The sequence below is a fragment of the Plectrocnemia conspersa genome, unplaced genomic scaffold (genome assembly GCF_051122295.1).
Source record: "Plectrocnemia conspersa isolate PC_06_02 unplaced genomic scaffold, ASM5112229v1 ptg000010l, whole genome shotgun sequence".
Taxonomy (NCBI): Eukaryota; Metazoa; Arthropoda; class Insecta; order Trichoptera; family Polycentropodidae; genus Plectrocnemia; species Plectrocnemia conspersa.
This window is the reverse complement of record NW_028277174.1, coordinates 13,319,642-14,387,223: the sequence shown is the minus strand read 5'-3', so window position 1 is coordinate 14,387,223 and position 1,067,582 is coordinate 13,319,642. Positions and strand designations below refer to the sequence as shown.

The 1,067,582-nt window shown below is 30.0% G+C and overlaps 3 protein-coding genes, 1 long non-coding RNA gene and 1 other non-coding gene across 18 annotated transcripts; 2 read left to right on the top strand and 3 right to left on the bottom strand.

Moving 5' to 3' along the window:
• The first annotated feature begins 226,444 nt into the window (after window positions 1-226,444).
• TRNAL-CAA (transfer RNA leucine (anticodon CAA)) lies at window positions 226,445-226,561 on the top strand. Its single transcript has 2 exons — window positions 226,445-226,482; window positions 226,517-226,561. It is a non-coding gene; the product is annotated as a tRNA-Leu (tRNA).
• A 70,931-nt stretch (window positions 226,562-297,492) lies between these two features.
• On the top strand, window positions 297,493-1,029,400 carry bru3 (CUGBP Elav-like family member bruno 3). Of its 9 annotated transcripts, none has more exons than XM_088194154.1 (12): window positions 297,493-297,851; window positions 373,820-373,902; window positions 846,370-846,418; window positions 881,511-881,636; window positions 959,331-959,410; window positions 1,021,577-1,021,720; window positions 1,022,844-1,023,090; window positions 1,023,235-1,023,399; window positions 1,024,270-1,024,398; window positions 1,026,036-1,026,113; window positions 1,026,703-1,026,861; window positions 1,027,418-1,029,400. In XM_088194154.1, the coding sequence occupies exons 1-12, from the start codon at window positions 297,512-297,514 to the stop codon at window positions 1,027,543-1,027,545; spliced, it is 1,728 nt and encodes a 575-aa protein (XP_088050280.1). In that variant the 5' UTR covers window positions 297,493-297,511; the 3' UTR covers window positions 1,027,546-1,029,400. The 9 variants fall into 9 exon arrangements, with proteins under 9 accessions (XP_088050280.1, XP_088050281.1, XP_088050285.1 ...); XM_088194161.1 differs by lacking the exons at window positions 297,493-297,851; window positions 373,820-373,902 and adding exons at window positions 563,495-563,974; window positions 875,592-875,687 and having other exon boundaries at window positions 1,026,685-1,026,861; XM_088194162.1 differs by lacking the exons at window positions 297,493-297,851; window positions 373,820-373,902 and adding exons at window positions 829,249-829,333; window positions 875,592-875,687 and having other exon boundaries at window positions 1,026,685-1,026,861.
• LOC148230700 (uncharacterized) lies at window positions 394,367-396,277 on the bottom strand. Of its 5 annotated transcripts, XR_015810965.1 has the most exons (4): window positions 395,237-396,277; window positions 395,125-395,168; window positions 394,979-395,043; window positions 394,367-394,879 (listed from the first exon to the last, which is right to left on the bottom strand). It is a non-coding gene; the product is annotated as an uncharacterized LOC148230700 (long non-coding RNA). The 5 variants fall into 5 exon arrangements; XR_015810963.1 differs by having other exon boundaries at window positions 394,367-394,707; window positions 394,779-394,879; window positions 394,979-396,277; XR_015810962.1 differs by having other exon boundaries at window positions 395,125-396,277.
• Window positions 537,991-546,231, bottom strand: LOC148230699 (parkin coregulated gene protein homolog). The gene is made up of 5 exons (XM_088194845.1): window positions 546,027-546,231; window positions 543,166-543,441; window positions 542,932-543,103; window positions 542,682-542,831; window positions 537,991-538,402 (listed from the first exon to the last, which is right to left on the bottom strand). Exons 2-5 carry the CDS (start codon window positions 543,427-543,429, stop codon window positions 538,248-538,250), a joined length of 741 nt encoding a protein of 246 aa, XP_088050971.1. The 5' UTR covers window positions 543,430-543,441; window positions 546,027-546,231; the 3' UTR covers window positions 537,991-538,247.
• Window positions 1,029,401-1,035,135: 5,735 nt separating the features above from the next.
• Window positions 1,035,136-1,039,016, bottom strand: LOC148230697 (poly(ADP-ribose) glycohydrolase-like). Of its 2 annotated transcripts, none has more exons than XM_088194153.1 (13): window positions 1,038,920-1,039,016; window positions 1,038,725-1,038,846; window positions 1,038,402-1,038,661; window positions 1,038,177-1,038,335; window positions 1,038,009-1,038,118; window positions 1,037,792-1,037,935; window positions 1,037,652-1,037,731; window positions 1,037,150-1,037,315; window positions 1,036,953-1,037,083; window positions 1,036,691-1,036,878; window positions 1,035,926-1,036,169; window positions 1,035,748-1,035,860; window positions 1,035,136-1,035,683 (listed from the first exon to the last, which is right to left on the bottom strand). In XM_088194153.1, exons 2-13 carry the CDS (start codon window positions 1,038,819-1,038,821, stop codon window positions 1,035,189-1,035,191), a joined length of 2,187 nt encoding a protein of 728 aa, XP_088050279.1. In that variant the 5' UTR covers window positions 1,038,822-1,038,846; window positions 1,038,920-1,039,016; the 3' UTR covers window positions 1,035,136-1,035,188. The 2 variants fall into 2 exon arrangements, with proteins under 2 accessions (XP_088050279.1, XP_088050278.1); XM_088194152.1 differs by having other exon boundaries at window positions 1,038,951-1,039,016.
• Window positions 1,039,017-1,067,582: the final 28,566 nt, after the last annotated feature.

The window sequence follows — 1,067,582 nt, the reverse complement described above, 5'->3', positions numbered from 1 at the left end:
CATTTTTAAATAAATTAAAAATATTTAAAATGTTTTTATTTGTAGCAAAATCCTATTTATATTATATTTATTCCTTCTTTATAATAAGCATACTACATGAATTGATACAATAATATATTATCAATAAAAATAACTAATAATTAATTAAAGGTATAATAATTAGAACTAGAAGTGTATAATATATAATAATAATATAATTACCTTTATAATTATAAAAGGTAAAAGTTATCTCTAATTATTAAAATATCTTCTAATGTATTTTAATTTAAACTATTTCTATAGAGAAAGCCCAAAATTACAAAATATGTTTTTTTTCTGTCTAATCATTGTGCATGGTTAAAGTTATTCAATATGAATTCAAATTCCTTATCTGTAGAAATAGGGAATCTATGTGTCTCTATTGTCAATTCTTCACTTCTTAAAAAAATCTTTTAAATCGTCTACCTTTTCATCGGACATTTCACCAGATGTAATTGTAATTAAAATTGATTTTTTTAAAAATTGTAATTTGTTCCGAATATATTTTAATCTTTGTACTGCTTGCACTTTTTGTGATGTCGAAAGTAAAATTTGATAATGCGGATCCAAATAAACTGCTTCTAGTATACTACCAATTTCTAATAATGCTTCTTATATACTATCTTTCCCTGTTAGATAATTCAATATATAAAACATCGGTAGAGATTTTTTAAATTTCGTAATTTTATTTTTTTGAACATGTACCGAACCCAAATAAACCGATATTTCCGACAAAAATAACGTTTTTTTACGGTTTCTGGTTCAGTTCCGAATCGAAACTTATATGGTATAATAGTATCTTATATGTTATTAAATCAATAAATTTCATAAGAGCAGGTTAAGGTAATTTAAATTTTCAGTTATTTTTATAGGAAAATATGATTTATTCATGAAAGGTAATATAATCTTAAATATTTATTTTCTATTTATGTATGTAGGTAGTTATATTTTATAAAAACAGACTACATGCTATTTTTAACATATTACATACCATGAATATTCTTTAATTATGTTATGTCTACGTATTTGAAGTCATTTATGAACCAAAACATCTTTATGTAATTAGAAAATAAATAAATGTTGTCAATAAAAAAATGCATTAGACACGAATGTAGTTGTAACTTTGTGACTTATATTATGATTTTAAAACAGTGTGCAAAATTACATTTTAAAACAATATGTACTAATGTAGAGAAGTAGTTTATTCCTTGTAAAAATACTTTTTTTTTATAATGAAGCCTGCCAAGCGTTTTTGTGCGGGCTACCACTTTCTTAGTTATAACTTAAGTCACTCCTTAGTTATAATACAAGTTGCTTTATTCAGAGGAGCATCCGAATTTACTATAGTCAAATGGACGAGCCCCAAAAGGCACTGATCATATACTGTTATGGACTAAATTGCATTTGTCACAATTGCAGCAGCGGCGTTTGCGACCCACGAAATATTAATGTAATATAGACTCAATCCACTTTTTACGCTATGTTATAAAATATAGTGTTATGATTTTGGAATGTATGTTTCAAAGTTCCGTAGTTTTTATTAAACATAACAACATAATAAGCCGTGCACTACTACGTCTGAGTTCACTGCACGAGAGTTTTGTTGCTTTAGCAAGGATAATTTCTGATTTATAGTTAAAAATATAATTAGCTTTAAAATTTATATTTTATGATAATAAATTAATATCTTACTAGAACGACGTAACTAAAAAATATAATTTTAGATCTGTATTAAATAATCATTTTACTTGTAAAACCATGTAACTGAGTACCGTCACCAAAGAAAAAGATCAGTTGATATTTTTCAACTATAAAATATGAAAAAAATGTAACAACTGAACTAATGGTGCTAGTTGTCTTTTTAAATTATTTTCTTTGCTGTCACTTTTCGGTTTGTGGTGTGCGGCCTACAGTACAAATTAGAATTTTAACACTTGACCATTACAGTGGGGTTTATCGCCGCGAGAGGCTTACGGTCGGGCCTGTGGGACGAACCCTTCCGGGACACGCTTTGCCTCGTGCCGAAATACAATAATCCATTTTCAATTAAAAGCCCGTTTCCACGCCGACGCCGTTATTATTTGAGCTTTGAGCGACGCCGGAAATTGTATATACCCTTCAGACTGCGCCTCAATAGTTATAAAGCTCAGATATGGGCATCGAACGTAGATTAATCGCTATGATAACTGATGAAAATTATTAACTTTCATAAATGTTTTGGTTTAATTATAAAATATTTTACTATAAAAATGTTTTTGAATGAGGACCATTTTCATGTCCGACAAGGTAGCATACTTTATCCCATACAGTTAATATATGTATATACAGCCATTACCCCACCAGAAAGGCACCCATAATTCTTTAAAAGTTCATAATCTGATAAGTATTTATTTTCAGCGATAAATACAAGTTTTCTATTTATATTTATTAAATTTCCATTCTATTGCCTCTTAGCGGTCAAGTTTTTAAATTTATAAAACGTTTATTTCAATATGATTATCAGTGTGCAATTCATTGAGGGCGAGATCTGGCAGGCATTGAAATTTCGTTCGTTTAAATATTAAGTCAGCTGGTGTAGTCATTGCCTTGCAAATACTTTCTAGAGTTGCAGAACGATATATGACTTCTACTTGAGTACCTCAAGGATTCACCTTGGATCCATTGCTGTTTCCATTGTTTATTAATTACATAGAAACAGCCATAAATGGTGCAACTTTTTATTATATGCGGTTTCCCTCGACTTGCAGGAGGATCTCAATTCTTTATAGAAGTGGGCTTGGTATAACCGATTGCCTTTCAATATAAAGAAATATCACACAATTTCATTTTAAAAGTCGTGATGCCATTTATATTTTACTTTTATATTTTTGGCATGTATGATGTATGTATGTACCAGGGGCAGGCGGTGAAATACTTTCCCTCTCTATCGCTCGCGTGTTAAGTGACTAGAGTGAATGAGATATAAGGGCATGCTGACCGCATGCTCTTATCTCTCACACACTCTCGTCACTTAGCACGCGAGCGATCGAGAGGGAAAGAATCTCACCGCCCGCGTCTGGTATGTAAATATACGTATGTGTGAAGTAGCATTAATTATAGTGTCAGCCTAGGTTATTTGTTAAAGTGTATACTATTTTAGTTAACCATACGGTTTGGAAGTATGTGTTTATAAATGAAGGTTTTACGTATTTTTTATAATAAAAAATAATTGGGCCTAATGTTTTATTAATAGTAATAATAAAATATTATTGCAGATACTGAAAATTACTGTTGATCCCTATACATTTATGCACGAATACATAACCAGCTGTGAAAACGCATGCATTAATTGTCCGTTTTAATCGTTACATGCTTCGATGCACTTTACTGAAATTATTGTAATTGCATTTTTCGGGAAAATGTGCAATAAAAATATAAAAGCTCGCATATATCAAGTTTAAAAACCGCCATTATCGCCGGGATACATCCGCGAATATTTAATTTCATGGTGCTTGAATAAAAATACCACATAGCTTTTGGGCAAATAGATTGACGTGGTAAAAAACCTCTCAAATAAATTTATAACATAAATGTGAATCAACAAAACTTCAACAAAACAAATAAATATATCAAAATAAAATATTTGCCAGAGGGGTCAATAAAAGTATGAAAAAGTGCGATAAAAGCTTTGGATTACAACCTTTTTGAAATTTCATGTACATATGTAGTTTGAATATTGTAAAACCCTAGTTTTTTAGTTACTTATTATTTAAGTGTATATTATATTCAATTATTAAAAGGAAAAAAATAAGTAGTTGAAATCAATTTGGAGAATTAAGATGATGATTGAGGAAGAAAAATCGGTCGCACGTATTGCGGTGTTATGTTGAGGGGTTTTCAAGGACATTTGCGGAAAGGGTACAGGTGGGGGGGCATCTGCCTCTTGAATTTAGCCAGAAAAATGCATGTCATTTAATGAAATAATATGAATTTTAATGAAATGAAAATATTAAAAAAACGACCATTGACTGGTTAAATTTTGCCTCCTTGAAAAAAAGCTGAAATGACGTTTTTGGTTAAGCAGTGATTATTGCTATGAAAGCATTTCTATCAGACTTTTACTTAATTGTCTATTGCAAGATTTTTCGTCACTAAATTGTAAAAAAATATGGCAGATTTGTTGCCATGCTATTGATCAATCAAATATTCTTCGGCCTATAACTCTCTATAAGCCTATAACTTTGGCCTATAACTTTTCTCAATTATCTACGTACATGTAGTGTTATCTAGTGAGCATATTAGTCCAAAATATCAATTTAGAAATTGGTTTTAATTAAAACTTGTTCACATTTGGCGAAGCAATTTATGCGACAAACTCCATTGTCGTATGATTACGTCTGCAGCGCTTCGATATGCATAATGGTTTCAAATAAAGCCGGATTTCATCCAATTGGTGCATTACGGCACTATCGTTACAGACCAAACCGAGCTTTCAGTGTTTGAAAATAGACGGGGAAAAATTGTAACCGGTCGAAAAATAGAAATCCGGAAGGGGGTGATCAATAGGGGCGACGATTTATGAACTGCCAACAATGCTGGAAGGTAATTAAAACTAGCGAAAGCTTCTCCGTCCAAGCGTGGCAGTCTAGTTTTAGTCACAACTATACGTACAAAAACTCTTGATAATGAACTAAAATATTACTTATTATGAAACTGCTGTTAAATGATACACCTTTACGAAATATTTGATATTTTGGATTTTTACACACCCTGGATAACGAAAGAAAAATCTAAGAGAATAGGACGCGTGGAAAAGTTGCAAAAGTTTATTAGTTTTGTAAAAAGTATTTTATCATTACAGGGTTTTATTTTCAATTATTTTATTTATTTTACAAATTTAATACTAATTGCTTCTATTTCGGTCTTTAGATATTGGTTACAGACTTATGTGCTGATTATATTTTAATTAAGCCTGCGGTATTTTCACATGTATTCAGGAGTGGCACAGGGATAAAATCTGGGCTATTCAGGAATAAAATCTGAGTCATCATATTATTACTTTTTGCTCTTTAACAACGACATACATAGGGAAATTAATAAGTCGGAATATTTGTAATATGTTGATGACATGAGTATTTGCAGAAATTCTGATTCACTTTCTTTACAGAAATACAGCCATCCAGCTTCTCAATGAGTTTGCATTAATACAATAATATTTTCAGCGATAGCTATTAAGAGCTGGAAAAATATGGGATAGTGCTCATCGATTTTCGGTGTGCGCCATATTTTAAAAAACATTTTTTTATGTTTATTTGTATAATTATTGTTTGTGTAATGACCATAATGACAAATTCGAGAAACTGATCATATCACGATAGTTAGATTTTTAATAAATAAAATACAAATAAATACACGCGAACAATTTCCCTCATTTTCAACTCGGCGATAATTGACAAGACATACAAATACAATATATAATCATATTCAATGTTTTTTTATTATTTTATATTGTACTCTAAATTTTAGTAAATTTGTTACAACTTCTGATATTGGTTTTAGACGCCATTTACATATGTACATATAATATATGTTATGTTTATTTATTTTAATTATTTTGTTACCGAAAGATAAAGACAACGTACGTAGTTTGTTAGTATATTATTAACTTAAAAACAAGTTACTCAGTTCGAAAATATCGCTTGATTGATTCGTTTTTCCTCCCCTTAACCGAGTCGAAGGCTTATCGCATAAATATAAACTTTCGAGGGCTTTCGACGCGAAACTTTTGAAAATTTCACGCGATCTTTCTCACGCCGTGAAAAATACGCACCCTTCTAGAAAAAAATGTATTGGAAATATATTTTTTATATCTAAACTCGCGCATTTATATAGTCGCTGAATTTTTACGATAAGCCCTCCTCGCCATGATAAACAGGACATGCGTGTTTTGTTGTTCTTTGTGCGAATTCTCCATATTTCACCTTATCTCGTAAGAAACGAGGATCGCAAAAAACGCATGTTTATGAGCATCTGAAATTTTGTTGTTGGCGCTGAAAATTCAGGTGTTGAAATTTCTCAAGTAGCGATTATCGTATAAAAATAGTTTATGATGTGATGTATAAGAAAGTTCTATTTTAAGAAACTATAAACATATTTCTTATATGTATACTATATATATTATATATATAGTATTATTAAATTGTATATGTATAGGCAAAGCGTTTTCTCTCATAAGTTAATTGTATTGGGGGGCATCAAAAGCATCCGCTGGGAAATGGAACGTCAAAGATGAGATAAAGTTTATTGCTGGGTAAGCATTACGGTTACGTTTCTTGATTGATAGGAGGGCATTTTCCAGGTTTTTCCTCTTGATACTCCGCGGGGGGTATGAGGCGGATGATTGAACGGCTCCAACTGATATTTATCGTTTTTGCGCATCAAAGGTCGAAATGAATAATAGCTCCGCTATTCGGACCTTCGCTTAACCGAATAAACAATACTATGAAAGACGTGTAATTATCTACAAAATATATTTATGTTTTAATCCCGTGCTTTTTCTATACTTGTGTCTCTTTCGGTTTAGGTAATTCCGCATGCGTTCGGTTTACGCGCAGATAAATCATACGTCCAGACGTATACAAAACAGTTATCACACAGATGAAAAACAAGATAATATTAACAAATCAGACGGTATTTTTCTTTTTTGTTTTTCCTAGTGCATGTTATGTCAGAAACGATTCTTGAGACAAGATTTTAGTTAATGAAAAATAGCAACGTATATATAATAATGCACTAGGAAAAACAAGGCGAACCACTAAGAAGTTATCAAATACAGACATTTATAATAATAACAAATACATAAATAATTGATTTTTGTAATGCGATATCTTGTTGAAATTATGTATTGGAGTTATAAGTTTCAATTTTTTTGTCTTCACAAAAATTGAAACAAAACCACTTATGCTACAAAAACATCTTTGGGTTGAATCCCGTTATTAGCGTTTAAAAAAAACACGATATGATTTCAGCAACCAATCTAATAATATAATGAGCAAACAAGAAATGACTTCAAATATAAATATTCATATCCTATTGTCTGCTTCATTAATTGAAGCATTATCAGCGGATCTAAAAACTCTTGAAAACCTTTAAGTCGATTTAGCAGGCGCGAGAATCTGAATTTCCGGTGACAAAGACAGTTGGCATGTAATATACAAGGACTGATTTTGCAAAGGGACATCAATGTGAGAAAATCTTTTTGCAGATAAAGTCAAAGTATCCGCTATGAACCCAAAAGATTAAATTAAATGTATCTATTGCAAGTATATTGAGAAAGATTAACAGGTGCATTCAGCACTGTCATCCAAACGGCTGTTCGTAATCTGCTCTAGCGTACAAAGGCAAATAAAAACACTACTCACCAGTCAATCATTTTTGATTGGCCGTGTCACTGAAAGGAGCGGAAAAAAAGATTTCCTTTGGATACTAATTAAGTTTTAGACACAGCTAATGCTACTACGTGTTCTCAGACGATACTAGGTAATCAAAAATATTATGATATTTCATTTTGTAATATTGTACGTTTTATTTCAGATTCAGCACCATATATGATTGCTAGCTATAAAAGTTTCAACTTGTTAATTGGGAATAAAATGCTACATTTTCGATGTTGGGTGCACACAATTTGTTTGGAGGGAAATGTGTTTGTGCAAGAGTATCTTAGTCCGATTATAACCCGTTGGAAATCGTGATTTAAGTCTCTCAAATATTTGGATACATATCTTTAAGCATTGATAGATTTTTTTAAATTCCACTACAAAAAAATAATAAAATTGTATGATTTTGATACAGTAACAATGAAAATATGTAAACAAAACATGTGATAAATTTATTAATTTACTTGATAATTTGAAAGGGTTATCTTACCTGTTTTCCCATTTATTGTGGGATGAAATTATGGGAATAAAATATTCTCTTTAACATAATATTGCTAGCATTTTGCGTGTGGAAACCCAGGAGCTACTTCTTGCAACCGAATATAACATTAATCGAAATAATAGAGGTCTTAAAGAGGTCTCTGGCAAAGGCTTATCAAAACTCAAGTCACATTTGGTTGTAAATGAGACAAATGTTTTAACACTAACAATATCCGATAAAAACGTTATTTATTTAAACGCTTTTCATACAATAAATAAAAGTTTTTGGTTTAAAAATGATGCTTTAAATAATTATAAAATAACCTTCTTTAGAAACACTTTATAAATAGGCAATTTTTTAATATGGCCCGCGGCCTAATTTTCATCCCTAATGTAGCCCGGCAGCCAAAATGTTTGCCTACCCCTGGTCTAGAGGGATATTCGCATTATTTTTAAAAATTTTGTATCTAATATTAAAAGAGGGTTAAATCCAGATGCTCTTCAATTATTACTTGCCACGAAAATAAAACACGTAGAGTTCGGTAATGCTGCTATACAAGCAATTTGGTGTCATACAAATAGCGTAGATGCATAACGTATTTTAATAAAATATGATTTAGTTGTCAGTGATCGCTGTACTAGTAGATTTAAAGGCAACGTCACTAATGAGCGCGGACAAATGGGCGTGCGTCAAAAGAGCGCTGCCTTATAAGCGCTGCGTCATAAGAGCGTTTACCAAAGTAGCGCTGTAACAAAATAGCGTGCGTCGAATGCGCAGACAGCCATATGAGCGTTTGACAAAAGAGAGCACGTCATAAGAGCGCAAAAATACTTAGAGAAAATCAAGTAATGAATATTTTAGGAATTAGGTATACAAAATATATGTAAATTGTGAGAAATTTCAAAAAATAAAAATTCACGTGATATAGGTGGTAAAATTAGTATTTTGTGTGCCAGAGCATAATGACGATTAAAATAATTAGTCAATGAAAACATTATTATTTATTAATTATTACGTACATACTCGAGTATGGCTTCCCATCCTCATACGTACGATATACATATATTTTTACTAAAATGAAACGCTGATTTGGAATTTATCATTACATTTGTTCTGTAATGTATCATTAAATTGACAAATAATTATCAACCCGACTTGGCAGGTATACAAAGGTCGTCGGACCTTTTTTTTTCATTTATTTTATACAACTACATTTTATCGTGAAAGTCGAAAACAAGCACAATATAAATTTTAAGAGCTAAGTGTAAGATAAAAAAAATAATCTGAAAATAAATGTGATTGCAAAGGGGTAAAACATTAATTTTGCTAAATTCATTTTAATCATATTATATAATTATCAAAAAGGAAGTTACCTATGATATTTTAAATACCTAATTGTAACACTTTACAAAAAAAATTCACCGCTGTCCAGGTGCATAACAATGCATGACATTGGTGAATGACACGGACGATACGCAATTGTTTAAAATTATTTTTACGATATTAAAACTAAAGTAGTAATTGGTGAATCAGTATGATTTTTTTTAAATACTTTTTTAGTCTGATATTTAGTTTTAATGTGTTATTCCTAGAGACTTTAATTTTTCGCGATTACGATAAAAGTATTTTTTGTGAATTTCGTGCTTTGTCCATTTCAAAACGGGTAGTATTTATACAAATAGAACAGTTAGAAAAAAATAGTAATCTGTCTAATATTCTAATACTTTGTCCGGGTCCTTGCCTTTTTACCTGGCTATCGATATCATATTTTTTTCCCTTATGTTACATATTTGTTAAGCTTCAAAAACTACTTGGCGGCACGCACATTTAGAAACTGTTATAGATTAAATTGTTATATATTAAGAAGATTAATCCTTATAGATAGTTGTAAGTCATTCGTGGTATTTTTTTTTATACTTTTCAAAGACGCAACGAAACTTTTTGCAAACGTTTTCAGTCAAAATTCAAAAGTATACTGAGCGCTATTATATTTAGATATAACTAGCCTATTTAGATTTAAATAGATAAGAGTAAAATGCAATTTTTGTGAATTACTAAAGTTTATTCTCACACTAATTTCTAAGGCTCAAAACATAAAACAATTTCGCGATAAGGGCCAAATCCACGATAAACATTTATTAGCGCTATTTCTTGGTTATTATATTTATATATAACTACCTTATCCAGTTTAAAATAGATAACGGTAAAATATGCGATTTTTGGAAATTTCAAAAGATTGTTCTCACAGTAATTTATAAGTCGCAAAATATAAAAAAATCGCGTAAAGGGCAAACTCCACGATAAACACTTATCAGCGCTAGTTCTGTATTATTATATTTATATATAACTATCCTATCTAATTTAAAATAGATAACTGTAAAATATCCGATTTTTGGAAATTCCAAAAGTTTGTTCTCACAGTAGTTTCCAAGGCTCAAAACATAAAAAAAATTCGCGTAAGGGCCCGCTATAAACATTTATCAGGTAGGTATTTATAATAAAATTACCGACTTAAGCCTAAGTGTTTTATGATATCGGGTAACTCTCTTAAATTCTTGAATAAAAATATCATACTGTTTAAGTAATATTTTATGATTAAATATGCACAAATGATAAGTAAATATTTACATATATCTTATGTATGTATATTATATTTTGTTTAGACCGAATAATGTTTTCATCTTTCAATTCTTTTCTAAAAAATATTACTTATATTTTCGTATGTACGTATATGTATTTATATATATATATTTTAATATGTATCAAATTATGGTAATTATTTAATTAATTATAAGATCATGATTTGCATCACATTTTTATTGTATCGCCCAAAAGACCATCGCCCATTTTGACCAATTGAATTGTCTCTATAGTATGTATGTATACTAAACACAATAATTCATTAAAATACTAAATTAACCTAAATTTTCGATATACAAACATATGTCATATATGTATGATTAATGATAGATTAATGTTCTTACAGTTTAATATATAAAACAATAATCGATTAATTAACTGAAATATATTATATAATATTCGTACTCAGTCGTTATTTGAGATAGAGTGTAGTCGTATAAAATATATACCCAAAAACCAACCAACTGTTTATCGTCAAATAGCAAAAAAATGTATGGCGTCAAATAGCAAAAAAAAAGGTCTATACCTGCCCTAAACTTTATGCATTCATTGCAGGTAGAGTAGATATATATTTGTCAATTTAATGAAACACTACCGAACAAATCTAATGATAGATTTAAAATCAGCGTTTCATTTTAGTACAAAATATGGGGATGGGAAGCCATACTTTCGAATTTACGTAATAATTAATAAATAATAATGTTTTCATTGACTAATCATTTTAATCGTCATTACGCTCTGGCACATAAAATACTAATTTTACCGCCTATATCTTGTGAATTTTAATTCTTTGTAAATTTCTCACAATTTACTTATATTTAATATACCTAATTCCTAAAATATTCATTACTTGATATTCTCCAAGTATTTTTGCGCTCTTATGACGTGCGCTCTTTTTTAAAGCGCTCATATGACTCTCTGCGCATTTGACGCACGCTATTTTGTTACAGCGCTACTTTGGTCAACGCTCTTATGACGCAGCGCTTATAATGCAGCGCTTATATGACGGCGCTCATTTGACGCACGCTCTTTTGACCGGCTGCCAGATTTAAACAATCATATTCTATGCTAAGTTATAATAAATTGTTTTATATTCTACTTTTGTATCAATGTTTGTGTTTTTCACCATTTTAAATTCTTTTTTTGTTGTTTTTTCTTAATTTTTTGAACTGAAATTTAAGTTTTTTAAAATTGGACTTTTTAAGTTTCAATTTGTGACTTAAATTAATGTTAAATATATGCTAAAATTCTTGATTTTATTTGATCAAAAACGCTAAACTTTATAAAAATAGAACCTTAAAACACGTATATTCACATATAACTAACATACAAATATAAAACAGTAGGCGATGATCTCAATTAATAATCAATAAAATCGCAGTTAACTTTATCATACAAACAAAAATTAACACCACTGATTTGAAGATCAAGCCAGCTATCAACAAATCTAGTGTAAAATGCAACGAGAAACCACTAATCTAAAGTTTCTTATTTTATTGTAAAAGTTTATTCAGTATTCAGTAAATAAGTAAAAAGATTATTTTGGTAAATATATATTATAAGAATGACATATTGAAGTGTTGAATGTTATAAATTATTCATAAATAATAATATTTAAGCCCAGTGTTTTCGGATTATACTGATTATAATACAAACATTATTTTTTGCCACCGCTTTAATTATTCACGGGTGATGTAAAATTTTGATACTTTATGGCGGAAAGTGGAACGCGCGCCAAATTATTAATAAACATTAGACAAAAACCGAACTCGCTGACACCATTTCGGCGATGAAACTTTCGCAAAAGGCAAATGAATATTTGATAATGGCGGCTAAGGCCGAAAGCTCAACTTTGCAGAAAAGACAAATGATTGGTCGAGGCGTCGCTTCTGTGGTGATGGGGTAGGACGACTTTATTTAAGAAATTAATTAATCATCACACTATATGAACGAGCTTTCACAGAAGCGTTATTCTCACCCGACCGCATTATTTATTCCCGCCACACCATATTGTGTACTCGCACAAAAGATAGATTCAATTATTAAGCACTTAAATAATGAAACGAAGGAATGAATCATTGCAACTGTTGAATAGATTTATTATATAGTTTTTTATGAGACTATAAATATCTAAATATATGTACAAAAGAAAAAAACTTTCTCCATCGTATTCAATGTATCTGCGAAACGATTTTTAACTATATTATTTTGTAGTATGATGTAATACTCTATGATTCGAAATCAACCCGATCATTCAATCACGAAGCATTCAGTGCAGATAAGAAAAAAAAAACGGGTTTCTAGCCCTGAGGGATGTTACTTCGCAGCCAGTAAGACACAGGTGGAAACTAGTGAGAATTTTATTAGATTATATTACATATTGCGACAGGTTGGTTGATGTGACAGCGACAGTATTGCGGAGGTAATATTTTTTTATTGTATATATATATTTGTAAGTAGAATAATAATATTGTAAGTGATTCTTCTAAAAACGAAATTATTATCTTCATTAAATATTCAGATAAATATGTGTAATTACAGATATTTAACGAAAATATGTGTCATTACATAATAAATTATATCCAATATATTATACAAAAAGATAAAACAATTGTTATTTTTATTTTAAAGTACAATATTCCATTAATCATGTAAGTAAAAGAAAGCTGGCAGCAGCTTTATTTTACTGTGTTTCGTTTTTTTTCAATGATTCACGAGATATTTTTTAAAGGGTTAAATGGTTCAGTGACTTAACATAGGTAAAACATATACTTTTAAAATATAGCACAGTTTTCTGGGTAAACCTGTATATACAAATTCATTTTTTAATTAGTTTCGCGTAGCTTATGCTAATGTTTTGTGGGTTTAAAACAGCCATTCTTATCGTTGTTTCATATCTTCTTTATAGTTCCTAATTTAAAATTTTGATATTCATACTTTGTTGACCCGGCCTTTGTAATGCCGCATTTCGAATTTTCCTTTGCCTAACGATGCAATCAAATGTTTGTTCTACCGTTTGCGGTCTATGTCCATGCCTAGACGTAAAGGCCAAAGAGACGCCAACAAACGGATAAAGTTGTTTGTTTCGAGAGGTCATTCAAATTCAAAGAATATTATAAAGCAAATATAATTTAAATTTATAAATGCATGCAATCAGCGTCACAAATAGCATGGATATCTATAGTAGTCTTTCACGAAGCCATAATTATAACTGGGATAGACTCAATAGGGTATTGGAAATTTTGATTTTTATTTAAGATATTGCGAAAGTTTATTTAATAAAAAATGAAATATGAATAATATAAATTTAATTTTGTCGAGCACTGAAATTGAAGAGTCTCTATTAGATAAAGAAGAACTTGACACTCGAGAATTCATTTATCTTGAAGATAGAGCGAAAGAATAATTGTCTGTAAAAAATAATTAATTTGCAAAGGCCGCCCCTTCACCGGAATGAATTTGTTACCGAAAATACAACAAATGCACGCCGGTGTTCGCTTTCAACGAAAGGCTTTCACCGGCTCTTGGCATGACGCGGAAATAAGAGCTTTCTTCTGTCGTTAATTGGGCCTCGTGAATTAATTAACGATCTTAGCTAAAAGTAGGGGAGTGTATTGCAAAACCAAAAGCAACGGTATCTCCGAAGCCACCCACTTTCAAAGGTACCCGAAGGCACAAAGCAAAACCACGCCATATTAATTTAAGATAGGGACCTAATTAAGAATGTTCACATCCGGCGTGTTGCCGTTTCGACAAAGCCTTTTGTAGAATAAATGTTTCTCTGACGTTACAAGACAAAGATCTTCTGTGTGCATGTAGCGGTTTAATATTTTAAACACGCCTGAATTTGACATGTTTGAGTTTGGGGCGCAGATTAAGATTTCTCTTATTGAATGAAGTGGCGTAACAAAATGTATCCGACCCCTAACTAGCTCCCATCCTCTTTTCCTTATGGATCATATGTAGGGCATTTAAATCACAAAAAATGTCTTTAGTTGATTATAAAAAATGCATAGCTTTAATACTTGAAAAAATTTTAAATCTAAATCTTTCAAACTTTTATGTATAAATTTGTTTGTATTAAATATTCGATATAAGTGTTAAAAAATAGTGCTTTTCAAACTTTCGTACTTAAAAGAAAAATTTCTTGCATAGCGAAAATATGATTTTTTTGTTAATTTTCTATTTACAAACAATTTTTTGCTTCAATCAAAAATTAAAAATTACAACTACAGCCACTAAAAATATTTGTGAACTGGTAGGTGATTTATTATGGCAAAGATGCTTTTTAAATTTTAGAGTAGCAAGTGTAGTTCTGGATATGGAAGACAAGCAAAAACAGATGACGATATCCTGACTGTAGAAATTAAAGCAAATTCTACTCAAGCTAATCCATCAGCTTGTGGAGAAATTAACCAGTCCGATTTAACAGCGCATAGACACATCAAGAATATTTGGAAGGCTTGGAGACAACGTGCAGGGGTTTCACACGAATTATATCCGTATCTGTATATCCTAAAAGATTCTGGATCTTGAAAAGGATCACATATTTTGCTCATTTAATAACCGGTGTTAGAAAATGGGTGTTATACGACAGCAATTGTGGTAGAAAACAGTAGTAAAATATACATTGAAGTCTGCGCTTACTGTAAAAAATGTTATTATGGGTGTACCAGGTTAATAATTTCATAATGCAAAGGAATTTGCATTATGAAATTATTAACCTGGTCAAACAATAACAGTAAAGTTTTTTTTGAGATCAAATAGATTGTTGTGCACGAGGAAGTAAATAAGGCCAGTACTTGTCAAAAGTAGTCAAATAGTTCTATGAGACGATAATGTGCGTCCCCATGTCGCGAAATTGACTCTTGGTAACGTCAAGGAACTTGTCTGGAAGATTTCAAGAAAAGTCGAGATGCAGACGATCTAACAAAGGAGCTATCGAAATATTTTGGATCAAAGCCTCCAACATTTTATAATGAATAAAAATCTTCCAAGATGCTCGGTTTTGTATTGACGATCCATCAGTTATTCGTGCCCTCTATGACCTTTTAGTTTGCAGAATTCTTGAATCAGGATCTCTTATATGGAATCCATGAATAAGTAAACGTTCCATTTTAATCGAAAAAGTTCGGAGAAGGTTTTTAAAATACCTTTAAAAATTTTGTACACTTTGTTCTTGTATCTCAGCGTCTTTCTTTTAGGAACATTGAAATACGATTCGCTGAGTTCTCGCAGAAGCATTTCTTCAAACCACTTAAAGGTGCTGCCGACAATCAAACTATTTTCGAGGAATTCAAGTTTTGGGTTCCGGAACGTCTTCTAGAATCACGATCGCGTCCTCTTCTGATGCACATTGGAGTCAGGACGACCGCACTAGCGACTCGCCTATAGCTGTCACCATCCAGATACTTAATTGGCTGGAATTGCATATTGATTAAGTGAATGTCAGATACAAAGAGCTGGTCTGGTTTGTATTATTCAATTTTATAGTTTTATTTTACTCTCTTTCTTACTATGAAATGTTTTTTGTGTATTGTTTAATAATAAAATGTATTGTTTTTTGCCTATTGTGACACATTGGGGTAACGGTAGTCATGCTTTAATTTAAATAAAGAAAAATAAATACAATTAATACAATTACTGTCTGCTAATTTTTAAAGGCAAATAAAAATGTATACATTTGCTGTAGTCTTTAAATATTTTGTGAAGAAAAAATCACATAAAAACAATGTTATAGCTGCATCAACTTCGTGTATAAAATTAATGTCGATGCTCCAGGATCGTTTGCATAATCTGAACGTAAAGCAGTCCGTAAAAAGGCATCGAACATCGTAAACGCGGCGCATGGAAATGATGCGGTTTTATATAGAACGCATATAATATTTTATACATCGAATATATAAGATAAATGTGAACGATTATGTCCGTCGGCGTTTTATTGTCGATACCGTCGGGGATGACCAGTGATTGAGTGACGTCGTCGTATAAACGCAGACGTGTTGTAAAATAATAATGTTTTGGGGTCGAATGTTATCAAAATTATGGGACGTCGTTTCGGGTTTATTATATTTGATGAGGCGGGCTTGAGATCGCGCATTTTATAAATCGAGTTGATAACTCTGAATGAAAAAATGTGAGATATGAAAGCGTCTTTATTGTTATTGCGTTAGTTAAGATGAAATAAAAGAAGATACGAAAAAGAAAATAAATATAGAAAAATGTGTGGTATATTTTGTGACGTTAATTGCTTAAATTTATAGTCTATTATTATACAATTTTAAGTTATGCTATTTATTAAAAGCAGATGCTTTACGGGTAATCATTTAGAAAGTGTCTTTCATCCAATTTTCAACATTATAAAAATCTTAGAACCAATAAATCATATGGTACAGTAAATAACTTATTTATTTATTTAATGCTATCTACTCAAACAATTAAAATGTTAAATTACTACTAAAACAATTTAAACATTCAATAGAAATAGTCAAAGTGTCATTCACCAATGTCATGCACTGATATGCACCTGGAAAGCGGTGAAATATTTTTGTAAAGGGTTACAATTAGGTATTTAAAAAATCGTAGGTAACTCCCTTTTTGATAATTATACAATATGATTAAAATGAATTCGGCAAAATTAATGTTTTAACTATAATCAGATTTTAATAATATTTTTCATATAAATAAACTTGAAATCATCGACATTATACTTTTAGAAAGTCAACATAACAACACAACAACAGAGGTGACCTTCGTGTCACTCTAGTATTAAAATAAATCTAACGAGAGATAGATATTCGAAAAAATCAACTTGCATTAAAATAATTCGAATTAGAGATAAAAATTTTAAAACTAGACAAATGCAATCTGAGGTGAATGACATTTGTTATTTTTAACGAAGGATAATCTTGAATTGTCTGGATGCATCTAGAAATATTTAAAAAAAATACCAGTAGCTATGCGACCATGGTCGTAAATGGTCGAATAAATTGTTTTGTTGCATTTTTCTCGAATAAGTGTTCTCGTTCATATTTTTTTTATAATAATATCCGTTTCGATGTTTTTAATTATAAAGTGATAGTGTAATTTAGTGTATGTGTTAGAATTATGCAGTGTATAATTCAAATTAGTGTTTATAATAGTGTTTATAGCTAAGCTTTGTGTATGCAAGGCGTTGCACCAGTATTTTTCCACGGCGTCCATGACCGACGCGTCCCTTGCCTCGCGGGAGGCGGGGGGAGTGACGCCACGCCGTGGCCCGCGAGGATATTTACAATTCTTGGCATCATGCGGTGACAAGGTAATGTCTTTCGAATATAGTTAACCCTTTGTGCTAGTAAGTCGACAATTGGTCGACATCGTATTCCAAGCGTTGCACTCAAAACTTTCAATGCATTTATTGGCTTTGTGCTCGAGCTAATTTTGCCTATTTGAATTTATTAATGATAAAAAAACTTCTGGTAAACACATTTTAGTAATATTGAATTTTCAACTTATGCAAATAACTCAATAATCTTAAATTTACGAGTGTAAGTTTATTGTAAAATTTTTCATCGGAACATGGACGTTCAATTTAGTGTTAAGACCGCAATACCTGACAGTTTTACGGTGTTTACGGCTCTTAAACTGATTTTTTCCTTCAAAGCGTGTCTATATTTTTATGATATGGGTTGAAACGGGATTATATGCTCTAATTGTGCATAATTCTTACTTAATATTGTATGTCTGTTATGAAATAAAAAGATTTTAGTATGACGGAAAAAAGAGCGAGATGCAAGCAGAGCTCGCTATTTCGCTCTTTCTTAAAATCAGCGATTGACAACTATCGACCTGGGTATCGACATTTTTAGTGGCAACGCAAATAATAATATTAGTCTTTTCGAGCTAGTAAATTACTAAGTTATGTAAAACAGAATTAGTAATCTGAGTTTTAATTGTTTATAAATACATATATTGATTTATTTTTAGAAATTATCCATATAATTACAAATGACGATATAATAATGAATGTTTAAGGAAGTGACGATGAATTTGATATTAACCGTGCTATTATTGCTGTGACAGTAATAGTAGTAGGAATGATATCTAACCACTTAAATGAAGATGGATTATGCCAATATTTAATGCAAATAATGAATACGAATCTTATTTTAATCTTAAATATTATGACAATTAATTGGTATGGTGCGCAAAGTAAATATTGTTAGCCTAATATAATACCTCTGCACCAAGAGATCCGTTTACTGTCCAGATACACTAGACACACAGAAACTATAGAATAATATATAGATTTATAAAAACACTAATCAATTTACTAAGAGAGATTAGCATAATAGTTTATTATTATTATTTATAAGCTAATAAAAATATTGTTTCTAAAACAAGTTTATATATGGTTCCCTTTTAAAATTGTAAATTCTACAATTTTAATTTTAATTTATTTTATACACTTTCTGGATTGATAGTGCAGCAAGGGCATTTAGTACATCATAGGAAATCAAATTTCTCATATGTATTGAATGCGATTCACCGACCTGAACGAACGTTCAACATCAGCTTTAGACATGTTCATGCTAAGACTATTTCTTCCAATTTTAAAGTAAACAATGTGCGTTATTGAATATTGTGGTAATACCATTTATAATAACACATGTGTTCTATAATGTATAACACACGACATGCAAATATTTTACCGGTCAGTAAATCTAAAATCCATTAATGCGCTATGCGGCGGTTTACCGCTTTCCCGAAAGATTTTTCGTGTGAAGGAAAAAATACGACCTTTGAGTAAATACAGTCGCCGCAAAACAAACACACGTTTACATCCAAAGTACACATGGTTAGCCGAAAGACACGTGCAAAGAATGTTTCGTGCAGCGCCGCAATTAGTAGGTACCGTGTGTGTTACACGGTACAAGAATTTTTCGGTAGGGTCATTACGCCTAATGTATTCAAATCGAAATCAAAATTTAATAAAGACCTTTCGTGCGCTAACTGGGGGGCGCTGAAATAAAAGAAAATATGAAATTCAATATGTTAATAAGGCGCGATTCGGGTCTGCGCTGAATTTCTGCATTAAAATACTGTTGTGCATTGTTCTGGTCATGTTGGATTGCACAAAAACAAACAACGAACAGACAGGCCAAAAGGCACACACGGTCGTGTTTTTAAATTAAAAATTGTTTGATTTGTCTATTAAAAGTGTGCCTTTCGTGAACAAATAAACACTGTATGTATAGCGATTAATTAATAAATATTGCAAATACAGTTTCAAAGAATAGTTTAAATTATATTATTTAACCTAAAAATATTCAGGAAAATAAATTATTATTTACTCTAATACGTACATATTATGAAAAATGTATGAAGTATGTAGTGTTTATCTTTCAGCCCTTTTATTTTATTCTTAAATTATTATATAGAATACAAAAGCATCATCCACTGCTTTCGACACTTTCGCAAATCGTTCTTAACCTTATATAAATATTTAGCTATTTTTATAAATAAAAATTGAACCAGTTGCTCATTTTCTTTACGTTCTACTAAAATTGATTTCTTTAAAACTTTGTTGCTCATTTCCGTTAATAATGAAATATTTTTTTCGAGATTTGTCTCTATCCATTACGCTATTAGCATTGTCAATTTTTAGTTCGTATTTTAGGGTTTTGTATCACGTCAGGATGTCAACACTTTCAGTGTTGAATTACTTCGGGGTCACCAATTTTTAAGGCCGAAGAAGTGTGATTTTGCAACCAAATAGCCACTGGAAAAGCTAGAAACAGTATATTTTATAAACATATATAAATTTACACATATTTAAAGAAATAAAAATGCCGCTATCAGGCGGTGAAATTAAAATGGCAGATCTTGAAAGTTGGAGTCTCACTAGCGTGTCGAGTTGTATTATTGTTGGCTGTGATGTCTATGGAGCTGTTGGAATTCATAGTAATATGTTCTCGTGATGATCTCTGGATGATATGTTGATGTTTTTCTGCTCTTGTGACTTCATGTCGTCACATTTTTTAATGCTGGTTTGAATCGCAGATGAGGATGTTTGCCAGCCAATTGCATCGATTCTTGAAAACATCCACGAAATGTATTCACGCCTAAATATAAACGGTTCATATGGCTACCCAGGCGATTGGTAACCTAAGAGTCGAAAAACGATAGTATGCGCAGAGTAGAACGTATTATCTAATGAGCGTCCTTTCCAAACAAAAAATATTTTTTCAGCGGTACTTATGGATAATTAACGTCTAGGGAAGGATTTGCTATTAGTGGGTACGTGCAACATTTCTAATTATAAACGCGATTATTTGGTCACGATATTTCTCTTACATTGTTGTGAATATATTGTGTGTAGCCAAATTTTTCTGATGGGTGATTTCTTTTTTTGTTTGTTTAAAAAGGTAGTAAGAATGAACTCTAAATTACAACAAAAAATTGCAGGTGGTTGAAACATCTACAGCATACTATATCCGACCAACTGAGGAGTTGGTGAATTTCATATGTTGCTCATTTTATATATTGAATTTTTACTTGAAGCATTACCAATATTTTATTCAGCTGTATAAATGTCATACTCTATTCAGAATTGCGTTAACGATTTGTCTGTATATCAATAGATTCCTGCCCAAATGTGATCTGTAATTAATACTTATTTAATGAGTGTATTACAACTTGATCCACTCGTTCAATAATGGAGGTTGTATTTGAAAGAAGATTTTTTTTTAATTTTCACACGGTGGATGACCTGCACTATTAACTAACAATAAAATATGAAGTGGTAGGTTAATATCTTTGAAAAAGTTTTTTTGCCGTCTTAAAAAAATCTTTAGTAATTTATGCTCAACGATTATATTTTCATCTAAAAGATAGTATTGTTTTAAAAATATTCCTTAAGCCACTCTGTAATACGATATTGAAATCCTCACAAGTAGAAATGTTTGCCCATCTTTAACTTGAGTTGTCAAATGTATAATCGTTCTGACATTTTTTTGCCTTTTCTCTGTTACAATAGAAATTCTTTTACCACAAAGTGCAGGGAAAGTTATACAAAAGACTCACTGTAATAAAAATAGGAAAGAGTACTTTTCTGCATAGAAAGTCGTTTATATTTACGTGAAATTGAATTGCAGAAAAAAATGACTATATATAGTGTTAAAACGTATAAATTCTCATATTTTTCATAAAAAAAAAAACTTTTGATTTTACAAAAATTATTGACAAAAAAATTTATCTTCCTAAAATATAATAAAATGAATATGCATTTTATTTACAAATAATAAGTGGTAATTTTTTCGGTAATGTGAGTTTCTTAAACTTTAGGGGTTAAAATCAGTTTTAATTCCATACCTATTATTTTATTTTGAAATGAATTCACGGTTATATTTTATTAGATTTTCTTTTTGTTTGTATGTAAATGTATATTTTATATTATCATAAAATCATCAAACATTTTACCTTATACAATTTTGATTATGGTTATTACCCACAATTGTTTTATCTAATACACTCTTTCACAATCGCACAAGATATGGAGAAAAACGTGTTCAAAGTTGTTTGAGCCCGACGCATTTTGTATAATATCAAATTTCGTCCCCAAAATCGCATTCCCTTCCACAAGGGTGAATGCTTTTATCAACGAAACAGTACACCGCTAATTTGATTTGCTTATTCCAGGGGTCTCGTTTTTCAGGCACGAGGGTACAACATATACGTATGTACATATATACATGTATAATACACGCGTGTGTTTATTTGATTTTAAACAAGAGGTCTCTGGATGCAAATGCGAAGTTCATTGTTTACCCACTTCGGCCAAAAACAAGAAGAGAGCGTCCCTTGTGTAAGGGCGGCCTGGATTTTAATATTATTCAAATTTATGGATGATTGTTTTACCATCTTAATTCGGATTTGCTTTGAGCCCCGGCCCGGGGCGAATCGCGGACTCTGAACTTTGCAAATTGGATATATACGCGGAAATACAATTTAAAAATACATCAATGAATGATGACGGTCGCCTACAAAATAATTGTTCAACTACAAACGAAATAAATATGTAAATAAATAAATTTTTTTTTAATTTCAAAATAAAAATAAGACTTTTTCATATTTAGTTGAAGCCAAAATAAAATAAACAATTAAAACTCTTTTAATTTTTTTTAAGTTGCCAGTAGATACTCTTAATATATTTACATAGTATATGAACAGATAAGCTATAAATATCATTTGGTAGGCTTAGGAACTGTTTAATGTTAAATCTACTTAAAATTAAACAAATAAAAGTTTATACTATTTTCCCGACTAGATTTAGTGACCAGAATTTTTTTTAGTATGTTTAGCGGTTAAATTTTCATTGCATTTATGGTAAAAATAACACCAATGGAAATATCTATTTTAAATTTTAAATAAGTAATTAATTTAAATGAATTATATGAAAAATATGCATTTTTATCGTTTTAAATTGTTTATGCGATTATCTGACGCGACGCTAAACTGCTAGCGATTATTTGCTGTCGGTGAATTGTGGGTGATCATTTTTTTGGATTAATCTTTTAATCAATTGTCAATGAAATTACACTATTTTTTATTATTTATATTCATATAACATGCAAGTCATTAATTCATATTTTTAAAAAGGGGTTGTTACACAACCGAAGACGAAATGAAACTGAGCTAAAGCTGAGTAGAATTTTTTTTGTAAGTGCAAAGATAACTTTCTTTAAAAAATTCCAGCAAGACAGCAATATATTTTGATCACCCCAATATATAATATTATAACAGTTTAAATCTTTATATATAGCAATTCTATTTACTAAATCAATTTACAACAATTTGGGTCAATATGCACCCAAATAATGTTATACTTAATAATTAAAACATAAACTAAGATTATGAATATTAAAGAATTTATTTAAACAGATAGTACATAATGATTACAGTATATTTGTTTTAAAATAATCATATGAGATATTTATATTATTGTGAAAACATATTTAATTAGTCATTAATTGCTGCATTTTATGTTTTTTGTTGTCCAGAAAATATTAAAAAAAACGAAATCCGAACTCATTTGTTGAACAATGCTTTAAGAGTGAAATTCGGAAATACCTCTCTTTTCTTTAACCATCTGCATTATATGCAGTGGTGAATTTATCGGATCTAAATCTATTGTTTTTAAAATTGCAGCGTATTAATTTTTTTTCAACAAAAAAAATCAAATTTATAAAAAAATGAGAAATTATTATGATTTTTTTCTTGAGATATTCTCGAGAAGAACCATTTTTAATATATAATATATTAGACAACAACTCACTCATAGGACACAAGATGGCTATGTAGCGTATGGAGACTAGAAATATATATTTTTACAAGACAAGACCTTGCAATAGCTAGTGTGGTAATGTAAAGATTCATAGCCATGCTAGCTATTGCTTTACATATTAAAAAATAAATTACAAACCTCCTTTTTGTGTTTAATAACTTTGTCAAAATTAGTGATTATAATTTGTTATAGTTCTAATTGATCATTACATATTAGATTTTCTTAGCTTTTTTCGGATTAATATCGTATTAAAATAAAGCTAAGTTGTCCATATATAGTTTGAGCAAATTTGTACTATTTTTACTATTTTTTTGGGATTTGGTAATTAAAATAGTTTTGACTATTAAACGCTTGATGCATTAAAACGTCTTTTATTATACATCAGTTCAATGAATATTCATGCCTGTTTATTTTCGTCATGAAAACGATACACTCCATAGCATTTACAACTACTCGCTTATCGCACGTGGACATCCAGTGGTAAAAATAGAGCAACTCTAAGTATACATATACTTTTCTCTCTGGTTGTGTTATTATTTTTTTATACATAAGATATCGCCCTTTTTGCTGGCATGTCGTCGGCATTTGTACATGCAAACATACATGAACGTAAATTATTAGGCCGGTAATTCTCGTTTACAAGTAAATTCCGCATTTCCACCGGTCGGTCCCATATACATGTATGTATATTGTACATAACTAGGTATATTATTAATAAAGTGCGACGTATGTTAATTTTCCTTTGTTTCCAGTTTCGTTGGCACACCGTGTATTGTAAATCAGTCAGTCGGCGCCGTAATTCTCCGCCCCGCCGGGGTGTCGAAACGATTGTGTTCTCGGGCACGAAAAGTGATCGAAACGTGCATTATTTTGCCACTGCAGTGTGTACTATAGCATGATTCACTTTTGTCGATTACATGTTTGAGAAACGCTACTTGTATCTTTCAAGTCGGCTAGGTAAATAGCGTTGAGTCGGGAGTAGTTAGATTTCAACGATCGCCACCTGGAAATTGTTGATTATATTATTTTAATGCGTCCTTCTATTTATTATCTATAAATGTTATGTAGTGTATCTATTTATTCTTCATATCTCGCCGTTCTCTAATCGACGAAAATCGTGACCTATAATTGCAGCTTATCTCGATTTATTTTAAATAATAAATATTCATAAAAATTATTAATGAGACTGCTCCAGAAAAGCGGCCCTACTCCAATATAGACATTCTCTAGGTATGAACTCTGATTTTTGTATTTATTACATCCAATAAATTACGCATGGAATTTTATCGTTTTCCATGCTTAATTTCTTCTTATCGGAGCGGGTTCTTAGATCACCAAAGCAAAGATAAAACCGCCGGCCGGTTAAAGTAATAAAACCGCAAAAAAATGTTATCATTTAAATACATCTGATACGAATACTATCAAAAAGGTTTCTGATCTGAGTGTCTTCTTTTATTACTTATGTAAAAATAAGGCAAGGTTGAGTGTTAAAAATTTGACCCTATTAAAACATTTCAAGAAGTATGCATATAAAAAAAAAGTGAAACTTTTAAAGATATTTTTACAAATTTTATTTTATTTAATTAAAAATAATTTATAAAATTTGTCTCGAATATTACGATATATTATTTTAGTTACGATTTTCACAGGTGGTTTTCACCCTTATATAATTTTATTATTTTACACGTATTTATATTGTAAAAAATAATAAAACAAGTACAAAAATATAAACTATAGACAAATAATAGCATATTTTGTTCTGGAAATAACGAGATTATGTGACTTTTTAATGTTGCCTTAATTTCCAAGAAGTTGCAAATCCTAGCAATAATATTAATGCGTTTTTTTCACCATTATGCAAATATTTAAGTTTATATTTACAGCTACATTTCATCAATTACAACTTCTATATACAAATATCATTTTTTAATTTAAATAACTCTTGGTGCTCTTTTTTTACTGGTTCCTATAAAAATATTATAGTTTTATATGGAGAAAAAAATTACCACGATTTTCTTTAAATTTTTTTTGTAAAAAATGCAATTTGAGAGATCTACTTTTTATATTGTTGATAATTTTTTTATTTTACAGTTATAGTTTTTCATTTTAGTAACAATAAGTTGATAAAGTACTGTTGAACAACATGTAATTAAAAAATCTTTCTATTCATTTAAATTATTTACACATCTTAAAATATTAAATCGTGGTTTTTCAGCAAGATTACTTTATTTCTGGTTTAAATGTCTTCGTTATTTTTCGTCACCATTCCCCCATTGAACAATGTGTCAGCACAAAACTATATAATAATCGTTATTTACGCATTAGTTTAATCCTATTATAACAAATTTGCGCGATAAATCAGTGGCACAAGTCAATGACTAAAAAAAACCTTGATTCAATCCTTAGAGAACTTAGTGTTTTTTAATTACTTTAATGTATTCTCGTATAAATATTGTGATGATTATTAAAATAACTCTATTAGGTCGTGTATATATGTTATAAAAACTAATCTAATCTCTTATCACCACATATGTATACATTAATATTATAACATACTTGTGTATCAAAAATATTAATTATTTATTTGTTTATGTTATGATTTTTTAAGATGATAAGATTTGATAAATTTAATGAATAATAATTTTAATGATTAAAATTAAATATATATTTTAAATAGTAATTCAGTTTAAACGCAACAATGTAGTATTTTACTGATATAAAAAGTATATAAAAAGCGTCAATGTGCCATATTTAATTTCGCATAAATATCGCCCAGCAGCAACAAGTTGGGCAACGGGGTTGCGCGCTTCCGTTTCCGGTTTATTTATTTCCCGTATGCGGAACGAGTGATTTGCTTCCGGAAACTTTGATGATTATTTAAAATTGAGTTTAAAAACACAGTTAAAATAGGCTCATAAATAAGCTTAGAGGGAGAGAGAGGAGTGTCAGTAATGGAAAATATTATATATTAATTAATTGATTAAGTAAAACACTACCATTATTATATATATAGTTGTTTTTATTTTTTTTAAGTATTTCAAAAACATACTATTATACTAAATATAATTTTTCTTTTAAGATATATTTTATCCAAATTTGTTGAATGTTATTTGTTTAATTATTTTTATATTGTACGTTAATATAAATTTTTGTGTTATCCAATCTAAACCATTAGATTACTAAACAACAACAATCTACAAATTAAATAACATTTTTGTTCACAGTATGGTGGCAAATTGAACGTAGACTAAATCAAATTTTTTGAACAGTAGTAATAATTTATAACTTTGCCTTTTAAAAACATATAAGCATTCTGACAATTTATTAACTTATAAATTTACTACAATCTGAATACGTCTCAATTTATTTTTATTGTCTGTTTTAAGATCTTAAAATACTTTTACTTATAATAAATATTTTTTAAACTATTTTATTAAGAATAGTAAATGTTGTAAACGCGTAGCATCAATAAAATATACAAGAAATCTCTTAATAAACATTAAAAGTTATTAATTTAGGGTGACTATTATAAAACATATGATCTACCTTTCTGGTATTTTTATTCTTTAATATTAAAAATAAATTTATGTAGATTATAAACCATAGTTATAAACCGAATATCTTACATTATTACAGTGATATTTTAGTTTTTGCGTAGATTTTGAATCACACTGTATATACATTCCATTTCTCTCCATTAGCACGGATAATCTAGCGTACATTGTACACTAAATATACCAAGAATGTGTTGTGCATCCGTACGACGGCAATATAAATAAGAAAAGTTAAAATGAAATACGAGCGCAGGAAACGGTTCAAAATTCCCTTTAGTACGCCCGTTACGACAAGGTGAATTTATTAATTTATTTAAGCAATACACGGCAAAGACATACATTTGTCGGATGGGTGGATAATTTTTTCATGCGAAAAACGTAAAAAGAAAGCTCGCTTTACGTATTTACGCGAAAGGGGAAAAAACTCTCTCTTGGAATAGGCCATGTATCAAGGGAGGGACCGTTTGCATAACCGAACCGGGGAAAAGCGAATCTTAGGGATGGAAGAGCGTATAAAATATTTGCAAAAACATAAATAAAACTCGGATCCTCATTCTTCGATTGCCCGAGTGTAGCTGAGTCCAGCACATTTTTCATGCAACGATCTAAGCATTACTAGGATTTGATTCCCGCATATTGTACATATCTGATTAATTATCTGTACATATTCAATTATACCTCAATGATTTATTCAACAATTGATTTAATATTGATAGATATCGATAGTAAGTGTATAATATTGATTAATAAACTCATTAATTCATTGAAATAAAATACAAGTAAGACCTTCCAGATTTAATTTTTCACATTTTTAAAAATTATTAACGATATTAAAAAAGAAATAAATAAAAAGTCATAATAAAAAACGGTTTTAGCTGTATCTTATGAAACCTCATTAGCTATCTAAAATCATAAATTTCCTAAAATTTATTTACTCGTAGTTTAGAAAAATATTTAAATAACTGATAGTAAAATTATTTATTTAAAAGAATCTATATGGGGAATAAAATTATTAACAAATAGTTTGGTTTCCGCGAAAAAGTTTTATAAGGTTTTATTTCATTTATTACACCTACAAAAAAATCAAAATGCAGATGATGGAATGTGAAAAGGTAGAAATATATTAAAAAATTCTGCATAATATTATTCTAATAGAATTTAAAAATGCAACATTAAAAAGTATTTTTTTAAATTCACTAAGAATACGACATTTATTTCGGGTTCACTTAATAATATAATCGTCTAATTTATAGATTAGTTTCAAGTTGACTAGCACCAATGCCTAAAAACTATAAGCGATTACTAGTTTAGCGAAACACAGCATCATCTTGACGAATAGCTTTTGTCTTTCTGTTGTATGATATTTTCTCTTAAACTTTTCATGACAAATTTCTGACGTGTGCATGAAAGAAGACTAACCTTAAGTAATACATATTAAAAAAACACACGTTATTGAACAATATATTATTACAAAAAATGTTAGTGTATTTTTTCAATATGTTTAATTTTAGCATAATACATGTTTATTAAATTTTTAATTTTTAATTTTACCAACCTTTGGAACACCTTTAGTTTTTTTATTCTGATGCTACATTTTAGATAAAATAAGATAAGATGTTAAAACCACCTCGAGCCTGCGGTTAAAAACTGCTCGATCCAGAAGATGCATCAGCAGTCAGATTGCGTCCAGGAAAGAGAGCAGACTGCATGTCACTGTGGCACGATAATGGGGCACCCAGGGGCGATAAACGAGTTACAAAGTTATCTCGGAGCCGGGGGTTGTTTGTTGCGCACTTGTGACACTTTGTATGCGCCCAAGAGGTCTTCCTTCTCATCTCGCCACTATAAGGATGCTTGCAACAACTTGAAAATATTTTGCATGCATGCCAAAGTGCACGACATGTCGAGTGGCACTGCACGCGGCTTTTTCGTATGTTTTTTTCTGTTGCTCGCAGATGAGCGACCATTAATTTCGAAAAAGATTTTAATTAGTAAATAAATTACGGCTTAAGTAATTAAATGCTAGGTCTACAATATTGGCATTGAAATAAAAAGTTTTTTTTATAGCATTCAATTCAATGAACACCATATTTATTAAGTAGTATCGTGATAATAAATATCGGTAATAATCGTAACGTTTATTTTAAAATTATTTTATTATAATGATGCATCAAAAATATTGTTGACTATTGACGGTTTTAAGGTACGGCATTTTACAGCCCTATATAAATTACCAGATGCAAATTAAATCACTTTCTTTCACTGCTTGAGGTCCGAAATATGAGCTTCTTCATACAAATACAGTCTTAAATGAGTCGTAAGAATAAAGATGTTTTGGTTGTAAAACATACACCTATGGACGGAGATATCAGCCGAAGAAGTGTTTCGTGTAGCTATGGACAGTGGGGAATACTTGGAACTTATTAACAAGGTCTGGAATCGGACATGACACCAGAAGAATTTTAACAGAGAATTGTTTTTTTGAATGGCAGCTTACAAATCCAAACATCGAACACGATTTAGAATTAGATATGCAAATCATATATTGCCTTTTATTGTAGTAAAATATGTTTAATGTATTTTTATTACGTTAAATATGTTTTGCTACAACAACAAGCCCATATTTTGCGTCATTGTTGTATAGCCCTTTAATAAATACGAAACAAGATAGCGCCGTGTACCGAATATATAAGTATTTACGAGCCAAGTTTGAAATTGTATCACGGCACATATAGGACCAAAAGTATACCTACGTATGCTTAGGTACATGCGGAAACTTTTCGTTTGCGCTCACACCTTAACATGGCGCTCCAGAGGTCCAGGATATAATGAGAAATAATAACGATATAAACGTCCGGCTTGCGGAAGACCATCCCGGTGTGTAATGCAGTTGCGGTCCTCCGTTTGGTATGTAAACCCTGCTTAACGACTCGACCAAAACAAGTGGAACCGAAAACCGATAACGACGCTTTCGAAACGTGATTATGTTTTTTATCGCTCACAATGAGCGTCGAGTTAATGTGGAGAAATAAAGTCTGATCGGAACAGAACTAGCAAGGGATTGCAACAAAATTATATTCTTTGGTTGGAAAAATCAATAGATAAAAATAACGTTTGTATGTATAATATAATATAATAACATTATACAAGATTTTTTTATTGATAAGATTTTTAAAATCCTATAGTTTGTTATTTTCTAACTTATTTACATTTAATGTGTAAAATAACGTTAGGAAAATTATTTAAATGCAGGAATAAATTGCACAATTTAAGAAAAAATAAACACTGAAACTGTATACAGTACAAATATACATAAAAATAAAAGTGCTTACAAGCATAAACTATACAAACAAAAAACTTCTGACTATAGGCTACGCTTAATACACTCATAAGTGCTTTACTAAATAATGAACACTCGATACCGCGTAAAATTCCAGCTGAAGTTTCTCAAGGTACTTTGCTCGAGCCGTTCTCTTTATCTGTTATACGAACGATATCCCAAAAATAAAAAAATAAGCGTTCATCTATATATGCTGACAAAACAAATATTTTAACAAGTGCTTATAGTTTTAAACCAACCGCGAATAAATTAAAAAAATCTTTTAAAATCATTAATAAATATTTTAAGGGAGGGAAAATAAAAATCAACCGAATGAACACTGCCAACTACGTAAAATGGAAAACAAGCGTTAAATACATGTACTTACGCATGGACTTAAAATTAATAAATATATTTTTAACTTCGCTCTGCAGGGCTTGCCGCCTGTGTGGCTTTTAGACTTATATGTATTAAAAAGAGCGTGCTAATTATAAAAAATATTTTTTTTTAAGAATAAATTTGTTTTTTCCCTATATTTTTATTTTTCTTTCGTTAAATTATAAAATGTTTATTTGAGGTCCAGCCCGCAGGGATGTCTATTGCAATTCTAAATCCTACGCTGCGCGTCACTTTTCTGGCTCATCTCTCGAACCAGTGGCGTGCAGTAGTCCACTTATCAGCTCCAGGCGTCGATATCTATATGATATCGGCATACTTAAAATTTGGCGACCCGATCGGGAACCACATAGGCCTATAAGACTAGCTAATGAGCCGATAGCTGTGTGTAAGTGTCGGTTTACGATTTTGGTCGATAATCACACATTAAGTTTTCCTTGATTTTTACTAATTTCATGGATAATGAGATTAAGCTAGCTCCTGCATAGTGATATATATAAATTGTTAGCAGTAATAATAGTTTATAATAAATAAAATAAATACCACTGATTTTGGTGGCTCTCTGGTGTAGTGGTTGTTGATTGTCTTTTCTGTGTTGTAACACATTGGGCAAAGTATTTTAATGTTTCATCGAAAGATTATCAATTTATTAATAAAAAAATAACTTTTTATGAAATATGATAATGGTAACAAAAAGTTGTACTCCAATAAAATATGTAAATCAATAAACCATACCATGTGTAGATACTTATTTTAAAAATATTTCGCTGTATATAAGCGAAAAGTTGTGCAAGATGTAAAAAGTATTATTTTAAATCATCCTTTTTCTGAATGCAACACAAGCGATAAATTCAACCGTTCTCCCGCTGTATGTAAACACATTCAATATCGTTAAACTCAACGAAGCGTGCGTTAACGTCCGACCAGCCGTCGAGAATTCGTACATAAAGATGCGTTTTAAAATGCATAACGTCGCAATAAAGTTGTAACCGCGCCTCGTTAGAATGTAAAACTTCACATATTCTCAGTCGAAGCCATCAATTTGTGTTACTCTACAAGGCGCCGGCGTACAATGTCGCCGGGGTCGGAGCCTGCGGGCGCTTAAAGTTTCAAGACGCTGTAAACATTTTTCATGATTGAACTTTTATGATGTCATCAGTGCCGGGCCTGAAGATTTATTGTCGAAGGGGGCCATAAGGTTTTGCGGGAATTCTCCGGCCGGCGTTATGACCACCGCCGGCTAAGAGCCGGCTGATTGCCAGCTCTCTTTCGCCGATTGGAAAAGTTTCACCGTAAAGAAAACAATTCCACCGGCGAATGTCCGCGGACGTCGAAACAACTTTCCGGATTATTTTGCCAGCCCTCGGGTTAGCGCTAATTATTGAGAAAGTCCTAAAAAGATAAGTGCCCGGGTTTGCAGCGTCCCATGTTCACGTAGCTTTTATTATGTGCAATAAGACAACAGTTTATTCGGTTTTCTTGTGTAATGTAGTAAAAGTTTCACGTTTGTTAATAACGAACACTCTTAACTGAATATACTCTGAGGTGTTGTTTAAATGTAATGCGATGAATGAGAAATGCTTTCGCTTTACAAAATTCTCGCGCTAACTTGCGCTGATGTTCGTTCTTAGCGTTCAAATTAACTTCAAAGCATGCGATAAGAGCATAAACGTTTTAATAAATATACTAGCTGCACTCTAAAATCAACCACCAACATAATATTTCTTAAAGAAAGCAACGATTTCACAACAGACTACCTAATTATTTATTTACCGTTGTAAGAGGACAGATTATTATTATTATTATTATTTTATTAATTTATTTAGCTTAATAGCTAATCTTTACATCTAACAAATTTAGTAAACATATATAAAAATATATAAAAAATACATAACAGAAAGAAAAAATAAAAATATACAATAATAAAGTCTTAATATTATAATTTATTTCTATATGTACGAAGGTGTTTTTTTATTCCATTTATGAAACCCGTTATATTTTTGCTGTTTCGGATTTCTCTTGGAAGACTATTATATAAATCAAAACCTCCGTACATAATTCCCCTAGCCGTACTCGTTTTCTTATACTTAATTATCTTTAAATTTTCTTTATTTCTAGTATTATATTTATGTACATCTTTATTTCTTATTAAATACTTATTAAAATATTTTGGTAACATATTATTTTCTAACTTATATATAAATACTAAAACATTCATACTCAATATTTCTTGAACATTCAACCATTCTAATCTATCAATCATACTTTTACAATTAGTTAATCTATTTTTATTTAAGATTACTCTCATTGCCCTATTTTGTAATTTTTGCAACATTTATTTATCTAATTTATTTAACATATTTAATAGTGTTGCACAATAATTAAAATGGGACAATATTATACTATTGTAAATTTTTTTTTTGTATTTATACTTAATATATTTCTTAATCTAGATCAGTGGTTCTTAACCTTTTAAAAGTCACGGTGCACTTTTGATCATGGGAAAAAGTGGCGGTGCACCAGAATTAAGAGGTCGAAAAAAATATGTGGACATAATTTTTATTACATATTTAAAAAAAATAATAGGTACATACAAAATTACATAAAACTTTTTTTACATATTTTTTTAAATTAAAATATATAAAAAGTTTAGTATTGAAAATAAATTTAGGTAGTTAATTTTGCCCTAGAACCAATTTTTAATTAAGTGTTTTATTAAAAATATTTGTATTATTATTTAAAGGTGCTCTTTGGGTGGCAAATCTAAGTGGTGCATTTTCCCCCCTTTGTTTACCCAAAATGACGTTCCTGCTTAACATAATGGAATTTATACGATCAATCAAAAATTAATTAATGTAATACCTAAGCTTGTTGGCTTTTGCAGATATTAGAAATATTACGTCGAATATTTTATGTAGTTACCCTAAATTCTTCGTTTAAATTTTTTTCTGTCTTTCTCGTTTTTTAATTTTCATATTAGTTGTTGTTGAGAAACCAAGCTCACACAAATATGATGTTGAAAACTGTAACAAAATGTTCAGGGCCTTCATGTAAAGAAGTGAATATTCCTCTTGGACAGTAATCCAAAAATTCTTCATAGTTATTTCGGAAAATTTAATTTTTAGGGTACGATCAGTCGACAATGAGACTAATTTGATGATTTCGTATCCGGTCATAATTTTCTATATTTTTTTCTATTATTCGATTTTTTTTCCGAAATCCTGTCAATTTGTCAATGGATGTCATGAATTTTTCGTTTTTTTCTTGAATGCTTGTGTTAACGTTATTTAAGTAATTAAAAATATCTGCTAAATATGAAACTTTAGCATACCAATCATTATTCTGAAGACATTTTACAAAATCATCCATACCTTCATTTCGAAAAAAGATTAACAATTCATTCTTAATTTCTATGAATCGGCATAAAACTTTACCCTTAGATAACCACCTGACTTCAGTGTGAAAAAGCAAACACTCGTACATAGCTTCCATAGAAATGCAAAGTTTTTTAAACATGAGTGTTTTTAAAGGTCTTGATTTTATGAAATTCACTATATTTACAACTTGATTTGGTACAGGTTTTAGTGTTGCTCGTAATATTTTCGAAACTAATGATTCTCTATGTAAAAAACAGTGCGTAGATATAATATTAGGTTTTCTTGTCTTTGCAAGGGTTACAAATCCTTTAAATGAGCCTACCATTGAAGGAGCACCATCCATACAAATTCCTACACATAACTCCCATGATATTTTAAATTGTTCTAAATATGAATAAATAAGATCAAAAACATCTTGTCCTGTCGTATGCTCGGTAAGTTCTTTGCAGCATCGATATTGATTCACTATTTTGTTTTCATTTATGAAACGAACGAATCCTAGTATTTGTGCCTTACCGCTAATGTCAGTAGATTTGTCGGTTTGTAAAACAAAATATCGCTTGGAAAGCTCATCGTTAACTGTTTTCTCAGTATCATCCGACATATTTAATTTTTTTTTATTGTATCGTTTGAAAGAGGAATTTTCATAATTTCCTTTTTGCTTTATCACCAAACATATTTTTTCCTATTTCACAATATGCAGGTAAAATTAGAGACTCTGCTATAGTATGTGGTTTTAATTGTACAGCAATAAATTCAGCAATCTTGTATGACGCCAGTTGTGCCTTATCGGAAATTTTAACAGTTTTTTCAAAATTTTTCACTTGTTTATTTTGCATGCTTAACAATCTTTTGAAGTAATCTTTACTTTTTGATGCAAGATCGGCGTGCTTCGTAGTGAAGTGGCGATTTAACTTGTCAGTATACATCGCGCTATTGGACAGTTTTTCTCCACATACAACACATAGTGGAATGTGATATCCTTCCTCATTGATGCTAGTAAAACTGAAACGTAAATATTCTTCAGAATACTGCCCATTATTTTATTTTTTATTTTATTGGATATATTTTCTTTTGTATGAGACGTATGATGTCTAGTAACATATTCACTACTTCTTCCACTTGTACTCCCAGCGTCATTAACATTTTGGTCTGATTCACAATTTCGTTTGGTAATAAATTTATCCATTGTGGGGTATCACGACTATAATAAAATATAAATTGATTGAAACATTAAGATTTTACTATTTTGCGGAATTTTTGTTTTTACTAATTTTCTCGCGGTGCACTTGCAATAAGCTCGCGGTGCACTGGTGCACCGCGGTGCACCGGTTAAGAACCACTGATCTAGATAATAAACCTATTTTTCTACTAATTTTTTTTATTATGTAATTACAATGTTCTTTAAAATTTAATTTTGTATCAACAATTACTCCTAAATATTTTATATTATCCACTATTTCTATACTAGAGTTATTTATTACTATTTTGGTACTATTATCTAACACATTTTTATAATTAATAAACATACATTTAGTTTTATTCTCATTTAATTTAAGTACATTATTCTTTAACCATATTTCTAATATACTTAATTCATTATTTAAATTATTTACAATATGGCAGTCCAATGCGTTACAACGGAACAACAATCAAAACATACGAATAGGCACTTCAACACATTGAATATCAGTGACACTGATATTGTATTATAACTTTTATCTTCAAGATTTTACCAAGCATATAGACCATTTTAATTAAAAGCGTATTTTTTATTTTAAATAAAAATAATCTGCCGCAAGAATTAAACATGTAGCTGGGAGGGGGGACTAAGAAAATGAATCAAGAAATTAAAAAATATATTCTTTATTTAAATTCAATTATAATATATTTTCACTAAATTCAATTACAAATTCAATATTAGCATTTTTAATGCAAACACTTCTAACATACTTTCTGCATTAAAGTTTACATCTCAAAAAATATTTAAAAGGGCAAGTCCGTTTAGGCGATTTTAGGACATCGTATTTCATAAATAAGTTTTTAATTATCTTAAAGTGGAAAAAATGTTGATTTAAATTTTAGCAATATGTAAGAATTTGTGAAAATAGAATAGTTACAAATTGCAAAAGAAGCTAGTGCATTTCTTGGTGGATTTTATGCAGTACTTACGTATTGCTACCAATTTTCTCATTAAAATGTGTGATCAACAAGATATATTATACATATCATGGCTATAAATTTATTCTAAAGTTTTTTCTGATTTTTTATTATAGTTGATGGTTTAATTTAAAAAAATCTAATAAATTTTTATATTTTAAAAAGCAGTATAAATATTTGTAAGCATAAATGATTTAAAGAAGTGGAATCTATACCGGTTTTATTATTATTTAGCTTCTTTAAAAATTTTCGATGGCACAATATAATCAATAATTCGTATTAAGACTTTTTAACGACAGATTTAATGCTTTTGGCGACATCTATTGAATCACATTAATCTATATTCTCGAATAGTAAAATTATACTCAGTGCAACACTAATAGAAAGTACTTTGGCCAAAACATGAACTGTTACAGTAAATTGTTTTAGAACACATATTAAATGGTTTGCTTTAACTGATGAATCTCAGTCTTCCCACGTTGAATTTTTAATTATTATTTCCAATATCAACTCTAAAATTTATAAAAATACTATAATTGCATCATGGCTTTTAATCCAACGTGTTAGACACATTTGTACTAAATGAGAGCGTTAAACAGAAGGTAAATTAATTTCAACAATACGTTCAAGTACTTCTTGGCGTTTAGGTGTTTTTAAAAAGTTATATATGCAAGTAATCGTTCCAATACAGTTTTTTACCCCAGTTACAGTGTAAGTGTTTAAGGTAGCTTAATTAAAACAATGCGCTCCACAATGAATATAAATCGCTCGAAGATAAATCTCTTTTAATATATGCCTGAGTACTTCTAAAACGACCACTCATAAAAGTTATTGCATATCGATAATAATTTTTAATAATGTCGTATTTATTATGTGTGCTAAACTTTTACCGGTGGTATCAGTCACAGGAATAAATTGTAAGAAATCTTCTTTTAAAAGAAAACTGTTCGATAAAAAATATATCTGTTGTTTCGTCTGCCAAAATAGAAAAACACTTTGCTGCATTAACCCATTTTAGTAATTCATTAACAATATATAAATTACAATAATTTATTATCATATTTTGTATTTGCAGACTAATATACGATTTTATTTAATTTTTACCGGCATTACTAAAATGTCCAATTTTGCTAGATATCGTAGAAAAACTTAATTTCCGATTCTGAAAAAGATTTTTCGGATTTATTGGTACATTTGCATTAAATGCCCACAATTTAGTTTGGTTAATTGCCTCATCGATTTTTAAAAAAAGGGCAATAAAAAAATATCTATAAATATATAGGGAGCCAAAATCTATTTCTTAAAGTATATTGCTTTAAAAAATGTCAAAGGTTATGAAAATCCTCTTTGCTGGTGGAATTCCAACAAAATGAATTTCCCATCCTAGCATATTTAGCAAGAAAATATTTACTGGAACCACCCTTTTTAGTTGAAAGTAAACGATTATTTAGTGTTAAAAATAATATTTATATTAGGATATATTTCTATTTATTTACTTAATGTAAATATTTTATATATTTATTTTTATTTAGTATGCATTAGCGTGAAGTTGGCATAATCTGCACATGTATGTAAATAAATAAACAAATATACTATACACCAAACCTAAATATTCACACATATACTTATGCACACGCAATTTGAAACACTAGTATAATTAAAATTTCACACGAAATCTCAAATATTGCGTTGAAAAAATTTTTTTTTAACGCACACTTAAAAGAGATGTGCACCATTCCACATAAAATATTTACATAAAATACGCATGAAGCATATAAAAAGTACACACATTTAAAATTAGTGATATTACCTAGCATTTACGTTTACGTGTAATTAAAAAAAACGTTTTTAATACATATTAAAAATTGAAATTTAGAAAATATACCATTTTTCGTGTGTTTTTAAGCTGAATTTACTACTTATAGTACTTTAAGCTAAAAAAGATGTAATGGGCTATACGTTGTTTTAGTAAATATAGAATATTTACAATTTTATCTCAATTTGGTCTATACAATTTTAGGATAAAAAGTATATGCTCCAAAAAACCCCTTATAATAATAAATTGATTAAAATTATTACACACCTACGCATGAATATTTGATAAAATTCCAAGCCAGTATAAATAATTTTCCACTATAGAAAAGTCTAATAAAAAAGAAACTACACAATACAAGTGCCACATAAAGAAAACGGGCGTCATGAATATGAAAATTTGCGTGAAAAACTACGTTCACGACCCAATTTTCCTTTCTCGCCACACGTCTACGATGCTAACAAAAAAGTCGAGGGGCTAAAGGCCAAAATTTGAAGTTAACAATGCGCATATCCGACGTCTAATTACTATACTATCCATTAACTTTGTCGCTCTCCACTCTTCTACAACCCACTCGTAATTATTCTCCACAATCCAAACAATGTAACCCGATACGAAGTCTAATTTAGGCCACGAGTACTATGTATGTGCCCTATTCAAATTATTACAATGTAGACTAAATCTTATAATAAAAAGATGTATATATTTTTAAGAACAATAAACTAGAAAAATGAAAGCTAAAGACGATCGTCGTTACCTTTTATATACAATATAATAATTTCTTTAAAGAATATTTATGAAAAAATATAAAATAATATATTTAGGAAAATATTTATATAAGTGAATCCTTAACTGACATTAATATATTAGATAAAACTTTTAGGTTTTGCTGTGAACTAAAGCATTAAAAATACAGTACTATATATATAGGTAAATAGATTAAATACAGTATTAAGACATGCCAAAAAGTAATAAATATTTTGAATTTATATTTGCACAAAAGTAATAAATATATTCAAGTATATTTTATTTATTAAAATAAATTAGAACAGTTATACCAAAAATATTTTTTTCTAAATATTACATAAAAATCTTGTAAGATTTTCTTAAAAATGCATGACCGACTACTCTACTATTATATTTACTTCCGCTGAAAATGTTTTTCCTCGTCTCAAAGCAAGATTGTATTTCAGTTTGAATAATACAACAGAGATGAAACGAGGCGTCTTTTAACACCAGACTTTACTTGCATCATAAGACATTAATCTGGCAACGAGCCATTGCAGCTCTTCAATATGCTTTCGCCATAACTTGACAATTAACCCGTACGCAAGATTGTATATACAGCTGCCAATTTTTTACATATTCACTCTATAAAAACATGTGGCTTAACTTTTTTCGCAAATCGTTTAGCTTTACCGTTTTTTTAACATATTTGATACACACGCAAACTTATAAATATATCAATTACATGGTAATAATGATGGTGATTTATTGTTTTTTTTTTGTATTAACGTGTACATACACAAGTATGTATACATTTGAACTTCTTAGTCAGGTCACGTTTCAATCATAAGCACGAATTATCCATTAAAGTTTTTAAGATCTTCGTTTGATTAGTTTTCGTGAGTTGGCGGTGTTGCCACACGTGACGCAAACTTGGGCGATTAATGTGTCTAGTCGGTTTTCAACGTGATAAATTACGGCAGCACCGTGAATTTGACCGTCAAATTAACGGGGTTTCGTTGCCGATACATTGGCTGCTGGAGACTGGCGCAATCTAGCCCGTATTCGATTAGCGGCCGTGTGTACCCGCTACTGGCTGGTTGGTTAGCTGGCAGTGACTTATTGCTAGTTGGTCACAGTTACCACTTGTGTTGGCACATCCCTATCGACTCGTTAATGATTCGATGGGGTAGAGATTAAAAATCAAGTGGTACATATATAGGTAAAAAGTAATACCTTGTATAATTAATATAATAATATTAATAATAGAGACCAACCATAACAATCTTTTGCCATATCATGGAAGAAATGTATCGAGACCAAATAATTGCATTTTTAATCTGAAGTATTTTACGGACCACCTAATAGCAAACTCGTCCCGAGACGTTAATTACTTATAAGCACCACTGAAACAAACTACTCTTTGGAAAGAATACATTTTACTCTGCCCATAATACTATTGTTTTTCTGCCCTTTGGTTACCAATCGCCGGAGTGGCCATCTGGACCAATTATATTTTAAGGCGTAAACACATTTCGTGGGTGTCCATCAAACGATGCAATTTGTCCGAAAATTTCTTCATCTGCAATTCGACAGAGCTGTCTTAAACTGCTTGCTCTACTTGGTCGCCGAGAAGGATACGCAGCAGAGATGCGGTAACAGAGAAGTTTAGATACGCAAAAGACAGACGAGAAAAGTCACTGTATAGTTATAGCAGCAAAGACGAGTGGAAAGGAGCCATGATACTGCATGGTTAGAAAACACTTCAGCGGGTTGTCAAAGATGAACATCTGAGGATCTTCCTCCGATTTCATCCCTCCGCCAGCTTCTCTACCACTGCTTGGAGAAAACATCTGGTCCATCATAGTCTGTCGCAATATGTAGTATTTCGCAGCGGCTGCGAAACCGGTTTTCTGATATTTTAAAATGGCCAAAAAACTGGTTAAACGGGTTTAGTTAAACTGGTTTGAAAGCCTTAGTTCAGGAAGACCGCACGCAGTACAGTATTTGCAGTGAGCTATTCTGTGTATTAACTCAATTGTTGAGTGGTAGCTTCTAAAGCCAAATTAATGATTTGATAATAGATAATATGAATCTATCACTAGCTTATATCATTTAAACTTTTTTTAACAATTTTTTTAAATCAAATTTAGTACAGACACCTCACATAATACATAAAAACTTAACTACAGTACTGATTGTATTAATCTATATTCCAACCCTAAATGTCAAACCTATGATTGACTCTAATATGAAACGGCGGTTAATCGATTACGAAAGCGAGTCAGTAAACCGAACATGTAGACACACGCGGTGATTAAATTATTGATCAGTCCGCGTGTAATTACATATGCTCGAGCGTTATGCATCGCGCACAGTACACGGCACGAGATTCGGCATTAACTACAGCTCCGCAAACAAGGACCCATTGATAACGACCCATTTGATAATATTATTACGCCAGCCACCCGAAGTGCCAATTAACGCCAGCCACCCGAGGATGTCTTGCGACGATACGCCAAGACAATGCCGTCTGTCGGTTCATCCAATTGGGCCGTGTTTGTTAATCCCAGGTATACTCTTAATTAACGGTGCGATAATTGGCGCCGAAATCTCTTCGTGATTTATTAGTCCGTTATTAATACACCATCGTCTGTTTCGACTCTAGTGTCTGAAGTAATACACAAACGATGCAGAGCCAAAGATAAGTATTCATTAGTAAATGCAATTTAATCAGACGGACTTAGCTATTCAAACGTTGAAAGTGGCCTAATATTAGCTAAATTTAAGAAAAAAATTATTATATCTGGTAGGTTCAGAAGTAAAATATTTGGTAGTATTTGACACTGATATATGAAAATTACCTAGCTTCTGTCTAGGCGGTACTAGTAACTACGAATCATATAAGCAATTTGATTTGGTTAAAAGTTAAACTATATCGTTCTACAATGTTTGAATAGTAATATTTTTATTAAATTTTTATTTTTTATTTTAAAGTTACCTAATGTTGGTAACTAAATTTAAAACAAATTATTGTTTCTTTTTTAGGTAGAATAAATAGACTCTTACTGTATGGTATTGATTGAAGTGTTTTGATTAGGTAGTAATATTTAAAAAAAAAACAACAATCTAATGCTGGTGATATACCTACAAACATATTTTGTCCTATTAAATTGTCATTTATTTGTATGATTCTAGTCTGTATATATATGCAAATATAGCTCACACCCACTCATGCATTTATATTTAAGCAACTATCCTTCACGATCGAAGCGTGTTCGGCGCAAAATCTCGCATGTGTACTTATGCGCGAGTTCTTTGTTGGGCGAATTTTCTCATTTCCTTGTGTGTTCCATTGTGCAAAGACGAGTCGGCTGCTGTTCAAACATGTTCAAAGATTCAAAATATTACCGGCTACCGTAACGCCAGTGACTACAAATCAATTCGGCGCGAATGAAGGGGGAGAGGAAAAAGCCAACAGAAGAAGAAGAAGAAGAGGCAGCAGCAGCGCTTTGACATTTTCCATTCGGGTGATAAACGAATGGCGAAATGGGAGTTTTCCCCGGAACAGTGCGCCGATATTGACTAAGCAGATTCCGATTCGCGGGCGTATCGCGCTCCGTTTTCCGGACACGCCTTTATCCTGTTGTCGGGCGCATCCTTTAACGCTTATTTTCCTAAAAAGAAAAACCATAATGGAATAAATCCCCTACGGGCAAAGAATTTGCTCTCCGCTTTTGCGAATCCTCGGAGGCCCACCAGCCGAACGTTAGGGAGTAGAACGGAGCGGAACCGACGCGTTTCGGATAAGATATTCTAATCGAAAATCAAAAAAGAGACGCTCTGTGATCTTGTTTTATATATAAAATACATACAAGTCGTGTCGTATCAAAATTTGCTATGTCCATGAAAGGCCGAAGTTATGAAATGGAGAAAAATTTGCGTCGGAAACTTCGTAGAGGAAGGAGAGTATGCAATGTAATGAATGTAAATAACGTAATAAGATATTCTTTATTTTAAAATTTAAAAATACATTCTCTATAGTATTCCATTTTTTGTTTGAGGTTGTTTAACATACAAACAACCATAGTTACAAAAAACCGACTTAAAATAATGCAATATATTTTGAGCATGTCTTTTTAACTGGTATTTTGCTGTAATACAAAAAATTGTAGCTTTTTTGACAGACTGACTCAGTCCGGAAAACGTAAAAATCCTGTTATGTATTACATATATTAAAATTTAATAAATATATAAATATATAAGCACATTTGTAATCCTTCCGTTTCTACTAGGTTATGCGGTACGTGGTAAAGTTTTCTAAGGCTGTAGCTGGAAATCAGACAATTTTATCAAAACTCATATTCAACTTGTTTTTGCTTTTAAAAAAGATATTATGAACCGGATGTATTTCAAAATAGTACTGTAAATAAGCCAAATGTAGAGACTTCATAATTTTAAAATGAGGGGTATAAAGCCGTTATTTTTATTTGGTTGTTTTGATTTTGCCTGATAGTCTTGAATATATGTGTCATTGATAGTTAAAAATCGTTACATAGAAGTACCGTTATCAGCTGTATAACGAAGCTACAAGTCAGACTACTTCTGAAAATAAACACAATTCTGATCAAACTTCTGAAGTCAGGCCCCACCTCAAAGAATTTGTACATTTAAAATATTTTATACTTGCTTATAGAAGATACCCGCTATTTTTTTATTTTTTAATTGTAAATCGCCGACTTGTCATGACCATATCGTAAATTAAATCAATGTTTTTTTTAACAGTAGCAGCTTCAAACCTTCAAAAGCAATGATATTTTTACATGTGTAAAATGATCTGTAGCCGTTTTACTTATAGTCTATAAATTTAATTTAATTTATAGACTATAAGCAAAAACATAGTAAAACATATTTACCAATGAAGCAAATACATTAAAAATATATTTTTTTTTTATAAATCATGACGTTGGATCTGATAATTTTAGTTAAAAGTAACAAAAGCTCATGTATTAAATTTTGGCAACTACAGAGCTATGTAGATATTTGAGTTGCTAAAAAATACACATTTTTTGTAAAGACTGAGAAATTAAAATTCATTATTATTTTTGTAAAAATAAAAAAAAATATAAAACTAAAAAAATGTCAAAATTATTGTATTATTTATGCTATATATTTTTTCATTTATTTACTCAATTCAGTAATAAAAAAGTTTAGTTTATGCTTAAACTTGTAAATATACATGTACTCTTATTTGTGAAATTAAATACACGTTAATCTATTTTTTTAATATAAATAAAAATAAATATTTTTTAAGAAAAAATGTGTTCATATAAAAATTCAAGTTAGAATGAGTTAGGTTATGATATGGTATACCCCAACCTAACCTAACTCGAAATGTGTTTTCAAGAAATATGTGGAAAAGTTATATGAATCTAATTTTAAGCGCTTACAAACACTACACCAAATTTGGTGTATTGTTTGTAAGCACTCAGCCTCTAAGTTTTGCAAGAAATGTAAAAATAAAAATAAAATAGTAAATAACAAAAAAGGTAATTTACTACAATGAAGACAAAATTTATTAAATAGACATACTTTGACAACGCATAATTACACAATTCTATAGTAAACACAATTTTATGGTTTTAAAAATTAAACGGTGTGATAATTTATATATTACTAATTAAAACCTCTGTTTTTTTATTTATGTACTCGAAATAGTAATAAAAATTACTGTGCATATTCGAACTAAAATAATTTTTATAGTGTGACTTATTTCGTGCTTTTTAATGACACTAGTAAAGACGTTTGTCACAAAAAATCTAACTTAGTAGAATATGTAATGAAATTAGAAGTTTAATAATTTTTTATTATTTTAAATTACCATTATGATTAAATTTTATTAAAAAAATGCATGATTTTTGTGTACTTAGGTTACTTGTATATTTATTCCAATAATATTAATAATATAATTTTCTTGTACTGAATTAAATAATAAGTTTTGGATTAAACTTTTTGATCATATGATTTCGTCAAGACAATATCATTGTCATATTTTACGAGAACATGGATTTAAATTGCCTTGCAGTAATTATAAATTTATTTATTTAAGAATTATTGTATATTTGGAAAAAATATCTAGAATGTATATATATTTTAAAATTATTAGTCCGTTGTAGAAAAAAACAAAAAAAACAATAAACTTAAACCTTTAAGCCTAAAAATGAATTAAAAAGAACAACAGATTGTAAATTTAAAATTTTGACATATTTACGATTATTTAAGAAGTTATATAGGCTACAAATTTTTTGTCTTTTTAACCAGTTTTAGGCTTTAAACACAAGGCCTAAAAATGCTTAGCACATTTTTTTAAGTTATAAAATAAAATATAAGTATATTGAAAAAAATATTATTTTTTATAATAAAATATTTTCTTTTACCCTTTATTTCATTCTATATAAGTGAAAGATGTAAATAGGTATTCAAATTTTATTTCCTTTACCACGTGATTTTTATATTTCAACTTCCTTCATATATACAAACTTTTACATACAGTGGATGTATGTGTGAATATGATTTAAGAGAAAGTGAAAGAGAGAGAGAGAGAGAAAGCTTCGTAAAACATTTGCAAATGTTCGACGTGCCTAATGAAGAGTTACTCGAAGGTTCAGGCTAAATTGTGCGCTGACTTCGAAACTTTTCACCTCAAACTGTCATGCTTATTCAAACTTGTGCTTGCGATGACAGAACGGAACACGCGAACTTCTAAAATCATGATAAACGACGAATAGAACGAGAGAATTATATATAAAGAATATTTGTATACATGCAATAAACCATATTAATTTATGTACCCATATTCACAAGAAATTTTTATTATTTTCAATTGCACTCAAAAAAGGTCGCGTTATGTATTTAGTGGAATTTTATACTACGAGCTACTACTACTAACTAACTAACTAACTCTTGATATTGATAAACTAAGTACTGCTCACAATTGATTTAATCAAATAAAGCAATCAAAAGAGGCCAATATTAGCTAATATAGAGCATTGTGGAAAATAAAAGTATTGCATCTTGTTTGGAATATTTTAGTTATTTAAGAATTTAGATTATCATTTGTTAAGAGCTTTGCGGAACTCTTTTAATGTGGATTTACCAATGTTCAACTCTTGTCGAAACGACTTGGACCTATTTCAGAGTTACTTAAGGAGAAGTATCCTTAAGCTACCAGTAATAGCAAATTGCCACATATATATGTAAATAAATGCATTTATGAATTAACAAACAAAACGTTTTAAATTATAAAAACAAGACAAATACATGTTACAATGCAATAAATTAAAATGCTATTACTTTTTTTTACCTTAGAATTAGTTAACGTATTTTAAATTAATATTAATCTCTTTAGATTTAAATTAAAAATATTATTCTCTGATTTTTAAAATTTATGTATTCATTTTTAATGTCTGTGGGAGTCTGGTATTTATATTTATAAAATAAATAAATAAATTGGTATTATATGAACACTGAGTAATGTTTGTGTTTGTTCGTGATATATAGGAACACGTCTATACATATTTATGAGGGCTTAAAGACGAGCTCACTTTATTATTGAATTAAATATCCCATTTCGGAATCGAACCGCAGTGATTTATGGGTGAACACCATACACAGAGATCTTACATGGGTAAACTGTAATGTATTATTCGGAATGAGTATATTAATAATTCCACACATCTTGGCAGGCTTGCGGTACTTGTTTCCTGGTAATTTTGACCGCTAGTGAAGCACTTACGGTCTAATTTGTGCTCTAAAATAGTACATGAAAACTTTTTGATTTCCAATAGTGTATTTTTATCTATAATAGCATGTATAATCTCGTGGTTAAATTTGTTTGCAATCGATTTATAAATCGGTTCACGTATTCTATTATCGTCATATAACATGTGAGGGTTTGGGTGAATAATTGAGTTGTGCACGTTTTGAAGACAAAGTCGTGATCCTAATAGTTCTACTCGAGCGTTTTAACTTACTTATGAATTTGTGTGTGTTTATGTATGGCATTGACAACGCTGTTTTTGATGGAATATATAAGAAGCTTATGTAGTAGATCAACCTAAATTATATATGATGATTTTTATATTGTTTGTTTTGATTATTTATTTATATTTATTATTATTTACTCCTTCAAGTATACTTAGGATAGAATGCCACCAAGCAATTATGTTCAAAAGTAATATTTTAAAAAGAGTTTTAAAGAAAGATCTTTTTCTGAATAAATATTTATTGAAACATAAATGTGTTTTTATAAATAAAATCATATTTTTTTCGAACTGGAATAATTCACTCATACTTTTACAGAACCACACTAAGAAGAATAAGAATTAGTTTGATTTTTTGTATTTTTATCTGTGCAAACACAGTGGCAAATCGTCCAATTTCACAAAGAACAGCGCCCATTTGATTTCGCCGAATAAATCAATCCTAGAGCCAGGAAGAGCTGTGTGCTGTCCCGCATTTATTGTGCAGGATTTTCCACGTTGCCGTGATATTCAGTTTGCTTTTTCATTTTCGAGGTTTCCCTCGTTACCCTCGCGTGGTTTTGCATACATCATCGAATCATTTGTTCCGTGTGAAGCGACGTCGAAAAAGTGAAGTTGAATTTTCCACCGTCCCGGATGTACTATGTCGCCGTTTCGCAAAAAAAGCGCGCAAAACTGCTAGAGCTACCCTTTAATTAGCGTCTGTGAATACTTTTATATGTATTTTTTTACTATAGTTGTATTTATGGAATGTGTATGTAAAACATATGTTTAAGCATTGTATAATGCATTTTACACATGGTTTTTTTAAAGTGATAATTTTTTACAAAACGATAAGAATTATAAAAAAAACATATATTAAATATAAAAAAATAATACATAATGTATATATAGCTATAATATATTTTAAACTGCATAATTTAAATGTCAGTTTCTATATGAACACTACTAGTACTATTACAAACCTCAAAGTAATCACCTGATTACGAATAACTTTGTCATTAAAGCCTCTTTATTATCCTTTCTCTTAAGCTTTTCTCGACTTTTTTCTTGCCTTTTATCTCGCAAACAAAAAAAAAACATTACTATAAATTGTCTAAGAGACAAAAGACATGTACATGATAACTAACGATGATAACAATAAATAATATGCCATTATATTAATTATTAGTCACTTTATAGCCACTTGTATATGTTAGATTTTTAAATACATATTTGATTAGACTTATTGAATCATTGTAGGAACTAATAATTATTTGTAAAGGTATACATTTGGCCAAGATGATTATGCTCTGAAATGTTACGGTCCAACGTTTAAAGTTTGTTACCGCACTATTAATACCATTATTGGAACTTATCACCAATAATTATAGCACATTTTTGATTGAAACAGACCATTACTGTGGTTCTACTTAATTTTATGGTATATAAATATGCTTTTTTATGCCTTTTTTATAGGTCTTACAATTTTAAATAGAAATAATGCATGGTTCTCACAGTGAAAAATCGAAATAAACATTTTAAAACATCTGTAATAGATATAAAAATAAGCCAAATACAAGTTTTTAGGTTAGTAATAATTTTTTTTGTGATTTGAGAAAAAAAACAATGTTTCTATTATTATGTTTCAATAAAATGTATTATAATTTTAAAAACCAGCTTGGATATTAATATTGGTCTTAATACATTAAAACAGTAAATTTTATTCATATTTAAATATTGTATTTTTACAGATAATTAAAAATATTAGGTATTATATTTCAGTTTAAATTATTTCATTTTTATGACAAAAAATTAAATAAAACTATTTTTTACTATAAGAAACTCTAATATTTTTTGACAATAAATATTATTAAAATAAGTGTTTAAGAAATTATCAGCAGTAATTTTTCAACACAGCTAGTAATACATTTCTTGTATTACCAGCAGTTTGAAGGGTACTAATGTATTAAAGAGTAACTAACTGTAATAATAATGGTACGCTAAAACGTATTTATAAAGATGCGTGAAAACGACTCATTAATAACAACGTTTTATATAGATATTTATGGCTACAAGATGTTATGGCTAACCACCCCTAAGATAAACAGGTTTAGGATTGGTCAAGGCAACTAGACAAAAACTATATGGTTACGTATTGAAATAACGCAATAAAAAAGTAATACGTGATAAAAAACTACGCAATGAAGAAATTAAAAATAAAAAATTTTACACAAGGTAAAATATTACTTACACATTAACAAATTAAATAAAATTGCACACGCAACAGATTAAAAAAAAATTATATTTAATAAATTTCACATTGAAGTTATTTCATATTCCACAGTAACATGTTAGAACCTTTAGTTGTGCATATCAAATATCAAAAGTAGAACCAAAAATGTGCTTTTTTTATACATCAATAATAGTAGTAATTTATTAAAAAAATATTTTTTTTATAAGATTAGTAATTTTCATTAGTATTAATGATTTAGAGTTTTTATTTATTACCATTTATAATTTAATATTATTTCTTCTATTTAAAAAATATAAACTTGTATTCCATGTAAATTTAAAGCTTTCTCGTGCTTTTTCTTAATATACTAAGAAAAATTAAAATTACTAATTTTATTGTAATGAAATTGTTATAGTATTAAATTTATTGTGTGTAATTTTTTTCCGCGTGCATTTCTTGTATAATTTTTACTTTGTATTTTTATAACGTGTAATGATTTCCTATGTAATATTATTCTTATACCAAATAATATAGTACTTCAAATCAGAATAAAAAAAATCGTTTTTGCATTTTTTAATAATATATATATTTACAAAAAAAAAATAAAATAAATTCACATTTATTTTTAATATTTTTTTATGATAGTATTTTATTTTCATGCTACTTTATATGTGTTTATTTAAAATAGTTATAATTAATAACAAGATTCTTATAAAATCTATTTTTATAGCTCAACAATTTATATACTAAGTAAACATTATAGGTAAAAATTAAAAAAATATATTACACCTATTTTAAGTATCGCTTGAACACGACGCTTTTTATCAAACTTTTGCGTTATTATTACCATGATTAAAAACAAATACAACCGTGTTATGGATATCGTGCTATTGAAAATTTCACCATTAATTTATGTTCGCGTTTCAAATTGTAACATACAAATACGTATATAGCGTGAGGCGATTTAGATAGGCATTTTCATTGTAATAACTCAAATTAATAATTAAGCAGACCGTCATTGTGTGATACATGTAATTAATGAAATACTTCGTATTTTTACACTGTGTTACAATAATGTATTAAGACCGTAATTTGTCACGAACCCGAAAATTGCGTTCGCGTGTGTTGCGTGAACGGCGATATTTCAATTGCTGAAAAGGAAATATGAGGACCCTTCAGGAGTGATGAACTGGGTGGCAAGTATAAATACGAGGGCGATTGAAATACACACCTTTATTATTTTTTTATTTTTATTTATTAGGAAAACGTTGACAAACTATATCTATTGCGTTTAGTAAATATTCTATAGTGTATATATTAAGATGAGCATATTAAAACTTTCATCATGTCATTCAAGTGTCATATATGATCGAGTAGAAGATACTCATCAATCGACTTTGAAGTCAAGGAAATCTTGCACTTAACTTACGCTGTTCTTGTGTGTATATATATATGAAAATCATAAAAAGTCCTTATTCATATATTATTTAAAATCGGATTTATACTTTCATTGCGCATACAAATAGATTTCAAGAAACGATTTTGCTAACTCACATTTGAGTCACTTAAAATTATAAATTTACATAAATACATTTTAAAAATATTGTTATATTATTTTTAGCAACTCTGTATACTTTGATAATATACCGGACGAAAAATTTAAAGAGTCAAATAATATGGTAATTCATTCAAGCGTATATAAAGAAAAGCCACATTAAAGGAGTTTTCAAAGTATTTTCGTTTGATGAAAAACACTCGATTGCTCCATAGACGTGTATAAAAAAAAGATGAACGAGTCTTCGGAATAATGATCTCAGAAAGGATCATTCGGGAAAAAAAGAAACGAGGAGATTTTGTACATTACGAGTGCTCGGTGTATATATTTATTTTTTCTTCTTTTTATTTCGCATAAAAAGATTTATTTCGATTTTATTATATTTATGTATACATACATTTACAGCGAACGAGTTACTGCTTTTGGGGTCAGATCATGTTGGAAATTTTCAGTCGGCTTTATTATAACGAGATCGTTTGGTGCGCGTTTATAAGTCATATATATTTTTTCATGTTCGAGTTTTATCACTGGTAATGATTATATTTGAATGTAGTGAATTTATTTATTATTAAATGTTTTGCTCAATACTATGTATATTTGTGTATATGTACATCATATGTAGTATTAATACAATTACATAAAATAATCATATTTTTGACTACTTTTTAACTTTATTTTATTTTATATAGATAATACTAAAATGGGATGGGTAATAAAGAAAGTTTAATGATGGACAGCTAGGTAGAAGTTAAAAGGATAAAAGTTGATGGATGGGCTCACGAATGTTGGTTTATCATAAACATCTATATTTTATCTTACATGTTATCATACAATTTAGTTGTTAGTAAATAATGTTGTTAAACATATTCAGTGTTGATATTAGCTGTAACAAAAAATATGATTATAGTTAAGGGTTAAACACATCAATGATTCACAACAGGTATCGTAGATCGCCACAATCTCAGCAAATACCCCTAGGCCTATCGCAAGCAAGCTTTCTCTAGCAGATTCTCCGATAATTGTCGTCGATCGCGAATTAAAACATCACGTCTCGGTAAAAGGGGCCGCGGCCCGCGGGCGCTAAGTTTACTTACAGTGTTTAAGATTTCGCCGGCGTAGCGGTATCCGTTTTCTGGTCACGCGCCCGCCCTAAATCGTCTCATTGTCCCAAACCAGAGGACCGCGTGGCTCCTTTCCAAATAACTTTTTATTCGCCGATATGTCCTCTTTTTCCACCCCTGTCACCCGCTCCTCCTTCGCTGGCCGGCCCGATATTTTCCTATTTTCTTGTTACGGTCGGATATTTTGCCAATACCCGCCGCCGTGTCACTTTGTATTACTTCGGCGCTGGACAAACTTTCCAAACTGCGCTGCGGCGATTCTTTCTTCAGCTTTTTTTTCACTTCGCCCATCCCTTAAATTTTTCGTTATTTTTTAGCGCCGACGCTATTCTTCCCCGTCCCGTAATTTTCGCCGAACAAGTTGAAATTAGTTTTTTTTCGCGGCGGCCGCGTCATAAATTGATAAAGAAAAAATATTAGGTTATTATTATTATATTATTATTATTACTTTAGCGGGCGTAATAAGGGAGCAAATATGCTAATGTAACGCGCGTGATTGATGTAGCACGAATGCGATTTTGTTATTCGAATGTAATTATTAATGCTAAGCTGGTAATGAGGGAAATTTATTATTATTAAAACGTAATCATAGCAATATTAGATATAATTTAGTAATACTTTTTGCATACAAGATTAGTGTATATTTTTCTTAATTCAAGTTTAATTTATGCAAGTCTGTGGATTTTTCAATGTGCGGATTAAATAAATCAACAGATAAGTATAAAATATTAAATTATATTCTCTTAATATTTTTCTACAAATATTCTCTACACGTTAACAAAAAATTATAATTGATTCCAAACAAATAAACCTTTTAAGAAGCAATAAATTGTTTCATGTCGTTTTTTTAGTTCTGTTTTTGTAAAATATTTTTTTCCACCTAAAACTGTTGCAAGGATCTAAATAAATAATAGTCGTTTGGAGCAATGTCGGAAGAATACGGTGGGTGAGGTTTCCAAGCATTGATTTTTTCCATCTTCTTTTTTGATATACGATGGCGATCAAAACAAAGCTATAAAAGTAATACATAATACACCTTACAAAATTGCATATTAACCTTCAAATACCAACAATTGAAGAACATTGTCATTTTACACATACAAAACAATATTATAAATATATCTCGAGAGGCCACCCTAACCAACCAAAGCACATATTGGTTAATAGGCTAAAGACAACATATCAAGAATTCCAGTTTTACAATAAAATCACTAGATTTATTGATATTTTTGTTTGTTTCCTGTGTTTTTACTTTAATTTCGCTAAAATTATAAAAGATTTTATATTTTTTTCTTGTAAATTAAAAGCAAAAACGTTTTGTTTAATATTCTTATTTTTTTTTATTAAATTAAACTAATAACTAATTTTAAACAAGAACATGGTTATAAACCAGTAATATGTGTATTATATTTAATTAGTATATCTGTAAAATTATTTATGTTATTGAAAAATAAGTATTAAAAAAAAATTAATGGATATAAGGTCGATTCTAATATGGACGTTTTTAAATTTCTATTGTGTCTGGGATATTAGAATTTGGGATAATTTTATTAATTTCGATTGATACTAACATATTAGGTTTTCCTTATCTTATGAATATCGTGATGAATAATTAAAATAAATTGAGCTAGGTTGTGCATAGTGACGTCTATTGATTATAAGCTTAAATACTAGTTTGTATTTAATAAAATTGATGTCACTGATTTACATAATTTGGGGTTACTTTGGTATCTCATTACTTACCTAGTAGTTGTTGATTGTGTTAACGCCATTGTAACTGATTAGACTAACCCTTCTCATATTGTAACGAAATGTTTAAAATATATATAAAATTAACGCATGTTCTCCAAGAATGTAAAATGTCAAAAATATACAAATCTACATTTATATAAATGAAAACCATAATGTAATATTTTTTTATTAAATAGTAAGCACTTCATGTATTTTGTGGAGATTATTGCCAGAAGGCTTGTATATGTATACTGTTTCAATAATATTCTCCGAGCCATGATTAGCTAAAAGCTTGTTTACCATCACGGTAAAAAGGATTCTAAAATTTACATAAACTATCACTTGCCTGTATCGCAATGTTGGTTTTACAGTAAGTGAACTGCGTTTAAAAAATCACGGTACGTCGGGTTTAGCAAACAAGCTTTTAGTGGTGGCACTCGTTGAATCGAATCTATTATAAAGTTTGCGCGCATACATTTTTAATTGCTCAAACTTCCGCCCGCCTTTTAAATATAGTCAAACGCTTTCGGCGGAAAGTTTTCGCCGCTTGTAATTAAATCGGCCCTTGCCAAGAAAATGTCAATATTGCATACAACATGTTGTCGGTGGTAACTTGGCCGGCGACTAATGCAGCCCAAGGAGCCAAACTCGGCCCGGCCAACTGTGCACGTATCAAATACCAACTTGTGGTCAGTTTTTGCCTCGTCTGGAGTGTGAGGAGGACAGGGTGTGGCGAAGACACGAGGCCGTAGAAAATCACTGCCAAGATTTATTAGAAATGGGTCGTCGGTGGTATGACGCGCCGATACATCTGCGGGGTTTAATTAAAAATATGTCACGTGGACGCTTTTGCACAGAATAACCTCTAGAAAATACGCCTCTAAAGGTAGATGGGGGTTTTTGTGTGAATAGTATCGATTAGCAGTATGAGTTGATGACTAATACCTTAAAGACTTGGGTTCAAATCTCATATGAACCCTAGTGGTTTTTTAAAATTGCAATCGTGTCTGGGAGATTGGAATTGGTGATACGTGATTAAGTTTTTATAGTTTTTCTTAATCTAATTAATATTTTTTTAGTGGCATATAAAGAGTTTTATTTTTAAACTGCAATTTTATTGTTTGGTTGCTCTTGTAGTTTAATTTCTTTATTACTAGCAATATTTTGTCAGCGTCTTTTGCCAACGATATAAAAGTAAATAAATCTCGTATTTATAAAAATCTTTGATTTTATGAATTGTGACGTCGACGAAGCATAAATATAATAATCTGTAGGGTCAAGGAATGTGGTAAGATTATCAATTCTTTTTCGTTTAATTTTGCAACAGTTATTAGTTAAGTATTATGTTTCGATTATCATGGAACAAGTTCTTGAACACACCCATGAAATGTGTTCACGCCTTTAAAGAGAAACGTTCCAAATAGCCACTCAGGTGATTGGTAACCAATAGGTAAAATAACAATAGTTTAATGCGTAAGGTAGAATATATTACTTAGCTAGCGCTCCCTTCCAAACAAAGAGTAGTCACTTCGACAATACTTATAGATAAACAACGTTTCGAAACGGGTGTACTTTTTGGTGGTCCATATAATATATTCACTTAATAACGCAATTGTTTGGTCAAAAGATCTTTCTTTTATTGTTGTGAGAAACTATGTATGATCTTACTTTGGAGACGTCTCGATTTATCTTTATGTTTGTTTGAAATAGCTGTTAGGATGACTTCTAAATTACAAAGAACTGTGCAGGTGGTTCAAACCCCCAAAAAAGATAAACACTCACTAAATCACTATATTTTTTTGGGTGTAATCTTTGACGTTTAAGTATTGTCCTGATCACTTTTAGTTTTGATTTCCAATTGTTTCTGAAAACAATTGTAAAACAGACTTCAAAAGTGCTGTTTTTGGTTAGTTCGTGCGGTACACATATATTCATTTTTTAAAACTTTTTAAATAGCATATTGATAACCTTAAATATTTTCAGAATAAGACTCTTAGTCTACTGTGTGTGTCTGAACAGCTGGTTGTGTTACCAACAGAAGATGGATGTTCATCCACTAGGCTCATTTTTAGGGTTAACAGTACTAAATTTCTTAAGCCAACGTTTTACAGTTCTCTGATTAACAATACCGTCGCTCAATCCAATATTGACATTTCTCGTGACTTGTGCCGCATTTTGTTTCATTTTGAACTCGTACAAAAAATAAATAAAAACAAAAGAACAAGCACCCTTTGTAAAAAAATAAAAAAAAGGTATTTACTAAAAAGATCTGCTTTAACTAAGTAAAAATCAGCTACTCAGTATAACATATGTATAGAGATATCGCCGATTTTATTTTTAAAAATCGGTATTTTTTCCACATAATTTCCAACAATTTTATGTTCTAATTTTATATAATCAATATTACTTTCTTTTTATAAAGATATTTGTAAATGGTAACAGTACTTTGTTCAATAATTAAGTATATTTAAAAGCTTCTAGAGCAGCAAAAAACTACTGAATTTAGTAAGAAGAGTTTTATTTCTCTCATGATATGTCAAAATCTATTTGCTATAAGCTAAAAATGTTTCCTTTACTAAGTAAAAATAATATGAATGTTATTTAAATATGTAATAAACGTTTTTTACACACATACTATATTAAATAAGTCGGATTTTATAATAAAATAAAATAATGAAATAACTTTGTGCTTTCTTTTGAGAATAAACTTTTATTTAAACATTCCATTTTAATGTAATACATTTGAAAGTATTTATTTTCAAGGTTTTACTTTTATTAAAACTTTAATTTTACTCAAAATGCCTTTAACGAAACAAAGAGAGAAAGTTTAAAATGAGAGTCTTTAAAAAACCGTTATTATTCCAGATATTTTGCATTGAGACAAACGTGATTTTGATACAAAAAAATATTGCGTTTACATAAGCAGTGCTAACTATCATTTAATCAATTATTTCACGCTATCAGGCCAATTTCGTATTATTATATTTTTTATTGGGCTACAAATTCACGATCAACAATTAAAACTCGTTAGGCTTTAAAAGCGCATACACATATCTTAAAGCATTTTTTTCATCGTTTCTGAATTTGATGTGCATGTGAATTGATATGTGGAAATTATTAGGAAATTGTTTATATATTTTCATTATAATGTATTGAGTTTAAAACGTCTATAATTTTAGAGAAGTATTTATATAAACAAATACGACACAAATTATATTTTAAAAGTAACATAAATGAATAAATAACTTAAGTTTTTATTACATTAAATAAAATCACCACCCTACAGTAAAACATACACTTTCAGTAAATTTATATTATTTCACCTTTGTGTATATTTAAAATATGTTGTTAAAACATTTCAGGGGCATAAACTGAATGGAATAAAAGTTTCAAGCGTTATTTTATAATTAAACCAGCGAACGTAGCCATTTTCATGGTCGCACTCGTGAGACTCTTTTGATTGACCATTATTTCCTGACCGTAACTATAGCACGAAATTTTCCCAGTTGCCGGATAATAAATACGTTTCCAGAAAAACGATGCAATGAAACCGCTTTTGATGGTTGTACAGGGCATTTGACCGGCCGGCTCACTTAACTACGTTTCAGAGGTTGAGCTTTTTTGCTGTTGCTCCTGGCTGGATAATATAATAAAAATATATGGATACTATCAGCAGAATTCATTGTGAATATCAGGGATTGGCCAAATTTTGAGGACAGTTATGCATGCATGATACAATTCGAAAATTTAACTCTTATAATATCCTAAAAAGTTTTATATTGTGTATGCTATGCATCAATACAAGATTGATTTTCATGAATTTTTAATTATGTTATAGTATAAAAATGACGTTTAATTATTTAAATGGTAAAAATCCAATACAATTCTTGATTAAAAAAGAAAAAGTAAAACAACATCGGGAATATTCACGTTTTTTGCAACAATATTTGTGCCTCCCTCTGTACATATTATACATACGTATGTATATGTGTAAGAAGGAAAATTTCCGCATCGCTTCACACTGTTTACCCTTGTACACGGTCAAAGGCGTGAAAAATGGGAAAAAGTTTTAAAAATTCGCCAACACCTCCTGTCCATTCTTCATCGTCGGCCATTAATCAATTATGCCATCGGCGTGTTGGGAACAGGCGGTGTCGAGAGCTCTCTTCGTCTATCCTAAATCTACATATCAATGCACCGGCCCTGGACTCCGTCCAGTCTGGCACTAAAGTCTGAACTTTATGGTCAGCTTGGGCCCATATATTTGCTGCAATGAAACAAGCCATTAAAATTACCACTGTTTATTACGCCCCGGTCTATTGCGTTCTGTGTGAGAAATGGTATGTGGCGATAAATCCACTCGTGCTGAATAATCACCAAGGAGTGCGTCCTGTGTTCCACACTTCATTTGCATGCTAATCGCGTTCGACAACTTATTTCTATCAAAAAAAAGCACATAAACAGGGTATTTATTGTATAAATTCGTTATTTGTATTTATTTGCAATTGCACTATTTGATTTATATTTATAAAGAATCATATTTTTTCTTGTCATTAATTCTCATTGTCGTCACTTTATAGAATATTATTTTAAAAGAATTGTATGCATTTGTATGTTTTTGTTAAACATTACAAGGAAACAATAATATATTATCAGAAATAATATAAAAACCACAATCGCATTTATTACTGAATTTTATAACGATGCTGGAGAGAGAAATTTCAGATGAAACATTTTGACCAGATGCGATTGCGATTCGTGCATTCTTGTTTTTAGCTTTTCAAATTCTGTTAAGCTTTGGCAGAAGTCAATTTCCTATGTGGGCGGATATTCCCAACCCTCTTCCGTCGCTGACCACCCTGAGAGAAATTTCTCGAATTGAAACATCGCATCGGCGAAATGAGATGATGCAGCAATATAACACAACTTTTTACAATTTTAATTAAATTTAGGGCGCAGATAGAATTGAGGTGACGTTTTATGCAATTTCCAGTAATCGAAGACACAATGGGCACAGGCTGTTGTCCCGTGCCTGTGACACTATGACAACAGCTGAATCAACGTTAATTATCCGGGTAACTACAAATGCTGGTTATGAATACGTTGAATGGTGTATTTTAAAGCGCGAGTGCCGCCTAAAACATAATCCAATTCAATTAACATGACAATTAATTATTGTCATCAACGCTCCAAATCAGAATATTTCAATTTGAGGTGTTTCATTTCGTAATGGAGGTTTTCCGGCTGTCCCCGGGCGCCGATAGCGGACGGCAAACTTTATCGCGAGTCAAAAAATTTTCGGGAAAAAATTGACTATGAAAAATTGGCTGGGAAAATTTTGTTGTGCAATAAAAATAATCTGGATTAACTTTTCGCAGTACTTTTGTTACTCTTCATTTTTTAAAAAATATTTTAAACTCTTTTACATCATATTTATATATTAACAGATATATAAAATATTAAAATTAATTAAAAATAATATTTAAAAGATCAATATGTTGAATTATAGCTAGATTATATTTTAATTTTTGTTTAACAATTCACTGCCCTATTTTAGATTATTCCAGAGCAGTGGTCCTCAATACAATTAAGCAGACTTTAATGGTAAGAACCGTTTTTAGGCAAATGAAATCACTGCTCCATTCTAGTAGGTTGTAAATGTAAAATTAAAATCATTTGTATATATAAGAATGAAATGAAGCTGATATATGAGTAATTAAAAATGTTTACTTAATGAAACAAGAAAAAATAATAGTTATTATAATCAAAACAAGATTTTTACTCTTATGAGTGGAATCTAATTGTATTTATCCTGCATTATTCCCGTTTAGTCTTAATAAAATTATTCGCGATTAAAATATTCTATATATTATATTGATTTAACTTTATTTTGAAAATAAAAATATAATATCCCTGATATATAAAAAAACAATTTACAAATTATTTTGCATTATATTGTGTAATTATTTTTTGGTTATTGTTAACATTCAATGGTTGTCAATCACTGTTCGCTGTCGAGTAATACTACACTAATTTCGAGATCCGAAACAATATTCGCAGGGAAAATTAAACGAAAACACACAGTAATATTGGAGAGCGATATGAAAAACGACTGCGAGTTCCAAAGCGAAAATATTGCGTAAATAAACGAACGAATATATAATAATATAATACTATAATAATATTACGTTATAATTTGATAGACCGTTGATTTTAATTTCGTAGAAAAACATCTGCCTTTTGCAGGCGAATTTCAATTTAAGCACTACAAAGTTTTAATTAATTTTATAATTAATAATTAGAATATTTTATTTTTATTTCGATACTTAAAAATAATTTTACACCGCTTACGAGTTCGTGCAATAACAATGCCCGACCGTTTAAAACTTGGTTCAACAAATAATCCTACCACCGATTGTAAATAATCACGGAATGCATGGATGCATTTTACTCACTCGACACAAACACACTTATTACACGCCGTTAACACGTAATTGCATTCAATTCTAACACGCGACTACCATCGGTTTGCATCGATTGATTTTTCGCCGAAGCTTACGCAACCCTTCCGATGCGCAAGGGTTAAAAAGGGTAAACGTCAAAATGGGCACGAGAGTGGTTTGGTTGTTTGTCTGTGGTTATTCATTTTAGTGGTTAAAGTTTTCCGATTTAATTGTAACCAATACTGGCGTGGAAAACATTTCCGAAGCACGATATAACTTTTTGATTTGTATTAACTTGATTAATATGAAGTGTTGTTTTCTCTAATTTAAAGGATAGACGATATTACGAAGAAATAGTCATGCAATGTAATATAAGTAAGCACTAAGTGTCATTCATCTTTGTTTATTTGTTATAATTATGGACTATAAGGTAATCAGTAATAACTTAAAAATATATTACTTTTTATACCCTAATAATAAAAACATTAAAGGTAAGAAATGGATCAAAAGAAAGAAGATGTATTGGTTGCGAAATATACGCCTATGGACGAGGATGACACCAGAATAAGAAGTAATAGTTAATATTTTTAAATTAAATTTATATTATCTCATACTAATTGCAGCAAATAATAAAATTACACTATAAAAAAATCTATGAATTACATCTATATAATCACTATAATAAAAAACAATCATTTCTTTAAAAATACATACTAAATCAATTTTCACAGTGATTTTTTTTATAAATTTATTAACACAAAAATACGTAATTTTTACATAATTATTAATGTTAAATACGTAAAATAAATTGTTAAAATATTAAGAACTGTGCTTTAAAAAAACAGTTTTACCAGAAAACTATTTAAATCTTATTTTACACATTTGAGAAATATTCTAAAAATATTTTTGCTGCATTTTATTTTTTGCATTTTTAAATATTTTTCCTTTTTATAACGGTATTGTTTATTATTTACTGATAACTGAATAAATCTTGCAAGCAAGATTAGATATTGACTGGGCTATTTTTAAGACATACTCAAAGCACAATACTGCTGCGATGTCTGGTAATCTAAACCGATTCACGTGGGCTGTAAATAAATATATCGTATCCTTCCTGAGACAATTATATGACTAGTTAAAAATATTTTCAATTAAAAAAGTTTTGCTGATTTTATATATACTTGTATAAATCGTGTTGCACAGTTTAATTAAAGGATGAAGACTTTTAGGTGTGAGTTTAAAATTTTGTTATTAAATCGAATTTCCTCCAAAACTCCCCGCCTTCCTTACATAATTGGATCCGCCCAGTCAATTTAGAAATCTCGCGTAAGGGTTGCTCATCTACAGCGTCACGTGACACGCACGTCTATAAATAACCACCACGGGGGGTATCAAACTGCTCGGGAAGCACAGGGCCGGGACATCCAGGAGTTTTCCGCGCCCTTGCCACCCTTGGACCGCCGGACACAAATCACCACCAAACATTCCTCCAGTTATCTCATACCTCTGGTACAATTCACCGTTGCGCCTATTGCTACCCCCACAACCCTCGCAGAGGTCCCGGCGTATGTGAACGCGCCATCCGCCCCCGAAGCCGGCCAGATTTATGGTCGAACCTAAGCGAACATTATCAACGCTTTTTAATTTAACCATTTTATATGTGTTTATTCCTGCGCTTAATCCCGCTTGGTATTTTTAAACCGAAACGCCGCTTCGCTGTTTTTTTTCTGTTCTTGTTTCGTTTTTTGTTTTTTTTTTGTTAGCTCCGAGCCGAGCTTCAGAGGCTAAAAGCTCTCGCCGAGTGGAAGTGTTCTGAGAAAATTAACAATGGGCGTTTCGTTCCTCAGCGTTTGGATTCGCGGTGTGTTAAGTGATGAGTTTTGACATTTTTTTATTTGGCTATATTTTTTTTAAAGTGTGACAGGTTCCCTCGTGTGTAAAGCGAAGAGAGTCTATTGTTAAAGAGCGCCATTGGAAGCGTTCAGCGCCATGAAGCACCTGCAAATAAGGCGCAATTTTTATAAAAGTATAAATAAAGTTCATTGTATGAGGTCATAAAAGTTCTCAGAATTTCTTTTCATTGTGAAGTGGAGTAGTCCATTTTAAAGATATTAAGATTTTAATATTAATTATTGTTTCTTAATTCACAGGTAATATATTTGATTCTCATACATGTTATACTTTTAAATTTTAATAATAACTATTTTTCTTAAGGTTTGTTCCCAATTAATTCATCGTTTTTATTACTTAACCATAGAAAATGATTTTATGTTCATATATGTGTTTTATATTCTTGAATCTGAGAAGCATTTATCTCTTAATTAAATCTGACATTGTGACATATTTATTGTCATTATAAAGACAAGGCAAATTATAAATGATCAAAATACTGAATCAATGAGATTCTATAATACTCGCTCTTCTTCCAAGATCGTTGATTCAATCATTTTTAAACGTGCTTAATGCCTTTACAACGATTTTAAATCCAGAAATTATTAAAATCCCTCAGCAGCATAATAGAGCCGCTGACATCGCCCATTAATTTGTGCAGATTTCTAATAGCGTCTTCGTCATGCATTGTTATAGCAATATAATTGAATTAATATACTTGCACTGCTAATTTTTAAAACTATTGGTTGTAAGGTTACATTATAATTCTTAATTATTTTTGTAAAAAACCGGTTCGAACATACATTTACATCTAATATCTTATTCATGACAGCACATAATATTAATATCAAATGTTCAATTAATGTCGGCCTATATTACTAATATTTAATAACGTTGGTTCATTATAATAATGCAGTAAATAATTTGTGCCATTATATTGTACTAGCTGTCGGTCCCTTACTATCGCGAGGTACCGCAGCTAGTAATAATCAATAGCTAAACTAACTCGATTTGCGTCTTAATGAGCAAAACTAGTTAGTACGTTATGCATCATAACTTATTCCAATACTTTGTTGGAAAGGGTGGAAACCACACCCAGTACATAGCAATTTACTAATGATAAAAAAATATGTTACCTTTCCTTTCCTAATGAATTATTTGTTATAGTATTACGAGCTTTTTTTGCTTTTATAAAATGTGAGAAATTTTGAGCACATTAATATTAAAAATTCCAAAAATTTTTGCAAAAACTCTCACTTTATTCTTCGCTAAAATTATGATTTTTTAAGATGTATTTTATTATAACAATTATTTTTGATGTATTTCATATATATTTATGTAATTTAATATTTATTGTAAAGCAATATTACCATTTTAAATATATTATTTGAATTAATATTTCTTCCTAATTAAGAAAATGCATTTCTAATATTAATTAAAAAATACTGAAACACTGCTATTAAAATCTTTTATATTAGGAAAAATATGGAAATATTTATAATTATGGCAAACTATGGAAGAGTTCTTTTGCTATTATTTTTTTTTTACTTTCCTGTTATCTAGGACCAATTTTTAATATACTTTTTGCATCATGTTAGTTACGTTTTTTTGTTCAAAATATGTAAAATAAATGTCTTGTCTTAACATTCATTTAAAAAAACTTAGCTAACCTGAACCTATATAAATTAAAAAAAATAGCCACATAGTAGCAAAATATTACGTGTTTAAAAAAATTATTATTAAAATTCTTGATCGAAATCATCTTAATAAGACATATTCATAAGCTTTTAAAACATACATTCATCGTGTTGTATGAAATTTTCGTCAGTCGGATGTTCAAGTATATGTCATCACTGTTATTTTTTAAACATGTATCACATTACACTGCAAACTGTTGTGTCGGTATAAAATGAAAAAGCAATTTTATCAAAAATTTCATAAAAAAAAACAGCACCGATCCTCGCGCAATCTGTCTCTTTTTACAGACACATTTGGAAATTGCCAGCGCCGAGGACACAGTCGTGATACACAACCGATAAAAACGTTTTCGCGGTTATAAATGACGTCGGGGACGCAGAATTAACATTATGATGAATATTTATGGTCGTATATATTTATCGCGTTAAGCCAGCCCGAAAAGTGATATCGTGCATCGAAAATTTTGCTCTTTGCCAAAAACTCCAACGGCATTGGAAACAATTAAGGTGGAAAACTTGGACCACTAAAATAAATAAATCGTTTCTATCCATAGTGGTTACAATTTAGTCATGTAATTTAATAGTTTATAAAATATTGATAGAATATTATCATTAAAGAGCGTGCAAATTATTTAATTTGCAAGCTTTTCACAATTCATGCGGAAATGCCAAGCAAATCAAATTAATTTCGTCTGAGAGTGAAGCAATATGAGATATCACTAATAGCTGTGATTGTAGAAGTTTGACTCTCTGTATTTATTATCTTTCAAATACAGACAAATATTTTTTTAATAGTAAAAGATAAAGAATAAAGTTTGAAACAAATTTGATACAAATAAATATCATATAAAGTAGTAAACGTTTTATTATGTTAAAAATATAATTTAATACATTATTTCGACACTATTTTTTAATCAGAAATCGGTATGAAACTGCAAAAAAAATTTGAAAAAATAATAATTTGTATGCAATTTCTTTGTTTGATTTTGTAATCATGCATTTATAAATTTAAAAATATGTTAGACTAGATTACTGAATAAATAGAAAAACGTTACAATGTGTTTGAACTATTACAATAGTTATCGTTAAGGTTAAGTATAAAAACAATAGCTGCCTATCTAAAAATCCTCAGTAGTAGGAAAATACGTTATATGTATATGCATTTTTAGTAAAATATTTAATCAGGATCGACAAGACATTCACCTTAATCCAATTATTTATTTACTTAGTATGAAAAATACAAAAAGTTATTAAGCATATTTCCCAATTGACAATTGTATCATTAAGAGACAATAATATAATTTCAGCAATAGTTTATAGTTGTTTTTCATTAGAAAATTATCATCAAAACCAGGTAAAAATACTTTTCAATGTAGTGAAATTTAAGAAAAAAACATATTTTTTTAGTTTTGTAGATTATTTTTTAAACCGACGTTCCTTTTTTATTTCATGTTCAAAAGTTGCTAGTTTTTTATGTTTATGAACACCATATTGGCCAGTCTTTTGGAATTTTTCACACGTAACATTTTCTTTAAAAATAATTTAATTATTATTGGTATTGGCCAGACAATCCATTTTTAAAATTTTTTTTAGTGAAAAATCCGGCTCTTAATATTTTTGGTTTCGTAATCCATTTTTGGTTTAAATTAACAAGTGATTGATTTTTCGCATACAGTAATGTTACAGTAAAAAACAGAACTATTGTCGATAAAAAAGTTCACAATAGGCAAATATAAACAACACAGACAGATCATGATAAGGCCAGAGTGATCTATCTTGTCTGATTGAAGATTTTTAGTGAAAATTATTGTACATAAATCGGAAAACTGTTGATGCTAAGTGGTACGTAAATGGTCTCAAAAACCTTACAGAGAAACAGAAAAATGAAGTAGCTGATCTTCTGAAAGAAATGAAATTACTAAATTTATTTTTTTAATATTCTTTGATAGTGGAAATTTGTATAGCTCATCTAAACAAATCTATGTAAGCAGACATACACATGCTTGAAGATAACAAAACCAATTTATTTCGTATATTTTTGGGTTTATAATATATAAATTTATCTTATAATATTATTTTATATTTTTATCGTAGCTTAAGCTAAATCTAAGAAGCAGTTACGGTCAGACTCTAATACGTGTATCGAAAATGCTATTGCGATTATGTCTTGTTTATTTTTGCCTGTTTCGTGCCAGGAGGAGCCAGCCAACGACCATTATTCAAGATTTGAGATGACAGTCTGCGCTGTCGACAGAATGCCTACGGATGACAAATGACCAGAGGGGGTCTGTTGCGGCCGTAATGTATTCGTCCATTGTTGCATCCGACATCCGAGGCAGACGCAAAAAGACAATGGTCGGTTGGTCGGAGGTTTTCACCTCGCGGACGCCACTTTCCACCGTAGAGGGCTCCGGAGAAAGAGTTGTTGCACTAAACGTGGCTCATTTGTCATGCGACTTGGCAAGCGAATGACATTACATTTATCCGTTTCCCGTTGCTTCGGAGAAAGGCTCGGGTGAAACTTTTATTCGCTGCACGACCGCTCCTCATAATATGCCCTAATGTCTTCATAAAAGAGCGAAAAGTACGAGCCTTCGATTTTCCGATATTACGAGCATTATACGGCTAAAGTCTTCCATGCAACATGACATTGCGTCGTTAGTTTATATTTTGGTTAATTTAATCAGCATTTGATGTAAATCATCATCAATATTATTTACTTGAATAAAAAAAATATATTTAAAAATCTTTGTATCTATTTCTTTTAATATTACATTTTATACATAATTAGGAGTTCCTATTTTATTAGTGTTTACATTTTTTTTATTCTGTTCTGTTCAGTAAAAGCAAAGTTTGTTTTATACTTAAATTAATACTTAAATTTTAATTCAGTTTTAATCATTGTATTAGAATCATTACAACCTCTGATATTGAGTTTGGATGTTATCACCTCCAGCAATAGATTAAAAATATATCATAACTGACAATGCGTCTCCTTTCCTTGTGAATTTCATTACATACTTAATTGTATTTCAAAAAAAAAACACTAGATGTTAAAAATTTAATAAGACGACGTTCTAATTATTTAAATTCTGTTTTTTTATAAATACAGATTATTATTATTTAATCGTTAATCTAAATTTATAAATTTAGAGCATGTATTAAATGGCTATTTTATTTTTAGTCATGGCAAGAACCATATGTGCATGATATAGAGGTAAATAACATAACATAGCATACCATAATCGCAATACCATTTCCGATACAAGGATTGCACTGAATATTCTCGAGAGGGAGACAAAAGGCCAAGATAAAATCTGCGGGTAGACGGCCGGCGGTAATGGCCATATCATAACCATTTCCTTTGCATAAGTACGGCGTAAGTGAGGGCAAGTACACGCGCCATCATCCAGTCTGCGGAACAGAAGATCACATTACAATTTTTCATAATTCTAGATAGGGAGTGCGACGGCCAAAGGTGCGCCACTAAACCCCGAAAGGGAAGCATGGGAATGATTGCAAAATATTGTAAGTATTTCCACTAGACTTTTGGGTAAACAAACGCGTTATTGCTTTACATTATCCCAAAGTGTTTTTTTGACCCTTTTCTTTTTATCAGTTGACTAAAGAATAGTTTTTAGGATTACATTTGACACTGAATTTAAAATCGATTATTAAAAAATGAATATGGTTAAAACTGAAACGCATTATTATAATCATAGATTTATAGAATTATGCATATTAAAATTAGACATATCAATCTTAAATCTTACTGAATATCTTAAATATCACAGTCAAATTAAAAGTTTTTCCTCATATTTGATTGCCTGTCTTCATTTATTTGTCTAATCAAATGTAAGATTTAATCAAGACAAAGAACTGATTAATAAGTATCTACAGCTGGTTTTACTTAATAATAAGTATATGTAAATATATGCCAGTAGCATTTTCATTTATATAATTAAATAGCTGCTGCTCGCAAAAGCATAACTTTTTACAGATAGCCCCTTTTTGATGGTAGCTTAAGAGCTATCATGATAATACAATAAATTTAACATAGCTTTATAAGTGGACTGATATGCAACATGTGTTTAGGCAGAATAATGTCGTTGGTGCTCTTGTTATGTATGTATATCTTTAGTAGTAAAAACATAGGTTTCTACTGTTTTAATTCAGATTTTAATTCAGATTTTAAATATTAGATGTCGTAAGATGCTAGATATTTTTCGTTGAATAAAACATATTACTTAAAAATATTTGTATTATTTTACTTTATTTTCTATGTGATCGACTATTTATTTAAAGTTTTTTTTATATAAGAAACAGTCATTAAACTCGTGAGGATATTTAAAATATTATTTATTAAAAGCATTATTTAAACAATTTCGTTTTATAACCAAACCTTTGAAAAAATATTATTAAATTCCTAAGAGCCACCACAGGCTTTAGAAAAGTATAAAAAATTATAACTAGCTAAAATTTCTAAACATGTGTGTTACCACTAATCAGTGTATTGAATAATACTATTGTTTACATATTAAATATTCCGTCGCTTGATAAATAGTACTTTTTAATCTATTGCAATGATTGCTAAACAACTGCAATGGGGTTTTAAAGGTTTGAAAACCTTAGGGGGTTTGACTTTGTAGCCAATGAGATGCTTAGTGGAATCTAGTTAGAGTTTTTATTGGCTTTTATTAAAATTGTGACAGACGATAAATGGCGAAATATTTTCTCCGAGCGGTGGTGGAGAAGCTGGCGCAGGGATGATGTCCGTGGGAGGTTCTTAAAGGTATACAGCGAAAGTTGATCCTTCTCTTCTATGGTGGTGCTCGTATGGCTAAGTTCCTCTTGGGATGATTTAGAATATTTATAGTACGAACAAAACTCGTGTTATTTATGTGATTTTCTGGTCGTAACAAAAAAATTTTGTGTGGTCCACCATTTACGCTATTGTCTTGTTTCCTTGTCAAGTTTCAAGCATCGTAACATTTTTTGTACAATACTTTTCATCAGTTTCTAATAAACAAGTATTTTTATTTATTATTACTTACTTAACTAGGACCAATTTATTTTAATCATGTTAGTCTGGTATTTTTTGTAATAAATACTCACTATTAGATTTCACAAGAACAGCATCTGACACATCTTGATTGTAGACGTGGTTTTATTTATTATATAATTATCAGTTTATATTATACTAATATTTACATGTTATTATTTTTAATAACTTCGTATGTACGATATCGGTTTGGCGTTTGAGCATTTTTGCTCGTCAACAATAATAATAATAAACAGGGGTATGAGTAAGGTGGTCGATGTGTATGAATACATATATACATTTATCGGCGAAGACATAATAATGTAACTCTTATGAGCAGGCTTAAGACGGCGTGCCAAGAGTGTATGAAAGAGTCTCGTCCGCAATGCAGGTGGCTGGTGAGGCTGCCAGCTTTTGGCAAAGAGTCGGCTATGATATTTTTGAAAGAGCCAAAGTATCCTGGGCAGGCCCGCCTTTTGTATGCAATACCCGGTTGACATTTAATACCTATGGCCGGATATGTTCATAACAATTCTGGGTGGCCAGGTACTTGAGACGATTTACGGGCGTGCCCAGGTACCACGTAGGCCCCCGGACATTGTCTCGACTGTTTTCCCTGTCGGTTGGTGTCCGCAACCTTGTTCTATCGTGAAAACGATTGTAACTTGTATATTTTTAATGCATAATAGAAATGTTCATTAATTACAAAAATATTTTTATTTTGAATATGTATTAGTCATGTAATTCATATGACACTTCGTTGTTTATTTATACTATTTTACTGCCAGTAATAATTTATGTGCCTATAAATAAATATTCTACTACAAATATGAACCAATAGTTCTAATAATTAAAAAATGGGTGAATATGTCATTTACGGGATTTTAGAAAGTGCTGAGATTTAAATCTCAAGTGGTTAGAACATTTAGTGTAAAAGCAACAACCACACAGTTACCGTCCAATGTATTTACATACATTTATATGATACTAATAATTATTATTCATGCTATGTTATTTCAAATAAATAGAAATGAACCTGAATTACCAAATTCATTTTGCTTGTTGCTCTGACGAACAACATTTATTTAGAGGAAAGCGTCGTGAAAATTGTCAGCTGATTTACAATTGCGTCTCGGGAGCAGAGAAATATCATTTGAGACGGCGAAGAACTGTGTCGAACGATGCCGAGAGTCGCTTCCAGAATATAAAATACACAATTAGGCCACATTAGCAGTAGGGAAGTGTAAATTAGGGAAACCTTGAAGGACGTGGCGCGAATGCATTAGCGGAACACTGCGGTACGGAACACTAACGATCCCTTATAAGCCAAAGTTACAACCTACAATAATTTATTTATATTGGGCCCGTAATGAATTATTTACCAAAAAGAGAAACTGTTGCTCGCCCCTGACGCCGCATAGCTTTCGCGCATAAATTGCGCTGTTTCGGTACAGAAAAAGAAACGGAGGTAAATCTGATGTCATGAGTCATTCCGATCGGATTTTTCGATTTTAGAGATAAAGCTGCGTCAGATATTGTTAGTCAAGCATGAAGATTTATCAGACCCTAAATTATGAAGTAACACTTTAAGACACAAAACAAAACAAGGTTTGATGTATCGCTATAACATCTTATCGTTTTTTCTAATATTATTCTTATTTTATATGTTGTAGTGAATTATATATAAAATATAAATAAACATTTATATGTCATACAATAAAAAAATTAAGAACAATAAAACTAAACATAAACATAAACATAAGGTTAATTATGCACATTATTATTTCATTTCTGTATTTATATTCGATAATTGTATTTTTTGTATAGTTTAAAATCAATATATAATACATATATTCAATAGTAAATATCATTCTTAATTTGTTTTAACTAATAATATTATTAGGTTAAATTTGATTTTAAATTCGTTAAATTATACACGTTGATCCTTTGGTTCGTTTCATATTAAACGAAAACTCACTTTTTGTTTTCATTATCTTCCAAGAGAAAGACAGAGAAAGAGATGAACATTGCTATTTAAGAACCTGGCTGAATTCTCCAGATGGATATTTGCACAAATGACGTGGTTCAAAAATACAGACCTTATTGTTTAAGATAAGATGGCTCGTATACGAAAAGCCTGTCTCATCCGAGTGCTGCTTGTAGACGCTGTAATTTGGCCAAAACTCGTCTCATTTATCTGGCGGTAAGATTGGGGGTAGACTGGGTAGATTGCGCAGGGGGTGAGCGAAAGTTAGGGTGAGGTTGCACAGATTTGTTATTCATGATCATCACACTATGCTCGTTAATTCTACCATAAATGCTCAGGCGGATTTACGCTTAATTGAAAAAAATAATAATTAGCTAGATGTATATATACACATAAAAGATTTAATATAATTTCATAAAATAATATAAATCAAGTTAAATTCATAATGTTATATTATACGAGATAATTTATTCATGGTAAAATTTCCGACACATAAAAGCCGCACTATCATAAAATCTATAAGTCTGTCTGGCTTTAAAAAACTTTAACGTTTAAATTCAATGGTAAGGAGAGAAATAAAAAAATGATACATATGCACACTTTTTTATTGTGTATTATTAAAATATTAAATTTATATTTATTTTAATAAAAGTCATTTATTAAGTAACATAATAATATGTAAGGTAGGAAGTAATCTAAAATTTAATGGCAAATACTTTTTTACGGATTATTGAACCTTTTATTTCAAGTATGCAGGAGTGAACGGCGAGATACATTTCCTTTCGCTCGCTCGTGTGTTAAGTGACGAGAGTGAGGGAGAGATAAGGACGTGCGTTACATACGTTCCGCACGCTCACTTCTTCTCACTCACTCTCGTTACTTAGCACGCCAGCGAGTGAAAGGAAATGTATCTAACCGTACGCGCCTGGTGTTAAAGTAGAGTAATCTACACAGATCTAACACTCCTTCATTCTTTTCCTTTCAAATATTTTGTTTATAGTTTAAATAATCAACAATGCAATGTTCATTGAGTTTTCAATTTTATATTCCAGAAATATATATTTAATGTACAATGAAAATATTTTTCTTCTGCTGCTAATTCATATATACGATTGCAATTATGTACTTAAGATAATTGTCTAAATATTCACTATATTTTTATATTAAAAAAATCTAATAAGATTAAAAATATTCGTTAATAAACATTACCGAAATACAGTTTTGTATTTCGGTAATGTTTAATAACGAATAAAAATAAGTATTAACGCAGTTTCGCATTGTTTACATTAACTTTTAAACTCAGTTTGATTAATTACTGATTTTGTGGCAATTTGAACCGACGCCAACCCATAAAACGTCGCACACGATCAGATAGAAAAATTGAATTGCCTCTAACAGAGCAAGAGCGAGAGGGCTAGTTCTTTAACATTTTCCACAGAGTCGGTTCGGTTGACCAGCAAACTGATCTTTTGATGTTGCCCCCTGTGTAAGTGTATTTCTCCTTTGAGGGTACCAACGGCCGATTACATTGCCGTAGTCCGATAAAGAGCCTCCTACACCCAGCCAGGGGATATAGGCCCCTACGACCGCGCTGCTTTGAGACCCCGACCCCTTACCCGCTGAAATTCATGGCCCGCCTGCATGCAATCTATTTATCTCAGGCGTCGGTAGGACACTTGAACACTGTATTCAGTTTGGTCTTTGAGCAAATAATTGGCAATGGCCTCCCTCTTGTATTTCTATGTGTATCGTCTATTCAAAGCTTACACCACTTCACTATGCCGAGACAAACCGGAACGCTAATGAATGCCTCTGTAATTACTGGGTTCGAATTAAATGAAATATGCAACGAGCGCTAAATGTTGAATGCATAATTTTTATACATTAAATACAGTATAAATGTATAAAAATATTATTTTGACTAGGAAAAGTATGTAAATCATTAATGGCACCGCTTATGGTTGAGGGTAACGCTTAATGGACATCTTGACTTCATTCATTCATAACTTTAATGGACAGATGTTACTTCTGGCGCTTGATATACAGCCGCCCTTTAAAATATATTGCTCAATTTACATTTAAAATTAGAGGATTTCGATTTCCGAAACTCACAATATAACATTTGTATGTAAATAATTGTAGCATTAAAATAAAACTGATTCAAATGATTCAATACGAACTAGCAAAACATTAAAAAATAAATTCACAACAAAAAAATAATATGGAAAGATAATATTAAATTTAAAAAGTTAACTCTTCATATTTTTTTCATATAATCTTTAATAAGCTAATTGATTACATAATTAATATTTTTATTATTGACGTCTCCTATTTTTCAAAGAGCTTTTTAACGCCATTGAAATATAAACTTCAAGGTTTTTTTTTCAACAACCCATTTTTCATCCATGGTCACTAGATGATGCAAAAAGTAAGTTTTTCACCCCACATTCAAATAGCACACATAGTAACTCCGTCCATAAGTTTCGCTTGTGAAAAATCGTGAGACACATATACGTCGTGCTTCAAACCATTCCAATGCGCTGCAGATGTCTCACCACTGTCAATTTATTGATACCTATTATCATTGCCTGGTATTTTGCCAAGGATAAACATCATTATTGCATGGTTGAAGGGTGCCCAGCATTTTCTTTATAAGCTGGTAATGAGCTCATAAAACTGGATTTAGAAAATCATCATTGAATGTTTCGAACAACATTAGGACCTACCGTACATATCATAAATGTTTTTGGTTGCGTCCGTTAGATAATGGCTTTTATCAAAGCAAAAAACAAATAGTCCCAAATATGCACTCTTTATTCTGACATTTTAAAAATTCATTAGGGATCTGATTAGCCCAACCACTAGTTATAAATTATAATATAACCGTATTTATATAATACAAAGCCATACTTGAGCACAAATAGTTATAGTTAGTTCAATGAAAAAAACATACTTAATGTAAAAATATGACGCTACTTATACAATACATTTAAAATTGAAATAAATATGTATATATTTTAAATATAAATGTCATTAGATTTGTTGTTTTAATTATATTTAAAATAAAAGTAAATTAAAATTTGTATGAGATATTAATATTCATAATACACTATCGCATTATAAAATAAACAAACATTGTAAAGAAATACATAAAAAATGAAATGATATTATAAGAATAAAATAAGATAATAATCGCGATTGCAGCATAAAGTATTCATCTACCAAAGCAAATATAAAATTATATATAAAGATTTAGTAGGCAATATAATTTATTTATTATAAAAAGGCATTCCACAGCTTAAACTTTTACGACCTAACTCGACCAAAAATAATTCTGTAATCGACCTTTTCGCCTCAACTACATTTAACCCTGAATATCTTTAAATAAAACATTTTTTTCTGATTTTTTATTGATACTATTACCATCTGAAGCTCGTATAACGTTGTTGGTTTTTAATAGCTTTGGATTGAAAAGACACTAAGTATTTTATATAATTTTATTAATAATACAATAATAATCTGTATTTAGTAAAACATATATTTCCAGTATTTTTTTAAGTTTGGCTGTTGCCGTTGTATCATTAAATATAATTTTATCTAAGATATAAGATAAGAATATACAGATAAATATTACATTTAAAATGTATTTTAAATATAATTGTTTAGTGAAATATTACTTAGATAAGTCTTTGTATAAACAGTGTTATAAATATATTATTATATATATATATATATATATATATATATATATATATATATATATATATATATATATATATATATATATATATATATATATATATATATATATATATATATATATATATATATATATATATATATATATATATATATATATATATATATATATATATATATATATATATATACTGTTGATTATATCGTTTAGATTCAGAGTTCAACACCCGCTCGTAGTTGTTCCGATATAATAATTCACTACTAAATAACGTACGCAATCACTGCGCAAGTAATGAATGCATAATCCTTCGCCCGATTAATTCCCAAATGCGGCCCTGCATTCGGGCCACATCAATTTAGCCGCAGGCAATACTTCCATCTACCTCCGTACACAACTTGTATTCGTAAAGTACGTTTCCGTTAGGGAAATTGGTACGGCTGCGTTCATATCCACTTGCTCCGATGAACGTTATGTTATTATTATATACATCTGTTACAATATCAGTTTGCCATTGTGTTTAATATTATTATGTGTTTTTTTTCAATTAACAAAATATTTTAAGGTACAAAAATGCAAAAGATGTACATATATTTTTTTAAGTAGACCTTTTTTTATGTTGCTCTGTACACTCTGCGGATTGTATTTTATAATGACGTCGAGCGTTCCGCGTCTCCAGTTTCTCGCGCATACACATTTTTTTTCATGTTTTTTCTAGTACAATACCCTACACGTCCGCGTAAAAAGAAGATTCGTTGATATTATATTTTGAAGGCGACGAAGATTTTTCTGCCACGTGAAAACGCCTCGACGAAAACCGAACAACGCCACCGGAGATAAGCAGGTATTTTGTCACATAGTAAAGTATAAGTAACGGGTTTTACGATGATTATAAAACTAGCAGTATAAATTAGTGTCAATTATTCAAAAGTTTTTCTTCTTTATGCAATTTGCTAAAAAATATAATTTAGTAATAACATGTAAGTCAATTTAAAACTAATATTTAAAAAGTAAAGATTTTGCTTACGTTTGTATATGATAAAAATGATTGAAGGTTAGATATTTGGAAGTCAATTAAGAAGTTTTGATCTATTAACAAATATTAAATTACCCTACATAAGTTCTCGCATTCCAACGTGCGCGGACTGATCTCCTACCTGGGCTGTCGCGAGTGACAGTAGACGCTAGACTTTAAAACGCTGGAATCAATAAGCTAAGAAATTGCATTGTAATCCGTAGCTACTATCGAATAATAAATAAATACATCTATTAAAACATTGAAAGTCAAAATAAAAAACTACAGTAGTATTTTTGCAATAAATACAGATCTTTCACTATTAAAATATTATTATTATAGTCCAAATAAGGGTTTAACCTCGGAATGAAAGATAACAAGCTGAAATTTTGCACAGACCTTTGTTTTGGCGTTCTAAATATATGATGAAAAGTCTCAAAAGATATCGTGTCTGCTAATCAAGATATTAAAGGTCAAAGGTCATAAAAATAGTTTTTTTGCAAATATCTCGCCTCTTTTGCGTCGCATGTCATTAAATGTTTAACAAAACTTATAGAAAATAAAATTTTCTACAAGTTTGTTATAATTTATTTCTTCGTATGGTTAATGGTTTTCGAGATATAGCGCGGAGAGTGGGAAGCGCGCATCCGTTTATAGGATAACGCTATGTAAACTAAGGAGCCAGAGTTACCTGTACATTCTTCTACAGTTTCGTAGAAAACATCGCAAGTTGTTATCTGCTGAATGAAGCCATCTAAAGCATTATAACTTTCAATCTCCATATCTTCAAAAATCATCATCGATAATGCAAAAAGTAATACGTATGGCCTCTGATACTTCTTGCAAAAGCGGGACCATCCAACATTTTGTCGACAGAATTCGATGCATAAATTGTACTGAGAGCTTCCTTGATTCCGCTTCCATTCATTATATACCCTATGCATCCAATAAAAGACATAAGCATATGAAAGCCTCCTAGTTTCACAACTACTCTGGACAAGTCTGAGCTAGCATCTGAAGCTGCTACGATTTCACGTGCTTTTATTTACAACGGCTGATCAAAAGTTATTAAGCATGTTTTTTGTTCATGTTTCTTGGCAGTGTTTATAGCGCACTGTAATGTAGTGTAAATTGTGTCCATATTACTCACAGGATGATGAATAAAAGTAAGAAACAGAATCCGAGAAGTTACAAAGTTCTCATTGTTTTTTGTAAGTTGTTCAATAAATCCATTCCACCCTGGCAACGGTGAGATATTTTTCCACTTTCCGTACTTCCACAACAAATCAACTACATTAAATATTTGTTCGGTTAGTTCTTCTACATCATTAAAATTTTGAACTTGAATCTCTTGCTCAATCCGGGTACGACATGATTTTCATACACTAGAAGGGGTATATGTGATAGTGCTGCTAACTCCTTTGCACTTGGTTTTGTTGTAAATTTCTTTATGCGGTCATCAGATATAACTTCAGATTTTGGACTTATTATTTTTATCATTCCCATTATATGAACAGTATTATAGCCATCAAGAGTATAAATATTTTTCTGCATTATCTGCTGCATACTGTACTAAGGCACTTGACTATGATGGTTGATTACGAGGCTGTGGGTGATAAACAGCTGAAATTTAACATTTTACAGTATCACTATATGAAGCGAAAAAACCTAAGCTTGACAAAACATCCAAAAGTCTTTTTGGATGTTTGGCCTATCTGTATTTTTTCTATGAAGAAATACAGATAGGCCTATTAATAACTGCGAAGAAAAGGACCGTTTTCGTATGGAAGTCATTCTAGCATGACTTATAGCCGTGTATTTCGTTTTAAAATGCACCGTCTTTCCTTTTCTGTTCTTTATAATAACTTCTTGCAGAAAATGTAATAAAGTTTTCGGAATTTCTTCATTAATATTTTACTCGGGGGCGGATAGGACTTGGTCTCAACAACAAAAGATCGAATATCTTCTCTAATAATCGCCGCAGCAGCTTCCACTACGCGCAAGTGTTCTTCTTCCGAAGTGCCTTTTTTATTTTCATACCAAGCTATGGATAAAACTTAAGCTTGAGCATCGCGAAAAGAAAAAAATAGGGAATGATCCAATCTTTGTTATAACTATAATATCAGTTAAATATTTTTCTCTTAATTTGGAAATGATCTTCTTATCATCTGGTACATACTCCGTAAGGACATCTCTCAACTCTTTCAATTTTTTCGCACAAATTTCTTGTCGAGCAATATTTCATTTTTAATTCTTAATAATACAATGAAGAAAGTAATAAAATTATGGTTCAAACGACTTGCCGAGACCACTTTTTTCACGATTGTTTACTTTTTCAAAGCTTATACCAAGTTAAGCAGGTAGAAATACTAGCTGGATTCTATAAACGGATGTACGCCTCCCACTCTTTGCGCTATATCTCAAAAACGGTTAATGATACAAAAACGCGAGATATTTGCAAAAAAAACAAATTTTGTGACCTTTGACCTTTGATATCTTGATTAGCAGACACGATATTTCATGAGACTTTTCACCCTGTCCTTAGAACATCAAAACGAAGGTCTGTGCAAAATTTCAGCTTGGTATCTTTCATTCCGAGGTTTAGCCTTTATTTCGCCTTATTTGACTGGACTATTATTATTATTTGTGTATTGTGGACTGCAGCTAGTATGGTTTACTACGAGTTTCTCAATAGAGGGAAAATATACAATCACGAATAAGATCTACTCTATGTGACTAAGCAGCGTCATAATTGCAAACTTCATAACTTCAAACTTATGATATTTAACCGACTATCATCTGTTTTTAGCGCTAGATATTAAAATATAAGGATTAAAGAAAGGGTACGTACATTTTAAATTCTTTAAAAACAAGGTTTAATAAGTCATGTAATGTGTTTATTTTATTAAATTTTTTTTTTGAAAAAAAATATATTTTGCAATTTTTTTAAGGCCAAATAATAGTTAATTAATACCTAAGAGAGTTGTGTATAATTAAATTGATTTTTGCATTTTTAAGTAGTAGGTAGAATCAATATTAAAACACGTTTTCATGGGTCATCCGATATACATATTTATCGATATAAGTAGATGCTTACATACATTCATATTAAGCAATATTTATGAAGACAGCACCAAAGACATACTCGATTATTTATACCCCGTTTCTGAATAACGACACGCTTCGTCATGGTTCGCAAGTTTGCGCACAAAGTTTCGCCAAGAGAGAGAGAGTCTCTGTGAAGCGGGATTCGATCATGATTTCACCTTATTGAAACATATTTCCCATTCGGTGGTCACGCGTTACGACTTTGACTTTTGATGTTGTTCTCACGTATTTTATTGCTTGCGTGCCGCACAAGTTTCGAAGGGATCCTTTGGCGGTTTAACCTCACGCACGCGGACCTCAATCGGAAACTGGGGACGTTCCCAGTTTGGTACACAAAAAAGAAGCAGAAGAAGAAAATGTGAAAAAGTAGTAGGTGGGACCGGACCGTATATTATAGTTTGGAAGTTAATACGGCTGATGGGCAATATATTTGCGTCTGCCGAACGGCTTTTGTACGAGGACTATAAAAAAGCTTTTAGCGATAATAAGCCACCGTAAACACGGCCTTACAATGTTGTCGTTTTGGCTCGTCGTTGTCGAGGTGCTTTGCCACGTCTTAACCAGACGTATTCCACCTATGTTTCGCTAGGTTCTTGAGGGAAAATTTGCACGCCATCGTGAATAGTTGATTCAATTCAAAACATACGGCTCATAAAAAGTGTGTAATGTTCAAACTTAAATCGCTTGCTTAATTACGTGGTTTATGACGGTGCAGTTCGAGGAATAAAGTATGCAAACAATCTTGTTTTATGCGTTTGAATAAATTACTATTAAAATACAAGTACCGCGGTGACTTAATAATTATCCGCATAGTGTATTTAATGCAACAACATGTAAGCTGTGAAGTTAATATAAGTTTTGCATCCGTTTTACTTTATACTATAAAAAATAATTAAGTAGGAAATTTACTACTAATCATTATTTTGCTTTCTATGAAACAGATTTAGTAGAGGAGCTAGAATATTTTTAATTGCACATGTGTTTTTTTCGCCAAAATATAAATTTCTTTGAATACAATATAAATCCTAATATTAATATTTATTTATATAGATGAGGAACTATTAAGCTTTGAATAAAATACACATACGGGACTTGAATATGTCTAAAAGGCAGTGGGCTCCAAACTTTATGTTACAGTGAATGAACCCAGCTCTGATTGCTGTACACGATGGAGATGGAGAAAGAAAGATAATAAAACAAAAAATCTACATTATATACTTATGTAACAGTTAGTTTTTATCCCTCATTCTTAAATAAAAACAGCGATAATTCGACGATAATTCATCGCCGCCGGATGAGTATCGACCGCAAACTAGTTCTGCAAGAGCTCTCCATTACTAAGCGCGGGCGCCGAGCGACTTGGACAATTTGATATTACACATTTCAGTTTTCACAGTCCATTATTTCGTTAACACGTCCGGAGAGAGGAGTCCAGACTGCATCCACCCCTCGTTTTCGGAGCTGGTCCATAGCCAGCCTCCAACATAGGCGTTAAATCGGCGAGAAAACTTGGGCTCGAGCCGCGTGCCAAGAATGTTTTGGACACACCGCTTCCGGATTGCACGACCCACCCCACTGAGAACCACCCTTATCAAGGTAGCTTAATTATGTAACAGCCTTAAGATGAGCTCCCAAAGATGCGATGTATGCACTCGACCCTAGACCCGACCCCACGACCGCCCCGAAGACACGTAGTGCCATTTTGTTTGCCAAGTTATATTTTTGAGAGAGAAAACTTTTTAAAAAACTGTAGGATGAAAATTGGTTCAAGTTAATGTCTTCATATAACTAGTTACATAATACATAACATTTTATTTAGCATATAATTTTAGAACAAAAATAACATGTATTGATTACAACTAAGTTGGCTTCTGGGGTGAATACTTTTTTATGGTAGAGATTGGAAATCAATGAATCAGATAATGTAATAGTGTATTATTACATTTTTGTTAAGAAGTGCTTTTTCAAATATCTACATTGAATGAATTTAACGAGATTTATTAGAATGAATTTAAAAGGTGACTGATCATTTAGACTGGTATGCTTAAAAAAATAACATTATCGCGCATTCGATTTTGTTTATATCCTATCGTTAAAAAATACTTATGTATGGAGAATCACATTATTGTTTCTCATATATAAAATAGTAAATAATTTAAAAATTAAATATATTTTATAGGTTATACATAATTATATTTTTAATATAATTTTTAAGAATTTCTGACTTGTATTAGCTAGTGCGTTCCCTTGATCTCAGAGCTTCAGATATATTTTTGTGGGGGTATTTGAAAAGACGAGTGTTTATCAATAAGCCTTGATCTTATCTTAAGCTGAAGAAAATATGTATATTTATTTTTAAAAAGTATTTTATAAATAAATAGTTATTTTTATTGACATTAAAAGAGTTTCAAATGTCCCAAATTTTAATAAATTTGTATAATCTTATGTTAAACATAATAAAATAGCAAAAGTAATTACATTTTTAAATGATAAAGTACCATTGCATTCTTTCTTTATAATTTAATAGATAACAGGTATATTCTACAATTTAAACATATTTTTTTACTATTTCTAATATTTAATAAATATATAAATTTTTAATATGCAGTTTAGCAATAAATTATGTATTATTCAAAATTATTTCTAAAAATACTAATTAAAATATATTTTAGACACAACGAAAATAAAACTTATAATACAAAATAGATTTTTATTATTGCCAATAAAACATGATTTTGCGATTGCCAGTAAAATTAATAATTTTGTTAGTAATGAATTACAAACTATATATACAATTTTTCTGAGTAAATTAATAATTATAATGATTTAACCTAGAGTGGATCACTGTATTCAATAATAATATAAATTAAAAGTACAATAAGCTTCGCTTTATAGGATGATTTTAAAAAAAAATGAAATATTGAAATTAAATATGATTATATTAGGTTATAAACAAGGTTTAAAATATGTATTAAGTCTAATAACGTAACATATTATTTTTTCTCTCCAAAGATTTGAATTCGATTTATTGTGTTTATAAATATTTTTTACGGTTACGTGTGATGCGTTGTTTTTAGGTTGGAATTAAAATGGATTTTAATTATTTATCACACACATTCAAAAGCATGTAAATATGCGCTAATATAAAATTTGATGATTTTTATATCTTGCATAGTGTCTGTGTTATAGTAGATTTAAAATTTATACGACTGCTAAGTGGTATTATAAATTAGGAATTTAAAAATTACATCTACATTGAAATATAGTCTATTTTAATTATATCCCTCTCATACTGCTTTCAATAATATTATAACATATATTATATAACTTTGTATATATTTATATGGTATGACGTTTAAGCGTCATAGAGAATTTGAAGTATTTTCTCATCTTCGCTGTAATTTAATTAAACGTAACAACAATACATTTTCAGAACATTTACACAGAAATAAAACAGTGGTGTTTGTGCAGATACAATTCTTGAGACTGCACAATATAACTGCAACATTTTACATCTGCAACGTCCTCGACATAATAAATACCGACAATTATTTCGGTCCAGAGTTGACAGACGAAGCTGGTTAATGCTCTGAGACACAGTAGGAGGTTTTGGGTGGGATTGAGTATGCTTCGGAAGGGGAAGAGAGGGGGGTGTCGAGAAGATGAGGAGGCAGCTAACGTGATGCGACAGCAACAAGCCGCATGTGGACTGAGCAAGCAGATGCACATGCTCTGAAGGACCGCAGTAATTTAATTAAAACGAGAAACCCACACAGACTGTGCAGCGGTACGTTCGTTGCAATACATTTTTTCCACCCCATCAAAGCCAAGCGCAAACAATTGAGAAGCGCTGGACGAAATCCAAAAAATGTTATAATCCAGTGGCGGCGTGTAGACGTGTGCGCGATTTCAATGCTCGGCGTAGGACGTTATCGAGAATTTAATATGATAAGTTTTTCGTGTAAAAAGTGGGTGTTCGGTGAAGACGAAAATTTATGTCGGTCTTAAAAATAACCCCATTGTAAATTTGATGAAAAAATATTACAATATCATACTGTATTATGTGTAATTAGTAGGTTATCATTTTTTCTTTTAGTGACCTAAATTTGTGAATTTTATTATTATCTATGTATATAATATATAATAATTACAAATAAAGATATAAATAAATTAATTTTATTATTACAGGGAATATATGGGGAAAGAGGGGTTATGCTTTCCAAATGTACCTCTATATAAGTAATGGAGAACATTTTGCGCTCGGTATGGCAAAATTCGGAAAAAACCAAGCTTATCTCTGGTGCTGTGTTACATCTAGAAATATCCATATTTTTGTAAAATCTGCTCTTGATGCTGTTCAATCTGTGTGATTGTTGCAAAGCCAAATAATTATTATTATAATTGTCTTTTATTTAATAATTAACAGGCATGTATTTAACAAAATCAAAGAAAAATTTTGTATTTCGAAAAGTAATTGAAAAGGTTTTTATATCTATGGAAAATGTATTTTTTGTTTATTATGCAACAGTAATTAGTGTAAGTATAAATTTTTGCATTACCATATATAGCAATATCACTTTACAAATTGTTTGGAAAAAATCAAAATAATAATAAAAAATCAACGTGCCTAATATTTTTTAACTATGAACTATGATAAAACTAACTTTACATACCAGATAAATAAACTATAATAAAGTTTTTATATATAATGTACATATATTATGCTAATTTTATATAGTTTTTAACTAAATTAATAGATATATTATATAATACGCAAAACTTAATCTTTTAAATATACATTTATGATAAATATTTCATCACAAAAGATGATGGTAATAAAGAACCCTTTTCTCCCCTTGGTCTAGTTACGACACTTTCAGCGCTCGTCGGTGAAAAGAACGAGGAAAAAGGACGAATACGAGAGTGGCGATAATTTATAGTCATTTTTTCATATTAGGATGTAAGTTATAACCTAATTCAAATTATATATCATTGTTAGCATTCACTGCCTACCTTGGTCTCGAGGGGGGGGCCTCCGACGTCGACTTATTTCTGATTTACAGATATTTTATACGAAACTTTTAGTGTTATTGTTTTTTTTCTCTATCTTTCTTCTCACTCGGTCGTGCAATCTCTGATGTTTGTTGCAATAAATAAATATTTTCCGAAACGAAAGTTAAAAACGACCGTTGTATTTCTTTAAGTTTCTTAGATATCGAAAGTTATACGCGATCGTATTTCTCTTAACTGCGTCTCAATGTTTCCATGTTTCCTCATAATACGATACGGACATGTTTAGCTTGAAAAATGTATTATTTATACAGTAAATAAATCAAAATATTTTTCCGCTTGCATTGTATCATGCTTCAATTATTATTTATTAGATAAATTTTATTATTTTCGTCTCATTGGAATAATTGTATAAGTTGATTTATTTTTGTGATATGTGCGTTTCCATAATACGTATGCAGAAGGTGAGAAAACTGTAAGCCAGCATTTTTTAAATAGAAGTTATGTGAATTTTTTAGGAGATTCATCAAATAAAATAAATATAAAAAAAGCTGACTTCATCTTATTGATCTAATTAAATTTTTAATTTTGTTCAAATTGATGTATGAATGGTAAATTAAAACTTAAAGCCTTTAAATTTATTAAAAGAGCTGGTAATTTAAAGACAAATAATTTAAAAAACTCATTGTAATGACTGAAAATTTAGGGACATCTGTCAATCAATCTGTTTATATAGGTAAAAATATAAAAAAAATGTTCAGCTAATTCTTTAGTTTATGTTTTTAAATCAAATTCGAAAATCTCTAGCTCCTTTAACTCGTATAACAGTTAAATTCTTAATAAATTTATATACAAGATTTGTAAAAATTAAGAAATTGTAAAATTAATACAACCTCGAACTTTACAGTATCTCTATATTTTACACTTTGAATTATTATTTACTATATTGTTTATTCCGAATGATTCAATAAAGGTGTTTTTATTTTTTCCAGCATAATGAGTTTTTTTTTTAAAACTTTTATATGTGAAACGTCTAATGTCAAAAGTCATATATTGTTTTTTAAATTTGCATTGCTCGTTATTTTTGCGAAAATTAAAATTTTATTTAGACTAAAATTACTAATTATATTAAAAAAATCATTAATGCAAGTACTATATATTTATATTATTATATATTATTTATATCCATTAGGGTATCATCTGTAAAAATGTGCTTCCTGTTTTTTTTATATGCATAAATTCGTATAAAACTGATTACAATTAGGTCGCTAAAGTAAATTATTTATCAAGAGAATACCAGCATTATTAAACAACTTTCAAAAAGCGTTGACTTAAATATATTATCTTCCGTTGATTGAAACTTAATTATTTTCAACTACATTTACTAATAGCACAGTTAATCAATATCTCCATACAGTGTTCGCGAAGCTTTGTAACCAAGTTACACAATACAACATTTTGATTTTCCCTCTAATACTCCATGATGTATAATCTCATCACGTTGCTTTGTGAACCCCTTTTCATTGATACAATGTGCGCGTACGCTTTTCCTTTGATCTCAGAGCGGATGGATATGTATACAGACTATAGAGAACCGAAACGGGGTCAACAGTGTGTAAAATGGCGTAAGTGATAACAGCATTGTGATAGATACACGCTTAGTAAACAAACACCCAATTAATACACAAATGTTGGTTTAAGAGTATTAAAGTTCAAGTTTAAGCCATATAACATTTTAAAATCGTAACTTAAAATAATATCTAAGAGAATCAATTTATAATTGAGACTCAAAGTAACACTTGTTACTTTGAATATGCATTTCGGGGTGGATTTTAAATTATGATTCAGCCATTTTCACATGGCAATTTATAATTTCGGCAGGGACGCTGGAATACTACAAATAATAGCACGTCAGTTGTAGTAGGCGGATGGGGAAAGGGGCACTTGGCACCAGGCCTAGATGATTTTTATTTGGGAAAGTGCCTCTCAACTGCTGCCGTACAGCGGTGCATATATTGTACTTGCTGCATTCGAAACGTGCTCTCATACAATATTATATTATGTAAAACATATCATTATTATATCTTTCCTACTTGGCGCGCGAATGTAATGAATGTTATCTGGACCGGCTGTGCTGGTAACGATTAGTTTTATTTCAATTTGATACTTTTAGGTTAGGTTAGGTTAGGTTAGGTTACATACAATTTAAAATGAATTTAATATAGTTTTTTAGAAGTTCGCGAGTATTATTATTATTTGAATCTCGGAATTCATCGCGATTAGAATATAAATATAACACAAACCAAGCGTGCTCTTCGCTGCCGCTCTGTCGTTATTCCCGTTTCATTTGTTACTTCGAATACCTTCGCGACCGACATAAAATTAAATAGATTCGTTACATATTCTTTGAGAGTTATTTATGTGGTGTTCAATATTTTTTGACTAACGTAAATAAATAATTTATTGGCCATTTATATTTATAAAAGTAATAATATTTTTTTAATTTTAATGATCCTATATTTTTATTTTGACCGTGCAATTTTTATTCTAATCTTTTAATATTTTTTCAACCATGACTTATATGATTATGCTTTTTTATTATTTTAATTCTGATCGTCCTATATTGATATTCTAACCGTATGCTATTTTTATTTCAAAAATAAACTATTTATTCTGACTCTGAATACTATATTTATAACATTTTTAATTAAATTCAGAGCAAAATTTTATTTTTGTTTTGACCCAAAGTTGATTAAAGTTTTGACTATTTAATTTTTTTCCATTTAATATTACATGATTTTTTCTTATTTTACAGATAAATTTTATAAAAATAAGCTAGGTTGTACATATTGGGTACTTCAGATCATAGTTATTATTGTATTTATTTAATAAATCCTAGAAACTAAAGAGTGTAACTCGGTCATTGAGCCGACTTAAAAACTATTACAATGCAACACAATGGCATAGAACTTATTCCATTTATTTATTTACAACGTAGACAATTATTAAACAATTTATAAAATATTGTGATTTGTACTAAAATATTTACCTGTGTCGAACATATGTATCTAATAATGTAATTCTTACAGAGTATTTACATATAAAATATATTTTAATAAATTTCAATCAATATAGTTTTATCATATTAATATTTCCTAGCAATATATATATGTTCTTACCTTTTTTTGAACAGATTCAATAATATTTCTATTAATTTTATAATATAAACCTTAGACTGATTGAATAAGTATGTGTTTTAGAGCACGAAACACTAGGAAACTATTAAATATTTGAAAATATTTTACTGTTTGGATTTAAAATAAAATTTAACATTTTTAAGGACTTCTATATAAAATCTAAAATAAAACATAGGTCTTCTCATAGGATTTTAATTTGATTATTATATGTATATGTATATATATATATAATGTTTCGTAAAATAAATAATACAATAATTATTATTAATCGCTCTTAATTAGACCCTTGTGAAACAACTTAGGTAGTACAAACACCAAAATTATAAAAACACTTACATATAATTTAATGTTATTATTCTCTGCTTTTATAATATGGGTGACATCAACATCGCAAGAAAAATATCATTATATCAGTATATATAAATATATGGTATAACATAGGGTTGATAAATAAAATCTTGTTAAACGACGCGTTATAAACAAGGTTTTGTCGAGCGTTCACCACGAGACGTTCGGGGGTATTTTAAAAGAAGACATTAAACGTTAGTTAAGTAGTGTCGGTGGACGGTATAATGGTATGTGGAGTGTAAGTGGAGCTTCGTGCCTTTGTGTGAAATATTATTATCTGTGAAAAATGAACAGTGGCCACAGTAAATCATAGGAGGCAAGTTCATGCTGCAAAGTGGGTGCATGGAGCGCTCAAAGCCTTCGTAGAAATGGACGTCAGCCTTCGCTAAATAAATTGTTGTTAAACTTTTTATTTATTACAAAGAACATATGTGTAATGTTTTTTAAAATTTATTTTTTACCATTTGAAGTACTAAAGTACTATTAAATTTTTATATTTATTAATGCACTAGCATTTATTTTATCAAATAAGTGCTATTTTGTATTTTTAACGGCTAGTCGACAAAATTTACCTACTTTTCATAAGGTCTCTTTTTGATATATATACGTGAATGTAGTCTTATGATTCGTATTTCTCGAAAGTTTAATGTGAGTTTTTTGTTAAAAAAATATTAACTTAAAAAACATTAAAAGTATATATAATTAAAATTTTGTATACAATAGAATTGTTATGCAAATCTCATAGAAAATATTTTTTTTATTATTAATTTGTCATTCTTAAAAGTTAGCTCCTAATTCCTAAATGCTGATGTAAAGATTGATAGACAATATTTAGAGTTTCGAGAGACCAGAAGCGACTACATAGCGCAATTTGTCTTTTAAGTATCAAGCAAATACAATAAACATCTCACCAGAACCAATACTCTGACATTTTGAAGATCATGTGCCTCTTTTTAAAAGGCAGCTCGGGTCAAATTTGTGAAGTAGGGATCTTTTGCCTTTTCCGGATATGTTTGAAAGCGACTTTTTATTAAGTTATATTTTGAGATATAATACATTTTATTATGAAATATTAAATAAGCTAGGTTGATTTTTGTTAAAACCTTTTATTTTAAACGCATAATATATGCCGCATTACTTACTTCATTAAATATATAAAAATGTAGCATTAAACTTTGTAACTGCTTTGGCTAATTATTGCTTTAATGGAGATCAAAAGATTGATTTTAATAGCATAAGGACTGTAGCTAACATAAAAAATCCGTTTGTTCGCACAAAACGCGAAACAATGAAAATATAAATCCACAAGAATATTGCAATGAATAAACGAGATAATATAATAATGATCTCAACGTCCTGTTTTCTGGTTTTGTAATCAATAAGAATGATAAAAATTCACATAAAATTGTCACCCACCTAATTAACACACATTCAAACAATCATATTAACACTTACACAATTAATGCGGCTTCAGCAAACGGACAATTATTAAACGTGATTAATCCTGACCCACCGAAAGCGTGTAAAAATTACTTTAAGTATATTTTGCTCATTAAATTACGTCAATGATATTCCTTCGTACGCGTTAAACCTTCATGAAAAAACTGAGGCTTCACATTCAATTTTCTATGTATAGCAAAATGCACATTCAGATTTAATGGCGTTTAAACAAGCCGGTGGCTGCTGCATTGAAAGGCGAGCATCCTGTATAACGTCGCTTGAATGTAAGACAAGTACTGTAACTTCTGAATAAGGCCTCAGCTACGTCACCGGGGTATTATATCTCGCCTAAGTTTTTTTTCACTTTTTGCCTCGACTTATTGTATGCCGTTGCATTCTTGCCGAAAGCTATTATGTGCGTGGTCAGACTGGGAAGCTAATATACGGAAAAATGTTATTTATGACCGTTGTAAATTTTTCCGAGAGGGTGCACGGAAAAATGTTGCATTTTACGATACAATTTATGCCCATAAGCATGTCGATTCGCATGTGTTGCATTTAAAGCAAATTGCTATACATAATTTAAAAATTTTCAGTTATATTGATACTAATATATTTCATATTTTTACCAATATTTGCCTAAATAAATATTAATACTAATATTTGTATTTCTTAATTGTGGCCGTTTTCTGTATTATTCAAGCGATCAAAATATTTTTATGCCTTGTAAAAATATTAAATATATATCTTGCGGCTTTATTGTCAATTAGGTTATGTTAGATATTATGTAAGTGTATTATACATAATATGTTTTTAATTATTATTGTTACTAGCTTTTACATTGATCCTTAATTAACATTTTTGGGGAAAATATTGCTGTAACTATATCTCTATAAAATGCTACTTCTTATTATAAATGAAACATATTTTATCCATAATTTCAGAATCACAATGTTTTATTTTATGTTATATTATCATTGAAATACAGATCATATTGTACGAAAAAACATGTTGTGCCCCCTTGGCGCTTTTATGCGCAATAACACTAGTGCGTAAAGCCTGTAATAATACGTTACAATGTACAATTCGGGCACAAATCATCATTTTATTATGTATATAATAATATACATACAGCTTTATTATTACAGTCTCTTTATGAATACACAAGGCGTTCTTGTTTGCTGTAAGATGATTCCAGATTGGATGCTCATCGTATATGTCGCTAGAGCCGCGAGATTGGATAGTGAAACATTACATATTTTATGATGGACTACCGCTGTGTGTAATATTCCAAGGCGTAATAAAATATTTTGCGACGGATTCCGAGATGATCCTTGCAAAATTGGGTAATTTATTTATAAGCTTTCCTTTGTACGCCACGCATATTTGTTTGAAATGTCTTGTATAGATTTTAAGTGGAGCTTTACGACCGTAAAATTCACTTGCATTGATTCCCAGGCTGGCGATTTGGGTTGATTAAGGAAAAAACTTCATCCGGCCGCCTTATTCAGAGACGAAGTTTTAGGAGGAAAATCTTAATTGGCTTGCTAAAATTTCCAGATGCATGAAGTTTCGAGTTGAAACTTTGAGACGAGGTTTTAAATTGCATCATTATGGATTTTTCACAAAACTATAAAGCCTTTGTAACATTGGAGTAAAGCTATATCCGACACGTCCAACAAAAATATGACCTTTTATACATAAAAAAACACGATTTTTTTGAAGATTTACACGTATTATTTAGGTTATAAGGATAATATAACTAGGTTAAAAACTTCTATATTATTTTAATATCCTAAAAATTAAAAACTATATTTAAAATATAATAAGTACTTGCCGACATCACAATTAAATTGCTTTACTTTTTTATTGGAATATACATATATTTTTATTGAAATTAATTAGAATCAATTTGAGTCAACTATTCGTATAAAAGCGTACACGAAACGTAGGTAAGCTTTGCCATTGCCTTATTTGATTAAAAATAGTAGTATTATATATAATGGAAATCAATCGTTAAATTTTTGTGTATACCTGGACTCTAAATTTACATTTATATTTTATATTTTAGAATTTCGCTGTAAGGAATGTGTCACTATTACGATCAATATTTAGTAAAAACAGCGCGTTACTACAAAAAATTAATTAATAAAAAAGTAAAAAAATTCTTTAAGAATTCTCGAAAAACTTGCAGATTTGGCGAGAATTTTCATATTGTCTTTATTATTGAAAAATTAATTTATACGAATATTTTTGAATATGTTACAACCGCTAAAATTCATACTGATGCATGAGAAAGGGTGGGTTATTGCATGCTAAATATATAGTTATTGCATGCTAAAAATATACAAACTTAGAAACTTTTAATACTGGTCAAAAATATTTAAATAGAAAAAATTGTTAATTATTTTCCCACTATTTTAATTGGCTTTATCTTTCCGCGTGAAAATCGGTAGAATTAAAAAAATGTATAGGGACTTTCTATAGTGTTACGATATATTATTTGTCTGTCTGCTAACTTAAATCTCGCTTTTTTATAATTAATTCGCGATTAGTTTAAGACCGTAAGCAACTGTTAAGAGATTATTTAAAGAAATATGGTCATCATATATGTCTGTCGGCTTAAAACTCGCATTTTCAGTAATCCAAGGAGTTTATTATTCTTATCTTTTTCGAAATATTATATTATATTAACATCGATAACAGTTTTAACTATTTTTTCTACAATTTGGGTACAAATATTTTTCACTCTGTAAGCATTCGAAGTAGATCGTTCCGTTTTGGTCCTTCACAACAATTCATCATTATTTCATTTACTATGAATAATATAATTTACAATAAAATATTTCATACTTTGTTAATAAATATTGAAATAAAATAAACAGTAAAGATATTTTATATATGATTTGCCAAATACAAGGATGTTTACGGCGATAGCTATGAGGAGCAGGATTAAAATATGTGCTATCTTATGTGTGCACGTAAATATTTTGACCAGCATGACAATTGGGAAAATCTGTGAAGTTATAATGGTCAGATATGTAATAAAAAGTTAAAAAAATTAAATAAAAATATATTAGGATATTATATATATTGCATATACATATTGTATATTATTTTACTTATATTTTTTTATTTATTAAAATTTTTCGAAGACTAAATAACGGGAAGGTAAAACAAGAGTCCTTAGATCTTGAGAAATAAAAACAATTATTAAAGGACCTCAAATTAGGTTTTTCTTACTTTTAATATATAATAATAAAAAAATATGTAAATATAATATTTATTATATTTTTTTACAATAATAAACGTGTTTTATATCGTTTTTTCGTATACATACACTATTTTTCCAACAAAATAATTACTCCCTTAAGAACTTTTTATCGCTTCGACAAGCGACTTTAAGTTTGAAGCAGTCAACTTAAAGTCTTTCGGAATTAAAACGTAATTTTTAAACATTTTATAAGTGCCATAGTAAATGAAAATAATAATGATACATTTTGCCATTTGCTACAATATGTTTTTAAAATAAATACAATAATATAAAGCATCGTACCAAAATATCGCATGACTGTAAACTTGCTCATATAATAACTATCGCAAAGATTGCTACTAAGAAATATAAAATATTTTACGTTAGAACTAATTGTATTTAAAACAAACTTTAACTGGAGAAGTGACTGAAAAAAAGTGGTTAAAAATCATTTATTAAGAGCAACATATGTAAGTAAGTATAAATATAAGGAAAATAAATAAAAAATAATTTTGAGTTCTATCGTCATGTTTCTAATAAATTGGATTATTTAAATATAAAGTTAAAAGAAATCATATTAAAATTATACATTTATCAGATTTATTAATTCGTATAAAGTTCGCACAGTGCTATGCAGTAAAATTTTTAGCAGCAATAGACATGACAAAACTTTAGCCGTTAGTTTTTTATTTATTTTTTATATATTTTTTAAACGGGTAGAAGAGTTGTTCAAACTATCGTTATGCGAACTCGCGCCGTGTGTATTTATTCGCAGTTTGGGCAATTAAAAGCTTAACGTTTGTTTCGTTGAACGATTTTTAGCTTTAATAAAAAAGGGCACAAAGTAAGACGAAATCAATTACGACGCTCAAAGTATTCTTTCACGTCGCAAAACATTGTGTCATAAAACGTGAAACATAATTCAATAAAGTAATAATCGTAAAAATCTCTTTGACATTCAGGAAAAAAGCGACAAGGCCACAAGAGAAAAGTGAGAGCTAGCTGAAGGGAAAAAAGGCGGAGAAAAACCAACAAAATTTAATTTCTTGCTCTTGTGTGTAGGCCCGAGAGAAAAAATGATTGAAAAAAATCTCATTTATCGAATGCCACCTACAAAGGAGGCAGCGTAAGTGGTTATAAGACTTTTCCCATCTCACCGGGGATCATTGGGGGTAACCAAGCGTTTAATGGAATGAGCAAATTACATATATAAGATGCTTTTTCGTGGGCCAAACAAATAAGACAACACGCAGGTTAGGAAATTAGGCGATAGGAAAATATACCGACTTATAAGTGAGGGCATTTAGCTGAGTGAATTTCTGTTTTTTTTAGCTCTTCACGGAATGCGTCTACTGCCAATATATATTGTTTTCTTTTCCGACACCCGAATGAAAAATGTCTTAGGCCGAGAGGAAATGGGAAAACGTGAGTGCGCCATTAGTTTTGCATTCGTCGAGGTGGGAAAAACACCGGAAAATCGCTGCCAAACACATGACGGATACATTTACATCGATAAACACGGTCGCGCACACAAATAAATGATGGATTGAATTTTCGCGACTGTGATTTTTTGTTATTTAATTACATTGTCAGTCTAAAATGTTTGACAGCCGACTTGGAGATGAGCTAAAGGGGTTTTATCTCGGAAAATGATGGACGCCCGTAGGCTGAGAGAACTTTGCCATTTGAAGTAACTCAAAACTCTTTTTACTTTCGAGTTTACGAAAAACTTTGATTAGCCTGCCGTCATATCGGAGGGTTTGAGCCATGAATTAAATCTGATTTCGAATTATGTTATTCAGCCGTGCTTTATTAATGATGTTCGAATGTACTTTGAAAACATTTTAAAAACGCTTTCATTATTAAAAAATTAGGTTAATTTTCCTACAGTTATTCTATGTATACTATAGTATTCTTTTATCATGTAAACGTATATTATATTCGTTAATTAAGTGCCGGTTATGAAGCAAAAATAACTGTATGACATTTTGCTTTTGTATTTGTTCAAATTTAAAATTAATATTCATTGTATAATATTTTTTATGCAGTATAAATAAGCGATACTAAACTTTACTAACAATTTCTTTAACATAGCTTTATCTTTTTACATTATCTTTGTAACAGCAACATGTGAATTTTCATTAATGCTGGTTTAAGAAAAGATCAACGACGCTGTTTTAATGCTTTTTACTTTAATATTTTTTTATATACATACATATGTATATAATACATATATTTTATTATAAAAATATAAAAAACCGGCTGATCTAATCTAATCTTATTAGTTAATCCCAAAATAAATGTTGTTTTTTCTATCGTGCTGTGGGCACGAGTTCGACTTTTGTTATAATAATAAAAAAATATATTATAAAAAATCTTATTATAAAATAAATCGGCCCTCAAATTTACGATGGCAGAATTTGTATTATATAAATAAGTGAAAAAATTCTATGAAATTAAATGAAGCATGAATTTTCTACGCAACTACGGTCAATAAAAAAATGATTAGATTAGATTAGATTAGATATCCATAAATTTAAAAAAATGTTTTAAAATTTTTAAACGAGAAATTATGATATTAAAATTAATCCTGAGACCACCAAAGATTGACGATGATGTTCTGGCTGCAGAAATGAAAGCAAATCCTGAACAAACTATCTATCAGCTGATCGATAAACTAAACCAGTCTGATTCAAAAGTGCATCAAGAAAATCGGGAAAACTTAGAGACAAGATATATAAGTTCCACACGAATTGAGCGAAGAAAACAATACGCATATCCCAAGATCTTCTTTGTCTTGAAGCTGGACTTGTTTTCTCGATCATTTATGATAACAATCGTTGTAGAAGACAGTGGTTATCAAAAGACTAAGTAGCAAGACCTTTCAACACTCGTTGTAAAAAAATATTTTGTTTCTATGGTGGGATTACAAAGAGATTGGGAATTTTGGAACTCTTTAACCTTGTCAAATAATAACAGCAAGCTTATTTTATGATCAGATAGATCGTTTGCTTAAGAAAATAAAAAAGACCTGCATTTGTCAACAGAAACAAATAGTTTTATAAAACGACAATGCGAGTCCTCATTCGCTGAAATTTACTCTTGATAAAATAAAGGAACTTGACTGAAAGGTTTTATTTTATTCACCCTATTTTACAGACATTGCTTCTTCCAACTGTTAATTATTTTAATGAATGAAACACTTCTTAGACAGAAAATAAAATAAAATGCAGACGACATGAAAAAGGAGTATCGGAATATTTTGGATCAAAGCCTTTGAAATTTTGTGGTAAAAGAATTGAAAATTGACCGAAAGGTAAAAGAATGTCATATCTTTAGAAGTACATTTTTAAAGCAATAATATAAAAACATGTTTTTTTGATTCTTTAAGAAAACGACGTTCATGTTGGATTTACATAAAATATTTTTTCAGTATGCTTGTCTATTAGTATAACTGTGATAATATGCATTATTTATAGTTTTAATCGTGAATATTGACACTCTCTCCTGTTTACAAAAAGGTAAAAAAGGCTTATTAATATTAATATCAGTTTCTTCTAGACCCATTGGATTGATTTTTTTATCTTATTTTTTACATGAATAATTATATCTACGAATTCTTTATTTTCTGACAAGTCTACAAACGAAATCCTTTCAATGGCAGTTGAGTTTATTATTTAAGTGTAGTATGTTATAAGTAATATGCCTAACCTAATTCCTATTAAATAAACAATATTAGTAACTATAAAAGTACGCCAGCTTTCTTTGCAATGCATTTTTAACATTTATGTTAAGTATCTTCACCTTCAGTAGCAACCTGCGAAACTCTAACTAACTTCTCCCGCGGGATTATCGCGGCTAAAAGCTTAAAATGTTTAAGCTAAACGAATTTGTACGCGTTACTAAAGCGACTATTACCTTATTAATTTTTAAACATACTAATTTAACCGCCGAACCATAATCGTTATTATCGTAACTAAAAACAAAGACTTTTAGTTTTAAAGATACATATGTAATATGTATTTTTTAAATTTATTTTAATATTAGAATCGACAGTTGAAATCAAAATAAAAAAATAAAATAAAATCATTGTCATCTAAAAAAAATTGCCAACATCTAAAAATTATATAAGAATAAATATTTTATTATAATTTTATTTTTAAGAAAACACACATAATGTTTTAATATTATTCTTGGAAAAAAATATTTTTACTATCTTGTACATTTGTGACATGTTTGTTTATTAAAAAAAGCCTTTAATTAATATTTTATTGATTTTATTACATACAGCTTGCCATTTGATGCGTGCTTCTGTTCGATACAAATAAGATACGTAGTAATGAAACAACATTCGTTTTACGACTTTATGATCCATAAAGCATCTGATAAGTCTTTCGCTCCAAATAACGCGAGCCTACACCATATAAGCTCAATCGATTACCAGACAACAAAGTGTGTAACAAAAGTGTATCTTTTGTGCTTTGACAATGCCTGCGAACGGATACGCGTAAAATGCCATCTCGTTGCCAGTGAATAAAGTGTGCGGGTAACAGGCATAATGGTGTACGTTTTATTGATACAATGTATTAAACAGATTGCAGCCTTTTGCTCGTCCTTGTACGTGTGGGGATTGTACATAAGTGTCCCAGCGAGAAATATTTTTGAGTGTCGTAAACCTTTGTCTTTGCAGCGTTCACTTGGCGAATTGACGTTGGAGGATATATAAAAATGACTGTAAAAATATTACGACATCGTACCATAAGACGTATATACGTCAGGGTGAGGTTATGACGGCCCGGAGAATAACCCAATTTAAAATGTATCAGCTACGATCCGACGTCTCTCTAATTTATTGTAGCTGTTTGCAGCGCTCTCGAGTTTTATACTTTGATTGTGTACAACAGAATACTATTTTGTATATAGCTTCATATTTAAGTTAAACTTATATTCGTACTAAGGAAGGTGACGAGGGTTTTATAGCTTCGAAAAGCTTAATCAAGAAAATACATTTATTTTTTACAAATAAGTTTTATTAAACATGAGCCGCATTACATTAAAAACATATTGATTTCAATAATACAATCTTAAATAAAGCAGCAATAAGCAATGTATGACAAGTATTGCGATTTGTTTACATTTCTGCAGCTAGGTAGCAGCATTTATCTTTTTTGGTTTCCCACTTCCATAACTATTCTTGATATCGTAATTAATTCTTTAAAATTTTGCAAATTATCTTTGACATTAAAGGATATCTAACAACCTTAAGCATTATAACTGTTTTTAGTAGCCGTGGTTGCTGAATTTTTTTAAGAAGTACATATATTTTTTTTTTGCAATTTTGTATTAATTGTTCACTTTTATACCATTGTAAATTTTAAAGATCAATTTTATTTAATATCGAAATTAGGAGTTTAGATGCGCATAAGCACATAAATATGAAAATGTATAGCTAAATACTAACTACCAAAGCACGATTGCCTCTTAAAACTTTAATTAAAAACGAGTTTCATTTTAATAAAACATTTAAATATTACTTTTATTTCATTTATATAATATTTTTGCTTTCTCTACATTTTTCTCAAGAATTTTGTAAAAAATGTTTTTCTTATTGTTATACCTAAGATTATATAAATAAATATAGCAATTAGTCAAACTAATTTTTAAATCTTAAATGATGTTAAATGGGTTAAATTTGTATTATATTCATGCACAATTTCAACAGTTTGTTTTCTATCTTAATCTTCAATTTGTATTTAGGGTTTTATATTAGCAGAAATTAATGATCCATATATCAAACCTCATAAATCAAGCACTTAGGCATAATATAAACTTTTCAATAATAATTTATAAGAAATCGCTTCAAAGTAACACGCACCTGTTTTTTCAAGTATTTCCCTCAAAGGTGAAGATAAAAAGAGTGGCTTTTGGCAGCGCTCAGTCCTCAGACATCATCCACCGCTGACGGATCTCACGTATTCCATCGGTTCGTGCATGCGGATGAATTTTTGATGCTCGTTCGGCACAACTGCATTATTGATGCGTTCCTGTTCCAGACCATCGGAACTGAAATCTCAAAAGGCTTAACCGACTCGCATGATCTGCTTTCCAATCGCTCGTGATGCCCGTGCAACCCCTTTTTTCCCGATAGTGTAATACTGCATATCAGAACCCAAAAGGATATCATAAAAATAATGGATTACGTGGCATAAAATGAAAATGCATTTTAAATTTAAACTAAAAAAAGGTTTTGAATTTTACATTTAGTACCGTTAAAGTATTCATGCTTTTACTGTTTTATTTTTCGATTTCTGGAAAAAAGGTTGTGAATGACATAAAAAATTTAAAAACCTGTTGTGAATATTATTATTATATAAAAAAGTTTTACTTTTTAAAGTTAGATGGCAGAAGAGTATTTTGAAATACTCATTTGTTGGGTATTTTTTCGCTACATAAGCTTAGTACTAAAAAATGCGATTTTATCCCTAATGTTTTTATCACATAATTAGCGGTATTATGTTTTATGATCATATAGTGATAATTAAAACAATGACTTAGTGATTCAGTGGTATAGTGTTAGTGATACCTATTTTTGCCCACGTAATTGAACAGAAGTATTACACAAGTTCTCACTTAAACTCGTTTAAAGTTAAATGAGTAAATTAACGGTCAATTTTTAAGGATGTTTACATTTCAATCTTTTTACGTTCTCATTGTAAAAGTAAAACATAATGATTAATTTTAAAGAACATTGTAATTACATATTAAAAAAAATTAGTAGAAAAATAGGTTTATTATCTAGATTAAGAAATATATTAAGTATAAATACAAAAAAAATAATTTACAATAGTATAATATTGCCCCATTTTAATTATTGTGCAACACTATTAAATATGTTAAATAAATTAGATAAACAAATGTTGCAAAAATTACAAAATAGGGCAATGAGAGTAATTTTAAATAAAAATAGATTAACTAATTGTAAAAGTATGATTGATAGATTAGAATGGTTGAATGTTCAAGAAATATTGAGTATGAATGTTTTAGTATTTATATATAAGTTAGAAAATAATATGTTACCAAAATATTTTATTAAGTATTTAATAAGAAATAAAGATGTACATAAATATAATACTAGAAATAGAGAAAATTTAAAAATAATTAAGTATAAGAAAACGAGTACGGCTAGGGGAATTATGTACGAAGGTTTTGATTTATATAATAGTCTTCCAAGAGAAATCCGAAATAGCAAAAATATGACGGGTTTTATAAATGGAATAAAAAAACACCTTCGTACATATAGAAATAAATTATAATATTAAGACTTTATTATTGTATATTTTTATTTTTTCTTTCTGTTATGTATTTTTTATATATTTTTATATATGTTTACTAAATTTGTTAGATGTAAAGATTAGCTATTAAGCTAAATAAATTAATAAAATAAAATAAATAAAATAATGTTTTTTTTGTAGATAATCTGGTTAAAGTTTGATGCAATTAAAACATTATGGGTTAAAGTATAAACCTTGCATTGCGAAAATTTTTTTTCTTAAATTCAATTCGAGTTTTCCAAAAATTGTATACTTGAGCACAGATTTTCGATTTTTTTTCTCACCATACAAAATCAATTTATTTTGTTTCGAAAAATTTGTCTTTTAATTAGCATTTAATATCCATTTGATAATAGTTAAATGACAATAGTAGCACATTGTATACATATATAATAATGCAATAAAAGTGACATTCTTTATATTTGCCGAAAGTCACTCCTAGTAATCCGTTGTAAATTTAATTTGGATATTTTTGGTAAAACGTTCCTAATAGAAAAGTATGTAAAATAATAAATAAATCATTTTATGATCAGTTATTTGCCCAGAATTGTGTTATTCATATTTTACAAAATTACATTTTTTTTTATTAAACTAATTAATATTTTTTAATTTGATACTATTTTTTAGGCAATTATTTTTTTGCATTAGATATTTAATTTATCATTAACGGTAAAAATAAAAAAAAATACATATATATTCGAATATTCGAATACTTCGTTCATTTTTTATTTAACATTGGAATAGTTGAAAATTACGAATATTTAGGAACCGTAGTGCTGTTGATTCAACATAAGGTCACAACAGTCTTAATTTACTTCAAAAAATAAATCAATAATTTGCATAACAACAATTAAGAAATATTGGTATTTTCACAACAGAAACTATTGTGGAGATTTTCAACCATCCCTTCAATAACCAATTTTTAAGCACACTCAATAACAAATTAATTTTTTTTCTAATAATCGGTGATGTCTATATATATTATTTTTTTTATTAATTATTTTGTGCATTTAAATTAATAATTAAAATATATTACTCTGAAGCTAGAGTTGTTTTTAATAATGGTGCATTTTTATAAATATAAATTCGAGTTTGCTACCGTAGCTTGAACCCGCGACCTTTGGGTTACCAGTCTAGAGCTTAGAAAATACGCTATCCCTACGCAAGGTATATAGGATCGTCATAAGAGATCAAAAATTATTAGAAGTGCCATACATCGCCAGCGGAGTATATGAAAAGCATCCAGATTACATCCTGATCACGATGACAATTCCAGCTATTTAGTCGACAATTACAACTCGATAAACCAGTAAAAATAATGACTTCCATGAGCCAAGTTCCAATTACACAGTCTGACTATTTTTTTTTTGATATATTTGGCATAATGTAACTATTACCAATCCTTAGGCCTTAAAACTAAAATATTTTGGATATTATGCTAACCCACTATTTTCAGCCAACTGGTGCTTCTTTGGTTTGTATTCAGTTTCAATGCACTTGTATATACAGAATACCAATAGTCCACTCCTTATTTACGAGTGAGAGACGTGAACAATGTTATCAGTAGAACAACTAACTATATGGGTTATATCAGGAGCCTGAAGTCATCAAGTATATTAAAATACAACGTCCGTGGGCCAGACGCATGTCCCGTGGGGAAAACTTAAAGCCTGCGAAGCGACATTACTTTTATAAGCATAAGGATAAAAGGTGCGCAAGAGAACTGCAACCACATCGGTTAGGTGGCATAATAAAAATGTCAGTGACAAGCACTGTGTAGTCCAATACAGAGTGAGGTAAAAAGTAATATTGGAGAAGGCCAAGACTAATACAATTTATTTGAAATCAAAGCAAAACACAATATGCCATTGCAAATATTGTATTTAAGAGTGTCGCAATTGTAAACATAAAAAAATTAAGAAGCAGTAGCATGTGTTTCATTTGAATGAATGTTTGTAAACTTACGTCTAGTAAGATAAATACTATATAAAAAAGAAGGCTAGGTATGCTCTTAAGTTATACAAGTACAAATAATATTAACTGAAGGATAATGTAGCTTTTAATTAATCTTTTTTACATTCGCTTTACTAGTATTTAAAATATACTATATTCGGTTTGACAAAAATCTGTTTTTTCCAACTTTGTCACCGTTTAGCTAAAGGTAGACGCAATCGCGGAAATTTGAAGTGAGGAAAAGTTTGATAGGAAGCTTAAAGATGTCGCCGGTCCACTCGAGGCGTCGATGTGCATAGCATGCGTCGACGGGGGCGCCGGCGTCGGGGGGCGCAGGGGCGCAGGGGTCGTCCGCCTTTCCCCGACCAAATCGGCCAGTGCCACACAGTCGCGCCGCACGCCGCACGCGCGCCGCGCCATGCCGACACCACACCTGACGACACATTCTAAATTAACCCATAGTGACACGTAGCATTCGACAATATAATATCAACAACACATATTAATAACGAAGTAAATAATTTATAAATCAAAGTAATATAAAAATTCGTTCAAATAATATAGAAAAATTAACAACATTTTAATTTTATATACATAGATAATAATAATAATAGAGAAATAAATTTATATATTTAATAATTTATACACAAATAATTGAAAACAAGTGGCTTATATAAATGTCGTGCGTTTGATGTTTTTTTGTTTTTGATTTTGTGCCGATTTTGATGTCGTCTCGTCCCATTGTACATACGCAACAGTGAGCTTATCTTCCGTTTTTTACATAAATAGATAGAATAGGGTTTTTGAGTTGCCTTAAGATTGTGCGGCGGTCAAGTTCAAGTTCAGCTGTTGGGCGCCACGTGTCGCGTTAACTAATACACAAACGGTAAATTATTAGTGATACAATTGTGAGTGATAAGTGTTTTTTTTGTTCCAACTACCCTACTCTACTAGGGTCTTCTTCTCGAAGGGCACAACAGAAACTGCTCGAATGTTGCTCACAAGCATCGCCCCACCGCTAGGTGAGTGATCTTATTAATTCGTATGGTGCTTCTGCCAAAGGTCCTTGTCTTACAAAGCGCCCTTAATGACGTTAAGAAAATTATGACTCCTCGAAGGTACAGCAAAAGGGTTGACGCTTTCGTGGAACGCGGCCGCGGAATGTCAAAGGAGCGTAAGGAGAGTGGTGTGGTCAGGAAGTAAATGGTGTTAAAATTGTGGTGTACTATATATTACATTAATTAATATATTAAATAGTTGACTTCAAAATTATAAGTAAAATAAGTTTTGCTAGTTTTAAAGAAACTACTTTTCTAAACATATATTTATAAAATTATATTTCATAACAAAATTTAAATCAATCATTTATAATACTTATAAAATAAAAGTATCCCAATATTATCTAAATATATATTGTACGTCTTAATTTAATTATCAGTTGTTTAATGCAAATAAGTTTATTGTATTTATATACATTTTAATTTAATTTAAACTTTAATATATTTTGATATACTTTGTGTATAATAAAATAAAATTTTGTTGATTATGCATATAATTAAAATTTGATTGTTAACTATTATTAAGTATTTGCTTCATAATTTGTTCTTATGTACATTTTTATAAATGATTATAAAATACAGCAATTCACAAATAATATTAAATTCATTTGATCCTGAGCTTAAAGGTCTAAATTGTAAGTAGAAAACTTATTTTTTTGCTATCAAGGTCTTTAAAAGGTTAGCACTATAATAAAAATATATTTATGGTAATAACTTTTTATAACAAAGGTTTTTTTATAGTTACTTTATCATTAACATAAAAAAAATCAAAAATTTTCTATAGTTAAATGACACATATATACCTCTTCTTAAATATTTTAACTATAGACTTTTAGAATATATAAAAATTAAATTCTAACTAATATTTTTAATTAAACTTGATTCGAAAATATTATTGTAAATTCTATCACTAGTTTTTTAATATTTTTTTATTGTTAGAAATATATTTTAAGCTTAGATTTTTTTTATATTATTGTGCAAACTAATTTTAAGGCAATGTTTTTTTTAATGGGAATGTTGATCAATAGTCTATATTAAAATTCACTTCGCTTGAGGTTATTTTAAATTATGATAACGATTTATTATAACAAAAATAATAAATCTATATTTACTATGAAAACATTTCTATATTTATATGCACTAGTAGATATATGTACATATTATAATATACCATAACACAGAAAGCGAACCGTTTGTCGGCTTATTATTATTTTTGGTGTGGGAATATAATGGGACCGTGGTGCTTTCGGAATGATGTTCTCAAGTAAATAATTTAGCCGGCTATGGGGAGAAACCAATAAATGACTACAAGGGAAACCTTTTAGGCTATATGCCTTAATTTCGATTGATCGAGATTCATTTCCATGTTGTTCGTTTTCTTATTGCTGACTAAGTCAAAAGACGTTTCCAATTCGAGTCGTCGAAAATTGTGCCAAGTATAATTATTACATTAGTTTATATTACAATGAAATTATTAGTTTACAGTACTTACGTATAAAAAGTAATTAATTAAAATATGAATGTAAACGTGTAATTTATTATTAGACATTGGAAAAAATAGGTGAGAAAAAAACATAATTTATAAATTATCCATAATATAATATTATTAATACATATGTATAACCATAACATTATTTGGAAATTGTGATTCGTGTAAAAATATTTTTATAATTTTTTCTTGTGAGATTAAATTATATATTTTATAAATTATTATAAAGAGAGGTAAAAAAATAATTGATATTTAATTGAGAAAGTAAAGTTTAAATAGTATTTATATCATTTTATTTAGATTTGATTCATATTTGATAAGTATGATATAATGATCTCGTGTATCGAGATGAGTAGCAATAAATCTGCTCTGTTTTTCTTATATTTTGTGACGAAAAATCTTGATATAGACAATTAAGTAAATGTGATCCACACAGATTTTGAAAAAGATTTTTATATGTTTCTTTGATTAAATTATTTAAAAAATGGATAGCTAAGGGTTTTATATTTATTTACATAGTTATTTTTTTTATTCATTTGAAATCGTCGTCTTATGGTTAAGTCACAAGTCCTAAATCTGTAATTCCCCATGGTTCTAATCTTGGTCAAAAATATTTTTTTCTGGTTATTAATGATATTATTTAAGTTATTCGTTATTCTTAGATCGATCGGGAATATGTTAAAAAATAAATATATTGAAAATATAAATATATTAAAAGACATTTCCGTAACAAAATTATCCCAGAAATATTTTATTAACCTTGTATCTTCCATTTCCAAATATATTATCTACAATAATTAGGTCTCATAAGATTTTATATATTGTTTCAGTAATTATTTCTGTACGTTTTATGACTTATTTAGGGTCTGGAAAAGGAATGAATGTTTAAGTTCGAGTCCATTAGAAGCGTGCGTATACATCCCTCGATCCGGGGTTTTATTTTACGTATGTAGGTAGTATGTACACACGCCATGATCCTTTACTTGCGCATAGCACATTAAAGTTTTACATGTCTAAAATACACGAGACAAGAAGAAAATTACTTTTAAATTATTCGCCCGTTCCGAGCATTAAAAATTAATTTCAAAACGCTTTATTGCGCTCGAGAGGTAGGAGATGTAAGCGTCCCCGGACACCCTCGCAGCACTAATGACACACCTAGTCGCCGTCGTAAATATTGTCCAATCAACTGCGTGTCATTGGCGACATCGGGGTGCCGTTGAAATTTATCAACACTGTTGTTCCATTGGCTCGATGCCACGTATGAAAGCCATGGTTGCTTCAGAACTATCCGTGTAAATTCGGAATGTAGAGAGGTAGGTACAAGTAATATAAATACAGTTAGGGATACTGTTCGAAGCTCATTAGAAAATTTAATAATTTTATTACTCTCGCATTTTTATAAAAAAAATCGAGTATGTTGCCGTGGCTCGAACCCGCGGCCTCTGAGCTACTAGTCAAGACCGTACAGGACTATAATAAATAATATTAAAAGCAATCTATGGTCTTGCAAACATTTTACCGCCCCATTTAACCCATAAGCCAAGGTGTTAATCATTAATTTTACGGCTTTATATGCTGTTGATGGAGCAATTTTTGGAAAAAATGATGACATTAGATTAGAAACAATTTTAATATTGTATTTTTTTATTATTATATGTATTAGATTCAGAAATGATTGCGGAGATTAATATATCTAAAATGTGCAAATAATTAAAAATTAAAATTTTTTCGAAAATGTTGAGTAGTGTTTGATCGCAAATCAAATGATTCTTGTTTTGGATGATTGAATGATGCGGATATCGTTTCTTTTGCCACTCAAATAGAAGAAGAAAAGAGCGGTGGTGAGAATACAAGTGAAAAAGATATTAAAAATTACATTCGTCACAAAACAGCACAGACTTATCTTCAAATTTTACTGGACTACATAGAAAAGAAGGAATTTAAAAATAACGATGTTCAAGAAATAGTTTTTTTTAACAAAAAGATTTTATAATTATTTTTTTATTTGTGTTGTACATATTATATCAAAAAATATTATTTGTTTTTTATTATGAGTCACATCTTCCCAGAATTAGCCTGGATATTTAATAGTATACTGTAATTGTATTAGTGTTAATTTATAACGTTTATAAATCATAGTTTGACTTAAAGCAAAATAATCCAATGAATACTATAATTTGAATATAAAATATTATTAAATATTAATAATGCATCTACACGTCTGATATTTTATTATTATTTCTTATGAGAATATGTTAAGCCCTGTTCCTTTTGGTCACAAAAAACTAGCTTTTTATATAAGCACATACTAACATGTATATATAGATTTATAGCATATACTCGTTTGTAGGTAAAACGTGTGATATATCACCTGATTGATGTGCAAATGAAATTCAAGTGGAAACAAGACGGTCGGGCGCAGAGCGCGGACGGACACGCTTCAACAATGACCGGTCACGATGATTGAATGAATGTGTCACCAACGTGACTAAAGCCTTAACCCGATAAATAAAATAACACATACATATATACACACACTACAGCAAAACAGGGCGCCTGTATAATATGTGCATGAGCGCCCAGTCGGGCATATCGATTTTCCGATCTGATTTTCGCGCGACTGACGCCCGGAAAAAATCCAAGATCATTTTATTTATACAGAAAATAATTGATAAACAATATATTCATAGATAAAATCTATTTATTAGTTTAAATAATGCAAGAGTTCTTTTAACAATAAGTTATAATTAGCTTTACTGCTCAAGACTACATCGAGATAATAAAAACTATTATAAAAAATAACCAATGAAATTTGTAATTAAAAATATTATCAGATAATCAAAAATTGTATTATAGAGTGTATATATGATGATTGTAAAAATAAATGTTGAAATATATGTGAATTCTAGTCATATAAATAACATAGGTGTGGATATAAAAATCATTATTAATTTAGAATTCGAAAGCTCAGTAGTACTGAGATTTAATATATTTTTTATTAAAAGTTGCTATTTCCTGGGAGTCAAAATTTGACTAACGAGTAATAATACCTGAAACACCGTCTTACACAAAGTTACACGTAAATAAGAATATGAAATATTGTACTTTGCCATAAAACAATTAACATAATATGTGTAAATGCACCATCTAAAGCATAGATTCTGAAACTTAAATGACTCATTACTCACTTATGATGGACAACATTTTTCATCGCTTACCTTCAGAAAAATCTATTTCTATCTCATATAATAATAAATTACAAATAGCCCATATATTTTTTAATTTAAAAATATTTATATAGATTGTGCAATTTAAGAATTTTAAATAACAAGTTTGAAAATTAGACTGTTAGAACTTAAAACCATTATATGATTATTGTGATTGAATACTTTTTCAAAATTTGTTGATCGATTTGATTTTTCAAAAAATCTAAGTGCTTATTACCCAAAATATCTATATATTTTATATTTCTTAATCTAATTTTATTCCCAGCTAAGTACATACACATATTTTATTTTTAATGTCTAATATGAACATTCAATATAAAACTTTTAAACTTAGAAAATAATAGATTTTTAGTTTTTTTCAGAGCCATAAACTAATCGACCCGAGAGACCAATATAAAGCAACAAAACATACACATAAAGTACATCAAAACCAGCTTTTACATTTTTGATGACGCGGTAAATACATTTGAAATGCAAAGAGAGCAACACATATATAAAACCAATTTTATCGTCGCCTCATAACACATGCAACTGTGTTTTGTATAATAAACGTAAATTTAAAAGTGTGCCTCATTAGGGTCAAACCTGTTAATGCACATCGTCACAACTTCAGGAGGTAGAAACTACTCTTACGGCACATGTATTTCGATCATAAATTTTACTGAATGAAAAGTTGAATCAAAGAGTCGCTAAGTATGATTTTTTGTATATAGCATAAAAATTTCACGCTGGTAACTAAAATTGGTTCCGTGGTCGACATCTAGGCCACCCTTGGTATATAGAATATGAAAGCTTATACACTTGTTTTATTAGTTGTATATAATATTTTATAAATACATATGTACATATTATTAATAAACATTATTTTCTCGTATAATATTCGAGAAATAATAATAGGATTTTTTATATACAGGTATATGTGTTTAATGTTTTGTGCAAATTAACTGCTATTTATGGTTTTCAGTGAATTATTAATTATTTTAATCATTGATACGTGTGTTTTTATGCATTTAAATAAAAAAAAACACATTAAATTGATTCGAGTTTATTTATCGAGCAACTGCTGTACAAAAAATGTCTATATATATATAGGTAGCTTCACCAAAACAATAAACGTGATAAATCATACAGGGCCTGTCGACGTTTAATCAAAACCCGTCACATCCACGCTGTGCGTGGCATGTCTGCCCGATCGGATGAGAGTCGGTCAAATTACAGTCAAAGTCAAAGTGTTTGTTTAGCGTCCGTCGGTTTGTGCACGATCAGCACCGGCCGACAACCTCGTAATGTATTCCTTTGCAAATATTGATCAATGTAACTTTGCTAAAATATTCCGTTTGGCGTCGCCGGGCCAATCACCGACAATGGCATCGTTTGTGGACATCGCGCCGAAATGCGCTCGTGTACAAATAAGCGTCCGAACTAAACTTCCGATCGGATCCACCACTCTTTTGACTAATCAGCCTATTGCATAATCGAATTTGTGCTCATGCCGCCGTTTTGGGGATGAACACCTGTCGCCGTAAACGTACTTGTGAAAAAATGTAGTTAGTTAGCTCTGCATGAAGGATGGGTGAAATATTAAAAAATATTTTATAATTTTTAATCTGATTTTTTTAGAAATAAAATAATTTTCATAATTTACACAATCATAATGCATATCATATGCATATCACTGCATAATCGCAAAATAACAAAAAAATATTAAAATTAAAATATTTAACTTTAAACTAAATGGGAAGTTAGTCAAAATAAGTCTATTGAAATTTAGTTCTGAAATACAACATATACATATAGTAAATAAAATTGCTTAAATATTTATTTTTTATTAGTTTTTTTTTAAATATGACACATTGAACTTTCAATTAAAAAGGTTTAAAAATGTATTAATTTTAACTAGGTGTATAGTAAACTTAATTTATATTAATATCTGAATTTTAAAATTAATATTTTAAATATATAGTTATTCTTAGTTTATAATCATGAAATAAATATGTTTATGAATTGTTTATTTATAACGGAAAAGTATTTATTTTTGGCAAATATTTTATTGTGTATTTCACTCTGTTAACGGCCAAAACAAATTATTTTATAGTTGTTCATATTTTGATTTGATTAACCTAATATAATTTTTTGTATTATACGTTCTCCTTTATTTTTATTATTGATTGACAATTGTCAACTGTAGTTCTCTCTGAGATGCATGTTGTAGACATTGTTGCTTCTCAAACGGAAAGAAATAGATCTATATCTACACCTAGAAGGCGTCGCATTAAGAGCATAAGCAGAGCCAGCATCGAGCCAATGGTGTCGCGGCGAAGATCCAAATCGAGAAGGAGAAAGAGGAGGATACGAGTCGAGCGTTGTTAGAAATTTGAAATTAAGTATGTTTACTCACTCCATAAGTTCTTACTTAAATATTGTGGGCAATTTTAAAGGAATTACCTCTTATGTTACATACAAGTTTACTTAAAATATATTTTTAATATTTCAAACAAAATAAAATTAAGGTTAGCGAAAAATATTTTTTACTTATTACTGATTCTTGTTTTATATGAAGTTTTGATTTAAAACTAAAATTGATAAAATAGCACCTACAAATATAAACGTATTTGTGTATAAACAAGCAATTCGGATAGTGATGGCCAATCGGACGTGCAACACCACGATGACATAAATCAACGCCGTTACGTCCGTATCGATTTGCCAGTCATCGTTCAATATCTGTAAATGGGATTAAAGTTACGATAATGTTAAATCTTGACTTATGCTCTTAATGCAAATGGATTGCTGCGATCTGATGGTTTTACGATGACATTCAATTTCAGAAAAACAGTTTAATATTTCATCAAATATGATTACAAAATAATAAATGAATAAATAATGTTTTATTGTTGTTGTTGTATTTTATAAAATAGACATAGAAACATCCCCGCAACAAATTAGTCTTTATACAATATATATAGTATTTTTTACATAGGTGTATTTGATATACTTTTATATATTTTTATATATATATTTTTTTATACCCAATATTTATTTATTTGTTTATTTAATTAAATTAAAACCGTATTTTAATATATTATAATAAAAAATAATTACCAGTGTTTTTGGGAATTTTTACTAATTACTGTTTATCAAAAACAAAATCGACCATAATAAAACTAATGGATGCTAGAAAAAATGTAATGACAATCAGATCATAAATCTACATCTATGTTAGATGATCGTATCGTATTTTTGTATCAAAAAAGTGTAGTACAATGTAATCATCGTTAAATATTTATATATGCTAGCCGTCTAGTGTTCTCGGAAATTTTACGGGTTTCACACAAACGCACGCTTATCCGTTTGACTCTTATTTAATTTTCCTCCCAAATATTTATTATTAATTAATGCAAACATTTGTCCATTTGTGTTTGTGTGCGAGTATATACGAATTACACACATGACGGTCAAAATTTAATAAAAGGTTCGGCACAAAGTAAGAGTTTACGAGCGCGAGTCCAAAGGCCCGACAGTGACAATATAAACCCTTTGGCGCACCCTAGCTGTAATAAAAACGTTAAAAGGTCGTATTTTTAATAAAATGCAAATATTTTCATAGCTAAAAATGTTTAATATATAAATTGCACATGATTAACAAACGCCCCATATAACCGCATGAAGTATAAATATTTACATTGACTAAAGATGCATAATCCTCCATGTGTGCGTGTGCTCCATTAGACATCCACTTAAGGGTTTTTGTGATGCAAAGTAAGCCTTTAACTCCACTCAGAACAATGGCTTCAATCCACGCTTCGTCCCGCCTCAAAACCTAAACTGAACTTAATGAAACTGCCTTTAATATTATCACACACCCTCGACGGCACATTTACTACATAAATTTAGAATATATGTATAAATGTTATTAATTTACGGATCGGATGCTGCGTAACTAATTTATCATTATTATTAGCAAAGTTATTAATTACACCAATTAATATTCCCGAGCAATAAGATTCGAGCTGATGCGGCGCACAAATATAAATCAATCAAATTAGCATGTAACGCGAAATTAAGCTGGGTGTGTGTCTAAAATCTTGATTGATGAATTTCAAATATATTGTATTAAATGTTTGTAAAAATATGTATTCATCGTTAAGTGTTATATATTTATAATAAATTATTTTTATAGCTTAAATAAATATATGAATAGGATTTTTTTTAATCCTTAAGGAATTTGTTAACGAAAGCACACATAAATATAAAACAAGATTTGTTTAACAACAATTCGTTTAATTTTGATTTCTCGGTATTCTGGCTATTTCTTTAGCAAAAATTAAAAAAGTATTGATTCAATAGAAGTATCGATATTTAAGTATTATTAATACAAACATATTTTCTGTGGAATGCAAGAATATTATAAATATTTTTATGTTGCAATACATTTCTTGACCTTAATGCACTTTGAACGTTGTTTTATTCTTATTAAATGACTTTAGTTAGTTTTCTAAAAACGAAGAATATATTAATAACTTAAAATTTAATTTGTGGATCAAATATTTGCTAAATCTGGTTTACTGGCTGCTAAACTATAAAAATAAAAGCCATTAGCTACGCGAAACCCTTTGAGGATTAGTGATTCATATCTATACACATGTCGCATACAGATGAGAGATATAAACTGTTTTGTTAGGTAAATAACAAACGCAATATTTTTGCAAATACAGAGATGTCGAGCTGTTATATGCAGGTCAAATGAATCCTTATTGATTAAAGCATAATACAAAAGACTTGCTTTTCTTCTTACAAATTTGAATAATATTTCTGTGTTTTTATAATTTTTCTTTAATTTTTTTAAATTTTTTTTTAGTTTTAATAAAAGTTCATATATACTTATATTTTCTAGTTATATTATTAAAAACATTATTATTAGTAATAATACTGGAATTCTGAAATTGAATGTGCAAAATATCTATCTATCCTAGTATAAAAATCTAAAAGAAAAGTCTATCCTAGTATAAAAATCATCCTAGCTGAAAAAACCAGTATCTCTCAGATTAAGTAATTGACGACGGTAACCTTAAAAATTAGAAATAAAAAAACAATAGTAATGAGATTTTACCAGTCTGACAATTAAAAAAAAATAGCCTATTAATACCAAATTTAATTGCTCCTACCAAAAAAAAGTCATTTTAACACCGCCGTTAATTTGAAACCCCCTTTTCTCTGCCACAATCAATTTTTCATATCTTTCCACCGAAAGTCGCACATTTTTTAATAATTCAACTTATCAGCGATCAAACTCAACGATTGCGACCCACTCAAACACGCGACCTCAGCGCGAAAGTTTAACTCAGATTCGCAAAATTCTTTGAAAGGTAGTAAAAAAATAAAGCAATAGTATACCAGTAAGTGGGGTAATACGTTACGTGTAATATAATATTATAGGCTTTTTATTCGTACGTATATTATGTATATATTCTGTCTAGACATATTACTGAAAGTTTTGGTTGCATTTTTCCGTCTACCCTTCAAAGTGTACGTCGACCCCCGAAAGCTCTCGAATAACGCTTACATATAAATTAATCGGTTAATCTCCATGACCGATCTAGAATATGCTCGATTCGACTTCTGATATAACTGAACTTGACCGACGTTTTAATCGTATGCCGTATCAATGGCGCGTTATTAATTATTAATTCTGGAGCTTTCACTCGACGTGGTTTAGTATATGTAAAACACGATTTTTAATAATATAACATGCTAGAAAATTGACGCGAGTAACACAATACCAGTCATTTTAATTGCTCATAAATTAAATCAAAATTACGCGTTAAATTTGACTTGTATTGCGTGTTGTCACAAAGGTTTTTTATTTGCAAAAGTACATATACAATATATTATAAATATAAAAAACAGTTGCAGAATTTAGTGATGATTAAAAAAAATAATCCGATTGTAAACGTGTGCTTATATAATCAGATTTTTGGGACTTTTAATTAGTTTTTATATTAAATATATATGTATATTCTCTCTGATTTTAATGCTTGATACGTTGTCAGGCGCAGGCAATCAGTATGGTTTTAATTATATTGTTAACTACTGTCCTAAATAAGGGGCAAAGGATCTTTAGCCAAGGTGTTTATTTTCCGGGTCATCTTTTCTTCTTCCTTGTACCTTGATTGGTGTTGAAAATCATTTTCTCACAAAGGGATATTTAAATATTTTTAATATTATCAATTTAAAATTTATAATCAAACATTTAATTAATTTATCTCTAATTTAATGGCTGCAACTGCTTAATATAAGGCGTTGTTTTAGATATAAGAAGAGCCAGCAAGGATGAGGAGGAGTGTACTCAGAGACGAGAACGTTGTAAATTGTAAATAGAGTGAGTTTACTCACTCAGTAGAAAAAATAGTTAAATATAAAAGTAAATTTTAAGTAAGCTTAAAATAATAATAATTATTATTTATGACAATATCTTAGGATAAGGTCTAGAATAATTTAAATGTATGCTTCTGCCTCTAAAGCAGTATGTGAAATATTTTTATTGCAATTATATTGTTAAAAACACAATACAATTTAATTGTTAGTATCTGTCGTTTTTTGAAAAGTAACATTTTCTTGTAATATACTATATAAACATAAAAAAATATATGGTAATTTATTATTTGTGACCTGAAACGTACGTTAACGTTTCGATGACCACGCGTGTGATCTATTATCAAACCAAATATATCTATACACATACACCCACATAAGCTATAAAATCCTCTTCAATTTACACCATGTTCAATTCGGAAGTCCCTTTCAAGGATTCAATGAAAACGTTCGTACGGAAAAATGAGCGAATGAACCAAAGTAAAGGCCTTTGAAAATTGCCCCTGATGTGCTTGAAATAACCAGTATTCTACTACTTTCCTCCTTGCCTTGTTACGTACATTTTTAGTGTCTATATTATAATGAATGTTGGCGAGCAAACAAAAAAGAGATCAAATTATGTTTTGTCAAAGCCGCGACACTCACGTCATGTAAGGTTTGCTCTAAAATAATGTTAAAAATGCATGAAAGAATAATACATCATATTTTCAGAACAATCTGAGGCAGTAATTTAATTTTTTTATGTAATGGCTAAGTAGTTTTTTAACCGTTTCTGTATGTATATCAATAACACTTGAAATAAAAATTAATTTGGAAAATGATAATACAATGTAAAAGTACGCAATTAGAATTCGATAACTTTTTACTCTTTAAGTAAGACCATATTCCATTCAAAAGTGAAATTGAATTGGTTGACATAGTCATTGATATTAACAAATGCTTGAGTCGCTTTACTTTTTTTAATTTTTAATTCTTTGCAGAGAAGAAGGAAACTTATTAGTGGCTAATAATTTATTTATGCAAAAATTAAAATTTTAATAAATAAAAAAAGTATTTCTAATATGTCGTACTTTCTTTACTTGAAAACGATGTGTGGTTTTTCGGTTTGAGCGTTGCCATGATATGGAAAAGTCAGTAAAATATATAAAGATATAAAAATTTATTAAATTATTGTGCTTTTATTATTGTATATTATTTATTTGAAAAATTAAAAGATTGCAGCCTCTAGAAAGTGCGCAGCAAACTATCTGGTAACTGCAAAGTTATTTTTTGTTAATTTTTTAGGAAGAGGGACAGCCAAGGGCAGAGCCCCGGTTGTGGGACGCAGTAATTTAAACCAGCTTTTTTAAAACACAATATTGTTAATATGCTTCCAAAATTTAAGATAAAAAGAGGCACAATTTTTTTTCGTTCTTCAAAACACATATATATTTATTAGAAAAAATATAACTAGTCCTCATAAATAAAATATTTTTACATTTCTGCATAAAATAGTATTTTTGCAAAAAAATCATCAAATGCTATTATCTATTTATCTTAAAAATAAATTCTTCAATAAGGACACATATGGTTTGTTGCTACATAGCCATATTTACATTTTGTTTAACGAAACATTCTGACTAAAGAATACACGCTTTTTAACACACTCTTGGTTGGTTGCGACTAGTGATAATATGAACCGCTGATCCGAAGTGTAAAATATATGAAATCCTAGATAGTAGTTCAAATATAAAAATCGTTTACTTCGCTATCGACAGGCGCGAATTGGTTATTAAATCCACTCGACAAGAAAAAACGTTAAATCGAAATTTCCCAGCATGTGCAAAGCGTGTTTGAATCACGTGCCTTAGAATGTGTTCCATTTAATCCGAATCACGACCGCAAATTGAAATGGAGCTCTTTTACCAGAAGAAGCGAGCGGCTCGGGTGAAAAAAAGAAGTAACGCGAAATTCACTTTGCAATACTTATTACTTCGAAAGTTCAACACAAAGGCTTGACACTGAAATAACTTTTTTAACTCGTTCCGACACGAAACCGTTTCATAACCACAATACGGCTCTCGAGAGCGTACAGTGTGTTCACAAAAGCCTAATCTAAGTCAGGACTCGCTGGGGATATTTTATTAGATAACACCTACACATTTATTTTTTCCCTTACTTTCGCCAATCGTCACGCAAGACTTTAATCACGGTGCCTGTTCGATGTGTGACCTAGCCACATATCATTTCTAGACATCTCGCTTTTTACACTAGAATCACACTAGACCGTCGGTAAATTATGGTCAAAGTTTTTGCTTGCCTTTTCGAAATAGTACAATGGAATTATGTTGGCGATCTAACTTTGAAACCGATTCGGTTTAAATCTATTGTTTTCTAATTTGAAAACTTTTGCCTAAGCTTAAATTATCTAAATACATAATAAAGCAATTTTATATCGATTTATGACTACGCTAATAATTCTTTAAGTCGTATTTGTTTAGTTTAAACGTTTTAAAGATTAAAGTGTCTCTTAAAATAATAGAAAAATATCATATAAAGATAAAACACATTTTTTTTATGGTTTTTACTTGTTAATACTGTTTGTTAAATTCTTCTCAATGAAGTATAGCTAAGATCAGTTATCTATTTTACAGGGAGATTAAAACTTTATAGGTTACGAATTATCTACGATTAAAATAACTCGAGAATAACCGAGTTTTATGATCCGAGCAACCGAGTCCCGACAATTTTTTTACTAATAAATCATGACAAACCTTGTCAAAGGCGTTCTCAAAATCTGTATATAAATTTGATCAAGAGATTTTGTCACCGTTTTGCTGAAAGGCAGAAGGTTAGGTTAGGTTAGGTTGAAACGAATGACGGGACGAAACATATGCCAATGGTCCAACAAAACTTGTCGAAAGTAATAATTATTTTTGGTAATTTAGTAGAAGCTGACAACACAGCGACTAGTCTTTAGTTTTTTAAGAACAATTTGTCACCCTTTATATAAATAGAGGCATTTCTTATGATCAGGAAATAATGATTTTTTGAGAATTAGGTCAAAAATACGTTTTAGAAGAGCAGTGAGATTAACTTCGTATTCCTTAGAAAATTAATTGAAAATATTCACGAAACAAAGCGACTCAAAATAGTTTTAGTGATATTGAATCTAAATTTTTCGGCGACGTCACTTCGGTTTATAAAATATATTTGTTTTACTTATATTTTTGCTTCTTATTTAAATTACAATTATAACCTGAAATTCTGGATAACATTTTATTAGACTTATTTATAAATAGCCTATTATGAATTTTACATAAACATAACTATTTTAACTTAATTCTCAAGCTATTCAGGTAGGCTCACAATGCGATAACATATTTGCAAGTAGAACAGGACGCTAGACGATGCATTATATGCCCATCATGTCGACAGATCAAATAAAGCGGAAATTTTACACATTTCTGTATTTGACATAAAATCAATAACTGTTCGGCCCCGTCAGACATGTGCCGGCGATGAGCGGGTCCATAAAAAAGGTTGTCGATCCGGGAAATAAGTTGATTGCACGGTTGTCGATCGAATCTATGGTGGCATATTTTTAACCCTTTTCCCAATTGTCCGACAAAAAGCAGCTTTCGCTGCATATTCTAAACAATTTGGTCTATTCAATCAATCACAATTACCTTCATAATAATTTATAAACATAAATCAGGAATTCCTAACATTTTTAGAAGCAGGTCATGTTGCACTTTTTAATTTATATCTGTACTTGCATAAATCAAGAGATTTATTTTTAAACTTAAATTTGATTTGGTATGTACAAAGTAATACTGAATTGGCATATAAAAACTTTTTACACAAAGTTTGATGGTAAATTAAATAAAAATGCAACTATTGTTGCTTAATGAATCCATTTGTAAAACAAATTATTTTTTAAAGCTATCCTTCGTTACCCCTGTTACCAAATACATTTTTAATTTGAAGTCATTGATAGTTTCGTATATACAAATTAATGCTTTTCAGTCACATATTTTTTCAATCTTTACCTTGAAAATTAGTAACTAAGTTATGTTGCCTACTTTATAGCCGTAGCTTGCCAATCCTTCACACAAAATAAAGGTTATAAACATATTGTATCATGTTATCGAAAAATAATATAATACTTATTGTTCCGGTTTAAATCAACTTGAAAGGTTTATATTTATTTTACGTGACTTGTATTATTCTTTATTATGTTAAATATATATTTGTCGGTGTACACAGATAGTAGTATTCTGAAGCGATGCCGAAGGAACGGCCATTAATCATAATCTAATATAGCCTTCAAAGGAAGCGCATCGCTGCCAATTCTTTTGTACATTACTCGCCAAGTGCATTAAGTGAACCCCTCCCACGTAGTTTGGGTAGCATCGAAGAAAAATAAATGACTGAAACCTCAGATGCAATTCGGGCCAGTGCCCCTTCAAAGTACTGAACGGCCGCTGAAATTTTCCCAGCCAAAACAAATCATGAATCACTGCCAAAACCTCATCGAGCACAAGGGTCTACTTAAAAGTTTTACAATAGTGGTTGCAGATGCCGAACAATAAACCAAATAGGTGGAATTGCTAAAAATTAAATTGATGTACGAAGCATGAACCGAAAGTTAAATACAAAGCCGTTTTCAAAAGTATCGGTAACAGCAAATTTGTGCTAAAGAAGTGTTTTATTATAATTTTAAATCATTTATAGCTATGTTTTAAATTTTATACCTTAAACTTAAAACAAACCTTTAACTTATTGATATATCCCATTTTATAAAAAGTTTTTTATCATATTTTTAAGTCACGACTCGCCCTTGTGAAAATATTTTTTTCCGACGATATTGAAGAAGTTTTAAATTTAGATATCTTTTATACTTGCAGATAAAGGTAAAAATAGTTAAAAAGTGTATGGGAACTGACTTGACGGCAGCTTGATTGATAGAGCATCTGTGAAACTTTTCCACTACGACCAACTCAATCTTTTCCTTCCGTGTTCCTCAGTGTGAATCTCATGAATAATGCATTATATACATTTTTTGCGCACTTCTAAATGCTTAACGTGATATTTCAAAGCAAAATGCATTTGAAATTTGTATATACGGCTTAATGTGAGTAGCTATTCTTATATACATAATGCGTGAAGTGTGACTAAAGATAAGCTTTGATTTTTTATCTCAGCGCCTGTTGTTAACCACGTTATCTACAATGACGCAGATTTCAAGAACATTTAAGCTACAGTTAATTTTAGCTTTTAAACTTTTTCTCTAAAATCTTCGCATTAGACAAAGTAAGATAAATGCTGTCGTGTATAATAAGTTGCCTGTAACCGTATGGTAAAATCCATATTTGCGTTTGTAAGTTTCGAAGTTAAAAAAAATACGTCGCGTAGAGAAATGTTCGAGACAGCTTTAGCGATTCAGCCACACACTTACAAAATGTGTTTATGTCTTAAAAGGGAAACGATACAGATAGTCACTCCAGCGATCGGTATGCTAAGGGAAAATAAAGAACAAAAATATGCGCAGGGTAGAATGTATGGTTTAGCAGGTGTCCTTTCCAAACAAAGAGTAGTTTCTTCGGCGATACCTATAGGTGATAAACGGCTCAGGATAGATGTGTTATTAGATGGTCCATACAATATTTTTTCGTCACGAAGAAAAATATCAATAAATTCGCACTTAAAAGCAAAGATTTACAGTTACATTTAAATCGCAAGTATTTCACGTGACTCTATCTAAGATATATTTTAAATGTAGTTAACAGCCTAAAAGCTAAAGGCCATTTAACTCTAAACTTACCTGCGATAAACTAGTTTGAGATTAAATCAAATTATGCTTACTTCAGTTGAATTTACAAATGCAGATTAAATCTACGTAGGTACATATAAAACAGTATTTGGTAGTACGGCTTTAGCGAATTCATCCCGTGGCGATGCGGGCTTTCATGTACTTTGGGCAATCAATTCTCGCGTAGGTTGGATGCTGCATCTCGGATGATTGATACCTATGATTTAGCGAGAGTGCATCCATCAAAACTGATTCGCAAACTAATCGACTGTGATGAAGATATTAATCACTCGAAAGTATAGTATACAAAACTTTCATAACAAAAAAAAAAACAAAGGGCATGCGGACAATATCACTACAATCCTAATTTAATAAAGGGGTCTATTGAATACAAAGTACAACATAATTTTCACCACATCGTACAATCACCAGGTTTCTACCAGGATATCTTTATTAAAGGAATTAGTTTGAAGATGCCGTGAAAAAAATAATAAACATGTAAATACATACTTAACATAAGCGATTACAATTATGCAACACAATTTTAAACAAAATTCTCAAATAAAAAAAAAAAATCCGTGATTAATATTTCTATACTGTTAAAAAGTAGTATTTTATATGTACAATATATATTTAGTTAGCAATTTAGATCTAAAATTTAATTTATACAATCGAATAGACTAGATATTATAGAAACCATAAAGAATGAATTTATACATAAATTAAAATAATTTTGTAGTCAATAAAAGTGCAAAAAATTTCACATTGATCTTTTGTAGTATATATACAAAACCCTTACCTTATTAATTTAATTTATGTAAAATTGATCTTAAAATATCTGAATACTTTAAGCATGACCTGTGTTTATAACCTATATTTTAAAATATACTATTGACCTGAACATGTCATATTATATAAGCATGTATATATTTTAGTAAGCAAAATATTCCATGAAAAATATAAACTTCACAACTTGTTATATAGTTCGGATATCTTTTGACGTGCGGGATCTCCGTCTGAATACATATGTACATAATATGTATTCTAGACAAAAGTCGGTATGATTTTTGTCTATCTCGACAAAAAGCAAATAGCATGATAGATGTACGCTCCAAAACATACAGCCCAAACACTCTCTGGGACAAGTTTTGACGTAACGCCGCGGCTATTTTTCATACGATATGCCCCGAGTACTTTTTTGCGTTGAAAATTTATAGCTCTAGATAAACAGGCCTCCGCTTTTTTGGACCTCCGATAAAGATCGGCCCCGCTAACTGTTTTTTTTCGCTCGCCGCTTTAAAGGTATTTTATGGCATAATTCGGATTTAGCGGCGGCAGCCCGGTGCACGCTTTTCCAGCATTTTTACCTTTGGATATTACTGTATGCGCAAATTCACATAGTGATCTTTCAACGAATGACTGTAGATTTTAATTAGACTAATATACACGATAGCCAACATTTGATAAAAAAATCTGGAATAGATATACATCTAGCGCAAATTTAACATTAAACATATATTTTCATCTAGAAGTTTTTTTTTAATAAATAAAAAAGGCATTAATATGAAATAATATTTGTGTGTTAAAAAACATAGATTTATTATAGGCGTAAGAGCGTACATTAAGTCGATAAATCATTGTCAACCACAGAATGGACAGAATACGTGTATTTATTATTTCAAAGTCAAGGTTATTGTAATTATTAAGATGATTTTTAGATTTAACTACTTTATTCTTAGATACTACTACTTTTAACCACTATAATACTAATTATTCGAAAAATAAAAAATAACAAGTTTTTTAACTAGAGAATTATTTATTAAGAAATTTTTGAGAAAAATGCCAAATCAAAAATTTTTATTTCCCGATAAATTTATTTAAAAAAGTTGTACAGCATTTTGTGTTAAAAATTAGGTTTAAATATTTACAAACATTTTACAACCACTGAATTTTTTATACCACTGTATAATAAAGAAGTGTTTAATGATTGCTTCATGCATGCTTTTTTTGGAAGTATTTTTTATAGAGGTCATAAGATTTTAAAATAAAGTAGATTTTCACGAATACTCTAATCTGCCTTAATTTTTGTTAAGTAATTTAATTACTGAACTTAAAATCAGATTTAATACAAAACCGCGGCAGATTGAAAAAATGTATGGGGGCTTGAAACAGATTTACGCTATAAAATTTGCCTGTCAGTTGAATTTAATATGATTTTTTCAATAATTTATTTTTATCTTGTTCTAAATATTAAAAATGTAAAGTAGCAACAGCTGTTATTTACTACTTAACACTAATTCAAAGCTAAGCTAAATTTTTTTATTGACAAGTAAAGAAAAAATTAACAAGCGAAGAGACATTATTGCCGTTTATTAAATATTTGCAAAATCCAGAATTTTTCATCAATCAATAGAAAAATGATTTTAATAGTTTGCCTTCCAAAGTAGAAATACGTAAGATCTGTAATGTAATTATTTTAAGGCTATAAACTGACAATATGTTTTCTAAGCCTTTGCGAGTCTATAAAATCATTGAAATACATAGTTCACTGAATAAATAAAATATTTATTATTAGTTCTATCCTTAAAAAATATATTTATTAGTTTTAAAAAGAGTTATGTAACAAAACCAATATTTTATGGATAGTTAAAAAACTTTTAGTGCTTGTTTTATGGAATGTTATCGATTATTTTATCTATCCATCAATACGTGCTTAAGCCATTTTAGTAAATATTATTCAGTAAAACGGTGAAAAAAAATTGTTGCGGGTATTAGTAGACGTCGTATATACGGATTTTGAGAAAGCCTTTGACAAGGTTTGTCATAGTTTATATTAAAAATATATCGCTTCTTGGTTTCTTAAATAATTTAACTCGGTTATTCTCGAGTTATTTAGTTTGTAATCAATAACATACGATTGTCTAAAGAATATTTCACCCCTATAGTGTTGCTTAAAGAGCAACCTGACTTATTTAGACCGTTTCCTAGTATTTTATTATTTACTGTTTTAGTTTTTTCTTAATGTGTATTATTTTTTTATTTTACTTGTACTAAACCTTTTTGAGTATTATTGCAATACACTGTATTGCTTTTTTCCTTCATTAGGATTGGGGTGAGCCATTCATATATAATAATTAAAAATTAAAAATAAAAATAAATATAAAAATGGCGAATAAAATATTTGTTTTAAAGTAGACGCTTTACATACCACATAAGCTCTTAAAAATAATTGTTTAAGGGGTATATAAATAAATTATCTTTGATACCAGATGCATTAAACGTAAAATCTGTCTTACTACAAATTATTATTACATAAGATCTGTAAAATCATAAAAGCTATTAAAAGTTTTGTGTTAAGAGTTTATTGAGATAATATAACAAAAAAATTAGTGTTCTGACGTTGAAATGTTGATACATATTTTAACATCAACATGTGCTTTATCCGCAAAATTCGATTTTCATATCTCTTATTTTTTCACAAGTACATAAATCTAACGAAGCTTAACCAAATGTAGTGAAGTGGAAGAATTTCCATTAAAACGTTTTACACAATTCGCATTCAGGACCCATTTTCTCGCGGATTATTCGCGTTTTCAATGAGACATAAATCAAGGGCGCATAGCGCAAGTGCTATTAGCGCCATAACATCCCCGTTCCACCCTCCGTGGTAATAAGCTCACATAGGAAAAAAATCCTGGAAAAGTGTGCGCATGCACCGGGCTGCCGCTAAATCCGAATTATGCCATAAAATAACTTTAAAGTGAAAAAACAGTTAACGTAGCCGATCTTTATCACGGCTTTTAAAAATACTTTCATTTAATAACCTATTTACGAAAACCAATACTTAAAAATATATACAAGTATATATACAAAATACGAAGGAATTTTGGGCTCCTATTTTTATACTCGATTATCAGAGAAAATTGTCAATCACAGCTGTTTTTAGATTACATTTTTCATATTTCGAACCAGATCAAGATAAAAAACTTTTTAGATTATTGAAAAAACGAAAATTGGGTTTGGCTAGAGCTAAATTTTATGTCGTAACTCTATGAAATCCTTCATAAATTTCTGTAATCTGCTGATTTTCACGTAGAGCGGTTTCTTCTTATCGGATTATTATTATAGTTCTTAAATTACTAAAGCGGATAAGAGGCCGAATATCACAAATACATGGCAAACATTTGTCATTCATACACAAATGTCAAGGAGTATGTAGCTAATTTAAAAAGTCACGATCATCGCAGTAGACAGGACAACTTTCTATAAGTAAAGAAAACATTGATTTGACGATTATATATCGCCTGCCTTGTAGCTCTTATAATCGGCAATAAAGCTCCTTAAAGCTGTACTTAATTGTTTTATAAAAATATGTTTAACAACCGCTAAATCAAAGAATAGTAATGGTGTCATCTGTTGACAAAGTCATGGCTTCATTATATTAGAAAGTAAAAGGAATATTTCTGATGGATTACCTTCATAGCTTGTTATCTATTTTGTTCTATTTATTTCGATGCAATACAATATTTCTATATTTTAAAAACTTAAAATGCACTTCTAATATAAAAAAATGTGGCCTAGAATATTTATTGAAATAGTGTGTCACGCTATAAAAATTAAAGTGTGATCACTCATTTAATAAATTATTAATTTACAACCCAATTAGAAATCAATTGCAGCGTACATATACACATACAAACTACCCATTAAGCACTGGTCTGATAAATACGAGCTTGCATTCAAGATATTGCATTCAAACAGTGTAAATCATAATTGGATGGTATCGCAACGATTCATTCGTGCAGAAATTGAACCCTTGAGCGTATTGCCAGAGCATAATGCAATAAGGCAAGGTGCATGTGCAGCAATAGTCCGTCTCCGAGATATTTTGATGGCGACCGCTGGTTGCATACTAATGCCCTCCCTGTATCGAATAGAAGATAAAGCGAAGTGGCTCGTATCCTTCAGGACCCGTTCTATGCCACAAAAGGCTATGCCGGCGCTATATAGTACACAGACTCATAGAGGATAGACAGTCACAGACTCGATATTGGGGGGTGCTTCTCAGTATTCACCTCGACTATACGTATGAATTTCAATTATAAACGAATAATTTATTATTGTACAAAACATACCATGAAATTACATTATAGAAGTAATTATTTACTTTCCACATATTTTTAACCACTCAATTAGGTAGCGACCCTAATAAATTAACACGTTAACTCATAATGTCTAATTAGGTGTTTTATCGGAATAAGTACGTTACAGTAATATAATTAATTTAAGGGTCGGTAATGATATTATTGGATGCTTGTTAAAATATAATAATTAGGGAGAAACAATATTTTATAAAACCATTTTTTTACATAAAATATTTGCTCATTACATTTTTTTGTAATAATAGGTTTAAAGCTCATTTAAAAAAAATCTGTAGCATATTCATGTTGCACTAAATAAAGGCAGGAATTGTAAACGCGGTTCATTTGCAAGGACTACGCATTCTATCTCACATACTCAAATTAGGCAATTTAAGTATACACGTTATGTGATTTATACGGAATAGAACATATCAACCCAAGTTTTTAAACAAGATTTGTAGAAACAAAATAAGGTGAATGGACGCAGGTGGCCAGTCTGGCGATTGTTACCGGAGGGGTAAAAAACAATAGTATTTTGCGCAGAGTAGAACGCATTGACTATTGCACATCTTTTCCAAACAGAGTAGTTTTCCGGTCACATATAGAAATTAACGTCATTAAACGGAATTGTTTACAGGTAGTTCGTGAAATAAAAACAATTATTTATGCAAATGTTTAGTCCCGAGAACATTTTTTTATTGTCAGGCCTAACTTTCAAGATGAGTTGGTTTATCTTTTTATTTGTTTGAGATGGTTGTGAGAATGACTTATAAATTATTAGTGTAGCTGAGGGGTCTGTAAATTCAAAACAAAAATAAATATGAATAGCACAACGGTTTAGATTTTTTTCAAGTCATGAATTTATTTTTATAAATGCGATAAATTTAAATAAATTAATTACATAATATAATTGATTGTTTATTTAGTGAAGAAGATTTAAAAAAAAACTCATTAAATATAATTTTATTTTTAAAATTATAAATGTAAACAATTTTTACGGAATAAGAATTATACACAATTTACACAGATTCCTTGAAACTAATTTGAACAATGTCCTTGCTTTCTAAATAATTCTTCAAAATAATTCAATTATCTCTTTTTGTTTTTATTGTAATTTATTATTACGAAAATTTAGTTAATGTGATATCTATTATAAAATATAACTTATTAGAAAACTGATTTTTTGGCAATTCTAAATATTGTTCATTATTTTTTTTGACATTTTATTTATATTTTCTTTCATACTAGCTGCAAAACGCTTAAACTTCATCTCTTGAAAGTTAACGCACTTTCTTGTCTTGATATTCGCAATCTATTTCACTTAAAAACTGACGATGGTAGAGCGCCTTTGCCACGATGCTCTTGGTAATTTTAATAACTGATTCCATACTAATTCCATTTTTTTTTGTTGCTATAAAAGAGCGCTACAGACATATTATTTTTAATATAACTTTTTATATACTAAATAAAAAAAATTTACACTTTCATTACTTTTTTTATTTCTGTAATGAATTTAAAATTTCCGGTAAACGCAAAACGGGTTTTAAGATATAAAAACATATTTTTTTAAGTAAATAACTATATTTAACACTATATTATTACTAGAGGAATTATTTTAATTTTTGAACACTACTTATATTTTTCTTTTTTATTTGTTTAAAAAAATCTTAGCGACAATTTTCATTATTATAAAGTAAAGGTATGTTATTTAGGAATATTTTATAATAATAAGCTACAAAAGAATCTTATTTTCTTATGATAAACGACTGGATTTATTTGACTCTCACTAGCACTTCATATTTACGTAGATTCTATGAAGAATCGATTCAAAAATATTATTATTGTATAATATACTATTTTCTTTAATGCTGCAATAAGCGCGTAAAAACATCACGGATAAATAGTTCGGCTTGCGATATCGTCATTATATATAGAATAAGTATAAATATGAGTATAAAAAATAAAATTGTGTGTTTTAAAAAAAAAAAATAGCAGCACGCGCATAATATAAGAGCCGCAAGCGGCTCACGAGCCGTGGTTTGCCGTTAAAATTCCTACAATACAAAGTCCAAAGAGCCAAATTTTATGGACTTTAAAAATAAATTTAATTATTTCAGTAGTAGTTTTTTCTTTTATACGGAAAAACATACAACAAACCTTGAACATAATTATTTGGACTATGGGTATACACGATTATTTTCAACATACCTAAAGGTATGTTGAAAATATATAACTCACTATAACAGATAGAAAGAGATAATAAGACTGATTTATAAGAAAAAAATTAGACAAAAGATTTATAAAATATAACAAGTTATAGCATTAGTTTAATTTAAAAATGAAGTAGCTGAATTTAAAAAACACATAGTATACTAACATATAATTATGTATCTATTTTTTAGCTAAACAACGTTACATAGTTATTGAAAATAAATTTCATTCAGTGGTAAATTCGCAATAACGCTGCCATAATAACGTTTTGCAAGCAAGAAGTGAGAGAGAGGCAACTTTTAAATGAAAAATAAATTTCCCATTATTCAAGAGAGTAAAAGTCAACGAGTTTAAGACGTCATTATTTGTATAAAAGGAACATTCATGAATAATTCAACCGTGATTGCAAAGTCAAAGTTTATATGCATCGGAAATGACGTTTTCCTCGACAAGAAGGATGCAGGCGATGTTAATCTTTCGGCGAATGCTCACCACTACGTTAAAAAGTTTTTTCGGTAAGGTTAAAAAATTACATGCATCCACGTCAAAAATTTCATTTCGAACCGCAGCCGGCAGGAAAGATAGCGCTGCCTCCTAGTGCTATCTACAATTTAACACTGAAATTACATTTGGCTTTTCTTTCCCGTTGCGGAAGCGTCGAGGAAAACACAGAGAAAAAGGGTGCGATTTCCTCGGCCGTGGAAAATAAGCACAAGAGAAAGGAATCTTGCATACAAGGTTGTTGTCGAAATGTCTAGAATTGTGGTTACAAAGGAACGTATATGCATTTATGTATGTTATACCTTAACCCTAAACTGAATTGCTAGAATTTTGTTCATACACTTAGAGAGATCTTATTTTAAATTAGTCACGATGTTGATAAATAGTGAATTGTATGTTGAATTGTGTCATCTTGTTATCATCACTAGATTTGAAATTTACATGTGATTTTTGGTAGTTATTTTGTTGGGTGTTTATTAACTGTACATTTGTTTATGTTTGATATTGTGTCTCATCTATTTTTATGGAATTCAATATGGGATATGTATTTAGAGTGTGCATATTATGTAAACGTACAAAGGGGAGCCGCGAAAATTTTCGAGCGCGTTTAAAAGCGTCTAGGCTTTGTTTTTGCTGCTAGCTTCAGAGAAAGCCGTAGGCAGGGGTATGTAAATAGTTATGAAACCTAGTCTAGGTATAAATTGTCTAGTTGTGGGAGATTCGAAGCCCTCACGGATAGAAACCCTGGCTTTGCTAAAGATGGTGTTCACTTCTTGGCAAAATGCCTCAAATAAGCGTCGTACTCCTCATGTCTGCCGCGATTTTCTTCCACCTGATATCGTATACACTTGTTAATATGAAAGTATAAGAGCGAAACCAGAAGATAAAAAATAACAACACAATGGCGCGGCGGCAAAGCGTATTGTATAAAGTTTCAAGCGAGACGAAAGTAATGCGTCACAATGGTAAAAAGTACACGCATATTTCTGACATAATCGTTTGGAAAAGTTTATGCTTCATAATCTATCATAATATTTTTTTTAATATTATATAATAATGATTATTAAAATTGTAAATAACTAGACAGAGGTTTATATTTAGATGTACATATATACATAAGATCTGTAACGCAATATAACAACAATAGTTAAAATTCAATTTTAATTTAATTCATTTTAACTTTGTGCTATATTATTAACTAGAAGAGCATTCAAACATCTAAAACTAAACTCGTGCTTTACAGTACTAAAAGTCAATTGAAACTCATCTTATAATTGACAACTGTAAATTTTTTATAGCTAAAATATTTTATAAATTATGATCAGTTATATTACTATTTCAATTCAGCCCTCTACTATGCAATGTACATATATTTATGCCATGTCTATAAAAAGACAAACATAAAGCTTATTTAACGGAGAAAGTTGTTGAGCTGACCTAAATTCTATATTAGTTAAAAATAGCAACCTAAGGCAATATTATAATGTGCTGCTGACTTTATTGATATGAATTTTGTTTAACCTGAAAAATCAATGAGATACTATCAGGTTAAACAAAATATACGAATGTATAGTCAGCAATATTTGTTGCTAATTTGACTATTAATTAAACTAATTAAATTTTAATCATTGTTTTTTGATAGCCCTATATAGTAGAGACTTGACTTAAAGTAGTCATACTTGCAAACAAGAGATTCTTAAATATTTTTTTTTATTGTTGCTGGTATATATACATATGAATTATGCGACATACAATTAACTTCACCTTAGTACTTTGCAACACAACTAACTAGCTTTGTAAGGCAAAAGCTCAGATTAAAAATATATGCAGGTGGGAGATCAAAAATATGTATTTATACATTTCTAATTTGCATTGGAAATGACACTTGTTTAATTTGAAGTATTGACATGGCTAAAATTGTTTTATAGTTTCAATTAACGCGATATATTTATTTAAAAATAAGTTTAGATAATGTATGTATATATTTTTAACAGCTCAACTTAAACTTATATAGTTAGAACTTTACTACTTTTAAAAATAATTAACATATTAAATCATTTCTTATCACTGTTTATGAGATATAAAAACATAAACCGCGCATGCTATACGATTTTTTACCGTTGTTAAGTAACACATATTTCAGTGTGTCACTGGCACCCGAAAGCGTGTGTACGTACTTGTCATAATGCACATAAAAATGAAATAAAGCCAAAGTCAGCAGTACTGCCGGGGGGACACTGTTGCTGACTTTGACGTTAAAAATGATGTAGGGCGAACCTTTACGTAGGGTTGCCAACGTCACAACTTTGCAATATAAATATTATTGTTGGAAGAAACGAGAGAGTGAGGGGAGGGAACGCGAAACGAGTGACGCCCTCTCCGTCCCGACGATAACACGTGACCTAGAAAGATATGCCAGGCATAAACAAGGGGAATAATGGCATGTTTTCAGCTCTGGTAGGACGTGCCCTGCGAAAGGACGAGAAGATGCGCGAGTATTCTTGCCTAGGGTCGTAGGGGTTACCTGTTTACGTCCGCGAGAAATCCGCATTCGGAGCGAGTTCTGATGGTGATATAATATGTGAAAATTGTGGGATGAGATTTTGAAATGTGTTTATGTTGCACGGAAAAAAGTGATGTTAAGATGTTTCAAACAAAACATTACGTCCAAGGAACAGATCATATGTTAAATGACAACTAAAGATTCATACAAGGTGAGTTAATACATTTTAATAGAAGTATATAAATTTATGTGTTATGAAAAAATAGTTTACAGCGAATGTTGCTAAAAAAATATGGTTATTACTTTAGATTTATTTTACAATAATACTGGACTTAATTGCGAAAAACAAAAACAGTAAATAAAAACTTTATCTCTTAAATTTGTTGATACAAAATTAAATTTTAAAGAACATTGTAATTACATATTAAAAAAAATAGTAGAAAAATAGGTTTATTATCTAGATTAAGAAATATATTAAGTATAAATACAAAAAAAATAATTTACAATAGTATAATATTGCCCTATTTTAATTATTGTGCAACACTATTAAATATGTTAAATAAATTAGACAAACAAATGTTGCAAAAATTACAAAATAGGGCAATGAGAGTAATCTTAAATAAAAATAGATTAACTAATTGTAAAAGTATGATTGATAGATTAGAATGGTTGAATGTTCAAGAAATATTGAGTATGAATGTTTTAGTATTTATATATAAGCTAGAAAATAATATGTTACCAGAATATTTTAATAAGTATTTAATAAGAAATAAAGATGTACATAAATATAATACTAGAAATAGAGAAAATTTAAAGATAATTAAGTATAAGAAAACGAGTACGGCTAGGGGAATTATGTACGGAGGTTTTGATTTATATAATAGTCTTCCAAGAGAAATCCGAAACAGCAAAAATATAACGGGTTTCATAAATGGAATAAAAAAACACCTTCGTACATATAGAAATAAATTATAATATTAAGTCTTTATTATTGTATATTTTTATTTTTTTCTTTCTGTTATGTATTTTTTATATATTTTTATATATGTTTACTAAATTTGTTAGATGTAAAGATTAACTATTAAGCTAAATAAATTAATAAAATAATTAATAAATAAATAAATTGTGGATTTTAACGTTATTAAATTATTCAATTTCACAGCTTCTCCATGAACTATATTTAATTCACCAGGATAATGTTTGGATGATTTTTAATTTTATTCAATAAATTTATCTCAACATTGTCATAAATATGTATTTAATACACTTTAAAATCGCTATATTCTCCACAATAATACTGATTTAAACATTTATTTATATTATTATACATAAAAAAATATTTATTTAACGATTGTAAAGAAGTAATACAATATGTAGGTGTACTTAAAGAATAGCTATTTATTTTTTGAGTGGTTCAGCAGCGACGAATGTTCGAGATAAATTTACGGTGTATAGTAGTGTTCTATCGTCGCAGACGTCTGTAAAAAGCTAGCCGAAGACAATCCGAGTCCTTATTGGTTAGGTCCTTAAACAGTACTAGCCCTTTTGCCGTAGCGTCATTATTTGCTTCTTATTCAAACACAACATGCGGTCTGGGACGGCGTATCCCCTCAGGCGACTCCCCTTCATTATTTATTAGATTTTTCCTGTTTGAAGGAGGGAAAAAAACGTGAGCCGTGCAAAAAAAGCATCACAGAGGAAAGTGAGTGAGCCTCCGCCGGAAGAGCTAACGGAGTATCTGTTGGCGTTTTTTTTTCATACAGCCAGCGCAAACCGCTATGAAAATCCTAAGCAATTGTGCTGAATTTATTTTTTGCGCGGTCGCGGCGTTGTATGAAAAGGTTTAAAAAGTTTTTCGCCGAAAATGCGGCGGAATATGTGGTAGAATTCAAAAATGAGCTGGGTGGTACGTGTACGTTGCGCATTCTCGTTTATCTGCATGATAAATGTCATGCTGTTTCACTAAATATATCATATTAAATATCTTACTGAAGTTATTTACTTACTAAATTACACTGTACAACAAGATTTTTATTACAAATGTGAGATCACTTGATTTATTTTTGGAATGAAGCGCTTAATCAAATTATTATTATTTTCTATTATTTTTAGATTTAATATATTTTTATAAATATAATTTATTGAAGCAATATTATTAATTAAAGTTAATTTTCACTAAATAGTAGAGCTCTCAGTACTAATATAAAGAGTGCCGAAATCATAATATAATAGACATTTTTAATTTAAATAATACGGAAACTATTTCAACACAAATATAAGCATCTCAGTATTTTTTTGCGTTGCTAATTTTGCAATATAATATTTTCACGGGTTAAAAATGTGCTAAGTCATCAAGGGACCTAAACTAAAATTTATAAACGGTAAATTTTTATTTGAAAAAATTAAAAAAAAAAAATTGCGTTAGAATAGATGTTTTAAAATTATTTTTACTTTTCTCAGCCTAATATCGATATTTTTCTAGTGTCCAATAAATTTGACTACATCTTCAATGCCATCAAAATTTTTAAAGTAAAATATTTTAATGACTTCTTAAAAATTGATAGTTCTTTTAATACAAGATAATTACAGTTTTCTGTTACAAATCGACTTAAATGTATTTATACTTTTTTTGCATAAAAAATTAATATACAATGTCCAAAACAAGCATGATACTTGACAAATCACGGGCAGACTATTAACAATATTCATTATGCTAATTATGGCAACACAAAAATAAAAAAAAACATCATGAAATATAGTATAATAAATACAAATATACAATATTTATAAAAACAATTTTACAAGAGTCCTTAAGACTACCACGCATATTTATATATAGAAAAATTGGGTTGTAAAATCGAAAAATAGTTAACTTATTTTTTATAAGCTTATTTACTCTTGATGGAATGTTTTGTATATTGTTTAATTACATTAGTTTTATAAAGCTAAATTTTAATAATGTTATCTTTGTTGATAACACAGTAGTTTAAACGAATAATTTTACTCCACCAATACATCGGGCATTCCGTAAAGCTTTCGCCCCTAAAGTTCAGTTCGCATATACACATACGAAGTATAACGAGAGTCGCCTTTTAACGAAATTATACCTCCCTTATAAATTAAAGTTTATAATGCACTTTCGCCCATTATTTAGACGAAAATAGCCGAGCTATAGGCGCAAACGATGCAGAAAGCCGTAGGTGCTTGCACCACGGGCATCTAGGAGAAAACGAGCTTCTGCTCGTTTAGGCTTCGCCTTGCAGCAGCCGACAGAAGCGCTTAATGGAGAAAAGTTTTCCTCTATACAAGTCCAACATGCTTTAATTGAAATTTATTTAGTTTGTAATAGAACCACGATCCGACTATGTTCAAATCGTCTCCCAATTTCCGAGTATCTCGACCCATGCTTGAATAATGACTTGCCAATATAGAGACGTTCATATATGCGTTTAATTCTTATATAAAACGTAAAGCCAATTTGGAAGCCAACAGACCTTCAAATACGCTTCTGTGCACATATGTATTATGTAGCAAAGGCATGGTTGAGTTTTTGTGCAAATATTTCGAAATTATAGTGACGTCCGGTATATGCAACAACAATGATATATTGCTCGGTTTTGTTTCAGTTTTTTGTTCGTAAAACTTCCTGATGTAATGAACTTGACGTTCGCATTCGTCATGACACATTTCATTTACCCTCGTTATTCACGGTATGTCCAACACACTAATAGCATTAAAATATTTATATACTTATATAACTATAGAGGGTAATGTTTCAACAGTGTTTTAGAGCGGTAAAATTTTGCAGATTTTATTAATATTTTATAATAAATTTACTAACCAACATATTAAATTAGTCAAAATAAATTCGGCTTATTTATGAAAAATATATTTAATTTGTTAAAATTAACATATAAATAATATTAATAATAATAATAAAATATGAATTTATGACATAAATAAAAAACTACTATTAATCACATGGGGCAATATAAAAGAAAAACTTGTTGCTTTATTTAATAAATCCCCAAAGAAGAGATTTGTAACATATAATTTAATGTTACGATAATAGTGCTTATATAATACCAAAAGTAAAGGGCTTTATTGATGTAAAATGAAACTTATGAATAATTTGTAAAAAATTGATTAGGTATAAAAAAATAGCTTCTTAAAAATAAATATAAAAAATTGCAACAAATAATAAATTATAAGTTAATAATTAAAATGTTTTAAAGCAAATATATTTTGTAGACTTCATTTTCTTAAACTTACCTTGTTTGATAAGTCCCTGCAAAAGCTTTTAAATATTAATAATAATAATGAACTTTAAAATACAATTCATTATTTTTTCAACATAAAATTAAATCCTATGTTAAAAATAAAATATATAAGACTTGTGTATATTTAGATATATAATACCATTAGTTTATAATAATATTACATTTTTAAACTTTTTATCACAATTTCATGACTTTGCTAATTAAACGAAGCGTTAATAATTGCAGATTCTTTTTTAAGAGCGAATTTGCATCGAAAAAGCAATATCTGAATTCTCGATGTGATAATTTCCCATTACTGAACCAAAATCGGCTCGGTTCTAAATCATAGTTCCAATTGGGGACCCCCGCAGGGCGTCGAAAGACCAGAAGCCTAATTTAGCCGGTTCTTATATCTTAAAACGGGATCGCACCCAAAAGCAATCTACAACAAAAAACTCTCTCGATAATGATACCCACGTCGGCGACTTCCTTCATTTTCTTCAAGCGTCAGCATCGCAAGAGGGGTGGAAAATCGCAATATATACATATATATATATAGAAAAAAAATCGAACCGATTCCATTTATATTTTTTTATTCTCCCGCATCACAAAGAAGCGTTACTTACCATCCTCTCTGATTGCTTTCGTGTCCTTTCTCTTATAAAAGGTATATTTATAGGCTGCCACGCTATTTGTTCCGGCGGTTGAATTATTATTCCAAGTTTTTTCATTCCTTATCATTCGGACGACTAACCGACTGTAAACACTCTTCATTTTAAAATCGCAGTCTCTAAGACCCATTAGTAAACTCTGAATTTAGTTATGCATATTATTGGATTTATTGATTTCTCTACAAATATAAAAAATATTTTAAAACAAATATATATTTTAAATAACGAAAATAGGTTTCTAAAACAGTTTTGAAAACTTAAATAAATGCTAATGTGAGATTTGACTAACAGACAATTTGCTTTTGTGAGGTACAAAAAAATAGTGTAGGAGCGAGACTTTTATGATTTTAATAAGTTGACAAAAAATAATATTAACTTAATATCTTTAAACTTAGAATACTCCAAATTAGTGTTTATTTAAATGCTGGACTTTGAAAAACAAAACAGACCCAAGGGCTGTAGATAATGCAGCGGTACACTGGTCAAAAAGTTACCACCTAAATTTTTAAAATAGCAAAAGACCTATTAAATAATACACAACTGTGTTTTTAAAGTTGGTCAATATTTCGAATTTTTATTTTATTACAATATTCCACTACATATATAACCAAATACCTAATAAATAGATATACAAATAATTATAAAACAAATAATTAAAAAAAATATGCAAAAAAATAGGTTTAAATATTTAAATAATTAGAGTAGAGTTTTTAATCGTGTCAAAAAAAGTTGGCGAGCACTAAGCACCCCTCTCAGCCTAGTCATGTGTATAAAAACGGATACACAGAACCAGAATCTACAACTTTCGTTAAAGGCTCCCTCCAAAAAATATCAAAAAGTACTTCAATCAAACTTGAACCAAACGTAGCTTACCATTGATTAACAAAGATAATCATGAAATCAGCCGCTTTCCTCTTATGAGTGAAGGTCTATGTTTTCTGATTTTGCATAAAAAAAATTATTTCAGATATACATATATTGCGCACATTTAAAGCATTTAAAGATAAAACTAAAATGACCATTTAATTGTTAATAATATGGTACTTACGCTTACTTAACTTACGCTTTTACGGACCCTTATAGTTATAAATCAAAGCAGCAAAAATATGCTTTTATGTATTGTATTTTTTAACTAAAAACTTACTATATAATATAGTTAACTGAACAAATAAATTTTAAATTACCGTTTTTTGGCACACCTTATATTTTAATCTGAAATTATACATAAACATAATGGATGTATAGCTCATAATAATTGGGATCAACTAGGTTATATTTTTTCCATCCAACAATAGCCATTATATAATATCTTTGGACACAATGGCGGGATTTTCGCATCCTCTCATTATTATCACATAAAATATCTTCCGTATAACCTTAACCTTATCAACAGCACAATAAGAGAACATATCATAAATAGGATTCGACGGTCGTAACGCCGAAAGGGTCGCGCATCGTGTATAAAAAAGGGCGCCTGCTAATAAAACACGCCCGGGGTCATTTCGGCCGTAATAAGGGTATTTACACATCCCCGAAAGATTTGTCCCGTTTTATTATTCATCCCGGTCACATGACACGGCGGAGATGTAATTTTCACGTATCAGGTCCCAGATCGACCCGGGAACAGTGGGGGAGAGAGTCAGAGCCGGTGCTAAAGTGGGCAAGACCACTCTGCATATATTATTGGCGAAGGCTCGTGGAGTGAATTTTAGCGATGAGCCGACGAAGCTCGTTGCCGAGGGTTCGCCTCTGCTAGATTGGAGTAGACGAAGTGCCAATCTGAAACTTGGGCAACGGTTGAAAACTCCGCGGGTAGTTTCGAGTGATGCATTTTACCGTTGAGATATTAATTTTGAACCGTGGGATGAATTGATGGCGTTTTAAAGTGGGGTGGTATAAATTTCAATCTTGTGCGCGCAAGCGTTTTAAGAGAGTTTGGTCATAGGGAAGAATGTAACTTATGCATAAAAACGTAAGTAGTTAATATTTTTAGCTTATTTGAATATAAAAATTACTTTACTTACACTTAGTTACCAGTCGACAGGTTGCTTTAAACCAAGTTAATTGGTTTTTTTATGATGCAAATGGAAAAAATGCCCTTAGTTTTTTGACTTCGTTGACGGTCTCTTTTGATATGAATTAGGTTTTAGCAATTCAGTATAAAATAGACTATTTTTGTGTCACATACGTATTATAAGTGCGTATATTATTAATAAGTTTATTATGCCTATTTAAAATTGACGTCCACAGTGTCTCGTCACGAGGACCCTAACAAAAGCAGCCGAAAATGTATTTTATATATTTTCAGCATTAAATAATAATTTTATGAATATCCCTTTAGAAAAAATATTAATTTATTTCGTGCAATTACACTTTTAGCTGCTTTCGTACATTATTATAATATGTTTTTAAGATAAATTAATTCACAAATATGGATTTAATTTTAATTTATTGCGTGACATTTTAAACATTTATGTAAATTTTGAAAGAAATATAGCTAATTCTATAAATGATGCGACTTCCAAAATAAAAAAATAAAAATATTATGGCACGATAACGGCTGTAGCTTTTTTATCATACTAACGACTAAGAATTGCACAAAATCTCAACTAAGTTTTTAAAAATAGTGGTTAATCAGAAAATAAAAATTATAGTAACTCTGTTGAAACAAATCGTCAGGAAAAATGTCAAAGAATGAAAATTAAATAAAAATGTTTTTTATTATTGTTTATTTTTATGTCAATTATCTTGCGTATTTAACGAAATTTTAGGACACGATGTCGTAATTTTGATTATATTGTCATGTATTTTTTCTAAAAAATCACTTATAAAAATCTTGAATAAGTTAGTTACCCAGCCTGTTACGCAATATTGTTTCTAGCGGCAGCTATTCAAAACAAAAAAATCCTTGAAAAAAAAAAATAAAACAATAAAAATGTTAAAGAATAGAAATTTTATTAAAATGCTTTTTTTTTTAATTTTTTTTATCATTTATGTGGGATATAAAAAAATAAGAAACACGATAAATCGTTGATTTAAGCTTATACATATGTATTAAATATCAATAAAAATGGAAATTCTCAGCTAAGTATGTAGTCAACCTAATCCACTATTTTGTTTTAAAGTAGGAGCTTAAAAAATATGAAAACGCATTACTTCGTTAAGAAAGTCTTAACGAAGTAATTATTAATCTTAATCTTAAAAATTATAGTTTAAATAAAATATCAATAAAAATATAGTATAAGAAATCCCAAAAGTCCGTTTAAAAAGTATAAAAAAATTTAGAACTGAAACATGTGTTATGAGCAATATAAAATAATATACATATATACAAAAAATTACACACTTTGATATACAGAAATGTACCTATTTAATTCTTGAGGTCATTATCAGAAGATTCATGTTTATTTGTGGTATTCCTAATACAAAATTAAATCTAAAAATAAAACATTAGTGGTTTTAATTTAAAAAAAATAACCACAAACCTTTTTAAATTTGAATAAAAAATAAAATAAAAAATGATATCGTGATCTAAGTATAAGTGTTTATTTTATAGAAGGCAATGAGAATATCTTATTAATGATTTTTGTGCAATAATTTTAAGTCAGTTCACGTACAGCTTCTATAATTATTTTTATGTATATGTGAGGTTATCATTGCTTTATCTGCCTATAAAGGATCCTGTCTTTTCTAATAATCGGATTAAACTCGGTTGGATTCTAGACGTCGTCGTTGGACCAGGGTTGACGTTTAAAGAGAAGCGGCAGCGTTTTAGCAAACCAAGCTATTAATGCAATTAATTGTACCGCAAAGCCCATAGAAAAAACGCACTAGGACACAATTACATATACAACTGGTAATCTTTCTAGTAGTAATATTTGAGTGTTCGTTATTAAAAGGAATTAAGATAACCTTAACTTGTAAGTACAAGTATAACATAAAGTCGGTAGTTATGTCGTTTATCTATCTTTAAGAGGCTCTTACATCTTCTAATATTATAATTAGCTCAAATATTATCTGTGTGGAATATTACATTAAGCATACAATTGAATAAGTCATGAAGTATGTGATGCAGTATAGTGAAATCTTCATATTTTTTTTATATATACCCCTTTATCCAACGAGAAAAAAACATCAAAGCACTTGTTGATAAGCACAACGTTTGTTATTGTCTTGCAAAACGCTTTTATATCTCCCGCGCAGCGGCGTTTACACGGCGTTCAGCGTCCGCGTCCAAACTTGGAGAATTTTCATAATTCATGTTTTTTTCCTTCCCGCTAGCGTAGTGGCGCATAAATTTAAGGGCGGTGAATAATTTGATGGTCTTTTTAATACATTTTTTAACGCGGCGCGCCATGATTAAACCGGCGCAATTTCGTAATACGGCTAATTTTGGTCCCGCGGCGGGCATCAGCCGGCGCAAGTTCTGCGATTTTAAATTTTAAATTTTCAAAAAATACGCGCCCGCAAACTTTTTGCCAAGAGTCGCACCGGATGATGGATGGAGCCGTGTCCGGGGTATCAAAAGTTATAAGCCCCGAACAGGAGTGGCTTATCCGAGGAGCCCGAGCTTACGTATCGGTGCGCAAATAAATTATCATATAAAGTGGTTGGATGCCGGCCGATACGCTTTTGTCATGTACATACATATCTATCCATTATGTGTACATCTTTGAAGTCTATCGTGGAAGGAAAAGTGCGCTTGCGTTCAACACATTACTTTGCATAATACAAAACGCCTCATTTAATATGCAGCACTGCTTGCCCGAGGCGTCGCGACGCGACTAATCACGCACCTCGGTAACGGACTTTAAACCAAACTTAATTATTTAACTTGTTCTTGGAATTTAATTTGCCATTGCCTATACTACTAAGGAGGTGTTCTTAACTGTGTTATATTAAATAATACTTTAGAACAGCGTTTCCTAATGAAATTTAATATATTTTGTACAACATAACAAAACCATTTTAATAAAAATAAATATCTAAATATTTACTATTGATCACTCACTGTATGATTCTGAATTTTTTACACTGGTAATGTACAGTACATTATCAAGATGCAAAAAATATTTAAATTGAAAAAATATTCTAAAAATGAAAATATTCTTTTCATGCGTGTAAAGCGATTAACCTAGAGCGTTTCAAGTGTTCAAAAGTTACTGAAAATTGTTCATATACCCTTAAAAATTAATTAAGAGTCAGTTTATTTTATTGATAAATAATAGATTATTAAAATTGAATTATTGTAAAAACAAATCATGTATGAGTTATTCAAATCAATAAAATTAAAAATTACAAATAATAGTTTAGTAATTTATAAATACTAAAACATAAAATATTTATTAGACAGCTTAGTTTTTAAATTTTGGAATCTATCAATTTTTAATTATATTTTTATTATGTCAACTAAGGTTTGTTTATTTTATTAGAAGTTAAAAATGAAAAAAATGCCAGAATAGCGAAGTTCATAATGCGTTAGATTGATAACTCAGAGGCCACGGGCTCGATTCCCAGCTGTAAACATGAATTTTTATTAAAAAAAACGCTCTTATTATCAATTAAGATATAAATACATCTTAACTTTCAGTCTGGTTTTTTATTACTTACTTGTAGTATTGTTTGTATTTGATTGACTTACCCAGTTGGTACTGATTCACTTCATTTTAACGCATACATGATTGCTTTTTCAGTATATTAGCTAAATTTAGAAAGAATATATCACATATTAATTTAATTTATGAGAATTTTAATACAATTTAAAATTATGCTATATATATTAGGATCATTGCTTAAATTTACATTTAAATATAATTTTAAAATAAAACGGTAAACAATGACACTAACTCAAATATCAATCTTTTCTTGCGATACAATTATTTAAAAAAGTTTCCTGTTAAATTAGGTTAAAATCATTATGAGTTTTGGGACCAACCTTTACCAAAGTTGCGTTTTAAGGCTGACCTGTGACTTTGCAGCCAAAATAGATGCCAGAATTTATTAAGTACAACTCTAATGTCTCCTTTGTGAATGCGGGTCTTTCTCAGTATGCTTCGGATGCCGTATGCTATCTGAGATCATCTCTGATCGCGTGATCTTCTACCAAAATACAAATAAAAAAATGTCACATATCTGAAACTGTTGATACAAAACAGCTGTATCGAATCATAGATGTAGATGTTGGTGGGCCAATTGCATTGCTTGATTATTCAATCAAAGAAAAATATGTTTACGCCTTGAAAAAGTAAAACTTTAAAAATCGTTAGAGCAAAGAGTGAATGACAATAGCGGTTTTTACGCAGCTTGGACGCATTCTTTACGCAAAATAGTGTGTTTTTTATTAGTGCTTACGAGTGGTCAATGTACTAGTATATTATATAGGTGTCTATAAAACTCGAATTATTACGCGATGGTCAATTTAAGTACTCTGTTATTTTTATTAGGCCTTTTGTCAAAACGAGTCGCTTATTTAATTTTCTTAATATAATATTATATTTAAAATATATTTAAAAAAATCTCAGAGTTAATGGTGCCTCATAATAAATATTACTAAATTAAGTCTTGAATTCATTATTATAATTTTGAACAAAAACAATTATTGGAGTTCCATTATAAAATTTCATTTTAAATATAATTAAATTTATTAAATAAATCAAATAAACAATATTATTTTAAAATAAGCATAGTAGCAGTAATCCAGAAAGTGTATGTAATAATAATAATTACTACTACTAATAAATGGTTTTTAAAAAGCACCATCAAGAATCTAAAATTTGAAGGTAATTTTGGTGTAAGTCGGAGTTAATAAAAGGCACGGATTTTAATTGTTTTTAAAAAAAATATTTTAGTTCAGTTATGGTAAGCTAATAATAATAACTAGTAGTGGTTGGTTATTATGACAAAAAAATGTATTATTTATTGATTTTTATTAAAGATGATTTTTCCCCTAAATTTTTTGGTAACATTTTATATTTTTGATATGTATTGTGTATAGGTCACAAAATTTTAAAATAATTATCAAAACACTTCATAATTTTTTTGTGAGTTTGCAGCAAAATAAATGTCAGAAAAAAGAATTTATTAAATATAATTTACAATATCCAAAATAGTAGCACGAATGCGGCTTTTGGAAGTATGAGATTCTTTGCCGGCGTGTCGTATTATTTCCGGCTTACTTAATTTTAAATAAATAGGATTGTATTATATAAGAATATTATTAAAAATATGCTTATATTTTTTATATTTGCTTGCAAAAATAAATATTTCTAAATATCTTGCAAATATATTGTATTCGTGTATTAAATTGTTATGGATTTAATTTAGTACAATTTCTTGTAAAAACTGTTTTTTATTATAATTCAAGTATCTCTAATGGAATATCAGCTTAAGTCAAACCAATTTCGTAAATAATCCAAGTAAAGCTATTCGAATATAAGATGAAATTTAAAAACCCGGTTCATTGATGGTTTCGAACAATTTTCACAATGCTTGCATTTTTCGTTATTGTCGAAGGGAAAGCGGCGAAAGGCCACGTTGGCGGAAAATTTTCCTAGTGAAACTTTTCTCCGAATAAATATTCGAAACCAAGTCATCCTCATTAAAAGTTTGCCGTTTTTTATCGTTTTAATTATTTCTTCGTCGAAGAGATACGCAATATAATAATAATAAAATATCGCATTACACATACGCATACTCATTACGCTTTAGACGCATGATATAATATCTGATGTTCCCATTTAACCCAATTTCATACCTACCCGGTTTCGAAACCGGACCAGCAGTAATTATCGGTTACGACCTTTATAATTCCGCGCTAGCATAATTCAACAGTGGACCCTACACCCCATGGATGTATTTTTACGGCTTTGCGTTTACGCCAAAGAAAGGACGTAATATGCAAATCAAATATTCATTTTTATTATTCATTTTAGTGCCTCTTTTCAGCTCTTTTCCAAAGCCAAGGCGGACAAAGTTATTAAAAAAGTAGATGCGATAACGATTGCGACCATAAAAGCTCGCCCTCTTGAGTACACAGATTTTTATTGCGATGATTATAGTACGTGGGTAAATAATTAAATTGTTATTTGGTCGGCTACATTGTGTGGATACTTTATTTTTATTATTATGGCGTTATCTATTTAAATTTACTGAAATAAAATATTTTTAGGGTAAAATCTTATTTATAATATAATATCAACCTAAAAACTATATAGTATATACATTGCCTTTTTATGTTTGGCTTGATGTTCATTTATCGAATGTCAAGAATACAGAAAACAGATAATTTTATATATAATACATATACATATTATTATTGCTATTACATAGCCATATACTTAGCAATATATTTCCAGTTAGTTAATTTCTTAATATTCACGGCTTTAGTAGCAAAGTTTTTTATAAAAAAAATAAACATTTTATCATAATTAAAATACTGTGGCCATGTGCCCTAGTCTACTTATTCATCCCTCATAAATCTTAGCGCTACATCACGCCAGTTCGCGCCGTCATTAAAATTTTGAGAATCGCAGATGCAGCAAAGGGCCTGCCGCATTGTAATCATGGCTGCCGACACATCCAGGGCCGGATTCGAGATATGTACGCACACATTCTCCCGAATCCGGTGTTTGTGTTCGACCACAGGCTCATTACTCCCGTTCGCCTGCCCGCAAAGCTGTCAAACAAACACATGCGAAACAGTCCCTTAGGCCAGAGGCGCACTCGGCAAACAGCCGGCGCTAAAAGTCGGAGCCGGCCCTGTGTACAACACTCACCGCGCCTTGTGTGGAGGATAATTTGTAGTGACTTTTGTCTCGGGCAAAAGTTCGTAAGGAGAAGCCCGCTGCCCCACATACCCAGATCCGAGCCTTAATTTTGAGCCCATTCAAACCGGCGAGCCCATTGTGCCAATTTAACCATTTGCTCAGATCCGACAATAACCTTATATCAACACTTATTCGGGGGTTTAATTTTGTAAGGGCGCATTTAGCGCCTTGGGCGACAATTAAAGCTGTATTTATGTTATTTTTTACGTTGAAATTTGTTTAATTACGATACTTATATGCTATAAGACCAGACTTTTTCACTAATTTTATTTTAGATAATGAAACCAAATAGATTTATGACGTAAGACAAGGGTGGCAAGGTTTGGATCTTCTGGGCCGCATCGCTAATAAACATTTATCAAGGGCCGCATTTAGAATTTAATATTTATTTTTAACTATAGTTAAACTCATATTACCAATGAGTCGATTAAAACTTTACTTTTCACACAAAAAAACAATAACAATTTATTTTTGATGTAAACACTGAGCTTTTTTATTCGATATCAGTGCAGTAATATCTGATTTATTAATAGTATTTTAAAGATGATCGTCTAAAAAAATGTTTTTTTTACTTTTTATTTGCTTCATAGGAGAAAAAATATACATAGTTTTCAAAAGAAAGGTCATAAAAATGACATATTTTTGGAGTGTAGGATTTTTTTATTATGCAATATTTATGAAAGTCTTGTAAAGACACTTAATAAATATTTAAAAAAATTAAATATTTGCCTTCAAATTTATACAATATGCCTGCAAGTTTGCAGGCAATGTGTCTATGTGAACTTTATCAGATATACTAAAATGCAATTTTTGTTTTATAATTTTTTTAATTCTATTAGTCACAAAATAAAGTAACAATTAAAGCCGCATATTTTTTGCTGTTTTTGTGTCTTTGTTTAGACAGTGTTTAAAAGTAAATTAAGTTACTGTTTATCTACTCAAAAGGTATGTTTGTATACTCTGTTTAAAAAAATTTGTTCATTAACTGATTTTTATTTTTGAGATCAATGTTTAGTTTTGTTAAATGAGTCATGATATAAACTACTAATGGTAAATCAGCCATTTTAAAATTCAAGTGCAAGTTTTTATTTTGAGTTTATGACTTAAATATTTGACTTTAGTAAAGTACGCAGTGACTCTTTAGCGAGTTTCCAGATGTTTAAAAAACTTAAACTAAATAGTGATTAATTCTTTTGATTTTTATTGAATTATTTTTTTAATGCCAAAGTTTTTAATACTGTAGATTTTCAACATCGCTTTATTGATAAATAATGTAGTGATACTGATTAAAATTTAAATTATCAATTTATTTCCCATTGTTATCCACTAGTTTTGGTAATCTTGTCTTTTCAAAACATCAATGACTATATCAAACATGTGATGGTTAAGCAAACTTTTGCTAATGATGCTTTTTTGCTTCATACATATTTGTGTTAACACCAGTGCTCTTATACAAAGCTATGGAATAACTTTTAGAAGTAATTGTATGTTCTTAAGACATATTATTTTCGTTAGGCTTTCAAAATACACTAATGAATTTAATAAATTCATCGTCGGTAAACTAATTTTCTTTGCTTAGAAATTATATTTTTTCTACTACATATGTAACTTGCCTTTGCTAATGAATAATAAAGTATTTTTCGGAATAGTTGTTAAGACATATGATTTCATCTTATTTTTTATTTTATGTAACGGCACATTTCTTGTAGCTTAATATTTTTTAAGGAATAAAATAAAATAGTATTAAAATTATATTTATTACATTCCAAAAAATGCTTAACTTTTACAACAAAATAGTTGTAACTTTTTTTTTATAAAACGTTTTTTTTTATTGTATATTTTGCCTTTACATTTTACCAGTTTTATTAATATATATGGTCATTTTACAAAATATAAAAAATCTTATTTTTAATTTGATTTTTGAAAATAAATACTTCGTTGACACTAGACTAAAATATGTCTGTAAAATAGAGCAGATGTTTTTAATACAATTTTTTTTTAATAAAATGATAAATAATAATATTTTTTTATTATTTTTAGAAATTGTTAAAAATGAATAATAAAATAAGTAAAATTTTAGTATTTGTCTGATTGTATCAAATACAACAATATTATTTCAATGCTCCATAAACGATTTAACGCAATTTACTTTGTCTAGATTTATAATACATTTATTTGTAAATTATCACGTTTAATTTTATGTACTTCATTTTCACTGCTTTTATATATTATTGAATTATTTTGAACCCTTATATTAATTAAATGATTTAATCAAACATATTATGCAACTTTTTATTTTACTAAATATTTAATTAAATGGTAAAATTAAAAAGTAAAAATATCATCTCCACGCTATGGAGATAATAATAAATAAAATAAATATTAAGCCGTATAAAAATATATTAAATAACTAACAAAAATAATCAACTGCTAAAAATAATACATATCAATACACTAATGAAAAAAAAATTTGCAGCTATAAATAAGCTTAATATGTATTATTTTATTTTTATTATAATTTATAACAAAACATTCTTTTTTGAAAATCAGTTTTGTAAAAAAACTCATTAAAAAAAATAGCGATGCACTTAAAATATATATCACATCAAAAAAATATATATAAGTATACTTTCTTTGCTTTTGCCCATTTTTAAAACGCATATCAGTAGTTGCTTTTTAACTTTTATTCCAGGATTAAGGCAAATGTAAATATAAATAAAATCAGGGATTTAAATAGACTTATTTTGCGTTAGGTTCTAAACATCAAAAGTATCGCAATGGAAAATATTTAAAGCACAAAATTCAATATTTATTTTACTACTTAAATTAATGTTTATAATAATAAAACATATCACAATTGGTTAAAATATTTCTCCTAACAGTGAATCTATGCTGAATATTTATTTACGATTATTATTAGAATGCAATGCCTTATAAGTAATGATTTGAAAAATAAATGCACATTTGCACGTTAGCATAATTATGACAGAGGCCATATTTTATGTCCAGTACCCGGTAAAACGGCAAACCTAATTCGGTGTTAATACACATTATGCATGCAACGACTGCATAGTGCATACCCTAATATTTTTTCAACGGCGGGCCTGTAATAAATCTGCCGCGCCGGGTATTTTAAGGCAGCAACTATTTCATTTCGACGACCAACTAATAGGACGTGCATTAAACTAGCGCACATGTATCAAAAGCGTTAACACATACATTTTAATTAATGAGAACGAGGCTAGAGTTGACGGTCACGTAGTGTCCGCTGAAACATCTGCAAACTGAGATGCATTAAGTTATGAATTACAAAGTTCGGTACTTAACCGGAATGCATTATGCAAGGGGAGAGGAAAGGAGGAGAAAAGTTTCCTCGGGACTAGTTTCGGAGCCAGACATAATGGTCCGTCCTCGGGTTACTCTAATGACTTAATAGTTGCAACTTGTGTTGCACCAAAAGAGTTTCACAGATTATAACGTCGCGGGAGACACGAGCGAAAATTCATTTGACTCTTACTACAGCACAACACTAGTGTAAAGTAGCGTTTATCATAATTTAAAGGCGTGCTTTAAAATAATAAAGTTAAAATAACCTAAGTAAGGTTATAAAGAAAACGCTCTGAACCTGACGTTTTACTAAACATTAGATAGCATAAATAGTATTATGTATATTTTCTCCTCATGTATTTTGCCTATTCTTTATCATTGGTCTGCACATAATAATATTTTAAATGGCATTTAGAACACCTTTAATGGATAGTTTAAACGCTTTTTAGTATTCAACAGTAAAATGGCAACAAAATGTAAAAATCAACAAATTAACACTAAAAATGCGATCGATAAACACGAACCAGTTGACTCAGTGAATTTATATTTTACTTGCATCACAATAATGCACCAAGTAACAAAAGTATATGTGATGCAAATAAAAGACTAACATTATACAATAAAATCAAATGCAATTCAATATTTAATTTCGGATTTACAAAGGATGCACAAAAAAGCTACAATTGATTTGTCAATGAAGGATTTAAATACTAAAACAGGCGCAAAAGTCAGGTATCTAAATTCAGAAGTAAGTATTAAGCGTTCGTGACTTATTACTGAAGTTGCTTCAGTACCATATTATATATATTTACGCCTTTCACTAGTGGTATTTTAACTGTTATATTTTGTAAGAATAATATAGAATTTTTTATTTAAGTTCATTTGATGACTGTCGAATATTATGAGCTGAAAATTTTCTGTCAGTAAAATAATTTATGCCATCGTTAATGAAGAATATTAATCTGTGAACACAACGGAGAGGTCTCGTGGAAATTGATTTTCTGGCGCGGGCCACAAACAAAATAATTCCGAGTCAGACCCTGAATCGCGACAGGGGTGCAGTTGTTTATTGGCAGAACAGATGTTTACATCGTTATTTTTTTCACCCCTAGAGTCACGCGGGCTCCCGATTTAATTAAGCGCCATGGAAATCCTTTACGTCACGTATGCACACATGGTGTACGTGAATGTCTGGTATAGCTATAAATAAATGTGTGTAAGTTCATAGACATGTGTGTGAAATTATAATGGTAAATGTGTGTTTTTAATTGGTTTAATTTATTAGGATTTTTATCTTTCAAAGGTTTATTTGATGTATACATTTATTATCAGTAACACGTTAATTCTCACACCATTAGCTTATATTTATTAAAATATACAGTTGGTTGGGTTGAGTTAGGCTAAGTTAGATTGGGGTATAGGTGTGAAAATAAGACTCACTGGTTAAACATTTTTTCTACAGAAACCGAGAATAAATTATGTAAATAAATTATATCTTACTTTTATTACACATCATTTACCAAAATAAATTGTTAAAGTATATTTTAAGCTATATTTGTTTTATAATATTGTGAACCCTTTTTTATATATTATATTTGTAAGAATACCTGATAAACATTAAACTGCGATGCGCATATTTTCAAATAGTATTTTACTTATTAATTTATATTTTTAATTAACTTTTGTAAATGTAATTTTATTATTTAAAAACGAATTGTTATTGTTTGTTGGTTATCTTGTCATTTGGGTCTAATAAAATGTGTTTAAAAAAAGCTTCCATATAAAACGATTTAAATTTGTTCCACAGGCCATTTTGTAACCACGTCAATAATAAAATAAAATATTAATTATACATTCAACAAGTTCATTTATTTTGTGCGGTTACTAAGTTAAACTTGCGAAAAAATAATAATGAAATACTAATTTGCAGCTTTTAACTAAAATAATAATTTGTTATATTATATTCATGTGAAATATTCACATGACATTTTAGCTGCCATTTTCAAGTCAACTGTGCAAATATCAACTTAACAGGGACGTGCTGACGATCGATTACGTGCTACTGCAATACACGAAGACTAAACATATTATGAATAGCAAAGTATTGAAATAAATTTGCAATACCAGGATGAATTAAATTAGATATAATAAATAAATAATTAGTTTAAATCTATTAAGAGTAAATTCGAGAAAAAAGCTAGTATCGATATAAAAATTCTTATTAATGTAAATATAGCATTGATATAAAAAATAGATTTTTAGTTTAAATTACTTAGTCGTTTAAAACTATAATGTTTATATGTTATTTTATAAAATTCTTAAAAATTCTAAGTTTATAATGTTTAATACAATAATACTTTACAAATAAAAAAGTTACGAGTGTTCAGCTTTTATTTATTGTATTATATTAGCAATAAATTATGCCCCTAATTTATGAAAAGCAAAGTGGAACAATAAACAAATAATGGTTTATATAAATACCGATATCAGTTTCATTCTTAATCTCAGATAAAAAAGCTTTTCTCCTATGTTAAATGGTGATGATAATGGCATTGCCCTTTTGTTATGGGTTAATTCCAAGACAACCGCGCGTAGTGTATCTGTCTCGGCGTCAAGAAACGGGCCATGTCAGGAGGTGGCAGCTTTCGTTTAGGGCTTCCTTTGTTCGACATTGTTTCTGATGAAAAACGGCGTCATACCTAATTAATGGCTTTCTAATGATGAGACACTCTCGAAGAATGTCTCCGGGAGCAAAAACGCTTCGGTTCGAATGCCGGTTTTGTGCGCTGACGAGCGGACAATTGATGAAGACGCCGAGCGTGGCAAAAAGCCCTTCGCCAATGGAGACATTAGCTAAGTCCATTAAGGAACAACTAATGACTGGCACATTCTGATACAAGAGCGGGGGACTCGAAAGTCGCTGCGTTGTGGCTTTTGCTCGTCGGTCCGTGTGACCGGTCCCCTGGGCGCAATGCAAAAAAGGGACCGTTTGATACTACAGCGATGGTGGTGCAAGAAATTGTAATAAATCCTTTCAAGATCTCATAGATTTCTTTAACGAAATCTTAATAGGGTTTATATTTGCTTTTTTAACATTAAACATATAGATTTTTGCCACAAATAAGACAAGGTAACTAAAATTTATAAATGAAAATACATACAAAAACATATTTCATCAAAGGCATTGTAGTCTTATTAGGTCACCTTATAAGGTAACTTGTCGCTTACCCCAATGTGTTACAATAGTTAAAAACAATACATCGTAAAACAACAATACATACATAAAAAATATAAAAAGCAATACACAAAAAAATACACAGTAGACATTAAACAGATCAATATGTTATCCCAGTATAGAAGGAGCTGGATGGTGACATCAAAAGAAAACGAAATTGTGCCTTTCAAAAACATTTTAAAGCCCAAAACTGGAGTTACTCTAAAATAGTTATATTTTCAATAGAATCCTTCTGTAGTTTAAATAAATATTAAGCGACATATTTTTTTTGCAAAAACTGAACAAATCGAACCATAATGCTTCTTAAACAAATACACTGGGATATAAAAATGACTAATTATCAAATATCTTCTTAAAAAGATCTCTTAATGACCTTTTTTCAACTTTATTGATTTAAAGAAAAAATAAAGTTATTCAGATACTAAAGCGTCATAAAGAAAATGAATAACTAACGGATTGTCAAAGTGAATAGCGTTTATTATACCAAAGATAAGCATCGTTTTTTGCAGACATCGTTTACGTGTAGAGAAAATCTGCACTTACTCTCAAAAGTGATATCGAGATCTTAGTTTCTTTAGTCAAAACATTACCACTAAAATCGTAAGAATAATCTAATGGCAAATGAGATCAAGAAAATGCCACAATATGGCACTTCCCGACACTAAGGCGCAGACGGTTATGGAAAGCCTATATTTATAGAGAATTTTAATCACTCTGTAAAAAAAGAAAGTCTGCAAATGATCCAACGCATTTAAAATTTTTTAAATTATCTGCAAACAAGAAAAAACTATTTTTTTATTGCTGAATAATTGTCATTAATAAATAACGTAAGGATGTTGGACCCTTAAGGAAATTCAGAAGGGACAATAACGGAAGTTTCCATGTTTTCTTCATCTGGAAATTGTATATTTTTCAATTGTATATTTTTATCTAGCGCTTATAAAGGTCATAGTTAATTAAAGAAATGTCCGTAGAATATCAAAGTGATGTAGGATTTTTAATCTTAATGCATAAACTTTTTTCCAAGCATGTTTTATAACTTTTAAGCACTTAAACTCCAGCCACTCACCGGTGAGTAACTTGTTGATAATTTTTTTTAAACAAAATATTTTTTTAAAACAAGGTCATGAATTTTTTAATTTTTTTAATTAATAAAGAATATTGTACCAGCTTAATTTATTAATAAACAAAGTATTTATTATTTATTTTTAGAAAGAGATACTGACGCGTGAAGGGAAATAACAAGTAGACTAAAAAGTCACTGGCGTTTAAAAGGTCAAAGAATAATATTTTTTTCAATTTACGTCGATACATGAGATTAATGTTTATTGTTAATTGATTTATTACGTTTGTTTAAGATTAATTCTAGAAAATTAAGTCGTATTTAATTAGGTGACATCCAGCTATTTTTTTTAATTTAACTTAATTTAATATAGTACATTATTTCCAGCCACACATAATATTAATGTCATATTTCTATGAAATTCCAACGAATTCATTTTTTTCGTTCCGACATCAGAATTTTTTTCACGTTCACACAGTACACACTTCAACATAAAGAGCCGACTTCTCTCCTTTATATTGTGGTAATATATTTTCACCATCGTCATCTTGACCCTCTTCCATTAACCTTTTCCGAGAGTGCTAGTTTTGAAATAATATACACACGCACACAGCAACCGGTCACAGAAAAAATATACAGATAAATGTACATATGTACGTTTATTTTACTTTGCGTGTTATATTAATATTAAAAAAAAAACAGTTTAAAAATAATATCATAGACACAACAATAATGTCACATGAGTAGTATTATTTATAATTATTGTTAATATAATATATGTAAAACTTAATAGCTCAAATATTTTAATAGGAATATTTTTTTGCATTTAATTTATTTGGAAAAGGTGCAAAATAGTGAATCAATCAAAGCTGCTGTGAATAGGTATATCTTTTGAGCGATTTATTTAGTTGCAACAATGGCATTGACTGTTAATACTATAAATACCATTTACTGATTATAAGATTTTATAAAAATATTATTGTTTAAAAGGGTAACTGTGTCGTTTTTAAAAAAAATCTAGTTTTGAAAGTATAGTGATTTATATTTGTTTATTATTAATTTGTAAAAGTAGCAATTTTTTAAATACTTGTATTTAAATATATACGTGGATGATTTCACGATTAAATTTTTCGCTTGCCAAAAATTTATGCAAATAAGACGAGCGAACAGTTCCAGAGTTGTACATGTAACGCGTAGCATGTTTGCTCGGAGGAAAACTGCATTTTACTTTGAAGGGTACCCGGAGCATTTCGCCCATAAGACTTGCACCCGTTCACCCACCCTCGACACCGGCAGGAGGAAACAGGCTTCTGGAAGCGTTTCAGCACCCCTCGCGGCCGCAGGGCTTTTTATTTTTATCAGACGGCTTTACAAAGCCCTCGTGAATATTCATGGAAATGTTTTGCGCCGTAGTTTGAACGCGGCTAATTATTAAAAAGCGCCCCTCCGCGAAACTATCGGATGCTGCGGCGATCGATCCTTTTGTACGGCCATTTTTTATTCTTCCCTCATCTCCTTCCTTCTTGCATTCGGTGTGCATTACCAATTTAAATCGCGTCTATCAAAGTTTTCGAAAAAGTTTGTTTCGAAACACGCTGTCGACGATGAAAAATTACAGGGTGGTCGTGGGGACAATAAAATTTACATACATATTGCTTTACGGCCGCGCTTCGCAATTATCACTAAGCTTTAGCTTTTAAAACACCGATAGAGCACTTACAGTTAATTCTTCGTTAAGAATTCTGACAAACGGTCGGCCACTAGCGTTTCGCTATTGTAATAACTCTCGTAATTAACTCGTTACGTCTTACTTATAACGGCATTAATATAATTACAAAAGCCTTAAGAAAACATTTATTTTAATATTTGAAATAATTAAGATAGCCTCTTCTTATATTTTTATCTAAAATTAATTTTTTTATTTTAATTTATACTATTTGCATTTTATTATTTTAAGTTCAGTCTAGGTTTGAGTAAACATTAGTATTGATATTATATGTATGTGAAAGTTTTAAGCATTTGCACAATTATCTTAAAATTTATTCTAACGAGTAAAGTATAGCCAAACACAATATTTTCATAAAAATAGAAAAGAAATCTCGCGACCAAACTATTACGGAAATAATCAGATCTATGTATACATATATTTCACGGACCACATAAGAGCACGTCCATCTCAAGACGTATTGTCTGTATTAATTACTAGTCTGATTAGTCTTTTAACTAAATTTAACATCTGTCGAAAAGTCTGGTGAATGGCGGTAGATGACAGCAAGTAGAGAAATTCAGCATGGACAGTTAAAAGTTCATAAACAATATGCGTATTAGAATTTAATAAAAATATATTGTAATATACAGCAAGAAAAAATGTATAAAAGTGTTTAGCACATTTCAAACTGTGCTATTAATTTTATTCGCTGAAAATCACCAACTAGTGTTTTATGAGAATATTGAATTAGAACATTAAGATATTTTCTATTAAGGTTAGTAGGCTAAGCATACGTAATGTCTTTTGATGAGATTGGTTACTAAAAATATATATATTCATGTTTTCAGTAATAAACTAGATATTATGTCATATCGATTTTTTTTTAAAAAGAAAAATTTCAATTTTTGTGTGGCTTGCTAATAAGTCTGTTTTGGCAACATTTATTGAATAATTCACTTTATCACCATTGCAAAAATAATAACGTTGAATATCAAACACCTGAACAATTTGTTTTAATTTAGAGGTCATCTAACGACCATTTGCACAATCAAAAAGAGAGATAAAAAGTATCGTAATATGTCAAGGCCACAAGAGATCTCGTGACCAAATAATTGTTTTAATAATGGCACACGCGTTTCAAGATGGTAATCAGTCATAAGTACCCCTGAATAAAATACTTTTTGTTAAGATGCGCGTTACACAATGCTTTTCCCCTTGCGTATAATACTATTGTTCTTCTACATTCTGGTTACCAATCGCCAATGTTGTCATCTGCACTGCGTAAACATATTTCGAGGATGTGTGTTCTTTGCAAACATCCTCATTTGCTTCGAGCCAGCATTATAAAATTAAATATATTTTTTTTGTAAAGTAGTCGATTTATAAAAAAATTAATTAAAAACGAGAGATGGTTTAAAACATTTTATTGAATGCAAATACAGTTAAATAAATATTAATTAATTATATATGTCTTATATATAATACATATACAAATATATTTATATAATTTTCGTATAAAAATATTTGAAGTATTAAATTTTTTTTTAAAATATATAATATATTAAACTTAATACATAGAATAAGAACATTAATTTATTTTAAATATTGTTCAACATTATTACTTACATATATTCGATAAAGTAGTAGGATAAAGTAAAATAAGACGATGAAAGTTTAATTGTAAAAAGATAGATTTCTTAACTTCAACGTTTTAAATTGTTGAGTTTTAAATAAATAATAATATCATATATTAAATAAATATTTCATCTTATAGTATTAAATAAAAGTAACAATAATTTAATAGAAGCTTAGTAATATATAAGAAAATGAGGGCTACTAAGAGAATAATGAATTAAGTAAGTAATAGTGGGTTTATGTATTATTATATAGTATACTAAGGTAATCCGCCAAAGAAAACATTTAACGGATTTTATAAATATATAAAATAGGAAAACACATTTTCACAGTAAAACACTGCTTTAGTATGATATTTTATATATGTATATATTTTAATTTATTTTTTATATAGGCAATGGTTGTCTATTTATGTCAGAAAAGTGTCTAAACTTCACAAATCATTCATCGTTTATAGGATAATAAAAATATCATGTATCGATGATTAAGGTAAAAATAAGTGATAAGTTGTATTTATCAATTTGAAAACTTACTAACAAAGTGGATATTAGTTCTATGAAAATTTGGCTGTAATATTAAAACCGCTTGAGAGTAAACAAAGTATCTGAGTTGGGCTTTAAATGATAAAGTTCATACAAATCTGCAATAGAGATTATTACCACCTTTTTATATATTTAATTTAGCACCACCTTTTTAGATAAATTAAAATAAGAATAGTACAAGCTTTTACAATATAGCAACAAAGTGAAAAGAGATATGAGCGTATAAACAATACTAAGCATTTTATAAAGTCATAAAAGTCTGTTTTTTGTCTGAAAAGTGTATAGCCCTTAATGGGAAAATTTATAGAACTTAGTAAATTACCCTCGTTGATCGTGGTAATTTTACGATTAAAAAGTGACTTGTTTTAAAAAACAATTGTTTATAAAATTATGAACAAAAATTATTATGCTTATATCTCACGTAACGTAACTTTGGCAGTAGTTATTAAATACGTACATATTAATATAAATACGCACGTACGTCTACAATAAAATAATTATATTAGCGTGGCATGGATTACCATGTAGTTAGCAGTAAATGTGCTAAAAAGCTTTTTATCAACGCTAATGACATAGGTTAATTTATATATATATCTTTATAAATAAATAATTTTAGCTTTAAAGTCAAGCCGAGCTGCGTAGGTGTTCATCGACCGACACCCGTCGTAGGCCAGACAATGTGTTGAATCCGTTTAAAATTGTCAACTGCAGGAAGAACACCCTGTATTCACGTTCGCGCTGGCTGCACTGAATCGGAAGCGGTTGACAATGACAACATTGCAATTGGATTTCGCTCGGTTGATTTGTTTCTGTGTTTGCGGCCGCTCGGATGCCATGAGGCTTTTTTCCCTGTCCAGGGCCCAATTTGCGGGATTAAGTCCCGGAGTGGATGTAAAAATGGCACAGAAACAATGCACACGAGGCGAAATAAACGATAGATAACTTACAGAAATGGTCCGACACGCTTCGCTCAACGGCGGCAGCTTTAAAGCTCGATTGAGAACATAAAAGTTTATTTTAGACTTTGCTCTATAAAGTCGAGATCGTAATGTGATATGAGAAACGTTGTAGTGGATATAGGAAAGATGGTCAGTAAAAACGTGATAACGTTTGCTGTTAAAAAAACACATAATATGGAACAAATGGTGAAATAAAAGTAATCGTCGAATTCATTTTAGAGGCAGTATAGGATATTTTATTATGATGAAAAATGCTTTGATGCAGAAATTATATCTTTGTGAAAATAATAATGAATAAGTGAATGGAACTAAATATTGATTATATGTAAAAATATGTAATTATAAGTATGCGCAAAAACAAGTATTTTGAGTATGTTAAACAATACAATCACATTGGAAATAGATACATATGTAATAAAATCAATAAAATAAATCTGAAGCATAACTAATTTATTTGTAATATAAATTATTTGTAAGTTTTTTATGTGTATTTTTTATGAAATCTGTTTTTTATTTGACGACAAAATAATATTTAAAATGTATTACTTAATAATACATTTTTATGAACTGCTCTATTGTTATATTTTTTCAATTATGATGACGCTTGAGAAAAAAAATTAAATAAGTAATGGCAATGAAAAGTATCGTATAAAATATATTTTTTTGAGTGAATAATAAAATTGAATAATAAAAATTTAAATACACAAATTATATTATTCTACTTTTTTATTCAAATTACCTTTTAACTATTATGTTGATATCTAAAGCAAATTAAAATGATAAAAAATATTTAATCAGATCTAAACAACAATTTCAATAAAATCGGTATTTCTTTCGAGAAATATTTATAAACTTTTTAATAATTAGAATATTTTAAATAAAAAAATCTGTACCATCAATACCGCATTAAATTAATAGGATCGATTCATATCATCTCCTGACTTCCAATGTCCATTTCCCCTCTGTCTTTTAACGCACACGATCCCCACGCGTGTATGTACACACCGTGTAAGATTACAGCGATATCTTATAGCCATACGGGGGGCCATTATGCGCCATAATGTGGCAATTTATCTGCGCGCACCACCCTCATACGTCTGACACAACACGGTGTTTATTTAATCAAATAAAGGCGAACGTATTAGCGCAATTGCGAAGCCGAGTTGGCGAACGCAAAGTCGTTGGATATTTTATTCACAAAATTCAACTTCATTTTCCGGAGCTAAAGTTTAGCAACCAAGCTGAGCTTAATGCGCCGACACCGGTGTGGAAAATACGAAAGCTTTTCCTCAAAGATGATCGGAATTATATGTATATATCCATCTCTTATTGTTAATTCCCGTGGAAAACTTTGACGGCAGCTTTCAGCGGCTTTGGGACACACGCGTACTACGTATGATGATCGCAGCGTTAGGTATATAATACGACAAAGCCCGTTTTGTATTGTCAAATTGCGAACGCGGCCCGGATTAGCGGGACCGTGCCAGATGAAAGCTTTAAGTATTTATCTCGTTTTAACTTTGCTAAACTCGACGAAGCGCCCGTGTAGGTTAATTTATACCGTGGCGTCAACAGCAGCGGTAAAGTCACGTTTCGATACCCATATCATTTTGATTGTATTTTTAAAAGGTTATCTACAGTTCTCTTCAAAAATACGCCATTTTTATACAACCCTTTCATTCAAGTATTTAATTTTATATAATAATATATAAGGTTATCCTATATATTTATTTCTTTTCTTGCGTGTTTTCAAAATAATTTATTTATAAATATGTTTAATGAACTATGTAAGTGTCATTTTAGCCAATGACTTTCTCTCATCTTTCTAGAAGCTAAAAAAATTTTTTGTTAAATTCCTAGGACTGATTTGAGTGGCTTTTGTTTTTTACAATTTAAACACCAATTCAGCAAAAATAAATTTTATTTGTATTCATAATTATAATAATTTTAAACTACATACAGATGAATATAAATATTTATTAAAATTTTTACATATTTAGGGAACCCACTAAAGGAATTCTAGCGACGCTCGTCTCCGAGATCCTCGGCTTCTCCTCCGTCTTGAACTGGATCTTCGCCGCATGGCCATGGGCACGATGTTGGCTCGGCTTCTGCTCCTATTACTGCGTCTTCTAGATCTTGTTCTTGATCTACGTAATCGACGAGCAACAGTTTCAACGATAGGCATTCCAGAGAGAGAGAGAGAGAGAAAAAATAAATTGACTTAGCGCGACTAATTTTAGATTGATAATGAAAACGATGAAAAAACAAATGCTATTTATATTATTTAATTCTTTGTATTCAATTCAAATATTATGAAGCATTTTTTCAAATACAATGTAAATATTAATTTGGGAGCTAAAGGTTTTTTAGTACATTTTTTTTTATAGTAAACGCCCAGTATCTTTTACGTAAAATAGTCGGTAAAGTTATACTAAAACACGTTGGTTGTGTTATATATTGCTATAGTTTCTCCTAGTTAGTTTAAATATTATTTTATAAATGAATTCCTAAAATTAAAGTAGTTGTGAAATTGTTTAAATCTATAAAGTTACGATATCTGATATAAAGCTTTAAATTTAACAAATACTAGTATAAATATGCAAGGTTCATGCACAAGTTAAAACAATTTTATTTACGTCTCTATGAAAATTTTGATCCCACATTGTTATTGTGTACTTATTATAACTAACAACTGAGTACTTATTGAAATCGAAAGAATGGCTGATTGGCAGCTAATCGTAGGAAACCATCAATACTCCGACTTCAGAATTAACAAAGATTTTTATTGGTTCATCCTGTGTTTCAACGCTCTGTACTTAGAGGAATTACAGAGCGTCGAGTTACAGTGAAATTTTGGGCTGTCGTATTAATACAAAAGTCGTAGAAAAAATTGTTTATAACAGCGGTTGCAAATTAACGTTTTTTTATATTTTTAACAAGATAAAGAAAAAACCTCTTTGGAGGATTATTAAAAAGACAAGATTTAAATTCGCTGACAGACAAATTTTAGAGCGTATTTTTGTGGAAAGCCCTCATACGTTTTTGTAATTTGACTATTTCTAAGTGTTTTCTTATTATCTTAATATTAATGTAGTTCAGATTAGCAAAGCATAGATAAGGCCAAATAGAGCTGTTGGAAAAATCGTTAGCATTTTTTGGCATATAAATACTTCCTACCTTCTTCTGAGCTTTAAAAAAAGCATTACTATTTTAAAACATCTTGTACGGACTCACCGTTTTTTATGTATTGGTTGTGTAACATTTATAAATATTTGTAAAAATTTAATTTTTAACAAAAAAATTTCATAAAAATTCTGGAGACATCAGCATATTTACCGAATGTAAAATGTGAATTCTTGTTTTGCATTATTCTTATAAGAAACAATTGTAACTTACTAAAAAATTAAATTTATATGACCAAACTACCAGTCCAATCTTTAAAGTTTATTTTTGGGATTACTAAGCCTATACCAGTATTCTATTCTTATTAAAAGCCACGGTCTATGTAAAGCTTTGATTATTTTAAGTCTCACATTATTGTGTTAAAAGTTATAATAAAATAGTTGACCCCTGCTTGCATTTTTTTAAGCAATTTTTAAGATCAGTTTCTAAGGGACAATCTGATGATTTGGATAGATGTATTTATTTTTCTTAGTTTTTTGTATGTACATATGTAGATTCTAAACTGTGTCGCTTAAGCAAATTTTAGCTGCATGTCATAAATCATAAATTATTTGCTTATCTGATTTAGTATTTGCGAATTTATAACAGTTTGATTTGTTATATCATCAAGTGTAAACTAAGTGCTAACATATTTGTGTCAAGAATAATTCAATCACGCTACAAAAATTAAATTTTACTAATAAAGTTCACGCAAAATAGTTTTATTATTTAGAATTTTATTCCATTTCAAGATGGTCAGTCGTTTATTTTTATGATGGAAGTCAGGGCTTTGAACGAGAGCTTTAAGGGTCGTATTTCCATTTAACTTGACCTTTCTATTTGCCTTTGACTGCGTCTCTATGCGTCACCCGACGTCTGATACGAACATCAAACAAGCTACCTTTCTCCAGTTACCCCCTTTCCGGAATAATCCGAGTTATTGCCGAGACTTGAAGCTCTGAGAGAACGTGACTTTTAATTAGCACAAGATACATCTCGAGGTGTGCATAGAGATGCCACGATAATTACATTCCCCTGACTTATTTCGTACCTCGACTCGATTGCTTCGCGAGATACTTATCTAGATTAAAATTTTAATTTTAATATAAACATAAATTCAAAACACAATATTATTGTTATAAAAAGACATTTATATATTATTTTTTGTGACAAAAAGTATTTATTAAAATTAGTTTATATAATAAATATTAAAATTCTTGATTTAAAATGAAATTATAAAACGTAATAATATTTAAATACTTTTATAGCAATTTTTTTCCATATATAAAAATCATCAGCAATAATAGGAATATCCAAATAGTTTAAATACTATTTAGTGAAACTTTAATTACGACAGAGTAAAGATTCTAGCTTTTTAGCTAATTAAATGCATTCAATTTTTTGATACTTATTTTGAAAAGTTAATATAAAATATTTTTTAAGTATATTTTGTGAAAGTCAAATATTTTTAGTTAAACTCTGATCCTCCACAGTTACAGTATACGTCATACAAGTTGTTTCAACATTTCAATATCCAAGTTAAATGTTGCGTGTAAAATTCCGATAATTAGTTTGAAATAATAATATTATTATGCACAGTATCTTTACTTTCTAAATATCCCTCGCAGATAAATTCACCATAAATGTTCAGGTTGAGAAATGGCGAAAACAAGTCGGATAAAAACCTTTGACACTTTTATGATTAATGCTTCTTTGATTTTCATACTTTACCGACAATTAAATAACTCGACTTTGATCAATTTGTTCAATTGCCAATCTCGCTAATCCGATTTCGTAAAAATCGAATCGGATAGGTGCGCATTTTTGCTGGAAACGTAGTGCTAGTTAGTTTTAGGCATACCGTTGGCCGAGATGAATTAGTCGTAAAACTACTTGGCGTTTTGCGACACTGGAGGCTGGTAATCAAATCCACTTGTTAATCCAGACACTGGATAAAATCGTTTCAGCTCCCCCGTTTTAATGTGATTAATTTCGTTTTCACCCTCGTCCGTCTTCTGGTTACGATTTTATTTTTAACCATTCGTCGCAGTCGCGGTTGAGAAGTTGAAGAAATAATTCAATATTAAAAAGTGCTTTTTTTCTCACATTTCAAGTAAATGAAAGCACATTAAAGTAAATTGAAATTATGTTACATTTATAGACGAAGTATCACAAAAAGTAATATCAACATATACACTCAAGCGATAAATAAATATTTTTTTAATTCTTAGGGAAAAGAAGCAAAATAATCTAAATGTATTTCAAAATAAGGTGTAATCGTTGTAAGTAAATGCTTTAGTTTTGACATTTATATAAGGTAATAAATAAAATATTTATTATATTGTATATATATAGATAAAATAAAAAACCTCTACTATAAACGAATGATACTTTATATCTACTACTTAATCATATTTTACTTTGATGGTGTAAAGTGTAAACGTTTATAAGTGTCCTAAAGAATAACACTTATGAAATATTTTATATAGGTATATTATTTGAATTTTTTTATATAGAAAACTACAAATATTTGTAGTGTGTAAGCTAGGGATGCAACTTAAGATAGACTCATTCTATAAGAGGCTTTCAAAGTTCTGTTACAGTAAATTGTTTTTGACTGTATTGAAACTAATTATATGATATATCGGAGGTGCTTTGAAGGCTTTTATGTTAACAACTATAAGATCATAATTACAGTAGCATATGTTAAATCATATAGGAGTATATATGTAATAAGATATGAAATCTTAGGTAAATGCTTTTATTAAATTAGCTTTGGTTTCATTATTGAAAAATAAAATCGATAAAATCTTTTTTTTGTGTTTTTATTTTTTTTTTATTTATTTTTTTATATAAAATGGTTAATTACAAAATTAAAAATATAGAAAAATACACACTTAAAAATTTAATACAAGCTTCTAGTTTATAAGAATTTTGTAGTGAAAAAAAAATTAAAAGCAAATATTATTTACATAATTGAACAAATTAAGGATAAGTACAAAAAATAAAAATTGTACTAGACAAAAAAAAAATAAAAAAAGCACGTTGTAATTCGCAAAACTCTAATAAATACTCATATTTCCGATTTATTATAGTATAGCTGTGGATAACCTCAATGGCTGTTATTGTTTTTCTCATATATATTTGAATCAATACAAATAATGTTTAGTTTAATTTTGTTTAATGTAAATTTTTATAAAAAAATTTACAGTATATTTGGCAGCAGCTATGATTAAAATTAAGCAATATACTTATTAAAAGTATTAAAAGTACTTTAAAATATAGAAAAGTAGTATATAATTACTTTTTATTGGTAATAAATAAATATGTATGTATTTATGAGTATTTATTATTTATTCTAAATTTGCATAACCTTTACCATGCACATATGTTAATAATAACGAATATTTGTAAATTCTACAATTGATAAAATAAGTTTTTAGGTCTCTACTCATATATTGATTTACTCATTAGAATTTATTTTAATTAGCCCTCATATATTTCATAAATGCAATTACAATTCTGTTTGCTTATGCTTGTACAATATGCATATAAATATTTAGTCCTACTTGCAATTTGTTCAATTTATATTTAAATTTCGTTAGAACTGAACAGTGCAGTGAGTAATACGGTGCAAACCAAACATTCTGTTCATTTTATGCAAACCCACAAAACTTCCCCATCTTATCAACCAGACATGCACTTCGTCCCCCAGCAGTATTCCCCAAGGCAACATTTACAAGAATCCCGAGTACCAGAAACTTTTTTAATCAGTATAACATTTTTTAACTTATTCCAATCCGCGATGACGATGACGATCATCGATTTCGCTCAGTGTTTACTTGACCCGCCACAGCCGAGCCACTTTTTGGGATGAAATAATATAGCACGTAAGCCCGAGCCTTGTAAAAACGGTCCATTCCATAAGCACTGTGCAAACATTTCATACGCCAAGGCAAAGATAATCGGCTCAGAATATATTCCTTGCGGAACGATGGAAGGGGAATAGCGCGATTTGCTACGGCAAATATGGGAAAACTGGCGGAGAGTAATGCGAAAACGGGAAAACCGCCCCGCGGCGAGAGCCTAACAATATTTTGATAGGGTAAATAATGTAAGAATCATTTGTGGCCTGCATCGAAAACCAACCGTCTAATCTTCGCCAAGGCTTTGCATACACATACATACGCATGTGTAATATATACGTTTTAATAAATTATTAGTTTGCGTTTGCGAGCGCGGCTAACGCATTTTCAATTTGTGCTGTATAATGTAAACTATGCATAATTAAACTATATGATATAATTTTGTGCGTCATCGTTATATTAGTAATGTGTTTATTATTCGTTTAATTCATTGCTATATCGATGATCTATAATATAAGTGTCAGTTATTTACTGTGCTACTTTAATCAAACTATTCTTTCACGTGTGTGATGAAAATTGCACTTCTTACACTAAAAATTACCATTTTTAAAAATAGAGATGAACTGATAAACAAAGGTACGTAAAACAATCTAAATAACAACAAAAAGACACACATGGTACACATCTAAGCGATCTCACTATAATATTATCTTACTGCAATGAAATAAAATATACAACATAAAATACGCACTTGTTAAATAATGGCAACGACGTTTTGTGAGTTATGGCAATGTATTTTTATTTATAGATTTTTTTTTATTCTGGAGTACCATAAGATTCTCTTCTCTATTTGCTCTTTATTATTGACATACATGCAATAATTAATAACTGCTGATGACCTGAAAGTGTTTCAGAATATTCGCAAAAATTTGGATTCTTTATATAAAGACTTGGAGTCACTGTGGAGGTGGTCGATCAACATTCGATTACTTTCAGCATTGCCAAGTGTCACGTTGTCACGTTTTTTTGAGATTCTATTGTCTGAAAGAATTTTGTTACATATAAAACGGAGGTTTTTTAAGCAGAAATACTTTCGACGCTGACTTTTGCTATAAGGCTTTGAAGATGTTCGGCTTCATTATGCAGTGTGTGTCACTTCAATATTTTTTTAGTAATTCACGTTCTTAAATCATTTCTTAAGGTTGCTTGGGGGTGGTGTCGACAACCCTCCAATGCTCAGTAAAGCGTTAGGGTGCTTTAAGGAGTCGCGATCGCTTCTCTTATTCTTAATTATGGGATTTACACTATTAAATGAGCCATTCAGTTTCGTAATAAACTAGAAAAACACTAAGATGTTTTCGGCAATCCTATGAGGAGCTAGAAAAAAAGATGTAGCATGGTGCTCATTTATTTTTGGTGTGCATTTCAACTATTCTTTTTATATATTTTCATTAAATGTTTAATCTTTGTAAAAAAAATAAAAAAAATAAGATTTGTACAAAAAATAAAAAAATAAACACAACTGATTATTCTTCCGAAAAGTTTAAATTATACAAAAAAATATATGATATGATTTTTAACATAATATAATTTTTATTAATATATTTTTAAATAAAAATGTATAATGTCAATAGTTTTAATAAAGAATTAAAAATACTGGGGTTGTGGTACTTCAAAAATATTTTACACCGCATATTTAATAAAACACATTAGTTCTTAGTATAAAACAAAATAAATTGATACTGCAAAATTACAGTACAGAACCATATTATTTATAATTAAAAAAATATTCTTTAAACAGTACATGTAGAATTGTCTATATTGTTGTACTCCAACATTTCTACTTAAATTTGAAATTTTTGCACTAGAATATGCTCTTCCTTATTTTGACGAACTATCTAAATAACTTACGTAGTTTAAAAAAGTTTGTTTATCTCTGATATAAAAAAAAACTTCTTCATTGGAAATTCTTGAACCCAATTTAAACAATCTGACGGTTGACGCAATTTAAAGGGTACATTCTTTATAATTTCGCTTGTCTTCCTTCGCGACTTTTATTTTTTTCCCGTCTCAGCAAAAAAATCCCGAAAGTTAGACATGAGAGAATCGGGAATCAATCGCGGACACGTCACCGCAAGACTTTAATAAAGCGGAAATTGGAAAACTTCGCGAGCGTCCCGCGAGAACGGGCCCTCTAGAATGTACGCTATCTCGGATGCGAATTTCTCGGCCCCGATATAATCTCATGCCACTATCCGTCTTTTTTTCTATAAATATGTAGAGGGAAAAAATATAACTGAAAAATTTAATAAGAACGAGCCTCGCATGAAGCACATGCGATACGTTGAATATTTCAACATGCGTGCGACATTATTTAATATATATGAGCTCAGATTTGAGACAGAAGAAGTTTATAATGTCAGTTATATCATACTTACACTCGAGAAGCGTTTAATAATTGAATTTCGTAATTATGGTGTTTAACTATTATACAAAGCTATGCGTGACTGGCGATAATATCCAAAGTAAATAATGAAGTTAATCTTAAGAGCCAGTATAATAAAACCATTATAAAATCATTTATTATTCAAAGAATTATGCTAAAATATTTTTATAACGAAATTACTTAGAGACACTATTTGTGCTGTAAACTTTAATTACGAATTAAACATAAGCCAAATATAATTATTACTGATGTATTAATTTATTAAAAAAGCTTTTATTAAAAAAATAATTTATTATTTGAGAAATAATAAAAAAAATAATTATAATTTATAAATAAATAATAAACTTATTATATTTTCAGTTCACTCTCTTTGACTTAGTTCAACAAAAAATAGTAAATAATACAAGTTTGTTTTATCTTAAGAAAAACAGGCCAAGAAAAAGTAATTTATTTAATAAATATATACTTGTGTCTATGTGTTTTTCATTTTTATAAAAAAATAAAATAATAACATTTGATTTATTAAGGCAATTTAAATTTCCGTGATTTTAAAGAAAATTAATTATTATTTAAAATTTATACAATTTCAGTCATTCTTTACGTTTATTTTAAGTCATATTTTTACATCAATTAATATCTTATTTTCATACTTAGTTTTTTTAGTTACTCGAAAATTTAGTTGATTGGTGACTAGCGCATTAATTATAAAATAACTGTTTTATCTACATGTTTACATTTATTTTTTTAAATAGATTTCCATGTTAGTAAATAATATAGCAAACATGAGGTCAAAAACACCACACATTTTAAATAAGTTAAAATTTAAAAATATTTTATTACTGATATTACTCTTCTTCAAACAAGCGTATGTATCTATCGGTTTAATTAGTTTCTTTGATTAAATATCGGTTTTAGGGTCGTAATAGCAGTAAATATTAGGTTTAAGTCCAAATATATGCTAAGGTATTTGATGCAGTTTACTTATTTACTTATAAGGGGTGGAGACTAGAGTTGTCTGCTTTAACAAAAAGTTTTTGATTTAGATTTTTCTTGATTAATTTAAAAAAAAAATTAATTTATTGATTGCTTAGGTTTTATAAATATTTTTTTAATTTTTAATTAAATTTGGTTTAAGACTAGAAACCGCAATATTCATGACGGCTGTGATGAAAGCGTACACTGATAAGTCAATATTAAAAAAAAATAAAAAGTCTCTATCTATCTTGCTATTAAAATCGATCTGAGGGTCGCAATGACAGCTAGTCCTCTGATGTAAAGATGTAAATAAGTTTATCAAATTTAAGCTTGGATTTCATGCGCAAGCTCAAATAGCTTAAGTAGGCATTTAACGCTTAATTTTTATTCCACAAAATTAAATGCTTGTTTATTAAAATTTTATTTTATGTAGTAAACACGCTATTTCTATTATAAATCGGTCTAAGGGTCGCAATGTTGGCAAGAAATTTAAAGCGAAGTTTCAAAATATGCCCTGATATTTAACGCTAGAATTTATTCTACGTCACTTTTCCCTTAACTTTCAAGAAACGCTAAAAAGTACTTTATATACGTTTTTAAAATTTAATTAATTGGTCTGATTTGTTAATTATAATTTTCAATCTCTCAAAATATTTATTTTGGTTTTAAAAATATTTTTGTAATTTATTCGGAATCAGTTTAAGACTGTAAACACTTATTAAGATATCTGTATTGTCAGCGTACATTAATAATAAATGCGTATTTTTGTAAATTTTGGGATGATCTTTGTTTACAAGATAAAGAGAAATCTCCAGCTGGAATATTGAGAGTTTAATATCTAGCGAAGCAGCATAGCTTATGTCCTGATTTGCTTATGGGCTCAGATATTCTTTAGGGCTGGTAAGTCGTAACAGACATATCGCGATAAGCAAAATGTTCGTTTATAATTTTATAACTGAGAGTCTTCTTAAAAAATAATCTCCTAAATTATGCATTGTACTAATACACTTTATGAATTAAAATACGCAAAAAATATATCATAAATATACACTAAATAATATATTTAAGAGCAAGTAGCATAAAAACCACGTCAAAGACGTTTCAGACTAGTTTAAGAGCTTTTCTGCATAGCAAACTCGGCTTATAGGGGAGATTTTCAATCCCGCAAGGTCCGAGCCAGATCATCGAACCGAAGGGTGGTCCACCTCGGTGTCGGCTCTCGAATTAGTGTAAATAAGGGCGTTGGCGTATTTCCGATGCGGCTTTTCTATGTGTACACTATGTGTTTTAGTTCATTTTATGCGTCAATCCACTTCCCGCAGCGAGGACCGCAGCGCGTACGAGCACCGGCACAAGATGACGCCTTCGCACGCAATAATATCGTCAACGTAACTTGCCGCGAAGTAAAGCTTTTTTTCCTTTTCTTTGCGACGACGTGAGCAAAAATGTGACGCATTTCAAAACACACTCTCCTCTTTCGTTCCATGCTTCGTAGCCAACGTCGCGAATAGCTAAACTCGCACGCGCTGGTTGTCCTTATCAAAAATGTATAAAATTTTATCACCTGTTTTCACGAGGTGGAATTTATAAATTTATATTATGATATTGCCGGTTGGCGCGACGTATATGATGTCTATTCTATACTTTTGTACTATATATGTATGTACGTGGATGCGAGAGGTTTGTGTGAATATTTTAGTAAGCGTTTTTGCTAAAAAGAGTTTCAACGCAGTCGGTTAGAACGCTTAAGCCGATTACGGTAATTTCATTAAAATATTATTTAATTAGCATTTTTGAATAATAATTGTTTTACAGTTTTTCATCAACTTATCTCTAAATATTTATTTTATTAAACTAAAATTGCATAATCCGTAATATAATGGCGTAAGTCGATCAACCTGGGTTCAAGTTTAAACCAAATACACAAAGTCACAGCACAGTCAATAGATTCCACTATATGAAATTTTAGATATCATAGCTTAAATTGTATTAAAACCATATTCAACTAATTATTTATTAACTTTAAACCCTTAAAACAAAAAAAATAAAAAAACATATGAGTCAGTTATTCAAATATTTTTTTAATCTAAAATAAGTCACATCAGTGTTATGATAAGTACATTCATACTATTGTAGTGATATATAGTTTTTCTGCTCACATTTAAATTTATCTGTTATAATCATTAGTTTTTTGACTAAAAATATTAAATAAAATTAATTAGAATAATAAAAAAATATTTTAAAACTCATTTTAAGATCCTAATTAGGTTAAAATAAAATAGTTTTTAAAAATAAATGCTGATTGTTTGTTCATAAAAATTCCTTGTAAAACACTCATATTTTTTAAAAAAACAATATATTTTTAACTGTTTTGATTCACACATACACGATTGGGACAGAAAGGGTCGGTAAAAGAAGCACTTTCAGAAGCTGGTCCCGTTCGATTCAAGTTTGCGCTAGGAAATTTCCAGACGGCTCCGGGCGTTTCGCTCCTCCTCCTCCTCCTCTAAAACTTTTTCCAAAACCATTTTCATACTGTCAAAACGGTGAGTTGTATCACTTATTAAATGTATCTCGACACAAAAGGGCTAGGTTCAATCCGGCGACGAAGACAAACGGCACGTCCCCGACGATATTTGCAAAGCGGATTCCCCTTACGACGAATCTCGTTGTGTCACATATAAAACAGAATTTGTATATTTCAAAATCATACATATCTACTTTTGGTATATTGCACACATAAACTACATCATGAATAAATTATCATCGTACATGAAAAGCATTTTAATATAATACAATGCGGTGCATTAAAAATGTTAACGATTTGTGTAATGGTTTTATAGCGCGCATGCATTATTTATTTATTATTAAGTATGATGTTGATGGTGTTTTTCAATTTGTTTGATGAACATTCAGTACTATTTTATGTAAGTAAAGTACCAAAGTGCTTTCATGCTAATAAAAAAAGCTATATAAACTTGGATTGTTTCAAAGGCCCGTGGCGTATCTGCTTTTTGCCCTCATATTTCTTAAAAATGTTTTGTTATCGAGCTTGAATAATGTTCACAATTATTTTGTGTCGTTGAAAAATGTCACTTTTGCGGCGCTGGCGGGCCATTAAAGTTTGCCAAGTGCCTTAAATTTTAATGGGCCGCAAACGTGGCTGATGAAGTGGTAAATATTAATAACGATTCACGTTTTGTCTATTTATTCATATTTTAAAAACATTTTGTTTCAAAACATAACCAGAATGATAGTTATAATTATGAATGGCATGGTTTTGTCGCACTGAGCCTTTGTGATTTATATTTTAATTAGGGCTAAAATATCAAAGATGTCTATCCATAACAGAGATTTTTGGTCCGTTGAGCGACGCTTGAAGAGTCGTCGCTTGCCTCTGGCTTACGAATGCAATGGGCAGATTATATTGCAAGTTGAAATTTCTCTCGGGAATAGGACATAGCAGCAAGGATGCAATGCAAATGTAGTGTTGCTTTTTGCTAACCGGTTAACAGACATCCGTCGAAATATTCCCAAAACGCTAGAATTTTATCTAGACATAAAAACGTTACGAATAATTCAAATTTAATTTATTTTTTATATTTTTATATTACATCTATTTTCAATGATATTTTAATATATGCACATGCTATAATATAGAGCAGGCGAAAATCACTAAGATTTAAAGCTTTTATGACACATTGTAAAAACCTGTTAAAACATGATAAACCAGTCAAAAAAATATATTCCTATGAAATTAAAAAATATTTTTTTAAATGTAATTTTATGTTGTATAAATACTAAACTTTATCTTGAATTATTGTTAAAGGAACAAAGTTTGCTTTTAAATAGGCGACAGGATTAGCATGATATGTGTTTCAATGATACAAATTTCATATTTCTGAATGCATATGACTACTGTTGCTGTTTTCTGCGGTTCTAAATAATTCTATTAGATTTTTTGAAATATTAGACTTAAATAAAGCCTAAAATTGAATTTTAAAAATGAACAAATATATTTAAAAAATTATAAGACATATTTTAAAAATAAAGGAGTATAAATCGACTGAAGCATAAATTGTCGATCTAATTCTAAAGCTTCTCATTCTTAGTAAAAAAAATATAATAAAGATAATGTCTGCTAAAATTATTTTTCAACTTTTTACTAAGAAATCCTAATTATTATCCTATAAATCCTTAAAAGATTTTATAATTATAATCCTATAAATCCTAATAAGATTTTGATAAAATAAATATAAAACATACTTTTAAACATTTCAAATGAGGCCCGTTCAACGCTTTTTGCTACATTTTGAACTCATTTTATTACCTGTGGATTTTTGTCTTGTCATTGCCAAAGGCAGAAAAAAAAACCTAGTTGGCTAAGAATGTCATGATTTTAAACCAGAATAAAATGTACATAATATTGTTATAACCCATTAGTTAAAAACCTTAATAAGATAACATAAATATTTAAAAAAAAGTGCTAGGTAATTTAATAAGAAACAAATTTTTTTTTTCTTACTTTTTTTTTTGCCCTAAAAAATAAATAAATAAAAGTAAGAACAAATTAATAGATACCCAGGTAAATGGCTTTGGTAAGGAACTTGAAAAAAAAAATATTAGACACTATAATATTGTAATATATAGTTCTATGACAGAGCATTATGTTTATTGTGCAAAAACTTTGTTTGTACTGAAAGAATACAATATACGTCGTTATAATCAGACTAAGCACTCAAAATGACATTTATTACTAACAGAAAAGCAATGATCAGAAAAATTTAAAATTGATTTTATTATCACAACTATTTTTTTTGCTATAATTAAATAAGGAAAATGAGGCTCAAGTTAAATAGCAAGTAGCTTATTTATCAATTAATAAAATAAAGTCATCAACCCATGGTTATTGAGTTTTAATTTTAATATAAAAAGCTTTCGTTAAGAACAGTTGCTGAAAATATTGAGCACATTGTGAGTAACATCAATAGCCAATTTAATAGCAAAGCAAATAATTTCGAACGATTTTCTTAGCCTCTGATTATTCATTGTATTATCTACCAGCATATACTTTGTAGAAAGTATTTAATTCTGATATTTGATAATAAATTATTTTTTTTTACTTTTGTAAGTTCCGTGACTTTACATATTACTACGTATAGAATGTACGTGCACATATTTATATGTATTTATCAAATACATAGATTTTTTCGTACATATAACGTAACAACGAAAACGTATCAATACATTTTGCAATCGCACAGAATAAACTATGAGCTCTCATTTAAAAATAAACATTTAAAATCCTTAAATTTCCGGAACACAGTGAGTCTCATTTCCTAGGATTCTAAAAAGTTTTTAGTGTGTATACATATGCATATGCATATACTTGAATACAAACTCACCTAAGAATAGGTGGATTCCACTCGGATTCAAATCTGTATGCATTGCAATTTACGCTCCGGGTAATTTTGATTTCAAATGCGATTTGATAACGATGGCGTCCTTCAGCTGAAATAATCAGCTGTGAAATGCGTTTAGGATGCGAGAAACGGGATAACTTCGGGGGATATTTGATTTGATTCGTTCCGCAACTCGACGACTCGGTTTACATACATACATATATGCATGTACGAGTACATATACATTCCCCGCATGTATTACACATAATCTTATTTTATAGAATATAATATTACATTTTATAATAAAACATGGTTATATTTAATCCGATTTGTCATTTGGTACGTTTAAATGTATATAAACGAGCTTGTGTAGCGCATTCCGTCTGTGTAGTGAAAATGCGATTATTTCGCGTTGCGATTCCGAGCTTTCGCGAATTTGCGGAAAAAGTTCAGAGACACTCACGATATAATTAGATTGACGCTGTATTAACTAGCGCTCCGAGTTACTCGTGCAAGTGGAACTTTCCCTTGGGACAAATGAAATGTTCACGTCAACAATGGACCAACATTTTCAGCTTTTTCGCAAGAATCGCGGCAGTTCATCGTTGTTGAGTTTGTATGATAAAGCGCTTGAGTATTAATTTCGTAACAGCATAACACACATTATACATCCGGAATTAATTATGTGTTTATTAACACAGGATTTGTCAATGAAACAAGTTATTAATTAAACCAAGAATACAGCAATATATATTAAGATTAATATACCGTCAACTCTAACAATGGTAAAAAGTTAATTATATGCAGTGTGTGTTTTTAATAATGTGTTATATTTTCTTAAACTTTTTATTTGCTCGACCATTTAGTCAATCATTAAATGCTTAAATATTTTATTAATAAACAATAATTACTTGAAATGATTTATTATATTTTTTTATTTAAAGATATTAATATATAACACTAAAAATATCCATTTATATGTCAATTACTTCTTAATAACCTGAAGAGTATAACTCACATTGCAATAATTTGTTCACAATAAATTAGTACTGTAAATAAAATAAATTTTAAGACACTGTGCTTTTATTCATTCAATAAACTGATTCTGTTTTTATAGCAATCTAGGTTCATAAGATTTTTAAGTTCGAAAATTAGTTTTTTTTTTCACTAGATTTTTATATATTTTAAAATATTTTTCGCATCTGATCAAATTAAAAATTTTTAGAAAAACATACCCACCTATAATGACTTTCAAAAATATCACATAGGAACAAATGTTCTCATAAATAACACTGTAAAGCAAATTTTGGATTTAAATATGTTTTTAATATATTGTACTTAAATAACATCTGTAGAATGAATACAATAGAAAAGGATTAATATTTATATATTTTAGTCTGATTTTGCAGGTTTGAGATTTTATAAATGTATTTTTAAAGTTTAAGAGGTAATTTATTAAAATTAAACCCGATGAAAAAAAATCCAAAGTAACAATTATAAATATATACATACTATGTAAATGGAATTTTATCGTTAAGATATTTTTTGCCGCAGATATTATATTGTAATGTTTTTGATGTAGTCGATTTTAATATATGAAAAAATTTGCTATTATATTACAATAAAGAAAAATAGTTATAGTATAATTATCTATAAAAAATACGATACATACTATGCAATTATATACTATGCGTATACATATATATAAAGTATAACTTCGTGTAACAGGCGTAAATGTAGTTAAAACATGAATAATAAAGAATTGCATATAATCATAAAAAACTACAACAAGAGATTCTGTATCTCACAATGTTATGAAAAAAATATTTTTTTGCTATTTTAAAATAGTAAAAAATTTTTAACATTTCCTAATTTAAAATGTCAGTGAATTGCAATTAAAATTACTCTTAAATATTTTTAAAGAAAGTAAAATAACAATATCATAGAAAACAAAAAGTAAAATACCATATTAAAAAATATTGGTACATGTAATTTAAATAAAAATATATTTCTAACTAGATATTGACATATTCATAAATATATATACTACAAGACAAAACCTAATGATTTAAAAAATATGATTTTATACTAATTAATATTTAGTTTAGCAAAATTATCGAATTCATATATTTCTTTATAATGTATTATATTAGTGATCGATTTTTAAAAATATTATAAATATATTTAAACCGCTTAATTTGTTTCAGCTGGCATGGAAAAAGCAGGTGTGTATTTTTACAAAAAATTCTGTACTACATGATAAAAGATAGATATTTAAATATATTAGGAAATAGGTTAATTCTTTAAAAATAACAGGGGTTTTTATGTTCATGTATATTCGTATTAGAAAACACATTTTTTCAACAAATAACTGTATCAAAGGCACTGGAATAAATTGACATATAAATTAGTTTTTGAACTTGGTAGAACTTGAATTAGTAACGAAAAAAGAATGTTTTGATTCATTACTTTTATGCTATGACAAAGAATTTTTAAAAATATTCGGTTTCTCTGTTTGACACTGCTGTGGTATTAGGGTGTCAAACGAATGAAAAAATTACAATCAGAGTATTATTCTTTTATTATACTTATGTTAATCACGGACTAAATTTATTAGTATATGATTATGCTATAAGATAAACTTTAGGAATAAGTAGATTTAAATAATTTATTAATACACTTTACGTCATTAATCAATTTCGGAAAATTTAGTAAATGGTTGCATTTATGTGAAAAATTATTTTAAGCTGCTTAAAATTAAGAAAAAATTAGTAACCGATAAATGTTATCTAGTTTGCGTACATTTTCGGCTGTGTGAGCTTCGTTGAAGACATTTTCTACAGTTTTATTTATAATATTTGTCCAGTCACCTCTGAGACTTTCGAAACTATATTTATGTAAAGAAAAAATATAGAAACTTGTTCTTTGCAAAAAAGCACTGTATATAATATATATCTCATTATTAACTCGAAATTGATTTAAATGTACGTTTTTCTCTAAATCATTTTAATAATACTAATTTAATTTTCACAATTTTCCTTCTGCGCTGCATTACAAATTATTTGTAATTAGTTTATTATTGAATTAAAATATTTGTATTTGTAAATAAATACATATAAATCTACCCTTTGTTCAGTAATTATATATTATAACACGTAAATGGGTGGTATGTAGTAGTTTACAAGTGGTAGCGCGTTTTCCCATTCCACGTACGCACTCGACGTGCTAATCGTCACAATTGCTCCCAGTGTAGGGTGGCCCATGGCGATGCGTAACATACAAGCGTGTGTTATATGTGGAGTGGCTGACAAATGCATGTGCTTAATTTGCATACAGAAATGTGACTGTACTCGACATTTTTTGACAAATTGAATATATGTAGTATTAATTGATAAAAGCGACCACTGTCACACAAAAAAGCTCTTTGAATTTTAGCGATTTATAGAAAATACTATGTAATTCTGGTGCCCTCATTCGCTTAAGTTTTATTTTTAGATAATTTGTATGTTTCATATATTAACACATAGTGTTGATTTAGGTGCCTTATTAATAATTTACAATTTAATTTCTGATTAAAAAAAATCACTATTCAATTTAAATCCTCTTACGCTGTAAAAAAATAGAAATTGAGTATTAAAGTCGCTATGCGCCAAAATGGTATTTTATAAATGTTTTATATGTACTATATAATACATATATAAAATACCAGTCAGCAATCGCGTTCTATTGTATAGTTTTGGTGGATTCAAATTCGATTGTTGAGCTTAGCTGTTTTTAAAGTTATTCGTTGTAGATATTTTTGTATTGCGGTTATTTTATTTCTTAGACAAACAATAAAAATAATGTTTCTGAAAAGTATGTAAAATATTTTTTAACTTTAAATCAAAACCTAGGTATCTACTGTATCCTAAAATTAATTCTTTAAAGAATCATATGTATAAAGTTACATAAAAAAATTAATTTTGTGGGCAAATGAAACATACATTTTTTGTTCTTAAAATATTTTGTGTATATAAAATATGTTAACTAGTTTCTTTAAACGGTTTTGTTTGTTTATCTCTTTTTAAATACATAATCTTTCTAATAGGATAGAATTTACTGGTAAACCAAAATTCCACACGTTACATTCCTAAAAAACATCGGTTGCAGTATAAAATCGTACCCCATGCGAAATTAGATGTCGTTACGATAGGCGACATTACTCGGGGACGTTCGCCAAGATTCACGGGCGGATTCAATTATTTTTGCAATGAATCTCAAGACGTTGAAGGCGGTAGGTAAGAATGTTGCACAGACATATTTCGCCGGGTCGCGGTGTGGGTGAAAATATAATTTAGGGAAAATTCACAGGAACATCAGCCAAAAATCTCTTCACCTGCAATGCAGGCTTTTCATTGCGAGACTCGTCTTGGACCGCGTTCTGTGACAAATACGGCGCCCTTACTTCATCCAGCCGCTGAATTAATCAACACTGCTGGATTAAAGTATGAGTTTGTATGTATTCAGGTATTATACATACTTTATGCTGTAGTGCTACACAAAGAAACTCTTTGTGAAAGAAGTAATATTTTTTTTGTAGTAATACACAATTTTTTTTATTAAAATACACTAAAGCTTTACTGACTTAAAATCATCAATTTTGCACTAGCGTTGTAGTTGTTTAAAATTAACAACTATTTTTTACTACATATTTATATTTATGTTAAAATATTTTTAGCTGCAAAGACAGTAAATCCTCTAACAATTTCGACATAAATAACATTATCATATTAGCGTCCTTCTGAGCGTTTTTAACTATATACTGAGAAAATATTTTTCATTAAAACAAGTAGAAAATAAAAACATAAGCTAATATAAAAATAGTATAATTAATTTAAAAGATAAGACGTCTTTAATAAAATATATATTTATTTTAGCATGAGTGGCACTAGCTCAATAGTATGTTACACCAGAATAAAAGCAATTTCTATTTTTTAGACAAATTTTAATTAAAATTTTTATATCTAACTTGATTTTATTTTAAATATTCATCCATAAAATGTGGGAAATCTAGTGAAACTTAATAAATGATTGGAATTATAATATTGAGTGTGCTTTCATAAGTCTCTACAGATTATAGTAATAAGCTAATAACACGGATAATAACAGAATTTATAAGCTTACCCAAGTCCATTATCTGTTTAAAAGTAACTTTATTTATAGTCTTATTGTTTGTGAAACTCAGTTTTGATACTTTTTTGAAGCCAGGATATAAAAGAAAAGTTGTCTTCTGTTAAATGTTAAATGCCCCAATGTAAGACCTTTTTGTTAAAAAAATAATAACATTTTCAAAACAAGAAAATTATTATAAAGTTTTCTGGAAAATTACAGATATATAACAACAATATTAGATATCTTGAATTTATCAAATTTATCTAGCTTTAGCAGCAGTTATTCGTAGTATAACTATGTAAGTAGAATATAGAAATTAAAATAGGTTTCAGTGAAAAAAAAAATACTATTTGTAAATTAAGTTTACAAAATCATTATTCGAACTTTATTATTTTAAAACAGCTTTTTAATAAAACTATATTATTTTAATAGCACTTTTGGTAATTATTTTAATGGCACTTTCTCTTTAGTAGAATCAATTTTCAGTCATATGAATTATTTACTCAAACAAAAGCAAAATCTGACTAACATAACGGATAAAAGTTCTCTAGGCTATCCCTCACAAAAATATAACATAATATTATTACTATTCTTATAAGAGGGAAAAAATAATTAAAATAATAAAATATAGTATAGCAATAATTAATTCATTTTAGATGATAATAATTTTGAGGTTATCTATTTTTTTTTTTTTTTTATGTAAAATGATTATTATTCATATAATTTTCAACGTTATTAAATAGATTTTAGTTAAGATAAAAGTAAAAGTCCGCTATAGGCAAATTCAATAAATACAATCTTTAAAAATAATGTTTCTTGAATAATGATTGAATTGTGATAAAGTCCTTTGTTTTAAATATTGTAGCGTTAAACCAATGATTAAAAGAACAGTACTACCTAAACGTTATTTTAAAATATATCTTTGTGTCACGAGCTTATAAAAAACTAACCTGTAAAATAATTTTTAACCGTCAAATTAAAGGCATTAAATGTTAATAAACAATTTTATTTTATATTATAAATTACAATTTTGATCATATACCTAATGATTAAACATCGATATAGCAATAATAATTTTATTTATGATCATAATCATAATTAAACAATTTTAAAACGAACGTATGTATATATTTTACGAAATTTTTCCATATTTAGTGAGCCCACTAAACGAGTTCTAGCGACGCTCGTCTCCGAGATCCTCGGCTTCTCCTCCTTCTCGAACTGGATCTTCGTCGCATGACCACGGGCTCGATGTTGGCTCTGCTTCTGCTCCTATTACTGCGTCTTCTAGATCTAGTTCTAGATCTACGTGATCGACGAGCAACAGTTTCTATGATAGGCATTCCAGAGAGAAATAGTGTCGACTTAGTGAAACTAATTTTCGATCGATAATAATAATATGAAAAAAATAAACAAATGAATATAATATATTTTTGTTTTTATTTCAAATAATATGTATTCAAATATTTTTAATACTGGCTAATTACTAAAAACATAAACGTAGTCTATTAGGACTTTTATATTCTTTTTTTTAAATTATTTATTTGTGAATTTAAAAATAAGTTTATTTATTATCTAAAAAAAATATTTTTATTATTTCCTAGAATTTGTTAGCCGAAAACCTACCTATGAGTGGTTTTATTATTGATTCATAATTTTACGAGGGTTCTGCAAAGCTTTTATCAAATGCTAGATGAAGATTCATGGTTCATACTACATATATGTTGGGTGCTTTTAAACATTTTAGAAAAGTTGCAACCATTTTTACTATTATCCATAGAAACGTGTGGTCTGTTAATTTAAGCATATTTTAAAAGTGTCATGCCAATACTTATTACTCATAATAAAATAAAAAGCATCATACGTCGCAAAAATTAAATAATATTTCTGCTCAAACACAAAATCAGAATTAATAGTAAGTCATTGCCCTTATTAAAAAATAAAGAAAAGGCGAGAAATTTAATTTCTTCAATGTTTATTTTGTTCAAATTTATTATACACCATAATAATATATTTAATCGTTTAATTTGCATATATCGTGTTTACACCTAATATTCACCATGTAGTTTATTTAATTAAAACAGGATTTTTATACTTAAAATTCATATTATTAAAAAGCAACGCTACCTTATAAATATAAATTCTTATTTAACGCTATTTACACATACACAAGAGCATGGAGGTGAAATTGCATGTAGGGTAGTGTAAGGGGAAACGTATAAACAATGGATACGTTAGCAGAAAGGCAGTCAAGTCAGGTACATTATGATTGTTATTGTAATGCCAATTTACCAGTCGGTAGGTCCAAGAACACGTCTGCACTCACACGATGGCGTTACATATGTATTTGCACATACACACACAGAGGAAAATTTCGACTTAGGTGGAAAGCCTCCAAGGGAGTGTTGGCTCACAATTGGTCGCAGTAAAAAATGGACAAAAGAACAGTGGGTGGGAAATTGCGCAGGTTTCGGTTAATACCACTAACTTTTCCAATGCTACTAAAAGGTGAAGTGTGTGTGTGTGCTATACGACTATGATTTATTTATAGCTTTGTTGCACGGACGGTAAAATAGCCTATTGAAATGATCAATTTAACTTTCTGTGTCATGGGGCCTATTATTATTTTAATTCCCATGTAGAATTTATTATTACTGAGAGTAACTTTAACCATCAAGACCGAAGATACACGTGTATGTGAAATAAGTTTCAGCGGCTCTGCTGGTGTATTGTGGAACAATAAGAGTTTCTAAAGTTAAATTATATGCCTTCAAACATTGTACCCTACATAGATATACAAATTAATTATGACTCATTGTGTTGCAAAAGTTCAAGGTTTCTATATTTTAGATTAATTTGTGAATATTTTTTTGTAATAAATAAAAGTGGCAATGGATAATAATAATATATAAAGAAAATAGATTAATAAGCAATATTTAAGATATGAAAAGTATTCAGAAAGTAAAACAAAAAAAAAATAGATTTTTGCTCGCCTAACAACATTTACGCTTCACTTTTCACTAATGTTTGCATTAAAATATGTTAAATAGGCATCGATAGTGCCAATGTTGTGCTTTAAGTGTAATTAAAATCGTCTTGTCGATTCTAAATATTGTTGCAATCTGTTTCATATGCGCTAAAAAAAACTACTGTTAAGATTCATGGCAAATTATTTAAATACATTAAAAATATTAAATGATAGTTGTTATGCACTTCTAGTTACTTGCAATAAAATGAATATCAATAAAACATACACATAATAATATATTCTCCTAAAACTCCTGAGCCTGGTGCGACCATGGGAGGAGGGCGTGGGCCTAAGGACGCCTTATAAGAAAACACGGCTCATATGACTACTTCAGTAATCCGTAACCAGTACAAAGAACAATAGTATTATACGTATGGTCCGTTTTATTTAGCACGTCTTCTCATAAAATATTCGTGTAGATAGTGCACAATTTTCAATTTTTGACACTTTTATTTGTGGAAACGTTTTTTTTCTTTTGTATGGTTGTGGTCTAAACTTTTGTAAAAGGTATATCTAGTGCTAGAGATAACTTTTTTCGATGTTCAAGTAGTCGTTATGGTAACCTATGCAATAAAAAAAGGTGCAGTAAAAAATACAGCTACTTATTATTCTCATTCGTCAAAGTACAGCCAGTTAGGTAGTAATGCCACAAAGATGTTTGTTAGCACGACTTCTAGTTTTAACTATATACTTGACAAAAGCACGCCTTAAACTAGCTAGGTATTTTAAAAAACACCTTTTACGACTACCTTCATAAGAAATAAATAAGGTAAATGTGTTGTAGAGTTTGCTTCTTAAATTTATAGTGCAATTACATACAATTAAATAAAATTTTTATTCTTTTATTATTTTAGAAATAAAAACTCGACTGTATACTTTGTTATTTTAAAAATTTGCAGAATATTTTTATTATGACTTGTTAAGTTCGCCCTAATTATTATTTAAACTTTTATAAATATGTTAGGGATAACGAGTCGTATTCATATATATATTTATATATGTATTCATATACATATTTATATATATAATACATATATTATATATACAACTCTAGTTATTGCAAGATTTGCTTAGCAGGGCAGTCCGGGCAATAAGTCAGGATAACTCGCAATCAGATCCCGGCAAATTAAAATGGCAAACCGGGAACAAAGGCGAGATGACCCAAAGGCATGTTGGTGACCGGGGATTAGAGACGCCAAAACAAAGGCTAGGTCTGGAAATTTAAATGCAATTTGGCCACACGGTGTCTTATTGGGGTGTCTGGTTCTAACAGGGCCTGCCTGCGGGGCAGGCAGTAAAGGCAATCGCCTGGGGCGCTAGAACTTGTAGGGCGCCGTAATACCAAATAAAGAAAAAAATATTAAAATATACCAACAATATTGTTTAAAAATTTAATCAGCAGTGCAAAGTTCTGTATTATATTGAGTTCTATAAAAAGTTTAAAAAAAGTGTTCGTCACAATTCAATATTTCGAAAGTTATTTAAGACGGTAAAAATTGCATAGGAAGTTTTAACTAGATCAATAAAATTTGCAGTTCGTATAAAATAGCAAATGTTTTAATGCACCGTTGTGTATTTTATTGCGTTCAATAAAAAGTTTAAAGAAAGTGTTTGTCTCAATTCAAAATTTCGAAAGTTATTTGAGACGTTAAAAATTGAATAGAAGGTTTTAACTCGATCGATAAAATTTGCAATTTGTATAAAATGGCAAATGTTTTATTGCAAAGTTGTGTATTAGATTGGGTTCAATTAAAAGTTTAACTAAAGTGTTTGTCTCAATTTGTTATTTCGAAAGTTATTTGAGACGTTAAAAATTGCATTGTAGGTTTTAACTCGATCGATAAAATTTGCAGTTCTTATAAAATAGCAAATGTTTTAATGCAAAGTTGTGAATTAGATTAAGTTCTATAAAAAGTTTAAAAAAAGTGTTTGTCTTAATTCATTATTTCAAAAGTTATTTAAGACGTTAAAAATTGCATAGGAGGTTTTAACTGGATCGATAAAATTTGCAGTTTGTATAAAATAGCAAATGTTTTAATGCAAAGTTGTGTTTTAGATTAGAGTCTATAAAAAGTTTAAAAAAAGTGTTTGTCTCAATTTGTTATTTCTGAAGTTATTTTAAACGTTAAAAATTGCATAGGAGGTTATAACTGGATCGATATAAATTGCAGTTTTTATAAAATGGCAAATGTTTTAATGCAAAGTTGTGTATTAGATTTAGTTCTATAAAAAGTTTAATAAAAGTGTTTGTCTCAATTCATTATTTCGAAAGTTATTTAAGACGTTACAAATTGCATAAGAGGTTTTAACTAAATCGATATAATTTGCAGTTTTTGTAAAATGGCAAATGTTTGAATGCAAAGTTGTGTATTAGATTATGTTCTATAAAAAGTTTATAAAAAGTATTTGTCTCAATTCATTATTTTAAAAGTTATTTGAGACATTAAGAATTGCATAGGAGGTTTTAACTGGATCGATAAAATTTGCAGTTTGTATAAAATGGCAAATGTTTTATTGTAAAGTTGTGTATTAGATTAAGTTCTATAAAAAGTTTATAGAAAGTGTTTGTCTCAATTCATTATTTCGAAAGTTATTTGAGACGTTAAGAATTGCATAGGAGGTTTTAACTGGATCGATAAAATTTGCAGTTTGTATAAAATGGCAAATGTTTTATTGCAAAGTTGTGTATTAGATTGAGTTCTATAAAAAGTTTAAAAAAAGTGTTTGTCTCAATTTATTAATTTGAAAGTTATTTGAGACGTTAAGAATTGCATAGAAGGTTTTAACTGGATCGATAAAATTTAAAGTTTGTATAAAATGGCAAATGTTTTAATGCAAAGTTGTGTATTAGATTGAGTTTTAAAAGAAGTTTACAGAAAGTGTTTGTCTCAATTCATTATTTTAAAAGTTATTTGAGACGTTAAGAATTGCATAGGAGGTTTTAACTGGATCGATAAAATTTGCAGTTTGTATAAAATGGCAAATGTTTTATTGTAAAGTTGTGTATTAGATTAAGTTCTATAAAAAGTTTATAGAAAGTGTTTGTCTCAATTCATTATTTCGAAAGTTATTTGAGACGTTAAGAATTGCATAGGAGGTTTTAACTGGATCGATAAAATTTGCAGTTTGTATAAAATGGCAAATTTTTTATTGCAAAGTTGTGTATTAGATTGAGTTCTATAAAAAGTTTAAAAAAAGTGTTTGTCTCAATTTATTAATTTGAAAGTTATTTGAGACGTTAAGAATTGAATAGTAGGTTTTAACTGGATCGATAAAATTTGCAGTTTGTATAAAATGGCAATTGTTTTAATGCAAAGTTGTGTATTAAATTGAGTTCTATAAAAAGTTTTAAGAAAGTGTTTGTCTCAATTTATTATTTCGAAAGTTATTTGAGAAGTTAAAAATTGCGTAGGAGGTTTTAACTGGATCGATAAAATTCGCCGTTTGTATAAAATGGCAAATGTTTAAATGCAAAGTTGTGCATTAGATTGAGTTCTATAAAAAGTTTAAGGAAAGTGTTTGATTTATTTTATATTTTTGAAAGTTATTTGAGACGTTAAAATTTGCGTAGGAGGTTTTAACTAGATCGATACAATTTTCTATAAACCGAGTAAAGCGCAATATTCATTTAAAATTATTGAACAATATAATTTGGTATAATTTGCTGCGCTAATGCGCTGATTTAAATGAATAAAAAATATTATTTAAAAATAAATTTGAAATTATTTATTAATAAATTTAAATAATTTATTATTGAGTTAAATAAATTATTTAAATAAATTATTCAAATTAATTATTCAAATTAATTATTCAAAATAATTATTTAAATGAATTATAAAACTAATTATTTAAAATAAAAATTTATTTAATTTTTTTAATAAATATGAAATAAATAAATGAATTAAATTAATAAAAAAAAAGTAATTAAATATTTAAATTAAATAAAATATTTAAAATATTTTTTTTAAATAATTTAAATAATGAATAAATTGAATTAATTATACAAATAAATTAATAATATAATTTTAAAAAAAAATGTTATAATAAAATGGGCTAATTATTAAAATATGATAATAAATTAATTATTAAATATATTTAAATCAATTATGATAATAATTAAAAAAATAATTAAAAAAAAAATTCATTATTTGATGAATTGAAATTTAATATTTGCATAATTTAAATGAAATGGTAAATTAAATTCATTATTTCAGTATAGTCAATTATTTGATTCCTTACCTTGTGGTGATTTCTCCCTCGGTGTAAATGATTGCGTTTTGAACTATTTTATTATGGACTGATGGGTTTTCTTTTCTTGAACAACATATATTTGCTAGTAGTTAAATAATTATGAGCAAAGCAGCGTTCGAAGTTTGACACCAGTTTCGAATCGATCGGACAACTTTTTGTGATATTTTAACGTTTTAAAAATTCTGCGGCCAGTTGCACAAAAGCACAACGCAGGCCCACGATCGCAGATTTATTATACACACCAGTGGCGTTGCTAGGGTATTTGCTGTCCGGAGCGATCCTTAATATTGCATTTTGGATTAATGTGGCCCTAAAATTTTGAGATATTGTGTTTTCATTGTTTTAAATTATTTTAGATAAAAAACATCAGAATTTTGTCTAAAGATTTTTATTAAAAATATAGTTATTTAGCTCGATTGATAAATCGTTGTTCATTGAAAGCAGTTTCTAGTTTAGATGAAATAAAAAGTCTGCCATTCAGGTAAATCTTAATAACAAGTGTTTCTTAAATATTAATAATATATCATGTAAAATAATGTAACCATAACTATTACTATATATTAGACATTTTTTACTTTTATAAATATTGCAGCGTAAAATCGATGACTGTAACCGCAATGCTGGATTAAATTTGTTTTTAAAAATATCTCGATGTATTTACATTTTATAAAAAAACTTAAAATTAAAGGCATTTAAATTTTTAATCACAATTTTATTTAAATAACAATTATAATTAACAATTTTTATAATAAATATTTAACAAAATCGATATAATATTTTATTCACTATTACAATTTAGAAATTAGCAATAATATTATACAAAAATGTTCCATATTGAGTAGATCTACTAAACGAGTGAAAATGAAACTCTCTGCCTCCGAGATCCTCGACTTCTCCTCCTTCTTGACCTTGATCTGCGCCTCATAACCATGGGCTTGATGTTGGCTCTGCTTCTGTTCCTAATACTGCGTCTACTAGATCTAGATCTAACTGATTGTCGAGCAACAACGTTTTCGATGGGCATCTCAGAGAGAGAGAGAGAGGTAACGTTTACTTAGCGAGACTAATTTTCGATCGATAATGTAAACGAAGAAAATAAACAAATGACAATTATTTTTTTTTAAATATATTCAAATATAATATTATATGGTAATATTTAAATATAATGTAAAATATAAATTTGATAAAAAATAGGTATAGGTATTTGAGTAAATTATTTATATAATATATAATTAGTATGTTTAACGAAAAATAGTCAGTAAAGTTCTGATTGCGATCATTAACCTGTTATAACGACAATACTATCTAATATACATTCTACTAGTTTTTTTTAATAATTTATGAGTAAACTTGCAATTAAGTTTAATTTATGTATCTATGTGCAGTGTTATAATTTTCTAGTAGCTGTAGGACTTTTCTCTGAAAGATTTTCTGGAACTTGTTAGCAAAAAACTAATCCAAATAGGGTTGGCAAGAGTTAAAAATTGGTAAATTTATAACTTTTAGCTAAAATATAATGAAAGTGTTATCGCAAAGTAAACATCAATACAAAAAAAAATCATTTTAATTTAATTATAAAATACTATTATTTTTAAAAGTTAAATTAAATTTACCAACGGCCACCTATAAAATAAGCATACAAATCCTTTACAAGTCGTTCAAAGTTACGTCTATATCTATCCATCTCTCGGGGGTGTGTATAACCGGGTAGACACGGTAATTCCTTAGCGAGGGTTATCAGGAGAGACTTAACCCGTACCACCGCAAATCCCCCACCCGACATCGATTTATACTTAGGGCACAGTTTCAAGTTTTAATTAAGATTTTATTCTGACCCTTGTAAAGCATTTGGTAATAATAATGTGTATGATAAATTAGATGTTTAGATTATAGTTAGGTTTATGTAGATGTAAGACAATTTACTACTGACTTAAAATTACAAGCAATTAATTCTATGGGTAGAAGACGAATACTTTTTGACTAATAGTATGTGAAATTAGGATTTAGAAATTATTTTTAACTTTTCCATTATTTTTTTTTAAAATGTGATGGTTTTTATATAAGTATATTTAGTGAGCTACTTAAAAAATTAAAATATGACTATACCATTTTCTAATTTAACTCAAAAGCAATGTAAATCATTAAATATAATATAAGTTTTTTGCGTTTTAAGGCCAAAGGGGTGTGACGTTGCAGCCAAAATATACGCCGAAAAAGCTGGTTATAGTTAATTAATACGATATAAATATATATAAATTACCATATATAGTATATATAAAGTTGTGCTGCTATCAGATGGTGAAGTTCAAATGGCAGGTCATAGAAGTCGGAGATTTGTTGTGATGTGTTTTTTAATAATGGTAGATGTTTCGCTGATGAGTTTTGTGCTGTGATTTTGAGGCTTCTCTTATTCAGAGCTTAGATCGTATTCTTCCATCTGCCCCTGTCCATCTTTCTGGACCAAGTGTCACATATTTTATAATGCTGATTTGAGACTGCACCTTTTTTACACAAATACTAGTTCTAATGGGTACTTATGAGTGATCACCGTATCGAGACGAATGTTTTATTTGGTGGTCCATAGAATATTTCTAATTATTACGTAATTGTTTAGTCCCCAATATCTTTTTTTCGTTGTTATGTATTACTTTCAAGACGTATTGGTTTTTCTTTTAGTTTGTTCGAAATGGTATTTAGAATGAATTTTAAATAAAATTAAATTGTACTTGCCGAAATTCCATAAATTTCCTATGTTACCCAGTTATTATTGTGAGGCTGTGGACTTTCTAATGCTTTTATGAGTTTCAAATCAATATAAATAAATTTAGATTTTTAGTGTGTCTATTATAATTATTGACTTTTAAGTAGCATCTCAATTGAACTTTGAAACAACTAATACTTTTATTAAAATAAAAATATATAGTCTTGATTATTTTATTTGGATTTTTTAGATCGCATAATTATGTGTACATGAACCTGTATTAAATATTCATGTAGATAATGTATATATTGATGATATATATGTAGATAGATGAATATAACGAATACTTGGAAGCTCCAATATTTAAATATACATTTTCGAGGTTCGATTCTATCGATTTATGTTAAAATATGCTAAGCATCAATATGACAATTGACTCACATTTCCCATTACATACATTTGTGATGCCTTATTATAAATATTGCCTTTGTGAATTGTAAATTTATTAAACTACGATGATTCATTGTGAACTTTTTTGCTTTAAAAATATTTATTTTAAAATTGTAGGTAAATATAATACTAACGTTCTAAAAAATTAATCAAATCTTATCTTTGGAATGAATTTGATTAATTTTGTACTAACACTTTTTTTTATTATAACTTATTATTCCCAACATGTATTGCTTGAAAAGAACCTATATTATATTTTTGGGCTTTGAGGCTAAAGGATTTTGCTTTGTACCAAAAATAAATGCCGAAAAATCTGGTAACAGTTTATTTTTTATGCATTATTATATACTACATATATGCATATAAAAATGTAGCTGCCGCTATCCGGTGATTAAGCCATAATGGCAGATCTTGGAAATTGAAAAACCTTCGCTGGAGTATCGAGTTGAATTGTTGTCGACTGTGATCTGTAACGATCCGCTCATATGTCTCTCTGCATGTCTACTCGTTTGTTTCTCTGTGGCTAAGTGACACATATTTATATTGCTGGGTCAAGACAGCTCTGGTATATTGTATCACTTTATATAATACACTCTAATGAAATTTATTTACGCCTTAAAAGCGAAACGGCCAGATTACTATTCTTTTTTTTAAAACTTATTTCTTAGTACATTCGCTTGACTTGTAAAATATTAAAATGAACCCTATATATATGTATGTACATATATACATATATTCACAGAACAATTCCAAAAACGTTAATAATAATTTTAGCGTTTCGTGACGGACTGGGGCCGTGATAATTTGGCGTCATAAAAAAGTCAGACGCCGCCGTTTTACGGCGTCGTTACGTGCGTGAGTGAATTTAGCGCCGTTTTGCCAATATGGCGTTATCGAACCTAAACGTCAATTGCAACCGTGTAACCAGTGTTGAGCGGTTAAAGTAAGCAAACAGTGGTCGTGTTCAATGGACGGAGGTGGTAGTTTGAAAAACAAAGTGCTTCCAGACAGAAAACGTCGTGTTTGTTTAGAGGGAAGCAGCGTTTCCTAGTTTTTTCATGATCAATTTTACTATTTATGTTACGCTAAATCTAATCATTTTGCGATTCAGGTATACTTATATTTAGTTTAAATCAAAGAAACTTTAATAATACTTTTTTGGCCCATTTGTATTTACAATATACATATGTATAATTTTTTTACCTTAATTGTGTTTTTGAAGATGTTACTGAAATATAAAGCACTACTGAAGTTAAAACCGAGTTATCCACGTTTTGCTTTCTACTTGCAATCGACAATATTAAATATTTTTTTTTATTTTCATAGTAAAATTCCAATCGAAATACGGTTCTAAAATTATCAAACAAAGCTATTATTGTATTTACGTAAAAAATATATAAAAATTTGACACGATAAATAATATACTCGTACTTTAGTATTTATACCACGTATTAAATTGCACACCATAAGATTATGTACAGTTTGAAATAAAAATATAATATTATTATTTATTCTTAGATCGTACTTCAACAAAAAATGTTCTTTTCTAAAATACTTTTTTGCCACCACCAATTAATTGAGGTCAAGAATATGTAATACAAAGAAACAACATAAAATTTAAAACTATTATTAAAATCTTTACAATCATACAATTACGTGATGTCTAAAAATAAGGTGCGTGTCAAAAACCTGGTTATAAAACTTTCACATCTACTCACTTAATGTGTTGTCTGAAAGTAAAGTGCGTGTCAAAAATTACGCTAAAATCTTAAATTAACTAAGTTTAAATGCCACATATACATAATCCTATTTACGTTTATTTTAACTAACTATAAACATTGCATATTTATTATAAAGTTATCAAATAATCAGCGTAAACAAGTGCTTACTTTGTATTGGTTTCATCAAATCATTCATAAATAAATTTAGTAATAAGGTAAAAACAAATTAGTATTTATGGACAATAAATATTTGATTTAGGAAGAAATGTTTCGACAAATTGATTTTGTTTAAATATTTGTCTCTCATTTCTTTTAGGGTTGTTTTGTACAAATTTAATTAAAACACTATAATTATATTTTTTTTTAATAAAATTTATTATTAATCCTAAATAAATGAGACATAATAAATATTTTTACCGTAACTCAATATTTTTTTTTCTTTATTATTTAATATTACTTAACGTAATTTGATACTGTAGGCGCCCGTATCAAACATTAGCCATCCCGACGATAAGTGTCATCATTTCGTAGGGCGTTGAAAAAAGAACGTCCCTTCCGAGTTGCAACATAAATTTTGTATCAACCGAACGAGCCGAGCCGTGGAGGGTCCCCGGGGATCCTTTCACTTTTGAAGGCGAAAGGCAATATTAAATTAAGCCGGAATCGCTATTTCTACAAAAGGAATCGGTCGTGTTAACTTGATTGTGTGCGGGCCTGTGTCTGGCTTTAGCTCAATGTTCATACATATACACACACATATCCATATATACAGACCGCTATAAATACACGTGTGTTTATATACGTTCATTTATATATGTATATACATACGTAGAATTTGTTTTAAATCGACTAAAATGTAAAATGAATTGAAAACTGTTTGTTTTTTATTATTCAATATTGTTATTTGTATAATATTAATTTAATATTTTTCCTTACATTAAGTATAAATAAATGTAATAAATAAAAAATACGTTTCTCTTCAAACTATTAGGAAATGACAACAAAACAGTGTTTATTAAGTAGCTAACTAGAAAGTAAAACATAAAAAATAATAGAGGTAAAGCTAAATATGTTTTAAAGAATTTTATAGAATACAAAGCTAACAATTTAAAGGTATATTAACAGGAATTATGGGATGGGAGCTAAACAATTAGTAATAAATATGTATTATTTATTAAAAAAAATTTTTTTTGTAATAATAAACAAGTTTCTTTAACCCTTTGAGTAGTGAGCTAATTTGTAAATATTTGTTAATTTATTAATATACACCTGTGAATGACTTAATTTTACGTATATTTTCATATTTTTTTCGAATGGTAATTATTTATCATTATTTAATATTCCATTTACAGTAAATAATAATATAAAAATCAGTGATTCTATTAGTTTTATTGCTTTAATTTATTTTACCACTGTTTTGAATTAGTATAATTAAATAATTTATTTTAACACTTTTCTTTTATTGAAGTTTGTTCATTTATTTTACATATTTATTATATATTATTCTGCTTTTGTAGTTTTTTTATATCAATACAGAGGCTTTCAATATTAAAAAAAAATATTTTCAGTTATAATAATTTATTTTGTTCTCTTTAATTTATTAGTACTATTTTGTATAGAAATATTATATAAATATAACGTTTTTAATTTCTTCAGTTATATATGTAAATATATAATTATCTAGGGTACTTCAAAACAGTAAAAGATGGACCGCCGTACATGTACGGCGATACACTAACATACCTAATTAATATTAAGCTTTATAGTAGAATAAATTTTCAAGATTAGTATTAAAATACTATTATTTTCTAACCTCTTCTGTTTTGATATTGTGAATATAATGTAAAATTAAAAAAAATATAGACATTCCCTTTTTGAAAAACATAGTTTTCAAAAACGCCAAATATCACATTTTCATGGGTAAATTAAATTTATAGTATCATAACAATAATGACAATATGAGTTGGTCTTATGCTTTATTTTTAACTGATAAAAATATATTGTAAAGATTTTGTTCTGAAGATCGCAGCAGCAGACAAAATTCAATCCATTTGAAATCTGAGCAGAATATTTTTAGCTAGCGAGCTACATAAAGATACGTATACCTTTAAGTAAATCAGACATTTGTTTTAATTTAATATTGTATATAACAGTTTTAGAAACACCTCCACATTTTCATAAATGGATCGTTAAAAGCTTCCAATTCTGTCTTTGTCCATACTTCTGCTTAAATTCAAGCCTCATTTTGCAAGTTCATAATCATTAACATCAATATTATATCAAAATACAAGTTAGCAATGAATGTCACTAAAAGTTATGAATTTCAGTAGCATCACGATGTTTTATAAAGCAATATTTACGATTATTATTTATTTATATTCATAAAGCTTTGTACCTGAAAAAAGTGATATAAAGCACAATTAAAATATAGCAATTTGCTTTTTATTCATAAATCATACAATTAGCAAATTTTATTAAACCTTTTTTGCGTTATCCTACAATCCTTTCACAAAGGTTCCGTTTGAACCCTCGTAAACACCGGGTTCGAACCACGGCACAAAAGCGGCGTTGTCACCATTGTCGTTGAATTGGGTTGCCGGACTTTTAGCAGTTTGTTATGTGCAGGTGACGTTCGCAGTCGAAAAACCCTTCGGCCATATTGTACTCAGAGCCGGGGGTCGAAACTGTGCGTCTGAAGGGCTCCAGTTTTGCCCCATTAACTCGTTATATTTGTAACTCCCTCCGGCGTACACCGACTAATTGATGTTCGGCAAAAACGAGAATATTTCGCCAAACAACTAACAATTTTTGGAAACAAGCTTAGCGGCAAACCAAGTTAATTTTTCTTTTTTTTTCATTTTCGAGTTCGTTACGAACGTAATTACGCACGAGCCTCTTGTTAATATGATGAAAAACAATATAAGTTATAGGTTTTTGTTTATTCGTACCAAATTAAGGGTTACAGTGTATAATATGTAATAAAAAAATATATAAGGTAACTAAAATATTGTACTACATTTAACGTCGTTTACATGTCACGAAAGAAAAATATATTTTACAAATAGCTTTCTACTTGTCGCATTTAATATGTAATTTTATTATATACTAGCTTTCTTTCCAGGCTTAGCCCGCGTTTTATTCCTAGTTACATAATTAAATCTTATCCTTTAACACTAACATAACAATACCATTGGCGTCCAAAATTTTAAGTTATCTTTTTTAAATCTTACAACTCGCGAGCTGCACGTAAAATCTAACGTATGTATATGAACTTATTGACTATAATATAACTGAACTTAGTAGTTGTTGATTGTAATTACTTCGTTTTGGCGTATTCAGTTAACACTTGTCACAATGCAACGGAAGCTTTACAATAAATTGATTCATCAATAAATAAATAGTAAAATGCCTACGATTTAATAATTTTAAGTAATTATGCTAGTCTGTGTATTTTTTAATTTTTAGTAATACAGTAATGTAAGTAATGTAAAAAACGTAAATAAATCAAATGATAATAATGGTATTAAATGCGTTTTAAAATATTGTATAAGAAGCATACTATACATTTTTAAAACATCTAGATTATACATAATTTTTATTTAAATAAAAGTAATTTTGAACTAAAAATTCGCAGTAAAATACTCGTTTCTTGAATAGGACTAATAATTATATTTTAACTAATAAATTCTACATCTTATTCTTTCGTTCTCTATTTATTTATTGCACACATTGTATTTCCATATTTTTTATATTTAAAGCTTTTGAGTAATGGTTTATTGTGTATAATACATATGTAAACATGTATCGACGTATTTACAAAGTAAACGTACACATTTGAAATAAAACAGGCGTACATTGTGTGGCGATTTCCGCTTCAGATCACGTAAAATATACAAAATAGGCACATTTCGGCGACGGATGGTGCCCAAAATTCGACACAGCATCCAGCAAGTGACATCTGTCTGCGGGCGATGTGACAGTAATCGACAGTCACGCGTTATCGCCGACCCCCTGCCAAATCGCCGGCCAAATTGATGAAGATCCTCGACTGTGTAATATGTCAAAAGGCGAATTGCCATACGCTCAATATTCGGCCGGCGTCTCTGGCCCAAATTGACGATAAAATATGTACCTAGTAAGCGTGAGCCGCTTTGAGGTCATCCATAGAAGAGCTTTCAATACAGAAACTGGCAACCAGCCGCTACTAAACTTTAAATGCCTTTCTTGTTTTACCTTCTATTTCATTTTCATATATTAGCTTTTATTCCATCATAGATGAACAAGATGCTATGGATCGGTAGTATGTATATTTTATTGTAAAGTCACTGCTTTACAATAAAATATCTCGATGTTTTTCATCTTCGAAAAATTTTTCGAACAATATAAAACTAAAAAACCTCTCTATATTATCGAAAAAACAAGATTTTTTTTTCTTTAGATTATTGAAGAAACAAGTTTTCTGACAGTAAAATTTTATAGCGTTAGTCTGTGTATAGCCTTAATACATGTTTGCAATCTGTCAATTCCCACACAGAGTGGTTTCTTCTTATTTGATTATTAATGTTGTTTTTAAATTAGCATTTCTTTTCAAAAAAATGAGAAATCTCGATATCATATTTTTTATCAAAAAAATTTTGCGAAAAAAAACTAGTTTTAAATAATACAAAAATTTACTATATTCTATATTTATTAAAAAAATGTATTACAATACATTAATTATATTCGTTTTAACTAACTTTCATCCGAATCCACTTTTTGTGAAATTATTAATTTTGTGATTTATATTTTAACGTTTGTGATTTATACAAACTAGGGCTGTCAACCAGTCGAACGCAATCCACAGGTCAATCGTTGTCTTATATTGACAAATGTAACCTAAAAACATATAAAAAACAATCAAAGTATTCGTTATGCTGATGTATTCCTGATATAAAGAAAATACGGATATGCTCTTCTGCATATCTAGCAGGCTGAAGCCGAAACTTAGTGATTGAAATCTTGAATTACAAAGACAAAGATAAATATTTATTATATATGTTGAGATCGATAAAAACTTTTCATTGATAAAAAAATTGCTCGATAAAAAAAAGTCGAATCTTTACAATATTAAAAGCAAATTAGAATGAACTTGAATTGAAAATAGTCAAACTTTAGAAAGATTTATATTTAACACCTAAAGATTGTATTTAAAAATACACTAGAGATAAATGCATAATCAATATATCGATAACAAATGTGATACAAAACTTAATGTCTTGCTTTGGCTCTACATATTTGGCTGAATCTGCATTTTCTGATATTATAAAATCGGTTGTACGAAATTATTTAAGTAATGAACATATTGACCAATCTATACGATTATTTCTATCATCGTAAAATTCTGCCTGTAAAAATATTGCCATGGCAGATATAAATAATATTTTATTTTATGTAGTATTTATTTATCTTTTTTGTATGATAATATTTTGAAATTGTTATTTTTATTTAATAAAATGTTTATTAAACATTCTTTATTTGTGAACTTATACTAAAAAAATATCATTTTCTACTTGCATATTTGTAGATCGCGATGATTTTTTTATAGTGATAAGTGGATAGCTACTACTAAAAGGTTGGGTTGTTCTGCAACATATACCATAAAATATTTCTACCGTGAATTTTTTTAACAATTAATAGCTATATCAGCATTTTATATTATTATTTTTTAATTTAAAAAATATCATAGCAGGCATCATCGTTGTATTGAATATTAGATTTCGTGCATTAGTTTCCTTTACGTTTTTTTATTTTACATTTAATTGTTGATACAAAATTAAATTTTAAAGAACATTGTAATTACATATTAAAAAAAATTAGTAGAAAAATTGGTTTATTATCTAGATTAAGAAATATATTAAGTATAAATACAAAAAAAAAAATTACAATAGTATAATATTGCCCCATTTTAATTATTGTGCAACACTATTAAATATGTTAAATAAATTAGATAAACAAATGTTGCAAAAATTACAAAATAGGGCAATGAGAGTAATCTTAAATAAAAATAGATTAACTAATTGTAAAAGTATGATTGATAGATTAGAATGGTTGAATGTTCAAGAAATATTGAGTATGAATGTTTTAGTATTTATATATAAGTTAGTAAATAATATGTTACCAGAATATTTTAATAAGTATTTAATAAGAAATAAAGATGTACATAAATATAATACTAGAAATAGAGAAAATTTAAAGATAATTAAGTATAAGAAAACGAGTACGGCTAGGGGAGTTATGTACGGAGGTTTTGATTTATATAATAGTCTTCCAAGAGAAATCCGAAACAGCAAAAATATAACGGGTATCATAAATGGAATAAAAAAACACCTTCGTACATATAGAAATAAATTATAATATTAAGTCTTTATTATTGTATATTTTTATTTTTTCTTTCTGTTATGTATTTTTTATATATTTTTTATATATGTTTACTAAATTTGTTAGATGTAAAGATTAGCTATTAAGCTAAATAAATCAATAAAATAAAATAAATAATAAATAATTTATATTTCAGTTTCGATTTCAAGGGTGGAAAAAACAATTTTGAAAATTCGGGACTGACTAATGTAGTCTTATTTTTAAGATATAATTTTTTATAAAAATCACCCTATTGCTAACGTTTGTCTACGGGCTCTCAAAAGTAATACAAAATAAATCCATTCTTAATAGCTTAAAAAGCATACCAGAGACTATACTAATATTTTTAAAAGAGTCATTCTTTCCCCTAACAACTTTACAAAACACAACTAAATTTTTAGGTATGGCTACGAGATTTTTTTGTTTGTAGAATAATTAAATAATTTAAATAGGTAAATTTAATAGTAATTATTAAATGGTGTAAATTATATAAAAAATAAATATCCAAATTGAATTTATTAGTAAGGGTAAATTTACAGCGATCGTGCTGATCTGAAACTTTTCTAAAACCGCTTCGAGGATATTCGTGAAGAGCTTTCAATACAGCAGCAACCAGTCGTTCACAACCGTCGGCACTTTTTGACATTTCATTTTTTACGTGTCACATTAGATAAGTGCTAACGCGACGTATCGGAAATATCGCATACGTTTTCGAAACGTGATTGAAACCTCGCGTTATTTTTTATAGCGTTTCGCTCCACGTGCTTTGTCTCTTAGCGATTCGCACATTTCTCACTAACGGTGAATATATTTTTTCGCCTACGCATGCATCAAATCGACCTCAAGAGAAGACTTTTTATTATTATAAATAGTTTAGGGTTTTTCCTCAGCATCTCTCAAATCGCAAGATGTGTGCGCTTAACTTTTAGTGCGACCATCTATTTTCACTGGAAAGGAAACCGTTAAGCAAAATAGTGAAAGCTTTGCGAAGTATTTTTCAACTTTTTTTCACCACCACAAAATCTAAATTATCATATCCTGAAGAAAAGTATGCACGCGCACGTGTACGCGTGCTATATAAAAAAATCCCCATTAACTAAATATGATTTACGACGCCCCGAAAAATGTGTATATCAAAGAAAAGACGACGTATATTGCATCCAATTTTTTTCAAGAGGAATAATATGGCTCCCCCGACAATTCATAATACTTCTAGCGCGAGCTAATCTTACAAATTTTTTAAAACTGAAAAATTTGTCAAGGGATATTATATGCGCGAACTTTTATATTATTCATATAACAATTTTTGCCACCATGCGTTATTCCCAGCTCGAATATTAAATTTCGCACTCCGGCTCAATTTCCATTAAGGACCACTCTCGCTCGCATTTTGCGTATCAACTTTTCGAAAACTTTCCAAAGGTCACACTCGAAAGATTTCAATCTTCAGCCACGTCATTACGTTTCAAAATAAACTTATTCAATATATATGTGTTAGTCGCCGTCTATTCGAGGGTCGTAAACTAGATATGGGCGTCGTGGGGGCGAAAGTCAAAAGTCTACCTTTGACTTTATGAAAAGAAGAAAATCCATCAGACGCAAACGTCTGCTACTTACAGAATGCGCTATTAGATACGGTGGTAAAGCGGAAAAGTATTATGTGACTTTTAAAAGCGTTTTTTTTACTTCACTTTACAACGTATAAATTCGTACAATTCAAATGCGAAATAGAAAATTACAACGCGACTCCGACGCGATAATATCTAGCCGTGCAGTCCAATTTTAGAACTATAACGATTTTTGCGTCACGACTCTCTGGGGTAATCGTGAATAAATTGGACCCGAGTTTTAGGTTCCAGTTTAAAACCTATCCAACCATAAATATACAACGACACATTGGACACTCAGTTATCGGACGTAAAATTCACCGCATTTATACATTTCAATTTAAGCAAGCATTCAAATTAAATAATGTTATTAAGATCAATAAAGTAACACTTTTTTTTATTACTTTCTATTTATTCTTAGTATCGTATATTAAAAACTAATCTAAAACTTGTACTTTTTAGTTATTGACAAATATAATAAACATGATTTTGTTACTATATTGATGCTCCGCTTGCGACATTTGAACATAAGATTAGAGAAACTACTATTAGCAATATTTAATTAAATTATAATAATACATATGATAAAATCATAAAATAATGTAAGTCTTAAATCAAACATTCATCATTGATTCGCATATGGAACATATGTACTATGTTCGAATATATGAAGATTTGGCGAGTGCAATTCAATACAGCCCAGCATCTATATCTTGGCAGAGAACCGTCCGATCCATGCACTATGGATGAGTCCACGTAGGCACGTCCGTGAATAGGCCTATCATATGAAACGGCAGAAATAGGTTTTGCGGATGGGTGGCGTTGAGAGGGTGATCTCCACCCTGCAAAGTGGGAGGACTCACGTAGTAGGGCGGTCTCGTTGGACTTTCAGGAATTTAATAATCAACCGCCAAGACGATTGTTTTATTTATCGCCGGGCATAGTCATATAATTTTATTGCTGGCATATCGAAGAGTACGGACTCTCTCTCTCTCTCTCTCACATTTCCCGTATTAGAATATTATGGCATGACCCACTTCCTAGTATGTCTTACGCAAGGAATTCCACAACTTCTCGGATGGCTGACTTAATCCAGACGAACTTGCCGGAAATCGTTCTGGAATGACGCTGCCGAAATTTTCATTAAAACTTTCAGCTTAGTTGTACACAATTTTTTGCTTCATCGGCGCCAGTGCAACTAAAACAACATGACTAATATAACAGTATGTTTTGGACTTTTTTTGCCATAAATGTAAAATAACACAATTAAAATGTAAAATTGCACGCACGTTCATTATTATCTATAGTCAAATTTTCAATTTTGATTGTGAACCTATTGTTATAAAATTTACTATATAAAAAAACATATGATACTTGAAAATCCAGAGGTTATTTCTAACTACATTTTATGTTTATGCTCTTAGGTGACTTCTGGGTTTACAAAAATCTATAGCGCTTATTATTGGGCTGTTGATCAATTACCAAAGACAAAATTCCGAAAGTGAGTACTTGAAATTCTGAACTTGATTTAAATCGTTGAAGTACTGATTTGGTAATCGTACATGTACATATACTCATCGTACTAAGCTCCCAACTATACTGAATGTGCACTGAAAAGACTATACAAATATATAGAAGCAAATAAAATAATTCAGTATGAGAAGTAAAATAATTCAGAATAAAATTCATAACCAATACTCCGATTTAAATTTAATAATAACGTATTGTATAAAAGACCAAGAAGTAATAATTTACCTGAAAATATGATTACATTAATAGTCATAATAATTAACAGATATCTGTTCTTACATATACATATTTAAAATTGAATGAAAATAGAAACTGATTTTTTTTAGATTTTAAAACGGAGTGAATTGGAAAAGCTTTTAAAGAACAATTTTATTTTTTCCGATGGCCCAATTCGAGATACTCTTCTCCATTAAAGGTTAATAGTCCCGTCGGGGATGTTCTGATTTTATTTGACCCTCATTATGCCTTGATCTTTAATACGAAATGTATTCAGAATAGCATCGCATTGTTGAATAAAATGTAAATACACGCTATGTGTAAATAGCACATACTCGTACAAACTAACTAAATGGTAAGCATGTTAGACTTTCACTCGAAAGGTCACGTGTACTTATTTAATAATCCATTATGCCAGAGACATACTTATTTATTTATTTATATCATAAATAAAAGTAACGTCAATAAGCAATTACTCCAGCCTATAATGTGTTTTCTTTCACTATATATTATTTATAGTGAAAAATAATATTTTTTTGTAATAAATATGAGATTTCAGATAACTTACGAATAAAAATATATAGCTCAAATTAGCTTTCTTATATAATTTATTTTAACTAACACATAAATTATAAATCTGCAGTCAATTATTTTAAGTATATAGTGGATTTTTGTTATTGAAAAATATTGTTGAATAAAATATAGCATAAATAATATATGCATGTTTTAAATAAACATATAATTTTTATTATATAAGTACTCAATGAATACTGCATTTTTAAATGGTTTACTTTTAATTGTCTATTTTTATATACCATAATTTTTTTCATCTACAATCGTTGACGAGATTCAAGATCTCCATGTTTTTACCTCCACCTTGAAAATGTTTATCTAAATAAGAACAGTTGAAGCATCTACCACAAATTGCGTCTACAATCATATCTAAAAACCTTTCTCCTACTTGTCTATTATTTTCATGTAATGCAAAAATAAATATAATATTTGAGCTGCTATATATTTTGCTTAAACAAACTTATAGTTAAATGGTGTTTTTTACACCATATTTTTTTTAGACTATTTTAATCTATAAAAATTTCTGTTTTCTTTACCTGTTCTTTAAATTATATGCAAAATCAAAAACTTAATTCTTATTAAGTTGTTATTAGGGATACGATGTTGATTAGTATTAATATGTATTTTTATTTATTAAAATTAAAATGTATAATACATAAGCTTACTTAGTAACTCATCATGGAATATGTGCTGAATCGGCAAAACGTCCTGGATTTAGTTTATTATTCCGGGACATACACACATACATGTCGGTGGACCAGATTGGCCGCAGAATCCACATAAGCCCACGGGTAAAATTATTCTTCTGTGGAGGGCATCAGGAAGGTAATACTTGTGACAACTGGAGCGAACACTCGAACAATGTGGAGGCTCAGGGCAAATGGGGGGCGGTGGGCGGCCGCCCTGGACACGTGGGGTGCCCACCCTCACGTGGACTGTTGTTCAGCGGTGGCCTTTTTAAAATGGCCACTCAACTATGCCGCCATTGGGAATCTGCATCCGGATAAAATGGTACACACGGCGAAGAAAGATTTCGGTATTATGTTGCATGTATCGACTATGAGCGATATTAAAAATTGTAATATCGGTACACGGGCAAATGCGAGAGATGGGCATTGTGAGTATTAATCATGCATGCCTTTCGAATTTGACCGATTTGAAATGAAAACACACGTGTGTATTGTTAATCAAAAGAGAAACGGGAGAGGATGGATCAACTGTTTTGTTGTATATAGAAATTATTTTGTGTGATTGTTGTTTTCGCATTACATAAATTACAGAGAGAAGTCATATTATAAATGTTTCATTTGATTCAGAAATTATCTGCGTTTTTATATATCTAGTCTTATTTTACCCTCTTTAAAATTTAGTTGGCAAATTCGTATTACTATGTACATGTTATCAATACAATAATTTTATGTTTATATACTGCACAGAAAAATAATCAATAATGATTTTAGATGTTACAGCTTAACTTTACATTAACTACTTCATATGTTAGTATAATTTAGAATGATTCAATAAGTATTTTTGAAAGGAAAAGTTATGAGGATGTATACAATGTATAATATATGTATATGTTGTTAAAAAATACTTATAATATATTAAAAAATAAGCTTTTGATTTAAAACTACTCCATATTACATGCTTGATATTTATGTTTCAAAACATTTAACATTTTTACTAATTTTTAAGATTAAAGCTTAATATTTTTATCGAATTACGAATGCTTGGCTCGTATTGGGCGCGGTGAAACATGTAAGCACCATATTATATCTTTTGTATAGTAATTTTTGATAGGCTTTTATTATAAGTAATTTTAACAATCCAAGATATAAATTAAACGATTGTTATTTTTACAATAATTATAGTTATTTTAGTTACAACTCCTGTGGTATTATTAATAGAGGTGAACATTTAAATTAATTAAGTGTTTGTAGGGTTTTAGACCCAAGACCGTACCGATTTCAAGCATTACTTGCACGGCCATCAATAGGCGCTTATCAAACGATCGTCCGTCTGCGTCCTTTAACGTCCTGAAGGCCTTCACGTACCGGCAGCTAATATATGGAGTGCCTTAACGTATTCGCTGTTATAATGCCTTTTTTCAAGTCGCAAGGGGGCCAATGCGGCACTCGTTACATCACTACTTTATCGGACCGACTAAGCATTTGTTGGTTGTGTTTATGGATTAACGGTCTCTACTGCTCTTGCAGCTGCTTTTGGTGCTGCTGCTTTACAGAAAAGAGTTGAACTTTACAACAAAGTCTAGTACGATATAACGTCTTATACATTTATTGAGGCAAAAGTGCATTTTAAGCAACTCAACATAAAAAATATCTATAGAAAACCTTATATCTACCGTCAGTGGTTTACAGGTATAAAGTCATTATGTTGAATTAATTAATTAATTATTTCAACATTATTAGTAACAATAATACTATTTAACTTGTCAATAAAGGCATTTAAAGCTAGGTTATATAATCAAATTACTATATTTTATATTGTATATCAATATTTAATCTGTAATACTAAAGTTAAAAAGCAGACATTTCTTCAGTCATTATATGTTCATATGATTTTTTATTTATAGGGTAGAATATATAAATTTATAATAGTAAAAACAGATTATATTTTTAGTATCAGTAACTTTATACAAGACTATATTTTTATTTAAGTTATTATCGAACCAAATTCGTAGCAGCCTCAATCATAGTTTAGTATCTTAATAAATACAGGCAGATTCTAATGTTTGTATGCATAATTATTATTCTGCATATGTATTTAAACTGTCACAGCATTTGTATTAAAATGAAAGCACTAATTACCGAGTGCCTAATGACTAACGTTTTTATGACGATAAGCGAACTGCGGCAGCAGAAAAAAGCTTTCTTTGCATTACTTATTTAAATTTGCATAACTCAAATGGAACTTTACTCTGTGCCGCTTTAGTCGCAAGTAAAATATAAATATTTAAAAACCATAATAAAAAAAGTTGCAAGCAAACTCGTTTTAGATATTAAAGTTCAAAACATAGAACAGAAGGCAATTAAGGATTTATTAACGACCAATATGTACGCAAATTATTTTTAAAAAGTTCTTATTACTTTATTTGTAAATAATAATATACTATATTAATTATATGGTAAAAATTAAAATCGCCGAGAGGCATTTTATTGCGTAACTTTGTGCAAAGCCCCCATACATTTTTTCAATCTGCTGCTATCCACGCAGAGCGGTTTATTTTTATCTGAATAATTATGTTATTTTCAGATTACGAAACAGAAGATAAGACTTACCATAGTACTCTCTCTCTCTCTCTCTCTAACTCTCGATAAATCAGAAAATTTCTCAACGAAAGAAAATTTTTGATTTGGCATTTTTTCGTAAAAATTCTCGAGAAGAACACTAGTCATGTAATTTATACACAATAAACGCCCAAATTTTTAAGCTATTTACTACACCTATTAACTATATGACTACTTAATTTATTATCCGTGTCCTGACAAGAAATATTTCTTAACAAAAATGTCATATGTTTATACGAAATAATATTAAAATCCCTTGTATATGTAATTAAAATATATGCAAATTAATTTATTGCTTACAATATTTTATAAAATGAATATTGTATTGGAGCATGCTATAAAAGTAATTAATTATTTAAAAACATTTTGAAATAAGAACTGGATTGAAATGCTAGTATGATTCATACTCACGAATACGTGCTTGTGTATTAGTAGCACCCAATATCTGTATAGATATAACCGATAATGTTCGAATTACAAGTCAATACAAGGCGGACGTGTTATTCGATCTTTAGAACCGCAAGACACCATCCCACAGGGTCATTTACGGTTATGAAGGCGCCGTAAAGGTGCGGAATACAAAATTGAATGATTGTATACGAGTGGCCACGGAGAAGACTGCGTTAACCACTCCGGTTGGCCGTAACCGGAAAATTTAAATTGGGTTCTCCGATTACGAGGCCGTTTTTGGGGGGCGCACAAAAGCGCGTTTGCGGGGGTCCATGAGCCGAATGGGCCCTAAAAGAATGAGTGGTGCCCCGGCTGGTCCCTTTCGCACGATCCAGAATTGTGTTTCGAGTCACGCGTGAGGCTTCCACCCCCATCCATAGTTTGGCCGCGGCGGGCGAAAAATAGCCAGGACACTTACAAATCGTGAAGCTTTTAAGCTTTTTTAAATTCCGCTCGACCCGGCGAGGCAATTTCGGCTTCATCAATGTTAAACGGGACACCGGTGGGACCTTTGCGTGCTGGGCAATTTTGTTGCCGGCGTTTTATAGCCGATGACAGCGTACCCATGCATATGACCTAGGAGGGAGCTTTTTCACGAGCGCGGCCCCTTAATATGTATGGAAAAATAAAAATAAATTCGAAGCGCCGCTCTCGGGGTCCAGTGGATAATTCATATTGACGGCGTAAAGCACTTAAGTCGGAATTGGAACGCTGCAATATAAATAAATACAGTGAAAGTTCGTTAATGTATTTTTTCCTCTCTCGACTTATCGATAATATACTATCTGCACTAGAAATGTACAACTCAATATATTTAAGACTGCGGTCTATTTGTTATTAATATTGAGCGGTCTACTCAGTTGCAGAACAAATTTTAGCCTTTTTGCAAACATACCAGCACAGTTTTCCTTCCATAAATTCAATAAAGCAAAATTGGAAACAAAAATCCTTGTATGAAATAATTATAGTAAACTCTTAAAAACCACATATGCTACATGCTCATATGGTCAAATACTTTTTATTTAGGTATTGTATGTGTAATTAAGAATTTTTCTTGTCTTGAAAATCTCGGATTGCAGATTGGAACATCTGAGACCCGGAAAATGCATGTCTATTAATGTAATATTATGAATCCAAATAATACAAAATGACAACTGACTAGCCAACTTTTACCCCCCCCCCTTAGAAATAAGTTAAATTGGCCTTCTTATTTAAGATTCATTTTGAAACATTTTTTATAAATGTTATAAAATGGTCGGTTTTTAGGAAAGTAGCTTATGGTTAATAATAAATTAGCTGTAAGATACATTAAAATCGATTTAGTACCACAAAAAATATTAGCTATTGATAAAAATCGTCATGTTATGCATAGATATTAAGCTATACAATTTATTTTTTTGAAAATCAGGACCCTGCAACATTACAGATAATATAAATATTCCTAACATTGATAATTAATATTATTCTTCTCATAAGAAGAATAATATTCTTCTTATGAAAAGAATAATATTTAACATTCAACATTTATTCAAAAATCTATAAAACAACGTTAAGGACTACTAAAGAGTGCTGTCGACAATTCAACTATTTTTGAGGAATTACAGTTTTGGGTTCCAGAACATTTTCAAGAATTATGCTTGCGTCATTTTCTGATGCGCGTAGGAGCTAGGACGTCCGCACTAGTCGACTCGCTTATGGATGTCGCTATTCGGATCCTTAATACGTTGATATGTTTAATGTTAGCTACGAGGAGCTGGTCGAGTTTGTATTATTTAATTTTATAATTTAATGATATTTTTTTTAATATTAATTTTTATATTTTTAATCTTATATTTTTATGGTATTATATACTTTTGTATATCGTAATGTTTTTCCTACCATCGTGACGCATTGGTGTAACATGTTAGTTTACGATGGACCCAATTTAATTTAAATAAATACAATAAATAAATAAATGCTAGCGACAAACAAAAAGATTAATGAATTTGTTGCTCAGGAATTTAATTTAAGACTTGTGACTGTGTGTGTGTCAAGGGCATGACACTTTTTTTTCATAAATTTAATTTTATTGAGGTGTAGCATGAATCTATAAATATGTGAGAGAGTAGGATTTTGAAACATACCGTTTCAGCTGAAGGCTTAAAAATCAAACTTTATAAGATGTTATTTTTAAATATATTTATTTAAATAAATAAAAATAAACGCTTTTGTTTTTTTAGCAACGCACCATACACCACACACTCTTGACCTTGATTATTTACCGACTTATATTCTCTCACCACGCGCCTGTAAATATGAAATAATTTCGGATGTGCGAAATCTATTGTCTATCCGTGAAAGAATGATGGTGGTTGAAGATCATAAAGCACAGATAGCCCGGGGGCGGGCAGCAGGCATTATATTGCGTAGTTTCCAAGCACGGCGATAACGATCCTTGCGGAAACTTTACGTTCCACCTCGTTTTCATTGTTCTTATTTTACGGTAGGAGCTACCGCTAGGATTCCGTGAAGATGGACGATAATCGTAAAATCTATCGATGCAATTGGCCTGTTGCGGTGCTTATCCCCCGAGCACACCGCGACGCGGTCTTTCTTATTAAATTTCTAAGGAGATATTTTCTTCCTCGCAGACGTTGTTCGATCACGGTTTGAAATTTTATTGCGTCGTTACCGATGATGCATTGGCGAAAAATTGTTGCCGCTCTCTATCCCTACCTCGTAGAGTGTAAAACTAACGCTATATCGGTCTAAATTTATTGGATTTTTCAATAGTAAAAATAAGAAACTTAAAATATGATTTAGATTGTGCGAAAAGATTGCCTGTAATAAAATATAACAAAAATACCCAAAGAGTAGTTGTCCATGAACGTTCATAAAAAAGGAACTTTAAAACGGCTAGTTTTAGGAAAAAATATACACAAATCGATCAAATTACTTAAAGCATCTCATGTGTATGATATTTATGTCATAAAAACAATCAATCAACATATATGATTTTATTATTTATTTATTAAAATAAATACTATTACAAAATCTAATAATAAAAATTATTAATTATAATACAGTTCAAGGTATTTCAATATTCCAAATATATCGACTGCTGACATAGGTTCTACTAATGGCTTATTAAAAAATTGCGGGGAAATGTCGGTCAATTTTGACAGGTGGCTATTTATCTATGACATATTTTTGCATATGCTTTGACGTGAATATATACATGAGCACTAATGGGTAGAGTATTTTTATTCATATTAAAAAAATATTATTTATTCATAAAAGTATAACATAAAAACCATTTGTTAAAAATACCTTAATGACGACTCATCTTTATACTTCTAGTATAATATCTAATAATGCCTAAAATTATATATGTAAATGCTATTTTTAAGGTAATATTATTTAATATTTACTCATATTATCTAACTTAGTATCTTAACTTTCCAACTAGACTTCGCAAATATTGATATTTGGATTAATGAACATTGATTAAGTCTCGCCTCCTTTCATCAAAATATGTCTAATCTCCTATACCTCTCTGGGGATGGGCTTTGCGTCATCATCGCACCCGTCACTCATAAACACACGTCATTCGAAACCTGATGGTGTCCTGATAGAGTCAAAGGACAGACGAATGCATGTTGATGGGGATCGGCGGCGAAGCTCACGTCTGGCCCGTTTTACGAGGGTTCTCAGACAGCGGTGGTGGATGGAAGCCGGCCGTAAGCCTCGGCAATAAATTTCCCCGTAGTCTGTGTGAGGGTTGTAAAAAACGCAACGGAGCGTCGTTAAGTTTCATCCACCTACCAACTTTTTTGCCTCTTTAATTGCGCTGCATTTTTATGAGATGTCGCTGCTGGAGCGCGGATATTGCGGCCCGGGGAATATAAGAAACGCTGCGCTGGCCAAGGTTCAAACGTATTCGTGTGTTATTATACAAGAGTATGTATATTCCGCCATATGTACATATGTACATAGTGCATCGCGTCAACGAGGGTATAAATTCTTCATACAAGACGATAAAAGTGTACCGGAGAATATTAATAGAATTCTTGAAGCCAGCCAAATGTGCGCAATTGGCGCATGTGTTAACGGAACATATTTTTCAAACATAGGTATACTAGATGGTTGCTTTCCACCATTTAGAACAGATATTCTCAAAGTGGCAATGTATCCAAGAGAGCAATGTAGCGCTAGAGAAAATTTGATGGGCGATGAAGTAGCCAAGTATGTGAAATTAAAAAAAAATTGTGATTTTTAAACATGTCTTATGTATAATAAAGTATATATTTTTTGCTTAAAATTTATTGAATTTTAGTAGAGTATTAAAAGCAGTCATTGTAATAATTTTTTCTGGGAATTTATAACGTAGGTTTGAACCTTACGAAACTTACATTAATAATATATGGCTACAAAAATATTCCTGTTGCTCAATTCGACCTTGGAGATATCTATCATGAAAATGTTACTTTCTAAAGACGTATACTTATTTCTTTATTCTAAAAAACAAGTGCACTGATTGGTTGGATGATTGCTGAATAATTATGATTGGTCAGCAAGCTTTGCAGCCTTGAATACATAAGGCTAGTCGCCAACGAAGACTCCAGAAGTCACCTGGCACCACACTCGAAGAGACTAGCAGACGCCAGTCTGCCTGCGGACAACATACGGTCATGGACGCTCACATCTAGAAATCAGCCTTCGCTATACTGTTGCTGTCATGTTACCTACAATACCTCTGAAGATCTTCCACCGACATCATCCCTCCGCCAGCTTCCCTATCACTACTTGGAGAAAACATCTCGCCCATCATAGTCTGTCGCAATAGGTATGGTAATCTAATAAAATTTTCACTTGCGTCTTACTGACTGCGAAGTCACACCCCTTAGGGTTACTAAACCTTAAACTTGATACATTGTTTAAAAATCGTCGCAATTAATTTTTAGTTCTTACGTACTTCGTTTTATCCTTATCTCTACAAAAAAATCTCTGTTACTATTATGTTTTATGAATAATTTTTATAAATAAGATTATCATCTCAAACATTAACAAACTTGTATTAAGACATCAGACTCATCCTTCTCATTAAATATTAATTTCAATATTATTTAATTTATTAATGTATGTCATTATTATTATTGTGAAAAATATATAACAAATAAATGTAAATTCAATATATGTCAACATTATCCTTATGATTTTATCTTTATATTTATTTATAAATTTAAAGAATCCAGAAAAAACTCATTGCTATTTATATACGTATTCATAGGATTTTGCAACAAATATGATAAACACAAAGTTGTAATCAAGCATAAGACTATATTCAAGTAAACTATATTATTATTTTTATAAAAATATCTAGATTTGATTTTATCAAGTAAAAAAATTAAAAAAAATCACTTTTCTATAATCAAGCGTCGAAAAATTCAACATAAACATTTCACTTGATTATATGAATTATATTCCGTTCTAGTTCGGTTTCGGAAAACACACACGGAAAATATACGTGTATCGTAAATTGGTTTAGATCAGATACCGATACCGGTAACTTATTGTTTTGATCGTTTCGTCGAAATTTGCATAGAGTGCCCATTTTTTATTTGTAGTAGTAATTCGGACTAAAAACGTACGTATGTACCGCTTTGCAATTTATTCGATGGCGAGTTGCAAATTGTACGTCGATGTTTCTTGTTACTGGTTGACAGTTGGTGCACGACCACATACAACCATGCCAATATACACGTTTCAAAATTTGATGAATGTGTTTTTGCACTGTTGACTACATACAATTGGGATCCTCGAAGCTTTAGAATTGTTCGACAAAAAGTAAAACCACATGACGAGCAAAAAACATTAAGCATATAACAATCGTATAATATTTATATAGTATAATGAAGGTAATATACACTATAATTCTCAAAGTTTGTCTATGTAAACATAATAAAATTAAAACTCCTAAACTATATTATTAAATTATTTTAATAATTGCTATTTATTTGTGAGCTGATAGAAACATTTTAATTAATAATTATTAAAATTAAATAATCGATCGTAAATGGGATACGCTAATTGGTTCTTTGATTTACAGGCTATTGCGAAATGCTCTTAGGTAAATTAAAACGTATATTACGCTAACAACACAATTAGGTACAGGTAAATTAAACGTCAGTCTAAAATAACAACGGACTTTAGTTAGACGTAAAAAGTAGGTTGATAATCTATTATTATTAGTTTGAAGTAATTGCGTTATAGAATTATTTAATATATTTTTATTATGCAATTTTTATAAAATATCGCGTGAAAAATATTATTAAGAATCAAAATATAAACACGACTAAATATAGTACCAATTCAAAGTTTCATCGAAATTTCGCTCACGACAAAAAGTTGTTTTGCAAACCGCCGTAAAAAGTGTTCTAGACATCTTTACGGCCATCTAGGCTATCAGCGCTTGAGCGAAATCAAACACAAGTGGCGGAATGCGAGACAAACAAATAAACGACGGGAAAATCAATCGGTGCCCAACGCGCTCCAAAAAAGAAAGTTTTCCAATAAAACACAAACAAAATGTCGTCGGCTCTCTCCCCGAGGCATTGACGCATCTGCAGAATGAGGGCGCGGCCGAGAAAATTCGAGAGAAAGTTAAAACTTGATCTGAATGAAGGTCCCGTCTTTGAACTGGAGCTATGGCAGTTTTTTTAGCCCTCGATGTAACTTTGAACCTCGGGCGATATCGGAATGGAGCTTCAATCGTAAAAGCTCGTTAATTTGTTTCATTTTGGCTAATAACAAAAAAATGCTATATAAAAGTAAAATAATGTATAGTACATTAATGTATTTTTAAACATATAACTATAAAATTTACATTTCAAAATCAAAATATGCCAGAAAAATCATACGATGTTAAAATAAAATATAAAAACTAAACAATTTTTAAGTTAACGTAATAATAAATCATTCTGATTTTTTTTATAGTTTTCATTGCTCGAGAAATAATATATTTTTTTTACCGTTTGATAAATAAAAAAAATATTTGTAATATATTTTATATATTTATAAAAATACAGTATATTATTTTAAATGTCTTTATATGATCTAGGGTATTATAAAAAAAACTTTAATAATATAATGATTTGTTATAATGGACGCTAATAATCAACTAACCGAAACGAATAGATCTACGATTGATTACAGAGCATTGAGTTACGAAAGAATTTTAGGCTCTTGTATGTATACCCGAATCGTAAAGTGAATTGTCAATAACAGCTATTGCTACTTTACATTTTTCATATTTCTAATAAAATAAATATAAGAAACCTCTTAGGATTATTGATAAAACGAGATTAAAGTTCACCGACAGGCAAATTTTACGGCGTAGCTCTGTAGAAAGTCAAATATATTTTGCAACCTGCTGTTTTTCACATGAAGATGATTTTTCTTATCTAATTTTTAAATTAGTTCTTTGATTACGAAAGCAAAGTTAAGGACAATAAGAGTCAATACAAAAATTTAAAAGCATCCTAAAAAGCATGTATATTTTTAAGCATCTGGAACGGACCGACCTTTTTTATGCATTGGCGTATAAAAAATGCAGCGTTTTTAAAACATTTAAAAATATTTATACAAATTTATGAAATTTAGAATTATTCTTGATTAAGTATTTTTCTTAAAAAAATTATAGGAAATAATTTTCGAGAAGAAACACAAGTTATAATGTGTCTAATAAATAAATAATAAAAAATATAAAAAAATAATAGCAGTGCTTGTTGCCTAACAAAATAACAAAAAAACAAAAGTTGTGTTTTATTTTGAAGACATAATTTATATCTACAGTTTTACGCCTATCCCTTTTTTAATAATAAAATGTTGTGCGGTTCATAACTCTACAGTTACCTAAATAATATTGCCAAAAAGGAGAGACATCAAGAAAAAATCCTCTGCATAACTTATACAAGATTTGTAATCCATTTGAGGACAAACTGATAACATACTGATTTTTTTAAAATTTAAATTTACTACTTAGATAAATATACTACTAAACTACTTTAATTTACCCAATAAACTACTTTGTTAAAAACAGAAAATTTACATTTTCTAAATAGAAAACTTTATGCATTTCTTCAAACGTGTTACAAAAAGAGTTAATTTGAACCCAAATTAATAATAATAAACAATCATATGCAGTTTGATTATATAAACTTGTTTAATACTTATAGTAGCTTAGTTGCTTTGATGATAATATATATCAGCGTTTACTTAATTTTTAAATCTATTTTAAATTTTTTACTGACGTAAGAAATTGATTTAAGCGTGATAATGCCTTTTACAACAAAATTTGATTTGAGAAATTCAAGTTTTAAATATAAACAATGCTTTTAAAATATGCTTAAAAGACGATAAAAAGACTGTTGTTAATCTACCACTTTAACATAACAGAAATTAACCAAAACATCTAGTGTTTATGTAATAGCTTTCAAATAAACAGACAACTATCGTTCTTAAGTATTCGATCGCATAAAACACGATCAGTCTATAAGTGTTTGAAAAGTGTTCTTATAGTGTCCCATGGACTAATAATATATAATTCTCTGCATAACTTCTTTGAAGCATCAACTAGAGAAATATGAATAGCTTTGGACACGTGATCTTAGGTTTGAAATATGAGTGTTATGAGGGAAAAATTAATAGAAAGAATGAAAATGTCTTAGTTGTGAAGCATACGCATATGGATGGGAATAACAGCTTGTTTCGTGTAGTTAAGAACTGCAAAGGGATTTTTGAAACGTAGTCTGGAATCAGTCAGAAAAATAAGTAGATTTTCATAATTTGAATAAATCTCTTTCAGTCAATCAGATTTTAGTCTCTTCAATAGCATATAACATCATCATTAATCTTAGCTTAATTCATCAAGTTTTAATTTATTTAACACTTTATTCAAAAAATTCAATACACAAAAAACATTATAAAACCATCGTCCGAAACACACGGTATCATTTTCAGACACGCACATTTTATACTCGTTTACGCTGCTCTTGTAACGCCATTAAGTGCTCCTCTCACTCCCAGTTACCCAAAGACTAAAGTCTCAAAAGAAATTTTCGCAGGCATTCGTCATGGGGTCCCGTGGATCGCGAGGGTGTGTAGAAGCATTGGCAAGGTTCTAAATTACCTGCTCTTTGATCACTGATGTGTTATGCAAATTTGATTATCCGCACTGTGTAAATTATTCACGGCCCAAAGTACCGAACACGTGCCGCTGGTGCTGCGCCTCTACTGGTGTCGATTTTTAAATGCCCCGATAAAAATATACACGTTTGTTTTGTATACGAACGGTTTGTTAAATTGGTTTAATTTTGGCGAGCCGCACTTTGCCACATAAATTAATCGGAATTTAATGGAGGTTCGATCACTTTTTTTAGACCGGAGAAGGAATTATTAATGGAATTTATGAGCATGGCTGGTTGTTGCAATAAAGTTATTAGTGAATTTTACTTTAAAATAAGCATAAATAATTTAAAGTATGTACTGCATGCATACTATGTCTCTAATAACTTTTGCGACGTCCACTAGAAATAGGCCACGAGTTATATAAAGTTTCAAATCAAGTGAGTCATACATAAGTGGCAAGTGAAAAAAGATAACATCGCTATGTAAATTCGATAATTATTTTTTTTAAATAAAGCTTTTTATTACATATATATAAATTATTGCTATATTTAGTTGTATGATACAAGATATAATTTATTTTTTATAGCCGAATTTTATTTTTATTTTTACACTTTCGTGTACCACTTGGTTATGTAAATGATTTTTTATAGCAAAGTTTCTTGGACTATGTTCTGATTTTACATGTAAGTGTGTAATGTTTTAATAAAAAAGACTTGATCAAAATTTAATTAAAACTAGCTATATATTATTTACATGACATTAGGTCGATATACTTTTGGAAAAATAAATTTGTGTAAAAATTACGTTTTGACAAAATTATTTTTTATTATAAAAGAATATAAATATTATTCATTAGATATTTACTAGATTCATCAACCATGAAAAAAATAATAGACTAATATTTTTTTATATACTAGGTAATAAAACTTTTAATACATAATAAAAAAAAACAATGGTTAATAAATCTCGCATATCTAGTAAATATGTTTAAGTGTAATAAAATTAACTTTTTATTGCAAGGTGAGAGTATTACAATAATATATACTACAATAGGGAAAATTGTATATTTTGTGAAAAATAACAATTTTGGATTTCTACAGTTGATCGAAATAATTTTAATTCTTTCTCGCCTTACATTAATTATTTTTTTATGTAAATGAAAATATTTATAAAAAATATTTAGAACATTTACGTTACTTTAAAACGAATATTTTGCATTTTTTCCGAGAACTTGTGAGAACGATTGCTGGGTTCAAAACGCATTTTCTGTGAAAGCTAAACCAACAGGCTTTAATACAAATCGATTTAAAAACCTACTTGATTTAAAAGGCAACACTGATTTACAACAAAAATACAAGGATCAGTCATTAAATGTTTTTTGGCGAACTAATCAGAAGAGTACATCAGTTTGCCATAACAATTATTGTAATTATGAAATCTTTACAGGATTAGTAAATGAATTTTAGTTGATGTAAATGTAGAAATATATTAATATGTATATATACAGGGTCGTTTTATAAGTATTTTACTTCAATCCAAAAATATTTTTTGACCTTCATGGCTTTACTCTTCGAATATCCCTTGTATATCCAAAATCAAAACAAAACATGTGACACGTATTTATACGTGTGTTGATTTAATGAAAGCGTGTGCGGGGAAAAAGATTTTACGGCGTTTCAGCCGTTAGGCGCCGGTCCAAAGGGGGCGGCCCAATAATCGAAAGGTCGTATAATTTGAAATGGCGCTCCGATAACGAATTTTCATACGAATGTATCGTTCGGTATAAACAGGCGATACAGCCTGCCGTACAAAGACCGTAAAAGTTGAGTTTAGCATGCGATAAAGAAGAGAGTACGAGTGGGTTGAAAAAAATGTATGTACGTAAGTACGAACGGACGCCACCTGAGAACGAAATAAAAGAGGCTTAAACAAATATAACGGCGATGGGTTAACGTTTTTACAAGTGCACCCTCGCCGCCGGCAAAGTGTCCGTGAAAATTTACGATTCGGCGCCGGCCGATAATGAACGTTAAACTGGCTAGAAGTGATTTCGCGCTTTATGCGCCGTGTTGCACTAAAGCCGCAAGTATTGAATTTTATATTATAGACACACGTAGTAAATGAAAATAAAATAAAATCGGAACAGTCAATAATTTCAAGTGTATTTACAGGATTGCAGAAAAAAGCTTACAATTATTTATAAATGCTCGTAGCTCAGGAACTATTTAGGTTATAAACATCAATGTTAAAAAAAAATTATCACAATATCTTCACACAATTAAAATACTTTCACTCTATTTTATTTGACAAAATAGTTGTAAAAACAATACTACGACTCTTGAGCAGATCTCGGGAATTGTTGATATAATAAAATTTTCTTTAATAATGTCAATACAAACAGGGGTGGAGAAAACATATATTTAATTAGTAATTGCAATAACGGTAATACCGATACAATATTGGTACAAAATTGACCATTGATACTACTGGTATTACAAAATAAAATACCGGTAGTACAGAAAAGAATATATATTGTTGTCACTAACTCTCAAATATACAAATTCTCTTATGTATTTTTTATTCTGGGTGTTTGTTTTTTACAGGATTATCTAGTGTAATTTGCAAAATGTATAAAACAGAATTTATATTTCTTTGCAACTATGTTTGAATATACTTGACAGTTGCAGTATTCTTTCAAATAATTCAATTTACTTATCCTTTGCGTCTTCGCCACTCAAAGTCTGACTGGCATTAGTCTTTTATTTAGCATTTGATTAAATATCTCAAAAATATAATTTAACACGCTTCGAGCGTCTATACAATATATAAAATTTGTATAAATTTGTTCGAGAAAACAAATTTTTAAATTCGTTCAAATTACGCAAAAGTTGTATCGCTCGTCTCTCAGGGCCAATTCAGAGAAGGCGCCTCGGACCTTTCGCGAAAGAGAAAAAAATATATGTATATAAAATATTTACCCTGCCTTAATTATAAATTAAATTTCGCCTAATTTCGAGACGCGCCATAAAATATAATAAATGTTCCATGAAATTGGTAGTGAAAAAAAATCTTTTTTTCTTCCTCTTCCACCCGGCCTGCAGTCTAAATAAATTCGCGTTTCAGCCGTTGGAAATACACATTTTTTCATAAGCGAGCACGGCGTACGATGACAGGCTTTAGCGTTGTTTGCCTTTCAACCGGCTGGCAATAAAGTACAGCGGAACCCCATCGCCGGTCAGGGGTGCTCAACCTTTACGAACGACTTCCTTACTACGCTCTTCCTTTTGTGATCTGATGACATATATTATATGGCAATATTAATTGCTGTTTTTATACCGAATTATATTTGCATTAATATCTATAGTTGCGTACTTTCAAGATCTATATAAATCATATACATATGTACAATAAAATATATAGCGTGGCAGAGAATTTAGACAAATTTAAAAAATAAATGTTAATAGAGATTGAATTAAACTTTCTAGCTCCATATTGTTGTAAAAATTACTAATTTTAATTTACTTTCACTATGTTGGTAAACTTGTTTTTATACATATAAATCTCACATCTTATACAAACAAATAATTTACTTTTTTGTTTGTGGACCTATCAGAAAAGTAGGAGAATGTTAATAAACTAATGACAATTGTGCATATAAAAATAATTTGATGAATACAATAATTATTTTTTTAATAAAATAATGTAAATCACAGTTTTAAATACCTTTGTTAAAATGACAATTATTTGGTTAGCCATTTTAAATGGTAAATAACTAAAATATTAATTTTTATTAAATATGCTCTGGCTTTGATATCTAAATTTAAAAAAAATATTTGTTGCTAAATTATTACTATAAAACTATACTTTATTTGCGTTAACACAGTCAGTTCAAAAGCAATCCGTAAATTAGGCATAAAAATTGATTATATGTATAACTAGTGAAAACTAGTTATACATATAATCAACATTTTTTTACAATATACTTGTGGGGGTCGTGTCGTCAGGTGCTGGAGCTCGTGCTCACGTCGGGTTGTCACCAGTGTGGGGGTCGTGTCGTCTGGTGCTGGAGCTCGTGCTCACGTCGGGTTATCACCAGTTTGGGGGTCGTCGTGAGGGAGCTAGGTGTCGCAGTGGCGTAGCCCTACGGGTGCGTGACGGCGCCGGGTGCTTCCTGGGCCGCGTGGTCGGCGGCGGCGACTGCCAGCGGCGACGGTGGCTGACGATGGCGGCACATGGTCGGGGCTGCGGCAAGTAGTCGGCGGAAGCGGCGAGGGCGTGAGCGGAGCCAGTAGTCGAGTCTCGTAATGTGATCGGGCGACTGTTCTCTGGAGCTTCTGTCCCGTCTATTTATATATCGTACGGGAATATTAATAATTTATTGTTACCTGTCGCCACAGTACTCCCCCTGGAGTAATTTGGATAAAATTACGATATGTGTTGTTGTGGCGAAGAAGGCGATGGTCGTGGCGGCGGCAGGAGGATAGCGTGGTCGGCGAAGATGTGTTGTTGTGGCGATGGAGAAGAGTCTCCATGTGACTGCGGAGCTGTGTAGCACCCGGATGTCCGGTCGGCCGAGGAACTGATTTCTAATTCCAGGGCCGCGTCTACAGGAAGCTCTGCGTAGCTGAGTTGCGATGCAGCGTGGTTGGCGAAGAAGGCGATGGTTGTGGCTGCGGCAGGAGGATGGCGTGGTCGGTGAAGAAGGCGATGATTATGGCTGCGGCAGGTGGATAGCGTGGTCGGTGAAGAAGGCGATGGTCGTGGCTGCGGCAGGAGAATAGCGAAGAAGGCGATGGTCATGTCTGCGGCAGGTGGATAGCGTAATGGCGTCCGTGCTCGTACCGGCACCGTCCAGAATTTTTGCGTTAGTCTTCCATCTGAGACATCAGAACGCAAAATTGTTATCCAAATTCACGTCGGTAGTTCAACAATTTGGGGGTTGATGTTGTTGTTGACGGAGCTGGTCATGATCAGAATGTTGCGTGATCACGTCGGGGTCACCAGTGTGGGGGTCGTGTCGTCAGGTGCTGGAGTTCGTGCTCACGTCGGGTTGTCACCAGTGTGTGTGACGGCGCTGGGTGCTTCCTGGGCCGCGTGGTCGGCGGCGGCGACTGCCAGCGGCGACGGTGGCTGACGATGGCGGCACATGGTCGGGGCTGAGCGGAGCCAGTAGTCGAGTCTCGTAATGTGATCGGGCGACGGTTCTCTGGAGCTTCTGTCCCGTCTATTTATATATCGTACGGGAATATTAATAATTTATTGTTACCTGTCGCCACATACTATTAAATTTAATAATTAATATTTTGCTTATTAATATGTATAATATTCTTAAATATTGTCGTATTTTAGGCTTATAATCTAACGATCAAAGTCTTGGTTTATTATATAAAAATATACAATAATTGTCATATGGATCTGTTGCAAAATAATTAATTATATTATTACTAATTAAATGCACGCTTAACAAAGAGACCTATGGTTATTAAATCAGTTTTATCTATATTTTTTGTAAATAGATTTTCTGAGCTACTCTAGGCCTTTTGGTTTTCACGATATACATAAAATTAAGATTGACTATTTTTTATTACAATCCAATTTATTATATTTATTATATTTTTAATAAGTGTGCTATTGGATAGAACGTACATTATCAAGATATATTTTGCTAACTAATAGGAAATTGAGCATAGAACTTTTGCAATATATGCCATATTTCTATGCCAGCTCATAATCGAGAAAATGCGTAAAAAGCAGGTGATACTATAATATATACATATGTATTTGTTGAAAAAATATATCTCCTTACTACTTAATAAGTTATATGATTTCAATACATACGCCTACATCCTGGTCCATAAGAAAGAATCCCCGCTTTTATACGAACACAATAATCTCCCAACGATCTTTCATACAAAACGACCGAATTCAACATCACAGCACAATGGGCATCCTATAAGCGACTACCGGCTCCATGACACGAAATATTTTTTTCAGGTGTATTTCGAACACGACGCGCCATTGATGCCCCTTCCTTTTATTCGACGCAATATACTTTTACGATCGTATTTCGCGAAACGTCCGCAATCGAATTTATTTCAATGATCGAATATCTGGTATCTGGACGGGCGCACGTGGCCGCAGTATATTGAATTCACCTTTGGTTTACTTAAGCGAATCTGACTAAACCTTGTATCGGTTTTGTTTTAGTGCGGCTCCGTGTAGGGAATTTTCCGGCAACCGTGACCGTTTAGCGTGCTCCGTGTATCGATTATGAAGAAGATCCCCCAGGGATCACGTGGACAAATTGCCTAATCAGTGGTCTTGTAATTGATTACCGAATACTTGTTCGGTGCGGTACGTGTAGTTACACGTGTGTATCGATCTCCGGTGTACGTGGCTTCTGGCGCAGACCGATACAATTCCCGTCGATGGTAGTTGGAAGCAATGTACGAATAAAGCTTACATACCGCATTTAATCGCTTGATAAATCAATGTTGCCTGTATTTCAGTAGTTGGTTTTCTGGCCGACCTAAATGATCCGGAAACTATTTTAGGAACGATTACGGGCGATGATCTACGGCGTTGTGTAGTAACCAAAATGCACTAAAGACAAACCAATTAATGTTAAATTGACAAAATAATTAGTGGACAAACTTAATATAAATATATTGCTATTTTTAATAAAAATATGTTCCTAGCTGTTCGACTATTTAATTTCTTGATATAAAATAATTATTTTATCATATTTTTCAGAGCATTTTATTCAAATGTAAGATTTATATAGAAATCTCAAAATTGAATGCCTTCAATAAAATATTATTTACACTTTGGGTGAAAATGACTTTATAATGCCACTTTGCTACTAATATTATAATATATACAACTGACAAAATTTTAAAAGTAGACAATAGTAATGAAAAAGCGTTTTAAAAAATCGACAAAGGGCACTAAAAACTTTATTGATACTTTAATAAAATCCAAGCTTATCAGTAAATAAATGTATGTGGCCTAAGTACAATTTTTGTCTGCCATTTAAACAAAATACAGAAAAAATAAATATGGAAATGTTTAAATTTTTCGATAGTCAAAAGCACAACGAATTATGTAGTATTTTTTCCACCTTCAAGGTTAAAAGTTATGGGGTCAGACAATTTACCATCGATACGTAATACTATCATTTAATAATTATCATAATTATTTTAAGTCAATAGCATCATACAATTTGCGATAATTTTGTGTGTACAAAATCAAAATTAATTTTGTTGCTTTCAAATTTTTTTATTTTTTTTTCTATTTATTTATTTTTGTTGTTATTTATAGTTTTATTTATTTAAAAATCAGGGTTTATTTTACTATTTTTACTTTCTTTATATAAGATTTTTTCTTTTAATTCGTCTAATAAAGCACCGAGAAACGGTGTTATCTTATTTGGCATGGCAAACGGTAGCCACAGCACCGTATAATTTTTGATTAAATACGACAAAATTTAATCCGTTCACTGTAACAGTGTAACAATGTCTAGTATTATCTGATAGTTATTCTAACAGACTTTTTCATAACCACAAATATTTAATTCATCATTTCACAATACGATATATCCATTTTTTAATTGTCTCTATTTTGATTAATTTTTCATAAATCACCGATCAAAATATTATCTATGTATATTTTCACCGCAAATATGTTATATAACTATCTCATGTTTACACTGTATTAAATAAACAAAACACTCGCTGTTTCACGTCTCAAATCCAGAATTGTCTACTTACACTTCTTGTCGGGTAAAAGTGGATTCTAGACTCGGTCAATTAGAGTTCTCATAATACTCAAGATTTGGACCTTATCCCTACAAATTATTTGCAGTACTTTGCTCGTCCGCCATTTTCCATGCCATAACAAGGCCCGTGAACTGCCCGACTTCCTTTGCAGGAAATGTAAATGAACCTATGCTTATAAAGCTGACGCTTTCTACTCAGCACCGTGCATACGCATTGACAAAGGATGTATGAAATTCATAAAATTATGCAGATGACTCAATAAAGAGCGGACGATGTTTAATAAAGGACCGACTTTAAGATATGATCTCACCGAGTCGTACTTCCAATTTTTCACTTGATGGTAAGACAATATTTTCATCAGATTGATGGCCCATCAATGTAGATTGTCCTAAAAGTCGTTCGTTTGATCTTTGGCCCAACGTAATGGCGGCAGTTATTTTTCTTGGATTTAGGTGATCGCACGCCAGTGGGTGGGGTCCGGATCAAATCATTTTGTGGACATCGCGACCCCGAGGGTTTTCGGGTTTAACGATTCTCACACATGTTCGCCATTAACCAAGAAAATGTGTTTCGATGATGGCCCACATTTTTCTTCGACAAGGACCCGGCGCCGCGGGAGTAATGCGCCAAAGAAAAAGGTTTCTTACGTTTATAGCGCATTCCTTTTAAAAATTCATATAAATGCGACCGTCACAAATCACCGGCTACATGTCGAAGATTAATGTGCTATTTATTGTATCGCGTTTTCAGCACTCGTCATTTAGATCAGGGCCGATATTGTATTATATTACTAGCATTATAATAAATCGCACGCAATCGAATAAACAATTTCAGAGAGTTTCATTCCTATTTTTAATTTTTTATATATCGATGGCTTAAAGTGTAAAATTGATAACTCCACATTTGACAACTTTACAGGAGAAACAAAAAAATAAATAGACAACTTGAAAATAGGAAAATAAAACAATATCTAATGTTTGTAGTGTTTAAAAAGGGATTTTTGAGATAGAATTTTTTTAAGTACATGTATTTCAATTAAGGGTGCAAGATGATAGTGTTAAGTAATTTTCACTCAGAAGTAGAATTAGCAAATTTACACTTTAAGCCATCGATATGTATGTTCTTAGATTATTTTAAAGTTAATAATAGTTTAAACCGTATTTGGAGGAAAATTTTATCACGTATATTCTGAAAAACTAATATTGGTTGCTCCTGTACTAAGCCACAGAAGTGTATAAATATCTTGTCCGGATTTATGTTGTATGTAAAGGGATGAGTTTATCGGTTGAAATATCGATGTCTATTTATAAAATTTCGTGCACGTATCATTACGCATTCCGCACGCATTAGTCAATGGATCGTGTTGAAATACACCTAAACGGCGTTATCGGAATTACATTAGTACACCGGCGAAATATCAACGCGTGAATGAAATATGAATATTCATGTGCGAAAGCAATATTATATTATTCGTACACGACCGCAGAACACGTTAATACGTTGAACATGTTTACAAGTTTATTATCAATTCGGGTGCGATCCGAATCGATACGCGATAGCTAGGAAATTCGGAGTTAGCCATGTTTATAACCGCCAAATATGTGTACATAAACAATCTCTATCGCTAAATCGACGATCGTTAATCGTGGGCCTACTTCGCTTAGACCCCTTGACCAAATCGTTAATTGGACACTATAAATTAGCATGTTATAATATTATTATTGCACGCTTGCTTGGTAACCAAATCTTTATTATGTTGTTATATTATTCAGCTCTACTAAATGTACATACATATATGTATTTATTATAAAGTATTCACAACAACAACAAAGAGTATGAAAATAAACATAGTATTAAATTAATGGTTTTAGAAAAAAGTAATAAGAATGAGATATGTGTCTGTTTGTCACAATAACTCCTTTCGCAACAGTCGCGACGTGACATTTGCACATGTCATTTTGGCTGCCATTTTTAGATCAACTATTCTTATTTCAACGTTTAACTTTAAAGTTGAAAGTTGAGCTGAACAGCGACGTGCTGACGATCAATTACGTGCTACTGCAATATAGGCTAAAAATGGTGTATTTAGTCAAGTATTGCCATTTATTTGTAAAAACATTATAATTACAATTCATTATACTTAAAAAGTATGAGTTTAAATCTATCACGGGCAAAACCGGGTAATAGAGCTAGTTCACATATAAGCAAGCAACTATAAATAAACATAAAGACAGCTCTTCGAGTAGCAATACAATCCATAGTTCTATTACTTGGCATTTTACTTCACCAAATTCTTAAATGATTCTTCTCGAATCTTCTTAAAATATACCAACCCAAAAACATTGCATACAGTAAAATCATTTATGTGGCAACGTCACAAATGAGCGCGGACAAATAAGCGTGCATCAAAAGAGCGCTGCTTTATAAGCGCTGGATTTAACCAAAATAGCGCTGTAACAAAATAGCGTACGTCAAATGCGCAGACAGTCATAAGAGCGCTTGTCAAAAAAGAGCGCGTCATAAGAGTGCAAAAATATTTGGAGAAAATCAAGTAATGAATATTTTAGAAATTAGGTATAAAAAATATTACATAAGTAAATTGTAAGAAATTTACAAAGAATAAAAATTAACGAGACATAGGCGGTAAAAGTAGTATTTTATGTGCCAGAGCGTAATGACTATTAAAATGATTAGTCAATGAAAATATTATTATTTATTAATTATTACGTACATACGAAAGAATGACTCCCCATCCCCATATGTACGAGATACATATATTTTTATTAAAATGAAACGCTGATTTTGAATTTATCGTTAGATTTTATCTTGATTTGCAATAAATGCGTACAGTTATATTAATTATATTCGATAAATAAAATATAATATTCAATTTTCACAACATCGCGGTTGGTTTTTGGGTGTTTTTATGGAACTTTTAATTGGTTCCGGAAGAAACCGGACAATATATTAGAATATTTAGAATTCGAAAAGTAAAGCACGAAATTCACAAAAAAATAGTTTAATCGCGAAAAATTTAGGTCTCTCGTAATAACACATTAAAACTAAATATCAGACCAATAAAAACATCATAAAGATTCACCAATTACTACTTTAAGTTTTAATATCGTAAAAATAATTATAAACGAGTGATTATCGTCCGTGTCATTCACCAATGTCATGCACTGATATGCACCTGGACAGCGGTGAAACTTTTTTGTAAAGGGTTACAATTAGGTATTTAAAAAATCGTAGGTAACGCCCTTTTTGATAATTATACAATATGATTAAAATGAAGTCGGTAAAATAATGTTTTAACTATAATTAGATTTTAATAATATTTTTCACATAACCCTTTCAAGCACACAAACAGATGCAGCTAGAATTTTCGTTTTTATTAGCGCAATATATTTTAAAAAATGCCTAAGATATGTTTAAATTATATAAAAAAAAATATTAGAACAAATTTTTTTTTAATATTAAAAAAAAAATATATGCATAAACATTAGAGTAAATAAATGTATGAAATATACCAAAATCTATTCAAATTATTATATATTCCAAATCTATATATTTGATATATTGTATATTCAAAAACTGTCTTACCTATGTTAATATGTTAAAAAGTTATAAACGAAAAAAATAGCTCGAAATATGAACTTTAGAAATATGTCACAGCAAAAAAGTCAACACCGGTAATAATGTATCACACCTGAGCGAGAATGACTATTGACGATGTTGCTCTAAAATTTGGATAGTAAAGGTAATAGGCCAACCTTACATTGGTGGTTTCATCCGTAGATATGAATACAAGTCGCGGAAAAAAATCCCAAAGAGGTGGTCTCACCGTGCAACCACTATGCCGGAAAGGGATAAATAAACTTGAAATCATCGACATTATACTTTTAGAAGGTCAACATAACAACACAACAACAAAGGTGACCTTCGTGTCACTCTCGTATTAAAATAAATCGAACGAGAGATAGATATTCTAAAAAAACAACTTGCATTAAAATAATTCGAATTAGAGATAAATATTTTAAAACTAGACAAATGCAATCTGAGGTGAATGACATTTGTTATTTTTAATGAAGCATAACCTTGAATTGTCTGGATGCATCTTGAAATATTTAAAAAAAATACCAGTAGCTACGCGACTGCGGTCCTAACCGGATGAATAAATTGTTTTGTTACATTTTTCTCGAATAAGTGTTCTCGTTCATATTTTTTATAATAATATCCGTTTCGATGTTTTTAATTATAAAGTGATAGTGTAATTTAGTGCACGTGTTAGAATTAAGCAGTGCATAATTCAAATTAGTGTTTATCATAGTGTTTATAGGTAAGCTTTGTATATGCAAGGCGTTGCACCAGTATTTTTCCACGGCGTCCATGACCGACGCGTCCCTTGCCTCGCGGGGGGCGGGGGGATTGACGCCACGCCGTGGCCCGCGAGGATATTTACAATTCTAGGCATCATGCAGTTTACAAGGTAATGTCTTTAGAATATAGTTAACCCTTTGTGCTAGTAAGTCGACAACTGGTCGACATCGTATTCCAAGCGTTGCACTCGTACGTCGACAAAACTTTCAATGCATTTATTGGCTTTGTGCTCGAGCTAATTTTGCCAATTTAAATTTATTAATGATAAAAAAACTTCTGGTAAACACATTTTAGTAATATTGAATTTTCAACTTATGCAAATTACTCAATAATCTTAAATTTACGAGTGTTAGTTTATTGTAAAATTTTTCATCGGATCATGGACGTTCCATATTGTGTTAAGACCGTGGTGCATAACGCGCATTGCTCTTAAGCTGTTTTTTCCTTCAAAGGGTATCTATATTTTTATGATATGGGATGAAACGGGATTATATGCTCTAATTATTCATAATTGTTACCTAATATTGTGTGTCTGTTATGAAATAATAAAATTTTAGTATGACGGAAAAAAAGAGCGAGATGCAAGCAAAGCTCGCTATTTCGCTCGCAATAGTAAAATCAGCGATTGTCAACTATCAACCTGGGTATCGACATTTTTAGCCGAAACTCAAATAATATTATTATTCTCTACACATTTGATGTATTTTCGAGCTAGTAAATTTCTGAATTATGTAAACCAGAATTAGTAATCTGTGTTTAAATTATTTATAAATACATATATTGATTTATTTTTATAACTTATCCATATAATTACAAATGACCATATAATAATGGATGTTTAAGCAAGTGACGAGGAATTTGATATTAACCGTGTTAATATTACTGTGACAGTAATAGTAGTAGGAATGATATCTAACCACTTAAAACAAGATGGATTATTTGATGCAAATAATGAATACGAATTTTAGTTATCAAAATAATTAGGTATCAATTAAATATTATCAAAAAATATTGTACACGTTACCCCCCATACGCCGTTAACATACGCCACGTTGGCTTCCTCCATTTGCAATGCGTTATTCACAGCATACGACACGGTGGCATCCTCCGACGTATGGGTTTTCATTATCAAAAATATGTATTATATTATGTTTTTTTTAAGTTTCTTCAGGACATGGCAATATACATTCACATATAATCGATATGTGATGAAATATAAATTGGATTTAAATAATATTTTTGCGCATGCGCATGCGCGGCCCGCGCTTTCGGAGTGTCTCCCGTGCAGATCGGTGGTGGGGGCGCGTCGATCGCCTTTTCATTTCTCAAGGTTAAAGTGCAACGGTTTGACATAGTAACAATATTTATCAATATACGTAAAGGTTGGTAAATTTTTTATTAACTATTTTGTTAACAATAAAACTAATTCGATATGTAGGGATCAGCCGACCAGATTAAATTGACGTTAAAAAATATACGTGCAGATACGAATTGACTGTGAGAAGAGGGCTTACCGTATATAAGCGCAATAAACAAATATATTATTAGTGTTAATGACTTGTCGACAAGTGTATTTATACGTGACGATCAGAGATTCTAAGAAATTAGCATTTTCCAAATGCAAATTAACAAGGGCTTTTCGGTGCATAACATATTAAATAATTAATGGCATTGACCTGTGTCTAATGTGCTCTCTATTGTAAAAAAAGTATTAAAATAAAATATTCATCGAACGCAGTGTTAGAAAAAGAGCAGTGTTAGTTAAACTTTCGATTAGTATCATATTTCAGTACGGGTAATATAAATCCAATTGATACTTTGGTAATAAAATACATTTATATTTGTAATATATTTTTAATCGGGGAAACAATTATTTCTATATGAACCAAATTTGCATTATTTAAATATGGGTTAGTGGTATGTTGTATACACATACGGAAATTTCGCTATCAACAGTTGTCATATATTTACATACATAGATAGTATGTATAATTACTCCAATCTATTGTAAGTTAGACTAGCATATTTTTATATTGAAATTTCGCAACGATGCGTACTCGTCAGGATGGCCGAGCGGTCTAAGGCGCCAGACTCAAGGTTAACCTTATTCGTTTCAAACGAAGTTGAGCTCTTCTGGTCCTCTCTGAGGGCGTGGGTTCGAATCCCACTTCTGACAAATCTTTTGCCATTTTTGCCATACATTTATTTATTTTAGTTTATTTTTAATAGTTTTTCAACAAATAACTAATGTAATAACAAGTTAATTATTAATTCATAAATAATTTATAAATTTTTAATTTAGCAAAGTTTTGAACCGGGATAATTTTAAATGCATAATAACTTAGTATGATTGCAATAGAATTACTTATTATATATTATTCAATGAGTATATGTAATCAGGTATATTGAAGTATGGGGCCGCGGTCTTAGTGCAATTTAATAAAAAACCTTTATGCATTTACAATCGATTATTTTAATTTTAAATTCCTATGAAAAAAATAAATAAAAATCTAATCATTCTAAAGAATACGTAAGCAGTCTTTATCTGAAAGTTCATACTGAAATCTTCTTGGCAGCGAGTTGTATGACGTGATTATCGCATTAACACGTTAAAAGTTAGTTGCATGTTTAGTGTGGCGTAAAGAGGCGAGAGTAGTACGTTTTTCGGATGCGGATACGTGCATGAAGCAGACAAGTAGCTAATTCAACGGTAAAATTACAATGAATTATGGTTGATAACACCCCGCGAAGTGGAGGAGAACGCTGATTTACGGCCGGCGGTAGCAACTAACTGTGGCGAGATTGTGCGGCCCACGAACTACGTCCATGTCGTGCCCAGGGCCGTTGCCAATTAAAACCGGCGCCCGGGACTCATGCCTATTTGATTTGTACTGAATCATATAATAGAAAAAGATCGATTTAAATGCCGACAAATTTAATGTTGTTTGTTCTATAGTAACGTTCAAAAAGTCATAAAATTTTAAATATTTATATTTTACAGTATTTTTCATAAAGCTTTTTAGACAAAGCATAGATAAAACGGGGGCCAATAACTAATTGAATCCGAAGTAGTTTTTATTCTAGGTAGGTGTTGTTGATTTTCAAAATATTGATTTACTGTCTGCAGATTTCAATGATCTGCAGACACTTTTGTTTAATACCGACAAAAAAAGTATTCTAAGAAATCGCAAATAACTAAAGTAATTAGTTAATTAACATACGTAAAAACGAATGTGACGTACATCTCAAAGTGATGTGCATCATACAACATAAATTGTTTTAGCTCCTCGTAGCTATCGCTGAAAACATCCTCGTGTCTCGGAAGCTTATTGAAAAGCTGGATGGCTCGTGTACGGAGAGCACTGACGTTCTAGACACAATGGACGCAATCGTGACTCTCAAAAGTACTTACTCTATATTTTGTAGACGTTTTATACAGTTTGTATTTTATATCGCATTTAAATAAAAAGTAATAAGTATGTATATAGGAAAGTGATTGCGAGATAAACACAATTTAATATTCAATTAGATTTATATAAAAAATAAGATAACGTAGCATTTCAAATACTTTGAAACTTTGTTTTTAAATATATAGTGTCAATAAATTTGTAATATCTTTGCTATTGTAAACTAGAAAAGATATTGTTCAAATGGTATAAAACTTGAAACGTATCAGATTGTAAATAGATAACATCGGTTGAAATATTATCTCTGGGTTCGTTTTCGGTTCGGCCAAGTTGAAAAATGTTGGGAATCGTGTCGCGTATAGCAAAAATGGACCCTTGGGTTGGTAATTGAGATGACGTTTAACTCGTACGTGACGGGAGAGCAAATTTTGGCCCACGGCGGACCGCGGCCCCCGGCTGCGTGAACACGCGCACCCCTGACACCGGCGAAATATCAAAAGTGACTTTTGACTTATCCTGATTATGTTGGAAATTTCGTCACGAACGTTTGTACGTACACATATTCAATACCTAGGGTACATTGTTATTACGTATAGAACATACATGCTTCTATTAATATACATATTACATAAGGGTACGTTTACTGTTATGAATTATAATTAAACAAATTATTAAAACGAATCTATTCGATGGTAATGGAAGGAGATAAGCATATATTAAGCCTTAATTTTTATATAATATAAAGTAAGTAATTATAAGCTTTTATTTTTTGCTTCTTGTGGCATTAACAGTTAACACGAATAAAAATTGATTTAAATAAGATAAAAACTTAAAATTTATACAATTTGATGATTTGAAGATGAAAATAAATAAATTGTTAAAAATTATTGATAAAAAAAATGAAACTTTTTTTATAGTTTTTATTAATTTTTGAATCATTACAGTTGTATGTATTATAAATTCTAAATACAACTATTTATTACACTATACGTTTATTGCACAATGTAATAAATATAATCACTGTACAAAAAAATTACACTTGTGATTGTAATCTAAACTTAGCTACAAATTTCAGTTGTATATTGTTATTTTAATAAGATGGCATTTAATTAGATATCGTTGATTTTGTTATTGATGGTTTTTGAACACTTGTCTACAAAATATTCAAAAATTAAAATTATCTGCGTTAAAAACTATACATATAATATTGATTTTTTTAATTAATGAAAGTGAATTTTTTTTATTTGTAGTACGAAGTTTTTTTATAGCTTAAATATTTTTTTTGAAATTAATCTTAATTATATTTTTTACAAAATAAATTTATTTAATCATAAGTTTCTGGTGGTTTAAAAAAATATTTTTTGTGTCATAAACTTTTTATTAGTATAGACAAAATATATAGTTGTTAAATTTTATAAAATTGTTATTTTAAATAAGAAAAAAAAATACTTTACATATAAACTTGTTAAATATGTTGTAAATTGTAGATGTAATTTTTTAAAGTCATATGTTTTAAATATTCGTAAAAAAACCACTTTATATTTTAAATATTCGTAAAAATTAATACCATCAACAAAAAATTGAAAATTATAAAAACAGCTAAACAGAAAAGCAAAAAAAGTTATAACAGCAACAGAAAAAAATACCGTTATAACCAAAATATTACTTTTAAATGTATTTTAATATTAAAAAATACTTTAAAATTCTCCAAAAATTCCTAATTGTATTTTAAAGTAGTGCTTAACGTCAATCGCAGTGTTTATGTGCAAAGCTTTTTATCTACTTTTTTTTAAAGCAATATCAAGAAAATAAATTAAAAATATTTTTAATATTACTCTACATAACAGTTACATGTTATTAAAATATTGATTGCATAAATCTTTAACATTTTACATTAAAAAAATACAAAAAATTATCGTATGATTTAATCATTACCATGAAACCAATGCCTCGTTTTATTTAGCCGGCGAAAATTTTTTTGTCAAAGACATATTATTATATTCATTCTAAAGTCAATAATACTAGCAATTTTGATGTCTCGTTGGCCGTAAGATGTTCAAGGAACTCAAAACGAGATGTGTGCCAATTGTAATTGCTACAGTTAGTTAGTTAAAATATTATCGACCAATGTTTTTGGAGTGTTTATCTAAAATCCCTGTCTCTTTTTTCACTACCTGCTTTAAATACAAATGTGAAATTAACATCTTTTAAACAGCACCATCTCTACTTAGAAACATATGAATATTCTAAATAAATAAAAAATAATAATAAAATTACATTTAAATTTATTTATTAAACGCCGTGCTGTATATAATCGGTGATCTTCAGCTGTGGATTTGTGGTTGCGGTTGCGATCAGAACATCAGCGAGCGAACATAAGCTCGCCGGATATATAGATGTTTTCGGCGATAATTATGAAGAGCTGGTAGAGTTTATGTGGGACTATGCACATATATTTTATGTGTGAACTGTCTTATTTATGTAATTTTTTATACGCAACACGATTAAAAAATATAGAAAAAATTAAATATTTCACAACATTTTTCTATCTATTTTGTATAAATATTATAAATTACAATACACGGCCCGTTCACGTCTCGCGCGCAAACCGTCGTGATTTATGTGAAAATAAGAGATCGTACGTGTCCCCATAAGGCCCGAGATTGGTATCGGGAGCAACAAGAACAACGAACGGTCGGTCGCCCCAAGTATTGTTTTCCAAAGATAAAAATAAGGCAAAGAGTGCAAGGCTGCTGCGGGCCAATATAAAATTTAACACGTTTTGTGTATTTTACAAAAGCGTGCGATACGGGTCGCGCCCCCGAGGGATGGCAGCAACGGAAGGTGGGGAGGGGGGGGCGCCCGTGAAATATTAGGTGCCCGGGGGGCTGAGGCTACGTGTTAAAAATTTTGTTTAGTTTCGCCTGGGCACGTCCGACTTTTACAGACGATATTCTCGTAAATATAATTTGAAAATCGCAGCGGGGGCGCATCCTCGGGGGCTGCGCCCGGGGTCTCCGTGAAAAATCTATTACGGCGGGGGCGCGTGCGAACCGAGCCTCCTGAAATCGGAACGATGGCTGACGAGCACGTATTACTCGCGTATTGCATTATATGGAATGTGGTGTTAAGATTTTATATCGTGTCTAAGAAATGTAATTATCATAGTATTTATTATCAATATACAAGCTGATTTGGATTGGTTGGTATTTTGATATATTAAGTACCGTAACTAGCTTTTAATATGTTCTGTGCCTGATTATATTTTCAGACTGCATGTTTATTTTGAGAAGGATATTTATTAAACAAATATGATTCAACAACTGTTCACACATATTTTTTTATATACAAAGATTACTCCCATGTATAAATTAAATGATTGATACAATGACATATTGCATTTTTTACGACTTGTCATGTTTGCGTGTTTGTATTGTATATATCATATAGAATAGATATATGATATTTAATCTTTAATGGATACTTTGTCATAAAATTGTCTGTTAATTTATGATTATTTACCCTTATCAAATGTCGATTAAATCAAGTGTAATTCAATCATGTATGTGTCATGGTTAAAACTCAAGTTAAACTCTGCAGAAGTGTGTCGTAAAGTGTTTGTATTAGAGATTGAGAGAGAATATACTTTATGTAAAAAAAAATAATATGCAATTAAACAATAAAGTCGCTATATCTGCCTAAAATCATTTTAATGACTCATGTCCAATGATACTAAGCAGAAAAATCCGATTAATAAATGTTAGGCTAGTATGTCCCTAAGATTGTCTCGAGTTCGTTTTCGTATAGTCAAGGCAAGACGTGCACAACACTCGACACGATCGGCATATAAAATTTAAATAAAATCTACAAACCATCCCTGTAGAATTAAAGCATTATTTTTATTTTGCTGTGAAAGAAATTCAAGAGTGAATATGACATTTATCTCTCCAATATTATTATAATAAATTATTTTAGTCCTAGTTAGTTTGTAAGTTTATTAATAATGAAAAGATGTTTTTGACAACTTTTTCTCCACTTAAATACAGAAAACATATTAAAAAATTTCTACATTTACGTAATTAGGTAAATAGTTTATTTTAGACACTTAAGTAAAATTATATATAAATAGCATCTGTATATAATAAATTATTATTTTTACAGTAATATTTTTTAACCAATAAGTTGAAAAAAAGTAACAGATTAATTTTTATTATACCAAACGACAAAATAGCCAAATTTATTAATAATAATTTAAATGTTTATAATAAAGTTTATATTTAATACAAAACCGAATTTACTAGTACTATATGTACAAAGTTAGTGGCAGACTCATTTAAATTATTTAAATTTAAAATTTGCAACATTTTTACTAGTATTATCTAAAATACATGATTTTCTTAAATATCAACTGGAAAACATACATATATTGGTTATTTAAAATAAAGAACAATGATTTTGGTATACAGAATAAATTAGGTAAATATTTAATTATATATTAAAGTTTCAACACAAAACATTAAAATTAAAATTTTGCTTGACAATCTTAATTTTTTATGACCTCGGTTTAATTACGTTATACTTGAATATCAATACTGCTCTACGAATATTTCCATAATTTCAATTTAGTTTACTAGGTATATAAAAAAGTTAGTGCGGGTTTTTATTGTGTATTTATATGACGTGAAATAAAAGAAGAACGTATTTTCAGTATGAGGACTAATTTGCGCAGTTTTATTTTATAAATTGATAGCAATGAATATGAATTAGTTCTTTTCTTTATAAAGAGAGTTTTTGGCACGTTTTATTAAGTTCTTGTTACTTAAAATCATATTCTAAAGCGTTTTATGATTTTTCGTTAGCAATAAGGGCAATCTTAAACGTGGTGCATCTATTTACGATTTATCACAATAATATGTTTTTTAATAAAAGCGTATAATATGTTTTTTGCGCAGTCGCCATTTATTATTTTATTTTAAATAATTAACACCAAAATGGTAAAAAATCTCCCGATGCAGGAATCCAAGTAGACGTCGTGTAGTATATGGATTTTGAGAAGGCATTCGACAAGATTTGTTAGGTCACATATAATAGCGAATACTAAAAAAATTGTCAGACCTCGTTACTCGGATGATTTCAAGATAAATAGTTTGTAACCTATAGCAGCTGATTAGCTGAATAGTATTTCCTGAGAGGTCCAACTTATGCCCTCTGCTCTTCACGTTATTAATAATAAGTACGGCAGTAACAAATTCAAATTTTTTTCTGTATGCAGAATATTTCTAATTGTTTGTATTTATATTTATCAAATTTTTATCAACATTATTTTTTGTAGATTCTTATGCTTTTTGATTCTGCTTTCTAATCCTTTTTTTTTGCATTTTACTTAACAACTATTAAAAAGGAAGTGTTGTGTTTTAATCGAATAAATAACTTTATTAGCAACTTGATCCGACTGTTGTTTGAAATCATTGCCGACGATAAACTTTTTCTACGAAAGCACGCACTAGAAAGTCTATTATGCACTAGGGAAAAGAGAAACCAAAATCACTGCGTTACATTAAATTGAAAAAATAAACGAAATCTATGCAAATTAGCAGGAAAAATACATTGGCGGCGTCACAAAGCCGCTCTGATAACGCTGCATATAAAATATTTAGCATGCCACTCGGTCGGCATAAAACGATAAGTTAAATACAGCTGACTTTTTATGCGATTTTTTCCACATGAAGGTGCAACATTCATCGACATTAATGTGTGCGTGCACATACATACATACATATAATATATACATACATATATGTCCACATTTTCGTTTCGCCACCGTGTATAGCGGGTGAGGAAAAAGCGGCCCGCGGAAAGCCATTTTTCGCATGTTTTACGGCCTTTAAGCACACAAACAGCCCTGTGTCATGGCATTCTAAAAGTCACTCAAAACTTACATTGTTACAATGACTTTTATATATATCGAACCTTTATGTGACACGAACGACTCAAAAGGCGAGCTCGCTTCGTTAATTGTCGGGAAATTTCACACTAACACCACACTTAAATTATACCAAAAAGTACTAGTATTATATATTATATTACAGCAATAAATTATTTATGTACAAAATATAATAATTAATATTTTTATTACTTTTTTATGAACTATAATACATATTTTTTTGTGCAATATACATAATAAATAGCAAAAAACTAAAACATTCTTTAAATGAAAATATACATTTATATGTACAACGTATATATTTATTTGAGTTTAATACAAAATTTAATAAATGATTAATTTATATTATAAAAAAGCATATGACTAATACTATGTATTTTTGTTTTCCAGGTATGTTCATCTACATTAGAATAACATAGATTGAATGAAAAAAATGCCTAAACGTAAGTAATTAAACATATTGAACTCTTAAAATCATATTTTTGAACAATCATATTAGAATAGGAGAATTTTTTTTTTAACTTTTTCCGGATGTAAGGTCAAAGGGGTGTAAATTTGAAGTTAAAATAAACGTTAAAAATACTGGTAAAAGCTTATGTTTATCATGTACACTTTATCACGTAGGGAAATAGTGTCGAATTTTGTTCCGTAGTGTTGGGATTGTCGTCGCGATGTCTTCTGGTGTTCCGCTGATGTCTCTCGTGCGGATTTTGGTCTCTCTCTGTTTGCCTCAGGTACCGTCTGCTGTCTGGGTTCGTCTCTAATCATCTGATGTCTCTAATAGTCTTCCGTCTCGAATTATTTGATTGTCTCCTGATATAACAAAGTGTTATTTTATATACTTGATTCAAGACAGTTTTGTAGAATCACAGATGCAGATGTTGGTAGGGCAATTGCATCGCTCGACTAATCAACCAACGAAATAAGTTCAAGCTTTGAAGTATTAAATGCAATGAATAGAAGACAATTGTGGTTTTTATGGAGGAAGACGCATTGTCTATAGCGAAAATTTTACGCTTAACAGTGTCTGGAAAATCTTAACTTATTACGTAATAGTAGTTTTATATATCTTCTATTGTTAGACGTTTTGTCTGGCAAGTTAATTATTTCCTTATTATAATATTCAAAATGGTCGTATGAATGCATTTAGAGTCAACGGTTCAGCAGATTGGACCCCCCACAATTTCATTAAAATACTTACTGTTATCAATAGATTTAAAATTATATAAAAAAACTTTTACAAATGGAGTGATAGATAGCTAAACATACACTAATATAGGAGCAATAGTCAAAATTATGTGTATACCAAAATCTTAAAGAGGGACAGTATTTCATATCGTTTTCACAGTTATATACCATTGTAGGAATAAAACAAAATATTTCTTGTGTAACTCTATTGAATCTTAATAATTTTATGCTCACATTCATAAAATATAATAAATAATATAAAATACACAACATAACAGCTATTCGCACAGCATATAAAGATACATATTGTGTGTGCGAAAGAAGATTAATTCCATGAAAACACAATTATCGCTGAAATTATTTCAACAATATTATCAGTCCTCTCTTAGTTTATCCTTTGTGGCCTATTTGTCTCACAATATATTTTCTTTGCGTGTGCCAGCCTACAAAACGACAATGTAAAATATACCCGTTTCGTTCGAGTTATGTTGTATGTATTATTATATTATTATACACTCAGTATATTGTGTGTATCATTTATACTGTTATATCGCACTCGTATGAATGAATTTCGTACGCAAAAGAGTATGGCGATTTAACAAGGAGTCCTAGTGTTGGGTATTATTTTTTAATTTATTATAGTGATATGAGCTTATACAGCGATTAAAAAAATAATGGCAAAAATTCAGTTAGCGAAACGTTAGATGGTTCTTTTATTTCAAATTTACTTGTATAAATGCCAACGATTTATGGCGACGCTTATGCAACATTTGCATTTTATGCAACTATTAAGGTCGGCTTCATAGTAAACCAACTGCGAAAATTAAAAAAAAATCTATTGTAACCTACACGATGCACTCGGCATTCGAATGGTAATGAGCGCGCAGTTCTATAAGCTTTCGTATGATGTTTTTTAACTTACATATGCAATTTTAAATTTAAACCTTTTATTTTAATTCACTATTTGAGCAATAACATACATATATGTATATATTTAATATAACTGCTGATTTCATTAAGCTTAATTGTTTATAATATTTTTACTAATATTTATATTTATTGCCTCATTTTATCATTTATATTATTAAAAACCTTGGCTTCATTGATCTAAAAGACCTGGGTTCAAATTCCATGTGACCTTAACGAACGGAATGGTATTTATCGGTTTCTTTGATATCTGAGAAATCAGTGAATATTTTATTATTATAATGCCGATTTTATATTTATATTTATTATATTTTATTTATATTTTGTAATAAAATATTTTATTATTTTAATAAATAGAAGTGATTATTTAATATATATAATTCCGATCAGTCATTTTAAATGAGGGTAATTTAGTTTTTCCAAATTGCACAGATTAATACCGTGATAATTAATTTAAATCAAGCTAGATCGTACGTATTAGGTATTAAGTGTTCTTTGATAATGAGCTATTGGGCTTCAAATGACCACTTGGAAGACTACTGTTATATAACATTAACGATTTATGCAAATCATGCAGAGAGCATTGTGATCACTGCGAGACCTTTCTGATAACGTTTCAATAATAAAATTAATAAGCAAGAATATTTAAAATTAACATAACCTTCATATATTTAACTAAAACAAAATATATTTTTTTTTAAATAATATCAATTTTATTTTAAATTTCTTTGATTTTTGTTTCTCTATTCAAATTTATTAATTCCTAAATATAATCATTATATTTATAGTGTTTTTCAAAGTTCTTTGCTCTGTATTGAACACCAAGACAACAGTTCGTAGTGCATCTTGCATCTGAGTATAAGTTGGAGAAGCTTCTAAATTTTATGTCCATGTTACACTCATTCTCTTATGATAATTTGAAGTCATCATCAGTAACATCTGTACATATTTCTGACAAAGTCATTTCATAATTGTTATCTATACTTATCTAATTTTTAAATTATTCTTAAAGAATATCACTTTAAATGCTTGTATTCTTTTTTGCTGTAGAGTCAAGATCTTCAAAAGCACATTTCTCGTATTTTTATTCCATATTAATCATATGCATTTGCAAATGAATTATATGGAATTTTATCAAGCTCAGCTTTAATTTGCTTACGAAATTGCCTATGAAAATGGGCTTCTAATGTCCATATGATACCGTTTTGGAAATTCTTAAGAATTGCCATAATATGTATAATTAATAACAATAGCCTAAAGTTTGATAATAATAAGCAAATTATTTTAAAGAAATTATGTATGGAGTGTTTGCCACAGACTGGTTATAATAACAATAACCGATTAATAACATTATACGTGCATATGATGTCCGGTTTTCACTGTATTTAAAAAGGACTATAGAACGAGAGAAGTGATCTATACTTATTAAAAAACAGTTTGATTTCACACGTTGCTAACGAATCTTTTGACCGTTATGTTTTATAAATATTTACTCTTTTTGCGTTTCTCAGACGTATTCATAAGTCTTAGAGACTTTCTCGTTATCCGAGGGTCGCTCTTCGAGCCGTAGTCACGTGACGGGCGTCCACACGGACGCCCCTGGATTAGCGCCTGGATAATGGGCGTGCGGACAAAAAGGCGCACGTGTCAGTTAGCAGATGCACGCGCTTAAGCCGACACAGAACAAACACGGGACGAAGACCTCCCCCGAAGCTACGTGAGGGTGGAATTACTACCGATATTTGCACAGAGTTCATAATAGAAAATCCGCATTGCGACTCTTGGTGTCCTCCGCCGACCAACTTCCGACCGGGCCTGTCGAATTAAAACGGATCAAGTTTCGGCAAAACTACCGCCCTGGGCAAACACTGGGCCACCATTGCCAGCCGAGGCCCTCTGCCAATGTCGATAACCTGAACTAAATAATTAGTTAAATAAATATATTACATCATCAAATCTAATGGTAGGTTTACATAAATGACAGAAAATTCAATATTTTATCTATATTCTATAGCTCTGTACTTGACTTATCAACATTTTGTCTGTGCGTGTTATTAAAACTTGCGATTAGAATTTTTTCACAAAACATTCCGCTAAAGATTTATAAGTCAACATAGTTCTATTAAGTAATAATACGAAGGTAGATAATTAGGTATTTTTATAATTATCAAAATGCTTTTTAAACATGAATATTTTTATTTAGGCCTTTGATTATTTACATTATTATAAATAGCATCTGCATATAATAATAGATACGGGTGTTGAAATCCTTGTCTAATTAATGAAATTAATAATGCTTAAATATATTAACGACAATCCAAGATTTGAGATACTTTTAAATTCTTCATCGATACTGTAATAGTTGCCCATTTTGAATGACTTATTATCCGTATTTGTTCAGTTCTCGCATATAAATACGCGCATAGGTACCAGAGAAGGCACGGTAAAACAGCACTGAATACTGAACACACAGTCTTGAAGAGCAGTCGCCATGGGGGCCGGGGTAGCCGTCGGCGATATTTGTTTAGGGATTATGTTTGACCTCCGGCCGATCCCAGACGTCGTTAGGCCGGCCAGCAGACACCGTTATACGGACCTCGTACGTGAGAACGAGACGAACAGTACCAGTACCGCAGCACAGATACCGAAATGAAAGAATAGTGGACCCAGAAGATTAACATTATCGCAGTGGAGGGTCCAGTGTCGATTCGCCTTTAGTACACATTTGAATATTTCACCCATTTGCCGGAAAAGCTGAGGCTGAAATGCCACCGGGAGGTCGTCGCGACGATTATAACGTCATCATTGTGTTGAGATTTTGTCATTATTGCTATACGACGAGAGTATGGTGGTTATAGGCGCGAAAGGGTATTTTTGTTTATTTATATACACAACCAAAGTGACATGAGAGTTGTCGAGATATATTAAAAGTACAACATTTATTATAGTATGATCGCAATAATTCTATGTCGTTTATACAATAATATAAAAGACATAAACACATTGAAATAACGACTAAGGATATATAAGCATTAAAAATGTACTTCTATTTTCAATTTTACTTTCATTGAATTTGAGCGGGTAAAGGTATATTTTTTATGACAATAGATCTAGGGTCTATTATCAAGCGATTCGAGCAAGAATCGACCGTATCCTTTTATGATAGACGATAGAACTTTATGATATCAATTCGTCGAGCAAAAACGCACAATAAAATCCAATATAATATTAGAAAACATTTTTCTCCCTTCCCCGAAAAAAACGCAAACAAGGCAAAGTGTGCGAACAAGGCGCAAATAATGATATATATTTGGAGAATTATTCTCATGAAAACAAAGCGATTCGGCGAAAACTTGAGTCGTAATTTCGCTACTCCCTTTTATCACCGCTGAGTTAATTTAAAATTTCGCCCATTTTAAAAACTTTTCTCGTGTCCCTCGAGTCTGCGAGATAGAGATCTTAATTGTATCGACAAAAATAAATTGGCCGAATCTGGAAAACGGGCGAAATTAATCTGGCACCGTTGCACGAGCACCTGATTAATCTCGCTAAAGATCTTAACGGCCTTGTTTAATTAAATCGTACTACATTAATTGAATAATAAGACAGTCTTAAAATTGTCGTTATGAATTAGCCTAGAGGGATCAGTGACGGATTTAGTAAGTACTAAAGTGAAAAGGGAGAAAAATGTTTCATACCACCCTAATTATATAAAATATATATCTTTTAAATTTATACAAATGAAAAATTATATGTAAAAAATATTTGTAGGTACTGAAATATAATAAGTTTTTTATTATTATTTTTTTTAATAATAATTTAGCATATTTGTTTATTCATTTTAAATTAACGTCTTTTAAAAAACTTGTATCGACAATAGTGCCCCAATCAAAACTTAAGGTCACAAAAAGTTCTGTAAAAAATGCGACAATATTTTAAGAAAACTATTTTACAAAAAGCTACTACATGTTTTGACTTAGATGTCAGCGTATTTTCTCTATATAAAAAAAAGTTATTATTAAAATAAGTTTGTGTAACTATACAATAAAGATTTGCGACTGAAAAATTTAGACGCAAATCTTTATGGATCAGTTAGAATTATGGATTTCGGATGTCGTAAATGGACCAGTTTGACGGTAAGAGAGAAGCGGCTGCTTTCTTATTCTTCTTAATCTTGGTGAATGCTTGGCGTGGATCTGCTTAGTGCTAGTTCGTATAAACTCTGAAGTTGAGAGTAACTAGTGTGGCTGAACCTGTGTTTACGCGAAAAAAAAGCGGCTGCTATTTGAATCTCTGTTGATGGCCCAATTTCTCTGTCTTAAGTCTGGAATATCAGATAAAAGTTTTTGTCAAACGTGAATTTTAAAAAATTCAGTGTTGAAGAAAGTAAATTTTTAATGGAAGTGTTGGCGGAAGTAAATTACGAGTGGAAGTGAATGATAAGCGCTTTGTATGCGCTTATATACGATTCATAGAGCAAAATAAGTATCGGGAAAATTAAATGAACAGAAATAATACAGGTGATATTTTAATATATGAGTTTTTTTAGCATAAGCAATAGTAGCACTAAAAAGTAGTTAGAAATAACAGTGAACTGTTTTAAAGTGTAAATAATAGTAATTGTTAAAGTTATATGAAAAAAACACATTTGTTATTTAGTGCTGTTTATATTACGAATTTTTTTTATTGAAATTTCACTATAATTATGTTGTTTAAAAATAGATACAAATTAGTTTAATAAATTAAATTTTATTATTATTTTATTAGATTATGAAATATATATATATATATATATATATATATATACATATATATATATATATATATATATATATATATATATATATATATATATATATATATATATATATATTTCATTACTGTCATGTTTCTCCTATTATGCAAACATAAGCACATTTTAAATGGTGCCGAATTAAGAACTGACATTAGATCTAAAAAAAAAATATTATATGAAGCATTAAAGAAAAATTAGGGTTTATGTTTGTATGTTCAGAAAATACTTTATATTAAATTATTAGTTTTATATGCAAATAGAAAATAAATATTTCAATAAATATATTGCATAAGGTTGTTAAATTAATGATACAACACAACAAAAAAAATATTATTCACAATATGATTTAACTAGGAGAGAATATTTTTTTTACATATATAGGTATAAACATTTTTTTATATTTATTATAACTAACATTATCTTAAAATTTATTAATAATAATTAGCTTATGAATTGAATAATACAAATTAGTGATTATTTTAAATCTATTATGAGCTATAAGTATTCAATATATATTATTTAAAATACTTATTGTGTTAAAAGCACAAATAAAAATATTGTAAATAAGATCTACCTGATCTACATCGAGATTTTTTATAAAGAAAATACTAGAAAAACAAAGCACAATTTTTAATATCACACGTGGAAAGAAAAGTGGCATAATTTTTCATTAGCGAAGCAAAAAAGCTTATATATTTATTCATATAATTTTATTTGTGTTGTTTTTGTATGTTTTCCTTGGTATATTCTGGATTCGTTCTAGCGGAGAAAATGTGTCCGGAGAAAGTGCCGTATAAAAGTTGTTGCACGCACAGTGGTCGTCCATCTTTGGGTATATCTATTTTGGACGGCCGCCAACGAGGATATTTCATATTTCGGAATTGAATATTATTTTAAAAGAATAGTAATGTTGCCATAAGTGATATAAATACGCAATAATGTAATGGCGAGTCGGCATTAAGCGGAAGCGAGCCAGTTGCAAATCGCCTATTGCAATTTATCGCCGAGCGAATATAGACCGCTAGATTTATAGCGCATTTATTTCGTTTATAAACTACTTACCATGATTTCGTTTTAAGGTAATTACAATACCTTTTTATACATAAATTAAATATAATTATAAATTATTAAGATATAACGTACTACAAGTGGATGTTCATTTAATAAAAAAGGTGAATTTTGTGCCATGTATATAATTGAAAAATGTCAATAAAAATTAATGAATAAAAATCAATGGCGGCATTTTAAACTCCGCAAGAAAGAGCTATAAAATAAACTGTCTTAACACTATTGATTCTTTAAAGTCAACTTAATTATTCCATTGGATTTCATAAGGTTTTTTTTTGTATTGAATAAAGTTATTAAACGTGTCATTCCAAAAAACATATGTTATCCAGTATAATCATAACATACAAATAAAACTTTGTAAAAATGTAACATATTAAAGAATTTTCATGTTACAAAAAAATATTTTTTTTTTTATTTTTTAACCTGACCGGACATATGAGATTACGTCGGTTTAAGTTTTTCATTTCCGCAGCGTTGCTTCTAAAAATAGTAAGCAAAGATAATCAGAGTCATTAGGTATACGGTTATGATTGCATCGCTCGTTGGATATAACGACGCTCGTTTTAATCTTCAGAGGAGAAGGTACAGAGAGGGAAAACTCGTCGACCACCGACGGGCTCGAGCCCTCTCGCTTTTCCAGGTGGGTATTTTGTACCCGGCGTCGTTCATAATTGACTTCAATATTTAAATTGAGCCGCATTGCAATTACGTACCGTTTTTAAGCACAGTTTCGAGCTCTCGGAGTGCATTCAGAGCCGGTCATTTGCGAGTGAATTAATCTCAAATGCACACGTGGTTAATGTCGATTAAAATGAAGCACATAATGCAGAGTAAATTTTTGTCTCGTAATGATGACGTCTGAGTAACATTCATATGAGATTATACATTGTCTGATTTTACATCATTGCTCTCTTCCAGGAAGCTTGCAGTTAAGAATTTAACTTGATCCTTCTAAATTTCTGTCTTTCAGATTTACTTTGACAGTCAATCTTACATATAAAATCAGTCTGCTTTTTTTTAACTTCCTATGTGACATTTTTTGAATGAAGGACGGTCTTGATGTTTATTATAAAATATAAAAAAATATATCCACTCTAACGTTGTTTTTGTTTTTTATAAACATATGTTCCACATATTTTTAAGTTGCCATTATAACACCACTGCTGTAATTCTGTTAATCACTGGCAGTTATACTTTTACACTTTCTTTATATTATAAGCATTTACTTAATCTTTTATCTTGTTCTAGGCGTAATGGTAGACGGTCTCCATCGTTAGTTGGATTCATTTTTACCACTTTTCAGTCATTAAAATTTCGTCAAAATGCCGTGATTATCTATTTAGGAAAACACCATATAATTGCACAAATTAGCATAATATATGCATGTTACCAGTTTTGAGCATCTGCAGTTAGACCTCTTATGATTTAATGTGTGCTTAAAAACAATATCAAATGCTATATCGTTGTCATAAGCAGTATAGAGCTTGCAAGCCTTATGTTGTCTTAAAGTTAATTTAATAATAAAAATAAATAAATGTAAGTTTTATATTTTTAAAAATAGATTCATTGTGTATATTACACATGAAAACACAACATGATGAAAAGCGCCGAAAATTGAATGTGCACATAGGCGCTGCAGCGCGGACACAAATGTTTGGCTTTTGGCAAAGACACAAAAACACGGCGAGCCGCTGAATTAACAGTTATCTAAATAGGTTTCGGAAATAATGTGCCAACTTATTTATATTCGTTTTAAATTTTGTTTGTCGACGCTTTTTGCCGTTTAGCGCGACCGTTTTGGCTGCAGCGCATTTATCTGCGCGATTTGTTGGCGTAGGCGTCTCTTGCGATGCAACAGAAATAACCGACTATGGTAATTTTTAACTGATAATATATTGTATAATATGATAATTAAATAGCTATTGAAAGTGATTTGTTAGCAATTTTTTTGTTATCCACAAATTATTATCCACAATTTGCAAAATTAACGCTTTCACTCTTTCAATCACCCAGATCCGATTAAACGCAAGAAATTGCATGTAAAACAATAAATATGTATATACTTGACTAATTTAATTTTTCAATTATATTTATAAAAAATATATATATATTTTAGTATGTATATATACATATACTAAATATGTAAAAATAAATGAGTATTGATATTTTATAATCTATAACATATTTATATGTACTACATAGTTATAAGGGAAATTTTCTTAAAAAAAACCCTCATAACTATGTATGTACATATATTACATGCAATGGATTATGCTTGCTCTATTTAAGAACTTCTTAAAAAGTAGTCTCGACGTGTAATCAAACCAAAACGGTGTAGGCTTTTGAATACAGATGTATTATTGCAAAGTGACAATGCTCGGCCCTATCTGCCTGTTTAACAGTTACAATGATATAATATTTGCATATCAAGTGCTCAGAAAGTCATTCTCTCTAGATCATAGCAAAATCTGTAATTAGCTTATAATTGGGTCTATAGCTGCAGAAAGAGGCGTATGAATAGTTGCGTATTTAATCATTTTTTTCTATAGATATATACATATATACATTTATAAAGCGCTAAAAAGCTATTATTGAACAGCAAAGGCTACGTAAAATTATTTATTTGGTTCAGCGCTATTTACTAAATAGCATAATAAATGTATGTTTATTATATATTGTTAATTGTGACTGGTATTATTATTTTGTACTGCACCTTACTAAATGAAATAATAGTAGGTGCACATGTTGATAAATTTTAAACAATCGCTACAAATTGTTTAACGTGTACACACGTTGCTTGTCTGCATTGAACAGGCATGAAAAAATACAGTGAATTAAATTTTGATCAGTTTCATAAATGACACATAAATTTCCATTGTAACATATGCGATCTACCTCCATTTGAATTGATTGATGCGGCACTTGATTTATGTGCAAATTTAATTTAAAACAACAATAGGCGCTTTTTACAAATGACCACCAGGCAATTTACAGTGCAAACGTGCATCATACTATGTAGTATATGTATACGAATGGGGTTGAAAGCCGGATTTGACAGCGTTCGTGACATGTATACGGTGTTTTCAAATTGATTTACATATTTTTTGTGTGTGTCGTAAATACAATGCGCATAATAGTGGCGATTTGAGGCTTGCGTTTTATGCAACTGATAGAGTAAAAATATCATAATTGTAGTAATATCCGAAAAAACATGGTCACGACTAGTCATGTGATATTTTAATATAGATTAAAATGAAACTTATGTAGAATATATAAAAAATGAAAATGAAATTAAACTACTTTGAACAATATGCGTATTACGTAGGTTCTCTTATGACCAAATTCTTATTGCTTGATATTTTTGATCTCAAAAGCGACATTTTGGATTTTTTTACATAAAAACATATTTGATTTATGGAAGTAAAACTACTAAGAGATCAAGATAAAATACAGAGGCCTTTATGTGTATCAAAAAATATTATCTTAAAGCTGAGGTTAACAATAAATTTTATTTTTCTAATAATTTCAATTAGTTATCGCCCTATGAAATGGGTGAAAGTATGTGTTAAATATAATATAGTATTTGTAAAATAAAGTTATTGTTTTAATAAAATAACGAATCAATAATAAAAAATAACTTTTTATAACAAAAATCTTATTTAGTTTTTGCTACTCAGTATTACTTTATTGCAGAAGATATTATTTGCCTTATTCTTAAAAATGTTCTCTATTTATTATTTATTTATTTTATTAATTTATTTAGCTTAATAGCTAATCTTTACATCTAACAAATTTAGTTAACATATATAAAAAATATATAAAAATACATAACAGAAAGAAAAAATAAAAATATACAATAATAAAAACTTAATATTATAATTTATTTCTATATGTACGAAGGTGTTTTTTTATTCCATTTATGAAACCCGTTATATTTTTGCTGTTTCGGATTTCTCTTGGAAGACTATTATATAAATCAAAACCTCCGTACATAACTCCCCTAGCCGTACTCGTTTTCTTATACTTAAATTTCTTTAAATTTTCTCTATTTCTAGTATTATATTTATGTACATCTTTATTTCTTATTAAATACCTATTAAAATTTTCTGGTAACATATTATTTTCTAACTTATATATAAATACTAAAACATTCATACTCAATATTTCTTGAACATTCAACCATTCTAATCTATCAATCATACTTTTACAATTAGTTAATCTATTTTTATTTAAGATTACTCTCATTGCCCTATTTTGTAATTTTTGCAACATTTGTTTGTCTAATTTATTTAACATATTTAATAGTGTTGCACAATAATTAAAATGGGGCAATATTATACTATTGTAAATTATTTTTTTTGTATCTTTTATCTAGATAATAAACCTATTTTTCTACTAATTTTTTTTAATATGTAATTACAATGTTCGTTAAAATTTAATTTTGTATCAACAATTACTCCTAAATATTATATTATATATTATCCACTATTTCTATACTAGAGTTATTTATTACTATTTTGGTACTATTATCTAATACATTTTTATAATTAATAAACATACATTTAGTTTTATTCTCATTTAATTTAAGTACATTATTCTTTAACCATATTTCTAATATACTTAATTCATTATTTAAATTATTTACAATTTCCTTAATGTTATCACCTATGCAATACATCAATAAATATTTAAGCACAAAATTTAACTCAATTAAATCATAAAAGGCGTTAAAATTTTAACATATTATTCTATTATGAACGTGTGCGTGCGTCTAAATGATCGAACGAGTAAGCGATAATTAAACGCGCTTTCCGTTATGGATTTTAACACGTCAAACTTTGACTGGCGTTATGCGCCGTAAAACCCATTAACTTGTCAAACTTTGCCCGCTTCAAATTAGATCGATTATCGTTTATTTGCATAGTCTCGCATTTTTGTTGATACGCCAATAAATCAAACGAGGGACTTGGGAAAAAACTGAATAAAGCGAGCACGAGCCCAAAACACCAGAACGAGGCAGATAAGGCGATTTCGCCGCTGGCGAAATAAAAATGAACCGTGTAACATAATCTGACGTCAGAAAAAAGTAATGGCGATCATTCCGTAACAGCATGCGCAATATTAATTTCTCCGCTGCGGTCCTGCCAAGAAACTCTCACACATAGAGCGAAAGGTCAGAATCGGGGATATATAGAGAGAGTGACCTAGGGTTGCCAGCTATGATGACTTGAAATAATATTTTCTCTTGTGAGATTTATTGGATATAAAGAATGAATTGTGCTCAACAAAAACGAGTTCTACCATTTAATATATTATAATAATCATGTGCTTTTATAGTAAACAAGATAAACATATATTTAAGGAAAATACGCTGAAATCTTTTAAAATAAAATCATTAAAGTAAAGTTTAGATCATATTAAAACAACAAATTTCATGTGAATTTAATCCAAGTTAAAGTAAATTAATTTTTGTAGTAACCAAAAACCCAAAAAAAGAAATATTTAAAGCTGCCAAATATACGTAAGAAATTATAATCACATTTTTATGATATTTATTCATAGTTTTCTTTCTTAAAACTATAGATTTTATCAGGTTATCTTCTAGAATTTGAATGATTCGCAGCTGTATACGAAAAAACTAGTCTAATAAGATAAAAACAAGAAGAAAAACTTGGAAACTCGTTGATTATTTTTTTCCGACAGTGGACCGGGTTAGGGCGCCGCCTACGTCGGTTATTGCGCCCGGGGGAGCGCGAAACGAATGAAAATTAAACCGTTTTGCTCGGTAGTCGAATGGGTTCGAAGCGAAATGGAGGTTGTACACATCGGGCCCGTGCCGAGGGACCGGTGGAAAATGGATTATAATCACTGTTATTTTTGTTGTGATTCCTTGATGGGATTCTGGGGCTTTCGCCCTTGATGGGCCATTGTCCGGCGGGATGAATGGTTCACTTGCGCCTTATCTGCGGAAATTATTTAAATAAACACAATACTAAAATTTGCATATTCAGACGCAATTTGAATGTTTACAGTGTAAATATATAAATATATAAATATATATATATAAATATTAAAAAAAAAAATTTACGTGTTTTTTCGCGTTCATTTTTTTTTTTTGAATGAGTTTCAATATTTCGCCAATATTTTCCCAGCATCATCAGGAGTTTCACATTTTATTCGCACTTTTTTTATTGGTTTTAATGTTAAAAACACATTAGTTTGAATATTATTACCCTCACTGTTCCGCGGATGGGAGCATACTGAAAAACATTAATAGATCGCTTGTCGTATTGTTACAATTGTTCGATCGTTGAATACGATATACAGCACGTTACTGTTATTATTATAAAATCGTTTATATTCTACGCGATATTATATTTAAAAAAAAATATTTACGTGTTTTTTTCCCGTTCATATTTTTTTTTGAACAAGTTTTTTTATATTTATATATATTATTTCGCCAAGATTGTCCCAGCGTCATCAGGAGCTGGTACATATTTTTGAATAGACTTTTTTTACATCGCGCAGGGAAGGATCTAATTGTTTAAACTTGACCTTTTGCAATATTTTTTTTGATCTTTTCGAAAAAATAAAAGAATCCACCAAGAGCTTTTTATTTAACCATATTATACAATATATGTAAATAAGATAAGGAGAAGTCCATATTCATAGATACTTTAAATCACTATGTATTTAAAATAAGTCTGCAACAAATCAAATGAATATAATTTTAAACGATTTGCATTCAGAAGCAAACTTTAATTTTTAACTGTGGTATTTATATTAATAAGCCTTTTACCACAAAGCCACTTGTATGATAGGCTTTTTATATTACAATAAAATATTAAAAAAAAAGTAAATAATTCGCGCGCTTGTGCGAGTGTAAATTCATATGTGTTTATTTCGTTCTAGTTTATACGATTCAAACTTATATTTTTACTTTACTTCATTTCACATTAATAACAAAACAATAAAAAATGTTTAAAGATTTAAAATATTGAGCGTTTCAAATCTAGTCTGATGAAATATCAACGGCACTGAAGGAATACTCGCGCTAGCAATAGTCGCGGTGAAAAGATTAATAAAAAGCGTGAAGAGCAGAGGTTGGATCTCCGAGGAACCTCGAAAGGCATTAATGATTATGACGGGATTACCTTCAACCAGTTATGTAAATGAATTATGATTTTTAAAATAATAAAATACTTATATATATAGAAGTTTACCGACCTTTTTTTTAAAGAAATACAATTTTTAAGATTTTAAGATCTACCGTTTATAAAAATATAGTAACTATACGTATATTTAGAAACAAAATGTCTGAGAATGGTATCTATTTACATTTAGGTGATAACTACTGTGATTTCTATATTCCATGATAAAATGGGGGCGTCAAGTTTTTAAGAATATCATTTTAAAAACACCGAAAAATTAATATTAAATATAAAACTATATTATAGTTTTCGTAGTAAAGTAGCTGTTATGCTAATATTACTGATACAAAGTTAGTCGTCTAAGAATAAGTAAAATATAGGCAGCTTTCTTATCGATGAATAGTTTTTGATCGAACCCTATGTGTAAAAAATAGTCTCTGTTATAAAATACGATGTATATGAATACGCAGTTTGAGATAAGACTCGTTATCGCGATCGCAGCATCTGAGGTCCAGGCGGGGCCTTTCCACGTGAACGAAAAATAGCTGGCGACGCTTGTTTACGTCGCATTGAAACTTTTTTATGGCGCGTACGTTTTATACGCCCAACTGGCGTCTCGGGTCCCCGGTATAAAGTGATGTATTGAAAATAAACATCCCTTTGGCGGGGCGCTTATTTTCAACCCAATTTAAGGTCCGTCGTTATGATAAGAATTATTGAATATAAAATTATTACGCCGACCCGAACCCATAGAGGTCCGCCGCTTTGCAAGAACGTGACGAACGACCTTTTATATTATAAAAAGATTTTTTCATTTGACGGTAAATCTATATTTAAATACCAATATTATTATATATTACATTAGAATTTTCGAGTAGTTAAATTTAATTATATGGTAAAGCAATAAATAGGTGTCCAGTTTAATTAAATAATCAATTTTTATAGCAATATTATATTATTTTGTAATATGTATTTGATAACACAAAAATTGCCTGAGAATGTTGATTTTTGTCAATAAAAGCATGGTGTTAGCAGACCCTAAAAAAAACTAATACAAATTTAGCTTTTACGGAGTAAAGTTATAAGTATGTTATTTTAGCAGCTGGTCTTATTATGTTAGATTAAAAATCTATATATTTTGGTAAATGTGTATGGCTTTCGTTTATAAAGAAAATGTTAACAAAACCATTTTTGGGAATGAATAGTTTTATTTTATTTTATTTATTATATTTTAATAATTAAGTCAACAATCATTAAACCGTTTTACACGTCTTTAAAAAATAATTATAAAGTAACCGATCTTTTTTTCTGAAATTACTATTAAATTAAATATTGTTTGAAGCATTGAGTTATGTATGTTCACAAAACGTTTGGGTGCGCACTAGGTGGACATAAATACCAGGCAGGACGTATTTTGGCACCAAAAATCTTAACGGGCAATTCTCGTCAGGCGCCCGGGCCATCATTACGAACATTCCAGTCCCCTTAAAGCTTGTCACAACCCTAGATCGGATGCCATAAATTGCAGGTTGGTCATAACTTCAACCTGTCCTGCGGAACATTGCGCACAATCCGGCGGCCGTTCTGAATATTTTTTCATAATTAAATTGTCGGACAGCAGGTGGCCGCTTCTACGGTCGGAATTGCCCGAAACCATTTCAGTTGTGTCTGGGGTTGGTCGGGGTGAGAATGCACCGCGACTATATTAATTCGTCGGGCAATTTCGGCGCGAAAGTGTTAGAACAGGGCCTGGCCATTAGCGAAAACAATTATTCCGTGCTTGCGGCGCGGCTCGCTAATTGTTATTATTTCGGTCGAGGCTTTTATGGTCATGACGCAGACTGTCACCACAATATAGCCTTGCAAGGAATGCAGCCCTTGATTTGCAGCTGCGGTGTGCTAGGAAATTTTTTGTGTAATTAAGTGTTGATATTTTTTAGTTAAACCTGTTGCAAACATTTTTTTTATAACATGAAAATTATCATATACACGTAATATTTAGATGAGAAAATGTTCATGATGACGCTAAAAGCAGTGCATCAAAGGTCATTGATGCATTGATTGAACCGTTTTTAAACAATTGTAAATCTTGAGTGACAAAAATTACTACGAACTAAATAACAATTTTGTAGGTATAAAAACCTAATAAAGACACTACCATTTTAACGACATTTTAGCTGATCCATTTAATTTAGTAAAATATTTATATAAAGAAAAAAATCATTAGGTTGTAGTATTAATAACAAATAATTCATGCTTTCTGTAACACCATTGTTCTAATTTTTAATTTGGTAAATGTTAAAACATATTTAAATTTAATGTAACATGGCGGTTCGATTTACTAATAAAATACTCCAATTATCTGCTACAATAATTACGCTTATAACTTAAAGGTTTCCCTAATTAATCATAACTAGATATTGCATAAAATCTCAGCTTCAGTTCCTCGTGGATTTTTGCTGGAATCGTTTTATTTCGTAAGCTGGTGATATCAATAAGCCTAATTTACTAATGACACAGCCATATTATTAGGAACATAACAAATTATAATAGTTTATAATGCTGGTTTGAGACAGCTTTTAGGAATCGCATGTGTTTAAAGATATTTGCGAGACATATAATCGTGTCCAAAATAAACACACATTTGAAATAGATAAATTTTGTTATTGCCTTAAAATAAAAACGGTCCAGATGGTCACTCCAGCGATCGGTAGTCAAAGGGTAGAATAACACTATTATAACAATGGTGTAGAATGTATAGTCTAATGCATATTCATTCACAATCGTATAATTTACACAAGGAATAGGAATTAGAATAACGTGCTTAATTTCAATCTGAGGTTCCTATAAATTTAAAAATAAAAAAAGTAGTTGCAAGATCTAAAATTTGGATTAATTATAACACAAGAGATTTTTTAAAAATAATAATATTATAAAAATAAGAGTATTAAATAAAATATTTGTGGTTATTGTTTAACGGCAAAAAACTAAAAAAGCCTCTAACGATTTTGGTGGGAAAAAACAATGCAATATATGCTAATTTAAATGCATTTAGCTAAAGATCTGTAACCATGTGTTCTTTAGCGTCCATAGCAATATATGCTAAAGTATTTTGTGCTTATATTCAATTGTTGTTGTCGTAGTCTCCGATACACGAGATTAGTGGGTTAGCGTGGTTATGCGAAACATTTATGTAGCCCAGCACGAAAGACAAGTCGCTGACTATTAATCTGAAAGATCTGTGCTCAAATATTTTATGGACCATAGTGTTTTTCAATTTTTTTCGTGGCAAGTAGATCGGAATTAGTGATTAATATATAAATATATTATCGATCGATCATCACAGATTTGCTATACTTAAATTTGATTAATCTCACGAATGAAAATTTTCTAATAATAAGCTATTTTAGCTTATAAAAAAAATTATATGTATAAAAAAAATGCGCAAACATTATTCGAAAATTTATTAATGCTAACTCAGTAAAAACATGCTCACTTCATCTTGATTTTGGTATTAAAACGTCAACCTCATCAACCGAAGTCCACTGTATATCGTAAAATAGGCCTTATAATTCACGCATCAAACCTCATCTTTAATGCCCGATTCCTGTATTTAATCCCCTTTTATGCAAACGCCGCCGCCGAAAACCGTTAAATATGGAATACATTACGGTTTACGCGCTGGCGTATGATTACGATGGGATATAATATTTTTCAGGTGCACGCAGTACAGATAGAGCCGCGGCAATCTTGTAATATAACACTTCAGATTAAACAGCGTGTATGAGATTTATTCTTAAGTAAGGTAATCTCCCGCAAAGCTATCTAAGAATTTCACGGCGCTTTGCTCCACTGTTGGTTTTTGGGTTAAACGCGTTTCCTTCCGCGGTGAGCTTATTTTAAATTTATGACCTTCATTAAAATCCAAATTAAGACGAAACCCACTCGCGAAATTACGCAACTTCTATTGTAACAACGATACCAATCCCATAAGAGACCCTTTCAATTATCGCTTGACGTTATGTGCAAATATTAGCGGGACAGTTGAAGGCTCATAATAAAATCCAAATAAAACATTATAATTTATTACTAACCATACAAGTTTTATAATTTACTGACTTGAATAAATATATTATGAACAATTAGTTATTACAATTTATTTTTCTTTAATATTCATGAAGAAAGTTTGTCGCGTGCTTTACAATGTAGTACCAAAATATTTTTTACAAGACAAACCTTCGAATAAAATGCTTATCTGAGGCAGTTGCACACACGCGGTGTTGGCAAGCAGTGTGGTCCAAGAGCGGTAGTAATCTGCGACATACTGTCCTCTAATTGCGGTCCTAATTGCCCCCACGGAGAGGCTCGAGAGGGCGTCATGCCAACCGGCGACCCCAAATAGGCCTCTGCCTCTGCAACTGTGTCTTGCACCCAAGAATGTGCCTGATTAAATTTACACGCAAACAATTCATATGCTCTGTATTATTAAGTAACACGTCAGGCTTATCTTCAAAGTTTTATTATAATATTATCTAATATATGTTTTAAGATTAATATAAATAAATGTCGGTATGTGAGATATTTGGAAAAAAATAAACAAAGCTAGTAATTGTCTGTTATTTATAATCATAACTGTAAATATGCTATGGATATATTGTTAGATTTAAACTAAATGCCTAAACAATAATTTATACAATCTTGTTATTGAATAACATAAACCAAAGCAGGCAAAACTGCTATTAGCGGTGGCACAGAATTCATACCCTATAAATAATCGAATACGAAATGGGCATCGTTACAGCTGCGATAAGTGGAATCGGATATCAATTTGAAAAACGGGTTATATCCGCACCACAGTGCTAAACGAAATTTGTTTGCGAATATTACATATAATTTTTTTTTATATTATTGAACAAAAAAATATACATACATATATATTATATATATGTGTGGAACTATTAAGTTTATTGCGGAGCGCATCGAGAGAATTCGCTTCAGAGGTGGCCGACCTTTTGAAATATCGTCGTTTACGAAAATACATTCATTCGTTATACGAAAAACGCTTCGCGGTTTCCGCAACATTTGTTCACTTGTGATCCGTTGATCCGCACTAATAGATTTGCGTTAGACCCTTGTCACTGAATATTTTCACAAAATGATCCTATATTTCATATAAGAATATTTTTTACACACACGCACAGATGTTAGCGCGCATTTTTGATTTTGCGACGGAAAAATGAGGGAGGAATAAATTAATCGTAATGGACGCCACAGGGAATAAACCAATTTGTATTCTTGTCGAAATGCTTAACAAATAAATTAAAAACGTCCACAGATTAATTATAGGGCGGAGTCCGAAATTTATACGCGATTTTGTATTTCTCAGTAGCGGCACATGAATATTAATGAGACTATCTAACTATACATAGTAGATATACGTTCGACTGATAACTATAAGCCGTGTAAGCTCAGAGCGCGAAACACTTTTGCGTAATAACGCGACTTTAATCCGTCGAAATTGGGTAAAGTAAAGCCCGACATCTGGTGATCTCTCGAATCTTGAAATAGCACAAAGGAGTAACGCCTTCACCAGAACAACAAAATTAATCCCGACACGGAGTGCTCACGTGGCTCCAAAAACGTGATGATGACGACTTGAGCCCTTACACGCTAAAAGGTGCTGTTTGAAAGGGCTTTACTCGGAAAAGCTCCTCTGTTATATTTCGTTTTGCATTTACCATGTGAAATAAGTATATTTTATACATCTTAAGTAAAATCTTAATATTTTTGGCAATGCTAAATCTAAGAAAAAAATAATTGCTCTAGGCACAATAATGCAATAGTTAATAAATTAAAAACTATGTTTTCCTTTTAAAAATATTGAATATTTTTATACAGAATAAATTTTATATTAAAAATAAAAGCACCTAAGCAAGATTTATGTTGCGTCACGCCACCATTTAAGCAGCCATATAAAATAGCGTGTATAATTTTTTTAATGTCTTTATTTTACCTATACATATAAAAAAATAGGTTATAGATCCGCTTTTAAATAAATCTAGTTTCAACGCCAACCAACTCTTGCTGAGACAAACTTTTTGTTTCTGAAAAATATATGTGCTCTTTTCAAAGCTGCAGAACTAAGTGAATTTCATCTATATGCTTGAGTTTTTACAATATTAGCGGTCAATCGGCCGATATAGAAACTCCGTCTTTCCTTCAAAAATGCGCTGCAGGTGGAACATTAAGGAAACCACCTCTGCTCCATGTCATTGTTAGTGAATAGAATATGTACCTGGAGTCACCAAATTTTTAAGCTCAGTGAGCTAGAAAGTCGAATTAAAGTGCGCTACAAAACAAACAAAATATCTAAATTCCGAATTTGTCTATATTTTATTATAAAAATTCCATAAAAACATTTTCTGTAAAATAATAATAAGAACTGAGATTTTACTTATTTTAAAATGTGTAATATTATGAAAGATAAACAAAGTAGCTTGACATAAATTATGACTTAATAAATGCCAGTTGTCGTCGAAATGATTTTACCGCAGCTTCAGTTTTTTATATGAGCATTGTTTTCCCTTGTTGTTTTAAGTTAAATTCGTAAAACGCCATCATGATCTTTGTAGGAAAAGCTTATGTTAAAAGCCAATCAGTATTTAATGATAGTAGCTAAAGGTAAGGGTTTTTGTTATGAAAGATTTCCTATGAAAAATGAAGTGCAATAAATCTTTATAAAACATTACAAAGACTTATAAGCTGTCTTAAGGTAGAGCAAGTCATTTAATCGGGTTCTATTTCTGATGAACATAATAACGAAACTGACGACGGTTATGTCAACAAGAGCAATGAAAGTTGCACAGCTGACACAACTAGTTCAATAACATATGATAAATTAAGACATTTCTCACTAAGTACCCGCTAGTAAATTATACGATCTATAATCAGATGCTCTAAATACCTTGCATTTTCACCAGCCTTCTATTTTTTCCATCTAAGCCTTAACCCGTTTCGTCCATATTTTTAGTACTAATAAATGTAACAAATTTTAGTTGATTTCACTGCAGATTGTAGTTTGTTATAGTTTTCTCACCTTCATTACAAGTATTTTTATCTGTAGTTGCTCCAATTATAAAAGCTAAATTTTCAGTCACTTTAAACAGCATTTACTTGAATAAACAGCAGTATTAATAAGGCCATTGGGTCGCAAAGTGTGCGCCGTGGCGCCCTGAGGTGCCGTGGTTTTCTCAAAGAAGCACAATTTTCATAAGTTTATTATTTCCATTTTTAATTAAATATGGTAGAAACCATTTTCTTACTTATTAACTATCCTCTAAAAGTAGTTACTTACAAATACTATTTTTACCTGACCCCTTAATTATTAAAAATATTTATTATTTTTCAAAATGCACATGTTAAAATTTGCCATATATGATAAAAACTAGATAAGCAAAGCCACTGAGAGTAAAAAAAATGGAATCAATGTGTGAGGCCAAAAAAGCAATTAAAAAAATTTCTTTGCTATTTAATTGCCTATTGATGTTACCCACAATGTGCTTGACCTAGAAGCTTGATCTAGAGACTGTTCTCTCCGAAAAGTTGATATATTAAAATAATTTCTTTGGCTGTCACAATTTAACATAATTTTTAAATATTTGTTATTAAATGAAATTCTCATTAACTGCCTTTAGTTACAGCTTCACTTTCATTTCTTTTATTTTTGGAAAAAAATGCATTGTAATAAAAAAATCATTTTTAAACTTTCCAATTTTTTTGATCGTTGCTTTTCTGCGAGTTGTAAATATCGAGTGCTGAGTTTGGTTGTATGTTTATTGTCGTTACACAATAGACATAATGTTTTGGCATCTAATTTAAAACAAAATAATTTACAATCCACATTGCTTTAAAAGCACGATATTTAAAGTCTACCAGTCTCCTTTTCCTGGTATTGGCAATGATATGGGTAGTAACATAATAAAAAAAATCAAGAATCGTAACATGGGGTACTAAAGACGCTGTTTAAAAATAGCTGCGTAACGTCGCAGCGGAATACGAAGCAATAGGAGCACCACATACGGTCATATTTCGCAACTCCTCAACTTGAAGGTCGGCCGTTCCGTTATAACGCATCTTTTGCAATTTTAAAGAGCTTGAAAATGTAAAATCTAATATTTTTTTAGGCCGTGAGCGATTGACCATGTATTATAGATATTTCAAAGTTTCATAATAATGTATTATACAAATTAAATGATTTTATAATAAATATATAAATGTTGGTAATAGCTCAGTATAATATACGAAGGTCAAATGGAAATTTCAAAAGTGTATTAAACATCTGATTTTTAAATATTTTAAGGTTTTAAATATGGGATAAGAGAAAGAGGCTGAAGTTCAACGAATATGTATATCAGGTGGTAATAAAAGGTCAAATATTTTTTCATAAGTGTCGAAAAAGTTGTATTTACAGCATTGGATCTACGTAAAATATATAATGTCATAAGATTAAAAATGCGAGGATTTTGTTTGCCTATCCTTTGTATAACAAAGTGTCTGTTTCTATTTAAATTTAATACATAAATACGTTTAAAATAAATATCGTCTATACATGAGTAGTTGTAAATAATTTATATCGCTTCGACACTTTAAGCGAATCCTTTGCACATAACTTTTTCTTCACCAAAACGAACAAGTCAACCGTGAATTAATTTAAAGTTGCCTCCGTGGTGGTCGGTCTTAGCGATATCTGAGATATATTGAAGATAATCCTTTCATATCCGAGCTGCCGGTTATCAGCAATGAAAACCGAGCTTAAAACAAAGGAGGGGCTCAGACCGACACGAACTCGGAACGAAAAGTGTTCGTTGTCACAAATCCAAGGAAGCAATTATTGCCACGTTTATTCCGCCCCCTAATAAGATCCGAGGGCGTTGCAACCACCCACCCCTAGGTTCCTACCTACCGGCAGTGGTGCTACTGCACCAAGGATTTTTTACGGCGCTAAAATTAATTTCCTTCGAGACTCGTTCGAAATTGAACTCGGCCTGGGCGTAGTAACTGCACTAAGTATGCACGTTTGGATACCCCCGGCGAGAGGGAATCAGTGAAATTGTACGTGAATCCTGAATACCAATTAGGCTGGGGATTTCAGTTAATAAGTTTTCCTCGTTACCGCCGAAACGCTTTTTATCCGATCGGTTTCTGCATACGGACTCTTTGTAATCAGAATTAATCAGGCGGACGCTGGCGTTCTTATTTGTTTCCACCAATTCACTATGTGACTAGACTTTTAGATTGTTTGGTTCGAAGTCACATCCGTCTTGAAATGGTATATATTCAATTAATGTACATATGTATAAGGTATCACAACAATACACATACAAATATAAAAATGAACTAATAAAACGATACCTGTGTGCATATTTTTGCTTTGCAACTTTACTAATATTTTTTTATTTATTTCAGGTATGTCAACATCTTAGTTCTCTGCAAATCTTGTGATAGCGTAAGTGTTTTTTTTAATAATAATATATAAGTTACTATCACTTTGCTTCACTGTTCGTTGATTGATTTACAAAATGACTAAAAATATTTAAAATTCAGTTGTGATATTTAAATGTTATCATATAAGGTTGTTTGGCAAATAAGTAGTTGCCGGTTGGAAATGAGACAGATTAGCCACTGCGGAAAATCTGTTTAGCACCAGAAGCAAAACACTACATTTTGGGACTGAATATATGTGTCATATCTTAAATACTCTGTCCATATTGTAGAACTCACAACATTGTTCCCTGTTTGTATATTAAACCTCTATGCTACATCTTGTCTAAGGCATGCGCCTAGGGATTGCAATAATACTAGTATTACCGAGAGAAAAACAGTTAATACCGATGTTACAATATTGCCATTATTATTATTATTTCAAAAATTGATAATAAAAAAGACTGACAAGTCAAACTGAAGGCTTTGATGCTAAGTTTATGGTGTAGTATATTGTTTACTGTGGATGCATGATATTGAATAAGGATGTAGTAACTATTTTCGTCTTCATATATTTTTTTTGGAAATATAATAAACAAACAAGTGATATTTTGACTACTTTATCCGTTTGTGTTTCAAGCAATATAAATGATTGAGGAATTTAAAAGGATTTATGCATATATCGTGTTTCAAGCAATAAAATATATTTAAAAATTCTTTATACGCTGATCTTTAATTGTGTTGTATACTACTTCTAATAAAAATTAATAAGACGACTGTGTACGAACATCTTTTTGTCCCATTAATTTCCTTACTATATTGTCGGGAAAAATATTTTGGAAAAACGGGTGCCAAAACTTTATTCTGTTGAACCAATAAGTCTAGAAAAACATTGTCTTTGACAAAATATCGTCTTTGATCGACCGCTCCTGGATGCCTCCCAAATTTTTATACCAAGGGCGAGAACATCACATCGCGAATTTATTCTAATAAAATATATTCATATATTACTTATTATTTTTTGTAAGTTATGATTATACAAAAAAATCTTATGAAAAAGTAGTATGCAGAGAACTGTAAATTTGTTTGCTTAAAATGATACATATTTTTTTAAGAATAGATTTATGTGATTAAAATGTGATTTAAATTATTACACATTTATTATTTATTTTAGAGTATCGCAATAATATTTATGATCTCTCTAATACTTTTAAATGTCTACTTATATTAAAAGTAATATTAATTAAATTATTAAAGTTATAAATGTTTATGTGAATATTATATAATAAAAAAATAGATCAATACTGCATATTTTTTTACTTTGATATCCTACGCCGTTAACTTTACTGAATTTATTCCCTTACAATGAGACTTATTTTAATATGATTTCATGCAATATTAACATTATTGTTTTTGTAGTTATAAGGCATGAAAATATCGTTTTCAAGAAATAAAATACACATTAAAAAAATTAAATTTTCACTTATAATATTGGTATTTCATTTTGTATTATCGGTAGTATCAAATGTCGATTTCTGTCCCAATACTGGTATTTTAAGTATAGGTGGAATTCTGTGTCTATTGTGTTTTTCTCTTTAAACCATACTAGTGATTTGATATGATCTGATTTTTATCTCTTTAACAGAAGTTTCTCTAAAACTTTTAAAATAATAGGCATGATATGGATATACATGATTGATGATGATAAATATCAGGTTCTTACTAAAATGTGTGTTTATTCGATACGACTAGGGATTCCAATCCCGGGATCCCGAATCCCGGGATCCCGGGATCCCGAACGATTTTCAATACCCGATGAGTCCCGGGATTATAAAACATAATCCCGAATTTTTCGGATTGGTTGATTTATCAAGCACAATCGAATTATTATTGACAACATCGTTATATTTCGTGTACAAACTTGCGCGAGTTGCACGTGTCATCTGTGAATCTTTGAGGCTGTGAGTCTGAACGTGCTTTTTCAGCAGCAGGCTGCTTAGAAACCAAAATCAGATCAAGGCTAAATGATAAAACACTTGATGCTTTGATGTTACTTCGTAAGTTTTATTCAAAATAATGTTTTCAATTAATTGTGTCTATGAATGTACATAGGTATGTACATACATTGTCAAAAGTTCATTTTTTTCTTCTCAAATAAATATATAAGACCTTCCCTTTTTTATTTTTATTATATTATTTTCTATTTTAAGTCCGAGACTAAAATTATACGTACTTTATACATTGTACGTTATAAAAAACAGATGTAAAAATATATTGTATTATTCATTTTAAATTGTTTTTATCGATAAAATAACATGAAAATTATCCCGGGACTGGTCCCGGGATCCCGGGATCGACTAATTGCAATACCGAAATCCCGGGATCAAAATTTTGGCCCGGGATTGGAATCCCTAGATACGACTATTCAAAGACAATAAATTTATAAGTAAGGGATGCTTTGTAAGCAATTAAACCTACTCGGTTGCAAATGGTTTTATAGCAAAAAAATGTTCTTGATATTTGTGTGCATATTTAATTTAATAAGCAATGACTTTATCGACAACTTTGAAAAACTGCAGTGTAAAATTTTTATTAAAAATAAATAAATGTGGAGAAATCAGAAACACTTTGACAAAAGTGTAAATATACTTTTCAGACACATTTTCGACAATCTAAATATTTATTTACTCGAAATATATACTTAAAACATTTTTCACAATTCTTTACATTATTAAAAAAAATACCACAAAAATGTTGTGCTTTTATACCCCTCATTTAAAATAATATGCAAATATTCACGATTACTTCCCATAAAACCAACATTTCAGCAATTTCTAAATTAAAAGTATACCCCATATTTCTTCGGATCCAGGTAAATAAATACAAAAAAATAATAATCTGGTTTCCAGCCGAGTAAGAGATATCGTAAACCTACACCGCTGCGCCACGAAGATTTATAATATATATTAAAATTCGTTCCGGACGGGGCGCGGTGGGAATCGCATTAAGACGTCACATTACCGCCATCCGAGAACGAAATGGAATATTGTCGGGTTCGGATTCGGCCACGGAGAAGAGAAGAGAAGCGAGTATTAGCGGCGACGGAAGTCGTATTTCGAGCTTTGGAAGGCTGCACATATCGCGTGCAAGCTCAAAGTTGAAGTGCACTAAAGCTCGCGCGAAGCGTTCGCCGCCAGCAGATGTTTTCGATTCAATAGGTGCTCGTCCACAAACTGTCGCGCGCCAAAACAAAAATCGAAAACGACACAAACTTTGGGCTAAAGTTATATTGTATTATATATATAGGTGTTTTAGGCGAGTGTGGGATATATAAAAGTTTAGAGCGCCTTCGAGTGTCGCTTCCTGCCGGCGGACGGTTGTAGTGAATGATGTTATCGGAAATTACTTCAAAACGCTTCCGTGAAAGTTCAAAGATGTGCGGCGAGAAAAATGTTACTCGGTTTCAATTGTGATTGTAACCCGCGGGTAAACCGAAGTTATCCGTGCTAGTTTCTAGAAACGAAACAATGATAATAAATAAACAATTATTAAGATGATAATAAATAAACAATAATATATAAATATCACTTAAACTATACATTAAAGTATTACTAAAAGTATAATTAACAATATATAGAAAAAATATAAAATTTAGCAATTAGTTAAATAAAAAAGATTAAGTCAAAAGTTGAAAAAATTGGCAAGCTATTTACAAATATGATACATAAATTAAATCTTAAGTTAAGAATACAATATAAATGAAAATTCTGTACTACTTAAAATATAACTTATAGTATATTATATGCGTAACGACAAAATAATAAAAATATAGCTGAACGGCTCCAATTGTTTTTCTCTCATTAAAAAAGCGTTTTATAAAAAATGATAAAATAAATTTAAGATACATATCAAAATGGTTAATGGTGGCTCTATCAGTGGTTTAAGCAAATTTCCCTCTTTCCACTATTCTCATGCGTATTCTTAGTACCACTTACATTTTGTGATTATAATAAAAACTATGTATTTTAGTGAAACACTTTGTGTAAAATAAAAAAATATACCTACATGCATATTTAATTTATATTAAGAAATAATACACTAATTTATATTAAAAATTTATAAATTATTAACAATCTTAATCGAAAAATTAAAAAACGTGTACCTTACCAACTGACTAAAAAGAAAAAACAGCTACGTTCCAAAGTATTATTTATTAGTTTACAAAAGCAATATGAAACCATTGCTTAAAATAAAAATTAGTTGTGCTAAAAAATAGATTTTTTATCTTCACTATAAGAGATCAAGATAATGGCTAGACAGCAAAAAAGCTCTAAAACATACTCTGAAACTGAGTTTGCACCCGAATAAACTATTGACAGTGTGACGGTATTTTGCAGAAATTGTTCATGAAAATATTACAGCATATTAAAAGAAAAAATCCATATATAGACAAATAAATATACACCTCTTAATGATGGTAAACAACTTAAAGTGATATTTCTTCATGATAATACGAAATCTTATACTTTACTAATTACTGTTATGGATATACCATATTTCCCTCACCTTTCATCTACAGAATATTACTTTTGATATTTTTAGACTCATTTCTTTTGATATTTTTAGACTCATTAGAAATCTTATATGTAAAAGTCATAAATATAGTATAAAATTTAAGATGGAATACCCTCTAAAAATTACATAAAACGAATTAGGATTAAAAAATTTGCTTCAACCGCAATATTGCCCTCAACCTGTATTAACTAATAACTATAACGCTTCTCTAAATGAAATTTAATTTAAATGTAGATTTTTTATAATTATATGATTAAGAATACCTACAAAATTAACTAATATGCTAAACAATAACTTTTTAAATATTGTAAATGAAAATCTTACAAGTAAATATATGAGCAAAATTCTATGTATGTATCCATTTTGGATGCAATGATTTAAAATATTTCATTCGCATATACAATATTATCGCGTAAATTATATAACGCGCCACATTAAAGATAGGCTATTCGAAATTGCCATACAATTGGCGTGTAATTTATTCTCCGGCAACAATTTGCCAATTCAATGTATGTAAATTAATTTAAAATATAGACGGCCGCCGAATAATGAACAAATGAATGAATAATGAACTAATTATTAGTGCATCAACTCGGCGGTCGATTTCGCATTGGCAATTTCGTTATAAACACGAACGAATCTGTGTTAGATAATTAGCCAACAAATTGACACATTTATCGCACGTGTATGTATGCGGTCAGATATAAATCTATATGCGATATGAGTAAAACTAATAAACAGTGCAATTCGCGTGTCAACAGCCATTGTTTAAAACTAATTTCGACGTTTAAATAGGCTTCGATTGTTGACGCGGGGAGGTAGGAATTTATTAATGGGTTAAAACAGTCGCGTTTGATAATTACGTATGATAATTGGTTACAATGGCAACACAGAGTTTTCTACGTATGGTAATTACCTTATGTAGATAGGGGTTCTCGGGGTAGACGAGGGTTCGCCACGTAGCTGCATACTTTCGCGCATCGCGACATAAAGCAGGACCCATGGTTATTAAGCGGACCTATGGTATATCACTGCACCAAATCTTTATAAATGTTGCCATAAAACTATCAACCCATAAAGACTGAGCTGGGGCTAATGCATAATTATGTGCGGTCTTCACCGCCTATGGCCCGCCCTAGCCGCCGCCCATGGCTACTTTCTAACTGCTTCTGAGCGTATCGTTACGCCATGCTTCAAGCATTAATTTAATTAAAATATTTTCCACTTCTCGAAGAATTTTTAAATGCTGCTGATATCAACTAGAAAGTCATTTATAACATCATTACTTAGCATTTAAAAGCGTTAGTTAAGAACTTTAATACGTATTTCCTTAAATACAAAGATTCACGTAGAGGTAACCTCTGAATTAAGAATTCCTTTTTAAAAGGTTTAAAATCATGCGCATTTGATTTTCGTGAAGAAAAACTGATCAAGTTGTCTTTGGATGTCACTCTTGTGTCCAGACATAAAATGCAATCATTATCACAATTTTGGTTATCTCTCGATAAAGAATATGCAACCCTCAGTTATGAAGCTATTAAATTGTTCGTTGTTTTTTGACTTTCTATTTATTTGAAAAGACTAAGTATGTCAGCAATAAAAATAAAATAGAGAAAACGACTAAATGGTTATTCAGTGCTAAGTTTCTCACTTGCTTACAAAAAGCAGCAATAGATTTCGCGCTAACATAAAATTGTAACATTGTATTTATTAAATAAAATTGTCACTTTTTGAACGATTGTCACGGTTCTTCTTCTTGTATCTGCTGCTATATCTCAATTCTTTCTTTGTTCATCTATTGTGTCTCTCTCAGCGTTTTCCACCGCATCCCTTCTCTCGCATCTCTCAACAAGCGTTACATATTTTGCTGGTTCGAGATAGATCTGGAAAATTGCAGATGAATATGTTTGCTGGCCAAATACTTTTTAGACATGCTCTCGAAATGTGTTTAAAATATAAACAGTCCAGATGGCCACTCTGACGATCGGTGACTTAAAGGTAAAATAACAATAGTATTAAATTCATGAGAGAGCGTATTGTCTGGCGCAGATCCTTTTTAAACAAATTAGAGGGTTGGTGAAATATTTAAAAATATATACCGTTTGGTTACAAAATCTCTTTTTTAATAATAAAAAAATTCTAAGTGTGACCTAACTTTCAATACTGGTTCTTATTTGCTTAAAATGGTCGTTAGAGTGGCATCTAAGTTGTAACAAATTATGCAGGTCGTTAAAACTCCTACAAAATTAAACTATAAAATTGTAGAGAAAAACATATAAAATCACCCTATATACTATTTAAATTTACCATATTTTATTACTCGATTCTCTAAAATTAAATTACACCTACAATACATAATTGATTGCAAAATACAACATAATGACCATTAATTTGCATAATATGACAATCAATATAGAATTTGCATTCCTCGGAGAGCAAAGTTCTGAACTATAATATCATTGTGCCCTTCGATAAATAATTGCAGTATTTTAGATACATAATAAAAGTTATACATATTTTTAATAACTAATAATAACTCTAATTATATGAAATTAAAAATAATCTGTGACACTGAATATATTCACAAAGTAAGTTATTTTGCTGACAGCGCACTATTAAAAAGAATACTAGTAAAGCGTACAAAGGGATATTTTTGTTTTATTCGGTTAGTATAACTACTGTTTTCAATTGGATCTATATGCAAAGCCTTAGTTACAGCAACGTTGTGTTTGTAGCATGTGTTTACATATGCCACGTCAGTTTTCAATCTCGCTAATTGCGAGTTAACTGGGAAAACTAGTAATTGTTTATTTTATAAACATACATAAATTACCATATATAGAAAGAAATTTAGATAACGCTAACAGATGGTGAATTTGGTAATAGCAGATCTTGGAAGTCGAAGAATGTTTGCTGGCGTGTCGAGTTATTATCGGCTGTGATTTTGTCAGGCAGCTGGAATCTGTTTTGATGTGTTTTCGTGTTTATACTGACTGATGTCCTAGCTTGTCTCTACTACTGTAACTCCGTGGTGTATCTTTCACTACGTTTTTTCCCCGACTCCTGTTCTGTGATCGAGTGTTGCATATTATATTACAGAACTGCTACTTGTACACACCCACAAAACGTCTTAAAAGAAAATTGGTTCTGATGGCTAACCCAGCGATCGGTAACCAAAGGGTAATAAAACAATAGTATTATTATTATAGTAAAAGAACGTGTCCTTTGCAAACAAATAGTATTTTTTTCTGCGGTACTTATAAAAAAAGAATGTTTTGGTACCAATGTAGCCCTGGGTATGTTTTAAATTATTGACGAAATTGTTTGACTACAATTTTTTTTAGTTTTGTGAAAATAATGTTTATTGCCCTGATGTATTTTTGAGTTTAGATAGTGAGCCTTAATAGTTGTTAAAATGCACGGGACACGGTCAATTGGGCGACGGCGATTGGGCGACGGTCAAATGGGCGATTCAAAATGGGCGACGGACAAATGGGCGATGGTCTTTTGGGCGACGGTCTTTTGGGCGATAGAATAATAATGCATTACAAATAAATGTGATGCAAATCATGATCTTATAATTAATTAAATAATTAACATAATTTAATACATATTAAAAAATATATATATGTATATTATATATACGAAACACGAAAATATAGGTAATATTTTTTAGAATAGAATTAAAAGATGAAAACATTATTTGGTCTAAACAAAATATAATATACCTACATAAGATATAGTATGTATATATTTACTTATCATTTGTGCTTATTTAATCATAAAATATCAGTGATTTTTTTTATTCAAGAATTTTAGAGAGTTACCCGATATCATAAAACACTTAAAACACACGGCTTAAGTCGGTAATTTTATTATAAGTATACTACCTGATAAATGTTTATAGTGGGCCCTTACGCGAATTTTTTTTATGTTTTGAGCCTTGGAAACTACTCTGAGAACAAACCTTTGGAATTTCCAAAAACCGCATATTTTACAGTTATCTATTTTAAATTAGATAGGATAGTTATATATAAATATAATAACACAGAACTAATGCTAATAAGTGTTTATCGTGGATTTTGCCCTTTACGCGATTTTTTTATGTTTTGAGACTTATAAATTACTGTGAGAACAATCTTTTGGAATTTCCAAAAATCGCATATTTTACCGTTATCTATTTTAAACTGAATAGGGTAGTTATATAAAAATATAATAACCTAGAACTAGCGCTGATAAATGTTTATCGTGGGTTTTGCCCTTAACGCGATTTTTTTTATGTTTTGCGCCTTGGAAATTAGTGTGAGAATAAACTTTGCGAATTCACAAAAATCGCATATTTTACAGTTATCTATTTAAAACTAGATAGGGTAGTTATATATAAATATAAAAACCCATAACTAGCGCTCAGTATACTTTTGAATTTTGACTGAAAATGTTCGCAAAAAGTTTCGTTGCGTCTTTGAAAATTATTTTTGTCGTGGTTTTAAAACACTGTCACAGTGTCATTGTGTTTTTGGTAAAAAATTCAGTACAGCAAGAAAATAAGTATGTGTCTTTTTATTCACATGTGGGTTATATTTTATGTGCTATTTATAGATAATTGGTTTTTATAGATCATTGTTGAGAACGACTAATTTGAGTTACCACAGTTTATATTCTTCATAAATGGATAATTCAGTCATATTAAGTCAAAAAGACAAGGAAAAATATGTTTGGAATGGATATCTTTATAAAAAGAACAGACCAAAGAATTTTCATAAAAGTTTTGAGGTACAATAGAAAAAATATCATAGAATATTTACATGGTATTGCATATAATTATAATATGAGTTAATAATTTGAAAATAAAATTGTTTTTAGCATTTAATATACTTTTCGTTTTAATGTATATTTTATTAATATTTACAATAAAGCGAAGCGTGCAAGTTTTTTCTGTCGCCCATATGACCGTCGCCCAAATAACCATCGCCCAATTGACCGTCGCCCAATTGACTGGAATCGCCCATTTGTCCGTCGCCCAATTGTCGCGTACCGAAATGCACTTTAAATAATATTAATTGTGCAATTCTTTAGAACTTTCACAAAAGTAAATATCTGTATATTATAATATTAGTAAATAAATTACAAAAACGATTTTAGTGCGCGTGTTAGGCGTCAAAAACCGATCAGAAGTGAGGATTTTATGACTTTTGATTTTAAAAAACTTGTTACCAGTACTAATTACATACAATTTAGGTTTATGTTACTATATTTATTTAGGGGTGTTTAGAAGACTATCATATAATATTTACATATTATATAAATATAAGTTATTATGATTGTTAAATAATTTTTAAAATTAAAGTTTTAAAAAAAAATCACATTGTTAAACTCTCCGTATCTTTTCAATGCATGATTTAACAGGGAAAAAAGAAAATGACTCCTTGGCGGAAGGATAAGTGCTAAATAGAGGCGCATCCCCCTCATCACTGGGGGTGGTTATTTTGCAATGTTTCGGTTCAGCTCCTTATCAGGCTCGGCACATCGCCACAAGTAATCCCTATCGAGGGCCATTAGTGGATTCACGTATGCGAAGCCTTCTTAGCCTGAGCGTCTAGTGTTGGTGCGCTTACGCGTTATACACACACACATTCACACATAGGCAGTATTTACCTATACAAAACGCGGTCGTGTAAAATTTTCGATATTTTCCAGTAGCTTCGGCTTCACCCCGTGGGAGATAAACGTCATCCCGAGTTTAAAAGCATTTTAGCGGCTGAAAAAACGACGTCGTTTCCTCCCGCGGGAATGCATGTGCTGGAAAAACGAGTGCCTACTATTCGCAGATACGATGTAATATCGGAGATTTATATTTAAATGTACGCGTATATTCATACACACTTGTATTTGTGTACAAAAAACGTTATATGAATATGTTATATGTACATATATCTATGTATGTAGAAAAAATGCCTTTTTCCGTTAGCGCAACATAAAATATTTACAAGTTGTAAATATTTTTATTTACATGTATCTTCTACTACTTCTCATATATATTTATTTATTTTATTTTGTAAGTATACGTATACGGTCTAACACCTTACAATAACAGTGAAACGTAATACACAAATATTTATAATATTATTACAAGTGAAAAACGATAAAAATAATATTATAATATGTAAGCTACTAATCGACTATGTATTTAAATAGTATATATTGTACTAATACATTGGATCTAAAGTAAAGGACATATTACGAATTAGCTTGATTTTTATTAATCACCTGGATTTGTTTATAGCGGCTGCAACTTTTAATTCGCTTTGCCTTTATCTTGACAGTAACTCAACATGACAGGAATTTACAGATTAATGCTTCTCCTCCAAACAGTTTTTTTAAATATAGAGCATCCAAAACACCTTTATATTCTGTCCAATAATAATAATGTAATAACAGCTATGGGAAAATGTTTAAGGATATGATATAACTAGAAACAAAACGCTGATGAAGTGAAGCCAGGTACATGATAAATTTATGTATTTTATAAGTTGTTACATGTTGTAGTAAGTGAAACCAATCAATGAATTAATAATAAATGTTTTTTATAATCATAATGTGAAGTATAAATTATAATGTGTTTTATAGAATAAACCTGTCATATGTCCATAAAGTGACAGATACAATATAAAGGTGTGTTTTATCCGAATGACGCACTGCGGTAGTACGCAACCTTCTTATACAATAAAACAACGACGAAAAAAAAAGGTTAAATTTTTTCCAATGAATTTTTTGTAGCTTATTGTGGAGATGTTGCGTTATTAGGCCCCGTATGTATTATACGACGCTTTTATTTCTCGCGGAGGTGGAGCGGTGAAAATTTTTAGGTAAGTTAAAGTTTTGCGAATACAAAAAATATACATGTACTTAATACGAACACGACTTGTAAATATTTGATGTGGCGTTAACGGAAAAAGGCAACGTTTACTAAAAAATACGTGTAATGTAAAAAAATGTTTTTTACATTTTTTTACCTGTCAAACTGTAAAATTTGTATTTTTAAGATCACAAATTAGGCGTAGGAGAGAAGTATATACATATGTATTAACAAAAATATTATAAACATATTTTTCATTTGGGTTTTTTTACTTGCAATTTATTTTACAATCCTCTTTTAATTCTTATATAGAGGCAATATCTTAATTTTTTTTTTTATATTTCAAATTGTTTAAAAAAAATAATAAATCCATCATAATTTTACTTTTAACAAATACTTATTAAATTATTATTTTTATAAAACACTCTAATGCATATATTGTGTTTAAAAACTGTAACTTTTTTATATAAGTTCTCTTTATGAATTCCATTAAGTAATCCGGAAATGAATTTAATTTTTTTATTATTACAAAAAAAAACATTTTTAAATGTTTATTTTCATTTTAATGATAAAATACCTTTGCTTTGATAATATATTATTTGCATATTTATAATATATGTTATTAACAACTTATAAACATCTAAAACGTAGTTTTAAGTTCTACATTTAAATTAGTATTTTTTTTATAAATGTATTAAAAGAACAGCTATAGTTAAAGAAAATATTAAGTTTGTGAAAACTAGCTTATTATTTTTTTGGTAAAATTATGAATTATTTTTACCGATGATATGACGCATAACGAAATACACTATTTCACAGTACTTTTGCTATATAATTCTTTTGCCAAAATGTTCAAATTCACTAATTTATATCTAGCTTTATTTGCTTAATTAAAATGTTATTGCGTTTTTCCTATATGATCTTTTCTAATATCTTATTCTTAGATTTTATTTTAAGTGATCAAATATTTTAATTAAATTTATATATTATTTCTTGCATTAAAACCACAATAAAACTGCATAAAATTTTTATATGAACTAATCAATTATTTCAAAAATATTTTAAATATTTTTTTTTTAAATTCTTAAAAATTGGCTCAAGTATATTTATTATAATATTTTAATCTAAATAAACTTATTTTAAAGTACTTTTAAAAAGAAAAGTAATTATAAACGATTTTTAATACAACATACTGATTAATTAAGAAGCCTCATTAGATAATAAAATACACAGATGAAATTGGTGTAGAATTTAATATACATTTTTAATTATTTTTATAAAATTTTTGTTGAGTAAAATTAGTTAAAATATTTAAAAAAATAGTTTTGACCAAAACATTTAACATAGCTTTAAACAAATTTTATATGTACAATTTATCCTAATCTAATGAATCGTAAAAATTCAGTTGAAAAAAAATACTTTTGAGTATTTCGTTAACCACTTAGTTCTCGGTTTTTTTTTATCAAAAAGCAACAAAAAATAGTTTTTTTATTATTATTTTTCATCACATTTTTTTCTTATAAATAAAATACGTGAACAAGGTAAAGCAGAAGAAGCGATAAGTATAAATCTATACCAAGCGTTAAGTGACAAGCGTATTTCGTTTGTTTATCGTATGTAATGCAGAAAAGTCACTCAGATTGGTGCGAATTGGCACACGTGCCACATACCTTGTTCAAAAGCATAAAGTGGTTAAACTAAATTATCATAAAAATTGTACCATATTTACCTAAAGAAACATTTACAAATTATATAAACGGTTATTGATGATATTTAATCTTTGTTGCAAAAAAGTACATTTAAAAAAAAAATATTTACTTATTCAATTTTTAAATAAAAAAATGTTAATGGATCTTATACAGTATGATAAATAATAACACTAATTTTCTGTCGCTTACTGTATTTTTTACTTTATCGATTTCAAGTCAAAAGCGTCAGCAAAAACACACGCGCCAAATTGGCGCAAAGCTTTCGTATGCATAAAAGTACCGTAACGGTAATTACAATTACAAAGCTATGTAAATTAGACGAATCGTTAATTATAAAAAGGAAACAATTATTCTTGTCAAGGTCCACATTGAAATATTTCTTTGCGCATAGGCTTCATGCCATCCACGTAAACGTGTATGCTAGTTGCCAAGTTTGCTCATTACGTATGCGGGGATTGCAGGACCTTCTCCTTTACTTGAATCAAGTAAAAGGTGAATAGATCCAGGAGGAGCAAAAATAAAAAATGCCCCCTCCTACTTTAAAGTATCGCGTTACCTTTGAACGGATCGTGGAAGTGAATTATCTGAAGATAGTGCATTTCAGAAAAACGAATATTTATTCTAGCACATTTTTGCAAATTTAAATTGCTTCGTCGTTAATTAACGCGCGCGTCTTCTAATTATGTATTACTGTAAAAAAACGTATAAATTCACTTTGAAAACTTCGGAATTGGACATCCATTATGAAAAGTGTTAAACCCGCGGCAGGGAGGCAATTTGTCAAGCGTGGTTCAATTAACGCATCTGGGCTTTCGCAGCGAATAATGTAAAATGCATCAAATTGGAACAGATAGATATAGGTATGCATGGCGTGTATATGTAATTGCGAACGAGTGAATAAAATTACACGTAGTGGAATAAAATTACTTTTAATGTGAGTTTCAATAATAACATTGTAAAATAGCAGAACTCAATTTAAATTTGTTAAAATATATTTAGAGGTACATTTGTACATATGATATATCTGTATACATCCCAAATAGTTACTACAATGAAATTAATATATTATGCATGTGAGATTGACACATAATTTGAACGAACGTGTACGTTATGCTATTAGGTTTGTATTATAGTTACTTTAAACATGAATACTAATATGTTGATAAAAAAAAATTAAAACCAAAATTTTGACCAACAGTAAACAACTGATATCATAAAAAAATATAAAAAAACCAAAATCAATCTGAAATTTTCCTTAATAGTTGTTCATGCAATGTCATTAATTATATCACAATGGTAAAAAAATAATACATGTTATATTACAATACACATAAAAATATAACAGGAGTACGATAAAAAAAATACGTGATAAAAAAATAAAAAAAATCATAAAATAATAAATCATTAAAAATTAAATACACAAACTGGATCAGCTTCTCGCTGCTGATATTAAATAGATCAATGTGCAATGACAATATATTAGGGATCTGGATGGCAAGAGCTTTATGCGAGTTGGGTAGTGCGGACGTCATGGCTTTAACGAATATCAGAAGAGGACGCAAACGTAATTTTTGATGTTCCGGAACCCAAAACTAGAATTACTCAAGTATGGTTTGACTGTAGATCTCACTTCACTCTTCAGTAGTTTTATTAAAAACTTTTAAAAACTTAGACAATAAATGCTTTGGGACTATTTCTGAGAACTTAGAAAATCGTATTCTAATGCTCCTAAAAAATAGGCGTCTGAATACAATAAAAGATTATAACAAAATATTCTCTCATAAAGGACGTGAATAACTGACGGATCGTAAATGTAAAATACGTTCCTCATAATAAAGCTATGCATTTAAGATGATTTGTCGCAGGCATCGTTTACGTGTAGATAGAACCTTCAATTGATCTTTAAAGTAATTTCGAGATATTTAGTAGAAGTTTCTCTAAGCAAATGTTTTTACCAAGATAGTATTATTAATTTAATGGCAATCGGGATCAAGAAAGTTACGCAGAATGCTGCTTTTCGACATGAAAAAGCAGACAGTTGACAAAAGCCCATCTTCATAGCGAATCTGTAGAGAGAAGGAGTACGGAAAATATTGAAATAATTTTAAATAATCTGCTTATAAAAGAAAACTAGAATTTTTAACTGCCGTATTAATGTCAATAATAAATAACGCGAAGTGCAGAGAGCCTAAGTTAGACCCTTGAGGAACCTCCGAAGGGGTGAAATACTCTTTCGATATATGTTACAAACTGTCAACGATCGCCTAAATATCTATAATGGCTGAATTAAATCATCTAAGCAACCGAGGCTTAAATATTTGGTTATTGATTATTCATGACAAATCTTGTCATGGGATATTGCCTTATCAAAATTTATATATTCGACGTCTACCTGAATATCCGTTTTTTCCGATAAGACCAATTCTGTTGGTCCAAGAAAACTTGCAAAAAGAACATAATTGAAGATTTCTATGAATATATAATAAAAAAATATTTATTTATTTAATTTTTAATTGTTAAAATTTGAACTATGTTTCGCACTAGCGTAAACGTATTCTTAGTCATTTTATCGCGTTAATTGTTACGTGCTGCCATGACGTTACAGTGGACGCACCATGAGGCGTTTAATTAGGAGCCGCATCGCACTGTCGTAGCGTGATATCAAACAATAATTGGACAGGTGTCGTCAAGCGGGGTACTGCCTCCGGCAGTGGACGCTCATTAGCATCTTAATTGTGCGGCCGCCGCTAAATTATAGTCCGCTCTTTGACCACCCCTGCGACCACGGTCCGTGAAATACTCGCCGCAGGCTGTTTGCATACAAATACCTTGACTAAATATACTATCAACTTTACGTAAGGTGTACTGCAGTAGAAAAAACTACACCTTACTAACGAAGGTTATTAATTAAAATAGCAATATCATCTAGGTATGTACATATGTACTATATGTCAAGATCTTGCATACCTTTGAATTTAGATACGTTGTGTAGATGGGTTTCGGTTAATTGCTAACCTTTTAGAATTTTTTTTCCAAGACGTTTATTTCAATAATATAATTATTTTACAAACATACCATTATATTCAAATCACGTTATTATTAGCTACAATATAATTAAAAAATAATGGTTATAATTTAAAGAAAAAATATTAAAATATATTTTACGATTTAGCTTACGATCATGAATCATTGATTAATCATTAATGTTCTTCAGCTAGTGTTAGTTAGTGTGATTACGCGAAATATTTGTAAAGTATTTTTTGGTATGAAAATGACAATGTTTACATTGTTATTGTCATATATATTAACGTGTATTTTTTAATTTTAGTCTGGGACAACTTTTCTAAAAAGCTCTAGCTGAAATTGTACGCGGTATCTAGAAATAAACTTATAATTTTCTACGCAATACTTTTCATTAGGTTTTATCGGATAATTGTAACTGCCATATTATAATGAGTAATATTTTTAATTGAAATAAATTGGCAAGTGTTGCTCAGGCTCCTGATATACAAATTTAGGAGACATCCAGAAGTGCTCGATCAAAGACAGTATGTCGTTTAAAACGATTTTGTCCGTGATATGTCATTCCGAAAAAAGAAAAAAATTTGCGAGAATTTTCAAAAAATGTTTTATTTAAAATACTAAATGTTTCGTAACAATATTTTTATGGGGTATTCGAATACTTTGGTTTTGCTAGTCAATAAATATAGCGAATCATGCGAAACACGGATTTTTTTTTTTGGGTAAATATTTAAATAATAATAATAATGGCAATACCGGTATTGACTGTATTTTTTCATAAAAATACTGATATTGATAATTCCGGTATAATTGCAATCCTATCTACGACATATTACAACCGACAATAATTCAACTCGACACTCCAGCGAATACTCTCCAATATCTAAGACCTGCTATTTCAACTGCACCACCGAAAAACGGCAGCTACGTTTTTATAAATATGTAGTTATTATTATTTGGTTTTTAAAATTAGCTGTTAAAAGCTATTTTGGCTGCAAAGTTACACCCATTTGGTCTTAAAACCCTATTGAAATTAAAAAAGCCTTCTGAAACAAGCAAGCGTAGACAATGGAAGCAACGGCATATAATTTTAGCGCAAGATCTAATGCGGTAGCGTATACCTAAAGTAAAGTAGCATGACTCATTTTTGTTTATCAATAGTAGAGTTTGTCTATTCACAATTAATGCTATCGATATATTTAATGTTGGTGGTCCGATATTTTTAGTTTAGGTTAAAAGAAAAGTGGCAATATCAAATCATTTTCAACAAAAAGGAATTGAAGCCATCACGATTTACAATAAAAAGAGAATTTCGACTCTCGGTCGATTTCATAGATCGGTCTTATGCAAAGCTAAACATATGGTGAATTACACACGTATTCTTGTCGGATTGGTTCTCGCGATGAACAATTCATGCAGCGGTTCTCCACGAGCGCTCCGAAGTGAAGGTTTCTAGTTCACACAATCAGACAGGAAGCTCGGTAGTGATGTCGTTGTCTATTCACAACCGACCGGACGCACTCGTGCGGAGGGTCTCTACTTCGTGCTGCTTAGTTGCGGAGCTTTTCCGCACTCTTCGTGCATTCATGTTCACCTTAATATACGGCGCAAGCATGAATGCAATAATACCTCGGCTGACGTGCGAACACATGTTCCGCACGTCAATTACACACACACACGTGTGTGAATGCAGCACAGTGGATCCGAGAGCTATGCTGAATTTAGATAAATGGTTTGCAGTTTTCGGGAAAGTATTGCGTCTGGATGAGTGTGCATGTTTCAAAGTTGTCTGACTGTGATATCAGAGTACTGCACGATTCCGTATTGAGACCATGGCAAATCATAAATTCGTGTATTATGGAACTAAGTACATTTTATAAAATGCAAACCAAAGTCATTAATAAGATAATTAACGAGAACAATAAATTATTTCTTACCAAATAAAAAAGGCAACCAGCTATTAAAAAACTAATTTAAGCAAAATATTGTATTAAATTTAATACATCACTACAATAGCAAAACATAAAATATATTTTTGTTAAAGACTTGCAACTTAATTTAAACTGTAAGAACTTAAGAACTTTTATAATCATTATTAAGAAAAAAACAAATAAAATTATCTTACATCTCGAAATACTGCCTTGCCGCAGAAACTTTGCTTTTCATCCGTTCGAATAAATTAAAAGATTGCCTTAACCGAGCCCATAATTCTCCCTTATTAATTCGCAAAGGGCGGTCCGTATAAAAACGGGGTCGTTTATTGCGCTACGTTTTCGGCGACATTGAAACCCGAGAGTCGGCAAACCGGAACCGAAACAGGAAATGACCGTGGCCGGGTCACACAATAAAAGTAAGATGGCCGCCGAGATAGAAAGATGCAGTGGCCATTGTTTACCCTCCCCTGGCGGCTGTGTATCTTTGTAATCTTTGTGACTATTTCAGTGAGCGACGGGCTTATTAAAAATAAATCTATTCTAAAATTATAAACCTTTAGAACACTTCACGCACATAACCAAATTAATATTATCAGATTCTATGACAAAATTGTTTAAATGATACAATTATTTGTCGATGCTAATTATTATTGGTAATTAAATCAATTTTATGCTAATTTTATTTAATATTTTAAGTAATATTTTCCATAGACAAATTGTTTAAAAGTCAGCTTAACGAATCTTCTTTGATTGGATTAAATAACACGTTGAATATTTATGCAAAAATTCATTTTGTTATGGGTGTTTATGCCGAGAGAAATATTTGAAACTTTTAATCAGACATTTTAAAATATTATTAGATTATAATATGGAAACGATATGAAATCACAATCGCGTAGGTTATCACGGCGGCAACTCTTGAAAACGTTCAAATTTCCGCGAGGGTCTCACATTTCACACAGTTTACGTTTCACACAATTGCGGTTTACCGTAAATATTCCTACGTACCTACGTTTGCCAGGATATTTTGACAGCACAATTTAAGCGGTAGATATTCACGTGCAAGCCACTGCTATTTGCTAGACCGGACCAATCCCAGCCTCCCCATGGTACGATTTTTATATTAAATCATCTCGTTTATATTAAATAAAAACATACCTAAACTTTTAATTTGCTATATTTTCTACTTATAAACGTTATTATTCTAATTACTTTAATATTTAAGATAGCTAGCAATAGAACAGTGAATATGAACTTTTGTTGTTGAATAACACTGTTTTGATTCTTATCAGAAAATATGTAAAAAAAGATACGAAGTGATTTGTATATTATCTTATTTACATATATATGTATTTATGTAAATAAGATAATATATTTTAAAAAAGTGAAAATTAAATGTGAGTTTTTTCGGCATCGCTAGCGGTGTGGTCATATTTGTCGAAATTTCGGTAATTTCCATCGAGTTGCGAAATTACGAAAACGGTCGCAAAATCCTCGAGCAAGGGATGAAAAGACGAAAATTGAACGCGGGTCCGGACGAAGAATAAATGAGAAAAATAAATGGAGGAAAGATGATGAAGGGCGCTAAAAGAGGAGTTTCCGGCCGCTGGATGAAAGCAGATTGTCATCAGCGTTATGTAACAAAGGACGTGGACTGAAAATTGGTGCAGTTGTAAAATCTATACAAAGACATCTTTTGATATATATTTTGTAATATTATTTTTTATTGAAAAAAATCGAGATTTTTTATTTTGTCATGTATAGTCTTACATATATGTTAGTGTAAATTCAAATCGCCTTAAATAAGCAATTGTGTTATGAATATTTAAATAATATGTCTACTTATTATTTTTACTTTAGGGATGAGTTACAGCTCAGTGAGCAATAAAAAATTCTTTCTTAAATTATTTCTGTGTCCGTCTTCATTTAAGCGTATTAAGTTAAGAAGTCGAAAGCCGGGGTCGATCAGCTGTTGTCCAGGGTGGGTTCGTACTTATAGTAACGAAAGATTCTTGGGGGTGAAATAAGGGTGGCACGAGAAGGACGGCCAACATCTGCAGCACTTTTTGCCGAATTGTACGCACGATGGCAATTTAATTCCGATTAAAATCAGTCAAATGTTAAATTCGATAAAAAATAAACTGAGACCTACTGCTTAAAGAGATATCGTAATAAAAAAAGGTTTTTTGGAAAATATTATATTGAAAAAATAACAGTTTTAATGACATTCAGGATGTGGCAGATGCCTGCGTAATTTATTGACAGCTAGATACCATTAATCTTGAGTTATATCAATGGCAGCAACGCTGCGGAATTATATAAATTATTGCCTGTAACCGGACTTAAGGCAAACGTGAAAAAAATATTTTTTTATACTAGCACACAAGGGATGCTCGAGGGTTTAGCCGTAGCGACTCAATAAGAGGATTTCGTTCGATTAAGGTATGGTGAATTTGGACGAATTGCAAACTGGAATATCTCCTACTTAATATGATACTTTAGAATTTATATAATAAGGGATATCTCAAACGATAATATATTAAAAGAGAAGAACGAATTTGATATTAAAATGAAAATGAATATAAAACACTATTGTGTGTATGTGTAAGATATTATTATAATAAATGTGTCTATGTGTATGATATTTTTATAAAAAATGTGTCTATGTGTATAATATTTATATAATAAATATTCAAATTGGATGATTAAGTACGAAGAATGAAAACAGTAAATTAAAAAAAATATTCAAGCAAAACTTAATATTACTATCAATCTATTTTTCACATAATTTAATATTTTATTTATTAATATAAAAAAAACTATAGTTTTCAGTTCTGTTTTGTAATAACAATACAGTATTGATCCAAGAAAGCTGCTTTGTGTTACTATTTAACTTAAGTGTTTTAAAAAACACATATATTTAATGAAGTTAATAAGACATTTCCGATATTATAATTAGTACTGCAGAACACTAAAAAAAATATTTTATTTCACTATATGTTTTCTTTCTCCTCGTTTCTTATCTTTCAACCATGGGATTTTTTATGTGATATTCCCAAATAATTTCTAGATATCAAAGGTACAGACGACGAGAAAATTTAGTTTATAAACGGAATGAATCACACGAGTGGGAAAGGGAAGTTATAAAAGCATTATGGGAAACCCTTTTTTCGGGAAAATGGTTTAATAATAGCATGCAAGCGCTTAAAAAATCCCTTTCTGCATGGAAAAAAATATTTATAAATCGCCGAAAAACGGTCCACGGGTGGATTTAATAGCGTCTCTCGATCGAGACGTGGACCCAACGCCAATTATTTTTTGAACGAACCCATTAGCACACAAACACACGAGGGTATACGTACTAGGGATAAAGTACGCCAACCGAGTATTGTAGATACATATGTATTTATTATACATTTGTAAATGTATGTGGATTTTTCGCGGTGAGTTAAAAAAGGGTAAGGTACTATTGAAACACATTGAAATAACGATTGGAACCCATGTGAATTGTTTTCGATTACAGGTAGACTATTTTTGAAAACGAATAATAAAACTTTATTCGAAAATAAAAAAAAATACCAGATATTTCAACGTTTATGTAGTATCAGTATTGATTAAATACATATAAATGTAAAGAGATTAAAACTCACTAATTTTATTTTTCTGTAGAATTAAAAGTTTGCAAGTTACCATATAATTTATATTTTTTCATATTATAGACTAGTATCATACTTTTTTAAAAATCAATGAATAATCCCTAAAAGCATTATATTACATTATACATTATTTAAAATATTGTATCGATGTTCAAAAAAAAGCTAGCTAGTGTACGAATTCTGGAGCCTCAACTTTTTGGGTTTTAAATATTATTTTTGTTCGTTAAGATTTTTTTGAATCTATTTTTAAATTTAATGGTTGAATTAGAAATTAAAAGTGTTTTACAATTATAAATTTAAAATTGATAAAATCAATTGCGTAGTTTGCTCTCAAACACGACCAAAACCAGGATTTCCCTTTACTCTCAAATTTGCTTATATGTGACAAATCTTCTGTCATTTGGCAAGCGCTCGCTGCGCGCAGTTTGGTGCATTTAAATTTACAGTGAAATACGTAGTAATCACAGTATTTTTCTTACAAAGTGTTAGTTAAGGATGATTCTAAATAATGTAGCTCTTGGAATGATAGACAATTTAATCAAAAGTATAAATTATGAGTGTGCCAGGAAGTATTTGGTTATTTGAATAATATATCACGGTTATTCTAACCATATTACTATTGACTTTCTAGAATCAAATATTAAAAAAACAATCAGCAGTGATCTGGCAATCAAAGGTTTACATACCAAAGTTAATTAAACATATTAAAATGGTAGTAATATTGAAAAACTCATATCAGTGTGAACAAAAAGTTACATTTTACCCACTATATAGTATCGTTTACAGTTATTTTTAGAAGCAATGATAGATCTAATAACATTTACGTATGACAAACAATTAAAATATGACATATTGCGACAATTTTATTTTTTTGATTTGTGATTTTTTTTGCTTCAATATTGGCTTTTATTTATTTTGCTGTAACCAAACTACTTTAGCTAAATAACCCTATAGTATCCCCAAATATTATTAGATAAAAATATACGTTTTATTAGCATTTATATGGTTTGATCGACATTAACCTCAATCTTCATACGTACTAAGTATATATATAATATTACATGTTCATGCTTAAAACGTACTCGGTTTAGTTAAATCTAACGTATATTTTCATTAAATCGGAAGCAATGATTATATTTATGTATTGTAAAACGAAAAACTCACTTTTCGGCCTCGTAGCCCGTCGACGGGAATTCAAAATTTGAAGATATCATTACGAAGATTGTTCATCTAGTTTATTCAATGTATTTTTATAATCCTTATACATATTATGTATATATTTCATTTTCATAGTTATAACATACCTTGTTTATTTTCAATCCGATTATATATACTTCTTCAAATCGAACAACACTCACACACAAATTAATGAAAATTATTGTCGCGTAGCAAAATTTTGCTAATAAATAAATATTATTTATATCTGTTGTCACATTACTGTCGTCCATCTTGTTTTATATTTCAATGCTTATTTTTCATTGGTCGACAACAAAAGAATATATTAGCGGAGATTCGAAAATCATCATAGCAACTTTATTTTTATTTTTATTAATTATAATTGAATATATTTCCTTTGTTTACGTGTGTTATTATACACCGTTCATACAAAGACGTACAATTTACAAAATATAAAATTAAGCATATAATATAATAAAACTTAATTTTACAAGAAATAACCTCGAACCAGACCCTTTATATTTATTATGCTGATACAGAATATTGCAAATTGTCTTCGCCTCTTTCATATTTCCCTTTTGGATCACGCTGATTTGCATGCAGCATCACTTCGCTGACTCAGAGATATTATCACCCTTTGGCAAAAAAACTATCGACAGGCAGATGTCATCACATCATGTATCGACGAGCATCTTTCTATCTCGCTGCGTCTTACAATGTCGGAACGCAGCCTCCCTCTTTCCATTATGTATTAAAATGTATTCCACCTTTTGTGTTATTCATTCGTTTTCAATCCACACGCAGCGCGTATTCATCCACGGTGCCTTGTCGTAAAAAATGCTAATATCCTTTTTGGCATGCGTGCGGAATTGGCTCTTTTTTCGTTCGCATTTACATGCCTATGGAATAAAGCTAATTACAAAAATTTCACAAAGCTTTGCGGCCGCGGACGAGTTACGAGCACAAGAGGGCTGTCCCCATGCCGCAAGCTTTAAATCAAGATATATTTATAAATAGTATTATATGAAACGTTGTACATGGTGTGCCAGTCAATTCGTACATTACACATTGCATTAAATAAATACTGTTTTAAGCAATTATCTACTTATGGGTTTGCCTAAAAATTGCTTACAGGCAAAGAATTGTTGATCAATAATGTTTCTAGACTTAGTTTTGAGTTTCAAGACAAGCTATGATGTACCTATGTAATCTGGTGTTGGGTATGTTGTAACAATTTAAAAAAATGCTGAAATTATTCCGATAAAAAAACCCTAATATTATCATACATTTCATATTCACTATCATTCTAAGCTTTTAAAGCTTTCTATAAATGCCTTTTGAAACATTAAAGAATGGATATGAAGCAGCGTTTTGCTATATGTAAAAAATCGACAACATTAAAAAATATTTTCTAAGCAATTTTTGCATATATAATAAAAAAATAACATTAAGAATCTATCAATGTTTTATTGTGAATTTTATATAACAATTTTGGATATAACATAATCCGTTGCTTTAATTGTTATGAATCACAAGCAATTTGCAAACGTGCCAACCTATTGCAATTATTAAATAACGGCCAATATCGACAGCGTCGGTTGGAATAAAATAGCAATAACAATAACGGATTGCAATAAAACCACGACGCGTTGCGAATTCAACAGGGCATAAAACGCGTGGTTTAGCAACGCGGCATTGTGTGTAACGTATGCATCGTACAAATTATCGTCGCAATTCATATTTGGGAATTCGCCCATCATAATAATTAGAATTCCTAATTATCAATAACAACAATGCTAAAACGCATTCAACAAAACGCATTCGTGCTCGGGCGGAATGGCTGTAATGTTTTCAATTTTTCAACCGGACCGCATGGGAATTTCTCGTAATGGATGAGTATAAATAATTTTCCACGCCACTGGCATCTGCCGCCGCTGTGCGCGCAGTGGTGGCGCGGGTCAACCGTACTTGAAGGTGCTGAAAATTTTTGTCACCTCTCAACTAGAAATTTATGAATATATATACATATATTAACGTTGCATTTTATGAACAGTTTTTTAATAGGTACATATGTACAATAAAATTATAAAAATTGTAATATTAGCTTTATAGCTATTTTGAAATATAGCAAAAAATATTAAAAATATAATTATTCATTAACTAGAAAAATCCTGATCCACATAAAATAATACAACAATTATCTTATAGATTCTCCTACTTTGACAGAAAAACAGGTATTTTTAGAAATTGTTCCAATGAAACGAAACTGTGAATAATAGCTAATCAAAAAAAAAATAAGACCCTGATTCTCAATTATGAAGTACATTTTTAAAGGAGGCGAAGACCCATCTTTTACTGTCAAGCCTACAATAATGGTGATAAAATAAATGATTATATTGTAAAGTTGCTGTTAATGATATAGTACAATTCTAAGCACAGATAATTTATTTACATCACTTAATGATTAAAAAATTCGTATAAGAAGAATAATTGTTTTTTTAAATAAAAAACTTATTTGCTATATTTTAGATATATTATTTCACTTTATTAATAAATATATAAATATAAATACAAAGTTATTAAAAATAAAAGCGATTTATTATACGTTTATTTAAGGGTTGACAACATATTTTAACTAAAGTTAGCTTATATTTATTAATTCTTTCTTATGAAAGTAAGAGCTTCTTCTGAAATCCACATTTAATTTGTGATAGTTTCATCACATTATAAACTCCGTTCCGAAAACAGAGCAGAGTTAAGACTTTTGTGAGACTCAACTTGTTTTTAAATAAATTAATGGATGCTGGAAATATACCATGAGTCAATCCCAAAATTTAAAAAAAATATCTGAACTGTAAATCTTTACAATTTGATACATATAATAATTGTAGTTTATGTAATGATACACTTTTTAAACTTTGAGGTATTAAAATAAATGTATGTAAATTTACAAAAAAATAAAGCAAATGGTGTATATTTGTAGGTAAATTTATTTTAATAGTTCACCCTACTTGAATATTGACAACCGCTTTATTGCTGTTTAATTATTTTCTAAAAAAATACAATTTATAAAAGAAAGTACCACTAACATTTTAATTATTACTGTTAGTAATCAATTTCAAGTATTCGAAACTGTCTGGAACAGCCAAACGGCTACTTAAGTATTTCACGCTGATGTGAATAATTAATAAGTGTAATCGTTCACATTAAGAGAATGTCGCCGAGACTTGAATTTCCGCGTTGCGTGTCTTGCCCTTAAGATGTATAAATGTTTAAACTGCGTTCATGCGAATGTCTTACCCTACATAACTGCCTGGCAATAAACGCTCAAGGGTGGCTTCGGATACAGCCAGGAATGCGGCGATGGGGTGGTTTGAGCACGCGAAAATCAATAGCCTCACTTAACGCCATTTTTATGAATCTGATAATTCGTCTTCTCGCGATATAATATCGAGTTACGCGAAAATCTCTTGATGCGTGATGGATCGCCCGTCAACATATCAGTTACTTGAAGCGTCGACGCTTATTTAATGAAAGATTATAATAAATACATATTACATTATACGAAGCAAATAAATATTAAATTTAACGCCGGGCGCTCAACCAGAATATTAATTACTGCCATACTGATCAAGCAATTTATTTAATTTGTTTCAATCACCGACATTTATACGCTTACGCTCGCCGAGCTTTATGGTCAACGGCTATTTAATTATTCTAATTTATTTTCAGATTTATATTGTGAATGTGAGTGTATTTTATATAAGGCTTTATGAAAATTAGATAATAATTCGAGAAAAATGTGAATATAAATAATCGACAAATATTAATTAGGGACAAGCTAAATTTATAAGCCTAGACACCGTCCATCAATGTTGATTTATAACGGGATGTAATAAAAAATTGGTTCCAAAAAAAGTTTTTAATATAACTAAAAATATATTATTATGTGCATCATATACATGTCAAAATATATACACATGAGTAAGCCGCCACCTTTCTGAAAATAGTTTGATAAGGGTTTACATGAAATATTCAATTGAACGGGCAAAGCTTTCAATCAAATCATTTTTTTAGTATGGTAATTTAAATTACGTAATATTATTGTACATTTGATATTTTCAGCAATAACACTTATTTAGTTCGAAAATTATTATTGAAGACTAACAATAAATTATATATTTTTTAAAAGATTTTCAAGAAATTAGAAATCATAAAAAAAATGTAATTTAAAAATTGCACCAAACGCTTACTTTATATTTGTATATTTCTATATATATTAATTTTTTTAATAAAAATTTAACTGTTATAACTTTTTCACGATTACCACTATACAAAGAAATTTTATTTACCATAATATTGTACATACATATATATTTACAATATATCAACTGAAATATAAATATTTTTCTGGTATAATCTTGTAACTTTAAGATTCAATTTTTATGATATTTACACTTGCAAACGTCTCAAATGGCTATTGTGATGCTTTTAGATTATTCCGTTTATTGTCACGAACGGTCTGCACCGCATTAAAATGACACTCCTAATGCGCAAGACATTTTGTTTATACGGCTAGTGCGTTTTTTCAATAAAAGCTTCAAAATGCTTTACTTTGGATTTTTCGATTTACACTACAAAAAATGTAAGCCTTACATTTTATTAAAAAAATTAACAAATAGCAAATGTTTATCAGTAATCTTTAATAACTGATTAACATTTGCTATTTACAGATAACAGATTATTTTGTAGCCGGAAAAATAAGTTAATTTAATATTTATATTACTATAACCGGATAATAAACATTTATTTTTCCAAAACTTTTTTGGTTATGCCCCACCAAAGCATTTCTAAAATCTTATTATCCCTCCTGTGCCAAAATCAAGGCTTAGTGTAAAATACAAAAAGGAAAGGACATCATAAATTATATAAAAATAAGAGTGCATAAAATAGTTTTGGTTAAAGCTTTTCATGAAACTCTTATTTTTATTATTATTTTATAAGTGAACCCAATTTAATGCTGCAAAACTTTATATATCAACCTTATTGATTTTATAGTTCACGAATAATAAAAAAACCATAGCTGCTTCAAAGAAATATGCACATATTTTATTTTTAATTTGACTTTCGTAAGTAAATTTAATTGTTTTTATAAAAACAATTAATACTTCACTTCTACTGTCTTAATTAAATCATCATTTTAATAAGTATAGCAGACGTTTAAAAATTTACTACAAAAATATTATTTAGAATATTTTTATTAATAAATAATAAGATTAAAGTGAAAATTAAATATATATAATTCAATAAGTAAAAAAATATTTTATTTATTTTATAAAAAATTGAGTTTATCGTAAAATTATACAAAAATTACAATAAGTTGAAACTATTTATTTAAAAAAAATTGCATTCACCTGTATATTTATTTTATATTATTACTCACCGTAGAAAGCAATTCCGCGAGACATCGTTTAAGCGGTGACGTCACACAGATGCAGAGCGGATTCTCGGAAAGCTCCGCCGCATGTGAGTCACCCTTAAAATATAAATCGTACAATTTCTTCAAAGAGGAGGGGAAGGTCAATTAATAACATTCGGCTGGTAATTTGGCAAATGACCCCTTTGCTGACAGTTCATTGAATATTTAGGCAGGCGTGCGGTAAGTAGGCTCGGCGCTCTGCTGCTCTGGCCGGGCATACATGATTCAGTACTTTCCGCCCCTTTGACTGGACTGGTAAAACTTACGCTGAATAATTAGTGGACGTTCTTGCAAATAATGAGAGTAATCAAATTACACACGGTTAGAGTCCGCGGCGGATTGCATAGTTTCCTCAGTCTTAATTAAGATTCTCCGACCTTAACCCCGCTCGCTCGCAATAAACATTCCCAAAGTTAATTACGCGCTGTATGATTTAATGCTCGTGTTGCTACACACTCAGAGTCTGGGGTCATTTGCATGATTTTGCAAATAATCCTCAAGTGTTGTTACGTGCCATCATACATACGAGCGCCGGGCAAAAATAACAGAAAATTTAATTAAAGAAGGCGAAGTGCGCTCTGAAGGCGAGAATTTTTCATAACCTACGTGTGTATGTGAAATGTAGCGTATATATTTCAAAATAACGCAGATTAAGTGTCGCAGAATAATTTTATTTACTATGAGAGTGAGTAAAATGAAAACCTTAAAATTGTGATAGCATAACATTGTGGCATTTTCCTGGTAATTGGTGGTACGAATAACTAAAATATGTGTAGTGCCATTACAAATGAATAATATAATTATCAAGCTGTATATGGCGTCAAAACATTTTCACCTAAATATATGATTTTATGACTTTTTATCTATATTTTCTATTTATTATATTTTTATCTGAAATTTTCTGTTTAAATATTCAAGTAAATTAATCTAGATATGCATATTTACATATGATTCACTTCGTTTCTGTATAATTATTTGTGTAATCTACATATAAGCAACATACAGCCTGCGGGGCAATCCTGATTATTTTCTTTGAATAAAATATTAGTTTTAAAAAATATGCTCAAAAAATTCTCACTCTCAAAATATCATAAAATGTTAAATGAACTATTTCGCTTTTCGTAATTTTATGTTCCGAAGTTAAATTAAAAAAAATATAATACTACAATAAACATACTTTTTTAATGTGTTAGTAAATTTGTAAGGAAAACCAGTTCAACAGTAAAATACACATTCACCTTAAATTACATCATAAATGCATGACCTTGCCCAAGGTTATTGAGTCAGTTCCTTTCTATTTAAAGCTCTGAATCGGTATTAACGTGTGTGTGAAGTTCAAAGCCTGTTTTCTATTTATACAAATCTAATAACGAACTTTACTTTTCAAGTGTTAAATAAAGTTAGATTATATGTACCATAACAGTTAAAGGCATAATTAGAATTCCAATCACAACAATGTAACGTTATAAAGTTACTGGAAAAAGCTAACAAATTGTAACAAAATTAAAACTAATCAGTACAGAAATAAACCAGCTACATTAGCAAAGCACTACTTAGCAACTAATCTCTTTACTTTTTAACCCAACTAGTACACAGTATATATTGTATGAGTTTCGGTTTGAACGAATTCTGTACGAATTAATTTCGTTTGTTACTGTGCTCCGTTATCCATTAGTCCCTTCCAGATCTATGGTCTGGTTTAATGCCGAAATCGTAATTAAGGATTAGCCATTATTAATTGCACTCATGACGAGACCCAGAGGTACCGGGCAAACCCCTGCGAGCTTAGGGCAAATTTACCTGCTAGGGGTGGTTAAGATGTGTTCGGGGTTTTATAATTACACGGAGCGGGGACTTATCGTTGCTTAATTAGTTATGAAATATTAAAATATTTCATAATTAACATAATCGCTGATGTACATTATAATAATATTGCAGGATCGCCCGTTCCTCAGTTATTTTGTAGGCTGATTATTTATGAGGTTCTAGTGACCATATCAAGAAAATAAGATTATATATTTTTAAATATTATAATAATATTGCTGGGATTCGAATATTTTTGTGTTTTAGCCCTGCACTAAATTACGCTATTCTGATCTGATATTTTTTTAATAATGTTGTAAGAAATCAGAGCTACAATAATTATACATAAGAGCTCATCTTTATCAAAATTGTATTTTTAAATCACTAAATATTTTTGGGTTTATATTTATAAATAATGCATGTGTGTAAATCTTAACTATTTTATTTTAAAAGTTTAACATAGTCTTTCACTCAACGTGAAACCCAGGAGAAGCACTTGATTGATTCGCGATAAAATCTACATCAGCGCCGTCGTTCAAACACAAAAGTGGAGCAAAAAGCAGAAAAGAGGTAAATCGGCTACGGCTGCAACAAGGGAAATACAATCTTGATACCGTTGTCTGTGCACTGCATTATTCACGCGCGTGCACGAACACCGTTGTTACTTTCAACTGTCATACATATTGAATCGCTTATACACCACCGCCTGTTACGTTCTTGTAACCGAATACTAGTTACGGCAGTGCACAAGAGAAATACACTCGACGTGAATTTAACATGTAGTACCTAAGTATTGCGTCGCATGCGGACTTATAACGTTACAAAAAATGGCCGTTTCCGCCGAGTGACCGATAGGAATTTGACCAAATTGTTATTGCATACAAAAGCGCGTTCTTGCACGACACGACAAAGAAATATTTGATAATTCAGAATTTGTAACTGTAAAGTCAAAGTAATCTGATACATCAAAAAATCGCGAATATGATATGGGTAATTTATTTATTTTTAATTTAGGTTAAAAATACTTATTGTACAAACTACACTTTATGTAATATATTTTACAAAATATTATTAACAAACAAACTTTATTTATATAATATAAATACGGCAGTTATGAATTCCAGTGTTCTCTTGTATGCAGTTTAAATACACTCGATCATAATCTTTATAGATTATGCTACATGTAATTAGTGAATTTATTTATTATTTTAAATTTATTGTATTTTATGAATTTATTTATTATTTTAAAATTATTCGAAGTAAAACATTGTTGTTACAAAGTATAAATACAAATTTTGATTTTTAAAAATGATTTTATATTTGATATGATTTTAATTTTGAATTGAGGATTTAATTTAAAAAATAAAAAGTAATGTATACGTTATCTATATAATAGTAATAATATGTGTTTTATTGGTCTTATGGACGTACATGTTACTTTAACTAATACTTATTTCTAAATATTTAAATTATGGGTGAATTTAATTTTAAAGTGTTGAATTTAATTTTTAAATATTGAATTTAAAGCGTAAAACTTGTGTATGTATATGTATGATATATTATTTATATATTATATTTTTAAATTAACGTTTTGTTTTCGCGTTCATATTTTTTCATAGTCTTGATATGTCGCCAAAGATGTCCTTCAGCATCCTCAGGAGATATTTTTGCTACACTTTAACACACAAATAACGATAGTTAGAGACGCGATTTAATAAATTAATTTTTAATATTAAAAAGCATCCACTATTAGCCCCGCGATCTATTTTACTTTTTTTATCTGAATTACAGATATGTATAGGATATGAAATATTTAAAAAATAATAAATATAATATATTTATTTTAAAACAGGACTGTAAAATACACACATTGTTGAATTTATAGTATTATAAATAATATTTAATAAATGAAAAATTAAAAGTATCAATAAAGTTTGAACTATATATTTAAGGATAGCTTAGGTTTAAAAAAAAATTAATGAAAACCGAATTTATAAATGATGTAAAATAAATTCATTTATTCATAATTTTTTTCTGATTTGCTCTAATTTATATCAAAAAGGTGTGGTGGTATTGATTTATATGTAAATACATATTCCACAGATAATAATTTCGTACTAAATGCAGTTATTTCATTTTTATTTTAAGTACTAAATTGTGCGTGAAATGTAAAGTCAGTAATATTTGTTCAATTTTAGATGTATAAAGATAATTTTTTGTTTGTAATGAATAAGCATAACATGTGAACTAGTAAAAAAATGCAAGAAAAATGGAAGATTTGAAAATGTCGATGAATAGTGCTATGTTGTTTCCAATATCAGTCAACCAGATGAGAAAGAGAATGAGGATGAAAGTGAAGAAGAATAAATTTTCAATAACATTTTTTACAATACGGCATTCAGTTCAAATATAACTTTGAAATAATAGCTTTTAGGAAAATTCGTATTAACATTAGAAAATCCCAAAATATTTCTCTAAGCTAACTAAAATCATATAATATATAACTAAGTATTACAATTTTAGTCTGCTTCGAAAATATATTAAAAGATTGTAAAACCAATACATAGTCAGGAATCCGCTTGACACATATTTATTATAAGTTATTTAATCGATAGCAGGTTAACCTTATTTTATATTTATTTTTTTAGTAATTTTGTTTTTCATTTTTAATTCTTTTGTTAATAATTCACGCAAATAACATCGCGCGATTATGTCGGCGCGCAAATGTTAGGCACTGATATGACGCTGCGCCATTATGATAGAGCGCTAATGTTGGGCCGTTTTGGCTGGCGTGCAAAGGACGGGACACCATTGAAATTATCAACGTATTGTTTTTTTCGCGACTCATTGGGGCTAGCTGTTAGGACACCATGGTCTTTATTAAATATAAAAAATAAATTAACGATCTTAAAATTAATACTTAGTCTATTTGTACTTCGTTGTTTTCCTGTATATACTACAAATATGATGTTTATTGCAAATAAAAAATGCATAAACTCAGGATTTTTTATTTATTTTAACAATTGACAATTCGTTTTAAATAAAAAGTCTATTATAATAAATTAAATAAAAATATTTCGGTATTTATAAATCAAATACCCAAAGACGATATAAGCAAGTAGTGTTTTTTTAACAGGTGTAATAAAAATTAATCTTCGTAGTAAATACTTCGTATTAATTAGTGCTACTTGATTCTTGCTAACTTTACAAATATATTCGAAAATAATTTAACCTTCATCATCACACAAGAATCCCTAATAGCATTCTAATACTAAATTTATTCCTAACTTTGTCAATAAAGGTCCCTAATAAAAATACCTTGTACCTAGTTTGATATATTAGAGCACAATACGAACTTTGCCTATATGGCAAGAGGTTAAAAGGGCCGCTTCCATTGGGTGACCGATAGGAATTTCACCAAATTGTTATTGCATACGAAAACGCGTGCCTGCACGACACGGGGCAAAAATATCCCCATTCATAAATTAGAATTTGTAGCTGCGGAACAAAAGGGCCAGTTGCGTCAACCCTTGATACCCCACTACGCAGCCGGGGGGAGATCTGGGAGATTGACAATACAACCGTCCGGGAAGCAGGTGGGCATGAAAGATAAGCAACTCGCACAGAGTCAATGATCAAATCGGATGAAATAACAAAAGTGTCACTCTTAATAAAACGAAATGAAAAAAATATATTCCTTTACTGTTTCGTATTTTTTTGCACTTTGCAGATAGGACGAGTTGAGCCCTTTTACGCGCATGACATTTTTATCGGATGATGTAATAAAATTTATTTCTCTTTTCAATTACGTTTGATATTCTATATATATTATTTATGCCATTATATTTGTAAAGTTACAATGCCCCTAAATAATAATATAATAAGATTAACAAAAACATCAAGCTTTCACAATACATTAATTGCATCCAACCATTTTAGTTTATTATTAGCATAAATAATTATAAAAACTGTAATTACAATATTATTTTGATCTTTAGCGTGTTTGTGTGGTTATTACATTTTTTACATATTTTTTGTTTTGAAATATTTGTGAAAAAAATCAATTCATAATAACTTTCTTATAAACGATAATACAACTGTGACATTGCTGCATTGATTGATGTCAGAAAATAAAATTTAATTAATTTACAATAAATTAATACAAAAGTCTTATTATGTATAGTGCTCTCTTTCTACAACGCATAAACTACAACTAGCCTATGCAAAAAAATATTAGGATATTATCAAGCAATAACTATTGTTTCTAAGTTTTATTTATTTTTATGTTTTATTCATAAAAGCATTATTTAAGTTTTAGCATCAAAATATTTTCATTATAAAAAATAATAAATAAGCTAAGAGAAAAGTAAATCACAAACATAACAGATTATATCATTTCAATACATGTTAAGACTTTTGAGTCAAACCAATATATTATATATGGAAATAAAATGCAAGATTATGTTAGATTTTTTAATTTATACTAAAATTTGTGTTATTTATTTATTGTGACCTAACATATTATCGTAATGCGTCACGATAGTTAAAAACAATACATGGTGTCATTAAAATACATTAGAAATGTAATAAAAGTAAAGGTAAAAAATTCAATTCAATTACAAAATCATAATTTACCAAAATTAAGCTATAAAAATCGGTATTTTAAAATTAAAATAAAGTACTTGGTTATGTAAGGATTACAAATTTACAATTTTAGTTTAAGAATTCTGCAAACTAAAGTGTTATAGGGGACAAGAATAACTGGCGGATCGTCAAACTGCAATGCGTTTCTCAAATCAAAGCCGAGCATCTCGGAAGATTTATCGCAGACATCGTTTATGTATAGAGAGAACTTCCACTTGCTCTCAAAAATGATTCTGTGATCTTTCATGAAAGTTTCCATAGTCAAATCTTTCTCACTGAAATCGTAAGAATAATCTAAAGGCAAAAATATCGATTAACTGCTACAATATGATACTTTCCGACACTCAAGGGCAGATGATTGACAGAAGTCAATTTTAATAGAAAATTTAAATCACTCAAGCCTCTAAACAATTTAAAGCCAATGAGATTCTAATGATCATGCAATTTTTAAAACACAGAATTGAAAATCAAAATAATTTTATTTTAATTACTTAGAGTAGTAATGACAGGATTATTCTTTTAATATTTTACACAAGTTTTTGTATTGGTCGTAAAATTAAATAAAAATATCCTCAAAGCTTCATGCTTTCATTCATTTCAAACGTTACATCCGGTTGTACTACTACTGTATTACGTGTTAGTTCCCGCCGAACGAATAACACGACTTGCTTATAAATTAAGTTTTTTCATACATTCATACGATATTTCTTAATATCCGTTTTAAGCTTTCATGTAAATACGAAAATGTGTTTCCTTCTTTTTTCCTTCAGACGTTTCCTTTTATGCAAAGGTCCGCCCGGGGCGCACGAATCTTGCAAATTCGCGGCGGGAGGTCTGAATAAGAATAAATCCAATGTACTATACCATATAGTATATTCATGTTTTATAGTATTTCTGTATTTAAAATTTCGTTTTAATGCTAAAGAGCGTTCAGGAGCTTAAGTGGAATACTTAATGCAAAAGTCTTTGACCAGCTTGTTATATTTGGTTAGCAATCTAAATATCATTATTTAATTAGCTGCATGTATTAAATTTGTACTAAATATTACTTACTATAAATTAAGACAAGATTTACATATGATAAAATGTATTTATATTTATATATTTAGTATTTTAAAAACCGATTTTTTTAATTAAATATATTTTTTAGGTAATGTTTTAAATTTATATTAAACATTAAACTATGCAGTAATAAATATATGATTGTATGTATAAGGGATTTTAATTAATAGTAAAAATTACAAATATTTTTGTAACAAAAACGGCCAATATAGTAGAACTTCATCCATACACCAAATAATTAAACCTACATTCATCGAAGTTGCTCATTCAACAGCCATTGTTGTCCTATATGTTTCCAAACACAAAGCACGTGGGCGCACGCACACCCGTACGCAAATATCCAAACAACGGATCGGCAGTGGAGCGACGCGGCGGCCGCGTAGCGAAAAATCGATCGGCCATCCTCCTGGCCTTAGCACAGTTCAATGTACGATGCAATACTTATTTCTCATATCAAACAGGTCTTCCCCTCTCTCTCAGCGAGGACCCTTTTCGCAACCAGGGGGGAGGTAAACAAAGGGAGCACTTGCGCGGGGCGCACGCACCGAGCTCTCCCTCCGTACCCCTCACGCACCCCCACCCCATTTTCTGCGATGCACGCACCGCCGGAGGGTGAGCGCCCACCCCTACATCCAGGCTCTGGTTCTTCCGATGCACATGCATCCACCCCAACTCTACGTCGATCCCTAACCTTGCTCGATTTCAGGGGCGGCGCGTTGCGGAGCAATTAGTTATTCAATTATTAAAGGTTTGCCGAATTAAATATTTATTTAAGAGTATAAACGTTTGATAATTATAGAGTTGCTTGATATAAGTAACATTACTTATTAGCATTTTACTTATATACACATAATAATTATGTAAATAATATCATACAGATATATGTCACATTGAGTGAGAAGAAAGCACACAAATTAGAGACTCCAATCCGAATATTCAAATACTGAATATATTTACCTCATTACTTGTTTTAAACAAATTACTTGTTTTAAAATGTAAAGTTTTAAGACTCATTAAAATTAAAATATTATTTTAAATGATGGTATTTAGATATGAAGTATTTCTAAAATAATCTATATTATAGAAATGTACTAGATTTTTATTATTTGGGACATATTGTAATATAAGTTTCAAACTTTTTAGATATTATGGAAAATTTAAGGAAAAGTCAGTCAGGTTTAATCTTAAAGGTGTAAGATAAATTGTCAATTGCAAAGCAGTTTTTAAATTTATTTGTTAATATATTGCTACCAATTTTATGTTACTCTATAAAATTACCTGGCTTTGAAAAATACTTTTATAATAATGCCACCTTGTACATGTGATATAAAAACTCATGTATCAAAAATAGTAATAACTTTAAAATGTCGTATATAGCTAGAACATGGGATTTTCTTCCGTCCTGTTTACAAACATTAATAAGTTAATTTACAAATTAGGTCATCAATAAAAAAAAAAAGGATATGTGTTTATTACTTTAACTCGTCAAATGCAGAGAAATTAAGGAAACACATGCATATGTTTACTGTTTTACAGTTGTTAATAATATTGGTATCATTTAATGCATTTTTCTTAAATATTTAACAACAATCTAGATACTAGACCGAGTGTAATTTCAGTTTATTATCCTACTATAGCCTTTAATTTTATATATTTAGCATACAAAATACAAATTACAATGGAATCTAGTTATAGATGGAAAACTTTTTGTAAAACATAATGTTTGTATTAAATCCTACCAAAGCATGTAGTCACCGTTCTAAATTTAGCGCACACTCATAATACACCCCCGTGAAAATGCATTCTCGCCGCCAGTGGGCAATCTCTCGCAACAGTAGGGGTGAGGGAGTGAAAAAGAAAATTTTGGGTATTCCTTGCTGTGTTAGGACTGGAATTTTGGGTTAGTGGACATGTAGACCTAGATACGCAAGCACGGCAATTTTGTTGTCTTGTGTTCGTCAGTTTTGTGTCGGTGTTGTACTCGTGTTTTGTTTTCGTGGACGTATCGTTAGATGGCGTGAGTGTGTTAGCATCGTAGTTCTAAGCACATATAAATAGTGTTTCTAGTCGTAGCCTAATATTAATATTATTAATAATAATACATAACCCTTCAAAGTTTGTATATAACATAAAATTTGTGTCGCTGATCACTACAAGTACAAGAAAGAAGAATTGAAGAATCAACAGTAATACTAATCTGCTCAAGCAATCGGTTGTGTTCAAGTGTTTAATACCAAATAAATAAGTATATAAACCGCTCAACATTAATTAGGAACATAAATAGCGCCTGTCAAAGTACAAATAAAGTAGAATACAATTAAAAGTCTGATTTAAATATAAGTGATTGTACAAAATATTTTTAAATAACTGTAGGAGCACAAGAGTACAAATTAACATAAGTTAGGATAATATGTGTTTAAATTACCATAATTAATAATTAAAATCTACCTCAAATAATTTAATAAATATATAAAAATCTAGTCATATATATTCGTTTAATATTTAACTACATGTGATTCGGTGGGAATACACCATATGTGATTTTACAGTGCAATGCATTAATCAGTAACTAGGAACACTTATGCAAATCGATATTTTTATGCGTTTTATACACACACTGTATATACTATAAATAGAGGCGGTGTCGAAAGTACTGTATTTTATACGCCACCCTTACGGTTGTTTTACTTTGTCGGGGTGAAATTATAATTTGAAAGCGGCTTTGTTGCGTGCGAACGTCGAATCTGCCCTTTGATATTTATTGAAGGCGAACTCGAAAAAATATATATATAGCGAATCTATCTCGAAATTACAAGATAAACACTGTTAATTAAGAGCCGAGAAGAGCTTTCGCCCTTTGGACATTTGAGAACTGTCTGCTGCACAAAAATATCAAGATAAAATATATTTTGATAATACATAAAATAATATTATATAATAATAAGAGTGCCAAATTACAAACATAAAATACAGGAATTAAATTTAATATAGTGCCTATATTTATTTAAAACATTATATCGATAATAATATCAATACTTTAAAAGACTGATTTTTAAAATAAATAGATATTTATATATTGAAGGGTTTATTTCTATACATAATTAAACATAAGTGTCATGCTTATTCCTCCAATGCAGGCCGCAATGAATCCGGCTCTAATATCATTGGCTACGACTCCAGGCTACGGTAGTGCACCTGTCCAAATTGCATCCAATGCCCCGATGCTGGGTTTCGCCAATTCACCGCCAAACATGCCCTCGAATGGTGGAGGACAAGCGTCCATGTCCAATCAGAATTGTCCTCAAACCATGTTCACGGCTCAAATGGCGCCAAGATCGATCGAAGCCAACCACCAAACGATGGTCCAACCTATCAAAACTATCGTCGCCCGAACCGGCATAGAAGACAGAGACAGCTCTTCAATGCAATCGTCTTCTTCGTCTCTGTCCATGTGCAAAGACGCCATCAAACTGTTCGTCGGACAGATTCCGCGACATCTGGAAGAAGAGGATCTGCGTCCGATGTTTGAAGAGTTCGGCAAGATTTACGAGTTCACAGTGCTGAAGGACAAGTACACCGGCATGCACAAGGGTATGTTTATAGTAGATAGGAATAGATTAGTCGAATGCGAGAACGATGAATAGGTAGATGTTGTCGATGTGTAAGCTCGATAATTAATGGTGGCGTTTTGGACATGGCGACGTCGTTGATAATGAATGAAAAATGATCATTTGTCAAACAATGAGGATTGAATTTTGCTGTTTATTTTTATTATGTGCAAAAGCAAGTTGAAAGTAAAGGTTAAACACCTTTTAATAAATAATTGTAAACATTATGTTCGGTTCCTTTAACATTGATTTTGCTAATAAATATATACATTATTTGCTAATAAATATTTAAAATACGATCACACTAATTTGCGTGTTAATCACCACATATTTAATCAGAGGTCGCGTGACTATTGATCAATTTATTTGATTTTACCATTTATAAGCCTTTTTAGTCTTCTTACTTTTAAAACCGTTGTAAGCATTGTAATGATATAACATCGTCAGGGCCTTTAAAAAAAATGTGCGGACCGAAGCAATATTCATATTTTAAAGGCCCTTCAAAAAAAAAAAAATAGTAGGCAAAATATTAAATCAATGGTGCTAAATATTTATCATATTATTCTATCTTATAAATTTAAAAAGCTCTGCGTGCTATTTCTTTAGCAAATTCAATTTTTATTTTAGAATAATCTAAAATATGCGCTATCTGGTAGTTAATATTGAGTGGCCAGTTAATTTAGTCTCTCCTGACTTATTTTCGATCGTAAAAAGTTTGTATGTATTTTCAGATACACTTAATGACCATTGTTCTGCTTCACTTACAGACATAGTTAAAAAAAATATTTAGGTATCCCATATCGAAAATTTCTTTTAATAATTCCGTTGGTTTCTTGCTTAGTTTAAAACTGCATTGGTCGTCATATTTATCTGGCAATAATTTTGTCTTAAAAAAATATTCTCTTGATATATCTCATTGAATTTCATCAAAATTTAAAAAAAGACATAATAAAGAAATTGCTTGATTTAATTTTATTAAAATTTAAATGTTCTTAAGCTAATTTTTGCTCTTTTAAGTGACATTTTATTTAATATTCTATAGGGGATTTATTTTTGGTTGCAAATTTCTTACACTAATCGAGAACTCGCCTGCATGTTTTTTTTTGTTATTCTAGGTGTATTTTTAGTTTGTTCTTAAATTTTTTCTACATCCAATGATGAGATTTAGTAATGAGTTTTATTTAATTATATTAATATTTCCAGTTAAACTGTAGACATCTATGTTTGCTGATCAACGAAAAAGCTTCTTAAATCTATTTTATTTAAAACATATCGCAATGACTTTAAATTGCAAAGCCACTGATTTTATTACTCATAACCTTGCTGGCTAGAAAAAGTACCATTAGTGTTTTAAAAAAGCTTGAAAAATTATCGGCGCTATTGATAAACCACACATAACCCATCGAGAAGTTTGTTAACAAACATTAAACTTGTTTTTGAAATGTTGTATGAATATTTTTTTTAATCTCATCTTTTTGAGCTTTCCCAAAGACACTATGAATTTGCTGGAGAGTGCCAAATAAAGTGAAATTATGTAGAATTTACTCCGATAAGATTAAACATATTTTTTTCACGACTAGAAAATGTACAATTGCTATTTTCACGCAAAATAAATGTTCGAACACCGTATATTATTCTACTATACGTAATTAGCATTAGTGTAGCTTTGTCCCACTTAGTTTATAAACTATAGTTCTATTTTCTAAATCAAGAGTAGCAATTTCTAGACCTGATTTATCAGAAAAATATCAAAGGATAAATAACGTCCTTTAATTCAAAATTCCAATTTGCAGGACTCTCACCAAGTTGAGGCATCTTTTATTGTGAGGTCCGGGGCAGCCGCCTCTCTTGCTCCCCTGATAGACCCTGCACACACGTTTTTTTATGTATTTTAAAGTAATTTCCAACATACTTGTTTATTAAAAAAAATACTTTATAATAGTCTTATATATAGGCAAATTGATTATGCATTTACTTGTTGCTGAAATTTAGATATTTTTTCTGGAAATATTTGTAATCAATAATCAATGCGTAACTAATTTAATTATTTCTGTATTGTATTATAATATATGTCAATGTGAACTGTAGTGTATTGAACTATATATTTATGTTTATCTAAAAACATTAAAGAGATCAACAATTCAATTAAAAAAGCGGCGTAAAAATCAAATATATTTTCTCAAAATATTAACCGATTTTAAAATAAATAGATTTTTTTATATGAATTTTAAAGCATTAATTTTTTTTTAACCTCTACACTTAATCTTCAAGTATGTTTATTATTAAATTATTGGTATCTGCCAGCGCATAAGGGAGATTTATAATTAAGTTAATGAACTCTTGCAACTTGCATTTTATTTATAAATAATGAAAAATTTATCAATTTTTACTAAATCATTAAGTAAAATTACATTTTGGAAAAATAAATAAGAGGTAATGACGTTTATCAAACTACATTTTAAAATATATTTTATGATGAGATTGAGAAGATCGTTACTTAAATAATTATCTAATTTTTTTTCTATAATATGTGACAAGCAGCAGAAAAAACTGTAAAAATTACTATTATTTACGAATTTTTAATTTGAAAGCAAAAAGTCTTTGATATAGTATATCTATTTCTTAATAAACGTAAATAACATGCGTCATGTAACTTTATAGAAGTTGAAATCGCACAAATTTCCATTAAGATTCGTTATCGTGTTTACCTACAAAGTTTTTTTTGCAAAGTATAACACAACAAAACAAGAAAATAAGGTCGCAGCCTTCAATCTGCCTATCAACTTTAAAAAACTTTTCAAGTTGTATTTTTTCGCTAAAATTACCAAACTCGAACAACAAAATCACTGTCACAAAGTCGCGAAACTTGGAATGTTGTTTAGCGCGAAATCTGTTGGCAAAATCTGGTAATTGATTCGAAATTTACAACGATGACGTCACGGCGGAAAGCTTTTCCGTGTTATCAGGGGACACATCGAATCCCACACACATACACACATGCCCTTAAAACAAACCACCGCGAGTGAGCAAACAGGGGCGGATTTTAAAATATGAACTCACTCTCACCCCGTGTCACCAAAAGTAGAGGGAGTACGGTTGCATGACACAGGAATGTGTGACACGTTGCCGTAATAATGGTTGAATTTTCGTCATGTTATTTGTAACATTCGCATGTGCGATCATTTGCTCGGTGTAAGGCGCTGGCGGTGAATGCATTATGTTGGGTCATTTGTCATTTTGCTTGTTGCTACTGCCTTGCACCCGACAGCTAGGCAATGCGCCTTAAAGAGCTAAAAATACTATTTTACAATATTGTAGAGATAAATTTGCCGATTTTTAAATTGAGTTTGATGCCTAGGTTTACATTAATAACTTTTTTAAAGGCATTAATGCAACCATGGCTAGCAAAAGAGTTGTTATGTGAACTGTAGATTTGCAACTAAGGTTCATCGCACTCAATAGCGATAATCAGTATTTTAATTTTCAGAATGTTCATATCATAATTAATAAATATTGATAGTGTTGCAGCTTAGTGATTTAATATAAACATACGTTTATATTTTTAATATATAAGTGTTAACAATAGAAAGATCTATTAATATCAATCCGTAGCAGCACTGCAGATTTATGCAAAGGATGAAGAACATGACAAAGGATTTGCACTTAGACGAGAGTTAATGCTTTAAGAAACTCATTGTTTCCATTGTGTCCGAGACGAAGACATTTGGACAGTGGAGCAAAATATACAACTCGAGATGAAACGTTACACGTTTTACATCTGATTCACTATTTAAAAAAGATGCAATTTGCTTTATAATACACTTGTATAAAATAACTATCAATTGGCACTGAATTCCTTAATAAATAAATAAAATATATTTGTATATAAGTTTATAACCGTCTCGTTCGAGTTTACTATGCATGCACATAATAAAATAGTCCAATAAACAAAGTTTTGGCATCAATACGACATTGTGTCGTTCAAGGGAAAAAACCATATTTACTTAAGACTTTTTATACATTTTTTATTGCGTTTTTAACAGCGTTCAAATAAAGTTATAACCTTGCGATGAACTGAATTTTTGGCAACTCATGTTCTCATGAATGTTTTTTATCGTAATTATTAAAAATACAAACATATTTATATACATACACATACTTCTGTATAAATATAAAATGTGCTTGTGATGTCGACATTTTAATTTTTAAAATATAAAATATATTTCATTTGGTGACAGTTCTTGAATAGGCTTTGAAACAAACAAACTTTTTGCTAGTGAGAAAGAAAAACAACAAAGGCTATATTAAATGTATTCTGTTTAAACTACAATAAAATATAATGTATATAAGGTAATTTGAAATATATATTAAAAAAACTTTATTTATAAAACGTTATCTTTAAGGATCATTTGCGTTTGTTTATTATTTAAAGATCAAATTGTAATACATTGCATCATATTCTACAATTATTTAAAAAGTTATGTTTCTTTTAATTTATTCTGATAATAAAGTCGTACACAAATATAGTTTTTCAGTTCCATAGAAATTAAGAAATTAAGTTTCTGTGTGTAATATTATTAATTTAAGTATTTTGTGTTTTTTTTTAATATAATACCAGTAAATTCATTTTAAACTATAATTTGCTATTTAATTAATAACCCCACAGAAAAAAAATAAAAAGTAATATAATTTTTATGGTTAAAAATATAATATTACAATTTATATAATAAAAACAATACATAAATGCAAAAAGAATTAAAATTATTAAAATAATAACAAATATATGAAAGTAATATATCTGAGTCTGCAAATATATGTAAGATATTTTGCGTTTTAAACTAGTACAAAAAAAAATATTTTTATGTTTGTTTTTGAATTGTAAAATTATTAAAAATGGTAACAGGTACATGACTTCCTAGTGATGCAATATTTAATATATCAATAAAAATAAACACCCGAGTGGCGAAATTTTATACTCACCTTTATTTGAAAAAAATATCAGATTAAATCATAAAAATATATTCAAATTGATTTAATATAAATAGTGATATTAGAAAAAAAACATCAAAAATTACAATACACAAAATAAAAATTACTTCAATTTAAGGTGCAAAAGTTAAAAACATATTTATACCTATATATAGAATTTTAAATTAAAATTTAAAATTAATAACTTAAGATTTCTTAAATTAAGTTTTTTATTGACATCCAACTACGGCAGAAAATTAAAAAATAAATGAGGATAATTAAAAATGTCATATTTTTTAAAATATTATATTATTTTTTTGCTTTAAATTCCATTTTTTTGCAAATATATATAATGAAAGTACTTTGTCAGTATATACTTAATAATAATTTTATAAATTTAAATATATTAAAATATTATAAATATGCTTGAAGTTGAGATACTAGTCTAGAATGTATTTTTGTTTACTAGTCTATACTGTATTGTAGTTTCATTTTTGGATTAAAAGTTATCTCTAAATAAATTAATACATTTAATATAAAGCTAATATAGAAACGAGTTTTTTTTATCTAACAAGAGCACCTAATGTTTTCGGTTTTCTAATCTTTATTAATCACAAATTTGTACAATTAAACGCATACTAAATCGACATTTTTAATAATTTTTGTGACAACCAATGTTTTTTTAATTGTTTGTTAGTTAAAATTATTCGCTATTTTGATTTCTAATAAATATTTTTAATAATTAAAAATATTCGCTATTTTTCCAAGAGTTGCTTATAAATTAAAGCATTAGTTTTTCAAATAAAATACAATGAACTGAGCAAACCTTGTATTTGCTGAAATTATGAACTGACGCCAGATTTAACAAACGATTCAATGCGTGCTATATTTTAATGCCCTATTTTTTTATTTGATTTGACATTTTAATAGTTATTAATCCTGTTGTTTGAGCTTTTAATTAGCAACAAATAGATTTTGACTATATTTTCCATATTAACGTATTCCTTATTTATATTTACTATACTATTTTGCTACATATTTTGCTTGTCAATAAGGCTTCACATTAATAATAAATCTCTATCTCTTATTTTTCACAAAGTTAACACTAAGTAAAAATAAGAACACTAAGTGAAAATATTATTTTATGCTAATTTTGTATCTAAATTAATTATATTGGTGGTAGTGAAAATTACATCATTATGAAATAAAATGTGCCCTTTTAAGGTCATACGAAATGACACAACGGTGTATTCACCAAGGAATTATTACTTAAATATGTTATAATGGATATTTTTTTAAACATAGTTTCTGTTATGTATGTATCTATAAATATATATTTTTATCATATTTATTATACTATTATAAAACTCAAGAAATTTATATTTCCAATTTTTATTGATAATTATAATATTTTTAATAATTTAGAGCTATACTCGATTTTTATTTTCAATATGTTTTTGCAAATGATATTTCGGAATAAGCAGGTACGAATTTTTTTGTAAATACCAAATCTCCACATGAGATGCATGCGGCGCGAAAACCTTACAGCGCATGCGCGCAGTGCCTCGTGGCCGTGACGTTTCGCCCGTGCCTCTCCTTCTCTTTCTCAAGAAGGAAAACCTTCCCTCTCTGAGGGAAAAGCTCGCGATAGCGATCAGTTGTTACGCCGACTCGGAGAGCGTCCGTCGTGAAAGCTCGCGCTCGAAAGCTCCGCACGGACCGACGAAAGCTCACGCTCTACGAACAAAATACAACACACACGCCAAAAAATGTTAAATTTCACACCGCGCATAATGAACGTGTTACGTGTCTCGCTGTGAAGTAATTTCACAAAAAAATAAATACGACATAACATGCGTCTAAAAATCATTCGGTGACGAAATTCGTACTATCACAGAGCAAACATTTAAAACAACAATCAAAAACATGAAAAGCAATGCAACATAATAGTGAAATTAGATCAAAACAACAAAATAAATCATATCGCATAATATAATGTTTTATTATTAATAATTATAATACGCTTTACACGCAATCAAAACATTGTTATTTATTACAATATATTTACATAATAATAAAACGAGCTTCTAGTATTATTAGTATTAATTAACAATAACCATAATAAGTCGAAGCCTTTAAAAAAATATTAATATATAAGAAAGTAGTTTCAAAGTGCCATTATTGCAAGTGTCTAAATATTTGAACCAAACAAAGTACGTACATAAGTGATTCGTTGTGATTTTTAACCCGTTGTTAAAGGTACAAAATACTTCAATGACTGCTCTATTGCAAGGTTTGTATTTATATGTATTTAAAATAATGCGAGAGTAGGTATATATTTTATTAAAAATACATAAAAACATAGTAATGAAATGTCACTTAATCGCGATTTTTCAAAACTAGTCTATGGCATGTAACGCTGTCAGGGAAAATAAAACCACATATAACAATAATTTAGTACTTGACTCGTATTTATTATATTTACAAAAATATTATAGTTTGCTTGAAAATTATTAAAATCAAACTTAAATATTAAACAAGTATATTAAACATTTTTTTTTTATTTTAGTTTAGATTAGATATTTTTAATGTTAAAACTAATTTATCTAATAATACAAGTATGTATCAAATTTTACTTATTCAAAAAATATTTTGATTTTTTTTAAAGTATGCATTTATTTTTTTAGTTTATATTCTTAATAAAAAAAGTAAAATATATTATATGATTAACAGAGATTTTTTTGGGTTAAAGGTAGGTTTGATTTAGTATATAATAATTTTTTTGCTCATTTTTTACAGTTCTTATATACATATATTTTTATATTATATTAGTCAAATGTGCAATTTTTTTACTGGATTTAAATTATATTGTTAATGTTTAAAAATCAAAAACAATAATAATAGTATAAATATTTATTTAAGTGTGTATTAAAATTTTCTATTTACATTTATTCGATTAAATACTAGATTCATTAATAAATATGAGAATATCAAATCTAAATCTACAAATTTAGGTATCTATTTCGAGCTCTTTAAAATAATTCGTTCATTAATATAAAAATTCTAATATAATATATTATATAAAAATGTTTATTTTAATTATTTTTTAATATATAAAAATTATAAGCAAGAAGTGAAAAATTATATACTATTGATTTTTATTTAATTAGGTTTAATTATGAATGCTATTTCCTGAGTTTGGGTTAGCTAACATTAGGCTGTGTATATTTAAATATATACATAAAATAAATATTTTTGTGTGTAGTGTAAACATTAAAATTATACTTTCATATAATCATTAAAAACAATATTTCCTATTTTTTAATACAGTATTATATTTACATTTTTAAATTAAATTTAGATTCATAAAATTCGAGAATTATATGAATATTTTTTCTAAAACTATAATAAAAAAAATTAGGTTAGTATTTTATTATTATTATTTCTTAAATTTATATAATATATATTTTAAAATAGAAGTTAGATATAAATCTTTATTTTTGATTTTATAATATAGATTTAAAATCTTTTAATGGGTAATGTCACAACACGATTAATTTATACCAAACTTATTTATTTATATTTTAATATTTTATGTTTATGTACATATTTATATATTTACAAACAATATAATATTATTTTTAAAGATGTCAAATAATAAAAAAAGTAAAATACTATATTTTAGGTTTAAGGGTTTCTTGCGACCCATTACCATTGGGTAGCCTTTAAATATTTTTTTAAATAATTCTAGTGCGGCATAGAGTGGTTATAAATTTTGATGCCAACCTGTCGAGACGGACCTGTACGGAAATGCGGCCCGATGATATAGTGGCCGCCGTTCTGGCCAGATAGGCCGACGAAAAATGCTAACGTAACGATGCCCAAAAAAGGCCATTAAATTTTGTGAATCCTGTCTTTTGGGGTAGAAAATATATACGACGCTCTTTAGGGTTAAATATATTCCGCGCGGTTATTTATGTATGTATAATATATAAAATTGAGATCCTATTCACTTTTATATGATGGCAATAACGAGCGCTTTCAACTGCAAGTCATCACGTCAAATTATACTAAAGCAGATCAATTATTCTCAGATGGGAATTCAACAGGTACTCTTCGTTGTGAGACGCAAACAAACCCTTTATCAACATAATAACAATGCTTATTATACACATAATATGATTCATACATCTCTTTCAAACCTAATAAAGTCGATACGTATTTATTTTCGTCGCGACTGAACTTTTACTATAAAGACGCTAACGCTAAAGCTTCGGACTTTAGCATACTGCCGTCAAGTTGAAAAGCTTGCTAAAAGTTAAAAAAAAAGTTTCGTAAAAGTGAAGTTAGATTTAGTGGAAGTAAGTTCGGCATTCCAACGATATACGACGTCACAAAGGTATCGTTGGACCGCTGTTTTTCGTTGTGTACTCGACGTGAATATATGACCAGTCTTGGTAGTCGAGTCACGAATAATCTATCATTAAGTTTTGATTTTGTTTTGCCTGAGCTCGACATGCATACAGCAAAGGGGATTTTACAAACGAACTGTGGTTAACAATGAACTATGTTTGGGGGTTGACCACCCGTAGGAGACCCGGTTTTTTGTATTTAATTCGACTCTCTTATTTACTCTTTTTGCGAGAGAAAGTTTCGATGATCATGCACTTTTTCTTTTCCTTATACATACTTTATTTCTTATTAGAAATCGTAATTCAATTTAAATATTTTATGCAAGGTTTTAATAATAATATATATTCTAATTCTTGTTGTACAACAATTTCAAAGGTTAACTTTAAGCAAAACAATACCGTAGACAAAACCATTTTTATTCCCAATCGTAATCAGTTTTAGTTAAAAAATACATCAAAGCAACAAAAAAATATTATTACAAATGTACGCTTTTAGTGAAAATTATACATACTTGTATATTTTAAATTATAATAAAAATTAAATTAATAAGTTCTTATTTTTAAGTTAATTAAACTAACTAAATACTACAATGCAAACAAAGCATTTGTTATCTATCCGAATAAATCCATTGTAAAATTCTCAAGATCTAATTATAATTCAAAAGTCATCAATTAACACAAATTTTTAGAATGGTTCTAAATATCTGTTGCAAAACATTACTTTCTATACAAGCCCTCGTATTTCCTGAACTATCTTTAGTAGCATTTCTAAGAGTACCTTTTTAGACGTTTCTTTCTCATGCATTTTTGATTAAATATAAAAATCTGTATGATAGCCTACAGCGTGTCGGAAAGTTTTGTTCAGTTAAACGATATCGCCTTGTAGGAGTGCAATGGAATCCGCAGGTAATATTTCAATATAAAATAATACATCAGCCGGTCGGGGTGTAGAGTATCGATTCTGTGAAATAAAGCTGACAGATTTTACAGCAGACGAGAAAGTTTTTCGCAGAGAGTGAGGTCATGGAAAAAGTTAGACCGGCTTTGGATGCATTACACTGCCTGCAAAACTGCACCGGATAAATTACAGCAATTTATCAATGATTTCAGGACGTATACATATTTGAATTGTGTAATTTAATTTGGGCATTTTACTATATATCTTGAAATTGTAAGAATATATAAAGCTTATTTTTTCATAACTAAAAATAATTTAATTTTATTTAATGTAAATATTTAAAAAGATGAAATACAATCATATTTAAAAAAATACTACTTGCGGATATACTAAAAAAAGAATTATTTTTATTGAACAAACATTTTCCTTTTTAAACATATTTTTTTTTAATTTTTAAGCATAGTGTTATGTTGTAGTTAAAGAAGTATATTTTCAGAAGAGCTAACCAAGAACTTTTTTTTTAATTTTTAAGCATTATTTCTTGTTCTAGTTAAAGTAGTATATTTTTATCAATGAATTTTAATTAGTAATTGTTATAATGTATATAATAAAAATATTAAAAAAGTTTGCTCTTATACATTTATTAAATAGCAAATGTTTCTGTGATTACAAACAGATTCGAAAAACTTATTTGTTATTTTAAAATAAACACTACCATGGGTAATCAAAGCAAATGGTAAATATAACACTTATAAATCAAAAGTATTTAGCGTTAAGGTAAAATAAAAATATTTTTTTTGCAATTAAAGTTTGTAAAAAGGTAGTAATAATAATATTACTATATGGTTATTGTACATATTGATTTTTTATGTGCCTTTGCTGACTTTTCTTAGCATTAAAAGCAAGCGTGTTTGCTAAAAAACGTGGAAAAATTATTAACTTTATGACCGATAATTTGTGTAATGCTCACAGTAAATATATTTATACATACCTACTTTATTAAAATTTATATAGATATATTTTGAATATTTATGATTAAGAGAATATTATTTAGATTAAATTTGTTTTATAAAATTGTGACATTCAGATTACTTGTGAAATTAATTCTTTATTCATACGTCACGAGTCATCGCTGTTTTGTCTCAAGTCGTATAGTTATTACAGTAATATTTGTTTAGATGTTATCAGGGTTTGCTTATTGTCGTCTCATATTTATTTGTTAATGACTTTGATACATACGTTTCGATTATATTAGTTTTTTTACTGATTATTATGAAAAAGTTTCTAAATTTGTTATACATATGTATTTAATTTAATATTGATAATTTTAATATGGGGAATAAATTTAAATATGTAGAATATCTGAAGTTTAGATATTTTACATATTTAAGTTTAGATTCTAAACCACATATGGACTCTTTCTTTTGAATTTCAGCAATATTTACAATTTTTGTTAGATTCGTGGCTAACACTGTTTTATGCGAGTATATGTACATATGTTCTTTTGAATCCCTTTCTTGGATTTAGATTTTTCATTATTATCTTTTTATTTTTACTGTACACCGTATAGTGAAAAATAAACATATAATATATATATAAATATGTAAACTGTATTATTTTGTCATTTGAATATGGTAAAGTAAAATGTTTAACCAAATTTAATATGTCTAGAACTTTAAAATATAAGTTAATCAAAGGTAGTTTTTATTTATTTATTTTTTATTTATATTAGAGTTTTTAATTTTTGTAAAATACAAATTAAAAAAAATAACTGGCTTTAAGTTAATGCAAAAATGAGCCCTTTTTGGAGCATTATTTATATTTTTTTTAAAACTTCTGACATAATGATGCGTATTTCATCCTTTCAATTAAAAGTCTGTGCCTTGTTGCCAAAAACAAATAATTTAAAATAACCTTAAAGTAAGGTCTGGAATGTTCATATCGGACGATGAAAGAGGACAGTGTTCCTCCTGTTGCAAGGTGGAACTGTCTTGCTAGAACCATGTCTTCAAGTCATATAAAGTGACTGCTTTGCCAGTTTGCAAAAAGCGCATTTTATTTAACTTTTTCAAGACAGAGGCTTTACTATAGTACCTTTGTAAAGGGGTATCGTAAATAATGTGGGGACTTTCAGTTCCTTAAAAAAAATTTTAAATCACATATGTATGTGTAAGTAGCATATATCTTTTATTATTATAATTCCATATTTCTTTATGTTTAGTGTAAATTTAACCATATGGATGAGCTTCTTCGGCATTACTCATAACTCAACTAAGATATTTAATAGTATAGTATGTTCTATACTACACTATAAGTCGTACACTTCAAAGTGTTGAAGAAGAAGGAGAAGAAATTTATTTCTCGCAGAATCGGCGCCGTTGCGGGCAAATCTCGCGATTTCCCCGGCGCCGCGGGAAAACCGCGAACCGTTGCTCGGCACGCGTGACCGGAAAAGATTCGCGGTGGGGGCCTTTGAAATACGATGTAAGCCGTGACATAGAAAATTGCCGGGCATACACACATGGCAAGCATTTTCCACCCTCGCAATTCCCATCACATAGGTATGCGCCCTGTGAGGTCGAACGCATGCGTCAAACCTGCGATACGTGACTGCGCCAACGGGCTGAGGTGATGGCCGGACTCGGTTCCGGTTCCGGTCCGGGAAATCGGCAGCTACCTGGGTATCCAGAAAGTTTCGCCCGAAAAAATATCGCCCGGTGGGGATTAACGGTACGGACATAACCAGCTCTCGCGGCTAGTAGCTGGAAAGTTTCATGTCTGCTTTTGTGTCTATGGTTCACGGCTCGGTGCAAAAAGTTTCGGAGCGAACTTGGTTCCGCATAATTGGAGCCGAGGCCTATCCGGCACGTTGGAAGATTATGGTTATTGACGGGTTTAATTAGGAAATAAAAATGAACACATTTTCGGATATAGCTAGACACGTACATACATATGTGCTTATCGTATCTCATACTACACAAGGAGCAGAATAATGAATAATGAAAAAAATATATATTTATAATATAGGAAAAATAAAAACACAAAAAACATAAAATATGACACTTATTTTATACTTTTTAAGATAAGGCTTTAGCTCAATATAATGCAATAAAAAACACTCGAACCAAGTTTTTATTTAATTACTTGTTTGTTTTGTCAATGAACTTTATTTGAAAAAGCTTTTCATCGCAAAAGCATTTTAGTTATAATTATATTAAAAGAATATTTAATTTGTTAAATAAAAACAATGGTTATCAAGATATAAACATATAAAAAACCGTTTAACTTATGGGTTAATCGTGTATAATATATAATAGTCATACTATTTTTATCATTTTTTATGATATTATTTTTAAAGCTAATTACATTTTACTGCATGTATTAATTATTGTAATTGTTTTTTTGTAAGCTTATATATTTTTAATACAAGGCTAAAGTTGATTAAAAAAATATTTGAGACATCAAGACACATACAAAATACATGTTATATACAATATATATGTATAAATAATTATTAAAATATATATTTTGTATTTAACAAATATTTTTAGTTGTTAAATTTACAGCAATTTTGCAAGTATCATATATTAAATTAGAGTTTATAAATAAAATATAAAAGCTTGCGAAGAAAATAAAGATTTTTTTATGCCATACAAGTAATACATTAATAATAAATTTCTTATGGTTATAAGAAATAATAATATAATTTTGACATTATTGAATTAATGTTTAATTAACTGTTCCATCACATGATATTTTCTCTTTTATTTAAAAAAATAATTACATCTTATCATATGATTTACATAACAACATTTATTCATGTTTTATCCATTCAGTCAACGAATCCTTGTCAAACACTTAATAATGTAATTACTTATTGTTGACCTCACTACTGTTTTTTAAATAAGTTGTACATTTACGTTAAACCCAGCTAGTGAAATAGTAAAAATTTATCTCAATTTAAACAAATAAGGCATATTTTTTTTATTTAAAATCTAAGCATGATGTTATCGCAATGAGATACAGACATCATAAAAACCTATTAGGTAAGAAGTGATACACCAGACTAAAATATATATTATAAAGATATATTTATTTATTTTAAATCATATGTCGAAACATGACAGGCCTTAGTCCTAAGTGTGACAACAATGTAAACACAATCAACAACTACTTAATTAGTATTTAAAACGCCAAACTGAAATCAAAATTTTGTTTAATGATGAAAAAAAATATTATCACAGCTTTTGATTCTTTATTCGTGAGATTAAAAAACTAATAAATTAAGATCGAAAAAAAATTAAATTAGATAAAAATCATTAGTACCTAGATTTTCTATATATCTGTCACTGACTATATTATTAATTTATCGTGTTGATCGATACTGTCTGTTTCAGACTCCTTTCAAACAGTAAACCGTAGTGACGTGACATTTGCACATATAATTTTTAGGTTAACTGTGCTATTATTCACTTTTAGATTGAAAATCAAAATTTTAGCTAAACGTTCCGACGATTACGATTACGTGCTACTGCAATGCAGAAAAGGCAAGAGACTTGAAATAATAAATATAGCTAAGTATTGAAATAAATTTGTGATACCAGAATGAATAAAATAATAATGAATAAGGAATGAGTTTAAATCTGTTCTGGGCAAAGCCGGGTTATCGAGCTAGTTTACCAATAAAAATTTTGCGCTAACTAATAAATAATTAAACAAATATACATAATATTACAATTAAAAAAAATCGTAGTGATTTTTATGCAAAACTTTTTATAAAAAAAAAATATTATCAATATCTAAATAATAAAAATAGAGAATAAATAAGCCATAAATGTTTTTAGTGTCACAATATTTATATTATCAAAAAAATATATATTTTCAAAGCAAATTTATTTTTTAGAAAATTAAGAAAATCTTCTGGTATGTGAAAAACAATATTTAAAAAGAGTTTTTTTAATAGGCTTGTATTTATATAAAACACATTTTAAACAATAAAAGTTTTTTAGAAAACATCGTCTGTATTGAAATTTGGCAAAATATTTTATTAAATTTAGAAAAAGTTTTTTATATAAATTTAAAATATTAAAATATAATATGTATTTTTTGTATTGAAAAAATAAAATAAAAATTTGATGCACATTTTATTTAAAGCTAATAAATAAACTTATTTTTGCAAATAATTAATAATAATTATTAATAATTTTCTTTGAATTACTATTAATCCTGTAAAGCAATTAAATAATTTTGGATTGGTACCATGTTAACCAAATAAAAATATATAGACAATAATAAAATAAGAATACTATACTACGAATAATATTTTAAAGCGTTTTGGTTATATCTTTATGATGGAGCATAATATAAAGTAAGGTAAAAGTAATTATATTTCAACATAGTTGGGTTAATACGGTAAATTCTTAACAACAAAATTAAGATTAAATCATCGCTTATTCAAAAGGCCAACGGACATTATTTTATTGCCATGCTCGTATAAAAGTGCATTAAACAAAGTTTGTTAACACTTTTGATTCTTAATACGTCTCAGACTTTAACAGCGTCGCCGGGCGTAAAAACAAACTTTTTGAATAACTTAAAATTTAACTAGACACGTAAACCTCGACTCTGTCGTCTTATTTTACTAGTTCAAATTACACATAACATTTACAATATAATTGCAACTATAACATTGAATCTTGTTTCGATTGTATAATACTTATTTATTATCGATTTACTCGGGTGGCAAAGCTAATTTTGAATAAATAACTGTAATCTGACAGTCTAATGATTATATCAGCTATTTGAGAGGCTTTTGCGTAGTTAGAGCTAGTAATCTGTTGTAATTTCAAGAGTTTCGCATCTCTGTTTACCATTTTGAGTCGTTTTGCGACCAAAGTAGTGCCGCGGGTATAATTCTGGGTCGTATCTATTCGATTGCCCGCCGGGTGTATTTTTTTTATCAAAACTCTCAAGAGGATTAGTATTATTTTGACCCCCGGCTCGAGCATTGCTATCTGTTATGGAAGTACATCATCCCTTCTTGCGCTCAAATGTATACAAAGTTGTTAAGATTAAATAAGATAAGTCCGTGAATTGAACTCGAGAGGATTACTTTGTACTAGTGCAAAACGATCGAATAGAGGCGCAAATGTATTTTTTACCTTTGACAATGTAAATATTTAAATTTAAACGTATGTATATGTATGAAGAATGCATAGGCGTGTATGTATAAGAACACCGTAAGGAAAACTTTCCAAATCCAGTGTTTACAGTAGACCGAACGAAAATAAAAGAGAGTCGGAAAAGTTTTTATCAGATCCCGTTGGAGAGTAGAGGGCACTCTGGAGCTTTTCCTCACCCAAATGCTCGCTCCTTAGACTATTTCTTAGAAATCTTGCGAATGAAATCGGTCTTTACTTACTCATTTCCGCTGTTTTCGCATTTTTCATTAATAAGCATGTATTCTCTTTGTATTTCTTAATAAAAAAATACAATATTGGACAATGTAAATATTCAGACTAAGAAAAACACCTGAGAAATTATAGTCAAGATAAAGAAAAGAATACTGAATTTCCCTTTCTGAGATTTTTATTTGTATCACGCCTTGGGGCTATATTTTTACTGGCGATGTTTACGCATCGTAAGGATATTTTTCCTCAAAAATGCAATTAGCTACGTGCCCGGAAAAAAGATAAAACCACCAGGCAAGCATTCGTCTCATTGGATCTTTGTGTAAGTGAGTGATGTCGTAAAGATATATATAAAAAAGGTTAGCCTCGAGCTTTCGTCGGTTTCGGATCAAATCTATAAGAGCCATCAGTCCAATAACGAGGTATGGTGTCATGACATGAAGGAAGATTGGGGGATTCGGACCGGAGAAAGAAAGAGAATTCGGGAAAGCTAATCTAGTTATTCTAGGTCAGCCGTTCGTTCCCTTGTCGCATTTTCCTCCCCAAGCCCTCCCACCGAATGGTACGACTCCCCTGGTGCCTCTACGCCGTAGGCCTACACGATGCTGTACGACGTCGCAAAGACAGACAATTATAGATGGTACGATAGATACATACGTGAATCTGTATTGTTTTACGCAAACACGCAGCACATGTATATTGTTTGATTAGTTAGTATATTTTTTATTTATATACTTTGAAAAGTTTACTTTACATAAATAGATGTTTTGTTTAGTAACAGATATATTTATTTATTAACACATAATATAAGAAGTATGTATTGTTTTTTCTGTATTTTTAATTTGTCTTATTTGTGTAATAAACTGGAATAAATAAATTAATTTGGAACTTAACAGCATCAGAGATTTAGCAAAAATGTAGCAAATGACTATAAAGCATGCCATATAATTTATTAAGGAGTTAATTATTCATATTTAAGAGACAACTACCAAAAGTACATTTCAACTTATTTTAATTGATTAGGACCAATTAAGTACAACATGGCGTCGAGAATGAAAAACAATTTAATTCTTAGCTTGTAATATAAATTATTTTCATTATAAAATTCAAGTACTTTGGTGAATTATATTGATAACAACACCATACATAAATATATTACAACCATATGTTATTATTAATTACCTAATTTTACCAATTAAAATCATATCGAAGCCCTTATATTCACACACATAATACATATATAAAGCAAGAGCTACATTTAAAGTTTATTTTTGTTATTAAGAAAATACAAGTTCTTCTTTAGTGTAGTTTCTAAAAAAATAATTTAAATGTAATTTCTCTAATGCAATAATAAAAAAAATAATATATGTAATAAATACAGTTATTCGGTACCTGCTTAAATTTATTGATCATTTAATAAGTGATTTTTTTTATTGATTTCTATATGACAATAAAAATATATAGCAGTGGAAAATATACCGCTTGTGTTACATACAACTTTATAATTATTATTTATTATTAATTGTGCGCATTTCTGTTTTTATAAAATACAACAAGTAAGAGTGTAAAATACTAAAGATTACTACTATACTATTTGAATGCAATTATGTAAAGAAAGGTAAAAATGGTTTATGGTATATTACCAACCATTTTATAAAAAATATTTACTCCGTGTACTACCACTGTATTCCCAAATATTGTATAATATATAGCATACATCTTTAGTATTAGCTAATATATTTCTGCTGGTTAAAAACACTTAAGTTGGCGTTATTTTGCAGTTGAATTTCTCTAATAATATGACACTCGCAGACTTTAACTTGCAGTTAAAAGTCATAGGATTGAGCAGATACAGTTTCGCTTTGTATGATAAAAGCGAAAAAATAATTATTTAGTAGCAAATCTAAACATATGGTTGTTAGTGCTATACATAGATATGTAGGACGTATGCTGAAGTTATTACAACATTAATAGGCTCAAGTGTCACACAAATAAATTTTAAATAGATCTTTTAAATTAATGCATGTTTTTAAAGTTATTTAAAGTTATTTTTTTTTAATTTTGTTGATCTTGCAGAGAATTAAAAAACCAACAACAAATAATAGCTAGAATATTATTACTAAAAATTTAATAATATTAGAAAAATATAATTAAACACTTAAGTGTATCCATTCAAAGGCTCAGATCGTTTCGAAATTTCTTACAGTTTCTTCAAAGGGTGTGTCAGAATTAACGGGGCACGTCTCCGGCCCTCTGTCGAGGAAAACTTTTGAAAACGTCGAGTCATCTTGACGAAACATGTACACGGTATTCAGCAATAATTGCAAATTATACAGCAATTACAGCGGCACAACGGCTGAAAATTTAGTTAACGAGATGACTGTACATGTAGCAATTCAATCCGTGAAACGCTCGGCATAAACATATTTGCAAAGCTTCTTCGCGTTGTGTGCGTTGCGTTTCATTTCGCTTGTTTAAAGAGTGCCTGCCGTGTAATGGATATTAACCTAATCGTTCGTTTGTAATTATAAATAAAAATTACTTATAAACATATTAAATGTTATGCAAAACTACAATTATAAATATAATGTAAATAAATATGGATTTCTGCACAAAAAAGTAAAACTTAGCCTAACCGTTTTTTTCAGGAATCTCATAACTAGTAATAAAATATTTTAGAGACATATTTTAAACTATTTTAAGTTAATCTAAAACGTTATTTCAGGTATTTTTTTATAAACTTTATTTTTTAAGGCAAATTTATAGCCTATTTTAGTTGCTATTCTCCTTAATTATTGCAAACCCTGCATCTAATTGAAACATCGTTCATTGTTGATATTAGTATGGTAGGTTTTATTACCACGGCTATTAGTTTGAATAAGTTAAAAAATTAGGGGTTTTTAAAAGGTTTTATTTTTAAGCTTGGGGTGTAACCTTCATATCCAACATTAATTCTCAAGAGATTCCAGAATAAATTCCTTAGGTTATTGACCAGTGCTCTTTGGTTTTTGCCTAATGATTATATATTACGTGACTGCAACTGTGTCAGTGTAAAATAAACAATTAAATAGATAAGTAAACAATATTTAAATAAATTAAAAACTCATCATAACATGAAAAACAATAAACAAACGTGAACTAAAAAAATATATTTAATTAATATGAGAAATATCATAACTACTTAAAAAGTACTACTAACTCACATATAATAATATAAATATAAGTTATGATTTAACCTAATTAAACATATTACAATTTTATGTTGATTATTTATAGAACGCCTTAAAAGAGACGTCTTACATGCTATTTTTCTTTTTCCTAGTTGCTGGTAAAAAGTATGAAAAATACATAGAATGAGAATTGATTATTATCTGAGTATACAGATTGCATGAAAAGTGATGATGTTTCGAGTTCCGAGGGCTTGATTTTTAACCTAATACATTAACCCTTTTCACAATTAGCTTATATTTTCTTTAGAATTCTAAATTACAATCTAATAATTTAGCTTATTATATGTACAATCAAATTCCATTATAATATTTCACATTAAGTAAAATAGCTGAACTAGTAAATATTGTAAAAAATAACGGATATATTTAAAGTTATCTTGGCAATAATATATGTTCATTATTATTTTGTTAAAATACTATAAAAGCTATTCTAAAGATATTTTTTCAATATTGTGTTAAATCAGATTTATAAACCTTACTTAAATAAAATATTTTTTTTAACAATTAAATACATTTTTTAAATTATTATAAACCCCTATTTACTTTTTAAGCTACACGATACAATTAATATTTTTTTGTTGTAAATTTACAATTCTTTTAATATGAATATTAACTTTAAAATTGATTACATTTGTATTCATAGATTAATGGTAACCTAAAATAACTAATTGTATTAACTTACAACACACTGTTTACGAGATATCTCTAAAATCGAATTTTTTATGATACTTTTTAATCATTTAATTTGTCCATTACAAAGATAATAAAATATTTATATACCTAATAGCTTGATTTAAAATTAATTAATTATTATTAATTCAAATAGGCTATTTAAAAATCAGTTTTATTTATGTTTGACTACTATGATGTTAACAAAGTCGTTATTACATTCGATGGAATATATTTTCGTATTGATTGTATTTAGATATTACGTATGTATATATTAAGGTTTCATAAGTTTTATTTTAAACGTATTTTTAGAGTCTACCTTGCAAAAATATAATATCGAAATGTATTGTATAAAAAAATTATGGCTTTGTAAAAATATAGATTATATACAAAGGCTTTTAATTATTTATTTTTACAAATATTTAGTCATTTTTAAATCATTTAAATATTTTTTCCTTAATGAGTTTTTAAATAAAATCTTTGAAGATTTAAAAACTTAGGATCGCAAATATTATGAGTATTCGTAATAATATGAGTTTATCCAAAACTATCGTTATATTTTTTCTTTAGGAAAAGTTTTTCCTGCTATGTACATACATATATGTATTTATATAGTATTTTTGTTTTTAGTATAGGTCTTTGTGTTGGTATCTTTTGTAAAAGTCTTATTGATAAGCGTCCTATAGAAGACTCATTGATAAACGTAGCTTAGCTCTATTTTTGTGCAGGGATAAAAAACAGTGTATAGAAAAAAATTAATACATCTAATGATTTTTACAATAATTTGTAACTCGTGTTTAAAATATAATAATCTTTTAAATATATATAAACAATCACTTTTCATTACATAATATTTTTTTGTATTTGTAAAAAAAAGACAACATATTATCAAATTATTCATGTAGGATTACTAGCATGAAAATACTCATTTTTTAGCTACTTAATGAATCGTTGCAAAGTAATCATATTAGAATAATTTATAAAGCATTGATCCTAGCATTTAAATTTTTTTGCTACCCAGAAAGCCAAAACAAAATATTTCATTCGTGATTCTTAGAGTCAGTCATAAAACTTTTATTGTCAAGCAATATATTCAGAGGGTTATTCGAAAATCTCTGTTACTTTTTTCACTACCTGCTCTGAATGCAGTTGTAAATTTAATAAATTTAAACTACTTTTTTTCTTTAAATTGTAGCGGTTGTAAACTATTTTTAAATATTAAAACAAATACAATTTTATAAAAATTATCATAAAACCTTAAAATTCATCGAAAAATAAAAAATCATTATTTTGAATTTCTCTTTCAGTTTTTAAGTATTTATAATATTTAAATGCTGAGATAAATTGCAATCAGAACTATATTTCGATAGTGATGCATCTGCCATAGTCACGAATTTTCAGTAATATATATACATTAACCTAGTGCATTCTTCATTTAATGCATTTTTATCAACAGCATCCATGATAGATAAAAAAGTAAGAAATTTAAATCAGTGCATAACTCTAATTAAGAAAAAATTAACTGAGCTTAGTTGGTAAATTTTTTTAGTCTGATTTTTAAGAACTTTCATAGAGAATTTCATATTCGGACAAATTAAAACATCTGGTAACCTTCATTATAAGGACATTGTCAAGTATATGTTTTCTCGATAGACACACACATATTGCAAACGAGAGAGGAGAAGAAGATGATGTAAGCGTGTATTGGGGGTGCGCGATATTTATCCGCATAATTTTTAAATGAGCCCCCGTGGGTAAAGGCAGGGGCGGGCGTCGCCGGCGTCGTTTCCGAAGAGAATGGGAATAAATTGGGTGGAGGTGCGCACCTTGGGCCGCCGCCACCGTACGAAATGATACGATCGTTAAAATGATAGTCTGGCGATGATGCCTCGCGCTAAGGGCGGCAGGGGTGTGTGGTGTGGAGGGGAGGGGAGCCTGCATTGCGTGCCCACCCTCGAACAGAAGTGGCGCCCCCACGAAACGGGCGCCCGCCGACCCTACGCACCCGCCCGGCTGCCGCTGCGTCGGCTCACTATTACACGTCATTCGATTATTCGGTTAGAGCTGTCGCACGTATCTGGATATAATAAAAAACCCGCGGGAACAACTTTTATTTATTATTTTTTATTGTGATTTTGTGTTAGATTTTCATGATGTCGATTATATTATATTATATGAACATGTTGGTAATGTGGTAAGTTTGAAATGGCTTTTTAAATCAGTGCTTAGGTTTTTCAGAAAATTTTTCAATATGGTTATCGATTTAAAGTCCCTGTATTTCAAAATTAATAAATTATCTGTGTTATATATATATATATATATATATAAATATATAAAATAATATTTATTACTGTGGAGTATACAGATTTTAAAAAGAATACAATTTATTTTTTAATATATAATAAAGTCTTAACAACATCTTTATTTTACAAACAATTTCGTAACAAGATAAGAAGTGTTGAGTTAAATGTTTCAAACATTTCAACCAACTCTGATAAAACTTAAACTAAAAGTGTAACTTTTGAAGGTCATGCGCAATCTTATTACACAGTAATATTATATTTGTAATTTTATTGTGAATAAATCTTAAATCGTGGTTATTTTAAAAGAGAAAAACATACCTCTATAAGCAGGCAAGTGAAAGTGCTGAATGCGGGCGCTCAGATGCCGCTTTGTTAGAATTCCCAGGAAGCAGAGGGCTATAGAAAGTGACGTAATTTCTTCTCAATGGGTTCAGATTCAGCGATTAGATTATGACACAACATGGCGAATAAAGATTCGCCCTCAGCATCGCATCCAAAGGATGGTATCTGATGGGCATACGTGGTTGCGTACGTACGCATAAACGAATCCTAATTCTACTACATATGTACATGCATAGATATCTACATATACATTTACAGACGTATGGGATACAGACACATATATTATGTCAATAAATAGGAAATTGATCCAAACGTTAGAAAATCATTTTTTTAGTATTTATAAATGTAGAAATAGTTATAAAGTATAAACCAGGGGTAGCTAATATAATACGTTGACCGCGAATACTTGTCATGTAAAACACCGGAAATAATAGAAAATAACCGATAACAATACATGAAAATAAATTTTGAATTCATAACGATATGAATATTTACACACTTCATTGATAAAATATATTAGTGTTACAAGCTGCGATAAAAATTAGGTTTTGCATTTTTTTGAAGTATATTTTCAGTATATTGTAAAAAAATAATTCTAACTTAGAAGTTGAATCTTGACATTTGCACGCTATTCCAATAATGTAAGTGTACAGTAAAGACCAATTATTCAAATATTTCAATACTAAACATCTATTACATTAGAAGTTCATTATTTGCGTTAAGATGCCTTATAAATTTTGTGAGAATTAAAAAAAATCACATTCATATAGAAAGAAAAAATATTATATTTTTGTTGAAAGTACAAAGTAAAATCAAGCGTGTTACATAAATGATGGGATTCGAACCCAGATTTTTTGGATATTTGACCAGTATTACACCGACTCTACTACTGGTTTATTGTGCATTATATATTATTTTCTAGTGTAATAAATTTTAAAATAAAAAAATTGTATTTAAGGTAGTGATACTATTAATTTAATGCTAATATGCGTTCACTGTAACATATACATGAGAATGAAACTAAAATTTACAGTATAGTAATAATGACTTATTATTCTGAAATCATATTTAAGGGCTTGTGATATTTATTCTAAATTTTTGGTTTTTAAAAGATCGAATTATATGTATAAAACTGTGTCAGTTTTTATGCGAGTATTATAACGTCAGGGTCACTAGTATGGCAAACGAATGGTTACATATGGTAATTAAAAAAAGTATAGTAATCTTATAGTAATTTAATGAATGAGATCGGCGGACGAGACGCCGCTAGTCGTCGTGGTATATCAAAGAAACACGTTGCTCTTGTTGCTGCCACGTCAGTGTTGCTAGAGTGCCTAGCTTGTAGCCAAATAAATCGGCCCCCACATTAAATTTTAAGAACCATTAAATACTTGAATTTAAACTTAAACTTATAATCTCGCAAGGTAAAAAGTAGAACATACAGTAATTTAATGGTTATGCAATCTAATTATCGGACCATTATAAAAATACCCCTGAGCAAACAAGCGTATTACTCTAAACGAGTACAACACACTACAACAACGGGGGCACTCGTTCATCGTTCACGCGAAACGGCCGACATTACGACAACATTACCAACTTCCTGACAATAAACGCAAACATTCGTACATGTTTATGTAAATAGGGTATGATTCAATCCCCCAGTAGTAGTAGCGTAGCAGTCGGTATATATGTGTATATATTCACATTTTTTTGCCACCCGTATTCCCGAATTCACCGTCACGGATTTCATTGAAAATACTTTCCATGAAAGCATTATGGCAAATTTATCTCACAAAACAGCTAATGGTATTCCCAACGCGTTTAATGTAGTCAGCTTGTACGTGAAGAAACTTACGGTTTCGTAAAGGATTTGCCGGCGTGGGGGGACCGGGCACGGGGGGCTGATTCCCCGCGGTGGGGCTCCACGCACCGATGCAGACCCCGCGGAGGTGAAAATCAAGGGTAGGCGCCTCTACACAGGGCGGACCGAATACGTGGGGTTCCTGCTATATGGCCGGATAAAAGCGAAACGAACCGGGGATCAGCCGAACCCATTTTTTACACATTGCAATAAAACGAGTTACGCTCAGTCGCGCAGTCCCTAACGTTTAATACGTAATTTGTGTTTATTTTTATTTATTTTTTTAGAGTTTACTCTGAATTTTACTCAATTGGCTTAACATTGTGCTATTAAAAGCGACTTACAGAATAAAATACTGTATTATTTTAACTGGCTCTCGAGATTATCCGCAAACTTATTTGAATAAATCAAAATTTTGGATCTACAACAAGAAAGTACGTACTTAAGAATTTCCTTCCAGTGCATTGTTAGAATTTGTGTAATATGAATAATGCAAAGTTTATTTTTTTTCAGAAAAATATTTTTATGCTATCATACTTATTCTATGCAAACATTTGAAAACTTTAATGTAAAGACAGAACCAAATGATGTTCTGACTTCCATGTTTATCAGTTAAACAATTTTGTAATAACTTTTAAATTTGATAAAGTATTTACTAAATATCTAAAATTTAATTTTTTTTAATTAATACTTAATAAAACAATTAGTTTGTACTATTTTTATTAGATAAAACATAAGCAAAATTTTATAGAAAGTTCTGGTTTTAATTAGAAATGTCAATGATAGTTTCTGTTTTATTTAAAACAGAAATACAATATATAAATTAGCATGTATTTTTGTATTGAAAGACATTTAAACACATATAACACTAATTCTAACTAACGAAATTTGTTCTATATATAAAACTTGAACATATGTACAAGTATTGGTAAAAATTTTAATCTAAATAAAACACTAGTGCGTAATAATATTTATGGGTAATCTTAAATCAGCAGTGTCGAGTTTGAAATATTGCCTTAGAAAGTATATACTCTTTTTAATACACAAATTTGCATATCGCACACAGGATCGCTCCTTAGCGATCCAGTCGCCTATAATATACCCGAAATTGATTATCATGATGTATCTACTAAGTTTTCTTGCCCAATTTTCCCTATCGCCATATATTATATCACACAATCGATCAAATCCACTTTCCCACGGCAGAAATCACAAGCAACACAATCGTTACCGCTTTTGACATTTTCGAGCATTCGTGAGTTTTTCCCTTCGTGCTGGTCTCCCACGAAGACCTGTTGCCCGGCTCGCGGTTCAAACTTACCCCCTGCTTATTTTTTCCCTTCCCTACCCCCATCCACTAGCACACAGCACTTGAGGTTTCCATGAACACACCCTAATGAGGATAGCAACCAGTCACGTAAAAATACGGATAATATCGCCTCTTTTCTCTCGTGCACAAAGACCGCTCTGTTTTGGTACGCGCCTCTCCAAATGGATCCCTTTTCAGTTGGTCCTGCGCTCGTGGAAAATATAACCCTTCGCTTTTATTGCCGCGTCGTGTTCTTTCGCATTACATTATTCACACTTTTACCCATGTGCGTGTGTGAAAAAAATGTAAAAATTGGAAAGACGATCGCTACTTTCAAGCGGCTAAAGTGCATATAAAATATTTTATTTATTAGTGAATCGTTGATAAAAATATTAGTAAACGAACCCCTTTAATATTAAAATTAATATAAATAACTAAATATTGATGTGTCAATAAAAACATAAACCTGAACTTGCCAAGTTAGAAATAATTAGAATAAGGCTTTTATAGTATATATATATATATTACTAATTTATATGTTATTAAATTATAATAAATGCAAAAAAATAGTACAGTCCTAAATTGCGTGGTCTATAATGACATTGTATAATTAATATATGTGAATTTTAAATTAAAATTCGTCTTTTACATGTATTGTATGTATTAAAAAATATCCTTATTACATATTCGTTACTAGCATTAGTTATGTGATCGTCTGTCGGTATACCTATGCTTTATTTATTTTGTATATATTGAATTATTTTTTATGTATTTACAATGCATGAAAAATTAATAAACCATATATTTTTTACAAGAAAATCCGGATAAGGACATTGTCCAAAAATATATAAGCCTGCCCCCAAAAATATTAGTATTAATTTCACATTAAAATTTCACTTGCGTATAAATGAGCGCATTGGAATACAGTGGATTATAACTCAAAATATGTAAGCGTTAAATGTAATAAATCAGCTGAAAGCAAATAGTGAATAATAATAGCAAAATATTGCACTTTGCAATATAATTTAAAAATTTTTGTTACAAAAATTAAACAAAGTTTCTTTTATCTTATTACTTAAAAATTTGGCCTAAAATAGCAGCTATTTTTCATATTAGCTTGAATCAAGTCTAAAATTAATAAATATAAGCTCTGGACTTCATTAAAAAAATATAGTATGTATTTTCAGTTTCTACAGTATCAAAGAAAATATGATATGATCATTTTTTTCATAAATATAATCATCGTTATAAAAAGAAAAATAGAAATAAAAAAGTATGCTAAAATTTTAAATAAAAATTATAACTAAAAATTTTCGTTTCCACAATATTGAATACCATTGTCAACAATAACATATAAAATATACATCAGAAAAATACGACTTACTTGAAGTTTTTATGTGATGTTCTTAATCCATGTTTATGTTCTTATAAGATATATTTAAAAGCACAGTCATGCTATAAATATATAATATTCACTCATTCTAATCTATCAGACACGTTATAAAAACTAAGAATAATAGTGTTTTTGTAAGTTCCAAGAAGCGACACAAAATTTTTTTGTACTTATCGGTAGAATCGTAGAAATAAAATATTTGTATGTATATAGTTCATATCTGTCTAAAAAAGCATAGACATTAAATCATAAAAAAAAGAATGCTATATATTTATTAAATTTATTTATTTTTTGTAACTACAAAAAATGCAATTTCAGTTATATGTACCTACAAAACGGCCATTGTAGAATTATATCTTAAGAATTAGGCATTTAGGGATAAATCAGATAGTATATTAAAAATATTTGTAGCGAATATTCCTGCTATTGATAATACTAACTTGATTTTTATTTCTATTAGCTAAATTCTGAGCAAACTTTGAATTATTGGTTAAAAGTCCGCTATTCAGTGAGTGTTAGAATAATATCATCTACTACATTTATTATTTTCTACCTAATAAAATTTTTAGTTGTTCAATAGTTGTTTGTATTTTTTTATGTTTTTAACGTTATATTAAATAAATAAATAATATTTGTATTTGATTCCGAACTATATAAAATACGAAAAATGTCGTTATAATTAATCTACTCTCATTTAAATATATTTTTGCAAGGAACTTTAAAAATAAAATTTATTGGCAACATAATAAAGCATTTGTAAAAAATATATTATATTAATGAGCCGCTTATTTATTCTCTCCTGAATTTTAGTACTAATAGTATTGTGTTTATTTAAACTTTTTTAAAGACGGCACAAAATTTCTGAGAATTCCCTAATTGTCTTGACACAGAATCTCTAATTTAAACCCAGGTCTTTCAAGTCACAAACATACATCACACATATAGTGCACATTTTAATCGCACATATTATAAAATATAAATTTTTATTCTAATATAGGTCTAGACGCCGAATCTAAAAATTTTGCAAAATATACAATGAATAATAATTAAAATACTAATAGTAATTTTTTCATGTTTTTTTAAACAACAATAACTGTCTTCCTGTTTATTATATTTATATTATCTATTATATTAAATCATACAATAATTCATGCGTATGGCAAGAAAATTATTCGTATTCGCCGAGGAGGTCGTAATCTTTCATGCTTATTGCGTTCGTATACATTGTACCCCTAATGAATTTGTTTGTCGGCGAAACCCCGTGAAATTATCCCTTCCTGTGGCCATTAACGAAAACCTAACGAAATTACAACGTTTCGTGTATGCGCGTTGAACGTCGCTGATATATTTACTTTCGCCCTAATACGTTCAACTATATAAATATTTTCACTAAGAACCGCATACAAAGCGTTACGAGTTAATATTTGAACTGTTACCATATGTAATAAGTTTATTTTGTTTTATAATATGTACATATGTACCTAATACATATTCAAAATACCGTGTAAGATTTTCATATGGAATAAAAAAGACATTAAAGTTGGACGGATAATAAAGAAATTTTCTGAACGCGATTCTAGAGTTGCACAGCCACGAAAACGCTGTTGAATTATTCATGCTACCAAAATGGTGCAATGATCTGATATTACATTACGATAAGACAATTATTGTTCATCGCCAGACAACTGAAATATTCAGTAATTCTCAGAATGGCGTGCAACTCGTTTAAGAACCGTTTTCGGCGTTTAGGCAGGAGCTTTCGCGAGAAAAACACACAAACATACAAACGTAAATAACGTATTTGAGTTGGTTCCAAGATATCAATTAAAAAAATAACAAATAATTTATTTTTTTATTAGCGCTTGGATTTCTAGAATAAAGGTAAAATATTTGTTTGTAATTTAAAAGCAAAAAATTGGCTAATATCCAAACGAGAACGATCTGGTCTCTATTTACGATTGGCCTTCACCTTATTAGGGCATGTGGGGAATTTTGTTTATTGCAGGTCCACAACGCTCTGCGACATTGGAACAATACCAAGAGAAAAAAATATTCCGACCTTCGACCACTTAAACGGCGCCCTTAACGTTTACCCCGTGAAAAATGGGCAATAAAAATAATAAGTAGTGTACACATTGAGACGTTATCGAGCGTTATTTAGCATCATCTCCTGGTCCTATGTTCTTGCTATATACTTAGATCATCTCTGAAATACGCATTGTAGCTTTTATAAATTAAAAAATATCATTTACTACTTTCTGCTTTTAAGGCCGAAGGGGTGTGACTTTGCAGCCAAAATAAACGGTGGATAAAGCTAGTAACAGTTATTAAGTACAACTTACCAATAATGTCAAGTTGTATTTTGTAGACTAAGTGCTGATGAAGTAGCTGGTAGAGGTGTCTCCTAGATGTTCCGCTAAGGTTTCTCGTGATTGTTGTTGTTGTCTCAATCTGGTTATCTGCCGTCTCGAATCGTATGATCGTCTCTGACCCTCTCATCTGCCAATGTAACAAATTATTAGATCTTTTATACTCTTGATTCGATACATTTCTGCCGAATCACATATGTGGATGTTGGTAGGGCAATTGCATCACTTGAATATTTGACCAATAAAATATGTTGACACCTTGAATAAATGAAATTGAAAAGTCGTACTTTCGAAGATCGCTTATACAAGGAATACATTGCAACAGCGGTTTTTACTCTGATAGATGCATTGTCTATTAAACATTTAACCCACAAAAGGGTAGTTATTTTGGTGACCATGAGCGGTTAACGGGTGGATGTGATAACAGGGGTGTCAAGCACAATTGTTGCAATTGTAAATTACACAATTGTGGTATTATTAATGTATTTTTTTAAAACGCGTTGCTATTTTCTTTTTCATAAGTTTTAAATTATTATTCAATTGATCTTAACGTTTCTGTGAAACTGGGTTGAAGTTGTTTATTACATTTTAGATGTATTCAAAAATTATTATATTTTTAAATATTAGGTATTTTGAAATAAAGTTAAAAAAATCAGGTATTTAATATGTAACTATAAGAATCACGTATATATGTACCTGATAATTTGCTCGAATTTGCCGTATTTTTGTAAGCCTGAACTTTTAACGAGCACTGTATTTTTAATAAATTGTATTTAGTTAAAAATGCACGATGATCTGTAAATATCCTCAAACACAAAGTATTACGAATTTGATTGTTTCTGGCTTTATTGGCTACCAAAATAATGTTTTAAAATTGTTGTATTATATAAATTTATCATTTAATTATGAGTATTATTGTTTTTTACTCGAAAAAACACTAGTAATTATTCAGCTTTAAATTAATGAGAAACCCTACTTTTAATTGTTATTTTATTATGCGAGTTAGCTAATTAATTAGGACTTTAAACTATAAAAATTTAATTATCAGTCCGTAAAATCCGTGATCGAAAGTTTATCATTGTCTATGCTACACTATAGTTGCATTACATTTTTGATTTATAATGTAAACAACTATGTTGATATACTTATTTAACGATACATACAATAAACGTTATTAATAAGCAGAATAAATAAATAGTTATGCGGTTTGAATATAGTGTTTATAATTAATTGCAAATATTGCAAATTTAGTTTTCGTGATTCCTGATTTTTTTACAATGTTGGTAAAATAAAAGCATTCATTATGCTTTGCCTTAAAGCATTAAAGCATTATTTTATTAAAAGCATCGAATAATATTATTAAATTGTTTTTATTGCGATCTCGCATTATTGATTTTACTAGGAAGTTTTTATGAATGCGTAGCATACAGTCATGCAACAAAGTTCAAACAGGACTCTCGATAAGATCATGATAATGAATGAAATATGTTATCATTCAATTCGCGACGTTTTAGATATATTGCCAGCAATATCGAGAAAAGAGAAATACAACAACGAAAAAATATAGCGTCATGCAAATCCTGATAATTGGATTAGTCTACGTCAATGTTCTCCGACAAGAGTTTCTCCGGTCCAATATTGGTTCACGTATTGGACTGGCACATTCGGCACGTAGCATTTATCCAGCGCCATCTCTAGATTAGCTCACTTTTTGGTCCGTGGAGTGACTACAATTTTAAGACTGTTTATATTGGCGCCATATTCGAGCTTTCTGTTTGTGTTTCCTTGCGTGCGGATTTCGGGAAATTGCTCCAATTTTGTTTGCCGCCACTCTGAGCACAACGTCACGATTCAATAATCTGCCGAGTTTATCTGTATCCTTTGCTTTGTACTCTTATTACGCTAGTGTGGCGATGGGGCAATCTAGAATTATATTTATTGTGGATACTCATACGTGATGTTTGCTGTTCGACTAAAGATAATAGCGGTTTTCTTTATGTTTTCATTGAAAATGATAAAAAAATGTTGAAGCACTTATATACAAAAAAATTCACCTCTCCCTCTTTTATTATTTTTTTTAACAACCCTGTATGTTGGTATTGGAAAAGCTAACAGACAGCTTATTACCCTAATTGCTGAGCTTTTAATCAGCTCAGTAAACGACACGTTTTAATCACGCCACAAAAACTGCGTCATTGCGACTCATGATACCATACTCCAATATACAAAATACACCTGTTTCGTACACCAATTAGGGAATTAGCACTAATGAAAAACACGTAGCCAGGCGGAGAGATTTTATTTACCGGCGAAAGCAAAAGGAAGTCACTTAGATAAATTAAGTCGCAATACGGCGGGCAACAAAACCCCCGACTATTAGCAAATTAACGGGACGCGATTCTATGTAAATTTCACGTTTGTCTCCCACAAGCATAACGACCGGCACGATAGATCAGTATAAAAGTCATTGCTTATCAAGCATAAGCTAAAATAGCAATTATTTTAACAGCAGCATTTATGAAACAATGTATTATTTCATAAAAGTGAATTTTAAAATTGAAAAAATAATTTTAACTCAAAATACTAATTATATATTAAGAAATGTAGTACACAGCTTTGGCTATAATAACGGGGCACCCTTTAAAATACTGTGTAACTCTTTACAAGTGCATATTATGACCGAAATGTTTTAGCAAGTAGTTTTACCAATAATTCGAAGAACTATACAAAGGAATTTGACGTTTTTAATTGCTCATTTGAATTTTAAAAAATATTGCAGGTCAAATTGTCTCGTTTTAGTGACCGTTATGCTTAGTTGCATGACCTTTATTTTTTTCAATAATTAATTTATTTTTAATATTATATAAACATTTGCCAGAGAAACGTGAAACGAGAAACGCTAAAACAGCGAATATAATTTTATTGCATATTATTGACTAAATAAATTGGAAATTAGTAAACACAATAATTGTTCACTATACGCTGGCTAAAATGCTTTGAAACGGTTCAACGAATGTAGTTCTTACAAATCGAAGCCATAGACTGGAAGAAACGAAAGATAACTGCTCAGAAAGATCGAATGTTAGTTCGTGAGTCCCTTAAAATTCGTTGAAAAACGTCTTTAAAGCTGGCTGCTGAAGTCTCTGCAAACGAAGTGAAATCCATTTTTTGCAAACGGTGAGAAGAAAACGCTCAACAATGATGAACTCAGAGGTTGTAAAGCCTGAAAGAAACCGTGGCTTTCAGAAATAAATAAAACTCGAAGGTTAGAGTGGGCCCAAAACCACTACGATCGCACATCTGAAGATTAGGGGAAAGTCATTTGGTCCGATGAATCCAAGTTTAAGGATAGTTTTTAATTTATATTGGTTAATATTAAAAAATATTAAAAATTTAATTTATTTAAAAATTTTTAAAGCAGTAATTTTTTAAAATAATAATACTTTTTAAACATTTTTTTAAAGTGCACACAAGTAACATGTGCGTCGAAGAGTCGGTGATAAATTAATAACTGATTGCGTAGTACCCAAAGTAAAATATTATGGCGGAAGCGTTATGGCTTTATTGCATAGAAATAGCAGGGGAAGGATTTATATTTCAATGTTGAATTCACTTTAGTGAATTAGTTAATTACTTCAGGTAGCAAAAATATTTTATTGCTTAGTACCATTTTTCAGTGTAAATATTTGGTATAATTTGTAATAAAATAAAGAGGTATTTTTAAAATCAAAAGCGGTTTATCTAAGAAATAATAATATATGAGTATAAATGAGTACAATGCACAACAAATTAGTATGAAAATGTTTAATGAGTACAAACATACGGTGTGCTTAGCGAGCGAGCGTTTTAAACTGGACACATTCGTGTGTATGTATATAAACATAAAATTTTCAACGTTTCGTCATAAACGATGTCGTGCAATTCGGTTAATGCAATTTTCATTAGGTTAATTAAATGTATATGTGTATGTGTTTGTTTGCGAGCGAATCGTAATTTGTTTGGTTTTATTTAATTATTCGCTTAACAGTTTTGTGCGTGACTGCGAAAATTCCAAATTAACGTCAGTTGTTGGGGTCGTTAAAAATGAGCTTATGAAAAAAAAACATAACCAATTGGTAACATACTAGCAGGTGGTGAGCTGATTAATTTTGATTATGTTTGAAAGTATTTATTTATTCGTGAGCTTATTATTATATATGTATTACAAGAAAATACGATAAGAGTTTCTAAAATTTACGACATTTTAATTATATGTTTGTTTTCAAAAGGTATTTTTGCTGTTTTATGGGTAATAATAAATAATGCGTGCAAAGAATATTAAAAAAAAATCATTAAAATCCAGGGTAATGAAAAAGAATAATAATAACTTTCAACTTTCATAGTTTTGTTTGCCTACATACATGTGTATCATATAATTTATCATTCATACATTTTTTGTTGTGTTCATTTTTTTCCACACCGTGATAATGTAAAAAAACATAAAGAGCTTAGATTAAACCATAATTTAGTGTTTAATTTTTTGATATAACAAGTAACCTTAAAAAAATAACGTTTTACTCTATCACTAACCTTATATATAATTGTTTTAATCCGCTTCTACCACTAGACGCTATACGTTTAATTTGATACTCTGTAAATCGTATCGCTTTGTATGAACAGTTTATAGTAATTCACGCAAACAAAGGAAATATTTTAAAATATATTTAATTTACTTTGCTTAATTGATTTCGAAACCTAAGATATTAAATTCTTTTGTTTTTAATTGGAGGCTCTGACTGTCGACCAATGAAAAATCAGCATTTAAATATAAAACAAAATAGCCGATAGCAACGCCACAATATTTTTTGTTATTTTTTCTTGTGCGTTGTTCGATTTGACTAGGTATAAATATTCGGATTGCAAATTAACCAGGTACGTCTTAACTATGATAATTAAATACATACATATATGTGTAAGGATTATATGTATATATTGATTACAATATATAAATAATTATAAAACAATCTGTGTAATGAAATCCTTAAATTTTTAGTTAAGTCAACGGGCTCCGAGAGCAAAAGTGATTTTTTTGATTCGCAGTACATACAAGCTATCATTGATTCTGATTTAACACACATATTCGTTAGATTTAACTGAATATAAAACCAGGTACATTTTAAACGTGAACATGTACTATATTATTAGTACGTACTAGGATTAAAAGTTAATGTCGATCCAACCAAAACCTATTTTTTCATCTGTTGATATTTGGGGATATTATCTTTTACGACGATCGCGTGACAATGATTGTGATGCAGGCGGTTATTTAGCAAAATAAGTTTGGTTTAATTTATGCGTAAGGTTATCTTATGGCCGCTAAAAAATATTTATGAAGAATATTTAAAATCTAAGCACAATATTCACACAGAGAACTCACAATAATATAACATAATAATTTAGCGAGGAATTTTTAAATTAATTTTATAATTGTTCTAAAAAGTTCGTCACAGGCTCTTGACTTTTTTCATGTTTGTATTTTTTGTGCCATATCGTGATAATATTTAGGGTATTAAGTGAGTGTTTGTATATACCAAGGTATATAAACAAACATAATTTAGACTATTATAGTATCAAAAACAATTCACCTTGATCGTTCCATTCTAAGTGACGAATCCGAGTAAGATCTGATATGAATATAAATATGGTAATGTATACTTGCAATAATCGATTTAACACATAGATTGGTATCTTTTATTTATGATAAGTTGTCACAATACATACTATTTTAATTGTTTGCCATACGAAAATGTTATGAGATCTTTCATTGCATCAGAAAATTAACTGTAAACGATACTATATAATGGGTAAATGTAACTTTTTATTTATAACGAATATCAGATTTTTACTACCATACCATAGTAATATTTTTAATTGTCTAATCACTGCTGTTTGTCTTTTAATATTTGATACTAGAAAGTCAATAGTAATTTTGTTAGAATAACCGTGATATATTATCCATTAACCAAACACTTACTGACACACTCATAATTTTAAGTTTATTTATATTGTTCATAATTCTAATACTACATCATTTTCAATCATCTTCAATTACCACTGTATAAAAATGTACCGTGAATAAAGCAAAGTTGCCATATAAAAACAAATTTACAGTTAAAACATTTCTGATTTTGGTGTGTTTGAGAACTACGCAATTGATTTTATCGATTCAAATTGTAAAATATCTAGAAAAATCAATTTCTAAAAAAAAAATTATAGCGTAAAAAAATATGTTTAGATTTAAGAGATTTTAAATATAATATATATATATATAATGAATAAAATTTGTATATGCTTCTCCATAGATTAAAAAGGTGTAATTAAATTTTGACAATTTAAAACAATTTTATTATTTTATTAATTTATTTAGCTTAATAGCTAATCTTTACATCTAACAAATTTAGTAAACATATATAAAATATATAAAAAATACATAACAGAAAGAAAAAATATACAATAATAAAGACTTAATATTATAATACTTTATTTCTATATGTACGAAGGTGTTTTTTTATTCCATTTATAAAACCCGTTATATTTTTGCTGTTTCGGATTTCTCTTGGAAGACTATTATATAAATTAAAACCTCCGTACATAATTCCCCTAGCCGTACTCGTTTTCTTATACTTAATTATCTTTAAATTTTCTCTATTTCTAGTATTATATTTATGTACATCTTTATTTCTTATTAAATACTTATTAAAATAGTGTGGTAACATATTATTTTCTAACTTATATATAAATACTAAAACATTCATACTCAATATTTCTTGAACATTCAACCATTCTAATCTATCAATCATACTTTTACAATTAGTTAATCTATTTTTATTTAAGATTACTCTCATTGCCCTATATTATATTTTAGAGAATTTTTAGAATTTCGTCAAAAAAAACATTTCCAACAAAAAGAGGCAAAACTAAAATTAGTTATGCACTTTTCAATATTTATTATTAATTTATACACACGAAAATTAAATTTTAGTAACATAAGCTAATAAAACTATTAAAACTAATGAAATCTTTTTTTTGTTTCAGGTATGTTTATCTTCACACTAAAGCAACCTAATTTAATTTTTCGCGTAAGTAAATTATTAAATATTGTTGTTACTATTGAAAACTTACGATAGTAATTGTGGTACCATTACTCGTTTACTATTTGGTTAGGGAGTTAAAATCTTAAAAACTGCACTTTTATTTGACTTATAAATAAATTCGATGTAAATTCTAGTTATCATTATTTAGTTGGTTAGTCTATGATCAAGTAGTAATTATTTTCAAAACAAATATTTGTTGGTTAAATGTGAAAATCTTTTTTAATATTATTAGTATGCAAAAATTTAATACTTCAATTAACATTGTAGAATTTATTTTATTATTAATTGAAACATTAATAAAAAACAAACATAAAGGTATACTAATAACTTTTATTTTTTATTTATATGATCTAAATGCATATTTTGTATGCATATGTAACTAAATATTTATTACGGGAAAATGTCATTATTTGTTTAGTCCTTTTACATTAATTTATGTCAATCAATTTTTATCTACTTGTCAATTTTGCTTCTGGATTTAAAACTATTATAGCTTTAAATATGCTGAATTTTATTTGTAAATGTATGGACTTGTGAAAAAATTTATTATATATTCTAATCTGAATAAAATTTAGCTATTTATTAAAATATGCTAATAATATTAAAATCAGTTCGAGGTGTTTGAGTCATATATAAATTTAATTGCAAATTTACAGAATATTTGTAAAGTTTTTAATCGTAAGATTGACTAATATCATTGATTTATTTACTGTGAATCTTTCGTTGCAACATTGCAGGAGCTAACCCAAATTAATCAAAATTAAATAATCAATATCTACTAAGTAAGTTGACTGGAATTAAAGTCAGTAAATCAGTGACATGTATTGTATTTCTTGAAATCCTAATGTTACAGCTTTCTATTAATACATATAACTATGAACAAATACTCAATTTGATTTTACTTATTTATCTTAATATTTATCATTGATTATTTATTATATGAGGAAAATCTAAGATTTTTTGATAATAATTGTCACAACTAGCTTTATATATAACGTTTATGATCTTTTCTCTTTGCATATTTCAGTAGCATGTAATTTGTCATTAGAACGTCGCTGTTCAGCTTAACTTTTAACTCAGAAGTTGTAAATTACATAGTCAACCTAGAAATATTAGTTAGAATGATATGTATAAATGTCACGTTGCGAGTTTTTGTGACAGATAGATACGATACAGATCAATAATTTTGTTCCTCCTGACATAATAGAAATTGAAAAACACTAGTGTTAATAAAGGATTAAACCCAGGACTTTTAGATATTAATCACCGTGCTATCGTGCTGGTATCTTTAAAACAATCTATAACATATTTAAAATATAATTTGTGATCTTTTTCTTTATTTAAACGTCATTAAGTCTTACGCTAGTTTTCTTTTTTGGCAAACAAAGCGCGCATTATTTTTTTAACCGTTTCATAGAACAAAACAGTTCTGGCCGCATTATAGTGCTTTTAATTTATAAAGTTTATCAATCGTTCAAAGGCTTTTAAAAGGGTTTTTATTGAGTTTGTTAGTGACAACTTATTGTCTTTTTCATAATAAACATCCTTTATTCAAATAAACATCCGATATACAAATTTACAACAATAATTGCACATAAAAATAAACAGTTTTTGTAATACACATGCTGTATAAACACGAACCTTTCTACTAACTAACAAAAAGTTTTTTGTTAATTCTTTAGTCGTGTTACTCTACTTTAATTTTAAGTGATTTGTTATCGATTTCTTTTTTCAAGTATCTATTGTACATGTTTCAGCAATTTCAATTGCCATATAAAAATGTATGTATCTGCTTTGTCAAATGCTATTTTTAAAATATATTATTTACGGGACACTCTGTATTATTGTTCACACACACCATAAACATTTTACACGCGACAAACCACCGCTGTTTCCGAATGTTATGAAGACATCAATTTTTCTTATCCGAGCACAAGGGCTGCGGTATCATCACTCCCGCGATTTCAATTGCAGCGCGCCCCGTAGCTCTGGAGTATTAATTCAAAACGGCTGTAGTACGACTGGGGTTGGTTTATGGTAATATTAAACGTTGTCTCATGGGTAATGAGTCGGGAAGCGTTCCGTGAACAATGCGAACGACGCACGGCGGGAGTGGATTAAAGAGGAGAACTCTTCAATCACCCTAATGTGCGTGCTGGGAAAAACCACTCGAATGCCGTTCATAATTTATGCCCTACACCTGTACGCACAAATTAAATGGGAGCGAATACAGCAAAAACCGGGAAAATAACGACTATGGCCAATCTTGGCCGCTGCTCTCAAGGGTGTGTTTTTTTAGACGGAATCGCAATCGAGAGGCAGAAAAACAGGATGTATTTTATTTACATGGTAGCGAAATTTTCACTAGAAATTGGTTTAATGGTTAGAGATAACTATAGTCATGATAATATATCAATTAATTAATTATTTTTTAATTCAATCTGATTCATTCTGAAATTGTGTATAGAAGCTTAGGAAATACTGTTTTTAAAAAATATTATTACAATCACTATACTATTCATATACATAATAAGATAATAAATGTCTGTATCAATTTTTTCATTTGTGAGTATAATAAAACAATAATATGAATCTCAGAGTATATTAATCTCCTAATTTAAATATTGATTGACAATAGATTAAACTTGTACACATAATTGAAATATTATTAAAATATTATGATCTATTTATTTATATAATTCATATAATATCAGTATTGTATATATAGATAAAATAATGTATATAGGACTAGATTTTTTATATAATATGTATGGATATACAAAGTAGATACATTTATTGCTGGCAAATTTGACCTCTTTTGAGACATATTTTTTTTTAATATGTACGAAGACTTCTAATACCATTGATAGATTTTTTTACGTCTGATCAAGGTCGAGGATAAACTTGAATTATTATTACAGCAAAAACTAACATTGCCAAATTTTTTATATAGGCTTTTTAGTTTAAAAAAATTGTATTTTACTTACGCGAGTCAGATTCCAGATTTAATATTGTTTCTCTACATATATACACGCATGATAAACGCACAGTGTTCACACTTTTAAGATTAGTTCAGACGTCATTGAGAAGTCAAATTTTTTAGTTTAAAAATATATCAAAATAATTAGCGAGAAAATAAATATGTATTTTATTTACATTGCGTTTTATTACCAATTGTAAAATATTATGATATATATTGGGAGCCAGAAAAAAACATTTTTGTACATGCTAATGTCTTATAAACATTATTAAAAAATATTTGTAAAGCTAATGTAGCTATTGTAAGTTTTTTACCGTTTATTAAAAAATACAAAATGAGTTCACATAGCAATTAAAAAATAAACATAAATATTACTAATAGGTACTATATTGTTGTATAAATTAGTTTATATTTTTAACAAAACAATTATACATACGACAACACAAAGTTTGTCAATGTAAGAAAATCGACTCATCATAATGCCACAAATTCTTAATAGTTTTTATTTTAACTGGAATCCTGCCAGATATAATAAAACCTCACATTAAATAATCTAACTAGGCTTTCCATAGAGGATGAGAATCGAAAAATATATTTATTTAATCATAAAATTAGTGAGTATATTTTTTTTACATTTTATTTTAACACATGTGTGTATCTTAATATGCTATCCCTAGACTTATTAGCAATGAGGCTTTGTAGAGTATTTTAATTTGGCACGCAGTACTTTAGGGCCGAACGTCGGCACGGCAACAGAGCCGAATTAAAACCGCTATTACAAAGAATTATGCATGTACTGTCACTGCTACAACTAAAACCGTGGGGATCTAATTTCGCTAATTACCTAACGCCTTTGTGGCACGTTTTGTACAGCCAAAGTTTAAATTCTATTAGCCAGAGCGTTAAGGATTTATACGGTGAAAAGATGTGCTTAGCCGCTTGCCTTAAATTATTAACGTTTGGCATGTGAGCTATTAGTTTTGAAAATTTATTTAATTGTAACAATTAGTTAACCGTAAAGATAATAAATAATAAAGATCATTATATGAACTTTAAATTGACTTATCACTAACAGAATATAGCGTATTAAAGATGCAAAAAATGCCTTATAAAACTATTTTGTTTGTCATCGAAGTCTTGACAGTGCGTTTGTGTACTGCGACAATCGGGTTACACATACAAATTAATACATTAACGTAACCCCTATCTGCCTTATGATTTTCTCTTTGACATTGGAATCTTACAGAATAACATTTTTGATAATGCACAGGTTTATTTAGAAATCACTAAGTTCAATTCTTACCTATTTTTTGTATTATTAAAGGTTAGTGGGGAGTACTTTTGTTAGTAGTCATGGCTTATGTTAATCAAATATATTTGTTTGTATTAACATATTTACACGTTTAAGTAAACGTTTAGTTATAACATTGTCTTTAAACAGATTACTTGCTAGTATGTGGGGGAGATTTTTTAATCTGTTCAAATATTGTTGCCTTATTTATATTTTTTTTATTACATTGACTGAATTGCAATCACTTAATGTATATTTGTTAGGAACAAACCAGGAACCGCTGGTCATCAGCCTGAAGAATTTATTCTGATATTAGAGTTGGTCATTATGATCACTTTGTTTTCCAATGATAAACCTTAATTTGACCTTGTGAGCCAGTACATTCTGTGAAATCCTAGATGTTTTCTTTTGTTCAAAATATGAGGTTTACAGGTCAATCTTTTGTCAAAATGATTAAAAAGAATTCTAAAAGTTATTTTGTGGTAATTTTTTCATGTTAAGGGATACCGAAGGATAAGTACCTTTTCTTAACGTAAATGTAACATGAATTATTTTAGTTTGATTAGCTCTTATTTGTCATTTAGAGAGCTAAGCTTAGACTTTTAAGAAATGATCTTGCAGCCTCTTTGATGCTATTTTTGGGTCAGTATCAGACGCCATTATAGTAGTGTCTTTGACAAATGTAGCAATTCTTGTCGAGTTGTGTATAACAAATACAACAACGGTCCAAAAACGCTGCTCTGAAGAACACCACTGATTATATTTAGTACAGTTTTGTATTTACTTAACCGATCTTAATTTGGAAGTGCCAATCTTTCATGAAAGATTAAATTAAAACGAAGATGTTGTATAATAGCAATCTCTGAATTTTGTAAAGTAATCCAGGATTTACTGAAAAATATTACAATTCGTGTTTTCAATCAATTATTCGAATATTAGATTATTCGAAATATTTGTAAAATATTCGTTTATAATATCATGAATAAATTTAAAAAAAAATCTTAGAAGGAAACAATTAGTATACTTACGCAACATACGTAGTTATTTTCACTTATACCCGAGTGATATGTGCGCTTTAATATTTATGGTCTTTTATTTGCCTTTATTTTGTTTTGAAACGCGAGACAACGAGACGCTTTATAACAAAAAGCCGTTGAAAAACATTTGCAAATAAAATGTTTATCAGCCGTATCTAATGTGACCGAAATTCGCAGAATTTAATTCAAAGTGTTCTATAAGCTTACCCTTCATTATCGTTCAACGCTTATTCGTGTTACGTTTTTATATTTGTTGTTTTGAGACGTAACGATTTTAATTCAATCTCTTTAATAATTTTATTGCGGTTCATTTATTTCAGGCTATTTAATTTATATGCAATTCACACCAAACAAACGTCGATACGGATCCGATCTTTATGTGCATCAAATTCGTTGCAAACATTATTAGCCAAATTAATTTTAAGAATCTGCGGACCGCAGATTAAAGAACACCTCTGTTCCCTCCAAAATTGTATCGAGCATTAAAATGTATTTAATATTTAACAACGAGAAATTAAAAACTTTAATTTAACTTTGCATGCAGCGCAATTTTTACACTAGCTTAATCATAATTTTACTAACTGTTAGTGAAATTCTATCCAAATACATTTTTTTCCGTTTCTGTGAATCATTTATTTGTGAACAATTACTGCAGTCAAATTATAAATCAATCGTTCGATACATTTTAACTGTCTGAGCTAGAGACATTTTATTTATACTAGTGAAAATATAACTTCACTGGTGATATACATTCACGCTTATATGATGTATTTACCCATTATTATACATTTTTTAATAATTAAATTAAATATTCTCGTTGTTTGATAGTTTTGAAGCCATGGAGGACTTATTTTATTACCAAATAGCTCATATTTTGGAGTTATTAGTATATAAATTACATGTTTTTAAATAAGGGTTTATATATTTTACGTAAATTATGAATGCAGTATGATTTAAATGCTAAATGTATAGGACAAAGTGAACCCTTATAGGTAATTTATTTAAGAGAAGGTCACTCTGAAAATTAATTCCTTTTAAACCAGTGTATTGTCCTACTTCTTAAATTATGGTTATGTTATTTTGAATGCTCTAGTTGTCTCGGCGTGGAAAGCGATGGAAAACTACCATTTAAATTTAACAATGAATTGACCCTATCCCTTAGTTGATATGCTTGACGGCCTAACCGGACGATGTTTATGGTGTGGCTTGGATTTAATTGTAGTTTTACAATATACAAATCGAGCCGTTGTGGTAACAGTTGTTGCTAGTCTCGTTACGGACCCGACTCTGGCACGAGACGCTACACAAAAGGACTTTGTTGTTAACTTTCGACCGTAACTTTGGCACACATAGGTAGACGCATGGATACGTACGTATGCATGGCCTGTTGTGCGCCGCTGAAAAATTTTACACGACATACATTACGGGAACACAAAGCGTAACTGGAAACACTTTGTAAAAGTTACATCATAAGTTAGAACGAGTGAAGGAATTACAACAAAATATTCAGCCCCGGGTTCAGGTCGTTTGTAAAGGCAGTCGAGCCTATCGCGAACCATGCCCCGCCATGCAGACTATGTCTCTGCTTACTTAATCATAACCCCGCCCGCGTTTCATACTGTTTCCTTTTGCCCTTACTTAAAAGTTGGTTAACTTAAAAGTTGGGCACCCGAGTTAACTCCGAGATGAACGTAAGTTGAGACTTGCGAAATTTACAAGTCGCACTCGCTACGCCAGCCGGTAGTTGACATGAATTTCAATCGTGTTCACAAAGTGCTGCTGGTGCCTTGAAAGGCGAAACGTGTAGGGCGCTAGCTCTTGCAACTAGCATAAATAAGAGGCCAGTGGACGAGGTATAAATGTGACCTTAAATTAAGAAGGTATCATGTAGCACCGCTTGCAACAGACTGCGATGATGTTGTTAGAACCTGCTTCTTTAAAATTGTATCCCAAAAGCAGTTTTCTATTTTTTTTGTAATTACCTAATTTTTTTATTTGTAATTCATAAGTAAATTTTTAGAAAAAAAATGTACGCAATAAACATAGAATATAACATATACGCAAACTATATATTGACATTGGCAGATGACCTTGATTTTATGCTCTAAGGAGACTCGAAACATTTTATGTATCTCATGTATGCTTTATCAAATCGTAAAGTCTTAAATTGTCTTGTTTTTTTGTTGATGGATGATCATTTTTTTGGTCACAGTAAATTCCTTTTCAAAAGTGGTCATCTGCGTGTGGTCGCTACAGTACCCTGTAATATTATTAATATTGTTGCAAATAGCACATCTTTATTAAAACACACGCTGCTTTGTAAAATAAATATTTATAGGATAGGATAAATGCAAAAAATATTTAACTTTTTACGGAACATTTTTTTTTGCTTTTAAAATACATGAAAATTAAAACTTAAAATTTAGATTTTAATAAATATATTTAAATTTAAAATATATATTAAAAAAAATCTTTTTAATAACAGCATGTAATTATTATATAGTTAATTTACAATTTTTCATGTGTTCTCTGGTTATCTAATTGAAATTTTGGACGGCTTTAGTCGTACCATATATACATATGTATATATATATATATAGTAATAATTTTAAAATGTTAATTATACTTAGTTAGCTTTAATTGATCCTTTATTATTTTTCCAAGAAGTAAAAAAACAATATTTAATCCCGATGCTTTTTAAGTAATACTAAAATATTAAGTATTAAATTAATTGTTATGAGTTCATCAACAAATTTTCAGGTTCAATTTGCTTGCTGTAAATTTCAATTAGATCTTCTTCAACGCCCATAAACATAATCCGCTTAGACCCTTAACGAGAAAGGGCCAATCTTATGCTGTATTTTATAGTTGCGATCTTGGTGCTATCGTAAAGTCGTAAACGGTCGCTACATGGCCACCATAGAGCGCTCTTAATGAAAAATCTATGTAAACACGGACGACATCAAATCCTCATTCTCTCGCTTATATGAAGCACATAACTCTAGGGTCATATTTGAAAGTACGTAAAGTTCGTAATGAAGGTTCAACAAACTTACTTCATTGAATATCATGCAGCTTTATGGCAAAATACTCTTCAACAAAAATAAATCATAATAAACGGGTAATAAAGATGTCAGTATATATATTATATAAAGTTCATGTACATATCTGTATGGTATATTTAGTAACAACCGCAAGATGCTGAGCGCCTCCCGGGCGAAGTGGCAAGTGTTTCCAAACACACAGAAAACGGTCTATTGTCGGACACTGCGATAGATCATGCCACAGCTGGGCAGGACCTAGTGTACTCCCGGCCTATACTTGAATTTATGAACGGCTGTTTGCCACTCCTGCGAAGGGCGACAAAGCCACTCGGCGGAACCTCCTTGAGGAAGAGGGTCCTCTAACCACGGGCCACATTGACCTCAGCCAAGGCTCGAGGGGTCGCCACAATGCATCCACGCACTCTAAAAATACCACGCAGTCATTGTTAGCAACCCTTTGTGTTCAAGGGAAGATAAACGATCATAATTATTATAAAGAAAGGTACTAGCGTGCTATGAGTGCGCTTCTAAGAGGATGTTAACCCTTTATAAGCCGCAGTGCGTCTAATATACGTAGACTAATTAAAAACATTATCTTTTACAATTAGCCTAAATTTATTTTCTACTAAAATAATAAAATCATATATGCATTATCTAATAAATATATTATTAATAAATCAATAGCGCTTTGTATATGTTAATTACGGAATACCATACATATTAATTATGTATCACGTATACATTCCAAGCAAATGCCTGACATAGTTTATGCATTATGCATGTTGCTGTCATAGTTTTAATGCACATCCTAAAATATTTATTAATATAAATAATGTTAAAAAAAGTCCATATGTAATGACCCTTAAAGTGTAGGTCGATCGTAAAATCTGCAGTTGACTTAAACGACCAGAAAAATGACTAAAACTTGTCTGAAAGACGTTGCGAGCATAAATATTCATTGTGTCCCTCCAGACGGAAATAATGAAACGTTTCTGCGTAAATCGCATACACAAGAAACAATAGGGATTTGCCAAGGATATTTATAAAATCTTCACGGGTGTGTATGTGGGGTGGCGTTTTTGAGCTTCTTACTAAAGCTCAGATTATTCTCCGCCCGTTGTTTGCAACTTCCACTATGTATCAAATAATACGTAAGGGGTTTATGTGAGCGGTTTAGTAAAAGCGACATCACTTTGGCGCATGCTGAAAATTCACGCTGTTTCTTGCATTTGCCGAAAATGCATCTAATAACTCAGTTAATTAAACTAAGTACCGTTTTGGGGCACTTTGCTTAAACCTCCGTTGGTTGCTATATTATGTCAAAAACATTTATAATGATAATACATAATATCTTACATTTTGAGTTGGCGACTATGTACAAACTTAAATGAGTTTTATATACTGTATTATTTATATTGATAATACAAAGTACTTTTGAAAAAGCAATCGCTGAGGCGGTAGATTAGCTTTCATTGAAAGTTTATATCTGAGGTCAAGCCAAAAAACTTCGCTGTAATCCCATAAAGTGTTATTATTCGGTTGATCATTATAAGAAACGGATTATTACGCTATTTATAAAATTGCTATGATAAGTTAAATACATCACATCTTTGTCCATTTTTCAACTTTGTTATAAGTGCATTGCAGAATAATTGTAGATGTTTTTCCCGGTTAATAGAAAAATTGTACTGTCCTAGAATTACATATATCAATATCAAAACAGTAGTTTAGATATTATTTTAGGGTTGCATATGCATCTACTTGTATACTTTATATTATCTACCTGTTATCTAAAACTAGAACAAAAAGCTATATTAAAGTTTAGATACAAGTTCTCTTATTTTGAATTTGAGCATTATGTACTAAAACTTAGATTAACATCCAAGTATGTATTTTTCTTCAATAACACTTATGATGCGATGAACTGCGATGAAGCTCCATAGTTAAGTGCTTTTCCCGGAACCCAAATTAGTAAGACATACTTAGTTGCATATTATCGTGTCTTAGTTTAAAGCGTTATAAGTAGGTTTTTATTACTCTTGAGATAACAAAGAATCAATACGTTTTCTTATCTGCTTTTTCTATCAAATTCACTTTAACTATCTGCATATACTTTAACTTAAGTATTGTATAAACTAAAATATATAAGTACATTTAATGACAGATACAAGTAAGTTTTTCAAATATTTGTTCATATATTAAATTATAATCAGGTACTCTCCTTACACTTGTGTTCTTATAGACTTTGTTTTACTGTTTGTAAATGTCAAATAAAATATCTGGGCAATAAAACACCGATTAAAAGAAAAAATTATGTTATCTAAATAGAACACATTCTAAGTACTGATGATATACAGTTAATAAAAGCATAATTCTAAATAACTACGAATATATAATCAGATTAAATTTTTTCGTCGCCTTTAGAGTTGTATAAAATAAACAAATGTCTTAATAATACTATGTAATGATTAAAAAAATTGAAAAATAAGCAACCTAGAAAATTATTAACGAGATTCGTCAATGATATAGTAATATAATTACAATTGAAAATATGTATAAACTTTATAAGATAGCTCATCGGCGCTTCATTATTCTTATAATACCTATGTACAGGCGTTAAACACATAGTATTATACATGCTTGTAGTGTTTATATATATAAACGGATGTAGATAGTACAGAATATCAAAGGGAGCGTTTTCCTTTCACATTCATATTCCGCGCAGAAAAGTTCTTGTAACTGTTAACGCGTTGCAATAACTCGTATTGTCCTTTTGCCTTTTGTCCATGTTTTATGAAGCCCAAAGGAAATGAAAGCCACACGTGACAACAGGGGGCTTAATGGTTATAAACTTCTTATGTAATCCACATTAACGGTAATAGAAGGGTCGAACGGCCGGTCCGAAATGTTTATGTGTCCAACGCCGAAGGGCCTTACGGTGAAAATTACCGCCCTTCAATCCCGAGCCACATCTTCGGGGACGCTATCGCGTTTCCATAGATTTTTATATGATAGCGAATAGAAAAAGTGGCCGAAGCGCGAACGTGTAAACATACAAAGGGTATGTGTTTTCTTTGCGCCATTTTCCGGCCAATGCACTCGCATAAACTTACGCTTAGGTCAATCCAACAAAAGCGTTCGTGGATCTTCACGGGCGCATATTTTTCTTTGCGGAATGTACACATTACGACAAAAGTTCGATTGGCACGGGCGTCTCTTATTTACCTTCATGAAAAACTTTTCTTTTCTTTCTTTCTTACCGAATTTGGTCTTTTATGTAGCGCGATATTAAAATCAAAATTCTCGACCGATTTACATAGAAATGGTTGTGCGATTCGTTTATGTGTATATTTTTTTTACTAATCGGCGCAATAAATCAGACGCGATATAAAATGACTTCACATTTGTGCTTTATATTGTTTTTCATTAGGAACGAAGGCGCCGCTCAGCGCGAAACTATAGATGAAAAATTTGATTTTAACTCGGTCTGAGTATATTCACGTTGAAAATTGGGTTAATATATCAGTTGCGGTTTGAATGACTTTTGTAAATAAATCTAATTTTTAAGACGTTGTATGTATAAAAACAAAAATAAAACGACAAAATTAATAAATGGTATATTTATAATAATTGAATGTACTTATAATTTATTTTGCATATAAATGTTTTATATGCAAATTATTCATTAGTTTTTTACCTGAGTAAAACTCAGTACCATATACATTTACATAAATTAAAATAGCTATTTCGCTAATGTTTGTGTTACCTAGCATTTTTTTTATCAAATATAAGGTTTTAAAATACTTTGCTTGTAATATTAACGAATTAAGAGTCTCTTATTATAAATTGTCTCCTATTACAACAACAACAAAAAAAATTGTTTGTGCTACCTAGAATTTTTTTAATGTAACATATGAAATGTATTATATTATACATAACAAATGTCTATGAATAAAGATTTTTCTTTTTATTTATTTATATTATTTGAGTTCGATACATTTGTAGAAAATGGTTCGGTATCTCTGATACAAACCCATAATAGTCGCATGTATACATTGAAAAGCACTTCTTCAAGCTGCTTCAAGGATTTTACATGACCCGGAAATACTAATCTGCCATTAATGAAACTAACGAGAATATTCTCATTGCGCAACCATTTTAAGTAACTATAGTGATATGTATAAAAAAATGGACATTACCAAAATTTACAAAATATTGTAGTTTATTAACAATAAAGCAATTAAATATAATAATAATTCCATTTTTAAATTTTACTCCTTTATACGTTTATGTAGATACAATCATTATCGGCTATAAATAATTAAATAGCACAAATTCGTGAACATGCATTGAATGTAAAAACATAGTTATTCTCTATGCGTCGGCAACGCTTTGATGCAATTTGTCTGTATATATTTTGATAGCGTGTATATTGGTTCTGTAAATTCGATTCTAAACGGCGTGTAAATAAATACACGTACGCAGTGTTAATAATTTAGTTGGTACGCCAAATACAACCGCAACGGATTAGCATATTGATTCGAAATAAATTATGTCGAATGTTTATTTTTGTTGGGAACGACTGAGCCCAGCGACTAGAAAAGGGCCGGCCAGTGCATTCAATTATTCAATACGTACGTTAGCGAACGCTCATTTGCAAAGGTATACAAGCTTTCGTTTCGGAAGGACGTCCTGAAAAGGGTAGATTTGGGGTGAGAAGGGACCGCGACAGAAAAATAAATAAACGCAATCTTGCGTTTAAACTACTTGAATATTAATAAAATCTGATAGCACAATACTATTCGTGAATATGTTAATCGATCTGACTAACTGCAAACTAAATCCATTTTTATAAAAAATGTAATCATGTGTTATGTCAAGATTAAACTAAAATTCAATAGACTAAATAGTTTTTAACTTAATTGAATCTAAGGATTTTGTATTGACTTATATGCCAAAACTTAAAAAAAAACTTGGTTAACACATATTTTATAAATTTTCCGGTTGTAAATTAAATATAATGTATCTGCGGGATGGGACAATAAAATAAAAAACATAGGTATTAATAAGTTCGATTAATAAAATCTAATGCTTAAAGTTTGATAAAATCTTAGAATCTTAGAATTAATCCAAGTAATTAACACTTACGATTAGGTACCGCCTTACAAAAGAACATATCGTAAGTTGAGGATACAAAAATCTCTCTTACCACGACAACCAAAAATTACACATACCAATGGCAAAATAAATAATTTTGTTCAGGATACAATTTAGCCATATTTATGAAACTTAAAATTTCCTGTTTTTTTAAATATTTAGTATTTTCAGAATCATAATAAATTTATTCATCTATTGTTTTATAGTAAGTATAAGCTTACATAAAAATAAAACACAAAAACATTTGTATATAAAAAGTCAAAAATTGATTAATGTATCAATTTAATATTTTATAATTAATAAAATGAACCATATTTATATATCTACTAAATATGTAACTGTTCAATAATGTTTATATATATAAAATAAGAATAGATATTTCAATTCTTTATAAAATTAATTAACATATTAATCAAATCTATAAAATCTTCATAGAATTTTTATTAGTCTGACATTACTAATTTATAATAACTTTAGCCTAGACCAGTGCTCGGCAAACTTATTGGCCGAAAAGCCAAATATGTCCATTACAACGATTCAAAAAAGTTCTAAGAGCCAAATCTGTTTTTTTATTTAGTAAGCCTCTATTATCATTTAAGACCTTCATTAAATTACGGGTACACTGAATAAAACTTGCTTTCTCACTTAATAAAGATTTAATAGTTGATAAACAATATTATGAAAGTCAGGTATCCATAAATTTAAATCATGACAGTGACTGACAAACACTTAATGCGAACAATGTCCTTGCATCTCCTTGGAAAGTTTCAGTAAGTCAGGTTTATATGTTGTTGAAGAAACAGCAAACGCAAGTTTTTTCAGCTGATCGTAAGAGTCAGGAATACTATTTCAGACGTTGAAAATGATCATGTCTTCATTCTCCGGGTCTTTCAAAGCAGACCACTTGTGTTGTGAACTAAGATCACATTCGTTCTTCTCCAATATTTCCAAATTAATACAAAGACGTTGAAATTTAAAGCTCCATATTTCCTTGTTTTTTAAATTCTACAATTGTATTTCAAAGTTATCAATGTCAATGCCAAAAGGAGAAAATTTCAACTAAGTTATTGTAGCATTAAGAGGATTTTGGGCGAATGCTAAGGTCGCTTTGTTGTTTTTAAACTCCTGAAACCTGCTGAGAAATGCTTCCCTCATATTTAAAATTGTTGTTTTGTAATGGTGTTTGTCAATAGAAGAATTATTTTCTTGGGGATGCTTCAGCAGGCTCGGAAAGCAAAACTATGTTTACCTTTTAAAATATTGAGCAAAAAGTGATAATTTGTTTTCGAATGAAATGATTTCTTCTAACATCGAAAAAATTGTGTTTCCTTTCCCTTGTAGTTTACGGTTAAGCTGATTTAGATGAGACGTAACGTCTACCATGAAATGAAAGTTTTGGATTCACTGATTGTAAGTTCTTGATAGTGAACACCCTTCTCAAAGAGAAATGCTTCAATTTCTGGTAATAGGGACGCGAAACGTTTTAAAACGTTCCCTCTTGATAACCATCGAACCTTGTTATGAAGTAGAAGATCAGCGTACTCACTCTCCATTTCAACTAAAAATTCTTTGAATTGACGATGATTAAGAGCTTTAGCTACAATAGAGTTGATGATCGTGATCATTAATCCTAATTTCTTCATGCGTCTGACCTTTGAGTGGCAATAATCCCAAAAGTTCATCTTTAGGTCCTAAATGAGAAATAAATCTTACAAAAAGCGAAACATGCGCTGTATCATTTATGTCACAAGACTCGTCAACTGCTATTGATAAAGCCGAAACCAATTTCAAATCTTCGATTTGCTGGATAGTTATATTGGAACACATTTTAATTGTTCTATCTTTTATTTTGGCAGACAGTGGTAACTTTTTAATTTTTTTTAGAATATCTGCTTTGTTCTTAAAATCTCGAAATAACTCTTCGGATTCATTGATAAAACAACTTTTTATGTATTCGCCGTCTGTGTACGGTTTCATTCTCTTAGCAATCTCTTGGCTAACAACAAAACTTGCCATATTAACATTGCTGGAAGATTGCAACCAGTTATTAAATACAGAAGTTGATGAATCATGACTCTTCTGAAGTTCCTCAACTGCTTTCTTCCTTGCATCACCGGCAGGATATTTAGTGCTAAATGACGCATGCTTACTTGTAAAGTGTCTCTCCAGATTTGACTTCTTGTTATGCGCAAATTTCTCTTTACAAATAAGACATGTCGGATGGCCATTCGAGTTTCAAATAAATGCGAAAATTGTGCGAGAGCCGCACTCAAGGATCCAAAGAGCCGCATGCGGCTCCGGAGCCGCACTTTGCCGACCCCTGGCCTAGACTAATATCACAAGAAAACTATTTTTAATTTTTCTTTATTTGAAATAAAATAATAGTTTGATTATTTATATTTGTTTGTAATTTAATTGTTTATTAGTTTATTTACGTACATTTTGTTTTCTGATAGATCAACATACAAGATAGTGAAGTTATTCTTTGACATATTAAATTAGTTATAGAAATTTTAAGTATCAGATGTGTTAGAAACTTACTTTGGCAGCTGACATAAAAGCTTTTAGTTTACTTATCAAATCTGTTTAAATAAATTCACACATGAATTTACAGCTTGTAAGCCATAATAATATACGTAGTGTATCTGTAACTGAAATCCAGTCGATCTCGCCATTGTACACTACACAGAGATAGCTATTCTCCGAGCAAATACGTGCTGTATGGCGAAATTCAATCCATCTTCACCGTTTTCGCTCGCTTCGCCCACTTTCTCCTGGCGTTGAAACAAAAAAAGAAGAAAAAAATTGGTCCCCTCGCGAACGGAGGCCCCGGAGGTAGATGGGCTCCCCCAGACGCCTGTTCAATACATAAAATACTAAGTGTACGAAGGGAAACATAATAGCTCAGGAAAATAATTTCACGGGACACAACGTAAATCAGTGTCGAAATTGATTTATATCCCTCGCTTAGGCGTTCGCCGTATGCATGTACGAGTCAAACGGACTGACACGATCGATCAGCGAATATTACGCGGGGTGAAGTGGACCAAAAGTGCAAAACGGACAAGGTTTTTCACTTAGTAAAAGCTATACATAGGAAAAAATACACGCCTAGCCCTCCGACGGTGTCAAATAAAGGGAAAACTATGCGAAAAGTCTGGCCACTCTGCATTTTAAGCGAAAGGGTCGATGCGAATTTCAATGGGTCTTTGTAAAGCGACACTCGAATAAAGCTAGCGAATCGCGAGTGAAAAGCTTCTATTTTAATTCATATATTTTTGGACGTGGTACATTTTGCACCACCTGAAACAAAAATAAACACGGGCAAAAATATACATATTTCAATTTAAAAATACAAAATTAGTGCATTAAATATGTCATATATATTTTTGTATATCAAGAAAAGTAAATTTTCAATATTTATTTATTGGCCTTAGCAAGATATTGTTAAGAATTACTTAAGTATATAAACTGCTTTTGTTTACTTTGTAAACTTCTTATAGCAGTGTTTTCGACTAAAATTTAAATTTGGACCACAAGGAACACAATGTAAATAATTTATAGAAATATTTATTTTTAAATAGTTTATACTTTATGAATTACAAATACCAAACATTTTATTCATATTTCCTTGAGCATTAGTGGTCAACCAAAAGAGAATGCAGGGATCAAATATTGTGTGAAAATATTTTGGCTTGCTTCGTATTTGAATAAGCTCTGTGCGTAATTGCTTTCTTAGAGTATATGACATTGACATATATTGAGTGTTTTACGCAGTATTTATATAACACTATGCGATACAGTATTTTGTTTATTATTGCTTAAATTAATTTCACTGTTAAATGATGATACACATAAATCAAATTAAATACAATTTGTTTTAAGAACATATTTAAATTATTAATGAGAAAAACGATTAACAAAATTTATAGTTATCTCTACTATATAATGCATAAAATATGTTCTTGATAAAAAAAATATGAAAGAAACTTTATATATATGATAATACAGGACGAGTCGATTATTATATGCATCGAACTAAAGGAAGCGATGAGGTGGCAAGATGAGTCTATCGAAAATTCATATTACGTTGTTTATCGATTTCCAGTCAACACGTAGTGGTGTAGCGCGCGCGAATAAATTCTTATTTGGGGGAAAGCGCTTACAAAAAGGTGGCTCGGGCCGCATTTCAATAGTCCTGGCAGCCATCGCTCATAAAAGACGATGAAATGAACACGGAGAAAATTGATATTGGAGATGTAAACTGAATTCGAAATTTATTCCGCGGAGATCCTAGACGTATGTATTCGAAGTGCGCGGTGTGTCGCGCCCCAGGGTTACGCGGCCTACGGGATAAACACCGACTTGCTTTTCTCCCCGGAAAGAAAATAACAGGACCCATGGGCTAATATCCCGTAGATTCGGAACGGCTAAAGGGGACAACGCATGACGTGTCGGCAATTCGCGCAGAGCACGCACGTTTCGTTCGGGCGCGGGGTATTTATTTTATTGCTGTTGTTTCATACTTGCGAATGTACTATTATTATACATTCTTTATTTTTTTTAGTCACAAGGGATATTTGGAAAGGCAGGATATAGAGTTGAGAAAATATTTCTTAAGCATTTTATTTTGGAGTTTACTCAAAATTCCTCAAGCACCGCAATGCATTCAGTAAGCATGAAAACCAGTTTTTATATTCCAGCGTCGGTTTGCATATTTTGTTAAAGTAAATAAATAAGCTTAAAACATTAGGTATATAAATATATATTTGATTTAATTCCCAAAATAAATCAATCGTTTAACAGCTAGCAAAACATTTATTTTAATTTTTAAATGAGTTGATCTGTGATGTATTATGGTTTATTATTTCTCTCTTTATCGTAAAAGTATTATTTACTTGTTTCAAATTAACATATTATCTATTTATTAATAAAAAAACAGTTTGTAATGATTTTTGAAAACTGTCTTTGAATAAACCTTTTAAAATTTTGAATTTTTAAGACCATTTGAGGTACACACTGCAAGAACAGCTTTGCTGAAACTAAAACCAGAAAAATTACTTATATCCTAAATATTTAAAAAAAATATGTTATTTCAAATTTTAGTGAGGGACTCTTACACACTGTCTCAATTTTATCATTTTCAACTTTCGAGTTATAAAATATTAATTTTAAAAAGTTATTTTACTAGAAGTTTGCTTTAATATTTATAAATATTTTAAATATATTGAAAAAGTGTAAATGCCTAATATACTTAATTAAATATTTAAATTTTCTACTTTACTCTAACACTCTTAAAGATTATGCTATTTTAAAATTTATTTGATTGTAAAGCATAGTTAATTTTTCTTGCCACAGAGATAAAATTACTGATTTATATTGATTTAAAATAAAACTTTAGCATATTTCTAGGTATCTTGTTATTTTTTACATTTAGTTTATTCATCATTTTTCAACCCTAAATTATTAACACTTTGGTATATAACATATTTGTTTTCATTAAAAGCAATTTTGTGAAATTAGTCAAATCTGCATAAAAATCGCCTTAAAAAATGCTTAGCAATTTTTTATCGCAACAAAGTTTTTTACGACGAACAGCCAGCAACTTTAAAATAGGATTTTAGTAATATTATTATGTACGGTCAGTTAATAATTAGAAACAGTAGGGAACTTTGTAAAAACAGTCAGTAATTGTATTAAAAACTATCAATGATTTTGAGGGGGATGGGTCAGTGAAGAGATTTCAAAGTGATTAATATATAAATATATATAATTTTGTAAATAAAGCAAATCCATATGTCTTAAAATATTAATATATTTATAATAATTGAAAAAACTACATACCATAATAATATTAATTATTATATTTTTTTCACTTTTAACAGTTGTTAATTGAAAATTTACTTCCTAAAATTAATTTTCTTGATGTCATTTGTTTCATGTATGCAAGCACCTTAATATTTTTTTTATCATCACTTGACCAACTGGTAAAATTTAACCGAATCTTTAATATAAAAACTGACCCTTTAATATAGGTAATAAAAGATTAAAATAATTAATGATCATTTAAAATTTACTGACCATTTAATATCTCACTGACCGGTTAACAATTGAACACTGATGTACAGACTATTAAATAAAGTTACTGACTATTTATTTAAAATACAGGTTGTTTGAATTAATTACTGTATAAATAAAAACCAGCCATTTTATATGAATGTGTATAACTTATTCTTACGGAAATTTAACCACTAATAATTAACTCATATATATATGAGCGCAAAAAAAATGTAAATTGTCTTTTTTATTAACAATTATTTTTAAATAGTTTATACTTGACATCTTAAGAAATAAATTATTCATAGATTTTTACCATACAACTTATGATAAAAAATCAATTATTAAAATACGCATCTCTTACAAAAAAATATATTTTTTTAAATGTAGCAAATGATTTATGTTTGTAATTTTACATTCGAATTTATTTTTTCTAATTTTGTAAAAAAAATATTTATTACAAGTGCAGAAAATTTATTGGATTTAGATGAACGCGTTACTAATAGAATACGAATATATGATTTATTATAAGTATTATTATATTTCTTAATTAAAGTATAAAATTACAGTGCTTTTAAAAAGTATTTTTTACTGATCTTTTTATTTTCATTAACTAAATTTTAGTCAACGAATACCATAAAAAACTGCACAATGGTCGGTATACCGTAACAAAGCTCTCTGACTTTTTCCCGAGGCTCACTCAATATCCGAGTCAAACGGATAAACTCAGCAAAAAATATAATAACAGCATTTCAATGTTTAACTCGGCTATCGGCTGCGGAAACTTGGCTCGAATCTCGACCGGTTAATCTAAATGAAGGTGGGGTTTGTTCGCCGAAATAGTTTAAGCCTTTCCATATATAAAGAACGGCACTCATTGTTGGCTGATAACACAATGGAATCTGCCAGTAAAACTATTGTGTTTGCTCCCAGCGCTCCGAATAACCATCTATACGTATAGATTCATATTTATACCGTGATTAATGCAAACCTAAAAGTTTTCGCGTATCGAATGCAGATTGGAGCACACACGTTCGCATGAATATCTTAATTTGGGCTAAACAATAATATCCCCCATGAGGGCGGTAGCCATTTATATAAATAAAAGTTCGACTGTCGGAGCCGGTCGCAAGTTTGTTCTCAGGACAATAGACCTTCCAGGCGGATCGTAAAACTTCCGGCCCTCCCGGACCCTAGCCGATAGGCCCTTTCTAAGGCCGCCCTGAGGGCCTAGTTTCCTTTAGGCGCCTAACGACGAACAATAAAACTAAAAGATCGATAATAACCCGCGCTTAATAATGAAATGTATGCGGATATGCGCCAATTCAAAGGGCTAGCTTTGATCCAATTTATACCATAAAAACACAATATTTAACCCTTTGCACTCGTAATCGTTTTCGTACTAGGTATGTCGCCAGCTCGGGAAAAATGAAAAATGTTAAATTCTTTTTAAAAATTAAAATTATATATGTAGAGCATAACTATGAATAAACTAATATCAAAAACGAAGAAATCTGAACAAATACTTGCATTTCTCTAAATTACATTTTTTTTTTTTTTGGTTCTCTCAAGTACCATTGGTTGGCAATCCATAACAATAAATGAACACAATAGGGTGACGATCCTTTTTAAAATATTTATGGGACCGAAAAATGTTTAAACCATAAATATACACAAATAACAATATGCCGCTCGGTTTTAGGTTTAGATATATCTACCTGCAAACGAAGCCAGCTTACATCGCTCGCAGAATTACAAATTGTACGTTTTTTCCATAATTAAAGAAACCCACAAGATATCTATATTTATATAAACTAATATTAGTCTCATCGCCCCATCGAAGGGCAAATGGAACGTTGCAGTTAGTGTCATATTATTTTATATATTTCTTAATTAAAAATAGACAAAACTTTTATTAATGAATAGCTGTATGGTAAATATGTATTTGTTTGTAATTTTATACGACGACGACGGTCAATTGGGCGATGGTTTATTGGGCGACAGAAATTAAAAAAAACTTGCACGCCTTGCTTTATTGTAAATATTAATAAAATATACATTAACTATTTATAGGACACATTGAACAAAGTGGTACATGAATATACCACCAAAATTAAGGTTTATTTTTCCTATGTTTTAATAATGTTTAATAATGAACCTAATGTTACAAGAGCACCCGTGATAACGTACATTGGTAGGTCAGTTTACCATTCAATATAAAGTTGACTTAATTTAGAATATTGCAGCCTAAAACGACAAATAAGATATTAATTCATTTTTAAAAAATGTAAATAAAACAAAAATATGTGTCCTATAAAGGGTTAAAACGAAAAATTATATTGGAAATTCCAAAAGTTTGTTCTCACAGTAATTTATAATTCTTAAAATATAAAAAAATCGCGTAAAGGGTAAAATCTGCGATAAGCACTTATCAGCGCTAGTTCTGGGTTATTATATTTATATATAACTACCCTATCCAGTTTAAAATAGATAACGGTAAAGTATGCGATTTTTGTAAATTCCAAAAGATTGTTCTCACAGTAATTTAAAAGTCTCAAAATATAAAAAAAATCGCGTAAAGGGCGAAATCCACGATAAACACTTATCAGCGCTAGTTCTGTGTTATTATATTTATATATAACAATCCTATCTAATTTAAAATAGATAACTGTAAAATATGCAATTTTTGGGAATTCCAAAAGTTTGTTCTCACAGTAGTTTCCAAGGCTCAAAACATAAAAAAAATTCGCGTAAGGTCCCACTATAAACATTTTTTTGGTAGGTATTTATAATAAAATTACCGACTTTAGCCTAAGTGTTTTATGATATCGAGTAACTTTCTTAAATTCTTGAATAAAAAAATCAAACTGTTTAAGTTATTAATTTTATGATTAAATATGCACAAATGATAAGTAAATATACATATACATATATCTTATGTAGGTATATTATATTTTGTTTAGACCGAATAATGTTTTCATCTTTTAATTCTTTTCTAAAAAATATTACTTATATTTTCGTATGTATTTAATTACGTTAATTATTTAATTAATTATAAGATCATGATTTGCATCACATTTATTTGTAATGCATTATTATTGTATCGCCCAAAAGACCATCGCCCGTTTGTCTGTCGCCCATTTTGAATCGCCCATTTGACTGTCGCCCAATATACGATTATACACTATCATTACAAAACATATCTTCACAATCACTATATTTAGCCATAGCACTATTTTTTCACAATAATATTTAAAAATTAACTTTACAATAACTTCACAATAAAATTACAAAATAAGTAATTAAACAAAATTATCAGTCACTATATATAGTTTCACTTAGACACAAATTACGGACAACCGAGCCGCTGTAGAAAACAGAATAGGTAATAAAAACGTCACCGACGCGTGTCAACCGAAAGGCGATCGCCAACTGTTGCCTTTGGGAGAAGCTACGGCAAATCTGCCGTTAAATTTAGTCATCAAAAAAACCCCGACTTATCCCGATAAATAAGCTCTCCCCGGCTTGATTCAGGTAAAAATGATATTTTTTTGATAAGGTATGACTCTTGAAACTCTTGTCTACAACACTGCAAAAACGCCATTCAAAACATGCACAGGAAATACCCAAAAATCGACGTTATATTTCATTAATTGAAATGGTGCGTCTGACGCGCCTGACGAGTAATATAGACCCAAGTACTGGTGCGTCTCACGCACCAAACGAGCGGAAAGGGTTAATACATAAGGTAATTTATTAAGATACACACTATGAATCATGTTTTTAACAATGACAATTTTATTTTATTCTTAAATCACAGATATTTTTTTTATTGAATTGTATTACTAAATTCAATCTTTTTACCCAATTTTATCAATATATGTCTGTAATGTTGCAATTAGTGCAACACAAGGTTATGGCTTAGAAATTGTAATACAATTATTGAAACTGTATATGTATACATAATTCAAAATAAAAAATATACTCCACAGTTTACGACACAAATTTAATTTAAAGTAAGGGCTGGCTGTATGGGTGTAATATTTGAAATTTAAATAAAAGCATTTTAGGTTTCGTTGTATTGGGAGCGAACTTACGCAATATCGCCCTGGGCCGAGAATTCCATAAATCGAGACCCACCGTTCCGCACAACGCGTTCCCTACTGAAGGGCCCTGAAAATATGTTAATTTTAGAGCTTTTGTTCCGAGTTTTCTAGACACTAGCGAGCGTCACCTGATAAAAATGGCACAGATGAAGAATCGTGCTGTTTTTTCTCTGACAAATAAAATAATATAAATAGCTCGCTAGATAAACACGGCTTATCTATTTAAAATTTTGTGATTATTTCAAAATAAATGATATAGAAACAATTTTTCTTGTTGATAACATATGAGATATGATCTATTAAAGCTTATTTTAAGAGAATTTTAATACTTGATATGCACAACATATCTAAATTTAAATTAATCATTACGATATTCACAAATGATATTAGGAACATCTAGGTAAACTATAATTATAAATTATATCAAACACTAATTTCCATCTCTCAGGCACGAATTTTTTTTAAAAACACCAAGGTTCATATGGGAGTTGATCCCAAGTCTTATATCACTCTAATGTATTCAAAATAATTATTTATTTTGAAAAAAAAAACTGATTTTAAAATTATAAAATTAGCATAATTATGTGTCAAGTGTCAACCATTTCATATATGTTAATGTAAATAGGGCTTTTACCGAGTATACCGATGTAACAAATGCTCGGTATTCAAGCTAATTTTTAATACCGTATTATCGGTTAAAAAATATTACAAATATTATTTATTCAGTTTTAACTATAATATTTGGGGATGCAAAAAGACAGACGCGTTTATACCACACACACCACCTTAAACAAAAAAAACAATATAGCTTAAAAATTGAATGTAACTAAAAAAAAGTACTGACCCCTTAACCGAGGATCTTAAATATCGCTAAATAATAAACTTCTGATTTTCAAAACAATATTAAAATTGTTTTGGACCTACTAAACTCATCTTTTCAGTACAGCTTCACTTTTTGGTCAGAAAAACTTCTGAATAAAAAGATACAAACCCGGTGATAAACAAGAAATATTTAATAAATGAATAACCAATAAAGTATTAGGTATCATGGCTGTTTCTCTAATGTCAAATTTTTCATTTAATGTTTAAAAGAATTCAAAGATTCTAAATAAAAAATAATATATCACGAAAAAAAAACTTAAGTAATACCAGTACTTCTCTTTAATAGAAAATACTCTTTAAGCAGCTTCGTACATTTTTAAGTAAATGAATTCGAATTACTTAGTATATTCTTATTATTTTTTATAAAAATATTGCTATTTATTTTATTGTTATCTAATAAAATATTTATTTTTGTATATTTTTCTCCTGCAACCACAAAGCTTAACTTATGTATGGGTCGTGGCAAATCATGTGTTTTTTTAAAACAATGCTTCCTCAAAATTCAAATCAATATATAAACAAATAATTAAGATACGGCGATGTCTTTAAACCACAGTTAACATTTGGCGATCTATTTTTTACCCAATATTATTGAGCATTTTATGAATTATTCAATACAAATATTGATTCTCTATTTAAATCAATTTTATAAATGTAAAATTTAGTAAATCATCCTGTATAAATATTATAATAAATATATTAAGCCAGACCTCTAAAGAATATTTAGAGATATGCTATCTTGTTTATATATATTTTTTTAAAAAGACTCTCTGAAATTCCAGACCTTACGAGCGCAAATAACAATACTTGCCAAAATTAGCATTTTTATACAAACACCTTTTCGTTTACGGCGAAACAACCCTAATTACGAACCCTTTGTTTTATTTTTAAGAGCGAGCCCGCAATGCACGGGGACGTTGTTGTTGTGGGGTGTGTGTATAAATTGTTTTATTTTTCAGATTAGCTAATTCAGGGGAAGGCAACCGTAGGGTTGGCGTGCGGACCACATATTTCGTCGGCTTGACACATAACTCCCATACTTATCAGCCTTGTTTTGTTACAAGGTTTTTTATTTGAGGTGCAACGAATAAAGATTGAGAAACAAACTTGCAATGGTTTTTATCAGAATAATTTAATTTATTGTATAATATTATAAAAAAATATTTCAATAAAAAAGTAATAAAAAATTATCACGACATATAATAGCCACATTATTTCGTTACAACCTAAAGTTAAAAATAAATATTTTCAACGTAATAGCACGCCTTAAGGGTAGTATTACGATTTAAATCTTGTTTGATAACATCTTGTCATATTACGTATTACGAAACGTGTGCTAAAAACATAATCGTGCAACTTGCAAACACTGGCGCCTAGTAAAAAAAATACAACGTTTTACTACCCTCTACAACATAGAGCCTCAACTAAACAATGCAGGAAGTCGATTTTTTTAAAACAATATTAATAAAATATGTATATTGCTAATATAAAAACGGCGGCCGTTTAATGCCACGTTATAATTTTCATATAAATTATTTTATTACAACCACACTACGTTACGACTTCGGGGTGGGTTTGTATAATGTCATTTTGATACGCACATAACTTACGCAGGACTTTTATTAAAGTTTTACATAAAGGCCCGTCAGGGGGTAATGTTAGGAGTGAAAGGAGGAACGGGCACTAAAAATGTAGTAAAATTAATGAAAACGCGTCATGGCAGCCATTTCTGGCCATAATGGGAGACACGTCGAATTTCAAAGTGCGTGACAAAAGTGTCACACACGTTTAGAACCATTAAAATGCGTGGGTGTGCACGACGAAAATCGTTTTATGTGTAGCGCCACGATTAAGAACATGGGGTTGCCATAAGCGATGTAACGATGAAATTTCACTCATTAGTGATATAATTTATATATTATTTTAGTTAAAAGATAATTGTTACTATACAATAAAAAGTAATGTGAAAAAATATATTCAATAATGGTTACAAATAAAACAATAATACTAAGCTTGCAGAATAGGGCAATGAGAGTAGTAATAAATAAATATAGATATTAAAATTGAGTAGAACATACTATGTTACCAAGGAATAAAAAAAAAATTCATTATTATGATGATATATAATTAGGAACTAGCTAGGTAAAAAAAGCTATGGTAATATTGCAAATAGTATCAGAAAATAATACAATTTTACAAAAAAATAAATTTCAAAACATGTTTTAATGCCACGACGACGTTTTGTCGTCGTTGTGGCATGATTTTTAATTATTGTATATATTACAGTAAATGTCTATTATCAGTAAAGATATATTTAAACTGCCATTTTAGTAAATTATATCCAAATACATTTTCACCCGTAGATTTATATTTCAGGTATCGAAGTGAAATTAAATTCATATTTATGAAATAATACACATTGTCTGTTACATATATGATATTGATATAAAAATGCATTATTTATGATTTAATATATAGCAAATTAAATACTTTTAATTACTATAAGTATAACTAATTACACTTTAATTAATTCAATTTATATAAAATATTTTTTATTGCTCTAAAAATATTTTTATTGCTATCTAAGTATTTATTTAGACTTTTATCTGCAATCAAAGAAAATGTATTACAATTAAAATAGTAAAATAGCCATATTTTTTATTTAAATTATAATTTTCCGTAGTTTCAGGCGAAGCATAAAACTTTTTTTTTTAAAAATATGTTATTTCACGTTATTAATCAAAAATAGCTAGTGTACAGTTTTTACTTTCGAGAATATAAATTATAATAGGACCCCGAGAAGCCATTAAGCATGTCATGCAACAAGCACTTCTTGCATTTGACGGAAATATTACTAAATCATTTTTACAAAAGCTGAGCTTTCGTTTAGATTTACGACATTATTTCTTTGTTCGTTGCCGTGAAGCGAAATTCGCACTAGGACCAGGCGGACCCTTTTTCATATTTATTTTTTTCCATCCACTGAAATGTATAAAACAATACCTTTGAAAAACGTACAAGATGTATGTGTGTCTATTTTCGAGTATATATGCGTAAGCGGGAAAATTGAGTAAATAAAAAGTTGACAGCAAGTTAGAGTTTCGAGTTAGAGATATTTGTCTTTTGTGAAATTATATGAAAATATTTATATATAACGTGATATTTTACGGCGTAATTTTTTTGCTATGGAATCAATTTTAATTTATTTAATATAATAAAAATATATCAAAAAGTCAAAGTTATTTACAAAGATGCACACAAATGTTAAGCTGTGAAAATATCAGATTAGATATGCTTCTTATTGTATATACATTCGTATATGTAATACCTTTCAACTTAAACAATATTTTTTAACTTTTTAATTACATTGCAGAAACTGGTGAACAATTAAAAGTTTGTTAAAGTATGCAATGGTTTAAAATGCTGATGATTACAGTAATAAAAAACAATTTGATAATTCAAACTGTATAAAAAACATTTCAAAACAAGCTTTAACTATTAAGCATTCCTTTGAATAAAAAAATACCTTTGTTAAAGCGATACAAATTGTTTTCGAAAAGCAACCGCATTTTTTCAAATATTTCACTTTACGTTCAATATTTTATCAAGGAAAGAGGTTTTCTCTTTTATACAGTGGTGTGCAATTTGCATTCGTTGCTCAGCTACACGAAATTCTTGCCGAATAGCTCGTTAGGCAATGTTCTTTATTGCATTTAGAGTGCAACGTGGGCCGCAAACGCTTGCGGTTTTCTTTGATTTGAAAGTTTCCAAACAGCTTTTTCTTACGACATATGTTGATTTATAGTCAAAGCAACGTAACAAACTGCTTACGTTCAAATAACTCAATTACCATCAAATTTTAACACTTCACGGACTCAATTAGTTTATAATGACTTATTTTGAATATTATATAATTGCTTTTTGGTTAAAATTTTTTTTTATTTATCGTTTATTATGTTTTTGTTGTTTATTATATTATATAATAATGGTATTAAGTGTCCATTTTTTAACACTATAATTGTCAATTTTGAAGGAAAGATAATAAAATTCTAACGAAATAAAGTAAAACATTCTAGATTGGTCTGATTCCAATCTATTTTTTTTATTTTTTTACAAGCAAAATTATCATTGTTGTTATCATGTTTGCATACCGCATATATAATTTTATTTTTATCCATTTCCCAGTGTCGTTTTCGGTGATAATAAACTAAACATATTTTTATGATTAGAAGATGTTAGATTTAAATAACACATGTATAAGCAAAGTATCATTGTTTTTACTTTACTCTAAAAGTGGACTCCTACAGATTAAAATTTATTTTTAGGCATATCGATATAATATACATAAATATGTAATTAATACTATTAATTTATATTATTAATATTAATTAATTTGCAAATTTGCAATGCCATGCCTGAAGACAGTGTGGTAGTAAAAAAAATATTATGACTTATACGAAAATTAATTAATTCCAATTTCTTTTGCATTAAATGAACTTGCATAGTTTACAATCAGAGCTTTTAAGTATTCTTACCTAATAAAATATCAAAAAGTAAAGTACAGTCTTGGTGGGAAGTAAAGGATCATTCACACATATTATTAAAAATACATAAAATTACTATTTTAATTTTTAAAATACTGGAGCATGAAGTGTTTAATACTTTAAATCAAAAGAAAGTTATATTTTAATTATCTCTGCTGCCAAAAAAATTATAACTCGTAATGAGCAAAAAAATATTACCCTTTATGCTTACAGACTTAAATTCAAATACAAATTATACTGATTTCAAGAGATAACCAATTTAATGCCAGTTATTAATAAGATCCAAAGTTGCATAATATAACTTTGAAATATGAGTATTATCTGGATTTTCTGCAATTACAATATGTTTTTTTATTTATTATTTTGTTTGTTGTTATTTTAATTAACTGATTTGGCCATAGCTGTATTAAATATAAATATAAACAGAATTTTTTTTAAAATATTTACCTATAATTTTAAAGATTATTTTACAAACTGCTGGAAAAATATTTGAATAACGAATGATTAAAAAAATTTAGTATTAAAATTTTCGCATATTTGGGTTAATCTTACTTATTTGTAGGCAATATAAATTATTATTCATTGAAAGGAATAGAACATTTAAGTAATTTTTATTATTTTGTATATCAAGAAATTATTAAAAAAATAACCGTTTGTAATTGCTGAAATTTTAGAAAATACTAATATTTATGAGTAAATATATATAGTGCAGCTGTGAACTTTCTCAATGGTTGGTATTAAATAATGTTCAATTTTAACTCTGTCTAAATTAATTTAATATTGTAGTTTTATATACAAATAAATAGTATTTTTGGCAGTACTAAATTAAAGAATGAAACAATGATTCTTAGTGTTTTATAATTTAAAAAAAAAAAATTTTATTTTTAAATGGGTAAGTATTCGTTATTCGTATAATTAAAAATAACGAATATTTAATAATTCAATCTACAATATAATTTTTTTTATTTTAAATACATGATAGATTTTAAATAATATTTTTAAAAAAGTACACTATAGTATTAGTAATTAAAAAAAATATGAAACTGGCTGATTCTCACTTTGATAAGCTGTAAAAAGGTTAATAAAGTTCAGAGGAGTATTTTGATTCGCGACTTACTTTTTTTGGTATCTTAAAAATTGGTAACATAAAAATAAATTAAATAAAATGCAATTTAAAGTGACAGCAGGAGAATTCTTTACTGCTCCTGATCCATCTATTATAATAAATAGTGAAAAATGCAGGTAGCAGTGTAACTTTTTACCGCGCCAGTAATTAAATGAAAAAATATTTAGCACTTAACGTTCAGTATTAAATTCAACGATAATGCAAAAGCTCGCAAGCACGTGTAAGCCTCTAATAAACGTTCGCATCGGATGCATTAACTGCACATAAAAAAATAAGCACATGATATTATGTCTTCCCAAGTAAAGCGGAACGGGCAATATCCCGGATGACTTTATCCGGAAAATTATTTTAAATTAACAATAATTGCACATTTTTCAGGCTTTAGGCCGAATCCTTTTAGGCCCCGGGCAATTGTTTGGTGCGATCGTTTCGTCTTTTAATAGCCGACCGGGAGCCAAATAATAGGCCGGGGATAAGCGCTCGGGAAAAAACCCATTGTCAGGTGTTTAGCGGGGTTTCCTATCCTCGAAACCAACACACACACATACACACCGATATACCAAACCTGTGTAGGTGATTACACACAAACAAAGGAGCCACCGTATTACAGGGAAGTCGTACACTCATCGCGCTGAAAAGCCTCCGTCGGGGCCTTATTAAAAGCCACGGGAGCTTTGAATACAAAAGCTCTTGAGCGTGAGCCCTAAACGAATGCCGTGATCATATATTTAACGATGAGCTTGGCATTTAATTGATTTTATTGTATGGTATCAATCAACTGCATTAAGTAATGTAATTTAATGTGATTTTTCTGGACATTTCGTAAAAATGACTAATGTTTGTTATCCATTTTAGATAAACCATTTGTAACTAAAGATATATTATTAACTAAAATAATATTTAACCCAAAAGTGCATAAAAAGTTGCAATTATTTAATTAAAAGGAATTGCAGTAGACATTAATCGAGTAGGCTTAGAATTCAAACTGCCAAACTTTTAACAAACTTTTTCAAAGCCTCGCCGATAGCCAAAGCTCCGGTCGTCAACTGTCTTTTGCGCCTCGCAACGACATAGTACATTAATACGTGACGACTACGGTGGTTGCTACGCTAATATGAGCCTTAACGGGAACGTGTAAACTTTATTATTGAAATATTAAATTCGAGATGACGTTTAAGCCCTTAACTTGGCTTGTCCCGCTTTCCGCACGTCGTGTGTCCGATGCACTATGCATAGGATTAACTTTTTGATGTTTTACTCCGCATCAAGATGACATTGTATGCAAAATTTCCATATAGTACATCGTGTACTAGTAAAACTTGTGCAAAACTATAAAGCCTTTAAAACGCATATTGTGTACATTAAACTAGAGTACTTTATGTACATATTAGTTAAATTATAAAGTTTTAGGACAATTAGCTTGAGGATCCGGATACCCAAAGGATTAGATTTTTTTTATAATTCACTTATGTATCACTTTATAGTTTATTTATTAACGTTTTAAAATATAAGTGACGTTTCATTAAAAGCGTTTAAGCAATCATATATATGATGGATTATTCTGATCTAAAGTTATATAACTAATTGTTAGACTCGCAAAATATGTATAATTTAATTATACCTGCTGTTAGAAAGACTACAATTCAGTATGCAAAAAATTTTTTTTTTTAGAGTTTAAAGGAAATAATTGAAAATATTATTTAAAGTTTAACGAAAATATTTAAAAAGATTTTAAGATAGTAGCTGTAGCTGACTATTGACCTGTAAAGCCTATGTTCGAATCCCATGTAATCGTTTAAATTTATTTCGTGCCTATTAATTATAATTATAATTGATCATTTCCGATTAGGTTGACATACATTTTTCTAATTCAACTGATAAATATCAATATGATTAATTCAAATCTAGCTAGTTCGTATATATTTTAATTTTCCAATAATGGAGAATATTTTATACGTTTAAAAAAATATCAGAAATCTAGCATACCACTTACTTTATTTATACTAGTGTGCTAATATTATTTTTACTTCTTGTAGATTTGCATATAAAGAACTTCATACACCTTTAGTGTAATAACACTCTTATATTTTTTAATGGCATAAAAACCCAAATATATTATTGGGTCAAATGGCCTTTTATCGAAAACTTTACGTTTTGTAGTCAAACATTATTATTTCAACAAATAATTTAATGCTGCCCAGCTAAATTGCAAAAATTTGCTACCTGGCATATGTGAATTGGTTTTTAAAAAAATGTGCAATGTTTTCAAATGTGTCTTAAGCTTTTACTTATAACGAATACTTAAAAATAAAATAAAGACTCCAGCGATATCGTATTTATGCTAGGATATAATATATAACTAAAAGTTTTAGTGTGATGTCAAATTATCATTAACTTAAGTAAATCTACAATTTTATTACATACTTAATTTAATGTATACCACTAGTATAAATAGTACACATTAAGAAAGATAAATATTAAAATTAATAAACAACATTTTAAGTGGTAATCTAATATGTCAAGCAAAAACATAATTAAAAATGCCATGAAAATATTGTTGTAACTAATAGGAAAGTGTCATTATTTTATAAATTAGTGTGTTAATTTTTATTTATACACATTAATTGTTGTTAATTTATTATCATTACTTGAAAGCAAAAAAATAGCACTGTGATGACGTTTATATCGGAATTAAGCCATCTTTTTCTTAAAGTTAATTTAGAAACATAAATGGCTGATTTTTATCTGGTTGAATTTAAGTATCATACTTGTCAAAATATATTAAAGAATAGAACTCACTGCCTCTAATACTTCTGAATTTTGAATCCAAACGATAATGAAATTCCTTGCTGAAGAATTAATAAACGGTTTTTACGCAAATCTCTATATTACCCTAGGTTTTTTCCAATTTTCAACTAATCTTTAGAATTATTTATTATCAAGGGTTTGAAGCCCACAAAACCAGGTTATATAGAGAGTGAATAGGTATAAATAAAAGTATATTCTTCGTTCCCTGAGCCGTGTTTACCTTAGAGGTAGTGTTGTAGGTCTAGCTTAGAGATATGACGTGGGGTGGGTTCGGATCCCTGTTCGAATATTGGCGCAATGGAATTCGATTTAGATGCTAGAAGAAGTTTTGTGAGCAGGTACAGCGTGGTGGGTACCCACGTGACGCCTCACGGATTATCTGGCCACGGGAATACGGTAGCAAATCGAAATAGGTAAATATTTCATATATTTTAGTGACGAAATCAGGCGTTCTGTACAGAATTGGGGATGGAATAGGGATTTGTGAGATTTCGGGAGGTTGTCTATCGGGTGGTTTGTTTTATATTAGGCCTTATATCACGTTGTAAAGATATCGAAATATTGTTGACGTGATATTCACATTTATTATTATACTATAGTATACCGATAAAAATAAAATTTTAATTTATCAGAGCACCAAAAACACACACATCAATATTGTGCTTTCATTTTTCACTGAAAATTTATTAGTTTTTATTGGTTTTGTAGGATACAATATATCAATGAACAAAAATAGATATATAAAGTAGTATAGAATAAGATATCAAAATGTATCTACTATTCACTATTAACTTTTATATATTTATCAGTCCTTACCGCTCTGCTTAAGCGACCTTGCTCCAGTGGTCAAGAACATGTTAAATCGCATATGCTCCCTTCAAAGTTACATGTTTTTACTTTAACGTACAATAAAAATATAAACACAGGATCTTTATATTTAATTTAATTTATTCTTTTCTAATGAATATTGCTGAATACAGTATGTGTTTCGATGCATGTTGATATTTCTTATATGTGTTTTAAATATTTACGTATTTAATTATTAAAATTTTATATGATCTAATTCAGTATATATTTAACACGAACTATAATTCGATTCTTGCAAGAACGCTTTATGTTTCGCTCACCATATGAATCAAACAAAAATTGATATTTACGAGACGCCGCCCATATGTAAATGCCAATCTACGAATTGGCCTTTCTTAATCAATATTAATGTATTTTTGGCAAAGCTCGTTCATTTCACAATCAACGCCGCCGAGAACCGGTTAAATATGCACCCCTTGAAACAAAGCAGGCTTTTATGTTGAGATACCATAAATTTTGTAATAGCCTGCGTCGAAATATTCAGAATATTTCCGATAGCAGGTGACTTGTGTACGGCAGAGTAACGACCCTTAAAACTACGATCATCCCTTAAACCTCGCGCCTCGACCTGCGACCGATCCGAATTAATCACATCACATTTATAAATGTCGTTTGATACTTGATCATTTTACTACCCCTCGGAAAAAGTTTCGTCGGAGAAATAGAGCTGGTCGGCTTAAATTTTCCAAGTTTAATGGAGTCGTTTTGTTTTAGATTAGTTTCCACTGGGGGTGTATTTCGCGAGGCTTCGGCTTAAGTGTAAGCAAAGATGAATATGAAATTATTTACATAATCCGCCGTTATGGCAATGTTTCGGAACAATTTACGAGATTGCGAAATTTACCTAGTTTGCATGTACTGACTATAATTATAACGTTTAATATTTTTCAATTTGATAAAGCGCTATTAAAATTTCTCGGATGATCAGTTTTCAATTATACTCGGTAATGATAGAAAGTAGTCATGTGGAAAATTCGATACGTGTTTTTTGCCGTTATGTACGCTGATATTGAGTTTTAAATAAAAATAGCACAGGAACCCTCTAATATGTATATATTATATGTATATACACATATCGTATAATTTTACAGCCTATATCAATTTTTTATTAGAATATACTACATATGTATAACTTTTATTGTGTTATAAATATTAATCTTTGACATGTATGTGAATTTAAGCAAGCAATTTTTTTTATAAAAAACAGGTTCAGAGTATCTGTTTTTCTCCCACCCATGAAGAAAATATAGTAGAGCTGCTTCTTTTTTAATATTATTAATTCAAGGTATTCTTTATTATTTCCATCTTTAATTTAAAATATTAATTCGAGTGTTATTAAAGACTTTTATTCATGATAACTAATTTGTATTCAAGAATACTAATTATTAACTATATTTTTCTAATCTTATATAATAATATTAATAAGTCAATAATTTACAGATGATTTGTAGTAAGTTGTCTTATAACTTATTTGTAGGTATTGCTTATATTTTTAGTAATGTAAAAGTTTAGTATGCTAGTATTTAAAATTATAACTATGTATCTACATCATTTAGGTACTGTATCATTATTTTAATGTAATCACTTTTTATAATAAAATCCACATTAGACAAGCGTAAATTAAAACATAGCTGTTTAATTGTCTATAGACTAGAATTTTATGGCGCCATGCCCTTTTGACTGGATTTCAGTTATATGTTTGTTGAATTTAAGTCTGGAATCCAGGTGTATACCTAGGTATTTAAAGCGCGCTCTCCATTAAATATTATGCGCTTGTTCACTTTTAATGGGTGCAGGCAAGGGTCTACGTTTGGTGAATAATATAGTTTCTGTTTTGTCTTGGTTCATTTGAACTCTCCACTTCTAAAATATTTTTTAAGGTTTTCAAGGGATTTTTGAAGTTTAACTGGAATAGGTTTAAGACCATGAGAACTAGTAAGGATTGCAGTGTCGTTTTTTGCAACTGGAAAATGGTCCACCTAATAAGTATTTATATTATATAAAAAAAATATATTTTATTAACTTAATTAAATAATAATAAAACAGATATATAACAGACTTTTAATATAGTAATTTCGGTTAAACTTAATTATATCATTATGCTTTGCCACGTTTTTTATAATTTTCAATATATAAACCCCAATATGACATAGAATACGTTAGATAAGAGGCCATCGAAAAAATATTATACGTTCTTAATTAATTTTAGCACAATTATTTAAATTTAATTAAAAAATATTTTTCTTAATAATTCATTGAAATAAAATACGAGAAAATATGCAGCTGCACGGTTGCATTTTTTGTTTTCAAATTTTTCGGCAACTTGAGCCGAAAACAGGTTTTGCATGTCAGCAAGTTAGCATACAAGATTTGCTCGAACGATTCGCAACAATTATATAACTGCAAAACCTTACGGCTTCATCGTCGAAATCCAACATGGGCGAAATTTTCTTTTGTTGAAATTTAACTCACCAAAAACTCGACGACGACAACGAACATTAAAAGGCGCACAATAACAATAATCCGCCTGCTCTGTGTACACGCCCATAATGCATAATATAATATTTTATAATGTCGTGAATGAGACATTACTTTCGGTGTCTACTTACAACACGCCGCTGAAAGCCATTTTATGTTGCCATAAATGAAGTATGGCACCGACGTATTAAGTGATATTTCAGCAGACGCCACTTCATAAAATATTATAACGCAATTAAATCCCTACTAAGAATTTCAATTAAACCTTATCGCGCAAAAGTTTCAGCAAATGTTTTGAAAATATTTGTGGGAGTACGCTTCACCGAGACAAAAATGTTTTGTATTTCGGTACTAATCATAAACCTATTACAGATTAATAAAATATAGCAGGGCCATAAATTCTAGAGCATTTACAAAATATGTATGTTTGTAAAGTTAATATTTCACCTGTCATAGATGTCTAATTTAAAATGTACATATGCAATTCTTTTTCAATATACTATTGACAGGATTTGGTTCTTTATAGTTTATGAATAATGGATACTACGAAATTTGCGTAAACATAACACAATAAGTATCATGATATAACCCTACACACACTCTTAATTATATACACCACAACAACACAACTTCTTCTTAATTTATTTCAATTAGGCTGATTATTAAAATATTAGCCTAATTAAAAAAATGGGGTAATTTTAATATTTATATTATACATGCAATTAAAGCGATTATGAGCTATTTTAAAGTTTGTAAGTTAATTTTTTTAGCATGAGAACAATAAATCAAAAACAGCAACGTTCTGTGCTACTTGAAACACTTCACGATCGTAATATTTGCGTGATTTATTCGTAAATCGTTCCTTCTGTTCGTTTTTTTGATGTAAGCAATAAGAGAAATATATGTGTCGCTGTCAAACAAACGGCCTGCGTATGCATAAAATATACACACGCCGCAAAATATAAAATTCAGATCAAAAAATCCTCGACGTGGATGGAGGGTGAGACAATGATAAAGCATCCCTGTTACGCGGCGAGTTCACACGTTCGTAAAAAAGACCGTAAATTTTAAGACGTATACACCAGAAGACCAGGTACGGTCTCGGCTTTCTTTCTCTCGCTCATTTTATACGTATAGGATGCCCTCTGCCGCCGTTCACGTTTTATATCATCATCAACTGACACCTCTTTAAAAATACAAAGGACACCCTCGGTGGAAGACAAAATAAATTAATTTTAAATGTCGCCAGGAATAGGCGGCTGGAAACTTGTGTTGTGCAAGGATAACCTACTGTTGGATTTTTTTTAATTAATTGAACATTGAATTTGTATTTATATTTCTATCGTTAAAATTTATTATGACTATCAAATTGATAATTGTGCTATAATATTGCAACTTTTTGCTACAAAGGCGTTTTTATAAAACGTATTGTGTATTTAGATATAATAAATTTTATTGTTTTATATTTTTGCTAGAATGAATAATATAATTACACTTAAACTTTAAATAATTTGTGTTTAAATTAATATAATAATTATTATTTTTTTTAATAATAAAGTGCTTAATCATAATTTTATTATATTATAAGTAAAAAATGTTATTTATATAAATAACATTTTTAATTTTTATAAATGTAGGAATAATAAATATATTATGTATGTCTAGTATCATAATACAAATATATAAAAATATAGGAATATGATTGCAAAATATAATTACTAACACGACTTATATGCAACTTAGCATAACAGCTGACCTTACTGGAAAATATCAATTAAAAATATGCAGCTTAGAGATTACTTCTTATTGCACCCACAAATAACGCTATAGTTTGCATTTCTGTAAAATAATATAATATGTTGAAAATTAAATACTATATTCGAAAAAAATCATAACTAATAAAAATGTAGAATCCAAAAGTTGAACGTATAGAATTCGTACACTCGCTAGCTGTGGTACCTCACGATAGTGAGGGACCAAAAACTATTGGTTTTTTGTTTGTTGGTATTTGTAGGTTAAATAATATTTTTATAGATTTATTTTGGATGACTTGCAATTTATTAAAACATAGTATTATTGGTTTTACACCATAGTTAATTTTGTAATAATTTTATTTATTAATATGTATTATAAACTTACATACAATTAATAATTAAATATTTATTTAAATGTTTAGTTTACTATTATTGGAACTATGACTAACCTAACTACACTGCATACGCTAATTAAGATTTGTCAACGTCTCATTTTAACGTTTGTTTAATTTTATTTCAGGTTGCGCGTTCTTAACATACTTCAGTCCCGAGAGCGCGCTAAGCGCCCAAACGGCTCTTCATGAGAAACGCACACTACCAGGGGTGAGTCCAGCCAAAAACCTACCAAAAACCTACCCCAAAACAAGCAGCTATCCCGATGCCAAATGACGGGTCGTACGAAACACTTAGCGCGTTTGCATGCGACCGCTTATTCGCGCATATTTCACTTACACACTGGAATCGGTCCAGGCCCGCGAAACACCGAGCAACAAGTTAACAACGGTTTTTGGCATACACATACCGTATACATATTATGTGTTGGATGGCAAAAAAATATCACTTAATTTCGCATTTAAAGCGTTCGCAGAATTTCGGCGGAAATACGAGAGAAATTAAGTTTGCGAGTTGTTAATTAAGCGAAAGCTGTCGGCATAGTTGTAGCGGAGGGAGATGGATTTACAACTGAACAACGGACGCATATAGGAAACGTGCGTAATGCGGAATTTTCAGTCGTAAATCCACAACGGGGACAACGGGCATTCAAATTTAGAGTAGACTATTACGTTATAAGGTATGGGATGTTATATAAACGGTATTGTCTAATACACTATTGTTGATTATTAATGCAGTCATTTTATTAATCATTATATTATAGAACCTAATATATATAATAAAAAAATTAAATAGTTTTCATCTGCAAGATTAATTTTCATTCTAGAACAAAACATATTTCTAGTCATTTTGGTATGACTCTACCAAAATATAGTCACTAAGAATCTCAACGCATATGATGCGACTGAAAAGTAGTTTCGCATTCGGTACCAAGTTCTGGACACTTATGGACGTTGTTCATTAAGTTGTTTGTAAACGTCTATCTTATTGTTTATTTTTCATTTTTACCTGAGTTTATCAGGTACAGCGTATGAGTTTCTAAGCATGATTAAAAATACATATTCTTACCATAAACAGGTAAAAGTTAATTACTAATTTTTGCAACAATATTTCTTTTCGCACAAAACCCAATGCTGCTAAGGCTAATAAGTAAACTCCTAAAACCCTAGAAAAACGAAAAGTTTAGAAAACTTTGTAATACAAATCGCTCTAATTTTGATCAGATATTTATCTACATTTTTTATATAGCTCTCGTAATAACAAGTCAAAGTTGTCTTCAATTTCATTGATTTTTTAAAAATAAATAAAGTTTTTACCGGGTCAGCTTTCGAGCAGAGACGCCATCTGAAAGATGATGCGAGAGAAGCAATCCATCCGTTTAATTTAACTAAAAAATGCATGTCATTTAATGAAAACGAAATATTAAAAAAACTGTAAAAGCTGAAATAACGTCCATGATTCTTATTCAGATATTTTTAGTTTATAAGGAAAATTTAATATAATAATCTTGAATCTATTCCAAAAATATTTTTTCATTTTTAATTATACTTTATCCGCCATGTGCTAGTATAATTATATGATTTAAACTTTTCCACACGTAGTAATATATACATTTAAAACAATTATCATTTCTCAGAAGTCAAAAATTCACGTCAAAAGCAATAAAATCGTGTCGGCGCCGTCGCAGTGGTAACGCTCAGTAACGAGAAATTATGGAAAACTCGGCTTAACTCGGGTGCCGTGTCACATAAAAAAATATAAATAGCCTTTGATATTTGCAGTCTTATTAAAAACAGATTTTTTGTTGATATTTTTGTTTATTAAAAAATCAAAAACAAATATTTTCTTAAATTAGTGATTTTTTTGCTAAATTTAAAATTAAAGTTTGGTATTTTTTGCACTTCAAAACAAACAAAGCGCTACTTACTTTTATTGGTTTTAATATTATTTAACGCCAAGAATAAGGTTCTAAGGAAAAAATTGTGCGTGAAGCCATTGCAAGACTTTTCAAGTAAATACTTCCAAAGACTCCGAATTTATTTTTCAAAGTGCCACTTCAAACAATGTCTTTTCAGAGTCTTAAGTTTGGACCTCAAGCCAATAAACTCTTGAGCTTGGATGCTGTCATGAAATTTTACAAATTGCGTCTCGAAATTATCAATTTCCGTCAATTAAAAAACACTTAATTACAAAGAACTGTACTCTATTAAATCTGGATACTTAATTATTTTTATTGTCTGTTCCATACTTCTACGCTTTTTTCAACTCCTACACCAAAGCAGTCAAGTAACGAATTTGTAATATGCTAGTATTTATATGCATCGGCTGCATATTATTTTGTACAGTTGTGCTTTTTTTCTCAAAATACTTTTTTATTCAAGAAATATACTTATTAGTGTAAGTCTTTACACCTGACTTAAAAATTACCGCTTACTTTTAAAGGCTTTAGTGTATCCAAACCAAAGATCAATACCTTTGCAAAACCTTGTAATTTTAGGTTTATTCTTATGAATAAAGATCTGTAAAAACACCCACTTATAATCATTGAGTTGAGGAGAAATACCTCAAGAAAAACTTTAATTTCTACATTTCATAAATCGCTCAAGTAGGAAAAAATTATATAGTTAATAAAAAATGACGTTTTTGAAAAAAATTCATATTCAAAATTAAACTAAATTAGTTTTATTATATATATTTTAGATAATATTTTTTTAAGATTAGAGCTTTCGTTAGCAATGTAAACGCAACTAATATTTTACACACACAACGTATATAAATATATGGCTTTTACGACCCTAATTTTGTACAGTGTATTTAAAACCGTTAAAAAACCTAACCCAAAATATTACATTATACAAACAACTATCTTCTAAATATAACTATTAAGACATTAAAAACGTGCTGCCCATATTTATGCAAGTTTATAATTTAAAAGGAACGCACCATAAAACTAAAAAGCAACATCCGCCATAACTAAAAAAATAAAATACATAAACAAAACTTGAACGATACTAAACAGGCGGATAAGTACAATAGAATACACATAATTTTCGGATTATAGATCAGTGCATATTACTATATAAATTAAAATTAAAAATACCACTTTCGTATCTATTATTGCGCAATCTTCGTTCTTGCGAGTAATTAAATTCGCATAATTAAAACGTCGAAAGGCGGCTTTGTAATTTTATCCTCCGCATGTTCCTGTTTGCTAATTCCGTACAGCCATTAAAGCAACTGCTTCGATTCGCCTTCAGCGCTGGAATGATGTAGTGTATAATGTATTTCTATTGGTCGATCAGCCGATACTGGTATTTAGTCTTATTTTAGGTAACGCGCGTTAGTCTTCGTCAAGTCTCCAGAACGTCTGGATCATTGACGATCGCCTCCCAGCCCAAAGCTTCAAAAGGCCCTGTTTTCCGCTCAAAAGCTCACCTCGTGCTGTTGTGTCCCTCCTAAGTTTGCGAGTGACGTTAACGGACGTTGACGTCATAGAAAATTTAGGAAAGTCTAATAAATTCATAGCCATATAAAATAAAAGTTTCAGTTTTCGTTGAATCGACTGTGGTGTTCAGTGATAGTTATCAGTGATACATTTATATGTCATACGTACAGCTTGGATCAAACATGGATTACGACAGCATCATTTTCCCAGATGTGGCAAGTTATTATACGGAACTATTGGTGAATATATATTATTTACATTTATAAAAGCTTACATATGCAATGTGTATACATTTATGTTTGCATGATAATTCATATAAATGTTATTTTTTTAAATATATTTAAATATTATTTTTAAATCCCTGATCTATAAATCATATAGGTAAACAATGCTGCTTTCAAATTTAAATTTAATTAAAATTAATATATATGACTATTATAAAAATTCAATGATTTGGTACATATGCTTACAACAAAGTATATTAATCATTTTACGTTTTCGAAATATGTATATATATTGCTAAAATTATTATGGTTTTAAATTTAAAAAAAATAGTATACGTTGTTTGAATAAAGTTTGTTTTAGTACTTTTTAGGAAATATTTTCAGAATATATAATTTAACTAGTATTATTTGGATTAATTTTTATGTGAATTAAAATTTTTTATTTAGTAACTTTATTAATTAAATTAATTAAAGCTTGTACTTTAAATCAAATATATTATTTGTTTAAATCATATTTTGTAAACAAATATGAGAAATAAAAAAAAATTGGTAAAATGTTCTATAAAAAGTAAAAAACTTTGGTAACCAACAATATCTACAGAAGATAAATATGTAAATAAAAATATATATATATATATATATATTTATTATTCAGGTGTGTCATAATTTTTTTAATTTTATTTGTTTTTCATAATAGTACCGCGTTTATTTTAAATATATGTGTTAATATTTTGTGTTATCCTATATTTTCTATTGTAGTATAAGGATAGTTTTTATTTGATACGATAACTAAATTTAGAGAGTAATATATTGCAATACAATATACTTTATTTTTAAAGTATTAAAAGTTGTTGTCTATTTGAGAGTAAAAGCTTAGTTAAATTTTAAAATAATTGTACTGTATGGTAACATATAATATATTATTTTTTAACAATGCGTAAAAATTTTATAAATTTATTTTCGGATATGTCCAATGTCAAAACATTAGTTATGATTCTCAAATATATTAAAAATCTCTAAGCACTGCAACGTAATCAAATTACATTCACAAGCGCAAACATAAGTCGGTCAATCAGCCAGATATATCTTTATTTATTTACGCATCTTCAAAAAGCTCGGGTGTTCGAGCTTTCGCTTTCCTTCAACATATTTACCCTTGGCTTATCAATCTTCTCACTGTCATCCCCGAGGCAATTTAGTAGGAAAAATGTGTGTTTGTTCTGGTTATTCAATCATTCCCGAGCTTACCGGAGTCGAATCATTTCGCTTATTTTTTTTAGGAAAAAGCTTCTCTGGCTCGCAGCATCCGTTTTGTATAAAATCTATTTCATCTCTTTCGTCAAAACTACACGGCAGTGTTCTCCTCCGACACGTCTTCTGAGAATTCGGAGTAATATTGCAAAGGCATTCATGTGCCGACGGTGGTGCCGAGAATAGCTTTTACTGTTTGTTTCGAATGTTTAGATTATGACCATTCGATCGAGCTCGGCGTATGCACGTGGTTATACACAGAACCGAGTACGAAAGTGCTCCGAACATATGGCCGACCGGTGAACGAAAGCTTACGTCAGAGGTACGAAACCGTCGGCGCCAGAGCCGAAAACTCAATGACGACCTGTTAATACACCGGCGATTTGTTTGTTTGTCTATGATGGATTTGTAGCTTCGATTAGTGGAATCGTGATTAAAATTTGGCTTCTGGATATTTTTCATCACGTTGAATCATCTACTAGTTGTACACATTAATCGCATAAATATTTCCTGCTGGGACTTACATCTTGTTATTCTTTTATATATTAAATTTATATTCTACGAAAGCAGTGGTCACTTACAGCAATAACGGCGCATTTATATTAGGGCTCAAATTCAATGATCTTTCTTAAAAATCTTGTATTTTCTCGTTCATCTTGTACAGGTCCATGTTGTAGTCTTGTAGCTACAAACTTAATTTTTATAATCACTCAAGAGCGTAACCCATCAAAGCTATACTATATTTGCATTAACACAGTCAGTTTGGGAGCTATCCATTTTATCATTATTCATAATCAAGAAAGAGATGGCAAGTTAATAATTCTGTTTATATTTTGAACAAAATAATGGAAATTAAAATCAATACTAAATTTTTTATATTATTTAATTAATTGAAGTAATGATAAGTATATTGAACGTATGTCCGTATTGTGTGCTTCAGGCCTAAAAGTATGGCGTATACCCAAACTTGCTCTTAAGCTGACTGTGACACGTTTATAGTACAGGTTGAAATCATAAGAGAATTTATCATTATGCATTGCTTTTTAAAAATAATTCAAAATTATTTCACACAGCTAAAACTGTACGTAAGCTAGATGACACCCATCGGATACATATTTTTCAGCAGCTTGGTCATAAGTAATTCTGCACATAAATGAAACTTTTCATTATTCTATGCTAAATCATAGTAATTTACGCTTAGATTATCGATAAATTATTTAAATATATTTATTCAAGTAGTTTTCTAAACAACAACACCTACTGATAATTCTACTATGTAATTAAGACCATGCCAAACTATATTAGAAGGCAAACGTTCTAACAAGAATTTTTAAACTCCGCTTTTACACACTTGCATTACAGTAGCTCCGTTTCACGCCAGGGAAATATTTATTCTGATGGGACTTTTTCAAGTACTACCAAAAACAAATTTATCTGTGAATTCAATAATTTAAAGCATATGATTTTCAATCACATGTCTTAAAAATCTCCTTGTTTTTATTCTTTATACCTGTTTTTCTTGAATAAGATAGAAATAATTAACATACATTTCTGCAAAAGTAAATTATTAACAAGTAATATAAAAAAAATGTTATGTTTTTATTTTATACAACATATCTAAAATAAGTTAAGCTTCCCTGTCGCGCCATTACGCAGCGTTGATGGCGTGATTCAACAATTGATGATGTTAGCGAGATTATTTTTAACTTTCCATATAAAACAACTAAGAGAAAATTCGAGTATTGCGCAAGCAAGGAAATTTATCATAAAATGCAGTAAGTTTATATCATTTGCTCCACTTTCTCTGAATAATTCTTTGATTTTAGCTTCTATTAATAAATATTAAATTGTATTGCTTAACGTTAGCATTAAAACCAAATCGGTGGTCCAAAATCAATACATTAATATTCAATTTAGATGTATTGATCACGTTGGATTAATTGGATGTAAGCGTGGATTAGCATGCGGCCTGGTAATAGGTTGTGATAGATTATAATAGTCAATCCCACATTACACATTGATTTATATGGGTTGTTAAGGAATATTTGACCGCAAGGCAATCGGAATGGGAAACTATTAAAATCTTTGATTGAACATTAGTTTCAAGATAATTTGCCCATTTAATACATAGACGTTTGAAGCTGTATCTTAGAGTATATTTGTATTTATTTCTATATATACAAGAAGAACTCAAATAAATTTAGTACTTCCTATATTTTTTTTATGTGGCGCATATTACTTCTTTAATAATCAAAAATATATCTATGTATATTTTATATGAACACTTAATAATATACAGGGTATTAATATAATATACTGTGAATAATATTTTAAAAATTTCCGTTATTTTAATTTTTGCTCTTAAACAATTTATATGATTTATTTATAATCACAAGATAAACTTATATAGTTTATCTTGTGGTTTTACTTTGTTTAATGTTAAATTGTGGCAAAACTAAATTTTACGTCAGTAGAAATAAATCAACGATAATTATGAACATGTTTGCAATAGCAGGAAAATTTAATTATGTAAAGCAGACACAATGAATGTCACTTTTTGTTGGCTGCATCCATAAGTTTAGCGAGTATGTTTTTATTGCTCATTACAACAATGCACCGAAGCCGAGCTTATGCTAAGGTCATAACTTTGAAGCGCTGTTTATTATGTACGACTGGAAATAATAAATAGAATTTCTGGCGGTGCATACATTGCAAACGACGCGTTTTTGCGTTGTCGGTGGTTAACATGATCATCACGTAACGTGAATGCCTCATATTCGTCCGCATTCTCGACTCTCGGTTAGTAACGAGGTGATAGCGAATGTGCCGAGAGAACCAGATGAGAACTTGGTCTGGACCTACGGTTAGGACTAGAGAAAACAAAATTATATATAGAATGAAGATCGGAATAGTTTCATCTAAATTTTAAGCAGACATTAGATATTTAAAATGAACTAAAACAAAACAGTTTTAATTACATAACAATTCTGGAAATAAGAGAGTTATGCAAGAATATATATTACTAGAATTTCATAGCGAATTATCGGTCGTTCACATAAAACATTTAAGTACGTTCTTAATCGTTTCTAGTGAAGTAACAATGTTGTATTTTACGAGAATATATTTTTGGATATACATATAAGCAATTATTCTTCAATTTAATGATTTTTATTGTTACTAAGCTTAATAAATTATATTACCAATACAATAGTATTTTTCAAGTTCTTATATTTTTATCGAAAATATAAATAAATGGCTATGACTGATCATTACTAAAAAAGTAACAAGTATTTTAAACTGGTAGGTAAAAATCATAAGAAAGTAGTATAATATTATATTTAATTGAATATATAATTTTAAATAATAAAGCTTTAAATCATGTAAAACAAAAAAATTAGTTGTTTCATTCTGATTGTGTCAAAATATCATAGTAGTATTGTCAACTTTTGTTCTTTGCTATCATTTTTCTTTAAGAATGACTACATTTAAGCTATTCACTGAGAGCAGACTTAGTAAGTTCTTTATAAAACATAATACCTGCTGGTAATATGAAAATTCAAGTAAATATTTTGTATTGCTTTTCTAAATATCATTTATTGACCTTAGATAAACATTTGGAATAAGGCAAAGAACAAAACTTATATATTTACTATATATATATATATATATATATATATATATATATATATATATATATATATATATATTTACTATATATATATATAGATATAAATCATCCATTGAGAAACCTAAAATGGTGTAAATAGCTTATTGTTCTTATTGTATATAATAAGTAAACATAGTATTTAGTATATTAGGGATTGATAAATTATTATTTTTAATCGTTTTTAATTATAAATAAAATTTTATGATTAATTATTTATTTTGCAATGCGGCGAAATTTTTTTAAATAATAATATGCAACACGGTTTTAATATGTATAAATTAATATAAAGAAATACAATAGTCCCTAAATTTATATTTTTAAATCTCCTAATACGATTACTCTCAAGTGGTTTTAAGGCACAGATTGAGTGGCTTAGAATTTTTTTTTCTTATATGTGAATGTAATTAAAGACATTTTTCTCTATTTTCACAGCCATCACAAATACATTGTTTTTATTAAAAAGTCACTTATAAGAAATCTCATGACTCAAATTTTAATCTATAAATAATTTTAATTTTGTGTTAAATTTAGTGTATATCTTATGGCACTTATATAAGATAGCAATATAGCAAGCTATATATTTTTCTAAATATACATTTAAAAAAAATATTTTTACAAAGCGGGCATTCAAACACCAAAAATGTGCTACAGCACAATCAATGACATAATAATTCTTATTGAAAAAAATATACAAGAGGTCAGTCAGGTAGAATGAAATATATTTTATTGTCATATTTCTAAGAGGATGTGTAACAGATTTAATTTGTTATTATTATTTGGCATAGTTGCAAAGATCCTTCTTAAATAATATAAATTGTTTTGTTTTATTCATATTCACTTATTTTGTAAACCTATTTTTAAATAACAAAAAATAATTAGTTTTATTAGAAGCAAATCTATTTTGAAAAGATTTGATATTACGTAGTTTTTCCGGTTGTAAAATAGTTGAGGGTCCAGTACTGGTACACTCACTAGCTGCGGTACCTCACGATAGTGAAGAACCGACAGCTAGTTTTGAATAAAAATGTGTTATTTTTTTTGAACAAACAGTAAAATAGTATATATAATCACTATTTTACTGTTTATATACACCAGCGTTTGTCAGGTGATAATATAAAGTTTGTTTGTTCTATTGACGTTTAATCGAATTTAGATGTATAAGATAAGTTTTATTATCAGACATAAAAATTATGTATGTAGATTGACACCAAACAAAAGTAATGTTTGATACTTTTTTTAAAATCAGGATATTAATTAAATTTAATTATATATAAATAGTTAACATATATTAAGTGTTTATTGTATTTATTATATTTTATTCTATGTGTATAATAATGTTATTTGAAAAATATTGATTTTACACATGTAGCATCAATACTATAATTAATATAGCTTTATATAGCATAAATTCTTATTTCGAGTGCGTTTCTTAAATATTATTATATTATACTCTCGATTATCTAGGCTTATGCTAAAGAGGAAGGAAACGGATAATTAAAAAACGCGGTGAATCAGAATTATACATTTTTATTTCGTTTTAAAATTTATATCATATATTTACAATACATTATTATCATTTTTTTTTACAAATTATCAAACAACATTATATGTTTTTTATATTTATACTATCTTAAGATAAAATAATTTACAGAAAGTGCTAAATTTTATATATCAATTTTCGATTTACTTGTATTTTAGAAAAAACGCAGTTATTAGTATAATAGACGCTTTGATGCGTTCATGTACCACAATAGCTTTCTTCTAAATTAACTTCGTCGCTCTAGCGTCACTGCTATACATATATAAAAATATATCTTCCTCGCCACAAAATTTGACCGCAAAACGTAAAAAAATCGACAAATTGCCAACGATGTCTATTCTCAAGAATAAAAGCTCAGTGCCGAGCTTTATGCCTAGCTATCGCGTTACACTTTAATATAGAGTACGTCAACGTTTGATGCATTCGATCGATATTAAGAAACCGATATCCTAGAATAACATTTTTAGTCATGAGTCGGCCTTAAGGCAGAAATGATTGCACGCCACGCCAGCCTTCTTTCGCGAGGAACGTTGGTGCATTGCAGATTATGGCGGAATATGAACCCACCGGTATATTGGCAGATACCTTCAATACACTCACTCACTAGCTATACTGACATGTGAAAGCCTATCGACCTTTGAATGCATGCGATCCAAAGCCTCCAAAGGAACAAAACGGGACCTCAATTATGCATACGAAAAGTTGTACGTGCCTCGTGCGCCGTATCGTCGAGTTGCATCGAAAACTTTGAAATGGTGCGATTAAATTAAATATTGTATTCAAATTGCATTTTATGACCATAATATAGTAATTTAATTATATAAAAAATTCAATGAGAATTTATTATTAAGAGTCTTCATTTAATTCATATTTTATATGAATATATAATATAACTGCTAATCAAGATCAATAAACTAATTCATTCAATTGTAAGATTGGATTGTAATATTATTTTGTCTAATTATATTATACCTAAACCTTCAATTTATCGCGACCTACAAAACATTTACATGTGGTGTAATATACTTTGTAGATAATATCTGAAAATATTCATTGAAAAATGTTAAGTGAAAAACTTTACCATTTCAAATCAATTTTCCTTATTTGGTCGCCTGTAAAAGCTCATGTTCTATCAAGGTTACCCGGGTTATAAAAATACACAAACGAGTTATTTATAAACCGCTCGCCCTAATACTTTTCTAACTGCCGTATAATATAGATGTCAATTACCAATATCGCGTTTTCTGAATCTCGCACACCTAATCGGTGGACTTGGCTGCCTTTTCTTATCGCTTGGGAAGTGTTCCCACGGCGCCGGCCTAGTTATGATTCCATTCGCCCCAGCGATAAACATTTTTTAATTGTGGGCCAGATTACCATCTGCAGAGGGTTAGGGCAAACGGTCGGTTAATATTGACTTAAGGGTCAGTCGGACTGTCGGGGGTTTATTTTTTTATTCCGTTCAAAAGGGCGATTCTCGTATTATATAATACACATACACACCAGACGCGCTTGCTGTTTACTCTTAACCTTTTTAACGACGTGTTGACAGGCCCTCATGTATCAAAGTTGACCGCGTTCAGCTTTGTAACCCTCACGGAAAACATGGCTTCGATTTAATTGCAAGGGCAGTCGCTGACGTGCGAGTTTAAGGTGGTTTTATTTTATTTCAGCGCATAAGATGATTTATTGTTGTTTAAAACGTGCAGTACCATATGAATGCAAAAAATATATTAAGCATACCATATATTAGTAAAAAAAAAAAACATAATTAGAAATAGCTAAGTAATTATTTTTTACAATAACAAATTTTAGATATCTATATTGCGCTACTTTTTGTATATTAAATATACAGTATTGCTTTTTTAAAGTAAAATGTGATTGGGTATTCTATGCCTGGTATATACAAATTTAATTCTGGTTTTGTTCTAGTTATCAATTGCAGATATTAGTGGTTTAATGTGATTGCGCCTCATTTTTTATAGTATTTTTATGTGGGCCCGTGTTTTTAATTGATGGCAATCAACTATGTTTATTTTTGATGTTGGCGTGTAAGGTTTTGCTATAAATAATATTTTCATCACTTTACTTTTATTGACTAATAGTTTTAAATTATCAATGCTACTCACTCGTGCTAATTAATAACAGGCCGCAATGGCAGCAAATCTTTAAGAGGCAATAACGTTAAATTTTAAATATATTTAAGCTTGAAATCGTGATGTATTTTATGAAAATCGTTATTTATAAAAAAAACCAAGTATTCACTAATGTAGTAGGTAGGTTGAAAAGTTGATTTATTATTCAGTAAGTACCGTACTAAGTGAACCACATGTTTTTAAAGGTTTACCAGGAAAATTGACAATTCAGGAAAAATATTGTTTAAATAGGTAATAGTATAAACTAGATATTAAGTATGTTGCAAATAACATGATATCAACCGCATGGATTTCATTTTTTCACATACATTATTCACATTGTAAATATAGCTTAGAAATAGTAAGCGAATGGAAAAAACAACAGAAGTTTTTAGCTACCATATATTTTTTCCTTTCATAATTTTGTAATAGTTTTTTTAATACTATTTAAACAGTAGTATTGGGTTAATAAAGTTAGACTTATTTACATTTTTTAAAAACTGTTAATTTGAAGATGCTTTGATCAAAAGATAATTATAAGACCCTTTTTTGTTGAATTCGTGCAAAATATTCTCTTTGGGCTATAGTTTTCTATTATTAGAAAATATTTATTACGAGATTTATTCGTGAGATTAAAAAAAATCTAAGTAAAGTTAATTTGTGATGATCAACCAGAATTAATTTTATGTAAAAATCACTAATTATGATTTTCAATATATGATACAGATCTTTCAGATTAGTAATCAGCGACTTATACCACTTGTCTATCGTTTAATTTAATAACTTAAATAAGGGAATGTTAATTAGAGTAGGACTTAAAAATATAGTATTTTAATAGCATATAAAGCATACTATTTCATTTATTGTTAAGGAATTATATAGTTAAATTAAATAACTAGTAATAAATAGTTTATTTTAAGTAGTCTCATAATACACTATATTTTTTGAATTACACCAAATAATCAATAAATTAATTAAACCTGTCGATGTTAATTGTTGTAAAACATGTATTTTGCATTTTCATTCACAGATCTATACAAAAAGTACCTTTAATTTTGTCTCGCATTTTAAGAGACACATATGTTATAAATTAGGTAAAAAAATTGGGAGGACCGAAAATTTTTTCCCTAAAACCATCTCATCCATATCTTTGAATATTGGTTGACTCGTATTTTCAACGTCACCGTGAAGGTTACATAACGCGGGTCTGTATAAAGTTAAAATTTAACTTCCTCATGATCAAAAATCTATTTAACAAATTTGTATTAACCGAACACAACCGCGTTAATGTTTTTTATTTTATAATCATAATAAACAAAATATTCTCTCTACTATTTACTGATTAGATCATAGCTTAATAAATATACAATTTAATTAGCATGATAGACCAATGATATGCTTAGTGGCTGTTCTAAAGAACCTGGGTTCAAATCTCATATGAACTATTGTGTTCTTAAATTACATTTAAACTTAGTTTTAGTTTGCCTATTATATATTTAATAAAAAATATATTGCATATTTATATTATACATATTTGTACATGTATTGTATAATTATTTATTTATGCTGATTTAATCGTTCTTAAATATAAATATATTACAATTCACTAAAAAACATACATAAACCTAAATTTAGATATGTTTAAAAATGTATAACATACAAGAAATATTTAATTACATTTATGAATCAGCACTTTTATATTTCTATAAAAATGTCACTCTTTAAAAAATAAAACTATCCAACGTCTGTGTTATTAATCACCTCAATATTCTAATGGTAATGCATAGAACCAGTAAAACCCATTAAAGCAATATGATAACGTGTAAAAATATAACATTCTTTTAAAAAGTGTTAGTAGCGTTAATACCCAAAATGAAAGTGGTCATGTTTATTTTTTTCTTAACCGTTACATCTCTCGAAATTGCTAAAGGTTTTCGCGCATGCACATATTCGGATAACAGTTCATTTTAATGAAGCCTTCTGAGGATTCCCTTTGAATTACGCACATTATATCAGCCCTAAGAATGCTGGGGGCCCTGCTGCGAATGGCGTCTAAATATAGAGGATTCGTGTCGAGAGATGTGTAAGGGCGGGCCCGATATTAAAGGGCCGCATCATTAAGGGCGCAGTCCCCTTCGAGGGTCATCCAAAATTTACACCCCACCGCTTTCGCGCAGGTTTTGCGGCTTACGATTTATTCACGTTAGAAATTTTCAAACGACTTTCGACCCTTCGCTTTTCTTACCCGCTCGGATCGATCGGTTCAAAATAACTGTAAAATGACAGCGGTTTGACGAACGACTTCCACGTACGAAGATAGCAGCGCTTGAATTAAATATCAAGCGTGATTCTTGCACGAAGCAAAAGGGCTTTGTGTACACCATATTATTTGTGATATATGAATCCAATTTTAAATATGATTTATAGGATTTATAATTTATTTTAAATAATATTTAAATAATAACCTACGTGTTTTACATAGTTTCGCAATAGGAAAGTGACGCAGTAATTAACATGGCGCCGAACCATGTCGAATTATGAAGGTAAAGAATTATTATATACGCTTTAGTGTATGTGGTAGCGGCACAATCGTTTTACTAAAGCAATAGTATAAGTCAATGCTAATGAAGTTTAAGGTCGTAGGTTAGAATAGTACATGAACCTAATATTTGCAACAGCTTAAGCCAAAGTTAAAAAATAATACATAAAAAAATTAGAACATAGAAAAAAATAATACCATGCATAAAATATTAATCTTAAAACATTAAATGTTGGTAAACAGCAATTTTATTCAATGCGAATGATATATTTTACTAAAAACTCTTGCAAAATTAAACGTATTTGGGTTGAAAATTTTGACATATCAAATATATTTCTATAACTTTTCTCCTACAAATTATTACTTTTTTAGACTCATTTCCCAAAAATACAAAAATAAATATTTAGCGTGCTATAAAAAAGAGTCTTTAATAAATTAAGAACCTCTAAAACATTTTTTTTTATAATCAAAAAAATTATTCATAGTTACGTTGTTGACAAAATACCATTTTTTAAATAGAACAAATTTTGATAAATAAAGTGTAGCTAAAAATTAAATATCGTCTTATATTTTACTGGAAAAATCTTAAACTTTATATAAAACAATCTTTTTATTTTTGTATCATAAATAGTCTAAGAAATATTAGTGTTCTTAAAATGTTTATATAATTTAAAATTATGTATATTTTAATATATATGATAATTATTTTTATTATATAAAGGCTACTTTAGCATCATTAAAAATGGCTTCATCAAACAGATGCAATACTGATAATGCAATTAATTGTGTCCTTACGCTTATAGCAAAAAGTAACTAGGATACAAATACGGATACGACCTGTGGATTTTGTAAAGATCTCAAAAATGTTCTTTGAATATTTTTGATATTTTTTTATTTTATTCTCTACGTCGATTCCAAACATTCAAACTATATTCGTGGACGCTACGAACAAGCGTGTCGTACAGAACGGGAGTCGGCAATAAATTATTGAAATGACTCGCCTTCCGTATATCAAAGCCGAGCATGTTCGACACCTTATCTCAAATTTTGGCGATGTGCTTAGAAAATCTCTCTAGTTTAACGTATTATACGCATTCTAAGCAAATATTTTATTTCACATTATTATGTGTTATAATAATAACCAAATAAATTGTATCAATCTAGAACATTAACTGTTAATTGTATTATAAGTATTTATACGCATATTACACATCGTTATAAATTTACAATAAAAAAATCACAAATCCTCGAATTTTATTGCAATCCAATGATTCGCCGTAATTTGCGTAAACTTTGCTCCTTTAACCGCCATTAGCGAATCGCGAGACGTCTCGCTCGTAAATCGACTTTTATATCTTGGCGCATATATACTACATACATACCTATATATGTATGTATACACAAAGTCATATGACTCTTTGGACTATTCCCACATCAGCGCTGAAAATTATCGCCGGCAATCTTTGCGGCCGATAGCGAATAATACGATTCGGCCGTAAAGCCAAGGAGGATTTGGCCTAGGCCCTGGCCATATTCGACACCGCGACCCGGGGGCGGGCTCTCGACGAGGGGGTGGCTTTTTCCAAAAAGCTAAGTATCTCGTCAACGTCACTTGTCTACACACTTTGACGGGATCGATAGTCTTATCGTTGGTGGAAGAAGGGTTCGCATTTGGGGCGGGTGAATATAATAGATACCTCCGGAAGGCATCGGAAGATATGGATAGGCTTTGTGCGTATCTCGGCGAGAATTTCTCGACCCGGCCCTGTCTGTATTTTATGGCTTAACAATAATCCATAGTTTGGTGTCCCGCTATCGGCGATGCGACGAAACTCGCGCAAAACGGCCGCAAGATACGCGGGCTCTCGCGGTAAATTTTGAATCGAACGGATGGCGTAAAGAGTTTTTCGCCGCTGGTAAACGACGCCAAATCGGGCGTGTGGATCTTTCAGTTAAAATTTATGCTTTAGATATATTTTATGGATTGTTCAATATTTTATGCACGAACTTATTATCTACACACAGCGATAAAGTAGTATTAGTTTAAAACCGTCAAACGGATATATAATTAAATACGCAATTAAAAAATACTTAACCATTATGTTGTATATATTGAAAAAAAATATCAAAATAAAATAAATCTGTTTATTGCATATTGTCATTAATTATTTGTTAGCTGTGACAATAATCTGCAATTAAAGATTTACAGTCTAAATTTGATTCAACTAGTACCTAAAAAATCTAAATTTAAATATCCATATAATACTTTGTGAGGCATTTAAATTAAAAATAAGGTAGAAAGTATTATATTTATATTATATTTATTTAAATAAATTATTATAAAGTATTATTTATAAGGATTACACAGTTTCGCACACGAATGTATGTGTGTGTACATAGGTGTCGCGGTAGATGGGGCGCCGCAGCTCCTCGGTTAATAAGGAGATTTGGTTATGACATCATTCGGGAATTATGTCTTTGTCTACATCAAAGCGATTATTCATCGGGACACGATAGTGTGTCACGGAGCGAAATTACGCACTGCGAAATTAACTTAGACGAAAGGCAAATTGATTTTCCCTCGACAGAACATAAACATTTCTTCAGTTACGCAACCGACAAGTGCTCACCGCTGTGCCCTTTATTAAATCCAATAACAAAGCCAACGTAAAATATAAAGCATTACTTTATCTTCATCCAACTCTGAGTATGTCATAGACATACAGGATAATTAAAAAGTTAAACCAACTGTGAAATATATAATATTACTCTTCTTTAGAAATATACATTTAAAATATACATTTAAAACTTGAGAAATACAAATAAATAATTAAAAATGATTTTATTTTCATTTATTTTATAAAATTACATATAATTTTTTTTTTGTTTTGCTACCCACAAATCATTTAGTAATTGTTTATTTTGTATTGCATATTTATCCGAAGATTATTGTTACAGTTTATGACTAGAATACTAAATATTTAAGAGCTTTCACGTTACCATACCATCAATTTATGAATGGATTCAATGACTTGGATCATAAGATAAGATTTAAAATTTTGTCTTAAATTCATTATTGATTAAACATTAGGGTAATATTAATTTCCTTCTAACAATTTTTTTGCTAATTACATAAAAATCAATAGAATTTTTTTGATTGTAATATGTACGGTTTTTTTATCCAAATACATATATAAAATGGCTAAAAGTGATATTTTTAAGTTATTGTAAATTATTTTATGCCAAATTATTATTTGTATATTAAAATTTTATTTTTTGTAGCGTGCTGTTTTTATTAAATATTCTTTTTGTGTAAATATGGTGATATAAATGGCAATAGCAATATCTTTGCTTGACAAAGTTTTTGAAAAACTATTAATTTTGATTCAAGCAAAATTTAACTAGTTCTAGTCTAAAAATTTTGTTTCAATCGAGTATCACATGATTATTCTACGAGTTGATTATCTTAGAAAATTGACAATCCAAATGAATTATGTTATCATCGATAAATAGATTCTGTACACAATGCGAATTTCTTGAAATTGAGACCATTGAAATAATGTGAAAAGGGTTTAATTAAACCTTGCAAATGTTTTGTTGCAATACATTTAATTAGAGATATACATAACTGTATTTTTTCAAGAATGCTTTCTCTTTGTTGTTTTAAATCATTGAATGCACTTTTCATCATTATATTGATGTATTTACATTACTAAATTGCATAAAAAATGACATAAATTTATCGTTCCTAAATGAATTTGCCTCTCTTGAGGTTTTGTCAAAAAAAATCGCCATTACTCCTTTGAGATCGAAAGCCTCCTTTGAATGATTATTTTACAATAGCTTAGAAATGAGACGTATTGAACTTTTATATATTTACACATCTTTTCAAATGTCATAGCTTTTAAAAGACTGTTTTAATATAATTTATAACTTTTGTACAAAAATTGTTGAGTTCTTCGCTCAAATTTTTTGCCACAAGAGCTGCTCTGTAAAGCATGCAGTGCATCCAGAAAACTTCGTGTGCTTTATTTTTAACTGATGTTTAATATTGACTATGAATCCAATGCAGTTATTAAACTGTATGTCATTCTCATAAAAAAAACATTGTACGTGGATTTTCCAGAAGTAAAGTTGCAAAATTAACTTTTATCTTCTTAAATATTATTTCTGAAACAGATCGATTAAATCAAATTAAATATACATCTTTAGCAACATCTGTTGCTTCATCTACTTGTATCGCAAATTTTGAAGTACGCTGAACTGATTGCAAAGATCTTCAGATGTATCGTCATTTTTTCTTCTAACTGTGTTATCAGCAATCGGTATCCTTCGCATAGTTTTGCATATGATTTACAAAATATAATTAAAGAAAATCAATGGCTGTGAGCTAAACAAACTTTTTCTATTTTATGTATTTTTTCTTACATTTTGTGATTCAGTAGGACAGTTTGTTCAATACTAGCAATGCATTTGCCAAGAAAGAAACTGTTTTTTGCACGTTCATTTTTGTTAAGAAACCTAACTAATTTTCTTTAAAAATATTGACTTTCATTTGACATGACTTGAAGAGGTGTTACTAAAGCTTGTTAACATTTCATAAATATAAGTTACTCTCTTTTATTTTGATTGATGTGTGACACAACAAGTCTTTTTTACGAATATTGAAAATATTCGAGTATTACTTTTAAGCCTAGCACACCTGGTAATTGAAAATTCTCTGCTTTAATGACGAGACAGTCACTCACGAGTGCATCAGCTGCGAAACCATCACTATTAATATCACATATAGCGGAAATGTCATTCACATCCAGCGGCGTCGCTAGCGTTGCTAACTACGTTTCCGGTCCGTCATCGAAGGCTCTATATACTACGTATGCATACAAAGTACGTAGTACCGACGCAGACGGACATAAATCTAAACACTTGACATATCACGTGACGCAGCCCGTGCTACGTACCCACAGCCAGCAGCGTCCCGTGCGATTCGTACATAATTTGCAGACTCGGACCCCGAGACTCCAGGATAAGGTCATTCGTGCTATAAATCACGAGCATGCATATCGCATCACCGTCGACTATGATGAATATCATGAAACGGGTGATTTTTGAATTATCTTATATATAATTGTTCTAAGCCGCTTCCGCCGTCGCTTCCGCTTCCGGACGCGCATAACTTTAAACGAAACATTCTCCGTTCAATTATCTACTCTGTAAATCGTATCGCTTTGTATTAACGGTGTGTAACAATACACGTAAACAAAGGAAATATATTTAATTATAATAATAAATAATAATAAAAATTAAAATTGAATTTGTTCCGATTGATTTTCGAGCCGCCGGTAATGCCTTCTGTTGTTTCGACCAATCAAAAATAAGCATTCAAATATTCAAATAGCGTCGACCAATGAAAAATAAGCATTCAAATTCAAATAGATAGTACCGTGACAACACTTTTAAATAATTATTATTTAATAATAAAATTTTGCTACGCGACAATAATTTTCATTAATTCGTCATTTGACTGAATAAAAATTAAATATATACATAATGTGTTGAGGATTAGAAGAATACATTGATTAAACTAGATAAACAATCATAAAATAATCTTCGTAATGAAATTTTCAAATTTTGAATTCCCGGCGACGGGCTCCGAGGCCTAAAAGTGAGTTTTTGCTTTTATAAATAATCGGATTGCAAATTAACTAGGTGTGTTATATAACTATGAAAATTAAATATATACATAATGTGTTTAGGATACGAAGAATACATTGATTAAATTAGATAAACAATCATAAAACAATCTTTGTAATGAAATCTTCAAATTTTGAAATCCCGTCGCCGGGCTCCGAGGCCGAAAAGTGAGATTTTATAATAATATCACATAAACATTATCATTGCTTTCCGATTTTATACACATATACGTTAGATTTTAAGAATTTTAAATTAACCAGTTATGTTTTAAACATGAACGTGTAATATATCCTTAGTATGTGAGGATTGAAAGTTAATGTCGATCAAATCGGCGCTGTCGGACAGCTTATAAATGTGTAGTTTCTTGGATGTTATCTAATAAACGACATTTTACAATGATTATAAATATGTGATTGCATACCTGGAATAATCGATAGCCAAAATATCTAAGAGTGGGTTATTTTTAATTCCGATGTGGCAAAATATGTACAATTTTTGTTCTGTGCCATCATTCCTCTTTCTGAATAGCCAAATTTAAGATATTCAGTTACATCAAACTTATGTAGTATGTTCTTTATAAAAAGATAATACTTGCTGACAGTGACTTCAACACGAGAAGATTAACTCTTTGTTTATATATACCAATTCTACGTTGTAGCCATATAGGTCATCAAATTGTTCCATCATTGCTTCTGAAAAATAATTAAAAAACAATAAGACTCCTATCAAGAGTAAACATTGAACACATTATTACTACTAATATAATCCATAAATTGAATTTAAACGACAACCAAAGAACACAATTGATGGATGTACTGTAGAGGATTAAACACGTAGATTGGCATCTTTTCATCTTCTACAAAATTGTCACAATATGTCATATATTTTTTATTATTACTAGCATTGTAATATGTTTAATTAACTTCGGTATGTATACCTTTAATTGCCAAATCACCGCTGTTTGTCTTTTAATATTAGATCCTGGAAAGTCAATAGTAATTTTGTTAGAATAACCGTGTTATATTATTCATTTATAACTAAACACTTACTGGCACACCCGCAATTTATAGTTTTGTCTATAATTTCAAATGCTGCATCACTTGAATCATCTTCAATTGTCACTTTGTAACAAAAATCCCGCGATTATAACATATTTCTTGCCAGATCTGACAGAAGAACTGTCAAAGCAAATTTGGGAAGTCCCGCGCTTGAGAACGAACTAAATTGATTTTAACGAGCGAAATTGATTTTAACGAGCGAAATTTATTTTAACGATTTAAATTGTATAAAATTTATTAAAATATGTATAAAAATCATCAAATACAAAAAAAAATGTTTTTTAAAATATTTTTTTAGTTTATAGATTTAAAATATAATATAAATAATGTGGATATGTATTAGCTTCTCTATACAGAAAAAATATGTACCTAAATTTTGGCGAACGTTGGCAATTTAAAGTTTTAGTTTTTAGAGAATTTTTAAAACTTTGCTTTAAAAAGTATTTTAAACAAAAAGGGGCAAAGTTTCAAAATAAGTACTATTCATTACCAACCAACTACTAAGCGCACAGTATTGCAAAAATCCATCTTACTGACGCCTTTGAAACTAAACTACACAAAAATGTATAACACTAATTTAAATATTTTTTAAATTAAAAGTTTCAGAATAAAATTTCAACATTAATTTTTTTCAACATTAAAAATATTTTTTATTTTATTATGGATTTTAAATATTAATCATTTATTATAGATTTTAAATATCATTAGTTCATTATTAATTTTAAATATAGTGAAAACTTTTTACACTCATTAATTATTAAAATATATAATGCTGCGCAGAAAAACATTTACTTTAAAAAAGATGTAAATCAAAATATTTTTTAATCAAAAAAGACAAAGGTTTCAAAATTATTAATATTTTTAAAACGCACAAATGTAATTAAAAACTGACTTTTATATTTACACATAAAACATAGAAATATTTTTTTTAAATTATAAAGTAACTTATGATGTCACCAAAAAACTTTTTTATTACGAAAATTTAAATTTATGATATAATTGTGTTATGCAGCGTTAAAACTGGCACTCAAACACATAACATACCCTAAAACACAATCAATGACTTATAATCACTCACATTGCACTAACTATATATGATCGATTGTGTTGTAGCGTTAGTAAGGTGTAACAAAATATTTTTTCATATCAGTAATATTTTTGAGCGGATGTGTAACCGATGCTATTTATTATTATTATTATTTATTAAACTGTAAACCTACTTTTAAATGATACAAAATGTTACGTTTTAATATTATTTTTTATGTTGAAAACATTTTGATATTTTTTGTTTCAATAATATTTAGTAAAGTTACAAACCTATTTTAAAAAATATTACAACGAAATCTCTTTGTAACGAATACCGAAATAACAAAATTCCCAGTATAACGAATCTTTAATTTGTCCCCGAAAAACTTGCATACAAAATGTTTTCATTATAACGAAGACTGATCTCAGTATAACGAAATATTTTGATCCGAATTTAAGAATGACGTTGCAACTTTACACAATATTTCTCCAAATTCAGTTCGTTCTTGACGTGGTGTGTGACAGATGTGTTCAAAAGCGACATTACAGGTGTGTCGCTGACCCTCAAACTTTTTTTATAAAACATTTTTTTCACAAATTTTATTGTTTCATACGGTATCCTTAAAAATGGGCAAAAAACTATCTGTCAACCTTATAAGAGGTTATTTCGATGTTGTAGTAATGTGATAATTAAAAATAAAATATATCATCTTCCTTACGTTCAATATAACGAATTTTCAGTATACCAAAATTTATTCATTGGTTCCGTGAGCTTCGCTGTATTGAAATTTCATAGTACAATTTTTAATTTATTATTATCTAGCCAAGTTTTAAACCTATTCATAAATGATATACAATATTTAGATTTATCATTAAATATCTAAGTTTCAATATAACGATAAAATCTAACGTTGTAAATCTAATAAATAATATAAAATGTTTTCTTCTGGAAATATTTAGTCAAGTTGTAAACCTATTTTCAAATGAATTGAAAATGTTAAGTACTTTTTTATAGATTGAACTATTTTGTCTATCATTGAAAATCCTAAATAGTAATGTCCAATTTGAACCATTACATTTTAAAAAATGTTTAAAAAAATCAGAACGAAGCAAAAATTATATTTAAAACCCAAAAAGTTGAGGGTCCGGTATTCGCACACTCGCTAGCTATCGGTACCTCACGATAGTGAGGTACCGACAGCTAGTTGATAAATAATGGGGTAATTTCAAATGCTAGTTCGAGTCTTACAATGTGATATAGAAAAGTTTTCATATTAGACGTACATATTTTCTAAACATTAAAAATATTTTAATATAATATAAGTAAATATTTTATTAAATTAATGCACATGCCATAGTCTCACAAATGTGTAATAAATTTTTAAATGCATTTAATTATAATTCAGTTTTGGTAATATTGCGATTAACGCAATTTGAATTTAAAAGAAAATATATATATATTAAAACTAACAATGATGAGTTTGTATCTATGAACGAAATAGATATTTTTGAAAAAATCAGCGTATGTTTTCTTTTATAGAAAATTAGGTCAACTGTTATTTAGTAGTTTCCATAAAGTATATTCTAGCCCACATTTATAAATCATTCTCGGGTCTTATACACTGTATCGCATGGATTTTCAATTAAGCTTCCACACCATTAACTTCAAGTGCATGCACACACAACGCATTAGCAATTTCGATGCATTATTATTTATTGTGTCTCGGCAATTTTCGAAGTTTTGCGCAAAGCACGCGTTTTCGAATGCACTACAAGCATTACTTGCACATTCAATGCATATTATTATACATTTGTTATCAAAGTGTGATACATTAGGTAGTTTATTTATTATAAAGTATCTAGAATAATAATTATTTAGGAACAATCATATTTCAACTTTTTCACGCTTAACTATATCTACCAGAGAATTACACATAATTTAAAAAAATCTTAATAAAGTATATATATCTACACGGTTAAGTTCACCATAATTAGACATTTTAGTATCACATGGTTTTTTACTTCTTGATTTTTCAGCAATTCTCGAAAAATTTTATTTAATAAAAAAATGTTTGTAATATATTTCATGTGATTAAAATAATAAATCTTTCTTTTTTTTTTTTTTTTTGCCCTAAAACATGAATAAATAAAAGTAAGAACAAATTATTAGATACCCAGGTAAATGGCTTTGGCCAGGAACTGGAAAAAAATAAATATTAGACACTGTATATCTCTATCTTTATAAATGTGAAATATCTTCTCTGTTTTTGTATGTGTTAATATTTAACCCTTTGCACTCGTATTTTTTTTTTGGTTGGGGTAGCGCCAGCTCGTATTTAATTTCGAGACTTTTTTTATGTTCAATTTATGGAAGTAAAAATGAAATAAAACATGTTTTGATTAATCTTTTTACAAATTAAAATTAATACAGCGAAAGATTGATAGTTTGTCAGTATTTTAGTTAAAAAAAATTAATTAAATATTTAAAATATATTATAATTTAAATACTTTAATCGGAAAATAACTTTTTTTATTGTACTTTTTTAAATAATTTGTAAAACGTTAACCATGAAACTTAGAAAAGAATAATTTATTAAAATGTGTTCACGAAGAATTGTACTTACTATTTACCAAAAATAAATGACATAGTATTAGGTATACATAGTATAGGAAGGTAAATGTAATGATGTTTTTAGATGATTTTTCGTCCATCGCAATCAAATGCGCGGTAAAACAAATAAATGAATTATTTAAAAAAACAGCTGAGTGCTGTAGCGGCAGGGGTTTATAACCATTAAGAAATTTGTAAATAGCTAGATGTCATATGAATTCTGAATAATTAAAATATTGGACTGGTTGTATTTTTTTTGCACCTATCGTTTATTATCTTGCGCAATGCGCTTATTATCTTGCGCAACGCGCTCGTTCTATAGCGTTTAGCGCTCATAACATCGATCAACAATTTACGTTCATACAAAAAAATAATGGTTACAATAAAATTTAATCAAGATTAAAATTACAAAGAGCACAAGTTTTTTACTTGTTGTTTTTTTTTTCTTAGTAAAACCTTAGTTTTTAGTTTTTTTAATTGTTGTTTTTTCTTGGTAAATAGTTAATATATTCCCATTAACAAGTTTTAGACTTTATAAAAAATCAGATTACAATAAACGTATTATAAAAAATAAAAAAATATACTGTTAGTTAATTAAAACATATATCAACATATAATAACGTTTAAAAACACATTTAATACGAAAAATTGTTATGCACCTTACAATAAATAAAACACAAACAATATGCACATCAGCACATATGTTTTTAACAAAAGGATACATTTTGACGATATAACCAATGATTTTTAAAAGCAAAATTTAACACTTTTGACGCTAAGTTGCCGATAATGAGATTCCAAATAAATTAAAGCGAAGGTCCATATATAAAGGAGAATCTAGATTAGGAAATATGGTTCTAGGACACTAACCGCCTGGAAATATACCCCTTGGACAATAACCCCCCGTCAAAACCCCCCTGGACATTGACCCCCCGTGCTAATAACCCCCTGACAATTAACCCACCATGCAAATAATCCCCCTGACAATTAACCCCCGCCACGTATAAAGATAATACAGATATTACTTAACACGTCTCGTGACGCTCTATTATACTTAATAAAACATATACTGACGCCATTACCAAAGTTTAGCTGTATTATACATACATATGTATCTAGCCTAATAATATTTTTTATTTTTTTAATACTCTTTATAACAATTTTGCTCGCACCGGTCACCGGTACAAAATATACAATACGTATATTTTCTTCGTAAATGTGTTAGTTTTATTGATATTTTAAAAATTCTGTATTTTGCTGAATGAAATAAATTAGTATTGATACTGATTATTCGTATTAAACATTATTTTATTAAAATAATGACCATTTATTATAAATAATAACAACTTATATAAAATACGTATCTCTATACGTGGCGGGGGTTAATCGTCAGGGGGGTTATTTACACGGGGGGTTAATTTTCAGGGGGCTATTTGTCAGGGGGTTATTTGCACAGGGGATTATTTGTACAGGGGGTTAATGTCCAGGGGAGTTTTGATGGGAGATATATCTATCCAGGGGGTATTTGTCCTGCGTTTACATGCACTTAGGATAGGAATATTTAAAATACGAAAAAGAAGGCCAAATTAAATTAGATATTTTTTAATATATTCACTGTCTATGGCAGAGGTCAGAAAATTACGGCCAAATCCAGCCCTCTGCTTATTTTAATCCGGGCTGCAAGTAATTGTTAGATTTGACATATAAAAAAATCAAAGTATGTGCTATAATAGAGCGGCCAACCGTCGAGTTAAGGAGCTAGCTAGGTATCACATTATAAGGTGCTCCTATTGCTTTGTATTTCACCGTGACGTTATGCACTTTAAATTTGAAAGCATCTTCAGTGCCCACGTAACGCCTTTTGCAATACATTTGAATATTTGAGAGAAATGATAAAGCTCATTTTAATTTTGCTTCCTGGCCCGCTGAGCTTAAAATATTTACAATCTGGTCCTTCACAAAAAAGGTTTGCCGACCCCTGGTCTATGGTGTTACACGAGCAAAATAACCTTGTCTATATTCTTTAGTCATATGTTTTACAGAGAGACATTCAAAACGCGTCATGGCGATTTTACAACTTTATATTTAGATTGTCTTGTATAACCGAAATGTCGTAGTCCTTAAGGCGTTGAACTGATATCCTAGAGACTATCGGTTCAGGTCCCGCAGCAAACTAAACATTTTAATATTAAGAATGCGCTATTATTAAAATTAAGCCCTAACTGCTAAGCGACATCTATTGATTGTAAGCTGTAATTATAGTTAACAATATATAATAGATATCACTAATTTACAAACTGTGTTTTAAATCTTATCCAATTAAACGTGTAAGTGTTGATTATGTTGTGCATAAACGACTTTTACCAATAGTTTTTCAATGACGCATATTTGAGTCATCCACCTTTAGAGTGTTAAATATGGATAAATTTATATAAGTGTAATACAATCCTAAAACTCACTGAAAAAAATATGTTTTACAAGACTTTTAACCCTTTCACCGCGGATGACTTCTATAGGTGTCATCAAGAAAATCGCCAGTACTCATTAGACATTTAAAGGTGGCGTAAGCATTTGAGCCTAATAAAATGGCTTTTTAGTATAATTTAAGGCTGTAAATCAATTATTTAAACCATAATATTTTTAAAAATATGGCATGAATAGGTGCCCCCACATATTAACAAATTTCGAAATGGCGCTCAAAAATATCAACTGTGGTGATAATATAAATGCAATTGGGACCAGGCCCCACCCAATTTTTTCGTACATAAAAACAAATAGGTGGGGCTGGTAAAGTTTTATTATATTTTGTGAAAATGATCAAATTTTATATTTAGACAAATATTCTACAAGTTTTTCGTATGTATTTGCCCATTTGAGGCAGAATTGATAAATATTACATTGTTTTTTTTGTGGGGATCTGTTTTGGATTGGCAGGCGTTTTTACACCTAGAGCGAACCAGCGTAGTTTGGCCTCGTGGCTTTATTTTTGAATTTTTAAGTTTTGAATTTATTAAAACAGTTCTAAAAATATAAATAAAATGATCATAAAAAATTTTTACATTAAAAGATTATCCTAAAACTTCAAACTTTAAATACTTGTACCAGATTTAAAATTGGTAAAAATAGTCTTAGCATAAACGCATACTATTACTGTCACAGTAATAATATCACGGCTAATATCGAATTCATCGTCACGTCCTTAAAAATTCAATATTATATCGTCATTCGTAATTATATGGATAATTTTTAAAAGAAAATCAATATATGTATTTATAAATAATTAAAACACGGATTACTAATTCTGTTTTACATAATTTAGCTATTTACTAGCTCGAAAATATATTAAATGTGTCGAGACTAATATTATCGTTTGAGTTGAGTACCCAGGTCGATAGTTGTCAATCGCTCATTTTATTAGTGCGAGCGAGTAAGCGACCTCTGCTAGCATAACGGCATCTCGCTCTTTTTTCCGTCTTAAAAATTTTATTTTTATTTCATAACAGACACACAATATAAAGTAATAATTATGCACAATTAGAGCATATGATCCCGTTACATCCCATATCATAAAAATATAGATGCCCTTAGAAGGAAAAAATCAGTTGTAAGGCAATAATTGACAACCTAAATCTGTCAAGTCTAGCGCGATGCCGTCCTAACAGCGCGCGCTTTGACCATGTTCCGATGAAAAATTTTACAATAAACTTACACTTGTAAATTTAAGATTATTGAGTTATTTGCATAAGTTAAAAATTCAATATTACTGAAATGTGTTTAACAGAAGTCTTTTTACTATTAATAAATTTAAATTTTCAAAATTTGCTTGAACACAAAGCCAATAAATGCATTCAAAGTTTTGTCGACATATTGTCGACGTTCGAGTACAACGCTTGAAATACGATGTCGACACATAGTCGACTTACGAGCGCAAAGGGTTAATAAAATATATTGTTGATACATTATCACACATCAATATTAAAATAACTTTTTAAAAAGCACATACTATTTAAATTGAAATCAACTCTCATTGTTTTTTTTGATAGGAAATCTTCGTTTGTTATAAAATTCTTTTCTGTTGTGTCAATGTTTTTTCAAATTTTTGTGTCAAATGTCAAATATTTTTTCAATGAGATGTCGGTTTTCTTAAAATACTATTTTTTTAATTATCTAACTCATGATAAATGTTCAATATATACAGTAAACTACAGATTCTAAGGATCTTATGGGCTCGCGAGGGTTCATGGAATCCATAGTGTTCAAATAGCTAAGAAATAATTTCTTTACACATCTTACACATTTCTGTTTTGAAAGGAAAACTAAAGTTATTATTTGTTATTTTTTAAATTCTGTTTACTTACAATGCTTGCTATTTTATTTATTTATTAATTGCTAGTTGAAATTTAAAGCTTAAAATCAAAATTAAATTATTGTTTTATGTTGCTTATTACGGTCAAGATACAAAAAAAATTAGATTATTGAAGAAAAATGAGATTTATGCTTCGACAGTTTAATTTCTGTAGAAAGCCCCCATACATTTTTTCAATCTGCTGATTCTCACGCAAAGTATTTTTTTTTCTTATTTGATTATTATTATAATTTTTATATTACCAAAGTAAAGATAAGGCTAATTATAGTAGTTGTAGTAGTAGAGAACATTGTCAATATTTTTTTGACATTAAAATATTTTTGTCCTTTATTAAAATCTTCTTTAAAAAAAGCATGCATATTAAATTATTAATAATATAACATCTAACATGCACCCACCTTATCTTATGCAGCGTTAAAAAAATGCATTTTAAAATATTTGCATAAAATTAGTTTTTTACAACTTGCTATATTTTTCAAGAAGAAACACCCGAACGTTTATCTTTACCGTAGAAAAATAAAAAAGCTTTATGCCTTTATTATATGTAATTGATATTTATGGGTATTCAAAAGCTAAACTTTAAAATATTTGGTTCATTGAAAATTTACCAAAATGTTCTTTAAGGTATTTTCGCCTGAATATTTTAAGATAATCTTTAAATATCATTTTCATATGCTTTATAAGACAGTAATTTGCAGTACTGTTTACATATTTCAATTCAAGCTTTAAATTATCTCTATATTTCATTATATCAGAAAACCTTATAGATGATATGATTTATTCATTAGTCAATCAAAGTTAAGAGTCTCTAGGTATGGAATTTTATACACCGCATTAAATGTGTTATATCTTAAAAAATAGTGAAAATATAAATAAAAATCCGACTAAGGTTGTTTAAAGTATTTATTTTAAGCTTTTTTTAAATATTTAGTAGCCCCACCTTTTGCTATAATTACAGCTGCAACCCTTTTTGGCATACTGTCAACTAATGACTTGCGGGTGGACAAAGACAATTTTCTTCATTCTATCTACAATTTTCCTCGCAACTTAATTTTGAGTTTGAAATTAAAAGCATTAAACCCTCTGATGCAAACTAACCCCTGCTATTTAGCAATGTATGGCATAGACTCTATGCCATAGAGCGCTTCCTTGCTAGAATCGGATGGTCGCGTGGTCTGTGCTTGAAAATATTTTCCAATAGAAATGCATTAAAGTTAATTTCAACATTGAAATATAAATTCATCCCTTGCAAGTGTACAGGTTTCCTACTTCTGCTACTGCTATGCAGCCTTAGACAATAACACTTCCGCCACAACATTTTACTTTGGGTGCTACGAAATCAGTTAGATATTCTTCGCTACTCTTCTACGTGTTTGGTACAAAATATGTTTATAAAACTATGATTATTTTTAAAAATTACTGCCTTAAAATTTTTTAATAAATTAAGTTTTTAATATTTTTTTTTTATTTTAATCAATTTTATTTTTATATTATCTTAAAGTTGGTTTCATCGAACCAAATGACTTAACCCTAATCTTCAGATGTTCAATCTCAGTATTTTTGAGCTTACCTTCAAGTTTTATTTATTTCCAGTTCTTGGCTTTGATTTGTAAGAATCACATTCGTTGAACCGTTGCAAATCATTATGAACAACGTATCATGAACAATTAATGTGTAATTTATGATATATTCAACCAAGAATATGCAATATACGAATAAAATATAATTATATTTGTTCTTTTAGCTTTGTTTAGTATTATTAAATGTTTTTTTGTATTATTAAAAAAAAAAATTAAATAAAATAAATTGTAACGAGAAATAAAGACCGAAATTACGCAAATGAACATAACAGTCACTTAAGCGAGACTGTGCTCTTTGACCTGCGATCTTTTTTAAAACTTAAGTGAACAATTAAAAACGACAAATTTCTTTTGTATAGTTCTCAGAATAACGATTAAAACTACCTGCTTAAATATTTCGGTAAGACTATCCACTTTTAAAGAGTTTCATATCATTTTAAAGGGTTCCCCATTATTAACGCAATTGCTGTAGTTACTGAATACTTAAACAGTGTGACGATTGGAGTAATAATTTAAAAAAATATAATAGAAAACCAAAAATTTTTCTTGCGATATCTGATGAAATTTACCGGTAATTTTATTTATTTCTTATATTTGACTGTTTTTTAATGTATACGTATGTGTACAAATAAACAATTTTTAACATCTGTCACAACAAAACCCAAAATTATCCATATTGTCATCTTTTATTTTGTCACCTGATTTTCGCACATAGCCGCCCACATTATGTTCCATTGAAGCATATAACCGCATTAGTGCGGTTGACGTATAAAGCCGTAGATGGAATCCGTTGTATGCGTCTCTGTATTGCAGAATTGGACGCATCAATCCATTACGAGAGACTGACACCTCTTGAGATATATTATACGGCCAGAGGGCGGATCTGGATTTCAACATGACCACATGTGGCCTCGCGTATTATATGCACGTACCTAGGCGCGCCGAAAAATAGATTTCAAAGCGTTTCAGTGCGCGAAGGTCTTACTCTCTATATATCGAAGGTCAAAATCGTAAAAGTGCGATTGCCGATGCGGGAAACACACATACACACGAACACATGTATGAGAAAAGCGTCCAGTTTGGTGTTATTGTGGCTCTTGATATTTCATGGCTCATGTCGGCTTATGATCGAAATGTTCTCATTCGTTTTTGTATATGTGGGGATATACGAGAGTTTGATATGTATGACAATCGTAAAATGAATCCATTGCAATTTGAGTTTATGTGGAAAATTTCTTATCTATCACACTAAAGTATTAGTTAGAGCTTCATATTATTCGGCACAGTTAATAAACGCACCATAGTATTAGTAATAATATAATAAATAAAATGTACAACAATAAAAAAATGTATAAGATATTTTGGTGATAACTATACATGCAGAAAATGGTGATAGAACGTTTTTCAAAATCTTTTTAAAGTAGCAATTAATGAAACAGAATTTTCACGCAATCTAATCTCGAGCGTAGGAACTGTAATTGTGAACATAGCTTTTTTTTAATCCATTTACTATGTAGACAATAATAGTCTTTTTTTATTTTCCAAACTTCTTGAAATATCTTAAACTACCTCTGCGTACAGTTTTTTTAATAAACAAAGAGCTAGTATTTAACAGTATATGTTCTGACATTCTTCAATTATTTTACATGGATTTCTAAGATAGTATGAGTATTTTTTCTAAGCTTCTATAAAAATTTGTTCTTCACTTCATTTTTAACGGTAGATTTTCTAGATAGCTTTTTTCATCCTACGACTCACCAATTTGATTATTAAATAACATCTATCAGTATGTCGGATGTCTTGTGGTTATTATAGTATTATTCTGTAATGTATATGTAAGTATAGCGTTATACTGTCAAAAGTATTGAGTTTCAAAAGGAACGTCGTTAATGAAATTTCTGTCCGCTTGTCCACCGTCAATCATGGGTGCCAACATCAAAATTTGTTATGGCGATAAATTTCAGGCGTCGGGTCACGGATAACCCTTGTCATGTAGCCACCCCGAGGCGAGAACGACCCGAAGGGTTGAGGCAGCCCTTAATTCGCATGGCCTGCACTGCCTACGTCCCTTATCAATCTCCATTTAAAATTAAAGCAAGAGAAGAAGTAGACGCCATTTTCTTTGGGTCGCGCGTGATGGACGATAAGGCGAAATGGTTTAGATGCTCGTTGCAATATATTACGTGGTTAACTAATGGGAAAATCACGAAAATAAACCCAGTTAAAGGATGAAAAAAACACCCTTTAAAAGGGTGCGAATTCTTAAGTGGGATACCCAAGAGGGATGTTGCGATATTTTTTATGTGACGTGATAATTATTTACATAATATTTTTTAATCGGTGGTTTTTATTTATTTTACTCGTGAAGAATATTTTTATATTATGGCCATTTGCCTCGGGATTGTTCAATAAAATTGATTGAACCCGACTCACAAAGAAAGATCATTATTTTTTTAACGAGAAAATGTGTCTAAATATCCACACAGCTTAAAAATTACATGGATATTTTATCAGTAAACTGATATTATTTTTTTAAGACAATGGGTAAAAGGTGTAATTGCGGACTTTTAGGATAGTATTTACAAAAGTAAAAAAATAATCACCAACTGCAAGTTTGTGGAATTTGTTATGACCTGTTATTGTGGAAACTATACAAAAAATATTTACACCTTAGTATACTATTTGTGAAAAAATTTTTTTTAAGGGTTTACTGTTCACTTTAACCTTTGTTAAAAACTACATTATTTATTACTCTGTCGTTTGCAAATTTATAAAATGTGGAAATAAATCAACACAGTTCTCACTTATTTTAGTTTATCGCCAATCTGTGATAAGCCGAAAGTAAAACAAAAGTAAGTCGTGCCTCATACAAAAGACAGATATTAATCGCGTGAAATTTGTATTCCGTTTGTTGAAGCTAGATTATGCCCCAGCAGTGAGCAGAGTTAAGAAAGAGTCGCGCGAAAGCCTAATTGATTATTTTTTAAAGCCGTGTTCCCCAAAATGAAATAATATTAAATTTGCATAAATAGCCGTTGCTTGTCTATGTACACAAAGTTCGATCCGTATTTATTTGACAAATGCTATACTGGGAATAATAACTATATAATTCGAATAGACCGATATAGTGTAGTAAGACCGAAACTTCGGGTTGAACTCGCCTTAATTATATATCAGTTACAAACGTTGTTCGACACGAAACATTTAGCGGATCAAGCCTCAACGCTAATTTGCTCTTCCGCCTTCGTGCGAATCGATTTCGATCCGATAGGATGTTGTAAATTTTATTTTCAGTTCCCAAAACCGTTTTTAAACGGTCGTTTTGGGAAGGAAGGATACTGCGAGAAGGGAGCGCGACGCGAATTAAGGCTTTTGCGGTAAACCCTCGGCAAGTGTTCAGACCGACCGGCAGTCTAGATTTTAATTGTATTTTTCGCATTTAACTGCATGCAGTTTTCCGTATCCGCTTAATGGCCGCAGTAATTAGTATTTAAAGTAAGTCGAGAGGGCAAAAATTTTAATCGCCTCGCCGGGATCTCTATAAAACTTAGCGCTGGAATCTTGGATGTAATACAATGGAGAAATTTGTACAAGTATACTATATCTCTTCTCTATTTATTTTAATGGTAAAATTTGTTCGTAAATTTGTATATTTTTAAATTGTTATAAGAAAATCATATAGATAAACTACAGCCAAACTAAAATTGTTTAATAAATAATTTTACAATAAGCAAGTTATCACCAAATTGTCACAAAAACTACATATAAAATAAATTTTCCAAATTGTTATATTAGTGTTATCTGGTAAAAAATAAGATATAGTTAATGACAGCAATATATTAATAAAAAAATATTTCAGCTGTCCTATCTTGACTAATATTCCAATTAATATTTCACGATTAGTATATTATCGATAATATAATAAGCTAACAAAATATTGAAGAGCACGTTTTTTGCCGCTATTTTTGTTTGATATTTATGGCGCAGGTTTAAGCATGCGATGACTCAGCCAATATAGTCACAAACAAATAGATAATATAAATCGTATATTAAAAATCATTGATCTTGTAATGAAACATTTTAATATTATTTTCCATCTGATCTCATATGAATTATTTTTAAAATCTTAGCATTTTATTTTAATTCCCACTAGCTCTATAAATTTACAAACGCAATCAAAATGCTTGATTTTATGATGTTAAATATGAAACCATCAGTTATACAGTTAAACTGTTCATATTTTAAGATAATTTTGTACTTTAACTATCATTACAATCAATATGTTCTTATTAGTAGATACGCAAAATTCTGAAATAATTTTTATATAAATAAAAAAAAATATTTAAAATTTTTGAAGTGCCTGAATATTAATGAAAATAAGCATTTTCAATTTATACTTTGAACTTAATGATCACAATTTTGTTATACTAATGTAGAAGTAATAATATTTTGCTTTTTTATATATATTTTATAATATTATATCCCAATTTTATGCAAATTTCTCAAACATGAACACATTCATAATAACACAATTAATAATATTTATACATTTTTAATTTCAAATTTTTCTTATAGTCTTTAATAATATGTCGAAATAGCGTGGTCTGAACGGGTTTGTCGGGTAGCCCGAAGGTCACGGGTTCGAGCCACCGTAGCAGACTTTTACTGGTGGTTTTAATAATTAATAAAAATTGGACCCCATCTGCAAATAAATATATATATTGCTTATAAATTATATTATACATAATAATTTTAAATTAATTATATAGATGTCATCAATTCGCATACTTTAGTCTATTGGTTTTATTATCAACTTACTTAACTATTTACTATATATGATTGACTTACGCTATTTGTATAGGTTTGCCTCTTTGTCATGCATTAGGCTAACGCTTTACATGTTATAAAAAATATTAAAAAAAAAACACTTAAATACGTTATACCTGTTTTTATTTTTATTTTTTTTTTATTATTGCTGAGTATAAACTTAAATATATCTGAAGATATGATTTTGAAGCATGTATTAGTTTTATACATATAATATAAAAATTATTTAAATTATACTATATATAATAATAATTAATAAACATCAAATTTTGACGCTTATAAACAAAACATGACTTTGATAATATCTTTATGTTGCTAAATTGAGAAGCGTCGGTTAAAAGAGCGAAAGTGCGCAATGTGTAATGGGATACGGAATATTTAGTAGGTGTTAAATAAGGCATTAGAGAAGGATCGTTTTAAACTTGTACCAAAGGAACTGGACACGATTTAGTACTTACCGCGCGTCGCCTCCGTTTTAGCTCTCACCCCAATCCGTCCCTGGTGGGAGCGAGAGCGCCCTGGGCGACCGAGACCGGGGGGCAAATTAATTCCGACAAAAACTTCATTAACATCAAATATCACAGTTGCACATCGATGCGGCCGCTTTTATGCGATACGAGGCGGCTAACGGGAAACATAAATATGCCTTTAATTGTTTTCAGGCACGTAATAAAATTCTTGGCAATTATTCCCGACCGAGTCGGTGATAAATCTTAATTGCGGAACCTTTGCTACTGTAAATTAAATTTATCGCAAAAATAAGTTACAAAAAGTATGTTGCAAAGCTTTTTTTTCATCAAATTTGATAGCGTTCCTTTATTTTTGTATAGTTTGATTATGAAAACTTGGGGTGTAAAGTTTCCGTGACCCAGTTGTCGGAATCATTTCTTAGTTTGTCTATAGTAAAGTGCAAAACATGAATACGCATTTAATTGTGACGTAGCACGCAATAAAGAGCTGTTTGATTATATCCTGCCAAGTAGACAATAAATTGCGGTACTAAAACGAACCATATTACAGTTTTCAATGCGCTAAAAGACTAGGGCGTTAAATTTTTATTTTTCACAGTTGCGAAAACGTTACTTTGTAATTTTGCATTTCTACATATAGCAAGTACATTGGCTTCGTCAAAGATATTGCTAGAAACGGAAATGCACTTTGTAACGCTGTAGGCATTGAGCACTAGGAAAATCAGTTCGAATGTACATTAAAAAGCTCCGTCGGAGCCTTTTGATCGCTTGCCAAAAATAACTAAAATCGCTTATTGATATTGCATTTTTGCACGGTGGAGACTGCCAAAGAAAAATGGTTTCTTGGTAAAAGTTGGTCCGATGAATAAGATACGTGTATATTTATATTTTGTATATTATGTATAAGTACATTTTTAATGACTGTGAACTAATTTATGTCGATTTTAAAATATTAATAATATTGTATACAGAAAAATACAATTTTAATAAAACAAATAACTAGTTTATAACCTTATATTGTTTTAAAAAAGATATATTAATAACGTAAGAGTAATATCGGGATAAAAATTAAGAGCCATTAAAAAAGTAATTATTGATCTACTTATAAACATCCATTACATGAAAATAAATTTATGTCTTTAAAATATTTCCTTAATTGATTACATATCTATATTGTTGAAAATGGGGTCATGTGTTATATTTTTATTATATTAAAGCTTAGGAAAAAAATATCGCAGGTTGCCAAATAAGATATTTATATTTTTGTTTGTGATCATATGCTCAAAATGCTAGTAATATGTTTAGTAAATTTAATATAATATATTATATTATACAAAAATTTTGGACACTCACTCTCCATTTTATGCAATTTCATTGTATACTTTCAATGGGTAAGACAAAAGTTATTCTTTCAAATAAGCTTTGTCGTCAGTGTACAATTTTAAACAAAATGACTATGCCACATAAAAAAATATATTTTTGACAATATTGAAAACTATTATTTTATAATTACCACAATAGATTAGTGGTTTAAATTGCTAACAAATATTTGATATTACTAATCATATAAGTAATTATAATATAATTATAATTCCAATCGATAATCACAAATTAGGTTTTCGAAAACTTTCCAAATTTCACGAGTAAATATCGTGTTCATTTAATAAAAAAAAAAAATGATAGATCATGTGAAGTGAATATTTATAATTAATAGCAAATACGTCAGTGATTTACAGACTTTGATTTTTGATTTTTAGTTTGGTATCTCATTACTAGTTATTATTTGTGTTTTTTTGCTGTAACGCATTAGGCTAACGCGTATGATATTTACAGTAAATAAACGAATATTATTGTATAAAATATAGATAAAAGTCCAAGCAAATTTTCCCGCAAGAATCGAGATGAAATTTAACACAATCTAAAGTTTTTAATTTTTTACCTAAATACTTTTTTTTTAAATAATATTCAAACTTCGGTAAGCAAACAGATCATCACAATACATCACAATGTTAAATAGTAAAGAATACATTATATTATTAGAATACATACAAAAAATAATACATAGTTAGGAAGAGTAAAAAAGAGGACGCGATTGTGATTTTCGATGGCATTTCATAACCCTGTTATAAAGGTATCTCAAAAACCATTTCTAAAAAATTTCAGTTATATCGTTACTCATATAACGATACAATTTTTTGTATTAATTTATTAATAATCAACAGAAAGTTATATAAAATATGTATACTATGTATAAATTTTAAGCTAAAAAGTCGAGTCTATTCATTATTTCACTTTAATCTATCGGCCTCTAATTAATGCTCAATGTCCTTAGAATATTTATAGCGACGTTAATGATTATCTTACAAAATAAATTACGCAGTCCTTTCTATTTTATTGCTGCATTAATTCGCACTACACAATCGCAAATTAGTATCCATGCAATTTGCCATAAGAACATATCGTTTACAAAAGAACACGTTGTAGCTGCGTTTCTTTTCCCCCAGGTTCCTTTGATCCTATTTAAGAACCAATTTTATCCGCTCTGATCCATTATTCTTGTCAAATGCGTGGCCCATTGTCGTTTGAAAAGTTTTATTACTCTCATTATGTCACGATCCATTGTCGTTTCGTGTTACCGTATACTCACACATACAAAATCGTGTATATTCTTCATTTTTCGCATATATAATATAATACACGAGCATCTGGCTCTTCTAACAGCAGCAACCTGTTATGTGTTAGATATATTAAATTTAATTATATTGATTTAAACTATTTAAAAATAATAATACATGAAACTAAATTTAGAAGCGTGCTAGTATAAAGATTACATTTTACAATATACAATAAAATAGAAAATGGTATGTTTGCTGTTTTTGTACAACGTACAAATTTAATCGAGTCCCTTTTGACCTATCCAAATATACGTAAACTCAAATCTGCAAAACATTTAAAAAAATCGTCCAGTGAGTTGCGATTAACAGGCGTGTCGTGTTACGTCGACCCTTACATCTAACTAAAGGTTAGGTCCGAGTAAGAAAACGTACAATCCCTAAGGTCTTGAACGATGTTAATGTAGTGACTTTAGGTCTGGAAACAGTTTCCTGAACCAGGCCACAACTAACTACACTGTAACAATAATACAGAAGCGGTCTCTTTGCTCATCTGTTGCGGTTAAGACGGAACTTGCAGTTGAGAAAAAAGTTTGCTTATATTAATTAGGTTAACTTGAAAGTGACTTGAAATATAACATAAACAGAAAATATAAAATAATATGCTCTAATAATTACTAAAAAAAATCATTGTAAATATATATATATATATATATATATATATATATATATATATATATATATATATATATATATATATATATATATATATATATATATATATATATATATATATATATATATATATATATATATATATATATATATATATATATATATATATATATATATATATATATTTATTTTCTTAAAAAAAATAAATTCACATAATTTTTTTTATCTGTGTTCAGCAAATAAAAAAATGTTATTATAGACATTGTTAAATAAATTTAATAACATTTGCCTTATATTTACCAAGTATTTTTACAAAAATATAAACTTTTTTAATGTCTTAGCACAACTGATAGTTTAAGGCCTTCTTTAAAAAATATATATTAACTGTACAGTAAAAAAATACGTGAAAATTGGACAATATGTTTTAGAAATAATCACTTGTATACAAACAGGTTAGAAATTTTACAAATTTAAAAATTAGTGCTTCTTAAAAATGTAGTTCTAATATACAATTAATGGCAAATTTTAATAAGTGCTTAAATAATGTTTGCGATAAGTAACCATCCATATAAATATTCTTAAATGAAATTTAACTTTATTGAATAATACTAACCAATAAGCTATTAATAAGAATAGCTGTATATAACTCAAGACAGTTAAGTATATTATTTGCTTCCTTTATTATGATCAAGTTCAAGGGTGAATCAATGAAGCACTATTTTTTGCCATTGGTAAATGATTATTACAATGTTCTTTTTTCATAAACACTTTCACATTTTTATCTGTAAACAGAATAGTTTACCATGTATTTAAATGCGATAATAATGAATTACGTAATTAATAAAATTCAGTTTAAGCTTTTGTACAAAATTTTAGAACCAAAATCTAGAAATATGTTTTTGTACTTATCTATTTACTTAATATGTCAATGTCTGTATTTCCTTCATATACATATGAAAAGTATGTATTAATGCAATTTGCAATAAAAATTAGAGTATCATTAATTATTAAAGCGATTAAAATATCATTAATGAACATAACTTTGTTAAAAAAGATTAAAATCTTGTATTGGCATGTAAGATCATCAATCACGTTGCAAACTTTTGGCAGAAGCTTAACTCTGCGTCAGGGTCATTTTTCTTTGTTATTTTTATGTTAGCTCTCCCTCTCTCACCCCCATTAGATTAAATTAAAAATCGGACCTTCGTCAAATTTGGCTCGTTTAAAAAGGAGAAATCGCGTCTTTGCCGAAGTGAAATGCTTGCAAATAATTTTGCCCCCCGAAAGAACAAAGGGAATGTGCACATTTTTCGGGCTATTTGTATTCAGATAAGCACGGATACATAAACAATTCGCCCCGAGGCGAATATGTAATTGAATCACGTATACTTTCTGCGTTTGACTCGCCAAATAAGTAAGGGTGTTTAAAAATCATAAACTTGAAAATTGAAGGGTCGCATCTGGTTAGCGAGGCCGTTCAACCCTAACCGCCCCCAGACTTGCACCAAAGCTGCACTGTTTTATGTTTACTAACATTCTTGTATATAATATTTAAAATTTATAATATAAAACAATGTTCAATTATAACTTGAAAGCACGTTAAAGCTTGAAACAAAATTTAACTTTGTTTCAGAAGTGGAAACATATTTTTTATACACAAAAAAATGCCTATTTTAAAATAAAAACAAGTAATTGCGTTTTTTTAAGAAAGCAGCTTTCGTGACTATTAAGTTATTATAAAATTTGTTGTATAAGGTGGCGTTAGTATAACATAAATGGATGGAGTGAAATTTTACGTGTTGCTTGCCTAAAATAAGTACTGCAAGAAAATAAGAAGCCTTAATTAAAAACGACCGGTTGAAATTTTTGCGCATAATCGCATAAACCGGATTTTTAAAGCTTTGCCTTTCACATTATAAACGATTCGCAAAAGCTTTAGTTTAAAGTTTTTAATTTCCATATCAAGTGTAGCTCTCGCCGCAAAGTCGCGCCGCTGAAAGGCTATTTTTTCGCGTCTCGCAAATCCGCTAATACGGATTTGCATTTTATGATTAGCCGACATAAATACATAAATCCATTATACCATACAATATAATATATGTATGTATATTTTTTAATAATATCGACGCAATACTTCAGTTCAGACTCGCATGTCGATCGTCCGATAAGGGGTTGTTTTGTGGCTTGTAATAAGGGTTGAGCCATAGTAATTACTTGCAACGGGGACTATCTGTGAGGATGGATGTTGTAACACGAAAGGTCAGCGGTAATCGGAAACCAGAGGCCTATATGGATCAGATAACACACACGTCAATCAACAAAAATGTTGAAAAAAGGGTAATTGTAAATATGCTTTCATGTCCAGATTTCATCATTATTAAACAAAGTCATGCGATTGTTATTTTATAACGTTGATTTAATTAATAGATTTGCATATTGGGTTATGCGCTTATCGGTTATTGAAAAGTAATATCTAAAACTATGCCATATGATGTATTTAAACTTATGCAAACAAATCTATATTAAAATCTAATTTTAAACTATTTAAATTATACACAAAATTTAAAACTAGAATGTTACAAATATACCAATTAGTTTAAAATAAACGTATTTTGTACAGCTTAAATAATATTTTACCTTTTTAAAAATTAAATAAAGGTAAATAAAAAAGTTAGAATGTTTAAGCAATATGAGAAACAAAACTGCTTTGATCTCTTAAATTCAAGTTAAAAATTCCAGCTAATGCGAAAGCATGTTTTTAAAATTAAATACCTTAAATTAACGTATACATACGAGAATCATAAACCAGTGTATCTAAATTGCATAATATTATTATAAGAGTATTATTTTTTAAATAATAAAATAATATTTAATTAAGTTTTATTTCAAAACAAATAAATAATTAAAATGTGATTTTCTTTATTAAATATATTACAATAAACTTTTATTGAACCATTTAAATATTTATAGGCATAAAATAATATTATATAGAAAAATATTAAGGGTGCATTATATAAACCATTGAAGTGAAACTGCAGCTACTTTTTAAACTATATTTTTTATTATTCAAATGTTAGGGTAATTTATTAATAAAAAAATTATGCCTTAAATAAAAATTGTATAAACATTATGCTTTTGCGCGGTATCATTTTCTCTTACTCAACCTACTTTTTTTTTGAAAAGTTTTATAAAATGCATTTTACTGCAAAAGTAATGCTAACAAAACAGTAACGATGAACAGCTGACTTTGATTATATACATTACTCAACTTTTAAATGTAAGGGTAAGCATAAAAAGTACCATTAAGTTTTATTTTATTGTGAATCTTATTTTTTTATATTTATTTCACACTATTATTACAGCTTAAAATATATGCCACTTTGCATAACTAAGCCTAATTTTACGTCAACGGACGAAACATACAAAAATACTTATTGTTAGATGGTTAAATGGTATGGAACGAAAATAAAAACTAGTTAAACTTTTGATTTAAAATGTGTAGTCGATGATATTTATAAATACTGTTTCTCAAATAATAAATATGTTTTCAAATATGTAAACATATGTACAATATATTACATTTATTTTCAACCTAGTACCACTCACTCCATTGAATGCACCACAAGCTCTCATTGAATTTTAGAATTTCGCCATACCAACGGGTAAAGTTTCGGTTACAGCCCACAATCAGAAAGGCGGTGCTACTAGGAGGCGGTAGTAATTTGACTCGCCGTCGGCGAAACTGTTTCCAGAGTGATTCGGCGCCTACTTAAGGACCTTACACGGCGCTGAGTTATGTTAAAATAAATAGAGTGCCGCATTAAATTTTGCCCCGCTGGATACTGGAAAAATGCCGGGGGCCCCCGGCACATATGGGCCGCGATATTAGGTAATATATCATCGCGGCACACTGGGGCCTTGGTAACGGGTAATTGAATATCTAAACATTCAATTTTCCGCCGCGGCAGGGCTGTAATTTTGGTGGAGTGTTTGCCGTCGAATTCAATGTGCGGGGATTATTTTCGAAAATTTTTCACTTACTAGAGGGCGGCAAAAATATTATGTCGTGTTGTATATTTTTTCTTGTGCGGCGTGTATATACTATTCTAAGTATGTATAAACAGACCGACGCCCCTTTTGCCGCCGCACGGCGCCGGCGGCTATCTCTGTCGATGATCTCAGCGGGAAAACGAGTGAAAATTGAAAAAAATCAAGGAAAACCCAATAATTGGCTTTTACATGCTAATCAAAACGAACAAATATTTTTACGTGCGCGAGATTAAATTTTCAGTAAATCATTAACGAGTATAAAATAAAAAAATAAATACCATATTTTAATTAAATGATACGAACTGGATTAGCACTTCATAGCTGACATTATTGTTTCTATATTTTTCTTTATATGCAATCTGTCTTTAGCGAGGACAATAAACAGGCCCTATGGCTTGTGCTATAAGAAGCCTACTATATCTCCCAAAATCAACTATTAACCAAAGCTAGTGTGCCATTTTTCAAATCTCGTTGCAAAATCCATTTGTTGTATACGTTTCAATTTTCATATACGATTCCTATTTTTTAAGTTATAATTACCTAACCTGAGTTATTACTTTTTTATAATTTTAATAATTTATCCACATTATTTAGTTATGTAGGTAATATGTTTATTAATAGATAAAAATTTAGCAGAAACTTATTAGCGAACACTTTTTTTATATTCAATTTTAAAAAACACTTAAATAATTGATATTTATTTTAGAAAATGTAAAAATTTGTTTAACTACTCTGAGCTGGTTTACGTGAAAGTAAATGTATGATATGTTACATGTACAACTCGAAAAAAATAGCATGCAAATTAATGCGATCCTTGTGCTTGGTGTGTGCTGCAAAGTGTTTTCATATTAGATACTAATTTGGTCAATTTCAATCTTAAATCTTCACAGATGGTGATATATCCAGACGATGTATTTTTTATTTATAACGCTAAAGCCGCATTTAACTAAATATGATGATGAAAATGATAACAGTTATTTTATTTTTAAGCCATAATTGGGTATTCTGTTTCACTTTATTGTACTTTTTTATGTTAAGTAGTGTCTTACAGTTCTTTTTGATACTGCATAGCTACATCAGCTATATTTACCAATAATGGCTGACTTATTCAGGGTGCGAAAACAATTTCTTTCTAATCTGAAAATCTATTAAGACACAAGCCATTTTCCCTAAATGATCCACAATAACAAGTATAGCAAAATCCGTCAACTCACATTTATTTAGCTACTAAAATTGTGCAAATATTTTACCTAGAATATTTTTTTTACAATTAAAAAAGTTGAATAAGGCCTTGTATTTGACATTTATAATTATTTGTCCAATGCAATTGTCATCCATTTCCAGACTTCTTTTGATAGAAACTTAATTATTTTTTCTAGATTTAGCTTTAAGGAGAGAAATTTTATAACGAGCTTCAAAAGAACAACTTTTGTTAGCCTTTCTTCCAGATAATAATATATTTATTTGTTTAAAATTTTTAAAATTTCTCCTTTACACTTTTAAATTACTTTAAATTTTAGTTCACACAAGTGCTATGTTTCATTTTTAAATGTTCTTTAAGGCGAATGTTAAACAAACATCACGAGTAGTTGGTATAAAACCTAAATTCAAAAATTCATCTGAATAGTGACGAACTCTTTTCTTGCTTTCACTGCTCATTTTATGCAATGGGGTGAAACTATTTTTCTCTAGAAGCCAGGATTGTTATATTAAAAAAAAAATTTCGACAAATGCGATTTGCGCATTGCCCCCCAAAACATTAAAATATGCGCCCCATTACAAAATGTTAGAAACACTGATATATAGAAATGAAATCTGCTAAAGATCGAAAGCATTCTAACAATTTTGAATTATCTCCATTTAAAAGAAAACTTGAATTTGTAAATGTAGTATTGATTATTAATAAACATAAGAAGCATCGGGCGCAGGTTGACACTTGTAGAACTCCCGAATATATTTAAGGTAATTTTTTATTCATTGAAAATGCTTTTAAGGAGCGAATTTTCCAGTTGGTATTTTTATAAATTGTGTTTCTTACATGGTGAAATCCATTTTATTTGCATTTATTAAATTTAGATAAAATATAGACTACCTACAAATGGACACCATAAAAACATAAGTCAAATTAGACGGTTTTAAACCAAAATACTGATCTGGAACGTCTGGAATTCAACAAAATAATTACATCTGAATGTGTTGTAAACAATTACCTAAATTAAATACTGACATTCGAATATATATAACTGAATTATTAAATACAAAAGGGGTTGTCTTTTATCATGATTTATCACATGGCACAACCACATGTGGCAATGATGTCCCAACACAATTAAAGGTATTTGATGAGAATAATATCAAGCATCCACAATTTTCTTTTGCCCCTTAAATATAATTTTAATATTTAAAAAAGCATCTAGATTGAGTTTTTAAATTAGGTTTTTAAAAATTTAATATATTTGATATTATTATATTTAATTAAATCTGGCAATAGTATCTAAGACAAATATATAAAAATGATGTGTATAAGAAATTTATAATATTAAATTAATACGCATATTAATATATTTTTATTGCGTTGCTTTAGAAATTCACTGCATAACCTTTTATAAGAAGAATTGAATAGATAGATAAATATATTTATTAGTTTTTAATGATACATAAACAGAAAACTTTGAAAATTTAAATATAAAAGTTTATATGTATATAGAAAAATATATACGCATTCTTATTTATTACTCATTCGTTCATTTTTCGTGGTACGTACACATGTATCCCTCTCGGGGCGAAAATTCAGAATACGTTTCCGATCCCGGTCTGGGGACCCTCTCACATGAATAAATTATGCCCTTTAAGAATTGACGCGCGCATCAGCCTCCGTTGTTTTCGGCGTCGTTTAAACAATCTCGAGACATAAGCAACGGAGTCACACGGACGAGACCTTGTAAGTGATTGTAAAATATTCAAGGGCGTCACTCGGGGTCCGTCGGTTGTTGCGCCTACCGTCGACGAGGACCAGCCCGATCAAATATTAAACGCCGTGAAACTTTTCGCCCCGCTTGTAAATAACTTTTCAATAAGCTCATTCCGCTAAGAGGTTTTTCTTGGGACGACATAGCATTTTAATGCGCACATGTGCCCCGCGTGGGCACCGAACGCCATTAGAAAGTCTTTAGCGGGATAAATAAGTAATGGACGCTGAGGGGAGTCCCGCGCTACTTAGGTACTACAACCAACCGGCAGCAGCACAAGGATGTGTTAATTTTTAATCTTGATTCGCTAATGAGCGAGCGGTGATTATGAACTTGAGCGTTTCTTGTGTACGTGTGTGGGTACTCAGACTAATACGGAAGATCCGCTGGAAGCGGGAATCCGAACTTAGGAACGCAACGTTTATGTGAGATCCCTTAAAATTTATAATTCAGGCAACTTTTAATTATGAATTGTAAGAACCTAACATAGTGTTGTCCAGAAAGGGCTTAATTATCTTTGAAAGCTAATCAATATGCATAAGGTTGAATATAAACATCAAAGTTATTATATTTTATATTTGTTTTAGATTTTATAAGTCAACGTCTGGTTATAAAAGAGTACGTTAGGCACTTTCTGACTTCAGAAAATATTATTATTTAATTGATATAAGTCCCATAAAAGTCTAGCGTTGGTGAATGCCTTTTTATTGTTTTTTTTATATATTTGGATGTGGTCCCGTGATGATAAACGTTTAGGCTTGATTTGAGTATTAAAGGAAGTAAAGATCAAATTCGCCTACTTTCTTCCGACAAGAAGATTTTTTGTAAACCATTCTTTTGCAGTTAAATCTTTGCTTTTCATCATAATCTGTTATTGTTACCGTAAAAAAATATAACAGATTGTTTTTATCCGTAAAAAAATTATGTTAAAATTATTTGAATTGCATCTAGTCTATTAAAATAACAGACTGCACAATTTAAAAATGTTGATTTGCCTTTCAGAACTAGGTTTGTTTTTATAATTTTCGTCACCCCATTTAGCAGCCTTGTGCTATAGATAAATGTTCAAATGTTTAGATGGCACTATATTATAGTAGTACACAAAATTTAAAAGCGTTTCTATGTTCGATATTTTGATCTATTGTAAATGTAACGAGACCTTATATTATAAAAACTATGGTAGCATAGTACTAAATCAACCCGAGTCAACATCTCTTTTTGGACACTCATAAATCGTGTTTACGCCTTAAAAGTAAAACGGCCAGATCGCTTCTCCGGCGATCACTAACAATGGGGTAAAAAGACAATATTATTTTGCGCAGGGTAGAACGCATTTTTTATCGCGCATAGTTTACAAGAAAGAGTTGTTTTTTTATTATACTTGGATGCTTACGAGTGATAAATGTCTTAAGATGGATGTGCTTATAGATTATCGGTGATAAATTAAAAACTATTAACCCAATTGTGTATTTACAACATCTGTATTCAATTATTTGGTTACTTTCAAAAAGACATGATTTTTTTTCTTTATCTAAAATTTATCGTTTGAATCCTCTTTTAAGATGAGAAAAACCCCAATACAGCTTAGATTATTTACAAAGTAAAATTCGTAGATAACATTTAATGAAGTCTTATGCTTCCTTTCGACACAATCTTTGCATATATTATTTATTCGTGTGTTTTATCAGCTCTCGATAACAGCGTTTAATAATATTTTTTTATTAATTATATTTATTTAAAAGTATTTCAAGATATTAAAAAACACCCTTGCCTTTTCTACGACTGTCTGCTTTTAGAGATTTTATTCAAAAGACTATTCTTTCATTTACTAAATTTTTTATTGCTTTTATTCTATTCTCACTTACTCGGGTTGGTTTTTATATCGAAATATTTGTGTTGAAGTGCATATGTCGTTGTCGCTTTAACAGTAGTTATTCAGATAGAATGCTAGTTTTTCTTTTTGAAGTTGTCTGTATTTGTAGTTTAAAGCGCGTATACTAAAGATAATGCCTAACAAAAGTGGTGTTTTGTTTCTATTTCGGTTTTGGTATCGCGTTATATACACGGTCATGCGGGTTTGCCGTGTCCCCACCACATACGTTGGTAGGGATAGGAAGACTGTAAGCGCACTTCTCGACAACTACTATAACTACGAGTATCTCTTTATTGCGTTTATTGCGCTTTTATGCGTGTGTGCTTTCTCATGGCCAATGCGTATTTGCGATAAGTTTTTTTTGTGTAGTTCTTATTTTAAGATTTATGTAGTAAGCTATTAAATACCGTATTTTATTGTAAAGTATAATAATGATAGAGTAACTTTTTGTTTTAAGTTTTGTTAACATCAGAAAATAATATTAATAAATTGCTGTAAAACCAATATGCAGCTTTGTCATTGGTGATCAACATTTCTGCGTTAGTAAAACTGTTTTTAAAAAATCCTATTTTAAATGAAAAAAATATGTTTTTTAAGATGTGATAATTCTCAATATATCTGTCTTTAGAGATGAATAAACGTTAGTTAAGTTACGATGTGTTTAATTTGCGCAATAGATTATGAAATAAAAATATTTAACATGTTTAAACAAATATGATTGAAAGAATTGTTATAAATATTTTTATTGTATAAACATATAATTCATGTTAAAATATTAAATTTAAATTAAATGACAGATAAACTAACAAAGCAACAAACTTAATTTATCACTCATTGTTCTCCAGCTGTCAACAGTTCTATGAGTGAATGATGAATATGTTTCAGTTACATTCTAAGTTGTTCAAAGTCTATGCCGCTTTTGTACCACATATTATATCATATAATAAATACAATTTAATAAAACAATAAATTAAACTTTATTTGAAATTAAACATTTTTCACTCAGTCATAATGACCGATAAGGCCGAAACGAACACGCGTCGGCTTTTGTAACAATTGCGCTATCAAATATGCAAATGCAGCCGCAATTTCCACGTCCATGTCTGGTGCCAATAAAATTATTTTATTTTCCATTTAAGGCTTTAGCGCTCGTTGCCGCAAATCGACGTATACGATTGTTTTCCGCGTGTTTCCGATACATATTTGCCCGCCTGTTTTTAGTCACCCCGGAGATGGCCACCCGCGTATATTATTTCGAATCTTGATAACCTGTATGTGCTACGCAATGTCCGGTGAAACGAATGCATACGGTCGGAAATGGTTGAACGTCGAAAAAGCGTTCGCTTTCCGCTGGAACGGATTATATATGAGGATTAATCGGAAAAGAAATTATGAATAGTATTGGGTAAGCTGTATGATATAAAATCGAAAGCTATTGAAGCATGCGCGGTAGAGTACGGTGACCACACTGATTTATTCGCGGTACTGCGCCATCGGCGGACCGCTAATACATTTTTAAACTGCGGCTTAGTGCGTAACGTTCCGTAAATGGATGTCACTAACATATAATATATTTTTATTTAATAAACAATTGAAATCATTCAATATATGCTTGTTGGGTTTCATCAAAGGTTGTGAATTTATCTTTAATGTTTCACATTCAGTGAGCATTACTTGAACTCGCTCTCAAACCTAATTAAATTTATAATTAAATAAAGTCTAATCGGTAAAATAAATACCACGTGTTACATAAGCTGTTTATTTAATAAAAGAAATATTAGTATGACATTTAAACTATCTTATCGAAATATCTGCATTAGGGGATTCTAGTAAATCAATAGCCTGCAATATATTACAAGAAAGTCACAATTTACAATACCAATATACTGGTCTGGGGAAATAAGCAAAACGTGGTCCATTGAAGCTAAACATTATTTATTGCACTCGCCTCGTGCGGCTTGCAAGAACAAAAAACCGTCTCCATTAAGCAAGTATATACTAGCAATTCATATACACCATTAACCTGGCCGCTAATGTGTTTCTACATATCCAGTTTAACTAAGGTTGTTAAAGTTTTATTAAAAATGCTCTATTTTATACAATTAATTATAATATATACAATAAAAAAATATTGTATATGTATATACACACATTATATACAATCACATAGAGTCTATGGGATTGTATTTTATGGCATAGACCACACATAAAATATCGATTCACCTTAACAAATTTTTAGGTAACGTAATTTTATACTGCGACATTAAAAAATATTTTTTTGTGTAGCTCAAAATTTTAATAAAATTTTGTATGTTTATCTAACATACCTTTTTCTTCAAGATAATAACGAAGCTTAATTTTTTATATAGAGCCTTAAACTAGAATGTTTCATTAATTAATTTTTACTCTTCTGAAATTAAAGTGTTTTTTAGTAATACTTTGTATTAATAGGTATTTTGTAGTGTAGATATATATATTTTCTATTTAATTTATCTAAAAAAATATTTTTACCGCAATAAATTATCTTAATTACTTGCTAAAGAAAATAAATATAATTTTACTTCAGTCATGACGTTTTACTTTCTTTGTATTTGCTTTTTGAAATTGCCAAAGAATCATAAATAGTAACATTTTAAAGAAATTTTGCACATTTGCCTTAAGCAAAAAATTGTTTTTTTTTTTGCCTAAATACGCTAAAACACCTAATTAAATTTATTAATTATTTTTATTTAAATAAAAATTGTAATAGTTTATCTGAAAATTTTACTTTCGTACAACTTATAGCACATAAACTTATTAAAATTACTTTTAACAAATTGTTTTTACCTGTCCTTAAATGTTGTTTAGCTTTTTAACTAAGACTGCATTGCAGCAACCTTTGCTTGTCAATGTCAAAATACTAATATTTTTATTTATGTTTAAAAAACGTTTATAAAGTCGTAAATTAAATATATTTTCAATGATAATTTTGATGTCATTCATTTCTGATTTTTATACATTTTTACATTTGATTTCAAAGTTGTGTTTTTGGCTTCTAATTTTTTTTAGTATTAATTATTTATTGTTTTGCCTACTGTCTTCTTTTAAGAAAAAAATTCTCAAGGCCCCCTTGGAAATCTACATTTTTTAAGCCAGAATTTTTTTTTTCTGTACCTATCTATAGTTTTACAGAACATACATATGTAGTTATAATATATATTAAAATCATGTTGAAACAATACATCCTAATGCTTATTATATTAAATTATTTATTAAAATCAACTATTTAAAAAAATCAGAAAGTCACGATAACAAATAATTAAAATAAAAATAACGAATACTTATAAATTTAATATAAAGAAAAAGAATATATGTGTGACTTCATTTAAATCACGTTTTACCTGGTCTTATTTGGTTTTATTTGGTCTTTTAACTTATAATTCAGGATATTCTGCTTTTTCATTCAAAAATTTTGATAGACTTATTTGAATTTATTTATAATTCCTTATTTGTAGCTACTTATATCATTTATTCTTGTAATTTTTAGGATTGTTTGTACTCAGAAAAGAATGCTAGATCTAATAAAGTAAATTAATTAAGAATACAAGAAAATTGTTAATCAAAGTCAATATAAAACGCCAGCAAGTGCATATAAACATATAATAAAATCTTTGTCATGTTTTTTACTGTTATTAGGGTTGGAAACTTGCTTAATTCTTCTAATCCTAGTCTCGTTTGTACAGAAGATGTTTTGCCATAAACGCAGAAATTACTTTCTTTCAATCAAATTTAGCTAATCGTGCCTAAATCTAATTCAGCTGAAATGTTTTTACTTAAATAAAATTTAGCTCAAATGTTTTGTTTAAAAAAAATTCAACCTTAATGTTTTTGCTTAAATCAAATTTAGCTTTAAATCTTAAAGATAAAGATTGAATTTATTGAAATTGCTAAACAAGTCTGTCAAATAAGCAATAAAAAAATCCAGTTAATTTTTTTTCTAGAAACAGTAAGGAAGATCAAAGGTTTTATAAAACCAATCCAAATAGGCAATTTTTGATAACTTCTATATGAAGCAGTAAGTTATTGAATTCTTAATTTCAATACACAGTTGTCAAAGTATTCTGATTTTGTTGATTACATTGATGATATTATGATATATAGTGGTCTATGTAGGCGTTTACTCAGATTAATGGCGACCAAATTTTAATGATAAATGATGTATATATTAAGAACTTCTTGTCTTACCATCTTTGGAGTACTAGGACTAACACAACAACTCTTAGCAATTTTTTTCTTTCGTAAATAATACGTACGTTCTGTGAAATCCAGCATAATGAGTTTTTCACATCTAGAGCCATTTCTTCAATTCTTCTTTGCACTTTACTTTTGCTTAAAGAAATTTTCTTGATAATATCAGACGCTAGCTTGTGAAGAATTATGCGTACTACCTCTCCTATAGCTAACAAAAGTAGTTCATTGCCAATAATATGCGATTTTCCAGAATTAATTGTATTTAGATGTTATGTATTAAAAAGAGTTCTGCCAATGTCGTTGGTTTCAATTTGTCTATTTAAGTGCTTGAATATAAAACAAATTCTTCTCTTTATCATCATCAACTTATTTTTAATATGCATATAGACTTGAAAAGGTTGGTGCTTCATTTGATACAAATTTGTGGCAAATTAGAAACATTGTTAATGTATTAATTATTGGTAACTGGATAAAGCGACAGTTCCTATATATAATACTGTATTATCAAAAAAAAATACACTCGCTGTTTTTTTTTAAACAATGCAGTTTAATAAGAAGTCAGATAAAGGTTAGATATCAAATTAGCTACACTAGATTGTTGTTACACGCTTTTTAAAATTCTAATTAAAAACATGACAATATAATAACATAAAAAATTAAAGTTTTTCGATTTATTTTTTTAAATCTTGTTGTTTTCGCCGCCCCCAGGTACATTTTAAACTACTTCTGCCTATCTTGGGTAGCCCATTTCGTAAATCACTAATGAAATATTGCAATTTATTACGGAAATGTTTTGCCATTAAATTATTTTTTTTAATTTTAATGAAGTTTCTTACAAAGTTTAGTATGTATGCCCATGGATATTTGAAGCGGGTCAAGGAAATACACAAAGTTTACAAGAAATGTGTCATATGGTGTCGCTATCTCAAATTGGATTTGGCGTCGGAAGAGGCGCCCTTACAATAATGTCCGTTCTCAAAGTTCGAACTCGCACGTCCCGTTCAATACGTAGGTAGAGTATAAGCGGGTCTTTACGTTAAATTGATCCTGCGAAGGCTTATACTATATCGTATTATATATTGTAAACTTTGGCGGTAAATGTAAACTTCGCATGGGTGGCTTCGTCGGCGTGCATTGTAATTAGCGATGCTATTGGTCAAAATTACCGTGTATGCGGCAATGCGTTGCGTAATGAGTGGCTGACCGGCTGGGTGTAAGCTATACTGTGAAAGCCTTCTGCATAGTAATTTTGTGAACGCTGAACACATGTTTACATGATTTTTAGAGATAACGCCTGAAATTATACTATTACAGTTATTTAAAAAAAAATTAATTATAAAAAATAATGGCCATAATATCGGTATAATAACACTTATCATTTTACATGGGGTATAACGCATTGTCTCTCGTTCATTCTTACCAAATCGCCAAACAAACAGTAGCTTAGTAATTAACGCTTTGGGACGGATATGCTAATGGTTAATCGTATTTAGTATTTAAAAGCAAAAAACTTTTGACGAGTGTAGAAAACCTATTCTTGACGACTTTCATTGTACATATCTAAGACTTTTTACACGACTTGCCAAGTTTTCCTAATGCATCATGATGCTAATAAGATAAATTTACATAGACATTAAGAAAAAAATATCCTAAAAACATTCCTCTTATGAGTAATTAATACAGCTCATTGTTATAATTATTTTTTCTAAAATAATCGTTTTAGGCAAAAGCTAATCAAATTGGAAGAGTAACTTATGACACTCAAACCAAGTAGATGCCTTTAAAAGTTATAGAACATAGTGAATTGCTAACAATTGGGTTGGTTAGGGGAAAATTTTATTATATTTTATTGAAATTACACGCAATATAAAAAGACACGTCTGTGTCATTATACTGAAAAGCTTTATATAGATTTTAACTTACATATGTGTATTACAAATCACGCGCACGCGTTTCTAGAATGAGTAACCATACATTTACATGTATATCAATGACTCACATATTCTAAAATACATTTTACTAAACTAATCAATGGAAATAAATTATTTTCACATTAAATCTATTGTCGACCGCGGCAATTTCCAAACTTAAAAGTCAATCCACGTTCGTATTATTTATGTTGCGACCCTATCCTTTGGTATGTAAGTTCCGCGTATAATTGCCAAGTAGTCATGTATTCTGTCAGCTTTGACAAGGGCACTTTGATCGAAGTCAGATAGATGGAAGGGTGGCGATGGGAGGCCCTTTGGCTCCGGAGCCACTCGTGTACGGCCTAGTAATCAATAGAGTATAATTACACACGAATAAGCGTGGATATCTGAAGGCTCCGGAGCGCAGCAGTATCCCACTTGTGATGATAATAGGGGGAAAAGAGCGTCTTGCGCAAGTGAAAATGTTAATCAGACCCCATCTCGGAATCGCATAATTTATAGACGGTTACTCAACGGAGCGTTGCTTATAAAGCGCAGAGTGACTATATAATTAAGTATGGGTGTTTGAGAGCCATGTGTATTTTATTTAAAAGTTCTTGACCGTTGTTTTATCACATATTCATAATTTAAAAAACAAATAACACATGCTACTAAGTTCAAACTGCCATTTATAAAGCTTGATTTTATATGTATGCAAATCATGTTTTTTAATTTAAATTGAGGTCGCTCAAGTTATAACATTATAATAATACAGCTTGGACACTACTGCTTTAATCTGCTTTCAATATAAAACTAAGAATATTTCAGCATGCTTGTGATTAATCCAAATGACAAAATGCATATACACACAAATTCATTTCAGTTAACGACGATTCAGTTCTCTTGCCCTGGAATTTACGTATCGGATAAATCAATTCCATCGTTCGGTAACGCTTCACAAAGCCGTGGTGTAGGTACACTCAAAGCGATTTGCTCAATTAAAATGGTATTATCGAATAAAAGTTCGCACGCAATCGTTTGATTGAAACGAACGTGTTTTGTAAATATTAGCCGCTATATAATGCGAGAGAGTCGAAGCCGAAATAATTCACTGATAATTCGGGCGGGTGCAGTTTGCAATTTGCAATTCATTACCGTCTGAATTATCGAATCCGGCTTAAATTACAGGTGCGCAACTGCATTTAGTGGCCATGAATGCATTTCATTCGATAAAGGCGCAATTTCACGGCTCTTATCTGCCGAAATGAAATTCCCCATCCGCACGAATATATCAGAGCCTCGGCACTGGCTGCCATATCGAGTGCGAATAAATCGTTTTAAATGTCCTGAAAGAAAAGTGTATGTATGGATTGGGTAGAATCATACAATTCCGCAAAACATGACTTAATACATAGATAAAGAGATATATTGTACTTTCGATTTGTTCTGCGCCAAATAATACCTTTTTATTTATGCCATATATACATATGTACATTTATATCGTTTCAATTGCTTTGTATTGATCTACTTACATTTATACACATACACACACATGCCAAAAATGTCCTTTAGCATCATTAGGAGAGTTATGGTCCACTTTATTTTTTATTATTTTTTTAATTGGAAATTTAGTTATATTTTAAATAACAAAAAAACATTGAAAGTCAAAGCTAACTAATGTAAAATGTATTTTAAAATATTTCAATAAAATAAAATATTTTTTATTGTAACATCATCGTCATGTCTGAATAAGTGTTGTGGTTAAAAATAACCCATTTTTCATTTTATTATACAGGTCCGTCCTCTCTAGAGGCGATGTTTAATTTTGTTTATTGTTTGTAGTAACGCTCAGCTGTAGTTTTTAAGTTAAAGTCTTAAAGCTCATAACACACTTACATTTATTATATACATTTGTGTATGGCAAAATAAATATTTTTTTTACATTAAATAATCCACAAATTATTATCAAAAAAATATTTCTATAAAATAGTCCTGATAATTTATGTAAAAATTAATATATGCTTTATTCGTATTAGTATAAGGGTAATTTATATATAAAAAATAAGCAATCTTTTTTTTAATAAAATGCTATCAAGCATATTTTATAAATTACAATAAATAAAAACTCCAATATAATAATTGGTAATACATAATACTAAAAAATTAATGTACGTAATATTTTATTCATATTTTTCCTTATTAAAAAATAATTCACAACAATTCAACTAATTCAACTCCAGACCATTACTACTGTAATAATATTTTCAGAAAAATCTTTCTTGAATCTATTTCTGCGTCTAAAAAAATAATTTACGCTACAACACTTTATTTTAATGCCAGTTATATATTATTTTTGACTACAAAATCAAAATAATAATTAGTATTTGTTTAAATTTAAATCTGAAAACCTAATCTTAAATATGTTTTAATTCCTAAATATTACTAAAAACCATTAAATTAATAAATTTATTTAATATTTAAATACAAAAATGTACTAACAACAAAAAATAATTAAACCATGAACTGTAAAAAATGGCATGAAATGTAATATAATTGTAGATAAAAATTTAATAAGACACAATTAAAATTAAAACCAAATATTGGCAGATCTTACTAAGAATATTACGTTATAGAAAATAATAAACGTCAGATGCTGTTATTGCGAAACTAAACCAATGATATGATTAGAACCGGGGGAAAAAAATTGGCTTAGGAATCTATAACCCTAATATGTGTTCATAAGTAGCAATATTTTTTATAGATATGATTGAACTAAATTATCTCGGAATTTACATTTTTATTATGCGGTTTTTACTTATATATATATACATATGTATATGCATATTGGTATATTATAATTTAAGATAAAAAAGCAGAATTTATTATTGCTCAGAGGTTCGCCGTAAACTGAGGGTCAAGCCTTGTAGAGCAATCAAGCGTGCGCATATCGGTTTTCGCCCTCAGATTTTTCCATCCCTCCCGATGCTTTTCCCTTTGAATTTTCAACCTCCAATTTGGCGATGGCCCAAAACTGGTGAAGTGTTCCGAAAATGCGATAGGTACAATCATCCGTTCCTACGGCTTTTCCCGTTCCACACACACACCAACCCCCTGCGAGAGTTTTCCACCGCCCACGGGGTTGCCACTCGGAGGCTCGCTAAAACCTTTGTATGGTTTTTGCAATTTCCTGGGATGCAGAGAAAATCGGTTCATTGGGGTGAGCTTACTAGAAAAATAAACCCCCACGGCGATTTCGCCTCTCTGGATACATTTTTTCAATACTCCCACACTCGCCCTAAAATCGTATATTGTACACGGACAAACCCGTATATTGTTATCGTAGGTCAGTTTGTGTATGTTGTTTTCACATAATTCGGACGGTTTTGTATTTACTTTATTAAATAAAAAAGCATCTTGTCGTCCAATAAAAATATAGTGTGGCAAAAATATAGAGTGACTCAAAATAAAAACAAATAATAACTAGTGACGAAACTATTTTTTTATCATAGCAAACTAACCAAAACATCAGCTTTTCTCAATAATAAAAATATACAAACATCCAGATACTGTTAATTAATATTTTTTCAGTAAATATAACTATAAAAGCGTGTTTTGAAAGAATATAAAATGTAGAAAATACATTATATACATATGAGTAACATATCTATGATTCTATGACATAAATAGCTTAAATTATATGTTTTCTTTTTTTCATTATTTTTATAACATCAATAGATAATGTACAGGTATTGGTAAATATTTTTTTTTAGTATAATTGTATAGATTATATGCTATAATCACTGTACTAATAAATGCGTCTCTGATTAAATAACAACATAAAAACGCCATATATTATACAATAAAGGAAAATTGTCATGTCAATGGGTCCCCGAAGGCTGAGCCAAGCAGCAGGCTTTGAACCCATAATTAAACTTTATGTTCTCAAGTTAAAGGAACAAAGCCAAGGTCAGATGTTCTGGGATGGGTCGTAACAGGTCTCAACATGTACTAACGGTAATATCTCAAATTATCGTTGTACAACCTAAAACATACATTCATACATATGTATGTATGTACGTTCGCGTGCATATCTGTACATAACCGAATAATTACGCTATTACTCTTAATATTTATATTATGTTTGTAGTATATAGAAAACGGTGCTTGTATCGCCCTCGGGCTACGCGTTGTTGGTTATACACGATTTGAATAATTCGCTTTAAAATTAGTTTATTCCGTTTGTGTTCAGTTAAAGTTGTACACAAAGCCTGAATCTTATCCTTCTGGGATCCGGCTTAACTAGTTAACCGAAACGATTTTTAATTATAGTTTTGTTTATATACGCGGGATGGGAGCGTAAAACTAAGGAAACAATGTATCTATATATTAAGCTAATAGTGTTGCTATGTTGATGAAGCAATGAAGTTTATTTAGTTTCCCTTACCTAAAACTTTTAATATAATTACGAATTACAAAAATTTGGTTTTAACTTAAATAATAATAGTATATTTAGTATTTTTAATGACATTATCAACACATTTTCTGTTCATTAATTTAGCCATGCATTTTTTGAAGTACATTGTTAATTTGTAATTGTTTAGTCGGTTTCCTATAACTCGTAAACAAACATGATGCTATTTATATACGTTTCTCATAATATCATGCAATAAATAATAAATCAGGTATTTTTTTGAGTCTGTCAAATTGTAGTTGCATTTTTTTTCTATAAATCACAATAAATAATATGTCACACAAAAAATCATAAATGTGTTGTTGAGCTCCCAATGTTGGCGTCAAAAAATATAATAAAATTAGTTAAAATATTTTTTAAATATAAAAATTATTAAACTTTTTTAATAAAAATGTAAACCTTATTTAAAATACGTCGCTATTAACTTATATTTTAATTCGTGTCTATCTCTCAACTTTATTAAATTATAGTCATAGTCCAATAAGAATACACAAACAATAGGAATATCGATAATATTTTTTTGACATCACAATTTTCTCAATTTATTTGTATCATAAGTCAAATAGAATTTATTTTTAATACTCTATTTCTTTATTATTAAATATATTTTTGTATTTTTTTCAGGTGAGTACACATATTCATCCATTCATTTGCACTAGTCGGTAAGTCGCATTTGCTAAATTATTGGAACGCTTAAAGTCGAAAAATTTTAACGGTCTTTACGGCAAAGTTAAAAATTTCACGTTACTCGGGTCTGACCTACGAATTTTCCGGCATAATAAAAGTCGGCAAAGTTTATATATATTTCCGCCGTCTTCGCTGCCTACATTATTGTCCGGCGCAAAAGTTATTTCTCGGGACACCCGAACAATTCCGCATGGATGTCGTTTCGAGACGTAAAATTAAATTTTTGCGCTCATGTACAATAAAATATTGTCATTGGCCGGGTAAGGGAAGGAGCGTAACGATACTAATTTGTGAAAAAGAATCCGGCTTCTGTATAGGAGGAGAGTATAGCGCGTACCTTTCAAAGGGAGAGCTCGACTCGATCAATACGACGGCGGAGAGGGATAAAGTTTTCAAACTAAACGTCCCTAGAGAATTAGACCTGTGTTTTCTGCAGGTCGCATGATTATCTCCGGACCCGTGATGCTGAAATTCGACCTTTTAATACCGAACTCACCCGGGCGATATTCAACGACGCAAAGGTTTCTCTTTTTAGTGCCGGTTTAATAGGTGTGCGGAAACGCGCAAAGGGATTTTACCTAAATCTTTAGAATGCGTATTGAATAAGGTGCACCTATAAGAACTTGTATTTGCGATATTAAGTAAAACTATGAAGCAATAATTGTAGTATTTTGTTTATTTTTTTTAGGTCTTGCCATCAATTATTTAAATAAAAAAAAACAATTGTGTGACTTCTTGAATGATCCTTTATAATAAAATATATTTAATATTAAATTTAATAGATCCCTTCAATATTTACTCTTAGAATTTTATTAAATATTATTATTTATTTATGCTATATTTTCTTTAAACTTAACTGTTTATATGAAAATATAATAGAATAGCTTTACTAAAATAAGTTTACAAAAATTAAATAAAAATTATACAAGGTAATATATATTTTAAAATAAGTTTTAAAATTACCATAGTAAATATTTATATATTCGTTTGGAAAACAACATGTTAAAAATATTGCATTAAAAATGTATTTAGCGATCTTATTTGCTTAATAAATATAGTTTCCATAGCAATTACGTTTGTTTTTCGTATATGTATGCTTAAAGGTTAATAATTTTCTATATACGTCAGAATTTTTTAAAGTGATGTTGCTCTCCCCATGTTTAAAAAATCCTTCCTAATTTTATAAAAAAAATTAGGCACATTTTATGACAATAAAATAAAAAGGATGTAGTATGCATAATAATAACAATAAAATTGTTTATGAATGCATTTAATTTTAAAGTCTTTCAGCACATAGTTGTTTAAATTATGGTGTTATCGATTGCAGTACTACTCAGGGTTATTTTTTCACCACAAAAATGGGTTAACATTTTGATTCAATAGCAGCTAATGCAGAACATCTCTTTGTACATAAATAGGATGTTACGATTGGCAATAGCACTTATTTCACTTTGCTCGATAGGTCTCTCAAAATGTATTCACTTTAATTAGACTAAAATTTTTGCTTCAATGAAGTATAATTATATCAGTCGCTTGTTTTCGAAAGCTGACAATCAAACTTATGCTGTTTATTGGCAAATATATGCTGTGCACAATGCCAACATTGTGAAATCAAGATCATTAAAATATTAAGAACAGTTAGAGTTTAGTTAAGAAATTTTTGGTGCAAAAGTAATTATTAATCAAGGGAAAACATGTTAAATATTCTATTTTGTAATTTTATTTTATAAAATTTTTATCACTCAATTTAATACAAATTTTAATTAAATAGGCTAGTTTAAAAATAAATATACCATTCCTAAATGAATTTGCCTCTCCCTTGATGTTTTTATCAAGGAAATTTGTTCTTTTAGATCGAATGCCCTTTGAATCACTATTGCACGAGATTGCCTACGCAGTAAGATGTACTTAACTGTCGTATATTTACAAAACTTTACAAAAAAGTTAGCTTTCAAAGGATTGTTTTTGATGTAATTTATAACTTTTGTAAAAATGTTGAACCTCTAACATATTTTTTGAAAAAAGAGTTCTTTGAAGCATGCAGTGCGTCCAGATAACTTGGAGTGCTTTATTTTTAATTTATGCTTGAGTACTTGCTATGTTTTATATTATTAATTAAGAATCTAATGCAGTTATTTAACTACATGTCATTCTCATAAAAATATATTAAACATGGCTTTTCAGAAATTGAGTAGCAAAATGACTTATATCTTCATCTTCTTATATATTATTTTCTGTAACATATCGAACATATGTAATTAAACAAGCATCTTTAGCTCTACGCTTGTGCTGTCTATCTACCTAAATCTACCTGTAATACGAATTTCGAGGCACATAATTTCAACTAAATTAATAGCTACTGAAAAAACTTTTTTCTAATAAATATGTTTTTTATATTTTTCAATAATGTAAGAAACTTGGTAGGATGCTAAAAATTAATTTGATAAGACAGAAACTATTTTTGCACGATTATTTTGAAAAAAAAATATAGCTTATTTTAGAATGTGCCATTTTTAATTACATAATTTTATACTATCGCATGTTAACTCTTTTACAAAGCAAATACAATATTTTTTTGAAGCCATACTTGTGAATTTTCATGATAAATATGCTAAATCGTATTTTTTTACTTTGGGGCTTACAGTTTCTTGTTCTATTTGCACTTTCATATTTTATCAGTATTAATATCTTTATTTAAGTCTAGTCAAAAAATAGTCCTTATAAATATTGAGAATAAATTTTAAATAAAGCATTTAAGGTTTAACTTTATGCGTCCTCCAGTTTCATGAAGTTGTATCTTATGTGCTTAACCCATTTGTTTTTTTTTTAATATATTGAATAGTTTATAATATTTAATTGCTTTATTATGCTTAGACTTGGTATCATTTGCTATAAAATTGCATTCGTTATTTTTTCTGATTAAGTTTAAAATTAGTAATTAACTAATAAACGCCTTAATAATGTACTTTATTTTATACATATATCTGTATCATTAATGTTTTTCGCAGTGAAATTATTTTTATAGAATTTATCATTAGTGTTATAAATAATATTTTCTGTCAAAGTTATGATATTTTTATTGATTTTTTCTTAGTGTTTCTTTAAATTCTTTAAATATGTATAATAAATTAAATCTTAAAAGTTATATAAAGTATGTTTTTTATAAAAAAGTTAATAATAATTGATTAAAATTACTTTCTTCTTCATTTCTTTTTATTTTGTGTAATATGTTTAATATAAATTTTTATTTTACATACAAAGTCAACTTCAATCAAAAGAGATTTTTTTAAATATTTTCTGTATTTTATATTTAAATCCCAAATCAGAAATACCAGTGTCAAGGATACATTTAATAATACATAATAGAATTGTATTAAAAAAAAATGATTAATATACGATTTATTATATACTAGATCCGATTGTTTTGGCAATAGTATATTTTTAATTATATTTAATTATGATCTACCAATAAACTTTCTTGTGAAAATGATGTATTAGTAATTATATTATCTGGCTTTGCCAGGGATAGATTTAAAACCATTTTTGAATTATTATAAATTGTTATATTAATTCTGTTTTTTTTTTAATTTGTATCATATGTTCATTTTCTTGTCTTTACATATTGGAGTAGCACGGTTGTTAGCACGTCGCTTTATATGTTCTTCAGCGGTTTTATTGGAAGGTATTGCAGTATAGAACGTAATAGGACGTCAACAAATCACTATTCAGCTCAACTTTTAACTCTTAACTTGAAAGTTAAAAGCAGTTTATGACAGACATACACATGTATATCCTATAAAGTATAGATGTATATATCATTAAATTCTAGTAACAACATTATCCTTGTTTTTTTTGAGCAAAAATTGAACCACGTCAAGTTTTCAGCTACAGATATAAAATTGCATAGTAACACTGAGCACTCGCCCACATTCATCATCGTCCGCTGTCGCCGTGGTAATCCGACAGGGAACAAACGCGAAGCAATTATTGCGGGATTTGAACCGCATCGTCGTTGTTTGCCTGAAACTTGGTTCTTTGATACAACAGATGCAAAAACCAGTACCGTCCTTGTGCGTTTTAGCCACTTTGCGAATTTAGACGCTGCGGGACTGCCACATACGCCTATTCCCCATGCACAATTTATGAGCATGAACTAGTAGGCCTGAACCCCTTTGCAATAATGTAAGACGTTCTCACCCCCTTTGGCGTGCGATAAATCACGCGGTTACGCAACACATGATAATAATTACAATATAATTATCATTTATGCCCTGGAATATATTTGTATACATCTGTTTGTGCGTGTACATAAATAATGTAGAGGGTGATTCAAAACTGACGCTATATGAAATTGCTTTTATGGCGAATGTGAATTCTAAGGGTTACAACCGCACAGTCACTGACCTATCTTTTTAATTTATACCTTGCCGTAATACCAATTGGTACCTTTGAAAATATAGACTATATTTGAAATATATCAAACGCATATGTTGTTTTGTATCATTTTAATTACGTTTAACACACAAAGCTATTATATGAAAGCTGTCATGTAAGACCATCTGGAACCCATTAATTTTTTTAAATAAATGTTAGAAAGTAAATAGTTTCTAGCTGTGATTTTTTTACATTTAATTTCCATTGATATAGAGTACCCATTTTTATCATTTAAATATTGTAACTTAACACTAATTATGGCATTGAACTAATATCATAATTGTACTTAGGAAAGCAAGCTTTAAGACAAACATATAAAGAATGTCATTTACAGGCTAATAAAGTAGCTTAAATTGGGTATCATTTAAACAGTATATAAGTTAATAGTCGTCACTCATATAAAAGATGAAATTAATGTTATGCCAAAATACATACAATAACAATAAAATAAAAACTAATTTAAAAATAAAAAAAAATTGTATATATTATATATATTTTAAAGCATTCTGTACTTTTATAGGTACATATATGTAATTAAAATAAATTTCTTTGTTCATATGCAATGGAGAGCAAATTTCGAGAGGGCGGATTTACGTAAAAGGGCAGACCCCTATTTGAGGTTTCACTTCAGGAGGCATTTAACTTAATCAAGTTATGCAGTAAGCCCGGATTTTAGTGATACCGTTTCCTTTAACGTACTATTGAATTTTTTATTATATTTAAAAAATGAATATAAAATAAACATTTATAACGCATTAGAGTTGAATTTTTTTACTATTGAAACTCTAAATGACTTGCAATTTGAGGACAAAAAAGGTCGTTACATCAGTCTAGAATTTCTAAGCTTTTCGTGAATCAGACAAAGGATAGATCAGTCAGCGTCAGAGACAACGACCCGTAGGCTAAACCAGTGATCACTATTTTATTACAATATGTATTATTATGATACGTGTATATTTAATTTGTTAAAAATAATATATAAAAGACACGTTAATGATATTACTATAAGCTTGTTCTCTACATCCAAGTTTGTCTTGGTCTTCAGACGCGAAAGACATTACAGAGTGCCAAGCATTTATCTAGATTACAAATATGGGCCATTTATCATATAAACGTTGGTCCCGCCGCTTCACGACAATACAATGGAAACTCACATTTTATTTATGTGACATTTTTTTCTTGGGGTCCACTCTCGTAAGCTGGAGATTTTCCACCAAGAGACTAACAAGATTGTTCTTTGAAAGTTTATTTATATGATAAAACTGTATAAACGTCTTTCTTATTTATTTAAATTTAACTAGCTGACACACGGGCGTTTAAAACAATTCCTAAATTCTTCCTAATTGCTCGAAAGCGTTTCTTTCGGTCGGCAAAGTTGGCCCTCAGCAGGGTGTTTTATAAATTTTCAAAGCCCACGCTAATAACGTTCCCGAGTTTCGGCTGATATATAAATAATAAAACACTCGCGACTTCAAACTTAAATTACCTTAAATAAGTTTCAGTGTATAAAAGTTGTATAATCTCATTAGCTTTTACGTACCATCGGAATTTTTCCCGGTGCGCAACGAACAAAAGTATGAACATCGCGTCCGAAATGTACTATATAATGTTTGTTATTTTTTGTGAAAAAACTTATAGAGTGACTCAAAAATATTAACATCATTTTAAATACCTTACAACATTTTTTTTTGTTTTGTGACTGCAATATATTTTTATTTTATCCGATTTGATCAATGTCCTCTTTCGTGGGACGTAATTCACGCAGAATTTCCAAAAACATTTTTTTCAGTATTTTTAAAAAATAACACTTCTTCATACTGTTCACAGCATTCATTATTAAATAACGAAACATAACAACTATTTTTTTACTATAAACAATAATTTGAATTGTCGGTTTAATTTAGACTCTTAACAATAATTTGTCGAGTAATATCATTAGCAGTCTTTTTATTTCACACAAAAGAAATGAGTGATTGAATAACTACTACTATTTTAACCATACATATTAATCACAACGATCCTACGGCTAAGGTTTTACATTTTGTTTTTAATATTAAATGAAAAACTTTTAGATTATCGTTTTATTTAAAGCATAATAACTAATATTATGTTAAAATTAATACCATGCACACTAATTCAACTAAAAGTGTATATAGTCAACTCCGTATAATATGATATATTCATTATTTGTGGTTCTTGTGCTCGATACAAATATAGTCACACTCAATAACTGACGTCTTTAGCAGACGCCGTCTTGGCCACAACATTGTATCCATGCAAAAATTTTGGAAAGTTTTGTTTAAGCCCCCTTACTTATTCCTTCAAACTTGGCGCATCCCCTTGAACTTTTAGTTAAGCTCAGTTCAAGGGATTGATAAAAGTTATTGGCAAGAAATTGAAGCGAAATCCTATTATGTCAACTCAACTTTTTCTGTTCGATATTTGTTTAAAATTTATACTTTTTATTTTTGACTCTTTAACATTAATTTATAAAATTAAATCAATAATAAGAAACTACAATTAAAGCTTTTACTAATCTTAAAAATATATATTGTAATGTCCACCAAAAAATAAATATATAATTTGTAATAAGTAACGTTGGCAAAGAAATATAAAAATTAATCTTTTTTATCACACCAATATTTATATAAAATGTCCAAAATCAGTTAGTAATGAAAGATGCAAAAATTAAGGATTTTAAATTCTAGAGTTTTTTGGAATAATAAAATTTGTACAAATATTTTTAATATTTATAACTGTACCTATATATGTTAGCAAGAAAAGTAATGATAACAATAGATTATTTTATCGATGTTAGGAAAAATTTACTAATAACTCAAAAAATACATTTCAATCTAATTTTTATATTTTGAAAATTTGTGTTTCTTTTTTAAAAATGCTAAATTTAGAGTTCTTATTTCTTAGTTTTATTTTTATTATGCCTATTTTTCATAAAAAATAAATCTAACAAATATTTTTAAATGTCTTAAAACCGTTTTTAAACAAGCTGGATCCGTGAAAGATGTACTCTGTTTTTTAAAAACTTAAATGTTAAAGGATTTAACTAGAAAAAATTCTTATGACTGTCTAAAGTACTTTAATCGGTTTTAAAAACCACAACCACGTGGAAATCAGCTGTTAAAAAAATATGTATGGAAGCTTTTCACAGAGTTACATATTAAAATTTGTCTGTTGGCGAACCTAACAGTTTTTTATCTTTATATTGTTTGAAATATAAAAAATGTAAAGTAGCAACGGCTGGTATTGATAAGCTTCATTACAATTCGGGTATAAATTTAGGAATCTGAAATTCCTTAGTTACTCGATGCTCTGCACTTAATCGAAGTGGATCGATTGGTTTTGATACTTTAATTAATCGCGTCCATAATCTTCATCCTACTGATGTTTTTTCTCTTTAACAATACAGTTTTTTGTTAATTATTAATGTACAGATATTGACAATAATATACACTATTTATATTATAATTTATTTAAAAAATTATATTATAATTTTAAAAAAAATCACATTCTAATACTACTCTTTATAATATGCGTATCTATATTAATAAAATAATATAGTTTTGCACGGCATCTAATTTAAAATTAAAACTATTGTAGTAAATAAATATTTTGTATATATATGTTTTAACTACATCAACTCCGCGGCCATATCGTTCCAATCCGCCTCCGTATATACACTTCGAATCGAGTAAGCGACCAAACCGAGTAAGACATTTTTCTTTGGCCAACTCTCCCTTATTCTCCCATCCGAGGAGAAGAGCGTCTGTCCTGCGCTCGTAGCGAATCCCAAGAAGGATCGCAGGCTCTGTGTGTTTTTCAATTAGTCTTCGCGGCGGAAAGCTCCTCGGGCCCTCTCCTCGGAGTCGTTAAGGCAAACTCGGACCGTATTTCGGATACACTTGTTTATCTAATTGAGTTTCAGCACTTCGGATTCGGCCGTTTCCTTCTTGGCGCGGCCAGCAGCGAAATCCCAACCACCCCTTTCGGAGGGTGGTGGCGTACTTTGCCGCGGGTATTTAACACTCCCCGGCGGGCCATTTGCATAAACAACAATGCGCCAATTTTAGTCTCATTATGTGCCGACTGCTTGTGCAACTTTTGCTTTCGAAGCGTAGTGCGCTACAGATTTGGCTCTAAGTCGGCCAAGAGTGACTAATCGCTTACTGGTTAAGTTTACTATTAGCTGGTCCGTATATCACTTTTATACGCCTATTGCTCGCTATGTAACATTGTATATAAATTTTACTTTGTATAACTATTAATAGTTAATAGTGTATATTACAGTTGTATAATTGTATAATTCATAATTATAGCAAATTGTATGGAGCCATTAAAGATAATTCATTATATTAATAATAATTTATGGAATTTCCACAAGAAAGAAGTTTATATATAAAATGAATTTTATTCGTTTCAAGAACGCTCATTAAGTATGTTAAATTAATTTCGATAAACGACAAGAATGGTTTTAAAAATATTGGTGGCATGTGATTAAAGCAAATTGTACGAAAACTCATAAGTAGAGACTCCAATACTACCATTCGAATATTCGAATACTGATTATATTTAACTCCTTTTATGGTTATATGTGTCAAACTATTTGCAAAGTATTCTTTGATATTTGTAGTGAAATATTTTAATTTCTTTTATGAATAAAATCAAAATTATTTTTTTGAGTTCTTTGTATTGCAATAACTTAGGTAAACATTTTTTTCTTTAATGTACTGCTGCATTATCTTTTTTTTTCTTTTTATATTTTGCAAAATTTATCGACTTATCCTTCTATATTTATTAACAAGCATGATCATTACAATCATTAACCGGCAAATTTATTAATTAATTTCAAAACACTTTATAATTATCGAAATTTCATAAATAACTCATATTTCTTCGTTAATATTGTGCAGCTGTTTATTATATAAACAATTAATACGACCGATATTAACATACGTTTGCCCAGTGTGGAGTAATACGTGTAAAAATAATTTTAATAAGTTACAAGTAATTCAAAATAAAGCTGTAAAAATAATTTATAACACCCCATATTATACTAATTTAAAGAAACTCCACACTCGATATTCTATACCTACAATTAAAAATCACATTATTACTAATACGATAAATTATTACAAAAATATCTCGCGTGAACATAATAATAAATTAATTGCAAAAATTGGTAACTATGACAAAGTCACACTAAATTTCAAGTATAAACATAAAATGCCTAAGCACATAATGCTTTGATAGCAAATCTGTAACCACAACTTCAATAGCCCCAGTTCGTAAGTGTTATTTTTAATTATGTATCTTATATTTTATTTATTTTATTTTCTTTTTCTTATTGTATAAAGGTTTTAGTATTTTCTCCTTAAATTTTACATATTAAATATTGCATATTGTTGCCTCTATTTTTATTTAAACTATTGTAATTTCGCTTGTAAACATGATAATGGCTAAAAGCCAGAAACATGTAATTTATAACTTGTATAAAACTAAATTATTTTTGAAATAAACATTTAAAAAAAAAAAAAAAAAAAAAAAAAAATTGTGCAGCTGTGAACTTTCGAAATAGTTTGTATTATTATATAAGACTTTGTATATCATATTTATGAGGATTTTGTTACCTTTATTTTATAATTTATTTATTTATAACTTTTATTGAATACAATTTCAAGCTTTATAACAGCGATTAATAATTTATTATGGTTATTTAGCTACACAAACAAAATACGCAGTTAATTTGGTTTTTTCGCCAAATAAACTTAATTTCTTAATGGAGAGAAAAATTAAAAAAAAAAAAATTTTTAATATGCATTGATATGATAATTATGTAAGGAGTTTCTTGTAATTTTGATTGATAAGATGTTTTTACATATTTGTCTATAAATTCGTATAAAATTAAAATTCTCCCAAAAAGGGTACATAGTATAGAATAAACAAATTTGTACATAAAAAATTATAATTTATAAAACAAACTTATTAATTTAAGCTTTATTAATAAACTACTGAAGTTAAATAAGTATATGCAGTATTTATTCATTAAATTACTATTTACTATGAACGTATAAAGATAAATTAACAGTCATTAAAAATACGAAAAATATACTATAAGGTTCAAAATCATCAATTAAAAATTTAATATTTTCCTTAATAACAGATTTTTGGTAGCAATATTTATTTTAATAAAAATTTAATAAACTGTATTTATTGATTTACCACAATAAAAAAATTTAGGTATATTATTATATTCTAGAGACACAAAAATCTATATGTATTTTATATTTATTTTTATTATTATAAAAATATTAATATTTTTTTTTAAAGATATGGTTCATTAGTTTGTCCAAAGAAATTATTGGTTTCAAAGAAATATTTGTAATTACCATGACGTTGTAAAAACTGTTTTTTTAATCTTGGTTATGATTTTTTTGCTATAAAGGATAATTGTATAACAAAATGAATGTTTAATTTGTTTTTGTTATAATCTAAGAATTATGATAAATTGTTATTTAAAAACCATTAACTGATTTAAAAGCGCTGGAAAAAATAATGCACAAAACTTTATTTTATAAAGTACCTATAGAGTACTATAGCCACATAAACGAGAGTAAATTTTCTCGTTGTTTCGCCGACGAGGCGCAGATTCGACCGAACTAGTCTGCAAATTAAAGTCGAAAACTTTTCCTCACCTTGGCGGTGTAAGGTTTTATAATATATCTAAAACTTTATCGAAACTAAGTGTATAAAAGCACACGAACGTGTACACAAACACACAAAAACGTTAAGAAAGTCAAATGACGCTTTTCTTTTTAGCGTCACGAACTAGTGCTCTATCCAAGTAATCAATTATGTTCAGCAAATAAACGTGACTTGGAAGACGTGAAGTGCATTTTTTACTCTTTGAAATGCACCCCAGAAAAGTTTTATATGTTGAATAATATATAAATAGATTTCATTCTAGAATTTGTGAATAGGTGAATAGTCGAAAATCGACAGAATAACATTTTACTTCGTAATCAATATACGCACATAAAACCTCTAAGCACAAATTAACCGTTTCTGGGAGCCCCTTTATAAACATAAATTTATGGAAACCCTTTAGTGGAGCATAGTCAGACAAATCCCCCGAATGAACCCAACTAAATCGTAGGACTCCGACATTTTCCTATCAAGCACGGCCAATAAAACGACCCGGCTTATCGCTTTCAATAAATATTTATAAGTATTTATGTTAATAAATTGTACGGAGAGAAATCGCGACGTGGCTTGTGCGGTTTGATATAATTTGCTATTATTTGATTGAATCTATATATTTATTTATGCATTTATTTATTGTAAATATATAATAAAATAAAAATGAAAGACTCAAATGACAAATATGAATAATCTAAAATATAAACTTTACACTATTTGTATTAATCATGACTCTCGTGAGAATTGCGAATTTAATTATAATAATAGTTCACAGGTTTATAAATAACGATGCAAATAAAATCATTTTATTTTATCTCATTTTAAAATTGATTTTTTACATTGTTAATAAAGAAAAAAAACCGAACAAGATACGTGGCGCACGTAAAAGTAACTCATACACATATTAATAAGATTTAAAGTAAAAATTAAGTGAAGAAGGCTTTAACTTATATGTAATAGTTTTTGTACTTACGTTAACTTCTTTACTTTTTTGGCTGTTCCTAAAAGCATTTATTTGCATAATTCCACTAACATTTGCATAATAAAATTTATATAATATTTCCGACTGCATCCTCAGCAGTCACATTGCACATCCGCATCTTTGTGCTGGCGACGATTTGCCTCGTTGTTGCCGCCGTGTTTTTTGAACTCTTGATGACGTCGTTTGGATGCTGGATTCCTAAACCGGCATGATACTCAAGATTGATGGTGTCGTGGCCCTCGCGGAGGGCGCGAGTTTGGGCCTCCGGGCAGACAAAGTGCACCCATTTCGCACCAGCATACCGGCAAAAATAAATCACGCATACTCACACAGAGAGCACAATTGCACGTCATAGTGCATATACAGAGGATAGTAGGGAAATATGCAAGTGGATGGCTGCAGCCGAGGAAATTCTCGCTATAAAGCTCTTGCCATGTTTGGCAATGCAGATGTCTCCGCAGTCGATCCATCTTATTCAGCTCGGATGCGGGCACACAAATGCCCGCGCCGCAGCTCTATACCCCCCAACTCGGGTCTGGGGTACAGGGTGGTTTGAAACTAGTAAATAATTCGAGATTTTCTAAAAATAAAATTTCTTAAATGTACCCATCTTATGGTTTCCGTTTGTGGGAATAATAAACAGTCTGCAGACTTATTCGATGAGCTTATTGTACTTCGCTCTATCGAACGCAAGCCTATTATTTAGTCGTTGCTAGTTATAATTTACAAATATTATTTAATTAAAACGTGTGTGTATATTAGTGTTTTAGCCCTTTGATCAGTTGGTCAAAAATGTGCTTGTAAGTGTGCTTTATAATACATGCATTTAGAGCATTAGCTTAAAACACTTAGAAAATTAAAAAAATAATATTAAAGTACAACGTTTAGACTTTTATAAAAATATGTATAGGACCTGAAAGGTTATTATTACAGGAAAATTTATTAATATGTTTATATGCATGTATACAAAATTTTTTTTTTATTGTGAATAGTAGTTAAATTTTCTGTTGAAAATATTGAAAACATGAAGAAAAATGATTAATCATTTTTTAGTACCAGATATACGCCTCATATTAAAGTGTTTTAAAATTGTCGTTATATTTTTTCGTCATTAAAATTTTAATTTAAAAAATCATTTTACCATTATCATTAGACGTTTACTTACTCATCTGGTATTTGCAATAAGAAGTAATCTTTTATTATCTTTTCAACATCTTCAACTTAATTTTAAAGCTTTCGGCAGCCAGTCCTTGTTCATTTGTTGCAAAGACTAGCGTCTCGGCCCATTAGCATATATGACCCTTACCTTGGAGCTTCACTTTAGTACACTGCGAAGACTTATGCTAGGCCCAACCTCCTACCTAGGTTGTTGTGAATGACAGCCAGTCATATAAACTGGCTCAAAACAATCGATGATCTTTACCATCACTAATCAATTTAAGGAAACGAAATAGAAATTTCAGAGAGTCAACCACATATTAAGAGAAATGTAGATGATTCTATTGACCAAAAATGACAGATCTAGAAGTCGTATCATGCGGCTTTTGGAAGTCAGGGTCTTTGCTGTTATATTGCGTGGTGATGTATTTTCGCAGTCGTGATGTGTTTTTATAATTCTCTCTGAACGATCCGCTAATGTTTCTTGTATCGATGCGGTCTCATGCTTTATCTCTGCTTGTCTCTGCTGCTGTAACTTCTTGACTTATTCATGTCGTCTCTCTTCTGCGTCTCTTATCGCGTCTCCCATCTGTGTCCAATGCTGGTAATAACATAATAATGATGGTTTTCACAGCTCTGGCGAATCCCATATAAGGATATTTGCAAGTCAATTGCATCTCTTCTTGAACACACCTCCGAGATGTGCTCACGCTTTATGAAAACGGCTAAGATACCCACTCCGGCGATCGATAACTTAATAGTTGAAGAAAAATGTGTTGCAGATTAGAATGTGTTATCTAGCGCGCGTTATTTTCCAAAAAAAAAGTTTTTTAGTGGTGTCTATGGGTTATTAATGTATTATGACGAATGTTCTGTATCATAGTTTCTTAACCTTTTTACATCCACGGACCACCAAAAATATCAAAAAATGTTTTGCGGACCACCAACATTGGAATAAAATAATAAATATTTATATAATTGATTTTTTATTTAAAATAATTAATTTTGCAACACAGTATACTGATATAACCATATTTAAGTATATTAAAACAGTCAGTAACAAGAAATATAAATATAGATTTTTCTTTTTTTGCAATTACTTGCGGCCCACCCAAAAATCTTCGCGGACCACCAGTGGTCTGCGGACCACTGGTTAAGAAACTATGTTCTATATGGTAGTAAGTGTAATATTTTTAATTATAACATAGTAATTTGGTCACAGTATCTCTCTACCATTGTTGTGTGTGTAATACTGTATGTAGCTCCACTTTTGTTGCTTGAAGCCTTCACACTTATTTACACAGTAGATATGCGAATAACTACCAAATGGCTATTGTACGTTCTGGAATATGCACTGTTGTATTATAAATCAAATAATATATTCAACAAGTCTTTCTTTAAAAATTATATTAAATTGATAGTTGTTAACAAATCGGAAGATAATAAAATCATGTTTTGTTATTGTAAATCAAAAGCAGCAAAAGTGATAATCAAAGACTTCTTATTTTAATAGTTTTAAATTATCTATATAAAAGTCTATAATTAATTATTAATAATTTGTACAGATGTATAATATATAGGTACTCTGTAGCACCATGCTTAAATCAAGTACTCTTTAATCTCTACTTATTCACTCAGTGTTTACCATAAATATAAATATGTATTGTATTGAAAGTTTTCTGTTAATAATTGTACTTATTTATATATGTAGTAATGAAATAATACATTCTTCTTTGATATAAATATAGTATACCATCCGTTGCAAGTGTTGCTCAGTTGTGCTTTAGGACCTGTAAATATTGTAAGTAAGCACAACTTATCTCACCCTTAACCTACTTGAAACAAATTAAGCGTAAATTGTTCTTCTATAAATCCTACGCAAAACAAATACACATTGCGTGAAGAAGCATATATGTTTTGTAAACATCTTAATTTAATTAGAAAGGATAATGATAATATTCGTGTAAATTTGTATTTATAATGAAAATATCTTTAATATTAATTATTAAATATATAATAACTTTCTCCAATATTTAGAGCTTGGCATAATAAAATTTGATTAAACCTGACACTCTTATTATTACATTATAACTTCTACATAGTACGAAATTAATACCTATATTTTATTTAAATTAACAAGGCAAAACTTTTAGGAAAAATAAAAGTAACTTTAATATTTAAATTCACTCTGTTATTTTATATGTTATTACATTTAAACTGAATTGAGGTTTAAAGATAAATAAAACTCTTTCAAAACACCGTGTGTCTAAGCTTTGTTTAGCAGTTTTAGGTAACCTTAGTTTCCAGCGCACTTGTGTCTTGTGTCACAGTAGCTTAGTGTATCTTCACTAGGCATTTTCTACATTCCGTATTCATTTGTACATGCCACATTCATTTTTATGTCTTTTCACTCTGCATGAACGAAACTGGAATATGAAACATATATGTATTATATAGCACAAAATAATATGTATAAGATAAAAAGATTCGATTACATTTTTATTTTTATTTGTTTCTGCGGCGCAGTAGGAGTGTGAATTAAATCTTACCGGACATTGATAGAGACCCGCATCAAGATCTCTCCTCTTTCTTGTGTTCGAACAATTTATAGGTATTCATAAATTACTTTTGTTAGAAAGAAGAGATGTGCTTTCTGAGCAAACAAAGGCGCCTCGACCGCACGTTGAAGCTTTCGTTAATAGCCTGTTTGCAGGCCGGGGACATCTCGGGGGCGAGATGAGTTTTTTTGGTAGTTTGAAACGGATCTTTTTTCTTGGAAGAAATCGGCGTCGTTAATCAAACACATAGACTCGTTTTACGATTGCTCGTCTGGAGAGAAGAAAACGAAACGAAAAAAAACATTAGATCGAACAGACCAAAAAAATGGTTAAACCCCTTTGAGTGACGTTTGATATGAAAGTGCTGATGCAATCTTTTTTGAGGCGTTGCGATTATGGTTAATAAAGTTTGCAATGACCGGTCGTTTCATATAATGTCGTCTAAACGTAATGTTCGTATGTGCTTTATATTGGCGTTTAACACATTCATGACACGTATGAAATGCCTAGAGCTAAAACGGTCTAACTGCGAAAATAATTATGTCTTGAATAACATAAATATCTAAGTGCCAATTTCTTCAATAATTAAATCAATAAAATATTTTAGCAAATATTTAGTTATTTAAGTTAATTTCGTAAATAAAAGTATGCACATTTATATATATTTTTTTTAAATATAACTTTTTACAGAGGGTTACCATAAAACCATAAAAATAATATTATATAAATACACACTTATTGTCTAATCTCTACTAACGGAGGTAAAAATATTTTTTTTTTTTTCTATTTTTTATTAGCATTAAAACAGACCTTAATTTAATAGTTACCAGGAATATAAATACAATAGTGATACTATAAACAGTATATCAATTTTAACATCATTTCTATGTTCATATTTTTCTTGCTCATATCATCATTGTCACAAGTAATGATGAACTATAGCAGCTTCTTAACTCGAACACAGTATATTAATCACTTAGTCATCCTCACAATTAAAGGGATTACAATTTTAAACTACAATCATAACTTTGTCCCAAAAAAATCGTAAAAATAATATTTGATATTTTGATCCTGTTAAAATACTTCAGTCAGAATATGCACTTGTAAAGAGTTATTATGCCTAAGACTGTATGTATATATTATTTATAATTTAGCAGTATATTTTTAGTTTATATGTTAAAAAATAAAATAAAGTGAATACGGTAAGAGATGCATCTGTTTCTGGGTCATTACTAGACTTTTAGAGTAATATTGGCTGACTTATCTCCGTCCTCATCCACTGGTACAGGAAAACAATTAAACTCTCGGACGTACTAGGGAACTTTCTTGCGAAAACTGCGGGCTACCCATCCCTTCTTGTCTTCTCATCTCATCCCTTTTCTCTGAGCGTTTCTCGCTCTTCTCGGCATTCCCCGAGGGCGGATTTTGCGCCCCCCGCCGTGTGTCTTAGCCTCGGCTTATATATATTTTTTGTCGCGATTTCCACCTACGTCTTTTGCGGTTATCTTTTGTCTAAGAACTGCTCCGTTTCACCGGTCAAGTGTGGGTCTTTTGTGCCGGTTATACGATACATCCTCCGCTACTTCTGATAAATGAACATTTTCCCCCTTTTACGAGGGCGTTTAGCTCGGCAACAATGTGCGGTAGGCGGCTGCGATCTTTTCATCTAAAAAAATTGTATTTATATCTAGACGTCAAAAAAATAATAAGAGCAGCACCGTGACGATAATTTATGTATCGTAATTAAGACGGCGCGTTGGGGGCAATGGTCTTGTAATTTGCGACCCTGTCCCGATACAATAAGGGCGCAATTTTCGAGGCGTCTGACTGACGGTTTTTCCGCCAGGGAGAAAAATGATCGTGGCATTATTCAGCCAAAATGAGCAATACAAATTGTATGTGTGACACGACGATGACATACGAAATATGAGTCACATGTGATGAAAATGAAAAATTTCTGCCAGAATGCATCGCAATCTGACAAAAATGTGACGATTATTTTTATTTGAATTTAAATTGCACTATCAATAATCATAAATGATTAAATATAACAACATTACATCATTATATTCCTGACTATCAAACCCATTCTGTATTACAATAACAATTTAATAATCTTCCATGTAATGGAAACGTTGTATCTGTAGCCCTGCGGATTCGAAAGCTCCCGTCGAGCTTTCGGCGCCGAAAGCGCCTCGGGCCGAGTTGCGCGATTATTTGCGAGCATGCAAAACGAACGTAAATATAATCCGTTACCGTTAAATATTAACCAAATGATGCTATCCTATATGCTATCAGATAGTTTCGGCCATCGTTTGTTTGATAAACAATATGGGCGCGGATACCGGGTCTGATACGACACACCTTGGTATAACGTGCATTTGATCGATAAAGCGACCGCGCTTAATTAAAAATAATAACCAGTGTGTCATTGGCATATCATATAATGGTCGATGTGGGTGCTGCTCGTGTATCCACTTTCCGATATTAAAATTTGAACTCTCTTTTAAATTAGCTATCTATACGTATGTATCGGGAGGCAAACTTTTACGACGCGACAACATAAATTATGGAGCGACGGCACATATGCACGACACGTAACAAGCATTTAGACGCGTATGTACTGGTAATAATGCAACTCGAACAATGTGTTCGGATGCTTGGGGATGTATAATAAACTGTAATGTATGTGAATTTTTTTATAATTCTATTTTTTGTATACTAACTTTCTATTGTTTATATACGGGTATTATAATGAGATCCTCTGGGAAAATAATCTTTACATTTATTAACATATGTTTATCTTAATATGATTATATTAATAATAAAAGAGAAAAACGCAAATAATACAGAGTGCAATTACTACTTAATAACTTTAAAAAATATCTATTTTATTTGTACAATCACCAACATTTTAACTTCATTTCAGACATTATTAAAGACATTAAAAAATAAATATGGTATTTTGTAGATATCATAAGATGAAAGACAAAGAACACTGAAAGTCTAAATTTATTGAGAAAAAGTTAACACTAAACTTGCTCGTGTGTATCGTGAATCATATGATCCCTTAGAACTCTGTAGAGGATTTGATTGGCATCACGTAAATTAATAATTACATTAATAAATAAAAATAATATAAATTTTATTGTTATTTTTACAAACAAATTATCATATAACATATATTTTGAATTCAAGCCTTAATTATTAATAAAATAAATTAAATGTTAAAAAAACTATTTGTTTATAAATTCTGTAAAATAAAGGGTGGTGAGCAACTTTTTTACTATACAATGTCATACATAGCTTTTGTTTCATTAATATCTAATGCATCGAATTCGCAAAGCTCAAAGTATCGGCTTGTAATTAATCCGTAGAGTGTTTCTGGGCGTAGCTGCCGGCACAATGGTTCATAATGAGATTCATGAACGTTCTGGACGATACATACTAGAGATACCACCATATTTCTGTGTGTGTGTCTGTGCCTACAAAGGCGATTAACGACGCTCCTCGGCTGATGAAGCATCATCCTTCGGCCGGAGGAGACTGCGAGCTTCGTGTGATTATGCAAAACGAGGACACGGCTAGTCGAGCAAGCGGTTCTCGGACCAGTTCGCTGGGTGCTTGAAAATCAATTACCTGCCCACTGATTGGGCAATTTGTCGGCAGGTAATCCCACAGGTAACGCCCGGCTAGGCGATCAATATTAACTTAATAGTGTCATTAACATGTGATCGTGCCCTTACTGCGACGCCGTTACCGTCGTATAGGCGGTGTGCATGTAAGGAGTCAAACGGTCCCAGAAGGATAACGAGGATGTAAGAGTAATATTAGATATCCTTATACTGCATTAAAAATATTTACTTAAATGTGATAAATATCTGTGACTTTTAAAGAGTTTTTGACTTTGCAGCAATGGAATAATGGTAAATTGAAATCATAAGAGTAAAGAAGTACATAGTATGTTTGTGTATGTATGTTTAGCAAAATGTAAATAAAGGCAAAATTAAATTAATAAAAATATTTTATCGTTTTACATTTGCAGTCAGAAAGTTAGCTAAGTTTGTAATGTGATGAGCTAAGAAATATACAGTACTAGCACAATTTTCCCTAATCGCTTCTTTGTGTCTTTATTTTTAATATTTAGAAATTTATGTGCTTAATACTAACTATTAATATCACTTACAAAATGTTTTTTCTTGTAAGGATACGAATAATCTACATAATATTTATTAAAATGATATAACAAACTGTTTTATTTAAATTTCAATTAATTATCTAGTTAAAACTTCATACTTCCATTTTTTTAAATAACTTTATCATGTTTTGGTTACAGGTATAATTATTAAAAAATATATAATAAAACACATAATTTTTCAATACTTCTATCATTTATTAAAATAATAAAGATTGATTTTTATTTATGAAGTATATATTTAAATAATTTCATGATGAGGCTCTTAATTTTATGGGATTTTTAATTAAAAAAGTGTTATATTTAAAATCACCAGTTTTGTTATTGCACCCTGCATAAAATATTTTTGGTAGCCCATATGCTTATTTTTCTTATGTGTGATCTTATAAAATTTGCGGCTAGTTGAAACTTTATATTCAATTCATAGTATTTTAATATATGTGAAAAAATATGTTATATAACGACATTTCATATTTTTTCTTTAATTTATATGCAAAGCTATAATTTTGAATTTAAAAATATGCAATTAGTTGCTAAAATCATATTTATTATTAGTTTAATGAAATTGAAAAATTAAAAAATTTGCTCTTTTTTTTTACAATATTTATTTTTTAAAAAGATACAAATATTTGTTTTAACGTTTTAAATACTTTTTATATTGCTTATAAAATAAAAGGTAAAAATCATTTCTGTTGTCAAAAAAAATCATATTTAGGTTATTATATAAAAAAGCAAACATTATAGAGAGATATTAATTATAAAACTATAAAAATTTAGTGTGTATTTCAACAAAGTTTATTTATACATAATTTGCGTTTAGTTTTTCTCCTTTCCTTAAATATAATAATTAAAATTATTAGATTATACTTACTTTATTTAAGGATAGAAATATTTAATTATGTTATATTTACAAATTTAATTATAATAATATATTTATATTTAAAAATATTTATATTATTTATTTATAAAAATATTTAAAAAATATATAATATCTAATATTTTTTCGCAGTTTCTAGACTTAAGTCTCTCACCTGCTTGACGAGGATTGGTGTCTGTGTGTGTTAACACGCATCACCTTTTAATTATTATTTTATTTATTAGAGTTTAAGAAATATTAACTGGAATTAATCAAACAAATCAGCTATTAAGCCATTTGCATGATTTTGTATTCGTTCGCGGTGTCTATTATTAAGCCTTTCGAAATGATTTTTAAGTGTGTCTATTTTTAGATCCTGATGCAACATCGAATTGCGAACATACCAAGGAGCGTTTGCTGCGATTCTCAGTGAAATATTCTGCTGGGCTTGTAATTTTTGAGGGTATTTGCGAGTATTTATAATGTATCCCCACACAGGGGATGCATAAGACATTGCGGGTCTGATTATTGCTTTATAAATTAGCAGTTTATTTTTTATACTTAGTTTACTTTTGCGGCAAAGAAGGGGGTAAAGCTTAGCTCTTGTGTATTTAACTCGATGAATTAGAGTGTCTATGTGTGGTTTCCACGAAAGTTTAGAGTCTAAGGTAAGACCTAAGTATTTGGCCTTATTATGCCATTCTATCGGTTTATTATACATTTTAATTTTGGCTAAATTTTCTATAGCAAAGGCTTTTTTTCTTCTAAGAGAGAACATTACTGCGACGCTTTTTAGTGGATTTGCAGTGACCAGCCATTTGTCGAACCATTTTTCAATATTTTTTATTTTATTTTGAAGTTTAATTACCGCTCGATGAGGATTTTTATAGGTACACAAAATAGCTGTATCATCAGCGAATAGAGCAGTTATGTCGTTACCGCGGTGCTTGGTTGGAAAGTCGCTCGTAAATATAGTGAATAATAAAGGACCCAGTATTGAACCTTGGGGCACTCCAGCAGTTATAGGTCTGGGATTTGACAAATGATTTTCAAGTTTTATGTTGAAATTTCTCCCATTTAAAAAAGAGTTGATTAGTTTAATTAAATTAGCAGGGAATTTGAAATGTATTAGTTTGAATATGATGCCTGTGTGCCAGACACGATCGAAGGCTTTGGCGATGTCCAGGAACACTACTCCAGTGGACATTCTCTTGTCAAAGCCCCTTTGGATATGTTTCACCACTCGATGAAGTTGATCAGTAGCAGAGTGTGCGTTTCTAAAGCCGAACTGTTCGTCGGGCAAGATTTTATTTTCTTTAACATGAACTAATAATTTGGCTTGAATAATTTTTTCGTAAATTTTGCTTGCAGCGGGTAGCAAACTTATAGGTCGGTAACTAGAGGCTAATGAAGGGTCTGTTCCCGGTTTGCGAAGGATTATTACGTTTGCTTGTTTCCACACCGTCGGGAAGTATAGGCACTCGAGAGAAGAATTAATTATATTTAAAAAATAATTGATGGCACTTGGGGGGAGGATTTTGAGAGCTTTATTTGGTATGGAATCATTGCCGGGTGCTTTTCGATTAGGAAGTAGACGGATGATGTTTTCTAGTTCAGGTAGTGTAATTTTTATATCAATATTAGTATCCACTGTTTTTTCAAAAAAAGATTTTAGGCACTTTTCTGTTTTATTTTTAAATTTACGTTTAAGTTTACTTAAATCGACCGAGCATTGATTTTGAAGACTGTCCGCTATAGTTTCGCACTTTTCTTCAACTGTATATACAAAGTTACCCGTTATTGTTTTAATTTTACATATGCCAGTGGATTCGCGGCGAAGAATTTTTGAAGTGTTCCAAAGTGAATTATCTTCAGGTTTTAGATCTCTTAATTTGGTTTCCCAAGTAGTATTATTATGTTCAGCAATAGCGATTCTAATTTCTTTTTGTAATTTGTTAAGTTGTCTTTTAACCGATTTTTCGTGATAATTTTGCCAAAGATGTCTTAAATGATTCTTTTCTCTAATTAATTCTTTAATTTCTTTGGGTAGGGGGTCATGTTTATTAATTTTGTTTTTAACGGTGCACCGTTCAATTGAAAATTTAATCACTTTGTTAAATTCGATTATTTCATCGTCGATATCAGTTTCAGTTCTTAAGATGTTGATACCAGGAAGGGATTTCTCAACGAAGTAGGGGAAGAAGTCCCATAGTATTTTATGCGATTGTGGGGCTGGATTATTATTTCTTAGATTAATTTCAAGCGTGAATATTACCGGGTTGTGGTCTGATGCGAGACTATTATGGACTTCTATTTCACACGCGGGCAGATCTTTGCAGATGGCAATGTCTAATATGTCCGAGCCTCCGCGAGTAGAGAAATGAGTTGGCACGGACGGTATTTCTAAGTGTATGTTACTATGAGAAATGTCATTAACAAAATTATTCAAAGTTCTACCGTTGCGATTGGTAGCTCGGCAATTCCAATCTTTATGTTTGGAGTTAAAATCACCTGCGGCAAATATGGGTTGTGAATAATTAAACAGTGATTTAATATCTTCTATGGGATATTTTGGTGTGGGAGGAGTGTAAACGGAATGTATTATGACTGGAGAATGCTCATCGGTTTTAATTTCTATACTCGTTACTTCTAATTGCGCGTACGCGTTTATTTTCGTTTCATTATGTTTTATATTATTTTTAATATATACTGCTGTTCCGCCGCCAGCGCCTAATAATCTATCCGTGCGGTAAGTTGTAAAATTGGCAAAGTTAATTTTTATCGAGTTCTTTAAGTGTGTCTCGGAGATAAGAGCAATATCTATATTTTGATCTAATAAAAATTGATGGAGTTCACTTTTCTTATCACGTAGGCCATTTGCGTTCCAGGCCATTATTCTTAGTATTTTACGATTTGGGTTTTTAATGTCATTAGGATTAGTCATAGGGGCTTCTTTTTTTTTTAAGTTAATTTCTATATTTTTGTTCGCGAGTTTACTCTCGGTCTTAGGATTATTATTATACTATTGTTATATAAGTCGTACTTCATTGATTTATGTTAATTAAGTGTTTAGTTATAAGCGCTTGTATTTGCTGCTGCATTTCAATTATAGTTTTAACTATATTAATATCCTGTAGTGGTGCTGGGGTATTTTCTACTGGTTCAATAGGTACGGACTGAGTGGTCGGTATTTCAGAGTTTAGGGACTGTGAATATGTCTTTTGATTTTTTGTATTATCATTTTTTTTACTGTTTTTTGTTTTAAATAATTCACTTTTTTTATTATTAGGATTTTTAATGCATCCGCCATAGCTAGCAGGGTGTTTACCACCGCAATTACCACATAGTGGGTTATCTGTTTTATTACCGTGTGGACATTCTAATGCCACATGAGGGCCTGCACACTTAACACAAACTGGTGCTGCCCTGCAATTCACAGCAGCATGTCCAAAGACTTGACAGCGGTGGCACTGTAAAGTATTTTTTGGTTTATTTTGAATTTCGATTGAAACTTTTTGATGTAACAAATGGGTTAAATTATATATATTTTTATTTTGCTCACTTTTTTTTAATGAAATGGCAAACAATAACATCGGCTGGTTGGTAGTTTTATTTATTAATTGATGAACATGGAGTACATCGAAATTTAAACGAATTAATTCTTCTTTTATTTCATCTATTGTGAAGTTGGAATTTAATCCTCGAATTATAACGCGCAGAGGCTTATCTTCGGGCAATGTATAGGAGAAGAATGAGAATTTACGTTCGTCCAAGACTTTTGTAATTTTTCTAAAGAGCTCTATAGTAGGTGCAATTATTTTTACATTGTTTGGTTTTTGAACCGAGGTAAATAAAAGACCGTTGTTTAATAGGGTCTGACGAGCCGCTTTAAAGTCGGAGGGTTTATTAAGAACAATCGGAGGAATTGATTCCTTTTTAGTTTCGACTGTTTGTTGAATTGTCACGGGCTCGATTGAGCGAACAATTTCGGAAACATCAGACATTTCCGGAGAATTTGGGCGTGGTCTCTTTTTAACTGGGGGCTTTTCTACTACTTTAGGAGCTGCAATTTGCGATGTAGTAGTCGCAGGATCGGATAAGTTATTTTTAATGTTAATTGGCGATTGGTTAGTACGAGTTTTAACGTTAGTTGGCAATTGGTTAGTAGGAGTTTTAACGTTAGTTGGCGATTGGTTAGTAGGAATTTTAACTTTAGTTGGCGATTGGTTAGTAGTATGTTTTTTAGTTTTAATTTTTTTTCGGAGATCTTCCATCTCCTTTTCTAAACTAATCCTAAGGCGCCGTTCCTCAAGGAGTTCATGGCGCAAGGCTTCCATTTCCTTTTTAAGGTAATTAATCGATACATGGTCACTCACCTGCCCGGTGTCCATAATAATGGAATCGGACGATGTTTTACCAGTCGACATGTCGTAGCTTGCGAAGGCGGCTGGTGAGTCAGCGGGAATTCCCACTTTTTATCACAAACACTAGTTATCAGAGTGACAGATAGCGCGCGCGACTAACTCGGTCGAATGCCAAAGCAAGACTGATGTTAAAAAATATAATTATTATCTTTTTTAACTATTTTTTGTAAACGCTAAATTTATTATATATTAAGTTCATTTTCCCTTTTCTTTTTAAATTCTTGGCATATAATTTTGTTCGTTACATTGCGATTATTTTTAAAATTAATATATTTATTTATACACATCAATATATATTTAAATTTTTAGAATCATGTCTATCATATTAATAAATTTTAGAAATAATATGAAAAAATGGTAATTGTTATTGAATTATTATTGACTAAAATTAATTTATTTTAATTTTTATTCTTCTAATAAGAATTATTTCTTTTCTAAATTAGCTGATTATAAATTAGGTTTTTATACCTGATATATACGACATAGCTTCATTTTAATAATTTTAGTTCATCGTCACGATATTCATCCGTGAGATTAGGACAAACTAAGTAATACCATATGGGATTCGAGCCCGTGCATTTTAAGCCATTACTTAGCGATTTATACTACTTGTATATCGTGCTGGTTTATTAAGAATAATATTATTAATATTAGATTTAAGAAGACAAATAAAGTGAATATTAGAAGATTACAATAAAGTCAGGGAATACATTTACTGAATATATTATTTTAAAGAATACTACAACACATAAGTAGAGACAAAAAACTTAATATTTATTTTTAATTTAAAGTGAAAAATATTAGGCTTATCAATTGTATTAAATATTATGCGCTTATATTTATAAAAATTATCTACTAAAAACGGCAAACTTAATGACAAATGGGAGATTTCAGAAAGTTAGTTATTTTAAAATCCCGGTATATAATATATCATTTAAGAATTAGTCTTCGGGTGTAGTAATCGTGTTGGAATAGTTTCAATTCACTTTACAATCGCCAACGGTGTTTTACAATGAAATAAAGCAGTTAAAGCGCGGCGCGGTAGCGGCAATCTGCGGCCCTGGATAAATTGCCCCTCGAACGCCGGTTGTTTCGTATTCATAGCGAGAACAGCTTTCGCCGTGAAATGCAATAAGATAACGTTTCAAAGAGTTTGGTATCTGGTAGTCGCGAAGCGGGACTTCTGCCCTTACGCCGAGACAATAAATCTAAATGTACCGCAACGGGTATATGCATACTTATATTATGTGTATACCTGCAAATAGCATCTAGCTAGATACTTGTAACCAAACATAGCGAAATCAAACCATTGATAAAACAATGTTAGGGTGTTCAAAGGTAATGGGTAGATAGAGGGAAATCGCATATGTGTCGAAGAGGAAAAAACGGTCTTAAATGTTGGGAATCCAATTTCGCATCAGCCTCGCTGTGATTTATGTATCCAATAACATCCGAGATAAACTTTAATCCGATTCTATCCGAGTAGACGGGAAATCCCCTATAGTGGTGCAGTATTTTACCGAGGCGCAGGTTACTGTTGCAAATCCGCAGACGACAACGATCGGTGGCGATTGATGCAACGCAATTTGCAACACCAAACGGCGCCGTCTGGAGCTTCTGGTTTTATGCGATATTTTCCCCGGAAAAGGAATCACGAAGGCAAAAAACTTAATTTAAATACTTCTAGTTGAAAAATTGTTGGATATATTTTTGATGGACTAGGAAATTTTTAATTGATTTATTTTATAAATATACATAAATATAGATCCTAAAATATTAACGGCAATGCGCACTGCACATAAAAAAATAATACTCTCAGATAAAGATATATAATAAAATACATATATATATACAAACCGATCTAATAACATAAATATGAATAAATATCTATTTTCCACGAGGTGATGCAAAGTATGCCATATGTTTCTTAAAACATCGACTCACTTGAAAAACTAAAAATTCGTGCATGCAGTAACAAAAAAATTGCAAACTCAACTTCATTATTGGTTTATTAAAACTAGCATAAATGTTTATATAAAAATTTATGTATACCTTAATTAATTAAATTGTTTGTAAACTGCATTAAAATAATTATAAACAATTTTTATTTAAATTTTATCGTATCGTATTACAAAATGTTACTACATAATTATTGTTATCATTAATTATTGCACCAACTACTGAATTGTAATATGAAGTTTCGAGTAATTAATAGTAAAATCTTTAGAATTGTAAGATGGTTTAAAATATAAATATTAGCACAATTATTTTTTTAATTATTGCTTTGAAATAATTTAAAATTAATAATAAATGTAATTCTACTGTCGCTTACAAAGTATTGTTTTTAAAATATACTTCAATCTACTCCACTATTTTGCCGTTCTAACCCATTTTTTTCACATATCCAATACATTACGCCGATAAAAAATCACCTGCGTCCTTTCAAGACACCGTCGTAAATCAGCCGCAGTCAATAGTAATAAATCAGTTATGACCAACCATAGTTTTTTCTTCCCCATAGTGGCTTTCGCGTGTCGCTCGTTATATAGTCGACGTGCTCCGTTTTTGATTGTGCTGCCCCATGGTGTATCACGTCTTTCCCGCTGCCGGTGAAATATATGTTATGGATGGTTCTAAAGTTTTCCACATGGCTCATGTGACATGCAATAAATAGCCAAACTTGTAAAATATTTATGGGGCTCATTCGTACGTTTCGGCGACTGAAACAATGCCTCAACAAAACTAGAAAAACGCGTCTATTGTTTGACCGAACGATATGATTTATATTGAGGGGAAATCTCCGAAAGCAGTGTTAAATAATTTATAGATTTCAAATATTATATGTGATTAAATATAATATAATAATAAAGTAAAAAAATAGATTTAAAAATGTTTTTTTTTGTTTTATGGACTCAACAATGAAAAGTTGAAAGAAAAAAATTCCCCAAATTTATAGGTAATTCTTAAAAAAAACTCAATATTTCGAATTTCACTAGCGTTCTTAAAAAAATAACGAATATATAACTTTGCCTATAATAATTTATTTAACTGTACCCATATACTATGTACTTGTCCAGGCAAATGTGGATATTCTATATTCTTAAAACTTATAACTTTAATATTATTTAGAGTTTTTCTTTTCTAGATGTTATTATATTTTTAAGAAAATATTAGATTTAAAAATGAATATTAACATATTAAATAATATAAATTTAATAAATGTAAACTATTTTTTTTAATTATTACAATATGTAAAATATCTTTATAAAAAACATAGAAAATCTCTTTACTTACTTTATTTACAATAATTTGGGGCAATTTTTACGCATGTTAATTATATTACGATTAATAATTAAAATAAAAGCAAAGAGTAGATAATAGTCACATAATAAATTTAATTTTAATTTTATTTAATAAATAAAATATTTTTATAACTTCTATTTAAACATTTAATTGTTATTTTGACGAAGAAAACTTTTTGGAGTGATAAAAAGAAATCCCTGTCCTTTTTATCACTACCTTCTTTGAATGCAGGTGTGAAATGAACGAATTTTAACCACTACTTGTTTTAAAAACTGCAGCGTTCTTAAGCCGCTCGAACATATTTGTATAATTTAATATAAAGCTAAAAAATATTTTATGAGAATTACCAATTCTATGAGAAATGAAAAATCATCATTTTGTATTTTTCTCTAAAAATTTCCGAGAGATAATTTTGAAAAGGATACCTTATTTTAAATAATATATTGATATTTTTTTTCGTATTTTAGTATTAATTAAAACTTGAAGGAAAAACTTTTAAATACATCAGACATATACTTAAATGCATTAACTATACACATTTTATTATCATTTAAGGGTTTTTATTATTGCTAGCCAAGTTATAACTCATTAAATAATTAACTGAATGTGCATTTTATTAGTTAAAAACATTGTAATTTAAAGATGTTTAATAGAGTATCTGTATTTTGCATCTAGCAATAGTAGACTGAATACTGAGTTACTTAAAAGGCAATTCCTAACATTTCGAATGTTTGCAATATTTTTTATTACATTTATTTTTGACGTCGCTTACTTATTTAAATTTATAAATTTATGTTATGTATTTTTACTTTTTTGTAACTAATCAATATTTTTGTATTTTTCAGGTGAGTTCTCTAATTTATTTATCCATTTGCTGTAGTCGGTAAGTCAAGTTTAGTATATTGTTAAACTGATTGAGTCAAATATTGTCAACAGTAAAAATAAAATTGAATATTTGACTGATTTTTTCTCCTGAACAAATTTTTAAATAATAGAACACTAAGTTTGTTGTGTACATAGATATATAAATAAATATTTGACACTATCTGAAACACCAATGTGTCTTTAAAAATTAAATAAAAATACTTACACATGCATCTCCCGTTCTTTACAGATGCAAATATTTCATTTTTTAATATACATGAAAAAACTTTCTATTTTAATATGTTTTCAATAACAATATAGTTATATTTTCTTAATATAGCATGGTAAATTTCTATAGCATGTGTATCAAAATAGTATTTACAAAATATATTGTTATTTTTACCATAATGAAGTTAAGCAATAATTTAATTTCATTAATGAATGTGTAAATCACTCTTGTTACTTATATATGACCTTAATTATTGAAATAAATCTTAAATTCACACAATATTTTAATAAATGTGTTACGCGATAAACTTGAACGTTAAAATAGCAACATCAAATCAATGTCAAAATTTACAAGCCATAAATTTTTAAATAAACTGCCGAAAAAAACAAACACACAGAAACAAACCAAAAACAACAATAACACACGAAAATTAAGTACTCGATCATAAATACGCACTAACATTATCCGCAACGACTGTGTAACGACGTAAATTTTCGACAGCACACGAAAAATCGGAAACCGGAATCCATCCCATAACGATAATAAAAAGCACTGAAAAATATTTATTAACCCCCTTACAGGCTTTATGTGGCGATCCAGGACGGTTGTTATATATTTTTACGGCTTGTTTGATATTTGGTTGATTGCGCACCCACCCCTTTAACCGAGGGGTGGTCCCGTGAAAAGCGTTCGCAGCGATTATACGACTTTCGACGACCAGACCACCCTCAGGACCACCCATTTGACTCTTTGCAACTCTCTCCATAATGACTCTCCATTCCGGATAATGGATTTTCTATAATAGTTCACTCGAACTTCTAAATTGTATTTACCCCCCGCCGGGTCTCTGTGCGGCCGCCAATGCACTTTTATCCGATCGGTCGTGTAAGTTTCCGGCGAAAGCTCCCAATGTCATAATTGGTCGTTTTGCTCACAACAGGTAGCTGTTTTATCATCATCGCTTAAGCTCTAAAGATAAGACCAAATTGCTAAAGGACGAGCGATGTTCATCGATGGATATATGTACATATAGGAAAGCTGCAATAGCTCTTTGTGCCCAAATAGTGTAAAGACCTAGAATTTGTACATTCGCACTAAATAAATTTAAGTATAAAATTTTGATTCAATAAAAAAGTTATTAAATTTAAATTAAAAAGTTTATAAAATGCCATTAAAAAATGTATACAATGTGTCTCATTTATTATATAAGAAATAGAAATGTGATATTAGTATTTAAATCTTTACAAAGTATAATGCTACTTCAGAGATGCATAAGTCTACTTCTAGTTTTAGTTCCTTCTGGTTTATGTAATTTTAATATAGTGGTTTTCAACATTTTTGTAAATTTTGAGCAAAACGTAGCTACATGCATATGATTTTTCTGGAATCAAACTTGATTATAATATTGTTTGCTCAAAGAATAAATAACATAGAAAAATGTCCACTTACTTTATATCACGGATAGGTCTATAAATAATTTTGCTTTGTGTCAGAAGCAAACGTAGTTAAAATTTTTTTTTTGTGATGGGTCTGAAGTGGATTTTTTTAAAACTTACGTCTTACTATTAACTATTTCTTTCCGAAAATTATTTTTTAAAAATTTCTCTTAAAATGTTTCACAAGCACTGATTTTTTTATAGCGCTGCATAAGAAAGAATAAGTCTTTACCGGATGATTAAAAATATACATGTTTTTTGACAGATTTAAAAACAAATATTTAAATGAAATTGCTTACGATTTTCTTCGCTACTCTAATTGGCATAATCTTTCTTTTGGTAATTGAAAAACTACAATATTAGGCAGATAAGAAAAAACTGCTTTGCATGGAAATTGGCAGATTGCAAAAATGTATGGGGGCTTTAAAAAAATTTTTTTGTTGGCGAACTCAAATCTCGTTTTTTAATTATTTAAAGAGGTTTATTGTCTTTATCTTGTTCAAAATATAAAAAATGTAAAGTTACAAGCTGGTATGGACATTTTTGTACAATTTGGGTATAAATACAGAATCCCTAATTTTTTTTCGAACTTGACGCTCAATCAAAGTAAATGGATCTGTTCTGTTCCTTCGGTTATTCTCATCAATTAGAACAAATCATCATCCTATTATTTTTTTTTATTAAAGATCATCTAGTTCTTTGTTTTTTGATATTATAAAGATATACATATATATACTATATTTTTATATTCACATACCATATATTACATCTTTTTTTTATATGTATATTAATTTTTCGAAATTTTTCTACTGAATTTTTAACAAGAAAAAAATATTTTTAATATATACTTTATTCTTAAACATTTTCTACTCATTAAATTATTCAATTCAAAGATAATTCCTTGAACTGTATTTGTTTGGTTAGTTTATTCAAATCCCATCAACTATGTTATGGTAGAAATTATAAAGTTGCATGATTCATATTATCACTTATCTATTTAGTGATAATTGATGCTTTATATCAGATTTTTATACCTTCGTAGAATTTAGAATAAATATGCACACATACTACAAATAAAATTATATTTTTTTTATATTAATAATGTTTTGTAACGTGACGAATTTTATATAATAGTTTTTTAATTTAAATAATAGAAATTTGATAAAACATATTAATTAGTTTTCAGTTGTAGTGATTAAGAAAAACTTTATTGTATATTGTTTTATAGATTGCAAAATGCAATGTCAAATAAAATTTCAAATGTATGATAAACATACACAATTCTTTAGTATCGAATACTGCACACTTATCGGAATATAATAATTGATACCCGATACCCCTCTCGTTGTCGTACTCAACGGCAAACATGAAATATTGTATCTTTACCACACAGCAAGAAAAATTGCTTTCGACAATTTATTATATTTAACACGACGTAATCTCTTATAATGATATATTAAAAATAAGCACATATTCACGACAAAGGGGGAAATAAAACGAGTGAAACGAAAAATGGCAACATATTTTTCTCGGCTGCATTGTTGCTTTCCACTCGGGTGAAATATTTAATCGGCCTACTATTGCCACTGTCTGTGTGTATGTATGTGGTACGCGTGCCGCCTTTTGCGACCGCTGAGAATGAAGATGTATACAAAGCGGTAAATATCGCGGCCTTTGTAAAGTTCCACAAAGGGGGCAAAGACTTTACTTTGCCCAATATAAATGAATGCCTTTGTACTATTCGCTCAATCGGAATGATGCGAAAATACAAGAATATTATTGCAAATTCGCAAAGAATTACTTTAATTTGTATAATGGCGCGAGAGCGGCTGCGCTTTGTTCCATTGAGGCGATCGCTTTGTTGAAATTATATATTTGATCGCATTAATTCTTTGTTCTTTGTGTTAGACTCGTTTATGATAGCTATTTTAGTAATGTGATTTATTTGTATATTATTGTTAGGCAGTACTAAAAAGCAAAGGGAATTTATAATTATTTATTAAGAAAACTAATATCTTATCAATACATATTCTATATATAATTTTCGATATAGAAATTAAATAAATATATATTAAATATATCGATATATAATTAAAAATACAATGATGATTTACTGCAAGAGTATTTTTTTGAACATATTTTTTTAAATTTAAACCATTAATTATAATATTTTCCATTTCTTTCTTGAGTATATGTTTTTCTGTGACGTTTTAAATACGCAATAAAGCTTTGACTATATATCAATAAAAAAAAATTATTATAAAGACATTAAAATTAATAATAAAAAAAATGATTAATACAAAAAACAAATAAAAAATAATAATAAAATATGACGATTTTATACATAAAGGTTTTGAATAGGTTTGCAATTAAATTGATTATTTATTCATCACTCAATCATAAAAAATATTTTACGACAAATTATTGTACGAGCGAGTGTATAACGTGTATTCTCATCATTGAAATAAAAAATTATCATAAAAAAATATATAACCATTCGGGAGCCAGTAATAAAAACACGTTCCATTTACGTATTGCCGAAGGCCCTCGGATTTGAAATATTGACGCGCATATTAAAAAATGTTTAAAATTTCATCGGAGAATGTTTCGAAGTGAATCCCTTCGCGGCCCCATTGTGTCCCATTTTTTTGACGAAGGCCCCCATAAATATGTATGACGGCGGCGAGTGAGAGTGAGTGATTTTCATGCGGTTGACATATCCATTATTCAGCCGGGGGGTACCGGACATTTTGGCCGGTTCGTTTATTGCTTTCACCTTCCGGCGGGCGGGCGCCACAATGGGGCCTCTGTATTGCGGGGCCCCCATTGTACGTGTATGTGTGTGAGGCCCCGAGTGGCCCCAGAAAACGCCGGGAAACACGTGCTTCCGGGCGAGAGTGGCGCCCTCACAATGCGTCGTCGGAAAATGTCGACGATCGACGCGCGCGTGATGGATGGCCGCGGAAAAGCTCCGAACTTACGTCATATTACGTGTCGTAGTTTGACTTTTCTCTTGTGTAAGTTATGTAAGGCAGAGAAGCTCAACCGGTGGTCTGTGGTAAGCTTGTATAAGTTTTCAAGAACTATATTATTTTTTGGAAACAAAAACTATGCAATAATTTATTTTGTAGTTGGTTGAGACTAAAAGTATTAATTAACAACTTTATATGTATATCTTTAACAATCTATCTATAAAGCTTGTCTAAATAAATATATTGTTAACTTTAATTAAATTTTCTTGATTATGATTTACTAGTACAATGTTAATTATTTATTTTTTACAAAGGTAATTTCATAATGTGTTATTAAACATACGTTTTATTTAATTTTAATTATATGTATACAAACTATGTTGTTACATTTTATGTACATTAATATATATGTTATCTTGTTTAGTATATAAATTAATCGAAATTATAAATTGTAATTTATTTTTTAGCTTTTACAGAAATATCAATATTTACTTCTTATACTTTTATATTTATTGCTATTACGAACCACAAATATTTTGTTGTTCCTTAGCTATTAATTTGTAAAATTATATTACTGAAGCAAATTACCAATCAATAATTAGTACAATTAAACAAAAAATAAACAGTAATATTTAAAGCAGGTATTCTTATAATGATTTTTTATAGATATACATACATTTTAATATATATTTAAATCTACTTTTTTAACTTTTTACGTCTTTAATTTTTTTCAACTTCTTTTTTATTGTATTATCTAGTATTACTACTTTAAAACCATATTAAAAATAATCGAAATAATAAATAAATAATTTATTTTATTTTTCATAAATGTTACTATGATCTTTTTTATATATTTTTTTTAATATGAATGAAGAACTCCCTTATTTTTCTGTTGTCATACCATAAATCAAATAAATCATATGAAATTTCTTAAGCAAGTAACCAATCTTTAATTAGCATTTCAAATAAATTCAGAATCTTAATCAATTTATATTGCGCAGGTTTTTAAAAATGAACAATGATGTTTAGAGATGGTATTTTGTATTATGATGATTTATAAACCTGAATATTGGTTATTTTATTTATTTTTAAAAAACTATTTTTTTCTACTTTTCTTGTTTTTAAATCATATTTTTTTTTGTTAAGTAATACTTACCTACAATAAATGAATCTACTATTACAAAATATATGAATCTATCAAAATATTAAAGCTATAATTTTTTTAGCTCAATCAAAAATATAAACATTAACTTCTTATACTTTTATATTTATGTTGAATAAGAAACGCACTTATTTTTTATCTCTTAGCTAATAATAAATAAAATATATTACTTAGGCAAGTAACCAATTAATGTTTAGTATTTAAGATTTATTCTGGACCTATATCAATTTATATCTGTTTTTTATGATTGTTAGCTGATCTTCTCACATTTTATTGTTATTATATTTTTATTTTTCAAATATTTAATTCATTGCTCTTATATTTTTCTCGTTTAGAATCTTATTGAATTTTATGTTGTTGCTACATATTAGTACTTTTATATTATATATATATTTATTGAATTATTAATGTTATAATTTATTTTCAAGCTTCGACATAAATATCAACATATACTTCTTATTTAATTTACTAAAGCATGTAACTATCTAAAATTAATATTTTTATACAATTCTCGATCTATTATAATTTATAACGTGTAGGTAAATCAAATTTGACAGTGATATTTAAAAATGGTATTTTTTGTAATGATTATTTGCAGATAATCTTACATTTTATTTTATTTTAAGTATTTTTTTATACTTTTCTTAGTTCTCTCCCAAATATTACATCTTTTTTTTTGTTTATTTTAATTAAAAAAAAAAATTTTAAATCAATAATCAATACAATTAGATTAAAAAGGCACATTACCACACTTGAATTCGTATTTTAAAACTATTCGTATTTTAAAAATTCGTATTTTAAAACTTTTATAAATTTATTTAGAACGTATATGATGTTAATTAAATTTGATATTTATTTTCTTGATTCTATGAACTTACAGAATATATAGACATGTATTTGATTTCAAAAGATCACAACATTATGTAATTCTTAGTCGTTATTTTTAACTTGATTAATAAAAAATAGTTGGCTACTTTGTGTGGTTTTTTTTATAAAAAATAGCAATTAAAAGTATTTGAATAGGTATTGTTTTATTTATTAAAATATTTTGATAATAAAAATATATTTTATTCAGTGTGCATATAGTTTTTCTAATTAAAGTTGTGAAAAATGTTTTTTTAGCAATTTTTTTTTCCGAATTATTAGATGTTTGTAATTGACTCACGTTTACATTATTTTCAATAACTACATATTCCAAACCTTTATCGTTTATACCTTTTCTACTTAGGTGATTTAATATTGCATAATAACACGGACTTACAAATTGTACTTCCACTAATCTTTTAAAATTGGAAAAAATGTATTTAAAAATGATCTAAATATGTAGAGTTGCGGATAAGATTTTAATTAAAATAATTTACGCAGTTTTAATAATTAGCATAACTAAGATTTTACGATGAAGAAGATGGGTGTTTTTATTAAACTTCTTGAAAAATCATCAGTATTTTTTTGTTTTTGATTACCAATACCCGAAAAAGTGCTTTTTAAGCTTTAAAAATCTATATATAAATATTCACAGTCCTTTTTAAAATTTGTTAAATTAGTATAATTTATAACAACACAACAACTAATACTTAAAAAATAGCTAAATATTATTTATTGTAACTATCACAAATAATTGAGCACAATTAAATTTAAAATTTAATGAGTACTGACTAAGAATAAATGCTTATTAAGCAGTGTTTAAAAATCTATTAAGTTGGCAATAAAATACTATCGTTACTAAACTTGGAAGGCTTTTTATGTATACATTATTTTTTCTAAGCACTGTAATAACTAACTAAAATAAATATCTGAAATTTAAAATAGCTAGTTATTAAAAGTGGTATATATATTATTTTAATCTTTATTTCATACTAAGCTTTAAATATTTTTTAGGCAAACTAAATTGTTTGTCATAGTTTAGTGGAGGTCTTTGATAAAAGTTGAGTGACCCTAAACGTTAAAAACTGCGATAAGAAAAGGTACGTAAGCCAACCCAGGCAATGTGAATTATTCTTAAGATAAAAATCTGACACCAGGGATATGTAGAAATGTATTTTATTATCATACATTAAAAGTAATATTTTTTATACGTTCTAAACAAGATAAGTAACAGAATTACGTGTTTGTTTGCGTCTTAATTGACCTTGAGGGGATGCCCAAATCTGTCTGGATCTTAGAGCTTTTATCGAATACGCTTCGAGCCGCCAATTTTATCTTAATAGCATTAGCAACGTATTCTGCATCGGCGCCGTAAATTGCCAAATATTTACGTGCAAACACGCGTCGCGTCGGCCAGGGGTCGTCAACGCTGAGGCGCGGCCCGCCGTAAATTAATTACAGCCCCGATAAAAACCGATGACCGACAAGATTTATTGACTGGCCTGACCGTGTGGCCGGCGTGAAAAACTGCAATTTGATTGCAACGAACGATATGGATCATTCGTCATTGCGAGTGCGAAAATTTGACGTATTAAAGCCATTAATCATTTGGCAAGGCAGGCGAATAGGCAAATTTCCAAAAATAAAAATATCGTGAATCTAACGTTTTATCAATATGCGGATGTTATTGATATTGAATTATACGGAATTTTGGTTTGAGAATATTTAATCTAAAAGGGTATTCAGATAAATCTAAATATATTTGTTTTCTTTTTTTTTACAACATTTTTGTTATTATATCGTCAATTGGCTAACTTCACTGCCTCTTTAATTCTACGTGATGTAAAAATCTAAAGTGTGTTAATATTAGCTAATAATAAAAAAGCATTTAAAAAAAACTTTGTCCATTGCTACTATGCGTCAAACAAAATTAATTTTCAATAAAATGCCATCTGTCTATTTGGACAATAAGCAATCTTGAAATATATTTTTTTCTTCTCTCTCCTTTTTCATAGCTATGAAAAGTGTCCCACTAGAAGCTTACTTTAAATAATTTTCATAAAACTATAACATGTTTAATTTAGTTAAATTATAGTCTTATCTCTATTATATTATATTATCTAATTATAAATTAGTTGGTAGTACTTTTCTTAGTGGTTATGATATTGCTTATGGTAAATCAATAAATGTGTTAGGTTTAACATATTAACACGCTCAAGTTTACGTTTTGTTATAACATTGTCTTTAGGCAAATTTATTACTAGTGTGTTAAGGTAAGTTTTCAATGTTTAAGTATTGTAAACTCATATTTTTATTTGTTTAATGTACAATGAAACGGTTTCAGATACAAATTAGACTTAAACCAATTACATGAAAAATTTATTCTCTCTAGAATATTGATATTAAATATGGAGAGCACACCCTAAATCTGAGCTCCATAAGAACAATTATGTTATATATTATTATTTGCTTTGTAATGATAAGTCTGAATCTGGTAGTACTATGAACAAGTACAGCCTGCGAAGTTTTCCCAGACGTTTACTTTTGTTTCAAATATGAGTTTTCAAGGTCTTCTTTCGAAATGAATTCCAATATATTTTCCGGAGTTCTCTTGTGCTATATATTTCCAGAAAAGAGATACCGTCTTAAATAATGGTTTATTATATAAAAAATGTTAAGCAAACAATTTTTGAATGATCTGTTACTTATAAAATAAAATTAAACAAAAACACTTTTTCTACAGTAACTGCAATTTAAAACAATTCTAATTACCAACATGACAGTTGCAGTTAGATTAAAATCTGTTAGTCAAATAAGTGTTTTGCAAACATTTCATATTACGTGTTTGTATAAATAAAAGTAAAGGACAACTAAAGCTGATTATAGATGACTTTAATTATAATTTATTTAATTTAACCCAGAAGTTAAAATTGCTTAATAATACTGTTTTGATTACTGTTTCGACGCATATTTTATATAAATCTCATATTTACAAAATTGAAAATATGTATATGATCGTTTAAATGAAATTTGTCAAATCAATTATTAAACATGTACAAAAATTACTACAATTTTTCTTAGCAGATCTGTCATAATACATATATTTTTTAATAAAAATATATCAAAAATAGTATATTATATAAACAGCAAAGCATATAACTAATTAAATAAATTAAGGCAAACCACAAAGTTTTAAATGATTTCGACAAAATTTTGTAACAAAATAAATATAATATACTATAGTATATAGATGAAATAAAAATGGACAATATAAAATATTATTCATTCAGATTAATTATGGAAAAAATACAGGATGCTTGATTTATAAATAATGAGTCTTATTGGAATTAGGTTTTCTTTGCCAGAAACACGCATGGTCGTGCTTTGGGGTTAAACTCTCAAGTAAGACAGGTATAGATTAACAATGTTTTATGACCTTCAATACTTTGTATAGACGTTTAATTGGCATATAATATAATATAAAATGTCCAAAAATAACGACTCTTTATTTTTAGCGTAGTTTTAATAATAATTAACTAAAATCAATAACTATGATAAACAGCTAGAAAAATCTATTATAGATTTTAATTTTGACTAATAAAATTAATACATACTTTTTGTATTCTTTCCATAAAATTGACAAGTTGCATTAAATTTGTAGAAATATACGTCTCATTTATGTTTTTATAAGTAGCTTCAAAACACACTATTATTTATTTAGATTTTCTCAAGAAAGACTTTTTATTATTATAAATGTAGATTACATTTAAAACAAGAAATACTATTATAGACATTTTACCATAGAATATTTATACGAGGAAACATAAAAGTTACGTTTTAAATTTTTAATTGAACCCATAGGATAATAATTATTCAAATCGAATTGGAAATCCCTGGCTAAGTTATCGGTTTGTTATGGCTTCCATATAAATTGCCCATTTTGCGTTTGCGATTTATGTACGTACATGTACGAATGTATAAACGCCCGTTATTTCATGTATACCAACACATCTACATGGCGATTTTGTGCTGTACGGTGTCGAGCAATTTTCTGCAGAAAATTAAATCATTACACCCTACCGTGTAATATAGATATTGTACGTAGGGTGCCTTTTATCGTGCAAGAGTGTGTGACCCTCATAACGTGATAGGCAATGTGCACACCGCTCGCCGACGAAAGTGATTAACGAAAAGGTTAATCTCTCGTTTTATACACTTTATAATGTTCAAATGTCATTTACCTTTTTAAAACGCCATAAACTTTAGCCACATTTTTGCACATATCAACGCACGACCTTTGCGCCATCAGTAAAGGGCAAAATCTTGACATTTACGGGGTTATATTTTATGTGCATACTTTGAAAAGCGACGTAATCGTTCTAAACTAAAATACGAAAATTTATAAAATTAAAATAATATTTTATATATTTGATTTAAAAATCGAAAATCAATTTTATTATTTTTTTAGTAAATATAATAAGATTTTTGAATTATTTAGGTAATTTACAAAAAATGTGTAAAACTAAACTAGCAATTGCCTTATAAATAATTAATGAATATTATTAAATCGGCGAATTATCACCATCTGTGTGTTGTTAATAAATAATTTTCATCCCCTGTCGTGAAAATGCAGCAAATTTTCAGATCTGAAACAAAACTGGACGTTTGCAATTTAGCAAAGTTACGAACCATTTTTCCGATATAATATTCGAAGCGCATACTAGATGGCGGACACGTGCAAAGGTCGGAAAAGCGCAATAATTATAAATTCAGATAATATAAAAGGAATAAATATTATTTTATTTAATAAATAATATTACTTAAAAAAAAAATATCATTAGCCAATAAATAAATATTATTATAATAAAAAAATAATAAATATTAAAATTAAATCAGTGGGTATATTATGGTCCAGACGATTTTTTATAAATATTTTTTTTCAAAATTTCTGAAGGGGACCTTGTCAACAAAACGCTCTCGTTGAGGCTTAAAGGACCTCTAAAGGACCTTGTAGGTAAATTGCGTCGATTTATATTTATTTCATTATTTATTCATAAACAAATATATTAAATTTACAAGACTACTAAGAAAACTTAAAATAAAATCCTGTTTATGACATAAAGTTTTTTGTTTTTGATCAAATCTTTAAAAAAAATAATTGTCATACATTATTTTTTTAATTTAAAATATGTTATTATTGAATTAAGTAAAACAGATTAATTAACATATTAATATTATCATAATAGTTCATTTGAGTATAAATGCGATAAAAATAATAAATGCGATTCAAGTTGTATCAATTAATCCGCAATGAAATATTTAAAATTCTTGATTTTAAAAAAAAACATTTTTCTTAAATTAAAGCATAATTAACATCTCGAAAATAAATTTTGTTCTTAAAATTTTGATAGTGAATATGAAATATAATTCATAAAAATATGTATTTAGATATAAAATGTATTATTATTTATAGAGCTAGAAAATTTTAATTTTCGCTTATTAGATTATACTAAATTTGTTTTAAGAATAAGTCAAAAACGAAAATTGTTAGTAATTATATGATTTAAAGTGCCCGACTGGCAGTTTTAATATCATTAAAACATAAGATAAATTACAGAAAATTTACAAGAACCTTTTATAATTAAAAATAAAAATAAATACAATAAATAATCAACATTTTATTTAATTTAGAGTGATAGGAGTTAAAAGTATAAAAGTGTTATAGAATTTAACTGTTTTTGCTGATTATTTTTAACAGTGATCTCCATTTAGGTGTTTATGCTGAATTCCTAATAAAAAAACAATCTTGAAAGAGTTTAATAACGTTATATTTGCTTGCAAATTTATTGAACAAATTTTATATTTTGAGTTATTCAAAAAATAATAATTAACTGTAACATTACCTCACAATCAAACTGCACAAAAACGGTCCACAAAAGCAGGTTAGAACATTTTAAGTTGAAACCTAGAATTATTTTTATTTGCGATAGTGTAGGCTAATTGTTGTGAGAACAAACGGTCTAGGTTTATATATATATACAATCAAATTAAAATTTCTGGCAGCGTCACTATTTAAACTAGAGTCTAAATTTTAGACTATATATTATATTATTTAATTATTTACAATGATGCGTTCATTATCTCGTGCTTTAAGCGCTTCCACGCACATTCAAATAACATTGCAATTCTTATCTAATGAAAATAACAAAATGTTTTATCAGTTACTTTGTTCATTATCATTGTTTACTAGAATTGTAGTTAACTTATATTGTATAATTAGGTAATCAACAAAGCCGTTTTTGCGTGCCGTCTATTGTCGTCGTCGTCATTTAGGTATTTGTATTTGCTAATGAAAGCATGTCCCCTACTAAGAGTAAAAAAGAATATAACTTATTTACAATTTTGTCCCATTAATTTTAAATAGTTTCATTAATTTTATTCAGGAGAATATGATTTAAAATCCTATGAAGAGATGCAGCAGGCTGTGCATTTATTCTAAAAATATATTTAATTTGTATTCTTATACTTTTGTCACGCTTCACTTTTTTTAAATCAGTTTTCGTTTTACTTATAACATAAAATATAATTAATATTGTAAGTTATTTTATGGTATTTTAATAAAGGATGGGCTGTGTTTGTAATACACATGTAAAACGTTTTGTGTAATATCCCATTGTTAATCACAAAGATTGGTTCGTCGTTGTTCGATGTTCAATGTAAAATGATCCGTTTATTTGAGGCTTACCGATCCGATTAATTCCGCGAATCATATTGTTGTCGAAAGAGAAAAACACATATTCGATCTCATGTATCGTACATATACCCTTTATGAGCCAGATGGAAAAAATCAAAGAATCCGTGTTAACACCTACGTACATGCTTCTCAACGAGAGACAGAGAAGATATAAAATTCCCATTCTACAGCGCCGTGAAACAGAGACAAGTACCTTTGACGGCAAGGGAGGTGAAGTTTATGATCCTTACCTGCCTCGTCGCTTTCGTGGAATCCTTTTTATGAACCCAATTGAAATTTTAAGTCGTCAATAAAATAAATAAGAACATAAGAAGCAGGTGCTTCTGGTAGGTCGACGGGGTTAAGGCAGGCGCGGGGGATGTTGAATTCGGCATTAAATCGCTTGCTATTTAATTGTCAATGGTCTTTATGTTATTCAAAAGCCGGGGACGGGTCGACCCACAATGGGAACAAAAGCTGAACAAAAGATCCATCTGCGGAAGAAATTCCCCGGACGGGACGAATTATTATCGAGTAACTGCGTGAATGGTGTGCGATAGCTGAAAGAGTAACTGCTTCGAAATTACTTTCGTCCTTTGACAAAAAGCAAATTGAAATATACTTCGCGAGTCAGGCGACGGCAAATTTTCCGACGTTTTCCCGCATTATTTATTATATTTATATTATATCGTGTACATTATGACATCAGACTGACGCCTCGTAAATTAATGTTAAGGAAAAAATACATTTTTTCTCATTGAACAGCATTAAATGACGATCACTATTATACTATATTTTAATGATATGAATAAAAAGTTAAAATGAAACTTTAAAACTTCATACATGACAATAATAATTATGTGTTTCAACTGCTAAGTTAAAATTAAATATTTTAAGCTTACTATATCAATTATAAGAACACAAACAAACATAAGTTTTTATTACATTTTAATTTTATCTTTACGATCTAGTTTTGTGGGTAATTAAAGTAGAATGTTATGCAATTTTAATACTCTTTTAAGCAAAGATATGTCTTTGTTCGTCATTATGTAAAATAAACGCTAACAAGGAACGTTGTTAACGTCATGATGCTAAAAAAAGTAATTAATTTGTGAACTTGTTACCCCGTTAGTATGAAAATGGCATGAAATAGTTTAATATTTATTAATGTATATAAAGAATCCATGAATATGTGAATAATATTTTTTTAAAAGCACTGTAGCATCCGAAGATTCCTTTAATAAAAAGCAACATTTTAATAGATCTTATATAATATTATTACTATATTTATTTAGTTATACTTTATATGTATTGTACTATTGTTGACTATTATTAATATAATATTGTCAAAACCCATTCAAACAAAAGTTTAAATTAAATTAAAAATATTTTGCTTATTGTTTTATAAATAATATGGAAAAAAATCCCCACTATTAACAAATATTTTAATAACAATTAGAATTTTCATTTTCTTAGCTTTATTAAAATATATAAAATAATATGAAGGGATTTAAAAATATTGATACCTTTAAACATTATTTTTTTCAGAAGTAAGGATATACCATTTAGAAAATATCTGCAAAGTATTGTGTTAAATTACTTTGTTTTAAATACATACTTGGGTTCGAATCCCATAAGAAATCGGAATTAGTGATTAGTAATCATATAATTAAAATTCTGATTAATCATCATATATCTAATTTTCATACATAGATTTTCTGAACTTTCTGTTTAAATATTGTAACGAATTATTAAAATTAAATTGGTCTAAGTCGTGCATAGTGACATTTATAAGCTGTATAATATATTTCAGTTGTAATAATAGATGTCAACCCCGTTTTATTGCATTGGAATAATGCTTGTTATGTTACAAAATAATACAATACATAAAAACAAAAAAATTATTATTGACGTTCCACTTTATTTTTTATCAATTTTCCTGAATTAAATTTACGACACCTTTTTTCACATTTGTTGTGAACAACGTTATTTCTTTTAACGTGCAATAATTATCAGCAATAATTTCTTCTTATTCATAGAAGAACGGATCATTGAATAAACTTAAAACTATTTTAGGAATTGATGCGATTTCTTAATCATTAAATGCTTTGAGGATGAATTTAATGAAATCATTTTAATCTTTATATAAATCAAATTATATTATCTGTAGCAAAAGTCTTACCTTATCTGAAGAAATAGAAATAGCTGTTGCTTTGCCTTTTTAATTCGCAGTTGAGATTGAACTTTTATGTTACAATTTCTACCGCAACCAAGAAACACCATTCAAAATCGCTTCTGCATAAATTTTATTTATAACACAACGCAGAAATTCGGCAGCAACGCAATATAAATTATTCCACTCGGCACCGAGCAAGATTCGAGAGAAACTTTCGTTGCGGCGCTAATGATAATAACGACGCTGAATGCGTAAGGAGCTTTAAAGCTTGCGTCGCCATAACGATACGTATTTATTTATTTTTTTACTTTTCATTCGCAAATTATATTTTTCTCGCCCAAAAAAGTAATAATAACAACACACACCGACCACCCTTAGCCTGGCTTATTTTTTAATTACATCCCGGTTTTCGAGTATTTCCTCAATTAAGACGCTTCCGTTTGCACTGATGCTGGTTTTGTATATGTTTGTGTTTGTATGTGTGCGTCTGTGAGAGATGAGAATTGCGTAGTGGAAAGCCTTGCCACGGTAAGCAGAGACCAGGGCCCGGGGCAAGGATAAGAGAGCTGTTGACGTACAAACACTCAATACACAGATTGTTTCCATAGTGATTCATCTCTCCCCCGGTTACCATAGTGAAAATTTCTTCGGGGCATTTCGCTTCGTGGGACAAGCAAAATTGCCTGCTCCCGCTACAAGACGCCATTCGTTGTCGCGAAACCAAAACGTGGTGACAAATATTGTAACTGTTGTTAATATTTTATTTTAAGTATTGCATCATTAATGTATTATTTATGCATATATGTAAAAGGATCATAAATATTTAAATCATTAAAATATAGAGCGTGACATATGTAGTCTCACGAAAAGGGAATTTTCAAAGCCATTTCCGAAGCTATCTAATAAATAGAAAATAATAGATAAATACAAATACAATAATAACAAGTTTAGTTCAATACGTTTATATTTATGTTTAATTGAATCAATATGTTAATTGCTTTCAAGATTTGCGTATTTTATGTATATATTATTTTTACTATTTTCTTTATATTATTTTAGTAACAGTATATAATCACAAAACAAATATAGTTAAATATAGATTTTTTGCTTGTGTCGAAGCTATTTTTTCGTTTTTTTCATGTGCAGGCCATTTTGTCTTGAGCTTTTTCAAATGACTTTTTTGGGAAACTGTTTTATTAAAATTAAATAAAAATCATAAAAGCTTAAAATTAATTTGTAATGATTTTCAGTACAATATTGCTTAGGAGATCTCGGCATTATTAAATTTACATAATTTTAGGGTTTGTCGTTAACATATAATATTATGTGCCAAGGTTTTTTTTAATAAATGCTTTTATAATACGAGTAGAAGTTAATATTATTTAATATAAATAATTTATGCTTTTACCTATGCAATAATAGTGATTAATTACATATTACTAATACTAGTTCATATGTATTTTATGATAAGACTTTATTAATAAAAAAATATTCTTTAGCTGAATATATTACTATATGTTTACAAGCATAGATGTTTCATATTGTTTATTTCTTATGCTTTATTAAAATAAACTATTGATAAAGTAAGTATATATTATTTATTCAAAAGTTTTAAAAAAAAAATTTAATAGTATTTTTAATGAAAATTATTTTACCTCATGTTTAATATAATATTATATATTTAATACATAATATATCAGTTCATGAAACTTGAAAACCTATGGTAAATAAGTTAATGGTTAAGGTAGGTTACTTTCTCTTTAAAGTTCAATGTCAAGCAAATTTACTTTTAAGTACTTTTACTAATCTTAGATTTCAACAATAGATATAGAACCGTTACTTATTTTAACTTTTGATACAAAATTAAATTACAAATTAATATATATGTACTCAAAATAATTATCGACATACTTATATATTAATGGTGTGCGATTACATATATTTTATCTAAATACAAACTCTCGTCACGGAGGGCTTCCACACGCCCTAGCGATCATCGAAAATTAAAAGTGGAAGTGGAACTCCACTTATAAGTTGGCTGTTGGGTGGCCTCGTCGGGGTCTGGCACAAAACAGGGGGTTGAAATGTATAGGGCGCCCGTGAGCAGGAGGCGCCACCCTCCGCCTTGTTGTCACTATGGAGACCTTTGAGAGAGTCACCGTGAGGGAATATTACCTGTTCCCTAGTTGAGCGATAACAGGGCCGGTACTAACCATTGCCTTATACACGTACCTATACCATATTATCAAAGGATGATATTTTTCTGCTCAGACTCAGAAATTCGGACGTAATTCAGTCGGGACGTGTGTAAAACAGAATGAAGCTCGGACGGCCAATGAAAGCGTTATTAAACTATTTAACCGTCAAGCCCGGCTATAAAATTAAACCCTTCCTTTGTCTTACGTGTGCCATGGCTCTCTGTGAGGTTAGCGTGGAATTCCTAGTCCACGAAACTTGATTAATAAGCTAGCCCGCTTTTATGGAATATATTTTTGATCTTTGTCGTAGTACCTTTTTGCTGTGTGCTCTATAGAAAAATTAGATCAGCTAACCATGGTTATATAAAAATATACTGGTAAAATCAAAGGTACATAATTTTTAATTTGTACTGCAGTGAAAAGACTTTACACATGAATATGCAATCATTAATTTAAATAAAAACGTGCTTTGTATAAGTTCATTTTTAAATACAAACATATTGTATAAAAGTTTATGTTTATATTATCAACTTGATTACATATTGTTAATATAGTTTACTGTTGTATCTGTATTAATTTAAAAAAAAACATAAAGCTTCATAATAAAGTAGATATTTATCAATCGATTAATAAGTTATTAGTAAAAAATATTAGACAAATATATTTATTTATTGTGTTAAATAAATCCCCCATGAGTCTTTTTTTATTTTTTCAATTATGCTTGTCACTATGTATATTAAAGTTCAGTTGAACATTTTTATAAACATGGATCACATAGATTATGCAACGGTTGTGAATTAAAACAATTCTTTGAAATGTGATCAAGACAACAATTTTAACTGGCTGTGCTCAAGTCGAGTATATTTTTATTTCTTCCATTCCTACTAAAGTTAAGCAACGTTTTAATTTCCAATGATAGCAATTTCCCTTAAGAAAATCTCAGAAACACTTTTTAATTTAAAATCACCTTGTCTTTACTGTAATCAAATACACATTTATTAAATAATTTAATTTTATATGATAATAAAATATAAATATATGTAACAAAAAATGTCCTACGTGATATAAAATTAAATAAAATATATAATATACTGTTCCTATTATTCATCTACCACTCTTTTCAATATATAATATTAAAATTAACAAATTAATATATTGATTACTTGATACAATTATTCACAGCATAATTTTAGTCAAAGTAAACAGATACGGTTGGCGTCACGTCGAGGGTTTTAACTGATGGAAATAATTATTTTTCGCTTAATGTACACGGGATGCTGCATTTGGCAGCCGTTTTACTTTGCGACTCGCTCTAGTAATGAAATTCTGCGGCTTTGCTAGGATGTCAATAACAAACAAAAGACTTGCCATATTTTTAATTAATATCTTGATAGAGGAATTTTATGATATGTAATTTTAATTAGTTTCAAAGCGCGTTTGTTATACGCGTAAATAAATACGCGGCATGTCATTAAAAACGTGTGCCTCATATAAATAAAGACATATGATATAAAAATTACAAGAAATAAAAAGCTTTATATTTCTATGACCTAATAAAATAATTTTATGTGCTGTGCATTATAGCATTATTAGTATTAAAGAATTCAATAAAAATTGAATTAACGAATAATAAAAAATGTAAACTCTAACGATATTTTAAAAACTAACTTTATTATCATACATATTTCTGAATAACCCGTCGGGAAATTAGTATAAGTGAATGAATTATTAATAAATATATGTATATAGATGATTATTCTATTTATTTATTTATATTAAAAAAAAAATTACACAGATACTTAATTTGAATTTAAAAAATTATCTAGCTTTAAATTTAGTACATACATTCATATGAAGAATTCTCGATTCTAGTTACATATGTGATAAATATATAGATGTTTAATGGAAAACTAAGGTAATTGTTTGGTATATGGTAGATGAAATCTTGCCGTTATAAGACACGACTGTGCTCCATCCGTGAGACAATCTAATTAATGTAAAAGCCTAGACAGTGAGTTCATGACGGTGAAATAGTGGCTTGGCATACTAGAAAATTATGCGAGAGGCTCAGTTCGCAGCCTGTGTGATGCTCTCTTCACTCTCTCTCTACCGAAATTTACCGAAGTATTACATTTTCAAAGGTGGAAGTACTTAAAGAGCGCGAAAATTATTTTAAAAGAGGCCTCGCGACAACGAACGGCGGAAAATTTCAAAGAAAACTTTTTGCGCTGTACTACAATTTATATTAGACTCTCGGAACAGATTGAAATGCGTATAGTGGATCTTATCGAATTTTATTCGAAACGTAGAAAAAATATGCACCTGAGATGTGTGTATGTGTCTATGTGTGCGATATACAAATTTTCCGCTTTCGAACGTAGTGTGCGATACCGATATGGTACAATTTGCAAAATCACATTTCCCATCGAAATACGAAATCAAAAGGCTCTTTGACGATAAGCCCGGATTTGTCTATTTATATGTAGATGCGTACTATGGATGGAAAGAAGAGATTCAGACGGCTTATTTCGCAGGCCCTTTGTGCGATTTAGGCCTTAGCGCAAAATAATTTTCCTCTACATTTTCACGAATCACGCAATACGTTCCCATCGCAAGCGCGACATCTACGCCCCATCAATTACGCCCATCTGCGTACATAATTTTTCTAATATTACATACATATGCATATGAAAAAATGAAACAGTGCTTTTTACCTATTTTAAAATTAAATAAAAAAAATATTTCACAAGCACGTTGTTTCTGGTGAATGTTGAATACTGGAATAATATATTCACTGTTTTTTTTCCAACCTATTTGATTAGTATTTTTGGGCCTAGTAGAAAAACACCAATGTCAATAAAAATTCAATGTTGCAAAACATTGCTATTTATTCAGAATACAATGTAATATAATAATGTTCAAATATAAAATTAGCTTTGAATTATAGTTGAATACACATTTTCCATTTAGCTAGTTCTTTTTTACTGATATTGTTTGCTTGAGAAGTAACATATCTCTTTGATATGTTTCAAAGAACAAAGCTAATAAATGTATATAATTACAATATTGAAACATTGCTTGTTATTAAAAATTTTAATACTGTTAAAAATAATATTAGCTTTTAACTTGCTTTGCGATTCTGATTTTTTTCTTTGAAATAAATTTAAATGTGCTACAATCTAAATATTGTTTACCATGGATTGGTTGACATTTAGATAAATACTGTTTGGCAATACTGCCAAACGAGTGTCTGGTTTATATATGTCTGAATATAATATTTACTGATTTTTAATATACGATACTGAACGTTACGAATCGAATTATAAACCGTATCTCATTACCGTTGTGCGAGCTTTTAGTTATGAGTTTTAATGTATGAGCCTTTTAAAGGATCATTCAATGGTTATATAAATCCACTGAGCTTCGAGAATAACTTGCTCAACGTTTAGCTTTCAAACGAAATATTTTTGAAGGTACTGATTTATCCAAAAAATTAACGCAAAGCTTTCAAAATCCGTTCATTATATTTTTGGATTTCAGGGCATGTTAAGGTAGTAAAGAGAGGATGGGGGAAGTTTAATTGAGTTTATAATTTAAAAGGACCCGCGAAATGTAACTTATGCAACGTTAAAAACAAACTTTTCCCCGTCTGTGGCGTTTAAATCTGTCGGTGCTCTCCCTTTTAGCGGGTATCCACTTATAAAGGGCATCGCTTTTAGTGAAAGAATAATTGAGTTTGGCTTTTGGGCCAATTAGTTTATGTTCGGCAAAGGTTTTGTAATACAACGGGCAAAAAGTGTCGACCATTTATATATTATATTTTAAAATGTCGCGTATTATATATAGAAAGCTTTAAAATTTTATTAAAATATTTACATTGCAGATAAGGAAAATAGAAAGCATATATTTTTGCATTTTATAGCTAAATGGGTGTGACTTTACAGCCAAAACGCTGGAAAAGTTTTTTATAAACATATATAAATAACCACATATATAAAAAAATTTAGATGCCACTATCAGACGGTAGGATTAAAATGCCGGATTTTGAAAGTCAGAGTCTTTGCTGGCGTATCGAGTTGTATTATTGTCGGCTGGAATTGTCGTGATGTTTTCTCACAATATCTCTCATGTGATCAATTGTCATATCTTTTAAAATGCTGATTCGAGACCGCTTTGGCAAATTGCAGATGAGGATTTTTGTAGAGCAAATGCATCGCTTCTTGGATACACCCATAAATGTGTTCACGCATAAAAAAGAAACAGTAGATGCCTATTATGGCAATCAGTATTAGAAGGGTAGTAAAACAATATTATTATGCGCAGGATAGAATGTCTTGTCTAGCTAGCGGGTGTATATTCCAAACAAAGGGTAGTTTTTCGCTGATATTTATGGATGAAAAATGTGATATAATGCGCAGTGCAACATTTCTAATTATTAACGTAACTGATTTAACACGATAAATTTTTAATTGTTGTAGGTATATACTAATTAATTGATTCTAATTTTTGAAAATGGTCGTTAAAGGGATCTTTAATATATCACAAATGGTGCAGATTATTGAAAACCCAAAAGATTTTAATAAGAGACAACAAATGTAAGAGCGCAAATTATCTAGGTTTTTTATTAATAAAGTTAGTCAAAGAAATCTGCGGACAGTTAATATCGTGGCGTGGTAGCTAAAGTAGATTATTAATTTTAATTTTATCGTTTATTTTTTGTCAGGATATTTTCGATTAGGATTGGAAAAGTTTGTTAAAAATAAAACTAATCCAATCGGCGTAACGTGTGTCGTGAGAACTTCATGTGAAGTCCGCCTATAAAAAGCTTATTGAGTGTGCCGAAAGTTTGTATCTAGTGCAAGTAGACATTTACTGTCCGCCATCAACTCGGCTACGGACACTTGAACACTATCGAGTCGTTGTCCTGCGACTTGAACTTAACCTCAGGGACATATTTCCGTCTGACTTAGCACCGGATGCAATTTTTGAGTTCGTTCCGAGAGAGAAGAGCTTTGCTATATTATATATAATGTGAAGCTCTTCATAACAACAAACCCTATTATGGCAAGAGGCGGACTCTTAAGCACACCCTACTTTAGTTTATACTATATAATGTTTTATATTTATTTATTAGTGAGTCAGTAACAAGATAATAAATAGATACATAAGAGATACAGAATTATTTAGATAATATATATACTGTTACCAATATACAAAAAATACTTTTTCATCGTTAACACTAACTATCCACTAAAGTATTTTTACGTATGAATGTATCATCATATATTGTGAGTTACAGTTTTATATTTAGGATAAAAAAAATCTAGATTTTCTTTTATAATATATTTAAAAAAATGTTGTATTATTTTAATTGAAGCTGCATATTTATTTCAACTAAAAAAAAATTTTTACACAAACGCTTTGTCATACATATTTTATTTGTGAATAATTTTGGTTTTAAAATATAATTATACTATGAATTTTAAATTTAAAAAACAAGGAAAAATTTAAAGTTTGATTCATCGAAGCAAATAAAACTCAATCAACTTTGCTTTACAACCTCCGAGTCCTACTTCCTTGACACTTTTGTTCACCGTTTGGGATCAAATGGATAGCTAGCTCTTAAGACGCCTTTTAAAGATTTCTTAGAGACTTGCAAAAACCTGCCTTTCTAGGAAGTTGTCATTCGTTTCCTTGAATTTATTGCTTTGAATTTTTATTTAACACATTATCTAAGCTATTTAAACGTATTTTGGATAACGTGACGTAAACGTTTTGGATAACGTGACGTATGTTGGTCTGATTCTTGCGAATCCAATAACAAAAATATTTTCCATTTGATCTTAACTTTATTTGCGTATTTGCCACATTTTACACAATGAAATAAAATTACATAAAAATTAAATACCAGTTAATAAAATCATACAACACGTGACTGAACAATGACGTTACAGCTTTTATTTTTTAACTCTTGAAGGTCAAATATTTTTTCCTAATAAATCAACTGCGGTCTAATACATTTAGTCACATAATGAGACTTCTTACCTATTATTTGTAAGTACCCATTCAAGATATTGGAACTACTACCCGTAAAAAGAAACATAGTATTTTGACAATTGTTCCTTTATCTAAGTCACACACCACCTAAACACTGAATTTATTGTTTTATTATTACATTGAAATATGAACCACGAAATTTATTTATTGACATTAAAATTACTCGCATATATACATACTTGATCTTTGATTATATTTGTCAGTCGTATGATATTTCTTTAAGCAATCTTCCGTATAAAGATATGATTTTTGATCACATGTCTTAATAACTCATTTATAAAAAAGAAATGTCCCCAAAATAGTTTTTTTATTAAATTAAATGTTATATTTTTTAATAAATGGATTACTGGATAATGACGAGATCAGCCAAAATTAATTCCGTCTGGCCGACTGGAGATTCGCATTAGAATGCATGGCCATAAAAGGCGTCTGGGTAGCGAAGGGGTTAAGTGGCCACTCGACAGCAACAATCAACGGCCGACGAGGACTCAAAAGTTTAACAATAAAACGTAATGTTTTCCCCGACCCGCTGATCGTCCACTCGCTCCTCGTGCTAATAGAATCAGCCCCCGTGGAGCTTGTATCCAAACTTGCTTCACTAACTTGCCGAGTAATTACTTACAAATAAACCAAGAAGTCTCACTACCAACTTTACGAACAATTAATTTCACCGGCGCGGAAGAAGCGCGCGGCCGACTGGCCAACAACGGAACGCTGACTCTTTTGTCGAACTGCTCTGATTAAAAGGAAGTGGGTTGAAATTTAATTATTGTGTACTAGAATATACTTTAGCTGTATATTACGTAGAAAATTTGTGAATTTATGATATTTAATTATTAATGAAGTAAAGAAACTAGTAGTATTCCTCAAATAAATGGAAAAGTACATATATACAATTGACATATAAAGCATATTATAGTTTTACAATATTCTCGACACGTGTCAGATGTGTTAAATTTGATACAATATAAAGTTATTTGCTTTATAATTAATATTTATGCGATAATTTAAGTCACGTTCACATGAATTTGTATAATTATGTGAAGTCCTCTTATCCATGTTTGCGTCCAGATGATCCAATCGTCTCTAAGGTGGGCTAAATTCGAGCTAGACCAGGATCGTTGTGAAGAGGAAAGCGACTAATTTCTCGATCATCTTCGTTTGTTGATGGTCGGCGGCTCCATTTAATTTTAGTTTGTACGAACTCAGTGAGAATAAGTTTTAAGGCTCGGCTACATTTCTTAATGCTAGAAGTTGTATATTTGGGCCCTGTGTGTCCATTTCTATACATATGGCTAAGCTGAGGGAGGTTTAGTGCTCGTACACTATTTTCTGCCACAATCAATTACGACGATCTGAGCCTGTTTTTCAACTCGACTATTATGACTGTTTGGTATATAGTGTGCTTCATTACATACAATCCTGAAAAACCACATACCCAGGAAATTTGTGTAGATATTTTAGCTGATTCAATAAGTTGTATATTAATTCTTTTGGGCCCAATAATTGGTCATCCATATATAGCATCGAAAGGATTTAATTCAATATTTCACTTTAATCAGGAATAATTCTACAGTTGTACAATGTATTGTTGAGAAAAATTGTTAATGCTGAAGGATATCACATATATAATAATGAATTCTACGTGATTTTATTACTTGCTAATAATTTATTTATTCAAAATCAATATTTAACTGTTTTTTGAATGTCTAACAGAAGAGTTCTTTCACAAGTGATACAAAAATACGCAGGGGAAAAGTTATAACTTATAGATTAACAAACAAAAATATTTGCAAAGCTAATTTATATTTATGCACTACGTGTGACTTATCAAATAAGTACTTTTTCAATGTAGTAAATTTCTATATTATGTAAAAAAATGCGAAGGAAAACTAACGTATAGATTTCTTATACACGTGATCAAAAATTATATCTTTTAAAAAGGTTTCTTTAAGAAATATTTCCAGGTAGTGTTCCAACATCTAGAACGGTTAAAAGACATACCGAAAATAACTATCACATAAATAATGGATTAGAATTTTTTTCTGATTAAATAAATTGAACCGCATGGGATTTAATAAGAAAAGACACATTTGATCTTAAAGGGTGAAATAGGTTGCAAAAATTTTGTTTTTATTCTAAATTTAGACACTTCCAGTATAACTTAATTGGCTATTGTGATGCTCTTATTAAATCTGTCTATTGTCACGTACGTTCAATTAAGTAAAAGATTTCAAAATTAATTTTGTCGGGTTTTCAACTTTACTACTGTTTCGTTAATAATTGAAAGGTTTTACGTATACTTTAATTATAAAAGGGCCAGTTCGAATTGAGATAAAAACGTTTAACCCGTCAAAGATAGAATTTATTTTTTCATTTGATATGATACACAGTGGGAGACCACTTAATGGACTAATATACGCGTCATAAAGCATAAGAGATTAAATATCTATCGCTTTGTCTGGATTCCAGAGCGATTAATTTAGGAGACGCTTGCATTCCACGGAAAATGTTCAATTGTTGCGCAACAAACAATGTATCTTTGACTTAACACAATAAAAATCATGGACTTTAAAACACGAAAAATTTAATTAATCGGCATCATTAGTCGCTACTTTATAATTTCAATAATTATTCTGCGTTTTTATTATTACGCTATGTAAAACTAACTTTATAACCCTGTTTCGCCTTGGATAGATTCAAATTCATTCTTTCAATTAATAATAATTCTAAAAGTAAAAGGTTGAAAATAACACAATTAACATAGGAATGGCAGCCAAAATGATATGTGCAAATGTCACTTCGCTATTATTCACCGTTTGGAAAAAGATATTGTGATTATTTTTATTATTAGCTTAATGTTATATTCTCAAATTATACTTAGTAATTATTATATTAAAAATAATATTTAATTATAGACGTTACGATTTTTACTTTTTTTTATTTAAACCCAATTATAAAAAAAGTATTTTATTTTAAAAAATTATGTAAATTATTTATTATTTAATAACCATTATTTCATATCAAATTAATTAATTATTTTTTAGAAAAATATACATTAAAATATTTGCTGGAAATATTTAAAACTATTTTTACAATGTATGATCTTATTTTATTACATAAATAATTTTGTAGGACATTTTTGCTTATACTACAAATTTAATTATTTTTAAACAATTTTGAAAAATAAACCCTAAAATTAAAAAAATATTCAATCGAATTAAAAAAAATATATTATTTTAATTATAAGATTTTTTTTAAACTATTACTTATCGAAAAACTTAGAAAATCCTAAATTAAATAATGTATTATTACTTAAAGAACAAGATTGATAAAGAGATTCATTATAACCGCGCAATTGTATCTTTTGCCTTTTATCAATTTCCTATAATTTATATCAATGAAAGTTTAAAGTGTATATAAGTATTATTTTATTTATAGAGCAATATAAGGCTACTAATCAAGCGCTCAGGTGAATAAAAATAAACCTAAAGAACACTCTGTACCTAGTAGTACTACAATCCAACATAAAATGTTTATATATTTTTTTCAAAACAAATAATACAAAATACAACTGAAATCATTATAAGCCGGTATTGGGAGCACAACCGATCGGAAAAAATAATGGGAACGAAGGGAATTGTTATGAACTATTATGATGCGACCCGATTCGTCGAAAGGCATCCGCAGTGTGCGGATTTTCTCTCCAATTATACGGAGCCCTTTGTGATAGTGAGCTCGGCTCTAATCCTGAAATAATTGTTTTTCCGTTAACAAGGGCGGTGCGTGGCGTTTTCAAAATGTATTGATGCCCGCCGGCGGACACCTAAATAGGTTGTCTGCTCGAAAAATCTCTATTTAATTGCCAATCATACAAAGTGCGTCGGACACGGCGGGCTTACGCGATATTGGCTTTATTCGATGTTTTAAAATATAATTGGAATTAAATTTTGCGCCAAAATCAAAACCAAACTCTAAACCGACAACAAAAAGACATAAATATTGAGTTATAGGACGTATATACATATATTGCCCAATTAATACAATTCAGGGTGATGATATGATGATCTATGTAAGGGTAATGTAATAAATACTGATAAATTAGTGAGGGTTATAGTAGATTTTTTGCAATAGTTTTATAATACTCTTTATGTTTGTGTAAATGTTTTTAAATCTTTACCATCCATATATTATTAAATTATTTATTTTATACATATTAATAATTTAAGAACAACTTTCAATCTACTTCCTATTATTTCCAAATAAATTTAAAAACCTGTATTACGTAATATTTTTTCATAAATTAAATAATGTTTCGATTTTGCTGCTCTGCAGTCTATTGCTTTTCTAAGGAGGTAAATGTTACATTTTATTTTGCATAATGATTTATCGACGAGCTTAAAGTTCAATTTTACGTGCGGTTTAAGCGCTTCGAATTAAGCCGAATGACAGATTCGGCGGCGCGGCACGGTTGACGGTTCAAAGTAAAAGTTATTAAGCATCCCGGTTTGCTTTCCCCAATTCTTCGGCATATATCAGGGCGAGAGACTGGCTCTACGGTAATAGACTGTCAGCCAGAGATAACAAATGATGGGGTCGCGTCCCTGTCTGTCACCCTGAGGGTGGCTCCTTCGTCTGGCCGTTGGACCCGTCTGGTCCGTAGAAATTCGAGCGGCGTTTTCCATAGGAAGGCAGCTTGACAATGAGATATGCGATTCTGGATGGTAGTTAGCCCCCAGGAAGACGCGACCCCACCATCGCCGAAGATGTGCTTCCGTAAAGGCAGTTGGGCGCGTGCTTAATGCCGTTGGTTTAATAATACAAAAAATGTTATTTCTCACCCAAAACATACAAATAAAATGTATAATAAATCTTACGATTATTCAAATCTATATTGTATACGTGTTTTGGATATACCCAATAAATAAATAATAAAAAATAACAACATACATCTAATTTAAGCACTCTCGTTAGACGTCCCTAAAGAAGGCACCATGCAGTTAGTTAATTTTACAACAAAACAAAAACAATGACTGGCCGTTTAGTGGGTAATCTGCCTATATAAACTTCTCTCGAAGTTTCTAGTAGAGACCCAACGATCGCTGGAGAAATTCGGCAAGCTGACCAAACGTCGCAGAACGACGACACGGAGTTGGCGTCATTAATCAGCGCGTCAACCCTTAATCCACCCAACCCACGGGGCTACGGGGCCTAGGCCTCGCCCTTCACATTGTTGCCTGGCCCTTGTCTGTCTCGCGGTTTATGGACAAACAAACCGTGAATTCCTCAATAAATTATTAATTCAAGCCGCCGCTGCTGGACGAAAAGCTCGTGTGGGAAAACAAATTTGAATGAACCGCCGCCTAATGATGTGCTGTGGAATTTTAGGGGTGTTTCGGGTCGCATGCTAGTCACACACCTTTGTGTATAAAATACATGTATATAAAGAGAAGAACAAGACAAAAGCAATCATGTATTTTTATTATTTAATTCATTATCATAAGAAATGAATTATGTGTTATCAGTAAGTAAAACTAAAAATTTTATAATATTTTATCATAAGTTTACACAAATAATATGTGTATTTTTACACAGTTTATAAAGCTTAGCAAATAAAATATTATAGATTTTCTAGCCATAATTTCTCCAGGTATCATAGCAGTATTGCATATCATGAAACTTTAAAAATCATTTTTCGTATCGTATTTTTAAAATCGTATATTTGTTTCATCAAAATGTGACTCATTAAAAAAATAGATTTACCCATATATATGATAGTTGTAATATAGTTGTGATTTAAGTATATTATTTTAGTTTTTTTAATTTAAAAAATCGGTACTATTGGTATTTCATTTTGTAATATCGGTTTAGCGAAAGTAAATTTTTTTTCCAATACCGGTATTACCGGTATTGCAATCCCTAGTCATGGATTTTTAATTAAAAAATCGTACCTCGTTTGCTCAGATGATCTAACCCGATGATTCCGTATTATTTGAGAGATAATCTATAGCGTACAATTGTCAAAATAACATTTACCTTCTTCGAGGGCTCCTCAAGGGTCTTAACGTTGACTGAGCTCTCTGCCCTTAACGTTGATAATTATTGACATAAATATGGAAGTTATAGTATTTAGTATTTTTCTGCATGCTAATATTTCTTGTTAGATGCATTTAATCTGCTGCGGACTCTTTTTCTCTACAAAGTGACTCTGTTAAGATGGGTTCCTGGCAACCGTCTCACCTTTAGTGTCGGAAAGTGGCATACTGTGACATATTCTTGTTCTCCTTTGCCATCAGATTATTCTTTGCTTTCTACAGAACGTTTTCACTAAAGAAACTTTTACTAAAGATCTCGGAATCACCTTGAGAGCAAGTGGAAGTTCCCTTACAAGTAAATAACGTCTGCAAAAAATCTTCCAAGATGCTCGGCTTTGTAATGAAGAACGCATTTTACCTTGACGATTCGTCCATTATTTGCGTCCTCTATGACACTTTAGTTCATTCAAGCAGCATCTATAATTTGAAATCCCCGAATAACCAAATACTCATTCTTAATCGAAAAAGTTTATAAAATGTTCTTGAGAAACCAATATAAGATGATATTTGATTATTATCCGTTTTTGTTTCCCAGTGCGTTAGGATACGATTCGCTAAGAAAATTCAAAAACCCTATCTGTCATGATCAATCGGAATTAAAATTTCATTATCATTAATACTGATTTTTCCAACACGATTAAAAACACTAGGGTACACATGGAGGTCAAATCCAAGTCTTTAAATTATTAGTCATCGACTATTAATTACCACTGCTAATACGGGGTTGAGAAAATATATCGCCCACAAGTCACCACCAGCAACTTATCGCTAGCAGCTTACTGCCGTGGCAATTAATCGCATGAACAATTCATAATCGATAAATAATCGCTAGCATATTTTATCGCCAGACAATACATTTAATTTATATAAATTTATTAGTTATTTTAAATCGAAAATATTATTAGCTTATTTAGTGAAATTAAATTTATACTAATAAAAATATTCACTTCACTTTACTGTAACAGTTGCGAAACGTTCATTTGCTTTTTAAACTCAAACATTACCTAATTAAAGTTTTAAGAGGAATTATATTTTTTGCACTTTCATTAAATTAGTACGTTTAGGTTAGGTTTTGGTTTGAACAGCAAATGGTCATTTTGCAACTATCGAATTAAGTTTCATAGACTTGATTTAAAAATAATATTTTTAGACTGGTCACACCGTCAATTAACCAATAAATAAACAAGTTGTATTCACACGTAACATTGCTTCTAGACGGTAAAATATGCTAGCGACTATTTATAAGCTATAAATTGTGGTGTGATCAATTTACGCGGCGCTAAACTGCTAGTGATTAATTGTTGGCGGTGAATAACGTGTGATCATTTTTTCTAGACTCTATATATAAAATATATTTGAAATGTTAATTAATGCTATCAAAAATATTAAAGCTATAGTTTAACTGCCAGGTAGTTATTTTTGCTAATTTTCATCAATTGATTTTTGCAATTTTAGTTAATATTGGCATATTTTACACATTGATATTAAAAAGCTCTTAGTCATTTTTTTATATTTTGTATTTTACACACATGTGTATACTGTATATATTGTTTTTATTGTTTTATCGTATACATGCTAATACTTACACTCGAATTTATATTTGCATTCACATCGCATTCGGCAATTAGAACATACGATAGCAACGGCAGGGGCAAAGTCCAAATTGGCCGTCTATTATGTATCTTACTGTTGATATTAAAATGAATTTAATTAAAACACGGTTAGGCGAAAAGCGGAAAACACAGGAGCGGACTAGAATATGCGTCTAGGGGCAAAGTTGCACATAGGCAACATTGTTTCTCAACTATCTGATAGTTATACTGCGACTTATGATGCTAATTTAGATTGCGAGAGCTGCTCACTGGAGCTGCGAAAGTTACATTGGAAATTTACAAGTGTCTCCCGGCAAACACCTATGCCTTTGACGAGCGATGCGATAATACAAGAGAGTTAATCAGAAGTTTTTGTTTGCCAATATTAACGCTAATATTTTTAATCAAAAACACGAGAAATATTTTTAATAAGGATATGTAGTGTATGTATAATAAAAATATATAATTTAAGCATTATCTTTAGTAAAAAAATATTATTTGTCGGTATTGATTTTTTTAAAATAGGAATATTGTCAGCATATATAAGAAAATTAAGCTACTGTTACTGGTATTCCTTTTTTCTTACCTCTTCAACTCTACTTTCTTTAAATTTTACCCTTGATTTTTACAGAGAATTTATCTATATTCCTAGTCATGTAATTGAAAATTATGTAATTAAATACTTGATTTATAAAACATATAGCAATATAGTGCTCATCGATATTACTTAGGCGAACAGTGGTAAACCTTACCTCCTTTGAGATAATTAAATCGTTAAAATCACACCACCGACTTATTGTATAATCAAATAACGTTATGATCATATCAATATACAGCAAGCTAGATACAACCGCGAAACATAACACGGGCAACCAGTCAACCGTTTACGGGTTAAGTTTTACCCAGGGTATCGTCTAGCAAGCAAGCAGCAGTATATTAGTGAGCGTTTACGGCTGCGTACCATTAAATATCATATATACATAATTAATACGCGAATAACGAGAAGAGGATTACGTACACGTGATAGGCGCCGGAGCAGTCACTTATCCGCGCCTTAATTAATTATAATGGAAGACTGACGGGCCGGGGATCAGGTTTCTTCTTTCCTTTATGAAAATCGAAGCCGAGACGAGCACAATATGATGCCTGGCAGCATGAGTGGTGGGTTCTGATTATACACGTCACATCACATTTCCAATCACGTGTCGCGGAGGGTAGTTATCTATCTATCCTCTCGCGTGACCGTACATTCCTGTCCGACTCTTTATTGCTGATCACGGCGCCCTTTTTAGAGGGTTGCTAAAGAGGGTCTTTCTAGCTAATATCAGGTGAAACGAATCGAGTAGCACTCGGGCGGGGTAGCGAATAGCTACCCACCGTGATCTAGAAATTAAGATTTTTTTAAAAACACTATAGTTCTCCAAACAAAAATACGAGTATCATTGCTACGCTTATACATTTTTATATCAGTAATAACTAGAGTTTTTAAATATTCATTATTTCCAACTATTCTAATATTTAATAATAAACGATAAATTATTCAAATGTACAAATATATTCATAGAGTTATAAAGAATAAAAAAACACAGGTAAAATAATATACAGTTATATGTAAACAAGAAAAAGTATTAAGGCCACAACCGTGAATGCGTACCGCCCATCGTCGTTGTGCGTCGATTTTTGTTATTATTGTAGAATATTATTTTTTTATTTTGATAGCAAGTGTTTTAGCAGGTTACAATAGCACCTCATAGCACTATGAATAATTGTGTTTATTATACTACTTAAAGTTGTTGTAATCGGCGAAGGTGTTTCATTGATACCTGTTCTATTTAATATTTTATTAATTTTGTCAATTACATACTATATTCACTTTAAGTTACAAGAATGTCTAAACTAAATACTTCTGCTGCTATTTAAAAGATCTAGAGCTCGTCTTTAAATTTTATTTCAGATTTTATAAAGTTGAGATAGGCTTATGGAATTAAAAAAAAAAATTAATAGCATATTATTGAAATATAAATAGTATAATTATATACATATTTAAACTATAGTAAGGGATTATATATTTACAAGTAAATTCTTTTGTTTAATATTGAGACCATCCGAGGATTGTAAAAAAATACTTAAATGTTATCAGTTTAGCCATTTTTGTACCATTTATGGCATAAGTGCATTTATGTTTTGTTGATGTATGTGACGATTGGAGATTGGTGAATAGATAAATGCATTTCTAAATGGACCATAAACATAGACCGTTTTGTGCCGTTAAAAATGCTTTAGTATTGATAACTACCGACGAGTTATTATATTGTTGCCTTTACTTGTTTTATATATATAATATATATAGCGTTTATGCAAACGTTTATATATAAAAAACAAATTTTATTTTATAGCCCTAATTGTTGTAATTGATCTAGGCGTCAAGAATAGAAAGACCGTACACCAGAAACTTCCTTTCGGAATACACTTCCACCGACTTGAAACACACGAGAGTTCACCCGAACCGCTTTAAGCAGAGATAATACCAAGAAAACCACTACTTCCTTGGTCTTCTACGTCAACCCTGGCCCAGCTACGAATCCAAAATCCAGAGTTAAACATGATATCTTAAAACGCAGATACGATACGCAGATATAACTTTAATAAAATGACGTATCTATAATATAATATAAACACAAATTGTAAATAATATAAAATTATTGCGAATTAAAAAATATTTACAAATGCAAATAATTTTGCAATAAATTAAAAAATACGCGTGACTGCTAGGTGAGCACAATTCTATTGAAATGTAAAGGGAAAACTCGTTATAAAACACCCATAGAGACTTTCAAACTTTTGAGTTTGGAATCCTTAATATCTCAGTACTTTCTTGCAGCGTCTTTATTCTGATTCATAATAATGGAAGTCAAAGTAAAGGTGTACACAATTTTAACGCCAACTATAAATGAAAAATTGTTATGGTTATACGTATTTTTACGCTGTTTATAATAATAAAACATATTTGCTCATGACACATAACTAGCTAAAAGTTTTGATTGATCTCTTATAGACGCATATGAAATAAGGATTTTATTATAAATTTCTAGCTTGTATTAGTTTGTAATACTCGTCCAGGTTTTATTCAACATTTTTTATTTCTATTGTAGTTATATCTGCATATTTTAAAGATTTCGCACAGCTGTTTACTTTTGTATGTAAAGCGTGCCGAATCAAATATGTATTTCTATTATTACATTTGAGTAAAAAAAAAATACAAAAAAATGGCATCAATGGCATCTTTATATTTCAATGCAAGACATTTATAAGCAATAAAAAAATATTTTGTTAAAAATACTATTATATATTAAATTCTACGGATAAAGTTTTCGGTGGTTTTGTATGCATACACCGCCGGTCATTCGCGTCGGGCACGTCGGACATTTAGCGCCGTCGATCCTCTCGCATTTTACCAACGACAGTCCGTCGCCGTAATCTAATGCAGACAAATTACAGAAACTATTCGGAGACAAACAGTGCGCAGGAAGGAAAAGAGGAACGGACCGCATTTGGCACGAAGCCGAGGCAGTATTGACAGAGTTGCGCAGAGGGAAACATTTTCGAAACGGCCCCTAAATCTGGCTGGCGCACGGGTCACTTTTGTCTGTTTTGCGTTTTTGAGGCCCCGGTTTGTCTTGAGAGAAGGCCCCATTGGCGGGGACTAAAAGAGGAATTCAGACGCTGCATTGGCCGTGCACGGTGTACGCCTACTGCGGCAAAATTGGCGCAATGCCGACCCAAGAAGAGCGGGCTGGGGTTGGTCGGAGGCTTTTTGAGGCCCGGAAGCTTTTGTTGTGGTCGACTTAATTGAATTGCGCGGCCCCGGACCGATCTTGAGGCCCCGCCACAAACGTATGTGTGTGTATATGAAAATTTGATGCTCGCTCGCTGCATTCGAGAATTTGTTTTAGAGACGAAAATAATTAATTTAAAATAAAGATATATATTTAATTTTTGGATGGGATAGATAGCACGAGAGTTAATGTAGATAATACAAAATCAGAATAAAATTATATATGTGATTAAACTATTAGTTTAGTTAAAAGTCATATCGTTGAAGTTTAAACGTTTAGTCCTCTGACTTTTTTTTCAAAATTAATTTGCATAAATTAAATTAAATTAAATCTTATAGCCTTCTCTGTGAATTCCAAGTAGCTAAATAATTAGCCAATCGACAAATTGAAAATGGGTAATTGATTTCTCGTTATATTTCATCTTTCGAATATATTCTTATTTTCTTTACATAAAATTTACAACTGAAACTTCTAAGCCCAAAAAAAGAGCTAACGCCATCATTTCAAGGTTTTCCTTAAAAAACAGTCTGCTCTATCGCTAGCTGCCAAATATTTTGTATAATTTAAGACACTTCTAATTTAACGATGTCTTTTTCTATTCCACCTCTTCTTATTCTTTTATCATGTTTATAATCGATCGGTATATATATGATAGCCTTCTACTCTTGGAATTGATTTTAATAATTTGCTATATAATTGCAAAACGGTTCTAGATATAAATTGCAAATCAGATATTGCCAGTTTTTCTGTTGTAAGTGAGCCATAATTAGGAATAAATTAATATACATATAGAGCCACAGCTAGAATTTGCCAAAATACACAAACGAATAAATACCCTATTTAGTTGGCTTATATGTCATAAACAAATTTTTTCTTTGAAATTTGAAACTATTTCTCTTACGGGAAATAAGTGGTCTTTAAATCCTTAAAATTCTTAAAAATACAGTTAATCCACTGATAATTTTTCAATGTCTATAATTACTTAAATACTAGTGTTTTGAATTAATTATCGATTAGGTTTGTATATATATACATTTTCCATTAGTACTATAATAGTTTGTAAAAATCACGTAGTAAAGATCTTTTAGTATAAGAATTTACAGATTATAAATATTAATATTTCTTTAATATATATTAGAGGTTAAAGATTATTTTTATAAAATGTATATTATTATAATAAAAAAAATAGAAAATTATTTCAAATAATATTTATAAATATAATGCATTATTATTTTTAAATAAGGATATAAAAAAATTGTCAAACGAGATTTTTATAAATAATGATTAAAAAAAATGATTTATATTTCTTTGATTTGATTTCAATAAAAATCTTTTGACGAAGAAAATTGAATGACACAGTAAAAACCAGAGTAATTTTACATATAATAAAGCAATATTATTTTCCTTACATATTTTAATGATTTAAGATTGAACATAGCAACTGAAAATATCATAAATTATTATTGGTAAATTCATTTTATAATATTTGGTATTTTTATTAAAATTTAAAAAAAAAACGATTTTATAGATACAATACATGCTACAGATTAATATCTATTCTAATAACTACAGTTACGTTATTATTCACGATATAATAAAATAAAAAATCAGTTTGTTGCTATAATTCAAGAAAATATAACAAAAAACTTTCAACAATTTAAGTAAGAGAAAATAAATAAGAAAAAAATAGTGTTTTGAGTTTTTTTTTTGCTTCATGTTTTTTTGCTAATCTGTTAATCTAAGGCTATTATTTTGTGGTCTTTAGCTTTTAAAGAAATATATGCTTTGGTAATTTGTGTTTATATTAAAAATTAAGGTTGTTTTTATAGTAGTGTGTAAATTAGTGGTTTAGTGTGGTTATACGAAATATTTTCACCTGTATTACTTTATGGTATAGAAATTACAATGTTTTTTTTAATATCGGTATTTTAGGGCTATTCTCAATATTTTTATATCAAAATAAAAGGTTTAATATATTATTTTATTAGCTTTATTTTATATGACTTGTGTGGAAACACTAGTAAGATAGGTCTAATTAGATGTTTGTATATTAAGAGTTATTTTTTGTGGTAAACGCGCTTTTTCTATTATGTATGCAATGGCAGTAAGCCTTATAGAATGAAGTTCCATAATATATTTATTAAATTTAAGCTTAAAGCCCAGTTAAGCACATATGTATTTAATGTTTTTACAATTCTCCTCTGACATCATCGCTGAATTTTTACAACATACGACTTTAAACTCATATTCTAATTTAGATCCGGATCTAAGATTTAATTTTTGTTGTAAGCGTATTCTTTCTAATAAACATTAGTATAAGAGCCGCAATGGCAGCAAGCCTTTTTGAGCCCTATAGCTTTTGAAATAGATGTTTAGGTTATAGTTAAATTTAACTTGTTTCGATCTAATAATTATTTTAAATATAATGAAATTTTATATAAAAATTATGTATTTATTCGATTGAGATGTGAAGTGTATGGGGGTTTGAAGCCAAACAATAGGTTATTAGTCACCGTCTATAATACCTATTTATCTATCGTGTTGGTAAAAATATATTAAAAAAAATAGTGAAATTTTTGTTCAAATAAAAATAAATTTGCATTAATATTGCCTTTTTTGCTATCCACAAATATTATAACTATTTTATATAAAAATAATATTGTTTTTCGGATTGTTTAATAATTTTTTTCAAGAAAATTTTATTAAATTCGATTATGACTAGGGTGTTAATACAATTAATTTATCCTGTAATAACTATATGTTTATATGCTAAAATATTAAGCTAATACTAGCTCCTATAAAATAACTAATAGGTACTTTCTGAAAAATAAATCATTCTGTCAAAATTGTTTAATATATTTTTTTCAACATAATTTTTTTTTAATACTTATTGAAAAATCCAACTAATAAATATTTAAACTAATTAACTAATAAATATACTTATACAACTATCAATAAGCTTAAGGTTGAATAATATTTGCTGATATTTGCTATTATTAGATCATTCCCAGCTGTGGTTATTAAATAGTTATTCTCTCTATTCGTATCTAATCACAACATTTACGTTAAAATATATTACGTGTACGTTTACGACTTCATTCGATATGTAAACCTACTTTTAATATTACAACTTCCAATCCAAATCTGACTAAAACGATTCCAATCTGCGATCACCAATCCGGAAGTTGGCATTGTGCTCACGCGAACGAGACCGACCTTATCTATAGCATATATCCGCCAATCGATTATCATTCACAAACATCTGATTCGAAACATAAGGGTCGACCTACATATGTATATTATACGGTGTACGTGCGTCTGATTACACTCGCAGGGTCCTTAACCAGGTCACGTAGCAGGTGATTTTTGCACGCGTGACGCATGGGCACGCACGTGACCTGGTTTCGCGTGCAACGTGACGCAGCGTGTCCAATGAGCGCTAAAATTCATGTCAATTGGTCGTTGATAATAACCAATGAAATGAAGCCTAGGCGTGGCCCAGTTTGTGGCACTGTGCCAGCAAAGCCTCCTACGGGCCTCCCCGTTTGAGCCTACGCTTATGTAACATAAACTCATACAGGTATTCTCGCAGTGAGGTCATGACAGACCTCTGCTAAAAACAGATATGAACGTAGTTATAAAACTATATATAGATGTACATACCTATATGTTATATACAGCTCAAAATATAAAAGGATTACTATTAAATATAATTATTATGAGAATTATTTATTCATTTTAATTTTATTTATTTTTTATCATACTATAACTTCATAAAAAGTCAGTTGAAAAACCTTAACGTAATAATATAATAAATTTAAATATTTAATACCACTGTTTAAAAATACGTTTACAAATCTGTAATAAAAGGTGGAATAATTTATAATTAAAACAAATGTGTTCATATTACTAAAAATTTTAGAGATGTGGGATTTTTATAGAATTGTGAAATCAGAATGGTACTATAAAGTCATTCAAAAGGTTATCATAATAATATTTTACCTCAAAGTTATAATTTATCATCAACTTAAATATAACCTGATGTATTCAATCACTTATAGATATTTAACAATAATGAAAAAGTAATAGTTAAATTATATTTATATTATTGTAGTTAAAAAGTAGGTAATATACGATTTATATTAAATAATTTAGTTTAAAATGTTTTAACTAAAGTCCTAGAGCTACTAAAATATATTAAATATATTTAAAATACACATTGTATACTTATAAATAAATATAGGTTTATTTTTGTTCCATTAACGATTTTTGTGTTAAAATAATACATCATATAAAATGTAAAATATCATCATATTGATTTTGAGTATAATATTGATAATTTTTTTAATTGTAGTAATAATAAAAAACCGATAAGTAGAATAATATTTTTCAGGGATATGTTTTATACTGAACATGTATGAGAAATGGGTTATTAGGAAGTATTTAAGCTATTTATATGTATATTTAATGTAGATACACTTAACAGATTATAAGTTAATATAATTATGTTTATTGTTATTCTGTTTTTTTATTGTTAAATATCAGTTTTTATATCGTTACGGTTTTATTATTTATTTATTTAAATTTAATAGAGTTTAAAGCGTCCTAACAAAAATCACAATGCTTCACTTTGGTCATAAATAAATTAATACAAAATAATACACTAAAAAGGCACATAGTAAGAAATATTAAAATTAAATGATTGAAACCAAACATTTAAATACCAATGTTCAATGACAATTTATTAAGGATCTGGATGGCGACAGTCATAAGTGAATTGGCTAGTGCGTAAGTCCTGGCTCTAACGGGTATTAGAAGAGGACGAGATCATGATTCTAGAAGACGTTCTGAAACCCAAAAATTTTCAAGAATTGTTTAATTATCGATAGTATACTGCGAGAACACAGCAAATCGTTACCGATACAGATACCGATATAAAAATTACCGAAATTTTGCTTCAGCTATTCGTGTCATAGACACGAATAGTAGTAGTAAGTTAATTTACGTATTATTTGATTTGTTATTTATTTATTATTATTTTATATTGCATTTATAGTAAATTATAAAAAAAATTGTGATTATCAACGTTTTATTGCTTTGATTTATTTACTATTTTTTTGAATTAGTGTGATTTATTAATTTATAACAATTTCGTTAAATTATTTCACGTATTTATTATATATTGTTCGGCTCTTTTTTTTTATGTCAGTACAGTACCTTAAATATTTTTTTATAAAATTAATACAAATAATTGTTATGTTGATTTTTACCTTACCCCTTAATTTATAAGTATTAAATTGTAAAGAAATCATTTACAATAATTCAAATATTTGATAATGGTTTTTATTTATTATTTCTTTAGTTGTATACATATGTAAATATATAACTATCTAGGGTACCTCAAAACAGTGAAAGATCGACCACCGTACTTGTACGGCGATACTCCTTAAAGGGTTTATAATGTTTCTCTAAATATTGGAGAACTGACTGTGTTTTTGTTTTATAAATATTATGACTTAGTGTGATATTAATACGTATTAAAATAAATTCCTATATAGGCATACATAACCATATATGCATATTAAATATACAATTTGAACAACAGTACTTATAAATTGTGCTATGATCGTATAAACAGATAGAACCATGAATATGTTAGTTTTGGGCACCATGGTAAATATTAACTTGATTTATTATTTTGCTAAAACAACAGTAAATAATACAAAAAATATTAATGTAGATATTCTTTATATATTTGTTCAAAATACATAATTTTGTAAAACAATTTGTTGTTTTATATATTATTAAAATTCAATATTCACTTAATAATACAAACAAAACATCGTTCATTACGGTTGTAAATGTTGTACGAGTATTACTGCAATAACAACCCTTATGAGTGCATTTAGCTCGTTATTATTGCGAGGCTTATATTTGTACACCCCTTGCTTATAATATCTCTACAAATAAACGTCAAAGACAGTGAATTCTAAAGATCTTGAGGGTTAAAATTTTACGTTTTTTTGTTAAATGAATTTGCAGTTATTATTGAAAAAAAAACTTTAAGTAGAACTTGAGATTAATTCTTAGTTCATCTAAATATAAATTTATGTATATAATTTACCATTATTTTTTATAGTATGCTTATTATTTATTGTATTCATTAAATATGTTTTAACTTTTTGAGTGCCAAAATTTTTATTTAAAATGTCTTATATTTTATTAAGAAAAAAAATTGTTTTAAAAATTTTCACTGGTAAATATTTTTTGTATGTTTTTAATTATAATATATTTTGTTCGCGTTCTGCATAATTTTGCATATTAACCATAAACATTTTTTTATAAATTTAATCCACAAATAAGCCTAAATATTTTTTTAATTATTTTAGCCGTCATTTTCAGCCTTATTTTAGTATAAAAATAATTTTATTTTTGAATTTGATAAAATCACGCATTTTATGGTTAAAGCAAAAAATATACTAATAAAACAAAAACTCTCGTACGTTGAGTTCTGGCGTCATGAACTTTTTACAGTTTATGTGAAAATTATTTTTGTTCGTGTCACGTAATTTGTTCATAATTGGCTAGGGTGAAGGATACTTTAATATCAGTATTTGGTATATATATATAATTTTGAGCTCTAGTTGCGACTTAATATGCACGTATATAGGAATATTGAAATTTCCAATTGTATAAAACGGTACGACGGTATGACGGTACGAATCGCAGCTCGCGCGCTTTACATATCCGAGTTTTATGGCCGACGAAGAGAAGAATTCTGCATGTATCGACGGGCGCATAGTTTTATCCGGGCACACAACTAGCAACAAACGATCCGAAAGGAGAATACAAAGTAAATCAAATATTTCCGGAAGGGAAAATCCACTTTTTCGGTGTAGCACATAATAAACTTTATTGAACCGCTCGGAGAAAATTCGAAACACGTGATGTGGATGATAAAATTCTATCAGAGTTTATTGGTGAGTGGGGTGTGGGTGGACAGGCCGGTTTCAGGGGTTGCAATGGGCCTTAGGGCGAGGGGGTTGATGGACCCACACGCGGCACAATATTTGCGCTCCAATAATTTGCGAAACTGACGACCAAGTAATTTCAACTGCAATTACATTCGCGATGCGCCTGAAAGCGACGGACACATTTCTATGAATTCACCTGAGGGTTTTTGCAATATAATTAAACTTTACCCTTGGCCCCAGCTCGTCTGCTCTGATCTTAGTCGGATAACTCGTTTCGAATATGATGATAGATGATAGCCAAGTGCATGGAGTATTCATATGTTTTCATATTTATCTGATATATATGAATATTTAAACATTATTTTCTTAGCCTAAAGCTACTACTATCTTACAAATAAAAAACACATACATCCCGTTTTTAATGTTTGGTTTATTTTATTTTAAAATGAATTTACATGCTTTGGCTTAGTCCTATTTATATAATACATAAGCTTAGTTTTAAATTTATATAACTATATTTAATATAACAAAATTTAACATTGGTTATAAATGATCACCATTTTTATAAGTGTATCGTTGTTAACTGTAATATCAAATAAACCAAAACCATAAAAAATATAATTAAAAATAATCGTTCGAGAAATATTTATTATTAGATTCAATGGAGTTTTATCTTTATTAGTTAAATTTAATAAATATGATAATACACGTATTTTGATTTGAGACTAGTTAGCTTTTTAGATTAGAAAAATATATGCTAAAGCATTTTATGCTTATATTTATTGTTGTAACATGGCAAGCGATAGACAAATGTGTTACAATGGGCTAAACTAACCAAGAACTAAGTAGGTAGTAAGACCCCAGTTTATATAAAATTTCACAATAAAATCAATTGACACATTCTTTATTATTTATAACAATCTAAATATGTCTCTATGAAAAATCAAGATAGATTTTTTTTTAATTAATAAATACGTTATTCATTCGTGAGATAATGAAAATCCAATAAAACCTAATTAGGAATGAATGACTAGACTTATAAATATATTAAAATTCATATTTTAGTTTCCATAACGTGTAGATATATTCATAAGATATGCAAGTAATAAATGAAAATTCTAGAATGGTGCTTAATCAGTGTGTTATCAATTCGAAAGTTGTTGCAACTAAATATTTCTTATGATCTGATTTTATATAATGTGAATGTTTTTAATGTGTATAGTTAATTTAAAAATATATTTTAAGTTTACGCGTAGGTATCAGGGTTTATATTTAGTTATTTAGCAATGTTTTGTTATCTACTTTTGCGTCTTAATATTTTTTTTTAGAACTATTTAAGCCGAATTCAAGATTTTAGAATTAGATTTTTCAATAAAAAACAATATTATATAATAATCTATAGGCCATACCGTAGATTACACATAAAATAAAATAAATATATATATTTACTACATTTTTATATTTTAGTTATTTTTATATTTAGTATTTTAATGCGATGTAAATATTCCTATTATTAATTATATTGCATTAAAGTACGTTTAAAGTTTGGGTACATTTAATTTTTCACTCATTTTTAAATAATAAAAAAATATATAGATTTATGTTTTACATTTTTTATTATATTAAAAACTATTTTACAGAGATTCAGATTTCTTGTAGAAATTTTATTTTGAAGAAAAAATTAAAAAAAAATATTTTTTGTGTCTTTGGCAGATCTCCTAAAGTATAAGTTCAGCGTTAAACAACAGTTCGACATTCTACTAAAAAAAATTAGTATCGTTATTGCTATTTACTTTTTACCGGCGTTCTCGATAATCCGTCAGTGCTCAGCAACTTTTAGATGAGAGATTTAGAGTGTCCAAAAGAGTCGTTATCGCGTCTTTTATTCTTGACCGTCAATGATTGGGAACTCTCTTCTTGTACGAACAATCCAGCTTCTCAACGAGTTTAGAAAACACAAAGATGTTTTCGGAGATGGCTATGAAGAGCTGGAAAAAACTGTGCGCCATAATAGTTCTTATTTGTTATATTAATAAATAGTATAATTCTCATTTGTATATTGACCATAATAAAAAACCTGTCATAATGATCAGAGTTGTAAAAAAAAGAACAATACGAAAAAGTCAACATTATAGATGAATTTACTTTTTATTTTACAATAACAGAAATATTCCTATTGAATACATAAAATAGCGTAAAACATTACTACAAATACTAATTTTTACTTATATCAAAACCTGTATATTAATATTAAAAAATATAAAATGACATTGTCATGTCTTATTTTTCTACAGCCTTGTTTATAGTGTAATATGTGTTATATTTTATAAGCAGAAAATTACAAAACAATCACGGTCTTTATAACATATTTCTTTACTGAAACATAATAGTAGCAAAGTCAATAAATCAGTGTTTGAAAAAGTAAGATATATTTAAGATAACAGGCATTTTTTTGAGAATTGAGCAACCACATATGTGTATAAAAAAAAACATGTTTGTTTGTATGATATAGTAGTAGGAAACACATTAGGGCTTCGAAAGTTAGGTTTTAATACTTTTTATTTTAACAAACGTAAGCTTAATAAATATATAAACATTAGACTGAAATCAAAGTCTATGAATCAATAACATATATTTTACTAATTATAAACTATTATTCTAGTTTACAATAAATACATTTCACTTCACAGCTAAGGAAAGTTTCATTATTAGCTGGATTAGTCATCACCTTATGGACTACTTTAATTATTTAAAGTATTATATAACATATTATTAAAATAAGATTTTGACTTATGTTTCATCACACTACAATATAAATATTTATCGAGATTTTGTTTTTTTATTAACGGCAAAGTTTCAATGACGGTTGCTCTACATTGGTTAATTATAAAGAATATTTAAATAGGATTTATGATATTGTATATATGAGAAAATAATATATAAACATGTATCATAAGCTAACTTATACAATTATGAATTTTAATAAACATTTTTATTATTATTTTATCGAAAGGAAGCGGCCATTTTTGTAGGCGGAGCTTATTTAATGCATTTCATGAAAATTACTCCCGCATCAATCTAAAAACGAGAGCAACATATATAGTAGGTACATATATCTATAATATGGTGCATATTGATTACGTATTTTATTCTTAAGTACAACATATGCAGGCCATGATACATATGTATATTTTTTCTTATAGAATTAAATGATTATTTAAGTATAAAAATGTTATTATTTAAACTAACAAATAAAACCATAAAAATATAAAAAGAATTCATTATTTACTTATTTAAATAATTATAATAGTCAAATGATAAACGTGACTTAATAACAATATTACAATTATCTAATAACTCATAAATATATGATGCTTTAAAATAAAATCTCTTTGTTGTATTTCTCGTGTATGACATATTGATGAGGCTTTGCCAAATGGAAATGATTACAAACCATACACATGACATATGTGTATTTAATAGAAAATATTCAGCGAGGACTAATAGAAATATCTGCGTTAATTACAGCATTGCAAATACGGGAAAATATTTTTTAATTTGCTTTGATAAAACGTGGTCCTTTATGGGAGAACACATGCAGCTATTATGAACTGAATACTGCTATGTATATAATAAAAATAATACGTTCATTTCATGTGAATTTTAATTAAAATTCAAGCTATGTGAGTACATTATATTCTATATAATAATTCAATTCAAATCGAAATTACTTTTTACGTAAATGATTGCAATTTGATTATTTACCATTACTTTGTAATGTCATATGTGAATATGTATTTCGATATTAACATGATTTTAATTTTCTGTTTCAGGTGAGTACAAGCTTGAATACGATTGAATTATATATAAATATATATATTTGGTGAGTTTCGGTATTTTATTATTCATTTTTATACAAAAATGCACTCCATTGCTATTTTGTTTTTAAATTATTTTTGTGAATAAAACAGAGTTACAAAAGGTTTTTTTTGTGCACACACATATTTTATTTCAATTATAAATCCGCGAGACTTTTGTGAGAGCCGACAGCGTGTCATAAAAATTTGTCGAATCGGCCGTGTACAGCCGGGTTTTCATTATATTCGCCGGGACTTTGTTAAAATTTTGTTTTTGTTTAGTGCACAAGGGTGGGTGGGCGAATTTTAGGGGTGTTTTTTGGGGGTGTGTATGCGGTAGAATAGTGTGGCACATGCTGTCAATTGCAGCTTCAGCATTTGTATTCGCCTCGAAAATACCTACCATGTACGAGAAACGACATGACGTTCGACACGTCGAATTCGTCAAAATAGAAAAAATCAATTAATAAAAAAAAATATAGCTTCGAATATTTTAGGTAAAGCTTATTTCATATGTTGTGTTGTTGATAGGGCTAATAGGGGCGGTTCAACCGCGCATTAAATTTATAATACACGTTAAAAGCTTCCCCTTATTGACGTATTAATAGAGAAAGTATGTTTAATTAACGTTTTATACAAACACACGACGTAATCCGCTTAATCGTGATCAAAATTGTATAGTTAGTACTCGCTTGATATTTTAATTACAGCGATTGTAATAATAGTCAAATTATTATTTATATTTATATATTGTTTTAAGTTATAATAATAACATTAAAATATAATGTTTTGTATATTGAAATAAAAATATTATTATTTAAAAAAAAACATCAATATTTTTTTATCGTTACAGTTATTAATCATAATTTAAAATATCACTACATAAAGATGTGCTTTTAACAAAACCAGCTCATAAAGTAAAAATATTGTTAGGCATTATTATTACTATATTCAACTAAAATCAAAATATAATTTGGTTATACTAACTCTGATTTTGTAAAATTTTTATTACATATACAACTACGACTTTTAATGTACAGTATTACGTAGTATTATTTAAATATAGTTTTGAATAATCTTTTTTGAAGTCACTTCTTTAGTATGAAGTCTAATAAATCATAAAATATAAAAGCTAGTAACACATTTATATAAAAATAAATCACAGTGGGACAGTTAAAATATGAGTGTTCATTCTCTGTATTATTGAAAATTTAACTGTGCACTACAGATACAATATATATTTTTCCAAACCTGTAAATATTGTACGTATTTTTTTCTTTAAATAGTGGCTAATCTATTTTTCATTTTTTGCTATTTAAATAAAATAAAATAGTGTAGAAAAAAATTATATTAGATGTAATTAGTGTTTCTAGTAGAGATTTATTTCTCGAGAATTTCTAAATATAAACCCAAAATGGTTGTTCATCATTTCTCGATAAATTACATCAGAGTATGTAGTTAAAAAAGTGCATGGACTTTCGAGTACACTCCGAATGACCGACTCTAGAAATTATGATTACCAAATATTAAGCTGAATTATCTCTTATATTTGATAGTAAAAAATAATGCACGGTGTAACGACTTAATGATTTTTTTTATTAAGTTGTTGACAAAGATTTGCTTAACAGCTGAATCAAGCATAAATCAATGTTTTCATATAAATCATACAATAAGATAATGTCATTAATTATATAAAATAACATGTGATTAAAAGTGACCGGTAATTAAACATACATAATTTTTTTTTAAATAATAACACCATCGCAAATTAGATTTTTTTTTAAATAAAATACAATTTGTCTATTTATAGAATAGGCAATTTTTATATTATACATATTTAGACTTGACCAAATTATATTTTTTTTTAAATAATACCAAATGATTTTAACCAATAAAACGTTTGTATATTTTATTATATAAATACATAATTAAAAATAATAATAATATAATATATTAAATTACTCAATTTATAGGTAATAATTAAAGAGATCACAAATATTATGATCAAATTAATTATTATCACATAATTTAGTCTTAAATCGTAACACCGAAACGATGGTAATTCGCAAACGAGTTTCACTCAATAATTATCGAGGGTCAAAAACAAATCAGGAGAATAAAATACTCGGGCCCCTAAGTGATGTTAGCATTTATTATTTTTCTGAGAGTAGAATACTCGAGTAAATAATTCGCTGCCCTCCAGATTTAATTAAAAACATCATACAAGGGAGTAGAGAGAGCGAGACCGGCTTCGCCACTCGAGAATTAATCACAAAATTCTTCGTACAATGTTATCCGATCAGATTTTTGTCTTCTCTCAGGGCATTGTGACGAGAGAGAGCCCACCCGAACTAACCCTCCCAGACTCGGGACCTTCTTATTCTTGGCTCAGAGAAGGTTGTTTTATGTCGACGCCTTGTCCTCTTAATGTTTTAATTACCAGGGCTTTGGGCCACGACGTCACTCCTCCTTGTCTTTAGACGTTTTTTTCAGAGCGTCCCGGGCAGATGGGCGGCTGTAAAATTTTGACAATGGCCACCCTTAACGGCACAGGCAGTAAAGCATGAAAGTGCAGCGAATGAAATATTTTGAATACAAATTACACAAAATTTCGTCGTCGACGTCGAGGGCGGTGGACGGACGAGGCTTAATTTTTTATGGCGACGCTTTTATTAGAGCTTCAAAGTGGGATTTTCAGATTTTGCCCGACGTTTTTCGTGCACATCACGAACTTATTTCATGCCTATCTCGGAATATAAATACATATGTGTGTGCATACGCTCTTGACGTTTATTTGCAATACATGTAAATAAAAAAATATTTTTAGTCCGTTTTAAATTTTTTTTAAAAACAAAAATCTAGTACTTGTGCAACATTTTTGTTTTAAAATAAAATATTTTTAATTATTTGCTTATTCATTTACTAGTAAATAGCATATTTTGTATATTACAATGTGAAAATTTAAATCAAATAAATAATTTATGCTATTAATCTTAGTTAACATTTTGATTCGACTGATGTTATTATACATCTTCAAAAAAAAACACTGCAATAAAATTAATTGCATAAAACGTAAAGAAAGCTGCAATATCCATTACAGTTTTATTTGCAAACATTTTTCTTTATTGGGGTGATAATTATTCAAGCCCCGACCGGCGAGTGTGGTCGAATGTTTTCCGTTCGATTTAAATTAATTTAGAGAGCGCGAGTTTTCTTATTTCACCCTTAGTCTTGTTCTCGGCTTTTCTCCCCGTTTCCGCCATTTTTCACCACTACCCACCCGCCCAGGAGGTTCTTTAAGAACACAACAAATGCTCCTGAATCCTTACGCCACCCTCCTTCACCACCCCATCTGCAGACAACTTACAATTATTTCCGGGGAACTTACTCAAAATGTGTTTGTGGAATTTAATTTTGGCTACGCGCCGTAGATTGGTATTTATTTTCGCTTGATTGGTTTTGCAACACTTTCGCCCGCGGAAACTTTCGAGAAATCTTCGCGCGAGCTTTGTGTTCTATCTAGACATCTCTTCTTGCGCATGCAACGATCATCGCTAAGTAATTATTTGCTCTTTGATCGCAGGCAAAGTCGGTATTTAATTAATGTCGACTAGTCAAGTGTGTTTCGATAACTATTCTTTTGTTGGTAAATTTGGTTGTGCTTAAAAGCTCTGAGCATTATTCGAGATGTAAAGTCCACATAATATTAAATTGATTTTTAATCACTTTGAACTTTTTTTTAGCATTTTATGCTGTTAAACTTGAAATAAGTATTGTGATTCTTGTCATTGAATTCTCGCTTCTAATCATTATAAAAGTTTGTCACTAATATTTATTAATTATTTATCAATTTGTATAAATATAAAAGATTAAAGAGACATACGTAAAGGCATACCAGATAACAATAGTCATAAACATAGTGATTAATTTGCAATATGGTCAATTTATCCTGCGGCAGAATCACAAATCCCACTGTAGGTTTGCCGGTCGGCGGCTTTTGTGTTTTTAAATCGGCGCTATTGTATCGATTCAAGGATTTCGAGCCCGATTTGAGCTTTGAGAGAGCCAGAACAACAATAATCCAGATGCAGGTCGTGGCTGTGCAGTTCCACAGCATCCGGATTGGAAATTCATTAACTAATAGCCCCGAAGGCTTATCGGATGTAGTGTGGCTTGTCTCTCTGATGTACGGAAATCGCGTCCCCTCAAAGGAAACGCAGATAATTCTTGTTTGTGCCGGTTCTAATACCGCTAAATTAATTAGTTATCTCCTGCTTTGGGGCTTTTGCGTGAATTTTCCCAAGATTGAATTGGCCCGAGATGACCGGTTCCGGTTCCAGGGCGTGAATGTGTTGGATTATCGGAAATTACACTGGCTCAATGCGGTAACAATTATATATAAGATATAGGCTTAGGCATTTAAAATTTATTTTTGTAGTACTATTAACAATTATCTAGACAGTTTGTAAATCTCATGTAAATTTAAGAAGATTCATGGTAATTTTAAAAACGATTTTTTAGTGCAAAGTCATAAATGTCTCACATTATTTTTTCAGCACTCGAGAATCATATAATGGTATTAGTTTTATAAATACCTATCATAGACTTTTTTATCACTCAAAAAGTATTTATATAAAAAAATACCTAGCAGTTTTTTTTAACTAGCATTATTATAATTAACTATAAAATTATAGGTTATTAATTCTCCAAGAAACATAATATGTATATAAAAGTCCAGACAATGTCAACTTTTTTAACTAGTATAACTGCAGTGAAAGCAGTATATTATACTTATTATGAAAAAGAAACACATGTAAACCTTACATAATTGCTATAAAAGTCTAATTGGTTGTTTACATATTATTGTCAAATAAACAAAAATATAACATAATTATTGTAATTATATTTTAACCCGTTGAGTAGTAAGTTAATTTATACACATTTGTTTATTTGTTAGTATACACCTGAGAGTCAATTTTACGTATTTTTTATAAGTATTACAGTTGTTATTTATTCATTAATATTTTATTGAATAAATTTACAGTAAATTATATAAATTTATCATTTATGGTAAATTATAGAAAAAAAAACAGTAATTCTCAACGTTTTATTGTTTTTATTATTTTACTTTATTTTGTAATAATGTGTTTAAAAAATTTATTTGAACACAGTTCTATTATTATTTTTCGTTAATTTATTTTACGTATTTATTATAAATATATAATTCGGCTTTTTTGGATTTTTTTATGTAATTCTTTTTTTTATAAAATTAATATGATTTTTTTTGTTATATAATAATAATTTATTTCATACTATTTAATTGATTGCTATTATTTACTATACAAATCATTTACAATAAATAAAGTTAAAAAATAATATATAATTATATTGTTTTTCTTAAATATTTTTTTAGTTACATATGTAAATGTGTAACTATTTGGGGTACCTCAACAGAGTAAAAGATCGACCACCGTACATGTACGGCAATACTCCTCAAAGAGTTAAGAACGACAACATAAGATTTTTAAGTATCTAGAATAAATGCTGTAAACTAAGTTAATATACTGAATTTTAATCCTGATACTTTCAATATATTTAGACCACATAAAGTTTTAAAGTATTTTTTAAATTAAAATTATTTGTAACAATTTTAATACTACTTTATTTATATGTACTATCAAAATAATTTATATTTTGCTTAAAATGTTTTTTTCTAAGGTAATTTCTCAATACACTTGCTATCACTAAGAATTACATAAATACATAAATCGCATACATGTACATATACATACATAATCCTTTTTCTCATGAACTGAGAATAAGATCTTGAATGCTAAATATATTTCACAAGAAAGTTGTCGTCGATAACAGATTTATGCTATCCTAAAAATAATAATACAAATGTATCAAATATGTTCCACCTTATATATAACTTAATAAATTAGACGCCGAGTATTTTGTATCACAAGAGGTTTTAAATGCCAGTTTAATTAAAAATAACAACAAGCAATTGCCTTTATAGTAAATTCGCAATCTTCTTCGTAAATCGGTTATATAGGTATAAGTGAAGGCCGATACAAGTCGCGGCAATAATATATGGTTTCGTTCCAAGGTTCGGCCTCAGGAGCCGCAATATCCGTTCTACCGCTCACGAGACTTATCCCGCAGCCATTATCGGGATAAAGTCGCGTCATTTAAATTAAATAACATTTGCGGCTTACTCCAAATCCATTTCAATCCATCCACGACAATGGAATTCCAATGATTGCAATCCGGACGTAGCCATTGACGACACGTACTTTGGTTCCACTCCACGGGATCGGCGCACCCTTCATTTGATACCCTACGGACCGTCGCGATTCAAATACACAGATACATACATATGTATGGACGCTCAACTATAGGCAATGACTATAAATCAAAATTAGGACCTATTAAATACCTATACCGTTTACCCATGAGAAAACTTTATTTGATATTTAAAAAAATTAATAAATCAAGATCTTTAAAAATTATTAGACATGCAAACGTAGGTATTTGTTCCTACTTTAATCACTTGAGTGGGTAATTTAAATAGTATTTTTAAGCATAAAGCAGTGATACTTAAGCTGTATGTTATCACCCCTCACGGGTGACATTTTATGATCCACGCTTACGCTTGATTTAGATATAAACTTTAAGGCGTGTTTGCATTTTTATGCTTTGAAGTGTATTTCTTTATACATATTCATTTTATTTTTATAAAAAAATATGACAATCACAATTTAATAGATCAAAATAAGAACTAACGCGTTATCTAATTATATTACAGAAAATGTCTTCTTCACAAGTTCCTCCAAAACTTGGTCCGAAATATACATTCCTTATCTAAAAATTTATTGCCTTATTTGATTGACATATTTGAGAAATCTGTTTCCTTTGTTTTAGATATCTTACTGAAATAGTGTGATTTTTTAATTCAAAATTTTGTAACTCTCTGTAATTGATTTTTTTTCTAATCTAGCAAGTTGTAAAATATCCCAGTGATTTTTTTCTAATTTCTATCTATTTATTAATAATGACAATTTATAGTATAAAGAAAATCTATACCTAATCTATATATATTTTCTTGTGGTATCTATTTCCCATGAAGGGATACTGAAGAACAAGTATCTTTGTTCAGCGTAAATGTAACATTGATTGATTAAGTTTCATTAGCTCTAATTCGCCATTCAGAGAGCCAAGCTTGGACTTTTGGGAGATGATTTAAAGCTCTTTTGATGCTATTTTTGGGTCAGCATCGGCAAATGTTGCATTAATTATTAAAATCATCTAAAGAAGATCTATCGTGTATAACAAATACAGCATCGATTAATGTACGCTATTCTGAGACACATCCAATAATATTTGGTATTGTTTTGCGTTCAATTAAATGATTTTAATTTAGATGAGTCTATATTTTAGACATTATTAGATTTTTATGAAAATGTTTAATCAAAACAGTATTTTATTTTTATTAAGTAGCTTAGGGTTTTATTGCTATATTTAGGCCTAATTAGATAATGTTTATTTTTTAAGCCAAATTGTTAATTTAGTAAGAGATTAAATGTCTATATTACCGGTTAAAATATTTTTACTTATAATTTAATATTATTTTTTTCTTGATTTATGTAAGTTTTTAATTCGGTAAAATTCCATTGGGTTAGAAACGAATTTAATTTAATTACTGAGTTGATTATCAGTGTTTGTTAATCTGATATTTTAAAAGTAAACTAAGTGAATTTTTACGCATTGCATTTTTTAGAACAATTATAAGCGTTTTAGATATTATTAATATTTCAAAACTAAAGAGATATAAAAAATGGCAAATAGAAACGTGTTTCATATGCGTAAAGTCAACACAAAAATAAAATACATAAATAATAAAGAATACTTCGGCTTTATTGCCATGCAATAGCAGCAGAAGAAGCTGCTTTTATTTTTCATCTCCATATTCAATTACGCGTCGAGGTTTTCCAGCAAGATGAACTGATTGCTACGGCAACCGCCGTTGCAACGAGAATCTGATCAAATAAGCGTTCCGCTTGTTATTGATATTAAATAAATGCTCTCCAATCATATATTCTTTGCAAACATACGCTTCTGCGAGTCGAAAGCGCATAAATATGTGTAGTAGTTCAATGTTGTGTACGAATGCACCAACAAGCTTTATTATTGTTTTTTTGCAAAAAAAAATACATGCAGAAGTGCTACATACTATTTTAATGTTTATCGATTTTTTAATATAAATTAACATCCTTAAAAATATTACGCTATAGTATATTTACTACATTTTAATTGGTATTTATTGTGTAGGAAAAATGCAATAAGAATTAATATATGATTTAAATTTTGATGAGTAACAAATGTTTTAAAACCAGTTATATACTTACACCTTTTAGCAAATTTGTGATGACGCGTTGGCACTAAAAGACAGATTAACTACTACAAAATATTTATTTACAGTTAAATGTTACATGATAAGTGTGCTTAGAAGTCGACCAGGAAGAGCTATCTTTTTAATAGCAAACTAAATTAACTCCCATATTTTGAAATAATTTTTAATGTCAAATCGAGTTTAAATTTGATTACTCTATAATAAAGAGGTTATGTACTTATATTAAATTCAAGTAAATCTGTCTTAATTAAATGTAAGTTAAGAGCTAGAGCATTTTCTGAATCAATAATCCTTAGTGATTTCCACCTGAAGTTGTTTATTAATTGTTTGTTTTTATCTAGATGAACATCTATACATAGACTAAATGTTGCTATTGCTGTTGTTTCTAAGTTTGGTAGATACATTCATATGCAACAAAGCAAACATTCGCTATTATATAAATTCCAATATATTTTAAAAACAAATTAAAAAAAGGAATCCAATATGAAACATTCGTATTTCTTATTGGCTCGTAGATACTTGAACGTATTTAATATTAAAGCTCGACGAAATCCGAGCATCGCTCGCATTACGAAAAATATTTTCCATTAGACTGTGTTTGCGGTATTCGTTTTGTTAAAATCTCGAAATTTAATTGAAACGTCAATAAATTAATAAATCATAAAATAAAGTTATTTATAAATATATATATATATAAAAAGTTTTTTTTATATATATACATACAAATATAAAAAACTTAAAGTGCAGTTTTATTTGTGGTTATATGTGTATATGCTTCACCCGGTGGAAAGGTGTTTAATGATGAAAAATATGGCATTAAAGTCTGGGTTATTAATCGGTTTAATTTTTCACAGCCGGTATTTTCTGCCACCGAATCCCGATATGAGATGTTTTGCCTTTTTTTCAACGCGTTTTTGATTTATCGCCTCATATTCGTCGTACTTTACGAGCGGCCATAACTCAGCGCAATAGGAAGACAACCGAAACGCAGTTTGTCCTCATCATTCAAAATAAACTGTTTACGTTCGGTGTATTGTAAACAGAATTTTCTCAGTTTATCTTGTTTGTTATTGCTGTTGAAAAAAAATTGCAACAGACAACGAGCTCTAAGAGTATCAGACACACCTGGTAATTAGATAACGGCTGCTGTTCTTCGTATTTTTTTTTGTTGGCGCTTTGTTAATTATGCAAAACCTTGCAAGACTTACGGCGTGGAGTGAAAACACATAATACGTCCGACCGCTAAATTTATGATTTACAACCGAGACGCTTTTGCTTACTCGCTTCGGGGGAGTATTCGCCTGGGGATTGTGAAAAATTATTCCCTTTGTGTATTCAGAAATAAACTTAAAATCGTTTTATTGCTTTAGAAGAAAAATATTTTGTTAAACGTACACATTATGAATCATATTCTGGTATTAAAATGCACAAAGGGACGTTTAAGAGTAGTCTTATATAATTTTAAGAACCTCTCATGTATCTTTAAATAGATAAATTATCAGAAATGTTCCAATAATTGTACAATAATTCTAAGTTATTATACATGTAAATATTCTAAGGTAGCATCCATAAAAAAACCGTAGCTAATACCAAATCTACTGCTAAATTTTTTTTTATTTATAAAATTTACCTCAAAACGACAAATAAGTAATATAAGTCACGAAAGACCTGGATTCAAATCCTATATGGAATTTAGTGTTTTTCCGTTTTTATTGTTTTAGGAAATCAGAATTAGTGATTTAGACCTTAATTTTTCTAATCGCAGTTATGAAAACCGTGATGATTAATTAAAATCGAGCTAAGTTGTTTATATTAGATATTAAAAAATCTTTAATAATGAGATGCATTTAACAACAAAAATATTTCATTACAAATATGCTTATTTTAATTCAAATTACAGATCGGTTAAAAAAATACATGCATACGATGAAAATGGCGGTTTCATAGTATTCTTATATGACCCATAAACTATAAAATATGTAACTAGATAAAATGTTACAGCAATAAGAATAATTCAGTATAAAATTTATGTCCAATATACTGAATAAAATTTATTAACAATACAATAATTTATACACCAAGAAGTATTTTGTAAAAATGTGTATATTAACTTAAAAACGACGTCACAGTCCTTGTTATTTATTAAATTTTCTTAAAAAAGATTACGAAAAGTAGTTTACAATTTAATTCAAAACATCTAAATATTTTCCATCATAGAAATGTTCGATAGCTAAGCTTAGAAAATGTGCTTTGACGAGTGATGGATCTGAAGGTTTATTAAATTGTATTTTTAAATAAAATAAATATTATTAATTTTAAATAAATTGTCAGCTTTTGCTTTAAAACTACAAAAAATATTTTAAAAAATCTCAACAAAACAGTTTTGTTCAAGAAAATTGACTACATAATCAGTTAACTTGCATTTTGTACAATTTGGATTTTTTTTTGTTTAGCAAATTTTAACCTTGCCTAGTGTTTTTAATCTATGAAAAACATATAGTTGTTAATTACATATAATAACCTTTATTTAAATTTACAGATTTAATTTATATTTTAAAATAAAGATGTTAAAAAGTGTATGATAAAATATATAATTATGATTGAATAAGTATAAATAATAATATTTTAAAATAAATTAAAAACTTCAATCAAATTCGTGTAAGTCGATATGATATATTATTTAAATATTACGCATTTAAATACAAAAATTAAAATTTTGATAAAATTTTTTAGACATAATGAAAGTGAAACATACATTTTTTTAGACATAAAAAAATTAAATATTTTAAATATTTTTGTACATATATTAAATAAAGATCACATCAATATTCCAAAAAATATTATTAATACAAAAACTGGTTATTAAAAAAAACATTTGTGGTATCTAATTTTAAAACATTTTTTACATTTTTTGTTGAATATCTTATTTAATATGTTAAAAAAATATTTTCTTTATAAATTAATTCTTAAACACTATTTATACTTTTTTTATTTTGAGTTTTACTCCACAAAAAAAACAGCGAAAGCTCGATTACCCACCAAAGGAATCTACAGACGAACAAAGGTCTTCTAGAGCCCCTTCCCCCGATTTCAGCGGTTTTCCGACTTTCGGCCTGGAGAACAGTGATAAATGCCTCGCGGCAAGAGTGCCGATCTTGGGCCTTGGAGTGTGCAAGTCGTTAATAATACTCAAAACGAATCTGCATAAGCAGACTCCGTCGGCGGTGGTTTCGCCGCGATAAAGAATCGCCGACTTTCGATCCTCATGAAATCGAAGACTGTGCTTAGTCGTAAAATAAATCAACGCCCGAAAATAATATTCAGCTCATTTCTTATACTAACAGTATTACTGCGGGTGCAAAATTATTAAATATCAACGCTGATTATAAATCTGAGGCGTTATTGTTCAGTGACGGCGCCTAGACGGCTGTAATTCTCTTCAGGACGTCCGAGGAGCAAAGTTTACGTGAAGATAGTGTTACTTCACCTGCAAAACCACCCTCGGCCCCTGCGAGTGGTTCTTTTGCCACCTTATGCCGCGTCTTCCACCCACCGCGAAGTAATTTTCGTTGTAGACAAAGCAAATTTGTATATACTAATAACGCCGGTTGCACTGGTGCACAGTCAGCGATGCGCTGCTTAATACTGTTATTTATTATTTATAACCATATAAGAATATCATGGTGATTATAATCTAAATTTGAATCGAGGCAATGTAGATTTTAATCTAGACGTTACTATAAAATTGCATTATAGCACGAATCTCCTTTACAAAGATTATACAACGACAATTATTCATATAACCCTTTATACATATAATTGGTAGTACAAAAGCGACTAATGCGAAAATATTTTTAAAATAAAATGCATACATATCATCAAATCAGCACTTATTCTAGAAAAAATATTTTTATAAATTTCTAGATAAGATAAAAAAAGCTTTTCATGGATCAAAAACAATCTGCAAATTGTTCCTAATTTTAGAAATATGAAATAATAATTTAAACTGGTTATTTCAAGACACATACATCTGTAGAGTTTATAGATTAGGCAGGTGAAAAGCTGCCCTAAAGCTTTGAATAAAATTAACCCTAATAAAAAAACGTTTAACGTGTTAAAAGCGCCGTAAACAAATGCCATTAGTATAGAAATATACCTGGTTTTTAAATATATTAATTATTGTAACCCAAATCTTAATCAAGCTTTAAGTTAAAATAATTTAGCTATCTGGTTCTGATTTTTTTCATTTTCCATTTAGGTATCTTTATCAATAATTACAAACATTCTAATATCTAATGTTAAGCTATCAATATATGTAGATTAGCTAAATAGATCTAATGGTTGCCAAAAAATGTTAATATACCATTAATTGCTCTGTAAACATTGCGTTTTGTAACGAGTTTTGTAAAGGATGAAATTGCTTGCATTATTGCGGCAACGGGACTTCTTTATTAGAACGCCTGGACAAATTTTAGCGGCAAGATAAGAAAGAAAGTGGTATAGGTGGATAAACACGGCCAGCTATGAACATTTGGTGAAAATTCGCCCAGCAGCACCGCCGTCGTACATCTTCGCAGATAAACCTTTTGCTCAAAATATACTACGGGCTCGTTATTTACAACGGTGCATAAATAAATGGCGGCAACGAGAAAAAACAAACAAGAAAATTATTCAGCCCATGAAGTCTGCGCTGTAAAAAAACAATCGCGTAAATTTTGAAGCTTTTCAAAAGGTGGAGAAGATGGGAGGTAGAGAGGAGAGAAAAAACGCGCGCGCGTAAGTCCTTAAGCCTTTTCGCTTTATATACGACGAGCGGTTACCTGGCGTAAATGTTTTGAATAAACTGGCGATGCTAGATAACACGGTTATTTCAAGATTTTAATAGTTTCCGTAACCATAGAATAAACAAATGGTAAATTGTTTAATTTCATTTACCAAAAATGCGTACTTAAATTTATCTTCAGTTCTTTCTTTTGACAAAATGTTCACTAGTTTATCTTTTGTAGCGAACAAAAATTTTAAGCTATCTTTTTAATAATTTATGTAGATGTGCATATTAGCGTATTAGTTAAGAACAAAATGGTAAGAAATAATTTTCAGCCATAAATGACGTTTGCTAATCTACACGTTTTTCCATCGATAGTTAAAGCTCATAATAAAGAAATATCGTTTCAATATTTTTTAACGGCGATTGAAATATCTTTTTTTTTATATTATTAATTGATTGCATAATTACTATACTACAGCTTTAAAATCGCGTAGCCAAATATTTTTTCCTTAATTTCTTGAATGGGCTTACACTGAATTTTCTTCATCATATTCGTTACATATACCAGTTTTCTAATGCAAACAAGTATGATATAAATTTCAGCGATTTCTTAACATAAAAGAAACGGACCATTTATCAAACAGAATTTTACAATTACACGGATGTTCTAAAAAATCAATAAAATATTTGATGTAACTAAGGCTTAGCAACTCTGTAAATTCGAAAATGAAAGTTTTAGTTAGTATATTTTAAATCATTTATTTTTAATATTTAAAAATAAGAATTAAAACAAGGTACGACACACGTATAATTTTATACAACGTGACATGTCATCCATCGCATGTCAATTGTGCAGAAAGCGAAGCTTTCCCACGTCCGTTGGTCGCGTTCCGCATTTTCCGTCCGAATAAATTCTGCCTGAATATTTGGTCACCGGTCACCGTGCAAATCGACACCTTTGCTTGACGCTCACAATATGATATAACGCTCCAGCGAACTTTACAATTTAATTATCGGTAGCAATCAACGGCACACCAGGGATTTTCGACAACATCGACCATTTTACAGCGATAATGAGAAATACCATTATAACCACGCATTTATAATACATAACTAATTAATTAAAAATTTCCGACAAAGTTTTCGATCTATATTTAACACTGTCTAATATATTGTAATCCTGATAATTCAGAATCTTAAAGTATTTTAAGGCACTAGTACAATGCTTATTGTGATATCTATTAATGCAAGACAGTTTACCACGTTTTTTAAAATTAAATCAGAATCTCAAAACATTAAAAAATCAATGTCTGTAACTATTTAAGTATATAATTGTTGTTCATCTAATTTATATCCACTTCTATTCCATATATTGAACAGCGATCACTTATTAAAGAATTATATTAAAAAAACTTTGTTAGCAGCTACAAACGATGTCAACTTTCAATAGCCCGACTTCACGGCTTCCACCCTCTTGAATTCGCATTAAATAAAAATATTATTTTCATATTTGTATACCTTTACAGTGAATCGATTAAGTCATCTTATCAGCGCAACAAATAATATAAGAATTTATTCTTTACCAATATATTTTGATAATTTCAAGTGAATATGGCGCATTTATTTGATATCACGGCGCCCCACAAAATCTAGTGCCCCATGCGATCACCTGTACTCCCTGCCCCTGCTTTAAGGTCATGTTATTTAACACCTTTGGATAATGTTCTATGGTGATATGTAAAGTCGCCAGTCTACGCCGATAAACTAGAGACGATGGACGACTAGGAAGCCAACATTCGCCGCGTTATCGTCGATATACAGCCTCAGCTGCTCGTAAATGTGATCAAAAATTAGACTTCCAGATTCCGCTTTATTCAAGTCAGTCGCAGCGCCTATACACCCAAAATCATATTTAAACAATATTGATATTAGATTATTTTTCTGATAAAGCTAATACCATGGCTATTACAACGATTTTTATGTTTTATTTTATTTTAAGGTTTTATACCTCTAAAAAATATCTATATCAACAACTTAATGATTGACTTTTTTCGCAAATTTGTTTTCAAAATCCCTACGAAGTAAATAATAGTACTAAAAATATACACTTTATATATAGTTATCAGGCGATAAGAAGTCAGCGTGCGGAACGCACGTAATGCACGCCCTTATCTCTCACTCACAAAAAAAAATGTATCTCACCGTATGCGCATTATAATTACTTTTGTCTATTTTCGCAAAAAACATAATTGACAATAATAAAAAAAAGATTTTTTTTTTATTTTATTTTGCTTTTATTTTTAATTTAAAATATATTTACTCTCTCTACTTTTTTCTTTAAAATATTTTTTACCAAACATACGATTTTCTTAATTTTTTGAAACGCCACCATTTTGAAATTAAGTAGTGGATATACCTGGCTAACAAATATATCTAAGACGTTTACAAGGTCTATATTTAGGCAAAAAAAATTGCTGATGTAATAAAAGCTGCGAAGTTATCGTGTCCTTAATTTTGAGTAAATTTCATATAAAAATCTAATATTTTCAGGATAAATATGTTTTTATAAAGAATTGAGTTTGTTTATGCTATGATTTATCGTAGCATAACCTAACTATCGTAGCATTACCTAACATAGCCTAACTCAAAAGATTTTTGGAAAAGGGAAAATAAAAAGTGTACACGTGTTTTTAATTTTATACCTTCATTTTTTATATCAGCATAATTTTTTTGTGGAAAAATTGGTCTTGTAAACATCTCAGATATATTGTTAGCCAGGTATATCCACTATTTCATTTCAAAATGGTGGCGATTCAAAAAAAAATTAAAAATCGTGTCTTCGTTAAAAAACATTTTAGAGAAAAATGTAAAGAAAGTAAAAATATTTTAATTAAAAAATAAAAGCAAAGTAAAAGGTAAAAATAAATATTTACATTATTGTCATATATTTGTTTTTAAGACACGATCACTGCCGCAGTTTCATTTTAAGTTTTTTCTAAAAATAAATCTAGTAGTTATTTTTGTTTAGTTTGTTAACCATGTTAGTTCTTTTTATTTTTCAAATAAAAATTGCGACCCCTTTATCGATTTGAAGCCTGGGTGCTTAGCCCTAATAATGGGGCACCCCTTAAAATGATGTGTAACCCTTTACAAGTTGTTAGTTTGACCGAAATATTTTAGCAGGTAGTTTTAGCCGTAACAAAAGAATTTATCTTTGTTTATTGCTCTTTTGAGTTTAAAATGGGATTGCAGGTCTTATTGTTTAGCTTCGCCTATGCGACCTTTATATTTAGTTGCGCGATTTCGGCCTTAATTTGCAAATAAATTTTTATTTTATTTAATAATTTATATGAATATTTAATAATCACTTAAAATTGCTATATAAACGCGAATTAAATAAAGTTTAGGATTGTGAATAATTTTGGTAATATCATTTATTTACGGAATAAGCAATATTGACAAACCTTATCAAAAGCCTTTAGTTTAGATAACGTCTAAATCGTATATTTAAGAGAGCATATAAATAATCTAATATTATCTTATTATTATATACATATAAATTCAATCATAATCATAATACATATAAATAATATAAAATATACATACAATCTTATTGCTCTTAACTTTTATGAATTAGTGTCGATACAAAAATTGATTATAAATATAAGAGCTTTTTTTAAAGTAGCAACTGGACAAGTCGCCACGAACACATTACTCACCGCTCAGCGACAAGCCTTATTACCTGTCAAATCGTTGGTTTTACGTTATTTCTGTTTTCTCTTTTTCTCGACATTTCACCTTTCACAACAAATGATTCTGTTTTCTCAGAAATGTGTCCGCTCGTTTTTATACGCCCGGATGCATTCTCCGCTGAAAATGGTCACACTCGAGCTTTTCGTGTTGACAAAACAGTCAAAACAAACCGTTTTAAATATTATTAAAATACGCGTGTGCGCGCGTATGAGCGTATTAGGTGCGCAGCATGTATATTTAATAATCCTAAAGCCCCAAAGAGATGTTAAACGCTTGTTTCTCTGCGTAAACAAACTAAGTAAAGGTTCCTATAAATTTACATTATTCGTGTTGTACATTAAAGGCGAAATCCTTCATCGGTAAGCGAGAGCACGAACTCTGCGAGCTTTCGAAAGGCAAATCAAACTAACACCGGCGCAAATTGATATGTGTGTATGAAAGGGTGTGCATTTATGTATGTGTGTACTATTTAAGAATATTTTTAATAATAGCATAATTTATTTTTCAACTTATAACTTTTTACAAGCGGTTTTGAGTCCCACTTTTGGGGAAAATAATTTAATCATGCAACATTATTTTTACTATTCTGATAATAAAATCTCGTGTCACTAAAATAGCCAGCGAACATAATTTTTGCCTATGTATGATACATCTTACGCAGATTTTGTTAATTAAAACAAAATTTCATATATGTTTCTGACGTTTTAAATGCTAATAATATTAGAAAATAAACTCTACTGGTATTTTTTTTCAAATGTAATTTTTTCATGTGCACAATATTATTTGAATTTTGCGAAAAGCAATTTTATAAGTAATATACATAAACAATAAAGCTTCTTAATTATTGTAATATATTTGAAAATATATTTTACCGTTTAAGACTGAAATAAATTTGTTGTAAATTAATTTTTTTTCATTCTTGCCAATATTGCTGTGTCGTAATTTAACTTTAAAAAATAATAAAAAATAATACACAAAAGCATTAATTTTACCATAAAATACAAATTATTATAATAATGTATGAATATAAGATTATTATAAGTATTTAATAATATACTACGTATTAAGAGATTATATGATTATATAAGAGATTTAAAGTTATCTATAAATTTAATTATCGCTAAATCCAGGTAAAATTAAAATTAAATTTTAATTAGCACATATAATTGAGTTTTCGTTGCTAGCCTGAATCCGACTTTATAAAAATTATAACGAAAATTTCTTGCATTGCCTACAATAGGATGCAAAAGTTGAACATTTTGGGCACGGCGCTGCCCCGCTTAATTGTGTTATTAATGTATTCATAAATTTAATTTAATATCCATTTGCAGTCCTCGTTCCTTTATTCCAATCGCATTATTTTCCGTACACGTAAAGGGACAAAGCCCATGACCGGGCGTGGTCAGACCGTAATATTTGCACAGTTTTAGGTCTAAAAAGCGTACAAATTACCGCATCCACTATGTATGTAAATTAAGATAAAACACTCGCGCTTGGTAGGATTCACGGAAACGCCCACAGAGTCAAGCTGCACTTTGTATTAATACGAGGAATAAAATGTTATAAAAAACAACAAACAGACAAGAACACAAAGTAAATTTTATGCGCTCTAACGAGTTTAACTTCGTTAATTAAATCAGACTTACAAATAATTTTATAGGTGATGAATTAATTTATATTTGCATATATAATTTAAACAGATCATACTGACATAGTATTTATTAAATAAATATTATATTAAAATAATAACACAAAGCTTTCAACAGTTCATCTGGCATAGTGTGAACAAAATGCAAGACTATTTTTCATCTAATTTCCATTTAAAAATTAATTTTACAACATAATAATTTTTTTTTAAAAATAAGAGTATTGAAGTTGTTAAAATAACATTAAAATAACATTGTTTACTTTGCATTAAATAATCTCAATGTTTCTTATTAAAGTCAATTTTTTTTATAAAACGTTTACTTCATCACAATAATTAATTTTACAAACATACCATTCTATACTAGTAAACCATTTTATGTTTACAAATTCGTTAAGAGTATTTGCTATAATATAATAACAAAAAGATAAAAATAGAATGTTATACAAGATGTAGGATCTTTTGCACATTTTTTTTATTTTTTTGTATAATAAATAAAATAAGTTTTATTGCATTGCTAAATATCTTCGATTTTTCTAACAAAAATTAATTTTAAGGTTTTTTTAAGAAACACTTTTTTGTCGTATAATTTGCTTATTAATGTTACTACTTTTACTATGAGATTATGAAAAAGCAGAAGTGGGCCGCATGTTTCGGGCTGCATGCAGCCTGCGGGCCGCGGGTAAACACCGCTGCTCTATTTTAATGGTGTCTGCTTTAGCATTTGTGTCTATATTTAAATTTAAGGTTGTTTTGATCGTAGTTTTCAATACATAAGATAGCTAAGTATAATTAAACGAACTATTTTTATAATAAATACTTTGATGGTTTGCTATTTAAAGGCTATTAGGATTTTTTTTTAAATTAGTACAAGAAGGTTTATCACAAAATATTTTTATAATTTTATTTTATATGACTTGCAATTTAGAAAAAAATAGTAATAATGGTGTTACTCCTTATTAGACAGCCATGGATCTGATTATTGGTTTGTATATGAGGATTTTATATTTTTTATTAAGAGCACACTTTTTATTAAATATCGGTCTAAGGGTCGCAGGGCAGCAAGCCCTTAAGAGCGACCTGCAAAAATGTGTTTATTAAATAAGGCCTATAATCGATGTGTAAATAGGGATTGCAATACTAGAATTACTGATACCGGTATTGGAGAAAAATTGACCTTCGGTAATACCGGTATTACAAAATAAAAAACCGGTAGTACCGAATTTTTTTCTATTTTAATATTTTTTCAAACCCGTAAATTTTATTTTTTAAAACTGATTATTTTGGCGTAGAATTACGAACATGACAATGCCTATATTGATTACAAGCAGAAGTGGAGAATAAAATAATGCTCATTATAGGGGACTAACCTAAGTAGTGTTATCGTCGTAGGATATCAGAGTATTATTCAGTATTTACTAAATTTTTATTTTATAATAATAACATATACATTTATAACTTCAATTTAATTAATGTTACTTTTGATAAGTAGAATATAAACGAGATACGCAAAAATAATAATAAATGTGCAATATTTAAAATAATTTATTATAAGTAAAATAGATCTCAATTACATAAATATTACGATCAATAACGCGTATTTTTTATTTTTGCGATATCGTTCGTATACAAGATACAGCCCAAGCAGACTTGCCATAAATTATCAAGTGTTATTTAAAATACACTTAAGCTAATGCTATGGTGTTTATAGTGATACACATTTTTTTTAAGATAAGCACAACAGCTTTTTGTATCGCTCGTCACGTTTTGCATTGCAGCACTACCTGTTAAAACAAATCATACACACAGCGCAAAATTAAATTCAGAATACACTACTAAACACAGACACTATCTCCTGAGAGGTTTGCCTTCTTCTTCTGTCCGCTATTTGTTCTACTTATTTGAAGATTAAATCGGAAACGGATCACGAAGCGGCGAAGATGGAAAAGGGGCCGCGGCCCGAGAGGCCCGCAAACAAAATGTTGTTTGCGCAAGCAAATTGCATTAGTGGCCATTTCACCAGCCTTCGGTGCCTCTTCTCCCGTCTATACAGTGTTTGTGTATGTGTATGTATGTTTGTACGTCCATCCGCCGCAATGTGTGATTCCGTCCTAACGTCAACGGTCAACATTGCCTCAGACACGTCACGCAAACACTGACGGTGTTACCGCAGCGCTGGCAGGACCGCAACGGATTTGGATGCATGACCGAATGGAAATTCTAGGAGTAACGTCTAAAATTCGCCGAACATCATTGGATGGTGAGAACTGCTGAAATTTTGACACAGGGTCTTAATGATTGGGATGTTTGCGCTGGAGGTCGAGGTAGGAAATTTCATGAATTGCAAAATGTATGTCGACAAGAATGTTGTTATGTTAACTAAATATTCAGTTTTCACCTGGAACGTGAAAATTTCAAGAAATGTATTTTTAAGGAAAAAAAATCTTAATTATTTAAACATGTTAAAAATCACACCATAAAATAAAAATTTTATCGGATTTTGTTAGATATTTTCCCGAATAAAGTTTATTAATTAATAAGAATAAACAATAAACGGTAAGATAATAAATTATCTAAATATATTCTAATACATAAAAAGATATATATCTATAAAATTTATTGTCTTAAATTTATATTAGATTTAATCTGATCCATTCTTGCAGTTATAAACTAGTCAAGTTTTTGTTTAGGTAAAATTTACTGTTAAAAATATATTGTGTATTATAAATACAATATGTGTGTATGTTATTCGTTTTCAATTACATATTTTTTAATTAAAATTTTATCATGTGTGGTATAGGTTTCTCGTAATAGAGTTGCATATTTAATGATCATTAAAAAATCTCATTATATACGGAAACATTTTTTGCAATTCTGTATTTCTGTATTATTTTGTTTTTGTTTGAGTAAGAACATTCGACAAATTTTGTAAAATAGACAGTTTTTAGTCAAAAAAAGCATTGTTTAATTAAAACTAAATCACATTATCTTAGACTTTCACCTTATTTTTAAATCCAATATTTAATTATTGCTTTTTTTTTTTATCAACACTTTTTTGTCTGAACACAATTTTCACTGATGATATATAATTATATAATTTCGCATGACAAATTATGAATAGTCACAAAATAGACGAAAAAATTTTGTACTCGAATATTTAAATAATCATAGTCTAGAAAATTTAGCTCTAAAACATTAAATTATTAATTTATTAAATAATAAACACGTAATACACAAATACCACGTAAAAATCTATTTGGAATTCTTTAGGGAAGTTTGCTTCGGCCATTTCTTTTTATCTTTATATGAACAATATCATAAAATGAAACAATACGCGTTTATATATATTTATAAATATATGCTCATGATACAACTATTTTATTAATTATTTACGGTCTTAAACGAATCGTGAATAAATTACAAAAATCATTAAAAAATCCTAATAAATATTTTTGGAAATATAAAATTAAAATCACCTAAAATAAAACAATACACTACATTCACAAAACGTAGAGAAATTTGCCACTGTCTTTTAAAAGTGAACAGAGCAGTAATTGAAAATGAAAATCTAATGGTAAATTCCTAGACTTACAACTTTACTTCAAGTTTTACTTTAATAAACATATTTTAGTGTTTGCTGAAATTGCGGTCCTTAAATCAAAATTCAATAGATAGAACGCGCTTACTATAAAACATAAAATTGCTATATACAAGAATATAATGAGACCCATCTTATCATCGTAGCGCCAGGTCTAGCCCCGGGCTGGATTGCATAACGAGCGACCTCATCCGAAAGGCGTGGCCGACCGCGGCCCCGATTTTCGAGATCGTCTTCAACGATCTTATTTCAAAAGGCATCTTTCCGGGCTGCTGGAAGCCCGGTAAGATGATAATACTGGCGAAGCCGGGGAGTAAAAACAAGAACGAGCCTAAGGCGTACAGACCGATCACCCTTCTCCCGGCGATAGGCAAGCTGTTCGAAAAACTGCTGGTGGAGAGACTTGAGAGCCACTTCAGAATGAATAAACCACTGTCAAGCAGACAGTTCGGCTTTCGCCCAGGAAAAAGCACAGACGACGCGTTACAATACGCCAAAACGACAGTCGACACCCTTCCCGGCAAGCATGTGGTAGGAGTACTTCTGGATATATCGGGAGCTTTTGATCACGCCTGGTGGCCCGGAATAATCGACAAGCTGAGGAAGCGAGGAGTCCCTTCCGACCTCACCAAAACTATCTCGTCTTACTTTAAGGATAGACGAGTGGTGATCGACGCAGGCGGAAGCCTAGTCTGGAAGACCCTAGAGAGAGGATGCCCGCAGGGCTCGGTCCTCGGACCGATGCTGTGGAATGTCCAGTTCGACGACGTCCTGGAGACCCCTCTGCCCCACCACTGCGACCTCATTGCGTACGCCGACGATCTGTTGCTCTTAGTGAGCGCCGATAGCCGAACCGGCCTAGAAATTAAGACCGAGACAGCACTGTCTACCCTGCTCGCCTGGGGCAAGGAGAATAAACTCTCTTTTGCCCCCCACAAGACACAAGCTGTGCTGCTGAGAGGATCCTTGGACCCAAAGAGACCCCCCCAAATATGCATGAACGGACACAAAATTAAATTCGAACTAAAAGCCCGCTATCTGGGGATGATAATATCCAGGAACTTTGACCCATGCGTTCACCTGAGAATGGCAGGAATGAAAAGTAGAAATGCAATGTGCAGGCTGCATCGCCTAGGCGGAAAACACTGGGGCCTTAACTTCAGGGCGAAGGTGATAATGTACAAAGCCATTTTCGTCTCGATAATCACGTACGCGGCAAGTGCGTGGGCCGAAAGATCTTCCCGCGGACTACCGAACACCATCCTGCTGAGAACTCAGACGTCGCCGCTGAGGCTCCTCACGTCGTCCTACAATACAGCTCCGATTTCGGCAATGTGCGTGATGGCCGGCGTCGAACCCATCGATTTAACTGCCCAGATGAGAGCCGCGGTCCACCACCTCGGAAGAGGCCGCTCGGCCTCAATAGCGGGCAAGAGGCTCTTCCCTCCAGTGGGAGAGCCTAGCCCAAGTGCCGCTCTGATGACTATCCGGCGCGTCACTCGCGCTGCGGTGCTAGAAGAGTGGCAAAAACGCTGGAACGAGTCCGCAACGGGACTACTGACCAAAAAGTTCCTCCCCCTGATCTCAGGGAGACTCGAGCTCAGGTGGTTCCGTTGTGGATTCCACACCTCACAGTTCATGACCGGCCACGGAGCTTTCCGGGCCTATCATGAACGTTTTTGTTTAAGAGATCGCTCCGACTGCCCCTGCGGCCACGAACTACAGACGTCCGAACACATACTATGGGACTGCCCAATGATGGACGAGGAGAGAGCAGTCCTACACTCCAACCTCGAAATCGAGGGCGATGGCCCTCCACAACACAGACATCTCGTGGCCACGAAGGGAAATCTTCTGGCGTTCGAGAGATACTGCGCCGCATATGGCGCCCGCACAGACGTCCGTCCTCAATAGGACCACCTATTAGCCCCTTAAGGGCCACCCGCGAGCTCTCTTCTCTCATCGGAGTGAGCTAGGCAGCAGGAAAAAAAAATAAGAAAGAGGAAATAAACAAAACAAGCACAAAGGATGAGTTGATGAAATAAATATTTTTCTTTCCAGGATGCGTAAAATCATTTCTCTCCCGTAGAGACCCCAGGTACGCGGAGCGCGACTGCCCGCATACCTTCCCTCCCCCCACATCCCCTATCCAACCTCCGTCTCCAAAAAAGATAGTGATGCCGGAGACCATCAGTAGATAAATCGCGACGGTCTACCCGTCCAGGTCGTTCACGTGACGACCTAGGAAGGAGGCCTGGTCTAGCGCCTGTATGCGCAGTATGCAGGCGCGAAAGCCAGGCTAGGTACATCCGGTCGCTCATGGGCCGAAACTCCTGAGCCTGATGCGACCGTGGAAGGAGGGCGTGGGCCCATGGACCTTCCATTATCATCGTAGCATCAGCAATACTATGAGTTTTGTAAATTTAAAATTCATTCCAAATAAAGCTTAATAACATATATTTTCCTACTTCATAATAGCTTTCGAATACAAAAAATCATTGTCAATTTATACCAGAAACTACTATAAAAATATTAAGCGTCACAACACTAACCCACTAAACTCGTGTATTGGAGACTAAGATCAAAATAACTTTAAATTCGAATATAAGTACCAAATTCTAAACCATATATTGCTTTAAAAGCAAAAGAACACATATTAATGGTTCCATATCTTTAGCTAAATGTACTTAGATTACCATCCAAATAAATTGTTAATAAGTTATTTATCTTTTTACTTTAAATTGTAACCATCATTTTATTGAATATTTATATTTTTTATTATATTACATTGAAAACATAAAAATGTTTTAAACCAATAACATGTATTGTATACAATGATTTTTAAAAATTAATTATCGTATTTAGATAAACGTTTAATGAAAAAAACATTAGTCATAAGCATGAAAATATAATAAAACAAATTTTTTTATTACTAATTTCGTAATATATTACTAAGAATCGCATAATTAAAAAAATAAACAGAATTTTTACCCGACAATTATAAATGTGAAACCAGCCCTGTGTTTCAACAACAATTACATATCTATAACATAATCAAATATATGACAGTATTGGCACAAAAAGTTAAACACGTCGATTTGATATACATAATTATTTTATGAAAATGGCAATACAATGCTAGAAAATCATTTATATTAGATTACTGTACAATTACTTAAAAACATGTTTTAACAATAGTTAATTCAATATTGTATGATTTAATATAATCATAAAATAATTCGTTTCAGTGTATTTTTTTTATTATAATAAATTAAATTTAGGTTAAATGGTTTCAAGTTCATATTAAAATCGTGACTATTTACTTTTTTTAAGATTTCAAAAGTATACGAATAACTATAAGAATCTTTGTATGGATTGTGAAAAACTAAAGACATTATATAGCAAGCATCTGGGTCTAAATTTAATTTAGTTTCTAGTAATCCATTTATGAGTTTGGCTAACTTTTTTTTGAGTTATTTCTATTGAGTTTGAACAATTTTGCTCTTTAAGAATGAAATAATTTCTCATATTAAAATTTTACTGAACTGAATTTTAATTTTATTTCTATGAATTATTTTCATCAAGTTTAAGTATGTATTTTTGTCAAAACCTTGATTTATTAATTGATAATTTTTTTATGTGCAAGTTTAATCTTTCCCTAATAGGTACTTGTAATAAATTTACCTTTATAGATGATCAAAATATACTTCTATTTATAATATAATATATAAGCAAAACATTAGCAATCATGATTGATTTTCTATCTTGAATATTCACTTTATATAACTCTGGTTTTGCGCAAACACAAAGTCCGCAACATGTTAATTTACCTGACGGTGGATAATTGTAATGCCAAGCGCAAATAGCGGGATATTAATATCGAGATGACATTATTTCCTTGACCTCTGGATCGTAATCAATTTGAATTTAATTTGAATAATAATTCGTATTTCATCCTGTATGTGTGTATTATAATATAAATGCTAAGCATATTCATGCGCTATATACATACACAGAGTAAATGTGTGTATTGTACGTTATATAATAATATTCTCGGTTTCTATCAAGCGCTGGTAGGCGGACGATCTCCTGGCAACAGAAGGCACCGTGATTGTGTGGTCAAAACCAATCATCCAATGACATTATTGAGTTTACATAACTATATTTACCTGCACATGTGTGCATAAATGCGATTTTGACGATGGTGAAATTTCATCAAAATTACACGCGGGTCCATCCGCGCTGGCGCTTATCACCATGTATATTGATCAATTACTATTTAAATTTGCAGCGAATTAAGTTAATTATGTATTGGTAGTATGGTGCGCTTAAAGCCATTGCTTATTATGCTAAAACTATAATCTAGAAATATGCATATGTTATGTGTGACTGGATATATATGAGAGGCGTGTCAAATAAAAATCGTTAAATATACCGTCGCATAAAAATAAAATTGTACAAGATGCAACAAGTCATGAAAACAACAGCATATCAAAAATAAATGTAAAAGATAATATACTAACAATATGACGCAAAAATTGTTTTAAGCTTCTAGCGTATTAAAATATATTTCAGTAAGGATCTTTACTTGCTGGAGGAGATGCATATCAAGCAGTTTCAAAATTAATATTTTTTTTAATATTTGAAGAATTGCTATTATATTATGTATAGCACACAATAATAATTTATTTATTAAACACATATACAAAATACTACTGAAGATGATTTACGGAGCATAATATTTGGGGCACAGACATTACTGACTGTTTAATGAGCAGGGCGCGCGAAGAACCTAACTTCATAAGAAAATATCTTAATGTTTATGATTTCTATCATAATTCAATTAAATTTATAACATTTAAATGTTTTTGAACCTTTACTAAAAGTACTGCCGGTACTTTAGTATATTATTTCGATAATATAATATTTTCAATGAGCAAGCATACAAAGAAGCTCTTGAGCTTTTTACATTGAACATCCATGAATCGAAGCGTTCGTTAGTTGGAAACAAATCGAGCAGACCAATACCCTTTATATTACATTATATGCACACTTACCAAAAGAATACTTGTACTATGCACATATAAAATTTCGCATTGAAAATTTTATTTCTATCTTCATTGCAAATTAATGCAATTTCGAGCTGCATTCATTTCGGGAGCTTAGCGGATCGATGCTACTCGGAAAAAGGCCACTTTCTTGTAACGCTTCACATCGCATTAAAATCGGATGCAAAACCTATCCGGAGCTTTCAGCCAGGACGTTGATGAATCTGGACGTGCACGTTTGGACGGACACGGGGGTAACCATTACCATCAGATTAGGAACAATGGGATCATTGTGAAGGGCATTACGCCGAACAGTGACACCACTGTGAAGTGATGAAATTATTGAGACCTCACAGGATGCTGGATCGCGTTAATCCCGTTGCCTGGTGATGTGATTTGATAGTACTCTCTGAAACAGGGTTTTCAGATTGTTATACGGCTTAGACCAATAATTCGCATACTATACTAAAAATATATTATATTATCAAGTATAATAATAAATAATTTTGAAATAAAATAATATTTATTGATGGTGAATTTTTCGTTGTTATAGGCCTTAACTTTTTTTTTTGCATTATTTATTTATTTAAATTAAAACATAAATCTCATTTTCGTATATAATTGAGATTATTCTGCAGATCAAGGCAAATCAAAATTGACTGCACTCTATTAAAAATGTAAAAGTTATTGGCATATATTATAAAAAAAAAAATTTTGCTTCTATGTCACTAATTGAAACAGCAATGGACCCAAGTTGAACCCTTGCGCCACTCTTAAAGAGGTATTTTATCGTTTGAAAATGAGTTTTTATACTTAGCGAATTGATATCTACCATGCAATTAATTTGAAAATAACTTCGCGAGACCTTCAGAAACTCACAAGTAACCCAAATTGCTTTCAACTATGATGACTAATATGACGACATTCAGTAGAAATGGTACTCAACTTTTTTACTGAACATTTACAATTTGTTTCACACGATCATCGTTAAAAAATAGTATATCCAAATATGAAAAGATAATAAAAATACTTTTTAATATTATCTATATGTTAAACCATATTAACATACAATTGTAAAAAAAACTTTCAAAATCATCTAATTATAGTCCTCACCTTAATTATAATATTCTAGTAGAAACTGATAAAAATCGTGAGGATAAAAAAATATAAAATATTTCATCCGTCTGTTTTTTTTACAAATTTAATGATTAATTAAAATTAGAAAATATAGGTAAATTTCAAAGTAACTAGTATCTCAAAACAATGGTTTTGCTTAGACAAGTTACTATCATTTTAAACTAATTTTAAAATATTTTAATTTTTAGTAATGTTACTTTTATTAACCAAGGCGTAAAAATCTATATAAGTTTGTATTACTTATACGAAGCAAATTGGTACAATTATTGTAATATATTGAAAGAATCATTTAAAATATACAATACTAAATGTTTTGCGAATTAACAAAAACAATTCTAATAAAACTTCCAGCGAACATTCAGAAATAATTTATTTAGTGCTTATTACATGATCAATAATAACAATCATATATAATTTCTAATCCAAAAGCGTAATTTTAATTCACTTGGTGAATACTGCTAGTGCATAAAATTTGCAAAGAACTAGGAATGTATCAACATAATCTACGTAATATATGTATACATATACGACAAAAGCAATTTCGCCACGCGCAGTCTCCGGTGATGGTCCGATGCGGAAAACTCTATCATGATCGGCCACAATTTTCCAATTTAGTTATGAACACAAGACTCGTAAGTGGGTACCATATATTTGATGTTGATGAAAGCGTCCTCTCCCCCGTAGCGCTCCAGTATTTGTAAAGTTTCCTCAATCAGCCCACCCAAATTCTTCGAACGATCCACATCCTCGCCAGAATTATTTCCATCTAAAAAATTAATAAACATAAATTTCATTATTAAAGTCATGCTCTACAAACTAATCCAATCTAAAACTAATAAAGCGAGATAACGTGATATTTCAAAGTTTTACGAACAACAATTCAAAATTCGACATCCAGTCTAAAACAAGCCATAAACAGTTAAAATATAAATTGGATTCGCAGTTCTGATACGGTTGTGTTGTGCTTATTAAATATTGCGTATTTTACTCAAATATATAAGTATCAAATTACTACGTGCTTATATTAGCTGCGCAACGCTAATAAAGTTTTATGTATTATTAATATGATAATTTAATACTGGCGTAGAAACCGTATAAATATTTAGGTAATAAATAACAAATAACATACTTTTACAAAATTAGATATTCAATGAACCATGTTATTTAGAGTTAAATAGATAGTAGTGAAAATTTTAACAATGCTTTTGTATATGACGAAAATAGTAAAATAAATATTTAATAATAAATAATGATCCTCAATTATGTTTTAAGAATATAAGGTCACAATGATGGCATTTATTTTAAATTTATTTATAACCTAATTTAAATAACGTGTTTGTAAAAAAGACAAACACATAGGTGTGAAAATAATCCACCAACAAAAGCATCTACCTACATTCTAAAAAAAGGCCTTCTCAAAACCGTATACAGATTCAATATACATTGACAGCCCTAATTGGAAAAAAAAATATTATTCCTAGAATTCATGTGGTTCAATTCTAACACATTTAACTGTTTATTCCGGTAGCGAGTGAAACATCTCGTTAAATTTCCTCAAATACGTTATTCCTGCATAAAAATAACGATGGACACTTTAACGGCAATCAATCGAATAAATTATTAAGTGATCTGAAGCACTGGCTGCACAATAGAGTGCCACCCTGTTCGACTTTTGCTACAAACACGAGACGACGCCCTTTGCGGGCTCGTCGTCGTTAGCTTTGACTCGACAGCCGCCGACATGTTTTTCTCGAGGAATTCTTTTCGATGGAGCGAGATCGTAATTAAACGGCTGTTTGGCGCCTAAGGCACTCAATAATATCATCCCTTTGACGGCTCTCAGACACAAGGCCGTACGAGGTATTTTTAATAAGTTATAGGTGTGATACAGCCTTGATAAAAATAGTGAAACACACTAAACTACCAAGGTGTAATTTATATTTTATTTGAACCATATTTTTAAATGTTATAAGCCATTGACTTAGCTATATTAACAGATGCAACTCTTTTTTATAATAATAATAACATAAAAAAATTAGTCACATGACTCTGAAATTTAAACACATGAAATCAAAAGAATGTATTAAAATAGATACACTTTTTGAACTGAAAACAAAATATAAATCAAATGTTTTGTTTTTTGCTAACTTTTTAAAAACTCCTCGCACATACGATACGCCATATTTTCAATGTCCGACTGCGAAAGGGGCGCCGGTCCGCGCTTTTATTATCGACGCCGGACAAAAAGCTCCACGACGACGTCCCCTACGGCCGATCGCTACCAACCACCCTCGCCGATCCACCCCTTTCCCGTCGATAGCCCCGCCGATGGACTTTGCATATTATTTCATTTTATTTCACCTCTGCGATTTTTAATGAACACATCAAAGACCCACTCTCTCATTCCCCGATGCAATATCCACTCGGAGACGAGAAACCAGCCGCGTTCAGCTTTTCGCACAAATGTGTAAAGCTGGGAATGTTTTTCAAAGTTCTCGGTAACGGCGCTCTTTTAATAAATACACTATTTGATCAGCGTTACATCACGGTTTTTAATATAAAGTCCAATGATTTTTCTCCCAGTGTTATACTTTGTTGGTTCGAGTACATGATATAAACATATTATAGCACCGAGTATGGTATTAAAGCCCTAGAAATAAATGACAATAAAGACATTTTTATAAATAAAAGTAGCATTTTTCTGTTATACTTCAAAATTGTTACAAAGAAAAAATTACGTAAAATTCTATGTTAAATAAAGACTTAATTTAAACATTTTATTTAATTAGGTTTTTACAGGGTCTTGTGGTTAATAAATATACTGAAACATATTTTTTGCAGAATTATCCAATTTAAAACATTTTTATTTTTTAACAAAATACGATAAAAAACACTTAAAACTGTGTTTTTTATAATTAATATGCTGTCACGAGTATTACATATTAATTGCAAACTAAGTTTTTTTCTAAGTTAGCCGAAATTATTAATTTAAGAATTCTATCTATTACTTAAAATTTTAGTGTGTTTTCTACAAATATTTTTTTGTTATATTATAATAACTATGTCAGTTTTATTTAGCCTACTTTATTGATAGTTTTTTTTTAATTATTTTTATAAAATATTGATATCGAAATTGTAATAATGTTATTTTTCCAATAATACAAATTCTATTTATTTTTTTAGTTTTTACTATTATTAAGTTCTAATAAATTTATATTTAAAAACATTTTTTTAGATAAATATATATATATTTACTGGCAAAATATAAATATATTAATAGGTTCTGATAAAAATAAATGATATCCAAAAATATTTATTAAACATAATAGCTAGTAGTAAAACGTATATTTGCTGTTCAAACTTTAACCTAATCTAAACGAATTAACCTAACCATCTGGACCAAATAAATGTTTTAAAATTATCTATAATTATGTAATGATATTGTAAAAAGCTATGTTACTAGAAAAAATGTTTTTTTCATTTTTGCGTAAATTAAAATTAGCTAATTAACGATAATAAAAAAAGCAAATCATTATCTACTTATGTCGTGGAAAAATTACAAGAAAATATTTATATATATATAAAAACACAAACAAATTATAATAACTCAGTTACCTAAGCACTTCTAAAAACGCTACTTTTAAAACATTGTTTAACAATTTTTAATAATATACATAAATATACGAACTCATAAAAAATATACAATTCCACGTCTTTGACATAAACAACAATTCTCGCGCGTCGACACAACTGTCTCAAAATGTAATGTGTGTACAGTGTCTGTAATACTAGTGGGTAGCTGCGTAGTTCATCCCCATAAAACTCACCCTTTCACATAATATTATAGGACACACACCAAAGGTGAAAATAATAATGAATAACATGTCGTGGCGCGTCAGACCGCCACCGTGTGCCGCTAACGAGTTTTGACGCGTCGCGCATTATTTATGATGATTGAAATTCGAGATTTTTGATACAAACAAAGCTGTTATTCGTCCTTACGTGTTCACGTGGGAAAAAAACGTAAATATAAATAATAATATACTCGTCAAACATTTCATGTATGCGTGAGAGTGATAAGAAAGCAAGATACTGAGAAAATGAGCCCACGTGCAGAAAACAGAATAGCTGTCAATAATTATAACATTAATTCTGAGTAATACATTGTTCGAGAAACATTCTTAGAATATTAATAACATAATACTTGTTTTTAGTGTAATTAATATTTTGTTGTTAATTGTCTTCTGTATAATATAATAATATATATTGAAAGCTTGTAAACAGAGACATATACGTGTATATTTTTATACAATACAGTTAAATTGCAACCTTAATAATTATATTTGACATAGGTTTTTTATACTTTCGTCAAAAAATTTAGGAAAAATTGAACTCTTATTACCTGCATTATTATATAAAATGGTAAACATGGTATGTATGTATTTTATATTTAAACCTAAAGATGAAAGAACACTTAATCATTTAAATATGAAAAAAATATAGAATCAATAAGTTATATGGTTTCAGATATACTCATTTTATTTTTAATTTCCTAAATATACCACATTATTCAATAAATATATTAGATAAATTAAATTTACAATAAGATAACAAAAAATGTCGTTTGCTATACAATGTAAATATTATGAAAAAAAAATACAAAAAATAAAAACGTAAATTTGCTACTTTCACTTGAATTTCTACTTTAAAAATAATGCTTAAAAACTTGTAATGTGTTCACACAAGTCTATCTTGTATAAAAATACTTTTTAGTTAATATTAAATAAGCCTAATAAAGTGTATATTTTAAAAAGCGGCATGTTGGTAGAGTACATGTAATTTTAACATACGTTTTTGAACGGGATTATTGAGTATGTTGAAGCACCTCAGGAATATTATTATTTCCAGAATATTAGGAAATTTTTAATTGATTATTATGTGATTTAATTATTATACAGGAAATTATTTTTAAAATTCAGATTGTGTGACTTTTAGTGCTGTTATTAAAATGACATAATATACTAATAATATTAAAAGATACTCACAGTTTTTATCCTTGAAAAGATTTAATACGGGCAAAATTTGTCTATAAAATGGCACCAGAGCTTCTCCAACTCTGTCGCACGATATCACCAAATTCTGAATCGCTCTCAAAACATTACATATCACCTCCTCCCTTTTGGTGTTCAGCGAATCTAAAACGACCCAAACGAGTATAAATCATTATCACTAAATCACTCCATCGCTCATATATAAAATAAACACGTACGAAAGTAAAAAAAATAGATCACTTACTTTTAATGGGTATTATGAGTTGTGGGACTACGGGCAACACTTTACTGGCGCCGTGACGTATCATATCCTTAATTCCCTCCTGAGCGAAAAAGTTACAGGGAAAATCCAATTCCACTAAGCCGTCAAAGAACATCGGAAGATAGTGGTGGAAATCGAGCTTTTCGATCGGTACCTACCATATTTATATACATTCAACACACATAATAAATAAATATAGTATTGTGTTACACAAACCTTCCAGCATATGTGCCTGCCAAACGTGTCAAAATCGATCGAAATAGGAAACTCTCCTCTCAGATATGCTATTTTGAAATGCGAATCTCTGTAAGGTTTGGGATCGAAAATGCCACAACTTGGCGGTGGCGACACTTTAACGTTTTTCTGCAAGGCTTGGACGGTGAAAGCGGGAACGGTTCTTACTTTGGCCGTTGATGGCTTTCGCCTTTGCTCTATTCTATACACGCGTTCGCAGACTTTGTTGTCTTCCTTTCTCACCATGACTATATGTACCTGGTTTTAAAAATAAATTAAATATAAATAACACAAAAATTGTTAAGATCATTTTTTTTCCCCTAAAACCTACATATCATATAAATCATTTTATCATGGTCAAATACACAGGTTGAATATATTACTATGTATTTAATATTTATTGATAAAAAATAAATAATATTAGAATCTTTTACATGTTCTTATTTATCAACTTTATTTAACTTTAATTTATACGTACACTCTATTTTCTTGAATAAAATGTAAGGAATAAATTATTTTTCAACATTTTACAATTATTCTTTTAGTCAAATATAGTGTAAAAATAAAATTGTGAAATTTTTCTAAGACACATTTTTTTTAATTACTTTTTAATATAAAATGTGAGATTTTATTAGTATTTGAAATAATATGTGTTAAGTCATATTTAGTATAAAAAAGTATGAATAAAAAAACTGCAATTAAGGCCATTGATATATGTGGATAAACATTAAAAGATTACTTTAAAGATTGTATTTTGGTCCCTTATATTTTTATTATAAATATTACAAGATATTTATATATTATAAACCAATAAATAATAAATATGGCAACCTAAATATTAAATTGTAACTATTTATGGTATATTAAATGGTCTGTATTTTATTTTAAATTAAGATTATTTTCTGTACATAAACGATATTTATACTGACCGTCACACTAAAACAATACTAATTAATATAGGTAATACAATCCTGACGAGCAAGGAAGACCAAAAATAGTGGGTGATGCCATTTTGAAATTGAAGCCTTTTTAATTAATATTTTTATATTTCATTTGCAATATGCCATTGCTTTCCGGTAAATCAGTTTAGTATAATGCGCTAATATTAAAAATCTATTCCTTGCTATAAATTTGCAATTATTAACTGTTATTTATAATATACATATTAATTTATATTATTGTTTATGACAGATTTCTAAACTTGAAGTCTGGTGGTTGTTACCTCTAAGTATTTATTATGTCTGACATTTTTTCCGTTGTGAAGCTTAGGGCTCACGCCTCTCAGGTTATAACGAAAGATAAAAAAATATATGGACCATTTAAATATTTGCCTATTTGAAGTGACTATTATTGCTAACTTTATAATAAATCTAATGGTATTTAAAACTTGAAAAATATAAACATTAAAATAAAGCTAAGCTGAAAATCTTATAAAGGGTATCTAATATATATTTAACTAAAATATCCCAAAAACATAGATTATTGAGATATATTGTAAACCATTGATTACATAATTATAAAACGTGTTAATTATCATGCTTTGATTTTGCATATATTATTGTATGCAAAGTTCTAGTAAAATTTTGAAAAATAAAGCTTTCTAAAATAGTTTTGGCTCAATCATAAACAAATAATATATATTTTTGTATAATTCATTTTCTAGGCTATTTTAAATCATTTTTTACATATAAATTTGGTAATTTTATCATTGTAAAAAAATAAAATGTTTATTAGTTAAAATAATAATATTTATATAGAATTATTTTCTAGTGTTGTAATTTTCCCAACCATGCAATTGATTGTAAATGGACTATTATTATTTAGCTTGGATTAGCGTAGTCGCTAGTTTGAGTTTTGGTGACAGACTCAAGTTTTTAATAATAAAAAAGTTCTAATAATAAGAACTGGTCTCAGATGGAGATTGGCATATAATAAATAAAAATAAAAATTTATTTATATTTAATTAAATAGATGTCACTGATTATCAAATTATAAAAAAATTTAATTTACCCTGTTTTAACGCATTGGGCGAACGCCTGTTAATTTACAACGAAATATTAAAATAAAAAATGCATGTAAAGCTATTACCTTTTATATTAAAAATCGATTTATATCATATGAAGAAACAAACTATGTACAAATGTTTGAAATTTTGAATAGGTATAGCAATTGTTTTCTAATGTATTAGAGGTGTTTTTAATAAAAAGTATTCAAAGGTAGAGAGGTCGAAAATTTTTTATAAAATGTACAATCTATCCATATTGGTATTTATATAAATTATTTAGTGAACGTAACGCGGTTGTTCTAAGAATGTATTAATTATTGCAAATAGTGACAAAGCGCAACCATTATGACTTGCGAGTGGGCAATTTGTTGTTAAAACGTGGTTAAATTTAAATTTAAATTGAGATAATGCTATTAACATATTCAACATATTATTTATCAAATTTCCTAAAAAAACGAATTTCAACTATTTGTTTTAATATTATTTTGATTTTTTTAATTTATATTAGAGTAAAGTTTATACATTTAATAACAAAATATAATATATAATATTTAAAGATAAATTATAATTTAATAGAATATTAACATAAATGATTCGACTTTGATTTGAATTAAATTGTGTTTTCAAACAAACGAAAATCGATATTTGACATTTCGCTTGTTTGATCAATAAGTCGTTGTTTTTTTATGATGAATTCGCAGAATGGTACTGGGTATAAATAAAACTACGTTGAGAAAAATAATACTACTTCATATTATAATATTAAATAAAATAAGTATATATTCTATAAAAGTATATATTGCTGCATATACACTGTTTCGTAATTTTTAACAGGTACCTTATAGCTCGAAGGGTGGAAAGCTCGGAAAAGCTCTGGAAAAACGGTGGCGAGTGCTGGCAGTGCCCTGAGTGGCCCAATTTAGCGACGCCGTGTCACGATTATTGTCGATATGATAAAAATGGCGGACGCGGTACGCCGACCGACGTCCGCCTCAAATTGTTTATTTTGCAAGATAATGGTCGCCATGACGACGACGCATATCGATTCAATATGGCCGTGGGAAATTCAAAGGACGAGTTTTTGGCCATAGCGTCGCGAATTACGCCCACGTAGTATATGATTAAATAAAATATGAATATAATTTAATGAATTGCTTTCGTGTTATATATGGATGATGTGATATTTGTTATGTTTGTGAGTGTGAAATATAAAATTTGAAAAATTTTCAATATCGCTCTTTCCGTAAAAGGGCTCGCCATGTATCACGGGCCAAGGCGCTCTTCGTACTTTTCTATTGAAAAGCTTAATACCCTGTCGACCTATCCGACATTTAAAATTTAATATCACGACGTTCCGCATATTTTTTGCGTTGATTTTTAAAATGTTTACGAAGCATCAAAGATTGCATGTATTTTAACAATAAAATATACATTTAATAGTTATTTAAAATCGTAAGACTACGATCGTATACCCAACAAAATTAAAAAAATAATATAAATACAGATTGCACATATATTAGATAATCCCAAAATGAATGTCGTTTTTATAATGAAAATTATTTAAAAAATTCAAATTGGACTTTTTTTGTTTCTTGGCCAGCTAATAAATAGTGTTATACTCATTTTTACAGCCGGTACATCATTTTCTGGTCTCTTTCAATCAGAATTATTCTTGATTATGTAAGTCATTTATCATTCTAAACTATCTTTGACATTCACAAATATCTAATAAATCACCTACTATTTAAAAAATATTTTTAGTTGCCGTTTTTACCAATTTATTTCTTATGAAATTTATATGTAATGTAATTTTGCTCTAATTGTTTACTTGGTAAAATTTCTGCCATCGTAAATTTTGGGACACAATTATTTTTAAATATTAGGATATGAAGTTAAGATGTACACCAACACATAACTTATAAAATACTTATTTAGTTATTAATGGACAAAGCATGACTTACGGTTAAAACTTTAAATCTTTTTTTTTTTTAATTTTTTTTGATAAATAATATATTTTTTTTTTAATTTTTCCAAAACACTATCTAAAAGATTTTGGCAAAAGTTTAAACCTGATTAATATGTATCTATACAGATTTATCATTTTGGTTTATGTATTTAAATATTCTCTATGAACCAATTTTAGTTCATTATTAGTAATTTTTTATACTATATATATAGGACTTGGTTTAAAACCAAAATTAACGTTCAAATAAACATCATAATATTTTTCCGCTAAATTCGTATAACCTAATCGGAATCAGTATTAAATTTTTTTAAATTAAATCTCACAAAACCTTAAACAAAGACACTGTAAATCAACCCTTAAGAGAAAATATATGTATTAAATAGTACAAGATTGCCTAGAATTATAACTCGCTATAAAGAAAAATTATTATAATACTTGTTAAATTTTTCTTTACTTTAAGCAGAGCTGCAACATCAATTCTTAAAAGCATATTTTTCATGACTGCCCTACTTGTGCTATAAAAATTGTGTCAGGATGAATTTATACAGTAAAAAAAATTACATATTTATTTATTTTATTTTATTTTATTTTATTAATTTATTTAGCTTAATAGCTAATCTTTACATCTAACAAATTTAGTAAACATATATAAAAAATATATAAAAAATACATAACAGAAAGAAAAAATAAAAATATACAATAATAAAGACTTAATATTATAATTTATTTCTATATGTACGAAGTGGTTTTTTATTCCATTTATGAAACCCGTTATATTTTTGCTGTTTCGGATTTCTCTTGGAAGACTATTATATAAATCAAAACCTCCGTACATAATTCCCCTAGCCGTACTCGTTTTCTTATACTTAATTATCTTTAAATTTTCTCTATTTCTATTATTATATTTATGTACATCTTTATTTCTTATTAAATACTTATTAAAATATTCTGGTAACATATTATTTTCCAACTTATATATAAATACTAAAACATTCATACTCAATATTTCTTGAACATTTAACCATTCTAATCTATCAATCATACTTTTACAATTAGTTAATCTATTTTTATTTAAGATTACTCTCATTGCCCTATTTTGTAATTTTTGCAACATTTGTTTGTCTAATTTATTTAACATATTTAATAGTGTTGCACAATTATTAAAATTGGGCAATATTATACTATTGTAAATTTTTTTTTTTGTATATATATTTAATATATTTTTTAATCTAGATAATAAACCTATTTTTCTACTAATTTTTTTTAATATGTATTTACAATGTTCTTTAAAATTTAATTTTGTATCAACAATTACTCCTAAATATTTTATATTATCCACTATTTCTATACTAGAGTTATTTATTACTATTTTGGTACTATTATCTAACACATTTTTATAATTATTAAACATACATTAAGTTTTATTCTCATTAAAGTTAAGTACATTATTATTTAACTATATTTCTAATATACTTAATTCATTATTAAAATTATTTACAATTTCTTTAATGTTATCACCTATGCAATACATTAATGTGTCATCCGCTAATAGATGACTTTTACATTTTTTCACGTTATTAACTATATCATTAATATACAAAACAAATAACAATGGTCCCAATTTAGACCCTTGTGGTACTTCATAAGACACTAATTTCTCTTCAGAATATACATTATTTATTTTAACTTTTTGTTTTCTTTTATATAAGTAATTATTAAACCATCTTAAAACTATATCACTTATACCTATACTCTCTAATTTCTTTACCATTATTTTTCAGTCTATTGTTTCGAAGGCTCTCTTGAAATCCAAGAAAATATGGAAAGAGTTACTCACGCAATAAATTTTACAGTTTACAGTAACGTAATTAACTCTATCGGTATTTGTAATTTTATCTTATGTATTATTTTTTTAATGTAACCCATTATAAATATAGCAAAAACATTAACCAAGCGTTTAAAACATAATAAAGCATGGCACAGAAATCCAATTAAAAACTAAAACTACAATCCATGGATTTTGTGACTATAATTTAACTTCTTAAGAGAAATTTACTTTTTAAATTTCAAATCTAAGACAAAGTAGAGCATGGTAGATATATTGATACATTTACGTATTCATTGTGACTTGCATAATTCATATTTTTCTCACTTGCTTCGGACGTATCCGCGTTGATTCACTTTTCCAATACAAAAATAAAGCCACACGCCTGGCAATGCATCACATCGAAAAATTACAAGCTTTTCAAACGCGGCGTCCCATAAAAATGTTCAGATCCGATGAAATACGGCAAGGGCACGAGCAAAAAGGACCTACTCGGGCACATTTCATTACGGTGTCCGTGCCGCGAATTTTTCGGTTCAACCTAGTATATATCACATATTTATATTATTCATTCCATATGCTTTACAATATTACGCACACTTTACATAAATCAAACGACTTTTATTAATCTTCGGACGGTACATTTTTTTATATTTCTACGTATTAAATTTTTGTTTAAAAAAATTATGTGCACACGTCCCTTTTTAACGCTAGGGTGCATTTGATAAAAATTTACCTTTAAAAATGCATTTTGGTCGGTTGATCCTTTTGTTCTGCCACACAGGTGGAGGCTGCGCTTTCCGTGAAAGCCTTTTGTTTCGAAACGCCCGTCGGCGATCCGGCCATTTGTCATGGCAATTTAGAAAGGCGCTAAATTTTGCCCCGGGTGCCTTTATTGCATTAGCATTGGAGAATTTTTAGCGCCTATATGATAAATTACGATCGATATGCACTCGAAATAATACGTGTTGAATATTTAGCCATATGCATTATGCAAACCTTGCGCTTATGTGCATATTTAAAATACCTTACACGGTTTTCCTTTTATGCTGTATTGACACTTTCTGTTATTGAATTATTTACTATATATTTCTACAAATGTAGATATAATCGTACATTAAAAATAAAAAAGATAAATTTATACAAATGCAAAATATTAAGATAGAAGAGCAATGATTCCAGCTATCATAAACAAATAAAGCTTAATTTAACTTATTTATTTATATATGATTTTGACGGATATTAATTTTACGTCTCCATACATAAATTTTACATGAATATTATTTTTTTTTATATCTGCTTGCAGATTATTGTACCTATAGCAAATTTCTAATCCCAGTTAATTTTTCCAATAAGACAATGTTTTAAAATGTTGCTCTTGCATGAATAGCAGCAGCATATTGATATTTTCACAGCGTAATTTAAAACCGTGTTTAGAGTCTCACTAGATTCTGAATTAATCACACTTTTCACGGTTAACTGGATTATAGTCAATAGGCGTCAGGTTTGAATGAACGCTTGTGCATGTGCCCCAGCGCAGATCTCTCTTTCTCTCTCTACGATTTAGTTTGGATGCATGCGTCGCGTTGGAGCAGCTTTTATGATTTAACCTCTCAATGGATGAATGGGTCCCTCCATGGCCGCGGTATTTGCGGCCGACCCTTTGTTAAAGGCCCCGCCGGCCACACCAATATTTTCAATCACCACCGGTGGCCAATGCAAAATTTAATATTGCTTCGTTCATATTGAATTCGTGTGGTTTAGAGAGATTTTGCTAAAAAAGGTTTAATATTAAATATTATTAAAAATAAAAAAATGTTAAAAATCGTAATTGTATAAGGCGAAGTGTCTTAAATATCGACTGTCATCTCGTTCGGGTCATTCAGCTCCTCAAAAAAAATCTCCAGATGCGACGATGTATTTGACTATAATAACGGTTAGTTTTTTATGCAAAATTTTAAGGCGAAGGCTATAACTTTTAACAAAAGTGATTATTTAGGTGCACGATTATTGATGTAAAATACAGTAAAAATATCAATATATACGTCTACAATCATTTTGGGCAAGTTTTGTTAAGCCAAGATTTCGTCTCACCCGTTCCACTATTACTAATCTTCTGTTATTCATCAAAACATTAACAAAATCTCTCGATCCTTGAATAAAAGTAGACGTCGTATATACTCATTTTTAAAATTCCTTCAACAATGTTTGTCATGGGTTATTTTAATTGAATTATCTTACCTCTTTATTATTTTTTATTGACATAAATACAGCGGTTCCAATTTTTTTTCTTTATGCAGATAATTTAAAAATGTTTAGATGTATTAGATCTGTTGCAGACCCCTTTTCTCAAGATTGATTTAGATTCTCTATGAAAATGGACTTCTATCAAGTTGTAGTCCGCTCGTTTCTATTTATTATTATATTTTAATGTACTAGATTCATTTAAGAATCTCAAAAACGATCTAATATATAAAATTTCAGGTTATATTGACGCAAAAATATACTTTTTTTAAATTTCAAAAGTTTTTTTGGTAAATATACCTCCTTTACAAACCTTTGTAAAACTTGACTTATACATATGTATTATATATATGTAAATGTATATATAAATAATATTTCTTGTTGTAATTTATTTATTACCGTGTGTACTTATAAGATATCCATTCAAAGATTTTTTTTATTATTATCAAATAAATACCAATAGTATTATATTAAATTCTATAATATTTTTCTAAGCAAAATAAATACTGTATAGATCGATTGATGCCCATTTTAAAGATTTTTATTGTAGAGAGCAAAAATACAAGCTTTTAAAGTCTTTGTCAGTAAGAAAATATATAACAAACTATAATATAACAGTTGTGCTATTGAAATATTATCACGAAGCAGAAATGCAACATAAATTCTAGCGTGCACTTTCGCGCAATTAAAAAATAATAAAAGTTCAGACGTTGTATCTTAACCAATCTCGCAGAAATCCCATCCCATCGGGTCCTATATAGAGATATAAAACTTCACAAAAGGATTGACAACATCCCAGCTTTAAAGCTTCGCCTTTTAAGCCGTCGTAAAATTCGGTCCCTCTTCCACTCTCTTCAGACACGATGAGCCATACACAGACACTTTGGAACAACGAAAAGTAGATAAAAGCACTAACGCTATACACACAAGGCGACAATTTCGCTAGAGGTCAAACATTTGTCGGTGAGGTCTATTAAGAAGCACATAAAAAAGGGCGTTTATTAAGACGAAAAATAACACCCGACGCACGCGCCGCGAGTTCTTATTTAATAAAAATGTGTTTTATTTTGTATATGTGTCGTGAAAAGTTGGTGCAAGAAGATTCAACTAAGCTGAAAAGTTTCTGCACACATTTTGACTTCGGGGAGAATATATTGCCCATGTTTAAAGTCTTCGAGTCGAGTGAACCTGTACTGCAACACGGTCGGAATATGCAAAGGAAATTGGTCGTCTGCTGACCACCGCACTGCGGTCAACTATTCTACTTTCAGCGACAAACTTGGTCTGCCAGAGTCGATACAAAGTAGTTTGATGACCGGACAACCGGATAAAAGGCGGAAGATATCTTCCACTTTGACCTCTGATTGATGCTAATGAGTTTAAAACTTGTTCGTAACCAGCTAATTAATATATCTATATTAGTTTATCCATATAATATATTTTTACGCTATCTACAACTTTTCGGTGTGAGTTAATCAAGGGCAGCAGGTGTCAGGACAATTTGGTTGACGCAATAATACATGCCATATAACTGGGCAATCAAACCGGCATCAGTGGTGCCAAACATCCTTGGATGGCCACACCAAAAGGTATTTATCGCAAACGGTCGCCGGCAATAAAGCTGACTTTACGATATGTCTGGACAAATGTTATAACCCGAACGGCGAGAACAGTCAGGACCATAATACTTGCCTCATCAGTTATTGCCGTAGATTACCACAGACATGTAGAACAACTATCAAAATCATATAACCTTATATATGAACGAATATATTGCGGTTGCATGAGATTTACTGCTTATAATATTTTTATACTGAACAACTTGTTATACTTAATATGTTTTTTAATGCATATATATATATATTTGTTCATTCTAGCATAAAAAAGGTACGATATGTTGAATTATTTATTTTTGTAAAAGCTTTAGAAATTTTAATATGTAAAAATAACCTTTCTATTTTTTTAATTAATAGAGCTCCTAATATTAGAACTATATTTTTCAATTAGTGAATTACGCTGTAAAAAACTTTTAAAAATATATGTAATTATAATATCGCCTTTAGTTGTCAACACAATGATATTTTAAGTAATTATAGATACATATTACGACAAAGGGTAATTTAAATACCTCATGGTCAGACTCAAAGCTTCCGAATATTGTTATATTTGACGCAATAAAATAATTTGTATTTAATATATAGATCTAAATGAAACGTGACCTATTAAACCAAAATTTATTACAACTAAAATCAGCGTTAAATAAAACACATTCCAATACTAAAATATCGCGCATAACAACATGCATACACGTATTTCCGTTACTTAGAAAGCTTTAAACATCGCTCAATAAACTTTAAACGCGTCGATTAAGTTATGCAGCAGCGTGAGCCACCGCAACGCTCTGCATAATAACGAAACTTAATTTAAAACCACGATATGTTTAATTATAAACCTAATTATAAACCTAATTATAAACCTAAACAAAATAACTTTTAGGCGTTAACAGCATTTATTAATATTTTACGTGTATTTCAGAATTTCAATAATGTTTTGGATTTTAGAACTTAAAGCACATCATCGACGAATGTAAAGGGTTAGATCTGAATTAGTGCACATTCCGCAAAAGCTACAGCCCCGAAATTAAAGCATAGTTTGTAGATTGTAGAAGTATGGACCACTTGACAGAAATTCGTCGGGTGAATTGAACCAAAATTGAAAACGTTGCTTGCCTCATCGCATTGTAGTTAGTGCACAAAACTAATACCGAGTTTCCGTTGCGCGCTAATATAAAGCGCCAAGCCATTAACAATGCGGACAGACCATATATTTTACCTTACCCAGGTAATATTACGCCCGACGTCCCGGTGCGACTCTGATGATGACGATAACTGATATAAATGACTGATTTCTCCTAGACGTATACTTATAATTACGACGAAACGCGATGTTTGCATTATTTTGCCAAAGAACATAAATAAAACGCTGTTTTTGTAATGTGTTTTAAATCTAAAAGTCAGTCTTAGTAAATTTATTGAGAAAAAATAACGATAGCTGATATTTGACCAAATAACTATTCGAATAAAAGTTGCACAACAATGCTGCTAATATAGGTAGCGCTACATTCAATGCAAAGATATTTTTTACACTGGAGGGTGAGGCTAAGGTTATTTATAAAATTGTCTTTGATTATAATAATGTTGATTGGAAAGGTTTCAAGAGTATTGTCGAGTCCCGTATGGTGGTTAGGCGACAGAACTATGCTCCAACGAATACTAAAACAATCGACGATGACATTAATTATTTAACAACCGTAATCAAACAAGCTAAAATATCATCAGAACTCATTTTTAATCTTCTTGATTGATAGATAAAGCTAAAATACCTATTATACTATTTTACTATCAGCTGTATCGTAACCAGTTAACAATCAACATTTGTTTAGCTATGTGGGATAAATATATGCAGACAGGCGATTATCCCTGGTGGAAGAAAATGTGTAAAAGATTTTGCCGTACAATTCAATACAATTTAGAGATTTTAATTGAAAAGAACTGTGCAAAATATATTTTATTCAAAGCTTGTTTGTTTTAACATTTAATACATATACATAACTGAGTTTTTATTTACTAACTTTGCCTAACGGCTCTTTCAGTCGGTCTCTACATAATGTATATAAAAATATACCGAGCATTTCTTATAAGATATGCAGCTTTCACTCTCACAAAAAAAAACTCGAATCGATTCCCCGCTCAAAGATCCACTTAAACACGATACTTGCGCTCCTTTTTAAATTGCAAAATAAAATCTGTGCCTTCTGTCCGCTATTTTAATTGGCCGCGCCATTAATTTGAAGTCGGCTTTTAAGCGAACGACGCACTTGCTCTCTCCGAGGCGAAGGATGGGGCACAAAAGCCGCCCCTGGGGAGCGCTCCCTTAAGGATTAAGTCCGTGCGATGAGATTAAAATAATAAAGAATTTTAAGCTGCGCTCTAAACAACTATCTTCAATTTGCGAGCGCGAGTGCCAATAAAATCGTTTACGGCCGACCGTGTCTCTGAATAATAATTACCTGGGATATTAACTTAACGCTGTGGAATATTCATCTTTTGTTATTTGCACGAGAGCGTGTAAAACACCATAAAAATCCTCTTGAAATGTTTCAAATTGCCCTTTTCAGGTTTGTGCATAATTGCGCAATCAGGGTAGATAAGTTATATTGTAATTGTACACAAAGAAGAATATTTGATTTGATTATAAAAAATGTAAAATAAATCTCTTGGCATATACTTTATTGTAAGGGTGAAAGTTTTAAAGTAGTACTTGGTAATGAATTATGTATTTAATACAAATAAAAATTAATATTTAAATAAACATTATTTAAAAAAAAAACTTATAATCTATTTTTTTAAGGTTTACTTATAAATGTTACTAAGTCGCCAAATGCTTTTAAATTTAAACATCAATTTTAACATAGTCGGTAATATAGCTGTTTTGAAATAGCCCACAGAACCATCTACAGAGAAAATTAAGTTCATTTACCTAAAAGAGATCTTCCGAAACAAAAACTTTCCGATTGCAAACTCGCCCGATAAACAATTGTTTAGTCAGCTATTAAAATTATGATATCAAAAGTTGTCCATAGGTTCGCGAGAGGGCTGGGGTCAAAACGATCAATCAACGGTGCGAAATGGAGTGCTTTTTCTTACCAAGCCCCAACCCCCAGACACAATCCACCCGCCCGCACTACCACATCCGACCGAAGTTATTTCAATCACTCGTCTCCGTGCCAAGGGTTGAACACTTGTTGTTTCTTATTCGTCGTAAGCACAGAATTTCCCCGAACTTTTATGAGAAACAAACTTTGATGAATGATGGATTCGTTCTCCATCCGAAGGGAGCGAAGGCACATGAGGCGAGGGGGGGAAGCAAATAAAATTTATTCTGAAAACTCCACTTTGACTTGCGAACGACGACCCCCCCTCATAACAACTTTCCGTGTAACGCCGCCTGTAATTATCATAAGCTTTCATCAAATTTTAATCAAGTCGCAGAAGTATATTTAAGTAAATTTATTAATTTACACCGCAAACGGCTACGTAAAGTATTCATTGAATATTAAACGGCGTGACCTTTTCTTTGAAAGCCTCTCCCTCGTCTCTCATCGGCGACGAAAGGGTTGAACTTTTCTTGAAACATTTTTCTTGGCTCCGACCCTCCAAATTGTATTGTGTAACACAACAAATTAATATACTTCGTTACAGCGTTTATGCGACTTTCGAGCGTTGAGTAAGCAATACTGTAATACTTGTGTAACTTTTATACCGTTAATTATTGATAATTGTGATTGAAGTTGTATAATACTTTTGAGCAAAGAAAACATTTTAAACAAACTTTGACGTATAATAAAAACACGTTTTTTTCATTACGCAAACCATTTCATTAAATAAATAAATTAAGGTGAAATTTTAATTAACTTGTCGCAAATTTGAAATACTACAAAAAAATAAATATTTTATTATGAAAACAATTCCAAGGTCTGGATGTGATATTTTATCGTAATATAAAACAAATCACACGTTTTACTTCTAAAATTAATATTGTCGAACAAGAAAACAAATCAAGCCATCGAATCGTTCTAATTACGCCATCCTAATTCCAGCTCGCTTATCAATTACGTCGAATTTATGCTCACAAACTGTCGATCGGTGCAGAAATATAATGCCTAGTTATATATTTATACCCAGCTCAGGTAAGCGCGTCATAATTAACCTGACGTTTATAAATCATCCCGGCGTGATATACACAACAAATATCGGGGCAGATTTGACTGATTCGCCCCGACAACGGTAACCGAGTTAGGGGTAGTCGTGATGGGAAAAGCTCGCGGTAATAATTTTCCGCCATCGATTTATCATTCGAAAGCTGCTCCTCCTCCGGTAACGCTCGCATCGGTGTCCTGTGACGAATCGCCATTGTCGACGAACTGGGACTGTGAGAGCCTCGGAGAAACCGGAGACTGAGCGTGTTTACGAACATCTGCCATGTTTGAAGTAAGCAAATCGACTATGAAGTACTTATTTGTAAGGTAAATCCGTTGCCAGGGAAAACATCTCTGGGGGCGGTGGGAGGAACAAGAATTCGCGCGAATTGTTTACCGTCGTACTAGATATTATATTATAGTTATTATATAATATGTGGTTCACAAGAATTGTATATTATTAGATATATTTTAACATATATATAAGGTATGATTTATTACATTTCTTTACCTGCGTAAAAAAATAAAAGGAATAAATATATAAAATCATCATCAGACATAAAAAATAAGAACCATCTTTAAACGGGCCCGCACATATTTTATAACATAAGTCAGGTGAGTAATGCTATAAAAATATATAAAAAAATATTTTAACTGGACTTGATTCGATTAAAAGAGATGCCTTAATATCTAAATATTAGAAAAATAGCTTATAACTGGTTGCGATGGACAGACTTATCAGCCTTATGAGTCACTCACTAAAAATTTTATTTAAAAATATTTTAAAAAAAATTCACACACGTTGCAAAAAAGTTATTAGCAGTAAGCCATTAAGATTTAGAGAAGGCCTAAATATGCATGCATATACTACTTTAGAGATGTTAAAAAGTTTGTGAACCTGTTTAAATTAGCTTCGAAGGTTTTGAAAAAGCACTTGATCACGTAAAACACGATCATCTTATAAGTTCTATCGGGCTAAAAGACAGAGATGTAAGACTTTTCAAAAATCTGTATTAAAATCAATCAGCAGTAGTAAGCATTGAGGAAGATCAAACCGAACATATTTTAATACAGAGAGGTGTAATATATCAATGCACTCCAAAGATAAAAATTAATAAAAATCAGTTGGAAAACAAATAATAAAATTCGTTATGCTAATGAGACATAAATATTAACTGAGATCGTTATCGACCTATAGACAACCTTGGATAGTGTAAATAATAAGTTATAAAAAATATCCTACAAATACACATTGATGGAGCAATACCTATGGTTATAATTAAGCTCAGCCTGAGCTTGGTAAGTTTACCATTAGACCGAGATACAATTGCATTTTAATAATTTTAATTAATTTTAAAAATATACGATTCTAATAATGTTTTTTTATTTGTTTCAGGTGAGTTAAACATATTTTTCTCTAAAAATCGTCCAAGCAACTATTGTAAGTTCAATTTTAAATTTTTACTTTTATTTATGTATCAATATAAATAGTTTACAAATTCCGAGATTATAAATCTTCCTATCGACTTGCACTTACCGTGATTGTGCATTTAAGCAGATTGATGTTTTGCACAAGGTGCATCGAGGCAAACCATTTCGCTCGGAAGACAGGTGGAAGATGCTTAGCCACCCCCGACCAGAGGCGAAACCTTCAACTTGTTTGTTGATCGATACACTTCGAAATTCGTAAAAAGATTTTCAAAGCATAAACTTTTAAAGTAATGACGTATTCGATAAACCATATGTAAATATGCAGCTTAACACATATGTAACTTAAATGTATATACGATTTATTTAAAAGGCATATATTTATACTTGTTTTGACCTAAGACACTCTGATATATTGAACGATATAAGGATGAAAATATTTACCCGCATCAATAGGACATTGTTTTCACCTCTCTCTCTTCTTCCTTGCCACTTTGGGCTTTTTATCAAATTGAAAAAGTATTGATCTCTGGCGAACGCTCACTTTTACTCTTTCGCTAGTTTTCTACGCGCATTCGGAATACAAGTTTTTCGTTTTATTTTTATCCTTCTTTTTCTTGCATTGGAACTGGGTTTTAGGGTCGATCGTATTTGTACTAAATTGCTCTTGCAGAACAGCAACGATTTGCAATGTCGCTAATTATGACATAAACCAGTTCTAAGTAAACTAACGATTTTCGAAATACATAAAAAAATATATAGTTTCTCATTTCGATTGCTGTTCATGATATCCTATTTTTATACTTAGCATAATTATTTAATCATAATATTATACATTAAGTTTTTATAAATTTGATGAAAAAACGGCAGTTCTCGCAAACGAATGAAAAATCGCTTTTATTCATACTTTTAGAACATATATCGTAGAAACACATTTTCTAAGAAATTGTGATTTTTGCTTGTTTACAAATTTTAGATAATTACATTGCACCGATTACCTGTTTGTATACTGAAAAATGATTTAAATCTCATCGTTACATAAATCACATTCTTCTGGGCTTCGGAAAGAATGGCAAAGTTGCAAACTTGACTACATCGCGTCGACTCATCTCGGCCAATTTGGCAATATTTTACACGGCGGGCGCAAATAAGTAGAAGTGGAAGAAGCCGCAAAGAAAACACATTATCTGACCACTGACGGTGGTGGTCGGTTCGAATCTCAGGTGGAACTGCCGAAACTTTTGCCTTCATATAGGTAATATCTAACATCAGACAACTTTAAATATTAACGATAAATTTTGCAGTCGCTCTTAACTAACGGAAGCGCAGTTCGGTTTTATATCTCGCGGTTGTCTGGCGCTAACTTAGCAAAGTGCCGAGCTTTATTATTGACTTTGGTGTAAGTACATCTATATACGTGAAGGTAAGAAGTCTGGTTTTGCGACACTATCGCCGAAATCTGAAAACCATATTCTGTAATGGAACACAATGGTATTCCGAAGCATTGTAAAAATAGTAAAATCAGCTATTTTTCTCAATTTCTGAAATGTTAGCCACTCTATTTTTTTTAAGTATTATAAATGTGTCTACAATTGTAGCTAAAATAATAGGTATATATAGTCTAGGTATATTGTAGCTAAAATAATAGGTTTTATATCATATTTTATAGTTATTCATAATTTATTATCGTAGCTTCGTCAGCTTCCGATGGTATCAATTCAAAGTAAAAATGCAGCCTATACGTTAATTGGATAATAAAAGTCCACGTTGACAGGTAATTCACAACTCCTAGGGGAGCTTTTGCCTATTATCATTTTTTCCATCGTGGAAGAAGGGCTACAAAAAGAACCGCTAAGGTTTTCACTTTTTATTGCACTGCGCGCAAACGTGCCAACTTTCTTCCCTATATAAATTTAATAGATGTTTACCAAGTATTTTTCTTGGTATATAGGGCCTCTCCTCTTCTATTCATCTGTTGTTCGCATGAAGGATACACGCGGGAAGAAATATAGGGCGGTCATTTTATTGACTTGTTTACTCACCGTCGCCGTGTGAGAGTACCAGGAAAACGTATTCTAGAAAATTCTCTCGAACTATACGGTCATATCATAGAGTGGTATGGTCATGTGTTTACATTGGTATGATGCTGTGTATATAAAATTGCTTCGCGTGGAAAAGCCCTCCTAATAGAAATGCTACAAAGAAGGAAGTAATATGATGAAACAATGAACGAAGCGAAATATGATTATATGCACAAACTCATTTATATAACAACCGATAATTTATCAATTGCGACTTATTCTTATATTCGTTGATTGTGTGAGCTTGTATTTAATTAAATATTTTTTAATTGTATTAAATGCATCTTAACATGATATAAAAATAACGGTTTTTATAATGTAACTAAAAAAACAATGTTAAATAAAGTGATAGGTGTTTAAATAAAATATAAACACAAAACCTGTTCGACAATGGGCGATACACAATAGTCTGATCAAAAGAAAATTATACAGTTTTCCGTATAAGAATTGTCGCCACCAAACCCACCCCTTAGGGCACGATTGTCGGCTGGGGGTGGCCACCTGTATTTTCTGGCTCTCGATCGCCTCCACAGATGCATTATCGTTATCTGCGATCGTTATGACGCTCCATATCGTTAAAACGGCGTTATACCAGACAAACTTTGTACATCTTATCCAACTTTTGTGTTTGTTCTTCTTGTGCCGAACTCAAAACTTTATTCGCTCGCTCGCGTATTCGCCTATATTACTCTATCGAACGGCTTCTCATTATGTGTTCAATACTAAAATTTTACTAGTTAGCTACTTTACAACTTTTCAGATAAATTTTGCCCCCATTCAAATCGGCGCGATTTTGCGAGATGATTAGGATAAGACTTGTTTTAATATGATTTATTATAATTTTTAATTTCTTTATCCTTTCAATGCACAAGGTATGATTTTATAATTTTTAAATTTTTCCATTGAAAAAAAATAATAAAATTATTTATGATAGTGTGAGAATATAAAACTCTTAGTGTGTGTTAATACAACTTTATTTTTTCAACCTGATTTTTAAATAATTTAGAACTGTTTTAGTATTTTTCTTATTTAAAACATCAGTTAAAGGACAATTTTTTCATTCTACGACCAAGCACACATTTATTCAAAATCTGCCTGGGGTTGCTCAGCTCATGCAGCAGGTGCTTAATTCAATAGTCTGTGTCATGATGTATTGCCGTAAACATTTTGTGCATTTCTGCAGTAATTAAAAATTATTTGGAATCTACCGTTTTAATGAGTTTATCCGTGTTTGGTTGATAAATATGATTTATCTTTAAGCTTATTTACCTTATTATAGCAGTTTCTTAACTCTAACAAAATTTACAAATCACTATCACTTTGTCATAAAAAATTGTAAAATAATATTTATTTTTTTTACAATTGTCAATTTTTTCCATTTCATCCGCAATTTTTCTCGCAGCTCAATTTTTGATTTGCAATTGTATTGGGCAACCTTTTATTTTAATTTTGCTTATAAATGCTCTTTGCGATTCAAGTCTGGTGACTGTACAGACCATTATAAAAGCGTTAAACTCTTGCAGCCCCTGCTTTTTCGCGAAGTATGGCACGGAGCGTTGTCTTGCCGGAATTGGATGGTAGCGTGATCTGTGCTTGAAAATATTTTTCTATAGAAATCCATTCAAATTGATTTTAACACTAAAATATAAATGTTAGTATTTACACCACCCCTGCTGCCGTAATGCAACTCCAGACCATACAGCTTCCGCCATATTATTTGACTTTGGGTACTATTCAATCAGCCCTCCGGTTCTTCGACGCACGTGTATTACACCGTTCTAAAAAAAAGTACGATTATTTAAAAAAAAAAAATTTTCAAGAGATTTTAAAACAAATGATGTTTTTAAATATTGTATTGTTTCGCCTGTATTATTCTAGAATGTGTGTCATAAAATTAACAGACCTTTTCTGAATAGTTATTAAATGTGTAAATGCTTTGTTGTTGTCGCTATTTTATAAGTAACATTTTGACAGGATATAATCACAAAACCAACTTGAAATGTTTTTTTAAATACATCCTTACGTATTTTTTAAAATTAAAGTAATTTTGACGCGAGCCGGATTCGGCCCGCGGGCCGCTGTTTTTTCAGGCTGTTCTAATTTAATGACGTTACGCCCTGCATCATAAGTTTTTTATTCATTTGTTTAAAATCGCAAGGTTATACCGGTATGATAAATTTTGTCATTTTTTATAACTTTAATAATAAAACTGATTTTTTTCTTCTTTCTCATATATTTTATTGCGTTTCTGCAAGACATTTTTTCCATGTTCACGTTTGTACATTTTTCTATATTCCATATATTATTTATTTATGGTAACATGGTTTTTATGTAACAAAAACATATCATACAAAAAAGAAACATAAATACATTCCTATTCTTCGGACACGTCCTCTGTATTGTCTTATCAATCGATTCCCACGCAAACTTAACCTTGCGAATAATGAGCAGATTTTTTTCTACCATAACTTATTACATAATACGACATCCCTTCTGTTTACTTTTCGTATTAAAAATCCACCGCGCATCATGAATACGAACGCAGTTACACGTGTTCCTTTTAAATACGAGTTTTGAATCATAATGCGTTCCCTGCCATCGGGCGGCCAGCATCTGTAGCGAGCAATGCTGCCAGCTGTAGGTTACCAGGTTAGGTAATATAAATTCGACCTTACGGTATCCTATAGAGTACGGCGTGGAAAAACACGTATATATACAGGCCGTGGATAAGGTTTTGATAAACACGACGCCGGTGGTAGGCGTCGCCATGGTGACGCCAGCTTGCGCATGCGCGTCCCTCCTTCCATGGGCGGGCCAGCACGGCAGCCTGTTGAGTCACAATCAGTTGCCTCAAGAACGTCGGTGATGTACCACTGACCCATAGACAATCCCGAACCTCCGACTCATCATCATCGGAAGGACGATCTGTCTATTAGTCAAAGTACAGTCCACCGGACGTGAACGCAATATACCAACTGACAGCAACGCGAAAAAACGTGAACATTCAAATGTATATGAAAACTGATCATGAATACATTAAAATTGACAATTTAAATTAGTGTTTTAAAATATCTATATAGACTAATAAACATTTACGAATGTGTATATATTAATTAATTTAATATAATTCTATCTTCATTATTAATATAAATAATATTAAAACTTTTTCGACAATAATATGAAAAAAGTCCTTATGATATAGCCTGTACATCTCGAATTGGTAGTTATTAGTTCGGGTATACAGAACGAATTTAGTAGAAAAGATTATATTTTTAACTATTGATAAATAAAAACTTATATAAAAAGACAATATTTGGTTAACAAAACGTTGACGTGTTCCTGATTGGTGGGTTCCGTCGGCCTGCCCTGACTACGTACAACGTATCCACACAGGAAGTACGAGCGGAAGATTTTCTGTCCTTGTCTGAATCGCGGGAAGCAGCGCAGAGCCGTCCTTGTCTCCTATGACTATCCGTATAATCAGGTATATACGTCATATTTACGTATTTTTTATATACATGTATATATGTTGCTGTAAACACGTGGTAAATTTTTAAAATTCACGCGAAAGCTCTCGTCTCGAGTTACGTTACGTAACTTGCATACGGTTAGCTTATGCATGTTTGTAGGTATGTGTCACGGATTACATTTTGGTTATGTACGTATATACGTCAATCTGACGCCTGCCCGTGTTACGTAACGCAGCATCCGCGTTTGCGTCACACTGCTCGGTGTGTATCAATCAAAGGGTGACGTGCCTAAAACGTGACCTTGGATATCGATTGGCGAACAATGCGTGGTCGTGTCGGAAAATATATAAAATGGAATGGTTCTGATAAGAAAAACTACGTTATTTACTATTTCGTATGCTTTGTGTCAAAAGGAAAAATATTTGAAAAATAAATAAATTTATTCAAATTCTTGAAGTACTATTTATTTACAATAATAAATTATATACATTTTGTATTAATGTATACTAGAAATTAAATCTATAGTAATATAATACAAAATAATTGATGTACCTATAATGAATTTGAAAATAAATATTTATGTTTTTAATATGTATATGTCACGAGTTCATAAATAAGAGACGTTAAAAATCAAAAGTGGTCAATCATCATTTTTACTAAAAGTATGTATTAAAAATATAATAAAAATTTTAAGAACGTCCAACTTAATTAATAAAATCGATTACATCAGACCCACTTTTGCTTTCTAACGACTTGTTAATCGATTGCAAAAGTGTTGAATGATTTTGGGGTTAAAATTATATTCAAACGTTTACAAAATAGTAAGTAATAAAAAACGCATTAAAAGAAGATAAGGTAATTCCATTGTCGCTGAAAGTAACAATGTAAAACTTCTTAAGGTAAGTTATTTATTTCTGTGTAATGAACATCGTATACATATGTATGTAAATAGCCAGATAAATCTGTGTGATATTTTTATAAATTCATTTAAATTCTTGTAGTAAAGATTACAATAATAGCGTTTGTCAAAACTTATTGTAATGCAAAATAAAAAATATTTTTTAACATTGAAGGACGCATAGGAGATAAATAAATAAATTTTGCATTTAAAAACAAGTTTAATCTGTACGACTTAAATATAGTATACAATAAATTAATAAGTGTGAAATTGCTTTTATGTTTTTGTATTGCATATATGATTTAATCACAACTAAAGTGTAAAAAATTGCAATTACCGATTTAAAAATTCTGATGTATATATTCAGAATAATTTGGTCTAATAATAACAAGCAGAAAGTAATGGCATATAATGTTATAAAAAAATTTAAAATTTTTAAGATGAAGTATATTTGAGTTTAAAAACTAAATTTAGCAAGTCATAAATACATTTTAATAATTTTCATAAATCAAAGTAGAAATAAGAAAAAAGATCTTAAAAATTGTGAGTTTTTAAAAAAATCGTCTCATAAACTTTTGACAATTCCACTGTCGCAAAAATAATACTGCAAACTTTGTGATGTATAATCATTTTTTTCTGTATAAAAAAAATTTATAAAATAACCAGATATATCTTGGTGATATTTTTATTATAATAGTTCATTAAATGACTCACAGTTTTAAGTTATTTTTGTTAAGTTAACACTTATATTAGGTATTAAAAATGACGATTGCAAAATGTAAAAATATCTTTTTATTGAGTAATATAATTTAAAAAAGTCAATTTGCATGCCTTAAATATATCTACATAAATTACTAAATAAATTTGTGCAAAGGTAGTTAGTTTTCTTATTAATGCATATATTAGGTGATCACAATTAAAGTAAATGTAAAATAATGCGATTAACGATTATTTAATCTGATTTATAAAATCAAAATAATGTTTTATATTTTTATATTGTTCACTACACTGACGAAAAGTAATAATTAGGTTAATAATTACCTTAAAATCTTTAAAATAGATTTAATCAAATAAAAAAAATAATAAAAATATCAATTATTTGCCTGTACTAAAAGTCTTTGATTTATTAATTCGTTTGACTTGATTTAAGAAAATCTATTGGTCCAGATTATTTGCTTTTTACCAACTTTTGAGTAAATATATTTTTTTTACTTCTTAAAAATAGAGAGTAATAAAAAAACACCTTATTATTATTTGCCAATTCCATTGTCGCTGAAAGTTACACTGCAAAATTTTTCCTGTTTAAAAATGATAAATAAAATAACATGATAAATCTAGGTCATATTTTCAGTACTTCATTAAAATTTTTAACAGTTTTAGTTTTTTATTGTTATGCAAAATAAAACAGCATTTTTAAAAAAGTAATTTCAAATCATTTTTAAATCATTTTTAAAACAAATTAATATGTGTAACGTTAATACACGTTTTTATTATTTCGTATTTAATTAAATCACGATAAAAGTATAATTGTGAAAAAAATCATCCTATTTTAACGTCATCATAACGATTTTAAAATAATGCATAAACTTTAAATATTATAATGTTTTAATGTTTATATACTTCACTGGTAAAATTTAAAGGATAAAATAAGTCAAAAATTTTCCCAAACTGACTTAATTTCCAAAATTTAAAAAATCATTAAGAAAATTTTATTTATTTACTTGTTTTAAAGTACAAATAAGAAAAAATCCCAAATAGTTTAAAATATCTGATTTATTCAAACGTTTAATTTGCTTATAAAAAAATTTATTAGACCAGATTTATGTTGCTTTTTTACGACATTTATATTAATGGCAAGAGTAGCATCAAAATTATAATTATACATTTACAAAATAGTAAGTAATAAAAGAAGCCATAAGAAGATTCGACAATTTCATAGTCGCTGAAAGTAGTACTGAAAAACTTTTTCTGAATAAAGAATATAATATAAAGTAACTAGATTAAATATAGGTACTTTTTTCATCACATCAATAAAATTGAATAGTTTTTAATTTTTTTAGTAGAGTTCAAATTTTTGGCATTAGCTAACATAATGCAAAATGAAAAAAAACACATAGATCTCTATACGAAAATATGAGAGATATAATTACCAAAGAAGTTCAACATTTAAAAACAAGTTTAACTTGGATGAATTAAACTTAATTGATTACTAAATAAATATTACATAACATACATTTTTATATGATTACATAAATAGTTCATTCAAAAAAAAAAAAGTGAAAAAATGCGAATAAAAATATTAGTTTTAATACAGTTTTAAATTTTTTACAAGTGAAACATAATAGGAAACATTTTAAAATTTTACAAATAAGTTTATCTTATTTCATATACTTATTCTTAACAAATTGCTTAGTAACACTTTTATGCAAAAAAAGCATATACTCTCTGATTTTATATATGTAGTATTATATATTATATAGTATGTTTGATTAAATATGTCTAATTAAATTTTAAAATTTAAAAATCTGTCTTAGAGAGATTATTATATTAAAAAAGTTTTTGTTATTTAAAGGTAAAATGATTTTCAGATCTAAATTACAATTTTTAAACTTAATTTTATTAATTTTTGATTGAGTGTGTAATAAATGTGCTATTTTGCACTTACTTTTATCTACATTAGTGTATACATAAATCCTATTGTCCATTATGTCTTACAATTAATAATTTTTTCACATTAAATTCATTATAAAAAACTAAATTAAAAATAGTACCTATAGTTATGAACATAACACTTATTTAACCATAATTCCACAGGTAAAAAACGTCACGTTTTAAATTGTGAAACGTACGTCAATGAAAAACAACACAGTATTGTATGGCACACGCGTGACAGTTATGAGAGCTTTTAACGACGGTCCGTCAAGTCCAGACACAAAAAGCTCTCCCCGTCAGCGATACTCCGATTGTCACCGGAGCCTAATCCGCGGCACTCGTTCGCGGATGCAGAGGTCCTTTGTCCAAGGTCTAAACCCTGGTCCCCTAATTTTCAGTTATTTGTTCGAGTCGCGCCATTGTCCCGGCGGCATTTAAAACAATCAGCGAGTTTATCATAAACACCGCGTTTACTCCCGTCCAGCACTGAAAGCTTTGCCGACTGTACCTGGCCCCATAAAGCTTGCTTGGTTTTGTTCGATAGATGTCAGCGCCAGACATTTATCTGCTCGGATCTCGGAAGAAAGCTTGCTGCAGAATAAAGCTCTGCACACGACGACACTAAATAACTTTGTATCTGACAAAACGGGAGGCTTCGTATATGCCACCCGATACTACCTCACTTACTACACGTCTTTCGTGTATCCATCATCACATGCCTTTGTATATTATATCACATCAAATCAATACGTACCAAATTTTATTACGTGTAACATATAAAGAGTGATTCACGAATATACAGCTACACAAAGAAATACGAATATCACATTTCTTCACAGTAATTTTACCTAATAAACATAGATAAAATATTAGTTACATTGCATCTGGAGCATAAGCATCCATTTGTTATTTGTTGAAAGTTTGTTAAAATATTATAGAAATGCGATGAAAAAATCATCTCGCGGGACACAATGTTTCTTTGACCCTCAGGCCACATTACTTCGGACTTTTATTTATAGGGATATTGTGCGCAGGAGGTGTACAAATATAGGCTACGCAATAAAAATAAACTAGAAACATCTTTAAGGGCCGATATTGAAGTGATATTTTGTAACGTATTAACAACGATATTCTAACAAACGACATAGTAGTTGGGCTCAAATTTTTTCCCCGCATATATTAAACAAAAAAATAAAAATATTTTTTGGCATAAATTATAAAATTTAAACATATGAGATTATAGCAGTTGTACAATAATATAAAATTAAAGCTTATGACACGTATTGATTTAAAAAAGGCACTTCGTAATACCCTTAGGTTTTTAAAAAGTTATTTTTCGTATACAATTTACACCAATAGTAGGATAAAAGCTATTTACAAGTCTTACAACTTTTATAAGTAGAGATTCAAGTACTATAATCTAAGGCACATATTAGATTATGTTACAACTTTCATTCAACTTCTCTTAGCCTATCATAGAATATTCTTAGATGTGAGGTTACAAAAACATAATTATTTAGATAGCATAAATAATAATTTAGCGTAACAGAAAAGGGCATTCAAAAACACAAGTATGTAACGATTTATAAGCATCATATAAAAAAAATTTACAACATCCACATATAAAACTTTAAAATTATATATTACCCATCTTCACTTTTAACCCTAAGTTAAAATGTAAATATCTTCATTTGAGTTGTATTGATTTTTAAATATTTATAAATCTATAGGAGGTATTATAAAACAATATTTTTCTTACAATTTAAAGATATAAAACAAAGTTGATTCGATTCTATCATAAGAGGGATGCTTCGATTGGGTATAAGAGCAGAACAACGACGTTTAGTGCGGTATGTCATTATCTTCATACAAAATAATAAAGTGGTCCTTTGCCTTATCCTAGACATTATGTACTTTAGCTTGGGGGAAACTTTGCTGAATACGGAAATTGCTTTGTCTTTCAATACCTAAAAAAAGGACAAGGGCGATGCGCTTTTGATAGTTTGCCGCGTGCATTTATTTGAACGGTGGCGTTGCACTCGGGCGGAAAATATAAGAAAAACTTTGACATTGCAGAAACATGACGCTTAATATTCTTTGGATATTGGTTTTGCATAAAAATATAAATACAATAATGGTTATTAATATTTAAGCATGATTTTTATATAAAAAAAAACTGTCAACTGAAAGACAAATATATAAATATTTTTACAAAATATGTGCTCTTTATTACGTCGTTAGTTTATTAAGTGCTTACACATTTCATACAAATATTTTTTTATATTTTAATATCTGTGCACAAAAGTTAAACTCTTAGTGATATGATATATCACCATCACCATAAAATTCATCTCGAAAGTCGAATCTCCATCAAAATGAGTGGGGGTGGTTTTTCGGGAGTCGCGTAGAAATTTTGGCATTTCGCGTAATTTCCTTTTTCAATTTGACGTCTTCGTCGCGAATCCTTGGGGGTGCGCCTGTACAAACACGATTTCGTACAACGCGCTGCCGACCTCTCCCCCCTGCCAGCAGTCGACCACCTTTTTTATTATAATTCCTTATGGAGAGGAGCTTTTTGCCTGGTGCGCTTTCTTGAATATTTCCTTTTGCAATCAGTCCCGCGCCTAATACCCCACAGGAAACAGGTCTTTTCAATCATGAAATTCTCTTGTAATAAAATTTTCACTCGCACATCACCATCGCATCAGGCGCAATGACGAAAATCTCGAAATTTTCGAAACTTTACCCAAATATATTTTTAATGTCTTAACATAAAAGTATTAGTTAACAGTAAAAGTAATGAGACATATTCTCAAACTAAACGTATAGTACAATGGATACTTGAAATATTTTGTGACTGAGAAAAACAATCATAACATAGGCATATAATTTTTAGGCACTCTATACGAATAGTTTCTGACACCTGTTTCAAATAGAACACTTCTTGACCTTGATTAAAAAGTTCATTAATTAAACGCAACTCGATTTTTTAAAGACTTATTTACCTTTTAATTACAACACAATTAAATTTACATTGGACTCTTCATTCCGTTGAATAAACATATACAAATTTGCGATAGTTTTCAATAGCAGTTTTCCTTCCACAAAAAATTTAAAATACAATACTCAGTCGTATAGTTACTAAAAGTATGGTCTACTTAATAAAATTATCGTAAAAAAACGATTTTCACTTGCATTGTATATATTTTTAAGAACATTTTTTTGCTCTTGAACTCTTGAAAATCAAAGCGACCACAAGAAATAATGTTTTTGTACGTCTTCACATACATATGAAGTTGATCAAATATAATAAAATACAGAGCTGATTCTAGTAAAAACATTTAATTTTTTATATTAATAGAAAAATAATGTTTATATAAATTATTTTACGATTACTATGACCGTTTTATCATAAAAGTATTGTAGGTGTAACTTTTATGGAAGCTTTTTTTTGTTAAACGAAAATAAATACTTTTTATTTACTTTAACCCTGTATTGATTATTGTTTTTGGTCGCGTAACCTTAAATAAATAGGAAACCTATCAAAAGCTATAAACATATGTTACTAAATATAACTTAAAGTTGTCTAATACAGATAAGATAATATATGTTTAATATACAGTGATGGCATGGTAAATATTCGATTCATTGTCATTTTTGGTTTTAGCAGTTTTGGTTTAAAAAACCTTGTAAATGAGCCAGTCGTAAGAGAAAATAAAAAATAATAATAATTAGTAAAATATTAAGAGACACTTTCTCAAAAAAATTCTCAACGTTTAGGCACCGAATAATTTTGCATTAAATAATTAAGTAGATATGTGTGGATCATTACTCGCCATACAAAATTAATAACTACTATGAATAGAATTCTAGTAGGTGATGAGGTTGTGAATAATGTTACAGTAAAACAATACTGGTCAGCCCCTGAAATAATGACAATCCCGTTCTAACCCCAAATGGTGTTGTGTATATAGTTACATATTAAGGATGAAAATCAGACAAGACAATACATTATATAGATTACTATCTACAGTTGGATAATTAAAACTTATAACTGATTGAAAAACGACCGAACTTAGTGAATAAAAGAGGCACATATGTTTTTTGTAACACAAAAAGTGTCTATTTTAATTTAAAAACTAACGATTATCACTTATTAACTGTAAAATTACAATCTAGATAATAGATTTTTCTCAACATTTTTACAATTTTATAGTCAGTAAGTCATAGTAATATTCAAATAAAGACTCTTACTATTAAAATAATAAAGTTTTTATCACGAAAGAAACTTCATAAATCAAACTTTCAGTACCTATGTATATGCAGTTGACGTAGGCATTTCAAACATATGATTTTTACACGTAATATAATAAGCTTTAGCTATTTATGTATTTGTCTGTTTCGCCTTTTTTATAGTTAAATTTTCTTGCCACAGAACAGAGGTCAATAAAAAAAATCGTTAGCGTGGTTAAGATCTATGTTTATAGACACCTTTAAAAATTATCAATATTTTAAATTTCTGGCAACTAATTGTAATTATGTATTTATCATTTGTTAAAAAAATGTTATTTATTATTTATTTAAAGCACACAAAAACTGTAAAGTTGCGATCTATAATATTTAACCCCTTATTTTTCGAATCATACATCAGCACGTCCGTGCAGAGTTTCAGCATACGTATTTTTCGTTAGCGCAAATTTTCTCACGTACCCTCACCCCCTAGGCGCCTATCAGTGCTGCATGCATCAATCGAACATTATTTACAGCATCCCGTGTCGGTCCAGGGTGGAAATGGCCTGAGTGGCGAGAGTGAAAGTCGAACGTGACCTGAAACGGGACGCAACCGGAGTTCAAACCGCCTAGGCATCGGTCGTATTTTTCGTGCGGAGCTTTAGCGAAAATCCCGGCCTTTTAGGGGAAAGGTTAAATCTGCGGGATTTATTCACTTTTTCCTGAATATTTTAAAACGCGCATAATATGTGCTCGGACGTTCTTTTCCCCGTATACTGCTCCGCCTTCCGCGCACTCATCCCTTGCGTGTTTCCCCTTTGCTCTCGGGGTCGGGTCGCAGTCTTTTTTTTGAGCTTAAAAACCTGTATGTGTGTATTTTTAAAAGATTTTTTAATATTACATAAGATCGATGGATATAATCTATAGAGTATATTTTTATTAAATTTTTGTATTTATACTTGTATAAAGAATAGAGACATTTATTAAATCAAGTATAAAAAACAATTAATAATTATCTATTAAGATCTAAAAAGTTTGGCAAAAAAATTTTGACACCCTTTGTTTTATTTATTCAATTGTAATGTTTTTACCTTATTTAAATTCTTTGCTATTATTTTTTTACAATCAATGCTAACTTTTTTGTAAAATAGAAAAATATTGAGATTTTTTTAAAGCTTTTTAACAGAATAAAAACAATCAACAACTTATAAGTAAGTTATGAGACATCAGACTTTATTTTTAAGTTATAAAAACAGCTTTTAATAAAAATATAGAAATATGCATAATTAAAACTGATTTATTTTAATTATCCATCACGACAGTCATTAATGAATAATCTGTTATAATTTTTTTTGTCAAGAATTTAATAAAGTAAAATGTAGATACTCTCTTAAGTGAACATGGCTGGAATATGTTAATATGAAAAATTAAAGATATATTGAATGCATTTTGATATGAATGGAATTTTTTTTTTTATTTTAAAATAAGTCCTTCTTTTAAAATAAATCCTAATCGTTCAATCGTTTTTTGGCAAATTCACGCACTTATACGCAAGTTATAAACATTGGCCAATCAGTTGTCTCTTGGCAAAAATGTGTAAGCCCAAAATCTCGCTCAGAAGGGGCCATATGTATTTAAAGCTTATACACAGGACACCAAAATCATTTCTAGTTGGAGACTCACTCCAGTAAACACGGCAGATTTAAGTCGAACTCTCTAACTTTAGCTGAGTTTATACAAACTCGAATTCAAGCGAAGGTCGACCAACATCAGACCATTAAAGATCAAGAAGCAACCGCTTCTCTCTTCACAATAAACTATAGTTTGACGACTTGAATCTAAAGTTTAAACCACTTCGGAAATGAATGGATCTTTTAGTTGCAGTTCCGGAAAGCGAACATCACGTATACATTATCATAAATTCACAAAATTTACATTAATTTCATTATAATAATTGCACAATAATTAACTAATGCTTTGTCTTAAATCAAAATAAATACTCCTGACAATAATGCCATGATTTCTAGTATAAACTATAGTTTTCTGTCAGAAACAGAGAAAAAAATATTGTTATTTTATATTAAACTGTTTCAAAATATTGAAGTCTTTTAAACAGACAAACTAAATATTTTTGTAGTTTTAGTAATTGTAATAATTTTTCGTTAAAGTAAAAAAAAACGTTCCTCACAGTTCAGATTTTTTTTGTAATATTTATATCAAGTTCATTCTTATAAATAAAATTAAATCTTAATTAATATTACTTTTAATGGTGCATTAACTTTATAATCATTATTTTATTGCAATATTACCTAATTATTTTCATGTAAAACTTTGCTACATTATAATAAATTTAAGATTGTACAGTGAAATCTCAATATAGCGAACTTCACGGAAACAATGAATAAATTTCGGTATACTAAGAATTAAAGAGATGATATATTTTTATTTTATTTTTAATTACCATATTACTACAGCATAAAAATAACCTTTTTTGTTCATTTTTAAGAATACTGTATGAAACACAATAAAATTTGTGAAAAAAAAAATTATAAAAATAAATTGAGGGTCAGCGAAACACCTGTAATTTCGGTTTTGAACACATCTGGCACACGCCAAGTCAAGAACGAACTGAATTTGGAGAAATTTTGTGTCAAATTGCAAAGTAATTTTTAAATTCGGATCAAAATATTTCGTTATACTGAGATCAGTTTTCGGTACAATGAAAACATTTTGTATGAAAGTTTTTTGGGGACAACTTGAAGATTGTTACATGAAAGAAAATAATTTAACATCATATAACTTTAAATATCTAACCATTAGAGTAACTATTAAAAATAACCCACATTTAATATTCTGATAATTACATAAATTAAACTATGACGTTCTACTGATTTAAATTATTAAATGCTGAATTTTTCTTGAAGTGAACAAAAATCAATATTTTTATTTGATTTGTTTAAAAAAGATAATGACAGTTAAAATTTGAAAGACAATTATACAATATCTAATAATACATAATTGCCCAAAAATTATTTAATCTTATGCACTAGTTGTAAATAATAACAATAAAAGAAAGTCCGTTCCAAGCCTTTTATACTTATGTAAGATTAAAAAGTTGCAATTGCAATGTGGTAGACATATCAATGGCTTTAAAAAAAATCCATTTGGGTTCTTAAAAAAATTAAATAATTTAATAAAATAGTAGGAAAAAATGAGATTTTTTAGAATGGGAATTAAAATATGCATTTTTATATAGAGTTTTATTTACATAGTTTAATCTACAATAGTACAATATATTTATAATAATACAATAACACAGGACAACATAAGCTCTTCCATAAAAAAACTTTTGATTTCTCTTACTCGCAAAAGTAAAAAAAAAACTTTTCATACACTTGTAGAACTGATAAGGTGAATGAAAAAGTTTGTTAGCGAGAAATTGTACGCAGTTACGCAGCCGCAGGGTTAAAGGAGCCGTAGACGAGTGTTCTTCTTCGGAGGCAGTAGTCGGTGGGAAACTTGGCCGCAATCCGGTTAGCGGAATTACAAACTTGCCCAATCAAAATAATATTTTATATGAAGATTTATGACGCCGGGACGGCCGGGGGTGTTTTTCCGGTCCACGGGGGAGGGTTTTCCTCGCCCGACGTCAATCTGAATCATCTCTCGGCTACCCCTTGCGAAAAACCCACCCCGGCCCGATTCTCGCGCGCGTAATGGCGCTTATTTATCATAAGCCAGGGGAGACCCACCTTTGGCGAGGCTTAAAGGAGTATAATGTGAGCAGCGCGGGGCTCGTTTGCGAGGCAATAGATATTTTCCCACCTATCCGTCCGCCACCCCTTGACGGATTTCATATATTTCGTAGTTTTGGCCGATTTGTCTTCCCGGCACGAAATTTGAACTCTATCTTATTACGCTGTTTGGCCGCGTTAAGTTGATAAGGCACTCCAGTTGCTGCACGTTCTCTTTCGGGAGATGAAATATGTGTAGCCCACCCTGGGTGGTAGTGGTTGTTGGTAGTAGGGGCGAGTTTGCACAACTTTTACGACGTAAAAGTAAATTATGGGATTTGATGATGATGTCAATGAAATATCGTGATTAATTTTCATAAAATAAACATCATATAAAATGCTAGTTTAATGGGAAGTACTTAAAAGTATTTGCACTGAGTAATTAATTTTGCTTAATTGCAATATTTTATTTTAAATTGGGGCACAATAATAAAATTTTGTAATACCTTTAATTGCTAGATATACGCAATAAATCGTTATTCATACTTGTGAGAAGTCTCTATTTAATTCTCTACTCTGTAAATCGTATCGATTTGTATAAAAGGTGTATAATAATAATACATAAAACAAAGGAAAAATATTTAATTATAATAATAAAAATTGAATTTGTTCCGATTGATTTTTGAGCAGCCGGTAATGCATTCGATTGTTTCGACCAATGAAAAACAAGTATTTAAATATAAAACAAGATGGCCGACATCAACGTGACAACAGTTTTAAATAATTATTATTTATAAATAAAATTTTGTTAAGCGATAATAATTTTCATTAATTCATCATGTGCGTTGTTCGATTTGACTGAATATAAATAATCGGATTGCAAATTAACTAGGTATGTTATAACTATGAAAATGAAATATATACACGTGTGTAAGGAATATAAGCATACATTGATTAAGCTAGATAACAACCGTTAAACAGTCTTCTTAATGCAACTTCAAATTTTGAATTCCCGTCGACGGGCTCCGAGGCCGAAAAGTGAGTTTTTCCTTTATAATATCTAATCTTTATACATCATATTTAAATAGAATTATTCAAATTTACTATTTTAATATAATTCTACGGTGCAATTTTCATATTTTTGAGAGCTGCACATATTTATTATCCAGCATTACAGCTGTATGTAACAGTAGTTCTCACCTGCGGTAATAACACCCATTAGATACGGCCGTGGCGACAAATGTTGCAGACATTCGTACAATGGCGCAAAAATATCTGCGATTCTGATACACTAAAACCGGGCTTACGGCCTGATCCTGCAGAATCCCCTTTAATACACCAGAATACCTGCAACCTGCAACTTTGTACCGCGTATAATAATTTGGTGCGAGGCATATGGCTACGAGGAGGTGGCTAGGTGTTTTGGTACAAGGCACTTGCGAACAATATATATTCATGCTGGGAATGCGGTGTGCAAGATTCACTTTGGGTGTACGTCTGTCTTGGTTTTCCTCCGGCATAAATAAGTGCAGGCTGCATTGTTGCGCCATTATCGGGATATTGAACTTGGAGGTTAACTCCTTGCGAGGGTCCAATACCGGTGCGGTGCTAGGTGGGGTGGAAGGTCCTTGTTAATCGGTTCCGGTTATGGAGAATCTAAGACGCCATGTGCCTCTAATTGCATAGTCTGGCTCGGCGAGATTGAACCGTAAAATTATTATTTTAATATATTTTATATCTAATATATCTATGCAGTTAAGTCATTGCAACGTAACGTCTTGCGGTTGTAAAATATATGCAAATTTGAATGTTATCATAAATCGCAAGTGCATATGTAGCAAATGCATATATCATGCAGTCTAATGTTCTATTTGTGAACGTGTAATTTTAACTGCGGTATTGGATAGTCTTAATGTTGATTTGAGAATATTTAATTAAATTTACGGCAAAAGAAAACTTTTCATTTTTTTATTATACCCAAAAAAACTTTTTTAATTCTTAAAGTAGTTCTTATCATTGTTTTGCTATAATCACGAAGGTTTTTTATGTAACATTTATTACATCTTTTTTAAAAATCAAACACAAAGAAATATCTGGAATAGTTGTCTTACTAGCATATCAAATTAAATATTTTTTTTAAGGACTTTATATTATAACTTACATATTGTTTTGGGAGCGTAGCCTAAGGGGTTGTTGACCTTGCGGCCAATGAGACTTTTGTGTGAATCTAAATAGACTTTTTATTAAGTTATATTTGCATGTGACAAATGGACGATTAACAGCGTGACGTTTCTCCCGACTGCGGTGAAGGTAGCGCAGGTGGTAATGGTCGTAGATGATGCTCTGGGCTCTTGTGACTGCGTGCGGCGAGTGTCAGGTGTGACTCTTCGAGTGGCTGGTATTTTGAGAGTTCCAGGAATGATCTTCTGGTCTGTCGGTGAGGGCGCGTGGCTGGTTCCTCCGGTTGGCTGCTAGTAGATCGTCTGCGTCGCTGGCTCTCTGCTTGTCTCTGCCCTTCTCTGGCCGTCTGCCCTCTTCTTATCCGGGATTATATCCTTTAGGGGTTGCACGCTTGCTGGCCCATCGAAATTTTGCATCGAACTCCTAGCCAATCGCTGCAGTCGCTTCGTAGAACTCGAGAAATCGAATGTTGTATTTTCGAAAGCGAGATTTTTGCTTGACCAGACTTTCGAATTCTTCGGAAAGGGTTTGCAATGTAGTGATTTATTGAGTCCGTTTTGTCAAAAAGAGATTCTCGTAACGACTCGTGTTGTATGGGCAAAATAAATCTCTCTTGCGCCAGGATATTTGTCTCATTGTTAATGAAGAAACATTTTTGGTCAGAGTCATTAACAATGAGACAATTGCCTTTTATGTGGACCTATTTGTGATTGCAAAAACTGAATAGTTTAAAACGCATATCAATTTAAGATTATATTAAAATAACCACCATGATAAACGAGTGGTGAGTAGCTGACTATTAACCTGAAAGGTCTAGGTTCAAATCTTATGTGACTATTGTTCTTTTTCAATTTTTATAGTATCTGGAAAATTCGAATTTGTGAGTATTTTATAAATTTTGAACGATAATCACAAATTTGATTTTCCTTATTCCACTAATTAATACCGTGATGATTAATTCAAATTTTATTAGGTATTGAAAATTCTTGAATAATGAGCTACTTTAGCTCATAGAGAATATCTTATATATATGTTTTATTTATAATAATAACCTTTATATTTATGTAATAAATTAATTACGTAAAAAAACACTTAAAATTTTAATTTTATTTTTTTGGAATTTTTCTATATTTTACAATATTATTCGTATAATATGAGTCACCTAATAATTTTTATAATACTTTAATAATTATACTGCCATTTTTTTAGAAATTAAATAGCGAAACCGCATAAATGTAATCGTTGTTATATTTTTTTAAGTGTAATGGAATTACTGCAAAAAACTTTTAGAATAAAATACGTAACATGAATTTTAATTAAACTTTAATGCTTTTCGTTGATTTTTTTAAATCACCTTTTATACTAAACATTGAAAAGAAATTAAATTTTTACAATAAATTGAATAAAAAAACAACATATTGTTTATGCAGTACCAGTGATTAAAACTAGCTGTTACTGTTGTCAGATAATGTTACATGTCGTCAGTCGTCAGATAGTGTAATATTAAGTTTACTAACGTTTTAAATTGATTATACGTATATTGAAATGTAAAAGTCTATTAGGTAGAAGCATTTATGGGGTTCAGCGTACGAATAAGACGTATTATAGGCATTTGCACCATACAGTTAATACATTACGTTCTTGGGGAAATGCACTTTGGGCGCATCTTCTGGTGCACCACAGACGTGCAGCTGCTCCATCGGACTGTCTAACAAGTAACCTAATAATAAAAGCTCTCCTGCCATCCGGTCACAAGTGTACAGCCTCGCACGTGCTTCGCAGCCTTCCAATGCTACCGCTGAAACAATAATGAAATTGTCTCCGGCTTTCAGTCCCTTTCTTTCCGGAAGCGCAAAAATGCCCATATAAACCTATGAAACTGTCGCGCGACACTACCGAACATTCCCATTTGGCACGTTTCGCTGAAATAAAAATTTAGTTATTTTTTTAATAGTATATACTTATACTTGTGTACATGTGCTGCTCAACAAGTAACATAAGTATTAAAATAAAATTGAATTATCAGAATCGTTTGATGAGATATATATAGATGTTGCTTTTCTAAATAACAAACTATTGATATTATTTTTTTTTTTGCTAGGGTCTTGTATGGAATTATCTTCAGACCGTTTATCTTTAATTTATGAATTATTATTATTTATTACCATTAAGCGAATCAGATATCTTAATGAGATTTTATGAAATAAATAAATTGCATCTTTCACAAAGTTTTATTTCTGAATACTTTCATCTCTGATATTGCGTGATAACGATTTATAAATGCATGCTTCATTAAACTTTTTTTATTTAAGGTTATATATTTTTTGATAATTTATTGAAAAAAATTAGTGAGGATTGCCACCTTTGAATTTTTATATATAATGAATTTCGATCAGATGCAATGATTTTAAGAAAAAAGGGTTCAGATCGAGCACAAATCGAAATTGATTTATCACCCGAAAAATATTTAAAGCCGCCGGCGAAGAACCCGCGTTCAATGCAAATGTAAGAGCAGCCTTTGGGTGTGCATAAAAAATTGCGGAGGAGCAGGAAGTAGCAGAATCCTAATTTTCCACTCTTTTGAATATCCCAATATTCTTTTTGGCGTCGGAGGCAGAAAAATTTTAATTCAGTCGCTCAACGTGGAAAGGGTAGGGAGACGAGCTTTTAGTGCTTTCATCGTTTCGATGATAAGGTCATAACTTGCACTATGCGCATTAAAAGCTTTCGTATTACAATGAAATTTAGATTAATCTTTTAATAGTGCTTAAATTTTATGTATAAAATATATGCGTATTCAATAATATAATAATTTATTTATCGAAATTATAATTTGACATGTAGACAGACGTTAAGACAAAGCAAGTTCTAGCTAGCACTATGACCTCATCCTCTTAAATCTCCATCGAACCAAAAGTTTTAATCCTTTATTCGCGCGCCTTGGACTCTCAGGAAATGAAGTTGTAAGCCGCAAGCTCAACCTTAGGGATCGATCCTTCCGAGCTTTGAATAAACTGAGTTCGGCTAGTTTTGTTGCCCTTTCATATGCAACCTTAGGAGTTGATGCAATATCTAATCAAAATTCTTGGTAATATATTTCCATATTACTTTATATTTTAAGATAAATGTATAGCTAGTACACATATAATAAATATAGTTATATCTTGAACAGATATTTTTTACAATTTTGAAGTACTTCCTGTATAGAATACATACAAAACAATGGGCCTATATTTATGAATCAGTTTCTAGATATTTCACAACTTTTAAATTAAACCATAATAAATGTATATGGCTAACCTCAAATCAAATAACTCAGAAGCATGTGTTTCATTATTTCAGTGTGATCTTTTGTTGTAAGATGAAATAAAAAAATAATATATAAATATTAAATATCTTAATAAAGCACAAAAAAGCTTGAAGAGTGCTTCAAAGATTTTGTGCTACATATACACTTTAATTGCAGACAAAATTCGTTCAAGTCATGTTTATCTTCAGTTTTTTCTTATATTTTTATTTTAATTTACAGTTAATTTTATTATGAAATCATTTATGACTTAATTTTCTTCGTGTTTCTTGATAGTATTTTTTTAATGTAACGAAAGGATCTAAGTAGAGATTCACATATTTATAAACTAATTAATAAGAAATATAGAGACATGTAAAAAACGTCTTTTCTCAAATGATATTTTTAATCATTGCATTATTAAAAGTGCTTATAAAGTAAATATTAATATAAATTATATATTAACTATATTAAAATAGTTCTTAATGTCTGTTAAATAGTAATTTCATTACAGTTTTAGATAATTATTATACAAAATTTTAAAGATTTTTTCAAATTTTTTGCGAGAAATATATATAAGATGAAATCAAAAAGAATAGTATTGCAATGTAGTATTTTAATTAATGATTAACGATACTATATGTACTAAACTAAATATATATTATTAGGGGAGGTGAAAGTAGTATTTGATTAAATACAAGGAATATGTTTTTCTTAATATTATAAAATCATAAGTTAATAAATATTTTTTATTGCAGGTAATTACCTAAGTTCTTAACAAAAATATAAGTGAATATATTATGGGATCTCATAATAAATGATCGATTTTATATATTCTCCCTCCTTACATTGTCTGAATTTTTTTTTTTCGAGAAAGTGTTACAATGATTCAAATAAATAGTATTCGAAAAGAGCAAGGTCTGTAGAATATGGTGGATGAGATTTGTGTCTGTAGAATATGGTGCAAGTCCTTTCAGTTAAGTTTCTTGATTATATCGAGAGTTAATTTTGTCATATGGAGATGCACATTGTCGTGCTGAAGATCTATTCGACTTCTGTTGACAAATACAGATTATTTTTTACTTTATCGTGCAAACGATGTAGCTGCTCACAAAATAAGTTTGTTGTCATTTTTTAGTAAGGTTAAGAAGTTTCGTAATGCACAATATCCTTGCAATCCCACCATACACACAAAATAACTATTTTACACTGAGCCTGGACTTCAAAATAGGTTTTGCTACTTGACATTTTATTAAGCACAGTCTTTTACGGCTAGTATTATCGTACACCACTCATTTTTTTAATTCTGGTTATCAAATGATTGAGAAAAGGCAACTGAGCTGCAAGATCCAGAATCTTTTTGGTCTTATTAACCCATACACCATGTCTACAAGCCTTCCTAATCTGTTTAATATGTATATACTGTTAAATCGGAGTGATTTAGTGTTCCGGCAAGCTGATGGATAGTTTTGTTCGTACGACTTGGTTCCAGCTTTTCGGACAGGACATTATTGTATATCTTTACTTATCCCCCATGCCTAAGACTATTCTAGATATCGTAATTTCCCATTTGATTTTCTTAAACCATTTTTGAGAAAACGCATACAATTTTGTATAAATTAATCACGTAGTAAAATTCTGCCATGTGTAGTTTAGATTCTCACAAAACGTACTCAGGTATTAACGGCCAAAACACAGCTGATTGTGAAAATCGACATTTATTTGAGTATAACTTTAATTTTTTTATAAAAATAGATATTTATATAAATCAAATAAAATTAGTTTTAACTATTACATACCAAATTGTAATTAGGTATATTATATTCAATAAAATCACTGGTTTTATTATGATGGTCTAATTAATTGAGTAAAGTAAACCACGATTCTGCCAAATAGAAAGCGGATGCTTCTAATTATATTAAATTATTTTAAAATTTTCCTTTACTATTTAAGTGAAAGTCTTTTATGCTCGCATCCGGTCTTTCACATAGCATTTTTGCGCAAACCGGATGGCGCTACTCTTACGTAATACGAAGCATCCTGCTTTCCAGCATGGGAAATTGTATTTTCCTATTCAAGCGAATTCTTGTTATCGGTTGCAACTGCGTTAGAATTCATATTAAACATCCTTATTTACGATTCGATCGCACTCTCAATAAAAATTCGTCGCATCCGGCAGCCAAGAGCAGCAAAAATTAATTCAATATCTCCCCGTCGGCTTTGGGCTTATATGGAAACCCTGGTAAAAAAAATCGCTTTTGAACTGCTCATAACCCTATTAGTCATGTATAGTCTCATACTATAATACTTATAAAGATGCAGACAGTTCCACCGATTAATCTGCCTAATGAACACCATTATTTATCCGTGCACATTCATTAAACTGTCGCACGCTCGGTTGAAGCTCGAACCTATCTGTTTTCGAACCTGAAACCATGCCAAATCTTTCAAAATGTCTCTTCTTTTTGTGCATTAAAAACTATTGATCACTATGTACATTAGCTGGCTTTTATTTCGAATTTATTACTTGAAGTTTTGATTGTTTTGACAACCAAATCCGAGCATTTTAATAATTTATCATATTTTACGATACACGTACATACCTTCAAAGTCGAAAAAAACCAAAAGGAATTCAGTAGGGTTTACGTGTTTGAAAGTGAATTTTTATAAGCTTTTTGTTTAATAATTGTTTTTATGTTAGTATTTTAAGCAAATTATTTTAGGTAAACTATTAATATAAATTCATCGGAAGTAAACAGATTTAGTTTGTTTAAAAAATATATTTGCATGTACATAGCTTGTCTTTACTAATAAATGAGAATTAATTTTTTTTGAATAGTTGTTTTAAAGACGTAACATTTCTTATAGATTCAATTTTTTTTGTATACGACACATTGTTTGAAAATTTTTAAAATGGGAAAGCAGTTAGCAAAGCATAGAAAACCAAAATAATTTTCAACTAAAATTAGTCGTCAGTCAAATTAAATAACCAGAGTTATCGTCCCCAAGTTAATATAATCACTCTCTAAAGGAAAGTAGCGTTACGGTATTTCTTCTTTTAGAACTACACCATTGCCCCTGATCAAATCCATATAAATTGCTTTAATGTGTATAATATGTATTATAGTATGAAATTAAGGATTATATAATTATACTTCAAGATTAATTTTTAAAATATTGTCAAAGAAAAGTGTAGATTACCTAATAACTTAAACTAATATTATACAATAAATAACGACAGTGTATATTTTACATTTAAATATTTGTAGTAAGCCAGTGCAAATTGTAGTACAATGTAATGGAATAAATTGTATTGTTGTCAATAGTAAAATGACTTATATTAAAAATCCTGCATACATATTAACTTTTTTCTTTCTTGCATTTAATGTTTAAACTTTTCATGGTTTCTACAGTAGTCTGCAAACTTTTCGACGATCGCTCGCCGCAAATCGGACGAAATTATTCGATTTTTATGTTTATTAGATTTATAATATGCGCCGATTTCGATACGCGCAATTTCTCTTTATCATTCCCGATCGGAAGTCATCTCAATGCTGCTACCACAGAGGCGCCATTACGACTGTGTTTTTTTATGAACCGTAAAAGAAAAATAAAAGCGACATCCGCGCTTTTCAAAATGCGAAAACCGTATAGCGGTACACATAAATCGGAAATATAATGCAAGCCATAAAATTTACATCGCGATGTACGACCGTTTAACTGCCACTGAAACACCTTAATCAATATATAGTATACGTATTAGATAAAAGCGAGGCGAGGCTTACTATTTCTTGTTGGGCGGTTTCGAGACTTACCCTTATTACAGATGCAATATATTAAGAAGAGACAGAAGAGAAGCTGCAGGGTTGAGGAGAATAAGGGGCGAGAAGATATCGCACCGGCACAATAATATACAACGGCGCCGCAGTTGTAAATTTTAGTATACATTTTTTTGTATTATTGCTCTTCTCCATTTTTTATTATTTACTGTTATGCTTATATTATACATACAAAGAAAAAAATTAAATAACAGTAGCTGCTTTTCATAGTAAATTATTATTATAATACGAAATGATTAGCGAGCATTGGATAAATGTCCCTAAAATTTTAATTTTGATTTTAAATACAGTAGCCAAATTAAAATTATTAATAATTCGCAAAAAATAATTAAAACAGTTTTTATTAAAAAAAATATTTAAGAAATACATTTATTAATATTTATATTATTTTAAAGTATCTTATAAACATAGAACCAGTGTTTAAAGTATCCATAATTATGCTTAGTTTTCTCTTAAAGTTCACTACCAACAAAGGCACAAGTTAAGCATTAGGTAATAAAAGTATGTAGATCTCCTAAGGTTTTTTTTATCATATTTATCTGTTCATAGTGATGATTTATCTTTTATATTAAAAAAGGATCACTAAATAAACCTTGCTCTAGGCGTGGTATTTCTATTTATATTTCATAAAATATTTCTTAAGAATTTCTCGAGAAAAATGGCAAATCAAAAAAAAAGTTTCTGTTCTCTCGAGAATTTTTATAAGTTTTTTTGTACTAAAAATTTGATTTATACGAATATTTTTTAATTTTAAACTACTTTTGCCGTTTTTAGGGCAGTTTATTTTTTACTATCTTTATAATTTTTGCATATCTCGAGAATTTTAAATTATTTATAACAGTAATATTTTACTCTGACACCAAATCTTTTCTAATTTATTTAGTCTGACAAATAAAATATGAGCAAATATTATCAATATTTATTTGTATTAACGTAGAAGACTACGAAAATATATCTATAAGTGAAGAAGTTGCAATACACAAAACATGTTTAAAAATTAACGATAGTATTATATATTATATATGATCTTAACGTTTAATTTAAACATCATCCTATTGTTTTGTATATAGCCTTCAAATTATTGAATTTATTTCAGTGCTATTTGGCACGCATTATGGTAGTAGTACGAACGTTTTGTTTTATCCTGAATAGAACAATACATCCGAGCGTCGTATTTACTCAATTCCCCTAACAAATGGAGCCGGTTGTACGTCCAAGGTGTCAGGTGTAGCGGGAACCCCCTGTAACCTGCAGGAGAGGGTAGGTGACGTCTTTAATATATTGCCGTAGATATTTTGGGCCAAGTTTAATTCACTACCTTAGCATCCCACACCCTGACTCGATTTACTATTCACGCGTAATTCTAATGGTTCATTACGTTTGGAGTCCTTGAAACGGCACGCCTCGTCGGTTCTGCCAATCGAAACATCCGATTGGATTTGTCCAATTTGTATGTGTGTGTGAAAGAGGGAGAGAGTCCCTTAATTATTTTCCAGGATACCTTACTGTGCAGTGTCACTTCCGCGAATCGAATCGAACACGAAACGAGCCTAATTTGAACGTCTGAAAAATACCGGGAATCCGACGTGCACTTTTCGTGGTCATTAGCGTCTCGCTCGAACATTCTCGTCCGTTATCGCCCACTTTTATAGTCTCGTTGTATCATCTAAAATTTCGCCGAGATTGCTGCTTCCCGTGCGAATTCGCCTCGTTTTAAACGGAAGTATCGGGACAATTGTGGCACTCAACCCGCGCGGGGAAGTTTCTTGAAGTGAAGTTATTTGCATACATTATTATCACAGGTGTAGAGAGCGCAGCCGGTGAAACGCCTTTCCTGTTCCTCAACCTCCCGACGTAGAAGTTGTGCACGTGTCTTGGGACAAATTTGTATGTGATGACACAATACACGTCTTCTGTGTGCCACCGCCTGGAATAAACTGTCCGATAAAGATTTTTGCATTAATAAAATAAATCTGACATTTTGATACAATTAATATACATAGAGCATTTCATTAGTATTTTTACGATGATATTAATGAGTAATTTTCCTCCATCTTAACAAATTTTTAACAAGCTTAAAATGCCTAAATATCTAATAAGTTTTCTTGGTATTGGTTAACATGTTAGGATAACAGAAATTACATTAGCTTTTAATAATGTTTTATACATCTGAATAATAAAATATATTTTAATAATCAGATGTTGGTTGGTGTTTGGCGTATAATAAATTTCATTAGCCAAGAGAAATAATGAGCGTAAAGTCAGTCAGATTAAAACTTCCGCATACTGCATTCGGAATTAAGCGCAGGGAAATGTGAGCAATCGCGGAGGATTTGCGGAACTAACTTCCGCCCATTTGCAGCCTCCGACCGAAGCGTTTTAAAATAATGAATCATTTGTTGGTTAAGCAAAAACTCGACTCTCATAATTAGCAGACATTTTTAACCGTATTCCAGGCTTGGGAGAAAGTAACAAAAGCGATTACGCCACTTTGCGCGAATATTGTATTTTTTCTCCCCGCTTCTGTTGTAGTTACTTTTGTATAAAAAAGGACGTTAACTATTGCCGTAATGCATACAAATTGTATTACTTTTTGAACAATACTTTGTTTATTTATACAAATTTTGTACATTGCTTGGCCTGCGATTTGTTCTTAGTTATAGCATATTTTTCAACACCTGACGAAAGAAAATGTTTTCTGTTGAACTATTTTGTCATGACATTGAAACATCACATTTAAGTCATAATCTTTGCATACTATACATTGTATTGGGAAAGGCAAGGTGAAATTAAAAGCAAGAAGGCAAACTACTAGTAAGAATTTTAAATGTGCTAGTCTGTACTCTTGTATTATTCACGTGTAATATTGTCTAATATTTTTATCATTCAAGTTTTGTTGTGTTTTATTACTTAAATTAAAAGCTGTAGATTTTTATTGGATTTTTTTTAAATCCGTGTAATGAATTATTATATTTTTTAAAAAAATACTTATTTTATTAGCTAGAATTGATAGAATTAGTAAAACAGATATTTGGCGATAATTGTTAGTGATGCTATTATCATTAGATTTGTATAAATAGCTGTTATGCCATCAGTACTAGGCACTGGGTTATTTTTGTTTGTATATCTTACAACTTTTTCTAATTTAATTTGGTGAAAATGAATAGATCTTATAACTTGAACCATATTTGTTAAAGTATTTATTCATCAATTTTAATTTATATCTCATCTCATAGAAACGTTCCAATTAAGATAGAATGTTACTTAAATTCATCAGATATTTTTTTATCTATAGTTAAATCTTCATTTAACTACAGATTTTTTCTAATTGTTTTGAAAAAAATATATATTTTAAATTAATTAATATTAGCATAGATAGGCCTTTTATTAGAGTAAACTATTTTTATTTTTCTTCAATATGCATTTCTACCTAGATGTCTTGTTTTGGGTCTTAGACTATTTATTCCCAACAGAATATCATTTGAAGAGATCATTCGATATTCTGTACGTCACGTTGCAATATCAACAGAGGTACAAATTTCATGAAGTTTAAATATATTTTATTTATAAGAATATTGAGGTTTTCATAGAAGACTCCTCGCTTTTTATTTCAAACTATCTTTGCTTTGGCTTACTTTGAACAATGAAGTGAGGAGAATTGGCTTTGATCGGTCGATGTGTATTTACTCCCTTCTCAGTTTATAGTATCCGGTTAAATTTCACTTAAAACCAGAGTGTAATGGAAACGAACGAAAATAAATAAACAAAACTGTCGCCGGAAGCAGTTGTAATCGCCTTAATGTGCTCGGTTTAATCATAGCCGCGCAACAAACTCTAGCGACGAAAGTCTCCGTCATTACCTGGTTGCAATTAAGAAACGCTCCAGGAATTCTAGGCACACCCACCTGGCGATGCTTTCGCTCGCTCACCTTCTGTCCCCGTAACTTAAGATTGTAAAATTGCTGCGAATTCCCTTACAACTGTTTGAAGTTTAAATTAGTGGGACAATTTGGCGATGCCAGGCGAGTAGTCGCGGAAGCCGCATAATTATAACGACTTTCAAAGGGACGCGCCACACTCAAAAGGACGTTCAAACTTTGCTTATGTATTTCGCAACTTCTAAATAAGACAAGTTTCGCTTTATATACACATTTTTCGTTTATAAACAACTTCCAGGAAAGAAGCGATATAGAAAGAGGCGAGCGGCAAATCCGATTCGAATTTCACGACGAAGGTATTGCCAATTAAAAATTTTGTTTTGGCTTGTTATTGCAAATTTTATACGGTAGAAATGTTCATCTTGTACTAAACTTGCATATTGTTTATTTATTAAAAACCCATCGTATATATTATTATAAAGAATGAGAAATTAAAAATATATTTAAAAAGTGTTCGTCTCATACATATTTAATGTTGCTATTTTCTTATCTGCAGATAACGAAATTATTTTTTATTTATTATTTTCTTTATCGGTATATGTACTTTTAACGCTCTATAACCATGACTGTATCATGACGAATTTAAGGACCATGTCTGACAAAATTCATTCCTTTGGAATTTGTGCAATATAAAAAATATGTGCTAAACGCATCCATTTTTTAAATTTAAGCAGTTCTGGCAACATTGGAAGCCGTTAATGGGGTGAGGAAGTAACCGGAACCGTACATCCGGATGGGGTCGACTAGGGAGGTGAAATTTAATGAAAAATATTTCGGTACTGAGTGAAGAACGCATCCGCCTACTCGCTCCGGGATTCCTTTGATATCCGGCATTCGGTTTAATTTCTACTCCCAAAGATGGGGGGTAAAAAATGAGATAAATTGCGTCCATAATTTGAGTAGGTACAAAGATTCGTCTTATATTACCATTTTATTTTATTTTTGAGAAAAATCAAGAGGGCGATATCCGAGACATTCGTGTAAGTTAAAGTGGAAACTTTGATACAGGCCTTTATTAAACAGAAGTTAATAAAATTAAATTAAAACTTAAATGATTCAAATAAATAGCAAAAAAAATTTTAGTAATATAGCATCTTATTTTAAATATACAACCTTTTTTAAGCAGTTAGTGTATAAAATCCAAATTACGCTTAAAAAAGTCTGTAATTCAAACATCAAGTGTATGAAAGGAGTAGAAATGTATATTTTTTTTATAATGCAGAAATATATTTTTGACAAATACGTGTATTTTATATTATATTCATTAAAATTAGCTTCGTCACAATTTTATTACTTTCGGTGTCTCTTCGTAGTCCTAAATTCTCTTAGAAATAACAATTCAGTAGAAAGGTCATACATGTTGTCACTTTACCACATGGTGCCGCAAAACAACTGGCAAACGAGACACAAGGTAAACTTGACACCCGCCATAGTTTCGACTTGGATGCTCTCTAACTTTATTGGAGAAAGTTACTTCTCTCTCTCCTTCGTTCGCTCCGCTTCGACTTCTTGACTGGGAAAACTTTTCTTTGATGCACTATGCCTTGTTTTGTAATAAATATTACACGCGTTACCGAGTTAAACGACGGATCGCAAAACTAAAATTACACATTATGTAGTACTCTGGAATCAAGTTTATCGCTTCGCGTGTTGAATAATAAATTGCGTTTAGGGTATTAAGTAAGCTTGTACTTATTTATCCACTGGCACCGGGTTGCTTGTTATAAATTATCTATAATACAGCGTGACTGTTTACTTATTAATGATGCTGCTGTCAGGTCGTCCGTCTGCCAAGGTAGTTTGGTAAGAGGATAAACATGTGTACCTATATTATATATTTGTACAAGTGACGCGTATTACATATACAATGGTTGATGTGTTATATATGTTATTACAGTTATGCACATATGATGCAAATTTAAGTATTGAGTAAACATAAAATAAAAAGTGCTAGCTGCCCTTTTATAAATTGTCTTGTTATTATTTATTGATACCATACAATATTATTCATAATTTTTATTTTGTTTCAGGTGAGTAATCGACACATCGTAAAATTTTATGTACGCATTAGATCATCAAGCAAATTTCGATCATTGCAAGTAAGTGCAGTCTTTTTTAATGGTCAATAAAAAGGGTTTACAAATTCCAACCAGAAATTATTTAGGGTATGATAGTACTGGATAGGGTACAGTAGTGGCGCCGGCCAGATATACTCCTGACAAACATGCATTCGGTAAACGTCTTCTTCCACCGGAACGGATGTCCAGAACATTAAGCTTGCGCTGAGCTTTCCAAGCGCGCAACCTTCGCCCGTGAAGCTTTTGGGGACGCTGCACGAGCACGTACGACTCTCACTCCCTGTCTGTGTTTATTTTGAATTTCAACACGTTCCCGTCACGTGCGAAATTAAAGTTTAATCTCGAAATAACAATATTTGACGGTGAACCCCTGCGACTGACTGACGGGTGGCGTTTTATGATTCATAAAAAATAACGAAGAGTATTTCAATTGTACAAACAAAAAATAATAAATTAAGTTTAAATAAATATATATTGGATCTCGACAGTCTAAGTGTTAATTAAATAACTTGATTTTTAAGTGAAATTCACTATATTGCTACTTTATTCGTAGTATTTTAATGAAAAAATAAAAACACGTTATAAACTCCTTATTATTGAAGTGTTCTTTGATTAACTAACATAAAACTGTCTATCAAAAAATGTATATAAAATATTGTAGATAAATATGTAAGTTAATGTTTAAGAATATGACAATATTTATTCGAATGCTCTAATAAACGTATACAAAAAGCCCGTTTACACGCCCAGAAAATAAATATATCGAATTTAAACTTAAATTCAACACATTTTGTGATTTCTCTCTTAAAATGTTGCTACCATTGAAACTCTTAGATTGCTAATTAATAAAAGGAGCGCGCTTACTTCTAAAAATAAAATCATGTTGTACAAACAATTATTCAGACTTATTATAAAATATGCTTGCTCGGTGTGGAGTAACACCAACAAATATATTTTTTCTAAAAAAATATAAATCAGCTCTTTATATTTATCTTAAAAACTTCACATTAGCTCAATAAATACAAAGTATAAAAATACACCAACCTACTAATTTTATGTATCGGATACTACAATAAAAACAACCTTAAATTTGAATATAAACACAAAATACCGAAGCACATATTGCTTTAAAGGCTAAACAACACATTTTAATGGTTCCATATATTTAGTTTAATATTGTGAACCTTTCGAAAGAGCAAATATAAATAATTCTTTATATTATATTAATGATTTTTTGAAGTCTTTACATTAATGTTAGTATTTCGAGCACTTCAAGTCAAAGTAAGCGCTACTAACTTTATCTGTCTGTCGGTTTTAATTTTATTTAACGCTGAGAATAATTTTTCATTAAATTAAATAAAGGAAAAAATTGTATGTAAGATTTTTTAGGGTGTTAAAAATGTGTTCAATCATTGGTTTCAAGCAATCGTTCGTAACGGCAGTCTTCTTCATTCTCGAAACGATTTTTTTCGAGATTCGTAAGTTTGGCACAAACTCTTGAGCCCAGATTCTGTCTCTAAATTATGCAAATAACATCTTTAAATGAGCAATTTATTTCCATTTAAAACCGTTTATTTTAAAGTACTGTAGTCTAGTACATCCAGAGACTTAATTATTTTAATTGTCTATTCCAGGCTTCTAAATTAATTAACGTTTTCGCCGAACTGGTCAAGTAACGAGCTTACAATATGTTGGAACTTTATATGCATTGGCATCATTTCATTTTGTACAGTTGTCGAAATATTTTTTTTTTAGACGAAAATATATTAAATGAAAAAAATCAAATTAAACGTTGAAGGGTCATTTAAACGTATGGATTCTAGCAAGGTTTCAGAATCTAAAATAAAACGTATGATTTAATATCTGACTACTCAGTTTATTAAAGAAATACTTTCTAAGATAATAAATTGAGCAAAAATGTTAAACGCCACACAATATTAGCGCATTTTAGACAGAGGCGGAATCAAGTCAAACTATTTATCAAACAGGAGTAACATAATAAGTCATAAATACGCAGTGCGAGTTTCTATAGTCAATAAACAATAGTAATAATTAAAATATCCCTCAAATTATTCAGGTTAAAAAAATTAAAGTACATTATAAATAATTGTTTTTTTTGTGTTATTTGTTTTATTAGTTAATTTATAGAAAAATCCATACATTTACGAATTTAATTTAAGTAGATTGCTGTACTCAAATATTTAATAAGCAAAATATATTTATAAGCTTTTATTAAATTTAATTATATAAGCGTGCTTTGTTATTATAATAATTCATTATAAATAGCACTTAAGCATTGAACTGAAAACGTTGTAATATATTTTGCTTAATAAGAACTGATCTAGAAATGAGCGCTGGGAGCATTCACTGAGTGTAAATAAATAATAAACAAGTCCTTCTTGCCATGCACTCGAAAAGGTACAATTCCACCATCAAAAGAATACGTAATTTCCCTGATGGAAACAAACGTTCAAGTAAGACTCAAGTCTTTAGAGTGAGCCTTTCGAATCGCGAAAACACCAGTCTTCTTAACTATCTAGTTTCGCAAACATTTAACAATGAAAACGAATCGAGTGCATGTATAATGTATTTCGCATTACGCGTTTAATGAGCAAGTTTATTTAGTTTATTTATTCAATACAATAAATACGTGTATATTAAATAAACATTGATAATTCTCGTAAAGATATTAAAATAAAATGTAGTGAATATATTTTTGACATTTTTTATAATATCCGTGAAACTAAGTTTTGTGTAAATTTATTTTATGACTAGAACTTGTAAAACTACACAGTTTATACGTGTCATAAATGTATAATTTTTAATCAACCATAGTTTTTTTGTCAAAACATGAAAAAATATGTTTATGAAGAGATACCTGTTTTTCCAACTTATAAACTATTATCAAAAATATGATATTTTTGGATATCTATTTTGGTAAAAATACTATTTAATGTAAAAGCAATAATATATAATATTAACCATTATGGTCACATTCAATATAGTTCTACATACAGTAATTTATTGAAGTTATTGTTGTTTCAACGGAGGCTGTCGCGTTTCTGATCTGCCGTGGGTATTACATCAGAATCTATTGTTTTGTCTCGGTTTCATCTGTGCTTGACGTGTCGCATTAACTCGGCTTAACAATTTCACACACACGTAAATCTATGTATGTGTGTGATACACATACCAGCAAAGTTTTCACATATCATATTTTCGGATGTATACAGCGCAAACTAATTAAACTGTCATGTATTGGACTGAAAAGGCCTCCGCATGATACCCATAGACCATTGTGCATACATCTTAAACCGGTTACGTTTAATACGCCATAATCCATGTTTTGTTCTAACAGCATCAATTACGTAATAACTCGACGTTCGAATGCAATTAATTAGCGACATAATTTGTTAAGGTATCAATTGACGTTTGGCTCTTAAAAGGAAAGCTTGTATGATGCCTCTAATAATTTCTTGGTGCAGATTAAATTAATTTCTCATAGACATGGTTCCAAATCGTATACTAGGAACGTATGATTTTCGATGTATCGATATCACACTTTCTCTCAGATGTATAAAATATTTCCATCACGCGTGCGAGAGATCGAGAATTTTCTTTTCAGGAAAACTTGTCCGCATTGACACGCTTCGTTCGACATTTGCATGTAGATTGAATAACGACTACGTGTCTAGAGTCGTGGCGTTCGAATGCGACGTTTTCAGAGAACATTAGAGTTTTCGGTAATATTTTTTATAACAATACCTCAGGGTTAAATAATTGTTACACGTCCGTATATAAATTCGCAGTAGTCGTTCGGTGGAGCTGGATTTGCATTACACGAGCTATACGCTGCGTTATGTCCAGTTTAGTTAATGGACTGTAAATCGGGTTAATCCTTTTCGGGCTATAGCGAATACTCGTTTAACCGAACTAATGTTTTCGAACTTGCGTTTATATTTACATGCTCAGTATTTTGAGTGTAACATGCAGAATTATTCACTAGTTAATTTTACTTTATAAGCTTGTTATTATTAAATATTCACAAATTTCTAAGACTACAAAGCAAATTATTAAGTCTTAAAAGATATAACACATTATATTAGTTAATCAATAATATATTATTAAGCTGCTAATAACATATTAAACAGTAGCTAAACTTTATTCGTAGCAGTTTTTATTTTGAAAAAATTATTTTATTGTATTTTATAAAAATGTATGCTATTGACTATGATAATGTAATTTTAAAATTTAATAGCTTTAATAATTAACGATCATATATTAAATATTTTTTAACTATCCAAGGGTTTCTTCTAACCTTCGTATTAAAATAATTTTCATGGCTCGTAGCTAGCGTGGCGTAGGCGCACGTTTCACATTTTCGGCTTGTTTATAAAGCGGCCCAACCAGGCAATGTGACACCAGCAAAATGTATCACACGTCTAACGATGACACGTAAAACTATACGAGCTGGGTACCCAGGGCGTCCGCGACGAGACACCTCCTCTCAACAAAGGCGTCTCGCAGGTGGGTAAATTGACACCCCACCGGGCGAGTTCAAACAAAGAGTCGTCTTGAGGTCCCTCGTCATGTGTCTTCTCTGTTGTTATACTGGGAGTTCGTGTTGGAAATATGAGATTGTAGAATCTATGTAGGTAGCAGCAGCAAGAACAACAGGGCTGAATATGGGCCATTTGGATTTGACGTTGTTTACCAAGCGATCACATTAACCGTAGTCCAGTCAATGCCATTGTTGCGTCAATCAATAAAATAATTAGTGTGTCAAAACACCCTGTTATGATGATGTTAAAGCCTTGTAGGATTATCAGATATACTCATTAAATAATTCAATTAAATCATCTAAAATTAATTTATCCACAAATATACAATAGCTATATATGTGTACACCTATATACCATATATTTAATTAGACGCTTATTTTAAATGAATACAAATGTCTTTTTAAGTATATTACAAATTAATTTTACAACACTTAACCATTTATATATATTATACGTTTCATTTAACAATTAAAAAACCAACTATCAACTCAAAACCGAGTGTTGATTGTAACCGCATTCCAACCTAGCGAATTTTCATATGTATGTGGTTCTTTCGTAAACATGTGTCAGAATGAATTTTGGGGATATGTATCGAAATCGAAAAGGTCCATTCGGAAAACGAAAGCAAATATTTGCCGTGACGTGGGGGCATTCGAGACCTCTGACGCAAGAATGGGACGCGAAGGACACACGGAAGGATTACGTCTGAATGACCCAAAAACTCATTAGTGGACGGTTCTCTTTCGTACCGGAATAATATATTCCTCAGTCCACTGGCCAAATTAATAATTTACATTATACGAAATCGTGCGCGCCTATACACACATGCGATATAATATTATCGGAGAGCCGAAAAGTTGAGAAACATTCATGCGGAACTGCCCTCCGGGAGAGTTTTTATTAAAATATGTTTTTAACTTTGAGGTATTCGTAATCAAATGCTATGATAATTACCAATAATTTCCACATATTTATAAAATATATTTACCTTATTCAAGGTAAATTATCAGGGTTTTAATTAAAAATTTAACAACAAAAAATAATAACATTAAAAATATTTTTTGTAATTATTTTGAACTCATGTAAAATAATCCTCTAAGTCAACGGGCGTGGCATGCGTCATGGCATAATGTTTTACAGAGCATTGCAATTTTTTTTTAATGTCATGTCTACTTTTTTTTGTAAAAAAACAGAATTGTTAGCAACAATATTTAAAATTATATTGCATCAAAATTAAAAAGCAGAGCCGTTTGTATGTGCATAAAATACGTGTGTACTATATTTGCGTTAACACAGTCAGTTCGAGAGCTATTCATTTAATCAATATTTATAATTGAGAAAGAGATGGCACGTTTGTGCTGACGCCCCTAAGGCGCACGATACGGATATACATTCAATATACTTTTATCAATACTTTTGTTTTTATTTTAAACAAATTTATAATAAATTAATAGAACGTATATCCGTATCGTGTGTTTTTGAGCTAATATTAAAACCAAATTTGCCATCTCTTTTTTAATTATGATAAAATGGATAGCTCTCAAACTGACTGTGTTAACGCAAATATAGTATAGTTAGTTATACGTCGCGTCTATGGTTTTATTTATGATTCACCCTAATACTTAAATTAGCTCCTGGCTACTCTTAGTTAATAACCGAGTTTCTTTTAGTGACTGTATATGTATTTGTTCTATCTATACTAATAACTAAACTGTCGAATCAAAATCGAATTTAAAACTCCCTGTCTGATACAAAATACTGACTTTTGTATTATCTTCATTGAAAGAAAAAAACAAGACACATCGATTTTTTTCGCGTTAATAAAAATTTTGTCCGTTTTATTATATAATATTTACAAAAAATAAGCAGTTATACTATGTCTAGTAAATTGTGTGATTATGTATCAAATAAATATATAAAGGTAAGAATATCATAATTCGTAAGGTCTTAGACTAATAAAATTTGAGTCCCGGCAGCAGACTCGTTTTTTTATTTAAAATAATGCGCTTTTATTAAAAAAAACTAGCTTCAACCGAAAAGTGGAAAAGTTATTAATAATTAAAGTTTATAATGACTATGTTAAAAATTTTATAAATTAAACTGTTATTCTTATATTAATTGGTTTTACTTATTAAATAATTTCTTCATTTAGAGTTTTTTAATTTACATTGTTTTGCTATTCGCTAAAAAATTATTTACGTTACAAATTATGATTATTTTTACCACAAGTCAAGCTTAGATTATTTATCACTAAAATTAAATACATCTATCTTTAACAAATTTCACAGACCATTGACGACATTTAACGCCGAGCTATAGAATCTCCGCGAAATGTGCGAAATTCATGCGTAACTGGATGCTAATTTGTTTTTCGTCGAAAACGAAAATTTTTCCCCTATAACCTAGACCCAAAATCACTAACCGTCTTCTTCATTAGACCGTAAAATTACCAATTCTACCCCCGCGGCCCGTGTCCACGAAATTAAAGAGCAATTACCCCGCAGAGCAGATAATCCAGTGGACTTGATGCTGCGGCGCTAGATCTCACTAATCCTGACTTAATACCGGGATTTTGACCAGTGTAGCCCTTGCGTACTGTCGCTGGACACATCTCGGACCAGTCTTTCATAATCGAGAAGACGTCTGGATACTTATTAAATGGGTAGTTGATTTAAATGAACTAATACACGTTTGATCTTGATATTATAGCGATTGAGCTCTTTTAGACATTTTAGGATTATGAGTTTTGATATAAAAAAAATATTATTGCGTGAATCCGTTCTAGATAATATAAGACTTTGAGTTACAGAACGAATACTTGTAATTGAAAAATTTTTATAAATTTCAAAATAGAATTTGAATGTAAAAAACATTGATTTGATACAATGAAAGACAAATTATATACACCTAGTTCATAAGCTTAAAGCTTATAATCCATTATCGTATTTTAATAGTCCGCGCTATGATATAAACCCATCCTAATTGAGTCGTTAACCCTTTGGCCTAGGTGGCATCATAAACGCCGATGATTTTCGTTTTAGCATGCAATTTTCAGTGAATCGTCTGTAATTAAAATTTTACCAGAAGCTCATAATCTGACCTAACACTGTTTGCGAATGTACATATCTGAAATTCATCGTTTGATCAAAATTAAAATTGAATTGTATTATAACACATTTAATGGTGAGAAATGCATATCGTCAAATTTCATCATTATATTTGCATAAATAATTTAATTCATAATGTATACAATTACTAGAAATTAATGTTTAATACAAACAAATTGTGTCAGCCATATAGAGTAATATTATAAATTTTTCCCATTTTGGTGAGTTTTCTCTTAAATTTAATATCGTGTTATTACTGTGTATTATATTATATATAACATAATATCTATATGCTCTATGTATTGTTTTGTAAATTTATTAGGCATTTAAGTGTACGCAATACAGCCTAGGGCTGTTTGTACAGTAACGAAATCGTGTTTGTTCTGCAATAATAATGACGCTATACACAAAATCGAATTATTATACACTAATAATATTATACTGTCGATGATAAATTAAACGTACACGTGTTTGTGCCGTATTACATGCTAGAGAAGTATTATAATTGGCACTGGAAGTACTATCGACGCAGGAATAATCCGATTATTGTACACAATGCCGATTATAACTACTCCATATAAATCGGTCCATTATAAACGGCAGGTCGATCAATAGGCACTCTGTGAGGATATAACGAGAACTCGCATCAACGAGGCACGGAGCTTAAAAAAATACTATAATTACCATATTACTCATGCGAATAATAAAAATATTCGTTTCGATGGAATTTTATTTTATGCAAATGATTATGTTTTTAAATAAAATCGCGTAAAACGTGAACTTCTATACATATCGAAATACAAATAGGTTAAGTATTATAGCTAAAGTAAATTAATACTATACAAATAAGACAGCTTTAGAAAATTAATTTGATCCATTATGAATAAAATTATAGTAACTTATTATTTTTTCACGAATATTTTGATTTTTAACATAAAGGATGTAATCTATGTTTTTATATTCGCGATTAAATAATTTACTGTTTATGATATTGATTAATATTAAAAACTGATAAATTACGCACTGATCATATATACAATAGTTTTATAGCTTATATGCTGCTTTTTTTTTGTACTTAATATTTTTATAGTGTGATTAATAATTATCTTCGCCATAATAATAAAACATACGCGCTTAGAAATGATTTAAATAAAAATAAAGTGGCAAGTAATTAATTAATGACTTAATTTAAATTTTATAGTCGAATTTTTTATTTTTATTGTACAAATATAGTTATTATTTTGGTTCCAACAGATTTATTTTTAAATTCAGCTATTAAAATGCTCATTTCATACGCACGTTCACAATGACAAAATGCGCGATTATTTTTTCATTGTTTTTATGAATAAAAATAGCACAAATCTAAAAATACATCATTATCATTATGATCTTGTATGTTAGTAATACTATTATAATAAGTATCTATATACGCACAAATTGATGTATTGATTCTATATTTTATCTATCTTTGTTATAAAATACTCGCATACTTTCGAGAAACTTTTTTAAAAAATAAAATTCCAAGAAATATCTCAGCGTCTGCATATTTTTCCAAAAATAAAATAAAACCAAACAAGATCATCAAAGGCATCCATCCACATGCGACACTTTTGACGATACGGCTTTATCGCTCGCCTGCAAATATTTTCGAATCCTCGCCCGGAGCTTTCTCCGCGACGGAGCTTCTCAGTGGTGGTAGTAGTGATAGTATGAGATGAGAGTAAGAACCGTACCGGGTGTATCTAAAGTGTCTAAACCCACGGCGCTTTTGGGGGGCAACTTTCCTATCTATCGCATCTCTGGCTCGGCAGTCGCATGTGCATCTCCTGTGGGAAATCATTGTAGCAGGGAATGCAGTGTAATTAGCGTGCCCAAAGCTCACGGTGCGGCCACAAAGAAGATCTCCAGCATGTACCCCCAGCTGGAAAATGCATTCATTTTCACATTACACACCCTGTGCCTGAGTCATAATATGAATTAGCTCAGTGCTGATCGGCGATAATATAGCATTATTTATGGTGGATGCGTTTCATAATGGAAGCGTTATAAAGGGGTATATTTATACGCCAATAAATTTAAAAGTATGAGACCTTGCACTAATTAATATATATCAAGTATCTAATTCTCATTATTTATTATATTAAATAGTTAATGAATAGAATAGCATATAGATTTAGCTGAATATCTGTATATATTATATATATACACTGTTTAGGTATATACATGAATAGCGTAATATACTGACTTACAATATGAAGCTAGATATAAATATCAATTATGTTTTTAATGCCATTAAATTTAAACTCTCAAATTAAATTTCAATGACTGCTTAGGTCAAGAACTTTTTGACCAGCCCGTGAGCGTATAACGTACATTGGTTATAAATGTATATGGTGTGTAATGGTTTGTAATACGTATAATATACAGATATTATATACCTTGTGGGTGGTAAGAATATAGACGGACACGAGGCCAAAGGGAGATTGGCGCACGGCAAAGTTAAATAGGAGGTACCCGGACCGAGGGAATCCATACAGCGGCAAAACATCGGAACTAGTTAGGTCTGACTGTAATTACATCGTGTGCAAACATTGTCTGCGCGAGCCGCGCTGCTGGAACCTCTGGACCGGATACGACCCATTGAACATTTCCGGACTTCCGCCGTGTTTATTTTTCAAACGTTTTCTCCTTCCCCAGCACTCTCTGTATGTATGTATGTATAAACATCATGAAGCTTTCGCCGACCGGACGCTGTTTGCCGATGACCCAAGAAAATGGCGTAACGATACCCCTTACCCGTTCCACGAAGCGTAGTATTAATTTTTCGGCGCTGTTTGAACGCTCAACCCTTCCGGATGCTGCTCAAACACGCGTTTTTTATTTAATTTTATGTGAGATACACGAAAAATAGGCGCTAAGTGCCAACAGTATTTTTGTATCAAAATATTTATCTTATCAGTGATAATCTTAAATAAATATATTTTGGTAAATAACGGTTTTCTTCATGGATATGTGAGTTTACTATCGCAAAAACTATCGACATTTATATGTCCATTTTCTTGTCTGTTTTCTCAATTTACTTAAAATATTACAGAAATAGCATTTTTTTATTTTATTTTAAAGTTAAATGTTATATTGAATTCGTAGTAATATAATTTAAATTAGATCATTTAATTCAAATCTGGCAATAATCATTAGTTAAGATAATCGGTTAGATCTGATATTATTTATATACGAGCCGTTGATTTTGAAAGTAGAGCAAGTATATCCATATTAAGTTATTGTTCGATAATTAATGGTTTGCGTTTGAACTGATTTAAAATATTTGTAAGCAATAATAGACTTATATATTTTTACGGTCTTTTTTTATAAAATTTTAAATGCAATATTTTTATTTGACTTACTTAAACAAGAAACATGTTCGTAATAGGACTTTATATTTAAGATTTACCTCATTATTAATATTTAAGACTTAATATTCAAAACTTACCTCACTTTCAAAATCAACGATTTTATGAACATGTTGATTTCCTGTTTTAAAGAGCTTAATTGTAACAAGAAAATATACAATTTTTGATTTTTTCACCTTTCTATTTTATTTCAACACTTTATACCTTTTTCGAATAGGCGCATTAAGCAAAAAGTCTAATATTATATAATCAAATAACACACAACAACGTAACAAAATAGCTTAAGGAATATTACTATTATTTAAAAAAATTAAGATGGTGCACCCGTACCCGTGATATTTAGGTTGTATATAAGGCAATAAATCAATCATATATTTATATTTATTTTTAGTAATAGGCCAAGTTTTTCCTTTTAAAGATAGCAATGTTATTTTTTTTAAATCTTTGGCCTACCCTATTTTGGCGATAAATCAATAGTTTTAAATTGTAAGTCACTTTCAATTGATATTTTATAATAAATCATCCAAAATTTTGTTTCCTAGTAACTAAAGAAACTAACTAACATTGCACGCTTTTCTATTTTTATTAAAATTATTTTATTTTAAGTGGACTTGCCTCACTTTCAAAATCAATAAATAATTAATACCATTGATTAAAATAAATTACTAGTAAAAATTAACACTGTTAATTAAAGATTTGATTGTGAATTAATCAAAAAAAAATTTAAGTTAATTTTTAATGAAAATTAACTCTACTTATTTTTTTAACAAAATTGACTTACCCAACTTAGAAAATTCATAGATTTAAATCTTTTAATAGATATTAAATTTATTAAAACTCAAAAACCGTTAGCTTTTACTTATTTTCTATTATAATATTATAGACAAAAATGTAAATATTAGATAAAGAAAACTAGTTTTATTTATATTTATTAAGTGTGAATCGCCAAGCCAGATTTTTAGATTTAATTATTTTACTAATAAAATTTTCTAATCTGATACATTTGCTATAAAATACACACTACCAACTAATAATCAAAAGCTCTGTTGTTACTAAAAAATATTAATTTAGCTTCTAACTTTTATACATAAGAGGACTCCCTGTATAAATATATACCATAAAAATAAATCTATAAGTAACCAAACAGTTTTTTAATACATATATAGTGCTTTATTCACTTAAAATTTATATAATATATGATATTATTTTTCTACTCTGTAATAAATAATTTTCAAGCAATATAAATCATAAATTAAATTTAAAAAAAAGACACTTTATAGGAATAATTTTGGTTAGGTATAAGTTTTTAAAATATATTTCAAAAATGATTTAATGTGTTATTATTTATACAGATTTAATTAAATTTGTTATTAAGGAATAAGTGCTCATTAGATTTTATCGTTTTTATTTTGTAATTGGCTTCTTTAAAACAGATTACAGTTATTGTGGTTTAATGATTAAATCACAGATTATATGATCACATTACAGTTTTGCATATTATACATGAAACCAAAATTAATTAAAAAAAATTGTAATTAGGCTATGAATAAGAACAAAGATATCTGGAATATTATAAATAACAATACTTACAGAAGTATCGTGTGTCCTTTCTGTATATAATTATGTATGTTGTGTAAGTAAATATGATAACGTTATACTTGCCTATATCAACGTAAAATAGAATGCGCCGATGAAAACACAACAAAGAACTTTTAATTACGTGATGAGAAAAACAAACTCGTCTATTCTGAATAAAAATAAGTTAAGAAAGCTGATAACCGAACGCGAAAAGTTTACTTATTGGCTCATTGACCCAGATTTGTCGCTGCTGCGTTGCGACTATTTTTTTCTTTCCTTTGCCGCTTACAGTGTATAACACACAAAAAAAACTAAATATACGTATGTATGTAGATACAAGAAACGCATAACGAAGTATACAGAAAATTTTAGGGCTAAAATACCTCCACTTGACCCGTAAAACTCGTTTCGCCCAGACAACCTTTTTCGCATGGCTACCAGGTGATTTTTTTTGCTCGAGTCTCGCAAGGCTTACAATCTCGTTATGTACCGAAACTTTGCTACTTTTTTACTAAGCCGAAAACTTTCGCCTAAGTTTATTAGGGACAAAGTGTGTTCTTGAAAAGAAAATCGCTTTAAAATCTAGACGCATTAATTTTTTTCGCCGGTCACGGACGAGATGAAATTCAACGAGACGTGTCAGGGGTCGGATATATTTGGAAATTTCACCGTGCGAGGTTCGATATCGCATCTAAGGCCGTTTTCTCACCGATGCCAAAAGGAAAAGTTTGAGAGCCGCAGGCTGCCAATGCCCGTTTGGTGTGTGTACTCTTGGTTCGAGTTGCGCGATTGCAAGGAAACTTTTAAATGATTCGAGAGTGGCTGCGACGCTCGGCGCGGATGTTATCTAATTTCATATCTGTGATAACTTTTGCAAAATTATTTACCGTATAATGCGCTCACTTTCGCGTTATACCGAGTTTTAGGATATTTTTGTGTATCTTGGGAAACTATTCAAAGAAGAAAGACGCAGTGGTGTGATGCATCTACCGTGTGTACGAATCACTGAACAATTATAAAACTGCATTCAGAAGGAATCTATATAAGTGTAAATTACTCTGTATTAAATTAATACAATCGACCATAAAGTTTGTATTTCTTAAATCAGAAATCTGTGGCTTAATACTAACGTCAAAAACATATTTTTTTTTCAAATAATAATAATATTTTGATCTATGAATTTTGTACAATACATTTGGTATAAAATCATACGTCAATCTATAGCCTATAGTTTGCTACATATTTTACATTTTTACTGTTGCTTATAGCATTTCGTTTATTTATTTTTACTGAGATGTTTTTTGACGTATGAAACTTCCAGCTACGTTAAGCTTTCGACATTGGTTATTAAACACGTAAATGGTATATTTGACTGGAAAGAGTTTTGATTTTATTACGTCTCACTAATAAAATCTAAATAGTAAATTTGATCTCTCGTCGATTTTCCTGTTTCAAATAAAAAAATCGCTTGCTTCTTGTATTCATTTATATTTCTTTAATATAATTGCTATAAGGCACTGCAACATTTTATTTGTTATATATATGTTTAACTTATTCCAAAATAAAATATACTAATATTATAACACTACAATGACAATCATTGCTTGTAATAATAATACATACAAGCAGATCGGCGCTCGCGAATCGGCTGTCGTCTAACCTTAAACAAATAATAACAAAGAGTGTGTACAAAATACGCACGACAATATAAATAACACGCTAGCGGCCCAAATGCGAATATTATACAAATCTGCTTTTCATGCGGGTTATAAAGTGTGCCGTAGCGAGAAAACCGTCAAAGCTCGTCTCGCAGTCGAAAAGCTGACGACGACGAATCGCATATAACTAGAACAATCCTTACGATTCTCTTTAGGTAAGGAGAAAAACGAGTTTCGGGGAGTCGGTTCCGAAAATGCACGCACGTATGGGGGGCCGCAGTGTATATATCACCGGCCGGCGAAATAAACGGCACGCGGGCCGTAAAAGTGTGAAAAAACCAACGCGCACATGATAATGTGCGATCGTTTGTCTTCGTTTCTGGGCGGGAAAAATGGAGACCCCTTAACGTGTGCGCGCGAGAAAAATAAGTAAATAAAAACGAATAGCCCGGACGGGAAATGAATTAAGCCCCGACGAATCACCGCATATTCAATTGGAAACGCTCGATTCAATGAAAGGAGGGAATTTGTTCGGGTTTTAGCCATTAACAAAAAAACGACGCGTTTGTTTCGATGGAAATAAAATTTCAATGCGATTTTTTTGCGGTTTCGATTTTAAAATGCGTTATGAAAAAATCGGCGAGTTTAGATTGAAGCGTTGTGAAAAAGTTTTGAGGTCGATCCATCAATTTGACGTTAGATAATGTTTGTGTTAAAACGTGATATGATGAAGAACGAATATTTTGCTTTTTAGGATAGTGAATATAGCTTTTATTATGGATATTTTCAGAATTAATTTAATAGCGTTACTATATTATATTTATATCATATATAATTTTTTTTATTAAATTTAATAAATATGTGAAATAGTTTACTTCTTAATATTTTTCATAATTCGATAGTTGAAAATTCTTTTATCGCATGTAACTTTTAGCACACGCTTATAAAGTCATATTTCAAATGCTTTCAGTGATTGTATTAATTTTTGAAAATCTCGCATCCATACAATAAGACTAACCAGACAGCACTTTACATATTTAATTTTGGTCTGAAGATGTAGGTGCTTGTTTGTGAGACTACCTCTAAATTTAGCAACTAGCTTCTAGCAATTTCAATGCAAATAAATTGTTTTTGATAAATACTTTATTCACACTAAAGGTCTTTAACGGTCTCAGCAAATATTGCCGTGTCATCAGCATAACGAATATTTTCATTAACGACTGTTTCTTTGAATATGGTTAAGTATTATATATATTGAATATTTTTGGTTTGATCTTCCGCAATGTTTATACTGTTGATTGATTCTAATACAGATTTAAGAGAATTCTCACATCTCTATTATATATCAAGTACGGAATAGCGTAGTCCATAATATCAAAAACTAATAACTCTGAGGTTGCGGGTTTAAGCCCCAGCAGCAACACTCAAATTTTTATTTATACAAATGCATTATTATTAAAAACAGGCCCCAGGTACAGTGATATTTATAGATTATAAATTATTTTACACCATTACTTATAATTATTAATGTAAATGTCACAGATTCTCAGACTTTTTGTCTGGTGGTTAATATTTACTTATTTCTAATTGACTTACTCAATTGGTACAGATTAACTGCGTTGTAACGCATTGAGCTTACACCTGTCCAGAAAAATATATTTTAATAAAGAATTTCGTAGAGATGTTCAACTTTTCCTTATGTTCAAATTTGTATAGCATATTTTACCTAAGATTTTATATTGTATGATCCTGTTTCAAATTTGTTACTGGTTTTCTATGATCCATAAATAATGATTTTATATATTTGGTGCATTCATTTTTTATTTTGTTAAGTAATATTTTTCCCTTTTGATCTAGTCCTAATGCCTAATTAATATTTTTATGTTTGTATTAATCGTGTTTTTGTTGTAAATTTTGCATTTTTCCTTCATACTATTATCTTTATATTGTTGAATATTAATAAAAGACGACAAATATTATTTCATTCTACTTCACTTCGGTATTAATTTTTTTACGATTTTTTATTAATTCTAAAATTTCCTTCGTCATCTATTGTTGATTTTTAATAGTTTCTTAACCCTTTGAACGCGTGAATAAAAAATAAATATTAAATTGTATTTTTGAAAAATTCGAATTTTACCTTGATACTGTGTTTAAGTGATCTGTTTTTTTTTTATTAAAAATTATATTTTATATTTATTCGCCAAAATTTTTTTTTCTTAAAAAGCATTTTTTTATATATTTTTTCGTAAAGAAATAAAAAATATTTGGGCGACTTTAGTCGATTGACCCGTTCAAAGGGTTAATCTCGAGGAACTTAAAAAATGGTAATTAGGCCCTAAATATGTTTTATAACATTTAAAACAGTTTTAAAACATAGCAATACTTCTTAAGAAGTATAGAGAATACTAAAGCATAAATTCGCAGTTTAATGCTCAACTAATTTTCAGGTATTTCGATTGAAAAAAATCTGTCCAACACATTTTTCAGTGTATTATTGTTGAATTTTAATCAGTTTCATTGATTATTTTTTAAATAAATACCAGCACCATAAATAACTAAAAGAACTAGGCTTAAATTCTATATAAAAAGTAGGGGATTTCAATTCTTATTATATCTGGAAGATCAATTATTATATAGTTTTAATTTTAATAGAAAATTCTGCTAGAATATAATCATGAATAAATAAGATAAAATTTAAACTGATTTTTAACGGTAATATATATACATATATTAGTGCTTAGCTATAAAATAAATTAATGCAGCTGATAACAGATTTTGATTTCAGTCTGGTGTCTTACTACTCACTTGGTAGTTGTTGATTGTGTATATCTCGTTGTAATGCATCAGAGCATGAAAAATACAAGCGATTCATTATCGGAGTCGGACTAATAAATTTTATAAAGACAGTCATGCGTCAAGTAATTCGTTAAGCATTTGTTAAAGACGCACATAAAAATCCTTTTTTTATTTTTCAATTATACCTGTTTGTTCGAAAAAGAGCACTATCCAATTTTATAATATGACATTGTTATAGCGCTAACACGGGGTAACTTTTAAAGCGAAAAAAATGGTTCCGTTAGGCAGATACAGGAATAAAAAAAGTTTTTCTCCGCAAACTTTTTTCAGCGGCGATAAAATTACTTCAGCTTTGAGCAAAAATGTAACGAAAACTCGCTTTCACCATAGACATAAAGATTTTCTCAAGTCTCAAATAACATATATTAAATATATAATTTTAACAAAGGCGCAGAGATTGCGCCTGTCGCATGATTGAAATTGTACCTTCTTACGGGGACAAGAGCGTTTCTCCATGGTCCGTATGGCACTGCCATTTCCATTCTTAACAGTTTTATGGCGCAGTTTGGCGAAACTTTGCCATTTGCCGCTGCTGCACCGGAGTATACATACCATACACAAAAACGGCCCGGGGCGAAAAAAGGTGAACACAACGATTTCTTCTAAAAAGTAATGTTGTCGAACCGGGCTTTGAAGATTTCGCTTTGCATGTAACTAGATACCGAGCCGATTAAGTAGACTGCCTGAGCGTAATGACGAAATTAGAATGCAGAAGACATTGCCTGTTCTTATATACACACACAGACACGATGTGCATGGGCATCGTACATAATGCTTAAAGAGCTATGAAAGTGGAAAACGAGAGAAAGATCCTGGTGAAGGTGAAGCTCGCGAGACGAGGGGACCTGCATATGATGCCCCCTGAGCACTTCAGATGAATCCAGATAACCGCTCAAGACATTATTACAAACAACAATAAGAATCTTGATAAAGCTCTGTACAAAGCTCCACGGGCGATCGTATTAAGACTCGACGAAGAAATAATATTGTTTATCAGCAAATAACATGCATACACTTTTCTTGAACATTTACAAAATAGCAATGCAACTAAAATATATTAAAAATATTTTTTAAATTGCTATATAAAACCTCTTTATTTATATTATGTTTATACATATATTTTTTTAGCAGATAGTGCTAATAATATTATTTTAAATAATTTAAAGTACCTAACCGGAATAGGTATATAATATCTAGTAACATACTAATCTGACGAATCACTGTAATTAACAACAATCATTCATCATCAGTCATCTAGATTATTTTTTTATGCTTTACCAAGAAGTATACATCGCTATAACTTGTTACCGTTGGATCTAGTATAAATACTTAGTTTGTTTTTAGAGAAAATACTTACAAACAATTTTATATGACTGATACACTATTGACATATTTATGTAAGTATCTTATATAAATATGTAAGTTATTTGCCTTGACTAATGAATAATATATAATTCATGTGCTATGAAAATGTCACATCTCTTAAATTGTAATTAATCATAAAATAAGTCAAGAGTGGACAATTTAACTGTAACTATTATAAATAAACATTGGAAAGTGTCTAGAATAGATTTAGTGTCTTGTTTCAAAACCTGTCAGAAATGAACCGGATGAACTTAGAATATCAAATTATTACTTTATTTTATTAAGTTTAAGAAATCCACAGTGACCTTACCCTAAGGTTGGCAATCGTAGGGTTAGGAAATTGAAATGTATTATATGTATCGTTTAGTTTTGTTTTAACCTTTAAAAATGTTTAATGGAAATAACAACACGTACAAGACTTCATTGCTTATTTTTTAAAGTCAACGAAAACAAATTACAATCTCCTAATAAATCAAATTATATTGCGCATAGACGTATTATGGTTATGTATAAAATTTTATGTATTTATTTATGGTGATTTCATAAGACGTCGGCGGCGGCGCCGTTCGGAAAAATATAAAATTACCAATAAACGGTTCGTTGGCGTCGCTCCAATCTTTTTCGCAGGTTAAAGGTCTTAATGGATAATTATGCAAATTTTGGACGTTTTGGATTAGCGCATTTGAACCGACGCCAATGGGTCCCGACCGACGCGGTTATTATAACGTCTTTATTAAGCTCCGTATCCTTTGGACGTTGTTATAAACGCGCTTTCTTAACAAAAGCTTGGAGCGATCCACCATGATCGCTTTTGCTGCACATAATGGCTCTGCATGGCTACAAAGTCAGACAAGAATATTAAACCAGTGAGAAAAATAAAGAAGAGTTGACTTAAAAATATGCAGTGGAGCTGAATAGCATTATTTTGGTTTGCTTGTGATTTTTTATTAAGTAATTTGAATCCAGACAAAAATATTTGATTCATTTGTCAAAAAATAAACATTTATTTTATTAAGTTATAATCAAAATATAAACCTAATAAAATATTTAACATCTTAGTTTTATATTGAAATCATTGTAAAAACTCAATTTTAATAATTTAGTAAATATAATTTAATATATAAAATGCGACTTATATAAAAATTAAAGGGGTATGAAATATACGTATTTATTTTATGTTTAAATATAAATTTAGTTTAAGAGATATTTTAATTCTGTGTTAAGTGTCGATGCAATACAACTAGCTCGATGAGTATATCAAATTTATACAGTCAATAAAATAGTCAGTAGTGTTAAACAAATAATTAAAATGTATAAAATATTTGCATTTTATTAGAAAGTGTGATATTTGTATGATTTAAATAATAAAGATTCGACATGCAGGTATTCGAGTCACCTTAATTTACTTGATAAATTATATTTATTATCTAAATCTGATCCAATAAATGTTGCTTTATTCCACTGTTTTTCCCAACTATCACAAAATAATCGTCTCATTAGTTTAAAATGATGATACGGATCGCAATATGATGTCAGCATAGTATCTCTGTCTCAAATGAAGTGCTTTGGGACTCTCGTACCGGGGGTGTCTATTATTTTGTCTCCGTAATAACGCAATAACGGCTCCAAGTCGACAGGTTATTATCCGGCTAAGAAAAGACATTATTTCCGTCTACACTCGGATACACACAGCATCGTCATAGGCAAATTACACAACGTTCGACCCTTTGATCCTTGAATTTTCATATAAATACATGTTATTTTTTCGTGGAAAGGGCCAAAAAGTGCATAAATTCCTGAGTGGTTCAGCGCCGTTCGCGCAGTCAAGTCATACACTCCGACTTTATTATTTTCATATCTGAATATATGAGGGTAGTACGTGGCTAGGTGCTCTTGGGGTGGCTTGTGAAAAAAATCAGAGGGCCACCACTTTCAGCGGCGGCATTAATGTGCTTAAAATTTGTATCACGCCCAATACCGCCTAACCACCCTTCGCTAACAACAACATGAACTTTAACCTGCCTTCTGTGGCGGAAGACGTGATTTTGTTGTGTGATGCTTTTCACGATTTATACTTTTCAATATTAATGTTGTATAATAAATTTAAAAATATTATAAGAATATAATCCTTGACATTTACTGTTAATTATATAAATTTTTACTTGTGTAAGATAGTTTGGTGTTTTAATTGACTTAGAAAATTAATATTTAATTGATTTAAAATACTAATGTACCCAAATATTCTCCCTTATAAACCAAATAAAATTGAATATAAATACGATATAATGAGCTTTTCTTTGATTGATACTTCAAAATCGAATGCCGATTAACAACCTCGAAACAATTTTGTATTCGATTGCTAATTAACTCGCCATCAAACATGGTCTTTCGATTCAGCTTTCGCAATATGTCTGAACGTCAATTCAAAATTGATTCCGTTAAATTTAATTTTCGCCAGAAATACGCAATTAGTCTAGGCCATTATAAAATAATAGCTATATTACACTCGTCACTATATTGAAATATTTCATCGTGCGAATTATTAAATTGCACCAAATTAAATCACGTCCGAGAGCAGCCACTGTCCGCAACTAAATCCCCGTGTAACGCCGTGACACGATTGTGTCACAAAGTGACACAGTTAATCGGCACGATGACAGAATGGCCGTGCCTGTTTGACGCCAGATCATGGGATGACATCTGTACGTGATACACTTTAAACGAATTACTGACGAATTGCAGCGCGGCATGGTGCCTTTAAACAAGTTGCAATTCGACTGGAAAATTTTTACTATCTGATATTTTATTTTATTATTACTCCCATGGGTCATGATCTAAATTTGGCTAATTCACGAAACATTTACGACCTGGCTGTACTTTAGTTAATTACCTTTATACTAATCCGCAAGATTAAATAATATATACTATATATAAAATAACCTCATTTTAGTTGATCCATCGGAATATAATGTACTAATATAAACTCTTATACACAAGAGGCGTGAATATTTTGCATATGCACGTAATTTTATTAGTTAAAATCGCTTCTTCATTGCTGATTCCAACCTCATGTGAGAGTTTTTCTTAGATTCCACTGCCCGGACTGCTTCATTTTGGTTTTTATTTGCTCAGTCCAGCGCATCGGGGATTTTTTTATGCCTCCTCTTTCTTTCACGCTGAAGATCACCACCAGTCTCTCCAGGCTGTTGTCTTCTCCGCGAGCGACATATAAAAAAAAACTGAAGAATACACTTCATGCGTTAATAAACCATAAATTTAAAATTATTTTATTAAAACATAATCTTTTGATTCGTGATCCTTCTCCTTACAGCTTACCATGTAAAAGTTACTATGAAAATTTATATTAGTAAAAAAAATACATTAGGTTTTATTCTCTTTTCTTATTAGTCGTCACCAGTCTTAAATCGCAACCACAACCCATTGTGCTATATTCTCACACTAGGATTACCCAATAATGGCCTCTCCAGTGTGTCTATATTTATTTGCCCCGTGGGGTTTGGTTATTTTCTTCGATCCTCACCGTTATGAGGTCCTCGCTGCGAGTGGTCATTTTGCTGGCACTCTTGACACCAATTGGAACACACGGAGTGCAGCCGACGGGTAATGCAGCTTTAACGAGTCATGAATTAAACATGCAACTGCACGAGCGCTAAATATTCATCGGATGTGACCTCGCACAACACCGATACGTACACGCTTAATTGGAAAACAAAAATAAATACATTCCCTTGAATATATTTTTAACAAACGTACATATATTATAGAAACATATGTAGTACTATATAGATGCGCCAATATTATTATAAACTACGGCCTGCAGTTACGCTTCAATATAAATTTAATTGCTTAAGCTATTATGCTTTATTCAAATAGTTAGATATTTTTTTTAACGCATCTGAATATATATTGTTATTTAGTTTTATTATAGCATGTTTATAAATATATGTTTTTCTTTCAATGTGATCAATTTTATATTTTTTGCGTTTCATACATGCCTCAGTATCCAGAATTTTCCGGTTAAGATCTTTTGCGACTTTTTGCATCAGCCGGACCAAACTTTTCGAGTGTATCTTTAAACTGAAGTTTAAATTCAAAGCGGGCGTGGGATAAAAGGGGCGCCTTTTCCCGCCTGGGCGTTTAGTGTTTTATATGCCAAAGGGATTTATGTTATTACCGTTCATATTTTTAGCTGTTACGCCGCCAACGTCGGCCGTATGGCTTCTTAAATTATGAAAATTCGAAAGAATTTATTCCGAGCACGTAAGCGACGGCTTCGGTGCGACCGCCGAACCCGAGAGCGGAGGTCAGGAGAGCTGGCCACACGGACGCACAGTTTGACCCACTCTTCTTGTTGCTTATGCGGCCCCGTAGTTAAGTTAGTCATAAAATTTTAAGATGATTTATTCATACTATTTAAATTTTAATGGAAAGATGGAGTGCTTAAAAATTGAATTAATGACGGTTAATAATAGCATAGATCTTTCTTTGCACAACAACCCTTGCTTTACTTCAAGAAAATATTATTTAAAATAACCTTTTTTTATATATTAAAAAAACTTGATTTAAAATGGCGATTTATTCTGTAATGTTTTTATTAATTATATTATTATATGTACTGATGCCACTAAATTTACACTACAGCTAAATTTTTAAAAACTTTGCTCCTATTTTATCAATATTATTTTTAATATTAATTTTAATACACGCAGCTTGATATGTTTTTAATTTGTAGTTTCTAATTTGCCTAATTAAATTCTACTATAGTACTTAAATATTTTTACATCAAATTACATAGTCGGAAAAATATCGCTTAATCGAAATAAACTCAGAGTATTATTTTCGCGTTGTTGTATCCTCGATGCGTGTAATGCTTCAAACAAACCAACATTTGCAATGCGGTTTTGAATGCAATCAAATTACCAGTCAAACAAACCGCTAAAGTCCAAATGAACGCATTACTAAAAAGCAGAATGGCATATTTTTATATTCGTAACTGACAAAAATTCGCAAAGTAAAATAACCAACGACCCGAAAGATATATCACTCGGCGGTTTACATTATCCAGTTGTATTAACGTCACGTTCCGGTAAAAGCAGTACATATTTTAAGTATTCCGTCCGTCGTGCCTTCATCTTCCTGCTGCAGATTAAGAACTCATAATTTTGTGACTACTCTACTTATCCGAGCCCGTTGAAGATGTTATTTTTTGTCGCTTTTATTACCAAAATTTATTTAACATACAGATGGCCCAAATGTATTTTTCATTAAATAACAATATTTCGCAATAAGTTGTAATTAATTGATATTTTTTAAATAAAGCCCTAAGGGTAAGACTTTTATAATGCCAGAATAGCTGATTTTTTACAGCAGTTTATTTTTTTAAATATATGTTATTTACCACATACACTATAGAGAAATGTAGATGTCGGTATTAGAAGATGGAGTTAAAATAGCAAGTATTGCAAGTTCAAGAGTCTGAACTGGTGTAGGGATTGCAATATTACCGGAATGTGCAATACCAGTATTAAAGAGATAAAATTAGTTAATACCGGTATTACTGGATTCGACATTATTATTATTATTTTATTTAATTGACCGAAAAAATAATCAAAGTACCACTACCATGTTTATTGATTAGCATAACCAAAGACGAATCGAATAAAATAATCCTTTTTTCTCAAAGCACTGTGATCTTTCTACCGACCAATATAGTAAACAGGGAGCAATTGCTACCGAGTCACGTTGACTATATTAGTCTTTTTATCTTATATAATTTCTAAAAGGAGAACTTTTATTACACCTATCTATTTGGCATTTAATTTTATATACCCCATTTTTAAAGTAGTCATTTTATCATCCTGAGTGTATGAGGTAAATAATTTTAAAACAAATGAGTAAACAAGAATTTCACCGTTTAGTCTGCAATTGCCTGATTTTTAATTTCCAGCAATATATTGTCTTTGTTTGTCGTCCATGTTATTTTTTCGTGTAATTGTTATCCCTCGTTATCTTCTCCTCTCTCACCTCTCATTCCCAAACAATGCCAACCGACGACGGTACACTTGAGGTCGTGCCACACATTTGGCACGGATTTGGCCCAGCACAAACGAGGGGTTAGGCAATGTTTGATTTGGTAACATGAATCCAGGACCGCAGGGACGACCGCCACGCTGCGAAGCAATAAGCCGGACTTCATTAGCACAGAGGTTACATTCGAGCCCGGGGGCGGTTTTGCGACCCTGTGTATTAAATACGGCTTCCCGGGCCCGGGATGATGCGGGGAGAACGCACCCGGATGAAATGGCCTGTCACCAAGATTGATTTTCTCCGCGCAAGCGGAAGGGGACGGCTTCCTACTGCTTGCTAGGTGACAAGTCCTAATGGCAAAAAGGGTGAATTTCTCAAGTCGTGTTTATGTGTCCCTTAATACTGGACGTGACCTGCAAGCCTTCGCGCGCGCTCGCTCTTTTGCAATTCGCAGCACCCGAGGGGTGGGTTGGCACATCAGATTTGCAGCGATATAAAGGATATGTGACTCGTGATACGTCGATTTCGCGGAACGTGCTCTCACATCGCTTTGCGCTTCGGATTTTACATAAAATGAATCGATTTTGCAAATGTGTCTTAAAGTTATCAGCACATGTAGAATTGCGATTTTTACAGATTATATTTATTGGTACTGTTTTTGAAAACTCTTAATCTTTTTATCATATGACAGAAGCTATAAATTATTTTCTTTATTCAGTAAATTCATAAATTAAAAGGATAGTTTTTTATTATTTCATTCAGACACCCAAATATTATAAAAAATGAACTCTAATGTATGTTCTATAAATTTAAAAATTATTTATATCTATATCATCTAAAATAAAATCATATTATTGAGGATACTGATGATTGACATTTTCTCAAATCTCTGAAACACTTAATCTTATTAATTCTGCAATTATTAAATTAAAATTAACTACTTAAGATACTTTAGTTATTATTTAATTAAATATTTTTTTTTTGGTCTTACTAACTATAAGTCATCTGCAATATTAAAATTCTTTATTTGGATTTTAATCTGTTTTTATTAAATGACTATATGGAGTTTTGTTTTGTTTATATGTATGTAAAAAGACTATATATATACGATTAGTACCATTTATAACACCGTAGTGCAGTTAGCTTTTCATTCGTCTAAAATTTGGCTTATAAAAAGGTTATTTTTGAAATGAGTTGGATAAAAGGGATGCGAGGAGAGGGCTAGAGATGAAAGGACCCTGCGATGGTAATAGAGGGTGTGAGGGGGTTGGACTCTCTTATCATTTCCCCGCCAGCCGGTGGGACTATTTGTTATAATTCCGACTCCAGGGCTGTAGCCCGACTCTATGACAATGAGTGAATCGACCCATTAACACGGCCGGCCGAGGGTTCTCATTTCACCAAGTGTCCAGGGACAATTGCTGGCCAGGACCAGTGATAAGGACAGACGTGATTGTGGAACGTGTGGCGGACCCTTTGCCGACGAAGCCAGCCCTATATTTTATGAGCGCAAATTAACTGGAATTGCCATTGTATTGCTTACCTTTGCGTGACGCTCCGTACCTATTGGGGATACCCGAAAGTCAGGTGATTTGATAAGACAACTCATCGGGGGACGTGTAAGACATTTTATTTATGTCTGGTTTACAGCCCAGATTACATTAAACCACATTTCATGAGTTATGCTGACATATTATGAATCACTATTTGGTTTAAATTAATCCTACCCTTTCGCAAAACTTAATTCTAAAATAAGATAAAATAACATTGCTACTTTACGACGTGAATTTCACGATATTTTTGTTGAATTAATTGCTGTTTATTTGATACAATGTATGGAAATTTCTTCCTTGATTGCTAATGAATTTATTAACTGAAAAATTATTTATATGTGTTTTTCATCTCATATTATTGATAGTATTGGTGAACCTAATACGTGCAATATTACTTTAGTTAAAATATCATGCGGTTTTAAATTGTTTGTATTCTTAAAATAAACCATATTTTATAAATTATTTTAAGACTTTTTTAAATATTAGTTTCAAAGTAGTTATTTCTCAAAATATATAATACGTGTTATTGTATTTTTTTTAATAAAAATAGAGTATATTTCCAATAATTATTTTATTTTTTATTTTTTCAAGATAAGGTTATTAAAATAACACAATAATCATAATTCTTAAAATAAAATATTTACTTATTTCTATGAATTTACTATCTTGATTAATTTGTGTTGCTTTAATAATCTTTACATGTAGCAATATCGATAAAATCGGTCTTGTGTTTTGTGTTGAGGTGTTCCGTGTTTTACTCTAAAATAAAAGTTTACTTTTAACAACAAAAATTAAATGGAATTGCTTTATATTTCAAGTTAAATGATATTTTTTAACTTTACCTTAAAAATTTTAAATGTTGTAAATTTATTTTCAAATTAGTATTGCTTTATTCACTGTTTTTAAGCATTTGATCTGACAAAATATCATAAAAAGTAGATGCATTTTGATGATTGAATTTAATAGCTAATGTTACATAGTTTATATAAAATCAATTTAATGGTAATTTTTAAACTCTAGATTGAAAATAAGATTTTTTAAATAATTGTACTTGCAATGAGTACTATATTTAATAATCAATTAATGACATACTAATGCGTATTAAATATTACGAATGGTTTGCAAACATGCATAGACCAGTTCAATATAATAATTAAGTTTCACCAAAACCGTATATAACGTAACTGTTCGGATGTAATAAACGTATCCGCGCCGGCACAAATTCATATTTTATTACGTTATCACAAAAGGAGCTAGTGCGAAACAAACGAAAGGGAAAAAATGCCTGAAAACGTGCCGCGTGGGGGCTCGAGCTCAGATAAGAGAAAACTTCATCTTTCTGGCAGCATCTTGAAAAACTTCACACCTAATTTAGTGGAAAATTTATCGGAAGAAGAGGGTTAATGTAATCACGGGCCGGCGCGGCGTCCGTACGCATAATATATTTTACTTTTTTCTGGCCCGCTTTTCCCGCACGCGGAAATGGCCCTTTAAATGCGCGCCAACAATTCTGCATAAATCTAAATGCGTAATAACATTTTAGGAGGCGGTGGTGGTGGTGGTTAGAGTAAGGCGTCTTTCTTGCCGCAAAACAATATTAAACCAGACACTAGAGACTGGCCGAACTAATCCATTAAAGCATTAGCATATAATCCGTTCTTAGAATTTTTATTACATAATACTAGATGACGTCACTAATCGTGTCAGTTGAATTGGGTAGCTTTGTCAGTTCTTATAATGTCCATGTAAATAACATACAGTTAGACAAGATCCCTATCACTTACACTTTCCATCTCAAAAATAAATTGTATACATTTATCATAGATTTAATCATAGTAAATTTCATATACGACTTATTATATTATATATATATATATATACACAACAACATATGGTACTTATTTTTTAGCACATTCATTTACGTTTTTAATGCTTTTTTTATGTTATATTATTATGATAATATACTAATTTTTGTTTTATTGTTTCAGGTAAGTTTCTGCGGACAAAACATCGAAATATACGCTTAATTTTCGCAAGTATAATATTACATATTTTGATTCGTAATTATTTTTATATTCGCATATAAATTGTTTAAGTATGATAAAAAACTATTATTAGAGCTTAAATCGTTGTCTAAGCTTAAACATATTTAAAATCTGAAGTATTAAATTACATTGCAAGAGATATTTCATATAATTTCGGTTTATAACGGATGCATTTATGATATCATACACTTACATAAATATGATATAAAGTCTTACAGCATCACTTCAAGTGCCATTTAAAAGTAATACGAGGCAATTAGATTAAGCTTTAGTGCTTATCCGTCGATTTTATTTTAATTAAAGAAGACAATATTACTTATTTATAGGTATGGTATTTTATTTTAACAGCAAAGCTATTGCCATATAAACGGGGGGCAAGAAAACGATAGCCCATTACACTGATGCGAGTAATCATATTAAAGAGATTTTATTTCGAATAAAACAACTTTGGGTATTCAGGCGCGTGGAAGAATAAAAAAGATGGAATCTTTGGAGGGTTCGCTCTTCTTGAAAACCACCCACAGAAGACCATAAAGAATAACCAGTCACGGCGGACATAAAAAAAGTTTGATGGCGGCCGGGCAGACATATATATTAACAATTTATTTGTCGTTATGACCCCAATAAACAAAATAAAGATATAAATACAAATAGGGGGTGTGTTTTTTTTCTTCTCTCGGCTGGGATGGTCTTTGGAAAAATATGAGATGTGTCGAGTGTACCGGCCGAAATGATAATACGCCGGCAAATCTTTACGGCCTCGTAAAAGGAGCTTCCGTTCAATTTATTATCGACGAAGAAAGCCAGAGGTTCTTTCGTGGGATGGCCGAGAAGTACGCGAGGGTATCGGGTCGAGAATGGGGAAATATCAAATCCGGGATCAACGACAGGAATTATAATATTAGTGCCGTCGGCATAAGGAAAAGGCCGACCGAACCTTTGCTGCTGGCAAATCTGGTTTTATTTTTGGGACCGCATCTGGACCTTAAGAATACTAAACAGATGCCTCTCAGGATTTAGCAGAGCACTCTCGACAAGCAGATCATTGAATGCGATTTTTTTTTCGTAGAAAGCCTTATGTATTTTTTTCTCTTATATTATATTAAACATTCAACCATCTCATCTAAAATCATAAATAATATTATAAAATTCTTAATGCTATAAGACACGATGACCATAATATAATACATATTGTAATATATTTTACATAATAAAACTAGATACATGCTAAAGGCAAAGTAAACAAACTTGAAAGTCGTTGAGTTCATTGCTTGGTAATTTTGAGATAAGGTTCTCTCTGTATGTAGCTATGAGTTAAAACTAAAATGCACGAAAGTATGTTGTTATGTAAACGTAGTCTTGTTAAATAGCAACTTGCTTGCTTATCCTTTACGTAACATTAAATTGTAAATATTATATAAAAGTGTAAATAAAAATAAATTACAGATGGGTTAAATATTGCATATATTTGATATTTTAGAGATAAAAAAGTATATAGTATACTGTCTTTGTTATATTTCATTAAATTATTACTTATAAATATAAATGGGTAATGTACAAAATAGATCATACTTTCAAGTGAAACGTTTATTCTACCATCTGGGACTTGGACTCCAAGAGGAGGCAAAATGTCTTTAGCTTTAACTCTATCGTAACATCTCTTTCTAGTTAGATCAATTTTATTTTGTGGTTTTCTTTTCTGCTCTAAAATATGTATAGTTTGTTTTTATTGATTGTTTTAGTAAAGCAAAATGGTATCAGTTCTTATTTTCCACAGTAATATTCTCACTATGTATTTTTTGTAAATTGTTGATATTTTCACACAATTATCAGATTAAGTAAAAATGAAATTTAATTGCTACCGCATTTTATCTGATTCCTTTGCTGATTTGTCCAACATTTCACAAGACTCTAACATTGATTGCTAATCTACCATTGACATTAATACTTGTCATAACCTGATGTCACCAGTTGTCAAAAGTAGTTTTTACTAAAACTATGTAAAAAAATCACATTAAAGTCTCTGATAAAAACAATTTTTTAATATAAAAATGTTAATATCTTGTTTTTATATTAATTTTACAATACCCTAAACGTGTCTTTTTCGTGTTTTATTATTCAATCATTAAATATATTTTGTATGTAATAGTGAAGTAAATTATCAAGCACACATTTTCTGTTAATCTAACAAAACACATATTACGCTAAGCTCACAAAAATCTTTTATGTATTGTAAAAGAAACACGTTCTTCGTCATCGCTTGGCGTTAATTAAAATATTATAATTTTTCAGCGGCGTCTCTTCGAAAAGCTAATTATGATTTTTTCTCAAAGAGCGAGAGAGAGAGGGACTTAAAGTTATTATTCAACGGGGACGGTCGCGTTTCGCGGCGCCCGCAAGAACAAAACGCCCGCGGCGTTTCGTCGCAAAGTTATCGCGCTCACAAGCGTTAACTTCAATTAGATAATATCGGATGGGGGGCCGTTTTTACGGCCCGAGATAAATTTTAATAGGAGCCCGCCGTTTACGAGTTTCGAAACGTCTTAATGAAAAATGTTGTGCCCCCCGCCCTGGATGCGGCCCTGTGTGACACGACGCGTGCATAAAATGGCCGCCGGGCGAAATTGGGTCGTCTATCTTGCGGCCGTAATGCAATTCCTGTCGGCGATGTGACGAATAACGAGTTTAAACTCGGGCTGCAGACCGAAATTTATCAGAGGCAACCGACGACAACCGGCGCGGAAATTGAAAATAAGGGCAAAATTTGAATATCGGAAATGCGTTAAAGGGTTGCACATTTGCGTTATGAAACAGCTGCGTTGCTTAGGTATGCGGCTTACAAACTCATTTACCAACGACTTTTCCCTACTAATTCTTCTTTATCGTTCTCATCAGAATCGTTCATACGCTACATATATATACAAACCGATGTAGCCTTCTACCTCTCAGAAGCTTCACAACACGGAGAGCCTCCACTATAATTGAACCAATTACAAACTTGATTTTCTTGAGGACATTACTCGAAATTTCCAATTACCATTAACCGCTTTAAGTCGTATTTTTCTCTACTGACAATATCTCCAAACAACTCTAGAGTTATAATCCGGAACGTTCAGATGGTTTGTACTCGATCTAAATTTCTTCTTTTAAACCACAGCTCTATAACATCTATTCTTTGCCTTACCCTACTTTTATAAGTTTATTTACATATGTAATCAATTTTTACATATTTTATTAAAAAATAAAAAATAAATTTTATAAAAAAATTAAAAAATAAATTTATAAAAATATATAAAAAATCAAATTAACATTAATGTTACTTGATTGTAATTAGTATCTGACGTTGTGCTTAAAAATTAATTTAAGTTTAATTTTACTAATTTTTTTCATTTAACTAGGTATATGTTACAACCATTTTGAATATAAATATCAAGTACATTAAAGTTAATTTTATAAAGTAACTATTAAACATTTATTTTAAAAATGTATTTTTGTAGTGCATAATATTTTAGATATAATTGTCATAAATGACGATAAAATACCATAAATAAAGGTACATATTTGTCATTTTTATTAGTTTTTTAATTATTAAGTACTTAGTAAAGTTAATATAAGTTATTGAACAGCTTATCGCCCGGGGGTTTTTTTGCCGAACTTTGCGAAATAATGGCAAACAATTATCTTTTTTGTAAATTCACTATAACTTGTAAACCAAATAAAATATTTTATTTTAATTCAATATGTAACTCCCTTGTGATTTTTTGCATAAATACATTGAGACATACCTCTTGCGAATTCATCAATTAGGATATATGACGCACTCCGGATTCAGGAATTCCACACAGATAAAAAAATTCATTTTATAATCGAATGAATTTAGTCTCTTCTGAACTATTGACTGAAACGTATCGTGAAATTGCTCTTCTTTTGTTATTGTGATCTTAATCTTAAAAACATATTTTAAAGTATCTCAAGATGAACGAAAGGGATAAAACCTTTTCGGAAAATTTTTAAGACGCGTTGTCCTACGCTCCCAGTGATTGTGAATATAGTGATATATGTGAAAGTGATTATAATTCAAGTGTACGAGAACATAGTCCGCGTGTGTTGACTTTACTTTCATTCAGTGATGGTGAGTGTGATAGTGATATTATCGTAGAAGACTGAAGTTAATTTGATCCAACAAGCGATAATCAAGATTCCGAAGGTATCCCAGAAAAACAACTTTTTTTCAATAATAGTGAAAGCATCGAAGTGGAAAATTTATTTATTGGCGATGATTTGTTCAAAATAATAATTTTGAAAAAAATTAACATCATCGGCAAACATCTCACAAATACTAAAATATAGAAAAAATCGCTCAATAAGTAAACTGAGAAAGTGGTTTAGTTTATTATAACGGTTATAGTTCATAAATTCAACAAACCCCATCATCGAGACGCCGATATTTAGAAAAACTAGAAATTGATTTCGAATAGAATTCGTTAAAAATGCAACAATTTCAAATAGTACAGATAGGTTGGCGAAAGTGAAACCAATTGTTAATTACTTTTTAGGCAAATTCAATAATGTTTACAAGTCAAAGCAAAACCTTTCCCTAGTAGATGAAATGATTCTATGGTTAGGTGGACTAATTTTTCCGGTATTCAGTCCTCAAACAAACATGGAATGTTGTATATGGTTTGCGAATCAGATACCGTTTATATTTGTAATTTCAATTTATACGCCGGAAATTCAGGAAAATTAGTAAACACGACGATGAAAGTACTAAACCCATATCTAGACAAGTGGCACTGTGTTTATGCTGATAATTTTAAAATAGCGTTTTACACGCATAATATTTATTTTTACGGAATACAGAACTTAGTGGAACAATCCGGAAAAATATGGGTCTGCCAGAATCTTAAAAATATAAAATTAAGGCCCATACAGATGAAACATGACAGAAAAGATAAAACGCTTATCCAAATTTGGAAGAAAAATAAGATGAAAGATTTCAGAAAGATATCTAATATTCATAACAGCCAGATCACAGACACAGAAAAAAATCAGAACGACCGGACTGACAATATATAAGCCTCGATTTTAAATATTAGGTAACTATGTATCGATCGCGTTGAACAATACATAGTTACTTAATATTTGAAAAAAAACAATGAAACCAACAAAAATTGTTGTTTTTTCCATTTATTTCAGTGCGCGTTGTTTTATTCGTTTAGTGTACATCAAAATTTAAATCGTGTCAGTAAAATTAAATTGAAAGATTTTCTTTTGAGTAAGGCTAAAGGTTAGATGCAGAATTCAGTGAAATATATCAATTCTTGCCGTGCCCGTGCCGTCGATCCACCTGAAAAGCTTTCGGATAAGCTGAATTAGCCCATAAAAATAAAAATAAAAAGTGAGGAGAAATATGTGAAAAAATGTGAAAAAAGTGTTGTGTTTGTTCTGCACATGAAATATAAAAAGATAAAGCTTACATGTGCCAAGTTGTGAAATTTCTCTTCATATTAAAAAAATATTAAAATAAATAAAAAAGTGTAAATAATAAAAATAAATATAAATAGTGCTATAGTGATACAGTGATATAGTGTGGTTCATAAGTGCAATGATGAAAATAAAAGTGTCCGTGCCAGTTGTAAGCCAAAAAAAGACGCTGAAAAATTTGGTGAGTGCAAATTATATTATATTATAAACGGATATTTTTTTATAAATCGCTTATACAAAATTTTTTTCAAATCATTCAAACATACACATTATTAAATTATAAATAGCTAGTTGATAACCATTGCAACCATTTTTAATTTAAACATAATATTAGGAATGAAAAATATATATTTATTCGTTCATGATTTTATTCCTCAGAGATTATTTTAAGTGCAATATTTTTTTTTTTTAATATTTTACAATAAACTAATACGGCGATAATTTATCTGAATTTTTAATCTGTGAATCATTGCGATTTTCCAAATGGTGAGAAAATTTCAAAATAATAAACACTCGATTAAAATGTTCGTAAGTTAATGGATGATATTTTTTAGAAGTTCTTTGATTACTGTGTTATATAATTTATTTATATATTTCGTAACGATTTTACTTTTTATTTTTGCAATAACATTCAGAATTTAAGGCTCAAAAACTTTGTTAATTGATGTACTATCAATCGGGATGTTTCGATGTATTTTGATTGGATTGGTTTTATGTTTACCTGCAAATTTATTTTTGATTAAAAAATGTAACATAAAATAATATTTTGTATATGAAAAACATAATTATAGTTCATACATTTCATAAAAAAAAATTGACGTGCCCCAAAAAGGCGACGTCTTATTGCATTGCGTCGCAATGGAGATGACTCTTTTTACAAAAAATTGAAGTAAAATATAATTTATTTTTATTTGATAGTACGTAGTAATAGTATACTACCATCTCTAATTATCATATAGTGGCACACTTGATGGTATCCCAGTATTTTAATAAAAGAAAACGCGTGACGCATGACTTAAGCCTAAGTTCACAGCCATTAAACAATGTTTTTTTAAGACTCGTACACGAGTCCACTGACATTAAGCTATTAAAACTTAATTCTAATAACATGAAACACCTTCTGATATCTACCCCATTTAAATAAATTAAAATTTAAAGTAAAATATTATGGTAAAACTTTACATTTTAACAAGTTATCTACTATTTTTAATCATAATATTTTCATACAAGATCAGCTACCTCAACTAAGAAATATAATTAAAGATATCTGTTATTAAATAATAAGTATATTCTTATAAATAACTTTAAGTAGGCAATCATTTATTTTTATTAGAGTTTTAAATTTAATAGTTATTATATAACTTAAATTTGTGAAAGTTATTTATTGTGTGTGTAATTATTATCTTTAATGCGTGAGTTTCTACTATATATTTATTTTGCTAAATTTCTGCAATGTATAATATAATTAGCATTTATTTTAAAATTCAGCTTATATAAAGTACGAGCTTTATTACCCGGCTACGTCCAGAATAAATTTAAACTCATTATTAATTAATTAAAATTTATTTATACTGTTATTATAAATTTTATGCAATATATCTATAAACAATATTTCAGTCCAAGGGACTGAAATATTGTATTGCAGTTACACGTAATCGTTCATCAGCACGTTGCTGTTAAGCTCAACTTTGAACTTTCAACTTACAAATTGAAAGTTGACCCAAAAATGCTAGCCAGAATGATATGTGCAAATGTCACCTCATTACTGTTCACCGTTTGCGAAGAGTTCTTTTGACAGAGAGACATGTATATTTTTGTTTTATAGTATAGATTTTCTGTCAGTATTTTTAATGTGTAATATGATATATTTTCTTTAAATTCGCGACAGTTATCAAATTCAGATACATAATTTTTTTTTATCTTATGTCATTTTTAATTGTAATGTTAAATACTCAAAAACATACATATTTATATATAAACTAAATTGCAGTAAAATCTTTACCGCATAAGTTTTTACTCTAATACTTTTTTATAATTACATTATTGCAATGTACTATGTATATTATTTCAAAGCAGCACTTACTTTGAGTTTTACTTTATATTTAGTATTTTCTGTCAGTATTTTAAACATAGCTAAGATATTTTTATAAAACTCACTAGAGTAATCAGGATCTTATGTTGATTATTTTACATTATGTAATATTAGTATTGTCTTATACTAATTACTATCACACACTCTTATGAACATTTTTTTAACATTAAGTTAATATTCTCTGAACACCTTTAATGTAAAAATATTAACTAATTTTTATCTTTTAATCAACTTAAATTTTTATTTTATTATAATACATTTTTTGTGTTTATACACATTAATATGGTATAGAATTTCATATATACTCTATAATTTATAAATACTTGTTGTATAAGCTCATTATTAGCATATAAAGCTGCGATCTAAGAATATTTTAATGTGTTTCTCAATTTGCAACTAATATTAACGCCAAATGCATTTCTTAATATATTAATTATAACCGCTTAAATTTTTACTTTACACATTTTACTTAAGCACGTTAAGGACTGGCCGCCATTTTGACTCTTAGATCGATTTATATATTTGCTTGAACTATAACCACGAAGTTTTTTATTTTATTATAGTGTAGCTAATATTAAAATAGTTAGTATAAAAATGGGTAAAAATCAGCATTGTAAAATTATTTGTATAAAAAAAATAAACATCTGGATAAAGGCGCTTATAAATAATGATTAAAATTTTAATTTTAATTTTATTTTTGCTTTTTTAATTTTATACTTGGCTATATCTATTTTTATATTTTATTAACTTTGATAATCATAGTATATAATAATAATTTATAAGTTTATTATTTTTTTTATAATTTTAATTGAATAAATTGATGTGGAAAAATAACGGTTGACAATTCTTATGAAAATATTGAAAATTTGTTAATGCAGATATGATTTGCATTTATTTATTTAAGTGTAGTATATATAAATAAAAATATATATAGTAATGGACAATATTTGATAATATGAATATTATATTTGCTAAGGATATTTTACGCTTTTTCAGAATTTCTGTTTCCAAAAAAATGTTCAGCGTCCAATGAAATAAAATCCAACCATAACGAGTTCTATGCCCAAAGACAAACGAAACGTGTTAAGCGTCGATTTCGTTTTTTCACGTGTTAACATAATAGACTCGGAGCAATTCTTCCGGCTGCCGTCCAGATTAATTATGCTCCCGGATATCCGCCGCCCGAATACGCCACTGTCCGGAACAAATTATCGACAGGCTCCATCCGAGCGAGAAAAATCGATATCCCATCCCCCGTTTCTCCTCTTCGAGGGCCCTCTTCTCGGGGCTCCGTCAAGAGCGAAAGTATCGGAATATGTGATTCGTATCCGCGGCGCCCAATTCCGAATTTCCATATAAAAACAAGTATACGCGCATGATGCGCGCACCTCAGACGTGAATTTAGTCACGGGAAAACGCGAAGGAGAGAGATATGGAGAAAGGAATTTAAGACAAAACGCATTCGCTACACTTCCAAACTTGATAGATGTCTCCGAGAAAAGAAATGGTATCACGTCAAGCGTGATATTAAAGAGCGAAATGTGAAATATGTAAATTTTTCAACGGGCGAAATGGGAAAACGGTCCTTCTGACTCACTCTGGCTGCGCGGGCGCTTACTTATCCCGTAAAATGTAATAAAATCTAGCATTTCATAGACTCGTTTGTGTCTTGCGCGCGATCTAGCTGCTACCCATGAACTGTGCCAAAACACGTACAGGACCGTTGTTCGCAGGAAAAGCTCGACGTATGCTCGCGAAGAAAATGGAAAAACGCGACGGAAGAAAAAATTCAATTCTGTCACGCGGTAATTTGTCACGGGTCCCGTTTTTAAATTAAACTGCTAGTACTGCTACGACCGTATTGCGAACTTTCACTTCAGCGCTATGAATTTTTATACGTTCTCGTAGTAGTGACGTTGTGTAATGTCCCTGCAGAAATTGGGACTGTCAAGTTTTCAATTAGATCGTGACATAGTTAACTTTCGAATTTATTATAATTTTAAAATCTCTAGTATAACTTATATGTATAAATTGATTGGTTGTACTCTTTCACTGCAGCACCCACATTGCACTCAGATATATTTTTTACTCTAGTTATATTTTAAGTCTTCAATGTGGTAAAAATGATAATATATAAACACCAATAACTTATAAGCTTGCTTTTGAAAAGTAGTTTACGCTAATATAATCGATGTTTGGAATGGCGTATGATATTTTTACTTTGTCTCATGATTAAAATTGAGCACGAATTGTTCTTAAAATCCCACCTCTTCTCACACAATGAGAACTGATCCCCTAGTATGGACGCGATTCAGCCAGATAATGCGGTCCACGATTCGCGTTGAGTGGCCACCACTCTTAATTTTATCCATCCGTGGAGATCGTTTAGCAGAGCCGTGCATTCGATCTAAAGTGGTGAGCGACGCCTCATTGGTTTTCATGGCCTGAGCTAAGATTGCGGCCGAAGGAATCCCCTTGACCCAGGTTGTCGGAGCACTAGCTCTGTCTGCGGCTTTTCGCCGCTTCTGGATCAGGGGAGGCTTCCACAATGCCGCCGAGAGCAATATTTTCTGGTTTAAGCTTTAAGTAGTGAATGCATGTCCCTCTTGAAGCAGCTCCCGGTTCTCCGCGTCTTATATTATGCGCAGCTCACGTCCCACGGCTCGGCTTATGTTTTCTTTATGGCCGACCGCTGGAAGACGCTTTATTAACGCCGAGACGAAGAGGTGCATCTCTGGGTGGAAGCTCACTAAATTGCGAATAACCTTGGCTAAATTGAAACGCTGCTGGTTCAGGCGGGGCAAAAAAGTAGCGCTCGCTTGATAGAACAGGTGGATCTTCGCGCAAAATTGGACGACCTAAAACGACGGTTAATAACCATTCGTGGACGAAACGGGTGTTAATCATGGACTTTTTTATAAAAATACCGTTTATAATATTAAAAAATTAAATATAGTTACTTTTTAATTATTTACGCTGTCATCAGATATGTTCACAATGTTTATTAATAAATATAAATATATCTATTAAAATATGTCAATATTCAGTTATAATTAATAAGATAAAGATTAAAACTTACTAATATGTCTAAAGTATTTATTTTGCGAATGCCTTATACTACATTTAAAATTTCTCTTAATATATCTTTGCATTTGGTGAGCTTTAAACGCGATTCCAAAGTAATATATTTTTAACAAATATTATTTTATTTTATTTTAATAATTTATTCAGCTAATACAGCTTATTGATACACCATTCAATTTTAGTATAAACATTTAAATTGAAATACAATAAGTTTCATATGGGATCGAACCCAAGTCTTTCCGGTCAATAGTCAGCGACTTAAACATTTGAAAATTTCACTACAATTGAATAAAGTTTAACTATATCATCTATCTATTTAATTTTATAATTTGCTATTTTCATTCACTTCCATGAAAAAATAGATTTTTTAGGCATTAAGATTTAGGAAAACATTGTTTTAATAATATGGTAGATGTAAATATCACTTTTAAGAGTATGCATTACAATAAATGGTAATTGCATATCGCCGGGCAACGGCAAAGTAATGCAATCAATTTAATGATGAATGAAAATTGAAAATCCAGCGTTAATTGGGTTTTCGTTAAACGCAGCAACATCATACCCCGCACACGTAAACTAATTACAATCTCTCCAAGAAAACAATTAACCCGTTCATTTACCTGTTTCGCCGGTGGAAAAGGGGTGTATTATAATTATAAATTGTTGTTCGCTAGCGACTCACTCGCGGGCTAATTCCATTACCGCCGAAGATGCTGCAACAACGGACGGAACAACCACCATCCTTCGTCAAATTTAAATCGATTGCCCCCCAAACCAACAAAGATAAAAATAAAAACTATGAATCTATACAGTGTGTAATATTATTTTATTTTACTTTGCCCAGAATTGATTCAGATTAAATAAAATAAATGAATTTCAATGAGTTAGTCTTAAAGTATGTTGGTTTAGGGTCGAAAAGGAACTTTGCAACCAAATAGACTTTTTATATTGATGATGGTCCGTCCAATATTTATAATTAGTAATGTAATTATTTAATCACGAGATCTCTTTTATTTTATTACGTGGCATTACTTTCCGAACGGGTTTATCTCTCTTTTCGTTTGCTTGAAATGTTCGCTAGAATGTAATATAAAATATAATAAAATTAAAACTCCCACACAGTGCAAAAATAAATGGTAAACACTGCCGTCGATCATATTATTGTAATATAATTATTTTGCTAAAATTTAATTTAATATTTTTTCTTCATATCATCGCTAATTAAAGATAAGTTTATAAATTAACATATTATCTTGAAACTCATTTAACCATTTTGAATTTTATTACTGGTAGGTACTAGAAGTTTTTTGATAGGCTATGTATAAAGGTATTTATCGATAGCGTTAGAAGTATTATTATTAGCATTTATGAGTTTTCTCATATGAATTTTCAAAGGTATTAAAGACTGATCAAACTATCTTAAAGACATAAGAGAAAGCCGATCAAGTATTTGCGCTAACTTTTTCCAACTAGCTAGAAGCGTATTAGATAGTTAGTCGAATTTCGAGAGTTTATATAGCGTAAATATTCAATAAAGCGTTGTTGCGGCTTTGAAAGTCGTGCACAGTGCACATGCCGCCCCTGTGGGGAAATATTTACGCGGACGAAAAATAATTAAGAAATTTTATCCAAACACGTCAGCTAGCATACTGAGTCGGCTCCATTGAAAGCCGAAACAAAGGAATAATTAAACGTTCCAAGTTAGAACCGTGAGACGAGTTTAGCGTCAAGGGAGTCCTGCGGAACGAAGTTCGCGGCTTTGGCTTCAGCGCAAAAACTACCCCTAGGATTGTTTATTGTAAAATGCACACGTAAAGCTGGAAGTTTTTTTCAAGTTTGAAACTATTGTCGAGTCGAGAATTCTAAATTAAACTGGGCTCTTCGACTTTGTGATGAATACACATTCGGTAGTTGACGCTGCTGAGATTAAAGCATTGGATAGTTTGGGTGCAAAAACGAGCATGTTGCATATAAAAATGTATTTTTTATTTTCAATCTATTTTGTTATCAAATTTGTTAAAAAAATTATTTTAAGTAGAATTTGTCATTTATTTAAATTGTCTTAGTCCTATTCTGCTTGGTTATGAATATAAATATAGTTTAATACTTGTATTGTGTAATCATAAAAAAACAATTTGTTTATATCGAACATATGAGATAAACATAAAAAGCGTAACGAGTTTTTTAAGTTGAATTATTGAAATAAACTAAATTATTAAAGTAAACCGATCGCCAAAGTTTTATGTCTTTCACCAGTAATCTACATAGTCAACGAAAAAAGTTTTGAGCTTTATTGCGCCTTCTTTTGTGAAATTTATTTAGGTCGAGTAAGTAATTGTTTTTTGGCTAATTACACGTTTCTTACAACACAAATGAGCACTTGACTTTTTTACAAATTAATTAAAATACAAACCAAAGCATTCCTGTTATAAAAAGTTTATTCTTGTTCCTAATGTGTGACGCAATATGAATCAAGATATATAGTCTCATATAATAGTATTAAAATTGCTGATATTTATACGAAATTATAACGTTATTTATAATTTATATCTCAACCTGTAATAATTTTTATTTACGCCAAAAAAGTATAATAAAACACAACTTAATGCATTTAACTGTACAATATGTGTATGAGTGACGTAATAACAGAGCGAAAACGACGTCGACATGCTTTTTTTTTGCCCCGGTGAGAAACGATTCGAGCATTTTTTCCGCTCGCGAGAGGAGCACAATGGCACTCGGAAGAAATGTTATTCTTATTATCTGCAATCTCCGACTCTTTCCGACCCCCGCGAGCGGCAACTTTTTCACTTTCTGTCCGCGAGGAAAAATAGGCGCTCGGCGCGACGAAAAAAATCTACACGCTAACGAAATTTTTCGCGACGTTTATTACGTTGAAGAATGAAAAAGTCGTTTAGGATGCACAGCGACGCGAGATAATTAATTCGTGACGTGCAATAAAGCAAATTTATCACAAATTATGGAAATAAATTTGAAGTCTTTTTTTCATTCTTTCTCATATAACCTTCTTATGGTTTGATGAAAAAAACATATTATAAAAAAAGGTAGAATAGTGTAGGTTTACACATATCATTTTTGTAACAGTTCTACCTCTCTACTGCAAAAATTATTATTGTACGTTAGGTATCACATATAGATGTTTTGTATATATATACATATATCTGTGTGCTTATACGTGAATACGTGTATGGAATTTTATTATTACGCATGGTAATTTAAAAGTTTTCAAATAGTTTTATCGATCAAAAAAGCAAAAATTTAAAAAAAGATTATACAGTTTTTTCAGTTTTATTGCCATTTTCAATAATAATTGAAGAGGGTGGTAATCTAATTAATTCACAAATATAGATTTAAATGTTATTATTTTATATTAAATGGCCCAACAATTAGTGGCAATGTCTTATTACTATATTAGCGATCCTCAGTCTGATTCCCGTCAGCCAAATAGCAATATTGTAATAAATTATTTGCATGGTTAATTAAAAAGTCTGGCCTATATTAAAAATACATTCTTTAATTACAAAAAAGTATTTGTTTCTAATATGTATTTCGTATTTATTATAAAAAATGCAATTGTGTACAAAATAAAAAAACTCTCTGTTCAACAGAAATACATTCTTACGTATCTTATAAATAAATACCGTAAATTAAGTATATAAAAAACAGTTTAACTTCTGGTTTTCAAACTTTGTCACTACGTCTCATATTTTAAAAAAAAGTTTGATTTCATAAAAAAGTTAGCCATATTTTTTAATAATAAAAATATTTTTACATAATATTAAGAATAATGTTTATAAATGTATTTGTTTTTAATGCGATGGATGTTTGTATATCAGCATAAGGTTTATTCAATTTGGGTCTTATCGATCAAAGTAATTTTCGGAGTTATTTTGAAACCACAATACGAGTTTAATATTTTGAATTAATAGCAGTTAATACAGAAAATCATTTTTTGCCTTGATATGATGATATGAATAGCAATATTACATGTATTTGTATATATAAGCTTGACAAAGTTTATTAAAACTTTATACTTTGCTTTAAAATGTTGGTTTTAATAAAGTATCACATATTAATTATAACACTGTTTTTTTTTCAAAGTTGTCAATTAAAATGCATAATGTTTCTCATTGAATAATAAATTTTGTGTACAATACTTATTTTGTAATATTAATCATAATTAAAATAATGTGAAAAGTGCCTATTCAAATCTTTTTTGTTCACTTCAATACCATTTCTGAAACAAAAGTTTTAAAATGGAAACATCCATAACACATATTAAAAATAATATTGTTCCTAAATAAATTTACGCTTTATGGTGGTTTTTATCAAGGAAAATCGCAATTTTTTATTAAAGTTCGAAAGCTTTTTTAATTATTATTACATTAGATAGCTAACGCAATTTACAAGTATAAATGTGAGGTGTATTTAGCTTGCATATCTTCACAACTTTCCAAATGACCTTGCTTTTAAAAGACTGTTTTATATATAATTTATAACTTTTGTAAAAATGTTCTTCGCTCATAATTTTTGACCAAAGAGGTTCTCTCTTAATTATGCAGTGTGTCTAGATAATTTTTTTTTCAATTTTCAACTAATGCTCATGCGTCTTAACATTGACTATGAATCCAATGCAGATATTCCACTTTATGTCGTTCTCATAAAAAAGTATTAAAAATTTATTAGATATGCAAAATGACATACATATTTTATTTTATTGTAAAAATGTATTTTTTGTAACATATAAAATACATTTAATTGAGTAAGCCACATTAGTCGAAAAACTAACAGATTGTTTTTTTATATATAAACATCAATTCTTGTTTCAACTATATTTTTTGCGATACAAAGTTTTATCCAAATCAATAACTGTTGACAAACAAGCTTTTCTTTTATTATATGTGTTTTTTTATATTTCGCTTTTGTGTAGAAAACTTAGTATGATGCTAGAAATGCAATCCTATGAAATAATAGGAAAGAAACTATTTTTTACACGTTTGTTTTATTTTATTAAACGTATCTGTTTTTTTATATTATTAATATACCAATGTTTTTAAGATGCATAGTTGCAAGGGGACGTTAAAATTTACATGGTTTTATACTTTTTTTAAGCAGCATATTGCTTTTTCCAAGCCATTTATCATTAAGCTTATAAATCCTAATTATACATAGGATAAATTGTATTTTTCGTTTTATGGTTTTTATATTTTTTATCATTCATATTATCTTATATTAGCCAGTGTCTTCATTATTAATAAATTTTTGTTACTAGTCAAATTATATTTAAAATATGAAATAATGAACTTTCTTCGCCCCCCTTTGAACTATCTCTCACTCCCCATTTCGAAAAACCGATGACTAAACACATTTTATTTCCAAGAAAGCTTGTATACTTCAGTGTTTTCCTAGTTCAGATTATTAAAAATAGATGTGTGGTTGGGCGACTGGAAATTAAATATTTAAAATATAGTTATGCAACACTATGATTTAATAAGGGCTGTTAGTATTTATATGTTATTAAATAATGACATATTATAAAAACATGGTTAAAATGGCCTTTTATGGTAATTTGAAATACTAGTATTTATTGTTGTTTTATTTTAGTATTACAGTTTTATAAATTACCTGGATTCGCATAAATTAAAAGCCATACTTAATAGTTGCACATCCACTCACTTTTTTTGTGTGAATTTTTAAGAAAATTTTATATATGCAATTCCTGACATAAAATTTATTAGTCGCTACACTTGTAAAACTTAGAACATGTTTTTTAATGTGCAATGATTTAAACATCATTACTATCAAAATTATTACTTTTTTTTAATTCTTGCAATGGATATGATTCTCTGAATTAGCTGCCTTGGCTTTGTATTGCGCTCTTTAAAGATACAATACATTAAATTTAACGAAAGCAGAACTTATCCTAGATCTTTAACTGTACTTTCTTAAGTAAAATCCACTATTTTTTGGTATAAATAAATAAATCTTTGTATACTATGTATGTATAATATATTTTTTATTGACACTATCATACGACTGATTGTAAATTTCATAAACCCAAGTTTTCTCTATGAATTGCTTTATACATTATGTATATGTCTGGTCTAAAGCAACACTTGTAATTGCTGATTTTGGTTTCACGCAAGGGTATAAATAGATTGTTTTTTATATTAGTTTATTTTGCATATCAGAAGAAAACTTTTTTTATAAATTTGACCCATAATGGATATTGCGCAAAACGTTTTTCTTCCTAAAAGTAAATAATTTTGTTAAAACGCTTATCGGTATATTCTTATAATGGTTAAAGGCTCATTAATTGATTAAAGCGTTTTTCATATATTTTATTTGTATTTAAAAATTAAATTTTAAACATGTGTTTTTAATATTGCCCAATAATATATAGAGTTACGTAGTGAGCGCGATGGGATTTCCCAAGCGTTTTCCTATTTTGGTTCCACCGAGAGAGAGAGAGAGAAAGAAAAAAATATTACGTTCCGCCATCGGCACCTGGCTGCCTTACTAATAAATAAAAATTACTGTCAAACGGTTTACGGGTAAAACAGCCTGCAGGGAGAATTTACGCGCTCCACTTGAACTCTGTATCCTTTTTTGAAGGATTTGTTTACAGTGACTCACCTTGCTGGCTTGCAACACCTGCAAAAATCCTTGCGAAACCGAGGAAATTAATCACGCGCGAACGACACTATGGGGGACGGCGGCAAATTGTGCGGAAGGATATACTTATACGTATAAAATATATATTAAATTATACCATGTACACAGACGTAAGAGTAATTTATCATTGTGTTACACTTGATAACAATTTATTTTTTTATTTTTTTCACGTAAGTTAAAATTGTGAAAAACGTCCAAAAAATATTTTGCATCGTTACTGTTGGCATCGACAACTAAATTATTGACAAAAAAAAAGTATTTTTTACCAAAAATTTCTACTAGTGTTTGTACTCGGAAATTTAATATCATAATTCATACAAACCGAGGAAAAATGCACATTCATTTTGTCAGCGTAGGTATGCGAAATTTTTCACAATAAATTGCATCGTTTTTGTGTTTAAAAAAATACGTTTTATACATTAATGCCGTATGTACGTTCACACGTGTTTTTTACGCGGTTTTGACAATGTTTGTTCGAAACAATACGAGTTTATTTTTAAATCGTTTTATTTTATATTTAAAATATTTTGGTAGTTACTTTATTTATTGTTAGCGAACATCTTTTTCGATGAGCTAGCGCGGTTAAAGTCGAGCGAATTGAATTTGCGAATCAAATTGGATGTGCAAAAACGGGAAACGTAATTATTTTTTAGTAAATCGAAATTTAGAGCACGTGATCTACAACTAGTTTATATGTTTATGTTTATGTTTATTACGAATCGATGTAATTTCAAATTTGCAACGCAATTAACGCTCATAATCAATTTAAAAATACATTTTTTTAATTATTATGCTTTATTTAAATGTATGATATTATTTTAATGAATAAGGGAAACGTTTCATTACATATGTACACAAAAAAATATTTCTTTAAGTTTAAATTACATACTTTTAATTTTTAATGATATTTAAAACATATAGTATCACAATTTAATTTCTCAAAAAGTGCATTATTGACATAAATACTGTGATAGCATTGTACTATTTTCATTGTGATATAAAATAAATTTTCATTTTTTATGTTTCACCAAAATAAACTAACGATTTAACGACTCTAATCTCATCAATCACTCCCCCAGAAACAAATCAAATTATATTGCAGTCCATTAAAAAAACAACGCCTCCGCTTCGTACGTGCGACAAGAAATTAGTATGTTTATTTTAATACCGTGACAAATATTATGAAAATGTGCGCGCATTACTCAGGGGGCGGTTTTAGTCCTGTAAAGCCTACTCACCCTCCGATCCTAAGGGAGAGGCTTGTTAGCAGAAAAGAGACGGCCGCGTACGTATTTAAAGTGGTGCGAGTTGTTGAGCTCGGCAATTCATTTTATGTGTGTCATTAGTCGACTGAAAAGAGCCAACAGGTTGTTGGCGTGTCGTGATACTTTACAATCTGTAATATAAATAATAAGTTTTAGACACGAAGCCCACTTTGTAAAAGCGCCGCTCCCCGAGTATGGGCGCCCTCAAGTTCGACAAGCATGCAAAGAAATTGACCCATTAAACATTAAAAAGCCACAGACGAAAAATTCTCATGAGTTAATTCAATTATACATATAATATATAATACATATGCAAAAAATCTCATTAAAATTCGCAGACAATTTAATTGCTACTATGACTTCATAAAACTATTTTTTACTATAGTATATTAAAATATTTTTGTGGCGCATTTATGTTTTTTATGTATATATGATATAAATATATTTTTTTGTTAAAAATATACATTAGATATTGTCTATGAGTTGAATTAACTTATTATTAGAGAACTTTCAATACCTAATATGTACTGTCCATCTCAATTTTAAATAACCATTTCAATATTCATCCGCGAGGTCAGAAAAAAATAGGTAAAACTAATCTGTTGGTCGATCAGAATCAAGTTTTATACTAAAAACAGAAAATATATTTATTATATCTGTCACAAGTATTCTTCCCAAATGGTAAAAAGTAGTGTCATGAGATTTGCACATGTCATTCTGGCTGCACTATTTTTAATTTTCTTTATATAGTCAAAAATAAAATACCAGAATGAATTCTATTTATTAAAATACACAAATAATAAGTTTAAATTTATTCTAGACGAAGCTGGACGATAAAGCCAGTAAGTGTATATAAATCACTTGTTCTTTTTTTTTACATTTAGAAAACACCAAGGAGCATATGGGATTTGAACTTCTAGGTTATTATCTGTCGTATTGGCTATAAATTTTGTTAATAATTAAGCAATAACTAATCGATTGTTTGAGCATTGTAAAGTAGTAGACAATGACAATTGTCTTTGTGAATATCGGGGAGCAAATCATATAGCAATAAAACTTCGTCGTTAGGGATTTATTAATAACTGTTGATGAAGTGTAAATGAAATTATGGTCATATATTAAATTATGAAAGTTTTTAATAATCTAGTGTAGCGATACTATCTTATACCAGCAACAGCAATAATTTTTTTTTAACCCATGTCATTCGGAATAAAACAATAAAAATAAAATATAATACACATTTTTACACTTACCTAAAAAAACTTTATAGAAGATTTTTAATTCCAACAATAAAATACCATTGTCATATTCATACTTAGAAATATTATCTAGCTTATTTTCAGAATCAGTGTCTACGACAATAATAATCTTAAATTTAAGTATAAACATATCCTACTTTATACACATATATTTATTTATTTGTAAGTTTCCATTACAGTAAATATTTATAAAAAGCCTTCGACCTAACCATTTTAATCGTTAATTTTTATATTTTTAATTTTTCTTCAATAAAAGTTTTTGTAATTTTTTTCTTTTTTGTTTGATGTAATTAGTAAATACAGCTACTTTTATAATTTTAAAGTTAATATTTTATTGTATTAAATTTGTATAGTAAAAATAAAAATGTCGAGTTTATTTTGCTGAATTTTATAAATTACTATCTATTTATTTCAAATCCGAATGCGCCAATTTAAATTCATTTTTTTGTTTTTGCTACATTTCGTAGAAAAGGGATCGACATTTTATATAGCCTACGGCAAGGACAGACATTTGACGAATTCAACCTTGTATAGAGCTATCTAATTGTTTAGTATTCTCTTCAGAGATATTATCATTTTTGTAGGGAAAATTTAAGGTATGAAGTGATTACTTCTATTAACTGTTTGGACACCAAACATTTAATTCCTTTTTTAGATATTTTTTAAGGCATATATATTTTTTGTATTCAATATTGTTATCTGTCTACTTTATTTTAATTAAAGTGGATTAGTTTTTTTCAATGTGCAATATTTTTCAAATATCGGTATATTTATTACAATAGTCGTTAAGTACAGTATTTTAAAAAATTTATCTTTCGAAATATCAGAATAAAATATTCAATTACAATAGTTTAAAAATAAAGGCCTAATGGTAAAAAAAATACGTAACATAATAAGGGCTAAGTATATCGTCTTAAAATATAGTTATTACAAATAAAATATAGTCAGTACCTTTTTTATGATAAAATGAAAATATTTATCAATAAGCAAGTATTTTACTCTTGATAAACATATAAGTTTTTACCAAAAAGGTTGATACTGTGAGTTGCGTTTTCATTTTCAGTTAATTATAATATAATATTAATGTCTTTGACAAAATACATTAATATTACCACATTGCTTTACTATTATTTTTTAAACTTTGTAATGAATAAATTAATTAATAATATTATATTGATATATATTGCAAACGCTAAAAAAAATATTTTAATAAAAATGCAAAAGGGTTAAAAATATTTAAATAATCACTCATTAGATACATTTTTTTATATCAACGATAATTTTTGATTTGTATAGTGTAAAAAAACAAGCATTCTGAAAAAAATTGGATTTTGTTTATGTATATTGAAATGTTTTATACCATGATTTCTATATATATTATACTTTTATGCGATATAACTTTAATATTGATTTTACTTTTTTACATTTTTTTATTAACTTTTATAGAATTCAAGCTATAAAGCTCCATAGTCTCAAATAAAAGTAAGCAAAAAGTTCCGCGTACAGATTATTCCGACGGTTTCCTTTGTCGATTAAGACACTGTCAAGATCGTCCATTAAGATGATAAAAAAATACACATTTTTTTCTCATCTCGCTTCGCACTTTTCCAACATTGAAATCTTTCATTTTCCACCTTCCGACCCTTCGTACATCAGAGGGTCGGCCCAGAAGGCGTTCGAATGTTTTTTTGTGTATTCTTTCTTTATTCTTCCTTTCTTGGAGCACAGAATTCATCAAAGTGAACTAACTGTACGTGTGCCAAACGAAGATATTATGCTTCGGTTGGTTCTGTCGGTTACGTTTTCCCTCGACGGCGGCCAGACATGCGGTTTTGTGCTTGTGATTGCTGAAAATTGCTTTTAAATTTTTACTTCATCTCTTTTCGTTTTCATTTCATTTCCGTCGGTTCTGTAATTTTTTCCACGTCAACCTCACGCTCCGTTAGTATGTTATGAATCGTTTTATAAGCTCTATTAAGCGCGCTCGAGTCTCGCTACGAAATCTCTGATGAATACGTAATAACGCAATATATTCAGATTAAAAATATAAAATATTTTTAAACGAAGTCAATGAATAATACTTTATTATATTGTTTACCATTTATCTATAAAAGTAGTAATATTGTTGAAAATCGTGCTTCTTAATTTAGCTTTTAAGTACTTTATGACTGAAACGTAGTATATTGAAACACTCATCAAAAAATTCAATTACGTTATGCAATATACGATGCCATGCTACGTTGCGTGACACCGGCGGATTAATTCATGAAAGATAATAAAATAGAGATATAAACAACAAAATTTAAATTATACGTTTTTTATAGTTGGTATGTTCTCGTATTATCTAATCATGTAATTGCAATACAAAAATTAATACGTGAATATTTAAAACGACACGGGAAGTCGTTACCATCACGCACAGACAATGAATCGAATTGTTGTGTCTTCTGTCGCCAAGAACACAGAGAGCATTTATTATTTTGGACGTTAATAATTATAGGACAGTCATTTTTCGAATTGTGTCCTTTACATTTCGTGACACTAGTGACTGGGGCTCATCAATATTTAATGAGTCAATTTTCTTTGTAAAGGCGTTTCTGAAAGTTAGGGGTCTCATCATATTCAAATATGTTTCGTGTTAACTTAACTCACTTCCTAATAGCACTTAGTTAGATATTATCGACACACTGATGGTATTAAGTATACTTGAAAATCGATTACGTAGTGGTGTAGTTTAAAGCCAGACTTAATTTGATTTGAATATTTTCTTTTGAATGCTATAAATTTTAATATTTTTTATTCTATTACATAATACGCTCAGGCGAATATTGTACGGAGGTGTGAATTTGTATAATAATATTTCTAGGACAATTCGCAAAAATAAAAATGTTGTTGGTTTCCTCAATGGAATAAAGAAAAACTAATTATAATATTAATGTCTTTCATGTTTTTTTTTGTTTAGTGTATATTTTACTATATTAGCTAAATAAATGAATTAAATAAATAAAGAAATAATACTTATTTCTGAAATTATAAGTGGCATCTTCGAAGATTTTAAACATAATTTATTTCGAATTTCTCTTTATCCCTTTAAGTACATCGAAAACTTTTATTTAATATTACAATCAAGAGATTTTTTCTGTTGTCTGGGATTCACTGTATGTTAGCCAGATCTTCAAAAAATACATTTTGGTGACTATGTAGACCAATCCAAACTGTCGACCTTATTTTTACCAAGTATAGAATGAAGCGTTGTCGTTTTAAAGTGATATGGTTTCAACGATACCAACGACTGCACCACCTTCGGACATGAATACGATTCCCATCACTGCTACCATGCAATCTTAGATCATAACCAGCTAAAGTATAAAGTCATACTTCAAAAGTGTGCTCAAAACCATATTGACGAATACTTGATTTATGAACGGCATAGTTTTTGTACGTCAAAAACATAAGCACAAAATCTGCTCTGATTTTTCAATTTTGTGACTAAGAATCAATATATACAATCAAGAAGATGTCCACTATACTCATGTTGAAAAAGCATATATTAACGTTTGTCATGCTTTAATTTTTCAACCGATATATAGGTATAAGTCTTTCCATAAACTCATAGTAATCTGACTTTTTAACCATATGTCGGAAAGTTATGATTTGTCTCATTCAGGTGTTCGCAGTTGGTGAACGCGTAATTGTCTAGCCAATATTTTATTTAAATTTCAGTGTGTGTTTTTAACAAATATATTTTGCCCACCACATGTATTTAAATATTTTAAATACTTAAGTGATCAGATTTAATTTATTTATTTTTAATGTCTGCACAACGCAATTGGCGAAATATTATTTTAGAAATATTTAATACACGTTTACAACATAAAATATTTTAAATTCTTAAAATGTAATTATACAAAATTTAAGACTTTTATCATTAGAATATAGCATATTGAAAATTTAAATTTAAACTATATAGGCATATGGTAGTTCAAAATAAATTAAATAAAATTTATTAAATCAAGTTACTAACGTTCAACTTCAAGTATCCATTCTCGGTCTTTCCGATTCTGTTTTAGTCTGGCTTATATAAAGCTTCAATTCTGCGTCGCATCTGATTTTTGTTTTAGATAAAATGGATATTTCAACTAGATAGTTTTAAAGATATTATATTAGTATTTATAAGAGTCTAACTTGTTTTTATATTCATTTTTTTATTTTAGTCCTTGATCTAAATAGAGTGACAATATTTTTTGTTTTGACGCATTTTAAACAGCTTTGTGTAACAAATTAATTAATTTAATAATCCATTTATGTTGTTATTCTTTATTCAACGTTTCTAAATGGGATTTATCTAAATAGCTGTAACGGTACTAGAGAAATGTTTTTATTATATTTTACATAAAGTAATAATATGAAAATTAAATACCGGCAAATAAAATAGCTCGCTTTATACGGACTGCACAAAAAGTCTGCAATCCCTTTTTAATTAATCTGCTATATAATACAGGAATTCCAGTCTCAGAATACTAACACAAAGCCTCTTGTATAATATCAGAAAACCAGTTAAAACTACTAGATAAAAATTAGGTCAGATTACACACTTGAGAAAATACCATAAACTTTTACGAATATAAATGCCATGACCCATATATTATTTTAGCGGCAATGTAACTACAGATAAAATATATAACGATTTAATCTTATATATTTTATTAGATTTAATAAATCATGCTAGAGGATCAAAGGCAATATTAACGAATGCTTACAGTTTAGTATTATTCACCTATAAATTAAAATTATTCTTAGTTTTTTTAATATTTACTTAGTTTTTTCCCATGTTTGAGAATTCCCAAAAATTCCTTGGACTCGAAAAATTTGTGTCTTGATTGCCGGGAATTTGTTTAACCCAAAATTTTAGAATCTCTAATTTAATACATTTTAGGGGTTGTCTCTTAATGGCTTGTCACGACTAACTGAAATAGCGTATTCACTACAAACAATTAAAATGATATACGCAAACAATAATTAAGATATATTTTAATATATAAGGTAACACTAGTAACACTTAGCTATAAAAATCAGCTACAATTTCTTTTACTAATCTTAAAAATAAATTGAAACACGAAATACATATCAAATAGCTTATTTTGAAGCAAAAATTTGTTGAGTTGGTCCTTAATATTCTCAAAGCTTCATATTATTTACCAAATCTGATTATATGCATCATGTGAGCGTACATAAAAGTATATATGTACATACATATATTCATGCGTCCCATTTTTCATCTTAACCTGAGACGCGATGATGCCGACGGCGGCGTGCCACATCCTTGTGAAAATTCATCATAAACAGTGTCGGGGCGCGAAAGTTGTTTCATACGCTCACCATCACCATCGCCGGCTACCACCTACCCAGGGGATCGTTGGAAAAAGTGGTGTGTAGCACGAGCAGGTGTCGAGTCGGCCTGACAAATTGCTTGTCTTGTTATTGGTTTGACAACGAACGCCGCGCGCGAACTATGACCCGGGTCGAAACACGACGACGACGACGACGACGAAATTCATTATTGGGGCGACGAAGATTTACGATTATTGCACGATGAATATTGATATTTCTTTTTTGCTCACTTTTCGCTCACCGCATAGTACGTGCACGCGGCGCACAACTTTGCGCGATAAATAAAGAAAGCGTCACACGGACCGACGCTCGTATTTTACGTCCGACAAGCTTTTTTTCTCGCAACAAGGTGAGTTTTCGAACGAAAATGCAAATGTCATCGTGACAAATGTGACTCACTGTTGACGTATTGCATTGAAAGAGGAAAAAATTGCGTATACATATGCTTTCATCTTCTACAAACGTGCCAAAGTATATATACTATTTTACTTATTAAAATTATTATATATATATTGTCACCATTTTACCAATAATCCCAACATATAGACATATTTTAAATTTAAATACTAGTTTTTTTAGCTGTTGTTTGTTTTTTCCCTAATTAATAGTATGATTTGTAAATCTCTTTTGTGTGATACTTAAGCATATTGTGACAGTCATAGAATATGCTATCAAATATCTCTAGCACAAGTTAATAAGTCAATCAATGTCATTTACATGCTTAGGTAAATTAATTAAATTCAAAATACGGACTATTTATTTATTTAAAACAACACTTATGCATGACCTTATGAGTCTGGGATTTTCGGCACTTGATTTAATCAAATTTTTTGTTGGGTTTTAATGTCAGAGAGGTGACTTTACAGTCAAATAAACGCCGGAAAAGCTAGTAATGGTAATTCTATATACATATATACACAACCATAAAGAAATTTAGAAACCACTGTGAAGTTGAAATGGCAGGTTTTAGAAATATAACCCTTTGATGGAGTGTCGAGTTGTAATATTGTCGGCTGTAATATCTATGAAGCAGCTTGGATGTTTGAAATGTTTATAATGTGTTCGATATTGAGATATTTTTTCTATTGTTGTAAAAAATAACAGTCAGTGCTTTTCTTTTCTTCAAAATAGTCATAAGGATGACCTCTAAATTATAACAAATTGTGCAACCAGTTTAAATCCCCACACTTTGTGACATATAATAAGTATCGCACAAATATAGTATAATCGATATTGCCGAAAGCTATTTATATTCAACCGAAGTAATTAAGTTATTGTTAATGGACCGTTCTTGCAAAGCACTTCTCTTTAAGGTGAATTTCCGCGACATCGGGCAAGTACATAGGAGCTTGTTATGAATATATCGTACCCTCATTCTTGTTCATTGGCTTGAATTTATGAATCTATGGTGATTCCTCAGTCTCTGAGTAGTCTAACCTAGCAGTGCCTGTCAAATTTGCTACGTGACGTCACTTGTAAACTTTATAGAAAACATGAAAGACTTATCTGGTTGTATTATATAAAAAAAATCACAGCTATTTTTTTATGGATTTATTTACGTATACTATTTTTTGATAGGCAAATGATTTTTTATAATTACTGGTTATTTTAGAGACATAAAGAAAATTATTCGTATTTTCTTTGCTAATCAATGACTTTATATTTGTGTAAAAAGGGACGCTTTTATTTGGTGCTTGTGCGTTAGGAAATCAGGTCATAATAAAGCATATTTTATATCTATCTTTGAAATGTAATAAGAATTTATTATTTTTTTTTTTACACTCTGTTGATTTTGAAACAAAAGCTATATTTGTTTTTATAAAGATAAAAAATCTGACTTATTAAAATTGTAGTAATCAACCATTAAACATATACAATACAATATACTGTCTATAGCTTACATGTTTTTAGCTATAAAAAATAAATATAAATCTAAGATATTATATTTTTATTAAAATCTCAAATAACAATATTTTTTTCTCTTGACATATTCATGTGAATTTGTGTATTGCTTCTTTACAAACACATTTTGACATGACATGAAAAGAACGATATTTTAGCGTATATTCAATATTATTAACCTTTGCAACATAATATTATAATATATTACGTTACACAGTATTCAATACACCCATCACATCTGAAATCAAAGCATGATATTATTGCATACACAAATATCCCAACGTTAATTCCATCTCTAACGCTAATTAAGCTCGTGGTGAATTTTGTAACGTAATATGGCAATGGTGAACGAGTCGAAACAATATAAAGCGATACGTTTAATTCAAAAGGTTTCGTCTGTGCATTGTTAACGGTATAATATGTATTATTGAACACACAAACAATAGTATAATATTTCTATTATATACTTGAAATTTGTTAGAGTAGTTTGCTTGCGGAAATTTTGCATAATCATCCGTCGAAATGATAAAATGAAAGCACGCACTTGTTGCCGAGGCAGTCTATCAATTATTCCCGTGACAGGCTGTTAACTGATATCCGCCTTTGTGTTTATCCGGTAAATATGTGCGCGGAACAAAGCCATAAGCATAATGAAGGGCTGTATGGGAAAATAATGTTGAATTATATACCTGGACACGGCCGTAAATTGTCGAATACAATTAATTGTATTTATTTTTACAATTTTATCTTTTAGTTAATTATAAATTAAAATATACCAAACATGTTATTTATATATTATTGAACTAAAACTTTAAATTATCACTGTTTTTATATTGCATCCTTAGAGAGAAACTCTGATTTAGAGCTATAAATTTCTTGTTAGTTTCAAATTCTCATCATCTAATTATTTTTAACTATTTGGAGCATATAATAAATATACAATCAATACAATGAAAGGCAAATGTATAATGATACTTGATTTATATATTTATTTATGAATTTTGAGTAAAATAATTATTTTTAAATATAATTTTAAATTGTTCTTCATGTATCTATGCGTAAGATAAAATGATTGCTTGGAGCAAACGATGCAGTAATCCAAATGCATGATAATGAATTATTTCTATTTTTTTGTATTTACGTTCATAGTTTTTTTGCTTGTAATATTCTTATTTGTAGCAAATAAAATACAGAAGGCTTGCTGACACTTGTTCATAAAATCATCCGTATAGTTTATGGATATTCTATCAAACAATTGTTTTAAAAGACTAGCGAAATTTTTTTGATTTCTTTGAAGCATTATAACGACTCTCATTTGTCTCAAGTCCCGTTAATTTAGATTCAAATTCACATTTACATACAAAACGAGACAAAGATAAAGGCACATCCAATTTGCGGCCGCCGATATGGCGTAACGTCTGATTTGAAGAAAATCTTCATCGGACCTCCTTCTTCGAATCCTTTTGGTAAACGAGCGTAAAATTAATTTTGTAAATTGTTCACTCAAGTGATCCTTTTTTACAACTGAAAAAAGGAATTAGGAGGCACCGGTAGCGTTTATACGTACAAATGGTTACCAAGAAGGGGGGTGGACTCCCGGGGGTCGGCGGATTCCGGAACGGCAAAGGCAAAAAGCGTCTCGTTTCGCAACGTATGCGATGAAGCAAAAACATAAAGGTATGAGAGACGGAAGAGAGATCTTAAATGGTTTCATAATAAAAATTAGGCTCGCGGCGGATAGAAGCTGGTGGCTCGACATGAAAGGGAGAGAGAGAGAGAAATTAAAGACGCTCGAGGCGGGTTTCTTAGCTCGGTGTCAGTTTAATACAGTTTATTTATTCAGACGTTTAGATAGTCCGTTTGATATGTCGAGACGAGTGCCTGTTCGCACCTGAAGCAGGCAGTTTCAACCTTTAGCTCGGTGGCAAAATTCCGCCTATCGTTTCAAAGAGCGAAATTACATCCGAAGCGCTGGCAGGTGCGCATAGTTTAACCGATGTTTATTTGCCAAACTTTGGTGAAGTAAAAATAATAAACTGGAATAATCACAATTAGGGTTAACTATTATATAACATAATAAAGTATTTTGGTTTAATAATAATATTTCTCGTATAATCTTACCCGTAAACTTTGCGATAGTATTAACCCAAAATATCAAATTAGTAGATTATCAATATTCACGAAAATGTGTAATATTTTTTATTTAAGAATAACATTCCCGTCATTGAACTACAATAACATATTTATAATATTTATATAATATTTATATGCGAAACGCATATAAATATTTTTATAGATTGATAGTGAGGGTAGATAGGGACAGACTATCGCAAAATTAGTGATAGTCAGGGTAGATAGGGACAGACTATCACTTAATTCTTAATCAGTAATTTTCGATCAGAATTATAATTTAAAATTTATCACTATTTTCGATCTCTCAAAAAGAATAAAAATTGAAAAAACTTGGAATAATATGGAATAATATGGGATTTGAACGCGAGTGTTTTGGGTATAATTATATAATAATCATCAATTTGGATCTCTTAGACAAAATCAAAATAAAAAACATTGGTTGTTAAGTGTTGTTAAATTATATTTAACAGCACAACCAAGTTCATCTTTAATTTTACATGTTAATACTATGAGATTAAAAAAAGTTTTTTTTGCTTAAAATTAAGAATTAGGAAAATTTATTTATGCTTGATAGATTTTTATCAACCACTCAATTTGATAAGGGATGACTTTATAAAGACTTATTTAAGCGATCGTTAATACCTTACATTATATTTTTAATATTCCAAATTCGATAAAACTGCTATGATTTATCTGTATTCAAATCAATTAATATGTTCATAATCTTTGATGGTTTTATTTAATTTTAATAGATTTCGATTATTGTGTATATAACTTCAAACAAAATTTATGACAAAACCTTAAAAATATATGTTTTATTTGTTTAAAGGATTTTCACTATAATAACCTTATAAATCAATAAATAAAAGTTGGTTAGAAAAAATTGAATTCATAAATAAATTCTATATGTAAAAACCCATCGATTAATAAATGAGTTAGAACGGCAATGTCCTAAATCAGATCCAAATTGCCCTTACCCTACCCTTGATTTTTTATTCACTACCGGTATAAATTGAAGCAAAATTTGTCCGTTTTTAAAATAATACCCCGTCTGTCGTCGGGTTCAATTTTCAATTAGGGGCGAATGTTTCCACGTGGAGCGCAAAATTTGCTCCCTTAATTTGAGCTCGCTCATTTCCTTATTTACGATTGAGGATGGCCGTTGGGCTCCGGTACTACCCATCTCCCCGTCTTCAAAAGTCATAAATAAAAGCTCGAAAGGGGGAGCACAGCGAACAGGTAAATAGATATCCTCGTAAAATTCATCTGTGACGTTCGGACCAAATTTTAATTTCGACCATTTTTGCGAAGAAAACTTTAAAAAAGTCTGCGATTGTCACAACTTTTCTTTATTACCTTATTCATTCGATTATAATAGATGTTCTTAAGTCATTCAAGCTATCTAGTATACGAGTATAAACATTTATTTTACCATTATGCTCACGTGCTTTTCCAGCCAGCAAGCATAAGAAGTTTGCCACTTATTTTAAATTGTGTTTGTCGTTCTAATTGGCACTCAATTTCCAACTTGTTATTGAATAAGAACGCTTTTTGAAATTTTCTCGGTGTCTTGGTCGCGCTCACGATCTAGGGCTAATTAGGAAGGTCTTTTAAAAAGCTTCGTCGTCCAAACAAAGGGATATTTCTAACTTTACAGTGCTACGAAAGCGATAAGTACGAATAAATATTATGAATCTTAAGGTAAGTCGTGTTTGCAATATTCCATCGTATTATCCTCAGACACAATAAAACTTTTCTGTAAAGGCAGACAGTCAGACAGACAGATAGAACGGGCATGTAAAGGCAGTGTTTCGGCATCGCTAATTGGCCCGGCCGACTTAATTGAAACATCCTAGTTTGGTTCATAATTTGAACCGACTTTTGCTCACGTACCATTGTTGAAGTACAGTTTAATGTACCTAGTACTTAAAACAAGAATATTAATTTAATTCTTTATACGCGGGCCATTTCAAAAGTTTCTATTCATATGGTGACATCTCACCTTAAGTTTAAATTTGATTTGAAACTTCATACTTGTAAACTTTACAGGAAACATAAAAGACATATCTGGTTTTATTAAAACTTTTTTTCACAATAATTTTTTATATGTTTATTTACGTACACTATTTTTTGATTATTTTGCTGTATTACTCTCAGTAACAATAAAGTAATTTTTTATTGAAATGCTTTTAATGACTACTTGTGATTTTGAAGATCTTATATTTTTATAGCATATGTTTTTGAATATTAAAGCAAAGTGGTACTTTTATATCATTTTTTTTCTAAAAGTTAAGCAATTTATTTTTATCGCAATCGAACGATATATTATTTATTTTATGATTCACTCTTGCTTCTTTTAAGTTTTTTGCAGAATTCCTAAATTATCCAAACACCCTTTGAAACCATTCGCTAGAATATATTATAGACGGAGGGATTTTGAAAATTCTGATAAATACTTTAATCCATATGCTGCTATCAAATTATAATGTTTAATTTTGGGTTAATGCAAAAGTTTTGAGAATGATTTAATTATAAATAGAGGCATCATTCATTTTATTTTTGGTGTCAAATCCTATAATAATATACCCTAATAAAATTGTATAACTAAATTATGGCAAAATTGTGTTTTAAATACATAAAGTCATTTTTAGCGCAAATTATTTATTTAATTAAAAAAAATTGATTTGAAGATCATGAATAATATAAAAAAAGCAATCTCAGTAAAATTAAAAATATGCTTATTAAAATAAAAGTAGTATTATAGAGTAACTCCATTTCTGTTTCGCACTTAATTTTTAATCTTATAAAACCAATGTTAATTTTTGACAAATACGATAAACTGTAAAGTAATAGTTGAATTATAAATGTAATGATAAACTTTTTTTATATTATACCAAATACTCTGAATTTTATTTAATGGCAAATTACGGCTTTAAAAGCGCTTTATTGAATTAATGCTGGGCTTTTTTTTAATTTACTTTTTATTCAAACCTGACCATGATTTTTTTGAAACCAGATTCCTAATGCAGCAAAATACAAACAATTATAAACATTTGAAAAACTGAATAAAGTATTTATGGTGTACACTTAAAATAGATAAATACTTTCCCTCAATTTTTTCGGCTCCTTGTAGCTTTTGTTACAAACTTCCTTGTTTTTAGCAAGCTCGTTAAGAATCTGGATGACTCGTGTAAATGGAGCGCTCTCGAGCGCTGACATCCTGGCCGCAACAGGCAGGAATTAGGAACGTGATCACGACTTTCATGTGCACTCGCAGCCGAAAGTTATCAAGTCAACAACTTAGCAACTATAAATGTGCTTCATTGAGTAAACGCTACTTTGAGAATGCAATGAATTATATTCAAACGCTCCTAGAAAAAAGCCACTAGAATATAAATACAAATATATTACATTTAGCGATGCTGAAAGCTAGTCGATTTTCGATCGACTAAAGTGTCGTATTTTCAATTGGTAATCAATATAAAAAATGTTTATTTAATTGCCTAGTATACATGCCTTACGACTATCTCCTTGGAATTAATTTTGAATTTATGCTTTATTCTAAAATTATTTAAAAAAATTCTCAAATATGCTAAAAAAGCAACAAATCTCAAAAATTATAAATGCATCTTAATCATGAACATTATAATTGTGTTTTATTGCATTTTTGGTTTTAGAAAGTTTAGATATAAATACAGTAGTAGACTTGACGTGATGGAGCTCGTAATTCAAATTACTCACATGTCAAATAAATTTTTCTCATTGAAATTAAGTGATATGCCATTATTCCAATATAATGAAAAAAAATTAAATATGTTGCAATTAAAATGGTATATATATATATATATATATATATATAATAGTTCAATTAATAATATTGTTCATTTTTAAGTAACGTAACACATTTAGAGTATTTTGAGACACGAGAAACTTTTATAAATTGAGCAAAAAAACGAATTGCTTAACTTTAAAAATACTTTATTAGTAATTTTAGTAGAATTTTTTTATCGTAAATTTTTCTTATATAAAATGGTTTTGTATTTTAATCTATTTCAACGAGTAATTTGAGTTATGAGCTCCGTCACAGAACGAATTAAAATTGTAAGTCAAGGAACCACTATACGTCTATTTATTTATTGTCATTTTTACAAATGGTTTAATTATTCTATTCTAACCCATCCTCATTGTTTCAACGATTCTCAGACACTGCTCAAAAAAACTAAGTGTATCTAGAATCACTGCCTCATATCTGATATCTATGCATCATACATTCGCCATGATAATGCATGTTTTGATTACACGATCCATATTTCTAACTCGGCCGATTTTTCTCATTATCTTTTCCAAGGCGGTTGTTACATTAATAGCCCTTTATATTACTTTATTTATCTCATATTTTATCTATTGTTCGCTGGCTGCATTTAATTGCGAATCGAGTTAATTAAGTTATACATCTCTTTTCGTCTCGCAGCGCGGTCGTTCCAATCGCCATTTATCGCGACGCATTTGCATAGTACACGCGCTGAAAATTCTCCTATAAAGAAAGGCCGCCTGAAAGTTTTATTAATGAAACGTAATTAATGTAGCTTAATTGAATAGTAAAATATAATTTTCGCACTCTCGCGTGGAGCCGTAATTGAAATCTTGATTAACGTCTCGGTGGAGTCTAGTATTTTTACAGAAAAAAACATGATTATAGGTCATGAAAATAATTAATTAAAAGGCGATTGAAATTTGCTTATACATTTTTTTTGTAAATCAGATAGTGAATACGTATTTTTTATTAAGCTTATAAATTTAATTTTTATTATTAGGCTAACGTTAACATATTCTTACACTTACAATAATAAACAGTTTAACTAATGCATATATAAAGCTTCTAAATTGGAGCTATTAATGTTTTTTTCGAGGCATACTGTACTAAATTGAATAGCAAGAAATACATGTATTTTTTCTTCTTTTTGTTACGTATTTTTGATTCCGTATTCCATTTTTTTATTACACATAATATATACACAACAAATAAAACCGTATATAATTCAACCATCAGTACATTTTCGGAAGCGTTTCGTATACTGAATCGAATACAGCCATAAAAATATATATATTAACGTAAAATTCAATATTATTTCATGAATATTTTAAAGGAATATATAATGTAGCCCACAAATCAGAAACCTCCGCGTGCTCCATGAATACATACATATTCGCCTTTATTCCATTCACCTTTGAGTCGTTCCCCCCTTTTGAAAATTTTCACCGTGGTCCTTCTTTTTCCATGTGCTCGGTCCCATGATACTTGCATTTTCCTTCTTCATTTTACTCTCTAATATCTTCAAGGATGGTAACTGTTTGTTTGCGTTTACCGCCGACGCAGTAAAATCCCATATTACTATTCATATATTCAGTTTGCAAATTGAATACAATACCGAGAGCCATGTTTTTGCAACAAATCACACCTGAAACCCTTGCCGGGATTGCTGCTCATATCTTATCTTTTCACGAGCCCTACATTTATTATTTCATGCGCCTGAAACAAGTTTCACTTGAGCGTTTATTAAATTTATTTTTTTCCGCTATGATATCATTTAAATGCTTGTTTATGCGAGCAGGGTTCATTCTTAGAACGATGGAATTTGTATCCGAGCATTTATTGTCTGAAATTGTCCAGAGACAGGCAGAGCGGGGACCATAAACACAAGTTGCATGCACAATGGCACCGACGTACAAAGGTTTCGAAGGTGGTCTCAGATAGGGAGCCGGTGCAAAGCTAATATGTATCAATGTAGCCTAATACCTGAAAACATATCGACTCGGCGACAAGTTCGCTCTGGAAAGACCATAAATAAAGGTTACGTCTTTGTTATACGGGGAGAGCCACACAGAAGCCAAACAACGGTATAATGCTTGCACGTAGAGCGTGGGAAAGGGCATCATATCTCCCCACATAGGACAATAAAGTCTCCTAAATTCCCGATTCGAAAACCCGCTTCGGCACTGTAAATATGAATAAATGCTGTTTTTTATACGAGAACTTTTGCGAAAGTGCATCGTTTTTTTAATAATTTATAATAAACTAAAATTTATCTGATATTTATTTATTTAAAAAACACATTTATTTAGAATGGATTTCTTAACACGTTACTGCAGACTATATATTTAAATCAATAGTAAAAAAATTAGGTAGCATTTAAATAAATACACTATTTTAAATTTAATAAATTTCCATCTAAGCGTCGCTATGGTTAGATAGAATGCAAACATTACTAACATAAAGTTAACCGCTTTGCAGCCTTTAAGTAATCCGCCTGAGACAGATACTTAGCCCATCTGGAGAGTTATATTTTGATTATAGTAACATTTCAGACTAGTCACTCTGAGGTGGCGGATTTTTTTTATTTAAATGAGTCATTTTAAAAAACCGACCCCAACTTTGAAATAACATAAGTTGATTATAAATTATATTAAACAAAATAATTTATAATTAATAATATAGTATATGTCACCGATTATCAGTTGATTTACCGGTCACTTTTAAATACATAATATTTTTCCTTGTATTTTTGCAAAAAAATACGCAATCACATAAAAATATTCACTCTTGTTTTAAACATATAACAAGAACAAATCCTTGACAAAGATTTATAAATATAATTATTTATTATTCGTTTATCCTTGCACTTTTAATTTTTTTTGATAATCAAATATTGAAAAAAGTCTAAACGAAATAATTATTTATTTCATAAATTTTATTTAGTTTAATAATGTTTGCGGAGCATTAATAAAGAAGATCTGTCTCTTTATGAACTATCTGCTCTAAATTAAACTGTTTATATAGCTGATTTAACCACTACTTATTTTCATAATTTAAGCGGTTGTAAAATATTCGAGCATGTTTATCCTTTTTTCGTATTCTTGGATGCAGAAGAGAATTTACCAGATTAAAACCACTATTTAGCTTTAAATTTGCAGTGGTTCAAACCATTTTAAAAAAATAGTTTGAATGTTGTTTATTAAAAAAAAATCATTTAATTAATAATCTCGAAGAATGAGAGACAGGAGAAATTAATTTCGAGAATAAATACTACTACTTCACACGTTGCCATATTTGGTATTCTTTTTCATGGCACATGGGTCTAGTACTTTTTTGGCCTTAATCATTGTAAAAAAATATTTTAATTTAGCAATTAATAGTGCAAAAGTTTTATGCGATTTAAAGCTATTGCCTTATATTTTAACACGAGCAAAAAATAAAAATAAAGCATTTACATAATTTAGCAATTGACATTATACTTTTAGCACACATTTTATTATTTTCTAAACGTTACAGATAATCTAACTAATTAATAACCGTTTTTTGCATCTTTTGCTAGTCTTAAAAATTGTTTATTAAGTCGATAAATCGGGTAATTTTTATCAATTTTTTTTAATCATAATTGTAGAAGGTTATATAACTAATAATATTAACTTCATCATGAACGCCACTCCTTATTGCTCTGTTTTTGCTACCTTATGTTTATATATCTTGTATACTATCATTGATTGAAGAAGTTTATTTTCCGTTTTATATTTCACACAGTAATGAACCATTGAATGTATTATGAGTTAATTATTTAGACATATACTCTAAGCATCCAGTCGTTGGTACTAAAGCCTGTTATAATTATAGCCATCTTTATCAACAACTCTAGAAATATCGTAGTTCAATGAGCAAATATGTTAGAATGATGCTTTTAAAATGGATCACGTAATCTTTTTTATTTACCTCCTTCACGAAGATGTTTCACATAGATTAAATAATAACGTTTGACGCCACCGCCCCGAATGAAATAGCGTGTCAATAAATTCGCACCGGGCGGTCCTATCCAAATAGTTACCCGGCGCGCGGTTGTTTGTAAGCGAGCGCTCTCGACACGTATTTACTTTCGCCGCTGCGCTGAAACGCATCCGAGATGAAAATTTTATCAGGCATATGAAAATATTATGCTTTGTGTATTTTATTTCAACCGATTGCTGCGTTTTAGTATGCCAACTCACGCACACACAACACGTCGATTTGTCCAATTAAACTTGGGTATAATTTCCGATTGTTGTTTGACGACGAATATTACTCGTCGGCGTACGGTTGTTTTCCGTGCTGGCGATTAATCAAAAAACTCATCAAACTGTATAATGAAGGATTGATGACGTTTTTGTTTGCCGCAGCGCACCCGACCGAAACGCATTCGTTTAATCGCCCGAACGCGTGGTGCGATACTTTCTGCGTAATGAGACCATCGGAAAGCAAACGGGTCAAATGGTTTTGTGAAATTTATTTAATATTTGTAGTATTTTTTTCATTAATATTGTAAAGGTTTCACGACCATTTGAATATTGAAAAGAGATATTCCACACTTCATCAACATGTTTTGAAAGTTTAACCACACGACGGGCCTCCGTATAAGAAGGCGCGGGTAAGACAATAGATTCGACTTCGTGTATATTAACATTGAATTTCGAACTCATTGGTTAACAATTACCGAAGTAGTTACATGTACCGTGTTTTCTCTTGAGGCGTTCACATATTCTGAAGGTCTGTTCAAGAATTGATACTTCCTCATCTGCAAGAAAAGCGATTCGCACAGACACAGGTAGAAGCTGATCGACACGAGATTCATCAGCGGATCGTCCAAAGAGTATCACGATAACATAACAGCACTACGACAATCCCAAACACTCTATGGCTTTAATTTAACAAATACAAGTTCACAAACCAGCGAAGACTTTCTGACTTTTTAGCCGCATTTGTGTTACGTCACTATTTTTGAATTGTGATGAATTGTACCTATTTATTAAACTGTAATCATATTTTCTGAATTACAGTGTATGTAGATAAATTATTCTTACCAACCTATTTATTCATTGAGCTTCAGTATACTATTATATGATAACGTTACTACCTGATAGTTATTACAACTACATTTCAGTAATGATTCAAAATATAAGACTAATTCAATAGATATCTTATTAAAATATATAGCTTTTGTATGCACTATAAATTGGGTTTAATATACTGAATAAGCATTTTAAATAGATATGCTGTCGAAATTTTAAATATGAATAATATTTATTATTAATTTAAAATATATCATATTCTATAGATTAAATCGATCGGTGCCAACAATATGCATTTTTTCCGCAACAAATTTATCGACTTCCTCCGAATCGACGCTAGTGCGATCACGTTTATTTCCGTTTCAATTCGTACGTTAAACGTTTTCAAAGAGAACAATCCTCTCATAGGCTCCGTCTACATGCAAAATGGGAAACTCTACGATGGCAGAGGGAAATTGCCCGACACTCTACAGGTACACAAAGACACCACTCGCTATTGCCCTCGCACTTTTCCGAAACATTTCACCCGCCTACGACAACGACACCGTTTTATATTCATATAGGTACATACATATGTATGAACATTATACTAAAATTATATAAAAATATAGGCTTTTGTATGTTGGCACTTCTTAACAACCAGTTTGTTACTTTTTCAAAGGTTGACTTTATAACCTCCAGAAATTCATATTGTTTAAATTACAAAAGAGTAAATAATATTCATTGTTTAAATTAAGAAAAATGGTGTATAAATATATATGCTATTTATTTTGTATGCTATATGTTTTCGGTCATAAAGTGTTATCTAGCAAATCGGCGCGTACAGCGGTGCCCAACCCCGTAGCCTGCGGGCGCTGCATTACCAAATTAAAATCGCAACTCGTCCCTCGCACCGACCATTGTGTTCGCAGAAAGGATTTGTCACCGCCGAAAAAGGACGAAAACTGAAATATTTTCAAGTCAGGGTAATGTTTTCATTTCAGAATACTCGGAGCGTCGCAAAAAATTGTACATAAATAGCATTACTTTTTCCGGTGCGCTCTGTGCAGAATACATTGTATCATTTCGTGTTTTAAACAAAAACCAAACGACTGACAGCGAAGGTATTTACAACACACTAAAAATTGTTATTTAAAATTAAAATTGTAAATCTAATTGATTTAACAAGACGCTTTCAATGTCGGACGGGCTCACTTCAAAATTAAAACGCTCTACGTTCAAATCGTTACTCTGTGAATTGCATTGTTTTATATGGTCGATATGTAATAATACACGTAAACAAAATGAAAATATAAATGCTTAATAACTAAAAAATAAAATTGAGTTTGCTCTATTGATTTCCGAGTCCGAGGTATTGAATTATTATTTTTAAATAAAGTCTATTATGGTATTTAGAAAATATTAAATTCAGTCGTTTTCTTTAAGAATATGAGACGTGTTTTCAAAATACGTTTAATTTTAAAGCTGCACGGTTATATGTGTGTATACGTACAATCGAATTATTCAGTCATTAATTGATCCATATTACTGACAGATCATAGCTAAAATACTTGGAATAATATAATACAAATAATATATTGTAGATGAAATAATTTTTTTTAGTAAATTTGTACATTTTTTAAATATTTTTTTAATAATTGTTTTTCGTTTTTCAGGTAAGCTCCTGCAGATGAAATTTTACAAATATTGACAAATTAACGCAAGTATTAGTATAATATTTTTTCAATTAAATTTATTTGGCTAAGGTCCACATATTCGCATATTTGCTACTTTTTCTTGTATTCTTAAGAATATTCGATAAGTAAAATTTTTATTTTTTTCTTAATATAAAATCTGGTAATATAAAAAAAACATTTAAAATTAGGTTTTTTTTTTAAATCTATCAATATCTTTTTAGCATATGTAGCTTTTTCGTTGTAAATTTTTTCCAATATCTAAGATAAATCAAGTCTCGCACGGTGTTTTGATTTACTGATAATTTAATTTTTCGGCAACCATTTAAGAAAAATATAGTGCTAGACAGTTCTAAGCATTGATAATTTATTTATTTATCTATTGAAAAATGACAAGCGTTAACCAAATGAGTTACAAAGAGTTAAACACAATTTCAGCTACTTAGTAGACTGAACTTGTGACACCTATTTAATAATTTTAAACTATAATATTATTGTAGTTTACATGACCTTGCTTATTTCATTGTTTTTAATTATTCATATATTAATCAGTTATATTTGGAAAATCTAGTAAAAAATAATCTGTGATGATCTAACGGAATTGTAATTAAGTTTCGTAGCGTCTACTCAATAAAACACTTTTTAATTGCTAATGGGCGGTGTTGGCAACCTGTTAATGCTTGGTGACTTTCGATTGTAAGCTTTAGATAGTTTCGATCGCGTCCTTCATTCTTGATGTTGCGGCCAGGATGTCAGTGCTTGAGAACACTGCTCTTACACGGGTAATTTAGATTCTCAACATGCTAGTCTTACACAAGGATATTTTCGGCGATAGCTTTGAGGAATTGGAATAAATATGTCGTATAGTGCTTATCTATTTTGAATGTACACCATAACTGTTTTTTTTAAGTTTATTTGTATAGTTAGTATTTGTGTAATAGCCATAATTATACAATAGGAAAATCTGTCAATGCATAATTGATAGATTCTTACCAAAAAATTTAAGAATTAATAATAAAATACAATATTCACTAATTTTGAACTCGCAGACACAATGAAAATTGAATCAACACTAGGTCTCACATGGTAAAAGAACCCAGGAATTGCAAGTACTAGTCACTTATGGTGTATTATGCTTCATAAATTTCACTGACCAGTTATTACAAATGTCACTTTCCCCTTCTGTAAATTCATGACTATGTTTTGACTGCTTATAGCGGTTAGTCATATACAAAACCAAATGAGCATTGAATATTAGCCGCAATTAGGAATTGACTCAGCTAATTTAAACATACACTGCAAGCTGTTACTGATGCTTTGTAAACTTTTTACCTTACGAAAACAGCAGTGTTTCACTTTATACGAGATATCTTGATTTGGGCAATTGTAAAAAATATTTAGGTGTACTTTTGTGAAACGATAACATGAAATATACATGTACACTGTATCATACACCTTCAATCCTGTATCGTTTTGATAACGTTTCTGCTCATAGCACATGTCATCCCGTCAATTGAATAGGGTCGGGTGTACGGTTAGCTTAGGGGCTTATTGCAAATCCACGTGCAAGCGCAGTTGACCACTTCAAAATAATTGACACGGCTCTTTGTGAGGATGGTACATGCGTGTAAACAGCGCAGGACCTGTCAAATCCATGAAAGCTTCGTTTTGTTGCACTTTCATCATACAACGGTGTGCCAGTTCCTGGTGGAATGATTAGTGCCTTGGGTGTAAGCATAGAGAGCAAGGGGCTTTGATATGTTATTTTAAAAAGGTTCAATTCAATAAAAATTTCCTGTGATATCGTCACATAAATACATATGAATTAAGTTCAAAAGAAATATAAGCGCTCTTATATTGCATTGTGATACGAATACAAATATATATTGGCGAAATAATTTCGTTATGTTCATACAATTTCGAGTTTATGAACCATCAATATATGAGGTTATATCAATGCCTTATATTGCCGCTTGATTCGATCCAAACGAATTGAATTCTTTTACGGCGCACATTTTATCGTCGTACAAAGTCAAAAATATCGGGACTCGAACCCTGACCCACATCCCTTATGGCAACTTTGCGTATTTCGTTTATGTTATTTGGAATGCATCCAAATACTTAAGTGTAGAGTAAATTATCGATATACGACGGCAAAACTTTGCGCAAATATATGTTTTATTAATAATAATATTAATAATAAATTACACTTTCCAGCAATTATGGCACGAAAATAAAATAAAACCATAAATATATTATATATATGTTTGTAAAATAATACAATTAATCATTTTTTTATTTTTCTCAAATGCCTATATAAAATTTATACTGCAGTAATTTTTATAATTTTTCACTAATGGTATTTTTTTATAGTGCTGTGCTACTTGTAGTGCAATACTAGTGAAGAATTCAACTTAATTTTATTACTGCCATTTGGTTAAATATTTTATTAATTCATTTTTTCGAGCTCAAAATTGTCTTAAAGAAATAAAATGCGCAATAAATAGTTAGGCTTTAAACTTCGATTTATTAAACTCATTTTGGAACTTTACTCTAAAGCACTTTCTAGCGTGCTTATTCGAAAAATAAAATCCTAATATGGAAACAATTATTAAGACCCATTTTAACATATTTTTTCTGTCTTTATATATTAAAAAATTGTCTAAGAGCCGCGATGGCAGCAAGCCCTTTAGATCGAAGTTCCAAAATGTGTGATTTATTTTATATTATGTGCTATCTTCATTGCACATCTGTCCATCTAGGTTTATGTTTTTTATTACCAGCCCATTGAACTATTATAATGCCAAGCCGTGTTTGTACTATAACGATTAGGCGTTGCGACGTTTGACCGTGATTGTTAAGTTTTAGTTGATGAATCACCATTCAGACGGTTCATTAAAGATCCGCATAATTTGTGTACATAACGCGAGCGCGCGGTAAAAGCCGTAACTGAAATGTAATTATTTCAGACACATACGCCAACATGGATGCCTCGCCAGTTTGTAGTACATACAAGCTCGAGAGCTTATTACTTAATAACTTATCCCGTAACTCGATGAGGCAACTATTCGCAGATTCGTGTAATTTGCGGTCGACGCTAATATAACGCGTTAGCTCACTGTGTGTCGATAACTAATACACCGTTATGACGATGTACACATTTGTACTTTGCGTTTAAATGTACGCGTGCGGTAACAAGCAAATGAAAATCCAATTATATCGTCAACATTATGTAAAATGAGGCACTAACTTAATTTGAACCTTAGACATTATATACGGTCTTGTCGCGACGTTGTTACATTTTGCGGGAGTAAATTTATGTTAATGGTGTGCCGCGATTTTCGACCATTAATCATATTTTTTAATATCGAACAAATAAAGCGGCAAAAAATATAGACAGATAATATAAGCTCAAGAAACAATATTGAGAATTATGTATTTAGATCACTTATTTTGTCACTCTAACCTGCATGGTGTTAATTATTGTCTTTTATAGTCCATGACTTTAGTTACTAAGGTTTAGTCTATAAACGTGTTGTTTATGAACCAAATATACATAAATTACCATGCGAATGAATATGTTACTTAGCAATGTGAACTTTGGTAGTATTTAATTTGTATACCGTTGCAGTATATACAGCTCAATCGTTACTATTAATTAACAAACAAAATAATAAAGATGAAACACTTTTTCATTAACAAAATTCAATAAATTACTCAAATTTTTGAATTAATATTGTGCAGCTGTGGACTTGATTCAGTATTTTTCAATATCTTTAAATCAATACTAATAGATTTTTATTTTATGTATGTTTTAGTTAATTTTTATGAGCATACATATTTGTATTGTTTTTGGCAGCAGGTACAAATAAAATAAAATTTTGTACTGATTTAAAATATAAAACATTCAATGTTCCATGATTTGTTAAATAAAAATACATATTAACATTTTATAAGTAACGTTAAAATCAAAAGTATATGTCTATGCACCGGTATTCATTACCATACATTAGAATATTGAAATATTTAATTGGTAATTATTTCATATTCGAATTGTTTAAAAATAACAAATATTTGGAGACTCTAGACACAACTAAAACTTAACAGACAATATCAGTTTTTTTTTAAATGCCAGTTTACAAATTTTATTATTGGCTAATGCATATTTAATGTATCGTGCTTCAACGTTTCTTAAAATGACACCGAATGATGTTACTTTTCATCCAAATAGAGTTGTTTTTTATATAAATCATTCGAGGAAGCTTTAATAAATCACTGACAATGATAATTAGGAAGCACTGACGAGGATAATTATATTGAAAAACACACTTTTAAATTGTTGAAGTCCTAAAATGTTCCATTAGGGTCCGAAGAACAATAGTATTTGATGCGAAGGCAAAAGTATTATTTTTAATCTGTTCGACGCGGTTTTGGGCGATTATTATTGCCTTTTTAAAGTGGGTGGTTATTATGTAATATTGGGTGTCCTGCACGATTTTTATATCCATTGCAGCGCTACACTTTTTTGTGTGGCTAATCTCTCTTTTGTTATTCAAAGCCACTTATTATTCATTATGTATGGTCTAAGTTCGTGATTACAAAGCTACTGTCACTTTTAAGTTTTGTTTATTACTTTATCATAAATGCTAAAATTGTCTTAAAAAAATAAAAATAAGTACATCTGATGGTTTTAAATTAAAATCAAATATGTAAATACATACATATTAAATTTAAATAAAATATATAAGTACGTATTTTTTCTAGAACGTATAATTAAAAAATAAAATAAAGTAAGAAAAAATCTAGTTCTTGAATCAAAAAATCAAATATAAAATTTTATATAAATACTATTTTTACATGTCAAAGATAATTAAATTGCAATAAGATTTTGTTTTATTATATTTTTTTTTGTTCTCTAAGATCCTAATTTTTTTCAACTCGATCACAGTGCAGTTATAAAAATAATATTTTTGATGGACTGTACTGACTCAAATACATTAATTAAATCTCTCATATAAACGTATATAGATATAGTTGGTCATTTGAGTAAATATTGTTAAGAATAATTGTCTTCTTAGTTTGGTCAAAAATAGTAAAAAATGTCATTGAATAAATTATTGTTATCATTCCTTAAAAGGATATACAAACAAAACCAAATTATATTTATTTTATTTATTACTAAACTTATTAAGCGAGTCTTTAACTTTTTGTAATGCGCCGCTTATTTTGCTTAAGTGTGGGCGGTTTAGGTGGATTTGGATGGTGTTAGTCGAACTCTGATAGTGGAAAATCTCTCGAGAAATATTGGCGTGGTGTGCAAACTGCGCGGCAGAGTTGCTAATTAAGTCCAATCAAGCGCGGTCCATCAGACCCATTAGGCTGCTCTGCCCTACCCCCGCCCTAACCAGACATCCGCAGGAAGTCCAATAGTAGCCGTTGAGCCTTCGTTATACCCCACAACATCCCAGGATCTAACCCCCGAATACCCGGTTTTATTCGGCAGTCCACGAACCCAAAGGCTCTCGGTATATGGGATGCCTTCGGCTGCTGCCCGCTGCCGTTAGATACCCCGTATTTGATTATTGGATTAAAAGTTTTCCTTCAACTAAAGACTGAAGTAGGCTTTCACGAAGATTACTTTTCGCATCCCATTTGTTTTATATAGAGGCTCAAACACCAGCCCGGGCGATAAAAAAGAAACTTTTCACAGTGCGATTCTCACGTCCTTCATACATAGAAGCCGACATTTTTTTAATTAAAAGTACTTGTAGTAATTGAAGTTGGTTAGTTTGAAATATATATAGATATATCATAGGTATGTGGAACGAAATGGTCTGCCTCTGGGTGGACAGTAAAGTCACAATAAAGAATACAAGGACAACGGAGTTGGCAATCGGGCCGGGGCACGACAAACTAATCCTAGGCGAGCTTTCTCCCAGAGGGAGGATGCAATAAGCCCCTAGAGCCTCCTTGTCCCTCTTGGTCTTCGGCGACGTATAACGGCATTGGAAATAAAACAAAACCTGGGAGGGATGCCTATAAAGGATTTTGTTGTATCTAGCGGTCGTAATGAGTGTTTCTCCCGATTGATATAACACATGTTTCTTTCGAAATAAAAATACGTTGGTACAGATAGTATGAGTGCAATCCAAAGTAAAATATGTCTTACTAAAATGTAATGGACACGGCTGCAAGTCAGCAGACAATGGAGCGTTACAGTGTCTAGGCCACACCATCAAAGTGTTCCCGAGGCAATCTAATTGATTCTGGATAATTGAATTGAATCCTGGCGTTTGGTAACGACATCCCGATTGTAATTAAATGATTTCCGTCCATTGTTGCGAGTTCGACGACAAAACTGGACACTATCGGGCTTAAAGGCCGGACGTTAAACAAATCACTGGACGCTGTTTTAAAACGCGAAAGCTCGATAGGTGAACGCCATTTTCATTCTAATAGGCGGAGAGGATGAAAGCTAATATTAACTAATGGTAAATGTTTAATACATAAAAAACTAACTGATTTGTGTTTTTTAAACGTATACATATATATAGTAAAAATAGTAAACCTTATTTGCATATTTTAAAACTTCTGGTTAACATATATTAAGATGTATAGTTTATCTAATTTTTAGACCTTAAAATATAATTACTTAGATGGCATATTTTATTTTAACAAAATCAAAGTGTTACTGTTTAATTTTGCAATGATATATGGCATGTAAAAACCTCCTTAATTATTATTGCACTTTTTAGATTGTAAGTAGAAGTATAAGTAAAGACAATAAGGATAAAGTTACTTAGCTGCTTGAACTGTATTTTTACTATAATTAATTTTGTGATATTAAAACTTACCCATATATCAGTATTTTTTTTTATTATTTTTTTATGTACTGATATTATATGCTTCGACATTTTTATTTAATAGTATTACCTTATCTAAAACGAATATGATCACGATCGGAATATTTTAGTACAACCACAATAACCAAGATGAGTAAACGGACCGATAAGACCATGTGTGTATTTGTTTTGTCCAACCAAGTTGCCGAATAATCCTTTCTTATGAGAAAAAAGCCTAAGTAATAAAGGGGATCTTTTAATAAATAAAAAAGGGATTACGTGCATGAGGCTGTTTAGCACTAATAAAATTTCAATACCGCCGACCTATTTGACACTAGTGGTAGTACTTGTTTTTTTTTGTGGCATCTTACGAAAAAAGGAAAATAAGATATACATACCTACGTGTGTGTATAAAACTAGGGGAGTTGTGTGCGATTCCGCACAATTTTGTAACTGCGGCAAGCCCGGGGCGGTCGGGCATTGTAAACTCGCCCCTTATAAAGGTTAAAAGTTAACCAGAAAAACGCTCGGTTGGGTTATTTTTCGATTTGGCTCCTACTCTCTCTCTCTCCTCCGTTTTATATACGCAACATATAAGCTCGACCAATAATTTGGCAAAGGCGCCCTCTCAACTTTACGAATTGCGATAAATGATTATCGGGGTGGAGGAGTACAAATTCCGCAAATGGGATACGGTGTTATATTCTTATATTAAACAGCTCTCAAACTTTTTCAATTATAAATAGAAATATTAATAAAGAAATAGCAACCGCTTTTTTTTAATAATTGTTATCTGTTATTCTATTGGTTATATTTTCTTATACACTTGTATAAATTTCGCAAGAAAATTATTAGCAACGCAAAATAAATAAGTATACTTGAATAGGTAGACATTTTAGGGATGAGTTTATTTATTTTTTTAATATTGTTAAACAAACCTTATTTTTAAAAAATAATATTTTTAGATTGATTTATAATACCCATATATTTTTTAAACAATACTTTTTGACAATGGAACTTAATATACTTAGTAAGACTGAGATGGAGATTCTTATTATAAAATTGTGCTTATCTGGTCTGCTTTATATTACTGTTAATTTTAATTAATCAAGACTTAAATATTAAGAAATAAATTTGAACGTTATAATTGTATTATCTAATCTTTTAATAATTTTTAACTAGTTTGCCTAAAGTTTAAATAAATAATCATCTCTGTGTAATTACAAATATTTTTTAACCCAAAATCAGCTTTGTTATAATTAATAGCAAAGAGCAATATTTTAATATTTAAGTAAAAAATACTGCATTAAAAAAATGTATTCAAACAGTAGAATTAAAGAAAGCTTTACATTTACTTATAATAGTAAATCTAGCAATAATTTTAGATTATTGCTAGATAGTTGATGATAAAATAAAATGTATGTGCTAAACAAACTTCAATTATTAAGATATTAGTAAATCGGAGAAACTGTAGCTACATACCTAAACATCGTTAAAATTAACTTGTTTTATTTGCTTTCGGGACTTCTCGGGATCATTTGGGAAGCGGTATATAACGAGGATGTAGTGTTAGTGGTTCGCTTATGGGGGATCGCTTCCCCGGGGAGGCATAATATTGGTTGTGTAAAACAATAGAGCCAGGCCCGGAACTCGCATATGCAGACTTCGATTCGACCCTATTTTTCGCCAAGATCCTTTTTCTCCACCACCCTTTCCAAATTTTTACTTTGCCGCGGGGCTTAACCTTAATATAAAAAATACCCCTCAGACATTTTAGCTTATTTATCCGAATCACCTAGCCATTGAGGAGGTTTTTTCTTTTTCTTTCACCTTCACATATAGTAGATAATACAATATGAATGATTTGAGAGCACAATCCGAGACTTATGATCTAAAACTTCGTCATCTTGTTATTAGTTTAGTAGCTAAACTTTGACGATAAAAAAATGCATTAGAGTTTTTCTTTTTTCGTTATTTAATAACGTGAAATAAATGTAATTTTAGGTCTGCGAGTACGGAATAAGGTTTTCGCAGTTACCGTTATGACAAATATGTTATTTCCGGTTCTTTGCCGCAGAAAATGCTGCCATTTGAATGAAAAGCTATAAAATACCCTTTGAAAGTTTCGCAAAGTGCAATATGCGTTTGAAGAAATATCGAATTATTATTTGTATTTTTTCGTAGTACCGTATTTAAGCTGCATTTGCCACAGAGGTAGTAGTCTTTTGAGCTTTGCGATTCACAATCAATTTTACTTTCAATCGTATAAAAATGTTACTTTTAGATGTATTTTCTAAGATATATCATGTTATTTAAAGACGTGTTGTTAGTAGAGATTGCCCACGCACTGATTTTTCTTTGTATATACAATCTTAGATGCAAAAGCTTTAAAAATAAATACTATTTTTAAGAACATTGAAAGCTTCATAATATACAAATACAAAATTATTTTAGAACTATTCCCACATAAAATCCTGCTCAAATTAATCTGAAAGATCTACAAAAAATACAAATATTTATAAGCATATTATAAATATATAATATAATACTTATAATAAACGTTTTTATTTTATTCAGATTGTTAAATATATGTAGTATTTTGATAAATTAATATATTTTACAATTTTAAAAAGCGTAAATACAATCATGTTACTTATAATGTCGAACGATAATTTTAAAATTACACCACTACTAAATAATTCATATATTTGATAACCTTTAAAGTTTTCATATCACCTTAATTTCATCTTTTATTCAAATTAATATTTATGTAGATTTTTATAAATATTTTACATTTTTATCATCACGATTCCTTCGTAAGAAAATTATATCTTTATTTCTTGCTTTTTAATTATTTTAAATATTTTTTACTAATTAAAATAATATTTTTAACCAGACATTTAACGTGTTTCGTTTTTATTATTGCAAAAAATATATATTAAAATAAAATTGACATACTAAATTTGATTTATTAGACTTTAAACATTTTTATTTGTACGATAATTCACTATTGCTAATGGCTAAATCTATTTAATAATCGATTTGTCTTTTCGGGTATTGAGGCTAAAAGAGTGTGATTTTTCAGCCGAAATGGTCTTAGGAAAGGCTAGTTATAGTTTATTTTTATAGCGTATATTAATTATCACATATACTACATATATAGAAATGTAGCTACCACTATCTGCTAATGGAGGCAAAATAGTAGGTATTGAAAGTCGAATGGTCTTCCCTGAAGTGTCAAGTTGAATTATTGTCGACTGTGATCTGTCGTGATGATGCTGGACAGTCTGCTAATGTATCTTGTTCTATGACTTCTTAGTGTTTATGATCGAGTCTCTTTTGCCTGTCTGCTACTCTGTAACTAAGTTGCACATCTTTAATATTGCTGGTTTGAGATAGCTCTTGCGAATCATAAATGAGGATGCTGGCGGGACAATTTCGTCGTTTCTTAGATAAAATCACGAAATGTGTGCGCCTTAAAATTGAACTGCCAGATAGCGATTTTTGACGATCGGTAACACAAGGGGCAAAGTAATAAAAGTCCTTTTATCGGGATTTATTTTCCCACAAACATTAGTTTTTTCCGTTACTTATGAATGATTACAAGTGATTAAGGTCTTAAGATAGATGTGCTAATATGTGGTCTGGTAAATAAAGACAATTAATAACGCAATTGGTAAGTCTCAAGATTTCTCTTCCACTGTAAGGCCATATTTTTGATGAGATGAGTTTGTGTTTATTTTCATCTTTTACTAATTGTCGTTAAAATGCCATCAATAATAATAGTGCAGGTAATTAACCCGTTAAAATACAACAAATACTTATAAAAATAGAACACGTAAAAGACTAATATATTACCATATAATTTATTTAAATACCAATAGGTTGTCTATGGCTGATTTTTCACGTGGTTTGGGGCTGATTGAATTTTCCATAGAAATAGAGGAATTTTCATTCGAGCTTTTCCTTTCCGCTTGTATTACTCGGCTTATTATTCCCTCACTCTTTTCTCTCTCGGTTGTATTACCCAGAAGAGGCACGTGGTCTTAAGTGGCTTATTAGTTTAAATGATCGCAACTTGGCTCAAACGAGGTCAATCATGACCCGTATTATCATTACACCGTGTATTCAGATGGAAATTTACTCATTACGAATCGTTAGCGGCTTTTGATATATATCCTCTCGTTACATAATCAATTTCGCCAAAACAAAAATACGCGCCTATATTCAGCGAATCAAAAAATAAACATACCCGACAATTAGCGAGCAGATTCTTTATATATTTTTTTCAATGAGAAAAAAATACGTACAGGCTGGCCGAAATCGACACGATCGTTTCGCTTGTCGAACGTGAGCTTGCTTGTGACGGGAATAAAATGTCGTCCGTGTTTGTGTAACTTTCGAAGCGGTGATCAAAGCGGGACAGGACCGAAATTGCTGTTTGACCGTGCCTAATCCGGCCCTGGGTGTTTGTGCCGACCGACCGCTACAGGGCCGGCGCGCGGGGTAATTGCACCCCGGCGCAAAACCAATACGGCAATAACTTTAAATAAAGTGTTCGAGGTACAAGCCGAACTCAAATGAGCATAATGCACAATTCTACCTGTGTAACTTACGACTGTGCCGTATAGCCGAGACGATGTCTTTTAGCTTTTATTGGGATATTTTAAAGTATGCTTTTCCTTTATTGAGGTTCAGCTTTTTATGCTTTGCATTGTTAGGTGTAATTGCAGTTTTATAAGGAATGCATTTTTTTTATAAATAAGTGCCGTAAACCTGAATTTTAGTTAATTTTAGACCAATTTGAGTAACATTGATATATTAAGCAAAATTTTAAATTTATTTATTCAAAATCATTTTTTTATTATAATTTTATTTTTATAAGCCTGTAGAACAAGTTTGCTTATATTTTATGTTTATTTAATTTATTATATATATGTTTAGGTAAAATTTGACCAAAATGACAAATAATATTTCAAAAGTAATGTGAGTTAATGCAGAAAAAGTATTTTTTTAGTGTTAACTATTAATAAAGCTCTAGACCAGTGTTTCCCAGCCTTCTTTATGCCATGCCCCACCGTAGTCTTTTCAAAAGTCATATGCCCCACCGGCATCTTTTTTAATAAAACAGTAGGTAAATTTTCAAAACGTATATTATAATTGAAATAATTACAAAGTACAAATTAAATATGTAAGTAAAATAAAATTAAATGGTAATGCCTAATCCATTAATAAATTATTAAATTCACTTACGCTGTTACAAAGAAATTTTATGTCTGGATCTAACTTGGTTAATTTCAGTTTTAAGTCCCCTCTATTTGTAATATTCAATCGATTTCTTTTTTTAATGAGTAAATCGCTTATGGCGCTAAACCACATTCCACTAAATAAGATGATGGAAAGGGTAATAATAAATTTCTAGCATGCAAAGTAATATTAGGATATTTTGTGTTAGTTTCTTCGCACATCCATGCCATTATTCCTTTTATATTGAATAAATTTGTAATCGAATCATCATTTTGCATTTCCGAAAGTTCTTCTTCATACAAATTTTCATTTGAAATATCTACCAGCATTGGTTGTGTCAACCAAGCTGGAAAATGTATCTCTTTTAAATCAGCAAATCGTTCTTTAAAATCAGTTGATAAAGTTTGCAGATGGTCCAAAATAACACGTTTAGCATTATCAGTCACTTCACATTTTTGGAGCCAGTAAAATTTTTCAAAATTGTTGTTAAAAATATTTTTTTTAGATAATTCGATAAAAGTGGTAAATGCAAATATCTTTGCTTTTGCATCGACAAGTGTTTTCTTCGATCCTTGAAGTTGGCTATTTAAAATATTTAATTTTTCAAATATATCAGTTAAATAGCTTACAAATGCTTTACCGTCGACCGTCATCAAAAACTTCATATCAGATCGGTTGCTTAAAAAATCACAAAGGGTATCGAATAATTACATAAATCTTTTTAAGGAATTTCCTTTAGAGAGCCATCTTATTTCAGTGTGAAGTAACAGTCTTACGTGCTACACATTTTGTTCTTCACAAAATAACTTGAAGAGACGCTCAGATTTAGCACTAGTTTTAATCATATTGATACACTTTATAACGGAATTTAGTACCTCATTTAGAACAGGTGAAATGTGTTTAGCAACCAAGTTTTCCCTGTGAATAACACAATGCACCACAGTCATATCTGGATTCTCGTCTTTCATTAATTTTAAGCAGCCGTTTTTCTTTCCCATCATATTGGGGGCACCATCTGCAGCACAAGATATTATATTTTTCATTGGTATATTTTTAACATCTAAATATTCTTTTAGCTTATTAAATATATCTTTGGAGGTAGTGGTGCTTTCTAATGATTTGCAGAATAACATTTCTTCTGCAAATTCTCTTTAATCAATATATCTTACGTAAGCTAGCAACACGGCTTCACTGTCTCTCAAAGTTGATTCATCCATTTGTAGTGAAAATTTTCTTGTTTTCAGCTTTTCAACAAGTTGGATTTCAACGTTTTCACTCAATTCGTCTATTCTTCTGCAAACAGTAGTGTTGCTGAAGGGCATAGCCTTCACGAGTTTGTCATCTTGTTGTAGAACTGTTTTAAGAAATGCTGATATTGATGGCTTGATTAGATCCTCTCCTATAGTATGGTTTTTTCCACATTTAGCGATGAGCAATGAAATTTGGTAACTAGCCTCAAGACTACGATCAATACTTGCAGTTTGTGCACAAAATAGATTTGTTAATGTTGTTCGTTTTCCAAAATTTTCTTTAAGATTTTGAAAGAAAATAATATCTGAATTAATATGAGTATTATGTTTCGCCTTCAAATGTGCTTCAAGACGACCTCGTTTCATTATTTCATTGGTAAAGGATTTCTCACACAAGACAAAAAGTAGGCATTCGTCATGCCCAGCAGGTATAAATCCAAATTTTAAGAAATCCTACGCACGTGGGTATATTTAGTCGTGAACGAGCAAATTATATTTATATGTGGAATATTTGATAATTTCTGACGTCCCATCTCTGAAGCGTGGTGCCCCACCTCTGAGGCGTGGTGCCCCACCGGTGGGGCGTACGCCCCACCGTGGGAAACACTGGTCTAGACAGTAAGATATTGATGACTTTTTATTTTAAAAAACTATATTTTTTTTATTATATAAAAAAAATTAAGAGGTAAAACATATTTATTTCATTTAAAAATGATTAATTATATTAAAATAACATATTCTGAATTTTATGCATTTGATTATATACAATTCGATTTGCCAGAAACCAAAACAATATGCATAATACATATACATATATGTATATTCGTTGTACCCAAAATATATGTAATTTTTTTAATAAACCAAAAAATCGTTTAAGAAATCAAAAATATATTTACGGTCTAAGGATATAAGCTTTTTAATTCCATTCATATAAAATACTGGTGATTTTGATTTGAAATGTCCTGGTATTCATTTTGTCACAATATCTGTGATTTAAATGTTTTTTCATCAAGAAAATATTGCATCGGTCCGAAAAATAAGGTGGATGAGATAAACTTTTCATCAAAGTTTCTTGATTTAATTCAGAATTAATCTTCTTATTTATAATCCAATTTAATCTTCGTATTATAAAATTCGACTTCTTTTAACAACTAAAGACTTTTTTTTCAATTCTTTGTGCAAACAATTCAGTTGATGGTAATAAAAACATGCTGTTATTTTTTGGTCAGGTTTAAGTGTTTCGTAATGCAAAATTTCTTTGCAGCCTCACAATATTGACAAAATTACTTTCTTAAAAGATAATCTACCCTTTGGGGTGAACTATCTTTGATTTTATTTATCTCCTGCTACCATATAATCGAGAAAATGTGACTCGACTTCTAGAACCAGAAGCTCTTCAGTTACTCGAATCCGAGCTGATTTGCTTTCTTTGCTCAATTCCTATAGAACCTCAATGAAAACCAAGTTTTCCTAATCTTCTTAATATGTGTGTAGTCTAGGTTTTTGGCAAGCTTCCATTTCAACAGCCTAAAAACCATTAATTATATATAAGATAATTACCACGTTTGTTTCGGATATACCTACATATGACCCAAACCACAATAATGATATCAGAAGCCGTTAAAAAAACTATTAAAAAATTCAGGACTATTTATTTATGTCGTAAAATAATAACTAAAAGCTAATACTCAATCTAAAATATATTTACACGTTGCACAAATTATAACAAAAATGACATAAAAACATATTTTTATTTTGTAGCGTTTGTGTTTGATATAACCCTTAATTTACTTTTTTACAGAATCAATGCCTTACAAGATATCTTATCTGTTATTTTTGATTGTACCTAATTTAAAACAGCTGCTTTATTTTTTTGAGCTTGAAATACATCGATATTTTATTATCTTTTATAACAGTATATAAAGTTTCTTGAGATAATACCCTAAATATTTATACTAAAATATATATTTTATCTCGCGTGTCTGTTTTATATTCAATATTAATGTATTTAAACTTGCAAATATAAATTCTTTGGTTCATATGATAGCAAATAATTACAAGTACAAGATCTCCATTTCGTTCCCTTCGATACGATCCACCGTCTTTTAGAAAGCTCTTTTGTGTCAGCTGAAACATATTGTATCATTTCACATACGCACATTCACATATAATACGTATTATATAACATACAAAGGCAAACGTACATACGTACAATATATGTACATACCCAAAGATTCGGGGGTAGTAGCGGAAAATGTCTGAATTTCATCAGAGCGGTCCCCTAGCAGTAGCGGCCACCAGGTTCATAAGAGAGTCTATTTTGCTCCTTTATTCAATGCAAGGAAATACCTGCGCATTTATTTTTCTTGTAGTGTCCAATGCCCGGGTTCTTTGTGGCACAAAGTGAACTCTTTTTCCGTCGGCCGCGGCCCCGTGCTCAAATGCGAATGGAACGGTAGGTTCGGTTCACAGAGCCAGAAACTACTCCTTTAAAAGGACCTGCCGTCCGCACCATTTTAACTTTATTTGTGGGGACGGACCAGCCTTTTTAGCATGACTTAATCGCGCTACTGCTACTACCTGGTACACGTGTTCTTTTTGTGCATGTTGGGATATGTATGAAAAGTAACAATTATGGAAGGTTGACACGGAGCCTGTTTACCGTCTAGTTACGTTGAAGTTATATAATTACCGCGAATAAAACCTTCACTACTTTTAGTATATGTTTGTTTATAACAAATATATTACAAATAAATTCAATTGACTACTTTTTGCACTCTTAACAAGGCATTACCGAGTAGCATAAACTGTCAGCGAGGTTGTTTGAATTACCATATATTAACAAAATGGGAAATTGCAGCTACGTACCAGTTAACAACATAAATATAATTAATATACATAGTAATTATTATTAAACCGATAAAAAAATCAGCAAAAATAAATTGATTTTTGTGTATGTGTAAGTTAATATGATTCGTTTGCTTTTTTAAATTTTATTCTATATAGTATGCTAAAAACGCAAAATCAGTCTTTGCTGCATATTTAATTAATTAATCTTTGAAGCCAAAATGGTTATTGTCGTTTTATAAAATGCACAGCCACCATAACAGGTAAAATGTATCAATAAAGCGTCCGCAAGGGATGTCCCTAATATATTCTTTATGAAGGCTGACGAGGCAGAGGCGGCAAACGGAAGCGGTAATGTTTCATTAGGCGGTCGCTTATTAAAAACTTCCGACTGGAAAATGGGGGAAAACAAAATATTATTAAAAGGAAAAGCGCCATTCTACCGGAACAATTCATTTTCCGACGGCGAAATGAAAACCGTTTGATGCTGACCGCCGGAAAGTGTCGAACGGCCAATTAGGCCCGGATAATAGTTACGTGAAGGTTAAATGTGAATTTTAAACATAATTTAGGGAACGTAAGGTGTGTTCATTATTAATTTTAGAAGTATAAAAACAAATAACCTAAGGTTTCATGCAATAGATTTTGTATATAGTTTTTTTTAAATCCACGTAAAGCTAATTTTAAGCACGGTTCTTACTTGTTACACTGCACCCGTACCTTTCAACGACAAAAGCATTCGTAGGTCCCAATTTTTTTCAAATTATTTGCTTGAATTTTTTTTCCTGAGTATATTTTTATAATGTTTTATATTTGAAAAAACAAGTAACACTTTTTTAAAAAATTTAATCTAGTGTTTTCTTTAAATGTTTAATTTATTTTTGTTAAGTTTTTACACATTTTTCGTATTAAAAAATAATATGAAATAAGTTTAATATTAAAAAAAATGTACCAAATATATTAGAGATTTTAACGCTAATATTATTTTATGATAGGTTAGCGAGAGTTTGCAAACATTTTAAGCAATATATGTTTATTATGTACTTGTTAAATCGAGGCTTGTAGGATTTTTTTACTTAATTTACTTCTGGAAAGTTAAAAAAATACATAATAACTTATAAAAATATATACAATATGCTGCAAGGATGGTTAGACTTCTAAATAGCTTTAATTCGAATAATATTGTAAATAAAATTACTTTCATTTTTTAGTATTTAATATATAATATCTATATTAGTTGACTTATATAATTGTTATTTTGTAAACTTAACTACCTTAATATAGAATAAATATAAATACATACATGATTTTTAATTTTTTAATTAAATATATTATTAAAAGCTTTATTACCTTCCTTGCAATTTGTATTGTATAGATAACGCAAATACAATTTAAATTTTTCACACCATGCTGTTTCGTGAACCCTTTTTATTAAATTGATTTATTTATAAATAATTGTATGTAATATGTAAATATATAAATATTTCGTTTAGCGAAGTTAAAAAAGTAAACAATTGGTAAAGATAGGTACACTTTAAAAAAATGAGAAAAATGTATATTTGGAGTTTATTTTATTAAAAAATAAAGCAGATTACATAAAAAATAAAGTAAAAGTTTAAGTAAAGCAAAAAATATGTCTCGTAGTAAAAATGTAATAACAAACAACTGATCGTAAACACAAAATTTAAAAATAAATAAACTTCAGACAGATAATCGTTTCTCCAGCCAGGCTTTATATGACTAGATAACATTATCGTGGTAATAAATACCGCTCTCACCTTTTACGGTAGTCAATTTCATTTTATAGCTAAATATTGATATTTATTGAAGTTTTTTTTAACAACAGCAGTCTTATATTATGTCATTTTATACTCCGTTACTGTTATCAAACGATGTCAAGGATATTGACCATTAGCTTGTGTATATTATGATATAGTATTATAAACCCAAAATATTATAGAACATATGTAACACAATACTATAGTAATTTATGCTACACTAGTAAGCTTAGAGTCAACTCAAGTAAATGATAAGGCGCCGTTTGTGTAATTAACAATGCGCTAAGTTTCCGTACCCGCTTTTGTCTTCTCATAGAGCAAATTGCAGAATTCCATCACACAACAGACAAGTCACAAGTGTATGCATTTTCACCGCTGCATTTTAGAGGTCCTTGATAATTTATTCCGTCATTGGTTGTGTGAGTTTAAGCTAGGAGGCTTACAAGCTCTGACCTCCGAGCACCGAACCAAGTTTGAAGTCTATGTACGTCGACTTTGCTTACGAACATCGGATGCAACAAACTAACAACAGAAAGTGGAATTGTTTCAAAATTTGATCTGATAAAACTTTCAAGAGGAAAATAAATTATACGGATAGCTATCATAATATTTTGATGTAACTGATGCATGTTACAGGTTGTGATTTGTTGTGGAAAAAATAAGACAGCCGAAAATATTTTATAAAGGTCAAGAGCTGTCATGTCATGTATAAAAAGCACTTCTGCGTATCTTTTGGGAGTCAAGGGGAAATTTTACGTTCAAAGGTCAACTTTCATCTTACGAATGCGACATTGACAAGGACTTCATAGTATTTTTTACATTAGACACAAAAATTACGGTAGAATGTCTTGCTTTACTTTTATGTATGTATATATTTATAAACTACAATAAATATAAATGCCTTATATGGGCCATCATAATTTGTCACTTAATACAGATACTTTTGCATTATAATTTCATTATTACAGCAAAAAAATTAAAAAAAAACATTAAGTAATTGCCTCATAAACCCACAAACGGCGAATATTCACTGTCAGAGAAGCAGGCGACAAAACTATGGTAATCTTTGCCATTTCCCGTCGTGGTTTTTCCCCGTTTATACTGGCTGCAGCCTGGTTGCCGAGCGAGGATTTATATTAAGGGAAGCAGGGCATCAACACTTTGATTCAAAGCATATTTGATTTAAGGCCGTATGTAAATACAATCTCGGCGAGCCGTCTTGCTCTCGTAGCAAGATTGTTTGTTATACATTTGCACGCGGTGCCTGGCTCCCTCTCACATTATTCAAACAAATCTCGTTGTATCCCTTTTTATATTATTTTATTACATCCGACCGAAGATCGAATGTTGTGACAAGGCCTATCAACATACTATGTCTTCGATGTTCAGATTATGTTTAAGAAATATAAGTGCCATTTAAAACAATATGTAATGATTAGTTTAAAAACATTGTTTTGTGTAATTCTATGATTGAATTCCACCATAACTCTTAATTAGCATATGGTACATATGTAAATTTAGCACGTATTTAAAGTATATGTGAGTTTAACACAATTCATTAATATTTACACAGATTAATACGATGCTGTTTCTTCTGTTAATAAAGCATATAAACCTAACTGTTGTTCACTTACGCTTTTTCTATGAAAAATCTTAGAGGACAAGTAATTTCTACACAGTCAAAATGTTTAAGATACGATAAATTTTTTTAATGTTACGAAAATTTTTTTTACGAAAAATCTTGATATAAACAATCAAATAGATGTCATCTACACTGATTATGAAAAGTCTTTAATAAAGTTTGTTATGCTTTAATTCTTCAAAAAATAAATTGTTTTGTAATTTCCTTCAAAATAATACTTTTAAATCATACTACTCAAATCGTCGGTAATATATTCTATATGGTAGCACAAGTCGTCTGAAATATTTCCACATCAGGAATTATTCAAGGTTTTAATCTCGGCCTAATAATGTTTCTTTGAATTATTACCAATATTTGTAAACTTATTTCGAATTCGAAATTTTTACTTATCGCTGATGATTTTGAGTATTCTTGAAAATAGATTTCATTGAGAATTGTAATTAAGTTTGTAATGTAACATTTGATGTTGGAAATCTATATGCATGGTTATCCGCTAATATATTACCAAATAGCATAAAAAATGTCATTCCATGGCATATTGTATAGCAAAAATACCACTTAATTTTAATAAATATGTATTTTATTGCACAGAAATAATAACCAATTAAAATATTATATTTTAAGAGGACTAAAGATTTCATCAATGCATAAAGAAATATGCAAAAAAGTAAAAAAACGAGATTTGTGTTGTGAAAAGCACATCAATCGAGAAGTACGCAGTAGCCTTAAACATGTTTTTTATTTAAAAAAAAATATTTATTTGTATTATAAAAGGTCCAAAATGGGTTTCTCATATACCTGTAAATAATGGAATATAAGCATTTTTATTTGTCTATAAGGTATGATGAAATACGATTATCTCTAGTCGCATCGACGGGACAACAATTTTTTCACGTCATCAAATTACCAGCGCTTGCGATTCAGAATATTGTTTGCAAGAACAGGAGTATTTGTCAACTCACTTTTTAAATATCTGTCGGGAAGTACTGTTTGTTTTTATCCAGGTACTCGCAGTTGCTGGACGCATTGTGCGCAATTTTATTTATTAGTTTTGTAGATAAATATTTGTATATTTTATCTCTGTTCAGGGTGCATTGGTTCTTTATATGTATTTGAGTTATTAAAATAATATTTAAATAAACATTTCCAGTATGATGAAATAATATTTTTTATTAGAGGAGATGCAATTAAAATTCTTAAAATATCTGTCTTAAAAAGTATGTATATAGATTTTTTCCCGTAAAAATATCATTAGTCTAATATTATAATAAATCTTTTGTAGGAATGTTAATGCAATCAAAGTATTAGGATACATAGTGCATTTTCTTTACATAGTTGCCCAATTCCAGATTTTGTTCCTTGGTTTAGCACACTGTGTCAACACTTCTTAATAAATATAAATTTAGCGAGAAAAATTCGACTAGTGTTGTAAACTGTATAAAAAGAAGTAAAAACTATTTAGATTTATATTTCACTGAAATATAGTATAAGCTAAGAACTTTTAGGTTACATGTATGTGATTTTTCTTAGATATTTTACAGTGCTATTTTAATAACAATGGCTTTAATATTTTGTGGTCGATTTTTGCTACTTTAGAGATGTCTTTGATATAATCTTTATCGTTAATGTAGCAATACTAAGTAGTTTTCACACAAAAGTGAAGTTCGTGAGGCTTACATTACATAAAGTTCGATACAATGACTTGTCGCAACTTGGTAATAGTTGTCAGACTCGTGAGTTTAAACTTGAAATATACCTAGATTTTAAAACATATATATGTTTTAGTTGTGTTATATTTCGATAAAGTATACAATGCCTAGGCAAAGTATGCACTAACTATGAATTTTAGTTAAAGATTATAATGATATAGTTCATCTATACTTTCACTAGTTAATGAATGCATCTTGCATGCTTTATTTAGTGAGTCTGTGAATTCTTCGACGTCAGCTAGTTACATCGTCAACGATTCAGATTTAAAAATGTGTATGTTTTAATCATTCATAGCAGGGATTTTCCGCATTCATTTAAAGGTTTTTTATTAGTAAAATTGAAAAATGAAATTCTAATAACTTATCAAAATGGATAAACAAAACTCTCATTGTTTGTCATCAAATTATTCTGTACAACACACTTTATAGACGATTTATACCCATCAGGTTATAATTGATGTATGGTTTACTAAAGCCAGTATTGTCCAATACCAGTTCCTTCACAGAAGTTGAACAATCTAAGATATTTATTATTGCAAAAAAGTAAAATACATATGTATGTACATATACACCTTATTTGGCGCTAGATGATCACATAAAAAAAAAAACATTTTAAAAATAAAAAAGACAACGTTTTAATAACTCGTAATAAATGAAGTTCATACTCGTTATGAATTAATAAATCTCATACAATATATGTGTTCAGATATATTTAAATTACTTGTAAAAAGTAACGAGATGCATAGAAGAATATTTCCAGACGAAAAATGGCGTGGTGTGAAAAATATATAGTGATGTAGCTGGGGTTTTTTAAGGAGAGTTGAAACCATTCCCCATATCCAAATTACAAGCGAGAATTTGTCCTCCTTTAGACGCTGATGGGTTACACGAGTGATCAACTGCTTTGAGCGTAAACACTAAATAACCCCCGACGCACATACGCGCGTTCATCTCGTTCCGCCGCAATCAGCGCTGCTCAAATCCTGATCGGCGCGCGAGGGTAAGCCCTCTTTCTCTCTCGCACTTGTCCTATCCCTCCGGCCCTTCCCTCCAGCCACTTCGACACGTGTAAGCCGCAGATGCCTGCGATTTGATTCAATATGTAACATTAGGCCACACGAGTCGTTCACTCCCGGGGGAGTCGGTGATTACGCGTCGCGGTATTCACAATTCGGCTGTGCGGGGACCTCATCCTCCCACACTCATTTCCACACTCGCATGATAATATTTAACACAAAAGCTCCGACTGCTTATGGCACCATGACTCAATGTGAATGTCGACCCGTTTGTTTTAGATTAAGAAAAAAGTTTTACACAGCCGAAAGGTAATACGTTATATGTAAAGAAATAGAGCAGATTGCATTTAAATAATGCTGCTTAATAAAATTATGAGGTATGAAAAATACCAAATAATTAATTGTTTATGTTACAGTGAATGTGTAATACAAGTAAAAATATATTTTCACTAGCACTTCAGTGAAATATTATCGTAATATATTTTCACAGATAGATATGTATGTTTATATTACTACTAGAGAAAATATAATTTATCTGACAGGTGCGTGTGAGAAATTATATGCTGCTCTAAACTGTTATTTGACAGATGTAAAACGTAGAAAATAAATATTTTTCACCTTTGAATAATATTCTATAATATTTAAAAATAAATTTAAATTCATATAGAAAAGTGTTAGTGAATAATTGTATTCCTAGGATTATCCCAAAAATTCTTGATTATTAAGAAGCATTTCAACCGTTTACAAGACGCAATGAATAGTTCAAAACTACAACTACTATGCCAATAAATAAACAAATTTCTATGGCAATAAATAAATCGTTTACATAAGTCTAATTTAGTAATTGTAAATACTTAATTAAAGTATATTTGCTATATTTTTCCATATAAATTATGTTTTTTCCCTCTCTATATATTAATCTATCGCTTTCTCGAAAAATGACGACCGCAGTCATTTTTTAATCAGTAAGCAAAAAAAGGGGAAAATTCCTTATTTAAGCTATTGCTTTTGATAAAACATATAACATTTTAATTGCTTCAGTATTATGGACCTTTAGACTTAGAGGTGTATTAATTTCATATAAAGGCTTATATTATAAATTTTGACTTACAAATAAAAATCAATTTATGTTATTTTTACGCATTTGAATTTTATTTTATATAAGTATAATACTATATATATATATTTAATGCCATCCCCGAGAAAATTTCTAAATAAAATTCGACTCATCCGTATGACCGCCTTCTCAGGCTTAATTACGACGCGATATTTTTTTGCCATCATTTTCGACTTCTCGAGAGGATTAATTTTTGCCCTCGGTTCTTCTTCTTCTTCCTCAAAGCTCCCGAAGGAGGGCGGCGGGATGAGTTCAGCGCGAGATGAGGACTAAGGCGTCTAGAAATAAATTAAATCGTTAATTACATCCTTTGTGAGTCGCACACAACTCCTTGCTCGTCGTGTACGTACAAATATTAATGGGTTTTATGGCGAAGTGTAAAATCATTTGGTAGTGGTGTTGTGTGTGCGCATTGATCCTGGTTCGCGTTTCGCCCCCCCCCCCGCTTCTCATCCCCTCCGACACAGCCGGTGTTTAATTACTTCTTATTAGTTTTATTTACGTTTTATCGCTTTAATTAAAGATTTAACGGTGAGTTGTGGGCGTAAAGTGTATCTCGCCGGCGCGCGCGAGTAACCCTTTCGGCTCGCCCTAACGGTGATTTACATTACTGCGTTGAAACGATCGAATTATAAATCGTTTCATTTTTAACAGGTGTATAAACATATTATATATGAATTATATCTTACAGATAAGGACCTCAAATAATAATTTTACTTATATAGGTTATCAAAATATATAATATTTAGGTGGCATAATTTAAGCAATACATTCCTTATTTTAAAATAAAAAGCATTCTTTTAATTTTTTAATAAAAGAGTAGAAATACAAGTTGCGAAATTTAGATAACATCAATGCGTGCGCACTTATTATTTATTACCATATTTTTCTTAACAAGATTTTTTTTCCGAATTTATTTATCAAGTCATTAAATGAATTATTTAAGTACCATTACTTTCTGAAATTTTGATAGTACATACATGCCTTAGGTTTGTATTGTTATTTTGTCTTTGTTTATCACATTTACATAATACATCTGAAACTTTTAAATAATTTTGGGCTGAAACATATTTAATCAAGTTACTTAACAAATTTACTCTTAATAATATTTACAAATTACTATTGCATTTTATTTCAATTAAATAAAGTTTATGGCATTTACATAGAAAAAAATCTTAGAATACATATAAAAAATATTAGGATGTCGTTTTATATTTAATTACTGCTTCCGATTTTAAGGCCAAAAAGGTATGACTCTGCAGGCAAATAGATGCCGAAAAATCTAGTAACAATTTATTTTGAAAGCATATATAACATATTAGGCGGTGGAGTTGAAATGGCATAACTTAAAAGTCGGAAAATTTTCGCTAGAGTGTCGAGTTGTATTATTGTCAGCTGTAATTTCGTGGAGCAGCTGATATTTATCGTGGTGAGTATTCGTGATGATACTTGACGATCCGCTGATGTGACTCGTGTTCATGCAGTGTCTTGGCTCATCTCTGCTGCTGTGACTGTGACGTGTCCATCCGTCACTGCCACGTTTCTTATAATCGCATTTGAAGATATTTTCGAGGCAATTGCATCGTATCTTAGATACATACACAAATTGTGTTAAAACCGTTAAATAACACTAGTATTATGCGCAGGGTAGAATGTACTAGTGCACAATTTTTTTTTTCGGTACTTATGGACGATTGGCACCTTTTTATGGATATGCTATTAGGTGGTAATATTTAAATTAATAACATAGTTGTTAGGTAACGATATCTTATTTTCGTTTTGGTTTATTTTTTTCGTTTGTTAAATGACCTTAAAAGTATAATAAATTGTGCAGGTGATTAAAACCCCTACGAAAACATGAACTATTTCTGTGTTAATATTTTTATTACATAGTTGTGTCTTAGAAATCAAGTATTTCACCAGCTTTATGTTGCTTAATTTTTTTTTAATTTTTAATCTCAATATTAAATAAATATGAAGTTGTAATAATTATGTACATTATGTGTTGCTGATGAAAAATATTATATAATCAACGTGGCATAGGAAAGTCAAAAGGTTACAGATTCTGCCTTAGAGGCCCAATATACAAAAGCTTTTGTATTATTTGTTAAGAAAATAAAATACTTTTTACTGCGAACTCGAGATGCAAAATAATTTTACTAATTTAAATATAATATTTTTATGACATTAAGCATTGCATATTCCTAAAGTTTAATTTTTTTTAGCTTTCGCTTAATTGCTTTTGCAAAATGTGAGTTATGTATTAATTTATTATCTCTTTGTAATTCTATTAATATATACATAAGTGTTGTTCACGGCGAACCCAGTCATGTTCTAAATTCCATTTTTGTGTTGATGGTAAACTATTGCAAATAAAATAATTGATTAAATTTCTTACTAACAAATAAACTACATGTTTAATTTGACCTAAAGTCTAGTTTTGTGTCATCGTATTATACTAAGACCAAGAATTTGTTTCATTAGAATCGTAAAACTACTAAAGGAATAATACCCAAAGTCGAATAACGTGTGACAAAGGTTTCGTGTGAACGGCAACGTGAAACTTTAGGACTTTCCCAAGCATTGAGATTTCAACAAAAGCTTTCATTTTCCTTTATCCCCCCGCGGGCCCCGCCACGCCCGGCCAAGGCGCGAAAAGCAACTAAAAAAGAAACTCCGACCCAATCCGAAGTGTCAAAGTCTATTTTAGAAGTCCCTAGAGGAATACGTTTCTGGATAACTATTTACTATCTACACACACACATACGTGCATAAGAAGTATGAATACAATAACCAAGACAAAAATCTATGAAATATATTATATTTTATATTCGTTCGTGCATCGTCTCCTAGAGAGACCATAGCAGAGAACTCCCAAAAGTTTTGCTCCGTTCTCATCCGTCGCACACTTTTATTGTTAAATAATTGGATTTTGTTTTGTGAAACCCTAGCGAGCTGCATCCCATTCTTTTTGTTCATTCGGTGCTCGACGGAATACCTCTCCCTGCCGAATCTAACTACAGTCACGTTCATTGAACGTTTCACTCAAAAAAGAGCATCCACTTCTGAGCACAACACCGTTAAATAGACTCATCGTAGATAGAATGGAATTATATATTATAAACTAATTCTTCCTTACATATGAAAGATAATCGTCAACATTATTCGTTTTTTCTTGTTACCTGAATAAATTCGAGAAACCTGTTTTTTTATATCAAATAAACACATTTATAAAGCTTCGAGCCTATCGAAATTCCTCGCGAAGCTTCCGTTAAATACTTTGCGAAACTTTTATCAAGAGAACCGGCGTTTTTCTTTGTTCTCCAGTGCATTTAGAACCGTTCACCTGTAAAAGAAAGGGGATTTTTTTCATACGTATCCACATACGTATGATACATATTTATGTGTGTGTAGCACAAGCCTCAGAAGTTTCAACTCCGTTTCATACGGTCGCCTCAATATATTGCGTGTATTTGCCTAAATCGGGCGAAATGGGCTTTATCTGACGGGGGCGGAAACTTATTCGCCGAGAAAAGATATCCTCAGGATTTGGCCTCGCGGAGAAAAAAATAACCGAATTATATATTCATTTTTTTGTCAATTCCTAGACATCATAAATTTTGCATAAATATTTTGCGAATACTTTTTTTCTTGGCTTAATGCTCAAATAAATTTTATAAGGATTTAAACTATTAGGGTAACATTTAGAATATGTTACATAATTTTAAATAAATATCTCAAAACAAGAACAAATGTACCTGTAACATAAACGTATTTTCAAAATGTGTTTTTAATGGTTACTAAAACAGATTTGTAATATTTGATTTTTTAACATACCCATTGTATTTTATTGTTGACAGCCTAAATTACAGGTTAATTATTAGGTAATGACTTTTGAGCATGGCTAGAAAAAGTTTTTTTAATTGTATATATAATAATAGTAATACTATAAATTAAAAACGTGTTCAGCATTACCGTAAATAATATGATAATTTTTTTTCAATAAAATATGATTAAATGTGAATAAATGTAGTCTAATTTTTTTGTATAATAATTAAACGCAACAATATTTTGGATAATAAAAACGACAAACTTACTGAACCAAATGACATAACATAATGTTTAAATTATGCAGACTATTTAATTTACCACATTTCTGATGTTAATAATACATTTGCTTCACAAAATAAAAATACAGTTAAAAAGAAATTTAGTTGCAGATTTTAAAATATTATAGCTCTTAATTTGTTAGATTACACGAAACTTCTATGTGACAAAATATTTATTTGCTTTAAAATTATGCTACTCTGTCTTCCGAATTTCAGAAAAATGTATACGTTCATTCAAATAATATTTTTTGCTATTCATATTAATTTTGTTATTATTACATCAAGCTCAATACTTATTAATTTATCAGAGATGGCAAGATCTTCAAGATTAATTTGATTCTTTCTCAATTTCAGTTCATTTTCCATAAAAAAATGGTCGTATCATCTACTTACACTTAATTTTCGGACTGTTTTTACTGAAAGAATACATTTAAGTATTCTGAATATTTTTTTAATTATTTATTTATTTATTTATTTTATTAATTTATTTAGCTTAATAGCTAATCTTTACATCTAACAAATTTATTAAACATATATAAAAAATATATAAAAAATACATAACAGAAAGAAAAAATAAAAATATACAATAATAAAGACTTAATATTATAATTTATTTCTATATGTACGAAGGTGTTTTTTTATTCCATTTATGAAACCCGTTATATTTTTGCTGTTTCGGATTTCTCTTGGAAGACTATTATATAAATCAAAACCTCCGTACATAACTCCCCTAGCCGTACTCGTTTTCTTATACTTAATTATCTTTAAATTTTCTCTATTTCTAGTATTATATTTATGTACATCTTTATTTCTTATTAAATACTTATTAAAATATTCTGGTAACATATTAATAACAACGAGTTTGCTACATTTTTCTAAGATGCTTGTTTTATGATTGCTAGCTGTTCTTAATCAACACGATAAACTAGCTGTATTTAATTTTTTAAACATATTTAAATATGTAATTATTTATAAGCTAAATTAGTTTATTCTTAGAAAATTTTATACCAAATATGTACAAATTATCACAATATATATAAATCATCACAATATTAATATCTAAGATTAGGAAATTCTAGTAAAACCCAATCTGTGATGATCAATTGAAATAATAACAATATAATAATCACTAATTTTAATTTTCCATAAACAATAAAAATTAAAAATACAACAAAGGTTCATATGAGATTCAAACTTAGATTTTTTAAGTATTTTACATTAATTATTAGTATTTCTACTCATAGGTAGAAAAACTTGGGTTCAAATCCTGTATGGACCTCAATGTTTTTTTTAAATTCTATCGTGTCTAGGAGATAAAATCTAGTGATAATTGTATAATTTGAATTTTTACCGATCAACAAGGATTAGGTTTTCATAAATGTTTCTTATCTCACAAAATATTAACGTGATGAATAATTAAAATTAAATCGAGCTAGGTTACATTTTGATTTTGAGCTGTAATATTATTTTATAATTCACTTTACTGGTTTACAGAATTTAAATTTAGTCTAGGGTTTCTCTACTTGCGTTTATTTTATTGTAATGCATTGTGATAACGCCTTTTATGTTAAAACGAAACATTTACAATAAATTCTTAAATTATGGTAATTATTTTCACATTAAATAATAAGAGCTAATTTAAACTACATGGAATTGATAACATACTTATGTATTTTATTTCATTTTTAATATGATATACTTACAAAGATAAGCATTCATTTTTGTAATCTTTAAACTTATTTTTTTTATAAATTTATTAATTTAATAGCAGTCGAGAAATGTACGCTAGTTAGGTTAGTCATAAACCAGTCAAAAAAAGTATTCCCAATTTTTTTTACAAAAAAATAACAAGCATCTTATACATTTGTACATACTTGACAAAATTAGGTACATTTAGTACATACTTGAGTCAAATTTATAGGTTTATATCTCAATAAAACTGATATATCAATATTTTAATCCGCTTTAAATTGATTATGTTTGATTTCTAATTATTTAGTTAGTTATATTCAATATATAACAACGCTATAATACTATAATTTAAAATAATTATGTATAATGAGTATATTTCTCTCGAACAAATTACTTGTCTGTTTGCTTTTATTATATTCACAAATAAACGACATTAACTCGCATAATAGGATTATTACGAGCACATATACGCATAATAAATAATTTAATTATTTTCGGATAAATATCATCATCAGAGCCCATTAACGTGCACCTCGGGAGATCGTTATGCTTGTTCGTATTATTCAAATGTTGGCGTTGTGTAATTGCTTAGAAATAAGATCATTTGGATAAGATCTTTATGGAGCTTAATGAGTGTCATCAAAACAAGATATTTTCCTGGGATGTGCCTTGGGAGCGATTTTCATCCCCCGTCCCACAGACGGGCTACCCGGGGTTGTTGAGTTTCTCGGAGCCACTCAGTCAAGTATGAAAAGGGGACAGATCATATTAGGCGCGGAGGGCTTCTTTTGTTTGAGTTTCAGAGGTCGGCTTTTTGATTGGGCTGCCCCAAATAAAACCGCACAAAGGTAATTCCACGTCATGTCATGCCCCGTTGATATTGCGCTTCGTCCAGGGGGCATTTGATTATTATATTATGTATATGCAAACGACAAAAAAGATAATCCGCGATATTCGACTCTCTTAAATATAACCTTTTGTACGTAGTTGGCTCCAGTCGCTCCGTGGGCAAATCCTTTCATGTCCGCGGGACTCCTTGTCGCTTGAATATTCTCCCATGTATTTTTTTTATTCCTTTTCTCTATCTTTCGCGCTTATTGAAATGCGAAATGCCATCACGTCGGGACGCTGTGGATACGGATGCAAATTTTATGTACCTCAGGCTAAGGCTTGGCAACAGACGCGGTTCAATTTTATCATGATGTAGAAGGTGACCGAAAAGTTTGTGCACATTTTTACATATTAGAAAAACTCATATTCAAAAATATTAAAAGAAACAAACCTGAAATTTTTAATATATATGTGCTATATATGAGTCAACCAATTGTGAAGTCCGCTTTCTACAGTAAGCATCTTTATTATTCAACTATCTTTTAAATATTCACTACAAAAATTATAGGCGTTTGGAATCAATTCTTCTCAAATCTAGTGTAATTAGGTCCAGTTTATTTAATAATGGTTTAATTTAAAATTTGCAATGTTAAGCTGTGGTGATTTATTATGAAGTTTTTTATCATTTGTCAAAAATTATCCAAACTGGAATGGAATTGGTGGGAGATATTGATCCCAAACGCCCCAATTGTCTTGACGTTACTATCCATAGAGACCTCGATTTTAGTATATAAACTTTTTTCTACGTACAGATTATGATTATAGAAACTGACCATCCTTTTAGGTCCTTAGTTAATAATAGTATACATTAATCGATCCTTATTATCAAGATAATAGAGTGTTGAGCAACTATGTAATTAAAAATTCTTCAAAAAATGGAAATATTTTTGTGTGTTCTTCTTGTTTCTGATTTGTTATCTCATACTACTATTGAACCAAATCACAGTTTAGTCTAAGCGTATTATATTTATAATATAAATTTAAATAATAATTAGTTTTATAATATACTTTTAAATTCAATGCTTGCATCCAAAATCAAATTACCATAATTTGTTGAATAACTACACCCTCAAACAGCATCCGACTCGAGTCGATGAGGCCGTTCAAATGCTGTGCTGCTCTCAACAAAAACAAACGATTGAAATACTTTTGATTGCGGCAACCGTAAAACGTACCTCATAAGTATTCATATTTTCCTTAACGAAGTATTCTCCTGACAGAATATGCCCCTGCCCGATGGTTCTATAGCACCCCAACCCACTATTTCTTCGCTTTATGCCTAAATCCCACTCTCATACTATACACCACAGCCTCCCTCCGCCCTACATCTCTGCAAATAATATCGCAGAAAAATTAAAGCAGCCCCATAAGAAGACTTATATGTGCAACAAGATGGAGTAGTATTACCCTAATGAAATCTTCGCTACCAGCTACGATGCACGAATTTTAATATTTTTATTTATATTTTTTTAAATGTTCTTTCGGTTTGAGTGGATGAGATTCTGAAAATCAAACTTAGTTTGCACAGGAATACAAAATGCGTGCGCGAGTAGTAAACGATATAGTCAAAGGGGGATTGGCTCTTATTAAATGAAGCATTCCAAATTCTTTTTAAGACTCGACTATACGGACGCAATGTAATCAGGAAGCAGCCGGATAGATCATGGGGTCAGCCTCTCTCTTTGTAAAGGCCCCTCGAGCAGAATATTATTATTAAATTTTCAATATAATGGCATATGTATAATACAGTTATTTGAGTTCATATTTTGCTTGCGTTTATAGGGGAGTAGAGCTAGATAAAATATACATATGTATCAAAAAGCGTGATGCTTTCGTACAATGCAAGTAAGTCGCATTAAGGTTTACTGTTTACAATAAAGGTTGCAACAATAACCCAAAGCGTAAAATATTCGTATGCAAAATTAAATTTTACGAGAGCTTCTCTGCATAAAATACATACGCAAATATGTTATAGTCGCCTGCACGGGTTTATGCTATACTGTTAGTTTTAGTCATATTTCATTAAAAAATAATAGTATTTACCAGTTTTGCAACAAAAAATTTTAATTATCATAATATTTATTTATACAATAATTATGCACTTTTTCCACAAAGATAAAACAAAATATTTGAATTTATGCTAAATTTAAAGACAATATAAACAATTCTGATCTGTCATATTTATAATTCATTGAAATATATTTCATATTATATTTTAAAATAATTAGTAATAATGATTATTTCAAGGAATAAATCTAGCTTTGAATTCTAATTTATTTTATTTACATATGTATGTAGATATAAAGCCACATAATAGAAATATGCTAAAAAGTAAAATAAGAGCTATTATTGAAGTGAAACCCTTGGTCAATGAACTTATTGTTAGAAACCGTTACTTAACTTATTATAATTTAAATTATTTATTTATTTTATTATAAAAACATTTCATTATTTAATAAATACATAAGAGAAATTATTTTTTAGTACGTGGTCTTTTTTGTGAAATAATTTTATTTTGTTATTGTTCAAGTTCCGTAACTTTATGTGCTAATGAGTTTCAGTGCAACGTGCCTCTGAGTGGGTTTTTCTCAGTAAATATGAAGTTGCGACAAGAGTCGGAATTTGTGGACAATTGGGTATTTCTTCAGAAAGTTCTAATATAATATTATAAAAACTAAACGTGTTTCATAAAATAAATAATGAATTACCCTCAAATCGATTGAACTGCGACCTCCTTAGGGGAGAAAACTGATAAAAAAATCCTCTTCGAGAATTCAAGAGCAACGGAGGGTGGCGAACCTATAGAGGTGATGCAAATTTATTGAGATTCGACCTCATAGAATGGCATCCCTCGGTGGCACTAGTGCTTATCCCTTGCACCATATATAATATGTAAAGAATGAGCACGAAAATTCAGCCATTTTTTTAAAGGCAAATTAATAGGTGTGGTTTTATAATATATACAATGGTAGTAGTAGAGAATAAATTCCTCACCGGATGTTTCCATTATTTATCGAAAATGGTACCAACCGTTACTTTGTCTCTGGGACTGATGTCACTGGCGTCTTCCCACCCCAGGGCTTTTTAACCCCCGGAAAACCATCTCCCATCAATCCACTTTACACGGAGCAATGCATCGCAATACCGACAGCCTCACCTGTTAGTCGGGAAATGGGTTTTTTGCGACGGTTTTTTAGCACAAACACAAGTATAAGATTCTCCGAGCGGTGAAATGAAAATTGCATAAAAAGCTAGTGGGTATTTAAAAATACAAATATTATATATATACATATGTATTTTATCCAGTTACTATCTCGAAAGTATATCTCACAGAACGTCGGGCATAATAGTTTCGTAACACGTTAAAAGAAAACTTGAACTGGGTTCACCCACCGGCTGATGAACCAATGCAACGACCGTTACTCTTACCTCTAAGGTCACATTGAACTACGTATGCTTAAATTGGTTGGTGGAGAAGTAGTGATCCAAACGAGCAATTTTGCCCGAATCTGAGATTAGTGCTGCTCCAAAATTCTACGCCAAAAACGAGTCTACCAAACTTCGATATTTATTGATGTGCCCAAAAGTTGCCAGCCCCTTTCCCCATAGCAGTTCGCTGATATCGCACACATCCGTATGCAAATATCATCCATTCATACGTGGAATCCTTGCAAAATTCACCTGAGGGAGCAAAAGTCTCTCAAATTTGGTAGGACCCGCGGCGCCGTTGCCAAATCAATACCTGACCCAAGTATCATATGTGCACATACATATATAATAAAATATATGCTTTAAATTTTATCTGCAACAAACGTTATATTTTTATTTCTTTCCAATCATAGTTTTATCGGGGTAATACCGTAATAGTCGTACGTATACAGGATTTCATATTTCCTGAGAATGAATCTACTTTGGAGATTACTTTCTGGCGTTTAACCCGGTGTCTACGATGGATATTAAGATAGTGCGAAAATATTTTACGATACCAACAAGCAAGTATTAAGGTTAACAACGTTAACGTTTACGGTCACGGGGAATAGCAATAAAAGCGAAACATGTACGGTTTAGTCGCCCACCCCTTCGGCAAGTAGCCACGATTCCACCCCTTCGTTCAACTGATATTTTTCTAAAAACGTCCGCACAAGTAAATACTGTCACCGTTCCCCGGGCGATTATTTCGTTTGCAGTTTTGTAGTTACGACAAAAGTTGCCGTAATCCCTCCGCGTTGTTATTTCGAGAACGAAAAATTCTATAAAAACTAATATTACGCCAGCTGAATTGAAAACAGTATTGGCTATTAAAAACGTTTAAGCAGAAAAAACATATACCAATTTACATTCTACGTTGTATTTAATATTGTATTTTATTATGTATTAAAATGATTCTTTATTCATTATGTTTTTTTTTCTTTTCAGGTAAGTTCCTTACATCAAAACTCCTCCAATCGCTTTAATTAATGGCGTAAGTAATTTTGTATAATCAAATCACTATATCATAATTAATATATTGTTGAATATAATACCCAATTTACTTACTCTTATCTCAGTTTTCGTCCAAATTATATTAATACAACTCTAATGATGATTATTATCATTAGAAACGTATTATTCAAGTTGTTATTTTACGATATTGATATCTTGTTATATGTTAGTAAGTTTTCCTTTGCGTGTGTCATAAAAAAATCGTATTATCTCTATCGGCGTAGTTATCAAATATTACTAGTCTCCGCGTGTTGTCAACATCTTCTTCTGCCCATCGAAATCTTCGCCGTCTGCCAAGAATTTCGCTCTAAAGTGCTACGTGATACGCCGAAGTTCACTAAAGAGTTTACTTGGCTCTTTTCTATAATAGTCTCTGGAGTTGTTCGCAAAAGGAACAGGTGTCGATCACATCTTACTTCCAGCGACAACAAAGAAAATAGGAATTCGGCGCAAAGACACTACCCTAGACGGAATGCAATAGTTCCACTCTGATAATTTTATGAACGCTCTCTCAAAGCGTCCCTTTACTTATTTTAATGCAAGTTTGCTTTAAAAATAAATGCAAATTTCTCTTTCTAAAACAAATAAGTATGTATGGTCACCTCAACCTTTGTTTCTGTTTTTTAATTATTAAACTAAAATTAGTTTAAATATAATCAAACGTTCAAAGTAATCGTAATTATTTTTACAATCATTGTATTCAAATATTTCTTGTTTTAATAATTAAATTAAAATTTAAAAACACTGATAGTTTAGCATTTTTTTGTTTTAATGGTAAGTGTAAAGTTAAAATTTTCAAATATTGCTGATTTCTTTTTTGTAATACGATTTTTTTAATATCTTGAATTTAATTTATATACCATAATATAAAGTTTAGACTTTAAACTAATTACCGTTTAATTGAAACTACTAAATTTAAACTTGGAAAATATAAATGCTACTTAAAATGATTGAAATTGAAATTTTTTGTGATGAATAAAGTTCACAGCTGCATATTATTTATAGCTGCATATGTATAATTAAATAGATATTATTTTGCTTAATTATTCGCGTAGTTTTAGTATTATGCCATGTATTAGTTTAAGGAACTGTATAAAAAAATACTTTCACTACATGGGTTCGAATCATATACGAACCTTAGTGTTTTTAAATTTGACCGGACTGGAAGACCGGAATGAGTGATTAATATATAATTATAATTTCGATCGATTATCAAAGATTAGGTCTACATAAACTTCCTAATCTTACAAATGCATATTGTGGTGATTAATTAAAATCCAGCTAGGTTGTACATATCTGGTATTGAAACTTCTATAATAATGAGCTAATACAGCTCATAGAGAATATCTTACATGTATTAAAAAAAAATTGAGGTTGATCTCTAATAATGAACTACTACAGATCGTAGATAATATATTACAATATATGTATTAAAATCAATAGCTTGCATTTTAAAACTGAACAAAAATTTTGCCTATGGATAATTTTTATGGCGTCTCCTGGCGATATTTAATGATACTGCATTATTTTTTTTTAATTCGCGCTATAGAATTTCTCTGTAAAATATACCATAATATATATTTATATATTAAAATAAATATTATATAAAGCTCAAGACCTAATAATAATCTAAATTAATTAGTTATTTTGCTTTGTCATAAAAATATTTATGTTCTACATTTTATATTTACTATTATTAGTTATCTTAATTAAAATATTCATATATATAATAATTGTTCTTTATATTTTTTTATCTTTATATCTTGCGTTGTAAAAATATAATTAATAACGTTAGAGAATAATTTGTTAGTTAAAAAAGTATGTTTCAACTCCAACAAACTACAATTGTGCACGCGATTCCGTCTCTTCATACGACCGTTGGTTTCAGTTTTATTGCACTTGTGAAAATATACGACGGCAGTCTCTTATGAAATATAAGAAAATTACGTTTAATATTATCTTAATGGCGTTATTGTGTTGTTCGAAAGAAATTTTAAACTCTTTAAAAGACAAATGCTGCAAAAATGCATAGTTCATTAAACATATTCAAGAGCTTTAAACAAATTAACGACATCAAATAATTAATTGTAAATTAATTAAAATAATGATTTTATTTATACCTACATCAAACATTTGTGATAATAACTTTAAAAAGTTCAGATTGCCAAAACGCGTCACTCGGAAAATTTACGTCGTGCACAAAAGGGGGTCGGTGTTCATTTTCACGTATAATTTCGTTTCCTGCAACGTGTGTGGTTGTAAAAAAAAGCAGAAAAAGCGCACACACAGAGAAATCGCGGCAATAAAATCTACATTGCGAATTTAACGTTTCGAAACTTCATATACAAGTGACTTTATTTGCTCATTGCTGGCCCCCGAAACAAGGTGGGATGTGCTTGCCGTGGGTGTTGGGTTTCCAACCCCTTCCGAGGCCATTGTACGCAGACACTCCTGCGCTTCTGAATGGCAACGGTTGCGGAACTAAACAGCTTTTTTATGGTTATGTCCGTGATGGGTGAAGTGAACCGGTTACACGGAGGATGTACGAACACCCCACACCACGCGACAACCCCTCGAACGCTTTGAGCGCCGTTTAAAACATTAACAAGCGTTTAATGAGTTAGATAATAATTTCTTACACGTTCGGTTTAAATGTGTAATGAGTCAATTAGAAATAGACATACTTAATTTTAAATAAAAAATAATTATGACCTTAGTTGATCGTATAAATTTGACCTATCATTAACTCGACCGCTACTATTGAATTAGTATTTATTTAAATTAATATTATTATATATGTATATGTATATGTTAGCGAATGTGTATTTTTCAATAAAGGTGTATTTTTCATTAGTATTAATATAATTTAAATATGTTTCAGTAAAATCATATACAAATCATTTTCACCGGTAGATATACATTTCTACAAGCAAAAATAAAATGCTTCTCTAAAATGTCTATAAAACTTTATTTTACAGTTACGTAACGTAATTATGATGTTTAAATCTAAACTTTACCTAAACAAATTAACCTAATAAAAATTACAAACCATGGTTAGTTTCAGAACTTTTTATAAATTTGGGTTTGACAGTCACTCAACTGTTAAAATAATAGTATATTTTTCAGTAAAGTTACATTTTCAACAGTAAAAATATAATTTTACTAACTTACCATTGTTAACAATTTTGCCTTAACTGATGATGTTTCATTAAACTAAATTTTCTGGTGGAGTACAGGATTTACCAAGTGTCGTTTACAACTGTTGTTTTTTTAAATGTTTCACGCCTGTAAAATAACAGTTTAGAGCATCGTATAATTTCTCTAGCATCACTCAGATAAATTATATTTTTAATAATAAAAATATATATCTACCGGTGAAAATGCATTCCAATATGAATGCACTAATATTCCAGGAAAATAGTTTTTCACTAATAATTAAAATTTACCGTAACGTACAAACCATTAAAAGAAGACCTTTATCTGTTATTTTTTTTTTGTTTAATATATAAAATATATTTTTTATAAGCTGAAGTAGCTCATTACTAGATAATTCTTATAAATAATATGTACGACCTAGTTTCATTTTAAATAATCATTACGTTATTTATACAATAGATAAGATAAGGAAAATGTATGTTAACCTAATCTGTGATGACCGATCGGAATTATAATTATATAATAATTACTATTTGCGATCTCCCAACCACGATAGAAAGTAAAATACATTAAGATACAAACCCAGACAGATTTTTTGTGTCGATAGTCAGCAACTTACATAATATTCTTTATTATATTATTCTAGTAAATAAATAAGGTTGAATAAATGAGATCACACTTATTATTTAAATATAGAATAAAATAACAATAAGAACATGTAATTTCAGGTCTTATTGCGCAAATGTGTTTCTTTATCCCCCTCAGAAAATCAGCAAAATTTTCAATTGTGGTTAATTTGCATAAAATATGTATATATATGAATACCTCTTTATATATAATAACATCTCCCTTTATATAATATTTAATGTAAAATATTTTCGAAAGGTTAAAAATTTGAATTAATTAAAATAACAGAGCCAATTATATACCACTACTATAGACCAGTGATTTAACTCCATATGCACTTTAGTAAATTTGTGGAATTAGTGATTAATATTTTTACAAATAACAAATTATTATTTTTAGATTCTTACTGTCTTTCGCATAAATATAGTGTTGAATAATTAAAATAATGTCAAGGTAGATCGATTGTAAGCTTTTATTATTTTTTTTTAATTTAAAAGTACACTGATTTTTGGACTTTGGACTATTAAAAACTTAAAATACAAGAAACATAGAAAAGCATCGCCAAGGCTTCTCGCGAGTATTAGGATAAAATTAAAATCTAGCACTATATAATTTGATTCTACTTTGTAACTTTGATCTATCATTTAATATAAATTGAAATGCAATTGTGTATATCAATACTTCTAAATTACCTTTACTCATACGATTAATTTATGATTTTTCTGTGAAAATATGTATTATATAATACATTTCATTCTTTTTTATTATTAGTTATCCAAGTACTGGTAGACAAGATTAAATCTCCTGATTTAGAGAATTTTTTTAACAAAAATGACTATCTCTCATTTTTCACATTATCTAATTTTTTTCGTAGATAGATAAAATATTATTGTCAGTTTACGATTTGTGTCATTGTTCACAATAAATTTTACACGTGTACCATATAAATCGATGGTCTATGTAACAAAATGATGTGTGCGAGATCCAGCTTTACACAGGTGAGATATATCCGGAAATTGATGCTCGTAAGGCCTTCTCCTGGTCCAATTCGTGCACTTCAAAGGGCCAATAATACAAATCGCTGGCTTAAGGGCAGGACCCTCGCCTCGTTTCCTAATGCACGCTGCCTGTGTTGTACTGCCTCCGATCTGATTTGCACCTATCGTTCCCTATCTTTGTTACCGTCACATAGATTAATAGCGAGTCTTTACACGCATACTGTGTGACGCTTAAAAGGAACGAAACGGGCTTAGGAAGAATAATGTTGAGGATTTGTGATGTATAATATACTGTGAATATTTTTAATAAATAATAGTTACATTAGAAAATTTATTAATTCTATAAATAAGATTAAATATTTTATCAAAGGTATTTGAAGTAAAAAATCTGAGTAGCATTTTCTGTTGTTGGGCGCACTATTACAAGTCAGCCTATTTCCAATTTGCGTCTATCAATCAGTAGCAATCTCGACGAGTGGATTGGAGGGAAATGGGATTTACATGGGCAACGTGGTCCAACTATATGAGGGTGGAGACGAACACGTGGGGTTGCTATGGAGATTGTCATACGACTTCAATGTATCGAATAGACATTTATTTCGTCGATAATATGCTATACAACTGATTAAAGAAAATAAATATTTGAACAGTAGCAAGTAATAATGAATATTATTATTTGTAAAACTCCATAGCCTCTTAATTAATTGCTTATATTGATAAAGCAATTAGGCCAATTAGAACGACTTAAATATAAAGATACAATCAGTTTAAAACGAGCTATTGCAGTTGTAAATATAGTAATATAAACGAAAACAAATTGCTGCCGTTTATTTTAAAATATATAAACCGTACAAAATAACCGATGCGCACTAGGGAGTTATCTGAGCGTCTTTGGCACGTGACATTACCATACAAAACTGCAGCACAGTAACGTAGCACTGCACACAGTGCTGTATGTTCCTTTTTTACAAATGACCAAAGCCCGATAATGAAACGTCCCCGACGGCGCACCATGTACTCGCTATAAATATTTACCGCTAACCCGTTCACCCCGTACCACTTTATAGCGAAACTCTTTACGGCCCGAGGTCCCCAAACTCTGGCCATTACAGTCATTAACCAAACTACTGGGTAATTCCGATGAGCATCGCACGGGGAGGGCTTTAGAATGAAAGCCCTCGGTATGCACAAAAAACTATAATTTGGTCCATCCGCGTATCGGTTAACTGGTTAGCAGATCGTCTTTCACTCGAAAGCGTCGTCGATCGTTAACGAGATTCACACAAAATAGCTATTGGTTAGACCCAAAAATATGTTGGTGTATCATGCTTATGTTTTTATTATCTAAGAATTAAAATTCTTTACATGCTATTTTTTATGTTGCTTACAGAAACTTTTAATATGCAAAGATATTATATATACAATCTTGATTTTTTAGTAGCCTAAATGTGAATAATTAATATACATATGTGAAGCCTTAAAATTTTAAAAGTCGAACTAAACAAACGCACCTTAAAAGGTAATGAATGATATGCTTAATTTTAAAATGTATATATTTGTAAACCAATTATTGCATTTTTTTTAAAAAAGTTTCTTAAAAAAATTGTTGTGTTAAATATTATTTTAACCTTTGCAATTGTCTTAAAAATAACGAATAATTTTTATTGCTTTAATGAATATTATCGATTTCATAATTATTTTTAACTATTTTATTGGTATTTTACCTCCAATTTATTAATAATAAAATACTAGTCATTCATTTTTATAAAAATTGATTTTTATATGTTACTGGTTTATAACCAATATGTTACTGTTTTAAAAACAATTCCACTAGCTACAATATAAATAAAAATATAAATAATAAATAAAACGTTGATCGTTAGTATTGCAGGGAAAAAACTACCTTTAACAATTTAAAATAAAAAAAAATAATAAAAAAATAATTAATAAAACTAATATATTAGGTGCTAATTTAAGTACATTAAGTCAAAGATCTGAAACCCTTATTATGTTTTTTTTAGTCTTAAAACAAAATATGCTTTAATATCTTGTACTTTTATTTATGTTTAATGTGGTGTTTTTCGTTTTCTCACGTACATGAGATTAGTGGGTTAGTGTGGTAAGGTGAAGTATTTTTTTAGTATTTTCTTATATGAAACTTATAATGTTTTTTGATTATGAAGCCTTTTTAATTTGTGTGAAAATGTCTTTATTTTAGATAACTTGCCATTTAGAAAAAAAAAGTATTACTGGTATAACTACAAATCGGGCAGGTCTATGTTAAGATATGTCTAATTAATTAATTGTATATTAATATTAATTTTTGTTTGGTAACTCCCTTTTTCTAATAATTATTAGTTTCATGGCCGCAATAGCATCAAGTCCGTTAGAGCCAAGTAAAAATATGTTTATTCAATTTGTGTCCAGGTGTAAGCTCAGGCATTTAACGTTAAATTTCCATTCTAATTAGGCGGTGGCAAAGTCTAGTTTATGGTAATTTTCCAGTTTTTAAAATATTTTTGTAATTTTGATTGATTTAAGACCATAAGTAAAATAGTTATTTTAGCGTACATTTTTAAAAATGTATTTTTTATATTTTCCAAAATCAATAATATACAATATAAAGAGATATAAACATATTGAGCGTAGCAGATAGTCAGAGGTCTTATATTTTTATAGATTGTGAATCATTTTCTTTATCAAAAAATTTCTATATCTAACATTAAAAGATTCGTACCTTGTTTTACATTAAAATTAGTGCATATATATTTCGTCAAAATATTAAATTTTTATATTGTCAAGTGATATTCTTTTAATCACATATATATAAATAATTATAAACTTAGATACATTTTAGAAATTTTACAAGGTTTGGAAATACCTTTATAAAAGATAGGCAAGCGTGAAAAATGTTTGTTAAGTAATGAATGCAAATTCCATGAAGGTAAATATGTTATTCAATCTGTCAATTAGATAATACATTATAATATGATTTGAATAGCGTAATCCGTACGGTCTTGATTGGTAACCCAGAGGCCACGGGCTCGAACCACAGCATCAGACTTAAATTTTTATTTATAAAAATGCGCTAACAATGATTAGAAATGAATATACACAAAATCATTTCTAATTAATTACATAAATGTCGCTGATTCCTATACTAAAGTCTGGTAATTTTATTACATAGTTGTAAATATTAATTATGTCTAATTGACTTACCCAGTTTTACCAGTACATATTTTCTCCGTTGTAACCCATTTCCTTTTTTCTATTTAAATCAAGTTATAGTACTATATTTTAAATTATTTTGGTGAGGATTTCCTGATTCTTCATATTTTTATTTTTAATAAATGGTTTTCAAACAAAAGTTATTTATATATATACTATTTTAGAAAACTGTTCAATGTCAGCATTATTTTATGATTTCTTTCTATTTTTGGAATAGTAATTTGTCCTAGTAAAGGTATAAGCATATTAAGATAATTTTTACTTGAAAGAAGAATATTTCAAATTATATTTAATTACCAATGATATTTATCTTTAACTAGTTAAAGTAAGAAAAATCTTTTACTAATTTCTCTTTTTTTCTAATAAGATAATGAAATATCTATATCACATATTAAACACCTATGTAGTATACGTATGTTTAAATCTTTCATACCGTTTTTATGAAAGCATAAGTACAAATTTTATATTTCTTCCACAACAAGCTCAAATTGCTATTACGGAGCGGGGAACGTAAAAAGGCTTAAACGCCCGTTCCATTTACCCGGCGATGATGCCAACCAATAAAACTTTTATCGTAAAAACGCGTCAAGATTAATTTTCTTGCCAAACTAATACACCTACAAAGTACAGATAGCGGCAAAATATATAGGGAGGACTTTACGTCTAGGTGTCAAATAAAAAGCTTTCGGCCATCGCCGTTACAAATGAGCCGCATTATCTGGACGAAGTTTTCGGTCAGGAAATATGACGGTATCTGGAATATGTGGTGTGTAGGCACCGTGGGGAAGTTTGTCAGCTGCCCGTGTCCACGCTCTTTTTAATGCCTTCTAAACTGTCCACAAACAATAGATTGAAAAGCCTAAAAGCTTTTATTACACGAGGCAGACACAGTGTTTGCGCCGGGGCGGATTTAGCACTTTGCTCGGCGAATGGGTAATTTATACACGCGTTGATGGGCATGTGCGGACACGAAATACACCCCCTAAAACTCTAACTAACGTACTTTGACAACTTTACAATAAACGTGCACGGATTATGTGCGCACTTTTACGACGTTGATATTTCGTGTTGAAAAATATGTAAACACGGACCGTAGCGTGGCGGTGGGCGTGCTTAATCTTAAATTGACACTGTGTCGACATTGAATTATTATGATGAACTACTGACAACATTATAACAAATAGCTACTTGGTGTCCTATAAATAATACAGATTTTTAGAAAACCTCTTATATCAACTAAAATATATTTTAATATATATAACAAAGAGGAAAAAATTGTATGTAAATTAATACATTTATCGCAATGCCTAATAATATTACTAGTTCAAAATCTTATTTTTATTCAATGTTCTTAACAAGTAGAGGTTTTCTTTACACGAAAACGACGCGTTTGAAAAATCTTTCAAGATTTTCAACCTTGTTATGAGAAACGTGTTTTATTTATTCGTGTTTTATATGATACTTCGATTCGCAGCATTAGCGGAGTAACTAATGGTTCTCATTTAATTTAAAAAGTCAAAATAAATGTGACCCATTTTTAACGTAATTTCTTGTATCTCAGTGCTATTTTTTTAGCGTTTGGATACAATTCACTGAGTTTTTTTTTAATTTATATGTCGCTTAGCATTTTTTCATATTACTTTAGCGTGCTGTTGCAATGCAATATTTTTCAATAAATTTTTATTTTTTAAAAATCCTTCTCTTCCGATGACCATTAAAGCCAGGACATCCGCACTAGCCAAATCGCTTTAAACTGTCACCATCTAGCTCCTTAAAACCACTTTATGGTCACAGTATTTTTTTTAAAATGCCTCACAAATATCTGGCACGGACCCACCCTTTCCTATGCAACGTTAAAAAAATACAGCCGCTGTAAAAAAAATTAAAAACATTGTACAAATTAAATTATTAACAATAAAAGACTATGATCATTTTCTCGGAAAATTGATATGAGAATTCGCAAAATACAAATTTTCCAGTTAGCTTAAACATAACCAGTAAGGAGTTAATACACTGACATTACACATTAATGTTTATAATATCAGCTACGAGAAGCTGGTCTGGTTGGTTTTATTTATTTTTAAAGTTTATGCTTTTACCTTTTTGTCTTATAAAGTATGTATAATTTTAGAGCATAGTGATGCTTCTGGGTTAGTTATTAAGCCTAGTTAATAATATTGTTTTTTTTAGAGAAACAGCTACTCTTCAGTAGTTGTATAATTGAATTGAATAATTTTTATAATAAACGAAAATATAAATATGTATTAGTTAACGTTCAAGAAATTTTAAATCTAGAATAAATAGCGTCATGACATTTTTTTAATTTCCATTATCTGGAAATCAATGCTGTAAAAATGTGACTTATGATTTTTTGTGTGTATCATTTTAAAAAGCTTTTCTATAAAAAAATCTTAATAATTTTATTAGGCGTTCATAAAGCAAAATTAATAAAATATTAAATGTTTTAGTTGTAAAAAAGTTTTTAAATTAAATTTTTTTGAGCAATCTGTATTTTTATAAAAAAAATCCCACTTTCACTCTTACTTCTTCGTCAACTTTTCAATCTTAATCTTACTCTCCCGCCCTTATTTATATGTAGGTATACTGATTTGATATCCAATTTTTATAAAAATAATCGTAGTTTAAATTTCTTATTAGCATGAACATGTAAATGATATTTTAGTCATTTCAAAATTAGATCATATTTGCAATAAAATATTTTATAAACTGTAAGTTGTTACAAATGTTGGTTTTTCCAAAGTTTTTCAAAAAAATAAAAACAACTAGTCAGAAATAAGCAAATAAGTTTATTAAAATTAAATTAATAGTTTAGCATTAGGGAAAGATAAGGCTAAAACTAAAATTTTAATAACAAATATCTTTATAATATACTATTTCCAGATTCATCATATAAAATATTTTTAAACTCAAACGTAATCGATCAAAAAATTATCAAGCAGATAAATATATTAAATTGAGCAATAATATATAACTCAAAATATATTTTCACTTCTCTTCAAATTTAATAAAATTCTTGATTATAAAGCATTTATATACACTTACATACATATGTATATATATCATTCACGTAATTCTGTAGGCCGATAAACATACAAGCAAGATCTTGTACGCTTACCTAAATATACCCTCTTGTGTAGGTATACACACATATACAAGTAGGTATAGTACGTACTCAGTATCCAAAAAAAAAATTTACCATTCGAGTTTTCGGTTGGTAATTCGGCGACGAGTTGCCGTTTCCAGATTCACATTTTTGCTCGAGGGGACGAAATTTTCTTGAAGGGTTCCAAGGGTCGGCCGGTGCCCTTTTGCCTGGGACGCTTGTAAGATTTGAACAAACAAACACGAGGACATCGAATCTCATCCACGGGAAGCGTGTGTTGACATATCCCGCTTCGGAAACTATGAGACCGATGTCGGAGTTTGTAGCTGTTCCGAGCACGCGGTCCTTATACACAGATATATAGAAAATTATTCACAAAACGAATTAATCGATAGTTTTATTTGATTTTCGTGCTGAGACGGTCTATCCAAGTATTGTTTTGGTTTTGTGATTATTTTTATTACGCAGAAATAATAATTCATTAGCAAGCTTTACGTCATCAAAAATGATACTCGTTATATATATTAGCCTAATATATGAAAAACTATTTTCAACATTAATTAGAAAAAATCATAAAAAACGTCAACTTCATATTTGCTTTTATTTATTTTAATTTTTTAGATTAAATTATATGATTATAGTGTTATTTAAAATTATGCACTCTAATCTGTATGGTGCAGTTTGTATATAGATCTTCGCGTATGAAATATGACAAATTGTCAGCGAAGATCTATTCTAGTTCTAGTTTTAGAAAAATAATGCTTACGCTTTATGAAACATACTAAATAAAACTATACATATAATAATTTAAATAAGGTTATATTATATTAATTATATATAAAAAATAACTTTAGGTGATAAATTTTATATAGAACCAAAATTGGATGGCTTTGTTCGCAGAAGATAATAGATTTGGTTCAAGGGTTAAATTTTATACATACGGCCGATGCAAAAGTGCATTGAATTCAGCGTCATCCACATATTAAATGTGCGAGCATGCAGCGACCGTAAAAATTGAACCTTTACGGCGCCGTTAAAACCAGTGGCGAATGCCAACGAAAAAAATATGAAAATTTCGTCCGACAAGGCTGTATTTCATGCGAAATATCAACGGGTAGCGACCGAAGTGCTTGTCGATAGGTGAAACCCGTTTTCCACGTCTAAATATTGCGAAATCCGCGAAACACATGCAGCGGCACGTTCTCTTTTATACGGAGCTACCCCTACCGCTACAACCCTTTTAAATATGTATACAACTGGCGCTGAAACGAAACGGAAAGGGCTTCTGTGAAACCTACAATGATCTGGACCTGAATTTCTAATGGGCTCATAATGATAGAATAAATAACATTTGTTTTATTATATACACACATATATATATATATATGTATTAAAAAAACAATACAAATAAAAATCGATGCTAAATAAACATCCATTTTTGTAGAAATATTTGTTGTTTGTTGAGCCTAATAAACCCGTATTTTTAATTGTTTTTTATTGACATTTATCGAAAGGGCTTAAATACTTTTATAATATGTTTTTTTATCTTTTAAATTATCATAAAAAAAATCTTTTGGTAATATGTCTGATTGCAGATTCTTCTGCTATCTTTTAATCTCGTCAACGATCTCAGCAAATATTACTGTCTCATCAGAATAACAGATGTTGGTAGCTGTCTTCCCTTTGACCTTTAATCTCTAGAGTTCTTCTGTAAATATGGTTTAAAAGTATATATTTAAAAGAGTAGGTGAAATAACAAATTTAAATCTGATATTTCTCTGCATTCAAATATTTTCGGTTATTTCTCCTTAAATTTTTTTACTGCTGATTGATTCTAATACAGATTTTTGTAAACTCTTACATGTTTTTTATATAGCCTTATAAAATTTAGGCCATTTATAAGATAATCTTGTTTTAGGCAATCAAATGCTTTATAAAAATGTATAAAGCAGACTTCGTGACATCTTTGAGGTTGCGTATGCATGAAGAAGAGTGCATTTCGTGTATCTAAATTTTTCCTGAATCCTTATTTAAAACTGTCACAGTAATCTATCATAATACCTTCTTTAAAAATGTTTTGATAAGAAAAATGAATTATTACCAAATGCCTATGTTATGGTCTATAATTATATAATATCAATTTACAAAAATAGTCTGCAAACTTATTATTACATGAAATTTACAAATGGTAAATAGTAGTGTCTAATATGATATTTTTATCGTATCCTAACGAGAGTTATTTGACACTTCAATCAAGTAATCTTATAATATTTTCATGAAAGCTTTTTATTTTTTTATATTAGACAAAAACACGTACTATTTAACCTCACAATGATACTTTTATAATTTAATTCATGATTTATTAGGTTAACTAATAAATTTTAATGAAATAAAAAAAATACAAAAGGGTACTGAGATCCATAGTGTATGTAAGCCAAACTTCAGTTTTTTACTCTGAAACACAGATATAGATCTTTCTCTAATTAATCCATATTTAAAAAATCAAACTCAATGTTTTATTTAAATTTAACAAAATCAATCTTACCTTTAAATTTTTTTTAAAATGTTGCTTTTTCACAAATTTCGTATGGGGAGTTAAATATATTTCTAACTGGACTTTCTTTGTGGGCTTGTGAAAGACACAAAAACAACCAGCATAACAGCCTAAAATTAGCAAATTAACCGACGCGTAGTATAAAAATTAAATAATATAAATATATACAGGGTAATTAATTGAATTATCTATTTAGAATGATTGATACCATCTCTGCTTATTGAATTTATCAATTATAAATAGTTCTGATGGCAAAGTAAACTTTTGTCAAACGATCTCGCTCGCATTTAATAAAGTTAAATTAATACCTTAGATTATTTATTTAATTTGCAATTAAATGACTAGAGCTTTTGTGTAAAACGTCCCGAGCCAATGGGATCAAACAGGCCCAGTTTTGTCGACCGTTTTTTTTCGCTATACCTGCAAGGGCGGCCGCCGCGAATTTTTCGCCCGACGGCATCTCACATAATTGGATTAAAAATTCATTAAGGCCGCCTATTGTTGTCCCATGGGAATAATTTAAACCAATTCACGGGCCAACACTTTGCGCCCGCTAGGCGACTCCCGTTAACGGAACGGAGCTTTCGTTGGTTGTCTGAACCAAAATAAAATAAAAAGCGTAATACAAGAGCGAAAGAAGAAAAACCCGTGGTGGAAAACGCAAATGAGATTTCTCTCGCATAGTTTTAAATGGTTTAACGCCGCCCGCTCTTAGCTGACGACCTGCTTGTTGAGAAATTTTCAATAAAGAGCCGAGGTCGAGTTTCAAAGTTCAATTCAGGGTCAATAGGGCTCCCTTGAGTTAATTTCGCCCGCGAGGAGACATGCACGAAAACCCTATGGGGGCGCTTACAAAATTCGTCTAATTGAAAGTGCGCAGATTTAAAGGTTTTAAATAAATTTATTTCAAAAGGTAAATACAGGATATTAGTCCTTATAAATCGAGTAATACTAATGTGCATTTATTTTTCTAAATAATTCTCTTAGCTATTATTTTTTGGTTAAAAGTAAAAATTAAGAACTTAAACTATATTTTTATCTAGTATTTTTGCAATTCATACACTTGCCTGATGTTTAATACATAGTTAGAAAAACAATAATATTTTAAATTACTTAAAAATAAAATACATTTTTTACAAATATTATATTAATTTATAATAAACAATAGTTTCTTTTATTAATGCTAAAATTTTTTTTTTATAGAAATAATTAACTGAAATACTAATTTGCTTTTGTAAACTAGTAAATGCTTTTAAATCAATGACTAGTATTTATTTATAAAATATAAACTTCTTTATTTTGTAATAAATGTGTTATTCTAATGAGTTGTTCAATAACAGGTGAAATTTAGAAACAATAGGAAATCTGATACATTTAATTACCCAAAACGAGCAAACCGTCCATTTCAATAATTCTGTAATTAATGCTCTAGTCATTTAATTGTGAATATTTATTTTATATTTCTAGTAAAAACAATTATATTTGTCAAATGAATTTAGAAGACTAATCTACATAATAATTCTTTGCAACAAAAAATTATTCTACATCTAAAATCTGCATGTTTTTAAATGATCTCATTTTACAATATAATGAATGTATTCTTTCTAAAAAATACATAGAGATCAACACACAAATGCATTATGGAATAATTGATATAAAATTGTTTAATTTTTGTCAAAATAAGATATATTGTTGAGATTCATATACAATATTTGTAACCACATATTTATGTCATTCGTTCGTGTGGCATATCGCATACGGATATTTACAGTCTGCCTCAAATATCGAATATTCCGCATGTGACTTAATTGGATTTATTGCGAATATTTGCGTGACAGATATATGTGTATTTCTGCATGATTTCGCCACGAGATATACTCTGATATTTGCAGTCAGATTGCGTGCTATATTATTTGCGGACAAGTGCCTGACGCTGAATATTGATCAGATCCGCGCAGATTAATCAGGGACACTGAGGATTGGAAATAAAATTGCATTATATTTTTCGCTATCGATTGACATGTACAATATTATAAATTCATGACCGGTAGCGCTATAACGCTAACGATGATGCATTCGTTCAATTTATCATTGACACAATGTGTGTTTCGGTAGAAAAACTTCCATGCGCCTAAAACTCATCAATCACACAGGCGTCGATGTACCAAAGCGTAATAAACGAGTCAATATACCGATAATATGTTAATAATTTGGATGCACTTCGGTCGGATTAATGCGCAGCGTTGTGTGCAGCGCGCGAGAGTATGATTTATGGTTTTTAAATTAGTATTTCTGTTTGTTTTCGATTATGAAATATAACTGATTGCCCATTGTTCTGCATGCGCGGCGACCGCATCATTTGAAAGGGGTCGGTTTTGGTTCTGCGAATGGAAACAAAATTACTCTGACGATATTAAATTACCGGCTACAATTTATTACACATTCATACGTATGAAAACCGACGGTGAAATATTCATAAGTTTGCCCGGCCCGATTCCGCTGATAAATCACTTTTCGGCGGTTTCGGGCGCGCGCCGCTTGTTTACTTTCTTCCGCTTCATTAGGCGTCGAGTTTACGCACGTTTGTTGTGCTATTGGATTTTAAAGACAAAGTTAGGAATTAAAAGTTAGCAAATTATGTTTCAAAACTAAAAGACAAATTCAATGAATGATACATGATTTAATAAATATAAAAAACTTAATTGTGTAACTTTCTCCTTAATGAAGCTTACAAAATTTAAGCTATGATTTTTTAACTAATTTTTATTTTCCTAATTCTTTGCTCTCAGTAGTAAATGAAATTTATCCCTATATTCCAAATTAGCTTTACCGAATAATTAAAAAAGTAATAATATATAGTAAACATTTATTTAAAAAAAATGTATTTTAAAGTTTTTTGATATTTTGATGTTCGAGAATATTTGTTATAAATAATATTTAAGAAAACGAGATTTTTTTTGCATTACAATTGCAAACTGTACTGCAAAAAGAATTTCGTTCTACAAGAGAAAGTATAATTTATTTCAATCTCGGTGTAGCGTATATAAAATTAGACACTTTTTAATGTCAGCAATCAGCTGCGGCCGCGATTGCGTCCCTTATTCTTAACCGTCGCGGCCTAGACATGAGCAATACGAACGCTTGCTCACATGAGCCATTCAGATTTTTATCGAGTTTGCCAAACTCATGAGAAGTTGCAAAAATATATATGTAAAGGTTAACTATTTATTTTATTAATGCCTTCATGACGCATTGAGGTCACTAATCAAGTAATAATGGTCAGATTTGACTTCAAATCATTTGATTTTCAATCTTCCGCCAATTACTATACATGATTTAGCATGTTTAAATATAGTTTACTGATTTAATTGGCGAATATAATATGTTCATTATGTAGCACAAAATATATGGGTTGTTATTTTTCTGCTAACGCGTGTTAAAACATATCAAGCGTGCTAAACATATCAAGTCGGATACTGTTAGACCTAGTGGTATGTAAATGTTGATCAAAGCTGAATTTCGATCGTAATACGCTGGCTTGGATAAACCGTATAATATTTTATATTACACATATGTGTGTTCAATCATTAATTGAAGAGCATCACTGAGATATCATGTTCAGAGGTTGATTCGTCGAAATTCCACCAACGTACCTAGTGTGAAACCGAATTCTGACAGGATACAGTGGTCGACCCCTGCCAAACTGTTAGCCGCAAACGCGTAGACGTGAAATATGCCAATCATTCCTATCGAAACGTTGCTACCGTAGCTCGGGGGGATGCAAGCGCGGCGGGTTGACAGCCACCGGAGGGTGGCAGCTGCCTATACACTGCGTATGATGGAAATGATCGGAAGCCCGACGAAAATATTTGACAAAGCTTTGTCGGTTCGAATTCAAAAAACATCACGGTCAGCCCGCGTTTGATGTCCGGCATTATTTGCCTGAAGTCCGTAGCGATATTAAATTCCATCAATAATTAATAATACACAACAGCGAAAAAATATACAGGAACATTAGGTGATATGAATTTCACGCTGTGCTCTTAATTATTCCATGGCTTTATGAGACGCGGAAACACAATAGCGTTGCTTCAAAATATATCGAATTTCATTTTGTTTATTATAAAATAATGCTAATAAATAAATAGGGCTGTATATACATATCGTTCTAATGATAATAATACCCCAACGACGTACGACGACTAACGATGCTATTAGCGTTGCAATTAATACTGCTTTTGACATGTTTAATCTGTTAGTTGTAATAATATTTCTTGATGTTGTGTATAATATTTTTGTATTTATTAGAACACAAATAATTTTGCAATTTAATTTTTTTATAAATATGTAAGCTTTTCTTAATAACTTTTGATTAAATATGTTCAAGTTACTTAATTCCACTAGAATTTTATTTTTAATTTATTTTAATTTATAGCTTAACTAAATAAAATTACACTTAGATACTTTCGAAGAAATGCTTATGAAACAATAATAAATTAAATAATATAAAAAAATAGTAGATAGAAGTTAATTGATGTTAATTTGAGACCTAACGCAAAGTGAGCGAGAATAATATAAAGCAACATATACATATAGACGTCTAGCCAAATAATATTATTATTATTTTTTGGTACGTTTGACGTCGATGGAAGCCGCGCGGCTTTTTCGCTTTGTCACGTTTTTGCGGTAATGAAGTATTTGTCGTCAGGGGAGATGCATTCCACCCTGTCATACGTTCCAGTTTATTATATACCATTGATGCTCCAGGAATGTGGGGTGGCAGGTAGTATAGTGTCGGCGTGCCGCGTGGATGCTCCAAAACGTCGAGTCGCAAACACACCTTAACAAATTTTCAGATGAAAATGACGACGCCTTAATAAGGCGTCAGACGCTCCCATAACTATGTTGTGTTTGCACGCTGTGAGTAGACGGTATACCTTGAATGTTCATTACGTAATAATTAACTGGGTGTAATTCTATTTTTGAGGGAGCCTAACGAGCAATTTGGGCTAAGTTATATTTTAGAAAAGACTTATTATATTATAAAGTACAACTATAGTACATACAATATGTGGCAATTTAGTTTCTGGATCGGTTTGATAGTGTTAGACGAAAGTATATATTTTTTTTAAAGTAATCATCATATTAAGTTTTAAGAATATTTGGCAAAAGACTCAAGTGCTACATTTTTCTTGATATGTCTACATCCTCTAACAGTATCTATTAAATATTTTTTTATATTTATTTATACTTAAGCGTAAATATAGAAATTAGTACGTTTAAAATTGTCCTAAAGTATAAACCGGATAGATATTAAAAATAAAAAAATATTTAATTTAGTTTTCTTCTATTATTTTGTAGCATTAGTAATTAAATTATAAACATATTGAAAAGATATGTATTTTGGAATTTTTTCTTGGTTAGTATGAAAAATGGTGCTTTCTGTGCGTTTTTTAGCTTGATTCAAAAATCTTAAAACGAGCTTTTTATTATGATTATTATAAATATATTCCGCAGCATTATTTGAGCTTTTATAAAATACATATATATTTATTATTATTTTCTTGTGAAACGGCTATTTTTATTTGTTATGTAACATATATGTTTTCTAACATATTCTTATCTCAAAAAATAACGTAAAATATTATTTTCTTTAATTCGCAGAAGGTAAAATAATTCTTGCAGCCATTGTTCGAAAGGTTTTTTCATTGTATATAAATGTTTATAGAATCACTTTTAATTTACTTATTCTGTTTTTTTATTATAAAAAAATTTGCATCAAAATTATCTGACTGAAATTTTTAATATCTTGAATTTTTGAGTATAACTTATTTTTTTGTTTAAATTTTTATGAAAATAACATTTTTTATGACAAGCATGTGTATCAGAATGATTATGACTTTTTATGACAAGCATATGTATCAGATTTGTGATCTCTGATTTCTTAATAAATAGCCTTATCCTATTTAAATACAATATACATAAGTGTTTTCTTTGCTAATTACATTGAATTTAGACAAATATGTTATTTCATGAATATGTATGTACGTAGTATGATATACACGAACATTATCATACGCTGTATATTCGCTATAAGGCGTTACGGATTAAGTTATTTTATATTCATGGCATTCAAAACTTTTTTACAGTGTAACATATTGTTTAACAAGTGCCGTTTTATAGTTTCGTATTAAATTAACGTATGGCTGCTCGATGAACGTCGGCGCTGGAGACAGGAGGCGCTCCTTCGGGCAGATAACAATCTTATTTATGATTAAACTTATGAATTTTATATTTCATATGAATATAAAGCGAGCTCTTGGGTCGTTAAATTAAAGCTCGGATGTCTGCGAAAGCTCACGCCGCGCCGAAAGCTCGCGAGGGCGTGCGAAATAGCTAGCGCTCCCTTTTCCCTTTCTCCGAGAAAGGAAAACCTATAATACAGATAAGCAAACAAACAGTATCGCAGATGGAGCGTCGCTTTGCGAAGAGAGCAAGAGGAGAGCGAAAAAAACCCATCGAACAAACCGAACGTGTTCGCTCGGGCGAAAAGGAGGTGTTGATACCGGGGCACACTTCTATTGTCATAGAATTCAATCAAGCCTCCTTCCGAGCCCACCCTGTGCGTTCTTCCACTACAGGGTGACCCGTGTGTGCGCTCATAAAATGTACACGGGATGTCAGGGTGGGTCCACTCTTTCCAGCGGCCAAGAAAAAAAAAGAACCCCATTCCTTTTCATTCTGCGCCTGAGGCTGTGTGCTCTCGACCCTGGTTGGATCTTATAATAAATTTTTGGTCCCGCATCAGTATGCTGAACTCGGCTGCCGACTTATAGACTTCTCTCGCCGTATTGCCGTGGACGTCGGTGGATATTTTCATGGTTGTAGTTACCCATCCGAAACCAGTAACGGAATGTAAATATGGAGAAAATTAATTAAAATTGGACGCGGCGGGTGGATATAGCCCTGTCTGAATACAAATATCGAACAGGACGGTTCAAAATATTAATTTCCATAAAAGTCGCGACAAACAGACCACGCGCCTACGTCATTTTATGTAATGTTAAATTAATTTATTTAAATTGTATATGTGGCAATTTAGCTCTTTTTAATATACATACAATATAAGTTATTTATTATACAATGTTCTCTGATTAATAGTACCTTCGCTAAATCTCAAATTTATATTTCTCGTAGCCTACGCCGCATTGTGTTTCAGTTTAAACCCGTACAAAAAAGATACATAAATTTTTTGCCGACACCCTATGGATATGAGTCCAAAAAAACAGTTCTGTTTACAATAAGGTATAAATCAAAATAAAGTTATTCACTACAAACTTCTTGTTTTGTTTGAATAAAAATCAGCCACCTAATATGAAATAATTGAATAAGTTTTATATAATGGAAAGCGTAAACTATTACACAGTATATTTTAGTGCATTAAAGGGATTGCACGATTATTAGAAATAAGTAATTTCGATCCGTTTGATGGGCAAAGCTCTCCGACCCGTGAGGGGCTAAGCCCCCGACCGGGGGCGTTCGACCATGTGATCCCGCTAATTATGACGCACAACAAAACAGCACCGCACGTAGCGGCGCCGGGGCTTCACCACCTACAGACTATGGCTTCATTATTAATTAGCCCCTGATTGTTTTCGATATTCAATGGCGATGCAGCTGGAGAGCACAGAGAAGCGGCCTCTCTGGTGTGAAGGTGTTTGATTCGCGCTTTGATTCCGGTGTCAAAACACCCGTTTCCGGTGCAGTCACGTACACGACTCAAAGTTTCTAATTTGTCACGTACAGGGAAGCCGAGACGTATTTTGAAATGGTCACGTGACCCTAATCGCGGGTGTATTATTCAATAGTGGGCTTTAATATAGGCTCAATTGGTGAGGTCAGTGGCTTGTTAGATGGTTTTAGTTTATGACTTAATTATAACTATATTTAACATACGGCTCTTGTTACTGCTTCGCTTCGAACGTTACACTGTTACGTTTAGTCTGTATTAATAAACGGATTACACTTAAATTATACTTGTTACAATAAATGTACCCAAGCAAAAAATTTAGTCACGATGAGATGCTAAATCTGACTGATCTGCAAACAAATTTTAATAATTTTTAACGTAGCTTTTAATGCCAATGAATTTTTATTTTATTAAAACGCTGTTTTATGATTTCTTGCTATTTTAATAATGTAAGATTTTTAAAGCATATGTTTATATACGTATATGGTAAATAAAAAGTTAAATTATTAGGTTTTTTATTAGAAGTGGATTTGCTTAAATTATATTTTTCTTCATATTTGATTTACTGCATTAAATATTTAAATATTTACAGGTTTTAATAATATGCAGTTGAATAATGTAAAAAAAGACACTGACTCAAATTATTTGCAACGAGCATTGAGTCACATTGTTTCGAGTATAAAAATGGTGCTTTATGGCATTTATCTGAGTCACGTATATTGAAAGAAAAATCATATACATTTTCTGTTTGCACGCCAACAAAAGTTGACTTATATGACGGTGATCGTAAACCACTTTGGTGGTGGAAGCACACGTGATGGATTATTAAGCTCAACGCCGATGAAGACGTTCGAGTGATGAAGGAAAGTTATTAAATTTTATATCAAGCTTTTTATTGTTTTGTTGTCGAGTTTATCTTAACGATAATAGTTTTGTATTTATATTCATTTTATAATCAATTATTATTGGAGTTGTATTTAAGGGTGTCTCACAGATACATTTCAGATAACGATTATTGACTCGCCTCTCTGAGCTCGATCGATAGTCTGTATATGCCGCCACCTTCTTCAGCCTTTCGCCTCCTTCGCATTTGTAGGCAATTCGTATTCGGGTGAGCGCTTCTAGCTCACTTTTCTTAGTTCGCCGGTGACGACGTGAGGAATCGCGTTTACTAAGGCCGCATTTATAGTCTAATACATCTTATGACTCCCAGACTAGCCCGGTGGCACAATGGAAAAGTGCGCTCGGATTATTGCCCGTCAAAACCCATTTGAATTTCTCTATGAAATGTATGAAATTTGACAGAGCGAGTCCGGCAACTTAATAATGGCGAAGGCGTGCGTTATTGAAGTTGCCCAAACTTCGCACAGAATTTCCGTGTGCCGAAGCACCTATTGGGCCGCTCGGCCTATTGAGTAACGGCTTTGCGGGGTGTTTCAAAGGCCCATACTAAATTCTAGCATGTTTCGCATTTAATTACAATTTATAAGTACGTCTCGGACAAAACTCTCCCATTCATTCGTTAGTTAGTTGCTGGCGTTAAACTTGCGTATTCAAAATCTCGAAACAAACCGATATTGTTCGACGGGTGCGCGGTTAACTTTATAACTTTTCACGTTGCGTCCGTTTAAGTAGACCTAAAAACTTTTCTTGGGTTTTCACCTCGTTTTTTTTTATTATTTGCCTTTTTCCCTTTTGCGTAAAGCCTCTTTGTTTCGTACTCCCGGAGTTTACTACGGCAAGTATATAAAACTCTCCTCATACAATATCGTAAACAAGATGGATTGCAATATGGCGACCCCGACGAGAGAGGCCTTCAGTGCCTCCATAAATCTGCGCGAGGTCTAAATTCTATCGGGACCTTTTCTCGGCCTTTTGCCCGCTCTCTTTTAAGGAAGCACGCTACTCAAATAGAGGGCCGAAATATTTGGCTTGATTATTTGACATTCTTTGATGTCGGTATATTGAAATTTCTGTCTGGAAAGAAACATCGTGATTACGAGTTTGGGCCTTTTCACGAGCGCCGCCCATATACAGCGCTTAAAAAAAAAACATTTTTCAATAGAACCGGCATAATATGCCGTCGATAATGATGCTCAATCATTCTTAATTATGTGATATTTTATTTAAATTTATAAAAAATGTATTCTCTTTTTTATGTGTCAATTTTTATACCTTTTTTTTCAAGATAACTTACTTAAAGTGGATTACAAATTACGTAAGCATAATATAAAATAATTACCAATTAATCGTCCAATATATGTTATTATTCGTTTATTATCTATATATGTACATACAAATAATATTATACTTTTCTGTTTTTTTTTTAATAAATAATTCGATCATTATAATATTATACTCCTTAATATAGATAAAAAAATCTAAGGTATTTTTTCCCATTTTATTTGGAAAAAGTAAAAATATACCTTCTATCAAACTAGACAAGAATACATTTATAATAATATACAGCTGAAATGATTTTGAAGCTAACACGATCTTAACAATGTGAATTTCACGCGATTTGTTAATGTTTTTAATAAAAATTAGGTTTTATTTTAATAATATATAAATATAGGTGAAGCAAGTAAAACATTAGGTTAGATAGGATAACATTAAATTCCATTTGACTTTTAATGAGTGCTATATATACAATAGTAATCTAATTGTGTGATTAGATTTGAATCTTTAAGAAGTGCGTGTTTCTTAAAGATTTATTTTTAAATCAAATTTATGTGTTCATTAAAAGTAAGTTAATGATCAAATAGTATTTCTCGCTCTCAACTGCAACTTCTTAAAAAAGTTATTTTATATTTATTGATATTAGGCTTAGATAACTATTATTGCATTTATTTAATATTTTTTACGACTTAAGATCATTTAGAGAATAAATTAATTTACCTATATACAAAAATAAAAATATAAACAAATAAATAATATAAAGTATGTCTAAAATTAAAGTATTTAAAAATATTTTGATTATTATAAATATTGCTTACAAACAGTCACCTATTATCAAAATAGTCCAGTATAATTGCTCATCTAAATATCGATATTTACCAATATAACTTTTACTAAATTCTTTTTATAAACGAAAACTATTTATTATAGTATCCGTTTAAAAAAATATTACATATGAATATTATTATTAAGGCTTAGTTCTATTGAATATTATAAATATTAGTTAAATCTAAAAATAGAGAATATATTGGGTAAAGTTAACAACTTAGCTAGTGTTCTATAGTCTGCTATAATATTTTCATTAGAGTTTTTAAATATATGTTTGTTTAACCTTCATCCGTCCCTCGGGTCTTTTTCGACCCGAAGCGATTTTGTTTTGCAAATATATCTTAAAATATTAATACTACATATCTGTAATTTCGTGACTTTGATTTTGTTGAGATAATAAACTAATTTTTGAAAAGAAAAAATAAATATGTTACCTGGATTATCTCTTGTAAAAAAAGTAACACTCAAGTCCCTCGGGTCGAAAATGACCCAAGTCTATTTTAGGTCAAATTATTGGAATTCCCGGCGCAAACAGATGTTTATTGTTTATCACCTTCTAAGAAATACTATTTTGAAGTGATTATAATAGAAGATAATTTACTTGAATTTTCATCGGGAAATGATACCTGCTCAGAGACGTCAGATCATATTGAAGAATTGACTGAAACTTCTGATAGTGACATAGATGATGTACCTCCTGGATCTACATCATATCTTTCTAAAAAAAAAGGTATTAAATGGCGATCAAAGCCTTCAACATAGCCGTCAATCATCATCAAACATGATTAGAACTACCCCTGGAATCACAAGGTATGCTGTTTCTCGCATATCAACAGAACTCTGCATTTCAATTATTGTTTACAAATTCTATAAAAACTATTATTATTCAAAATACCATTTTGGAAGGAAATCGTGTATAAAGAGGATTGCAAAATATTGATATTGTCAAATTGGATGCATATATTGGACTTTTGTTGTTAGCTGGTATATATAAATTAAATAATGAGGATTTGGAAAATTTATGGCACGAAACAAAGGGTCGACATATATTCAGGGCTACTATGTCACTAAAACGATTCAAAATTATATCGAGTCATTCGATTTGATGATCGTAGTACACGAGCTGCTAGAAGAAATACTGACAAATTAGCCCCAATTCGAGAACTTTAGAATAAATGGGTTGAAATACTACCATACCTTTATAATCTGGGCGAAAATGTAATAATCGATGAGCAATTGATTTCATACAATTCCGTTTCGACAATACATGCCAAAAAAGCCGGCTAAATATGGGATTACATTTTGGGTGCTAGCAAAAATAGTTATGTTTGGAATATAGATATATACATTGGAAAAGTAGCTGGTGAAGCACCTGAAAGGAATCAAGGAAGGCGAGCGGTTTTAGATTTGTGTCAACAACTTGATGGGAGAAATGTAACAGTTGACAACTTTTTCACTTCTTATGAACAAGGTCAAATGTTACTTATAAAAAAAATTACTATGATTGGCACTATTCAAAAAAATAAAACGTCAATTCCACCCGTATTGCTCGAAGTAAAAGGCAAAGCAATTTTTACTTCAAAATTTGCATTTACAAAGAATACATCTTTAGTGTCATACATTCCTAAAAAAAAGAAATGTGTTGTTCTTCAGAGCACTCTTCACATAAGGAAGGAATTGTCAGGTGGTTCTGAAAATAAACCAAACATTATATTAGATTATAATGCAACGAAAGGAGGAGTTGATACCTTAGGCAAAAATAGCCAATTACAGTACTCGAAGAAAAACAAATAGACGACCAATTACTTTTTTTGCCAATATATTAGATATATCTATATCAAATGCATTTATTATATTTACATGAGTTTATCCAGATTGGAATATAAAAAAAAATTATCAAAGGAGAATTTTCATTGAAACCGTGGGCAAATTATTGATAAAAGACAACAATTTATATTAGAACAAAAATGCACAACTACATCTCCTTTAGAAGTACCAACAGCAAGGATACGTGTTCAAAAAAAAGGTAGATGTCACATTTGCCCAAAATCGGACGATAAACATGCATTAGAATGTAAATATTGTAAAAGATTTATTTGTAAGGCACTTTCCTATAATGTATGTAATAAATGTAATAAACAAATAATTAACCCATAAATCGCTCTTTATTATTCGTAAACAGTCAATATTACCGTTACTAATAAAATTAATTTAATTAATTTGCATTTTGTTTCTTTTAAGTCAAAAATTTCTACCTGGGTCGAAAAAGACCCGAGGGACTTTAGTGTACAGTCGATTTGAGGGACGGATGAAGGTTAATTATTTTAGTAACATAAATGTTACTATTAAAATATTTTAAATTAAATATATTATTATTTTTCATAAATATATTTTCCATGTAAATTAAATATATATATATATTTGCCGGTTACCTGGTATCATTTTTATATTATCTCCGTTGATGTTTTAACGTGTAGGATACAAGTAAATAAATAACAATGGATTCATGATATTTTTTTACAAATCCTACGTTTCAGTCACCCATACGATCCGATAACTTGCTCACCATTCACGCGTATGTTAACACGCCATCCCTTCCTATTGTCGACTTCCAACGTCGTCCGCATTGTGTAAATGAAACGGAAGCGAAGGCTTTTAGGCACCACCGTGACATTTCTTATATGACTACACGAACATCCGCGAAAATGGCCGCCCATTTCCACGTCCATATTAAAATGTTTACACGCCGAGGAAGGCAGCCCGAGGGCGCAGTTCTCACGTAATCTTTCGTCGTGTATTTATTAAGCGTTTTGACTTTGGCAGCCAACTTTACGAGAGGGTCGCGCAACAAGGGTCTAAGACAATTTTACTGCTCTTGTTTTAGGAGTTATTCAATTCGCCAAGTTGGCGCACAGCGGCGAGAGGGGGCGGAAAGTGGCAGGGGCGCGTTTCAGGCCGCACATGTATGTAGTACGTATTCACAAACCGGAAAATTCGCCATCCGGTCGTGTAAGATGAGGCCGAGATAGGTTTTACGTAGGCCCGGGTACTATTTAGTCGGCTGTGAACCGCATAATTATCATTGTTTGGCTGATGTGCCTCATTAGGAGGAAATATGGTCCCTGAAATGTGACCCTTTCGTTAGCGAGATGGTGTCCTTCTCTGACTCGAGCAAACAATCCTCCTCAATTATGCGCCAATGGCCAATGTACTTACACACACCCATGTGTTTGTATATAGGGTATAAAATGTAGGTTTAGCGTTTTAATGGTTATCGTGCGTCAAAATCGAGAAAAGCCTGTTGTGTGTTATGAATTGAGGAGTATTTTGCACTATTACATATTAAATGTAGCCGTATTTAAAATTAAATTTAATTCGGTATTTCTTAACAAGAGTTGCAAAAGGCTAACGAAAACTTACATTAATTTTAAAACAACATGAGTCAAACACGACATAAAAGTTTTCAAAAATATTTTCATTGTGATATGTATATACTATATGTATAATAGTTACCATTGCATATTCAAAGAGGTGGTACATAAAAATACATAATGCTATTATTATTTTTTAGCTCTCGGGTACGTCTCAAACTGCAGTATTTTCCGTGAAAGTGCTACTGAAACAGGTGTAAGATAAAATTCTTGGTAGTACTTCACGGTGCAGTGTCCCGTGGGATATAGTGTCCCGCGGGAGCCGTGTACACAATGAAAATGTGGTGGAGCTTTGCAAAAGCTTTTGTGTGACACCGTACTGCGGCTGGAGTGGTTGGTTCTGCGGTGTGTGAATTATGTCGAAAATTCACTAAGCTTCACCAAACAGCCTATGTTAAATGTAAACTTAAATATTTAACGTGAATTAAACTACATTCATATAATTAAACGCTTATATATGATATATGTAATATATAATCTTCTAATTATTTAAAATCTGCTTATCAAAAAAAAGTTAAACTTTATATGAATTTATATTATCAAAAGGACGTGATATTGACAGCTTGATTTTAAAATAAGGCGAATGAACTAAAATATGTTTTTTTATCATAATAAAAGATCTTTCATGACGGTGATCGTGAACAATGTCATATTTATTATAAAATAGTGCTTCAATATAGATTTAACAAATATTTTTCTACTATATTACTATATTACTTAAAATTATACGTATTGGTTAAGGATGTGTACTTGTATTAAAATTACATGTATACATATTTATAGTTATTGATTTTTTTACTAATTAAATAATAAAAATACAAATTTAAAATTTATTTTCGTAAGCATTAAGCACTTATCTCTATTGCATTCTTCAATCATGCCGAGAACAATGAAAATATAATGTCAGGTGTTTTTAAAATTAGTATATTAGCAATTTAAGTTTTTTTTAAAGCAACATTCCTATGGCATAAAATATAAATATTTATTTTAAATATTCATATCATTATCCTATTATATAATTCAGCGTTTATGTTCATATTTGCGTTATTTTAATCTAACATATAAATTTGCAATCTTATATTAGATATGTATATCAGATCTGTCTTTATTTTATGAAATGGCTCTTTGCATTTAGACGATCCTGCAATTGATAAATGGCCGAGCGTGACGCGTATCGTCGTCGTTCAACAATATTATTTTTTTATATTTAATAATATTCAGTATTAGTGTTTCTCAATTCTTGATGTTGTCCAATACTGAAATTCATGAGAAATTTGGTCACATGATAAAATATATGTAATATACAGCATGTATTTATTCAAATAAGGTTGGAATACATTTAAAAAAAAACTTTTAAAATAGCGAAAAATGGTTCTGATTTTCCTAAACTTTGTTTATTTATTATAATTATTTAACTCTATATAGAATTGATTATAAACAAAAAAAACTTACATAACTTACTAATATTCCGTGTTTCTCTTCAGGAAACATGTTTTTATAAAACACAAAATGTACACTGATTGCTCACTTAGTAATGACTAAAGTTTTGTATTGTTTTCAAGGCATCAGATACAACTTAAATTATTATTTTTGACTCGTATAAGGAAAGTTCGGCGCTTTCGGTGATTTTAAATTTTAAATTTAAGGTTTTTTCTTTTGGTTCTTCAATAAATATATGTATTATTTCCTCTGTGATTCTTCTAAAAGTAACGCTCTTATTTAATCTTTTAATACATTTATCTTTATTTATAATTTATATTGTTTATTAACATTTTCAAATTGTTACTCGTAATTATCTGTTTTATTCAATACGCTGCTCTCTTAACTTGAATAATTTCAATCACTAATTGTTTCAAAAATTTCAACGGTTGTAAATCGTTACAATAATATTTGTGCAAGTTTAGTTTTAACACAAATCATTTATAAGAATTCTCTAAAAGCCTGATTTTTTCCAAAATCAACTTTTACAAATTTTTAAAGATTCTTACAAAATATTTTTTATAAACAAACACAATTTAAGATTTGTTTTTATTGCGGTAAATAAATGCTCTTGTTTTAAAATCAGAAGTATTTGGTTTGTTTTTTTGCTAGCGAAATCAAAAAAAATAATTTATGTTAATTATATAAAAAAACTATTTTAAAATCAATTATATATTTCTACATATAAGAATAATAAATCTGGTTTTAAATACAACGATATATTCTAGAAAATAATAATTAATATTTTTATAAATATGCTGTTGCAACATGACAGGCATAATCTCAGTGCACAACTACTAAGTTTTTCGTTAAAATCAGACTATAATCAAAATCTGTAAATCAGTACTCAGACATCTAGGTAATAAATTGTAAAAGAATATTACTGCTTACAATCTATATATATTACTATTTACGACCTATCTCGATTTTATTTTAATTATTCATTATAAAATTCATCCGCGAGCTTCGAAAAAACAAGGAAACCACAATCTGTAATGATTTACCAATTAATATAAAATCAATTAATTTTAAAAACACTTGGATCTGTATAGAATTTCAACCCACGCCTTTAAGGTATTATTTCACTGGCTTATTAGGGTTGTAATATTGCTACATACATGTTATTACATAAAATAAATCAAGCGCGGTATTGTATTGTTATAATATATAATTAAATTGATACAATAAACGCATTATTTAAAACACGTGAAATGATCTTATTATAAAAAAGATCAAATAATATTTCCCGGCTCTGTTTATGATTTGGAGATTATTATATTTGTGCTACGCAATATGGCGTCTTATAATTGACGAGTGAATAGATATTATAAGCTCCATAGCTCATATAATAAAAGCCAATATTTTACCTATACATTCTATTGTAGACATTCTAAGCTATTTAAATTTCATGACAACAGAGCTCACCGTTGTAGTTATACTGTGTATAGTTATATGTAGAAATTATGTACTTATCATCGAGTAATATGTATATATGATGTATATCATCAAGTAAATATTTTCTTATCCTTAAAACTTGTTACACAGTGAAATATTTAAAACAAATTCGCTCTTGATTTTTAAGATATTTCTTATTTAATTTAATAAAAATCACCGAGTCGACCGTCAGAAGAGATTTTCAGCCTGATTAAAAATACAGTCACTCCTACGTGAATTAATATTTTTTTAATAACGTTATACCGCGACGCGACGAAGTCGCCAACACGTCGCCTAGCCACAGGCTTAGTCGTGGTGCCGTGGGATTAAGAGCTTATTTATTATTTATCAGGTACGAAAGTGGAGGGCAGGGGCGGTGAGCGGCGGTTTGCGGTCCGCGCCCGGCCGCCAGGTGGTGCGGTCGTGGGGCCGCGGACCGCGGTTTACCGCCGCTGCTGCCCGCAACCGACTCAATGATGATTCCTCTCTGAGCTCTGACCACATCTGAGCTGCAATAATCTTGCGACGCCGAACGAGCGTTTAGAGTTATACAACTGGAATTGGAGAACTCGATTAGTGGGCGGCAAATTGGCGTATTCCATTATCTAAAGACGTTTAAATGTATTATTTTGTACTTTGAATTTAATCGAATTTAACTGATTGTCTGTTAAAATTTTTTTTGACGAATACATTTATGAATTTATGAGTTGAAAAAAAATTAAAAATTACATAATATATACGACCCAGTTCGATTTTAATTAATCATCACGATATTCATTCGTTAGATTAGAAAAATATAGATAAACCTAATCTTTGATGATCTATTGGAATTATATTTAAATAATTATCATTAATTCTGATTATCCAGACACGATAGAAATTAAATAAAACACTAAGATGTATATGTGATTTGAAATTAGGTCTTTCAGGTCAATAGTCAGCAATTTATACTATTATTATATCGTTCTGGTGGTTTAATGCAAACATTTTCAATAGTCTTTTTTATTACCGCTTAGCATTGCTATCTTGTACATTTACATGATGAATGTTCTTGTTAAGCTTAATGCTAACTCTGACTGAAATAAAATATTTTTATTAAATACGCTTTTACATCGTATATGTATGGCTTTGTATTCTTAATAAAATAAATCATTATCGCAGAAATCCTATTTTTCATTTCGCTTTACTATCACGTTCTATCCATACAACCATACGATCATATCTCATCAATCCTTGCAAATCCTTGCGCAGAATATCAGCGCTTGTGTATCGCCACCGAGAGAGTGACGGCCGCTGCTGCATCTGGGCTGTAATCACATTAAGAGCGATTCGTGGCTTGCGATGTGGATCTCGTCGGTGAGTTTTACAGTATAGCATAGACAGTGTATATGTTTAATACTGGTGGCGCGGCATGACGACGATGGCCATAATGCTCGGCAAAGTCCACACAGTGGTATTACGAGTGAATGGTCCGACGGGGATTTGAACCCGGTCCCCTGATGCAGCGTAAGCAGCCCATTGTGCTCCGCAGCCGCGAGAGCTCTCTTCAATCGCTACGGGACACGCTCGAGCGTATACTCTTTCGCATCGGAAAGCACGCGTATTTATTTCGTATTTTATTTATGTCATGTGTGTGCACTGAATGGACAGTGTTATGTGTGCGCTTTATGTAAAAAATATCGATACTGATATATGGAACTGAAGGATTGAGTATTCAGATTGACTGCTTTTGCAACGATTGAAGAATAAAATTCTTACAATATTAAATCATACATAAACAATCTCATTTTTGAGTAATATCACAGTGGTTCCCACTATACAATTTTGTTTGATCTTTGAACTGAAATTCGACAGGAGACATAAAAAAACATGGGCGGATTGAGCCTCAGTATTTTTGTGAAAATCGGTTACCTTATTAAAAGAGTTTTTATTAGCGAAAATAATAATTTTCAAATAGCAGCGCAGCTCAAAAATCAGGCATATTTTAGAAATTAGAGTAATATTTTCGTTTACAATATGTTTTGGGTATTGGAATTTTTTTCATAAATTGTATATTTTTACATAAGTTTCGACTACAATTGCTTTAGGTTGAGGGTGTATTTTACGATCTTTTAAACCGTTTCCCCAAGCAACAAAAATCCAATGGCCACATATAAAATGTATTATTTAAATTTTACTATAGTGTAACTCATATTACTAATAGGTCGGTCAAAACTTATCTTAATTATCTTAATTATCACACAAAAAACAATAACATATTATTTTAAATGTTATCATTGTTTATTTTTTTTGTTAACAGTGCATCAATATCTAATACAATAGTTTTTTTAATACGTTTATTTTAATATTATAAATAATTTTACAAACATACTTATTATATATAATATACAAATATACATGTTACTGGTCTTTAACCATTTAAATGTTGATATTAGTTATTAGCTAAATTCAGTTAAAATATATATATAAAAAAAAGTATTTTTTTTATGGAAACTATAACAATTAAATTTTATTATAAAATTATTCTAAAACATAACAATGCACTCCAAAGTATTAAAATGCTTTTTAAGATCGGTAAAAACACTATCTTTAAATTTGTATCGACAAGGAAGTATTTAAATTACCTACAACTGTGTAAATTATTAAAAAAGAACAAGCAGGTTATGCACTCTCCCTTCATTTCCTAAGTGCATTTTTCTTTTCAGTCGCCTTCCTTTTCGTCTATTTCGGCGCTTTCTTCGCCAGCGTCCCTCTTTGTTTAATATAAATGCTAAAGAAATGGAAGAGCTTTCAGCTGAAGCGACGTATTATGGTGTGAAAACCTTAAACCCGCCCACGATAATGACAGTCTCTTTGTCAATTTGTTACGGGCACAAACACATAGCTTTCTCATTTCCATATTTTCTTACATATTATACTAAATGTATTACGTGTAAGAACAAACGTCCGTGATTGCGGTATTGCTCGTGTATTACAAATTTCGTTGTTAGTTTATCATATGACATGGCGGGCGTTGATATGTCATGACACGTACCGATGTAAGGACACGTGTCGTCGGGGAACAAGTTGTCCAATTGCATCTGAATAGACATGCATGTGCAGTTCAGCATATCAAACGGCGGTTAAATTAGTATGTAAACAGCGATTTCTGTTAAAATTGATGAGTAAACTCAACTGCGAATTACTAAAATCTTGTTAACGTATTTATTAGAAAATAGAAACATTGTTTGGATATTTAATTTTAAATCTTAATAGATTTTGAATAGAATATTTATTTATCATGGAAAATAATTTTATTTAAATAAAAGCAATAGTATTTAATATTATATAATTAATATTGTTACATATACATTATTAAAACAGAGTTACTGACCGTGTCCAATATGCACAGCTGAGTTCCCTAAAGCCCGATAGGGCGTCAATCACCGCCTGCAACCATATGTTGTTGGTTATAGTCCCCGGAACCAATTATACGCCAAACAGGTACAGGAAGAGTACTACGAAACTTATCAATAGGAAAAATACTTTTTTAATTTAACTTATATATTGTTTAATATCTGCATCATATAAAATATAAATACAAATACATTTTATGAAGTAGAGCATCTTTGATTAATGTGGAAAATATGTGTAAAGAATTGTTTTCGCCACAAGCGTTTCATACTTAGATTCTTGTATTAAAAATAGTGTATGAAAAGTGCATTTACTTTAAGGTGCCCGTGTATCCGGACGTCGTTCTCCTTGGCTAGCAATCAATATAAGGGGAAGGATGAAAGCTGACACTCTTCTTCTTGTTCGTCTCGTTTTATTTTGTTGCCGCTCCATATGAGGAAAATTCTGTTGTTCTCGCCTGGAGCGGCGCGATAATGTGTAAAGAAATATTTTCCCTTCAGCAGGGCCCAAGATTATATTGGCGTTCGCCAGAGGGGAGACGACGAGTGCAAAGTCACTTTCAATTAACGAAATATAATAACGGTATCAAATGTTGCCAGAAATAAGTAAAACGTTTCTTTTACATAGATGCTGTTGTAATGAATTTTGAAGTGCGATACATTAAGCATAACTAGTTTTGAAAGTAGGTTAGAAAGTGTTAATATTAAATTACGATACTCCGCTACGATAGCTTGCAGATTGATAGCAAACTGATACAGAAATAGAAGAACGTTTTTGCGAATATGTGTTGATAAAGTACCAGACAAATGTTGCGAAAAATATTTGCTTTGCAAATATGTTTCATACATTTATTTAGATAGTCATAGTAAAACAAAGTGCATTTAATTTTTTTTAAGGCATTACTGTACTTTTAAAGCATTTGTATTCATCCATATATAATATAATATTTGGGTCGAAGTCCTTAAAGTACATGACCGACTTCAACCCCTCAGTTTTTTTTATAAAATGAACCTCTGATGGCAAAGGTCGTTCGTATTGTTAGTAAGATTTTCAATAAATCAATAAATTTATATACTTTTTGGTATTATATTTTACCGTCGAATTTGGATTCGGGTGTGATTAGTATTCTTCCGTTCCCGTAAATCCGCATAATGCGGATCATTCGGCGTATTTACGCGCAGCATGTTCGGATTTGTTAACTTTTATATTATATTTATACAAGCATAATAGATTATGCGGGCCGAAGTAAAAGGAAGAGAATATATAGAAAAAGGAGGAGTTTCTCAGCGGGTTAGGAATATTTTCAGCTTTTGTTGTTTCGGGGGCTGGTGGGTGACTGAGGCCGCGCAAGATGGATCGTGTTTTGATATGATGCGATTGAAGGGCGATGAGGCTGAAATAGCTTCCCTCTATACACCTACCACCCCAGGCCCCCCTGAACAGAAAGAAACCACCCCATTCGGAATGATTCCGCTCGGATTTCACCTCTTTCGTTGCCCGTTCTACTGCCACGAAGCCACCCCGTTCACCTTCTATCCCACACGCAGGTTCTTTGTCTTCTTTTCTGAACATTTTCGGAAAAGCCTTCAGAATTGATTGTTATGGTCCCTCGCTAAGTCGGTCGCCTCGAAACAGGAGGCAAAGTGCAAGAATGGCCATTTTATATATTTTTATTAATAAATAATACATTACATTATAACATTTTTTGCACAGGGTGTTCAGTTATAAAAACATTACTTTATATTGATTTTTTTAAGCTAATATAGGGTCAATTTTTTTAGCACTTGACTCGAAAACAGATCGATTGATTATTTTCTTTCTTCTTGGCGGCCGTAAAAAGTAGACGACTCTTCCCTCGGGCTATTACATTACCAGGAAGTATCCCTCGGCTTGTTTACATTGGCTGGAATCCGTAATTTCGTGTCGGGGTAGTAAAAATTTTAATAATAAAAAAAAATTTACGGCCCTCGCGGTGAGATCCATCAACTTGGTGGCCCCGGGTCGCTGCTTCGAAGACTCGCAATTTACTGCTCAGTTTTGCAATATAACCTGTTTTGCATGCATGTTTATGATGCGACATCTTTCACGCTTTAATTCACACACAATAAAGCACGTGTAAACAAGTGCTAAAGAAAATATATGTCCTTCTAACACTGACTAAGTCAACGTATCTTTCACATTCAGTAATTAAAAAATTACATGGTAAAACATATATCAGGTATTTTATAGTTAATATAAAGCATTGTTATTCAACTTCAAGCATTTGCTTAATCATAATGCTTACTTTTATAAAGATATTCACTATTCAGCAAATATTTTAAAGCCGTGTTTAAATGGCGAGGTGCTGAAATGGAAGAAGGCATGTCGTACTTCACCAAAATAAGTTTAAGGTTTAACCTCACTTGAATATTATCAAATTTTTTGGGCTAAAGATTAAACAATTCTAAATTTAACGTGATCCATCCAAAAACTGAAAATCTACCTACCATTATTTGCTTTAGCAAAATATTTTTTGAAATTATTTCGTATTTGATTGCTTCGAAAGAATCTGGTCAGCTTTTGGAAACACTCAACAGCAAATATATTAACTATTATAATAAAACACATCTCTGCCGGACACCTATTTGTATTAGTTTACTTTTAGTTTGAGCAACCATAATATTTATTATAATTTTTGATTCTGATAGAGATTTTTTAATTAAGCCCTCTGTAGGATGATGATGTCTAACGTGATCAAATGTATTTTTTTGAAATCAATGAAACAAATGTTAACAGGTTTATAAATTTCATAACATCCTTTAAGCAGAAAAAGAGCCTTTTTCGTGTACTAATGCCATTTTTAAATCCTAAAATTATATTTAAAATAATGTAAAAAATCATGTTAATATAAAAAAAGTAATTTGTAACTGGGGTAAAAATAAAGTAATTGTAAACAGTTATGTGCTGCTTTTAAATTAGTTGATCTAATAAAATTTGTAGCAAAATAACAAAACGAGCAAATACTCTCAGTAAGCTTCTATCTGTGTGGCTCAAATAAGAGTTTTAGAAACGTACTTTAATCATTTTGTCATAAAAACACGGTAATTAAGTTGTGATCAAGTCTCGTGTAACTGCTTATATTAAAAAATATTATTTTACTTTAACGTGAGTTACATATTAAATATTATTTTTTGCAATGCTCTTTGTAGCGTTGCAAAATGAAAACAAGTATAAAAATTAAATTACAATTTTTTTTCTAAATCAAGTGATAAAATAAAATATAAAATTAACAAAAATAAAAACGAAATTTAAATAATGCTGTCTAAACAAGCGTGTAATTTTATATTTTAATTGAATGATGTGATCAAAGTGGCACAAATATGTTTGTACGGTGATATACATATAAAACTTGTCTTTTACCTTTATTAAAGAAAGCTTAACTATCTGACAATGTGATTCCATCTGTCGTAATGTAGTTTAGAGTATTGTTCTAATAACAGCTCTAACCTAATCCTTACAATATACCCATAGGAATATGTTTAGTCAGTGAATTAAATAAATAATAAATACATTGTTAAGTTAGATGTTTATTAAATTTTTTAAAAACTTTAAGTAAAAACAGATTAATTAGTAGGTCTTTTAAATAGTTAAAAATGTTTGTATGGTAAAAGCAATAAATAAAATTGTTGTCAACAAGCTAGGCTTGTATTTAAACTATCGCTTTTTTATTTATAAATTAAATATTTTATTTAAAATAAATTTATAAATAATAGGGTGATTATTAAAATTAAAGTTTTATATTGATATTCATTCAACCTCAGAAAAAATATTTATAATTATGAATTACAAATATATTTAATCAATAAATTAGAAAAGCAAAATGTTTGAGTAACAGAATACTTACTCCCCCAAAAGTAAGATGGATGACAGCCCAACTGCTCAGAAATAATTTAGACGTTCCTCCCCCTACAGTTTGGGATCGACCTCCACTTTTCCTTATGATGATTGATAAAGGTATCGTTATTTATTAACGAATTTAATTCTGTGCCTTACCCGAAACTAATTATCTTGTATTGCGATTGAGAAATATAAATCTGTACAAAATTATGACTAATGAACGCGTTTTGTTTTGTTTCAGGTAAGCAATACCGCATCTAAAATTTAATATCGAATCATCTCCGTATGGTATGTAATTGCATTTGTTGGTTAAATAAAGTCATGCATATTTATTAATTTATGCTGAGCTAGTGGCAAAGTTTTGCGACTGGAATGCATCAGCTATTCATAGAGCATTTAATGTTATGAGTAAGTTTAAGGCGAACCTAAAGATATGTGACGCGTAAGATAAGTAGGCAGACTACTCGAAATTCTAGCTGGGACTGCGAGGGTTAATTGATCTCGAGGGTATGTTTTGAGGGTATGCTTCGTCTTAATATCAAATTTCACTTACAACCTTAGAATTGTTCAGTTTGTTAATTTATTATTATGTAATATCGCCTAAGAATATGTATATATTATAATATTTTTTTACTATGAACTCAATCCATTGATGTTTTTATTTTTTTTTATTACCGTTCATTGGTAATTGATACATTTTTTGTCTATTAGTAAAGTTCTTTGGGCGCAAGTCACAAAAAGGTTTTTTGCTGCCGTTTTTCTGACTAGAAAGTCTCAAATTCGCGTCTGCCAGAAACAAACCGGCACTACGTTCGAGTTCGTCTGCTGAAAGAGGCGTCTTTTTATTTATTTTCTTACGTAGGGCCCGGAAATAATCAAGCGCCCTTTGAGCCAACAGAAGTAAATGAACAGTAGGCTAGCTGCCTAGGACTGTATCTACCGAAAAACTCGATTTCCAAACGCTGCAGTCATACCAAATATATATGTATATATTGTATAATACATATATATGAAACAGTTTAGGTTTTTTAGATGTAGCAACTGCTCCGACATAAAGAATCTACTTTTCCCCGTACTCTTGAAAGGGGCTTTATATTTGAAAAGATTTTGAATTATTAATAGCGCCGTTTCCCAAATCTTCTCTCTGGGAAGCACTCGTAAGCGCTTTCCAGCCATGTTATGATTCGATCAACTATTTTCAGGAGCCATATACGTTTTTTGCCTTTTCCTCGTGATATACACGGCGTAAATATTTTATATACTCCAAGTTTCCACTCCCGCAAAGATATTATATTATGTTTTCCATTAAGCAACTTTTCCCTGCATATATATGCTAGGGTGGGGTAGGATGAAAATAATTTAATTTAATACTTACAAATTACCCTTCTGACGTTTTTACGTGATGGATTGTTTTATTGGATCTAAAGTTTTTCATAAATATTTTTGTGTTGTATATTAAATTCTTTCTTTCCAAAGAAACTGCAATGTTCAAGGCAAATGAGTGTAAAAACTGGTGAATTAAAACTTAGGATAAAATACTTATCTAAACAGCACGATATATGATTGGTAAAAGTCGCTAGCAAGTAATATGATAAACCTTGGTTCTAATCCCACACGAATCTTGGTGTTCCTAGTATTTTTATAGTATCTGGGAAGATCAGAATTATAGATCATTATATAAATATAATTCCAATCGATCTTCATATAATAGGTTCATGATTTTCCTAATCTCACAGATTAATATCGTAATGATTAATTAAAATCAATAATCTATCGTAAAGATTAATTGAAATCAATAATAATATTACTATGTAAGTTCAGATATTTCGCAAGTGCATTTTCTCTTATTATATTTCAACATTATTTAGCAAAGTATATTATAACAAGATTGCACAACTTGTATTATATTAAATTTGAAACCTAATTAAGTTTTATTAGAATAAGCAAAGTTAACGTTGAGTTTATCCATCATCGCGTACATGAAGAATTTTATGAAAAAATATTAATTAGAGCATATGTATATTTTTTACGATATGTATATGTACACAAACATGTGTATGCTATCTGTTAAAAAGATAAGCAGTTATAACAGGTTCACAGAGACATAATCTTTGATGAATAGATCTGACAAAAAAATGTTCATTTTATATTTTATCTCAATCTTTTGCACGCGTAATTATTAATCTTAATATTGATAGTGTATATACTGATTCTATTACGCTATAAATATAATCACTACGTTTACAATCATAAATGTAAATAAATAAAGTATTGTAAATAATTTATCTAATCTGTAAGCTCTATTAAATGCTTAAAGTTTTCCGTTTTAATTTAAATTTAGGTTTATATATACTTTTTGTCTATCGAGTCATAATGATCATTGAATATAACAAACAAATAAAGCATTATAGCATAATCATGTATCAAAAGACTATTACCAAAATTTATTGATTATTTGATATTTTAGATTTTCAACAAACTTATGCAAAAGCAAATTAATTACTGAAACAATAAATATAGCGATAAGAAACTTAAGGATTATTAGGTTTAAAAGTATTGACAACAAAAAAACGTGATATCCAAAGAATTATTTACATCGTGTTTATCTATTCATGTATACAAAAAATGTCTACAGATCTCTCGATTAAGTCGAGCAATAATTTGAATATGTATAAACCCAAAATTGTAGTTCATAGATATAAAATTTAAATATCGCTACTAATACAGAGTAAACTTAACCTCTAATATTTGCTTTGCTATCGAGCAATAATGATATATTTTAATATAATATATTTATAATATTAGTAAAGTAATTTTATTATTGTCATTTATAAAGTACTCTACATTTTTAATGAGTCAAAACGAGCTGTTTTCTCGCTCTTTTGAATAATACACTATGATACTTGAGTTCATCAGGAGGGAGATAGAGTAATTTAATAATCGTATTATATAAATAAAATGTGCGGAACACTTCATGGATCGTTAGTTAAATTTGTGGGTAGTCTCCGCATACAAATGGCAATTCACCGGTACAATGAACGAGCTCAACAGGTTGTCGGCCAAAGTAGGAACCTCTCGTCGGGCGGATAGCACAACTTAACACATCATTTTATACAAAAGAAATTGCAAGTTAACATGAATCGGCTGAAATTTATCCGCTACGGCCTACGGGCGCTACGATCGACGCCCGTGAAAGTGCTACAGAGTAGGTAGTGGGGCTACGAGACACGCAAAATACGAAACGCTCGTACTTTGTATTATATTTTATAATTGATTATTTTACCGGCTTAGGTAATAATTAATTAATACTAAATTAGGTAAAACTGTTTATATTTAAATAAATAATAATAGTATAAATTCACTATTGTAAAAAAATCCTACTAATTAATTAGGTTTACGTTACTTCATAGGCATTAATAAATATTGCATAATTGATTGAGTTTTTAGTTCGTAAGCTTCTTAGTGCAATTAATTTTAAGTTTTAATGTAAAATAAATAGTAATGTAGAGGGTGATGAAGAACATATATTTGTTACAAATAACAAGATAAATAACTGCGAAAAACATTTTCTTAGTAAAAAATATATTTTTTTATGACTCATACAACGTTTTAAAACTGTATACTCAGTTTATTAAATATTGATATTTAAGTCATATAAATATTCTTAAAGAACTGAATATGCGCATTATTAGAAATTTTTCAATTCTTAATATGTACAATATAGCTTGATTTTAATTAATCATTACGATAATAATCCGTGAGATTAGGAAATTCTAGATGAACCTATTATATGATGATCGATTGGAATTATATTCATATAGTGATCAATAATTCGGATCTCCCTGGATACTATAATATAAAAATTATAGGAACACCAAGGTCAATATGGGATTAGAACCAAGGTTTTTCATATCAATTGTTAGCTACTTATCCCAATTATATATCGTGCTGCTTATTTAAGTTTTACTTCTTATTGTTCAATACCCAAAATAGACAATCAAACATGATTATCATGAAGATTATTTGACTATTATTTATAAAAATAATGGAAACAATATCATTATACTATTATCAAACCAATTAATTTAAAATTAACAACCAATTTCATATTTAATAGATACTATCCATGGTGTTGTTTTGATTACAGATATTTTTTGTTGTAGGAAATTTTTATTATTATAAAATATATAACATTGTTTGACTTGAAGTTTGATTTTAATTATATGAGTTATTACTATAATACAACATTTTTATTCACATATTAGCTTAATACATAATTTTATTGATATATTTATTATTATCAATTTAATAAATAATCATCATTTTGCAGTAAAAACTGGCCAGTGATTTTACAAATGAGTTGTGTCAAAGCGCGCTGGCTTTGCCGCAATGTTTTGTTTGATGCGTCTATGTATATACAAATAAGATTTAATTCCATACGTCGTAAAAAATCACATAATAGTAGATATATAATCGCCTGTAGACTAGATTTAATTACTTAGGATTTTTGATTGCGTTACATATATTATATATAAATATATTATACATGCTAATAATATTTATTATAGTTTATATTAAAATAAAAATTAGCTTTTGGTTCACGTTCAGTACTAGTGACCCAACCTTCAATAAACAGAATTGCCTTTTATGTTAATAGAATTATTTAGAATATCCAATTATTCGATTATATTTTAAATGCAAATTTTAATTGCAATACACAAAACGTTTGCGAAGGATTTGTGGATACGATGGGTGGTCGTTTAAAGGGTAACGTCTAACCTTAATACGGTTTGATTTTATTGGCGAACGCCCCGCAATAGTTGGCACTGTTATAGCAGCGCGTACGAAAATTACGTCTGAGCTTATTTTAATTTAACAAGGGCTTAGGCCTATATGCAGGCATAATAGGTCTGAGCCGGAGGTAGCCCTCCATGTTTTGTTAGTTAAAACATTATCAAAATTAAGCACGCCCCAAAACCCCCGGGGCAAATATTGCTCATGTGTCCATACTCATCATCTATTCAAAACTCAAACATCCTAAGTAGATAATCCTCACACGGCCGGCGGGCGCCCCCTGCGAGATCCAGATTACCTTATCGCCTATTATTCTGCACATATACACACCGAACCACCCCTGATGGGTAGCTGGCTTTATTAAATAAGTACGCCATTCGGTGGCCTAACGATAGGCCGGGGTCATGCACGAACCGTATTGAGACATTATTCTAATTTATTCTTGGACACGCTCACCAACCGAGTTTCGCGATACCTATGGTCAATGTCAACAGACTAAGGTGGCTCAGTTGGAATGAGGGATATTGGAGAATAAACCGCTTGTTTATAAATAACAACAGAATTTAAGATTATTTTTATGTGCTTAGGAATGCGAAGCGTGTGGTTCTCTTCTTTTTTTACAACATTAAGTTGCAACCTTAAATACAATACGAGTGAGAGCTAGAACCAACTATACCATATTTGCGTTAACACAGTCAGTTCAATAGCTATCCATTTCATCATTATTCATGATTGAGAAAGAGATGGCAAGTTTATGCTTACGCTTCTAATGTTAACTCTAAAGCACACGATACGGTTATACATCGATAAATATAAAAAATATAGTAATGATTTTAATTTCTATAATTTTTTTCAAAATATAAACAGGATTAATGATAAGTATATCGAGCGTATATCTGTGTCGTGTGCTTTAGAGCTAATAGTAGCAGCCTAAACCCAAACTTTCCATCTCTTTCTTAAATATGAATAAATAATTGATATAGAATTCGTTTATGTTTCTAGTAAATTTTTCTTTTTCGAAAATATAATACCGATTACTAAGCAATTATAAAACACAATTATAGATTAGTCTGTAAAGACAATCATATTTACCACCCAGTTGTTCCCATTTTTGTTTTTGCGAAATTCATATTTTTATCATTAGGTTATCAATAACATCCATAAATATAACTGCTAATAACCATTAAACAGAACAATAAAAATTTAGGAAATTACTCATGTTTTGCAGTTCTGAACTTTCTCAATATCTGCTATCGATTTTTTTATGTATATTAAATCGGTATGAGTACTGTTTAATCTTAAGCTTTGTCTAAAGTAATTTAATATGGTCATATTAATTGTTTATAGTCCTTTCGCAGCAGGTATAACTTATATAAATCTTCATACTGTTTAGATATAATAGTAATAATTATATTGAAATATATGTATGTATATGAACCTGTAGGTATACTTATTCAAACTGTATTTTTTTACAAATATATATGAATGTTCTAATATTTCAATTAATAATCAATATTTAAATAGTTAAAAATAACAAATATTTAAAACTCTACTCTTACTTAAACTAAAACTACCCTTAATTAGTAAAAAACGAAGCATATAATTAAAACGTTCTTTTAATTTCCCATTGACATTTTTTCGTTAAGTATATATGTTATATTTGTGTACTATTTCTGAAGAACCATCTTATGATTTACTTAATTTGGTAATATAATAGAAAACATGTCACTTAAGAACAAATTACATCTGTATTTGCATTACATCTCGTCAATAATTTATCACAATAAATGCTCTATGTTAATATTTCTTAGAACGTTGTATAAATCAATATACAAATATTTAGTGCAAACTTTGATATTTTGCTCGTAGACGTTAAATTGTGTTTGTCATGCATATATTTGTATTGTTATTTGTAAGGAGTCAACACAATTAAATCTTGATCTCAAGATCTTATTTCATTGTTCTTAATAACCTGTTTTATATAAATAATGACAATAATTCAATACTTTATGCTAGTAGATGATAATTACAAATCAATAAATGTCTAGGAATAAGGTATTCAAGTATGTCATGTTTATGTAAAGTATATGTACCTATGTATGTGTGTCAACTTACAAGTGTATATTGTGTCAATGCGTTTCGTTCTCGTAACCGGTGCACTCGAGCGAAGTAAATTCGCAGTTAGGCCGGTGGACCCTTCAGTAAGCTTCCCGTCCTCATCTCAAACCCTCAAAGCCACCTCCACTCAGAACCTTCGCCCCCCCCCCTCCTCCTTCACCCGCTCGCCTTGTCCCGCACACTTGGGTCTGCGTCCAAAACGCCCTCAATGGTCCTCCCCAGCCTCCCGAGCGCCTTGGACATACCTGGCACTGTCGCAAAAGCTTTTACCACTACCATAAGTGCATTGGTTGTTGTGTTGCCCCGCCCGACATTTAGAAACGGTGTGCCCACCGACAAAAATGTAATACGTCCGAAATGTATTTGCAAAACACTTAAAGAAATGAAACTCCGCGTATGACCCGAAGTGGAGCGGACGTAATGCGATAATAGTAAGATATAAAATTGTAAATGTGCGGCGAGCAGCTAAGATTTTATACTGGAGCCGCATGCAAGTCGGTTTGCTTTTGTTTGTTGGAAATTTATGAGTTTAAGATTATTCAAAATGTTCATGTTTCTTATTTTCAGTCTTTTAAAAATAGGGTTGTAAAGTGTATACTGAAAAATGTATAATGCAGAAAGCTTTTGCAGATAAAAATATGTGTTTATTATACAATTTATTTAGATCAATCTTAAAACACATTTATCAATCACACATTTTATTCATCTACTAATATTTTTTCTAATGTGAATATAGAGATCAATATATACATATACACATGCCTTTCTTTAAACAAAAAAGGTGCTAGAACTCACTTCTTGTCAAGCATTTTACTAAAAAAACATCATTAAAATTAAATATAAAGCAACTTTTCCTATGCCACGAAGCGCATAGAAGCGCGAGATTCAATAATTTTTAAATGTACTTATATAAGAGTATTGGTCAAAGTACATTCAAATCGAATTTTGGTCGATAGGAGGGCACTAAAATAATTATCCCTTCTCAGAAGTCAAAAATTCACGTCAAAAGCAATAAAATCGTGTTGGCGTCGGTACAGTGGGAACGCTCGGTAACGAGCGTTCTCACTGAGATGGCGAAAACACAATTTTATTGCTTTTGACGTGGATTTTTGACTTCTGAGAAGGGATAATTGTTTTTTGCGCTCTCATATTGGTCAAAATAAGGCTTAGATGTTTTTAATTTGATTTTTACTTATTTAAAATCGTAATATTGTAAAAAAAAGTCGTAAATTAAATTGTAGCTTCTTATCTTTCCATATTTTGTAACCATACTTTACATAGCTTCTTATTATGCCAATATTTCCATATTTTCTGTTGTCGGCCTGCGATTAAGAATAATCGAAATTTTCTTTTATTTTTTAACTTTAGGATAAAATCTTACAGCTAAAAATAAGTTAAATGAAAATATTTACGTCATACTTACGTAAAAATAAAGAAATAAAATTTTACACAGATTGACAATGTTTTTTAAGCATTAAAAATACTGTAAAAAATGGTGCCGGAACGCCGTTCCACCGCGTTACATTACAAAAAAAGCCCTGCATGTCCATATATTACTATCGCTTTATTGTAAATGATTTCTTTGTTAAATATTGGTTTTGAAGTCGAAATATCGATTAGTAATATAGAGCTCGTATTTTTAAGGTAGTATATATTTCTATGAAATATGGATTAAATTAGGAGAACTGTCAGAATTTATCTGTTATTTTTTGTGGTATTAAAAGTTTATTATTGAGCTAAAGACAGCTTTTACTTATTATGTGGAGGTAAACATAGGTTTAATATTTGAAAAAATATTATTTAATTTGCATTTTAATTTTTGTGAAAGCTAATTTAAAACATTAGTAATATACTCTATATAGGTTAATGATATTAAAAGTATAATAATACACCCCAATGGTACAAAAATGATAGTATACACAAATTAATATCCATAAAAATGTTTGTATAGTGATAGGTTACTCTACTTTGGTTGGTTTATGAATGTGTGATACAAAAACGGACTGTAAATCAATTTAGGGTCAAATTTAGGCCAGGGTCCACGAAGCACTCTTCCTGCTCGTGTATAGTGTGGGGCAGGTGTTTGCAGAACGGGTCCCGCGTCACATCCTATCATCGATCGTTGGGTAAACAGGCGACCATTAGGGACAAACATTGCCTTCCATTAACATACAGATTGAGTTGTTTCTGCAACGCCTGGTACCTCGCACCACTACCTCTTCACTGTTTGGCTTACGCGATCAAATATTATATTTCATACTCGGTCAGCATCGCATCGACTTAATCATCGTAACAAATCGATTGTCACTATTATTCCATCGGCATCGGCTTAAAATTTCTCTAAATACAATTCGCTAGTAGATTTATTTCTCAATATTTCACATCACGTCTCCGAACATTGACCAATTGAAAAACAATAAAGCAGCGTTTGCTTCGCGGAAAATTACATCGGACACGGAGTATATTGGAAAATGTCAGTTGTGGCATGTAATAATAGTCTTTTCTTAATACGATTGAGTGGTTCAGAAATATTGTTTGCTGTATAAACTCTATGGAGCGGCGGTATTTGGTATTTTCGTCTAGGGGTCCACTCGTGCGCTATTATCGGAGACGGGATAAGGGCGGTTCCAGGTCTTCCAAAGTATCCTTGAAAATTTGATGGTTTACATACTTTGCGGTAGTAAAGTGGCTCGGGTGCAATTCAAGCAGCTTTGGCATGTTAAACGCGAAATTGCCGGTCTGCGGTCTACAGACCAAAGCCCTAAACCAGATTTCAATTTGTCTAAATGCTCATCGTTTTACAAGAAGCGCTAACTTTGCTTTTGTTATATAATTAGATAAGCGCGTTATAACTACGCTTCACATATAAGATAGGTGTCGTTTGGTAGCGCGATTCAACGAATTAAACATTTTTAACTACTTTGTGAAAAATAAGCTTACGAAAAATTGGGAGAATGACAAGTAACATTATTAGTAAATATGCCATTCGAATTCATTGCATCTTTCTATATGGAAGTATGTATATTATAGAAAAAATGAACCTCTTTAAGCAAGAAAATTAATATTTACGAACGTATGTAGCATTTGTGGTTCGCCAATCAAACCGTATATTTTTATTAAGCGTTTATAGTGTAATAAATTAAACCATTTGGGTTAACCATAAAACTAATTAAAGTGATATATAAAAATCGTAAATTTGTTACGATAGACGTAAAAATCTATACCTTACCATGAATGTTCCAAGTGTATTTTATTATTATTTATTTCATCATTATTAATTATAATTAAAATGTATTTTTTTCTATAGAAATCTAATCTATAACTAAAATATTAAAATACATATATTAAACATATTTTGCTTTAAAAATAATGTTAAATTAATGCTACTTTTGTATGTTTTGTTAATTTTTAAAACTGAATATATTACCTAAAATTAAATTTTAGATTAACGATTCATTATTTTATAATAAAACCTAATAAAATATTGTTTTTTCAGTTTAGTCTATTTTTAGAATATTAACGAGTCTGTAGTTACTATTTTTTAAAGAAACACATGTTAATACATAACATATTTTACAAGTACTATAATTTTAAATTACAAAAATATTATTTGTACAGTTAACAGTGAATATAAATCATATTATTTTTTGATTTTTTGAGTGAATAATATTTTTACAGAAAAAATATTGTAAAAAAGTATTTAAATTAGTAACTATTAATCACAGTAATAAAATATCAACATATTTATAATAAGTTTAATTGAAGTATGACTAAACTTTTTAAGATTAGTGCAATCACGATTTTCTTTAAATTATCTACTATAGTTAAAAAATATATTTAGTATTAGTAGAAATAAAAATTACATTCAAATATCAGTTTTAAATATATTAATGTACAATAAATATTAATAAGATAATGCCACAATATTTAAGAAGCATTTTATGTTCGAGTTCATTTATAATCCATTTATTTATTATTTATTTATTGATGTTGAAAATTTTTGGCTTTTGATAATGCTTGTTATGCTTTGATTCTTCATAAATTATTAAATTTATGGGTTTTCTATTTTTTTAAATCATATTTGAAAATTTTTCGGCAATATATTTAAGTCACATAAAAACATTGTCACATCATAATTCATTAAGGTTTTATTATCAGCCCATAAGCTTTTTTCTGTCTGTTATTTTTAATTTGCCAATGACCTTAACCAAAAATCCGTTACTATTTTTATGAAATACATAGCAGTTTTATTGGTAATATAAAGGCAACATAACACTATATGACATTTTTATTTCTTCTTAAAAGCAATAGATGTGATGCTAATACCGCTTATACTTTAGTCTTTGAGAGATTTGCAGTGTACAGCAAAAATAACACAGGCCCGAGTACCCTTTTCTGAGGAACGCCTAAATTTATAGGAAAGAGTGATGTTATTTCTTTACCACGCTTCACCAAAAAATACATATTGTTGATGTACGATTTTAGTACCACTAAAATATGATGAGGCAGGTTTATTTTTATTTTGTATATTAAGCCCTCGTGTCAAATCTTATCAAAAGCCTGTGTAGTGTCCAAAAACTATGCAGAACATATTCTCTCTTATTCCAGATTCTTAGATATTTTGTTAAAAATTTAGTTTATCTGTTTAATCGTCGAGTGATTCTTGCTAAAGCTAAATTTTTGATCAGAGATAAGGGTTTCTTGCTAAAGTATTGCTTCAATCTTTGAAGAAAAAGTTTTTCAAAGATATTTGATAAGTTCGGGTGCAGACTAATTGGTCTGATGATATCGTTTCGATATTTCGTTAATTAAAATGGTAATAAATATAAATGTAATGAATTTCATGCCTTTCTGTGGAAATTCTTAAGTAATTATTTTTGTAATTAGGTCATTAGAGAATATAAATATATATAAACATATATGTTCATAAAGAAATATACATATTTTTAGTATCCAAAAAAATTATAAGTCATGGTGGGATATGATTCTCTCGAGTCGTGTCGACAAGCGTACTTGGGAAAGCACTTACTTTGTGATCTTTAAAATCCCTAATTAAATCAAATATTTTAAATGCCAACAATTTTAGATGCAATATTTTTTGTTCTTTTAAATACACGAAAAAACATACACAGCTATTTGAATAAAATACTTGAATTTCAACGTTGCTGTGACTGAAGCTGTAATGAAACACTGTAATGTTACGCAGAAACGACAATGTGGCAAACTAAGTAAAACTCTTTTCTTTTTACTAGCCTTGTGTTTTTACTTTTCGAATAACCCTCGTATTTATATTATTAATTTATAATGCTTTTATAGTATTACACATATTATTTCGTTGATGTGTTTATAAATTCTTAATAAAAATCACAAAACCTGATATTAAGAACTTAAATTAAATAAAAAAAAATAAACTACAATCACCCACAGAGTTTCTAACAAAATATCATGACCTATTCAAACAATCACCCACATACTTCCACCCTATGCAGTGTTGCAAATATTTTCAAGATAACTATTGTCTTCGCGGCATAAATGAGATTCCCCTCTTCAAGTTTATTGTCCCTTGAAGTCGATACGCAGAGTTGTTGCGGGCATCCCGGCATTTCGATATTAAATCTTTGGAATTTTGCCCTTGCCTCATATGATAAAGAATTTTCTAAGAATACACCAGCCGCGCGAAAGAATTCCTTCTGTCGCGCGTACGCGGTATATGAATTCTTCATTAGTACATATGGACGTACTTTTTATTATAATCTATAATCGGAGTAATCACTAAGCTTCATAAAATCATTTAAACTGGATAAGATGACATTATGATTTTTAAACGTTTTACTTGTTTTAAAATATGTATATCATACCTTCTAAACCCTAATATTTGCATATTTTACACATTTTGGGAGGCGTCGGAAGCGTCGAAACAATGATGTCTGTGTCGCGACAAATGAAATTGTATCCGCTGGAAAGGGTGGTTTATGCCATTTTAACCTGGATGCAGAGGCACAACTGCAGTTTAATATGTAAACTGCATCCGACATTCATTGGATTTGTTTCCCGACTCTTTCGGCTCTTCTGACAGTCATCAAGAGTGACATCACCGCCGTCAGTCAGCCGGATTATCTGATTGGAGAGCTATTAAGGGTGACGTCGCTCAAATGCTAAACCAATTGGAACGAGCAGATTTTAAAAATGTCCACTGACAGCCCACTTTCAGTTTGTATGGTAATCTTTATGCAATTTAATACAAGTGTACTCTGAATATATTGAAAATTTTCTCGTATATAATAAACGGAAATTTTATTCATTGGTCTATTAAATCAGCAAATATGATTCGCGTTTGTTTTGGATCTAATACATATTCTATTTATAGCTCTTTTAAGTCTACCATTGATTATTTATCAATGCATTTTTTTACATCTTGAATTCTTTAGGATTATATTTAAAAGTGAATTTTAATTTTAGAGCTAGTAGAAAAATATTATGTTTTTCTTCAAAGTTTGCTCCATTATTAAAGTTTTTTAATTATGCTTGAAATCTAATTTGCGGAATAATATTTCTAAATAGTAACTGTTAGTTCTAAACAATATTTTATATTAATAGCGGTGTAACATGAAATAATGTAAAATACTTTAACATTGTGACTTTTTTAGATAGTTCCTAAAACATTTTTAGGTGAAAAAAGTTTATAAATGTACATATATTATTATTTTTTTCCAAACATTTTTTCCTACACATGTATGTGTAATATTTACATTAAATACTTAGCCAGAATACTAGAAATTAAAATTAAGGATTATTTCGAACAATGTGAAAATAAAACACCCCTTTGGATTTTTTAAAAAACGATATTAAAGTTCTGCAGATAGCTCTATTATTGTTTTGAAAGCGAACGATTCCCAAGCAGAGCTTATTTTTCTTATTTGAGTATTATAGTATTTCTTTGAATAATAAAAAAATTAAATCAAATACTTTCGACCTCTGATTAAAGTTTCTAAGAAAGCATGTATATTTTTAAACATCTGGCTCAAACCCACTTTTTCCTTTAAGGCTGGATAAAAATTTGCAATAGATGGTAAATTTTAACAAAAAAGGCTCTATATAATGAAAATTCTTGATTTTGCTTTTATTTCTAGAATTCTCAAGAAGAAATTTTGTTTCTGATATATATGTATGTATATATAAAAATGTTTAATGAAACTTTAGACCATAATGACGCAATAAAAAACCTATTTAGTCACGGTGGTTAGATTTGTAAAGTAAAATATTAAAAATTTGAGATCTCTATGTACAGTTCAAATAATAATGCAAACTAGTTTTTGTAATGTTAGATATTCTAAATATTCATCAGTTTGGAATAAATAATCGAAAAATGTAGTTTCTATAATTATATGTTATAAAAAAGTATAAATACTATTTATTTTAATTTAAACAATAATAGAGCTTTGCATTTTATTTTTATTTTTTATGCCGCTGAAAGATTACTTTAAAAATATAACAATAATATATTACCAATAACATATTTTTATTGAATTTTAAAAGATAAAACAATTATTGCCAGCCATAAATACACAGCTACAAAATATTTACTCAGAAAAATGAGTATTTTCTGGAATTTTGGTATGAGTGTTGTTTTTTGGTTATTTAAATATCAGCTATTAGTTGTTATGGCCATGGTTGTTATTACAACATTATTATTTAAATATAAATTTTGCAAAACAAGGAAAGAGCACTTGAGCTGTATACAAAACTGTGTTTTAGAGTTAATTGGTTTAATTTTTTAATAAATAAAAAATCAATGTTCACCACTGCGAATAAGAAGGAACTTAAGCTTCCACTAATAAGTTTACGATAATTAACAACTAGGTATCGTTAGTGTTTTAGAAAATTAAAAACAAAAAGCTCTATTCAATGTTTAAGCGCAAAATTACAAAATTTATTGTAAATTATACAGAAAGCATTTGAGCAAACATCAAAAAATATAGTGGTTATTGACTATCTATTAGAGAAAACCCGCAACTTAAAATAATTTTATGAACCAAATACTGGTATTGTTATTTTATATGATTGAAGTTATATTTTTACTTTTTTGTAATAAATTTATATTAAAATATAAATATATATTTTTAATAAAATATGTACTATATATAATATGTAGCATAATTTACATAATCATAATGAATTAAAATATCATTGTATTTTACATTTTAATTAAATAATTTGTATTGCTGGTAAAAATATTGTTTTACACTATTTTATTTTCGTGCTAATTCAAGTGCCCAAATCCTATTTTTAAATACTGTATAGTGAAACCACATTTGGACATTTATAACATAGCTTGACAAAACCTGATTTTTGCATCGCAGTTTGTGTTGAAATTGCGACAAACATATTCTGGTGTATTCACACAAAAACGTGGACGAAAAAAATACGTAAAATTTGGACGCGGCATGAATTGTTCGAAATCAGTGAACCGTCGTCGTTGTTTGGTGTAATACCTCATACGCTTCGAGCGGAACAATGAATAAAGTTTCAGTTATGAGTGTTCCGTATCGCGTAAATTTAAGCAAAAAGCTTAACGCGAAATCGCATTGCTCTGGCGCATCAAACCGGCGTAACAGAGCCGCCATTGTGCGAACTTTCCAAATTACCGACTGCGCCATCGGAAAAGCCCGTGTGTGTTGCACTACCCCGATGCGAAACGAATACGCTCCGGTGAATACGGATTCGAGTGCAAAAAACGAGACGGTTACACCGAGCTCGGGAATTCGAAGGGTTAAACAATGCGCACATCGACTAATCACCGACAACTAATTCATATTCGGATAGCTCAACACAAAGCATTTGCAGGTTAAATTAGGACATACCTGCAAATTTGAAATATCAGTAGTTGATAATACTTTTTTACACTGCTTGTAAAAAAATAATATCAGAAATGAACAAGGAAATGGCATTAAATTAAACACTCCACATAGAACATTCTTAAATCGGTCGGTCTATCCAATTAAAATATCACAAAAAATTAAATTAGCATAATTACACTCTAGGTTGGTATCCTTATTATAGTGCGTAGTAATTTCAATTTATCAAAATAATAATAGTTTCTAAAAGCATATATTTGTTTAACTTGGAGCCAGGACAATTTTATTTTTAAATAAGTCGCGAGAACAGTCGCTGAATGTGACATGCATTTGCTTAAAATATTAATGCTTTTCTCGTAGTCAATTTTATGCTGCAATTTTACTTTTAATAATAATAATAAATAATTAAACGAAACGGAATTTAATTTGAATAAGTTACTTTAATTTAATTTAAATGGTTCGACAGTATTTCAAATGGTGTGATCAACAATGCATTACTACAATATTATTTTAAACAATAGTGTACTAATAAAAAGTTATAACTTAATTCACATAAATTATTTTTGTTTTGCTAAAGTATGCTTTCCGTTGAATTATGCCACAAGCTTAAAATCAGATCGAAAGTAGGTTTCCTGGAATCAATCTAGAGCAGCTTTCGCAAATGTCACCAGTGTGCGAAACTTGTTAACGAAGGCAAACACAGAACCGTCAGAAGTGGGACCGGGCCCTGTTTGTCTCAGTGACGCCAAGATGCTGGAACCGGAACCTCCTCTTAATTTAGCGCGTTTGTTTGCCGTCCGCTTTAAGAATATATAAATACATACATACATATTTTTTCTCTCGCCTGTTTATTGACAACTGCGTTTAGACCACATTTACATAATTTACGCCCACACTTGATTGCTTTTTAAATGAATCACGTATAAACGAGCCCTCTTTAGACGTTTTTCATCTCTTTTCTGAGACGTTATTATTTTTTCACTGATTGTTTTTAAGCCTAGTCTTTGCTTTGTTACATTTTTGGGCATTTTGCCAGTTTTTTTACGTTAATTTGCCGCAAAACCATCCTTCCCATTTATGGCAGATCGATAATCGCTTAAGTGTGTCATTAAATTATTCCTTTAGCTTCGATGGCGGTTTGTCTAAAAAATCTACGGATCTGCAGTACTCATAATAAAAATTTAAATAATAATTTTTAAATTAATATTTTCATAGTAAATGCTATTAACTAGTGCAAATTTTAATTAAATATAAAGATTTAAAAGTTTTAAGATTATCAATTATGCCCATAAAACGCATTGATCATTTTTTATTGTTGGGTTATTTAATGGTTAAAGTAAAGATCATGCATTACCTATCTATGTACGATTTATTATTTAAAACAGTAATAATTTTTGGTATGCATTTTGTAATTTATTATTTTATATGTCTTTACTGTTTATTTTAGAATTAATTTTTTGGGCCTTAACCAGAAATTTAAAATGTGTGAAACAAAAACATTTATAACAATAATATATTTATTTATAATAATAATATATAAAAATATTTATTTACACGATTATATATAAAAAAAATGAACGAAATTATTAGCGAGTAGATAAATAATATTTTTTTGATTTTTTTATATATTTTTAATGAGTTAAAATATACAATATCACAATTTTATATAGATAGTTGATGTATGTATGTATGTACATGTACAGATCAATACATAAGTTTTTTACTTTTAAAAATACAATGCAAAAAAAAACTATATTTCAAATGGTAATAAATGTTTATTTTACTGAAAAAACACAATTAGTAAAATCATATCCTAAAAATAATGTCGTCTAAGTTTCCTCCATCCTGCCGCTGGCTTGTTTTGAATCTGGCACAAAGTGCGTGGAATGTTGCCTATCTCTGTAAAAATACTCCAAATTAGGCTATTGTGGCTGGTTTATTCAAATAAACTCGACTTTTGAGATAATTCTATGAAAAAATCAAGAGGTGTTAAATCTGGGCTGTTTTGGGTGGGCATGGTATGTCATTTCTAGGTGATATAGTTAGTAAAAAACATTTTCTTTACCACCAGTAAAATTGTATAGTTTCAAGTCCAGTTTCGAAATTGAACTCAAAGTTGTTTTTTGTATCGCTATAGCAGCAGAACGGATCTTTTTGTACAGAGTCATTCATTTTCGCGACATTATTTTTGCTTCTCCTTCTACAACCGGTTTTCTCAAACTTCCTGAACCACGATTAAATAAGTAAATACTCGGACATTGATTTACGTTATGTAATCGGTTATAAGCGCGAAACAGGTGCCGAACAATCACATTTTGTAAAAAAATTCTACCTGAACGGTCAATGTTCCCCCGTGAAGTGATCCATTGCGACTAAATTTCCATTTTTAATAATTAAGCAAATTTGAAATGATATAATTTTATAAACATTTTTTGTCATAATTCATATATGTACATATTTTAGACGAAAAAATGTAAAACAAGTTTATTATATTGAAATTAATTAAATACCGGGCGTTATACCAAACACATATCTTTTAAACTTACCCAGAAATATATAGATTTCGTATAAAATATAGACTGGAGATATCTAGATCTAGAACAGTAGGTCAAAGCATTGCTAGACTTATGTAGTCTACTGAGAATGGAATTGACAAATTAAAAAATGATTACGCGTACGAATCGAGATTCTAGAAATTCTCTGGGATTTGTCGCGTAACGGAATAAAAGTAAAAGGATCACCCCAATTCATCTGACGGAACAAATTTATAAAATTTAACTTTTTCACTTCACCCTCCTACGACACACCAGAAATTGCAAATAATGCCGCGAATTTTATTAAAACGCCGTGCTTTAAATGGTTTTCCTGTAAATAATGCTATGAATTTTGCGCTACTCACAACGGGCAACTGTAGAGCGAGCGGGACAGCGAGATCGGAGAAAAATTGAATAAATATATTCGGAGAGGGCCCGCCTGCGAATATCTCAAATATTTGTAAAGATCTTTTCGGGGCAATATCCAACTTCAATCAAAGGTTGCTAAGGATGGCAGCCATTTTAAAAGCTAGCCCCCGAAGCGGCCAGTGGAGAGGGATTTTCGGGGGGAGTTGAGGGCCGAGTGGGGCAAGTTGATGATATCTCGCAGGGTGAAAAATTACAGGTGAGCAAGAAGAGCCGAGGGAAACTTTCATAGAGAAGGGACAGCTGATAAAGAGCTCTCAGCTTTTACGACGTATTAAGTCAACGAATAACGAGATCTGCGCGATTTAAAATTGTTTGCCAGGATCGAAATTCGCAAGCCTGTCCTCCTCCCTGGCCTTTGTATTAACAATCTAATACAAGTCTCATTACAGCCTTCGTTTTAAATCCGATGAAAGTGCGTAGCAAAGAGGGATATATTCATTCGATACTGCTTTCAAATATTCAATTTAATTTGCCACTGCGACTAAGCTGAACAGGTGCTTCGATATAATTGAATAATTGAAAAATAATTATTTTATTTGACTGCTTGAAGAATACATTTATTTTTTATGATTTAATTTATCAATGTTTTAATAATAAAATAGTAATAAAAATATATTGGGTATACTAGGTGTAAGAATTTTATTTAAAATGAGCTAGCATTTACATATGTAACAAATGTAACGCTTTTTGATATTTTGCTATGAAAATATTTTTAAAAATTTCTATTTATTGCCTGATTTATTTAGTTACATGTCGTTTATTTCCATAAAAATTAAAATTAAAATCTAAATTTTAAAAATATTTTCTCCTTTTGTATTAAAGAAACAAATCACTATTTGTTTTGCATACTTTTGACACAAAACAGCGTTTTTAAACACACCCTAGTAACACAACGTTACTGCGACTAAAGGCATATTGTTAGCCAACTGAAAATAAACTGATTTTATCTTTAATTTCCTTAGATCTTTAAGCTTACGTATATAATTATTGATATTATCCTTTAATACAATATCCCTTTACAATACACGTGATACACCTTACATGATACAATACAATCACAAAATAATCACAGCGCACATCTATTACATCTAGCCATCTAATACAACGGCGCACATGTCACGATGAATGAAAACTAATCACTACACATCTCTTTTCATATTTTCCCATTTTCCGAGCCGCCAAGCCATATCATTTCACGCATCCCTCACGGCAGCCGTTGGGCAGCACAATATTCAACTTCCGTTAATCTGACATTAATCTCCTTGACTAAAGAGCTTATCGGATTGATGCAAACATCTAATTACCAGCACCCCATTGCACGCAATAATATATAGGGATATTGTCACTAGTAATTAGTTGATAACAGAACCGGACCCGAATTTATAGTCCGAGTGACATAATGGTATCTGTCTTACCTACCAGTGTTTGATTCAATGAGCAAGCCATTAGGCTAGTAAAAAATTCAATTATTATTAGAGCTTTTTTAATGTCACCACGGTCTATTCGTTTTACTCTTGACTCAGCTAACGACCGCAAAGAGAGCTCCAAGTATGATTAAGCCTATAAAAGTTTTATCTAATGATTTGGCAAGAGAGCATCAGCTAATTTAAGAATCGATTTCTTAAAATTTATTTATTATTCACATGTATTTTTTTTGTTACATGTAAGTTTCTTCAATCCAAATTAAAGACATTGTCCCAAGTAGTGTATTGGTAATTATAAATATTTTTTTAATAATTATAAAAATATTTGAGTATTTATTTTTACTCTCATTTAATTTTAAGCGAAAATCGCAAACACGAACGCAAAGTTCATTACATTTTTCATTTACTCTGAAATTACTCCAACAGCAAGCACTCATGTCAAAAACAGAATTCGGTACGGTCTCGTGGAAAATTATTTTGCAACTACTATTATTTTTCGTTAACGAAAATATATTTTTTTATTTTATCAACTGTCGGAAAATTTACGGCGTACTGTTACGTATCACATAATATTTTCGTTATACGTAATTTCTTATCCGCGTTACGACAATCGTAAAATTGTCTCACCTTTACGTTGATTACCTTTCACGGTGCCCCCCGCTGCCATAACGCTAAATTTTTATATATATCCAACATAAATCTCTCAAAATGAACGTTATTTTTATACATGCCGTGGAACAGATGCGCTGGGCATTACCTAAATATACCACCACCCCTCTGTCTCTACCCTCAACCGGTTTCAGAAGTTGAGAGAGAAACTTTTGAATACCCCCAATAAACTTAGGCCTGATTGCTCTCATTATTATAAAATCTGCCAATTTGAAAATTTACTACGTAATCAATCTTCGTTTTGGATGAAGGCTCTTAATGAATTATATTGCGCCGTTAAGAATTTTTGTCTTATCCGTTATCGTGCGATGAAAGTTATTTTCTCTCTTTTTCACACTGTTCGATTCAATATTGTTTTTCGTACACTTTTGAAACAGTTTATACAATAATCTTTTAATATAAAAAACTCAAGTATATTGCTGCTTATTGACAACCAGTATACAACTCTATAGAAGTATTTTACAAAATGTGAAAACTTTATGCTTATTTTGCCCTTTTTTTATACATGCATATGTTAAAAAACGTGAAGGTCTATTGGTAAATCTAAATATTCTGGTTTTTTAGTATCTTTAGGAATGTTTTAAAGGTACCTCATAATCATTTAAATAAGTTTTATAAACATACATTTTGAGATATATTTATTAATTTGTTTTCAAAAAGTGATTTTAATAACTTTTTAACGACCAGCAAGTAGCTTTAAAAACCTATAATGTTTTCACAAATTATTGTATAAGTTGAAATATTTAATGTATAAGCTTTAGCACGATAATTTTACTAAATTTACAAATAAGTAACTTATTTAAATATGCTTTTAAGAGCTCTAAATCCAACTAAATTATCACAACGCTAAATAACTGCCAATGTTGTTATAATTGTATGCTGCTGATAAATTTCAGCCCTGATTTGAAGAACTTTATGTTCGTTAATGTCAATATATAAGTATATTTCACGCTTATTTTTTAAAATCTGATAGATAAAAATTTGATAGGATTCGAATTAGAAGATTTTGAGTATTTAAAACACATTTGCACTGGCAGTTAGTCCGTTATAAACATAAATTTATTATATATAGTAAAATTATATACATAATTTATTGTATAATTATAGTATTTTTATGTAAGAATTTGCAAATTGTATATAATGAATTATATTATTAAATGAGGTTTACGAATCAGGTAAAACTTTTTATAATGCGTTTTATCTATTCGAAATATGTTAATCTGCATAATTTTGCTAAAATTAAGCAATCATCTTGTGTAAAAGTTTGCAGATGAAGATTTGGTGAGAGACGAAGTAAAATAAAACAAAGAAAAAATATTTTTAATGAAGGCTCTCGTCAAAAATTAGGAGCGAACGCCGACGATGATGGGGGTGCGTGGGTGAGGGTGAGACACTTTATTTTTTCTCATTATCGAAATTATGTTTCACCCTCATCTTTGCTTTTGTCTTTATGGCTCAGCTTAATGGTGGGATTGTCCCGTGTATATTCTCATGGATGTAATAATAAGAAACCTATAGACGCTTTCGGCGCCCCCTCAACTATATAAAGTCGACGCTTTGTGCAGCCACTTGTCACGCTCTATTCGTCGCCATTTGCGAAATTTACATTTATGTAAATCATTTTCTTTGTTATCACGTTACATGTCCTTACTTACGCTTAATACAATCTGGAGAGCTGTATCGGCGTTTAACGACACGGCTCGGAAAAAGCTCGAAGCGACAAAGGAAGTGGCGTGTTTTTATGAAAAGCTCACTAGTGGGACTTAAACAACTGAGGACTGAGCTGTAATGTTTTTATTGAATTTGTACTTTATCATACTGTCAAACTTATGTATATATTTGTATTCATATATAAAATTAGTACGATTTTATTTTGCTAATTGCGATACAAATAATATACAAAATCACATAGAGGATGTCGCAAGTAATTTAAAAGAACAGATAATTTGTTAGTCAGATAAAGCGAATTTTCAAAAATAAGACAAATAAGTCATATGATTGTCGATCAATTTGGTCGCAATATTTCATAGTATGTATTATATATTATTAGCCTTGAACTATAAAAAAATGTAAAATGTTTTCATAACCATTAAATTCATACTTACAAAACATGGGTTCAAATTCATCACAAATCCTAATGTTTTTGAATTTAATGATTAAATCTACATTTGTTTTCAAACTCTATGACGTAGAACAGAGTTTTAAAATGTCTCAGTTTTTGTAGGTACCCAATAAAAGTACAATTCAAAAGCTTAATTTCATCAATCCATGTAGGTTTTAGAATTCGTTAATATAACAGGAACTTGCACGTGGACAGCTTAAAATCAATTAACCAGTACGCAATTTTTCTTCATCTTTTGAATTCCTTGATTTTGTATAGATATTATTATGTCTTAAAATCCAAAGCTATATCTTGATACTGTATTTACATAGACGACTAATTTTAATTGTTAACAAATAAAAATTATAGTTTTCGAAAATATATGCTTGGACTTTCATCAGCGATTCACCAATTATTTGTATTAAAATCCGTTGTCGTTATTGCGATATCATTAGCAAAAGTAAAAAATTTAGTTCCTGTAAATTCAGATTTATTTTCAGTGTAAAATATATATTTACTCGTCGCTCCGATGATTATTTCGCTCATTCGGTTTACCACAAGGATCCAATCTGGGCACTATGTTTTTTTCTCTTTATGAATGACAAACATGCGGCAATTAATTACTCAGAACTGAATTGGCACAAATCAGATTCACTCTCTTTGAATCGATCGACTCAATTTCAGCAGGTAGCACATCTTCTAGATCTTATTGCTTGGTGGAATTCTTTTACAGTTTAGCCAGAATTATTTTATGCACATCGTCAAAGCTCGTGTTACATCAAAATTTTTTTGGCAATTCACGTTCTGTATGATATGCTAGTCTGTAGGGTCCTCGAATATGGCTATATTATCAAGAATTTGAGAGAAGCAAAGTACTCCTTGTTGGTAAGGAGAAATCGAAGAAAATTTTTGCGATATCTTTACAAGATGGAGTATTTGTATCCTAGTGACTTTTTCTAGGAGCGTTAGTATACAATTCATTGAGTACTCGGAGTAGCAGCTATTTAGTTAAGACTTTTTTGAAGTTGTTATTAGCGTTACAATATACAATTTTTTAAATACTATATATTAAAACTGAATTAGTAGAAACTATCAGAATTGTATATGTAATGAATTCTATGTAGATCAGTGTTTAGATTTATATTAAAGGATCGTTTTATAAATTAAATTAATTAGTAATTTTGAATGAAAATGAATTAGTAATTTTCATTAATACAATGGAAGTAAGCAAATTTTTACTTGCCAAACAATAAATAAACTCATTTTTATTGTTATCAATAAAACAATGTAGACTTTTCTTATATTTTGAACTATAAATATAATATATTTTAATTACAAGTACCATGGAAATAAAATATTAATTATTTTTTGGATCGGTCATTAGTAAGTGCATAATTTAAAATATATTTGCTAATATCAAAAATTTTGTATTGAAACAATTTATTAATAAATGAATTTGCTCTGGTCTGATTGAAAGTCTTTATATTTTACTGCATGTTACTTTCATTCAATTTGATACATATCTATATTATAAAAGTATTCTCTTAATTTTTTAAAGTAATTTTCGATTTAAAATCCTATTCAAACTTTAAATAATATTCTTTAACTGTGTTATTTAAAATTAAAAAAAAAACTAATTTCATGATGAGCGTATAATGGTATTCAAAGCAATATCCATGAACTGATTTATCTGAGCGTTTGGACACTTGAAAATCCTGCTATTAACTTCAACCAATGTCCACATAGAGCCAGGGTGCTAAAGGTATACACTCTCCACACGTGGACCCCACTTGCCAACATTAGCGATTCATGGCTGGTAATAAAATTATACTAATTTATCAGACTGGGATATTTGCCGACAGAGGCCCCATCAAATATTCAGCGACCGTGCCCGTCGGCCCGGTGCAGGGATCTTGTTTGGGGGCCAGTGCTCGCCACGGCCACCCTCAACCCCCAACCACCTCTGGGGGTCAAGATTTAAACGATTTTGGTCATGATAAAAAATAAGCTAAAAATTGACAGATTTCATAATCGAATCGAATCTAAAATCGGCGAATAAAGGGAACTTTTGTTGAATATCTGAAACGATTATGCCGCGGCCGCGGGCTATTATATATTATGTACTAGCAGGATGTTTAAAGAGGATTTTATAATATTAATCACACCAACTTTTCCTTTATCAAAACGCATTGCAATTATATATTATAGCAGCGCATTTAAAAAGCTATTTAGATATAAATGAAACACGTCACGGACGCTTTGAGCAATTTAAATAAGTCACATATACAGAAATATTACCTTAAACGTTTATTTTTTTTTAACCATTTAGAGTGCCTTTATATGCAAAGCAAAGATTCTTAGACTCCTGTGATAGCTTGAATTTACTGTTCTTACGTTGTAAGTCGTTTACCTGCAGTGCATCAGGGTCTTATTTTTCGACTATGAATACATTATTATATTGTATATCAGTAGAGAAACTATTTTTTTTATGAAAACTCCATAAATTATAAACAAATTACACATTTATTACTGCTTAACAGATTATTACAGCAATAACGGTAATGAATACAAATAACTAACACAAATGCCGAAAAAACATCTACAACGTAATTCGTAAAAGAGTATTTACCAATGAATTTTTTAATTATAATAATATAAATATATGTATTTCAACACATACATTTACGAATAATTCAATAACTTTTTTTGACTAATTGGCTTGAAATGTAATTAAATTTAAATTATAAATAGTCCATTTTTTAGACAGCAGATTAAAAACCTGATTTTTCTGTTAATAAAATGTCGATAAATTTCTAAATTTTTGAGTGATTATGTTTAGCTATTTATGAAATGTTTTTTATTTATTTATATTAATTTGAATCTTAAGATATTTTTGATAAATGATAATCTTTTATTGTCAATTTTAATATATTAGTATTAATTAGCAATAATAATCTAGTCATAAACCTAAACAGTGAAATAATATCGTCTAGCTTATGATGTTGAATTTAACTGAGATTGCTTACTTTATTCGCCAATAAACTTTGTTAATAGATGCATTTGAGAAATCTTCAAAACATGTTTCGTTAAATTGTGATATGGTTAAAGTACGTCTAATAAACTTGACTTCCTCCCCCATATAGTTTTACCACTAGATTTTATTTTGCGCAAGTATCAACTTAAACATTCAATAGCGATCAAAGGTCCTCGGTAGTTTCCGCAAATATGGCCAAGTCGTCTACGTATCGAATGCTGCTTATAATTTCTTAGCCGTTACGGATTTCAAATATACTATTTATAGCTTACCTATATATTTTGAAACACATAAGGCAATGTAATTAAATTAAACCTTTTTCTTTCGCCTTGTCATGGCCGACGTCCAATCTCTCAGACACTCGAGTGATGGACGCAACTCCCGTCGGCCACCTGTACTGAAAAGCTCTAAAAATAAAACAATTCCTAGCTGAATTCTTAGGAATTCACTCGCGTGCCGTAAAATTTTCTTAGCGTTTCAATAAATTAAACCTGTCCAAACGGAAAATTCAACGTTTGTTCATAGTAGCAATTCGTGGTAGTCTTCGACCGATGCGCTCATTGCATGTGGGCTAGACCCTCCACGTCTTAAGGCGAAGGTTACCCTCAGGTATAATTGACTTAATGTCTCCCAGAGGGTTGTTCTGGCACTCTGTTGTTACTTGTAGTAATGGCACGTGTTTTATGTGCAAGCAACTCGGCTGCCACCGCGAGCGGGTTACATTAATTTATGGCCGCCCATAAAGAATGCACTCAAGAGAAAGAGGTAAGCCGAAAGTCCATAAAGTCGATGCTTATACCCCGAAAATTTTGACCTCCTTACCCCCTCCCTTTTGGCCCATCATCCGCCTATGATAAAAGAAGCTCGTTTTATGGACCGTATATTACGCGCCCTTTAATCTATTTTTTTTATTTAATTAAGAATATTTTTTATTACTTGAACATTTATTTTTATATTCGGGATAATTATCTTTCACATATTATAAGGTATATATGTATTTACAAATAATATTTATTTATTTATTATAAGTAAATAGGAAAACAAATTCTGTTATTAAATTTGTATTGTTATAAGTACGATTTACGTTTAAGATTATCGTTTAAATCCGTTCAATGATTCAAAAGTTAAGAATTAGAAGCAAATAGAGCATAATTAATTTTCAAGTTTATCCAAAATAATCTGTTTAAAATTAAAATCTACGAATATTCCTTATAGATATTTTAGTGTCAATTAATTATTATCTTTAATTAATAATCTGAGCTAATCGATCGGAAATATGATTAAAATATTAATTAACAAATAATTCTGATCATCCGAGTAAAATTTTGCTTCATCGTAGAATTTAATATAATATATATTGTCCCATAGTTAATTGAAACAGATACTCTATTTAATAGAGCTAATTCATATATAAATGCCTTAAATGCTTTTGAACTCTTGCCAAAACCATTCAACAGGTTATGCACTTGAACAGCCTATGCAACATACCTATATTTAAACAACTATATAAATGTACTTTAGTATTACTTTATATTAAAATCATTAAAAAATACACAAATCAATTTATATGTTACTTTATTACAAAATTATTAAAAAACTTCAGTTTTACTTTTAAAATGTACTTCGATCAATCTTCCGCCATGCACGAACCAACTGTCTAGGGAAATAACCAGCTGAAAATAAACGCCTATCTGTTTTTTTTCTTTTAATGCAAAGTTAATAATTTGTTACGTTTTATATTATACAATTTTATAAGGCAGTAAAAACATTTTAACGGAACAGCAAAAATAAAATCCAGCTCAGCGTAGGTAATCCGCCTCCCGAATTTACCTCCAATATAAAGGTAACTTCTAATACGTAGGATAGGAAGAAAAAAAGTATCCAGAGATATAGTTGTCTTAATATCACGGTTCTCGGCTCAATTTCAAATTGCCGCACAGGCATAATCTCTAGACAGCATTAATGCGGTCGTTTCGCTGGTGCACCCTGTCCTTGGATCGAGTTAGCTTTGCCGAAGGTTAAGTCGACTGCTTCGAGGGCGAGGGCAATATAAACTGGGGAAAAGTTTTCTCTCGGATCACTCCATAAACTTTCCACTGTCAACACCGACCCAAAAAGCACAGAGAGGACAGTAAATTAATTTAATTAAATTTTTATCGCCATCTGTATCTGTGTACTTTTAACTTATAAGCTACGTTGTCATATTTTGTAACGTATAACATTTCTAATTTGAAGTGAATCTTGTTATTGTGTTTTTTTCACGTCGCGTCTTGTTTATTAGCATCGACATAGGTCTCGCAAGTCATTTTTATACCGTTTTATTCACATAATTGATATTTTAAATATATATAAAATAATCTAAAATAATATAAGGTATTTTAAATAAAATTATATTTTATTTTAATAAATAAATAATAAAAAAAATATATTTTCAATAAATGCTACTTTTTGTGAATATGTATATCTTCTTATGATATGAAATATTGTTAGCATTATAAATATAATAGTTAATTGAATAATGAATTTATAAATTAAGTACGACAGGTGAAAATTGAAAATAAATAAATTATTGATAATTGTTCCTTTACTAAAAATTACAAAAAAATGTATAGTGTTTTAAAGTAGATTACTTAATCCTTAAAGTATGGTGTGATGATCGTAATACCTCTCATTGGCGACTGGTATTAAATAATATAGAAATATTTCATTTATAAATAAATATGTACATTAAAGTAGCGTATTATAAGCGCTTTTATGACAGGCTTTGTATTACGTATTTAATGACAGGTATTAGGTAAATAAAATCATACTTATATACAAATATGTTGTATAAGCTTTACATGGTTATTATTATTTATATTTTATTACATTGGCTTATTTATTTAGATTTAAATTATCACGAATAAATGTATCGGAATACGGCCTAAATAACGACAGTTCAATAAACTAGATTAAACTAAAACAACATTTTTTAACATATGTATTTTAATTTATTTTATTAAGTAGTTAATATAATAAATTTTTATTTTTAACATCATTATTAAATTCAGTATATTTGAGTGATGTATAGACAGTTAATTTTTTTACAAAAATAGTGTTTTTAATAATATATAAAAGTTAGTTTTTAAAAAGTGTATAAGTATTTGTTTTAATTAGGTGTGACAAATTATTATTTCTTTTGGATTATATTGTGTAAAAAAATATTTTTAAGTAGCATTTATATGTAAAATATCAAAAATATTAAGATTTTAATCCCATTGAAATACCTATTAAATTAGAGGCTTGCTTCATATTAAAAAAAAACAATCACAAAACTATGCATAACTAAAAATCAATAACAAAACATAAACTTAAACATATGTTTGACATTTTTAGACGTACAGAATTTGAACTGTTAGTTTGTATTTAACTAAAGGATCAAACTCGTATTTAAACTAGGATCAAACTCGTATTTTTTTCAGTTAGGATTTTCGAACATTTATAATTTTTAGCTACGAATTACTATAATTATGATATTGGATAAAACTTATTTTCTGATAGTTAACTATTGATAAAAACAATAATTTGCATATATTTTCATTTTATGATACATGTTTTTAGGAAATTTAAAATAATTTTTATATTAATTTATACTACTTTTAACATTATGTTGCATTAAGTTTGTAAGCACTTTTTAAAAAAATAATGCTACAGTGTATACTTTTATTTTAAACAGGTAAATTTAGGGCCCTTCTGAAAACACCTTTTTTCTTATTATTCACTTAGTTTATAAATCGTTAATTATGAAACTCAACGATTATTTTTTTTTTAAATTAGATTATGAATAAAAAAATTACCTTGCATATATCTTTAAGCACAAACGTAATTTATTCTTCTTTTAAATTTACTATAATATTTCGCAAACTTTTATTTTCATAAATAGAAACAAGTTAAAGATTAATTTTAGCAGTATCTCACTAAGCAGCGGAATTTGGAAACACTGCTATTTTATACATACACTAAAAGCACATTGTTGCTATTTAGGCTTAATTATCAATAATTTAGTATATTTTTTATAAATATTACTTTTTGAATAGTCGTTAATATGATAAATATAGTACAAATGTCATTTGAATACACTGCCGTATGGAAAATTCCTTAATTATTCTTAGTTGTTCTGTGTATTTTAATGTGAGTTTTTTTTTGCAGTTAGTGTTTATATATTATATTTGTTTCTTTCCATGTGCAGAAAGTATAGCTGTAAAGCTGTTATACCATGAAAATGTATTTAAATAAAATTAATTAATATAATGCTTCTCTTTCACAAAGATATTACTCTATTGATTTTCTCTTATTTTATTTTAAACCTAGTAACACATATCGACCAATTTTTTAAGCTGTACATACACAAATTTTTTTAAATTTCAAAGCTGCATATTTTTTATAGTCTAAAAGAGTCGTTTTGCCCAACTAAGCCTCTCAAAGACACTAGTGTGTGTTCGAACCACAGCCGGCAATAGTTCCATTTTTCCAGGTGATGCTGCCGAGACGTGCCCCCCGGGATCGCTTTGAGCAGACGACGACAGTCCCCTGGCCTCAAACCCTGGGTTCCATCTCGTCGTGGGCCCCAGCCGTTAATGCATAAGAGATGACGAGCGGCGAACTCGTCGTCCGCGTAAAACATTTACATGATTTGCCCTGTGCGGCCCTTTGTGGACGTGATCTTTGTGAGGATTCCGCTCGCCGCGATACGATTTCGGGCCCCATCAAATATTCAACCGGCGGCTAAGTAAAAATGATCCCAAGGCGGCGCCGATTTGGATCAATTGCCCAGCGAAAGCGTCCGACGTATAAACCAAATTGTACCTACTCTTCCGTCCCAAGGGACCTTTGCGGAAAATTACATTTGAATAATTATAAATTATTCAAGCGAAAATGGCTTAGAATTTTTACTTGGAAGTAGTGTGTGCGTTAAAGGACTTTTATGATCCATTTTTCCCAAAATATGTTTGATTCTAAAGGTAAAAATATATAAATAAATCATTCATCCATGGTAGTCGTCGAAAATTTATAAATATTTACCTGAAATTAGAGTGAATTTTTAATAATTTTGAATTTAATAAGTACACAGTTTTTTTTATGTTCTTTCTTACATTTAAAACAGCTATGCAAACAATCAATTATTTTTAACCTATCATTATAAATAAAAATAGTAATGAATTATTAAAATTTCTGCATATTACTCTCACATATTACATTACTCTATTTTATAATGAAATGATGACTTTTCTGCTATCCTATATAATGGAAAGTAATCCTTATAATCGTATCTAAAATTCCTTTCGTTATGAATTCCACACTACACAAACTGTATTATAAAATTCAGGGTCGCGCCTTTGATTCGCGGGATGGATCTGATTGTTAATTTTAGGGTCTGCATTAGACCTCCCCGGGGGTAGTACGCACAAGGCTCGTTTCTTTTAGTTGGCCGCAGAGGGCAGGTAACGAGGCCGTAACACGCGAAATAAAAGCCTCACTAAGATCGGACCCGGGGTCGGAATGGCCATACCCACCGCCATTTAGTTGCGGCCACAGGGCAATCTCGGTTGGGATTTTTCGGTTTGCGTACTTAAGGGCCTGCATGCTAACTTTTATTAAATGCCCGTGCGGCACGGAAAACTCGCACAATTGCCCGAAAACGTACAACGTATACATGCGATGCTTTTCTCGGGCTAATTTACCCAAACAATATTGCATTATGTGACCGTGGATGTGGGCGTTTTATCTTTATTGAATTTATATGAACAAGATAAGGTTGTTTATTTTATTGTCAATTAGTGTTTGGTTACATCGGTTGGGTTACGGATTTAATTGAAGAGTAACACAACACATTAAAAATGATTTTATTAGACATTATTTAGGGCCTTAAGCATTGTATTTTATCACTATTAGGGCAAGTTAAATATAATAAGGATAAATATTAAATATTACAAATATTCACAATAAGGATAACAATTTAATACTACTAATATTCAATATTTTTTTTTATTATGTCGAGACTTTATTTTAGCTTTGGTAATTATCTGTAGAATTAGGTTTGTTAAACTACTCTCAATCATATATTTTTAATTTTAAAATAGCCATTTAACAAAACCATAACCAGATAATTCTTCTACTTTAACGCTCGGCTTTTATTGTACATCTACATTTGCAATCCTGTACTTTAATTTTAATGCTTGTCACAAATACTCGATAATATCCTAAATTCAAGACTCACTTCTGTATTCCATAATTCGCTGATTGAACTATTAATAATTATTTTAGAAAAAAAAATCAAAATATATATATATTTATCGTATAATAAACATTAATCACAAATGTATTTTTCTTTGAATTTTTTTATTGCATATATATGAATAAGTAACAATAATCACGTCAGGCTCACCACTTTCCGATTTAAATCACGTCGGGGTCACCATTTTTGTTTTGAGACTTCGAAGCCAAAGAGATGTGGTTTTCTAAACATATATAAATTACCACATATTTTTTTATTTATTAAATCAATAATCAAGACTATCGTGACCTGACAGGTAAATGATAGCCAAAAGCATAAAAGATTAAATTTAATATTTTTAAAACAATTAAAAAATATATATATATTCATACACACATATGCATAAACATATATACACATTCATATAAACATTCATACATACATACACACATATAATTAAAAATATAAAAAGAGGGTTAACACAAATCACTTTAAAAAATGTGCATTGTCCCATATGAACTACACTAACTCCCCTTATGTGTTTGAGCAAATATCAATATATCGATTTACAGTATTATATACCAAAAAGAATTATCAAGTGCTCTAGTCCTAGCCTTTACTGGTAAGAACAGTGAAGGCGACCGAGAACGATGACCGCCTTCCGGGTCCCACATTTGCTGCTCGACCACCACGGTTGTCAACAATGTTGTTTAATATATAAAAACTTTTGTGGGTTGACCACGAAACGTATCCTAGCGCTTCCAAAGTAAAAGCACTGGGAAACAGAATCGGATAATATCCGTATTCCTTGAAGAAATTTATTTAAATATATTTTTTCGACCTGCAATTTGTCTGTAAAAAAGCTGGGATTTTTTTATGATGCGTTCTCGTAATTACAGTCTCCTGGCTCGTCTCTGCTGCTGTGACTTTGTGTCGTCTCCCTTCTACAACTCACACCACGTCTCTTCCTCTATAATCAAGTATCATATTTTATAATGCTGATTTAAGACAGTTGTGTTGTGATATTGCTAGATGATCCGCTAATGTGTTTCCTATGGTGATTTGTGGCGTCTCTATTTGTGTTTCTCTTAGCGCCTCTCTGCTGTGATAGTATTACATATATTAAAATGCTGGTTTGAGACAGTTTTTGTGAATCACAGATGAGGATGTTTACGAGCCAATTGAACCGCTTTATTGACACACCCACAAAATGTGTTCATGCCTAAATAAAATTGGTCCAGATGATTAACTAAAATGTTGAATTATCAAAAAAAATATGTGCAGAGTAAAATGTATTGTCTAGCTATTAGCTAGTATCCTTTCAAAAAAAACTATATTTTAAATAACAGCAACTAGTAATTAAGTTTAAATTTATTTAGATAAAACATGCATTTTGACAAATATATATAAATATATGTACATTATATAGAAAATTGTTAGCAAAAACGATCATTTAATATTTATAAAATATTTTATATAAATACATTGAATAAATTCTAGCAATTTTTTTGTAAAAAAAATAATACCCAGTTTGTATTTATGAATTTAGAAAATAATAAAAATATTTTAACGTATTTATTGAAATAAAAATATTGATGTAATTTAGCAAAAAAATATTAGAATAAAATTATCGATATCTAAAACATTATTTAATTAAAATTTACTTAAATCTTCTCTTTGTGCTAAGCAAAATGTAATATTGAAATATTTACTGCTGTAATGATAAATGAAATTATTAGCTTTGAATTAAAATATGATACATATATACATATGTATAATATATGGATACAATCACGTGTCAAGTGGTAGTTGAGTGTTGAAGCGCTTTAGGTTTTTATGTAGCAATATCTTCAAGTGGTTTGTTATTGCTTCATATCGTTATGGAAAGATTTTTAAAAATATGATAAATTCTTAAGCGTTTAAATTGATATTAATGCTTGAGCATTATGCATGTTGTTGAATTAAAAAAATACTCTCGACACATTAAACTTTTCTCGTGAAGAACTTTTTCTTGCTCCCCCGCGTAGTCTTATACACAAGATGGGAATAAATTCGAAAAATTTCTATGTTTATCCTCTCAGATGTTGTCTAGACAGCGGTTAATTGAATTCGACTGTAAACTTGATAACGGACCACATCTGGCCAATGGACCGCGCTCAGTATATTCCCGTTTCGCGTCGAGAACTTTTCCTTTTAAATATTCCAAAATAATTAAAATCGCGCTTATTTGAATATTGAACCATATATCACTCTGACTTGGTTAGTAAGTTATAAACATATTAGCTGGCTATATAGCATGTCGAGACAATCGAAGCTTTTAGGTGATTGAGTCGACCACATATGGCCGTAAACACGGAGCCATTACGCAAAGAAAAGCGTAATCGGATGGCCTTTTTTTCGGCCTCAAATGTGACTTTTTCATTGTGACATCGCATTTAATTTAACTAATCAAATGGAGCATTAGGCAACGCCTCTAAGGAAGAAGGACCCTATTAAGGCTGAGTGTATAATGAAAAAGTCTTTCGAGTGGAAGCGGACAGTGGCCAAAGTATACGCAAGGGGGTCTGTTTTAATTTATAGATTGGCTAGTTGCTCAATATTGCCTTTCTTACGTATACACTACGCTCGACTTAGAACCACCCCTCGGGTGGGTGGGCTATTCTCGGGGGTGACGGTGAGAGCGGTGACATCCGTCCCTCTCTTGAGGAAAGACCTGCATTCGGCCTTCCCTCTTCGGACCACTCTTGAGTAATTCAAAACATTAATTTTCCTAATGGAATAAGGCTTTCCCGTTAAGTTGTGCGACACGAAAAGTACTTCTCGCTAGAGTTCCATGGAAACTAAGCTTGCGCAAATTATGTATAAGTCACACTTTATCCCATCTGCATCTGCTTACGTTGCACGTATGTTAATTTTGTAATTAAACAGTTTAGTTTCAGTATACCCATTATAACTATAGTAGCAGCTTGGTAATTTTCTCATAGGTCAAGTGACTCTTTTATTTTAGAAGAGTACATTAAAAACGTTAGCGGGTCGTTGTTTGGCTGCGACTTAATTATTTGGGCCACCCAGGCTTAATGGCCGAGCCATAACCATTACGTATGCACAAGTAGTCGGAGTTGGCTGAAAGCTTTGGCTGCACGGAGACTTGTTGCTTCGTCGTTATTTCTTCCACTAAGCACCGGGCAAGTACTTTGGATAATGGAAAGTAAAGTCCCGCTAGAGAGTGGCGGCAGTTTAGGTTCAAATGTTTAAGTGATAACTGTTAGCGAATTCAAATGTAAGTTGGGCGACAAAATCTTAATGTACTCAATGTAAGATTATAAAATTGGATAAAATTAATTAAAATTTTTATTCAATTAGATATTTTTAATTTACTATAAAACTACTTACGTATTTTCCTATATGTCATGGAAATGTATTTTATCACATAAATCACACTTATTAATCTTTGGCGTAGTCAGCGAATGGTCGAAAGCTCTTGATATTTTTTTATATTAATTTATTTCTGTGACTTAAGTATGTGTATGTCATCTACTGCTTATTCAAATTTCTAAAGGCAATAACGTGACCTTAATAATACTATTATATTTAAGAAATGAATGCTTGGATTTAAAAAAATTGTTCTACCACGAAAACGTGATGATGTTCCAACAAAGATAATTTAAGATCTTGCTACACCAGACTATTATATATTAAGGTCACTCAAAATATTTATTAATAGTGCGCAAAATATCATTTAATTTAGTTGTGACATTGAAATATGCAGATATATAATATATATGCTTGCAAAAAAGTACTTTTTTAATATAATTAAACAAACATATATCAAATCCTGTCAGAAAAAGTCTAATAAAATTTACTACCTTACTCTCAAACTGTTCTATTTTTATTAATAACAAATATAGTTGCATTGTTTTATTTTATATACGTAGAGATTTAAATCCAGTTTTTCAACAAAGCTTTGGCTAAAATCACTAATATATATTTTTCTTTACCACTCGCGCCGGAATCAATTACACAGTATTCCCTGAATAATAATCCCCGCGGAATACTCCCACGGGCTCGAACCCCCATTTTTTTTTATCCGGCAGCACTTTGACGTGCGCCAACGGCAAACAGAGCGTTGAAATGTTTACAAATCACTGCAAAAGACGTTGGCCCCGCAGGAAACCACTTTAAAGTCAGTCGCAGCTTCCTCTTTTTCTACAAGCCGGCAATTTCCCTTATGCAGTATTAGGGGTGCGTCCGGATATTTCAAAAGCAAATATATATTTAGGAGAAGTTTAGGCGACGGAGCTGAGCGCCTATCGCGGTCCAATTCCGCACCCAAAGCAAATACACAATATACATACGTATACTAGTATATCTGAACGTAGAAATTTGTTTGCAGCGACTCGCAGTGAACGCAAACAAACGTCTTTTATCGCCGGAGCACTCCTGAGCTTTCGCCCGGACGAAAGCTCGCCTCCGAAACCAAATAATTATTGAAACCGTGCGCTGTACGCGGCAGATTTCCGGTTTGAGTGTTTGAGAATCGTTTTTGCTTTACTTTGAAAAAAATAGCCAAATAAAAATTTAGAAAAGTTTAGGTACTACAAAAGCTTCAAATTTATAAATAAATAAAAATATTTTATTTTAAATAACTTAAAAACACTTTGTAACTTTACTATATATAATATATTAAATATTTTTGCCAAGCATTTTTTATTTTCACGCTAGGGTTAACAATTGGTAATCCATTTTTTTTGTACTAAAGAATTTTTTCTCTTCATGTTCAGATTCTAACGTTGGCGACCACCTTGTTGATAAGTTCCAAGTATACCTCTCGGTCTTTGACTGATAGAAACATTTCTATGGCTGTCTTGGTCGCGGAACATACCCATCTCAGTGGAGTATGTTTCGCGGCCATGACATCTTATTTCTATAATTCAGTTTTTTCCTTTAATTATTCTCGTTATTGATGTATTATGAATTAATATGAAACTCATATTTTGGACCTTGGATCATGTGTCCAAGGTATTCCATCTTCCTCCGTTTGATGTTTTAAAGAAGTTCTTATTCGCGTCTTATCATGAACAAAAACTACAATTGGTTTCTGATCCACATTGAATTGAAAGATCAGAGAAAATGATAACTTTGGCCTTAAACAACTGTTATACGATAAAAGCGTCAGACATCAGCAATGCATATAAAAATCGTGTAAAAAACCCGGTATTACACAATAACCACAAACTTTAAAAAGTCTTTCATAATTACTTATTACCGCAGCATTAAAAATTAATCGTTGTAAGGATCAAGATATACACATTTGGCGTTCATTTGAATGTCAATATCGTTTGCACAACTAATATTACTCTAATTCGCTTTACAAATATGGTTAAAAATTTTTAATTATCGTCGCTTGCGATTTGTGAAATTTTTTTTAACAAATTATTAAAAATATTTGACGCAATCACATCATAAGATAGTACATATTAGATATCACTATAATACAAAAAAAAAACTCTTACACGATAACAAGATGTGCGATTTTCGGATTTCTAAATTATCAAACTGTATATACATATACATAGACAAAGGATATTGAACTGTATTACAAGCTATTTCTAATCGTTATAGCAAATTATTATTTTATGGTCTAATTTATAGAGTAATACTATTATATGTACTTAGATATCAACTGTATAACAAAACAGTCAGAAATCCGTGCAGAATTTCTTATATTCGGCTCCATCGCAGTTCCGCGACATTCGTGCATAATGCATGGTTCATTAAATTGTGCACTTAGCTCACGTTGCCGTCGTTGCCGGTCATTCTTTTTTCCAAGTGTCTAATAAATGTACGTTTTATACAACGCTCCGACCATTTGTCTTGTTATCGCACCCGGCGGTTTGGCGTCATGCCCATGCCTTGGCGTGGCTCGGATGTTTCGAAACGTCGACGTATGTGGCGTCGAAGGCGTCGTCGGAAAAATGGGGATGGGGTTGGCTAAACTGGTAAAGTCTGTCAAAGCCCGGATCGTACGACCCTCATGTATTTTCATTCGGCTATAATCTGTCATGACATTGCTGAATTTTCTTGATATCGACGTTGAATTTCCAAAATGACCGTCTCAGAAAATGCACGTCACATCCATATTGATGGCGCCGCTCTATCCACAGATTTATCTAATAATGGCTTCAACATTATGCTATTTTATCTGTAGAAATATGTTTTTGTCTTGATTTGCTAATAATCATATATTTTCTCTAAAAGCATTGTGATTCATTGAACCGTTTTGGCTGTTAAAAATTCATTGACAACATAATAGTGCTGAGGTAATTGTTTAAAAAATTAAATTTCAAAACTTAACTGAATAACTGGTAATTTTATGATGTCCATTAAATAGCCAAATAAATAAATTTAACTGCAACAAAAATTTATATAAGTAACTTGAACTTTAAGATATTTTTTGCATATTAATATTGACAAAGGTTTATTTGAATATTTAAATTTGTATTCATAAGTTTAGTAAAAAAATATTCTCAGTGTGTTTTAGTGTGACAGGCAAACTTTGCAAATTATAATATAAATAAATAAAGCAAAATATAATGTAAAATATATAAAAAAAAAAACAATATCATTACCAGATTAAGATAAAACAGTAGATTGTACTATGAAGAAAAATTCAATGCGAACGCAATGATCCGCTAACTTTTGTGCCGTCAAACGAAATTGGAATTAATGAGCTCGTAGCAAAACGCGCACAAAAATCGGTTTTCAGTTCTCCTCTACGTCTTGGCGATAGATTTTTTTCTTGTCTCTTTTTCTTCTCAGCACTTGCACACGAAGAGTATGAAAATTCTTTAGCAAATCTTGCATGAAACAGGCTCGGTGGACGGCCGCTTGGATAGGCTTTCGTTGTGGAATAGTGGCAAAGTTTACGGTTGAATGCACGCAAAGCTCGAACGAAAAGCTCTCGCGGAGCTTCGAGGGTCGGCATAAGGTGGTAGTGGTAGTGGTAATAGCCAACAAGTGGTTGGAGGGTGGAAAAACCGCCCCGCTATCATACTATACCCTTAGCCATAAATCATTCGCTAAAAACACATTTAGCGTCTGCGTCGCTTCCGTTTGCTGCCTGTCCGATCGTGTGGCGTAAATCATAACTATGGGGCAAAATAAATTCCTATTATCGAATTGCATCGAATATGGTAGGTACTGTATGTAATATATTAGATTGCATTAGATGCTGTTTTTAAAAACGTTAAACTGTAATATAAAATATATTATACCATGTTTTGAAAACATTGTATTTTTAAAATATGCTGTTTATAATTAATATTATAACGATATATTAAAAAAAAAAGACAGGAAAAGGTTAAGTGTATTTAGCCATATACAATATACCTATAATATATTTAGTGTATTTGTTTTATTAAAACTAATTTGTTCAACAGAAAAAAATAGCAGTTAACATATATATTAAACATAACATAAAGTAGCTACATGCTTATATAGATATTATTGTTTTCTTTCGTTAAAGAAACACAATAAAAAATATTTGTGTTAATTACGTTTATTATAATGAAATATTGTTAAAACGTACTTCTAAACGTATTTTATATATAAAGCGTTTGTTTTTATAAATAAACAATTTATCGGAAAAATTATAATTGCAGAAGCAAAAAACAGAAATGTACTACAGAGAGATTTAAAAAAAATTGGATCACTAATAAAACATGGAGTCATACAAGCATGTGTAAAAACCGAAAATAAAAAATAATGTTATACAAATACTCACAGATAAGTTTAGAGAAACTGTATACACGACAAGAAACCAATGAAAGTACAAATCAAACAAAATTTACTTTTCAAACAATAAAATTACTAGGTTCCAAGTTTCATACTGAACCATAGGTAATTGAAGACAGTTTAGAACACCTCATAATGAATCTCAATAAAATTATAGAAAGATGAAGAGAATATTACTTGAAATTATATAAAGCAAACTTATCCAAAGAATCCAGCGTTCCAAACAAATTTGGCTTTGAACCAGGTGTCTTACCTACAAATATTTATGAAACTATAAAAAACTGAAGACAGACATATTCTCAGGTAGCGATAATGTACCAGTGGAAATGAATAATAAACCCAGAGACAAGGGTATTACCATATTGTGTGATACATGAAACTAAATATGAAAAAACGGTATATGGCCTTAAGACTGGATGGAATTCATATTTATTTCCTTGTACAAAAAAGGATCAGGATTGTGACGATTCTCAACAGTGAAGGAGCTTTTTTAATGAAAAATTATACTACATATAAAAAGATATATGATTAAAAAAAATATTTTTAAACACAAATATTTTAAAAACATTGCTAAATTAGGGTAAAAAAATTGTCTATCACACTGTTTTGGAGGTAGAATTTTTTAATCTGGTAAATACGTCAATTTGTGTACTTTAGTACTCCTTCACTATTATACGCTGATGTAGTCAGTTTGTTCATTAAGAAATATGTTTTTTCCTCAACATCACAATTGATTTTATATTCTTTTCCATGTTTTCGCTATCATTTCACAATTAATTTTCGAAAACCCAAGGAATTTTCAAATTGTACATTTTATTTTTTTAATATATGTATTTATATTATGCCTCAATATATCTTATTATATTTTTCTCCGTCTAATCTTATATTCCAAGATCAGGAGTATCATTAAAAGAAAAAAAATGTATTAGATATTTTAGGTTTTTTTCTAAATATTTAAAAGCTATGAATCCAGCCATTTTGCCATAAAGTTTTAATTAGATAATTTCAATTATAGGACATAATAATAGTACTATTTTTGTTTTAATGCTAAAAAAATGATTTTGTAGATATCCTACACAAAAAAACTTTATAGTGGCTAAAAGAAATTATTTTTTATTACTTTTATATAGTAAAATGAACGTACATAGATAAACTTTTTTATTTTTATTTTATTTATTCACAATCTGTCTATACTTTAACAATCATTATTTTTTTATCATGATATTGGCATGTAAAGAAAATATTCCATTGAATGCCTTTCCATATTTATTATTATAAAATCTAATTCATTTTATACAATAATAATTTATTTGTTTATACTTATTTACTAATATACATTTGCTATATATAGATATTAAAGTAGATAAACTAATCGAATTCGAATTTTTAATGGTATCAACTTTATCTAAAGATTTTTAGTAATATTTTCATTAATTCAAAATATTAAAATTAAACCACAAAATCAATGGGTTATTATAAATTTAGTTTTTAAATGCTTTTGTGTATTTTATGTGTTATAGTATATAATATTTCTTTGTAGTTTTTTTATATTTTATTTGATGAGAGTTAGGGAGCATCTAATATAAACAAAACAGAATAACGTGCTCTGATCTGTTTATTTACATATCTGTATTTAGATATATTATAACATTTTAAGTCACATTTTACACGATTGATTTAGAACACCAAATTTTAAGAGCTTTTCTTACACATTTCGCTTTGTCCACATTCTTTTTATAGACATGAAAATGTATAGGAATAAAGAATAATGATTGCAGACTATTTTGAAATTTTGGCTATTATTTATTTTCGTTGAATATAGATATGTATGTATTATATATGTTTCAGTAATATCTGATATCTGAATCTTTTGTCAATAAGCTTTTCATTTAAGAATTTACCAGTCTGCTTTTAAGAATCTTTGGATTTTATTTAAACTAAGCGCCATTAATCACGTTTGAAGGGAAGCGTTAATTTTTTTATTGCTATGTAACGTTATACAATTGCTTTTTAAAGCGCACCATTAAAGCCTGCGGGCAATAGTGTGCGCGTGTAATTTATGCAGCCGTAGATTCTTGCACGCGGAAAAAGCTCTCTTCCTTTTGCGCGCCTAACAAGCGAATTTCCACCCGCCCCTTTCTAGTCATAAATTAAACAGCGCTGAGAAAAAATAATAAATTTAAAACTATAATAGGATTCATGTTGTGTATGCACGAGTGTTCCGAAGCGGATACAGTAAACAGTCTGTTGCCGCGCCGCTACTTACAAGCAATAGCAGTGGAAGTTCTACTTTCACTTAGGTGGAAACACACTACGTTTAAACCACCTCCCCTGCTTTCAGACCGAGTTTGTTTTTACCCCATGAACAGTTGCATAGGCATTGAAAATAGCCCGCCTGTTGCTCTCGACATAATGATACTGGCATGCCAAGGGCCCCGCCTCGTGTTGCCACATAATATCACCGGGTAAGTCTCCGTCGAGGCTCGTTTTGAGGTGATTTAACGGTTAAAATTCTTGTTGTGCCACACACATACATATAAATACGTTTTAGGAGTGTTTATTTTGTAAATAAGTTTTCTCAAATTGTATATTTATCTATGTATATATGTGTCAATTTATATTAACCAACAGCTAATTTTAAAGCACAACAACAAGAAAAAAGCATAAAACCCTACTTAAAAATATCCAAAAAAATTAAAAATGTAGTCATAAAACTAGTTTAATTTTGATATACTATGTACTTATAACATATGAAATTTTTTGTAAAATATTTCGATTGCCTTATTACATATTATATATATGTACAATAGTATATTGGTAGCTTTGTTTATATGTTTCAGTGAATGTGTATTACCAGTAAAAGTATATTTTCACTTGAAGCATATTTCAGTGTAAATATATGGGTCTACATTTTTATTTTTAAATATATACTTTCAGTAATAAAATTATATATTTGAAAATAAAAATTAAACCTTATAATATATACATATAATGACTTAAAATACATAGGAATTTTCACAATAACACCATCTCTTAATGCTACAAAAATATATATTGTAGCTTTCCTGATTTAGGGATACTATTTATAGTAGTATAATTTGTGTATTAAGACACAAATATGTTTTTAAATATTGTTTATTTTTAATCAGTGTATTGATTATTTCATTTAATCGAAAGGTTTTAATGTTATGGTATTTATAAAAAATATACATATACATTTTAATGTTTTTTGTTAACTATTAGTTTAATTGATATATCAGTTAAATCAAGCAAAAAAGGCTGTGTAATTATTATTGGTTTAATAAACTAAAACTATAATTTCCCTGATGCTTCATGAGTTCTATAACTTGTAAAGTATTATATTGGACGAGCAATATTTTTTCCATCATATTTCTCCGCGTTAATATTAAAGGTGCAAATTGACGTTGTTAAAAATTCCATCAAAAACAAGTTCATTTCCGACCGGTTACTTTTACTCGGCCGTTCTGTGTGTATCCGGACAGGAAGAAATGACGTAATGCGGCAAAACAGGAATGCAATTTAAAGTTGATGAAAAATGTTTTCCTTCTGGTGGAAAAAAAATTAACACAGAGCGAGAGAGGAAGGAGAAAACGAAGGAGCACGAAAAAAAGAACGACGCGAGGAAAAGAACGACGAAATAAGTTTCAACACTCCGCGTAAAAAGCAAGTGGCCTGAAAATCGTATTTCGGTTCAACTCTATTTGGAAAACTTAAATTATTTTTTGAGAAAGTTTCGCCTCGCAAATCCGAAATTCTATACGGGCGGGAAAAGATCCGCGACGAATCTTTAATACTGGTATGTGATCGAACTGAGAAAATTTCAAGCTATGTTGATTTTTGTATGAAAGTTGAATTACAAATATGTTTGTCTTTAAGGAACGTTTCTTATAAAATATAAGTCATATAAAATAAATACCAATGTCAACAAAAAATATTTTTATTCACTTTTATTGCGACATGACGTCGTAAGCCACATGCGTTATGACTAGGTAAACACAATTAACCATTACTAAATAAATAGTAAGACACCATACTAAATAAATCAGTGACATATATTGAAATAAATATAAACTATTAAAATACTCAAATAATTTATTTTCCAATATATTCGAGTAGATGTAAACTTTTGATTTGTAAATAAATACGTTGTTTTTTTTTAAATATTTTTTATATCATATAATAAACCCCAACTTTTTTATTATTTTTTTTAATATAAAAAATTCACCTCCTATTAGTGTAGAATAGTGTCGCGTTTTCCGCTCCAAATCGCCAAATATCGAATCATACGTCGATTTCCGCCGCACGCCGTTCGTCTCTCTAACCTCCATCCCTCATCCCTTTTTATCACCCGTTTCCACACCTACTCCACTCTCGCTTGATGCCGTTTGTCAGGGGCGGCCAGTTTTATTCACTTTGTAGAGATTTTCCACGATTTTCCGACCGCTGTTCGCGGACAGCTTAAAGCTCGCAGCCGCGTCGACGCTTTTCATGGATGAGCTTTTCATTAATTACATAGTTGAGGCCGAACATGCGCAAAACCCCGGTTTTAAGCGTAAATCGGTGTTTAAAAATAAAATATAGGATTAATATAAATTAAAAATATATAATATTGTATTACCCTAATCGTTATTAAAATTTAAGCGACCTGAACAAAAAATATGTACAAGTTACAAAGTAAGAACAGATTTAAATTTGTATATTTTTTAACAAATCAAATATCATGACTAATTAAACTCTCATTAAATAAGCAAAATGCTTTTGTATATTAAAATTAAAATCCAAAATGTAGATCAGCTTAGATTTTTTTGTGAAATTATTATTTATTATTTGTATTAGACAACGTTGATCTAATTAAGATAATTTCACATTTCCTTTGAATGTATTATATAAATAATTACTAAGAAGTAAACATATTAGAAACACAATAGAAGTAAATATTGGATAAATATCTGTATTTAACAATAATATTTGTATGAAATAATATTTACGATTGTTATTATTTACAAGCAATATTTAATAACGCTCTAGCAGTATGAGGCCAACAATAGCTGTGTTAAAATTGTGCTAAACTTAAGTAGTATATTATAAAATATAACTACATATAACATATCTGCAGATTTCATCTATCAAAAATATCCCCCTTAGTGTTTTTATTTTAAATAATTACATAGGTTATTTAATGGTATAGTATTCAGTTTTATATATTTACAAATTTAATAATAATATTAATGCAATTTAACCGCTCTTCTGTTAATGCAGATGCGCTCGAACGACTTCAGATTCAGATTCAAAAGTTTGCTTACGATCCATGAAGCTATATCATAATAGAGAACATATTTTGATAGAAAGCTTCTATATGCTAGCACTGTTTATAGAGAACTGTTGCTTTTTGTTTTTAAAACTATTATATTTTTTTAATATAAACTATTTTCTATGTATTAAAAAAATACATGTTTATTAAGGCAAAAATATCTCGTATATTTGTAATTATAGACATCCATAAGGCCTTAACTAATGACACATAGATCACGGGTTTGGGTCCCCGCAGCAGACTTAATTTAATACTATAATATAAAAAGAACTCGAAAGATGTAAAATTTGTCTGGAATAGCATACTCCGTCGGGCCTTAACTGATGACACATAAACCACGGGTTCTAGCAACAGACACAGTTTATTTTTTATTAAAAATCTGACCATCATGACTTGATGGTTGTTCCTAATGTGTCATGATTGCCGTTATGTAATTAATAAAAAACAGTTATGCTGCACCTAAAATATATGGACACCATCCGACATATTTTTCTAGCTCCTCATAGCTATTGCCAAAACCATCCTTATATTTGTCAAACTCATTAAGAAACTGGATGTCTCGTAAAATAAAGCTAGTTTTCACAACTTATATAGCTAAATATATTACCGTAGTGATGAGTTTGATATCTAACAATACATTTACTTTATATGGAAATGCTTTTGAGATGTGATATAAATTCATTCTTAAGGTTTTCTCATGCGCGTCACAATATTCGCGCATATCCTTCCATATTAACGAATTGCGTCGTTCGGCCTATAGTGCGAATAACTACGTAACTGTAAATATATTTCACGGCTATGGAATTTCGCAATCTTTTCGCACGTATTCATACAACATTCATTCGATCACGTGTGAGATTATTCGAGCACACGGTGTGTGCGTTTGAAGAGTGAGAGAGAGATCCGCGCGTGTATTGGTCACGTTTGTGCCGAAAAATAAATAGGCAACCCTCGTTCGAGTCGCCCAGCGGGACAGCTTTACTGGATGTGACGTTTTTTCAATTATAAACCAAGAGTGCCGGGTTCTAGTTTGCACCGAGCTTTCTCGGAATTTCGCCAGAGCCGTATTCTGATTGCATCATTGTGCTCCGGAAGTGATTTCAGTCTTTCCCGGGACCAGAGCTTATATTAGGCCTTAGCAAATTCTCGGTAAGCGAGAGCACCTTGAAATAGTATACTTATTTTTTAAATATGTACCACAAAATACATTAACCAACGATGGTAATTAAATTTGCCCAGCATAAAAATCACAACGGCACACATTAAATTTATCGCTCGGACCCATTAAGTTTATTGGAGTGTTTTAAGCCGCAATTCGCTGGAAGCTCCAAATTGGATGCTTTTCCACGGTAACGTTAATTTTTCCGATGAACTCCAAATTAATGCTGTTTTGTTGTACGTTAATTAATTTTATAACTGCGCATTTTCTGCTGAAATAATATAACATTCGAATTGGAAAATTGTAAAGATTAATCAGATGGAAAAATATACGATAATTTTATTTGCTGTGATATTTAATATATATTTGTATTTTGTATTCATTTAATAATGTAAAGAGATACATGAAAATAATTACGTTATAATCAAATACGGTTACCTTTTTATAATCAGTTTTAATATTGCAAAGAAAACTCGAAATTATTAACAGAAATTTTATTATTAGTGTGATTAGTTAGCATTGTTTTAAACCGTAAATCTTAGTTTGTGTGCCAAAAATATATAGTGATATATCAGTCTAAAGAACAAAAAAACTGACCTTAACACACGGCTTTTTAGGATCTGTGCTAAAATTTGATGTAGTATTAAGATTACTATCTAACAAAATAAAATAGCTACTTCTTGTGTGGTTTGAGTCTATTATGAAAATAATATAATAAGGAGCTATATATATTTATTTAAGTAATAGGAATTTTTATATAAAAAGGGTTTTCTATTGAAAATTTAAATTAAATTAAAAAGTCATTTATTTAATTTTAGTGCTTTATTTTTTTTTATTGTTTGTAATTTGCACGGTTAACCTATTAAACCTGTCGTTAAATTATTAATTATAAAAATGTAATAACTTTAAACTATTATTTTACATTCATAAATATATTGCTGGTAAAGGAAAACTTGATTTAGATTTTTTAAATGTAAAATTTGACTTTATTTAAAGTGTGAAAAAGGAAAAATATTTTTAAATAAAATTAATAAAATATAATTGTATTTGTATTTGTATTAATGAACCAAATGCATGTAAACAATAAATGTATAAAGCTGTGTATAAAGAACACAGAAATTTTAATAGCCCTTTATTTACCTCGGCATAGGGATCACTTCGACGATCCAATAAAAGGAGACCTTTGAGGCGAGCACGAGAAATGGCCCAATTAAAAGGGGATTTACTACGTAGTGAGCAATTAAGAAAATCTGTATACCCGAAGCAACGCGGGGATGTTGCGAAAAATTAAATCTTTTCTCTTTTATACACAGAAACGCATCTTGTATATACTCAACGCGGCAAATAGTACTGAGGAATGAGCTGAAAAATAAATAATAAGCGTACTTAAATAAATAATTAGAGTGCATGTACATCGCGCAAAAATAATAAAACCCCTCTTTATTTAATGACGAGTGCTCGTTCTAATATAAGTTTAAAAAATATATAATTTGCCACTCCAGTGAGATTTGGTGTATTTACATTTTTGTTATTAAATTCCATATTAATAATTAAACCGAGATTTATTTTTTTGTGTAAATTTAATCTTGCCATATTTTCATTAATTAAAATTCTGGGCACTCTTATTATTACATAAATTATTATTGCCACCAATTGTTATAATGAAAAAGTCTCAAAAAGTCTAGACATAATACTAATATGTTTAATGTTATTAAATTTCTATATCACGGAGCAATTACAAAAAAATTCAGAAATAATATATGTTTTACTTATAAAATATTAATTTGATAAAAATATGTAGGGGAATGTTATTTTAGGGAATAATAGTGTATGATTTTTTTTTTTTTTAAAACTTGCGTTTTCTATATGTTAAGGTGCAGTATTTTTCAGGATTATTTGATCATAACCATACTTCTTTCTGCACTCGTTAGAAATTAAAATTTTAGTCTTAATGCCAACGTTTATAAGTTATTATATATTCATGTATTACAATGCATTCTATAAATCAAGAAGCCAGTTTTTGATTTTCATAACATAGATGTTTCGCGCTTGTTCTTTTTCAATAAACAAAGTGCGCAAAATTTCCAAAAGCCTTATCATATGGTATCCTTTTCAAATAAAGTTTAACGTTAAACACCTATAAAAAGAGTACGTTTAATTTTGAAATGATTTTTTTATAACTTTTTAAGTCATAACACAATTTTTATACACTTTGCTAAATCATAACGTCAATGTCATAAATATAAACAGGTTCCTTATAAATTGTTTTTAGTATACAAAAGTTTTTTCTTTTGTATACTAAAAACCACTCCTTTAGTAAACTTAGTGTGGGAATAGAAATCATTACGGTAATTTTTAAAACACGCTGTTACGACTAAAGTGTGTTAAACCTCGTCCTGCGATTCCAAACCAAAACCACAAAATTCCTGTGTAAACAATTATATTACTGTTAAAACTAGGAATTAAATCTTATTAACAATAAATAAAATATTATTAGCTAAATCCTTAAATTTTTCTAAATATTTTGATAATTATAAACCTAAAATTTAATGATTTATCTTATGTCTATATTTGTTACAAAAAATAACATATTTCTAATATTAATTAAAATAACTATTTTAATTTGTAAAGTATCTTAGAAAAAAATCGATATAATCCACTCATAGAGCGCTTCAACTTAATCCCTAATTAGCTTCGTCATTTTTTTCTATCTGAAAGGGCAAAGGTATCATGAAGGTACATATACATATATGTACATAGTGTATATATTATATATATTCTGGCAGAGACGTCTTATTCGTTCTTCCTAACCTTCAGGGGGTTGAATAGCGCGTTCGTCGGTTTTGGTGAATTTGATTTGGTCCCGCAGTTATGATGAACCGAAGAACGAAAGGGGTTGCTCAGTATTTACCATGTCAGGTGAGCGTAGAGGGGGGTGTAGGCAACCGAGCGGAAATAATCCGCCCTAATTACTGAAAGATTTCAAGTCAAACTTTACTAATAAACGGGCTCGTTCACCTTTCATGCCGTGAAAGGCGTAAAGTGCCTATCGTTGTGTACTAAGTCTGTTTATTACATTACTGCTTTTACTAGGCGGGCACGGCCTGCGGAACTTTTCCCAGATGACACACGCGACGAGACCCTACGCAAATTTCCGCTAAACTTTATCCGCGACGAATTCTTAACAAGTTTATTGTACGAGATAATTTTTCATCGATATACAAGGTGGTTCACAAAAACATTAACTTTTGTTTTGGTTGTTTTTTTTGGGAATTTTAATTTGAAAATATTTTTAACTTTTAATATTTCAATACATATATACTGTATATTAAATGAGGGATTTTAGTTATATAAAAAATACTTGTGTTGCAAATGAATCAAGCAATAGTATCTTTTCATAATAATGTGTCACGATTTATATGTCAGAGGTATTTAATTTTGATACAATACAAAGTATTTATTTTATAATTTATATTTAATAACAATTTGAATAACATTTACATACAGTTTGTATATGTATGTTACTGCATATTTGAAGTCCCCTTAACGTGTCTGGGTCCAAAAGATCTAGTCATCCGGAGCGGGTTGAACCGGGTGGCGTAAAGAGGGAAGCAGCTGCTTTTTCAATCTTCTCTATCTGTTGTTCGTCAGGCGCTCCACATGGTTCGAGGCAAATTTTAAGAATTCTTGTTGAAGTTTTTGATGATGAAGAAGTAGATGGGCGCTGTGTACCTATTTTTGTACATATAGCTAGTCTGCGAAAGGTTTCGGGCTCGCCCACTTCTTGCTGCTACGACCAATTACGATGATCTATGAGTGTGATTAGATTATCTGGTTTTCTTGCTGAATTATGTGTGCAAGGTTTGTGATTAGATTAACAGATATATAAAGCCAGTGGTTATCTCGCGTTTCATTTACTGTCTATTGTCAAATCATTGCCTGGGTTAGAATCCTTTATAAATCTAGTGTTTTTTTAATTTCCATGGTTTCTGTGAAATCAAAACTAGTAAATTGTATGTAATAATAATTCCGATCGATCATTACAGATAGAGTTTCCTGATTTTATGGATAATTATTGTAATGATTAATCAAAACTGAGCTAGGTCGTAGATATTGTATAAGGTATTTAAAATTCTCTAATAATGAGTTACTTGTAGAGTATTTAACAAAAAATATTTATTTGTGCAAAGCTGCATAATTAATTTGTTATTAATAATGATATAATTAACAGAAACTAACTTATTATGCCGCTCAGATTTTAATCTTTACAAGTATGCGTTATTTTTTCATACGATTTAAGTGTAGTGGTTAAATTTATTTTTATAATTAATGAGCACATAATTATTAACCATAAAGTATACACAGCATATAAGGTTTTTTGTTGCGCTTTCATTCGTAAAATATTTCCACCCTTTAGCCGAAAGTCGACGTTAAAGCTGCTGACGGTGGCTGACAACCGTTGCCCTGGGAGACCACTTAATGAGGCTACGAGCTTCACTTCTACCTGTTTATTTGCCAGGTTTATAAGAACCTTCGGCATATCAGAGGTGTTACACGTAAGGGTCGCAACTCCAAAGTGGTTCTTTCCCCCTCGAAGCGTAAAATACCATATCGTAAAATCCGAGCGAAGCAGAATAACGAAGACGCGTTTCGATGTTGACAGTACATTATATAAAATTTCGTATATACATCGTTTAAATGACATGTGTATCTATACACGCGAATATAATATACGCGTATTTTATGTGTTGAAACACACACTCTGGTTTATAAATTGCAAAGCGAGAGATGATATTTTCTTCACAATAACAGCGACTAAATGGAATTCGAGTCTCATTCGTGTTTCTCGGTAAAAGGCTTCATCGCAAAGTACCGCAGCGTTTCAAGTTTTAACGAAATGAATAATTACACGGTGAAAATTCGTTTGTGTGATTGTTTAATTTCGGCTTTTCTCGTATCGGCGCGCATTTGTCCCGTTTGGCCGATTACTTTGAATTGAGAGGAAAAGTTGTAGATGATACTTGAACCGTTTATATGTGGCAAAAATTCAAGTTGTAAAGTCTAACAATTTATTTTTTTACATATATACATATATATTATTATTTAATATACTAACGTATTTCGCGCTTCTGACGTAGTATAGTTATATATTTATATAACGTGGAAATGAAAGAAATCAAATGTAAGGTCTTTTGAGAAAGACTCGTCGGTCAAACGCAGAAGTAGCTTCAGGAAGTTAGCTGCCAACCTGCGCAGGATCTCTGTGTAGGTTTCGACTTCTTATTTATTTTATTATGAGACACGCCACCGTACCAAAGACACAATTTCCCTTTCCACTTAAGTGTCTGTGAGTTTTTATTTCCTGCTCCTCTCTGTGGCTCAGAACTGTTCCTGCCGGAAAACGAATTGGGTTGGCTCCGAATAAAAAATACTAATTACACTGATAGATTTTTTTTTGTAAATATTAATTGTATTTCTCGTAATATATATTTCTTATTTTAATCATGATCTATATTTTAAAGAAAAATACTGTTTTAAAGTATGTGTTTATTATTCTTAATATTGAAATGATATAATATATTTATATATATTATATACAGCCTTGGCCATAATAATGCGGCACCACTTAAAATGGTGTGGAACTCTTTACAAGTGCATAGTCTAAATGAAATATTTAAATAGGTAGTTTTAACCGTAATTCTATAAACTATAGAAAGGAATTGCCCGTTTTTATTTATTCACTTAAGTTTAAAAAAAAATATTGCAGTTCAAATTGCTTAGTCTCGGTTAAGTGACCGTTATGTTCAGTTGTGTGATTTTGGCCTTTATTTGTCGTTATAATTTTTTTATTTATTTTTTTATTTTTAAAATTACATAAATATTTAAAAAATACTCAAAAAAACTAAAATGTTGTGAAGCGAATATAATTTTATTGCATATTACTGACTGAATATATCGGAATATAGGAAAGACATTAATTGTTCACGACATGCTGTTAAACATGCTTTAAAACGGTTCAACAAATGTGATTCTTAAAAAAGCCAAAAACTGGAAAAAATGTAATTATCCGTAATTATCAGTTACGGATAATTCGTGACCATGGCTGGAGCATTGTAGCTGAAATATAAAAAGAAATTAAGCGAAAATCGCGATGAATACCGAGATTTCAAATATATAAATATATATACATATGTACTATATAAATAGTATATTTTTTAGGTTTAATTTACGGTACTAGACTCGCTCTTTCATTGCGTGAAATATTCCCAATCGTTGAATCTGTAGATAACGTCCTCCCAAGATTTATAATAATCACTGGAGCGTGCTCACAATCATCGACAAGAAGACGAATATGGAAATCGCAATAACGCAGAATCAATCAAGCGTTTTTTCCTCGTTTCCGACTCAACAACTCGCAACTTTTGCCGACAAACAAAATGTTCAAGTTTGCAAGAAAGCTGGGCGGCCGTGGAGTGCTACAAGAAAGTTTTTCCTTGTTTCCCGGTTAAAAGGTATAACAACGGAGCCGTCCTTTCTGAATATGATATCATTTTATATTAATAATAAAAAGCCGAATAAAATATATTATAATATTACTCTGACAAGCAACTCAAAAAACTGTGTGTATTCTCCAGTCTTTCAGGCTTAATATCTGGAGCCAAACAACTTGAAATGCTTTAGATAATTAAAAATATTTAATAATATTTTTTTCGGTAAAGAATTGCATACACCAACATAAATATATATAAGGTAAATATTGTATAGAATAGAACCTTATCAGAAATTAGGCCAATACTTATATTGCAACCTTTAATAAATTTAATCATATGCATAGAACATTAAATCATTGAGCGATTTTTGGTTCAGGACCCTTTACAGCAGACTTTTTCAGGCAAAAACTATTAATATTCAAACAAAATGTTTAATTTAATTATGGCTAATCCACTAAATTTAATAGCATTTAGAGTTTGAAAGTAGTTTCATTGGAACTATAATATAGGAAGTCACATAGCAAGCCACAATATAAAACGTTCAAATCTGCGGATTTCAACTAGAACAAAAAGCTTAGAGATGATCATCTAAAATGTAGAACAATAATTGGTTTATCATATGTAAATTTAAGATTAACTGATTTAATATGAGCTTAACGTGCAAAATAGTAATGGAATTCATGATATTACATTTTGTCAATTTGTTTCACTTTCATCCGATTTAGAGATTTTTTCTAAAATAATTAAGATAATAAGTAAGATGCTTCTTAGTCAAAGTACGTATCGCATTAAGATGTTTAGAATCACCTCGCAACTTATGTACGTTTTACATGCAAAAACGAACTCGTCTCGTTGCCAATCAATAATCGCTCGAGTCTCGATATAATACAAAATTTTGATTGATACACAGTACGAGCCATGATTACGGATGAAACATAAACAGGACCACGCGGGGGGTAGGCTTACCCTAGACTACCTGCGTTTATTGATCAAAGCGAAATGAAAAGCCTTTGGTTTTGACTTTGCCGTTGGGCCGACATAATTACATCTCGGAGGCAACCGTTGCTTTGACGCTATATTGGATGCTGGAAAATTTTAAATAAAAAAAACGGAACCCGAAGTGGAAGAAGAAGACGCGAACGCTTTTTAAATTGGCTTCATTCGTAATCAAAATTTCATCTCGACGGATTTACATAAAGTATTTTGTACGGGAGGAGAAGCCTACGAGCGACTTTCCTTCGCGCAAATTTCATCGCCCTACATTCCATAATATTGTCGGGATTTTCCCTCCTTTTTTCCATTCCTTTCTCCTATTCTGGCCGATATGCCACTGGAAAATTGTGCGTCCTGACGCCGACGACATTTTTTGCGGCTGTCTTCGACATTGTAGCTCATTCAAACTAATTGTATAATTCTTCCTTCTGTTAAGTTTAAAAATTATAATTTGCGTTATGAAATCGCAAATGTCGAGATTGAAGCAAAAAAATTATTATCATTAGTTTTAAGATTAGTAAAAATAATATATTGTACAGAAATTGTTTATATGCATTCATATAAACAATTTATAAATTACTAGACCTATACACACTAAGTACCTATTGATGTTAATTAGCTAATACTACTATTGATTAAAATATGTTAAATATTACAACTTTGCTTAATATGCTATAACAAATATACATCTCGAAAATATTTTAAAAAATTACCTCCTCTGCCACTAAAATATAATAATAACTCCATAGTTTATTTAGGGGATCTGTTGTAATAAAACTATGTTACAAGTGTCTGTTAATAAAAAAAATATATAGGAATAAACGATATGGTTAGTAAATCTAGCTATTATTCCATTTTACGCATTTAATGTGAAGCATATATTTGTTGCTCTGTCGAGTTATTACTTTAAAATATTATAAGTCCATATATAAATATACTTTTAAAAACAATAATTATTATTTAATTAATTGCCTATATATATGCATATTAAAATAATAAAGGTATAATTAAAATATTTTTTCACAATATTACCTAATTATTATATGTGGGTAAAATTTGTCATTTCATACTTAACAGATAAAGATATTTTCTTATAAACTCGAGTGTAAAGCCGGGGTTGCCGCATCATTACAAAAGCATAAAGAATATAAGTAATACACATATGCAGCCAGCGCTGAATAAATTTTTCGTGTTTCCTTTTTTTCCAAGAAGATATTCCCGATCCTGATCCCAGGGGAAATCGAGCAGACGTTATTGAGAATATACATCAGGGTATCGGTTGGGGTGTTTTCAGGGTGGCAGGGTGACATGGGTTGGACACTAGCCTTACCGGCGAAACATACATATTTCCCATTTTTGTGTTAATAACCCTAAAGAGGATTGTCCAAATCTGTAACAGATATTAGTGATCTCATGCAGAGCGTATTTTTCAATCATGCATACATTTGCTGTTGATTAATTGCCTAATTATCCAAACATAAATATGTGTATCGGATTCGATAGGGAAATGTTTACGTTATAACGTCTCAGATTAAGTCCTTAATCAAGTGATTTATTATCATGACCCCTCGGCCATGTTTTATTTTCTCCTCTCTCTCCATCTCGCTTCTATTCGCCTTGGAATATCCTCACACCGCCTACTTTTCCTTGACGATATTATTTATAAATAAAATATTATTTCTCCGGCGTGTTTACATTGTAATGAAGGAGATATATAAAATAAGCAAGGGGTCGAACGTGATAAGGCACGCTGTCTGGATATCATATTTCTTATTACCCCCGCCTGTTGATCTCGTAAATACCACTTATCCCCTGCTTATATACTGAAATCGAGCGGTTAGAGTAATGGAAAGATTCGACTCAATATACATATGTACCGCGCCGGCATGTATAGGAAGAGGTACTCGGAAGATCTGATTTCAATAACAAACCCTTGTTTTGTAATTATATACAGAGCCAGTAAGAAATATCAATAACGTGTTTGCTTTAAAGAAACAGAATGGGTTATTAGCGTCCGATTTATAAAACTACGTAATTAAAATTAGAAAATCTTTTTTAAATACTTATCAATAGTATGAAGAGTTTACAGTCTGTTAGTGTAACTAAATTAATTGTTTTCTACAGTATATTAGTATATGAAGAACAAATATAATTATTTTACACATTTAACTAATTTAAGCCAAAATATAAATTATTTTAGCCTTACTTTTCAATGTCAAGTAGATCTCAGCTTAAATTTCAACTGCAAATTATTTATAACTACTATGAACTTATGACTTATAGATGGAAATATTTTAATAACTTTGCCACTTTTAATTATATATCTTTCGATTAACGTTTTTAAGTGGCGTTAGTACGACAAGCAATTGGCCAAGTCTATATAAGTCGCATACAGTGACAACCCAACGGTAGTGTCCTCACTCTAATTTCCATTTATTCCCCTCTTCTGATATTTCTCAGAGGGTGGAGTGGCACGCGACCGACATTGCTAGATACGGACCATGCTCCGTCTCTTGGCACAAACGTAATAATAACACGAACCGCAATATTCCACTTGACCCAAATAAGTGCCAGAGCTAGACTTGTAAGATTCCTTCTGCATCCACCAAGCGCCGACAATGAGATTAAACCAAGGATTCAGCCATAGCAGCACATACATTCACATATACAAATACATGCTTACTATTGTTGGACTATTTAATAATGCTTCTGGTATACATATGCAGATGGTAAATTATTTTCTTTTAGTAAAATCACATCGAAATACATTTTCACTGGTAGGAATATATTTCGACTAGAAATTATATGATACTTTTAACTATCATATAACGGGGATGATTCAAAAGTAATATTTTATTTTTTATTAAGTCTACTTGTAACCTGACAAGCGTGACCCCAAAGTGCTACAATGGGTAAATCTCTACAAGTACTAACAACCAGACTGAAAGTCTGAGTATCTGTAACATCTATATTTTTAATTATAAATTATTAAAAGTTACTAGTGTAAGACATTATGGGTTACGCTATTCCGTGTTTATGTTTCATACGTATCATCTGCTCAGTATACATTTTCACTGATACTGATACTGTTGTGAAATTATAAATAAATTGTTTAATACATATTAACTGGCCAGGTTAGTAAATTTATATTTATACAAGTGAAAATATCACTTAAATAAATACATTCATTGAAACTTGAAAAACGTTCATTTTCTGTCCAAGCCCAAGCCTTACCTGTACGACTTGACCAAACCCAACTTTATCGAATTGAAGTTCGAAAACTAGCTTTAGTTTTTCGACATTCCTTAGGTTAATTATTTTTGGTTACATTTGGCTTTGAACAGAAAATGAACATTTTGCAACTGTCATATTGCGCTTTATAGACATTTTAAAGTAGCATTTAATTTCACTAGCGCATATCAGTTTGTAGAAATATAATTGTACTTATAATCATTTATTCAATTATGATTTAACTGAAACAGTTACTAAAAATACAACTTAACTGAATAATACACAGTCACTATAATAGCTGTGAAACATTAAATCCAAATCTAATGAGAGTTCTAAAACTAACTTTAGTTTTTACCTTTTATTAAGTTAATCCGTTTAGGTTAGGTTTGTGTTTAAACAGCTAATGAACGTGTTGTAACTGTCAAATTGAGTTTTATAGATATTTTAGCACAGTATTTAATTTCACTAGCGCTTATCAGTTAATAGAAATAAATATCTATTCTAGTAAAAATATATTTGGTTATGATTTTACAGTTATACAATAGTTAGTTAAATTATATTTGTATTATTAAAAAAATATATTCACTGTAACATATGTAATGACAGATAGAGTAGCAAAATCAGCACACTACCTCAAGGTACTCTAACTGAAGTATACCTCAATGTGTAAATGTACTTTATAAACAGCGTGATTGGACAGTGGTTTAAGTCACTATGTAATACAAAATTTAAATTGTAACTTGGAGATCGGAATTAGTAATTATTATATAATATCAATTCGTGTCGATCATTAAAGTTAGTTTTTCCTAGATTTTTCAAATCTCACAAATAAAATAAAACCGAGATCGTGCAATGTGACATATGTTAATAGCAAACAGTAATAATGGCTTATAGTTAATAAAATAGATGTCACTGATTTACAGACTTTGATTTTAATCCTGTGTTTCAAAATTTACATGGTTTTTGATTATTGAACTTATGTGATTCATATTGCAACAAAAGATTAATGAAAATATATTATAAATAAAGTAAAAGTGAAAGTTTTCTATATTTGAGTTTAAACCACATTTAATACAATTTATCATTGACTCTTGTGATATAAGAAACTTACTGTATGCTTAAGTGCTTTTTCTGTAGGCTAAACTAGCGGGTCATAATTACCTAATTTCCTGCTAGATTTGGTTTAAGGCGCTTAAAGATAGCTAAGAAATAACACAGAGAAAAATGAACCAACACGATAAGTCGCTGATTATTGACCTAAGCGACCTGGATTCCAATCATTATGAAACTTATATTTTTTAAATTTTATCGTGTCTGGGAAATCTGAATTTATTATTTTTACATCATTTTAATTTCAATCGGTCATCACATAATAAGTTTAGCTAGATTTTCCTGATCTCACGGATGAATATCGTGATGAATAATTAAAATCGAGTTAGGTCGTACATATAAGATATTGAAAATTTATTCATAATTAACTACTTAAGTTTACATCTTATATGTATTTAAAAAATAAATGATATTAGCAAGTTTAAAATGAGATTTTTTTTTGTTTTGGTAGCTTAATCAATTAATTATAATTTATTATACACACGTATTCTTAAGAATCATAAGTTCTATTTTATCTAAATTTTACTTTTTTACATTTACATATGTAACTTATTGAACCAAAAATAGATGCACCCGACTTTTTATTTATTGTGAGCATGTGTTTATGTACAATAAAAAACGCAATTTTGTTACTTGATTTTTAAAGTAAATATTTTTGCTTACTTCAATAACGTTTAAATTCACTCAAATGTGTACTAGTGAACTCCTTTCTATTGTTTTTGATGCTTATTTTAAATAAATAAAACACTTTATTGATTGTCTGTGCACTATATTTTTTTAAACTTTTACATTATGACCCAATGCATCTCTACAGCCTATAAAAGTATTAAATTAAAAAATTGAAACAAATAATAATTTAATCATCATCCCATAATAACTGTACCAGTCAACCCTGACTATAACTAACTATACTTAGTTTGTCATAGCTGTCGCTTAGCACGTATTTGTGCTTAACGAGCGTATTAAGTAACTAGATGGTACAAGCCAGGAGAGATTCTGGTCCTAGTCTGTACAGGCTCAAATAATGGATGCAATCTTCACTCACGTGGAGATTCGATCATCACTAATCGGATTGCGGTATCCGTTGAATTTTGCTGTCTAAATCCTGATTACTCTGGCACTTTTAAATTTAAAAAATTCTTTTGTAACTTGCTTATTACTCTCTAATTATGGTATTTGTTTGCTTATAGATCTATTTTTTTGTTCCATTTTGAAATAAACTATGTCTAAGTTTTAATATTAACCCGACCCATTGAAAATATACATTGTAGAGATACGAATGTAAAAAAGTTTGCGATACAAAATAAGAAAGTTCATTTTATCGATCCAAAAATAAAAATCAAAGTAAATTCGTGTTAGTGAACAAATACGAGTTTGAGCGTAAATCCGACGTGCATATTTCACAATTACCGCGCACTTTGGCGCTTCGCACGTAGTAAAACTTGAGCCGTTATCGCCGGAGCGCAGGGCCGAATCGGTTCGCGACACAAATTTAAAATCGCTACGCCCGCTCCGTCCCTGTTGCGAGCGCACGTTCGGCGCGAGAGAGGGCCTCTCCTTTACGAGAAATGATTTGAAACAGCGGAAAGTACTCAAAGAAAGGGGCCAAGACAAATGTAATGGAAATAAATGAACGCTATACGACGACCGAGGTGCAGCCGGTTGGCCGCGATACCGCATTCAAGCAGTGCTTCCAAAACATGTATTTTAATTAAGAAACAAAATTTTGTTAATCGCAGTCTACAACCCTGGCTAAACGATAAACAGATACAAATAAAATAAAAGGGCATAAATTATTTCAAACAATGCTATCCAAAGCTTTCAAAAGTGATTCCAGAACATGATTTCATGTGTTCTATATTTTATACTAAATATTCGTAATAAACTGTTTAAATTATTATTGTAATATATTCTAAACCTGATATGATTTAGTAATTCTTCATGACATATGTTTTAATACTAATCGTGCAAAATATATATTTAAAATAATGATTATAAACGTTAAATTTATAAATCGACAGGTTTTAAAAGCAGACGTGTACCAGTTTGCTATTTAATAACTCCATACGCCATAAACCGACTATATTGTTGAACAAATCGTATTAGTATATACTTACCAGTTTACATATACTATGTTTGGAGAGAGTTTACTTGTTAACTAAGTTGATTAAAGTTATATACAGTATACAAGTCAATGAATAAAAATGTATAATAATCCTCTTTCATACATTCAATATGATATTTATGTGCATTATTAGATAAAAATATGTTTTATTTATTAAATAATATTTATTCAATATTATTTAAACTGCACAGCTTACTTTGCCACAAATGATATGTAAGTTGATTCAAATGTGAAAAACTACTTAGTTCTCATCTGTGTTTTATTGATTTGCCATAAAAAGTGTCCGTTGTTTGAATTTATGACTGATTATTTAGTTTATGATGTATTAGCTAATACTAAAATATTTTTTTTATTGTTTCAGGTAAGTTTCTACAAATTAAGTTGAACCTGCTTTTATCGCAGATCCTAATAAATGATATCAAATTTTAGTATATTAATTTCTAAAATTGAGCAATGGCTAACTAAGGTAAGAAATAAAATTAAATCAATACTTTTTTTAAGATGAACATAGTGACTCTTAAACAAATCTTTTAATATTTTAAAATTTCAAAATAATCAGGAAAACGCTACTTGCCAATTCTGATATATTTTATTTTTACATAAGATACGTATTAGACAATTATTTCGTAAGCCAGAAAAATAATTTTGGTTTCACGCTCCGTATTTTTATTTTTAAATGAAAGTAAGGAGCTTATAACACAACAATTATGTATTTTTTATACGAGACATTCGGGAGCTTTTAAAAGTTCGCCCCGCACTTACAGTCCCAAGGCGGAGATATAAAATTACACGTGCTATGATTTAATACACTTATACCTTTATTTAGGTATGTGCTTCTACTGCAATAGTTATTTTGATGTTGATTTTTTTCTTAGGGTCCCGTTTAATCAATCTGCGCCCCTAGCGTTGCTTTTATTACACATGTATGAGTATGTGGGTGTAAAATGGTTTCTCTTATTGGATTTTCTCGAGGTCTGATTGATTGTAATTTCTGTTGGCGGACTTGGCAATAGTAATATTAACCGAATAGAACAGTTAGACAATGCGTTATATGAAACGTGCCTCTTAAAACTGGCGTGCCCGTTTTTTCGCCCACCCACCCTTAAGCGAAATTCTTTGTCTCAGGTTTTTTAAAAGTTTTTCTTTGTTTCACTCCAGTTTTTAGAGGCCCCTCCGTAACGGGCCCCTTTATTATATTATTACGTTTTACTTACGAGTGCTCGCTCTCTCTATGGTCTTCTTATGGCTGGCACTCTGGCGGTCTTGCCGGTGAAATTTAAAGTCGTAAAGACCTTTCTTGAATTGATTTATATATGTATTAAAGACGACGACGAGTCTCTAAGCACTCACTGTTGCTTTTTTACTGCAGGTTTTGTGGCTTGCCGCGGATGATATATACATTTTTTTTGCACGCGCGCCTACGCAAAAAGCACATTTTATAACATAGTGATTTTTTATTACAGCTGCGTAATAGGAAATTATGTTGTGCGATCTCGTAATATAATTTGGACTAAATTTTAGTTTATTACAGAAAGGATTTTTATGATTCAAAGATTGTAGCTGATATTCACAAGATTTTATTTTAGTCTCTTTAGATCGACTGAACATTTGTTGATTTGTTGTTTGTCAACAAAAAAAATATGAGTTTATACCTATATTTTATTTAAAATATATGAAGTTAAACACATTATTTATCAAATTCCGATCAGTTGCTAGGTTTCATCAAATGGTAAAAAAATACTCCATACTACCTATCGCATCCTGATTTTAATACTTAAGTATATCAGATAGTAGAAAACACAAATTTTAAAAAAAAAATCATAAAGGTACTTTAAGTCGATTATTTATTTTCCAATCTAGCAAAATAGTATATAGCTTAAACTACACATAGTTTTTGTTGAATACAAATAAAATATTCTTTTTGAGTAGCGCATTATTAGCAAATATGTACCAATTAGATCCATTTTAATTATTCATCACGATTTACATATAATAGAATTGGAAAAACACCAAAGTTCATAACCCAGGATTTTTAGGTTAATAGTCAGTACAGTTTCACTGCTATATAATGTGTGGTAGAAACTCTGTAGATGACTATATTGTTTTTCCAATATTTTCATTTTATAAATTAATTAAAAAAATAGGTCATCTTACACTTAATAAAAAAATATATATATATATTATATTTATTTTATTAAACTTTTATTCAATAATAAAATGCATACATTTGTATATAAATGGAACCGAATATTATTTTAATACCCCTTAAATATTTTATCTAAAATATTCGGTACAAATTATTTTATATACCTAACTGCAATACTTTTGCCGAGCTACATACAAATATTTCCTTAAAAATTGTATAATATGAAAAAAACTTTAAATATTTATTAACTTAAGATATTTTAGTAATAATTCTAATTTTATTTTAAAAATAGGTTAAATTTGTAAAATAATAATGCGCAAAACTAGAAAAACAATTCTTGATAAATTGTTTTTTTAGCTTAGTATATAAAATAAAATATTACAATAATATTAATACAAAAATATTTTTTCAATTTAATGCTATAAAAGACGATAGAAAATGATAATATGTTGCTATTGCTATACATATCAACAGCAAAGATATATATTCATTCTCAATAAGTTATGCTCAATATTTCTTTAGTGTTTATTTTGTGTTACAAAACAACCACACATAAAATTTATTTAAAAAGTGAAAAATAAATCACAAGCACTAATAAATGAAAGTATTTTATTATCTGAGTACTTTTCATCTTATCACAGCTATTTTTGCTGCAAGAATTAGGAAAAATTAGAAATCTTTAAAGCAAATGTTTTTAATACGTGTATTTCTAAATTGATATGCATACATATAAATTTAAATTATTTTATATTTGTAAAAAAATGTAGTAAAAGTTTCAGTTTTAAAAAAAAATGAAAGACAATTAAACAATTTAGTAAAAAATTACACCTTATTCTGGGTTTTTACTCTTTAATTGCATATTATAATAAAAAGAAAGTATGTAACTTATAATTTAAAAAAATAAATATGGGTCTAAATGATATTCTAACTTAGATATGTCTGGTACTAGTCACTGACTATACCATTTTTCTATTGTAATACTTAAATATAATAATTTAATTTATTACAAATTTTACAAAAATAAATATAATCATAGCCATAATAAATAAATTTTAGCTGTCTCATAATATTTTTGGCCACACTTTAATAAATTACAAACATTGAACTATATACAAATAAAAGTACCATTAGATAACTACATATAGAATAATGTATTATAATCACACTATTAAACTCATTTTGTTTGTGTACGTGCGTCACATAAAACATTATTAGAAACGCACATGTTTAAAGCTATATACTTACATTCTTTAAGCCTATATACTTACTAAATTATATATTAATGGATCTCCTTTTTTATTATGCGCATTTATGGCGTCGTAATTGAATATCGGATAAAAATCGGGCGTTATTGTTAATGCGATTATCGTATCGGAAACCCTGCGTGGTCGGTTTAATCTGTTATCGTGCTTTTAATAAAATGTGTTTTCTTCACCCTCACATATGTTTCATCGCTGAAACCTGTTGGCTTCCTTGGCAGCCCATCGATCTTCCGGTGCGAAGGTCGGTCGTTCTAAGGAGTGGGCTATTCGTAAGGGTGGCGTAACGGGTGGTCAAACAACCCCCAAGAACTATATCGGCGGCGCCCATCATTAGCGAAAAGTGATAGAGGCGCCAAGGGTTCGAAATTTTGCTTGGCAAACAAAATTATATAATTCATCCCTTCGGTCTACTGATAAGCTAAAATTTTATTTGTGGGTTCAATAAAATTTACATGTTTTGAAAAGTTTAATTTAGACATAAATATTTTTTTTATAATCTAATATATTTTTAAAACACTGCTATCAAAAAAATACAACAAAAAAATTATATGTTTTTAGTAGAGTATTATTAATACAGCGCTACATCTATATTAGTCATGGCTTATTTTTTACATCAACATTTTTAAATAAGTAGTGTCTAACTATTTAGTTTGATTGCTAAAGAGTATTTTTTTTAATATCTTTATTTTTTATTTATTGACGTTTTTATTATAAACTTTAGTAATTGTAAAATTTTTGAAATATACGGTAAAGAGGCACCTAATGTTCATTAATTTGACAGTGTTTTTCAAAATCCTGGTTCAATATTGATAGTTTTTTGGTCATTATGCGCAGTTAGGCATGTGTGGTATTTAATATTATCTCCTTGTTAGCTTGACCTTTTGTCCAAACTAGTTGCTATTTCCTTTTCTTGCATTCAAAATTGTGGTTTAAATGACTTAGGCATTAATTGCGCAACTGGGCAGAACTCCAGTACATAAGTACATATGTATATATACAAGGAATGATTTTTTTTTACTATAGTTATACTCAACATAACTTATGTTATTTTTTTTAATAAAAAAAATATATTCAATATGTTTTTAGATAATTGTTTTTCATATTATTTTCAATTATCCTAAAATAAATATACAGTATTCTTAGGGTGCGTCCAAGTGTCTGAAAATTAAGAGGCAACATGTTTTCAATTAGGTATTTTCCGGGAATGTGTGTCCCCCTCCCCACCTCCTTTAGCCGCTGTTAATTGGCGTTGACCCCCCACGGTTAATCGAGACGGGTCGTTTACACAACGCACAGGGCTACAACATAAAAGCGGAGATTTTTGTGCGTTAACGAAGCTGTTTAAGGGTCCCGGATCCCGGTAATGAAAATTTTCTACGCCGGGACCATCTCTCTGGCCCGTTAACGAAGCCGAAAGAAATTATTCCGTCGAACGTAATGGGGGATCACAAGAAAACACGAAATTATCGGAGGGTGCCCGCGGTGGTCTCCTTTTCCACCCCCGGCCTTATTTTGCCCCCATGCCATACGACCGTTTCCGGGCCCGGAGACTGCGCCCACCTTCCGGCTGCCGCAAATAGACTCGTCCATTTTTAGTGTTTGGTCAGTGTTGTGTAAGTTATCAGGTGGGGTCCGTCAGTCGAGGAGCGTTTGAAAGGTTGGCTCGTCGTGCGAGATGCGAATGTGATAGGAGCGAGGCCTATTTTCGGGTGCTTCTCTTGGGCTCCATTGTTGTGGATAAATTACGACGATATGCCGTGTAGACTTGACAGGTTCAAGTTTGCGCTTTATCAGTTTAACGTAAAATGGAGAATGAAAAAAAATAGAGAGGAAAAAAAACATGAATAACCACTACTAAATAAAAAATTAATAATAAACATAATGAATATATGTGTGCCTGTGCCAAAGACCTTTATGGACCGAATTGCAACTGTCATGATTGCGACGGCAGCAGTCATGGTTATTTGAAAACATTTAATGGCGCTTTACACCTAGCCTTTATTATATTTTTATGTATTCGTGGAATTATGTTTCTATCTAATTTAGCTTATATATAAAAAACAGAAATAACTTTATTGTTTAAACTAAACTGGCATAAACGTGACCTACAAATCGAATGTAGCACTATTTTGGGCAATCGTACCCCTCTATTTTTTCGATATTTTTTAAACTGAAATGCTATTTACAATAATATACAAAATAGTAATTCTGTATATATAAAAACACAAGCAATTTTTAATTCGAAAATAAATGTTTAATGTTAAAATATCATGCTAAATGCATAACCACGAATTTTATGAAAAAACCCTTTAAGCAACGCGTACAATAAAATCTAAATTTTTTTTTAAAAAAAATTATAGTTGGTTTACTATTATATTCATGATTATTTCATAAGTGAAGGTATTGTCAAGGAAACTGACAGTTAAGCATCCTTAAAAAAACTGTAAATCACACAAATCGTTAATCAACTAAATCGGCGATACTTTGTTCACAGATTTTTTAGCACATTATTGCTTCAAATTATCTAAAAATACGCATTGCCTTTAAATTTTAGTAGAGACCAGCAATATACATATTAACTTTTAAATCTTTTTTATAAGTAAATAGCTTAAATAATTATAGAGAAATTGAACAACAACAATTCAACATTAGACAATAATTTGACAGTGAAATTTATTTAATAATTTAACATATATCTACTACAATATATTCTAATTATTTTTAATTAGACAACTTTGTCGAACAACCATTGTATTGTGCAATTACTAAAAAGGAACACAATATATAATTTTACGAATACAATTCGAAAAAATCCTCCCCCGAATTGTCCATAATTTGTATAATATATCGTATACGACAAATAAAATCGTATACTGGTCATTATAATTAATAGGTTCACGACACGGCATACAATTATTATATCTAGGATACCATTTTCGTGCAAACAGCCGGCGTTATTAAATTATTGACGCGTATCTATTATATCTATGTACTTTTTAACCGCTCGACATGATGTCGAAACGTTCGATAAAAATCGGTTATCTGCTATATACGTGTGTTGTTTGTTTTTAATAATTTATGAACCCGTGGCACGTTTTTCACGAGTCGACACGGAAAAAATTAAATTACACGTAGTGTGTACACATGTCGAATAGATGGATGGTGTGGTGGTGTGGAAAAAATAGCGCACGTATCGAAGCGAGCAACAAAAAGCACACAATAGTGAAATGGAAACATATCGTGGCGATTACCTTATGTGTGTAACAAGTCGCTAATTGATTGCTTGTGGGTGTGGCGGGCTTTTATGAAGATATTTTTGTTTGGTGTATAGCAGGGTGTTGGCCAAGCATAACACACTTTTATGGTTTTTCTGACGATGTCTATATAATATGTATATGCCATGTTGAAATGAATGGTGAATTCCAAAATACACAATGCATGCCAAAAATCTGTCTAAATGTCATATTTATATCATGTCGTTTCAGTGACTCACCTGTTCATGCAGTTGAAATATTTTTTTGTATTTTTTGCCCAAGAAATATTCACGTGTGTTATATTGTACATTGTAAATACGATAAATTTATTTTACATAGTCATAATTTTAAATATATAGTACTTATATTATGACGTGTTGAGAAAATTATATGCTAACTCAACGAATTTTTTATTTATTAGTATTATTCCTCAAATCTTCTTTTTTAAACTGCTTTAAATATCCTCACTGTGGTTTTACTGTTAAAGATGAATATAATTGATTTACTTAAAATCCAAAAATAATCCAGAATTTATACTCTATTATTAATTTAAAAATAATTAGAACTTCAAGTTTAACATCTAAATATAACTTTTTAGTCTAAAAATAATCTCGAAACGTGCATTTTTAAATTGGCGCTTATTATTACTATAGCCGTTTAATATTCTTCAAATTTTATATTTTAATACATCAATAATCGTTTAAGCAGAAAATATATGTTGAAATCTGACCATTATGAATTTATATGTTTCCTTGACGTATAATGATGAAAATTTTACAAAAGAGTATTTTTAATATGCTATATATATATATCTATGAACTGTGTCGCACGCATAAAAAATATGGATACCATCCCATTATTTTCAACTCCTAATAATCTTGGAAAACATCCTTGTGTTTGGCAAAACTTGTTAAAAAGCTATTTGACTCGTGTGACGTTCTTAAGCGCTGTTAAGAATAAGGGACGCGATCGCAGCTGATAATTGCTAATCATCAACAGATTGTTGACACTACCCCCAAACTTAAATATACGCTAGGCTAAAAATGCAAAAATATTTCTACCGACCCTAAGGGGTCGGAATAATCATTTTTAGGCAAAATTCAAAGAAATTTATTTGACAAAAAATAAACAATCAAAATATATATTATTTTTTGTGACGGCAGCATACAGCCTTAATTGTTGACAGATATAGTGCCAAGCGACGCGACAAAGACTGCCGGACAATCAACACTTGATAAAGAAACGTGTGACATATGTAGATGATGATTTTCATTATAATGTTTATACATTTACATACAATGAAAATCGTAAATTTCATGTAAGCGCATACCTCACATAGCGTACTAGTGTAGTCCGTAACGTCTCAGACTAGTAACTCTGAGGTTGCAGGTTCGAGCCTCAGCAGCGGAACTCGAATTTACATTTATAAAAAATGCGCTATCATAAATATTGGCCTCAGCTTGTTATAAATTATATTACACATAATAATTTATAATTAATAATATAGATGTCACTGATTCCCAGACTTTCTATCTGGTGGTTAATATTTACTTATAGGTATTCATTATATCTGATTGACTCAGTTGTTACAGATTTACCCCATTGTAATGCATTGGGCTTACGCCTGTCAGGTTACAACGAAAGACTTTTTATTTTTTAAGTATTCTACATTCAATTTCGGGTTTCGAACATCTGACAATACTAATCCAAATAGGTTTTTGCTCACAAGTCTAAAAACTAATATAGAGACGCTTTAGGCACTGGAAAGATTGAATAATGCAAAGATAAATGCAAATAGATAACTCACTAGGATTTTTTTGAAATTTATAAATTATTTAATTGATTACACTTACTGGAAGAATATGTCATTAGTGATCAGTACAAAGCATTAACCATTATCAATCATAAACGTGTAAATGCAAATAGATATAAAGTAATATAATTACGCAGTCTATTAATTGTATTACACAACATAGATTACAAACTCAAAGGGAGCAAAACGTATTCACAAAATGTATAACCTATTCGCATATGATATGTAATCAAATATTATTTTGAATAATATAATACGATTTTAATCAAATATGTTAGACTGCAAATACTGACATGAAATAATAATATACGTTTCTTAGAAAATTTTCTATTAAATTACAACGTATAATACATTGTCAAACGCTTTTATTGTAAGGAGCTTTTATTTTTTTGTCATCGTAAACATCGTTGTAATCGACGGATTTAAAAATTGAAAGCTCTCCGATAATCTTTCGTTTTCGTCTCCCTCAAAGGCGCCATCTTTATTGCCCCGAATCTAAAGCTTACGTGTAAAGTCATCCTTGGTGATTAAGTGCACTCTTTGTTTAATTAAAAAAACAGGGCCGACGCTATCATGCACGGGGCAGTCCGCAAATTAATCATTTGGCCGATGAATAATTGAAACGAGTCGAGGTTAAAGCGGAGAACATTAAACCAGCCATAAATCTAAAAAAAAACTCAGAAAGAATTGATGGAAGAATGATTTTCTATGTGTATATGTAGGTGTGTAAGTAGGAAGACGACCGGATTTTAGTGCAAACGTGACCGGTTTTCGCGCATCAAAACACAATAAAACCGATTTTTATACACATGTCACATTGGGTCGTTAAGATTTTGTGGTGCGCTTCGGGGAATACAGATTAGAGCGCATCATAATGTTGCACATAAAATAAGCGCGCACGTTTTCAATATTTTTTAGAAATAATAAATATATATGTAGAAATATTTCAGAGATTTCGATTTTCAGCAATTTTAAAATCAAGGAAAAAATAAATTTGATTTCGAATCTGAATGAAATATTTAAATTAAAAACATCATTGAAAAATCCCGGGACAGCGTCCGAAGTATGCTTATTAAATTTGATCTTATTTATTTATGATTAAAAAGTATTTTTTGTAATAGACTTATTAATTTACTTATAATAAAACACGTATGTTTTAATACTGTGAGTAATCTGAAGGGTTGAAATGAGAAGGGAAAAAATGAAAAAAAATATTACCCCCCATAATGTATGAACTGGCATGCGCTAAAATCCTAAATCCGCTACATTCGTCGCATTTTAATGGCGGTCTTGCTCGTAAATAAGGAGATTTCCTTACATGGCATAGTACGTGCGGAGACGGGTCGCCCAGGGCGAAATTGGGCGATTTTTCACTTTGGCCTCGTGTAAATTAAGTCTACGGCCTAAACTTGCGCTATAACTTGACGCCCGTCCCCCGGTGGCCGATCCGTTTTTATTCGCCGACTTATGAAAATATCCCACGAACAATAGATTTACGAGTGTCGGCCCTCGGCATAACAACGCGTGTGTGCCCACGGCGTGGCCCTACATACAAATCGGCCCTTGGTTGAGGGCGAGCCGTGCGAGGGCAAGTGGTCAATCTTGGGCCGTTGACTGAAAAGTTAAACGATAATGAATATATTTTCTTAAAAAGACAGGTCATTCAAATGTCACAATACAAAATTCAAGTGTTTCCTTAAATTAAAAATAATGAAAAAAATACGTGATAAAATCTTCCTAATATAATCGATGCCCTTGTGTATTATTATTATTTTTTAATGTATTTGAGTTGACAATATCAATATTTTGCAATAACTTTAAAAAATTTGCTATCTCACATTATCAAAATACAATATCATATATTTTTAATTAATTATCTATATTCTAAATCTTAATTTTCACTTAGGACATATGTGTAAGTGTCTTGTATATTGACAGATAAAATATAAAATAGAAGAGTACATGAAATATACTAAGATCTAAGTTTACTTCATTTTTAATGAGCTTGTGTCCATCGATGTTGCCGTTAGCTAAGTGAATGTTAGGCTAATTTTGTCGGCTCATCAAATACTGAACGATTTCACAGTGTTTCTTGTTTATAAAGGAGCCTCTGTCGGCCGAACTTTATCTTTCGTTTTCATGTTTAAATTCTAGTGATGGACATTAAAGCGACAAAAGTTGGGATTGTCGTCCCCGGCATGACTGGTCTCCCATGATGCAAGCAAGGGGAACAAACGCCCAGAGCCGTCGTAGTTTACTTTGCAAGAACGTGACCGATCCGACGTCCCAGGGGATTTCCCGGTCCGAGATTCCTACCCACCGATAAAAGAGTTCCCAGCCACTGGCTGGTAGGGGTGGTGCGCCCCTTCGCTGGGGGCGTAGGCGCAACTTGTCGCAGTTTACACAACAAGTTCCGCATAGACTGCTGCCATGGGTTGCCCCCATGCCCTACAAGAAACGCTTAATCTATTTATCTCCACCTTGCAACCTTTCATAAGTTCCTCGTACGTGAAAATCCTTCGGGAGCTTTCTCTCTCTCTCACACGCTAGTTGCCAAATCCGTCTCTCGAGTTATCGAACCACTTTCGTGGCGCTAGTCGCATTAAGTCAATTTGTCACTACTTAGTATTTTATGTATTAGCCGTATAATATGAACTACTGCGCCGCGTTTAGCTGATATTGAATTTGAGTATATTTGTTTCGTTTAAGGTAAATCCTTTTATTATACATCAGTAGTTTGATTTGTGTTTACTACAGTTAGTTTTACTGTTACATCGAATTTGCTCGAAAAATTGCGAATCACCTATAAAATTAAATGTACAATAATAAACAATTATTGTTTTAGTTCTTTACTTTTTGTTCATCAATCCGTTAATTCTTAGCGACTTACAATAGCGTTCTTTATTATTTCACGTTGAAGCTGGGACGACAGTGCTTCCATTGCAAGAACCATCTAGTTTCTCAGCGTGCTTGCCAAACACAAGGATGTTTTATGCTATAGCTATTAGGAGTTCATCTTCCTTCTTTAACATAGATAGTGATCCTGGAAGATAATCAGTACTAATCATGACCGGGAACTCGGCCGCAGTCGTCGATTTTCACGGCTTAGGTTAAGAACGGAGGCGAAGTACTTCTTATAAGGATATTGAAGCTACTGGTTGGTAATAGACCGGTGGGTAAGGTCCTCTGTTTGACCATAAGAAGCGAGTGGGTACATCCTAGATTTCTTAAATTTTATTTAACATTTCATGTGCATCTTTAATAATACGTCTTTATAGGTGTATGTTTGAACTAATGTTTTGTATATTTTTGTGAAATGTCAAAAAAAAGTGTTTGTATAATGGCCATCATGACGCATTAGGGAAACTTTTTGTCATGCAGGAACTTATTTGGTTTATTTTCAGTTATATTAAATAATTCCCAGACCCGTGTATCAGCGTTTTTCATTTAATAGAAGTCAAAATTAAGTCGTTTTAATCACATTTTGTCTTTTTATTTGGAGATAAAGAAAGGCAAGAAATAGACACACAATCGGATCGCTCTAAAAATCATAAGAGAATTGTTAACATTTCTTCTTTCGTGTAATTTCATCAACAAAGTCTCAAAAAAGTAGCATTATTCAATTGTGCCACCATTATATCCCTCAGCCGGGTCGCACGTGTTACATGGCGTGGAGATGACGTCACGTCGTAGGCTTGCACGTGCGGTCGCCTCTACGGATCTACGATGCCCCCCAAGAATGACACTCTACTATATATAGTCAAAGATTTCAATCTGCGACTCAATTTTCCTCAGTCCAAACGTGCGCATCCCAAACACGTCACACAAGCCGCACACCTACCTATGTATGTGTTTTGCAACATATTTAAATGCGTGTGCTCAAATTTCGCATCACGTTGACAGTGCAAAGGGGATGGATAGGGTATGAGATTCGGAAGGTTTGTTGTGGAAGGGAAAGTTGATGTTTACGTGTGCGTGTGTATGTGTTTGAGTTCAGTAGAGGCGTATCTGCTCGGTAGGTTTCGCGAAACACAAAGTGTAGGCTGACTTTAAAAGATCGCTTTTCCCGGCAAGGTAGCCCTGTTTTATATTGTTGTAGTTTTAAAGTTGAAAGTTGGCTCGGAAACTCACAAGCTTGGCAGGAATAAATTGAAATGGGGATCAGATTCAGTTAGGATACGTAATACCCCGTCAGGGGTTTGTACCCAGCCTCGGAGCGCTTTTTAAATATCCGGCTCATACTACACTGGATCGTTTGCTACCAAACTTTACCCTTATATGTTTAAATGCTTTATTTGTTTAATTTAAAAAAATATGTTTAAATTAATTTATATTATATATAAACCTAGAAATCCAATATATAAACAACGTAAATATAATATAGTATTCATAGAATCATAATATATTATATAACTTTTTTTCAGCTTATAAAAAAATATAATAGCTAGGCGTTATGAATCAAAATATCTACAATCCGTCATTTTTGACGGACATTATTATGTATACAAAATAGTTATTTTTATCTTTATATAATACATGCTTTATATTTTATTTCCATAATATAATATTACCTATTATATTTTTTATATTTTCTTTCTTTCGAATAAACCTGATCTAAATAAGGTTTTAAATAAGATTTTGCTTTTACTGTATAAATATATTATTCTTTATCATAATAAAACATATAATTTTATTTACATATATTACATAATAACCTTTTAGAATTATATTATAATACGCACAAAAAAATAGCCACATATTTATTAATTATATTAAGCAAAACTTAAGTATTGCACTCGTTGAAAACATATAAAAGAGCTGCTAAAATATTTTTTCTCATATGAAAAAATGCAGCAAAACAAAAATATTAACGTTTTACCCATACGGTTTCATTTATCGAAAAAAAGTAATTGGGTTGCAGAGCATGGAATGTAATGTGCACCCCACGCAAATTTAACCGGGATAACATGATTGGTTTCGGATAACTTAGTTTCGACGTTTATATAATTAAACTTGTTTCATATGCAATGATGCATTTTCACAGATTAATTTTCTTTACGGCGCACATGGATTTCCCAATTTCATTCTGGCCCGAATACGTCCTTTGTATAGAGCCTTTACAGCGTCCAAGTTGGCGGAGCGCCCCGACAATTAAGGGGCTATTTCCTCTTAGGCGAATCGAGTACGTGTCAAACTATGTGAATTCGGATTGTCGGACTAATGATATCATTCGGTCGGGGGCTCTACTCTCTTCTCTGCTCCTATCATATAGGGTTGGGCGTGCGGGTAGCAAGGGAGTGCCACCCTCGTGTGGCCGAGAGACACGTTTTAGTTTAATATCTCTCGTGTAGGTTGTGTGCAATAGCGGACAGATCGGACGAACTATTGTCGAAGTTTTGGTGGTTTGTTTTAACTGCCGCTCAGACGTATGAAGTCGTGGGAGAGTGTATAATTTACACGATCGCATCTAGGATAACCGATATAATGTCATGAGCGTATACTGTTTATGTATGTATGATTTTAATATAACTTTACTTTTAATTTAAATATTTAGTACAATTCCTCAAATAAAAATTAAGGCTGCAGAATTCTCTAAAATATATAAAATAAATAAATTTTATATAATTAAACATATTTATTTTATTTTTGCCGCAATAAACATTTCTAATGCATTAAGGAGTAACAGTTAATCGACAGCCTGTGCTATTATTATATACCTTTTCAATTTTCAGACTGAAATTGTTTGTCTGAAGTATAATAAAACTATTTAATCAAAACGCTTAGAATAATTGTATTAATTGTATTAGCATGGTGTAATTTTATTATATTTATTACTAAGAGAGTGAAAAAGAGAAGGTATCTTGAGGTGCAATTGTCATATTCATATTTTTTAGTATTATTTTATTTTATTTTTTTATTTTTTAGATTAAATTAAGACCATCGTGGCCTAACAGGTTACCCCAATGCGCCACGATGGTCGATTAAAGGGTTTCATGTTAAAGTAAATCAACAATGTATTTTATTTATTACAATAACTTATATTTACATAATAAAAATGCAATTAAACTGATTTTTTAAATTAAAAAGATGGAATTTTTCGCTGCGCAGCCAAATAACACATGTTATTTTCTCATTTATCAAAAAAAAAAAACATTTCGCTGCATGGGCAAATAACTTAGTATTTTTAGTGTATTTTGTCTGATGCGGCATTTTTTACTTATAAATTTAAAAAAACTTAGATAATATATTTATATATTTTTAATGTAATTTTAATGGATATTAGCTCATGTTTAGTGACTATTGATCTATTGTATTACTACTAATATAAATTTTTATAACCAACACAATAAGCCAGTAATATAAGTCGACGACTAATAAAAAGACCTGGGTTCAATTTTAGGGTTTTTTATCGATTTAGGGAAATCGTAATTAGTTTATAATAAATATTTATAATTCCAATCGATCATTACAATTTTTTTTAATCTCACTGATGCATAATTAACATCAGCGCATAGATCTATTGATCATAATCGGTAACAATAGCTATTAATTTTTAAAAATAATTCACAGATTGTCTTCTGTTTTGTGTCTCACAACTTACTTGTAGGTGTTGATTATGTTTATCCCATTGATTTATAATAAATTATTAAAAAAATAAATAATTATGTTTTTAATTGCTCTAGCAATCGGCTCTTGCTTTTCAGCTGTAATACTTTCTTATAAATTAATAAAATATATGCTATTTATTCACAGACTTTGATTTTAGTCTGGTGTCTCAGTATTTACTTAGTAGTAGTCTCCAATTACTCGAACCAACTCGGGTATCGAATATTAAAATTTTTAAATACTCGAGTACTCTCGAGTATTTACCGAATGTACCAAAATAGCTATTATTCAAATTCCTGCACATATAAATGAATAAATAAAAGACTTATGTTATTTCTTACATTTATTTTAACTTTAAGAACATATTTTTTTAAAAGCAATAATGCATTAAATGTCTCGAATTTAATATTACTGCGAAGTTTTGTTTTTATTATTCCCGTTGTAAAAAAAATCCTTTCCGTTGCTGTCAATGTTGGTCTTATTGACATCAACGCGTTGAATTATCTGTTCACTTTTTATAGATAGCAAATTTTGTAAACTCTCTTTTTATGTTCTTTTCTTTCCTTCTTTCCATTTCCCTTATTTCTTTCGACTATTGACAAAATAACATTTTGTAATTCTACTTGAATAGATTTTTTTTCTTACAATGTACGATCTTCTACTCCTTCTGATTCTTGCGAAGAATTTAAATCTGTATCCTTCGAAGATGTATTTGGGTAAATCCCTTTCACTTTAGAGCTAAACGGTTCGCAAAGAACTGACTTTATCTTAAAATGCCTTTAAAATACACAATTGTTTTGGTTTATATTTTTAGCTGAGGGATCGGTATAAACAATTTACAACACTTTACGCTACAGCTACATAGTCATAAAACCTAAAATATTTTTTTTTTTGATATTTCATATTATTCGTTGTCATAAATTTGATAAGTCGGAACTGTCGGACACAAAACACAAAAGAAATTTCTCCGTCGTACCCACTAGCATAGCCGACGACCGAAACTATGCGAAAAAATTATTACCTGATAGTTACTGCTCTAACTTGGGACTTCAGCGTTAATAAAGTTCTTGTTGTTTCTGAGATATTTCAAAATTTTTGAATTTCGAGTATTAATCGAGTAATTTTTAAAATACTCGATTATCGAGTACTTTAAAAATAGACGAGTATAATCGAGTATCAAATACTTGATTACTCGAATTAAAGACTACTTAGTAGTTGTTTTCTGTGCTTAACCATTTGTAAAACATTTGGTTAACGCCTATCATGTTCCAACAAAATATTTACAATAAATGAAAGCCCTAATTACACATCTGTTAGAGTATATTTATTTGCAAAAAATGGTATTTTTTTTTGATAATGGAAAAAGTCTTTCTTAAAGCCTTAAATATCTGCTCACCTTAATTATTACTAATCTCAGAGTTAGAGTAGATGTTAATACATTTCTATCGACTTTTAATAAGCAGACTCTAAGATCATCCCTTCATCAAAACATGTCAAAAACAGATCAATTAATTTTCTCATTATCTATTTGATTAAATCGGTAAAGATGAAAATCTGAATACGTAAAACTTTTCATCTACTTTTAAAAACCATAAAAAAACTCAATTAGTATTTGTAATATATTTAAAAATATAATATGCTTGAATTATATTTTAAATGTTTTTTTTTTCTTTATAAATGATTTTGTACACAATTATGCACATTGGAAAATCTAGTCTTAAAAAAAGCCATGGCTGCTAATTTACATGATTGTTTATTATGTTTTTTTATCAATATATAAAGGAATTTGTTTAATTATAATTAACATATAGTAGGTACTATAAGTCAGAATTTTCCTTCAAAATTTATATTAATTAGCGCCGAATTTTGCTCGAATTTATAAAATCAGATTTTAATTAATCAACCTCGCGCACAAAAACAAGATCTTAAGATTAAATCCGATTTAATTAGGGTACACGCTTTGATGTTATCGTTATACCTGATGACGAAATAAAACGTTTAATAATGTAGAAATTTAAATATTTTCCTTTGACCTTAACTATGAATTATTTCGATTTTGTTATAATTGCGTTCGTTACGTTGAAGCGCTCGTTAATATTGTAAAATTTGACGATTTAAAATAATCCCAGAAAGGAATTGGCAAACACCCTCTCTCGGCCATTGTGTGTATAAATGAAGCAATAATTTTTGCGAGGTTGCCCAGCAGGGCATATATCTCCGTTAGGGCCGGTCGGCCATGTTGTTTGCCCTGAGGCTTCGCCTTCCTTACACAACCGCTCCACTAATTCACGTGAAATTTAGTGCTGCACACTTTAGTGCTATAAGGATGGCCGTAGTCGCTTGCAGCCAAACCTTCCACGGCAGCCACTTACCCTATATGCGTGCTATGGAACATCTAGCGCTTGGGAATAAACCGCTCTCAATTACGCGTGGATCATCGCGCCGGAGCGAATGACCAAAGTTGTATAACTCGCTCAAGAGCATAAACTCTCTAACTTGTTTTTGAGCTATTTTCGTGCAATGTTTGTCTAGGAAAAAAACAGCGCACAATGTTTGCTGTGAAAGTAATACATTTTCTTGAGTCATCAAGAGATTGGATTAGGATAAGAATACACATTATAAAGAAGTAACTGTAATTACCTATCATTGTTCTTATATACTATGTATATACTTTCAAATGTAAAATGTTGCACGCTTTGCATTTCTCTCTTTATTTATAAAAGCAATATAAAAATCAATTGGTATTTTATTTTAGCATCTGCTTAGACCATATTTTATTTCTGTACGTCATTCATTCTAAGACTTTTTCTAGCGATACAAAGACGATGCAAATAGACACAATTCTCCAATCTGTGCGATTTCCTCTTTTATTTATACACACACATACATAGAAATTCTACAAACACACTTTTGCCTTGTATCAAAACAGCCAGTTTTCGGCATCAAAGGATGCAACCTAATCCTTCAATCTCAGACGATGCATTCTGGCTGAAGCTTCGCCGTTGAGACAGATCAATTCGGATCAGACCGTTCGCAGAGCCGGATTTCAGATATTGCAGTTATTGTTTAATCAATGAACGAAATGATTCGTACGTTTGCCTTGTGATAAGCGGAGCGCATAGTAATGCATATTATTTTATAGAAATGATCCGACGTAATGACATGTAAGCCATATTACACGGATGTTGCGGTTTCGGTTTGCGGCTGTTTCAGACAAAAGGCGTATTAATACCGAAACCGATTGTATGCAACCAGCACAAGAGCTTAACAAGAAGTGGCATGCATCCAATTAAATACACCGTGATGCAGGGTACTCGTTGAAGCCTTGTATGTCCTCGTGCACGAGACATGTTCACGTCTAAAGGAATTGTTTGACGCTATGATGATTTGGCTCGTGATAAGAGACAATTTGATTAAGTTTGACGTAATTTCTGATTGCATACAAATATCATATGATTGAGCTTTAATATATACCAAACTGATCAACTCCATCGTATCATACATATTCATATAATCAAAACTAACTTTGGGCTTAGAATTTTAAAACATTAAATATGAGGTCGTAGCACAAATAATTAAATTAACTGCTACAGTAATTTTATTTCTGGATTGACGCTGTAGCACTAAAAATACCCGAAATTAGACTAAAGCACCATATATAATGGCAATAGATGATGGTCAAGCAAGAACAAGCAAATGAGTATATTTATGTTTTACTGTAAATATAGAAAACTGCAATATAAACTGTTTTTTTAAAGCCATATTAGTGTTTTTAAATAATTTTAATGTTTTGGACATAATTTTTTATATTCACATTCAATGAAAAATGTTTGTTAAATTGTACCAACATATCTTAAAAATATGATTTTTATAAAATGGTAGTTGAATACTTTTTATTTTGCACTAATTGTGAAAAATATCATATCACGGCGTTTTTGGAATCACCATCAACAAACATTTTCTTTTTCCTGAAATATATACTGCTATTTTAAATATTTATTGATTTACTAATCTAGAAATTAAATCATCCCACCTTTATTATTCTTATAAATAAATGCAATTTAATAATGATTGTTTTAATTAATTGCTATTTAACTGTTAATTTAATGAAGACTTTCCTTTTCTAAATTTTTTTGTATTTCTGGTGTGTTATATATATTATATTTATTTGCTAAGTTGTACTAAAATATTTAACTCCATAACTAAATTATACTTAATAAGCCTTATAATAAACTTTAGGTATACCAGATAGTAATAAATTGGATTTTACGATTACCTATAAACTACTAATAAAGTGGATACATTACAAAGGACCATAGTGATAGTGCAATTAAAATTTATGAAAAAAGTGTTTTTTATTATACTTTTGCAATATATTTTTTATTATTCGCTGCAATATAATGTAATAGCTATCCATGGCTTTAAATTTAAGATCGCAATGTATAGATATGAATGAAATTTAATTTCGTTCGACAACTAATGAACGCTGTAAAATCTAAAATGAAGCCAATTTCAATATGTATATTTAGTGTTACTTGTGTGGTCGTATCATACGTCCAGACATGTTTAACTGTGCTTGATCTTAATCTTGAAAATCACATCTCATCACATGAAAGATATGTTATCTTATAAATATATGACGAGTCAGCAGGACATTGGCAGTATTTTTTCTATATGCATGTGTGCGTTTACAAACACCGACACAAGACACTTTTATGGGTGAGAAGTCCAAACTTCTTTTCTGCACAGATAATCTGGTTTTTATGCCTCGGCTAGAGTTGATGGAGTTTTCAACTTTCGACGAGCACGCTTTTATTTTGCAGTCCAAAATGAGAAGACGACGATAGTTGACATCAAAGTGTTGAAATGTCAAACTACGTAGACGACTTATAATATCTCAAAGTGCTAATAAACTTTGTTCGAGTCGCCGTTTAAAGCTTTCGAATTAAGCTGAGCGATTCGTCGACTGTCGTCTGCTATAGGATATAGACGGTTAACCTTTTACCGATTTAACTGATCGGATTTTCAAAGAGTTTGACTTGTGGAAAAATAATAAGTGCGGAAGGGAATAAATCGTTTACCTACATAAGGACATGTTTAATAATTTCTCAAGATATAATAATTATTTATACGTTTTAGACATGTTTATAATTAAAACGCTTTAAAAAAAACACATATCTTGACTGTCTAAATGCGCTAGGGGTGCCATTTTAGGCCCTTTGCAGCACCTAGTCTCTCCCTATTTTTTTCTTTTAAGAAGAGTAAATATGTGAAGACATATTGCAGGACGTGACGAACCGGCTCTGCCTTAAATCACGTGAAGATATGAGGGCAACCCGAGCGTGGTGCTGGATGTTTTCGAGTGTGTCAGGCTTTATTGCAGGAAAATATTTTCTGAGAATATTTGAAATATATTTTCATACTTTGGATATGTAAGGGCATAAAACGTGTTTTGAAGTGATAAAACTGCAAAAAATATTGACGTAATTCTCGGCGCATCTCGACTTTGTTGCTTCGCGTAGCGAACGCTTTCGAATATTTCAAAATTATATTATATCACGTGTGTATCATGTTTGTAATAAAATATAAATTCTTTAGAAATTATTTTTAGTTATACAGATAATCGCTTAAGTACCTCTTAAAATATCAAGTACGATAAAGAGCGAACAATATATTTTTAAACCCGAAGAATATAAGATGCTACCAGTAATTTTGATTTAATCTGAAATCGAACATTTGTGAACAGCATTAAAAAATACAACAACAATAAGACGATGTTCTGGCACGATTTAATCCTTGTAACGATCGTTCAGAGCGATATTACAAGATAATACCTGAACACGATTATTTCAAGTGGCACTAGCCAGAGTCGATGCTCGGGGCAACTCGAATAACAGTATTATTCGGATTACATAATTACCTCAAAATCGATTATCGCCTTTGTTCAACGCGATCAACAACGCTGTGCGGGGATTTAATTTATATAGTGAAACCGCAAATCAATTTGAAGGGCGCAGGGTAAGAGACGACAATTTAATTTGGCATCAAAGTTGACGGAAGCGTCTAAGAATTAATAAAGTTTCGCACAATTACCGCGCCGGTAATTGCCGTTTTGTTGACGCCAATTGCCATAACGGTTAATTAACAATATCCCGAATTTTAACTTTAAATAAGCGATTTAGCTTATATGAATATATAATAAATATTTATATACAATACAAAATAACGTAGAAAATATTTAAACAAATTCGAACAGATTTCTATAAAATAAATTCAGCTGAAATATTTTACTACAAGGGGATGAAGCATGGTTGAAACGAATTAGTGCGTTATGCTGTATATAACATAGACAATTGTGCTATCGGCATATACACGTGAAGCATGTGATTGATGTGTGAGATAGTGAGTGGTTGGAATTAATTATTCATATCGAAGCTAATTAATTATGTATCTGAAAAAACAGATGATCATGTAAACCGAATCAAGTTATGATTTGATTCAGCTAGATTTTTAGAAATAAGTAAAAGTTTTAAAAATGTTCAATTAATTGATCATGGTAATGAGAATCAATTAATCAAATTTTTTAAATTTTTGTGGCATTTTCCAAAGCTATATTTATGCTTTAAAAAGCTAATGTTCATTGTTTATAACAACTACAATCTTCAATTTTAAATTTCAAAAGCTTATTTCACATAATTTATATCCCAACAAACACATTACTTATTTGATAAAGTTTGGTTTTGTAAGCCTTTGAATGAACTGTATATATTTTAGCAATATTTGTTAGTATCATATTGTGTTTCTTTTAACAAAAAGTATTTTTATAAATGTTTAGACTTGATTCAATAAATTCTAATAAAAACTTAAACCTGATATTTTAAAAGCATCATGATTACGAGTCTCCATCTGGTTCTTAAAAACTCTAGATTTTTTTTAATACGTTTATTTTGATAATATAAATAATTTTACAGATGTACTAATTATATTTAATATACATGTCACTGGTGTATAACCATTAGTTATTAGCTAGTAAGTTCAATAAAAAAATAAGAATAATAAACAAAACGTTAGTGGTTTTAATTTAAGGGAGAAAATACAAAATCTTTAACAATTTGTTACGTCTGTTTAACTTTACTTGATTTTTACTGTCTTTTCACAATTATTTAATACCTTTAGAAAGTAAATCAAATAAGACACAAATCAACTTTTTTATTCATAGTTTTTTTTCTACGGGTTTCTACTGTTTGTTTAAATGCTTAAAAAATATTATATCTAGTTTAACACTTAATAAGGCTTATAAAATTTAAGAAAATATTTTTACTACTAGTACATACGTATGCTTATACTTATTATTATTGAGTCTAAACTAAAGTAGTTTCCCTCAGATAATTTAATACCAAACCATTGTTTATTCATCAATTCTATGACGACCTTTAGAAGTACATCTGATAGCTTTGATTAATTAATCGATACGACAGTCGTTAATTAGTTTTACATTGATACGATAAATACTAATGTTGTTATGGGCTTATATATTAAATACACATTTGCAATAACAAGTTCACTAAACTCTACTCTATATTCAAATGATCATAAGTACTTGTATAATTACATCTGAATTATTGATACTTAATGATACTTAGTTATTAATTAGTGTTAATATTTGAACATAAATTTACATATGCGGTCATCAACGATATGATACAGCAATTTATTTCGAGTGCTATAAATATATGTATATTAATGTCTGTATCTCTCTCTTTTCAGGTGAGTATCGCCAATAATATCCACTCCGTGTAACGCTCGAGCAGGGAAGTAACACTAATTATACGTTATAAATATACTTTGAAGAGCTGAGGGTATTATGAAAAAATCAGTATTAAATCAGAACATCGATTGCGAAAACACCTATAATCCCCGGAACGTATGGCCGAAATTGCGCGTTGTGAAGTGGGGTCCGTTTCACAAGTGGACATCTTGTTATAAGTTGGCGCGAGTGGCCCATCCACCTTTTACCCAATTAAATCGTTCGCAAAAGCTCTTTGCCGACGTCGTTAATTGGCTTCTCTCGCATGCCAGTTAGAGGGATTACCTCAGTCCGCTTTAACTACTTCTTATTTTCCGATCAACTGGATTTCGCCAAGCTCGCGCTTGAAATTAAATATTATATGTGAGTCGGGCGTGTGGTTTGCTTTTAATTTATAACCCCTTTCAAATGTAGTTAATACATATTTTTGCGAGATTAAACAACATGCGTTATATGTTTTAAAATTACACGTCATACATTCTATTTATATTCAAATTTTCTATCACAGATTTATGTTAATTAAATAAAAAAACGTTACTTACAGAGTGTCACAGTAATACTATTGCAATATAATTATTTTATTGCCAATAATACACCCGTACTAGGTGTATTAAAGTACCTCTCATAGCTACATTGTATAAAATATAATAAATGTGTTTTACGTTTTTGCAATGAATTAAAGCCGTAACTGAAACAATCACGAAAATGGCTTCATAATCGCTGACACGTTTTCTTTACAGCGACGCTGAGCCATTATGTTTTTAATGCCAATTTTAATCGCCTTAACTGAGTTAAACTGTACAATTTATTTAATTAATAAACAACATATTTTAAATGTAAATTTTAACACAGATATAATATGATTGCTTTTCAAAAGTAACATTAAATAATATATATAAAGCAAATAAACGCACATGTACATACACTATAAAAAAAACTCTCAAATCTCTACGCTATTTTGTGTGATTTTTTCATTTTTTATTAAAATTTACTCTTGGTTAATTTTTCAATTGATAGTGAACATGATTTTTAAATATACGTTATACGAGACATTCCCGGGCAAGTATTTCTAATTATTTGCTTATGTTATCCAAAATATCACAAAAAAAACACTCCAAATGTCACTTCATTGTTAGTTATCGACTAATTGACAATCTTATATTAATTATATAAGCATTAAACGAATTGTAAAAAATCATATCAATAAAATTAAATTTAACATATGTCCAGTCATCTATATATACTTAATGGAAAAATGATTTCTTTAAATGATTGTACCATTAGTTTTAAATTCCATACATAAATTTTACTATGGATGTTGTTAAAATTCAAAATAAATAATACATGTCGGTAATCCTGTAAACAAACAGCGTGTCGTTTAGTCTTGGACTAGCAAATATATATGTATCTGATTTTGTCAAAATATGTTTCGAATCGATAGGGATCACAATAATACCCATACTACAGTCAAAAAACAGTCAAAACCGGTATTGACATTAATATTATTATTTTAATTAATTGATAATAAAATAAGAGCAAATATATAATCCATGTACCGCTGCATGTTATACCATGTTCAATAATTAGTAAAAGGCATTCAAATATATACACTTTTCACTTACAATAAGTTTACTAATATCATGATATTTTTTAAACATTTTGTGCTTTTTATGATAACTTACTATTTTTCTGACGTAAGATTTTTATAACGCGTGTATTAAAACGATTAAATTATAGTTTCACCATTAAGTAAATTCCACCCAAAATTGAAGTATCTATTCATTGTTTAGTATCGGGTAACTGAGCTTTTATATTAGATATTATTAAGTTGCAAGTTGCTTCTTTAGTTAAATATTTAAGTTAATATCATAGTATTTCTTAGATTAAAACCAATAATTTTCAAATTAAATTCATGTATACAAACATATCTCTTTCTTGAATATGAATTTTCCTCTTGCATGCTGAAGGTTTTTTGTTTTGGTCCTTTCTGTAGACATAACTACACTTACACGCATTTGTGGTGGTGCACGTATGGCTATGATGTAGCGTTTAATTAAAGTGTCCATTTTTTTCGGGGCTGCTGCACGGCTTTGCAGCCCTTTTTTATCCCTTTTGGCCGCAGTACATTTGCAGCGTGGCGCGAGTTGTGCATAGCTAAACCGCACACGTTCGATTCGGTTTTGCACGGCGGCCAGATTGGTCGGGCAATTTTTCAATTAATATCTGGTTAATATTTTGGCCGTGGCAATAAATTTCAATCAGCGCTAACGAATTTACTGCGAACGCGGCCCGGTGTTTTCGGTTGTCTCAATTTATCATAACGTAAAATATTACTAAGTATCGCACTCAAAACTCCCTCCTATGCCTTTGTTTTAAACTTTGCCCATCAATTTTCCGGCGCGGTGGCAATGGCTCGATGTATATTTGCCCGTTTGTGTATCGCGTCCGAAAACGAAGCAAAGGGGTGGCGATCTTGCTGTGTATTTGTACCGATGATTTGAGTGTGCACAAGAAGTAGAAAAGAAATAAAGGAATAAGAAAAGTTTAGAGAAATTTAATTTTTTATTTTTTATTAAATTAATAAAAAAATCTGTTTTGTTTCTCAGCACCACAAATAATAAATAGTAGCTACTAGGTAGATATTTATAATAAAAAAAATATAAAAAAAATATTTTCTGTACTTTGGTTAAGTGTTCTTATCACGCATCAGCGATCGTAAATGATAAATAAATTATGTGTTATATAAAACAGCCTTAAATCTGATTGACTTGTATTTATATTAAAAGATGGGTTTTGTAAACCATAAACGCTATTTATCAAAATTTATTTTACATTGAAAAATAGTTTATATCTGTTACTCATTTCTTTCTTAATTACTGGCTCAAGATTTGTAGGATAGTAAATTTATGTTTATTGAGTTTTTTTCAGTTCTTATAATATAATAAATATAATATACACAATGTTATGTTAATGTTGATTATTGTGATAAAAGGCGAAATTAGTACATTAAACATTAATTAAACACGTACCGCTGCAGTCCATAACCTAATTCTACTTTTTTTCAAGAAATGTTTGTCATTTAAAACAGTCATGACCATAACAACTAATAGCTGATTAACAAAATAAGAAAAAAAAATACTTTGTAATTGACGACAATCTAATTTTTTGTATTTGCAAGTTAATGTCGTGAATCTATGGATTTTTGTATCTAAAGTATTTTTTGTTGCTAATATTTGGCGTACTATACAAAGTAGTAGTCTTTTCAGAAGCTTTTAAGTTGAAAGCTCTATTTGCTAATATTAATTTAATTTATGTTTTTTATAATATTTATAATTCTTTATATACCTTTATTAATTATTTAAATTGTATTATTCAAGTATTTATATCTTAAAAATATATTAAGAATTCTATCGTTAACTATTCGATATTCAGATATATGTTTAAACTCGAGCCTATGTATCCTAGGAATGAGTACTAAATTAATCATTATTTCTAAGGACAGAATATGATTATATTCTGCCATTATATTTTTTTCATCTACTTGAATGTATTATTAACAAACTTTATTTAAACTTCACTAGCTCTAACGTTATTTTCTTAACCGGCTGTAATTTCATTTTACTTCGACTTCGCGTTCCGCTACCACACCTTTCAAACTAATTTAGTGTTACTTGTCTATTATTTGTGACAACAAATAAGAGTTTAACTTTTATAATTTTGGATTTTTATGTCAAAAAACACAGTAATTAAATTGTGATCTTATCTTTTATTTGTCCCGCGGATAGGAATGCACTGAAAATATTTTATCGTTTTGTTATATTGATACAAATTTTATTCGATCAATTTATTAAAAGCAGCACAAAAAATATTATTTACTTGTTTTTTTCGCGTTCATCTTTTTTTTGAATGAGTCTCTATACTTCGCAAAGATTGTCCCAGCATTATAAGTAGTTTTCACATGTTTTTAAGTACACTTTATTTACATCGCACAGAGATGGATTTTTTATTCGCACTATTTTTATTAGTTTTAATGTTAAAAACACGTTAGTTTGAATATTATTACCCTGACACTCCGCGTATAGGAGCATACTAAAAAAATTGTAATCGATCGCTTGTCGTATTGTTCCAATATACAGCACGTTACTGTTATTATTACAAAATTGTTTATTTTTTACGCGATATTATATTTAAAAAAAAAAAAATTTACCTGTTTTTTTCGCGTTCATACTTTTTTAACGATCTCTATATTTTGCTAAGCCATCATCAGGTGTCTCCACATTCTTTTTTTTGCAAAAATATTTTTTTAAATATAATTTTATTTAATTTTTTTAAATATTAAATGAACGCGATTTTATACTATGCTTACTAACAAAATAAAAATATAAGCAATCATTTAAAGTATAACTCCATCACAAAACTCGAAACTTTCGCCGAAATTCTATTGAACGTGTTCGCTCGACAATTACGCGATTACGAACGGCGCGAAAGGGGAACTCGGAACAGTGCTGGTGACAAAGTTGTCTTCAGATTATTCCGTATTCTTCCTAAGCACTTCTGATGGGTTAAATACTCTACTGAACTGTGTTTTCAGAACATTAAATACAATGAAACGTATTTTCATTTGCTTAAAACGTAAGTTTATCGTCCGCTTGTATAATTCATAGTACCTATGAACTTACGTTTAGTTATTATCGGCATAAGAACGCCGCACACGATAAAATAATTACTCTATGGCCGTAATACAATATACGAAACTGAATATGGTAAAAAAAATCACGAGCCATACAAATTGCGGCCATTTGTAAGCGCCAACTGACCCCCGGCGGTATTAGCGAACAAATTAGCGAAAAAAAGTACGCCCTATGGACAAAGCTTTTAATGTAATTTTTATTATATTTTATTATATAAATTGAATAATATTAAAAATGTTATTTCTTACTCGCTGATACAAATATAAATTCAATGCTCTCCTAGATTTGATGCAAATCAGTAAAACTTTAGAGATGCTTTTAAAGTGATAGATCTTCTCCGCTCTGTCAAAATGTATTCAATTGTATAATACAGTACTTAGCAGAGGGTAGTATTTCTCTGCAGGTATGGCACTTGCGAGGGGTGAATTTGATAGTATAAAAGGGACAGGCCCTTCCATGATAGAATGCAAGGCGGACGCCCTTTGACACAATTTTCATTTTTAAGTGTCATTTAATTTTTTAAGCTCGCTTTCCGCAAAGGGTGTGGAATATTCGGTCATTAGTCTTGCTCGCTTTTCATACATCACCAAAGAGGGAATAGGAGCGTTCACTATGACCGTGTATTCTCGACGGAAAAGTGATCCTAATTTATGGCCTTTTCATATCATTGCACACGCGCGCGTGTGTATGTATGTGAGTTTTTTTAATAATAAATTTGTCGAGCCAATACATTTATACACCAGTAAAATTCGGTTATACTGACGAGGGTAAATCGCCCCCGCCCGCAGACGCGATTATGTACCTACTGCAGGGTTGACGTACCGAATATTACAAACTTTCAATACTAAAAAAAACAAATATTTGTATGTAGTGTATATGTTTTTTTGAAATATACGCTCGACAATCAAACAAAGCCGCCATTCTATCAGCTAGAGTGCGTTTTTACTATGAATAAAATAAACTAAAAATTAAGCTCTGCAAATAAAGAGAATAGCTATAAAGCTCGCAAATAAAAAGTCACGACGCTGAATGCATTTTAAATGCGTTTTTATTTAAATATGTCGCCTACGAATATGTATAGACACACATTCTAGGGTACGATAGTGACAATCATGAATATTCTAATTGGGCTCCGGCCCTCGTTCCTTTTGGGACAGCTCGAAAAAATCAAATACAAAATACGACCCTAACCGCCACCCCCTATATTAACCCCCTTATATTTCTCGTTCTGTCCCTCGGTCGGACTGTCCTAATTACAAGACCCCTTGGTTTTACGTGCCTATGGATATCGATGGAAGAATTCATGTGGATTTAAACATGTGAGCCCACACACATAATTTCAATAAAAAATATAGTAGATAGCAAAAATTATTTATCCTTGTAAAACTAAATTTATTTTTTAGATTTATTAGATTTGTCTGTTTAGTATAAAAATAGCTATATGTAAAAAAATTAACTTTTTCAATATAAAATAGCAAAAATGTACTAAAATATTTAATTATTGCGTTATGACACAGTTTAATTAAATACGTAAATAAAAAAGTATAAAGACTATATTTGTTTTAAAAATAATAAAGCATACTACCAGTGCTTTAATCGGTACTACTAATCAGTATAACAATTCAGTAGGCACGATAAAAAAATACTATGATAAATTACTTTAAATAAAAATCTCTTCTAGTTATGAAAAATACTGCAGCTGCTCAATAATACCTTGAAAAAATAAGTAATCTCTAAGATTTCAGCAATTGAAAAGTGTTTTCTCTTTATAGTAAATTATTTTTGTCTATCGATCATGAATATAGGAATGAATAAAACAAAAAAGAGCATATTTTGGCCATATATTATATAATTCAGCGGTACATGGAAGGAAAAATTAACTATCTGCGTTTTTGTAATACATAAAGAAACAATACACAATTATATTTTAATAGTTGGTTGATTTGTTATAATTATATAAATCGAAAAAATATATTTTTCTTAAGATATTATAATTTTTTATGATATTATGAAGCAAAAAAAATATTTCACGGTTGGACAAATATTTAAATGACGAATAGTTAAAAATACCGGCGTATATATTTGCTCTTTAAATTGTCAATAAACTGTAAAAAGATTTAATTAAAAAAATATGTCACTACTGTAATACAAATTATATGCTAAGTAAAACTTTTTGTTATAGCATCAATAAATATATTTGTTTAGGATAGTCATCTCGTTCCGTAAATTTCTTACTCTGCAGTAATTGCTAATAAAAAAAATGTTTCCTGACATTCATTATCTGTTTGAGAGAATTGATTTGATTTTTTCACGGCATTTGCTTCTTCTTTTTAAACTGGTCCCTCTTAATTTCAACGCTAATCGATTTTCATCTACAGTGATATATATTATTCAATTTATTTGATATAAATTATTTAAGACTAAAAACGCATAACTATATACACACGGTAATAATTAAATACATGCGTTTTACTTAGTATAATTATTTATACATATTGGCAATAAATAAATATAAATAAATCCAGTTTGTCTTAAAAAATAGAAACTTTAATAATGTCTCTTTTGGTGCATCAATTATCATAATGACTTTTTAGCATATTTTGAATGCTATTTAATAATTATTTTACTCAGTTTTTCAATGCTACACTTATATTATTTAATATGATATAATATATTTTTGTAGTTTAAAAAAGATATATGTATATATCATTAATTTCTATAAATAAATCTGATGACTATAAGCGTAACTTGTAACAATAAAATACTGAAAGTTCGGTAACATACTCAAAAATTTTATTTTAACGGTTCATTTAAAAGTCATCCTGAAAATCTCTAGAATTACTACGATGATAAAAATATCACTTTGAACTAAAGCGATCATAACATATAAAATATATCAAACAGCAAACTTTTTATTAAGCATTTTCAAAGCATCTCGTCTATAAATTTGTAGAATGTTTTACACAACTGAGATACGCTATGTACCATAACATAATTCAAAACGAGCGTCAATAAAAAATATATTGTTATGTAAATATGTCGCATAATATTTTTATTAGTTGAATTCGCGTAAAATAAACAATGATTTATACGCTGAGCAATATTACGCTTTTTATATAGCAGTACTTAATTAAATATTTTTTACGGTCTTCCCTTCGCACCCACTCATAGTCAGAAAGTTTTTTTTAAATCCTGACACGAATCTTCCATAACCATAAGTAGCCCGAGGATTAATTATTTTTCGCGAAAACCTATTAAAGGCAAGGATTAAATTCATAATGCAAAACTTTGTTGAAATCTCGAAAGTACGATCATTAAAAGTTAAAAGATATAAGGGATGACATCCACCCGTATTTCGGCGAAATCGCATTTCTTTCCATCGGTCGGGCTTAATAATTTCACAGGATTATTGATTTATGCGGGATTAAGCGGGCGAAATTATTTCTCTAAGAAAATTTTAACGTTAGTACCCAATCGAAGAAGATTCAAACTCCAATAACAAACTATTTTTTGACCATTGAAAAAAAATGGACGGCCAGTGTGTGTTTTTCTTTTGTACGAATCGCTCGACCCTTTCATACGCGAATCTTATCAAACAAAATTTCAAAGAGCGTTTATTCTACGTGCTAGGGGGTGGGTTTAACAAGAATAAACTAACCCCGAAACTTACACTGGAGAGAAAAAAGCTGCAATCAAACTTCTCACATAAGAATCTATAGAAAATGTTTTGAGGACTAGAGTTCGATTTTATCCGCGCTTTCGAGTGGAAATACAAGGAACAAAATCAAAGTTGAAGACGTTTATTACAACAAACAGCTCTCTAAACACATAAATGCTTCGTTTGAGCACTACCATTTAAAAACACGTTCAACATGCAATATATATTTGCACATTAAGAATCTCAGTTCCGTATACAATTTATATAATATGAAATAGTATATCAGCACTATAAATTAATATATAGAATTCGTGACATCATTTATAAAATTTTCCATATTCAGTATCGATCCGATGTGTCATTTGGTGAGGATATAATCTATTTTTATTATTTCCAATTTCATGTTTTGTGCGTCGGAATGAAGTCATTAAAAGTTAGTCGATCGTCACTTACACACTGACCGCTTTTACGTGCTAACACTTTCGAATAAACGTAGGGCGTGTGATTCCCTACCGAGAGGGCAAAATATCTTTTGTTTCGTAACAAAGTAGGGACGATGAGATACTTCTCAATAGAGGAGCACGCACTTCATTCCTGAGATAAGGGCCAACTTCCTAACACCGTCTTGTAGTATTCACTCACCCTGCTACTGCCTAACGATATTAACCTGCTATTGAAAGTATATAAATATATAGGTACCTTATATTACGATGTACTCTACAATAAATACTACAATTCACAAAGTTTGACTTGTCTCGCTGAAAACGCGCAAATGAAATACAGAAGGTTTTATAAATCAACGAAGCTTTTAAAAATAATAATATTCACTATGTATGACTTTTGCTTGGAATAGATAAATCGTCAGTCCTTATCTACCAGTATATATATATTTTTATATAATATAGATATATAATGAAAACGGTTATATTGAAATTTTATTAATTAAATTACAATTTACTCGTATTATAATGAAACAGCATTAGATCATAATTAGAGACTGTCATTTTCTGACAGCCATTTTATTTATTTTTTTCATGAATAAATATATTTTGAATACTAAAATATTAAACTAATGATAAAATATGTTAAGCAAAAAAAAACGCGATTTTATGACTACTTCATTAATGTAGTATTTAAATATTGTACGTCATGGAAATACAAAGCTATAGTTTTTTATTAACGATTAATACAATATATACCTAATATATGTATATTTCATGACAATGGCGAATGCGTCATTCTCATCAGTAAATAATTATCGAAGGCTTTAATAACGAGCAATATTTATGCAAAATAATAGTTTTTGCACAGCAAGTGATTTTTTTAAAATTTAAAAATATAATACATGAAAAAGTTGCCAGTTATTTAAATGAAATATTTTTCTATACCCTAAATCTATTGAACAAAACTCAATTAGTAGTTCTTTTATGCTTTTGAAGAATTCAGGTTTACATAGAACTGTTTTATGAAAAGCATTTTTTTGCTAAGGCAAAAACACATAGGTAACTAAAGCAATGATTCTATCTGACAATAAAAAGTGATGTATTGATTTGTAAAATTTTGTCTTAAGCGGAATATCCAAAACATATTTATTTCTAGTCAGGTGAAAATATTACTACGCAACAAAAACATTGCTTGTGCCATAGAATTTTCAACACTAACCCATCATAGACTCAATAGATTATAGTGTTTAAAAATACAATATAACTATAAATTTAGTATTTCAATATTTTTGAGCTTAAAACGAATATTAAAAAGTATTCAGATTGTGCAGAACTTTAGGGACTACCATTTAGTCAAAATTTTTGGACCTTTATTATTTTTCAATGCAAATAATTTAAACGCAAGTTAAAAATAAAATAAATAGATAAAAAATATACGTAGGGAAGTATCTTTTTGCCCATATATTTTAGTTTTTCTGGCTTAGTGAAATATATCTTTTTATCAACATATGTATCTTTCTCTATAATTCACAACTAATAAACCTACTATTATAATAAGTAATTTACGATAACACACGACTGAATTTTAAGGCAGTGATTATAATATTTAATTATATATTACGAAGCGAAGGGAAAAAAGCAATTTCCGACAATTACCATATAACAACGACAATAAAATTAAACGGTCATTTTCCAACAAATTTGCTTTAGAACTTATGCGTTTTGTTCTTACCGAAAGTTTCATCAATCGTAAAAATAAGCCACAGCAGGCAGCTAAGTCATTTAATTCAATTTATGCGGCTCTTATTCTACGGTAAATATATACATACATATTCGAGTGTATATAATATATAAATATAGCAAGCGGATATATATTTGAGGTTGCAATTTTACGACGGAACATGTCGCGCTGCCTGATATTAAAATTCGTTTAATATTAATACGCATATAAAAGAGATTGTCAGATATGGAAAACAGCAATATATGAAAATATAATTCTTGGAGGCGTATTTCGATATTACATCCTTTTTATTGTAAGCCCCTATTTATAAAACGTTCTTCTATAATACACATACTCTGTGAAACGCGTTAGTTGATTGTGAGTTAATATAATATTAATATTTATTATAATACATTCTGTTTTTAATAATTTAATTTTAGTTTTAATAATATTAAAATTATAAAATATGCACTAATAAAAACGGTCCTTGACCGTTATACTAGCTCTGTTATTTTTTTCCCTTGAGTGAAGATTCTGCTGCTTTGTTATTAAATACAAACTTCTCCGAAATTTGCATCGAGTGTTGTTTTAGCAACTTTCTTTCGTCTACCGTATACTTACAAGTCCTATACGAAGCGTGTGTTGGCGTCTACCATCTCCCGTATCTGCCCTTGAGTTGTCCTTGAGTTCGAACTCTCTTCGCAGCCTCACAAACGTTCCGTCCGCTTAAAATCACATCAAAAGCGTATTTCTGTCCGAAATTATCCGAAATTAGGGATTTTTCCCTTTCACTAGAGCGGGTCGTATATGTCTATATGATCATATACCTTTATAACGATGACACGAAAAACGGTTCGTTAGCTCAAATCATAGACAATCGAAGGAAACTGCAATGCGATCTCTTTATTTACAATTCTTGAAGCTGGTGAAATTTCGCTCGGATATATTTGATCGGAACACAGAATCATCTACCGTATCGTATCGGGAGAAAAGGCTCGGCACGGGGGAGATAGCTTCGTTTTCAATCGCTGACTGAACACACTGTTTGCAAAGTATTTTCTTTTTTTGTTCGAATGCAGCCACCCTCGTTCAATATATGTCATTTGAATCCACCCCGCAGCTGTGAAAGCTCCGCTTTATGTGATTTATAAAGCACCATTCACGCGTTGACCGATCGAAAATTGTACTATTTTTTCCATGGATATATAAATCTAACAATTAAATCAGATCATTGTTACAAATTTATAAATCTTGTATCGATAAGAATATGTTATTATATAGAAGTACGCAACAATCAAAACTTGCTATGTCCATCATTGTACAGTATAAACACGCACCCTGTGTCAATACGCACTCTGTTTGTGAACATAAGCAAATACAAATGCACGAGCAAGACAAATGTTTGTGTGGACATATCGCGTTATGATGGTTACGCACTAACTCCAATTACCTAATTAAGTTATCCTGTTCTACCTGACTTACATATGTTTACTTATAGGCACATATAAATTTGTCTATGGTATTGAAATACATTAATAAATACGTTCTATATTCAAAACTAAAAATCTATTTAAATTCATTTCATACTACTCAAACATTTGTTTGCAAATTTAACCCTAAATTGGTGGTTTATACCGTAATTTAGTCCTCAAATGCCCAAATGTGGCCATATTACTGGCCGTGGATGTTTTGACAAAACCCCAACGGCTATGGTAAACATAAAACGCGCATTATGAAAATTCAAAACTAAACAATGTTTGAGTTAATTGAAAAATCTCAAAAAAATATTTAATTTTAATTTAATAGTATCTTCGAGAGATAATATTTTTATACGTATATGTTTATTAAAATCAAAGCAAGGGTTGCATCTCTCCAGGGTCGATCCATTCATGATAATGCCCGAGGCAAATCAAAGTTTTTGACCCTCTTTTCGTACAATAATAAAGATTATTTTATGTTCGACATTCAAAAACAAGGAATCAGTAATATGAAAAATATTGGTAATGTATTTTCATTCTAAAATATATTGCTTTATACATACATATATTCCATAACCTTTACTATACATATATATATAGTATATATTTATAGTATACATATATCTGATATATTTTAAGATTAAATAATTTCAATGTTTTTATATCAAGCTAATAAATTAAATATATGTACAATAGGAGCAATTGAAATTCGTAAATATGATTTTGCTAGCAAGTTGGGAATTAAGTAATTTTAAATGAATTTATGTATATATACATATATCAATATAATATTCTTACCTGAGAAAATGTATAGTTTATTTATATTCTTATTATATGATTTTAAATGTAATTTTATTGATTAGAATTATGATTTTTTATTTAAATCTAGCCACTCGATAAAAATATAATATTTATCCATGACTTTTATAAAATTTGGTGAAAAATGTAAATAGATAATATAGATTTTGGTAATGCAAATATACTTAGGCAGTCAAAAAGCTAAAAAAGTATGTTCTCGTATAAAGCATATTACCAATAAATACCAAAATGAAAAAGAGTTACTGTTTCAATTTTTTTAATTTTATGACAATTAATTTATTGAAAAATCACAGTTAGTAGTCACTTTTTATGTGGGTCGCGATACTCGTAATTATTTAATATTATTAATTTAAAAAAAAATTTCCTTACCTAATTAATAGGCTGATTTTTCATCAGCCATAAGTTCATTAAATAGCAAATAGACATATTGCAATTGCCGCAATGGAGTTTCTTAGGCTTTTTTTTAGAGCAGCATATTATTTCATCAGTTGAACTATGTTTTTGCTAATATAAATTTATAGCTACCGGTGAAAATGTATTCAGAAATGATTTCACTGGTAATACATATTCACTGTAACGGTTGAGTGGTTTTTTTATTGCCCACACAAGAATTGTGGAAAAAAAAATTCGAGCAGTATTAGGATAATATAGAAATGTATTTTTAATATATTGTAGTACAAATATGATATATAACGAACACACTAAAATATATAAATGTTTGAGCTTTCAAAGAATATTATATGGGTATAACTCATACATTTCCATTACTTTCTTACCTATAAATATTGACGTAAACACCGACTGTGATTTCTGAATCAAGTCATAATATTATTTTACAAAATCAAAAATTCCTAGCACACATAGTTTTGAGAACACGATATCTGCGGTAGTTTTAATAAAAAAAAATCAAATTGTCTTAAAAATGTACTCGGTTAGCAAAATATTTTTACAAAAAAATAGATTGTAAAAATTAAGAAAAAAATGTATCTGATTCTTGCGACTAGTGCTGGAATTTTTTTATTTATTTATTGCACTTTTTTATTTTTTAAGTTACTTATAATTAGTGTTTTTATTTTGTAAACTTTGTATTTTGAGACATTTTTGATATTTTTTGAGTAATAATTGGAAACATGTCACAAATTGCAATATTTTCTGCGCCCCCATCGCGCGCGCCGCATTTTCTTTCGCCGAACACATCGCACCTTGACAGCCGCCGCGTGCTTCCTAAATAATTAACGCAATATACGGGCCATCGATTTATCCGCGGGGTGGGGGGGCGCTGGGGGCGGCGCGGGAGCGAGGGTGGGGGCACCACGCACGCGATTGGTCCGCGCCGCACGCAGCTGCGTGCCCCCCGCCCCGCCGCGCCGCCACTGTCTAGCGCGCCGCCACCGACGCCGCAGTTGCACTCCGCGCGCCGTTACTGACGGAGCGTGTCGACACGCGGAAAAACACTCTCACAACACACAACTTTCCGAGCGACGAAAATATAACGCGCAGCTGAACTTACGCGAGCACGCGCGCTTCCGCACGGGAACGAAAAACTTTTCACGCCGCCGCGCGTAACTCGCACACCTTTAACTTTTTTCACCCGAAAGTGGAACATAAAATCATCCATATGGTTCATCTGGTGGAAATTTTCCGTTCGGCGAAAGTTGAATACTCGCCGTCGGTTATTGTAAGTATTGCACAAATTTTATTTACGAGTGATATCGATGGTGCGGCATATTCAAAAATCGCACCCAAACAAACGTCTCGAAAGTCGTTAAAATAAATAAAATTTTATCTTCATTGCGTACTTTGAAGGTTGCTCGAATTTATTATTCGTTAAAAGTGTACACTATTTTTATGCGCGAGCTTTAAAGTCAGTTCAAAAGTGTGATGCTTTTATAGTCTGCCCGCTCGTCTTAGTTGCCGGAGCGCGATATAGTTTGTTCGTCGCCCACCGTGGCGCCACTTGTCGGAAAACTCAGGTGAAGCACGTGAATTTATCACGTTATCAACAACGGCAATAAATAATAATAAATAAATAATCTGTATTTTATAAATATACACATACGTATGATTTTTATCTTGTATTTATATTTCAAAGAATAAATAAGTAATAAATTATTCTAAGTACAATAAAATTTTAAATGAGTGATTTAAACAATAAAAAAATAAAATAAAATAATTAAATAAATTCTATAAAGAAATAACGGCCAAAAAGAAGTGTAAATTATTTAGTTCAAAATTTTTAGAATAATACAAATTAATGCGATTTTGCGTTAAAGTGACATTGCTAAGTGGTTAACATAGCAAAATATAACAAAAAACATCTCAAAAACAATATTAAATGTTTAAAAAAAAATATTATTTAATTAGTCATAAAAGTTTACATAGGTGAAAAGTGAAATTTAAAGGAATTTTTATCATTTTGTTAAGTATGATAATTAATAATTATTGCTATCTAAAATATAAAAAAATAAGAAATTTTGACAAATCCATTGTCACTTAGTGCAACATTTCAAATTAGAAAAAAAATTATGTGTTTGAACCTGTCAAAAAAAATTGTATGATTAATTAAACTATGAAATAGGTATTTTGTTTCTTATCTTAATATTGCAATATATTCAGGCATAATATAATAGTATAAAATATATTTTATAAACTAACAAAAATCAAATGAATACAAATAGAAATTATTTCTTAAAATTGTAAATTGTATGATATTAAAATTTCAAAAAATACGAACAGACAAATAATTTATTGCATAACAGTAAAAATGTTGATAAATCAATAACTGTGCTTCTTAACAAGCATCAGTCAAAAGTTAAAATATCTATCTTCTTGTTTTATCTGGCCTTAAAAATGTATACAGCTTATAATTTTTATTTCATTAATATAATAATCGTTTATGTGTTTAAATAGATTTTGTGTTTATTTAAAATTGACCGTACTTTTTTAATGCAATTTTTGTTACTTTTTTTTCCGAAATCTCATAATTCCAGAATAAGCAAAAAGTGGTTAATCAAAGATATGTAGTGTTTTTTTATTCTTGGTTTTTTATGATATTTCATCCGATGACAAATTTCGAAAAAAAAATGTAAACATAAACCTATTGATCGACTTTATTATGCTCGTATATATTATGTCTTTCTATATACTTTTTCTTCTTTTTCTGTGATTAGTTTTGAGAAAATCCCGCCGTGGAAAATCACAACATTCCGACCTAATCCGGGCACGTACATCCAGAGCCGAAAGTAATAATGGCGAGGTTAAGCCCGGTCTCGCCGGCTCAGCTGTCTGAATGATTGAGGCTTTTGTTTTGTTTTTTTCTTCTTTCATTCTGGTTCGCCCTGCCCTTCCTAAGCCCATGGGTGGGCTAAACTCATAACTGCGGACCTGGACGCGTCGCAGCCGTCTACGGTAGTTCGGTGATCAAATTAGTTCCCAGAAGCCGGCGCCTAAGTGCTCGCGCTTACGCGAAAGCCGAAAATGCAATTTGCCCAATGTATTTCCGGGATAATTCGAACCAATTTTTGCGGTCGAGGCTTTCAGGGCTTTGCGACTGTGTGATATACACAGTGTTCCCGTGTCCGTGTGAAACGCTGTAAAATAAATGTTTAATACGCCCTAATATTAAATTATGTTTTTTTTATAATTTTTATTGAAAATATTATTAATTTAGCATTGGCATTACTCATTATAAAATTTATAAATTTATAAAATTTTAGCTTGTTACAAAAAAAATTATTATCTCACTCTTGAGTTTTATAAGTAGTAATAAATACATGTTCATAATTTTTTTATATATTTAGATATTAAATAATTCTGAACATACAATTTTACATTAACGTGTCATTTGGTTTATGTACTTGTCTCCCTTTTATAACTGGGGTAGTCAATATTTGAAACTGAACGAATTGGGTCATTATCCTGACAAAGAAAAATCACGTCTAGGGATTGTAATATCGGTAGGATTGATACTGGTATTGCGGCAAAAATCGACTTTTGGTAATACGAGTATTAAAAATAAAATTATGGTAGTACCAAATTTTTTTCAAATCCGTACATTTTTCTTAAAATTTTTAAAATGCCTATATTTATATATTTCTTATCCTATTTTAAGCTCCATGTTTTATTAATCAATTTTATTTACTTTTAAAATGTATTTAATACAAGATTTTATTAGAAACATATTAATAAAAAATATTTCTGTAATATTTTATAATATTATTTGACTAGATCTTGTCCGATAACAAATAAAAATATTTTTACTACAGTAAATTTATTTGTAAAGCTAAAAATGTAACTATTGATTTTAAGTATTATTTAAAAATATTTACTTGAAATTCATAGATGTTTCCTTACATAGTAAATTGATCCCTGACTTTTTTCGGTATTTTAATACCACTGTACAAAATATCTTATTTAATTAATTACTATATAAGTAATAATTTTTCTTCTAATTTGATTTTTTTTATTTTCAAGTAATATTAAAATACATATTTATAATAAATATAACTATCTTAGTTAATTATTAAAGGATGTTTCTTGGTCTACTTAACATTAGTTTTTGATAAAATATAATTTTAATATTATATTCTTAAAAAAAAACATTATTATTAAAACTAAAACAATTCTTGTTAAATAAATATTTTGCCAAGATTATTTAAGTCTTGAAGAAGCTTCAGTTTCTTTATCTAGAACGATGTAGCTAGAATCTTTTATCAAATGACTTCCACCCATATAACTGCAATGGAGAAGCTTAAAAGAAACGACATTTTTTTCATTTTAGATGAGAAAGAACGAGAGATAATTCTATATATGGATACATATATAATTTAATTGCTTCTTGACTTTGTAGGAGCAAATGTAGATCTCTATAAATTATTCATGATATTAAAGTACACGTTGTATAATGTGTCTCTATAATCTACATTGTATACAATTTATAAATATAACTCAGCTAAATTACGCCCTAGTTAACAATCATATATTTCTATGTATGTGTGTGTGAGTAGTTAATTCGCAATTGAGGCGATTTTCCGCCTAGGGAGGTTCCATCCCCGAATTAGCACTAATCAAATCTGAGAGGTTCTTTTTTATTATTCGCAGCATCTGTTCCTTCGAGATGGGGGAGAACGGATGAGATGATGGTGGCACCGCCCCCATCTCTCCATAGCGAGATTCGATGACATACGACGCGCCAGATTCAGACTTTGCTTCAGAAGTTATCCAAAGTTGCAATTTATTTCATTCAACGCCATCATGTTTCAATTATCCTTTTGTGTAAATGTAATTAGTCGGCGGAGGCCGCCTCGTAAAATATCGCCTCGGAATCTTCCGTTATAATAAATTTCAGCGTAAGCCCAGGACTTGGACTTATGGACGTGCAACTTTCATTCCACGAGGAGATACGTAGTGTATAGCCGCATCACATGGAAGCTGGGAGACTAATGGAATAAAACATTTTCTATCTAAGCCGCGGCTCATTGGTCGTGCCCGGAAAACTAAACGCTCTAATTAGTGGCGCTTACGTCGATGCATGTGATACAACCTCCCTTCCAAACCTTTTCGTTTTCATTAGACGGCATAAAAAAACAAAAAGTGCCGCAGCTTGCCGGACGTAAAAAAATTAACTTGGTTGTAGCATTGGTTACTATAGATACCTTATATGTAGGGACGGTTGAAAAAACAGTTGGATTTTTTTTAAAACGCTTAGGAAAAAAGTGCATTTTGTGTTTTTGGCATTGCAGACATTCGTGTACGATTAGCTTGTAACCAACGAAATGCAGAGAAACTTTTGAACGTTTACAAATTGCTTTAGGGATTATTTTGCAAATTCGTATTTGTTTACCTTTGGCATCGTGCATGGATTTATATAAAAAATGGTATTAAATACAAGTTACTTCTTATATTATAATGAAAATACAAAGTAGCAAGCATAATATGTTCAATAATGAATACATTTAAGTATATTTCATAAATAATAAACAATCTACTATACTTGATTAAAAAATAACAAAAAAAATTGATGACATTTTTTACAATATATTTTTTATCAAATAATCAAAATATTTTACTATAAATATAATAATACATATATACTAAGACAGGAAAGTAGCTTATTAAATTAAAACCATCATTAAAAATAATTAACATTTTTTTTAATATTATTAAATTCTTTTGGATCCTTTTGCAAGCTTTAAGACTTTTTTACAAATTAAAAATTTATCTGTAGGTCTTTAACTAAGCAAAAACAATTATATAATAAACTTTTGATGAACTGCTATTTTAATAAAAAAATTTAACTTTTGCTATATTTTGCTTCGCAGGGCGAAATTTCAAAATAGCCTATGCTAGTTTTTTCGAAGTATTCTTGAACACATTTATGTGTATTACTTATATACAGTAATTCATAAATAGTAATACTTTTAACAGCAACTAGAATTTTTTTTTTAATTTTGATGATTTTATTGCTACTTGGAGCAACAATTCGAAATGTTAAAAAATAACATTAACATTTTCTTTGCAAACCTGTCAGAAAATAAATTATTTATAATAGATAATTTGACAAAAAAACTTACAGGAGATAAAAAAATGACCTGATAAATCTAAATTCTTTATAATAAAACAATGTTAGTTATAGAGTATTGTGTCCTTACTGTAATTAATAATTAAATATTTTTTTGAGATTTACTTCATAATTATTATTTAAGAATTTAAAATCTTACCAAATATCGTGAGTCGCCGTTTTATTATCTCGTTGTAGGCTATCGATTATATTTTCACTATGTCTCTTTTATATAATACATAGCTTAAACGTGCGTATATTTATATGTGCCAGTTTAACGAATAAATCCTTTGACGTCGCTCAAAAAGGGCATCCTCCGCCTACGCTACTAGTACTCCTTGGCAAATTCGGTTACGAGCCCATCGAGCCAAACATTTTTGGGCATATTTATCGAGCTGCCCGTAAAAAATGGAGTGCGCGCCTATCGTCAATAACGCTCGAATAATTTCTCCTTTTATGTCGATATTTACCAGCTTCATGCGATAACCCTAATTAAATGTCGGAATAGCGTCAACCGGAAAACTTGGACGCTCGTTTGGGCAACTTTAAAAAAATATATTGTGTAGCGTAATATACTTACAAGAGTATCTTGTGACATATAAAATGTCAGATTTTATACATCATAGATACTATTATAATATTTTTCAGAAAAATATATAATAAAATGGAAAAAGCCACGTTCAAATTGCGACTATACATTATAGATATATATTGGTTTTCATATCCTTTACATTATTTTCTTCACTATTTGACCATATACAATATTTTAGTATAGCTTTGTTATCATAAGATAAACAAAAAATCAACACATTATTTCTTAAAAATCGAGCATATGTGTTCTATATTATCAGTTTTGTTGTACTTCATTTTTTTATACTTTGAGGGTTAGTTTGATTGACAAACAAAAACAAAGCTTTTTCCTCGAATATTGTGAAATTAATAATTTGCAACTAAAATTATTAATTTGACAATATTACGACTTGATTGTTGTATATTTTGAAGCTATACAATTGGATAAATTTTAGATTATTCTAAAATAAACGTCGATTTTTGTTGAGACAACAAATCACTTTTAAAATTTTATTTTTATTTTAATTATTAAAAATATAATTTTATCAGGAAGATATAAACTTTTCCTACCTATGAGTCTAGAGAATAAGGTGAATGAAATAAAATCTTTCAGCCATGTTTCTTAATGTTATCGAGAGTCAATTTTCTTATATCGGGACGCGTATTGTCATGTTGTAAAACAATTGGACTTTTGGCTTATCCTTTTTGTTTACATTAATGTGCACAACGGTCCAGCTAATCATAATAAAAGCATGGTGTTATTGTTGAATCAGTTTAAGAGTTTAGCAATACACAATTGTTTGCATTATTACCATACAAACAAAATACATTTTTTACAGTGAGCTTAAGGATAAGTTTTGCTTCTTGAATTTTCGCTAACTACTCATAACAGCCTTTTATTATCTCTAGTTATCAAATGATCGAGAAAAGACTACTAGCTAAAAGATTCAGAAGCTCTTGGGATATGTTTTTTTCGCTTGAATAGTGTGGAGCTCATACACCTTATCTCCAAGCCTTCCCAATCTGCTTAATGTGTATATTGTTGAATCGCATTGCTATAATTTTTCGGTCAGCTGATTTATAGTTTGAGTATCATCGTCTATCTTTGGTGGTCTCCAACATCCAGGACTATTGATATCGTAATTTTCCGTTTAATTTGTTAAAATTATCAATGACATTATTGAATATATAATAAATCATTAATCTTATAAATGTTTTTAGTAGCCGTAGTTGACGATTAATAGTTTTAAATTCATGTAACTGAATATTTAGTTGGTAAAAATTTTACATGGTAAATTTGCGAACTCTTTTTTTAAATAATGGAATGTTTCAACGAATTTTCAAAAACCAAAATTATGAACATTGGCGATTGTTTGATTGTTAAATATATTTAACTTTTAATTACAACTGCTTTATATTTTTCTTTATTTTTAATTGTGTAATTTTATGTAATTAATGTAAGTGTATCATACCTATGTAAATAACTAATATAATTGTAAAATATTTTTAAAACATGATATAATATATATATACGTAAATATATTATATTATATATACAGACATTTTTTTATGTATATTAAATTATTATTTTTTATACATATCTGATCAGAATTTTTAATGTTTGAAATTTTCACTGTGCGCAATTTTTGTTTGCGCAATATTCACTAAACCGTCTACATAATATACTTATTCAATGATTTAGTAATTCGCAAGAAGTACAATACATACTCGGTATTATTTTGCGATTTAATTTAAATAATGTCATATAATAAATTTTCATAGTAGTATATAAAACTAAATTCAGCAGTTTAAGTTTTTAAAACTGGTAAATTAAGTATTTTCAAAAACATATTTTAAACTTTAAATGGCAAAAATGATATCTGTTAAATTTTATAAATATATTGTGTGAAGAAATTTTATTATTAAATTATTTTTCTAAAAATATTTCACATGCGCCACGCTGACATAATAAATTATATGTCTGTGTACGTATTATACATCTGTATAAAAGTACGTGTAAACAAATTTCCAATGCTTTTTTCCGATTCATTTCTCCGCATTTACTTTTATTGTGCCCGTAACCGAACACGGCCATATCAGTGTGCAAATAAAAACCTTAAATTATGTTTACTCCGTGAATTGATGGCGTATGTGTGTATTACGTTTACATACGAATACGCCATGCTGCGTATACGTATTATATAATACCATGCATCTACCCTCTTTCACATATATTACATATGTACACACACACAATATTGATTTCGCGTAAAAGATTTTTAAGCAATTTAAATTAATGTTTCGCATTACATTAATGACCCATCAAATTAAACCTATAACCGTCATGTCGGCATGTACACTCGTTCTGAAATTTTGTCAAGTTTTTCGACATGTCATACCCTTGTCATGTACAGCCATCTCCTTTGGTTCGTTTTATAGGTACTTCATGCTACGTAAGAAAATCTATACATCCGATCTTTTATACATGCCATACATGGAAATGTTGGAAGGCGCGCATAAAAAACGCCTTCCCGACTCCCATATTCATAATACATCATATAAACATTCAATCTGATATTATGAACCGATAGATGAAATATAAATTTATATTAACGACATAAATAAGATGTCATTTATCCGTTAATTGTATGCACGTGTGCGATTGCTAATTATGTCTAAGCGATTTGTTTTCACGATACGTTAGACCCATTAAAAGACAGATATATAAAAGAGTACTTTATAGTGGCTTTATTTTTTTTCTGCAAAAGCTTAACAATTAAAACTTAACGGTGCACGTAATAATATAATGACGTTTGCGTGCTACGTTGGGTTCACTATAAGTAACGTATTTATTGGTTAGGTGAACTTTGTATTCCACAGGTGAAGTGAAAAACCATCCACACGCCAATTAATAATCATTTCATAACTTAAATTACGATTTAAATATAAATGTAGTTATTTTAAAGCAAAATTTTTCGGGAGAATCAAAACGAAATTTTTAGATGCATTATTATTATATTATATTCATAAATATGTTATAGTACATTTTATTTTTAAGTGTAAATATAAACATTTAGGGATACAAAAGTGGACCATTTTTTTCATTAATATTTTTTTGTGAGATAATTAGTTTTATTAAATAATAATCATAAATATAGTACGTATTTATAATTAAGTATTGATATTAATAAATAAATAAAAAGCAATATTGTTATATTCTTTGTATTGTTCATGAAGTTAACTAATTAAATTTACTGCCAAGCTAACGAGTAATCACAATTAGCAGCATAAAATAGTTTAAATGATCGTCTAACTAAACTTAAATTGAGTTTTAAGTATCATGGCCTTAAAGTACTAAATTTTTTGCAAATGAAAATATAATTATTGTTTATAAAATATGTATAAATAAATAAATTGGCTTTGTGAATCACAAATATAAATAAAACAATTTATATTTTTTTCTAGGAATTTAATTTTATTTATTGCAAAAATTAGAGTAAATACTATGCATCAAAATTAATAATTTAAATAATAAAAAAAAAATAAGATAACTTTTATATTATAAAAAATATTAATTTAAAAATGTAGCAGTGGTGAAAGCCATTGCTTATGAACTAGTCTTGGTTCGTGCATCTCTTTCGACAATTATATTTCAGCATCCCCCGTCCAACGGAAGGATGTAAACCGAAAGGGCTTTCTTGGGGCTATCAAACTTTCAAACGCAGGTGCCCTCGCTCAATTCAACGACAATAAAACTCTTCAAATGGAAGGGTATAAAAAGAAACCTCTATGACCACTGCCTTTCCATCCTTTGTTTTATAGTCGGGCGAAACTTTTTTTTACGACCTTTTTAACTCGAATAAGCGCTTATATCATTACACTAATGCACCGACCTCAAAAAAGAGCTTTTTCAATTTGATTATACTTATGCATATGTACTTTCGTTTTACCACGAATACCGCATGTTTATTCGCCGCCGCCTTCACAAGTGTTTCAAAAAGTTCACCCCTAACGACGTGGAATGATGACACCCTCTCCATTGTCCGAAAGCGGGGGTGTCCGACCGTCGTGACACGACTTGGACATAAAGGTTGCCTCGGCAACAAAGAAGGACAACAAACTTCGGGAATCACTTTCCATCCACCTGTCTCGATACTTACTTATCTATTAGGGCGGACAAAGGACAAAGCTCGTGCGGCCTTTTTACGGCGCGCTCACCTCATAACCATACACATACTGGCCAATGTTTTGAGATTATTTCCAAATCGACTCCCTTGTATATTACTTCACTATAAACAGTATGGCTGCATAAAAAAATTATCTCGTACGAATCTCTAAATGTTATTCGCGTACTTTTATTTATTTTTTGATGGAAAACCTATTAATTTTTATTATACATAAATGTTACGAGACAATGTGGCATTAAAACAACACGTAATGTTCGACGCATGTGTATAAAAGTAGACAGCCGTTAGACTCATCGTTTATGGTATTATGGTGATAGATAAGTAATTTTAATAGTATTTGATATTATTAATATGTTTATATACAGTTCGAAAAATATTTACAATAAAAAAAATACGAAATACTAATAAATTGTATCTATAACATATAAAATATTATTAAGTGTCACTATATTATTAACTTATTTTCTTGTTACATTTAATGTATTAAAATAATTAATTCTTTAACTTTTTTAAAATCTTATTATAGAAGCAACTTAATAATACTGTTATTATATGTAATCCAGTAATTTGTACCTTTAAAGATTATTCGTTATAGATGTATCATTTCTAATTCGCATTAGCATTTCGCTTATAATTTTTTTTTAAATAGTAGTAGTCCCTATATCCCAGTAATTAAGGATCTGGGATAAATGTTAACCCCAAAATTGATCAAAATAAAAATTTTGAGGGTAATAAATATGGAAAATTAATAAACATATTTGTACTAATTTGTAAACAAATTATTTAATCTTAAAAGTCAAGGATTTAATTTATATTGATTTTAATTTTTAAATACTAATTTTAATACAGATTTTTCTTATTTATGGTTTTACTTTCTTGTTGATAAGTTAAGAGTATTCGCTATTCGGCAATTGATTAAAACTCAAAATAAAAAATGAAATTAAATGTTATAATCCATTTGTTTTAATTTTAGATGTATGTTTTGTAACGTTCTTTATCGCCCTTGTTTAGTATATGGCTAACGTATTGCATTATAAGCCAATTATACATTTAAAAAGCACACATAATACAGTAAACCGCAATAATTAACTACTTCAGCTCATAGAATATTATATGTATTCAACACAAAAAAACTTAAAAATGTACTGATTTATGCTATTTTTGCGAATATAAAATTAAACGATGATACACAACAGTTCTTTAAAGTTTGAGAATCCTAAAGAGTTTGACATGATAGCCAGTGAGATGCAGGTGAATCATTAGATTAGATTACAATTGCGTCAGACGTTGAATAGCGAGATTTCTCCAAGCGGTGCTTGAAAAGCTGGCGCAGGGATGATGTCCGTGGGATGTCCTCAAAGGTCTGGACGCAATTTCTCATGCTGCGATGATCCTGTTTTATAGCATATGCTATAAAATAAATGACATTATTAAGTAATTGTCACAGAAAAAAGAACTTTTCTTCCTTGATTTCTACAAAACAAAAATCACAGTTAGCTTATTAACAATGTTAAAGTACGTATTACAATGTTAAAACATTTAATTCGTTTTGTATTGTGTTTTTTATTTATTTTTCCGCTTTTTCCGTGTTTAATCTGAGCTTTTAATATTTGAATCTCTGCAATTTTCCGCGACAATTTTTCCTCAGAGCCGCTCGTTATGGCCGGCGTCGTTTTACCGCGCAAATAAACGGCAAGTCGTCGGGTTCTCATGAATATAATTTTATATACATTTGCGATTGTCGCTTTCTCTCGGGGGTGTAGAAAAAATGACACGTTAAACTCCCCGTATGTATGAATATAATAATATAATAAAAAGCGCCGTCATTATGGTTTATTGCAGGCTCGAATGACACCGCTGACGGAACGTTTGCTTTTATACGAAGCGGACGAGAAGACACAGTCACGTCCGGCAAATAATGACGGTTTGCAAGGGTCAATACTTGGATGGTGTGACGTGTATGTGTGTGTATGTGTGTGTGTGCTTTGCACGCGCAAACATCGAATACGCGAGACTTTATTAAACTTGTTCGACGTTTGCTAATTAAACATAGATACGTGTCTTCAGTAACACAGTCCGCTTCGATAAAGTCAAACTATCATACCAGGTGAAACATATATATACCAAAATGATATACATATGTTTTAAAGAATAAAAATACTGTATAAATAAATGAATAATATTCAGAAAGTAATATTGCCAGAACTTACCAAGCCTCATAGAGAGTATTATTTTTTTTATGATTTTTAACATACTTAACTCAATTTTAGTTTAATACCACATTTGATTTTAATGACTTGTATGAAAAAATAAAAGAATAGAAATAGGCAGGCTCTGATTTTTTTTTCAGCTGAAATGCTTTACAGGACAATATCGTAAATTCGGTGTTATTTGTTCTTAACGTATCGTTCAAAACCTAGAGCCTTTGTCGATTTTATCAGCACCAAAGTATTCGAAAACATACTTCACTAGTGTGCTTGAAACTTACTTGAAAATTCTTGTTTGATTAACAGCATAGTTTTCGTGTATCGAAATTGATAGCAATGAATCTTTTTTTTCGTCACAAACGTTTGTGACGAAAAATCTCGATGTATGTAATCAAGTGGATGTCATCTTCACTGATTTTGTGAGTGATGTTTATACAGTTTGTCATGGTTTATTTCTTAAAAAAATATTTGTTTGGATTTCACTTTTTAATACATTGCCACAATAAGAATTCCACAAGGTTCTTATTTCGGTCCATCAAATTTTGAAGTATTTTTATTCATATTTATAAAGTAATTCGTAAATCCAATAACTTTAAAGATTTTTTCAAATAGATTTCATCGAAGATTGTAAAAAAAATGTGCGTGGTCATCCGCAAATATATATAGCATAAAAAAATGTAATTTCACTACATATTCTAGAGCAAAAACACTATTTAAATTTAGAAAATGGATAACAATGTGCTTTATCGCACAAAAATGGTAACCAATTTAGGTGTCATACTTTAAGAAGACTACAGATTCCATCAGCATATAGAAAACATATACAATAAATTTTTAGAGGTGTTGAGATTTGGCTTACAATACGAGCATTGAGGGCACTTTGTATTATACTCGTATTGATTGGTTTGATTGCCAAATAATACAACTGACCTTTATGTTTTATTTCTCACAAAATGCTTACAAAGCATGCTAGGATATGATTCCCTTGAGTTGCGTCGACTAGCGCACTTCTTTAAGTTGCTGGTAGTGGATACTTACAATCCGAAGAATTTGGAATAAATTTTTGTGTGCGTTCCTGAATATTGTTTAAAAGTATGCAAAATCAGGAGAATGGAACAATTCATAATAAGCACAGCTATCAGATTTCCTAACCAGCTTTAACGCTTTCTCCACATATATTTAAATTATTAAATATCCTTATATCAATAAAATCAGTTGATTCTAATACATGTATTAATTGCTTAAACTAATTTTGTTAATTTAGGCACAAAATCACAGCACACATATTTATGATTCACACTACTCGCGTATCTTTGTCAATTTTCCACTTCACACTCTAATATATTCATAATCCGGTTTCCTCTTATTAATAATGCCACACGTGGAATACATTTTCCGCTTTGCCCGTCATATTTCATATGTCGTCGAATTTGTCGAAATTTGCACGTCGATCTGGCGAATGCAGCGACATTGCTGAGTAAACCGCTTCCCAAATTTCCCGAAGGCCGCAACTCTCTACGCCGGTTGCGGCTTGGTTCTCTACGCCACAAATATACAGCCAGACCGGGCGAAAACCGCAAATCTGAATTATTAATTTGCAACGTGCAAATCTCTCACACGACGACCACAACCAGGAGGAAAATCGCGAAAATTCTGCGAAATTTCAACGGAAATGCAACGATTTTACCACTCCTCAGTTTTGATATACGCATATGTATTTAATATTTTCGAGTTTTATACAAATCTAAGTGATGTAAAAATAAATCGAAAATATCTAAAAATAGTATCATTTTCAATATTATTATAACCTACCAGTTTAAACTACACTTAAAAAAATATTTTACAAAAATAATATGTGCAAAATTAATTTTCAATGCATATATTTTAATAATATAAAAAATGAACTTAGTTTACATATAAATTATCCATTATTAGGACAAATGTCAGAGACAAGTTTAACATTACGCAGTCACAATATATTTTCTAAGAAATTAAAAAATCAACTCCCAGACAATAATGCATTGTTAAATGTGAAGTTTAATCTTACACATTGTATGAAGTTATGACTTTTAAAAATAAATAGCTACTATAAAGTTACTATTGCTACAAACCCAGACTGATTTTATAACCAAATAAAGATTAGAAAATAGTGTTATTAATTATTTATTATTTTTTTATAAAACAATGCGTTGATTTGTATATATGCCTAAATAATATACTTATAATTATAAAGTTGTTATTTTGGATATAAAAATATAAAATACAAGCAACTAAATAATTAGTAAAAATTGACCTTAAAATATCTTAGAATAATTTGCTGTGAAGCTAAAATAAGTGTGTCATTTACTTAAACGACATTATCAGCTTTTGAAAAAATAATCTTATGTTGTCATTCCTCTTTCTCAATCTTTACATCTCGAATTAATAACACCTATAGAATACATCTAGATATGTTTTATACTAGTTTCTGAAGTTACTCATGTTATGTGTATAAAGTCAATATCTACTTCTGGGTTTGGCCGTAAAAGCAAAAGGAAAACAACCGGTGCATGACCCAATTAAAAGCGAATCGAATTAATGTAATACACACACACATAAAATTAAGTTTACCCTACATTATACCTACAATATTTATGTTCGCAACGTGTGCCATCAAACATTTTTTCCGATACGAACAGCACGCGAACGGAACTTTTACATATTTCCCCTAATGCATTAAGACACACAACGTAAGCCGCGTATTCAATATTAATTTGCTCGGACACCGTGAATAGGTGTGTTTGAATTATTGTTACGTATGACAGGGCATCCCACCCCCTGGCCGACCCAGGGTCAGGGGTGGTTTTACACCATTTAGGGCAAGCCTAATGCCCATTGTTATTAACGACGCCGTTCCGGAGGAAATTACTTCAAACATTATTGATTGATATTAACGAAATATGGGATACTTGTTCTTGGACTCTCACTCTAGAAACGTCGCATGCCGATAATTAACGGTCATCAGGGTGTATTTGTCAAATGACTCGGAAAGAAAGAGAAGGGAAGTGGGTGGGTGGGTGATAGGAGGGGAAAAACCGAGAAAGTCACCAATGCTGTATTTTTTCATTCGTGTTTCGTGTGATTGATATACGTGTGTTCCGTCGGTAATGGTCGGAAAAAATACTCATCTATAATAATTATTATCTCATGTTACATATTTCTTTTGCGTTCCATTATAACATATTGGCTTATTATCAAAATGATACAGCATCTTCGAGGTATCGTTTTATAACTTATGTCAAAAAAATACACATTATTAAAAAAAATACAAATAATTCTAAAAAATATTGTAATATACATAAAAAATATTAATCGAATATCTACAATAATATTTTCTCAGCTCTGTATTGTTGCAAAATGTGAATCGCTTACTATGCTAAAATATATATATGTTTGAATACATATAACATATTTGTTGTAGACAAAACATCATAGATATTTAGACAAAGAAAGTAGAGCAATAAATATGTGTATATTTACTCGTTTATTGTATAAACATCGTTGTGTTTGGAAAGCTGGTTAAAAATATCTATGAATCGTGCAGGAAGAGCGTTCTCGAGCGCTGATGTCTTGGCCGCGATGGTTAAGAATAAAGGACGCGACCGCGCCTTTTTAGGTAAGGTTTCTCGAAATTTTTCATATTACAAAAAATGTAAATTCTCGTTTCACTTTTCGATTTTTTCAAGAATACCTGAAAAATGTTGCTAATAAAAATATAGAATATACAGTATGTAATAACAGACTTAATGATTATTAAAAAGTACAAACTTTAATAGGATGATGATTTGGTATAATGGACGTTAAAAATTAACCAACTTCGACTGATTACAGAGCGTCGAGTTACAAAAGCATTTTATGCTCCTGTATTTGTTCCTGAATTGTAAAAAATGGCAAAAACAGCTCTTGCTATTTTACATTTTTTATATTTCGAACAAGATACAAATTTAAAAACCTCTTTGGATTATTAAAAAAACGATATTTTTGCAATCTGCCGATTCCCACGCAAAGGGGGTTTATTTTTATTTAATAAAACTTTAAAGAAAACATGCATTTTATTAAGCAACTGGCACGGACTCTTCTTAAGCAGCGGTTGTAACGCATTGAAAAATATTTGTACAAATTTATTTTTTACAAAACAGTTTAATTTTTTTTCAAAAACACTACTCTAAAGCAGTGGTCTCTAAACTATTTTTACCGCGTGCTCCTGAATGCATTTAAATTTTAATATATCTCTCATGTACATATTTTAAAGTATAAATAAATTAAATATATTTTTTATTAAACATATAATACATATACTTATGCACGTAAAAATTTTGCTATAATTACCTTCATATTTAATATTTTTTAATATGTAAATATTTAGATAATTTACATCGCTAATTAAGGTCAATCAACGACCTTCAAAGATTAGAGAGCGACGGTAATTTTTTCAAGCACCGCAAGCCGGCGAGAGTCAAATTTAATTTACGTCATCCGACGTCATCAAAGCGTCCCCGGGATTTATGGGGTGGATTTAATTATAGGGCGGGCGGAGGGGGTGACACAATGCGAGAGAGTAAACACGACGGCCGCGCGAAGCCCTACAAATATTTAATTCGACCCCCAAACGCTTGGCACTGGAAAAAATAAAAAAATACACACATATGTATGTAGGCCAGTACCTCCAGTATCGGACACTCGAATCCGTGCCGGGGATATATTGAAAGCTCCAATCAATCAGTGGCGGATGTGTCCTGCGAAACTGGGACTCAAATTATGATACTCTCGCGGGATCCGCCTTTTCGAATATTCAAATAGAATTGCGAAAAGGGGGTATTGTAGCGCCCATTTTAACTCGGGTGCGCCTGTATGTGCGTGTGAAAGGGGAAAATCGCTCGGGAAATTCACCAGAAATCGAATTGTTTGACAATATTTTTATAAATATACATTTGTGAGGATTAATGTTACAAATATATTTAATAAGATTCTATAAGATTGAATTAGATTATTGATTTAAATCTGTTTTTAATAATAAGATGCGGCTTACTTTGTACCAATAACAATTTTTAGATTCTGAATTTGTGTATTTAACCAGTTATTGGTTATATAAACACGTATATTTATATTGTATATATTTTTAATTTATTTAACAATCTTTTTTCTTTTTCAGATGAACCGAGCAATCCAGGTGAAACCAGCGGACAGTGAAAACCGCGGAGGTGAGATAAAATAAAGATACTTCTATTAGCTAATCATATATTTTTATATATTCAAATACATTTACTCTAATCAATACAATAAATTTTTATATTTATTATAAGCGATTCAGCGGTTGAAAATCTGTTTTTTTTTTGTATGAAATATTCGGTAACGCGATACGTGCAAATGACATGTCGTTTTTTTTTGTCGCTGATATGTCACGTCCGGGGCTTTCCACTTTTAATCTATAATTGAGGTAATCGCTATGCCACGCGGGTAGTTTATTAACAAAAGTGCTGTAAAGCATACGAGGCGTGTTCGTATCATGTACACGTATAAGTTGTATTATGTACACGAATAAAGTTGAAAGCTTATCTGTCCAGCGACGACGCCGAACAATTAACAAATGAAATAAAAACTTCATCTGATATAAGCTAATAAACTTAATTACTTTACGTGCGTTGTTTTATTTTAGGGACATTCAGCCCTTTTTCTCTTTCGACTCTATACCTAAAATTACTTCATTTTTTTGCTGTCTGTCGCCCGACCGAAAAAACTAAGTCGCGCTTTTTTTCGCATGCAACTCGTGTTTATACAACCGCATTTATATGTTTATATACAGTGGGTTCAGAAAAAATGCGCGCATCAGGATACACGCCGCATGAAAACGGAATAATACGGACAATAAAATTGCGCAACATCCCTTTTTTCTGCCGCGAATTTTTTTACGACTCCGGCGATGGTTTTTTTATTTTTAAAACGCTTTAAAGTCTCGTTTTTATTCATGGGAGGCGATAAAGTTTTTGATTTAGACATTAAACGTTTTTAAAGTTGATCCATTAGGGGTTTATCTAATCGGACCCTAACTATTCTCTCTCCCTTTATCTCTAGGTAGATGTGTGTTTTCTGCGCACAAGTTCAAAATCTGTATTTATTATTTGATTATATTCAAAAGCAACATTCACCATACACCAACGGTAAGAGAGACGAGAGGGAGTACCATACTTGGTGAATGTTTACAAAGAGCATGTTTGCCTAAATTAGCCTAATAAACCTGCCACCCCTGCGTTGCCTACACGCAGATTCCTGCGCCGCAAATGCCTGAAATCCACGCTTATTACACATACTTACAACGTTAAAATATTTCTTGTTTTTCTGTATATTTATGTGTGTTGTTTTAAAATTGGGTTGAGTAATAAGTCATCGCGTGTTTTTATCCAACTCCCTTGTATTTAATAATACTGATCTTTACCTTTACGGTCCAATTGTTACATGCTATCATCAATTAAATATTTAAAATATTTTTTATTATTACCACACAACAATATTTTTTCGAATACCTAGTGAATTTGTAATTTTTAAGTTATGCTACATGGGAATAAAGAGATTCAGAAATATTTTTAGAATTTACATCCCTTCTTGCTGATTATTCCTCATATAAAATTTTCTGATTTCAATTGAAGGAAATAAACATAGTATTATTAGATTTTTTGGCACTATATAAAAAACATATTTACATTTGAATTTAAGCAATTGATATTTCATAGAATTTACATGAACAAACTTAAAAAAACAATGTTTTGCGCGTGTATCGCGTGTAATGTAGCTAAAAGTTGAATCGGTTGGACTTTCTCCAAGTTTGTGTACAACAAGTTCGAGTCGAGCATGAAAGTAAGAGCTTTCGTTCCCGCTGTATTGATGTTTGATAGTTTTCAAGCGAATAAAAGGGTTTGCGCTGGAATTCGCCGTAGTAATTAATTTTGTTCGCATTTTAGCGCACCCGAGGAATTAAAAGCTTTCCGAGTTCAGAGTGTAGAAGTCAACATGATACAAGGGCTTTATTGAACTTCGCCTTTTGTTAAGTCTTCTAAATTAATCTTAATGGCTATCTGAAGACTCGGCACAGCGTGAAATAAACGAGTCCGGCGAAACGGACGGTTTGAAGCCAACACATAATATTGTAAATTTTAAACGTTCGCTGGCTTAAATAAATTTAAAATAATGCCAAATAATGATTGTTATTATTATAACATTATGTATATTGTTTTAATAAAGTGAAATACAAAATTTTGAATGTATTTCAAACTCAAATAAAGAGCATTATGATTAATTAGGTATTTTTTATAATACTAATACACTATCTTCTTTTTTTTATCTGTCTTTTAATCCTAATGCTTGCAAAATGCACATTTTTAAATTTAATGTGAGTAAATCGCTCATCAACAATTCATATAAATAAATAATTTTTGTCTTTAGTATTTTCTCGATCTTTTCGTAATAAATTTATTATCCAATTTGTTGGGATGATTTTGTAGCCTTTTATTGTAATTTTAACTTTTTTCTTAACAATTTTCATTTTTAGATCTTTGTAAATAAAAATGTTTGGAACATACCACGGAGCATCTAATAATAATTTAAAAAAATATTTTGGAACCTCTGAATTATTTTTATATATACAAGCAGCTTATTATCTACTAGTTTTTGAGAGTCCTAATTTTTTTATTTTACTTCAAATATGGGTTTTCGACGTAAGTCTTTTGTCGAGGTGCATCCCCAAATACTTGAGCACCATCTAATTTTAACTTATTTAATCGGGTAGGTAGATATCTGTTTTTTTCTCATGGCAAATATAACATAGACATACTTTAATTCGTTTTATTTTTTTATTAGTAGACGCTGTGTCAGTGTTGTCATGAAACACTATAATAACTGTGTATTCATTAAAGGCTGCGAAGGTAGTCCTGTTTGTAGTTGGCAAGTCTGATGTACATATACATATATTAAGTACAGTACTGGCCCAAGCACCTTGCTCTGAGGTACTCCAGATTTTATTAAACCGACGGAGGATTTTTTGTTCAAATATTTTACTATTATATATAATATCTTCCTCTCAGATATTTCGTTTTAATTTCATTTTTTTTACTTTAATCACATATGCCACACTTTATCGAAAGCTTGATTTATATCCATGAAGGCAGCTAATATTTCCTCTCTTGTAGATTTTTATTAATCGCGTTTGCCACTCGGTGTATTTGGTAAATTATGCCGTGTTCTTTCAGAAAGCCGAATTGGTCGCTAAGGATTATTTCTTGTTTCTGTAGTTTTGGATTAGTCTACGTAGCAGTAGCTTCTTAAGCATTTTTGCAAACATAAACAAAATTTTTGGTAGATTTTTTCTGGTTTTGGAATAATAATAACTTGCCATTTTCCACTGTGTTGGAAAATATTTGCGTGTTATTTTTACATTAAAAATGTTTCTGAATATTTTTATACTCTTTTCCGGTAGTTTGTTAAGCCATTTTTAATTAAGTAGTTATTTTATTTTATTTTTAATGAAAAATTGAGTTGACGTAAGTGTTTCAGAAATTACAATTTTTTATTCTTAATTTTCTAGACAAGATACTGAAAATTGTTCGAAAACTTTTGCTAGATAATCAGTACTCTTTTTATTTTATACACATTAAATAATAAATTTAATATAATTATTAAAATGTCTTTACCCATTTATGCTTAATATATGTAAAATATTATTGATAAATGTGCTTTACTTAATATAAAAAATCGTGCTTTACAAAAAAAATTAAGCATAAATCGACATATAATTTATCTAATAATTTACATTTCATATGTAAACTTGTAAATATAATATGAAATATTTCAACAGAAACTATACCCACTATAAAATAATTAGGTGTTTTCTGTGATCAAAAATTATTTCCTAGAAAGCTAAAGTAACCTATGGGTATTATAAAAATCTAAACCAAAAAACAATTTTAATACTAGCATTTAAATTAATATAAAATTATTTAAGAAAGGTTTTATATAAAATACTTTTTGACAAATTTTCATTCTTCTGTGATTTCAAAATAACATTGAATGAAACGCAAAGATCAATAGAGATTGCTTATTTCTCGCGACCTATTTATTCCACTCATTTGTCATACGCATAGCTTTCAAGTGTGAAAATATTTTTTCATTCTCAAAATCAATTCATCGCCATCATCATGACGTGTTTTTTCGACACTTAATTTCGCATCCCTCGCACGCATAAATCACACGTGTAATTTTAGGATTCACGACGAGGCGTCGGCGTCGCCCATTCATCACACACGGCTGGAAAAAAGACAACTTTGTAAACAATCCTTCATTCTTTCATTCGTCTTTCTTTCATACCGCGCGACACCCAGCTATCCATTGTGTTATGAGAGAGCGTCTGCTGACAAATGGCAAGGGTTGCGTGCACACTACCTTCCACTACCCCCTTGACGTTGTATGCGGCCAGAATGGGGTTGGTGTGATCAATGTTCTGTTTATAAGTTAAGCGCAGCGTGTTTCGCGTGATAACGCATGAAACATGCCCATAAATTTATCTTCGTGGGTCAATACAGCCTTCGTTGTATTGACCCAGATACCTGAGATTATCAGATTTTTCGATTTGAATGCGACCCTCTTGAAGTCGATTTTAATACGTTTAATGCCGGCAATGATACTTTGGAAACTTTCGAGACGGAAAGGCTTTTAACGAAACGTATTAATTGCGCTCGAGGGTAATTTTTAACTCGCAACGACTCCCTAATCCCAATAGGATAAAATTTTATGTGCGCCGTTATTATTACAAATGAAATTGCTCCATAAACATTAAATGTTTTAAATATCCATTACTTAAATGATTTACTTATTACAAAAGTGCTTATATACACTAAAGCTTCGGCAAAATAAATGCGTTATATTTTAATCATAATTTAACAATACTATTGTACAACAACGTTTTACTTTACACAAATTTTTACATAGCAGTACAGCCTGAGATTTCTTTAGAAAGCCTATTTTTTGTATTGAAATATTTATTTTCCTATTTGATAAATGGATATCAGTAGCGGAACATAGCGTTTGATACTTAGAATTGGCCAATTTATGGGCGTCCAGCGAACACCTCATTCATTATTTTTCAACTATCTCCTTGCATATCTCAGGGCACATATAAAACGTAATGGGCCCGTCAGGGCAGGTTCACACTCGGCTAAGTAACGGCGTCCAGACATGAAATGTCCCCGACGCCTGAAAGCGTCGTTTTCTATTTTTTCTCGACCACCATCGTGTACAGTAAAACCACCGACCTTCCAAGAAAACGCCACCACCCCCAGAGGGCTTCTGTTATGTATGCGTCAGTATTTATCACCGATGTTAATTTACTCGCTAACCGTTATCAGAACGGCCGCATCGCGCACTCACGAAAAAAAATATGCAAATTATCCAAAACACAATATAAAAAATGTATACACACAGCACAAAAAAGAAGCGGTCAAATAAATCACTCGAAGGAGGCGAAGAATTAAAATAGGGAGCACGAAACATCTGTCTAGTTCTTCAACGTCCTGCTTTACATTCAAATTATTTTGCGGAGCATCAGATAAGGAAGTCAGATTTATTCCAGGGATGGTTTTCGGAGGGTTAATTAATATTTTGCGCGAATGGGCGAGATTCGACTCGAAATTGAATTAAAAGCTCTTTATTGCGAAATAACCGGTGTAAATGTACAAGAGGAAATTATATATAAATAAGACTGCAGAAAGTCCGTTTTAAATGGTTGAATGACGAAACATATACACAAGAATAGTATTAGTGGGACAGGTCATGCCATGGACAAAAATAAACACGAATCGCAGTTTTTCATTCATGCTTATTCATGCCAGTGTGACATTATTTTTAATCGCAAGGGTTGAGACTTAACTTAAACGGATTACGTAATATATTCTAAATTTTAAGCGCATGACTTTCATATAAAAATGTTACATAGTTTATTACATGATTGATGTAGAGGCTTAATGGAATTTATGGATCAGTGATTTATTTGGCAGTCAATATATAACATACTTTTTTAGTGCTCCAATAACTTGCGGTTTACTGCCTTTTCCGTGGTTTAGTGGAAAATGGCGGAAGCCCCATAATTTTATAAAAAATTATAAATTTCTCTTGAAACTCCGTGCTAAACAATTTTATTATCAGATATATAAATATTTTTAATGTGATGTCTAGAGTCTATAACTGACAATCAAATCTATTAATTTTAACATAACCATTTTAAGGTTTTGTGCATTTTTAACACATTGAAGCAACACACAGCGACTTTATTTTACATATAATCATAGCTTTTTTATTAGTTGACATTTTAAATTTAAATTTGCGATACAATTTTTTAATATTTTAAATCTATATTTGCAATTGTAAGAACAGTAAACGTCTAACTGTGGATTGCGTACTAATAAATTAAAATTAAAATTTTTGTTTAAAAATAAATTAAGAGCCACTGACCTACTTAAAACAAGTCGAGACCATTTTAGGGGCAAATATTAGCGGTAAAACTTCAGATGACTTTTAAGATAAGTTAAGGATTGATGAATGTATAAAGAAAGACTGACAGACAGTGTTATGATGTTAGTAATAAAAAAGGGACTCGAAATGTGTTTATTACCTTGAGACAAAAAATATATCGATATTTAAAAACTATTTTAGTTGAAACTAGAATAATTACATATTTAGCTAATATGCTAAATAAATACTGTGCAGTTCGTTAACGTGTTTTTTTATTAAGTTTATATTACGTAATATAAACAGAAAAAAACGATCAAACATTGACAAATAAAAAAAATATCAAAAACATATGTTTGCTCATATTACATTATTGGTTGTAATAATGTAAGCTTTTATCAAAATTAGTTTAACTAGTGTAAAAATAATATATAAATATAGTTTTATTTTTACGATAGCAGCATTTCTTTTTAATTTTTATTTAAATTAAAAAGTTTGTAGTATTGCTTGTATTAAACTTCCTTGTTTCAGCTTATTACTATAGTAAAGTTTAAAGCGAATCGATTAAACCAAGAGGATAGTGTTTTATTGTATGTTATTTTCATCAAACTTATGTATTTACTTAAAGAAATGCTTATTTATTTCGTAGTTACAGATTCTGGATATAGGTGTGTTAATATAGTCTCGCGTAATATTTTTTAGTTTAATTATGGTGAAATAATTTTGATGAGCAAATTTAATTAATAATTTGTTGACAAGACAATAAATGCTATAGTCACTAGAGCGATGATTTTAGTTGTTTGTGAGTTTTTCTTATTTTTTTAAACGCCGATGAACCAAAATTATAGACAAATCTTTCTTCTTTGTTTATTTACGATAAAAACGTTTTTTATTTCCATGTAAAAATTATCTTTAAATATAGATTTTTTAAATTAAAAATTTATTTACATATCAAATATTAGATTTAAAATATTTCTAAAATAATTTAAACGAACTAATTGAACGTATTATGTACGTTTTAAATTTTGAAATTGAAGGGTGCGTATATTTTACGTGTAAATCCCAAAAAGAGCCCAAGGCAGCTTTGAAGAGGGGATCATTACATAATTCCGCGTTTAGAGCAAACTTTACATTTGCGCCCCATTTTGAGAATTGAATTTTAATTTTCCCCGGGAAAACCTCATTACGTATTAATTTAACTTTAGTCCGACAAGTACGCACTCGATCGACATTTCCCGGGCCGTTTTTGGGGCAAAATATTAAAATTTCCGAAGAGTTCCCACAGCACATATACATACACATACCTACACACAAATTTCGGCAGTCGGCGGAATTAATTCAAATTTCTGGGCCGGCGAAAGCTTATCGCCGCTTTAAATCAAAAAGTTTCTCATTAAGTGGATACAAACCTCGTTACGAGAGGTTCATAATCCCTTAGGAGAGGCGACGTCCCATTACAAGTATGTAAGGGCCCGCCGCCCAAATATTTGATATTTCAAAACACACGCATTCCTACAAAGCTAGGCATCCAGTCGTGAAAGGATTATAACCCTTTTCATCTATCAGGGGTTCGTAATTAAAGTTTCCACTGACGCATTCCCGGGGGGTTGGACAGAGGACCGGTCCCATTGCTATCCCACCGACTCCCGGACCATATAGCACTAATTATTACAATCTCATCAATGATGTCAATCAAATCAACGATGATTTCCAATGCCGGTGATTCATGTGCGGCTTCATATACGGATTACTAAGATATGTACGCGGATAATTGTATCAAAGCCTGAAATACCTGTGATTGACACACTTCCCCGCGTGCAATCGGCTCCCAACGGTGAAATTGCGTGCAAACTATCACAAAGCGCATAGTTTAAATGACATTCAAGCACTTCAATAGACCGGAAATGCGCTGTATCCGCAAAAATGTATTTTATTGCTGAAAATCCGGTGTGGTAGCCCCGAAATTCCTAAATCGAATACGCTCCAAATTATTTCGGTATGTAAATAAAACCGACTGAGATTATTTAAATTGCATGCTGCTTTTTATTTCAGATAGCAGTCTTCTAAAACAAATTAACCATTCGGCTGATTATATATTAATCCGACTAGATAATGTACTTAAGAATGACCCGTTCTAATTGATTTTGGCTCGTCAGTCACAATTTATTCTCAGTTTGACAGTCAGATTGTCCTATTTAGCTTTACATATTTATGGTATTTATTTATTCAACATTTATATAAACTTTAAGGGTTTAGCAATATTTGTGCGTCAACCCTATTTATGTCACAGAATTTATGTTTAATTTATGGTTAACCAAACCTTGCCATTCTTCTTTCTTTATTTTAAATTTAGAATAAATATTTTAATATATATTCGTTCCTTTTATAGTTATGTATTTCACGTGTTATTTAAAAACAGTTCAATGCCTTTACAATCACTGGAGTTTTGATTAATTCAGGACAACTAAGCTGAATAACTAAATCATTATAAGTATTATCTAGCATTATCTTCTAAGTCTAAAAATTAATTTATTTAACGATATACTCATTTTAAAAAAATAAGTAAAATAATGATGGTAATACCTACCTCTTTAATAATATGTTTAAAAAAGCTCTTTAATGGAGATTTTATTTAGCTTATAGTGGAACAGACACAAATTGATGATAGTACTACTATTGTAAGATTCATAAATGTTGCATAGAATATTGTTTATTTTAAATACATTTGAGAGAGTGTAATATGATTGTTAGTAACTTAAATGATTTTTTAAACAATTTTAAATTGTTTATAGAATCTTTTTCTCTAGGAGTAATTGTAATTTTAGCCACGATTTATTAAATGTCTTGAGTTTTTATTTAAAGTATCATATATTTTTCTTGTATTATTACTTTTTACCTGCCTAATTTTTTCGTTAAATAAAACTTATATAAAACACATAACACTTATATGTTTGCAAAATATAAGTATACGTACGATATACTTACAGGTGTAAGAAAAAGTTTGGGCCACTTTATGTTTTTAAACTGGTCGGAGCGAAAAGAAAATCAGCCATTTGTATTCCGGTACAAGAGCCCATAAAAAGGTTTTGTGATATTTCCAATGAAGGTCACGTAAGTTTTAATAACTCGCTCCTTGGACCACCTTTGCTTTTAAGCAAGCTGTAAAATTCACGCCTCGCCCGGTGATAGACCATTGCCGAGTTTAGAGACCCCCTGCGGGGATGACCCATTTGGGCCCTCTAGTGTGAAATTCGAAGTGAATTTGAAAAATATATACGTATTTATATAACGTATAATATAATAACGTACACACATACCCGCATTATATGATATTATATAGGTTATACGACGGCATAACCTTATATGTCGGCAATATCCCCGTCGATGGAATTTCGTTAAATATTGATGACGTGACACTTCGAACTTTATAACTCACCTTTATTGCATATCTATATTGACGCCGTGATATCGCGTAACGTATTTATATACACGGAATCTTGGAATATTTAATTGTGTGAACATTTGTATCGGTCTTATAACGATACGTGAGAGGCATTCCTTAGTGTCTTGCGAATTTATGAAATGGTAGCATACAAAATAATAAACGCCTCATAGATGAACACCATGAAAATAAACGCTTCCAAGGGGCGATTTGAGACTTCAATAGGCCGGGCTTGATCATAGCCGTTAGCTATATGGCCCGGGACGAACCTGGTCGATCTATGTGTCACCAGACTTTTATGGCCCCACTTTATGGCGCCAATATACCCGTGAGGTAATAAAAAACAATATCCAGGATATCGTCTATACGTTTTCAATATTGCTGCAAAAAAATACTCACCCTTATTATCGTTCCCAAAATTACTTTTTTTCTCTCAGGGGTTTTCTTTTCAATCAATTTAGATATCGGTTAATAGATAATTTGAGAATGTGATTATACAGAGTGGTTCATTAATAAGCTTACATAAAAAAAACGATTTCACGCGATAAGAGTCAAGAGAAATGCATATATTTATGTTATCAAATTTCATTCAAACTTTTCAATCAATTTCTTGTATAAATTATACGATATTATTGATTAATTTAAGGATTTTATGTGCTGTGTTTTTAATATAATAAATTCGCTCAAAATAAATTGTTCTTGTGCACATTGTTTATTTGTTTACTTTTGAAGTTCCGAACTCGAATGTAACTTATGTAGTAAACACCAAAGTTAGTTAGAGGTTATAACATTAAGGTCTAATAATTATCATTGTTTATTATGAAACATTATATTTATATTTGAATATAATATTATGTAATAAATATTTTCAGAAAATTAAGATTTCCATCTAGATACACAAAACAATATTTACAAAGAGACCGATATCAAATGATAACATTTCTTTGTCAATTCCATTTCTGTAAAATTAACACGGCACAATACGCACAAATATCCAATTTCGTCAGACGATATCTGATGACACAAAATATGACATTTTTTTAATCGAACGCCTTTAATTAAAACACTTCTTGGAAGTGAAAAAGCTCTTTGTGTTCGAGTTACAGTTATCGTTCGCATTCATCGGGCACGAGATACCGTCACGTAAAGGTACCATTTTTTTTATCTAAAATAATTTTATATTGTATAGTATATTTTTTGGTAAAAATACCGCTTTCTAGATACTTTACACTCCGCCAGGTTTAATAATTCGGACGCGTTTATCTGCCATAACAATCGTCGCGGTGGCGGTCGGGGGCATAGGGAAAATATTATGCCATCACGTGAAATTACATCGGCAAACATGCAATTTTCCTTTTACCCGATTAGACTCTAGCAACATAAAACTTGTAATTTTAGTGTTATACGGCCAATATGTGTCGGGCCGGGGTCGAACTCATTGCATTCGAGTGACATATGTGATCAAATATTTGAGTTTCACTCTGGGCATTCGCCAGAATGATAACCTACCATTCTAGGCAATCTAATAAATAATTGTACGAATTTTCGACGCGTGTTTTTTTAATAAAATACATTATAAAAACACGCGTTATTAAATGGGTGTTGACTGAGTATAAAATAGTATATATTGTGTGTGTTTACTGAGTAGGTACATAGTAACTGCCTAGAAATTCTATAATTTGTCAGGCTTCAAATAACTAACAATCTATTTTATTAAAAATACTTTTATATTATATTAATTTTTAAAAAATACATGTAAAAAATCTGGAAACAAAAATGTTATCAATCAAAATTTCCGATTAAAGAAAATAAACCGAGGCGTTATAAAATCATATTATCGTCTTTATGCGACATTTAAGGAAGTAAGCGTCGTTAATTTTTAAGACTAGAAAATAACGCCGTCGTTTACTTCCATAATAAAATAAACGTCTCCTGATTGCAGATTTCAGATAACGGGTATCTACAATCATGAGTCACCTTCCTCCATATTTTCAGCATGATCACCAAGAAAATGAAATAATCAACACTGGCAATTTACGCAACGTAAATGCTGTTATTATATGAATGGGGAATCTAAAAATAGCCCTTAAAAATTTAAATAAATAATATAGTAAGAAAATATATTTTTTCTTATAAATATTTTGTCAGAAGTAGTAAATTAGATTCATATCCAAGAACCTTTCACTGTCGTAAATGTTTATAAAACGTATTTAATTTATAATTAAATTTCCACTTTGTTATTTAATCTTCGCTGCAACGGCGTCGCGACGCCTTTTCTAAACCGACCAAAGCCCCTAACGGCTCCGGATCACGCACCGCGACGCGATATTTGTATTTTCATAAATTCGCTTCAGCGTCGGCATTTTGTTCGCGTAATTGGACATAATTGTTTGGGGGCACGTAGCCGTGATAAGGGCGCCGTAAAAGACTCGGACCCCCCCCCCCTCCCATCCATAGCTTTTTGTCGCTCATTTTTTATATCCTTTATCTGTTTTCGCCAATAAACTCGAAACGTTTCAGGTTCACGGGGGACGCATAAAAGCGGCGGGTGAGGGCGGAATGATAGCACATATTCCGGCTTTTCTCCGGCCATAAATCGCGACAGTCGTAAACGTTTTAAATACCTGAAGGCCCCCAGCCTGAAGGTGACGTCGTTATTTTTAAGACGAGAGCATTACACACGCATGCGAAGATCGCCTAAATATTAAGGGTCGATCCCTAAAATTATATGTGAAAATCTATTAAGAGTTTCTCCAATATATTCTTCTTATTATGCATTCCTTCTATACAATGTTGTACATTTATTTGTATACTTTGATATTAATAAAAATTAGATATCCTGTCTTAATTTTAAAAAAGCATTATCTATAATTAAAAAAAAAAAGATGTATAGATCTATAAATTAAAATGTAGGCTATAACATTATTTTTCTACTTTATGTTTACTACCAACATTTTATCGAATTTTTTTTCTATAAATGAGTTTAAAAAATAAACATATATCCGTATCGTGTGCTTTAGAGATAATAGTAGAGGCGTAAATTTTGACATTTCTTTCTAAGTTATGAATAATGATGAAATGGTCTCTTGAACTGACTGTGTTAACGAAAATCGAGTCACAATTTGTATGTAAAAAATAAAACAAAAAAATGTTTTTAATATAAATATAAAAAATCTTGATTCAAATATTATATTATAAGCTGTATTATTAACTTTTTGTTTTGGTTTTGAGGATATTTTAATTTTTTTATTTTTTAAAGTTACAGTAATTTCCATCATAAGTTGTTGAAAATAGCAAGCAGTACATTTTTATATTAACCAAATATATACTATTTAAAACCATTATTTTTATTTTTAAATATTAAATTATCTTATTTATAATAATATGTAGTTCACGCTTATTTTAATCGGCACGATAGACGAGTGGCTCAAGTCGCTGACTACTAACCTAAAAGACCTGGGTGCAAATCCTAAGCAAACCTAAATGTTTTTCGTGTCTGGGAGATCGGAATTTATGATTTTTGTGTAATTATAATTCAGATTGATCAACACAGATTAGGTATACCTATATTTTTCTAACTTCATAAATTAATATTGTGACGATTAATTACCATCGAGTTAGGTCGTACATATTATGTTTCGAAAATTCTTTAAATGACCTTAAAATATCTTAAATGTATTAAAAAAAATATGTTTAAGTATTGCTAGTTTTTGAATCTTAAAGATTTTATATACATCAGGGTATTAAACGTTTGTTGCAAAAAATATTATTTATGTTGAAGCTACACGTTTCAAAATATTAAAAACGAATTGAATAATTTTAATGATTTCAACAAAAATTAGAAGATACAATATAAAGAATGATTTTGTAATTGAAATGTTATATTATCCTAAAAATATTATAATTGTACAATATATAACAATCGCAATAAATCGAAAAATATTATTATACTTCACAGAAAATATTATACTTCAGAAAAAAAATTCACGTAATGTATTCAGTATAGCCGTAGTGAGTTTTCGCATCGAATGTCGTTATCATCGATCTCCATTGTAGGGGTGTTAAGTTGTTTTGTTTTCGTCCGGGCCGCGCTCAAAAACGGTCCCGTGAAACTTTTCTAAGTTTTCCGAACAAGTTAGTTTATCTGCCATTCGCCGAGGCCGCCCTGGGACCCGTTCTGGGGGCGGATTCCAAAATTGTTTTCTTGAAATCTCCAAAGGCTTCTTCCTTTATCTTTTGCTATAAAGTGATTCGAAAGTGTCCGCAATCTGACAGGCGTCCTAAAAACTCATATTTACGTTTCAATTGAATTTAAATATTATATGAAGTTGAAATATGTTCATCATTTCAATATGAGATGCACACCCAATTTAAATTTATTTTTTATCGCACTCTGTTGTTATACAGCTATTTACTTTTCAGGCATATAATCATCCATGCATGATTTATGTCCGTCACATATAAGTTGTTGTACTTTGATACATTTGAAAGATAAGCCTCACCCAAGGCTGTATGTAGCGTCAGAATGATCCTTTAATACCATATTCATAGACACTGATCGTGCATCGAAAAGCCTCTGGAGCATACACCCTTTTTTGAAGACTTGTCAGTGCAGATGAAGGCATATATAGCCGTCTATTATTTATGTATAACACCGGCTACTGGGTTTATACACGTTTCGGCACTTATACCTCGTCAATAAATTATAAGAGTTAAGTTTATATCGAAACGAACACGTGCCATCTTTGGTTTTATTCCTAGACATGTTTTTTCAACATAACAACTATCGAGCCGCAGAGAAAGCTTTAGCAGTTTCCTTCTTGATAATTTTCAATGTTTGGTTACCCTCACCAGGAGGCTTGTCTGCAAAGTGAGCCGCGTATTAATTTTAGTCCACCCCCAGGGCCGCGGCGTGCGCTTCGAAACGGGCCGGGTATTACTCGGTAATGCCGTAAACAAAGATGAAATTAATGATGCGCACAATGAAAATCCGTACAAAACCGAGTTTATGTTTTAGAGCAAAACAATGGGGGCTTTGCACCGCCATTTAGACGGGTTACTAATCTAGACGCCGTCTCCGATGCAAACAGCCGCCCGGACCCTTCAATATCGCGCCCTTGGGGGTCCGAATGTGTTTTATGGAATTGTATAAGCGTTTTAGGAGTCTTAGAAACTGTGATAACCCCTGACGGTGAACTTTTTTAAACAACTGTAATGATACGATCCCATTTTCAACAACCTATTGCATTCATACTACTACAATCATCTGATGTGTTTATTTGTGAAACTCCACGGTATGGTTAAAATAAATATTATAAATAATATTTTTTTTTTAAAAGTCAAGATATACTTATTTTATTAGCATTTGTTAATATAATTATATATTTATAAGTTAGCCATTGAAAAACATAATTATTCATTCCATGAGCATATTTTTGCTTATATATATATATACATATATGATGTAATTTTGTAGTTATTAATTTTTAAAGTAATTCGTAGTATGCTGCGATATGAATTCCTAAAACTGCATCAACGTGTATATCTGAAAAAAAAAATTTTAGTAGAGATTTTGCACGGCTTAAAGATTCCAGAGTAACTTTGTTTTTGGGTTTCACTTAATTACTATTGCCTTTGAGTAACTTTATTGAGTAACTTTGTTTTTGGGTTTCACTTAATTACTATTAAAGTATTTTTTAAATTTATATTATCCTTTACATATATTTGCAAAATAAAAAATAAGGTCTTCATTTACAAACTCGTACATTAAATATTTTGTTGTTTAATAAGCTTAATTTTATTAGTTCTGCCTTTGGCGTTTGACTTTATTTTGTTAACCATTGATTAATATATAAAATTAAACAAGTTAAATATTTTCAAAATATTATTTTATTTCACATAAGACAAATAAATTAAATTCAACATTTTACTCTGTAAATATAGCAAATTAATAATATCATTGTTTGAAAAATACATAAAAAAAGTTTTAAAAAAAATTGATTGTCAAGAATTGTTATAAATAAAAAACAACATAAAATCAAATAAAAAGAGCATCAGAATTTTGCATTATGTGGTATTAGTCGAATTTTTTTCTTATTTGATAAAAAAATATTTATTGAAGTATATTAATAGAATTTTTAGTGACACATTGCCCTAAATTGATTCAATAAATAACCCACTTTATAGTTTATAACCAAATATTTTTTCCGGTAACAATTGAAATTGTCAAAGTCGCAAAAATGATTTAGGGAATTATCAACCAGTGCGTTTTATTGCGCTACAATATGGCCCACGAAGACGAGCTCCACGTGAATTATTCGACCTCTAGTATATTTTTTTTATTAAAAAAAGTATGCATAAAATATGTTTTTGTGCCAGCTGAAATAATTCCCGGCTATTATTAAACGGCATCATGATAAATGATGCACTGGTCTGCGGCCAACTGGTTATAAAGCTGTCACAGTCAAAACATTCACCCCTTATATCCTTCAAGGGTGAGCGTTGTGCGATATTGACCTCTGGGTCATTTTGACCTCAAATGTATACATAAATATGTTTTTTGTTGAATGGAATATTTTAGAAGTGACCTTTCGTGCGTTTAATCTATTTTACAGTATATTTTCAATAAATTTGTTTTTATATAAATATATTTCCGGAGCATCCTGAAAATTGAAGTTTTTTCGCGCAGACGTTTTCGTAAAGGGTTAAAGTTAACAAAACACGTTAAACTTCTTTTTATTCCACCCGACTCGCTCGAATTCCATTACATTTTCCAAGAGCAGACTCTCGAGCGTTGAGTGACTCGTATCCAAAGTTGCGCTGACTCATCCCTGGAAACACTAAAAGATAAATTATGGTCCAAAGATTAGAGTACGGCCAATTGATTGTTTAATAGCTGCGATCGTTTAACTTATTCGACAGATCCAGCCCCCGTCGTTAAGATAGAAAATTTAAGCCGAACCTAGCCGCTAATGCGACTTTAATCCCCGAATATTATCGGACATCACGGATGCCCCGAATGGTATTCCGCCGAGGGCCCTGGGGGCCTCCGCCGGGGGCCTGGTCGCAGTATCATTAGGAAGGTTAAACGTAATGCCTTCAAATGAAAGGGGTCACGAGTTATGCGGGATTTGGGATACGGATTGGATATGCAGCGAAATTGAATTTAACTCGGGATAACAGGATTTAGGTGGAAACGCTTTTTTTAAAGGGACACACAAAGAGGGTAACGTTGACGTGCCGTCTGGGAAGGTTAACTTTGAAGGTTTTGGGCTTGGGCCGTGTTCGTCTGCTAATGTCTACCAGTTCCCGCCGCCTAATGCGAACCTTTTTTTTATACCCCCTACTATTATATAATATATGTTTTCAGTATATGCTAGTACTTTAATGTGTATTAAATTCTGGATTTTAATATTCAACTCACGCCTCTTCAGTAACACTAAACTAAAAATAAAATTAAAATGTTTTAATTTTATTTCAAAAAGGTTTCGTTTCGGAGAATTTTCGGCTGGGATCCTTGTCTCGTACTATGCTACAATATAGTAAAACAAACTGTTATTTTGTTAATTATTTTAAATCGAAGCTAAAATTAAATTTGAACCAAAATTTACATAAATATGTATATGTATATTGCATAAAGATGATCTTGAGTAAAAACTCCATTTTAAGTTGATAATAATTTAATAAAGATATTTTTGATTCATACAACTGTTACAATTTTTTATTAAAATCTCACAACTATTTTTAATCGTTAAAAAGGGCATTGTTAATATTTGTATTATTAAATAAATTAAAATCAACTATTTATGTATTTTTCAATTTTGATGATAAGAGTTTACTTAAAACTATTAATGTATTGTATCATGTAGTTGATTTTTCACTGTCTACAGTATAATATAAAAAATAAAATTGAGCTTTTTAAAAACAATTTTGATCTATTAGTATAAAATATTATAAAGCACTTCATAAATTCATAATAATAGTTTTAATAATCACCAATGTAAACATCAATCTTGTGTGTATTTTTAAAATAATACAGGCATAATAAAACTCTTTTTTCTGTGCTTTTTTAGAGTTTCATACGTAGTATATTTCATCGAAAAAATTTATACTGAATTATTTTTCACTGAGGTTTTTACTAACATGGATTTTTTGTGTATAAATCTGTTTTCATTATTCAAAACATACTTTTCGATTCTTCATACAAATATATCCTTACATTTTTTTCTTCATTATTTGATATTGTAATAATTGAAAATAATAAGCATTCGAAGAATCTAGCATCTAGCAATTAAACTTAAAATCACAAAAATCCATCATATAATAAGTATTCTTAATTAAATGCTTATTAGAAAATACAGTATTGAGAGTCATTATTTGTTTATGGACATTTTTTTTATAAAAGTGGTAAATAAACTAGGTGTATAAAGTATGGCACAAGTAAATCATTTAATTGAAAAAATATGGTTAATCTAACCATTTGTCTATCCGGATCATCAGGTTCTTAGCAACTATTATTATAGCTTCAAATAAAAAAATTGCAAATATAGTATTGAAAGTTATCGAGGATTTTTGGCGTAAAAACCGTTGATAAGTACTATTATATTCTCATAATAAATTAAATAATTAATATAGGTGAATTATCACTGAACATATAAAATTTAGGATCTTTATTGGATTTTTAATATCTGTTATCGTCAATCAAATATTCCAATAAATAGAATCAAAAGTAGTACAACTATCATTATCTTTTATTTAAATAAAACTATATAAAATATGAAATATTGCATATTTATAAAGTTTTTTTGTTCAGAAGTCAGATAGTGTGTAGATGTCGCAAAGATCCCTGCTTCAATTATCTAAAACATTGATTTTATTTCGCTACACATGTTTTTGTTTATACAATTTATAGCTTTACATAAAAATTCTATAATATAGTACCATAATCAATGACAATAATCAAGTTGAAATTGGCTTGCTTTTGTACTTTACAGTAAAAACCAAAACTTTTAAGTAGAGTTAGGTTATATCATTATTAATATTAATTATTAAAATTAAGTAACAGTAAGATTTTTTGAATTTATCTAACTTATTTTAAATACTTACGGTTTCTTATATAAAAAATTCATAAAATAAATAGTCACTTAATGTTTCTTGTTGCGATTTTTAAAGTTTACTTGATATTTTGATATCTATATAAAATTATTTTCAATTGAGTGTTGGTTAAGCACTTTTGCCTTTTATATATAAAATATGAACACGTATAACTTATTTTTGTAAGCTAACGTTACTTTATTTATATTGCAATATTGTCTATAAAATTTTAAGTAAATTAATTTATAAATAAAATATTTGTATCCAAGATTTTACCTACAGATATTTAAAATAAATTAGCTCACTTTAATCACGTGTCCACATTTACTACACTAGTTTATTTTGTCACTAGATTAACTCAAATGTTCTTTTTGGTCCTCTAACTATTTAACGCATACATATTGAGACTTCATTGTAGATAGAAATTTTTGAAGACCATGCTAGAATGAAAATGTAAATTCTCACTAAACAAAATGTCAAGATCCTTTGTAAAATTTTCCCATTTGGAAAGAATTTTATAGCTGATGTAGATCATTGTTTAAAGGTTGCTTTTTACACTTGAGAATAGCGACGACCCATTCGCTCCATCTTGGGCACACTTTGCGCCGACAATGGAGCTGCACAATGATGCGTTTAATTTTCTAAGTGCACCCATATATTTCGGTTTGTATTATTATCAAGCGGGCACCATACACGCCCGGGTCGTGTGAAGTGTCTAGCGACGCCGGTTGTTTATACCACCGGCGCAACCCCCGACATAAATCCGAGGCCAATATCGTAAAACACCCCGTACACGTGATAAATAAATATGTTACGGTTACGGTAATGACGTATGAAATCATGAGTCGGACGCGGAACGCCTCGTTCATAATTAACGCGCGTATAAAGATTGCCGCGGCACCTGGGATTTTGAACGTGTCGGGGGAGGCTTTGTTAAAACAACGCCCCTCAACTCCCAAACCATCCCGCTCTCGAATAATTTAGTAAACGACGACATGTGTTCGACGCACGCATTGTGTTTGTGTGCGTAATGCATTCACAAATTAATTAATTGCGTTTGGGTATTTTTAATTAGCGGTATGGTGTCGGCGTTAATGTGGTTATGACGCGGATTAATAAAATGTTTTTATTATGATTAAAACTTACGCGAGAACGTGTTTAATGTGTATACATTCTTTATACGTTCATAAAACCATTAATTTGATATTATTATTACGAGAATTTTTGGGTAAGGAAATAACAATTAAAAATTAATATATCGCATACTAATAGTCTTTTCCAGAATGCGACTCAAGAGCTAAGAATTAATTGATCTAGACTAATAAAAACTTTATCTAAATGCATGAAGACTTAGAAGAGAATATTATATAATACATTTTTTTTAAATATATTAAAAACATTGCATTCCTTACTGGATCATTAAAGATACTTCCATCCCAAAATAGAGGCACAGGCAAACATTTTGTAAATAAAAATTTCTTAAGCTCTCAAATTTGTTAGAAAAAAGTTTGCGAATCAAAAATTTAAACTTAATTTTCACCTCTAAATTTTCGATGGATGAAGGGTGCGGTGCAGTGAAATCAACGTGAGTAATTCTCGCCCGATGATTGCACCGGGTCGTTGCATTAACAAACGGCCGAAAGCTCACGACGCTAATTCGTTTTCACTAACTCGATTATTACTCCCCTAACGCGCTTAGCAGACTTCGACGCCGACCGGTGCGATCTGTGACACAAATTGTATCATTCCTGTCTATCTGTCTATATTTTTTTTCATCCACCATTATAAATCGACTTTAACACACACACGACCATTAATATAAATTGCTCGCGCGACACATCAATTTAATTATTTGAAAACGCAGTTCAATTACAATTAACGCTGACAGTTTGCTAGCTCTATATGAAATGCATTAACAATGTTTTAATAAGCCCTTTGACGGGCACTGCACACCTTTACGTGATTATCGAATTCATATTTTTACGCTGACGTTTTTTGATGGACGATGATGAAGCGCTTTTTAATTCACTTAAAACATGATAGAGTGAACGCATCGGTTTATAGAAAAAAAATGATCAAATACATTACCTTTTTCGCTGTAATGAAATTTCGCGTACATTGTTGGTTTAGCGAAATAATTTCTCAAAGCTCTGATAATCCAGCGCGATTGCACATTTTGTTGCAAGACTTTGACAAAGTTTTCATCTAGCGATATAACCTGTGCATATCAAAAGCTTTCAAGACAAAACGTCCGCATACGTGAACGTCTCGCGTACAAATGTTGTGCAAATAAATTCTGGGCGAATGTATCAAAGCAAGATGTTAGCTTATGCGGAACGCTGAAGATGCGCCAAGATTTATCAGTCATCTCAGTTTTGACTGCTGGTCTTTGTTCGCGCTTCAAGTACGTTGATCCTATGATATTTTATTGCGGTTCTATTATTCAAAACATCATTGTATGCAAAGTATTGACATTAAAAACCTGCACATACTATCTTATGTTTCATCTTCTTATATTATATATTAGCATTACAAATTAAAAATTGTAAATAAATACTAATTATTTTGATAATGCAAGTACTGCTATATGACGCCTTCTATGGTTTAAAAGAATAATTTATTTAAAAATACTCAAAATATATACAAAGCATTATATGCACAATATAAATTGAGCAATTTGAGGCTTTCGCTTTCGACTATATATACCGTTTTATAAGGCCCTCCCTGTCGGAATTAAAGACTGATGCTCCGCACCAAGCCGGCCATAAAGTTGACAATTAAAGGCGCTCAAGCTGTGAAATGTTTTCACACCAGAGACAGATACAACAGAGTCTGGGAGATAGACATGGGAGGAGGAGGGTTCTTCGGATAAGAAGAGCCGTAACGTCTGGCAGAAGTGCTCTGTCTGTGTATAGTAAATCGCGTAAGACCCAGAGCCAGGCGACGGACAAATGCATGTGACACTGCAACCAGGCGACAGATATCATCAGCCGAAATATAATTTCAGGAGAGAGCTTTAATTGGATAGTAACGCGAAGTTAATTTAGTGCCGGCGCTCTGACTCACAAAGGCAGAAGAGCCTCCGGGTCTTCTGAGTACGTGCTTTGACGGTGCCAGTTTGCCGGACTGCGGCCCTTTGCGACTGTCGTTACTGTTTTATTTCTAATTATGGACGTGAAAAATTCTTGAAAATTTGTGTGATATTTTAATGAATATAATGTGCTTTAAATTATTTTTTTATTAAAAGTTTGCAAATTTAATTTTCTCTAACCGCATTAATATTCTCGTCTACAGAAACAGTTTCGATGAGTAAATTTCAAAACATTTAAGCATAATATGCACTAATTGCTATAAAATGTATTTTATATATATTTTTTTAGATTTTATGCTTAAAGTCTGAATAGCGTAGTTCTTAGAATTTGGACTAATAACTTTAAAGTGGCGGGTTCGAATTTATACTTATAAAAATTCAGACTCAAATTTTTATTAATAAAAATGCGCTATTTAAAAAAACGGCTTGATCAATAAAATGACATCAATCGATTAAAAATATTAAAATATAATAATTAAATATATATATATATATATCACTGATTATTATAATAAAAGTCTGTTTGACTAACCAGTTAATACAGATTTATTTCATTATAACACATTGGGCTTACACCTGTCAAGTAACAACGGAAAATTAATAAAAATAATAAACTATGAAAAAGCTACAAAATCCCATTGTAATCTTTATATAGATATTTACATCGTAGCAAATTATTAGATATACTCATAATTTTTTTTATAAAATATTTAACAAAAAAAATAATGAAAACGTTTTTTTTATCTTTGAGGTAATTAATTTGTTTATTGACTCAGTAGCAATTAAAATACGATTTTTTAACTTACCTTATTGGATTGAATATAATTTGTTTTTTTTAGTTAACGATTTAGTTAACTTATTACAAATATTTTTCCACTAGTTTAAGTGTTACAAAACTATTAAATATACTTAAAATATTAAAATGTACCTTATAATGTATTTTATATTCAAATTTTGTCAAATTGCATTATTGTGAATTTAATATACAGCTTGAATAATGATTAAAAAATATTTTTTTATCTAAAGAATAACATTTAGTTATTTTTGTTTTACTGGTTTAGCGTTATTATAAACGTTTAAATATGTGTATAATTAAATGTTTGTTAATTACAATATATATAAGTATTTCTATTTATTATATTTTTTTGAGTAGACAACAAAAATTAACGAAAAATTGATAACGACTAATAAAAAGTTTTTTTTTAAATAAAATAATCACAATAAATTAGCGCATATTATTCCTAATAATTCTAAAGTTTCTTGTTGTCATATATTTTTTCGGTGAATTCTTTATTACTTTCTTATAAAAATATTTCAGTTTTACAGATATAATGATCCATAGCGAGCAAAAATTATCTACGTACAAAAATAAAAATTAGTTTTTGTACAAATGTAACCCAAGCTTAAACTTTTTTTGTCATTTACACTTATTTTTAAAAAAATAATAAAAATCTTTTGTATATAAAATTATATTTAAAGTAATTTTTATTGTTTCGCAATGCTAAAACGTATATATTAAATTGATAAAATATATTGATTGGAAACTCGTGATTATTTCATATTTCAACATATTTATAAAACTTGGGCATATAAAATCAAATACTTAGAGCATTGTCCCTAAAGTTATGTAATACTTTTGCCAAAACTCCAAAACTCTCATTTAACTTCTTACAAAAAGTGTTGGAAACTCGTTAAAAGCAGGAAAATAAAGCGTATGCGAAAAGCGCGTAACGTCCGTTGAATAGAAACGTTTTGGTCCCCTTTATTATTTTCCGTCGGTCTGTTTATTCTATTTTTATTTATATTGTGCATTTTTTCTTTCTCGTCCTAAAAATAAAAATAAACTCTACGGTTAGGATCGATACGCTTTTTGGCAAATCTCTGAATTTACGCAAATTAATAGCTTTTCAAACACAATTTAAAACTCCAACATCGGCAACTTTTCGATTTATGCGTAGGTCTTATCGCCGACCCAGTGAAGACCGTCCCTCTGAGCCCTCGACTCGTAAAGCTATTCGTAATTCACTTAAAAACTTACTCACGACGCCCTGGGTTCTTAACCTTCGTGTAACGAATACATTTTTCGTGTGTTGTAACGAGTTTTAGTCTATTAAAATACATATATCAATCACAAATATCTGTTCTATTTCCAATCCAATATAGTACATATTTTATTTCTGAATTAATTACACATACGATATAATAATATATCATTTTTTCTTATAACGATATCAATATTTAATAGGCATAAGCGTTCCGTTAATCTCATAATCTGCCTATACATTATGTGTACAATTCCACTCGGGGTATTATATTAACGTATAGCGTAAGTTGAGGGCATTTTATGAAATATAATTAGATTTCCACAGGGTAGTCGTACAAGAGCGTCGATCCTTTCTAAGCTATAATCCCCTCCAGCTCGGCCCTGAAGATCCTAACTTAGTTTAGTCTCTCCGCTTTCAATTATCCGTTTTTATCCTCGAGCCTATCTCCAAACTGCGTGAGTGTACTCGAAATCTTTAAGAAAAGTATTTATGTTGGGGCAGACGAGAGTTTGGCTTGTTTGATTGAAAATATCTGATTACGAGGCTTACCGAAAGGAAAACAACGCTTGTGCAAACTTATGCGATCAATTTGTTAATGTTGTAATATAAATCAGTTCATCGCGCATTCCGTTGCTCGTTGCGGTGCCAAGATTGGATCTTTTTCATTTAGCGCCGAAATTAAGCGGTTCGCCAAACTATATAGATAGGCTGTGGCTCCTTTCGTCAAAAACTTCCGCAAACCTTTCCGCTCTCGGCTCTTCTTTATGCAAATAATTAACTTTGAACTGGCCCTTTATTCACGGCGAACCCTTGCGTTTAACGGCTTTGCCGCGTATTCATACTAACCCTTTCGCCCATAACACTATACATTCAAGACACGTACGCCAAATAAAAAGCGGCAACAATTAAAACGCAGCTTAATCTATGTGCGTGCTCGAAAATATATAAAGTGCTCCTCGGACGAAAAAAATGCGCTTCTTACTTTTAATTAACGATGTAATGGTCCAGATTTAAAATTATTATCGTACTTAAACATCATACTTAGAGTTTAAAATTATACCAAGATGATGATGGTATGGTTAAATTTTTTCAAATACTTTTAAAGTATCTTACTAGTGTTGAATCATTTTAGGTAGCCCGTTACTGTATGTTATTCTTCTCCTTTCATTAAAAATCGAATAACTATACATTTAAATTCTCAAATTATTTGGTTAAACTTTTCCATTTTGGTTTGACGTTTCCGAATCTGATATTTGTTTGACCTTTCACATTGAGTTGTAGTAGGCGTGTGACTTATGCGATCTTTAATATATAAATATAGAGAAACAGACTTATTAGAATTAACATTTATTAATTTCAAAATTGCTCTTATAAAAGTTATTAAATATACATATATTACCCGAAAAAAGTCTGATTTTACCATTGTTTGAATACACATTGTCAAAGAAATCGTTTTATTTTAAGAACAATTAGTTACTTGAAATACAGACGATACTGCAAAATATTTACAATTAGTTATTGAATCATGCACATGCCAGTATCGATTTTATTTTATCGTTATCTCAGATTAGATGCAATATATATTTGTAAAACATAAGATTCACACAGCAAACCGTTTTAAACCAATAGCATTATATTGTTAAAATTAAGAAGTTTATAAAGTGGAAAAAAAACTAAAACTCATTTGTACACCAATTATTTTCACAAGTGTTCTTCAATTATATATTTTTTAAGGAACTCTTGTTTCAAAAGTTTTTTTTTTCAATATAATCCAAGCTTTAAATTGTTATTACAAGTTTTTCCCGGCAATGATTTTCAATTATGCGTTGATTACGCAACCATTGTTTCCCTCTGCATTTCCCCGTGTAATCCAATTAATTTCGTGTCCCACTTTCCCTTTTCGCGGGGCGCGAAACTCTTCATCCCCAGCCTCCCTAAATTCGCATCCCCAATTCTATGGGGCTATTGTGCGACGTTTTTCGTATTCCGCTCGAATTACAAGATAATTCCACTAAACAATTTGGTATACACGCAATAAACTGTTTTCTTTCCCGGACGCCTGCCGCGGCCTTAAAGTAAATAGAGAGAGGGAATTCTGGACGAGTCCTTTAAAATTGCGCCCAAAGGACTCACAACTCTCTCGTCGCGATAATAAAGCAAAGTTGTTGCCGTTTGCGTAATGATTTTATTTTTATTTACGTTGTTGCGCGCGTAAAATTTCAAAGTGTAAAGTTACGTCTTGGAAATAAAACGTAATGCGAGACAATTAGCGCCTTCCGCGAGATTGACCTTATAAATATATTACGTGCGCCAACACGATAGTCAATCAAACTTAATGATGCATACATTCTCTTGGTAACCATACTATAAAATTTATGATCTTTAGAAGGTTTCACTCGAAAATTTCAAAACAACTTAAGGTTAAGTAACCGACGACGGTTTTGTAGGGCGTATACGGGATCGTATTGTACAGAATACATACCTACAGGATGGCGGTATAATAATACTAATTAATAAATTATTTTATCTTAATACTTTTTAAGTCATACCATATTTTTCTAGAAATATAAATCATTAAAAAAATCTTTTCATTGGCATGTCAATAAAAATTTTAGACATCAAATAATTCAAATTGCCCTCTATGCACAGCAATCTTATGAACTAATTATATTATATATATATATATATATATGTATTATATATCGGCAAGCTCATTAACTTCAAACTCATATTTTTTTGATTAACTTATTTTTTTATTTTATGACACATAAACCATCACAATAATGGAGTTTAAGATTTTAAAAACATATGTATTTTATTTTTATTTAATTCCAAGTCATTTTAATTCAAAATATTACAAGACTTACCGAAAGAAATGCATCTTTCATTATTCGTTCTAACAATGTCATCTGCATATCCCAACACCTGACATGCTAATTTTATTTCAAGACCATATTAAATATATACTATGTATAGTAAATTTATTTTATTGACTTTTAATTATGTAGAATAAACAAATCAATAGCAAAACTTTATTGCCACCCTGTGGGTATACATACAGCAAGTAAATCCACAATAGGTGTGCAAAAGCGTGTTACCGTGTTTTCGTTGTACGTTCGTTAAATATGTAACGCGTTTTAAGTCTATGTAAATCAATTTAATTACGCATCCATGTCTTTGACGCGGTGGTCCCGCGTTTCCGAGTAAATTTCGCATCTTCATCAGGCACTTGTCACACATCATTCACAACAAACAATGCTCCAAGACACTGGAGGGGTCGTGGAACCGAACCACCCCCCGATAGGTTCCCAGCAGGCCAACAACGGAAGGGTGGCGCGAACTACCCTATTATCACCCACTAGTCTGTGTGTATATGATACACAAAGAAAAGTTTCACATGTGTCGGCCGCTTCCCGAACTCTATCTATCTCTCTGGTACTCTCTAGCCATTCCAGTGTGAAATTATCTCAATTTGCAGACTCATTAGTGTGTGCGCAGATATAGTTCAGCGGGTGTCGGCTCGAATTTGGACATGACGCTTAAATATTAGCGTGATATATTACATACAAAAAGTAATGAGTTTGATAATCATTTTAAATTTATATTTAGATTTATGTACTAGAAATATTGGAAAATTATAGATCTTTCGAGCACTCCTTTATTTATTTATTACCATATTCACTATGAACCTCAATATATTTTGAAACGCTAGGAACTACAAACATTTTGCAATGCAATTACAATAATATTGTGTGGCCAATAACGATTGAAAAATGCATTTTTAGTACTAACCTTTTAGATTATACGGCAAACTCAATCCAAGCATGCCTTTAAATTATCCATGATAATTGAGTTATAATCAACTATTTTAGTAATGTATTTGTTATAATTTTTTTAATAGAAAAATAAAATAAAATAAATGTTTTCATATATCAAAGCAATAACCGTGTAAACTTTGCACAGACAAAACAGATTTTCAACCGTGTCGAATCGCATCAGTTTTGCATAACGCAATAATGCATACTGAATATATTTCTACGATGCTTTAAAAGCGCTATAAATATCTATTTTGTATTTACCGTAGGTATAATAGTTATTATCTTAATTAGTTTTTACTATACAAATGTGATTATTATGTAAGCATAATTTATGTCTAATTTTTAAGTACAGTTTACGCGTGGGATTTGAAAAACAAAAAAAAACATCATGGGTGTTTCTGTTATTTTATTTAATTTAAATTACGAAATAGATATAGACAACAAAATTGTAATAATAATTAAATTGTATACCTTTTGGCATTAATATTAATTGGAGAATATGAAATTTCGAACGATGGGAGATGGTTTTTCGGCACACACTTTTTCATGTAACCGTTCCGATGATTTGGAGTATATTTAAGAAATGTTTCAAGAAAATTAATTTTAGAAAAAAAAAGATTGCAGGGTAAACATTATGAAGAACTTACCTATATTTGTATATGTATGTATAAACATATGAGATATTTAAAAGTATATATGTATATAAAGAGAACAAGTATTTTCCCTTACTTTTCAAAATTGTTAATATTTTAGATAAGGACATAAACTTCATCCTCTGAAAAATAATAAAACAGTGTTATATAGTAAATACATTGTTGCAAAAACTATAAATAAAATACAATTAAATGTTGTTAAAAAACTGATATTATTATTCCTTGCATTAGTATAAATATAGCACTGATATAATCACTACATTAAATTTAATCATATATGTATATTGAAGAAACACGTCTTTAATATACATATATGAATAAATTTCGACATTTACTCAATTATCCTAATTACTGATTTTGTCTCAAGCTAAATACTACAAAACTAAGCATTAAACTAGCAGTAGAAAATTTGCTATCTTAAGATATTGAATTGCAATAATATTAATATCACATATGTTTATTTATATGAAAAATAAATTGTACGTGCTATACAAATTGATCAGATTAACGGTATATGTATTTTTATATAAGTCAGTTTTTAAAATTCATGCTCTCTCTATATATAATAATTAAATATTTTTTAATCAGCGTCAGTAAAGCCTTTAGACATTCGTGGCGCAGCTCATCCCAGAGGTGTTCATCGGAACGGTTTGGTGAAAAACAGGCAAAAAGCGTACCAGTAAAGGGCTCAAGTGCCTGGTGATGATCAAGGCGAGGCTGCAGGTGTGTTCTTGTCTTGCAGGGCGCGAGGCAGTGCGCGAGGGCGGCTTGGCAGGCGCGAGGCGGCGCGCCTAGGTGAAGGGCGGCCTCCGGCCCACCGGCCCACACTCCGGGGCAAGTAAGACCACACGAAACGACCGCCACCGCCCATGGACCACACTTTTGGATTTCCATATACTACATATACCCGGACGTATCCTAAGACTATATACGACTATATATATGTATATACGATGGCGCAATCCGACGGGTCGGAGATATATCGACCATCTGTTGGACCGAAGCCTTTCCCACACACTCACACATGTATACACATCTGACTTCCTTCCGAACATTGAGCGGATTTCGATAGTGCGTAGAGATTTGCCATTGGACCGAAAAGGAATCAAATCAAAATATTTTTTTTCTAATATTCAACGAAATTAATTTGTTTTTTTTTATTATTTTTATGTATGTTAAATAATTACCTTCACTTTTGATTTAAAAAAATTAACTAATGTGACTTTGACCCTACTATTTTGACATATTTTCTATGAAGACGTCACATTTTTAAATTGTATTGTAGATATAAATAAATTCTGAAGATCTATTATAAGCACTTTAAGTAAATGTCTAAAAATAGCTCGAGCAAAATGTACTTAAATGGACTGATAAATTTGCCTGTGAAAATGACAGGTTATAAAACGATCTTATCACAATTTTTAATAAAAATCAGAAAATTTTTAGTCAGGTCATCAATTAGAGCTTAATATAAAATATTGAAATGCGCCCATATTTGCTTAACAATATTACAATTATTATATGATTAACATGTAGAATTATGAACTAGCATTTTTTTTAATACCACATTGAATGGTATTTTAGTATACTTTATTAATAATACATTATATTAAATTATATGTTGTATTGTTTTATTTTGGGATAGATTACATATAATAAAAAATAATAACGTAATGTTAATGTTAAATTATTCTGTAATTTATCACAGCTAATATAATGCAAATTATATTTCTATTAAAACTGATTAGAAAAAATACAGTATTCTTTTATAACTTTGACCAATATATTGATTACTTTCCGGTCCGTAAAATTAATAGGACATCTCAACATAAAAAATATTAAAATTTCAGTATTTTTCTCCTAGTTTTATTTTGTTTAATACATCTATGTCTAATGGAATAACTTCACATACTATGCAAATATTCATACCATATAAAACCACTAAATTTCATAATACAAATTTAGCAAAACTCACATATTTGTCCATTATTCACTAATTAACATAAAATTTTAACAACAAAATACATTTATTCGTAGCTTCTTAAATAATTTGTGTTTGATTTGTATTTGATGTTAAATATTTTTCCCAAAAAAATCATATAAATTAACATATTTTTATTCTGGTACTTGAATTAATGAAACAGATCAAATGTACTGTTTTATAAAAAGTCTTAAATTAAATCGATCTTAAAGTTTTTTTTATAAATATTTGATGTAAAATTTCCTATATCTACAATAATTAATACTACAATCGTTATTCGCTCTAATCTAAAACTTAGATTGTCCCCAATGTTTTGGCTATGAATGTGATGAAATTTGAGATCTTTGCAGAAGTGTATTTACTCTTTATATATATTTTCATAAAAATCCAAAAGTGTGACCATGAGTTGTGGCCTTATGTTGTCTACGATGTCGTTCGTGCCCTAGGGTGTTGTTCGTGGTGTAGTGATATAATTTGTTATACATATCGATATGATTTTGATTAATTTATGTTTAATTTATCATTTAAATTTATGTTGTGTCACCAGCTAAAGCTCGATCGTACTGTGGTTGTATGTTTTTAATTTTAATTTACTTTTGTGTCTCACTAGATTACTCTTATGCTTAATATGTTATATATTCTCACGTAATCACGATGGGTGTGGTGATTCTATTATTTAATATTATTTATTCAATATTATTTTTTCACAGGCATAAGATATTAGATAATAGCTTGATGGAGTGACATAGATTTTTATTTGTTTATGTTATATTATAGTGATGTTTATTCATGGCGCTGTGGCTGTTGCATCATGCAGCACTGATAAGGATGAAGCCTTCGTATCAATAATTTTAATATTTTTCATACTTAACCGATTATTTTATTAACTGTGCATCGTTAGGTAGTATTTTTATGATAACTTGTTGTTTTTATTTTGTCTATATATTGTAAATAATAGTTTAAATATTATGTAAGTGATATGATTAACACGTGTAACACTCATGTACTATCATTGCATATGTGTATTAGTAATACGTATAAATATCATATAATCGTGATAAAAAATTCATTATATTTGGAGGTGTTAGAACTTTAATTATGTACATATATATATATATATATATATATATATATATATATATATATATATATATATATATATATATATATATATATATATATATATATATATATATATATATATATATATATATATATATATATATATATATATATATATATTTGTCAGGCTAAATAAATAACTTTCGTTGACAAAATATGGTAAGTGTCTCCGGAATAGAGCCCCGCCATCTTGAACCCCCTCAGAAGGTTTCAAACAAAATAATTTTAATAAAACTTCATCTCCATCTGCGCGGACAGTAATGACGCTCCTTTGTAAATATTAAAGATTATTAAAGAGCAAACAATAAAGTTTTGACGGCAAGAAGTAAGTTGGAAACAAAAACGCCGCTGGCTGGTCTTCAAACCACCCCCTAACCCAACCTCAACCTCAACCCTTCGCGGCCACACTGAGGGGTGTGGATGAAGAAGTTTCAACTGGCATTTACCAAATTATATTCGGGGTCCATTATTTAACCGCCAGGTCTCATTTGTAATCGCCAAACCAAAAACCTCATTCTGATTGGGTTCTTATTATTATTATTTTTTATTGTGAAAAGTATGCGCTTATATCGTATACGTGCAGCTGGTATAATAGTAATGAGTTCACATTTAAATGGCATTCCAGCTCAGTCATGTTTCCTCCGTCGTTGGAATCCATTATTCATAGTTATCTATTCGAAGTTTCTCCTTCAAAGTTATGAATTTATAATTGCTAAACTCTGTTCGCTGTGTTGCGGGAGGTTTGAGCTCAAAGACGAATACTCGTGCGTGTGCAGCGAAAAATACATCTAATTCACAGACATGAGCTCAGATAACCGCATTAATTATATAACATAATTTAACACAAACAATGGCGAGCCACCTTCAGTGACTTTGCGATTCCTGTGACCTTCCCACATAATGCATAAGGTCAGCATTACTGGAGACGTTGAAAAAAATCAATCTCGTGTCTCGCCAGAAAAAATATTACAATTCAGGAATCGTTGGTAATTCGACATAACTTGCTGTTTGACAATGCCTAAAGTACATATTTACAATACAGCACTTGGCTCCGATGTCAATATTGAGCCTGAGATTGTTATCACACGCCGTTATGGCCCTAAAACCACCCTCGTGACACCCAATTACATGGTAATGAAGACGTGAACAAACACACATTCGTGTTTAAATTATTATAGAAATCGTGTAAATAAATACGATTATAAATCAGGATTGTGTGACTGTAGTTTTGTATGAATTATGGCATCTTGATTAGCCAACACAGTGTCTCTCATCTACAGTGACAGAATGCCTAATAAATTTAATTCTACTGATATGTGTTATACATTGTCTAAATATCTACAAATTATAATTAAAGATACATGTAAACCTTGATAAAATATTAATTTGTTTAATATTCTTAAAATATGATACACATATACTGTTTAATATGTGTTTTATCTATTTACGAATACTATTAGATCCCAAACTGTAAAAGTATTTAATAGAGATTGGAGAAAACGAAATTTTATCTAATGGAACCATAATATACTATGTATTAAAAATCTCTAAGCAGTTTAAAATGAGCTAATTATTTTTAATAGTAATAATTTACCGATTAAATACAATTCTTAAACAGCTTTCCTGCTTATAAAACATTTCAGTAATACTAATATTGATAGAAATAAATTAAACACTTTTTAGATTGGTAAAGTTATAAATTCTAATTAATGAATATTATCATTATATAAAAATAAATTTTCATAATTTAGAAATTTAGGGTGAGATATAAAAAATATATAATTGAAGATAATTTAATAAACAATGAAAGCACATGGAACTACTTTTTAAAGAGTTATGTACAATATTTTATAAACATATACATTAGCTTAACTTGAAGAGAAGCAAGTGGTTTTTTTTTTAATTTATTATTTTTTATGCTCTAACTGTTTACTTAAACAATGTTAAATTTGTAAAGAAAGTTTAATATAAGCCATTTATATCAATGTCTGTATAATATTTATTTATATATTGTTATTTTTTGTAGAAGTAATCGTTTATGAGTTATGAGCATTTAAACAAAAATACTTGTTTTAAATACATTATACAATGTTATTAAATTTAACTGTAGATATAAAGTGTTCTTACATTAGACGTTTTTTCTATGTTTCCCACTCTATTGGCGCGACTCTGCTTTTACAAAGCTGCCGAGCTTAACCTTCTTAATTGACTCCTTAAATCTTCTACAAAATGCATTGTCTCTATGTTTTTTCCTTTTCGGAAAATCCCTCTTTTCCAGCAACCGTTTTTACACTCTAACGATCAAAATATTATTGTGAACTTGCACAAGAGACATTCTTTTAATAACATCTGGGCGAAAATTTTTCGCCTAGCAAAAAAATCGTAATGACAGCGCCTTTCGGCTCGATAAATCACCCCGTGGACATTAATGAACACTACAATTTCCGCGTTATAAATCATACGGCCGGCGGCGGGAAAGGGTTAATGGAACGAAACATAAACAGAATTATTCAAGTGAACACAGACATTTGTACAATTTCACATTGTTCCGTTATTAATGACTAATTGAAACGGCACCTGTGAAAGGTGAAACCGAGGCAGTTATTAAATTTATCTCGCCGAGATAACTTCATAACGTAAATATCAAGTGCTCGCGAATTAATTTGACTTTGCGAGACTCGATACCGATACCAGAATCGCACACACCGATCTAACCGTTTAAATACCGACAATGTGTGACTTGGTATAAACTCATTTTTCATACATGATATTAGAACGCAATCTAATTTCAATTTTAAATTGTTTATCATTAAAATAGTTCATATATTGTGATTCAAAGTTCATGCAAGCGTGCTTTATATACTTCAAATTTTTACATAATTAAAATAATTAAGAACTCGAGCAGAAATATGCATGAATTTTTAATCTAGCTATTTTTACATAAATGTCATTAGAGTTGCGATATTAATAATGAATTTCTTAAATACGTAGTAATTTTCACTGAATGTAGTTAATTGGCATTGCACGCAATTTAATTTGTTGATTTAATTTTCACACAAACATACATCATAATATTTATTATTTACAATATTTTATTACTATGAAAAAAAAACGTATGAAAAAGTTCGTGAGCTTCAAACGCATATTATATTTATATAGTATATGAATATATTATATGTATTATTAAATGGCATTTATGTTTGATTTTGTCAAATAATATTAAATTATTTAACACATGTTATTATTATTATTATTATTATTGTCAAATCATTATACATCAATCAATCGTAGGTACTGCAGAGAATGTCAATAGTCATCAAATCACAGAAACACACCATGTATGATATATTATATTATATTATATATATTTATATATATATTGTCAGTTTACCACTAAGCTTGAATGGTTATTGTTTTTTTGTAAAATTGTTTTTAATGTTCGTCATTCCGTGTGTATGTCGTCAATAACGTCGTCACACACATGTTGGCGTCGAGTTTTGATTTTTGTCTTTTTGTTTCTTTTTTGCATTGCACACACGACGGTGTCTGGGTGAGCAGACAGAAAACTGTTCGTTGGCATGCTCAGCAAGCAACAAACTGAAGAAGATGTCCGCCAACTTTTCGCACCGTTCGGTACTATAGAAGAGTGCACGATCCTGAGAGGGCCCGACGGGACTAGTAAAGGTAAGTCCAAAAACACGTACACATTACCAGAGGAAACTCTACTACTTATCCACTATCAGTACTTTGTATTCCCAGAACGTCGCGAGACGCTTTTTCATACGTGCATTAACGCCCCGTAAAAAATCCCGTTAACGCCTTAAGCATCGGCGGGGCGTTATATCGGTATATGGTACTTTTAGTAGTTTCATAATCATTTTTATATTATGATTTTTAGTTCTATTAGCGCTTTATGATTTTAGGCATACTGGCACATTACGTATGTAGCATCTTATATATTACACCATTATAAATATTTTTATATTGATATATTAATATAAATATTATTAATATTATTATATAAATATTCTATTATAAATATTTTCATAATATACAGATATACGACTTTATTAAAAATGGAAAATAACACTACAGCTGCTAAAGATATATTGATTTAATAAACATTCGTAAAATTGCATCATTGGATTTTCTCTCCAAAGTCGCAATTTTTAAAAATTGTAGTAAGACATATTATTTCATTACATAATCCTGATCATAAATAATTTTAATGGATTTTTTTATTTGTGTAAGACAAAATTTTTTAATTAACTAAATCTTAAGCTTCAGAAAATAATGTCAAAAAATATTACAAACTATTTAGTAAAAAATATGGTTTGGTATTTCTTACATAATAATAATTTTTCTATTGTGTTTTAATATTTTCACAAAGAAAATATATGTTTCACGGATTACTAACGCAGAAATAAAGAATGTTAATTATATAGTAGGATCTGTATCTCCTGTATTAAAATTCTTCCATAAAAAAGATTATTAATCTATATTTTGCGAGAATTTTCATTATCAGATAATAGTATTTAAAGTATTGAATTAAAGCCCTTAATCGTTGAGCGACAATGTTTTAAATTAATTTTTAGCTTACTTCAGCAGCAATTAAAAATTGTTCAAAAAGTAGAAACATTTCTGTGTATTTTTCTTGTACGCGTTTTAAATATATTAAAACGTTTTTAAAAACCACAGGGCCACTTGCAGGGGCACAGATTTTAAAGATTCTTATTTTATTTTTTAGTATTACATTTTAAAATTGACGCTAAATATAACGGACCATCATTTGAGAATCACTAATCTTGATTATACTTCGAAATCAATTTTATTAGTTATTAGTATTTAAATGACTAGTGAGTAAATTTATTTTTAAGTTTTTAATTTATAATCATCGATTATAAAAAAATTAAATAATGAAATAATTGTTAATCTGTGTATAAGCTATCAATATATTAAAATTTGATGCAAAACAATTTAAATAACTACGCGTTATAAATCTACAATGACGCACAAAATATTTAAAAATATTATTAGTGTTAAGCTGTTTTTATGACACGATAAAATATAAAAATATATTCATGGAGTAATTTTTGTAGTTATTTTATTATTAAAAATAATGAAAACAAGTGTATGTTTAAATATTTGACACAAACTAAAAACTATAGATATTAAAAAAAAAAATTAAAAATAGTAGTTCTTTTATGATTAAAAGTTTATTTTTGGAAGAAATTTTCTCACTGAAATTTTGAGTTTAAAATCTATAATATAAAACGTAAAGACCAATTTTCAGATCAAATTTAGTATGACATATTTAATAGAAATAAAATTTTAAAAAATTATTTAAAACCAAATAAAATTTACCGATATTATCTACATCGAAAAAAACACATTAAAAAAAAGGATGACAGATTTAGAATTATTGTGTAATATTACATATGAGTCGATTTTTATTACCTTTATGGCAAAAATCCTGTTGTACTGTGATAATATTAAAAATAAAAGCCATTTAAATGGTTCTTATGATAAAGAAATAAAACAGATATATTAGAAGTGATTCTAAAATATTTTTTGCGTATATCTCGGATTATTTTGTGTTTTACTACCATAAATTTAAAACATCTTTAAAATGTATTTTCAATACAAAAGGTATGAATTAAAAACCAGCTTAATACAAAGAGGCAATTTAATTAGTTAGACACAATATTTAAATTATCATAGTCCCGAATTTTTTATAACAGATCTTAAAAATATGTGACCATTGTAGATGCATCACTGCCGAAATATAGAATCGTACGTTCTAATCGCGATGAATCCTGGCATTTAAACCATATAAATACTAGCAAATTCTTAAGCAAATAAATATTTATTTATAAATATACGCCTTGGGTCTTATATCTCTTAAATTTAATTTAAGATTTATACGCAATTTTATTAGAATGTAACATGGTGAGCTTTTGTCGATCAATTGAAGTGAATTTAATGCGTGGAAGAGTATAGAATAGTATCTATACGAGAATGTTAACGGCCGATTTGTCAACCACGTCGCAGAAAGCTCGCCTTTGATCTATTTGGAAAGTTCAAAGGGTCAAATCGCTCAGAATACACGTCTTTAGAGCTTAATTTCATAAATGGAACACAAAACTCGATTGACTGATTAGACCGAGGAGCAATAAATACTGATACGCATCCAGTAGTCAGCATTCATGTTATACTGATACATGTATATTATATATATATATAATGAATACGCGTTGATTGTATATTATAAATATTTAATTTAAAATAGTCAATATAAAAATATATTTTCAAAGGTATTTTAATGTTAGATTTCTGAGGAATTTAAGTTTGGGCTTTACCTGACGCTTTTAGTCGAAACTTAAGCCTTAGTTTGGTTGAATAATAAATTTCACCCATAGACAGACAAGCATCGTGATATTACTTTAAGGGTGTTTAATTTTGCATGAGTGCGATGAAAATTCGCGGGCGCAAAACGCTGATAGCCAATTCCCGCCCCGTGGCTGCGAAACATTTCACGTTTTCGCCAGAAAATGAATAATTTATGCGTCAGCCTAATGGTTGATGGTTTGTTGTCAGTGTTTGGTTTTGGTTGCCGTTGGCGAATTAGCGCCGATGCCTGACGTACATATTTATGCAAGAGATGCCAATTAGGCGTTCGATTGATTGTGTTTGATACTACTCAGCTGTCGGTCCATGAGAGTCAAGACCGCCAAACGTACGTGTGTTTGTATGTTTGAAGTTTGAAAACGTGTTTTAGCTTAAGTTTCTATAATAATTATGAACGCTTTGAACATTACAGTACGTTTATCTAATATTGTATTTTATTTTTGTAAATTTATTTAAAGCAACATAAATGCTTGAAATGAATTTTGTTGTGACGAAAATCTACGTCGCAACATATAATGAGTACTGGAGTAAGATACCACAATCAAACATTGTAAATCAGTGACAATTATTTTCTATAATTATATACTAATTATTTAGCTAATAATCGATAAATATTACTGTACACGTCATCTTGATTTTCATTCCTGAGATCAAAAAAATCTATTTAAATCTAATTTGTAATGATCGATCGAAATTATATTGTATTTTTTAGAAAACCATTAGGGTGAATATATAGGATTCAATTAACGATATTAATTACCGATTTATAGTAATGCTAGTAAATATATTTCTTGTATTTGTGGTTTTTGGGGAACCATTTAAGTATACAGTAGGTATAAATTGATCTTAGTATATGGAACTAGTTAACATTTTATGATTCAAACATGACGCTTGTACATATTTTAAAATTTATGCTTAAATTTTTCTGTTTAATTTTATTTTCAAGTCTTATTACGTGATGAATTTTAAAAATTTCAACGCACTTTACGATTATAAAAAATCGCTTTGTGTAATTGCGCACGCGGTGCATATTTTACGAACACCAGCTCTCCGGTCCATTTGCATCTGTCCCGAGCGAGATTAAATCCTCTTTACGCACATCATAATCGCCCCCCGGACCGAAAAATGCAAATCCGCCGGCGCTTTTATTGCAGTTTTACAGCGGAGCCCAAATAATAAAATCGGCCCTGGCAGGTGGTGGCGGCGGCGGTAATTTGTGCGCTGGTTGTAAATAACGAGTTAGTGTGCAGCTTAACGGTGGAAAACCGCAAATGATTCGCTTACTGTACGCTTAAAATGTTTGGCATTTGGCGTGAAAAAGAGCGAAAAGCTCGGGCGCCCCCCAAAAATCGCCGCCCGCCGATCGTGCATTACACATATGAGCACTGAAACGGCTCTCGCGCCACCCGGCAACAATAATCTCTCTACACACGTGTTCGCGTGTTTATTTAATGTTCGCCTATTATTGTGTTTTTCTGGCGTTTCGCTTCGCATGTTGTGTGCGAAACGTTTAATTAAAGTCGAATTATTGTGTCGTAACGTTCGAAGATTAAGCGGTTAAAATGGTTGTTAACTTATCGAAATAACATTATAGTAACACAATAACAAAAGCAATATTGTGGAAAACAGCGGAAAACCACTACAAACGGTTACGTTCAAAATTAATAATTTTATCATTCTAATACAATTGTATTAGTATATATTATATGTTAACATATTTAGCTGTGATATTCTGCTTATATAATAAATGCTTAGAGATGGTAATTAAGTTTATACAATAAATTCAAGAAGCTTATCATTTGAATCTGTAGACTTCTTAAAAATGATTTGAAGAGTGTGAAAAGTGTATTTATTTGCCATGAATTTATGAAAGAAAACTTTAAAACATGATTTATTTTAGATTAAATATTATTTATTAGAGCAAAAAATTATTTGAGGCTATGTCATTTATTGTCTAAAAATTACATTATTTACTGCTTTTAGTATAAAAAATCATACCATTTAGTGATAAACTAAAATTTTCTTATTAAAACTACAGAAAAATATTTATTGTATACGAAAATACATATGTTATTTTTTAAGTAATTTTTAATAGTAATAATAATTATTATAGAAAAATTCTACAAATCTATTTAAAACAGTCACATTTTAATTTTACGCTAATTAATTAATTAGGTGTATAATATAAAATTATTATGTATATTAGAAAATCAATTAAATGTAGTGATTTCCTATCACATTCTGTGGTGAGCTTTTTGATCTAAAACTAAAAGGGTATTTTTCATTTGAATATAATTTTAAATTATTTTAATAAATGCTTACCAATTTATTAAAAAAAAATATTATTCATAAATCTTCCTTTGTAACCCAACAGACATAAGCCCAATGCGTTACAACGGGGTAAATCTGTAAATCTATATTATTATTTATAAATTATTATGTGTAATATAATTTATAACCAATAGATGTCCCTGTAACTGAAACAGGTTTTTTATAATAGCGTATTTTTATGAATAAAGATTCGAGTGGCGCTGCCGGGGCTCGAACCCGCAACCTTTGAGTTACTATTCTGGACGTTAAAGACTACGCTATTCCGTCCTCTTTTGTATATATATTTATTTATAAAATTTGTATATTTAATATAATATAAAAGGTTGTACTATTTTTACAATAGATTTATTTTATTGTGCTTTGGAAAATGAATAAGCTTAACTTTGACCTGTACAAGTTACACAAATACAACTTCCTAATAAACTAAAATAACGCTACTTTCATTTTAAATCGCATCTAATTACAGTTTGTTTATGAGTAACGATGATAGATATTTTAATAATATAAAATATATATTTTGTATAATTATTAACGTTGTTATATTATTTTTTTATTACGATTCTAATAATTAAATTATATATGTTTTTATTTTTAGTTAATTAATAATAATTTAAATTAAAAAAATATTTCTGCTACACGAATCAGTTTTATACTGTTAGCTTAATTTTTACAAAATAAAATTTGATTCTTTACCTACTCAAAATAACTTCTTAAAAACCCTTTCGAATATATTGTTATTTAAAAAAATCAAAATTTTGTTCTAATATCAGTTTTTCCGCAGTTAATAATTTTACAAAAGCTTTTTTCGGTTGAAGTAAAATATATCAAAATAATTGTTTTACCATTTTTTGTCTTGAATAAAAAATTGTAACCTTAGCAAAAGTATAAATTTTCCATTTCTCATTGAAGCACCGTTTCATTTAAATTAATAATAATAACGATGAAATGTTTTTTTTTCTCTCTTCGTGAAAAAAGAAACGTAATGAACGTTTCATGAATATTAGTAACGTCCTTTGCAGATTCTCTTTTAAAAATAATTGCCGTTTTAAGCTTTCGCTGTAGCTTTCGAGCGCCAAGGTCGACGTCGAAATTGACGGCGCTTTTGAGCAAACTCAAAACGTGTTCAAATATTAACAAAGCTCGGCGGTCGTGTTTGTGCAATTTCTTATACGCGAAGTGCTCCCTTAATTCTCAAAAATTGATACGTTTAATTATTAAGCAGACGCCTTACATGTACACGTGTAACATATAAGCCGGGAAATACATCACGAGTGTACGCACACGTGTGGTTTTTAGTTAAATGCTAAACTTTCATAAGTATCCAATTAATTTAGTTACTTGCGAAATCAGTAGGAAAACATAAATCAATGTGTACAACAATAATTAACTCTTATTATCATTACTATACGTGATCTTTAATAATAAACATTATTTGTATTAACTTTATATATTAATACAAAATAGATTGTTTTTAAATAAATATATATACATATATATATATATATATATATATATATATATATATATATATATATATATATATATATATATATATATATATATATATATATATATATATATATATATATATATATATATATATATATATATATTCTTGCAATATATAAAACTATTTATCAATTATGAAAAATCGTTTTTTATTAAAAGAAATCTATGAAGGTCAGAGTATTAAAAAAAAGTTATAATTGTAATGAATTATCTCATATAAAACTTTCTTAAAAGTGTTTTAACAGCTATTGTAAATCAATGTATCTAGTTACATTTGTTGATTCTTGATCAATTAATAATTAATAAATTTAATTAAATGGTCAAATGACTCATGAACTATTTTTATTATCTGTACATTTTTTCATTTCAAGGTCACTTCACAAATTTCTTCTACGTGACAAAACACGCTTTCGTACCATAAGCCCCATAAAACTCATATTTCGGCCGGTCAACGTTTATTGCGTTAATATTGCACCAGAGGTAATTTGATCGTGCGATCGTAACGTGTCGAAATGCGTGAAAATTGCCAAGTTAATTCCCAAAACCGATCGCTCGTGGAAATCAACTGCGGATAAAAGCATCGTAAAAGCAAAGATCTGGGATATTTCAGTCGGGTACCAAGAACTCGCAATTGGCAGCTCTGTTTGCGGATATACATAGTTTTATACCCGTGCTGTGGATATTGATGTCATTACTCAGTTATTGCCCGGGTAATGCGCTCGCATAAATCGTGAACACCCTGTATTTGATAACTCACTGCTGCATTATTGCGTGTGTAAGACATGTCACATGCGGAATACGACACCCATTAAACGCTATGCGAATATTTATGTATTTTTACATTTATTGGTACAATACATCAGTGGCAGACTTTTAAAATAAATAAATTGCTACCTTTTTAGAGGAAAAATATGGGTTCTAGAACTTTACATCGATTGTCGTTTGCATCAACGGGTCATGTGATGATCTTTTGATGATCTCTTGCTTATTCTACTGTTAATTCTCTTGATTTGTTGTGAGTATCGATGTGTTTTGCGGATGCTCTTGATCTTTTCTCCCAATATGATTACATCGTTTATATCGATTGTTTGTTAAAGCTTTACGATAATAAAAAATAAGTAATCTTCAAAAACACATTATTATTCATTGAAGCACATTGGAAAAATCAGCTCCAGGTATCCAAGTGGTCAAAAAACCAAGGGCTAAAAACATAAACAGGCGCATATATTTATATAGTTTGTTTTTATGTTAGTTGTAATGGGTAATTATTATGAAAATGTTGTGGTTATTGTGCAATACTCGGTGTCATGCATAATTTTTATACCCTTATTGCGCTACCTATCTATTTTTGTTCAAAGCCACATTATCATTGACGTGCGGTATACACCAATTAAGAATGGCAACGCTTTAACATTTCAGTTTTATTGTTAGAAGTAGGCATTCTGGTTTTCATTGATTTTCATTCCTCAAAAAACTTTTATTAATACTTCTTATTCTTAGAGAATATATGTGATAATTAAAATACAGTGAAATATTGTTGATACCTATTTAATAATATAACATTTATTTAAACATATTAGTTTATTATTCTCAATTATATTTTTAAAAGACACATTTTATTAAAAGTGGAATCGGCAATACGTGTCTTATTTTGTAAAATAATTTTCAAAAAAAATCTGTGAAAAGATTTTAAACATTTTTTAATCTGCTGATTTTCACGCAAAGCACGTTATTTTTATTAATATTTAATTGTAGTTCTTAGATTACTTAAGGAATGTTAAGACTGATCAGAGTAGTTGAGAAAATCATTACCATTTTTCTGCCATTCAAATACGTTCGATCTTTATTAAAAACTTTCAAGAAAGCGTGCATATTTTCAAGCATCTGGCACATATCCACCCTATGTTATGCAGTAGTATAAAACGAGTACAGCGCTTAAAAAATATTTTAAAATATTCTTAAAAGTTAATTTTTTAACTGCCGTTTTAGTAACTGAATTAGAGTCACTAAAACAACAGTGACTCTAATTCAGTAAAAAACAAAATTCTATTTTGATTACGATACATTTTTATATAAAATGTTGTTAACTGATAAACTGTTTGTGTTTATTATTGTTTTTCAAAGCTTTGCTACGCATTTATTAAAATAATATAAAAGCAAAAAAGCTCTTTATTTAATGAATATTAAGAATAATATAAATATAAATAAAAATAATTTTTATATTTTTATTTCATATGCCCCTCATTTCTAAAATTTCCTGTCATTACTGATATTAATGGTATAAAAATACGATGTGAATATATTTCTTTTACAAATTTATTATGCATGTTATTTATGCACTTTTAAAGTTTGAAAGCTTTATTGCAATGTAACCATCGATTTAACTCGAATTATAGAAAAGTTTGCCAATTAAGCTCGCGATACCTATAAAGGCGGTGACACGTGTATGTCGCGCGCGTTATTGCCCCGTCAAATTGTAACTTTCGCCGGTTTCTTCAGGGGAAAATTGCCACCAAGACGCCAGCCATTGTTAGCTCGGGGTTTACGTGTAAAAAATAATAATCCTCGAAAGCCATAATGGACGGATATGAGCGTGGTTATGGCCGATACAACTCGAGTTACGGCCTCCCCTTCTGAGCAATTGTGCCGATTCGTAGCTTTCCACGTATAAACAAATTCGATCCTTTGACGTGTTGCTATTCACGCACTTTTTGAATACTGTGTTATTTTTGCCTATGAGATTTTCGCAATGTTAAATAATAACGAATATATTCATAGATGGTCTAACATATAAAGTTTTATATGATATATGTATTATACATTCATATAAAATGCAAAGAGTAATATTAAAAGTTAATTTTATAAATAAAGAACTTACATATTTTTTTATAATAATCCAATACTACAAATGCAAAAAGTTATATTTTTATCTAACATTGTATTACTAAAAATATTATTAAAGTCGTCGCGTGCTTCTTTAAGTTGTTTTTATATTTCCTAAATAATTAAAAGTTGACAAAACAAACCATGTAAAACACAAAAAATTTAAATAAATTAAAGCTTTTTGTATACTGATATCTCAATGCTATAAAAAATAATTTCAAGCTTTTATAAAAACTAAAAATTTAAATGTCTTAGTACTATTTGAAGAAACATGGAAGTAATTGAAAAAAAGTGTCAAACGTTTGAGAAATACATATTTAAAGAATTCAAAAACAATTTAAGCTCTTTAATCTAGTATTATTTTATTGAGGAAAATATTAGATTGCCCTATATTATCGTAGAATATATCATGACATTATAATTGATTACGTGACATAGTCTATATTTCTACACATACCCCATACGTCATTCGGAGGCGTGCGACACATACCTAAGAGGCGCCATCAAATTATCTGACGCCTTCATACAATATATGGGCATATCGTACGACGCCGTTTCGTCGCAAATATCACCATCCATAACCTGCCCGACGCCCCAAAAATGCCTACATTATCACCACCTACTGTACGACGGGCGTAAAAAAGAGCCATATGCGTTTTATCGCCAAAGAGACAAAAGGAGGCAAACCTTAAAAAAGGAGAGAAAGTAGCACCAAATTCAAATGGGTCCACCCCTCATATCGGGCATTAGTCGGCGTATAAAAGGTGCCTGGTTCGATTTCCCAGTAGGCAATGCGAGAGACTTAACACTACATGTTCTCACAGAACATAAAACAAGGCGCCATATGTGGCGCCCCTCAATATTTCGAGGGCGACTTTATGCCTCGACTGGGGCTGTTCGCGCTTTTCTTCAGGTGTCGATTCTATTATCTACCGCCTGTTCTTTTGAATTGAATGTATACTGTATCGCCGCACCCCTACTGCGTATACGGTATGTGTATAAATTTCAATTTTCAATATATCGCTTTATGAGGTGATATATACAAGATGGGGTGTGAATATTTTCCTTGTGGTAAATTATAAAAAAAAACTAACAATAAATATACATAAACCATTACCCACACATTGTTAAAAGATAAAATAGCTTTGTTTGTAAACTCATATAATGAAGAAAAAGATATTGCTTTTAATAAATCATACCTTTATGTTGAAAATATGCAATTTAATCTATGATAATAAATAAATATATATTATTATTTTTTATTAAAATCAAATATACTCGTAAAATATTCTTTGATTTGAAAAGTAATCATCCATATTTATATTATTTATCAATATTTATAAATAGATTATCAACATTTTATATATTTTAGAACGTTTATTTCAAGTATATAATTAACTGTACAATAAAGAATAACGTTATATCAAAATAAATATGTTACTAATTTATAAGCAGTTTCATGTTTACAAATTATGAAATATCAGTATAATGATCGCAATAGCGGCAAGCCTTTAAGAATAAAATTTCAAAAGATGTTTGTAAACTTTAAGTTTAAAGTTCAGGTACTTAACGATTTATTTTTATTTTACATTACAGCCCTGCTTACTTTGTAGAGGCGGTGACAAAATTTGTTTTTGATTGTTTTTTTATCCCATTTGATTTTAATTTTCTACCTCTCTAAATATTTATTTAAGTTTTAAAAATATGCTTTATATTAATTTACAATTGTTTTAAGAACGTGAGCATTACCATAGCTATAGTCAGCGTACATAAATGAACGCATATTTTAAAATTTTGAGATATCGTTCTCATACAGATTAATAAAAATGGCGCGAGGAACTTTAGATGGAATTTTACGCGGTATCCAGCGTTCATTATTTAGTGAAACAACATAGCTTTTACATATTGGGTATAAGAGTAATAAACGTAACATATAGTCAGGAGGGGAGGGGGTCTAATATATATACAGTTTGTGAATTAAACCGTCAGCTCGAAATGTCGTCCATACCGTGTCGAATTTTTTATTATATCTAAATAAAAAATGCCTGTAATCTTTTTATATTAAAATTAACTTAAATGGATTGATGTGTTATCGATTGATTTTCGCGGAATTTAATTATTTTATTCTCCAAATAATATTTTAACACTTTTAGGACTATTTCTTTAATTATTATTCTAAGTGACGGTAATGAATTGATAAGGCGATAGTTGATCGATAGGTAAATGAAGAATAATCTAGTTGTTTTATAATATATATTCATTATAGCAGACAATTTAATTTTTAAAACAATATAAAAGTTAGAATTAGAATAATTTAATTAATTTAAGAATAGTTATAAGTCAACATTTTTTGTAATTGAAAGTATTTTATAAATTCATAATAATAATATTTTTATTTTATGTGTTAATATTTCAACTTGAAGTACAAAAAAATAATGTTTAATAACTGAATTCTTTCTATATGTATTTCTTAATATAAAAATTGTATTTCACTAAATATCTTTAATGCTAATAGTAATATTGTAATAAAAATATAATTTAAATTACTCAGTCGAATAAAACTTATATATTCAATGACTTATAATAATAGATTATAATGTTTAATAAAAACTTTAATACACATTTGCTTAAACTTTCGATACATTTAGAAGTTTTTATATTAAAAAAAATATGCAATAATTAATTATGCAATTAAATATTTATTATTTTATTCACGATATATAGATATGTGTAAGAAGAATATTTAATTTAAGATTAAATGCAATTGTTTAGTAATTAACCACTATTTTGTTTTTCAAATATTTTTTTTCTGGTTTCATGTCTAATTTTAGACGTTGGCAACCACTTTGTTGTTGGCAACCACCTTGTTGATAAGTATCCTTCTCGGTCCTTCGCTGGACGAAAAAAATATTCGGCTTTCTGCACGTCTATATGCATATGTTTCGCAACCAATGCATATTATTTTTTCCGATTTAATTTTTCATTAAATTTTTCCCCTATTAAAGTATGAAGAAACTAATATTTTGGATCTCATGAGTCCGAGGTACTCCATCTTTCTCCGTTTGATGATTGAAAGACGTTCTCAATCGCGTCCCATCATGAAGAAAATTCGGTATGTCTATTAATTTTTGGCACATTTCAAACGCTTTCAGTCTATTGATTTTATTAACTTTTAAAGTCCACGTATTCGTACAAAAAAAAACTGACCATACATTACACTTTACAAATTTAATTATGGTCTTTAAATTTTGATACTTACTGACTTTTATTGTAAATTCTCTTCGTCTGGGTCCATTTTTTAATTTATGCAACTACCCAGGTATTTAAAATAATTTACCCTCCTTATTTTATATTCATATAATATTAAGCTTACCGTGTTTTTGTTTTATCGATGTTTTTTCTTAGGCCTTATTTATACATTCTTAATTTATACTATCCAGAGATCTCGGAAGGTCGTTAACGGTTTTAGAAAATATTTCCATGTCATCAGATGAATATTGTTAATTTACTACCCACCTATTTTAATTCCTTTTTTGATATTGCAAAGAGTAGAAGAAAAAGCATATTCTTGTCTGACACCTCTCTGTATTGGAATATTTTCGGTTTGATCTCCCTCAACGCTTATCATAGATTTTTGAGAAGTCTTACATCTCTGTCATCTAGCCTGATCGCTGTTTCTAAAAAAAATACGTTATGTAGGATCTTAAGTCAATATTTAAATATAATTGAATTTTTTCGTTGTCATTGATTATTGAGATCAGTACCTAAATAAATATAATGCATTCGCGCAATTATTTTTTATACTAATGAAGTTTAAGAATGTACTACTGACTTTATGTCGCGCATGACCAAATATTAATATGATCCAGAATTGATCCATAATAAGTGTCTCAATGTAAAACCCATTATTTTTTTATATTCTCTTTATGTAATAAATTTGATTCACAGCACATTTATATCACACGATATTCTAATATACGAATGTGAAATATTTATAGTGAATTCTATACGTTTTATAACATTATCATATAAATTGTATATTTTTCGTGGCACCGTCTCCGTTATTAAATTAAGCATAACAGAATTCTCCCAGACGCCTGGTTAAAAAAGGGTCCGACATATTGTGTGTGACGTTTACCTTAGAAAATCCGCCAGGCAAACTCGACATTACCATACTCAAACATTTGCCCTTGTTCGATAATTAATTTGGTTAATGCGAAACACGATTAAGCCGGCCGCAGGCAGTCGGCCGGGTTAATTCCGCAATAAAGTCGCAACGTGAAGTCATTATTTTTTCAGTGTTGCCATTCGAAACGGTTAATTGCACGGAATAGTCCGCTGAGTTCGTGTACGTAATTAATAGTAACACATGTCGCATTTCATTACCTGTAATTGCTGTGGCAGGGATCGGATCACGTTTTGTTCCGAAGACGAATGACACTTTTCACGTGGGATTATAGTAATCAGTCTAAGTTTTTCCTGTCTTGCAAATTAATGCCTTTGCTTTGATCAGTACAATATATTATCATTTTTTTTGTAAACAATCTCTCCAAACTCAATTGTGTTGAATAATTATTTTCTTATCTTATCCAAACGATCAAAGATAATTTATGATTTAGCTAAAATGAAATTTTACATACAAATTAAAGATATGATCTTTGAGGTGAAAATCTTATTACTGTTTAAAAAATCAGTTAGTGAGCAGATGTATAATATATAAGCCGTATCTTAATTTATGCTTATTTTTCGCATAAAACGTTTTGGAATATTCAAAAAAAATATATTTATATAATTATTAATTTAAGGGTGTTTCTCAACGTGTGATAATCACGGCATAATTTATTGGTACGTTACACTTTTTTAATCTATCAAATGAAACTCAAGTAACCGAAAATATGGTAATATCTCCATAAATTTGTACGCTTAAAGGGGTTAAATTATGCTGCTTCTAAGCTATTTAATTTAAATTGATTTACATATGAATACTAATAAGCGTCGAGCACATAAAACTTATTACTACAGCGTGCGGTGTTGTGACACGTGGACTTGTACCGAGCGTGCGCACTTTCACGCGCGACACGTGTCGTCGACGCAAGCGCGGTAACAAAAAACATATAACACCCACCCAGTAAACTCTGGAATTATGCATTTCATAAAACGGGGAAATTGCATTTTTACAGCGGCACGTACATTCGTTAATGCCGAACGTGCCGTCCGGCTTAACTGCCTGCGGATTATTATTATTTTCGCTCCTAATTAGACCGTTTGGACGTTTTGGGCTATCGGTCTTTATTGGGGTTATTTGATGTATCATATCGATCGATACCGAACTCACGTCGAAATATATGTATACACTTCGTATCCCATCTCCCTATTTGCGAGAAACTTTCCATCTATATCAGACTTATTATCATGGCAGCGGCGAAAAGTTTTTTCTTCCCTCCCGCTAAACGTGAGTTATTATTTCGACACTATTATCAAAAGAAAATAATAAAAGTGTAAACGACGTAATAACGAGTATGATTTATTGTTATGTTTCTAATATGTTGGTAAATAATCAATAAATTTACACAAATGTATGTCATAGAGGCCTAAAAGTGTGCCTAAAAAATTTAATAATGGTGGTCAATAGCAGAAACTAAATAACCATTTTTTGTTATAACACGATATGCATTAAACAAATACATTACAAAGAGGTAAACACTACTAAGTAGTAGAACACCAGACTGAAATCAGTTTTTACCGATCAATTATTTATTTATTTGAATTAAATTAAGAACATAGTGACCTTACAATTACAATATACAAAAAAAAAGTACGTTATGAGAAAAAAAATTAAATTATACGAACCGGAACTTTTCGTACCTGATATTAAATAGATCAATGTGCAATTTCACCCTATTTGGGAGCCAGATAGCGACAGCAAAAGGCTAGTCGGATATTTCAGATTAATTGACAATAAAATGGGATGCGATCGTGAATCTCAAAGACGTTGCGAAACCCAAAACTGGATCTTTTTGAATTTTATAATACGTTTATTTCAATAATAACATTAATTTTACAGGCATACTAATTATATATAAAATAGATGTTACTGATTTATAACCATTTTAATGTTTATAATTAGTTATTAGCTAGTTATAATAAAACAATAGGAATATAGAACAAAACGTTTGTGTTCATAATTCAAAAGAAAAAAATTCAAAACCCTTTACAATTAGGGCGTAAAAAATTAAAATACAGGAAACCAGAAAATAACAATAAATTAATGATAATTTTAGTACATTTCTTTGAAGAGCTGTAATTATGGATATGTTGTCTTTAGTCTCTAAATCCATATGTGATTGGGCATTTTGTGATTGTGTTTAAATTTAATATTGTTTTTATCATGGTCACTGATACACGAGGGTTAATGTGGTTTCATGAGATATTTTTATAATATTTTCTGCTATGAATATGACTGTGTTCGGTATGAAAATGACTTGAAAATGCTCTTTAATTGTTTGTATTTGGAGGTTAATATGCATTTTTTTGAGATTAAAATGAGAAGATGTATTATATTTTATTTTTAAAGCTTTGTTTTGAATGACTTGTAGCTTAGAAAAAATAAAATTACTATACGACAGGCATATGCTATAATGGGGCTAATTAATTAGATTAAATTTTTATTTTTTATAGAAACCGCGCTTTTTCTATTAAATATCAGTCTAAGCGCCGCAATGGCTGCAAGCTCTTTAGAGCGAAGTCCCAAAATATATTTATTAGATTTAAGGTTGAAGTCCATGTGTAATCCTTGGCAATTAACGTTTGTTTTAACAATTGACAATTAAATTATTCAGCGCTGAGATTTATGAATGAATGTTCATGTGTAGAGAACCTGCACATGCTTTGAAAAGTAATTCTGAGATCATTAGTAGAAGTTTCGCTTTGACAAATGGTTTCCACCGCAATTATGGGAATAATCTGATCGAAAAATTGATACAATATGGCACATTCCATCACTACAATTGACAGAAAGCCATTTTTATGGATAATCTAAATAACTTTGCGTAAAGGTGTCTGCAACAGATTAAATGTATCCAAACAATTTTATCTGCTTAAAGAATTTTTAACTGCCGTATTTATGTCATTAATAAATAGCGCGAAGAGCAAAATACGTAGCTAAATTAGCAGGAAAGTCCACACTGTTACGAGTCACTCTTTTTATGAATATGGGTGAATATTTACAAAGATCAGATGATGACTTCTTAAAGGCAATTAAAAAATACGTTTTAAAAGAGCAGCGAAACAGACTTCGCCACTCTTCGAAATAAATCGGGAACCAAATCAAGTCCAGTAGAACTTAAAGAAGTTAAATAATTTTAACTTCTCAAAGCCGAAAGATGTCGCTATGCACAACTTAGCTTAATTTTATTTATTATATATTTATTACGATTTCCATCTGTGAGATTTGGGAAATCAATGGACACTTATCTGTAATTATCGATCGAAATTTTAATTCTATAATAATCATTAATTCTGATATGATACAATAAAAATTAAAATACATTAGAGAATTATACCATATGGAATTTAAACCTAGATCTTTTATGTTTTAGTCACCAATTTAAAGCACTGGTTTATCGTACTAGATTTATTTTATTATAACACTATATTAAATAATTTCTTTTACAGTTATATTTTTACTGATTTTAATTAGTCTCATACTATAAATTCTCACACTATTTAAACTTGCTTTGTATGTAATAAAGCTATATCGACATAAGTATATGTACAACGAAATATCATTAAATAAATTGCACTGTACTAAAATTAATTTTTTTAATTATTTCGAACCATAATAGACTATTTCATTAAAAAATAATGTTCATTACAGTTTAGCATAAAAAAAATTAAATCTAAATCTAAGAGACTAGTTTTTTTTCCCTAACTAAAAATAATTTATAGAACAAAAAAAAATTAAACTAGCACAATTTCAAATGTTTATAATATTTATCAATCTAATGGTAAATATAACTTCTCAATAATTTGTGCGTGCATTGAATATTCCTATAAAAAACATCGTCTCAAAGTACTCCAAGTGAACGATTGCCTGTAAAGTGTCGAAGTTTTCAGACTAATTCCTCTTTAACACGCTCGAACAAATTTCCAAGTAAAACACGAAAAAACCGCCAAGAACAAAATTCCAACTATGTTATACGCCCAGGTAAAATTGTTCGCGAATGCATGTAAAAATTGAGCCCCATTTAAAAAAAATGGAATAAAAGAGGGATTGAGTCCCCATTGTGACGGTATAATTGGGGAAGGATCGATTGTGGGGTTAAGTGGTTATTTCATATATATTATATAAGTTCGACGACTCGAGTTTATTATTTAAGTGAAAAAATCTATTTATTTATAATGGCATAAATAAAATAGTATATTATATAATAATAACTCACACAAACGATACCCACGACCCTTTTTAATGTAAACCAAGTCGCATATCATTGAAAAACGACACAAATGCTCCAAACTCATATCCTGTGAGTCTGATTGAAATTTTCGCTCGAAAATTGAATTTTAACGTCGTTATCATATTTTTCTCTTTATTTAATACACGTATATAACGTACGCTCATATCGTGTACGGTAATTGGATTGCATGTGTGTGTTTTATGCATTCAAATGAGCTTATGAACTTTGGTAAAAGGCTCACACAATCAAAGCTCGGCGGTGTGCGGTATGCGTTCGCTTTAATCTTCATACTTCCTTTCCACTCGTAGCTCTAGGTGAACTTGCCATCGAACTTACCGGAAATTCTGTTAGCCGGCCCGAATCCGGTTTTGAAAGTTTTAATTAGGTACCCCAGGTTATATGAAAACGCGAAAGTGTGGGTCGGGTGAGATACCGGCACAGCCCCGGAGGGATAATCCCAAAATTATTGCAAACGATCCCTCGCATCTCCGCAAAATATTTCCTTCGTTCGAGAAAATTTACACGGACAGAGTTAAACATGTTAAAAACATTTTTTTGATGATACGAGATGCGTGCTATGAACACATTCGTTTTATATATTTATTTAGAACGCAGCGTTTGTGCTATGGTTAAAAGTTTTGCGGTCGAGTTGAAAATGGGTTTTAATTATTTTTGGTAAAGTTAAATTTAAATTGAACTTAAGTGGCAAGCATCGTAAATTCAATATTTAAACACATAAATTCGTTGCTTTTAACAAAATACGTTCAAAAGGCAAGAGTTGGAAATTATAAATGCAATATAAAGCATATAAACATATACTCGAATAAGTCTTAAAAGCTGAAAAGACACAATTTTTAATTCTATACATAATCAATCATGAATCAAAAATATTTAACTTATTATTAATTTTATTTCAAATTAGATTATTAGTTATAACAGATTGGTTCTATCTAAATTTTTTATCCTAAATAATATTTTTTCTTAGCTTAATAAATTCTTGAAACCATTATGTCATATTTTTTATGTTTATAACGAATTAACATAAGCAAACGGGCAGTTTTAAATAGAAGGAACTAAACACTGAGCTAACCTCGTACTTGGAAGAATTAGAAATTGTCGAGTTTATTTAAAAATACTGCGATTGAGGCTTAATAAACTTATAGGAATTATAGCAGAAACAGCAAGGTATATTTACTATCCAAATATCCTTTTTATTCTAGTTTATTTTTTTCTTAATATTAAGTAGTCTGCAGTTCTCAACTTATTGTGTATGTACAGGATTTCATACTTCACAATTAGACAGATAAAAATTCAAATATTTAACTAAATACTATGGCTCAGCCTCGTTCCCCGTTTCTCCCATATTTCACATCTCAAACACGCAGTTTACACCCATCGAAAACGATACCGAGCGTGAGGCGCGTGTTTATTGTCGATTGCGCGCCCATACACGTATATAATAATCCCTGGCTCGGATTAAACGTTTCCAGAGCAAGCACATTTCGGCGCAAACAGTAGGACGATGGGTGGGCAATCTGCGCGAAAAAATCTTGGCTCGTTCCGCATGAGCTGCGAAACCCGTTCGTTCTGACTGATCAAATCAAAATAAAAATTGTTTTACATACGCCAGTGTAAACACACAGCCCGACCGCCACCCACTTGCCGGCAAACCCCCCGTTAACCGGTTTGTTCGCGTGGAAAAAAATATTCGGGTGAAAAGCGCTCCGGCAGCCAGAAAACGAAATTTTAATTACTTTCCGCCCCGAAGGCAATCGCAAAAAATCGTCTGTAGACGGACGCATCTCCTATCGTTATGTGTACATATTATGTGTATGTAAGTGTATACTTTTTCAGCAACGTATCAAAATTATGCTCTCGACGCGAAAAAGGATGCTCTCTTTGAGCGCTATCCGAAAGACCTTAGGCTAATATAGTTTCTTTTGGGATGGGGTAGAGGGATGATTGCTGAAGCCATGGCTAGCGCTCTATGTAGTCTAATTTAATATTTTACTATATATTACATAATAACATATTATGATTTATATTTGTAATATATGCATATATTAACATTTTCATGACAAACTTGTTTATGTCGCATTTAACACTTAATTAATAATAAACATAAAAACCCAGTTTCTTAATTAATTCGTTGAGTTATTGAGCGTTTTATTTTTTATTAAATGTAGTCCCAAGTTAATTTTAGTTCATTCCTCTCTGAGATTAAGAAACACTATAACCTAATTTGAGACGATCGTTTGGAAGTCAAATCATAAAAATCACTAATTATGGTCTCTCAGGAGCAATTAAAATTAAAAAAACTTCGGGTTTAATGTGGGATTAATGCTCATGCCTCTTAATTGATAAATAAATCTAATTTATATTTTTGCTTAAATATATACATATGTATATAATAAGGTTTTTCGTAGATATAACTGAAATTTATTTAATAACTATTGTGCGTAAATTTCAAACTTTTTTGATAAAGAAAATTGCCATTGAAATTTGTCATATGCTTAAAAATGACACAGGAAAGAAATTATACATTATATTAATTACACACTGAATAAATTTCATGCTGGAATATTTTAACATTATAGACCAACATGTTTAACCCTTGTATTATATTTATAAATATTAAAAGCGATACTAAAAATATATATTTGGAATAAAATTAAATATAATTAGTAATTTACATTGGTATAACATATATTTTGATAATCTGTATTTAAATTAAATTTTTTTTTACTATTATATATTGAATTTTTCCTAATTTTTAAAGTAAAATTTTTGTATTTGTAAAAAAGCTTACTTCACGAATATAATCTACTTAAATTATTATTAAACATATCTTAACATATTTTCTTAATTTAAAGCAACAGAATATATGTATGTATTAATAAAAAAAACACATTTTAGTTTTGTTTTTATTATTCTACATTGTTATTTTCTCATAGTGTAATCTTTTCTATTACGTATAATTCCTTACGTGTGTTATTTTATTACGTTTAATTTTATCCTGAGACCTTAAAATTTATTTTAATAAAATAAACATCTAAGAAGTAATAATTTTTCATTACAACATGACAGGCATTAGTAATTATTTATAACCAGATAAACACAATAAAAAACTACTAATTTAGTAGTAAGACACCAGATTAACATCAGTCTATAAATCAGTGACATATGCATATTTATATAATTATAAACTATTATTACAGCTTATAATTCATAAAGCTTACTTTGTACGACCTAGCTCTATAAAATTGTATAGATATATTATGATGTTTATCCGTGAGATTAAAATAAATAGGAAAATGAGTGAAAAAAGTATAGAATAATAGCTAATTTCAATCTCCCATACATGATAAACTAAAAAAACAGGGTGCATATGAGATTTAAACCCAATTTTTTCCGGTATTAATCACTAACATGCTGATACCTATTTAGTTTTTTTTTAATAATAATTTTTATTTCATATACTAAAGGTAGATGGCAAAAAAATATATTTATCTAAAATCATATATATTATAGTAGCATCTATTTATTAAGAATCATAAACACATTTAATAGATCGATTTCCAAACTTCCAGTCTAGAGTTTGAATAGCTTGACAATATGAAATATTTTTATCATATGCATATGATAGAAAGAAGCGTTTTTGCATTAAGATTCTACATACAATTTCATTTTCAATACAATAATAAAAAATATTAATACTTAAATTTAATGATGAGTCTCAGGCTTGGCATAATCAATAACATTTATATTTCCTCTCCATAATATAACAGTTGCTTTATTCGTATACAACTTATATCATTATTTTGCCATTGAAATCTCTTGCAGACGCATAAAATATGAAATGCTCCATAAAAATTCAAATTATACCTAAAAACACATGTATAAACAAAAAAAACGACATCATAACGTGTTAATAAAATGCTTTTAGTATACGTTTATATCAATAAAAAAAAACGTATTAGGGTATTTTTTTATGTATTTTTTCATTTCTCCCCCAAAAAAGTATCCTTTTAAACGGTTCGGCTTTAACAACAGATTAAAGTATACGGTAAACATTTGGTCAACCGATGGATTTAATATTTTAATGCTGCTAAAAAGAGAGTTTCGCTCTCGAAACGTTTCAATCTCGGGGAGAGAGAGAATAATTAAAATTTCCCTAACTCGCGCGCGTTTCGATCTCGTAAACGTAGCATTAGGTAATAAATACTCCAACGCATTTTTTTTAAATTGTAAATGCTTAATTATATTAACTGTATAATATGGATATCAATCCAAAAAAAAACACCGCGTCGAGTACTCGCCGGATGAACGCATTTATGTCAAACAAATGCGAAGATAAGGGGGAACGAAAGTAAAGTTTTGATGTAAAAAGTTTTTTTTATAACTCACTTCCAACTCGGTAATATTGACACGGTTATAAACAGAGTGATCTGAAAACTCGATTACCGAAAAGAATATCTATATAGTATAAGTACTTATACATTATTATATCATATAATATGTACAGGATGAACCAACAAGATAATTAGGTTTTTCAGTTTAGAGTGCCGCACCTATCAATATAATTATATACCTGCACCATTAACTAGCAAACTAATTTACATATAAAATTGCCATCATATATAACACTGTTAATTAAAACACCGATAGGTTCAAAAACCTTAACTAAGTATAATTTAGATATGTAACAAATATTAATTTCAAAAATAACCTTATTAATATTTTTGCATTTGTGATTTTAAATAAATTAAAAAATACCTTTAAAGTAAAGAAAATATTGAAGATAAGAGCTTTTTTGTTTACATGTGTAAAAAATGTATTAAACATACTTGTACGTTTTTTTGTTTAATTTAGTTACTAGTTTGATTATCATATGTATTTATATGTTACAACATATGGTTACTTTGGAAATTGGTTGTATTAGAAAGGAAAATTTATTAATAATGTCACTTTGTTTCTACTATTTAGAAACATTATTAGACCACTTGGAATTATCAGAAAATATATATATACGTAGATGAACTTGACTATTAAAATAAAATCCTATTATCACTTATTTTAAAAAATTAAACTTAACCACACAGATTTGTTCGTACTGTAAAGCTTACAATTGTTAAGGTAATAAATTTACATTTGTGGTTATCGATATATATTTATATAATGAGATTTTATTATTATTTTTGCTAAAAAAATGCCTGAAATATGAGATAAATATCTTATATTACTCTAAAAAATATGTTCAATAGTAATTTTATAAACGCCCTATATATCGTAGTCGAAAATCCGAGAATGTGTATCGAAATATCATTACGTAGAGTGTCTATAACATAATGCCGTAATATTTCTTGTATATTGGGCTTCAATAATAAAATTCTTGTCGGAGCATATAAGCCGAAGGGGGATGTCTTATGTGATTTTTCCCTTTTTCGATACACTCATGTAGGAAAACATGTGCTCAGACATTGTATTTCATATTCCGGCAATCGAGACTACTTTTACGATCATACTCGAACGAGTTTATTGTATCGTTCATTAAGAATTTTCATGGACGATATGATCTCGTCGAGCTATATGAGCGATAAAATTATATTGAAAAATATTTATGTGCGTACCTTAGCGTTTCAATTACGTACCGAAAAATAGACGTAATACTCGCAATTATGTATTAGATATATAAAGTGACAAGTTTGTATCGAGTTCAAAGACTTTTTATCGTAATAATAATAATAACTCATGTTTATCCTTTATCGTTACGATACACTTTCATATCGCTTTTCGAGCGATAATCGAATGGCAAGAGCACGCTCTTAGCTTGTCAATATTGAATTTTTGAGCAATTTCGTACATAATCGGCGCCAGAGAAAACTCCCGAGGGATTATTAAGTATGAAGCGAAAAAGTTTTTCGTCTCTCCATCTCCTGCCTTCCTCCTGTCTACTTTGTATGAATACTTAGAAAACATGGCCGCACTTGTAATAAGGCTCGCGTGTTTGTTTTTCTCTTCCCCGGTCGATCGTAAAACAGATAATTCGTTTCATATCAAGTCTCAAGCTCATCTGCTTGCAATTTATAGCCCAATCGTTAATTTGCGGTATCAAAAAAGCTCTTTTCATTCAGCGATTGAGAATTAAAATAACTAATATAAAACTTTGAAGTCTTATATATTTTTAAAGCATAATTTTTTAAATTATCTAATAATACGCTAAAATATTTATTCATCATGGTTTTATATATCTTTTATTTTTTTGCTCCCAAAAGGTGCAGTGTTTCAATATTTTCATTAACGAACAACTAAGAACTTCTTATAATATTTATAAAATTAATTTATCGTAAAACGCATATTTAGGTGAGATCAGTGAGAGATGGCTTTTCTCAATTCATTTGAGTCACTTCTTTGTATTTGTTCACCATTGCTATACACAGCAATAAATAAAAAACACCAACGTTCTTTAAATTTTGGTATATAGTAGATAAAGTGAAATATTTATTACTGATTTGTACACATTCTTCTAAATAAAAAACCTTCATATATGAGCGATTCACTTATAAAAGTGTTCATTATGACCTTATATCTCGATAAAGTTTTTGCTTCTCACCTAGCGCCGCTTCTGCGGAATACAAATGAGACCATCGCCTTCTGCGCTTTTACTGCCTTATTTTCGTTTGAACTTCCCAAAAAAAAATGCCCATCATATTTTAACGACACACTTTCATGGGGGATTTTAGTGCCGCGGTTAATCTATTCGGTCGAGAGCGTTGAATAAAAGATAGCCTCGTTTGACCAAAGTTGGTAATTGACTTAACGTAGTACTATATAGGCGACCCATATCCCTTTTATTTCATCTAAAGACCGGTTATAAAACTATCCTTAATTCATTGCATAAGAATTACTATTATTTATATTCAATACTATTATTTTTATGTATATAAATATATTATATATGTACGTAAGTGTCGCGCCAAAGTGCGTATTTCCTTTCGTCACGTGCCATTGTACTATTTCAGATCGATAACCCATTATATGGTGTTTCGGCTCGAATGGTACACACTTGTCCTAATAAAGCCTGATAATGGATGGCATTTGTTACTTTCAAGACAGTCCCTCATTATGTCGATACAATGAAGGCAAAATTCCGACCCTCTGAGGGGAAAATTAAAACAATGATTCTCTCGCCGAAAAAAATACAGAAAAACCACCCTTGTACGAAATTAAGTTTAAAAGTGTATTAGAATGATAGCCATAAATCCATAAGTACACACCGTGGCAACATGCAACGTGTATAAATATAACGTTTTATGCTGCCCACGAGATCGCCGATATATCTCTTCAATTGCGTTTCTTTGTGTTGTTTTACTTTTTTTAATTAAAACTTGACGTTCATAAAGCCATTACGTAAATTAAAGAGTATCATAAAGTGTGTAATAAAAACGTAAATTGACTTCGTGTTGAGCGTTTGCAAATTATTAAGGGACACAATTTTTGGGATGTTTTAACTTTGATGTAATATCACAGCCTTATTATAATGCAGGTAGAACATATTCATATGTACAATTTTTATTTCTTATATGTTTTATAATAATCTTACATTCACCTATAAAATGATTAATTTAAATTTTTACTTAGCCTTTTTACTTTTAAGTACCTTCACCTCCCCTTACAACATATTACTTACTGGAATATTAGTAGTAAATAAATTTTAAAGAATTTTAATAAAGTAATTTTTAATCGAAACAGTGTTTTATACAGTGTTTATTTTGATTTATAATAAATTATTTCAGTATTTTATAATAAGAAATGGCTTGTGTTTTTTAATCACATCTGTACTGATTTATAATAAATATCATTTATCTGTAGTACTGTTGTAATATTACTTTAACGTTTTTTATAGCTTATAAATGGCATTATAACAACATGTTTGTATTTTTTGTATTTAAAACACATTTTTCAATAGATCAAAATTTTAATTATTGATTTGAAAAAACAACACGTGGCTTTAATTAATTAGTCACTAGGTATCATTATCATATTTATTCTAGATACACCTATTACGTCATATCGATAGTCATATGTATAAATGGTCCTACTCTAGTTGTACACTTTATATGGTGGATAAAAAACTATGTGGTTTATTTTGAATAATTTTAATAATTTTTGTAGCACATGTATTGTAATGAATCATTGCATTGTTTTTAATTATCTAAATATTTTAAAGATTGCAACATTTCCCTTTAATGGCTTCTTGTCTATATTTAACCCATTTTTTAATTTAATTAAATTACTGGTCTTTGCTATAATTATATCATCAAATTAATTGCTCTTTAATGTGATAGTATTCATATTTATCTTATAACGACGCTTCATTATTAAATTAACATCAACACTGAAAATTGCCCCTCCCCTCATATCTGAGCCTGTTTGCACATAATCGCTTTAATTAATTATATTGTAGCCGCGACACAACACAAACACCGATCGGATTACCCGATGTGTTTGAAATATTAACGTCGTAATAAGCAAATGTGTTTTCGAACACGCGAACGCCTATTAATCGAAAACGAATTCGAAACGAGCGGGATTTTGACTAAATTCCGGCTTCATTGTTTTTTTTTGTACACTCAGTATTTTGAATTAAATTATTAACTCGCCCCATTACATGGGGGTTGATGTTTTCATGGCGTATCGCTGCGATAACATCGCAAAATACAGATGTTTATCAAATGATTGAAACGCTGTTACAAATCACTGAGTTTTATAGCACACGCGCGCGTCACGACAACATTACTCATTTCGTATGCATATACGTGTGATGTGTGTGAAAAAAAATGGATCACATGTGAATCAAACGCGTGGAGAAAAACATCGCTCTCCCCGAGTGACACAATATAAAAGATGAAGTGCAAAAAAAATGTTTTAATATTGACTCGTGTACGCACCCCACATTGGCGTATATGAGCCACCCTCCCGCTGTGAACGTGTCTACTTTCGACTTACCCCTTTTGGATGTAATTTGGTTTTTAACACTGAAGCTAAAACTTTTCTATACATATTTGAAAATATCCATCATCCACTCGTTTAATTATTGAATTTACGTGGTTGTATGTGTGCTATGCATATATACATAGACACTGACGTGATATGCCAAAAGGCACAAACAACAAAATAAGCTTTCATCGAGTTCCAATCAACCCCTTAGTCGCTTGAGGCAACCTTTGCCGAAACCAATATATGAAGCACAAGCCCTTAATTTCAGAAAATTCGATACATAATTACGAAGTACATGTTTGTTTTGATGAACAAATAATATATTCATTTTGAAATATAAACATGCTTTTAAAGTAATAAAAGTAGCAAATTAAAATGTAGATTAACTTCGGTTTGCCATTAAGATCAGAAACACGAACAAGGCAAGCTTAAAATGTTGTTAGATTTGTGATTATGTATCATATATACAGTAGTTTTGCTTCACAACAAAACTAAGAAACTGTTGGTGTTAAAAAAAATATTATCGAATTTAAAATATAAATAATTAAGTATTATATCGTCATTATAAAAATCTAGGAAAATCAAATATGTTATGATTAATAGAGATTTTAAATATATAATAATTACTTATTTAGATCTACCAGACACGATAGAAAATATAAAACGCTACGGTTTCTATGGGATTCAAACCCAGGTCTCTCAGGTCAATAATTTGCAACTAAAACTACTCGTCTATCGTATCAATAAATTAAATTGTATAGCATTTAACTTATTTTATATTATTTGTAAATTACTAAGTTAATTGCCTAAATATTTTTATTTACGGTTTATTCCTACATTTAACTAGTTTAATAACTCAATCTTTGGAAAATTTTGAATGCCTTGATGCAATAATAAAACGTGTGATTTAACAAATTTCCATTAGCTTTTCTAAAATAAAAGTGTATTTTTTCTCATATTACCTTATTTCAAAGATATATTGTACTTAAAATGTTCAGTGAAATTGACAAAATGTCTGCTTTTTAGATAATTTAATATTGGTTTGCTGTTTCACATTTTTACTGCATATCATAATTCTCTACTTAATAAACTTAAATTAAATTTTAAAAACAATTTTAAAATCTTATATTTTTTATAGCAGATTCAATGAATGTGAGCAAATCAAAAATGTATATACAATGTCTTAATTTATATTTGCCAATGTTGGATCAAAGGACCAAATATTTGTATTAATTTTCTATTTGAAACAATCATCGAATTTCTCCGTATTTTAATATTCAACTATACCTTTTTTCCTGTTGATGATTTTAAAATCTGATAAAAAACTAAAACATAGGAAATATTATTATATATTATGTATGATATATATTTAAGGATTTTTCCAGTTAAAACGTGTAATACATACATATGTATTAACTTATGACTAATGTTCTATTTTTTTTCTAACAAATGTAGCTTAATATTAATTGCAAGTAAAGTATTAGAAAGCGATTATTATTTGATTATAATATATATTATTATTTTGAGCAAAAGCGTTTGCAGAATATAATAGAATTTGGGTTATTTAATAAATATAAATCTTTAACCCAAAATGTAACACCACAGACTTTATTATTGTGCGTACGCCACCGCCGAGCGTTAGCGGTAATTTAATTGGTTTAAAAGTCGAAAATTCGCCAGTAAACTCTAAAAAATACGACCCCAAGCATGAATACGAAATTCAATCGATTCTTCTTGTATTTTGGACACGTTTCCCATCCGCAAACTTTGCTTTAATATAAGCATACAATTTTATTCGGCCGAAAATGTTTCGCATTTTTTCCCCATCCGAGGCAAAGTTTCATCGAGGTAGAGAAAAAATTGTACCTCCGAAACACAGTCACTTTCGGGATTAGAAACATGAAAATTGTACCTGACATACTTATAAAGCGTAATGCCGAAATCCCTTAAACAAGAAACCATAGAGACGGTTGTTAGAGGGTACTTTTTACTCAAAAAGAGCGCCGTCGTACGAAACTCGCTCGTGGAAATGTTATTGTATTAAAAAAAAACTTACTTCTCGTTCATGCTTTCTTCTTTTCTTGCTACGTCTGGAAAATAAGAATGAGGCACTGGGGGGGTTTTACTTGGGATTATTTTTGGCCCTCTTTGTGGGAATCCTCTTGCGACTCCGTTTCGAATCACCTGTATTTTTTATATATGCTTGAGAGCGTTTTATTCCTTATACACTAAATGTTTAGATTACTAAATTGTACCGCAATAAATGTTCAATTATTATTTATACGTATTTTACTTTTGATATAAGTTGAGATATGTATTATGTAACGTAATTTAAAATACCAACGAAATAAATCTACACATTTTTTGTTAATTCGCTCGAAAGGTTTTTTGGTTGCCGCTGGAAGTAAAAAAAACAGTATATTTAAATACAACTTGAAACCCCAGTACGGTCTTCTCTTTAACGTAGAGAAAAACGGAGAGAGAGAAAAAAAGAAAAATAAACACTCCCCCAAAGGCCTTTTACGGCAAGGTCTTCACGTCGTGTGTTATGCTTGAGGTGCCTGACTAAAAGAGCGTATGCTTGTTTGAAGTACATATAATGACGGTGTGCGCTAGTGCTGTTATATATAAAAAATAACAACAATAATATTTTAATAATAAAATAATGTTTTAAATCTGTTATTGTATTAGATTTTGATTTTATCATAATAACTCAAGATTTTTAGTGAAAACCCTATATAACTAATACAAAATACTTTGCTTTTATAATTTATTTTAAAAGCTTAGCTCCATCTTGTATATCTAACTAATTTTAATTTAGATTCGATTTTATTTATTTTTTACATTTTTATTAATAACCTTAGATTTCCAAACCAAATACCTAAATTATCTCCGTACATTTTCACTGAAAAAAATATTAAATAAAATTTATTTCTAATTACCGTATACTTTGAAATATTAATTTGATTTATAAATCAATATAATTTTTTTGCAATTTTATATTGCTTAGATGTTTTAGTAATTTTACTGTTTTACATTAGGTAGAATTTTCAATTTTCAATTTACTTAGATAAATCATTAAGAGCCGTCTATTTTAATGGTTTAATTTTCCATGAAAAAAATAATTAAATATAATTTTAGTTAATAATTCGTATTTAAAACGATTATTTTTCATTGTCAAACCATTTCTACCGCATTTATATTTGGATTGTCATACCTCTCGTACGCGCGTTAGAACACTTCAGATCTAAACCCTCGCCTAAGAGCAAACAGTGCGCTTTGCTCTTTCTATGCAAAGCGCTCGGTCCGCATCGGTAGCTCCTTTGTTTTTACCGATTGTTTTCCCGATTGACTATATGCCGTCGAACTCTTCTCCGCTCCTTTGTGTACACACCAAATACACATCTATATACCCCCAGCGGAAAAGGTCAGTGTGCCGCGAAATCACTGTTGCGAAAATTAACGCCGAGACCATTAAGCGCCATAAAGCCAATGTATTGGACGATAATTAAATTTTATTCAAACACCGCCGAATGCGAACCGCTTCGGAATTTTCACGACATGTTTATGTAAAATCGGGCTTTCGCGCTCGAAATTTTCCGGTCGAAGGGTTGCATCGTATTTTAATTGAATTTGCAAAATTAATACTTCGAAAGCTCGCTGTGTTTGTGTGTATTTATGGATTCCGACGTTCGATTTCATATCGGTACACTCTATTCCGTCCACCGCTCCGATACTAAATTCTGACCGCAATCAAACGTTTTGTACGAAAATTTTACCGCTCTAAGCGGCCGCGTATAAATTTTAGGTTAAACCGAGGATTTGTAAGCGCTTTTTTTCCAGCGATTATCGTGTTAGCATTAGTGGAGTTAATTGAATTTAATCATTTTTTTTATATAAAATTAAATAGGTATTTGATAATTAATTACCATATAGACAAATAAATGCCTAATTCTTATGAAAATACTTTTAATAAAAACACTACAGTTGAAAAAAAATATTTATATTCGTATATAAAATTATATAAAATCTATGCAGAATTAAAAGCGGTCCAAAGGCGTGTATATCATTCCCAATTATATTCTTAAGGTTTTTTGATAATCAAATTTCTAGTAAATTATTTCGTACATTTCTCACGTAATATCTATCAGCACATAAGGTCAAAAATATTAGGTAATACCTAATCATTTTACTTGAAATTGTAAAATTACTAAAACTCGGCGTAAAATTTGTTTATTTATTGATACATTTTTTAAACCTTGCTTATTAATTCGCAAACGTAAAACAATCCAGAATTTAAAAGATTTGTTTTAAATTTACGTATATATTTTTTTAATTAATTTAATAAATATTTTTAACTAGATTGTACTGATAATATTATAAAATTAATAGTGGTGACGATGAAAATTGTGCTTTTTTAAATAATGAATTGTGCTTTTTTAAATAATATTTGCTGTTGAAGATAACATATTTTACATAAAAAAATTGCTTTATTGTAAAAATATTTTTTCTGGTAATAAACATAACAAGAAACTTTGGCTTAATTGTTATATAATACCTGGTGAGATTGCGCCTGTAAATTTAAGTCGTAGACATTGATTCATTGACGATGACGATAATGAACCTGAAAGAAACTAGTCTTGAATTATCTCAATGCTAAAGATGCACCCTATATTGAATGCATATATGACACGAAAGAAGTCAATAAGCTCTTGAAACCGTCTTAGTATTTTTTGTCCAAGAAAAATGGTCATTGTCTTGAAATGTTATCGATACACCCTATACTTCTTTTAAGTATTTTTCACGCGTACGTATTCAGTACGTAATTGTAATGTATTTAGCGTTTTATATATCAAATTATTATTGAGAAAAATAAATTCCGCGGCATTAAAAACAAAGAAAAAAAGAGTTGACATTAAAATGTATGTAATATATGAAAATTTAAAATAGCTACACGTCACAAGCAGCCGTAAAAATAAAGCTACAGAAACAAAATATATTTGCGCACAAAAAATGTTGTCAATATGATAATATATATTATTGAAACAAAAATGAGCAATATCTATAATCTAAACAAATTTATAAAACTATCCAGCTTCAAGTACCATAAATTTGTAATTTATCGTAATTAATCATTAAAAGGTAATATATATTTCCTGATACAAAATTAATAATATCTACAATAAATACATTAAAATATAAAAAAAATATTGGTCAAAAATTTTATTTGTCTTAAGTGTAACATTATTAGCACAGTATATAATTTATATCATATTGTGATTGATAATGTTTATATTATAAAATAGGTTAAAATGGTAGGGCTCTTAATAGTAGCTCATTAATGCATATTAATATATTAAAATGAAGTGTTTTAAATGATGACAAACTTATTATATCGTGTTATACTTTAATCGCTTTTATACTGCAGATTATCGTGACTATATACTTATGTTAAAAACCGAATTATTAATAATTTTTAATCAATATTATGGTAGTTACTAACATATGCTCTCTGATTTAAAATTCAAGTTATTTTTCAATCATTGTTAATAATAACACATTTTAATAATTTTATAGAAGCTTTCAAATATATATTAAAAAATTCTGCATTCATGGTATATTTTCAGTATCAATAATCTATATATAAAAGTATCATTAAAATTAACTTTTAATATTTTTTTAAATATACTAAGTATACACAAATGTGTTTAAAATATATCAAATATATTTTGTATGTATTATGCATATGTATTATACAAACACACAAACAATGAATTATTTTTACGTTTCTCTTCGATGAGCCCGAAATCAATCAGCTCTACTCCTTTAACCCGCTTAACGACGTTTGAAGATTGGTCCCTTTCCTTTTGTGCGCATTTGCCTCCTAAGCTGGTAAGGACGATGGAGATAAATAGAAAGCGAACCGGCACAAATTATGCCTATTCCGATAATTCCTATATTACGTTTCGCTATTTGACGCGTGCTATTATTCCTTAAACATTATTTCGTCTGGAATATTTCAATAATAATATACTTTTGATTGTTTAAGACCGCATCTCAGGTGAATAATAATAGTACGGCCGCAACATGGTGACAATCTTTCATACATTACGACTCACTCAATAAAACAGTGGGCAGGCGCCCAACTTTCCTCGGGCGCTTTGTAAATGGCTCCGGATTATTGCTCTGAATGTTAAACAGCCAATTCCGCTCTTCCCGAAACACATTCATCTTCGGGGGTGGGACTCGGCAACCCATTCAACCCCCTTAGTCAGCCGAACCTAGCATTCTTCTTCATTTGCGTTTAATATGTATCCACACGTTTGTGTTTATTTTAATATATGAGTTTCGTACAAGAAAAATGATAACTGTTCGGAAAAACTAATATATATGCACTATTAACTAGAAAATATATTATTGACGACTATACTTTAATTAATGCATCGATATAATGTCTATCTTAGAGAAGTAGTGTATCTTCTTCTTGTGATCAAAGCGCGATAAAAGTATATACGAATGAATGAGAAAATGTCCTCGAACACATCTTTGTTCGTATTCTAATTAATATTTACTGAAAAACAATTTGCCTTCCATATTGCTGATAAAGTTTATAATATTATCACACAACACCAAATAAGTAATGCAGAATATTTTTTACGAATTGCAGAAGTCTCTCTCGTCCATTTAAGTTAGAGCCAAGCATTTTCAGTATATCTAACACTTAACGGCTACAGATGTTGTTTTTAAGTGTAGACATTAAAGTAACTCTTTCACTGCTGTCCCTAATTATTTAAATAGTTAAATTATACTAGATATTAAAGTATGTGGATTTATGTAATCTGCATACTCCAATACACAGCATAATTTTTGAAATATGATGCATTATGACAACATAAAAAAGTACATCTCCTATTTTGTTCTAAAAAAAGGATCTGATGTGTTATTAATATTATTTCAACAAAGCTTTGTACATATTATACTAGTATTTTCATTAAAATATTATTTTCTCTGTATATTTATCTACGAGAGACAATATTTTTCAGTAGCATATTTTAAATACGTATATTCTTCTTAGTCTATCTATATATTGATAAACCCTAATAATAACTGTTAAACTAAAGGTTTTATTATACATATTATGCAAATTTACGATACATATTATATGTTTGTATATAATTCTTTATTTTTTATCATAATTTTAATTTTGTTACTAATATTTTTATTTTTATTATTTTATTTAAATCATTTTCCATCAATGGTTACTATTGATTTTTTGCTACGTTAACATTTTATTTAATACAATTTAAAAATCTTATCTAAATTTTTATGAATTTTACAATATAGGTCGGTAAAAATAGGTTTCGAAAAAATTGTACATACGTATATACAGATCCGCACACACACATACATGTTCATAAAAATATTAACTTAGTATAGGTAAGATTAGTTTCTCACTATATGTCAATAGGCATCATAATGTTTAATATAAAAATATCATATAAGTTATTCATTAAAACACATTACTATTACAGATACACATTCAGGGGTAACCAAAAATAACATAACTATTCGAATTCTGATGTTCAATGAACCGTTAATGCCATATATAATATAACAACACTAAAATATAGTTAAATTACATTTATATTTGATGCACATTTATTTATCTTAATTTTATAGCAAAAACTTTTAAGACATTTTAATTTTTTAAGTTTCAGTATTACAGACAAATTATAAAATAACTACATAATTTGTGTAACGTCATCAGTTCGTAATATCATAATTAACTTTTTATGTAATTTTTGATTCACCTCTGCACATTAACACTATCAACATGTTACACATATTAGTTGGCTGACTTAAATTAGCTTTTCAATTAGTGTATCGTAGATTTCTTCTTTATTATTATATTATATTAGAGTTGTGAAATATCTCACATATCCTTATACTACCACCTTTAAACCATTACGATTACTTTCATTTAATTTACCTCGTCGTATTTTATTATGAATTAAGCGTTCGAGCTTTCATTACATCGCAAAGTTTTGCGTAGTAGAATTCAATTTGCGAACATTATGGCACACGTGTAAATCCGCCTTAATAATTTACATGCGTAATGTGCGAATTGCGTTTGTGGTTATACCTCCCAAGTTCGAAATTGAATAACAATAATGTTTATTATATTTTAAAATGTACGTCTTTACGTACATAAATAAATATATAAAAGATGGATATATTAACCTCATCTTAAAAATTAACAGTGTGGTAAAATTTTATTTCGTTTTGTTGCAGGTATGTTCGCTTCTGCCCCACGTATATTATTTCATTAATAATATGATATACATTGGTAAGTTCAATATTGTAAATTTTACTATTAGCTGATGTTGTTTTAACTGGAACACTATCTTGATTTTTATATACTTCTGTAGATTTTCGTTATAGTCTCATTAGCTCGTTTATCCTAAGCCGCCTTTATTATTTTTAATATTCCTCAGGTTTCAACGCTAATATCATATACGCTGTTTCGAGCTAACCCCGTATTCTTACCGAGTTTTTTCTTCATAAAATACACGAAAGTGCAATTCTGTTCTGGTTGCCGAGTCGCAAGAGGTTTCGCCTCTCGCTTTTAGACGCTTTATGTTTTTGAATGTCTCCTATAAACGCGTATCTTTTCGTCTCAACGCCTTTTATAATAATCGAGAAATGTTCCTCTCCGGCATGCAAATCTTATTTTGCATACCATCTTGGATTTTTCTTGTTTTCTACCATTGTACAAACGCAAAAAGGAGACCGTTCCCGTAACGACCACAGCTTAGTATTTCATATTGCACGGTCCAAAGTTTAGTTAGGAGCTTTCTCGCCCGGTAATATTATTTTTTTTTATTCATAAACACAATATAGCATTTAACGAGCTTTAAATGAGCTCTTTATCTGAAAGAGCGTCCTCGCCCAATATCGCTTTATTAAACTCTAATAAAAATTGCAGCTCTAACGAAATTGATACTAACGCTTTACGTGGAATAATTTTTTGATGTTGGACTTTACTTCGAAGTCCTCCGGTAGATTTCCCGTTAAATCTGCATTTCGTTCAAAATTTTATGTAAATATGCGTATAAAACTCAATGGAGCGTTACCATAGAATGAATCTTAAAACAAAACTAACTGTCATCTAGATAAAGTATTCTATATATTCGATATAGGTAAATTCTCCATAACAGCGCAATTTAAAATGATAATAAAAATATCTTAATCTTGTATCATTAAATTTATACTTATTAAAGAAAAAAAATATACACACAAAAAAACTTAATAGATATGCATATACATAATTCCAATGTATTTCTTGACTCGTATCTTCAACACAATCTCAACTATGCATTAACACTAAATATCTTTATCAATTGCTATCATCAGCCTTTAAAGGCCGTCCGGTCATTGGTTTCAATCAAAAAATTTAAAAACACTATTGAGTACGTCAAATTTAAATAACATTACATATAACCAACACATTACAAGGGCTTTTGGTAACATGGTAAAGTTATTTCTTAACTTTTTTTAAAACTTAAATAGAAAGGCAAAATAAAGTTTCCGTTTTATTGTTTATACTGCACCTATCATAGGCAGACCTGTCTAGAGAGAGGGGAAGGGACGAATTTCTGGGGCACATTCTTCTTGAAGGGCCTGACTATTGAAAAAATCATAGCAAGAATATATTAATAAAAAAAAATCTGAACTAAATCGAGCTCTATTTGCGTTAACACAATCATTTCAAGGGCTATCCATTTCATCATTATTCATAATTGAGAAAGAGATGTTGAGTTTGGGTTTACGCCCTTATCATTAGCTCTAAATCACACAATACGGATATACGTTCGATATACATATCATTATATACATAAATTTGTCAAAATTTTTTTTTTAATTAAACACTATAAATTATTTAAAAAACGACCACTGACTAACCTTCCCCCGGAAAAGGTTGAAATGACGTCCCTGAACTGGTTTTGAGTTTTAAATTAATGAAATTCTAAAATATTTCACTAGGCAATCGTGAAGCTTTGAGGTATATTGTCAAGTTGTTATTTACAGATTAAAAATTGATTGTATAATATATCAATTTATATATAAAGTATTGGTCACTAAAGCAGTAAGATTGACTTTTTTTCATTCGTAGAAATAAAAAAGTTGTTGGTGTAGGCTTGTGTAAAGTTTGCACAGTAGCGAGTGGGGTACACACTGCGAAGTTTAACGGCAGACTTCCGTTTGAACCGAGCCGTTAACTCGGTGCAACGTCTTAAGACGTCAACTCCGTTTGCCCTCTCCATGGCCTCTCGGCCCGAGTAATGAAAATGGTAGACTTCCGTATTTACAGCGGAAGTTTACGTTGACACGGGTCTTCTATTAAGGCTTTCGAGGAGTGGTTCGAGTTTGGCGCACATCTCAACCGGAATAGATTGAAAGCTCTCCTGCGAGCTTTGTGCAAGCCGAAGACGCCTCCTTCGATCCGTATCGAACTGTGAACAGTGATAAAGTCTAATTTTCCGTTTCGCATGGTTGCCGGTGAGTGCATTTTTATTGCGGAGAAAATTGTTTTTGCATGAGGCGCGCAACGGAAAAATCAGAACTCAATAATGTCAAAACAATGCAGTTGGAAAATGTATTGGCAGAGGCGAGTCTGCGATCGCATTTTCCATAGTTTATTCAGACAGGTTATGGTCAACCGTAGGAAGAGGCAAATTGCAATATAAACCGAGCGCAGCGAACTGAGAACGGAAAATATGATACGATTTAAACGTTCGCGTTTGACGTTTTATTCTGCTGCATATATTCCTTTTGAAAGCAGAAAAATACATATTCAGAAGCATATAAAAGTTAAGTGTATTATTTTATAGTAAATAAAATTACTTTACAAAGCGAAAACTAAATCATTTAATAATTTTTGTATTGCACTTAAAAAACGTTGATACACGAACAATTCAGTTTTTTATACCTTTTGCCGTAAATACTTTATTATTAAATTAAAAAAATACAATTGAGTCTGCTAACTTTAATATTATTACACATATCTTAGTGCATTACAAAATATTTTATTACACAGTAAATATATTCTCTAGCTCCTGCTAAGCTTGAATGAATAGTGAAAATAAAGTGTCTCTATTTTAATTTGTATGAACTGGAGTGAAATTACCATAAATTATTTTTATCACATCTGATTGTTTAAATTGAAACCATTATATAGATCATATGTAACAAATACCACAATAACTTGTTACCTATACTTTTTTGTAAAAATAATTGAATATTGCCACATTGCTTCTACTATTTTGAATTATATGCTATGATAATCCCTTATCTCTAGGATAGCAATAAAATAGCGCTTCAATAATATATTTGACAACTCAATTATCTCTAAAAGCAACACCGCAAAATATCTAAAAATAGCTCTACCATTCTGTTTTTGGATCTGTCAGAACATAAAATAAACATGGATGGATATTTTATAAAGCAGGTAGTTTATTTATATTTTTAGAAAAACATTACATACTTTTCTTTGAATAATATAAAATTATTATTAATTATAATAAGAGCTACCTGTGAATCTCTAATTAGATTTTTATATTGTATATGTGTTAATAAATTCAGATATATGTATGTATATATACATTTTTGTCGTCAATAAGGCACCGCTAATTTAAAAATGGTCGACGGTTGCAACTTTCAACCCCTCGAGTTCCTCTCAACGCTGACTTGGCTCAATCCTGATAGAGAGACATTTTCTTCGCCGGTTTATGGGCAATTCTTATCTTATATCTTGCTGCCATCTCTTTCCTCTTTTGCGTTTAACTATGCTTATTTTTAGAAAATCCTTTCCGGTCAAATCAGCATATTCGAACGAAAAGAATCAGGTGATCCATAATAATATAAACTTTGACAATAACTTACCTTTATGTCCTGTTTACTGTGATCTTACTGCCGTATTTGTTGCGATTGTTTTTGGCCGTGTTTGCTCGGCTACGAATGGCTGTGCTAAAATTTTACAGGCAGTCAATCACAAATCCCAGCTGAACAGGTTCCAATTCGACCATTAACCCTCGGTGCGCAAACATTAAACGTGCTGGACCAATACTTTATCCATGGCCCATTTACCTATACTTTCGGGCTGGCCCATCCAAACAGTTTAACGCGTATCGTAAACATTTGTACGTGCTTCGCGTTCTGACTGACCTCTAGTTTGGAGCGAGCGATGTGCTGACTCCTAATAAGCGAATCAGTTAGCAGATTTTTCACCTCTAATAATTATATATTTTTTCGAGGTATTTTAAAAGGTCGCCATAACCTCGGATCTAGTACATTTTTACGGTTATTCCAAAGGCCGACGCCTTTTCGCGGACGCGTTAAAATCCATGGGGGAAATTCGCGACTCGGATGTTTTACTGTTCGCGTTTTCCCGTTACGATGCCCCATTGACGGAGAATATGAACGTTTCGGTACTAAGATTTCCGGTTCATTGATTTTAAGTTTATATCGCAGCGAGGGGCAATCTCACGCTTTGGATCATCCAGAAATTGCGCTAATTCCATCGTTGCCATATCAAACACGCTCGCATTTCTGTGTAGCGAATAGCTAAAATTTTATCTCTTCTGAGATAGATATGAGGATCGTATGGAATTATTACAGATGTTCAACAGCTCAGAAATAATTATTTTATATGTATAAGTATATGTCTATATATGAGTTAACCCTCTGCTGAATCTCAAATTTGTCACGTCATAGATACAAAGAAATCCCTTTTTAAAATAATATTAACTAATACCTTATATATTAACAATTCCATCGTCGTTTTCTGGTGCAGCTAAATTTTTTATCAATAAAATAAACTGTACTAAAAATTCTATATGGGATTTTGATATTGTATAGAGCAATACAGATTGTTAAATATGTGTTGTATATCGGGCGCCTTTTTTACTAATAACCCATTAAAAAAACTTTGTCATAAGCCTTATCAAAATCTGCACAGTATAATAACTTGAATATTGTTAAATTCATTTTGTCCAAATAATCTGAAATACGCCACCAGTGCAGATATGGAGAGATAGAAACGTTGGATATAATTTCAAACGAATCCATTACAAACAGACTGCATGCCCGAGGCGTCGTTTGCTCAACACTCGAAGGGGTAGGCAAGTAGGTAAGTTTGCCGACGCGTTTGCGGCGTGTCGCGAAGAACGACGCCAAACGTCTTGAATAAACAAAATATTCCCTCACCACCGTAGGTAGTAGGAGACAATAAGCCGAGCATAAACAGAGATTTCGGCGGAAGCCTAACGATTGCACAGGTGGTGGTTAGAGCCTTCGCCGCCTCTTCGGCGACACCCGCGGTTGTGGTTTTCGTCTATGAAGATTCCGCCCCTGTCTCTCTTCCTAGCCCGTTCGAATTTACCTAAAGCACATCTCCCTTTAATATTCGACGCGAACGATGTTTGGCGTCTGAGGCTAGAATTTTAATAAAAGTCTTTTTTTTTTTTATCAAAATAAAAATAAACGATCTTAACTTTCAAATTAATTAATTAAACACAGCATGTATAACTTTAGTATTAATAAACCATTAAAACAACGTTATCATTACTGTATTATAAATAAATATAAATCTTATTTAATTTATTCCAGACATATACATACATATATTATAACAAAAATGTTTTTGCGCTCTATCTAATATGTATCAAGTTCTTGACATGATATATTTTTGGCATACCTCTCATTCGTTGAATTACTACGTCTTCATACTTATAAATCTAGCATTATAAACACTAATTTATCCAATATTAAACATATTTATCCCTCTCTTATTACTCTAAATGTGCGCCTCGTGCGTATATCGAAACATAAAAAATCAAAATATCCAACACTTGAACCGCTGCATTCATTTACGTTATGGCATTAGGCACGCGCGAAATTGCATAATAAAGTAAATTCAAAACACCCCGCGGACATAACTTTTAACGCGTTATATTCCTATTATGCGCAAAAGGGGAACGCCGCTACGGACTACGGCCAAATTTAATATTGTAGACGCTGTTACGTTGTACTTTTTTTTCTTACAGGCCCGCTCTCGAGCCCTGCGTCTAATATACGTTCATTTTTTCCATCTCGAAGCATCGTGAGATATAACTGTTTCGCATTAGCTCGCGTTTATCCGCAAAAAGGCTTGTTCGAAACAAGGCGCCTGGGTGCGTGGGCGCGTAAACACTTCGCGAAGGGATGACTCGGCACTTTGCAAGGGCGCAGATGTTGCCGAAGGGATGCGTATCGCATCTGCCGTCATCTGTATACCGTACTGTGTCAGAAATGTTAACAGCGGCTGAGTTTAAAAAACGTTAACCGCCTCCCAAAGGACGGATTGGGGTCTACGTAACGTGAGTCAGAAAAAAATCATTAGCATACCTAGCGGAAGAATAGCATTAAAAATAATTAACACTGCAGTCGTGATGTATTAAATCAGTTATTCAAAAATCAAGAATGAACTAGTGAATAGATTTGCAAAAAGGTCATTTTATATTTTAATAAAAATTTATTCTAAATATTTTTAAATGATCAGATTCATCTTTTTTTTAGTTACAATAGAAAATTCACTAATAAAGATGCTGAGAATAGAACAAAAAAGAAGAAACTATAAAGCAAAAACAAACAATTCATCTTATTTATTATTTTGATCAAAAATTATGCAAAATAATAAATTAAGCATTTTTTTTTGACGCCCTTACTTATCAATAATTCGCATTTTTGCATATTGTACATAATTTAAAAAGTTTAAAGATTAAAAAAGTAATTAATGAATAATTAAAATAATTTTTACCTACTATTAATTATTTTTTAATTAAATAATATTTATAGGCAATTAATTGTTTTTCTGCACTAGTTAAATAAACTAATATTGGTAAAAACTACAAATATATTTGAATGCTAGAATACTTGTTTTATTTTTTATTGAATATTCGAATAATTTAAAATTAGGAATAATTGAGAACCCTAATTAGATTTTCTTTGAGGGATAACCTGATTATTTTGGTTTCGAATCAGTTTTATTAAATATTTCTATTTAATTTAGATGTATAGTATTTATTTGAATGACATAAATTTTAATAGCCAAATTCAAGGGGGGGGGAAATGCCCCCCTTACCCCATAAAAGAAATCCCTGATTCGTAGCTTCAAAAACGAATGAATTTATAAACATATTTTTAACTAAACCTTATTGTTATTTTTTTTTTTAAAGAAACATATTATTGTACTTAAAAATGTGCCTGAATTATTTAAGGAAATCAGGAAAGGCGCTTATATTTTTTTAAATGGGACGTAGTAACAAAGTTTTGAAACGTCTCATAGAGTAAGACAAAGAAACAGAACTTGATTTAATTATTACCCTAAAAAAATTCTTTTGAATTAAATGCCATTTTTTTATATTTTAATAATATTATGGTTACTCAGATAAAAAGTTAAATAATATTATTATAATATTCCCGGAGTAATACTTTGAAAGTTTTCCCGTTGAAATCATACGTGATGCAAGTTTTCCGTCAAAGTTAACCTCCCTATCGGCTATCGGTGGTTTGTAAACCTAATTGCCGTAACTCGCACAGGCTCTGAGGGAGACGAAAAAGGGAGAGGAAAAAATCGAAAGGGAGCGAAAGAACTCCGGAAAATTTAGCGACGAATCATGCGCTAGCTTAATCTAGCGCACCGGATTAGGGGATTAAACGGCCCCGGAGATTGTACATAAATTACCAGAGACATGTCTAATTGGTTATTTCGTAGCGGAAAAAAGAAAAACAAAACCCAGAACCAGGACACTAATTGATCCACGCTAAGCTGGTACGTGGATTCAAATTAACGGTTGATGCTGCTTATATATATTTATATATAGAGAGCAGATTCTGGAAAAAATACGCATTTAATGATTGTTAACAAGTAGCTCTAAAAATATTTATTTATATCAAATTACTTTCGTCCCATCAACAAATTCCAATCATGGGGTCGCCAGTGTTTTCTTGTTCCTTAAAATACTTTAAAAACAGGCACTGCGTGAATATAATAGAATGAGGAAGAGAATGATCTTAGATACTAATGATATTATAGTAAAATACTAAAATCTTATTATTTTAATAATAAAAAATTAGAAATGTTACTTAAGCTATCCATCCATTTAATAAAAATATTATTAGTAGATTTTTAAACTATCACTTTAAAGTAGTGTTAGCATAATATGGAAAATCTCGTACGCTATTGACCGAGTTTTGAATTAATAAACAAGCGCCTCGTCGAAGCGAAGCATTCCATTAGGGCGATAAGATGCAAAGCCCAAATTGAGACAAGACCTGTGCGAGATTGACGCTCCTCTTCTCTCTGTTAAAGCGTGTATTATTCAGCTGTCAAGTTTAAGTTGAATCCAATAAGCGTACAGTTGGCGCCAGCGGGTTCCGGGATGACAGCCTCCCAGCCGAACGAGCGCTGCTTATTTGCATACGAATACGGATCCGCCTCAAATGTGCGGACAAATATTAACTTGCGAGACTACTTGCGTAAATCTTACGCACGCAATATCATATTCGTAAATTATGCACTTGTCAACCGCGCCGCGTGGTGTTGACAGCTTTACCCACATCGCGGAATACGTGCAAACGTTCCTGAGGCAAAAATCAACACCTGTATATTTTTTTTGAAGACCACGCCGTATTTTTTTTTATTTGATATCAGATTCGTTTTTGAAGGTTTACGTGTAAAATTATGTGCTGCTTTAAAATTTGTTCATATAATAACTAGATCTATTTTTAGATGATTATATGAAAATATCACATTGCAAAATGAATTCTTAAAAAAATCTAACAACATTTTTTCTAAAAGCGGCAAAGCAAAGCCTGTAAAAAAATATTTTATTGTATCCTAATATTCATTTTTTTAGTAAACCATACACTTATCTCTCCTATAAATGTTGAAATCGATAGTAAAAAAAATTACACTTGAAACTATCGATAAGCATATTTGCATAAGCAAATATTTTTTTATTTTTACTGTAAATGATATTTTATAATATATTTTACATTAATTTAAAGCAAACTTAAATTGTTAGTGTAATAAATAGCTTTAAAATATTGAGCCATTATTTTAATAACATAATTTTATATTATTTTTTCACAGTAAAATAAATTCATAGTTGGTGATACATTTTGGGCCAGAAAATAATATAAAAAGTTATTTAAGAATAAATATTTATCTTAGTCCTGTAAAAATATATATATAATAGGCATTAGATGTACAAAAGGTATTAAAAAATTAGTATTTTTTTATTAAATATTATTAGACTTTAGTAAAAAATTATAGATAATAAATTTAAGTGCAAAAATATGTAGATTATTAACAATACCCAAGGAATTAAATATGCATGCTTTTTAATTTAATAATTTGGTTACCAAATAGAAGATTTGTCTTCTGACTTATACTTAATTCGTTATTTAAGTTATCTATCAATCTTTTTTAAACATTTAGCTATCTGCAAACAGATTTATTTTACATTTCTTCATATTAATAATTAAATCGGTAATGTATAATATAAACAACAATGGTCCTAATTTAGACCCCTGTGATACACCGTTAAATATTATTTTTTCTTTAAAATAAGCTTTTCTTTTGCTTATTTAAATAATTATTAAACAGTCTAAAAAAATCACTCTTCAACTTCTTAAACATTATACTTGTATCTATTGTTACAAAAGCTCTTTTAAATTCAAGAATAATGTTCCAATGATTTGTTTATATCCTTGGCCAACAACCAATCATTTATCACTACTTTTAATGAAGTGTTTGTGAAATATTTTACCTATATCCCGAGTAATCTTTTTTCTTGTAATACACATATCGTTACATTTGGGGTTCTATATTAAAAAATAAGTGATAATATAGTGTGCATTCCTAGAGAAATTATTTCTTTATCCTCAAGTATCAATTTGTATACTCTTTAAAAATAGCTTATATTTATAGAATAAAAAAAACATGAAAGCCACTATTGCTAACTTTATATAATTATTAGTTAAAACGATTTAAAACACATTAGCACACAAAAATAACAATCGCACATTATCAAAAAAACAGAAACGCAACGAAGAAAATATACTGGTTCTATATGTATATATATATTTTTTTTTATTTAATTCCTTATAGTTAATTACAGAATTTCGTGCTAAATCGTACAAAAAATCGCTACAAAATATTTTGTCAATATAATTATTTTTTTTCTCTTGCAATTGACTAAATTCATAGTCAAAAATATTTTTTTCTTGGAAAATATAATTTATATGTTATAATCTATTTTTTTGACGATGACGACTATAAGTGTATGATAAATCAAACAATAGTTTTGCTACAAATAAATAATCTAAAATATAGCAACACATATATGGTTACAAAATAATGCTCCCTATTTTTTTGTCAATTTATTATTTAGAAACCTTAAAGAAATAATACCTAAAGTTCACCACGGACCAAGAAACGTTATGGTTTCTTTAGTGGTTAATTAATAAAGTTAAATAGTATTTTTTAATATTTTTAAAACCAGTCGTAATATTTTATTTGTATATTTTTAAAACCAGTCTTAATGTAAAACCATTAAGGTCGAATTGGCGTAGTCCATAAAATCTTAGATTCGAAATATAGAGCAGACTAATTTTTTTAATAGAAATACTACACTATTAAAAACCGCCTCTAGCTACAAAATGACGTTTATTAATTACAAATTATAAAACTCGTAATAATTTATATTTAATTATAGTATGTGTGCCATTGCAAGTATATATTATGTCTGATTAACCCTGTTGTAACTCATTGGGCTTATGCCTATCAGGTTACAATTGAATATTAAAAAAATCGTGTTATCATATGTTGAATTACACGACTTAAAGAGTGTAATTGGACTGGCCGATACTAGCCTAATAATATTTTTTAATAAATGTTGAACTTCAGCAACTATTTATTTATTTATTCAATTTTTTTACGTCGTAATAAAACTACGTAAAAATTTTGCATCAACATATTATATAACAGCGCGTTTATTAAGATTGACGTAAACAGAGGTAAATTATTGCTTTTAAAGCAGTCTAAAAATCGTTATTTCTATTGTATATATATATTTTTACCATCTTTATACGAAATTTAGTAGATTGTGACCCGTGTTTTTATACCGTTCAACAAAACGAAACGTGTGATTTCATCACCTTTGCCAAGTTCGATCGTATATATCCAATCACTGATTGTTTGGCACGGCGAAATGGCCCCTTTGGCCGGACAAAGGCCTCTAAACCCGTAAATTCGGCGAACACGCACGAAAACAAACAAGTTTGGCCGCACATCTTCTTTTTATGTGCGGTCCAAGGGGAAAAGTCCAAGAAGAACTCTGCTAGACCGCCGATTGATATTTACGCCCCGAGGCACGCCAATAAGGCTCTGCTGCTCTCCACTAGAACGAGAAGGAGGAGAAACCTGCAGGCAAACATTGCTTTTCCGATACGTCACGTGCCGGATTCATTGCAGTTTATCCACACGAGTGGTTCGCACACTATGCAACGCGACCGCCTTAAGATAACATGTGGAAAACAATCGAAATAATACGGTGGAAAACGTATATGGTGGAAAGCATTGAAATTCGACGCCGGCTCGCGACTGATCCCTTTCGAATTGGGTATCGGTTACGAGCTGGGTTCCAAGGGGTTTTTGATTCAAAACAATCAAAATAAAATATGAATCAATCTTAATAGTTTTGCACTCAAAATATCTTGAGTATTGTATGGTACAGTACCTTAAAAATCATAAACCATAAAAATAATTTAGAATAGTGATTGTGTTATGATAGTTTTGATAGCGTGTATAAAGTGTATGATTTAGATAAAAGTAACTGTTTAAAATTGTACAAATTTGATAAGAACAAAATTGAAAATAAAATTAGAGTCTATGACATGGCGTTGCTATAAAAAAAGTGAATATCTTACATCTGAATAAATTTGTATTGATTGTCTTTATTAAAATTAGGCGTTAAGCATGTCATAGACTAATTTATTAAATGCATATTTTGAGAGAATAAATGCCAAGTAAACTTATAAATCTCTCCCCCACCCGTCAAGGCCAGCTTATTGAGTTATTTTGAATTGCGCTATTTAATATATTATATTATTCAATCTTCAAAATTTATTGTATTAAATTTTAACATGGATTTAAGCATAATATATATATTACAAAATTGTAGGAAGGGGAAAAAATTAGATCTGATGTTCAAAATATTATTAATATAACATATAAATACTTATATTAAAACGCTAATATAATATATAACAATACAATAAATTTAACATTCATAATATATATTTTTCAAAGTGCTAAACTTACATACATACTATATTCAGATGTCAATCGTTGAACCGTCAAGTGTCACACCATGACACGTGGCAACTTGACATATAAAATACTAGCGTATAAACACACATACATCTACACGTTTAAAATATAGGTGGAAGGGAAGAGGCGAGCGAAAGCTGAAAGGCACTGACCATGAAAATAATGATCGCTTTAAAGGCGAGCGTACGCTTTTAGAATATGAACCGGTGACAGAAAATAATTTCAATATTTTTCAGGAATTTATACTCCCCCCCTAGATGCTTTTAGAGTGCGCTCGGATAAATCTTATCCGAAGCATTTGTCTCATCTGATGATAGTTGTTGACCGCGGTAATAAACGATCTAATATGATCTTAGCAACGTAAAATATAACATTTGGTTTTAGTGTTTCCTTAATTTTGAAGTCGCTAATAAAAATCTCTAAATCATCCGCGTCTATAATTGTAAAAAAAATAGCAATAATATTTATTTTAAATTTCAACATACTGGAACAGTGCTTCAAAACATTTTTTCGATAAAAAAATGTGCCATACCACAATCTTAAAATATATTAAAAAAATTACAACCTATGATTTTTAAATTGAGAGCATATAAAATTGTATAACCTAGGCATTGGATGTAAAAAAGTTGTACTTACACTTGTGAAAGATTAGTATACGTCTATTAAACTTTAGCAATTTCTTAATAAATAATTATAGGTAAGAAATGCAAATGTAATATTATGTTCATGATGAATATATCTTAGGAATATAAATTGCATGCCTTATGATTATGATTTATTTTATTGACTTCTAACTTGTGCATTATATGTAAATATGTATCTATAGTCTATTTATTTTCAAGAGTCAGTGCGCAAGAACATTGTTTAACGCGTAATCATAACATGCTTTTAAATTTCTGCCCTGTGATTGGTCGTTCGCCGTAAGATCAATCGTTTCATTGAGAACGACCAATCACAAGGCAAAAATTTAAGAGCACATTTTGATTAAGCGTTAAACAATGTTCTTGCGCACTGACTCTTGAAAATAAATAGACTATAATTATGTGCATAGATTTTTGGGTACAAATTACAAATCTTAGAGTTTTTGTATATGTTTTAAAACAATTTAATTGAAAGTTAGTTTATTATCAAATAGTATGCAATGTTTCTCATGGTATAGAATTTAATAACGAAACGGATGCATTATAAATATTTTGTGTAAATTTATTGATAGTAAGGCTATTATTTCTTAAATTTATTATTATTAAAGTTAAGTTCTAAAATATAGAAATCTAAAAGTGATTGAATTTTTTTTGTATTTATTAATAAATTTTAAGCAATATAATTTATTAATAAATAGAATAAAATATTTCTTTACTTCTTAAATAATCAGGTTACCACCGATTGCCATTATTTTGATTTGAACCAGGAGCTTGCCATTCGAGATGTTATTAAATTATTTATTATTGTCTAGATCAAAAGTCGACCAACGTTTTTGTAGAGGGCCGGATCGTAAATATTTTGGGCTTGGCATGCTAGGAAATAAATTAATTTATTTATACAGATAAGTCTACCTTAATAACAAAAAAACCCAACAGGTTTTCACACTAATTTATACTCATATTGCAGACACGCTAATAAATATATAAACAAAACTTGCATAATTTCCAAAAAACAATTTAACAACAAATGTAAAGTAATAGCTTAATAACCGTTGACGACGATTAAGTCCAGTTACCACTAAACCAACTGTTTCAATTATAAATGAAATATTTCCCACAAAGTACCTGCTGGTGAATAATACAATGACTAATCACAGACTTTGAACACCTTGCATTTTTTTATGTACTTAAAATCAATTGCCTATTGATGTTACTCACAATGTACTCAACCTTTCTAGCATCTGTTCTTGACAAAATGCTGATAGATTTAAATGGCTTTACTTTATTTACTAATTTTAAAAAAGTCTGATTTTTAAACTTAGCTGAGAAAATAATGCGTTAGTAATTAATAAAAAATCGGCTTCAAACATTTCTGTCGAGTGCTTAAACTTGTAATGGTGATTTTTGAAATTGAATTTGTCTTAAAAGGGTAATAAAATAACAATAAAATATCTCAAAAAGTAGTTACAAGAGGAACTAAAGACGCTGCCTATTTTTAACTGCGTAACGTCAAAGTGGAATGAGAAACAATATGAGCACCACATACATTGACCGTTCTGTTTTAGCGCATATTTATGAGTTTAAAGATGTAAACTCTATTCTTAGCTCGCAGGCAGAATTTAACCCATGTTGTTTGTTGACCCCTGATCTTAGCTACAAATTAATTTTAAAATATTGAGGCACCTTTCATTTTGCATAACAATTCCAGTTTCTTGTAACCGATACCAATTATTTAAAAATAATATTCCAATTGATTATGAAGATTATGGCTCACCGTCCGATGGTTTCCGACCGACGATACGTCGATATAGTGGGGGCCGCATTTGACCAATTGACCGAACCACCAGGACAATTTGTTCCCGTCGCTTGGGCCATTGTCAAAGCGACGCCTGAAAAATGGGCGCGCCGCAACCGCACGCCATGTTGCGGACCACTGAATTGCCAGCCGATGCCCTGTCATATTGACAGCTACAAATGACCGACGGACAATCGTCATCGGTGAGGTGTGTCAACATTTCCGATTAACTCCAACTCCGGGTTTTTATGTAATATCATTTTTCATTAATAATTTATCGATAATAAAATTATTACATAAACAAATTTAATTAAAGATACTGTTATATCAAGTAGTTTAATCCGTTAACCGTGTTTTTATTCAAAAAAGAGTTTCGCGTTTAAATTGGAGCTCGGCCCCCCACGGGCATAGAGGAAAAGCGTCTCAGTTGCTTTTGTGCATATTTGGTAAGAATCGATGGAAACGAATTTACCTGCGAAGCGCGCTTTAATGAGAAAGTAAGTTGGCATCTTGGGGAAACGGCGAACGCTAGGGATAAAGATAGGGAAAGGGCTCTTTTTATATTAAAAAACGCTTAGCTTAGGATTCGGAGCACGCCCAGTGCAAAAGATTAAGTTTTGCGCGCAAAAACGATACGAGGGAAGCAAACTTTGAACGCGGGATAAAGTAAATTACACCCATTCTGTATGTGAAGATTATTAAGATAAACAAAGTTTTTTTGCCCTAGCATCAAGCGCACCTTCTCTAAAAAAAGTATCTAGTGTAGGATGTGTAAGATGCTTATTACATACTTTGCCGCCATACGTTTCATATTATATTTCACTTGGGAATGTGAATAAAAGCATTTTCAAATAGCTACTAAAATCACTTTGCTGTTTAGAACTTTGTTAACAAAATAATATAGGACATAATCTTATTAAAAGTTACTTGTATTTGCACATGGCAGAAGCATGATAAATTGAGTAAAATCATCAGTTTTATTTTATTGTTTAAACTTTAAAGGTTAAATGTTATTTGAAAGAATAAATAAGATTCATATTTTTGTCTACCCTTTGTATTCGCCAATTTTTTGGTATATTTTAGCAAAATATTTAAAAAAAATTCTTATAAATAATTTATATTTAGATAAATTAGTATTTATATATTGCACATTATAAGCATAATTTTTAGTGCTATATTATACTTATGTATTTTTCAATCATTAAATTGATAAAAAATGTATAGCTATGTTTTTTTTTAAATATAGTTTAACAGTTTTACTTAAATAAGTTTAATTAAAATAATGTAATTTTTGCTTATTAGTCATTTATATAACAACGTACATATATTGTTTAACAATTTCCAACAACAATGATTTGATAATCTGTTTTAAAAATACATTAAGTTTCTAAATCTAGTACAAAACAAAACTGTATATAAACCTAATATATATATTAGATAACACAATCTATAAAAATCAATAAAAAATGCTTTAATTATTTCGTATATAAAAAAATTCTTACTTTTCAATTATTTGCTTAGCAAATATTTAATATATATTTATAATAATTTACGCCAAATTTAAAATGTCATACAAGCACTATGTTAACATTTTTAACAGCAGTAAATAATTTATTATCATAAAACACATTTTATATTATTTTATTATTATTATCGGTCAACCTCATATTAAACGTAAGCACTCGTTAATTAAACACATCCCAACCTTTGATAATAAAATGGCGTTTAATCACATAAACAGCACGTTTGCGATCGTATACACTCGGAGGCATGTTTGTATCATGATTTTTATTGGCGGTTATATGGTTTCACGTGTACGTACGATACGTACATTTTATGCCGTCCCATATTATATGGTTTATTGCTCACGCATCGTGGGGGTACGTGAGAATGGAAAATCTGTCTCGATATCAACAAAGAAGGCTTTACGGGTTTATTAATAAAGGCTGCACGAACAAAGGCCCCGTTTACGGTCTAATATACAACTAAATATAGGGACGCCAGATCGATGGCTCACTTTTACACACTTGCCTGATCTCGAAGCGCCGCTACCCTTCGACGGAACGGAGACGAGTCTCAGTGGAACGGGGGTGGACGGCGTTCCGGAAGAATTGGCACGTTAAGGAGGTTGAATAATTAAATTTCTCCATAACGAGAACAGGAAACATTTTTTCATCTCTAATTTTGCGCCCACTGCTCTGAAACTTTCGCCGGCCGACGAAATTACACGGATTTTTTTTTGGGTTTCCAGAGAGGATAATAAAATCTATATTTTCTATTGACGATTTTTTGTGCCTTTTTGCCAATTTTGGTGGAATATTTCACTTTGTTTTAAACATTTCATTACATTTTTATTGTGATATTTATTCATTTATTAAAATCTAAGTATATTGGCAAACTCAGATTTTAGGTAAAGATTACCTTATTATGACACTTTGCTCTTAATCATCTTATATTATATAATAGTTATAAGATGCTTTCGCTTTCACTGTTGACGGGCTCACTTTAAAATTAAAATACGGTAAAAATGTGTATGGACTAGAGTCTCCAATTCGAGTAATCGAGTACTCGATACTCGAGTATTTTTGACTATTTTTCAAGTATTTGATAATCGAGTATTTTAAAAATTACTCGATTAATACTCGAAATTAAAAAAATTTGAAATATTTCAGAAACAAAAATAACTTTAACTCGGTCCGGTAAAGGTTAACGTCTTGCTTTTATTTGGCGTTTATGCCCGAAGTCCCGAGCTAGAGCGGTTACTATCAGGTATAATTTTTTCATAGTTCCATAGTTGCATAGTTCCGGTCGTCGGCTATGTTAGTTGGTACGACGGAGAAATTTCTTTTGTGTTTTCTGTTCGACAGTCCCGACTTATCTAATTTATGGCAATGAACAATATGAAATATCAACAATAAATTTTTTTAGGTTTTATGACTATGCAGTTGTAACGTAAAGTGTTGTAAATTGTTTATACTGATCCCTCAGCTTAAAATATAAATCAAAACAATTGTGTGTTTTAAAGACATTTAAAGTAAAGTCAGTTCTTTGCGAACCGTTTAGCTCTAGAGTGAAAGGGATTCACCCAAATACATCTTCGAAGGATATAGATTTAAATTCTTCGCATTAATCAGAAGGAGTAGAATATTGTATATTGTTAAGAAAAAAAATCTATTCAAGAAGAATTACAAAATGCTATTTTGTCAATAGTCGAAGGAAATAAGAGAAAAGCAGAGAAGGGAATGAAAGAAGAGAACATAAAAAGAGAGTTCAAAAAATTTTATATCTATAAAAAGCGAACAGATATAAATTAGAAGCCGTATCCAACGCGTAAATGACAATAAGACCAACATCAACAGCAACGGAAAGTATTTTTTCCATAACGGGAATAATAAAACCAAAGGTTAGCAGTAATATTAAATTCGAGACACTTTTTGCATTATTGTTTTTAAAAAGTATGTTCGTGAAGTTAAAATAATTGTAAAAATTAACATACTAAGTATTTTATTTATTTATTTATATGTGCACGAATTTGAATAATAGCTATTTTGGTACATTTGGTAAATACTCGAAAGTACTCGAGTACTCGAGTATTTTAAAATTTTAATATTCGATACTCGAGTAGTTGATGGTTCGAGTAATTGGAGACTCTAGTATGGACGGCATAAAATAAAAATGTCTTTTTATCGATTGTTTTCCGAGCTTAAATAAGTAAATTCTTTTGTTTTTAATTGATCGGAGACTCTGGCTGTTAACCAATGAAAAATCAGCATTTGAATATAAATCAATATTGCCGTTAGCAACGTGACAGTTGTTTATAAAATATTTTTTTATTTATTGTACATATTCGTTTGTTAGGTTTAACTAAATACAAATATTTAGATTGAAAATTTAATAGGTATGCTTAAACTTTAAATATAATATATATAAAAATATGTGTAAAGATTAAAAGTGTAAATTTCCATATAAACAATCATAAATCATAATCTTCGTAATGAAATCCTTAAGATTTTGAATTCCGTCAACGGGCTCTAAAACGGAAAAGTGTACATCCAGTACATCAAATTAATAACAAACCAATAATTACAAACCAAAACATTATATTCATATATATAATGTGCGCATTTGACTTTTTCATACAAACATCGGTATACCTTATAGTGATAAATGATCGGAAGAAAATATTATACAATTACGTATTTAATTTAAATAAATAAAAACCAATATCGTAACAAAAAAAATATCATACTTTATTTTCGATAATAATTTATTCAGTGCAATCATTTTTCTTAAGTTATTCACTGAGAGCACACTTAATATGTTCTTTATAAAACAAAATATAATGGTTATACGAGAAATAAAGTAAATAGTATATATCATATTTTAGCATAAGATTCGTATTATGGCTAAAAACACAACTTACATATATATTTGCATCATTCATTGACAAACCTAAGTTACAATAAAATTCTTATTTTAAATACGGCCAAATATTTAGTAATAATTTTCTGTAATGATAAAATCTAAATATTTTTTTAGAATAAATCAAAGTTTTAAAGTACGCAATACTGAGCTTTAGTTTAATTTGTTATAAATCAAAATATAAGTCTTATATCCTGATTATATATTTTTAAATTAGTTCTTTATATTGTTTATATGATAGTATAGATAAGACATAAAAATAAAATATAAGAGTGACATAAGACAGAATTCCGATTCCAACGTGCGCCCAACGAATTCCTGTCTCACTTTTGACGCGCGGTCAACACGGCGGAAGTCGGCTCCGCCCTTCCTGGCAAAAATTAATTATTTTCGTGTCGGCCATCTTGGAAAAGCGATCAAAGTGCCGCCGGACACTTCCGGAAACATTCCATCACACTCGGGTGCGTGTACTTAAAATGATATAGACCCTGTTTTACGACGCACATACATACAACATACCCTGTGACAAAGCTTTGTAAATTATGTATTTCCAAATATCGTTGTTTGTCAACGAAAAGTACGGCCCTGGTGTCCCTCAATATTGTAATCATCGTCCAGAGCAACTTGCTCTTGTTAGATATTTAGTAGTAGAATTAATAATTTATAGTAATAATTCCAATTCTCCGATAGTAAAATAATGATGAAGTAATGATTCGAAGCAGGTTACTTGGGATATGAATTAAAGTTAGTCAATTTTTGTAATTTTCTTTCTTCTTAGGTAAAATATAAAATTGGTGAAGAATCATTTGATTTAATACAAAATAGCTTTAGTACATATTGTATTATTTAAGCTACTGTAAAGTGTCATTGAATTAGTGCAATTATTGCGAGTTTAAAAAGTAGATGTATGTATACAGATGACAGTTGGATACCATTATCGAATCGAATTATTGAAATTGAACGCAAAACATGCAAAAGCAATAAAATGTGTCAATCATAATTAAACCCAGAATAAATTATCTACGAATTATACGACCCAATTAAAAAGTTTTGATTGACAGTTTTATCTATAGATATTGTATCTTACGCATATATTTAATTGAGTTTTGCCATTTGTGTCACAAAACCTTTTATCTTTATAATTAAAAACGTTGAGCTTTAAATTAACGTTTATTATTTTAATATTGAATTAACTTTTTTTTAGTACATAATCTAATATCACTATGTACGAAACTCCGTTACATCCAACAACTCTTATTACGATTCTCGTTTCGTAGCACGATGACACTGATGCATTTTAAGGGCCGTTTGCAACAACCTCAAGATTAAATTTCAAGCTCTTGCAATGGGGGTGGATATGCTTCGAAGGGGATGAAAGGAGGTTGCGTGACCGAATAGTCCGCTGGCATCGGACGTGACATACCCTTTCGTCAGCTGATGGTGTTATCAACCCCGCAATATAAAATTCTGCACCGAGAAAACTTACGTACCTCTGCTATCCGACCCCACCGGTAGTAATCCTAGAATAGACACTAACTGCCATCTATCTCTCGCCATCTTAAACTGTTAATGCGACCCAATCCTACACCCCCTGTCGTTTTTACTGATTTTATTTACATGCCACCCGAACATAAATACGTACATATACCCTGCAATAAATTTTCTTTGACCTTTATTAAATTTACACGGTCGTATTTACAACGGTCGGGTATCGTAGTAAAAAATTACTTTGAATAAGGGCCATAAAGTCAATATCTTATCAGACAATGGGAAACTCCGATATGGCGCATTCAACAGGTTATAAAAAACGATCGCATGCATAGTATTCCAATAGTTGTAAGTTATTATAGACGTTTATTATAAATGAGCTATATAAACAATTTTTTTTTTTAATTATATATTAGAGCATAACTTTGTAAAGTATTACGGAATGAAAATCCGCATTAGGGCGCATTTCGCCATTCCAGAATAATTTCATACGAATTGATTAACCCGTTGTAATTTGAATTTTTGCTTCTTTCTCCTCCCCCATTCCATGTCTGTGCCGACCCTCCGTTTTATCCCTCACTCGACCTGAATAAGGTCGAGAGTGAAACCGACGTGTACGTCTCTCGTCGGCCGATTATTCGGCCTTTCGGTCTCTGATCGATAATTCTTACGTCAATCTACCAATCGCCACGAGCTCTTGTCCTAAACAAGTGCGTAGATAACCGAACGACTAGCTGGCTAGCCTGCAGCCAACCAGGGCCGGACTGATAAGTTGTGCGGATTTGCGGACGTTTTGCGTGAGAAGGGACGACGGCCGAACCTCAATGAGATGGGAATAATTAAATAGAGATTTCCGCGCGTGTGTGTGCCGCCAGATGCAGGTATAAGATTAAAGAATTTATTATTTTGTATCTTATATAAAATTTAATTAATAATATCAATAAATAATTACAATCTGGTATTTTTAAAAAAGGTCATTAATATCAAACAGACTGCTCAAAAAAACGTAGTAATTAATTATTTCACATTTTTATCAACTTAATTTTTTTTTTTTAATTTTATATTTAACCTAAAATAGAAAAAATATAAATGCCTTGAGATTTTAAAGTAAATAATATATTTTAACCTAAGTAATATATGGCAATAAACTATGTTCAAATAAATAGTGGAATTATGTTTCATAAAACTACTATATTTGTTATCGAATACATATTTTAAATCTGCGTATAATTAAACATATAAATTTTTGTGACACGTACTTGTTACAAAGTATAATCTTAGAAAAACGATGTCACGTTTAGCCATTAAAAACCATTAAAACTATATATGCTACAAAAAACTTGTTTTTTCGATGTTCTTTCTCACTTTACAATGTATGACATTTCTATGAAATTTTTTTTTATTTATTCTTTTATTATTTTATGGTATAATGACTATCATAAAAAAAATAAAAAACTGTTCTTTCATTCAAATTTGTATTAAAAAAAATTAACTTAAATAAAAATTGATAACATTTATTTAGCATTCCCAAAAAAATGATTACAATAAATTATATCAATATTTTTGTATGTTTTGTATGTACATTAAAATATATAATTAAAATAGGTAAAAAAAAATATAAAAAAAAAGTAAAATAATAGAGTATTATAAAAAAAAAAAATAATCTAAAAACTTTATGTGAGATATTGTAATAATTCTGAATTAAATGATTAATAAACGGTCACTTTCTATCACATTTTTTACATATTTTTTTATCACAAATTTGACTATCATGACTTGACAGGTTTTTGCAATGCGTCATAATAGTCACTAAATAATAAAACAATATACCAATAAATTATTAGAAAAAAATTAAAAAAACAATTATAAATTATAAACCTAAAATAGATCCCTCGTTTTTTTTTGGCTCCCCATAGCCTTCACCGAAAACATACTTTTCTTTGGCAATCCCGTTGAGAATCTTGATGGCTCGTGCAAGAAGTGCGTTCTCAAGCACTGACGTCCTGGCCGCGACGGGTAAGAATAATGGACGCGATCGCGACTCTCTGAGGCACTAAATCTCGCAGCAGATTGTCGTCAAATATAGGACGGATTGTTGACATTCCTTTAACAACTTGTTAAGCCAAGAAGTAAATAATTGCAAAGTTGTCTTTTTGCGCTTTATATATAGAAGTATATATATAGAAGTGTAATTAAAAAACGTTTTTATAAACTATATTTGTAATCATCATATAATTGTATAAATTTTTACCTTGATAAGTGAGTAATATTTACCATTAAATTGTACCTTTATTATATTAATGCAATATGCCTTCTTGCTTTTGACAGCTATATGTATATATATTTAAAAGCTATTTAGCTCATGATAAAAATAATACTGCGAATTTAATATAGTTCCATTGACCTAAAAATATCAATTAGCTATTTAAATTTCATGACGCCAAAGTTAATCCAACTTTTTTGTAGCTTCAGCAAATATCCCTAGATTTTTGCACAACAAAAAATTTAATTTTTAATGTGGTATGAAGGTTATAAATTTATAGTTTTAAATCCTATAAAAATACATACATTATAGACTATACATAGTACAGAAACTCTTTGTTTATTCCTAAACAATCTTATTTCTTTCTAGGATTTCCTTTATCATTATAAAATAATCCATCTTATTATTATAGCGCAAACTTTAATTCCACTGAGAAAGCATCTGTATTTTTTTGGTTTAAGCAGTAATTATTCACATAAGATAGTATATTATCCCAATATAGATTCTTTCCTTATTATCTTATTAACATTTTTTTCACTTTTAATACGATTATATGTGATAAGATGTAATGTAAACATATGCTTTAAAATCTTTACCAAGTATATGACGTATTTCGTATATTGCGTGACAAAAAATATCGAGAGTGAAAAAGAAACTGGAATGAAGTTTGAAATTAAGTCTCGTAGCCTGAAGGCTTGGTCGGGTGGCGCATCTCTCAAAACTTTCGAAGGGTGACATTTATGTATGTCGGTCGTCGGGCCCTTGTCCCCCTGGCGCGAGGGCGTAAAAGCTTTGGCCCGAAAGCCTCAGAGTTGGGGAACGAAGGTAGGAGTGCCACACCGCCCAGACTTTAATTAAATATGGAGACACATGGAATACACCCCTCCGGCGTTGAGTGGATGAAAATAAACGCGGTGGACGTCCACCCAAGCGCCGAGACGCCACTGGCAAGTGCCATTTATTCCGTCGCGCATAAGACGGAGAGAAAATCGCATAGCCGCCGGCAAAATTTTCGGACGGGATCGCGTGCTGCTGGCGAAAACTTCACTTTATGAAGCATTTTTTTTTATTTGATCAAAAAATGTGTGATAAAAATCTAAAGTATGCGTCTGAACGCAATATCTTTTATAAAAAATATTTACTGTAAAGGCAAAGCACAAATGTTGACACAAAAAAAAAATATCTCAGTTGTGTATTTATTTATTACTATTTTAAAAATAATTAGTAATAGCTACATATATTTAACTTTTAGTGGTAATGATACACACATATTAAAATCAATACTAATGTTTCGTTAGTAAGCAATTCAGAAGCAAATTTCGATGTTGCCAATCGGTGGACAGAGGTAATGCGTTAATGCATCTAGTCATGGATATAACAGTACAAACACCAAACACTATCGCCTTAGTAGCTGCAGTAATTAATTACAATCCTAGATTGTCAACTAGACAATTACACAGCTGTCGGTCAAAGAGAGGTCTTGCATATTTAGTAATATAATTGAAATCTATTTTTTTACAGGATTTGACAACGTTTTGAATTACATATATACGTATTTTATATTCGAATAGATTTAAACTCCCATTTTTAATCTTAAAAATATTTTTGACTATTTATTTTAACGCAAATCAAATCTTAAACTGTTGATTTACAGCAAAAAAATATTTTTATTTTTTTATACAAAATGCTTAAAACGTAAAAAGCATCTCAAATGTAATTTAAGAAGTAGAATAGTAAGCAAATGAGCAACTTCTGTATTAAATTTTAATTACTTAATTTTTAATTGACGATTATAACATATATTTTATAAAATATATATATTATTAAATACCCATAAAATATTGGCCAATTTATAAGCTTATAGTTTAAATAAAAATAAATAAATTCAGTTATATGTGTATAATTTTTTTTAATATACTACTTTTTTTAAATATTTATATGCATATATAAATACAAAGCTCATTCTTAAGAAAAAGTGAGTATATAAAAGTTTGAGTTATACTGAGATCGGCTAAATTAGGCTAAGTTTAGCTACATTATATTGTACCTTGATTTTTATCAAATATTTTTTTATTTTTAGCTGTTATATATAATAATTGTGTTATCTTATTTATTTATTTATATACAAAATTAACTGTAAAAATTATGTTAATTATGACTTAATCGGACTCAGTTATATTGTACCCTAACCTAGCCTAACTCAAAATATTTCAAATAATAAATTGAGGAACAGTGTATAGTTAATTTTATATATTCAGGTTACTCTGGATCTTAATTATAGAAGGGGTCCAAAAAAATATATAAAAAAAAATTAAAAACTTTTGTATTTTTCCTTTTAAATTTTAACTTACTTGCCCTATAAGCTTATAAAAAAATTGTATTATTATTTAAAGACCATATTATATATAGAACATCAATACATTTTTGTGCTGTTATTAGGTGCTGGATAAATAATAAAATATAATATTTATGATTTTTTTATTTTTTTGCGCGCTTATGTGATGTAGCATATATAATTTGTATTGACCAAAAACTTAAAGTAAACATCATTGCAGCCAAATGGACGCATTAAATCAATATTGTTGTATTTCACAAAATCAAATATATATGTATATATATAATATACCAGCACCATATATGAGTGGTATAAGTCGCTAACCATTAACTTGAAAGCCCTGGGTTTGTATCCTATATGCACTTTTGTGTTTTTATTTTTTTTTAATTAGTGATTTATATATAAATATATTTTTTCTCGATCATCACAGATTAATTTTACCTAGATTTTGAATTAATTAATTAATTATAATCGAGCTAAGTCGTACGTATTAGGTATTGCAGATTCCCTTGAACTGAGAAACTTGAGTAAATAGAGAATATTTTATATGTAATAACAGAAACTTGTAAATTATTATAATAAATATGGATATAAAATTTGTTTGTAAAAATTAAATTAAATTATTTTTTAGTGTAAAATAAAAAATGTAGTATTAATCACTTTTTTTTAATTATTTAAAAAAATTAAATAAACCATTCATTGTTTAAATTTCCACCCCTGTATATGTATATGTATATACCCGAAGGAGGCAATCAACACGATGGTGAAACGATTGCAAACTTTTTCTTTGGGGTTAATTGTACTTTTCTTTCCCCGCAGCAGATAACGACGAATAATGGCGTCAACACATCGGAACTACGCTGCGCCCTAATCGCTATAAAAGTGATAAACGTTTATTTTTTCATGAAAACAAATGGGAAAATTTTTCAAATAAAAATAGCGAACTCCATATAAATTTTCGCTCGCTAAACATTGAATAAACGCGTTTACTTTTTATTACGTAACGCGTGCACGTGAAAAGCATTAATTAATTTAAGTTAAAAATACGGTGAAACTTGATTTTAAATAAACTACGCAATAAAGTTTTCTCACTCCATATCGAATACTAAGCAAACGAAAATTTACGATAAGGTAAAATTCGGAACGCCTAGCTTGCAGTCTGCGTCTACTTTTGGCAGTAGTTAAAGTTTACGCTCGCCCATCAGCTATCTGTTCGAAAGTCTGTAAAAATTGTAAACTTCAATGAACAAACAAGCCAGCCATCTCAATACATAAATCTCTACGTCCCGGAATTAAACAAATTGTTATTCGCGCGAACATCAACAAAACAATTACAATAAATTTATTTCGCACTGTATACAAAAGGGTGGTAGATGGAAGGAGAGAGAGAGTACTTTTGAAGATATTTTCCCTTGTTTGTACCAGTCGTTGAACAAAAAGCCACTGTTGACAAGATGGTCGTAAATAAATTCATAAGAGCCGAGGCACTGCGAACGCGCCCCTACTCACCTTGCGCCTTCAGACGTAGCGTGGAGCAATAAAAGCTTGCGATAAAAGCTGATCTGTGAGCTTTTTTCACGCAGGGTGACCGAGCAACGATTCGCACAGGCGCCACGTCCAACGACAGGAAAACAGAACTTTGGCCATGTGCCAGTCCACCTGAGATAGCCACCCACGTTTTTACTCATACCTCCACAGCCACCTTTGCTAAAGGTACATATGCATCCTACACACGCACGTTTTATGATAAACACTTATAGTCGGACGACGCCACCGTGGCGTAATGGGTTAACGCACTCGCCATCTGCCTTACTACCCCTATTACCGTAAACATTTCCATCATTTGTTTATTGGTCGCAGAGTGAGCCTATTTTTATTGGTGGACCAAAAAGTAATCAAATTTATTTTAGTACATAGATAACAAAAATTTAGATAGATCGCTTAATAAAAATCCTCATAAATATGCAATTCCATATTGTATATAAGATAACAAGAGTACATCATATGACATTGAATATTTCGGTAACAAAAATTAAATAAATATGTTTATGTTTGAGAAACGTGTATTTTTTGACAAAATTATTATTTCTATAATAAAAAAACGTATATTATTGTATCAAAGTACATTGATGTTGAAAATTATTTTAAGCACTGTTTCTCACAAAATCGATAGAATAAGCAGAAGCGAATATGTAATACTTTATAAAGCAGTTAAAAATAAACATACGTCGCCATTTACCAAATACATAATAGGCTTTGTTTTAACTTCCTGTCAATATTAGCTATGCAATAATAAGATAATCTTATTTACATAGCGTTAATGATAATATTTTTATTTTTATTAATTTAATAAAAACACAGTTTATTTTTTAAATATTTAACTATATAAGCTGCTATAATAGTTAGCGAAATTTATTATTTCAAAAAAATTATATGAAAAACATTTTTAAATCAAATTTTGACAAATAAAAAACAATACTAAAAAATATTTAAATATCGATTGTTATAATAGACAGCAATCCAATTTTTATTTTTAACAAAAATATTTTTTTATTATACGCAGCGAAAAATTGTAGACGATGAAGTTTTAGATTTTAATCTAAATTTTAATATGACTTTATTTATTTAAAATAGTTACTTTTATTATTTATACCCAACAATTAGTTTAATAGATTTCTTTATATTGTTTTTATTTTATTTTAGTTTTAACAGCAAGTAGTTATTATTTTGATATATTCATATTAGTGCACAACTAGAATCTACATTTCGACATTTAAAAAAATATTGTACCCTAAAATTTACGATGGCAGAATTTTCTCCAAGTAAACAACTTATTCAAAATTACATGTTACATGAATTTCTAAAAAAAAAGTTTGCAAACTACAGCCACTTAAAAACATCTGTGATTTAGTAAATATCCGTAAAGACGATTAAAAAAAATCGAACAGGAAATTACGATCTTGGTTGTGGAGACAACTAAAGATAATTATGTCCCGACTGTAATACTAGGCCGATTCAAATTAAGAATGCTTGTATGAATTCCATAGGAATTGCGCGGACGAAATAAGTCGGCGCGTATCCGCATATTTTGTTACCTTCTGGAGTTACCTTTTCTCGATCATTTAATAACAAGAGATAAGAAATGGATGTAGTACGAAAATATTCGTCGTAGTAGCAGTGGTTATCCAAAACAAGTAGAAAACCTACAAAGGCTTACTGTAAAAATGGTTATTTTTTGTATATATTGGAATTGCAAAATATTTTAATTAACCAAGTGTTTTATTATTATATGAAGGATTACCTAATATTTGTATTATTATTAAAGTCAATTATATACTTATTTTATTGTATAAATGGCACTTTTTATACATATGATTTAAGAAATTGATATACTTGCGAATAATACAAAAAAAAAATATCGAATGAAATCCAATACGAAGTATTGATTAGCGAATTTTTTTAATAATAAAAACAGATAAATGTAAAAATATCTTACAATACATGGTTTTAATTTATTTTTTAATAAATATTACAGATTATCGCAAGATATTTTACATGTTGTATGTATTTGTAAAATAGTTATTTAAAACTGTGTTGTTCATGTATCAAAAGTAATTAAAAGACATGAACGCGCAGTAGCACTCGAAACCCGCGTTTAAAGTTAAAACATCGTCTAATTGGCACGGTAATACCTAAATCGATGTTTACGCTCTACTTTCGCACAAATAAGAGTATGAAGTCAAAATTGTTTGGGTTATAAAGCGACGTTAATTAGTAATAAGTAGTCGTGTGCTCGCGTAACGCGCTCTTTGATAGCTTAATCGCGGGTTAGAACGGCAGAGCATTTAAGCAACCCTTTCTCTTTTGAAAATAGAGAGAGAAAGAAATGGAAGAGAACAGAAAATCGCGTCGAAAACTGCTGCAATTTATTTAATGGAGACATTAGTGGATGTTTTCGAACGGCAACTCTTTCTGCGAACCATCCATTATATAAGTGCATTACATTCAAAAAGTTCGAGTCGATGTTTATTCTTTTTTTTGTTCTCTTCTCTTCTTTTTCTCTGCCGTTCGACCAACGCCACTATTTTCAACACAGTTTTGTTTATCTTTGCGGAAAGTCATTTGTCAATTTGATGGTGCGAGCGATTTCAACGGTTCGGTTCCGCGAAATCGATCCGACACGATCAATCAAACTCGAAAGTTTGTATTTGTAAAACGTTTGACGCAAAAACACAAATCATAAAGCGCAAATAAATGTCTTATATGTTTTTTTTTTAAATGTAGATAAAGAAATTTATAAACAATAACGAAACACTTTCGCTCAACTGTCCTTTTTTGTATGAATCGTGTCCTTTTTTATTATTGGATAATTTTCTTACAAAGCAGGGTTTAAGGGTCACGCTCCAAAGGGTCACATATAAAGCTGCAAACAAAGGGTTGATTTCCTTTACATCCCTTATTTGTCCGAAATGTTTTCCACGCGAAATTGATTTCTTAAACGCGAACAAACTAACATACATTTATATATTATATATTAGTGTACGACTCAGCATTATATTTAATTCGTCGTTAATACAAACGAGTTCTGCTTAATAATATAAAAAAATAGATTGACCATATTTTTGATAAAAAGTACATATTAAATAATTATCATTATTTTAATAAATTAATCTTTTTACCAATATATTAAATTTAGTTTACTCAAAAATTAGGATAGTATTTTTAAATATAAAATATTTATTAAACTACTTTGATTGACATTATTATTGTTTTTTTCTTAATTAATTTATTTTTATTACTGGTTATTTCACTACAAAACAATATTTGCTAACTAAAACATATTAAATGATACTTATAGACAAACATTATACAAATGTATTTATTACTCTTTAATATTCAAGCTTAAATATTATATACTACAATTTAATACATACATTTTCTTGTATTCACAATTATTTTGAAGATGTAATAAAAGGCTTAAAAATAATAATAATCCTTTTTGTGGATATAAAGCCTAATATTCGATGATGTATTATTATTTTAACGTACAAGAATCAATAATACACTTAACTCGATGAAACTGTACTCAAAAATACAACATCAAGGTTAAGGTTTTTTCCTGTCTTATTGCACATCTTTTGATTTTATTTCAATACAATTTATTCTCACTTTATTTTGCTCTAACAATTAGTTCTAGAAATAAGATAATAAGCAACGTTAATTGAGGTTAAAATTCTAGCATTTCATATGATTTTAATCTGAAAAATGATATAAAAAATACAAAAATATGTGTTGTACCTAGTGTATAATATTTATACTGTACGCAATATTCCTGTATCGAAAAGAGTGTCCCAAATCCATTTTTTGTACAAAAATCAACATATCTACACATACTCACATGCTTACACTTTTTGCTTGTTTATCGTTGCGCATTTGATAAATGCGCATATGTATGAGAGCACGCGTATCGGAAGATATAACAACAAAACAATCATTTTAAAACACCCCGCCGCCGGGTATTAAAGGTAATATTTTAACGTTCGGCTCCTGGGGGGTAGGGTGGGCTTACTCACTCCAATTCAAAGGGGTGTCGAATCGCCCCCAAGCCCTTTCCAGTCCGGTTGTGGGACACGAGATGGGCCGCGGGTGGAATTGCTGTGTAAATAGAATTGTGCCTCGCAAATGGCCTAACGTAATCCTTTTAAATCAATGGCGAAAAAAATCACTAGCGCAGGATACGACCGATAAAATAACAAACGTTAAGATAAACCGAAAACGGTTGTCGGTTTTCATAAACGACGCGATTTAATTAATTCGCGAAATAAACTCGCGCGCCAACGCTAAAATCGGGGGCCATAAAGCTCACAGAGCGATAAAAAGTTTTGAACTTGAATGGGATAGTATTTAAAATAAACATAGTGAATCTTGATCTTAATATTTAATGAGAACAGTTTTGATGTTAAATAATATTTTTGTAATTTTAATAAAATATTATGATTTTAATTTTTAATTGATGAACTAGTAACGAAAATATATTTAATATAATAATTTCTTTAATAATATAAGCACAATAGATCAGTGATATAAATTGATAAATAATTCCTGGAAAATATGGGCGCGAATCCCATGTATTTATCAATTTATATATGAGAGATCAGAATTACAGAATATTACATAATTTCAATCGATTTTCAACAGATTTTTCTAGACTATTTTAAACACATCGGTTAGATTTTACAATAATAGACAATAGTTTATAATTATTACATGAAAAAATAAATACCTACAATATCGATTTTAGTCTAGTTCTTATTTTTTATAATAGTAGTGTTTTTGCTCCGTTATATAACATTAGGATTACAACAAAAAATTAAACAGAATATAAAAAAGTTTTTAAAAATTCCAACGTTATTAATATATTTTTAAGACATTAATATTTAATTGGTTTTTATTTAATATATTAAATTATTTGATGATTATATAATTAAGTGCATGAAAATATTTTAACGTTTTTATAATTATAAGAATTTTTGTATTTATTTTTCTCTAAATAATTTACTGACTAATGCTAAAGTTTCTTTTTCAAAATACTGCCTAAACTCAATTGAGCAAATACATAAAAAATAAAATGGTTTATAAAAATTAAAATTTTACTGTTTCTGTACTCATTAATAAACTTATAAAAAAATATATACATTAGAATTTAGTCAATGTTTGAAAATAATCAACATTGATAAATGTGGTTACACTTTAAAGGAATAAAAAATAACCAATAATTTGTATCGTTTGTAAACAATAATTTTTTACAATTTTTATACGTTTTTAACTAAACACGATAACACACATATATTCTTTATTCAATTTTAATTTTTTGGGGGTTTCGGCTTGTTACCAATTTAATCAAACTTGTCTAAACTGACCTATATATGATTTATACAGCATATTTTTCTTGATTTTTTAAGCTGTAAAAAATATACTAAAAATAGATACATTTTTCTGACAATACACTAAAATTAAACTTACAATGAAATTTTATTGCAGAGAAAATACTAAATAAATATTTTTAAAAAAAAGTCAAAAAAATACTTGAAAACTAACGCATTTATTTTTCAGTGCTGTAACAATAACTAACATTATATAATGCATGTTATTCAGCTACAATAGATTTTGCTAGAAAATATTATGTAATAACACTAAATTTACAATAATAACAATTAGTATTTAATTTAAAAATGTGATTGTGTTTTATAACATATTCTTATTTTGTTTTGTTTTTTTATTATTATTTTTTTCTTATAAATCTTACGATTATTTTCTTAATTATTTTGCGATTCAAAATATTTTTCCGTTTCACATTTTTCCTTCGTTATTACATAATTTTTACGTAACAACTTTTCACGTTTCCGTCCATTGTTTGACGCGTAAATATTTCCAATTAAGAAACGATAATGATTTTTTAAATTAATATTTTCCCAAGGGTGACTTTCCCTCTCTGCTAAAATTTATTTTTTACACTCAAAATCGCCCCTTACACAAATACTTACACAAAATTAAAATACGCACATAAACGTGTGCGTATTTTAATTTTTTGAGGATCAACAACAACAAGAATGAAAAAACGGCGTACAATTTCCTTGTTCCGTCAAAGCCACATTTCCTCGATTGTCGTTTAAGAAAACAACAATTGGTTCGCTTCTAATATGTTTTTCTTTTTTTAATTATTTTCCCTGCGTCTCGGGTCCTGTGGGAAGACCTCCAAGTCAACCATAATTGTGCAAAGAGACGCGAAGGGCCCCCGCAGCGACAGCTTGAAACATTTCCGCTGCCTTTTTGTGTTCTTTTGAAATCGCAGCTTGGGGTGGCTTCTCGCTGGAAATTGTGCCCTTTGAGCAATCTACGAAATTATTCTTTTATATTTGCTACGCCCCTCTTCGCCCTTCAACAGCTTGCTGCCTGCCTACCCGCGAAGCCTTTTCCCTTTCTTTTATATTTGCGCCTCTCGGCCGCTAGCTGACTTCTCTAGATTCAGGTCAATTTGCCAATGTTTGTTCCCTTATTTTTTTCTTTCGCCTCCCTCTACAAAATAACATGATACTCGAAGCAGCGTTTAAAGGCTTGTTATTTTCTTGTTGTATTTACTCTGTAATTTTCTGATACATTTTTATTTTGTTGCTCGTAACGAAGGCTTGTTTAAAAAAATATCAAGTTTTAAAGGTCAAATCTGCGAACAAGCTTGTTTAAAAATAATTTTACATGATACACTTTAAGTTAATACAATAATTACAAGTAAGGTAATCAGTATAACAGAAATGTTCTTAGTAAATTAAACAATACAAGACTTAAATAAATAAAACAAACGATCATATCGAATGAAATATTGTATAAGGGACATTAAGACAGTAAATATGTAAGAAAGTAAAAATAAAAGAGATTTTTTTTAAATAATTAAAAATCTGTAAATTAATTATAGCACTGTTTAACAAGATAATTCTATTTTTGTCAAGTGCAAAGGTTATTTAATGATCATCACCAATTAGTTTATTACATTGACTTTATTATTATAACAACAAAAAATGTATAGTAATTATGTAATATATATTAGCAAGAAAAAGTGTTAAAATATACATATATAATAATAGACGTTTACTAATGGATGAACTTTATAAATAATCTCAGAAAATATCTATAACCACTCTTTATGAAAAAAAGAGTAGTTATAGATTAAATTTAAAAACAATGAATACATAAAGGTATATTGTAATTAATTAAAAAAATAAATACTTGATGAGTGAGCTATTAAATCATTAGTAAAATAAAAATAATTATTTATTAGCTAATAAACTTTTAAATTAAAAATAATAATATGTAAAACAACCCATATTGTATCACAATATAATAAAATTATAATATAATATAAGTACAACAAATATTACGAGAATGGATATTAATAATTATCCTCTTTGCCCTCGATGTCGGGTTATTGAATAAAAGGGTTTCGGTTCAAATGCTTAACTAACCTTGGCCGTTTCTCGAAAATGACATTGTGGACCCATAACAACATTATCCCACCATTTTCTATACTCATTTTCAGACAACAATATCGCTACGTTTCGCATAGAAAAATCTATTTTTTATATACATACGTACATATATATTTAACTAATTTTTCTTGAATTTCATTAATTTTGCTTCATTTGCGCTTCGAATTTGTACAACTCTTGACGTCACCTTGTGTACTTTAACTTGTAACAATCTTTTGAAGGGCCATTCTGGTGGAAGCAGGTGAAAGCGCTTTCATTGTCGTGGAGATGAAGTGTCAAGACAAACAATATTATTTTTCGCGAGATGAGAAACAGGAAGTTTAATACAAAAGAATGAAGATGGTAAAGCATTTAGATAAGCCTCTTGAAGGGCCTTAAACGCGTAAAGAAATGTATTAAAAAAACACTCAAAGTGATTGTTTATAAATAATTGCTGGCGAGTGCTTTCGCTGCTCATGATACGGTATTAACGTTTATTTATTCATATTTTACAACGCGCCTAAACGGAATTGTAAAGTACAATTAAATTACAAGCTTTCACCTGAGCCCCGCGTCGTTTTTAAAGAAAATGAAAAACAAGATGCGTATTACGTGTGCTTGTGTGTATTTGTATATACTAAATTTTAAACAAAACTCGATTCTCTCATTTTGCGTGTATATATTTATTCTCTGTTCCGTGGGGAGTAAAAAAATCATTTCAACAAAGATCGGGTGACTCATTTGAAAAGCCAAATTGTGGAAAATTTAATTAGTAAAGTGATCCTCTCCTTGGAGGCGGGGTGCGTAGGGTTTTTAATACTTTAAAATTCCTATCTCTCTTTTATTTAATCCATATTAAAAACGTATTATGAATTTCGCCCAGAATGCAAGATTTAAAAATCAGATAATTTTTTTTAAAAATATATTTTTATATATATATAATATTATAAATATATATATATATTTACAAAAAGCTATACTTAAATACATATAATGACAATAAAGTTTCAATATATGCATAATTAATAATGATGCAATTAAAATCGCTTATTACGTGCCGATTAATATATTATAAGCCGGGATTGTTTAATTTGCTTAATAATGAAGCCCGGTTGATTCTGCGTCGAGTCCATTTTAGTTTTATGGTAATATTATTCCACATTACATATAAACATATATAAATAAAACCCTACCTAATTCGGGGAAATGTTGTTTTCGTTTTTATCGCTTCGGTCAGCACATAATAAAGTACACTCACAGGTACGCGCATATTTATATTCGCAAATGTTTACCTTTTTGCTCGATAATAATAATAATACAGATGATTCAACACCAATATCCATTAAGGCGTCCAGTGAACATCTCAAATGCCACGTTAGAATTTTATGATGTAGTGTATAGGGGAAAAAATAGGATTCGGAAAAGGATCGTTAAGGCACGGCTGACCTGAATTTTCGTGGACCGGCTCCTCCAATTAAATTATCGCATCCTTTTCATCCCACAATATTCCGTCATTAAGGAAACCATTAAATTTAAAAGGAAATATTATATGTATATAGTAATATGTATTTGTGTGCGTGAATTTGAACACGAACAGCACCAGGCTAAACAGTTTTTTAGCCGTATAAAAATATTTATCAGTGACGCAGTAACAAAATTTATAATCACACTAACCTGACTTCATAATTGATGCTAGCAATCGTAGACGTGGAATTATCTTCATTCTTTTTATAAAGAACTATAAATAGGTTGTGAGTTAGCTTTTTATATATATTATATATTCCGTTTTTTACGTTTATTTTTATTTAAAATAAAATAGATAAAAATAATGAAAAAAATAGTCAGAGTGAATTTTAAAGTAGCTCGCGATTACAAATGTGATTGTTAATGTTAAAAAAAGCAAATAAAATTATATAAATAAACAATTTGTATAATGTAAGCATATATAGATTATTAACTGTTACATAAACTTATTATTTATTTATTTTATTATTTTCACATTATCATCTGTTATCAGTTTACGGATTATGTTTTTATTTATCATATGATAAATGAAAAATTTTATCTTTGTTGCTTTTATCATTTAGTAGTATTTTAGTTCTTTGAATTTTTTTACTGTGGAGTTACTTATATAATATTTAATTCAGTGTTTTACAACATTTATTTAGTCGTGTCTAAGAATTGTTTTAGTGTTCACAGTCAAATTATATAATGAATTAGTAGAAAACGATTTAATTTGTAATATAGAAACCACAGAACTAATAAATAGAATCTATATTATATTTTTTCTTAAAGTACGGCAATAAGCACTAGTTATTTAAAACCTGCAGCATACCAAAGCTTTTTATATAATTAGATTAGCGTTTCTTACAATGACGCTTCAAATATAATATGTATATAATAGAATCCATCCGATATGTTGTTCTCCAAAGCGAGCTCAGTAAAAAACGGCCCTGTATATTTTATATATCTCATACATACGTCCAATCGATACCTCATTACTAGCGGTTTTCCTTGCAATTCGGTCTTTAAATTTGCCCCTGCATAAATGAATTCGTTGATATTCATTATTCTCTTTGGGTTTTTTGCCTTTTTTTGCTGCTCCCCTACATCCCTTTTTCAATACGTTGTTCGCTTTTACCCTTTGCCTTTTTCTTTGAATACTGAATTGAAAATTATTTCTTGCAGTATTTTACTCTCCGAAATTTCTTCTCCGCATCATTGAAATATTAATAAATAATTTATCGCGTTCGTTGTTTTCGCCTTTAATAAATTGGGTAATTGGATTTTATTGCGATTATATTGTATCTACATTATTTAAGCCCTTTCACCGTATTTTAATGTGTAATTTAAAAGAAATGTTTTTTTTGCTCGTTGAATAATACGTGCTACATAGAGCTTTTATATCATACGCTCATAATAGCATATATATAGTGTAGCTTTGCTTCAATTCCCAGAGCATATGTACCGCTTGTTTTACATTAGCACTATTACCCTCTAGCAACCCGACATGGCGACTAACGAGCAAATAGGCGTCTCTAAGCCCATTTTTGTAAGGCCTCTCCAACAATAAGTGTACAACCTCAAAATACACAAATCGGACGGCTCCCTTTTCAGTGACGCCCTTTGTGGGCGCCGCCCTTGTTAAATACTCAGCCTCGTGCTGAATACACTTTTTCATGGCAATTATGATTCAAGAAATATATGAGCACGTGCCTTTTTTATTCAGTGAAATTAAATTTAGCAATAGTATTATTTATAAAGGTTTCGCGCGTGCTACGATTGTATTAGTACTTCATCGACAAAGTTCGTGTCGTTGCGTTGTTCGAATGCAATTAATATGCCGCGGCGCCTCGTTAGATTTTCACGCCCTTTTCCACACTAAATCGGCCCTGCACGATAACGATGGCCGATAGGAACCCTTCCCTTTGTGCACGCAATTAAGGCATTACACCATTTAACGACGTCTTAACGTGAACAAATGCCCCATACAACTCGTGGCCTAATTAACAATCGTATCTACGCGCAAAAACCGACCGCTAATTAATTATAAAGTGGGCGCAAATCGTGATCAAAGGCAGTGCAAAAAATTAATTAATTATCAATGAAAGAAATTAAAAATTCTACAATGAGAAAAGCGCTTATACGTTTGTTTACATTATTTAAAAATAATAAACTTAATTAGAGTATATATATCTGAGATATCAAAAAAATTGCCTTTAAAATAAGATATTCTAAGAATCCATTCAATATGCAATAGTTAAAAGTTAGTATTTTCAAATTAACGTATTGATTTAATAAAATCAATATTTGTGAATTTATTAAAGCATGATTACTTAAATTATTATAAATTATACTATATGATATATAGTATATTTAAAGCAAATATAATTTTTAGAATGTATTATTAGATACAATTCTATGTTTAATCATTTCGATACTTCCGTAAATGTAAATCATTTTATTTTTATTGCTCTTTTATAATATCTGTATTGCTTATCTTATATAGCTAATTGTAAAACACACTTTTTTTTATTTTAAATTAAAAATGATCAATCCTGTTTTTGAGTGAATGTTTTAAAAATGTAACTATTGTTTCTTTATTACATATAGATCCAAATTTATATTGTTAAATAATAATTATTATATTAATAATAATTATTATTAAATTGTCAATAAAACTTATCAAACAACCGGCAATGTTTAATATATTTGAAAAATATTTAAATTTAAATATTTGTTTTCATTTATAACATTTAGGCATATTTTGATAATCTAAGAAGAATTTTTTTGTTACTGATTTGTTTCAAGATAATCAAAGACTTCTTTTTTAATAATGTTAATTATTTATTTAAATTATTATTGAGTTTATACTGTGTTATCCTTTTCCTTAATCATCGTTGTTATATACACATATGTATATGACATGCAAGTTAATATTTTGCTTCGGTCCGTTATTTTCATTCCAAGCGGTGGACAAACACAAAGACATGCGGTCAAATCCACCACACATAATATACGTATATTGCGAAAGCAAATAGAGCGTGCAAAATCTCCACAATGTGCCCTCCAAGAACGGACGACGTAAATAATCTGTCAAACGCACGGTAGCGGCGAACCGTTTTGTTTTGGCCCTCCAATGGCCACTCGACGGACCACCACAATAGACCTCTGGCTATGAAAAACCCAAAACTACCTAAAACCATCACCGCCTGGTCTCTAATTAATATGCGCATCTGTAGTGAGATTAATATTATATTGAATTCACATATGTAGAGTATATAAGTATTTATCAGGTGTCCATTATTTTTTTATATCATTACCAAACGAATAAAAGAGTTTATGTGTTTATTGATCAAGCTCTGATTTTCTCCAATTAAAGATATTAAAAATATCTAAAAATAAATGTGCGTTTAAACAGTACTTTCGTTTATGTAGATGTATATACGGATGTGCTAATTAAATCCCAGGATTTTTTCATATAGAGATAGACAGTAAAATAATTACTTGGAATATTTTTCCATTGAAATCATATGTGATAAAAAATGACAGATTAAGACAAACTTTGAATATTGTATATATTTAATGTTTGACATGCATATTTATCCGGGATTTATATTGCCACGCCGTATAAGCCACTATAGTCACACATATGTGTCTCAAAGAACCGCATTTGGTAACAGTTCTCATTCGCCGGAGACGTCATGCAAACAAAACGACAAAATAAATATATCCCCGTGGCTTGTTTCGCCGAGCCGCGGCGGGAAATCCCTCAATTAGAAGATAAGATTGTGTTTCCGGCGGAAGTTGCCGCAACTAGCTCCTAGCCGCCAAAACCACTTAGTTTTCCGCGGCGACGCTTCCTTTTTTTGCACAGCCGGATGCAGCCGAGGGGCGGTTGCATTCTCTTGTCGACCAAAGTTGAATTTCGCACTCTCATCCCCTAGCGTTTAATAAGGGCGAGCGGTGTGGGACAATTGTGGAGGTGCCAGGTGTTGGCGTTTAATATCGTTTAAGTTTTTGATTATCTACGGCGATGCGGTGTTTTTCAGCTTAATCGAGTTTAATTTTAATTCAAGGTATATAATTAGTTAATTATATAAATTAACGTAAGCTTATAAATTGTTAAAAATAAACCACTTCTATTAAACAATAACATAACTATAAAACCTATTTTTATGGAAAACCGTAATTATATAATATATAAAAAGACTGAACAAAATATTACATTTATGTTATAGTAAAAAAATCGTGCGCTCACGTGTCTTTTGTAATATTTAATGTTTTGACAGCATTATTAAATGTTTTTATTAAATGGCAGTAAAAGTCTTTAGCTTATAAAATCATAATAACAAAGTTTATTTATATCAAAACGTTTCCAAGCGTAGAAGTCATGTCATGTTTGTTTAAAAACGCAACAATGTCATCCATGTATATATACATATAATGATTATTTACATTTTGGGGATATTCAACATATTTATTTCTGTTTTTTAATCAATTGTTTGATTTATTAAAATCAGGATCACAAAAACTTTTTCGTTTCATAAAATTAATAAAACCCCAAGGAATAGATTTGTATTGTATGCTCTTTAAATTAAATGAACTTGGACATTAGGCATCTTAGCAATAGAATTGAAAACTGTGTTAAACCTTAAAGTATATTCATACTAGATACTTAGTTGACCCTCCCAATAACAAGGTAAATTAGGGACGTGCTATTTGGGTGCGTGTAGTTGGGGGACTAAAAATATGCAATACATACTTACGAATCAGGCGCGTGTGGTGAGATATCTTTGGCTCGCTCACACAAAGTTTCGGCCACCCAATTAGCAGGTCCTCAATTTACCGTGTTGTTGGGGGGTGTACTGTATCTGTATTCAAAATTATTAATTTAATCTGAAATAAATCTCGTTTTTTAATAAATTAAAATAAGCACTATTATTTTATTGATTTAAAATATTTTTACGTCTAGGGTATTTTTTTATTCCATCTTCTTATATATAATTGTTCTGAGCCATCGCTTTCGCTTCCAGACGCGCATAACTTAAATATGCTATGCTTAATTTTCTACTTTGTAAATCGTATCGCTTTGTATAAACGGTGTATGTAATAAAACACCTAAACAAAATAAATATATTTAATTATAATAATAAAAATTGAATTTGCTCCAATTAATTTTTGAGCCGTCGGTAATGTATTCTGTTGTTTCGACCAATAAAAAATAAGCATTCAAATATAAAATAAAATGGCTGACAGTAACGTAACAACAGTTTGAAATAATTATTATTTATAAACAAAATATTGCTACGCGACAGTAATTTTCATTAATTCGTTATGTACGTTGCTCGATTTGACTGAATATAAATAATCGGATTGCAAATTAAGTAGGTGTGTTATAACTGTGAAAATTAAATATATACATAATGTGTTAAGGATTAAAAGAACACGTTGATTAAACTAGATAAACAAGCATAAAACAATCTTCGTAATGGAATTCTCAAATTTTGCATTCACGATGACGGGCTCCGAGGCCGAAAAGTGAGTTTTTCTTTTTATAATACATAAACATTATCATTGCTTCCGATGTAATGCATATATACGTTAGATTTGACTGAATTAGATATGTTTTAAACGTAAACATGTAATATATACTTGATACGTATGAAGATACGCACCCATTTTTCATTTCCAGTTATCAAGTGATCGATAAATATTGAGATATGCGGATACGCGCCGACATGTTTTATTCGCTCAATTCATGTGCAACCAATACACCTTGTCTTCAGGCCTTCCCAATCTTCTGAGTGTGTCTATACACTATTGCATCAAACTGGTTTTGTTTCTCGGCCAACTGATGGATAGTTTGAGTAGGATTTGCTTCCATTTCTGAGCCTGAGTCTATTATTGATATCGTAATTTTCCGCTCGAAATTTTTTAAGCCATCTTTGCCATCGAATGAATTACCTAACATTTTAAAAATGTATTTAGTGGCCGTAGATGCAATTTTTTTATATATTTATATTTCATGCAATTTCGTATAAATTAAATTAAAAAATATTTATTACATAAAAAAATATTATATAAAATAATATTTTTGTTGAGTTAATTTTTTTGTATTATAGCATTAACTTTGTAAAATATAAAACATTAAAAATTTACACTCGATAAAGGGAGTACGTTCTATTTTTCCACGCATAAGGAAGACGTTCCGGTTAATATTCAATTAGAATGAATTTTGCGTCCCTGGCGCGTCGCGGCGCCTCCGTTCGAGCGTGAATATGCAAATTTTCGATATTATATTATCCACTGAATGATATTACAGCATAATATATTTTAATTTATTGGCCAAACTCTTTAGATAAACGTCGGCTGCCGAGCCCTCGGTCCTCGGCCCTTGGGCTCAAACACTCCGATTGAAATTGTTCGATCGTTCCTTCGGCTCTCGTGTTTATTTTGCGAGAAACTTGGGCATTTCTGTGTTATTTATCGATTGAAAGGGACTGTTTTGTGTTAAGGGCCCGATTTAAATCAACTCACATCGGTTGCTTTGTTCTAAGGTATTTTTTTATACTATGTTTTATAGATTTTGAAGAATCAACACGTGATTCTTTATTTAATAATCACATCTGTTTATAATTTTATAGCAGCTTAGATAATAATTTTATTAAAAATATAAATATAAAAGCCACCATTACCAGATATTAAAATTCCAAGCCCAAAATATATGTGTGTATATAAACGTATACCCTTGGGACTAACATTCTTTTGAAAGCATGCTTATTCATCGCGATAAATTATGTATAAAATATTTTATTATATATTATGACATCACTTTTTTTATATACTTTAATGCTTATATAATTATTTTGTTTTTTTTTTTGTTACAGGTTGTGCTTTTGTAAAGTTCAGTTCACACCAAGAAGCACAGGCAGCGATCAACACATTGCACGGGAGTCAAACTATGCCAGTGAGTGTTTTTATTTTTTATTCCACCCTATTCCCACCGATATCTAATCTCGAAGCTAATATACTGACTGAATTGTATATTTACATTTATTATTCTCTTTCGCGCACTATCAAACGATAACTTTCCCGGAGTTTTCTTTTGCGCGCTTCATTCGCATGACCTTATCTAAACGATTTCGATAAGGTGCTGCGAGAAAGTGTGTATTTTTATATATTATACATAATAAACCACTTTTCTTTTGGATATTTACCTATTTCTAAAAATATGTGTGTTTATACATGGCGCCGGTGCAGAGCAACTTAATTTTCTATCGCCATCATTACGAGCTTTCAAAGCTTGGCTGAGAGCCAGCGAAATTGGGCCTATTTAGTCCCTCCATTAGTTATGGCAGACTTGTTTATTTTTCAACAATAACAAGCTTTCTCATAATTTAACCCTAAGGTATTTATTTTTATATTTTACATGAAATTTTGTAATTTTAATTTTGTCTACGTAAAAAGCTAATACAAATATTCTTAAGCTTACATTAAAGATAGAGCGTAATATTGTCAATAATGCAATCCTTAGAAGTCCTAAGGCTTGTATGTATATCATTCCCAAAATCAATTGCTGCAATTTTAAAAATAAATAGTTTTAAATTTGCTAAATTATTAGCTGCATTAGAGCAGGTAGGATTTTTGATAACGCTTGGAAAACATTGTCTGTCGATATAAATTTTATGCCTGACTTTATGAAGTATGACTAGCAAACATTTTCTTTTTACTCCTTCGAACCAAAAAAAATTAATCAAAGAGTCAATGGCTTAATAATAATTATATTAATAAATCTTTTAAAATTATTTTTTCGTTGACCTAATTAAACAAAAGTCAATGTTTTTATGTAAATGGTATAATGTTATTCTTTTTTGCATATTAAAAAGGGAAAATATTATGCTATTAATAGTGACTATTGAGTCAATATTATAATATTATTTTATTTAAGTATTTTCTATTAATTAATAATATACTAATTATATACTCGTATGTTTTAAATAAATATAAAATAATTTAAATGCATAAAGTTGAACAAAATTGTTGTAAATTAAATCAGAGATTTTTTTATAATTATATATATCCAAAAATAAATATTGTAATAACATAAATTTTACATATCTGTTTTTTAATGTGTGGAAATTTCTTCTTGAGAAATTTAGATCAATTTATTATGTCTCGAGAAATGCAACATTACGTGTAAATATAGTTGTCAGGTACATAGAAATAAATGTATGAGTTTTTTACTTTCTTCTCCACACTATTAAAATTTAATTGAATTTGCAGAGATCTATTGTTCATAATAGTAATGCATATATTGTACGTATATTTGCCATTTTTTCAATTACAAGCAAATTTTTCTTCTAATTTTTCTTCTACAAACTTTTAAGCAATAACTTTTTAAGTCTTTAAATAATATGCCATACATAGATTTGTTTTTTTTTCATATCAAAACAGTACTTTGATATATTCTTATATATTTAAGAACGTCTATCTTGTGTTGTAGTAGCAAGGTTTGCATTTAAAGCTTACAAATACACTCTCTGTAAATAGTCAAAATATTATATCTTATCTTGCGAAGACAAAGACTGATTGAAACATATTATACATCATGTAGAAAATTATATTTTTCTTTTAAATCAACAAAATAATCAGCTATACAAAAGTATAATTTAGTGATCATGGTGACTATTATTATCAGATTTTACCTAAAGATTAAAAAATCTTAAGTATGCCTTTTCTGATTAAACCTGTTTACTTAAAATGCTCAATCGCCAAATTATCGTTGAATTCGTTAGGCTTATTAAAACATTTTACGTTTGAGGATTTTTTAATAAAATAAAACTAGTATTTTGTCGATTTGCTCTTTAATATTCTCATATATGACCTTGACTGATTTTTTTCGTGTAAGCCCAAGTTCGAGAGTAGATTTCCAGAGTTTCTTTCTTGAAACTTCCTTTGCGGCCGTCTAGATCCATAGCACAATATCCGCCGAGGGAAATCAATTTGTCCTCTATTCGCCCGGGCTCTCCCGGCCCCAACCCTGAGGGCAGCGGCCTCCTGGTCGGACCAAAGAAACGACACACCATAACTCCCCCCACAGGACCGGGTCCAAAGTGGTCGACTTTACACAATTCTCATTTCGGATCCAGACAAATGCCATTCACGTCTCCCTCACAAAGAAAATTCGCGGCACCGGCGCAACTCGCTAACGATGTTTTCGTTCAGTCACCCAAATAAGTGACCCTGCCCCGTCAGCAGGGCGCAACCTTTCAAGAAGATGACGAGCTCTCGTCATCGTGCCAGGCCCCGTCGTTCCGATTAGTGGGCCATTCAGAGCTCAGACCAATTTTACGGCGGGCTTCGAATCACTTTCCATCCCATTATGACGAAATCGAAAAGCCTATTTTTCACGTCGCTCTCAATGGGCGAATTCTTCTTCTTGAAAAATAAAAAAGCAGAGGAAGGTCTCACTTCTTATCGAATGGCACGCCATCGTGTTATAATTTGCGATGGAGAGTTCACCGCTTTCGTAAAATGAGATCTTATACCGCTTCCTCTCTCTCTGGCACGGTTACATAGTGTGGCAATTTAAAAGATTGTAGTAATATAGTATAAATGACATTAAAGCGACTTTAAGCTCGTATTATATATAAACTAGATGTCTTACGTTATTAATAAAAAATAAAATACTACGCTTAAAGTAGCGAGTTAAAAAATAATATAGAAAGCATTTCGTTACTAAGCTGAAGTTAAAGTGGTTGTTAAATCTGATGCTGTAGAAAAAAGTAATTCCATTTTAAAACCTTTTCATTGAGCACTCACATATTAAATCAATATCCATTTAAAAAGAGCATTCACTTAAAAAAATCATGATGATATCTCAGAAACTTATATTTTAAAAGGAAAAGAAAAACATTAAGTAAAAGCTCGCTTCAATCCATTTATAATAATGTGTAAAGTTATCACTGAACTAATGTCATACACATCGAAATATCAAATTAGTGCACATAAAAGTTGCTTGAAATATACAAAGGTTCTTAAAAAATAAATAATTGATTTTGAAAAGTAATAATATTGATTCTATCGTTACCCTGTTTTTTTATAAAATCAAACAGTACGGTATTATCTAATTTATTAATCTTCAAATAATAAAATTAAAAATATATAGATATGATCTACGAAACACCGTGAGCTATACAGTCATTAGACACACTGTCCTTATTGAACTACGCAAGTATTCGATTTCTATAATACCTGCTACAATTTAAAGTAAAAGTAAACAAAGCTTTTCTTCTTTACAACTTAAGTTTCAAATTAGAGATGTGATACTCTATGTAGTGATGTTATTTTTTTGCGCCTCTTTGTGTGAAATGTAAGGATGAATATGTTACGTATTGAATCAACCATACTTATATATTTTTATGACAACCTTTACATGTCAGGTTGGTATTGATTTTAATTAAAGAAAAAATAGGTACATCTTAAATTTAATAAGTTAAACGTAACAGGGATTATCTCAAATCATCTGACGTTTAACGTCAATTTGGCTCAGAATTAATTTACTTTATACAGTTTAATCCTTCGACAGAATTTTGAAGCGGTCGCGAATTGAAAGATAAAAGCTGTCAAATTAAAAAGCAAATCTGATCAAAGCCAATTTATTCAATCGAGCGAAACGCCGCAAATATGATCAGTCGCAAGCCCTCGGTTGTCGACCGCTGCCGCCAGTAGTAGTGCGCCCATCGGGCCGACCCACCAACGAGTAGTTACGGTGTCACGCTTTTGTAATGGAAATCTGCGAGTGTATAAACTTTCTTATTTCTCTCCGGCGGACTTTCTTCTATTCATGTCTCTGTATTTTTCTTCGTTTAATCTTATTTACGTTGGCGTGCGGCTCTGGTGGAAAGGACGCCGCCGTGCAGCGAAAAAATGCGCCATTATACACCCCGTCTTCAAAACCCGCCCCCGCCTCTCCATCTGCGAAAATAAACATATACACAACGCACACACCCTTTCATACTTTGACATCGCCACCTTTGTGTCTAACGTAACGAGCTTATGGTGTGTGCTTTTTATTTTTTTCGCGCGCGAGAGACGCGCGCGTGTGTGTACTGATAAGCGATTGTTGTGTGTTTGGTATTCTCGTTCGGTGTTTAGATATTTACATGTTGATATATTTTTGTAATAAGATTATAAAAATGGAAATTATACATACATATGCACACAAATATAAATTCATAGTAAAAATGCATAGCAACAAAATAGCATACTTATGCCAGTTAAAATATATATAGTTTTATCTCATATCTATTTACTTAAATATACAGATAACATTTTTATTAAAAGGGTTATTTGGATGTAATTCTAGAATAATGGGTCTCATATTTGTATAGAAACCTGCCTAAAATAAAGCTCGTTATTAAATGTCATCAGTCTGCTTTTTCAGAATACTTTTTTTTTCATAAAATCGCAAGAAAATGAATTACATATATTTAATAACCAACTATTTACCAATATTTATTGAATCTCTGTTCCTATTTGAAAAACTTAATTTAAAATCGAATACTGGTATAGGTTTGTTTACATATTTCATACAGTTAAATAGATAAGTTAGTCTGAAAGATTATCCACAAAACTAAGTGACATTATAATATTGCTAAAATGTAAATTTCGTAAAGCAAAAAATTAGTTTTAATAAAAAGTGTATTTTTAAATTTAAATATTATTGTATTTTATGATATAAATGTTAATATATCTATACACATTTCTAGTAACAAATTACCTTATACAAGAATATTTTTTAGAGCTATTTTAATTTAATGTTTTATTCGAAACGCTATTTTAGGCAATACGATATATTTTTAGTGTGGAATGTGTAATTAATTAGGCTTTGAATTAAACTCGTTTTTTATATTTAACCATAGTATTGGAAAATGCTGATAAAAATTAAATCTAGTAATATAGTTTTTTACTATTGGAATTTTTACTTTTCATAATAATTTCGATCTTTTGTACATCTAATATAAATAATTTAGTATTGAGTTTTTCAAATAATCAATCGTATTTTCATTTTTTCTGTGTTTTTAGGAATATTTTCTATGACTAGATATATTTTTTCTAATTCAATACTAGCAAAAAGTGCATTAGTTATTTATAAAATCGATTGATAATAATATATATTATATAAAAGTCTATAGATTGCTTGGAAATTTAAATATGCTAAAGTGCTTAACTACATTGTTAGTAACGAATATATTTAGCATGTTACAGTGAATGTATGTATTCAATAGTATTAATACATAAATTCACTAACTTAGCTAAAATTTAAAAGTGTTTAAAACTCGCATTTTGTTGGATTGTTATTATTAACGATTATCTACAGATAAAGCTTTCATTGTAATTATTTTTACAAAATACAAATATTTCAACATGTTTACAAAATATGGCTTTAAAGCTTTTATTTATTTGATAATGTACTATTACCTGATTCTGAGAACTATGGCCGTATACAATATATCTCTTTTTTCAGCATTTCTCGGGAATGCTCGCAGTAAACAGACATATGACACATCGCACCACCCCGGGCGATATTTTTCCTCGGCGCGACGAAAATATCCAGTTGCTCCTTTTGCCGTTCATCACTTCCACATCACAAAGCTTTCAGATACCATCGAGCCATGCGCTTCCGTTGATTTAGATCGACGTAATTTTTATAAATATTGATGTGTTTCGTGATGATTTTTCGTTCGACACACCGTTCGCGAGCCGCCCCCTTAATATTTGATACGTCGCCTCGCAGAGAGGGATTTCGCCTAGTTTCGCTCCCCCCGCTATTCCGGGCCGCCCTTTTCGTTTCCGGCCCTGTCACAAATATACGTGTCAAGTTTCGCCGAGATGTTCGGATGACAGGCAGGCATTTGGAAATGAAAATTGGAAATGGGTCACAGGAGTCGCAGATTATCCGAACGCGACTCTCTCCCTCCTTATTATTCACTCGAAACGGGTGACTATCATTTATTGAAAATTGCCGCCGGCTTTGTTATTTCACGAGTGCGCTCGTCTGATTTCACTCAAATTAACACGTTGCTATCTGTACGCACATAACGTACAATAAATATATATATCAATGTATTACTGAATGGGCCGAAATTGAGTTATCGCGTTTGGTGACGCTTTTACATTTCACTGCATAGATTGAAAGGTGGTACCTACTTAATAATACAATGCATTTGTATTAATTAATAATTGTTGATACGAACGACATTTTTAAAGTAAATATACAAAGTTCAGTATTTACTGCATTTGGTGAATCGAAAAACAACCAGATTGATTTTATAGTACCTAATGAAAGCGTCTCATTTTTTGGTTTTTATTTTAAAAATAACTATTCCTTATACTTTTTATCGTAGCTCATTTAAAATTAAATTAGTTAGCATCTACTATTTTTTTTATATTATAAACGCCACTTTTTCGTTGTCATATATTTTTAGCAGCAGTTTATTTTTTTCGCATAGAATTAACGCAGCATTAGGTCAGTTCTATTAACCTAAAATAATAATAATAATTAATCATAGTTTGGTATAAAAAAATATTTACAAGAACAGCTTCTTTTATCTTAAACTTAAAGGCCGCTGAATTCCTAAGCACAAAGATTCGCGTCCACTCCCCTTTCACCCATAGCAATATCATTTTGGATCGTTATCACGGCGATAATCGAACCGTGAAAGCAGAGAGTGTTTATTGGCGTGATTAAGTCGTATCCGAGAGATTAGCGTTTGGGTCGCAGATGCGGACGCCTTTATAATTGGGCGTCGGTGTTTGGTGCAAACAAAGGGCGCCGCCCAACGACGTCGTCAAAAGCGACTTATGTAAGGCGGCCGCTCTCCTAGCAGGTGCACCTTATGGCCAAACATTTGGTTTTATTCGGACCCTGGACTCGCCTCTGGAGTCTGGACGACTGCTACTAATGTCATCTGAGACCTCAACAAGAATACGTGTTATTATAGAAAAAAGCAGATGTATCAACACCTCTCACGAGAGATTTTTGAATTCAGTATGTAACGCAAAATATACTATGAACTGATTTTTAAATCTAAACTAGTAAATTAAAAATCTAGTCATTCTGCAGCTGTAAAATACGATTAGCTAATATAAATTGCGTTACTTAATGCATTAACACTCTGTTATATATAATTTAGATATTTTAATATTTAATATTTTAGTAAATCCTCTCAAAAATCAAATAAAATCTTCAACGATAATGCGGATTACACGCGAAGCCATTACCTTGGCTTTTTCGTATCCCCATATCAAAACAATGTTTTATATACAAACATTAAACCATAGCATATGCAGTATTGGGATGTGTACCGCTCGAAGCCTCCTTAGCGACCGTGTATAACGTATAATACAAATATCCCAAAACAATTTCGGTTTTGAGGGCGCTTTCCGGAAAAACATCCGCATCGCGCGGTCTAATTAGACACGGAAAGAGGTATTTTCAATTATTATTCCATCTTCTTTTGCGCCGACGCGAACAACCTTAACCCCTTCAGACGCTTCCCTCGGGGGTACGGTTTCGTCAAACGCAATTACATCGTATATTTACAATTTTGTTTGTTCCAAAACTCACCGAAGGTCGTCCATAAGGGAAAAGGTTACATACATAAAGTTAGGGATGTCATACGCTTTCGGGCTTAACAAATATTATACGATATACTTTAAAATAATACGCATAATTTGCTTTTTAAAAAAATAATGCAAAACATCTATATAAATTTATGACGCCGTTCCGATTTTACATCTCCAAAAATCACGTGGTCATAAAAATCGCAAAAATCCTAAAAAAAATATTGCCACCAAAAGCTACACAAAAAATAATGTAAGTACACATATGTGAAATACTTAAAATCAACAAAAAACTTTGACTAAATCGACTAAAATTTGATTATGGTAAATACTTCTTTGGATATTGCAAATAATTAATTATAAACGACTCTTCAATTAATTACAGAAAAATCTCGACAAAGCGTTGTAAATTCCATGTTTAATCAAACTTTATTGAAATCGTTATATATATAGCAAAAAAAATATTTTTATACACAAAAAAATTAGGGTAGGTGTACTTTATTTTTTTTAATTTAAAATATCTGCTTTTACCTTGATTTTTACAACTGATTTATCTTTCCAATATACATAAAACAGTTTTTCAAATACTTTTGTGTTCTCCTTTTCTTTGAATCTACTTCACTTTAAACTAAGGCTATCAAAGCGAAAGTGAAAATCACTTTACTAATTCACAGTCCGTTTTTAGCGTGTGTCCCAGCAGCCGCTGAAAAGTATAAGCCAATTTATACTGTACGTGTATGCGCCGCGACCCTTTCGTCTTTATTGTCGTTCAGTCTCTCTACGGGCACAAGCGTTTCTTTGTCTTCAAGTTCAATTTCAACTTAGCGAAAAGCGACACTAAGTTATTAAGTAGTTTTAAATGGTCTCTCGAGCGGGCGTTGTCGTCGCCCTGGCACTTAGTTACTCCATCTCTACCCAATGCTACGCCAAGGGCAGGTGAGTATTATTAAAAAGTACGACACTCGAATGATACTGTCACCCGTGTGGCACTTTCCTTCGAATCCAACAACGTGCGAAAATTCACACTTTTGAGACGCTCTTTGAGAGTCTTCTCTGTACCGTTCTGCTTAAAATGTTTCAGTAGGCGTTAATAAAAAGTTAATGTGAGCTTTCGTGTGCTTCAAGCTCCGCATAAAAATATCCGAGCTTAAAAATAATAAAAAAAATATTTCCAAATTTAGAGATCATTATTGAGTACCACCCATACCAATAAAACTACATTGTTTGTTAAGTTCAGTAGATAAATGCACATATTGTGGTTGGATAGTTCATTTTGATTACCGAAATTTCACTGTATATTATATAAAGATAAAACATATATTGCTGATATTTATTTACTCTTTAAACATCGAGCCATCAACAGCTTTTATAAAAATTGTTTTTCTGTTAAATATAAATAATAAGAGTTACTACATAAAAGCCAGATAATTGTGGTAGGGTATTTTATTTTATTATAGAGAGATAAAAAGTATTATCTAGCAAAACTCTAACATATATATTTATTAAAACATTTAAAGCAAAGAATAATAACATATTAAATGATTACAAATATGTATTTATTATTATTTACACGTCATAGAAAATGTAGTTAACTAACTTTATGTTTTAAAACATAAAAGGCGATTGTGTATGCGCGTGTTTCATCGTCATTAATTTTGTAAGTTTATCTCGAGTGTGTGTTCATTAAAATTTAATTCTTATCTAATGTTTACGTTTTTCGACCTTTTACTTTTGTAGAAATTTGATTAAACACTTATTATATGCTAAAGATTGCTTATTTTTACCAAATAACAGTTATATACATATATTAGACTAATAAATATAATTGTATTATATTATAACTTATAAAATATTTGGTGTTTTATGGAAGAAATTGTTTTAACGCTTTGATTACACTTCCGGAGTGAAAATAAGGCAACAAATCATTTTTATGAAAGCGATAAATATTTTAGCACTTCTTTTCCAAGAAAAAAAAACTTGCGCGGGTTTCTCTATATGTTTAAATAAACTATGGTAATGATATTCGCAAACTTTTTTATATCCAGAACCGGCGCCGGGTTCAGGTGCGCTGCTGAATATTTTGAGAGCAACGTTTATGCTCCTCCGCCACTTCATTTTCATAAAATAACAAAAGCTAATTAGCTTACAAGTTGAATTTTAAATCTCTCCCCTCACTCATGCCAACTTTGCCGACTGCTCAGTATCCCTATCTCTTTTGAATGGCGAAAGTTCGCCATGTGCAATCGGAGCCAACCTGGATTGAGAGCTCTCAACCAAAAAAAAAAATAGTTCTCGCGTTTCAACATTCCATACTCTGGAGCGCTGTTAATGACGTATCGTTTACAGCCGCGTTTAACCCTTTGAGCGAATTATATTTTTTTTTACATTTGCAAAACAAACAAATTGCGTATTTTCGCGTTGTCTTTCACGTCACATGCATAACCAGCAGAAATACAATTTTGTGATTTTCTTCTGAGATAGACCCTGAGGGAAATTGAAAGGGGTCACGCTGTGCCCTAAAGAGGAATATTAAACAAATTCAAACCCCCTGAAGAGCGAGGGAGATAGAGCGTCAGTGGGTCACCCTTGGAACACTCCGCTCAAAACACTCCCCTCTAATGCTTTCACAAACAAAAATCTGCATACCATTTAGATTTCTTTAAGAGGACCACTTTCGACGGCGCTCGTCACAAACCCACCTTCTGCATCTAGATAACCTCATCCCTAAAATGTTAATCTACGTTTTATTTTATTTTTTTATCTCAAACCAAAGTCGCAAACTCTATAAGTCAAACAACGAATTCTCACCTTTATTAGAATATAAAGTAAATTAATTTCTCGGGCCGCCCAATGTCGTAAACCAATTTCAAAGATTTAATATGACGAATCCGAAAAGGGTCAAACAGCCTCTGAGAAAAACAAAAACTTTTCTCATATAAAACAATATTTGAGTTTACATCGCATTGTTTACACTGCCGGTATTGTATGAATATTGACTTTAAAACTTTGCCGAAGGGCGAAGGGATGAGGAGGGGTGAACTTGCTTCGTTTTCGGTTCTCATAAATAATTCCGGCAAAGTTTACGAGACCATCTTCCAAACGTTGCACAACTAAACAATTTTAATGGTGTGCCTCGATGACCTTTTTGACAATCGACGCATAATTTTCGGTCGAAAAGGTCAGACTCGATGGGGTGTGCCAAAATTTAAACAAAACTCGCTTGTTATTTGACCAAAAGTTTGACGAAACGCTGACGATGATCAATATTGAAAACCCCACACGGGTTAATATATTATTAACCCACTATAGACTTTAAAATGTATAACATAACATAAAATACAAATATATTTTTATTATCCTTTAACAAGCAATTTTTTTGGACAAAAGAAAGGACATGGTTTGAATCACCCCATTGCCGATGTGTGTATGTATACGGAGTAATTTTAGGTATACCAAAACCACGGCACCCCTCCGATTTGCATAGAATAACAATTGCTGAACGATTCCCTCGCTGTTGTCTACACGTTTCTGGTGCAAATCCGAATTGGAGAGAATCGTCGCCGTGATATATCTGGAAAAGTTTTTCACAATTGCCGTTTTGACCCATCAATTGTGTAAAAGTTAAGGCGTAATTTATCTCGCACTGAGCGCAGAATACGAGTGTGCATCTTTTAAAGAAAAGTATGACTATTTGAAGTATAATTTTCATATATTTTAACATACTTGCCAGACGCAAAAAGTTTACGTATTATTGCATGAACCTAAAAAATTTAATAAAATAAAAATCTAATACCTGTATCATTTAACCATTTGATTCAAAACAATTCTGGATTTTTCACGATGTTTTTGAAATTCACTTAGATGGATTCAAACATAAGATTTTGCTTAGGCGATTTTTGCCCATGTACATACATTTCGTGAAACCTACAACATTAAAAAAGTGAGAATTTTAATTTAATTTAAATAATACAAAATTAGCAAAGAAAACCCTAGAAAAATATTTCTAAGCTTAGCTTGATAAAGAAAACAAATCTAGGTTCAATCTGTTTTAGTTACTCCATTTTGGGTCAACAGGAGACATGATGATTCAGTATTCTCCTTGTACCAGCATTTGGCTACTGACCCAGATACACCCATTTGATTAGATTAACTATTTTGTGTACATAAGTCGTTATTGGCACAGCAGTGTTTGTCTATTGGAACTATCATACACCTACCATGAAAATATTTACACCTTAATATTTTTTTTATTAACTGAGAAATACTTTCAAAGATCAGTTTAATACTTTAAGTACTCGATAAAATTCCTTCTTGATATATGATAAAAAAAATACAAGCCTATCGTGGTTTCTTATAAATTATTAAACATAGTGTAATAAATTTGTAAATAAAATTAATCTGAAAGATAACGTTAAATTTTGACTTCTAAATTTCTATATGATAAGAATTATATTTCATTTAAAAAAATTAATACATATATCAACTTAAATTATCTCTTATACAACTAACACTTATTAACCCAACAATGATAGTATCTAAAAACATGTATAGTCAGCCTTAAATTTAAAATATTTAATGAACTTTAAGTTCGATTATCTCAATTATTTTCGAGGATTAATAATTTATTATATCAATATTTAAAAATAAGAACATTATAACTGGCATTAATTAAAATATTTACTTAAATAAGTTATGTGTGCTCCTTCAAAAAACTATTATTTTATAAAAACTCAATACATAACTAATGTCAAGAATGTAATACAACACTCTTTAAACTTATTCTTGCCACAAATGTGATTTAACACTGGCTATACAGTTCTTACATGTATTTTTGTATAAAAAAAAATGACTTCAGAAAGATAAAAAATTATAAATATGTTTATAAACAATCCTAATATTTTTTTAGTAAATAAAATTACATTTTCTGATTAGGGAAATTGGTGAAATATATATTTTAACCATTCAATAAAATACATACAATAACATATCAATATGTTATTTTTTAAATATTCTAAAATATCAAATCAACGTTTATATTGTATAATAGTTACCATAATGTCTTTATATATTCTAAAGCAATGATCGCCATTCAGTGGTCTGTAAACCAGTGATAGTCTGCGAGGGAATTTTGGTGGTTCATGGAGAAATTTTAATATATTTATCTAATGTATTGTTTCATAATCATATTCAACTTTTTTAATTTTTGCCTTATCAAATATAATTTTCATTGAAATCCTAGAGCAATATCCGGTGTTAACGATGCAAATATTAAGTGAAATTATTCTTGTAACTGTAAAATAATTTAAGGATAATTACTGATTTATTTATTTTAATTTTCAGTGATCAGTTTTAAAAGCTTTTATTTAAATTGCCACACTGGAACTAAAAATAAAACTTCTTATGTATTAAGTTCGCCATAAATTGATTAATTATATTGTATGCCAGCCTGTGCAGACCGTACGTGACAATAGATAGAATGAACTAAATTCATTACAATAGACATTTGCTTTCAGCAAATGTTAATGAATGACAGTAATTTGCGATTAAATGGGGTAAAATGGGTCGCGATGTTGCCATAGCTCACAACCGTTTCAAATCTGTTCAGATGACAAATGATATTAGTTATGTTAGGCTAGATCATATTGATCTACCGTTTTAAATGTATACAATTTTAGTTTGTTTTAAATTATTTGGAATAATATTTTTAAAATAAAGTAGTGGACATACTGAATATTGCGACCAATAACTTAATTAAACTCACAACGATAATCATAATTAAAAATTACGTTTTATTAACGGCGTTGACAGGGAGCAAATATAAACACATTATCAAATTGCTCTAGACAAATATTTAACGGGCTCAGAAAAACACACACACGCGCCCCGTAAAAACACGACATTCGCTTAATTTGGCCGCCGACGTGGAAAGTTTGCACGATGAAAATTTCACGAGCTCGCCGCGTAATTGTGTTTTTCTTTTAAACGTACTGCGAAACAATGAAAACATTTAGATTTCTGCGCAAAACCAACAGCGGAAATTTCGGCGGCTGCCATAGTAGCTGCACTCTTCGCCGGAAAATTTACGCCGGAAAAGTCTTTTAGACAATATTAGCATTTCGATTCGGCGAACTTTTTCGCGCGTCGGTTGGCTCGCCTTAATTAAATTAAGCAACATTAATAATCGCCACTTGTATATCCCCGGCTTTAGTTCGGGAAGTTTGGGCCGTTGCAATAATTCGGCGGAATCCTCTTCTTGCTCTTCGGCGATATTTTATTCAAAAATTCGCTCCGGCTCGCCGATATTAAATTTGTTGGCGCTCTTTGTTTCACTTTCCGGTCAAACTTATATCTCACCCAAAATTCTGCCCGCTTAGTCGTAAATAAATCAAGCAGGGGTGCTGAAAATCATGCAAATTTACGCTGGGCAAAAACGCAATAATTAAATGCAGAAATTAATTCGGAAATTATGCGACGAGCTTGAATTTGCGTACCGGAGATGACACGATAATTATTCGAGTCGCAGAATAAGAAGTTAAACAAAAAACGACGAAAAATCACAAAAATATGTTTACGCTTCTTACTTGCGAAGAATATTTTTGCATTTTTCTTTAAAAAATATTATGATTTGCATTATAAATTATGTGCAAGAACATAATAAAATGTTATTATTAAATTATTTTAGAGTCCTTATTCGATATATAAAATACTGAACAATAAAACATACTACAGTTCTAAAGTTGTTTAATGAGTCTTATAAAGCAAAACTCTTAATATTGATTATAATTATAATTTTAAAGTCGTGTTGCTAGATACCAAAACATAATCTCATATTTCAGGTGAATATTTTATTCCGTGATTTATTTTATAAAATATTAAGGAAAATTAAGTTATATTATATAATATCGCTAAAAGTACTTATGTCTATTACATTGTACTAATAATATTTAAATTTTAGATAAATAATATTTTGTATAACATTTACTGTCCTTTTAAATACTAAAAATACTTTGTCAATCGGTTTGCCGTTTCTGGGTAAAATTATTCCTGTAAAGTTTTAAGCAGACAATCAAAATTACATAATGTACGTAGATTATGTAAATATTACTTAAAAACAGTGATTTTATAAAGATATTATAATTATAATAATTTAAATTGTTTTTTACTATTATTGTTTAAAAGCTATATTTGGCTGATTTGTAGCATTTACATTAAAATTGAATAAAGCTTGAATTCTACATATAAATAATATTATTAAATATTTGTGTCAAAAATAAGCATTTACAAAATTAAGTGCCTATTTATAAAACTTACCTATTCAAAATGTGTATTTTATCACATCTATACATAGGTGTAGTCCTTTTTCGCATATTTTCTGACCGATATTTAATCTTGAATTATTTATAGCATTTTTTAACGGCGGCATATACCGTTTTAGTTTGATAATTTATATCGGCCTTTCCTAATCCATCTATAAATATGATGCTGCTGCTCGTAAGCTCCTTACCCCTCTTCGGCATTAAACTGACTGGCTCCCCTTTGAAAAATATTTTGCAGTAATCCTGACGGTGTAAGAAAATACATTTTTACCTCATTAATTTTCATTTTCCGTTTTTTTACACCTTCTTTACGAGCTCAAAACTCCGTCATTAGTTATGCTTTGATAAACCAGATAAGTGAACAAAAAAATCTTCACATTCATCCCGTTCCCTCTTTGTGCTCGCGACTCTAACGCTACTGCGTGTATTTTTTTTAATATTAAATTTTATTTTGCTAAAAACACGTTAGGGCTGAAATAGGATTTAAAGCACCGCACAAATCTGCAGCAGAAGATTTTTAGTTTTATACTAAATAAATTATGTAGTATACAAAAATGAGAGATATTTGTAGAGTATGATTTCATCTAGTTTAATTAAATAGATCTGGTAGTTTATTAACAAATTGCTACCGAGACAAACAAGCTTGCCTGAGTAGATACTTATAACGAGTACATTTAGACAAGCGATTTAGATCGGATATATGAAAAAAGGTAGCTTGCCGAGAGTTCATGGCAGATTATGCCAATAGATAAAAACAGATATTTTGAATGTTAATGCAAAACGGTATCTCGCTGTTTATTGTCGTCGTTTGACGACGGAGAATTATATTATCAAGTTTTACCAAATACTAGTGTAAAACTAACTTAACAATGCCATTTAACACCCACCGTTATTTATCACGTAAGTCTGACATAACTTATGGATTTAGAATTTACACTTAAGGCAATCCACATAAATTTTATATTGCTTTTTGAGATCACCTTTCAATACCATTAACAAGATATATCAGTATAAATTTTAAAATATTTATTATATTTATTTACCTTGTTCTTATGAATATAATATTAGTAAAGCCACAATTTGGAGTCTACTTCAAATTTGTCATCTCGGTAGCGATTAATAAGGACTGGGCATGATCTAGTTCGGACCCAAAATTATATCATGTGGGCGTCCCGAAGCTGGTAGGGTCTGTTCGCCTAACACAAAAGCCCGAAGCGGTTTTCCGACGTTTCGGCGTAGTAGTACGTGCACCAGTCGCGCTCATCCGCGCAGGCGAGGAGCCGAGAGTATTAATATCCCTAATTACTTTTGCTAAGGGAATTTAAATTGTTTTACACAAAGCGGGAGAGAGTGGATAAGTGTAGTAGGGAGGGGCGAAAGAGAAATGCCCCAGTCGTGGTAGGGGCGTATGATAAGGAACGGCGGCAAACTAATATATCCTAGGCATTTTTTATATCTCCATTCCTGGCAACGTTCCGATAAATTCCTCTCCCCAGCGTCAGTTAATTTAACTGCCTTTGTCGATGTATTTCGACGGCGCGAAAACACAAAAACCTATGTATATTAATTAGCGAAAAGTTAATTAATAAATTTGACGCACGGCGGCGAAATTGAGTTAATCCAAAGGCCGTAAACACCTTGATTGCTTCATTCGCGCTGATTGACTTTGAGCGTTTAATTGCTTCGAAAATATGACGCAAAGGTCAGTCAAATTTGTTTCTCAAATAAACAAAGCTTTCCATGTAAAATGAAATTCAATGGAAAAAATAACACAAATAAAATGCGACTTTCAAGAACCTAAAACAAATAAAATTGAGGTGAAGCCGTTCCATTTAATACAATTAAAGTAAAACGTGATTTTTCATTATTTTAAGTACATAACAATAACATCAAATAATACCGTGAAATTGTAAATAAAAAGTAATATTAATTACGTAAGGCAATTAATAAAAGTATGTATTTTAATTTCAACAATACTTTCTAAATTATATATTATCATAATAGCGATTAATTATATTTTCTTCTATATAATTTTCAATATGAATTTATTTAATATTACACGATAATAAAACACGCCGTAATTGGATGGTGTCATACACCGCCAGTGTCATATTGGATCCATTATTACGACCCCCGTTGGTCATTTGACACCCCTAATAAACGTGTTGCATTAAATTCGCAATTGCTCGCTCGATACAATAATAAAACTGGTTACTGTCGGAAGACAGCCATAATAGTAAGAAATGTCCCATGCAAATTGAAGGAGCGGCGCGCGACTCTGAAAAGATTTACAATAACTGATATATTTCAGTCAGGAGCAATAACTCCATTCTGAACGTCGCCAGTTATAAAATACTGCCACCACTATATCAACTGGTCGTTGGCGGGCTCGCTTATGGGCTCGAGGAGTGCTTCTCAAAGTTTTTCCAACAATAACAAAGTGTTGAATCAGGAGGCCTACTGTTTGTACATATTCATGTTAATTTTATAAGCTTAAATAAGCTACATTTAGCTTGGAATATTAATATTTTTATAAGTTTAATTTTTGCAACAATTGCTTTAGCTGTATCGTTTTTTTACAATACAATTTTTTTATTCTTACAAAAACAAAAATTTATTTTTTAAACTTAATATTCTATAATTGATGACATTTTTTATATATGTATTAAATCTATTCATAAATAAATTTTGTAATGTAGGTTGAAACTCATAGTTTTGAAGTCATATAAGTTAAATAAACTTTAGAATAATCGCAAATGCAAAAAATGAATTTGCGTGATATATGGACGATAAATATAGTAGTCTATTATAAATTTTATGTATAAACTATATATCTTTATTAATTTACTGAATTTATACAACTAACTCTAGTTTTTGGTATCAACGATTTTATTAAATAGCCAATACAATAAATATACCATAAAATACATAATTTAGTAGCAAAAAATTACATGTTATTTTATAAATTTTATTTATATGACAATATATAAATCTTTATAAAAACATATTTTTAGACTGGAAAATTCTTATAGAACTTTTAACAGGCGCATGAACAATACTTAATATAGATATCTACACGTCAAACTTCTCTAGATATTATTTTAACATTTTTTTAAAGAATTTCTTGCTAAATAAATATTATTTTATTTAAGCATGTGTATCTAAGATACTCTTTATTTATGATTCAGAAATAATTGTGTTCTATTGCAACCAGAGAATAATTTATCAGGACTCAGTTTTTCCAGCACTTTTTTCAATAATAATATTATTTTAACATTAAAATAATGTTTAAAATCATTTTTCAGCGTCTGTGATTTACAATAGATTAATCGTATTAAAATAAATTATAAGCACACAGTGTTTATAGCTATTTATTAAATTCTTCAGAAACGAGAGTAATATTTTACTAATAAATAGATGTTATCAGCCTTTTTGTATTACAAAAATAACTTAAAATGCAAGTTAAATTATCTTGAAAAATGAGGCGTTTATGTAAAAAAAACCGTGGCTTTATGTTTTTTTAGTTTGTTACAAATTTCTTTTTTGAACTTAGTGCTATTATTCACTAACTTTGCCATTTTTATTTTATATTTAAAACCTTTTATCGGCCAGTTTTGTGTCATTTTTTGCACACCAATGTAGCCTTTGGATTTAAAATAATTTATTAAATTTAATTATGTAAAAAAATTATTATTGTATGATACCAGTTTACCAGTAAATAATCCAGGATTGTGATTAACGAAGTTGCATATTTTTCATAAACAGTTGTTTTCCCCGTATTTTTGCCTTTTTTAATATGTTTATTGCAATAATCTAAATACATTTACAAACAAATTTATTATATATGCATAAATATATATAAGAAAATGAATAAGAATATATAATAAAAGCGATAGTGGTTATAATATAAAGAAAAATACTTAAAAAATCCTATTTCATTTTTAAATAAAAAAAAAAGTAATAATTTATGTACATTTTTACTAAAGATTTGGAACTATTATTTGGTTGTCTTTAGCCTCTAAAGCATATGTACTTTAGCATTTTATGCGTGTTTTTATCGTAGTCATTGATAAACAAAATTTGTGAATTAGTGGGATTTCGCGAAATATTTTTCGAATATTTTCTTGTATGAAAATGACAGTGTTATTTAATTGTTGGTATTTAAAGGCTAATATACATTTTTTAAATTAATATAAAAGAGTTTTAAATTAATATAATTTTAATAGCTTTATTTTAAATTTTTCAATTTAGAAAAATAGTATTACTGGTGTTACCTCACACCAGGCAGGGATATGTTAAAATGGATTAATTAATTGCTTATACATATATTAAACGCGCTTTCTTAATTAAATATCGGTCTAAACTTCACAATAGCGGCTAGCTCTTTAGAGCAAAGTTCTAAAATTTGTTCATTTTACATTTTTGCTTTGTTTATTTTAGAGAGGAGGTGATAGAGTTTGTGTTTTTGGAAATACTTGCATGTGTTTTACGTGGGTTGATTTTAATTATGCTTTTCCCAAATTTTTTTGTAATTGATTCGCGACTGGTTTAAGACACTTAGTAAACACTTGTTAATATAGCTTTATAGTATTTTAAATAGCAATATCTACTAAATAGCCAGTCTATAATAAGACACTATGCTTTGTAGCAAAATCTAATTAGTTTGCTGCAAATAACCATGGACGTAGTGTAAAAAGCTTGTATGGTAAACAAAGTAATAAAAAATTACCTCAAGGGTTTTTATCATCACATTCATAATATTTCTTAGAGAACTTAAATGGTTACTTAATACTAAATGAAAACAAAAAAATACCATAAGATATTTTTTGACTGTATGGTGATACAAAGATTCAGAAATGAATTAAATTTACCAGAAAAACATTTTTAACAATCTTTTATGCAGCATTTGGTGTTTAAGATTTTTTTTACCAAGTTTATTTATTAAACTTAAATTAAAAAAAAATTAAAGGATAATAAAAAAAATATTAACGTATTCAAAAACTTAATTTTTGTGAAATAGTTTTAACATAAAATATTAAATATTTTATACATTTCATATTTTTTTGATCAGTTTTTACTATTTCTTGTCAGTCATTATTTTTATATTCCAAAGCCAAAATTATAAAAAAATACGTTATTTCGATAAAAATAAAAAGTGGGGTTAGTTAGTTTTGCAATAGTATTTATTGTTACCGTATAATCACGCCCCAATTTTTAAATATTTGTAAGTAGGCTTTTTTTAATATTGAGAAAATAATAAGTACAATAAATTAATAAACAAGGTCAGTGAAGTTTACAATACATTTATATACAAATTAAGTTTACTTTATTCGTCTTAAACATGTATAGCTTTTACAAAATATTTTTTAACAATTTTCACAATTGTTCATAAATTTTGTCCATAAAAAATGACGAATATTCATAACTTCATTGCCACTGTAAATAGCTGCAATATGTTCGAAAATAATTTTACGTTTTTCTCGCGGACCTGTGGAAAATTTTACCTGTGAAAATAACCAGAGATCAATTTAAAATATGTTACTGTTCATTGCCTTTCTTGTACAATTTACAAGTCACACCTTAAGCCAGCTGTAAGTTAATATAACCTGTAATAATCTGCAAATTCAAAAGAATAAGATAAAATTTACAATATCATCTCATGATCAGATGTTAGACATTGTCTCGTATCTTTCATCTACTTTAATCAACTTTTCATCGCAATAAATCCGACCTATCAAAATTTTTATCGCACTGCAGCTGCAACACTTTGCATCTCGCATTCGTGCGAAATTGAAGAAATGCTCGTTTTTGACTCGGCTCTGTGCTATCGGCGCATAGATTGCGTCGCGGCGCCTCTAGCGTCGGATTTCCAGACGTCGTTTGAGCGCCTTTGGTCCCGGACCGCCGATAATAATGGCACATGTATCCGATCCGAGCCCGCAAACGTTTATTACCTCACCGTCGCGTATTTCTTCGCCCCGACGGATTATATTTTATTGTTATTGCAACAGTTTTTGGCGCAAGCCAGTGTCGCCCCCGCCCCCGCTGGCGTGACTTTGAGTTATAAATGGCCGAACTCTATCCACAACCGCAAAGGTGAGTACTAGACACTTTTATTTGCACCCAAATACTTGAGTTGTGTTTATTTGCGCAGACGAACAGCAAACATAGACCTGATCCGCCTAGATTCGGTTTGTGATAAAAACGTATAATATAACACCTTTACCAATAATCTTTACATGAGTACGTACTCTATATAAATTAATGTGCAGAAAAGTGATATAGCTTAACTTTCTTTTTTATTACAGAAATTTGTAATAAAATTAACTTTGTTTAAATAAACAATTCTATTTTTACATAATCTCACAGGTGACTAATTAATATAATATCTCTTGACATGTCTAATGTTTCATTAGTGAGTCTTAAAAATAGACAATTTATTACAGATAACGAAGAAAACCCTAGAAAACTAATTTTATATTACAATAACAATAAAATGTATGAGTTTCATCATAACTTCCATCAAAGAAAACATCAGATTGAGAACGCTTTATGTGCAATATAATACGTATTTCTTGGAGGTTCTTACTTTAAAGTTCCCTACAAAGCTGCACTTATGAATATCATACATAAATTTCCGGCGTATCTTTACAATTTCAATATGTTTCAAAAATCTTCAAACCATATATTACTTCGAACGCTTTCAAAGTATTTTTGTCAAAATTTTGATATATATCGCCCGCGCGACTCTATAACGAATCGAAAATTTACCACCGCAATACATAATGCATATTTATTGTATACCTGGCATTTGTAGCTATGCGTTTTTTTATTAATTTATCGCATAAAATTACTAGTCTGCACTTCCATTTTAAAGCCATGTTTCATATTTTTTCGAGTCACTAACGAGTATTATGGTGTGTAATTTAGAGTCATGAACGTTGGGTTCGAATTCGAGCTTTGGAGGGTTTATCTGCTATGAAAATCGTAAAAAAAAAACGCTGAAAGGGTTATGCTCTTACTTATTAATGCATAGCTAAAAGCATATTTTAATATAATAAATTCACAATAAATAAATATTATAAATAACATAGATTACAATCAATATAATTGTAATAAATTGCAAGTCGTATTTCTAATTAGAAATAAATATTTATTTTAATTTAATTAGGACCTAACAATGTTAAAAAATCACACATAGTAGAAAAAGATCAAATCAAAATATATTTAATTTAAATAATACATAAAAAAACAAATCAAAAAATCATACATCATTACAATTATATGATACGAACCGGACCAGCTCCTAGTAGCTAACATTAAACAGATTAATCAATGTGCAATAAGGAACCAGATGCCGAGTTGGCAAAAGAGGAGGCGATCGTGATTCTGCTACCATTTTCTATGTATTATTTTAATTATATTTTTTTTGTTAATTTAAATAGTGAAATGTATTGTTTTCGACCATCATGATGCATTGGGGTAACCTTAAATTTTAAACCACGATGGTCTTAATTTTTTTTTAATTAATAAAAAAATAATAAGCCAATATTATTTTATAAAGATATCGCAAGAACGTTTTTTGATCTTTTTCGACTATGGAAGATTTTGGATATTCGAGAATTATAAATTATAGATCCCGATTTAAAAGTTCTGTGAACCAAAGTGTCAACTGACAGACGTCATTTACATGTAAAGAGAATCTCCATTTGCTCTCAGAGTAGATTTTGTGATCTTTAGTGAAAGCTTTTATAGCTAGAAGATTTTCACCGAGATCGTAGAAATAAGTTCGAAAAAATAACACAATATGGCATTTTTCGACCCTCACATACTATCTTTATAGAGAATCTTATCACTATTTTAAAACATTTTCATTTAAAAAAAAACTTAATTTGTGTCTGTCGTATTTATGACCTTTTTTATTACGTGAAGAGCAAAGGTCTACATTGGACCCTTGATGAACTTGTGAAATATGTTTCAACAATTGCCCGCTATATGTTACGAACTCGAGAATAACCAAGTTGAATTATCCGACATTTTCTTTATTAATTACAAATTATAAACCTTGTCGAAGGCCTTCTTAAAATCAGTATATACAACATCTGCCTGAATTCATATATCGAAAGATTCTGTCACTGTTTTGGTATAAGACAGAAAGTTAGGAACAGTGAAACGTATCTATGGATAATTATTTTTAATAATTTAGCAGGAGCTGACAACACTGCGACTTGTCTTTAGTTCTTTGTGCACAATTAGTTACTTTTTTTAGTGAATATGTGTGACTTTTGTGAATTTCTAAATATCAGGAAATGATATAGTCTTTAGAATCAGATCAAAAATTGAAGGCGAAAAGATATTTTATTTTGTTTAAAAAACATTTATTAAAACAATTTAAAGTAGGGTAAATCCTATTCAGTGACCGTTATGATTTTTATCCATATAAAAAAAGTTAAATAAGTCCTGCGAATAAGAGTAATGCGATTTTATTTTTCCAACTCTGCGAAAAATTGCGCTCGGCGTGCAGAAGTTGTTTTATATAAACTTTCGAAATGCACTTAGAGAGACCCCAAAAAAGCGTTAGCGACAAACTCGAGTTTCGCAAACTCCGGTGTACCTAGTACAAAATGATCCATTTGTTGGTGCAACTCGAGGATAATTCTTGGGATCCGTTCGCCCGCAAGATTTATGAACACCTGGCATCCTCCTACGTTCAAGATGAATCATTACCGGTACACGGATTTAACGCTTTTGAAATTTCCACACGATGGAAATTCCAAATCCACCCGCAAACATACTTTATATACTACCTATATAATTAGACAAATGTTGTCGTAGAATGCATATATGAAAGAAAGGACAAAAGTCCTTCGTCCTATCCTTTTCCCTTTCGCTCGATGCGCCCTTTCTTTTATTCATCGCCCAATTACGGTCCGGACCGGGCTTTTCGTTATAGATAAGTACTGAATTGAATTGAGTAGATGCCCACGTCGAAAGATATATGTGGCGCAGTTCATGCGATGTACGATCATTGCTGAAAGCGAGGGAAGGCCCAATATTCCCAGAAAAAAAGTTTAAGGCGGTTACATGCGAAGCATTCAATATGTACCAGTGGATGTTTTTTTCTTCATCCCTCCGCAAACCAATCGATCCTTTTCAACTGCGCCGTTACAGATGGGTCAGGCAGTGCCGAAATGGATACGATCCTTTGTTAAATTAAACGTAAAAATATATACATATATAACATATACATAAATAAATATATATTAAATATTTTTAGCGTTTAATGGGTTAGTAGATTCGATGAATCAGCAACGCGGGTAACTCCACATTAATATGCGGTATAAGAGTAGGGAAATTTCTTGGCACATGGTGGTTAAGGTTTTGCTAGGGTTGCTACCCTAAAACGATATTGCATTGAAACGATAAGAGCTTCCTTCCCTGACGGAACTACGTATTTTCCCTTTCGCCCGAACCGAATGCGTATTATTATCGTTGTCATTTTTTTTATCTACGGACATGACTTTTTACTGTCACTCAAGCATATATCTTATTTATTATCGTCGATAAAAATTGTATCAAACTTATGGTATATAATTTAGTCCGTAATGTCTCATTGAGCGCGCCGGTTATCGAGAGGCGCGTTCGTTAACCGAGGGAGAGGCAAACTTTGCCAAGTCGAAAACTACGGCAAGTTAAAATAACAAGGGACCCCTTATCTCTCGTAGATAATATGTCAGAGTGAAGAGTATTATCGGTTATTGCTCTTGCTAAACTAGTTTCGGCAACGACCCACCCCGTCGAGTGACCATGGTAGTGCAAAGCTAGGGAGGCAATGTCCCTTGCGAAGATTTATAATTAAACAAATATATTTTTATGGACGAAAGGGTCCGGATGTCTAAGTTTCGTTTTGATCATTCCGTCGCCCGCTTACCTATCCGCGTCTGGGTCGTTTTACTTCTCAAACGATTCGAAAAGTGCTGACAAAGGCGAAGGAGAGATGAAGAAAATAAATTGGCAATTATATTCTGTGCCCTGTGAACGAAACTTTTTTTGTTTTTAAACAAACACGACTGAAAAAAAATTGAAAGTCTCGGTCACCTTTTGTAAACTGGGAAGAAACGACGGCGAATAAATAAATAAACATATAATCGCACGTGGATATGGACGGGTATAGGTATAGCGCGAATAAAGTCGTATTTTCAGGATAACAAGGCATTGTCAATGAGGAAGGAAAGCGAGACTTGCTTTCAATTGGAAATTCGATATGAACTTCGAACGAGACGCGGCTGCCTTGTTTGTTGGATCTTAGCTTAATAAACAAACCATTAATCTCTTGACTTTTTATTTAACTATTGGTTTATTATATTTTATGAGGCTATGTTTAATACAGATATATTTTATTACATAGACTTTTTAATCAGTAAAAGTTTATCACTGTTTTTAAACCCTTCAATAAATTATATTTTTTAATAAAACCTTTTTTATTGTATATATTCGATATCCAAGCCCTATTATTTTATTATTTATTTTTATTCTTAATTAACTAAAACCCGATTGCCCCATTCTATAATTAGAGTTACTTAGCTATACAAATAGATGAAAAAATATTTATTTTACAATATTTAGTTTTGTTTAAATAATAATAGCAAGTAAAACTATTTTTCCTATTTATGCATATATTTATTCCTATTTTTTTATTGCTTAAGTGCTTAGTAAAGAGCATTTAACAAATAGCTAGGACACTTTTTAGTGCTATCGAAATAATGTAGAGGTGAAACAAATATCTGGATGTCTTTACAAGTCTAATGTAGATATATGCAGGGCTTTTTTTGTCATGTACGGGGTGGAACGGCGTTCCGGCACCTTTTTTACAGTATTTTTACTGTTTCAAAAACAATTGTTACTGAATACAATCAGCGTATTATTTTATTTCTATATTTTTACGTAAATATTACATCACTACTTTCATTTTCCCTATTTTTAAATGTAAAAGATTGACCCAAACGCGTACCGAGCGTTCCCATGGTTCGATTTTAATATGAAAATTATCTTTCGGAATAAATATTGCATTTTTTTTTCACTAATAAAAGGCATTTTTTCGCTTTTCTTAATAAATTATATATATGTATATAATAAATTGTAAATTTAATATAGCAGAACAAAATAAACATATTTTTCCGAAGGAAACTCATTGTCAAAACATAGTATTTCATTTAAAATGTTTTATCAAGTTCGCATATGATTTCTTTGGTTGTCTTGTTTACACATTGTAGATTTTTTTCTGCTTGCAAAATTTTTTATTATAATTATATTTAGATATTTTCATGAAATATATGGTATTAATAGAAAACCTATTTCTGTTCTTGTTTTTATCATTTCTTCAACTATTTATAAACTAGGTACAAAATCTACTTAATGAAATTATAGGTTGATTGCTGCAATCCCCTTGAATATAATTTTAATAATTTACATTGTTTTGCTCTTTTGGAGGAACTGTCACAAAACTGTAATATAGAGTGACTTTCAATTCTGCAGAAAATACCTAGCACGAATAAATATGTAAATATTGCCTTTAGAGATTTCAACTGTTTTGCGAGACACACGTCCAGGTGTTTACGAATAGATTGTCAGTAGGATATGTTTTATGGAACTTTTTACTAAAAAATATTGGCTTTTATTATTTTTATTTTATACTTTAGAGACTGTTTCTACACATTTATCGTCAATGAAAGACGTCCAAAATTATAAGAAGTTGCTTCTAAAAATATTAATTTAAATAATGTGTAAAATATATAAGAACTACTTTTTTATAACAAAGAAAATACTGATGCGTTTTTATTCGTATATCGTTGAAAATCTAAAAAGTATTAAATAAACAATAATATTTTCTCTGTAAATAATAATACACTTATTTGTAGAAATAAATGTAAAATTTCACAACCGCGTACTATTTTTCATTAATTTATTTTTATATTTAAAGATTATTTGTTTTACAAATTTTAGTTTCCATAGATTTTGTGAATTAAAACCCCTGGAAGCATCATGCCTTCAGTCCCTGTGCTTAAGAATCTTTTCTAATGCTTAGTGTTCGATAAAATATAAATAAATTTATCTATGCATATGTCCCTTAAAATTACTGGTTTACTTTTACACTCACTCCCCTAATATTTGGTATAGGTTTGGCGGATAGGCTTTTAAATATCTACCAGTACTTTTTCATTGATAAATATTACAATTTAATCGATCGTTTCGGGCGTAACCTTACAAGGACGATAGTTGACGCGAACCCGCTTTTTGACCGCAAACGTTGCTGGCGAGGTCGGTGGCGGGTGACCTAACCGCAAAAACCGCGCACAACCCCAAAAAGCATGCCGCTCGCGCACCGCGCTGGGCCGTTTTGAAATTGTTTCGAATAATAGCACGTGCACAACGTGCGTGCATGCATGCCGACAAATGTCAATACTGGCTTGTAGTAATTGAACCGCCCCGTGTCGCTAGTTTTGCATTTCGACCCTGCGACGTCCGCTCAGGGTTAATGCACGCAGACGTATAATTTGAAGCCCCATTATTTTATAGCGTTTAAACACAGAGGCGCGCCGGTGCATATGTACTGATTGAATTCCACTTTTATTATTTATGGCATTCATAATATAATATTTTATGAATGTATCGTGTCATTATAAAGCACACGTTCATATCACGCACAGGGGATAATGAGACAAAACAGGGCGCTAATGGTAATTAATAATATTGATTATAAGTTTACCACTGTAACAAGACTGTTATTCACTTCGACAATGTTGCACTTTTCTGTAAAAAAATATCAGATAATTTAAAATGTATGTAAAATAATAAAAAAAAAATTTACAACAAAACGCTTAAATAGCAGAAAAAATGTGATCTTTTCATATGATTAGCAGTTAATTAATAAACTTTCTAATAAATGGATACAGCGCATGAGTTTCCCAGTTGCTTTTTACAACAAATAGTATTAAAAAATGGATGTTGTTTTTATCAGAACGTGTCATTAAAATTATTTATAATTAATGTAGCGATGTTTTTTGTGCTCTTTTTTAATTAAACAATATGTTATTTTTATTATTTTATTGTATTTAGTGGCAAATTGACCTACTTTAACTCGATATTTATCCATTAGATAAGAAATATCTAAACACACTAAATCTAAAATGATTGATCGAATTTTAGATTATAAAAAAAAATTAATTTTGATCTCTCAGATACGTCAAAAATTTAAGATTGTTGTTGACTTAAGTGGGATTCTAATCAAAAACTTAAATTATAAAAGAAAAATCTTGCCAACTTCCTCTCTTGATTTCATAATATAATTTAAGCACAATTTAAATATGGACCTTAATGTTTTTCATATATGGTGCTTCGCAATTTCTCGGGTCGAGGTCGAAAATAGTGATTATTTATATAAATATAATTCCGATCAATCATCACAAATTTGGTTTACCTTGATATTTCTTATCTCACGGATAAATTTAGTGATAAATAATAAAAAACGAGCCAGGTCATACATAATATAAGGTAATAAAAATATCTAATAGTAAGCTCCTTCAGCTCACAAAAAATTGTAAAAATATTTTTACTTTCAAAAAATAAAAATAAAATGTAATTTACAAAAAAATAACAATAAGACTTAATTACATGTATTTTTATAAATGCATTTGCTTTTAAAGCAAACAATGCGCTGTCTGTCAACATAAAGTGTATGAAATTGTAGTGTTCTCGATATTTTGATGCAGAGATTTTAACCATTGCTCTATCAGGATGGAATTTTAACGTTGATTCTTATCATGCGTACCAAAACGCTAAAATGTCATAAAATCACAAGAGCTACTTGCAATGCAGCTCATTCTAACCCTTAATATTTCAATAAATAGTTTTACTTGTGTCATAAAATTTGATAAATTTACCTAAATCGCAATTGCAAACTTTCCCACGTATACAATCGTGCACAATATAGTACATCGGACGAGGCTTTGATCCTGGCAAGTGTATAAAGCAAAGATCTCCATATAAAACGGCGAGTTGATGAAAGTGCGTAAGATGGGCCACCCCCGATAGGCAAAGTGTCGCTTGAACCCTTCGCATTTTCAGATGGGAGTCTGTGGGGAGGGGACGGGTGAAAAACGACAGAGGCCTGCAATAACGCTTTTAGCTGCGCGTGAATTCTTATCGGCGTTAATCTCACCGTGAAAACGCTTACATTGTAAAGCCGAATCTTCATCTTGGTTCAGTTGAGTCTTCTTCTTGTTCTCTCTCGGACCCCGGGGTTTCCCGCCCACCCCAGTTGAGAGGATCAGCCCAGGGATGTTCGGGGCTCAACAATGGGATTGTCGCTGGCGCGAATATATTACGCGGTGCGTTGTTTTCGTTTAGCTAGCCAAAAAATAAATATAAAAATGTATAATATACAATATAAAAAAGATTTTGACTAAAATTGTGGTTATTATCAATATTTTAATTTAATATAATTATTATTTTAGACACACATTAAATATTTAATATTGTGTATATTTAATTCTGAATTATATTACATATTATACTTTATTTTTTATATTAAATCGGTCAAAAATTTAACATATTTTTCCACTGGCTTAGGTTTTTGTTTATAAGATTGTATCGTTACTATTCATAATTATGACATTACCATATTTAGACCCTGAAAATATTGTCAAAAAGTTGACCCACCCTATTATATTACAGCCAATGCGTCATATACCACATTTTTTTACAAAAAAATAAACCACTAACCAAAGGACTATGGCATGAAAAACATATGTGTTTTTTAATAATTTAATAAATTTTATATTATTTAGTATAATAAGTATAGAGAAACTCTTTTAAAATAGTGTCCATAATTTTATCGATTATTTTAATTTTACAAAGACTATGGTTTTAAAATAATATATTTTGCAATTAGTATAAAATAAATTATACATGCGCTTTATAACATAAACACATATTTTAAGTCTTTCTTCAAATTGATTTAATTTAATTTCACCGTTGTAATTGACATGTGTTTGAATCAGTACAATTATACAAAATTTAAATTGCCTAAAATATATCTCATAAACCGTTTATGCTATATGTATAAAAAAAATACTGTTAAAGTATTCAGTTAATATTCGACGGCGATACGCAAAAATAACAAATATTTTTTCTCAAAATACTAATACTAATTATATTAATACAATGTATACATTACATTGTATATATTGTAATAAAAATATAATTTAAATTTAAGCTCTAGTTTTAATTATATATTTTTAAAGTATGACTGTTAAAAACCTGCTAATAAAATTTAAGAACTTTTATTTTATTTTTGTGTCAAATAAATAAAATATTATTTAAATTATTTCTATTGATGTTATTACCTATTAATAAGTATGACCTTTAGGCTGACGTTTCTTACAGTACGTACTTTTTTTCTCTCAGTATTATTGTTATAATATGCAAAAAAATACTACACCTTAATAAAAATTGAGTTAACGCTAAAATGTATGCTATTGTGATTTTTTTCTCCATCTGAAATACCACATAGCAAAGAATAATTTCTCCAAGTTTACGATAAAGTTTCACCCGTCTGCTTTTTTCCCTTATAAATGAACCGAGTTATTATTTTAGATACTTTCAACAATACGTATAAAAGTTTCATGCTCTTGTATAAACACAAAAGGATTATTCATTTCTCGAAACAAAAATCATTTTTTACCCCGCTATTTTTTTATGCCTATTTAATATTTCTACGTAACGAGAAATTAATAAAAATAATACACCCGCCTCGGGAAGATTTACTTTAAGTTTAACAATAACAAACCGACTCGATGAGGTTAACTTTTGTTAAATATTTATGAATTTTCAAAAGGGCAGACTCTGAAATGCGATTTTCTTATATATAATAAATTTAAGCTTTAAAAACATGGCAGCCAGCATCCCGCTAAGACGTTAAGGGTTGGCCGGGGGGGTAATATATGAAAATCAAATCAGCACATTTGGGTTCGGAGGAACCGCAAGGGCTGGCTTCGAGTCCTCGGCCGCCAAGATAAGAAATTACATTCCTTTTCGTGGCGTAATCGAGTCAGCGCAGCGCTGGCTTCTGAAATGAGGGTTTGTTTGATGACCTGGCCAGATAACAGGTTTGTCGGTGAATAAATAAAGCCTGAGAGAGGCTTTCGCGCCTCGGCGTGGAAATAAGGGTGGACGTCGTGGTGTTTCTTTGAATTCGCGATACGGTCACCATTAAACGATCAGTAAGCACTGATAACGTAGCGTAAATTATTTCATGCTTGATGCATATGAAATGACGTTTTTTATATATCGTGTGTGTAATATTAATGAACGTTATTGTGGGCATATGCATAATAGGTGTGGTTCAAAGTCTATTTGGCGTTCATTTGACACAATTAAAAATAAATCTCTGGTATCTCGACCAGCTTTCAAACACTTCAATTCTAGTACGACTTAAAACTAAATATTTTTAATTAGTAGTTAATTTAAATAATCGTTCATTGATCCATGGCGTATGATTGTCCAATGTGTATTATATAGCAGCATCAATCTTTAAATTTATTAAAATATTTCTGAAATACAGGTATATACGTAAATCTCAAACGTAGGTGTAAGCATAGAACTGACATGCTAAAAATAGCAAAAAAAGGCATATTCCAGTCCGAATTTTTTAATTTTAACCCTTTGTTCGCATCGTAAAAAGTCTCGCGATCAGATGAATCGGCATTTTCGATGCGTTTATATTCTTTTCGGTATAGTTTATAGTACCCCGCATGATGCGAATATCAGGCGACATAAATCTGACCCGCTTAGTCTACAGGATGACACGTTTCCTGGTTCGGCGATTATTGCCAGGGGTTGTTCAACTATGACTGAAATTTCGCGTATGGTTTATCGCGAGGACCAATTAAACCCCAGCGGTCGTTTAACGGTCAAGTGTTGCGTTCACATCGATAACCAACTGTCAGCGAAACGCATTGAACGACAATAAAATATTTTATAAATCACAAATATCAAACTTCTTGTATTTTAAATGAAATAAAAAAATCTTTCTTTTAATGTAAGCATTTATTTATAGGATTAGGAATAGAAAAAATGCATACATTAAAATTAAGTACAAGTATTTGGTTCATAACCATTTTCTAGTTCACAAAAATAAATTAGGTCTAATAGTAATAATAAGATTTTCTAAATCTGAGAAAAATATAAAAACTTATTACAGAATAAATCATTAATTTGAAGTATTAGGCTTGAGACTATTTAAAACTATTTAATCACAGATGTTTCAGGCATTTTATGTTTATAGTCAAATTTTGTAGATTGGTTGGTTAATATGACTTATGAATTATTTTTTGGTTTATATATGTTTATTTATGTAGGCGCGTATGGTGAGATACTTTACCTTTCGCTTGCTTGCGTGTTACGTGACGAGAGTGAGTGAGAGATAAGGCCGTGCGGAACGCATGTAACACACACGCCCTTATCTCACTTAACACCTTTTAAAAATCTATCTATATAACGTCCACTTGTACACCAGAGCTTCGGTAAAAATCAGGATATATAAGCATATTTGTTTCTTAATGCACACGATGCGTTAAATTGTTTTGTATAGGTGAATAGAATATAACTTTTAAGACATGTTTGTCTTTTAATCATATTTTATTGACACATTTTCTTAACACATCTGAAGTTATAATATTAAAAATTATTTAATGCAGCATTTTATAACAAGAACAGAGATTATATAAATGTGTTTTTATGAATAAGCAGTTTTAAAAATATAAATAGTTGTTTGAAATATTTTTCATTTATATGGTATTAATTAAGTTGACATACTTAATAACACTGTAAAAAAATGTTTTGTGATTCACGTTTTTTTTTTAAATCTTGGAAAAGAGCTAATAATTGAGTATCAAATTTGCCGTTATTGTTATTACATTGACTTTTATTTTATTTTTTAATTTTTATGGATATATTTACATTATTATTAGACTGTCAAGTATGTAGGATAATTTATTTTATATTAATATAAAATATGGTTGTTAAGATTTTTTTATAAAAAAGGAACATTAGCTGTTCTTATATCAAGCAACAGAACTTTATGAGCGTATCATACATTTACATAAGTATTATCAAAGTTGTATATATAAGACTAAAGTAATCATATTATTTTATCACATAACATAATAACATATTCGTAATGCCTCTACAGACATGACAAAAGTATTAATGGCGTGTAGTTACGTAATGGCAACTTTGTCATACATACATCTAGTTCGCATTTAACCGCGACGGGATGTGGTAACATTAGGGTGGCTCTGGTCGGAAGTATGCAACTAGGAGTCAGGCGTAATGATATATCTCCATGCCCGACGAGTTATATTATTGCATGTACCGCAGCTGGTATCGCATCCATAATTGCTCTTTAATTTAATTATTTATTTTCAATCGCATTAATCACTAGCTCCACTAGTTGGCATCGTTCGAATCCGACTAGCAACTTCACAGTGGCATTAGCATATTTGAGAGTACACGGACTTACTTAAAAGCAATTAGAACGTCTTGTTTCACTAGGTAATTAGTTGGATTGGTAATTGTGTACACAACACCCCCTCCGGAGCTCCGGTGCCTCCGAGTCGCTTTTCCATTGTTGTGCAGTGTGGCAAAAACATTCCTAACTATCATAGACAGTTGGAACTAGTTCATTAATAACGAGCTGGCATTGTGTAGAGATAAGCTCACCACCGTGTGCCAGTCTCCACTCCAACTTCCTGGATGACCGACAATAGGGCCACTGCTGCATTTATGACGTTCTCACCCCTGGCGGCGATATGTTTCAAACACTGCACAATAGAGTAATGCGGGCGGATTATGATCATATAAAACAATGTAATAGCCTTATTATTTGAGTACTAAATTTAAGCAAAAAGTCAGCGAATCATACAAAATTTAATTTAATTTTTATTTGCAGCTAGTTTCACGTCACTTTGTCAATATTGCACATTTTTCATAAAATTACCATTGAATGCGGTCTTCGTTTTGAGTGCCTCGTAAAATTTTATCACTTTCGAAATTAATCTCGCGCGCTAAAAATGCATAAAACTATTACCGCCTTTAAAGTCAACTTGCGATAGGTTAAGTTTTAAGTCCTATCCGAGGTCAGAAGATTATGGACGAACTTTTTACGACGCCGGTTATCGGCATCTTCCGTTTGTCTTTCGCCCAGGGGGGTTTTCGGAAAGTTTTCCATTTCGATTTCGGAAACCTAAATTGGGCCGGCCGTACATTAGCCGGACCAGCCGGGGCATTATCACCTGTCCCCGGCACATGCCCCCGCCGATCTTGGTTCATAACGCCAGCCCTGTTATTTAGTGTCGTTGCCCACCCCTTTTCGCTCGCCCCTAACGGTCCGCCATATAATTATTTAGGGGTTAAATTAAGGTAGAGGCATTCATTTTAAAACGGTGCCGCTCATTGTCGCTTAAACGATAAGCGTCTGTGTATACACGACGGTCGTAATTAAAGCGCCGCAAGGTGTGCCCGAAAACCCCGTAGTAATTATCACTGCCTGAGCGACAGATTCAATCTACTTCGGTGCGAAAACCTCACTTTGGATCGGATGTCACGATCGGAATTTTCTTTGTTTTCTTCATTAAGACGCAGCCACACAGCACTATAGATAGTAGATACACACGTGTGCCGTAAAATAATCATCTGACATCTCTATCTCTATTAAATACATATAAAATTAACGTAAATTTATATTATATATATATATCAAAAATATTCAGAGAATAAAAATCTAAAAAATAAAAAAGCACGGAGCTTTCTCGAGGCAAAAAACGTTTATATGTTAGAAGCTAAATCTCAGCGAATCTCAATTCTTTAATATAAAAAAATAATCTTATATGCTAAGTACTTATAATATAATAATATTTTTATATTATTTTCAGATTTCAGCAATATAATAATTATCTGCCTACGCATACTCTAGAATGATGCATCAATTCATAAAAGCAATCAAAATATTATCGGTCGTTAGCCATTAAAGAAATGGATCTCGAACCCTCTTTCCTAAGGGGGGCCGTATCAGCAAGCAATGGTATTATCAAAGTTTGCCAATATTTTCAGATTCGCCGGTTTTATTGCGTCTCATTAAATCACCTATGAAACAAAACCTATTTGTTCAAAGTTTCGAGCCACCCAATGCGAGTTCATCGTCCTTAATGCAAGTTCGTAGATAATTGTTATTTTGTATACAATTCGATTAAATTTTCAGAATTTTCATTAGCAATTGGAGAGAAATCTTAACGGTATAAGCTGTGTTTAAAATTAAAATATATACATATTATCTTACAACATTTTGCTTCAAGATATACGATTCAACCCTTTAATTGCAAAATCACCTGCACAGTTCGCATGATCCAAGATTTAATTGTTATTTTCGCATCGTATAACACGCACACAGGTCGGATGCCTAATGAAAGGGGTAGGCTGCATTAACGTTTTATTGAGTTGCTCGATTCGAAACCATTGTGCGTCTGTTATTATCAGAGGTCGATCAGGAATTGTTGAGGATTCCAGCAACAGCGCCAAGGATTTATGACCGGCAATAAAATCCTTCCGGCAGTAATTCTCAATCATGTCGCCGCTGCGATGCCAGGATCTGTGCAATCAAATATCCCTTTTGCGTGTCATATATTATAGACAGTGCGTGCGTGTGTGTGTGTGTATTTTAGGTACCTTATTTGTGAATCGATACGTTTTATTACGACGACACACATGTGCCTATGTATATAAGCTGTTAAGTCTCACGTGGCCGACAAAGAGGCGTAAATAAAAAGGGTATTCCTTTTATTATCTCATTTTAGTGTCAACGTTCCTAGATACTTTGGCGTGATGGACTCAAATCAATTGATCATATTATTTTATATAGTTTAATAAGATTAGTTCTTTATAACAATCAATTATAGCTTAAGAAGCTTTTACATAATTATTCTACATAATATTGGTCTTAAAAGGTCAAAGCAACAACTTTTTGCGTTTTTTATATTCATTGAAATTAAGTTGCAATATGATATTTAATATTGTTTTTTCAACAGACAATACTATTATTAGTTCATTTTTAAAATAACAGAATTGTTTACAGAAAGAACGACTTTCTTAATGTGTGTAAATTTAGTAAAAACTAAATGACGGTATTAATTAATTTATTTATATGCTTTACTTTATTAGAAAAATGGTCTTAATCAACAAAAACAACCGATTGTGAAGTGATCAGATTCGTGTGGTTATTTAAATGACGCCACATATTGTAATTTCGATTGTGTCAAAATAATACAGAAAAACTCTAGCATTGTGCTTGAATGATAAACTATCATAAACAATAAAACAATATTTACAAACACACCTTTATAGGTGAATATAAATGCTTTACTTAAAACCAGGTGAATATTTATCCACGCTTTTTAAATAATTTGTGTATATATCAGACATTTTAACCCATATTCCGGTGCGTAAAACGTATCCATTGACTGCAATTAAAAGCCGTTCGGAGCAAGGGCGCAAAGGGCAGCCAAAATAATGCCCCGCATAACCCAGCGAGCGAATAAAGGGCGAACCCTTGAGCTGGCTCATATATATCAGAGTTTGCAAGAAGGGGAGGCCGCGGTAATTAACCCAGAAAACTGGTGTTTGGTGCCATTTTTCTCCTTGGCGGCGCCCGCGGGCGCGCGCCGGAAATTTCAATCTAATAAAACTAAAATTCATGGCTTTTCAACGTATTCATTATGTGTACGCATACAGAGAGACGTGTGCATGTATACCCCGCGGCGAAATGGCGAATATTCATTCTGTGCCGTAATAACACAAATTTTAACACCATTTCCTGTCTGATTAAACTTTGCGCCGTTTCCTTGGCGCGCGCGCGGGTGCTCCTCCTCGCTCCTCTTTTGGTCTGTACAACTACATAATTATAGGGCGAATTTTCCGAGGCGCCCTACCTACCATCGGTTGGAAAGCCCGCGTCCCCCTTTCGCTCCGAGAAACACACCGATACGGGGGAAACCTCACACGAAATTTAAATTACGCTCCTCTCCCTTTGACACGTCTTAATAGGCATGCTTTCACTTCATTCGGAGCGTGTGCACAATCTTGCCGAGGCTAAAACCGGCCCTGGATTGAGCAGGTCCGGCGTTTCAAGCATCTCGATGCATAAATTAATAGCGATATGAATTCGAATGCTGAAATCAGTGGCGTAGCTATAAGGGGGAGGCGGAAGAGGCGGGCCGCCCCGAGTGGCACTTGCTTGGGGGCAGCATGTTCGCGATGGGATCATCTAGTGTGGTTCTTAACCCTAAATGCACTAATATATATATATAAATCTACGAATAACAAAAGCTTAATAATAACCAATTTATTATTTTTTAAAATGCTGATTTTATGACCTTACAAAAAATGTATGGAGGAAGGGCGGCAATTTTAAGGATCGCCCTAGGCGGCATATACCCTAGCTACGCCGCTGGCTGAAATTTAGATGATCAGAAGACCATTTATAAAGATGAAAAAATCGCAAATATATTTCACACATCTTTCTACTTCAAACCTTGCACAGTTATATATGTATGTTTGATATTTCTCTACAAATACGAGACTTTAACTGTATTCGTAAAAAGCTTGTTAAGCATTTTACTGTTAAATATATACCTTGAATAAATGTGATATCAAAAATAAAATATATAAACAGTCTTGTTTTTATGGTATTTATTTAAAGTATGTTGCACTTAATAGTATCAAACATTAAATTAACAACTCACTTATGTTATGCAAATTTTTTTGCATAATGGATTCAGATCTGGTTTAGTTAACACTAATTAAAAAACCGTTGCCCTAAACAAGCCAAGGCATTATTAGTAAAGTATTACATGAAATATTTAGCATTAAATTTTAAAGAGTACTATTTATGTTTAATTCGCACTTAGATAGTTATCTAATCGTGTTGATTTAATTTTACAATAAGTTTAAAATTACTTCAAATTAGAATATAAATAAAACCGAACCAAATTATTTTCTCACAATATTTAAGTGTCAAATCTTAATGCTGCAAAACCAATTCCAATTCAAAATTTTATTTTTCGTTATGTATCTCAAAAATTTTTTAACAAAAAATAACGAAATACCTAATTTTCTGGTGATTTTTTTATGAAGTCCATATAGGAAATAAAAAAAATGTGAAATTGTAAAAATTGGCCAAAAAAAGCACGAGATTCGCGACAAAAATAGTTTAAAAATTCAGTTCTGTGAAAATTGTTTATTATATTTTATTTATCGCATATAAATAAAAAATATGTTATCGAAAAAAGTTTTACGATATTTTTATTTGCTATTTGTTTATCGTCAAATAGCAAAAAAAAGGTCTGGCGGGCAATATACCTGCCCTATAACTGTACGCATTCATTGCAAGTCGAGTCGATAAATATTTGTCAATTTAATGAAACATTACAGAACAAATCTAATGATAAATTCAAATCAATGTTTTATTTTAGTACAAAATATATGTACTATATCATACGTATGGAAAAGGGAGCCTTACTTTCGTATTTACGTAATAATTAATAAATAATTATGTTTTCATTGACAGATCATTTTAATCGTCAATTCGCTCTGGCACATAAAATATTAATTAACCGCCTATTTTTATTCTTTGTAAATTTCTCACAATTTACTAATATTTTGTATACCTAATTCCTAAAATATATATTATTTTATTTTCTCCAAGTATTTTTGCGCTCTTATGACGTGTTTTCTTTTGTCAAACGCTCATATGACTGTGCGCATTTGATGCACGCTATTTTGTTACAGCGCTACTTTGGTAAGCGCTCTTATTACGCAGCGCTTATAATGCAGCGCTCTTTTACACACGCTCATTTGTGACGTTGTCATATATTACACATGAATTAAATTTTAACGTAAAATGGCTACACTAACTAGCCTATAATTTGGCCATTTTTAATCTCATCACGTGTACTGAATTTAATATATAAAAAACTTAAAACATTCTTACTAAAATCAATCGCTTAGTTGCTCAGCATATTCATCTTCTTAATATTACAAAATAAGAAATTTTTGTTGGGGGTAGATAGGGAGCGATTTCGATTCAGCCTAGGGCGCCGAATTAAGCAGGGCCGGTTCTGTGGACCGCGATTCAACATTCTTAAATTTGCCCCTTCATCTCCCGTCCGCTCCACAATAAGCCGCCGATAAGCAACTCGGTTTCACCTGGAGAAATCTCTCGATTAATTACGATCGCTTCTTTTTAACCCCCTTTTTGCGTCGGCCGGGGAAATTCATTAAGAAAATTTCTCACAAAAGAATAATTGAGACCGTAGCGCCTCGGCTACGTAATGACAGAATTGTTCGGCGCGAAGGTGCTTATCAGGCTCGAAACGCTAATTCCATATAATTTCAATAATGAACGGCGCCCAAGAGCAATTTGCGGATCGGCGTTTCACGTTTAAACATTTTGATAATAATAATAATATTATATAATATAAATATAATATTGAGTGCGCTACTGACACGTGTCAAGAGCGAGAGAACTAAACATCATACTTTCCATTATGAAGTGATTAACAAATGTATCATTAATATACAGTTAACTTAACCGACAATTTACCACCAACTATCTGAATACGTAAAAGGTTGACAAGAAACGAATCCAGTCGCATTACGTATCTAATGTACGCATGTCACAGCTTCCCAAACCGTGACGAGACGGGCGCCCTCTCCTTGTTACCCACAGTCACGTCTACGCTTATTATGTGCGCCTAAACAAAAATTGTATATCCAGCCAGGCGTATTTTGAAAATTGTTCCCTAACTACATTATCCGAGTGCGAACCGAACAAAGTTTCGCAACTTGGCGCGCGGAAATATCAATACGCGTGCGAAATAATGTGCCACGAAATAATAAACAGGAGGCGTATGCGTTGTGTAACAATTTGTATCAAGGAATGTTAAAGTTTAAACTTTTCTTGTGCGTATTATGCTGGATGTAATTATGCGCGGTTGTATTAACCAGACTTACTTGGGTTGAAATGAAAATATCAGTACTTAAGACCTTTTAGATAATATGGAAAATAAAAAATAGGGTAAAATTCCAGCAAGGCAAAATTTAAATATAAATTAGTATTGAGATATCATTTTTCATCTGTGTCTTAATTAGATTAAACTGAAGTTTATATAAATATAAAAATATAGATAATGCTGCCATTTATAATATGATTTATTACACTTAGAATCAATTTGTATATATAAATATTAATATTTTAACGTACACTAAAAGTTAATTAGAGGCACGTGATCTGCCATTATTATAGGAAAGTGTATTACCTAGATTTTTTCATTATTTTATTTTATTTTATTTTATTAATTTATTTAGCTTAATAGCTAAAATTTACATCTAACAAATTTAGTAAATATATAAAAAATACATAACAGAAAGAAAAAATAAAAATATACAATAATAAAGACTTAATATTATAATTTATTTCTATATGTACGAAGGTGTTTTTTTATTCCATTTATGAAACCCGTTATATTTTTGCTGTTTCGGATTTCTCTTGGAAGACTATTATATAAATCAAAACCTCCGTACATAACTCCCCTAGCCGTACTCATTTTCTTATACTTAATTATCTTTAAATTTTCTCTATTTCTAGTATTATATTTATGTACATCTTTATTTATTATTAAATACTTATTAAAATATTCTGGTAACATATTATTTTTTAACTTATATATAAATACTAAAACATTCATACTCAATATTTCTTGAACATTTAACCATTCTAATCTATCAATCATACTTTTACAATTAGTTAATCTATTTTTATTTAAGATTACTCTCATTGCCCTATTTTGTAATTTTTGCAACATTTGTTTGTCTAATTAATTTAACATATTTAATAATGTTGCACAATAATTAAAATGCGGCAATATTATACTATTGTAATTTTTTTTTTTTGTATTTATACTTAATATATTTCTTAATCTAGATAATAAACCTATTTTTCTACTAATTTTTTTTAATATGTAATTACAATGTTCTTTAAAATTTAATTTTGTATCAACAATTACTCCTAAATATTTTATATTATCCACTATTTCTATACTAGAGTTATTTATTACTATTTTGGTACTATTATCTAACACATTTTTATAATTAATAAACATACATTTAGTTTTATTCTCATTTAATTTAAGTACATTATTCTTTAACCATATTTCTAATATACTTAATTCATGATTTAAATTATTTACAATTTCTTTAATGTTATCACCTATGCAATACATTAATGTGTCATCCGCAAATAGATGAATTTTACATTTTTTCACGTTATTAACTATATCATTAATATACAAAACAAATAACAATGGTCCCAATTTAGACCCTTGTGGTACTCCATAAGACACTAATTTCTCTTCAGAATATACATTATTTATTTTAACTTTTTGTTTTCTTTTATATAAGTAATTATTAAACCATCTTAAAACTATATCACTTATACCTATACTCTCCAATTTCTTTAACATTATTTTTCTGTCTATTGTTTCGAAGGCTCTCTTGAAATCCAAGAAAACTGCTCCAATGATTTTGTTTGTATCCTTAGCCAACAGCCAATCATTTATCACTACTTGTAATGCAGTTTTAGTGGAATGCTTTTCTCTGAATCCCGATTGTTGTTCACATATTATGTTTTGAGAAGTAATAAATTCCTTTAATTGTTTGATTACTACTTCTTCTATTATTTTTTCTATACACGGTAGGATGTTGATTGGTCTCATTTCTTCAACTTTTTTACTATTTTTTATTTTAGGTATAGGTACAATAGCAGCAATCTTTAAATTTCCAGGCATTTCTCCTAAGGAGAGTGCTTTATTTATTAAATAATTTAATTTAGTTCCTATTATTTCCCATGTTTCTTTAATTATATTTATATCTAGTTCATCAGTACTAGTTCCTTTTTTAAATTTACATATTATGTTATGAATTTCATCTAATGATACTGATTTAAATTTACTAAATTTTACAATTATTGCTTTATTATTATATTGTACTAAATTACTAATCCTTGGTATTGAATTCACAATTTCTTCTATGCTCTCAATGTAATATGTATTCATTTTTTCTGCTATTATATAAGGATCTTGATATATATTTCCATTAATTTCCATTTTTATTATGTCGTTTTTCTGAGTTGGATTAATTAATTGTTTTATTGATTTCCACATCTTATTTGGATCATTTTGTATTTCATCTATCATAATAATTATTTTCACTACAGTAAGCTAGTTTCTTAGACATCACATAAAATTCATACCTATCTAAAATTTAATACATATTTATTAATAATTATGGCTAACTAATATCTGAGTGTTTTGTTAAATAGTGATTCATTTTTAATCAAATTTCTAAAATGACATTAAAAAGTCAGGATTTGTGATGAAAATGAAAGGCGTCACTCTTTGTGTTTAACACTGTGGAATTCATAATATAGATCAATAATGTGGAATTCAGTACAATGAAATATGTATTATTATACCCTATGATGTTTCATATATTTTCCATCTGAATATACAAATAATTTCATAATAAAATCACTTGAATATGATTCACACTTTATCCTAATGTCAAAAATTAACGAATATCAGATTGTTAAGTATTTGTTTAAAGAAAAATAATTAATGGAAATTAAAAATCAGATACCAAAGTAAAGTACATCATCGAAACCAGTCCAATATTTTCGATGCGTAGCGACGCAAAATATATTATATCCACATCAAATATTCTCGTCGCTCGCACAAAGGGGTGGCCCAAACTCCCGCGGGGTTTTTATACGTTCGAAATGAAGTAATTTGTACGAAAGCGACAAAGCCGCAGAGTGACAAACGCGTTCGGTTTAGAAATTGCTGAATACGATTCGAGACAATGGATGACCTTAACGTATGGCCTCAATCTTGGTTTGAGCAAAATTTCAGTCGAATGATACATGCACGTCGTTACAGACGAAACAGTGTCGTTTTGTAACTGAGGTTACTAAGATTCGATCGCAGACGAGAGACATTTATTATACGGGTAAGCTAAAAAAGCAAGAAATCTGATCTGTCGAATATCATATCTGATGTACGATACAAAAGAAAAGGCACAACCAAAAACATTTTAAGGGTATAAAATCAGAGGGAATTTTTATTTTTTAAACGAAAAACTACGTAACAGTGAAGTCAAATTATATTTCAAACTAATTCAGATCAAACAACTACAATACATAAGCAATACAATTTGAAGTATAAACATATTTGTACCTAGTTTGATCATTGATTTCACGGCAAATAGGAGCAGCCTGAAAACCTACTACTATTTGTTGAACAATAAATCAATTCTAAGCAAATAAATAAAACTAAAGAATTTTTATTTAATCTAATTATATTTAAATTATTTACTTTTAATAATATAATCAAATTATTTAACATTTTCTATAAATAATTTTAAAATATTATATATATAGATATTTAATTAATAATGTTTTATTACAACTCACAAACGACATTCTAAATCAAAAAAATGTCAATTAAATTGCCTAATTCAAGGTCATTACATAATTATAACACGAGGATACGAAGTGCCCGTAAAATTCACGGTCCGATTGAGCGGCCGGCCCTGTCTTGACCGTTTTCACTGCGCCCGTGTCAATTTGGCGCCCGTCCGTCCAATTTGATATCGCAAATTCCCAAATAATTAACCTGAACGGCCCGGGCGGAGCGAGGGAAGGCCTGGCCAGGGTGGGACCTAGGGGAATAATTGCGAGCCGTTTTTTAGGCATCCCTCTAGTGCGGGCGCTCGCGCCACATTCATTATAACTTTACACAAAACGGCGGTAATTGAAAATTTGATTCCATTTAGGGTGGGCGGTGCGAAAATTCGACGTTAGTTGTTTGCACGGGAAAACTAGCCAATGGGTGTTGTCACCGAATGGGGTTGTTGGAGGTTGGGATTTTAGGGGTGGCGGCTCACCTTACAAAGATCTCACGGAATACTTATCCGCTTAAACGGCATCTCGAACGCTATTGTTTCTCGTTAGCGACCTTATTTGAAATGCGCGCTTATTGTGCGTCTCAACGATTTAATAAGCTTTGGAAAACTTTGCTATTTTTTATACTCCTTGCTCTCCAACCTTAAGCAAAATTATATATATAAAATACAAATAAAATATACATTTATGGCTTGTTAAATATTTATTTCGTTTAAATGCATTTTAAGCCATATATTTACATAGTATTTAACTGTTATTAAAAAAACTTGATTAAACTTTTATTAGGACAACTTGAACACATTTTGGATTATTGTAATACAAAATGTTTATTAATAAATAAACTACAATAATTTCACATTATTTTATAAATTTAAGTAGTATAACACATTGCTTCTTTAGATATCACTGGTTTGATTGATAAAATATTTTGACAAAAATCATGATTTTTCAATACTTTTTTAATAAGTAAAGTGCATTAAATTATATTAAAACTTTTTATAACAATTAAGAATCGAATAAAGCACATCTAAACCGAATTTTGACCAGTAGGAGAGCGACAAAAACATTTATCTTTACTCAAAAGTCAAAAATTCACGCCAAAAACAATAAAATCGTGCCGTCGCAATGGCAACTCTCGTTACCGAGCCTTCCCAGATACGATTTTATTGCTTTTGGCGTAAATTTTTCACTTGTAAGAAGTGATAATTGTTTTTGGGCTCTCTTATTAACTAAAATTTGGTTAAAATATACTTTAATCAACCCTCTTATATTAGAAGGTCCATAGTAATATCGGTAATGATGGCTATCATATTTTGAAAATTAGGTTATTATCGAAATGTAGACAAACTGTGGAGCAATATGTGAGATGCGATGTCCTTCTGTAATTATTCTTCCGCTTATTGTCTTGTGAGAGAAGTTGGCTTGGTTTGTTTTTTGGACTAGACCTAATAAAAGATCTCAAGCAATAATTAGTTTTAAAATTTTCATTAGGTTAGGTTTGTGTTTGAACAGCAAATTTACGTTTCGCAACTGTCAAAATAAGTTTTATAGACATTTTAGTGTAGAATATCAATTAAATTATATTTTCGTTAGTAGAAATACATATCTACTGGTGAAAATGTATTTAGACTTTACTAGTGAAAACATAATTTTAACAAAAAAGAAGCATTCACTGTAACATTTATACATCAGATGTAAATAAATTATGTTTAGTATGTAAAAAAACATAGTACTACATATAGAAAAGTTTAAATCATATAATTTTAATATATACATATACAAAAAAAATATATTTTTACTGGTGAAAATATATATCTACTGGCGAAAATTTATTCCGATTTGATTTTACTGAAATTATTTGTTTTAAAAAATATTTTAGGAATAGATTCGAGACTGTTTTTTCTAGATTTTTTACTAAATGTTTTATTTATTTATTTTGCTGCATTAAATCTTAATGATAATTTAATTTATTAAAACAATAAATTTATATAATTTAGAAGGGAATATTTTTTTTAAATTATTATGACATCTGTAGCTTTGGCTTTAGAGCTAAATAAATACATTACATTTATTGCATTAGTGTGTCTGTTTTTTTGTATGAAATTTGTACTAACATAATAGATGAGTGATATAAGACCTGGGTTTGAATCCTATATAAGCCCTAGTATTTTTCTTAATATCTGGATGATTAGAATTATTGATTATCATATAATTAAAATTCCGATCAATCAGCACATATTAGGTTATTAGATATGTTCCTAATCACACGAAAGAAATATGATAAATAAACAAGCTATATCGCGCATATATTTATTTTAAGATGTAAAAATAGTTTTTAATTAATAAAATATATATCACTGATATACAGACTTCGAATTTAGTCTGGTGTATCACTACTTAGTAGTAATTGATTGTGTTTACCCTTTTGAAACATGATTCAACAAAATATTTACAATAAAAATAAACCTTATAATTTGTGTTCAGAAAAAAATACCGATTAATATTAAAAAAATACTAATATAATAAATATGTAAACTGAGCGTAGGTTATAGAATTATATTTGCTTTATCTGAATTTATTATAATGAATATGAATTAGCTTTTTTTAGTCACAATATAGTGAGTGATTCCTATCCAATGTTTGTTATTAATTTTTTTATTATTTTTTCCAGCGTTTTAAATAAAACTAATTAAATTATTCTACGTTTAAAATACATATTTAAATAATTAATTTAATGATTAAAATAATATCGTATTTACTTTATGAAAACGTGTTTTCTCTCATTATAATATCAAAGTTTTAAAATTAATTTATAATATATTTTTGTTAATATGTTCTTTTAATGTTAAATATTTATAAGCTTGCGTAAGCATCGGCTTTCTTTTTGCCAAATTCATTAATAAATTAGCAATATATTTTTTCGCAATATATCATAACAAAACCTACCTTATAAATATTAAGCTTCACCTTGCCCACCGAAATACGAAATATTTTTTTCTCGCGTGATTTTCGCAAAGTTTGATGAATTTATTGTCTTTGTCCTCGGGTCGAAACCCTGCGAGGCGCGGGTCGGGTCCAAAGCATTCCGTTTTACCATTTATTGTTTATACTCGCCAAAATTCTTTCCTTCTTTGAAATTGCAAATTCTTACCGAAGGGATAAAGTAAACTTTGGCACAAAGACCAAATCAATGGGGTGTATAGTTTTCTTATTTTTTTCCCTCTCGCCCTCCGCGTCTTTCTTTCTCCCGAGCCGACCGACAAAAAGTTCGCAGCAGCTACCCGTAGGCCTCTCCCTCTCGTCCCATGTCCGCGACTTTCTTATATACGAAACTTTTCTAATGAATCACAATTAAGGTGAAAACTTGAAAGAAGTAATTTATTTCTTGCGTGAACACGAATCGACCAAATTAATTGACTGGTAACCGAAATATAATTGCAGGCGAAAGCCTTCCGCGTCGTTTTTCCGCAAAACGATTTACGACCGACGTTTTTAAGCGGTAATCGAACGCTTTATAAAGTTCAATCAGATCCGTATTGAAATAAAAAATTATCATTCAGGCATTCCTCGGATCTACTCCTTATATACAATTATCATTCCGTCTCTGCAGTAATTTCGACTGCGGAAAAGCTATGGAAGGCAGTAAAACCGATGGCAATAAAATTTTATATATATTTACATGCTCCCCTTTGTCACGCGAAACACCCCATTATTATTTCAGTCGTAACAGGGTTAGCGTTGGACCCCGCGGCAAAATTTTGCAGTTTCACGCGGACGATGCAATAAAACCGCATATAGCGATATTTTAATAACGATTGTGGATTATAAATTGTGGGTACGTTAAATTATATGACATGTCCATAGAATCACAGATATGGTCGACATTCCGTTCCGTTATAGCGAATAAAGTTATGGAAAATAAAAATGATGAAACTCACCCGTAATTTGATTGATATGGCAATGTGGGATAAAATTTTACTTGACATTTTAAATTGGATGTTATATATTTATTTACATATTGCAGTATTTTTCAAATATATTTTTAATAATAAAATTCAATGCTTTAGACAAAAGAAAAAAAAACAAGTGAATCAATTTTGTTAATTCAATTGATTTTCCAATTACTTTTTTAAATATTAAAAATACATATGTTTATACTTTAATAAATTTAAAAAACATACACTTTTAATATTATACAATAAATGATTTTAATTAAGATTAAATAACACTTGTTTATCTACAGAATCTAGATTTTAAAACCTCATCCTTTTTATTATTAAAATATTACTGTTCTAAGTTACCACTCTACTCCCAGTAGCGCATTTATCTCTATTGCCAAAATTTATATTGATAGAAAAAATATACAATTACTACGCAGTTTTATAGTACTTGTTTCTTGAATAAAAACAAGGTTTAATAATAAATACATACTCTTATATTCAAAAAGTTTGTAGGCTTTATATTGCGTGTCTGTACACAAGTACGTGTACGACACGTGTGTGGGCCGCTTAGGAACCCGTGAAAACGTTGAAAGCTTAATGAACGAAACAATTTGGTAAAGTGGATCATTTGTGTAGAGCGTAAATACCTGGGCGGGTAAATGTGTTAAGAGCTCCATAAACATGCAATTCATATTTCAAAAGATACAGCTTTCACCTGGATGGCAGGAGGAGGGTGTGCGCGTGGAGTAAGATTAAATATGAACCGGCGGTGATTTTATTCCGAAACTGCTTCTTTGCCAACGGAGCTTTGAAAAGAATTTTCGAGCTTTCACGCTAAGGCATTCTTCGCTTTTTAAATATTGCACGACGCTTTTCCGCTTATAAAAACGTTCCAAAAAAAAATCTTTCATAGATTTTATTATTATTTTTGTTGATCTGTAGACATTGTTATTCTTTGGTTTCGAGAGATGAAAAGCGCATAAAGAATAAAGTGCATCTCTACAGAAGCGATTCGAATAAAATTGACGACTGTCTTTGTTCGCCACGGACAAGAGAGTTCTTCTTCTCTTTTCGTGAAACAACCAATCTACCATCGTAATGTTTGATTCGTAAACTTTGTCATCTCGCATGCAGCTCAAGATAAATTTGCTTATCTCCTGCGATACTTCACGTTTTATTGCTGCACTTTTAACTTGCATATGTTATGTGGAGATAAATTTAACTCATTTTCGATAAATAAACTTTAACGTGTAATTAAATAACTTACTCAATAAAAAACTGTATTTTAAATTATATGCATGGTTAAGTTCAGATATTTAAGTATTATTACATACATATAAAATATGTTTTTTACGTAACTAAAAGGCAGACACCCAAGTATGGCTATCACAAGCCTTCGTAAATATTTTAATACCTGACTCTCACTAATTCTCACGTGTCATCACTAAGAATCACGGTATTAATTTTATCCATATTCGCCTTTAAGTCTCCAAAACTATTTTCTGAGGGGTAGAATCAATGTATGTTTATAATTTATTGCTAAATATTTTTAATGCTTTTTAAGCAATATTACTTAAAAATTAAAAATCAGTGAATTTTAAAATCTTAATTAATAATTCCATTATGTAATTATAATAGTCAAAACTAACTTCGTATTTTATTAATTAAATTAATAATATTACCACAGCATCGCGTTTGCCTAAAAAAATCATAATATCCCTAATCGTTTTTGTTTTCACACACACGAGAGAAATCGCACAAACCCCACTAATTTCACATAGCCGACCCGGAGCGCAATATATCACAGATTATACCCCGTTTTTACGTCCATACCCTAACCCTAGCCACCAGTAGTACCCGTGCGAAATCAACGCTCGTGGCTCATTATTATTTATTGCGTTAGTGGCCACCAGATGTGACTTTAAGTTTTCTCGCGTTCTGGAATCCTGCCAGGACATCCCTCATCTGGCGCTCATCCTTCCGTCACCCAGACGGACGCGTCATCAATCTGCCGCCATCTTCCATGACCATTGTTCCCAAACCGAGATGTATATCTGCTGAAAAATTGGATCGACCAACTGTGAACTCAATTATCCAACTTTGGAGCTTTTTGCTCCGGCTCTCGCCCCTTTTTTTTATTCTACACGACGCGACTATCTCTTTCTCTCTCTCTGAAAATTTCGTTCCCTTTCCATAATTCATCTCTGAGGTTGTGCTTGTATAATATGTATGTGTGTGTTCGAAGGCAGACGACGGGCCCCAAGCGTACACCTTTATTACCATTATTACGGCACTTGCGAAACGGAGACTCACGTTCTGCTCCCAAGAGAAATTACAAATATCCCACAATTGCACTGACAAATACTCGGTCACCGTGCCCCAACGACAATAAGATCTATGGCTACAGGGTTCTCTCCATGATACCATTAAACACTATATACTACAACGGCGACTGCAATAAAACATTCTTATTGACTGGTGATCTGATAATATTTAGATCAAAAATATTAAATAAATATTTTAACTGACTATATAACGTTTTATCATATGTATTAATATCACTAGTCTTTTACGCTTTAATGGTTTTAAGCTTACCAATATAAAATACATTGCAATAATAAAATTAAATCAATCAAGAGTGATAATCATTTTGAACTGTCCTTATTTCTAATCAATCTGTCTATATATAAAATGTTGATCTATATTATCCTAAATATGATAAACGTGTATAATACCTTAATTAAAATTAATTTATTTTAAATCCGATTTAAAATAAAAATGGTTTGTCAAATCACATACATATAACAAATCGAGTATCGGCCCTAGAACAATTCCTTGTGGAACTCCAGCTCTTATTTATTTAAATTCAGAATATTTATTTTCTTATTTAATTCTAAATAATCTGTTGGAAAATTAAACTTTAAGTAATTCGACACATTGCTTTAATAGTGGCTTTTTAATTTTTAATTAAACCTATGTGCCATATTTTACAAAAGCTTTTTATCGCACTTTTTCTATTAAATCAGTGAATTTCGGAACTCGAACTAATAGTTATAAATTACTTTTTTTACTTTATTGTGGTTTCATTATTTGCAACAGGAGTTATTTAAAAACTTTCAATATTACTGGTAGCTATAATATGGATCGTTTAATGGATTTACTGGTTTGGGAATCAATAATATTGCTATATATAATATATCTGCTATTTTCGAAGCACTGTGCACATGTCTTATCCAAATACTGCGTGTATTTGATATGTAAGTTTTACTATTGTTTTTTCTCAGAAGCTTTATTTAATTTTGCTATTTATTAGTTTATGAACATATGTACATATGTATGTATTTATGTATTTCTATAAATTATTTTATACTTATATTGTTAACTTTGAAATACGATGTTTCAAACTTAATATTTGTTCTAAAAATATGAAAAAAAATTTCGCACATTAAGGTTATACTCGTAACTACCACTTTCACTCTCAAAATATGAAAACTTTCATTCTGACAAGGTTTATGTGGTGTCATTCTTCAGAAGCAGACACAAAAGGGCGGCGCAACCTCGACCGAAACTTTCGCAACGACCGCGTAACGCAATATACAAAAAAAATCACAACACGCGTTATTGAATTAAAAGTTGGAGAAGCCGTGGAAAGTGACATTGTCGACGCCTTCATTTCGGCCGTATTCAACTCTGTATTTTCAGCGCAAATTGGTTTAAGCTATTCCAATTAAGCGCAATGGTCTCCAGTCACGTGACATGCTTCATCCAAAAGCTCGAGCTTTTGTCCGTCGCTCGAATCCAAACTCACCTCGCCAAACAAATATTATACAATTTATCAAACATGTAGACGGAGCTTAATTAACAATCTTGGTGTATTTCCAAGTATTGAATTTCATTTTCGATCACTTCGCAAACTACCCGTATCAACGTTGACGCGTAAACAAAACGCCATGTTATTACGAACCGTTCTGTAGATGATTAGGCGGATGGAAAATGAGATGAAAGTCGTAAAACTTAATTATTAAATGTAATAAGTTTGTGGCCTTTTTATTCGCATTTAAAAAAAATTGACGTATCCAACACATATTATGAAAAATATTTTCCCTTAATGTAAAATGCCATTTTATTTTTTTACATCTGTTACGTCATAATCGTACGACAGAGTGCTCGGAAAGAATTTTTCTTTTGTATATTTAATGAGATTTTTTGACCTCAGAAGCGAAACGAGCCTTAGAAGGAAATTTGCTTTAATGGTACTTTTGAGCAATTTGGATTATTTAATACGTCCGCATGGTCAAAAATAAGTTATTGTAGCGTCAGCTTTGCCCCCCGGGTTTCAGTCAACATTTGTCCTGGTAGAACCTCTCCGCTTATCCATAATTCGATATGCTATTTCCAAGCACCCGGTTCGAAAATGACATTCCAATTTCCGCCTCGCGAAAAGTTCAAAGCTCAATGTTTTACCTACATCACTATGCAGCTTCAGGAAACTGATGTTTTTTTTTTCATAAAAACGGAAATAGTCGAGCACATATCGCGGAAAACTGCCACATCACTGCGGTGTGTTTGAGTTTTTTTTGCTTCTCGTCGTATGAATCATAGTTTATAATATATATGAGAAGATATTCTAGAGATTTATTTTCAAGGTATTTTAACGTTTATGCTCGGCGTTATACTGTAGTTCGCTTTATGGCTTTACGGCGCACGGCTAATATTTAAAATTTCAAAACTAAAACTAGTAATAACAAAGGCTTCTCCTTTGTTGCTGAAAACAATCACCGTCCACAACTTCGGCATGGAACCGCCATAAAATTAAAATTGTTTAAAGCTTCATGGCTCATCTCGTTTGAAACCGCCGTGCAAAATAAACAACCGGATTATGCGACAAATTCATCGCATATTTCGGTTTCTTCGCTCCTTCGGAATGGATGCGCCATTATTTTTCCATTATAATCACATTCCGTTCTTTCATAAAGTATTCAGTGCACCAAGTTTGTCATGTGGCTAGCGCAGACAAAGCCGGTGTAATTTTAAATCAAGTAAGCTAAGAAACGTTAGATATATTTAAAACTGGATAGTTTAGAATTTATTACTGCATTATTTTTTTGACTTACTATATACAATATAGTAACTACATATAACTCTCAAAACATGTAATTGATATTAAAAGCAAATGTAACGATAATATCAGTATCATCATATTAGATATATTATACATTAGTAAACCATATGTTTTACTATAAATATTCGGAAGACGTTTATAATCAGAAAAAACTGTCGCTTACTCACTAAAACTAATATTAGAAGCACCAGTTCGGACGGTGTTATTGTATTATTTTATCATAACTCTTTTGATACTGTCAGAACAACTGAGAGCAAACCCGGACCCTAGGAAAACAATGATTCCGGACCTCATGACAAATATGCTATTTTATATATTTTTAACATCGTAATATAATTTCTTAAATAAATAATAATAGGTACTAGAAATATTTTAATTAGGCATTAAAAATATCTACTCATAATTTTTAGAAAATGTGTGCTTTTGAAGGCAATGTTCCGTTTCTTTTATTTCTTGTATGTATAAAAAGGCTAAAGGTACGTGAAATACATCAATTCATATATCTCAAACAACTGTAGTTATTTTTAGATTTATTATTTGAGGTTGGTTTTTACTTTTTTTTTATATATATGTATATATATTTTTGTTATCATGTTTCCAAAGTCGGACTTTTCAAGAAGAACAGGCCTCGAATAGTGTCCCTTCTTCCCCCCCCCTATCTTTCCAGGCCTGGACACTGTAAAATTACATACAGCATTTGTTATCTAAGTTTTCCTATAAACTTATTTTATTAATAATAAAACACAAAGGACCATTAAATAATCTATATTACAGCTTTCTGTTTTAAGTCATATTATTTTAGTGTAACCTTTTTTGTGTGTGCGATTTTTTCCTAAATCTCATTATTCAAAGCCCAGCCTCAAGATGGCGGGCCAATGTAATTTGTGAGAATGAAAAGGGCGTCTGAGTACGCCGACGCGGGCATCCATGTACGACTAACTACTCTTGATAAACGTCTAGTTCTTTCTCTTTATCTTTCCTGCTGATTCTTTCCCGTTTCCCGTTATGCTTAACGTCGCCATCGGATCGCATTCCGTTTCCGAGGGAAAATTCCGAAAGTGTAGCGTCGCACAAATTGAATTCCCTGCCAAGCTGCATTCCCATGGCGGTGAATCGTTCCCTTTTGTGTAAGTGACGTAGCCGGAAAACCCTTCGGCGATACACCATTACTCATCAAATATTAAATCTTCTGAAAAAAATCGCAAACTTCTCCCCCTTCATCTTTTTACGAATTTTCATAAATAATGTCGTGTTGCGTTTTGGGTTACCGGAAACCCTTATGCAACAGAATATTTTATTTTATTTAACCCATTCAGTATCATATTTGCACTGTCAAATGTAAAATCAAGTACGGGTTGGTGAATCTTGCAAATTCATTATAAAATAAATTGTGTTACATTTACCATTGTTGTTATTTCATTAAAAACAACAGTTTCCTTCATAATTTTATATATAAAATCAACGCCTGATTTTTATATAAAGGCTAAAATTAACCTGATTAAAATTTAGTCTAAACCTTAAATGACACTAAATATATTTTAAATATATTTATTGGTAATTTATTTATTACTTCGTATACTATAAATTATTATTTTTTAAACCTGTATTGTTGTTAGTGTTATCTAAAACAATTACATTTAAAATTATTGTTTAATTTGAAAAGTGGTTAAAAAGGTCCGTGGAGCGAATTAGAGCGTTGAAGCATAGTGGAATATATCTAGTCCGGTTTTGTGCCATGTTATATACACCGTCTAGTTAGTAAGTTGTATTCTCACTACATACATTAGAAGGGGATCGTAAGAATCAACGACTGCTAGATCTACGGGCACCGCTCGCGGGACTTCAAACACGCGTGTGCCGCGTCTTTTGATTGGTGTTATGTATCGCTACATATATAAATTAATATTTTTTACAAATTACCAATTATCTTTGAAGCAATTTCTGTAGTAACTTTCAAAAGAATATTGTGCCAATTACTATAATTTTTAACCTCAATATTATTCATTACATGAAATTGGGCAAAATCACTCCGCTCGAATCATGGCGGCAATAAATGCTATTGGAAAAGTTTACGATCTCAAGTACGAGCAGTCTCATAATAATATAATATACGAGTGAACGAGAGGCGATATTTTGAAAATTTATCCGTTACTACGTTAGACAGCTCGTGAATTTACGTTTGAGACGTAAAAAATATTTTCTGGTCTCCCGCAGGACGCCCAACGGGCCGGCGCCTTACTGACCACCTGTGGCGTTTCGTTCCGCCCCAAACGACATTTAACAGTAACCCGACCGGAGTGCGAACGTGCACCCCCCGATTTATTGTCCTTCTTATACTACCCTAGACCTCCACCTTTTGCTGTGATATCGGTGCTATCGGTGTGGAATACTTAACAAGGCTGCCGATTTACCGATATGTGGGTACGAGCGTGTTTATATGGTGCTTGAAATGTAATTGTCGGGTCGGGTTTATGGTTATAATAAAAATATTTATTTAAATATTTTTAATAGTTCTTGATTACTTGATTTAAAGTAATTTACAAGATTATAAATGTTGGTTGTATAATGAGAAAATTTATATGGAAGTAAATTCGAAACACAATCTCACAGTTCATCTTAAAAGCATAACCATTACTTTTTTATGTAATCGTTACAATATATATTTTTAAATCTATTAAAACGTTTCTCTAGATATTTTTAATATCTAAAGTACATTTTACTAAATTGAAAATAGCCATGCAGCACGCGATTAATATTAATATAAATATTTTATAATAATACCTTTATATTATACTCCTTATGGTTAATGCTGTATGAATTAATGGCTTTTAAAATAAACGGCAAATATATAATACACATTCTATTTCCTTTGATCCACATATAAAGCAAAATGTATGAAAGCAATAGAGTACTGCTACATAACAATATCAGTTTTATTACACTTGTAAGTAACATTTCAGGAAAAAAGACATACCAACCAATTCAAAACGCAATAAAAAGTATAGGTGCGCTATCGCCATTATATTTTTAAGCTTTATGTGCACCACCAAATGCTTCTATTAATTTGTGCATGAGCTCTTAAATTTCAAAAGTGATGCAGAGCATTAAACATCTCCATGCACCGCAGTAAAGTCTCCACCGAATGGTGACCGTTAAAGCGCGACCGTTAAAGAATTATTACCGAATTCACTCTTTTTAAAAGTCATAACCTTATATTGACTCTGCCGCTGCGCTTGTGAGAGCTGCCGAATCGCAATCAAAAATAAAATCTTTTCATTTCAATAAAAACGCGATTTCGCGAGATTAATACGCCGTTGATAAGGCAGTTCTCATTCGGCGCAGCAGACTCGGTGGAAATGTGTACGAAAAGTGCTCTTTTACGACTTTTTTACTGTAACATCGTAAAGTGCAAAGGACGCCGTTAAGTAAACAGTCAATGGCGAAAACGCCCAGTCAATGGCACCCCACGGTCGTTTTAAAGCCTTTCATACTCATTTTACCTTGAATCAATTTCTTCATTCACCTGATGAAATATCACAATCGATAATGCATTATCCTGGGACCCTTTTTGTATTATGAACCATCGGATCATAATAAATATGTACAGGGTGACAAAAACACCGAACAAAACTTTATTTGTAGAATGATTTTTTTATGACATATTATTTTTGCATTAATGAAAAATGTAATAAGTTAACTCTCAGATATCTTACAATAATATTCAAAGATTCTTTGCAAACTTTGTTAGCCTTAAAATATTTTTATGCTAATTAATGATAAAAATAAAAATTAAAATTACATCCTATTTTATATTTTTAATATTAATATAAACTTTAAATCATACTACTTTTTTATAGCATCATAGATAAAAATATTAGCATTTAAAGAGTGTTTGGTCAAGCCTTAAATAGCCATAAAAATGTTTTAATAACCCATAGCTCGTAAACTTTTGTTACTCTTAATATGAAAAAACTCACTAATATTGTATAATTTAAAAACGTAGGTTGAAAGCTCAACAACCGTTGAGTCTAACTTTAAAATGCTGTAAAAAAATAACAATTTTAAATTCAAGATTGATACGTTACAACCGTATTTTTCTTAAAAGCACATTAAATAATTGGCTTCTTAAAAAATATTTTTAAGAATGGTTTGAACTAGTTTACTTTATATGTTTTATTAAAAAAATTTCACATAATATATTGCCTTTTTTATTGAGCCCTACATTTTTTTTAATTATGTTGCTTTACTATAAATTAAATTAATATCTAAAATTGTATGCAGGTTCTTGAGATTATTTATAATAGAATAAGAAATAAATCGATAGAAGATAAATTAATTTACGATGGTTCAGATATTTTTTTCTAAATAATAATTATTGCGATATGACAATTAAAATGTTTATGAATTAAACTTACGTATACAGTTTTTTAATAGCATATTTAATTTAGTTTTATTATAAGTGTTCTTATAATAAATAACACAACCTTCTCTGGCAGCACATAAATTATGACAAAAATATTCAAGTCGCCTGTCCTTTTATTTTATGACGCAGAACCGTAGTTAAAAAAGCACTCACGAAAGCCTTCCAAATCAAAGCTTTTACCGTCTCTCACAAAGCTACGCGATTTTCCCGGGGCACAGAGGCCATTTTCTGAAGAACGCATTTCTGCGGCCTCGTCTACGTGGCCCGAATCTACAAAAGCAACAGGGGCCTTACCCTCTGGCCGATCCCTAATCCTCGGCCCCACTTTGCGGTCAAACACTTTTAAAATTATTACTGCACATACGATCCTGGAAACGGGTGCCCATAAAAGCCGAAGAATGTGCAATTCGCATTTCGTACATACGAGAGCGTGTACGTACAACGAAAACTGGTCTGATATATGACATCTTTCCCGGCTCGTTTACTTTCAATGAATCGTGCATGAGGGTCTAAGACTGAGATTACGGGCAAAAGTTATGTATTTATATTATAATTTATTTCTTTAAAAAAACGGATTAGTAACTGCTAAAACAATGATTGCAATAATTAAGGATATGTACTTTAAATATATTTCCTGTATTCTATGTTACCTGTCGATGTGGTCTATAAAGTACAAATGTTAGACTTGCTTTTTTATCTAGAATTAAAAATTGTTTTGATAGTTAACTTATTTTTAATATATTGTTTCTTTAATCTCAATGGCTTCTATATATTTCTATCTTATAAACATAAAAAATAAACTGTGTCTTTATTCACGTATGAGTATATATTACATACATCGTGAAATTAAAAAAATAACGATGAAAAACATTGGTTATTAAATCCATTCATAGCCATCCGCCCAAATTTTTCAGACACTGAATCCCCGCCGTCATGCGAATAAGCATTTGACGTAAACTTGTTTGAAATGTCAGCATTCGGGTTCACCAGATTTGGTCCAAACCCGTTCAAAGCGAGCGTAACTTAATCTGTTCTTATTGCCGGGGCCATTCGGGCGTATAATTTCCCCACTGCATTTTGTGTACCACGTCAACCGGCTTTGAACCGAGCAGCTACCTTCATATTTAATATTCAATAGGGTCTTGACCCTTTTCCGCGTCCTCTAATCGGAAAACGAGAGGGGTTCCGGAAATGCCGAATACGGATTTTCCTCATTTCTCCCATCATCTGTATTCTATACATGGATACATAATATAATATAAAGTATACTATTTTATTTTTATACGACATAAATTGAATTGAACGCATGGATGATCATGATCCGAAGAAGCAGGTAAATCACAAAAAAACCGCTACGTGACACATACCTTCTTACATTTTTTAATATGATATATCCTCTCTCTGTTAATTTCATCGATAATTTAATCATCATCATTTATTTCTCATTGTTTATTTTGTATTTTATTACGATTAAGGACACTGCTTTCAAGTCGCAAAACTGTATTTTTGTAGATGGGTTCTAATCGCGATTGAACTATTCAAGAGATGATTTAAAACTGATAGATCTGAGCGTAAGTTATCAACGTAATCAGTCGGATGTCATCCGATAAGCTCTAGCTATAAAATAAAGGGTCGTCGTGCGGCGTGTCATCAATAGCTCCGGCGGAAGGTTATCCCATTCGTTCCGCAGTTTGGAGACAAAAATACCCCCATTATCCGACATCACAATAAAATGAACCCAATAACTCTCCAATCCCACCCCTCGGTTACGAATCGTTGCCGCAGACTATCGCATCTCGCCAGGCCTCGCCGCCCCGTTATTAACCCTCACCTGCCCGAAACGATAAAACTAATAAAATGCGCTTAATTTACTTTCATTATCGCGTTATATATTGTTTTCTAATAACTGAGGCTCGACGTTACGGTCATGACTTTAGATAATCGCTGTATGGATGTTGAAAATGTATTTTATAAAATTATTACAATAATATAATTCATCTACATAGGAATTTAACATTCAATTTATATGTATGTTTCTAGTACATCAATTAATTATATAAATTTTAAGCTTGTATTATATGTTAATAAAATCATATATGAGTGAGTTCATCTTACTCAAATCAAGTTGATTAATATCGGATCCTGGCAAGAAAAGGGAGAGACTCTTGCGCCCGCCTGAGAGTAACAAAAGCATACGTTTCCCCTTCGAGCTTCCGTCCCGTGCCCTGACAAGGGGCTTTTCTCTTCCATTCGCCAGATATCTATTAGGAATCGTTAAACCCAACCCCAATTGCATCTAAAACCCCTCAGGAGTCGACTCGCTCCGCAGTCAGTGCCGAACGAATCAATCGATCCGCGAACAGATCAATCGATCAACGCCGAGCGCGTCGGTTAACCCATTACTCGTTGCACCGACCGACACTTACCCAGATTAAAAACACGTACTTTATTACTACATACACCGACCGCTCACTGTTTGGTCATTTTTATTGTCGTTCGGTTTTTCGTGGTTAGTTTCGTTGTAGCGTAACCCGCAGCAGTGACGACCAATTATTTAGTTGACTTCGCTGTTTTCCAAAGCTCGTATATCACTTTTACGCTGCAGCTTCTTTCGCCGATAGCGTTCATCGATCACTTACCACCGCTGTGGTGCGGTTTGCTCATTTTTGTGTTCGTCGGGTGTAATAATTAAATTGCTTGTGCTTATTTGTAAAAAACACATTTATTCAGCGGCACAAAAATAAAAAACTATACCTCGTATTTCCGTGCATATTATTTTTTATAAATAATATTTTTGCCATGCCACTTACAACATCTTCCACGATTCACTGGCGTTTCCTCGAACTCGGTGTAATCGACCAGCATAACTCCGTTGAATTGTGCACACGTCTTCCGTCGTCGATATAGCCTCCGGGCTCACAATAAGCAACGAGAGCTAGACGCCTGCTCTATGTTTCTGGTAGCTCTATTCTTTCTTTTATTTTTTTATTTTCATTTTCCTTCGACATTCTTCCTCTATTTTCGCTCGTCAAGCCACCATCAGTGTAGCGATAAAATTTATATGTGCCTCGGCACATGGCGTAATGGACGAATTCCGCACAATGCAGCCGATTAAGGCTCCCGGCTTAGCGGAGCGTATCATTGGCTGAGAAATAATAGACATGCCCATGTCGGCGATGGGAAAATTGGAAAATCGCTTTATAACAACGCCGTGCCATACTATCTTCTATTATATGTACACACAACCCCTTCGGCTCTCTATACGCGGCGCTAAATATTTTATATTAAAAAGTTTTGATGGGTTAGTGTGCTTTGGACCAATTTCAAAGAAGTCAGAAAGATAAATAAAATGTTGCGTTGAATATTAACAAAATTTAATGTTTTCAATCAAAGCCAACCTATATCAATAATTTGTAAAATATACATAAAACACAGTTTATATATCCGTCTATTTCATTTGCTCTGATTCAAAACTCAAGTGAATAAAAAAAGAAGAATATTTTTTAATGCTATCTTACTTTGTTATTAAATAAACTTGTATTCTGTATTTATTTTCTTTTGTGTCTAAATATCTATGTATTGTATATTTTATATCATCTATCGCATAATGGGCAGAATATTTTTTTTCGTGCGGCACCCATTTTTTACGTTGAAATACGAAATACAAATATTGTAATTTTGCAGTCTGATCCCATAATTTTATTACATAACAAAATGTCTATTGTGTTAATGCAAAAAAAAACTTTATATTGGAGAGGGGGGCGATTTATTTACTATGGCCAAAAAATAGGCCGTGATGTTGGCGTAAGGCAACGCATACTTTGCTGGACTGGCAGCGCCTCGTATCATTTTCAATACAACATGTAACTAAATATTATCTATTCAACTAATACCCACCACCATCCGTTCGCCAAACATTCCACATTTACAATTATAATTTTCACGTCAGAATATAAATATATACAACATTACAATGTGTATTTTAATAAATTACATAACGCAATAAAAATGATATTTTGGTATTTGGTCAAAATAGAACTGTTGTGTATTTTGTCAAAATAGAATAAAATCTACTTTAGCTATTAATAAAATCTTGTGTGAAAATCTAACGCATCGATATTTATTTATTTATTCAAATTAAATTAAGATCATCGTAACCCAACAGGTTACTCTAATGCGTCACGATGGGCAAAAATAATACAGTGTAGTATCTTAATACACAAAAAATATATATAAATAAAATAATATACAAAAAATCTTTTTGGGTTATGATGTAAAAAAAAATAAACGCATCTTATACAAATACCTACATGTTCTAAAAGTGTATTTTCAGCTGCATATGATTTATTTAAAATATCTTAATTTTTTTTATTTATACTGTCTATCTATTAATAGAAGTTGCAAAAGTATTCATGATTTACTTTAAAGGTCTGTTTATTCTTAAAATAATTACACAATTTTATATATTGTTGAAACATTTTTTTATTAAATTGAGTGATAAACATGAATATATGTATCATGCAAAATTTGATTTTACTTGACTCGAAATCGTTAGAACGAATTTAAAATACTTATAAAAAAGATCACAAAAAAACTCTGTCCCTAAAAAACAGGTTGAATATTTCTGCCTCGGAAAACTCCATTGTTTTATTAGCAACTCCATAAAAATATAATATTTATTAAAACACCGCTCACTTTTTTATTCTATTATTGATTAGCGTCAATTTTGGTCGACACGTCCCGTAATAAATCTCCTCTCTCTCGCTGTGAACTTTTTCGCGCTTTCTCAGTTATACTCGCCGAAGATAAATGTCAAAATAATCACGCCATAAATCTAACAGTTATTCTTCGCGAGAATATTTTCCGACTACCTCCGTCTCTCTTTAGGCACACCTAACGCCATCTCTCTCTCCCTCCATTCAATGTTTATCCAGAATTATGCACGCTTGTGTTCAATTCGCCAACCCTTTGTGTGATGAATAATGCTTTCAATATTTATCATTCGAAAAGTTGTAAATCATAACTTGCGTATGTATTGTGCGTACTAAACTTTGTGTCTTCTTGTTGTTGTTCCAGGGTGCGTCATCGAGCCTAGTAGTAAAGTTTGCAGATACTGAAAAAGAAAGACAAATACGTCGAATGCAGCAGATGGCCGGCAACATGAGTCTCCTGAACCCTTTCGTCTTCAACCAGTTCGGAGCTTACGGTGCCTACGCGCAGGTAAACTATTACACATCTAAATCACTTTAAAGCTTGTCTTGTAAGCTTCGAATAATGTATAATACATTCTCGAGCCCGCGAAGCTTTTCAAAGTCTCCGATGTTTAACAATCGCCGAAAGGTCTCGCTCCCTGCACCGTATTATCCTACATTGAAGCTTCCCCAAAGCAAACTTCATATTCGATTTAAAGTTTCTCTTTGGGGTTTTTGAATTGAAATTTTCTCCGCTGTAAACTAATTAGGGAGTGGCTGAAGGGGGCCCGACAAAGTATAAATCATATCCGCACAAATTTAATTAAACAATTTCAACCGGTAAATGTTAGTGAATTTTAATCTCGACCCCGGGACATAATTATTATGCGATGATGCAGATAATATCACTTAATTAAATATGATGATCCAATTTTGAACTTTTGAATAACTTTCGCAAGTTTTAAAATATATTATTTTCCAATCATATGTTTTAACTTTTCAACTGAAAATAAAATTTCCTACAACCTCTACTGGACACTTTTTTCTTATTGAATCCACTGCGGTACAACTTATATGATTACAAAAATAGACTTCTTACCTATTATTTATATATCATTTATTTAGGATATACCCTGTACCCGTTCCAGATATTGGGTCGTCACGATTTTATTGCTTTTGACATGAATTTTTGACTTCTGAGAAGTGAAGCGCCCTCGTCTTGACCCAAAATTCAGTTTGAATAAATTTTAACCAATATTTTCATATCATGTCATAATATTCTCATTTAAAAGCAATGAAATTTCAATCCAAAAATATATAACACCATTTCACCCCATTTCATTGTGAATTATTATTATATTATATATAATATATATAAATTATATTACCTTTTATTGTAATATTTATAATTTTCTTAATGCACAACTATTTAAAAATAAATGACCTATTTTCTGGTCGTATTATTAATAATTAATATCACTAAATAAGTGTATTCAATTAAGCCTTTCATGCAAAGTAAAGCTGTGCAATCTGAAATCTGTTTTAATTTATAGCTCATAGCGAGATTTTTTTCGATACTTTTTACCAAGTATCGAGAAAATTTTTGTTTCTGTTTACTTAAACATGTTTTATTTCCCTTTAAAACAATACAGGCCACACTCGAGGGCTCCGCAGACTGTTTTATGAAAGATGTTGACCCCGCTGCCCTTTTTTGGCATCGCCAGATGGCGCCGAAGTTCAACGGCGAGCTGTGCGAGGACACGTGGCTGCAGCAGCAGGCGGCGCTGATGGCGGCTGCCACCGCCCAAGGTACATACATCAATCCGATGGCGGCACTTGCGACGCAATTACCGCACGCCCTCAACGGCATGCCCAACTCGGTTGTCCCACCGACGTCAGGTATTCATCATACCTCGGTCTTAAGGGTCGTCCAAATAATAGTCAAACACAACCAGCCGATGCCTTGACCATCATATGGACGTGCCGTATTCTCTTGTCGTATTCTCGTAAAACTATTATTATAATTGTATTTTTTATGACTAGGTTTAGCGATAGGTACAGGTGGGGCGCAGCCTCTGAACGGAGCTCTACCGTCTCTGCCTTCTCCTACGATGCCCACCTTTAACATGGCGGCGCAGACCACAAACGGTCAACCACCCCCACAAGAAACCGTCTATACAAACGGGATTCACCAAACCTTCACTGGACGTAAGTAACACTTATTCTTACTTGAAATCTTCGACTTGACCGCGAAGTCATTTTATGTAGCTCGTGAGAGTAATACCGTCAAACAAGTAATTTTTATTTAATATCTAACTTAAAATTGTATCTTAAAAAAAGTTGCATTAAAATTATTAACAATTGCATTAGTCTGAAAATGTACTAAATGTATAAAAAAAATATTTTTAAGTACATATAGTCAGTGGCGTAGCTACGGTATGTGCCGCCCAGAGCGATCCTTAAAATTGCCCCCCCCCCTCGCAATAATTTTTGCAGGGTCATAAAATCAATCCATCGCGAATATGCCGCCCCCAAGCAAGTGCCGCCCGGGGCGGCCCGCCCCCTCTGCCCCATCATAGCTACGCCACTGCATATATAGTTCACAAGTTGTTTTTAGCACATTTAGCTCATGAATTAATTCGACAATTGGGCCCGTTTTACGATACTGTTTAAACTTTTCTCGACTTATGTACATATATGCGCCTAAAAAAATAAAGTAAACATGATAAGATGTGACATGAATTTTTACTACATTGCCAATTATGTAATAAATGTAAAAGTAACAAGTTTGTCTGTTTATATATTTTTATTATATTTTAATAAACCTAATAAAACATGTTAGTTATATACCAAATCATATTTGTTCCATTTTAAAATTATAAGATTACTGATAATATTTCATGGATGGTCAAAATTTTAAGTTTTACTGAAGATCACTGATGATTTTTAAAATATTTATTATATAAAATATACTTCATTTCTCAAAAGTTTGGCCCTCCTTGCTCTATACCATACTATAAATGTCCAATGCTCATTATTAATGCATTTTTATGTTTTATTTGTTTTTAACTCAAATAGTACTGCCTGGATTTCCAGATCATCCGGACTTGATATCGGCGGTGCCAGTAACAGCGCAAGGACTACCCAACGGAGAGGCAGCCCTTCAACACGCTGCCTACCCAGGGATGCAACCCTATCCTGGCGTCGGTGAGGATCACAAACTATATCTTAATACACAAACGTGGTGTCTGTCACATGCCAATAGATAGATACGATTCAGATTCATTTCAACATTAAATTGTATTTAAAGACTGAATTATATCTATCTGAAAAACATGTTTTGTTCTCATTCACAAACACGAAATATTATATATATTATATAAATACGCATATTCACTTCAACATTTTATTATTTTATATCATCGTAAATGTTGAACACACAAATAAACGTGTATAAGTGTTTTGCACTCGTATTTGCGTTTCGATGTCGTAAAACCACTTTATGTTGTATCATGCGACAAACGAAAGTGTGTTCTCGATGGACAACGACATTCATTAAAAAAATATACCTATAATAAATGTATTTATTATTTGAAGAGTGATGCACGAATGTTGCCAAAAAAATAATGTGAATACCTCTTGATATTTTTTATTAAAATTATATTAGCATACTTTTCACAAATGTGAATTAATTTATTTCATTCTAGAAGATCTATTCATTTAGATAATTGATACAATATCACATCATGAAACAGTGCGAATCATTGGTCATAATGTCACCAGCTCTAATAAAAAATATTATAAGCAAAAAATAATAATAAAACAGCGGAGATATTCACGTTTGTTTGCAGCAATTAATGCATCAATCTTTATATGATATAAACATATTATTATTTAGTGCAAGCTTAATATTGAACGAATATGTTGCACAGTGTTATAATCGGTTATAAATTGAGCAATTCACATATTTTGATTAAAAATTGTCTATTTGTATAATACAAACTTTAATTAATTAAAAGTATACATTAAAATGTTGTGGAAGGCTCTTAATTCGTATTTTGCTAAGATCGTTCAATTTTATATTAGACATAGTTCTAATAATATGTTTTTTAATATAACAAATAAAAGTCTATTTAGATTTTGAACTTTCTATAGCAAAATCAAACACAAGGCATGTCTATATGAAAATACATAAATATATAGCTTATATATTTATGTTGCATGATAAACACAAATATAAATAATCAAACGGGAACATAAATTTTAATAATATTTAATCTAAATGCATGGAAAATTAATAATAAATATACGATCTGTTCGGAAAATTAAGAGGCAGTTTAATTCGTGTTGAACTATATTTTTATATTATATTTTAATTTATATTCACGGTTACGTTTAAACGATTAATGTTTTATTGCTATTGAATAGTAAAAAAATCCTTTTATATTGAATATTAATAGCAAAGTATATTTTAAATATTAACTACAATATATAAAAAAAAATTTTTAAATATGGGTGCCTCTTATGTTAAAATTTTATTATATATATTATATATTATAACCAAAAAATGCTACGCATATATGTACGTTGATAGTTACTCTAAGAATGTATCACTTGAGACAAAAATAGTAATTTTTGTACATACACATAACTTATGCCATTTTAAGCTTTGATATAGCCGGATGAACAGAATAATATAAAAATAGAAATGGTGGGGGTGCGTTTAGTGATACATTCTTAGAACAACCAGAATGTAAATGTGTATTATCTACGTGTCATGCACGCTGAAAAAAATATTTCTATATATATATAAATGGTGTTATGATTGTAATAATGTTTGGCAGCCTACCCTGCTGTGTATGGGCAGTTCCCGCAGCCGATTCCGCCGCCTATTTCAACAATCGCCGCGGCACAAAGAGAAGGTAAGTTGAGGCCCTGTTCGGCAATCACATATTTCGCCAATTTTCCCCTTAATTGATAAAATAAAAAATACTAATATTTATTTTCATAAATTCACCCTTTTGACCTTTTACTAAATATTAATTAATCCAATCCAAAGTAGCACATTTCAAAAATTAAAAAAAAATATATATCTTAATAAAACGATTGGCGGTATATGTCAATTAAAATATACACACATGCTTATGTATGTATGTATATTATACATATTTATTATTTAAATACATACGTGTAGTTTCTGTGTTGTGTCGTTGTTGGTGCACTATTATATATATGTTGATGTTTAATGTATAAATGTCTTGTAACCAAATGTTGCACAAAATATATACATACATATTATATTAAACATTATATTTGTATATCAGATTAATGGTGCATTTTTATGAGCATCCTATACAAAACCATAAATCATTGTCATTGTTTGAGATATGTATATTTCTTATGTGATTTTATTTTTATTTCTCCAAATATTATTTCACTAGGTTTAAGCGCATCATGTTTGGGTTATAGACAGATTTTTTGAGTTCTTTAAAGATTTTCTTATGTTCCCAGGATGCTCAATCTCTGGGCCTGAGGGCTGCAACCTTTTCATTTACCACTTACCGCAAGAGTTTGGCGACGCTGAGCTAATGCAGATGTTCTTACCCTTTGGCAATGTGATAAGCAGCAAAGTGTTTATCGACAGGGCCACAAACCAGAGCAAATGTTTCGGTAAGATTTAATAAATATATTTTTTTATTTTTATAACGAAAGGCAATTATATATATTTAAGTCATTCAACAAATTATATTACGAAAATAGTAGGAAGAACGCCTTTCTTGTTCGTTTAAAAATATAGTTATGCAGAAAAAAACATGCATTTTAACGCATCACAAAATTATTTAGTATTATACTTTTATTAGCTCATTTCCTTTGCAATCGTATCATAAATAATATATTAATTTTTCATTGCTGTTCACAAGTACTCAATTTTTTTACTTATTAAGTGCTATATTTATTTACACTTTTATAATACCTATAATGTCGACGCAACGATTATGGGTGGTCCCAATATATTATATTATTTTATTTATTTTAATTGTCATATATTATTATTTCAGAAAATATGTTTGTTCTTCAAAAATATTTCTCTATAAATAAATATCTTTTTAATATGTAAATAAATATCTTTTTTGTTTATAAATATATTATTTTATTCTTTATAAATGTTTCTTTCTTTATTATATATTTAGCACTTTTTTAACATGTTTCTGATGTAACTTTTCAGGTTTCGTCTCATTTGACAACCCAGCATCCGCCCAGGCTGCAATTCAAGCGATGAACGGCTTCCAGATCGGAATGAAGAGATTGAAGGTCCAACTGAAACGACCCAAGGATGCCAACAGGCCGTACTAACCCAGCCCTCTTTCCATGCCATTCGCTGGCTTGATGCCATTAATTCAGCCAAACTCTAACTTAGGTGCATATCTTCTTGAAATAATACGACATAACCAAATTAATAGTTAATTTTGTAAACTATAATATTATTATATACATATAATATATTAAAAAAACTTTAATTGTTATATACATATTAAATTTGGATTACCTCTTATATAATTTGGGAGAAAAATCGAATTTATAAACTACATCAACGTCACACGTGAAACGAATTTTTTTCATTCATGCGTTAGTTATCGTTTTTTAATTTAATTATTATGATTAGAATATGCGAGTTGTTAGTGGTACGCCATCGATAAAGCATAATACAAATCATTGTTATGAATTTAAAAATATTATAGTAAATCGTAATGTCGACTGTGCATAACAGTTATTGACTGCCGTATCAAAAATCTTATATAGTTAATTAATCGGCAGGTCTATTTAATATATCACTGACCTTAAAGGAATTATTTGTAATTAAATTATTAATATACAAAATCGTATACATAATGCATACGTATGTATATGTGTATATGCATATATGTGTATATATGCGTGTATATATTGTCACATTGCCATAATATATATATTATATATTGCCACATTGGTAAGTATACTAGATAGTCATAATACCAAAAAAACAGCTTGTAGGAAGCTTCATTCTTATCATTATATTTATTATATAAATTATTATATTAAATAAATTCGTTTTTTTATTATTATACTATATTAATTAATTGATTGATTACCATTATCATTCATTCTTCTTCTTATTATTACTGTCTTTATTATGAAGATGATTACAATATTCTCATTAAAAATACTTACATATATCTTAGTAATATTACACTTATTTATTTATTACAATGTTGACTTTACGAAGCCAGCGTTTCGCTTGTACTTAAGCCAAACTGATTATATATTTATATTATATTATATATGTATATGTGTGTATGTGTATGTATACATATATATGCATATATGTATATATGGACAAAATATATTATTATTATTAAATATTAAAGAAAAACGTACTGTATTATAGATGAAAAAGGGTTCTAGTCAGCATATATTAATAATATTGTCTCGCAGACAACCGTTGCGTTCAATTCATTAAGGTGTGTATATAAAAAATGCATTACCTTTATATAATATTTACCCTCCAATAACGATAAGCTGACTAATATGATCTAGCGCCTTAATGAACTGAACCGAGAATCTCTTTCGATGGGATAAATAAAAAGAAAGATAAAAAAACACAATGGAAAATCAATAAAAAAGAGCCTATATTTTGTTAAGTAATATTTAAAAAAAAATATCGGAATCGTAGAATCAGACGGCTGAGATTTATTATAGGGGAATATAATTAAAAGAAAATACAATTTTGTGCTTGTGTATCTTAGTACAAATTTTGAAAGAAATTCGCTTTAATACCACTGTTTACGTCCTAGAAGTTTTCATTTCACGCCAAAAAAATTAAATTAAAAATATACTTAAATTAATTAAATATTGAAATTGAAAAACAGGGGCAGTGATTCGAAAGAAAGCAGCTTCCGCGTTAACGCTGTGTCCATATTCGTATCTGGATTCGGTGAAAACTCAGGTACAGCTCCTTAGTGTAAGACGCCGCCGGTTCACGTTGAGTGTTACATGAGATAAAATTCCAAATGTGCTGTGATAAACAAAACAAATCAGTGTATGGATTGTACAGGCCGTTTCTTCTTGTCTTTGAGTTGAGTGTTTTTTCACCTTAGCAGCAGTCTTTGCCCAAGGCGCGCTCCAGTTTCCCAGCCGAGGCTAGAAAATGGGCCAACGGTTCATAAGCCACTCGACCGATTATTATTTATATATATAAATATATATATATATATATATATATATATATATATATATATATATATATATATATATATATATATATATATATATATATATATATATATATATATATATATATATATATATATATATATATATATATATATATATATATATATATATATATATTTATATATACATATATACATATATATGTATATATTAATAAAATATTATACAAGAGATGGCGAGGAAGAAAAAAAATAGTGTAATATTTCTACTAAAATTTTAGAGTCGTAATCAAGATTTAAATGAATGAAGAAAGTAAAACAAAAAAGTACCAATATAATTATATAATATATATATTAACGATTAAAGCGTTTATAAATTACCATCACGAGACAAAAAATATTAAAAATAAATACACTAGCGTTTAGTAAAAAGAGACAGTAGTCGGTCTTGAATTTAAAAACTTAGTTTAAATGAAATTTTAAAAATTAAAAAAATCAAAAAAAGTTTTAAATTTTATTGCTAATATCGGGAACGTGACGTTGTGCATCACGATAATTTAAACAAAAAAATATCTCATGTAAAACAATTTTTTAGGTAATTATAATTGGATAGGTGCTGCCGGTGCACGGTTTGGTACCACGTGCGCGACAACTAGCACGTCGGTAGGATTAGTGGGGTTAGGGTTAGAAGGCTAAGGGACTCGGATTCGATATTGCATTCTTTTCAAGTTGATATTTGTGTTTTTTTATGTTTCCGGGGTCAAGGGTAGCGCGTTCGAGCGCGCCCGGCAGCCGCTAGTGTGCGCCGATGCCTCTAGTCAAATATTATGGCCAGAGATTCTATAATAGTATATATAGAATTATTATTTCAGGATATGTATGTATATATACAGAATGTATTTGTCAAAAGTTTCAGTTACAGAGAGTAAAAATATCATTAAAATATAATTATTTTCTATCAATACATCTAAAATAAAAACTATACATTACATTCAACTGTATGTGTTTTAAATTGATTTTGATTTTTATATTGTTAATTTACAACAATGACACAGTTCACATAACTTCCAGAAACATTGATGTTAATTCATTACAAATTTAAATCTCATTTTACAATATATATCGATTTTCATACAAAACAACTATCATTAATTCTTCGTAGAACATTCCTTCTCATATAATTAACTTGTTTTGCTTTATGGCACTCTTCATGCTTCTCTGCAAGAGCATCGTATTATTTTATCAGGAAAATCAGGAATTGCATAAAACTGTAGATTTGCCGTTCATATTTTAAATAAAATATCCGTTTCACAAAAACTATTAATTAATATCGGAGATAATACATTGTTGAAACAAATTAAAGTTGGCAATATGTGATAATACAATAGTGACACAACAGCTATTTCTCTCTCTTTTCTTCTCAAATGAGTTTCAAAATGTTTTTTGTCAATATACCAACATAGCAACACATAATAATACAAAATAAAATCACAAATTGAAATAAGACACTTTTAAATCATCTAAACAGTATTGTATTATTAAAATGTATGATTTTCATTCTGTAAATGTAATCACTTATGCATTTAAACTCCTGGATAAGATCTACACTTAATTAAATGCAATATAAAAAAATATTTAAGCTATTGTATCTACAACATATGATATTTTTAATGTAATTGAATTGTCGACTGGAACGTTAATTGTGAAGAAAAATAACATGTCTTGTTTACTTTGTAAATTTAACACATTTTTAAATTATGTGATTATTGTAGCAAATGAGTGATGTTTGTATTTGATAGCTTTTAAGACTATCAAATTGATTTTTTTGTGCTAAAACGTTTAACAAATACGTCCTGTATGTATATAAATATATTGAGTATTCTAGTTTTATTAAATAGTCTTAAGTATTGGTTAAGGCCATGAAAGATTTGGCGTAACAAACATTATCAAAAACAAATATTTATATATGTATTATCTAATATATTGACTATCAATACAACCACTGTTCTACATTAAATTATATTAGTGCAATATGTTATTATTAATATTATAATTGTATTATTTTTGTTAAGTTGTTAACGTTTTAATTTAGTTACTTAAATTATTGTTTCTTTAACTTACAATTTTATTTTTATCAAATGAAGATTCGACAAGTCTCTCTACTCATATACCTGAATTATTACATTGATAATGTTATATTTAGAGGTAGGATACGTTCATAACTACGTGAGCGCAGATCTTATCTGTAATTATAATTATATATTTTAAGTAATTACTTTTAAACTGGCTTGCAATAGTTAAACTAACATAGATCTTTAGCATTCCAAGCTTACTAACATTCCTTCTTATGATGTTTTTCTAATATTTTTTTATCTTAATTAATATAATATTAAACATATATAGACACGCATTATAATATGTATATTGACTGGAATATAACTTTATTAAAATGATATATTATATATACATTTAGCGTTATACTTATTACGTAATTTATTTATTATGGATTAATTATTATTATTATGATTATATTATTATTACATTTAACGTAGATCTTTCTCATTATGTACATTGTATTATCTGAACTAGGTACACCTAGTGGTTATTACGGCAGATCGAAATACAAAATAAAGTATATAATTGCTAGGCTAGGTCACTAAATATTTTCGAGGCCAAAATGACATAGAGAAAAATAAATATTTGATGATTGTGCGTGACACAAAACTAGAACGTGAGGCGCATCGCCGCTTGTTTGCTGAGGATCAAACTGCTGGATATGATTGTTTATGAAGTACATATATATATAAATATATAATATATATTAAAAAAATACCCCACTTTGATTAAAAAAAAATCGCGCAGTGAAGTGATTCTAGGATACAGGGTATGCTTTGCAATTATTTATGTGTAAATGTTTTTTCATTCAACAGGCGTCCTATGTATGCCGATATGTCTCTTATATGTATGTATAATTATATGTGTGTATGTATATTTATATACGTCTCTCCACTTATATAGATATATGTATGTGCATATATGCACAAATTGTTTAAACGCATTTTCGGCTAATAGGGTGAGAGGTACGCTAGAGTCGAAATTTATCTACATTCATGTCTTTGTGTTTTAGACATTTCGCATCAAAACATTTTATCCAATTCAAGGGCACAATATAAAGTCTTTTTCTATTACGAGGACTGTGTATAAAATACTCGACTTTATCACCACTGAGAAAATGTATCTTTCATCCGTTAAAGGAATATTTGTTTTTTTGTACAGAGAGCCTGCAACGGTAGCGACGCATCATAGACTTTAATATATATTATATAAAAATCACTTCATATGAGATAAATTTGCGTGTTACTCATTTGATAATGCACAATTTGTTATCGACTCGTTTCCGTCATCAAAATTTTCATCTCCTTGTGTTGCTCCTCATATTGGCCGACGAGCTCTATTGGCTTGCTCGACCAGAAGACAGATTTGTTTCAATCATCTTGTACCTCTAGAACCTATTTTTAGTAAAAAAAAAAACACGGCAGTAATGCCTTAAACCATGTAAACTTCTTTTTATCTAACGATAGATATAACTCGAATTATTGCAGGAGATGAGGTAGACTATAATTAATGCATAAACTTATAGAACAATTATTAAAAAAAAAGCTTTCATAAAATAATTGAGATAAATGTTATGAGAAAAATATCATTGATGCTAATTTTGTATGAATTATAAGATAACATCTCAGTAAGAGTTATTGTATATTATAATAAATCTAAATAAATAAATTAAATGAAACGTTGAAGAAGACAGTGATACTTCTTTGGCGGATTGGAACTTGGAACACTGTCGTATATATATAAAATTTTTATCACATATACAAGTTAGCATAAATCAAAAACGAAAATGCCAATATTTTAATCATGACCGGTAACTTCTAGCAAAAAAAAAAGAAAAGTATAAACTTATCATTACGATTAATTATCCTGGAACCATACCTTTAGAGCTTTTTATATATCTCTAGACAGATGTAATGTATTGACGATAAGCCAAAATTTATATCTAGTCATATTTATTTTCATATTTAATTAACAATTTTATCGTAAGAAACTTTCATTTTGCACAAAACGTGGTTTTATAAAAGCACTATTTATATAAAATGAAATTCCAAAGTCGACCTTAATTTATTGCTTCTCTTTGTATTATGCTTGGATTTGATTCATTTATTTAAGATACTATTTATAGGCTTAGATGAGAATTTTGTAAAGAAAAACCACGTATGAAATAGTAGAAAATTATATCGGGAAAACGATGCACTGGATCCTTTCTTTACTTCTTGTCTATAAATCTCTCATTATACTCGTAATTATAAGATGTTTTTATTTGTTAATACAAATTATGTAAATAACCAAATAGAAACATACGGCAATGGAGCATTATAAAACGTTAAAATGACATTCCCGTATATTTCTACCATTGAATATATTAAACTTTCAATGTATTGTATCGATGACAATATATTTCAATTTACCATGTACATAAAATGATAAATGTAAAAATGCACATAAACATATATACAAATATATGATTAAGTAAAATATATAATCCTTTTATTCCATTACCATTACAAAAACTGTTAATTATTGTTAATTTATAACCGTTGACACAATAGTTGTTGTTGGTAATAGAGCTGTAATGAGACAATATTACAGAATTACTTTGTCAGCGGGCAGATCATCGTCGAACGCAGCTCTGGTTGTAAATCACTTAAGTAAATGTATAAATGGTACTAATATAGATACATATGTATGTTTAAAACCCATGCATTTAACTCACAAGTTAAGTAAAGAAAGGTTCTTTTGTATATACTCAAGAAGCTATGTATATATAATTTTTATTTTTAAAACGCAATTCTGACTGTGCATTAGAAAAATGTTCCTGTTAATATTACGTCATTTAAACATTGTGGACGGGTCCAAATGACTTTAATTGGGGCGGGACATGTTTCAATAGTTCTCGTTTCATGTATAAATATTGTTGTACGAGTCTAAAACGAATGAGAATTTTATTGAAGAATAAGAAACGTGCCCTCCTCGCTCAGGAAAACAGTGTATGTCATTAAACGGCATTGTCATTAATGTTTGAAACTTAACGTATTGTTTCATTACATACCTGTCTATGTAAAATTTAAAAAATCATGTTATATTATATAAAATTGCTATTTTTAATTGATTCAATTTTATTAATGTTACATTTAGTAATTTTTTTGTATAAATACCTTTCAAATATTCTAAATACACACAACTTTGCACATGTTTCTACGTATTATGTATTGAATTTGCAATTTTATTTTCAATCAATACATTTTGTTATATAGTACGATTTTTATATATATATATATATATACATATAATATATATACATTAAAACAAACGATGAAATAGATTGTTATCATGACATGACGTAGAAAATATACGAAATCTACACAAGGTCTAATATGTTGCATGCTCATGATTCATTTTATTATATGATTGACTTTGTGTATATTTACTTACAAAACATTTTAAAATAATTGATTATTTATATTATACAAACACTAATTTACGTTTAGCAAGCTAGAAATGTAATGAATGATAATAAATAATTTTAATTATATTGTGTCTATTGATTTATTTACAAAAATCCTACGAAACTCCTGATACCAAGTTCCAAAATCTAAAAATAAAAACTACAACATTACAATAATATATTTATTTTAATTTCACTATGAAAATATATGCAATTTAAACTATTTATTTTTTATGTAGCGGTGAGAAGTAATCAGATATTTTTCCAATTTTTCTGGGCTGAATATCATTTTTGTTACTATGCCCGACGCTCGATACTCTTTTGTCGTAATTTTTAACTTCCTGTTCAGTATGCATACTCTCAAAATCAGATGAGACGCTCGTATCGAAATAATCGAGTGGCCGTTTCTTTTTAATCTGATCCTTTACTTCAGTAATAAAAGATACTTGATCAAAAAATGTTGACTTTACATCAGATTGTTCCTTAATTGATTGAGATCCGCTCTCAATTAAACTTTGCTCTTCCACTAATAATTTAATACCGGCATTTTCACATGATATTGTACTATCTTCTGAACTATCCATATCATTTTTTCCAAGTCTCTCTCGAAATTCATTATTACCGGTTAATTTAAAACTTTTACCAACAATCGCTGAATCACTCTCAACTGACGTGCTCGGTTTAGATTGGCTCAAGAAATTCTTAAAAATCTTTGGAATCTACAATAATAAAAATCATACAATTAGTTTTAACTATACATTTAATTGATAACGATAAAATTACCTTGTGCTCAATTTTTAACTGTTTATCTTTAAACGATTGCAATATAAATGGATAAAGTTGATTTGCACTCCCTGATGACTTATGAAACTCGATTAAATATCCATACAGTTCACCTTAAATACACCAACATTATTAGTTAAAATATAGATGTATGAACAATTATATACAAAAAACATACCGATAGTAACATTGTTCTGCGATAAAAAATTATAAATATTTATAATATCATCTCTCAATTCAACATCATTGAATGTATAATAAACAAAAGGTCTCCTTGAAACACAACACGCCATTAGTTGAATCAGTGATTTTATATATGGTGAGCCACAAAATGCACCACAGCCCCAGTTTCCAGTCGCTACTCCAGGTAAGGACATACCGAGCTGTTTAGAATTTGTATGAATCGAAAATCCTACATGAGCCTATAAATAAATTAAATATTTTTATATTAGTATAGCCATATACTAAATGTGTACCGAATATTATAACCTACAGTATATTTTTTCCAAGTCAGTGGACAAAAGAAAATACACACAGATTTCACGCAATCGCTGAGAACAGGACTTAATTAGAACTAATAAAACAATTTTTTAGCAAGCCAAGAATTATAATAAATAAAACGTATTTAAATATAAAAATAGTGAAAGAAAATCGTTTCAAGAGAATGACAAACCAACACTGCCATGTCTTTATTGTGTCAATTATAAATTATAAATGTCGGTGTTCATCGACTTTTTACGACTCCGACTTGGCTTACAATGCTCAGACTCCACCGGCTCCAACTCCAACTCCGACTCCACAGCCCTGGTATTTACATATACCAGTACAGCTCTTAGGGCAAACGACTAATTACGGGGAGAAATATAAGAGCATACGCCGATAACGCCTTGAACTATGTTATTGTGCACTGACTATTGAAAATGTAATAATAAAACATCAATACCTTATTTAATTCTCTTAATATATTATCCGTACGATACTGAACAGATGAATTATAAAATTGTAATGCATCTATAGCGATAACGGCACATCTAAGTCTGCCGTTTGAATCACGAACAGTTTTATCTTCATGGTTGCTATGCCATATAAAAGAATCAGAATATCCTCTATAATTGCTATATCGTTCACAACCTATTTAAAATAAAAAAATGCAATTAATGTTTAATTATTATATAATACTAATTTAATATAAATAAAATAGTCACCAATCATTAGCAACGCCTCAGTGGATTTCAAACATTCGGTAAACAGCATAGATACTAAGAATTCCGGACATATCACAAATCTAATTTCTTCTTGAACACACCCATAATTTAATACTCCGCCACCTAAAAATCTAAGCAAATAAATACATATTATAATTCATGTGTTATGTTTTATATTGACGTGTACAATATCTTACTTGTTGGCAAAATCAACTTGCAGTAGTCCTACCCCATCATCTTCAATAGTTCCTTTGGAATTAACGTGTATTGGAACTGAGCCAACAAAATTACCAGATTTTGACCAATCGGGACAATCTTTTAGATCAATGCTGTGTCTAGTGAATGTTACAACACCAGTAGGCACTAAAATAAATGAAATGATTTATATCTAGTTTAGTGGTTTACAATATTTTTTTACTTGTACCCAGAATATAACATGTTTATATACAGTTGCTAGCAAAAATGTTACAATAACATAATATTATTGTCAAAACATTGGTCTAAAGATATTCGATTAAAATTAAGTAGATTTGGAATAAAGTTGTTGTATTGTGTAAAAACAAGAGTATACGTCGCTAGAAAACCATAGAGGATACATTGTGCTCTGCTGACCCCTTATGTATTTGTAAATAACTGGTAAAATATGTAATAATAGAATCACTAATCTAGTAGTTAAATTTATAATAAAATTATATATACCTTTAATGCATACTCGTCGAAAATAGTGACAAATACATTTCACTTTTTCTAGCACACTATTTGAACCGCTCATAAATAATCTGAAAAAAATATTATTTTGTATTATAATTATAATATTTGACAAGTACATTGTTTAATACCTATTAAAGTTGATATCCGGATAAGATGAATATTCAGAATTTGCTTTACGTGAGTTTCTTCTAGGAAACGTACAAAAGAATGCGTTCGCTAAAAGACAAGCGATCTGCCATTGACTTAGAGATATGGAACGATTTTGACCTTGTCTGAAATCAGAAAAATAAAGAATATCAGGAATTTGGACTTATTGTAAAAAGTATTGTAAATACATAAACTCACCTCAGTAATGGTATTGGAGAAGGAATTATTTGAGGTGTTTTTAAAACAAGCTCTTTAATTCTAGGTAAGGTATCAGTAAAAAAGAACTCTGACTCATCTTCATCTAGATGCTATTAATAAAAAACATTATTTTTTATCAACCAACTATTTAGTTTAAATAAAAAATACCTCTCCAAATAGTGTATGTAGAGTCTCAAATTTCCATAGCTTTTGAAATTTAGTATTATACTCTAATACAGCCGACTCAAATTGTTCAGAATTTCTGATGGGTTTCGATAAAGCGTTGACGATTAAACTCCATCGATTTTTCAAAATAACTTTGCCGCACTAAAATGAATATTAAATATACAACGAAACATGAACCATATTCTGATTAAATTAAAATATAATAACCTCTTCGACTGGATACAAGCTTTCTTTGGAATATGGCATCCTAACATAATTTTTATCCCATAAATCTTTACCATTCTGTGGTGCAGGAGGACAACCCATCAGTTTGGACGGACTACTCTTTGGTATGTGATATAATACAGAGTGGTTATATCCAGGTATTATGGTCGGAAATTCAGGGGCGACCCACGGAGTATCACCATTATATATTTCATTTAAAGGAGTACCGCGCCAACTCTGCGATTTCTTTTGCTCTTTGTCAACTATCAACAAAACAACACTTAATATAAGTATAAATAAGATATGCAATGTATTGTATTCATTACTTATATCATCAATGTCTAGTTCTTCGAAATCCATTCCCTCTTGTGAGTCAAAAAATAAATCAGGAGAGTCTTTCATTCTTGCGTCATTCTGGGCCATAATTGTATTAAATTTATAAACAAGGCTATCATAAACAAAAAAATTGTGAAAAAAAATACTTTTAAAACGTTAAAACTAATTAACGTAAAATATCAAACTAATTTAGATTCTTGTTTCCCGTTTCCGTACAAAAATAGTGAATGTGTAACGACGCCAATGAACGCGCGAAACAACTGTCACGTTGACGTATACTCTAACACCAACAAATTCGGCCATTACGTTTTGGCCAAATTATTTTTTTATTAATTAATAAATACACTAAACGCAGCGAGTAGTCACGTGTAAGCAAATTTGAGAGTTAAAAAAAATCCCGGTTTTGGACACGCTTGAGTACAAACTACGCAATTGATTTTATCGATTCAAATTGTAAAACACTTATCAAAATATGTAGAAAAATCATCAAATTCTAAAAAAAATATTTTAATTACTTTAGAAATATATGTTAAGTTTATACGGGATTTAAAATATAATATAAATAATGTGGGTTTGTATCATCTTCTCTATACAGAAAAAAGGTGTGCTTAAATTTTAGCGAACGTTGGCAATTTAATGTTATAGTTTTTAGAGAATTTTTAAAATTTCGCTTGAAAAAATGTGTTCAACAAAAAGGAGCAGTGTCTCAAAATAATTACTATTCACGCTGTCACAATAGCGCGTAAAGTGCTGTCATTAATCATATGATGTTGCAAAAATCGCTCTTACTGACGCCTTTGAAAGGAAACCACACAAAATTTTATAACACTAATTTAAACATTTTTTAAATTATAAAGTTTCAGAATTATATTTTAGGATTTATTAAAAATATTTTTTCAACCATAAAAATAATTTTTATTTTATTATGGATTTCAAATATTCTTAGTTTATTATAGATTTAAAATATGCTTAGGTTAATATAAATATTAAATACAGTGAAAACTTTTTGCACTTTAATTATTAAAATATATAACGCTGCGCAGAAAAAAAATTTACTTTAAAAAATATATATATCAAAATATTTTTTAATAAAAATAGACCAAGGTCTCAAAATTAATAATATTATTAAAGCGCATATTGTGCATACTGTCCACTTTTGGTCTAAAGTAAGAGATTATGTGCTTGATATTTTCAGTTTATTGTTTCTTTCTAATTAGTAAATGTAATGAAAATCTGGCTTCTATATTTACTCATAAAACATATATACAATTTTTTTAATTATAAAATAACTTAAAGTGTAGCTAAAAAAACGTTCTTATTACTAAAAATGTAATTTATGAGTGTTATATGTAGCGTTAACACGGGTTCTCAACACCTAAAATACGCTAAAACACAATCAATGATTTATAATCGCTTATATTGCCCCAACTATAGGTGATTGATTGTGTTGTAGCATAATTAAAGTGCAACAAAATATTTTTTTAATATCAGTCATATTTTTGAGCGGATGTTTAACCGATGCTATTTATTATTAATATTTATTTGAACTGTAAACCTACTTTTAAATGCCACAAAATATTACATTTTAATATTATTTTTTATGTAGAAAACATTTTGGTATTTTTTTGTTTTATTAATATTTAGTAAAGTTGCAAACCGATTTTAAAACGTAATCTCTTTGTAACGAATATCGAAATATCGAAATTCCTAGTATAACGAATCTTCAATTTGTCCCTGATAGACTCATACAAAATGTTTTCATTGTAATGAAGACTAATCAGTATAACAAAATATTTTGATCTGAATTTAAGAATGATGTTACAATTTGACACAATATTTCTTCGAATTCATTTCGTCCATGACTTGGCGAGTGCCGGATGTGTTCACAAGCGACATTCAAGGTGTTTCACCGACCCTCAAACTTTTTTTATAAAACATTTTTTTAACAAATTTTATGTGTTTGTTACAGCATCCTTAAAAATGGACAAAAAACGATCTGTCAATCTTAGAGGAGGTTATTTAGACGCTGTAGTAATATGGTAATTAAAAATAAAATAAATATATATCATCTTCCTTACGTTCAATATAACAAAATTTATTCATTGGTCTTGTGGCCTTCGCTATACTGAGATTTCATTGTACAATGTTAAATTTTATTATTATCTAGCTAAGTTTTAGACCTAATCATAAATGACATACAATATTTAGTTATATCATTAAATATCTAAGTTTCAAACCTAACTTTAAATAATATAAACTGCTTTCCTTTGTAAATATTTAGTCAAGTTGTAAACCTATTTTCAAATGTATTGAAAATATAATAATAAAAGTAGTATTTTATAGACTATCATTGAAAATCCTAAATTTGCCATTTTAACTATCATTGAAAATCCTAAATTTGCACCATTAAATTTAAAAATAGATTTTAAAAAATCAGAACAAAGCAAAACTTAAATTTAAAACCCAAAAAGTTGAGGGCCCGATTTAAATGAATTATTTGTTTGTAATATTTAATATTCTTTTTTGCTGTTATAAACAGGGCTGCGGAGTCGTTTAAAAAAAAACACTACTCCGACTCCGACTCTAATTCCGATATTTACCAACAACACGACTCCACTCCGACTCCGACTCCAACTTCGACAAAAAGTTTAATTTTATCAGGTATTTAATATTCATACGCTATACACATGCATTATTACGCAATAAAAATTTAGTAATTTAAAAAAATGCATTTTATAGAAAAAATGGTTGGAGTCGCTCATTTTTCACGACTCCCACTCCGACTCTAACTCCGGCCAAAACACCACGACTCCACGACTCCGACTCCAACTCCAACTCTGACTCCGACTCCGACTCCACAGCCCTGGTTATAACATCTAATATAAAATATTTTTTTTACAGATACATAATATAATCAATTAAGCCCTCACAAATAAATCTTATTATTTTACTAAATCTTTTTGTTCATATTGTTTTATATTATGAAAAGGTGGCTTAAAAATATGTTTTAAAAATATGCACAGCCGTGTGTAGCGGCAATTGGTGATGGAAAGACAAAGCTTTGTCGGTAGAATGTCGAAGCTCCATAGCGAAAAAGAATTAGCTAGAGAAAATCTGTAAATCAACAATACGCCACTTATAAACTAATGGGGGTGGCTGCGTTAGGCCGCAGAACGTGATCGAACATTTTTAACGGGACTTTTTCTGTGGCGCGTCGCAGATCCCCTTGTTTGCACGGATTCTCCACCGCCCCCACCCTGTGCTAACCATGGAAGTGTTTCTACAAAAAAATAATTAACTCTTGATCATCTATAAAATTAAAATATATTTATTTTTAATTAAATGGTAATTAGACTTATATATGAAACTAATATCAACCGCTATTTGTGATTCATTTGTATTCTAGATTTATTTGCTTTTTTTATCTACGGTTTTATTTATAAAGGATAGAAATTATTGGTTAATTCATAAGTATTAAATTTTCTTACATATCTAATAAAATAAAATTATAAGGAATTTTTTATAGATTTTTCGTTGTTTATTTTAGATTTTGTTTATTTCTTTGGGCGTATTTTTATAACTATTTAATAGCGATTTTGGTGGCTATCAATTTCTCTGTCAATTTAATACATCATTTGCTTGTTAAGATGACGAGAAAATTGAATAATTTTACTGGGAAATCAAAGAATAAATGAAATATACCAAAAAACACGACAATGATTCAAGTGGGATAGAAGTTTTTTAAGATTAAGAAGTCTTTAATTTAATTAGAAATAATTTAAAATGTAGCACTGGATGACGGTATAAATATTAAAACTTATGAAATTAAAAACATAATAAATATAAAGGCAAAAAATATTTGGATAAATTAAAAATGCTAAGAAATAGAAATTTGGTATAAAAACACGTCGAATATAATTTACACAAAATAAAAAAAAAAACATTAGGACTAAATCGAGAAAAATGTGTACTGCTGAAAGACACAAAGCGAAAAATATTAGTTTTTGGCGCCATGGAGAATCCATAACAAATGAGAACCAACTTGAAACTAGACCGCACATATTAAAATCTGAGGTAGAAAATGTCATATTTTACCTAAGACTTTAATATCTATGCCATATGCATTAAATATAAAATGTGATAGAAGAATTTGTAATCAAACAATTAAAGGATTAAAACATTTCACAAAACATTAAGTGTAGATATCAATCGAGATTCAGAAGAAAACATTTAGCAGAATCTGCATTAAAAGTAGTGATAAATAAATAGTTGATATGCAAGAATACGAATAAAATGATTTGAGCAGTTTTTCTGGATTTCAATAGAGCTTTTAAAGAAATTGGAGATTATATAAATGAGTGAAAGAGTTTTAATATTTATTTAAAAAAAATTATGCTTATTCAAAAGAGAAAGAATACCATAAGGGTCAAAAAATATCCATATGTGTTTATAATATATATTAATGATATAAATAATAATATAGATTAATGTAAAATACATAAGTTTAAAGTCGACACTTTATTTTTTTGCTAGTAATAATGTTGAAGAAGTTGTAAATAACTTAAATAACGAATTAAGAATAATAGAAAGATTGGTAAAAAATAATTTACTTAAGCTAAATGAGAATAAAACTAAATATACATATATTTAATAACTTTAAATATGTGTTAGATAATAATATAAAATTATGTTTAAATAACTATTTTATAGAAACAGTTATTGCGCAACAATATTTTACATATATGCTTAATAAATTAAATAAGGCGATATAGCCAGTGGCGTAGTTAGGGTTTGTACCGCCCAGGGCGATCCTTAAAATTGCCCCTCCCCCCATACATTTTTTGCAGGGTCATAAAATCAGCATTTCTTAAAATAAAATTTGGTTATTATTAAGCTCTTGTTATTCGTGGATATGTTTTAGTGCATTCAGGGCTAAAAACCAAACAAGACGATCCCATCACGAATATGCCGCCCCCAAGCAAGTGCCGCCCGGGGTGGCCCACCCCTTCTGCCCCCCTCATAGCTACGCCACTGGATGTAGCAAAAACATAAAAATAAAAGTAGTTGGATATTCAATAAATATTAAAGAAAAATTATTTGTATTTATATATAAATTAGAAAATAACATTTTCCAGCGTGTTTTAATAGGTATTTAAACTCTACATAGATTTAATACTAGAAATAGAAATTTAAAAACAGATAGAAAAAAATTGTATCGACTCGATAGAAGAGAGATCGATTTTAACACACATATTTTTATTAAGTATTGCTTGTTTTAGAAGCTTTTATTTAAGATATTAAAATAAATATTTAAATACTCTTTCCAAAAATTAATTAATAAAAGAAAATTATTAAAAATATTTTTTAAACCCTTAATATTAAATCATTGGTATAATATTGTAATTTACGTATGTACTTACAATCCATAGTCTTAATAATGTAAATTATATGTATAAGTATTATGATATAGAAATAAAAAAAATAATAAATTTCATATTCGTGAACGGACAACACTGGACTTATGACCGTGACAAAAAAGGAGAACAACCCTCTTATTTTGAATGTTTTTACAGAGCGAGTGGCCTACATTACTTAATACACTTTATAAGCACTCGTAATGCGAGTCTCGAATTCAATATTTAACAGAGATTTTGTCACGTTCAAAATATCCAGTAAATCTCGTAACGGATGCTTAAAGCAAACAATTCATTTGGACGAACAAAAACAAGTACATAAATGTAATATTGCCACATGTTAGATATAAGATACAACATAGCGAATAAAAGCGTCTTTTAAATTTCTCGCTTCCTAGAATCAGGAATCGTATATTTTTAAGAAAACAATTTTCCGAATACTATACATCGAATATACTGTAAAATTACATCAAGCGGTTGGATCTTTTGCTATTTTTTTCTCATCCACCAACCCAGTTAGCTGCCTGAAAAAATCTGTAAGTATTTTTTTAAGCAAAGTCTACCTGCGGTGCAGGTTGGCGCGAATTGTTATTTTTGCTCTCCTGTGTGTATTTTAAATCTTGAGTTGCCTGGGGCGTTTCAAACGTCAAATAAAAAAATACTCAAGCTCGGTTGATAACTCATACGTTTATAATTATAAGATATATATTTTATTAATAAATAAAACATTAAAAATCAAATTTTAGTTATTGTTAACTGTAGTAATGTTTAAATTATTTTTTTTGTATTTTAATATTTTTCATTATTTGTTTGTGTGTAAGTCGAGCTTAGTGTGCCTCAATCATGTTACGTTTACCTTTTGATATAACGTTTTAATGGAACGTAAACTCACCTTTTTCAATTACGATAAAAATCATAATGAAAGATTATATTATAACATTTCATTGAATTAACATACATGTTGTATTTTATCTCGTTTGCCGACGTTTCGACCACCGATGTTGGGGCTCATTGGGTCTTGGACGTAATTTTGACCTTATCTCAGCCATCACATCTCGTGAATCAGCGGCTACGACAAAAACAAGAAAAAATTTTATTATAAGCACAAAATTCCAAAACACATATTGCTTTAGAGCAGCGCTGTCTGACTTACATATAGTCGCTCGCAATAAGTTTAGTTATTAAACACGCTCATCTGTCAAATCTTGTTTATTGACAATGTAACTAGCTCACAGCACTTGTTAAAATATACATTAACTAGTGAAAGTGTACACGAAATATAGCATTCTAAGCTTTAACTAAGACTCAGAGTTAGGGATTCCAATCCCGGGCCAAAATTTTGATCCCGGGATTTCGGTATTGCAATTAGTCGATCCCGGGTTCCCGGGACCAGTCCCGGGATAATTTTCCTGATATTTTATCGATAAAAATAATTTAAAATGAATAATACGATATATTTTTACATCTGTTTTTTGTACGTACAATGTATAAAGTACATATAATTTTAGTCTTGGGCTTAAAATAGAAAATAATATAATAAAAATAAAAAATGGAAGGTCTTATATATTTATTTGAGAAGATAAAAAATGAACTTTTGACAATGTATGTACATATGTACATTCATAGACACAATTAATGGAAAACATTATTTTGAATACAACTCATGAAGTAACATCAAAGCATCAAGCGTTTCATCATTTAGCCTTGATCTGATTTTGGTTCCTAAGCAGCCTGCTGCTGAAAAAGCACTTCATACTCACAGCCTCAAAGATTCACAGATGACACGTGCAACTGGCGCAAGTTTGTACACGAAATATAGCTATTTTGACAATAACAATTCGATTGTGCTTGATAAATCAATCAATCCAAAAAAATCGGGATTATGTTTTATAATCCCGGGACTCATCGGGTATTGAAAATCGTTCGGGATCCCGGGATTGGAATCCCTACTCAGAGTGTATAATTTGTCTTATCATTGTACACTTTATCGAAATTAAATCGAAGACACTTTAACTGTAATATATGTGTATAACACAGTGTACAAAATTACAATATAATTGTATTATTTGAAACAATTTCTGAAAAATATATTGTGTAAATTATCTGACACCGCTGCTGTAACATATATGAACAATAATATGTCTGTAAAAAAAAAATTGTAGATAACAAACTTAGTCATCAGAATCTGATGATTGATTTGGACTAATGTGTTTCGTCACATGTGACGAAAATTATTGCCAACCGCAATTTTTCCCTGCTCTTAGCTAATGCTGACAAGACAAGGAAAAGCGTGGTTGGTCTGACACGGTATAGTCACAACCATTAGCGAACACTACACAGCCCCGGGGGCTCGCTGCATTCGCCCATACAGTTTTCTTTTGCGCAGTTTTGCGGCGACACAATTGGACAACTACTTCGACTATGGTTGTGCTCTTTGCTTTTTTATGTCTCAGAAGAAACGCCATGTGGTGGATGAGGGGGCGTTTTCACACGACGACTCCTCACACTCCATAGTACCAAACAACCTTACGGTTTCTTCGAGATTTATCATTTATATCGACCGAAAACGTATTGTTGTCACAAAGTGTCGTATGTGGTTGATACTGAAATCACACACGCTTTGTACTCCGCTCGTATCCAACGAATGTAGAAAATAATAGTTTGCGTTGCAGATTTTATTTTATATTATTTAAAGTAAATTTCATTGTTATGATTAACTATATGCATGCATGTTGATTACAGTAAGCTAATTTATAAATTTAAAATAAAATCATTTTAGCATATTATAAACAATAATATTTAAATAATAAATACAAAAATTAAGAAAAATTGATTTATTTCCGAGACCCGTGTATTAAATTCTTTTGTTTTTGATTAAAGGCTCTGACTGTCGACCAATGAAAAAACAGCATTTAAATATAAACCCAGATTGCCATTAGCAACGTGACAATTGTTTATAAATAAAAATATTTTTTCGTGTGCGTTTGTTCAATTTGCCGGAATATAAATATTGTGATTGCAAATTAACTAGGTACGTTTAAACTGTAAAATATACATAATGTGTGTGAGGATAAGAAGTATAAATTGATTCAACGATACATACATAATCTTCGTAATGAAATCTTCAAGCCTTAAGTTTCGCTGATGGACTCTGATACCTAAATGTGAGTGATTTAAAATACCTCAAAATAATCATTGTTTCTGAAAAATAATTAAAAACAGTAAACGATTTATACAATAGTTAATTACATGACGAAACATATTATTACTATATATAATGTTGGACGTAAGGATGTGCCTATAGTGATAAAGCGTCGTAAGCAAATAATATACAAGCAGGTCTGCTGAGAGCGGGGGGGGGGGAGAAGGAAACAAATATAAATTATCTGGCAGTTGCTAGTAAAATTAAAAATTAATTTAATAAAAATTAAAATTTATATAAAAAAAAGTTCTTAAACTGTAATTAGTTTTAGAACTTTCATTAGGTCAAGTTATGTTCATTAATTCGCGTAGGTTAGGTTTGGGTCTGCACAGCAAATGGTTTCAGCAAAAGTTTCGAAACCAGTAAATTGAGTTTTATAAACATTTTAAAGAAGCAGTTTATAATTTCACTAGCGCTTATCTGGTAAATAATATTTTCGCTAGTAGAAATATATATCTACTGGTGAAAATGTATTTAGACTTTGCTAGTGAAAATTTATAAATACATATTTACTCTAACATTTATGCACCGCATGTAAATAAATAATGATAAGTATGTCAATGTATATAAAACTACATATGTAAAAATTAAAATCATATAATTTTACTAGCACATGGCAGATAAATTATATTTTCACTGAAAAATATATATCTAACTCTGAAAATTTATTTCTATAGTATTTCACTGAAATGCATATTTTTAAAAATATTTTTGGGATAGATTCAAGACTATTTTTTCTAGATTTTTTTGGGGGGATATCCCTGAGAATTTCTTGTTTATAATCAGGGGCATCATCTCAGCTTTTTTCAGGGAGAGGGGCAAAAGCTAGCTAGTCAGTGGTTGCTTTTTTTTTTAATAATTCGATTTTATTAAAGTTCATAATTCTGGCCAAATTTAAGTGGGGCAAATCCCCCCCTCCCCCGCATATCACGTATAGTCCTGGACAAACAAGAAGGTGAAATGCATAGTTGGAAAACCAACTCTTAAATGTTTTTGTTTATACATATTTACCTATACTACAAAAATATTTTTAAATAACATAAAATGTTTAGTTTTAAAATTATGCAAACCTATTTTTAAAAGTCTTACTTTGTTTACAGAAAAAACTACTTTATCACATAGTTAAGAAAATGTAAAGTAGTCGTTCACATTGTACGTAAATTCACACAGCAACGCGGGAACGGTCAAACATATACTTGGATTAACCGCACATGCAAAAAATTAACAGTAGCGGAGAAATTGGTAAAAGTGGTTGAGCAACCATTATATTTTAATGTTTTAAAATTTAGCCAACCAGTAAATAACAATAAATGTATGCAGTGTTCTGTACCGTTTCATTCAATTTATGCATAAATTGAATAATTATTTAAATATTTAATTTTAACAATAAATACTAAAACTTTATTCTAAAAATTTGAACGAATCAAAAAAATATATTTATAACAAACTAAAAGTTGAGGGTCCGGTATTCGCACACTTACTAGCTGCGGTACCTCATAATAGTGAAGGACCGACAGCTAGTGATATAAAAGTATTGAAAGATGAGGATGTTTCCTCATAGTGCAAGGACCACGTCGATTTTATAGGAACACTTTTTATTACCTCATAACCTGATTATAACTCATGTATTAACATAGTATCTCTACAATCATGTTTTATCTTCTTCACATTCCAGATGAAACCTGAACAAAGGCAAAATATATGTAGGTGTCTAGATATTTACGAAACTATCAACATCCAGTGAGTGCGCGAAAGTGGCGAGCACGTTACGCAACATCGGTGATTTAGCGGTGTAGTTAGGTTTGAGAAGCTTCGTCGTTTCAGAAGAAATCTGTGCTCGTTAAAACGATCCATTAGCGGGTGTGGCAAGTGGATGACGCCATCGGTCACACACGACGCGCGGCGTCATCAACTCCTTCGCGGGGGCGCTCGCGGCGACCTAATGAAATATACATTAGCGAACTCTCTGCTATATCGTGGCCAGGATACCAAGTAAGTTTATTTACTTTTATTGTCCAAAAAATATACGACGATACGTTGTTTCGTCGACGCTCCTTCGTAAAATCTTTGACTGTAGTAAACTAAAAAATTTCATAAATTCTTCAGTTTACTTGAGTTTGCTAAAACGTACGAATATCTAACTGTATCCATTTTGGTTAAATGGGGTATTGACGGATCTCGATACAATTAAAAAACAAATCTGATTCTTAACTATATGAATATTAGAATATTTTATCAAGTTTTCATAATATATATTCGTTTATACTATCTCAAATAAAATTTGAAAAAATCTTAGAATGAAACAATTTGTATACTTGAGGTAGTCGTTTTTCCCTGTAATATACTTGAATTATTATGCTTTAATATTTTCCCCAAGTTTAGAAATAACTGATAAATAATTTCCTTAGAATACTATTATACTGTCACTTTAGTTTTTTCGACTCTAACGTCTTTTTCGACAAATTTTTAAGCTTCTTTGCTTTTTAATCATTGTCTTGATTGCTTATTATTATAGTAGAAAATCGTTGGTAATGATTTTTTTCAATAAAATTTTTCTATACTGTTTCTGAACACTAATGAAGAACATACTTCAAAGCGTTGCTGTTTTTACCCTTCAGTCATTTCATACGGTACCCATTTCTCTATTTTTTACGCCTTTCCTAGTCATTCAGATATCGTAAAACGGTTGCAGGATAAACCTTTAAATTTTCTGACAGTGTATTTTAATCAACAGTATATCTTCTACCAGACTCATTTTTAATGTTAAGTCCTCTGACTAATAGTACCCTCGTCAAATCCAAAATGTATTATTCTAGTGACCTGCGCCTTATTGTGTTTCAGTTTAAGCTCAACAAAAAAATATAGGTACATCTATTGTCGACACTATAAAGCATATGAGCAACAAAGCAATAAAATAACAATTTTACTGTAAATGAGAAAAAAGTAAAGAGCACAATGGATCTTGTAAAATAAATACAAAATATAGTTATTTAATAAGAACGTCTTGTCTCAATCACAGTTCGTTTTCTAATGAGTAAAACTTGATAAAAATCAATCTTATATATCTTGCGAAGCCATCGATATTTTACCGTATTTTTACAATAGTTCAGAAGCAAAATCAAAATAAAACTTATCTGCAAATGCGGTCGACGAAAGCAATTCTATTTTGCCTGTCTTTACTAGTCAAACCCATGTATGCAAAAACATCTAGTAGTTATTCATAACCCATGAGTCCTATAAATCCTTTTAGCTATCGGCATATCTTTCTGATATGCCGATAACTAAAAGGATTAAGTCACTGTAGATGTAGTGGATTAACAACTAAATCGCCGTGTAAATTTAACAATGTATTACATTGCTACTTTTACCAAATACCCTTTCCCAGCAAAATTCTCTTCTAGTATCCAAATGTGATTTAAGCCTTGATTACTATATAAATTATCGGCAAAGTTTGCAATAAGACGTTGTGGATGATCGGCTTTATAATATGGAGCGATTGTCATTTTAACAATTTTAAATCAATTAACGTTCTGTACGATACGCTAGTTCGTAGCGTCCTCGAATATGGCTCCATTATCTGGAATTCACTTTGAATAATGGCTTGAAAATAATACAATATCGCACTACTGACTAGCTACATTGAGTTTTGAAACATATCCTTAGAGGCCCTTACATAAGAATAACTACTAAATTAAACTAGATATTGAAGTAACACTATTTAAATTCATATACTTAATTGTAAAATCTCTTAAATTTAAAAGAAAATCAAGATCTCTCAAATGTAAATTTCAGTTCACTTGCTCAACTTTATCTCAACAATATAGAAACAATATTTGATGTGTTAGTTCACGAAAATATATATCTATTGGTAGATAGAGAAAATTAAAATTATTAATAAATAAATTTTAGTAAAAAAAAACTTTTTATAATTTAAATATAACATTATTCTGTACTCTACCTAATATTTTGAACACCATGAACATTTTTTTAACTTGTACATGAAAAACAATATTTTACAAATTATCCCCATTTTGATATTCACAATGACGAGCTATATGAATGACTCTCTCTCTCTCTCTCTCTCTCTCTCTAACTACATCCAAAATACCTGACCCAATCGTTCGGTATTTTTTACGAATATTGTTTACAAGCTTATAAATTTATGATTTTTAAGGATTTATATCTTTAAAAATAAATTTAGAACTGCAAGAAATCAGAGGAACGTATTGACCAATAAAAAAATTGAGTATTATTCTATTTTTAAAATTTTAGTTATATTTCCTCTCTAGAAAAATATAATTAATTATATATTTGTTAGGTTTTATTTTTTATTTGATTTTTAATATGTATTATTTGATTTTTCTGTTATAAAAATAAAAAAACATATTCCTAAAAGGGTTATTTCTTTTTTAAATGGTAAAGTAACATTTGGCTTATACCGTAATTTAATTACACTCTATTCCCAATTTTTCCATTTATTTTATTCGCAAATGAAATAAATCTCATAAAAATATAACCAATACAACAATTATTAATTAATAAAATTTAATGTGATAAATGCTATATTTAAAAACAAATATTAAAAAGGTAACTATGTATCTGCTATGAAATTAGACAGAAAAATACATATTCTTTTTAAAATAAAATCTAGAGATGCTCTATCTAAATAATTCTATAATTTCATGATCTTGGAATTCAAAACTAATTTACATACAAGTTGAAGTGATTTTAATTTGAGCTATCATTTTTTTATTTTGTATGCATATGAACGTGAAAATTTAACAGATGGCAAATTATTGGAAGTTCTAATATTAACTAGATTAAAATATTACATATGATACATACATTACATATGAGCTAAAAATAAATAATATTAATAAATTCTAGACAAATTGAATCATAAATAGAAAAAATATTCGCACATGGTATCCTTCCCCTTAAGTGGTATCAAGGGTGACAAATTAGTATCACGACAGTGTATCAGTGCCACAAAGCGCTCCGACATTCTTACCTATGCTCAAATTATTCACTGGATTAAATCTGTATCCCTACAAAGTAAAATATTTATTTATCTATTGAATAAAAGTATATTTTTATAGTTTTTTTACAAATTCAATAAAAATATAATAATTTAAAATGCATGTTTTTAGTTAATCTTATAATTTAATAATAATAACATTCCAAGCTACAGATATTTTTTAATATTATAATGAAATTTTATCACAAGAAAAAAATAATGATACATATTATTTGCATATATGTTTTAAATCATTTATTAATATTTCCATTTCTTGTAGTTTGAGTAAAGTTGTATAAATATGAGTACATATACATCACAAGATATTATACTCATACTATACCTGCATATTTTGGTTAAGAATGATACCTCCCGTAGCAAGCAAGCGACTGGCTTGACAACTAAACGTAGATTTTCAGGTATCAGAGTGGTACTTAAAATAAATATTTAAATTTTAAAATATTTTTATTATTTAATATGAAAGTTATTCATGTTATATGTCATTGTGAAATTTGTTTATAAAAATGTATTTAATCATTCAATGTTATAGTGTCAAGCCTAAGTACGAGTGCTTAAGTTGTCAAACTATTTTTATTACTAGCTTTGTTTTATAATACTTTATTTAATTCAAACGCAAGTACAAAACTGATTAATTTAATCCAAAACACCCGATTCGCACCTGGCGTCAGATTTAGCAAATGTGTGTACATTTTATAAAGTGTAAACGTAAATGTACCCGCGACTCTTAGCGTAACGCTTAGGCTTAATGCAGTCGTCAAACGATTGATGGCACGGTTCTAATGGACGCCCCAGGTGAGCCCTCCAGGTGTGAGGGTTGAAAGTAGTTGATATCAGTCTTCATTTGAACCCACGTGCGACAATCTTCAATTAATTATACCTAGGGGTTGCGCGACATTTACGGAGGTGCGGGTGGCACCTAGGAAAAGAGTTGGATAATTCACTCACCGAATTCGTTATCATTTATCAAATTCTATGTATGTGTGGAAGTATGATATATTAAGCACTATAGAGACAATATTAAAAACAATCACGCCCTATAGTTTTGCTTGTACGAAGATATGATCATTTAATTTATATGTAACCAAATTTAATATTTTTTACAATGCTTTCGCATTAATAAGATAGTATTTTTCATAATAAATCAATATTACAATAGATCTTTGACTTAGGTGATTAATTAGTTTTTAAATGCTCCTACATACATAAATAATAAAAATATAATATTTATTTATATATACATATATTGCAAATTGATTTGATGTTGATTTTCTTGCCGGTCTTCTTAAAAAGAGCTTTTTTTCTATAGTGCTCAAGTTTCACTAGAACTTGGTTTCTCATTTATGTGATGTTAATGAAATCTTATTCATTTCTTCTACCATTTCAACTACTTCGCAAATAACATTGCTAATCACTTAAGTTTGCATACTATAACACTTGAGGCATTACCAATATTTTAACAGTTTCATCAATATCATCTTTTTTTTGGAATTCCTCTTACTGCCTGATAAATCGAGTCTTTAATTAATACTTTATAAATGTATGTATTATAATTTTATAGGTTGTTTAAATAATAGATTTTTTCAAAGAGAGGAACATTATTTTTATGTTTTATAATTATCTCTCGATATGTTTTTAAGAAAATGTTATTTGTATAATCTGCCTGTAAAATATTTGAAGTTCATTTTGATCGAAGTGAAAAGATAATTTTCGAAAAAATAATTGAATTGTACTAAGATTACAATAGACATTCACCTTAATTTATCTTTGTGAGGTTATTTTCTTATAGATTAAACTAAACATTAATATTCATTATGGAAAAATAATTAATATTCGTTCTCAGAATGATCTCGAGAAAAAGGGCAAATCTTGAATTAAAAAATAAATGTTGTTTTTACAACCGCAATTTTTTTTATATTACTGCATAAAGAAGGATGGCTTTATGTCAAATATGCGTGCCTTCTTGAAAGTTTTTTATTGAGGTCGGAAGTATTTGAATGGCAAAAAAGTGTTCACGATTTTCTCTACTAATCTAATTGGCCTTATCTTTGCTATGGTTTCTTAAGACCTACATTATTAAATAGATAAGAATAAACCACTCTGTGTGGACATCGGCAGATTCCAAAAATTGATGGTAGCTTTCCAGAGCTTTTTTTCCACCAAAAATTTCTTACCAGAAAATGAACAAAAATGGCCGATTCCACTTTAAAATGTATGTTATTTTTAAAAAGATATTTAATGATAATATGTGATAGTGCTTGTACTATTTTAATAAATGATAAATATTTTACCATTCTTCAAGTTTTTTTAAATTTTATTTTCTCTGAATAATATAATTTACATGCTATTGACAAAAAATATTGTTAAAATAATAACACTGAATATATTCTAAACCTATAAAGATATATAAAATAATATGTTACACATATTTTTTTATTTATAAAAATTTCTTGAGAATTTTTGAGAAAATTGAGAAGTATAAATGAGAATTCTCATTTCTCTAAAACATGGAAAACATCAAGATAGTAGAATACCTATTTAAAGCATTAATCACGAAACTTCTATGAATCGCTGTTTTGTAAAAGAAGCAAGCTTGTTCTATGAATGTAATAGCCCTTTTTACAATTATGATATTACGTTACCCTGTGTTTTTTTTTCTCTTTTAATTCTCTTGAAGGTTTAATAGAATATTTAAAACATTCACACGGTGCCATAAAATTATAAGTGGTCAATTATTGATGTAACCTGTGGTGAAGTCATTTAAAATATTTTTTTCCAATTTCAGATTAACCTTAGTATATAATAATGAAAATATATCCATACAAAATTAACGTTAGTAACATATAATTGATTATTTCATAATAGTGAAAAATTACACAAATCATCATACGGCACTAGACAATAAAAAAACAAAAATAAATAAAAAAAGTGTGCTTGTCAAAAAAACTAGTATTAATGTGTTGTGGCAAACAGTTTATAATTTCTAATTAGTGATATTTAAAATATTTTTTAATGATATTAAATGTAGCTTTGCTAAATTTTTTTCATTAAAATATAATTTTCCCACCATTCCGATTTACCATATATTATATATAAATCTTACAATTTTTTATATATCAAATAATCATTAATGCTTCTCATGATCTCCAAAAAAAGTAACTGCAAAATATTATAAAATAACTTATGTTATTTATTTTATTTATTTTTATTTTTTAGATTAAATTAAGACCATCGTGGCCTAACAGGTTACCCCAATGCGCCACGATGGTCGAAAACGTTAAAGAATAACATAAAGTATTCGTTGATTAATAAAAATAAAAATAATAAAAAACAGGAGATATAAAAGAATCAGATAAATCACGAATATCTTTTCAGACATTTTCATCTTTATATTACAATATTACAATAGATCACAATAAACCACAAAATATATTTACATTCCTGTAAAGCTAACAAATATGGCTATAGACTTAATTTACACTATGGCCATCGATTTATGGAAATTCCGCCTGGGAATATTTTTTAATCATTTTTATTAAGTGTTTTAGAAAAATATTATAAATCAATTTTATAAAAAATAAAAGTGCCACTTATCGAATGTTATTTTAAAATCGGTTCTGCATAATTGTAAAGCCCTTCAGATCAACGTATGGCATTGTATACACAGCGCAAAATATGTTAGGGGTGGTTATTGAACAATGCAATTAATGAGTGTTTGGTTAAAAAATAACGCATCCCCTCTATCTTTAAAAAAAAATGTTCACCTACGCTCAATTTAAATAAATTGTACCTATGTGATATATTGTATGTTAGTGATTATTTTAAATCGACAGGGTTGTGGTCATATTGTCAATCTTAAAATCCAATACATAATTATTTTAATATAAAAAATATATTACGAAACTTATTTTATATCATTGGATTATTCTTATTGTATAAAAAAATCCACATAGGGTTATACAATATATCAGTCGAATTGAAAGGGGTTTATGTTTGTAGCAAGGGCCAGTTGAATCAGAGGGTGTGAAGTGCCGGCACGCGGGCCACACATCCAAGCCCCTGTCCGGTGTCAGGGGTCGTTAAATCGCGACACTAATCCCGCTGTCATCAAGCCTCTATCACTTCGCTATTATTGGCAGTACACCTTAGTACAAGTTTCTCCAACTGTCTGTCTACAACGACCGTTGAAATGGGGCAAAACTTGTGGCGTCGACCATTTATTTATCATGTGGGGGAATGCACTACACAGTGTCTCTCAAATGCTTCGTTACTATCATAATATATTCCAATTTTTTTCACTAGATAGATTAAAATTACACAAAAATATTACTATTGCTAATTGCTCAATCAAAATATAAAATATAATCGTGTGCAATGTTCGGAATATATTATTCATGCTTAATGCGACATGCAATCATGTTGCAGTTAATTCGGTACAAATTTTGAAATTTGCGGTTGATAACTGCATGTGATGTGTAGCGGTTATAAAATGGTTTATGTGCCACAACATGCTACACCTATCGCTTCAATATATAAAATGGCATTTGCGCCGTTTCACCGTTGAGGTGAATTAAAAATATAGGTGAATGTGTGCAACGATGGCTATTGCGGGAGTATAGGGGGTGCTGAACGGCTGTTGATGTTCCCGACAGAAAGAGTCAATCTTTGATGTTCGTCAATGTATTAAATTACTTAAAATTGGTCAAGAAAATAATAAACTATGTTTTATCTGGGTAACACGTTTCTAAGAAAGCCTCCGATGTATAATTATTTGCTTTTGAAAATTAAATCTATATGAATTGAAACGATTGTCCTTTTAATAAGAACAATTTAAAGCATATGGTATATTTGTTATTTATATTCCTTTTATTTACAATAATTTAAAGCATATAGTATTTACATTTCTAAAGAATACCTAATTTGTACGACCCAGCTCGATTTTAAATAATAATTACGATATTCATCCGCGAATATTAGGAAAAACTAGAACCATGATAAAAATAAATAAACCCATAGAATTCGAATCTAACTCTCAGATTTTAAGTTACCGACTTATACTAAAAACTTTAAATTATTTCGGGTTTTACCTTTATATATTTAGATTAATTGGATTTCTGTTGAGGTATGTTTTGTGCTGACCTTTTGTTAGAATTTTATCTGAATTTACAATTTGTTAAGAATAACAATCTATACTAAAATATTATTTGCACCACATTTTTTTTTTGTAAAAATGTGAATATTTTAACTGAAATTTAAGTTAAGTTATTACTTTTAAAGTGTGATATGTCTTTAAGAAAAATACATTTTTTATTTACAGTTTTAATTAAACAATAGCGTATGTTATAATTTCACAAATATTAGTATTATATTACCACTTTAGATTAGTAACCGATTAATTAATAAGCATAAAAGCTACACTAGAAATATTAATTATTTGCCAAGCTACCTACAAACTACTTTTAAACATAATTTTGCGATTTAAGAGGCTATCTCGGTTAAAGTTAAAAATCAAAGACCAAAAAAATTAAATTATATGATTTTTTCATTACCTTTCTATCTTTGATTTTATCGCAAGCTTTCTCCAGCGAAAAAGTTTGCGACTTTTCTAAAGCTGATAATTTTATAAATAAACTACAGCGTAATATTTTTCCGCACAACAAAAAAAAAAGTTTATATTTCATGCATAATAGCACTAACTTGACTTTTTAACTTAAAAAGAAAATTATTTTCTGAGAAAAATGCGTAAGAAAGAATAATTATAAAATGTATAATGTTATAAAGGGGTAATAAAATGCATTGTAATTAGGAATTTTAAGACTTTTTGCTTGACAGACTAGTACTATGTAAAGAATTCAGTTTTAAAATATTTATGACATTCACCTTTTTAAATAATTAGAGCATTCGCTATAAAATAATAAAATGCTGTAAGTTAAACATTTTCAAATTTACTTTGACACATTCGTCTTAGAGGAGAGGAATAAAAAATTAATTATCTGTAAATTAATTAAACATTAAGATTGTTTTCTATAATAGGTAATATTTTAATTCCAGATAAAATAAGTTAAATCATAATTCCTGGATATAAATACTTACCTAATAAAAAATATATATTTTATTTTTAATATATTAATATCAAACATAGTTTTTTGTGAAAATTTGAAAAATTTGAGAAAAGTCAGTTTTTATAGAAACTCGACAAAAGTCGAAATTTTTGTGCCGACTTCATGCTTTTAAATAGACAAATCTTTCTTGAAAAGCTAAAAACTTTTCTTTTATTATTTAGAACCCATACATATCTAGAGTGAATTAAATTAGAAAAAAATGAAATCATAGAATTTAAAACTAATTATAGACTAGTAATTAAAGATTAACATTATGACTTTTAATTGACATATCACAAAGAAACTATTGTTGTTTAAATAGTTTCATTTAGGTTAGTTATACTTTTATGAAATAATAACATATGTATTATACATAAAAAGCTTATACTCCTTTATATGTACACTGTAGGTATTAGATCGACTTAATGCGGCCCAAATTTCTTATATATGTATATATATATTGGCTTACTTAATTTTCAAGCGGAGCTAAACAAAAAGTGAGACTTTTTTTAGGATGTGCGTTCTCTTGTATATATATATGTTTTGATACAATAGTTAAAAATATAATGCCATGAGAAAAAATTACGAGATGGGCTGGCTGGGGAAGGATTGACCCTAGGTGCTATAGCTCCCTATTCAAGATCTAAATTCACTACATCTCCCTCCGAATGGATTGTGTGTTACTACCAAAAAGTGATAGTTACTATCGAGAAATAAAATAAAATATGCAGATTTTTCATTATAAAATTCAATGTTTAATTAGTTCAGAAAAAAAGATATATGATTTTATTTCGTGATTGACTTAAAAACGTTTTTATAGCTGTTAATTAAAAACAGCTATGAATACTTCTTGATCACATTCATAATGTTAATCAAAATTAAATATTGCTATATATGCTTGTTTAAAAAATCATTGCTACAAAGGTGATGAATCTTTAATAGCAATTTATTCTCACAGAAAAAATAAATCATTTAACTAATTCGCACTTTGCCGGTTTTAAGAATTGACAAGATCATTTTAAACACACACTTTTAATTTTACTAGTCTTTTATTTTTACTATCCATTTTAAATATTTCTCGAAATATTATCGTAAAAATATAATTTTAAATGTGGTGTTACAAAATAATATTTCCTGGAGATCGATTGCGCCATAAACGGTGCACACATGTTAGGAGATGTAGTTATTAATTTAGGGATTACGTGTGTATAACCCTACATGACCAACATAGGGTAATAATTTCAGAGACTAGACACGCATGGTCGACTGTGCGATCAACCTGGGGGCTTTATGGCTACCGACGGCCGTGAAATCAGGGCTGCCAATATCGCTTGTCATGTCGATCTAATTAATAATTTCGATACTCGTTAAAGTTTAATCGATTCACATATAAAAGCTTCAATGGCACTTAAATCCCTGTAAGAGTTAGAGTTGTATTTAATATGTTAGATGATAATTTGGAACCGATCGGTTTTTATAACAATAAATAATTATTAAAATTGAATAAGTATATGGCATTATTTAACATATTTTATTTATTTATAACAATGTTTTTTTATAAATAATAATATATTTGAAAAACAGGCAAATTACACATTATAGCAAATATGTTTAAATGTTACTTATTAAAATAGTTTAATTACATCTAAATAGTATTGTAAAATATGTGAAATTCCCTTCGGAATTTATGATTTCTATACCTTAAATTCGTATTAATTCATATTGCCAGTAATTACTTTTATAGATAAATATGCCCTTTTTGATTTTTTTGTTGTTGAATACATACAATATATTCTTGATTGGCTAAAGTAGCTTATTATTATAAAAATTTCAATACTTTTTATTTAATTTACACAACTTTTTATTTTATAATATTGTAATTTTATTTTACAATATCTAAAAAATACATTAAAGAGACACTTTGCTTTTTTTCTCCTTTACCTCTGTGTCAAATTTCGTATTTTTATAAAGCATTTATTTTAAATAGATAAGTGTTTAAATATAGTATTTAACAAGAAAACTGCAATTTTTTGCTTTTTGATTTTTTTTCATAAATATTGTTACTTTTGTTTAAAGAAACGATAAAGAAACTTCAAAACTTCATCATTTCATAATACAAAAGTCCCCTGATCCACAAAAACAGTGATAAGCTGTAAATCTAAATCAGTCGATCAGTGTCAACTACTAAGTTTTAAATTATAATTCTGCAAATATATATACATAATCACTGTCGGCTGGCTTTAGTAGACCATAAACACTGTTTTTGCTTTTCACTGCTTATCGAAGTCCTTGGATACTAATATCCAGATCAACATCGTCTCCGTATTCATTTTCATAAAGCATTTGACAAAGTTTGCCACCAACTCTTTCTTAGGAAATTAAGTAACTTTTTTTTCAAGATACTTGAGTGGCCGCTGTTTGTATATAAACTATTCTATAAATTTGTTCTTTTGCGAAGACTGCACAAGCTCAATTTATGTTCGCTGTTCTTTCTTCTATTTATAAATTACTTACATGTAGGGATTGCAATAATACCGGTATTACCGATAATTAAAATAATCAATACCGGTATTACGGGTATTGACATTATTATTATTACTTTAATTATTTGACCGAAAAAATAATTTAATTTATCGCTCGCATAAATACCTTGGCAACTATTGTTTAAATATACTTCATATTTTATTTGGAACACAAATAAAGCGCTAAAAATTTATTTCTTTGTGACAATAAATTTATAAAAACATCATCTTTGACAAAATATCGTCTTTGATCGACAGCTTCTGAATGTCTCCTAATTTTTTATACCAAGGGCCAGGGCACCACTCGCCAATTTATCGCAGTAAAATATATTACTGATTATTTTTATGTCAGTTACGAAAGATCTATTTCTCGTTTACGTATTTATTTCTACTCGCGTTAAAAGTAACATTGAATTATATATGTTAATGTAAATATTATAAAATAAAAAATACGTAAATACTGCATAACCCTTTTAGTCCCAGACTAATTTATTATGCAAAAATCATTGATGTATATTAATAAATAAATTATGTTATACTTCTGTTTTAAAAATTTAAAACTTTTTTGTGTATCTACTCTTAATGTTTAGATTTAATAAAAAGCAATAATATTTAGTTTTTACAACAAAAAAAATATTTTCATTCTTATTTAATTCTATCGTCTAATACAAGCTAATTTTAGAAGGTAATAGAAAAAAATTACATTGCATTATTTTCCAATGAAAATGTTTTTATTTAAAAAAACATACTTTTTGTGTATTTTGCTCAAATACGTATTTTATTTATATATAATTGTTGCGTCTTACTCATTGCTAATATTTATCACAAATGTTTAGTAAAGGATCATTTGGGTAAAAATACATCTAAATTGAGAATACACTCTACAAACAGATACAAAACCTGTTTTTGTTTTCACTTCGTCAGCCAACCCTATCATAAAAATATGGCGCGATCATTTCACTGTACCATAACATAATTACTGGGAACTGCTAGAAACCGTTAGATTTTATATTGACAGATTTACAAAAATATCGGATATGCTGAATTAAAATTAAAAATTTGCGCCGAAATATCGGCCGGTGGGACTTATAGGTAAAGTGGGCCGATATTTCGGTTCTCTTTGAATTAAAAATTAATTTTATTCTACTTTGGCATCCTACCCTATTAATCCCCTACATTGAGCATTATTTTATTTATGCTTTTGCTTTCAAGTAATACGGGCATCGATATTTTCGTATTTCTACAAAAAATATATAAAGATGGCAAAAAAACTATTTATATTTCCGATACTACCGGTATTTCATTGTACCGGTATTTCATCATACCGATAGTACCGAATGTTAATTTTAGCCCAATTACCGGTATTGGTACTACCGGTATTGCAATCCTTAAATACATGAACACAACAAAAACTTTTTATATTTATGGATATCTGATGACCTGAAAGTAGTTGATTTTCCTTTTCTAATGTCTCTAATGTATTAAAATAAATAAAATATTTTTTAATTGCAAAAAGCAATCGCCAACCATTGCTTATTGTGTATTGAAAGCGGCGAACCGTGTGTGTGTTTGTGCACGCGGTCCAAGCGCGAACATGCGGATCAGCGCCCCGTGTGGTATTATGTCGCAATATACATACATATTATACCCATGTATGTATCACTCATACACAAGCGCATACAAAGTGTCCGACATTTATTTATCTGGCGTTTAGCACGTGCAAATACGACAACACCGACACGTTTCGCTTCCTTTCACAAATATTATTTTTAATGTTCTAATCCAAATCAAAGTGTGAATTATTTGTACTTAATAAAAAGTTTAATATTTTTTAATATAATAAAAAATAGCTATGAATTTCTGTAAATCTTAAATATCAATAAATAAAAAAAACCTTATAGAAAAATAAATTCGTACAAATATAACTGTTTCTATTACTATACTCTTAATGTGTAATAAAATGCTGAAAAAATGGTTGGCTTCAAATTTATTTTATTTCCCAACACTATTTTTAAAATAAATAAATTTTAATAAAAATTCTAAATAGTATTATAGTTAACTAATGTTGAAGTGTAATAGATCATTTACGTAATGTGAGATATTTTTATACCTTCGATAAATCTTATTTTAAAATACCTTATAGATATGATTTATATTATCCGAGTTAGGTTTATATATTTCCAAAATAATATAATGTATCAAAGCGTTATTAATTAAACATTTGATGAGTTTAAAGTGATAGTCATTAGCTGGATGACCACTAATATAATTAAATTTGCTAGTTAGATGGAAACGGTGTAGATTTTCCGCATTTTCTATTACGTATTATCGCTAATCGGATTACACATTCTCTCGTAGTTTCAAATTTAGCTTCGGTGCTAATATTTTAACTAAGGTACTAATACATAACAACCTAAATTCAATTAAAATGATTTGATAATAACTAAAATTACCAGAAAATATCAAACATTGAAACGCGTATTGTGTTATATTAATATTAAAATTGTTATTTTTGTTGCTGCCGTAAGCCTAAAAGAAGTTGATCGATGTTAGGTAATGAAACCATGAAAAATAATATAATAAATTGAGGTCCTTTGACCGCATTCGAAAAGCGAAACTGGGACCCCAAAAAGCCGTCGTGCGAGTCGCGAAGGACTAAGCCACGCCCTTTCGCTTCTATTGGTCCATATGTACTCCCACTTTCTGGTGCCTTGGCTTTCTGAAACAAAAAGAAGATAGAATTTGCTATAAAGGTAGATTTTCACGATCAGTGAAGAATTGTATCTTTATTATAAACGAACTCATTTCTCATAGGACTATTTTTTTTAAAATTCTTTAATAATATATAAAGTAAAATACTTTAAATTTTATTTTTATTATATTATTAAAACTAATTGGATGATAAGTAATCACTATTTTAAAACTTCGTCAAATTCTCAGATTATTATATTTTTATACAATAGAAAAAGTATATTTTTTATTAATTTACACAAAATATTGTTGTCATCATTTTCCTTTTTTTAAAACGTAAGTTTTAAATAATAATAGAAATAAAGAACATTTTTTAGCTCTTATTCTAAAATATGGATGATTTAATCTATGATATTTAAAAGATATATTTAAATATACATATATTAAACCATTGTAAATTTAATTAAAATTAAAAATGTATTTTAAAATTCCTAATTTCATCTAAGATAATAAATAAAAATTAAATCACTGACAACATTACTGCAAAATTTGTTAATTCATAGTCTTTTTTATAGACTATTGAAAAGCAGATTGTATACTTACATTGAGTAACAGTAAATTTTTCCTATAAGAAATCTATATAATTTTGGCTTCTTACTGTGAAGATGACAATTATAGATATTAAAAAATTAAATATTAAGTCTAAAAAAATCATTTGAAGTACAAAGTCCAAAGTCATTCACAAAAAAGAAGTTTTGTACCTCCCAATAGCTTTAAAATCAATTTAAGTCAAAACATATTCAGCATAATTGAAACCTACTTTCAATTTATTATGTTTTAGGTATAACTACATTTTATTTACTTATCATTATATAATTAATACAATGCATAATAAATATTATACAATAAATGAAAATCGATACATAAATAAATGTAGTAGAAGCCTTAATTTCAATTAACAGTTCCGTGACTTCATTTTGAGTTTAAATTGCTAGTTTTTATAAATTAACAATACTTTTTTCTACATAAATCTATGTAAATGAACATATTGCCTATTTTTATAAAATATAATATTATAAATTTTCTTTTGCGTCAAAATCGATTGTGTGTTTTTTTGTAAATTACTTTAATATTTTTGAGCAGTTTCCTAATATTTTAGATACGTATAAATTTTAAATTAAAATAATGTATTTTCAATAATGACAAATATTTAAGAAAAATATTCTGTTTATTTTTCAACTGATAAGAAGCAATACTAAAATATTAATTATATATCTCATTGCACGTTTAATCGGTATTACTTAACATATAAAGACTTCCACTTAAAATTTATTTCAAACCACTTAGTATTTTATGTATTAGTATACAAATGCTTGTGTATATAAAGTACTAAATGGTTTAAAATGTTATAATGTAACAGATATCAAACGAAATGTGAGAAATGACACCATATTGCAAATAGTCAATACACAAAAAATATTATTAAATGGAGCTTAAAATATAGGATTTTTATCCATGTAATCTATACCCAAAAAATTAGTTGGTATGCGCTACTTGATCAAAAAAAAATGTTGACTCATAAAAATCGTCGCCTTTATTCAAACATAACCACGGCATTCAAAGTAGTATAAAGATGATATCATCTACATATGTGCATAATTTATATATAAATACGCACGTGCACGGTAACACTCCCCTTACATTAGCGCAGATCTTTAAATTTAAGCCGAGCATTTTCTTTGGAAAACTTACTTCAGCATCGATAAGGCAATAGGCGTACCCTTTCTCTGTTCGTGGGGTGACCTCGTCGATGGGGGTGGCGAGAGGGTGCATGACAAAATGGCCTGCAGACTCCAGAGTCGTATGGCCTGATGCCCGTCGTCTCTTTCATCCCCCCGCCGTAAGGGCAGCTCTCCCTGCGTGTCTCTCTTTCCAACCGAGAGAGGATGAATCACGTCTGGGGTGGGATCCTCCGAGAGGGATGCTGTCAGCTAACGAGAGCCGTATCAGCATTAGTTCACAGATAGCTACCGCAGACAGCGGATCCCAGGGTGTGAAAATTTTCACTGCCGCTGCGACCGATTGATTTTGAGTTTTTATTCTGTTTCGTATGAAAAAATATGTAAAAACTAAACACAAAATTTTTGTACATTAAATTATCGCGCGTTTTGTTTTGATGAGGTTGAACGCAGTTGGATTGTAATTTTTGATATTTTTATTTGGGAGTGTTTACGTCACTTTAGAACTGACGCACCTTTGGGAAAAACAGCGGGCTGCCCCGCTTAGAAGAATGGGTACAGGTATATTATTTATATAATATTTAAATTAATGTTATGTAATAAACTGTTTTGTTGAAAATTTTTATATATAATTACTTTAATTTAATTACTATTTTGCTCTAGAATTTTTTTTTGAAATAAATAATTTATTATTAGTATTAGTTTTTCTTATTAGGTTTTCATCTAAGATATATCAAAAAACTATTAATATTTAATTTTGCATGTATTTAATATTTTTCGGTTGTGTTCGTAAAAATATCAGCAATATAGTGACACGTAAGATCTGAGTACTGAGTTAAAAATCTGCAAAACTATATTGATTAAAAAATGTTATAATTTAATCTAATTAATCGATTAAATCTACCTTAAAAATACATATTTTGTAGATAGAAATATTCATTCTTAAAATATATATTGCTTGTTTGTATAGTAACTAAAGCATTTTAATATTTAATATGAATTAAAATAACATTTATTTATACTACATAATTTAATTATAAAATATTATTATTATACTGTTTAAAATTTATTATTTTTATTATTATTCACATATATTTAGACGTTATTGAAAGGAAAATATAATTTGTATATAAATTTAGAAAATATCAAAATGATTTACTTTAATATTTAAGATCACTCGCGTATCCGAATAATTATATTATTGTGGTATTTTAATTTAATAGCTTATTAGTATTCATAAAAACAGTGTCAGCTTTAAATCCTCGTAGCTAAATAAATTTTAATATTACAAATATGTCCCTAATAAAAAAGATGAATATAAAATTACCTATATCGTTTCAGTCTCTTTATTTTTGTGAATTAAAGTATGCGTAAAAGAAAGGAAAATATATTCTAGAATTTAATGAAATGTTCTTAAAAAATATTTAATAATAATACATTTTGCATAAAAATATCTGATTATACTAGTTATTAGAATATTTGTAGAACTGTTCCTAAATTATTTGTTTATATTTGTATTAAAAGAATTTTAAAATACATACTAAAAACTGATTTATTATAAAAACAGTTGTGTATTAGTCTTTGTCTTTGTGAATTACAATAACACATGTAGTCATTTTTTATGTACCGCTGTAGTGTCTGCAGCCAAATTGTGCTCTTTTCTGTTTACAAAAAAATGTTTTATAACCCTTATATTATTTTTAACAGCCATAGATGACAAACAAAATAATAGGGAAATAGTACTTTGTAATTACCAGAATTCCAGAAATTAATTATATTTTAGAGATACTGTGCGGCTGTGGACTTTCTTAATGGCTGGTTCAGATTATTTTATCTCTTAAATCAATACTTATAATCTGTACGGTATTATACAACTCATCGATAAAATATCTGTAGTTTAAACTCTAATCTGAAAATTCGAATAAATATAGCACTATTCGTAAAGTATTCGTTTATGTTTGTAGTAAAATATTTTGTCAGTCAAATAATATGTTGAGTTGTTGCAAAAATCTAGTCAATTGTACCATTTTTCTTGCAAAATTCATCTTCTCATAATTATGTTATTGATAACAACAACTAAAAGTCGTGTAGGAAAAAATGAAAAACTGCCGAAATTACCAAAATTACTCGTATTCTGATGCAGC

Coding starts and splice junctions, on each gene's coding strand:
- LOC148230697 (XM_088194153.1), bottom strand. CDS start 1,038,821: ATGGCCCAGAATGACGCAAGAATGAAAGACTCTCCTGATTTATTTTTT. Junction 1,038,119..1,038,176: donor TACATACACTATTTGGAGAG/GTATTTTTTATT, acceptor TTTTATTAATAG/CATCTAGATGAAGATGAGTC. Junction 1,037,316..1,037,651: donor TCGACGAGTATGCATTAAAG/GTATATATAATT, acceptor CATTTATTTTAG/TGCCTACTGGTGTTGTAACA.
- bru3 (XM_088194154.1), top strand. CDS start 297,512: ATGCCCTCGAATGGTGGAGGACAAGCGTCCATGTCCAATCAGAATTGT. Junction 959,411..1,021,576: donor ACGGGAGTCAAACTATGCCA/GTGAGTGTTTTT, acceptor TTGTTGTTCCAG/GGTGCGTCATCGAGCCTAGT. Junction 1,023,091..1,023,234: donor GGTTGTCCCACCGACGTCAG/GTATTCATCATA, acceptor TTTTATGACTAG/GTTTAGCGATAGGTACAGGT.
- LOC148230699 (XM_088194845.1), bottom strand. CDS start 543,429: ATGGTGAGAAAGGAAGACAACAAAGTCTGCGAACGCGTGTATAGAATA. Junction 542,832..542,931: donor ACTCATAATACCCATTAAAA/GTAAGTGATCTA, acceptor GGGTCGTTTTAG/ATTCGCTGAACACCAAAAGG. Junction 538,403..542,681: donor TCTTTTCAAGGATAAAAACT/GTGAGTATCTTT, acceptor TTAATTTTTTAG/ATGGAAATAATTCTGGCGAG.